At 47.5% G+C, this 1,153,433-nt stretch overlaps 6 protein-coding genes and 2 pseudogenes across 14 annotated transcripts in view; 4 read left to right on the top strand and 4 right to left on the bottom strand.

The window, feature by feature from the left end:
• Positions 1-5,898, bottom strand: part of PARK7 (Parkinsonism associated deglycase) — a 16,066-nt gene extending 10,168 nt beyond the window's left edge. The window contains exons 1-5 of one of the 2 annotated variants that reach the window (XM_082615297.1): positions 5,796-5,898; positions 4,593-4,710; positions 3,084-3,185; positions 1,233-1,292; positions 311-380 (exon numbers count right to left, since the gene is read on the bottom strand). In XM_082615297.1, coding sequence (XP_082471423.1) covers positions 311-380; positions 1,233-1,292; positions 3,084-3,185; positions 4,593-4,682 — 322 coding nt within the window. In that variant the 5' untranslated portion in view covers positions 4,683-4,710; positions 5,796-5,898. Of the gene's footprint in view, positions 1-310; positions 381-1,232; positions 1,293-3,083; positions 3,186-4,592; positions 4,711-5,704 lie in introns of both variants that reach the window. The other variant, XM_082615296.1, reaches the window with a different exon arrangement.
• Positions 5,899-22,232: 16,334 nt separating this feature from the next.
• TNFRSF9 (TNF receptor superfamily member 9) lies at positions 22,233-45,248 on the top strand. The gene is made up of 8 exons (XM_082614489.1): positions 22,233-22,297; positions 23,027-23,207; positions 24,165-24,272; positions 24,890-25,027; positions 25,570-25,636; positions 27,189-27,319; positions 27,836-27,970; positions 43,743-45,248. Exons 2-8 carry the CDS (start codon positions 23,093-23,095, stop codon positions 43,829-43,831), a joined length of 783 nt encoding a protein of 260 aa, XP_082470615.1. The 5' UTR covers positions 22,233-22,297; positions 23,027-23,092; the 3' UTR covers positions 43,832-45,248.
• A 59,911-nt stretch (positions 45,249-105,159) lies between these two features.
• On the top strand, positions 105,160-110,162 carry UTS2 (urotensin 2; the record flags this gene model as incomplete). The annotated part of the gene is made up of 4 exons (XM_082612090.1): positions 105,160-105,262; positions 107,275-107,382; positions 108,464-108,507; positions 109,986-110,162. 4 exons carry the CDS (start codon positions 105,160-105,162, stop codon positions 110,097-110,099), a joined length of 369 nt encoding a protein of 122 aa, XP_082468216.1. The 3' UTR covers positions 110,100-110,162.
• Positions 110,163-112,726: 2,564 nt separating this feature from the next.
• Positions 112,727-183,901, bottom strand: PER3 (period circadian regulator 3). Of its 6 annotated transcripts, none has more exons than XM_082612524.1 (23): positions 183,816-183,901; positions 183,159-183,555; positions 182,571-182,716; positions 181,601-181,716; positions 180,188-180,389; positions 175,505-175,556; positions 171,396-171,538; positions 169,681-169,759; positions 167,290-167,396; positions 166,866-167,022; positions 162,636-162,741; positions 161,569-161,697; positions 161,008-161,134; positions 150,663-150,795; positions 149,775-149,899; positions 149,366-149,551; positions 138,544-138,786; positions 137,536-138,206; positions 136,047-136,158; positions 124,410-124,593; positions 123,689-123,839; positions 119,568-122,475; positions 112,727-112,913 (listed from the first exon to the last, which is right to left on the bottom strand). In XM_082612524.1, the coding sequence occupies exons 2-22, from the start codon at positions 183,335-183,337 to the stop codon at positions 122,389-122,391; spliced, it is 3,435 nt and encodes a 1,144-aa protein (XP_082468650.1). In that variant the 5' UTR covers positions 183,338-183,555; positions 183,816-183,901; the 3' UTR covers positions 112,727-112,913; positions 119,568-122,388. The 6 variants fall into 6 exon arrangements, with proteins under 6 accessions (XP_082468650.1, XP_082468655.1, XP_082468652.1 ...); XM_082612529.1 differs by lacking the exon at positions 183,816-183,901 and having other exon boundaries at positions 137,536-137,747; positions 138,150-138,206; positions 183,159-183,801; XM_082612526.1 differs by lacking the exon at positions 183,816-183,901 and having other exon boundaries at positions 136,047-136,155; positions 183,159-183,801.
• A 4,243-nt stretch (positions 183,902-188,144) lies between these two features.
• Positions 188,145-197,199, bottom strand: VAMP3 (vesicle associated membrane protein 3; the record flags this gene model as incomplete). The annotated part of the gene is made up of 5 exons (XM_082612089.1): positions 188,145-189,950; positions 190,775-190,826; positions 191,616-191,774; positions 195,053-195,134; positions 196,928-197,199. 5 exons carry the CDS (start codon positions 197,197-197,199, stop codon positions 189,931-189,933), a joined length of 585 nt encoding a protein of 194 aa, XP_082468215.1. The 3' UTR covers positions 188,145-189,930.
• Positions 197,200-198,555: 1,356 nt separating this feature from the next.
• Positions 198,556-1,114,900, bottom strand: CAMTA1 (calmodulin binding transcription activator 1). The gene is given in 27 exon segments (XM_082612607.1): positions 198,556-201,796; positions 206,653-206,697; positions 206,699-206,733; positions 211,097-211,127; positions 213,892-213,966; positions 214,758-214,951; positions 216,378-216,398; positions 217,928-217,999; positions 219,761-220,007; positions 220,530-220,717; positions 225,257-225,780; positions 226,218-226,533; positions 226,783-226,861; positions 227,253-227,449; positions 230,731-230,882; positions 277,694-277,828; positions 283,475-283,601; positions 289,388-291,225; positions 292,765-292,905; positions 311,462-311,615; positions 461,689-461,760; positions 661,606-661,741; positions 814,873-814,940; positions 1,081,930-1,082,048; positions 1,086,971-1,087,040; positions 1,102,564-1,102,727; positions 1,114,789-1,114,900. Coding segments are annotated over 27 exon segments (5,289 nt in total). The 5' UTR covers positions 1,114,814-1,114,900; the 3' UTR covers positions 198,556-201,732.
• Positions 608,902-610,288, top strand: LOC309799567 (dnaJ homolog subfamily A member 1-like; annotated as a pseudogene). The gene has a single exon. The product of its transcript is annotated as a dnaJ homolog subfamily A member 1-like (transcript).
• LOC309800583 (protein FAM136A-like) lies at positions 980,240-981,069 on the top strand (annotated as a pseudogene). The gene has a single exon. The product of its transcript is annotated as a protein FAM136A-like (transcript).
• Positions 1,114,901-1,153,433: the final 38,533 nt, after the last annotated feature.

Raw genomic sequence — 1,153,433 nt, 5'->3', positions numbered from 1 at the left:
TTGCCGTAAGAAGCTGTTTACTGAGTGCCAGAGGGGCCACGTTCTCCTGCAGGTCCACCAAACAGGGAAAACACTAAGTTTCACAGAACGCAGACCAAAGGCAGGGAGAGGCAGAAAACGCAACTGTAGTAATTTCTGAGATGCCATCAACCTCAGGCCCCAAACTAAATACACCGATACAGATGTCCTTCACGCCTCAGGAAGGGGAAGAAATACTGGGAACACGATCTTGTAATTAAAGACGACCCCGTCACCTATTTTTTGAAGAAAGCCAACAACACACTTGAACACAGGACGGCTCTGTACTTACCCGCACAGATTGCGGCGATGAGGCCCTTCCTCTTTTCTTGTTCCTTCAGGACCTCCTTCACAGCAGGGGACTAGTCAAAGAAAACCAAAAACACAGCAAGCTGTCGTTAAGCTGCAGCCAATCTCTGGCTGGCAACTTTGGCAGAATCTGATTTTAGCTTAAACCACAAGATCTTCCATCTATTTTTCAACAATACTGCTAAATCATCAATATAAAAACTACCAAATTCGTAGTGTTTCTACATCCTTAAACCCAATCAAGGCATTATAAGAAAAAGGTACCCTTTTCTTAAAGATGTTTAAAGATAAGAAAAGCAAGTTCCCTTGGGCATATTAACCCTTGCCATTTTGTACTCTAGGGAGAAAGGCACAGAAGGGAGGAAATGTGTTGTTTTGGGTGCTTTCAGACAGCAAAGCAGGGAGTGGAGCTCAGCAGTCCCAAATGCCTCATGAGCTTCTGTGTGCCCTGCCCCCGCCACCTCTCTCTCTTCTTCTTCCTGCAGGCTGACTCTTCACATAAGACAAAATGAAGAAGCAGCGGCTTCTTTTATGCCATTTTTCATTCAAGCTGGCAGCTCCAGCCCCCTGCGACCTCCCCAACCCCGATGGTTGAGTAGACAGCCAATCTCTTTATCTTTCTAGGCTTAACCCTTCACAAACACAAAATTAATCATTCTGCTGTGGTTGAGGGAAAAAAACAAGTAGTCTTACATTTGGACTGTATTCACAGAATCTGTTCATAACTGTTTCACCAATTCCGCTTACTTCCATAGTAAATGTTATTAGAAACGGTTTTTTTAAAATTAAGCTAGAACACCACTTTGTTAATTTCACCTTTTCCTGATCTATTCATAGCCTCCTTCCTGAAATATTTTAGCAGCAAACCCAGCAGAATACGAGACGCTGAAGCCCCCCAGATTTACCTGGGATAAATTCTGTGCACCCAGACCACCTCCTGGCATAACCACCACATCGTAAGGTCCCTGTAACAGTTCAAAAAATGAAAAAGGACGTGAAGATGTTTCACTTGAAGTGTGCGTTAAGCAGGAACACTTTCACATCAGAGCAAAAAGCTGTTCACAGAAGAACAGTTAAATTAGGGGGTTCTCTATGATGGGATATTGTAACTAGTAAAAAATGCAGAAAATCTGTATACAGTAACATGAAATGATGTCTATGCTGCAGAACTGCAAGCGTATCATTATCTCATTCCTGTACAAAGAATAAATATACACACGCATGTAGATGCATGTGTGTACACACCTCTCAATGCCCTCACGTACATATGTACAGTATACAGACACTCATGGACAAAGGAGATCACCAACTGAGGCAGGGTGGGGGGAGGGCGAGAACAAGAAAGGGACATTTAACGTTTGATTCTGCGTTTGTCTACACCGCGTGAATTGTTTTCAACTAGAATGTACATAGTAATAAATAACGAAAAACAAAACAAACTCTAAAAGGCACAAAAAGTTTTTTTTAACCTTATGAAAAATGGAACTTGGAGGATAAAAATGATGTAATATTTTAGTATCCCAGATACCAAAACAGCCTAGAAGTCTAATGATTTCAAACTTGCTGAAATTACAAATAGAAATTGGTTTAATACAATACCTTAAATTGTTAAAAGCTTTAAAAATTTAGTCATTAAGCAAATTATGAAATGAAAATTTACATTTTTAGTCCAACATATACTATTTAGAGTTACTTTTAAAGACTGTAAAATGTCCTATGTTGTTTTAAAACCAAGCAAAGCTTAGAACAATATTTGTGAAGTACATTATTTTTTTCACTCCTTTCAGAAACTGAACTAAACAATACCAGACACCATAGGACAAAAACGAACAGGGAAGGAATATTTACTTCTAGTCTCTCATTTTTAACCTGCTATTTAGAAAGTTTCAACAATTTATGTGAAATACCAATATTCTTACACTCCACAATCTAGCAAATAAATCTGAAATATTTGGATTAGAAAGGGATTTGACTTTTTCCTATGCATTTGAGAGTGAGGCATAGGGAAATCAGGCTCCAGGTTCCCCAGGAGGGCAGAGATGGCCGTCCATGAGAGGGCTCTGCTTGCTTTTCTGCCACAGCTCTGATCCAACAGGGTACAGCCTACACTCCTGTCACACCGGCCCCTGAAGCCTGAGCCCGGTGAAACCGTGTGCAAAGGTGTCTGGTATACGTAGTGGGGGTCATGCTTCTGAGGAAAGGGACCACAGCTCTTGACAGATTCCCAGAAGTGTTGGTCCCCCTCAAAAGGAAGAACCGCAATACTGAAAAAGTGACACAATTTCAGGGGACCTCTTACCCTTCCCTTAATCCAACCACAAATCAAGTATGAGTTGTTCCATGTAACATGAATCACACAACCACGTCTCTGTCACTGATAAAGGAAAGATAAGAAGTAGCTTTCGAGTAAAAAAGGAATGGGAAATGTCCACTTGACTCTTATATATTAAGTAACATAATTATAAGCAGAGGACAGGCTGCCTGTATGAGGCAGAACACTGATGAAAGGGTCCCGCCCATCCACCCACACTGAGCACACGTGGTATCAGGGACCTGCCAGGTTCCCTGGATACACAGTGGAAAACGGCAAAGTCCTCCACTTCCCAGGGCTTAGTTTAGTACCAAAGACGTCCAAGCAAAGTAACTTTCTTAAAATAAGTCTGTGCTAACAACAGTCTTAGATGTAGTCAAGAGACAGTTCAAGAAACTGATAAAGAAGCCAGAGGAAGGAATAATTCCAAGTATATGGAACAAACCTCTTTTTTTGCATCTTCTAGACTGGCATCAGGACAAATGACAACATCTCGGCTACACTGTACCGGGTCTTTTCCAGCCAGACCTGCAATGGTGACCTTAATCTAAGAGAAAGACATCATCACGATATTTAAGAACACTGAAACATAAATTTAGAGTAACATTTCCACAGCTGCCCTGTGTTTTAAAATAACTGGGCAGGAAATACTGCAACCAAACCATGCTGACCTTAGGCTATTAAGATGGCTAAATAGATTTAATCACTAGGTCTGTCCCAGTTTGCCTGTAACAGTATGAATTAAAGATGCTGTCCCAGCACCCTGTCTGCTTAGCGTCCTTTCTCCCACAAGTGTTCTGGTTTAGGTGATAAATTATATGATCATCCTATCAATAATCCACCTGGCAAAGTTGCTGTTGCCATTTAACCCTCCTGGTATTTTCTTAAGGTAGAAATACAAGTTAAAACAACGAAATACTACTCCGCCTTGCAAAAATTTACAAAGTTGACTGGAAATATTGGAAAAAATGGGAATTTTCCTCACTGCTGGTGGGCCCACATATTAGTACTTTGGATAGTCATTTGACAAAATCTAGTAACATCAACCATGCAACTAGCAATTCCTTTTAGGCATAGAGCCTAGAAAAACTGCTACACCTGTGAACAATGAAACCTGTACAAAAATATTACAGTATTAGAATGCTGTGAAACAATAAAGGAATGGATAGATTGGCATATTCCTACAGTGCAATACTAAGCAGCAGTTTTATTTTTTTTTATTTGACCGTGCCACGTGCGGCATGCGGGATCTTAGTTCCCCAACCAGCGACCGAACCCATGCCCCCTGCAGGGGAAGCACGGAGTCCTAACCACTGGATTGCCAGGGAATTCTCTACGCAGCACTTTTAAATAAACAAACTGGATCTATACCTTTACTACAACGTGGGCACTTCATTTAATTACTTTATTGTTTCTGTGCCTCAGTTCCTTCAACTGTAAAATGAGAATGGCAATAATTCATAAGGTTATAAAATGTAAAAAAGTTCATGTAAGTGCTTAGAATGATACCTACCACTCAGTAAATGCTATTTAAGCATTCACTATGGTTATATGCGTATATATAGGTTTATACCACAGACATGCAAAATGAGAACCACACTCTAATGCTACTTTAAAGATATGCATGGAATGGATCCACCTCACTGTGAGGACAGCAGTTACCTCTGGGGCAAGAAAGGGAAAGGGATTAGGGAAATTTACAAAGAGGGCTTTGCAATGCCTTCTTCCTTTAAAGCACCTGTTCTGCAAGGCACAGGTCAGAAAGAAATACAGCAAAATGTTAACAAGTAGTAAATGTGCACAGTAGATAAACAGGTGGAATTAGTCCCTGTACTGTCGTGTCCGTTTGAAATACTTCATAAAGTACATGGAACATTATTTTATTCAAAATGCCTTATAAAGATCCAAAAATGTTTTAAAGGAGAGGAGGGCTAGAAAACTCTGGGGGACATACTCCAGCTCGTCTCATGACATCGACAGGGATGACCGTCTCCATCTCCTCTGCCCCTGTAGCCAGGATGACCAGAGCTCTTTTTGAAGCCATTTTGATGTTGGATTTTTTAAAGATGTAACTGAAAAAAAAAAACAAAAGATTTTCGAAAAACTTTCACTGCGACTCTGTAAGAGCCAACTTCAATTTTAGGAACATTTTTAAGGAGAGTAACTAAGTGCCTCCTAAGGAAAAGGTTTTGATACACAAACACAACTGAACATGAAAAATGCATTTTAGATTAACACTGGTTTTCACAGCATTTCAATTGATGCTTTTTGAGATGAAAACACAGTAAGGTTGCCAACACGCTGGTATTGTTTAGATTTTCCTTTATCATGTTTTTAAAAATCCAATTTCTAATAATATATTGCAAATGAAAATTTCCAAGACACAAGTACATGGGTCTTTCATTTCACACGATGCGGGGGAGGTACAAAGCCGTCTTTTTTCAAGTACTATTTCACAGAGAAACGACTAAACTTAATTACCTGGGTGAGAAACGAAATACACTCTTTAGCAATTAGCTCCTGAGATTTTTTGGAGGGGATTTTTTTTTTTTTAGTTCCAATAACTGCACTAAAAATTCGGGGGAGGTTAACAGTGTTAAATATTTGAACACACTTTTTTTTTTTTTAATAACGGAGAAAAATGGTAATTCCCCCTCACTACGCTCAATGCAGCTAGATTCTCTCTTTGCACTTAGCAAACGCCGTTGTAAACGACGGCTGCTAAGCCAGGGTCTGAACAGTTTTTAGCCTATTCTCTTTCCGCAGTTTGTCTTCCGTGAACTGATCTTGGTAAAACGATGCTAACACACACAGGATTAACTAGCTCCCGGCTGGTGGGATGCTATGCACGCAAATTCTGGCAGCTTTAGCGTTGCTACTACGCTGGCGGCCTAACGGCGCCGTCTGCTTATCTCAGAAGGCCGCCCACTCCTCAAACGCTGCGAGACGCCGGCCGGGTCCGCGCCGCCTCCGGGACCCCCCGAGGGTCCAGCGGGCGGCCCGCGCGCCCTCGCCGCCCGCGGCGCCACGGCCTGCGCACACGCCGGGTTCCCCCAAGGCCCCGACCTGAACCTCGCCTCTTCCCAAGGACGCGGAGCCTCAGCCCGTTCCGGTGGCACCTCTACCCGGAGGACGACAGGGCCAGGACCGAACTAACCCAGGACGCACGCAGGCACGCAACCCAGCACGCACGCGCGCCGCCACGCTCCGGGCTCAGCCCCTCATTGCGCAGGCGCTTGCCGTCCGGCTTCTCATCGCCCCTCACTGCGCAGACGCGCGCCGTCCGGCCCGGCTCCTCAGCCTCGCACTGCGCAGACGCATGTCGTTCGCATCAAGTTACGTCACATCCGGCCGAACCCACCCTGGAGAACGGGGTGGGGGCACCTGCCCTTCTGCGTGGAGATTGTGCGCATGGGATTGATTCCATTTGGAACAACCGGCACCGCGGGAATCCTGTGGACTCACGTATCTTGCCGAAATCTCCCGCATCCGAGGCACGGTCCGGCGTGCCCCCGGCTCACGCTGAATTTAACCCGGTTTTTTTTGCCGCAGCCCATACGTTTTTTGCTGTGCCGGTCTGGAGAGTGCGTCGGCTTCCTTTAAATACGCATTTTCACAAACTATCTGTAGAATTGTTCCTTCACGCTTCATCTGTGCACTTAGGGCTCCCTCTGCATTGTTCCTGTTTCCTGGAGCGCCTTCCCTCGTCGCCCCCGCTCTATTAGGACTCTTCAGGGTCTCCCTGCGTTCTGTCACCCGATCCCCTGTGACTAATTTGGTTACGGGGGCTAACTTCACGTGTATTCGTTTCTCAAAATAGTATTTTTTAAAGATTCCAAAGCTGCTTCTGCATCCACAGAATTAGGGAGGGAGCTGAGCACGTAAATCAGGCACGTCTAGGTGTACTTAAGAGATACTGCAGGTCGGGCCCCAGACCACCACAGTAAAGCGAGACGCTCGAGTTCTTTGGTGTTCCAGTGCAAATAAAAGTTATAAACACTATACTGTAGTCTGTTAAGTGCGCAATAGCATTACGTCCAAAAAGAGTATATGCGCTTTTAAAAAAAATATTCCTAAAAAAATGCTAACCATCACCTGAGCCTTCATGGAGTCCTAATCTTTTTGCTGATGAAAGGGTTTTGCTGGTGGAGCCTGGGATGTGGATGGCTGCTGACTGAATAGGGTGATGCTAGCTGAAGGTTGGGGTCGGCTGTAGCAATTTCTTAAACTAAAACAATGAAAATATATCAATTGACTCTTCTTTTCATGAAGGATTTCTCTGTAGCATGCAGTGCTGTTTGGTAGCATTTTACCAAATGCTTTAGAACTTTTTAAGATAGGAGTCAGCCCTCTCAAGTCCTGCCACTGCTTTGTCGGGTAAGTTGATATCATATTCTAAATCCTTTGTTGTCATTTCAATAATTTCAGAGCATCTTCACCAGGAGTAGATTCCATCTCAAGAAACCACTTACTTAGCGCATCCATAAGAAGTAGCATCTCATCTCCTTAAGATAAAGTTTGATCATGAGATCGCAGCAATTGAGTTACATTTTCAGGTTCCACTTTTAATTCTGGGAGAATTACCAAAATGTGCCACAGACACGAAGGGAGCAAGCGCTGTTGGAAAAATGGTGTTGGTAGACTTGCTTGATGCAGGGTTGCCACAAACTTTCTATTTGTAAAAAATGAAATGTCTACGAAGCACAATAAAGTGAAGTGCAATAAAATGAGGTATGTCTGTATTTGATTAATTAATTTATTGAAATTATAATCTTGTGAAAATGCACAAAGGAAACCTAAATCAAAATGGGCTGGGGAAACCATGAAGGGAGGGTTCTAATACACGTATCACTCACTGCATCTTACAGGCCCCAGGGAAAGAAAGAAAATTTCCTTCTGACACAGGAACAAGCTGCCCATAATTGCAGCCAATAAAAAACCCGCCACAGCCCTCCCCAATTTCCTTCTAAAATCCAGTAAAAACTGACCTTCCCTTGGCCTCCTTGAACTTGCCTGTGGTTTTCACCATAGTTGGCTTGTCCTGAATTGCAATTCCTCTGCTATTCCCAAGTAAACTCATCTTGGCTAGCTAAAGTTCTTGTTATTTTATTTTTTTTAAGGTCAACAATCTCAAATTATGTTTTAAAAATTCTGGTTAGTGATACTTCTACTGGTTTCAAAATCCAAAATGATATGGTTACACTGAACAGACAACTCCTATCCGGGTCCCCAGCCAGTTCCATTCCCACCTCCTAGGTAACAATGTTCTTAGTTTCTTGGGCATCCTTCCAGTATTTATGCATGCACAAGCAAATACAAGTATATACTATTATTTTCCTTCTTTCTCATAGAAATGTAGCAGACTCTATATTGTTCTGCACTTCCCTACCTGCTGCCACTACCATATTAAGAATATCTTGAAGATTTTCCATATCAAGAAGTTCCTCACTTTTTCCCCCAGGGATAAATAGTATGCCATCGTGGACACGTTTCGTAGATTATTTACTGGTGCCCTATCGTCAACACTTAGGTTATTTCCAGTCGTTTTCTGCCAAAAGCACTGCATTGACTGACCATATTCATATGTCCTACTTGTGCAAGGATAACTGGAGGGTAAATTCCCAGAAGTGGGAAATAAATTTGAGCAACTCCATACAAGTTGAATCACTTAGCATTCTCACCATTAATGTATGAGATCAAACAGTATTTTTAAATGTCAGTGTTTTTAAAGTTTTTATTTAGATATTAAAAACCTGTTTCTTTTCAAGAAATAACATGCCATTTTTATTTGCAGAACACTTTCATATATTTCATGTTATCCTTACAATGGTGGTGAGAGTGGTTTTTATTTAATTTTTAAAAATTGTAACTATTAATTTATGCAACACTCTGCACTCATGCAAAAAATTTAAGTGCCTCCAGTCATTTTGCATTTTAATAAGAAAGTGTTTTGGGAGTTCTGGAATGACTTCACCTGTGGCTGTTTGTGAAGGAAGCAGGCAAAAGTTGCCCCCTTTTAATTTTGAAGGGGTGTGGGAAATAGGGGAGACAAAGAAGGAGAGGAGACAAGTGGTCAGACACACTTCAAGAATCAAGGAGGGGACTTCCCTGGTGGCGCAGTGGTTAAGATCCGCCTGCCGATGCAGGGGACATGGGTTCAAGCCCTGGTCTGGGAAGATCCCACATGCTGTGGAGCAACCAAGCCCGAGAGCCACAACTACTGAGCCCGCGTGCTACGACTACTGAAGCCCGCTCATCTAGAGCCTGAGCACCACAATAAAGAGTAGCCCCTGCTCACTGCAGCTAGAGAAAGCCTGCACACAGTAATGAAGACCCAATGCAGCCAAAAAAAAAATTATTTTATTAAAAAAAAAAAAAAAGAACCAAGGAGGGATTTAGATGGATGGAAGGAAAACTAAGAGAAGACAGGCTGTTTTGCTCTAGTGCCCATGGTAAACTCTTGTAAGGAGACAACCATACTGGTGGCCTGCCACAGCATGAGACAACCAGGACAATAAAAATGGCAAGACAAAGGTTCAGTAAAAGAGAGAGAATCTGAGTTAACACTCCTGGGACATCTGCATCAGCATCAGGATCTGAAATGGACCTGAGTCAGTGTAAATTTTTGCCAAATGAATACATTACTTACAATTTTTAAAACCCAATATTACTTAGGGTAGATTGGATTATTTTTCAGAAATATTTCCTCTTTCCTCTCCACCTGCAGCCCCTTGACTTTGGGTTTGTCCTTGCTTTGTGTAACAGGCATGACCTGATCAAAGCCTTGAAAAGCACTGACCTGAGGATTAGGTTTGCTGGCTTGTACTTTTGCCTTGCCATAGGAAGAGACTGCCCCCCAGGGAACAGAATGCAGTACCCAGATTTTGTTGCACAGTAATAGCCCACTGATGACTGCCTTCAAAGGCTCATCAGGAAAAAACAGCAGCCTTCTGACTCTGTCCTTCATACTCCTCAGCCCTGCTCTCCAGAGGCAAATATTTTCAGCTCTTTAAATGATTTCTTCTGGTAATTATCTCTATTTTAAAACAATACGCTAATACTGTTATTTCTCACGTGTTGGTTTTAGACATTATATATAGACTTCCTGGCAGGTATTAACATAATTTTCATTTCACAGATGCAGAGGTTGAGGTCCAGAGGGGTGAAATGACTATGTAAGGTCCTGCAGAGTCTTGGTCCAATTCAGATATTCTGATGCCAGATTTCACACTCTACCCACCATAGACTCTATCAATATTACTTATTAATAAGTCAGCAACTCAACACTCTTTCAGCCTTAGAATTCATACCTATTTCTCATCACACATTTACAAAACTAAGCCAAAAAATTAAACCATTTACCAAAAAACCTTGCTCTAGTACTGGAAATGAAGACATCCCCTAGTTCAGTCCCTTTTTCCGGGTAGAACAATGCCATCCTATCCACTACATTTTTAATTCAACATTTGACAAGTCTTTAGGCATTGGAGCAAGTACATACTGAAAGACTCTCCCTGTTTTAAAGGAGCTTAAAATTGTCAGTTTCTTGCAGCTGTTGCAACATTTATTTAAGAGATCTTGAGCTGCCTTGTGGAGCTCACAATCCAACAGTGGAGAAACGGTATTGCTAACGTTAGTGAAGGGCTTTAGGACGTGCCACCTCCAAGTATGCCACTTTAGCATATCGATTATTTTGAGTTAAAGGCATATGAAAAACAATCAGCACTCTGATTCCCATTTTTTCTTCCCCAAAGCAAATGAGGCTCCTATGTAGGAACTGCCCTCCCTATACCAAGAAGAAAGAAACATTCTTATCACCAGAGAGGGAGATGGGTCTGTTAGAATTTGTACAAAGAGACTTTGTTAAAATTAACTCTCAACTTCCTCTAATTTCCCCCATTTTCTTCTACTTTTCCACAATTCCCACTTTTTGCTCAACCCAGTGTATATGCACCTAGGTTTTATCTCTTCTTTGGGTCTTCAATTCCTTACAAACTCTCCCAGGTCATGGTAAAGTTTATATTAATTTGCATGCTTTTTCTAAATCTTATGTCAATTTAATTCTCAGGTCCAGCCAGAGGCTTTAAGAAGGTAAAAGTTTTTGCAGCCCCTACATTAGCCAACAGCCAACCATGGCCCTTCTGATACTGGTTCTACAAAGCAACTTCCTGGAAGTAGCCATATCACAATAAATAGCAAAGAAACTGCTGCCAGGTTATTTATTATTTTTTCATGGGTCACTTACAGCTTGCTTAATTACACTCATTTTGTATGAATGTATCCTTTTATTTCATTGATAGCACTTATTCAGCATTTTCTTATCTTTTGTTTACGTATTTATTATGTCTCCCCTTAATCCTGTGAACACTATGATAGGACCTTCCTGTCTTGGTCACTGCTGAATCCCTAGCATCTATTGCAGCTTCTGGCACATAGCAGGTGTTCGATAAATTCTTGCAGGTGTTGTCCTGATTTCACCCTATAAGACGTACCTTCCTTTCTTTGACTATGGCTATAGATTAATCCTTTACATTTGTAGGATACTTAAGTTTACGATGTGATTTCAACCAATTTCTTGTTCCTATTTTAATCTTATTTCCCACGTCATTTTATTTTCACCTTTCTCTTCACTGAAAGGCAGGGGAGGGTTGGGGGGGTGTGGAAGCTCTAATTGCAGTTACTGGGCATAAAGAAGCCATTTGTGGCATCAAATAAATGTATTTTTTCAATATCCAGTAAAGGCTGGGTTCAGGGCACTCCCTAGAGAGGTCCGACAGGAACTGCGAATTTCCCCTGCGAGCCCCCAAAAGGTTAGGCTGGCGAGACCGGAGAAGAGTGGGCGAGCCCTGACATTTGAAGCAGCGCTGGCTCAAGGGGGGAAATTCTGACACCGAGGTCTGCGAGGGGCCCGGAGGATGCCTTCGCCTCTGCTCCCACCCCGTGTGAAAAGCGCCCCCAGCCCTGGGCCACGACGAACAACTCCCACGGCCAGCCGAGCGCCGGATACGGACCGGCTGACCCACAGTGACGTCAGACCCACTTCCGTCGGCCCGGTCGTGCGGCGCCCGGATTGGTCGAGCCGCGCCGCACTGGGCGGGGCGGGACGGGCGCGAGGAGGCGGGGGCGGCGCGCGGCTCCGGAGCCCGCGGTGTTGGGTCGCTGGCTGCGTTCGTGGCCACCTCTAGGCGCTGCGCGACGTGACCCCTCAGGTCCCCTCCTTGTGGGCGGCGAGAAGGGGCCCTGAACCACGCGGCCAGTCACGTTGGGGTCGCTGCCCCTTAACGACCTTGCGGACTTCCGGGGAAGGTTGCGCTCTGGGAGGGGGAAGCAGGAAATCGACGCTCCCCACCCCCTCGTCCCAGATTGGCTCTGGTGGCCGATTGGTGGCAGAGGCCGGTGGATGCGCGAGGGAACAACGACGTTGACCCTGTCCCCGGTCTCTGGAGCCATGGGTGTTTTGAAGAATCAAAACCCAGGCTCTGCAGCATCCTGTGTATTCATCACCTCACTGATAACTTATGGGAAAACCTGCAGAGCCCTGTGGGAAAACAAGGCTGTGCCGTGGGCTCCGTTTTTTGTTTCTCATTTCTCCCGGAAAACAGCTGCTGCTGTGCTCTGCTCTTACTGGCACCTTATTTCTGGAAGTAGAGTAAGATCTGATTAGGGTTTCAATATGGGTTATCAAAGCTTTAAAAACCCTTTTCAGTTGTAAAATGTGAATAGTAATGCCTGTCCATAGCTTGGTGAGGCCCTAGATCTCTCTTACCTAAAACGCTAAGCTCAAAGGAATTGAAATGTTGAATCCTTTTTTGTTATTTCCTGTTGTAGTTCTTTTTTTTTTTTTTTTGCGATATGCGGGCCTCTCACTGTTGTGGCCTCTCCCATTGCGGAGCACAGGCTCCGGATGCACAGGCTCAGCGGCCGTGGCTCACGGGCCCAGCCGTTCCGCGGCATATGGGATCTTCCCGGACCGGGGCACGAACCTGCGTCCCCTGAATCGGCAGGCGGACTCTCAACCACTGCGCCACCAGGGAAGACCCCCTGTTGTAGTTCTTTAATTCTGCTTCAGTAATGTCTTCATATAATCCAGGAGCTATGCCAACGTTTCTCTCAATGTGCAAAGTAATCAACATTCCACCCAGCAACACACATTTGAACCTAGTAGAACTTTCCTGACTCCCTACATCTTGTATCCCTTTCTTTTCTTGAGGCTCACTTACTCCACAGATTGTTAAACTGTGGCGGCACCAGGGTGTGAACCTGGAGACCTTTTGCATGTCTGCAACATTCTGTGGATCTGCGGACTCTGGCAGTGCGCTGCTATTTAGGGGATTAAAATCAGTAGGAGGTTTGCCAAGGACATTCAAATCCTCCACACTGTGGTTCAAACCTCTTTTCTGCCTGATCTTCCACATTCTGACCTCTTACTCCCCTTAACTCACTTTATCTGTTCCTTGAACATACCCTGTACTTGCCTTCTTCATTCTTCCACATAGCAGTTCCCTCTTAACTGGAATGCCCCTATGCTTCCGTACCATACTTTCAATGCATTATCCATCCTGCAAAACCCAGTTGCAGTGCCAATCCCTCCAGGAAACTTTCTCTATATTCCCATAGTAGTTTGTCCTCCTAATATAGAATCTATAAGGCTGTGTGGCCTTACCTAATGTGTATAAACTTCTTCCTCCCTCTCTAGGTTGTAAAAGCTATTGGGATGGTACCTTATCTATCTATACCTCACAAAACAGCAGAACTCATTCAGGAAGCACTTACTGAGTGCCTGTCATGTGCCCAGTCCTACTCTGGGTGCCATGAACACAGCAGTGAAAAAACAATGTCCTCCAAAGGAGATGGAGAATGACAGGGAATAGAGAGTGGTCAAGGAAGCCTTTTTTTTTTTTTTTTTTTCCTCCTGAGGAGGAAACCTGAGTAAGATGAAGTCATATAGAAAGCAGGAGGAAGAGATTTTAGATGAGGGAGCAGCGTAAAGGCCCTGAAGCAGAGGTGCGTTTAGTATGTTAAAAACAGCAAGGGAGTCAGACCAGAGGGGAGTGGTGGGACTCAAAGCAGGAGAAGGTAGGGGGTTAGATCATGACACACTTACATTAGACATTCAAGAAATGCTTGTTGGATTGAATTTATTAAATCGATAAGGCATGGAGAATAATGACAGTAACAAGGAAACTTGGAGATGGCTTGGATGGGATAGACCCAGTAGGCATATATAAAGTATTCACAGTTTGCACACACATACGTGGGAACTGTTATTTAGTGCGGCGACATTTCACTGAAAAAAATCTTAGTGAAAACCAATGGTTAATGCAGGGATCTTCCATTAGAATGGAAACCCAGAAGGCGAGGAGGTAGATTTCTTGGAGGAAGAAATGGATTGACATCACTCCAGTGAGTGGAATTATTTGGTACATAACACCGATTGCTCTTAAAAAGTTCGGAGGGGGGGGCTTCCCTGGTGGCGCAGTGGTTGAGAGTCCGCCTGCCGATGCAGGGGACACGGGTTCGTGCCCCGATCCCGGAAGATCCCACATGCCGCGGAGCGGCTGGGCCCGCGAGCCATGGCCGCGGAGCCTGTGTGTCCGGAGCCTGTGCTCCGCAACGGGAGAGGCCACAGCAGTGAGAGGCCCGCGTACAGCAAAAAAAAAAAAAAAGTTCGGAGGGAATGCGCTTTTGCTTTATTGGCCATGCTGCATGGCTTGCAGGATCTTAGTTCCCCGACCAGGGACTGAACCCATGCCCTCGGCAATGAAAGCATGGAGTCCCAACTACTGGACCACCAGGGAACATTACTCAGCCATATAAAAGAACAAAATAATGTCATTTGCAGAAACATGGGCGGACCTAGAGATTGTCATACTGAGTGAAATAAGTCAGACAGAGAAAGATCTATGATATCACTTACACGTGGAATCTAAAAAAATGGTACAAATTAACTTATGTAGAAAACAGAAATAGAGTCACAGATGTAGAAAACAAATTTATGGTTCCCAGGGGTAAGGGGGAGAGGGATAAACTGGGAGATTGGGATGGACACATGCACATTACTATACATAAAATAGAGAACTAATAAGGACCTACTGTATGGCACAGGGAACTCATCAGTACTCTGTAATGACCTATATGGGAAAAGAATCTATTAAAGAGTGGATATCTGTGTATGTTTAATTCATTCATTTTGTTGTACAGCAGAAACTAACACAACATTTTTTTTTTTTTTTTTTGGCTGTGTTGGGTCTTTGTTGCTTGCGCGGGCTTTCTCTTTGGGGTGAGTAGGGGCTACTCTTTGTTGGGGTGTGCAGGCTTCTCATTGTGGACGCTTCTCTTTGTTGTGGAGCACGGGCTCTAGGCAGGCGGGCTTCAGTAGTTGTAGCACACGAGCTCAGTATTTGTGGCTCGTGGGCTCTAGAGCGCAGGCTCAGTAGTTGTGGCCTACAGGCTTAGTTGCTCCACGGCATGTGGGATCTTTCCAGACCAGGGATCAAACCCGTGTCCCCTGCATTGGCAGGCGGATTCTTGACCTCTATGCCACCAGGGAAGTCCCTAACACAACATTTTAAATCAATTATACTTCAATAAAAATTATAAAAAAAAATTTAGGAAGGAAACAAAATCCATCCCTGATGTTGTCCTTTTTATTTGCAGGAAAAATACTTGAATGTTATTTGACAAAAGTTGAGTTTATGAGATAATCAGATACATTTTAAAACCCCTACCTTCCCAAGGGCTAGAGGGAATGCTAGGGGCAGGGAGCCAATACCCTACAGGCAGAACTTGACCTTTAGCTCTAAGTCATAAACTTCAAGGTCACGTTGCTTGTTGGAGTGATATTGCTGTGGCAACAGTTGTCATTTGCAGCCCAACCCTTAGTGGCTCATGGCAACTCTCTCCAGCAGAATTTAAAAATACAGAACACTTGTTTACTTAATAGTTTTTGATGACAAGCTCTTAACTTTTAAAAAAACTTGAATTTTGTTATTATTATTATTTTGGTTAGTTTGGCTCCCTCTAAAAAGTGGCTACTATGGGCTATTGATTCCACTCTTTGTAACATTTCTCAAAGTTTAAACTCTCAGTTTCTTGGCAATCATTCACGTATATGAGATTGTGGTTTTCGACTCATCTCTCAAACCACTGAGTTGACAGTCTCAGTCTTGGTTGTTGAGTCAGCACATCTTTTTATTCATTCACAGGAATGAGTAGCTCCATTACGGGCAGTTCTTGAGTTAGTCACAACCGGTGGCCAAATGTTAAGGCAACCTTGGAATGAGACTTCGTTCCATCCCTGGCTTCCTCATTCCTTAAATGTGGCAGCATGAGTGGTGGGAAAGTATTGATATTTGCTCTGAGTGTGGCCTGTCTGGGGTCCAGCCCAGCTCTGCCCCATGCTAGCTAAGTGATCCTGAGCAAATTACTTATCCTTCATGCCTTGGGTTCCCCACCTATAAAACAGGGATAACTTCAAAGTGTTCTCATAAGGATTACAAGAGTTTATAAAGACAAAGCTAGAACATTGGCCTAGAATAAATACTCAAATGCTGCCATTAATACTTGGCTGTTACTTGAACTCTCTCAACTTCTGTTTCTTTAGCATTAGAAGAGTTACATTAGTTCTTACCTCCTAGAATTGGTAAGAGGCTACATAAAATAATGTGCTGAAACACTACTGCAATGCAGGAAGCAACCCGTAAGTATTTGCTATTATTAAGATTAGAAAACATTTATTTATCAATAGTTGCAATCTGTTTAAATTCAGTGGTGATGGGATCACGGGAGAGGAACAGAGAAAATGATATGCCATAAAGATGTACCATCTTGGTGAAGAAGATGAGGGGTAAGAATTGTATAGTTAGAGTTTTTGCCTTGAGATACAGTGACAGGATTTCATGGAAGGATTTGAAAAAAATAAAGTGCCAATGGCTCTTCTTAAGAGTCAGAGCAGATTCCCAGAGCTAAACCTATTTAAGCTTTGAGTACCTGTCTCAAAACAAGACATTTATCTTGGCCTGAAAGGCAGCAAAGGGACTTGGTACAGGGGTTGTGACGTGAGGGTCCGCAGATGCCCAAGGGGCACAAAGTTCAGGGGTGTGTGAATTTGGATGGGGAAAACTACCTCTTTCATTTTCACTAATCTCTAATGGAAACCTAGCCTTCAATTTTGAATTAAAAAATTCACAAACGTAGACAAAGAAACAGTACCTGTGGTGTTGCACCAATAGAAATCAGTTATTTTCATATCACATTACGGTTCTTGCAGATATCCCCAAATACCATTTACCCAAAGGTGAATTTGAAGGTATGTGATCATGAAGAAGTCCATGTATTACTACATCACAAATCGGTTTTTAAATATTTGGTAAGTATATTTCAGTACAATAGGTCTCCTTTGTAATCCTTTGTATTATATTTACAAACTTAAGAACATTATTCTGTGGGGCACCACAAGTATCAGGTCTACAAGATGAAAGGTTAAGAGTCCTTGGTAGGAGCATGGGCTGTGGAGCCAGACAGCTGAGTTTGAACCCTTTCTCGGCTCCTTTCCAGCCAGGTGACACTGGGCAGGCTACCCAGCTTCTTGTGCCCTAGGGATGAAGGATGCTGTGAGGTATAATTTAGGGGACTATGTAAACACAAAACAGTGTCTCGCAGGTAGCAAACCCTCAGTAAATGTGAGCCATTTGCAGAAAAGCAAATGTGAGAAAGGAAAACTGTACAGCTTTGGCTGGGGTTTACACACCAGAACGATTTCCCAAGGAAGAGCGGGAGAAGTAAAACCTTAGGTCGTGAAGAAGTAGGCAGACTCTGAGACTGGAGTTATTCGTTCATTCACTCATTCATTCAATCACTCCATTCATTCAAGAAAGGTTTCTTGACTTCCTACTATGTGCCTCTCAACACATTCACTACCACTTGTGGGCCTTGAGCAAGTGTAGTAATGGAGCACATACACCCTACATCTAAATAAGTGGCAAACCCAGCCAGTGTTGAATGTGCTGTTTTTCCACTTCAACAGAGAAATCTTCAAAATAAAAAAATAATTGCTTTTATGTGACAAAGGTAGGAAAATATCAGAGATGACTGGATTTAATTACTACAGGTGTCAATGTTCTTTGATGGCCTAGAAATGTTTGCATGGGTGGTAAAGACATACAATTCATAAATTAGTATATATTTGGTCCATAATATTAAATTAAATTAAGTTAAAAAATTTTCATGTTTGTTTTAAAGTTATTTTTCCGGGACTTCCCTGGCGGTCCAGTGGTTAGGACTCTACACTTTCACTGCTGAGGGTGCAGTTTCAATCCCGGGTGGGGGAACTAAGATCCTGAAAGCTGCACAGTGCAGCAAAAAAAAAAAGTATTTTTCTTCTGAAAATTTCAAAATTATCTATTAAAATTAAAAGAGTATACTTGATAAAATCAAATATCTAATTTGTTTAAATATACCTGACCTCTTTATTTTGTGAAGTTTAATCAAATTTTATTAAATACTTTTATAAAAATTAAAACTGTTTGCCATTCTGAGGTTCAATGTCCTTCTAGTTAATTCCTGTAAAGAACCACTATTACAGTTCTCATGCTACTTCCTACATATGTGGAGATTTAACAGTCACATGAATCATTTAATATTGCAAAGCCTTCTTCAGATTTCTTGTGCAATTATTTTGAATTCCATGGTAATTCACAAGGACTTACAAAATCACAAAAGGGAGCATAAGTAGCATCAAGATAATAGACACTTGGGACTTCTGGGAAGCTATAATTTCCATAATGTTCTTGCATAATAACAGATTATGCGAGAATTTATCGCATCCTAGGCCTCTGAGAGGGATTTGATTAAGCATTGGGTCTTCATTGCTGCGTGCAGACTTTCTCTAGTTGTGGCAAGAGGGGGATACTCTTTTTTTCCTTTTGTATTTTATTTTATTTATTTTTTTATACAGCAGGTTCTTATTAGTTATCCGTTTTATACATATTAGTGTATACATCTCAATCCCAATCTCCCAATTCATCACACCCCTGCCACTTTCCCCCCTTGGTGTCCATACGTTTGTTCTCTACATCTGTGTCTCAATTTCTGCCCTGCAAACTGGTTCATCTGTACCATTTTTCTAGGTTCCACATACATGCGTTAATATATGATATTTGTTTTTCTCTTCCTGACTTACTTCACTCTGTATGACAGTCTCTAGATCCATCCACGTCTCTATAAAAGACCCAATTTTGTTCCTTTTTATGGCTGAGTAATATCCCATTGTATATATGTGCCACATCTTCTTTACCCATTCATCTGCCGATGGGCATTTAGGTTGCTTCCATGACCTGGCTATTGTAAATAGTGCTGCAGTGAACATTGGGGTGCATGTGTCTTTTTTTTTTTTTTGTGGTACGCGGGCCTCTCACTGTTGTGGCTTCTCCCATTGTGGAGCACAGGCTCTGGACGTGCAGGCTCAGCGGCCATGGCTCATGGGCCTAGCTGCTCCGCGGCATGTGGTATCTTCCCGGACTGGGGCACGAACCCATGTCCCCTGCATCGGCAGGCGGAGTCTCAACGACTGCACCACCAGGGAAGCCAACGTTAATTGCTTTTTTATTTTTTGTATTGATATTTTAAAGCAAATGAAAATTGTACTCAAGGAGTATTACACCTTTGGCTAGCTTAAATATTATGTGCATCTAGTTAGCAATAGAATTTGCCTTAGCTTCTTATCATGATTTTATCAAATAAAATGCAGAAAAGTGAACATTATAAAACTCTTCACGCAGCTGAATGAAGGTGTGCACAACCTTTGGTAGAATAATTCTGAAGTGGCTGATTTTGTTTAACCATCGGCTGGTAAAACTAATCTTGAGAATCTTTTACCTCAGTAAAGACTCTTATGTCATTGGCCCAGCTTCAAAAGGTGAGCTAATTACTGTGCTAGGAAACGACACACATCACTTTCAGGGGAGGTAATACCTCTGCCCACAGAATATCCAAAATGTAAATTAGCAAGTAGCAGTAAGTTAAATAAAAATATAGTCCAGTTAAATGTCAGCTGTCATGTTAAACCCAGAGTCCCACAGTTAAATGAGGTTAGATGGTGACACTGAAAGTGTTAGGAAATTATCAGCTATGCAGTTTCTATGGTGTGATGCTCCTACATTTGGCCAACTCTGCTGAAGTTGGTGGAGGGAATCCCACAGTTATCACAGGGAGAATGACTCTCAGATGATGCTCAGAATTGGGGAATAAATTCTGTAGATAGCCCATGTGTTTTTCTCCTTCTCTCTTGCTACTTGCCCTGGTTGCTTTACTGATAATCACTGTGGGAGGCTGGGGAGGGAAATTTTTGAAATAATAAGTCTCATAATAACAGTTACTATTTTCTTGAGAACTATGTGCCAGGCACTGAACTAAGAATTTCATATTCATTGTTTCATTTAATCCTCACTAAATAAGGATGGGGTACAGCGTTCCTGTATATGTAAGGTATGGTTGGAAAAACTGAGATTTAGGGAGGTTAAGAAACTTGCCCAAGGTTGCGTGACCATCAAGATGGCAGAGCCTAGATTTGATCCAAATCAGCCTGATAGTAAAGCTTGGACTCTTAACCATGTGCTATACTCTACTATTCCCATTACGTGGGGTGTGGGTGAGGGTTGATAAAATTGGGGCATGGGTAGCAAATCAAAACCACAATGAGATACTTCACACCTACTTGGATGGCTATAATAAAAAAATTTTTTGTTGTTGTTAAAAAAAAAAAACCCACAGAAAACCAACAAGTGGTAGCAAGGATGTGGAGAAATTGAAACCCTTGTACATTGCTGGTGGGAATGTAAAATGCTGCAGCTGCTGTGGGAAACAGTCTGGTAATTCCTCAAAAAGTGAAACAGGATGACCACACAATGGGGCAATTCCACACCCAAGAGAACTGAAAACATATGTTCGTACAAAAACTTGTACACAAATCTTCATAGCAGTGTTATTCGTAATAGTCAAAAAGTGAAAACAACTCATATGTCCATCAGCTGATGAATGGATGAACAAAATGTGGTAAATCTACAGAATGGAATAGTATTCAGCCCTAAAAAAGGAATGAAGTACTGATATGTACTACATCATGGAAGGACCTTGAAACTATTATGCTAAGTACAAGAAGCCCAATACAAAAGACCAGCTATCGTATGATCTATGTATATGAAACGTCCAGAACTGGCAAATTCATTGACACAGAAAGCAGATTAGTGGCTACCAGGGGCTGGGGGGAGGGAGATTGAGGAGTGACGGCTAATGGATATGGGGTTTCTTTTGGGACCAATGAAAATGTTTTGAAGTTATATACTGGTGATGGTTGTACAACATACTGAATACTAAAATCCACTGAAATGTACCCTTTAAAATGGTGACATTTACGTGAACTATATATATATATATATATATTTTTTTTTTTTTAAAGACAACTTCAGGTCAGATCTGGGATGTCCTTGAATACTGGACTATAGGGTCCAGATTTTCTTCTGTGGACAACAGGGAGCCACTGAAAGTTTCTAAGGAGGTTGATGGCATCATAGGGGTCGTGGAGATGTGTAAGGTGCTTAGCGCACAGCAAGTGTTTAATAAATATTTGCTCCCCTCCCCCTTCAGCCCCCAATTCAAGACAAAACCACCCTGTCTCCTGTGGAAAAGGAACTCTTCTGTTTGGATCTGAATAGAAAACCATCTGTTTTATTGAAAACCACTCCTGCTCTTGGCTCCCCTGGTCGTCTCCCTGAGGGCCCCTAGCCACTCAATGCTGGATGAGTTTTAGCATCTTGAAAGCATCCTCCTCCTCTTCCTCTTCTCTTATTCTTTCTTTTTTTTAAAATTTGAAATAATGGCTTTCTAAAAGCCCTCATAGATCCTAACTTCACCCAATAAAGTCACCCGCCAGATAAATTCTATGCTTCCTTTGTCTCCAGTTCCCCTCCATTTCTTCCTCCTTCTTCCTCTATCTCACCCAGATATCAAGGAACAGTCAAAAGGAGTCAGGTCATCTTTGTTTCTAATCCTGGCTCCCCGTCCTGCTGATAATCTGGCCAGACTCATAGCTCAATGATCTTATTTGCATAATGCTGTCATACGCATCCTCATCCTCATCCTCATCATATCAACACCTAGGGTTCATTTGCAGCTAAGTTGCTTATCTGATGCCTGGTACATCAGCTGCAGTCAATAAGTTATAGCTGTAGCATCACTATTATTATAGGGTTAAGGGGTAGTAATTGACAGGAGTGCTGACCTTTCTTTAGAAGTGGGTTTCATCCTTCAAATCTCAAATATTTTAAGGATGCCTTAAAAGCTTTGACATGGAGAACTACTTTAAGTGACAAAATCTGTTTGCCAAAGTCATCTGAAAAATGCCCTAACAGCAGAGGGCTGCTCTTAGTTTGAAGTGCGTTATTAAGTGGGGACAGAAGCTCTAGGGGACTTTGTGGTCAGCAAATATCAAGTGAGCTACCTCACAGAGCTGTCTCTGGGGATTTCCCACGAGGCCCCGCCCCCGGTTGAGTCACCAAACTCCCCTCTTTGAGTCTTTGACCTGCAGCCCTTGTCAGCTGCAGAAACTCACTGCTCTGAAGATCAAGGAGAAGGAAAGTTCTCCACCATTCCTGCGATCTCAAGGTTTGTCCATTTGGGGAAGATGGGGGGAACCGAGGAGGGATGAGGATGAAGCTTTGTTCCCTTTGTCCATTTCTAGACTTTTCCCCTTCTAATAACTTTTATTCCATAGCCCATTAAATAAGGATCAAGAACCTGGCCTATAGAGATTGTTGGACTCTTTAGCTTTATGACTAGATGAGCTTCAAATCTCAAAATGAGCAGGTACATGTCTATTAAGAAAATGTGATAATGAGTTGAACAAGGAGGTGTTTTAACATTTTAGCAACTAGGTGTTGAAATTCCACATGCTGTTTGGACAAAGGGAGAATAGTAATAATGAGATGTCTTCTCACTGAGCTGAACTGTTGGATGCCCCTGACAGATTCTCTCTTTAAGGACTATATTTCAAGGGCAGCAAGCCACAGGCATTGTTGAAATCTAGATGCTAATGCTAAATATCTATGAAAGTCCCCAAAAGTTCTTGCTATTGTTATTTCTGCATTTTGGCAAAGCATGTTGGAAAGTACACTCTTAGACTTTGGCAAATCTACAGCAAGCTAAGTGTTGAGTCACGCTTCTCTTATCCTAGAAGTTTCTATGAATTTGCTACCTTTTCCATGGTATTCCATCATTAATTTTTCCTGCAAACCCTGAGTTATGATCGTGTAGAATTGTACAGGTGATAGCTGAACTGTAGGTAATTCTGAAAGGAGAAACCACTTCATCCTAGGAAACTTTTACCTTTTGCAGAGTGGTACTTGTGAAACCAGCTACTTTGATTAAAATTCTTTTGGAATCTGCTTGGCTAATACGTCTATGCAAGATTTCGTCATGGGAAATTGCTATTACAACATAGTGGCTACTGTGCTGTTGGTCATGAATTTCGAGAGGACAAGATCATTGCAGGATTTCTGTAGTAACTGTTCAGCGGGTAAGGACCAAATTAACATGTGTGCTTGATCTGTTCTGCTGAAAACATGGTTCAGTTAGTCTGGTAGTCAGGGCTTATGAGCTCTGTTTTAATGATCTTTTTTTAAAAAATTGAACTATAGCTGATTTACAGTATTGTGTTAGTTTCAGGCATACAGCAAAATGATATATATATATGTATATTACAAGATATTGAATATAGTCCCCTTGGTTGTACAGTAGGTCCTTGTTGTTTATCTATTTTATATACAGTGGTGTGTATCTGTTAATCCCAAACTCCTAATTTATCCCTCTCCCCCAATAAATGATCTTTTATTCACTCATTTACAAATATTTCTTGAATGCTACATCTTAGCTGTGTGAATACAGGCTTGTCACTTAAACTCTTGTGCTCCAGCTTCATCATCTGGGGATGATATGAGAACCTATCTCATAAGATTGATTGCTGGGAGGATCCTATGATGGGCTTAGATCAGTGCACGGCACAGGGAAAGACCTCAACAAATGTTAGTTTTGTGTGTGAGGACAGTGCTCAGACCGGGGGGCGCAGCAGGGAATAAGTAAGTGGCAGGAGGCTTAACAGAGTGGGAAAAGGCAGACACCTTTACATTGTAGTGTGCCAATAAAGGACATTGATCTCCTGAGTCCAGTCACCGATGTCCTGGATCAATCAAGAGAAATAATTCTGTTTTATTCAATAGGTAAAGGAAACTATTTTCTTTCCATTGATTTTTTTGTTGCAATATCTATACTTTGTTATTTTTAATTCTGTGATTATGCTTAGGGCAATCTTGCAAATGGGTAATTTAAAACAGTCAATCAACAAATAAAGTCTATCACTGTAGTACCTAGAAAACGAATCTTTGTTTCATATTCTGGTTTTCTTGTGAGCCTCATAATGTTTTGGGTGATGATGGTCCACTGTCAAACATGTACAGCTCTTATCTACCCTTTTTAGGTACTTTCTGTGGGAAAAACAAGCATGAGCTTTGCACTCCCTGTCCTTCAAATAGTTTCTCCAGCACAAGTGGACAAAAGGCCTGTGATGTATGCAGGAAGTGTGAAGGTATGATTTAAAAGATATATTCTTCATCCAGAAATGTGTTGGGAAGACAAGCTTTTATTCCCGAGCATACTGATCTCTTTTGAAACTCTGAAGTGTCAAATAGGCTGGTTCCTCTGTTAATAGGCAGGTCCAGTAAAATAATTTACTGTAATAGCAACTATTGGTGGATTGAGCTTTTTATATATTAGAGGAAATATTCATTAGACAAGAGAGAATTTTTTTTTTTTTTTTTTTTTTTTTTTGCGTTATGTGGGCCTCTCACTGTTGTGGCCTCTCCCGTTGCGGAGCACAGGCTCCGGACGCACAGGCCCAGCGGCCATGGCTCACGGGCCCAGCCGCTCCGCGGCATGTGGGATCTTCCCAGACTGGGGCACGAACCCGTGTCCCCTGCATCGGCAGGCGGACTCTCAACCACTGCGCCACCAGGGAAGCCCAAGAGAGAATTTTTTAATTAGTAAAATGTAAAAAAGTCTTCTATAGATATTTAAAAGTAAACTTTATACTCTGAGACCTTTAGGACCATTCTAAGTAGAACAAGCATGGTTTTTATTGCAGAACATAAATTTGCTTCCTGGATTTGGAGGTCAAGGGTATTGTAACACTGGGGGACTTTGTAGGTGTTTTCAGGACCAAGAAAGCATGTTCCTCCACCAGCAATGCAGAGTGTGAGTGTGTGTCGGGATTCTCCTGCCTGGGGGAAGGATGTGCCATGTGTGAAGAGGACTGTAAACAAGGTCAAGAATTAACAAAAGAGGGTAGGTTTCCTCTTCTATCTAGTGCCAATTTGTTGTCTAGTCGTATGTTGTTAACTTAGTTCTTGGTCCTTTGATTACAAAATAAAACGTAGATTTGTAGAACCTTTAAGTAATAATAATGAACTGCTAAGTATCTGATATTTACAAAATTATTTCTCAATCAATGGAAATAATTTGAAATCAAAATATTTGTTCTTCACCAGAACCATGCCTTTTCATGCATCGTATACATGCATATGCAATACTCTATGTACAATTAGAATAAAACCTTTAGTGGTATTAAGGTTTCATTTCAAGAAAAACTGTTGAACAATCTATGTAGATTGTATTAAGTTAATGACTTTATTATGGGATTCTGTTCATCACAAACTATTCAAGAAGAATTGTTCATCACTAACGAAATTCAGGAAGGATTGTTAGACAATCGGTACAGATTTTATTAAGTTAATGACTTTATTATTATGTGATCATGTTCATCACAAAGAAAGTTAAAAATGATTAAAATGCTTCCTTTTTTATTATTCCTTTAATTTTTACAAAAGGTTGTAAAGACTGTTCCTTTGGGACATTTAATGATCGGGAACATGGTGACTGTAAACCTTGGACAGAGTATGTATCATTTTATTCTGCTTACAAAATAAAGGATCTGGGTTAACTTTTCTAAAGACAAGGAATGTGATCACTGATGCTTTTTTAAACCTATCAAGTGTAAACATAGAATAACATGCAAATAGGTGGTATGGGAACAGTATGGGGTAATTGTGACTAGATTGCCAAAGTGGGCATTTTCTCCAGAAGTAATGCCCAGAGCAATGTGGTCAGATTTGCCAGTGGAACTTAGTTACTGTCCGCCCCAGGTGCTCTTCTGTGTCCTTCCAATCTCTTTGCTGCCTCTGACCTTCCCCCATTGATCAGCCCACCTTCAAGTGTTCAGTGCCAGCACTGATAATAATATAGAAGAGGGTAAAGTATGTTTCCTTCCCTCAAAAGCTTTAACATAGTCTTGAGCAAACAAGACTATCACAGGTAGTAAAATAGCCAACAGTGTATTTTGTACACCTTTGTTCTTTTTGCATTTGATCTTCTTACTAGAAAATCATTTTTATCATTATTTTACATTTACATTCTAATTGTGTGTTACAAAAGCATTGGTCCATAACAGATTAGAAAGTTTTTTTTTGTTTGTTTGTCTTTTTTTTTTTTTTTGCGGTACGCGGGCCTCTCACTGCTGTGGCCTCTCCCGTTGCGGAGCACAGGCTCCGGACGCGCAGGCTCAGCAGTCATGGCTCACGGGCCCAGCCGCTCTGCGGCATGTGGGATCTTCCCAGACCGGGGCACGAACCCGTGTCCCCTGCATCGGCAGGCGGACTCTCAACCACTGTGCCACCAGGGAAGCCCCTGATGTTTGTCTGTCTTTTGACACAAATAGCTCAGAGCACGGAAGTGAGTCTGCATGGACAGTGGGATCGAACTGGGCTTTGGAGAATAGGTGGGTTTGTTTTAGGTAAAAAGAGGCAGGGGAAAGACATAGGACAATGATGATGGTGATGATGACAGTGATGATGGATGGCTACCATTTACAGGGGGTAAGTCAGGCACATAGTGTCGTTTACTCTTCACAACAGCCTTGGGACATGTATATTTTATTTTTCAGATGAGAAAACGGAGGCTTAGAGAGATTTCCCAACTTGCCCAAGGTCATTCTACAAAGGGACCGACCCAGGGCTCAAACCCTGGTCAGTCTGATGCCAACACATCATAGGGTTAGGAGCTCCTAACCCTATGCTAACTTGTCTGTCCTTCCTGTGTGCCAGAGATGGTCAAATATGCTTAAGAAGGTGGGGGTGAGAGACTAACCAGGCAACAGCCTGAAGTAAGCTGTCGTGGGACAGGACTCCCCAGCCTGGGAAGAAAGAAGAATCCAGTTAGGTAGATAGAGTGGGATGAATTGTGGAGAGCCATGAAAGCCAAGTGAACATTGGAAGAAGCCCAGAAGGTCAAGTAGAAGTTTTTCAAAATATCTTTGCTTTGCCTATGAACCCAGATCCACACATCTTTTTCACCAGAACTGCTTTACTGGGTAGGAAATGTCAGTCTTTTTTAATTAGAGTGATCCGTACCTGAATTAATTATTTGAACTCTTTTCATTGGACCATCTCAGCTGTTCTTTGGATGGGAAGTCTGTCCTTGTGAATGGGACGAAGGAAAGCGATGTGGTATGTGGACCAGCGTCAGCTGACTTCTCTCCAGGTGCATCCTCCACCGTCATGCCTGCCCCTGGGGGAGAGCCAGGTAGCTGGTTTGTTGCTGTTAAATCAAATGAATGTATGTGGCCATTCGGATTGGTGTCTAAGTCACTCCAAGATCCTGATGCCTTGCATCTCTGCCTCTGTCGAGGAAGGCACCTCGACATGCCCTCCTTCTCTTACCCTGGCTTCAAGGGACCCCTCCATTTCTTCAGGTGTTTTTTATTCACTCTGAATTCCACATTAGTATTCAGAGCAAGGTGAGACTGCATCCAAACAGACGCTACACCTTTGATAATGCCAAGTAGTGGCGATTATAGAGTTCCATGTTTCCTATAGGCTACAAAGGCCAAACCACTTAATTTTTGTGGGCTTCTAGGAAAATGACTAAGGTTGTAAAAAAAGTTTTCTTAACAAGCAGGCAAGTTTACTAAGGTAGCGGGTGGGAGATGCCCAAGGCACGACTTTTCATGCTTAAGGGTTTACAGATGCAAATACAAATATCAGCATATTTGCAAACTTTTATTTTTGTCTGAATTTCTCCTTTTGTTCTGTTTTAAAGGTCACAGCACCCGGATCATTATCTTCTTTCTTGCACTGACATCGACTGCAGTGCTCTTCTTGGCGTCCTTCGTGGTGCTCCGTTTCTCTGTGGTTAAACAGGGCAGAAAGAAGCTCCTGTATATATTCAAACAACGTAAGAGGAACATAAAAGTGTTAGATATGAGCCTTTTTTTTTAAAAAAAAAAAAGCTATTTATTTATTTATTTATTTTTGGCTGCATTGGGTCTTCGTTGCTGCGCGCGGGCTTTCTCTAGCTGTGGTGAGCGGGGGCTACTCTTCATTGCGGTGCATGGGCTTCTCATTGCGGTGGCTTCTCTTGCTGCAGAGCACGGGCTCTAGGCTTGAGGGCTTCAGTAGTTGTGGCACACGGGCTTAGTAACTGTGGCTCGCGGGCTTCGTTGCTCCACGGCATGTGGGATCTTCCCGGACCAGGGCTCGAACCCATATCCCCTGCATTGGCAGGTGCATTCTTAACCACTGTGCCACCAGGGAAACTCGTTATGAGTGTTTTGAGGCTAGGCTTTTTACAGTAGAAAGAGAAAGATGATTTGTTTTAAGTTACAGAAGCTAGGTTAGTATAGCACAGTGGTTATCAAGTGGGACAATTTGGCCCCCAAGGGGACATTTGGCCATGCCTGGAGACAGTTTTGGTGGCCGCAGTCTAAGCGGTGGGGTAGCGAGTGCTTTGCTCCTGGCATCTAGTGAGTGGAGTTGAGTGATGCTGCTAAATATCCTGCAGTGCACAGGGCAGCCCCACAACAAAGAGTTAGCTGTCCCCAGATGTCAATGGTGCTGACGTGGAGAAAGCCTGGTGATGGCAGAACATAATCCGAGGGTTCCAGAAAAATGACCACTTTAAGTATGCTGCAGCCTTGGACAACTGTGTGTGTGTGTGTGTGTGTGTGTGGCCACTCAGTTGTGGATACAGGACACGGACAAAGAGGAATCAAAAATAACGTTGCCCCATCTAGCACTACTCCTCTGGCTGATGAATGGCCTTAACCTGAACTAGACCCACAACTAGAAGAAAGCCTAGAGAACAAGGAGGGAGCTTAAAGTGGGTTTAATGAGATGAATTATTAGGACACTGATCTGGATTAAATGAGAAATTTCAATAATGGATTCCATTCATTAAGCCAGATACTATTTCTAAAAGGAACTGGGCAAGTGCCTGGCACAGGGTCAATACTCACTAAACGAACGCTAATAACATTTATTCCAAAAGGCTTAAAGATGGGGGCAATCTGCATTTTTTTTTTTTTTTTTTTTTGCTGTACGCGGGCCTCTCACTGTTGTGGCCTCTCCCGTTGCGGAGCACAGGCTCCGGACGCGCAGGCTCAGCGGCCATGGCTCACGGGCCCAGCCGCTCCACAGCATGTGGGATCTTCCCGGACCGGGGCACGAACCCATGTCCCCTGCATCGGCAGGCGGACTCTCAACCACTGCGCCACCAGGGAAGCCCTGCATTTTTGTCTTTGTGGAGAACAGAACCATAGATAGCAGGCTAGACTTACTAAGAGGGCTTCATGTATAGGAGGAGCGCTCTGAGAGCTCTGTGATGTAGCCCAAGCCACCATAATAAGACTGGAGAGTGTCAGTTTGTGGGTTGTTAAAAATATAGGAGGGGAAGTATTAGTAAAGTCTTATCTAAAGATGCAGTACACTAATTTGTATAAAGTGTCTTTCTGAAAACAATATAAAACCTTTTGAACATTTTGAAATATACAGGAAAATGCATAGGCATAAAGTTTAACAAACTGTAAGATGAACACCTGTGTAACCCTACCCAGGTCAAGAAGCAGAACATACTCTGCTTCCCAGAAGCGTTGCTGGTGTTCCCTCCAGATGAAAACCTTCCCTCCACTAGTGCTAACCACAACTAGATTCTTACGGTGCTCACTTCCTTGCTCTTATTTATAGCTTTGTTACCTAAGAACAGGGTTTAATTCGGCTGCTTTGAACTTCAGACAAGTGGAATCACACTGTATCTGTTCTACATTTTCCTTCCCCGTTTCACTCAACTTTGTATCTTTATGATTCATCCACGTGTGGCATTTATCTTTAGTTGATTTCCAGTGTTGAATACTCTTCTCTTGAATGACTGTATCATAGTTTGTTTATCCATCTTAATATTCCTGGACACTTGGGTTGTTTCCAATTTGGGGCTCTTACAGACAGTGATACTTGAATGTTTTTGTCTACGTATCTCAGTACACATAAGCACATGTTTCTGTTTTTGTTTTGTTTTGAACCTGGGAATAAAATTGCTGGGATATGAGGAATGTGTATCTTGGTCCTTAGTACTAGATTTACCAAACTGTTTTCCAGAATACTAGACCTCATTTACACTTTCACAGCAGCATAGGACAGTTCTTTTTGCTCCAATCCTTGCTACTACCTAGTATCATCAGACTTCTTAATTTTTATCTGTCTGGTGGCTGTATAGTAGTATCTCGTGGTTTTAATTTGCATTTCCCTGATTCCTAGTGAGATTGGACATCTTTTCATGTTATATTGGTCATTTGGATTTCCTCTCTTGCAAAGTGCCTGATCTTTTGAGCCTTTTCCTACTGGGTTGTTTGTCCTTTTCTTATTCATCTATAGGAATGTTTTAGTCTACTGTTCATGTGCTGCAAATATATTTTCCGACCCTGTGGTTTGTTCTTTGACTCTCTTTTTGAAGTCTAAACCTCTGATTTAAGCTCTAAGTTCTCACTGAAACCTCTGTTTTAAACAACTATCCCTCCCAGCTTTACCCCAATCTACAATAAAGGTCTTTATAAAATGATTTTCAAAAGTACTTATGAGTAATTAGTGAGTTTCAATGGAACAGTAATCCATTTAAAAAATTTTTAGGTTATTTTTTTAAAACTTTCTATTTTGAAATAGGGATTCACAGGAAGTTGTAAAAACAGTACAGAAAAGTCTTATGTGCCACTCATGGGGTTACATCGTACATAACTACAGTACAATATCAAAACCAGGCAACTGACATTGGCACATGGCGTGTGTTTAGTTTAGTGTATGTCATTTTATCCCAGGTGTAGATTGGTGTAAACCACTAGCACAATCAAAATACAGAGCTATTCCATCGCCACAGAGGTCTCCTCCTGCTACTCCTTTATAGTCCAAACACTCCCTTTCCCCACCATCCCTAACCCCTCATAACTACAGATCTGTTTTCCATCTCTGTAATTTTGTCATTTCAAGAATGTTATATAAATGGTATCATATGATATATAAATGGATCATAAATAAGAGAACTTTTTTTTTTTCGCGGTACACGGGCCTCTCACTGCTGTGGCCTCTCCCGTTGCAGAGCACAGCCTCCGGACGCACAGGCTCAGCGGCCATGGCTCATGGGCCCAGCCGCTCCGCGGCATGTGGGATCTTCCCAGACCGGGGCACAAACCCATGTCCTCTGCATCGGCAGGCGGACTCTCAACCACTGCACCACCAGGGAAGCCCAAGAGACCTTTTAAGACTGGCTTTTTCCCCTCAGCAAATGCCACTGAGATCCGTCTGAGTTGTGTTTCAATAATTGATTCTTTTTTACTGCTGACTAGTGTTGTAAGGTGAGATTGTACCACAGTGTGTTTTACCATTCACCTATCGAGAGACATTTTGGTTGTTTCCAGTTTATGACTGTTACATTAGAGTTGCTATGAATAATCAAGTACAGATCTGTGTGGACATAAGTTTCCATATCTTTAAGATAAATGCCCAGGAGTGCAATTACTGGGTCATATGGTAAGTGTGTATTTAGTTTTTTAAGAAACTACTAAACACTTTTCCAGAGGAGTTGTACCATTTAACGTTCCACCAGCAACATAGGAGAGTTTCTCCTCATCCTCACCAGCAGTTTGTATTGCAGCAATTTTTAATTTCAGCTGTTATAATAGGTATGAATGTTTGTTGTTGTTTGTTTGTTTGTTTGTTTTGCGGTACGCGGGCCTCTCACTGCTGTGGCCTCCCCCGTTGCGGGGCACAGGCTCCGGACGCTCAGGCTCAGCGTCCATGGCTCACGGGCCCAGCCGCTCCGCGGCATGTGGGATCCCCCCGGACCGGGGAACGAGCCTGCGTCCCCTGCATCGGCAGGCGGACTCCCAACGACTGCGCCACCAGGGAAGCCCTACACTGTGGTTTTAATTTGCCTTTCCCTAAGGGTTGAACATCTTTTCATGTACTTATTTTCCATCTGTATATCTTCTTCAGTGAAATGTTCCTTCATGTCTTTTACCCATTTTCTAACTGGACTGTTTGTTTTACTTTTGACATTTGAGAGATTTTTTTATCTCCTCGATATGAGCCCTTTATCAGACGTGAGGTTTGTGAGTATTTCCTCCCAGTCTGTAGCTTGCCTTTTCATCCTCTTCACATGATCTTCTGCAGATAAAAAGTTTTTAATTTTGATGAAGTCCAATTGGCCAATTTTTTTCATTTATGGGATTATGCCTAAGAACTCTTTACCAAGTCCTAGGTCCCAAAGATTTAGACTTTCTCCTATGTTATCTACCAAATGTGTTATATGTAAATCTATGCTTCATTTTTAGTTAAGTTTTGTATAAGGTGTGAGAGTTTCAGGTCAATATTTTAAAATTATTATTATTATTTTTTGGCTGATGGGTGTCCAACAGCTTCAGCATCATTTATTGAGAAGATTATCCTTCCTCCATTGAATTGCTTTTTCACTTTTGTCAAAAATCAGTTGGCTGTACTTGTGTGGAGACTCTTTCTGGTTTCTCTCTTCTGTTCCACTGATATGTGTGCTTTTCCTTCTGCCAATACCACACAGTCTTGGTTACGGTAGCTGTAAAACAGTCTTGAAATTGGGTATAGCGTAGAATGAGTCCTCCCACGTTATTCTTCTTTTTCAAAATTATTTTGGCTATTCTAGTTTGTTTGCATTTCTATATAAATTTTAGATAATCTTATCCCTATCTGCAAAAAGTTAGCTGGGATTCTGATAGCAATTGTGTTAAATCTGTATATCAGTTCAGGGAGAATTGACATCTTTACTACGTTAACTATTCCAATCCATGAACACAGCATGTCTCTCCGTTTATGTATATTTTCTTTGATTTCTTTCATCAGCATTTTGTGGTTTTCAGCATACAAGTCCCACACATGTTTTGTTAAATTTAGGCCTTAGTATTTAAATTTAACAATTGCAGATGATACTGTATCTTAAATTTTGGGTTTGACACATTCATTGCTAGTATATAGAAATACAGTTGGTTTTTGTAGTTTGGTTTTGTGTCCTGTGATTTTGCTGAACTTGCTTACTAGTTCTAGGGTATTTTGTAGATTCCTTGGGGTTTTTTACATAGACCGTAGTGTCATCTGCAAAAAAAAAAAAAAAAAAGCTTTATTTTTTTTCATTTCCAATCTATATGCCTTTTATTTCTTTTCTTGCCTTATTATTCTGGCTAGAATGTCTAGTACTATGTTGAATAAGAGTGGAGAGAGGGAATATCTTCACCTTGCTTCTAATCTTTGGGGAAAAGCATTCAGTCTTTCACCAGTAGGTATGATGTGAGCTACAGATTTTTAGTAGATATTCTTTATCAAGCTGAGAAAGTGTTCTGAAGATGTTTTTTTTTAAATCATGAATGAGGGTTGAATTTTGTCAGGTGCTTTTTTCTGTATTAATTGATTTGATTATGTGATTTTTGTTCTTTAGCCTGTTGAGATGATGAATTATATAGATTGATTTTTGAATTTCAAACTAGCCTTGCATCCCTGGACTAAACTCCACTTAGTCATGGTATATAATTATTTTTATATATGTCTGAATTCTCTTCACTAATATTTTGTTAAGAATTTTTGCAGCTATATTCATGAGGAATATTGATCTGTGGTTTTCTTTTCTAGACTGTCTTTGTCTGGTTTTGATATCAGGGTAATATTGACTTCCTCAGATAAGTTGAGATATGTTCCCTCTTCTGTTTTCTGGAAGAGATTGTGTAGAATTGGTGTTAATTCTTCTTTAAATAGTTTATAGAATTGTCTAGTGAAACTATCTAACCTGGAGCTTTCTTTTTGGAGCTCCTTAGTTACAAATTCAATTGCCTTAATAATTATAGGGCACTCAAGTTATTTGATTCATACTGAGTGAATTGTGATAGTTTATGTTTTTTGAGGACTTGGTCCATTTCATCTAAGTTGTCAAACTTATGTTTGACAAAATTTGTTTGACTTAACTTAAGTTATCTATGCTATTTCCTTTTTATTCTTTTGTTATATGCAGGTCTGTAGTGATATCACCTACTGATATTGGTAATGTGTGTCTTCTCTCTTTTTTTTCTGAATCAGTCTTGATAGAGATTTGTCAATCTTATTGAACTTTTCAAAGAACCAGCTCTTTGTTTCATTGATTTGCTCTATTATTTTTCTGTTTTCAATTTCACTAGTTTCTGCTTTTATCTTTATTATTTCCTTTCTTTTGCTTGCTTTGGATTTATTTTGTTCTTTTTCTATTTAGGTGGAAGCTTATGTTATTGGTTTGAGATATTTTCTCTTTCTTTTTTTTTTAATGATATAATGACCATTTCCAAGGTTAGTGCTTTATTTTTATTTATTTTTTGGGGGGATTATCTTTTTTAAAATTTAATTAATTAATTAATTTTTTGTGGTACGCGGGCCCCTCACTGTTGTGGCCTCTCCCGTTGTGGAGCACAGGCTCCGGACGCGCAGGCTCAGCGGCCATGGATCACAGGCCCAGCCGCTCCGCGGCATGTGGGATCTTCCTGGACCGGGGCATGAACCTGTGTCCGCTGCATCAGCAGGTGGACTCTCAACCACTGCGCCACCAGGGAAGCTCTATTTATTATTTTATACAGTAGGTCCTTATTAGTCATCAATTTTATACACATCAGTGTATACATGTCAATCCCAATCTCCCAGTTCATCACACCACCTCCCCCCCCATCCGCTTTCCCCCTTGGTGTCCATACGTTTGTTCTCTACATCTGTGTCTCAATTTCTGCCCTGCAAACTGGTTCATCTGTACCATTTTTCTAGGTTCCACATATATGCGTTAATATATGATATTTATTTTTCTCTTTCTGACTTACTTCACTCTTTATGATAGTCTCTACATCCATCCACGTCTCTACAAATGACCCAATTTCGTTCCATTTTATGGCTGAGTAATATTCCATTGTATATATGTTCCGCATCTTCTTTATCCATTCATCTGTTGATGAGCATTTAGGTTTCTTCCATGACCTGGCTATTGTAAACAGTGCTGCAATGAACATTGGGGTGCATGTGTCTTTTTGAATTATGGTTTTCTCAGGGTATATGCCCAGTAGTGGGATTGCTGGGTCATATGGTAATTCTAATTTTAGTTTTTTAAGGAACCTCCATACTGCTCTCCATAGTGGCTGTATCAATTTACATTCCCACCAACAGTGCAAGAGGGTTCCCTCTACTCCACAGCCTCTCCAGCATTTGTTGTTTGTAGATTTTCTGATGATGCCCATTCTAACTGGTGTGAGGTGATACCTCATTGTAGTTTTGATTTGCATTGCTCTAATAATTAGTGATGTTGAGCAGCTTTTCATGTGCTTCTTGGCCACGTGTATGTCTTCTTTGGAGAAATGTCTATTTAGGTCTTCTGCCCATTTTTGGATTGGGTTGTTTGTTTTTTTAATATTGAGCTGCATGAGCTGCTTATATATTTTGAAGATTAATCCTTTGTCCATTGATTCGTTTGAAAATATTTTCTCCCATTTTGAGGGTTGTCTTTTCATCTTGTTTACGGTTTCCTTTGCTGTGCAAAAGCTTTTATGTTTCATGAGGTCCCATTTGTTTATTTTTGTTTTTATTTCCATTACCCTAGGAGGTGGGTCAAAGAAGATCTTGCTGTGATTTATATCAAAGAATGTTCTTCCTATGTTTTCCTCCAAGAGTTTTACAGTGTCCAGTCTTACACTTAGGTCTCTAATCCATTTTGAGTTTATTTTTGTGTATGGTGTTGGGGAGTGTTCTAATTTTATTCTTTTACATGTAGCTGTTCAGTTTTCCCAGCACCACTTATTGAAGAGACTGTCTCTTCTCCTTGCCTCCTTTGTCATAGATTAGTTGACCATAGGTGTGTGGGTTTATCTCTGGGCTTTCTATCCTGTTCCATTGATCTATGTTTCTGTTTTTGTGCCAGTACCATATTGCCTTGATTACTGTAACTTTGTAGTATAGTCTGAAGTCAGGGAGTCTGATTCCTCCAGCTCCGTTTTTTTCCCTCAAGCCCGCTTTGTCTATTAGGGGTCTTTTGTGTCTGCATACAAATTTTAAGATTTTTTGTTTTGGTTCCATAAAAAATGCCATTGGTAATTTGATAGGGATTGCATTGAATCTGTAGATTGCTTTGGATAGTATAGTCATTTTCACAATGTTGATTCTTCCAATCCAAGAACATGATATATCTCTCCATCTGTTGGTATCATCTTTAATTTCTTTCATCAGTGGCATAGTTTTCTGCATACAGGTCTTTTGTCTCCCTAGGTAGGTTTATTCCTAGGTATTTTATTCTTTTTGTTGCAATGGTACATGGGAGTGTTTCCTTAATTTCTCTTTCAGATTTTTCATCATTAGTATATAGGAATGCAAGATATTTCTGTGCATTAATTTTGTATCCTGCAACTTTACCGAATTCATTGATTAGCTCTAGTGATTTTCTGGTGGCATCTTTAGGATTCTCTATGTATAGTATCATGTAATCTGCAAAGTGACAGTGTTGCTTCTTCTTTTCCAATTTGTATTCCTTTTATTTCTTTTTCTTCTCTGATTGCCATGGCTAGGACTTCCAAAACTATGTTGAATAATAGTGGTGAGAGTGGACATCCTTGTCTTGTTCCTGATCTTAGAGGAAATGCTTTCAGTTTTTCACAATTAAGAATGATGTTTGCTGTGAGGTTGTCATATATGGCCTTTAGTATGTTGAGGTAAGTTCCCTCTATGCCCACTTTCTGTAGGGTTTCTACGATAAATGCGTGTTGAATTTTGTCAAAAACCTTTTCTGCATCTATTGAGATGATCATATGGTTTTTATTCTTACATTTGTAATATGGTGTATCACATTGATTGATTTGCGTATATTGAAGAATCCTTGCATCTCTGGGATAATTCCCACTTGATCATGGTGTATGATCCTTTTAATGTGTTGTTGGATTCTGTTTGCTAGTATTTTGTTGAGGATTTTTGCATCTATATTCATCAGTGATATTGGTCTGTACTTTTCTTTTTTTGTAGTATCTTTTTTGTAGTGATCTCTTGGTTATTTAGTAACGTATTGTTTAGCCTCCATGTGTTTGTGTTTTTTACGGTTTTTCCCTGTAATTGATTTCTAATTCTCATAGCATTGTGGTCAGAAAAGATGCTTGATATGATTTCTATTTTCTTAAATTTACTGAGGCTTGATTTGTGACCCAGGATGTGATCTATCCTGGAGAATGATACATACACACTTGAGAAGAAAGTGTAATGTGCTGTTTTTGGATGGAATGTCCTATAAATATCAATTAAATCTACCTGGTCTATTGTGTCATTTAAAACTTCTGGGGCCTCCCTGGTGGCGCAGTGGTTGAGAGTCCGCCTGCCGATGCAGGGGATGCGGGTTCGTGCCCCGGTCTGGGAGGATCCCATATGCCGCGGAGCGGCTGGGCCCGTGAGCCATGGCCGCTGAGCCTGCGCATCCGGAGCCTGTGCTCCGCAACGGGAGAGGCCACAACAGTGAGAGGCCCGCGTACGGAAAAAAAACAAAAAACAAAAAAACAAAACAAAACAAAAAAACTTCTGCTTCCTTATTTATTTTCATTTTGGATGATCTGTCCATTGGTGTAAGTGAGATGTTAAAGTCCCCCACTATTATTGTGTTACTGTCAATTTCCTCTTTTATATCTGTTAGCAGTTGCCTTATGTATTGAGGTGCTCCTATGTTGGGTTCATATATATTTATAATTGTTATATCTTCTTCTTGGATTGATCCCTTGATCATTATGTAGTGTCCTTCCTTGTCTCTTGTAAGATTCTTTATTTTAAAGTCTATTTTATCTGATATGAGTATTGCTACTACAGCTTTCTTTGGATTTCCATTTGCACGGAATATCTTTTTCCATCCCCTCACTTTCAGGCTGTATGTGTCCCTAGGTGTGAAATGGGTCTCTTGTAGACAGCATATAGATGGGTCTTGCTTTTGTATCCATTCAACAAGCCTGTGTCTTTTGGTTGGAGCATTTAATCCATTCACATTTAAGGTAATTATCGATATGTATGTTCCTATGACCATTTTCTTAATTGTTTTGGGTTTGTTTTTGTAGGTCCTATTCTTCTCTTGTGTTTCCCACTTAGAGAATTTCCTTTAGCATTTGTTGTAGAGCTGGTTTGGTGGTGCTGAATTCTCTTAGCTTTTGCTTATCTGTAAAGCTTTTGAGTTCTCCATCAAATCTGAATGAGATCTTGCCGTGTAGAGTCATCTGGTTGTAGGTTCTTCCCTTTCATCACTTTAAGTATATCATGCCACTCCCTTCTGGCTTGTAGAGTTTCTGCTGAGAAATCAGCTGTTAACCTTATGGAAGTTCTCTTGTATGTTATTTGTCATTTTTCCCTTGCTCTTCTCCCTCTGGGACCCCTATAATGCGAATGTTGTTGTGTTTAATGTTGTCCCAGAGGTCTCTTAGGCTGCCTTCATTTCTTTTCATTCTTTTTTCTTTATTCTGTTCTGCCGCAGTGAATTCCACCATTCTGTCTTCCAGGTCACTTATCTGTTCTTCTGCCTCAGTTATTCTACTATTGATTCCTTCTAGTGTAGTTTTCATTTCAGTTATTGTATTGTTCATCTCTGTTTGTTTGTTCTTTAATTCTTCTAGGTCTTTGTTAAACATTTCTTGCAAATTCTCGATCTTTGCCTAAATTCTTTTTCCGAAGTCCTGGGTCATCTTCACTATCATTATTCTGAATTCTTTTTCTGGAAAGTTGCCTATCTCCATTTCATTTAGTTGTCTTTCTGGGGTTTTATCTTGTTCCTTCATCTGGTACATAGCCCTTTGCCTTTTCATCTTGTCTATCTTTCTGTGAATGTGGTTTTTGTCCCACTGGCTGCAGGATTGTAGTCCTTCTTGCTTCTGCTTCCTGCCCTCTGGTGGATGAGGCTATCTAAGAGGCTTGTGTAAGTTTCCTGATGGGAGGGACTGGTGGTCGGTAGAGCTGACTGTTGCTCTGGTTGGCAGCACTCAGTAAAACTTTATTCCGCTTGACTGCTGATGGGTGGGGCTGGGTTCCCTCCCTGTTGGTTGTTTGGCCTGAGGCGACCCAACACTGGAACCTACCTGGACGCTTTGTTGTGGCTAATGACAGACTCTGGGAGGGCTCATGCCAAGGAGTACTTCCCAGAACTTCTGCTGCCAGTGTCCTTCTCCCCATGGTGAGCCACAGCCATCCCCCACCTCTGCAGGAGACCCTCCAACACTAGCAGGTAGGTCTGGTTCAGTCTCCTATGGGATCACTGCTCCTTCTCTGGGTCCCAGTGTGCACACTACTTTGTGTGTGCCCTCCAAGAGTGGAGTCTCTGTTTCCCCCAGTGCTGTTAAAGTCCTGCAATCAAATCCCACTAGGCTTCAAAGTCTGATTTTCTAGGAGTTTCTCCTCCCATTGCCGGACCCCCAGGTTGGGAACCTGACGTGGGGCTCAGAACCTTCACTCCAGTGGGGGGGCTTCTGTGGTATAAGTGTTCTCCAGTCTGTGAGTCACCCACGCAGCAGTTATGGGATTTGATTTAACTGTGATTGCACCGCTCCTACCATCTCATTGTGGCTTCTCCTTTGTCTTTGGATGTGCGGCATCTTTTTTGATGAGTTCCAGTGTCTTCCTGTCGATGACTGTCCAGCAGCTAGTTGTGATTCTGGTGTTCTCACAAGAGGGAGTGAGAGCACGTCCTTCTACTCTGCCATCTTGGTTCCAGATCTTGAGACTTTTTGTATTTCTAATATAAGAACTTCACGTTATAAATTTCTTTCTCGGTACTGAATTAGCTGCATCCACACATTTTGATATGTTGTTTTTTTCATTTTCATTCAGTTTGGTGTATTTTTTGTTTTTCTCTTGATTATTTAAAAGTGTGTTTTTCAGTTTCCAAGTTTTTGGTGATTTTCTTGTTTTCTTTCTTCTGTTGATGTCTATTTTAATTCCACTATAATAAGAGGACACACTCTGTATGATTTCTTTTAAATTTGCTGAGGTTTGGTTCATGGTCCAGGTTACGGTCTATCTTGGTCTATGTTCTATAGACACTTGAAAAGATGGGTGGAGTGTTCTTAAATATTGATTTGATCCTGTTAATTGATGATGTTGTTGAGTTCTATATCCTTGCTGATTTTCTGTTAAGTTTTTCTATCAACTCTTGGGAGAGGGCCATTTAATTCTTCACATATAATTCTGGATTTGTATATTTCTCATTTCAGTTTTGTTTCACCTATCTTGTAGCTCTGTTGCTTGTTGTATACCTTCTTGGTGAATTAACTCTTATAATTATGTAAGGTCCCTCTCTATGTCTGGTTGTTTTCTTTGCTCTGAAGTCTACTTTATCTGATAGTAATACAGCCACTCCTGCTTTTTAAAAATTAATAATATACATGGTATATCTTTATCCATCCTTTTACTTTCAGCCTTCCCACATTTTTATATTTGAAGTGAATTTCTTATAGACTACATACAATGGTAACACTACTAATTTCTATCTTTTGATTGGTACATTTAAACAATGTACCTTTATTGTAATTATTTATATGTTAGGGCTCAAGATGTTATTTTATTTTTTGTTTTCTGTTTGCTTTCTCTGTTTTCCTTTTCTGCATTCCTGTGGATTACTTGAACATGTTTTAGAATTCCATTTTGATTTATCTGTATATTTTTTTTAGTGTATCTCTGTATAGCTCTTGTGTGGTTGCTCTAAGTATCATATATATTTATATAGTCTACATCAACATTTTAACAGTTTGAAAAAAGTATAGAAATCTTACCTCCCTTTACATCATTTTAACCTCTTCCAATTTATAATATACTTGCCTAAAATATTTCTGCTACATGCTTTGAGAACCATCTTAGTGTTATAATTTTTACTTCAACCATCAAACATAATTTAGAAAACTCAAGAGAAAGAAAGTTTATTTTATTTGCCCATATATTTGCTCATTCTGTTGTTCTTTCTTCCTTCCTGATGTTCCAAGATATCTTTTTTTTTATCATCTCTCTTGTGTTCAGAGAACTTTCTTGAGCCATTCTTTTAGGGTAGGTTTTATTTTGTCTGAAAATTTCCCCTTCACTCCTGAAAGATATTTTCACTGGATATAGAATTTGGGCTTGAGAGTCCTTTTCTTTCAGCACTTGAAAAATGTTGTGCTACTTCTTCTGGCCTGCCTGGTTTCTGGTAAGAATGTCACTGTCATTCAATTTGTTTTTCCCCTATAAGTGATGTGTTGCTTCTCGTGGGCTGCTTTCAGGATTTCTTTCTTTCTTTCTTTCTTTCTTTTTCTTTTTTTGGTTTTTCATTTTCCTAACTTAAACTACAATGTATCTTGGTGTGGATTTCTTTGGATTATCCTGTTTAGTATTCACTTAGCTTCCTGAATCTGTAGATTTATGCCTTTTTCCAGATTTGGGAAATTTTTGGCCATTATTCCTTCAAATACTTTTTCAGACCTACTCTCTTTCTCTTCTTCTTCAAGGACTCCAATGACATGATATTAAGTTTTTTGGCTATAGCCCCACATGTCTCTGAGGCTTTGTTCATTTTTTCCCAGTCTTTTCTCTCTGTTGTTCAGATTGGGTAATGATTCTTTCCTTTGTCTTCTCCATTCTTGTGCTGAGCCCAATTCACTGATATTTTAAATTTTGGTTATTGTAATTCTTCAGTTCTAAAATTGTCACCTGGTTCTTTTTTAAATTTTTCTTTTCTTTTTTTTCCTTTTTTCATTTGTTTCAAATGTGTTCCCAATTGCTTGTTGAAGCTTCTTTTTTTTTTTTTTTTACCATGCCACACAGCTTGTGGGATCTTAGTTTCCCCAACCAGGGATTGAACTTGGGCCCTCAGCAGTGAAACCGCTGAGTCCTAGCCACTGGACCATCAGGGAATTCCGTGAGGCATCTTTATGATGGCTGCTTTAACGTCCTTGCCAGATAACTCTAACATCTATATCACCTAGATGCTAGCATCTGTTGCCTTTTCTTATTAAAGTTGAGATCTTCCTTGTTCTTAGAATGACAAGTGATTTTTTAAAAATTGAAACCTAGACATTGGCTATGATGTTATCAGACTGGATATAATTGAAAGCTGGTGTTTATTCAGGGTTCCTCTAACACCACTCTGGCAGAGGAAGAAGGATGCTGCCAGGTGGAGGTGGAAGTCCAGGTTCTATACTAGACCTCCTGGGGGTGGTAGATCCTTGTTATTGCTCCCCACTAAGCCCCCACTGATACTACCCTGTCTGGGATGAGGAAAGATACTTTGTTCCTGCTCCCCACGTGGTTTCCACTGACACTGAATGGGTGGGGGGTGGGGGTGGCCTTGTTACTGTTGAGTGGTGGTGAAGTCCTAGCTCTCCACTCGGACTCCTCTGATGCTGCCCCAGTGAGGATGGGGCAGTGAGCCTTGATAGAGCTTGGCAAGGGTGTAAGTCTATGCTCTCTACTGGGTCTTTAGTGGTGTGCTTGGGTGTGGGTCCATGGGGTTGTTTTTGTTTTTTAGTTTTGCTAGAGTAGGAGCTGTGATTATCTAAAAGCTGTTAGTCTTGTTACTCTGCTCCTTTCCTGGTTTCATAGCTAGAGAGATCAGACTTTCCTTGGGGCATTTTTTTTTTATTAGCCTACTTCTCCAGTTCCCAGTCTAGGACATACGAAACAGAGAGAATACTCAGGGCACTCAAGGCCATAGTTTTCCTTGGGTTCCAAGCTCCTTAACTGGTCTGTTTTCTTGCCACCTTTCAGATTCCTCTTATGTTTGTTATATATAAAACATCCAGCCTTTTCAGCAATACTTGGCAGGAAGAATAGGGAAAAGTATGACTACTGTATTTTTCCAGAAGCAGATTTCCATTTAAAACTTCATCTTTGATGCTATTTCAAAGGAAAAGAACGTCTCATTTGTATTCCTGGATGTCTTGCCAGTTTTTCATAAGTTCTTGGAGATAGTGTGCTTGTTGGGTTTTGGTTATTTTTTATTTTTAATAGTAACAAGCATGTAAAATTGGGGTAGGACCTTTTGCTTTGACAGGCTATAAAAATAATTTATATTTACTGGTGGGCTTTGGTGTGGGGACATAGTTATATATGTGTGTATGTGTATATATATATATAATTTAATATATATTTTAGGATTGAAAGTTGCTTGGCAATAACAAAAATACTATAGACTACCATGTAAATGAAAATCTGGAAGCTAGTGCATAAATCAGTTCTTTACTTACTAATTGATTGAAGCAGTGGGAGTAACTTTAACATCTTGATGCCATAAGCATTTCATTCAAAAGAAACCATCTAATGTGTAATCTAAGTAACCCTCAAGACTAAAACATGTGCTGCTGAATTGAAACTACAGTTACGTTTGGCACATGACTAATTTTATGCTATAATGATTCATGCTCAAGACTGTTTTTAGACTTTGTAGACAATAAAGAAACTAGTTTTTTTCAAGACCAATAAAAAAGAATTTGGTAAAACGAAAAAAAATCTTAAATAATCCTGAAAAAAAGTTTATACTTGCTATTACCTCTCTTGCTGATGAGTTGGTTCAAACTAAAGTTGAAAATGTTTGCTGCTGAGAGATGTTCTGCAAATGGGATTTATGGAAAATGAACGTTAAATGATTCAAACAGACAACAAAAGATAACTCTCTTTAAATTACTTTTCAGCATTTATGAGACCAGTACAAACAGCCCAGGAGGAAGATGCCTGCAGTTGCCGGTTTCCAGAAGAAGAGGAAGGAGAGTGTGAACTGTGAAGAGGAAATCCAAAGACATGTTGGAACTCTCTTGAGAAGAATCACAGGAGAAATATGAGGGATCCCACTACCGTACCTATCAAATTTAAAAGCTCCATACTGGATAATACCAAGGGTTACCCTAACAAGTTTTTTTTTCTAAATGCTAATGACTTGGCCTTTCAAGATGTACCACTTTTAACAGAACAGAAAAATAGGACAGAAATGGTGGTAAAAGTGACATTTTCTAGATACTGCTTAAGAGGTTTGGGCTAGTTTTCTTGAATTCCAAAGAGAATTGTATTTTAACTTTAATCATGTAGGCCAATGGTGCAGCTAAAATTATAATCAAAATCATTTTTTTGGTGCTAATATGACATATGGCAATAAGCCATAAGGTGCAGGCACTATCCCCCATCAAGTTTTCCATCGGTTCAGTCATTCAACACAAGACATCCTCCGTTGTCAGGGGAGAATGAGGTCAGTCATCATCGTTGCCCAAGTTTGGGGTCAAGAGCAAAAAACTAAAAAAAACAGACCTTGGGACTTCCCTGGTGGTCCAGTGGTTAAGACACCTCACTCCCAATGCAGGGGGCACAGGTTTGATCCCAGGTCAGGGAACTAAGAGCCTGCATGCTGCACAATGTGGCCCAAAACAAACAAACAAACAAACAAACAAAAGAAGAAAAAGCAGACCTTGAGGAACAGTTTTGGAAAGAGTCAAATGTCCCTGCATATCCTTGGTCCTCTCCATCTTCCCGTCTTCTGCCTTCGTCCTACACCCCTCTGAGCCACAGCTTACTTTTTATTTTATTCTTAAAACTTTAACAGTAATATTTGATATACATAAATTAGTAAATGAAACAGGAGTGAAGACCCATGAACACATAGCTCAACCCGAGCGTTAGAGCAGGAGTTGCCAAACTCCCATGGGCCAAATCTGAGATGCCATGTGCCTTCGTATAGTTTATGAGCTAAGAATGGTTTTACATGTTTAAATAATTAAAAACAAATCAGAATAAGAATAATACCTCATGATGCATAAAATTATCTGAAACTCAAATTTCAGAGTCCATAAGTAGTTTTCCTGGAGCACACAAGGCACACTCAGGTGGCCTTTGCATTACAACAGCAGAGTTGAGTAGTTGTGACAGAGACTGTATGGCCCACAAAGCCTAGAATAATTAATAACTGACCCTTTATAGGGTCAAAGTCAGGGTCAGAGCATCCATCTGTGTGCTGCTTCCCTCCCTCATCTCCTGTCTACCTCCCCACCCCAACTCCACGCAACTTCTCACAGGAATGTTGTCTCTCATTTCCTTGCTTAAAAGAAAATCATGTATCGTATAATTATGTACCCCACAACTATTTTACTTAGTTTTGTTCGTTTTTGAGCTTTATGAAAATGGTATTGTGCTATATGGAAACTTGTGCTTTAATCACTTGGAAGTATATTTGTAAGACTCATTCATGTCATTGTGTGTAACTAGCTAGAATGCATTCATTTTGACTGCTGTACAGCTTTGCAAATATACCATTATTTATCAATCTACTCTGAACCAAAGGACATTTGGGTTGTTTCCAGGTTTTTTTTTTCAATTATGGAAAATATTGCTATGAATGTTCTTTTATATGTTTTCTATTTAGGAGTGTCTCTAGGGAAACTTCCTTAAAGTAGAATTTCTGGATCTTAGGGCGTATGAATGTTCAACTTTGTGAGCTAGTCCCATATCAGTAAGGATATGCTAAATTATGCAGAAATGACAAATGAGTGGCCCCCCCACCCCAAGCTTAACGGATTACAACCACACAACAGAGGTGCATTTCTGGATGTCATTACATGCCTGTTGAAGTCTGGCTGTGACTCTGTCCCATGTTATTTCACTCCGGGATTTAGGTGGAGAGAGCAGCTTCTACTTGGGACGTTGACCATCTTGTGGCAAAGGAACACACTCATATGTAGTTGGCTAGATTCTAACTTTAAGAAAAATTCCTGCAGCCAAGCTCGGCAATCATAGGGCAGAAAGTATAATCTTCACACAAGGAGGGGCAGCAAATATTTCTGAACAATAAAAAGTCTACTGCAGGGCTGAACTGCTTTTCACCATGGTTGTTCTAATTTGTGCTCCTGTCAGCAGCGTACAAGCATCCCACTGAGTCCCATCCTTGCCACCCTCAGGCATTTTCAGACTCAATTTTGCCAACCTAGTGGGTTTAGGATGGCATCTCACCATGGTCTTATTTTGCATTTCTGTCACGTTTTTATACATTTCGTGTTTCTTTTTTGAGAAATGCTTGCTCGTGTTTTTTAAACCATTTTAAAAACTTGGTTATTTCTCTTTTTCTTATTGATTCATAAAAGTTCTTTATGTAGTCTAGATAATAATCTTTGGTTACTTATATGTGTAATAAATATTTGTTTGCAATTTGTTTTTTCTCTTTTTAACTGTGTCTCTCTGTCTTTGTGGTAATAAGAGGAAACGTTCTTAATTTAATATGGTTCAGTTTAAAACTCTTTTCTTACATGGTTAATAATTTTTTTTGGTGCACTGATTAAAGAAATGCTTCCCTACCCCAATATCATAAAGATATTTCCTCACATTTTATTCTAAAAGTTTTAAGTTTTGTCTTTTGTATTTAATTCTAACCTATCAGGAATAATTTTTGTGTATGTGGTGAGTAATGATCCAATGTTGACTTTTGTATGTGGATAACCACTAGTCCCAGTGGTTATTTATTTATTCAATGGTCCCTTTTTTCCCTATGGATCTGCCATACACCTCTGTCATTTATCAAATTTCCATCTATCCACGGGTGGTTTCTAGGCTCTCTATTCTGTTCCATTTGTCAGTTTGTCTGTCTGTGTACCAATACGCACTGTCTTTGTTACAGTAGCTTAATAATAGCTCTTGATACCTGGCAGGACAAGTCTTTAATGTCCTTCAATAAAGTTTCTCCAGAAGTTGTACACCTTTAGTTAGATTTATCTCTAGGTTCATTGTTGTTGCTTTTGAAGCAGTTTCTTTTGTTGTCGGAGTAGAGAGATGTCATTGATTTGCGTATATTTCTTTAGAGCCTGCCTCTTTCCTAAGCTTTCCTTTTATTTTCTAATAGTATGTATGTAGATTCTTTGGGGTCTTCTATATAGGCAATCATGGTATTTGTCATAATAATAGTTTCTTCCATTTCTAGTCTTTTGTCATTTATTTCTTTTGCTTGGGGTACTGCTTGACTTATTGTCAGGACCTCCAGTACAATGTGATAGTCTGTTTTTTTAATCTTATTTATAGAGGATACTTTCAGGGTATTTTTTGGGTAAATATACTTGATCAGGTTAAGGAAGTTCCCTTCTATTCCTGGTTAGTGCAGAGGGCTAGTTTTCATTTTGTAATCATGAAAGGGTGTTGAGTCATATCAAATGATTTTTCTGGAAGAAAACAAAAGCATTTGATTGCAGATGACTCAGTCAATGGTTCTATCACATTGACTTGGATCTGCACTTTGGTCAGATTCCAAGAAAATTACTGCCAGAAAGAAATTTAATGCAATAACGAGTGTAATAATAGGTATTCCTCCTTCCCCCTTAAAGGATGCTTTGGTGTATGATACAATAATGTGTTCAGAAACATTTTTTGTTTTAATTTAAATAGATGAAGTACCTCCATTTGGCTCTTTCTTTACTGTTTTGATAAGAGTTTGTTATTTATAGTAAAAGATGAAGGTAATATTTATGGAGGATTTTTTGAAACTTTCTAGCCAATCTCACCAAACACATGAAAAAGTACGAACGGGCATGATTACTTTTCCAGAACAAGAACATTTGAGATTTGACTTGAGCACTTTGACCTTCTCTGAATGCCTCATATGTGGTCTCTGGGTGGAGCCGGTTGATGTTTTGGGAGCCTGACCGGGAGTTTTCAGGAAAAATTCTGTTAACCTGGTATTCTGGTAAGAATAAGAGAACAGTCTTTGGTGCTACAATCCTTTTAAAATAAGAGGCAAAGCAAAGCTGAGGGCGTTCACCAGTGCTGCTTCAGAACAGAGCTAGGTATAACATTTTTCTCCTTTTTCCAAACTACAGCACTAAATTCCAACGTGGCTTTCACTCTCAGCTTTGGACTTTTGATGTTTAATTCTCTGTTGTCCATTATCCACAAACACAAAGGGACCGGTCATGCCCCACAGGCTTGGGTCACTCCGGCTAATTCATTTGTCCCAGGTTATAAACACAGAAAATCCACCATTTACTCTGCTTATCTGACAGACACTGTGTTTATTACACAGACTGTACCATACTCTTATCATAGTATATTTTGGTATAATGTCTAAATGTTATAAATGAAAAACACAGGAACTTGGGGGTATGAGTCACCTTTCCCCCTAAATGACAGTTAACAAAGAATGAAAATCAAGACAGAATTAAATGGTCCCCTTTGAAGATTAATTTAGGAAATCCAATAATTAAGTTTAATAGAAATGCATGGAAATTTCTCTGATCCAAATAAATGAACATATTTAGGGATGTACAAGTTGCAAACAGTTTTCTAAATGCTGCAAAACAAGCTTCGGATACTTCTGAAGCAAATTTGGATTTTCTTTTTTGGTGGAAGGTATCACTCTGATGGAAACTTTTGATATGAGGGGCATATGGTGGCTGAAGTGGGTGTCTCCCTCCTCTGCAGAGCCGATCTTTCCACTGTGGGTGAGGTGTGCTCACGGACCACAGAGAGTGTGAGTTATGTGTGGTCTGTGTGTGGTAGGGTCAGCAGAGCAGTCATTACCTCTCTTTTTTTTTTTTTGCGGTACACGGGCCTCTCACTGTTGTGACCTCTCCCGTTGCGGAGCACAGGCTCCGGACGTGCAGGCCCAGCGGCCATAGCTCACGGGCCCAGCCGCTCCGCGGCATGCGGGATCTTCTCGGACCGGGGCACGAACCCATGTCTCCTGCATCGGCAGGTGGACTCTCAACCACTGTGCCACCAGGGAAGCCCTACCTCTCTTTTTAAAAAAACCTCTATAATAAAACACACATTGATTATTTCACAGAAGAAAAGAATATCTAAGAAAAACGCTTATTTTTTAAAAAGTTCTATTCCTGTTGCAATGTCAAATCATAAAGGCTAATTAATAGTGAAATAATGTGCTATTCTTTGTAAACGATGGAAACAGACTTTAGTGCCTAGGTACGAGAAAGATTTCAAGTTTGGGATTTCTTTGTCTCCCAACACCTGACTTTTTAGTCACATACAAACATGAATGCTGTTTTTTATATCAATATTGATTCAGATAGCTGTATTTCAAATTGTCACTGAAGCCTTTCAATTAACACATCTTTCACAAATTCATGGAAGAGGCTGATTCTGACAAACCCACTGAAGGGATGACTCTGAAATAGACGACCTCTTCATTGGACCGGCATCCTCTGGATGCTCTGATCAGCCCCATGCTAGGACACGAAGACAACAGACCCACCTCCCCCTTGAGGGCTTTGAGGCCAGGGGACTGATAAGAGACACAATGTTACCAGGACCTACTACGTGCCAGGAGTAGACTCGTGAAGTAGGAGGCAAGAGCGCTGACCTCCTGGAATTTCCTGCCTGGTAAAGAGACAGCTGTGCCTTAGGGCGCCTGCATGTTTGGTGGGGAAGGGGGAAAAGCACACACAGCAGGGGTGGAGGGAGGACTTCCTGGGGATGGTGAGGACAAATGGGAGGAGTAGGTGGTATCTACTCAGGCTGTGTGTTTTCCAGAAGAAGTGAGGGTCCCAGGCAAATGGGAGTGAGAGTTGGGGTCAGGGAGTGGAGGGGAGATGAAGGGAGCTGCAGGGTCAGCAGGGACCAAATACCCATAGTTTAGAAGCTAAATTTAGACGCTCGGATTTTAAACTGTGGACACTGACTGGGGAGTCAGGGAAGGGATTTGATGTGATTTGCATTTTCAAAAGATCTCCCTGACTACAGTGAGGAAAATGGATTAAAGGGATGGGGGGCTCCTCCAGGAGAGACACATCTGGAGATGGGGCACAAGGCCCTGGTTCCTGGCTTGGGCAGTTGGGAAGACAGTGGTACTGTCCGCAGAAGAAAGAAACCCTGGAGGAGGAAAGGGCAGATCCAGTGTCAGCCCCAGACCCTGTGGTATACCCCAGCGGAGGGGCCCCATGGTGCAGGGGGTTGGGGGGGAGATGGGGGATGTGGAAAGGGGCATCGCAGAGACAAGGGTGGGGTCTCCAGAATCCAGCAGATGACGGTAGAGTCAGGACCATCCAAGGCCACCAAGATGCCAGGAGAGTTGACAATAAAACAGATACTGGGTTTAGCTACAAGGCATTAACCTTAATGGGAACTCTTTCAGGGGAAAGCCAGGCCATGGGAATGCATGGTAAGAGACAGCAGGTGAACTCAAACCTTTCAAAAGTTAGACGGTGAAAGAAAGGTGATGGCGTGGGAACCGGGGAGCCACCTGGGGTCCTGGGGTAGGGTCATCGAATAAAACACGGCACTCCCAGTTAAATTTGAACTTTAGCGAAGAAGTGAATAATTTCTCAGTATAAATAGGTCCCATGCACTATTTGGGACATGCTTTTAGTGAAAACTGTCTGTGGTTTATCTGAAATTCAAATTTACCTGGCATCCTGGTTTTTTCGTTTTTTGTTTTTGGCTGGGCCACGTGACTTGTGGCATTTTAGTTCCTTGACCAGGGATTGAACCCGGGGCCCTTGCAGTGAGAGCTCAGAGTCCTAACCACTGGAAAGAATTCCCATGGGTGACCTGTATTTTTATTTGCTAAATTTGGCAAACCTCATTAAGGGGGAGTATTTGGTTCTCTTTTAATCAGAGAGACTTGAGCAAGGTGAGATGCAGATGTTAAAGGGAGAGTCTAGGGACTTCCATGGTGGCGCAGTGGATAAGACTCTGTGCTCCCAATGCAGGGGGCCTGGGTTCCATCCCTGATGGGGGACCTAGATCCCACATGCATGCTGCAACTAAGGAGCTGGAAAGCCGCACCTAAGGAGCCCTGGAGCCGAACTAAGACCCGGTGCAACTAACTAACTAACTAACTAACTAACTAACTAACTAAATAACTAAATAAGAGAGAGCCTAGAACCGGAGTCAGGTTGGGGGGCGGGCAGGCGGGCAGTGCCTGATGGGTGGACAGGGTGTGGCGGGAGCGCAGGGATGGAGGCGCTGTGCTAGATGGAGGGAGGGGGGTTGCCTGACAGAAGGTTCTCTGGGTTCCTCTGCTGGTGTGGAGGCTGTAGGGGAGGCTGAAGGATGGGAGACAAAGAGCTCATTTTATTGGAGGGTTGGCGAGCTCCTTCCGGTTAAGAGCTTCACCCTGCAGGGGCAGCGGGTCCTGATCCACTAGGGCTGAGCTTCCTGAAAGGTCTCAGAAGACACCGAGTGAACTGCCCACCCCCCCGCCCCTGGGGCTGGGGTTTTCCAGGAGGGAGTGACAGAGGTCAGCGGTAGAAGGAAGTTGAAGATATTGGCAAGAGAGTTGCAAAACGATTCCAAGTTCAGATTTTACACACAAACTAGGTACTTTCTATAAAGGCCATTATAATACATCATTCAATCTTTCTGAAGACAGGTTACCAAAAACACTTAAACTCACAGGGTAATGTTAGGGCTCCGGCAGCAGCATCCAGCAAAACAGCCTCCTCTAGTGCATGAGAATTTCAAGGAAGAAATGGACATCAGCAAGGGAAAGAAGTCAGCTGAAAAGTGCCCCCCTTCCTCCTTCCCCACTTTCAACCTCCCACTCCGCCCCCAGCCTGCATGGGATAAGAAGAGCTCAGAGCCTTTGATACCAGAATATGGCTTTGACCATGACAAAGACTGGGTATACAGACTGTTGTATACATTGTACACTGGAGAGAACTCAATGTAACCAGACATCCTCCTCACCCCCTAACATCACATTGTATATTTCTTTCTTCTTTATTGTCTGCCAACCACTGAATTTCTGCTGTGACCCTTGGAAAGTGCCAGTAACTGTGGGTTGAATGAAGGAGTGAATGAGTGAGATCAAGAAGGTACACTGGGGGCTTCACTGGTGGCGCAGTGGTTGAGAGTCCACCTGGCGATGCAAGGGACATGGGTTTGTGCCCCGGTCTGGGAAGATCCCACATGCCGCGGAGCGGCTGGGCCCGTGAGCCATGGCCGCTGAGCCTGCGCGTCCGGAGCCTGTGCTCCACAACGGGAGAGGCCACAACAGTGAGAGGCCCGCGTACCGCAAAAAAAAAAAAAAAAAGAAGGCACACTGGGAACCCCCCGCTTTTTGCATAATTTTCAAGAAAATATTTCTGCAACACCAACTCCTTTCATTTATTGTAATAAGTTCCCACCAAATTCTCTTCTACCTTCCAGCGAAGACAGAGGTTGGGTGAGTAGCTCCCTATGGTTACTGAGAGCTTTAAGATTGATAGCGGTTTATTTTCTTCCAACTTCGATCATGATTGCTGGTCTTAGCAGGGAGAGGGACTTGTAAGAAGGCTGAGCAACATATAAGTGTTCTTTTCCACTTTGGGGTGATTGGGGAAAAGTTAACGATTTTATCTTCCATTTGGGATGCATATCATTCCCTTTGCATTCTGATTTTGCTTCTGTTCAGAGGGTCTGAGATGGGATTTCATTTTCTGCTCTCGGTGTTGGCAAGATCCTGTGAAATAAACAACTCACCCCAGTGTGGAAGAGACAAGCTGTCAAACACAGAGAGCTGAGATGAGATGGCATTAGACCAGCACATGCTGGCATACATAAGAAATCCTGGGTTGCGCTTTTTCAAGATTTCTTTTCACTATTATTAAAGTCACACAACAAGCCAGAATCTATTCAGAACTCTTCCATCTGATACACCTACTAAGACAGCTTGAGACCATATAGTATTGGGGTTAAGTTCATGGGTGTTGGACTCAGCCAGTTTGAGGTTTGATCACTGCCCTCACCCCTTGTGACTGAGTCAACGTATCCTCTAAACCTTGGTTTCCTCCTTTGTAAAATGACATGGGGCAGTTGCTAAGATGACATAAATAAGGCATGTGGCACCGTGTCCCTCACAAGCCAAGCACTCAAGAAACCATCTTATCATATTCTTATTAAATAAACATGTACAGCGTGTTTAGCCATGCTCAGTGCAATAACACTTACTTCTATTGAGCAATTTAACATTTCTGATTGCAACAAATGCTGATAACTCAGTGTAATTATAATCACACATCCTGCAATTATGGTGTTTTCAAGTATAGACACTGGCTGGTCTGGTTCTAAGAGGCCCCAAGAAATCAATCCTAGCACAGCTGTCCGATGTGGGGATGCCTGCTTACCTCCTGTGCAATTTTTCAGTCTGATAACCATGGCTGTGTTCCAATTCTTCCTTCTTCACTGAAAAAAATATAGGAAGTTGAAATAGCAGGGACTTCCATCTAAAGTAAAACATTCCATGTATTAAGCTTTACAAATGAATTCTGTGTATATGTTTGACAGTGGAACAATGTTCCCTTATTTTAAAAGAAAAATTCCTTCATGGCTTGTGTAATGTTAATGAATAAATATGTCTGGTACATGAAATTACCCTACACTATGCTTATTCCTGTGTCACAAGAACATTTTTTTTTTTTTTTTTTTTTTGCGGTATGTGGGCCTCTCATTGTTGTGGCCTCTCCTGTTGCGAAGCACAGGCTCCGGACGCACAGGCTCAGCAGCCATGGCTCACGGGCCCAGCCGCTCCGCGGCATGTGGGATCTTCCCAGACCGGGGCACGAACCCATGTCCCCTGCATTGGCAGGCGGACTCTCAACCACTGCGCCACCAGGGAAGCCCACAAGAACACTTTTTAAAAATAGAATTCTTCTTCTGGCCTATAGATCTCAAATATGAAGCATTCTTAAAATAAAGTTAAATGTTCATAGGGAATACTGTGGAAAAATACTGCTCTTTTAGAATTTTTAGGTATCAGTGCTTAGCCTTAATAATTTTTAAGATATAAATTTTAAATAAAGATATGGAATAAGAGTGTCAAAACTGTCTCAAATGATAAATGCTTAAATTGCTGCAGATAATTAGTAAAAACAAATTTGTTTTCCATGATGCATTTGCAATGATATTTTAAAATTAGGCCATACCACTCTACCGTTACTTATTAATTATTAAGTTGAATTTTTTGTGCTATTTCATAATATATATTTATTTATTATTTTTTGCTGCGTTGGGTCTTAGTTGTGGCCCGCGGGATCTTCGTTGAGGCATGCGGGATCTTTCATTGAGACGCGTGGGCTCTTTGTGACTGCACGCGGGCTTCTCTCTAGTTGTGGCGTGCGGGTTTTCTCTTCTCTAGTTGTGGTGCGTGGGCTCTGTAGTTTTGCAGCACATGGGCTCTCTCGTTGAGGCGGGCGACCTCAGTAGTTGTGGCGTGTGGCCTTAGTTGCCCCGTGACATGTGGGATCTTAGTTCCCAGACCAGGGATCGAACCCATGTCCCCTGCATGCACGGCAGATTCTTTACCACTGGACCACCAGGGAAGTCCCTAAGTTGAATATTAATACAGCAATGAATTTCTTCTTTCATGCTTATGAATATTTTTATAGAGCCCTGGAGGTGAAACTGCTGGATTATAGGGCATGTGAATTTAAAATGTTTATAAGTACTGTACAGAACAGGGAACTCTACTCAATACTCTGTAATGGGAAAAGTATCTAAAAAAGAGTGGATGTATGTATATGGATAACTGATTCACTTTGCTGTACAGCAGAAACTAACACAACATTGTAAATCAGCTATACTCCAATAAAAACTAAAAAAAAATCATATAAAAGGTATGCAAAGTACACATATAGAGAGAAAACCCTGAAGAAAAGCCATATTTTCTGATAAGAAAAAAGTAATATTTTAAAATATTTACCTGTAGATTCAATGAAATTCCATTAAACTTTCTACAGTTTTGTGTTTTTCATGGTATTTAACAAAAATTTTCTGAAAGGTATTTCGAATACCAAATAACCTGGCATATCTAAATCATTACTTTCAGAGAGACCCTCTTCCATGTGCTATCCAGATTTATTATAAATATGGATGAATTGAGAGGAAATAGCTATTATTTGTTTTATATTTCAATACATGTTCCAAATTGATTAAAACAAAAATCAAAATATTTTGCATTTTAAAATAAAATAAAATGAAATAAAATCATATGTTTACAGGTGTTGCAAAATCGCCCTTTAACAGGGGCTGGGGGTAAGGATGATGAAAAAGTTCTGGAAATAGTGGCAATGGTTACACAACGTTGTGAATGTTCATTTTTTTCCCAAAGTTTTCTAATGACATGTTTATAATAGAGTTTCCTGTAATTCAATCACTTCTTTTTTATTGAAATATAGTTGACATGCAGTATTAAGTTAGTTTCAAGTGTACTCCATAATGATCTGACATTTGCATACATTATAAAATGATCAGCACAATAATTCTAGTAACCATCTCTTCCCATACAAAGTTATTACAATATTATGGACCATACTCTTTATGCTATATATTATATCACTGTTGCTTATTTATTACATAACTGGAGGATTGTACCTCTTACTCTCCTTCACCTATTTTGCAACCCCACCAGTCCCCCCTTCTGGCAGCCAACTATTTGTTCTCTGTATCTGTGAGTCTGTTTTTGTTTTGTTTTTTAGATTCCATGTATAAGTGAGATCATACAGTATTTGTCTTTCTCTGTATGACTTATTTCACTTAGCATAATATCCTCTAGATTCATCCATGTTGTTGCAAATGGCAAGATTTCTTCTTTTTCTATTTTTTTTTTTGTCTGAGTAATAGTCCATTGTACATATGCCACATCTTCATTATCCATTCACCTATTTATCAATGCTTGGGTTGCTTCTATATTTTGGCAATTGTAAATAATGCCGCAGTGAACATTGGGGTACAGATATCTTTTCAAATTAGTGTTTTTGTTTTCTTCAGGTAAATACCCAGAAGTGAAATTGCTGGATCATATGGTAGTTCTATTTTCAATTTTTTGAGAAACCTCCATGCTATTTTCCACAGTGGCTGCACCAATTTTCATTCCTGTCAACAGTGCACAAGAATTCCCTCTTCCCCACATCCTTGCCAACATTTGGTATTTGTTCTTTTTAATGATGGTCATTCTGACAGGTGTGGGATGATATCTTACTGTGGTTTTGATTTGCATTTCCCCAATAATTAGTGATGTTGCACATATTTTCATGTGTCTGTGAACATCTGTATGTCTTCTATAGAAAAATATCTATTCAAGTCCTCTGCCTATGTTTTAATTGTTTTTTTTTTGATGTTGAGTTGAATGAGTTCCTTGTATATTTTGGATATTAACCTCTTATTGGATATATTGTTTGCAAATATCTCCTCCCATTCTATAGGCTACCTTTTCCTTTTGTTGATAGTTTCCTCTGCTGTGTAAAAGTTTTTTAGTTTGATGTAGTCTCATTTGTTTATATTTGCTTTTGTTTCCCTTGCCTGAGAGATAAAACAAAAAAAATTGCCAAGAATGATGTCAAAGAGTGTTCTGCTTATATTTTCTGCTAGGAGTTATATGGTTTCAGGTCTTAAATTTAAGTCTTTAATCCATTTTGAATTTTTTTTTGTATATGGTAAGAGAAAGTAGTCCAGTTTGATTCTTTTGCATGTAGCTGTCCAGTTTTCCCAAAACCATTTATTGAAGAGCCTATCTTTTCCCCATTGTATTTTCTTGCCTTTTTTGTTGCAGATTAATTGCCCATATACGTGTGGGTTTATTTCTGGGATCTCTATTCTGTTCCAATGATCTATGTGTCTGTTTTAGTGCCAATACTATAGTGTTTTGATTACATTCACCTTGTAATATAGTTTGAAATCAGGGAGCATGATACCTCCAGCTTTGTTCTTCTTTCTCAAGATTGCTTTTGCTATTTGAGGTCTTTTTGTTTTTAAAATAATTTCATTCATTTATTTATTTATTTATTTATTTATTTATTTATTTATGGCTGTGTTGGGTCTTCGTTGCTACATGAGGGCTTTTCTCTAGTTGTGGCAAGAGGGGGCTACTCTTCCTTGCCATGCACAGGCTTCTCATTGTGGTGGCTTCTCTTGTTGTGGTGCATGGGTTCTAGGTGCATGGGCTTCAGTAGTTGTGGCTCATGGGCTCTAGAGTGCAGGTTCAGTAGCTGTGGGCTTAGTTGCTCCGCGGCATGTGGGATCTTCCCAGACCAGGGCTCGAACCCATGTCCCCTGCATTGGCAGAAGAATTCTCAACCACTGTGCCACCAGGGAAGCCCCTATTTGAGGTCTTTTGTGTTTCCATACACACTTTGCTTTGAATTTATAGATTGCCATGGGTAGTATGGTCATTTTAACAATATTAATTCTTCCAATCAATAAGAAAGGTATAACTTTCCATTTGTTTGTGTTGTCTTCAATTTATTTCATCAGTGTCTTATAGTCTTCTGAGTGCAAGTCTTTTACTTCCTTGGTTAAATTTATTCCCAGGTATTTTATTTTTCTGATGCAATTGTAAATGAGATTGCTTTCTTAATTTCTCTTTCTGATGGTTGTTGGTGTATAGAAATGCAACAGATTTATGTATATTAATTTTATATCGTGCAACTTTAGTGAATTTGCTTATTCTAATAGTTTTTTGTTGGTGTCTTTAGGATTTTCTATATATAATATATATATATATAATATATAATATTTCATCATCTGCAAACAGTGACAGTTTTGCTTCTTCCTTTCCAATTTGATTATCTTTTATTTCTTTTTCTTGTCTCATTTCTATGGCTAGGACTTCTGATATTTTGTTGAATGAAAGTGGCAAGATTGGGCATCCTTGCTTGTTCCTTGTCTTAGAGGAAATTCTTTCAGCTTTTCACATTTGAGAATGATGTTGTCTGTAGGTTTATCATATATGACTCTTATTATGTTGAGGTATGTTCCCTCTATATCCACTTGTTGAGAGTTTTTATCATAAATGGATATTGGATTTTGTCAAAAGCTTTTTCTGCATCTATAGAGATGATCTTATGATTTTCATTCTTTGAAAATGAATTTGTTAATCAATTTGTTAATGTGATGTATCACACTGATTGATTTGCAGATATTGAACCATCCTTGCAGCTCTAGGATAAATTCCACTTGATCGTGCTGTGTGATCCTTTTAATGTATTATTGAATTTGGTTTGCTAATATTTTCTTAAGGATTTTTGCCTCTGTGTTCATCAGTGATATTGTCCTGTACTTTTTGTGTGTGTGGTGTTTTTGTCTGGTTTAGGTATCAAGGTGATGCTAGCTTTGAAGCATTGGGAAGCATTTCCTCCTCTTCAATTTTCTGAGAACAGCTTGAGAAAGACAGGTGTTGAATCTTCTTTAAGTGATTGGTAGAATTCATTTGTGAAACCATCTGGTCCTGAACTTTTGTTTGGTAGGAGTTTTTAAAATTATTATTATTGATTCAATTTCATTACTGGTAATCAGTCTATTCATATTTTCTATTTCTTCCTGATTCAGTCTTGGGATACTGCACATTTCTAGGAATTTACCCATTACTCTAGATTGTTCATTTTGTTGGTGTATGATAGTAATATTTCATGATCCCTTGTATTTCTGTGATATCAGTTGTAATGTTTCATCTTTTGTTTCTGAATTTATTTATTTAGACCTTGTTTTTTTCTTGATGAATCTGGCTAAAAGTTTATTAATTTTGTTTATATTTTAAAGAATCAGCTCTTAGTTTTATTAATCTTTTCTATTTTTTAGTCTCTATTTTATTTATCTGATCTGATCTTTATTTTTTTCCTTCTACTAACTTTGCGTTTTGTTTTTTTCTTCTTTTTCTATTTCTTTAGGCATAATGTTAGGTTATTTATTCAAGATTTTTCTTGTTTGCTGAAGTAGGCTTGTAACACTATAAATTTCCCTCCTAGAACTGCTTCTGCTGTGTGCCATAGATTTTGGATGGTTGTGTTTCCATTTTCATTGTTCTCCAGGCATTTTAAATTAATTAATTAATTAATTAATTTTAACATCTTTATTGGAGTATAATTGCTTTACAATGTTGTGTTAGTTTCTACTGTATAACAAAGTGAATCAGCTGTATGCATACATATATACCCATATGCCCTCCTTCCTGCATCTCCCTCCCCCCTCCCTATCTCACTCCTCTAGGTGGTCACAAAGCACCGAGCTGATCTCCCTGTGCTATGCAGCTGCTTCCCACTAGCCATCTATTTTACATTTGGTAGTGTGTATATGTCAATGTTACTCTCTCACTTCATCCCAGCTTACCCTTCCCCCTCCCCATGTCCTCAAGTCCATTCTCTACATCTGCATCTTTATTCCTGTCCTGCCCCTAGGTTCATCAGAACCAATTTTTTTTTATATTTCATATATATGTGTTAGTATACGGTGTTTGTTTTTCCCTTTCTGAATTCTGTATGACAGACTCTAGATCCATCCACCTCACTACAAATAACTCAGTTTCGTTTCCTTTTATGGCTGAGTAATATTCCATTGTATATATGTGCCACGTCTCCTTTGTCCATTCATCTGTCAATGGACACTTAAGTTGGCTGGTGGATTCTTAACCTCTGCGCCACCAGGGAAGCCCTGATACTTCAGCTTTTTTTTGACTTCCATTTGCATGGAATATTTTTTTCCATCCCTCACTTTCAGTCTGTATGTGTCCCTAGGTCTGAAGTGGGTCTCTTGTAGATAGCATATATATGGGTCTTGTTTTTGTATCCATTCAGCCAGTCTATGTCTTTTGGTTGGAGCATTTAATATATTTACATTTAAGGTAATTATCGATGTGTATGTTCCTATTACCATTTTCTTAATTGTTTTGGGTTTGTTTTTGTGGGTCTTTTCCTTCTCTTGTGTTTCCTGCCTAGAGAAGTTCCTTTAGCATTTGTTGTAAGCTGGTTCGGTGGTGCTGAATTCTCTTAACTTTTTCTTTTCTGTAAAGGTTTTTTTTTTTTAAATTTTATTTATTTATTTATTTATATTTTGGGCTGTGTTGGGTCTTCATTTCTGTGTGTGGGCTTTCTCTAGTTGCGGCGAGCGGGGGCCACTCCTCATCGCGGTGCGCGGGCCACTCACTGTCGCAGCCTCTCTTGTTGCGGAGCACAAGCTCCAGATGCGCAGGCTCAGTAGTTGTGGCTCACAGGCCTAGTTGCTCCGCAGCATGTGGGATCTTCCCAGACCAGGGCTTGAACCCGTGTCCCCTGCATTGGCAGGCAGATTCTCAACCACTGCGCCACCAGGGAAGCCCTGTAAAGGTTTTAATTTCTCTGTCAGTTGAATCTGAATGAGATCCTTGCTGGGTAGAGTAATTTTGGTTGTAGGTTTTTCCCTTTCATCATTTTAAATATGTCCTGCCACTCCCTCTGGCTTGCAGTCTCTGCTGAAAGATCAGCTGTTAACCTTATGGGGATTCCCTTGTATGTTATCTGTTGCTTTTCCTTTCCTTCTTTTAATATTTTTTCTTTGTATTTAATTTTTGATAGTTTGGTTAATATGTGTCTTGGCATGTTTCTCCTTGAATTTATCCTGTACGGGACTCTCTGCGTTTCCTGGGCTTGATTGACTACCTTCTTTCCCATGTTAGGGAAGTTTTCAACTATAATCTCTTCAAATATTTTATCAGTTCCTTTCTTTTTCTCTTCTTCTTCTGGGACCCTTATAATTCGAATGTTGGTGTGTTTAATGTTGTCCCAGAGGTCTCTGAGACTGTCCTCAATTCTTTTCATTCTTTTTTCTTTATTCTGCTCTGCTGTAGTTATTTCCACTGTTTTATCTTCCAGGTCACTTATCCGTTCTTCTGCCTCAGTTATTCTGCTATTGGTTCCTTCTAGAGAATTTTAAATTTCATTTATTGTGTTGTTCATCAGTGTTTATTTGCTCTTTAGTTCTTCTAGGTCCTTGTTAAATGTTTCTTGTATTTTCCCCATTCTATTGTCAAGATTTTGGGTCATCTTTACTATCATTACTCTGAATTCTTTTTCAGGTAGACTGCCTACTTCCTCTTCATTTGTTTGGTCTGGTGGGTTTTAACTTGCTCCTTCATTTGCTGCATATTTCTCTGTCTTCTCATTTTGCTTAACTTACTGTGTTTGGGGTCTCCTTTTTGAAGGCTGCAGGTTCATAGTTCCCGCTGTTTTTCGTGTCTGCCCCCAGTGGGTGAGGTTAGTTCAGTGGGTTGTGTAGGCTTCCTGGTGGAGGGGACTGGAGCCTGTGTTCTAGTGGGTGGGGCTGTATCTTGTCTTTCTGGTGGACAGGGCTGTGATCAGTGGTGTGTTTTGGGGTATCTCTGAACTTATTGTGATTTTAGGTAACCTCTCTGCTAATGGGTGGGGTTGTGTTCCTGTCTTACTAGTTGTTTGCCATGGGATGTCCAGCACTGGAGCTAGCTGGCCATTGGGTGGAGCTAGGTCTTATCATTGAGATGGAGATCTCTGGGAGAGCTCCTGCTGATTGATATTATGTGGGGCTGGGAGGTCTCTGGTGGTCCAATGTCCTGAACTTGACTCTCCCACCTCAGAGGCTCAGGCCTGACACCCGGCTGGAGCACCAAGACCCTGTCTCAGCCACACAGCTCAGAAGAAAAGGGAGAAAAAAGAAAGAAAAAATTTTTAAATAATAATAAATAAAAATTTATTAAAATAAAGAAATAAAATAATAATTTAAAAAAGAGAGCAACCAAACCAATAAACAAATCCACCAATATAACAAGTGCTAAAAACTGTACTAAGATAAACATGAAAATCAGAAACAAATCAGTCACAGACAACAAACCGCAAGTCTACAGTTGCTCCCAAAGTCCACTGCCTCAATTTTGGGATGATTCGTTGTCTATTCAGGTATTCCACAGATGCAGGTACATCATGTTGATTGTGAGGATTTAATCCGCTGCTCCTGAGGCTGCTGGGAGAGATTCCCCTTTCTCTTCTTTGCTCGCACAGCTCCTGAGGTTCAGCTTTGGATTTGGCCCCGCCTCTGTGTGTAGGTCGCCTGAGGGCGTCTGTTCCCCACCCAGACAGGACGGGGTTAAAGCAGCAGGTGATTAGAGGGCTCTGGCTCATTCAGGCCGGGGGGGAGGAAGGGGTACAGTAGTTATAATTGGAATGCAGGGCGAGCCTGTGGCAGCAGAGGCTGGCGTGACATTGCAACAGCCTGAGGCGTGCTGTGTGTTCTCCCTGGGAAGTTGTCCCTCGATCACAGGGCCCTGGCAGTGATGTGCTACACAGGCTCCCAGGGGGTGTGGATAGTGACCTGTGCTTGCACAGAGGATTCTTGGTGGCTGCAGCAGCAGCCTTAGCATTTCATGACCGTCTCTGGGGTCTGAGCTGATAGCCGTGGCTCACGCCCGTCTCTGGAGCTTGTTTAGGTGGTGCTCTGCCTTCTGTGGGCAGACAGGGAAGGAATACCCTCTCCTCGTGCACCCCGAAAAAAATGGTCTCGTGACACTTAGGCAGTTCCAGACCTTTTCCCGGACTCCCTCCTGGGTAGCTGTGGTGCAGTAGCCCCCTTCAGGCTGTGTTCACGCAGCCAACCCCAGTCCTCTCCCTGGGATCTGACCTCTGAAGCCCAAGCCTCAGCTGCCAGTCCCCATCCGCCCTGGTGGGTGAGCAGACAAGCCTGTCAGGCTGGTGAGTGCTGGTTGGCACTGTTCCTCTGTGTGGGAATCTCTCCGCTTTGCCTTCTGCACCCCTGTTACTGTGCTCTCCACTGTGGCTCTGAAGCTTCCCCGCACCCCACCCCCACTCAACCCCCATCTCCACCAGTGAAAGGGCTCCCTAGTGTGTGGAAACTTTTCCTCCTTCACAGCTCCCTCCCAGATGTGCAGGTCCCGTCCCTATTATTTTGTCTCTGTTTTTTCTTTTTTCTTTTGCCCTACCCAGGTACGTGGGCATTTTCTTGCCTTTTGGGAAGTCTGAGGTCTTCTGCCAGTGTTTAGTAGGTGTTCTGTAGGAGTTGTTCCATATGTAGATGTATTTTTGATGTATTTGTGGGGAGGAAGGTGATCTCCATATCTTACTCCTCCGCCATCCTGAAGGTCCACTTCAAGAAAAAATTTTTGAAATCTCTATAACTCTTCCCAGTGCAGTTTTTGCTTTGATAATTCCTATCCACATGGGAAATGAGTTATGTCCCACAGGATTCCACTGGAGGTGCCACTCTCACAAGTCACAGGTAGAGAGAGCTGGCTCATTGATCAGTGATCTTTGATGTTGCTATTGCAAAAAGATTATGACTTGCTGAAGGCTCAGATGATGGTTAGCATTTTTTAGCAAGAAAGTTTTTTTTTTTTTGGCCATGCCATGTGGCTTGTGAGATCTTAGCCCAGAGATTGAACCCAGGTCCTTGGCAGTGAAAGCTCAGAGTCCTAACCACTGGACTGCTAGGGAATTCCCAAGAAGGTATTTTTTAAAATTAAGGTATATACATTATATTTTTAGACAAGACGCTATTGCTCATTTCATAGACTACAGTATAAACATAACTTCTATATGCACTAGGAAACCAAAAAAAATTGTATGACTCACTTTATTTGGATATTCACTTTATTGCAGTGGTCTTGAACTAAACCTGCAATATTTCCAAGGTATGCCTGTAATATGGGTTGATTCTATAAACTATAGAACTTGGTCATATAGTAAGAGAATACTATGAACAGCATTATACCAGTAAAGCCATTTGGATTCAGGGTTTAATTTGATGAAGTTTTTACCTGTTTTACTTAATTCATCTAGAACTGATCTTTATGTTTGGTGTGAGGTAGGGATTCCATTTCATTCTTTCTCCTACATGGATTGTTGCCAAAACTTGCTTTCTGTTTACCAGTGCCAAGTAGAAATGTGGAGACAGTGTGCTGGGTGAAGTAGAAAAGAGTAGATTTATTGCTTTGCCAGGCAAAGGGGGCCACAGTTGGCTAGTACCCTCAAGACTGTGTGTCCTAGGAGTTCCCTGGTGGTCTAGTGGTTAGGATTTGGTGCTTTCACTGCTCTGGCCTGGGTTCAATCCCTGGTCGGGGAACTGAGATCCCGCAAACTGTGCGCCACAGCAAAAATGTGCTTGGGGTCAGCATATAGTTAATTTCTTCCACCTGGTGGGAGTGTCAGTATCTGCAAAACAACTTAAATGACATGGCTCAGAATATTATCTACAGTCCTTGAGGAAAAACTAAATGTCCTTGACTTGTTTAATGGCTAAGTTATTATTATTTTGTCTTGATTGACTGTTTCCCATTTTTTCTGCATTTTCTCACTTCTCTGATTAAATTTATTCTTTGGCTAAAGTTTTTCTACAGACAAAAGGCAGGCGGAGGACATGGGTGGGGGGGTCTATTCTGGGAAGGCCTCATAGGGTCCTGCTTGGTTACTAGATGACTAATCTTTCCCCACTTAGCTGCAATGTCACTTTCAAAAACTCAAGTATCTAATTACAGATGAAGTGAAAACAGAGTTTGGGGGCTTAATTAACACATTAAAATCAAATAAAGCCTAGAAAAACGTTCCACTAAGCACTTGTTATATTTCCCTTGGAAGGGGTTTTCAGAATGAATTGAAAGGAGGAAAGTGACATTCACTACACCCCACCCCCCTGCCACGTTTCTTGTCTGGATGACAGAACACAGAATGTCATTTATCATCTCAAGCACTGATACAAAAATCTCTGTTGCCTTTGAGATTTAGCATCTCAAACACTGGCCTGAAAACTGGAGAGAGCATCCTGCAATGTACATTCAACTCTTTTATTTCAGTTACAAAATGAAATTCCTGAATGAACTCTAGTGATTCTTGAATAAGAAACGATGTCTGGGCAATTCACGCCCTTGTTTGACTCTTATTATGGAGGATTATTTCTCAGTTTTGATCGTGTCAGATGATCATTGTCTTTAAATTAATCATTGACAAGTTACTGATTCTAAACAGCACTGCATTGCTCCTCACCTTCTTTTTTTAGCATTAAAAAATTTTAATGTCAATTTATATCACAATAATTTTTTTTAAAAATTCACAATAAGTAAAAAGTACAAAAGTAACCTGTTTCATCAGTGTAACAGTCTGTTCCAGAATCATCCTCTATTTAAAAAAATTTTATTGGAGTATAGTTGCTTTACAATATTCTGTTAGTTTATACTGTACAGCAAAGTGAATCAGCTATATGTATACATATGTCCCCTCTTTTTGGATTTCCTTCTCATTTAGGTCACCACAGAGCACTGAGTAGGGTTCCCTGTGCTATATAGTAGGTTCTCACTAGTTATCTATTTTATACATAGTATCAATAGTGTATATATGTCAATCCCAATCTCCCAATCCATCCCACCCCTTCCCCTTTCCCCCTTGGTATCCATACGTTTGTTCTCTATGTCTGTGTCTCTATTTCTCCTTTGTAAATAAGATCGTCTATACCAATTTTTTTCAGATTCCACATATATGCGTTAATACTTGTTTTTCTCTTTCTGACTTACTTCACTCTGTATGACAGTCTCTAGGTCCATCCACGTCTTTACAAATGACCCAGTTTCATTCCTTCTTATGGCTGAGTAATATTCCATTGTATATATATATACCACATCTTCTTTATCCAGTTATCTGTCGATGGGCATTTAGGTTGCCTCCATGACCTGACTATTGTAAATAGTGCTGCAATGAACACTGGGGTGCATGTGTCTTTTTGAATTATGGTTTTCTCTGGGTATATGCCCAGTAGTGGGATTACTGGATCATATGGAAATTCTATTTTTAGTTTTTTAAGGAACCTCCATACTGTTCTCCATAGTGGCTGTATCAATTTACATTCCACCAACAGTGCAAGAGGGCTCCCTTTTCTCCACAACCTCTCCAGCATTTATTGTTTGTAGATTTTTTCATGACGGCTATTCTGACTGGTGTAAGGTGATACCTCATGGTAGTTTTGATTTGCATTTCTCTAATAATTAATGATGTTGAGCATCTTCTCATGTGTTTGTTGGCCATCTGTAGGTCTTCTTTGGAGGAAAGTCTACTTAGGTCTTCTGCCCATTTATTGATTGGGTTGGTTTTTTCTTTTTTTTGATATTGAGCTTCATGAGCTGTTTGTATATTTTGGAGATTAATCCTTTGTCAGTTGCTTCATTTGCAAATATTTTCTCCCATTCTGAGAGTGGTCTTTTTGTCTTGTTTATGGGGTTTTTTTGCTGTGCAAAAGCTTTTAAGTTTCATTAGGTCCCATTTGTTTATTTTTGTTTTTATTTCCATTGCTCTAGGAGGTGGGTCCAAAAGGATCTTGCTGTGATTTATGTCATAGAGTGTTCTGCCTATGTTTTCATCTAAGAGTTTTATAGTGTCTGGCCTTACATTTAGGTCGTTAATCCATTTGGAGTTTATTTTTGTTTATGGTGTTAGGGAGCATTCTAATTTCATTCTTTTACATGTGGCTGTCCAGTTTCCCCAGCACCACTTATTGAAAAGGCTATCTTTGCTCCATTGTATATTCTGGCTTCCTTTGTCATAGATTAGGTGACCATAGGTGAGTGGATTTATCTCTAGGCTTTCTAGCCTGTTCCATTGATCTGTATTTCTGCTTTTGTGCCAGTACCATACTTCCTTGATTACTGTAGCTTTGTAGTATAGTCTGAAGTCAGGGAGCCTGATTCCTCCAGCTCCATTTTCGTTTCTCAAGGGTTGGGCCATTCACGCCCTTGTTTGACTCTTGTTATGGAGGACTATTTCTCAGTTTTGATCATGTCAGATGATAGTTGTCTTTAAATTAATCATTGACAAGTTACTGATTCTAAACAGCACTGCACTGCTCCTCACCTCCTTTTGCCAACAGTGTCTGTCCTGTGAATTTCCTCCTGAACTGAGTGCCCCAGCTTTTTTTTAAATTAATTTTTTAAAGTAAATTTATTTATTTATTTATTTTTGGCTGCATTGGGTCTTCGTTGCTGTGTGCAGGCTTTCTCTAGTTGAATTGAGCGGGGCTACTCTTCGTTGTGGTGCGTGGGCTTCTCATTGCAGTGGCTTCTCTTGTTGTGGAGCATGAGCTCTAGGCACGCAGGCATCTGTAGTTGCAGCACACAGGCTCATTAGTTGCAGCCAGCAGGCTCTAGAGCACGGGCTCAGTAGTTGTGGTGCATGGGCATAGTTGCTCCGCAGTATGTGGGATCTTCCCGGACCAGGGCCTGAACACGTGTCCCCTGCATTGGCAAGCAGATTCTTAACCACTGCACCACCAGGGAGGTCTTTTTTTAAAATTAATTAATTGATGTATTTATTTGGCCGTGTTGAGCAGCATGTGGGATCATAGTTCCCCGATCAGGGATCAAACCTGGGAGCATTGCCATGGAAGCACAGAGGCTAACCACTGGACCACCAGGGAAGTTCCTGAGTGCCCCAGCTTTGAATCACTCTTTTTCCTGAGAGTTAAAGGTGATGGTGTTAAGAGGTAATACCATCACCTTTAAGGTAATAACACCTTCAGACGTTTTCAGTTACCGTGTGGCCAATTGTAACTGATGCACTGAATGGTGTATTTCTTTTTCTGCACAAAGCTGATGAAGAAGATCTAAGTTAAACATCTAGCCATTTTTAAAGACATAAAAAGTAATAGAAGGCAAAAAATTAATAAAAGATTAAAAGCAATTTCCAGGTCTGAAGAGCAGCATGTTTTTTTCCCCTCTATTTCTCAGTGATCTGAAAAACTCCTTCCTATAACTTCTCACATATTCTATTGACTTTGTTTCTTTTCTGTATGATGTTTCCCAACGAATGTAGTGAAGACCCCATAGAAGCATCTGGATCTGTTAAAGTAAATCCCACTGTTGGATTTCAATCTGATGGTGCCATGGATTCAAGGGCAAGGAGGTCATTGTCCCAGACGAAGTGGGTGGGGCTGGGAGGCACAGTGTGAGGAGCCAATCATGAGAGGGAAGGCGAGGGAGGGGCCTTCTTCTTGCCATGTGCTGCCAGAGCCTGAAAGGTCGGCCCCGAGGGGGTCTGATCCCTGACTCTCACAGAGCAGGTGTCTGGAGGAATTGTGCATCCTTTAGCAAAGTGGGGGACGGCAGACAGCATGAGCTCATCATCAGCTTGTGTCAGTTAGAGATCAAACTAACATAATCCATGTCCTCCCTACCTTCTCTTTCTTTTCTTCTCACAGAGGGACCCTCCATACACTTCACAACACATCAGTCTCCATCTCTGGTTTTGTGAGCAGGGTCCCTTGATGTCCATCCATGCACTTCTCATCCAGACCCTCTGGATTCCATCTGGACTCTTGCAGCCTTCTCAGTGGCCGCTTCCCTGTTCCTAGAGTTGATCTTCTCTCAGGTGTGTTCTTCCCTCACAAGTATGTGGGGGCTTGGAAGGTATATGGATCACGCAGGAAGGAAACACTTGGGGGGATCATTCACTGAATATCTCGCCAGAGCAAAACCAGCTATGGGGTCCCTGGACATCCATCCCTGGACTCACACAGGTAGATGTGGCACCAAACGCTCAGTGTTCCACGTTGGTACTCAGTGCTGTTCTCTCAGTGAGCTGTGCCCCATCAGTCTGCCTGTCGTTCATTCCTAAAGCTGGTGTTATAGAGGCAGCCAGAGCAGCGTGGTCAAGAACAAGATTCCGCTTGAGCTCAAACTCTTCTCCCTCCTTCATTGCTGAGTCCTGGACCTGCCTCCTCACCTCACCGTGCCCATGTTCTCATCCATAGGATGAGATGAGAAGGTAGGGGCTGTCGTGAGGATGCATGAGTTAACGTTTGCAGGGAGTTTGATGCACAGTGAGAGCCAGGTTCAATGTTTATTAAACACACAATTTTAACATTCTCAAAATGTAAAGGAACATGAACTACAAATTTCAGATGGGTTCTCTGAGAGCTTTCAGGTGGTCCTGAGCAGGCTCTGGTGCCCCAGTGTCTTTCCTTCGTTAATAGTTCTAGGTGAGCAGCGCATCCAAACCGCACTGCTGTTTGTCCCCTGGCATCCCTGGCAGAAGGACCAGTGAGCTGATTATCCACCAGCCTTTACACTAAGAAATCAGTGAAGAGGTGCAAACCCAGAGACCAGTCTCTGGGCAGGGTTCAAATATCTCATTTTATCTGGGCTGGCTGCGGGTGGAGGGCAGCCCTGTGATGCACTACAGAGAGCCTGTCACAGCAGCCAGGCACCAATTTTATCTTTAGCTCTGCCTCCAACTCACTCTACAGTTTTTTTTAGAGAAGGAAGAATCCATCATTTCCAATTGTAGAATAGAGTGAATAATTGTGGTTTTTTCCCCTTTCTTTTCAATGTGAAGGATAGCAGGGTGGTCATGTTTTTGTGGGTTGTAAGTTAATATAAAAACCTCAATAAAATATACTTCTATCATGGAAGCAACCTAAGTGTCCATTGACAGATGAGTGGATAAAGAAGATGTGGTACATATATACAACGGAATATTACTCAACCATAAAAAAGAATGAAATATTGCCATTTGAAGCAACATGGATGGATCTGGAGATTATCATACTAAGTAAAGTAAGTCGAAAGAAAAAGACAAATATTATATGATTCATATATATGGAATCTAAAAAATAATACAAATGAATCTATTTACAAAACAGAAACAGACTCACGGGCATAGAAAACAAACTTATGACTACCAAAGGGGAAAGGGATGAGGTGGGGGGATAAATTAGGAGTATGGGATTAACAGATACACATTACTATAAGATAGATAAACAACAAGGACCTACTGTATAGCACAGGGAACGATATTCAATATCTTGTAATAAATTATAATGGAAAATTATCTGAAAAAATATGTATGTATAACTGAATCAGTTTGCTGTACATGTGAAAATAACACAATACTGTAAATCAACTATACTTCAATAAAAAATATTTTTTAATTAAAATTTTTTTTAAGTTTTTAAATTGAAGTATAGTTGATTTACAATGTGTTAATTACTGTCATACAGCAAAGTGATTCATATATACACATATATGTAACTGAATATATGTGTGTGTGTGTGTATATATATATATATATATATATATATATATATATATATACATACATATATACATTCTTTTAAAATATTCTTTTCCATTAAGGTTTATTATAGAATATTGAATATTGTTCTCTGTGCTAGGACTTTACTGTTTATCCATTCTATATATAAAAAGTTACATCTAATAACCCCAACTTCCCACTCCATGCCTCCCCCAAGCCCCCTCCCTTGGCAGCCACCAGTCTGTTCTTTATGTCTGTGATTCTGTTTCTGTTTCATAAATAGGTTCATTTGTGTCATATTTTAGATTCCACACATAAGTGATATCATATGGTATTTGTCTTTCTCTTTCTGACTTACTTGACTTAGTATGATAATCTCTAGTTGCATCCATGTTGCTGAAAATGGCATTACTTTATTCTTTTTTAAGGCTGAGTAATAGTCCATTGTATATATGTACCACATCTTTATCCATTCATCTGTCAATGATCATTTAGGTTGTTTCCATGTTTTGGCTATTGTGAATAGTGCTGCTGTGAACATAGTGGTGCATGCACCTTTTTGAATTATAGTTTTGTCTGGATATATGCCCAGGACTGGGATTGCTGGATCATATGGTAATTCTATTTTTAGTTTTCTGAGGAACCTCTGCACTGTTTTCTGCAGTGGCTATACCAACCTACATTCCCACCAACAGTGTAGGAGGGTTCCCTTTTCTCCACATCCTCTTCAGCATTTGTTATTTGTAGACTTTTTACTGATGGCCATTCTGACTGGTATTAGGTGGTGCCTCATTGTAGTTTTGACTTGCATTTCTCTAAATTAGCGATGTTGAGCAACTTTTCATGTGGCTATTGGCCATCTGTATGTCTTCTTTGGAGAAATGTTTATTTAGGTCTTCTGCTCATTTTTTGATAAGGTTGTTTGATTTTTTTATTGTTGAGTTTTATGAGCTGTTTGTATATTTTGGAAATTAATCCCTTGTCAGTCGCATCATTTACAAATATTTTCTCCCAGTTTGTAAGTTGTCTTTGTTTTGTTTATGATTCCCTTTGCTGTACAAAAGCTTGTAAATTTGATTAGATCCCATTGTTTATTTTTGTTTTTATTTCTATTGCCTTGGGAAACTGACCTAAGAAAACATTGGTATGATTTATGCCAGAGAATGTTTTGCCTATGCTCTCTTCTAGGAGTTTTATGGTGTCACGTCTTATACTTTTAAGCCACCTTGAGTTTATTTTTGTGTATAGTGTGAGGGAGTGTTCTAACTTCATTGATTTACACACGGCTGTCCAGCTTTCACAACAACACTTGCTGAAGAGATGTCTTTTCTCCATTGTATATTCTTGCCTCCTTTGTTGAAGATTAACTGGCCACAGGCCTGTGGGTTTATTTCTGGGCTCTCTATTCTGTTCCAGTGATCCATATGTCTGTTTTTGTGCCAATATCATGCTGTTTTAATTACTGTAACTCTAGTATTGTCTGAAGTCTAGGAGGGTTATGCCTCCTGCTTTGTTCTTTTCTTTTTTTTTTTTTTTTTTTTTTGCGGTACATGGGCCTCTCACTGTTGTGGCCTCTCCCGTTGTGGAGCACAGGCTCCGGATGCACAGGCTCAGTGGCCATGGCTCACGGGCTTAGCCGCTCCGTGGCATGTGGGATCTTCCCGGACCGGGGCACGAACCCGTATCCCTTGCATCGGCAGGCAGACTCCCAACCACTGCACCACCAGAGAAGCCCCTCCTGCTTTGTTCTTTTTCTTCAGGATTGCTTTGGTGATTCTGGTCTTTTATGGTTTCATATGAATTTCAGGATTATTTGTTCTAGTTCTGTGAAAAATGTCATGGGTAATTTGATAGAGATCATATTAAATCTGTGGATTGCTTTGGGTAGTATGTACTTTTTTTTTTTTTTTTGGTCTGGCTTCTTTCACTCAGCAAAATGCTTTGGAGATTCATCTGTGTTGTAGCATGTGTCCATAGACCATTCATTTTTTTAATGGTTGAATAATATTCTGTTGTGTGTATATACCAATATTTGCCCACTCGACTGTTAATGTACATTTGGGTTTTTCTCCAGGTTTTGGGTTTCACAAATAAACTAACATGAACATTTGCATGCAGATCTTTGTGTGGATATATGCTTTCTCTTTTTAAAATTTTTATTGGAGTATAGTTGCTTTACAATGTTGTGTTAGTTTCTACTGTACAGCAAAGTGAATCAACTATACATATACATATATCCCCTCTTTTTGGGGTTTCCTTCCCATTTAGGTCACCACACAGGGCACTGAGTAGAGTTCCCTGCACTATGCAGTACGTTCTTATTAGTTATCTATTTTATACATAGTATCAACAGTGTATAGGTACATATTTTCTCTTGAATAACTATCTACATGTAGAATGGTCTGATCACATAGTAGGTCTATTGTAACTTTTTGAGGTATACATAATATGATTTTTAAAAAATATATATACATATATATATTATTGAAGTATAGTTGATCTACAATGTTGTGTTAGTTTATGGTGTATAGCAAAAATATTTTAAAAACAGTCTTTACTCAACAATATGTTGTATCTTTCTATGTCAATATCTAATATACTTCACCATGTGAATGTTGCTAGAAACATCTTTGCAAATACATTGTTGCATACCTTCTGATCATCTCTTTGGGATGTATTCCTTGAAGTGGAATTGTTGCATCATATATGATCTACTTTTTATTTTTTTAATTAATTAATCAATTAACTTATTCTTTGGCCTCACCACGTAGCGTGTGGGATCTTAGTTCCCTGACCAGGGATCGAACCCATGCCCCCTGCAGTGGAAGCGAGGAGTCCTAACCACTGGACTGCCAGGGAAGTCCCTCTGGGGCCTCTTTATAATCAAAAAACCCATTGCCACCACCATCATTATCACACCTAACACTTGTTGAGCACACTGCTGTATTAACACCTTTAACCCCCACGCCAGCCCTAGAGGTGAGCACGGTTCTCATCCCCAATCTGCCGATGAAGGAACAGAGAAGCAGAAGGAAGTAACGTGGCCAGAGACAGGGCAGGATTCCCGCCCCGACAGTCTGCCCTGAGCCGCGTGGATGAGCCTCAAAATGTTAGCAAACGGCCCATCTGTCCCTTCAACCTTCCCACAGGGTCAACTCAATTATTCCTCAATCCAAGAGGTGGTTTCCAGACACCCAGCCATCATCTGGACACAGTTCGGTCGGTCAGAAGTTATGCCTAAATCCTACACTTTACGTGTGGTCTGATGAGGCAGAAACCCAACACTTTCTCCTCCATCATCTTACACACCGTGTCTTGAATGAGATGGCCAGGGCATTTTTAGTAGCCGGGTCCTCCTGTTGGCTCTGGCAGCCGATGGAAACCTTGGAATAGAGACAGGAGAAGAGTAGAGACGTTTTTTGGGAAGAGTTACGTCCACCTTGTTATTGAAAGAACAGAAGAGCAGTGACTCACAGACGATGCAGCAAAGATCAAGGCTGGTCACTGTGGGTGAGGGTGGGGACAGGGAGACTGAGCCTGCCAAAGGGTGTGGAGGAGACAGCAGACGCTGCTGGGTGCTCTTCTGGAATTGCTGTGTTTCAGGTGAAAGTGTCATTTATGTGAAAAAGAACTGTGTGCTAGAAACACATTTTAGGTGAAAAGGGGGATTAAAGAGAAAGATACGGATCATACACATAGACGTACGAGCTAAAGATAAACTTTAAGGATAGCCTGACAAAGCAATGAACAAATCCAGGAGTTGGGGCTGTTTTGGTCTATTCATTGGATGGAGAGAAGCAACTGTTTAACATTTGAAGCCCTTAAATGTGCTCATTTCCTCACTGATCCCCTAAATTCCTAAAGCCACTTACGCTTAAGCAAGAATTCTTAGCATCTTTACACACTTTAGGCTGCTTCTGTGGAAGGTCATTTCTGCCTTTGAGGCTACCTGAACGTCAAGCTTACAGAACATCAATCTAAGTGACTTCATTTAAAAAAAAATGATCACCAATGAATATCCCAAGTTCACTTCTAATCTGTTTTAAATTTCAGGTATTTTTAAAATAATGCATTTATTGCTGCAGATAGACTTAACGTTTCAACTTGTTGCTGTGTGTGATCACATTTATTATTAGGAAGAAGAATTTCATCCTTCTGTTTCCTTAATCTCTGCTTTAGCAACAAGACTGTATGTCCTCAAGCCCAGATGTAATGTAGTAGTCCCTCTGGACACTGACACCCTGCTATGTGACACCCTATGCTATGGAGTGAGATGTACTATGGGATGTTGTTGGCATGTACGGCCACTGCAGGGCACCCCAAATGGAAAAGGCCACTCCAGCAAATTAATTCCATAACGGAATCTCTTCAGAACTGGAAAAAAACCAGACTGACGATTTTTGTGATATTGTCACGGTCATGGTGATGGAATCCTACCACCTGTTTTTTGGCAGTCGAGAACAGGGACAGCACAGAGAGAAAGAAATACAGGTTGACAGCCTGCAAGAGTGGCCAGATTTGAACTTTAAAGCCACAGAAGAGTTACTGTTTAATATAATGGCTGTATTGATGTATTGAACTGAAGCCCAGAGTGAGAGAAGGGCAAGAAAAAATACGCTCTAAGGTTAATGCCAAAGTGTTGAAGATGTAATTCAGTCTTTGGTAGCTGAGTAGCTCCTTTGTGAGATGTCTGTTCTTCTGACACCTGGCAGCACCTGCTCCTAAGTCCATCATGAAGCCCTGCCTTTTAATGGAAACCTGAAACTCTACAACGACTGCTGATTCTCCAGATCTTTAAGAAAGTAAATGCTACTGCTTTTCTTTTTTCAAAGGTAGGATGTTCAGTAACTGCTTCTGTACTGTGTTCATGGTGGGACCAGCCCACTGTGGCTGCAAGGTGGTTTCCTCAGGGTTCTCACACGTGTGATAATTTTACATGGGCTTTGGGACCCCTGGTGGTGGTGTGTGGGTTTGTTAAAAAATGGGAGAATGAAAAGAAAGTAAAACTGTTCTGGTTAAAAAACATTTTTTTAAACTACTTTTGAATTTAATAAAACTTGAGTCTGTCAGCAATATCCATTCCAAGCCTGTTGTGTGAAGGACGCCAACCTAGGTTTTGTGAGATTTCCTCTCTATGGAGTGTAGAAGATAGAGCAGCCACTATGTTAGATGTAGCTATTCTGGAAATATTCAAAGGGACAAAGGATAGTGCCAAAGGAGCAGATAAAGAGCTGGAGAGAATCCATGGAAAAAGCAACCTCTGGGCACTCACTGGAGGCTGAGTCTGTATGGAATGAGAATTGATCTGTTCTGGTTACTAATGCTGTGTAACAAACAGCCCCAAAATGTAATGGCATAAGATAATCGTTTTAATATGTTCATGATTATGTGGGTGAGGAATTCAGACAGGGATGACTTGTCTCTGCTCTACAAAGCCTTGGCCTTTAGCTGGAGAGATTCCGTGGCTGGACATGACACAACAGCTGGGGCTGGGCTTATCCAGAATCATCTTCACTCACATGACTGGCAGTTGATGCTCATTGTCTGTGGAAACCTAGCTGGGGCTGTCAATCAGAACACCTACACATGGCTCTCCATGTGGCCTGGATTCCTTATAACATGGTGGCTTCAGGGTGGTAGCTTCTTACATAGTGACTCAAGTCTCCAAAGTTGAGTGTCCCAGTGAACAATGAAGAAGCTGCATCACCTTATATGATCCAGCCTCAGAAATCACACAGGGTCACTTCCCCACATTATGTTTGTTGCAAGTCACAGGGTTTAGTGGTTTTAAATTATGTCCACAAATTTTTTGATATGCCTCCTTTCCAAGGGTGGAGTCTAGTTCTCCTCCTGTTTAGAATGGCTATACCTAGTGACTCACTTATCGTGAATAGAATATTGTTGAAGTGATGGTATGTGACCTCCAAGACCAGGCAATAAAAAGGCAGTTCTCTCTTTCTCATCACTGAGGCCAGCTGCCATGTCATGAAGACACTCAAACAGCCTACAGAGAGTTCCTCATGGTGAGGAATGGAGGCCTCCTGCCAATAACCCTGTGACCCAGCCATCTTGGAAATGGGTTATCATAGTCTCTTTGGCCTGCTATAACAAAAATACCATAGACCAGGTGGCTTAAACAACAATATTTATTTCGCACTGTTCTAAAGTCTGGGAAGTCCAAGATCAAGGTGCTGGCAGATTTGATGTCTACTGAGTCCTGCTTCCTTTCCTGGTTCATAAATGGTCATCTCACTGTGTCCTCACATGGCAGAAGGGGGTGAGGGAGCTTGCTGGAGTCCTTTTTATAAAGGCACTAATCCTATTCATGAGGGCTTCACTCTCACGACCTAATCACCTCCTAAAGGCCCCACTTCCTAATACCACCACACTGGGGATTAGGTTTCAACATAGGAATTTGGGGCCGGGGAATAGAAATATTCCATCTATAGCATGAATCAAGACTTCAGGTGGCTACAGCCCCAGTGGACATCCTGAGCAACATGAGATCCTAAGCCAGTTAAGACATTCTCAAATTCCTGATGCCCATAAACTGAGATAATAAATGCCTGTTGTTTTAAGCTTCTAAGTGTTAGGGTAACCTGTTATACAGCCATAGAAGACTGATACACAGGGTCAGCCCAGATTTAGGAGAAGACAACACACACCCTATCTATTAGTGGGAAAAGTGTAAAAGAATTTGTGGACATGTTTGAAAACTGTCCTAATTCACAAGGAAACAATAAAGATTTATTTGCCCTCCTCCCACCAAAAAAAGGAACCACTCTCTGGAAGCTTTCTAGAAAAGCCTGTCTCATTATTTGTTCTTCTTAATGTCATACCAGCAACATGTGTTAAGAATCTTGGATCCTGACCTGGTCAAAGAAAAGAGAGTTCCTGAAATTGGCCTTCCACCATTTACTTTATTAAAAATAAGATTCCTTTCTCCAGAAGTTCCTTGGACATATTGTGCTTGCACTGACCGTTGACGATGCTGGTCCTTACACTCTCTTCCAGTTCCCCTTAGTGTGGAACTAACTCCTATTCATCCTTTATATCCCAAGCTAGGAATCCACCCTATCAAGGAATACAATCACCGAAAAAAGGCTGGGTGCCCACGGCTGCCTGTAACTTCCAGGCGCTCCTGTCTCTTATGGCATTCACTACCCTGCCCATGAAGATCTGTTCATGTGTCTGTCTTTCCCATCAGGATGTGCTACAGGGATTGTGTCTTATTCTGCACGTTGGTACCAGAGCACTGCCTGTCCCTAGACAGTGATGATGGTGATTATGTGCACATCTGGAGGACAACACTAAGAGCTGACATTTGTCTGGTGCTCACTACATGCCATACATCATGCTAAGCACTTTTCCACATCATCTCTTTTAATCCTCACAATGACAAGGACGACCACTATGAGAAAACTGTGGAACAGAGAGATTAAGAAATTGTCCACGTTATCCGTTGGTGAGGGTGTTACTGACCTCAGGGCTGGCTGCTTGCTGCTCAGAAATCAATATTTGAGAGGCAAGTGTTGGTAGAAACGGAAAATGTTTCTTTTAATCAGAAAGCTGGCAATCTGGAGAAAAAGCAGACTCATGTCCCCAAACCAGCTTCAAAGATTCTGCTCAGCCGTGAATGTTTTTAAAGGGAAAAGGGGAAGTAATCTCAGTTAGTCTTTGAGATAGGGGATCAGACCGGTTGCCATCTCCCACTGCATGTAGGCTTGCTGTCCAGTTTTCCCAGCACCAATTTTGAAGAGATTGTCTTTTTCTCCATTGTATATCCTTGCCTCCTTTGTCCTAGATTAGTTGACCATAGGTGCATGGGTTTGTCTCTGGGCTTTCTATCCTGTTTCATTGATCTATATTTCTGTTTTTGTGCCAGTACCATACTGTCTTGATTACGGTAGATTTGTAGTATAGTCTGAAGTCAGGGAGCCTAATTCTCCAGCTCTGTTTTTCTTTCTCAAGATTGCTTTGGCTATTCAGGGTCTTTTGTGTTTTCATACACATTGTGAAATTTTTTGTTCTAGTTCTCTGAAAAATGCCATTGGTAGTTTGATAAAGATTGCACTGAATCTGTAGATTGCTTTGGGTAGTATAGTCATTTTCACAATGTTGGTTCTTCCAATCCAAGAACATGGTATATCTTTCCATCTGTTTGTATCATCTTTAATTTCTTTCATCAGTGCCTTATAGTTTTCTGCATACAGGTCTTTTGTCTCCTTAAGTAGGTTTACTCCTAAGTATTTTATTCTTTTTGTTGCAATGGTACATGGGAGTGTTTCCTTAATTTCTCTTTCAGATTTTTCATCGTTAGTGTATAGGAATGCAAGAGATTTCTGTGCATTAATTTTGTATCCTGCAACTTTACCACATTCATTGATTAGCTCTAGTAGTTTTCTGGTGGCATTTTAAGGATTCTCTATGTATAGTATCATGTCATCTGCAAACAGTGACAGTTTTACTTCTTCTTTTCCAATTTGTATTCCTTTTATTTATTTTTCTTCTCTGATTGCCATGGCTAGGACTTCCAAAACTATGTTGAATAAGAGTGGTGAGAGTGGACATCCTTGTCTTGTTCCTGATCTTAGAGGAAATGCTTTCAGTTTTTCACCATTGAGAATGATGTTTGCTGTGGGTTTGTCATATATGGCCTTCATTATGTTGAGGTAAATTCCCTCTATGCCCACTTTCTGTAGGGTTTTTACAATAAATGCATGTTGAATTTTGTCAAAAGCTTTTTCTGCATCTATTGAGATGATCATATGGTTTTTATTCTTCCATTTGTTAATATGGTGTATCACATTGATTGATTTGTGTATATTGAAGAATCCTTGCATCTCTGGGATAAATCCCACTTGATCGTGGTGTATGATCCTTTTAATGTGTTGTTGGATTCTGTTTGCTAGTATTTTGTTGAGGATTTTTGCATCTATATTCATCAGTGATATTGGTCTGTACTTTTCTTTTTTTGTAGTATCTTTGTCTGGTTTTGGTATCAGGGTGATGGTGGCCTCATAGAATGAGTTTGGGAGTGTTCCTTCCTCTGTAATTTTTTGGAAGAGTTTGAGAAGGATGGGTGTTATCTCTTCTTTAGATGTTTGATAGAATTCACCTGTGAAGCCATCTGGTCCTGGACTTTTGTTTGTTGGAAGATTTTAAATCACGGTTTCAATTTCATTCCTTGTGATTGGTCTGTTTATATTTTCTATTTCTTCCTGGTTCAGTCTTGGAAGGTTAAAGTCCCCCACTATTATTGTGTTACTGTCAATTTCCTCTTTTATAGCTGTTAGCAGTTGCCTTATGTATTGAGGTGCTCCTATGTTGGGTGCATATATATGTATAATTGATATATCTTCTCTTTGGATTGGTCCCTTGATCATTATGTAGTGTCCTTCTTTGTCTCTTGTAAGATTCTTTATTTTAAAGTCTATTTTATCTGATATGAGTATTGCTACGACAGTTTTCTTTTGATTTCCATTTGCATGGAATATCTTTTTCCATCCCCTCACTTTCAGTCTGTATGTGTCCCTAGGTCTGAAGTGGGTCTCTTGTAGACAGCATATATATAGGTCTTGTTTTTGTATCCATTCAGCAAGGCTGTGTCTTTTGGTTGGAGCATTTAATCCATTCACGTTTAAGGTAATTATCTATATGTACTTTACTATGACCATTTTCTTAATTGTTTTGGGTTTGTTTTTGTAGGTCCTTTTCTTCTCCTGTGTTTCCCACTTAGAGAATTTCCTTTAGCATTTGTTGTAGAGCTGATTTGGTGGTGCTGAATTCTCTTAGTTTTTGCTTGTCTGTAAAGCTTTTGATTTCTCCATCAAATCTGAATGAGATCCTTGGTGCGTAGAGTCTTCTTAGTTGTAGGTTCTTCCCTTTCATCACTTTAAGTATATCATGCCACTCCCTTCTGGCTTGTAGAGTTTCTGCTGAGAAATCAGCTGTTAACCTTATGGGAGTTCCCTTGTATGTTATTATTTGTTGTTTTTCCCTTGCTGCTTTCAATAATTTTTCTTTGTCTTTAATTTTTGCCAGTTTGATTACTATGTGTCTCGGCTTGTTTCTCCTTGGGTTTATCCTGTATGGGACTCATTGTGCTTCCTGGCCTTGGGTGGCTATTTCCTTTCCCATGTTAGCAAAATTTTAGACTATAATCTCTTGAAATATTTTCTCAGGTCCTTTCTCTCTCTTCTCCTTCTGGGACCCCTATAATGTGAATGTTGTTGAGTTTAATGTTGTCCCAGAGGTCTCTTAGGCTGTCATCATTTCCTTTCATTCTTTTTTCTTTTTTCTGTTCCACAGCAGTGAATTCCACCATTCTGTCTTCCGGGTCACTTATCCCTTCTTCTGCCTCAGTTGTTCTGCTATTGATTCCTTCTAGTGTAGTTGTCATTTCAGTTATTGTATTGTTCGTCTCTGTTTGTTCTTTAATTCTTCTAGGTCTTTGTTAAACATTTCTTGCATCTTCTCCATCTTTGCCTCCATTCTTTTACCGAGGTCCTGGATCATCTTCACTATCATTATTCTGAATTCTTTTTCTGGAAGGTTGCCTATCTCCACTTCATTTAGTTGTTTTTCTGGGGTTTTATCTTGTTCCTTCATCTGGTACATAGCCCTCTGCCTTTTCCTCTTGTCTATCTTTCTGTGAATGTGGTTTTTGTCCCACTGGCTGCAGGATTGTAGTTCTTCTTGCTTCTGCTGTCTGCCTTCTGGTGGATGAGGCTATCTAAGAAGCATGTAAGTTTCCTGATGGGAGGGACTGGTGGTGGGTAGAACTGACTGTTGCTCTGGTAGGCAGAGCTCAGTAAAACTTTAATCCACTTGACTGCTGATGGGTGGGGCTGGGTTCCCTCCTTGTTGGTTGTTTGGCCTGAGGCAACCCAACACTGGAGCCTACCTGGGCTCTTTGGTGGGGCTAATGACAAATTCTGGGAGGGCTCAGGCCAAGGAGTACTTCCCAGAACTTCTGCTGCCAGTGTCCTTGTCCCCACCGTGAGCTACAGCCACCCCCTGCCTCTGCAAGAGACCCTCCAACACTAGCATGTAGGTCTGGTTCAGTCTCCTCTGAGGTCACTGCTCCTTCCCCTGGGTCCTGATGCACACACTACTTTGTGTGTGCCCTCCAAGAGTGGAGTCTCTGTTTCCCCCAGTGCTGTTAAAGTCCTGCAATCAAATCCCACTAGGCTTCAAAGTCTGATTCTCTAGGAGTTCCTCCTCCTGTTGCTGCACCCCCAGGTGGGAACCCTGACGTGGGGCTCAGAACCTTCACTCCAGTGGGAGGACTCCTGTGGTATAAGTGTTCTCCAGTCTGTGAGTCACCCACCCAGCAGTTATGGGATTTGATTTTACTGTGATTGTGCCCCTCCTACCATCTCATTGTGGCTTCTCCTTTGTCTTTGGATGTGGGGTATCTGTTTTGGTGAGTTCCAGTGTCTTTCTATCAATGATTGTCCAGCAGCTAGTTGTGATTCTGGTGTTCTCACAAGAGGGAGTGAGAGCACCTCCTTCTACTCCACCATCTTTGTTCCTCCACCTAGGCCTGATTTTTAAAAACTGTTCATGTAAGGAAACTGTTTCCTTGAGTGCCCCTACTTAGAGGGGCTGAAGCTGGTCTATAAATTGGACAAAAGAGGTTGAGGTTGTGTGTCATGTACTCATTTGTGTTTTGAATGCAGATGTTACTCTTGAGGATTGGCACAAAATGTGACATTGAGACATCTATGAAGAAAAAGGGAGGAAAAGCACAATTTTTAGCCTAACAGTGTTCTTATTTAGATAGAGTCTCAACTCCAGTAACTATTAAGTCCTCTTTAATAAGCAGCCCATCGTGAAGGGAAGAAATCAAAGTACAAGGAGCAACTATTTGAGAGCTCTGAAAAGTAAATGATAGGAGATGGACTGGTAGGGTAATCAAACTTGAAGGAGGGGAAGGTGAGTTTCTGGTTGTTTTTCCCCATTTCTTTCCTGGCTTTGGCCTGAGGCAAACCCCAGTCATAGAACAGTGCAGCTCCTTTTTTTTTTTGAGCCAAAGAACCAAGAAAAGGGGCCTACACAAACCAGAGTGTGGGAGAATCCCTGATTTGTCTTTCCTTTCTTTAAAAAAATTTTTTTTTCATTTTTATTTTGTTTTATTTATTTTTATTTTTGGCTGCATTGGGTCTTTGTTGCTGCAGGCCGGCTTTCTCTAGTTGTTGTGAGTGGGGGCTACTCTTGGTTGTGGAGCACGGGCTTCTCAGGGTGGTGGCTATCCTCATTGTGGAGCATGGGCCCTAGGCACGTGGGCTTCAGTAGTTGTGGTGCGTGGGCTTAGTAGTTGTAGCTCACAGGCTCTAGAGCACAGGCTCAGTAGTTGTGGTGCATGGGCTTAGTTGCTCTGCAGCATGTGGGATCCTCCCGGACCAGGGCTCAAACCTGCGTCCCCTGCGTTGGCAGGAGGATTCTTAACCACTGCACCACCAGGGAAGACCCTGTTTTTCCTTTCTATATCTCTCTTTTTTTTCTCTCCAGGCCCTTCTCTGAGAGCACCCCCAGTTGCAGACCTACAAGGTGGCAAGGAAACCAACTACAACTTGGACAGAAATTCTGGATTTCTGGCCAGAGGACTGGGATGGGGGTCCATGGGAATCACCACATAGAGGAGAGAGCTGGAGAAGCGATCTCTTAAGTCTATGTATGAATGGGTGCAAGTCCTCAGCTTGGTCTTTAGCTGTACATGGGCAGGACAAACCCAGAGCAACATAGCAAAGTTTCTGAGAACCACTGCCCACATCCCAGGCTAAGCTCTGGATGGTACATGCATGGGACAGACAAAAAAGAACATAGCAAAGATTTTAAAAACTGAAGTAACATTGGAGCCATCACTCACAGAAGGAAAAACAGAACTTGTGGTATGAACTTAACCAGGTGGTTGCCTGCTAAACAACAACAACAATAACAATAGGAACAACAAATCAACATTCTCTAGAGGATTTTAACAGGACACAGAGTCTCACAAGAACATCCCTAAAATGTCAAAAATTGTTCAGCATACAAAGAACCAGGAAAACATGAACAATTCTCAAGGGAAAAGAAAATCAATAGATACTAACCCTGCGTTCACCTAGATACTGGATTTAACAAAGGCTTTAATTTGGCTATTATAACTATGCCGCATGGGGTAAAAGTAATACACTTCAAATGAATGGAAAGAAAAAATTCTCAGCAGAAAAAAAGAAACTATAAAAAAGAAATGAGAACCAAACGGAAACTTCAGAACTGCAAAATACAACACCTGAAACAAAATAGTAGCATGCACATGACAGAGGAATGAGTCAGTGAACTTGAAGATAAATCAAAGGAAATTATTTAATTTGAAGAACAGAGAGAAATATGATGAAAAAACAATTGAACAGAGCCTCAGGGACTTCTGGAGCAACATCAAAATGTCTATTGAACAGAGCCTCGGGAACTTCTGGAGCAACATCAAAATGTCTAACATTTATGCCATTGGAGTCCCAGAAAGAGAAGAGAAAGATTGGTGCAGAAAAATATTTGAAGAAATAATGACCAAAAATTTCCCAAACTTGGTGAAAGACATAAACCCACAGATTTGAGAAATGCAGCCAACCATCAAACAAATAAACTCAAAGAAAATCAGGCCCAGATACACCATAGTAAATGGGTGCAAACCAAAGAAAAAGGAAAGATCTTGAAAAGTGACCCATTGTATATAGAGGAATAATTGGAATGACTGTGAATTTCTCATCAAAAATCATGGAGGACAAAAGACAGTGAAACAACATTCTATATTCAGTGTTGTCATTGTCACAATAAAGACATTTTCAGATGAAGGAAAGCTAAGAGAATTTGTTGCCAGCACACTTGCTCAAAAAGAAATACTAAATGAAGCTCTGTAGGCTGAAGATAAGTGATACCAGAGAGAAACTTGGTATTTCAGGAATAAAGGAAGAGCAGTAGAAAAGGTATATACCTGACTAAAGATAATAGACTATTTTCTTTAGGGTCTTTAAAGTATATTTACTGCTGAAAGAAAAAATTATAGCATTGTCTGGAGGGACTTTCAGGGAATATAGGTATAATACATAGGATCACAATAATATTATAAAGGAGAGGGTAAAGGAACTTACATCCTTATAAGATTTGTATATTTTACTTGAATTGGTAAAACATTAAACTTAAGTAGACTGTGAAAAGTGATATGTAAATTATAATCTCTAGAGTAACTACTATAAAATAATGCTAAGATATGGACAAAAAAATGGATAGATAAATTAAAATGAAGTGCTAAAAACATTCAAATAACCTAAAGGAATGTGGGAAAGGGGGAACAGAGGATCAAAAAGCAGTAGGAACAAACAAAAAAACTAATTATAAAATGGGAGGCCTAAATCCAACCATATCAATAACTACATTAAATGTAAATGGACTAAACACACAAATTAGAGGGGGAGGGATAAATTAGGAGTTTGGGATTAACATATACACACTACTATATATGAAATAGATAAACAAGAAGGTCCTACTGTACAGCACAGGGAACTATATTCAATATTTTGTAATAATTTATAGGGGAAAATAATCTGTAAAAGAATATATATATATATTAGAATATATATATACATATATATCTGAATCACTTTGCTGTATACCTGAAACTAACACAACATTGTGAATTAATTATACTTCAATTAAAAGTAAATAAATAAATAAATAAATAAATGAACACAAATTAAAAGAGATTGTCAGATTCGATTAAAAACTCAAGCCCCAGGGAACTCCATAGCTGTCCAGTGGTTAGGACTCAATGCTTTCACTGCCATGGCCTGGGTTTAATCCCTGGTCGGGGAACTGAGGTCCTGCAAGCTGCATGGCATGGCCAAGAAAACAAAACAAAACAAAAACACAAGACCCAAATATACATTATATTTAAAGAAACCCACTTTAAATATAATGACAGTGATAGGTTAAAAGCAGAAGGATGAAAATACTAGTTAAAAGAAAATGGAGTGGCATGGACATGTATACACTACCAAACGTAAAATAGATAATTAGTGGGAAGCAGCCGCATGGCACAGGGCGATCAGCTCAATACTTTGTGGCAACTTAGAGGTGTGGGATAGGGAGGGTGGGAGCGAGGGAGACGCAAGAGGGAAGAGATATGGGAACATATGTATATGTATAACTGATTCACTTTGTTATAAAACAGAAACTAACACACAATTGTAAAGCAATTATAAAGCAATTAATTATAATTATATCAAATTATACAATATAATTTCATAGACATATCAAATTATACTTTGATATGTTATAAAAATATATAACATATCAAAGTTTGTGGATTCTAGCTAAAGCAGTACTTAGAAGGAATCTACAAGATAATTCCTAGAACTAATAAGTTAATTTAGCCAGGTCACAGGACAGGAAGTAGTATACAAAAATCAAATGTATTTTTATACATTAGCAGTGAACAATTAGAAATAGAAATTACAAGGGAAGGGAAAAATTAGGAATTTGGGATTAACAGATACACACTACTATCTATAAAATAGACAAACAACCAGGACCCACTGTATAACACTGGGAACTGTATTCAGTGTTAAAAAAAAAAGAAAGAAAGAAAATGGAGTAGTTATATTAACCTAGAATAGACTTCAGAACAAGAAATGTAACCAGGGATGAGAAAGGACATTACATAATGATAAAAGGGTCAAATTACCAAGAAGACACACCATTTCTAAATGAGCATGCATAGCAAAAGAGCTTCAAAATACATGAAGCAAAACATGATAGATGATGAATTGGGAGATTGGGATTGACATATATACACTAATGTGTATAAAATGGATAACTAATGAGAACCTCCTGTATAAAAAAATAAAATAAAATTCAAAAAACAACATGATAGAATTAAAAAGGCAAATTCATAATTATTCCTGGAGATTGCAACACTCCTCTCTCAAAAATCAACAATTGAAAAATGCAGAAAATCAGCAAAATCTACTTGGCTTGAATACTATAAATCAGTTTGGTCTAACTGAGATTTACAAAACATTCCACCCCCGAAATAGAATACACATTCTTTTCAAGTGCACATGGAACATTCATCAAAATAGAGCATATTTTGGGTTATTAAACAAACATTAACAAGCTTAAAAGAAAACTATGTGAAGTACATTTTCTGATCATAATGAAATTAAACTAGTAATCAATTCCAGAAAGATATCTGGAAAACACTAAAATATTTTGAAATAAAAATACACTTCTAAAGGCAAATATCATATGATATCACTTATATGTGGAATCTAAAAAAAAGGATACAAATGAACTTATTTACAAAACAGAAATAGACTCACAGACATAGAAACAAACTTACAAGTACCAAAGGGGATAACGGGGTGGAGTGGGGGTAGATAAATTAGGAGTTGGGATTAATTTATACACACTACTATATATAAAACAGGTAAACAACAAAAACCTACTGTATAGCATAGGTAACTTTACTCAATATCTTGTAATAACCTATAATGGAAAAGAATATGGGAAAGAATATATATATATTATATATATAATATATATATAGCTGAATCACTTTTCTATACACTTGAAACTAACATAACATTGTACATTAACTATACTTCAATTTAAAAAAAACACATATCTACCTAGGGTGGAGGGGGAATACACTTCTAAATAACCTAAAAGCCAAGAAGTCACAAGGAAAATCAGAAAATATTTTGAACTGAATGAAAAAATATATAACATATAAAAGTTTGTGGATTCTAGCTAAAGCAGTACTTAGAAGGAATCTACAAGATAATTCCTAGAACTAATAAGTAAATTTAGCCAGGTCACAGGACAGGAAGTAGTATACAAAGATCACATGTATTTTTATACATTAGCAGTGAACAATTAGAAATAGAAATTACAAGGGAAGGGAAAAATTAGGAATTTGGGATTAACAGATACACACTGCTATCTATAAAATAGACAAACAACCAGAACCCACTGTATAGCAGTGGGAACTATATTCAGAGTCTTGTGGTGATCTATGGTGGAAAAGAGACTGAAAAAGAATACACACACACACACACACACACACACACACACATATAGCTGAGTCACTTTGCTATACACCTGGAATCAGTACAGCATTGTAAATCAGCTATACTTCAATAAAAAAAAAACCAAAAAACAACAAGCAAGCAAACAAAATAAATAGAAATCACATAGACAGAGCCATTAATAGCACCAAAAATATAATCATTCTCCCAAGTGAAAAAAAGTTTAGATCGACACAAGATCTGTATGTTGGCATTTACAGCAGTGTTATTCATAATTGTCAGAGGTTGCCCTTCAAATGGTGAGTGAATAAACAAATTGTGCAACACAAGTAAGTGGAATACTACAAAGTAATAAAAAGAACGGAAATATTGATTCCGATGAATCTAAATGCTTTATGCTGGATGAAAGAAGCCAGACTCAAAAGGTTATGTACTACATGATTCCATTTAAATGATATTCACCCAAAGGCAAACTTTAGGGATGAGGGAAGGGATTTCAAGGATATGGGTGGGAGGAAGCACTGACCACAGAGTGTCAGCATGAAGGAATTCTGGAGTGTGGATGGAACTATTCTGTATCTTGATTGTGATGGTGGTTACACAACTATCAACTTGTCAAAACTCATAGTACTGTTTAGCAAAAAGTGTACACTTCACTGCATGCTAATTTAAAATTAGATAAATGAAAATTTTTTAAATAAAGAAATCCACATTCATCTGAGTCCAATCTGAGCTATCGGTCCAGTTTCAAAAGATGGTGGGATTGCAAAGGAAAAGTTCTTAATCAACAAGGACACGAGAGGAAATTCACGTTCGTTGTTGTTTTATTCTGATAAAATAGAATAAAGAAGGGAAATAAATGTGCTGTATCATGTTATTAAAATAACAACATAGCCAACAACTGTCAGTGAATTTTTTTTAAATAGGAGGATATTTCCCTTCAGAAGAAAAATATTGACGAGGTCCATAAAGTGACATCAGGCTTCCTTATATGACATTTGCATAAACAATTTCTTCCTCCAGAATGTTCTCACCTTTGGATTATTCTCCCTATTTTTTGTTTCTTCCAGGAGGGCTACTGAAATCCCTACATTCATTCCTTGTGCCTGAAATAAAAATATAAAAAGTAAAATGTAGGTCAAATGCAGAAATAAGATTTCCATATTGTCAGACAACTCCATCTTCAGCAGGCTATGACAGTCACATCAAAGCATATTTCAGTTTTTTTCTTTGAATGCCACGCTGTTGTTAGATTATCATTTGTTTTGGAAACAAATTCGATGTGAATTTGTTCAGAGGAGTGTCATGTACATAAGGCTTCCCAGCAGGGATGACCATTAATTGGTCTGCAGCTGTGTCCAGTTTTGTGTGAAAAAATAAGTCCATCAAATGGCACAGAACATTAAGAACAAATATTTCTCAGGACTCTGTAAACGGGAATACTTCTAAATACTGTATTATTTTTTTTTTTTTTTCGGTACGCGGGCCTCTCACTGTTGTGGCCTCTCCCGTTGCGGAGCACAGGCTCCGGACGCGCAGGCCCAGCGGCCATGGCTCACGGGGCTTAGCCGCTCCGCGGTATGTGGGATCTTCCCGGACCGGGGCACGAACCCTCGTCCCCTGCATCGGCAGGCGGACTCTCAACCACTGCGCCACCAGGGAAGCCCAATACTGTATATTTAAAAAATTATGTTATAACAATGCCTTTTACCAAAAAGCAAAACCATAAAATTTTCTTTAGCAATTTCTCCAAAAGAATTTTTATTCCCGTGTGGTGACTCAAAAATCTTACTTAGGTGCAAAAATACAACTAAATATCAAGTATAAAAATTCTTTAATAAGGCAAAAATACATCCTTCTGTAATTCTGACTGTGAAATTAATCCATTTTTATTTACCTTCAAGCATAGGAGCCATAGAGTACAATTATGACCATACTTAACTTCTATTATAAAATCCCGAAATGGGCTTCAGAATTAACTTTCTAAATAATATTGGTTTAATTCCTTTAAAAACGTTTATTTACGATAAAACTGTGTTGTTGTTTAAAATCTGATATAAGGAAGCCCTATTAGAACCCATTTCTTTTATTTTGTGTATTCCTGTATATGACACGTCATTTCACAGCCCTAAGTCTGATCTAGTATTGACTGATCCAGCATGGGTTTGCATCCTATGAATTAACATAGGATGAAAATAATTTCTGTTACATTTATTTAAAATTGACACTAGCTTGAAACCATTTTGAGCATCCCCGTCTGAGTTGGATAGGGCTACCTAGAAATGGCAAAATCTTTGTTCCAGTCTGATAAATATTAGTCATTTGCGTCACTTGGGGCCAATTGCCATCTGTTCCCTCAGCCTGGGCAGAGATGCGTTTGGAGCGAGCGATCTGGACGGCAGGAAAGGGCAGAGGCCTGAAAGCCTCTGAGGTCCCAGAGACCCGACATGGGCAAGGAGCACTTCGTGTCAGACCTGCGCGGGGAGAGCGCAGGCCCGCAGGGACAGAGACTTACACCTGTGCATCCGGGATACCTTATACCTCGGAACAGGTGCCGTGCCGGTGACTCCTGATGGGCTCGAGAGACTAGATCCCTTGATCTCAGGGGTTGGAGCAAGAAACTGGGGCCCATCCAGCCCCACCAGTCAGGGGCTGAGATTCCACCACACCTCCCGGGGCTCTGGCCCCTGAGCTCCTATCCCAGGTGTCTGGCTCTGCCCACACAGTCCTGGGAGGCCTTGTCCAGCCTTGACTTGGGGCACCTAGCTCCGCCCCGCCCACCAAGGCCTTGACCCTAGCCACGCCCCTTTCCCCGTCCCTGCATTGGCCCGCCTCTTCCACCCGGGCCTCGCCCCGATCCTGCCGAGCCTTGGCCCCGCCTCTTCTCTTCCGTCTCCTCCCGGCTACTCCCGACGCCGCCTGGACTTGGCCGCGCCTCGCCGGGCTCCGCTACGCCCCCACACATCGACACGCCCCCGGACACGCCCACCCCAGGCCCTCCCCCACCCTGGCCTAAGAGAACCCGCCTCGGGGGCGTGTGATGGATTGGCGGGTGGTGTAGGAGGTGGCGCCCTCCTGCGGACCCCGAGTCTACCCTCCCAGCCCTGCCTCCGAGGTCGCCCTATGCCGGGTCTTCTCCTGCACTTCCAGGGCAGCAGGACCTCGTACTTAACGAGGCCGGAGTGAAGCCCAGTCTCAGACCACCAGGGTCCGCTTCCCAAACCCAACGGCCCAGCCCAGGTGTTAGCCAAGCACCTGACAAAGCAGCACTATGGACACACAGGGACTGCCCAGGACGAGGACACACGGACAAGGAAGAAACAAGAAAGGAGAACTTACCTTTGGGAAACTTTCCAAAGATGTTCACTTTCTGAGTAAGAATGATGTACAAACCCCTAAAAGCTATAAGTAGATGGATGGATGGGTGTGTCAATCTTAAATAAAAAATTAAAATAAAAATTTAAAATATTAATAATATTTTATTAATATAAAATAATAAAATTATAAAAGCAGAGTCGAATTTAATTGGGAATAGTGGCGGACAGAGTCGGGACAAAAAAGCTGTGGAGAGCCATAGGCCAGTCCGGAGAGGCAAAGGGAAGGTTAGCTTTTATTAGGTTTTAGGAGGGAATAGTGGAGGGTTGCTTTGAATGAAAGTATACTGGAGAAGAACAAGAGTTGTGACGGTTTCTCATTGGCTGCAATTGGGCGGGGAGGGATCTCCCTTCCTTCTCTGTAACAGGAGATGAAATTCCTATGTGAAACATGTCCTTCCTGGTCAAAATAACTTATCTTCTGTCTTCCTTTTGGTTATGTAGTTTTCCATGAGTGTACCTGCATGAGAGCTTCCCATTCAGGGCTTCCTGACTCCATTTTAAATGAGGTTTCTTTTATTTTCACAGATGGATGGGGTGCAGATGGATGAACGGATGGTTGACTGGTGGGTGGGTGGATGGATGGGTGCATAGATAGATGGGGGGCTTAATGGATGGTGGATGGATGGGTGGATGGAAGATGGATGAAGAATGGATGGGTGGGTAGGTGGATGGATGGGTGAGGGAATGGATGGGTGGCTGGGTGGGTGGATAGATGGATAGGTTGTGGGTGGGTGGATGGATGGATGGGTGGGTAGGTGGGTGGATGGATGGCAGATGGATGGGTGAAGTGTGGGTAAATGGTTGGATGTTTCGATGAGTGGATGGATGATGGATGGTTGGTGGGTGGGCAGATGGAACTACTCCTAACTGTCTTTTGAAGAGTGGCCCCAGGGATCAGGACTTTGGAACATTCCACTAGAAAAAAAACAGGTGTGTTTTGGCCAGGCATGTATTTATCATACAGATATGTTCTTTAACTAACGGGCAACAGATATTTATTGAGCACCTGCTGTGTTCCAGGCAGTGAGGATACAGAAAGGAACAAAACAGACAGCCCTGCCCTTATGGAGCTTACAGACCCCAGATAAACCAGAGGTAAATATCCCCACAGCATGTTGGAGGGCTGTGGAGAAAAGCCATTGCAGGGTGAGGGGCACGGGAGTTGAGGGAGGGTCTGAAGGCAGCATTTGATGAAATGAGTTCCTGCTTGTAAATCACAGAGAGAGGAACCGTATTCCATATTTGAGGAAACTAGTACCTGGATGAATGGCAGGAGGAAATGGACAGTGGGGTGGCCTGGGCCTTAGTGTCCTTCTGCTGAGCATCTATGATTTCACGGAACACCATCAGACAGGGCACCCTGCGTCCATGCTGGACCAAGACAAAAACAAGAGCACCCCGAGGTCACCTCTGCTCAGACAAAAGCAAGAACATTGTGAGAACCACAAAAATGATCCAACACCCTGTATCCTGGCTAATGTAATAGACGGCTGCTTCTTTTCCAATTACAGGTTTAGCCTCGTGACCTTCCGGATAAGAATTAGTAAGATATCGAAGCATAGACTCATCCCTGCTTCCTGACAGCATCTAATCCAGAGCAAAGCCTTGCTTCCTTGGACACCCACCTGCCCCCCCACCCCGCGTCACCCAACTCAAATCCTTAAAGCCCTTTCCAATCTCTTGTGGTTCTCATGGTGTAGGGTTCTATGAAACGAATAAAAAAATGCAACGTTTTCTGCCTGCAGGTGTATTCTTGGTGGTTGTTAGCAAGAAGATGTTTACAATAAAGAAGTAATCAAAATGAAATTATTTGAACTGAAACAATAATTTGATATTCTGTGTTTTTTGAAACTTGAGGAGAGATCTTCTCCCCCTGTCTTTACCCAGGAGGACTCAGGTAAACTAAATTCTGATCTCAGAAAAGGGCTAAAGGAGAACTTTGGAAATCAAAGCTTAGTTACTGTTCCGGGGGACAAGAGGGTTTTCTTGCCTGAAAAACCCAGTACTCCCGTGAATCGGGGACTCTGAGACATGTGCAGAATTTGGTTTTGATGATTAGATTTTAAATGCAATGGAAGGGACTTCCCTGGTGGTCCAGTGGGTAAGACTCCGTGCTCCCAATGCAGGGGTCCCGGGTTCGATCCCTGGTCGGAGAACTAGATCCCGCATGCATGCCGCAACTAAGAGCCTACATGCCGCAGCAAAGCTCCTGATTACCACAGCTAAGACCTGGCGCAGCCAAAATATATAAATAATAAATAAATAAATATTTTTTAAAAAATGAAATGCATTGGAAATATCAGGGGTATAGCTGCCTTCCATTACATATGAGTTAACAATGCAAAGTAGAAATAATAATCATTAAAGTCACCCAGTTGGTTCAGTTCATCTCAGCACTGATTCTTCTCATCGACTTATCCCCTGTGGATCTTTTCTGAACTTTTCATTTCCACTTAACTTCACACCGAGCTCTCAGTCACAATTAATATTGTCTAGCTGAAAGTCTCCTCTAATATCAGAAATATGACAAAAATGCTGGCTGAAGCCCTTTGGGCATCATTCAGGTGACACTTGAGTCATTCTCTTGAACCTCTCCTAAACAAGCTTCCTGCGTAATTGGATGAATCAAATCAATAAATAGAGGGTATATTTATCTGTCACCCTTCCTCTTCCGCCATCACTCGTGGGGCATGACGCATGCCCTAGTGTGTTAAATCCAGACCCAGAGTGTCATTACTTTGGCAGCTCATCCTTCTTTGAGAAGTGGTTTTCTAGGTCACAAGAATGGAGATGGACGTCTTTGCTAGAAAAATGATGACTGCAAGAGAAGCATTAGCCCATCTGTTGCTGCCCACAAGGTCCCATAGAAATGTGTCATTTTTAAGGTAAACGTATGGACTTGCTTCTCAAAGTGCTTTATAAAAAATCTAGGCCCACTGAATTGTGCTCTGATCTTTGGGAATGTAGCCATTTTCTCATGTGTTCAACCCCGTTTCAGGGCAGGAGTGGGCAAGCCACACTGGTCCAATTCCACAAAACTGGTTCCCCTGGCATCCTGCTATGGAGGGACCCCTGAGCACCCAGGGCTCTCCTCGCAAGGGATTGGCTACATACCCCCAACTTCCAACAATGTCAGGGGTGGGACATTCAAGGGATGTCAAATACAGCAAGATAGCCCAGCCAGACCTGGGTCCCCTGGCAGTCTCAGTGCTGACCAGCTATGGGAACTTGGCAGCCTCACTTCCATCTTCTGAAAAGCAGGAATGCCACTGTGGCTCTGTTACCTCCCTCCCGGACACTTGGGCATGTGCTGTCCACAATGCACAGAGCCTGGGAAACCTGCATAAATCTTGGCATCATCATTATTATTTTTCCATTTAGATAGAAAGTGCCAAGCCTCCCTAGGCTGTCTTCAGAGATGTGGGCTCGTCGACTCTCACTGGGGCACGCAGGCCTGTGGACTCTGCTGGGCTGGATGGGCCCTGGCTGCCACCAGAGCAATGTCCAAACTGCCAGATGTGATGGGGCTGGGCACTCACATGCTTGTCTCAACAGATGTCGGTGGAAGAACTGTAAAATTGCTAACTCTGAGTCTGAAGGGAAATTAGATCTAAAAAGTTCAAGAAAATCCTTCTGCAACTGGACGGGGCTTCATCCCTGGGCTTGACAAAACGTGTGCCTTCGAGGGAGAGCCAGCTTCCCATTTGCAGTAAATTAGTTGGGGGTGTTAACATAATGACTCTGCTGTTAAAGTAGAGATGGGTACACATTAGGGGGTGCTTATTCTGGAAGACCCCTTCATTAATAGACCCGCTGGAATGAGAAGAGCACAAGGAAAACATTTCCTAGGAGACTTGCTGGAGTTTGTTTCCAATTTTAGTATATGTGCTGCTGAAGTGAGCACTGAGTTTGTTTCCAGATTGTGGAAGCTATTGTCCTGGGAAGAAGCAAAATTTTGAACAGTTGGGTTATTTTGTGTTAATTTCTCTTCTAAATTTTTTTTCTGGGTCTGACTTAATACATCTTTCCTGTAATCAACAAACATCTACTTGTGTCGAGTTCTTCATATTTTGAGGGTCTCCCCTTTTTTTCTCACAATGGGAATTGATAATGCATTTTGAACTTCAGCTGATCATTGTTAACAGAGCCCCTGCTCTGTGCCTACCACTGTGGTCAGCCCTGGGGGATGAAGGTGATTTGTGGGATTTGATGGGATGACACATGAACACTCTGGTACGGTGCCTGGAATGGTGCCTGGCATGGTGCCTGGCATGGTTGACTAACACCTTCCATACATATCTAGAATGCCCTGGAGTGGGTTGTTTAAATAACCTACACTTAGTTCTCACTGTTCTGGTGGCTGGAAGTTTAAGATCAGGGTGCCAGCATGGTTGGGTTCTGGTGAGGGCTCTCTTCCTGGTTTGCAGGCAGCCACCTTCTTGCTGTGTCCTTACTTGGTGGAGAGAGATGATCTCTCTCATGTTTCTTTCTTTTTCTTGTTGTTGAATTTTTGAATTTTATTTTATTTTTTATACTGCAGGTTCTTATTAGTTACCCATTTTATACATATTAGTGTATATATGTCAATCCAAATCTCCCAATTCATCACACCACCACCACCACCCACCGCCCCTTTCCCCCTTTGGTGTCCATATGTTTGTTTTCTACATCTGTGTCTCAATTTCTGCCCTGCAAACCGGTTCACCTGTACCATTTTTCTAGGTTCCATATATATGCGTTAATATATGATATTTGTTTTTCTCTTTCTGACTTACTTCACTCTGTATGACAGTCTCTAGATCCACCCACATCTCTACAAATAACCCAATTTTGTTCCTTTTTATGGCTAATATTCCACTGTATACATGTACCACATCTTCTTTATCCATTCGTCTGTCGATGGGCATTTAGGTTGCTTCCTTGACCTGACTATTGTAAATAGTGCTGCAATGAACATTGGGGTGCATCTCATGTTTCTTTTCATAAGGGCGCTAATCACATTCATGAGGGCTCCACCCTCGTGACCCAATCACCCCCCTCCCCGAAGACCCCACCTCCCAACACCATCACCTTGAGGGTTAGGGCTTCAACATACGAATTAGGGAGGCACAAGCACTCAGTCCACAGCAACGGAGGAGAGAGGTGGGTGCACCGCTTGATAAGTCTTCTTCCCATGGGGTCCCCTAGGAGGGGGCAAGCACAGGGTGCCTTCAGGCTGGGTCTTAAGGATGAGGTTGATTTCTACAAGGCAAACAGCATCATGAGCAAAGAAGAAACTGTAGAGGCAGGGGACAGGTGTCCAGCCAGAGGCGGTCCTGAGACCTGGGCCAAAACCAGAGTGGGACAGGGCTGGAAACTCCTTTGGAAGGGAGGGGGTGGACTTTCTCCTGAGGGCCCTGCCTCACGAGCATTTGGCTTTCTGATTTTGTTTCCTCGCCCTCTGCCCTCCACGCTGACCTGAAGTCCCTGCAGGGGTGTTGAACAGAAGCACTTCCAAACCAGCCCCAGGTCTGACTTCCTGTCCACTCTGAGCTGAGAAGAGGCTCTGTAAGCAGATGTCTTCTATGTTGGGCAAGTGGACAGTGGACAGTTTGGTAAGTGGGTAGATTGCAATAGTTCCTCCACCAAGAAATGGGGTTTCTCTGCCCCCTTGGCTGAATTGTGTCCCCCCCCCCAGATTTATATGTTGAAGTCCTAAACCTGGTACCTTATAATGTGACTGTATTTGGAGTTGGAGCCTTTAAAAAGATGGTTAAGGTTAAATGAGCTCATATGGGTGGGCTCTAATCCAATGGGACTTGTGTCCTTACAAGAAGAGGAGATTAGGACACAGACCCACACAAAGGAAAGACCATGTGAGGACACAGGGAGAAGGTGGCCATCTACACGCCAAGGAGGGAGGCCTCAGAAGTAACCAACTCTGCCAACAACTTGTTCTTGAACTTCCAGCCTCCAGGACTGTGAGACAATAATTCTGTTGTTTAAGTACCCCAGAAAACTAATACAGCACCCCTTGAATGTAGGCTGGCATGAGGACTTGCTTTGATGAATGGAATGCAGTAGAAGTGACCTTGAGGGTTTCTGAGCTGGGGTCTCAAGAGCCCTGCAGCTTCCATGCTTGCCCTTGTGCTGCCCTGAGATGCTATGTGAAGGCTCCAGGACCAGCCTCCTGGGGATGAGTGACCAGGTGGAGAGGGAGGTCTGGCTGCCATCCAGCACCGGCCTCCAGCCAGGCAAGTGAGGTCCTTTTAGAAACCAGGGCCACGTGAATGACCCAAACAACAGCAGCAGACCCTTTACCTCCTATGAACAACCCCGTCCAAATTTCTGACCCGTAGAATCAGGAGCCAATAAAATCGTTGTTGTCTTAAGCCACTAGATTTTGGAGTAGTTTCTTACACATCACTAAATGACTGAGACAATAAGCTTCAGCTGGAAAAAAATAAACACAGGACTCATGCACCAGGCTAAAAGGATTTCCAAAAATTCATTCATTCAACAAATAGTGTTTGAGACCCACCATGTGCCAGCCACTGTTCAGGGCACCTGGGATACATCAGTGAGCAAAACAGAGTCCCTGCCTTCATAATAACCCCAATAAACATATTAAGTAAATAAAACATGATAAATGAAAACATTTAAAATAGACTGCATAAGGGGGCGGGAAATACAAGGGGGAGGAAAGGGCAGCGTGTGATTTTTAAATAAACGTTGGCAGGCAGGACCCGTGAGCAGAGACTCAAAGTTGATGAACGAGTTGGCCATGTAGATATTTGGGGTTAGCATTCCAGGCAGAAGGGGCAACCAGTGCAAAGGCCCTGAGGTGGAAGAATGCCTGGACGGGAGTGAGCAAGGTGGAGAACCGTAATAGATGAGGTGTGGCCCACTAAGCCACTATAAAGACTTTTCTCAGAATGAAGAGCTTTTTTATAACAAAACAGTATTTGGTCAATTGGCACCCAGGGGAATCCTGAAGTTCAGTACCTGGTTACCACCAAAAAGATCTGTGAACAGCTGTGCTTGCTGTTGCACGTTCTTCACACTCACAAACCTGCTGGGAGCTGTGCACCCGGGAAGTGGGCTCTGTGCAGCCAGTGGAGGTGGGACAGGGGAGTGGTTCAGGCACCAGGCACTCAGCTTGGCTGCATAGGTCACCACGTGAGGGCGCCACGTCCAAAAGGCAGATGTGGTCGTGCCTACAGCCAGAAGACCACCTGTGACATGGCCCTTCTCTAACCACCTCTGTCCTGACGCTGGGTCCTCAGCAGCTGCTGCTCCCATTTCTCTGCACCCCTTCACAAGACTCCCTAAAAGAGTTTTCTGTTCATGGTCTCTACTTCCTTTTTCCCCATTCTGTCTCTTAAAAAAAAAGTATTTATTTATTTTGGCAACGCAGTGTCTTAGTTGCGGCATGCAGTATCTTTAGTAGTGGCATGAGGGCTTCTTTAGTTGAAGCATGCAGCATGTGAACTCCTAGGTGCGGCATGCATGTAGGATCTAATTCCTTGACCAGGGATCAAACCCGGGCCCCCTGCATTGGAAGCGCTGAGTCTTATCCACTGGGTCACCAGGGAAGTCCCCATTCTGTCTCGAACCCACTCCAATCAGCCTTTCAACTCTCTATGCCACCAGAACTGCTCTGGTCGAAGTTGCGAGACCCTTTGTGTTGCTACCTGGATCCCCCCCAGTTACTCCTCGTCTGCAGCCTTTGACGTGGACCATCCCTCCCTCCTTCTAGAAACGATGTCTTCATCAGGCCTCTTCCTCGGTTCTTGTCTCCCGCACTGGCCCCCCGGTGGCCCCTTTGCTGGCTCCTCCATGTCTCCCCATGGGGCTCTTAGGTCCGCACCCTCCTCTCTTCTCTCCACCTTCACTTCCTTGGTGATTCATGCACCCGATGCCTTTAGATACTGTCTGATGACTCCCAAGTTTTATCTGCAGCCCAGGTCTTCCTCCTGGACCCTGCATGCATCCGGCTGCCCTCTTGACCTCTCCCCTGGGTGTCTAACAGGCACCCCCATACTAACGTGTCCAAACCACTCTGGACATCCCTTGCAGACCTGCTCCTGCACTTTAGTTGCAGGTGACGCCACCCTTCCAGGTTCTCAGGCCAATAACTTTGGGGTCATCCTCGATGTATCTTTCACCTTCGATTTACCAGCAAATCTCGCTGGCTGTTCCTTCAAACTAGTTGCAGAATCTGTCCCTTCTCACCACCCCTAGTTCTCATCTCCAGAGGGTGGTCCCCCTGCTTTCACCCTGTCCCCGTTGCAGCCTCCTCCCCACGCAGTGGCCAGAGTGAGCTTTTTAAAACATAATTCACACTGTGTCATACTATTGCTCCAAATGGGCTTCCTATCCTACTCACTTTAAAGCTGTTTTAAGTCCTTAAAAACCTAGATCTGTCCTTTTACTATCTTTCTGTTCTCAACTTCCACCTTTTCCCCCTTGATCACTCTGCTTGAGCCACGCTGACCTCCTGGGTGTTGCTCAAACAGGCATAGCCCAATCCTACCTCAGGGCCTTTGCACTTGCTATTCCCACTGCCTGGAATGCTCTTGTTCTCAGATGGCCATATGGCACCCTCCTCATTTCCTCCTATGCTGACCCCCTATATAGAGTCGCCCCTCCATCATCACCCTCCTAAGCCTACTTAGTTCTTCATGGCACTTGTCACCACCTAATGCCTTGGGAGTGAACGCTGAGGCTTTGTTTATTTTTGTATCCTCAGTATCTTGAGCAGTACCTGGCACATGCTATAGGCGCTCAATAAATATTGTTGAATGAACAAGTGAATGACATGGCTCCCTTGTTTAAAACCCCTCATTGTCTTCTCATGGCTATTAAAGGACAGTCCAAATTCCTTGACTTGGTGCTGTGATCCGGTCCTGCTGATCCCTCTGGTCTTCGTTAGCTGTGTCCAGCCTTTTGCAAACTTGCGGGACACGTCCTCTAGGCCTTGGTTTAGGCTGTTCCCTCACCTGTCCCTTGTCCACCTCTCCTGCAAAGCCCTCCTGATTCTGCCGAGAAGCCTTCAAGTCCCACAATTTATTGCTGTCATGCCACCGACAAGGCAGGCATTCAGTAACCGTTTATACAAAGTGGTTACCTGAGATATAATTTAATACAAATTAAGGCTGTAACTAATATAGATGAGGGTATATTTTGAATTTTAATTAATATACATTAAATCTATATCTGAGAGCCTATAACCTATGATTTTTACACGAACAGAAATAAGAGTGGACCCCATGACATCTGAAACGACCTCAACATCAGCTGAACATCTGATTCTGAACTTCCACAGACCAGGGTCGGCCTAAAAGAATGGCATACTATTGCAGCATTTGAAGGGCACAAGGCCATTCCTGACGGTTCATCCTGAATTAGGAGAGTTAGTCATCACCAAGAATGTACTGAACAGGCTTCAAACACTTGCCAAAGTCACTTCCCATCAATTTCTCCTCGAGGAGCCCTCACAAGCGGGGACAATCGATGTAAAGACTATATTCAGAAGTTCTGCCCATGTTATGAAAGGGTAAATATGGCAGCAGAGCAGGTGAACTTAGATTAATTTCAACACAAGGACTAAAAAGAGGTTTGTGACTTTTGTACTTTTGTAGGTACTGCTGCTCCATGGGCACAAGTCACCCAAAACATGTCCCATTAATGGTTTGCTTCTATGTGACACAAAAAACACCCCTCTGGTTAACAAAGGTAATTTGCGACTAGTGAAAGGAATCCACCTCTTAAAAAGGTGGTCGCTGTTCATCCATGTTCATGAACGTGAAGTCGTATTGCTCTGCCGGAGGACTGTTAGGATTGAGTGACGTGCTCAGGACATTTCTGGGACAAGGTGACATTGTCCTTGACAGTCTGTTGAAGGAAAGAAGCTAATTTTCTTTTAAGCTTAAGCTTGAGTTGTAACTTAATTAGGCCATGCTGTAAAATCACCACTAATAACTGTCAGAAGCACCCCTGAGTCACCAGAGAATGACAAAGCTTGGCCGGCTGCCCCTTCCACAGGGGAGGGAGCAGTCTGGCGTTCGTCCCGCCTCTCTGAAAGTCCTCGAGGGGCACCAGCAAAACCCCAGTCTCAGCCTGCCTGCTTCCCCACCTCTTGGCAGGACTTTACTTCATGAGTGCTTACCCATACACACGCATGCATGCATGCACACACACGTAATACATATATGTTATATATGCTACATATATTTTACATATATATTTTATATGTATGTGCAAAATAGCATTTTAAGAAAAAAATCCTTTACCCTCACACAACTATTTTCAATTTTATATTACATATTATTATATTACATAACAGTTCTTGTCCACAGTCACCTTTTCCACAGTGTCAATCATCTTATGTTCTAATTCGTTAACATTATTCTATTGCCCAAGTTCCTATAATCTTTTAATTACTACGTTAATGATTACTAAAATTACACGTTGATAACCTCTATACTAACTCAATCAATTATGTTGGGCATTTGGGCCAGAATTGGGTGCATGTAGGTTGAGTTATGCTGTGTGGATGTGTTTGCTTTGAAACACATAGTGCTAGCTAGGACTTTGTTGTAGCTGTTGTTTTTTAAGATTTTTAATTAGTCGTCAAAGAAATCATGGATAACCCTTAGATTCAGATTTATAAGCTTCAAGCTTGGCAGCTGCAATCCATCCACCTTTGGAGAGAGCATATGTACTCCACTTTGCTACAGACCCCACTACTCCCTATTGTCATTCTCCAAGCCTGCCTCCCTCATTTACATTATCACCTCTTTCTTTCTATATGCACTTGAGTTTGCAACCTTTGATTTAATGTCTTTTCCACTCTAGATAAGGCTTCAGATGTGGCTTCAGGTAATTTTTTGCTTCTGTGGTATTATTAGCTTAGGGTATATTTCTGAAAGCAAGCTTCCTGGTTATAAATATATTTTAGCTCTTGCCATAATGTGTTCCATTTGGGATGTCTGTTGAGGCCACAATCCTCTCCTTTGCAAATAGCTGTCCTAGGTATTCTCCTGCAAGGGGGTTCATCAAAAGCCCAGCTTTTTTTTTTTTTTTTCCAACAGATCCCCTGGGGGACTCTGGGTAATGCTACTGCACAGTTCTTCAGATCCTGGAAGCTATCCCATGACTTTCCAATACATTTTGTTTTCTTGAGCTGGATCTAAGTGGTTTCTGGTGGCCCCATTCCTGCTGTCAGGTTCTTGAGGGCCATCTCTGTCCTCTTGGGCCACAACTGTGTACTCCCTACCCCCCCTCCCACCAGCAGTGCTGGCACGTGGTAGATGCTGAGATGTCTGCTGAATGAGGAGATGAGCCTGAAATAAGACTACCACCTTCCACCTCGCCAGACAGGTTGGGTGAAATTGCCCTGTCGTGGCCCTGTTGAACCACCAGTGACCCCCATGCAGCCTGTATCAGGGCTCCGAGCTGGACACTGTCCAGCTGCCTGTCAGCAGCATGGCCCCCACTCCCCCACTAGCACCGGGACTCTTCTTTTATTTTTATTTATTTATTTATTTATAAAATTTATTTATTTATTTTTGGGTGTGTTGGGTCTTCGTTTCTGTGTGAGGGCTTTCTCTAGTTGCGGTGAGTGGGGGCCACTCTTCATCGCGGTGCGCGGGCCTCTCACTGTCGCAGCCTCTCTTGTTGCGGAGTACAGGTTCCAGACACGCAGCCTCAGTAGTTGTGGCACGTGGGCTCAGTAGTTGTGGCTCATGGGCCTAGTTGCTCCGTGGCATGTGGGATCTTCCCGGACCAGGGCACGAACCCGTGTCCCCTGCATCGGCAGGCGGACTCTCAACCACTGTGCCACCAGGGAAGCCCGGGGCTCTCCTTTTAGTGCTCCTCCTGCTTCCCTGATCACCCCTCCGCGATTTCCTATGCAGGAGCCTCCAAACGTATCACTCCCGCACTTCATTTGGGCCTCTGTCCCTTTCCAGGGGCCTCCTGGATGCCCCGTATAAAACAACATCTTCCCTGACCACCTGCCTTACAGCAACATCTCTGCACTAGGCTTTATGCCTCTTCATGGCAATAAAAACTAATCATAGTATCTATCTGTTGTGTTGTCTGTCTCCTCCGGTTAGGAAGGTCATAAGAGTAGAAACTTCTTTTCCTCTTGTTCACTGCTCTTTACCCTCAACAAGGCCTGACCTGTGGTTGGCACCCCATTCACGGATTCGACAAATATTTATTGAGTGCCTACTTTGTATAATAACTATATAAAATATATAATGTGCTGGAGGGAGCTTAGTGCTGTGGAAAAAACAGAGCAAGGCAAGGGTGATGAGGAATGCTGGGGGTGGGTTCATTGCAACTTTTAAATAGCAGTGTTGGGGGATTCCTCACATAGGAGGTGATGTTTTAGCAAACACTGGAAGGAGGTGAGGAAGAGAGCCAGGCACCACATCTGGGGAAAGAGCAATCCAGGGGAGGGAGAAGCAGCAGTTGCAAATGCCCTGAGGCAGGGGCACGTTCAGGGAGTAGTAAGGAGGAAGCATGGCTGGAGTGGAGTTGTCAGGGGAGGGCGGTATTGGAAGAAGTGAAACTGAAGTCAGGAGACCGTGGTTTTAAATCTTAAAAACCAATCAGCCATATGTAGGTATCATTTTAAGTGTACAGTTTGATGACTTTTTTATTTTTGGTTGCGTTGGGTCTTCGTTGCTGCGTGCAGGCTTTCTCTAGTTGCGGCAAGCGGGGGCTACTCTTCGTTGCAGTGCGCGGGCTTCTCATTGTGGCAGCTTCTCTTGTTGCGGAGCACAGGCTGTAGGCACGTGGGCATCAGTAGTTGCAGCACGCAGGCTCTAGGGTGCGTGGGCTTCAGTAGTTGTGGCTCACGGGCTCTGTAGTTGTGGCACACGGGCTTAGTTGCTCCGCGGCATGTGGGATCTTCCCGGACCAGGGCTCGAACCCATGTCCCCGGTATTGGCAGGCGGATTCTTAACCACTGTGCCACCAGGGAAGTCCCAGTTTGATGAGTTTTGACCAAGGAAACCATTGCCTTGATAAGGTTAGAACATTTTGATTACCCCCAAAAGTTCTTTGTCTCCCCACCGTCAACCCTCCATCTCTCACTGAACTGTTTTTTGATGCCATGGATTCATTTTGCCTGTTCTAGAACTTCATTTAAATGGACTCATGCAATAGGTACTCTTCTGGGTCTGGCTCATTTCACTCAGCATAAAGTTTTTGAGATTTGTCCATGTTGCGTTTATCAGTAGTTCCTTTGCATTGCTGAGTGGAATTCCACTGTGTGATGTAGCACAGCTTATTATCCAGTCCCCTGTTGATGGACACCTGGGTCATTTAGTTATTTACAGCTATGAACATCTGTGTACAGGTGTTTGTCGGATGTATGTTTTCATGTCAAACCTTTTGCTCATTCTTTTAATTGGGTTGCTGACTTATTGAGTTGGGATTCTTTATACATATACTGGAGAAGTCTTTAGTCTAGCATTGGTTTTGTGAATATTTTCTCACAGCTGTGGTTGGCGTTTTCATTTTCTTAACAGTATCTTTCAAGGAGCAGATGTTTCTAATTTTGATGAAGTCCAGTTTATCCATTCTTTTCTTATATGGTTGGTGTCATGTCCAAGAAATATTTGCCTACCCTCAGGTAGTGAAGGTGTTCATTTATTTATTTTTCCTAGAAATTCTTTAGTTTTAACTTTATTTATTTATTTATTTATTTATTTATTTATTTATTTATTTGCGGTACGCGGGCCTCTCACTGTTGTGGCCTCTCCCCTTGCAGAGCACAGGCTCCGGACGTGCAGGCTCAGTGGCCATGGCTCATGGGCCCAGCCGCTGTGCGGCATGTGGGATCCTCCCGGACCGGGGCACGAACCCGTGTCCCCCGCATCGGCAGGCGGACTCTCAATCACTGTGCCACCAGGGAAGCCCTAGTTTTACCTTTTATGTTCAGGTCCAGTACAGGGTTTTGAGCCAAGAGCCGACGTGACCTAACTTAACATGCTAATAGCATCACTGTGCTGTTCTGAGATGAGACTGGTGGGCAGAATGCAGCCTTGAGGATGTCTTCAAGGAGGCTACCGCGACGATCCAGGCTGGGAGCCGCCGGGCAGAGTGGAGGTGCGGAAGAGCAGTGAAATTCTGGAAATACGTATTGGCCAGATTTTCAGGCTTGTTCTTCATCCTCCTTAATAAGTGATATCCAACTTTAAGGAAAGTTACTTCCCTTCTCTGAAGACTCTTATACTCGTAGTTTTACATGAGGCCTAGTGTATGGACACAACTTGCCTTGAGCCTGTTTGCTATGCATTTAACTTATCTTCACTTTTTAAAAATAAATAGCTGGTTTTGAGTTTCATTCCACACGTTGTCATTCTTCAGGCATGGCAGCCCCAAAAACAATATGACAATTCATCTATTCATTCACAAAAGGTTAAAAAAAGGAAAGCAACACATTTCTTGCCATGCTCCACAGTACTTCTGCTGGGTAGGACTCATAAATCCATGTCTCTGCCTTGGCCACTTCAACTCATGTCTTATCCTTTCTTTAACTCATGATTTATTGCTCTCAGTTACTCCTTTTGCCAGATTTATAAACGTAACTGTTCTTTATTTAATACCTATTTTGTACACTAGGCAACAAGACAGTAAATTTATTGTCTATGAGTTGCTACTTTGAAAAATTACATCAATGCAAAGTGATTGTCTTTCAGCCTTCATAGCCAATAAATTTATTTATTTTTTTTTGTAGGGGATGATGTGAGGTCATAGGATAATATATATAATCGCTGATCACAGAATGAGAAGGAACAAGTTGCAGTCAAATGCTCTACCACTGAGCTATATCCCTGAGAAGAAGTAAGTTTAAAGTTCTGACAAACAGAAGCTGAGAAGGAAGAATTCTGTCTCCTGCCAATCATGTATAAGCTGGTCTCCTGCTGTTTGCTTTTCATAGGATGCTTAAATCCTCTCTGGTCTCTTCCTGTCCTTGACTCCAGGGAAGAACCCCTGCAGCTCTCAGGTAAAATGATTTCTTTCCCTTATGTCAGTCTTGAAAGAGTCTTCAAGGGTCTTAAATGCAATGTTAGAGATAAGGGTGAAAATTCTTTCTTAAAGGAGTCTTGTGAAATTAATAGTCCCAGCTATGAAAAGAATGCTGAGGGTCCTTACAACACATCTCAGAGTCAGTAATGGATACAGGTTTTTTTTTTTTTCCTTTCTAAAATGTAAAAGTAGAAGGGTAACATTGCTTATTTAATGCCACTTCTATATTTCTAAGTTATTTTGATCAGCTTTTTTCTTTTTTTTTCAATTTTGAAAATGGCACTAAATTTAAAACATCATTGCTTTTCGTTTCTATTTTAAATGAACTGGATGAATACAGAATTGGTTGTTCCAATTATAGGTTAAAATATTTTTATTGTATCTTATTTTAAGCTAAAAAGTAATCATCTGACATGTGTTATATGAAACAAAAATGTTTATTAAAAAATAAAGAAGTGACTAGCTGGGGCTAGGGATGACACAGATTTCCAAGTACATTTATGTTTTCCTTCTGATTGATGTTTCATTCATTTCAATTCTAAGTTGAATTCTCTTAAAGTGTATCAGTCAAGCAGATACTTATTGTGCTGTTAACTCTTAATTTAGTTTAAGAAATGAAAAGTTTGGTGCTTGGGTATTAGGTTCATAAACATTTTAACTTGTCTTTAATTGTGGATACTTCAGACATTTTTTTAATAAAGGGAAAAATCTCTTCTAAGCCATTGATTTTATAATTTCTACTCTCTAAAGTTTCTCTCAAGCAGCTTCCTGATAATTGTCAAGCTCTAATTCATGCACTATCAGTCAACTTCCACAGTCACTGAACTCATAAGTGGCAGTCATCTTAATGGCTAAATCAGGCATTAACTTTATTGAATCTCTGCTATTTAAAAAAAAGTACAGTGAAAAGCATAAGATGAAACCAAGAATGAACATTCAGATATTATTGTCATCCTCAAAAACTTACATATCATGATTATGATTTTTCCAAACTTAGATGAGTGTAGCATCTCACTTAAATTCTTAACAGGTGGCAGCTTACATTAGAGTTTTTGCCTGAAATTTTTTCCCACTTGTTTCTCCATAAATGATCCTTCATGACATAAACATTTATGTGTGGCCAAATTTTATAGATTTCTCATTAATATTCTTCAGAAGTACTGTGAATGTGCCCAGAAGCCTTCACAATGGCTTGCTCTTTGTTTTCCATTCAAGGTTGTAGCTGAGGATTTGGAAGCCTTAGTGAAGCAAGTGGATAGTACAGGACTCCCCAGAAGCTCTGATCTCCCCACTGCAGCACCTGGCCAAGACTGCTCTGCCAGGGTCCAGAGTCTGCTCACCAGACCTCACACTCACTTCCCACACACCTTGCACACACTTACCATGCATCTTCTATGCCACTAAGCTGACCAAATTTCACCCTGAAAATGTTGCTATAAGCTTCTTTAAAGAGTATTTTAAAGCTCTTTCCTGACAATGTGTCTTGGAGGCCAGGCAGATAAGAGGTGATGCCATCCTATTTGCTTTACAGGAAAAACCTTAACAATACTGTCTTTTAGAAAACCACTCCTTTATTTTTCCTCTCACTCCAATTTCACCACCCATATGTCTAAAAGCAAAAGGCAAAAGGCAGCAGTAGGTAAATAGAAATGAGGAAGAATCACTTTGTAAGTGGAAGTGCTTTTTCACTGTCCCTGTAGCTCAGCCCTGCCCTCTTATTCAAGGCAGTGAGCAGCCTGGCAAGGTCACACAGGCAGGAGGAATCAGAATGAGAGTCACGCGCTTGATTTCCTGTTCTGCTGGCTTGTGAACTGGACTGTAGCATTTCCACTTCTCGGTTAAAATACTACTGACGACAAAACCGGAACTTAGTATTTGAAGGTTTTCTGGTATTATCTCCTTGTCCCTGGTACCCCCCAAAAGACAATGAGGAACAGAACTGATTGAAGAAGCAGCTGAGTTGCTAATATCTATTTCTACTCTGTGTAGCACCTGAAGATGTCAGATCAACTTTGGATGAGCTGGAAAGAGATTCCCTTCTGCAGATGCTGCCAGAGATGTCAGGTGCAGAGATAGGAGATGGTCTTAGGAAAGCAGGTAAAATGATTCTTGTGTTTACAGCCTATCTGATTTGATTTGATTTTTTTTTTTTTGGCGGTCGCGGGCCTCTCACTGTTGTGGCCTCTCCCGTTGCGGAGCACAGGCTCAGCGGCCACGGCTCACGGGCCCAGCCACTCCGCGGCATGTGGGATCTTCCCGGACCGGGGCACGAACCCGTGTCCCCTGCATCGGCAGGCGGACTCTCAACCACTGCACCACCAGGGAAGCCCCTAGCCTGTCTGATTTTTTTTGCCACTGAATTTACTCCCTGTGCTCATCAATTAGATGAGATAAAATCCTATTTTGGAATATAAAGATCAGCTATATAAAATGAGTTAGTTACCCAACACTCTCCCCTCTGGGCATAAAGACTTCCTCTGACATCTTCTGTTTTCTTTTTCTCAGCAACTCCTTCCAAGCATCCTGCTCTACTTGGTCCCTCAGTATATCTGTTCTCTGTATGGACTTTTATTCTGGGGGGAAGGAGGGCATTATCCCAGTTTTCAATAAGTGAAATTTACAATCCTGGTTTCCCACTTACTCAAGTCTTAAGCAAATTAATCTATCTGTACCTCAGTTTCTTAAACCAGTAAAGGGAATGATAAAAATGCCCATCTCATGGGGTTACTGTGAAGTTCAGTCAATGAGAAAATGCAAGTAAAATGTTCAGCACAGTGGCACACAAAGTAATCCATGAAATGGCAGCTTTTACTATTTTCTCTGTCACTGTATTCCTCCCGGCACTGATAGAAATGCTCAGGACATTCTGGAAACAAAATGGAGTATTTTAATAGACCTTGTTTAGTAGAAAGAATTTCACTTGTTATAAAATATTTTTGATAAACTACTGAACTGCTAACTCAGGAAAATGCAGTGCCCTTTGCGAATTCCGGAAGCGAGAAAGAACCAGGTGCCTGCCTATCTTCCTTCAAGTAAATATCACTGTGGTGTGAAAAAAAGGAAAATCAGAAACTAGACATGATTTAGGAATATTCTATTTTGTGTGTTTTAAATAAGACAAGTGTAAAATGGAAATAATAGATCTGATGATGAGTGGTTTCAAAATACTGTTTTCCAGATCTTGGTACCAACATTTTTTACCCAAGAGGAAGTTTGAGAAAGGTAAGTAGCTCCATCATGAGAATTACGTTACAAAAGTGAGCATGCTATTCCTTGACTTTAGAGGAGCCTCAATTCATGAACCAGTCGAGCATTTTTGGTAGAAATCACACCTTAAAATAACTGGTCAGTCAGTATTACTTCAAAGCATGTTCCAAATTTTGATCCATATAAATGTGGATCAACAAGAACTTATCCAGTGCCCATTTTGGATAAATTATTGTAACGAGTTTAAGAGAATAAAAAATAGATAAGGCCCCTGCCCTCAAGTTTGTCACCCACTTGTGCTGTGTCATTGATCATCTTCACGTGGTCCGAGGACCAGCAGTATTAGTATCATGTGGAAGCTTGTGAGAAATGCAGACTCTTAGACCCCACCCCCCAGCACCTACCGAATCAAAATCTGCATCTTACCAAGATTCCCCAGGTGATTCTTATGTACATTAAATAAAGTATGACAAGCACTGCCATATGATGTCTAAATAGAAGAAAGACATGGTCAAAACCCTGAGGTGTCATATGTGTGATAGAGCAGAGTATGAAGGAAATCATTTTGGGTGCAGCAGACTGTGATTGGGATTGATGAATGATAATATTAAATGGTTAGAAATGGTGCACAGTTAATGGAGGACCTTAAACACTAAAAGAAAAATCTGTATTTGATCATTATCAACCCCTCAAACTCTAAATTAGTGTCTCCTAAGGGGTTTTCCAGGTATACCAGTCCCACGAGCCAGCCTACAGTGACGCCCTGGGTTCTGGCCCCTCTCCCTGTCCTGGTAATTCTTTATGTACATTATTAGCATGTTAAAGCCTCCAGGAAATGAGATAAGCGTATTTAATTTTAACCAAGCATTTCCCAAATATTTTGACTGGAGACACCTTTTCTTGGTGTAGCACCCATTACTATCCTTATAAAAATATACTCTGGAATCCCTCAATTCTGAAGATGGCATACACCACCTGAGGCCCCAGGGCAGGTAAACCATCCAGAGGGGATGGGGATGGCTTCTACGTTAAACGTTATCATTCAGATGTTTATATTGTTCCGAATAGAAGGGTTATGATGAAAGACTCTAAAATCATAAAGGTGATTAGGATTTGCTCATGAAATCCCAGAAAAAAAAATGTAAGGGTCCATGCTTAAAGAAGTTAATTTCAAGGCAAATAAAAGGCCTACTTTACAGAGAAGACAGTAAATGGACAGAACATGTTACTGACAGATTTAAATAGAAATAGGTCAATGAGGGTTTAGGCAAGTTCACGGCAATCACAGGGCTAAACAGACTGGATGGACCACAGGTAGGGCACAAGGAGACCTTCCAGAGCCTACACGCTGGGCGCTCACCACAATTCTATCCCATAAAACAGCAAGAAAACACTTTTTAAAGTTCCTACATTGGAACTAAGGTTCGTATTTGTGTGTGTAGGACTCAATTCATTGATAACCTGTTTTTTTATTTGGATTGTTTTAATTTCAGGCTTTCTCAGGACAAGATCCCAACATTTTCTTGAGTCACCTTTTAGCCAAAATCAGGAAACCAAACAAGAAACGAGGAACTCCCTCTGAATGCTTCTGGAAATACTGCGTCTGAAGTGACATGAACATCTACTAGTCAACTCAAAACCAACCATCTCAGAAAAAGTAAAATAAAAACGCTTGATTTGAAAGCAGTATAGATGAAAAACTAGGCAAGCTATACCCTGTTCATTATTATTTGGAAAATAAATCCTCTATGTTTTGCAAATATCATGAGTGGTTATTTTACTTATAAACATATCCTGAAAATCTATCCATCAATTTATCTTTAAAGAATTATCTAAAAGTTTAAAAGTAAACAAATAAGTGAACAGAAGCAAATACTAAGAAGAAAAAATCATAAAAGAAAATTTTAGTTAAAATAGTAAAACTACAAATCATTTAACTTACATTATCTTAGTAGTGATGTCCTCTCAACCCTTAAAAATAACAACGTGAGTTATTACTTAAAAAACAAAAGATCAGTATCTTAGCTTGGAAAAGCGTCCAAAGTGAAGGATGCCTAAAGATGAGGGCTGGGAACAGTCTGAATTCTCCTTTGTTTTTGAAGGAGGGCGTCCACACACTCCGATCCCCTCTCCCTTAGTTAACCTAAGTACTGAACACTTGAAAACTTTAATCTCTTAACACTGAAGCTTGTTTGATGTCAGTTTCTGTGAGCTCAAGGAGCACAGTACTAGAAAAATACCTTCATAATCTGTTTCTTAGAGAAGAAACTTGAGGTGGGATTTAAGATTGTGGAATGGAAGATATAGCCTGGTTTGTTAATTTTTAAAAACCATGTGCGTGTGTGCACATACTAACTTATCCTCTTAATACATCTATACCATCGTAGCTTATCTATGTATAGAGCATGGAGCTGAGACCCGCGAGCTCCACGCAGCTCCCAGCACGGCCTATGCCCGCGGGAGAGCCCTTCTCATGGGAAACCCAGGCTCCCCTTCTCGGCCCTGTCACCAATCACACCCCCAACTCAGAAGGAATGAAAGGTCAGGTCTGCACCAAACAGCCACATAATCGGTATTGATCTTGTCAACAACCACCCAAAATCTCTTTAGAGCACAGGTCTGATAAATCTTCCCTTTCCTTGTCTAAGACATCAAGAACAAATCTGTAGGCAAGTTGTTTCCAGCTTGAAGGATGGATGTGTCATCTCGGGAACATGCTGACATGTGGCTGTGAGGATGCTGTGGCATCGCTCGCTGCTGAAATTCAACTGAATCCAGTTCCCTAACACAGGACTCTGGCCCCACAAGTGCCGGTATGTTTATGACACCAGCAAGAGCTTAGGGTGGATTCCATCGCCGTAGGATCCCAAATCCCTCCCGTTTTGTGATACTAGGCAGCTGCTCTTACAGCCGGGGCTCTGGCGTCAAGTCATTGCTCCCACCCAGCTCTGAGCCCCCGGCCAGGTCATCCGGCTCTCTCCGCCCCCGTATCCTTCTCTGTAAAATGAGGGCAGTGACGCTGCTTATTTCGTGGTTGTATTAAATGAGATAATTCATGGGAAGCACCAGAGCAGTACCTGCGGGAGGAGTGCACATCCCATCAACGCTGAGCTCTCTTCCCTTCTTGGGTTGCTGTCGTTTTATTATGACAGGAAGTGCAGGTGGTTTGAAAGGTGTAACATTTAGCAAGTCCTGTTGGCTTCAGGATCCAGATTCATATTTTAATTCCAAGATTCTGTTGCTGCCAGTTCCACAGTCAGACTTTGTGAAACACAGGTTCACTCTACAGAATCTGAAAGAGTAATCTTGATAACTAAATTTTGTAAATTAGGCATTAAAATTAGTATTAAAGGGACTTCCCTGGTGGCGCAGTGGTTAAGAATCCACCTGCCAACGCAGGGGACATGGGTTTGAGCCCTGGTCCGGGAAGATCCCACATGCCGCGGAGCAACTAAGCCTGTGTACCACAACTATTGAGCCTGCGCTCTAGAGCCCGTGAGCCACAACTACTGAGCCTATGCTCTAGAGCCTGCGAGCCACAACTACTGAGCCTGCACTCTAGAGCCCACGAGCCACAACTACTGAGCCTGCGCTCTAGAGTCCGTGAGCCACAACTACCGAGCCTGTGCTCTAGAGCCCGCAAGCCACAACTACTGAGCCTGTGCTCTAGAGCCCGCGAGCCACAACTACCGAGCCTGTGCTCTAGAGCCCGCAAGCCACAACTACCGAGCCTGTGCTCTAGAGCCCGTGAGCCACAACTACCGAGCCTGTGCTCTAGAGCCCGCGAGCCACAACTACTGAAGCTGCATGCCCAGAGCCCACACTCCACTACAAGAGAAGCCACTGCAGTGAGAAGCCTGTGCACCGCAACGAAGGGTAGCCCCCGCTCGCCACAACTAGAGAAACAAAGACTCAACACAGCCAAAAATTAAAAAAAAAAAAATTGGTATTAAAAAACATGTATATTTGCTCAGAACCCAATAAGCTCCTCCCAGTGCGGAAGTGAGGACTAAATGCTGTGTTGTCACCGAGCAGGACCTTGGACGCAGAGATGACAGGGACGCAGAGATGACAGAGACGCAGACTCAGAGTGACCCTAACGTGAGCACCCTGTGGTGTCTCTCAATCTCAGTAAATATTCCTCAACGATATAAAATACACATTCAGGGCAAAGGTTTGTTGATGCAGTGCAAGAAATTTCTCAAGTTTTACATGTATACCATTTATTGTTTTTGCTTAAAAAAGATACCCGATTAAAATATTAATAACCATTAAAAACAAGTAAATTCACAGTTAATTATAAACTCAGTTAAAAGAAAATTTCCATTTGTATTAAATTTACCTTGTGAGTTATGATGAAGCTGCACTTAATTGTAAAACGATTCCATTCCCACAGCATTCTGTTGTTCATAAATCCTGACCTCTTTTTTTTTTTTTTTTTTTTTTTCTTTTTTTTTTCTTTTTATTAGTTTCTGCTTTATAACAAAGTGAATCAGTCATACATATACATCTGTTCCCACATCCCTTCCCTCATGCATCTCCCTCCCTCCCACCCTCCCCATCCCACCCCTCCAGGCGGTCACAAAGCACCGAGCTGATCTCCCTGTGCTATGCGGCTGCTTCCCACTATCTATCTACCCTATGTTTGGTAGTGTACATATGTCCATGCCTCTCTTTCGCTTTGTCACAGCTTACCCTTCCCCCTCCCCATATCCTCAAGTCCATTCTCAAGTAGGTCTGTGTCTTTTTTCCCGTTTTACCCCTAGGTTCTTCATGACATTTTTTTTTTAAATTCCGTATATATGTGTTAGCATACGGTATTTGTCTTTCTCTTTCTGACTTACTTCACTCTGTATGACAGACTCTAGGTCTATCCACCTCATTACAAATAGCTCAGTTTCATTTGTTTTTATGGCTGAGTAATATTCCATTGTATATATGTGCCACATCTTCTTTATCCATTCATCCGATGATGGACACTTAGGTTGTTTCCAGCTCCGGGCTATTGTGAATAGAGCTGCGATGAACATTTTGGTACATGTCTCTTTTTGAATTATGGTTTTCTCAGGGTATATGCCCAGTAGTGGGATTGCTGGGTCATATGGTAGTTCTATTTGTAGTTTTTTAAGGAACCTCCATACCGTTCTCCATAGTGGCTGTACCAATTCACATTCCCACCAGCAGTGCAAGAGTGTTCCCTTTTCTCCACACCCTCTCCAGCATTTATTGTTTCTAGATTTCTTGATGATGGCCATTCTGACTGGTGTGAGATGATATCTCATTGTAGTTTTGATTTGCATTTCTCTAATGATTAATGATGTTGAGCATTCTTTCATGTGTTTGTTGGCAGTCTGTATATCTTCTTTGGAGAAATGCCTATTTAAGTCTTCTGCCCATTTTTGGATTGGGTTGTTTGTTTTTTTGCTATTGAGCTGCAAGAGCTGTTTATAAATTTTGGAGATTAATCCTTTGTCAGTTGCTTCATTTGCAAATATTTTCTCCCATTCTGAGGGTTGTCTTTTGGTCTTGTTTATGGTTTCCTTTGCTGTGCAAAAGCTTTGAAGTTTCATTAGGTCCCATTTGTTTATCTTTGTTTTTATTTCCATTTCTCTAGGAGGTGGGTCCAAAAGGATCTTGCTGTGATTTATGTCATAGAGTGTTCTACCTATGTTTTCCTCTAAGAGTTTGATAGTTTCTGGCCTTACATTTAAGTCTTTAATCCATTTTGAGCTTATTTTTGTGTATGGTGTTAGGGAATGATCTAATCTCAAACTTTTACATGTCCCTGTCCAGTTTTCCCAGCACCACTTATTGAAGAGGCTGTCCTTTCTCCACTGTACATTCCTGCCTCCTTTATCAAAGATAAGTTGGCCATATGTGCGTGGGTTTATCTCTGGGCTTTCTATCCTGATCCACTGATCTATCTTTCTGTTTTTATGCCAGTACCACACTGTCTTGATTACTGTAGCTTTGTAGTATAGTCTGAAGTCAGGGAGCCTGATTCCTCCAGCTCCGTTTTTCGTTCTCAAGATTGCTTTGGCTATTCGGGGTCTTTTGTTTTTCCAAACAAATTTTGAAATTTTTTGTTCTAGTTCTGTGAAAAATGCCAGTGGTAGTTTGATAGGGATTGCATTGAATCTGTAGATTGCTTTGGGTAGTAGAGTCATTTTCACAATATTGATTCTTCCAATCCAGGAGCATGGTATATCTCTCCATCTATTTGTATCATCTTTAATTTCTTTCATCAGTGTCTTATAATTTTCTGCATACAGGTCTTTTGTCTCCTTAGGTAGGTTTATTCCTAGATATTTTATTCTTTTTGTTGCAATGGTAAATGGGAGTGTTTTCTTGATTTCATTTTCAGATTTTTCATCATTAGTGTACAGGAATGCCAGAGATTTCTGTACATTAATTTTGTATCCTGCTACTTTACCAAATTCATTGATTAGCTCTAGTAGTTTTTTGGTAGCATCTTTAGGATTCTCTATGTATAGTATCATGTCATCTGCAAACAGTGACAGCTTTACTTCTTCTTTTCCGATTTGGATTCCTTTTATTTCCTTTTCTTCTCTGATTGCTGTGGCTAAAACTTCCAAAACTATGTTGAATAAGAGTGGTGAGAGTGGGCAGCCTTGTCTTGTTCCTGATCTTAGAGGAAATGGTTTCAGTTTTTCACCATTGAGGACAATGTTGGCTGTGGGTTTGTCATATATGGCCTTTATTATGTTGAGGAAAGTTCCCTCTATGCCTACTTTCTGCAGGGTTTTTATCATAAATGGGTGTTGAATTTTGTCGAAAGCTTTCTCTGCATCTATTGAGATGATCATATGGTTTTTCTCCTTCAACTTGTTAATATGGTGTATCACATTGATTGATTTCCGTATATTGAAGAATCCTTGCATTCCTGGAATAAACCCCACTTGATCATGGTGTATGATCCTTTTAATGTGCTGTTGGATTCTGTTTGCTAGTATTTTGTTGAGGATTTTTGCATCTATGTTCATCAGTGATATTGGCCTGTAGTTTTCTTTCTTTGTGACATCCTTGCCTGGTTTTGGTATCAAGGTGATGGTGGCCTCGTAGAATGAGTTTGGGAGTGTTCCTTCCTCTGATATTGTTTGGAAGAGTTTGAGAAGGATGGGTGTTAGCTCTTCTCTAAATGTTTGATAGAATTCGCCTGTGAAGCCATCTGGTCCTGGGCTTTTGTTTGTTGGAAGATTTTTAATCACAGTTTCAATTTCAGTGCTTGTGATTGGTCTATTCATATTTTCTATTTCTTCCTGAGTCAGTCTTGGCAGGTTGTGCATTTCTAAGAATTTGTCCATCTCTTCCAGGTTGTCCATTTTATGGGCATAGAGTTGCTTATAGTAATCTCTCATGATCTTTTGTATTTCTGCAGTGTCAGTTGTTACTTCTCCTTTTTCATTTCTAATTCTATTGATTTGAGTCTTCTCCCTTTTTTTCTTGATGAGTCTGGCTAATGGTTTATCAATTTTGTTTATCTTCTCAAAGAACCAGCTTTTAGTTTTATTGATCTTTGCTATCGTTTCCTTCATTTCTTTTTCATTTATTTCTGATCTGATTTTTATGATTTCTTTCCTTCGGCTAACTTTGGGATGTTTTTGTTCTTCTTCCTCTAATTGCTTTAGGTGCAAGGTTAGGTTGTTTATTCGAGATGTTTCCTGTTTCTTAAGGTGGGATTGTATTGCTATAAACTTCCCTCTTAGAACTGCTTTTGCTGCATCCCATAGGTTTTGGGTCGTCGTGTCTCCATTGTCATTTGTTTCTAGGTATTTTTTAATTTCCCCTTTGATTTCTTCAGTTATCACTTCGTTATTAAGTAGTGTATTGTTTAGCCTCCATGTGTTTGTATTTTTTACAGCTCTTTTCCTGTAATTGATATCTAGTCTCATAGCATTGTGGTCAGAAAAGATACTTGATACAATTTCAATTTTCTTAAATTTACCAAGGCTTGATTTGTGACCCAAGATATGATCTATCCTGGAGAATGTTCCATGAGCACTTGAGAAAAATGTGTATTCTGTTGTTTTTGGGTGGAATGTCCTATAAATATCAATTAAGTCCATCTTGTTTAATGTATCATTTAAAGCTTGTGTTTCCTTATTTATTTTCATTTTGGATGATCTGTCCATTGGTGAAAGTGGGGTGTTAAAGTCCCCTACTATAATTGTGTTACTGTCGATTTCTCCTTTTATGGCTGTTAGTATTTGCCTTATGTATTGAGGTGCTCCTATGTTTGGTGCATAAATATTTACAATTGTTATATCTTCTTCTTGGATCGATCCCTTGATCATTATGTAGTGTCCTTCTTTGTCTCTTCTAGTAGTCTTTATTTTAAAGTCTATTTTGTCTGATATGAGAATTGCTACTCCAGCTTTCTTTTGGTTTCCGTTTGCATGGAATATCTTTTTCCATCCCCTTACTTTCAGTCTGTATGTGTCTCTAGGTCTGAAGTGGGTCTCTTGTATACAGCATATATCTGGGTCTTGTTTTTGTATCCATTCAGCCACTCTGTGTCTTTTGGTGAGAGCATTTAGTCCATTTACATTTAAGGTAATTATTGATATGTATGTTCCTATTCCCATTTTCTTAATTGTTTTGGGTTCGTTATTGTAGGTCTTTTCCTTCTGTTGTGTTTCTTGCCTAGAGAAGTTCCTTTAGCATTTGTTGTAAAGCTGGTTTGGTGGTGCTGAACTCTCTCAGCTTTTGCTTGTCTGTAAACGTTTTAATTTCTCCATCAAATCTGAATGAGATCCTTGCTGGGTAGAGTAATCTTGGTTGCAGGTTTTTCTCTTTCATCACTTTAATTATGTCCTGCCACTCCCTTCTGGCTTGTAGAGTTTCTGCTGAGAGATCAGCTGTTATCCTGATGGGGATTCCCTTGTGTGTTATTTGTTGTTTTTGCCTTGCTGCTTTTAATATGATTTCTTTGTGTTTAATTTTTGACAGTTTGATTAATATGTGTCTTGGCGTATTTCTCCTTGGATTTATTCTGTATGGGACTCTCTGTGCCTCCTGGACTTGATTAACTATTTCCTTTCCCATATTAGGGAAGTTTTCAACTATAATCTCTTCAAATATTTTCTCAGTCCCTTTCTTTTTCTCTTCTTCTTCTGGAACCCCTATAATTCGAATGTTGGTGCGTTTAATGTTGTCCCAGAGGTCTCTGAGACTGTCCTCTGTTCTTTTCATTCTTTTTTCTTTATTTTGCTCTGCAGCAGTTATTTCCACTATTTTATCTTCCACCTCACTTATCCGTTCTTCTGCCTCAGTTATTCTGCTATTGATCCCGTCTAGAGTATTTTTTATTTCATGTATTGTGTTTTTAATCGATGCTTGATTCATCTTTAGTTCTTCTAGGTCCTTGTTAACTGTTTCTTGCATTTTGTCTATTCTATTTCCAAGATTTTGGATCTGGGAAATAGAATCTTGGATCATCTTTACCATCATTATTCTGAATTCTTTTTCAGGTAGACTGCCTATTACCTCTTCATTTGTTAGGTCTGGTGGGTTTTTATCTTGCTCCTTCTCCTGCTGTGTGTTTTTCTGTCTTCTCATTTTGCTTATGTTACTGTGTTTGGGGTCTCCTTTTTGCAGGCTGCCGGTTCGTAGTTCCCGTTGTTTTTGGTGTCTGTTGCCAGTGGCTAAGGTTGGTTTAGTGGGTTGTGTAGGCTTCCTGGTGGAGGGGACTAGTGCCTGTGTTCTGGTGGATGAGGCTGGATCTTGTCTTTCTGGTGAGCAGGTCCACGTCTGGTGGTGTGTTTTGGGGTGTCTGCGGACTTTTTATGATTTTAGGCCACCTCTCTGGTAATGGGTGGCGTTGTGTTCCTGTCTTGCTAGTTGTTTGGCATAGGGTGTCCAGCACTGTAGCTTGCTGGTCGTTGAGTGAAGCTGGGTGCTGGTGTTGAGATGGAGATCTCTGGAAGATTTTTGCCGTTTGATATTATGTGGAGCTGGGAGGTCTCTTGTGGACCAGTGTCCTGAAGTTGGCTCTCCCACCTCAGAGGCACAGCACTGACTCCGGGCTCCTCAATTTGGGATGATGTGTTGTCTATTCATGTATTCCACAGATGCAGGGTACATCAAGTTGATTGTGGAGCTTTAATCCGCTGCTTCTGAGGCTGCTGGGAGAGGTTTCCCTTTCTCTTCTTTGTTCTCACAGCTCCTGGGTCTCAGCTTTGGATTTGGCCCCGCCTCTGCGTGTTGGTCGCCGGAGGGCGTCTGTTCTTCGCTCAGGCAGGACAGGATTAAAGGAGCAGCCACTTCGGGGACTCTTGCTCACTCAGGCCGGGCGGGAGGGCGGGGCATGGAGTGCGGGGCGAGCCTGCAGCAGCAGAGGTCGGCGTGACGTTGCACCAGCCCGAGGCGCACCGTGCGTTCTCCCAGGGAAGCCGCCCCTGGATCCCGGGACCCCGGCAGTGGCGGGCTGCACAGGCTCCCGGAAGGGCGGTGTGGGCAGTGACCCGCGCTCGCACACAGGCTTCTTGGCGGCAGCAGCAGCAGCCCCAGCGTCCCACGCCCGTCACTGGGCTCCGCGCTTTCAGTCGCGACTCGCGCCCGTCTGTGGAGCCCCTTTAAGCAGCGCTCTTAATCCCCTCTCCTCGTGCACCAGGAAACCAAGAGGGAAGAAAAAGTCTCTTGCCTCTTCGGCAGCTCCAGAGTTTTCCCGGACTCCCTGCCGGCTAGCTGTGGCACACTAGCCCCCTTCACGCTGAGTTCTCGCCGCCAGCCCCAGTCCTCTCTCCGCGCTCTGACCGAAGCCCGAGCCTCAGCCTCCAGCGCCGCGCGCCCCGGCGGGCGAGCAGACAAGCCTCTCGGGCTGGTGAGTGCCGCTCGGCACCGATCCTCTGTGTGGGGATCTCTCCGCTTTGCCCTACCCAGGTATGTGGGGAGTTTCTTGCCTTTTGGGAGGTCTGGGGTCTTATGCCAGCGTTCAGTAGGTGTTCTGTAGGAGTTGTTCCATGTGTAGCTGTATTTCTGGTGTATCCGTGGGCAGGAAGGTGATCTCCGTGTCTTACTCTTCCGCCATCTTTCCCGGAAGTACCAATCCTGACCTCTTATCCAAGAAAATACAGCTTTTTGGTAACATTTATGTAAACACTGAAGCCTATAGTATACATTTTTATTACCAATTTCTATAGTTATCGATACAAAAAGTTAATAAACTTGAACAGCTGTTTAAGCTTTGGGGGGAGCCCCCCTGGGGGGCGGCACCACTGAACCTCGTCTGCTCATCCTCAGCAGCGGAAGCATCATGGTCCAAACTCTAAATACGCCAATTCGGCGACTTATCAAAGTATCAAAACTACAAATGGTTTTATAGATCTGCTTACAAAAGCACCAATTTTAAATTGACCCTAAATGTGTAGTAAGGCAAAGAAATAAGCAAATGTCAATAAAACAAACGTCCAGAAAGAATCGAAAAGAGGGCTTATATTAGAGAAGGTCAGGTTTAAAAAACGTGTTCACAAATGCAGAACAGTCCTCTGATTGCTCCATGTCATTTTTGATTTAAACAAATTAAAAAGGTTATCACTACAGAAGGTCACAGCGATTCTACTGATGGACAATATCCAGGCTGGTTCATTTTTTTAAATTTGATTTTTCACCAAGGGCAAAAATACCACACAACTTGACCAACACAACAAGGGCTTCAGAGATCATTTAACAATCGAGATGGAGTGGAATAGGAGAGTTCTCTATTTGTAAGACAGGAATATGGGCATGGAACAGCTTAAAGTGAGAAAATTCCAGGAAATGTCATGGGCATCATTTGAAAATGGTTCTGACACCTGAAGAAAGATTTACCTTCCAGGAAACACAGTTGGCCCCCCGTATTCCTGGTGGGGAGAGTCGAGGAGGGGTGTAGAATCCTGAATGTGGATCCGCGGGTACAGAGGGCTGACTGTACCACCATGTTATAGAAGGGGCTTGAGCATCCATGGATTTTAGCATCTGCGAGGGGGTCCTGGAACCAATCTCCTGCAGATTCGAGAGACGTCTGTTCCACTTTAGAAAGTAAATCTAAGCTACGAGGCTTGAAAATCAGAGTCCAGCAGCATTGTAGATAGAAAGGTTGATTCTCATAATTATGATCAGGATGCCTTTTATAAAAAACTATAAAACTTGAAAGGAAGAAGTGTTTTCCTAAAACAAAAAAAAAACAACAAAAAACACAACAACAAAAAAAGAAAAGTAAGTTAGTTTGTTGCATGTTATTTAAAAGAGAAAAGGTTATTCCAGCCTTCATTTTCTTCTGTTCCTGGTTCTGATCTACATGGGTGTGAACTGCACGTCATTCCAAGTTTGAGAAGGAATCATCACTTCTCTAAGAAGAGGGGGCTCACTTATCATGTAAACAACTCACTCACTTCTTAAAAGACACAACTTCAGCAGGCCCAGGAAGCCCTTATTTGTGGCAGATTCTGCAACCCTCTTGGCTAGGGACCTCCCGTAGGCCCCTTACCCCTATTTAAGGGCAACACTTACCCCTATTTAAGGACAAAAAGAAGGCAGTGCCAATCAGACCTCTGGCGGGGATTGAGAGACCTTCTTTTGTGTAAATTGGTTGGAAAGAGTTAACTGTTAGTTTTGATAAGATAACATTTAAACACACACGCATATAAGAACAACATTAACTCTTACATAACTCTAAAAACTTTTTGCAGTTATTATCTAAAAATTTCAAAAGGGATGAGTCAGAAGCTGATTGAGCTAGAAGCTCTTTTGTTTTAACATTACACATGCAAAAGCTAATTTAAACCCTGCAAAGAATAAGCTCATTGTTAAGCTGATCCATTTTTAACTAAGACTTTGAGAATTTCAGTGGAAGGTAGAAAATCAAAAGGAAAAGCATCTACAAAAATGAAGGTCAAAATTCAACTCTACAAGCTAGGAATTTCCGGTACGCCAATGGACAACACATTTTCATACTGGTCAATGCTGAAGTGATCTGTGTTGTGTTGTGAGAAAACTGGAATGTCAGACCCTAACTGTGGAGGGATGTGTCACTGTGCAAAGACCAGGTGAGGGCACTGTATTTATGGACACTGTTAGGAAAGGTATATGGCCCACAGCGGGGATTTCTTGAAGTCTCTAACAGGGGGAAATGATTCATGTAACAACAGAACAAAATCAATGAGGCTAAGGTTTGGGGCTCTTTCTAGCTATACTTTTTTTAAAAATAAATTTATTTATTTTATTTATTTTATTTTTGGCTGCACTGGGTCTTCTTGCTGCACGTGGGCCTTCTCTAGTTGAGGCGAGCAGGGGCTACTCTTCATTGTGGTGCGCGGGCTTCTCATTGCGGTGGCTTCTCTTGTTGCAGAGCACGGGCTCTAGGTGCGCGGGCTTCAGTAGTTGTGGTGCATGGGCTCAGTAGTTGTGGCTCACGGGCTCTAGAGCACAGGCTCTGTAGTTGTGGTGCACTGGCTTAGTTGCTCCACGCATGTGGGATCTTCCCAGACCAGGGATTGAGCCCGTGTCCCCTGCATTGGCAGGCAGATTCTTAACCACTGCACCACCAGGGAAGTCCTCTAGCTATACTGCTAATTGTAATTTATTTGGGGTGACATCTGAAATAAAGTTTGACTGTACACATACCTCTTTAGAGGTCATCCAATCTCATTAGAGGACAGCTAAACTAGAAAAAGAGTCTATTTGACAGTTTAAATACATTGGGGAAAAAGACAAGTAAAAGAGTCTATATACAATGTCTGCTTCAGGAAAATGATGTCTGTTAAAAATCAGGAAGGAAAAAGCTTAATATTCAATGATAACTTCATGGTCATTTAAGACCTAGGGGTTTATAGAGAATCACAAGGAGGTCTAGCTGTCCCACAGGCCTGGAGAGGGAGTACACGTGCATCTTCAGAGTCACTCAACTGCTGCTTCTGCTGGATCCGGACCACAGGATTCTGCAGCATCACCAGCTGAATCTCCGTTTTCGCAAGTGACACAGCCCTCCAAAAAGGAACAAGAGCAGGCAGGTTATTTGATGTGAAGTCACCTGAAAAGTTTTTAAACCAGTAAAATGCCGGCCAAACAACCTGTGTCTCATTCTCCCACTTATTCACATCTAAGACTATCCATTAGATTTCATTCCTTATTATTAGAAGGGAGATGACAGCAATTGTTTAAATACTTTTGCTTAAATTGTTTTGGGGCTCATTCTTCATATACTCTTCCCACAGAAATTCCTGCTCGGCATGAATCCTAAATCCTAAATCCTAAATCCTCTGGTGTGAATCTTACATCTTGAGTTTCAACCCTTTTCAAACATGCATGCATATTTGACAGGCACATCTTATACTCTCCTCCCCAGTCAATCACATATGAAAGCAGGTGTCTTTACTCCTAACTGCCCCGTAACATTCCAACTGGTGGAAGAAAAAAACACTTGGAGCCAAAAAGACCTGTATTCAAAATCTGAAGACCTGTGAGCACTTACACAGTCGTCCTTTAGTTTGTGCAGAGGGCTTGGTTCCTGAACCCCCTGAGGATACAAAAATCTATGGATGCTCAAGTCCTTATATAAATGACTTGGTACAGCCAGCCCTCTGCACTCGAGGGTTCCGCATCCTTGGATCCAACCAACTACAGATTGAAATTTGAACCGTGGATATAGAGGGCTGAGTGTACAAATTATTTAGTATCTGTATACCTCACTTTGTTGTTACTGGTAAAGCAGGGATAATAACACCTACCACAGAAGCAATTGTGAAGATTAAGATTCTCAGTGGGATTATGCAATGCACAGTCGGCCCTCTGTATCTGCAGGTTCCACATCCACAGACTCAACCAACCATAGATCGAAAATATTTTGGGAAAAAAATTCCAGAAAGTTCCAAAAAGCAAAACTTAAATTTGCAGTGCACCAGCAACTATTTACATAGAATGTACGTTGAATTTCCAACTGTTTAAATAGCATTTACATTGTATTAGGTATTATAAGTAATCTGGAGATGATTTAAGGTATACGGGAGGACGTGCATAGGTTACAAGCAAATATTACGTCATTTTACATGAGGGACTTGAGCATCGGCAGATTTTGGTACCCCAGGGGGTCCTGGAACTAGTCCCTTGCAGAAAACGAGGGATGACTGTACACTAAGCGCCCAGAGCACTACCTGGCACAAAAACAGCAACACGTGACAGCTGTGATTACTGGGCTTACCTGGATGTCTATTTCCTGAGGGATCGTCTGGCTCTGAATCCAGGAATGCACAGTGGCCAGCTCCTCCCTCTGTCCGTGAGAAAACTGCGGCTGCCGCCGCCTCATGCTTGCCAGCTTTTCTAGGTCTTCTTTCAGTACAATTTCTTTAACCCTGAAAACAAACAAACAAACAAAACCTTCACAGTCCTAAATAAGGCACAGGGTTCTTATCTTGTGACCTAAGAACAGCACTTCTTTTTACTTTGTAATATACTTTATATTTCTTGTTACTATGTGACATACACATCAAAAATAGAACAACTGACTCATTTCTTTGTCAGATTGGTAAAGCTAGGCCTCTTTCTCTTGATGGAAAATACCTGTATAGTGTTTTAATGAGTCATATGGAAGAAACAGATTTCCTTTACGTCTTCTCTTCTTTTAGAATGAGAGAAAAAAAGTCCAGGCTCTAAAAAAAGTTCTCGTACCTGTGGGCTGTCTTGGAAAGCAGTGCCTCGCTTTGTTTTCTTGTCTCAGGACACATAACATATTTATATTGTCACGACCACTACAACCATTGTTTTAAGAAACCTTTGTCTTTTGACTTCAAATAAATGAATCTGAAAATACATTTCTCTAAGGATATGTATAAAAACATTAAAAATCACTTTGTATTAAAAAACACACTTAAGAAACCATAAAACGCTTATATAAAGGTGGGTCTTCTAACATGCTTTCTTACCTCTCAGGCACCTGATATGTCATCAGAACGCACTCAGGTGTCTGTTCTATCATTCTCCAGATGGACTCTTCAGCTAAGTCGGGAAATGTTTCTTTCTTCTGTACATTCTGAGATTGCTGCCCATTTTGAAAGATTTCAGAAGAATAATCACTAGTAGCAAAGTTTATACTGCTGCCATTGCTTCCTATCAAAAATCAACAACAAAAAAATTTAAAAATTCCTGTCAGGGGCTGATTTGCCAAACTGGCCCTCATTCTTCAAAGACTTTGGCAACTAGCTGGTAGGGTCCTTCACCACTCAGCGCAGCCATCATCCCAGGTCACCTCAGCCTTCCAGTTCCTCCATCTTCCCAAGATCTCCTTCTCAGTCTTCCTGAACTATCTGCTCCCCAAGGACATTCCTTGTTTGTTCTCATCACCCACGACTGCTCCATCTCCAGCTCCGTCTCCAAAACCACCAACCTCTCAGCTTCAATTTCTCGTTTGCTTGTTCAACTGTTCCAACTACAAATTGGGAACAGTGCCTCAGCCATTCTGCTTAGAGCCCAAAGCCCACCATTCATTCAGTAGCACTCTGCAATACCTGAGACTTCTTTTTCCCTTTCATTGTCCACAACTATCAAAATGTAACTCTGATAAAGCCACTTATCAGTTCCGTTCTTATCTAAGCCCAAGTAGCCAAAGGCATAGAGAAAGTCATATATAACAGGGTGCATTGGTTCTACAGGAAATTCATCACCACCAGAGGCTCATCACAAAGCCCGTAAGGCTGGTACAGTCCTGCGGTCAGCACACTAGTCTATCCCCAGCAGGATTATCTTCTACTCCTCTATTTCCTCCCTCACTCTCACCTATTTTATAAGAAAAGAAAAAGGAAGCCACTAGGAAGGAAATTCATCATCCTGATACCAAACATAAACTTACTCATATCTACATTCTCTCCTCACCGTCCTCCTGTTATAACAGAGAAGCCAGCCATTCATCCCAAGGCCCATCGCTTTATTATGGCTGTTATGGAGCCTCATGGATCATTCCTTTCCCATCTTGCATGTGACCCTTCAAGGTCCTTCTCATTGACTTTGGAACAATTAAAACAAAACAAAACAAAGTACCTCTCTAATTTTTTAAAAAAGGGTATGGGTAAACATAAAAGACATTTTTCCTCATTAGAAAAATCTCACTAAAAGGTAATTGTTTAAGGCAAAAACAGTAAAACTTCTATTGTGGGGTTTATAATACATGTTGCAGTAAAGTGTATGACAGAAATGGCACAAAAGAGGGGAAATGGAAGTACTCTGTTTTAAGGTTCTTAGACATAAAGTGATAGAATAGGTATAATATGTGAAGGTAAACTGGGATAAGTAAAAGATGCATGTGTAAATCCTAGAGCAATGACTAAAAATAAAAAAAGGAAAAAAGGAGAAAAAAAGAGAATAGCTGGGAGGCCAATAATGGAGAGAAAATGGAATCATTAAAAATACACAATTAACCCAAAAGGAGGAGGGGAAGAGAAAAAAGGAAGAAAGGGCAAATGAGACAAACATAAAACAAGTAGCAAGATGGAAGATTTAATTTAAACCTGATCATATCAATAATCATATTAAATGTAAATGGCCTAAGTACTCCAATTAAAAGTCAGAGACTGTCACATAAAGAAGCAATACCCAACCATACACTGGTTACCAGAAATCAACTTTAAATATAAAGACACAGATAAAAGTAAAAAGATGGAAAAAAATATGCCATGTAAACACTATCAAAATAAAGCTGGAGGAGCTACACTGGTATCAGACAAAGTGGACATCAAGCAAGGTACATTTCATAATAGAGAAATCAATTCATCAAAAGCACATAATCTTAAATGTGTATGCAACTAATAAAAGAGTTTCAAAATACATGAAGCAAAAACTGATTGAACAGCAAGAAAAAAATAGACAAATTCACAATTATAGGTGGACATGTTAACAGCCCTATCTTAATAACTGAGAAAACAAGTAGATAGAAAATCAGTTAGGATGTAGAAGCCTGAATCAACATTATCAGCCAACTTGACCAAATTTACATTTACAGAAGATGCTACTCAACAACTGCAGAACACACATTCTTTCCAAGTGCATATGAAACATTTATCAAGACAGACCAAATTCTGGACTATTAAACAAGCCTCAGTGAATTAAAAAATATACAAAGAATGTTGTCTGACTGCAATTAAGTTAGAAACCAATAAAATACCTGGAAAATCCCCAAATATTAGGAAATAAATACATGTCTAATAACACATGGTCAAAGAAGAAAACATAAGGGAAATTATAAAATATTTTGGACTGAATGAAAATGAAAACACTCATAAAAAAATTTGAGGGATGCAGCTAAAGCTGTGCTTAGAGGGCAATATAAAACCTTAAATGTTTATATTAGAAGGGGAAAAAAGGGTCTCAAATCAATGCTCTAAGCTTCCACCTTAAGAAATTAGAAAAAGAGTGAATAAAATCCAAAGTAAACACATGAAATAATAAAGATTAGAGCAGAAATCAATACAAGACCAAAAAAATAGCAAATAAACCCAATGAGATCAAAAGTTGATTCCTTGAAACGTTAATAAAAGTGGTAAACATAGAGCCAGAATAAGGAAAAAGTAATAATATCAGCAAATAGGAGACATTAGTATAAATTCTAAAGACATTAAAAGGATAGGGACTATTATAAATAACTTTATGCCAATAAATTCAACAACTTAGATGCAATGGACAATGGATTTGTATCATCTTGAATGATACAAATTACCAAAGATCATTCAAGAAGAAATAGATAACCTGAGTCTATTAACCATGTCTATTAAAAAAAATCAAATTTGTTTTTAAAAACCCTTTCATAAAGAAAACTTCAGGCCCAGATAGCTTCACTGGTGAATTCTACCAACGATACTAAGGAAGATATAGTATCAATTCAATACAAACTCTTCCAGAAAACAGAAGAGGAGGGAACAGTGCCCAACTCATTTCTTTTGTTAGGCCAGTATTACCCTGATACCAAAACCAGATAAAGACATCGTAAGAAAAGAAGACAATGGACCAATATTTCTCATAATAGGTGCAAGAATCCTTAAAATATTAGGATATAGAATCCGGTAATATATAAAAAGGATAAAATAGCATGACCAAATACAAGGTTAATTTAATATTTGAAAATTAGTTAATGTAATTCACCATATTAACAGAACAAGGGAGAAAAACCATATGGTTAATCTCAGTAGAGGCAGAAGGGCTTCCCTGGTGGCAGGGGTTAAGAATCTACCTGCTAAGGCAGGGGACACAGGTTCGAGCCCTGATCTGGGAAGATCCCACATGCCGCAGAGCAACTAAGCCCGTGTGCCACAACTACTGAGCCTGAGCTTTAAAGCCCGCAAGCCACAACTACTGAGCCCGCGTGCCATAACTACTGAAGCCCTCGTGCCTAGAGCCCATACTCCACAACAAGAGAAGCCACCGCAATGAGAAGCCCGTGCACTGCAACGAAGAGTAGCCCCTGCTCGCCACAACTAAAGAACGCCCACATGCAGCAACGAAGACCCAATGCAGCCAAAAATAAATAAATAAATAAATAAATTAATTTTAAAAAATAGATGCAGAGAAAGCATCTCTGTAAATCTGCAGCAGAAAGGAACTTCCTCAATCTTACTGAAGGCCATTTAAGGAAAACCTACATTTAACATCATACTTACTGAAACTGTGACAGATTTCCCCCTAAGACGATGAACAAGGCAAGAATGTCTGTCTAACCACTTCTATTCAATACAGTAAGTCCCCTACATACGAACGAGTTCCGTTCTGAAAGCATGTTCCTAAGTCCAATTTGTTTGTAAGTCCAACAAAGTTAGCGAGGTACCCAAATAACACAATCGGCTATATAGTACTGCGCTGTAATAGGTTTATAATACCTTTCACACAAATAATGCATAAAAAACAAAAAATAAAGAAAACATTTTTAATCTTACAGTACAGTCCCTTGAAAACTACAGCAGTCCAGTACAACAGTTGGCATCCAGGGGCTGGCATCGAGTGAACAGGAAAGAAGAGCTACTGACTGAAGGAGGGAGAGGAGGTGGGAGATGGTAGAGTTGAAGGGCCGTCAGCAGTAGGAGATGGAGGGCAAGCTACAATGTCACTCACGCCTGATGCTGACGGAACGCACGTTCCCACCTTTGAAAATTCGCAACTTGAAGGTTCATATGTAGGGGACTTACTGTACTGTATTGGGGGTCCTAGCCAGTCCAAAAAGGAAAGGCAAATAAATTAAAGTATACAGATCAGAAAAGAAAAAGTAAAACTATAGCAAGTTTTGAGAATACAAGTTTGAAACACAAAATTTGATTGGCTTTCTATATGCTAACAACAAGCAATTGGAAATTGAAATTTTAAAATGCCATTTACAATAGCATCAAAATTATGAAATCCTTAGTGATAAATTTAGCAAAGTAAGTGTAACCTGTACACTGAAAACTACAAAACATTGCTGAGAAAAATTAAAGACCTACATAAATAGAGAAACAGATCACACTCGTGGATCAGAGGACTCAATACTGTTAGGATAATAATTCCTCCCACATTGGTCAGTAGGTTGAACATGATGTCAATCAAAATCCCAGCAGGCTTTTGTGTAGGAATTAAGACACTGATTCTACAACTTATTTACTTTTAAATCATTTTTTTTATTGAGGTAGCATTGGTTTATGACATTTATAAGTTTCATGCGTACATTGTTATTTCTACTTCTGTATACACTACAGCGTGCACATCTCCAAAAATGTAGTTTCCATTACCAGTTTACCCCCTTTACCCCCTTAGCACCCCCCTTTCCCTCTGGTAACCACTATTCTGTTCTCTGTAACTACAGAGTATTTGCTTTTGTGTTTTTCTTCATTTTTTTTGGTCTGTTTGTTTTTTATATTCTACACGAGTGAAATCATACAGTATTTGTCTTTCTCCTCTGCTTTATTTCACCTAGCATAATACCCTCGAGGTCCATTCATCTTGTTGCAAATGGCAAGGTTTCCTCTTTTTTATGGCTTAATAGTACTCCATTGTGTGTACTGTACATAGATGTATTTTAAACTTTTTAAACTATATTTAATAGATATCACTTCTTTATCCATTCCTCCACTGATGGGCACTTACGTTGTTTCCATATCTTGACTACTGTAACTAATGCTGTGATGAACACAGGGATGCATAAAGTCTTTCTGAATTAGTGTTTTCATTTTCTTTGGCTAAATACCCAGAAGTGGAACAGCTGGATCATACTGCAGTTCTATTAATTTCCTGAGGAGTCTCCATATGTTTTCCTTAGCAGCAACACCAATTTACATTCCCACCCACAGTGTATGAAGGTTTTCTTTTCTTCACATCCTTACCAATACTTGTTATTTCTTGCCTTTTGATAACAGCCATTCTAATGGATATGAGGTGATAATCTCTCTTTTTTTTTTTTTTTTTTTTTGCGGTACGTGGGCCTCTCACTGCTGTGCCCTCTCCCGTTGCAGAGCACAGGCTCCAGACGCGCAGGCTCAGTGGCCATGGCTCACGGGCCCAGCCGCTCCGCGGCATGTGGGATCTTCCTGGACCGGGGCACGAACCCGTGTCCCCTGCATCGGCAGGCGGACTCTCAACCACTGCACCACCAGGGAAGCCCCACAATAGGTTTCTGTACTTTGATTTTGTACCCTGCAAATTTATTATATTCATTTATTATTTCTAGCAGCTTTTTTTGTGTGTGTGGAATCTTTAGGGTTTTCTATATATAAAATCATATCATCCACAAATCGTGTTAGTTTTCCTTCTTCTTTTACAATTTGGATGCCTTCTGTTTCTTTTTCTTGCCTAATTGCTCTGCCTAGGACTTCCAATACTATGTTGAGTAAGAGTGGTGAGAGTTGGCATCCTTGTCTTCTTCCTGATCTTAGAAGGATAGCTTTCAGCTTTTCACCACTGAGTATGATGTTAGCCGTGGGTCTGTCATACATGGTCCTTACTATGTTGAGGTATGTTCCTACTATACCCATTTTATAGAGAGTTTATAAAAATTATAAATAGATATTGAATCTTGTCAAATGTTTTTTCCGCATCTCTTGAGATGATCATCTGATTTTTATCCTTCTTTCTGTTAATCACAGTGTTTCACATTGACTGATCTGTGGATGCTGAACCATCCTTGCATCCCTGGAATAAATCCCACTTGATCATGATGTATGATCCTTTAAATGTATTTGCTAACCTTTTTTGAGGATTTTTACATTTAGGTTCATCAGAGATATTGGCCTGTAATTTTCTTTTTGTGTGTGCTGTCCTTGTCTGGTTTTGGCATCAGGCAATGATGGCCTTGTAAAATGAGTTGGAAAGTGTTTCCCCCTCTTCAGTTTTTTGGAAGAGTTTTGAAAAGCATAGGTATTAAACTTTCTTTGAATGTTTGGGAGAATTCACCTGTGAAGTTGTCTGGTCCTTGACTTCTGTTTTTTTTGGGACGTCTTTGATTACTATTTCATTCTCTTTACTAGTAATCAATCTACCAAGATTTTCCATTTCTTCATGATTCAGTCTTAGAAAGCTGTATGATTCTAAGAATTTGTCCATTTCTTCTAGGTTGTCCAGGTAGTTGGCATGTAGCTGTTCACAATATACTCTTCTAATCCTCTGTATTTCTATGGTATCGTATTTCTCCTCTTTCACTTCTTGTTTTCTTTATCAGAGCTTTATCCCTTTGTTTCTTAGTGAGTCTAGCTAAAGGTTTGTCAATTTTGTGTCTATTTTATTTCTTGACTCTGATCTTTATGTCCTTCCTTCTACTGAATTTGGGCTTCATTTGTTCTTCTTTTTCTAGTTCCCCTGGGTGTACAGTTAGATTGTTTGATATTTTTCTTGTTTCTTGAGGTAGGCCTGGATTGCTATAAGCTTTCTTCTTAGTATTGTTTTTGCTGCATCCCATAGGCTTTGACATGTTGTATTGTCATTTGTCTTCAGGTATTTTTTGATTTCTCCTTTGATTTCTTCATTGACTCAATAGTTGTTCAGTAGCATGTTGTTCAGCCTCTACATATTTGTGAGTTTTCCAGCTTTCTTCTCATAGTTGATTTGTAGTTTCACACCACTGTGATTAGAAAAAATACATTATATGATTTCCATCTTCTTAAATGCACTGAGACTTGTTTTGTGTGCCAACAGATGATCTATCCCTGAGAAAGTTCTATGTGGACTTGAGAAGAATGTGTATTCTGCTACATTTGAATTGACTGTACAAATCCATGAATCCATCTGGTCTAATGTTTCAGTTAAGGTCACTGTTTCCTTGTTCACAGGATATCTATTCATTGATGTAAGAGGAGTTTTAAAGTCCCCTACTATTATTGTGTTGCTGCAAATTTCTCTTTTTAGGTCTGTTAATTATTGCTTTGTATACTTTAATGCTCCTATGCTAGGTGCATAAATATTAATAACTGTTATATCTTCCTGATGACTTGTCCCCTTCATCATTATATAATGTCCATCTTGTCTCTTGTTACCTTTTTTGGCTTGAAGTCTATTTTGTCTGATATATGTATGGCTATACCACTTTCTTTTGGCTGCCATCTGCTTGGAGTATCATCTTCCACCCCTTCTTTTGTGTCTATGTTTGTCTGTTGAGCTGAGATGGGTCTCTGGAGGCAGTGTATAGTTGGGTCTTGTTTTGTAATCCATCCAGCCACTCTGTGTCTTTTGACTGATGAATTCAATTCATTTACACTTACGGTGATTATTGGCAAATGAGGACTTAGTACTGCCTTTTAGTCTTTTGTTTTCTGGTTGCTCTATTTCCCCATTGTTTCTTTTCCTTGTGTTTCTGTCTGCCATTTTGGTTTGGTGGTTTTGTATTATGTTTTTCTCAGTTTCCTTTTTTTTTTTTATGTTTCGTGTCTCTGCTCTAGATTTATGTTTTGTGGTTACCATGAGGTTTGCATAGAATATCTCATAGATAAAATAGTCCTTTATATGCTGAGAGCACCTTATCTTCACTTTCCTATACAGGTCTGTCCTTTTCATCTTCCCCTTTTATGTTCTAGTTGTCATAAATTATCCCTTTTTAAGTTGTGAGTTTGTTACCATATTGAAGTAGCTATAGTTATTTTTACTGCTTTCCTTCTTTTTAACTTTTATGCTGTAATAATGTGTTTAAAAACCTATTCTGACTGAGTTGTGATTTTTCTGATTCTATTTTACCTAACTCAAGGTTTTGTGCACTTTTGCCTTTTCATTTCAGGCAGAAGAGCTGCTTTGAACATTTCTTGTAAGGCAGGTCTAGTGGTGATGAACTTCCTCAGCTTTTGTTTGTTTGGGAAAGCCTTTATTTCTCTTTCATATCTGAAGGGTAACTTTGCTGGATAGAGTATTCTTGGCTGACAGATTTTATATTTCACTATTTTGAGAATGTCATTCCACTCCCTCTTGGCCTAGAGTGTTTCTGTTGAGAAAACTGCTGATAGCCTAATGGGGGTTCCTTTGCAGGTTATCATCCTTTTTCCCCTGGCTGCCTTTGAAATTTTCTTTGCCATTGACTTTTGACAGTTTTAATATGATGTGTCTTGGAGAAGAAGGTCTTTTTGTCTTGAGGTAGTTAGGTGTTCTCTTAGTTTCATGGACTTGTATATCCAGTTCCTTCCCCACGCTTGGGAAGTTCCCACTTATTATTTCTTTATATTCTCTATTTAGACTTAATTTTTGCCATTTTAATTGCAGTGTGCCTCCGTGTGGTCCTCTTTGTGATTCTCTATTCTTCTTGGACTTGGATATGTTTCCTTTCCCAGGTTAGGGATATATTCAGCTATTATATCTTCAAATATGTTCTCTGCCCCTTTCTCTCTCTCTTCTCTTTCTGGAACCTCAAAAATGTGAATGTTAGTATGCCTGGTGTTGTGCCAGATGTCTCAAACTGTCCTCACATCTTTTTATTCTTTTTCCTGTTCATCTTCAGTGATTTCCACTACTCTGTCTTCCACCTCACTGGTACATTCCTCTGTACCATTTTGTCTACTGTTGATTCCTTCTAGTGTCTTTTTCATTTCAGTGATTGTATTCTTCACCTCTGTTTGGTTGTTCTTTATATTTTCTAACTGCTAAAAACTTCTAATTTCTCTCTCTTTTCATCCACTCTTCTTCTGAGTTCTCTGATCATCTTTACAATCATTACCTTGAACTCTTTCTTGGGTAGATGGACTATCTCCACTTCACTTAGCTCTTCTGGGGTTTAAATCTTATTCCTTTGCTTGGAACATGTTCCTCTGTTGCCTCATTTTGCTGAACTTGCTGTTTTTATTTCTGTGTATCTGGTAGGTTGGTTGCTGGTGTGGGGGCTAGGTCCATAGGCTACATACGGGTCTGTGGTTGTCCTGGGGTTGGTGTTCGCCCACTGTTGGGTGAGGCTGGTTCCAAGGCTAGAACAGGCTCACTGGTGGCTGGGATAGGGGATTCTGGGTCTGGTGCGTGCCCGTTGGTAAGGTGGAGCTAGGTCCCAGGGTCTCTGCGTGCAGGGCACTCAGTGTTCCAGATCTAGTGCCTGCCCAGTGGTGTGTAGAGCCTGGTCCTTGGCCCTCTGGTGGGCAGGGCTGTGTTCAGGGGAAGGTGTGGGCTCAGGGGGTCTTAAGGCTGACTGTCTGCTGTTGGGTGGGGCTGTGTCCCTGCCCAGTTAGTTGCTTGGCCTGAGGCGTCCCAGTCCTGGTGCCTTAGGGCTGGGGGGCGTGGTGGCGCTGGGTCCTGTGGTTAATAAGCTACAACAAGGATTCCCAAATGGCACTTGCCAGCAACAGAATCCATGTGGCAGAACGAGCTCCCAGAAATGGCTGCCACCAATGCCTATGTCCCCAGGGATGAGCTCCAATTAATTGCTTCCTGCCTCTTGGGGAGACTCTCCAAGATCAGCATGTGGGTCTGACCCAGGTTCCTTTCAGATTACTGCTTCTGCTCTGGGTCCTGGAGCAGGTGAGATTCTGTGTGAGCCTTTTAAGAGTGGAGTCTCTATTTTCCACAGCCCTCTGGCTCTCCCAAAAGTAAGCACTGCTGGGCTTCAAAGCCAAAAGTTCTGGGGGCTCATCTTCCTGGAGTAGAACCCCCAGGCTGGGGGGCCCAATGTGGGACTCAGACTTTTTGCTCTTTGGGGAGAACCTTGCAATTGTAATTATTCTTCCATATGTGGGTCACCCACCCAGCGTATGGGTCTTGCCTATACTGCAACTCCCCACCACCTACCCATCTTGTGGTTCCTTCTTTAAATCTTTAGTTGTAGAAGATCTTCTGCAGTAGGTTCTGGTCTTTTTCATCGACAGGTGTTCCATAAATAGTGGCAATTCTGGTGTGCCTATGAGGGGAGGTGAGCTCACACCATATATAAAAAGTAACTAAAAACGGATCTCAGACTTAGCCATATAGAAGCTTAATCTCTAAAATTTCCAAGAGAAAACAGGAGACCATCTTAGTGACTTCTAGTTAGGCAAGGACTTCTTTAAAAAGGACATAAAAGGCACAAGTTACAAAAGAAAAAACTGATAAACTGAACTTCATCAAAATTTTAAAACATTTGCTCTTCAAAACGAAGATAAAAATAAAAGATCAAAAAAAAGGGCAAGGAACACAACAGGGAAGAAATGTTTGCAAAACAAGTATTTGATAACAGACTTGCATCCAGAATGTATACAGAACTCTTACTACTCAATAAAAAAACTAACAAATCACTGCTCCAAAACAAGCAACAGATGTGAACACATATGAATGGCAAATAATACACAAGAAGACAGCCATCACCATTAATCAACAGTCACTAAAACCACAATGAGGTATCACTGTGTATACACTGGAATGGCTAAAATTTAAATGATGGACAATACCCAGTGTTGGCCAGGATGCGTTGCAATCGGAGCTCTCATACGTGGCTGATAGGAATGCAAACGGTACAGCCACTTTGGAAAACAGTTGGCAGTTTCTTATAAAGTTAACCATATACTTACCATGTGACCTAGCAATTTCACTCTGAGGTATCTACCCAAGAAAAATGAAAACATATGTCCACAAAAAGACTCATACACTAATGTCCACAGCAGCATTATTTATAACAGCCCCAAACTGGGAACAACCGAATAACCATCAACTGATGAATCACTATCCATACAATGTAATTCCACTTGGCAATAAAAAGGAACAAATTACTGATATACACAATAAGGATGAATCTCAACAGCACTATGCTGACATAAAAGACTGCAAACTGGATGACTCGATCTATATGAAGTTACAGGAAAAGCAGCATTAAAGTGACAGAAAGCAGATCAGTGCTTGCCAGGAGGTGGAGGATCAGGGTGGCAGACAGACTGCGAACGGTCACAGTCTGGAAACGTTCTATATGGTGACGGTGGTGGCGGTTACACTAATGTAGACAATCTGTGAGAATTCTTGATTTGTACCTCTAAATTTGGTGAATTTATTGTATGTAAATATACCCCAATAAAGCTTACAAAAAGAAAAAAAAATACTTTACTTTCATGCCAGGACCAAAACCAGAGAGCCTGTTACCTAGTCACCTCCTGACCACAGAGTGTGAAGAATGTGTCATTTTGATCCACTACCTGCTGCTGCAGAACCAGTTCCCGGCGGAGAAGCCTCGTGCAGTGACACTGTAGACAGTTCACTGGTAGTAAAATGATCGTTCTTATTCTCACTGTTGAGACTGACAGGCTGCTAGAAAATAAGGACACAAGAAAAGATTTGAACATCTCAAGCATCCTGTTACAAAATAACTGGCAGATCTTCAACTTCACATGTTAAACAGAAAAAAAGATATATACATAACCGAGAAGTAAAACATTTTCAGCCTGCCCCCAGGAATGTGGTCAAAATTCCTTTATTTATAATATTAAAGATACTACTGCTTTTTGAGCACCTATTACATTCCAGGAACCATACAGGTATGTGCTTTATTATTATTTTTTGTCATTCAGAACACATATATTGAACACTTTATATGTTCTAAGAATTGTTCAAAACACTAGTAATATAATAGTGAACAAAACCATGTTCCAGCTATCCTGAGCTTATACTGCATGGGGAGAAGGGCTATATAAATATTACTTAATTTAGTCCTCAGAAAAAGCCATGAAGTCTTAATCTTTCCATTTTTCAAATAAGAAAGCAAAGGCATAGAAAGGTTAAATAACTTGTGTAAGATAAGCCACCTAACCTGTGGCAGAGCTGGGATTGGAAGCCAGGTCTGATTCCGTAGCCCAGGCTTTGCATTAGATTTCTAGCAAGTGTACTAATATCAGGCTTTCAAAATTGAGCATACTTTCTTGATTTGGATCATCAGATTCTGAACATTTGTTTAAAATCATTATTATACCTTGAAGGGAAGACTGAAGAAAAACTTCGTGTAAATATTCACACTTGTCTTGGATCCCATACCTAAGTATAGGAAAGTCTTATCCCAAAGTGTAACCTGACAAGTAAATCTGAGAATGCCTTTTTAGGTAAAGAGATGAAAAGTTAAAGGAAAGTGACCAAAAACTTTTCGTTTTAAAAAATGACATGTGTAAATATAAAACTATATAAACTGACTACTTTACTGATAATTAATGACAAAAATGAGCTCCTACCCCCTCCATACAGACCTGGTGTCCTACAACTGTGTGTGAAAAAGTAAAATTGCTAAATTCATGTCTTATCAGTATGGCTTGTTCCTGTCTAACTAGCCCATAACCCCAGTTGTAAGTAAGAAAACACATTTTATAGGCAATGCACACTTGAGTTTAATACCTGGATATCAAATTTTAAAGCAGAGGGGAAATCCAGTTCACAAAGAAAATCTGAAAGCTGGCACTTTGGGGAAAACCTCGCAAAGTATGTAAGAACTCAGGACACAGCAGATTCTTTCACTGCAGCTTTTTAAATGGAGTCTGAAGGATATACTGCATGTTTCTGCAGAACAAAGTCTCAACCTCAGCTGTAATACAGTTACCCATCTAGGCCATTAGTCTTGAGCCTCAGTGCAAAAACCTTAATTTTAACAAGAGGACGCACATTTATTTTCTCTCTTGTGTGTTGAAAGTTAGTGTCACTTACATACTCAGCTTCTGGGGATGCACAGGATCTGGGCCTGTCCTCCTGCAGCAGGTCGAGCTGGAGCGGGGAGCTGCTCTTTGAGTTAATGAGGGGGTGCCGTTCATTCTGGGTCCCCCACTTTCCCTCGCCGCTCCTTTGGCTGATGGCTGAAGGTGGTGGGCCTGGATTTGGAGCCACTGCTGATACCGAGGAGGGTATTTCAGAAGAGCCTGCTGCTCCCAAGAATGGATATGGGGAGAATGGTGGTAACAAGAGAGGACAGATAGGGGGGTCATGCAGGAAGATGTTCATAAAAGTATCTAAGCAAGCAGAGGGCAGAGCTGGGAAAGACTGCAAGCCATTGGGGAAAGGCGGCTCAGGCAGACTCTGCAGCGCAGTTTCTGAGGCTGCACGTTCTCTCCCCAGGGAGGTCACGGTTGGGAGGGGAAGGGCTTGGACGAGGCAAGGTGCCTGGCTGGGAACCACCACTGCAGCCGGGAGCGATGGGCCAGAGGCATGAGGACAGGAGGCGGAGGAAGGGCACCAGGGCTGTCCATCCTGGGCCTCTCCTACGAGGTGGGGACAGAAGCCATCCTTAGTGCCCTTGCTGTCCAGCCACATGAGCAGCTTCTTACGCTTGTGCTTCCCCTTCCTGCAACCAGCGGATCGGGTAGGCTTGGAAGCAGAATCTCCTGAAGGGTAAAGAGGAAGGCGTGTTATAGAAAACTAACCCAGAACGGAAGAGAAGGGCAATGTTGATAGATAATTCTAAGTAGATTTTACAAGGAATAAACATTGGCCGATAGTAACTATGTCCACTACAGGGATGACAGAAAATCACTCTAAAAAGATGAACGAGATCCTGGGTAAAAGCTGTTGCTATAAAATAAACTTATTTCAGTATCTCTCAATCAGTTTCTTACAAGCAAAACGCCTATACTCCACTCCGTATCTCCCAGTACTCACGTATGATTTATAAATTTGACAACTATGTTGATAAAAGGAATATATTTTTAAAAATTTAACTACCTTGAACATCTGAATATTTAGCTTTGCTTCTGCTTTCTTGCTGAAGGTAGGAGCTGTAGGGCGATGACAGAATCTTGTCCCGGAATTGATCCACGTAACTCTGCTCTTCCTTCTGCGTGTGGGCTGACAGCACAGCCTTTGTGAGCCCTGTGTGTTTAAACTTTTCTGAGGCCAGTGGAGCTGGGTGTGTGCTGAGGGTCCAGGGCTCACAGGGCAGGATGCCAAGCTCTGCTGGACTCAATTCTGATGAAGTGGAGGAAGACAGATTTAATTTTAACTCCTACCAGTTTTTTTGCATTTATTTACTTTCACTAATTTAGTTATCTTTCAATAAACGTTTACAATCATTACAACAGCTGGAACATAGAACCTTCATCAATCTAGCAGATAAATTTTCCATTTTTCTGCCTTTCTTTATACTCTTTGTACACTTGTATATATGTTTTAGAGTTGTAATACTCAATGTGCATACTTATTTAAATCTTGCTTTCATTGTAAATATTCTTTTCTCTCCCTGAATTCTCCAAGAAATTGTTATGTTTGGATTTATTTTTCTTAATATGTAATATATCCCTGTGGTTCAAAAATCAGCATGTATTAGAAAGACATTTAGTAGCTTCTCCCTATCCCTGTACACAATCTGCCTAGTTCTCATTTATTCTCCCCACAGAAAACCATTTCTTTTATTTCCTTATATATCTGTCTACTTTCTTTACACATCTATAAATAAGCATGAATACAGATTCTTATTCCTCACCTCCATGTTTACCCAAACGGCATATAATCTTGTACACTAGCCTGCAATGTGTTTTTTCATTTAACAATATCCCTTTTATCAGTGCATCACATATGATGTATTTATGACTTTTTACTAAAGTAAGCATCTGTAGATGGATGCTGAGTTGCTTCTAAACATTACTTCTTCCAGGTACAAAAGACTTTATGGTGGACACTGGTGGGTTCTCCCAGCGTCCATTCCACCTCTCTCCTGCTGTGTGGTACTGAGGTGTGGGTGGGCATGTACCCATTCCACTTCCAGAAACAGGCGCTGACTAGTCTAAGTCAACACAGTGGAAGGACTTCGGATTTTGGCCAAGATGGAGGAACAGGGACTAGACTGACCTTCCCACCTGAAACAACCAGGAAGGGACTAAATATATGAAACAATAAGTTCCAAGACACTGAACATCAGGTAACAAAGGAGAGTGACTCCTAAGGGATGGAAAACAAGGTGAGCCCCACCTCTGCCCAGCTTACTGCCTTGAGAGTTTCTGAGGAGCAAGGTGGGGAAACCAGGTGAGCCGCGTGGGCTCCCTGAGGGCAGAGGCAGAGCTGAGAGTCTGGGGAGGCCACGGTGGCTGGAGTTTTCAGGAAGGGAAGAGGACTCCAGACAGCTGCAGGGACCCCCGAGTCCTCACCAGTGCACAGATGGGAGGAAAAAAATCGCCTGAAAGGATCAGACCGAACAGCCAGACTAGAAAAATCTCATAATCCATGGGCATTGGGTAGTAGAATGCTCTGAAGGGTCTTGCCTCAGTAGCAGAGAAGAATTAGGCCTACCCTACACTGCTCTGGTCCTGCCTAACCAATTTTAAAAGCAAAGCCTGAAAAGACCAATCTGTTTCCACATAGCTTAACTGGCTCCCAGAATAAAGCTCAACGGTGCTCACAGCAATACAGAAATATTCAGCACCCTATCACAGTATCTGGCATCCAATCAAAGACTAGGCATGCAAAGAAGCAGGAAAATACAACCCACAATAAGGAGAAAAATTAATCAAGCAAAACCAACCCTGGGCTGGCAGAGATGTTAGAATTGGCAGATAGAACATTAATAGTTATTGTACTGTATTCCATATAGCCACAGGGAAGATTAAATATGTTATATAAAGACATGGAAGATATATTAAAAAACATCCAAACAGAACTTCTGGAAATGAAAACTAAAATATGTGAGATGGAAAATATACTGAATGGAAATAACAAGATTAGATATTGCAATAGAAAATACTAGTGAACCTGACGACATAGCAACAGAGACTGTCCCAAAATGAAACAAAGACCTAAAAAATTGAAAAAGACTTAAATGAACAGAGCATCAGTGGACTGTGAGACAACTTCAAGCAGCCTATATACCTATAACTTGAGTCCCAGAAAAAGAGGAAACAGAAAAAATATTTTAAAAATAACAGAAAACATTTTTTTCTACTTGATGGAAACTATAAACCTACAAATCCAAGAAGCTCAATGAACTCCAAGCACAAAAAGACATGAAGAACACTACATCATGGACATCACAATCAAATTCTTTTTTAAAAAATTAATTAATTAATTAATTTTTGGCCATGTTGGGTCTTCATTGCTGTGTGTGGGCTTTCTCTAGTTGCAGTGAGCAGGGGGCTACTCTTCACTGTGGTGCGCGGGCTTCTCATTGCGGTGGCTTCTCTTGTTGTGGAGCACAGGCTCTAGGTGTGCGGGCTTCAGCAGCTGTGGCACGTGGGCTTCAGTAGTTGTGGCATGCGGGCTCAGTAGTTGTGGCTCATGGGCTCTAGAGCGCAGGTTCAGGAGTTGTGGTGCACGGGCTTAGCTGCTCCACGGCATGTGGGATCTTCCTGGACCAGGGATCAAACCCATGTCCCCTGCATTGGCAGGCAGATTCCTAACCACTGCACCACCAGGGAAGTCCCTCAAATTCTTGAAATTAATGATGAGGAGAAAATCTTACAAGTAGCCAGAAAAAAGACATGCAAACAGTACATATGACAGCAGACTTCCTGTCAGAAACAATGCAAATGAGAAGACAGTGGAGCAGCATCTTTAAGGTACTGAAAGATAAACACTGTCAACCTAGAATTCTACGCTCTGATAAAATGTCTTTAAAACAAGAAGGTGAAATAAAGACGTTTTCAGACATACAAAAATGGGAAGAACTCATCATCAGTAGACCTGTACTACAAGAGATAGAAAAGGAATGCCCTCAGGCAGAAGGAGAGTGATATCAGATGAATCTACATAAAGGAATGAAAAGCACTGGAAGAGATAACTACAGGGGTAGACATTTAAATCTCTTTCAAAGATAATAACTATGTAAGTAAGCATAATAACAATGTAGTGTGGGATTTCTACCACATGTAGAAATATATGCCAATAGACAAAGGCCAAAGCGGGGAACTGGAAGTATAGTACTTTAAAGTTCTTATACTATGCATTAAGTGGTATAATATCTCTAGAAGATAGACTGGCAAAAATTAAATATATACATCATAAAGTCTAAGCAACCACTAAAATAAAGCCCACATTAAATACCAAGACATACATAGGTTAAAAGTAAAGGGTGGAAAAAGATATAACATGTTAACACTAATCAAAAAAAAAAAAAAAAAAAAAAAAAGGGCTTCCCTGGTGGCGCAGTGGTTGAGAATCCGCCTGCCGATGCAGGGGACACGGGTTTGTGCCCCGGTCCGGGAGGATCCCACATGCCGCGGAGCAGCTGGGCCCGTGAGCCATGGCCGCTGAGCCTGTGAGTGCAGAGCCTGTGCTCCGCAACGGGAGAGGCCACAGCAGTGAGAGGCCCGTGTACCGGAAAAAAAAAAAAGCTGGAGTGAATATAGTAACATAAGACAAAGTATATTTTAGAGCAAAGAATAGACAAGGGATAAGAAGGTCATTTCACAATGATAAAAGGATTAAATTCATCAAAAGGACACAGCAATTCTAAACATTTATGCACAAAGTAACAAAGCTTCAAAACGCATGAAGCAAAAACTGATAAAATGGCAAGGAGAAATAGACAAGCCCACAATTACAGCCAGAGACTTCAACACTCCTCCTGAGGTACAACAAGTATTCAGAAAACTGGGGGATAGAGAAGACTTGAACAAGACTATCAACCAACCTGACCTAGTTTATACACTGGGCAGAATAAACATCCTTTTCAAGTGCATACAGAACATTTACCAAGACAGACCATATACAGACCATAAAACAAGCCTCAATAAATTTAAAAGAATTCAAGTTTTGTATTTTCTCTGACCAAAATGGGATTAAATTAGAAATCAGTAACATAAAGAAGTCTGGAAAATCTCTAAATATGCTTTCTAAATAATATATGATGATATATATATATGACATATGTGATAATGTAAATGATTTCAAAGAAGATATAAAAAGGGATATTAGGCAGCATTTGAACATGATGAAAATGAAATGAAATACATCAAAATGTATGAAATGCAGCTGAGAGTAAAAGGAAAATTTACACTAAAATCCACTAGGGAAGAAGTATCTGAAATCAATGACTTCAGCTTCCATTTTAAGAAACTGGAAAAACAAGAGCAAGGTTAAACAAAAGTAAGCAGAAGAAAGGAAATAATAAAGGTCAGAGTAAAAATCTGTTAAGTATTGTAGAAAACAAAAAAATAATAAAGAGAAAATCAATAAAATTTTAAGCTGGTTCTTTGCAGAGAGCAGTAAAATTGATTAAACTCTAGCAAGACTGATGATGAAAAGAAGAGCAGATATAAGTTACCAATTTCAGAAATGAGAGGAAACATCACTAGAGACCCTACTATCACTAGACATCAAAAGAATAATAAGGGAACATTATAAACAACTTTTTCCAATAAACTTGACAACTTAGACAAAATCGACCAGTTCTTTGGGACATACACACTAACAAAGATCACTCAACAAGAGGTAGAAAACCTGAATAGCCCCATATCTATTTAAAAAATTGAACTTGTAGTTAAAAACTTCTCCACCAAGAAAACTTCAAGCCCAGATGGCTTTACTGGTGAGTTTGAGCAAACATTTAAGGAAGAAAAAATACCAATCCTACATAAAGTCTTCTAGAAAACTGAAGAGAACAAAACACTTCCCAGCTCATGCTATGAGGCCAGGAGTATCCTGATACCAAAACCAAAGTCATTAAAACAAAAACAAGCAAAATGACAGACCAATAGCTCTCATAAACATAGATCTTGAAATCCTTATGAAAATTTTAGCAAAATGAATCCAATATATAAAAAAGGAAATACATCACGACCAAGTGGGGTTTAACCCAGGAATGCAAAGATATTTTAACATTTAAAATTGAAGAAGACACAAATATATGGAAGGATATTTCGTGCATATGGATTGGAAGAATTAATATTGTTAAAATGTCCATATTACCCAAAGCAATATACAAATTCAAGGCAATCTCTATCAAAATTCCAATAGCATTTTTCAGAGAAACAGAACAAACAGTCGAAAAATTTGTATGGAAACATCAAAGACCCTGAACAGCCAAAGCAATCTTGAGAAAGAAGAACAAAACTTTTGCACAGCAAAGGAAACAATCAACAAAATGAAAAGGCAACCAAATGAATGGGAGAAAATATGTGCAAATCATATATCTGGTAAATGGCTAATATCCAAAATATATAAAGAACTCATACAATTCAACAGCCAAAAAAATAAGCAATCTGATTTAAAAATGGGCAGAAAACCTAAAAAGACATTTCTCCAAAAAAGACATACATATGGCCAAAAAGCACATGAAACGATGCTCAACGTCACTGATTATTAGAGAAATGAAAATCAGAACTACAATGAGGTGTCACCTCACACTGGTGAGAATGGCCATCATCAAAAGGTCTACAAATAATAAATGCTGGAGAAGGTGTGGAGAAAAGGGAACGCTCCTACACTGTTGGTGGAAATGTAAAATTGATACAGCCACTATGGAGAACAGTATGGAGGTTCTTTAAAAACTAGAGTTGCCATATGATCCTGCAATCCCACTCCTGGGCATATATCCAGAAAAGACAAAAACTGCAAAAAGATACATGCACAGCAGTGTTCACAGCAGCAGTATTCACAATAGCCAAGACATGCAAGCAACCTAAATTTCCATCGACAGAGGAAAGGATAAAGAAGATGTGGTATATATACACAATGGAATATTACACAGTCATAAAAAAGAATGAAATAATGCCATTTGCAGCAACATGGATGGACCCAGAGATGATCATACTGACTGAAGTAAGACAGAGAAAGACAAATATCTTATGATGTCACTTACATGTGGACTCTAAAAAAATGATTAAATGAACTTATTTACAAAACAGAAACAGACTCACAGATTTAGAACACAAGCTTATGGTTACCAAACGGGAAAGGTTGGGGAGGAGGAGGGATAAATTAGGAGGTTGGGATTAACATATACAAACTACTATATATAAAACAGATAATCAACAAGGACCTATGTATGGCACAGGGAACTCTACTCAATACTCTGTAATAACTTATATGGAAAAAGAATCTGAAAAAGAATAGATATATGAATATGTACAATGAAATCACTTTGCTGTAGTACACCTGAAACTAACACAACATTGTAAATCAACTATACTCCAATATAAAATTTAAAAATAAAAAAAAATAAGATAAAAGAAGATTGGTCAAAAACCAAAATAATAATAATAATGTGTTGGTAAGGATGTGGAGAAAAGAGAACACTTGTGCACTGTTGGTGGGAATGTAAACTGGTGCAGCCACTTTGTAAAACCGTACGGAGGTTCCTCAAAAAATTAAAACTAGAACTATCATATGAACCAGCAATTTCACTACTGGGTATTTATCTGAAGAAAACAAAAACACTAATTTGAAAAGATAAACGCACCTCCACGTTCACTAGAGCACTATTTACAACAGCCAACACATGGAAACAACCTAAATATCCATCAATGGATGTACAGAGAAACTCTGTTCTACACACACATGCACACATACATACAGGAATATTATCCAGCTATAAAAAAGGATGAAATCTTGCCATTTAAACAACATGGATGGACCTTGATGGCATTATGCTAAGTAAAATAAGTCAGACAGCGAAAGACAAATACCATATGATCTCTCTTATATACGGAATCTAAAAATAAATTATTAAAAAAAGTCAAGCTCACAGATACGGAGAACAGATTGGTGGTTGCCAGAGGTGGGGGGGGTGTGCGTGAAATGGGTGAACTGTTTTTTTTTTTCAGTTTAAATATACTGAATGAAATAAAAATAGTTAATTCATCATATTAACAAACTGAAAAAGAAACTAAAAAAGAAAAATCTTATGATCATCTCAACAGATGGAGAGATTTGACAAAATCCAACATCCATTTCTGATAAAAAAAAAATTCTGAGGCTATTAGGAATAGAAAGGAACGTCCTCAATTTGATAAAGTACATTTATGAAAAACCTAGGACTAACATAATTAATGTTTTTTCTCCAAGATCAGGAAAAACATAAGAATAGTTGCTCTTTCAACTTTTATTCAGTATTTATTAGAGGTTCTAGCCAGTTCAAGAAGGCAAAGAACAAACAAAAAAAAGATTAAAAAGAAGATTGGAAATGAAGTAAAACTGACTTTCATAGACATGATCATACATGTAGAAAATCCTATGTAATCGACAAAAAGTTTCTAGAACTAATAAGTGAGTTTAGCAAGCCCGTAGAATAAAAGATTAATATACAAAAATCAATTATATTTCTATATACTAGCAACAAATAATTGGAAACTGACATTAAAAATAATCCTATTTATAATATGAGATACTTGAGGTTAAAACTCAAAAGATATGCAAGACCTGTACACTGAAAACTGTAAGATATTACTGTGAGGAATTTAAGAATACCTAAATAAATGAATAGATATACCAGGTTCATGGATTAGAGGACTCTATATTTTTGAGATACCAATTCTCCCCAAGTTGATATACAGATTCAATATATCAATTCAAATCCCTGCAGGGTTTTTGTTTTAAATTTTTTAAAAAATTTATTTACTTAATTTATTTATTTTTGGCTGCGTTGGGTCTTCGTTGCTGCGCGTGGGCTTTCTCTAGTTGCAGTGAGTGGGGGCTACTCTTCGTTTCGGTGTGCGGGCCTCTCATTGTGGCTTCTCTTGTTGCGGAGCATAGACTCTAGGCATGCAGGCTTCAGTAGCTGTGGCTCGTGGGCTCTAGAGCACAGGCTCAGTAGTTGTGGTGCTCGGGCTTAGCTGCCCCACGGTATGTGGGATCTTCCTGGACCAGGGATCGAACCCGTGTCCCCTGCATTGGCAGGCGGATTCTTAACTGCTGCGCCACGAGGGAAGCCCAGCTGCATGACTTTTTGAATTAGAATATTCAAAGCAATCTTGAAAATGAACAAAGTTGGAGGATTTACACTACCTGATTTCAAGACTTACTATAAAACTATAGGAATCAAAACTGTGTGGTACTGGCATAAAGGGTTTATCAATTTTTGTTCATCTTCCGAGAAGCAACTTTGAGCTTTAATTTTCTGTACTGTCTGTTTTTTACTTTGTTGATTTCTGCTTTTATCTCTATTACTTCCCTCCTTCTACCTGGGTTTATTTTGTTTCTGTTTTTGGTTTGTTTTCTTTTTGGCTAGCTTCTTAAAGTGGAACTTTAGATCCCTGATTTGAGACTTTTCTTCTCTAACATTAGCATTTCAAGTTATTAATCTCTTTATAAATATCTCACTTTTACTGATTTCTAATTGAATTAACTCTAGCCGAAGAGTGTAGTTTGTAAAACATCAATTATTTCAAATTTGAGACTTGTATTACATCCCAACTTATTGTATATCTCAGTGAACATATCATGTGCACTTGAAAAGAATATATATAACGCAGTTATTGTGTGTTCTCTAGATATCAGTTAGGTCAAGTGGCTGACCGCACTGTTCAGATCATCTATTTCGTTAAGATATTTTATCATTTGCAGAAAATGGGTGTTAAGTTCTTCAACTATGATTATGGAAAGACTTTCTCTCATTCAATTTTTGCTTCATATCTTTAAAGGTCTGTTATGAGTGAAAACACTTCCATGTTTGTTATGTCTTCCTGATGAACTGGCTGCTTTGTCACAATGAAATGTCTCTGGTGAGACTCCCTCCTGAAGTCTGTTATTAATACAGGCACTCAGCCTTTTTAGGTGTGTTGTTTGGCTTGTGCATCTTCCCCATCCAATTGTTCTCAACCCATTTGTGAATTTGAATTTAAACTGTACTCTGCAGACAGCACATACTTGGGTCTTGATTTATTTTTATCTGTTCTGACAACTTCTGCCATTTTGTGTCATTACAGACTTAGTTGGATTTAGAGCTATTATTTTACTGGTTTGATAGGTTCCCTGGTTTTATTGTTGTTGTTGCCCTAATTGTCCTTTCCTGTCCTTCTTTTGGATTATTTGTTTTTAAAAATTACATTTTAGTTTATCTCTTGGCTTTTTAGCTAATTTTTATATCTCATACTCCATCAACCCTGCTATAGATTTAAAAATACCTGTAATGGCAATGGTTTCTGGAGACTAATTGTCAGTGTTTGATTCACTACTCTGCCACTCGTTTGCTGTGTGACTTTGGGCATGCTGTTACTTAACCTGTTCGTGCCTTAATTGTTCCATATATAAAACAGAAGTAATAACTTGCAGAGAAATGCATGTGGGGTCATGGTCCTCAGATCCGACTCATTATTAGCATAAGGTATAAACTCCAGGAGTACGGGCTTTCCAGAAAGCAAAAGACAGATGCAGTTCAAGAACATCTGGGCTCTGATTCTGCTTTCTCTCCTTAGAATAAAGATGAGCACCTGTAGATGCTGAGACTGGTTTAAGGTCAGGAGAAATGATTATCAGTAAATATCCCTTATTCTTTAAATGAAAGCATGTTGACTGTAGTATAGATTCTTTCAAAACAGTAATATAAAACCGGAGTATACAAAGTATAGTGGCACAGTCAAAAAAAGAGCTTTCCATGTTGGGTGAGGTCCTACCTTGCATGGACTGTGTCACTGACATCTACACACCCGCATAAGAATCCGAAGTATTTAGGAACAGGTACACTAAAAAACACGCATCTGCTCCTCTCCTGATGGACTAGCTTAACTCCAAAAAACTCTATCTGTGGCTAATTAGAAATAATAGAAATAACAGAATAAGATATACAGAAATCATCTAATAGTATAATATAATATCAATAATATAATAAAAAAACAAACAGAAATAATCTAATCTCACAACAGCTGTCGACCTGGCCTTTTCCCACCAATCCACAATCCACCTAGTAACATAACGTTCTCCACCTCAAAGGGTGGTTGTGAGGATTAAATGAATTAACTTATATGAAGAACTAGGGGCAGGGAATGGTACACAGTCACAGCTCAGCATATGGTAACTTATATACCCCTGAAGACTAGCAAAGGTGTTAGACATAATCCGAAAACCTGATTGAACACGTTTGTCACCATTTCCTCATCCACCAAATCCTTATGAATAATGCAAAAGTGAAAAAGGACAGGAGACAGTAAAAAGGAATAAAAAGAAGACATCAGAACAGTTCACCAAATCATTATGTTAAAGGAGGAGCATTTCAAACATACTGTCCTCATTGTTTACCAAACAGAATCTGAATGTATATATGACCCATCTAGTCACAACTACAGTCCAAGTTTGAATCGGACACTTTCTTTCAAGGTCAGCAACAAAGTGACCCAAGGCAGTCCCATCAATAATTGAGGGCTTATTATTATGTGTCAGGTACTATTCTAGGTGCCTTATGTGTGTCCACAGTTGATTGGCAAAGGACATAACTAAGAAATACAGTCCAAACCATGTAACCAACATAAACGTGATGATAGTTCCAAATATACTGTAACTGAATTAAAGAAAAAAGTATTTATAATTTAGATGTCATTGCTAAGTAAATGGCGTTAACGACTTGTTGTCTCACGACGGCGTGTTTAACGTTGAGTGTATTTTAAAACAGAAGGTACCGTGGTACCTGACTCCGGTGGTGGCACGTGGACAACGGTGCTGCTGTAGCTGCGCTGCCTCACGTCCAGGCTCAGAGCCGCCTCGGTCAGGGTCTGTGGAGCTCCTCCTTCAGCATCTGTGGACCATCCACTAGCTGGCATTTCTGATGTACGTACGGCTGGGATCTGAGAAACAGCTGGTGGTGTAAGAGCAACTGACAGTGAAAAGAAAAATTCCCAACCAGAAATTCATTATTAAAGACCCAAACAGTTTACACACACTTATAACTGACAGGTTAAAACCTACTGGCCATAAAGAGGCAATGCGGATTCTTTGTGATTACAATGAAATAATTAAAGTCAAAAGATGAGAGAGAAAACAGAGGGGTGGCTTCGTAATAACTCTCTTGATCTAACTATGAAAGGCATTCCTGTCACCTTGCAGTGCTTGGACATCATCTGCTCTGTGGCTTTGTCCGTCTTCTTCCGAGGATGAGGAAGTCGTATTTGTACAGGAGTTACACTTTCTCTTCAAAGCTGGAATGTTGTAGCTCTTCAGGTACCTGCAACAAGGTAATTCGGTTGTGTATACCTACCTGCCCCCAACTTTGCCATCTTCCACCTTTCTGCTTTTCTCACGCCACCTCTGTTTGGGGTATTTCACATTCTTTTTTTTTTTGGCCGCACTGCGCACCATGTGGGATCTTAGTTTCCCCAACAGGGATCGAACCCTGTGCCCCTGCAGTGGGAGCACAGAGTCTTAACCACTGGACCACCAGGGAAGTCCCTCACTTTCTTCCTGGGTGAAGGCTTCCCTGACCATCCTGGCCTACATCACGGGGTTGTTATATTTCCCTGACTATGGTCTTGAATTGATCGTCAAATCTTAATTTTTATGAGCGTAGGTCTTGTCTTCTCAACTATATTCAAAGAAGGGATGTATCTTCTAATTTTTTGCATCCCCCAAAATGTTCATGAGTTGTAAGTAGTAGATATCCACTGATTTATAGTGAAAAATGAACAGCTGTTAAAAAAATGATATAGGGCTTCCCTGGTGGCGCAGTGGTTGGGAGTCCACCTGCCAATGCAGGGGACACGGGCTTGTGCCCTGGTCTGGGAAGATCCCACATGCCACGGAGCGGCTGGGCCCGTGAGCCATGGCCGCTGAGCCTGCGCGTCCGGAGCCTGTGCTCCGCGGCGGGAGAGGCCACAGCAGTGAGAGGCCCGCATACCACACACACACACACACAAATGATATAAAGGCCCCACAGTGACAACATATGCTTCTGGGAAAACTAACATGTTATCAAACCTTGCGTCTCATACCTGATAACGCTATCAATACAGCTTATTTGCTGATAGGATGGGCTACGCTGATCCCTTCTCAAATCCTCGCAAGACTCGGTGTACATGCTATTATTTTTTAATGTCTGGAAGGAAGAAAAGGCCTTCTGCTCATCTGAAAGAGAATGAAAGGATGCACAATTTAAAATATCACATGCTTGAGAATATGTACTTATTCAGCAAAATTAAATAGTACTTTGGGATATACATACTTTAGGACATATACAGTCAATATTACGTAGTTATTAAAAATGAGCTCAGATCTAAATGCACTGATATAGAAAGATATCACCTAGAACAATTACATGAATAATTTCATATATATCTTTTTAAAAGAGGAGTAAAACAACTGCTTCAGGCAAAGATTACCAAGGAATAAAACCGAAGGTGAAAGGTTGACGGGGACCTTCACAATGTTACTACCTGTACAACTGATTGATCCCGGCATCACTAAGGGGAATGACACAGTGCATTGCTGATGTGCTGCAACGGAGAGTACACGGCACTGCCCGTGTTGAACTGGTGTCCAACAGAACGTTCTACAATGACAGAATTGTCCTTTATCTGTGCTGTCCAACCTGGTAGCCACTAACACCAGACCCAGAGACTAGCATTTGAAGTGTGGCTACAGCAACTGAGGAACTAAATTTCACATTTTATTTATTTGTAATTAATTTGAATTTAAATTGCAAAATGTGGTTAGTGGCTACCATATCAAATAGCGGAGGTATAGAGAGAGGAAAAAAGACCTCAGGCTGGAGCACTGAAGAACTTGAACTTTCAGTAGAGAATAAGCCAGTAAAGGAGACTTATCCAGGAAGAGACAGATCCTGCAAGGTCTGGTGACATGGAAATGAAGAGGGGAAATTATTTCAAGGAAGAACAGCAAAGAATTATGCAAATGCTGTTGAGAGACTGAGAAATATTAGCCACTGTTGATGCTATTAATAAAGGTTAGTTTAGCTGCTTGGAAGAGGCTTCTCTATTTTCAGAGGGAATTATGGAAAAATGCTTCACTTTCACTCATTCATTTTACCTTATTTTTTAAATAATTTTCAACTTGAAGGTCTCAGAGGGTTACAAAAATGGTAGAGAGTTCCCATATACCATTCACCCAGCTTCCACTAATGTCACACCTCACATAACCATAGGAAAATGAATGATACTAGGAAATTTGGATTTCACCTGTTTTCCCACTAAGTGTCACTTTTCTGGTCCAGAAGTCCAACCAGGATGTCACAAGTGAATTTAGTTGTCAAATGCCTCCTTAGTCTTTCCTTGTCCTTCATGATCCTGACACTTTTGAAGAGTACGGGGCAGGAATTTTTTAGAAATGCCCCTCCATTTGCGTTTCTCTGGTGTTTTCTTATGATTAGGTTGAGGTCATGCATCTTGGGGAAAATTGCCACAGAAGTGCAGTGCATGATGGTGATATGTTTTATTATTGACACATTAACCTTGATCATTGGTTACGGAGATGCCTGCCAGGTTTCTCTTATGTAAAGTTACTATTTTACAATGTAATAAAAGATGTAAGCAATATATGTTCTGGAGGAATACTCTGAAGCCATGCAAATATCCTGTTTCTTTTATACTTTCACCTATTGTTTGCACAACACTGTGAATATACTTAATGCCACCAGACTGCACATTTAAAAACAGTAAATTACACACCTAAAACCACAATTTTAAAAAAACTTTCATCTAATTTTAGCACTCACTGGAGGATATGCCCTGCAACAGTTACTACTGTGGAATTCTTTCTTAGAGAATTCTAAGTCTTACTGAAATATAATTGACATACAGTAGTAAGTTTAAGGCGTACAGCATAATGACTACTGTGGCATTCTAATCACAATTTCCTATTTTTTTACTCCTACATGTATTAATCAAGCTTTTTCTATTAGGAAGAGTTTCCCTTCTCCCCTTTCCCTTTTATTTATTCATCCAATCATTTATCATATCCAGCAGGGACTCCTGGATACTCATTTGCTGTGTTATAATCCAATACTATCATTATTTATTTTGTTGCTCAAATTGTTTCAGTTTTGGTCATTAGGTGCTCTTTCAAGTTGTCTCCTGTGTCCCTCGGACATGCCATTTTCTCCCTTTTTTCTTGAGCACTTCCTTACTTCTCTGGTTTCTTTTACGGGAAAAACACAGAGGAACCAAGACTTGGGTGCTGGGTGTGCTCACTGCTAAATGTGTCCCTCCTTGTAGGTCCCCTCAATGGACAAAACAAATATATATCTGTATGTAGATCAACCCTTGTCTGTCCATCCGTCCATCCATCCATTAAGCAAAAAGGCACGAGTTCATGCTGATACCTTTAACTCCAATCCAGCACCGAGTTCACGCTAGCATTCCCTCTGCTCACTTGCTATGTCCCTCTCCAGCAGCGAGGAATCTCATTATCTGCAATGTGGTTGCCTACTTGCTCAATTCTACTCTGTATGTAAAGTAGCTTCAGAATTGCTAGCTTGCACTATGGTGAGAAATCAGTTTCCTGAATACTGTGTTTGTGTACATTTATGTTTTGGATTTAGTGCTGGGGTGTCCAGTGAAGACACCGATTTCCAAAGCTACTCAGCAACTTTCTTCCCCACCTCCTTCAGGACGTTTATGCCATTAGTTTGTACCTTGGTTAGGGTCACTTGTCACAGCCTATACCTCATCTTGGGTTCCCTGGGGTGGGGTGAGGTACAACAGATCTATGAGGTTTTTTTTTTTTTTTTTTGGCGGTACGCGGGCTTCTCACTGCTGTGGCCTCTCCCGTTGTGGAGCACAGGCTCCGGATGCGCAGGCTCAGCGGCCATGGTGCACGGACCCAGCCGCTCCGCGGTATGTGGGATCTTCCCAGACCGGAGAACGAACCCGTGTCCCCTGCATCGGCAGGCGGACTCTCACCCACTGCGCCACCAGGGAAGCCCCAGATCTATGAGTTTCAACAAATGCACAGCCAGTTGTGATTCCACCACCAGAGTAACAAACAGAACATTTCTCTCGTGCAAACATTTCCCTCCAGCTGCCTCTTTGCAGTCAACACATCCTGCAACCTTAGCAAGTACTGATCTGTCTTCTGGACCTAGTGTATTCCAGAAGTAATGCCTTCCCAGAACACAACCACACAACATGCAACCTTTTAGCTGTGGCTTCTTTAACTTAGCAAAATGCATTTAAGATCCATCTGCATTGTTGCATGAATCAAGTTCATTTTTCTTTTTGTTTCTTTTTTTTTGTGGTATGCGGGCCTCCAACTGTTGTGGCCTCTCCCGCTGCGGAGCACAGGCTCCGGACGCCCAGGCTCAGCGGCCATGGCTCACGGGCCCAGCCTCTCCGTGGCATGTGGGATCTTCCCGGACCGGGGCACGAACCCGCGTCCCCTGCATCGGCAGGCGGACTCTCAACCACTGCGCCACCAGGGAAGCCCAAGTTCATTTTTCTTTATTGTTGAGTAGTATTCCATTGGGTGGATGTATCACAGTTTATCTACTCACCTGCTGAATGACATGGAAGCTGTTTCCAATTTTTGGTGAGTGTGAATAAAGTGTAACAAACATTTTCAGACAGGATTTTGTGTGAACTTGCTTCTTTATTTCACTTGGGTAAATAACTAAGAATGGAATTACTGAGTAATATGGTAAGCTTATAAGATATTTAATTTTATAATAAATTGCCGCATTTTCCAAAGTGGCTGCACAATTTTACATTACCCTCAGCAACATGTGAGAGCTCCAGTTACTCTGCATTCTTGCCAGAACTTAGTATTGTCAGTTTTCGTTCTTTTAATTTTAGCCATTTTAACGGGTGTGTGATGTGTTTTTAACTTGCTAATGACCAATAAGATTGAGTGTTGTTTCATATGCTATTTGCCATCTATACATCTTCACTGGAAAAGTGTTTAGGTCTGGGGCTTCCCTGGTGGCACAGTGGTTGAGAGTCTGCCTGCCAATGCAGGGGGTGCGGGTTCGTGCCCCGGTCCGGGAAGATCCCACATGCTGCGGAGCGGCTGGGCCCGTGAGCCATGGCCACTGAGCCTGTGCGTCCGGAGCCCGTGCTCTGCAAGGGGAGAGGCCACAGCAGTGAGAGGCCCGTGTACCGCAAAAAAAAAGAAAAAAAAAAGTGTTTAGATCTCTTGACCATTTTAAAATTGGGATGTTTAACTTCTTATTGTTAAATTTTGAGAGTTCTTTATGTATTCTGGATACAGCTCTTTATATATAATTTGCAAATATTTTGTCTTTTCATTGTCTTACCAATGTCTTACCAATGTCTTTCAAAGAAACAGTTTTAATTTCAATAAAGTCTAATTTATCAATTTCTTTCTTTTATGGATCATGCTTTTGATGTCATATCTAAAACCTCTTTCCAAACCCAAGATTACAAAGATTTTCTCCTATTCTAGAAATTTATATTTAAAAAATTGAAGTATAATTGACAGGCAACATTCTATCAGCCTCAAGTGTACAACATAATGCATCAACATTTGTATACACTGCAAAATGATCACAATAATCTAGTTACCATCTGTCACCATATAAAGTTATAGAATTTTTTTCTTTCAAATTTGCAGTACAGTATCACTGACTATGGTCACCAAGCTGCACGTTACATCCTTATGATTTGTTTGTTTTATAGATGGAAATTTGTACCTTCTGATCCCCTTCACCCATTTTGCCCACCTCCCAACCCCCTTCCCCTCTGGCAATCACTGATTTATTCTCTGTATCTGTGAGCTTTGGTTTGTATTTTTGGATTCCACATACAAGTGAAATCATATGCTATTTGCCCTTCTCTGACTTATTTCATGTAGCATAATACTCCTGAGGTCCATCCATGTTGTCACAAGGAAGATGTCATTCTTTTTTGGTAGCCAAATAGGATTCCGTTCTCTCTCTATACCAGTTTCTTTATCCAATCATCCACGGACGCACACTTAGGTTGTTTCCATATCTTGGTTATTGTAAATAATTCCGCAGTGAACATAGTGGCGCACATATCTTTTCAAATTAGTGTCTTCGTTTTCTTCAGATAAATACTCATAAATGGGACTGCTGGATCATAGGGTAGTTCTATTTTTAATTTTTTGAGGAAGCTCCATACTTTTTTCCACAGAGGCTGCACCAATTTACATTCCCACCAACAGTGTAAACGGGTTCCCTTTCCTCCTCGTCCTCACCAACACTTGCTATTTCTTGTCCTTTTGACGACGGCCATTCTGACAGGTGTGAGCTGATATCTCATCATGGTTTTGATTTGCTGCAGTCCCCGACTATCACTGTGGATTTGTTTATTTCTCCTTGAAGTTTTTAATCAGTTTTTGCTTCGTGTATTTTGAAGCTCTGATGTTAGGTGCATAAACAGGTTTTATATTCTCAGAGAATCACTCCCCTTGTCTTTATGCAATATCTCTCTGAAGCCCTTGTTCTAAAGTCTACTGTGTCTGACCTTAATATAGCTTTCCAGTTTTCTTTTGATTCCTGTTAGCATGGTATATCTTTTCTAACCTTTTACTTTTAACCTATGTTTTTAATTTTCAAAATGGGGTTTTGTAGATAATAGGTAGCTGCATCTTGTTTTTTCATCCAGTTTCACAATTTCTAAGTCTTTTCACTGGTATATTGAGATCATTCACATTTAATGTGATTGATGTAGCTGGATTAAAATGTACCTCTTGCTAGCTGTTTTCCATTTGTTCCATCTGGGTTTTTTCTTTTTTCCTCCTTTTCTACCTCATTTTGGGTTAAGTGTTTTTTTGTTTTGTTATTTTTTAAAGAAGATGTTGGGGGTAGGAGTTTATTAATTAATTAATTTATTTTTGCTGTGTTGGGTCTTCGTTTCTGTGTGCGGGCTTTCTCTAGTTGTGGCAAGCGGGGGCCACTCTTCATCGCGGTGCGCAGGCCTCTCACTATTGCGGCCTCTCTTGCTGTGGAGCACAGGATCCAGACGCGCAGGCTCAGTAGTTGTGGCTCATGGGCCCAGTTGCTCCGTGGCATGTGGGATCCTCCCAGACCAGGGCTCAAACCCATGTCCCTTGCATTAGCAGGCAGATTCTCAACCACTGCGCCACCAGGGAAGCCCATGGGTTAAGTGTTTTAAATTACATTTTAACACCTCTACTGACATCATTTATACTTCTTTAAAAACTTTTACTAATAATTGTCTTAAAGTTTACAATATACATCTTTAAGGACTCAGTTTCTATCTCCAAATAGTATACTCCAAATACTGTAACATGGAAAGAATTTACACAGTATATTCCTAATACCTCACTCCCATCCTTTGCAGTATTTTTACATATGTTATACATGCAGAATACTATTGTTGCTTTAGTTAGTTATGTTTTACAGTAATTAAAAATAAGTAAAAAATAAAATTTATTTTATCTTCATTTATTTTACTTCCAGTGCTTTTCATTTCTTTGTGTAGATTCAAGTGTTATGTCTGACATCATGTTCCTTCTACCTTTACAAATTCCTTTAGGATTCTTATAGAACAGATCTGCTGGCAATACATTCCCATAGTTTTTGTTTGAGAAAAATCTTTATATCTCCTTCATTTCTGAAAGATACTTCCCACTGCGTGTACCATTCTATGTTGATGGTTTCTTTCCTTTGAAGATGTTACTCTATTGTGTCCTAACGTTCACAGTCTCTGAAGAAATGTCTCCTGTAATTCTTATTCTTATCTTTGTTTTTCTGTAATCTGTCATTTTCCTTTGGTTGCCATCAAGATATTCTCTTTGGTTTTATTTCAGTTTGAATATGATATGCCCAAGTGTGTGGTGTTTTTATTGTTTTTTCTTTTTCTTTTCTTTTCATTTTGTATTTATGCTACTTGATGTTCTTTGAATCTGGAAAATCAGCCATTATTTCAAGTATTTTTCCCGGGATTCCAATTACTCATATGTTAGATCATTCTTAAAAGGCTCTATCTTGTATGTTCCTTTCTCTTTGTGTTTCAGCTGCGTAATTTCTATTTATCTATCTTCAAGTTTACTGATTCTTTTCTTGGTTGAGTGCCCACCAAAGGCATATATTCATCTCCAGCATTTCTAACATTTCCATCTGATCCTTTCTTTCGTGTCCCATCTCAATGCTGTGATTACTTCGGCGGTTTTTGCATGTTACCTACTTTGTCCATTACAGCCTTTAATGTATTTATTATTCAGAGTTATTTCCAACATCTGTGTCCTACCCGACTCTTGTTCTTGTTCAGATGACTGCTTTATCTCTTAGAAGGTTTTTTCCTTGCTTTCCATATGCTTCATAATCTGCTGAAAACTGAACACGTATAAGACAGTAGGGACTGGGCATGCCTTTCCTTCCACTAGGTCTGTGTTCTGGTTAATCTAATTAAGCTTTAGGCCAGGTCTGAGGTTTGTTGTTGCTATGGTTTCACTCACTGTATGACAGCTTTCAGATCCCTCTAGTGACACTCTGTGCTTCAGGTGGAGGCTGGTTTCCTGAGAGCTCTTTTTTCCAACATCTGCTCCACTTCCAGGCTTTGGTCTTCCCTGCACTGTGCCTCAGAGAAGGTCTGTCTCTTGTAGGTGACTTGAATCAGTCAGTCACAGGATTCAGCACTTACCTCACTTCTTGCAAGTATGTGCCTCTCCTCAGATTTCAGGCGTGCTGGCTGCCCTGTATCAGCACTCTGATGGGTTCAAGAAAGAACACGAACTTGCTGTCCATCTGGCTTTTTTCCTCATAAGTTTGGAATGATGCTCTTTCCAGCTCTCCCTGAGCAGAAACCAAAGCACTTTCACTCTGAGTTAGTTCAGTGTATGAATCATCTTCTTCCACTTGGGCTTTGCATCACCCTCGCAGTAGAACAATGTCTTCCCCAATTTCCCCAATTACTTCTCTGGCAGTTGGCATCGGTCTGTATAGCTGAGGATGGGACTTTACATCTCTTTGTTGTTCCTTGCCCTTCCATAATAAGTTTAAAAGTTTCCCTTCTTTTTTTAAAAAATTTATTTATTTAATTTATTTATTTTTGGCTGCGTTGGGTCTACATTGCTGCACGTGGGCTTTCTCTAGTTGCGGCGAGCGGGGGCTACTCTTTGTTGCAGTGCACGGGCTTCTCACTGTGGTGGCCTCTCTTGCTGCGGAACGTGAGCTCCAGGTGCATGGGCTTCAGTAGCTGCAGTACGCAGGCTCAGTAGTTGTGGCTCATGGACTCTAGAGTGCAGGCCCAGTAGTTGTATCTCACGGGCTTAGTTGCTCCGTGGCATGTGGGATCCTCCCGGACCAGAGATCGAACCCGTGTCCCCTGAACCGGTAGGCGGACTCTTAACCACTGCACCATCAGGGAAACCCAAAAGTTTCCCTTCTTATTCTATTCTAAAGCATAACCTGCCTTTATAAGAAAGGTAAACATACATACTTAAAACCTTATGTTCTTGCGTGCTCCAGCACTCTGCATATAATAAAATATATATACAATGACCATTTGGTATTTTCCTTTTCATTGGTGTATAGCTCTACTCAATTTCTAATATTCAAATTACAACGTTTTCTATCTTTAAGTCACCTTCTTGTTTCTCTTCAATAAAGAGTAATAAAGATTTTTTTTACTAGCTCTTTAAACTTGTAGGTCTTAAGCTGTTAATAAAAACAAGACGCCCAAATAACAGTAGTTCTCCAAAGTTATTCCAAATGGCATAACTTCCCCCCAAAGTGGCATCCTATGTGTATTAGTCAAATATAGCACATAGCTAAGTAGTAAGAAAATTTCAGTTTCTAAAATAGTAGCCTAAGTACACAGAGTTAGGTATAGCTTAAATTTTATAAAATGTTGAATGACTGAATATGGATGATGCTTAAATATATAGCCTTCAGAACAATAGTACTGGGCTTCCCTGGTGGTGCAGTGGTTGAAAGTCCGCCTGCCAACGTACGGGATATGGGTTCGTGCCCCGGTCCGGGAAGATCCCACATGCTGCAGAGCAGCTAGGTCCGTGAGCCATGGCCGCTGAGCCTGCACGTCTGGAGCCTGTGCTTCACAACGGGAGAGGCCACAACAGTGAGAGGCCCGTGTACCGGAAAAAAAAAAACAAAAAAAACCACAACAGTACTGATGGTATTACGAGATCAATGCAATGACAGGTGATAAGAAACGGAATAAAGAAGGAGGTTAGAAAGGATTTCTACCCTGAGAAGAAATTCCAGAGGTCAGGGTGTACGATTGTGGCACTAACATGTGGTCGCAGGCCAAGGCAGCAGCAAGTCGCACAGACTGGATCAGACAACGAAGAAAACATCTAGAAACTTTAGATTACAATCTCCTCAAAGAATTTCCTCTGGCAGGATATGGAATAATGATACACAACAAGAAAGCTATTTAAGATAAATTCTTTTGTGGGGGAGATCTGATGGTTTCACGGGACCAAAAAAGGTTGTCATTTCTACCTTGTGCCCTTACGTCTACAGCAAAAGAACTTGAAACCTCCTGCCGAGATGAATAAAAACCCAGAAAACTAAAGGACAGGACTTGGTGTATCTGGAGGGTGTCCTATGGGATCCCAGTGATATCACCTGTAGGAGCAGCAGTTGGATATTTTTCTTGTGGCAATCATGTCAAGTCCTGAAAAGTACAGCTACTATTATTACTATTGACTTTAGAGAAGAATTGTCACCCTACTGTGTAGAACACCCACGTTTGACAGTGGTAGGGACCATCAATGACATTTAGGTGGCCAAAATCTATAATGACTTCCCAAATTATATTGATATTAACATTCAAGGAGAAAAATTAAGAGAAAGCTATCTAAGTTAAGAAGTTAGCATAATTTGATCTCTATATTATAAAACTTCATATATACAGAACAATATAATTCTGTATATAGAAGCACGCGGGTTAGCTTCTGAAAATAACGTCAACTACCATGACTGATTCAATTCCTCTGGGATGCTCCCTACCTCATATTTGAGAAAAGTAAACATGTAATCAAGAAAAAGGCCAAGTTTTCATTCAATTTAGGTCACAAACATTCTCCATCTGTTTGAAATGAAAGGGAGGGATTATCATTTTAATATACTTTGTTATCTGAAATGTATTCTAAAATCACCTCTTTTGGTTTACAGATAGCTCATATGGAGGGAATCTGCGAATTGGGTGGAATTAGCAGAAAAGTCAATTCTTTAGTAGAAGTACACTGTGACTACGTTCTAATACCATTTAGCTTTCGGGACAGTATCTGCTGCTGCCATTGTTATTATTAGGAGTAGTACTGTTACTTTTGTTATCTGGGCACGTAAACCTGAACAGCAGCAGCCCAGAGTCGTGGCTTCATGAGGGCGGCGGGGCGACCCTGCTGACTCACCACCACGCTGTTCCGGGCCGGTCCCCATCACTTGCTTCTTTGATGATTTGGCCCTTGACTCGATGTACAGCTGCTGGCCTAGATTCTTGATTTTGTTTACACTGGCATAGACCTGCTGCAAAGTCAACTTAGGGAAAAGAATGATAAACAATGTCTCAAAGATTACAAAAATGTGCAGTAAAAGATACATAAACGAAATACATTTAACTTTTGGTTCTCTGTAGACAGAATGACTGAAAGCACAGTAATAGCATTAATTCAGTCTCCCGCTGCACCACAGCACACGAGGAGCAGTGAAGCTTTACAGCAACCTGTCCACAACATGCTAATTTTTAGGAAGCACACAATTAACCCAAATATCACCTTCTAAAGGTGATATTTTCTTTTTAGAGACATTTTCCCAAACCAGAATGGATCAGAATGTCTATTACCAGATCAGATCTTCCAGACGAGAACTAAGAAGCCACACGCGTAGAGGTACAAAACCAGCACCGACACGTTACGGGTAACGACACAGGAAGAAAAGGACACATGCTCAGAAGCACATGTGTGCTCGCTCACCGGTGCCTCCTGCACCTCCTCCGCGCAGCGCCCGCTGGACTCACTGGAGGATGCGATGCTGAGGTGACGCTCCTGAGACCCGCTGCTCCCCAGGCTTCCATAGCCACTGGATGTGCTCCCGTGAACGGGCTGCAAGAGAGAGGGGCCCGTCGCAGCCCCAGGTGATGTGGCCGTCAGGGGAGAGACACAGCATTACCTATCTCTGAGCTTACTTACAGTCATCACAAAATTAAGATTAAAATTTCTGAAATCCTAAATGAGGTGTGTGAAGGGTGATGCTGACGTGAAAGACATTCCTCTCTCATCTCAGTAATTCTCAAGGGCAGAACCTACTTTTCTAGTCTAGGTGGCTATTTCTAGAACAAATGTTTTTAAAGCCACAGTAAATAAATTTAACAAAACATGAAAATAAACTCTAACTCTTTATGCTGAGTTTGGAATAGACAGAACAAATTAAATATATACTGTACTTTTCCCCAAGAACCTCAGAGATACTTTATGAACTCTAGAGACTGTAGGAAAGACATTTTGAACACTACTGGGTAACAGTTTTAGTGACACCATCAGTAAATGCTTGACAAGTTTACTGATTGACTCTCTAGTAGAAAGCATTTCGGTATTTGTTTTCAACAGGCAGTTTTTCCTACTTTGGCTCATAATGACTAGAGATACAGAGACCTGCCACCCCTCTCCCCACCTTTAAAACTGTAATTATTTAAAAAGAATAGTGAAGCCAAAACACTGGCAGCGTCTGGAATACAAGAAGGATTCTCTCATTTAGAAATAACTTCTCTATCTTATTGCTTCCTATGACTCTGTTTGTCTTCTTAAATTGGATTCTTACAAAAAGTCCTGTGTATTTAATACAGAAAAAAGGAAAACAAGATTAATGAAATTTAATTTGAAAACAGAAAGAGGAAGACAAAAATTTCTGGAATGTAGAGGGTAAGGATTTCTCTCTCCTCACGGTTTATTTCTGTGAAGTGACTTTACTAAGACTGAATGTTAAAATTAAAGACAATTATGGGAATATTATGTTTGTTTGTTTTTTTAATCTCTCACTTTACCTCTAAGAGAAGTCTGTGAATTTGTTCTTGTAATTCTGTTATGTCTTTGTCATTAGTGTTCATCTTTTTTATTCTGGTGGCAAAAACATCCGCATTTAGTGGACTCCTACAAGATGCCAAGTGAAAGATTGAGTCAGGCAATTTCAAGTTCATTTACAACGAAGGCTAAAGTGATTTTTAATAGAAAATTCAAACAATAAACCTATGCTTTTACAAAGCAGCTCTTCAACCCCAAATATAGACAATATGAAGCTCAAACTCTATTCATAGAGGTAGAGAGAATCCTAGGAAACAAATGAGGTATTAACTGTCTTCTTTAGTTTCTCTGCAGCTGTAATCATTCTACTGTATCTGTATAAATTTAAAATCAGTGGTAGGTATACCCCTAGCTACTAAAATACCTTCAACAGCTACTGGTCTCAGAATTTAACATGAACTGAGTAACCTACCGGCTATGAGAAATTTTAGGACCTTAAGTTTGGCAAACACACTGAATGCTTAATGTACCTCATCACTCAAGCTACCTAGTAAAGATGATTCTGCAGCCCACCCGCGTGGTGAACATGTCGTTGCCACAGAATCTTCAGTCTTATTTATACCCCAATTCTAGAGCATCTGAAATCTACCACCGAAATACAGTGAGAGGCAGACACGTCAACAGAAAGAGCAGCAAAGACAAGCGACTGACATTCACTTAGGCCCCTCTATGTGACAGGAAGTGCTGTTTTATCACACACACACATCGAGAATCAGTGACACTTTTCTACACCCTTACGACGCGCTGGGCGCTGTGCTAGCCGCCCCACCAGGCACCCCCTCGTCGCTTCCCTGGGCCAGACCCCGGCTCAGGTCCCCCGCTGTCGGGCCTGCCAGGTGCTCCCTGGGCCCAGAGTCCCGGCTCCAGGCCGCACGCTCTCGGCCACCACACTGTCCGGCCTCTCAGCACTTCGGTCTCACGAGTGCTGCTAACATCGGAAGTGCCGTGGGCCAGACACGTCACCTCCTGAGTCCTCGCGACCCTGGGAGGTAGGAATCAACCCGGCAGAGGTGAAGAAACTTGCCGAGTTGCCGTGGTCAGGCGGCCGGGTCGCGCCTAAAGCCACATGCGCGAACCCCGAGCCGGCTCTCCCTCCTTTTCCTGTTACGCGTCCTGCACGCTGCCTCTCACACCTCAGACACGCGGCAACACTTCCCCAAACTCCTAACAGGAACGGCGGGACGCCAGCGGGGTCACGGGAAGCGTCAGGAAGAGGCCGCGTCCCCGGCACAGGCCCCCCGCCCCAGACCCTAGGAGGCGCCAGGCCCGGTCCGGAGGCACCGGCTCCGCGATGCGGGACGCGGAGGGCCAGCTGCACCTGGACGACAGCCTGACACTGGCACGTCTCAGGTCTCAGGTGCCCCTCCTGTCCTCCGCCCCCGCCCTCCCCCACCTGCCGCTGGGAGTCAGGCTCCTCCCACGCTCCGTTAGCTCCTCCCACGGGCCCCGGCATGTAAAAGCGTGGCCGCGTCAAAGAAGGGTCCCTGGGGGCTAAAGTGCATCCCCGTGCGCTGTGAGCCTGAATGTCTTCCAGAGGCGTCTGGGCTGCTGTTCAAGTGCAATGCTGAGTGGAAACAGAACGTTCTGCTTTGTGCTATGAGATGTGGATGTTCCCAGGGGTGACCCTTCCGACAAAACCAAGTTGGGCTTTTAATCACCAATTACAGAACTCAAAGGATTCACCACCTTCATCAAATGGTGTCAAGCTCGGCATGAAGCGTTGGCGGCGGCGGCGGAAGGAAACGGGTCTAGGAGTAAAGAAGGAAATCTGGTGTCCGTCTCCACTTTGCAACGTCCTGCCTCCGTGATCGCCGGGAAAGTGACTCCGTTTCACAGAATGCGGGTTTGTTTGGGTTTTTTTTTGTGTGTGTGTGTAAAATCAGAGGTAACGGCAGCTAGCCTCCCTTCCCACAGAGCTGCTGGGAAGGACCTGGAGAGAGCCGGACACGCCCCTAGCCCCCTTCCTACTTCAACCGTCACACTTTCCAAAACTCTGCTTGCGCGTCACAGTGCCATTGCTGTTTTCCGTTCTCCCATACGCGGTGGGCGGCAAAGGGAACGTCTGTTCTGTTTATAACCTCAGCCTCAGCCTAGCACAACGCCTGACTCAGCAGGTGGCCGTAAACACTTACTGAAGGAATAAATGCATTAAAATAATTTTATAAACAGTAAATAGATAATTACGGTTCGATGAGAGAAATTAATACCTACTAGCCTCTAAACCCTCTCCCTCATATAATCCTGGATCTCGAGATGCAATTATTGGTGTCACTTTAAAAAACGCTGAAAACATTGGGAGTACTAATATGTCGGTTTATTCCATGTATTTTTAATCGAAGAACTGAAGGGATGGCTTGGAGAATGAACCTAGGATGCACCTCTAGCACTGACAGGGAGGTGCTCAGACCGGTCAACAGACACCCAGATGGACGTCTCATCAGAGGGACTGTACTTGCTTTGGGGTTTCCTATAGTCATCCTAAGCAACCATCTGATTTCTGAAAAATATTTATCTGTTTATTTATTTGGTCGTGCCGGGTCTTAATTGTGGCACGCGGGACCTTTTTTGAGTTGCGGCACGTGGGATCTAGTTCCCGGACCGGGGATCGAACCCGGGCCCCCTGTATTGGTAGGGCGGAGTCTAAGCCACTGGACCACCAGTGAAGTCCCCAACCATCTGATTTTATTTTCATTTCCCAAGAGGTCTCCCTACTGGGGAAAAAAAAAGTCCTTTCTGAGCAGCATGAATAGCACTTCCTTGGCAGTCATATTCGTTACCTCAATTATCCAGTTAGTTTTCTACCATACATCAGCCTCATGAGTCAGGGCGGCAAGGAGCCTGATTCTTCCATTAAAGCAGCAGACCTGCTCTGCTGAGAGGCCAAACCCTGGAGCACAACAAGGTCAGAGCAACCTGAGGCCTATCTCACCATGGCCAAAACATCACTCTATCACAATATAACACGTAATAAAATACTCTTACTGGGAGATGTACTGTTCTGTACACAGAAGTTTTATGCTTCTGCGTACAAAGTTGTATAACAAAATACAAAAGACAGAGTTGCTCAATCTCAGCATGACACTGAAGAGTTAAGTATAATTTCCACTCTTAAAAGAAATAGACATCAAAAGGAAACTTATGGGATGGGCCGGTTGAGAAACCTATAGGTCAATTTTACATGGACCACGAAGTCCAGGGACTAGGAGTATCTCAGATTACAAGAACCGTGGTCCAGGTTGCTCTGGATCCATTTTGCAAGGTTGTTATATGGACAGGTAACAACAATCAAGCAGGCTTGGGTCAGCCATGCTGGCAGGAGAATAAATATGAAAGAATTTAAATATTAAAAATAAAGATTTAGGGACTTCACTGGTGGTCCAGTGGTTAAAGACTTTGCCTTCCAATGCAGGGGGTGCAGGTTCAACCCCTGGTCGGGGAGCTAAGATCCCACATGCCTCGAGGCCAAAGAAAACAAAACATAAGACAGATGCAATATTGTAACAAATTCAACGAAGACTTTAAAAATGGTCCACATCAAAAAAAAAAGATTTAATAAAATTGACACAAATAAGTGGAATTTGACAGCAGAAGGCTGATATAAAAAATTTTACATGCTCACTAAAGAGAACCTTAAAATTCAGAAAAGGAAAAAAAACAAAACTTCACCCAAAATCCCACTATCCACACATAACCAAAATGTATATTTTATTTCCTTCTAATCTTCTTTTTCCTATTTCATAGTGTTCGTGTTTTAAACATAATTACAATCATACTGTATAAAAACTTCTGTATGCTGCTTTTTACATCATCTAATATATGAATTTCCCAAGTTATATACTCTCTGTAAAAATTTTTATTGACCAATAACATGTCAAGCAGATATTTCAGAATCTACTTAATGATAGACATTTAAGCTATTACAATTTAAAAATGCTGCAAAATCTGTCTTTTCTTTATAAGACTTTCTGTATTTCGGCTTCTTTGGAATATTCCGATAAGGGAATCGTTAGGCCAAGGAGGTAGAAATCTTATAAAGCCCTTGATACTTATTGCCAAACTGTCTTCCAGAAGCACTGAAAAAAACCTGTCCTTTGTTTAGTTCACGTGTCAGTTGATTCAAAGGGGAATCAATGGGCCAAAGAACATTATTTGGAAAAAGATTTTTTAGAAAATACGCAAACTGATTGACTTACGTTCGCACTTTATGCCGACCGATGATGAAAGAAACCTTCCGGCTCCATGGGTTCACAAAGCTGGACCAACTGGAATCCAATACGATGTAATCCCCATTTTGAGAACAAAATCTAATGGGTGAATGTTCAAAGGGAAGATGGCCTGCATACTTCAAGACTATATAAAATAATAAGACAAAAATAGAATTTATTTAACACGGATATTGATTACATATGTCTTTTTTTAAGGCATTTATTTGTAAATGTTCTAGAATGTCAAAATAGAAAAAAAAATGGTTTCAGCAGTTCCAATACATTGCTTACCTGGTTAAAGGTTAAGCTCTAACGATTAGAGCTTGTGAGACCCTCTAGTGAGAAATGAAATGACAAACTTAAAAAGATCAATGAAAAAAAAATGTCCTCCTATAAAGAAGTAGGTCCTTACCTTTTTGGTGTATGGCGACCATCAGAGAACGATCTTCCGGGTGCAGGTATGTCAGGATGGATGTTCCAATCAGATCCTGAGGTAGGTAACCCAGCAAAGGCACTGCTCTGAGCACAGACACAGCGAAGGCAGCATGTCACACGCACCAAATAACTCATACCTTATATACTTCCAACAGTACTTTTCAGCTAAGCTCTAAATATGACAAAGGGTATGCAAAAGATGTTCATTACAGCATTTATAAATGCTACAAACAACCCAAGTGCCTATATTGTGGGGAAATAGATACACAATCTAAGAAGTGTTCGTCATTTGACATACTGCATCAAAATCACCTGTGAAACTTCTAAAAAAAACAGATTTGCAGGCTCACCGCAAGCTTACTAAATCAGAATTTCTGTGGTAAGACTAGGAGTCTATATTGTTAACAAGTTCCTCAAAGGTCTCTGATGCCCTCCATTTCGCTGCCTTTTAAAAAGTCTACAAAGATCACATTACAACATAGAAGTACTTATGATGTTAAATGAATAAAGCAGACTACAAATTTATACAGAATAATTAAAATTATACAAAAACAATGTCTCCTGAAAGGTGATATCAAATAGACAACCAGTCACAAAGCCATTTGTAGGATAAAGGTTCATGGGAAAATTCTGACGTACAGACACTCAAGATGATTTAGACAAAACTGACTCCAAAAACATTTTCTATGTGTACAAATTCAAAAATACTTTCTAATGCAATAAACTTAAGCTGTTTTCAGAATAACTTCAGCAAAAATTTTCTTACTTTCTACAGATTATATAAAGTATCTCATTAATTACTGTTTAGTTTCAGGGTAACTAAATGGTAATAAATAGGTAATAAACCCATTTCCAAATGTTAAAAAAATTTTTTTAAGCTTTTTTTTTTTTTTGCCGCATCACTCGGCCTGTGGGATCTTAGTTCCCCAACCAGGGATTGAACCTGGGCCCTCGGCAGTGAAAGCATGGCGTCCTAACCACTGGACCACCAGGGAATTCCCTGTATGTTAAAATTTTTTAAAAACCAAAATTAAGGGCTTCCCTGGTGGCGCAGTGGTTGAGAGTCCGCCTGCCAATGCAGGGGACACGGGTTCGTGCCCTGGTCCGGGAAGATCCCACGTGCCGCGGAGCGGCTGGGCCTGTGAGCCATGGCCGCTGAGCCTGCGCGTCCGGAGCCTGTGCTCTGCAATGGGAGAGGCCACAACAGTGAGAGGCCCAAGTACCGCAAAAAAAAAAAAAAAAAAAAAAATTAATAGCTATCATAACTGTGCCAGGTTTTTTGACATTTTTGCTTATGCTTATCGGTGGTACGGTACATTGGTTCTCAGATTTTCAGATCTCACAAATAAGTAAAATTTTTAAATAAATGCGGGGGGAAATGGAGGGTACGAACAGGGGATAACAATGTTTTGTTTTTCCAAATAAAGGTATTAAAAAAACAACAATAAGCAACAACTATTATGTACTGTCACTAACTCTTTAAATAAGAAAGACTATTTTAATAACCAAAAAAAAAGCAGGAAGGACGTTAAGTTCAAAATAAGTAACAGTTCTTCACACACACAAAGAATCTCCCTTATTTTTCTTTCTCTTTTCCCCCCTCACTTCAGACTAATAAAAATTCATCATAAACTATTTGGGAAGCACCTGCCTAGTGGAAATAACACTGGAATAGGACTTGGAGGCCAGAGTCATGGTCTCATTTGGACCACAGTCATCTAATACTATGTGGTCCACGTTCATTGTCCTCTTGTGCAAACTGGAAAAATAATTTCTGACTTTCCTAAAGCTTTGAAATAAATATGACAATGTGTAAATCTTAGCACTATAACATGCAAGATATTTACATTAAAAATTTACACAACACGGGACTTCCCTGGTGGTCCAGTGGTAAAGAATCCGCCTTCCAATGCAGGGGACACAGGTTTGAGCCCTGGTCCGGGAACTAAGATCTTACATGCCGCGGGGCAACTAAGCCCGCGCGCCACAACTACTGAGCTCAGTACACCTCAGTGAGACAGCTTGCATGCCGCAAACTACAAAGCCCACGCGCTCTGGAACCCGCACGCCGCAACTAGAGAGAAGCCTGCACGATGAAACGACGAGATCCTGTGTGCCTCAACAAAGACCCCGTGTGCCGCAACTAAGACCCGACGCAGTCAAAAATATATATATATAAGGAAAATAAATAAAAATTAAAAAAAATTTACACAACACAAATTTCAAACTAACAAAACTCAAATGCTCAAATGAATAGATTCAGCTCTATCACGTTACGTTTAACATATGTTAAACGTTATGTAAAACTTTTAAATATTTTTATTTATTTTCAGAAACAAATTTCTTTTAGGCTTAAAGAAGTACTTACCTTTCATCTATTTCAAGAAAAACACACCCGGGGGTGTGTGTTGTGGTAAAAATTCTTTTATCCACTGGGATTCGAGGAGCTATGGAAACCAGAAAGACTGGTTTAAAGGCAGATACCTAATTAACTATCCACTTAACATATTAAAGAGGGAACAAAGTCTATACGCCATGGCAGAAATCTCACCTAGGGACCTGGCCTCTGAGCAGCCAAAGCTAGTAACTTTCATTATTTTTTTTTTTTGCCTTACACGGGCCTCTCACTGTTGTGGCCTCTCCCGTTGCGGAGCACAGGCTCCGGACGCACAGGCCCAGCGGCCATGGCTCACGGGCCCAGCCGCTCCGCGGCATGTGGGATCCTCCCGGACCGGGGCACGAACCCGTGTCCCCTGCATCAGCAGGCGGACTCTCAACCACTGCGCCACCACGGAAGCCCTAACTTTCATTATTAACCACATTTTAATTCGGTCAAAACGTGATGCCTGCTAAGGTTAATTTTAAACAGACAGAAAGTCTGTGTACATCGAATAGCTTACCCATCACAATCTAACAGTCAAAGCTGGGGTCATTTAGGGTTCAGGACAAAAGTGTTTCATCATATTTAGTGGTTGAATACAACTAAGCAAATAGGGTGTGAAACGTCAGTACAACAGGGACGTGTTTAATCTGTAATAAAATTGGCACCGTCACTACTGCTACAGTGTGCCCTGACAACGCAGTGGCTAACACGTAAGGGAGCGATTCGAGCACGACACTAATTCCGCATTTGCTCACGCACGATTTCACCTGCAAGAAACACGAGGTGAATGCAGAAGAGCAGCTAGTTGAATGGAGTCACTTGGGAACGTGAAGAAACATACACACACCTGAAACATCCACCTGCAGCCTCTGTTCACCAGGTGTGCCCTGAGCCACGCCCGTCCGGCCTGGTGACGGAACTGTCCCTCTGATTTCAGTCCGCCTTCCCCTCGCTCCTCACAGTAATGCACAAGCTGCAGCCCCCCCAACACCCATGTCCACAGCAAACTGCAGGGCTTTTCCGCTGCGGCGAGCGCATTTAGTGTATCGCTTGTGCATTTCTTCATCATTTAATGTGTAACACCGTGTTACCATTTTATGAGATTCCCGTCTTATTTTTAATGTATGGTTATTGAGTGTTGTGCCCCTAAACTCATTTTTCCCAAAAGCCCTGTGGTTTGTGTGAATTTATTTGTACAGGATGTTAAGTTTTAGGAAAGCACATGTCACATTACAGCAGAACCAACTGTAATTTCAAATGATAAATGGAAGCTGCTTCTGTATTGATATATGATTTTAGCAATGTTGTTCTGCCACTGGAAGACATAAATTATACTTTTTACTCAGGGGGCTTTCAAAACACTTTAAAAATATAAATTCATTCTTGTGACCTCTGTATGCAACAATTTCAATGCTCTTCTGTCACACAAGACAGAAGCAAAAGGCCACAGGATGGTCACCAGTAGAGAAAGGATTAGAAGACTGTGCATCTCTGGCCAGGTCTATGCTCAGACCCCTGGGCCATGCTGTCCTTAAAGGAGATGACCACACAGGAAGTCAAGGTCAGCACACAGAGACGTCAGGGAAAATCAGCTCAGGGCCAGGCTGAAGACAGCGGCTGCAGCAAACAGGCTTTCACGTGCTCCTTTCTGCTGTGCTGACACGTCACGTCTGACCTAAACGCAGGCGCTCCTGACCTACCTTCGTAACCAGAATGAATCTTCTCCACCAGCGTAAGACAGCAGGGCTCAGGTTCCGGGCGGGCCGAGCTGTGCACGTGAATCAAACAGGGGATCATCCGGAACGGGCAGTAAGGCTGCCCCAGCTCCCGGGCTTCACCTCCACTGAAGAGAAGAAAAATGGTTTAGTACCAGTCCTGACCTGTTCACTTAGTCCACCGTGAAACAAGGCCGGGGAAAATGTTTTGTTGGTAATTTCCAAGAGAGACACGTCTGAATCTAAAATGTTTATAGACATATTTATTTATTTATTTTGGCTGTGTTGGGTCTTCGTTGCTGCGCGCAGGCTTCCTCTAGTTGCGGCAAGCGGTGTCTACTCTTCATTGCGGTGCGCGGGCTTCTCATTGCAGTGGCTTCTCCTGCTATGGAGCACGGGCTCTAGGCGCACGGGCTTCAGTAGTTGTGGCTCGCGGGCTCAGTAGTTGTGGCTCGTGGGCTCAGTAGTTGTGGCTCACGGGCTTAGTTGCTCTGCAGCATGTGAGATCTTCCCAGACCAGGGCTCAAGCCCGTGTCCCCTGCATTGGCAGGTGGATTCTTAACCACTGCGCCACCAGGGAAGTCCAAAACATATTTATTTTTAAAAGGAGGGACACGTTAGTTTAAATTTTCAATAGCCACGGGCAATGAGACTCGTTTGTTCTTGGATGAGCAGGAGGCTTTCTGGAGAGCCGGCTCACCAAGGTGAGTGTGAACCGCTCACTAATTTCAGTGTGACTTTCTGCTCCTGCTGGGAAGAGGGGCAGGCACAGCCACCTGTCTTGCCTCGTGTGTCTTAACCAAGTACCACATGGCGGGAAACAAGGCCCCCTGGGATCGCGCCCCCAAGCCGGCCCTCCATCAGCCCTTCCTACGCCCTCATTCAAATGACCGATTCAGTCCCACCGCTTCAGCTGCTCCGCTGCCTGGCGCAGGCCTGGTGTGCGGCTCAGCATCACCCACGGTGCCCAGCTACAGGGAGATGGCGGGGCTGGACCCTCTCGGCCAACCGGCGCGGAGGCTGCTCGCTCCCTCTCAGGAGGCTCCCCGGGGGCGAGGGGTCTGCAACAAGCACACAGATGCCCACCCTGTTTCATCAGCCTGGCTGCCTGGAAGACGTTTCCACTTGGATCTGCCCGAACGTCCCAACCTGTATTTCACGCTCCCCCGTTTCTGCCCATCACACCTCTCCTCGCCGACCATCGTGAGCGCGGACGTTCGGGGGTCTCTGGCCGCCCTCCCGCTCTCTTCTCTCCTCTAACTCCAGCATCTCCTGTCACTTCTCTGCTCTCCGCCGTGACCCTGCTTCCTGGGTCACCGCTCAGAAGGGCGCCTTCTCCTGGCACTCACCTGCGAGCATCTGTACCTGTGCTAACGGCTCCCCTCCCATTTCTGTGTGTGCTTTCTCCAGGCTCATCCCGTCCTCAACTTCTCAGTGCCATCCATACACCGATGACCTGCACATCTGTCTCTAGCCCGGCCTCCTCCCCTGAACCCTGGGCTCCTGGACCAATGCCTCGTCAACATCACGAGGCAGATTTCTAGTCGACACTGCACGCTCACCTAAGACTAAGGCACACGCTCTCCCCTCTGCTCTCCAGGCAGCTGCTTGTCCTGCAGTTTCCTCCTCCCCAATACACGGCACCTTCAGCCAAGACTCCCACGTCACCTGACGACTCCTTCTATCTCGCACCCGAAACTAACCCACCCGTATATGCTGCTAGGTCTCCCCTACAGAAATACCCAGAAGATCGAAAGTGTCTCCACCTCCACCTCCACCGCCTGGTCCAGGACCCGCCATCTCCCAGCTGCACCGCATCAGCACCATGCCCGCCCCCCCCCCCGCCCCCGGCCTGCTCCAACCTCCCGCCCAAGCACAGGACCTTCTGCACGGCACCCGACGTGAGCCTTCCGTAATCAATGACATTTCCTTCTAAGAAATGAAAATGCCCTATTCCCACCCACTGAACAGTCCTGAAGCAACAACCGTATGGCAACAACCACCCACCCAGGTTTGGCCTCCAGGTGAGCCATGCTATTTCCTGGCACAAGGAATGGGGGATACTGAAGAAATGATGGACCCAGGTCTGGGGCAGGAACCGTCTAGGTTGAGCCTGGGACGGCAAATCTGAAAGAAAGGAAGTGGTCAAAACCACTGGGGACTGTCACCGGGCCAGGAGCTAACCTAGTTAGCCTAGCTAACCAGCGGCTCCCGCTGGCCAGAGAGGGACAGTGGGAGCACCTCGAGGCACGAGGAGAACCTTCTCTTTAGGATGAGATTCTAAAATAGTGATGGAGGAAATGACGAGAGAGCTCAGATTTGCTTCAAAATAATGAGATGGGGGATGGGGGGACTGAGGTGGTGGCACAGACGACACAGGACTGGCCACGAGGTTAAAGTTATTAATGCTGAATGATCAGTGCATATCAGTTCATTGTACTATTTTTCTCTACTTTTATATTATTTTGAAAACTCCCAAAGTTTTAAAAATAATTAAGTGGCTACCCTGAAGAAAACATTTCATTCAGAAGTCAAAACGCCCCATGGTCTGGCCTCTGCTTCCTCATCTTCTTCCACCCTCCCTCCCTCCTCCCCCCACCCCGCCACCACCCACAGGCTGGGCATGCTCTGCCCCAGGGCCTTTGCACTGGCCTGGAACGCTCTTCTCTCAGACACGCGTACAGCTTGCTCCCTCACCTCCTTCAGGCCTCTGGCCCCATTCAGGCTTCTCATTAGAGAAGAGTGCCTTGACCACCCTGAGCACACCAGCAACCACTGCCCAGGACCCCCTTACTCTGCTTTTCTGTTCTACGTACAACTTATCACAGCCAACACGTGTACGTTTAGACAGCTGTTTATTACTGGTCTCCCCCGCTACAGAACCTAAGGTCCATGAGGGCAGAACTTTGTTTTGATCCCAGCACCCGTAACAGTGCCTGGCTCAGGAAAGGCACCTGAAAATATTTACCAACATAACCAACACACCGAGCGCTTGCTACGCGGCAGGCACTGCTCTCAGACCTTCATAGCCAACAACTCACCTGCGAGTGACAGAAAGAACCGACACGGCCCTCCCCGCACACGCACACCTTTCCAGGTTATCCCTCCCCAAGCATTCGAATACTCTTAGCACGAGTCCCCCGCAGTTCCATGGAGTGTCTGAATGATCCGTTACAAGGATTTCTCTTCCCCTCATATCAAGAGCATTCAGTAACCTCAATACTACTGTTGGTGATCATGACATCATTTAAAACCATTTTTTCTTTTTACTTTGAAAGTAACATTAACATATCACAGTAAATTTGGAAGAGAAAATAAAAATCACTAATAAACCCTACCAGAAATCAACTACTATTAAAATTTTGATCTCTTTTCTCCTAGTTCACTGTCACTGGACCTTTTAAGTCCTCATAAATATACCTATCTTGCTTTCTTTCAGGTTGTTCAACATTTCAAAAATTAAGTTTAAATGTGACTGAAAAACAAAAGCCAAACAGAAACAAAACAGCCCGAAAAAACTGTCATCTGAAAGTATATTTCATGTCCAGTAACTTTCACATGCCCCTGGGTTAAGAATGATCTTTCTGGTCTCTTCCCCTATTGCATTATTATCTACTTTTCTCATAAGTACATGTATCTTCTCCTCAATCAAAATACAAACTCCTTGCAGCAAGAACCAAGTCTTGTCTTTTGTATCCACAACAGCCCTAGCTGAATAAAGCATCAAAATAAGTGCCAAATAAAATCAGAGGGATAAATTTGGAATTTGGGATTAACAGATAAGGACTACTATATATAAAACAGATAAACAAGGACCTACTTTATAGCACAGGGAACTATATTTAATATCTTGTAATAACCAATAATGGAAAAGAATCTGAAAAAGAATATATATATGTATATATGTGTATATATATATGTATATATACACACACACACATATGTATAACTGAACCACTTTGCTGTACAGCTGAAACATTGTAAATCAACTATACAGTCAATAAAAAAATAAAAATAAAAATAAAAAAATTAAAAATAAAGTAAAACCAGAGCCCACTTCACTGTTCCCGGCCTCCAGGAGCTCCCACACTCACCGGATCCTGCAGAAAAAGGATTTCACTGGAGCGAATTCATAGCGTGAGGCTGCTGGAAACAAACACACGTGTCAGTGTCCCACCCCCATGCGGCTCCTTCCCAGACTGTCAATGTACAAACGGGAGACTCTTTTCAGGGACAGAGCTGCTCTTGATTAAAACAGGACTCTCCTCCCTCACTAAGGTCTAGTTCTATCCAGTATTTTCCCAGGGCTTTTTCGTGTTGAACAGTAACCCTCAGGTGAGACCCTGAGAGCACCTGACCGAGGCCTCTCCCTGTCACCCCCTGCAGTCCTGTCTGCATTTCTGCTCCTGCCCGGACTCACTGCTTCAAATGTCAACGTAATCAGCCTGCGACACAATTATTTCGCTGGTAATATTCTATTCCCCTGTAATAGTTTGGACATGTCTCAAAAACTGGGAATTCAGATTACTTAGAGCTTTCAGGTAGAGGATACATACATTTCTTTCCTTGGACAAATTCCCCAGAGCTGTGTTCCCAGATCAGATGATATCATTTCATGACTCTCATCATATATTGGCAAACTTAGCTCCAGCAGATGGTACCAATTCAGTGTCATTAATAACACTTTCTCACACCCCTCATGCCAAAGGTTTTGCTTCAATTTTATTGACTTCACATTTATTTTATTGATGTGTGAGGTGGTAATTCAGAAACACTGAAATTTGCCCATCTTAGGAAACTGAACTTATTTCCAAGTGTTTGTTGATTACTTTATTTCGTCTGGTAGAACTCCCTAAATATATATCTTTTGGGCATTTATTCACTGGAGTGAAAAGTTTTCAGTTACAGAAACCAAGGAAATGTTTACAACCAAGGAGATGTTTTAAAAAAAATATACACTGAAGGAGCACCTACAACGAGGATTCTGAAGAACCAAAATACTGAACATGGTCCAGGTGTTTGTACTCCTAAGGAAATGATCATAGGAAGAATAAGAAAATGGGTTTTTGAGTGATCAAGAAAAATATTCACGATTAAAAAAAAGCCCTCCAGTTTAAAAGTAAAGGGACCAGTGACCAAACTCCTGTAACTCGTGAAACTATGAACGTTACAGGCCCAGAATTCTGAAGCCAGAAGTCTGGGAGAAATAACAGAAAGAACTTGACAAAGTAAGCTAAAGAAATTAATTACTCTAAGATGTGCTATCATCTTAACACAGAAACTGTTTCTGGAGTTTCTATGGAGGAATTAAGGCAAGATAAAGATTTTTCAAAAATATCCTTGATTTTCTGAGCTGATTCTCGTGGGTGGGAACCGTCCCTCGGTGACACTTTCAAACGCTCGCCTTGGTCTGAGGACAGTTCTGCTATAAGGTGCAGTCCCAGCAGCCGTGGGGTCAGAGGGGCTCTGGATTCACGCTGCCAAGGTGAAGGCCGGCTCCATACTTGCAGGCAGTGTGACGTTGGCATCTCTGCGACCATGGCAGCTAAGAAAGGGCACAGTTGCTGGCTCTGAGGGACCCGACTGTTGCCTGAGCCCTGCTTCCCGCGGGCTGCCCCCGGCCCATGCCCATACACGGAGCAGGAAACGAGGCAGGACCATTCCATGGAGACGCCGGGCTCTTCCAGCGCGTGACAGCGGGTGGACCCCCTCTGGCTGCCTGGCCCAGAAGTTCTCTGGACTGCGCTGCAGCCCAAGGCTCCTGCTGCCCAGCCCTCCCCCCGCCTCGCTCCTTCCAGCGAGGCCGGCGATGCGGGCTGAGGGCTCCTCTCACCACCTTCCACCTGCTCCCCCAGTCAGCGTCCCGCTTCTGGGCAAACCCAAACTAACACAGTTACTGTGTCCGTCTACCGGGGAGAATGACAGTACCTACACCTCACGAGGTCTTCGTGAAGATTAACTCAGTTAATCCACGAAAGCAAAGAGAAGGGTCCCTTGCAAATAGACCCTGGCAAATAGTAACCGTTCAACAGACGACAGCAGTTAAGATGAGCCTTTATGCTGCGGACGCTCCAAATATCTCCAAGCCTTCCCCAACCTATAGCTTGCTGGGTTCTCACAGAAACCCTGTGTTAACAGGCACGTCAGAAACTATGATTCTCATTTTACAGTGAGAAGCCAAGTGGCCTCCAAGGTTCACGAAGCGACAGAATGCAACTTGAAACTCAGACCTTCAGGTTCTGAGCTTAACATTCTTTACACGTAACAAAATACTGCAACTCTCCTGTAAGGTGAACTCGCTTACACTCCTTATACATTGTAGCAGGCACCTGAATTCAACTGCCCCCCCCACCCTGGAGTCCTGTAACACAGAGAGCCAGCCTCCAGGATCTCAAAAACAGTAGATGGGGGCCCGCTGTCACTTCCACACCTGGGCTGGAACGTGCGAATTCTTGTTTCTGGAAGTGTGTTCTAAAGAAACAGCGGTCAGATCCTTCTGAGAGGTCTGTACAACAAGCCTAAGTGGAAATGTGCTCTAACACAGGGCCAAAGCTGACAACTGCTGAGTTCAGAGCTTCCCGTGTCCTCTTAATGTCCTATGAGTTCAGAGGAAGGGACAAAGAGGTGACATGAGCACAGCCCAGAAATGGTGTGGAGCTGAACAACGGCCCTCAAGGAGGGTGTGGATCCTTGGGGTTCCTAAAGCGAAAGTACAGTGTGAGAAGTAAACTCAATGGACATCACCTTTATGGAGCAAGTAAATGTTTAGGTCCAAGAGACAACAATTTCAGGGACTATTATGCTTTTACGAGCAGGGGAAATACCATTAAGTAATTAGCAAAGATAAGAAAGTGAAAAGATCAGGGAATTCCCTGGTGGTCCAGTGGTTGGGACTCCATGCTTCCACTGCAGGCACACGGGTTTGATCCCTGGTCGGGGAACTAAGATCCCGCAAGCCTTGCAGCACAGCCAAAAAAAAACAAGTGAAAAGATCAGACAGAGACTATAGGGCAATACTGAAGGGAAAATGGGAAAGACCTGGTGAACAGTACCACGTGTCTGTTCTGTTCACTGTTGTACCTTAGCACCTAGAACAGCTCCTAGCCCACAGGGACTGCTATATAATGTCTACGGAATGAATAAATGATGAACAAAAGCAGAGAAACAAATGTGGACAATTAAAGGTTGAAAACACGTGTTTCGGAAAGAGGAAGCAAAATAAAATCAGTGTTTCTGAATGATGGGAAAAGGAGAGAGGGAGCTGGAAGAAAGCAAGGGTGACAGGTATCTTTTCTGAAGCTTATATAAAATGTGCACAGAGAATGGGGCAAGGGTCTGTGATTGAGAAAAGAAAGCTGTAACACTGTTCTTCACTGGACTGAGAACTGGATTAGAAACCAGAATGAGTACAGAGCTCTAGATTTGCAGGATGAAGTTCTGAGGATCTGTTTTACAACACTGTGAATGTACTTAATGCTGCTGAACTGTACACTTGAAAATGGTTACGATGGTAAATTTTGTGAATGTGTTTTTTACCATAATAAAAATAATCAAAATTTTTTAAAAATGAGAGAAAAGGGTCTGGGATCAAAAAGAAAGTTGATCTTTACTAAGTTCTTTTTTTTTTTTTTTTTTTTTTTTTTTTTTTTTTTTTTTTTTCGCGGTATGCGGGCCTCTCACTGTTGTGGCCTCTCCCGTTGCGGAGCACAGGCTCCGGATGCGCAGGCCCAGCGGCCATGGCTCACGGGCCCAGCCGCTCCGCGGCATATGGGATCCTCCCAGACCGGGGCACGAACCCGTATCCCCTGCATTGGCAGGCGGACTCTCAACCACTGCGCCACCAGGGAGGCCCTGATCTTTACTAAGTTCTTTAAGAGACATTTCACAAAAAATATGAAATAGGGAATAAAGGGTGACTTAAGAAAGAATGAATGGGACTTCCCCGGCGGTGCAGTGGTGAACACTCTGCCCTCCCAACGCAAGGGACTCAGGTTCGATCCCTGGTCAGGGAACTAGATCCCACATGCATGCCGCAACTAAGAGTTCACATGCCTCAAATAAGGAGCCCGTGAGCCACAACTAAGGAGCCCTCAAGCCGCAACTAAGGAGCCCTCAAGCCGCAACTAAGGAGTCCACATGCTGCAGCTAAGGAGCTGGAGAGCTGCAACTAAGGAGCCCGCCTGCCACAACAAAGACCCGGCACAACCAAATAAATAAATAAATATTTTTTAAAAAAAAAAGAATGGATGAATGAATGAAAGATTACATGGGATTGAATAACAAAGAAAACTGTGAGTGGGAACCCACTCCCCACCCCCAGTTCAGGAAAAGCAGTCTTTCAGAAGGAAAACAAAATGATGAGATTCATAACTTTCAGGGAGAAGAAAAACTGGAAAGGGATCTAACTTTGAGAAGCTTACCTCCAGAGCAAAGCAGAGAAATAATGAGGTCAGTGTAAGAGGAAAAACATTTAATTTTATTAACAACAGACACTTTGTAGCAATTAACCTGCTATACATTATGCTGTAACACACCATATCTATAGCCTATAGTCTGTGAAACTAACTTTATTAAATGAAAACAAATTTATTGGATTTTTATGTTATTAGCAGCATTTAAAATGCTATTTTCATCACATTCTGACTTTTAAAATGAAGAAATAAGAGAAACTATATATTTGCATGTTCTGAATAATGCATTCATTTGTGTACTATTTCTGGAAGAATGAAACTGATCTTTACCAGGCAAGATAAACATCTGAATATTGGTCCCATTACCTCTTTGGGTCCAGTTGTTCCAGAAAGGAAGCTGAGCGTGGGCAGTGTGTGTGTAGAACACCCTCACGTCTTGAGGGGCAAGCAGCTCAACGAAATGAGAGGACTCTAAGAACTCTTTCTTGCAATGCAGGATCGAAGGAGCCTGTTCAGAAACGTGCACTAACCTTCCAGACAGAAATGAAAAAACTGCCACAAACGTATCCTACGAAAAATATTTAAAATAAATGCAAAATATTGAGATACATACTGGCAATATTCCCTGAATAAATTTCGTCTAGACGTCTACCATGAACAATAGCTTAATACCATGATCAATAGCTTAAAACACACACACACACCTGCAAAGGCAACAAATCGCTGTAAAACCTGCATTGTTCCTTCTGAAGGTTTAAGTTCTGCCAGACAATGCACCAGCTCATTCTACACCGACTAAACACAGTGTATACACTGTATACACTTCTGATTCCCTCTCCTTTGCAAACTGTACCTGGAAGGACTGTCTTCTCTTCACCCATGCATATTCCAGGCTTCAAGACCAAGCTAAAGTTCACTTGCTCCAAGATGTTGTCTTTGACAAACCTCAGTACATAAGAATCATTTCTCTAATGTGTTCTGTTAGACATAAACATAACTTATTTATAATCGGCCACTGTTTGTACCTGCTAGCAAGTGGCATATGTTTTCCTCTCTAGATTTACTTTGAAGATCTTAAAGGGAAAATGTTTTCCTTAAACTTTTTTTCCCTTAAATCTCCACAGCACCTACTACAGTATTATAAACACATCAGTTAGTAAAATAAGCACTGTAACATGAAGGGTAGCTCATGCTCCAATATTACAAAATCTTTAAGTTACAATTATGTTGAGGTCTACACATAAATTAAGTAATCTCCATCATATCAGCAAAACATGAGGCTCAATTATTCTGTCAACGTGAAGAGATTCCAAAAAGATATACTACACATCTCTTCCAAAATTTTACAAAAAATGAGAGCATCTCAACTCACCTGTTCTATAAAATCCAGTTGTTACAACGTGAAGTAGTAGGTATTGGAAGGAAGAGTGATATAAATAGAAATTAACAATCCGGAGATTAGAATAAGATGCAGGAAATCACTCTGCACTGTTATCTTTTTCTTCATTTGAGAGAACTCAGGGATGCTAAGGAGAGAGAGGCACCTCATGACGGAAGCAAAGCCAACTACTACTAAGGTGTTGCTTCCTGTTTTTAGATGTTTTCTCTGGCAAGGGCAGGAGAAACTCCACAAGGCCTCTGTAGCAGTTTTCAAGCCTATGCTTGACCTCAAATTGTGGTGACTGAAATGCTCAGTTATTATTTTAAAAAATCTACATCTAGATAAGAGCGTTAGGAAAAATCACCCAGGTTGATATGGCAAAATTTGTGAATTCTTACTGTGTTTTTGGAAGTGTGCTCTGAAGCAATAGTGGCCAGTTCCTCAAGACTGTACATGGTCACGTCTGCTTGAGGCGCTCCATTCTGATGGAGAATCTGGAAAAACTCACTGTTTGCTAAGAAACACAGGAAAATAAATAGGTAGTCCAGTGACAACAGTATCTTTAGGAAATCATTTTTTATCAGTATAAAAGCAGGCTTGTTTTTTAGGATGAGGACACCTCAGCATGTTTTCCTTGAAACCAGATCATTTTCTTCTTTCACCTAAAATACTGATAGTTGTACAAACTTAAGATTTTGAATTTTATGAATTCTGCATGTTCCAGATCACAAGGAATGAAACACATTGAAGGTACCAAAACAAGGTACTGAAACCAAAAATTCCAAATACACACACAGGAAATCTGTATGGCAGAAACATTACTCCAGGATTCAGGAACTATATACCATCTATGAAGCCACAGAGGTTTGTGCTACAGAATGTGTATTTTTTTAAATCCCTTGAGAAGAAGTCTGAAAAGTCATAAAAAGAAAAAAATGTTTACAACCATTCGATTTTAATTTGGTAAATTCCTGATACATCATGACTGTATTTTAAAAGTATGTCTATGGCAGGGAAATGTAAATGTATTTCATCAAGTGTATTTTTCCCCTAACAGTCATAGAAGACAATATTCTTTTAAAAAGTGAATCTTCAAAACGTGCTTATGCCGAGCTCCACTCTCCTGAAACAAATCAGCAAAACACTGCACAGTTACTAAGCTATGACACAAATAAGGTTCTCCGAGGCTCACGTGAAAAACTAAGATGCTAATGCCATCCGTGTAGGTTTGCACATCTCACATAAAGCACCATAAAAAGCTCAAAACATTTCTGTGCCTAAAACCAGGCAGACGACTGCTCTGGCCTGGCTGCTGTTTACGAGCCATGGTGTCCGTGCACGACTGTAGTCCCTCTCCAGCCCGTTTACCTTGCACGCTGTGTACGCAGCGAAGGGCATAGTTGAGAGCATCCAGGGTGCTTGGTTTACTCTGTTTCTCTGACGGGAAGTATTTTTTCATTTCTTGGACAACCGTTATAAGGTCTTTGGAAACTCTGATCTGATCTTGCGGTTCACTGTAAGATAAAAAAGATTCTATTGCGGTTCACTGTAAGATAAAAAAGATTCTAAATTCACACTTTCGATTATAATAAGTCAACTTTTACTGAACAGCGTATTTCATGCCAGGCCCGCTTTCTAAGCCCTTAACATGGATCAGCTCATTTAGTTCACAGATTTATTATTCACCACTTTTTTTTTTTACAGGTGGAGAATCCCAGGCAAAGAAATTGGTAAACATCAAGCATTTCCCACTTCAGCCTAGAGTCAGCTAAATTCCTCAACCACTTTTTACCTTTTGGTTAATTTCCTTCAGTTTCTCCAGGGTATTTCATTCTAAGTTGTCTGAGTCTCCTTAAACTTTTTCCTAGGCTTACAAACAAAATATAAAAAGATGTAAGCCCGCCTTTCCCCTCTACTACCCCAGCAGAGAACAACAAACACATCAGGTTATTTTACCTGTTGCTGGTCTGCACGTATTTGCTCCGCAGCTGGTATTGCCGGCTCCACATCTCAGCAGAGTCCTTCCCCAGCGCCTCAGGACCGCTGGCCTGTGATCCTTCAAGTTCATGAGGCTGGCCCCCTCTAGAGTCCTGAGATTTACCACCGGACACTTCTAGATCTTCACAGGGATCCATCGCTCGCCCGGCAGTCCTCAGCCTGTCGCCTGCTACTTTGCTACTTTGCGATCGGCGACGGAAATGTACTTCTCATTTTGGTCCAGGCCATCGTCTCAGAGAAAATGTCAGTCATCACAAGCCGGCAAGTAGAGGTACTCTTTCTGCTCCTCCGGGGGCACTTTTCTCCCCAGTATTTCCCTGCAATCTTGGACGTCTCCGCTCACGGGAGGTCCACCCTGGAGGGGGACGGTGGAAACAAAGGTGACAAGTGTCAAGAGAAACACAATCTGATGCTGGAAGCTCGGCTGTGGCTCGCGGGCTGGGCAGCCCCAGGGGGATCCCGGTTCCGGCCGCTCCGAGAGTCGGCGTGCACCCAGGACCCGGACCCGGCAAGGGGCAACTTGAAGCACAAAGTTCCCACAGCGCAGGACAGGCTCGGGGCAACCGCGCCCGGCGGGCCCCAAGGCCTCCCCGCCCGGGCCGAGCCCTCACCCACCGCCGCCGCCACCGCCTCCCGCGGACCCGCGCGCCGCTCGCCCAGCTGACCCGACCCCACGCAGTCTCGAGGCCCGCAGCGTGCCGTGCGGTCGCGGGCGCCGCGCCCCCCGCGCACCACGTGACTCGGTCCCGCCCCCGGGTCACGCGATTGGCTGCCGCTGCCAGCTCTGCGAGACCCCATTGGCCTGGGGGCGGGACCCGCGCAGGGGCGTCCGGGTTACATAAGCGGAGGCGAGTGAGCGGGGCAAAGGTTCCGGAGCTCGTTATGTAACGCCGGGGGTCGGCCTGAGGACGGCGCTCGGCCAATCCCGGCCGGCTGGCACGTAGGGAGGGGGCGGAGGGGCCCTGAGGAGGCTCCAGTCCCCGCCCCGCTCCCGGCCCCGGGGGATGGGCCCCGGGGGATGGGCCCCGGGGGCCGCTGGAGCGAGCGCGGCAGTGATAGGGCGCTGGAGCCGCCAGTCATAAGGGGGCGGGCCCCGGGCGGTGGAGTGGGCGGGGCCTGCGCGGCTTCCATGTGAGCGGCCGCGGCTCCCCCAGCTCCAGAGTCGGGAGAGCGGCGCAGCGGTGGTGCGGATCGGGACCAAGCTGGCAGACGTCCCAGCGCTTTCCCTGCGTCTTCTCGGGTTCCCGTCGTTTCCATTTTTCTTAACGACCTTCTTGCTCTCGCTCCCGCGGACTCTTAAGTGAGGGGGTCTGAGGACCCGGCAGTGTAGCAGCCCTGGAAAGATCAAGCCCGGTTTTCAGAAGCGGAATTCTGACAGTGAAACTTAAAACATTTCCCTGGTCTTCCTAAAGTTAAAGATTCACTTAGCAACTGGAGGAAGACAAGTGTCTGTAAAAGACATTATTTTGGGAAAGGAAGGTGTAGAGAAGGCCTTTAAAAAACACCGTCGGAAGACTTTTTATTTGTGCCTCGACTCCTCCGAAATGGAAGGTGCCATGTACAACTCCACCCCTCTCCGGTGCCTGGTACATCAGAAATCTTAAGTATTGGTTGGATGAATGAAAGGAATTGTAAATAAGAGGAGGGGAAAGTGAAGTGTGGTAACTGTTCATATTAGGTAGTGGGTAAACCACCTTATTTCTCCCAAATGATGCTTACTCTCTTCTGAATCTCTATTTTGTTAAACTGCATTCATTCAGCAAATATTTATTGAGTGCAGGTCTGGGGATGGCAGGTTTTGCTGAAGGGAGAACAGAGAACTGTTTTCCACATGCCATGTTCAGAGATTCAGAGATGTGCACTAAACATCCAAGTGGAGTGAGTGGTCAGGTAGGCAATTGGATCTCCCAGCCGGGAACTCAGGGGAGAAGCCGGGGGTGGAGATACAGCTTACATTTGGCAGTCGTCAGAGTCTCTATGGAGTTTACAGTGATGGGTGAAATGGTGTCAGTGAGAGAGTGCCGATAGAGAGAAAAGGGCCAAAGGCCAAGATTTGGGGCACACAGAGATTCAGAGGTCAGGCAGAGAACCAAGCAAAGAATAAGGAGCCATAGATGAGGTTGAAAGAAAACCAGAGGAGTGTGGGGTCCTGGAAGCTTGATAAGGAAGCATTTAAGGAGAGAGCTGCAACTTTATCAAATGCTGGTGATAAGCAGAGTGAGACAGAGGCTGAGAATCTCCTGTTAGGCTTCAGCAAGATGGTGACCTTGGTTAAAGACGTCTCAGTGGTGTGGATTGAAGAAAAGTAGGCTGTGAGGCAATGACTACAGGGAGACATAGGGAGGAATTTTGCTGTGACGAGCTATAGACAGGTATTTTTTGGCTGGAGGGAGGGATGTGGGCATCGCTATTAAGTGACGGGGTGATCCAGTAAGAAGGGAGATGTGAATGACGCAGGAGGGAAGGGCTGCAGACAAGAGGCAGTTGCCAGAGAGAAGTCCTTCCTGAGGCTGGGGATCCAGAGCCTTGGCCAGAGGCAGGCACTTGTCCCAACAGGGGATTGTCCGTCTTGGCGGTATAAAGCCAAGTAGAAGATTTCTAAATGCACTTAGCTTGCTATTGAAAGGATGAGAAAAAAAAAATTATTTTCTAATAATTGTGCCATAATTGGTTTATTTAGTAAATTCAACTTTTACAGACCGAATTTTCTGCTACTATGAAAAGCAGCTCAGTTGGAAATAAGTTTGCTTATTTTTTTTTGTTTGTTTTTGTTTTTGTTTTTTTTTGCGGTACGCGGGCCTCTCACCGTTGTTGTGGCCTCTCCCGTTGCGGAGCACAGGCTCCAGACGCGCAGGCTCAGCGGCCATGGCTCACGGGCCCAGCCTTTCCGCAGCATGTGGGATCTTCCCGGACTGGAGCACGAACCCGTGTCCCCTGCATCGGCAGGCGGACTCTCAACCACTGCGCCACCAGGGAAGCCCAAGTTTGCTTATTTTTAAATGCACTAAGCAGTCTGGTCAATTTTACTTTATTTTATCTTATTTTTTAAGGTATTATTTATTTATTTTATTTATTTGTTTTTGGCTGCATTGGGTCTTTGTTGCTGTGTGCTGGCTTTCTCTAGTTAAGGCGAGCTGGGGCTACTCTTCGTTGCGGTGCGTGGGCTTCTCATTGCGGTGGCTTCTCTTGTTGCAGAGCATGGGCTCTAGGCGCCTGGGCTTCAGGAGTTGTGGCTCGCGGGCTCTGGAGCGCAGGCTCAGTAGTTGTGGCGCGCGGGCTTAGTTGCTCCGCGGCATGTGGGATCTTCCCGGACCAGGGCTGGAACCCGTGTCCCCTGCACGGGCAGGTGGATTCTTAACCACTGCGCCACCAGGGAAGCCCGAGTCTGGTCAATTTTAAAGCAAATAATTAATCATCATTCAGAACCAATAAAAAAGTTACCATACTTTAAGAAACATTTTATTGGTGATGCAAATGTAAAATTATCATGTAAGAGACACAAGTCATTAGAAAATACAAGACACGGGGAATTTGCCCCCATTCTTTGACTGAAGTTGTTGACACAAAGGAAGATGTTCACAAACATTCCATTTCTCCTCTCCTCCCACCTCTGAGGTGAGCCATGGTCACCTGACCTGCTTTGGCCAATGAAACGTGAGCAGAGCTGCCGGCTCCACTTCCAGGCGCAGGCGTTGAGAGCCAGTGCACAATTCCTGCCGGTCCCTTCCTTTCCTTCCGCAGTGATAACCGGAAACGAATGTTTACAGGAAGTCCCCTCACCCCACCCCCCAGGGACTGACGACAGAGCCTTCCTGCTGACTGGCGTGGGACACAGAGCACGAGCAAGGAAAAAACTTTGAGCCGTGGCGATTTGGGAGGTGTCTGGTACATAGCACCCCTCCAGCGTATCCTGAGTGACATAGGTGGTGACCCAAAAGAACAGCAAGTCCAGTGGATTTGGCTAGTGTGGCCACTGGGTAGGTGATGGTGCCATTTCTGGAACAGACACTGTGAATGATCGGAGGAGCGGCACGGGGCAGGGGATGTTTCCTTCTGTCTGGTGAATGCTGCGTCTCAGAGGCTTATGTCCAATAGGCCAGGCCTCATCAGCTGATGAATGAATAGAGGGATCATGAGAACAGGTAAGATTTGCCTGGGGAGGGTAAGTAGAATGGTAACAGAAGTCCCTAAGGAACCCTGACATTTAAGGGAGAAGCAGAGAAGAAGGAGCCACTTTATGGTAGATTTTCCTTTGAAAATGGCACCGGAAGTTCATACGTATTTCATTATATCACGCTCCTGAACAAAAGGCACGATTCTGGTTAGTACTTTCCCAGGGACACAATCGCATGTCAGACAAGAAAAGCAGTGACTGTCTATCCAAGGCAATGGAAAAACATCAGGCTGCTTATCGCAGGATTCTACTGAAAACTGGCATCTTATTGTGAACATAAGCAAGTCTCCTTCCGCCCGTATTATATTGTTCCCTAGGGCTTGCAGTGTAAGAGTGGAAGTACATTCAAGGGGAAAGACATGCAGAATGAAAACAAGAGGGGGAATGAAAACAAGAGGCGTCCCTCTCCCACCCAAGGCATCTTCCCACGCCCCACGTGGGCAGCGACCTGGTCCAGCACATACCGGCCGGCTCTATACAAGTCACTTCTGAAAGACCATATATTTAAGGAACTCAAAAGCCAAATTCTGAACGTTTTAGGAATCGTAAGAAAGCCAGTTCCCCACTCATCTCCGCTACTGAAAAGCACTTTTCACATGGGGAGCGGCATGCAAGAACTCAGAGTCCTCAGGGAGGGGACAGTGAGAGGGCAAAAGGGGAAGGGGACTTGGGGTCTGTAAGGGAGAGGGAGGTTGAGCGGCAAGGAACGCCGTTTCCTTAGGACTTGGACCAGGCCCAGCTGCTCCCCTACAAGCAACACAAGCACAAGAGTTATGTTTATAAACACTTTATTCAGTTTATTATAGTGGGCGACTTCCCAGCTAAATGCACAGATATGGGCGAAGCGTTCCTGGGTTAACGCAGCAGCCAGTGGGTTACATGGGACTGAGCATCGAGGCCAAGGAGAGAGCACCAAGGATTCAGTCAGACCCAGCCGGAGACCTGGGCCGAGGGTGGGCCAGCGTCCCGACACTGACGGCTGCTCCCTTCTTCCCAGGTGGGCACACTGCAAGGCATATTTTCAACTTCACACCATTTCACTGATGTCAGGGGAACAAGATATTACAGAAATGGAACCTGGGTCCTGGTGCACCTTAACTGTTCCTTTGTAAGTCACAAACGTGTGTGTGAACAAGAATTTGAGAATATTCCGCTAACAGCCACAGGGTGGTAAGGCTCCTTTCCCCCTCAGTGCCTCCTCGCCTGTTTTCATTCCTACCTGAATTCCTGTCCTTAAGCCACACACCCTGATGTCCAAAGTCTCACGTACACAACAAAAGCCTCTCAGATGACAACAGCTATTCCCAAAGCAGCATCCTATGCAGACAGTCTGTGACATCAAAGAAAGAAAGAGTCTCTGGTTAGCTATCCTCTGTAAAATCTCGTCCCCCCTGACCAATGCCTAATCGAGAGCATAATTTAGAAGGCAGATTTAGGAAGTGGACTATGGATCAAAATAGGAAACAAACTCCAAAAAACTATCGTCCGTGGGGACTGGACCAGAAAATGAGCAGTTCACAGATGGTCTCACTTGAAGACTACAGCACTGTTGCTCACGTAATTACTAGAAACATATTGGAGTCTACAGCTGATAACCTGCACATGGCTGGGTAAAACTCTGTCTACAGGAATGAGATGGTCAGTTGAGCTCAAACCCTCTCTAACCCCCAGGAAAAATGCTGGATCAGAAGGAGAGTCGCAAGACCTACAGCCTTTCAAGGGCAAGAAAGGCCTGCCAGGATGTCAGAGGTTCACACACAATATTACAATTTTAATTCTGAAGGGCACCTTGAGTCCCACTGGTCACTTTTCTGAACTCATCTACCAGGAACAGACTCGACATCTGACTGGGATTTAACTTTTTGGCAAAACAGGAACTTTGGTCACAGCCACAGTTCTATAAAAATGTTTTAACGAGGTTATTATTTCTGATTAAAACAATATTTTTAGCACGTGATACATAACAGTAACAAGAAAGTAAACATCTTCATATCTACCGCAGGAGCAAAAACTCTTTACCAGCATCTTGTTTTAAATACAGCGAAAAAGTCAGCAGTGTTTATAAACAGTAGAGAGTTCTCTTAAAGGGAATCAGAAAAATAGCAAAATAAGGCACAGCCTGTATTTGTGTTAGGTAGTAGTGTTCTTTCTGGAAGGCACAAATTGGAATCTGACTACCCAAAGGTTTAAAATGAGGGTAATGTCATGTGACTAGGACAGCTAACTTGGAACAAATTTCCTTAACTGGAATCACTGGCAGTTAATCAGACAACATTACTGCTAGGTTATTACACTCTGCAACTTAAGAAGTCCTCTTCATCAGCCCATATGTAAATTTGAAAAGGCACTGTGCAAAATGGGGGCTGGGCTGACTACACCTCTAGTTTGCAGTGCATATTACAAAACAAAGGCACATTTCCTAGAAAAACTTTACAGTCACTAACAGAAAATAATCATTTTAGATATAACAGTAGGTAAGCTTGATAATATAGCAGGTTCTAAATCAAAACTCTTCAAGAGGTTTCTTGAACAGCAGGCTGGAGTTTCACTGGTTCTTCAGGAAGAAACACTCCACACTAATAAGCAGGGGAGATGCAAAAAAGTGGAAAAACAACAGTTTAGTTGTTCAGTGCAAATACAGAATAAACATCAAACACTGCAGTCTAAGTGTGAACAGAAATTCAATTTCTGTCCAATTTCCTACTGGTGGCTTTCCTATATTTTTTGGAGGGCTAGAGGAGGCGGTCCAAAAAAGGATCCAAGATATATTTCTTTAAATAGTTCTCACGTACTGGGCTATGAATGGCAATGGGCTGTTCCAATATTGTACGTAGCAGCAGTAGTAATGATCATCATAATAATAATGATAGTTGTGTGTATATATATTTATTTACATAACTATTATTACTATATGCCAGGCACCATCCTAAGCACCTTTTATATATTAACAGCTTTGTCCTCATAAGAAACATGAGGTAGGTACTGTTATTATCCCCATTTTATAAACGAGGAAGCTGAGGTTCAGAGATACTAAATTACTTGCCCAAGGCCACACACTGGATGGTGGAGCTAGGGTGGATCACAGGTAGTCCATGCTTTTAATCGCTAGACTGCACTGTTTCTCATAAAAGGAAACCTCTGATAAAAATATGTTCAGAGAGAAAACTTTCTTCCACTCATTCAGTGGAAATGAATAAATTTTCTCTAACTTCAAAGGATTACTGTTTATATCGGAAAATCTCAGACTCACCACCCAAGTACTTAAAACACTTAATCATGAAAACAAAAACCTTTGGGGCAAACTAACATCTCCGAGGGAACTTTTAACTGGAGTTCTTGTATATGCAGTCAGCTGTGAGCAGAGAAGATTCTGCAGTGAGTTTGGAGCAGGAGAACTCACCAATGATGATGACGATGATGATGACAACAACGCTGATCCCTATTGCCCACATCTGTAACGACACACACGTCCATTTCACGTTCAAAACTAGAGATCAACGTGCTTACTGAAGAGTATCAATATAATATCATTCTAGTCACAGAAGGAGAAATTAAGGTGCACCACCATCTGAAATATTCATAATTTTTAAAGCCTAAACTTAATGTTCTCAATTAGGGCCTGGAAGTTACTTATCTTTTTATAACACGTTCAAATGATTTGTGGTCCCTAGATAGGCCTTTGTGTATACCTGTTTTCCACCTAAAGAAGGGCTACTAATAAGCCTGTCCCACGTGTCAGAAAGTGTCACTTCCAACCCAGGAAGGGATCTGATCGCAGCACATTGCTTGCGCAGCTGATTAACCTCTGCTTTGGGCCACGCTCCTTGCGCGGCTGCTTCCTGCTCTTCTGTGGAGCACACTGCAGCTTTTGAGTGGCTCTTCCCTTTGACACTGGAGCCATTCACAGCCACGTGGAAACTGACCACCTGTCCAGCCCTCTCCTGTCAACCTGTGTGCAGGGCTCTGCGGGGGTGGAGGGCTGGAAGGGGCTTAGGTCTACGATTGATTTGGGACGCTCCTGTTCTACATGCTTCTGAAGGTCGGCCCCAGAACATGGAGAATTCCCAGTTGTGGGGACAGGAAGAGGATATGCAGTCAGTGTTTTAGATTCAGTGTCAATCCACACTTCCACGCGAGGGAAGGCAAACTCAAGATTCGTGAAAGTCCAATGTTTGTAGCCTCTGTCTACCCTGAGACTACAGAGCGTGACTTAATGTAAAGACCAGTTAAAAGCGAACTACCTTGCAATTCTTCCACCAGTATTTTCTCTTCAGCTTGGCAGCACTCGTTTCAAATTGGGAGGCTCCTGCCTGCAGTGCGTCTGCACGGTCATCCAACTCAGAGAGCTTCTGATCTCTTTCCAACACCTTATCCACGTTGACCCTCATGATGTCCACCACCTGACGAATACGATCACGCTCAGTTACACGTACAGGAATGAAGAACAAAACTCCTCAGTGAAGTTTACTGGCATTTTTTTTTTCAGGTCAGCACTTTACTACTTTGAGCCAAACTTCCATTAAAGAAAAAGAAAAAAGGTCTCACCCTTTCAAGTTAAAAACACGCAGCAAACTAGGAATAGAAGGGAACTTCCTTAACATAGTAAAGGGCATCTATGGAAAAACCCACAACTAACATCCATGCTCAATGGTGAAAGACAAGGAGGCCCACCTTCACTACTGTTGTTCGACATTGTACTAGAAGTTCTGGCCAGAGAAATCAGGTAAGAAAAAGAAATAAAAGGCATCCAAGTTAGAGAAGAAGTAAAGTGATCTCTATTTGCAGATGTTTCCATGTACAGAAAATACCAAAGTATCTACAAAAAACCCTACTAAAGTTAGTAAACAAACTCAGGAAAGTTTTAGGGTACAAGATCAATAGCCATAAATGAGCGTGCTTCCATACACTAGCAATGAAAAGGAGATAAAGAAAACAATTCCATACAATAACACCCAAAAGAATAAAATACCTAGGGATAAATTAAACCAAGGAGGCCAAAGACTTGCACACTGAAAACTGTGAAACACTACTGAAAGGAATCAGACCTAATGAAATGGGAAAACATCCCATGTTCATAGATTGAAAGACTTAATATTTTTAAGAGAGCAGTACTCCCCCAAGTGATGTACATATGTATAGATTCAACACAATCTCTATCAAAATTCCAATGGCTTTTTTTTTTTTTTTTTTGCACAAAGGGAAAAACTAATCCTCAAATTCATATGGAATTCCAAGGAGCCCTGAGTACCCAAAACAGTACTGAAAAAGAAAAACAAAATTGGAGGAGTCACACTTTCCAATTTCAAAACTTGGTGCTGGGACAACTGGACAGCCACTTGATGAAGCTGGACCCTTACCTTACCCCAAATGCAAAAATTAACTCAAAATGGATCAATGATCTGAGAATACAGCTGAAACTATAAACCTCTTAGAAGAAAACGTAAGAGTAAATCCTTACAACTCTGAATTTGGCCATGGATTTGACACCAAAAGCAAGAGCAACAAGAGAAAAAATAGACAAACTGGACTTCATAAAAATTAAAATCTTTTGTGCATCAAAAGACATTGTTGTCATGGATGTGAAAAGACAATCCACAAGATGTTAAGAAAATATTTGCAAATCATGTATCTGACAAAGATTATTAAATCCAGAATATATAAAGAATTCTTATCAACCGACACCAGAAACAGACTACACAATTAAAGAATTGGCAGTGGACTTGAATAGACATTTCTACAAAGAATATATACAATTGGCCAGCAAGCACATGGAAATATATTCAACATCATTGGTCATTAGGAAATGCAAATCAAAACCATGATGAGTTACTAACTCATACTCATTAGGATGGCTATAACCAAAAAAATGCAAAATAACAAGTGTTGGTGATGAAGTGGAAGAACAGGAACTCCTGGACATGGCTAGTGGGAGTGTAAAATAGTACATCACTGTGGAAAAGTTTGGCAGTTCCTCAAAAAGTTAAACATAGTAGGGCTTCCCTGGTGGCGCAGTGGTTGAGAGTCCGCCTGCCGATGCAGGGGACACGGGTTTGTGCCCCGGTCCGGGAAGATCCCACGTGCCACGGAGCGGCTGGGCCCGTGAGCCATGGCCGCTGAGCCTGAGCGTCCGGAGCCTGTGCTCCGCAACGGGAGAGGCCACAACAGTGAGAGGCCCGCGTACCGCAAAAAAAAAAAAAAAAAGTTAGACATAGTATTACTATATGATCCAGCAATTCTACTCCTAGACCCATAACCAAGAGAAATGAAAACAGGTGTACACATAGAAACTTATACGCAAACGTTTATAGCAACACTATTCATAACAGCCAAAAGGTGGAAACAACCCAAAAATCCACCAGCAGATGAATGGATAAACAAACTGAGGTATCCATGTGCAATGGAATACTACTCAGCCATAAAAATGATGTACCGATAAACGCTACAACTTTGTAGAACATGTGATGCTAAGTGAAAGAAGCCAGACACAATAGGCCATTGTATCCCTTTTATATGATATATCCAGAATAGGCAAAGCCATAGCAACAGAAAGCCAATTAGAGGCTACCATTCAGAGGAAGGGGGAATGGGGAGTGATTACTAAATGCATACAGGGTGTTCTTCAGGGATAAAGAAAAAAATTGAAACTAGACAGAGGGAATGGTTGCATAACATTGTGAATATACCACATACCCCTGAATTGTACTCTTTAAAATGGTTAATTGTATGTTATGTAAATTTTACCTCAATCTAAAACAAAACAAAACAACTCTCTTTAGTAAAGAAGAAGGACCCAATTTGATTTCGTAAGTTAACAGAAGTTTCATGTAGGATGGAATTAGAATGGGTTTCTCAGCATGAAAATGTAAAAATTTCAGAATTAAGGTCATAAACAAAACCTTCAGACCAAAATACTACCATATGATTTAACAACAGAATCTAATATTAGTTTTAACTCTGCTTTTTAAGGCAGCTAAATGCAGAAAGACCAAGATGTCATTGTTCAGCAGTGATGGCTTTTAGGACTATGGAGATATTAATACTAGCTTGAATTTCTCAAACAATTTTCCATTGTAGGTCTGCATACATAGGGCAGAACAAAAGATGCTCTGAGGGTCTCGGAACTCAAGAATTCCACAGATACAGATCTGTTAGGCCAGAGAAGTTTCCCAGCACCTGCCTTCTGCATGTCAATAGGCAACAATCTACAGTGACTTGCTGGGCTGGGTAACTAGTACTGTCAAGCTACTGGAAAAAGAATTTTGATGAAAAATCTGGTCAGGAGGATTGGTCCTGGCTTGCGCAATCTAGAGGCCTAATCCTTAAAATTCTATTACCTTATTTTATAAAGTGGTTCTTTTTTCTTCTCTAATTTTTTACTTATTGTGGCAAAATATACATTATAAAGTGATTCTTGAAGGAATGTTCTCAGAGAGGAGAGCCTGTACTTTAGGTATGTGATTCGGTCACAGGAAAACAAGCTTGAAACCAGTAGGACATGACTTCTCAGAAGCTTAGGTAAGGGCTTGCAACACAGTAGGGGACAAAATTTTGTTACATTTATGACAGTCAAAATTTACTTTACATTCACACTTTTACGATCCTTTTTCTAAACAGAGCTATTCCCAGAGTGTTCCCATGTTGGCTTATGATTCATGTTTTCAGCACTTCTGGGCAATACCTCATCCACTTGATTTTGTGTCTGCTGAAGTCTTCTACTACTGCCAGAGGCAGCGCTTGACCCTGCAGGCGCGCTTGTAGTCCTGAAACATGTAAAGACACAAGCGTGAGTAAATTAGGATTCTGAACACACTTCTTAAGTATGAAGATGTACTGGAGGAGCCTCGGTGTTAGGAATTTCAGAACTAAAGCAGAAAAAGAAAATCCTTCCTGCATCAATGCACAGAGGTTCAAATGACACCTTTTCTAATTCCTCTATAACTTTAAAGATTCACCCACGTGTTCAAAGGGACCAAGGTCTGAAGTGAAGGTTTAACAGGATCTCCCCTGTATCAATGAAGGACCTGATCCTAAGACAGGTAAACTCTGCTTTCCCATTTTTTATTACTTGTTTTAAGACCTACACCTACTTAAAGGCACTCAGTACTCTTCTGAGCTTTTCACTGTGGCAAGAATGGTCTTCATAGTTATGAACAATTATAAAATGCCCTTTTTCCAGTATGGAGAAATAGATTCAGTTAGAGAAACAGAGTCAGAAACACCAGGATGTGGGGTTGAGGGGGCGTCAGTGGGAAAGGTAAGATGAAGCAATGCTCCCTCTCTTAAGAGGTACTTCTTTTAAAATCCTCATCGAATTCTTTATTTTTCCCCCGGACAGATCTTTTTTGACCACTCTGGCTTTGAAGTCCTAATTGCTTCCATGACTTGGTTGGCAATGCTTTGGTTTTTCAGATATAGAAATATATAGCCTTGCCTTCTCTAATAGATCACAGACTCCTGTGTCTTAGAGGTCTCTTCCCCATGTCTTGCATACAACGGCCACTGATTCACTGATTCAACCGACAGTTATCTTATACCTACCATGCGTCAAAGACCAGGGGTGCAGCAGATCCCACCCCTGCCCTCAGAGAGTTTACTGTCTGATCGATAATAGCGAAGGGCCATGTACTGGTGCATTTTCTCCAAGCATTTTCTCATTTAATCCTCAAAACTCTTTGAGAGGGACACTAGTGTTAACCTCATTTCAAAGATGAGTAAAGTAAGGCTTAGAAAGTCCACACCGCTGGCTGCAGTGGAGCCTGTGTTTAGACCAGGTTCTGTATAATTCTACGGATCTAGGTTTTAACCACGGCGAACTACTGAAACAGCAGCCTCAAGCAGGAACACTCCAGAGGGGTGTCCCTAGTTCCCGGAAGGAACCCTGCGAAAGCACCCATTCCTTCCTCCTCTGTAGGTGAGGAATGAGCAGGTTGGAGGGGGACACAGGGTCCTGGTGAATCTTGACACTCAGCGTTCTCGGGATGTTACCACGGGAAACTCCACGTTTTCAAGTACAAGAATGCTTCTGCTTAAAAAGAGAGCGGAGGCGCACAGCTCTGCGCCAGACTCCACTCTGACCGCAGGTGCCTTCACACAGGGCCCAGGTCTTTTCCCTTGCAACTTCCGGAGCCCACCCCAGGCACCGGGCACCAGGCAGCGAGCAGGCTCTGCAGGACGAGGGAAGGGGTCACAGCTCCCCTCAGGGAACTTGAGGTGGGGGGGGAGGGGAAAAAGGGGAAGCGGAGGGGCGGGGGCGGCTCTCCCTACCTCCGGAAAACCCCGGCCGCCCCGCCCTCGCCCCTTCCGCGTCCGCCCGCCGGCCGCGGGGCCCTCCCGGGCGGCCGGCGGCGCCGCGGGACCGACCTGGCCCATCTGCAGTCCGCACCCCCGGAGCCGCCGCCCGCCCCCAGGCCTCTGGAGCGCCCCGCGAAGGCCCGCGCGGCCTGCGCCAGCGTCCGAGAGGCGGCGGACGGGAACCGGGCCGGGCGGGGTGTCCCAGCAGCGGGCCGCCGCCCTCCGGGCCCGAGGCCGCTCCGCGTCGCGCCGTGTCACTCACATTTTGGCGGCGGCGGCAGGGGGCGAGGATCGGCGGACCGGGGCAGCGCGACAGGAGACCTGAGACCTGAGACCTGGGCGGGGCGGCGCGGGGGCGGTGACGTCACCGGGATGGGCCGACGGGTGGGCGGGGCGCGCGCGGCCGCGAGGGGGCGCGCCGGAAGGGGCGGGGCGTCTCGGGGCGGGGCCACCGCAGAGCGCTGAGGCAGGTCTCTGGGATGCAGCTCCATGTCCTTGCCGCCGCCGGTACGGACGCTGAGGCACGTGGTGCATTAGGCTCTGAAAAGGGACTGTGCAGATAAATGAAGGTGGGGGCGCTTTACGTTATTCTGGGCCCGTGGGTCATTTCTCGGGCCCTGACAGTAGTGGAGACAGCCCATGGGCTTCTGCTGAACGTGCCGCATTAAGCCGGTGGTCCTGGAGACCGCCACATTTTCCCAAGAAACTTGTGAAAATGAGAGCGGAAGTTCATTCAGGGTATTTGTCACAGGCGTTGATTGGATTAGGTTCCCTCTTTTCGTGTGTTCATTTGTGACACGCATATTTTTCACTGCACAGATCTTATTATAATCTATGGGAGCCTTGACATGAGGGACTGTACTTTATACGTTCTGTATTTCCGGACCCCCAAGCACAGAGTAGGTCCTCAACTTTTGATTTCGGGTTGAGGCTGAGGCAAAAATCTGAATGCAGTGAGTTACTGTGCAAGGTCTTTAAGTTGTTACTGAAAGTATTCCTGTCAACATAGGCAACTCCTACATTAAACAAACAAAACCCCACAGAACACCAGTGAGTCAACTGGCAGATCAGATGAGAAATGAAAATAAACACCAAACTGTCTTTTCCAACTCTAAATGGCATAATTTGAAAATATTAGTGTATATTAGAATAAACAAGAGAGTGTCACAGAGGAGGTGAGATTTGAGTTGGGTTAAGTAGCTAAAAAGAGAACTTTCCAGGCACGGGAGGAACAAACATCATGAACAAAGAAACAGTGGACATGGACATAGTTTGAACAGACCAACCAGGGTGTGCAGGTTGGGGCATAGGTGAAAATAAGGCCGAATAAAGATTGAAGATAAACAAGAAAGGCAAATGTCATTTCAGTGCAGTGGGTTGTAGAAACCATCAAGGCCTCACGGATCTGGGAGATCGATCACGCAAAACTTCTCTGGCAGCAGCAGTGGGATGGATTAGATGGAAGAGGGACCACCAGGGAGACAAGATGAGGCTCTGCAGTGAAAGGGAATGAGACTGATGACAGAGCTCTTGGAAAGGAAGGCTGGTATTAGTAGTCAGCTGAAAAGTGCCTTTTAAAAAACTGCAAAGGGTTTTAACTGAAAAGGTGAATTTAGATTGGTGTTTTTCTCTCTCCAATAACTGCCCTTAGTCAAATGACTGATAGGTTGAGTGATGCCTGAGAAGATAGTTGACAAGTAATTGTTTTAGGAACAGTGGCTCCAGTGAGAAATTTTTTCTTTCCTGTACAGATCTGAAACTATGTAACGTTCGTGGTCAAGACACTTTATCGGGATAGAAGGAAATATTTGAAATGATTTTATATGGTGTGAAACGTGCTGATCACCTTGGATTTCAGTATCAGTTGAGTTTAAAGCAAAACACACATAGTATGGGGAAATTTTCTTCATTTTTAATTTACAGCAGAAAGAATATAAAGCATTCAGAAAACATTTTCCATATTTTAAGGGCAATTCAAAACATTTTGCATGGTTTCCAGCAGCTGAGTTCTTCAACAGATCCATTGATTCAGTGATGCTTTACATGCACAGTTACAAAAATAAAACTTACAAAAAAGAAGACATCTAGACTAGTTTTACATGCAAGTCTCAGGGACCCCCCATTGGGCGCCAACTACTGTGTGGAACTGCCATAAGCGACCGTGCAGCCAGAGAGGGGTTCTAGATATTGTCTCGATTTCGTTCACACAGTACAGCTGATTTCAAATGGGTAACAAGAATAGCAATTAAATCTTCAGGAGATAGAATAAGATTAGCTATTAATTTTATAATGAAATCCTACTCCTGGCACTTGGGAATTCAGATTATCCAAGAAAGCTGCGTTTACCTATCATCTTATATTCAAAAATTAAGATTCACAACCAAGAAAAAGCGGTCAGAAATGCTTCGTTTCAGTGGAAGTGCATTTGTACCTCACCTGGGATTCACAGTTGTACTGGTAGGTTACATGGGTAGGTTTCGAACCTACTTCTATGCCCTCCATAAGAACGCTCCTAATTCTATGTCAGTCTTTATCTTTCAGATTTTCTAACTTACTCAGCTAATAATGTAGCATGTGAAACATTAAAAAAAAATGAGCGTTAAAGCAAATCCACTGAGGTCATTACTCTTGTCAAAAGATCGGTTATTTGTACCAAGATGGAATAAACATACCCAAATTCAGTATTAATAAAGGATATTCTGAAAGAGCTGGCTTTCACGTCCTCTTCCCGTTGATGAATGCAGCTGTGTGTTTGTAAATTACTCAGTGTCCTCCTATAGGTCAAATTGTGTAAAATAATAGGTTTTTGGGGGACTGCAACAGCTGCAACATAACCCACACATTTAAAAACAAAACTGAGTCAGGTCAGTTTACAAATGTACAGGTGGCTGCTAGATGTGGGGCTGTCATCAAAGCTGATCACAAGCAGTAAGACATATACTGTACAGTAATTCGAGGTTGGCAGTGAAAGGAAGTAATTAAAAAACAAGTACAATTATAGAAAAGGCACCAAGAGCACTGACCCCAGTTGTTACCACAATCTTTTTGTATCTACCTTCCTTCCAAGACACCAGTTTAAAAGCTGATTTGTGAATATTTTTAGGCTTCACAACAAGCCTTGAGTTTTTACTTACAGTTGGCAGCCAGAACCAAGGGGAAAAAAACTAGTCTCTCAGCTTTACACCAACTGATCCTGAAACTTAACCTGGGAATTTTAAACTGGCATCAGCAAATGCAAACTTTATTCTCTCGATTTAACATTAGTAGTTGAGTTGTTAAAAGCATCAGATTTCTTTGGTTCCTCATTATGTGGAAATAGTAATCATATACCATGACATCCCTACGAGACCAGTTTGCATTCTTTTAATTTGTAGTTATTTTTGTGCAATTTTTATTACATTTTCTGATTTCCAGCAGGAGATATGAAAACATGAGTCATTTTTCTACTTTTCATCCTATTTCTTTTGTCAGGTTTTGACCGTTCTAAGTGTTCTTTGTTGGAGTGAGTGGATGGTGTTAAGCTATACACTGATTCATCTCATGATTATCTGTTTAGCAAAAGTAACTTAATTTTTTTAAGCGATATCAGCATTCACATTACTTGGCACCATTGGCAAAAAAAAATTTTAAATAAAATAAAATAAACTCCTGGTAGCCAAAATTAAATGTAAACATACCCTTTTTTTTTTAAGTAATGTTACTCTGCCTTTTTTCCTAAGTCTTAATACAGTAGCTCTTTTTTTTTTTTTTGCAGTTTAGTCATGCTTTAGCAAAATGTTCTTCTAAAGAACATTTAAAATAAAGTACTCTTATAGTGAAATAAAGTTTTTTTTGTTTCATTTTACAGACCATAGCCACTAATGCTTTGCTTTTGTTCATTTCTTTTTTCTTGATTTCATGCACATATCTCTTTGTTTTAATATATACAATATATACAAACAATACATCCACATTTTTTCTCGCTCATTCAGACAAAACTATACAAATAATTTTATCTTGCCATGTTATTGACCTTTGTGAATAAAATATTTAGCAATTAATATAATCCCTTTCAAATATTTTCTCACTTTCCATTTCTACCTTCTATATATACACAGAAACTGCTCAGGTTGGATGAGATATAGCCAAAAATATGGAATTTACTGGCCAGAACGCAGCACCACACTGGTCTTTTAGGTGGCAAATGTCCAGGCAAGGTTTATGATTCCTAAGAATGACTACAGTTTCCAAGGCTACTAAAAAAAGCTACATGCTTTACCAATTCTCTAAGTAATTTTCATTGCACATGAAAGTAAGGCAAAAAAAATTAAAGTGCTGAACATGAGAAAAGGGACAAGATGATGACTATCCTCGCAGGTTCTTGGGAGGTGGTGGGGACAGAAAATAAATTTAAACTCTGTACGCTGTTCCTCATCATTTCCCACGCATTACCCGTTTACCACGCACCCGCCCCTCTGCAAATTTCCACAAGACATTAATAACCTGCAGATTTTAAAAGTTGCATTAAGTGTGCTGTAAAGATTGAAACACAAACAGACAAATTAAAATCAACTAAACACAGTGAAGGAAATGAGAACACACGGACCCAATAAAGATTTGTATGATCTAAGCCCTCCACTGAGAATCAATCCCAAAGATTCAGCTTCTTGGAAATAACTGACAGGTGCAGGAACAGCATTCTCTCTGTTGCTAGTGCATCCCCACCTTTTCTTATCTATATTTTTGGTATAAATATTTGTACAGTTCCACACGATGTTTGAATACAGCCCTATGTGAGAAGGAAGACGGCTTCTTCCTAAGAGGAGGAAAGCCTCTTTCGATTCCTCGTGGTGTCTTGTTTGCCCATGATCCAACAGAAGATTGAATTCCAAGATGTCTTGCTGATCAAATTAAAAGTTGTCCATGAAAGTGCAAATGCAATGACCAAAACATTCCTGTTAAAATCCTGCAGCTCATCTCCCCAAAACTGCAGAGGGATTATGTTGTGTGTGTGTGCATGCGTGTGTGTGTGTGTGTTGTCGCATGTCTCTCCTAAAAACAGAAATGAAAACAGTCTGAAAAGCAGTGTCACATTGCTAAGGGATGCTGCTGTATGTCTTCAAGTTCCTTGGCCTTTTTCAATTCTTTCACTCTGGAAGAGAAACAAAACAAAAGACCAGGTGATAACTATAGAGAGAAACCGTCACCACATAAAGGAAAGGGCAGGGCCATTCCCCCGGAAGTGAAAAGCCAAGACAAAAACCCTTCTGAGGATTGATGGCAAAGGAAACTCCTGTGAAATTGCTGGGGAAAATATTCCAAGAGGAAGACTGGACCCTTCCTGAAACTTTGCTCTATATCAAGACCTCTAAACACAAAGCAAAACCGAAGTTGACTGCATTAAATGAAGTGTAACAATAACATGCTCATTGTAGAAAAAAGTTCATTGCTCAAATAACTTTCTTTTTAGCCTGGTGGACCCCTGTTAAGGCCCTGTAATTCCATAGGATGCAAGTTAGGGAAACTGCACACACATTTATTTAGCTTTGGATATACCTAGGGAGTAAGTTGTTGCTTTGCTCACAGACCCAAGATCGTGAGCTGTCTTGAACCTGACCGCTCATCTGCACAACTCTGATTTCGCTCATGTGATCTGTGGTCTTTTTGATTTTCAGAATTGCTTACTTTCCTCCCATTCCACATTGTAGCTTTAAAAGATGTTCAGGTCACTCCCCCCCGTGCCCCCAGATGGACAGCAACAGGGTGCAATACCAGTAAGGTACTTTGTTTTGTTTATCAAACATGTTGTAGTAAACAAATTTAAATTGCTATCAATAGAGTCATGGAAAGTTCACACTGGCAAATTATTTGTTAATGACCAGTTTCAGTCGATATGTTTTAATATAAAAATTTGCCTTGGCTTTTCAATATGGCCACTTGATGCAGATGGGGTACCTGGGAAGAGATTCCAAGCTGTAAGAATATATTTCTCTTTATGGACAAATAACTAAAAGCTTGCCTGACTATGAGAATGATCAAATGCAAATGTGACTTCAGGGTCTCACTTCTGAAGTCAGTGTATGCCCTGTAAGTTACAGATGGTTTGTAGCACTGCATACCATATAATAACGTTTGCTAAAAATGGGTGTGAGAGGATGATTTTAGCCAAATAGAAGTGGCAGTTTCTCAGGACACGTATACTCTACCTCAACAGCAAGACAAGAAAAAAATCTGATTTGTTTTCCTAATATGGGCCTATACTGAGGTCAATAACTCCCAAATATGGTTTTCTGTTTCTCTAAGAGTAGGGCCTCTTTGTTATCTTAAGTTATACCAGTAAATTTAAATTTTATTTTAAAGTGAATGCTAGTTTCCTTTCTAGAGAACACTCATGTGGAAAGAAAACATTTTGAAAAACCAGTAATAAGTTACTGCTCTATTACCTAGGTTGGCATTCAATGGAATGGCATATGTACTATAATAGCAATTTAAGAAAATTATATTTACCACCTCCAAGCAGAATCGTTTCTGAGAATTCTGCCAAGTTGATACAACCTCTTCAAAGAGAAGATGCTCTCTTTCAGAAAAAAAGCTTTATCACTTTATCAATACTAAAAAGAATTATAATGCTTGAAAATATACTTATTTGTCTGATTATTTACTAAATACACCAAGCTCAGCTTGATCAAACAGTGTATCTTCAAAACTATTAAAGCCTTCTTTCTTAATAGGTATATTTAGAATACATTGTTATATTCGTAACTGGATCCAGGTATTCTTTAAACTTTATAATTAAGTATACTATGGATTATTAAATTTTCAGGTGATTTGGATCATATTGCAGTACAGATATGTGCATCATTATAGGTCCCTAATTTTGGACATGCATACTTGATAAATGGCTTTTTAAAAATTGAAACATGCTATATTCTGTGTTCAATTTTTAAACATGCAATATCTATACTAACAGCCCTTTGGCTGGAAAAATGCAAGGCATGCACTGATGCCACCTTTACTTCTGGGCATGCAATGTATCTGTACTTGTGCAGACCTCCTTGCTGAATTACGGCAAAATGTGCATGCTACTTCAAATACGACATTTTATTTCTGCACTAGTACAGGACTCATTCACAAATGTGCAACAGAGACTCCATCACTGATGAGATTTCTAGAATTTGAAGAATTCTGAACTCAAAACCTGAGAGCATAAACACAAAGATCTCCATTCACAATTTTGCTAGCGTGAACAGGAAGGCTTTAAAAATCTTAAGTTCATCATTGGGATGAAATAAAAAGGAGCGTGAATTATGAACCAGAAATGTTTTATACAGTGTCATACCAAAGAATCTGTAATCAGCTGGTCACGGTGGGTATAACATAAACTTTTTTTTTTTTTTTTAGTTAAAATGGTCACATTTGTTTCTGCAGTTTTTTGGCAGTTTCTTTCCGAGCTAATTAAAATGTCAACTACGTTTTCACAAGGTTTTAAAGTTAGCACGTAAATACTCCGCTATAAAGCTAGTGCTAGCCTCACATAGCATTAAGGTAAGGAGAGATGCACGTCCACACACAGAATGACCGCGATTGTCTATTCAGGAAAAACGAGACATTCCAATTTTCAGACATTCCAATTTTCTAGGCTTTCCTAGCTCCTGAACTCCACTGGAGAATTTAGTTTTTAGCTTCATTGTGCAGTTTTCACAGTCTACTAGCATTATAAATACATAATATTAAAATGAATTAAATGGCACAGGAATTTTTTTTTTACGGGAAATTGTTAAAGGAGAAATTAGGAAAAAAGGAAGAGAACACTGACGTTCCAAGAGCTACATGGGTTCCTTAGTATGTGTTGCGTTATTTAGTCTTCACAGTATCAGAATCATCTCCAGTTCATAAACGTAGAACCTGAGATTTATAGGAATTGAGCAACCTACCTCAAATTATATAGTTCATAAATGACAGAGTGGGGATTTGAAGCCAGGTTTGTCTGACTTCGCTCCTCCACTCTGATGCCTCAAACAATATCTCAGGGCAACAACAAGAAAAAACATTTTTAAACCCAATTCTTATTTTATTGGTTTTCCTAAAATCTGTACAAAAAAACATGCATTTGGAAAATTTCCATGGCATGAGATGAGTACATTGTTGAAACTGATGATGACAATTACATTTTTTCAGTTCTAAGATGTCATTCTTTATAAGACCCTATGTTGATTCTATTACAATGTTTTGGAGGAAAAAAAAAAAAACCTCCACATAAAACGTACTTATGAATTTTACGACTGAAGTAGATCTGAAACATGAAAAGAATGGGTCTAAGAATCAAGGCAACCGAAGACTTTGAGCCTCATTCTCCAATTTGCAGATCATGTTGGTGTTAACTTACCTCTGCAAGTTTAGATGAACTTGAGACTTTTACAGTCTGCACTACTGAAATCACAAATGGAGGTTTCTGTTACTTGAGGGTAGATTATTAGGATAAGATAGCAGTGCTAATTTTTTGTTTTGTTTTGCTTTAAATCAAATGTCAATTGGGTAAAATATGTTTGACTGTTATGCTGCCTCCAAAGGAACAGAAAACAGTTAATTATATTCACTGAGGTGAATGAGAACAACATCTGATACTAGAATTTTTGTTAGTAAGTTCTAAGAGACAGATGTTTCAAATCAGAGTGTTTCAAATAGTCACAGAAATTTGTGGCCGCCTTGTCTCAGCCATTCAAGACATGAATAATGACTAAAAGGTATAGGTTAACTGAAAATGCCTCTACCACAAGAAAGATACAAAAAGTTTAACAGTTATTATCTCTCAGTGATTTTCCTTGCTTATTTGTATTTCCAAAATGTACTACAGTGAGTTATGTGTTTCCTTCCTAATAATTATTTCTGCTTGTCATTCTTTAAAAAAGTTTCTAAGATGTTTTTCTATCCATCTGTTACTACTACTGTTTCTTACAAATGTTGTATTCACGTGACATAAAAGAACAATTGAAAAGTTCAGTGGAGGGGAAAAAATAAATTTTATAGACCAAAACCAAAAATCGATTGAGCTAGTTTCATTGATATTACCTGTATTGTAAACATATTTTCAGTGTGAAAACTTGGTAAAGGTAGAGCAGAATTTTTGAAATTGGAATGATACTTGAAAATTCTGTACCTGTAGTCACTGTATCTATAGAACTGAGAGTACAGAGGTCCAGTAAACTTCTGTTACATTACGTTACACAAACTCAGCTAAGGGTTACTGAGTTTTGGATTTTCTTAAAGAATTGTGTTAGCCTCATTCAGGGCTAGGAAAGAACTGAGTCTAATAATGTCCAGGTTATCTAAAAACAAATCCCATGATAATTACACTTACTTCTGAATTTCCTCACATGGAAGACAGGCAGAGCAGTCTTCCTTGAGACTGTGAAGACAATTAATAAAAGACAGAAACTGTAGCTTCTGTAGGCACAAGGCAATTGCTACTATAAGGAGAGCTGCCAGACCACGTTCCTGAACTGTGCATCAGTAACTTGCAAAATGGTACTCGTGTTACTGGCTTGAATTACGATAATTAGAATAGCAAGACTTTGACCTGTGACCATCCAACTATTAAAATTAAAGACAATCCCAGGATCTCCCCCAACACTCTATAGGCTGAAAGTAATCTTTGGGATATTGTCGCAGTCTCAACCCAAACCCAAACCCAAACCATGTCGCGTTGTAATGTACTGAAGTGATGTGGTAAGCAACAGCGCTGAAAGCCAGCAGAAGCCCACGGGGTTCCTTTCCATCAGACGTCCCATGATCGTTTATGGATAAATGAAGTAGCCCTGCTTCAGAGACTCGTAGCGAACAATGGCTCCATGGGTAAAGCATTAGGCAAAGCGGCTTCGTTAACATCTAGTCAGTGATGCTCAGCCAGAGAAATGTGTCATGAGTCAGTGGATTTTGGCAGGTATATTCTCGCAATGCTGGACGTCAGAAATGTACAGGGCAGCCAGATGCGGCTTTCTGCTTAGTTACCTGTTGCTCTGAGAGCTGCAATAGCTCGTTGGGGGGGGGGGGGCGTTTAGGAAAAGAGAGGTCTTGCCATTTTCCAGAAATCTCATTTGGATTGCAAAACAAAAAAGACAGAGAGGCCCAATAAGAATGACACAGAGCATGTTGTCTGCAATGTAACACACGCCACTGTGTTCCCCAAAGATTCATTTCCTAAAAGAGGCAAGTAAGAGAGAATTACTTGGGAGATTTAAGTTAGATGCCGCACCCCACCTTCACCGCTTACTCCTCACCGAGCAGACTGGGCCACTGGGAAACCACACCTCACGCCAAATTTAACTAGGGGAGTGTGACATCCAAGTTGTTGACAGAGCACTCTTACTTTTCTCCAACAGTTCACTTGCAGGCATTGTTAGAGAAGTGCCCCTTGGACCCACGTGTAGAGAACCACACAAAAAGTCTAAGGGTGACCCGCAGGACTTGCTAGTGACCCACTGGAGATATTCTGCAGGGCTGCTCTCAGGAATCAGTGCTGTCCATGCTACTTACCAAGATAACTAGCAGCCTCTGGCCCGGTTAAGTGTTTGGAAACCCCGTTGTCAAATAGAGAGAAAACCTGTTGCTTAAAAATTGGTGACCAGAAAGTGTTATCTCTTCTTCCTCCAATCAGGGCTCTTTTTATTCCAGTTGGATGGCTTCACCCACCTTTATTGAACATGGGTAACTAGGCCAGCAATTAACAAGAAATCGGTTATTTCCATACCAGGAGTCTTACGGTTTACAATACCTGCGGGGACTGTTTTAGGTTATAGAGCCCTCTCACAGAAAACTGATCTCACTAGGGAAAGAAGAAATTTGTCTAAGGCATTGTCCTTTCTAGTCTCAATACCTGGAGGACAAACCTGTTATATAATTCAGCTCTTTACTATTTCCTTCACATCTGAGGCATCTTGGTTTTCTGCTGTAACACTGAATAACACCCTGTTCAAGATATTCAAAATCCAACTGGAATATAGTATTCTCAGCCAGAGCACTTAAATAGTTCTTCAACCTTAGAAATCCTTCAGTCATTTGCTGAAGTAGTATAACACCTAAGTGAACTAAGAAAAATAATTAAAACTGTTGATTCAAACATCTCTCTGTGTATAATGTTTTCTCTTGACAAGTTATTGTGTCCGAGACAAAACAAATCCCTTTGACGGTATTAGGAACTGGATGACTTCATTTTAAGTTACTGGGTAAATTAAGGGCGAAGTCTGGAGGAACGACTGAGTGAAAATGAGCTGGCCTCGGTGAGGACCATTTGGTGTTTTTCTTAGCTTTCCCCGAGACTGAAAATTTGAAGACACATTGTTTTTTTTTTTTTTTTCTTCTGGTACGCGGGCCTCTCACTGCTGTGGCCTCTCCTGTTGTGGAGCACAGGCTCCGGACGTGCAGGCTCAGCGGCCATGGCTCACGGGCCCAGCCGCTCCGCGGCATGTGGGATCTTCCTGGACCGGGGCACGAACCCACGTCCCCTGCATCGGCAGGCAGACTCTCAACCACTGCGCCACCAGGGAAGCCCCCAACACATTGGTATTTTCTGATTGCTCTGCTGCTGGAGTTAGCCAGCTGGATCCTAATTCTGATAATTGACGTCACCTCCCTTTTTAGACATCCTGCTGCTTCATTAACTTAAAAGTTGGGGTCAAATCGTATTTTACACATACTGTACCATAAAATTTAATTCTTCATTTTTCAAATATTATCTTTGGATATGTAAACCTTAAATGTCTTAAATATGGTATACTTTATACATTGGTAAGTATATTAGCTTCTTTGACACAAATTCCAGGAATATAAATCCTCCTCAGAGAATGTCCTGCCTCTCAAGAGTAACTTCAACTTGGGGACCCTTGGAGGACCATCGTGACTTCTCCGATGGACAGAGAGGACGAGAGACCCTACTGGGAATCAGACAAGACACAGCTAAGCTATTCCTCAATTCATACGTTAGAGGAAAATGACCACACTGGAAGAAACCTGAAAGCTTCTGAGTTCCTCTCTCTCAAACCCCCTAAGGCTGAGTGGCAGAGAGGATGTTATGAAATTCCACCTTTCCATGCATGAGGAGGAGTTTTAGGAACTCACAGCAGAATGCAGCCAGCATTCAGGAAGTTAAGGTGGGGACTCTGGTTGGCATGGAAAAGCACTTTTAGAAAATGTACTCTTAAAAATGATCATTAACATACCAGAACCTAACAGGCTTCAAAAGTGCATAAGCAACCACTTTTACTAAAATGTTGGATCCTTGCAGCAGACGATATAAATCGCATATAACATGCAAGATACTACAACTTATAGTTAAATTGAATACTAGGGCATGCATCTGTTCTCTGGGAGGTTTTTTTCTAATGGAAAGAGACATTATCTATGTATGCAGAGAGAGGCGGACTAGAAAAATGGACATTTGTGCCCCCCTTTTCTCTTATATTTCAAACACAGACATCACTGAGCCAGCTCCACTACATGGGACCTGAAATATTTTAATTGTAAGCAACTGCCTAATTCTAGAGGGGTCTGACTAGTTAAATTTACAAAGGCAAGTAGCTGCTTTATTATTATTTTTTTAACAAATTTCTCCTTCAGTGACTATCCATGATTTTCAATAGGTGAGGCTTCAGACCTTTTACAGGGATAAGGTTTTGATTTAGGAAGAACTTATAAAAACTCAATTCTCCTATCACCCTAGGTTGGCAAACTACAGCCCATGGACCAAATCCAGCCCAATGCAGGTCTGTGTATAAATACAGTTTTATTAGAACACAGTCACAACCATTCATTTTTGGATTGTCTGTGGCTGTTTTCATGTTTCAGTGGGAGAACTAAGTACAGTGGTTCCCCCTTATCCACGGTTTTGCTTTCAAGGTTTCAGCTACCCATTGGTCAACTGCGGTCTGAAAACAGTAAATGAAAAATTCCAGAAATAAATAATTCATGAGCTTTAAATTGTGTGCTGTTCTGAGTAGCATGATGAAATCTCACACTGCTCCACTCTGTCCTGCCTGCGACGTGGATCATCCCTTTGCCCAGTGCATCCACACTGTATACACTACCTGCCTGTTAGTATAGGAGAAACATAGTGTGTATGTACACATATACATAGCATTCGGTATATCCACGGTTTCGGGTATCCACTGGGGGTCTTGGAACGTATCCCCCATGGATAAGGGGGAACTACTATATTGCAACAGACACTTATTATCTGGCCTTTTAAGGAAATGTTTTTGGACACTTGGCTTAAAATATAGTGAATAAATACTACCATCAACATAAATGTAGTGATACGGGAAATGATCTCTCCAGAGACATTAGAAGTCTGAGATTTTTTCTGAAGCATGACCTTTTCTCCGAAATCTTGCAAATGACTAAATACAGTATTAGTGTAGGGTAAGAAGGGAGAGTGTTGAATGTAGCTGAGTTGATAGAGCTAACTGCCATGTTATATTTTACCTTATTTTTTTGTCACGTTAGATTTTAAATGCATCTTCTCTTAAGACAAAAGTGGTCAAGTTAATCTAAATTCAAGTGTGATTTTGGTGAATTCAATTCATGGTTTTTAAAAACCAGTTTTCTGCCAGTAAACCGTTTATTGTAACTTAAGATGTTACAGTCACGTCCACGTACTTACAAATCAGCATCACATTCTAAAATCTCACGAACACTCAGAGTGTCCGTTGGACACCTACTCACTGTCATTTCTTTAAAACACAAATTCTCTCGGAACATCCACTCTTGACTGCTATATAGAATATACAGATTTCGCACACTTCACACCACCCTGTCTTTCCTCAGTGCTGTCATTAAATGCTGGAAGTCAGGTTTGTTCCCTATTGGATAATGAATGTCCTGAGTTGGTTCAGAAAGGGCAGCTCTGGGTACTTACTGACTTACCTCACAGCACCAGGGAAAGGGAGAGTTAGAGAATGAAACTACATAACTCTAAACAAGAAATAGATGAGTTAAAAGAAAAACATCAGTATTGCCTAGTGAGCCTTTTTCCTTTAGAAATTCTGACACGGCAGTAGTTGAATTTCATGTGGCAGATTATTTTCATCGCAAACAACCACTTGCTTAAGGCTTTGTTCTAGTGCAGAGGCTTGTTTAGACTTAAACTTGTCCCACCAGCCACTGTTTTTTTACACTGAAGGCTTCTCCCACCAAGTGCTACGCATGCCCTGCGGTGGCTTCAGAAGGCCCTCCCTTTCACTTGCTCATGCATTTGTATGTCTATGGTTGTATGTGACTGTTTTCCTGTTGTATAAAGTAGCAGTGTTAGTAATTAGGGTTAGTTTTTATCTTATTTCATTCGAAATGGATGTGAAACTTTACGGGCATACCTAGACTGCAGCCCCATGCAAGCAAGCAAAAAGCAAAATATTGAAAATGGAAGATAAAGAGAAACTGGCTAGCAGGCAGCTAAACTCACCCTTTTGTACAGCCTATGGTCCACCAGGGGGCTTTGGACGGTAAAACAACACCAAAGAGCTATTAGCATGTGAGGGTCACAACAGAAATCTTAAAAATAGCTTTATTTCAACAAAAAAGACTACAAAGTGTTCCTTGTTTGTTTTCGGTTTTTTTTTTTGGAAAAAAAGAAAAGGAGAGTGGTGGTGGGATATGTGAAATGAGCAGGTAGGAAATTCACCAATTTATTTTTCAGTCTAAAAATGTTGGGGTCCATGACTGAGCAAAATCCTGAAAGAAATGGGACACTTCTTATTGATTCCTGAAGCCACTTCCTACCTACCTTTTCTGAGAGGCTGTCATATGAGGTTTCCTATTTTAATGCTTCTAGGGGACAATACAGATGACAGTTTCTCTTAAAATAATATTCAATAACCCAGAATGGCAACAGGGTGACACTCATTCTAGGGAAAATGAGTTCAAACTTCCAGGATAGATTTTTCAGGATTTCTTCAGGTTCCTTCATTGAATATATGGAAACGGAAAGTGAATAGTGACCTTACACAGTCAGTAGACAAAGGTTCTTCCAATTTGCCTGCACATTTTTCTAGCATCTGTAATATCAAAGGGCAAGTAAAGAAAAGAGCCAGTAGGGGTCATTGTTTAATCTCAAATAATGAACAGAAATTCAGATCCATAATCTGATGCTCTCTTCACAAAAAAAAAGCTTATTAGCTTCATGAGGATATTACTGGTTAAAATATGGACCAAAGAAAGGCAAAATCATCATGAAATGCTTTTCTACTCGTTTGCAAAAGGAGAACTCTAAAAACATGAGTGAAACGATTCCTTCGTTCAGTCTTCTGTGGGAAGCAGCCTTTCGGGCGTTTATGTTTTGCTTAAATATCTTACCCTCTCAATTCACTCAGTTCACCCAATGTAAACACGGTAGGCTTTGGCCAAAAAAAAAAAAAAAAAAAAGAAGAAGAAGAAAATGAACATGGGACTTTATGTAGTTTTGCTCACAACGACCAAGGTGGCATTACGTATACATATTTTCAAAGTTTGAGGAAAAGACCAGAAGAACCAAGGAGAATTTAACTTGTGAACATTTGTTTGACGTGGCTTAAAGAAGAGCCATGTGGAGGCGATTTCCTCGAAGATAAAACCTGCTAGGAAAGTGTTAATCCCAGGCTCAGCAGTGCTGGATTGAATCCTCCTGGGTTTTTTGTTTTGCAGGAGGAAGAGGAAGAGGGGAGAAGAGTGTGAGCACACGTGAGAATATATGGCAAAGGGCCCAGGTAAGCCTTGATATTTTCACCAAAGGAAGAAAATCAACTCCTCTATTTGGCTGCAAATCCCCTAAGGCTAAGTCAAAGGTATGAGTAAATAATAAGGAAAAGAGATTGACTTTGGTAAGGCCTGGAGGATTCATTTCATTACGTCCTGGCCATGCCACATATTCTGATATGCATTTCCTAACAAGACTTGCTATTTCAGAGTATTGATATGGGCACCTCATTGCTTAGCGTTATGGGGAAAACCCCATCACTGCGTGGTGGAGAGCAAACGCTCTGCGGAGGAATACGGTAAATGTGCATGAGCTGCCCTGGCAGCATTCTAGCTAGAGAACACCGTATATAACCTAAAGAATGTTCCTTTAAAAGTTTTTATCGCTGTGCATGTGTGGCTCTGTCCACGTTCCCTTCCATGGTCATGTAAACGAATTATTTTGTTAATTTAAGTAAAAGTGCACACAAGTAGCCAGTTAACCCCTAGTAAGTCTCAAAGTTAAAATACTCTCAAAGTTAGCAAGTAGACAGTTTGAGGGGGGAAAAAACTAAAGTGAAACCTCTGAGGAATCAAACTGCTCCTGGACACTTGGGCTTTGGGTACAATTAAACAGGAAAGAGGAAATCAGACGTTAAAGAGCTTGCTTTCAAGTTTGGGTCTGTAACTGCATAGCTCCCGATGCACAGACAAGCGACAAAACTACATGGAGAGCCAGAGCCATCTAAACGCAGCAGCTCAGTCGGCCAATGTCACAGACGTCAGGCCGAAATATTAACCCAAGTAAAGAAAAGAAAAACACGGTTCACCAGCCCCCCAGATCGGAGTTAAGGACCTCGTCTTCACCAAGGCATCCCAAACTCAGGAAAACAAAGAGAAACTCCCCTGGCGTAGCTCTGCAGGAAGATGCTGGGGTCACCGGAGCCCACTTCTCGTTGGAAATGCGCCTCCATCTCGGGTGTGTTTCCTGCCCTGCCCAGTTTCATTCTGACCACCTCTCCTGTTTCTCATCACAGACTAGTTGGAATTGATCATTTGATGGCGGGTGTTAGCTCTGACACGGCCAGTAGAGGGCACCAACTATTTAGTGGAAATTCTACATCAGAAAACGTGGATGGCATTAGTGGTGTCTCAACCTTTCCTTCAGAATAGAAACTCTGTGTCTTTTCTGTTTGGACACACGTTAGCACAGTAAGGGTTTAGAGTGAAGAACACACTGCTAAAGAAAAATCTGGAATGAAAAGCCAGTCCGACTAAGTTGTCCTTGCACCCAAATTAAAACAAAAACACTGGCATGATCTCCACGGTTCGATCTCTACACAGCATCGTCTGGAACAGCGACCGGTATTCTCACGGCAGCAGCTCAGTCCCTAGTTAAAGAGTTCTGTTATCCTAGTGTCATTTGGGACGTGTACCCTGACTATTTGTGGGGGATTAGCTTCACCAAGGAGTTCATGAGCGGTTAAGGCGATGAGGGTGGTTTTATTATTCTCGAAGAGGAAAATGTCGGGATGAGGGTTAAGGTACCTGTGGCGACAGCGGCGTAGAAACCTCATTATTTTTCGAGCAGCCTGGTCCTGCTTTTTGGTTAGCAAACTGCTCCTGAAAAAGCCAGAATATGAATTACTGTCACGAGAAGGGTGCTGTAAAGCTTCATGTGCGAAAGTTGAAAGCAGGTCAGCAGTGAGAGAAAACTCTTAGCCAAACAGCTCATGTGGCAAATCCAAGAGCACAAGCCTATTTTATGGTTCTGAGTCTGGGCATCACTGGGAGAGAAGGAGGGAGGGGACTACAGACACTTTCACCTACTTGGAGGGAGATAATAGAAAGACTAAAGATAAGATGTCCTGTGACTGTTCTTCCCCAAGTCTTTATAAGCTCGTTTGTTCAAAAAGGCATTAGATAGACTTTCTCGGTTTAGAAATTGATTCGCCTGTGTCTGCCACTCTCTTTGGGCTATTATTTTCTAAACTTCTTTCGTCAGTGCATTTTCCGGTGCTAGAAGTTTTTATTACACTCTTCAAAACGGAGTGGCTGAGTACTACCTACTCTCCCAAGGTCTTAGGTATAGAAACGCTACACTTTAGACGACTATAGCACAGTGCCACCTCTCTGAGTAGGAACTGGGGTCCAGCCAGACTCTGACACAAGGTGAAACTGGGTGGTGGCATCAAAATGATTGGATGGGGGGTGGGGAGAGAGAAAGGAGAAGCTAAATAGACAAAAACAGGCAAAGAGCACAGACGTAACTCTACAAACATGCGACATCGAGACTGGTCTGGGAAGAAAAGAGCTGCGAGATGCTTTACTCCTTGTACAGGCCTGCGTGTCAACACGGGGCAGTTCTTTCGACTCAGCTGGGGTTCTCTTGGCCGCCACAAATCTTGACCCACCTGAGTTTCTGCTGTACGATGACTGCCGTCCGCCGCGCCTGCCGTCTCCTGCCACATTTTTTATAACTCCGGTAGAACTTCTGGATCAGCACAGCAGCACGCCGGCTCTGCTGGAATTTTTTTTGTTCGTAGTAACTTCGGAATTTGCTCTGGATCAGGATGGCAGCCTGTGTCATCTTTTTATAAAGTGCATACTGCAGGGGGAACAAGAAGAAGCACAGCAGTAACAAGGGGGGCCACGCAGGCCTGGGTGTCCTCTGAGCCCACCAGGTGGGGACGGCAAGGAGGAATACTTTTCCCTTTCTTTTCTTATCCTCTGGGGTTGCATCATTAAAGAGGCAAACTAGGCATCTTTTCACCTACCTTTCCAAAATGCAAAATGTTACTTTAAGGGTTTCCTTCAGACAATGCATTGATTTAAATGTGGTTTTTTTCCCCTCAAATATCAAAATTGTTTGCCCTTTTTGGAAAAAAGTTTTAATGGCAATAAACCGAGACATTTAGGAATCAAAAAAGTATTATTTAGGAAGTAAAACTTGAAATGCCGAAGATGAATATTTCCTCTCCAATTTGGAAATATTTTAAATTAACCTCCCATTTTTAATTGGATGCCTCCCAATTCCTGCCAAGCACAAATCTACTTAGCAGTCAGCATCTGATTTCTAACTAGCATTCCACTCGACAAATTTCTGAGTTACAAGGTCCCAAATACAAGGCTTATCATGAAACGCTGACACCTTTAAGCCATTTTAACCTGCAAAAGATTAATGCTCGTAAGACCGACAGTGGGGTGAAGCCATGAAACTTGGAAAGCGGCCCCGGAGCCGGGGACGGCTTGGGAGCCAGGCCCAGCACCCTCCGGCCAGCTTGCCGCAGAGATGGAAAGTGAGGCATGAAGGCACGGGGCGGGGAGGATGGGTCCTCTTCCCTATTAGAGTCCAGGCAGGAAAAATGCAGAGCTCTCCAGATTTTAAAAAAGACTATGTCCAGATTGCTAACGACATAGGCTACAAGTCTGGGGACAAGAAGTCACAGAGAAGCGCTTTGCTCACAAGAAGGCGACTTACCATCAGAGGGACAAGTATTCCTCAGAAAATCCCTGTGCCTAAGTATCTCTCTGCATGTACGAGGTGGAGTGAGGAAAGGAAACAGACACAGGGCCCTTCTGCAAGAATCCTCTTTAGTCTTATCTGACCCACCTGACATTTTCATTTGGCCAAAAGTCTTTTAAGACAAGAATGCTGCATCCTATGGCGTTTCCATCGCCTTGACCCGTGCGCTCTGCATAGTCAGAACCTCCCGGGCCATGGTGAAGCACGATGGGAAAAAGGGAAATATCTTCAGTGGCTCACAGGGTTCACGGCAATTGTTTTGGATGGATTGTTTAGATGGACACTGGCCAAGAAAATGTCCAATGACTGTTACTGCTGAAACCCACTGCAACGGCATCACCACGTGGTCCCCAGAGGATAGATGTGCTGTGGTGAGGTGGCCGGGCGAGGGGGGTATGCCTACGGAATGACCGTGCCATCTTAATGGCCCCTTCTTGTAGTTGGTGATGGGTGTGAAGTGTGTGACTCTGGTGGAATGGTTTGTGAGAGGACTTGGGTGTATCATTACCTTCAAGGCTATCCATGTCAGCTTGGGGGAGAAACAGAAAATACAAGATTAATGTTAGATTGCCGAATAGAAGGAAATGAAAAACCAGAACCAGAACCAACGAAACTCCCAACAAAAAGAAAAAAAAAAAAGGAGAAAAGGCAACCTGGCTACCTTCATGCCTTCCATCTTCCAAAATACTTGTCTTATATTTGTCAGTATTTTTTAAAAAATGCCTTCCGTCTTTCTGGTTGTAGCCAACACTTCTTTGGGAGGGGATTAAAAAAAAAACAACCAAACTCACATTTTGGAATAAATACCTGCTGAAATCACAGACTTGAAACTTTGATTCTGAGTATTGCTCGGGCTAACAACAAGCCAGGATGGTTCCCTGCTCTGGGGCTACAGGGACTGTGGTGTCAGCGTTTACACAATAAACCTTCATTTCCTGGGATCATGAACTCAATGGCTATAAGCTAAAGAGGTTCCCCGCCCCTCACCATTAGAGCTTAATCCTAAAGAAACTTGAGAACATGGCAACCTGAATCAGACAAATGCTAGAAATAACAAGAGAACAGAATCCTGGATTTCTGTGTGGCTGGTATACATCTCAGCATTTATTATTCCTTAAATAAAAATGTAAGACCTACCGAAAGCACAACCTAATAAAAGGTTCTAGAATCTACTGACAGGACCGAGCTTTATTGTATGAACCGGTCAGAACTCAATTCGGCAATTTTTAACATTTTATCACCACCTAGGTGGTTAGAAAGGTCTAATATTTACTTAATCTCTCTGAGCCTCAGCTTCTTCATCTGCAAAATGGAAATAAAATTGTTTACTTCAGATATTTTTGTAAGGAGAAAATGAGATGATGAGCCTAAAAGATCCAGGACGTACCAGGTGCTCTCTTCCCCATTGAGGGGAGCTACATGACCTTGCAGGTAGTTTCAGAAATAGCAATACTGCACGAAAGAGTAACTCAGATACTCTTCCTGCAACACTTAACTAAGGAATACAAAACAGTCTGGAATACAAAACAGTTTAAGATATTCCGGGTTTCTTCAGATTTTTACAGTTCTTCATTTTAAATTGGATAAGAAGAAGCCAAAAGGAAAAGCTGCTCAGGATTATGTAATGTGTATAATTCAAGGTCAACGATAACAATTAGGATTTACCTACTCCAATCACCATATTAAATTCCCTGGAGTTCTTTAATTACTAATTAGTTTATAGGTAAAATGACTGAGACAGAGCCTTATTTCAGACACAAATAACTTCCTCAGTATCAGACCAATGCTGCAGGCATGTGACACCACTAAGAGGTCAACGATCTGAACAAAAATTATTTTGCGGCATTAGTTGCAGGTGGCTTTTTGATGGCTTGTTTTTGTTTTTTTTCCCTTCTGGAACACTTCCCTTTGGTTTTTAATCAAGGCAATTCAAAGTCAGCCTTTGGATCAGGCACTGGATGTTGTGCTCTTTGCGAAACCACACACCAGACCCCCCAGGCCTGTTTGGATGCTGTGTGAATAAGGCACGTTCCCCTGGCGACCCAGAAGCTGGCTCACCTGTTTATATTTTCTGTAACAACGCTGAATGACAGCTGCTGCTACTTCCTGCTGCTCCCTCAAGGGTCGGCCCTTCAAGGGAAAGTGAGGCAAGAAAAGAAATAATGATGTAGTATAAAAAATGCAACTGTCCCAAGACTTAAATGGAATCATGACTCATTTAATTGACTTTCTCAGAACTGAGACCAGAGGTTTACCAAAATGCAGTGATAAGTTAGAATCAAGATAAATTTAAGAAATGAATTTACAGAATAACTCTCTGATTATTCCTGCTTCTAAATAGAAGCATCATATGTGGATGTTAGGAGGCCTAAAACAATATTCATTTTCAAAGTATTTAAAGAATTAGGTATTGCACTATTGGTCCTTGTACATTCCTGCTCTCTGCTCTCTTTCCTAAGATAAAACCAAGTCCTCTACTTTTGTTTTTATTTATTTCTTTATTTTTGACTGCGTTGGGTCTTTGTTGCTGCGCTCGGGTTTTCTCTAGTTGTGGGGAGCGGGGGCTACTCTTCGTTGTGGTGCACGGGCTTCTCATTGCGGTGGCTTCTCCTGCTGCAGAGCACAGGCTCTAGGTGCACGGGCTTCAGTAGTTGTGGCACATAGGCTCCGTGGTTGTGGCTCTCGGGCTCGAGAGCACAGGCTCAGTAGTTGTGGCGCACGGGCTTAGTTGCTCCGTGGCATGGGGGATCTTCCCGGACCAGGGTTCGAAGCCATGTCCCCTGCATTGGCAGGCAGCTTCTTTTTTTGTTTGTTTTTAGTTAATTAATTAATTAATTTTTGTCTGTGTTGGGTCTTCATTTCTGTGCGAGGGCTTTCTCCAGTTGCGGCAAGCGGGGGCCACTCTTCATCATGGTGCGCGGGCCTCTCACTGTTGCGGAGCGCAGGCTCCAGACGCGCAGGTTCAGTAGTTGTGGCTCACGGGCCTAGTTGCTTCACGGCATGTGGGATCTTCCCAGACCAGGGCTCAAACCCGTGTCCCCTGCATTGGCAGGCAGATTCTCAACCACTGCGCCACCAGGGAAGCCCGGCAGGCAGATTCTTAAATGTTAATTAATTAATTTATTTATTTTTGGCTGCGTTGGGTCTTCATTGCTGCGCGCGGGCTTTCTCTAGTTGCAGCGAGTGGGGGCTATTCTTCATTGTGGTGCGCAGGCTTCTCACTGTGGTGGCTTCTCTTGTTGCAGAGCACGGGCTCTAGGCGCACGGGCTTCGGTAGTCGTGGCATGCGGGCTCAGTAGTTGTGGCGCACGGGCTTAGTTGCTCTGTGGCATGTGGGATCTTCCTGGACGAGGGCTCGAACCCGTGTCCACTGCATTGGCAGGTGGATTCTTAACCACTGCGCCACCAGGGAAGTCCGAGTCCTCTACTTTTGGATCAATGATTGATGGCTCGTAACACCTTCTTAGGGAAGTCAAAGATTCCTCTGAGAAACTGTGGAAGGCTCTGGGCCCTTTCCCACCAAAAATGCACTTTACCATAAAATTTTAGGACAATCAGTCACCAGGCCTCTAGCTAGAAACCCCTGTTCTAGGTCATAAATTCCTTGTGGCAGAGGTGTCAACTTACTTTATATTAATTAGATAATAAATATCCATTATTGTTACCAAGAGTAAGTTCAGATGGTGACAACCATCACACTACTCGTCAGTTTTATTTCACTAAATCTTCTGACAATTATTAATAATCTCATGGGACCTAATTAATAATGTCAAATAACAATTCTATCAATTCAGAAGAAAAAAAAAGAAACAGCATATGTTTTAGTTTGAACGACTCTGACTTTTCCCGATCTTAAGAGTGTCACCACATCAGGACTCTGTTGTCTTTTACCTTGTATTTCCGGAAAGCTGTCTGGACAAGCCTGGCTGCTTCATAGAGTTCTCTCTGTTCGTGATCAGACAGAGTCAGCTGAGCAAATTCATTCTCCACCTTCTCACTGGTAGACGCACTCAGGAATTCAGACCAGTCTGCGGCGGAGGGAAGGCTGGGTTTCTCGAAAGCTATTTCACTGCATGGTGAGCCTACAGGGCTCAGGCTGGTATTAGAAGAAGGGGTTAGAGGCTCGTTATATGCACTTCTGAAACAAGAGGAGACACAGGGGAGAGAGGCTGGTGATTGGTTTGCATGATCCATTGCACGCTGGTCAACGAGACAAGATGGTACCTACTGTGGACCATGTGGACAAGATGGTACCTACTGTGGACCATGAGGGATATGCCTTCACTCAGTCCAGAGAGCTGCTAAGCAGACTCTGAATGTCCTTCAGTTAGTAACTTCACACTGAGCACCTGTTATGAGTTTAGTACTGTGCTAAGTACTAAATCCACTGAGTCCACTATCCAATCGTGAAACTTCAGTTGAACTGGCGGGAGAACACCAGGATACATTATCTCCTGCACTCTGACGTGGGAAGAAAAATCATGGGAGAGGTGAGGACATGAGGGGGCCTTGGAAGAGGCCATGGAACCCGTCTTAACGCTTCCTTCCTTCCTTGACAACGGCATTCATTACATGGGACTCCTCAGATCCAGTGGGCCTCCGGAGCCTCCACGTAAACCCAGGAGCCTGCCCTGGGGAGTAGCCCACAAGCACTACTGACCTGATCTGGGCGGCATTTGGCAGATGGTCCACGTCAGCTAGGTAACCGGCCAGCCAGCTCATTGTACTGCTGATGGTGGCCGCGTCCGTCCTCTCCAGTGCCGGGGACTCCGTGGGCACAAAGTTCTCCTGCTTGATCCGCTCAGGGGTGGCTTCGATGATGTGCTCTGCCAAGGTCATCATGTTCACCTGGGGCCCAGAGGTCACAGGACACTCAGGTTAGGGTGGCACCTTAGAGGTTATCCAGGCCTACCCCCACTCCCCCCCCCCTTGGAAAGAAAGACAGGAGAGAGGGCGGGCTTACCCCTCAGTCCAGTGCCCTCCCATCTCATCGTAAGGTTTTCCGATTCACCTGAATATGCTGAGATCCCAGATCTGATTACCTCCACATCACAGTTTGGTCCCAAACCTTAAGTCTTTGAGAACATCTGGCTTGTGCCTACTTTCTGCTCTCAGCTAGGATCAACCAGTTCAGGATGCTAGGACTGGGCAGTCCTGGTCGTATTATTGCAGTGACACTACTGGTTACCTGGCCACCATCACCCCATTTTGCCTTTTGCCCAGAGAACCCCCGTTTTGTAGACAGCAGCAATGGGCCAGCATCCAGGGGACAGCTCGTGATGGATACAAGCCAACTGTCCTAATCCCCTTCTTGGTTTCCCACCTTCCGTGCACCAACAGGGGGAGGATCCGTGACCCACTTCTGGACAGGAGACTGCACAGAAGTCTGCTGGGTGGGCTCTGGGCAAAGCTTTTGCTTTCCTGATGAAAGGTTATCGATGCACCTGGCCCTTTCCCCTCCTCTTCCTGCTCTGACTACAGATGAGCTCCAGAAGCCACATTACAACAACAAAGCAACAAGCACGAAGAGGAAAGGCAAAAGAACATAAAATCCAGAAAAAATCCTGGTCCCGGACGGCATTATTGAGCAACGGAACCTCTGGACTTCTGTGAGAAAAATAAGTCATTTTCTTATTAAACCACTGGAGTTAGGTTGCTGATACCTGCACCCAAAATACATTCCTAATGGATACATTTAGGAATCCTCAAAACTAGTCTGGAGTAGATATATTTGGTCAGAATCAGAGATACGACTTTGTTTTTAAAAGTTTCCTTGCACATCTCTTGAAAATGGAAGTTGAAATATAGCAGTTTAAGTTTTGAAGTGCATTGAAAATGTTCTGAAAGGATCTATACAAAAATGACAAAATGCTTATCTTACAACATGCGTGAACCTGAAAAACATTATGCTAAGTGAAAGAAGCCAGACACAGAGTATGACAGTTTATGATTCCATTTATACAACATTTCTAGAAAAAGCAAAATTCTGGGGGAGAGAAATCAGATCAGTGGTTGCCCAGGGCTGGTATGGGAACAGAGGGTGACTGCAAAGGGGCACAGGGAACTTTTGGGGTGTGATGGAAGTGTTCTAAATGGGACTGCGATGATTGCACAGCTGTATAAATTCACAAGAGTTCATTACACTGGACACTTAAAGTGAGTGAATTTTATGGTATGTAAATTACACCTCAATAAAACTCTTAAAAACACTTATCTTAGGTAATTTTCTAAATATTCAATGAAGAACAAGAATTATTGTGACAGGAATAAAAATGAAAACATTTAAGGAAAAAATATCACAGTTTTTCTTTTCCTTCTATATTGGCTTTCTTGGTTTGTGAGTCAAACAGGAGGAGGTAAGTCCTACCTTGATTTTTTTTTCATGAAAGTATTAAAAAGTGGAATTTCTGGAGACTGAAGGTTATAACTATCTGTAGTCACTCCTCTCCCAAATCCTCTATCATATAAACACGTGTCAGTGTAAGAACACCTTAATATCATAATAAATGCAACATTCTGAGAAACCAAGTAGCTGATTTTTCATTGTGATAGCTACAAAAGGCAATGGAATTTAAATGACTTTCAGGTTTTTTATTCAAATGATGTTGGGTTTTTATTTAAATTCTCTTTGGGTCCTAGTATACGAGCAGTTTTCATAAATGGTCTTGGATGTCTAAAAAGAACACTGATATGTATATTTACTATGTGTATTCATACATCTACATAATTATATATATCATATATTAAATATACATAGTCAAACTTTCTAATTGTATTGTCAATATTTTCATATCCTCTTCATACTTGAGCTGACAAATTTTGAAACAGTTGTGTTAGTCTCACATTATGATTATAGTTATGGTTCCACATTTCTTCATCTTTACTTGCTTTAATATTTAGAAGCTATGTTGTTAGGTGCATAATGGCTCACTACAGTCATATCGTTTTGACAAATTATATATATATATACTATTTGCCTTACCTGTACTTTTTATCTTTTTTCTTTTTATTTTCATTTGTCTGTTATATCTTTACCTATCACATCATTTTCACTCTTTCTGTTTCATTTCATTTTAATTCTTTTACAAGCAGTATATGGTATATTTTGCTTCCTTTTTTTTTTTTTTTTTTTTTTTTTACCCAATCTGAGAATCTTTTAATAGAATTAACAGTTTCCAAAGTGGGAATAAGTCACGTTTGAAAATATTCCTATAATATTATGTTATAGAGTATTATTTCTGTTGTTGCTTTTTTCTTTATTACCATTACTGAACTTTTCCTGAATGGGCCAAATTTTCTTTTTTCCCCTTTATATGACATAGAAATTCTGTATTTTTTTTTTCACTACCTATTAACTTGACATTTCTAACAAGCATATTTCAGGCTACACATATCTATCAATATCATAATTGGAACAAACTTTGATTTTCCCTGGACAGGGGAACTGCTTTAATACACTTTACCTTCCTTTCCCTACCTCCCTGGTTTCGTTAAAACAACTTAGAATCTTAGTTCTAGGTTACTTTTTGAAACATTATTCTTCTTTTATTTAAAGAATTGCTTATCATGCAACCACACTATCAATAATTATTCAGAGATATCAGTATTACTGGTTTTACTGTTCACTCCTGCAGGAACTCTGGCTTGCCATTTCTTGAATTATTTCATTAATTTTAATTGTTAATTTTTTCATTTGGCTAAAATGCTTCTTTAGACTGCTGCTTTTTTCATAGGTATGTGCTCTTAAATTAGTAAAATATTCTCTGAAGTTTCTGTGAAAATATAAAGTAGATTTTTTTTAGGTTATTTTCTATTTCCTGCATCAACTGTTTCAGTAAGGGCCAGTTGCTCTAAAGCTGTGCTATCCAATGGCTATTCAAACTTAATTAAACTTAAGTAAAATCAGAAATTCAATTCCCGATTCACACTGAATACATTTCCAATGCTCAGTACCACTCATGGCCACTGGCTACCATATTGGACAGGGCAGACATAGAATGTTTCCATCACTGCAGAAAGTTCTGGTGGACAGTACTGTTCTAGATGCTCATCTTAGTTCCCCTCTTTTAAGCTGCTGATTTTCATAGTCTGGTGATTTATTATTATATGTTTATATTTATCAATATTGTTCTAGATTGCTCAGAATTAATATCTAGTATGGGCTCCATCAGAAATTGTTTAAAACAGGGCTTTAACTATGGCAGGTCAAACCCAGCTAGCTAACTATTTGTGTAAATAAAGTTTTATTGGCACATGGCCAACTCATTTGTTTAATATTGTCTAAGGCTGCTTTTGTGCTACAAAGGCAGACTGAATAGTCATGACGAAGTCTGTATTGCCCACAAAGCCTGAAATATTTACTATTTGGCCCTTTCCAGAAAAAATGTGCCAACCCCTCATCTCAAATATTATTTGATTTCCTGAGGAAGGCCTCCCCACAATGGTAGTGGTTGGTAGATCAGTAGCGGGGCGCCCACCACTCACCAGGGATGGAAACATACTGTTAAGTGTGCATGATTCTTGTCCTGTGCTAAACAGTGGGGGCTGGTAGGAAGGGTCCCCTGGGATGCAATGAACAGGAGTGTTTTAGCAACCAGACCTATCTAGGAATGCTGTCTGGGATACGAGATCCCCATTATTTCTACAGGCACAGGTGCCCTCGTGAATTTCTTATGGGAGTTTTCTCCTTTTGTATTTGTTTTGGATTCTATCAATGGGAAGAGGGAAAGAGAGGAAGTCAGACACATGTTCTGAGGATGCTCATTTTGTCCTCCCCATAGAGTATATTTTAATGAATGGAATTTGCTTGTTTAAGAGCCTAACCTCAAATTTACTTCAGTATGTATTCTCTTAATCTATAACAACTGTGATGCTCTAAAAGGATCCTGGATTTATTATAAAAGTAGTCAATTATCAGCTTTAGGGATATTCCACTGCACCTCATGAGAGCCTCAGATGAAATATGCCTTTACAAGAACTAGACGCTTGCTGTGCTTATCAAATCACTTACATCATTCCAATTCTACCCACAGGCCTCCTGTTCTAGCCATTATCAGGCCGTGACTCTAACTAGTACTTGAAACAGCAAAATCAGTCACCCTGGATGCAAGGAGGAAGCAAAAGACTTATTGTAGGAGTTTTGAGGAGCTAGTACAAGGCTCTACTGAGATCTGAGTCCCTGGTATTTAGGCCCTGTTCACAATGCTTGACTCACAAGTGAAAATGTGGCCCAAGTAAAGAAGACACTCCAAAATTCTGATATATAAGCCCAGACTTCGAACCTTTCACTGGTGAGAAGATGACATGACCTCTGGAAATTGGCAGTAAAGACCAAGGAAGCTAGGACGGATGGATCAGCCTCTGCAGGTGTACCTTCCCCACGCTCACCTGTATATCATCCATGGGTTGTGAGCACTCCTCACTTTCTGCACTATCACGGTAGGACCCCAGCTCTGTGTTCACCACCTCTCTGTGAGCCATCATCAGGACACTCACTGGTTCCCGTGGACGCACCTGTGAAGGTGTTGCATCCTTTCCTACACTGGTCCCCTTCGGACTTCCAGTCACCTGTACTGTAGACACACCAATGTAAAGATCTTTGGAATTCCACTTTACTACCGGCTGAGATCCAGAGGCTTGGAATCCTGCAGTCTCTGGAGTGGGAGGGGAGATTTCCCGGCTGTAGTCCCTCACTCCTTCACTGGGGCTGATTGTCTCGGGGACAGACTGCTTAGAACTAGGGCTCTGCTTCCTGATATTTGGCTGTTCCAGACTCAGTGCAGTGGAAAGCAGCTTCTCCTGCCTCGCCTGGAAGTACTCAGGGCTCAATTTATGCTTTTTGGGAGCTGGATAATCTTTGTGGCTCTCACTGCTGGAGTAATTAGAGGGTTCAGACCGAGGTCTTCTCAGCTCTGAAAAGTACAGTAGAAAGGACAGTCAGGATAGGCGATACAATTAGGAATCCTAAAGAATTAACACTTTCTCTATGCCTGAGAGACACAAAGTGCAAAGCCAGAACTCAAGACATGTCCCTAACATTTCAATATTCCCCAGCAGCATATACTATATTCAGATAATCCTCCTCCAAAATCTGTAGTTCTTTCTTGCATGAACATAGATTTTTTTTTTTTTTTTTTTTGCTACTTTCTGCAGTTTTGGGGTGGGATGGGCCGGGGAAAGCACTAGGCATTCTAATAACTAAAAGGAAAATTAGAAACACTAAAAAAAAAAAAAAAACCCCAAACCCTTAAATGTATGTGAATATCCTATGGACTTTTCTGAGGGTAGCTGCATGACAGCAAAAGGGAAATCTGCCAAGTTCTGAGATGTAATCATTTGAACTGTTTACCTGGATTGGTACTTGCAATGACGGTGACTCCTTTGGGTATTTCTGGGGAGTGGATTGTTTCACCGTGCCACTGGGTCATCCAGCTCTCTGCACTGGGTTCCTCACTTGCAGGACAGTGGATTCTGGGGTTCTGTCCAAGCTGAGCCTGCTCGTCCCTCTGCAGGTGCTCCAGACACTCTGCTAATTTCACATGACCCCTTGACCTGGCAATTCCCAAAGGCAGCCTTCCTAGAGAGTCCGGAATAGAGATAGCCCGACGGTCCCACTTGTACAGCACGACAGCTGCTTCTAAGTGCCCGAGAGCACACGCCCACATCTGAAAAAAAAAGAGAGACAAAGCGAGCTTCCTCAATACGAGTTAAAAAACATATTTCACTTTTGCCATTGCTGCCAACCGACACATTGGTCCTCGGCACCGATCTCAATGGGGCCATAAAACGTTACCATGACAAAGTAGCTCTGATACATGTCGTACGTTCAATGAGGGGTAATACAAAGGGAACCAAGCACATCCTTATGCCAGCCTAGAAAAACAGTTCGGGGAATAAATGAACTCATTTCTTACCAGAGGAGTACAGGAGAAGTGGTCCACATTCAAGGGGTCAACCTCCAGTTCCAAATCAATGCTATCTGCATGCTTTGTGCTGGAACAAACAGCACCAGAAATTACTGCACAATGAATCCACGTTAAAAAATACCAGAACGTTATGAAACCCACAGAGATGAAACCAAACTGGGCGACTCACATTCCTGGCGTGAAGAAATAGAGCCCCAGACTCCCTAGGGTGCTCTGGGCTCTCCGTTTTGCCAGAGGCCCAGGGGAAATAAAAAGTCCAATGTTTAGTTCAGCATCTCACTCAGGACTTCTCGGGCAGAAGTTCATAGAACTTCTTGGAACTATCCACAGAGAGAGCCCTTTGCTCTCAGGCTACCACGCTCCCCGAATGGCCAGATTTCCCTCCACCAGTGGACACCCTAAGAGGAAAGGCCTGCTGAGGGGTGAGGATGACAGCGGCCGTCTGGCCCCAGCCTTACCGCCATTTGATCAGGGTCTGGATGAGGGTGGCGTAACCCTGGGCTGCGGCCAGGTGGAGGAGGGTCATTCCACGGAAAGTCTTTGAGTGGATCAGATGCTTGGACTTTGCCCAGCAGGCCCGGCTCATCATCTTCTCGCACACGACAACCACGCGGCTCTCAAAGCAGCTCCCCAGGGTCCCGGGGCCAGATGCGCACTGTAATGAAATGGCACGTGTTCCGATCGGAGGACCAAAGGCCCTGTACCAAGTCAGCATTCGGATGCCGGGGTGGGAAACCAGCGCATTATGATTTGCAGCGGAAAACGGGAAGCATGAAGCTGAAAATAAGACATCTCGAAAGGGAGAACAGAACGTGCCGCGTCCAGCTCAGCGGCACATGTCCGCAGCCGGGCACACAGCAATTTTCTGTAACTCTAAGGACATCAGAGTCCGTCTGCTGCAGCTGACGCTCTGATTGCGAGCTTCGTGCTGATCCAGCTCAGGGAAAGTATATACTGCTAAAAAAGAAACGAACAGAAAATGTGGCCCCAGCCTCCCAGCTGAAGGAAACAGTGCAGGCAGTAAACTGTCAGGGGAGAGCAAGGCAGGGTAACGTGTGCTTCCACCACCGGCTGCCTGGAGCTTTTGATTCCCCTGCTCCTTCTGAAGGAGAATTAAGTCACTTAGATGGGGATTTTTCTCCCTAAAGAAGCACTTAGAAATATCCAGTAATACATTTGCAACAACATGGATGGACCTTGAGGGCGTTACATTAAGTGAAATAAGTCAGAGAAAGACAAACACTGTATGATGCCACTTATATGCGGAATCTTAAAACACACACACACACACACACACACACACACACACACACAGAAGCCTCCTGACTTCATAGATACAGAGAACAGCCTGATAGTTGCCAGAGGTGGGGGGAGGAGGTGGGAAAAATGGGTGAAGGGGGTCAAAAGGTATAAACTTCCAGTTATAAAACAAATAAGTCCTGGGGATGCAATGTACAGCATGGCAACTATAGTTCATAAGACTGCACTGCATACTGGAAAGTTGCTAAGACAGCAGATCTTAAAAGTTCTCATCACAAGGAAAAAAAAAATTGTAACTATGTGTGATGATGGATGTTAACTAGGCTTGTCATGGTGATGATTTGGCAAAATGGATACAAATACTGAATCATCATGTTGTGCACCCGAAACTAATATGATATTATATGTCAATTTTATCTCAATTGAAAAAACAGATTTTAAAAAATCCAGTAATAATCCAGTCCTTTATATAAAGCAAAAAGGACACTGGGGAAGGCATGAGAGGCCTCGAAATTTAAGCGTTCTTGCTAACCACAGAGGAACACGAGAAAGAGAAATTCACTCATGTTAGCCACCTGGCTTTCTTCTCTTTTTTGTAAAAGGAGGTTGTGAAAGAAGAAAAATTAAATCAAAGTTAGGAACCTCAACAGCTTATCTGAGTCTCTGCTCTAGCACTTTTACGTTTCACCCCCACCCCCCATCGCTCCACCCCGAATAAATGGCCCTTCTGGTCTAATTCTCCTCTCTGGTATTATTTTAAAGGTATTTTGTCCAGTTACAAACCCCATGAAATTCAATTGCTACAGAAACATTGTTGCTCTTCATTGTTTTTTGATTTGAAATCTGGAAAAAAAAAATGGCTGCAAAAATAAAAAGGCAGAGGATGGTTAATGTCACCCTCGCTAGAACTGTCGTGACACGTTTAGAGGAGCACAGTCGGGCAACCCCGACCTGCAGCAGAATGACCTTGACTCGAAAGGCCCAGGCACAGCTGCTCTATACACACCAGACAGATACATTCAGGGGCACACGGAAGTCACTGGGTAGTGAGCAAAGAGGGAATTTGTTTGCATTAACAAAAATAGCTCCATCTCTATCACATAAGGTGGACACAGATATTTATTGAAGCCAGCTTAAACTGATGAAAGAGTATTCAATAGCAGTTAATATGGGATCAGACAATAGGCCAGTTGCCAGATAGGTGAGCTATAAAATGACACTACTCTCCATTCCCTTTATGCAGGCTTTGTTGGTGAAAGAAAAAGGATTTCATGGGAATCTCTTATTTTAGCCGTGAGATAGACAGTAAATAACGTTTACTTCTTTTTATAAAGCAGTAGTATCCGGCGGACAGGAAGCCTTAATAATATTTTACTTTGTGCCAAGTCTTTCCTTTTCCATTGATTTCTGAAGATAGGAGAGAAATAAGAAGGAAACTCCCGGAAAAAGGTTAGTTTCGGGGGTGTGGTACCGTATGCTTTGTTTTCATCTATTGTGATGAAATAGATGTGTTTCATCTATTATTAAAAATATTACTAATACTTGATATTTACAAGGATCATAAAACTCCAAATGTTCACTTTAAAATATAATTGTTCAGAAAAAAATCAACATTCATCTTGAAGAGAAAGAGGGGGAATTATTTGAGGTTTTTAGGTGATGTCTCAGTGGTGGAGGTAAGAAACACCATCAGTCCCTTTAAATTCATTCTAGGGGACTTCCCTGGTGGCGCAGGGGTTAAGAATCCGCCTGCCAACGCAGGGGAAAACGGGTTTAATCCCTGGTCCGGGAAGATCTCACATGCCACAGAGCAACTAAGTCTGTGCGCCACAACTACGGAGCCCACGCTCCTAGAGCCCGTGCTCCGCAACAAGAGAAGCCACCGCAATGAGAAGCCCACGCACTGCAACAAAGAGTAGCCCCCGCTCGCCGCAACTAGAGAGAGCCCGCGCGCAGCAATGAAGACCCAACAAAGCCAAAAAAATAAATCAATTAATAAATTAATTAATTAGAAAATTTTATTCTAGGGCCTCCTGAAAAATAATTTCTGCCTAGGAAACTTCCCCAAAATGAAGCTCCTAAATGAAATTGACATAAAGCCTTCAAGACTAATGGGACTCTAAAATAATATTTGATGATTTCCCTGTACCTGACAATAATAATGCATTCATCACGGAACTGATGAAAAAGCATTTGTAACAACGACAGAATGTGTAATGTTCTACTATTCTGCACTGAAAAATTACAGAAACAGTTTCTCTGGGCCCTTATAAAACAATTATGTTTTCTATTTATACTTAAGATAAAGATAGAACACAAAACACAAAATAGGCTCTAATTGAACTCAGCCCAGCGAATCTGAGTCATCTCTTGGCCTCTGTTCCGTCACTGGATGCCCGCCCTCCCGCTGGCAGGTGACTGCAGTGATTTCTGAGATCAGTAAGTGACTCAAGGCTTAGGAAGGTGAACCACTGAGAAGCCTCACAGTCCAAGGCCTCTTCCCTAACACACAGAGTTGGATACTCAGAAACACAGGGACTACAAAGCACCCCCCTGCCTTTCGCCTCTTCCAGGAAGGGTGCCAGCAGCAGCAGAGAAGGGACTTGTGATCGACAGCCTTGCACATCAAGAAAACATCAGACACCATGAAAGGCGACAGTCCGCGCAGACTCGTACCTGAGCTTGGCCTCCTCCGTTCCCACTCCCGCTGCCCCCTCCGCTGCTCCCTCCTCCGCTCCCCTGCTTGTGCTGTTGGGACCCGGTCATCTCAGCCATCCTCCTTTCCATCTGCTCCAGTCGCTCCAGGATGGACATCCTGAACTGGTTATCTAGGGCAGAACAAGGAAGAGTGAGGTTGTGTTCTGGAAGAAGGGCCATTGACACGTGGCCTAGGCGAGCCTGCAGGACGGGCATCCAAGATGGCCACCGGCCCAACCGAATCACCGGGCTTTGTCCAGGCTGGATTTCTCCAGCGTGGTAGTGACCCTGACACTTCACATAAGACCGCAGCCTCGACAGCAGCCCGAAGTTCTCAGCGAAAGGAACAGAAAACCCCTTTTTGTCAAGGTCCTGGTTTCAGGTTCCTGGACCTCATTTCTTTGGCAAATTCCCCAGTGGAAACCTTGAAGAGAGATCTGGTTGACAGGCCCCTAGAGCAAACAAATGAAATGAATACAATTTAATTTAAATCACTGGAAGAAAGCAATCACTATGGGAAAGAACACACACAACCCCACACAGATGTAGATACTTGGATTTTTTTTTTAAGTAGTATCTTTTACCCACACACTGGAAAGAAATATATATATATTTTATTTTCTGATCCAGGCTCTAGCCACAGACACACACATACATTAGAGCTGGGTTAGGTAAGAGCAAATGCAAAGGCCCTGAGGCAGAACGTTCCAGGAGCGGAAGCCATGTGGCTGGACCATAGCAGAGAGGAGGGCAGAAGATGAAGCTGGAGGGGGGTAAGGACCAATCAGGACACAGTTAAGAACACTGGCTGTGCCATAGAATAGTTGTGTAACTTTGAACAAAACCTTCGGTGTCTCAGTTTCCTTAACTCTTTTTTTTGTTTGTTTTTTTGTTTTTTTGTGTTTTTTTGCAGTATGCGGGCCTCTCACTGTTGTGGCCTCTCCCGTTGCGGAGCACAGGCTCCGGACGCGCAGGCTCAGCGGCCATGGCTCACGGGCCCAGCCGCGGAGTGGGATCTTCCCGGACCGGGGCACGAACCCGCGTCCCCTGCATCAGGCAGGCGGACTCTCAACCACTGCGCCACCAGGGAAGCCCTCCTTAACTCTTAAATGGGGATAGTAACTGTCCTTACCTCCGAGGGGTGTTGAGAGAATTTAATGACCTAACAGATGAAAATGCTCAGGACACGGGTAAGTCCCAGATAAGTGTGCCAGCCATCAGCATCACCTTGTGGCATGTGAATGAAATGTCTTGGGAAATGGATCAAACAGCTGTGACAACATAGTTCTTCCTCAAAATTGCTAATGGCATCACTATTTTCAAAATACAGCCAACTGAATCATGAAAAGGAGACCCTTGGAGAAGAAATATTTTATCAGCGTTCCTTGCCATCCTGACTGTAAATCCTGACACGAGTGAGTAAAGTGTGTCGATCCTACGAGAGATTAAAAAGTGGACGGAGCTAACACTTACCGAATCCGTGCCAGTCACTGTAAATAACTTTACAAATGTTAACTCATTTACCCTCACGGCCATTGTGTGAGGTCGGTCCTGTCACTGTCTTCATTTTACAGATGAGGACACTGAGGCATGAAAAGATACCTAGCTTATCCATCTCCAGGACCCGGAGCTTAGCCCCCATGTGACAAAAGGAAGGGAAAGTTATGGGAAGAGAAGATGCACAAGGATTAGAAGGTCTTACCCTAGGGAACAGAACTTTTTTCTCAAAATAAAAAGACAGTAAATACCTGTTTCACGGGGAAGTTTTCAATACCGAATGTCAAACTGATCTCACTTTTCTAAACCACAAAAGCAAGAGGAGGTAGACTGCTTTTCAAGAATTGTGGTATTATTTTCTTAGTAAGCTATTTCCAGGAACAACATGAGAGGGAAAAAATCCTTCCTCTTTAAAAGTGAAAGGTAACGTCTCTCTGTTCCAATTTCATGCAGACAGATGTGACGAACTCTGAGGACCCTCTGAGCATCTCAGTGGCACAGTCACGGGTGGGGGCGTAACCCTGAATGGATCTGCTTGTGGTACACTGGCCATGGCCGTGGTCATCCTGTGACCACTAACGGAAAACAAAGTGACTTCAGAGTTGATTCTAGAATCCTTACTCCATGCCCTCCTCATTAGAAAATGGAAATTTTGTAGAATGTGGGACTTCTCCATCTGGAGCCAACTGAGGACAGAGAATTTTACCTTTCAAAAAAGAGTGTGACCCCAAGTGGAGCAGCAGTTATCCTTCGTGGTACGTTTATAAACCCTCCCTGCTTCCTGCTGATCCTGCTAGCCAGACAACCACTCATCTCTGAACCCACCCAGAGACCCTCACTCATCCCACTGAAACAGCTGAAGCCTCTCTAGCCATGTTCTGATGATCTCTCCTGCCAGCCTGCAAATCTTGCACCTATTAAGTGAGTGTTCAGAATCCGATTCGCTTCTCTCGGAGATCGGTTTGCGCTTGTCTGGAGCACAGTGGCCAAGATTAACACGCCATGTCATGCCAAGGGGCAGAAGCGCACAGAGCTTGCCACCCGGCTGTGCTCAGCCCGTCGGGGTGGCTCTGTTCTGGCTGCGGCGGTGACAGTGCAGGCAGCCCCGGCTCGTCCCCCCACCTCCACCCATCCCCCACCCATCCCCTGCCAAGCGTGGACACTGCAGACCGACCCTCCCCGACATCGCAGAGCCAGGCCCTGCCAATGCATCTCCCCGCCAAAAGACTGTCACCACGACGCCTTGCCTGCCCCAGGGGTCACTGGCTCCTGCCTCTGGGCTGCGTGTCCAGCTTCGGCGCCGCAGTGGGCCGTGCAGTCGGCTCTTGCCTGTGATTCAGCTGCTCTGAGAAGCACTTCGCGAAGATACTCAGAAGCAGTTTTTTGCCTCTTAAGAAAATTATATCGTGCAGAACGGTATCTCTGAGCCTCTTGACTCCAAAGGGGGGAGGTAGTGATGATTAAAACATGAAGCAACTGAGCTGGCATCCCAGAGTGAGGTCTGTGCCGCCCTGTGAATCAAGAATCGGAGCCTTCCTGATCATACTTCCTTTCCTCTGTAAGGCTTCCTCAGATGGATAAAATGATGGCCTCCAACTCTCCATGACTAGCAAGTCAAAAGCAACAACTTGGTGCTTGTTTCGGGCTTTACAGTTTTGTTAACTAAAACATTATAGTAAAACACTTGGCAGATTCGGAGCTGTCTCTCATCTTAATTGTATACTGTGTGAAATTATAGGATGAGGGTAAAACAATGAGAAGCAAAAAACTTTTTCTGATTAAAAAAATACATTTGAATATCTATTTGTTCAGGCACAAATATTTATTGAGCACCTACTGTGTACCAGGCACTGGGGGATGGCTTAGTGAAGAGATCCCTGTGCTCCTTTGTTGGCCAACAAATAACTTCTGCAGCCTGAATGAACCTGGGTTGTTAAATTAATGCACTGTGGAGGCGGGAAGGAGCGGAAAACAAATAACGTACAGATTGAGGGGGCTGATGAATTTGGCCGCAGTCTTGCCCATGATGTTTCAAACAGAGCCAACAGTGATTCAGCTTTGAGGGGCTGCAACCCCCCTGTCCTTAGGACAGTCTGAGTGAAGCGACTGGACTGCTCCCTCGTGAGACCCGGCTGCACGGCAAGTAAGCAGAGGGCACCCACTTCCCGAAGCACGTGAGCCTCCAGGGTTATACGTCTGGGTGCCCCCTGTGGCGGCAGCGGTGTCTGGGTGCTTACACTCCGGCTCGTGCCCTCCGCAGGCAGTGTGCCACCCGAGCGGAGGCGTCTGCTCAGTCTGGTGGTTCTCAGGTGTCAGCAGGCGTCAGAATCACCCGGCGGGCTTTTTGAAACACACCGGTGGGGGCAATGCCCAGCTTGTCTTGGTGGTAGTGTGGGTGTTGGTTTCGCTGGGCTTGGGTGAGCCTAGAGGTTGCACGTCAAACACGTTCTCAGGGGATGCTGATGCTTCTGGTCTGAGACCCCATTTCAAGAACTGCTGCTCTAAGACCCCAGCCTCCTTCCTCAAGAATGAATCCTCTTTCCACCCCAGTGCTTGTTAAAGAAGGACCCCAGGACCACCTGCTCGAGCAGAAGCATGGGTTCCCACCCAACGTGGGCACGCAAAATGTCACCTGTACATCATACCCGGTCCATCCACACAGCCTCTGCCAACAGCATCGGGCTGTACGTCTTCTCAAGCACACGGCCAATTCAGACCTGACGACACTCGGAAACGATTTAAAATCCACCTCCTTGCACTGCTCTCTGCAACTAACCAGGCACTACTCTCTCATCCCCATCACATCTTACCTATTACTTTCTTCTTCTTCTAAGTGGGATGTCTTCCCAGGTGCCTGTCTTTGTCTCCTGCTTTTCTCTAAGGCAGTTGATTTACTTGCGTGGTTTCGGGGAATGAGATCTTTCAACTATCATGTAGCAATTCCTTCCCACTACGTTCAAGACACACGCACCCACCTGCCTGTACCCTAGACAAAAGGTAAATGACGCTGATGGCTTTGCAGCAAGTCTGGCTCATGATTCATTCCAAGCCTCTTCCCGAGCCTGTTCGAGCTGCACCCCTTTTAGCAGAAGCAGCATTTCTAGACTGGGCAGCGATGACACAGTGGAAAGAACACTGGAGTAGAGAAGGGCTCCAGGTTTAATACTGTCACTGTGCAACTCTGGAAAAATAGGGACCATTTTGCACCTCAATTTTCTCTGTAAAATGGGAATATCATTATCTATGCTGCCTGTGAAGATGAAATAAACTGAATTTTTAAAAGTGGTCAGAGTCTCTTAAGTCTGAACTACTATTGGACAGGGACCTTTTACCCAGTCATACCTCTGGAACATTAAAAAAATTAATAAATTTTTAAAAATTTTTGAATAATTGAGATTCACAGATGAGTTGCAGAGATGGTCGAGTTCCCACATACCCTTCACCCAGTTTCCCCTAATACGAACATCTTATGCAATTAGGGTACATTTGTCAAAACTCAGCAACTAACACTGGTATATCACTACTATTCACTAAATTATAGACTTGAGTTAGACCACACCATCAGCACTGAATTAGAATTAATGTATTTTTTTCTGTTCCAGCATCCAACCAAGGATACCATGTTGCATTTAGCTGTTAAATCGCCTTTCTCTTCTCTGATCTGTGACAGTTTCTCAGCACTCCCTTATTTTTCACAATTTGAGCAGTTTTGAAGACTACTGGTCAAGTACTTTGTAGATGTCTCTGCCTTGAAGTTGGCCTGATATGTTTTCAAATGATTAGACTGGAGTCATGGGTTTTTAGCAAGAGGATCACAGAGGGGGAAGTGTCCTGCCCATCACACAAGCAGGGGTAAATGATGCTGTATTGCTGATGTGGACCTTGATCATTTGCTCTATAAATCTAGAGTGCTCCATGATAAAGTTACTATTTTTCTTTCCATACTCTATCCTTTGGAAGCAAGTCCCTAAGTCCAGCCGAGCAAGGGGAAGAGAATTAAGTTCCACCTTGTGGATAGAGGAGTATCCACACATATTATTGGAGGTTCTCCTATAAGGAAGATTTGTCCTTCGTGGTTTATTTACTTGATCAACCTTTTCTCTGTACTAGTACGAACTCATGTATATTTATTTTACACTTTGGTCATCATTCGATACTACATTAATTGCCCAAATTGTTCCAGTGTGGCCACTGGGAGCTCTTTCAAGCTGGCTCCTGTGTCCCTTGGACATACCCTCAGCTTTTTTTCCCTCTTTTTCGAGCACTTCCTTACCTTCTGGCATTACCGGATGCTCCAGGCTCATCTTTTACTTTCCCTGTCCCAGCCCTAGAATCAGCAGTCTCTCTAGGGAGCCCGGGTTTCTTTTATTGGAGAACGGCATTTAGAAACCAAGATCTGGGTGCTAGGTGTGCCCATTACTGCTGGAGTGTCACTGCTCCTGGGCCCTCTCAGTGCACAGTGCTAGGACAAAGTTGTAAGTATAACAGCCCATGTATGCACACATATCTATAATTATCTTTCTATCTATATGAAAATAAACATGAGTTCATTCAATGACTCCAACTCTAACACAGCACTTCAGTATTCATTCTACCCTTCTAGGGGGCATTTTAAACAAAGATAAAATGATGGTGGACGTAACTGTGTCACCTGGATATAATAAGTCGATGAAATAAATGCTGAAAAGAAATCTTCCTGATACATTAAACTACAAAGAGAGAAGCCTAGGCCTAACTTCTGTATCTCAAAAGTACAGGTACAGGATATAGCACGTAGTATATCCAACTACTTTGTTATCCTTCAGTTCCTAGAGTTTTCCAACAACACTAGAAAACATAAAGAAAAATACAGTCCTAATCCCAGAATAGCTCTGAGTACTACAAAGATCAAGAAGATGAAAAAACATTTCTAGCCAACTGCTGGCCCGCTTCAGGTCCCCTTTTCTCTTGCTGGGTTCACCCTGTCCAAGTGTCTCCTCAGAGCTACTACACAAAGTGTCACACAGCACAGCAGCAGTCACGGGTCATCTCTGCATCTCTCTTTGACAGGGATTCCTAACCCTCAAAGCGACTCATTTTAAAAATGTCCCCAATTAATATTGACCTAAATATTAATTGGGGACGTTCCCCTAATATTGACCTAAATATTAATTGGGGACGTTCTCCTAAAATTCCTAAGCAGTACCAAAGTTTTAACACAGAAAATACTTCATAAAGTCAGACACCCACAGCATATTCTAAGTTCAGAAGGTTTGGGATTTGCTGCTGTAAAATTGGAGACTCCCACGTGTTTGGGCATCTGATGAGAGAACACGTCTGTGTCAGGAACCAATGAGTAGCTGGACTCAGGCTAGTGCTAGACTTAGGTGTTCAGCCGCACCTCGTGACCATAATCTCCTCTAGATTCTGCACAACGCACTTTAAATCTTGGAACTGACTTGATTTTCATGGCTGTATTGAGCAATACAACATGAAGCCATTTCTGACTTTACATCAGATAATCTTGCTAAAAAACACTTAACTGCCTCCTCTGTGACCTACAAATAAAACGTCAAGTGTTTGGTATGGCAGGGAATGCTTTTTGCTGACGGCCTCGGGCTACTCGTTAGGGGACCTCTCATATTCACTTCTCTCCAAAGCCATCAGGAATCTTACATGTTTTCGCGCCTTGGATGATGCCAACCTTTCCCTATGTCCATGTGGCGACCTTCTTATTCTTCAGAGTGTGGCTCAAACATCCCTTCACTTTTATTATTTGTAGCTGCCACTGAGCATCTATGTAGGCCAGACATTCCACATGTATTATTTCTAATCTGGAAAACAACTCTGATTTTCCTCTTTCTTTTACAGATGAGGTAGCTGAGGCTCCGAAAATGTGTTACTTACCCGAGGTCACAAGCATCAGGGCAGGGGTTTGAGCACAGGTTAGACTCCAGACCTACGTGCTTTCCAGTCTACCCAGCAAATCTTCACGTCTTGCTCTGTGTCCTGATAGCACTTAGCAAATGAATGTATAGTTATTTTCTTACACGTCATTTCTATCAGAGCGAGCGGTCTACAAGTCTTGTATCCCTGGTATCAGATTCAGAATGGGTGCCCAGTCAGTGGAAAGGAATATTATTTTCTAATTTAAGCTTCTTCAGAAGCCAATTTATGGATGAGGTCATTCAAACGCTGGGGCAAGGGCTCTGAGTGACCTCTGCTCTCCACAGTGGGCTCCCAGGGACTATACTCCAATTAGCCAGTTTTACCCCTTACTCCCTGGGGAAAGAAAGAGCAGTCAAAATGATCAGAACCCGGGGCTTCCCTGGTGGCGCAGTGGTTGAGAGTCCGCCTGCCAATGCAGGGGACATGGGTTCGTGCCCCGGTCCGGGAAGATCCCACATGCCGCAAAGCGGCTAGGCCCGCGAGCCATGGCCGCTGAGCCTGCATGTCCGGAGCCTGTGCTGCGCAACAGGAGAGGCCACAACAGTGAGAGGCCCACATACCGCAAAAAAAAAAAAAAAAAAGCTCAGAACCCAATGGAGGTGCCTTGAAAGCACGTGAAAAAGTTCTAGGCATTTACCTGGCTGGCTGCCCTTTCCTGGGGGCTCAGGTAAGGAAATAATGTAACTGTATTGGGGAAGACCCTGGCAGAAAAGCTGAGGAAGATCTGACTCTTCATAGACACAAACTGGAATTTCACAGCAACGTCACTTTCCTTTCTCCATTCAGCTTCACATTATAAATACAGATCCCTACCTTCTAGGTATTCCTAGTTTTCCCTGGTGAAACGGAGTATTTGGAACACAGTGGCTGGCAGCACACCTTGATCTAATTAGTTACAAAAGTGCTTAACAGGTTAAGCTGTTTTAGAAACATGACATTTTTACCGTGTGAGACCAAAGAGACATTTTCTGGAACAGCCTCAGAAAGTGGGCATGGATTTGCAGGGCCTGAAAATCAGCCCACAAATAACATCTGCAAAGCGGAGCTTGTTATTACAACTGCTCGACCCGGGCAACCGCCAGCCTTGCTGCCAGAGCAGAAGAGAAAGTTTTGCCTTGGCAGGTAAATGAATGAAGGCGCGATCACCAAATACCATCTGCTATTTTAAAACGCGTTATTTGTGGCTTGAGCACACATGTGCCCTCCTGTTGCTATTTGGACTGGGGACCAGAGGCCATGTCTCTCGTTCCATTTCCAGCCCTTGGCTGTGCTGGCAGGAAGGGTTGATGAAGCAAAAGGAGGCATGACTTGGGCTATTTCTGTAGAGAACTGTAACTGCTGCTCTGGAAGCCTCCCGCATTTTGCAGGAAGCTCAGAAAGACGGGCAACACAAAGTCGCTTAATTCCTTCCCAGAATCGAGGGGCCGCAGGAGGGCACAGACCTGCTTCTCCCCAGTGAGCTCCTGAAGACGTCCAAGTGCAGAGGAGAGGGTGAGGCCCGGCCGGAGATAAGGCACAAGCTGTACCACTCTGATTTTCCAAAGCAATGGCTAAATTTAGCCTTAGGAAAAACTGCCATCCTCCACTTTTTCAAAACTCCCCAGCGCTATGGACCAAAACACTAGAAATGACATCAGCAATTCTTCTTCAGACTTTCTTCATTGGCAGGGATGTGGGATTCATATTTCTTCTTGGTCTGTGTTTCACCCTGTTCACGAATTCAGAGTCTTAGGCATGATAAGGAAAAATCCTTTAAGCTGACGAACTGCGGTGAGGAGACAAACTGTCAGAGAGCTGCAAAGCCCATCGACGAGGATTTCTCCTTTGAAACCTTTCAGCGCTGGAGCTGGAGCTGCACGAGGGCCAAGATGTCCAACCTCTCCTCCGAGGACAAGAAGGGTCAGTGGAACCCAAGGAGCTCAGTTGGATCACGCCACGGCATCCGGCATGTAAGGGCACCTGAGTTACGCAGCAGCCGACTTCACCATCAAGTAGCGGACCAACTGCAGTTCAAGGCAGCAAAACTGCAGCTAATTAGCGTGAGAGCGAAGGAAATCGGGAACTCTGACACAGATTCTATACCTACCGTCATCTAATCTACAAAAGAGGAGCACGTTTCAGGTTTGCTAACGTCCCCCAAAGCAACACAGTTGGAGGCCACTGCCTCAACAGTTTCAGTACCCAGTGAAAATGAGAGATATTATTATAAGTGCAGATTGAGACATTCTAGAAATGGATGAAGTGACGGAGGAAAACCTGTTACCAGACACCAACGGGGTCTCTAGAGGGAAAAGCGCTGTAACAGGACTTGGAGATGAACAGCCATCTCACCTGGATGTAAGGAGGTGAGCAAGGGATGAACTTTAAATGACTTGCACGGAGGAAGTGGAAAAGGAAAACCCTGCCTTTAAGAACTACAATTGCCAAGACGCAGTACAAAACGCACGGGAATTGTCAAGGGGCGAGAATCCATTAATTAACCGCCGGCAGGTTGTTCTGGGGTGCCCAGCTGTACCAAAAAAACCACTCCGAGTCCTCGGGGAAGAAAGATGGAGAATCAGGGCCAGAACAGACTCACTCTGCGAATGTCTAATGTCGACTGCACAACCCCTGCTGGGACACCACTGCTGGGCACCGGCCAGGGCCCTGGGGATGGAACAGCAAACAGGTCAACTCAAGTTGTGGTGGTAGCCACCAGGGACACAAAAACAAATAAGACATAAATAAGCCTTCATTCCCAGAACCTCAGCCTGATGAAAATAAAGGGGAAGGAAGAGAGATCTCGACAGTTCTGTGGGGCCAGCGCCTGCCTTTGCTCTGCTCACTGCCATCTTCCTGAGGCCTGGGACATAGTAAGCCCTCAATAAATACTGAACAAGGGACTGATTTCATCTGTTCAAAATAGAAAGTGTGGAGTTCAAGCAGAAGGAGGTAAAGGAGATTGCGTAGAACAAAATATTTGTTTCCCTTCATCATTTCTAGGTGACTTCTCTCCAGCCAAGTTACTAAAAGCAGTTCCTTCCCTTCTCTGGGGGCCATGCTTTCCTAATCCCATCAAACAGATCGGGGACCAGGCATGTGAAAACAAACAAACAAACAAGTAACTGAGATCGGTACATGATAACGCTTTCACCTTAGCAGCCGTGCTTTACGAGGTTGGGACGGAGACGATGGGGAGAAAAGTTGAAAACGCAATAAAAAAGAAAACTCTGCGAGTAAGATGTATTGCAAGGTGGGGCAAAGACGTAAAAAAAAAAAAAAAAAAAAAATCCTGGCTGCTTCTAGTGAATGCTTCTCATCATAAGAGATGTTATTTGCCCTGAGTTCCCGGTGGTTTTCAGTATCTGACTGAAAAACCACGTGCCCGGGAATCTAGTTGAAACACTCCTTCTTTTGCTGTTTCCAACTCACTCTCCATCAATTATTTAGAGCTGCTGCTGGCAATGCTTTTCTGCCAGGGCTAATTGTAGGGATGCCATCTGCACAGATGTTCCAACTGTCCTGCTACTTCGTGAGAGAGTTTAAGTCCAAGAAGTTCCACAAATATGTGTTTTTTTAAACACTGGATTCTACAGAGAACTCAAAAGTGTGTTAACTACAGTAATTTTTTTTTTACAATGCCATAAGATTCTGTAAAGATCTGGAATAAATATAGGCGAAGAAGTCCTTTCCAGATCAACAGACTGAAATGCCTATATTTTAAAAGAAGTAGCTGTATTACTTTAAAATACTGGATGTATTAAACAGTAAGTCAAAATAGATAAAATGATCTAAAGATACTATTTTACAATTTATCATAGGCCTTTCTGACAAAGAGAGAAATCTTTTAAAAAATCCAAGTTATACCACTTTAACCATTTTATTCCAAAATAAAATATTTCTCCAAGGGAAGCACCGGAGCTGTAGAAAAATTTTCGCCATTAAGCTCCTTTTTAGTACTGTCGTGACCCCTGTGAGGATCATGTTGTGTCCTGGCTCCAGACACCATGTAAAAACGCATCAAGGGCTGCTCTCCTGTGTCTGCAGGCTACTTGCTTCCGCACTTTGAGTTTGGGAGGCTGTAACTTGGTACTACATTTCCCATTAGGGCTCCACCCCTAAACCACAGTCGTCTTCCAATTTTTGCAACTTCCAGATGAGTGAGGCCTGAATGAATGTATTAGTGAGGCCGCTATTCAAACATCCAGTGGATTAGGTGAAAAAGCTAAAAACAGAGTGATTGTCACGAAATGGGGATGCAACTTGATTCCATACAGTTGTGGGACTGTCCTATCTTGCTGTCCTAATGGAAGTCCCCAAATTGGGCTTATTTAATCATCCCACTCAGTGTACAATAAGTCTCCGACATACGAATGAGGTCCATCCTGAGAGCGCGTTCGTTACGCCCAATTTTATATAGCTATATAGTACTGTACTGTAATAGGTTTATAATACTTTTCACACAAATAAGACATAAAAAAACAAAAAATAAACATTTTTAATCTTACAGTACAGTACCTTGAAAAGTACAGCAGTACAGTCCAACAGCTGGCATACAGGGGCTGGCATCCAGTGAAGGAGGGAGGGAGAGGAGGTGGGAGATGGTAGAGCTGAAGGATCGTCAGCAACAGGACACGGAGGACAAGCCGCAATGTCACTCATGCCTGATGCTGATGGCAGAGGTTCTGGTTCCTTGGTTCCCTGTTGGATTCAATTCCATCTACTGTCTTGAAAAAACGATCCAGTGATGTCTGGGTAGTAGCTCTTTTTTTCTCATCATAGATGACTTGGTAGCACTGGATTGCATTCTGAACGGCTGCCACAACCTTCATGTACCGTCTACGTTCAGGTCCTGTGCCTCAGTAACTAACAGCGCCGCCTCAAATAAAGAAAACCCCTTGCCATTTCCTGCGTCGTGAATCTCTTCAGTTCTTCAGCTACTTCTTCCTCTTGTCTCTCTTCATCCTTTCTCTGGGCCTCTGTTTCCATCAGGTCTACCGTCTTTTCGCGTCGCTCCACTCTCTCAATTATTTTCACTTTTGTTTTCCATCGTGACTGCTTGGAGCTTCTTACCACTAACAGCTACATCACCACTGCTCTTACGCTTGCTTCCGGACATCCTGGGCTTGAAATAAAGATACTGTACTGCTGTACTCTATACGGTCCTGTACAGTAAAGTACACAAAAGCACAACCACCTGTAGAGGATGCACGCACGCGACAATGTGCGCCAGACACGTGAACTTACGTGACTGGACATGCAAACACACGTTCGCATCTTTAGAAGTTCACAACTTGAAGGTCTGTATGTAGGTGACTTAGCGTAGTTGATCTAAAGGTTCGGGAGCAGTTAAATGATGGAACAAAAGGTCAATAACGAACTCAAATGCCAGTGGGCGCTAACCCTGGGACGCATCCCTCGCAAACCCCTAACGCAGCCTCACCTCTCTTTTCTCCCCTCTTCCTCTCTTTCCCGATTTCCCTTCCCAGCCCTAATCCATTCCCTCTCAACCTCTCTATTTCCCTCCCTGCCCTCACTTAACTGGAACCAATCCTGGATCTAGGTACGTCTCTTTGAGGTGGCTGATAGAAACACTCATGATTAACAAGTAAGACAACAATTCATGAAGAGAATAAAATAAAGCTCGGGTAAAGCCGTTATACAGCAAAGACATATTAAATCCTCTAAAATGGTTAACTGTGAGTCCCAAATTTGCCTGAACTTAGCAAACAAAGCAAAAAGGGAGGCAGTCAGTTTCAAGATCACTGTCAGTTGTTGTGGATAATATGGCTCTTCCAGGTACTAAGAGCTGAAAGAAATGTCTCCTACAGATGCTTATTAATAAACAAGGCTGTGATGCAATGGACCTCAACATCCTTGCAGTAAAGGCAATACTGGGGGACTTCCCTGGTGGCACAGTGCTTAAGAATCTGCCTGCCAATGCAGGCGACACGGGTTCAAGCCCTGGTCCAGGAAGATCCCACATGCTGCGGAGCAACTAAGCCCGTGCACCACAACTACTGAGCCTGCGCTCTAGAGCCCAAGAGTCACAACTACTGAGCCCATGTGCCACAACTACTGAAGCCCGCATGCCACAACTACTGAAGCCCGCATGCCTAGAGCCCGTGCTCCGCAACGAGAAGCCACCACAATGAGAAGCCCGCGCACTGCAACAGAGTAGTCCCTGCTCGCCGCTACTAGAGAAAGCCCGCGCACAGCAACGAAGACCCAACGCGGCCAAAAATAATAAATAAATAAAATAAATTTAAATAATAAAAAAATAAAGGTAGGTGAGTTGAATGTTTTACATTTCTTGAAGGAAAAGCTTTCTCTAATTTAGTTGCTTAACTGTTTATCATTAACTCTCAATGGATTTCTCTTCTGCAGGCCCTTAACTTTCAAAAAGTCGCTTTACTGCAATAAAATAACCTGTTCTCTTCTTTGTTTGGAAATCAACACATCTGGAGTTAGCGATATGGCAGTGTCCTGTATAGGGCATTTCTTTCCACAATTCTTGACGGAAAGAGAGAAGCTGCCAATTTTTAAATCCATTTGACAATAAACACAATCAAGTCAGCTCCCTGTTTACAACGTGGAGCCCTCCATATCTCTGGGCACTCCCGGAGTGACTGCCCAGGCCTGCTGAGTGATACCCCTAGGCTGACATAAAACATACAGATGAAGGATACAGATGAAGGGAAACTGGACTTGGACTTCCCTTGTAAGAAAAGAACCCATACCAACGATTCTTACCCTTAATGTTCATGGGCTCTTAGACGGTGATGAAAGCTACAAATCCTTTCCCAGAAAAATACATACATACAAAGTTTTGCATGTAATTTCAGGAGACTCAGAGTCATGGGACATCTATGGATTCCAGGCTCAGAACCATTTCGTGAGGTAACATCTCAGCACACCATAAAAACAGAATGTTGTGTTAAAGATGTTTTAGAAACACTGGGTTAAACACCACTAAGTACATTTGTATTTCTTTAACATATGACTTTTCTGAACCTTATTATTCTAACGTGCACGCTAAATTGTTGGGGAAAGCTAATGGTAGGTGTGTCTCCTAAACTTATCTGAACCTTTTTTTTTTTTTTTGGTAGGGGGAGCTTCTTATAAGCATGTCCTGTAAGTAACTCCCACAGAAGAGTTTAGGAACTGAAACTAGTCCTAAAGAATACCATGATAGGGCTTCCCTGGTGGCTTCCCTGGTGGTGCAGTGGTTGAGAATCTGCCTGCTAATGCAGGGGATATGGGTTTGAGCCCTGGTCTGGGAGGATCCCACATGCCGCAGAGCAACTAGGCCCATGCGCCACAACTACTGAGCCTCCACGTCTGGAGCCTGTGCTCCGCAACAGGGGAGGCCGCAATAGTGAGAGGCCCGCGCACCGTGATGAAGAGTGGCCCCCCGGGCTTCCCTGGTGGCGCACCGGTTAAGAATCCGCCTGCCGGGCCTCCCTGGTGGCGCAGTGGTTGAGAGTCTGCCTGCCGATGCAGGGGATACGGGTTCGTGCCCCGGTCTGGGAGGATCCCATATGCCGCGGAGCGGCTGGGCCCGTGAGCCATGGCCGCTGGGCCTGCGCATCCGGAGCCTGTGCTCCGCAACGGGAGAGGCCACAACAGTGAGAGGCCCGCATACCGCAAAAAGAAAAAAAAAAAAAAGAATCCGCCTGCCAATGCAGGGGACACAGGTTCGAGCCCTGGTCTGGGAAGATCCCACATGCCGCGGAGCAAGTAAGCCCGTGAGCCACAACTACTGAGCCTGCGCGTCTGGAGCCTGTGCTCCGCAACAAGAGAGGCCGCAAGAGTGAGAGGCCTGCGCATCGCGATGAAGAGTGGCCCCTGCTTGCCGCAACTAGAGAAAGCCCTCGCACAGAAACGAAGACCCAACACAGCCAAAAATAAATAAAATTTAAAAAAAAAGAGTGCCCCCCCCTTCCCGCAACTAGAGAAAACCCTTGCACAGAAACGAAGACCCAACACAGCAAAAATAAATAAAATAAATTAATAAACGCCTACCCCCAACATCTAAAAAAAAAAAAAAAGAATACCACGATATAGACAGTCTCTGAGTTATGAAATTCCTGGTCCACTTTCATCAACCACAGACCCCAGTAAGGTTATTTAGGTTAATGGTGAATGTCCCCCAGGGACTAGTATGGGAAAGCGACCCCACGTCTGTTCCGTCTCCCTTCTTTCTTCTTAGGAGGCTCCCCTTCTCATTGCTTATGGTTCAGTCAATTCCTACTCAGACAACCTTTGACACGTACACCACCTCTTTAACCCACATTCTCCTTCCCTTTTCACTGTTGTAACTCTTCGAGATACTAAGAAGGATTTCTCTCACTCTCTCTCTCCTTTGTTCAATTCAAGAATAAAAATATGATTGTAATTATCGTGGATAATAATAATAATGGGTTATGTTATCAAGAAACTGAAGTTATTTACTCTCTCTGGGTTTATTCCTCTAAAAAGTGAGAGCGCTAGACTTCGTAATTTCAGAGAATCATTTTGGGGTCTACCCTGTGAATTCAGAATCTTCACCAAGAAGCTTCCCTTGACTGAAGTTATTTTACATATACATTTATTTCTATTCAAGCCGCATATTTAATAGTCAATATTCAAATGTGAAGTTCACTTTTTTTCATTTGTTTTGGAACATGTAAGTGTAGGCTATGTATTTATATATCACGTACATTAGGTAGTTCAGTGTTTTACAGTTTATATGTGATATATGCATGCACACACATTATTTTAATTTTTTTCTCCTGCAAATTCAGAGTATCTATTATGGATTCAAAAGGTTTTTGTTCTCCGTCTAGCCTGGGGACCTAGCCACCATTTGTTGCACTGTTTACCTGGGAAATATTATTCAACTGATTTATAAGCCTTTAGAACATCATCAGCTTTAGGCTGGGCCCTTCCTATTTTTTACGTTATTAGATAAAACATCTTTCACACACACACAAATGCCAGGGGCATTGATCCTGGCTAGAATGGAATGAATGGTTTCTTTCACTAGAAAAGACAAAAGGGTATTTAAAGAAATTCTTTGTTGATTATTCCAAACCACAGAGTGAAATATTAAGGACTTGAATCATATTTTCTGAAAATGGTCCTAGGGATTGTTAGTCAGCACCCATTTAAAGGTCTACTGAAAGGTAACAATTCTGGTGTGTCTTCATTTAAAATGGGACCGTGAAAATGAAAGCATGGAATGAGCCTTGTTATGAGCTTCTGCGGTTTCAGAACGAAGGGTGCTTTCTTTGGGAATATGATAGTTAAGGGTGAAGATTAGCACAGTACACCTGCCCAGCATCCCTTTCCCGGTCCCTGGCCATGGCACCGTGCTTCTCATTTGGGAGACGCCCTATGCTCAGTTCAGGTGCTTCTCACCACAGTTCTTGTCTCCAGGGGTGGGTGAGCCAGGTCTTGCTAATGAGAGTACTAGCCCTCCTTATTCAAGTGATTGGACACATGAGTCAAGCTGGGCCAGTAAGGATGGAACATTTCCTGGAACTACTGGGAAAGAAGTGTCTTCCGGGAGATATTTGCTAAACTGGCAAAATATAAGCCTGGAGCTTTGAGAGGGTCATCTTGCTACTGCTTCAGGAACCCCTGCCCGAGAATAAAATCAACAGAGAGGAGAGGAGAGCCAAGAGAGGGAGAGACAGGTTTCTAATGACATCACTTGAGCACCTGGAACCAGCTATACTTGAAGACAACACCAAAACTGGACTTCATGAGAGTCAATAAATTCTCTTTTTTACAGAAGCCAGTTTGGGTTGGAGTTCTGTCACCTAAAGCTAAAGGAAGAGCCTAAGGTGAATCCATCAACTGAAATGTGGACCCTTTTACTAAATAAATCCTGGTTCCACAGACACACACACACACACACACACACACACACACATCAATATCATTAAACAGACCTTAGTGGTAGTACATAAGAATCATTCGAAGCTCTCTATAAAACATGGGATAAATTTTGGCAGAAATAAGCTGCCATGCTCATTTGAAACATTCTGATTACCCAAATAAATCAGAAAAACAGAGAAAGGTATACTGAGCTCCTGCCTAGCTAGCGATCTTCTGTTATTGAATTAAATACCTTCAGAAGTATCCTAACTCATTCACGCCTTAAGTTACTACCAAATTGACTTATCATAACAACAGATACATCCCACACAAGAGAATCATTACAGAACACTGCGATTTAAAGAGAATTATGAATTATCTGGTCCAGGGACTTTCGATAGGTTTTGACTGTGGCCCACAGAAAGAAACAGAACCCAGTACACACACACATACACGCGTGCGCGCACGTGCACACACACACTCCCCTGAAACAAAAACTTCCCAAATTGATACTTACCCATACTATGAGCAGTGCATTCTGATTTTAATAACTGGTGATGTTGACCACTAATTTCCTGAACCACTACTAATAGGCTTAGAGAACAGCTGAGGCACTGATCCAGGGCTGTAAGGTGATTTACCTACGATTTCTCATTTACTTAGAGACAGAGCTAAAACAAAAACCTAGCACTCATCCTACCATATTATATTCAAGCAAACAGTTGTTACCTATACACATTCCTAGACAGCAAGCTTCTGGCCAATCTTAAGAAATCCCGAAAGGCGACTAAGACCCTGCTATTTTACACGGACACAGGCCAAGACTTTTAGGGCCACTTCGAGACCACTTAAATGGAAACCCAAATCCACTACGGACCTTGAATGGACCTGAATGGGAGATCCTGTGGAGTTTGTGTCTAAATTACCAACAGGGAGGACTGAACTGAATGCACGAGATGGGATCAGAGTCGGGTGTGTTTTAGAACTTTCTTGTTACGTTCTTCTCACTCTAACCAAGGAGTAACACCATGCATATAATTTTTTGGTTAACTAACAGTATTTATGAAACTCCACCTCCCAGGTTCCATTACACTAGGGGTAGTCGGGGAAGATACAGCTTCAGTGTCACCCTGCACCGCAAAGAGCTGCTCATCTAATCTGGGAGATGAGGGGAAAGGGCTCATTAATGAGATCAGGCATGAGTTAGGCTCAGAGAATAAGGAGGAAAAATTTTAAATGGAGAGTGGGAACGCAATACACACTGAGTAGCTGCTGGTGGACGGGGGAAGGCGGACTAACAGAGTGGGATCAGATTTGGAGGGTGGTGGAGGTGAGAAGAAGAAAGGTGAAAAAACATAGACTAACTGGTCAATTTTGGTACTTGATAAACGGTAATTTAATATATTAGGAGGCTCTTTTTTTTTTTTTTTTTTGCTGTACGCGGGCCTCTCACTGCTGTGGCCTCTCCCGTTGCGGAGCACAGGCTCCGGACACACAGGCTCCGCGGCCATGGCTCGCGGGCCCAGCCGCTCCGCGGCATGTGGGATCCTCCGGGATCGGGGCACGAACCCGTGTCCCCTGCATCGGCAGGCGGACTCTCAACCACTGCGCCACCAGGGAAGCCCTAGGAGGCTCTTATGACAAAGAAAAGTCGGTCTTTTGACTTCAGGACAATCCACTCAGGAAGGGTTAAGACCATCACTGATGACCTTCATGATCATGAGCTCCAATGTCCTCAGGTGAGGGGTCACCCAGCAGGTTCCTAGGTGCCTCCTCAGTGTTCAACGTGACCAATGTTAACATGCAGTCTTTAAGGTAATTCAGTGCACCGTGTCTAGACTTCTCCCACCATCACCCAAACTTCATGGATGGCTGTCAGAATTTCCATGGAATATAAGAAAACGCATGGTGTGTGAGGTGTAATAAAGACAGAATTAAGCCTGTGTCACTTCTACAACTGACAGAGAGCCTAGAAGGCAGTTCACGGCCTGCCTGTAGAAAGTGTGCAAGTCTCTATGGAATGAAGGTCGTTTACTAACTTCATTCGTCCCCATTTCACCTTCCTGGACACTCACTTTCCTTTTGCCTACTCCCTCTTTATTTCACCTATTCTCACCGCTTAATATGTATCTCTTTAAGCTCCCTTAAACCTCCTTTAAAAAAAAAAAAAAGGTTCGGTGTACGCGAATAAACTACGTCACGTGTGGATGCCAAAAGCTTTTTGGCAAAGGAATATATAACTGAAATAAACTCCCAAATATTCTGCTTATATAGTGTGACAAGATGCCATGGTTGATGTTTAACAATGAAGACCTGGCACCACGCAGGTGGTGTCTTCTTTCGAAAAGATCGATGGGATACCAATATTAACCCATGTTAAGTCAGACAGAGCAAAGCCCTTTAAATGGGAGAAGATACAGCAGGCACACTAAAACAATTGGGAAAGGCATGGGGAAGTGAACACTGCTAAGGAAGAATAAAGGACTTCCCGAAACCACTGCACCGGCTAAAGAATGGTGCCACGTTTAACAAAATGGTCTTTACTGCACCTTCTGGGTGAAACCTAAAGTTGAGCTTTAAATAACTGTAGAAACAAAACGTAAAAATAAAATTTTCCTTAAACATTTTTAAAAGGCAGCCTACAAGTAAGTTCTGCAACGTCATAAGTTCACAGTGGCAGGGATCGAAAACATCAGAAAAATTATGATGGTTCCCAAAGGAAATTCTAGGTTACCAAAATGGACATTTCTGGCAGTGCCAGAAGGTGAGGGATCTTGAGCTGAGCATCTGAATTGTAGCCATCGGTACAGAGTCTCATACCTTTCACGCGGGAAACTTTCAAGGTCAACTGATTCTTTAACTTCACCATCTTTCTCGTGTGAAGTAAAAAATTTTCTGTGCCACCTGTTACCCATGTTTTCTAGGACAGCCCAACATGCACGTCCTGCAGCGAGGCCAGCTGCTGTTACAGGCAGGAAGTCCCAGAAGAGCCCTCCACAGAAAACCAAAGAAAATAATAATGTGTCTCTGCGTGTCTATCACAAAAGCGGAAGAGTTATTAAAAAAAAAAAGCAGAAGAGTTAATAAGAATCCTTAAAGGATACAATGTTGTTATTAACTACTGCATTAAATGCTATGTTTCCATTTAGGTTATTTGGAATACAATTAATTAGAATGCCTGGGTCCAGGTCCCTTAGGAATTCCAGGCAGTCCTCTGCTGTTTTCACCAATCGGAATTTATTTGGGAAATGCATACCCTGTAAGTAAATGCTATTTTCTAGAACATTAAACATTATTATTCCCGAAATCTAACACTAAGAAAAAGAGAAACATAAGCTTATTTGCTATCGTCTAATTTTGGTCTTAAAATAATAAATATATTTCTATGAACAAACACCATGGAAAGCGCTACTGCTTAACATATTTCTTTTTATCAGGTTCCCAAGCAACAGTTTCTCTATATGACAGATTCTGTAGGGAAACTCTCCAAACAATTCCTTTAGACAGAGAGAGAAGAGGTCTCCTTTACATACAGCCAGCCATTTTACTGTATGTGACACAACTTTGGGGGATCACAATTTTTAAATTTCACGCTTTGGCCTCACTGATGGGAAAAATATAATGCGTTCAAACAAACAAATACACGAGGCACTTCATAATTATCTGAGAGCACTTCTCATGTTTACCGTATCTGCTTTGCCAAGTATATCAATATATTTCAGACTAACTAGTAGAAATCATACCAAGCAATGGTGGACAAAATCCAGAACAGGCTTTAAGACTGCCATCATGCCCTGGTGAAGTAATTGATTAGGAAGATTATTTCCAAGAGTACTATATTTTCGGAAATTTGATGCCTGCAGAAATCGACGAAGATTGAAAAATGGTCTCTAACGTTTGACCACCATCAGGACGGGCCCCGACATTGGGCCATACCTAGGAAACCAAAGCAGGAGAGATCTTATAAATGCAAGAAGGCCACGCGGAGCCTGGCTGGTGGAAGCAAGGGTCAATGCGCCTCTCCAGTCCCTGCTCTGCAAAGAAGCAAAGCTCTCAGGAAGCTCTTCCAAACCTTGTCTCTGAACTCAACCAACTTTCCCCGCCGTGTTCTACGCACGGATTAATAAAACGTTCATTCACTCCATTGGCCTGCCAGGAAAAGGCAGCCTCCAACCGCCTTGTCCCGCAGAGGTGTCTGGGGCCGAGGGCCAGTCTGTCCCGGCCACTCTCCCCGCCAAGGGGGAACTTGTCCCCGCTCCTCTCCCCTCGCCCTTCTCCCCGTGGAGCGGGCGCCCGGCCCCGCCCCTCTCCCTGAGCCCCAACGAGGGGGCACCCGGCTCCGCCCCTCTCCCCACGCCTGGCCGCGGGAGCGAGCACTGGATCCTAAAAGCCCGCCGCCCAGACGCGCCTCGCAAACGAACACCAGCCGGCGGCCCCACGGGCGTCCGCGCCGCTCGCACCCGGCCACTTCCCGCACGCGTGTCCCCAGACCACCACTCACCCAAACACTCCCATGAGCTCGCGCGCACACGCGTGTTCTCACACCCACGCAAGCCCCCATCACCTCGCAGCAACACGCGCGCGCGCTCCCAGCCTCGCTCCCCCCGCTCCCCCACTAGCTCCACGAACACGCGTGGTGCCATCCCCCTCACCCACACTCGCTTGGTAAACACGCCGGGCGCCACGCGCACTCGTGCCTCAAAACACAGTCCCTGCGGTCTCTCCATCAGCTCACGCGCCCCCTCACTCTCCCACTCACACCGTAAACACCCGTGTCCGCACCCCCGCTCCGCAAACACGCTCACGCCCTCCCCCTCGCTCCATCAACACGCGCTCCGCACGCTCAGCCAAACACCCCCTCCCGCACGCTCGCCCCGTAAACACGCGCCGGGTCCCACGCACACTCGCGCGTCCAAACACACTCCTCCCTCGCGTGAACACGCGCGCCCCTCCCACGCCCCCACCCGCTCCTCCACAAACGCGCGTGTCCTCGCACCCGCTCCTCCGACACACTGGCTCCCCACTCGCGTAAACACGCGCGCCCCCGCCGCGGGCACGGGTGCTCCCCACGCCCCGGCCGCGGCGCGCGCCCGCCCCCGGCCCCGCCCCCGCGCGCCCGGCCGGCCCGCGCGCCCCCGCCGGCCACCGCCCTCGCCCCGCACGCGCCCGGCCGACTCTCCCCTCGGCCGCACGCACACTCACTCCGACTTGGTGAGCACGACCAACGCTCGGTCAGGCTGGCGCCGAGCCGCCTCTGTCTTCCTACTCCTCCCGCGCGGCCCCGCCCGGCCCGGCCCCGACAGCCCAGCCCTGCCCTGACCCGCTCAGCTCCACACGCCGCGGCTGGAACGACTCGGGCTCCGGGTACCGCTGTCTCCCCGCCACAGCCCGAGTGCGCCGCCCGGGCCAATGGTGGGGCGCGGCGGTGAGCTCACCGGCCTCGGCCCCGCCCTCTGGGCCCCGAGGGCCAATCGCAGGGCGCTACGTCACCCGGAGCCGGGCAGAGGCAGGTGTGGGGCGCGGAGCCGCTCGGCGCGGGGACTGCGCCGGAACTGCGCCCAAGCCCCGCGGCGCCGCGCTGGACGGCGGCAGGCCTGGCACGGAGGGTGCGGGCGGAGCGCGGCCCCGCGGCCCCGGGCGCGCCACGGCCCCTCGAGATGCCGTCGCCCGCTCCCCCGCCCAGATTCCGGGAGGCCCGCCAGCCGGGTGGCCACGGTCCCCTCGAGGGCAGGGACGACTCTAAGCCCGACGGCCGCGCCCGCTCCCCCGGGCCCACAGTCCCGGGCGGCCTCCTCTGGGGCCCGCGCCGCGCGGGAGGGGCGCTCGGGCCGCGTGCTCCCGGCCTGCGGAGCCGCCCCTTGCCCTGCCGCCGACTCCCGGCCCGCGGCGCCGTCGGGTCTGCTCGGGAGCCCCGCACCCTGGGGTCCCGCGTACCCGGGCCCGGGCTCCTGGCGCAGCCCCGGCGCGCCCTGCGGCGGCGGCGGCGGCGGCGTCTGCAATGCAGCCACGGGAGGAGCCGGCGCTGCGCTGCGCCGCGCCGCGCCGCGAGCGGGAGAGCGCGGAGGGCTGGGCGGGAAGGAGGGGCGCGGGGCGCGGTGAGCCGGCCGACGGCTGCGGAGATGGGGCAGCGCCCGGGAGGCCGCCGGGGCACTTGGGCGGGTCTCGGGGTCGGAGTGCGGAGGGGCCCGGGTCGTCGGCCAGGACGGGGCAGAGGATGTCTGGGCAGGGACGCTGCAGGACGGCTCCCATGGGAGTTCAGGAGTGTCCAAGGCGCCCATTCCGGCGGCGCAGGGCCTGACCTCCTTAACTGAAGTTCTAGGGCCTCTGCCCATCCCTCGGCTCTAACCGTGGTGTCCAAAAGTTCTGGCTTCGGCTTTCTCACTTGGATGCTTCTGCATAGTATCTCTTGCTTCCCGCCAAAAGCCCAAGTCACACCTCTCCATCAAGACGTCTGCAAGCAGCCTTCCCAGGCATCCCAAATGGACACCACCACCCCTTCTCCTTTCCCTGTAACTGGTGTAGTCCTGCCGATTCAATTAACCCCACCCACGGCCTTGCACACAGAAAGTGCTTGACCCGTGCAGACTTGTGATGAGCCCATCTTCTCTTTTTTCCCTCATATTCTCAAAGATCGTAAAAACTGGTTATGTCTCCTTTCTGCCATCTGGGTTAAAAAGTGTCTCGAAAGATGGGGGCAGAGTCTCTTTTACTGAGCCTACCCAAACGCACACGAAAACAACCACAGAATTTTGCACAGCCCTCGAGACTACACAACCAAAACTGAGTTGTTGTTTAGAGACCAAGCCCAAGGACATCCCTAATGGGGCTGGCTCCCATCCTGTGCCACGCCTCTAAGCCAGCAAAGCAAGCAGGTGGAGTATGGTCTCACTCTCGGGGGCCGATGGCTGATTCTAAACCTCAGCAACTCCCTCACCTGCCCCGGCAAAGTCAGAACACTCGAACGCACTCACAATCCTGCTCCAACAAGTCCTTCATATTCCCACCCGCGTTGCCTTTGCCCTGCTCTCACCACACTGGACCCCTGCGCTGCTCCCCTGCTCTGCTTATGCAATTCCCCCCCCCCCTTATCTGCTAAGGACATTCTTACCCATTCATTGAGGCCTGGCTCAGATCCCCTGGCTGCTCTCAGCGGAGCAGACCCCGGAGCATTGTTATGCATTACTATTTCAGCACTGTTTCCAGGAGAGGCAATGTAAGGGTAGTAGTCGGGGACAATGGTAGTTAGATTCTCCCATTTGCTGTGTACCCCATGGGCTGTGCCTTCAGATCTATGGGTGAGAATTAGATGAGCCAATAGATGTCTGTTGCTTACACCAGTGGTGCCTGGCACATAAGTTACACTCAATACAAGTTTGCTCTTGTTGCCATCAGAATCAGTGTGTCTTGGAGAGGTGGATAGTGACTGGAAAGGAGTAGGGGTGGGTTTCTGGGTTTCTGAAGTATTTTTAAAAGTTAGTTGTTGTTAGCTAAGAAGGAGACACCTCTAATCCTCTTGAGAACAGGAATGGAGTCTTAACTTATCTTGGCACCTTACACAATTCCAGGCACGCTGGAAGGATTCAGCTAATAGTTGTTGAATTGCTCTGAGTAGATTGTGAGCAACAGAGACCAACTGGGGAGATGGGATGACGAGGGGCAACACCTGCCTTTATACATGCAGTGCAGGGAACTCAGAATGATTGAGTCCAGGTTCAGCCACCTGGACCCCAGCTAAAGAAAAAGCCTCCAGACTTTTCTTTCAGGTGGGGAACTTTGTTGTTGTTGTTTGGTTTTGGTTTGTTTGGTTTTGGTTTTTTTCTTCCCCCTTGGATTTGCTTTTGAAAAGGCAGAAGTTCAGCTCTTGTTCAGACCTGGGCATCCCAGCTGCCTGCCATGACCCTTCACCCTTCCTCCAGCAGCTCATCTCCACCCGGCATGAAAGAAACGTTTAGCCATGGCTGCTTCAACACATTGGCTGTGCCCTGATGTCAGAGTTGGGGTCAGCAGCCTGGAGCTCTCATTCCAGGCAGCCCGAGGTGACATTTCTGCACTAGGAAAGTCCTCAGCTGGGGCCATTCCCCTCTTGGAAGATCTGCCGCTCTCCTTCCCCTCTGCACCTCTGTCTTGGGGTGGAGGCCACAAGAGCAGGTGCCCTCCGTGGGCCCACACCTGGAAAGGCAGGCAGAGCTGGGGCAGGGTGAGCTGGATGCTTCCAGAGTAAGCTCAGAGCTCAGGCAGTGTGCTGGCAGGGTGTCTTTCCTCGTGGGTGTTCATGCTCCTCTCTTCCAGGTTAGGAAATGACAGGGTGAGACAGGCATGTGCTTCAAGCAAATTCTTCCACTAGGTTTTTATGGGGCTTTGAGTACACCTGGGTCATTTTTTTAAATAGTGAAGAAGAAAACTTTGCTCGGTGATGACTTCACTTGGTAGCACCCAGAGCAAGTGCAACTGTTGCATCTTAAAGCAGAGATGGTGTGTCCGTATCCCAGCCCTAATCTCTGCTGAGGGTCTCAGGAGGATGAAGGGAACTACGGTTTTTTGGGTACCTGATATCTGCCTGCTGTTACACTAGACACTCACATACACTGCTACTATTTCTCCTGCAAGCTGGATATTGTACAGAGGGAAAAACGAGGCTGCAAGGAGTCAGATAACTTGACTAAAGTCATACAGACTGTATGCAGCAGGTCTGGGTTTCAAGTTCTGAACCTGCACTCATTCCGCCCCTGTGATGGCTCTCCAAGTACCTAAACATTCTTGCCATCATTAAGATTCCCTTTGTTTAAGAAAGCAGTCTGGGAAATTTCTAAGAACCAGGACTTCTTTTCTTCAGCCCCAGCAACTGTGATGCTTATCTATGTCAAGATGTAGATTCTACTGGGCCAGGTCCCTGAGTAACTGTGATGAATAGGACCTTCCTTACCAACTGGCATTGGACTTGAGCGTGAGAGAGAAATAAATCATTTGACATGGGGCTGTTTGTTACTGCAGCATAACTTCACCTCTCCTATCTCATAAGAAATCAAATATGTTTCTGCATATATCAACTTCTAATAAAAAATAATCTAATAAAAACTAAGTGACAACTTAAAAATAAATGCAAGATGCATATTCATTGTATCTTTAAGGCCTTAGGAAATATAAAAGTATTTTTAGAAACCATGGGTAAGAGTGACAAAATAATTCAATGGAGAAAGATAGTCTTTTCAACAAATAGGGCTGGAGTAACTGGATGTCCCCACATAAAAGAATGAAGTTGGGCCCCTACCTCACACCATATGTAAAAATTAATTCAAAATGGGTCAAAGACTTAAAAAGAAAAGCCGAACTACAAATGTCTTAGAAGAAAATGTCAAGGGAAATCTTCATGTCTTTGGATTTGGCAATGGTTTCTTAGCTATGGCATCAAACCACAAGCAACCAAAAAAAAAAAAATTTAAAAATGGGCTTCATCAAAATTGAAAACATTTGTGCTTCAAAGGACACCATCAAGAAAGTGAAAAAGACAATTCACTGAATGGGGAAAATATTTGTAAATCATATACGTGATAAGGAACTTGTATTCCTTATCATTCTTACAACTCAAGAATAAAAAGCAACCTATTTTTTTTAATGGGCAGAGTCTCTGAATAGATATTTCCCCAGAGAAGATAAACAAATGGCTAATAGCACATGAAAAGCACATGAAAATATGCTCAGCAACATTAATCATTGGGGAAATGTAAATCAGAATCACTAATCAAAACCACAAAAGTGCAAATCAGATATCACTTCACATCCACAGGATGTCTATAATAAAAAAGATGGACAATAACAAGTGTTGGTGAGGATGTGGAGAAACTGAAACACTCCTACCCTGCTGGTGGGAATGTAAAATAGTGCAGCTCCTTTGGAAAATAGTCTGGCTCTTCCTCAAAAGTTTACTCATTGAGTTACCATATGACCCCACAATTCCACTCCATGAATATACCCAAGAGAAATGAAGACATATGTCCACACATATGGACATTTATATGGCAATAAAAAGGAATGGAGAACTGACACCTGCTGCAACATGGATGGACCTTGAAGAAATAATGCTAAGTGAAAGAAGCCAGTCCAAACGAACACATATGATATGACTCCACAACAGGCAGACTTATAGAGATTGAAAGTAGATGAATAGTTGCCTTAGGCGGGGGAGGAGGGAGGAGCTTGGGGGCAGCGGGACAGGACTGTTAATGGGTAAAAGGGTTTCTTTTTGGAGGAATAAACTTGTTCAAAAATTGGGTTGTGATATTGACTGTACAACCCTGTGAATAGACTAAAAAACTTTGAATTGTACACTTTAAATGGGTGAATTGTATGGTATGTTAATTATATCTCAGTGGAGATATACACACACACAATAAGAGGAAGAGAAAAAGAATGAAGTATAAAAAGAATCAGTGGATTAATTTTAGAAGAGAAAACTGAGTGATGGGAAAAGAAAAACCAAGATCAGGAGGGTCTGATGGCTGATCCTGTGTCAGTGGGTCCCCTCTTGCTCACTGAGCCCCCGTGTCCGGCCCTCGGTGGGATATGGTGGCATCAGGTGGAGAATGTGGCCTGGCTAGGTGACTGCTCAGTGAGGAGACAAGACAGACACAGGGGAGGCGCTGAATCCCATGATGGTGACCCCATGGGGCAGAAGAGTGATGGAAGAGGGCACCCGTCTAATTGTGCTTCTGAAGGATTGTGAAAAGGCCAGGGGTGAGTCCATCTAGTTCCCACTTGTTGTGACTGCCTCCTCGACAGCTAGGGGTTGGGGTTCCCCTGAAGAACTTGGGGTTCCCCTTGAAGAGGTCCCTGATAGGCCGGGCTTCTGCATCGCAATGGTTGGCTGATTCAGGGGTGAAGGTGAGCTTTGCAGAGAGCCTCAGACACCTCAGCTGACCTTCCAGTGTCCTTGTCAGACCCCTGAGCCTTCCATGGGAGGGAGGCGCTGGGTGGGGGCAGGGCAGTCCGGACCCTGTTTCCTGCATCACCACTAACTACCTGTGTGCCAAGCTCCTTTCTCTTCCTGTGCCTCACTTTCCTCTTCTGCAAAATGAGGTCTAAGGCCATGCAGATGGGGTCCTGGTGCAGGTCCAGTGGGACCTGACACAGCAAGCCCCCCTGTGCTTCGGCTGCAGGGACTGTGGATTTGAAATGACCAGTCCCATGAATGCAGCTGCGTGCATGCCCCCAGGCAACTCACAGCATTGAGGGCACTGGCACATGCTTGCTATTTTGAGCCACTCAGCTTTGGGGTGGTTTGTTATGCAGCATTAGATTACTGTAGGGGACAGCTGTATGAGACAAGGTGTTTGCTACCAGGGCAAACCGTGCTGCCAGGATTGGTATCAGCCCCGGAAGACTGTCAGCTCAGTCTGGGAACTTGGGGGTTTCTCCTAAGGGCCATGATGCAGAAAGAGAATCCAAAGAAGTTGGGGGAAAGAAACCACCTTCACACACTCTCCCTGGTGGCTCATACAGGCCCATCCATTCCCTCTGCCCCCACCCCCAGGACTATACACATGACAGATAGTAAAATACACGGCTAGTCTCCTATGAGAGCGGGGGACGTGCAGAGACGTGCTCTGCTCAAAGGAGCAACAGAGTCAAAAGGCGGATAATCCAACACACATTCAGGAAGCGGTAACATGCGGTGACAAAGCACCCAGTGGGCTTTAGTATCCGCAGCCCTGAGCTGCATGACAAAGGACAAGTCACCTGACGAGATTCAGGTTCCTTGTCCGTAAAATGGGGATGGAAACATCACCTGGAAACAGGGAGAGGATGAAATTGGACACTGAATGTAAAGTGGCAGCCCAGGGACTAGGGGGCACCCCAGGTGGGGCTTGGGGATGAGGACCAAGGACCCATGCCAGTGTGGCTCATGGTCCCACCCAGGCCTTCCAACTCACCAAGGTCCCATCTGCTCTAGGACTCTGGGCAGAATGGTCCTCATGGACAAGGAGGTATAGCCTCCACGGACAGAATAGTGCAGAGAGCTTAATAGGCAGATGCCACCTGGGGAGGGGAGAGACCTGGTTCTTCCTCTTGGGATGGGAGCTGCCATCATCATCACCATCATCATCATGACCATCATCATCATCATCAAGATAATATTTGCTGGGTGACTACATTCTTTACATATGTTAATTCCTTTCATCCTCACACCAAGTTTGTGCAGTGGGTGTTCCTATTCCCATGGTTTTACAGAGGAGGAAACTGAGGCACAGGGGATTAAGTAATTTGCCCTGGACTGTGCACTAGTGAGCAGCAGAGACCCTGATCCCCCGCACTCCTGAGCTGGAGCTCTTAGCTGCTTCTCTGCTTGGCCCCATGTGAGAGCTAAAGAAACAGCCTCCGTGACAGTCCAATAGGGTGAAGGGCCCCTCCTTAACCAAAAGACAGGCTTGGCAGCTTGGCTGGCAGGCCCGAGGCCTCTTCCTCCCCGCAGCACTCTTCCTGAAGCCGTGCCTGTCAACGCGACACCACCCTTTGGTACCAGGAGTCTAGGTGGCACACCGCAGACATACTCAAGGAGACGGGTGCTGTCTGGCCTGGGAACCCTCTAAGCTGGGCCAGTCAGGCCAGTCTGTGACTGAACTTTATTCGAAGCAGGAGCCTAAAACCCCTTGAGGGCAGAGTAGCCAAGAGGTGAGCACCCTGCTCAGGGGTCAGAAGGGCCGGGGCACTGTTTCCAGCTCTGACACCTTGGAAAGACTCTCTTCTCTAGACCTCAGTGTGCTCACCTGTAAAACAGGGATGATAATAGTAGCTGCATCCCAAGGTCATCATAAGGACTATTTGTGAAGCTCGTAGCCCGGTGCCCAAAAGGTGTTAGCACCTTGTGTCGGCTAAACAGTAGGGCAAGGTCACTAGTCCACAACTTGACCAAGATAGCCAGAAAACTCAGGCGCAAGCCAGCAAAACTCCAGATGAGGCCTCTGGCCTGCGGGGTGGGGGTGGGGGTCTGAGTTGTGGGCCCACCATGGAGTCTCAAAGGGCAGGTCTGGGGCTTGGCAAAGCCCTCATGACAGAGATGAAATCCTCTTCATGCAGGACATCTCATTTTTGGAGAATGGCTCTGTTATGGGCTGAGTTTTTACACCCCCAGAAATTCATAGATTGGAGCCCTGACTCACAGGACCTCAGAACGACTGTATTTGGAATCAGGACATTAAAAGAAGTGATCAGATTAAAAGGAGGCTGTTAAGGTGGACCCAAACCCAATCTGACTGGTGTCCTTATACGAGAAGGGTATTGGGACACACAAAGAGACAGCACAGAGAAAAGGCCATGTGAGGACACAGCGAGAAGGCGGCTGTCTGCAAGACAAGAAGACAGGCCTCAAAAGAAACCAAACCTGCCCACACCTTGATCTTGAACTTCTAGCCTCCAGAACTGTGAAAAAATAAATGTCTATTGTTTCAGCCGTTCCATCTGCGGTATGTTACCTGGTAGTAACAAAGACAAGCTAAGACAAGCTTTGTCTTCTAAGCCCGGCTCCCCACATGTCCATGCATGGCTGAGGGCTCATAGACCTTCAAGTGCAGAACTCTAGGGCTCCCTGTTCAAGGTCACGCTTGCCAAATCAGGGCCCAACCCTCCTGTGGATCCTTCTAGAGAGGATCTCAGGAAGCTTCGGTCTTTGGGGTCTGAGAGCATCACAAGCACCCACTGGACTGCTCTCGTACGGCCCAGTGGGGTCACAGTTAAGAAGAGCGGTGTTTACTCGAAAGGTACACTCAACATGCACTTACTAAAGCCGCTGCGGTGTACTTTCTCACGAAGTAGATATTATTCATTTTTTTTAAACGTGGGAACCTGATTAAGGAGAAATGAGTATATTCGACTGAAGGTGACAGGTCAAAAGACCAGATATTTATGCTGAAGACCACTTTGAAATCACCATCCTGACAGTTGCTGTGACCAAACCCTGAAGCTTAGACACTGGTGGTAACAAGAGCTGGGAAGTTCCCCCTTTAGGGAAGCAACCAGCAGCTTCCTACAAATAATCAATCATTACCGAGGTCACCAGGGGAGGGGCTTGTCAAATCCCGCCCTGTTACCGAAACGAAGAAAAAGCAATCAAAAGGGAAGGCGCAATTAGAGGCCAGTGCGTCTTAGGCTACCACCATCTCACGTGCCTCGGAGAAGCAGAGCTGACAGGCTGAGCTCAGGGGGAGTTTTAGACACCTTAGGTGCTCAACACCGTTACTGAGAAAAACAAAAGAGTGACCAGGGAAAAGCACAGATGTGTTACACACACACACGTGTACCCCCATCCCCAGTTGGTCTCTGACACCCTGGTATCCGCTGTGGCCCCTCGCAGTGCAGCCACATCCCCAAGCAGGTCTGCAGCTCACGGGCTTCTGGACCACTGAAGCCAGGTCAGTCCCTGGCTTGGCCCTGCTGCCTGAGAAGCACCATCCGCATCAGAGTGAAATCCCCTGGGACGCTGTCACAAGAAATGTCGCCCCACCCAAGGATCCTCCCAGCTTTAACTCACTTTCAAGTAACTTAAAACAATGCCAGGGCCTTTCAGCAAATATAAAATGAGCCCCCGCTCAGCTCACTTTCTTCTGGGAATCAAAACCGAGAACGCTGGGGGAGGAATGATGTCTGAAAGTGCAATCAGGGGGCCTGGAGGTTCACACTTCCTGCTGCACGACTGCTCTCTGCTCAGAGCTTGCTTTTTCTCCTGCTGCTTTTCCAGGAACGGGCAGAAAGACTCGTGATAAATGCATCAGCCCTCTCCAAGTGCCGGGGCACTGGAGGCTTCGAATGCATCAAGCCAGACCTCGTAGGGCCACGTCTGCAGGACTTCTGGGCGGGCCCTGCTCGGAGCTACACACTAGAGCTTCCCCTGGCTTTAGCTGTTCTCGGGGGGCCCAGGCCAGGCCTTCTGATGTCATAATAAACATCACTGACCTTATAAAATTAGAGCATTGATGCATTTTTCATGTCTGAGAATCACACTGAATTGTGAACATCTTAGAAGATGGCCGAATGCTGCATCTAGGTTTTCTCTTCCTCTTAAAGGTGAATTATTGAGCAGGAATGCTCTTTGCCCAGGACCCCACCCTGGCTCTGAGATTCCCGAGTGCACCCAGCTGGTTACCATTTGCAAGGTCAGATCCATTCCCATCGGTGCTGGGGGAAAAAAGAGGAGCACTGTTGGAGGAGGGGCTTCCTCCAGGGGGTGGGGGAGGGGGAAGGCTGAGTGGCAGCTCCAAATGGAGCTGCTCACCACCCTTCAGCAGCAAATGGCGCCAACAGGAGAACACTTTAGTGTGGAAAGAACAGTGCTGGAGCCAGGGGTGCTGTCTGCAGGATGGAGACGGGATGCAGGTTCATTTGTAGAGCATCACGGGCCGTGGCACAGGTGAGTAAAGAGGTAATTGAGATAATATGTGAGAATAATAACCTTAGCTGTCAAAGGCTCTTAAAATTTCTCATTTGACTTCACATTTAAGTGGATGGGTCTGTAATGTAGTGAATTTCACATCTCTGCCCAGGAAATCTTGAGCTTTGCACAGTATTCTCTGCAGAAGACAAAGTAGTTGCCCAAACCATTTTTCATAATAAAATGTGTTCTTGAGCCCCAAAGAATTGCTGAGCACGACACAATATCCGCATAGGGGCGACACTTTGAAAACAACGGTAACAACAACGGCAAAAACCATGTCAGACACTCAGCGTTTCCTCCTGAGATAAGAACAGCAGAAAGAAATTGGTCTGCTGGGTGGGGAGCAGGGGAGACAGGCTGGCGGGGGCACAGGAGGGGAGGTGCAATTCTGCGCAGTAGAGACTTGAACCTTGACCAGAGAGAGGTCTGGCTTTTGTCCTTGCCTTCCGGGAGGTGATCTCTAAGCCCCTGGAATGTCCTGCCAGAGGGAGTGGCTTAGTTTGCCTGAGTCACTGGAGAGACCTACAGTATGATTTAAGGTAGGAGCTGGTTACAATGGAGAGTTGTAGGGTAGGGGCTGGCCACTCTAGAAGGATCAACTATGTGATTTAGGGTAAGGACTTTTGGTCACACAGTTTCAGCCAACTTGGGAGAGACCAGAGACCGAGATCAGCCATGAGGGCAATCCCTCATGCTTACGCGGTGGAGCCCCAAGAAAAACTCTGGACGCCAAGGCTCAGGTGAGCTTCCCTGATTGGTGATTTTCCATGAGCCTTGTCACACATTGATCCAGGGACATTAACGCTGACCACAAGCCACGGGAGAAGACAAGGGAAGGTGGGTGTTTGGTGCCCTCCTGGACCCTGCCGGACACACTTCTTCCCTTGGCTGGTTTCCATCTGGATCCCTTTGATGTAATAAGCTGTAACTGGGAGTATAACGGCTTTCATGGCCTCTATGAGTCCTTTCCATGAATGACGGAAACCAAGCATGGATTGTGAGTTGCCTGTTTGCACATTCTTTCTACATATGGAGAGCGTCCCTCTGAACAAACATAGTTTTCATACAGAGTTAACGCCTGTCAAGTGCATTCTCTTCCTGATGGGAGCACAGAGGGACTTCCTGCCCCTCTCGTGCTCCCCTAATACTCGGAACCTGCCCCTATGGGGCACTCATCACACCAACTGTGCTGTCCGGCTTGCCTCATGTCCTGGGCCATGCACTCCTGGAGGTAGGGACACGCCCAGTTGACCCATAAAGCCCTGAATCCAGGAGAGGGCCCCTCAGGTGCCTGGGACTCAGCAGGTACCAGTTACTGATGGGCAGGTGTACAGGCTGCCTTCTACCAAAGCTGTTTCTTCCATTGTGGTTTATGACCTGGCGGAGGGTCATGAACATGAAGCTGTTGGCATGGGGCCTGGCTGGAATGGCTGTCACTGTCATACCAGAGCACTTTGGTGCAGTGAATTCCATGGAGATGGGTGTGGATAGGCAGGTTTCCATGGCTCGTGACTCAGCTACCCACCTACCAACTCATTCATTCACTCACCAGGCTAAGGTAGGGCTGGGTCAGACAATGAGGGAGTCACAGAGGGTCAGATGACGCCCTCCTCCAGACCCCAGGATGGTGACACACCATGCAGGGACTTGCCAAGGACCTGGTTGGGAAGTCCCCATCCTCTCTGAGGTCCAGAGGGGAGATGGGTCTGAGCAGCTCAGGGAGGAGACTTGCTGTTTCTCTTCCTTTTCCAAATCCAGGGAGCTGAGTAGTGAATTCTCTGCCCCTTAAAAGCTCTGAAGGCAGCCTCAAGGGCACATTTTTAATAAAGGTCAAGCTTCTGCATTCTTGCCTTGGGTTATTTGCCTGAAGCTTGTCCAGTGACAGGGAAACCAGAAAGGGGTTGATGGTACCTGGTTAGTTCTGGACACCCTCCCCAGCTGCTTCTGACATCAGGGATCCTGTAGCCTAAAGCTGGAGTCAGTCAGCAGTGTCACAAAGACACCACTGTCCGTCCATCCATCTGTCCATCCATCCATCCATCCATCCATCCATCCATCCATCCATCCATCTGTCCATTCATCTATCCATCCATCCATCCATCCATCCGTCCATCTATCCCTTGAAGAAATATTTATTGAGCACCTACTGTGTTCCTGGCCTCTTAGGGCATGATTATAACTAAGACAAAAGTCCTCGGCCTCAGAACTCAGCTATATTCTCACCTTTGTCAATTTCATCCACACCCCTTGACCCATTTCTTCCCATGCCACCTCCATGCAGTCATGTCACAGACGTCTCTCTCCTGCCCACATGCTTCTCGGAGCTCTGGAGCCTAAGTCCTCTCACTTGCTGTTGTTGACTTTTCCCCTGGGTGTCCCAAAGGCCCTTCAAACTCAGCCCAACTCGTGACCGGTCCTCCTCCAGGGTGCATGACACGGAGCCCCCATACCTAACCCATCTACAAGTCTTACTGATGCTACCTCCTGAATCTCTCTTGATGGTCCCCTTTGCCCAGAACCGCCAAGTCCAGCATCATCTCTAGCCTGGAGGATTCACTGGTCTACCCTCGCGAGCTCCGGCTCTCCTTCAATCCATTCTCCATGCAGCAGCCAAGAGCACTTCTCGAAATGCAAACTTGGTCATGTCCATGCCTCTCAAACCTTCCGTGGCTTTCCTCTCCTTGGGGATAGAGCCAGCACTCCTCAGCCTGGCTGGTGCCTGGGTACCCCTCTAACCGGTCTGGTCTGATCCCCACCCCCTCTCCACCTCCCCAGCCTTCACATGCTCCCTTATATCCATGAGGCTCCCTCCCACCACAGGGCTGTCTGTGCATGCTGTTCCCCGTGCTGTTCCCTCCCCTCTCCATGGAGTTAACTTCTGCTCCTCCCTCAGATCTCAGCTCAGGGGGCACTTCTTCAAGAAATCCCTCCCAGACCTCCTCTTAACCCCCCATTACAAGCTCCCCACACACGTATTTGTGCAAAGGTTTGGCGTTCAGGTCTGAGTTTTCCTCCATTAGATGGTAAGCTGGGTGAGCACAGGAACCTCATCTGCTTTTTTTCACTCGTTCCTTTGTTCTAATCTCAGCACTGGCCCAGGGCCTGGCACCTACTGGGGGTTCCAGTACCAGTTAGGGAATAAATGATTACAAAGATAGAATTGCTAAGGGAGGAATTTACAAAGTGTAATGGAAAAGCCCAATAAAAAGAAGGCATCCTGTGGGGGGGGGCAGTGGGATGAGGGGGGAAGTCAGCTTTTCGAGGGGAAGGGGCCTTACAGTAGAAAGTTTCAATAGAGCAGGAGTTCTCTAGAGCAGCCACAGGAAAGATAACCTGAGAGACCAGAGGGAACGGCATGTGTAAGGCCTCGAGGTGAGAAACACTACAGTATGTTTGGGGAAATCGGGGTATTTTGGTAGAGAGGAGGGGAGAGCCTTGTGCAGGGGGAGAGGAGGGGAGGGCTGAGGGCAGCTTAGAAAGGGTCTGGGATTCCGTGCTGCAGAGTCAGCGTTGATCCTGACCTTCCCACATGACCACGCCCCTCCCAACAGGTGCCGCTGGCAGCCCCGCCTCCATTTCTAATTCATCGTGCTGCACTGGGTTACAGTCACCAGTTTTGGGGTCTGTCTCTCCCAGGGGACCGCACCTTGCACAGCGCCTGGCACACAGCGGGTTCCCGTCAATCCTTTCCAAAAGCGTCAGTGATACACAGCATGGATGGGGAGGGAAAGAATGTGGCGGCTGGAAGGCCAATGGGGAGGCTCCAAGCCCGGGTGTGTGATGCTAAAGGCCTGAGATAGAAAAATGGTAGAGGACCCGGAAGATGGGAGGAGGAAGCCCTGGGGGTTTTAAAAGTCCTACTTTGCAAACGGCTTGGCTTGGGGGAAGAGAATTGTGGGGAAGGGAGAAGCAGGGATGAAGGATGTTTCTAGCTCTGGAGGCCCCCATCGGTTGCAGCATAAATGCAATAGAGAGAAGAGGCGCAGAGGAAGGCTCTCATTGTGTGGAGGTCAGGAGCCGGTGGATGGGGTCAGACCACTATGTATGATCCTCTTGGCATCACCTGCTCACCGTGTGTCTGCGTCCTCATCTGTAGGATGGGGGACCTCGTAGGAAGTTGGGAAGTTTGAGTGAATCGATACGCGTAAACGCTTCGTGGATAGGGCCTGGCAGGTGGTGGCACGTAGATGTCAGCTGCTGTAACCCCTGGGTGGACAGCTCTGTGCCAACAGGTCTGCCAGCTCTCCCTCATGTCTCAAGACCAAGAGATGCAGCTTTGGTGCCGTTGAGGCGACCCAAGGCATCAGCAGCTCTTCCAAAAGTGGGTGCCACCAAATGGGGTGAGGGCCCATCTCGGACCTGGGCAGGAGAAAGGACACTCGGGGGACCTCTCCATCTGCTGATGTCAGGACCAGCCCAGGGCCTCGGCCGGCTGGTTTCTCACCTGCCCTGTGTCCCGGCTTCCGGAGTCTGTGAGTCTGGCTGTGGGATGGAGAAGGAGAAGTGGGTGGAGGGTGCAGGGCACACGCTGATCTAGAGTCGGGAGGGCCTCTGTCCTGATTCGGCAGTGGTTTGGGGCAAGTCGCCGCTCTTCTGGGGGCCCAGATTCCTTCCAGAGGGATGAGGAGGTTGGACAATGCGACAACCATTTCTTTCAAGTTCGAACTCTCGAAGATCTAAGTCTGTTTCTGATGTATCAGCTATTTCCACTCTGCCAGGGATTTTTTTTAAATGTCTCCCATTATTAAGTATGGAACGTCTGACACATACGTGACTGCCACTTTTTTTCCCCTCAAACAAAGGACTTTAAGTTCACAAGTGGAATATGTCAGCAGCGGAGGGAGATGGTCTTCAGCCTATCAGGCTCTTGTGAATGTCTCGTTGTCACAGAGGCGGGAGACAAGGTCAGTCGCTGGGCTGCTTGGAAAGGATCAGAAACGTGTGTATTTGGGGGAGTTTTTAAAAGGAGAGGGCTTGTGCTCGCCCCACCCAGGGGCTGGGATCTGGATCATTGGTAGGGGAGGTGGGGATCTCCTCTCATCCAGCTCCAGGACCTCCAGGACCCCGCTTCCTTCTGGAGGCCACACCAGCCCCCGCTCCACCCACAGCCCCTTCTCCTTGCTCACGGGCGATGTCCTGGGTCTCCCCGTCTCAGGACCCTTGCTCCCACTGCTGGGTCAACAGATCAGCATCTCCATTATTTTCCAGGGAGGTGCATTCTGGGACTGGATCCTAGGAAAGGCTAAGGAAGCCTGCAAAACGCTGGCCTGAACTGGCCGTCTCCCCAGGCCTGCTGGTCTTTCTGTGATCCCAGCTCTGCCAAGAGGCCTTTCTTCGAGGCCATGCCCCCTGAAGCACAGCTGACCCGCATCTAAATGACGTGGTGGCATAATGGGAGTCTGATGTAACTGATTAAGGAGGGAGCAGGACTGCCGGGCAGCCGTTGGGCCCATCTGCAGGATTCCCGCATTCCGGCCACAACCAGTGGTGGGGGGTTGAGAGCGTCTCCACTGGGTCTGACATCCACACACCGTTTGGCGGGTGAGTCACAGTTTGTTCCTGCTTTGGGACTTGGCACCAGTCCCTGCACCCCAGTGGGGAGCAACTGGGAGGGAGTTTGTCCCTGGGACTCAGAGCAGGTGTGGATGTCTCCCTGAGCCCGGGGCCAGGGAAGCTGCCTCTCTGGGGCCCGCAGACCTGTGGGATGGTTTTCTGGGCCAACAGCAGAGGGCAAGGCAGGAAAGGCAGGGCCCGGGGCTTTTTCTCTGGCTGCACGAGGAGGGGTGGAGGCACAAGATCTCCTGGGCCAGGTCTTTCCTGTCCCAGCCTGGGGAGAGTCAGGGATCTGAGCTCAGAGACAGGCTACCAGCGTTTTCAGCCACTTCTCTGGGTTCTTTAAATTCACGGAGCTCCCTCCTGCCGTGGGGTCTTCCTACGTGCGGTTCCCTCTGCCTGGAATGCTCCGCTCCCCTTCTCCTGGTATTAACACGGCTGCCACATCCTTTTTCTTGAAACACCCTCTTCTCCTGGCCTCCCGGCGGCCACATCCTCCCCATCTTCCTCCTCTCGCTGGATGCTTCTTCTCCTTTGCCAGCAACTTTTCTGCTTGACATTTAAATACTGGGGGAGCCCATGCTTGACCCTGTGCCCTCTCCTCTCCTTTATCCACTCTCTTTCATGGAGCAACTGCCTCTAGACCCATGGCTTTAAATTCCATTGCTGAGCTGATGACATCTAAATTTTATCTCCTTTCTGGGCCCCTCCTTGGCCTGCAGACTTTCAAACCCAACTGTACCCTTGGCAACTCTAATAGGCTGTCAACCAGAATATGACCAAAACCCACTCGAGATTCCCTCTCTCCCACCTTCTTCAAAGTCCTCCATCTCAGGAAATGGTCCCCTGTCCATTGTTTAAGCCCCAAATCTAGGCACTACCCATCCTTCTCTTGCTCATCCTCCGTGTTCAAATCATCAGCAAGGGGCTTCCCTGGTGGCGCAGTGGTTGGGAGTCTGCCTGCCGATGCAGGGGACACGGGGTCGTGCGCCAGTCCGGGAAGATCCCACATGCCGCGGAGCGGCTGGGCCCGTGAGCCGTGGCCGCTGAGCCTGCGCGTCCGGAGCCTGTGCTCCGCAACGGGAGAGGCCACAGCAGTGAGAGGCACGCGTACCGCAAAAAAAAAAAAAAAAAAATCATCAGCAGGGCCCCTGACTCTACCCCCAAGAAGTCCCCAAACGGTGTCTCTTGGGATTCATCATCACCGAACTTGTCGGAGCCGCTCTCATCTCGTGCCCGCACTGATGCAAGAGCGCCCGGGGTGGTCGCCCTGTGAGTAGAGACACAGTTCATGTTCTAGACAGCAGCGGGGGCGGGGGCGGAGCGTGTCACCTCACTGGCTTATAACCCTCCCGCTGTCCTCAGGATCAAGTCCCAGCCCCCTGCCCTGGCTGAGGGGCCCCCGGAGGCCCGGCCTCTTCTCGTTCCGCTGCACCTCCCTTTAGCCTGCTCACCGTGGAGCCCCTACACACCAGGCTCCGTGTCTCCCAGGGAACTCTGTTCCGTGATTCCCTCGGCCTGGATCCTTCCCAGGATCTTCGCGTGTGTGCCCTTTCTGACATCGCGCCTCCCCAGAGAGGCCTCCGCCGGCCGCCGACCTCAAGCAGCCACCCTGGCCCCCCTCTACCAGGCTGCCCGAGGTAAGTGCCCCGGTATTTCCTCTGTGATGTGTTTGTTATCTTTCTCCCGCCTCTAGAATGTAAAGTCCATGAGAACGAAGGTCCCCCGGAGTCAGAGCAGTGCCTGGTGATGCAAGAAGGAACGACCCTCATGGAAGGAGCCAGAGCAGGATGTGCAAGAGCATTTGGGGCCGAGTCAAGGTGGTGGCAGAGGGGATGGAGGGAAGTGGGAGAAGTTAGGGAGAGAAGGCCACTAGGATGGTGACGGGTTTGGGGGGCTGGGCGTGAGCAGGGGGTCTCAGGAATGACTCTGGGTTTTCTGGGGTGGACTTTCCGCCGAGGTTGTAGGAGATATAGGGTCGGGAGGGGGCGCGTGGCAACAAGAGAACAATTGTGAGTAACATTTGGGACACGCTGACTTGCCCAAGAAAACCGGAGCAGCGACGTCCTGGGGCAGCTAGATGGAAGGTTCTGGATCTGAGAAGAGGCACAGAGGTGGACGTATCAGTGCACCTTTACCTTTACAGACAGTAAAGAGGGTCCTAGGCGGGGCTAAGCCCTCATGGAGAGTGGGCAGAGGGAGAAGGGAGGGGCGTGGGGACAGCGTCCCAGGGCCTGCCGGGTCTTTAATCCACTGGATGATTTCCAGCACCTCGGACCCCAGGGACCACCTCCTCCCCTTGTGAAGCCCCCTGACCCTAGGCTCTGAGACCCCACCCTCTTCTGTGTCCCTCCGACTACCCCCACTGCTCCTTTTCAGTCTCCATCACCAGCTCCTCCTTCTGGAATGTTCTGTTAACGTTCACGTAGCCTGCGCTCTCCGGGGCCTCTCTTCTCCCTCTGCCTCAGAACGTGACCTTATTTGGAAATAGGGTCTTGGTAATTAGTTAATTACAGATGTAACTAGTTTAAGATGAATCCATTGGATTGGGTGGGGCCCTAATCCAATGACCCGTGTCCTTGTAAGAAGAGAAAACAGAGACACAGAGACACACAGAGAAGGAAGATGCCATGTGATGATGGAGGCAGAGGCTGGAGTTATGTTGCCACCAGCCAAGGAGCGCCAAGGGTTGCCAGCGGCCCCCGGAAGGTGGAAGAGGCAAGAAGGATTCTCCCTTAGAGCCTTCAGAGGGAGCATGGCCCTGCCAGCACCAGGGCCTCTAGGACTTCCAGCCTCTAGAACTGCCAGGAAACTCATGCAACGGTCAAGGATAAGTTGGTTGATATTGACCACGGGAGGGTCTGAGCCTCCCACCTTCGTGCCTCAGGATGAGCCACCTGCCCCACTGGTGGCCGGAAGCTGCCCCCGCAGGAGTGGCCCCATCTGCTGGAGCTCAGGGTCTTCGCCCACTGGTTTTTACTTTGCTACCTGCCCCAATAGCCAGGATGAGGACCCAAGGGCTGTCTCCTCGGCCTCTGCAGATGCTGGGCTTGCCGTTTCTCTGCAGGGCACTATTTGTCACTGATGCAAGGAGGCGGGTGAGGCCCAGCCCCAAGGTGACCCATCCCTGCCACCCAGATCCATTCGGTGTGGCTCCAGCCGCAAGCAGCAGGAGATCACGCCTCCGGGAGACATCTGAGCACCAGGCCCCTTGGTTTCTGCCTAAGGAGGGCTAAGGACACCCAGCCCCATCTGTAAGGACGTGGACCCCACAGAGCACAGAGACACTGACCATGAAGAGGGAGCCTGTGCTTTGGAGCGAGGCCCTGGCTGGGTAGCTGCAGCTCAGACTGGAGGCCCTTCCTGCCACTCAGCTACACGTCCCGAGTATAATACTGGCTCAAACCAGTTTCTGCCACTACCGACTTCTCTCTTAGGTCCCCGCTATGTAAAGAAATACCCAGACACCCATGAGTTAACCCACTGGAGTGTGCCCCAGACCCCACTCTAGGGGAACGCCAGAAGATCCTGCGCAGCGCCCCTTCTTACTTACAGAGAAGACCCCTGCGTCCAAGCTTCTGAAGCTTCTTCAAAGTGCTCCCAGAGGCAGGAGGGCGTGGCCCTCGGGGCACTGACTTTGCCTGTGGCTCAAGGCACTCTCCAAAGTCAAGACCATTCACGGATGCTCTGTGTCTGATCTAAAAAACTCTCCTGAATTTTGTATTCTACCCCACGAAACAAACTGTATTTGTTTCAGTAAAACAGTGGCATTTAAAATTCATTACGACTTAACATTTGCTCCTCTCCCCACATTCTCTGGTAAAAGTGATACACTTTCTGTCTGGCTCTGTCGATGTTCTCCCATGTGGACAGTTCATCACGAGCCCAGAGTTGGGGGCGACTGGCTGGCGGGCTGGGGGACCTGCAGGACGGAGGGAGCCAGGCTAGGAGGAGCCAGCAAGGTACACTCATCTGAAAGCCCTGGAGTGTCCTCACTGGAGGGAGGAAGCAGCCAGAAGCTTCCCAGGGGCCATTCTCACAGCTGGAGTGGCCCCTCCTGCTGCCCCTGGGCTCTGGCTCAGTGTGTGGTCTTCCACTGCTGGTGGTTGGAGGCTGCTATTAGAAACCAGCCAGGGGGTGGGGGGGGGCTGGCAGAAGCATGGCCACATGCCAGGGACAGGCAGCTGGGAGGCGGCGGGGAGGGGACAGAGCTGGGGACCATCCCAGCTACACGTCTCCCATCTATCAGCACAGAAGCCTTGGTCACAGAAGGCCCAACCAGGAGGCCATATCTTGCATTTCCTTCTCTCCATCTCCTTACGGGGGCAAGGCTCCCACCTTCCCACACCTCTAACCCGGAGCCAGGCTGCCCCAGAGGCTGGCTTGCCAGATACCCTCCTCTGGCCCCGTTGAGCTGGAGGGCAGGCTGCCGGGGGTGTCCGCCCTGCCCCAAGGCTTCATATGCCAAAGCAGGCGCCTGGACGGTGAGACGTGAGTTCCTGCCCCCTCCCTCTGCCTGAGATTACAAGGTCCCTCCCCCACCCGAGGGTGGCAGGAGACCTGTCCAGGTGGCTGGCTGGCTGAGCCCAAGAAAGCTGCATCCGTGCATCGCACCAATCCTCTCACTCAGGCAGGAGGCTCAGCTGCCGGAGAGGCAGTTGAAAATAGAGTCTAAGAATAAGCGGCTTAGTCCGGTTTGGAGAGGGGCCCAGCTGGGTAGGGGTGGGCCGAGGCCTTGGGGAGCATCAGCTGGTTGCAAGGGAAAGAACCAGGCACTCAGAAGTTTCACTCACCTTTCTTCCAGGGACAGGGATCTCTTAAAGGTGTCCTAGTGCCCTTGGCCAGATGTGCGCCCCACCCCCTTGCTCCAGAGCCTCAGGGTCAGGTGGTCTGGGTTTATTCTTTTTGCAAACACAGGCCCAGGCGAGGCCGTCTAAACACACAGCACAGCCTCCCCTCGCTCAGCACAGCCCTGGCTGTTTGTGTCCGCAGGACCCCTGGCAGGCAGAAGGGACATTTCCCAGAGGCCCTCAGAAAACGGTCCCGGGGTAAACTGGCTGCTTGACTGCCTCTTGCCTGGAAGAGGTCCCATTGCGCCCCAAAGGCACAGCTGACCCACCCCGGACCACTCTGGGGTCCTGATGCAAGAGGCCTGGGGAAATCTGTTCTGAATCTGGACCTCTGGGGGAAGAAATGGTGAAGCTGGTAGTTCCCAGAGCCCCTTGGCTAAAGGAAGCAGCTCTTCCACAGCCTGGGGCCCTTGCCGCGCCCCCTGCCTGGGATACTCCTTCCCATCCCTCTCAGCCTGGCTGATGCCTGCTCAGGCTGGAGGTCTCAGTGGAAGTCACTTCCTCCTGGAAGCCTTCTTGAACACTGGGCTGGATGAAGATCTCTTGATGTGTCCTGTGGGCACTTATGCACTCATGCATTCAATCCTTCATAACACAAACAGGTACTGTGGCCCGCAGTCTGCCAGCCTGTAGGGCCTGTGTCCTCTAGAGGTCACAGTGCAGGGGCTGGGGAGGGTGGGCAAGTCCCCTAAGTTTGGGAGAAGTGCTGCAGCTCCCGAGACCCAGGGGACTGTGCTCCCCCCAAAGTCGGCCTGGAGCGTGTAGATGCCGACGCCAGCGTCCCCTCCTCCCTGTTCTCCCTCCTCCCCCGTTTCCATGCTTGTCTCCGCCTGGATGGCTGTGTCCAACTGAGATTTTGGGGACACGGGGCCTCTGCGCCCATGACCCTCCGCGGGGAAGATCGCCTCCCGCCCGGCCAGGCTGCTCAGACAAAGGCTGCGCCCAGGACAAAGGCTGCGCCACCGCGGCTGCTGCTGCGCGCGCGGATTCGATTCCGCGTGCCCCACCCAGCCTTTAGTCTGGCAAACAAATCCATTTTTTTAAACAAATGAAAGCTGAAATCTCTTCCCAAACATTTCTCCCCCTCTGGGATGGAGGGAGGAGCAAAGAGCGCCCCCAGGATGGCAAGCAGGGCGACAGACGCGGGTGGAGTGGGGCGGGCCAGGAGCGCGCGCAGTGGGAGGCGGCCGCAGGCGCGAGAGCGCGCAGCCCTGGCGGCACGTCCCCGTTCTCTCCCCTGGGCTGGGGAGGGCCGAGCCGTGCCGCAGTCCGTGGGGCGGGCGCGGGCGCAACCTGCCCAGCGCTCCGCGCAGGGCCCCTGCATTGCAGCTGCGGCGGGCGTGCAAGCGTGCGTGTGCATGCGCGTGTGTGTCTGTGTGTGCGCCTGTGTGTGCACGCGCGCCGCCCGGCCACCGCGCCCCAGTTCGCTCGGCGCTGCTGTCCCCTCGCCCCTTCCTGTTCCACCGCCGCCCCTCCCCCTGGCCGCAGCGCGCGCACCTCCAAGTCCCGGAGGCTCTAATTGAGAATTTGCCCCGTAACCTTGGGGGCGGGAGGGGCAGAGGGAAGGAGCCACGGAGGAGAGGGGAGAGGAGAGGAAGGCTTCTGACCGCCTGGTCGCTGCAGCATCTTCTTCGACACACTTCTTCACTGCCAGGCCACAGGGTTGGCCCGAGCCCGGGGACCTCCACCCTCTGGGCCGTCCCAGCTGTCCCCTTTGCACTGGGAGGATTATGACCCTGGCGCTGCGGTTGCGGTTCTGCTCCCCCCACCCCCCACCGTTATTATGTATCAGGCTGGTGAAATGCTGGGAAAATGATCCTTGGGTAGATAAGTCACTTGTACTCACTTTTGGGGGCGGGGAGGGGGGATGGAAAATAACAAGGAGAGGGTAGTTTTACTCTTACACCCTGGCAGGGTGGGCGTCTCACGTTTCCTCTGCCCTGGCCCCCCTTTCCCTCCCACTATTGAAAGGATGCCTGGCCAAGCCCAAAAGGAAAGAGATTCATGGGGTCCTTCGGGGCCCCCATCAGCTCTCTGTAGGGGGGTGGCCCTGCCTTGTCCCTTCCCCAACTCCTGTCATCTCTCCTGTATATTCTGCCAGGGGCTGGGGGGGATGCTTATTTCAACTGGAGGCCTATGGAGCTCAGAGCTCCAAGTCCCAGCAGAGGGGGCTGCTGGGGAGCAGGTGTCCTGCTTGGCCGAGGACTCAGGGACGTGCTTGTCATGAAGCAGTTAACGTGGCTATCTCTATCATAGCATCCTCTCCTGCCAGCAACCTCCTGGTACAGCCTGCCCTCTGGGCTTCCGGGGGGACGGCTGATGTTTCCTGCGCTCCGAGGCAAGGCACTGCCTGGCTAGACTTGGCTTTCTGAAGGGCTCCATCTTCCAGGCAGGTCCGACACTGACTGGTCCCTGCATCCTGCAGTGCACCCTGGTGAAGTGACCTGGCCACTGAGGGAGAGCCAGGGCTCTGCAGAGTTCCCTGTTCCCTTTCCCATTTGTTCTGCAAAACTGAAACCGGATTTCCGGAACGGGAGCCCCTGGTCACCCTGCCCTTCTCTGTTACATCCTGCAGGTCATCGTCACAGCGCCGGCTGGCTCCAGCCTCGGCCAGGGTGGCTGCCAAGGCCAGCCTGGCACTCCCAGGCAGCCACTGCCAGGGTGCAGACGCCTGCTGATCCAAAACCACCTCTGGGAACAGCTCAGAGGGTTCAGTGGCCAGGTCGGCTGCCAGCCACCCTGTCACTGCTGGGGCCGGGGCTGGGATGAGGCAGAGATTTACACACTGGGTGGCCCAGGAAAGCTGCCTAAGGCACGTGGCCAAGCCCAGAGAGCCTCCAGCGACCAGCAGCAAGGGGAGGTCTGAGAGCGGAGAAGGCAAAGGGCTGCTGAGGATGGGGGAGGGGAGCTTAAGGAACTGACCCCCACAGAGGGCCTGGGTCAGTTTAGCTGAGGCCCAACACCTTGGGCCGGCAAGGTCTCTAGCAAGGTACCCCACAGACAGGCACCTCTGCGGCTGCCCTGATGCTAAGGGCGGGTGTAAGCCATCCCTCCACCCTGTCTCGGTGCCCAGAGCAGACCATCAGCTCAGCCCCCCCAGGCCAACTCTGGGGCTTCCCCTGGGCATGCCCGGGCATGGAAGAGCAGCCTCTGCAACTTTTCTCTGCAGAGCCTCTGGCGCCCCAGGGGGAGCAGCCACCGCTCAGCACCCCCGTGCAGCAGGCCAGCGGCTCTCAGAGAAGCATCCTTGGCCATCACGTCCTGCCCCCTGCCTTGGAGCCTCTGGGGGCTCCCTGGCCCTCCACCCTCAGCTGGGTGGGGGAGGGCTTCCATGAGAAGGTGTGGCTCACGGTCCCTAAAAGGCAGAAGCACTCAACACACAGCCTTGAAGTCCAGGCCTTGGAATCAGAAAGAAGCCCAGCCTGGGCTGCCTTCCCCCAGCCTCGCCCATTGCTGTTGCCTCTGAGAGGCTCAGGGCTTGGTGATGGCCTCCAGGAGCTCCCTCTGCTTCTAGAAACTGCCCTGGGGCTGGGGGTGGGGCAGCAGAGGATGCCTGGACCCTGCTGCCCCAGGTCTGACCGGAGAGGGGCCTCTCAGCAGCTCAGGGGCTTGCCTGGCCACTCAGACGTCCTGGGAAGCCCTGGGTCCAAGCTCGCCTATTCACTCTGTCCCAGGGAAAGACCGAGATTGAGGGTGGGGACCAGCCGGTCCTCTCGAGGTGCGACTTGCACCCTGAGCAGCAGAAGTTAGGAAACCTGGATGCTTCCTCCTTTTTCACACCTTGCACACAGGGTTCCCAAGTGTCCCTCTCCCTTGGGGCCTGGCAAGGTGACCCGAGCGCTGTTCTTACCGTCCAGTGACAGCCAATCATGCTGGGAGGATGGGAGTGTGGGCAGGGCCCGAGCTTTGTACTCAAACACCACTGAGTTGGAGATGATCTGGTTGTTGAAGGCAACTTGTAGGGTCACAAGACCAGTGTCATGGGCTGAAAGCAAAAGAAAGAGCTGTCAGGGAGGGAGGGGGCGGGGCATGGGCACACTCCAGCCTCATGTACCCACCCAAGGGCCAGGAGGACCCTCTCCCCATTGCCCTTCATGGATTAGCCCTGCCTGGGCTTGCTCATTCCTCAAGGTCAGAATGAGGGGGGAGGGCATTTAGGTGCAGCATTTGCTTTGGACTCCTTTGTGCTTATTTCTCTGTTTCGCCTTTTCCTGCAAGCTTGTCCTGACTCACTTAGCATGGCCTTCTGTGTATTTTCAGAAGTTCTTCTGCATCCCTGATGAAGGCAAAAGCTTCGGCTGTGGCTGTTACTCTGAGCCCAGTGGTGCTGGGCTGGAGGCTGGCGTAAACCTTGCGTCTCCCCCCGACGCCTGGACGTCAAGCTTCGGGAAGACTGGCCCTTATGGGCCTCGTGAGCTGCTCTGACCCCGACACGGGGCTCAATGAAAGCTATTGGTTGAGTGACGCAGGGGACATTCTCACTGTTCCCAAGAGGAGAGCCTACCTGTGGCAGAGAGACCTGCTTCATTTCTGGGGGTTGAGGCTGCTTTTGAAGTCTTGGGGGCCGGTGGGTGTATGCAGGCTGCTCCGCCCCGCTGGGCCTCAGCCTCCGGTAGACAGCAGGGTTCTGTGCTCTCTGCCCTGCTTTTCTGGAACCAGCGCCCAGGGCCTCCCCAGGACACATTTCCAGGGAGGACGCACCCGGGGATCGTGTTACGGTTTGGGCTCTTGGTTTCCCGAAGCTTAGACTGGAGGAAGCCGTCCAAGTCAGCTGCTCCCCAGGGCAGAGCCAGGGCTCTGGCTTCCCTCTGAGGTCTTCTGATGCAGCCCCCGCAGCCCACGGGAAAACCAACTCATTGAGGTGTGGCCTCTCTCCATCCCAGGTGTATGTTACGCAATGGTCCCCAGAGCAGGTCTTCAGGAAGTCGTTGCCCCAAGATGACCAGTGTGTTTTTGTTTGTTTGTTTGTTTTTGCGGTACGTGGGCCTCTCACTGCTGTGGCCTCTCCTGTTGCAGAGCACAGGCTCCGGACGCGTAGGCTCAGTGGCCATGGCTCACGGGCCCAGCCGCTCCACGGCATGTGGGATCTTCCCAGACCGGGGCACAAACCCGTGTCCCCTGCATCGGCAGGCGGACTCTCAACCACTGCGCCACCAGGGAAGCCCCAGTGTGTTTTTTTCCCCTGTGCTTTCCACCCTGGTGTGGTCCCTCGGCTCCAGATCACAAGCTGGCTCCATGGTGGGTGGGGTACCACTGGAGCTCCCGCCGCGCCTCTCTGGGCAGGGGGCCCCAGCCAAGTCCAGACCTCCCTAGGCTCTGATGGCGTCCCCAGGCAGATCTCCAAGCTCGTGGTCACTCGCCTTCCCTGGAGATTTGCCTGGTTTACCAACAGGAGGGTAGGGCGTCAGCCAACGCCCCAGCAGAGCCCACTCAGTTCTGCTCCTCTGGGCACGTCTGCTGCCTCTCGCTGGCCCCTGGGGAGCTCAAGCCTTCTCTGTACCAGACGTTCCAGCTGGAGGCTCCTCCTCACCCGCCGCTCATCTTCCACCGTCTCCTGGCACGTGTACAACCTGCCGTGACGCCGGAACGGTGGCGGGTCCAAAGGCATCCCATCCTTCCCCAGAGAGACAGAGTGAAGAGGACCTGTCATGGTCTCCTGGGTCCCAGCCCAGCAGCCCGGCGCATGCAGGCCTGTCTCCCAGGACATTTCCTGGACTCACGTTCCCTGCCCCGCATTCAGTCCATCAGCAAGTCCTGGGTCCATTTACTTCTCTCCATCCTGATGGCCACCACGGTACCCAAGCTGCCATCATGTCTTGCCTAGATGCCTGGACTCCTGCATTAGCCTCCTGCCCAGGGCACCCTCAGCACACCTGAGACCTACCTGTTCTGCTGGGATGGTGTTAGGGTGGGGGGCACACTCCAAAGCCTCCACAGGAAATCAGTGGGAGTGTGTTGCCCAAGGGAGCCCTCCTCCTTAAATCGGGAAAGATTACCCCTCTGCTGCTTCCTCTGGTGTCCCTGCTTCTTTCTTCCCTCCTACAATCCATTCTCCCACACACCCAGATTCATCTTCGAAAGACATAATTTAGATCAAGCCACTCCCCACTTAAGACTAATGGCTTCCATTGCAAGTACAACCTAATCAGACTCCTTCTTATGACTTAGAAGGATGGACATGATGTGTTCTCTGCCATCTTCTCCAACCTGGCCATCTCCAACTCACCCCACCTTTATATTTCTTCAACTTACCAAACCTGTTCCTGCCTCAGGGCCTTTGCACTTCCTTTGCCCTCTGCCGGATGTTTTCCTCCCATTCTTCCCATGACCAGCTCCATCTCATCATTCAGGTTGCAGCCTAATGTCCCAGCCTGTGAGAGGATCTGTCCAAAGGAACGTCCCTTTTCCCAAGTTACCTTATCACATCACCATCTTCTAGTGTTTTCTCCAGTGATCTTGGTTATTTCTTTGTTTCCTTGTTTGTTTTTTCTTCTTCTACAGTGGAATGTAAGCTCTGTGAGAGCTGGGAGCCAGTCTGTCCTGATCACCTCTTTATGCCCAGGGCCAAGGTCAGTGCCTGGCCTATTATGGCCCCTCAATACCTGTTTGTTGAGTGAATTGCTTCAGAATGCAGTGCACTTGCTCATCTCATTTTGAATTTCATCTTTTGCCTTTGGTGACTCCAAGGAATCCAGCGTGGAGCTGTCCAGAAGCCCCAGAACAAAGTCTTTTTGTTGGGGGGCTTCCTCCATCTTCTCCCAAGACCAGGTTGCCTTTCCTAAATCCCAAGTCCTCCTTAACCACTGCTTCACCAGAGCTCAGTGGCTTGACTTGGTTTTCTCTCTCCTGACCTTGGAACACTACTGGAATCTTGCAAGAGGCAGTTTCCATGCCTGTGTGTCTTCTGCGGCCAGTGATGGAGGGAGAGCCGCCCAGAACCATGTTCTTGGTCAGGGTCGAGTCTCCCCAGCTGTTTTGCCAGGGCATGTGCACCAGGCCGGTGGACAGGGGCCATTTGCACCCCTTGTGCCCCCCCTTCCCATGTCATTCTACCTCCTCAGGTGACCTGGCTTGTGTTCCCAGGCCTCTGAGCCCTTCTTTTAGGTGAGGCCAGTTTGGTTCTGGCTTCAAGTGTCCTTTCTTTAAGATTAGCTCCAGGTTCCCCAAGGCTTTGGGAGACCCAGGGAAGAGGTCCCTGAGCAGCCAGCATTGTCCCCCAGGGTGCGGCTTGTTTGCATGACCAGCTCCTTCCTGGACTGAGAGCCCCTTGCGGTCAAGGTTAGAGTTAGGGGCTGGGTCCACTCCAGGCGCCTACCGGTGCCTGGCAAACTACTTGACGAATGAAGAAATGAACGAATGCATGCAGCACCCAGTGCTGTCTTACTGAGTGACATGTTTTAGTTTGGGCCTCAAAACAAGGATGTCCAAAAGGGACCCCCTCTTTGTGGTTAGGGGTGGAACAGGGTGGGGCCCCCAGTCCACAGGCTGCCTGAGCCTCTCTGGGTCCAAGATGCAAGATGTTAGGGGAGCCTAAACCACTAGGAGGCATAGTGACCTGGACAGACTCTCCTGCCAGCTCTGGGACCAGGAGAACTGCCTGCTGATACCTAAACAGCCCTGGACCTCTCTCCCAACTCCCCGCCCCCCAACCAGGACAGAAAGAGCAAGGCCTCACTCATGAGCAGCTTCATGAATTGAGCATATAAGCCAGGAGCTTCCTGGACCTGCCCTCATGTCAGCCCCTTGCCCATCTGGCCGGTGGTTTTTACAGATGTAGAAATGGGGACTTAGAGCAGTCAGCCTCCGGGCTCAAGTCACCCGACGGTAACTGGCTGATCTGGGATGTGCATGATGTGACTGCTCCAGCACCCAGGATTTGCCAGGTCCTGGCCTGGGACACCATCCAGATGGCATGCAAAGGCCAATCTTTTTTATTTTTTTTGGAGGGGTCAGATAACTCAGGACAGGCAAGGTCTGGGTCTTCAGCCAGGCAAGAACCAGGTACAGGAAGCGGCATCTATTTATAGGCTGGGCCAGTCCCTTTCCAGCAGCAGGTGATAAGTGGATAGTTAAGAACACGCTGCCCCTCCCCCTCCCTCACCAGTGGAGGTAGGGGGCTGCGTTAGCCACACGCAGCCCCGAGCTGTGATAGGCTGACCCAGCCTGGCTGGCGTCAGGATGGCTGCGCTCCAGCCCCAGGAGGGCTGCTGGGAGCCTGGGAGCAGGGGGAGATGAGTGGGAGCCAGCCAGGCCGCTGGCGGGGGCAGGGCCCGCAGAGGAGGCCACCACAGGCACCAGCCCTGGCTCCCTGGGATGTTTGCAGTGCAGAGGCTGCTGCGTTCAAGCGGAAGCTGAGTATGTGAGCCCAGCCCTTGAGCAGCGGCATTCTGCTCCGGTGGGCTGCGTGCAGAGATGGAGAGAGAGAGAGAGAGAGAGACAGAAGAATGTTCCATGTCAGCTCGGGAGCCCCAGGCTAGGGGGATGGTGCTGGGTGAGGCAGACAGCTCGGGTGGCTGGAGGTTCAAGCTGGACCGCCCCAGGTGAACCAGGCCCCCAGCACGGGCCAGCTCTACTGCCCTGGGGACCCCGACCCCACTTCTCTTCCCCACCCCCGGCCCCACTTCTCTTCCCCACACCTGGTCCTCCACGGGGAGCGTTCTCTCTCTCTCTGTCTCTCTCCTTTTTGTAGGCTGCAGATAACACGGAGTGGGACCCTCCGCCCTCCCCACCCGCCTCCTCGTCTGCCTTTCCGTCCATCATCTGGACCAGCTGGACGGGTCGTCCCTGGAACTAATGATGCTTGTGAGGGGCCAGTCAAGGGGTCCTCCCAGCACCAGCCCAGGGAACAGAGAACATGAGCGGATTCCTTCATGAACATACACCCCCTTTTGGGGATGTGCCAGGCACTTTTCGAGCCCTGGGGGACATGTGGTGACCAAGAAAGACACAGACCCTGTCCTCGTGGAGCCAATAGGCCAGTGGGGAGGAGGTAATGGTCAGAGGTCAAGGGCAAGTTGACCAGACAGGGACACCAAGCTGCGTGGACAATGATGAGCCCCGCCCGAGTGATAGGGAGAAGGTCAGAGCCACGGGGACGGCCCCCGGGGCCTCCGGACCCGCTCTGTGCCGCAGGGGACTGGCCCCGTGGACCGCATGGCCTGGGCCCTCTTGTTCTCGTGACTTCTGTGTGGCTTCAGCTGTGCGAGGCATGGGTGGTGGGGAGAGAGGGCGGCCTTGTGGCCCCGACCCCAGACGCAGCTCCTTTTGGGGCCCTTCCGCCCGCCTGGCTCTCACCAGCTCCTGTAACCCTTCAGGTGGAGGGTGATTAGAGCTTCCTGCTGTGACCAGTCCTGGGTGTGTCACCCTGGCTCACTGGTTGTCTAAGCAGTCCTCCATCAGGTTCTCTTCAAAACCCAGCCAAGCTCACCTGTGTCCCCATCTATCATGCTAAGGGGTCCATGAGTCCAGAACAGATGCCATTACGATAGCTGATCCGGGACCCACTCCTTCACCATGGAGGAAACCGAGGCCCAGAGTAATGACACAAGTTGCTCCAGGTCACCCCCTCCAGGCCGACTCGGAGTCCACCGCTCTGGGGCCCCGCGGCCTCTGCCGGGAGGCGGCCTCTCACCTGGGCAGTAGCAGCGGAGCACCCCGGGCTGGATCAAGGACGCAGGCACTGAGATCTGGTCGAACAGGCAGCTGTAATTACTGCTGGCTTCCTGCCACGGGCCTGTGATGAGAACCTTCACTCCTCCCTGGAGGGAACAGAGACCAGCGGGGGGCGGGGGTCAGCCCCAGAGGGAGGGATGAGGGACACAGCCCCCCGTGGCTGCACCCCCAGCCCATGTGCTTGTGGAAAATGCAGACTGCCGATTCCCATAAGCCCTACTTTTGAGAACCACTGTTTCAGGACTGTGGCGGGAGGAAGGGCCCCAGCCCTCCTCCCCCGGCTGTCTCAGGGGCCCCGAGATGCTCCTTGCCTTCCTCAGCTGGCACCCAGCACAGGGGCCAACAGTTCGGATCCCTGACCCCCTCCTGGAAGTGGAACTTTCAGCTCCAGGCAGAAGGGAGCACAGAGTTTTTCAAGCCTTTCCCCCCAGGATGCACCTGAGACCTGGCCGGGGGGACCCCGGAGAGGAAGTGAAGGGAAGGGAAGGGGCTTTCTCTGTCATTTGCTTGTGGACAGATTGTGTGAACTCTGAGCTACGGAAATGGGCTTAAGCATCTTAGTGGCCTCCAGGGACTGGAAGTCCTGGCGGGGAGATGAGGGGAGACCCGGGATGCCCAGGGTGTGGTGGGGACAGCCAGGGGAGGAGGCTGCGAAGGGGGGCTGGATGAAGAAGGTGATGAGAAAGAAAGTAGAACAGAAAACTGGAAGGGAGGCTCAGAGCTGGAGGGGCTCAGAGGTTGCCATGGCGGCCAGACGGCCCCCTCACTGTGTACAGACACAGTACACGCAGGCACGGATGTGCTTGCAGCCTGGCTGGGCTGCAACTGCTCCCACAGGGTGAGAGCAGGGGAGTGGGGGGGAGGGGGATGCAGGAGTGGGGCTCAGATGACCTTGCTCAGCTCACGGGGAGAGGGCCCTGCCCCCAAGGATCCCAGAGGCGCCCAGGCGCAGGACGGCACCCGAAGGGTACAGGCGCTCCCTGACCTCCGGCTGGAACCAGCCAGGGCAGCCACAGAGCAAGGAGGGTGGCCTTATGTCTCGGTGCCTGGGGCAGTCCTGTCTATTGTCCAAGCTTAGTGATTAATAGCAGTCTGTCCTGCCTGATGTGGGCAAGGAGGTGTAGGTGCCCTACTCAGAGCTCAGACAGCTGAGGGGAAGGCCGGGTAACTGAGTCAGGGAGGCCCGCCCTGGGGGTGCAGAAGGTGGGCTGGCTGTCCTCTGGCTCTCCTGGTCCTCCGCGGGCTCCAGCCTCCTCTCCCGGCAGGGGGCCAAGCTCTGCCCAGGACAGGGTGGAGAGCACCACCTAGTGTCCAGGCAGGAGAAGGTCGAGCAGCGCGCCTCCCGGAGACTGGGGGGCGGGGGGGGGGTGAGGAGTGCAGCCTGAGGTCCTCCTTCCCCCACTTCTCCAGGCCAGAGAGGCCAGACCCTAGTTCCCCCGCTGCTCCTAATGCCAGCGAGACGTTCTCTCCTGCTCAGTCACCTGTTCTTGGGTGACCTGTCCTTGGCACTGGCCCATCCGTGCTCTGGAGGGACCCCGGCCTCGACACAGGACTGGCTATTGAGGCTCCACACAACGTTCCTGGAAGCAGACCTGGCCCAGGGCTGGCCTTGGGCATCAGCAGTAGGAGGGGGTGTTTCCAGGGATGAGGTGGAAGTGGGTCCCTCATAGCCCAGCACAGAAGGGAGATTCCCCTATGGAAGGGGCTCTCCCAGACTGGAAGGCCTTCCACCTGTGCTCTTGGATGGGCCTTCCTTCCTCTGCCTGGAATGGCTGGAGAAGTCATCTTACTGCTAGGCAATCAAAGTTTGGAGGGTAGTAGACAGCTCAGGACCAGGAGCCACAGGCAGGAGGCCTGCCTCTGCCCCTCGTAGCTGTGTGTCCTCAGGCAAGTGGCCCAACCTCTCTGGGTGGCATTTGAACTTTAGGGACCCTCTGGCCTTGACATTCTTTGGTTCTGATATATGGCTCCGCAGAGAGATTCGGAGTTCTGTCGGAGTGGCGGGGCTGGAGCCAGCATCCTTGGGCCCACAGGCTGGGAGTGGGCTCCTGGCTGGGAGATGTACCATAGGGCACAGGTCGAACCTGACTTTGGGATGCCTGGGGGCACCAGAGGCCAGCTCAGGGCACGATCCACCCTGGATCCTGGGCAATGGAAAAGAGCAGTGTCTTCAAAAGGCCACAGACAGTTACTCTGTGAGAAAAAAAGAAAGAAAGAAAGAAAAAAAACCCCCAGTAACCCCAATCAATAGCTGCTAGCATGAAGCCAGGGCTGCTGTGAAGAACAAAGGACTGCAGAAATTACTGGAGAACATCAGGACCTTCTCCATGGAAACTGCTGCGGGAGGGGCTCCGCATCCATCAGTTCAGGAGATGGTTTCCATGGCAACATCGGCCTGGCTGTGCCGAATCGCTGTGATGCGGGCACCTGACAGCTCTAATTTCAGCTTCCTGTGCCTGGTGCGGCAGGGGTGTCGGTGGAGGGAGATGACGCAGAAGCGTTTGGGGGAGGAGAGGCAGCCACACATGCTATCTGAGGTCTCTGTGCCCTGGGAGCCCTGAGTAAAGGACCTGGATTTCTGATGCCCCTAGGGCGGATCCTGGGGGCCCAGGGGCACCTCCAGCATAGGGGTGTGTGTGTGTGTGTGTGTGTGTGTGTGCGCGCGCGCGCGCGCGCAGGTGAAGAGGCAGACAGAGCAGAGGGGAAGCGGGAGCAGCCTGTGGTGGGGGAGGGATGCTCAAGAAGATGCAGCAAGATGGCCCTGGCCTTAGCATCCCTGCGAAGTGAGTGCCTGGGCACCCTCGAATTTTAGAGCTGGGTGAGGGTGCTGAGCGACTGGCTAGATCCGGGCTCCTGACACAGGTGGCAGGCAGGCTTCTTCCCAGCAGAGAAGGGGAGAGGGCGAAGGGTACCATGCCAGCCGGTATGAGGAGAGAGGAAGGACGGGGGAGAAGATGCTATCTCTGGTGGGAGAACCCAGGAGGGTCGGCCCCTGCTGCTGGACTGGGTGGGGGAGGACGGCGGGGAGGGAGTGGCCGGCAGAGCCGCTGGGGCCTCAACAGAGGCCTCTCCGAGCAGCCACGCTGGGCTCCAAAGGGCCCAGCTGGTGGCATCTGCGCATTTCCCAAATCAAATTGAATTTGAGCTGCTTTTGTTTCTGGGTAGCTGGAAGCACCGAGAGCTTCTGGAAAAGCGGGGCTGGCCGCTCCCTCTGCGAGGTGCCCGGGCCACCTTTCCTTTCTCGTTCCCATGCTGCCCTCGCGTGGCCAGCTGCTGAACTGACTTTCTCCGAGGTACAGTTTAGGGATCTGCAGGCCAGTGCTCGGATACAGGACAGAGAGGGCCAGGCCTGCCAAGAGCCCCTGACCAGTGCCCGCGGGTCCCAGGGGCTGGAAGGAGGGCCTCCGCCCGGGGATGTGCACTCAGCTCACAGGCTGAGTCCGGGGATGAAAAGCTCCTCCTGCCGCAGGGCACGGGCACCGGGGTGCCTCAGAGCACCCTGAGGAAGGACCCGATCTCCAAGGTCGGAGGACTTGGAGGGCCTTGAGGCCACCCCTGCTCAGCCACTTACAGATCAGGACACTGAGGCCCAGGAGGCAGGCCCGAGAGGCAGTGCCCCGACTCCCAGGTCTGACTTCCTTGAACCCCAGTCCCAGGCCTCCCTCCCAGCCCTTCTTAATTTGCTTTCTTTTTTTTTTTTTTTTTTTTTTTTTGCAGTATGCAGGCCTCTCACTGTTGTGGCCTCTCCTGTTACGGAGCACAGGCTCCGGACACGCAGGCTCAGCGGCCATGGTTCACAGACCGAGCCACTCTGCGGCATGTGGGATCTTCCCGGACCGGGGCACGAACCCGTGTCCCCTGCATCGGCAGGCGGACTCTCAAACACTGTGCCACCAGGGAAGCCCTTAATTTGCTTTCTTAATCCCCGTGGGGAACCAGCTGCTGGGCTGAGCTGACCTTTCACCCCAGGGGATGGGGTCACAGCGAGCCACACCAAGAGGAAACTGAGTCAGTCTTCTGGAGTCTTGGGGGTCCGTGGGGGTAGGGGGAGTTCCTGGAGGTGGGTGGAAGCGGCAGGGCCGCTGGGGCTCTTGGCTCAGTCCTGACAACCCAGTGAGGAAAGTGCTAGCATTGCTCCAGTCTTAGAGACAGGAAAGGCAGCGACCTTGCCCAAAGTCACCACCGGCTAGTAAAGTGGGGGGGCAGGATTTGAATCCAGACTGTCCAGCCCCAGCCCCGTGCTCCTCATCACGTAGGGCAGCCACCTCTGGACACCTGAACTGTGATGAGCCTGCTGCCCGAGGACACAGTGCACAGGCACAGCAGCTCTTACACCTGCTATATTTCTGGGATGCTCCTGTCCCAAGGGGGCGCCACTACCTGGGCTGACGTGGCATCTGAGAGCTGGGGGCATTCATACACAGTGAGCAGCCTCTTCGCCACGGCCGAGGCAGGAGGACACGAAAAGGAGCACAGTGGGCCGTGAGTTGTGATGGCCACAGAGTAATAACCAATAACATAACAATAAACTATTGATCACTTACTACGGGCCAAAGACTTTACCAAGAAGCAAGTACTATTATCACCCCCATTTGATAGGTGAGCAAACTGAGTCACAGGGAGGGAAAATCACAGCAGAGCCAGGACTGACACCCAGGGGTGCCCCCTGAGACATGCCCTTCACCCTGGGCCTCAGTGTCCCCTTCACCAGGGCCTGGGGGAGACTGGGAAGCCGACACGGGCTCTCAGAGATGCTGCACTTCTCAGGGAACCCCGTTCACCCTGTCCCAACTCGGGCATCGTCCTGGGAGCCCCTGCCAGCGCCTGGGGCTGGAACGTGCACGGGTTTAGCCAGCATCCCTGCTCTGCCCACGTCGGAAGAACTTCTGCGGGGATTGCATCACTGCCTTGACGTACCCCATGAGCTTCAGGGTCTCTCAGGAGCACCCTTCCCTTGGTGTTTTGGGCAGCAGCCCCTGCCCTCACGTCTGGGGAAGGTGGCAGTGGAGCCAGGGGAGCCGTGGGCAGCCACCTCCCAGGGGAGGAAGTGCCAATCTGGGCCCCAGTATGCTGCTCTCCAAGCACCTGGCAGGCGCACTGGGAGGGGTCAGGGAGCGTGTCCTATTGGTCAGCAGGAGGTCAGGGAACGCTCGGGCCACTCTGTCCCCTTCCTACGCCATTCTACTTCAGAGGAAAAGCAAAGGTTCCTTCCTTAAGCACCTGGGCCACCGTGGCAAGACCTGGGTCGTCCTGCGGTCCTGGGCTTTGGAGCAGTGATTCTCAACGTCAGATCTCAGCCCCCCCCCGGAAGTGAGACAGACTGTGGGGTGGGGGGATGTCTTTGATTTTGCAGAGGCTGGATATACCACCAAAATCTCACAGATGACTCTTTGGAAGCTGTACCCTCCCTCTCAATTTGATGGGAATTTGTTTTTGCTTTGTTTTGTGAAACAAATCAAAAGCAATGGATACAGATGGTCTATAGTGGTGATTTCCAAATTTTTTTCCAGCAGCCCTAGGATGCTTTTTCGGAAAAAAAAAAAAAAAAAAGGCAAAGCAAAACATAGGTGGAATCTTAAGACATCAGCCAGGTGACAGCGGTGACAGCAAACCTTGCTCTGGCAGAGTTGGGAGGGCCACCTGGCCTCCGAGGAGACCCCTGATTTTAAAGCTACTTGCTCCTGTGAGGACTGAGAACACCGCTTGAGAGAGATGGGGGTATTTCGGGCACCGTGGGGACGGAGGGAAGGGACAACCGCATGGTCCAGAGCTTCGAGGGAGGGGCAGCCACACGCAAACGAGCATCCCTTGCTGGGTGCTGGCTGGGGGGCAGGTGAGGCTGGTGCGGGAGGCTACGGCAGTGACAGCTTACCTCCGGGTAAGACCACTCTGGCGAGTAGTCGGTCACCATGAACACCCGTCCGCTCTGCTGCAGCATGCCCAGGGTGCCCGGGGCTGAGGCGGCCGAGACCACCTCGGCAACGTGCATGTAGGCCATGGTGCTGGCCCCGCCCTCGGCGCTGCTCAGCTGCAGGCTCCCCTGCTGGGGGCTGCAGCAGGGGATGCACATCTCTGCCTGGGTGAAGGGGGCACGGGCCCCGTCCTCTGACTGCGAGAGTGCTGCGCCATCCCCCGACACCAGCTGGTGCCCGTAGATGGTGCCGCTGCCCCCCTCCACGGAGATGAAGTCGTTGATCAGGTCGGAGAACTGGTTGCCGAAGGAGATGTCGAAGTGGTCCAGGCTGAGCTCCATGTTGGAGGCGTTGCCCAGGCCGGGCTGGGCCACGGGGTAGAGTCCCTGCACCACGTTGCCCGGGAGGAGGGGGACGCCGCCGGCGCTGCGGATGACCCCGGTGGGCTCGGGCTGCAGGTAATGCTCGGAGCTACAGGCCTGCAGCTCCCCGGACTTGATCAGGGCCTCACCCCCTTCGGCCACCTGCGAGGTCTCCATGGTGACCTCCCCTTCCGCCGCCATGGCCTGGAAATTGGCCTGAAACTGCATGAGGTGGAGGGAAGAAGTGGACTCAATCCGTGTCTCCACGTGGCCGCTGCAGGAGCTGGTCTGTGACGACGCCTCCGTTTTCACCGTGGGCATCACAAAGGCGCCCCCAGAGTCACCCAGGCTGCTGTGGGCATTCTGCTCAATGGGGAGGGGCTTGCTGGCGTCCTGCAGGAAGAAGCTCGGGGAAGGGGTCTGGTGGACGTGGGGGCCCGTCTGGCTGAAGCTGGACGTGTAGTCCTTGTTGGAGTCTATTGCACTGAAGTCCATCTGCTCCAGGGTGGTGCTGGGGCTCAGGCCGCCGCCCGACGGCAGGAGGCTGGAGCCCGCGCTCAGGGTGAGGGAGCTGGAAGCCGCGGCCGCCGCGGAGGAGGAGTAGGCCTCTTTGGCCATCTGCTGCTCGAAGGAAGTGTCCTCGGTCTTAATCTCCTTGGTCAGGACGGTGGTGAAGCTGAAGCCCCTCTCCACTGGCGGTGAGTGTCGCATGTTGGTGCTGACCATCTCGGCTTTCAGGCCTCCGCCCCCGTACGTCTGGCCCTGCTTTGGGTTGTTGAGGAAACAGTCGGGGTCAAAGTTCATGGTGGTTTCTGGAATCTTCCGGCCCCCGTCGAGGGTGGTGGAGAGGACGAGCTCTTCGGACACATTGGTGGGCAGCATGGACAGGCTCTCCGAGCTGCCCGTGGTAGGGAAGGCGAACTTGTGGCCGTCGGAACTCACGGCCAGGACGAGGCCCTGAGAGGCGTCGGGCGACAGGAGGTGTTGGTTGGGGCCTGCGGTGGGGGACATGGTGTACACGGCCTCGCTGGTGACCTCGGACATGAACACCGTGGCGCTCTGGGACAAGCTCCCCATCACGGAGGCCACCGCCATGCTGGACACACCCGTGACCACGGGGCTGTCCGCCATGTCCGGGTCGCTGTTGAGCCCGCTGCTGATGGACACGGGGGAGCTCTGGGTGGTGTCGGGGACCTCCACCTGGTTGGTGGAGGAGACCTCGGTGCTGTTTTGGTGCAGCAGGACCGGCTTGGCCACCTTGCCGTTCCTCTTCTCGCGGCTCAAGCCCTTGCCGTGGCTGTGCTCGTGCTTGCCCTCGGAGACATCGTTGTGCTGCACCTCCGCGTGGCCCCCGTAACCCCCCGCCCGCGGCTCCACCTTCGGCGAGATGATGCGGTGTTTGGCGCTGTTACACTTGTGCACGCTGCTGCCCGCTCCTGCGGAGATCAGAGGCGCCACACGCGCGCACGCACACGCACACGCACACACACACGCACACACGCAGAGCGTCAGAGCTAAGACTGCAGTGGGCCCTGTCCCTGAGCGCCGGGGTCTGGCAGAGCCCAGCCTGGGAGTCCAGGCTGGCCCTGGCCCCTCGGGGCTGCCGTGGGACAAACACTCAGGGACTCAGGTCCTGTTACCCCACCCCGGGTTCTCAGGTGCCCTATGTAACCACCCTCCGGACTGGGGCGCTTTGTCCCTGGCGCTGTTTTCAAATAGTAATTGAAGAGCCCCAGTGCACAGGAGGCGGGGAAGGAGAGGCGGGGGAGAGTGTCGCACTCCAGGAAAATCCTTCCCACCTTCCGAGGTGTACTCACTCACTGGAACGGCTCAGCCTGGGATGGCAGCCGGGGCCTTCTCCCCTCCCCCGAAAGTTTTCATGCCTGTTCAGGCCACAGTGTCCCAGGAAGCCCCTCTGGGACTGAAAGCCGGTGGTTGGTGGTAGGGGGCTGGGGGTGCAGTGGGTAGAGAGCAATGTACTCTCCCTGGACCAGCTCTTAGGCCCCAGGACCAAAGAGGGTTCTAGACTTTATTCCAGAGGCAGAAAGGTATTTGGGGCCACCCCCCCCAACTCCATTTAGCTAGCCCGGGCCTATCGTTGGCTCTCTGTGGGATGAAATCCTTTTAAAGACCTGAGCAAGGACCCAGCCCTAACCCCCAGTTCAGTGGCAGAGAAGAAAGAACCTCAGGCTCTGAGCGTGGACCCAGCCCTAACCCCCGGTTCAGTGGCAGAGAAGAAAGAACCTCGGGCTCTGAGCGTTTCTGAGCCCGTTGCACCCAGGGCTCTGCCCTCAGGCCTCCACTCCTGTGTAATTTTCATTCCATCTGATAAGGGTGACTCTGCTTTTGATAAAAGGGTGAATTCTCCCCTGATCCAGTTACAGACTCACCAAGATCCCTAAGTATGGGAAGACTTCGCAGTGAAGTGACATGACCCTCTAATGGAAATAGCTAATGAAGGCAGCTAGGGAGTGAAGAACCACATTTCCAAGAGCAAATACCATCATCGGAAACACAGACACATCAGGACAGAGGATGTGGGCCGCTTTACATTCTTGGAGGAGACAGGTGAAAGCAAGAGGTTTAGCTTGAGTGGTCCCCCTGGCTCAGGGCTGACCTCCCAGAAAAGCCTGTGTCGGCCCAGGGACCTGGGCCCCTGCTGCTGATGCCCGAGATCCCAGGGCCCAGAGGGCATCTGCCACGGGTAGATGTGGACAGAGACCCAACCCTGTGCACTCCTGACTCTGGTGCCCACATTCCTAGAGGGCGCTACCTCTCCGGAAACTGCTCCTCCTGCCCAAAGTGGGCTGCCCGCCAGCCCCGCCAGCCCCGCCGGGCAGGACGAGGGAGAGTTGCCCTGGGTGCTTGTGCTGTGGCCTGGCTCCTGGCTGACCCCTCTCCCCTTGTGGTCATCACACCCGCTGCCTGGCGGTGCCCCCTCTGCCCACATGCCCACTGGGGGCGACCCCGCTCACCCAGGCTGCCAGTGCAGAGGCAATTGTGGGTCCGCGGCTGTGGCTTGGTCTGGTGGCTGTCAAGGATCTGCTGTACCAGCTGCTCCACCGAGAAGCCCGAGCTGCTGTTCCCGTTGCTGCAGGTCCACTTGATGCCGTGGACTGTGGGGAGAGAGGCGGGGCGGTCAGAGGCCACGGCTGCGGGGGGCAATCCTGCGAGGGCCGGGACCTGGGCCCGCCCTGAGCGCGGCCCCCTCTCTGCTGGGACGCTGGCTCCAGGGACCATGAAGGGATGGCCGTAAGGAGTGGAGGAGAGAGGAGGGTAGAGAAGGGAGAACCAGGCTGCCCCACCAGACCCCGCCCCCTGGGGACCAGTGTGCGCCCCCCTGCCTCCTGTCTTCCTTTCCTGTGGCGCATGGCGGGGTGGTGTGTGGCAGTAGAGGCCCAGGGAGTTGCTTTATTTTTTTTCGCAAAGACCAAGTACATCGGGTGGCTCTTCAAGGGGTCCTGGAGTGGAGGGGACAGAGAGCGAGGATGGGGAAGGAGAGGTGCCGGAGGCTGAGGGACCTCCCCAGACCGCAGGTCGCGGAGATGTGGAGACGTGGTGGAGGTTGGGGAGAGTGGCTCCCATCCCGGCGGGTGGCGGAGGGGGAGCGCTTCAGCCTCCTGCTCTCATCAGACTTCCCGGCCTCGAGGGATGGCAGACTGGGCACAGTGGGTGCCCCCTGATGGCCCGCCACCCGGAAGGCCGCCCTGGGGGTTTGGCTCCACCCTCCTCAACCCTGGACCCCTGGTGTCCCTGGTGTTGGAGTGGGGGACCCAGCATGGCTGAGGGTGGGCTCCCCGCCTGCCTGGCAGGATGGGGCTGGAAGCCTAAAATAACCGACTTGCCTGGCTGGGTGTGTGGACTGACTGAGTTTCACGCCCGCTTGCTCTGCTGTGTTCTCTCAGCTGGAGCAGACCTGGCTGAGAGGCGGGGGGCTGAGCCTGGGGGTGCCTCTCTGGTGGCTCTGGGGGGCCGGGTCCAGAGGCAGTGAATCCACAGCCCTGGGGCTGCAGCTGGTGCCTGGGGCTTCAGGAGGGACCCAGGTCCCTATGAAGGGGGTGGATGGTGGGAGCTGGTGGTCTGGGAGGAGGAGCAGGGCATCAGGGCACTGGGGCAGGTTAGAGAGAGGCCAGGGGCTTTGCCAGTGCAAGAACAATTTGCCTTCTCCTGATCTCACGTGGACTCCATGGGAAGAACGGTCACAACTTGCAGAGCCTGCCTTTGCTCTGTGAGGGGCACAAGGAGACACACAGGGAGAGTCTACACAGCGGGTAGGAGCTGGGTTGGGTTCAGATGTGGATTGGAGTCCAGGTTTTGTTCTGTACTTGCTGTGTGAATTTGGCCAAGTCACTAAACCTCTCTGAGCCTCAGTTTCCTCATCTGCAAAATGGGAAGACAAGAGTATCTGCCTCACAGGGTGGCCCGGAGGAAACCCAGTCTCCTGCCTGGCACAGCCAAGAGTAGCTGTTGTCATAACCGTTAATGTTGATGATGGCAACGACAGCGACACACAGCACGCGATGCTGGCCTTGCCCCACAGCTTGGTCGATGCTTTGGGAACAGGCCTGGAGAAGGCAGCTTCTTGCTGTGAAATCCATGGACGGCTCAGCCTTGGAACGCTGCAGGGAGAGCTCCACGGCGCCGTCCGCCTCATGCCTCAGCTCCTTGTCTGCTCCTGCGCCTTCATGTAGAACTTCAGTGGTTTTTCAAAGGAAGCCCCGGTGTGAGGGTCGTGATCTGCTGGGAATCCCCGAGGCCGCCGCTTTTCTTCTCCGTGCACCTGCCCAGGTGTTCGCCCAGCATCCTCGCCTCCACTCCATTCTGATGAGGCTCTGGCCCCTCGGGAGGTCTTCTGGGCTCTGCCACTTATTTCTTCAAAAGCGCTGGGGCCCCAGCCCTGCTCCTGGCGGTCCCGAATTCTGGCGGGTCATTGACAGGGGACGGTGGCTGAGTGGCTTCTGCCTCGGGCTAGCTCAGCTGCCTGGGTTTGAAGTCGTGGGCGCCTGTTTGGAGCCCTGTGTGATGCGCATGCCCAGGGGTTGGGTGTTTGCAGCCCACCTTTCTGCGGGTGGACGGCGCCTCCCCTTGGGATCCCTCGGGAAAATCCCCGGCAGCCCCAGGAAGCTTGCACTCCCGCTGGCTCAGGCCCACCTCCTGTCTGGCAGCTGGAAGGGACAGCCTAAGCCAGGGGTTTGCAAGCCTCATCATAGCTGTGGAGCACTTTTCGCAAATAAACCTCTACCTGGAAATCCAATATGGAAAAGAGATCACAGCAGAAGGGGCCTGGCCCAGGCAGGACTTAGGGGTCAGGGCGTGTCCTCACACCTGGGCCCCCCTTGGCTGAGGATCTTTTCCAGAATCCTCATTTTATAGATGAGAAAACAGAGGCTGAGGGTGGGGGCCAGAGGGCAGGACTCAAGCCGCTGTACACAGATGTCCTGTCCCAGCTGTCCATCCCCTGCCCCAGCCCAGAGGTTCCGGAGGGGTGCCCAGACTTTTCTTTAAAGCTCTGCACGAGTTCCTCGCATGCAGTCAGGATGGCAAACACCGGGCTCTGTCTTAAGCCGAGTCTGCAGATTCTGCAAGCGTGAGGCCAGAAGCATCTCCAGAGCTCATCACGGGCGCTTCTACCTGTGCAGGGCTTGGAGCAGGGGCTCTTTGCACAGCCAGACCAGGTGTTCCCAGGGAACCCTCTCTGGCCCACCCGAGTCTGAACTTGAATCTCTGGAGACATGAGCTAGGCTCAGGCAGCCCCACCTCTGGCTTCTGGCTGCAGGACCCCACCCCACCCAAAGGTCTGGGGTGCTGGCTTTGGGTGGGCTCGCTAACCCCCGGACTGCCAGTCGCCTCTGCTGGAACGTTCTGGCATTTTGGACCAGGCCCCCCCTGTGCTGACAACTGCCGCTCAGACCAGCCTCCTCCAGCCCCCGTGCGGGCGCCGCTCCTGCGTTATTCCTGCTTCTTGTTCGTCTCCTCATGTTGTGAAGGTTATAAAATGGAAAACCCAGTGAAGGGTGACAGATTGCAAGCAGAGAATTTCTGGATGCTTAATGCAAATTACCTACTGTCTTAGCGCATCCAATATGCAAATTGCCTCCCTCCCCCTCTGGTGGGGGAGGGGAGAGGAGCCCCCTCCTCGGAGGTGGTGAGCCGTTAGTATCGGATATCAAATACTATCAAGACGGCTTTTAACATGTCATGCTCCGCTTCCCGACACGTAACCAATCAATGGGAGAGGAGATTTCTATTGGGAAAAGCGTGCTTTATGGAAGGAAGGTTGATACACACGCACGCTGGCCCCCTCCCCCTCCACTGCCTCTCCTCCTTCATAAAAGCAGCTAAAGGGAAACCCATTAAAGGTCATGAACTGGGGTGGAGGGCACAGAAAGAGAAAAGGGAATACACCCCCACTCCCCCCCCAAATCACCTCTTTGTGGCTCTGGGCCACATCGTCCCCTCTGCCCTCTGAGTCTCGGTGGAGGGCTCCTCATTCCCAGGCCACAGTCGGCCACCTGGGGGTCGGGGGTGGCCTGAGTGTTTCCCGCCGAATCCCTGGCCGGGGAGCCTCTAAAGCTCCCCATGCAGGAGGTCTGGAGGGTGCTCCCGGGCTGCTCAGGTGATGGAGGGGGGCCTGTCTTGTGTGCCCAGGAAGGCTGGGGCAAGGAAGGTACCAGAGAGGGAGAAGGCGGGCATGGGTGACTCCTCACAGGCCTGCACAGGACAGGAGTGGCCAGTGGGCCACACTGGCCAGAGGAAAGTGGGGTGCTGCAGGGTACTTCTGCGGCTCCGCCCATAGTCCTGCTGCTGCCCAGGGCCCCCTGCCTCTGGGCCCGACACTGGCTCTGCCAGGCGGAGTGCAGCAGGCCCTGTGGGAGGACTGGTCTGCAAGCTGACGGTGCTGACGTGGCCTGAACACGACCTCCCTAACGACCTCCCAGAGCTGGGCAGCCGGGCTAACACTAATCTGAATAATCAAAAGGAAATCGGTGACGACAGCATGGGGCCACGCTTTGGAGAGCATCTTCTGATGAGCAATTCACCCAAGAGGCAGCCAGCTGCTGGGAAGAGTGTAACTGAGATCTGGAGGACGGGGCTGGGGAAGGTATGGGGTTGAATCCCCCACCCCCACACCTGCCTGGGGCCAGCTGCCAGCTGAGGGCCACTTGGCTCATGCCTGCTTCATCCCAGCCTTGTGGGGGGGTGTAGGTGGTGAGCTTTGGCCAGGTAGGCTTAACGTGACCCCAGGTTGAGCTGCCCTGTCACTCTGTTATGGACAGAATTGTGTACCCCCCAAAATTCTTAGGTTGAAACCCTAACCTCCAATTTGAGCATATTTGGAGATAGGGCCTTTGGGAAGATAATTAAGGTTAAATGAGGTCCTAAGGGTGGGTCCTAATCCAACAGAACTGGTGTCCTTATAAGAAGAGGAAGAGACACCAGGGGCGAGCACACAGAGGAAAGGTCATGTGAGGACACAGCGAGAAGGCGGCCGTCTGCAAGCCAAGGGGAGAGGCCTCCACAGAAACCACCCCTGCCCACACCTTGATCTTGAACTTCCAGCCTCCAGAACTGTGAGAAGTAAATTCCTATGGCTTAAGCTGCCCAGTCTGTGGTGTTCTGTTATGGGAGCCCCAGTGGACATCAGGGCTCAGGCCTGAGCCCTACATGCCCCTGGGAGGGACCCACCCTGCCCTGGTGCTGCACACGTTGGGTGTGTATGTTTGAGGGGCATGGAGATCTTCCCAGAATGCCTCCTTTTGAAACCGAGCAGGACCCTGTGGGGCTCCTGGGTGCAGAAACCTTTCTGTCCCCTGTTTCTTCTTCGTAGGGAACAGACTCCAGACTCCATGACCTTCCCTGAGTCCCAAAGGGCAGATATGAACAGTTGCTAAACAAGGGAGGAGCAGCCGAGAAACCACCTGAGGCGAGATTAGAGGAACCAGAGAAGCTCATCAAGAGGCCACCTGAGACAAGATTGGAGGGGTGCAGCCCCTGCACACACTCTAATCTTATCAGCAACCCCATGCTTGAACTATTGCTATAAAACTTCTCATCAAATCCTCCCGGGGTGGGACATGGAGTTTTTTGGAGCAGGAGCCTGCTGTGCCCCCCTTTGCCTGGCAAAGCAATAAAGCTGTTCTTTTCTACTTCACCCAAAACTCTGTTTCCGAGATTCGATCAGGCGCCGGTGCACAGAGGCTGAGCTTTGGCATCACTTGTGCTGCCGCTTTAAACCTTACCCTTCCATCCAGCACATGCCAGCTCAAGCCTCACCTCCCCCTGGAGGCCCTCCTGGTTACTCTAGCTCTCGTCCCCACTGGAGCCAGAGTCTGACTCATGGGGACAGGATGTTATCGAGGGGACCTTCTCTATCCCCCGTGCTTCGAACCATGCCTGGCACATAGCAGATGCTCAGCAAAGACTGGTGGAGTGAATAAACGAATGGGTGGTTTCTTAGTCACTCACACCCTCTCCAGCACTGCTCCCTTTTTGTTTCATCCATTCATTAATTCCCCCAATGAACTGTAAGCAGAGCTCACATCTCAATAATAATAACAAAAATAATATCTACTGAACCGACACTACCTGCTAGGCATTGTGCTAGGTTCTTTATATGTTGACTCCATTATAAAAAGAAATAAATCACAATAATATCTACCCTTGATTATCTACTGTGGACAGGGCACTGGGCAGTGGTTCTCCAAGTGTGGTCCCAGCTGCCGTAAAATCACCTGGAAAGATGTTAGAAATGCACATTGCCGGGCCCCACCCAGCCCTATAATGAATCAGAAACTCTGGGGAGGAGGCTCAGATCTGTGTCCTACCCTCCAGGGGAATCGAGGCTGGCTCAAATTTGAGACCCATTGGTCTAGAGATTACATCTCTCATCTCTCAACGATCCTTTGAGGCCGAATTATTGTCCCGTTTCATTCATGTGAGAACCAAGACTCGGGAAAGTTGTGTAACTTGCCCAAGGTCACTCAGCAGATAAGTGGGGGTGGGGAGGGGTCGCAGTTTCCACTGAGCCATCTGCCTCGGATGGGTCTTCCCAGGCTGCATCCTTCCTGGACCAAGGAATGGCCGGACGATTAATCACGGGCAGGGGAGGGAGGGCTACTCCCATCAGAAGGCCGAGATTCTTTCTACTCACTTCAATTCCTAGAGAGAGGGATTCCGCGATTTCCTGGGGGCTGGTGAGTGTGCAGGAAACCCAGAGCCCCTGGGGCTAGGCCAGGTTCTGTCCCCCAGCCCGCCGCCCACCCAGCTGTCTCCTGCCCTGACTATGGAGGGTGCCGGCGGCCTCAGAAGGGCCCGGTGGGCTGGAGGCGGGGAGAGGCAGAAGTTCTAGAGCCCCTGCCTCTTCCCTCACAACCTTCCTCACTCAGGGCTGGGCCAGGCGGGCAGCCAGGCCGGAATGTGCGGCCACTCAGACCAGCTGGCCTGGCCACCCAGACCAGGGCAGAGGAAGCTTGCCTTGGGCCTCCCAAGGGCAGGGCAGGAAGTGAGAGGCAGGGCCTGCTGTGCACCTGCTCTTGGAGCAGAAGAAGCGAGAGAGGGAGGGAGGCCCGTGGGAGAACCTCTCAGCATCTGAACCTGGGCCGCTGGGGATCCCGGGGGGGTCCCCAGCCTCGTTCACCGAAGCCAGGGGGTGAGTTACGGGAAATTTCTATGAAAGGCAGGGAGCCCGAAGAAAGACTCTTCCCAGAGAACATGGGAACCGTGGGAGCAGTTTGGCTCCTTGTCTGGATTTCTAGTCACTGGAGGTCAGATGGGGTGGGGAGGGGACACCGAGTCACAGACGGGGGTGGGATGTGTGTGGGGGGCCCAGAGGCAGTCTTCTTGGTTGTCCTCTGAAGCCTCAAATGTTGCTTCCCGAGGTGGCTGCCCCAGGCAGTGGTAGAACTTTCCTGAAGGGCAGGGAGAACCTCTGAGCTCAGTGCCTGGCTAGCTGTACGGGAGGGAGGGGCTGAGACTCAGGAACATCCAGAGCCTCTCGGCGGGCGGTGGGGGGGACTTCCCTGGCGGTCCAGTGGTTAAGACTGCACTTCCACTGCAGGGGGCACGGGTTTGATCCCTGGTAGGGGAACTAAGATCCCGCATGCTGCGTGGCAAAATAAATAAGTAAGTAAGTAAGTAAGTAAATAAATAAAATATTGAAAAAAGCAAAACAAAACAGAGCCTGTGGGAGACAGGCCGGCAGGACCATGCTGGCCAGGGGTCAGGGGTCCCAGTGGCTGCAGCTCTTTTCCTCACATGCATGTGATCTTGGGAAGATCTTTGATTCCTCTTGGCCTCCGTTTCCTCATCTGTAAAATGGGTGCCTCCCACTGGTTCACCTGATGACACATCTCTGTTCCCCAAGGGACTTCAAAGACACAAGTGGGTCCCACACCCCGGATTCCGATTCAGTGGCGTCCGCAGGAGATCTGAGTCAGGACAGGGTTGAGGGCCCCGAATGAGATGACCCTTCCTGCTCTGAAACGTCATGCCTGGAACACTTTGGAAAGGAATTAGACGGTCAGAAAGGCCTACTCTGGAAGGCCCCTCACCCTGAGGCAGCCCCAGGAGCTGGTGCGAGCAAGCTGCCTGCCCTCCTTTTCTCTGTGGGGCTCTAACTTCTGGAAGGATAATAGGCCCGTCGGCTCTGGAGCTTGGGTCACCACGGTAACGGCACAGGTGGCGCCTGCCGGGATGGACATTTGGCTTTCTTTGCACAGGAAGAGGTTTCTTGGTGCTGTGTCGAGCAGGTGACAAGTGGCATGTTGGTGACAAAGAAAATCTCCCCACCTCCCAACAGAGGCTTTTGGGGGGCCTTTCTCTTGGCCCCCAGCAGCCTGCGCTCATCCAGTGCTTCCACCCCGGGACTCAACTCTCCGTAAAGACCCACACAGAGGTGACTGTTTAACTGCTGTCCAGACAGGTCCCCTTGGAGACAGAAATGGGCACTGTGATAATTTGTCTGGACAATGGTGTCACCTGGACGCTCCCAGGCAACCCGGACCTGTGGTCACCCTACAGACGAACCACGTGAGAGAGGTGGGCAGGAGAGGGACCACCAGACGCCTCTCCAGGAGTGAATGAGCCCGTTTGGATGGCTCCAGTTGTTGACACTAGAAAGCTGTCTCCATGGCAACAAGGTCAATGGGAAATGGCAGCCACGTTGGTTTAATTTTCACTGTATTCTTGTTGACAGGAGTAAAGGCCCGGCTTCTGATTTCTTGGTTCAACTGGATAAAATTTTCATTAGATTTAACTTCTCATATCCAGACACCCACATATGATTCAATTTCCCCATCTCACCCTCAGCTCATTCTCCTACTGGTCCTGAGGACAACATTTTCAGAAATCTCATTTCGAGGAGTGTGCAGGCTGAGCGGGGACAGGATGGCGTGTGTGTATGCGGGCACGCATGGGCTGTGTCCCAAATGGGCTTGTAATTCCTGGTTCTGAATGTCAGGGGATGTGGGGCATAAGACCCCCCTTTCCATCTTTTACCAGGAGGCACCGGCTTTGTTCCAACAGTGAACAAGCCCAGGGAAAGACAGAGGGTCTGAGGACTTCTTCCAGGTGGGAGGGACCTCAGAGGTGAGGGGCGGGGAGAAGGGCTTTCCCAGCTGGGAGCTGATGTGGGCCGCTTAGGCCGCACCAGCAGGAAATTGAGGCCACGTGGGGATGCAGCTCCCCGTACCTCTGCACTTGACCTCACAGGCAATCTCCTAGAAGCTCAGTGGCATAAAAAGTGGCCTTGGCTGAGTGTTTCCGCACCGGCCCCGCTCACTGGGCCAAGGATGTGCATTGTGGAGTGATTTGAGTCTCGCAGAATCTCCTGATTTGCTGAGTGGCATTGTTACCGAGGCCGGGAATTCTTTGCTCTGTAGTGAGAGCGTGCGTGTGCTTGAAGTTCTCTGATTGTCTAGCAATGTTGGATGGAAGCCCGATTTGGCAGTGGTGGGGAGAAGAAGCTTTAGCCATTCTCCCACATCTGGGAGCCACGTGGGCTCTGAATTCTCTTCTCTTCGGGGCTCGACTGCAGCCCCTTCTCCCAGGCTCTGCCCAGGGGCAGAGGTGGCAGGAGTGACCACCTGTCTGCCAGCCCCTCTGGGCCACGAGCAGCAGGGGCAGGGGACCAGGTTTTTGGGTTCCAGAGGGTCTCCGTCTTACTTTTGGGAGACCCTGGACTCAGATCCCTCCTCCGTGTGCCCGGAGGTGGTGCCTGCAGAAAGGCAGGTGCCCTAGAAAGCTCCTACCAGAACCTTCAATTTTCAAAGAGAAGCTGAAAATCTGGAGATTAAAATGTTGGCAACAAATTCTAAGTTTAACAAAATCACCCCCCAGCATGAGCAGGGCTGTGTCAGCTCTGGGAGGTGGTCAGGCACACCCTCCCCACCAGCACAGAGGGGCCCCCATCCAAGCTCCTGGAATTAGTGGATGGCAGAGTCGGAGGAGGGGGATTCTGTAACAGCCGGGGTTGCACGGCGCCCAAGTGGCCCTGAGGGGGCAAGTAGCCAGCAAGCGACAGGAAATCAAAATAAGTATTTCTCTTTCAGTTCTCTGATTTGGGGGACAAACCAGCTAAATAAAATTTAGCCCAAGGGAGAAAGGCACGTTTGCAAAACAAGCCTGGATCCTCCCAGCAGAGCAGGAAAAGGAAGTCATCCCTATTTAAAACCAGCCTATCCTACTAAGTGAAGTAAGCCAGACAGAGAAAGACAAATATGGTATGATATTGCATATATGTGGAATCTCAAAAAAAAAAAAAAAGGGGACAAATGAACTTATTTACAAAACAGAGAGACTCACAGACATAGAAAACAAACTCCTGGTTACCAAAGGGGAAAGTGGGGGGAGGGATAAATTAAGAGTTTGGGATTAACATATATACACGACTACATATAAAATAGATAACCAACAAGGACCTACTGTAGAGCACAGGGAACTCTACTCAATATTTTGTAGTAACCTATAAGGGAAAAGAATCCGACAAAAAGAATAGATATGCATATATGTATACATTTGAATCACTGTGCTGTACACCTGAAACTAACACAACATTGTAAAGCAACTAGACTTCAATTAAAGAAAACAAATCAGCCCTGCCTCTTCCGGCCTCTCCACTGCCTGCTCTCCCCTGCGCCAGGCTGGGGGGTGCCCGGGAGGCATCCTAGAGAGAGTGGGAGATGTAAGGAGACCCACCCTGCCTGCTCTTCATCCCTGCAGCTCCTAAGCAAAGAGACAAGCAAGATGGACAGGGGACTCCTCCCCAGGCCCTTGTGTGCTGAACCGCCTCCCTCCGTGACTCCAACTCCCGCTGACACAGGCAGAAGCCTGGGCCTCACAGGCTTTACCCACTGTTAACGCCTCTGCAGTTAGGGAAAGAGCTGCGGTCCTGGGCCCTGGGCCCACCACGGGGATGCAGATGTGCTTCCCTTTATGGGGCTCCAGGGTTTCTCATGACTTCCAGTCAGTAAGTGTCTGGCAAGACCCCATTATGGGCCTGACACTAACATCTAACGTTCAACCCAAGGAAACTTCTAGGGTTGGTACCATGTCTTAATCCAGAGTCTATGGAAAGACCTCACGGGGTCCTGAAACACCCAGAAGTGATACACCCTACTCTTTGCATAAGTTCAAGATCAGCATTGCCTCCCGTGCCAGCCTCACTTCCACATGGATCTGAGAATCAGCTGATACCCAAAGAGGCCTGTGGCCCCCAAAAGGGGCCGACCCTGATCTCTGCAACAGGCCTCCTTGGCTGGCTTCTCGCTGGAAACTGCATTAGGCTAGGATCTCTCAAAAAGCAGGAGAATCTTGCTTGTTAAAAATTTCAGATTCCTGGGACGTCCCTGGCAGCCTAGTGGTTAGGAGTCTGCACTTTCACTGCCCTGGCCCGGGTTCAGTCCCTGGTCAGGGAACTGAGATCCCGCAAGCTTCATGGCAAAAAAAAAAAAAAAAAAATCAGATTCCTAGGGCCCTGCCTTTTATCAACCTGCCCCGGAGGTTCTGATATGGACCACTGCTCCCGGCACTGAGCCCATGTCTGTGCCCAGGCTCTGCGGGCCTTGAAGGACTGGCAGGGGGTGGTGGGCAGCGAGAGGTGGGGGAACCACAGCTGCTCTGGCTTCCCTGAGCCCCCGTGGTGGGCGGCCTGGAGGTGTGCACGCTCATCCCTGACTCCCAGTCTCTCACTCCTACCCTGAGTCTAACTCCAGAGATGGGAACGCTGGAAAAGGCTGCTAATTGAATATTTCTGGCCAGAAAGAAACCTTCCAGCCCTGGGTGACAACAGCTTCCCCTTTCCCTGGACTGATCTACCCCCCACCTTTCCCTCCCAACTCACGGTGCCCCCGCGTGCAGCTCCATGGGGACAGCACCTATGCGACTTGCTTTGCAAGTGCCCCTCCATCACCCAGACTGAGAGTTGAAGCACGCGTTCCTGGTCACGGGTGAAGCTGCCGGCCCTCCACCTGCAACCGGCCAGGCTATGCCTGATCAGGATAGACCACATGGGAGAAGAGGCTCCCTAGGGCCCCCTTCTGTCTGTTCCAGCCCCCCCTCAATCCCCCTCCCCGATCCAGAATCACAGAGCAGGTTCCCGGCACCAGGTCCACGGGCAGGTGTGGGTCGTGCCCCCTGCCTGCCTGCTCCCATCCCAGCCTGGGGAGTGGGACGCCTCCGGAGAGGTCACGTCTCTGAGCCGCTCTGCTGCTGCAGGCCACCAGGTGGCGCCAGTCGACCAGGAACCGGTTTGGTGTGGGCCCCAGAAAGGAAAGCCTTTATTGATTTTACTTCTTGATGTTCTATAATCACCAGGATGACAATCTAAGCAAAAAAGCAAAACAAATAAACACCGCCCCTCTTACTGGGTCTTTGGTCTTTGTCTGGAAAATGATGAAAAAACAACAGGCGCCTTGACATACAACCTGAGGCTTGGGTGTGGCAACAGTGAGGTCAGCCTCGGCAGGCGGAGGAAGGGCCGGGGGCTCTGGAGACGGAGGGACCTCACTGTTGGCTTAACCTGCGGGGTGAGTAGCTCCTGGAAGACGCCGCTGAGAGCCAGCCTATTCCTTCTGGTCTCCGCTGCAGCAGCCACGTCTCAGCAAGGGGGTTCCTGTCTCCAGCCACCCTGCCTTTGCCGGGTCCCCGTGGCTTGCTGTCCCGGCCTCACGGAGGCACAGAGGCTGTGCTCCTCCGGAGGGTGCACGTGGAGGGGCTGACACCCTGGCTTCTGGAACACCTACAGGCTGCAGGAGCCCAGGGACCAAGGTGACTGGGAGAACTGAGGCTTTCGGGGAGCTAGGGGGGCACACTTGAACCCCACACTCAACATGGGCTCCACCCACCATCAACATGGTCTTCATCACCTTATTCTTGACTTGGTCTTTGCCCACCTACCCTCAACACGGCCTCCCTCCCCACACTGAATATGGATGGCCTCCACCCTCACTACCAACAAGGCCTCCACACATCTCCGCACACAACATGGTCTCTACCCTCACTACCAACATGGCCTCCACCCTCACTACCAACATGGCCTCCACCCTCACTACCAACATGGCCTCCACCCCTCTCCACACTCAACATGGCCTCCATCCCCACTACCAACATGGCCTCCACCCCCACTACCAACATGGCCTCCACCCCTCTCCACACACAACATGGCCTCCATCCCCACTACCAACATGGCCTCCACCCCTCTCCACACTCAACATGGCGACCATCCCTACTACCAACATGGACTTTATCACTTCATTCTTGACATAACTTCCTGCCTCACACTCAACACGGCTTCCTCAGTATGGCCTCCACTCCCGTGTACTCAACGTGACTTCCGCCTCCCCCCCCCCACCATCAACATGACCTTTACCACCTCACACTCAACCTGGCCTCCACCCCCACCCTTAACACGGCTCCACGCCCCTGTGCTCCCATGACATCTACACCTCTCACTCCATGCGATTTCCATCACTTCGTGCTCAGTGTGCCCTTTAAGCCTCAAACGTGAGGCTCACTGCAGTCACCTCAGCGCCACACCTGTGTGTGCCCCTGCCTGCTCCCTCCTTCACGCTGCCCACCCAGCCTCCCTGCCTCCCGTCTGTCCCGCACGTTCCTCCAGGCCGGGGGGACAGGGAGCCTCCCGACTGCTCCGAGCCTGGATCTCCTGAATGTCTGGGCACTTGAAGGCAGAGCCATGTATTCTGCTCTCAGGCTGTCTGCTTCGGGCCCCTCAGCCGGTCCGGCCTCTTGGGTTTGTCTTCCTGAGGGCAGGGCCCGGGCTTTTCCCCACCTGGCAGCCTCCACAGGCTGGCACTGGGCTGAGCTCAGGGCAGGGGTTCTAGAAGCCTGTTCTGGTTCGGTGTTGGTGGCGCAGGAGTGCCCGAGGGACCGTCCAGCTGGCCTTTGCCGATGCCCCTCAGCACAGGGCTTGGCAGGGGCTGAGCGCTCAAGCTCAAGAGAGAGGACTGGCCTTCTGGCTCCGACGCAGCCCTGACACCTACATACTTTGTGTCCACGATGTCGTTTGACAGCCACGGGGCCGCAGGGAAGGGCCCACGATCACTCCCGCTGACGGTGCTGCTCAGAGAGCTGGGGTGACCTGTGCCAGGCCGCTTGCTGGTCAGAGGAGGAGCTGGGACCACCCCCCCCCGCTCCCAGGTCTGTCCTTCTACCCATCCCCCCGCCCTCACTGCCGCTTCACCCACTTTCAGGGGGAGGGTGAGGCACTTGCTCTGGCCCAGACAGTGCCGGGGTCCCCACCTGAGCCGGGGAGGGGACGGTGGTGGTGTGTTGAAGGGCTCTTGGAGAGAGCCTTGGGGCTGGAGGGGCTAGAAAACTGAGCCCTGCCCCTGCTGACTCACACGTGCGTCCCCGCACATGTCCCTGTGGGTGGTAGGCCGTGTGTGCACTGAGGTGTGCACGGACATCGGCATGGGGGCTCCCCAGCCAGCTCTCCTGCTTTGCCCACCCAGTGCCGCTGAGGCCCCGGGACCCCTGAGCAATAACAGAGGGGCTCCAGAAAGACAGCGAGAGCAGAGCCAAGCCCAGAGGTAGCCGGTGGAGCCGCCAGTGGCCTCTGGGCCCAGGGAGACCTGCGGGGAGGCCCAGGACTTGCTGGGCAATGCAGGGCCACCTGGCCGGCTAGGGCGCTCCAAGCGGAGCCCCAGGGAGAGGGGGACAGCTGGGGAAGGGCTGAGAACACAGCTTAAATCTCACGCCCTCATCCCTCACTCTGGATGGAAAAACCTCACCACCTGCTAGCTGGGAAGCGTCTGGCATCCCGTCCCCTCGTGGGCTGCCAAGGAATGGGGCAGGGCAGAAAGCCGCGGCGCTCAGAGTTGAGGGTCCACTCCAAGGGAACTGGCTCCATCTGACTCCCTGAGGGTGGAGGGCTCGGGCCACCGTGGCTCGGGGCAGCCGAGGATCACTGAGCAAGTTTCCCGCCAGGCTGGCGGGACCGAGGCACAGAGCTTGTCGTGCCCATCATTCTTCCCACTCAAGGTGGACCCGGGAGGAGCGGATCCCACCTGCCCAGCCCCCGCTCGCACTATGGCAGTTCGCCGGGTCCAAAGCGGGTGGTCTCTCAGACCGGATGCGCTGGAACATACCCTGGAGTTTCCAGGATGAGACATGCTGACCTTTAGATCATATTCACTTGAGTTCCATAAACTCCAACCCTCAGACGGACGGGACCCGGGGCAATCCTCCTCAGGCCTTGAGCTGAGCTGAGCTGAGCAGTTCTCAGCTGAGGCCTTACAGGAGACACCCTAGGCTGCACTTGGCTCTCCTCAGCCCTGAAGGACTCACATGCAGAACCCTATGCCCCAAAGGAGGTTAGGATGGTAGTGCTTAGAAAAGACTCTACTTCCCAGACTCCCTTGGCAACGAGGGGTGACCCTATGACCAAATTCTAGCCAATGATATATGAGTGGAAGTGTTGGGTGCCACTTCTGGTCCCCGTCCTTAAAGGGATGAAGTTTGTCCTCCACCTTCCCTTCTTCCCTTCCCACTGGTTGGAATGCAGTTATGATGGCAGGTGCTGGAGCAGCCATCTTGGACCACATAAAGAGGGCAACACCCTAGGGATGGAAGAGCAGCCAACTGGAAAGAGCCTGGGCGGCTGATCTGATCCCTGACACTGTGAGGCTGCCCCATCAACCCTGAATTTCTCTGTGAAAGAGAAATCAGCTTTAAGCCACTATTCTTTTTGTCCTTGTCACAGCAGCAGGACCCATATTCTAAATACCACAGAAGGGACTGCAAAAGACGGGAAGCATTGTTGGAAATAGACTGGGAATTCCTATCAGATATCTTCATTTTTCCCCCTTGTCTTTGTTATTTTTAGTCTGGAGGAGGCATCCCTCAGTTTGCAGGTTGAAGGGAAGCCCCCATAGGACTAAAGGGCACCCCTGCAAGAATCAAGGTGGGGTTCTTGGAATCAGTCTGGCTCAGAAGTTGGGGTCTATAGGATCTCCCCACCCCATCGTCAACAGGTGAGGCGAAGGCTGAGAAGCAGAGTCTCACTTCACCACGGATGAGCACAACATTTTGATTAAACCACTGGCAACTCTGCTGCAGGGCAGAGAAATTTGGAAACATCAGGAAGTCAACCTGTGAAGTCTTTGAAAGATTGTGATTTGTGTGAAAATGTGATGAAGCTAACGTGTTTGGCTCCAGCGCCGGGGTGGCATGCCTGATTGTGGAAGCCAATCTGATGCCTTCCTGGCTCCCAGCATACCTCTGCTTTCCCCGAACACGGGTAGCTGGTGCCCTGTGTGTGTTCCAACCCCAATCAGCATCTAAAGCTTTTATGGGAGCCGTATTTCCTGGGCTGTGTTTCCGGGCTGTGCGTGTCTAAGCAGAGCTACGCGCACACACACACACACACATGCACACCCTGAGTGACTGCACCTAGCTGCTCTCATGTCTGGACACCAGGGACCCAAGTGTGATTAGCTTTATGGGGTGTTTGTTGTAGTTTTACATAATTTCCTTGATGCACTGCAGACTTTTAAAAGGCGTTCACAGTTCCCTCCAGTTAAGCATCAGAGGAGGACCGAGGTCTGGTTTCCAGCCCCTGGAGTTCATGGCTTCATCCCCTTGCCTGCTGTGGGAGGTGGCATTCCTGTTGGACTCAGGCAGGCTCCTGTGTGGGAGGGGGACTTTTCCCAAGCGGGGCCCCTTCTGAGGATGGGGGCTGTTGTAAGGGGGTGGAAGCAATGAGGGGAGAAAAAGGAAGCAGCTCAGATAAAAGAATGGGAAGGCAAGGGGCCACAGGGTGGCTTACAAGAAAACGGCCATCGGTGTGTGCTGAGAGGCGTTAAGAGGGCCCAAGCCAGAGCCTCTGCCTGGGGTGGCCACCTTGAAATGTATCTCTTCCCTCAGGAACATCCCCTTGGCTAATCTCTGGCTAACTCATCTCTGGAACCTCCCAGGACATGAGATGAAACAGTGGCTTCAGTGCCTTGGACCCAGGTCTGCAGAGGCCCAGGAGCCAAGCTGGGCCCCTCGGAGGTGGCCGGATGCTGCTGGTCTTGGTACAGAGACTGCTGGATTCTTTCTCTCACTTTCCAGAAAGGGAACTAGGGTTCTGAGAGGGTGAGTGATTGACCTGAGGTCACACAGTGAAGCAGTCACAGAACCAGGTGAGCACCTGCAGCTCCCGGCTGCCCGGACTCGACTGGCCTGGCGGGGTGGGGCCAATGCCAGCGGTTATCAGAGCCATTGCTCCCACCCAGCCAAGGCTCTGCCAAAGAGGAAATGTGGGCAGCTCTGGGGGAGGAAACCCAAGGTCAAGTACAAGCCCTGCACATTTAGACACCACGGAATGGAAGGCATGGGTGGGCGGGGCACAGAGTGGACCCAGCACCGCTGCCCTGCTCCCCAGCCCCTGGCCTGGCCTTGGAGGGGTGGCACTGGGCAGCTCCGGCTCTCAGGGCCTGGACACTGGGGGCCTCTGTCAGGTGCTCGGGCCCCTACGGAGAGGGGATCAAGCTGGGCCCAGCCACACTTGCCCAGCCCCCTCACAGATATTTACAGAGAGGCTTCCACGTGCCAGCACGGTGCGGGGCCCCAAGGAGCAGCAGGTGGGGAAGGTTCACGGGAATTAGCTGGGATGTTTCCCAAGTTTCTGGGTGCTCCGCAGAGCTCTGAAGAGGTTTGCGTGTCCCCTTCTGGTTAAGGAGGCTGACTTCATTCTGATGTCTCCCTGGGGGTCTCAGTGGCGGAGTCCCGGTTGGGTGGTCTGGGAGGGCCAGTTGGAAGAGGCGCTATTTGGGCTGAGGGCGGAAGGATGAGGTGGGTTGGCAGATGAAGGTGGGGACAGCCAGGCAGAGGGAAGGGTGATGGCGGCTCTGGTGGAGGGACCAGCCGTCAGGAAGCCCCAGGAGGGCAGGGGCAGTGGCGTGGGATCCGCAGGTGGATGAGCAGCGGGCACACCCAGGAGTTCATGCTCCGTCCTGAGGGCACCAGGTGGCTTCAACAGGGCAGCTCTGGTCAGAGCTGCAGTTGAGGAGGGTTCCAACGGGCACAGCCTGAGCCTGGAAGGCCCTGGGCCTCCTGGCTTTAGTTCCTGGTGGCGGCAGCAAGGCCGAGCTGGCCGAAGCTTCCCCATGGGCACACGGCTCAGGAGGACAGCACGGGGGTGGACCTCAGCCTTGGGGTCCAGCCCCCTGGCGGGCTGGACCATCAGCCTATTGGGGGTCCACTTCCTTACTCAGAACCCTGTCCCTCCTGACCCCATCCCCAACCTTGTGGCTGGTGGGGGGGATCCTCCAGGCTGAGCACCGAAGGCTTCTCAGGATGAGCTGGTCACCGCAGGTGCCATGTGGCCTCAGCATGGACACTCAGTGACTGGACACTCGCTACGCCCAGGAAAGGACATTTCAGCTGCTCCCTGGACGTGTTTCCTCCCCGCAGCCCGACTTCCAAGGAGACCACAGGTTCTGACGGCCCCGCTGACCTGCTCCCTGAGGTCCAGTATGATGACAGGTCTTTGCCCTGAGCCTCAGAGATCAATGTTCCGGAACCCAGGGCCCTGTGCACTGGACGGCTTTCCCCGAGTCTGTTCTCCCTGAGCCCTCTGTCCGGGCAGCAGGAGAGGCCACCGAGAGCCCCCGGCGGCTGCCCGTGGACACCAGGCACCGGCCACGTCCCGGCTTTGCGACGCGCTCGGTGTTTTGCCTTCAGAGCTCTGATCCTGGCAGATGCTCCCGGCAGCGCCACTTTGCTGACACAATGAAATCCAGCTCAGTCCCCACTATTTGTGTGCCTCCCTGTCTGGGAGCCAAGGGTGCCCCGTGTCCAGGAGCAGATGGGCCAAGGGCAGGAGCCTGGCCAGCCTGGCCGCGGGCCACAGGCCTCTCCCTCCCCGGACTGCCACCGCGCTCCTGTCTGCGGCCTGCAAGACAGAGGTCCCAGGCGCCCTCCACTCTGCCCCTCGCCCACGGGTTTTGTGCTCTGGGACCCACTTTTCTCATCTGTAACGTGGGCTGACATCTGGGTCCTGGCTGTCGCATAGGGAGCCCCCGAGGACCGGGTGGAATTGGGCAGGGTCCTGGTAAAAACTAAGTTCACTGTCATCCGAGCAGAAGGGGGCTCCCACCCCCAGATCCCCAGGCCCCGGAGGGCCTCTGGCCCTGCCTGGGTGACCCTGGCCAGCCGGCCGCGCCTACTCACACATGGGCTTCAGCTGCCCGATGAGCTCCTCCTTGGTCCATTTCGCCCACTCCTTCTTGTCGGTGTTGATGGAGCAGAGAATGGGGCCGCAGGGCTTCCCGCAGTCCTCGATGGCCGGGACGTTCAGGTAGTGCACCAGGACAATGTCGGGGTTCTGGGGGGGAGAGCACAGACACTGGCAGCATGAGGGTGGTACGGAGCCGGCCCGAGGTCACCCCAGCAGGTACAGACAGGCTGAGCATCTCCACGCCGGGCTTTCTCAACCTGGGCACCACTCACCCTTGGAACCAGATCATCGTCTGCGGTGGGGGACCACCCAGCAGCAATCCGGGCCTCCGGTGAGATGCCATTAACCCCCGCCCCCTCCCCCAAATCTCTAGACATTGCCTGTTACCCCCTGGGGGACAAAACTGGCCCCAGTTGAGACCCACTGCTCTACACGTGGGCGGATTCATGTGTAACTAAGGACCACACATGAAGTTAAATGTATCTCTAGCCTCATGTCCTGGACCTACGCCCACAGCTGCCCCAGCGGCACTGGCCCCTGCTCCGTTCTTTGCATGCACTTCCTCACTGCAGGTCCCTGGACGTCCCTGACAGGTATCACCACCACCCTCTTCTTAAGGGGGGAACGGAGTTCTTAGAGTTTAAGGCACCCGTATCTTTTTTTTTTTTTTGGCCACCCTGCGTGACATGTGGAACTTCCCTGACCAAGGATCGAACCCGTGTCCCCTGCAGTGGAAGCGCAGAGTCTTAAGCACTGGACCACCGGGGAAGTCTAAGGCATCCACTTCTAAGGGCTGGATGCCCCTCTGCCCCTCAGCCTGTGGTCTCCCTGCACAAGCATCTCTAAGCATCGCCCAGGAGGCAGCTGTCACTTGGAACCTCTGGAAACTCTTCCTTGGAAATCTCTTCGGAGCTTATGAATGGAAAGACCTCTCCCCGTGAAGATGGCGAAAGCACAGTTTTGTCCCCAACTGGTTTTATTGAAATGGGGCAGCCTTTCGCCATCAGATGCAGTTCAAGGTGACCTGCGTCGCTCTCCACCCACCACCAGCTCTGATGGCAACACACCAAGGGGCCCTCTGTGGGGCCGCAGCTTCACTGCAAAGAGCACAGGCCCTTCTGTGGCTTTCCGTGGCCCCCCAGAGAGTGAGGCTGTTTACTGGGTCTTGTCAGTCCTGACAAAGTTGTTAAAAAAAAAGCAGCCATGTCACTTTAGAATGCATCTGAATAAACGCAGAAAAACCTCCTACCCCAATCAGAAAGTATTTCTTGAACCGTAAGGAAATGCATAATAATATATCAAGGTGCTGCAGGGGACTCTGGAAAAGCCACTTGGAAGGTCCCATCCTGTGCTATTTGCCAGATACGTCTCCTCGGTTTTTCCCTCTGGATACCCAACCCCGAGTCCTGGGCGGGCACAAGGACCCCAGCACGGAGGAGCCTGGGTCTGCGGTCACCTTTTTGGATCTGATCAGAGCAAGAGTAATACATGAATATGTGACTCAATCAATGCATTAATAAATAAAGACTCAAGACGACTCCATGACCAGTGCAGGAAAGTACACTGGTATAATTTTAAAAGATTTTCAATAAGGGTTGAAATGTAGAGTTTTTTTTCGTGTCAACGCTCAGTTAACCAGGAAATTAAATCAACATGAACAGGAGTTTTCTCGTTAACGGCAGCTTTTCTGGATTGCGGTAATCACCCTGCTTAATAACAATGATAATCCCTGACATCGGCGCGGCACTTTATTCTTTTCAAAGCACTTTCTAGCCATTAGCTCATTTGGTGCCCATGCAAGCTGGGGATACAGGCTGGGCTGGGCAAGGCAGGGCAGGGCAGGGCGCTTTCTGTCTGCAATGAGAAGCCCAAAAGCCCAGTGAAGTTGTGACTTGCCCAAAGCCGTGTGCCTGGCAATGCACAGAGCTGGGGCTGGAAGCCACAGTTCTGACTCTGCTTTCAGGTCCTGCCGAGACATCTGGTGACCTCTTTTTTGCCGGGGTTAACTGCCTTCCCATCTCATATTTAAATTCGTCCTTGCAATATGCCCAAGAGGCAGGTGGGCTAGGTAGATCTGCCAGGCCCGTGGCCTGGATAGGGTAGCCCAGGAGAGGGGGAGCCATCCTCCCTGTGTCCCAGCCCTCTGTTCTTCCTACTGACCAGCACACTGGCCTCCCTGGCCTGGGAGCTCCTGACTGAGTCTGTGCTTGGCCAGACGGCAGCGTCAGCCACTGAGCAAGACAGAGCAGGGATCAAAGGGATGCAGGGGCCCGCAGGCCACTCAGGGCATCCTCTGATCACAGTCCCTGGAGCAGGCGCCCAGCCCTGCGGGAGGAAGCCAGGATGCCAGATGTCTGGGAAATGAAAGGCCCTTAGCTTCCTGCCCCACTGAGCGCAGCCTGGGCGCCTGGAAAAGCTGTGGGAAGCCAGGGCAGTGGGAGGGCAGGAGGGGGCCTGGGAAGCAAAGGGCACAGAAACCATGCACCGAAACCCCCAGAACTTGAGCTTCTGCCCTACAGCACGCAGACTCTCTTATCTCAGGAAGTTCCATTCCTTCCTTCAGGGTCCAGCTCCATTTCTGCATAACCAGCCTCCACCTACTCTTTGAGGGCAGGCACAGGCTCGCCACCTCTTCCTCCAGGAAGCCTTTCTGGATACCTCACCCTCTGTACCTCCACCACAGCAGGGTGGAGATTGGGTAGAGATTGTCTTAATAGTCTGTAAGCCTCCTTTATCTGCTCAAGCACAGGGACAGTGCTCGGGAGCTATCACAGCATCTGGCAACGCCTGCTGTTCATTTCTTTTTTGTAGAGTTGAATCAGGCTGACTTTGGATCTTCTATCCTTACTCTTCCCAGACTTGTGCTCAGCTGACACCTGGTTTTGGTTTTCTGTGTCTTCGAAGGGCAGGGCAGCTTCTCTGAACACAGGGTGTTCGTAGGAAGCTAAGAGACAAGGCTGGTTCTTAACCTTTTCTGGGTCTAAGGCCTCTGAGAATTTGATGAAGGCTGTGGCTTCTGCACTCTCAGCCCAGAAGAACTCCCCAAGGCACATCAACTCTGCATTTCAGGAGCGCACAGACCCAGTGGTCTGTGGACCCCACATCTGTAGCCAGGGACTTAGGGATTCAAGATCCACTGTGGCCCCTTTCAACTCAGGGAATACGCCCAACATGTACATCCCCTTCCCAGGAGCCTCCATCCTGGGCCTTGTGCCTTGATACAATTAGGAGAAAGCCCCAGTCCCTGACGGGATCAGGGAGGCTGGGTTTGGGATTCGGAAATGCAGAAGCAGCCTGCGTCATGCTTTATATCTTTAACACAAATTCCATCCCAGGGCCTGGAGTTCCTGAGGCCGAAACTCCTGGGTTGAATTTTAAATAACAGCTTCCTGGCTTGAGGCTGGTTTTAAGACACAGAGTGATTGAGGTATTTTTGGAAATTGGGGGCACACATCACTTCTTGGCAATGTTGCAATTTTATTCACTAGTTGTACATTTTATTGGGTGTTCCTGGCAGAAAAATACATTAGGTGTAGAGTCCCAATGTTTCAGTTTCATGGGGGGCTCATAACATTGGCAGATCCTCAGGGAGTGCGGAGCTGCCGGCAGGGAGGGGCAGGCTGGCTCCACGGGACACGAGGACACCCCCACCAGACCCACCCAGGCTCTCGGTTCTGGACAGCTGTGGAGCCAGCCTGCCTTCACCCCCCCACCCCGGGCTGACATCCTCTAATGGCTTCCTGGGGTTTACCACCCACGTCAGACTTTGCAGGTCGCAGGTCTCATCCAGAGGCTCCTACCCAGGCTACAGAATGTCCATGAAGATGCAAGAGGCCATCCCCATGAGGAGAGGGTGGCCTTGGAAATGACGCCCCCACCAAATGTCCAGGAGGCCTGTCCGGTGTTGGAGGCCTGTCCAGTGTTAGAGGCCTAGGGGAGCCCAATAGGGTGGCTGTGGAGGGGAAGCTGTGGATAAGTGAACGTCTCAGAGAACTTCCATAACTTTCTGAAAAGAGCCACAGACTAGGAGACCCCCTCTCTCCTTTTTTGTGCCTCAAGCTCTTCACTTGTAAAAGGACACAGCTTGCCCCCCTCCCCTGCCCGCCATCAGGCTGCAGCAGGGGCCACGATGGGGCCTTGGCGAGGTGCGAAGTCCCATCCGTACAGGGTCCCGCTGTTCTAACTACTAGGTGTCACCAAACACCGAAACAAACAAAACCCTGGTGTTTTTCCGGAGAGCAGGACCGGAGTCAGCTTCTAGCGGGCAGTCTACCCACTTGTAACACGCACTTTCTTGCTGACAGTCCGTCCGCCCCGACGCTCCTCTTACTGTCATGACGCCCCTTCCTCTCCAGGCCTCGCAGCTGGGCCTTCATGGCCTGGCCCCCTTAGCACCCTCCGCCAGCTTCACCGCCTTCAGCCCGCCACGTTCCACGGGTTCCTCGATTTCTCCCTCCAGCCCCGCCTCCTGGCCCTGCTTCAAGCTCACCTGTCCCACTGCCCATCGACAGCTCTTGTTGGGACCTCGGCTCACGTGGCCCAGCCTGACGGCCGCTCCCCACACCTGACCCACCCCGGGCTTCACCCAATGACCAGTGGCACCACCTGCCCTCAGCGGCCCAGGTCAAAGCCCTTCTCCTCGCTTCCTCTCCCTCCAATCCGTCCATCACCGAGCTCTGTCAATTCTCCCCCTCAGGTAAGCCTGCCCCACCCACTCAGCCCTACGTCCCCCCGAGACCACCCAGTCCGGGCCCCTCCCCCTGCACCTCCTCACTTCCTCTCTCCCCTCCCTCCCCATCCCTCTCCCAGTCCCAGCAGGCCTGACCCTCTGACTCTGGCACCGGCTTCCTGGCCCGAGAACGAGTCTCACACTCCTGACACGGTCATAGGGCCCCGCCGTCTGTTTTCCTCTCCGGCCACTCACGCTCCCCCTGCTCACACCCTGTTCCTGCCACCCACGTTCCCCGAATCTGCCGCGTGCGTTCTCTCCAGAGCTGTCTTCTCTGGCTGGTGGGCTCTGCGCCACCCGTTGGCATGAGCATCAATGCCACCTCCTCTTGGACACCGTATTCAGAGACCCCCTCAGACATGGTGCCACCCTGCCCCCGCCCGGGCCCTACTACCTTTGCATCCTTTATTTTCTTTACAGCACCCATGCCCAATTCTCATTTCTGAGCGGTTTCTGCTGGCTTTGGCCTGTTTTCCCACCTAGAAGCAAAAGCTCCGGCGGCCGGGCTCTGTCTTGCTTGGTGGCGGGGGGTGGGGGGTGGGGGCGGTTCCTGGAGCCCAGAGCGGGGCTGGCACATCGGAGATGCTCTGCCCACCTGCTGAGTGCTGAGAGGGGTGACAACTGAGCTGCCCCAGGGGTGCTGGCCTGGCTGGGGCAGGTGGTATGGGTCCCCGGAGCCCTCTCCCCACTCCAGCTATCCTTCCTGAGGGACAGACGGACTTGCGAGGAGAGGACAAGCAGCCTGGGAGGGGGAGGAGGTGTCCACGCCCTCGGAAGGGGGCGGTAGCAGCCGAGAGGCCCAGGAGCTCTCGGCCCCTCTGCGCGAGGCTCAGCCTGTCCTCAACCCAGCTCCTTCTCAGGTTTTATCTGGAAATGCGAGTTTGGACTTGCTATCGACCTAGTTCCAGGCTGCAGGGCTGCCAGGCAGAGGACTGTGGGCTGCAGCTGCTGGAAGGGCATCTCTGGAGGCCGAGTGAGACTTTGCCTCCTAGGGCATCTTTTCCCGTTGGAGCCTTTCACCTGAGCTGGAGGAACAAATGGGAGCCAGGAGAACAAGCCGGGGGCCTTTACCTCCAGCGGCACAGGAGGGGTTGAGAATGCTCCTCAGAGAGAATGCTGGGCTAAAGTTAAACCAGCTCCTTGGCTGCAGGACTTGTCAGAGCTTGGCGGCACCCCGTGCAGGAGGATCTCTTGGCGGGCGTTTTGTGGGCAGGTTTTCCAAGCCTATGTGACCTTGAACCTGAGCACCTCTTGGGACCCTAATGTCCTCGGGAACACAGTTTGGGAACCTCTGAGAGAATTCAGAGCCCAGGGATGCGTCTCCCGCAGCTGTTGGAAGACAAGGGCCCATAATGGTTCCTGGGTCCCTTTCCCCTGGGGCCCCTCCCTGGCCTGAGGCTCGCCGGGCGATCGAGCTGCTTTCAGGGGACCGCCAGGTTTCGAAGGAAACCCCTGACCGATTGGGCGCACTGTCCCCACAGCCCCCTCCTCCCCAGAGCCCCCCTTTCCCACAGCTGCAACTATAGTTCTTCCCCGACCCGGGGTGTGGCGTGGGGCTTCCTGTTGGAAAGGCTGAGGGGCTCAGGCGAGAGGCCAGGGCGGGGGACTCTGTCTCCCCTGGACGCGTGGGCCGTCCTTCCTGATCTGGATACCCTGGGCCGCTGGGGTCCCTGCGGGCGGGCCTGGGCCCGGGGCTGAGCGCGTAAAGTTGGGGTAGGGGCAGGCAGGAGAAGGGCACGGGGGCTGGCGGAGGGGGCAGCGGATTTAACCTTCTTAATGACAGGGACGGGGCCGTCAGGAGGGGAGGCTGAACAAGACAGCATCCGCCGTCCGCTCCTCCGCCAGGGTTAGCGCTGTTGTACGCTGTTAGTGCCGGTGCGGCGGCGGAGGGGGCGGTCGGGGCGCCAGTGGCGGCGCCTGTGATGCGGATGGATCCGCAGCAGCTCTTGCCGCAGACACTACAGATTTCTAGACCCCGGTGCCTGGGGCGAGGCGGGCGCAGCAGCTCGGGGGAGCGGCAGGTGGAGAAGGGCTGCAAGGTGTCTCTCTGGCGGCTCCCACAGGCCCTTTCCACACGGCTCCCACGAGGGGGAACCGCACTCAGTCCCCCCAGCGGTGGCAGAACCCGGGCCTGGAGGGCCGGGGCAGGAGGGGGAGGTGGCCGAAGGGTAGGAGAAGGAGAGAGAGAACGAAATAGGCCAAGGCGCTCAGCAGAGAGACGTGGGAAGCCCAGGTTGGCGGCAGCCAGGGTGGATGGGGGTGGTGCAGAGACTGGGGGGGGGGGCAGGGATGCCAAGCTTGCCCCTGGAGAGCCCTGACCTCCAGCCTGGAGGAGACGCCCACAGCTCCTGTGGCTTCTGGCTCCGAGAGCTGAGGGTTGTGGTGCAGGAGTGCTCGCGGTGGGCAGACGCTTGATCTGGCCGAGCCTTAGCGCCTGCCCTTTAGGATGGGGGAGATGAGTACAAATGGCCTTAACCTTGCTGGAGAGAGGGGAGGCAGGTAAGGGGCTCAGGAGGCAAGGGCCCTGACCCACAGCCGATCCGAATGGGCGTTCCGTAATCTGTTACTGGTTTGCGATGCAGGTGGGGAGGCGTTCCAGTTTGTGGGGGGGGGGAGCTGAGCCCTGCGCCTCCTGCAGCTCAAGCCTGCTCCAGGGTTTGTACCACAGACCCTGGAATGGGCTGAAAGTAGCGCGATTTCACCAGAGACCCAAGTGGCCCAGAGCAAGAGGCTTGGGGAGCTCACGTCCTCTCGGCCATGGCCAGTGCTGGGCGCCAGGTGGCTGGATGCCGGGGGTCCTGCAGCCCCAGCCCAGGACCCTACCCTCCGCTGGGAAGGAAGAGGCAGCTTCCCTTTCTGTGGAGTAAGCAGGACAGTGGCGCAAGAAGTGGTTAAAAATGCAAAAAGCTGCTGGTTTTGTTAAAGAAAAATGCAGCTGCAACATCTGTTTGACTCTTGTTTGCAGCTTCATCAACGCTAAGCGTTCAATAAATCAGGGTGGCATGGTGCTCCGTTTCTTCTGTGGCTTGGTCATTAATCTCATGCCAGTTCTCATGAAAAATGAAGGAGAGAGGCTGTGTGATAGTGAAAATGTATACATTACCCAGAAAGTCATAATAGCATGTAATAGTGGCCACACACCTCCCCACTTGCCGCCGGGGGAGGGGGCCGGGTCTGCGCACCACCAGCCCTGGGGGGGGAGGGAGACAGTATCGTTTGCGCCACAAGCCCATTCTGTGACTGCCTTTGTCCTATCAGCATCATTGATGCAGATTCTGAAAGCCCCACAAGCCTGATCTTCAGAGGCAGAGCCTCCCCCATAACCGAGGGTAGGCGCCCATAAAACAGGAGTGCAGAGCAGGCAGGAGGAAGGGCAGGATTTATTAGGGAATGAATAAATGATGATACCAGGCAGCTCAGGGCCGGGGGTGTCTCCACACTGCAAGGCAGAGAAAAATCCTCTGGCCTGGACTCCAGCTGCCCTGGGCGGCCTGGCACCTGTTCGCCGCTCTGAATAAAGGCACGAGGTGGGGCCGCTGTCCCCATCAGGTCTCCTGGGGTCTGCCGGCCCCTGCAGCCTGCGGTTCCCCTCCTGGTTCACTCTTCCCCAGCTGGGGAAACTCAGGTGCTCCCATGACCAAGTCCACGTTTTACCACCATCTCGGGGTGTGTGCTGGGTGCTTCTCAGGCGGCCAGACCGTGCCTGTATCCCCAGCGCGCACCTCCCACTGGGCGCCTCTGTTTGCAAAGACTGCTTTCTGAGTGTCAGCTGTGTGTGGTCCCCCCCTTCAAGCCCCATGAAGCATTCCTCATTCACTCCCTTCAACAACCCACAGAAGCAGGTGCCATTGTTACGTATTTGAGGGATGCAGACTCTCATGCTCAGGGCTCCACAATTCAGCCCAGCCCCAAGCCCCAAGCCCCAAGCCCCAAGCCCGTATCACCGCACCTGCTCTCCACTGGGGCCCTGGGGCTCTGAGGGAACTCGCCGGATGGTGGGTGGAGGGTTGTGTGCCCAGCCTCGGTGCCCTGGGCATCAGCGGCCCAGTTAGCATCTGTGCCAGAGTGAAAATGGGTCCAGGGAGCCTGTGGGGTGTGGGGAGCTGCTGGGAAGAGGGATGGGGCCGGCCTGTGAGCACTGCAGGGCAGGGCCAAGGCAGCAGGGCCCCTGTCTCCACAGCAAGGGTCTGCGATGGTCAGGACACCCTCTGTGGTCAGGCAGCGCTGTGGGGTGAAGGCAGGGGTAGCCACAGCTGAGCATCTGGCGACTGTGGGGGGGCAGACCCAGGTCCCCAAAGTTGGGGCCTGTTGAAGAAGCAAGAAAAGAGAGAAAAGAGGGAGAGTAGGAAACAAAAGGGGTGCCCCGGAGCCCCCAGTAACAGGCAAAACCAGCTGTCAGCTGCACACTTCCTGGGAGCCAGGCCCCCTTCACGGGCTGGGTACCGGATGCCCTGCATCACGGGCTGGGTACCGGATCCCCCGGTCCAGTCCAGCAGGGCAGGGGACACAGACAACCTCCTTGCTCCTTTGCCAGCGCTCAGCAGGGCAGGGGACCTGGGGCGGGGGGCGATGCCTGGGAGAGGCTTGGGGGGCTCACACGGGGCCTCCCCTCCTGCTCCAAGTGGGGGCAGAGGACTGCAGTCCCGGGGGAGCTCCCGTGGCCCCTCGGCCGGGCGGCCCTCATTAAGCCCACGTACGCGCCAGAGGGAATTGCGGGCCGGCAGCCCTTCCCCACTTCGGGGGGAGGCTGGGAGACTTAATTAGTTAATGTGGATAAAGTGGTCTGAAGATGAAAAACCCTGGGTAATTGCTGAGTGCTCCTGCTGCCGCCACCGCTGTTACACAATTACCAGAATTTTCCAGTCATGGGAATATAGTTAAACAATTTCCACCTGGTGTGGGCTTCCGGGAACCCCGCCGGCTTAGGGGCTGGCCTGCTCGGTCCTCTTTAACCCACAGGTGATGTAGGAAAAACACACTAATTGTGGGAAACCACGCCTGTCACAGTCCAGGCCACCTGGGGACCGCTGAAGTAAAGAAGAATGTGCCCCGAGCAGATAAAGACGCTTGGGCTCAAAGAGAAGCCCAGGATGCCGTCCATCCAGACTTTCTGGAAGCCTCTGAGCAAGGTCTACCCAAAGGCCCCTGGAAGGTTAAGCCATCCTGGAGGATGCCGCTGGGGAGGACGTTTAATCGTGCAGCGGGACCCCACTGCACCCCCGTACCTGTGGGGCGGGATGTGTGGGCACGTTTTTGGATGGACACATGGAAGCCAGGAGATTCACGCTGGCTCAGGGCCAGGCCTTGCCTTACTTAAAATCACCCTGCACGATCTGGGGGAAGAAATGCCCAATAAAATCTCCACGTTTTCAGATGACGCTAAACTCTCCCGGGTGATGAAGCGCCGAGTCATTTGCGATCGGTCACGAGAGGATCTATTTAGTGGATGCAAAGTGACAGATGGAGCCCAGTGTGGGCAAAGCGCAGGGCAGTGTGCTCAGGGAGAGTAAAACAAATTGCCCGTGGAGGCTGGTGGGGCTGAGCTGCCACCCATCAACTCAGGAAGACCCCTGGGGTTTCTGGAAGCCACTGTCCAGAGTCGTTGCTGGGACCAGGAAGGACCAAGCCCGGAGAGTCTGACACGAGGGCTCTTTATCAGAAACCTTGGTTTGGGGCTGCGAGTGCACGGGAGAGGGGAGCACCCCTCGAGGAGGGGCGGATGGCCACGGGAAAATGAGATAAGGATTTTTCTGGTCAGAAAGACAAAAGCCGAGGGGAAATGTGACTCAAAGTCTCTCAGGTCAGAAAAAGGAGAAGAAGGTGAACGGGTGTTTCTTTTCTCCAGCTCCCTGAATACTAAGAATATGGGTCCCCCCTGGAGCTCAGGGAGTCATTTGTGGTACAAACTCTGCACAGCGGGCAGGTAACGTAGGAGACTCATTACCCCCAGGGAGAAATGGGCTGAAAAACAGAAATAGATTTTTTTTTTAATGGGTGACATTAGTTCCTGGATGGCTGACCTGTAAGGAGTTATGGAAGGAGGTCAGGATATCGGGGGTCATCTCTCCCTGGGACCCAGTCGCTGGAGGTACCATGGTGCCTCCACTGGGGTGGATCCAGGCTGGGAGTGGCAGCCGGGGTGTTAACCGCCTGCTGTTTCCTGCTTGCCAGGCACTGGCCAGGGACACGGGCCACTGTCACCCCGCAGTTGGCAAACCTGAGCCTGGATGAGATTCCTTTTCTGTCTCCTGCGTCGTCTGCTCTCACCTTGAATTCATTTTTGACATATTAGAAATCACTGCAAGAGTTGCTTCAGCCAACCCTGGGATAAGAAGCCTTGGGCCTTTCTCTGGGATGTAGAGCTCGAGGGAAGGAATTGTGCTCAGGGTGGGCAGCCCTGGCCCAGCAGGATGGAGCGTGGGACAGCTAGGCACTGGGTGATCAGCTGTCAGAGGGCTGCACTCCCCCTCTTCTGAGCTCCTTTCCCCTCCCAGGAGCCAAATCTACGGGCTACACGACCCCCCCCTCACTAGCCTTACAGAGGCCCTGTTTATGGCTTAGACTGGCCATGTCCTCCTGGGAGGCTGGAAGCCAAGCCCACGGCCGTCCCCTCCCTGCCCCTCCCGCTCCAAGGACGTGTGCGCCTTCGTCTTGCTCCTGGGGCTGGTGTGCCTGCTCAGGACCCTGCCCCATTAGGCAGTGGGTCAACCCCATCAGAAGACAGTGGCCCCAGGCGGTCATCCAGGCGTCTCTAGAGTGACTGACGTGCTCTGGAGCCCCTGCTGTCCATCTGATCCTCACAATAGCTCTGGAGGAAGCTGAGCACATGCCACCATCCCCAGCGGCCCCATGAGCCCCCTCTGACTGAGAGGCGCCATGTGATCTGCCTCCTGGCTAATGGGTAGCAGAGCTGAATGTGGCTCTGGTGCGTTTGGTGCTCTCATGGTAAGAGCATCCAAGGGCTCTTTAGGGAGCAAGCCACCCCTCCCTGACTCAGTCCAGGGATGGAGCATGTGACTCAGGCTGGCCAGTCGGAGCCCTGCATTCTCTGGGCCATGGGGATTGGCCATGAGTCCCAGCCAGAGGCAATCAGAGCTAATGGCTGGACCTGGCTGGAGCCCCTGGGGGGCAGGGATGCTCTTTCTAGCTGGACCTGAACCTGAGATGATGAAGCCTAGAGCTCCTGGAAGCCATCTCTTGCCAGCACACGGAGTCCAAGAAGGAAGCCACGTGGAGGAGGCAGCGTCCACGGGAAGAGACTGTAAGCCTCCATGCCACTGACTGAGCCCCTCGATCCAGACATGCCTGAAGCCAGCCCACCTCCAGTTGAGCACCCAGATTTCCTCTTATCCTCAAGCCAGTTCAAGCTGAATTTTCTGTTGCATCAACAAAGAGATCTAAGTCCTAAACAGACCATATGTCTTCCTCTTGCTAAGCCAGTGCTTTCGCCACTACACAATTCAGACTGTCCTCTAGTTACAAGAAACACCACCACTGTGGTTACTGAGAGCTACCAGTTATTCAGCACCTGTATGCTCTGGTGCTGGGTGCTAAGTGCTTCACGGGCTTAGCACACTGGACCTGCAGGAAGTCGCACTGGGGATCATCATTTCTGCTTTACACATCAGGAACATGAAGGGAGAATTAAGTGGCCCACCAACCACCCCCCACCTTGAGCCCAGGTCTGTCTGATGCTAAAAGTGATGGTGAGGGAGAGTGGTCCAGAGTTGTGCTCTGGAGACCACGGCCTGGGTTTGAGTCTGGGTTCTGCTGCTTCCCAGCCGTGAGCCTTAGGCAAGCACATCTCAGTGCTTCAGTTTTCTCATCTATAAAATGGACAGAATAATAATACCTACTGCACGAATTTGGTGTGAAGGCTAAATGAGATAAAGCATTTGAACAGTGCCTGACACATGGTAAACCTTCAAAACGGCCAAGTAGTCTCATGACCGACTTCTCAAACCAGTGTTACTTTGTCTCACAATATTGCTACAGATAATGTTTCTCTAAGATTTTTGAGGACTTGTATGTGGACCAAAACCAAATTGATTCAGACATTGCTTGTTTGAGAAGTGTACTTCTTAGACAGGAGCCCATCGAGGCAAAGGTAAGGAATTCTTTTCAAACGTTGGAGAAGCATCTTTTCTTTCTTTTTTAATTTATTTTATATTTATTTTTGGCTGTGTTGGGTCTTTGCTGCTGCGCACAGGCTTTCTCTAGTTGTGGCGAGAGGAGGCTACTTTCCATTGCAGTGCGTGGGCTTCTCATTGTGGTGGCTTCTCTTGGTGCGGAGCACTGGCTCTAGGCACGCAGGCTTCAGTAGTTGCAGCACATGGGCTCAGTAGTTGTGGCATGCAGGCTCTAGAGTGCAGGCTCAGTAGTTGTGGCGCACGGGCTTAGTTGCTCTGCGGCATGTGGGATCTTCCTGGACCAGGGCTCGAACCCGTGTCCCCTGCATTGGCAGGTGGATTCTTAACCACTGCACCACCAGGGAAGTCCCGAGAAGCATCTTTATCTCCAGTGGATGCTCAAGCCATTGGAGGGTTTGAATGAGCTAACACCGGTCATTCTTGTCCAGACAACAGGATCCGGGACAATTCTCGGCTATCTTCCAAGTGCCGGAAGAAAACAAAACCACATTTCTCCAAAAAAATGTTGTCATTTAAGTGTCCATGAATTCAAAGAGCTATCCACCCCACCCCCATCCTGCCACGTCGCTGGAATGTGCGGGATTCTCCCGGGCCACTGGGGACATTTCTGGTCCTCGGCCAGACGATTCAGGTGTCAAGACGACTGGCAGGTCTTCGAGGCCACTGGGGACATCTCTGGTCCTCGGCCAGATGATTCAGGTGTCAGACGACTGGCAGGTCTTCGAGGCCACTGGGGACATTTCTGGTCCTCGGCCAGACGACTCAGGTGTCAGACGACTGGCAGGTCTTCGAGGCGCCCAGGTCTTTCTAACTCTTCTCTCATCCTCACCGCTCACCTCCTCATCCGGACACTTTACATATTCTAATTTGTGCGGGAAAGATCCTCAAGCATCCTGCAAATCACAGGATTTGAACTGAACTCGTCTGCCTATTCCTCTCGGAACAGAGGATGAGAGAGGTGGAAGGAAACTTCGGGATCATCAGGCCGACTTCTCCACCCGCTTCCATGTCCAGCCAGGAAAACTGAGCCAAGAGACGCTGTGGCTTGTCTAGCGTCTCCCCGTGGACAGGGAGAGAGTGAGGACGGGGGACACTCCCCGACCCCCACCCTCTGCGGGCATCCTAGCTCTGCCCCTTTCTGGGGTTCAGAACCACCTGAAGCCAGTGGGTGTACCACCCTCGCTTCACAGAGAGGACGTGCAGAAGGCCAGAGCCGGTTCTGTTCACCCACGTGGCACTCACAGTGAGGCCGGCTTCCCAGTCATTGTCCTTTGCAACCTTGACTGTGAATAGGCTCTCGGGATCCTCAGGGGGCTGGCACGTGGCCCTGTTCTTATTCTTTAGAGCTCATGCTTTCTGTTCAGCATCTTCCCGGCGCTAGCGATAGTGGGGCAGGTAAGCTAAGCAAGAAAGTCTGGGAGGCTGGGACCTGGGCCACCCTCCCCCTGTTCTGGGGGAGCATCTGGGGAGCCTCTCCACTAAATCCTATTAAACACATAAACCCCAAAGCTCTCCCTTGACTGACAAATAGGCCGACGGTGGAGGCAGCGGAGGATGAAGTGCGCCCGACCCATAGAGCATCGATAGGATTTTTATGCTCTGACAACTGTAACGGTGAGATTCCAGCAATTGTTTTAGAAGGAATCATGATTATACTGGGCAATATGTTTTTTTTTTAATGTGTTCCCCAGTTCCTCTTTAATACTTTGGTAGGACAAGATAAAGTGTAATCACTGAAGTAACTGTGGCACTCAACAGTTTATGTCTCGAAAGAGTGACCGGGGGTTAACAAAGCCATGGCAGAACGAGGTTTGGATTCGAAATTACAGTTTTTCTTTTTGTTACTTTCTTTTTAAATCCTTCTTTATCTTCCTTCTTTCTCCATTGGCTCCTGGAGCTCACTGATAACCTGTAAGCCTCCTCGGGTAATAATGGGACCTGCTGTGCTCATGACACAGGCAAATCAGGGGCCACCTCTTCTGCAGAGCTGCTGCAGTGGGGCCACCCCTGCCCCAGAGCCCGTGCCCTTACAGGCAACGCCGACTTGTCCCCCAAACCAGCGAGGCTCAACATCCCGGGTCCCGACACCGATCAAGACCTGATCTCTGGCGCCATGTCGCGAAACCTCCGGCTGCCGCCAAGAGGCTGGGCTGCCCAATGCTGGCCCCTCGCAGAGGACAGAGGAAGGCGAGCCCACCAACTCCAAAAGCTCCTGGAATCGTCGCCTCTCCTGGCAGATGCCACAGCACCCTTGGGGTGGAGGGCTGTGGCCCACAGGGGGCTGAGGACCCCATCCCTCTTCAGATGGTGTGCTAGAGAGCCTCCTCCAGCTTCCTTGGGGGTCTCTAGGCATCTGCCAGTGGAAGCGGAACTAAGCCACAGAGCTGGGAAGCCGCAGAGTAATCATGGGGCCACGGCTCCCGCGCTCTAGTCTACGACACTGTGATGTCAGCAAGGCAGAGGAGGGTAGAAACGTAGGGAGGGTGAGGCTTTTCTCTGTCCCCGAGGCCACCGCCCTGGTCTGGCCCTCCTCGCCTTAGCCGTGTCACCTGGCCCAACTTTGTGGCAGGTGTCCCTGCCTGGAAGCCAGCCCTCCCATCTGACTCCCAGCACCCTTTCCCCAGGTCCCGGCCCTGGCAGTGCCGCGAAGCGTCCCTGGTTCCTCATTTCCTGTGACTGCAACGTACCCCCGATAACACAGGCCCCCACGATCGATCGGCCGCATCTGCCCTTCGTCTGCATCTCCCAAGTACCGTCCTCATGCCCCCGCTCAGTGCTCGGGACCACAGCCTGCTCTGCCCACCCACTCTGTTCCCAGGCCCTGGAACCCTTCACCCATCTCGGCAAATCCCCGTTCCACCTGCTTGCCGTGACCCAGCTCCAGTGCCTCATGGTCCTTGAAGCTTCCCCTAATCCTCCCAACCCAAAATAACTGTGCTCTCCTTGAACCCCAGAGCAGCCCTCTGTGCCTCTTTTAGCACATCCGGTCCTGCTCATTTCACTGATCTTTGGGCTGAGTCTACACTCCCCCTCCAGACACCAGGCTTATTTGCAACAATGTGGATGGACTTGGAAGGCGTTATGCTCAGTGAAATAAGTCAGGCAGAGAAAGACAAATACTGTGTGTTATCATTTACATGTAGAATCCAAAAAGTGCAACAAACTAGTGACTGTAACAGAAGAGAAACAGACTCAAACAGATACAGAGAACAAACTAGTGGTTACCAGTGGGGAGGGGGGAGGGGGGGGCAGGATAGGGGGAAGGGGTTCAGCGGTACAAACTACTATGTATAAAATAAATAAGCTGCGAGGATATATTGTACAGCACAGGGAATACAGCCAGTACTTTATAATGACTATAAATGGAGTATAACCTTTAAAAATTGTGAATCTCTATGTTGTACACCTGAAACTTATATAACGTTGAACATCAACTATACCTCAGTTTAAAAAAGTAAAGAAACACCAGGCTTCCGGAGAGCAGCGTCTACGACAGAAGGAAATCCATTCCCCGGTAGGTGGCCAAGAAATGTTGGCCGAATCAATGGCTAGAGGGCCTCATCTGCCCTGGGGATGGTGGTGACGGGGGTGCGCAGCCTGGACTGACACGGGGGGCGGGTGGGGAGAGCCCCAGGTGCTGGGCTGTGCCTTTGGAGGAGAGCAAGGATGTCAGCCCAGATGGTGGCCCGCATCCTCACCATCCACCCATCACCCCCTCCCTCATCTCTGCTGCCGTTGCCAAGGCAGAGCGCGTGAAGCCGCAGGGGCCCTTCTGGGTGCTTCTGCAAGTGGGCCCATTTCACCTGCGGGGGCAGGGCCGCACCAGGATGCTTTGTTCCAGCCTCACTCACAACACCCACTCCCTGCTGTGGCCCTGGAATTTCACAGTAAGCTGTGGTGGATGGCACCCTTTCCTCTAAGCTCAGGGGGTCCCAGGAATCGCACAGCAGAGATCTGGGTGGCCATTGCCAATGGACAAAACCTGGCCAACACCTCTGCATGCACACACGCACACACACCACACTACACACATATACACCACACACACACAAGCATACACACACACACCACACACACCACACACACACATACACACCACAGAGACACACATACACACCACACACAGACACCACACACACACAGACACCACACACACACATACACACACCACACATAAACATCACACACCACACATAACATACACACCACACACACATATACACCAAACACACAAACACACACATACACACCACACACCACATACAGACTCCACACACACATACACACCACACACACAGACACACACCACACACACCACACACACAGACACACACACCACACACAGACTCCACACACACATACACACACCACACACACCACACACAGACACACACCACACACACAGACTCCACATACACACCACACACACACACATACACACACATATACACACACAACACACACACACACACCACACAGACTCCACACACACCACACAGGCTCCACACACACATACACACCACACCCACACACAAACACACACATACACACACACACCACACACATACACACACACATACACACACCACACATAAACATCACACACCACACACAACATACACACCACACGCACATATACACCAAACACACAAACACACACACACACACCACACACCACACACACAGATACACACACAACACACACATGCACCACACACCACACACATACATACACACACATATACACCACACACACACACCACACAGACTCCACACACACACAGACACACACCACACATAAACATCGCACACCACACACAACATACACACCACACGCACATATACACCACACACACATACACATATACACACACAACACACACATGCACCACACACAGACTCCACACACACATACACACCACACACAGACACACACACCACACATACACACACACACACATATACACCACACACACATACACATCACACACCACACACACACACACACACACACACACTCCTCAGTTGTGAGGTCCACAGCTCTGCCTCCTTGTTTGCTTTTAGGACTCACAGCTGCCTTGAAGCTGAGAAGACAGACGCTGGGCGAGGGCTTTGGCACCAGCCCAGGGTAACTGGGACACCCATGTTTGCAAAGAAAGCGTTTGTGAAGTGTGAAGAAATCAGAGCAGCACTGTTCAAAAACTGTGTTTAAATTTCGCTCAAAATGTTCTATTTTGTGTGGGGGACAGAGTCCCTTTAGAAAAACACCTGCTGGCATTTGCGAGCCGCCATGGCTATGGAGCCGGGACGGCGACTAATTCTGGCGGTTGTAGGTAAATCTAGCCTGTAGCTCTTTTGGGGGAAAGCTGATGGGAAGGGGAAGCAAAAGTGCAAAAGTTGAAAAAGTACCTCTTGTCATTGAGGGTTCCCGACTCACTGGAGCAAGGTGCCTTTCTTAGCGATTTCTTTATGCTCCCTCGCTGTGTAGGAGAAAGGATGCTAGGCTTTCTCTCCAGTTACCTTGAGAGGAGGGGGTCCCGCTTGCCCACTCCCCAGCCGGGGGCTCCAGGGGAGGACTCCTCACCCCTTAAAGGGACAGTTCCCTTCTCTACAGAGTGGGGAGAACCGCAGTGCTCACTTCACAGGTGTTCATTCATTCATTTATTCATTCACTCAACATGTACTTATCGAGAGCCACGATGTACCAGGGACTGGACAAGGTTTGGAGTCTGCGGTAAACAAGGCTAAGTATCTTGCTCTCAGAAAACTTGGGAAAGACAAACTAGAAATACCTGATGAAGGAAGAGGTGATGTTGAATACTACCAGGTGCTATGAGCATAAAAAGAGCCGGTGATGGGGGAGGGTGAGTGGGCCATGTGGCCAGGAAACTTGGGGAAGGCCTCTGAGGAGGTGACCTTGAGTTGAGTCTGAAATGGTTCGAATCCAGCCATGGGAAGATCTGGGGGAAGCGAGGGTTCAGGCACAGGGAACTGTGAAAGGAAGAGCCTCGGGCAGCTCAGGGACATTCAGGAAAAAAGCCACGAAAAGAAGAAATGGAGCAGAGTGTCGGGGCTGGTGAGGGCCACCTTCCATAATGGCAGCTCTGCGTCTGCCCCGTGTCCAGCCACTGCCTGGTCCAGGGCTGGGCTTGGTTAGTATCTGTTAAATAGGCAACACAGACCAGGAACACATTGACGTTGAATGACCCTCCCCCTTGAACTTGATTCGGTCTCTCGGTGGAAGAAAACCTTCACATTTTGACATCAAATCACCGGGAAAGGCTTATACTGGCAGCCATGATGCAGCAGAGATGAAACATACAATTTTACCCATTCGTAAGAAAGTTACCAAAGTTTACCTTGTTCAAGGCTTGTTCTGAAAAAACAATCTGTTTTGTTGGCTATTTGTTGAATGAAGACATAAAAGACGGGTTATAATGAAGTCAGCAGTTTTCAGTAGTGGGCACTAACTTTGGAATTAAAATCAGATAGAAAAAGCACCCCAATCTGTTATCTCGCCTACAGCCAGGTGATGGAAGAAACTTGGATTTGGAATCGGACCTTGGCTCAAACCGTATCTGGGCCACTGGAAATGCTCTGTGATCTTGGGCGAGTGACTTAACCCCTCTAAGCCTTGTATCCCTCACCTATAAAATGGGGATCATCACACCCACCTGACAGGGTCACTGTGGGGACCCAATGAGAAAATAACAAAGGGCGCCCAACACTGTTCCCAGCAAGCAGTAGCCACTCAGCCATTGATTGATGAATCACAAAGAAACAAATCTCTGGCCTTCTGCCCCCTATACCACTAGGGTCATGAACTGAAAGGGCCAGGTCAGTCCTACAGTGACTTTGGAGGCAAATAACTCCCCATTTGACAGTCGTTTCTGTAAAACTATAGGTGTGACGTGACTCCGATGTCACATGAGGTCTCCTCGCAGAAGATGCTGTGCTTTGAACTTAGCGTATTCTCTCTAGAGGTGCGGGGAGGTGCTGGGCAGCCAAGATGTGGCCGAGCTGAGCTGGTGCCTGGAACTTTGCAACAAAGCAAGTGGAGAATCAAAGTGACCTTCTCAGAAGCGATGGTCCCATCGTGGCCAGGCTGCGTTGCCGGGCACTCCTGCTCCACTCCAGATTGCCTAGACTTTCCTCTCCCTTTTCCAATAAACTTCCAGAAAGGCCAGCACAGCACGTGGCACCCCCAACCCCCCCACTTCCTTTGTTATTTACATACACCCCCAATAACGGAGAGGACTGAGCTGTCACTGCTGGGCAGAGGCAACTGACAGGAAATTAATTTCTTAGTTTCTTATTAACTTTGAGGAGAGCATCTCTATGGAGTGGTGCTGCTGTTTCAAGGTGGACCAGGACTTCCGGCAATTTTAATATTGGAAAGTGGCACCAAAGCGTGATGCCCAGCCTCCTTTGTCACCTTCTCAAGCTGGCACCGGCCTTAGCAAGTGTCTCTGGAGTGAAAATTCCTGGCATCCAAGACCACAGCCCCCGGTGAAAATTCTGCTGACGCTGACAGGACAGTGACAAGACATTCCCGTTGTGGTCTGTCACTCTGAAATGGAAGGGCCCTGGGGCTCTCCAGTGCCCGTCACAGGGGTCTTCCCAGAGCCCTCGGCTGCTCTCGGACCAGTAGCCCCTCTCCTTGGGGTCACCCCCCTCTGGCCGCCCCTCTTTCCCTTGCTCGGCCACCGCCGTACTCCCTCCTTCTTACGGCCCCTGTCAGGGCTTTGCTGCCTCTTGTGGATTTTTGCCTTCTCCGCTGGCCCCGCTCTTCCCATCATGAGATGCAACCTTGACAGTTTCCATTTCTGACTCTGACCTTTCCCCAGCTCTTTCTCTTTCCTCCTGCGCCACCTTCTCTGGCCCCATTCGTCTTGCATCTGTCCTCAGGGCTGACCTCTCTGACCTTCCCACCTTCTCGCGTCAAGGGACCCTTTGGCTTGGTCTGAACGGTCAGGTTCAATTTCTCAAGCAGAACCTTTGAAGCTCCCTGACCAGCCCTTGAAAGTCTTTGTTCCCTAGCTAAGAATCAGCTGATCTCATCAGCCGCAGCCAAGGTTTGCCTTGAGGGCCTGGGCCACTAAATCATTTTCTCTACCCAGTCCCAGGCCTTTCCTCCCACCCGCTCTCTCCTCCCTTTTTCCTTCCTCCTTCCAACCCACGTTTATGAAGTACCTACTGTGCGAGGGCTGGCATGGGTACAGGGGTGCTAAACAAGGCCCTGCTCTCCAGATGTTTACAGTCTCCCAGGGAGATACTCATGTGGAACAAAGCCAACTTGAAATACATTCTATATTCTCTTTTTATCAGAAGCAAAGGAAAGTTCTGCAGGAGAAGGGGAAAGAAGGGTGAGGGCTGGTGCTGTGTTTTCCAGCTTCCCGTCACTTCTAGATGGGAAGCCACCCTCCTCTCTCCCCTCCCCCAGGGAGCAAAGCATCGTGGGAATATCCTGGATGCAAGCCAGGCTTAAACATAGTCTCTCAACCTCACAACTGTAGACATTTGGGACTGACTAATTCTTTGTTATGGAGGGCTGTCCCGTGCATTGTAAGATATTTGGAAGCATCCCTGGCCTCTAATACTAAATGCCAGCAGCATCTCAGAATGGTGACAACCAAAAATGTCTCCAGACATTACCAAGTGTCCCTGGGGAGCAAAATCGGCCCTTGTTGAGAATCACTGGGCTATACAATGACCCCAGGTCCAACTTATTCTCCAGGTACCATATTGTTCAGCATTCAAGACTCCAAAAGGGATTGGGGAAAGTCACTCTGTCCTTAGAGGAAACTTAACAGTGTTGGGGCTAGTTCTGGTCAATTCTGGGGCTTCATTTTAGTGCTACTTTTGGTTTTCTACATATACATTTCTTTGTGTTCAATAAGAGTGTTATATAGCTTTGTGGTGGACACTGCTGGGTTACCTATCAGCATTTATTCCCCACCAAAATCCATTCCCCTGCCATGTAGCCATGAGCTGGGGGAGGGGCATGAGTGGGAGAGGGGTGGACCCAACTGGCCAAGTGTTTTCCTACCCCCGTGAATGGAGATTATTCAGGAATGAGTATATGACCCAGTTCTGGCTAACAAGACGAGAGAAGTGTGAGGGCTTCCAGGAGAGGGTTTCTCACTGGCAGGTGCTGCAGGAGATGCCATCTCATCATCCTTCTAACACGGCCTGTGTGCAGATGTGAACTTGGACTTGCTGCAGTCTCCTGCTCCCAGCCGGAGCATGAAGCCACCATTAAAGATGGCCGATGGGGCTTCCCTGGTGGCGCAGTGGTTGAGAGTCCGCCTGCAGATGCAGGGGACACGGGTTCGTGCCCTGGTCCGGGAAGATCCCACATGCTGCGGAGCGGCTGGGCCCATGAGCCATAGCCGCTGAGCCTGCGCATCTGGAGCCTGTGCTCTGCAACGGGAGAGGCCACAACCATGAGAGGCCCGTGTACCTCCATAAAAAAAAAAAAAAAAAGATAGCTGAAGATTTGGAAAGGACCTGGGTCCTTGGTGTCATAGCCAAGCCTTTGAACAGACTAACCCTCCACCTGCCCTCCCTCTGACCCTCCTTGTAGGTGACATCAGATTCTTCATTGCTAAGCCAGTTTGCATCGGGGTGATATTCGTGGGGCAGGAGTATCTTGCCATGGCATCATTTGGAAGAGATGGTAGAGGGCTCAGTGGAGGAGAGAAGCTGGACTGTGGCTTTCCTCCTAAAGAACCAGATCTCACGCCCCACCTCTTCATGCTTTCTCACGGGCAAGCTGGGACGCCTGCTGCTTAGAGGGGTGGGAAGTGCAAGGCCTCAGTTGCTCCCTCGGCCCCAGTCTCTGTAAAATCTGCAGCCGCTATCTGCATCAGCTTGAGATGCACATTTCCTAGTCAAATTTGAATAAATCCCTTATTTCCCTTCCCGATATCTAATCCAGGGTCAGGTGAAGAGAAATTTAAAAACAAAACAAAACAAACCTTTGAAATGGATGGCTCTAAATTGAAACCCAAATAACATAACAGTTTTCAAACTGGCATTTGCAATTGGGCTGAGCAAAACTAATTTAATATCAAAGGAAGAGGGAAGTATTTTAATTATCTCATTCTCATAATGGGAGAGGAAACTGGTTCCCTGGGGGTAAACACCCTAAGCCACAAGGTTTCCCTGTAAATTACAATGCTCAAGTTGAGCTGACAAGGAGAGGGGACACTTCTTCCTGTTTGATGGTGTTCCCTGATGTGTGGCCTTTTACTATAGTCATAAAAAAGGCAGTAGATTAGGAAGGTGCTGTAAAATATCATGGGAACCAACTGGGATCAATCATGAGAAGCCAGATTTCCAGCCAAAGCCTTGAAAATGAGGGAAACATGAAAGGCATTAAGCCCGTTCCCAGGGCAGAGGCCCCCGGCCATGGAGAATGCAGGATGTCACTTCCAAAGGTGCAGAGTTGCAAGTCTGGAGCCACACACAGAGCATGATAAGGGGGTCACGGAACTGAGAGAAGAGGGCTGCCCACTCCTAGAAAATGGTCCTCTCTGGGGTGGGGATCTGCTCAGGCTTGGTACTGGTTCGAGCAGCAGCTTGGGCTGAGATGCTGTCTTCCTATTTACCACTCAGGTAACACTTTCGTGAGTTCTCTGTGCCAGGCACTGGAGCCATGGAGATAGAAGAGAGAGTCCCTGTCTGCACGGTCCAGGTGCAGCCGATAGATGATGCGTCAACCACATAGTTTGATGAGAGCAAGGTTAGCCGAGATGACAGTAAGGGATACTAGAGCTGATGGTCACAGTGAAGCAATGCCGGCTTCTGGGGGAGCATTTTGGAAGCAGCCTCAAGTCCATCTGAACAATTCAGGAGCACCTACTCTATAGCACAGGATAGGGCTGAGTTCCTGCCTGGCCAGCGCTAATAAGAGCCCACGTTTTTCTGTGCCAGGCCCTGGGCTGCAGGCTTTATAAGCCTTCCTGTATTGAATCTACCTAAGAGCCTTAGCGGGCCCTCTTACAATGATCAGCTCCTCTTGAGGGCTGAGGAAATGGGCTCAGAGAAGTTAGGGAACCTGCTTCTGGTCACAGTTTCATGTTAGTACCATCCCTGGAACACAGAGCAATCTCATTTTGCTCTGACCAGCTTGGCTCCCATGCCGGACGTGTGAACACTGGAGACTCTTGACCCTCCACTGGTTGGACTGTTTCACTGTTGAGAAGACTTCAGATCTGAGAGCAAATTTCTCTAAGAAACCTAGATCCTGGTCCTCTGGAAATAGTGCCTTAGATACCTTAAGTAGAGTGTGTGTGTGTGTGTGTGTGTACGTGCACTGACCAACATCTTCAGGGTGAACCCTACCAGTGTGATGTCCATCCCCCTGCCTGTGTGCTCCTGGGTATCTCAGTGTCTGATTAGCAGGGGAAGATGCCACTCCAAGATCTGAGTACCCATCAGCTTTGAGACCTTACTTGCTCTGCTGATATGCTGGCCTGAGAACCAGAGGGTGGACTCAGGTCCTTCCAGAAAACTTCCCAAGATCCTGAAGTCTCCTCACACTTCCCTTGGTTCCAGGAAGGATTGCCTTGAGCCCCATCAGGCAGAAGGCTGTCTATACTTTCAGAAGTCCATAAAGAGGGGCTTGATAACCCCCTAAAGTTTTCTTCTTGCCTTACCTGACTCTGCTGCTACACTTTTGTGTTGTCACCTTCTCCCCCACTGGAGGTGGAGAGGGTCCTAGTAAACATGTCTTCCTGACATTTATAGACAGGCTTGAGAGACCCCTCAGCCAAGGGCAAGCCCTCCACGACCCAGGTATCTCAGTCTCCTGGATTCCAGGTCACCACACAGCACTAGCAGCCTCCTGGCTGGAAACGAAGGTCAAGGCCGCCAAAGCAGCCCATAGCTGAGCCCACAGTGGCCTGGGCCTCATGCCTGGCCCCTTCTCTTGGCTTCAGCAGCCACACTTCCCGGTGGGAAGGGCTACTTATGAAACAGAAAGAGCAGGTGCAGCCACATTTACCTCGAGAGCTCAACCCTCCATGTCTTAGAGGGAAAACTTCACTGCAGCTGACACCTGTGGGATGGCAAGCCTTATTCGGGAGACAGATTTATAATAGAGAGCCTTATTTTATAGAGCCCCAAATATTTGCACAACAATGAGCCCTTCGTATAACTTGCTCCATTTATCTCCCCGCTGTCACTGGGTATATCTCTCCATTTTATTAGTTTATTTTCCAGTTCCTCCAGCTCTGTGCCCACCTCTCTCTTCTGATTTCCACGGCAGCTGTCACTCTGGCAGCTCCGTCTCCCGTCCCCTTCACGCGTCTCCCTCTGCCTTCCAGTGCCCCATCCCCACCTGTTCAGGAGACTTGGCCTCCCCTGGGCTCTGTCCTTTCTCCAGGATTCTAGGGAGCAACGGGGAATGTGCCCCTGGAGAAGGACCCCTCACCCAGAAGCCCTCCCGTCACAGCCTGGGGCCTGGCCTTCCTTTTCAGCACTGTGGACAGCGCTGTCCCTTTAACAGACTTGGCCTTGGCCTGGAGCCTTTAGGAAGCCTCCCTGTCTCATCTCTTAGCATTTCTAACGCTATAAAGTAAACCCCGAGTGGTTTCTAACCTCCTCCTATCCCAAGACACAGGCTCAATAACAGACTGAGAAGCGTATGAAAAAAGGAGCGATTTTAATTTCAAAGTTCTGCTGACATTCCAGTGCTCTCAAGGTTTATATAAACAGAACACCCCTTTGAAATATCACTTTGAATTCCGTTTGTGCAATCGCGCCTCTAATGTGCTGCTGTTTTGGTTTCTCTGGGCAATGGGAGCCTTTGTGTTTTAATATTCGAAGGCGCAAGGAAGCGGGAAAATTATAGCTGGGGACGTCCGGGCTGGGCGCTTTATCATCCAAGTTAAATTTGGCTGAATCGAGGGAAAACATCCTTTTAAAAGGGTGGTAAATGGGAGTAAAAATCTCTTACATTTACAAAACACTGGGTATTTTCAAAGCCCTTGCGCATTCATTATCTCATTAGATTTCCCCAGCAGTCCTGTTCAAAACATCCCACAAATAGCTATTGTAGGTGCTGGACAGGAGTGCAAGGCTGGGGAGGCTGGCTTGGCAGATGGAGAAACTGAGGCGGGGGCTTGTAAGTCACTCATGGTGCCCAAACTGGGCAGGGCTGGCCAGAACCAGGAGGCAGCAATGCCAGCTACCCCTTTTAGCAGGCTGTCACTTCCCTGTATCTCTCCCACCTCCTGGAAGTGACCTTTCATCTCTCCTCCCATCAAACGCAGTCTTTCCAAATGGAGGTGCCACTCAAACCCCTCATAGGGGCTTCTGCCTTTTGAGGAGAATTAAGCCCAGAGCGGAATGAGAAAATCCCCCAAATGAGCAGTGAGTCTTCATCTATTGAGCATTTACTTTGGGCCAAGACGAGTGCTGTATCCTGGACATGCATTGTTTCATCTGGCCTCCTTAACAACTCTGAGGACGTTTTTAGTCCCATTTCACAGCTATGAAAACTGGTGTTCAGAAGAATGACAGCTAGTCCATGTTTGGTCAGATCCACACTCAGGCAGCCTGCTCCAGAGCCTGAGCTCCCCACCTCCACGTCATACACTTCCTGTTTGCCTCGGAGGGCAGATTTAAGCATCAGCCACCTGGGAGGACTCGGGTGGGGTAGGAGGCCTGCTTTGCCCGACCTATGAGTGGCCAGCTTCTTTGATTCCCATGAGCTACTCCTGCAGCGGGGACTGGAGCTCTGCGGGCTCTGACATCCCAGGTCCCGAGCTTGCCCCTCTGCCTGGCATTGCTCACATCCTTCAGGATGGGAAGTCGCTGGACCACATCCTGGGTGTGGCCCAATCATCCATGCAGCGTTGCAATCATTTCAGAAAATGAGTTGCCGCATGGATGGATGAATGAATGAACGAATGAGGAAGAGGGTCTGATCTTTGCTGGTGTGCAGAGCGGCGGGCCAGGCAGCAGAAAGGCAGTAGCAGTCAGGAAGTGTAACGCCTGCCCTGGCTCAGAGCCCTGATTCTCAGTGCAAGACCTCCCCCGCCCCCTGCAGCATCCATCCCCCCGCCCCCCCGCCCCCACCCCCATCACTCAGCAGCATCAATAGCGCCTGAAGGCCAAGGGGAAGTGGATGCAGCTGCCCCAAGTTTCCCAGGGTTCAAGGTGAGGGAGGAGGGTGTGAGCCTCGGGGTGGCAGCGGGGCCCACCGGATAAGCCTGATATGATGTTCACGGTCTAGCTGGGGCCGGGCAGGCTGACGGCAGACTGTTCTGGGCTGTCTCTGGGGGTGGTGCCGTTTATAAGTCCTGGAAATTTGTTACTGCTGATAACAGTATGAGCCATTAACATCACCGAGTGAGGAATGTTAATGACACGGGAGACATTTTTTAAGTGGTAGCCTTGGGGAGCCTTCGGTGTGTCAGCGCCAACGGGAGGACGGTTGTCGCTGTCATATATCTGGGAAGTTGTTCCGGGAAGGTCGTGTGGTGCCCCCGTTGTCATTACGTACAAAATATTTCAATTTTCCAGAATAGAGTTGGTTCTGGTGTCAATGAATCTTCATCTTTTCTCATTTTTATGTCTCCCTGTTTGTCTCTGGGGTCTGGTTTTGAGCAGGAGAAGATGGGCATAAATAAGTGCCTGGGGCTGGAATGGGATGCAGAACGGTGAAGGGGGGTCAGGGATGCAGGATGAGCTCCCAAGGTCTTCGGGGGGGGGGCTGGGGGGGGCAGATGGGCCAGCCCAGTGGCCTGAAAGGAGCCCCTCACACAGCTCTCACCCCAACTCATACGCTCCAGCCAAACTGCTCCCCGATGCAGCCTGAACCTTCCAGCCTCAGGCTTCTGCTTACACGGTCATTTCTCCTGCTAACGTCACCTCTCTGCCCACCCACCCCCCAGAGTCCAGCCTCCCCTGCCACCTACAGCTCTCCCCACACAGCGGTGGGTGTGACTCGCCCAGCACTTAATCACGTGCTTTCTCATGCCTCGGCTCCCGTTCCCTGCTTGGCAATGGGGCTCAACTCTTGTCCTATTTAACTCATCCTCAATCTGTCACCACCTCCTTGTGGGCAAGGACCATATCATACATGCTTCTGCAGGTTCCGAAGGGGATGGATGCTCTTCTGAGCTTCTGTGCATCCTGTCCCTCGGGGCCTGGCGGACCACTGCTGGTCCTCCAAACCCCAGCTCTGGCTTTACCAGCTCCAGAGGTCACCCCGGGCTGGCCTGGGGCCCCTCCTGTGTGCGTTGGGAGCAGCCAGCGCTGACCGTCTTCCAGCCCGCACCAGGCTCAGGACCCTCTTCCCTCCTGGTCTGTCCATCCCAGCACAGCGCCGGGCACACAGTGGGTCTTGACTAAATGAGCAGAGGAATGACAGGACTTCCGCGGAGCATCACCTAGGGCTCGGGGGCTTGGCTCTACATTCCAATTCCAAGGGGAAAATCTAGCTGCGTGGCCAGAACCGGAGTTCACACCCAGCCCTGGGTTACCCATGGATTAGAGGCAATTGCCCGATGGCTTCAGGCTCCCTCTCTCCCAGGTCCTCTAATCCGTGGGTCGTGGGTCTGGTTGGGCATCTGCTGATGCCATGGGAGAGGGACATGAAGATTTCTCAGCTGGGGTCCCCGCCTTCAGGAAACACAGACTTGGCGGGGGAGATGAGACGAGTGGGTGTGGAAGGATCAGTGAAGAACGTGGGGTGTTTGAGGGAAAAGAGCAGCCGGGGGGCAGGGGGGCTCCTGGATGGGAGGAGGGGCGCAGGGCTGGGAATCTTTGCTTCCGCAGGCCCGCATGTCACTTGCACCACCTTCCACTCCGCCTGACCCATGTCTCTGAAATGTCTTATTAAGCCGCAAAGGGCAGTCATGTCCCCCAAGGGCCCCAGCAGGACAGCTCTGCCCTTTGAGTGCTGGCCTGGCTCTCAGTCTGGCCTCTGCACAGTCCACGGTCTCCAGAAATGTCAGAAGGCCCACGCCTGGCCGGCATCCCTCCACACACCCCCAGCGGGCTCCGAGCAGCGCAGGCCAGCACAGTCACAGGCTGAGGGGGCGCTGGAGGAGGCACAGAGCCTTGAGGACCAGGCGGTCACGTCAGGGGCGGCCCCGGGGCAGGGGGTGGCGAGGGGCAACCTGAGGCAACAGCAGGCCTGGCTCTGCCCGGCGCCCGAGCGTATCTGCGGAAGGGAAGGCGCCTGACAGCCGAGGCCGGAGCCTGCCTTCAGCCACATGCAGCTCTTGCCTGACTCGCTTGTGAATTGCACTCATCCGTGGCGGGCCACACAGGCCCACCGGTCATGCTCCACTGTCGGGCACAGCTGGCCTCCTGCTCGCTCAGGCCCACCCTGGTCAGGCTCAGGCCCTGGGCTGGGTCATCTTCCTCTTCCCCTGGACCCCTGGGTCAGCAGTGGGACCAGAGCACCCTTCTGCCATCCTGCTCCCACGTTGTTTAGGAAGAAAGTAAAACCCACAGCTGGGCCAGAATCCTGCTTCCAGGGCAGAGGCCAGTTCTGGCCAGTTCAGGGTCTGCGGCTCCGTGGGCCTCCCCTCCCTGGGGTCAGGGGCTGTCCCTCTGCTCTCTACAACCACTGCTGACAGGCTCCCTGGGAGCCTCATCGCTTTTGAACAGCAGAAAGCAGAACATTTGAAGTGTTGGGATCTAACTGGCAGGTTTCCCTCCTTAACCCTACGGGAGAAACCAAGGCTGGGTGGGAGGTGTCGGCTAATCATGCCGGATCAGTCTGGTTCACTGTGCGCCCCCAGAGCTCAATACCCAGCTGTAAATTCCCTTCATTTGGCCCAGATTTATTAAGCCTGAATTGGGTGTCTGGTACCACGTGTTCACGAGCGGCAGACCCCGCCCTCCCGAGGGAGCTGACTGTGGGGAAGGGCAGATGGGGGGGCAGAGAGAGCCGAGCTGTGCCGCCTCCTCCTCGGAGCCCCTGGCTGCACCGTCTCTGCGCTGAGCTAGCTCTGCAGGCATCAGAGAGTCCTCATGTTCTCTGTGGATGCTGTGTGTGTGCGTGCATGCGTGTGTTCATGTGTGTGCACACACGTGTACCTGTGCACACATGTGTGCATGGGTATACCATGTACGTGTGTTCACGTACATGCACGTGTGCCTGTGCATGCATATGTGTGCATGCATGTGTGCCTGTGCATGCATGTATGTGTACATGCCTGTACTGTGTGCACGACTGTACTGTGTGCACATGCCCGTGTGTGTGCACATGCCTGTACTGTGTGCACATGCCTGTACCATGTGCACATGCCCGTGTGTGTGCACATGCCTGTACAGTGTGCACATGCCTGTACTGTGTGCACATGCCTGTACTGGGTGCACATGCCTGTACCGTGTGCACATGCCCGCGTGTGTGCATACACAACCACTCTGCACTGTGCACTCTCCGAGCGTGGGGCTGGTCCACGCCTCTGCCCCCCGAGGGCTCCCTGTCCAAGTGTTTGTTAAGAAATGTCCCTGCAAATCTGCTCAGCAGGCCGAGGCCTCTCTGCAACTTCCTGGAACCCAGTCCCAGAACAAGCAGAGACCTGTGTGGCAGGGGAGAAGGAGGTGTGGGGAGCACGTAGCTCAACCCTCTCGTTCTAGAGCCCGGAAAAGAAAGGCGGGGGAGGGGAGGTAATAGTAGTAAATAATAGCAGCCACCGCGCCTTGGCTGGTCCCACCCGCCAGGGACCTTCACGGCCACCCTGTGAGGGAGCCAGCCCCGCCTGGCTTCACGGGCAGGAAGGCGAAGCTTCGAGAAGCAGGGGACCTGCTCAAGGTCACACGGGCTGTGGGTGGTGGAGGTCCGGTGGGGACGTGCCCGGCAAGGTTACCGGGCACAGGTGACAGCAGGGACCACACCCCAGACCCCCTTCCTAGAACTCTGCTCTTCTCCCTGTCTGTGCTGTGGCTTGGTGGGTGGCCGGCTGGGCTGGGGCTGGGGGCGGAGAGCCCTGAGGCTGAGCCGGAGGGTCCTCAACATCCCTGAGGGGCTTGGAGGCCACAGCCAGGGCTCCCCTCCTGCCGCCCGCCGTCGCCTGGGAAGCAGGGCTTTGATGTGGTGTTAACACCCAAAGTCGAGCAGAGCCTCATGCATCATTCATGAAGATGCTCCAACGAGATCATCATTTGGAGTGTTGAGTGTCAGGAAAACAGTGTCTGACGGGTAAACATGATGTCTGATGACAGAACAGCCGATGGGGTGACCCGGCAGCCGGGCACCTGCCACGCTGTGGGGAATTTTTAAACATTAAAAAAAAAAAAAATCCAAGCCAGGCTCAGGGAAGAGCAGGAGACTCATCACCAACCCCTCGTCTGTCAGCTACCCAGGCCAGCAAGAGGCGGGAGGCAGGCGGGGCGGGGAGGGCACAGAGCGTCCTCTGCCAGGAAGTGACTCAGCACGGCCCCCAGCCCTGCGGGCCGGGCCGCCCCACGTGCCGTCTGCCCCAACACAAAACGCAGGCTCCTTATCTAGGCAGCTGCTGCCCTGCCTTTCTCTTAGAACTTCCTGATAGATCGTCCTTCTGGGAAAAGGCCAGGGAGGCGTCCAGCTCCCGTCCGTCCAATGTGGGCCCGGCCCAGGGCCTGGTCTCTGCCTGAAGGCCGCACAAGCACCTGGTGGGACCAGTGCGGGCCAAGGCCCCGGGGGCCCTCCCAGGCTTCTGGCCGTGTCAAAGCCACTTTCTAGCAGATGACAGGTTGTCAATAGGCTCACTACCTGCATTATTTAAGCAGAACAAGGTGAACCCCAGCTGTACCCTTGAGCGCAGATCAAATTGATGGTCAGAGTGGACACCACAGGCATTAGATTTTCTAAAGAGAAAGAGATGCCGGGGGACCAGTGCGGGGCCAGAGGGGATCCTTTCCCTGCTGCCAGCCTCCCCTGGAGCCCTTGGCCCTCTGCCCTCCCTGGTCACCCAGTCGTGTCCCCAGCCGCTCTCTCAGGCTGTCCTCTGCTCCTTTGGGTCCTGACTTTCATGAGTAAAGGGGGGACCTGCTCCCAGAAGAGGGCCCCCTGGGCACTGAGAATACCCCAGGAGGAAGGTCCAGGAGGTTCTGCCCTGCTTCTGTGTCTGCCATCTCCACAGGGGCTTTCTGGGCAGCCTCTTCCTGCCTCCCCCTCAGTCCACTCCGCCAGGCCTGCCTGAGCGTCACATGCTTTCTGTTCTCCCTGCAGATCCCCTTTGACCAGGCCTGACGAGGTGGGCACAAGTACAGCACAGGTCCTCTGCAGGTGCCACGGCTTGACCCAGAACAATCCGCTCTTACTCGGTGCCCAAGAGGAATCATGGCAGCTCAGAGCTAGGAAGGCCCTCTGAGGTCATCCAGCCCTGCTCCTGGCAGCATGGACACCTGCGACTGCACCCGGCAGGCTCCTCTTCATCAGGGACAGGGGCTCCACCCTCCCCACACCACCTATTCCACCGAAAGCAGTCTGAGTCTTTATAAAGTTCTTTCCTAACCTGAGGCCAAATCTGCTGCCCCAGAGGATCTGGAATGATTTTGTCTTCTGGATCCACAGAGGACAGGCACTCTGCTCCTCAGGATGTGAGAGATAGTCCTTCAAAGATTTGAGGAAGATCCATGTCACTCATCCATCTACACATTCTTCCATCCATCCGTCCATCTGTCCATCCGTCCATCCATCCGTCCATCCACTCACCCACTCACTCATCAATCCACCCATCCATCCACTCACCTATCCATCTACACATTTACCTACTACCCTCCCATGAATCCATCTAGCTACCCATCCACTCACCCAGCCATCTCGCCATCCGTCCACCTACTGCTCCATACATTCATCAACCCACCCACTCACCCTTCCATCCACCCATCCATCCAACCTCCTTTCCATCTACACATTTACCTACCATCCTCCCATGAATCCATCTATCTACCCATCCACTCACCCAGCCATCTCGCCATCCGTCCACCTACTGCTCCATACATTCATCAACCCACCCACTCACCCTTCCATACTCACCCACCCATCCACACACCCATTCATTCATACACTCACCTATCCCTCCACACATCTAACTACTCATCTACCCATCTTCCATCCACCCACCTACCCATCTATCTACCTATCCATCCATCCATCCGTCCGCCCATCCTTTCTTCCATTAAACATGCATTGAAGGCATGCTGCTACCATTCTGGGTATTGAAGGATGCAGTCCCTGGCCTCAGGGAGCTTACACTCCTGGTGCTGAGGCAGAATCACACTACAGCCTGAGTACTAGAACAGAAGAACAAAAACAGCATCTAAGGCTTCTGCAGCTCAACAATCCCACTTTCCTCCCCTAATCGTTCTGAGGACTCCAGACCCATCCTCACACTGATCAACCTTCCCTGGATGACTCCTGTCTAGGCACCATTCTCTTCAAGCTCAGCGTCTAGAATTGTGTTGGGCATCACCTGGTCTAGACCCAGTCCTGTGGGCAGCCCAGGCTTGAGCCCAGGGAGTTGCTCTTCAGCTCAGGGGGTCTGGCAGGGCAGAGTCTCCTGTGGCTTGAGGGTGGGGGGTGGGAACCCTCCTCCCACAGTCCCATCCCCGGGAGAGGAGGAAACGTTTATGCCATTAACACGAAACACTCTCTTCCCACCTCCTCCATAGATCATGTCTAGTTGCTTTCCAATGCACCAAAGAACATTTCAAAGGAGCCGCTGGCTGGCTCAGTTGGGAAGTTCTTTCAGCCACTTAAAATCGCAGACTCTTGAATGTAAGGCACACTGGTGATAATTGTTCAAGAAAATCAAATGAAAGCAGATACAGCAAGTTTCTGGTTATTTATCAGCCATAGATATAGGCTACTTTTCATCAAGCTGAGCCTCAAGAAAAGATAAAAGCAAGAGAATTGCTCTGAGCTTCTACTGTGGAAGTGTCAGGCACTGCTGGCATCCAAGTTCCGCCTTAAAGGAACTATTTCCTGGCCTGTGATGTGTCTTGGGTGGCAGCTGTGGGGTCTCAGACCCTTCCCAGCCACTCCTTAGAAGAGGTTGCTGTAGCCTTTGACCTCTGGCATCCCTTTTGTTGCTTCCTAAGGGCCCTACCGAGGCTCCTGTGAGCCTCAGCCTGGCTGGAGGGGCTGGGGGTCTGGACCTGGGTGGGATCTTGCTTCAAGACAAAGGCTGGAGGGCTTCTCCAAGTTCCACAGACAATACTGGCCTCTCTTCTCCCAGACCAGCCAGGGCAACCTCTTTACTCTCTGCCCAAGGGCCTTGCCTGGGTTGCATGACTCAGAGGGCACTGGGCTTCTGATGTGGTTCCTGTCCTTTGCTAAAGCCCTCACACAAGCTACCCCTGAGGGTGGGAGGTCAGGGGTGGGAGAGATGCAGACCAGGCAGGGGTAGGGCCACCATATCCAAGAGACCATGGTGCTGGCAGAGGACGGCCCAGGGCACTTGGCTCTTCCCCCGTGATGGTCAATTTCATGCGTCAACTTGTCTAGCCCACGGGACCAAGCTATTTGGTCAAACACTAATCTAGACATCACTGCAGATGTAGTTTTTACATACTTTGGGTAAGGAGATTACTCTCTGTAATGCGAGTAGGCCTCATCCAATCAGTTGAAGGCCTTAAGAAAAAAGACTCAGGTTCCCCAAGGAAAGGAAGAAGAATCCTGCCTCTCGATGCCTTCAGACTCAAGATGGGAATATCACCTCTTCCTTGGGTCTCCAGCCTGCTGGTCTGCCGGGCAGAAATCAGATTGCCAGCCCCACAATTGTGTGAGCCAATTTCTTGAAATCTCTCTCGCTCTCGCTCTCGCTCTCGCTCTCGCTCTCTCTATCTATCTATATATACTGTTTCTCCAGAGGACCCACCCACCCAGGAGGAAACTCATACTCTACCCCACTGACTCCATCAAAAGCTCAGAGGCTGCCCCACTCAGGCCAGGATCCCTCTTCCTTTCTGTGTCACTCTTGAGACCAGAGTTAGCAATTGATCAACCAGCCCCCAGTTAGAGACAATCATGGCGCTTCCTGCTATTTACTGAGCACTCACTCTGCTGGACATAGAGCTACCCCGACGTGCTCATCATCCCCTGTCCTCACGCCCATCCTAGGAGGCAGGTGAGAGGAAATGGAAGCTCACAGAGGTCAAGCGTCTTGCCCAAGGTGAGGGGCCGCTGGTAGCTGGAGCCCAGACTTGGATCCAGTGTTGTCTGGGGCCCTTGCCCGCATGATGGGCTCTAGCCCTGGTGCTTGTTGGGAGAAGGTCGGTAGTGTTAGGGGCAAGCAGGCCAGGATCTCAGGGCAACAAAGAGTGAGAAGATGGCAGCAAAGATGCAGGCGTGGGGCTCCCGAGTCACTGGGGGAGCACAATCAGCTCTGCTCATGTTGTGAGTTACTGAGTGCCGTCCCCTTGTCACTGTCTCCCACAGATAGAGACCTGGGTGGGGCTGGGGGGCGGGAAATGAACTCTAAAATGCCATGTCACCTTGAGTGATTCTCAGCAGCTGGCTGCCCCTCGATGATGCTCCAAGCGCGGCAGTAAAGCCATGAGAACCTGCAAAAGCAGTGGCCTGACTGACCTGGCTGCCCTGGCCGGTGATGGCCAATTCCACCACGGAGGAAAAGTGGAGGTGTTCGTTAACTTGCCCAGGGAGCAAGTGGTTCTGAGAAACCAGGCCCCTGCTGCTCAGCTGAAGAGCGGGCACTTCTCCTGTGTGGGAGCAGGCCATGCATGTCCCCCAGCGAGCGCAGCCATGGCACAGAGCTATAAGTGGACATGAGTCCTGCAGAGGGTCAGCCCACGACACACACGTGGGTATGAGCGGGCACAAGGGGTGGGAAGATGCTGGGCAAATTCTGGGTCAAGGGCCCTAGCGGCCTGTCAAGGTTTGTTCTAAGTCAAACGAGAGATGGTCCCTTGTTCCCAAGATCCAGGTGGCACCTGGTGTGGAGCCACCCTCTCTGAGCCCTCCTTTATTTGCACCCGGACCTGGGTCACACAGCTTGGCTGTGACAGGACAGACCAGTCCCTCCAGCCCCACCTTGGATTGCGGAGGATGGGACAGGCAGGCCACCAGCCTCTGTGGACTCCGCGAGCCCCCCTGCATCCCCGTCCACTGGCTCCAGAGTGCTGTCAGCCCCACCTGCATCAACTTCTCAGCTTGTCCCCTCCACCCCCTTCTGCAGCCCCAGGACTCGTCATGTACTGTAGTGGCCTGTCACAGACTTCCTGCCCGTCTCCCAGGACAGAGGGAGGAGAGAGGGGCTGGAACAGTGCAGGGTACCATGCTGGAGCCGGAGACCCCAGGGAACCCGTGGGTAGGCTGCCGCCAAAGTGTGGCCAGGCCTCCAGCCACAGTTCATCCAGACACCGACCTCTTGCCTTTTCCCCTGAAAACAATACCTCTTTGGGGCAGACAGCTTGCCTCTCCAGGCTGGCTGGAGGCTGGGCCAGGGCCAGGGAGGGGGTATCTGTGAGGAGACCCTTCCACGGGAGTCAAGAGCCTGGGTTCTGCAGGACCCTGAGCAGAGAACCTCCCCTCTCTGCGGAGGGGAGGGGTAACTGTATCACCATCCCCCGGGTTCTTTGGATCTGAAATCACAGTGATGGCACGTGTTGAGGGGCAGGCTGGCAGGGCATCTCAAAGTTTACCAAGTGTCAGAATCCCCCTGGGGAGCATCCCAAGGATCTACTCTCCTAAACCCCAGTTAGCTTCACTGCACACTTAATAGGCACACCGGGGTGCTGATGAGCTGACCCTAACCTCTCCGAGAATCGCCACAGCAAGGCTCCTGCAGTGGGTCCAAACCCGGCTGCATATCAGTCCCCAACCCAACCCGGTGTGAAACCCAGGCAGCGGGGAGTCCGAGGGTGATTAAAAGCACAAGCTTTCAGGGTACAACAGATAGGGTCCCCCTCCATCCCTCCAGGTCTAACATGTTTGGCAAGCTTCCTTCCTTTCCCCTCTCTAAGGATGCTAAACCTACTTAGCTTCTTATTAACAAACACTGGCTTCAGTTTCCCCATCTCTGAAATGGGGGAACACATGTCACTTGTTCCCCCCATGGGATTGTTGTGAAGATTAAATGACTTCATGATGGAAAGTGTTTGGAACCTTTCCTGAACAGGGCATCCCTGGAAATGTCCAGGTTCTGTGATGCCAAATGAGAACCAGCCTCTAGATTCAGCAGAACTGAGGGAGGAAACTGCTTCCCACCTTTTTTGTTTTAAGTAGAGCCAAATGAAGGCGCTAAGTTTATACATTAATTTTGCTACAGACGGGAGAATTTAAATAACTTTCTAAAACGTATTTTTAAAAACTGCTTTTCAATGCTCCATTAAAAGATTCTCTGCCTTGCCTTGGTGTCTCTGGAGCTGCCAAAAATACTATGAAAATTACTAAAATGCAGTCTGTGATCAGCTCTAAAAGGGTTTGCCAACTGGCTTCAAATAATCTAAAACCCGATCCCACTGGATCTGAAACACAGGCACACGTTTTGCTCAGCGCGATCATCCTGGAGCCTCGTGGAAGCACCTCTTTATTTAGTGATCTGTGTGGACCCCGTGGGCCTCCTTCCAGAAAGGCTCTCTTCTTGGCTTATGGAACCCACACCAGTCAGTTCTCTCCAGGTATCCTCTCCTCCTCCTCCTGTGGCCTCTAAATGTTGGGATGTCCCCATCCTTAGTCTCTGCCCCACCCTTTCCTTCCTGGGTGACTTCCCACACCCTGACCCTTGACTCTAATTCCTAATTCATGACTCAAATTCCGACTTTACCACACAATTCCAAACCCACAGTATCCACCGCCTATTTGATATGTGTGGACGGAATGCCTGTGTCCCCTTGAAATCTATGTGTTGAAGTTCTAAACCCCAATGTGATGGTATTAGGAGGTGGGTCCCTTGGGAGGTGATTAGGTTTAGAGGAGGCCATGAGGGTGGGGCCCATGATAGGATTAGTGCCCTTAGAAGAAGCTGAGACCAGAGCTCTCTCTCCCTTGGCCACGTGAGGACGCAGGGAGGAGATGGTCCTTTATGAACCAGGAAGCAGCTGATGCCTTGATCGTGGACATCCAGCCTCCAGAACTGTGAGCAGTAAGTGGCTGCTGTGTAAACCGGCCAGTCTGTGGTGCTCTGTGATCGCAGCCTGGGCAGACGAAGACAGCACACCCAGCAGGGGCATCCACAGTCACCTTGACTGAAATATGGCCAAAGGCGCCCTGGGGATCCCCCCCTTGGTCTTCTCTTCTGAGTACCTGGCACCACTACCTGCCCAGCTCCTCCAGCCCTGAATCCATCCGTCATCCTGATTCCTCTCTTTGCCTTAACCTTACATCCAAACAATTAGCAAGTTTTGTCAACCTCACCTCAAAACAGACCCCAGACCTCTGTGCGCCTCCCCTCCCCACAGCTCCTGCTCTGGTTCACCTAGCCGTCCTCTCACCTGGACCCTGCCTGGCCCTTCCGGCTGGTCTATTTGCCTCCGAGCTGGCCTCTCTACAAACATCCATTTAACCCTTCCCAGCCGGAAGAAGCCTTTCAAACGCATCCGTCAGGTCCTGTCACCGCCCTGCTTAAAACGCTCCAAAGCCTTCGACTAAAGAGAGATCCACACTCCGCCCTCCGTCCTCCCGCTTTGGTTCTCCTTGGCTCCCTGCCCTCCCCTCTCCTGCACCCTCCGCGCTGCTCACCACCCTGCCCCTGTTTTCTTTCTTTTTCCTTCCTCCCAGCCCAGGTGCCTTTGCACTGACTGGCTGTTCCCTCCGCCTGGAACATTCTTCAGGGTCACTCTGTCACCGCTCAAGCGCCGCCTCCTAAGAGCGTCCTTTCCCGACCTTGATCAGGGAGACCAGAGCCCTGACACACTCACGTCTCGTCTTTCTTGTTCATTTGTTCCTTGCCTCTGCTTCCTCCCACTAGGACTTCTGCTCCGAGAGAACAGGGGCTCCAGGACTCCAAACCCCCAGTCACTGTGCTCTTCAATCAATATATCCTGATGAATGAACCTATGAGGGTGAGGAAGTGTCCCAAGCTGGCCCCCTGCCTGCCATCTGTGCACTAGGCGCTCATTGATTCTGGATCTGGTGGCGGGACGTGGGACCCAGGCCTTCGTTGAGCCGCCTCTAAAGCAGGCCTGGGTTGGAAGCCGCTGCCCAGAGGCTGGGTGGCACTTAGGGGCTTTGAGAAGGGGTGGACATCACGCAGGTTAGCGTGATGGATTTTAGATTGTAGCATCCACAGCCCAACCCTGCCACTTAGGCACCATCCAATTTGTACAAGTTCCTTAACCCCTGAGTGCCAGTCTGTGCCTTGGCCCCTACCTCCCGGCCTGTTGAGGTCTAAAGGCAATACCACATTTCCTGAGGTGCGAGGCTCCTGATCTTCCCCAGGGCTTCACGCTGGCTGCACTATTATCTTACTGTTATTACTGACCAGAAACCGAGATGTTGAGGGTTGGGAAGAATTCGAGGAGAATCCTCATTTTCCAAGGAAAAGGCCCCAGGGGATGCAGGTTGGCCTCAGGGAGGGCTCTCTGGGCCTTACATAAAAGGCATGGACAAGAACCCTCTGACCGGATTCAAAACCCCTAAAGGCGGTCCACACTGCAACGCCTGGATGCCCGCTGCCCGTCCTGCCCTGGTGGGCGGCTCGCAGGCAGCCAGGCCTCTCATCTGGTTGGTCCTGTATCCTTAAGCTTCCCTGCCCTGGGCACCAGGGGTAGTCCCCTGTCCCTGCAGGAGGTTCTGGCCCATTCCAGTGGGACACTACCCATGTCGCATGCTGGAGCCGTCACCAATGCAATCACTCATTGAATACTCATCCTCCTGTTAAGAGGTGGGCAGACACCAAGCCCAGGGGATGTGCTGAGGAGAGGTCCATGGACAAGAGAGAGGTGACTTAGGAAGACTATAGCTGCAGCTGGGCCTGTGCCGGAGCCAGTGGGGCTGGAGCTCGGGGACTAAAGGCAGAGAAACGGGAGATGCCACTGAGGGCAGGTGGAAGCCCAGCTGTGCGGGGCATATTTTGGCCAGAGTAGTAATCTGGATTTTTCCTTGAGAGCAGAAATCACAGGGGGATTCCAGCGGCTGCTGGTGTCTTGGACATCACTGCTGGGCCGGGGTTTCCCACCTGTTGTCAGCAGCCCTTTCCTGCCATTTGATTCCCTTAAACAATGAAGAACTGATGAGAAGTTTTAATTGTTTCTGGAAACTTGGAGGCCTTGGAGCTGTGTGAAAGGCCTACTTTAAATGTTTTATAATAACAGTCTGTTAACAAATTCCAGACTTAATTTATCCAAGAACTTGTTAAAATTCCCTCTGTGCAGCCGCCCAAGGAATACACTTTCGAAGTCATTTACTTACCAATAAATTACAATGGTCTGAAATCATTAGCAGCAAAGTAAATTGTTTTAATTGATCTGAAGTTCCTTATGAACCAGGGACTTCGTTTCTGTGCAACTGCCTTTCTAGAGGTCTAAAATAAGAAATTAATCTCACTTGAATCCTGTCATCTTTGGAGCATTCCTTCCTCTCAGAGACCAGGAAGGGAGAGGAATCCATGGTGAGGACAGGGCTTTCTGCACTGGCCTGGGACTGCCCAGAGACAGTTCAGCCTCTGAGTAGTTGGGGTCCTAGTCCCAGGTTACCCTTTCCATTGTGGGGAAGGGACAAGCCTCAGAGAACCAACCGGCGTTTATGCTCTTTCCCGTGTCCTGGGTTGTGGTCACATACTTTATCGTTATTTATCCCGTGTTTCGTTTTTGTTTCATGCAGTTTTCTGTATGTCTAGTATGCGTGACAGTAAAAACAAGAGCAAATGCAGAAGTAAAAATACATAAAAACCTTTGAGTCTGCATCTAGTGACCTTGATTCCCAGACGGCTTCTTGGGGGAGGCCTGGAGTGTGTGCTAAACCATCAGTACAGTGAAAACCCCTTTTTGGTCTCTTCCCCGATGCTGCCAGAGCCTGACCCCTGTGCCCGGTCACTCTGGGGTTGTACAAAGGTGCCGGCCAGTTCAAAAGCAGGACCAGAAAGTGACAGGGGTTGTGCTTCAGTACTCCTCTGGGTCCTCTCCAAAATTCGCCCTGACCAGTTGTGGGCGAGGGAGGGGGGATACTGGAGCGGCTGTCTGCCACTGCCCACCCCAAGTGTGGTCAGTGTGTGTGGGTCACCTCTAGCCATAGCCCTCACAGACCACCTCCAAGATCAGATGTCCTCAAATTACGGTCTTGTGTGCAGAGACGCCAGCCCAGGAGGCTGCTGCAGAGTCCCTGGGCTCCCTTGCCCTTAATTCTCTAGAACCAGGGTTATACTGGGGGATGGGGGGGTTCCAGCAACCATCCAAGCTGACCCCCGCCTGTGCCCAAGTCCCTGCTCTGTTCTTGTGGAATGTGCTGCTCTTTCTGCCTGGAACTTTCCTTCCTCTTAACTCACTGCTCCCAAGTAAGGGGCTCAAGATGGGCCCTGGCCAGGCACCCATAGGGGCAGCCAGGCTTGATGACGTCCAGCTGTGTGTGAGTCCTTCCAGAGCCTCGCCTTGGTTCCCAGGGCAGTGGTGGTGGCTTCTGTTCCAGAGAACCGACCCCCCTGGAAGGTGGGAGCCCCAGGATGGTCTGCACAGGTGAACAGAGACCTCAGGGTTCAAGGTGAAGACCCTCAGGATAAGAGTCCAAACTCAGTTCCTGTTTCTAGAGCAGGCTCAGCGCGATCCACCCGGCAAGGTGTGCAAAGGACTGGCAAATCCCATCCGCATAGAGCCTGGCCTTGTGCAGCCAGCGGGGGGTGAGGCTGATCAAACAAGAGGAGGCGGGGCTGAAGCCGCACAGCTGGAGCACCGGGGGTGAGACTATCACAACAGTTTATCTTGCCGCATTGGCTGATGGAGGGACCGAGAGAGGTAGCTATTAAATTCACAAGCAGAGGACCATTTACATCACAGCAGTCCCCCCTCTTACTATCCCTGGGATAAAGGAGAAGCCAGGCCAGGGCTTTGGGGGCCTTGCCTGCTTCCCTGTTGTTGATATCACTAGAGCAGAGATTTCTTCCCTAGAGTTCTGAGCAAGCCCTGAGGGACTAGCCCTGTAGGTGCTGAGCGGCAGAGGCTCTCAGGGTGCCTGGGAGCTGGGTGGAGAGAATCAACGCCAGTACCAGGGCACCAGGGGCCTGGCCTCGGGACGACAGACCGAACGGGCCACAGACAGCTCCCCACTGGCAAACCTGGGAGTTCTGACTCTACATCCACTGAGGTCTCTGCCTTCTCATCCCCAAGCATTCCAAAATCAACCTCTGCTTCTTAATGGGAAACAAGACAGAAATGTCCAGAGGCTGGAGAACACCTGCCTCTCAAAGCCTGGACAAATGTGGAGGGAAGCGGGGAGCCCTGCCCGGAGGGGTGGGAAATGTAGAGCCCCTGTCCGGACTGCCTCTCCTGGCTACACCTGAGGGCAGGGCTGGGTCTCCACCTCCGCTGGCTGACGGAGCCAGTGACCCAGGGGTGGGCAGAAATAACGCAGGGGGCAGCTTTGCCAGGAGAAAGGGAGGTGACCCCAACAATCTTAACCCTGTTGTCCCTCAAGAAAGAGGTGCCCGAAGGCAGGTTTCCTTTGCCCGAGGAAGCAGGTGGGAGATACCATCACCACCAATACCCTTCTCCCCCAGCCAAACCCCAGTCTCAGGCAGGAAACAAACGTTAATGGGAAGCAGTTAAAATGGAAACGGAGTCTACTGCTCCTTAACTGTCTCTGGGTGCACAAAATTCTGAGAAGCGACTGAAGGTAAATTGCTTGGTTTTCAATTTTAAGCTGCACTTATCCAAGCACGGTCAGTCTTCCCTGATCGTGGCAGAAAATAATAAGCGTCTGATGCCGAGTTGCCCTGGTGCCCAATAACTTGGGGAGATCTCGTCCCCATTTCATTACAGGAAGACAGAGCGCGCCTTAAGCAAGTGTATTGATATGATAAATTGCCCTGTCACTTCCCTTTGGGTGAATCTCCTGCCTGGAGGCTGTTGGCCAGGCTCTGGGGGTGGCACCCAGTGGCCCGGCCAGGGGGTGCCCAGGTCACAGCAGCAGGGGCCAGTGGCTCATCTGGTCCAGCCTGCTGGGGGCCCTGGGGATCCCGAGGTGCGTGAAGCACGTGGTTCTGGCCAGGGTGTGCTCAGACCCCAGCCCCACCCCACATTCTGCTCTGTGACCTTGGGCACCAACATCTCAACGTCAACTGTAAAGTGCAGGTGCCGTGGGCAGCAGTGAGGGTTACACAGAACAACCACGCAGAGTCGCTAGCATGGTTCAAGCACCAAACTCAGGAACCTGGAAAGATCATGACGCCTTCAGTCTCCCTTGGCCTCTGGTGGCCGTTCCCTTTCCTTCTGTGCCGCAGAACTGAGGGCTCAAACCCGACAGAACCCCCTGTCCCCCAGCCCGGCAGAGCCTGGGTGCCACGGCACGACTGTGCCAGCTGGGGGTGCCGCAGACCAGCAGCGCTGGGTTGGGGGCTGCCAGGCCAGTCCCTCCCTGCTCGGCCTCCTGGCCCAGGGATTGACTGGGGGCTTGTCCATGGTGAGGCTTCTCCCGGCTCAGAGGACAAGATGGTCCCCCAGCAGAGCCCCAGATGGGCTGAGGATGTGCCCTTCTATTGGATGCCAGCTCCAGGGGCTATTCCCCAAATGCCCCAGGACCCAGGGCAGCATGATAGGCTACTGGCAGGCTAGCCCAGGCCTACCTAGCACGTGGAGACGGCAACAGCTATTTGAATGCATGCATGTTTGCATGCATGAATGAAAAAATGAATGAATGAACACCAGAGACAGGCATGATGGGGGAGCACGGATCTGTCCCCTAGGAGCTGCGGTTCCCTGGGCCAAGGCAGGAGGCTATGGGAGGTACGGGTGCATTTTACATCCCTTCCAGGAACATTAAACATTTTACATCTCTGAGCCTGACCTCCCGGCTTTGCTCCCTCTGGGGGCCTCTCTGCCCTTGACAACCCTTCCCTGGGGAGGGGGCACCTCCAGGTCATAGCCAGCCTGGGACACGACCCTGGCCATGCATGCAGAAGGAGGAGAGATTCCTGCAGAAGCCGAGTGCTCGGGGAGCCCAGGTGTCTGGAACCTGTCTGAGGTTCTCATCTCTAAATACTTAACGTGAAGATAAATGGATATGAAAGGAGCATTTCCCCCTCAACCATGTAAACACGGAGCCGCAGACGAGGCCGTCATATTAGGTCTGACACGGGGAAGCTGTGAGGTATTACTCACCCTGATAAGTTTAATGTATAATTTAGAAACATATCATCAAAATGGGAAAAAAGGGAAGAAGGTATTAAATAACTCTGAAAGATACTCAGCCCTGAAATCACGGGCGATTGCAGCAAGGCTGCGCAGCCCCTCCCTGGCAGACGCACACCCCACGCTCTGAGTAACTGGATTTAGATGGATCCTTGAGCAGAGAGCTTTAGCGGGGAAAGAGTCGCCCTTTACAGAAGCAGGAGCTGGCTCCTCCTGAGCCCCGGGGCTCTGCTGGGCCCAACAGGGCTGCTTGCAGAAGTCAGTCTGGGCTCTGCACAGGCTCAGCCCGGCAGGCAGGCAGGCTGCAGCTCGGGATGCCCCGGGCAGGTTGGCGGGGGCAGTGAGTGGGCTCCCTGAGGCCCCCCTCCCCTGCTTCTGCCAGGGGGGCCTCTTCCCTCTCACTTGATCCTGGGGGCCGAGGGGGGACAGTGTTCACACAGGTGCGGGGACAGGAACCATTCCTGCATTTATGCCTCTCTCCGCCCCGCGAGCTGGTGGTGGGTACACGGCGGCTCTTTCGGGAACTGTGTGTATGGTGTCCTAGAAGGTGAGCTGCAGTGGGGGAGTTTCAAGGACATCACAGGCCCTGCTCTGCTCTGAGAAACCTGGCCACCTTGGGTCGCCAAGCCCCTGTGGGTGATGCAATCCCATCCCCCAGCAACGGGGTGGAGGCAGCCCCAATTGTCACCAATGTTGTACCCTCCCCCCCGCCCCAGGCAGCTGGCGGCATCAGAAGACTTGCTCCTGGCTCGGCGCCCATGGCCACAGCTCTGAGCCCCCCTGAGCCTGTGTTGCCTTCTCTGCAATGTCTACAGCTGTCAATACCCGACCCCGAGGGTGTGAATATCGAGGGGACACCCCTCGAGGAGGCAGTGCCCACCCGGTGTGCCCAGGAGGGCATCCTTTTCTCCTTTCAGGTGTTTCTGCCCTGATGAGACTGGAGAGGGGCCCAAGGGACTGGTGAGAGGCGGCTGGGGCGAGGCTTGGAGCAGGGGTTCACAGTCCTGGCTGCTGCCAGATCCACCCAGGTGGGGCCTTTAAGAAACACCCTGTCTGTGCCTGGGAGCCTGGGTTCTCAGGTTGTTGGCCGGGGACGGGCCGGGGTGCTGGTTTGAAATCTCCTGGTGGTGTCACCGTGTCTCCAGGTTCAGAACTCCAGCCCGGAAGGGAGCCCTCAGCCCACGGAGCTGTGTGGGCTTCATCTCAGGCCCAGAAGAGTCCAGATAAAGCTCTTTTTCCAGTAAAGGGGAGAACTTGATGTCTGAACCAAGGATGTTTCCCTGATGTCTAAGGTTTTGTCTTCAGAGCGTGTCTGCAGTCGCCACTGGCTCTGCTTAAACACAAGCTGCTGACACCTGCTGCTCGGGCCTGAGATGCAGCTGCAGGCAGCAGCGGGCCATGCCAGGGGCCAGGGATGGGGAGGTGGGTGGGCCGGGCCCAAGGGATGGACACAAAAGATACCTGGGGCAGAAGAGGGCCTCCGTGAGAAATGAGCCCCTTGCTGAATGTCCCCGTCACTCTCCCAAACCCCTCGGTCATTTCGGCTCCTTTGCTCCAGGCCCCACTATCTCCCTGGGAACTGCCCTGAACACCCTGCCTTTTCCAAACGTCTTGAGGATTTCTTGGCATGAACTCTGTCCTCGTCCCTGTGAGCACTTCTGAGGAGCTGTGGCCAGGGTACCAGGAGGCACAGAATTAAGGCTCAGCCCAGCCTGCCAGGCCGCCGGAGCCCAGCTGGGGAAATGGACGCACTGACGTCAGAGACCCGGTCCAAGAGGTTGTCCCATGGCGGGAAGAGGAGTGGGAGAGGGAGGTGGGGGAAGGGTAGATGTGGGCTGGCTTGTGCAAAGGCCCAGAGGCTGGAGGCTTGTGGTGCATTAGGGCCCCGGGAGCTGGGTCTCCTGGCTTGTCTGGACTTCAACACCGACCTGCTTCCCTTTACTTCCCAGTGTGAGCCCCACCCAGGATGCATTAATCGGGGCCCCCTCAGTTCTGGCAATGCCCTCTTTGTCCCTTGAGGGCACCTGCTCTTGCCTTCCCACAGCCCATTCTCTTCCCTGCAGCCAGCACCATCCCACATTCACACCCCTCCACTGGCTTCCCTCCTTGCTGACAGCAGAACCCCGAGTCCTTCAACGGCTGCAGGCCGGGCCCATCTGCTCCCCAGTCACCTCTGCAGCCCTGCCGCCCACTTATCTCTTCCTGGCACGTCCGATGGAGGTGCACAAGCCTCCTGGCTGTTCTCAAACACTGTAAGCTCACTCCTGCCTCAGGGCCTTTGCACATGCTCTTCTCTCTGCTGGGACTCATGGCCCATCTCCCAGCTTGACGCAGGTCTCTGCTCAGAGCTCACCTCCGCCAAGGCGTCTTCTCGGCCACACTCTCTAAGACCCTGTATTCCTCCTTCCTCACTCTCCTTTTTTCCATTATAGCATTTATCATTATCTGAAATTACATTATAGGACCACAATTCAATTCCAAAATCCATAAAGCTCTGAAAACCAAAAGCTTGTTCATAGCCCATTTGGTGGCAAAACATGATCCGAACTGTTGTGAGGCTATTTACAGTTGTGGTTCATCCTCTTAGTGTGAATATTCATACATTTTGCTGCAGAAATATTAATGCTTTTGATTATGGGGAGTTACTCCACAGCCTGCCGGGGACGTTATATAATATATCGTCTATGCACCATAGTATGTTTCTCAAATGCAAAGTCTGAATGCCCAAACCAGGTTGCTAAACCTGGGCGCTGTTGGCATCGTGGACCCGACAGTTCTTTGCTGTGGGGCCTGCACTGGGCACTGTAGGATGCTAAACAACATCCCAGGCCTCCTCCCACTAGATGCCAGCAGCACCTCCCTTCCCAGAGCTGCGACAACCACAGGTATCTCTAGACATTGCCAAATCGCCCCAGTTGAGGGCCACTGGCCAAAGTACATCTGGCCCTCGGAGTTTCAAGTGAGGGATTCCAGACCTCTCTCTATTGATTTCTTTACTTACTTGGAATGTAAACTCTATGGGGGCAGAAACTGTACCTGTTCTGTTCTCTGCTGTATCCACAGCACCTAGAGTGATGTCTGTTGCCGAGCTAGCACTTAATACACAATTGTTGTGTAATAAATAAAGGATTCTATGGTTCTCCCAGCAGGCTCCTGGGGTCCTCTTCCCATGGATTTATAGGAATGCCCTTCAGATGCCCCCCTGGGCAGAGTGCAGGACAACCTACCCTCCATCCTGCCTCATCTCCAGGGATGCAATTGCACCCCGAGCAGCGGTCCAGGTACTTCATCTGACCCCACTGCCACTAGGAGGTCTGGACATTGCTGACCTCACACTCTCCACCCCTAGAGTGGGGACAAGGACCCTTGCTCACGTCTTGGGAGATGGTGCTTTACAAATGACCGGACACTCATTCACTGCATGGAGTTGAACTTCCCTTATCTTCTTGTGCACCTGGCACCAGTCTGGGTGTTTGGAAGGGCCTTGTGGACCAGGGCTGACTTGTGAAGGGACCCTTAGAGTGTGATCATGGACAGGCCGAGGGGAGAGGGAGGGTCAGGGATGGGGGTCCTTGATAAGCCTTGGTCTTGGGCTTTTGCCCTGATAAAAAGTGCTCAGGGCCGATGACAGGACGTGGGAAAGGTGGCTGGGTCCCAGCATATCTCTGTCCAGTGATAGTGCTGCCTCTGCTTGCTCTCCTCCCAGTGTTGGGGAGCTCATCCCCTCCTGTGGCAGTTTAGTCTACCAGAGGACAGCTCTAACTGTCAAAAAGACCTTCTTTGCACTGAGCTGAAATCCGGTCCCACCCTGCTCTCCAGAGCTCAGAGCCCCAGACCGATGCCCCCAACACACCCTGACGTTTCTGGCATCCTCAGTCTCCCTAATTTCACATCCACACAGGAAGGCCAATATTCTTGGTTTTCCCAGGACTGTCCCGGTTTTCGTCCCTGCATTTTATTAACAGCACCCCTTTCACTCTTCAGGGAAGGTCACTTTCATCTGGGGCTTCTATTTCGTTGGTATTCCCTCGCACGTATTCCCCACACGATGTGCAGCTGAGTCCCCTGTTCCCCAGGGTGATGGGTGGCTCAGGAAGGGATCCACTTCAGAAGCGGCCAGACCTCCTGCTAGAGACCAAGCCCAGCCACTCTCCACCAAGGACATGCCTGATCCCCGGTCTTGCCTTCAGATTCCTGCTTAGCTGATTTCCACTGGAAGGTTCCAGGGAGTATGCGCTCAAGGCCTGGGTGAGGCTGTCTGATAGCAAGTAGCCGAGGGCTTACAAGCAGGTGATACTGAATGTGGAGGGGTGGGCAGGCAGAAGGTGGCTGACGAGATGTAAGTGAAAGGGGTGTGTGCAAGTTCCGGGAAGAGCTCTTCAAGGGAGGAGCTGTGCTTCTCTCCTTCCTGGCAGCTGGGATGCAGACACGATGGCTGGCGTTAGAGCAGTCATACTGGACCAGAATGAAAGAATGGAGGGAATGGCAGAGCAACAAGCTAGAAGGAGTCTGGGTGCCCTGGAATTGTGGAGCCACCATCCTAGCCTTCAACCGCCTCTATTTACAGAGAGAAATGAACCTGGATGCTTTGAGCCTCTGTTAGTTTAGGTTTTCTGCCGTCCACAGCTGACTTCAACCCCAGCGGATCCAGAGCCCAAATAGATCTTTCTGCTGGAGATAATCACAGAAGACTCATGCATGGCCACACCCAAGGGTGCAGGGCAAGGGGCTGGTGAAGGTCAGGGTGGTGAGACCCTCAGGAGTGGCATGGGGAGAGGATTTAGGAAATCAGGGCGCCAGTTAAAGCGCTGTGTTACCAGCAGGACAGAGACCTTCCGGCAAATCGACGGGAGGCAATTTCTTCTTTGGCTGAGCGGCTGCCGCGTAGGTTGTCATTTATGGGAATCACCGGTTCCTAGCAAAGGAGGGCTTCACTTTTTCTGAAGACAGACTCCTAGAGCAGGTGCTCCAATCTGGGGGGATCACAGCCACCTCCTCCCATCACTGAGTCACAGAAGTAACCAATGCTGCCCTTGGTCCTCCAGGAGAAAGCATCCCCGGAAAGCTAGCGGTAACAGGCTAATATGACCGAGAGGAAGCCTGCTGGCAGATAGGTGTACATGTCAAGGATGCTGACGGAGTCCCAGGCTGGAGCCGCAAGGGAGGCCAAGGTCCAGGGAGGGTGGGAGCCACGCCCAGGGTGCAGGGCCGGTGAGAGGCTCATCCCTAAGGGGCTGCGGCCACGCTGGGCCTGTCCCGTCTCCAAGGGGCTGACCCGTGGCCAGGATGCGGGGCCCTTTCTGCAGGTCTCCCAGCACCAGCCTCAGGCGCGCCTCACCTCCTGTTTTCTGGCTCCTGGTCCAGCCATTGTTTCTGTACTTTCTCCAAATTAAAAACCCATTGCGGCCCCTTCCTAGGTAAAAAGAGTGAATTTTCAATTCGAGTGTGTGGGAGGGTGTCCCCAGGGAACAGAGTAATGAAGCCGCTGGTGCTAGTTGCAAAACAAATAGATAAATCAATGTTTCAATTTTCTCCCTGTGAGAGAGCCAGCGGCGTTGCTTAGCAATTCAGAGAACAGTAATGCAGGCTCTCAGAGGTAGCCATAAACGCTCCAAAAGTTGCTGGGGTTTGAGCCATAATAGAACGACAGCCCAACTTATATTCTTAGAGCCAAAGCCAGCTGGAGCCAAGGACACAGGCTGCTTCCAGGAGAAATCCCTTCAAACCCACCCTCTCGCTTCACGGCACCCAGTGGGGTGAAGGCGGGAGCCCCTGTGGGCAGGTAGGCGGGGCAGACCCTGAGTCCCCACTGGACCAGTGGTACCAACAGCGCCCAGGCGAGACCCCTCTGAACCTTCTGGGCTCCCAGGGTACCGTAGAGAGTAAAAGGGGAGCCTGCCTTCCCGGGGCCCAGAAGCCCCAGCCCAGGCCAGTCCTGCCAGGGTGACTCCACCCTCAGTCCTGCATATGGAAACACAGCCAGTTGTCTCCAACAGGCCCCTGGTTTCTGTTCCCACACCTCCAATGGCTCCCCAGCACCCGGAGGCATCGAGAACTACCTTCTGTATGGTTGTACTTTCTAAGCACTGCACATCACCCCATTTTCTCAATGACCTTGTGAGATAGCTTCTATTGTTATCCCCATTTTACAGGTGAAGAAACTGAGGCTTGGCAAGGTTATGTGGCTTTCCTGAGGTCACATGGTCAGGCCACAGCACTTCCCATATGTCACTGAGCGCCTCAATGTATGACACGACGGGCACTGGGTTGGGGGAGATCTTGGCTGGGGAGGGGACACCCAGGCCCTCCCAAGGCAAAGAGCCAAATGCCAAGTTCGCCTCCGACCAGCCACCTAATCCAGGGAGACAAAGCACATGAGGGAATTTGCTCAATACTTGGCAAAGAGTCGGTCCTCAGGTCCAGGTGCAGGGGACCTGCAGGCCGTGGTGGCCTTTGGCGTCACAGAGCGTGAGTGGTAATGTCATCCCCTATATGACTGTCCTAAAGCTGGTGTGAGCCTGTCTCCCGCTCACCCAGGCCCAGCATCAGCACCCTGTGTGTTGAGAGCGCTTTGGAGGTTGCCGGGTCTATGATGAATGGGGCCAAAAGTGGGGTCAGGGGACAAAGCCCAAACCCCTCGGCCTGGACCCAGGCTCCCCCTACGACCTAGGCCGTCCACCTCCTCCCCACCTCCTCTTCTGCCTGAGCCCCTCCTCTCCTCAGTCCCATCTCTGGTCACCCTGTCCCTTCCCTACATATCCCCCCCACCTGGGCCTTCTGAGGTCCACAGGAGCCCACGTGATTCTCGAAGGCTTCTCACCAGCCGGCCAGGCTGTGTGACCCAGGTGGGCAGCTCCAGGTGTGGGTGTCCGGTCTGCCCCCTGTTCCCCTGGGAGGAGAGCCACGTGTCTCTGCGGCCCCCGGGGTGTCAGTCATGCCCCAGACAGGCCACGCTGCCCATGTGACCCCCCCAGGCTGCCCACGCCTGGAGGTCAGCCCCCATCAGACGCTTTGCTGCCTTGCCCCCTCCCTCATCCCCCCACATCCACAGGGCTGCCTCTCTGGAAGGCTCCTCTCTCGCTTCCACTCTCCCCTCCTCCCAAGCTCCCAAGGTCCAGCCTGGATGTCACCTGCTGGTGACACTCCCCCCAGGCAGCCCCTGGCGGAAACATCCCCATCCAGTGGGAACTGACTTCCTTCCGCCGGAAACTTCTCCTGCTACCTCAGGTCCCACATCTGTCTCCTCTCTCGGACTGTGAGCCCCCGAAGGCAGGGACAGCCTCTTCCAGCTCCCAGCTCTATGCTTGGCTTGGAAATCGACATAGGTTGGATTTAGCTACCAGCCAAAAGCTTAGGGTCTTGCTGCTTCTCACAGTAAATGCCGCTGCCTGGTGCCTTGGCCCCCAAAACTGCACCAATGCCAGTGATGAAAGAGGAGGCCATATATTTCCAGAACCCTGTCCAGAAATGGAAGAAAATGGACTTTGGAGTCCAAATGGATTGGCTCTGCTGCTAAGAGCTTGGAAGATTCCTGAACTCTCTACCCTCGCTCTCCTGGTACACAGTGGCAGGAAGTAATTGTGCCTCCCCCAGGGCTGTCGTGAGGCTATGTGAGCGCCTGCTGTGATGTCCAGCCCCACCCCTGATGCCCCCACCGTGATTACTGTTGTGTCATGATGGCCCTGATCTGCATTCTTTCTGGAAGCTCTGCTGGCTTCTCCAGGTCAGAAGAGAGCTGTCAGCCATGTCACTTGTCTGAGGGCCCAAAGACCAGGGGCCAGCTGCCCTGTCCCTGTCCTGGGAGCTGGAGGACTGATGGCCAGCCCAGGTGCCCCCAGCACACGCCCACTTACCCCTGTCACTTCTTGCCTCAGACACTGCCCTCTCCCCACCCCCCTCCCAGCACCCAGGTCTCAAGCTGGCCCCTCGATGGCAGGGGACAGCCCTTTCTCCTGGTCGCCTCTTTCGTGAACCTAAGGCTCTGCATTCACTGGAGTGGGAGGTTGGGTTAAACCTGCTGGCCGTGCTCCAGGGTGGGGCAGGGGTGGTGGTGGGCGAGCCGCCACCATGAGGATGGTCTGCATGCCTCTGCCTCATTTCCGGGGTGTGTGTGTGTGTGTGGCCATCTGTTGCCATGGAAATGGAAGAAACTTGGGTCCTCGAGTCTGTGTGCTGGGCGCCTTGTCAGTGATGGCTGAGGACAGGTAGGGGGGGCTTTCCCGGCAGCGGCTGGGGGACACCAGGTCACAGGGCAAGGAACCTTCCCGGGCAGGTCACTGAGAGAGCCTGGGGCTGGGGACAAGGGGAGGCGACACTTGGCTCAGTTCCCAGTGCTCCCGGCTCCTTGGAGGACCCAGGGCTTTGGTTTTCTCTGTGAAATGGAGAGTCAGGAATCACTGATGCACACGGCTCTGCAGCAGGGCCACACTGTAGGCCTTTTGTCATCCCCTCCTACAGGCCCAGGAGCTCGAGAGCATCTGGCTGTGACCTCCAGTGACCTCTCCTAAACTGTCTCATGAGAGATGTAACAGGTGTGTGTAGGAAGATGGAAAAAAAAAGAGTTACCAGGTCCTGCTGGAAACAAGGCTCCCACGGTCAAATGAGTTTGAGAAGCATGCCTCTTACCCCGCTTGGGGATTCTCAATGTAATGTTAGCATATTTCTGGGAAAACCTGTCAAATTTTGTTTTATCCAGTATTTCCCAAAGTCACCCTGTTTTTGCAGGACAGCAAGTAACAGTGACCTTGAAATACAACATTTGGAAATGATGGTCTAGACCAGGGGTTGGCGAACTACAGTCTATGGGCCAAATCCTGCCCACCACCTGTTTTTATAAATAAAATTTTATTGGAACACAGCCAGCTCATCCACGTATGTATTGTCTACGGCTGGCTTTCCTGCTACAGCATAGACTGGAGTAATTGTGACAGAGATCACAAGGCAGGAAATACTTACTATTGGACCCTTTAAGAAAAAGTCTGCTGACCTTTGCTTTACACCAAGGCCTTATGAGGACATTTTAAAGAAATGCGGCTGGTGGGGGTATAAAGAATATCAACTTATTTTTATACCACCAGAAACAGTTCCACTTAGGAAGGAAAGTTGATGCTAAAAATAAATGCATCTCATATTCCAAATAAAATCCTGAGCTTGTGTCTGCATGGGGGTGGTGGTAGACAGAGGGGGAGACCAACCGTGAGATTGGCTGGAGCAGCCATCCCCTCATGTTCACGGCTGACCATTAGGGGGCGCCCTGATCTGTTGGTGACAAGGAGCTGAGATGTGATGGCTGTGCTTGCAGGCATCCCTGGGGGGGGTGGGGGGACGGCTGGTGAAGCACGAGCACAGGCTGGGAGAGGTTGGGGCTTCTCCTCAGAGCTCGTAAATCTTAAAATAAATAATAAACACCACTGCGGGAACTTTGGAACATCGGGGCACGCCTCACTCTAGACACCTGTGTGCTCCTGGAGCATCTTGGGAGGCCACGGTGCTAGACAGTCAGAGGTGACAGGGATCTGAGGGCCATCCCCTCCAGGTCTCTAAGCTCACAGCCGAGGACACAGAGGCAGGCCTTGTGGATCCTGCATGTTGATTGGTCCTGAGGCTGCTGCTTTCTTAGTGTCCCTTAAATTCAGCTCCAGCCTCCACTCTCAGAGTGATGAGTCAGAGCCTTGTGGGCAAATACCCAATATTTGCAGTGATGAGCCCTCAGCTTCCTACCGCCCTGCTCTGGTGGGAGCCTACCTCCGTACAGAAATCTCTCTAAAATGTGACTTTCATAGTGTCATGCCCCTTCTCAAGGATTGTCACACTGTTAGAGTGCTGCTCCTCTAAACTGCAGTGCCCACTTTGAGTACTCTCTATAACATGGCCCCACTCTGCATCCCACGGTGTTAATGTTCCCCAAACCCCAAGGCTGAGCCCCCCTGAAGTGAGGCCCATCTCCCTGCTCCACTGCCTTGAGCTTTCTCCTCTGCCATCTTCCTCCCTGAAGTATTCAGGGAGGCAGGAACTGGAAGCGCCCTTAGCAGTCATGGAGCGCACTTAGCAATCATGGTCACGACAAATACTTGACAAGCATGCCTATTCTTTCCCTGCCTACCCCTGTGCCAGACATTACTACTTGATCACAGCACTCTTTTTCTCTGAGTCAGAATGCAGGCTCTCCCTTGACAAAGGTTATTAAGAAGTGCTGAACCCTTTTTGCCATCATTTTGCTGGGGTGGAATGACACCCTACCAGGGGAGGTGACTGGCCCAAGATCACATGGACATTTGAGGCAGAACCAGGCTCTACACGTGACAGGCCATCTGCAAACTCTAGATCCACATTCTGTAAATTGGATCCTGCCTGAGATAAGCAGGAGGGACTTAGCCTAGTAAGGAGCCCATGCTCTTGGGATGAGGCCTGACCCACCTCCTTACCTATCTGCTCGGTGGGTGCAATTTTGATGCACTAGACATAGGGAGGGGTCTGGGGCAGTATGGGACGGAGGAGTTAGGTGCAGAGGCTCAGCTCAGCCACTGGGTCAGGCCACCTTGGGCTTGACTCACAGCGCCCGGGGTTGTGAAGCTCGGCAAAGCATAACCAAACAAGAGCTGACACTTACTGAGCCCCTACCACTGGCCAGTGACAGAGCCAAACCCTCCAGGCAAGTTATTTCCTGTGTTCTTCCCCGCCCTCCTAGGCAGCAGTCTGAGCCCATTTTACGGATGAGAGCACGGAGGCACAGAGAGGGCAGAATCCTGCAGGGTGGGGGAGGCAGGGGATGTACATGAAACAGCAGCCAGAGGGCAACACATGGGAGCTGTTGGCATCATTATTAAAGGCTGGGTCTACACTTACATCCTTCCCCGGGACCCCTAAGCCCAGGCCTCAGAGTAAGCCAAGAGCGGGTGGGTCTGGGTCCGCGAAATGACAGTGGCGGCTGGACACCAAGTTGGTTGGAGCCGGGGAGCCTGGAACTATTGCCCCGTCTCAGCTAAGGTGACCCCGGGGCCTCTGTCTGCTGAGCCCTGAACATCCAGTGACCTTTCCCAGGAAGGTGGCCAGACTGCAGCTCCCGGGGAGGTGGGGGTGGGGAGCTGGCTGGGGAGACTAATCTGCGGGGAGAGGGAGCTGAGCAAACAGCCCTCCCTCTCCAGAAAATGGCCCTGCTGATCCCGGAGTCAAAAATAGAGGCACATTGATCGGGGCCATGCCCAGAGTGAGTTATCAGAGTTTCACTGGCAAAATGACTAGCTTGAGTCAGCCCCTCAGGTCATTTATTTTTCCACTCAGCTGGCCAGGGAGCATGCCACACATATCCTGCGCCGTGCACAGGAGGCCCGCGTGTCCCCAAGGCCACGGCTCACTCGCTGGGTGCCCCAGGGGGGAGGGGGCCGCCGCTCCCTTCTGGTTCCGCTCAGACATGACACTGGTGTAATTAACGACACCCAGAAACGTCTGCTTTGAAGGTTGATGGGCCCAGCTTGCGGCCCCCAGCCGGCAGCATTGCCTCTTCTCCCGTCAGCATATGGAAGGCCCGCTGCCGTCTCCCGGGTGGGCACCTGCACAGCCTCCCTGGGGCCCCCTCTGGTCCCTGGCAGTGGCCAGACCTGGCCCCTGGCCTGGGTGGGCCCTCAGGCTTCCCGGAGGGGCTCCCAGGCCATGGGGATGGGTGTGGAGACCACATCAGAGGCTCATCCACTGAAGACACTGAGAACCACGTGGTTTCCCATCCTTTGGGCAGCACCTGCCTTGTAGGTACAAGTTCCCTCTCCAAGCAGATTCCCTTCGGCCTTCCTCCTCCCCAGGGTCTCACCCAATGGGATGCTGATGTCGCCCCTTAGCTGGAGTGTTGGGTTGAATAGCATCCCCGCAAGATTCATGTCCATCTGACACCTCAGAACGTGACCTTGTTTGGAAATAGGGTCTTTGCAGAAGTAATGAGTTAAGGTGAGTTCATTCTGGATAGGATCTGATGAGCGTAGCCTTGCAGGAGGAAGGATATCCTTCAAAGGGAGAAGGGCTTGTGAAGACGGAGGCAGAGATTAGAGAGATGTGGGGACCAGCCAAGTAATGCTGAGGATGGCCCGGAGCCACCAGAAGCTGGGAGAGGCCTGGCATGGATGCTCCCTTACAACTTTCAGAAGGAACCAGCCCTCGTGCTACCTTAAGTTCGGACTCTGGATTCCTGAACTCTGAAACAGCAAAGTTTCTGTTGTTTTAAACCAAAGAAACTGTTCTTGCTGGACCTTCGTCTGGGACTTTCAGCCTCCAGAACTGGGAGAAAATTAACTTTTGTGGTTTAAGCCACCCGGTCTAAGGTATCTTGTGATGGTGGCCTCTGCTGACTGAGACACGTCTACTGCAATTAAAATGGCTGTCACTGTTTTGCAGTTGAGGAAACTGAGGCTCAGAGAGGATAAGGGGCCTCCTTAAGTTCACGGGAGTTGGTGTTGAACCTCTTTTCTGACCACCAGGCTCTCTGTGCTCTGTGACTCCCTGTGGCCTCCCCACCAAGACAACGTTTGTTTTCCCTCCTGGCCTGGGGATGGCGGTGAGCAGAGGCACAGCCCAACAAACCCACCAATGACCGGGCTTGGGGAAGTGGGGTCCCAGGCAGGGTCTGCGTTGAGCCAGCAGGAGCCCATGAGGACCTTGGCCTTGGAGAACAGGCCAGTGCGAAGCTCAGAGTACAGACTGGATTAACCCATCATTAGGGTGCCCCCACCTTCCACTCTTAGGACAAAGTTTAATGGCACGAAACAAATCTCTTTAATTAAAAACTGGTTTCAGAACAGTTTCCAGGGTCCTGGGTGAGACCCCTTGCAACCAAACTCCCACCCCTGCTGGTGACGGCCAGCATCCTGGGCTGGCCCTCGGCACATGTGCAGACTGGCGAGAGTTGTGACCCCAGCTTCTCTTTCTCTGGGCTTCCTCTCTCCACCCTCCCAGCCCCTAAGTACTAAGTTCTTCCAGCCCTGTCTGACAGACACCTAATTCATACTAGAGAGTAAATGACCTGCAGTGGACTGTGGGAGGACTGCACAGCAGGGTTACAGCCCATCAAGGATCAACACCAGAAACTCTCCTGGATGGATTTCAGGATTGGGTCAGAGGAAGGAGGCAGAGTGAGGGGCACCCAGTCCTGCAGGGAGTCTCAGAGTCCACACGGTGCCCACGAGGGAAGCCCTTTTCTCCTGCCAGAGGTCTTGGCAGGGTTAAGCAAGGTGGTCCTGAGCCCTCACGGGATCCCTACTTACCAAAGCAAAAGCCATTTTTAATTGATATACTGCTTTTAATAAGGTAGAGAAATAGATACGTGATTTTAGAAACTTTTCCATTTAGTTAAAAGGAGTAGGCAGGGCACGTGAGCCTAGTGGGGAAGTATACTTTCTGAGTGTATCCTGACTGAGAGGATATGGTCATGGTGGCTGCAGGGACCGGGATTCAGGGCTCATTGTCTGCAACTGGTTGGTACGATGGTGACGACGGTGATGATGATGATGGTGAAGATGATGGTGGTATCGGTGATGGTGGTGATGGTGGTGATGGTGATGATGATGGTGGTGAAGACGATGGTGGTATCGGTGACGATGGTGGTGATGGTGATGGTGATGATGGTGGTGACAATGATGATGATGAGGATGATGGCGAAGATGATGGTGGTGGTGGTGCTAATGAGGATGGTGATAATGGGATGATGATGGTGATGAACATTTATTGATTACCTTTTATCTGTCAGGCAATATGCTAAGAACTTTTCACACATTAATTCACTTAATCTTTGCAACAATGCTATTAGGTAGGTAATAGTACTTCCCCATCATACAGGTATGGAAACAGACACCGAGAGGTTAGAGGTTGTACCTGAGGCCATACAGGTAAGGGTGACAGAGCTCAGTTATGATCCCAAAGGTCTGTTTGGGACTGGATTCCTCCTTGTCCCCTTTCAATGGGGGGTGAGTGAGGTCAGGAAAAATGCACGGCACAGACTCGGGGATCGCAGACCCGAATGCCCACGGGAATCACCCAAGCAGCTTGTGAGAATACAGATTCCAAGGCCTCTGCCGGTTTTTCTGTGGCTGGGACTGGGGATGTGCACTTTTCATGAATTCCTTAAGTGATCCTGAAGCAGACAACTCATGACCCTGGTGGGGAACACCAGTGCCAACAGCCCACAGGACAGTCGCGCTGCCACAGGGGGTGGGGGCCTTTTGGTCCAGCTCCAGAGCACGGCTCCTATCCACCCACCCCTTCCTCTCATCCACCCCGTCTGTGTTGATGCCACATCATCCTGTCTTGTTGCAGCAGCTCCGCTGGGAGCTCTCGAGACCTCGGACCCAGTCCCCTGTCACAGCTTCTGCCTGGCACTCAGCAGCCAGCGTGAGCTTTTGAAACTGCACATCTTGGAACTTCCCTGGCAGTCCAATGGTTAAGACTTTGCCTTCCAATGCAGGGGGTGCAGGTTTGATCCCTGATTGGGGAGCTAAGATCCCACATGTCTCAGGGTCAAAAAACCAAAACATAAAACAGAAGCAATATTGTAACAAATTCAATAAAGTCTTTAAAAATGGTCTACATCAAAAAAAAAATCTAAAAAAAAAAAAGAGAAGAAAAAGAAACTGCACACAGAAGGTGACCCTTCTGTGGGTGACCTCCCCACACCTGTCCTTCTCGCGCTGGCTGCAGTCCTGCAGGTTCTCCCTGTGAGCTGGGCCTGCCAGCCCCCATCCTCATCCCACCCATTTGCCCTGTGGTCGTGACCATCTGGTTTCTGGAAGGTACGGTCCTCCCGGCCTCAGAGCCTGTCCCCTGCTGCTGCCAGCATGTGTGTCCTTCCCTGGTCAGTGCCGGCTTTGTTCCACCTCCTCCAGCGGGCCACCTGAATGTCACCCCCTCAGAGGGCCTCTGTGACCACGCTACTGGAAGCGGACCCTCCCCACAAGGGTCCCCATCACACGGCCACTAGGCCGACCTCATTCACTTACTAACAGCTGTTTGCTCAGAGCTTCCTCTGTCCCAGACCCTGTCCTGGGCACTGGGACACACAGGGAACCTCATGGAGCCCCTGTTTCCATGGATCCGCAGTCACTTGCGTGTTTTCAGTCTTTCCTGCTACGTGCGAGGTCCTTGGGGACAGGCCCACTTTTACGTCCCCAGCATTAGCCCCGTGTGGGCAAGAGGGGCCTCGGGAAGTCTGTCTGAGGAATGTCTGATCAGGTGAGGTGCTCCCTGCATCTACTAGGCTTGGACTGGTCTCACGGGGCCCCCAGCCTAGAACAGGGCCCTCCCCTCGTGGAGAGCAGGGGACTGAGACCAAGAGAAGGCAAGAGAGTTGCTAAATGTGACCCAGCCCAGGGGCCTGGGGCTCCCATGGGGGGCTCTGCAGCCTGGCTGGGTTGAGGTCTGGGCGTCACATTGGTCTGACCACGTGTGCAGATCTTCCTAGAGCTGGGCCTGCCTGTTTGTGGCTTAGGCCCTGCTCTCAACCACGGGGAGGGAGGGAGGTAATAAGACAGGGCCGGTGGAGAGTTTGGCAGGAGCTGGACCGGGTTCTCTTTGGTATTCTGTGCAGTGCCTGGAACTCGGTGGGTGTTTAAGAAATGTTTGCTATTAAAATAAAACCAACCTTATTTACACTAGGCTTGTCTCCAAAGACCACTTTACATACTTAGAAATAACCTTAATTACTATCCCAACAGCCTCTGGAGGTAGAATTGATCCTTCCTGGTTTATAAATGGAGGAAAGGCCCAGAGAGGGACAGCGAGTGCCTGGGGTCACACAGGGACCCAGCCAGGTTCTCCCCAGAACCCCTGTCTCCAGCCTCGAGGGAGCACAGGATACAGGAAAACCTCCATCTTTCTTTTAAAAGTCATTTCAAGGGCAAAACAAGCCCCAGAAACTACCCAGGAATTCCGCGGCCGGGGGAGCTTCACACCGTGGCTGAGGCCCTGCAGCCGCCCCTCCAGCGGCAGGACACGGCTCGTGGGGTCCCAGCCTGACGGGTCCAAACAGTGTTTGATGGAGGAGCTAGGTCCCAGGCTCTGCCAGCCTGCGCTGTCACCGTGGCAGAGCCCGGTACCCACTGGGGCAGCCCCAGTGCCCCTGATGTGGACGCCAGCCCGGCCCTCTGCTCCTGGCCCCCTGATGCTCCATGAGACGGTCTGGGAACCAGGTCGTCCGCGGCAGTGTCCCTGTGGCCCTCACCAGACCCTACCCCTGCGCCGGGGCCGCACTCCCACTGTCCCGAAGCCTGTCTCTACCCGACTCTGCTTGGTTCTGTGGAGAGTGAGGACAGACAGAACGACGACCCCGCCTTCTGCCCCGAGGATCTCCCGACAAGTGAGGGGCGGGGGGTGGACCCCTGCCGACTACAGACGTGTCCCCTCGCCGTCGGGGGGGGACATCCACCCGCCACTGCAGTCACTGACCCTCAGCACCCCCCGAAACGAGCTCAGGGAGGGGGTCAGGAATGGGGTGTAAAAAGATAGTGAGATGTTCTCACGAGAAGATTTTATGAACCCAATTGCTTGCATCATCTCATACCTAGTAAAGCACTAAAATCCTTCACGGGGACGTCTGTCCCTTGTGGGGAGCAGCCAGCCTCTGCCAACACGTGTGCTCGACGCACGTTCCCCTCACCACCATCACAGAGACGCTGACCCCACCCCAGCCTCTTCGGAGCAGTTTCTCAGAGTTTTCCTTTTCCTTTTTTAAAAAATTAATTAATTTTATTTATTTATTTTTGGCTGTGTTGGGTCTTTGTTGCCGTGCGCCAGCTTTCTCTAGTTGCCGCGAGCGGGGGCTACACTTCGTTGTGGTGCGTGGGCTTCTCATCGCAGTGTCTTCTCTTGTTGCGGAGCACTGGCTCTAGGCGTGCGGGCTTCAGTAGTTGTGGCACGTGGGCTCAGTAGTTGTGGCACACGGGCTTCAGTAGTTGTGGCACGTGGGCTCAGTAGTTGTGGCGCACGGGCTTAGTTGCTCCGCGGCATGTGGGATCTTCCCGGACCAGGGCTCGAACCCATGTCCTCTGCATGGGCAGGAGGATTCCTAACCACTGCGCCACCAGGGAAGTCCCTCAGAGCTTTCTCAGAGGATGTCTCCTGGGCTATAGTCTTCACTTTGCCCCGAATAAAACTTAACTCACAACTCACACGTCTCGTCCTTTCTCTTTCCCCATCTTTCTCCCTGTCTCTGCCCTTTTCACACCGTTTTTCTTTCTTCGTTGTCTCTTGTTTGCTGCCTCTCCCAATTCGCCTTCTTACTGCCATGGCCTCCCTTTTCCCCTCCTCTCCCCTCCCCCTCCCCCTCCTCCTCTCCTCCATGGACCTTCCAAGACTCCCCTGCTCTGCCCCCGTCCCTGAGGTCTTTCTCCACAGGAGACACGGAGGGTGGAGGCTACGGAGAGCTTCCTGGACGATGACCGTGCGTGGAGAGCACACACACACAGGCCCACGTGTGCACGCCCCCCCGAGACTCATGTAGCTGCTCCATCTCCCGTTTGGTGCGCCGGGCTGGACCAGGAAACAGGCAAAGGAGGATGCTCTCCGGTGGGGCCGGGAGTCTAAAGAGCATCTGAATAGAGAGCTCTCCTCCCCCTCCAGGGGCAGATGCCGCCTTCCCTCATTAATTTCACAGAGTTCACTGTCAACTGCAGAATGAAAATCCCTAAAACCCAAGGCAGCTGTCCCTCCCCGACCTCTAGGTGTCCCTACATGTCACATCAGGGGTGATAATCCCCGCAGGATGCCATCTCCTGGAAGGGGACGATTAGGGCTGAGTTAGCATCTCTTGCCTTGGAAGCCAGCCTGGCTGGGGGAGTGACGAAGGTGGTCCTGCCCGGGCTGGGGCTCCCCTCTCCAGCAGGATCTGGGGGGACCAGAGGAAGGACAGTGCCCAGCATGGGAGGTGGGGCAGGGCCGCCCTGGGAAGCCTCCGGGGCTGCCCACACTGGCCCGTTGGGTAGAACACATTTCTGTGGAATAGGAGTTAACTTCTATTTGATTCTCCTCACTTGGATTGTAAAAACTGAAAACTGAAAGTGGCCTCACAGATCAGTGATGTAACGCAATGCCTCTATCTTCATGCAGTGCCTGCCTGGCTTTCTTTACTCTCTCTGTCTCTGGAGCCTGCCATGACGTAAGTCCCCTCCTGTGGAATGTCAACTCTGTGGGGCAGAGATTTCTGTTTTGTCCTCACCGTCCGTACTCAGAAGGCACACGATAAATATTTGTGAGTGACTGAACGCACCATTTTTCACAACGGTGGCACTAGGCAGGCCCCTGAATCTCTCTGCGCCTCAGTTTCCCCAATGGACCTAATGAGATGCACGGTCCCAGGATGCTGTGGTCTCTCCATGGCCACCCCTCCAACTCAGGTGACTCGGTGTGGACAGCGCACTGGCTGCCGTCCAGCCTCAGGACGGAGGTCTGCACTAAACCCTGTCCAGGAGCTCCAGCCCCCTGAGTGGGGAAGACAAAACCCCCTAGAACCTCGGGCCTGGGTTCCTCCCCATGTGAGGAGGCCGCCAGCCCTGGGCCTGGACATCAGGCTCTTACCCAGCTTGAGTGGGGATGGAAAGCACAGGGAGCCTGGGCCTCAGCCGGCCCCCAGCTTTGCTGCCTCCTGGGCCCTGCTGCCGGCCAGCCTCAGTCCTGACCGTTGCCCAGGACGGGCTTCTGCGGGTGCAGCCCGGCCCCCTGAACCAGCCCCCTCCCCTGTGCCGTGGTAAGGACTCGGGCCAGGCTGAAAATGGCTTAATTTCCAGCAGCTGAGTGGAAGGCCCTGTGACAGGCCCTCGTGTGGCTTCAGCAGCCCGCTGGGTCCGGCCGGGCTCAGTGGCTAACGGCTCACTGCTCCAGCACCCCGCCCCTCCACGTGCGAGGAGAAGTCCAGAAGGGAAAGCAGCCGGGTACAGCCGGCTGGGTGGGTGCTGCCCCGGTGTCTGGGGAGAAGGTGACCAGGACACTCCAGCTCGGGGCTGAGGTCACACTGGGGTGTGTGTGGGGAGACAGGGCGTCTTCAAAGGTCACAGCAGGACAGTGATGGTGCAGGGCACCCAGGAAACGCTTCTGCGATGGGCCTGCCAGCCTCAGAGCGAATCAGGATGCGAGGCCCAGCAGAGTGGGAGGCCCCCGAGCTCCGGCTAAACGTGGGCCGGGATGCAGTGGGGTGATTCGGAAGGTGGAGGCTTGCAGCCTGTGGCTAAGTGGGCTTGGAAGGAAAGGACCAGCCACTGCCTCACTCGGGCGTTCGAGGACCAGAAGACAAGAGCCAGGCGGGCAGCTGGCCGGGCCTCGAGAGGGTAAAAGCAGCAGCTACGGAAAACACCTGCCCTGCTCCACTCGGGGCCTGGGTGCCAGCCTAACTCAGATAAGCCATCTGAGCAACATTGTGCAACAGCTCGGGTATCTTTTCCAACGGCAGTGGGTGACGTCTCCGAAAAAGAGGAGATAACTTTTCTGGGAAGCTCAGGGAGCATGACAGCCGAGTCACAACAACCTGTCAGGGGGTCCAGGGAGCTGTGAAGTCGGGGGAGGAGGGGCTCGGAGCAGAGGGAGTGGGGGAGCACTGATGCAGCCCACCGGGGTGAATGCAGAGAGGGAGGAAGGAGTCCCAGTGTGGGTGGCAAACAAAGCTTGAATTACCCACGCTGCCTCCGCCCTCCCAGGCTGCTGCTCCAAGCCGCTGGTATCAAACTGAGTTACGCCTCCAAACTGTGCAGGAAAGCGCTGCATTAAACAGCTTTTACTGCTTTTACATATTCAAACCGAGGCAAAACACCACAAAATATGCTGAGTAACAGTTGTCTAATGCACATTCCTTAAAGTTTTTTTTTTGTTGTTACAATAGCAGGTTTTGGCGGCGGGTGGAAGCCCTGGGCGTGCGGGCCTCAGGACAGGGCAGCTGTGACCCGCCCCTCTTAGCCTGGACAGTGAGGCCAGAGGCAGGCAGGCGTGGGTGGGCAGGGTGACCTTGGGTGGCTTTTCCTGGGGCACAAAAGCTTCCTCTGAGCCCCATTTCTGAGTTGTCATCTTGGCCACGACCCTTTGATGGGGGAAACCCAAACAGCCCTTCCCAGGGGCTCTCTCCAGAGACCCTTCTGAGCCAGCACACAGCACAGGTGGGACAGGGAAGCGACGGGGCCGAGGAGGGTGGGTGCGCCTGACAGGGGTGATGATGGTGTTTCCTCGGTCAGGCCGGGGTGCCAGGAGGGCTCGGGTTGATTCTCTCTGACCCACAAGCCGTTTCTGCCCCTGAGAAGCAGGCAGGAGTCATTCTAGGACTGTGGCCAGGGGGTCCTGGGAAGGGGTGGGTGGCACTCCCGGGCAGCGGCATCCATGGGGCCCTGTGTGCCGAGACAATGCCCCACGGGGCCAGCTCTGCCCTTCCAGAACGAGCTGTGCCAGTGGGGCTGCTATCTCAGTGCCCCTCATGAATCGCCCGCTCCCTGGGCCCGACAGAGGGGCTTTGCTTATCCTACAAGATGCCGACCGTGTTCCTGCCTTTGGTGTGCGTCCTGCAGGGGCTGGGAACCCGGCGCCCTCTGGTGCCAAGGGACTCCCAAGGGGAGGCCTCCTGCCCCTCTGGCCTGCTGCCCACTGGACCGGCCTGCTGCCTGTCCCTCTGTCCTTCCATCACCCAAACGGGCCTCTGGAGGCACCTCGGAGAGAGCTGACCTCAACCCTGGTGTCTGAGCAGACGGCGGAGGGGCCTGAGGTCATCGCTAATCGGATGCTGCTGGTGGGACGGGGCTGGATGCCTCCTGCCTGAGGGGGGTCGGGGGAGGGAAGCCCTTCACCCACCCACCCAGCTCCCCCAGAGCAGCGCCCAGCTGTGCCTGAGATGTGTCTGGCCTTGTTTGGAAGCACAGATTGAGGATCCTGCCAAGGTATGAAATGCCTTGCCCAGGATCACACCCCGGGGCCCATTCTCTCACGACCTCCAGCTGAGGGCTCCAAGAGGCCAATCAGATGAAGCGATCCAAGGTCATTTCATTATCGACCTAATGGTTACCACAGTGGCTGACTCTGGGTCTTAAACCAGCTGAAGTGCACATCTACCCCGGTGACCTTAAAACACGATCCATCAGTTCACGCTCCTGCTGACGGCCCTTGGGCCAGCCGGCCCTGCCTGACCCTGTGCGTCCGGAGAGCCCTAATGGCTGGTTTTGGAGGCCTGGCCTTTGTCATGGCCTAGATGGCAGTGTCTGCTCGGGGCCTGATGGAGACACGGACCAGCGGGTCTCGTTGACTGGCTGATTCACAGAGGAGAGGACCGAAGCCCGGAGGGGACGGAACCCCAGAGGGGCCGGGGGCATCTCGAGTCCCCGGTTCCCTGCCCGCACCAGCACGGTGAACCGCAGGCCTTCCCCCCACCGTGGGCTCAGCACTGGGAAGCAGGGCTGCAGAGGGTGTCAGCACACCCTGTGATGTGCCCAGTGCCCCGTCTCAGGGGACGTGAGGGGACGCGGCGGGCAGTGGGGCTGGAGGACGTGGTGCAGGTGCTCACGCAGCTGCAGACGCCCAGGCCCCCTCCCTCCCTCTGCCCTGGGGACGAGGCACTCTGCTGTGCACCTTAACCCCATAGAGGGTAGGGGAGAATCACCCTCCTGCAGCCGGACGTCAAACCCTTATTTGGAGCCAACTTCCTCCTTGTCCATGGGCCCCCAGAGTCACAAGTGATTTTGGAGGGAGGGTGTGTTTATCTGACAAAGAATCCCCTCAAGGATGGAAAAAATCACGTTCATCTATGAAGAGCAGAGAACCAATCTCTCACCCACGACGCCCACCGTGTTCCCAAATTCACTGGGAGTCCGACCTGTGCTTCCTTCTGGAACTCTCTTCCAGCCAGGTCCCGAGGCCCCATCTGCCCCTCACCGCCCAGAGGCTGGAGGTTCAGCCTACATCCAGGGTCGGGGTGTTCATGCTTCCGCCAGGGCCCCGAGCTCACGGAGCTCGGCTGGACCCCAGGGGGCTGTGAGTGCCCTACACCCGCCCATGTGACAGAGGCCGGCTTCCTTGCCTGATGTCGCGGGAACCCTCGGGCGCAGACCCCTCCACCTCCCCCCGCTGGTCTGTGGCTTTAACAAGCCCCTCTGTGCGGCTCCAGGAGTTGCTCTGTGCAAAAACACGAATGCAGGCGGCCGGGCTCCCGCATCCCTCCGCTCTCTGATCCTTCAATCTGAGACTATTAAACCTTCATTCCACTCCTGTTGGTAAACCATGAATCACCATCAGCAAGCAACCTCTGGCTTCCAGAGCCCAGCAGGGGAGGGCAGCAGGGGCGGGGGCAGGGGAGGCCACAGCCCGCCACCGAGGGCCCGGAGAAAGGGGGGATGCCCCGCAAGCCCCCCTCCCCTGGGTACAGCTCTGGGCTCCAGAGCTGGTGTGATCATGAGGAGGACACGGCTGCTGTCCATGGAGGAGGCCCATGTCTGGGGGCAGAGAACGGCCCCTGGCCCCCCAAATCCGCCGCTCAGGGCCCCTCGCAGTGGGGTGGCGGCAGTGCCCACGTCCAGCCTCCCGGGAGCAGACGGTGCCCTCAGTACCAGTGGCTTCCTCTTTCCTGAGCTGCAGAAGCACCGGGAACCTTGACCTTCCTCTCTGAGCAGCCTCCCAGCTTCCTTCCCGGCTCAGACCCCAGGCCCCAGGTGTCCCTCTTCCCAAAGTGACCCTGGCCTCAGGCAGGAGGGATAAGGGTTCTGGGGCTCAGCCCTTAAAGGTGAACTTCTGAAAAGCCAGCCCAGTGCTTACAGGATTATGGGTCTTTTTCTTAATTAAAAAAATCCAATTAAATTAAGATATCAGATCTAAATAACGCTGGAGTCATTACTGCGACTTTTATCTTAATGACTGCAGCTGCCGAAATCCTGCTTCAGTCCTGATGGCCTCCTGCCTGAGTGGAGAGTGGGTTTTCGCCGGAGAGCCAGCTGGCCCGCAGAGGCGGGGCAGCGTGGGTCGAGCTATCCCGGGGCCCCCCTGCTTTTCCTCTGTGCCCCTGCGTGTCCCAGGGCTGGGGCGTCCCTCCTGTCTCAGGGACTGTGTTCCCTGCCCCTCAGCCTGGTGCACGTAAGGCTGCACGGGTGACTTTGGAAGGGACAACAGTGGGTCCCTGAATACTTTTTGATAACTTCCTCCGAAAGGAACAGAGTCCCCCTCTCTGCTCTGGGCCAGGGAACAGCTGCCTAGACCCTGCGGGGTCTCCAGTTCTGGGTCGATGGAGGGGGCTGGAGGGCTCCCTCCAGGGCCCCCAGGGCCTCCCTGTGGAGAGCCCCATCCAGGGGCCTCCTGCCTGTTCCCCTGTTAACCCCTGGGGCCTTGGGGTCCTCCCTTCCTGCCATGTCCTAAGGGATGCGCTGGCCACTCCAGGAGTGAATCCAGCCCTGCCTGGAAGCAGCAAGCTGTGCCCAGAGATGGAGACCAGGCCCAGCGCAGACCCCATGCAGCCCAGGGGTACAGGGCTCGCAAGCTGGGCCCCAGGAAGCAGGAGATAAGAGGCCGCTAGAGCCTGATGGGCCTGGAGGGGGTCTGAGTAGCAGGCAGGTGGCTGGGGGAATGCAGGGAGACAAGCATGGAGGAATCCTGGTTAACACTTTGCTCCAGGAATCCCCGAAAGACGGGGAGGAGGAGGGTGAGTCTGAGAGCTGGAGGCCCCACCGAAGCTGCATCTCATAGGGGAGAACAGCCCATGGGGGGCTGATTAGGCTTCCCCCTCCCCCTCCTCCACTGCAGCCCCAGACGGTTCCCGCTCGATTCTGTTTCCTTCTTTCAGATGCGCACAGATAAAGAAGGCCCTTGCTGGGACCCCAGACTAACTCTGCCACCATAATGACGTCCGGGTCTGAGGCTGCAAGCCCCCCGAGGGCGGGGGCATTCTCATTCACCCCAACCCCTCGTGTCCAGACCAGAGTCTGGCACAGAGTAGGTGCTCAGAAGATGTGGCGAGGACTTCCTGAAAGCAGTCATGGTGAGCGATGGACTGGGTCTCCCCACTGGCTTCTACCATCTTTCCATGAATGTGTATTACTGCGCCAGTAATTTTAAAAAGCAACGATAATTATACCTCTCATTTGCTTCTCTACTAAAAAAGAAAGACCCATAAAGAAAGAGGCTATGGAACATTCTGGATCCTAGAACGTAATAGCTGGATAACAGCTGGGAAAGCATGTGGTCCAATCCTCACTGTGCATCAAGGAAGTGAGGGCTCAGGGATGGGGAGGGTGGGCAGGGGGTGTGCTGGTCCTGCAGCTTGGCAGGGCTCCGGACTCCCAGCCCAGGCCTTTTATGCGCAATTACATCTCATTTTGGACATGGTGAGATCTGATGGAGCCCGGTCAAGGCCAAGGTCAGTGTCCCAGGTCTTGGGGCACGTTCAGGAGACAGGACATAAGGAAGAGAAAATCCCTCTGGATTGGCTTGAATTGTATCCCCCCTCAAATTCATGCCCCCCCCCAGAACCGCAGAATGTGACCTTACTTGGAAATGGGGTCTTTGCGGCTCTAATTAGCTAAATTGAGGCAAAGTGATAGTGAATGAGGGCAGGCCCTAAGTCCAATAGGACTGGTGTCCTTATAAGAGGAAGGAAATTTGGACACAAACACAGACGCACACATGGAGAAGGCCATATGCCAACAGAGGCAGAGATGGACACGATGCATCTACAAGCCAAGGAATTCCCGCAGCCACCGGAAGGTGAAAGAGGCCAGGAAACATCCTTCCCTGGAGCCTTCGGAGGCAGCACAGTCCTGCTAACCTTGCTCTCGAACTTTTAGTCTCCAGACAGCGAGACAATCAACTTCTGTTGTTTAAATCACTCAGTTTGTGGTATTTTGTTACAGCAGCTCGAGGATACTAATACACCTACAGCCAGCTTCAGCAGGGGGAAAGCCCCTCCCCCATCAGATCCTCCTCCCTCACCCCCCGCAACTTGCCAATGTGAGTTCTCTTGCCCAAAATAGAATACAGGAGCCCAGGAGGTGGGTTCAGTGCCAGCTAAGTCTCATGGGGGCTGGGCCTTAATTGTGCCCCGAAAGGGAGCACATTGAGAGGTTAGGGCCTTGGGAGTATCACCGGCCTCATTGGAACGACAACTCTGTCCCCTTCTGACTGTGTATGACCTGAAGCCATTGAAGCTCCCAAGGCACCATCCGTTCATCTGAAGAACAGGGATAAGCAAGAATCCCCACCTCTTACAGTTGGTTGCCAGGACGTATAGAAACCCTTTTGCAAGTATCTGTAGAGTGTCTGCTGTGAGCTGTGCCCTGTTAGTGATGCTGGGGTCCCCTGGTGAGTGCAGCCTAGAGGGGAGATGCTCAGATCTGGGGCTCACATGAGCAGAGGACCACACTGAGAGAGAGAAGCCTGCTTCTGTGAGCATCCTTCTGCAGAGACTGGACGGCTGCGCAGGTGTGAGCAGGTGTGAGCAGGCTGAGGAGTGGGGATGAGTGGCCAGGCAGGTGGAGTGTATTTCCATGGATCACATTTTTTTTTCTTTTTTCCCCACCTTTAATGTTCATCTTTTAAAAAAAAAATTTGGGGGGGGGTATATTTTATTTACAATGTTGTTAGTTTCAGGTGTACAGCAAAGTGAATCTGTTATACATATCCACATATCCACTCTTTTTTAGATTCTTTTCCCATATAGGCCGTTACAGAGTATTGGGGAGGTATCACCTCACACCAGTCAGAATGGCCATCATCAAAAAATCTACAAACAATAAATGCTGGAGAGGGTGTGAAGAAAAGGGAACTCTCCTACACTGTCAGTGGGAATGTAAATTGATACAGCCACTATGGAGAACAGTATGGAGGTTCCTTAAAAAGCTAAAAATAGAACTACCATAGGACCCAGCAATCCCTCTACTAGGCATATATCTGGAGAAAAACATAATTCCAAAAGATACCTGCACCCCAATGTTCATTGCAGCTCTATTAACAATAGCCAAGACATGGAAACAACCTAAATGTCCATCGACAGAGGAATGGATAATGAAGAGGTGGTACATATAAGCAATGGAATACTACTCCACGGAGCACGTTTGAGAACCTGTAAGAGGCTAGGCCCTCTGGAGAGCAGGGAGGCGGTGCATGGTTCCAGCTGGGGCCAGGGAGCGGGGAGGGCCATGGTGGTCTTCAGCCTTAGGAGGAGGGGGAAGGTTTATAATCAGCAAGCGGGTGTGTGCACATGTATATTCCTGGATGAAACGTTCAGATTAGTGTTGTTTTTCCATTGTTGGTGTTGGGTAGAGAGGAGTTTGGAAGAACCAGATTTTGGCAAGGGTCCTGGAGAAGGCGTATGAATCATGCCTTTTCATTTTCTGAATTTCTGATGCCTTGACATCTGGGGCCTTGCTGACCCTGGAGAGACTACCCCTCGCAGGACCAGCCAGTTCCTGGAGATGGTAGAAGACTAGCCCATGAGCACTCTTATCATATGCAAACCAACCACTGCAAAGCCCCCGACCCAACCCCTTCTCTATCAGGCTCTCCAGCCACAGTCCCCCTGCCCTAAGCACCCAGGGCAGGTGCCAGACAATCAGGAACAGCCCCGATAACCCAGAACCCACAGAAATCTTTCAAACCAGCCAATCCTAAACCTGCTTTCTCTGCCCACGGAAACCACCATAAAGGTCTCGCCCACCTTTCCCCCCTCCCTCTGCCTCCTGAATGACCATGGTACCTCCCTGTGTGGCCCTGTGTGTCATGCCCTCCCCGTGGCTTAAGAACTGTGGGTCGCAAACTATCTTTTCAGTGGCAATCATCCCCTGATCTGTTGGCCTCACCTGTGGTGAGTTGGTGACGGACAGGGAAAGTATGGGTGGCATAGGTAACTTCTGAGGTTTAGGCCTGGTTTGGGGGGGGACTCATGCCAGGCACTTAACTGTTGAGCTGGGGCCCTGACTCCATCTGCCCTGGGAATTGAAGAGACTGTGGGCCTACAGGAGGGTCCAGCCCTGGGTCTCAGGAAGGAAAGAAGAAGGCAGAGAAGGGCTGCAAGTGGACAGGGGACCAGGGGGCCTACTGACCCCATGGAAGGAGGAGGGATGGGGGCTTGGGGCTGGCTTCAGGTCCCAGTTGCCCTCCTGGATCCTGCCCAGGTGAACTCCAAGAAAAGCATCACCACTTCAAAAATGGAAACACACGCTCCTTTGCTTTTTGGGGAGGTTTCTGTCAATCGAAGCTGTCAGTTTCCTCCAGTTCTAAATAAGGGAAAACAGATTTCCAAAGCCAATTGCCAAGCCAGCCCCCAGAACAGACCCTGCCCCACTGCAGGCCTCACAGGGGCTGCCAGGCACAGTCCCTTTTGCTGGGGGGCGGCGGGGCTTCAGGTGCCTGGGAACGTCTGGAGGTTCACAGTTTACCATGAGGTGCCAGCTTTCGCACCTCATTACCCAACATTGACAGAGGCAGCTGATAACTCTGTGAGCCTCCTTCTCGCCTCCATCAGCAGATTGCTGGAGCAAAAAATCTGAAAAATTCAGCTCTCAGATGTGGGCCCCACCATCTGGCTTGGGGAGTCGGCTGGGTTTGGATTCTGCCCTAAAAGAGGTTTGGCTCCTGCTTTGGGGGGATGGAGCAAGCCAAGAAAGGGATCCCAGGAGCTGGGGCAATTCTGGAAGGTCGTGGAAGCTTACGTCCTGGGGGAGGAGGAAGACCCAAACTCGTGATCAAAGGGGATGCCAAGGAGATGCTGGGAGGGACCTGCTTGGCACTTGTGTGCAGCTGAAGACGGGAGAAAGAGCAGAGGGCCAGAGGCCAGCAGGCTGGAAGCAGTGACAGGAGGGGGTGGGGGCAGGAAGGGCTGGTCGCTTCCATGTTATCGCTCAGCCTGCCAGCTGCAGAGCCAGGCTGAGGAGGATTCTGAGACTGCATGCAGGTTGAGCAGGAAACAGTGATGTGATCCATTAGTAATGTCTGCCCCTAGCTCGGGAGGGGCAGGAGGCAGCTGGTAGATTTTATCATCCCTGAGTTTAAGGCAGGTGGTTTAGAACTAAGACAAGGAAGAGTCGTGTCATCTTCCAGAGCATTCCTGTAGGTGGCACCTGGAATGTGGGGCTGAAAGCCGCTTGAAGGAACTGTTGGGCTCTGTGCCTCTTCTGCATAGCATCCTCTCACTTCTAATGACTAGAAGCTCCCTGAGGGCAGGAATGTCTGTCCTGCTCACAGCTGTATTATCAGCACCTAGAACAGTGTCTGGCACGTAACAGGTCTCCACAAATGGCTGTCACATCACTGGCTGAAAGAGTGAGTGATGCGGGTGGGTGGAAAGAGGGTAGATCCTTCTGAGGGATTCGTGAGCCCTGAACCAGCAAGGGTGACATAGCCTCCTTCTGTGGGATGAAATGAACCAGCTAAGGATCCTGGCCCTTCCTTCTATTGGGATAACTTTTGGCTCCCAGCCCTGGGGTGCGTCCCACATCGATTTCCCTCTTTCCCTCCTCCCTGCAGTGCCGAGGATGGTACACACCAGGGTGTTGGTGTACGGAACCCATGGCTGTGTGCCTGGTGGGGCGCCTGAGGACGCACTCCCTGGGACGGGGGCGGGGAGAGTAGTGCTGGTCTTGGGGCTCACACGGGTCCACAGTCACATCTGGGTTCAGCCCTGCCTCGGTGCTGATTCAGACCTGGCTCTCACCCATGGCCACAATAGTGCCCTCCTCTCTCTGAATTCCACTCCCAGCTCTAGACTGCAGGTGAGCATCTCTCCTTGGGGCTCCCTGACCCGGGGGTCCTGGCACTTTGCCTGGAGCCTTCTGGGAAGAGGCCTTTCCCTTTCCGGGGGCTTAAACCAGGGAAGAAGTTTCTCTTTCTTCTTCTTTCTCTCTCTTTTTTTAAAAAATCTTTATTTATTTATTTGGCTGCACTGGGTCATAGTTGCGGCATGTGGGATCTTCGTAGCCACGTGAGGGCTCTTAGTTGCGGCATGTGGGATCTAGATCCCTGACCAGGGATCGAACCTGGGCCCCCTGCATTGGGAGCGCAGTCTTCACCACTGGACCACAGGGAAGTCCCATCTCTTACAGCGCACCCACATGGACCTCCAGGAGATTTGTGGAGAGACTGCTGTGCACCAGGCTCTGTGTAGGGTCGAGGAGAACCAGAGAGGGTCAGAGGGTGGCAAACGGAGACCAGCACGAACTCTGCCTCTCTTTCTGGGGATAGCCGGCCCTGCACACAGCAGCTCTCGGGAAGTGTTTGTCAGCTGCTGTGAAGAGATGCTTTGCTTCCTCCAAAGGGCTGGCTTCATCACATCTCTCCCCCACGGCCAGCAGGCCTTCCTCATCCACCAGGGACCCTGGATCACTCATCCACTCACTCGTTCATCCGTTCATTCGAGATACTTCCTGCATGCTGGGCCCCGTCCTGGATCAGAGTTCAGTCTCTCTGAAAGCCAGCTAGGCTGTGGGGATCCCCATTCCAGCCCAGTTAGGCCTCTGTCCTCACAGTCTGGGAGAGGCGGGTTTGCCACTGAGACTTCTGCCTTGGCTACTGCTGATGCCCGCAGGCCCAGAGGCCCTCGAGCTGTCTCTACATTCAGTGGATTGTTACTTCCTGGCTCCTCTTTGCCTCTGTGGAGGTCACTCTGGAGCACACGGAGGGCAGAGCTCACCGGCTTTCTGTTAAATGAGAACCTGCTAGCCTTGCATGGGTGGCCACCCTGGGTGGACGGGGCGGGGCTCGGAGTGGCCGGGCCAGGAAGGCCAGGTGGGGCAGCTCCTGGACCTCCTCCCACCTCCGCTCCCCCTGGCCTGGGCTCTGCTGCTGCCCCTCCCTGGGTGCTGGGCACACACAGGATGGTCCATCAGAGGCCATTTCACTCCCCAGTTCTGGCCAGGACTGGCACATCCACTGAACAAGACTACATGTGGTTCCTGGGAGGATGGAGAAATGGAGCATCCTGTGCTTGACCCTTTTTTTTTTTTTTTTTTTGGTGTGTGGTATGCAGACCTCTCACTGTTGTGGCCTCTCCCGTTGCGGAGCACAGGCTCCGGACGCGCAGGCTCAGCGGCCATGGCTCACGGGCCCAGCCGCTCCGCGGCATGCGGGATCCTCCCAGACCGGGACACGAACCCACGTCCCCTGAATCAGCAGGTGGACTCTCAACCACTGCGCCACCAGGGAAGCCCTTGCTTGACCCTTGACCAGGGCTCTGCAGAGGCTGAGTGAAGTCAGCCTTCTGACTTCAGAAGGAATCAGAGATCTGGGAGCCGTTCTGGCAGCAGGGGCCCAGTGCCAGGCAAGACATGGGGAGTCAGGCTGCTTTATTTAAACCCCTCTCTGGGTGTCAGGAGGTTTCCTGAGCCAGTCCTCCAAGTAGGGGAGGGGGCTGCTGGGAGCCTGGGCTGAGGGTCTGACCCAACAGGTAAAGGGAGGGATGCTTGATGCAGCTTCCTGCATGTCCTGTTGCAAAGGGAGGGAGTGAACAAGGGTCTAGGAGTCTGGGAACGAGGTGGGTTTCCCCTTCCCCGCCCCCCACGAACACCCATTCACACACGTGCGCACACCCTGCAGCCTCTGTCCAGCTTCCAGAGCCCAGCTTGGCCTCAGAACGTGGGGACCACCTCTTCCCCTTTCCAAACTTTCTCCTCTTCTGGTAGGGCAGGTGAGGGAGACCCAGGATGGCCTGGGTAGACAGAAGGGGAAGGACCAGTGTGAGCCAGTGACTAATTGCACCTGGATGTTTCCCTCCGGGAGGGTGAAAGTCACGATCAGCCTTTCCAGGTCGATCCTGCTCTTCCCTCCCCAGAACTTTCTGTGAAACACCGGGCACCATCTTTGCCTCTGTTCCAATCTGTAACTGGACAACAATCACTGAAATGAGCTGGGGGCGCTTTGCCCTGTGGCTGCTTTAGTGGGAGGACGTTTTCTTTCCTCCAGAAACCCTCTGAAGGAAGCCAACAGAGATTCCTCACGGGGAGGGGGCAGGAAGAGGAAGCCTCCTCCTGGTTGAGGCAACAGTTTTGTTTCTGGGCCTGGGAGGGAGAGGGCCAGAGCGGAGGGGATCAGGTGGGAGGGGGCCAGAGCGGAGGGGATCAGGTGGGAGGGGGCCAGGTGGGAGAGGCCAGGTGGGAGGGGGCCAGGTGGGAGAGGCCAGGTGGGAGGGGTCAGATGGGAGGGGGCCAGGTGGGAGGGGATCAGGTGGGAGGGGGCCAGGTGGGAGGGGGCCAGAGCGGAGGGGATCAGGTGGGAAGGGGCCAGAGCGGAGGGGATCAGGTGGGAGGGGGCCAGAGCGGAGGGGATCAGGTGGGAGGGGGCCAGAGCGGAGGGGATCAGGTGGGAGGGGGCCAGAGCGGAGGGGATCAGGTGGAGGGAACCAGGTGGGAGGGGGCCAGGTGGGAGAGGCCAGGTGGGAGGGGATCAGGTGGGAGGGGACCAGGTGGGAGGGGGCCAGGTGGGAGAGGCCAGGTGGGAGGGGATCAGGTGGGAGGGGGCAGGTGGGAGGGGACCAGGTGGGAGAGGGCCAGGTGGGAGGGGGCCAGGTGGGAGGGGACCAGGTGGAGGGAACCAGGTGGGAGGGGGCCAGGTGGGAGAGGCCAGGTGGGAGGGGATCAGGTGGGAGGGGACCAGGTGGGAGGGGGCCAGGTGGGAGAGGCCAGGTGGGAGGGGACCAGGTGGGAGGGGACCAGGTGGGAGGGGGCCAGGTGGGAGGGGACCAGGTGGGAGGGGGCCAGGTGGGAGAGGCCAGGTGGGAGGGGATCAGGTGGGAGGGGACCAGGTGGGAGGGGGCCAGGTGGGAGAGGCCAGGTGGGAGGAGACCAGGTGGGAGGGGGCCAGGTGGGAGGGGGCCAGGTGGGAGAGGCCAGGTGGGAGGGGATCAGGTGGGAGGGGGCCAGGTGGGAGGGGGCCAGGTGGGAGAGGCCAGGTGGAAGAGGCCAGGTGGGAGGGGACCAGGTGGGAGGGGGCCAGGTGGGAGGGGACCAGGTGGGAGAGGCCAGGTGGGAGGGCACCAGGTGGGAGAGGCCAGGTGGGAGGGGACCAGGTGGGAGGGGGCCAGGTGGGAGGGGACCAGGTGGGAGGGGGCCAGGTGGGAGGGGACCAGGTGGGAGAGGCCAGGTGGGAGGGGACCAGGTGGGAGAGGCCAGGTGGGAGGGCACCAGGTGGAAGAGGCCAGGTGGGAGGGTACCAGGTGGGAGGGGGCCAGGTGGGAGGGGACCAGGTGGGAGGGGGCCAGGTGGGAGGGGACCAGGTGGGAGGGGGCCAGGTGGGAGGGGACCAGGTGGGAGGGGGCCAGGTGGGAGGGGGCCAGGTGGGAGGGGACCAGGTGGGAGGGGGCCAGGTGGGAGAGGCCAGGTGGAAGAGGCCAGGTGGGAGGGGACCAGGTGGGAGGGGGCCAGGTGGGAGGGGACCAGGTGGGAGGGGGCCAGGTGGGAGGGGACCAGGTGGGAGGGGGCCAGGTGGGAGAGGCCAGGTGGGAGGGGACCAGGTGGGAGGGGGCCAGGTGGGAGAGGCCAGGTGGGAGAGGCCAGGTGGGAGGGGACCAGGTGGGAGGGGACCAGGTGGGAGGGGGCCAGGTGGGAGGGGACCAGGTAGGAGGGGACCAGGTGGGAGAGGCCAGGTGGGAGAGGCCCGGTAGGAGGGTTCAGCTGGGAGGGGGCCAGGTGGGGAGGGCAGGTGGGAAAGGCCAGGTGAGAGGGGTGAGGTGGGAGATGCCTGGTGGGAGGGGCAGCTTGGAGGGGGCCAGGTGGGAGGGTCAGGTGGGAGGGGCCAGGTTGGGGGTCAGGTGGGAGGGGGCCAGGTGGGAGGGGCAGGTGGGAGGGGCCAGGAGGGAGGCACTGAGATTTCCCACTCAGTGTTCTAGGGCAGTGTTCTAGGGCAGGGCCATGGTCTGAAGGTGAAAAGCATGAATCAGGATCCCGGGCTAAACCTCCCTCACTGGGAGTCCCAGCGCCACCTCCTCTGCTTCTTCTCACAGCCCTGGGTCTCCTGAGAAGTGTGTGCACTAACACTCTCCCCCATTAACCCTCTGCATTGGGCTCCTCTCCCTACCACTCTCTGGATCTGTGGACTCAAAGGTTTTGGAACCTGAAGTCACGGGTCGGCTAAGTTCTCCTCCCCAGCCTCTGGGCAACCTCAGCCTCACCTCAGCCCCTCTCGAATCTCCTGCTCATCTTCACTGCCCAGCACCGCCTCCTCCGGATTCTCTTCCTGCTTCCCATGCTCTCCTTCCCTCCTTCAGATTCCTCTGAGAGTCCTCCAGCTACAAGAAACTCCTGCTCTTCCGAGCTCTGTGTCTCTCGTGTTCTTGTCTGTCTCCCTCAAGATGGGGCAGTCCGTTCCCCGAGCCAGCAGGGCCTGGAGGGGTGCCTGGCATGCAGGAGGCCATCTCTAGTTCATGAAAAATGAAACTCGCCCACCCCACCTTCACCTTAGCCTGAGCCGCTGCTTCTCCCCAAAGCGTTCCTCATTTCCTGACACGCTAGAATTACTTATTTTTTGTTTTCTGTTTGTCTCTCCCAGCCAGAATGGATTTTTGTTTTAGCCACTTAAGAACCTCAAATGTCACTCTGGGAATTATCTAATTGATAGTAGGCCCCCAATGAATATTTGTAGGATGAACAAATTTAATATAAAGCTAGGCGATCTCACAACTGCTTCTTGCTCAAAGCACACTTTATGTACCTGGACTCTTGGAAAATCTCAGGGCATCAGAGAGAACATGTAATCCATAGGATAACCTCCCATTTCTGATGTACTTGCTGACCACCATGTGTAGTGCTCAGGTTTTGTGGGCGCCAGTCTGGGGAATTAGGATGAAGTTGGTAGTCACGAGGGCTCTTTGGTGCCAGGAGATGGTCAAATACTGTCAGCTTTCTGCTACCGCCCAGGAACTCAGAAGGAAATAAAAAAGAACCCTTTGAGTCCTGAGCAGAAGCCATGTCACCAGGCATGGTCACCTTGATTCTTAACAAGCCTTGTTAGGGACTTTCCAAGTCTACACAAGAGGGGCAGCAAGCCAGAAAGAAACTGGTGATGGGGCCATAGTGGGACCTATAGAGCTGTAAGTGTGACCCTGACAAAGAAGGTCAAAGATCACTAGAGCAGACCCAGGACAGTGCTCTTCCAGCAGCCAACACACAGGATGACCAGATGACCTGGCTAATGCCTGCTGTCCCAGTGTAATTATCCATTTCTATTCATTGTAATTGTTAATTATTATTTTCCTCTCAAAATTGTATGGCCACCTGATCAATAGGGGTGCTTCTATTGACTATCCTAACTCAGGGGTAGCTTATGCATGGAAGGCTGTCCCACACTTCCTGTTCCGCTGTCCATGGCAGATGCTGCGAATCAGTCACGTCACTCTTTCCTCTGAGCCTGGAGACTTTCCTGTGAGTTTCAGAATCCTTCTCACAACAGCATTAAGGGCATATTGATGGGTGAGGAGGGTATCTACATGGGGGAGGGGATGGTGGCAGAGATGTGAGATTCATTACCTACAGGGAGATCGATCAAATGTGTAATCATATTGAGGGATAATAGGAGACAGTTTTCTACTATTGAAGAAGATAGTTACAAATATGGAAAGGGGCAAAGTAAGAATGAATTCCCTGGAGGTGTATTGGAATTGGCTATATTGGAGTTAGCTAATGGTTTTCAAAATACCTACCTCTCTATGTAGAAATAAGATATAAATGTGTATCTACATCTATATCTATATCTATCCATCCACACACACAAACACACGTATATATGATACGTATATTTCCCAGCGCTATCCACTGAGAGGACTTGGGAGCAGTGACGTCCCAATAACAATGAGAACACTCACACACAGATATTGGCTTCTAAATACCACCTTCCACTAAGAGGAACCAAGCATCTTTGGACTGATTGCTGATTCCAGGAAAGTACAAGATGTGCCTGGAACATCTTGCTCAGTAAGCAAAGAGGTGCTCAGAGAATGTTGGTCTTAACTTATAGGATGTTGTACATCAACTATATTTCAATAAAAAAAAAAATGACGGCCTTACATGAAATGACACAGAAGCCAGCTTGAATGGGCACTCACCAAGCAAATCTGAGACCATCTGGGCCTTAAAATAAATAATGATAGCAATGGATTATAACCCATGGAATAATGAAATTATGAGTTCATAAAGTTATGTATAAATAAGTGAATACTCTGAACGTTGGATGAGGTAGAGTATATTTATATAGTCTTAACATATTTCCCTGCAAAATACTTATTAACTACAATGGGAAAAAGAGTAACCTGACAGTGGCAAATCCTTGCAGGAACCACCTTAATCAAGCGATCTGAGTGAACATCACCAGAATTGAAATTCTGTACCACCTGACAGATCTCGGCATCCTTTCTGTGAGATTCCTGCCAAAGATGTACAACCTGAATCCAATCACGAGAAAACATCAGACAAACCCAAACTGAGAGAAGTCTACAAAATAACTGGTCTGTACATTTCAAAAGTGACAGGATCATAGAAGGACAGAATGAAGAACTGCTCCAGACTGAAGGACATACCACCAAATGTGACATGTGATGCTGATATTATTGGGACAATTGGTAAAACTTATTGAGGATTAGGTGGTAGTGATGTAGCAATGTTGTTGCCTGATTTTGACAGGTTTTTTTTTAAAGATTTTTTTTATGTGGACGATTTTTAAAGTCTTTATTGAATTTGTCACAATATTGCTCTATGTTTCGGTTTTTTAGCTGCGAGGCATGTGGGATCTTAGCTCTCTGACCAGGGATTGAACCTGCACCCGGTGCATTGGAAGGCGAAGTCTTAACCACTGGACCACCAGGGAAGTCCCTGATTTTGAGAGTTCTGCGATGATTATGTAGGAGAATGTTCTTGTTTGAAAGAAACACATACAAAAGTATTCCAGGGTGATGAGGCATTAGGTCAGTGACTTTCAAACAGTTCAGAAGAAGTTTCTTTCCACTGTACTTACAACTTTTTAATTAGCTGGTGATTTTTTCAAAAAAAATTTTTTAAAGGACAATTTAGAAATTCCCCAAACACAAATTACTGCATTAGCAAATTATGGTTCCAATAAAAAGCAAGCTAAAATGAAACATGGATGACACCAATAGTATGTACATTTTGGGGTTTGAAAGGTAAACTTCATCTCTGTGGGAAGTGCTCTTTGTATGGCAATTCTTAGCCTCAGCAGAGTTGGCCATGTTTTCCCAGGAATGAAACAGCTGGAGGTGGCCCTGGCTCTTCCATGTCAATAGGGAAGAATGTTCCAAAACCAGGACTGGCTACCTAATTTGTGGGGCCCAGTGCAAAATGAAAACATGGGGCCCCTTGGTAAACAATTATTAAGAATTTTAAGAACGTGACAGCAGAGCCTTAAACCAAGCAGGGGCCCCACATGGCTGCATGGGTCACGCACGTGAATTGGCTTCTGCAGTAACAGTCTACACTGGCTTCCGCTTTAAGAACGTGATCTGTCGTAATACTCAGAGATGAGATGAAAGATTTATGAATAATTATGTTTATCAGAGTATTATTTCTAATGCTGAACACTGACAGCAGAATAAATGTCCAACAACAGAGAATGACTAAATAAATTACAGTATATCTATCCATAAAAAGGAATATTATGCAGCCATTAAAAACTGTTTTTTGAAGACTATTGAACAACAAGTGAAAATGCTGTTGATATAACAGCAAGTGAAAAAAATACAAAACATTAAACTGCATATATATCACATTACCAACTTTGTAAAAAAATTTTCATACATGCGAGTATAGCAAAGAGACGGGCAGGAAATACACCAACATGTAAGCAGGGGTTCTCTCTGGGTGATGGGATTATAGGCGATTTGTAGGCAATTTTTATTATCTTTTTCATACCTTTCCACATCTTATAAATATTCTACCCTGAGCATATCTAATTTTTGTAATTAGAAAAATATTTTTAAATATTTTAAAATAATGTACTCATTTGTTATCATGAGCCTGTTTGCTTTGTAATTAAAATTTTTTAATAAAGACAAAAGTAAAATAATAAAAGTCCATTCATTCACATTTAGCCAATAGTTATGGAACATCTCTGTCCACGCGAGATGCTTGGTTCTGGAGGAACACAGAAGAAGCATGAGCTTACCGTCTCATTGGTGAGGCAAAGGAGTAAACTAAAAAGCATTCCCAGGTCTTCCATGAACCTCTGCTTAGGGTCCAGGAAGACCCAGAGCAGAGCAGGACCCCAGGTGGCCGTACCTGCACGCAGAGCCTGGAGGGGCAAGCATGTGACCACATGTCCCTCCCAGGTGACTCCCGTGTGCTTCAGTACTGTGTACCGGGGAAGATATTTGTTCAACATATTTCCCTTTAATAAACTATAACTTAAAATGCTATGGCAGGTTCCAAGTAATCAATAACACATTGTATTTCAAGCAAGCAGAGATTTATATTCTTTGCACCTTGGACAGCAAGTACTTTATTCTTCGAATACACTTGCGAAGGCTGCTTTATTTGCACTTAAACCAATTTGCTTTATTGACCAAATCAAGTTTGGTGCCCATCCTACCAACCTCTCTCCCACTCTCTAACTCAGCAAATCCAGCTCACATCAATAACCATGACAAGGGTGGTGGTTCTTTCCTCCAAGCCCAGTCAGCATCGATGAGATCTATCTAGAGGTATTCCTTTCCCGTACTCCCTTCTCAGAGCTGCGGAGTAGCGGGCAGGGGGCTTGCTGATGTGGCGAGGCCAAGGGTCAGAAAGTAAATTCCAAACTGTCACGATGTGAAGATGTGGAAGGAAGGAGCAAGAAAGGGGGTGGGGGGAGGAAAGTGAGAGAACAGACGAAGCCCAGGAGAAGAAAGAAAAGCAGAAAATCTGGGCCACATACCGCTGGCAGCAAGGAAGGTCACCTTGTCCTTCAGCACAGCCTGGCGTCCTTTCTGGATGAGAACCATTTTGTGGGGGGACCCCACACCCCACAGCTTTCCAGGTCGACGCGCCAGGGCAGTTGGAAGCAACCCACCAGCGCATGTCATTAGCTAAAGACCAATGACCTGCTCCCCGCTCGTGGTGGCGAGGCAACTTAATGCAACTAATCAACTAATTCATTAAACTTTAGAGAGGTAGGTCAAAGCCTCTATGATTTAGTCAATTAATCAAGGACCAGAGCTTCATTTAGTGTTTGGTTCTTAGCAATAGTTTTCTTGACCTTTTTTTGGACTGTTTAACTATCCCTCAGAAGCCTTTAACTTACTGCATTTTTCATCCTCAACTGGTCCGTGGTGTCCACCCACACACTAGGCAGGGCCAGCGATTAGGCCCCTGTGTCCAGGTTGGTGCCCATGAGGAACAGAGGCAGGAGAGAGGGGGCTCATCCAGCTGTCCTGCAAAGACGCACAGTATTTCCCGCATCAATTACACATGCCCCTGAGAAGTGGACGTTTACAGAACTCACAGTCAGGGGACCAGGGGGCAGAGTGGATGCTTGGGAAGCAGGACTGGTCCCCTTCCGGCTGCGGCTCCCTCCAGCTGGGGCCACGGATTTGGGCGGGTGGGGTGGTGGAAACGAGAGACCCTCAATCAGGAGCTTAGAGCTTCAGTGGCAAGACTAGGGGTTAGTCTTGCTCTTATGGTGAAAATGAACTCACCCCAACTAAGCTTTGCCTGCCTTCCAGTTCTAATGTTGGCCCCAGCCTGAGCTTCCAAGGCTGGGATTCCTATATGTCCTCCATCCATCCATCCATTCATCCATTGTCCATCTAACCATCCATTTGTCTATCCATCTATCCATCTACCCATCCATTTATCCATCTGTCTGCCTATCCATCCATCCACTCACTCATCCATCCACCCACCCATCCATCCATTCATCCATCCATCCATCCATCCATCCATTCACTCACCCATTCATCCATTCATCCACCCATCCAACCACTCATCCATCCATCATCCATCCATCCATCCACTCATCCATCCATCCATCCATCCATCCACTCATCCACCCACCCATCCATCCATCCATCCATCCATCCACTCACCCATTCATATATCCATCCATCCATCCATCCATTCATCCACCCATCCAACCACTCATCCATCCATCCATCCACTCATCCATCCATCCATCCATCCATCCACTCATCCACCCACCCATCCATCCATCCATCCATCCATCCACTCACCCATTCATATATCCATCCATCCATCCATCCATTCATCCACCCATCCAACCACTCATCCATCCATCATCCATCCATCCATCCACTCATCCATCCATCCAACCACTCATCCATCCATCATCCATCCATCCATCCACTCATCCATCCATCCATCCACTCATCCATCCATCCATCCATCCACTCATCCACCCACCCATCCATCCATCCATCCATCCATCCATCCATCCACTCATCCATCCATCCATCCATCCACCCATCCATCCATCCACTCACCCATTCATACATACATCCATTCATACATACATACATCCACTCATCCATCCAACCACCCATCCAACCACTCATCTGTCTATCATCCATCCATCCATCCATCCACTCATCCATCCATCCATCCATCTATCCATCCACTCATCCATCCATCCATCTATCTATCCATCTATTCATTTAATTAACAATTATTCATTGAGTCCCAACAATGTACCATGTACTGTCCTAGGCACTTGGGGCACAAGAAACACACAGTGAGTCAGATCACATGAACAGAATCACAGTGCCTTGAATGATGTGTGCAGTGTTTACTGGGAACGTACAGAGGGAACGCAGAGAAGGCTACCTCTCTGGAAGGCAAAGCTCCCCAGAGGAGGCAGCATGCTAGCTGGGTTGTGTAGGAGGCACAGAAGGTCACGAGGCAGCCCATGCAATAGGAAGGCTGTGCCCAGCAGAGGGGGTGTTTGGTTCCCTGCCTGGAATCTTGGCATCAAGGTCAACCTTCTGCCCGCCTTCTAGTATTCCTCAGACTTTCTCATGTTGCCTGTGCAGGAATCTGCCACACTGGGGCTATTGGTCTCTGGACTCTGCCCTCATCGTGCCTTGTTAAAATTTCCACGAGGCCTTGGAGGGTCTGCTCAGCCATGCAGACGGATGGGCGAGAACCATGGCATCGTATGCAGAATAATTTTGACACTGTTCCAGCTTGCACAGTAAGCACCCAGGAGTCAGGCTGTGTAGACTGAGGATGGCACAACTACAGGAGGCGTCATCCCCACAAGCTGCGATGTGGACGTGTCCCTGCAAATGGCGCAGTGCAACGGCCCCACGAGGAGCATCCTTCACTCCCACAAAGAAATAAGCTGTTCACGTTTCTCTTGAAACACATGGCCTGCTTGCTCTATCTTTCATTCCCCACTTTTGAAAGAGACCTGGGTAGCGGAAATATTTCTCCAAGAAAAACCACAGTGGAGGCACGATGAGAAATGGCAATTGCTCCCTGGCCCCGTGCTGGGGAGACAGCACGGAGAGGTGTGGCCCGGGGAGCTGATGATCCGAATCCCGTCTCGGGAGCCGTGGTAATTCAGCAACTCCAGCTTGTTGCTGCCAGGAGGGGATTTAGGCCAATGAGGCTAGGTCTTCTGATTTTTCAACAAAAGTCAGAAATCTGAGTTTTTTTGTGTGAAATTTACAAATATTGTTACATTGGCTCAAGTCTTTATAAAACACCGTGTCAGCCAAACACGTTGAAAGGCCTGGGGTCTCCGTGCTTGTGACCCTGGCCTGGGCAGGGGCGGGCTCTGTGGATTAGGAGGCCATGATCTCCACGACAAGCTCTGAGCAAAGGTGGGGAGGCGGGGGTCTAAGGTAGGCTGGGACCCAGGATTCAGACGTCTCTGACTGGGACTTGCTAGGAAGTGGCAGCCGTTCAGAGCTTGGTATGTTTGGAGGAGGTTCAAAGAACGAGAGGCCTGGGAACCCCATCCTCCCCAAGTAGAGTAGAAAGTTGGAGATCATTTGCACCGACAGCTTCACGCTGCCTGGTCTGAGCCCAGCCTGGTGTAGGGCCATCACTGGGGAACCAGGGGTCTCACACGTTACCTCTTCCAGAAACCCCACCCCTACATGATAATCAGGGACAGACTCAGTTTGTTGGGGTGTGAGGTTTATACAACTTGAGGCGTATTTGTTACGAAAAAGAACACATAACGTAGAATACAAAATCAGGGTCCTGGAGAGGACCTGCAACCGTGGTGTGCTGGTGTCAGCTTGTACAGACGCACGGGAGCCGATGACATGGATTTCTTCCCAACTCTGCTTTTAGTGACTTCAAGTTGGTACCTTGAAATGGGCTACGGTGGGAGTATTTACAACATGGAAATTGGTAAATGACACGCATTGGGCTTTTTCCCCCAGAGAGCCGATTGTTAACAATTAGCACACTTCTGCATGTCCAGATGAGGCACCCTGAAGCTTACACCTCATTAGCTTCATGGGAAACGTACCTCTGATCAAAATACATTCATTAGGCAGGAATCCACTGAAAGAGCAGAAGAAACAGAGCAGTGAGATCCAAAATAGAGGAAGGATTTCCTTCTATAATAGAAGAAAATAGAAAAAGATTCTTCTGAGAGGAAGAGGCTTTCCCTTCTCAGTTTGAGCAGGGGGGAAAAAAGAGAGAGAGGGAAAAAAAAAAAGTCTCTCTTCAATTCCCCAAAGGCGCCACTGAACCTCGAGTTTCCCTGTGAAAAGTACATGGTTTGGGGGTATTTGCTGAATAAAATCATCCCAAATTAAAATCTCATTTCTTTCAAGGGGCTGGAGAGTATGTCTATTTGTCAGGGACCAAAGGATTTAAATTCGTTTTAAGGGAAGAGATTCATCATGGGGACAGGCTGAGATGCTTCTGGGAAAATGCTGCTCCAGCTCCTGTGTCCTTCTGACCTTCAGCAGAGAGAGGGCCCTCCTGGAAAACCAGGCTGGAGGCCAGCAGCCCTGCCCGTGACCCAGTCCTGGCTCCATCTAGACTTCCATCCTTTGGCCCCTGAGGCCTAGCCCCTGACCCATTCCAGCTGGTGGAATCTGCCCTGCCTGCATAGATGCCTTTAGAGAAAGGGCTGCTGGGATTTCTGCTGTCAGGGCTGTGCTGCTTGCTGCCACGGAGGGATCCCTCTGACCACGTCCGGCCCCTCGGAAGCCAGAGGGGCTCCATGTGTCTGCTGGCTACTCTCTGAGGTAGCTGAAGCCAAGGGGTTAGGGTTCAAAGCATCCTTCCACAGGGTGGGGGGCTCTGCTGGCTCCAGCCTGCTGCCCAATGGGCAAAGGGTCACAGGAAGAGAGTCCTCTCAAAGACAGCCCCAGTGGCCCCCTCCGTTAAATCACGCTCCGCCCCATAAACCGTGGGCAATGCATCCCTCCTGGTTAGGCCATATGCCTCCGTGCTCTGGATGCTGCGTTTGTCCGCTGAGGGAGAGGAGGTGACCCCTGCAGCCGGCAGCTGCTGATGTATGTCACCCCCACTCCCATGTGTTCCTAGGCATCTGCTAAGCAATTGTCACCCAGCCGGACGAGGACCCTCTGCCCAAGCTGTGAGCCCGCAGGGAGGGAGGTCAGGGGCCGAGGCCCAGATGTGGTCCAGGGAGGCTCCCTGGAGGAGGTGGCGTCTGAGACGAGGAACTCAGCAGGCAGGGGTGGAGGGGAGTGAGGAGAGCATGAGGGGCCGAGGCCTGGGGTGAGTAAGACTCTGACTTGCTGGGGCCACTGGGAGTAGCTCAGGGGACCTTTAGGGAATTAGGGCTTCAAGCTGCAGGCTGAGGGGCAGCACCTGGGGGTCAAAGGCCTGGGGCAGACCTGGTGTTTAGAAAGAGCCCCGTGGCTGACGCCCAGAAACCCACCCCGAGACACACCCCACATGTCACCCCACATCTGTCCTGGTGGCCCGTGGAGACCCCTTCACACATGTGGCTGGAGAAGAACAAGGCTGGGGGACCAGGAGCCTGCGTCCCAGGCCTCCCCAAACTCAGCCTCCCTGTCCTCCCAGAATGCTGGGCCAGAGCCCCTCTCCAGGCCTGCCCAGCCTGGGAGAAAGCAGATCCTAATTCTGGCATCTCCAGCTGCCTTTCTCAGGAACCTGATGGCCTCTGACGGAAGGTGAACTAGAAAGCAGAGGTAGCAGAGCCGGAGCCAGGGAACATCGGGCGTCAGAGCCAACTCCGGGGCCTTGATGCCTCCTACTGGTCCTTGGATTTTCCTGGAAAGCCCCTCCCCACCCCCTTCTTGCAAAGTGCTGAGTCAGAGGCAGTTATTTTTTTTAAATGAAAATGCAGTGCAATTTATTTTGCATGAGAATCTCCAACTATCTGTCCCCAGAGAGCCGGACTCCCCGGGGAGGGAGCCCTGGGGTTTTACAGCCCTGTCACTGAATTCACGGATGTAGTTGCTGGGGGCTGGCACCCAAGCGCCGCCAGGGATGCTCAGCCCACCTCTGCCTTCGTCGGCGTTTAGTTTAACACCAGGCAGAGGTTGTTCTGGGCCAAGTCTATAAACAGAGGATTTACAATGAAGGTTATTAGCATCAGGTGGAGGGTAATCTTGGGACCCTCGAGTTGCGTAGGCAGAAATAAGTGTGTGGCGCTTTTGGTCCTGATGAAAAAAATGACCAGAGCAGGTGAGAGCTGGTGCTGCTGAGGCCTGGCGTTTCCATGTCTCCAGGCAGCGCCCGGGTTCCTGTGGGGTAGTGGCTGTTTGAATGATGCCCCCCGGTCTCAGAGAACCAGTGCTGTGGGGGTGTCATCTCCTGGGCTCAAGGTCACCGGAGGTGACCGTCCGTCTAAGCTGCAGGGTCAGCTTCCCCAGGCACTGTCTCTGGTCAGGCCCACATTTGTTTGCATCAACACAACCCTAGGGGAGTTTGCCAAAGGACACTCATTTCCGGTCCTGCACCCAGGAAAGCAGTGCTGCCCACCTCTCAAGGGTGACCGAGCCATCCCCCGATCCCCTCTGATCCTAAATTTAGGATAGCAGAGGTCCTGAGCCCACACGCGCCCCTACATAAAAATCACCCTGCTGTTACAAAGCAGCAAGTAGAGGAGGGGGTGCGCTCCCTGTGACCCCAGGCCTTAGAGGGGGCTGGTGCCCTGCCAGGCTGCCTGGCAACAGAAGACACATGGCAGCCAGTTTGAGCCCAGTGTCACCCCAATCATTCTTTCATTCATTCATTGAAATTCAGGGAGCTCCTCCTGAATTCAGACCCAGCCTTGCCCTGGCCCTGGTGTGGACTGGCAGCTTTGGTGTCTCGAAGGCCGCGGGGTGACTGGCCTGAGCAGGGGACAGGCCTGTGGTCCCAGCCACCACCCTGTCACTTGACCCCCCTTCTGGGGTAGAATTTCCTTTCTCGCCCCCTCCCCTCTGTTTTTTTGATTCCCTCCATCCCTCCCCCTCTCTGTGTCTCTCACTTTCTTTCCTCATCTTTCCCGTTGTTTGTAATGGGCAAAGGCAACTCTGTTTACGTGTCCCCCAGGCAGCACCCAGGATGGGCCATAAGTAACGCATTCTGCTGACTTCTCTCTAAAGCTGAGGACTGTTGGAGCCCCAGACAGGGCCCCCGAGGCCCCAGCTCGGCCACTTGTGGCACTTCGGGGTCTCAGGGAGGAGGCCCCACTGGGAACTCTGTTCCCCTCTGCTGTGACCCTCCAGCTGCTGGCATTTTGCAGCCAGAGCCCGATGCTGCCAGAGGATAGCCAGACAGCGTGCATCTGCATTGGGAGGGGCTGCGGGTGCCCCTGGGGCCAGGTGGGGGGCGAGGAGGGGGTGGGGAGCAGCCAGTGCACCCCACGGGGCCATGCCTGAGGTGGGCCGAGCTGCTTAGGAAGCTGGTGCCTACAACTGGTTTAAGGGGAAATGGATTCTGTGTGAAACGTGACACAAATTTATTTGGACAATTAATACACCGTTTTAAGCTGCTTCTCTTCCTGGGCGGCCTTCCCCTCCAGGGTCTGTAGCAATCTCTCCTGATGTGGGCAGAGAAGGTACCGGAGTGTCAGGGAAGATTTAATTCCTCCCTGTCGAAAAGGAATGTTTGGAGCAGGATGTTGGTACAAGCTAAAAATAGCCCCGTGGCCCCCGGCCAGCTCGGGCTTTGCTGAATATTACGATGATTCTCACGTAAAGGAAGACTAATGGATTTCTTCCTTGAGGCAATTAAAAAGTGATTTGTCACACACCAAGACGTATGGCTTTGTACTGGCAGATAGGAGGCTGCGGGCAGGAGGGGTGTGGGGTGATGGATGGTGGGGAGGGGTCCTTGGGGCCTCTGTGAGGCTGAGGGGTCCCGGGGGGGGGGCTCTGACAGGAGCCCAGTAAGCGAGGGAGCGGGGAGGCGTGGGGGTGGGCACGGGGCTGGGGTCAGCACAGGCTCAAGGCCCAGCTCTGGGAGGCCTGGCCCCTCGGCCTCTGGAAAGGCCTCTCCCCTGGCTTCAGGCAGAGGTCGGCCTGAACGTTTTCCAACTTCTCAGCCTCTTGGAAAAGTCCAGGAGCCTGAGGTGGAGCCCCCATCACTTCACACCCACCCCCGCTCTGGCCTCACCAACAGGGAAAAGGCTGGTGTCGGGCTGTGCCTGTCTTTGGAGGGCCCTGGCTCATCTCCCGGTGCTTCCTTCCTTGAGGAGGAAGCTATAGACAAGGACAGTGACCCTCACTCCGCTCCAGGCCTCCTGCTCGCTCGCAGCTCAGGAGGGAGTCCCCCAACCCCGGAGTGGGAGGGCCGTGCAGGTGCATGCAGGTGCCCCCTGCCCACCCTCCACTGCAGAGGGCACAGCTGCCCTGCCCTGCACCCTGTGTGGAGCCCGGTGAGGGGCCTGCCCGGAAGAAGCCCTTAGATGGACCCGGGGCAGCCCAGGGTAGTCCGCCACTGATTCTGGGGGGCCTGGGTCGGAAGCCCACTGCTGCCCCCCACCCCTGGGCGCGACAGCTCCATCAGGCGTAAAGCCGGCTGTTCATCTCCCTCTGCCTTGCTCTTCTGCTTTGGTTCAGAGCTCAGCCGGGCGGCCAGGGTACCGTGCATCCTCAGCCTCCCATCCGAGCCCACCCCCTTGAGCTCCAGGTAAAACCCCCCTTTCCCAAAAAGCTGCCCCTCCTGGCCTCCCGAGCACTCATGGGGTCCTGGGTCGGCTTCACCCTCTCAGCACCAACGCCCCGCCAGCTACCTCCTCCTTCCGTCATTCTGTTCTTCCTTCTCCAGGCCATCCATCCTCATCCATCCCCCAGTGAGCGAATGCGCCCCGCCTACCCAGTCCGTGCTGGGCTGGTGGGGAGGAGGGTGGCACCTTCAGGGGCTCCAGGAGAATACGGGGGCTGCTAAGCCCTATGCTGATCTGCGGTTTTCCATACCCGACTGGTAAGCCTCGCTGACTGCTTAGGATTGAGAAAGCAGCTGAGAAGATGGGCAATCTTTCTCAGGGGGCACGGGTGGTCAAGAGGCCTCTCCACCAAGATTCCCGAAGCCGCACCGGGAGGAGGGGGCTGCCCTTGCTGGCCCTTTGTGGAGCCAGAGGGAGGCCCCTTAGGATTCAGCCTGGGGTTCGCATGGCTTTCCCACCAGTGGCCACCCCAGCACATCGGTGATGGTCCCTGAGCCGCTACTTCCGGTGTCACCTGACCCCTTTTCCTCCACTCATTTCACCCTCCCTCCCTCCTGTTGCTTTCGTTTCTTTCATGGCATCAGACGTCTAAGAGACTAGCATCGTTTGAAGCTACAAGAATGCCAGCAGTTTGGGGCATTTTGTAGGTAGATTCAAAAAAAAAACTTTCCGCCCTCCCTGAAGCTAATGTCCAGCTCCAAGTGTCCACGACTGCCCTGGATGGACACTCGGAAAGGAGGAACAGGGGTGGCCAATCGGCTCGTCGGGGGACCCAGCCCGTCAGGGTCCCTGAAGTCTCGCGGACCGCAGGCGCGGCACAGAATTGCTTTGCTTTTGCTGCGATGCTGCTCTAAGAAGCTCTTTGCTCTCGGAGACAGCTCAGCCTCAGAACTTTCAGAAACAAAGAGGGAGGCAGAGGGTGCCCAGCATCAGAGTGTGTGTCCTGGGACCAAGCCAGAGGTCGGGCCCTGTCCTCAGAGCCCCCAGACCTGTAGATCTGGGCACGCCCCTCCCAGGCCCGCTTCCGGTCTTTGAGAGCTCATCTCCCGCCTGGGCCCATGGTTCCCCTGCCGGGGCCCTTGGAACTCTGAGCCTCTGTGCAGATTTGCAGGATGATGACATTGCCTGACACTGATCAAAGGCTCACTCTGCCTGGCACTGCCCTGAGTGTGTCTGCATGTTTAGGCTCATTTAATCCTTCCAGAGACCCTATAAGGTAGGTGCTATGATTACTCATCCCATTTTACAGTTGAGGAGAGTGAGGCATGGGGAGATTGAAGAACATAAAGACTTGGAGACTTTGAAAGACACACAGTAGCATCAAGGAAGGAAAATGATGATTCCCTTGTATCACACTATTCTTTGCTCCCTCCCTCCCTCCCTTCTTTCCATTCATACCATCCTTCCAAGTATTAATACTTCCTGAGCATATTAAGAGTACAGACTCTGCTGGAGATACTTTAGTGAGTTAAAAAAACCCAAAACCCCAAAACAACAGACATGTTCTGTTCTCATCGATACAGAGCTTACATTTGGGAGGAAATAATAATGCACGTTTAGTGAGCCCTTACTTTGTGCCTGGCACACAGCTTCAAAGCGCCAGAGACTTGAGTCAGACAGACCCAAATTTGAATCCTGGTTTTGCCACCCACCCTCTGTGTGGCCTTGGGCAATGGCCTTAACTTCTCAGACCCTCAGATTCTCATCTATAATACGCCTCCAGTGCTGCTGGGGGGGGTACCTTGGGTCTGTTGGATGGTAACATTTGTGAGGCCACAGGGCTCCCTGGGGTGGGCTTGGCTTCCATAAATCTCGGAAACACGCGCACGTCCCTAGCTGCTGGGGACCGACCAGCGTGCCACTTCACACCGAATCAATAGACTTAATATTTAATGATAATCCACTGAAAGGCACTTTGATCAGCTCATTGCATCAATGCTGCACTAATAACAAATTACTTCTTAAATGATTAGCCTCAGTTCCTTTCATGAAGCTCTGGTTCAGTGTGTGACAGGGAGGGAGGAGGATGAGTGGAGGTTGGGAGGCCGAGGTGGCCCTGCACGTGCTTCGGGACGCGTGCCTGGATCTCTCTGCGGGCGGTGGCCGCAGGTGGGCAGTGGGTGGCCTGTGCGGCGCTGCTGAGCCCACCCGGCCCAGGAGAGTTCACCTCCCCTCTGGGGTCCATCCTGATCACAGCCGCCACGTAGCAAATACCTACTGTGCGCTGGGCTCTACATTTTGCCATTCCATTAAACAACCTAACAACATCTCTCTGAAGGCACTGTTTTCTCCAGTTTACGGATACAGAAATTAAGGCTCCTTGTCCAAGGCCAATAGCTCGTAAGTAGCAGATCTGGGCTTTACATCCAGGCTGGGGGGACCCATACGTGAATGTTTATAACCTTCGCACAGAGGAAGGACCTCAGAGCAGTGAGAACACAGACTCTGGGCCCAGCTGCAGGGTTCCAATCCCAGCTCGTCACTGTGTGGTGTCAGGTAAGTGACTCAAGGGCTCTGTGCCCTAGGTCCCTCATCTGTAAAACAGGGGTGACCGTAATGACACCTGCTGCAAAGGGTGCTGTGTGGACTAAGTGTGTGGCCAAGGTGGGTGTGAGGCCAGGAGGACCTGTCATAATCCTGTCTGGAATCCCATGCATCACTCACGTGTTCTCTACCTAATTCCCTCACAAAGGGACGAAGGGAAGGGCTGCTGGAGCCCAGTGTACGCAGCTGGGGGAGGAGGGGTCAGGTGGAGGCACCCAGCACAGGGAAGCAGGCAGAGGCATGTCCAAGGTCACGGTCACCTTGGGCAAGCCCGTCCATGCCTGCCCCTGCCTCACACCTTCCACCACACTGGCTCGTGCTTCCCCTGGTCCCCTTCACCCAAGAGTTAGCAAGACTTCCATAAGGCTTTGTGCGGCTCCATCATTCTGTGCCCATGACTGCCCCGGGATGGGCAGGACCCGGTGAGCTGGTAGGAAGCTGAGGCTACGAGTAGTGAGCTCACTTCCCTGCCAGTTACAAGCACAGGGGGGAACAACCCTGTTCTCTTTCTACTCCGCAGGGGGGAGGGGCAGGGCGCATGGGACTATTCTCAGACCTTGTCGTTGCTGCAGCCTGAAGTGTGGTACAGTTCTCTCCATCCATCCATCCATCCATCCATCAGCTATTTGGTCTCAGATCTGAATTCCCACTTTCTCACTAACCTGGTGCAAGCTGCTAGGCCTCAGCATCCTCATCTGTCAACTGGGTGTGCCATTGCCTCTTTCCAGGACCACTGTGAGGGCACAGGCCATGCCCCACACGAAAGCTCCTTGTCCAGACATGCAGGTACTTGGCAGCAGGATGTCACATACAGATCAGAGTCACAGGTGAGTAACCTGGGTTCTTGGAAAGGGGGCAAGCTCCCTGGGCCTCTGAAGGACACACTTACTTGTACTTTTCTTTAGGAAGGAAGAATTTTTACCAAAATATTAACTGTGGCTACCTTTGAGTGTCATGCTTTGAGGCTACTGCAAGTTAACATTAGTACTGTTTGTTTTTTTCTTCCTTTTTTTTTTTTTTTTTTTGCGGTACACGGGCCTCTCACTTTTGTGGCCTCTCCCGTTGCAGAGCACAGGCTCTGGACGCGCAGGCCCCGCGGCCATGGCTCATGGGACCAGCCGCTCCGCGGCATGTGGGATCCTCCCAGACCGGGACACGAACCTGTGTGCCCTCCATGGGCAGGTGCACTCTCAACCACTGCACCACCAGGGAAGCCCTGTTCCCTTTTTTTAAAATTAATTTTTATTGGAGTATAGTTGATTTACAATGTTGTGTTAGTTTCTGCTGTACAGCAAAGTGAATCAGCTATACGTATACATATATCCACTCTTTTTTAGATTCTTTTCCCATATAGGTCATTACAGAGCATTGAGCAGAGTTCCCCGTGCTCTACAGTACGTTCTTATTAGTTATCTATTTTATATAGAGTAGTGTTAGTCCTGTGCATTCTGTCTGCAGCTGCTAAACCTTCATCAAAGAGCCTGGGTCACCAGTGTCATGAAAAAGATAATCCAGGAGGTGAAATATCTCCTGGCCATTCCCTTGGGGGTTAAGCCCTGACTCTTGCCTCCTGGTTTTTGATTGCCAGAAAGGAAAGGGAACCACATGGAAACCCTTATGAACCAGGTAGGTCTCCTGTGTAAATCCAAGGGGAGCTAGCCTTCTTGCCCTCCTTCCGGGCCAGGCCCGTCTCCACTGTGTCACGGTGTCAGCATCTGGGAGGTTTGACGGCTGCTATGCTCCATACCCCGGCTCCTTGGCCCCAAGGTGAGGCCAAGGGAGGGTGGGGAGACCCAGGTCGGGTTTCCTCCGGAGCTGGAAAAGCCATCCTTGGCTCCAGGAAGTTCAGGGGGCTGGCTCTGCTCTCTGCAGTGCAGAGTTGGACAGCCCCCTGGAAACTCAGGAGCATCAGGGCCACAGTTCCGGGAGAGGGACGGACATACAGGCCATTCATCTAGGGTGTAGGATGCGTGGGTGTGCTGCAGCAGGCAGTGGGCGTGGGCTTGCTGAGCCCACCCCCAGGGCGCCTGCTCTCTGCACCTCGAAAAGCTTCCCATCCTCTGGGAGCCGTATCTAGAACACTAGCGTTGCTATTGGCCCCAATCTCTGGCCATTTCCAGAAAGAGGGGGGTCTGGAGGAGAGTGGGTGAGACAAACAAGCACAGGCTGAAATCTGTGGGGCCTGAGAACCCCAACCAGTCATGGGGCTCTCAAGTCAAGGGCCCTCCCCACTTAACTGATCGGAGCATGAAGCTCAGAACTGGGCCCTCAGCTTCCTGGCACAGTCAAGACACTGTCTTCTAGTGACTTCTACGAGGAATGTCTGGGCTGGACCAGATGAGCGGGCTTCTTTCATGGCCACGAAGCATGGCCCCAAGTCAACCATATGCTATTTTTCTCTATCTCCCTTGATCTTCCCCGTCCCAGTCACCTCCCCAAGGTCAGGCTCCAGGCTCTGTGCTATGCCCTTGGCTCTGGTTCCACCACACTGTGTGGCTCCCCTGTCCCAGGAGTGAGTTTAGGTATCTCAGTGTCCCAAGGAGCTAATGGGGGGAGCTTCTCTGTGTTGTGAGGCCAGAGACTGACCTGGGGCTGCCCATCTTCCAGCCCAGGAACGCTTGCCGGGGAAGGATGGCTCTTGGCTATAAGCATGAATCCGTTCAGGTCCCGACCTCTCACTAACGGGCAAGTCAGGGCAACTTTGTGAACCTCTGCTTCCTTCTTGGAAAAGAGTCACACCTCCTTCACGGGGCTGTTAGGAGACTCACACAAGCTCATCATCTATCAAGCTGACCCGGTGCCTGGAATGGGTGACGCAGAGACAGAGCAGGCCTGGGACCCTCCTCCGAGCAGAAGAAAAGAGCCGGCTGGCGGCGGCAGGAGGACGCAAGCCCGCTGGAGCCCAGTGATAGCCCTGGGGGTGGGCAGACTTTCCTGGCACTCAGAATCCCTGTTTGAAAGGCCGGTTTCTGGGAAACAGAGGCCCCAGCGGCTTCATGAGGTGCAAAGTGGGTTGATGCCCAGTGATGCAAATAGAGTTGATTATTCAAACAAAGCTCCTGGAGGTGGCCAGCCAAGGCCCTGTTGAGGCTGGGGCCCAGCATCCTCTGATGGTGGAGTGCAGACAGGAGAGCAGGAGCCCCCATTCGAGCTGGGCCCTGAGGATGCCCAGATGGCCCACTTCCAGAACCCAGTGAGTGGCTGATTCCATCCTGCCAGGCCAGGAGGTAGGTGCCCAGAGAGCCATCCCAGGTGGAAAGGGTCCCCAGGTGGTCATGCACTGGCCCTGTCCTGCCACAATTTATCTCATCTGGTACAGGCCAGGTGCTTCTTCTTGGAAGTCACTAGAAGAAGGTGTCTCCACCCTGAGCCAGGGCCCTGAGGTTCCAGCCCTAATCAGTTAAGGGGAGAAGCCTCTTTATTTGAGAACTGCCCCCCACCAACGGGCTGGGGCTCTCAGGACACCTGGTCCAGGTGCTAGGTCTTCCATAGGAAGAGTCAGAGAGGTGACCCCTCAGAATCTGGGGTGGAGCATTAGACCAAATAATGGCCCCCCTAAAATGTCCTCATCCTCATCTTTAACACTGTGATTATGTGACCTCACATGGTAAAGGGGACTTCACAGATGTGATGAACTTAAGGACCTTGAGGTGGGAGATTCTCCCCAACGATCCCAGGGGCTCCATGGAGTCACGAGGGTCCATTTAAGAGGGAAGCAGGAGGGTCAGACTCGGAGAAGGGGAGGTGACAATGGGAGCGGAGGTCGGAACAACGTGAAGTCACAAGACCAGGAATGTGAGCACCCTCTAGAAGCTGGAAAAGGCCAGGAACAGATTCTCCCCTAGAACCTCCAGAAGGAACGTGGCCCTGCACTCACGTTGCTGAGACTGGCTTTGGACTTCCAGCGTCCAGGACGGTAAGATGATAAATGTGTGTTTTTCAAGCCACCAAATCAGTGGAAGTTTGTTACACCAGCCACTGGAAACTCATACAGGCCCTTTCCTTGCAGGCATCGCGTCTTAGGAAGTTGGGGAATCAGGAGGTTTTAGCCTCACTTTCATCCTGAGCTATTCTGATGTCAGTTTCAGCCACTGCTAATGAATGTATGTCTTGTGTCAGAGTCACGCTGACATAGGTACTCAAACAACCAACATTCGCATCTTGGTGACCTGGGACTGGAGACAGGGGGCAGGTCACAGAAGAGGGAACCCCTGCACACGCAGCCCCCCTTGTTAAATACGCCTGCTACATGCCAGCCCCTTCTTGGGTGTCTTCATGAACAGTCTCAGGCAGCCTCACCAGGACCTTGGGAATAGGTGTCATTCACCCCATTTACTAGATGAGAAAACGCGTGTGAGAGCCGATGAGTAGCTTGCTCGGGGTCGGGCAGCTGGGGAATGCTGCAGGTGGGGTTAAAATCTATCTCTATCAGTCTGTCATATAGAGCGAAGTAAGTCAGAAAGAGAAAAACAAATACCATATGCTAACACATATATATGGAATCTAAAAAAAAAAAAAAAAAAGGTTCTGAAGAACCTAGGGGCAGGACAGGAATAAAGACGCAGACATTGAGAATGGACTTGAGGACGTGGGGAGGGGGAAGGGTAAGCTGGGACAAAGTGAGAGAGTGGCATGGGCATATATACACTACCAAATGTAAAATAGATAGCTAGTGGGAAGCATCCGCATAGCACAGGGAGATCAGCTCGGTGCTTTGTGACCACCCAGAGCGGTGGAATAGGGAGGGTGGGAGGGAGATGCAAGAGGGAGGAGATATGGGGATGTATGTATACGTATAGCTGACTCACTTTGTGATACAGTAGAAACTAACACACCATTGCAAAGCAATTATACTCCAATAAAGATGTTAAAAAAAATTCATGGCTTTTCTAATCCCTTCTGCCACTGCGTCCCCCACTTTCTTTTAGATCAAGTTTTGCTTTTTCTGGAACACGCTCACCTGCATGGAGGACCCAGAACTTGCCAGGGGTCAGGGGCACATCCTGGTCTCTCCATTCAGAACCGCCCTGTCATCGCCAGGTAGCCAAGGAGGTGAACCGGAGCCTGGGGTACCCGACGAGCGGAAGCTGGGACACAGGTGTATGTCACCCTTGTTCCCCCTCAAGCCTGTAGATGTAGTCCTGCGTGCCCTGGTGGCCTCTGGACTTTAATCACTCAGCTCCCTTAAGAATAGCGAGTAAGTGGACAAATGATGTGGGTAAGGTGTGATCAGGTGTAGGTAGCCACGCCCTGGAGGGTGGGGCCAGCACTGCAGGCTGTAGACACTTGGGCTCTGAACCATCCTCCTCCTCTTGCAGAGTGTCACCTGCACTGCGTTCCTCATTCTGGGTCTTTCCAGGCCTGGCTGGGTGGGCCGCAGTTTCCCCTCACTCTCTGAGTCTCAGTTTCCCCACGTGAAAAGTAAAGGGGTCAGACTGACATCCGAGCCTGCCAGGCCCTCCACAGAAACAGGGCGAAGTGCCAAGGGGGCTGGGAGTGGGGCAGGTGCTCCGTGGGAAGGCCCCTCCCCTCCGGCTCCAACTATCTATGCGGTTGTTTTGTATTCTAGTCCAGCCTACTCTATTTATTTTGTTAACCTAAACAAGGCAGGCGACCTCTTACTCTGCTTCAGGCCGAGACTCTGTGAGTAGGAATTTCCCTGTTACATTAAGGCCATCGATATTGATGAAATCACTGGGGAGGAAGGAAGCCTTTGTAATTTTCTCCAGTTCATTTCCTAGCATATGTAAGTCCTCAAGAAGAGAGAGAGGAAAATGCAGGAGGGCAAGTGTGTGCATTAGGGGCGCCAGCTCGGGGAGCATCCCTACACTACCGCCCACAGAACGTCTTGACAATTTTGACTGTGCCCTGGGCCACATCCAGTCTGAACAAAGCCACGCTGACCTCTGTGATCTTCCGGTCCTCCGCTGCATCCTCCCCAGCACAGATATCATGAGACTGCACCGTAAACAGGCCCTTCCATGCAGGGCGGGCTCCTCCTGGGGCGAGGGGCCTTGGGACTGCTCCCTTGTGCGGATTTGCAGTGTGGGGAAGGGGTGACCGGGGAAGCGGGGAGGGTCTAGTGCCTGCAGGGCTGCTCCTTGGATGGAGACTCAAGGACTGGCTGTTTCGGGCCACTGGGTCAGCAGGGGAGGCTCCTGGGCTGCCCGCGTTTGCCCTTCTCATCCTCTGCCCTGTGTAAAAGTGATACTGGTCTCCCCAGATGGCACGGAGCTCTGGCGTGGGGGTGGGTAGGAAGAACGGGCCATGGCTGTCCCCTGTCCCCAAACTCTCTGCATCCCCTCTGCTCCAGGCTGGGCTCGCCGGGCTTCTTCGCCAGTCACCCTGGCTCTCCACTGTCCCTGCATCCCCACCCCATCCTCACCAGGTACCAACAGGACAAAGCCCTTCCCATCAGAGGACCCGGACTCCTCCCGCTCTTGCCCGGAAGCCCCTTCCTTGTGTTTCTTCTCTCCCACTTGTCCTTCTTCAGGTCGCAGGGAAGACCTCCCTTCTCTGGGGAGCCTTGCCACAGGCCTCCTGTTCTTATTTAAACTTCTGACATTTTGTTCATCATGGATTTTATGCTTTCGTGTTGATTTTAAAATATATTGTTTTACAGTATCAGTTGGCTTGCCCACTGACGGTTTTTGCATCTCCTTCAATTTTGTGCCCAAGGAGAGGCGCGTGCTTCACTTTTCTTACCCGAGTCCAGGCCCTCCTTAGTCGGTGAGCGGGGGGCTCTCACAGGCCCTGACCTTGTGGGGCTGTGGGGTGGGAGGTACATCCTGCACTGTCCTGCCTGACTTTCCTTTCGGACTGTGAATGGCCGTGGCCACCCCTGGCTCCGTCCCCCTGGCCCGGGCAGTAATTGGCTTGCGGGCAGTGGGTGCTCTGAAAGCGCCAGTGGAGAGAGGGCCTGGCTCCAGGCTGCTTGTCAGGGTCATCCAAGCTGGGCTGTGGCCTGAGCAGGAGGGGGGGCAGCTTGGGGAGCAGGGGAGGGTGGGGTGATTTCTGGGATATTCAAATGAGAATGTAATAGCCGGGTATCTCTTGATACCTGCTATGATCTTCCCGGCCGAGACTGTTCAAGGGAAAACGAGCCTCCCTCGCCTCCCAGGAGCCAGTGTGATGATGCTCAGGGCTGTTATCTTGAAAAACCATAAACTTAGCCATCTCCAGTGTAGCCAGACTCTGCCTGAGGCTACACTGCTAATAATAATATTATTATTGAAGAGATTTGCATATAGAGGAATCGTTCCCTTGATTAAAAAAAAAAAAAGCAAACAACCAAGAACATCAATAGCATTTCATCCCGTGGCTGTGGTTATGGGGAGGAGTGTAGTTCATGGCTCTACAGAAGGTTCTGGTGTCAGGCCTGGGACTGGGATGGCGTGAGGAGGTTGGTCCATCCTCTGCCTGCCGGGGGCTGGAGGGCACCCAGGGGAGAGGGTGGGCTCAGGGGGGCTCTTGGAAACACATGCTTCCTGGAAAAGAAAATGGTTGAGTGGAGAAACTCCGGGAGCCACAGCCCCGGCCAGCCCCAAGGGGAGCTGGGGGATGGATAATCATGCCTAATGTGATGGGGGCTGCAGTGGAGGGGCAGATGGCATTTGTGTGTGAGACCAAGTCCCCCAAGGGCCAAGTGTGCATTCCCTCGTTTCTGTATCCAGGGCCTGGCCTGGAGGGCTCAGGGCTCGCTGAATGAATGAATGAAGGGATGAATACATGAATGAGTGAGTGACCTGCAGAGGTCTGTGAGAGCTCCTTTCCTGGACTCTTGCTGGGAGTGTTACCCCGAAGAGGGGCCTCAGCAGAGGAGAGCAGAGTGGGTGGGGTAGAAGATGGGATTTAGGGTCAAAGACCTGAGCTGAGAGCCCTGGACCCCTAACCTGCCCCTGTGGACCCCTGAAGATGGAATGAGAGGATGGCTGTGAAATGCAGCACCGCAGACGGTACCAACTGGTGATTCCCAAAGTTTCAGACTGTACAGATGGCAAAGTTTAACAAATGAGGAAACTCTCTCGGCAAGTTAAGAATAGAGAGAAATCATCTCAACTTGATAACAAGCATCTACAAAAAGACTACAGCTAACATAACATTTAATGTTAGACTGAATGCTTTCGCCCCAGAACAGGATGCCTGCTTTCACAATGCAGCACAGTGAGTTCAATCAAAATAAGGCAAGAAAAAGAAAAGGCATATGGATTGGCCAGGAGGAAATAAAACTGTCCCTATTTGCAGATGGCATGATTATCTACCTAGAGAATCCCAAGGAATCTATAAAATCTCCAAAAAAAAAAATCCCCTAGAAACTAATAAGTGAGGGCATTCAAGTCACAAGATACAAGATCAACACAGAAAAAGCTATTGCATTTCTACATACTAATAATGAACATGTGGAAGCTGAAATTAAAAACACAATAGCTCCAAAGAAAATTAAATTCTTAAGCATTCACTTCACCAAACATACACTATCCATATGCTGAACATTACAAAATGCTGATGAACAAAATCAAAGAAGACCTAATAAATAAAGAGATGTACCCTGTTCATGCATTGGAAGACTCAACATAGGGAAGACGTCAATTCTCTCCAAATTTATCAATAGGTTGAATGCAATTCTTATCAAAATGGTAGCAATATTTTTGATAGTCATAGACAAATGTATTCTATAATTTATATGTAAAGACACAAGGTGGGGCTTCCCTGGTGGCGCAGTGGTTGAGAGTCCGCCTGCCGATGCAGGGGACACGGGTTCGTGCCCCGATGCGGGAAGATCCCACATGCCGCGGAGCGGCTGAGCCCGTGAGCCATGGCCGCTGAGCCTGCGCGTCTGGAGCCTGTGCTCCGCAACGGGAGAGGCCACAAATGTGAGAGGCCCACGTACCGCAAAAAAAAAAAAAAAAAAAAAAAAAGACACAAGGTGTAGAATAGCCAAAACAAATAAAGTAGGAGAAATCACTCCACCTGATATTTAGAACTAACTATATACATACATACATATATTTATTAAGACAGTAATGTTGGAGGAGGTGTAGTCACATAGATCAACAGAACGTCATACAGAACCCAGAGTTAGCCCCCCACAAATGTACTCAACTGGTTTTTGACAAAGGTACACAAGCAATTCAATGGAGGAAGAATAATCTTTTCTACAAATGGTGCTGTGGTCATTGGACATCCAAAAAAACATTAACCTGGACCTAGACCTCACATCTTATGCAAAAGTTAACCAAGGATGGATCATAGATTAAAATGTAAAAAGTAAAACTACAAAACTTTTAGAAAAAAAATAGGAGAAAATATTCGGGATCTAGGGCTGGGCAAAGAGTTCTAAACTAGATCCTAAAGGCATGAACCAAAAAAAAAAAAAAAATGAAAAATGGATAAACTGGACCTCATCAAAATTAAAAACTTTTAATCTGTAAAAGCCCTTTGAAGAGGACAAAAAGGCAAGCTACAGACTGGGAGAAAATGTCTGTAAACCACATAGTCAACAAAGGACTAGCATCGAGACTGTATAAAGAAACTTTCAAAATTCAGTAGTAAAAGCCATCAAGCAATCCAGTTAGAAAATGGGCGAAAGATGTGAATAGACGTTTCAGCAAAGATGATATACAGATGGTAAGTCAGCCCATAAAAACATGTTCACCATCATTAGCTTCAAAGAAATGTAAATTAAAACCATAATGAGACATGACTACACACCTATCAGAATGGCTCAAATAAAATATAGTGACAACCTCAAACGCTGGTGAGGAAGTGGAGAAAAGGGATCCCTCACGCATTGCAGGGGGAATGTAAAACCATACAGCCCTTCTAGAAAACAGTTTCTCATAAAGCTAGATATGCAGCTAACGTATGACCCACCAGTTGTACCCTTGGGCATTTATTCCAGAGAAATAAAGACTTATGTTCACGAAAATCCTGCACATGAAATTCACAACAGCTTTCTTTGTAGCCCCCACATGGAAACACCCAGATGTCCTTCAGTGGGGTGAATGGTTAAACAGTGGTACCTCCACACCAGGGAATATTACTCAGCCACAGAAAAGAGTGAACTATTGATACACGCAACAGTATGAACGAATTTCTAGTCAATATCTTGACTGCAGTGGTGGCTATACAAATATGTATGTGATAAAATTGTACAGAACTAAACAGACACGTGGGCATGAGAATAAGAACAAGTTTAGCAAGAAAGCTGAGTAAGATTGGTGGGGTGTATCATGTCACTGTTCTCATGATGCGCTAGCGTTTTGCAAAGTATTACTGTTGGAGGACACTAGCTAAAGGGTAAATTGTTCTCTCTGTATTATTTCTTACAACTGCATGTGAATCTACAAAGATCTCAACAACAATTTTCAATTAAAGAGGAGGGAACTGCTGGACGTTGTCTTTTAATTTTGCCAAATAAGTCATTAAAAAATAATCACCCCGGGCTTCCCTGGTGGTGCAGTGGTTGAGAGTCCGCCTGCCGACGCAGGGGACACGGGTTCGTGCCCCAGTCCGGGAAGATCCCACATGCCGCGAAGCGGCTAGGCCCGTGAGCCATGGCCGCTGAGCCTGAGCATCTGGAGCCTGTGCTCCGCAACGGGAGAGGCCACAACAGTGAGAGGCCCGCGTACCGCAAAAAAAAAAAAAAAATCACCCCATCTACTGTCACCGTACTTTCATAAGAGAAAGGGCATTTTAAGTGTAAAATAAAAAAGCAGGAAGGTCTCAGGATAAAAGATGGTCTTTGCAAAATGAACATTTAGCTTATGAAAAGCTCACCACATTTTCGTAGTTCTCTCATTTCTCCAAGGACTGATAAGAACTTCATCCTAAACGATAAAAGATTGACAAGCATTTGGGAACCACTAATATTAAGTGCTGGCTAGTCAGATATGATTCTTGGGAAGGTGCTGAGTGTGTGTGCGTGCGTGCACGTGTGTGCCTTTGTCTGGAGGGAATTTTGCAGTCTCCTCCTGGGTTCAGGATAGGCTGGTTTGGGTACAGAACAGGATGCTCTGGAAGGTTCTATGGACACCTGGGGAATCAGGGGTGAGGACATTGCGAGGGCCTTTCTTAGGTTGGAGGTGTGGGACACCGGCATCTTCCTTCCACGTTCTCTATTAAGATGCACAGGCTGCGTGGATCCTTGGGTCCTCAGAGTGAGAGCCCAGGACAGTGGGGACCATCCAGGTGAGGGGCCAGTGCCCTGTGAGATGCCCCCGCTGTCCTCGGGCAGATCATGACTCCCCATGGGCTTCTCTCTCGCTGCAGGGAGAAGCACCTCTTTCAGCTAAACCCTCAATGTGGCGGGTCGCTCCGTGGCCTCCGTGATGGATGGACGGATGATACTGGAATCCCATGTGATGCCCTGCTCACCCCGCCTCCTGGCTGAGAAGCTCTCACTCAGCACTTCCGAGAAAGGCCTCACCCTGGTGCCCGGCCACTAACTGAATAACTTTCAGCTCCAAGTTATTCCATTTGGTCAGGAATTAGATTTCACCCAGCCAGCTCCAAGCACCAGGTTAACAGAACTGCACAGAGGAGAGTCCTGGCAGAGGTCACTGTCAGCCTGCATCTGCTCGAGGTATGCTGACAGACCCCAGCCCCGCATGCCGGCCACACGTCCTTTGAACACAGGGATTGCCCATGCCGGAACTTTTTTTGTTGTGTGGCTGAGAGGCATCACAGGGGCTGAAGTGCTGGAGAGGCCTGCATCTCACTGTCCTCAAGTGGGGTGATGGACAGGCAGGATGACAGTGGTGAGGACTGAGGTGTCCTCCACCAGCAAGGGGCCCGCTTTCACACTCCGCTACAAAACAGCCACCATGGGGGGGAGGGATTGTGTTTGGCCCAGAGCCCCAGACCCAAAGCTGGAGCTGGGCATGTTTCTTAAACACAGACATGTGTCCCTTCATCCAAGCAAGTGGCCTTGCCATGAATTCATCCATCTGTCCGTCCATCCATCCATCATCCATCATCTAGTACATCCCAGGCACTGGGAGGGAATCCATCAGAATAGTTAAAGCTCAGAGCTGGAACTAGACTGCTTGGGTTCGAGTCCCAGGTCCACTACCTACTAGCTGTGAATTTACATAAATCACTCAACCTCTCAAGTGCCTCAGTTTCCTAAACTGCGACATAGAGAAAGCAATGGCATGACCCCCTCACGGCGTTTCAAAAATGACGTGACTCAATGCGGGTAAAGAGTTTAACACAATGCACGAGAGAATAAGCCCTCAAAGAAGGTTAAAAACAAACAAACATGACCTGCATTAGATGCTGGGACACAGGGAAGACAAGTTGCTGTCTGGGCCCGAAATAAATCTACGGTCAGTTGACACCCAGCAAGAGCACAGGACAGAGGTTTCTGGACTTGAGTGTGGGGAGGATTTGAAAGGCTGATCCCACAGGACCCAGGTGGGCCCGGGACTCTGCATTTCTAATAATAAGCTCCTGAGTGCTTCTGATGCAATGGTCTATGGACCCCACGAGAGCCTGGGAGGGGTGGGTTCAAGGCTCCTTCCCAGAGTGGAGTCTCAGTTTTGAGGTGACTGTTGAAAAAAAAGAAAGAGGAAGAAGAGGAGGAGGCAGGCGGTCCAGGTGGGGGGCTGCAGCCTGAGAGGCAGCCTGGTGCTGTCGGGGAACCGCAGTGCGGGGTCTGTGCGCCCAGAGCCCTGTGTTCCTGGTGACAGAGCCAGGGTGCTGGTGGGGGGCACTGGGAGTCCGCAAAGGGTGGGGGGCTCTATGTGGGAGTAGCTTGTGCTCCCATAGGCCGAGGGGCCTCTGCAGACTTCTGGGTGGGGAATGGCATGAAGTGGCTTGTGTTGGACAGGTCACCGCTCAGGGCACTGTGGGCGGTGGAGCAGAGAAGGACAAAGGACACTGATGTCCCCTAGATGAGCAGGAGATGATGCCAGCAGCTAAGGGCGGGGGTGGGAAAGCCGGGGAGGGCAGGGCCCTGCTGATAGTGGCCGGGGCAGCCGGAGGGAATGTTTACGAGACAACCGACAGGGGTGAGCTGTGCAGGGTGTGGTGAGAGCCGGGGCAGAGGAGGCGCAGGTGGGAGGGGAGGGCGGGCCGATCCTGAGCTCAGCGTCACCCCCCTCCCCCACCGAGTGGGGTGGGCGGGGTCAGGGGCAGCCCGAGGGGCGTGTCCAGCAGGTGTGGATAAGCTGGTCTGCAGCTCGGGGCGGCTCGAGGCTGGAGATGGAGGTTTGGGCATCAGGGGCCCAGGTCCTGGGGGTGATCCAGGTGGCTCAGGTCGGTGTACAGTGTGGCAGGGACAAGGAAGGTCCCCGGCTGAAGAACATACAAGGGAGATTCACAAAGCCGGGAAGAAGGCTGCCTCTAGCCACAAGGATCCCCGGACTCCTCGACGGGGCTTCCAGGCTGCCCTGCGCACAAGGCCTCCGGGTGTGTGGGGTTCCTTCTGCCCAGCGCCCCGGGGAGGTGGCCGGGCGGGAGAGCCGCCCATAGAACTGCGTGTCCTGAGACCTACCTGAAGGCCCCGCCTGCCCCTCCCACCTCCCCCAGCCCCTGCCCACCTGTCAAGGCCACAAGAAGACATGTGTGTCCTCCCCAAAGTCCTCGCCAGCACAAAGTGCCACACAGTACCGGGACACCTCTGGCATCTCACCTGGCAAATGAACTGTTGATGATTTGAGAAGACTTCTAATTAGAGCATCTGTTTATGACCTCAGCTTCAGCTGCATATTAACATCGTTCCTCCCTCTCTTCCTTACCTGGAGCAGGCTGTCTGGTGTGGCAGGTGAGCAGGGGGTAAGCCGGGAGTTTTCCGTGGGGACCACCTGCCTCTGGTGGGGGAGGCGGGGCGGCCCCTGGCCCCTCCCCTCAGCACCTGGCCCCTCCCCTCGCCCAGAGCTGGCAGGCATCTGGCAGTTATTTCCAGAGCACTTAATGGGGGTATTGCCAAATTTAACCTCAGAAGGGAGATTGGTGTTCTCCAGGCTCCTTCTGCCCACAGGATGTGATGGGTACCCGTGAATTTCCGTTATGACATTTGGCTTCTAGAGAGTGATGGGCACACTCCATTTCAGGGAGAGTCAAGTAAATGGAGCTGCAGACACACCGTTCTCACCAGGGGTAGAGCCTGGCTCCTCCTCCAGACCAGCTCTGGGCAGGGCAGGTGAGAGGGACCAGACCCAGCTCTGGGTAGGCAAAGGGCCCATCTCCTCCAGGGCAGGTGAGAGGGACCAGGCTCCTCGCCCACCAGGCTGCCTACCCTCATGCTCTGTTCACTTAGCTGACTTCTACAGGGCAGGCTGGGGGTGTCTGTCCCACAGGCAGCTTTCCTACAGGGACTTCACCTGCTTGGACCCCTCCACTCTCGCACCCGTTACCTGGCACTGGGGCTGTCGCTTGGGCTCCTGACGAAGTTGGTGAGGATGAGGGTCAGACCCAGAATGGACAGGCCCGTGGAGAGGGGAGAAGAGGCAAAATAAAGAACGGGGTGGCTCAGCCTCCGAGCGGTCCAGCCTCTCAGGTCTTCTGGAGGGGGTGCTTCTAGAGTCTGCTGGGCTAACTGCCAGCTTTAATTTCCAGGCATGTTTTTCAAATTGCATAAGAAAGAGAGTCTACAACCAGCCGTGGGAACTGCTGAAGGCTCTTCCTAAATATACCCCGGCTCCCTTTGCCCGCCCGAATGCCTTCTCAGCCCCCCAGAGAAGCTTCTCTCTGTCCTCAGCCCTCTTCTCCAGATCAGAAAATCAGGCGGATCTGATTGCTCTGTTGATTGCTCAAGCTTTGTAAGCAAGAAGTTCAATCTCAGAAAGGGTCCCTGGGTCAGACCTGGGTCACTAGCACTCAGAGCTGGGTGCAGGAGGGTCTTCCGGGCCACCTCGGGGGACCACCACCTACCACGACAGCATTTCTTTTTACAGGATCTTGGCTCACACCTCTGCTTGGACTCCCCTATCTGTTTTGGGGTGGGTCTCATCATCAGAAAAGAAGGTTCTAGAACTAAAGGATACCATCTTTCTCCCTCTGAAGACAGGGAGTGAGGGTCAAGATGGGGTATGGAAGCATGTGTTGGTTGCCCTAGGCACCTCTGACCTTGAAGGTTTAAGGGCAGACCCCATATATCACCTCCTCTCCCTACCGGGTAACTGGAGTCACCCACCCAGGAATGTAGCCAAGCCCTTCTTAAGCCTGCCTATCTTTTCTACTCATTCTTCCCTTTGGAATAATATGATTAGAAGAGATAATATACACTAAAGTGCTTTGTAAACTGAGAGTTAGCATATAATGACTGCACAAATGGAGCTAAATTTTAGCAGCGCTTTTGGAGTGACGGCCTCTGTGCCGGGTCCAGCCATGCTCATCGCAGCTCAGAAGAATAGTATTATTATACCTATTTCACAGGTGGGGGAACAGCTTCAGGGAAATCAAAACACTTGGCCAAGTCACAGGTAGAACTGGACCCAAAACTTTTCCTCCTATGAAGAAATCCCCCAGGGGCCCAACAATTCCACCTCAGGGAATCTATCCCGAAGGTATAACCAGACTAACATACAAAGCATGTTCAGAAGAGCCCTGGTACTTAGCTGTGAAAAATTATAAATAGTCAAAAGACCAACTACCAGAGACCGGTTAAATAAATTATGGTCTGTTTATAAAATGGAGTATAATGTGGCGACTAAAAAGGACCATGCAGATCTATATCCATTAGCCCGAAAGGATGCTCATGAGATATTATGTAGTGAAAAAAAAAAGCAGGTTACAAGATAGCACTAAATAATACGAGTATATTTTTAAATAAAAGTCCACATAGTTATGTGCCTAAAAATAGCTTAACAGTTCATACACTAAAAATATTGAGTTATTATGTCTGGAGGGTGGGATTTCCTGTGATTTCTATTAGCTTTTTACTTTTCTGTATTGTTGGATTTTTAAACACGGGCATGAATCATTTTCATGATTAAAAAGGAAAAGTAGAGCTGTGTCCATTTTACTAAGAAGAGATCACTAGATGCCCCACGCATGGACTCCCTTCATGGCAGAGAAGGGTTCCCTTCATTTCTCTAAAAATATGCAATCTTTCCACTGGGGCCCCTTCCTCTGGACTGTGGGGAGAGGGGAGCAGGTCTGTGACAGTCAGGTGGTCCTCTGTTGTCCCTGGGGTGGGACAGCCTTGGTCCCTTCTCCCTCATGTAGATGGTTCCCTGATTTCCTCCCATCTTGGGAAAGGGGAACAAGGAACACAGAACCCTGAAACATCCAAGCAGGGAGGAGCCTTGGGGAGCCATCTGGTCGACCCTTTCCCCCATCCAGCTGCTTCTACCTTCAGCCTGGCCATTTTTTCTTTTTTGCGGTACGCGGGCCTCTCACTGCCGTGGCCTCTCCCGCCACAGAGCACAGGCCCTGGACACGCAGGCCCAGCGGCCATGGCTCACAGGCCCAGCCGCTCCGTGGCATGTGGGATCTTCCCGGACCGGGGCACGAACCCACGTCCCCTGCATCGGCAGTCAGCCTGGCCATTTTGAAAGGTCCAGCTCCAAAGAGGCTGCACTGCAGACGGAAGGAGGCTTCTTCCAGGCCACAAGAAGAGCAGGTGGGCTCTGGACCCTGACCAGCCAGCTGCCCGGCTGCCACGGGCTGCCCCCATCCCCACGGCCCCTTCCTCCTCCCCGCCCCCATTCTGCAGCGTGACTCTGACAGGAAGCTTCAGGACAGCAGAACAATTGAATTCCTATTACAGTATAAAAATTAATAATGTTAAAATGTCATGATCATCCCACACTAATTAAGCATCTAATGAATAATTAGCTGTGGACCCAGCTGCCATTTTTGGTCGTTAATTTAAGCAAGTGTTTTAAGTTCCGAACCAAACCCTTCTGAGGTGGAGCCTGCAACTCTGTGTTCAGTGGCAAAGACATACAAAAGCATCGTGCATTTCCCCATCTGCAGGGAGGGAGGAGCGGGTAAGGGGATGGGGGGGAGGGGCTGGTGCAGAGTTGGCCCTCTATAACTTGGGCAGCTGCTCTGGGGAGGGGGCCCACGTGAAGACTTGGGGGCCATCAACACCCTGAGCCCCTGGGTCTGAGCCACCAGGCTCCACAATCCCCCCACACGTCTGCTGGCTCAGAGGCCGGGATCATGCAGACTGTCTTACTGGGGCCTGCGTTCCCCCGACCTATTGCCCTCCGAGCCTGTTAAGCCTCAAGGAGGAGCGAGGGCCTGGGGTCATTTAGCAGACTTGCCGATCTGATCCTGCAAAAGTGAAGTCATGTGTCTGAGGCTCACACGAGGCGTCAGCGGATCGGGGGCTGAAGGAACGGATGCTTGGGATACAGTTGGAACCCGGACTCCCCTCTCGCCCCCTGGTGCCTCTCACCTCAAGGTAAGCTGGGGCACTTGGGAGATGTCACCCTTGCCGAGGGACAGCCTGGCATCCCAGCAAGGGCCCTGGACACGGTTTAAACCCGAGGTGCCAACCGCTGGCTGTGAAGCCAACCCTCACTCAGCCCTTGAGATAGCTCTGCGGTTAGTACTCACATACGAAACCCCAGGAGGAAATGCGGCCCAGAGAGTTTAAGTGACTCACCCAAAGTCACACAGCTGGAAAGTGGCAGGGCCTAGATGACAGTCAGGCCTTCTGGCTCCATAGTCTGCGTTTTAGATGCTGCCCCCCATGGCTGCTTTCTTTCTAACTTCTGAAGGAACCCTGCCGAGGTCACAAGAGCGAGGAACTGCCGGAGCCAGATGGAAACCGCCCGCGAGCGAGTGATGTTGTTAAGGGGACGTGATCCCAGGTGGAGGGAGCCTTCAAGGACCCCTCTGGGCCCTCAAGGCCAAGCAGAAATCAACAGACAGCTTGTCCTTCTGGTTTTCCCCCAGATGTATGACTGTCTTGAATCTCAGTTGTACACCTCAGCTGGTGTGCTCTGCAGCTAACAAAGAGGGTGCCTCAGGGGTCCCACGTGAAACAGCCTCAGGGCCCTAGGACTCACAACTCTCAGCTCTGCGCCCAAGGTGCCCCTGAGGGCGGATGGCTCCCTTCCCCGCGCTGCTCCCTCAGACCTCAGAATGTCTGCTCGGGCTGCTGAGACAAACTACCACAGGCTGGGCGGCTTGAACAACAGACGTTTATTTCTCGTAGTTCTGGAGGCTGGAAGTCTGAGATCAAGGTGCAGGCAGACTTGGTTCCTGGTGAGGCCCCTCTTCCTGGGTTCACAGGGCAGAGGGAGCGAGATCTTGAGTCTGCTCTTCTTAGAAGGACACTACTCCCATCATGGCGCCCCACCCTCACGACCTCATGAATGCCAATTACCCGCAGAGGCCCCACCTCCAAATACCATCATACTGGGGGTTAGGGCTTCAAGATATGAATCGGGGGTCAGGGGGACACAATCATTCAGTCCACAGCATAACCTTACTTGGGAATAGGGTTGTTGCAGATGTAATGGGTTAAGATGAGATCATACTGGTTCAGCGTGGCCCCTGATCCAACGTGACTGGTGTCCTCATAAAAAGGGGAAATGTGAACCCAGATGCACGGAGGAAGACGCCACGTGAAGATGAAGGCAGAGGCGGAGGTGATCTCCACAAGCCCTGGGACACCAGAGAGTGTCACCAAACCACCAGAAGCTGGGAGAGACGCCTGGACCAGATTCTCCCTCACAGCCTTCGGGAGGAGCCAACCCTGGATCACCTTGATCTCGGTCTTCCAGCCTCCAGAGCTGGGAGATGATGGCGTTTGGTTGTTAAGTCGTGCGGTCTGTGATGCTTGCTGACAGCAGCCTTAGGACGCGAGCACAGATGGCTACAGGCACCTCCAACGTAAATCCAGGGCAGCCCTCCAGACACCCCGACAGCCTCCATCATTGTTGGTGAGACCCCTGCAGTCAGCCTGGAAGCTTCTCTTTCTCTACATCCCGCAAGTGCTTGGCCATCGGATCCCACGGCTCCAACTCAGAATCCGTCTGGAATCTGGCTGCTTCTCACCACCTCTTGGGTACCACCCTTGGGTACCACCATGGTCTCACACCTGGGTCATTGGATGCACATCCCCCCTGGTCTCCACCCCTGTCCCCTACACTCTCCCTCTGACAACCAGTGGGATGGGGTTGGAACGTAGGTCACTTGTAACTCACAGCACTCCCATCTCACTTGGAGAAAAGCAGCTCACAGGGCTCCCTCTAAGACCTCCCCTCCCACCGCTCTGCAGCGACCTCCCTTCTGTGAGGAGGCTGTGCACACTCGAAGGCCTTGGCGCTGTCCCCTTTACCGGATGCTCTTCCAGCTTTCCCCCGGCCACTCCCTCCCCACCTCCCAGGAGAAACCTGCCCACGTGGAGAAACATCCCCAGCGTGGCCTGTCCGGCTGCCTTCGGGCACTGCTGTCCAGCTGACATCACTTTCCCCACCCCCTCTTTCCCTGCCACTGATGTCGGCCTTGCCCTGTGACTCTCTCTGGCCAGTGCAATGGGTTCGGACGTGACCGCCCAGTAAGCCAGGTCCTGGAGTGAGGTTCACGAAACAGCCCGAAACTGCCGCTCAGCGGGGGCAGAGCCGCTGCAGCTGCTACGATCGGCATAAGAAATAAGAAAACTGTTTGTCTCAGTCTCTGAGATTCCCTGGCTGTTTGTTACACAGCAGCGCTGCAGCAGACCTGACTAGCTGGACGCCTCCCTTCCCCACTTGAAATCGCAACCTGTCCTCCCTCAGGGACACGCCTGGTCTCCCCCTCCATCTGCTTCACTGGTTCTCCCCACAGCACTGAGTCCCTCCTCCCATGATATGACTGACTGATGGTGGGTGTGGCTTGGTGTTGTCCCCCTTGCTGGGGGGTAAGCCCGGGAGGGCAGGGTCCTTGGTCTGCTCTGGTCTTCGGAATATTCTAGATGCCTAGAGCTGTGACTGGCAGGGGCAGGTACTCAGTGCTCGTTTTTGAGCGATGAATGAATGAATGAGTGAATGAATGAAAAGCGCCCTCATGGGTCGACAACAGGCAACCCCCTCCCCCACGGAGGAAAGGCCTCAGCTCCGTGCAGGCAGGAGATGCTGAGGGGCCCAGGCTCCGAGCTGGGCAACCCAGGGATATGGTTCCATGTATCCAGACAAGCCTGAAATTCTCAAGACTGGATCAGAAATCCCGGGAGTCTCAGAAGATAATGGAGAAAACAGAACGGGCTCCCTGCTGCCCCCCAGTCCCTCAGACCTGGGCTCTGTCCCCGTGGCTCCCAGGAGAAGGCTTAGAAGGGGCTTCCTCTGTAAAGCAGAGCTCAGGGGCCGGGAAAGCCACCGGCCTGCCGTCTCGGCACAGGGTCCCGGGTGACCAGGAGCCCCAGCAATGGCCAGGTTCTGGGGAGAGAGAGTCCCAGAAGCATCACCAGCCTGTTGGGGTCCGTCTCCAGGGCTGTGCCCTTTCCCTGGCACCTGTCTAGGGCATCCCCTGGGGAATGGCTAAACGAAACAGCTCCAGACCAGTCCAATCAATTCCGGTGGGAGGGGAGGGGCAGGAGATTGTCATTTCTTTTCCAGGCTCCCCGGGCCTGAGAACTGCTGGGCTTGACTCTTCCGCTTTCCAACACAGGCGACTCTGTAATCAGTGCTTTAATGAAACAGGGAGTGTTATTTCAGGTCCTATGCTACCAAGCGTGGCACCTCTTCCTAGCGTGTAGATCGGTTGGAAAGGTATCTGTCTGGTCCTTGGGTCAGTCTGCTTGCCCAAAGGGACCCATATCGCCTGGAGGAGGCGTATTTGGGGGCAGAATGACAGAGACTGGGGCCCTGGAGACTCCCTGGTGGGCAGGAGCCCTTTTCCCCACTGGTGGCCTACCCACCAGGAGGCATCCTGGCCTCGCCAAGGGCTGACAGCCCTTTACGGGCAACCGTTTGGAGCAGGCGGCTTGCCGCTGGCAGCGGAGGGTGGGGGGAGGTCCACGTTCACATCCCCTCACGCCAGACCAGATTTGTACCCTCCTACCCCAGTCTCTGTTCTGTGGCACCTGCTGACTGTCTGCACCTGGAGACCAGGAAGGGACCCACGCAGCTGCGTGTGGTCCAGTCCAGGCCTCTGGCCTCGGTGTGTTTTTACGGCCGAGTTATAAACCCCTGAGAAATGGGGTTTATAATGGAAACTCTGACACCACCTAAAATATATCAGCTCTGCTGGGTGCTCTCAGAATACAGCCCTAATTTATAAACCACTCAGGGATCCTGGGTCATTTTGAAACTTACAGACAGTAATCCAGAAACGGAGGAAACCAGGAAGGAAAAAAATGTGCACGTGTCCATGGATTATGAAGTGTGCTGAGACCAACAGTTCAGAAACCAACGCTGAGTCACAGGCTCTGGTCTCTACCCTGAATCCTCGTGTCCCCCACCCCAGTGGGACCTGGTGGAGGCATGCGGCTCCATCATCTGGCCAGATGACGCTCTGTGCATCTTCCAGCTGTGCTTTTAGCGTGAAGATTGGAGAGAGTGGATGAGGGAAGAAAGGGTCCACACGTGGTTCGACGGAACAGACGCACTTGTGAGAAGGTTTCCCCGCGCTCTCGTTTACGTTGAAAAAAGTGGTGAAGGGGGCAGACCGTTTACTCACCAGAGACACGAGCTTGTCCCTAAATGGGGGCGGAGGCACGCATGCCCACTCAGCTTGCTGCCCCCAGATCCCAGAGAAGCCTTATTCCCAGGGGCCGCTCTCCTGCCCACCTGCCTGGGAGGGACCCGCAGCAGCGGACCAGCGGCAGAAGGCCCAGCTCGTCCTCCCTGGGAGCTGCAGGCCGGGCCTGGGGAGCCTGCAGCGGGCCCGGGAGGGGACAATGGGGCTTGGTCCCTGCACCTCCTCCCCCCGCCCCAGCACTTAGCTCCCTGTCTCAGGCCACGGCCATCTTTCCACGTGTTTTCCAGCACTCCGATGACCCTCCCTTTCTTACTCAGTAGCTGCGTGTCGCAGAAATCAGGATGGAGACAAGGGCCCTGGAGGTAACCGGAGTCGTAACTTCCTCCTCTTTCCTCAAGGGCTAGGGATGGATGTCCTGGGTCTCTCTCCCTCCTTCCTGCCCCTCCCTCTCTCCCCCCCTCCATCCCTCCTTCCTCCTTCATTCAGCGATTCCATTCAACAAATATTTTCTGGGCATTTGCCGTGAGCCGGGCTCGGCGCGGGGTGCTGGGGATGCACGATGACTCGGGGAACCTATGTTTGCAAGTGAACCGAGTGTCCCACCCATGTCCACCCACGCCCCCTCTGGCTATTCTTCTTTAATGCTACGTGGAGTTTCAAAGTAACCATTACAACTAACAGCAAACAAACCAAAGTCACTCTGAGGAGGTGTTTCCAAACCACACCAGCCCCACATCCAGCTTCCAGAGGATTCCTAGCTGCCTCTTCTGATGGAAAAGTAGATCTCTCCCCACCACTGGCATTCACTAGGGGCCACCACGGCCAGGACGGGGGTCTGCACGGGAAGCAACGGGGTTGGGCAGAGCCCGAGCTGAGCTGGAGACCCGGTCAAAGCCAGTTCCCCGGCCTCTTGGATGGGGCCTCCCTCCTCTGCACTGCAGGTCCCCCACCTGTAACCCACCTCGGAAGGGTGTCGGCAGGTTTTATGGGATAACAAGCAAGGTGCTTAACTCCCTGTCCGGAACACAGGGTGTGCTCAGTACTCGCTGCTACTGTAATGACGCATCAAAGGGACTAGAGGGAACCTGGGAGCAAAGGCCCTGAGGCAAGTCCAGCATTCAGTCAACACACACGAGTCAAATGGCTGCCGTGTGCCTGCGGAGGTGCCACCGTGTGACCAGCGGGGACACGATAACAGCCCTTCCCTGGGCGGGGGGGAGCTTGTTAGGAGAGCGGGGTGCGCTTGCCGGCTCAGAGCTCGGGTGCTCTTTGCAGGGTGTGTATCAACCTCCGCCCTTGTCTGGGTGTGGCCGCCCCGGAGGCCGGGAACTCGTGCCTGCTGGGTGTCAGTCCTCACAGCTCCCCTCCAGCCCCTCCTCCCTCCCTCCTTCTCCTAGGAAAATGCGATTTGAGTCAAGCCACTTTCAATTACAGGGATGCAGTGTTCTGAGCCCACGGGGTGATAAAGGGCCTGTTTTCCCTCCTGGGAATGTTTGGGGTTTTCCAGGCACCAAAGGAGAGAGAAAAAGGAAGTGGAGCTAAGTGCTTCTTGGAGGAGCAAAGGGCTCCGACAGACCCCGGGGCTGGGTTGCTGCCCCTCATCCCACTCTGCAAGCTGCGGGCACCCTCACCCTCACGCAGAGACCCGCTCCCCAAAAGTGGAGGGGCTGGAGGGGCGGGGCTGGAGCCCTGGCTCCAGAGCAGGCGCCCCGAGAGCTGGGAACGATGGGGGCCGGTGTGTACGTGTGTGAGTGTGCACAGGTTAAGGGAGAAGCAATGAGTGTGTGTGAGTCTGTGACAGTGTGTGAGTGCAAGCACACGGGCGTGTGTGTGAATGTGAAAGACAATGAGTGTGCAAGTCGGTGTGTGCGCGTGGGAGCCGCGAGTGTGGTCGAGCGTGTGCACGTGGATGGCGTGCGTGCGCTGGGGAGGCCCAGACCTCCAGCCTCACCCCGGGAGCTCAGCACTGCTGGGTGGGCTCGTCTGCCCTCCTTGGGCGCTAGCTCAGGACCCTCATTCCCCTGGACTCACCCCACCCCCGCTCTCCCTGGAAGCACCTGGAATATTCTCTTTGGTTTGGAGACATTCCTGCCCCAGGTCTTAAAGCTGCAGCCTAGTGGGTCCACGGAGTGCACAGCTTCCTCTTCTGGGACTTTCCTCCCCCTCCTTCCCTCCTGTCTGGGTCTCTTTTCTTCCCACCAACATGGATGTGACATGGCCGGCCTCCTCTCCCGGCCAGAGCACGCTGGCCAGCTGGGCACCTGGCAGACCCTCTAAATCTGAGTTCATGAGTCACCTGAGAATCGGGCTAAGAAGCTCCCTTCACTGGGTCAGGCGAGCTCGGGCAGGCGAAGCACCCAGCGGCCAGGTGTGCCTGCGGGGCCTCGGCCGCATTTGTTCCTGCCCTTCCAGCCCGTCACCTCCTCACGTCCCGCTGCCTGCGGCTCCTGGGACCCTGAGCCTCAGGGCTGAGGATGCTGCTGAGATGTGCCTCCACCTACTGTCACCGCTGGAAATGGGTATGGGGGCCTGCTGGCCAGAACCGTCCCTAGATGGACGAGGACCAGCTGGGCCCTGCTCACAAGGCTGCGGCATCCCCCTCCCCTCCCACAAGGACATTCCAAGGTTGTCTGTTGACCTTTCTCCCGGGCTCCTCTCACGCCTGAATGCGCTGCCTCATTCTGGCTCTGGCCGGGCTGTCTCAGGCCCAAGCCCCCTCCCTGCCCCAGGCCATCCTGGCTGCAGGATAGAAGCTCGGCCCCGGGGAACCGCTGGTCCATGGCGGCTGCAGCCCACGGTGGACGGGCAGTGGGCCATGATGGCCTTGCCTGGTGCACTCCCGGCAGCTTCTGGGAAGCACCCCTTCCTTTCCCGCTTGCTCTACCAGGCCGCTCTGGGGCGGGGCCGTGGAAAGGGGCTCACTCATCCATCCCTCCTCGTCCGGGGTACCATTCTCGGCCTGTCCTGGTTTGCCAGGCCCTGTTTCCGTTTTGCACTGAGTGTGGCAACCAGGAGACCCCTGAGTCCAGCTCTGAGGGGAGCTCAGTGCTGACGGGGTTCCCAGTGGCCCTCAGAGGCTAGAGGGAGGTCCCACTTCTGCTGGGGTGGCCCGTGAGCCGAAGGAGCCTGGGCCCTGGGGCTTCCCCTCCCCCCACCAGCTGGCCCCGAGTTCCAGCAGCTCCAGGTGGACGAGGGCCACATGAGGGGCTGGGCGGGCTCCTGCTGCAGGCGACGTGAGGGCAGAGGCAGGTGTGAGCATCGGTGCAGGAGTGTGCACGTGTGTGTGTGTGGGGGGGTGTCAGGTGAGCATGTGCGCACCTGGGTGTGTGTTCCCACGTGTGGATCTGCTCTGTACATGAATATTATTATGTCTCCTGAGGTGCAGGCTGGTGTGAGCCTGTGCATACCTGTGAAGGAGGATTTGAACCACGCTGAGACCCTCCCCCAGCGGGTCTGAGTCTGGGCGAGGGGAGGGGGCAGGTGAGGCGTGGATATCCATGTCCCCAGGGGGTCACTGTTTGGCATGTACAAGTCCCCTAGGAGAGTCTGGCCTGCTCCCCGAAGTGACCAGGATGGCTATTCCTGCTGGCCATGGATCACCTTCAGTCTATGCACTGGGGCAGGAAAGAGATGAGGGACCAGGGCTCTAGAATGTTCTTGACCTCGCTCACCTTCTACTGTAGAAATGTGGGCTGTCTTTGGTGCATCCCCACTTTTGCGCTCCTGCAGGTAGAGCACGTGGGTAGGGCCCACCTCACACAGCCGTGGGAAAGGCTAGAAGCTCGGGCTCTGTGTGCTGGAGTTAGCTGGCAGACAGACCAGGTGAATTTCTGAAGGACACTGGAAGTGGGTGGCCTGCAGCGCCCGTACTGCTTGAACAAGGCCGTGCAGTCCTGTCTGGGTCCCCTCCCTCCCTGACACGTGTCTGTCTAGCTCATCGGGTCCCGGGATGCCACAGGGAAGGCTGAGCCTTAGGCACCGGTGAACTCAGAGGCCAAGCCCAGGTAGCAAGGGAGCAGGACAGCTGGGAGGCACACGCTCCCCACACCTGGGGGCCAGGAGCCACACCTGGCGGTTTCTCTGAGCCAAGACAGATTGTGGCCACAGGATCCCGGGCAGCAGAGCCATGTGGACCCTGGGAGGCTGACTGCCTGGGCCCCTCAGTCGGCCGGGCTGGGCCCCCTGCAGTTGGGGCCCCACCAGCAGTGTGCTTTGCCATCCCAACCAAGTCCTGGGATGTGGCCATTTCCCTGGCTTGCTGGATGGCAGTTGTGGAGGGACGTGGGTTGTGGTGAACAGCCTTCTCATGCCCAGAAGGCCACCTCTGGCCATGCCTGGAAATCCTCGAGCCCTCTGGGGTCTGGCAGTTCCCAGTCACGTCACCATCACCTGGTTTTCTCCTTCCTGGGCGCCCCCCCCCATTCCCTACTTCCTCCTAGCCCTTCCCCCCCGGCCCTGGCCCTGGTCCTGGTCTGTAACCGCCATGGTTTTGTCCCCACAGACACAAGGAGGGCAGGCAGAGGCGTCTCAGGGGAGGGGACGTGAAAAGGTCCGGACGGATCACACCTTCGGAGAACACAGACAGGAGGTGTTGCCAGGACCGCGGTGAGCATGTGGTGTGATGCGTAACCTGCGGGTTAACCAGAGCCACTGCAGACAGGCCAGCCTCCCCACCTCCTGAGGGCTCAGAACCTAAGTGACCACGAGCCTTGCTGGACCCTGTCGGAAAGGGGAAACCCCCATAAGAGAGAAAGCTGGGACAGTTCCTTGGCCCCCAAAGGGAAGCCTGGGGCGGCCCGCGGCTCTGGGTTTGGCATCCTCACCCAGCACAGCTCACAGACGATGAACGGGATGCACAGCAGCCGTCAAGGAGCCTGGCCTCGTGCTCAGCTCCGGGTACGTCTCTACATGCGTGGTCCCGCGGAATGTTCACAGGTGTGTAAATGGGCTACGGAAAGTCAGTTCCTTGCTGGGGGGCTGCCCAGTGGACGCCGGATCTGAGATTAGAACCCATTTCCGCGTCCTCCCCACGCGTTGTTCTCATGCTCTGCCCCTGGGAGCAGTGGGGGAGGGTGGCGACCGTTCCCTCCCAGGCAGTGAGGCATCAGCCAGGGGCCAGGCCAACTCCCCGGGCCTCTGCCTGGGCCAGTTGTGTTTCTCCAGGACACATGGGCAGACTGGGCTCTGCAGAAAAATCACTCTGTGCTCTGGGACCTGAGAGCCATTTGGTGAGCACACCCTTCGCTTCCTATGCCCCGTTTCCAGCGATATTTTCCGCATTTTCTGCAGCAGAGGCCCAGGCGGGAGGGCCTTCCCTGCTGCAGACTTTGCTCGTGGTCGCAGGCCTGCCGTCCAGCAGAGGTCGGGAGCCTTTTCCAATAACTGGAGACCATTTTACCAGGATGAAGGCCAGGGCTATTGGGGTCAGGCCTGGGGTTTCCTAACGAGCCAGAGAGTGACCAGCAGGCTCCCCTATCCCCTGGGGCACACAGGTGGCCATCCCTCCCTCCCTCCTTTTTTTTTTTTTTTTTTGCGGTACGTGGGCCTCTCACTCTTATGGCCTCTCCCGTTGCGGAGCACAGGCTCCGGACGCGCAGGCTCAGCGGCCATGGCTCACGGGCCCAGCCGCTCCGTGGCATGTGGGATCTTCCCGGACCGGGGCACGAACCTGTGTCCCCTGCATCAGCAGGCGGACTCTCAACCACTGCGCCACCAGGGAAGCCCCTCCTTTTTTTTTTTTAAACAGACTTTTTCCTTTTGGCCATGCCACGCAGCATGTGGGATCCTAGTTCCCCAACCAGCGATGGAACCCGGGCCCTTGGCAGTGAGAACGCAGAGCCCTAACCACTGGGCTGCCAGGGAAGCCCCTTCCTCCTTCCTCTGACCCTCCCTGGCCTCACCCTCTGTCCAGGCCTGGACTAAGAGCCGAGAATGGAGGGGTGACTGGGAGGCTGCCTCACCCTCCGGAAGCTTGGCTTCCAGCATGATTTTCCCTCCAAACTCATCTGTGCCCAGCGTGACCCACAGGAGGCCAAGCAGGAGGAACACACGAATCTCCAGCTACGGAGTTGCTTTCCTCAGTTCTGAGCAATGAGAAGTGTCCAAAGATAATAAATGAAAATTTATTACACTTCCCCACGATCCATAGTAAATCCATTTCTGTTCCTTCACTGACTTCAGATCTTCATACACATTGGATCCCCATGAAGCGCCCTGTGTCCCCATCTCGTTATAAGGGCCGCAGCTCCCCAAGCTTCCAGGGCCTGGGGCTGAGCTCCTCCTCAGAGAGTCTCCCCCTCCGCACCTCATGCCTCCCAGGGAAGCAGGGGGCTGTGGACAGGTCTTTGCTCCAAGGACCTCCTGCTCAAGAGGCCATTGACAGACCGGAGGTGGGCTCCTGCCCAAAGCAGGGACCAAACAAACACGTGGAATTTGTAAGGAGATTCTACTGAGCTGCCGGAGCTCACCAAATTTTTACTGAATGCATTTCCTCTGGAGAACTTGTGTACTAAATCCTGCCTAGGCTGTGTTAGAGGAATAAAAATTCCATGCACAGATTTGACTGCAAATGTTCCTTCCTGAGGCAGAGGACACACTTTCTCAAAGGCCACTTTTGTTTTTTTGCACAGAGGCTGGGTTTCGGCTTGTCCTTGGCCAGGGCCTGGAGGGAAGCCAAGAACGAGGCTCCAGAGGGGCGGGCTCCTCCCTTCCACCTGGCAACAGGTGGGGCAGAAACCACTCTGCATCCTACCAGCCCACATTCAAGGCTTCCGTGGGCCTTGGACCTGTCCTAGCAACCTCTCCTCACTGCTGCACCATATGTTCCAGCCCAGGGTGAAACCCACCAGCCTCCTTGCTGGCATTCTCCTCCCAAGGGGCTTGGAGGTCACCCCTGGCTTCCTCCCGGCCCTCCTGGCAGCCTCCAGAGGCACAGACTTGCTCCAGCCCTTAGCTGGAGGCCCCAGAGGCTCAGGGAAGATTCTGCAGGATGTGGAGACCCCACAGAGCCATAGGTAGCTGAGGACTTTGGGTTCCTGTAGGTGTCCGTTTATCATATAATCACCAAACTCTACTCAGTGCTGAAAGGGATGGGAAGCAGGAAGAGGCAAAGAGAAAAGCCCCCAGCAGAGGGGTCGACAGATAAGGTAGAGGATGCCAGTTAAAGTTGAACTTCAGACAATGAAGACATTCTTAGTGTAAGTATATCCCAAACATTGTGTCGGATAGACTTATCCTAATGAAAAAAATCTGTTGCATCTGAAATTCACACATAACTGGGCATCCACAATTATTTTTGGTTAAGTCTGGCCACCCTACACACCAGCCTCCAGGGCTGACTGCACAATTTCTGTCTCCTTGTCCCACCAAAACCCACACCCCACCGAGCACAAGGCCATAAAGTGATGTCTTCAGCAAGCCCTCTCCCTCCGGCAGGCTCTAAAAGACAAAAGTCATGAGGAGGCCTGCAGCTGGGAGGACACATCTGGTCTGGGGATCCCGGTAACAAATCACTGTTCTCAGGCCTCTCCCTTCATCTTGCATGGACCCGAGGCCCACGCTTGTGATTTCATCCCAGCAAACAATCGACCTCCCCGCCAGCCCTTCTGTTAGGCTTTTCTCAGACTGAGGCCTGACTCTGGAATAACTGCTGGCTGGAAGGGCAGGTCGGAGAGCTTTCCAGGGAGATCCTCTCCGGAGGGTCTTGGAAGATGCTCTGGAATCTGCTTGCCCAGCTGCTTCAGTTCCCAGCTCTCCAGCTGGCATCTCTAGCACCGCCGGCAAACCATGGCACACACCACAGGTGGGCGCCAACCAGCTCCCTGCAAGAGCGCTCGCTTTCCTGGGAGGTGTATGTGAAGCAGTCCTGGCCCTGAAGCTCCTGCCTGCACCCCGGGGATGGCTCTGGATGGGTCTGGGCTGTAGGTTTCCAGAGTCTCCACCTGGGACTACTCTTGTCCGCTGGGTCTGGCCATCGGAGTATGAAGCCCTGACGCTTCCTGGGGTCCGCAGAGACCACAGGCTCTCCGCCAGGCTGCAGCATCCCCCAGACTTGCTGCTTTAAGATGACAAAGAAAACAGACTCTCTGCTTCCTCTTCTCTGAAGCTAATGGCAAACCACAAGAGGAAGGGAAAGCCAACAGGAGCCCTCGGTCTTTGCTGAGCCAGCTCTCACCTCTGACTTTGAGGCTGGGCTACCACGAGCGTGGCACTAACCCGGGTGAAGGAAGACCCACAGGAGGCTGCTGCCGCCACTGCTGCAGATGGGGGTAGAGCCTGGGGTGCCCGCCCAGAGGGTCCCCCCACGTCCTCGGCCTCATGTGCCCAGGCTGGGGGTGGGCTGCTCACGTCCGTCTGTGCCTCAGCGTTTTGCCTCTGAACCTTGGGACTGACCCACTCTGTGGAATGCTCTGGAATTAAAATGACATTTCCACCCCCCCGCATTAAGGTACATTTCTGGCTGTCCTCTGCCTTCCTGGATGGGTTCTCTTAAAATTCTCTTCTGGGCTCTGACTTTGTGTGGTTGTCTCCCCAGAGAGATAAGTCCCTTGAGATAAGGTACAGTGGGGAAAATGAAAGAGATGAAGCTCACGGAAGTATTAGAAGTACAAATGGAAGGCCTGTGCAAGGTGGGAGATTCTGTACCACCATCACACTGAGAACTCACCAGGATAAACCAACCAAGGGTTATTTGTGGGCAGGAGGCAGCGTGCCAGCAAGTGTGGATGGCACACAAGCCAGGGTTGTCTTTCTTGTTGTCTAGATGGGCTGTGACTGTCCAGGTTTCCCTAGTGAGTGAGGATGGGTGGCTCAGAGGACGGGAGGGGCGACAGGCCAGGGACTGGTCCCTGGGGGAGCTGCTGACATGCAGGGAGGTGCTGGCTTCTGGCTCCAGGCCTCCTCAGGGACAAGGCAATGCCCACGACCAGCATCGCGGCTGATGGGATGGGGAGTAGGCCCGATGGAGGCTCCGTCTTTGGGGGGACGGAGGTGTCAGTAGCTATTCCAGCCTGGCAGGTCGGTCCCTCAGGGAGCCCTTTAGGTGAGTGGCCTCAGGCGAAGCTGCAGCCATTTTTCTTCCTGCCTGTCTTGGGGGACGGATTTAATGAAACTGAACGGACAGTGGCCTTGGTGGGCTGGGCTATTTGTCCTGGTCCTGAGGCTCCTGGGGGTGGCATCTGGCTTGACTTTATTACTTCCTCCCCAGGCTGAGCCCAGGAAGGGAGCGTGTCTATGCTTCTGCACACCCTCCGGACACAGGTTCCTGGGCTGCCTCCCGCCTGCGGCTGAGCTTCCTGACCACATGGAGGACGGGTGATGGGGGAGGGGCTGAGGCCGAAGGAGCCTCCTTCCCTCTGTGCTTGGAGGACAGCTGGACCACAGCCTTCTGGGAGACAGAAGGACGGGTGGCATGACCTCCCAAGCGCCTTCCTCTCACGGGGAAGGCAAGACGGGTCCGGGGATGCCGCCCTCTCTCTGCCCTCATTTCCTGAAGAGCCCACTTTGTCATTATGGCCAACACCAGATGAGCAAGGTCTGACTTAGACGCTGGGGGTCAGTTCCCAAGGAAATGTTGTGGTGGCCGTGACATTTCGGCACGGCGGCAGTCACCAGGGTATTGAGGAGACATTGCAGTCAGTGAGTTACGGCTCCCTGTCAGCTGCACGGGGAAACGGATGCACATGTGCACATACGTGTAACCAAATGCCCCAGAGCTTGCAGGCTGTATTGGGTTCACGGTCACGGTCAATGCACACCACAGCCCACCACCCTTGCACTCTGGGGCTGACACATCCACACCCACGTGCTGGGTGCAGGCCACCCCACACCTGGAAAGTCCTACACACAAATTTGCGTGTCTGCTTTTCAAGTACAAAGAAGCCCCGGCCTATTCAGACAAGCCGTCCGAGGCCGACCTCGTGCAAAGACCAGGCCACCACGTTGCTCTGAGTCACACATCCCTCTGGGTCCAGACAGTTCTGCTCAGGATGCTCCCCTCTGGTTCCCGGGGGTGGGGTCAGAGAGCTGGCCCCGGCCCAGGGAAGAGAGAAAGTGTTTCCACAGTTCTGAGCGGGAAGAAAGGAGCTTTCATCTACCTGAGATTAAATTATAGCCAGGAGGCACTTCTGAACAAGACCAAAATAGAAAACTGGAAAGAAGCAGCACTACCATAAATTCCCAGAATTTGCAGTCTTCCCTGGGCTGGTTTATCCTTGAGAAGCTCTGAGAGTAATTCTGTTTGAACAAGATCTAGGGGGTTCCACGTGGAAGAGTAGGGTCTTTGGGTTAACAGAAGCCGTGGTAGCAGAAACCTCCCTGACAGACTCTCAAATCTTCACCTCACACCCTGCCAGGGGCTCATGGAGACCCCGCAGTGGATCCTACTTTGCCTGGAAGGGGCCAAAGCGCTTAGGGTGCTGCTTCCACCCCTGTTATGCCAGCAGACCTCGCTGGCCCTTGGAACAAGTGGCCGGATGTCAAGGGCCCAACAGCCTTGGACTCAGGCCCTGCCAGGCCAAGCAGGGTGGATGCTGGCTGGTGGTCAAGGCAAGCCACTTCTATGAAGGGAAACCTGGGTCCCGAGAGACAAATGATCTTAGAAGGGGCTATGACGTCCAAGGAATTCCTCACCACTCTCCCACCACTCCCCACCCATGGCCTGAACCGGACCCTCCCTGCAAAGAACCCAGAGCACAACCTCAGGCATCAAACAAACCCTGATAACAATGACGGAGGCGTAACAAAGCCAAAGGAGAAAAACTGCCAAACAGCAGTTTGTAGGCGTTGAAACCCTCTCCTGTCTCTCTGCCTCTCACCAGGATTCAGGCTTGCCATATGGGTGGAAACGATGATTAGATTTTAAATTATTGATGAGTTTGCATCTCTTACTCTTCTGTAGCAATCAGACAAGAGTCTGAGAAGTTCGAAAGAAGGTTTTACAAGATGGGGGCCGTCCTTTTGGGTGACAGCATGCAGCTCAACAGAAGCTGGGGTTCCTTCTCTCTTGTCAAGAAGCAGGAGTGGGGTTGGCCCCAGGCACCCACCATGCTCAGCCCCAGACCTGGCTCCAGGGGCACAGAAAGCAGGGCAGGGTCAACATTCTCTACCCCAGGATAAAGCAAGCTTGGGCTGCCGGGCTCTGGGACCCTCACTGCTCTCCTCTGTGGCTCCCATCCAGCTGATCCCCCGGCTCTTGTCTGGGACCTGAGCCTCTAGACCCTTGACCTACACATCCCCAGACCCCAGCAGCCTTGTTCGACCCCGTTCACGGTTTCAACTCCCGAGACTTCCTGAGCTGCCTGGCACACCTCCCCCGCGCCGTCCCCGGTGATTCAGTCTTTCTGGCGGGTGCCCGCAGCTCGGGAGATGGAATGCATTCTTATTTCCAGGTGCTATACATTCAGATGAAGTTCTTCTTCGGATCTTCTGCCCAGAAAAGGATAAATATTTCTGATCTACAGCAAATGTGTTTTCCTTTAGCTAACATCTTGGCGAGCAAGTACACTAATCTCCCAGGAAAATCTAGGGCCTGAATAGCAAGCAGATTTTTTTTTCCCTGAGCAAATAGAAATTCTGAGTTGCTTTTTTAATGCTGCCTTTTTTTCCCTTTTAAACAGCAGATCTGGAGAAAAATCACAGTCCATTAAATCTGCATTTCGTGAAAGAAAAACCCAGAAGGCCACCTCCCCATCAAAGGCAGAATGAACGGAGTTTGGAAGTGTGCTTAAAATGCACCAAGGGAGCAACAGCCATCCTACATTACCCCACTCAGCCTGAGGGTGGAAGGGTCTGAGCCCCCACTACGAGGCCGGAGGAGAAAGGCCTTCCACCTGGGAGGTGGAAATGGGGCTCCTCTCTCCCTGCTGAGGCCTCAGCAGCTCTCCACCTCTGGGTGCCAGGTGACCTCAGAGCTGAGCAAAGGACACACCCAGCAAGACCAAAGACTCCCCGAAACGTCCTCATTTCACCTTCCTACATTTTACGGGCTCCTTCTGTGGCCAGACGTGGGTCAGGAAGTGGCCCCACCTGTTCCCTGGGGGACAGGTCATAAAAGGAAGGTCAGAGAAGGACCTAAAGCGTGTGGGTCCGCTGCTGTGTGCCTGGCACCGGGCAACGTTGAGGAGCAGGTGTTGTCCTCTCCATTCCTTGCAGTGGAAAGTTCTTTCCCTGTCACTTTGCTGCCTCCCACACTGCCTTGGGCTCCTGTGAGCTGGAGGCAGGTGGGTGGACTGCCCCCAGCTCATAGGCATGTCTGAGCTGAGGATCCCAGGACTACAAAAGGCGGAACCAGCTCTTCTGAGCCTCCATGCATGCTACCCACGTAAGCCCTGCCCAGCCCGGACCAGGGCAGAGCAGGCCCTTCTGGAACCTTCTGTTCCTTCCCGCTCACTGGGAAGTTGGCTTGTCTGCTTCTCACTCTAAAAGGGGAGTGGGAGGCTTCCCTGGTGGCACAGTGGTTAAGGATCTGCCTGCCAATGCAGGGGACACGGGTTCGAGCCCTGGTCTGGGAAGATCCCACATGCCATGGAGCAACTAAGCCCGTGCGCCACAACTACTGAGCCTGCGCTCTAGAGCCCACAAGCCTGCATGCTGCAACTACTGAAGCCTGCGCGCCTACAGCCCATGCTCCGCAACAAGAGAAGCCACCGCAGTGAGAAGCCCATGAACTGCAATGAAGAGTAGCCCCCGCTCGCCACAACTAGAGAAAGCCCGTGTGCAGCAACGAAGACCCAAGGCAGCCAAAAACAAACAAACAAATAAACAAAAATTTATTTAAAAAAATAAAAAAAATAAAAGGGGAGTGGGTTGCTCCAGCCCTACTCACTTGGATGACAAACAACACTGCCACCCAGGAGGTTGCCTCGCACCTTTCCAACTGGGCGACCCACCACGTCACCTGTGGGGAAGGCACCCCTTAGCCAAGTGGGAGAGCACCCCATCGTCTGCTCACCTCCTGGAACCAGCTGGTTGTCACGAGCTTCCAGTTCAGAAGCTCAAACCAAGCTGGTGAAAGTCCAACACTAACAATGTCGACAAAGAACTTCGCCGAAGACACGGATTGGACCACAGCGTGCATCTCTGTTTGGTCGGAACACACAGGCCTCGCAGAAGGGAGCACATTAAGCCTCCATTTTCCGTCATGGAACCAGTAAACAAACCCAGAGGAAGAGCTGCCCATCACCGAGCTGGCTTCCCGACAGGAAATGGTATGAGTGACTTCGTTTTTAAATATTATTATCCTCTTGAAAGCAAAAGATAAAGGACGCCTTGGAGCAGCCAAATTGCTTTGGCTCAAAAATCATTTTAAATACAATTTCCTTTAACAAGGCTACTGCCTGGGCAACGGATCAACGCTATTCATTTTAACCTTAGTCAGTAGAAAAAAAGTCACTGAAGTACTTGTAATTATTTAGCTCCCTCCCTTTCTCCCCACCCAGATATGTTAACTAATGACCAAAACAATGCATACCCAAGGCCTATTTTAAACAGTCGAACATATCAGGGACCATTTTCCCTCTGTGTCTACTCTAAACCCAAACATGGGGGATTCGGGGCTATTTTTGGCCATTCCCAGAAAGTGCTGGAAACAGCCTTCCCCTCTTGCTTGTGTTTGTGAAAGCAATAAGCTAGAGCAGGTGCCCACCTTTGCCCTTAAGATGAACAAGTCTCCTTGAGACGTCTTTATGCACTGGAAGGAAGGAGCCCGTCTACCTCTGCCCGGGGTGGGTCAGGCTTGGAACGGCTCAAGTAAAGGCAGGTTGACCTCTTGGGATACCATGCAGATGGAAGTGCTATAAAAAAAGACTTGGAGGATTTCAGATGTGTGGATGGAACGTGTGCTACGGTCTCCTCTTTGTTTTGGAAAGAAAAGAAAAGGACTTTCCATTAGGTTATTTGCAGACAAACAAACAAGCAAAACATGCACACGTTCAAAGTAAATGACATTCACAGAGGAAAGCCTGAGTGGGTGGAATGGATCTGAGTTAACGGTTCTCGCTTGTTTGGGTGAAGAGATACGCGCACGGAAGCAAGTGCCTTTGCTACTGAAACAGGAAGGTCTGAACTGCTTCTGGGTTATATCCTCGCCTGGAGGGCTCAAGGTTTCCCCAGGGAAGAGTGTCCTAGCCGGGTGAAGGCCGTACCGCCACCTGCAGTGCCTTAGGAGGCCACGTCCACCTCCAAGGACGTGGCTCAGGACAGCCTATCCTCACAACTAGATCAGAAGCCCCCTGCGGGAAGCAGCATCTTGCAGCACAGACCCCAACGGGAAATGGACTCACTTTGGCACCAATGCCCTCACCAGGTGGAGGGGCAGCTTTTAATCCTGCTCTTGGTAATTACGGTTTCGGCTTCACTGAAGCCAACTGTCATGTTTCCTGGAGGATTGACACTCGACAGAGTGACTGCCCATGTTAACTTGCATCTCTTACAGAAATAAGCTCTCAAAACTGCCCGATGAGCAGATACGAAGCCAGGAAGCCCAGCACGGGAAGCTCGACAGCAGAGGTAGGAGGAGAGTCTGATTCTGGGCCTAGGGGAAGAACTATTTACCCCCGTAGCCCTCTGCGACATTAACCAGGACGCCGTGTCACTTGCAGAGGAGAAAGCATCCCCTGGGCGGAGCGGCTGGCAGGGTAGGGATTCGCATTCAGATGCCTGGTGGGGCTGGCCCGTGAGGTCCAGCCAGGAGCATGTGAACTTTTCCACTGGGACCCAGGTGGCCTCTCGTAGCCGCTGAAAGTCACCCCGTGTGCTGAGCAGCCAGAAACAAGCTGATGACGCCAGTACCCAGTGTCCCTTCTGCTTGGGGGACCAGGCATGGAGGAGCGTGCAGGGACATGTCACCCCCTCTCCTGGGTCACGGGATGTCAACCGAGGGCCCTTGGGGTGGAAGCCGCCCTGTCTGGCCCTGCAAGGAGTGGAGGACCAGATGGGTGGGGCCTGGGGTCGCCCCGCCGACATACCAGCCTCGGGAGGATGCTTCCTCTCAGAGTGTCTCCATATGCGAAAGCCGGTGTCAGCAAAATGCACACATCCAGGGACGTTCTTTGTTTCCCAAAGGAATCCCACTGGGCTCCCGTGAGCATGTGCGCTCTCTGTGCCACCCCCGGGCTGTAAGTGTCTAGAGGGCAGGGTACCCATCTGCCTGGTCATCCCTGTGTCCCCAGCACCTGGCACGGTGCATTGATGCCTGAAGAGTGAGTTCCTCTAGCGCATTTAAAAACACGATCTCGGAGCCTAGCAGGCGGCTCAGTGACCCTGGGTGGAGCTGACCTGCGGATTCTCTAGGGACAGGCCCTGACAGCTCTGTCCTTCCCCCACAAAGACCCCAGGAAAGACCCCTTGGCTGTGAGTTTATTTGAGCTCTTCTGGACAGTACTGTAAAATATGCCGTCCAGAGAGCTGAAGAGGACAAATAGAAGCCTGGCTGGGGGACGGTCGGGTGTCACTGTCCTCTCCCAAGCTAGGGCCACCATTGAGGGGGGGCCCCAGAGAGGGGAGGGGACTTCCACAAGACCATGGGGAAGGACGAGCCAACATTTACTAGCGCTAAGCTTTCTGGAGGCGATTTCATGGAACCTTTACAAGGTCCGTACAAAACAAGTCTCATAACACCCATTTATAGACAGGGGAACCAAAGGGCCAAGAGAATAAAAAATGTGCCCCGGGTCATGTGGTTGGGTGACCAAGGAGAAATGTCAATAGTGGAAAAAGGTCAGGAGCCCACCGCCGTGACTCGGTCTCCGATCATAGACAGCCACGGCCCCTGGGCCCATGTCTCCCACCTCCTGGCACCGGGGATGGCAAGCAGATCCCTGACCAATTCCTCACCATGTGGACAGCGGGCAGACCTCCAGCCGGTGCTCCACCCAGGGGCAGGCAGGTGTCTACGGCACGGCAAGCAGAGCACGGGAAGGTGTGTGATGGGTTTTTCTCGGAGGAATAGAGGAGGAATAAACACTCCCACTGAAGGTGTGAATGAGTGGATGAATGAATGAATGAACGAACAAGGACAGAAGGTCTCCAGCCTGGAGCCTCGGGAAAGCAAAGCACATTCTGGGCCTCGGCCGCTGGCATGAACTGACTCCTCCAGTCCGGAGCTGGGAATACAGGGTATTTCCATGACGATGAACAAGTCCAAAGTGTGCACTTGGACCTGATTTCCAGCAACCCCAGAGGTGAGGAGAGCTGGCCACACGTGTGAGGGAATCTCCAGGACCAACGTTCCTGGGGTCCCCTTAGTCACCCAGACACAGTCCTTATGAGGCTGTACCAACAGTGCCGGGCAAGTGTCAGGAAGGGGACGGGGGTGCCATGGGGCCCCAGGGGAGGCCCCTGCCCTGGGGTCTGGGCCAGTGAGGTCTACTCTGGACCATGACCTCTAACCCCTGGCCTTCAGGCTGTGAGTGTGGCTGTTGAGAGCCACCACTCTCGGGGACCCAGCCTTGACATGCTCACAGGAGCTCTCAGGTTTGTGGACTGGAGAACCCACGTTCAGCTGGGAACCGTTTTCTGACTTCTGTCCGGGCAGAGGCAGGAGAGGCTCGCGGGATCTGTGCTAGGACGATGCAGAAGGCCGCTTAGGGAAACAAAAGCCATCCGGACCTGGGCAGAGGCCCTGGGCAGGCCTAGCAAGGAGCTGACAGCTTTTTCTTTTCCTGTCCTCTTCCCGAGAGGAGGCACAGGTCTTCGGTGGCTTGGCCAAGGTGGCCTGTCCAGGGGAAGGCACGTGGGTCTAGGCTTTGCCTGGCCGCACGGAGGAGCTGTGGGACACTGGGCGGGTCCGGGCCCTCCGGGCCTCTGTTTTCCATCCTCAGAGGGCGTTCCTGTTCTTCGTGGGGCAAGAAGGAGAAAGGGGGGGGCGTGTCTCCCACCCCAGTGTCTCCCCCTCAACAACTCTGCAGACTCTGCACCTCCACAGATGCTCCTGAGGGCTGGCAAAGAGGGAGGTTCTCCTGCCCAAGACGCTCGACTCTTATTGGCTGTGTCCTTTAATGGCCCCGGAGGGAGAGAGCTGAGCGGCGGGTTAGGGGCCAGAGTGATGCCCCAGAGGACCCTCTGCAGCCGCAGGTGGGACCAGCTTCCCCGCAGCTGCCGGCCCTCTTCCTCCCCCGGGGCTCCCACACCGACGGCTGGCAACAGCCCTCCCTCGGCCTGATTTTGTAAATGCGGTGGGCTTTTGACCCTTCAGAGCACTTTCCCTGCGTCTGCCTCTGGTGGCTGCTGGATCCGCGCCCCCAGCTTGGGTGGTCAGAGCCGCAGCGGCGGCAGCGCTGTGTCCGCTTTGCTTGCCCCGTGCATCTTCCGTGTGGCCCCGCGCAGGCTGCTGCCAACTCGGGTCACACAGAGAACGCGGCGGGGTCACGTCCACACAGGGCCGCGGCCGCGGCTTCGCTTGCAAACCGCACCCCCCCCACCCATACCAGCCTTTCAAGCCAGTTTCTGAGAGAAGCGTAGCCTGCATGTTAATACATAATGTATAAAAACCTCAGAGAAAACTCTCGTTTCGTGGAGCATTTTGGTCTTTGAGGCAGGACCTGGGCGCCTCCTTTCCTGCGCTCGGTGGAGATGAGGTCAGGGCGCTACACCTGCAGGCTGGTCCTTCTCAGGGGGTGAAGCATCTCTGGGTGTGCGTGTGTATCCGTGCATCGGTGTGTGTGTGTACCTGTGTATGTGTGTGTCTCTGTGTATCCATGTGTCTGTGTGTGTGTGTGTACATGCATCTGTGTATCAGTGTGTGTGTGTGTATGTATGTGTGTATCTGTGTATCAGTATGTGTGTGTGTGTGTGTGTGTGTGTGTGTGATGAGATGGGCAGAAAGGTTGGGTGGACAAGGCCAAGTCGCAGTTTCTGGTTCCACCCCTCTCCCCGGGTCCCTTTGACCCCAAGCTTGAAGAGTGAAGCTGGGGGGTGATTCGAACTCTTTGGAGTGGGTGCTGGAGACCAGGGTCTGCACCCACCCCAGCCTGTACCCCAGCCTAGCAGGGGCACACCCAGCACTTGGGCCCAGCCTCCACATGGCTGTGGATCTCCAGATCTGTCTGCGGAAAGGCTCTGGTCACCTGGGCCAGGTTGAACCATGACTGCCTAGAGAGAGTCAGATGGTGGCTGGGCAGATCCCAGAAGAAAAGGCAGGTTGTTGTGGTTTGATCTCCCTGGGGGAAGTGTGGGGAGGTAAGAGAAAGGGAGCACGGCTCTGGGAAATAGGTCAGAGGCCCCAAGACGGGTCTGGGAGCAGAATTGTGATGTATGGACAACCGAGAAGAGCCCAGCTGAATCGTAGCAAAGGGCCCCAATGGGAGGCAATTAACAGGACTGAGGACAGGCCAGGCGCCTGGGTTCCCCATGCTGGGGCACTGGCTCCGAATGTCCTGGAAAGTGCAGCTTTGGGGACATTCTTTATGGTCCCTCCCTCCTTGTCCCTCAGCCAAGGCTCGGACACCTACCCTATCCTCTGGGCCACTCTAGCACTGGCATGTGAAAGCAGTTTCTTCTCACAAGTTTTCTCGAGTCACCCCAATAGCAACCCTTGCGAGCACAGGCTACTCCTCAGTGGACGTACTGGGCAAGGCTGGAACTAGGGTGAGGCAATGGATGGGTCACGCGCCTCGGGTTAAAATTTAAGGCACCCAAAACACTCATCACTCTGAGACAAATGCTAACATTTTAAGTAAAAACAGGATGAGTATCACTGATGTATCTTTTGGCCTTAAAACTCTGAGATGGCTTATCCTGGCCCCCGAGCTAGGGGTTCATGGCTCCACCTCGAGTGAAGGTTTATTACCCCAGTAAGTGCTGCCCTCCTAGTCCCCGCTTGGTCACCACAACTGGTTTGCTCCATGGGTTAACCCCAGGAGATTGAAGAGCAGGTGATAATTGCCGAGGGGCCTTGTGCATTTGCTACAGGAAGTGGGGAATACATGGAGGCGCAGGTGGCTGTGCATCACAGCGCGGTCATTGCTACCACAGATTCCTCTTTATTGAGCATGTACTACGTGCCACGCAACATGCTGAGTGCTTCACGTGTGTTGGGGCTTTTTTTTCCTCCCAACGACCTCCAGAGGCAGGTACTATTCTCATCTCCATTGTGCAGGTGAGGAAACTGAGGCACGGAGAGGATAGGCTACTCCCCAGGGGAGTACCAGCAGAGCTGGGATTCAAACTCATAGCCTGGGTGTGCTGGGAAGGCAGGCAGGGAAGCCCCTGCTCCCACCTCGAGTGAGAGAAGCAAGATCTTGAGAGCAGGATGGTGCCTTGGGAGGTGGAGCCCTGGGGAGGAAGCAACTTTAACCATGAAAGGGGGACCCAAGGGCAGCATGGCCATGACCCTGATGAAAGGTCCACTTGAGTCATCCCAAGCATGGGGGCGGGGGGGACAGGGTAGCCTGGAGTCTGGGGTTGGCATTCTATTGGAAGGTCTGGGGAGGTGTGACAAACACAAAGGGGACAGAGACCACCCTGGAAGCAGGTCTCAGATGCCCAAGGAAGATGTCCTTTGGCCTCAGAAATCTCCATGGTGGCAGCTGACTCATCCCCGTGGAAACTCAAGTGGGAACCTCTGTCTTTTACTCCACAAGGCATGAGCCTTCGTCGTGGGCGAGGCCTGGGGAGGCCCAAACAGGTCCTGGGACGTGGGACATGGGCTTCGGTTCCCGTGTCTGTGCTACACTGAGGTGACAGTGGTGTGCTGAGCCAGCTTGTGAGAGCTGCTTGTTAAATTTTCAAGAATGTTGTAACCAATGGACATCAAATAGGAATCCTGAGATCGGCTACAGTAGGAGTATTTACACCATGGAAACTGGCAAATGTTACCCATGAGGAATCTGTTTTTGTGCCCTGCTGCTCCCATGCCCGCCCCCGGGAACTGGTGGTTAAACATTTACCAGCACACCACTGCATTATGGGACAACATCTCAACACCTACAAAAATCTGGCCATCTCCCAAGCGGCCACACCAACTGAGGGAGCATCTGTGTGTCTCTTTCCCAAAGAGGCGATCATCATGCCAAACAGGGATTATACGCCAACATCATTTCTGGGTCTGAAGACGCGACCTGTTTCTGGCAGCAGAATGGTCTTTGATCTAATTAAGCTCGACTCAGGCTGATGCTGTGAGCCTGCATCCTCTGAGCAGACACTAACGGCTGGCGACTGAGTTGCATGCCTGGGTGGCCTGGGAAGCGGCCTGGAATGTTAAAAGGCTGCGGGTCACCCATAGTCTCCACGTAAAGGGGTGTCCCAGAAAGAGGCATGGCCTGGCCGTCGGGAAGCGGGGTTCAAGCCCGTCACTCAGGTGCCCCGAGGTAAATCTTCCAGCGTCCCTGGGTAACCGCTTTCCTATGCAGACAAAGGGGTGGGGCCAGCTGGTCTCTGAGGCCTTTGGGGCTCTGCTCCCAGTGAAGCTGAAACCTCCCAAGCTGAGTGGGGCCTGGCCTGGTGCCTGGGGAGCCCCTCCTGCAGAGTCAGGGTCACTGCCCTGGACCCCTCTCCACCCAGCCGCACAGAGCTTCACAGGGTCCCAGCAACCCGGGATCCTGCCACTGAGGCTGACCTCAGAGTCCGTGCAGCCTCCAGCCCCCAGGGACCCTCCGTCTGCTGCAGCTCTCTGCCCTGCACTGTCCATATACTGCTTAACTTTTCAGGAGCCGGGACTGGCTGAGGAGGTGCCACGCCACTCATCCCTGGGCCTGGCTCCAGCCCCTCTCATCTCCCCAGCCACCGCCAAAGGCAGCTGCTCCCAGGAAGCAGGGAGCAGCAGTGTGTCAGGAAGCATCTCCGGGGCTGTCAGCATGGTGATGCCCGTCAGGGGTGGGCCTGGTTCCCCCCCTCCCCTGGGGCGGTGGAGCTGACTGCTCTGACACGCCCCAGAGAGAGGGGGTGTGATGGGGCAGGAGACGTGGGTGACACACAGCAGACTGCAGCTGTGGATGCAGGCACACAAGGGCTAGGGGCTCAGTCCCGGGCAGGGAGGGACTGGCCCGGAAAGGGTGGGGCTGAGCTTCAGGGTGCGGGGGAGATCTTGGGGCAGAACTTCTCAACCTTAGCTTCTTAGAGGCAACGGAAGGATCTGGATCCAGGTCCGGGCAGCTCTGGGGACTCTGCTGGAGTGAGCTGGGACAGGCACGTTCCACGGGGAGCGTGGACCCGGGCTCAGCAAAGGGCTTCGGCTGTGAATGCCAGAGACAGGGGCATGGCCGAGGCAGAGGGTGAAACTCTGCTGATGGTCAGGGAGGGAAGGACCCAAGGCCGGGGCTCTGTTGGGTGAGCACTGAGTTTGTAACAGCTGTGGTAACAATAACCACAATTCGCTGAGCGCTGGCCTGTGATGGACCCAATACAAAGCACTACAGAATCTCTGCATCCTTACGACAGCACTGAACCACTTTTCGGTGAGGAAACTGAGCCCCAGGTTATGGGTTCTGTGACCCAAGGTGTGGCCCAAGCCACAGCTCCACGTGGCTTCAGAAACAGGGTTAGAGAGACTCACAGACGTAGAGAACAGACTTGTGGGTGCCAAGGGGGAGGAGGCATGGGGGAGGGATTCAGTGGGAGTTTGGGGTTAGCAGACGCAAACCATCATCTATAGAATGGATAAACACCAAGGTCCTAATGTGTAGCACAGGGAACTATATTCACTATCTTGTGATAAACCACAATGGAAAAGAATATGAAAAAGAATGTATATATATATGTATAACAGAATCACTTTGCTGTATAAGAGAAATTAACACAACACTGTAAGTCAACTATACTTCAATAAAATCAATAAAAAAAAAAAAAAGAAACAGGGTTAGAACCCAGGTCAGCATGACCACCAAGCCCCTGGCCTTTATAGCTGCTTCAAAGCTGGGCGACTGGCAGAGAGGCCCTTTCAGGCCTCCCTGGGGCAGAGGCTTGGCCTCCTGGGGAGCCTGGTGGCCTTGTTCACCAGGGGGAAGGGACTCTCCAGTGCCTCCCTACAGGCAGAAGGCTGGGCCCTGGTGCAGGCACCCACCAGCCTGGTGCTCACCCACCTCTCGCACACGCCTGGCCCAGGACTGGGGATGTGGGGGTAGCACGGACCCTGCGTCATCTCTCAGATGAGCTGGTGGTGGCCCTGGTACACCGAGTCCAGGGTCTTGAGTGGCTGGGCCTTCTCTCTTCTGCTTGGTCAGGCCTGAAGCAGGTGCCAGGGTCTGCAACGTTTCAGCCCATGACTAAGTGAGTACTTACTACCGGTAAGGGGCTGGGCCAAGCCTAAGGGGAGCTGACACCTTGCAGCTGCCATGGGGTTGGTTCCACTTCAGAACAGCAAAGCCCTCTTGGGCTGTCAGACGCACCCTGATAAGCCAGCAGGCCTTATATTTCCCCCTGGGATGACTGGAAGTGGGCCTTGGCGATACATCCACACAGGTATGATATCAAAACCAGTCATCGTGAGAGGAGGACAGTACAAGTGCAGGATGTTTGCAATGCATTTGAAATTAAGAGACCAGCATCGTAAAACAATCGTGTGTGTGTGTGTATATATGTGTATATATATATATATATATATATATATATATATATATATATATATATATATATATAGATGGCTATATCAAAACCTCGTGGTAACCACAGATGAAAAAATCTATCACAGATATACACACAAAAAAGAAAAAGGAATCCAAACACAACACCAAAGATAGTCATCAAATCACAAGAGAAGAGAACGAAAGAGGAAAGGAAAAAAAAAGATCTACAAAAACAAATCCAGAACAATGAACGAAACGGCAATAAGAGCATACACATCGATAATTACCTTAAATGTAAATGGATTAAGGACCGGGACATATGTTGTCTATGGATCAGATCACCTCGGTGACAGGGGGACGTGGGCTCCCGGAGCAGCTGTGTCCCACCCCCTGCCCTCAGACTTTAACCCAGACAAGGGACCTGAGTTGAGGATGCCCCCCAGGGTCTCCTGAAGCCCTGGCCCTCCAGCAGCAGGGAAACAGCAGAGAAGGCAAAACTAGACCCACGGGAGCTAATTTCTTTGCAACAGACAGCCTTTTTCTGAGAACTCTGTCTTCAAGTTAAGAAATTTTTTAGCAACTCAGGATCAACAAACCTTTCTGCTCTGGATTTCCCTCTCCATCCTCTAAGCTAACCTCCCACAGAATTCTCAAGTCTCATGCCCCCGGGATAACCCTTCCAGGGCGTACTCTCTAAACTAAGGCCGGTGTAAAGAGCGAGCCTTCAGGAGGGATGGTGCGGAGGAAGGAGAGGGGTGCGCTGTCGGAAGATCCCAACCGCCCTCATCTCTTTACCAAGTTCTGATGCTTGTCCTTGTGGGGCATAGCTGGGGCCTGGGCACAGCCATGGGAGGGTCTGGGACCATCCCCAGGAAACGGGGACCCAGCCCTGAAGCCTGCCTTCTGGATGTGGATAAAGTCTATTCACACCCACCCAACAAACATGGACTCCGGTGCCAGGCATGGTTCTAGGCTCCAAACACAACATAATGCCCCTGCCCTTGAGGAGCTTACTTCTGAAGGATGGGGGTGGGGCAGGAGGATAGACAATGAATAAATAACACAGTTGATGTCACAACAGGGTGGACGAAGCACAAGAGATTTCGCTGTGTGAAAGAAGCCTCACCCAAGAGTACTTGCTGGGGGACCTCCCTGATGGTCCGGTGGGTAGGACTCCGCCCTCCCAGTGCAGGGGGCCTGGGTTCAATCCCTGGTCGGGGAACTAGATCCCACATGCATGCCGTACCTAAGAGTCCACAAGCCGCAACTAAGAAGCCCATATGCCGCAACTAAACATACCACAGCGAAGATCCTGCACGCCACAACCAAGACCTGGCGCAGCCTAAATTTAAAAAAAAAAAAGTAAAGAAAAACAGAGTACTTGCTGGATGATTCCATTTGTATGAAGTTCTAGAACAGGAAAAATTAATCCATAGTGGAAAAAACAGGACAATGGTAACCTCTGGGACATGGGTGTGGGGACTGACTGGGAAACGACAGGAGGGAGCTTTCTGGGGTGATGGTAATAGTCTAAATCTCCATGCGGGCTTGGGTTCTGTTGCTGCGCGTATTGATGGAAACTCATCAACTAGTATGTTAACATTTGTGCATCCAACTGTTTCATTGTGTGTAAATTTTCAAAGCAGAAGACAAGAATTGCACTTTAAATATTGAACTCTGGTTACCGACATGCGTACTCTGCACCAGTACGTGTTGGGGGAGGTGTACTGTTGTCTGCAACTTAGTTTGAAATGCATGAAAAACAAGTAAGTCGGATTTCTGGAGAGATGGACGTGTAAGTGATAAAACAATATAGCAAAATATTGAGAGAGTCTGGGTGGTTGGTATAGGGTGCTTGTAAAACTCTCTCAGCTTTTCCGTTTACCTTAAACATTTGATAATCCAGTGTTTGTTGGGGGGCAGAGTGGTTTGCAGGAGAGAGAGGGGAAATGAGGTGGGGCGTCAGGAGGGGCCCCTGCACAGAGGGCTGAGTTTAAAAGTAAGGCGCTGACTGGTGAGGGCAGGATACAGCTATATGTGTGGGAGTCATTGGCATAAAACTGGCATGTGAAACTGTGGGACCAGGTGAGAGGACCCAAGGAGACGGTGAAGACAGAGAAGGGAAGGCCTAGGAAGCTCAGGGACATTCCAAGATCTAGGGCTTGAGGAAAAGGGGTGAGATCTGTAAAGAACGAGCAGTGAGGGAGACAGCCAGCAGCAGGAGAAGAGAACATTCCAGAAAGAGGGGATGGCCAACCTTGGTAAGTGCTGCTGGGAGGTCCGAAAAATGAGGGTGGCAGTGAGGTGACCTTTGCGTTTTGCAACGCAGAGGTCACCGGTGAACTGGAGACAGCCCCGTCATGGCGCGGAGGATGAAGAGGAAAGCTGGAGGTGAGGGGTGAGGGAAGAATGGGAGGTGGGCAAGGGGCGAGGACAACCAGACACATATCCAAGGGGGGACACTGGTGTGTCCGGAAAAGGAGAGGGGAAAGCTCCCAGGAAGTCCTGTCCATTTGGGGGGTGGGGTGGCATGGCAAGAAGTCTCCTTCAGGACCCCCAGACGCTTTCCTGGGAAGAAAGCAGATGAACTGAGGGGGAGGTGAGAGGAGCAGTGATGTCTGTGTGTACCTGCATTTACTTGTGCACACCTGTGCACACCTGTGTTCACCTCTGCATACCTGTATTCACCTGTGTACACCTGTGCACACCTTGTTCACCTGCGTATACCTGTGTTCACCTGTGCACACGTGTGTATACCTGTGTTCTGTGCACACCTCTGCATACCTGTATTCACCTGTGTACACCTGTGCACACCTTGTTCACCTGTGTATACCTGTGCACACCTGTGCACACCTATGTGTACCTGCATTCACCTGTGTACACCTGTATTCACTTGTGCACACCTGTGTTCACCTATGTTTACCTGTGAACACCTGTGCATACCTGTATTCACCTACGCACACCTATGTATACCTGTGTTCACCTGTGTACACCTGTGCACATCTACGTATACCTGTCTAGCTAAAACTATTTGTAGTGAGTCTGGGGTGTGTGATGTGTCTCACCTGGGAATACCTGCATCCCAGAGCCACCGAAATAGTAACGGTGGTAAAAGCAGTTATGATGTCACGTCGGGGGACCAGAGTCTACAGCACCCCCAAGCAGGCCAACTTCACGAGCTGGGTGTCCCCGGAGGCCTAAGCGAGTGCTGATGTCCACACATGGAGCTTGTCACCAAAAACTTGCATTTTCCATTTCACTCTACCAAAGGACACCTGAATTTCATTCTTGGCCCTTTGAGCTCCTTCAGAAGCAAAATAGGAAGTGTTTCCTTGAAGCAAACTTTTGTCTTTTGCTTTGGAAACCACACTTTCCCCTTTGCTCCAAAGAAGATTAGGATATCCAGGAAAGAATGTCAGCTGAAGATTACATGAAAAGGATAATTAAACAAAAGCCCACACTAGAAGCCATCTAGAAGGGAAATTAAGCCGCTTTTGCCTTCTCCCCGTCTTTGAAGGGTGTTCTGTCGAAGGGGAGCAGGAATTGTTTGGCTTGATACATAAAGATAGTAACCAAACTGTATCGCCCATTGTTCCGCCTTTATATTAAAAGCAATCGCCTAGCCAAGCTGACAACACACACCATGGAGGCAGAAACCCCTCTGCAGACGGAAGGATTAAGAGGCTGACAAGGTCTGGATACTAAGACTAATTAATAATTTCCATCTCTAAGGAACTGCAACTCGTGCAGCTTCGTTCTTCCTCTGTCTCCCAGCCTGGCCCGGGCAGCCCTGTCCTCTAAGGGAAGGACAGAGGGTTTGCAGGATGGGCCAGGATAGACGGTGGTCAGTCCCAGCGGGGCAGGGAGCCGAGGGGGCCCTGGGGAAAGGGCTGCAGCAGACAGACAGCTGGAATGTGGAGGTTGCTTCTCACTAACCGAGCAGAGACACAGAGTAACTTAGGGAACTGGGTTTGCCATCACATGGTCGCATCTGTTAGATGAGTAATTTGCCAATTGAAAGGTGGTCTGGATGGGACATTCTCAGGGGACCCCCCTCCCCAATTATACCCACCCACTCAATCCCCTGGAGCAAAAATGGCTGGAAATGGTCACAACAGAGGGATGAGCCAGCCACCATTGCCTAGGGCCAAGCATGACCCAAGATCTCTGTGGGCATTGGCTCAGTTCATCTTCCCAGTGACCCCCAGAGGGAGGTATTTCATGCCTATTTTATAGACACAGACATAAGATTCGCAGAGGTTAATTCACTTGACACAGTCACGTGGCTAGGAGAAGGCAGAGCTGAGTTCAAATCCAAACTGTGGGCCTGGAAGGACCACGGGTCCAGGGGTCCCAGCACGTGGCCAGTGGGAAGCCTGTCCAGTGGCTACAAGTTCTCCCCCATACTCAGGAACCCCCTCGTCCACAAGGTAGGGGCAAGGCATCCCACTTCCCCACAGGGCTCCAAGAGCACAGGCAGCTGCGATTTGCAGGGTGAAGGTCAAGTAGCTGAGACCTGATCACAGGGACTTTCTGGGTTGCTCCCCCTGCAAGGTGACCAGGTGCAAAGGCCAACCACCTGGGCACGCCCCTGTCCCCGAGGAGGGGACCAGGATGAGAGAAGCTTCTGGAAAATGCCCAGTGACTTTCCTTAGAGAGGATAATGGCCGCTTTGGGGGGATATATTTTCTGGAGGCTTTAGGTGGTACAGCAGAGGCTTTGGCATCGTAAATTGCAATCAAGCAAAGATGTCTAAGAAGGAAATAATATCAGCTCTGCTGCGCAGCCTTGGCAAAGATCCTGAAATCTTAATGGAATTGAGCAATTTTTTGCATAGTGCCGTAAACTCCTAGCGTCTACCTTATCTTCCCATCACGTTCTTCAAGGCACATTAAATGGAGAAAGAAGTGGAAGCTGCTAGATAGAATAAAACCGGAACAAGGAGGCAGCTCCAGAGAGATCTGTCGGAGACCACAATTCATTCCCACACGCGCCTTCTCCGTCGCAAAAGGCCTTCACCACTTGCTGCTTGTCTGCTCCTGTCTCTGCGTGTAAAAAGCCTCCTGGCGGCTTATGAGCTGAGGCTCTGGTCTAATTACCGGTCCCGCAGCCATGCTCCATTTTGCATGGTCTCTGCCCTGCTCCACCCAGCACCCCCCACTCACCTGTCCTCCAACACCCCTTCTGGAACTCTGTCCTCGTATCCCTGGCCCCCTGCACTTCTTTCCAGATTCTGTCCATCTCCATAATTAGCTGACAACATAGTCGCTTGCTGGGCCATGGCAGCCCTGACTTACAATGGCTATTGTTACTGTTACTGGTAATAATCATGATAAGGGTGAAAGGCCACTGCTCTCCCTTCAGCCTGGAGAGGCTTTCACAGCAGTGATGAATGTGCAGCCTCTGGTCGGCCGGCCCCACCTCTCCTGGTCTCTCCTCCTGGGCCCAAGCAGAGATGGCGTGCATGTTCTCCCCTTACGTCCCCTCCAAGTCTGGCACCAGGGCCTGGGACACCTGTCCTGAGGCCTTCTTCTCAGACAGCCCTGTGCCTGGTCTGTGGACCTGGGGTCCCACACATTCTTGTCACTGTACACACTGTGGCCCAGGCCTGCCACGTGTCAGAAAGGGCATGGAAGAACATCCCCGCCCCATTCTTCCACCCTTGAGCTCACCTCCTCCTCCAGGAAGCCTCCCTTGACCACCCAACCCACTCTATGTCCACTTCTCTGGACTCATCACATTGATGGGCTTCCGGTATCACCTACTAGGCACATAAATTCAGGGTCAGAAATGACTTTGGCGCCACAGGGTCCTTCACCTGCCTCTCCACACAGGAGTTCTCCCCAAATGCTCTGGGCCTGGAGGCTCCCTTCTCTGTGCTGCCCAGTCCCCGGTGGGCTAGAGAGAGCTCACTGTCAGCTGGGGAAGGACAGCCAAGGGTGTGAAACAGAGATGCAGCGTCAGACTCTCTTGTCCTTCTTGACATGGGCACCGACCCCCAGAGGTTAACACATCCAGGACCCGTCAGCCACTCCCCCTTCTCATCTCTGCCCCCTGCCCCGCCCGTGCCCCTCGGCCTGGGCACTGTGGCCTGTGAGCTCCAGAGGATGGGGCCGTGTGTCTTTAAAGGGCCTGGACCGGGCCCTGCTTACTCTAGTCTTTGGGGGTCCCAAATTCTCCTCGACCCTCGTTTTCCTCTTCTGAAAAAGTCAGGGCGAATTTGCCCAGTCCTGACTCCCTCCCAGGGCAGCTGTGAGAACAAAAAAAGCTGGACCTGGAGTCCCCACCAAGTGCCAAGGGCCACCCAGTGCCAGGGCTGTGGTGTCCCTGAGCCTTGTACCCTCTGCCTCAGCCCAGCCCGTAGGTGGCATCTGCCACATCCTCCGTATGGGGTCTGCAGGATGGAGCACAGAGGGGGCGGCTGGCCTGGGGCGTGTTCCCCTCCCCACCAACCCAGGCCCAGGGACCAGGGACTCCTCAGGCACCAGCTCGTTTCTGTTACCTGAACCACGTGGGTCAAAATGCCCCGTTTGGGACAGAGAGTCAGCCTGACCGCAGCGCCTCTGTCACTCTAAGCGTGTGAGGTGTCGTTCAAGGGCCCATGTACAGGGTGGGCTCTGGGATGCTTTATTTCCTGGACACTTCCATTTCACCCCGATGGAACACAAAAACCCTTACTGAGCAAGAAGCCTCAAGGACTTTTTATAAAGCTATAACATCCTCCATTTAAAAAAAAAGATGAAAGAGAGAGAAAGAAAGGAAGGAAAAAGGTGGGGGAGAGACTGTCTCCCACGTCTCAGGGCTGGCCTCCTAGTGGGGCCCAGCTCACCCCGAGTGGAGACGTGCCCCCATTAGGATGAGCCTGGAGACAAGGGGTGAGTGCAGATGCCCTCTTCCAGCTGCCCCGCTGGGGATGCTGGTCCCGTCTGGTGACCCAGCTCACCTGCAGGCCACGCTCAGGGCTGCAGGGTTTGGTCCCAGGTGGCGCCACGCTTCCAGATAAAGTGAGGGGGACGATGGCGGGGGGCACATGGGTTGCAAAAGAGCCGATCATTCCCCAGATAGATTTCAAGTCATTTTGGGTGGGGAGTGGGCACAAGGGGCATTTACAGCCATGACGGTGTCCCCACTGCAGAGGAGGGTGGCAGGAAGGAGCGGAGGTGGCCTGACCGTCCCCGCTTTTGGTCGGGGCGCTGTGAGAGACGAAGGGAAGGTGCGAGGTGGGGATCACAGGGCTCCCTGGGGGCGTCAGGATGTCCCCTTATAGGTCCAAACTGGCACTGATGGCGTCGAGCTGTCCATCATCTATGGAGTGCTTGCTGTGGGCCACGAGCTGGGCTCCATTGTCATGTGCTCTGTGTTTCATTTATAGGGAATTCTCACAACAGTCCTGTGCAGTCCACGCCATTCTCATAACCATTTTACTGATGAGGAAACCGAGACTCAGAGAAATGAGCTCAAATGCCCAGAGTCAAACAGCTAATGAATGTTTCCCTGTGTGACCCCAATCCCACTATTATAAGAGGTTCAAACAAACACCATCCCAAACATCCGCCCACTGACTGCTCCGGGTGGGAGCTGGAATGGTGGGCTCTGGGCCACGCTGCAGGGGCCGGGGGTTCCCTCTGCCTAGAATTCCCACCACCCCACCTCACCCCAAAGTTGCTACTTGACGGAAGTGATGAGATCGGAGGCTTTCCTGGGGAGCCTCAGAGGCACTTGGCTCAGAGAGAGGCCCTTACGTCCACAGACAGGTCTGGTGTCGATGGATGGAACCATATGCTGAGGTCCTGTAGGTGTGGTGTTGGGAAACGCCCCAGGCCAACTCTGGTGCCATACTCCCAGGTGGGAGGGGAGGCCCTAGGCCCACAGCCTGCTCACTCTCTGCACACTGCGTATGAATATGGTGCAGCTCAGCTGCCTTTGGGGAGGCTAAGGCCTTGTTCAGAGGTGAGGAGGCCCCAGGGGCACTTGTGGCAGGAGAGGGCCCTGAAGGATGGTGGGGCTCCGTCAGCACAGGCTGGTGTCCAGGCCTGTCCTTGGGGCAGAAGCTAAAACTGGAACGTTCGCTACGATGGCCCCAGAGGTGTGCAAAAGGCCTTCTCTGGGGCCTGCTGGACTGTATAAGACACTCAAGACCCCTAACCCTAACCCTAACCCAAACTCTAAAACTAACCATGGCCTTAGCCCTAACCCTAAACCTAACCTTAAACCTAGACCTAACCCTAACCCTAGACATAACCCTAAACCTAACCCTAACCCTAGCCCTAACCCTAACCCTAGACCTAACCTTAAACCTAACCCTAGCGCTAACCCTAAACCTAACCCTATACCTAACCCTTACCCTAACCCTAGCCCTAACCCTAACCCTAGCCCTAACCCTAACCCTAGCGCTAACCCTGGGAGGTCTTGGGCCACTGCCTCCCCGCAGCAGCTGCCTTTTAAGTCCCCTCCTCCTGGCAGGAGAAATGCCCTCCTCCCAGGGGCCCTGCTCTGGGGGACACCCCCCCAGTCCTGGTATTTCTGCCTCGGGAAAGCCTGCTCTCAGGACGGGGTAGGCAGAAGTTGACCACGCTGAGGGTGAAAGGCCAGCTGGGGGCCCACAATCCAACAAAGGGATTTAGAGCCTCAGCTCGACCCCCCAGGCCTCGCCAGCCAGGTGGGGAAGTGCGGTTCTCACGGGCACTTGTCAGGGGAGCCTGGGCTCTGCCCGAGCAACACTGGGGTCTCCCTCCTGCCCTGGAAGGCAGCGAGTCCTCTGGCTGAGGCCTCCCTCCACTCCAGGGTGGGGAGCTTTGGGGTGCCAGCACAGCCTGGAGTGAGCCCCCTTGGTAAGCTGGCTCTATGCCTGCCGCCCCTGCACTCTTCTGCGCTGCCTCTGTACCGTGGCACTTGGTGGAGATGAGCCCCCTGCACCCACTGTTCCTGGGGGTCCTGGGCTGGCAAAGCTCAAGGTCAGGCGGGAGGCAGAGTGTGGGGTTGAAAGGCAGCTGCCCCTCCGTGGCTGCACGGCCTGGGACCCGGCGCTTGAAGCTGCCTCTAGCCCCACCTATAAGAAGGGTAACAATGGCACCCCGGGAAGAAGAGATGGGCGCCCTGGGAGCCTGGTCTTCTCCCGGGTGACCCGGGGGCCCGTGGTGCGGGGCCGGTGCACTGCCTGGCCCAGAGTCAGTACCCGGGGTGGCCGGGTGCCAGAACTTGGAACCCAAACGTCTGCCACTCTCAGTGATCCAGGAGCCCCCAGTCCCGGGGTCCCCCCAAAGCCCCAGGGTCTCTGTATTTGCACAGCAGCACTCAGGGGCCTTCAGGCCTGTGTGTGGGCTGCGGGGTGGTCCAGGGAGCAGCCCGCGCTGCCTCTGCCCCTGCGAGCTGGTCTCAACAGACACGCAGCCCCGAATGAATGGCGGTGGCAGACACACAGGGACACACCCCCTGCTTCACTTGAGCGTGGAAAACATTCATTAAGCATTTTAGAGGACAAGGGCAAAAAGAAAAACACTCATTAGAAGCAGAAATAGTTTCCAAATGAGCCATACAGAATCTGCTGGCAAGTCTGGCCTGACATGGGGGCTTGTCCTCCTGGGGGAGCGGGTAGGGGGAGGAATGCACAGAAGGAGGGACTGTGGGGCCCAAGAGGGGTCACAGAAGGAGGCAGGAAGGCCTGAGCCAAAGCACTAGAAAATCCCAAAGAGGAGAGGCCACGCTGGCAGAGACGGAGGCCGAGGACCCTGGCTGTCTGGCCCAGCGTTGGAGCGGCCCAGCCTGCAGAAGAGGCTGCACCTCCACGGCCCCAGCAAGGCTCAGGGCCTGGGAGGACGCAGTGCTAACCACGGTCAAGGCCGCGGGAGGCAGAGGCAGGAAGGAGCCGGGAAGCCTGATCCCAGCCCGGCTCCATCGCTGACCGGCTGGGTGACCCTGGGCCCGACCCTGCCCTCTCTGGGCCTCAGCGTCTATCTAGGAGATGCAGCAGCTGAGCTTGGGGCAGCCTCTAAGGGCCCTGCCAGCCGTGGCACACGGAGCCCTCAGTGGTGCTGCTGACGTAAGGAGAGAAGCTGCATGCTGGCTGGCAGCGGGGGCTTCTCAAGGCCCCAGGGCCGATTCCCCAAAGGCCCCGTAGAAGCAGCCTGAGCTCAGGTCCTCTGGGGTCACGAGATGCTGCCCGTTCAGGTGACCACGTGGTGCCCACGGGGCACGGCAATGACCTTAGGTGCCATGGGCTGAACGGGCTTCAGTCCCTCCACCCTAGGGAAAGGCTCTGGTCCCGCAGTGTCTGCCAGCTCACATCCGGATAAAAGATTTATTAGCGAGATAGAGAGAGAAAGAGAGAGGGAGGTGGCACCTACCCGCACAGTCAGGTTACTCCGAAGCTAAGTGCGCTGGCCCCTCCCCTGTCCTGTGCAGCAGGGGCGGGGCAGGGGGGTGCCGGCCCCTCCCGATCTGGCTGAGGCTCTGTGCTGGGCCCTCAGGGGAGACGGAGGGAGGCAGGTGGCTCCCTTGGGGAGCTTACAGTGTGGTTGGAGAGGAAAGCCAGGTCCCTGCTGTGCTAAGTGGCCTTGGGATTACAGAGGAAGGAGACGGCCGCTCCGCTGGGGCTGTTCCCAGAAGAAACTCTCCTTTAACCAGAAGCCCTCCCTCCCTCCCTCCCTCCCTCTCCTCCTCCCAGCCCCCTTCCTTTCAGGGGGCTCCCCCTGTCCCCGCCAGCCCACTAGCCTGGGCGGTGGGCTGTGAGGGGCGTGGCCACCCAGTGCGCCCTTGGTCAGCAGCGTGTCACGCTTAGGGGACACGCTGGCTTCCTTGTTGGCCGGTTGGCACCCGAGTTGCCTCTTCCTCGGCTCTCACCCCATCACAGTGCCCTGACACTTCCACTCCCACCCCAAGCCTTTTTCTTGGTAATTGGTGTCAGAGACAAACTTGGGCCAATTTCCACCTGGGCCTGTGTCTCATGGCTTCTTGCCTATTTAATATCAGAGAAATTAAACCTGGCCACGCCGTCTTATCCCGGTGTTGTAATTAGCATCAGAACAAATTGCCCAGAGAAGGCGGCTGGCCCTGGAGCTCCAGGCTTCCGGGCGGGACTTGCGATGCGCTAATTGCCTTGACTTTTCTCCTTAACCTCCTCCTGCCCAGAGCTGACCCGGAAGCAGGAGCGCCCCCCACCCCCGCCTGTGTACCTTCCCGCTTTGTCACCTGCTCACAGAAACTCGGGGGACGCAGAGGCGGGGGTGGAGAGACAACTTCCCAGGGACCCGGAGAGAAGATAAAGACTCAGATTAGCCCTGGAGAAACCAGATCTGTGATCCTGGCCTTTGGGGAGACTCGGGTTCCCCGCCAGCTGGAAGGTAACAAACCCAGACGCACACGAGTCACCCCAGGTATGTCTCCAGCACGCAGTGGCCAGGATCGGAGCACCAGGGAGGGGAGGGCTGGGGCACAGGAGCAGTGGCCCCCCACTCCTTGCGTGGCCCCAGAAACAAGGCAAGGGCAGCCCAGGCTAAGAGGGACCTGGCTCAAGGGGCCTGAGTGAGTGGAATCCAGTTTGGGGAGCAATCGGCTCAGACTCCAAGGCGGCCTGGTGGCGTCTGAGTCCGGGGAAGGAGATCTACTGAAAGCCACAGGAGCCTGAGGGAATGCAGGCGTGGGGGCGGGAGAGGGGTCTGGAGGAGAGAGAGGAAGCAGCCTTGGAGAGCAGACAGCTGGGGCTGCCGGAGGGCCGAGCTGGCAGGAAGCTGGCCCCGGGGGTGTGGCTCCCTCAGGAGGGCAGCAGCCAGGCTGGGCAGAGAGAGCACAGCAAAGAGGTGCTCTGATGGGGCCCAGAAGCTGAAAACACCCACGTGGGACCTGGGGGGATGGAGGCCCAGGAAGGAAGGAGCTCACAAGGGCTGCTTGAGGTGAAGGCGTTTCTCTGGCAGCCAGAGCGCGACCCTGGAGACACAGGGACATGTTCTAACAGCACCACATCTCTGCTGGCAAGGAGGAGCCCACTCCCGCCCCCTGCAGCCACGGAGAAGACCCTTCACCAAATGGCAAAATGCCTCGGGTCCATTCTTGTTAACAAGACCTGGAAAGCAGCCTCCCAGGATTACACGGAAGGTCCCCTTCACAAGGACGCAGGGCTGAGCAGGTAGAAAGGCAGGTGTTCCACACCAACCTCTGAGGGGGACAGACCCAGGAGACTGTAACGGGCAAGGTGTTGGGGAAGCCGTGTCTGCACATCAGCACCTCGTCTGACGGTCTCAGGTGCCGCCCGTCAATGAACTCGTTGAACCACAGACAGTTATTTCTGGGGAATAAGGGGAACGGAAGTGTATGGCGGCGGGGGCGGGGGGTTGGCTGGGGGAGATGAGGACGAGTTGATGGACGGAGGGCCTGGTCTAGGTGGGCCACTGAGGCAGCCCTGTGCCCAGCAGACACCTTCCAGGCCACCTTCCCCGGGACCAGTGGCCCTTCTGCACTCCATGGCATGTGCAGCTTTCTCTCAGAACACGCGCCATGAGCATTGGCGGGGGGGCTTGCTTTCCCATCGGCTGGACCCCTCCCAACCGCGTCTCCCAGGTCACGGAGATCCCCAGACCCCTGGGGCCCAGGCTATGCAGAAAGTGAGACCTCTGGGGGAAAAGGCCAGAGGCAGCAATTCCTGGGCAGAGGCCGTAGGAAGAAGTTGGAGTGATGCTGCCGGGACCCCCCGGGGATGTGTCCTACAGAGCGCAGCTGCAAATCAGAGGTCGAGCTTCGGAAAGGACCCAGGTCCAGGCTCGCTGGGCAGACCCCTCAGACCTTCCCACTCACAGCAACACCTTCCACAAGCAAGACGACCACCAACACAGCCAGTCGGCTCTGGGCTGGGCGGCCTCGGGGCTGTGCACCAGCGCCATGCACAGAGATCCGGGAGCCAGGCCTCCCTTGGAGCTTTGGCGACTGGGTGGCTTCTCCACCCCTTTCTCCATCCTGCTCCACAGCAGACATCACAAATCGATTATAGAGCTCCTTCCCTCTGAGCCAGGAGCTCCTGGTCTCCCAACAACCATCCCAATCTATCCAGCTACAACTGGCATGACTCTGGGAGCTGATTTTCCACATGTGCTGACGACTAACCCACCTGCGGTTTTCCGTGCAAAGGCTTTTCTCAGTCAGGGGCAGGTTGCCCACCCAGCCTTTTTCCTGTCCTCAATCAGAGGAAACTGAGGCACCCTGGAAGCAGCTGGCGGGACGTTATCCTCATGCGGCGGACAAGGATGCCCCCCACCAGGCTTCCTGCTCTTGCTGGCCTCTGACATCACACCGGGCCGGCCCCGAAGCTGGCCTCAGCGCCACACGCCGACATCTCTAGGAAAGCTGGCCAGGGCGCCTGGGCCTGGGACCGCCGCACGCAGGAGCCCCACCCCACTCAGCTCCCTCCGCAGCCCCGTCCCCAGCGCCGGAGACGGAAGAAGAATCCAGTCCCAGCCACGTACCTGAAGGAGCCAGTAACACCTCCGGTGGAAGGTGGGGATGATGGAGGAGTGGACATAGCAGCCGTACAAGCACTAGGGAGAGAGGAGAAACGAGAGTTCAGTTGGAAAGAGGGAAGGGAGGGAGGAAGACGGCGCAGCAGAGGAAGGGCAAGAGAGGGCCGCGGACGCTGCCACCACCCCCGGGAGACCGAGGCGCGGGCGCCTCCACAGCCGGCTCCAGGACCAAGGCCAAGGTCTGGGACACACCTAGGAAGCACAGCTGGGAAACACCAGTGGGCAAACATGGATGGACAGCTGGGGTGCTCGCCCTTGTGAGGGCCATGGGGGCACGTGGGAACCCAGAAAAGCCAGGGGCCACAGGAATGCACATATGTATACATTTTGCCTATCATTTGAGGGGCTGGGGTTTACCCTGACGTTCATGCATAGAACCTGGGTGAAGACCCCTTGGTGTATGGGGACGGACGGAATTGATTCAAGCACACACATACTCCAGACCTTTCCCAGCCAAGGAGAGCCGTCCCTGGCAGCCCTGGCTGGTAGGAGCTCCAAGGCTGGTGGGCCAGGGAGGAGCAGCACTTCCTAGGACTGACTTCCAGAGCTTGGGGCCCTTTGTGCACACCCCGACTGGCTGGGTTTTATTTACAGTTTTCTAGTCACATTTGTGTTTGTTCCAAGTATAAACCTGCATCTTTTACAGATGGATTTGGTTTTAGAAACCAGCTAGAGCCAGCTTGGAGAAGAAGGTGGGTGAGGATTTAAGTTCAGGAACAGCATGTAGAGGGGACATGAGGAGGGACAGCTCTCATGGAGCTTGTCACTTAGATCCAGGAGGGTGGAGCTGACCGGTGGGACAAGTCAGGGGAGCACACCGCACGCTGGGCACCGTGGGGGCTTGCCTGCCGGCAGGGGTGAGGAAAAGGGACTAAGTGTTCTTCCTGAAACTGAACGCTCAGAGTCTGAGTGGGAGGAGATTTGGCCTTTTCTTTTTTTTTGCGATATGCAGGCCTCTCACTGCTGTGGCCTCTCCCGTTGTGGAGCACAGGCTCCGGATGCGCAGGCTCAGCGGCCATGGCTCACGGGCCCAGCTGCCCTGCGGCATGTGGGATCTTTCCGGACCGGGGCACGAACCCGTGTCCCCTGCCTCGGCAGGCGGACTCTCAACCACTGCGCCACCAGGGAAGCCCTTGGCCTTTTCTTTTGGAGCCTCCAATTCCAAACTAGAATGAGCTCCTTCTATTTTCCTCAGAGTTCCCCTAGCTTCCCAAAGCACACGTTCCAGAAGGGGTGGGGCAGAAAGAGAAGGCAGGACCACAGAGCCTCAGAGGATGAAGGATGCGCAAGGTCTTCCCTTCCCCTCTCACCGTAGTCCCCCAACACCGACACCAATTCTGCAGAGAGAAATGGCCGGCAGCTCTGCCTTTACAGCTTTCATCAGATATTTTTCACACTCCCAAAAAGACCAAGTGCAATTTGGTTTGACTAGGAGTCCATTTGAGCCTTGCCTGTCTGATTAACAGAGTTGAAAGAGAAATCATTTTGGACTGTGGGATTCTGGCTGCAAGAAAATCAGATTTCCAATATGTTAGAACCTTTACAGATTGCTGTCAGCTGGGACTTAAGCCCTGTACAAACCAAACAAACAAAGCAGAAATTAATTTAAACGGCTCCCTTGCAATTCTTGCCCACGAAATGTATTTATTATTAAGAAGGCAATATTCTTTCCTGACTTTTCTGGTTTTCAATAAACTGTGTGTTTCTTTCTTAAAAAAAAACAAAAAAACTGATAGCCATTCCTTCTTGCCAGAGGAGACTGGTGTTTGGACATTTTCTGTGAGCGTTTGGTTGCAACGGACGAGCAACCCACCCGCAACTTACATCAGCCCTTTTCCTTTGTAATTTGGGTGTTCTCATGGGCAGTCTCCTCGCTTTCACTCATGCAGTGAGCCCGATGGAGGGAGACAAATTGTTGAGAGAGGAATTCTCTTGCTCTCTTTGAAGTTAAGGCTTCCCATCTGCTCTTTCTCACCGCTCATCCCTCTCGAGAGTTTGCCGTGAATGCCCTGCTTCACCTGTCTCTTTCTCTCTCTACCGCTTGTTCTTGAACTTGAAAAGAACACGCTTGATTTGCAGCACCATCTTCCCCTTCATCCAACGCGTATCTATCTGTGTTGGGCTGCGGCAACCTTGAACCTCGTACTAAGGAGTCACCGAGACTTTACCGAACAACTACTGCGTGTCCCTCCTGTGAGAGCCCAGGAAGAAAGCACAGCCCGTTCTCCCCCAAGACGCCCCAGCACCCCTCTCTCAGGCACCCTCCCCACCCCAGAACCATCCAATAAACAGAATGATGTTAAAAAGAAAAATCGCTGTTTCTGCATCAAGGCTCATGCATTTTAATTAGAGGAACCCTCGGGGCCTCACTCAGAACTTGTTAGTCTATTTTTAGATATTTACTGTAAACACCCTGGTGATCCGATGTCTCTGGTCTCCACAGATGAGATCCACAATCTTAGGAAGGTGGGAGAGAGGTACCCCTGATGAGAGTGGGCCCCAGGTAGCCCCAAGTATGCAAGAAGCCCGAGGGCACTGGACCCTTCCCACGCTGCCTGGCCCAGTGCGCTGGTCACCCCATGGCTCACTTGTCCATCTCTATTCCCTGAACGGGGGGCTCCTGGCAGGCAGGACCTTTGAATGAAGGGGAGCCCCAGTTCCCCCACCCAGTACCCTCAGGACACTGGTCTCTACAGCCTGGTACAGGGAAGGATCCAGAGACAGCACATGTTTAATTTCTGCTTGGGGAACTCTGAAGGCTCAAGTCTTTCTAAAACAAGACTAGAAAACCATCCTGGAAAATGGCTCCACGTTTAGTGTTTAAAGGGTTGAGCTTCAGTTTCAGGGAAAACTGACAGGTGTTGGGTAGCCGGGTTCCCTTGTCTGGAAGTGGGCTTCTGGCGCCCAGTCTTGGTGAGCTAGAGTCAGCAAGGGAGGATTTCTGAGCGGGGGATCCTGCTGGAAGTGGGAGACCTGCTGTTCACCAGCTGGGAGGGCCCTTGTCCTGTCCGGCTGCAAAACGGGCACCGTCCTTTTTCTGTCTTCTGGGTGGTTGTGAGGGTCGAGAGCTGATGCTTGTGCTGGGCTGCCCAGGACAGCAGGTGAGAGAGGGTTCAGGGGAAGCTACGGGGGCTTTCAGGGGAGCACGGCTGAAAGGGAAGAGTGAAAGAGAGTATTTCCAGCTTCAGGAAATGCACGTGGGGACAGGAGGTGAGACACAGTGGGCTGGGCTTGAGGACCCGTAAGGACATTGGGATGGACTGGAGCGTCCACTGCCTGGGGGCGTGGCGAGAGGCAAGTTCTGGGGAGACAAAGCGGGTCAGATCACAAGAGGCCACAGGGACTACAGCAAGGACATTGGCTTCACCCTGGGGTGGCTGGGAACAAAGGAACATCTGCGTTCCGAAGCTCACTGTGGCAGCCGTGGGGCCAGGGACCAGGGTCGGGGAGGGCAGGGGCACCAGGTCCAGTCCTGAGTCCAGGAGGCATGCTGGGAGCAGAGGCGGCAGCGGCAGAGAAATGGAAACATTGGCAGGGGTAAGGATGATGCCCAGCTCCTGGCTGTGCAGACAGGTACCCAGGTACACAGTGGTCCCACGCACAGGAAGCCCTGGGGGTGCAGCAGGCTGGCCGGGAGGGGCTGATTTCAGATTTCTGAGGAGCTCGTAAGGCCCCCAAGGGGAGACACACAGAAAGCAGTACGTTTCTGAGAGCTGGTGCTGGATCTGGGCTGGCCACAGTGCTCTCCACATCCTCCGCACAGGGACGGTGTTGGAGTCACGTGGAGAGGCCCAGAGTGGGGTCCATCCACTCAGGCTGGGTTCTGCAGCACAGAGCCATGCCTGCTGGCTCAGGTGGACAGAGCAGGGGAGGCTGAACTTGCAGATGCTCCGAGCAGCAGGCACGTGGCGTGCTGGGCTGCCTCACCGTGTGCCCACGTACCTCACAACCCCAAACCACCCATGGTCCTGTCCTGCTCCCAGGCTCTCTGGCCAGTTCCCATCGTCACCACTGCCCTCACGCTGGACCACTTCTGCCCATTTCCAGTCCTCAAGACAGTGTCATCACCAAGCCAATCGGGGATTAATTGCACACTATCTCACGACGCAGCGTATCAAATCCATTCCCTTTAACCACTAATCAAGAAAGCAATCAACTTTGTCTGTAGTCATCTGTGTTGTACAAACTCCTGGTGCTTTTGGATCAGGCTCTGGGGGTCCCTTGGGGGTCCCTGGGTTGAGCTTTGAATTTGGGGGCCGTGATATGCTGGGAGGGAGAGTCACATCCTGGGGCTGGCGGATGCAGGTGCGTGTGCGTGTGTGTAAGCGGGTGGGTACACACGCGTGTGGAGGTGTGTACGGGAAAGCACACCCTGGGCCCCTTGTTTATGTGTATCACATAAAACAAAGAAAGAAAAAGAGAAAGCAACCAGCTGTTTATAGGAAACCCAGGAGAACGTCACCCTGTAGGTGAAAGCAACGTTCAAATTGGTTCTATTGGGAAATGAAGGTCTGACATCTTCCCTTGAACATGACAGTGGAGCAAGGAAGAATTTTTTTCTTAAATACTCAGAATTGCTTGTATGAGTCTACGGGGCTTTTTTTTTTTTTTAAGTAAAGAGGAAAGATAAAATTACAGGGGAAACCAATAGCAAACAAGAGCTCCCTTCAGTTCAAAATATATGCTTCAGAAAGGGACGTTTCTGAAGAAAGCATCAGCCTCAAACCTCCTCAGAGGGACTTTTCCCCAACAGACTCAGCTGCCAGAGGTCCCCTGGGGGCCAGAAGGTCCATTAGGGCTTGATACCCGATGGTCTCGGTGGGCCAAGAAGGGAGCATCTCAGGTGGTGAGCGCAGCTTTATGGGTGGGGGATTGGGACTGGAGGGTGGGTCCCCTCTAGCTCCAGCTCTCAATGGCTCTGAGAGATGAAGCTGCTTCTCCATCTCTGTCTCTCTGTCTCTCTCTGGCGTGAGCTCAGCCCTCCCATTGTCCCCTCCACTCTCGGCTTCTGCTCTAGAAAATGGCTGACTTGCTGTCCCCACTTCCAGGCTTTCCCTCATACTGTCCCACCCCCCAGGATGGGTTTCGTCCTCTCCTGTGCAAACCCTACCCTGCCCGAGTCCATCTCAGAGCCTCCCTCCTCCAGGGAGCCTCTCCTGAGCCGGCCAGTGGGAGGAGCCCCTGGAAATGACCCATTTGGGGTCAGGGGGCAGCACGGGAGGTGGACTCTGCTTTGGGGTATCATAGCCACCATCTCTGTCACCATTAGCTCACCTATCGCAGGGGCTGGCAGACTTTCGGCAAAGGGCCATATGGTAGATGTTCTCGGCCTCGTGAGTTAGATGGTCTCTGCTGTAGCTGCTCAGCTCTGCCTTATGGGGCAAAAGCAGCTTAGACGACAGGTAATGAATGTGTCCCCAAACTTTATTTATGGACATTGTAAATTGAACTTTGCGTAATTTTCACCTGTCATGAATATCATTCTTCTTTTGATTTTTTTCCCCCAACCTTTAAAAAAAATGTGGAGACCATTCTTAGCTCACGGGCCATACAAAAATAGGTGCTGGGTTGGCTCCAGCCCGTGGGCCATAGGTTGCTAACCCTGACCCGTCAGATTGGGAGGAATGTGAATTGTATGGTCCTTTGTAAAATTCCCTGCGGTGATTTCCATGTAGCAGGTGTTCAATGAACTTTTGTTGATTTCCATACGATGTGAATATCGATGCCGGGCAAGGAGGGAGCAACAAAGGCCCAAGTGCATAGAAAATAATAGACTGTACGTTTAATAAATACACTTAAGAGTGAGTATTGAACACAGTATCTTTCCCCTCATTGTCTACAGACAGCTCTCAGAGGACCTGGTTGTCTTTCGAACTAGACTTAGTTGTGGATGTTTGTTTTCTGGCCTGAGTGTGACGTGTATCACCTAAATGTGAGACGAGTAGACACTCGGGCACCATGCTTGGCCTGGAGGACTTCCTGGCATGTAACAGGTGCTCAGTGAAATCAAGGCTTCCTCTCCCTGTCCAGTGCCTTCATTTTATTAACCAAGCGGAATTCAGTGAGATAAAGTAAGGGCAGCTGAAAGCAGGTAGCGCAGGATTGGAGATGTGAAGCTGCTTTACATCCCCATGGCCTTGATAAAGCCTATGAAATTTCTTCTCTGGGGAAGACCTTTTCATTCTGTTTTGGGGGCCCCCTCCGACAGGAGACAGGGAACCCCCAAAGCCAAGCCTTGCTGTCTCCCTCCTTCTCTGGGGAAACATGAGGCCAGCATCTTCCTCAGTGGACTGGGGGAACGCACATCCATAGCCCCGCATGACAGGCCTCTCTAGAGGAGGGTGTGGCAACCAGGAGTCACATGAGGCTGTTCAAATTTCAATTCCAATTCCCATTACATAGAAGGAAATAAAATAGAAACTCCACTTCCTCGGTTGCACTAGGCTCATTTCAAGTGCTCTCCTACCACATGGAAGGAGCGGCCATCATGTTGGATGGCTCAGAAAAACCCATCGTCACGGAAGGTTCTATCGGACACTGAGGCTCCGGAGCACAACAGTGCGGCCCGATTCAGGGATGTTCAGCTGGGCCTCTTGGAAGCTGAGACCCCAGGGCCCAAGATTTGGGGAAGCTAGGGATTGGGGGAAGAAGTGGAGGTTGGGACTGCAGGGTGGTGGCTCCATTTTGGGGAGTTGGAATGTTTGGAGGTCGCTAACTGCTTGAATCAGTCTGTGAGTGTATCCCCAAGCCCCTGGGCTCAGAAAACCTCGCTCCCCGGCTCCGCCCCGCCCCATCTCCCCAACCAGAACCTCCTTGAATGCAGGGATAACACCTGCTTCCCCGAGGCTAGAGTGAGTGTAGCAGGGGTCAATGGTTGGTGCTGGGGCCAACGTGTGTGCTGATGGCTGAGAGGGCGCCAAGGGTCTGACGCCCTGTCAGGTCAGGCTGGAGAGGGGAAGAGGGAGAGTTCTGCAGAAGGACGGGATGAGGGCAGTGTTGAAAAGCAATGAGGCAGGACTTCTGCAAGACTGCTTCACGGGTGGGGGCGTCCGCCATGGAGGGGACTTGGATGCGAGGAGGTGAGGGAGGCGGGTGCCATCTTGGATTGCCACGGGTGCGGGGGGTTTTGGTGAAGGGGCAGGTGGGTGGCAGCTTAGGCAGGTCCAGGGATCTGCCTGGTCCCCACAGTGGGAAGCAGTCGCCATCTCTCTTGTCAGTGTGGTCAACTGCCAGCTGGGGAGCTGGTCAGTCACAAATGCCCCCTGGGTCTCAGTCTCCCCAGCCATGAGGCAAAGAGACTGGACCAGGCAGGCCTCTACGGTCGCTTCAGGTTCGACACCGATGCTAGGACGCTTACAGCGAATCTCCATCCCTAACCCTCCTTATGAGGGTCCGTCTACTAGTTCCTCTGCCAATGTCCTGCACCAGTCCCCCAGCAGCCAGGCCACCGGCCGGGGGGCCCAAGAGTTGGGTTAGGCTCGTGGCGGTGGCCCGCACTCTCCCTCAGTGGCCTGGCCCCGGGTCCCCCAGGGGCCTCACCTCTCTCCCCCTGGATCAGTGACTGTCTGCACAAGGCAGTCAGAGTGAAAATAGATTTTTAAGGTGCCTGGTTGATCTCACACACTTGAATCTAATGCACACACGACAAAGATGAATAGATTTTAAGATGTGTCATAGCATAAAGGTGACAGAAGAGAAAGAGATAATATAAGGGAAGGCAAAATCCACCGGGATGATGATTTAATCCTGCTCTGCAGTGACGACAAGGCAGGAGCCGTTTACTCAGAATATTCCAGGCAGGGCAGGTGAAGATTCCAGTGCTGGGGCCAGATGGGGTGACAGCCACACTCTCCCAGAAAGGGCACCCGGGGGTGGGCTGGGCCTTGGCTTACATGTAAGAGGAGGGTGTGTCAACCACATGTCATGACTGTCTGCTCTGTGCCTGGCTTGAGCCCTTGCCTCCAGGACCCCCAATCTGGTGGTTGAGAGACAGCCAAGCAAACAAACAAAACCAGATCAAAACAGCCCCGAGGATAAGTGCAAGGTGCCCCAGGAGAGGGTGTGATGGAGCCCCCAGAAAGGGAAGGACCCCCCTTTTCATACTGAAGGTTGCCAAAGTCACCTAAGAGGAAGTGACATCTGTGATGGGTCCAAAAGGGTGAGCTGGAGTTGGCCACATGGACAAGACCAGGCCAGGTGGACTCGAAAGGGATCTTGAGCAGAGGAATCGGCCTGGGCAAGGATGTCAGCTCCTTCCCAGCTTTGCCATCTTTCCTATCCAAATCCTCCATGTGGGACAACACAGACGGTTCTATCAAATCCCCAATCAGACACGTTGACAAGTGGCGGCAGATGACTTTGCAATGAAAGCAAAGGTGCTTGATTTTCATGGCTTTTCCTTCCCACCAGCCTGGACCCTGCATGTTAAAGCAGATTTCCTGGGAGGACTATGGGAATTCAAGGAACAAGTGCAGGAGCGTGGCTAGAACTCAGATCTCATCCCACAGGTTTCCCTGCCTCCCTCCCACCCCCCGTCCCCCTCTCTGTCTCCATCTCTCATTTCTGTGTGTCTTCCTTGTGTTTCTTCCCTCCCACTACCGTTGGGCTGTCTCTATGTGGCCGGCAGCAAGAGTCCCATCGTTTCGGCTGCGACCCAAGAAGCAACAAAGCCTCTCTCTTCTGGATTAGGGGTGACAACACCAGGGAGGGACCCTCACCTATTTGGGCTGTGATCCCAGCCCTGGGACCCTCAGTGGGGCAGGAAGGCACCTGAGTGGGCAGAGCTGCAGGGCTCCCAGGCTGGGGTAAAACACGGGTCCTTGCTGCCAAAGTTCTGACATGCCCTGTAGAAGCAGGAGCTCTCCAAAGGGCAGGGGGAAGTAAAAACCCTCCAGCACCTTCCAGATCTCCCCAAACCAGTGGCAGCTGCTGCAAGGGGGCAGGAGTAGGTCCAAGCAGCTCTGCTTCCCAGACACCTGAGAGCCGAAGATCCTGGAAGGTCCTGAGCAGATCTCATGCAGGGACACGGTTGGGAGGGGGGCGGTGACATGGAGTTCCTCTTGCCTTTTGTCTGCGTTCGTCCTGCTCAGAGCATCCACAGGGAAGGCCAAGGCTGAACAGGCTAGTAGTCTGTCCAAAGTCATGTGGTAGCAAGAGGCAGAGGAGGACGCAAACCCGCCCTTGCCTGGCTCAAAGCCCTCGTTCCCTCTGCCCTGGCATGCCACCCGGATGGCGTCACTCAGGCATCCACGCCGATGGCCGAGGGTCAGGCCTTCTGCAGGGCCTGCCTTCATCAAAGACAAAGGGATGGATTCCTGGGCTGCTCCCAGGACTGTCCTCGCTGGAGGATTTTGTTCGTATTAATCTAAGATTAGACCAAATGATTCAATTCGCATGCTGCCTGTGAAAGCACTGGGCCTCAGAACTTGTTAAATAGTGAATTGCTTTAAAATGAGTTTGAGCTAAATGGATTGCAGTCTGGTTCGGCCTTCGGGGTTGGGTGACAGGAGAGATCTGGAATATTAGATCATCATTGACCTGGCCTCCTTCAACGGCATCTCCCAGAGCCTGAACCCCTGTCTGCAGATGCGGGAGCGGGGGTTCAGAGATGTCAACACCTTGCCCAAGGTCACAGGGATGTGTCCTCAGAGCTGGAGGGACTGGGGGTAGCAAACGTCCACCCCTCCCAGATGGGCAACGTGCCGGGGACACAGCCAGGAGACCAGGGCAGTGCCTGGCAGGCCTGGGACACGTGTGACCCCACCCCGTTGTCCTTCAGGAAGCACCCGTGGGTCCCTAGTCCCTGGAGACAGGCGAGACGCCCTCCCCCAGGCACCTGCATTGGTAGGAGCTCAGAGGAGGGGCACCTGGGGGTAGGGGGTGGCATCTTGGGCAAGCAGAAAGGGCCACAGAGACCCTCTAGGTAGGGGCTCTGTTGGGGGGAGGACAGGGGGGCTGTGGCCCCAGGGAAGGATGGAAGCAGGAGGCACTGCCCCTGACCCCACCCCCAATGGGGGTGCAGTGGTTTAGGGTCCACCACCTCATTTCTTCCTGGCCCCTGGTTTGGGTGGGGAGCGGTGAGAAACAAGGGGGGTGGATCTTGGAGAGAGGCACTCAATTCTCACGCTGGAGCCTCCCCCAATAACTCCACGGAAAGTTCTAGACCATCTGTATAGCACAGGCCCTTTCAGTAGCTATAAAGGAACGTGAGGAAGAAATGAGAGGCAGAGGTAAGGGTCCAGGGGACAGTGTGAGCTCTGGGAAGTCCCCTCACTGCCGGCCTTTTCTAGGGATCGGGGAGGTGACAGTCTGGCACCCCCGGCACCCCCACCTGTCTCCGCTCACCTGGGCCCCCTCCCTACGGGGGTGTCTGGGCATCTGCAGGAGGGGCGCGTGTAAATAGGGCCGCTGCAGCCTAACCACGACACGAGTGTGGGGTGCGATAGAAGTTAACTGGATTTTTAAATAAAAAGGCATAAAAATCATGTTTAAAGATATAAATAAAATCCCTTGGAGCTTCAGCTTTATTGTTTTTGGGGGCTCCAGGATTAATAAACTAGTGGGCAAAGAATGGAATAATAGCTAGAAATTGAGTTAGATTTAGATTTAGGGAAGGAGTTGATCCCAGTCACGAATCTCAAGCAGCAGATCAGAGCAGGACGGAGGGGCAGTGGGTTTAACCCTCCGTGGTGTCTCCCAGCGGCTGTTCCCAGCGGTTCGGCTCCGTGACCCCGGGAAGGAGCCTCTGCTGGGGTCCAGTACAGGTACGTAGCCGCCCTCACCTGTCCACTTGCCCGCCCTCTGGGGACCCTCAGCCGGGTCTATGCGGTCTCCTCTCTCTCTCTCTATCCCCAGCACTTGCCAAACTGCTCTGGGGAACCTGCTGCCCGGGGCATTTCCGTGTCTCAGAAATCCCTCCCGGCACCTGGTTCCCAGGGGCCCCCACTAGGGTGTTCATTCACCCTCTCTCCTCACGGGGTGCAGCAGGCAGCTCAGCTCAGCATCAGCCGTCCTGCCAGCAGCAGGAAGAACTCCTCTTTCTCTCTCTCTCTCTCCCTCCCTCTCTCTCTCTCTCTCCAACTTCTGATTCGGTTACCTCCCCACTCTGAGGTTCCTGTCCTTTAACCTGTTTCAATGTGTCTAGGCTGTTTATATCTCAAATACTTGCTAAGAGTACTGGATGTAAATAATAAATAAAGTGAAATTTCCTTTCTCTCATCGAAGTGCATTGCGGAGACCTGTTTCCTGGAACCCTGCCAGGTGGCTGGACCTGATCTTGAAAGTGGTTTATACTGGTTGTGGCCTCCCTCCTCCGTTCTGTCCCGCCCCTCTCCCTCCCCGCTTGTTTCCACCAGCGGTTTCAGAGCCCCTTCATTTTTTGCTGGGCCCCCCTGCACCGAGGACTCTGATGAGAAAAACGAACTCCCACAAGTATCTCTTGGTCTGGCTGGTGTTCCCTTTGTCAATCGGCCTGTTTAGGCTGACACATCGTAACAGGACTTGCACATTTTAGCCTAAGTGGTTACTAATTGGACAGGGGACATTGAGCCTCTGAGGGGGCCAGGGGCTGTGTCCTTGGTGCTAGGAGCTTTCAGTGCACATTCCCAGGTATCTGGCCTTGCCTTCTCGTCCTCCGTGCCTCGGTCCCCTGTTTCCAGAAGGGAGGACACCCCAAAGCCCCCAGAGGCCATTCCGGATGGCACAGAGGGCAAGAGCTGCCCAGGACTCAGCCGGCCCTCTGACCGCTGCCCTGCTCAGCACACGTGGGGCTGGCATTTCTGGCTGTAATTATTGCTTCGCTCCAGAACCTGCTAGAACCCAGCTCCCAGCACCGCCCCATCCAGGCACCCATGACACCATCCAGGTACCCAGGCTCCCCTTCTACACACACAGCCGCTCGCAGCCAGGGAGCCCAGGCGAGGAATTCTTGCGTAAAGCAGGCGATGGGGTTGTGTTTCTTAAGAAGCTGGAGGGAAACTCCAGGACCGGGTCTGTGGCTATGTTAATGCAAGGCTGGGCTCCATGCCAAGACAGTAAGTGGAATCGAATTCCTGAAACCAGCTTTAATCAGCAGATTTTTAAGGTTAGAATTACTCTCTCCTCTCAAAGCCTTGCCAAGGTTAATTTGGGCCTGAGCATGCAGAATTAGTGGGCTGGACAGAGGGAATTGGCCTTTTCCCGATTTTTTCTCAAGTTCACAAAACATCCCCACAAAAGACAGAGGGCAGAGCCCACCTGTGAAAGGCGCTCCCCACATCAGAAACCTGATCCAGGGGCCGAGTCAGAAACACACACAAATGGAATCACGCCAATGGCCAGTTCCGGCCGAAGAGAGATGCCAGGATGGGCAGGGAGTCCGGTTCTCAGGAAGCTGACTGAAGTACCAAGCGGGGTGAGCTCAGCCACGCCCTGACCCCTAGCGACAAACGTGCTGAAGACATCTGCGCTCTCGGTGTCTCCCGGTGCCCGAGCACAAGCCGCGCTCCCCACCCGCCCTGGTGGCATTTAGCGGCCTCTGAACCTTGGCTGTGTCACTGAGTCTCCCTGAGCCTCAAGTCTCTGATCTGACCCTCCTCCTTCTTGGGTGGAGGACCCTGGTGCCTGGAGGGGGGGCTTGGGTGTTGGATCCAGATCTGGGTGTGACTCCTGCACATCTGGAGATATAGCACAATGACTCCAGGAGGGAGGTGGGATGGACTTGGTGACTTTGAATCTCAACATCCTGGTTAACACAAGGCAGTTGGACAACGACCCCAAACCTGCAGGCTTGCTGGACTAAATGAGGATCAGATGACAATGTGTTTGCAGCAAGCGGCACAGAGGCTTCAATAAACAGAGGCTCCCCCGGTTTCCCCGGAGACGCCCTCCTTCTGCGATCTCAGGATGCTATTCCACAAGGATGCCATCTCACCTGCGCCCATCCCTGGGATCACAGCGGTTTCCCCGCAGCCGCCCCGACCCTGCTGAAGCTGTGTGTGTGTGTGTGTGTGTGTGTGTGTGTGTGGAGGGGGTCACCCCCATCCTTTCTCTCCAGCTTCCTCAAGTATCCAGGGCTCGTTTTAAAATAAGCAGCAGCGGCTGAGCTGCCTAGAACCAGCCAAAATGGAAATGGAAGAGGGAGGGGGCAAGAGTCAGGAGCTCCTGGGGACCTGGAGCTGGAAGTCCTCCCCCGCACTGGATGCATGCAGGGACCCTCCTGTTGTGGAAAAAGTGGATCGTCCTGGATTCTGTCCAGGCTTCCCTTGACATTCCCAGCTTTCCTCCAGACCGGCCGGACTGAATTTTTTTTTTTTTTTTTTAATGCGGTACGCGGACCTCTCACTGCTGTGGCCTCTCCTATTGTGGAGCACAGGCTCCAGACGCACAGGCTCAGCGGCCATGGCTCACGGACCCAGCCGCTCCGCGGCATGTGGGATCTTCCCGGACCGGGGCACGAACCCGCGTCCCCTGCATCGGCAGGTGGACTCTCAACCACTGAGCCACCAGGGAAGCCCCGGACTGACTTTTATGGAACAAACCACACACCAGGACACATTTCCTGGCCCCGGCCTGGCCGTGTGGGCCAGGCTGCAGGGAGGGGCTGAGGCCTGTAGGAGCAGAGACCCCTCCGCAGCCCCAGGGGAGATGAGGCTCCTGCCCGCCTCTCCTTCCCTCTTGCAGGGTCGGGGGCTTCTACCCACCACAGCCAATGCCTCTCTTCTGCCTGGAAGTCTGCTCTGCAGGCATCGCCTTCTACTCTGGAGAGAGGAGGGAAGGTGGGTGGGTCCCGACCGCTGGTCAGAGCACTGCCCGCCCATCGGGGACCACCAGAGTGGAGGAAGCAGTGCAGGGTGAGCGGACCCGCGGGCACAGCTCGGGAATGGCCCCACAGAAGCCTCGTCACCCATCAGCCCACCCCAAAGCCTGCCAGCCCCTCTGCTGTACCTGCGCCACCCTCTTCACCTGGCTGGCTGCACGGCTCCACGGCCCCCTGGCTTCCCGCTCAACAGCAAGGACAGCGTTTCACAGACAAGCATCCGATCCCATCCCTTCTCTACCGTAAATCCTCGAGGCGGCCACCCCTGCCCCAGGATAAAGTGCCAACTCCGTGCCCACCCGCTTCGGTCTGGGTCCCACCTACTCCGTCTTGTTCCTCAGAACACAGCCCCCCTGCCAACACGTCCACTCCTTGAAGGGCAAGAGCCCTCTGTTTCCCCAGAGCCTGGCACTGCGGGTGGCTTGGAAGTCTATTCAAACATCCCACTTGAACCTCGTGGAGGAATTGTTTCCTGGTCCTCAAAAAGCTAAACCTAGAACTACCATACGACCCAGCAATTCCACTCGCAGATACGTACCCAAAGAATTGAAAAATGTACTCACACACTCATGTCCCTAGCAACACTCTTCACAGGAGGTGGAAACAGGCCACCCGGGGACGCACAGATAAGCACAACGCAGCACAGCCACACCAAGGAATGTGGTTTAGCCGTAAAAAGGACGGAGGCACTGATACCTATTCCAACTCTGATGAATCTAGAAAACAGTCCTCTAAGAAACCAGGCCCCAAAGGTCACAGACTGTATGGTTTCTTTTATAGGAACTATACAGATTAGGTAAATCCATGGAGTCAGAAAGCAGACGGAGGTTTACCGGGGGCTGGGTCGGGGGGGCAGGGAGTGACTGCTGATGGGTAGGGGGCTTCCTTTGGGGGCAATGAAGACATTTTGGAACTAGACAGAAGCTGTGCAATATTATGGATACATGAGGCACCTCGGGATTTTTCACTTAAGAATGGTTCATTCTATGTTCTGGGAGCTTCCCCTCAATTAAAAAAAAAAAAAAACCAAGACAGTGGCCCAGGCACAGACAAGGGATAGGGACCCCTCTGTACCCAGTCCCCCGGGGCAGCTGCCTCCGCTCCGGGACCTCGGAGGATGGAGGAGAGAGCGGCCTACCCGTGAGGCCACCTGTCCAGCTGACACACGCTAGCCGAGCACCTACTGTGTGCCGGGCCCTGTTCAAGGTGCTGGGGACTCCATGGGGGTCCAGACAAGGCTGACCCAGCCTCTGGGGCTCACGTCCTGGCACGGGGGCTGGCCCACCCTTCCTGCCTGGTTCCCTGCCCAGCACCTGCTGTCTAGATCTCAGCCCTGGAGCCGGGGTTGCCCTGCCTGTCTGCATCCTTCTCCATCCATTTCTGAGAGGCTCATCTTCTCAGTGACGCAGTCCCCTCCTCCTGGGTGTGGACTTGACCTTCCATTTCCCCCCTGTTGACCCCCCCTCCTCCCATATCTGCAGAGGCCTGGCACAGAGGAGGTACTTGGAACGGTCTGTTGTCCGAACCCAGCTGGGAAAAAACCAGGATTGCCAGGGGACAGGCTGTGGGATGTTGGTTGGGGGAAAGGGGGCTGGCAGGGACGCCCGCTGCTGGAGCTCCACCCAAACTCAACCGTCTACACCAGGCCTCGCTAGGAGCCTGCACAGAGAAGGAAGGCAGGCATGGAGGCTTTCTGCCCCTTTGAAAGGCTTCTCAAGGAGGTTTGGTCTCATGTTCCTCTATGCCTCCCAATCCTGGCACCGAACATTCTAGAAAAGGTGTTTGGGCTAAGGACCAAAGGAGGAAATATCCCTCAGGAGAGATGGAGCCTGAGCTTCCAAGTGGTGTCGGCATCCCCCAGGCAGAGTCCAGACCCTGCCCCGGGCAGTGCTGCCGCGGGGAGGGGGGCCAGCTGGTGCTGGGGGGAGGGAGGGGGGCTGGCGGAAATGAGGTCCATGCGGGTGGAGCCCAGGGGCTGAGCTGCTCTGGGCCGTCTAGGTAGCCACAGCCGCCCCACACACTGTGTTCCGGAGCTCTGGAAATCCACCTTCCAAAACCCAGCCCTGTAGGTTCTGAGAGGTGCAGCCTGCAGGTGAGAACATCACGTAAATGGCTCTCCCCTGGAGTGGGGCAGGGGGAAGACAGGGGCCAAGGCAGGAGGGGCTCTCACCCCCTGCCCTGCATTTTACCTGCCTCGTGATGGATCTTCGGGTTCTAGAGAGAGAGAATGCAATATTTTAAAGTGTGTAATGACATGCAGGCTGCATGTGGTACAAATTTCCTGGATGTATAAAATGGGAAAGAAACAGGTTTTCTGTCGCCTGCAACTATTGGGCAGCGTTAAAATATGACTCTTCAGAATCCAATATTCTGCTAACCTGCACGGGGAGGTATTGAATCCTGCAGGTAGAGTCGGGGCGTGGTGGGGCTCACAGCCCCGGGCACCTGTGGCTAATTCAGTGGCTCCAGTTCTGCATCTGGGCTGCTTACAAGGCCCGTGGGCTGCAGTGGCTCCTCCACACCAAAGTGGGGGCTGAGGCCTCAGGGGTCCCGCTTCCCCTCTTGCTGCTGCTGCTAATGGAAATCTCTTGTGTGATGTCACGCCTTCTGCATTCTGCATTCAGCTCGGCCACTGGGCTCATCTCCCTGGGCTTTTGTGTCTCTGGCCACTGTTACCTGAACAAGTGACACTGGACACTGGCTGCTAGGCACACATCCTCACTCTGTGCTCACGATGGTCCTTCAAGGAGGGAATTAGAATCCCACTGGGAGGATGGCCCAAGCCTCAGAGACGCGAGTGCTTGTCCAAGTTTAACAGGGATTCGGACCCAGGGCTTGCTGGGCAGACTCAAAGCTGGTGCCTGTGGCCCCCTAGTGGGCCGCATCCCTGCTGGACCAGATGCTGGGACTTCAACCTCAGCCCGTCTCTCCAAGCAGGACTCCTGGCCTTAAAGGTAACGTGATGGTAAGGCCAGAACTGAGACCCCTTCCCCGTCTTATCCCTCAGCTACCTCTCCATTTCAAAGGATGGCGTCAGAGGCCTTGCACGCCGGGAACTGCTTTGAGAGGGGAGCCCAGCATTGTCTCAGGCCTGTTTTCTAAGAGAAGAAAGTGAGGCCTCGCGGCGAAGGGACAGCGCTGGGCGGTGGCCTGGCCTGCTCTAGGCACACGCTGGCTGCACCTCTGCTCAGCGCGGGGGCCGGTATTGCCTCTCCCGTTGCTCCCAACCTGCTTCCGTCCTCCCCGGTGGGAAGCAGGGGCCTCAGGTCGGGAAGATGCCAGTGGGCCCCGCCCCCGACCAGCTTGGGCGCAGTTTCAGGTTAAGAAACCCTGGCTCCACCCTGACGAGGGATCCTGCAACCATCAGCCCCATGGCTTGTCCAGAGAACCCCCCCATCCCTGGGATGAGGCTCTTCGCAGTTTTCCTTAAAAACAGGCAAACCAGCCATCTTCCCGGGCCAGCGGCACCTTCCAGCAGCTGCCCTGAGCCTCTGGCCCAGTTCCCCCACTGCCGCCCACCCGCTGGTCCCAGACAGGCCATGTTGGTGATCAACGGTCGCAACAGGTTACTGTTCGTCTGGGCAAAGATTTTGCTTCTCTGCCTTAGAGCCATTTTCCACCCATGGGTGCCCACTAGCCCGGACGGCAGAGCAAGCAGGACGGGTGAAGGCCTGCCAAGGGGCCCCGTCCCCACTCTGGAGCAGAACACACCGCCTCTGCAGGGGACCTCAGCCGGGTGCCCGCCCCCTCGGAGGTCAGGCTCTCTCCCAGCACGTGGGCCTTCCTCCGGGACATGGAGGCTCGAGAACACTCCAGATCCACCGAAGCGTCAGATCTTACACCTTCCTGCCTGCCGGCGTAAGGAGCTGGAACTAGAGCACTTAGAACAGGAGTCCTGTATCAGGATTCTGCACGGGGAGCCCCTGCCCCCAGCTCCATGCCTGCTGCTGGTAAAGGACGCCCGTCAATCCTCGTGGCCTCCTCCTCACCCAGAATTTGCCTGGGGAGGTGGGGGGTGAGGGCGGCCTGGGCATGGGCATCCAGACTCTCTACTCTGCAAACACCCAGGGCTTGTGTGGGGGGGGAGGGAGAAGAGGGTGGCACAGGAGGGGGTCTGCTCACCCGCTGGTAGAGCCCGCTGCACTGTACCCGGGAGGTTGGAAAACCAGCTGCTGCCCACGGAGAGCTGTTTCTGCCCCGCTTTGGTAGACCAGATGCCCGTTCAAGGAACGGCGGGGCCATGGGCACAGTTTGGGGAAGACCTGGAGAAGCACCTCCCACCACAGCCCCCAGAAGGGACCTGAAGGGTTTCCAGCCCAGCCACTGGTCTGACAGAAGGTTCCTTTCACAGCACCTCCCGCGGTGGCACAAGCTGGGATCTCACAGCTAGAAGGCGGCCCCTTCTGGAGGAGGGGTTTCTTGGGAGCCTGCCGAAGCGCCCCCTAGAGGAGAACCCTATCAACGCGGGCCCAGCTCCCCCGAACCACTAACCCTACAAGGCGCGTGGCCTTGGAGGTCACTTCATCTCTCTGAGGCTCATGCACTCCATCAGTCAACCTGTGGTCCCCCAGGCCCCTCACTGGAGGGAGCCTGGAGCCTCTGTCCTGCTCTCCCAGCCTCCTCCCCGCGAGCGGGATTCCCCATGCCTGGGGGAACCGAGCCCCAGACGGATTCTCACCCTTTCGGAGCCTCTGTCAGGCCATGCAGCTTTTGTGATCAAATATTGTTATATTTACCTAAAGGTCTGTTAGGAAGCAATTTTTGAGACGATGAATATTTAATGCGATATTTAAATATTTAATAGGAACTTTTTCGAACCTGACTTAATAATCCATGTCACAGGGAGAGGAAAATGGGGGTTGTCTTTCAACATTTTCACTTACTCTAGTATGCTCTGTGTTTGCTGGTATCTTTATTTTTTTCAGGGCAGAGTTTTAATTATACTCAATATTCTGGAGAGAAATTCTTTTCTCATTAAAACTTAACTCTTGCCCACAGCAAGGTGAGTGGGTGGGTGGAAGATGCATCGAGTCGGAAAAATGTCTGAAGCTGAAAGGCTTGCTGGGATCAGCTACTCGCTAGCCCGACTCTTTCAGCTTCCAGATGAGGAAAGTACTGCCTCCAGTGACCATAGCCTCAGCCCAGGTAGGGCCAGGCTTGCCCGGATGGGAACCCAAGTCTTTGGACCCCCAGATGCCAGGAGCCCCCTGACACCATCTTGACTCCTGACTATTTGCTCAAATCATGGCCCGGGGGGCAGACGTCAGGTCACACCTACCTCGGTCCCTCCACCCCTGGCCATTGTCGTAGCAGCAGCAATTTGAGATTTTGATCACTTAGGAGGTGACTTTGATGGCTTAGACCTTCTTGGAAGATTTGAAAAACTCAAACCAAGTGCCAGATTCTTCTAACGTGAGGGTAGACGTGACTGAAGGTTGGCCCCCTGCTGAAGCCAAGTCCTTGCCGGGTCCCGAGTGCCCCGCCGTCTCTCTGGCTCCCCTGGCGTCAGGCAGCCTGGGCCTCACAGTCCAGGGGGCAACTAAATCCTTCCACCGTGCAGGGTCTTGGGTCAACCCCCTGACTCCAGGTGGGGCCTCTCCCAGGTCCAGGGTCACCTTGAGCAGTTTGCTCTGTCTGTGCAGCCACACCCTGCGGGCCACCCCGGCCCAGCCTTCAGCCCCCCTGTGGGTGGCGGGCATCACTCTGCTGCCCACCCCTTCAGACTCAGCTCCAGTCACAACTCCCGTAGGCTTCCCCTGCACCAGCCCTGCCAGCAGGTCGCTTCTGCAATCTCTTCTCAGAGCAGCAGCCTTCCCTGCTTAGATCATTCCAGAAGGCTCTAGCTCCCTCCTTCCCCTCCACTCCTCAGCCTTTCTCTGGTCTCATTCATTGACACTTCCCTCCTTGCCCCCATCTGTTAAGGTCACACCAAACTACTCCACATTCCGAGTGAATTCAGGCATATCCTTCAAAACCTGCTTAGATGTTCTCTCCTCCTGGAAGGCATCCCTTCCCCCTCCCAGCTGATGCTTAGAAGTTATCACTCCTCCCTCTGCACTACAGAGGTTGCCAGAACACGCTTTCATGAGGACAGATTTTATTTAGCGTCAGGGGCTGTTTCTAGTCTGTTCCCCCTACTAGACTGCAAATTTTATGAGGGGTAGATAAGGGTCCCTCTCATTTTTGTATTCTCTGGGCCTGACATGGCTTCTGGCGTACAGTAGGCGCTCATTTGTTGGTTGGACGAGTCTCTGGACGCGCCGCATGCTTCCAGCCCTCTATGTCTTTGCACCTGCTCTGCTTTGGTTTTGGAGGGTTGGAGAAAAGAAAGCCCCGTTTCCAGGGTCAGTGAACTTGTATGTGTCCTTCAGGGGGCCCTGCGAACACCCACCCTTCCTCTGATCCAGCTCAGACTCCGAGGCTTCGCCAGGTGGTCCTTCCTCGGCACCCCCATGCCCCTCTACTCACCGGCCATCACAGCGGGGCTGAGACCTCACCGCACCTTAGGGGTCTACCTCCCTGTCTCCTCCCTGCCTAGTGGGGAGCCCCCCTGACAGCAGAACTAGGCCTCCTTAGCTTACCGGCCCCAGCCCAGCCCGGTGCCAAGGGAAGAGAAAAGAACGCATACAGAATCCTGGGCTGGGCGAAGCGCACCGTGGAAAACGGGCTGCAGCCTGCCCTGCCCCGCCCCCTTCTCATTCCCTGAGCCAAGCTGGTGGGGGCCTGTCACGTGCAGAAACCGCCCAGAGAGGGCCAGGCTGAGCCGCCAGACATCTGTGCCTCTTCCAGAGCCAGGTGTACAGGGCATCCTCAAAAACTGCTTGAGAAGATCTTGGGTCCTGGGGCAACCGTTAACCCTGGCTGGGGTGCTTGGACATGGCCCTGAGGCCGCACTCCAGAGGAAGGACGTGACAGATAAAGAGCTGACATGTTTAAGATGGTAACTCTTTTAATAAGGGGCCTTAATTATTTAGCAAAACAGTGGAAGAGACCAATTCAGCAAGGAGTGATAGTTTTAATCTCCCTGAGCACCAGTGGGTTTCCTCCAAGGGAGGGGATCTGGCTTCTCCCCGCTCCATGTCCCCACCCCCCGGTCCCCCTCCCCACCAGACTCTTGCAGTCTCTTTCTGGGGGCCTGAAGGAGGGCAGGCTCCAATGGCTCATTGCTGGATCACGATGTGTGGGCCTCATCAGACCAAGAATGACGTTTCCTGGTCCTCGTGTCCAGGCAGAGGTGTGGGTGGGAGGCTGGGCCTCCTCCTTCTGGCCTGTGTAGCTGGGGCCCTTGCAGAGGCTGAACAGGATGTTGGGAGGTAAAAATAGACAGAAAAGGGGGCAGGGACTTGAGGGGCAGGGGCAGTTTGCATGTTGCCCACCCCTCTGCCTAGAACCCCAATTCCCCTCTTTTCCCAACTCCCATGTCTCCTAAAAAGCCAGCCCTGGCATCAGCCCATCCAGAACATCCCCTGACCTCTGCTCTGAGCCTCCGTCTACACAGCCCTAACCTCAGTGCGTTGCAATGATATCTTGACTCGGTCATCTCCCTTGTCCCACTGGATGCTGCTGGAAGGCAGGGGCAGGTTCCAGCATCTTAGCACAGCCATCTGCCAAGCAGGAGCTCAGTCCTGACACCCAGAAGATGCGGACCTGGATGCCCAGGGCTGGGGGTCCTCTACCCTGCCCGCTCTCTTCTGGAACAGCCACAACTATTACCATGATGCTTCTGAGCACCTTGACTCAGCATCCGTGAACTCAACAAGCATTTGCTAAGATTTTCCCTGTGCCAGGCCCTACACAGGGTCTGAGGATGCACTGGGAACCAAAGCAGACCTGGCCCCTGCCTCCTGGGGCCTACCACCCACATGAGTGGGGAAACAGGTGTCAGGCAGAGCATCACACACGTCAGGGGTGAGCTTCCTCTGCAACTGGGTTATGAACAAGAGGCTGCAGTGCTTTGTGGGGCTGTCATGGTGGGGATAGGGGAGGGAGTGGGGAGGAGGCTTTGACCCGGGTGGGGAAGCAGTACACTTAAGCTGGAAACTGAAGTTGTGTTGGAGTCAAGGAGGCCAGAAATCAGGGAGAGGGTTCTGGGGGGAGGAACCACGGGCAGGAAGAAGTGCTTGAAGACCAAGGACTGAACAGACTTCATGTTTCCTGGGGTCCAGAAGGTCAGCAGAGAATGTGGCACCTGGGAAGGATGGGGCGGTGGACTGCCCCGGGCTGGCAGGACGCTCCCTCCTGTGCCTCAGGGGAGACATCCGTCCCCATCCCTGAGCCACTCACAATCAAAGCTGCCACCTAGGCAGTGCTGACTGACAAAACCCAGATCCTCAACACAGCCAGAAGCCCAGAGGAACCTGGCTGCTGTCCACCTCCCAGACTCCCCTGGGGATGCCGTCCTCCTGGCTTGCTGGGTGTTTTGGCCACGCTGGCCTCTGGACGGCTCCCATCCAGGCCCTACTGCTTCTCATGTCAGGGCCTCGTCCGTGCTTTTCTCTCCCTCTGGAACAGTCTTTCCACCTCCCCGCCCTGCCCACCTGCACCTCCTTACACCGAGTTAGCCCCACGCTTTCCTTAGAGCTCAGACAAAATGTTCCTCCTTCCAGGAAGTCTCCCTGCCCCTGGAGGAGGCCAGGCTCCCTGGTTACTGCCCCCAGACCGTGTCCTTCTTCCCAGACCTCCCCAGCACCGGACCCAGTCATCAAGCAGGACTCCTGTTCAATGTCTGTTCTCCACTAGTATGCCAGCTCCACGAGGATTTGCCCGATTCCGGGCAAATCTCTACATACCAGCGTGGCACGGGCATGCAGTAGGTGCTCAATAAGTATTTGTAGAATGGATAAAAAGTGCCTTCCAGACATCCCCTCATCTAACCTTACTGACGATCCAATGAGGGAGGGGGCACTAACATCCACATCTCGCCAGTGGGGGATGGAGGTGAGCATCTCAACTGAGTACCTAGTGCGTGAGCCACGGAGGCAGGATTTGAACCCAGGGCTGGCCCGACTCCAAAACCCGTATCCTCAACTGGTGTGCAATTCCGACGTCCAGGGGCTTCCCCCCCGGGAGCTGCTTCCATCGCTGTGCCAACCTGGGCCCCACTCCCACCCCCCGGGGTGCCTGCTCATCTGGGCATCTCTCTTTATGAAAATGGGGATTCTTTCATCTCCGTCTAATTTTGTCTTCAGGGAGGCTCTGTCTCCAGGCTGCCTACAGCTCCTCAGGGGCAGGCGCCTACTTGTGATTCAGGCCGCCGCATCGATCTGTCAACATGTTTGCCTCCTGTATCTGCCGACTCTTATTTATAATCCCGCTCACATTAATGAATGATAGTAGTTCTCATCACAGGAAATTTGATTAATCAATTTAAGTGCTTAATCACCACAGCCTCGCTGAGTGCTGAACAGAAGGGACCTCGCTTTGATGTAGATGAATTCCAGACAGAGATGGGAGAGCGGAAACCAACGAGTCAGCACTCCTCCACGGAAACACGAGGGGTGAGGCCAGTCGGGGGTCTCCGGGAGCCAGGGGAGGGGGCTCTTGAGAGAGGACTGCTGGCTGATGCAGGCACAGAGCAGCCCTCAGAAGCTTCTGGAATCCAGGCCTCCCCTGGGCCCTGATTCTGCTCAGCGTCCGCTCTCCCCTTTGGCTGGATGATAGGAGTAGGTGGGCAGTGCAGGCAGAGCCCGCCTTGTTCTAGAAGCCGGGGGGTGGGTGGAGGGAGCAGGCGTGGCCAGGCCACCGTGCCCGGGCCGGGATGGGGGCGGTGCTGCCAACCACACTGCAGCACCAACGAAGGAACAAGGTAAGCCAGAGCACGGCCTGTTTCCTACTGGCTGACCTTGAGCCAAGCTCCACCCCACCTGGAGGCCTCGGCCCAGGTGCCGACTCCACCTGCGAAGCTGTCCCCAGCTCTCAGCCAACCCCAGTTCTGCGACCTTTCGGAGCTCAGCTCGGGACCCCATCGCAGGAAGCTGAATCTAATGACATCCTTCCCTCTTCTGAGCTCTTACGGCTCCCAGCCTGCGGCCAGCCTCCATCAGTGGGCATGGCCCTAGAGCCTGCACCTCGGCCTCTGCTGTTTCACATCTCTTTAACGCTTACCTCCTCCACCAGAGACAGGGCTAAGGGGGCCCTGACGATGCTCCTTAAGCTTCAGGCTGGCCCAGCCCGGGGCCGAGCACACAGCAGGCACTTAATGTAACACCAGCAGCTTTTATACTCACTGGCCGTTTCTCGATAAGAGGTCCAGGGCGCGTGACCTTGGGGGACCGGATCAAGATGCTGGGAGTGGGGAACGGGCTTAACTCACACACTCAACATTACAACATGTTTTATTTGGGGACTGCAGAAAGATCCTATTGTTTTGAATCACAAACGACAGAAAGAGAAAACTCAACAACAGAAAGTCTTGGCTGGCAGAGGAACTCAGAGGCTCACAGAAGATGGGTATATGGGGCGGGGGATGCCCAAGGGGAGACTCATTCTGTTCATCCAAAGGGGATGTCAGTTAAAAAGAAGGGCTTGAAACCTGGCACCAACAGAACCGGTTAAACTGAGACAGAATCAGCTTTCCAAGGCCACCGGGAGGGCAGAGAAAGGTGGATGAAGCTATCACTTTCTGAACGTGCATTAAGCATCTACTTGTTTGAGCTCTACATTATTAACTATTTTAACCTCCAAGTAGCTTCGTGAAATAACTAGAACCACGGCCATTTTACAGTTGAGGAAACCGAGTGCCAAGAGGCGACATCACCTGCCCCTGCGCCGCGGGAGTGGAGGGGGCTCAAGGTCAGCGGGGGAGGCCCCTGCATCCCACCCGCTCAGGGGCTCCGAGAAGGTGGGAGCCAGACGCCCCCAGCTTCCCGGGCACTGGGACCCAGGGACCAGCACCTCCCTCTGCCTCTCTCTTGAAGGAAAACAAATATCTACCGCTGGCAGGTAAAAAAAGATGCATGCCATGGTCTCTGTGATCACTGCTGTACAGACAAAGCCTAATTTTAGAAACAGATTATTAAAAAATATATCCACTCTGAATGGCATAATCCATCAAGCCCTCAAGATGCAGACTCACCCCGCGTTCTGGGCCTTCCTGGCAACGCAGGGCTCCTCCCGGCCACGCACGGCCTGGCCTGGCCAGGCCTCCTTCCTGCTGGGGCTGCCCTGGCTCTGTGCCCCCAACCTTTGCTTCCGGCCTTCCAGGCTCCAGGGAGGACGGCCAGGGGGCTGGGGCTCCCTTTGCTGAGTCATCTGGACCGGACTCCCGGTTCCCAACTCCTGACAACACTGGGGCTCCCTGGGGCTCCTAGGCCTTGAGCTGAAAGCCTCTCTCCCCCAGGTGGGGGCGCAGAGAGGCTGAGACACCCGTGTGAGCGGTCCGGAGCCCCCATTCTCGTCCACGCTGGGCTGATGTTCCGGGTCCGGTCGGCACGTGTGGAGGCCACACCTGCTTCCCCGGTTGCTGCTTCCTTCCCTCCCTCGCCCCCGGGCCCTGCCTGCTGGGCCTCCACAAAGCCTCGCAGGATTCTAGACAGGATTCAAAGTTTGTTTAGGCCTCCTTGTTCCACAAATGGGGAAACCAAGGCCCAAGAGGGGAAGCGATTCGCCCACGTGGACAATGCAGCGTGCACGCGTCAGCTACTCTGCACCCTGCAGACCAAAAGCGCCAGACCCCCAGTCTTTGCTCCCATGAGGCTGGGTGCTCAGCCCTCTCCCTTCCTGCACCTCTCTCACCCAGTGGGGGGATGGGGTCAAGGTCCCTGCACTCTGAAGGCCTCCCTGCTCACGTCCCTGCCCGTAATCATGGTGGGGGAAGTTCTAGCTGAAAACCAGGCCAAAAGGTGGCTCAGGTGAGGGCCTGCACTCAGGAGCCCAGCCCAGGAAGGGCGTCTGGATTCAGGGTGGCTGGCCGAGCCTGCGGACCCCAGCATGGCAGCATTCTCACCAGCCCCCCGAGGCGGCCAGCCCACAGCGTGATGCAGGGGGACTTCTGTGAGGCCTGCTCCAGGCAGGCGCTAAGCTGAGGTTCCCATTGGATCCACATGAAAGCACCGAGGCAGGCTCCGCATTTTCCAGATGAGAAAGTAGAGGCAGAGAGAAGGCCAGGACTTGTGCCGGCATCAAACCCCGGTCCTGATAGTAGGTCAGGCCTTCCCGCTCCAAAGACCATGTTCTTTCTGCTCCACCAGATCTGGGGCCCTGTGAGTTCTAAGAGCTGTGTGATTCAGGCTGGCAGCCGTGTGCCAGGCATGGAGCCATTCTCCCCGCTTCTGCCTTGCCCCTGCCCTCCTTGGGGATGAGCCTGAGGAAGCTGCAGGCCAGGCAAGGAGAAGAGAAGCGCCATCCCTGACCGCCTCCCCATGGGCTCCTGGTACACAGGGCCAGTAGGGGACAGTGAGAACACTTGGGGACACTGGGATCAGGCTGCCCAGGCTTCGATCCTTGGGGGGAAGGATGGGGACTCATGATCCCAGGCCCGGGGGGCTCCTTCTGCCTCTGTCCCCCTGGCTGCCCAGGGTGACCGAGCAACTCTCCAGCCACATCTCTCCCAGCTCTGCGTTCCCCGCTCACCCTGCTGGCTTGTTGCTTCTGCTTCTTTCTAGAAGCACTTGAAAGGCTTCAAGGAAAGCTCTGGCTGGCTTTTCCCAGAACAAAGTCCTTCTCCACCATGATTCCATCATCCAAACACGCTCCTTGGACAGTGTCTCACTGTCACAAAGTGTCCAGGGCCACCCCTTGCCTGGGGCTGGAGGCCTCTAACCGGCCTAGACTCTGCCTGCCGGCCGGGCAGGGAACTCTGAGGGCCACGGGCCCCGATTGCTGGCAGCTCCTCCCTGGCCCCTTGCACACTCCGCTCTGATGTCCCCCCAGTGCGCCTCCCGCCTTGGCCTCTGTCATCCCCGCAGCCTGTGACACTCTTCCCCTGGTTCTTCCAACCCTTCACTCAGATTTCAGCTCAAATGTCCTGTTCTTAGCAAGGCCAACATTATCTTCCATCGTGTCACCACTTTATTTCATTCATAGCTCGTATGCCCACTCGGGATTATTTTTTATATTTGTTGACCCTTTTTTGGTCTCACTCTACCTAGAAAGTAAGGCCCAGGGGGCACAACACTGCCTGCCTTGCTGTCTGCCCAGTGCACGGGCAGTGCCCCCATGGAAAACGTGCCAGTAAATACTCGTTGAGTGAGTGAATGAGTGAATGAGTGAGTGAATGAGTGAATGAGTGAGTGAGTGAATGAGTGAATGAGTGAATGAGTGAATGAATGAATGAGTGAATGAGTGAATGAATGAATGAGTGAGTGAATGAGTGAATGAGTGAGTGAATGAGTGAATGAGTGAGTGAGTGAATGAGTGAATGAGTGAATGAGTGAATGAATGAATGAGTGAATGAGTGAATGAATGAATGAGTGAGTGAATGAGTGAATGAGTGAGTGAATGAGTGAATGAGTGAATGAGTGAATGAGTGAATGAGTGAATGAGTGAATGAGTGAATGAGTGAATGAGTGAATGAGTGAATGAGTGAATGAGCGAATGAGTGAATGAGTGAGTGAATGAGTGAATGAGTGAATGAATGAGTGAATGAGTGAATGAGTGAATGAGTGAGTGAATGAGTGAATGAGTGAATGAGTGAGTGAATGAATGAATGAGTGAATGAGTGAGTGAATGAGTGAATGAGTGAGTGAATGAGTGAATGAGTGAATGAGTGAATGAGTGAATGAGTGAATGAGTGAATGAGTGAGTGAGTGAGTGAATGAGTGAATGAGTGAATGAGTGAATGAGTGAATGAGTGAATGAGTGAATGAGTGAGTGAATGAGTGAATGAGTGAGTGAAGAGTGAATGAGTGAATGAGTGAATGAGTGAATGAGTGAGTGAATGAATGAGTGAATGAGTGAATGAGTGAATGAGTGAATGAGTGAGTGAATGAATGAATGAGTGAATGAGTGAATGAGTGAGTGAATGAGTGAATGAGTGAATGAGTGAATGAGTGAATGAGTGAGTGAATGAATGAGTGAATGAGTGAATGAGTGAATGAGTGAATGAGTGAATGAGTGAGTGAATGAATGAGTGAATGAGTGAATGAGTGAATGAATGAATGAGTGAGTGAATGAGTGAGTGAATGAGTGAATGAGTGAATGAGTGAGTGAGTGAGTGAATGAGTGAGTGAATGAGTGAATGAGTGAATGAGTGAGTGAATGAGTGAGTGAATGAGTGAATGAGTGAATGAGTGAATGAATGAATGAGTGAGTGAATGAGTGAATGAGTGAGTGAATGAGTGAATGAATGAATGAGTGAATGAGTGAATGAGTGAGTGAATGAGTGAATGAGTGAATGAGTGAATGAGTGAATGAGTGAATGAGTGAGTGAATGAGTGAGTGAGTGAGTGAATGAGTGAATGAGTGAATGAGTGAATGAGTGAGTGAGTGAGTGAATGAGTGAGTGAGTGAATGAATGAGTGAATGAGTGAATGAGTGAATGAGTGAATGAGTGAATGAGTGAATGAGTGAATGAGTGAATGAGTGAGTGAATGAGTGAATGAGTGAGTGAATGAGTGAATGAGTGAGTGAATGAGTGAATGAGTGAATGAGTGAATGAGTGAGTGAATGAGTGAATGAGTGAGTGAATGAGTGAATGAGTGAATGAGTGAATGAGTGAATGAGTGAATGAGTGAATGAGTGAGTGAATGAGTGAATGAGTGAATGAGTGAATGAGTGAATGAGTGAGTGAATGAGTGAATGAGTGAATGAATGAGTGAATGAGTGAGTGAATGAGTGAATGAGTGAGTGAATGAGTGAATGAGTGAATGAGTGAATGAGTGAGTGAGTGAGTGAATGAGTGAGTGAATGAGTGAATGAGTGAATGAGTGAATGAGTGAATGAGTGAATGAGTGAATGAGTGAGTGAATGAATGAATGAGTGAGTGAATGAGTGAATGAGTGAATGAGTGAATGAGTGAATGAGTGAATGAGTGAGGTCTGCTGGCCCCAGACTTACCCCACAGGGGTCCCTGGGGATGCAGAGCCCCTGCCAGGGCCCTCAAACCAGCCTGTGGTTGTAGCCTTCTCTTCAGAACCAGAAACCAAGGTCTCCTAGGGGAAGGGTCTATGTATTTGCCCAAAAGTCAGAGGCCCCCTCTTATGGGTTGGGTTGTGTCCCTCCAATATTCATGTGTTGAAGTCTCAACCCTCAGCATCTCAGAATGTAATCTTATTTGGAAATAGGGTCAGAGTCGACGTCATTGGTTGAGTTAAGATGAGGTCACGATGGTGGGTTCTAATGCAACATGCCTGGTGTCCTTACAAAAAGGAGAAATTCAGACACACACACACAGGGAGGAGGTAAAGAGGAAGGCGGAGGTTAGGGCGATACTTCTAGAAGCCAAAGAACACCAAAGATCTCCAGCAAAACTCCAGAAGCTGGGTAGAGGCCCGCAATGCATTTGCCCTCACAGACCTCAGAAGGAAACAGCCTTACCAACAACTTGATCTTGGACTTCTAGCCTCCAGAACTGTGAGAAGGAACTCTCTGTTGTTTAAGACCCCGGTGTGTGGTGCTTTGTTAGGCAGCCCGAGCTGACTAATACATCCCTTTACATGGATGGAGGCCAAGGGAGGGGCGGGGCCAGGCCCCCTTCTGTCGCGGCAGCCTCCCCTGCTTGCCCATAACTGCCTGCATCCCTTTTCTGTTTTTGGCCTCACCTGGCCAAGCCACCACCTGTGCCCCAGAGGGGCTGAGATTGGGATCCAAAGAGATGGTTCTAAATGCAATGTCCAGGAGGCGGGCTTCGCATGCAGGTCAGCATACACCCCGCCCCGTGCCTAGCATGTGAGGCCTTCAGCCTCCACCTTGTCCGGCCTGCGCAGCTTCTCTGTGTCCCCCACCGGGACAGCAAGACCCTCAGCTTCCTGCCACATCCTGCATCCCATACACCTGTCTGCCCACAGGGACCCCAGCCCCAGTGCCTTCCCAGGTCTGAGGTCGGGGGCTGGCAAGTTAATAAGAATCAGCATTGAGACTGGATTGTCCGCCCTGGAGTTAAGTCTTTATGATGCTGCTGGCCTGTGGGCAGAGGGAAACGTCCCAGGAATTGGCATTAAACTAACTGGACATCCGGCTCAGGGGAGCTGAGGATACAGAGGCAGGCGTGGCCAGGAGGGCCTGTGATCTGCAGGCGAGGGAGGCCAGGAGACCGCCAGCCTGAAGGCTTGACAGGAAGTGTCTGCAGCCCAAGCCTCCGCCGGGCCCATGAGACAGCACTTCAAGACTTCTTCCAGATGCTGAGGGATCCTGGGAGGGTTTCCTCCAGGTAGGCCCCAGAGGGGGTCCTCAAGCTGTGTGCTGGAACTCAGCCTCCGGGCCAGCATGTCATCTGGTCCTGAGGACAGCACTGCCTGGAGGTTTCCCAGCCTCAGGCATCCTTTTCTCCATGGCATCTTTTCCCTGGCCTTGCCTCCACTCGCCTCTGACTGCTTGCAGAGCTCCCCGAAAGGCCTGGGCCTGGGGACTAAGGGAGGGCACGTCTCCTATCAGTATTCATCCCAGGCTGCAGCCTGAGCTGCTGCAAAGCCAAGAATCTGCTCGATAAATAATGGGCTAAGAAGCCCAAAGCCTCCCTTCTCCTGCTTGCTAATTGGCTGGTCTGTGGCAGCCTCTGGAGCTGGGGCGCTTCCCAGCCCCGCCTCTGCTCCCGTGTTGCCTTTGCGGCTGAGTAAGAGCCTCCCGCAGGGTCCAGCACAGCCCGGACCCCGGTTGGATGCTGTGAGCAGGGTTCCTTCCAGGCCCTGCCCAAAGCCAAGGGAACGGGAGGAGGGAGGCAGCACTGTGAGGGAGGTCACTCGGGGGGGCCGTCCGCACGCCCACCTCCACTCCACGTGGGTCAGCCCCCAGCCAGTGTGAGCACGCGCCCCGGGGCAGGGACCGTGCTCAGCGGTTTCCACGAGTCCACCAGGCTGGGGGTGCTCTGGGCTGAGAGCCCCTCGCCGGCTGCATCCCTAGGGATGAGGCCCATAAGGGTGCTGCTTCGAACCCTGAACGGCCGCAGGGCAGGAGCCCAGCCGGGAGTCAGGGAGGGATCCCGTGGGGAGAGGCACTGCCGGCCCAGATCTGGGATTCTGGAACTTTGGATTTCCAGGTCTTAGATTTACGGGATCCTGGCCTGAGCCGGTGCCTGAGAGAGAAGGAGGCCTAAGCCTGGTCTCTCCGCTAGACTCTGAGCTCATCAGGGCAGACAAGCCAGTGTCAGACTCGTTTAGAACGCCCAGTGCCTAGGGAGGGTCCTGGAACAACACAGTGGGGTCTGAGGGCATTTGCTGAATGAACGAATGGGCGAATGGTGCATCCCTCCCAGCGCCCTCCTGAGAGAGACGTGCCCGCACGCGGATCCACCCAGCGGAGACGCGGAAGGCAGATGTCTGGCCATGTGTCTGGGCTTAGCCCTGCTCCCTGGGCTCCTGCATTCCCTCAGCCCTTTGAAGGGAGACAAGGTCATGGCTGCCACCGTGAGCTGATCCCTGGGGAAAAAGCAAAGAGCTCTGCAGATGCTCAGAGCAGTCCAGGGCAGGCTTCTCTCTTCTGAGAGCAAGTGTGGAAAGGAAAGGAGAGAGAGCGGGTCAAGGGCACGGACACTGGAGGAGGGGCAGCTGGGGTGGGGTCCAGGCCAGCCCACAGCCGCCTGCCAGCCCTTCCACCGGAGCCTTCCCCGAGAGGAGGGCTGACCCCCACCCCTGCCTTTGGGGTGGAGAGCAGGGCCGCCCGCTGTCCTGGGACCAGGAGCCTCCCATTTCTTCATCCCCAGACGTTGACCTTGACACAGTCAAGACACAGAACATCCCCATCCCCTCGAGGATCCCTCCTGGTGCCCCTTTAGCCACCCTGCTCCCTTCCTAACTGCTGCCAGCCACTAATCTGGTTAATCCTCACTTCCCTGGTTCCGTCATTTCAAAAATGTTAATAAACGGGTCCTGCTCAGGTTGCCAGGAGGGAGGCTTGGACGAGGCAGAGGGTGGAGGTCGGGGGCGGCCTTCCCCTCCCCCCGCCCCTCCCTCCTTTTCTGACACCCACCTCCAGCCTGTTGGGACGGCGACAAGACTCAGGCTAGCCCGTCTCCGGGGAGCTCCTCCCTCGGGGAGCTTGAGCACAGGAGGCAGGCAGCCTGGGGTCTCTGGGAGCCTGGAAGCTGGGGGCTAGGACGTGGCTTAGCCGCTGGAGGAGGGCTGCCTGCTCCCCTCTGGGGGGCTGATTTCCCCAGGCTGGGGGCCTGTTGGGTCTGCAGACCCCTCTGGGGCTGGCCCTGGTGCAGAACCCATAAACAACACGACGCAGGCTCTAGCTGAGCCGCCCGCCCGGCCCATGCTACCAGCCTCCCGGCCGGGCCCAGCCTCCGCATTTCCTGCAGAGAGTGAAATAAACAAGGCCATAAATAAGTCTCTCCCCGGGAAGCTGGAAGACAGAAGGGCCCTGGATAGAGATAACAGGAGATGCAGGGCCACACGGGGGACAGCAAATTTTGTTTGACTGTGTGGAACTCAGACAGCAGAAGTTGGCTGCTTTACGGAAAGAAGCCAGCTGCCTTTCCCAGGGCCGTGCTTGGGGCGCGGGTATCGCGGCACCAAAGGGCTAGCCCTGCTCTTGACCCTGCGGCCACGGCCCAGACAGAGGCAGAGCCAAGGCCCCAGCCTCCAGCGTCCTTGCCGGTGGTGGCCCCGCCAGGAGCCCTCCTCAGCCAGGTGGGAGCCCTGGTCTTCTCCCCCTGCAGGGAGTGTTCTGCGTGTCCCCCTCCCCCGCCACCCCTGGGACTCGTTCTTCCCATCCCTGCTGGTCCTCTGGGTCATGTTGGAAACATCCACAGAACCCCCCAGACTGAACTCCCCGGGACTCCACTTTGTAGTCAGGGTCCAAGTCCTGGCTTCCACGTGCCTGGCTGTGTGACCTTGGGGAGGTCACTTTCCCTCTCTGGGTCTATTTCTCAACTGTAGATATTAAGCCTAGCTCACAAGGTAAGGGTGAGGGTGAAAAGAGAGAGGAGACCCTCCTGGGACCTGGCACATGCTCATCCAACAGTCATTCTTGCGGCCCCAGCTTTGCCCGTGGCCCCCTAGCTCCCCACTGGGTGGCCTTGCTCCTGGTCTGCTTCATGATGGCTATTCCATCATCTCCCCAGGTTTAGGTCTTGTTCTCCAGGATTGACCACAGGCTTCCTGAGGACCAGGACTGCCTTTGCCCGGTTCAGGGCTCAGGTATTCCCCTGGCACCACCATCTGCAAATCGCCTGTGTGCCCACCACATGCTGGGTGCTTTCTACCATCCGTCCCTCCATTGGAGGGAGGTGGGCGACCAGCACACAGGCACTGCCCTCTGAGGTCTCAGAGCAGAAGACTCAGGGCTCTGAGGTTGGTGGTGGGGGTGGGTGAGGAGAGGGTGTCCCCAGGGGTTCAGGTATCAGAAAAAGCTTCGAGGTGCGTCTCAAAGACCAGCAGGGACTAAGGCAGCTCAAGGGCGAGGAAGGGGAATTCTGGGCAGGAGGGAACCCTGAAGAGTGCAGGGGCAGGAATTCACAGGGGGTCCTGATCTGCAGATGGGCTGGGACCAGACTGAGAGATACCATGGCGGGCTCAGTAGAGGCCACCAACAGGCCTAACTGCCTGGCATCCTCCCCAACGTGGTCACCTGTCCAGGGAGAGCCCTTGGGAATGTCCCTTCCTCTGTGTTCCTGGTGGGGCTGCCCAGCATGGCACCAGGTCCCCTCCAGGAACAGGCAAGGATCTAGGCCCACCACATGCCTCGGGCTGAAGCACAGTGCGAGCTGCGCTCCAGGTGGAAACTGGAAATCTGGATGCCCAAGTGACCGGGTCCTCTGGGGTCGGCCGTGATGGCCACCTGGGAGCAGCCAGGCTTCATCAGAGGCCATGGCCAAGGACACCCACATACCCCCTCCAGACCAAACTTCCTGACCAGGCTTCTTGGACACTCGGCTACTGATTGGTCCTGAAAGAGACATCCCTTGAGTTCTCAGAAATGGCCCAGGGGAAGGAGGTCTCCGGTGGCTGGGATGGTTTACTCTCAGGCTGAGATGGTACCTCTGAGTCGGTAGAAAGCTGCCCTCTCTGAATCCCCATAAAGTGTCCTGCGCTTCCACTAACTCATTGATCCACATGTTTTCCCAGGCCTAAAGATTTCTTAACTGTCATCACAAGGTTGGCAGAATTGTGAGTTGGAAAACCATGCAGCATATTAAAGTCAGCCTGAAATACTGCCCCAATACAGAGAAACATTTCATATTTATTCTCTTTTAGAAGTTGTTATAAAGGGAATATAATGAGAATGTTGCAAACGAGTGGAATATTTTCTTCTAACCTGACAATAGAAATATGTCAAAGGGATGCATGAAACTCTAATAGGCAACAGCTGATGGGCCCTGGAAGTGCAGGGCTTTAGCAAAGATTTTACCTGGTGCCTTTACTGGCCCACAGGGCAGAAATGGAGGTTTCTAGAGCAGCTTTTTCTGTGGGTAAATGCACAGATGATGGGAGAGGAGAAGATAGGGTGGTCTATGTGCCTGATCAGGGCCTGGCACTGATTAAATATCAGACAGGATTACAAAGACCTGAAGACACAGAGCCTAACTGAGCCTCAAAATGGCAGAAACATCACCACCACCCCCATCACCATCCCCCTCATCCCCATCATCACCATCCTCATCACCATCCCCATCGCCATCCCTCTCATCCCCATCATCACCATCCTCATCACCATCCCCATCACCATCCCCCTCATCCCCATCATCATCACCATCACCATCCCCCTCATCCCCATCATCACCATCCTCGTTGCCATCCCCCTCATCCCCATCATCCCCATCCTCATCCCCATCCCCATCGCCATCCCCCTCATCCCCATCATCACCATCCTCATCCCCATCCCCATCGCTATCCCCCTCATCCCAATCATCACCATCCTCATCGCCATCCCCCTCATCCCCATCATCCCCATCCTCATCCCCATCCCCATCGCCATCCCCCCATCCCCGTCATCACCATCCTCATCCCCATCCCCATCGCCATCCCCCTCATCCCCATCATCCCCATCCTCATCCCCATCCCCATCGCCATCCCCCATCCCCATCATCACCATCCTCATCACCATCCCCATCGCCATCCCCCTCATCCCCATCATCACCATCCTCATCCCCATCCCCATCGCCATCCCCCTCATCCCCATCATCACCATCCTCATCCCCATCCCCATCGCTATCCCCCTCATCCCCATCATCACCATCCTCATCGCCATCCCCCTCATCCCCATCCTCATCCCCATCCCCATCGCCATCCCCCTCATCCCCATCATCACCATCCTCATCACCATCCCCATCGCCATCCCCCTCATCCCCATCGTGCCCATGACAATCGTCATTATCACCATCACCATCATCATCATCTGATCCTCATCATTATCATCACCACCATCACCACCATCATCACCGTGCTAATAGTTTCAATTTGTTGAACACTTATAATGTGCCACGCACCATGCAAAGGGCCTTACATAAATTATTACATAAATTATTACCAAATGTAGAAAGCAACGTTCAAAGAGGTTTAGAACTTACTCAAGCTCACACAGCTATAGGTATGGAGCTCAATTTGGAACCCAGAGCATTCTGGATCCAACGTCCTGACCACACTTTCATGAAGAGTCTTTTATGAAACCTGAGAGCAGCCCAACCAGTCTCAGGATGGTGAAGAATCTTCTCCAGAGGTCTGTATGTTGGGTGTATATAAGCTACGGGCTGAGAAGACTTGCGCCATCACTGTTGGCTATCAGAAGAACGTCCATTTAATAAATGCCCATGACTTCCTGCCATGTGCCAGGCACTGGGAACCAACCGAGGGAGTCAGGCACAGAGACAACCAGCTCTGAACCAAAACGCAAAGGCCACACTCCATGAGACACGGACAAAGGGAATCCTTCTGATTCAGCAGGGCAGCCTTTATGGAAAAGGAGGCACTTGAACATGGCTTTGAAGGACCCAGACACTTTCATCAGGTGTATATGAAAAAGGGAGAACGTCATCCCAGTGTGGGAAGGCAGAGAAATAGCCAAGAGTTCCCAGAGTCTTCAGAATAGGATTCTCAGGAGGATGGGGGTTAGCGAGGCAGAGAGCCCTGACCTGTGCTCTATGGGGAGGGGTTTGGACATGACCCTGTGTCAGAACCACCCAAGGTGACCGAGCTGGGAAGGGTCATGAGAGGCCCCCAGTCCCTGATTTGGAGACTGTCCTTGGCAAAGTGCCAGAGGCAACGAGCTGTCTCCTCCCCACTTCCTGAGTCGCACCCTAAGAACCCGTGAAGATCACACACACTTTCTGTACCGCTGCTCCACGCTGGGTGCTGTCTAGGTGCTGAGGTTGGGGGAGAGGACGCCAGGTAAGAGCCTGCTCTTTAGAAACCCGTCTTCCATTGCACAGGGATAACGTTCCCAGGCCCTGACCACCTACAGCAATGTCCCCACAACTCCCCAGCGCCTGATGGGTGCCAGTGGTCTCACTGTCCCCATCTTCCCCCCAGGTAGCACACCTGCGTGGTGGCCAGAACCTTCCAGAGACATGATATTTTCCCCAGACACCAACTACCCCGACGTTGACTGTCTCGGGTCCCTGGCGAGTTGGAAGGGGAGGCTGTGTGTGAGTTGGGGGAGGGGTGGCAGCACGGCCCTTCCCACCCTCTGCTTTGGGTCCTTTCTCTAGGCCCGGGCTCATCTCCAGAATGCCCGAGACGGGCAGCCTCAAAAGGAAGGGACGGGCAGCACGGAGCCTGGAGAATACTCTGGAACCCAGAGCTAAGTGTCCCCCAGGGCTGACCCTAGAGGACATGCAGTGTCCAAGGGGCCGGCTGGCCATCTGTAACATGCTCTCTCCCAGAGGGGCTACTGGGATAATTACTCTTCTCCAAGCTGAGGAATGCATGCAGAGGGTGGGAGGGACCCTCCTAGGGGAAGGCTTTCTCAAATTGACATTCAATTTCCCATCGCTAAAAATACATCTGAAGCCAAGCCATTCAGGATTATAAAAGAGACCTGAGATTGAACATTAAATACATATGCACTCAATGTTGGGAAGGCTTTGACCTTCAAAACTTCCTTTTGATGAATTCCCAAATAAAATACTATTTATACAGCTTAAAGCAAATTATCGTGTAGCCCACGACTCAATCTTCATATCCCAATTTAGACACCGCACACCTTTCTGGAGCTCAGCTATGTGGGCAAGCACCACCATCGGTGAGGGCTTGAGAAGGTCTTTCCCAACTCACTGCTGTAGAAACACTGAGTTTGAATTGCTCACAATCAACTTATAAATATTGTATTCATGTTTCCCAACCCCAGACAGCTGAGTGAGTGACTCAATGTGCTGAAATTCACAATACACAAACAGGACCGAGATTCGCTGACATTTGTGGGCCACTTAGGAAGCAGCCAAAAGGTTGACATCATCCTGGTATTAATTTTTTTTTATCAAAGATGGCTGAGCTCATTTTCAGGATTTTAATAAATAGCCCTTCTTGGCTTGGATGCCTCTGTCCCCCACCTGCTGGCGCCCTCCTGGTCCCTGGGGATGCGGATGCCACCTCTTCAAATCTCTAAATTGCTTCTCTGCCTCTGGAAGACTCATCCAGAGCAGCTGAAGAGTGGACAGCAGCTGAGAATGTTGAGTAAGGAAAACACGATTCTAAATGCCACCGCTGAGCAAAAAGGCCTTAGAGGTGCCCTGATAAATTACCAAAAACACAGGCCGGATTTAAGGACCAAATTTCAGCTCAACCTGCCTCCGGGAAGGATGATTCCCAGGTCTTTCTAACTCCGTTTTGTATTTTTTGTTTTTGTTTTGTTTTGTTTTGTTTTGCGGTATGTGGGCCTCTCACTGCTGTGACCTCTCCCATTGTGGAGGGCAGGCTCCAGACGCGCAGGCTCAGCGGCCATGGCTCACGGGCCCAGCCGCGCCGCGGCATGTGGGATCTTCCCGGACTGGGGCACGAACCCGTGTCCCCTGCATCGACAGGCGGACTCTCAACCACTGTGCCACCAGGGAAGCCCCCTAACTCCAGTTTTGCAGCTTTACGAGAGCCCTTATTTGTAAGTCACGTGCGAGTGAATTCGCTGAAACTAAGCACAAAATGATCCAACTCAGAGCTCCCACTTCTCCAGGTCTCAGATTCCTCCTTCCCAATGCGGTGAGCAAAGGAGTTTTCTCTACTCTTCACCGACCCCCTTCTTTTTTGCAGACTTGTCACCAGCCCCCAATTACAGGAGCTCTGAGCCAGGCTGATTAATTATGGATTTGCCAAACCTCAAAGCTTTCACTAAAGTTAATCTTTTAAACAATCTCATGCAGATCAGGCCTTGCTCAGCCCCATACAGGGCCCTCTGCTTTATCTAACAAATAGTATCAATCGAATCGAGGAGGTTATTTAGCAAATAATGGGCTGCAAGCTGGAAACCCTAGGTCGGCAGTTCATGGGGGAGATGGCTCCTGTTCGTCTTATATCAGCACCAGGACAGGGGTCGATGCGGCCCCCAGCCAGCCTGCCCCTTCCTGGCCCCATGCCCCGGCCAGCGGGGTCCCCAGGGAACCTCTGAGGGGACAGAGAAAGGATGATGAGGATGCCCAAGCAACTCTCTCTGGCCCCTGGGTACCTGGGGATACAGTTAAAAGGCCAGGCCTGCAGGAGGTGCCTTCACCTTTTCAAACTTTTAAATGTAAGGCTAGAAAGGTGATCCACTGGTGGGTGCTTAGGGATGGGGGTGGATGCAGGGCTACGGGAAGGAAGAGTACTTTCCAGATGCTAAGAGCCCCCTTTCCCTGCCATGTTTCCCCAGGGCCACGGCTCGCCCACACTCCTGAGGGCATAAAGTACTTGATATTCACTGCAGCCTCTTTTCCCACACCTGGCATTGTGCCTGGCCAGAGGGCACTCAGGAAATAAATGCTTGTTGGATGACGGGAAGGGCAAACCTTGGCCACCGATGATTTCCCGAAGTTTCCTGCTCTGCCCAGAGGCCATCTGGGGTGGGGTAGGGGGCAGAGAGAAGATGGGGAACCTACGGCCATACTGCGGCACCTCTCTCTGTACAGAGGGACCAGAGCGCAAAGGGCCGGGGGCCCTAGAGTCCAGGGGTGCCCTGGTGCCCTCACCTAGGAGGCCAGCAGGTTGGATGGACCCGCTTATTCCCTGTCCTGCCTGCAGGGTGAAGTGGGCAGGGCCTGCCAGCCCCAGGGAGGCCCTCGGGCACGTGGGGGCCTCCTGGAGCCTGGAGGAGGGTGGTGTGGGGATGCGCTCTCAGCCCTGCTCTGTCCTCCTGGGCTTTCAAGCCTCTGCTCTTTTATTTATTTAATTTAGTTTATTTATTTATTATTATTTTTTGCGGTACGCGGGCCTCTCACTGTTGTGGCCTCTCCCGTTGCGGAGCACAGGCTCCGGACACGCAGGCTCAGCGGCCATGGCTCACGGGCCCAGCCGCTCCACGGCACGTGGGATCCTCCCGGACTGGGGCACGAACCCGTGTCCCCTGCATCAGCAGGCGGACTCTCAATCACTGTGCCACCAGGGAAGCCCCAAGCCTCTGCTCTTTTGACACCCTGACCCACAAGCCCCCAGAAGCATCACCCCACTACCCCGTCTCCCTCGGTCTGCAGGAACCAAATGGCTGGTCACTTTTCACCAAGACACAGCTATGGGGGCGGCTCCCAAGGACACTGGCCTTAAAGCACCCGCACCAGAAAAACCCCTCAAAGGTCTGTCCTTCTGTCAAGATGCCACCTATGCATCCAGACCGCAATGCCAAAGGCCCTGTCCAGGCCCCCAGGAGACTGTGCTGTCCTTCCTCAAGGCTCCCTGGAAGACCCAGCAGATGTGCCATCCAGCAAGGGAGCTGAGCCTCTGGCCAGTCCCTGTGGTTGCTGGAGCCGTGGATCTGCCACCCCCACCTGGACTGAGGGCCCTCGAGGCCCTCTTGTCTGCTGACATCTCTAGCGTCTGGCTGGGCGCCCAGAGATCTGTTCAGCAAAGGTGGGTTGGATGGATGGATGGATGGATGGATGGATGGATGGATGGATGGATGTGTGGGTGGATGTGTGGATGGATGGGTGGATGGATGGATGGATGGATGGATACGTGGATGGATGGGTGGATGGATGGATGGATGGGTGGATGGATGGATGGATGGATGGATACGTGGATGGATGGATGGATGGGTGGGTGGGTGGATGGATGAATGGATGGACGGATGGCTCTGTGGGTTTCTGCTGCCGTCTGTACCTTCCTCTTTGAAAGAAGCGGCACTGGCTTCCATCTTTCTGGAGTTTCCACTCCGAGCAGAAATCCTCCTCCTCGAATGAAGGCAGCAGCAAAAACCCACATCTCGGGAGCAAAACCTCAGCCTGGGGACTGTGGACCCTCTGAAGCCCTGCACACACAGGTGTGGTGGGCTGATGTGCTTTTCTTCCCCCCCCTGGGGTCCAGGTTTATAGCTTCAGTCCAATTCTCTAATACATTCAAGTTCTCCCAGAAATAAGCATGCCCTAAGGTCTCAGGGCTGAGATTTGCTTCTCAAACTCCCTTGGAAGTGACTCTGAAACCAGCCCCGCTCTGCCTCCCCCTGTGCAGGGGCACCCCTTCTTCTGACCACCCCCTCCCCAAGCATCCTGGGGAGGATGCTACTGCTGTGTGCAGACTGACACAGTGCTGTGTTCATCTCAGGGGAGAGCAGCTTATCAGGCGCAGGGCCTGACGCCATAGAGCTGGACCATGGGGCCATCCTGCCTTGCCACCCAGCTGCAGCATGATGCCTCAGGCCACGCTTCCCTGGTCGCTGAAGCCACCTGGCACCTCCCAGGAGCCTGGGCCATGACTCTGGAGGATTTAGCCCGTGAGAAAGTAACACTGTCACAGCAGTGCCCTCATCCCCACCCCATCAGCTGCACCTAAAGGCTCAGCTTGAGGCCGGGACAAGGCTGCCAGCCTGGCGCTGTGGGCTGTGAGATAACACAGTGCCCCCCTCAGGCCGGCAGAGCCCCACTGTCCGCCCTCCATGCTTTTCCTCCCAGCTCATCCAAAGGAGGAATGTCACTTCATGGGAGACCCCTCACCATGACCCACTATGCAAAAAGGATGGTTTCAAGATCTGGCAGAGAGGATAAGAAAAAGCAAGGTAGTTTAATTTACAGAGCAGGGGAAATGGGGGACGGAGAGCTCTTACGTTTGTTTCCTTCATAAAATTTCTATTAATGCTTATATGATAAAGGACTTTTAAAAGTTTCTTGTTGATGCAAGAGAGAAGCTGCCTGTGCACGGATGGTTGTATCCGAGGGGCTGCGCCCCCTGCACCTCCAGCCCTTCACCCCCCACCCTAACCCCTCACCCCCAGCCCCGTCACTGGGAGGAAATGAACACCCGAGAGAAGGCGGCCACTACTGCAGAGGAGACGTCCCTTCGTCAAGAGCCAACCAAAAACCAAAAACCCACTGAGCGTGCAGAAGTGAGGAGAGGAGAGTCCCCTCACCCCCAGAAAGGCACAGCCCCGTGCTGGGGCAGACAGCACGGCACATACTGTTATTCAATAGGACCGCATAAGCCAAAACGTTCCCATCACAATCACCAGCACTGGGTTTTCATTTCATTTCATTTTTCTGTCTTTTCCCAGTGATGCTAGGGGAGAAAATGCCATTTGCTCATTGCTTGAATTTACCTTTTATTGATTATAAGTGAAGTTGGATCTTTGCATATGACTGTTAACCAGTCCTCCGTTCCCCTTTAAAAAGAATAAATCATTTTCCTTTATCTATTCGTCTACTGTCTTTAATTTTTCTTGTCTACTTGCAAAGTCTTTTATATAGTAAGTATTTTAACATAATTTCTAGTGTATCTTATTTAACTTTTCATTTGAATACTTTTTCATTAATATACACTTGAAGACTTCTAAGTAGTCAAACCCATAGATACATTTCATTTCCATTCCTTGTAAGCTGCTCCATCGGAAATCTGAGAAACATCTACTCTTATAGTTTTTAAAATATTTTTATGGTTTAAGTTTTAACTCTTCAATCCATCCAGAATTTATGCTGGCATATGGTAAAGATTTAAATTAACTTTCTCTAAATAATGAACTATTGTTCCAATACCACTTGTTCACTATATTAAATGTTTACATCTACTGAAAGTATTTAGGATTATAAGTTTACCTCTTAATGTAGGTTGTGGTTACATTATAGTTTTTGAGATATTTTCATTTTCATTATTTCCTACAGAGTATGTAATTATATTTTTAATTTCCTCTTTGACCAATAATTGCTTTAAGAGACTATTTTAAAATTTCTATGCATTTATAATTTTTTTTTGCATAAGACACCTTTTTTTATTGAGGCATAGACGACACAAAACATTATATTATTTTCAGGTGTACAACATAATGATTCAATATTTGTATATATTGCAAAATCACCACTACAATAAGTGTAGTTAACATCCATCACTACACAAGTCACAATTTTTTTTTCTTGTGAGAACTTTTAAGATCTACTCTCTTAGTAACTTTCAAATATGCAATTCAATATTGTTAACTATAGTCACCATGCTGTACATTGCATCCCCAGGACTGATTTATTTTATAACTGGGAAGTTTGTACCTTTTGACCCCTTCAACCTATTTCATCTGTCCCCACCCCCTACCTCTGGCAACCACCAATATGTTCTCTGCATCTATGAGCCTGTTCTTCTTTCCCCACCTAGATTCCACATCTAAGTGAGATTATATGGTGTTTGTCTTTCTCTGACTTATTTCACTTAGCGTAATGCCCTCAAGGTCCACCAAGGGTGGGCAAGGTCTTGAAGGATGAATAAGAGTTCACCTGGTGGATGCAGATGAAAAGCATCAGAGTCCCTTCCTTTCTTACCCGCATTACTCTCTCCCCCCACACCAACTCTATTTTTATTCAGAACACTTTTCTCCACCTGCCATGTTATATATTGGTTTGCTCAATGAGAGAATGAATGAAAAAAAAAGAGCACACAAGATCCTGAAGGCATAAAACACCTGGGAACATAAAGCCCCACCCCCATTATCACTATTGACTCAAATAACAGCCCTATGAGGTAGGCAAGGAAGATAGCAGCCCATTTTATTGATAAGGAAATCGAGGCAGAGAGATTAAAGAGTTTGACCACTATGAAATTCATGTTAATTGACAAAAGCAGGGTATAAAATTGAATATGCGGTATCATCTCGCAAGAAGAACAGTAGGTACAGAATGAGAGAAATACCTCAGTATGGTAAAGGTGGGTGGGCTAGCTCTTGGGGGGGTGTTTTGGATGTTTCGCTTTTCTTAGCTACACTTCCAGGTGATTTCAACAAAGCATGTCAGCCAGGAGAGGCGGGGTGTGCAGGTGGCACCATCGTGCACTGGTTCTAAGCACTTAGGAAGACTCGGTGCCTGGCCAGGCCTGACTCTGGGGTTCTTTCTCCCCAGGACTCTGCCTAACTCATGCTACGTCTTCATTAGCCTTATTGGCAGTAATCGGCTTCTGGTCGAGATTAATAGAGAAAATATTTCCAAAACACTTAAACAAGCACTTCCATTAACCTATGTTCTGAAAATTAATCTTGTGGAGCAACCTGAGAAAAGGGTTAATGGCAGTTTCGGACAGAAATCCATGAGGAGCTTGCAGAGGGCCACTCACACCAGCTGCCCAGCCTCTGAGAGCACAGGGAATGTCTGTGCCTGGCTTGGCACTGTGGACGCAGCGGCCCTGGCCTGGCTGTGAGGGCTGCAGGCAGTGCTGAAAGCCTGGCCCCACTGGTTGTCAGCTGCCTGGACTTGGTCTTACCCTATCCAGCCCCCACTTTCCTTACCTATAAAAGGTGGATATTAAAACAGTTATTTTTAAATTTTTAATACTTTTAGTCCATTGTGTAAAAGACGTATCTTCATCATGGCAACCTATTCCCTGCCAGGCTGCTGGGAGGGGCAGCACAGCCCAGTGCAGAGGAGGTCAGCTGGCCGTGCTGTCAGCCCCTTTGCCCACAGTCCTCCCCCAGGTGGGAACGTCCTCCCACCTGTCCTTAGAGGCTGCTATGGACTGAATGTTTGTGCTCCCAAAATTCCTTTGTCAAAGCCATACACTTCAATGTGATGGTAATTAGGAGGTGGGGTCTTTGGGAAGTGATTAGGTTTAGATGAGGTCATGAGGGTGGGGCCCCCTAATGATGGGATTAGTGCCCTTAGAAGAAGAGACCACCAGAGAGCCCCCTCTGTCCTCCATGTGAGGACCCAGCAAGAAGGCAACTGTCTGCAAGCCAGGAAGACAGTCTGCAAGCAGCTGTCCTGAAGCCCTCACCTGCCCCTACCAGGAGTATGAACCAGGCCCTCTTTGCAACCCTGACCCCCCTCTGACCCTCTCTTCTTGAGAGGCTCACTGTTGCCTTTGAACCCCGATTATGGGCACACATATCTGCCTCTGCCCTTTGAAACAGAGCATCTGGAAGGCAGGGCCCACGCCCAAGTGTAGGACCCACAGCACAAGCCCGGCACGGGTTGGGGCGGGGGCTCATCCATGCCTGTCGAGCTCCCACTCCCTGCACACACTTGCCCCCAGTTGGCCGGTGCTGGCTTTTGGCATTTTTATGCTGTCATGGTTTCTGATCTGTGGCATATTGCTCCCTAGGCTGTCTGCAGCATTTTCAGGGCCTGAGGAGGGTATCAGGAAAGCTCTGGAGAGCCATGAGTTCCTCCATCACACTGTGCATCAATAGGGCACTTCTATGCACCATGCTCTGGTCTAAGTGCCGAGGTACCATTGTAAACAGTCACAGGAGGTGTCCAGCGCAGAGAGAAACATGCTCGGCCATGTCCCACCCGCGCTGAGCTGTGGGGTCCACTGTGTGAGTTGACCGTGAACACCTGGGAGGGCAGCCCTCCTACCTCACTGGTCCTTACCTTCCCATCCTCCACCCCAGGCCCCTGCCTGACGCCACCGACATGGTGATCACCATAAGCTCGGGCACCTAGGGCCCTGCAGTGCTCCATCACTGTTCCTATGGCTTCACGCCAATTAATCCTCATCGTGGCCCAAAGTGGGGGGACTGTCATTGTCTCCAGTTCACAGATGGGGAAGCTGAGGCTCAGGAACATTACGTGACTTGCCCAAGGTGGCCCCACTGGTGAGTCACAGAGTGACACAGCTCTAGTCCCTGGGCTCAGCCACTGTACATGCCCTCTGCTTAAAATTATTCAGCTAAGGGCTTCCCTGGTAGCGCAGTGGTTGAGAGTCCGCCTGCCGATGCAGGGGACACGGGTTTGTGCCCTGGTCCGGGAAGATCCCACATGCCGCCGAGCGGCAGGGGCCATGGGCCATGGCTGCTGAGCCTGCGCGTCCGGAGCCTGTGCTCCGCAACGGGAGAAGCCACAACTGTGAGAGGCCCGCGTACTGCAAAAAAAAAAAAAAAAAAAAAAAAAATTCAGCTAATACATATGGAGCACTTGAGGTGCCTGGTCTTGATTCTACGAGGTGCTGGAGGTCATGACAAAGGCCAGGAGGTGGCCAGAGGATAAGAACAACCCTATGGTTCTCTCAGGTGGTGGCGAGAGACAGTTGGGACTTTATCCCCAGGGAGCACACATGAACGGGTGTCCTGTCCTCCCCTGGGGAATGTCCCTGGAGGCCCCAGAGAACTGGGTGCCCAGTTCCCAGGGTGCTCCAGGTTCGAGTCCAGGATGCCGCCTGGGATCCAGCTGAGGCCCTTCTGCCCACCTGGCTAAGCGCCTGCACCGAGGCCCTGTTGCCCAGCCCGACCCGTATTTGAACATCCTGACCACTTCACCACCAGCTTGGAGGCTCACAGAATATGCCGACTTGGCTCAGGACACTGTTGGTATTGGGACTGTGAGGTTACGGGCATGGATTTCCTGGAGACTGAGCGGCGAGTAGAGGCTTGTTACCTCGTAGCTCTGTGAAGAAGCTGGGCCAGGGCTTTGGGGCACCTGCAGGGGGTGGGGGCGTGTGAAAGGGAAGCCCTCCCAGCCATGCACTCAACCCCCACCCCCTGCGGTTCATTAGATGGTAGCTCCTGAGTGCCAGGAGCTGTTGTGGGCCCTGGGGATACGCAGCAAACACGCCCAGCCCCCAGGAAGCTCCACTCTAGTGGAGAGGCAGACAGTAGACAAACAAACAGACGCAGAGTATTCCAGAAGGTAATGAAGGCCATGGAGCAGATCGAGACAGGGCAGGGGGTGGGCAGTGCTGATGGGAGGGCGGCGTGATGTTCTGGCACAGAAGCAGGAAGGCCTCTCCACTGAGGGGCTCTCTGAGCAGCCCCGGGAAAGAAGCGGATGGGGAGAAACAGGCCGGGTGCTCTAGATGGACGGAGTAGCAAGTGTGGAAGCCCTGAGGAGGGGCGTGGCTGGACGGGTCACTGGAGAAGAACATGGACTCAAGACGACAGGTGGGACCAGATGCTGGAGGGCCCTTGTTCTGAGCTGCAGAGCCATCTGGTGACTTCTGAGCATAGAAGTGACATGAGCTGACAGCTGCCGTGTTATAAATAGGCCATGGGGGGCCAGCGCTGGAAACACAACTACTGTGACGATCCAGAGAAACATGACAGGAGAGGGTTCCAGAGTGAAAGAAGTCATGGGGGTGGCGAGAAGGGGTGAGGCACTTGGCAGGAAGCGCCCGCGGGATTTGCTGGTGGATTGGAGGTGACGTGGACAGGAAGGAGGGGGTCAAGGACATGGTGCCTGGGTTTCTGGCCGAACACCTGGACGGTTAGAGTTGCCATTTCCCGATTCAGGGAAAACTGCAGAAGGGGGCGTGTTGGATGGTGGGGGGAGGGCTGGGGGCTGCCTGTGCTAGGTTAGGTTTGATACTAAGCACTCAGTGGAAGGGTTGATTATACACTCAAGTTTCTGAGTCTGAAGTCCAAGCCCTGGAAAGGACTTGGGAGTCATCAGCTAACATGTGACATTTAAAACCACGAGACTGAGTGAGCTCGCCTAGGAGGGGTGTGCACATGGACTGGGGGTCCAGAAGGGAGCCCAGGGGATTGAATGTTTATGAGTCAAGAACAGTTTGGGGAAACAAGCCAAGGAGACTTAGAAGGGGTGACCAGCAAGGTGGGAGGACACCCAGGACGTCGTGGAGTCCTGGGAAACGAGTGAAGACAGCACTTCAAGAACAAGAACAGGGACTTCCCTGGTGGTCCAGTGGTAAAGAATCCGCCTTACAATGCAGGGGACGTGGGTTCGATCCCTGGTCAGGGAACTAAGATCCCACATGCCGCGGGGCAACTAAGCCTGCGTGCCACAACTACTGAGCTTGTGCACCTCAACTAGAGAGCCTGCATGTCGCAAACCGCAGAGCCCACGTGCTCTGGAGCCCACGCGCCACAACTACAGAGCCCATGCGCCCTGGAGTCTGCGCACCACAACTAGAGAAGAGAAAACCTGTGCGCCACAACTAGAGAGAAGACCGCGTGCCACAACGAAAGATCCTCATGCCTCAGCGAAGATCCCACGTGCCGCAACTAAGACCCGACGCAGCCCAAAGTAAATAAAATAGGACTTCTCTGGTGGCGCAGTGGTTAAGAATCTGCCTGCCAATGCAGGGGACGTGGGTTAGAGCCATGGTGCGGGAAGGTCCCCCATGCCACAGAGCAACTAAGCCTGTGCACCACAACTACTGAGCCTGCGCTCTAGAGCCCATGAGCCATAGTTACTGAAGGTTGAGTGCCTAGAGCCCATGCTCCGCAACAAGAAAAGCCACTGCAATGAGAAGCCCACGCACCGCAATGTACAGTAGCCCCAGCTGGCCGCAACTAGAGAAAGCCCATGCACAAAAACGAAGACCCAATGCAGCCACAAATAAATAAATAAATTTAAAATAAAAAAAGTAAATAAAATAAATAAATCTTAAAAAAAAAAAGGAATGAGGACATGATAGGTGGTGTGGAGTGAGTGTTTGTAGACCACGGGATGCGGATGAGGGCTGCAGACTGAGCTGAGTGTGGGTCTCGGAGGCCACTGGTGACTGTGACGTGGGAGCCCCTGCAGGGCTTTGAGCAGAACGGTGACCTGATCCCACCTACATCTGAAGATCAGTCTGGCTTCGGTGTTGAGAACTGATGGAAGGGGCAAAGGAGGACGGTGGCCCAGACCCAGGCACCCCTGGCGTGAAGAACCCACAGGACTCACTGACAAGGGGGGACGAGGGCAGCAGAGGAGGGGAGTCAGGGATGGCGCTCAGGTGCTTGGCCTGAGCCTGGGAGGACGGAGTCGCCACTGACTGAAGACTGAGGCTGAGTGGGTGCGGGGGAGGGGAGGGTCAGGACAGACGACAGTTGAGACATTTACTAGACGGCCCAGTGCAGCTGTGGAGCAGACAGCTGGACGGTCGATGGGACATTCTGGAGAGAGGTCTGAGCGAGGGATAAAAACATGGGGGAACCAGCATAGAGATGGCGTTTCAAGTCTTGGGGCGGGAGGAGGTCACTAGGAAGTGAGTGTCAGTGGAGAAGTGGACACCCCCACCTGCCATCGAGATCGGGGGAACAGATCCTGAAAGTGAGCAACCGGAGAGGTCGGAGCAGGGCCAGGAGAAGGAGGTGTCACCAAGGCAGGGCAGCGCATCAAGAGACGGGGGCAATGGACTATGTCAAAGCCTCCAAGACAGGCCGAGAAATGACGAACGGTGCTGCGCGGGGAGGGCAGGGGGTAGGGCCTAGGTCTTCAGACTTGGTTTCCCAAGTCATGGCAGAAAGCTGGCTTTTTTCTATGGCAACCTTTCACTCAGCCTTCTTTGGGTCCTAACACAGGCCAAGATTCCCTCTCTCCACCAGCGTTTCCTCGCATATAGAGGCCAGCGAGAACAGCCACTGTCAAGGGTGGCCTCAGCCTTCTGAATCATCATTGTCATCAGAAAAGTCCCCTTCCAGTCGACCTTGCTTTAGGTCTTTAATTTAATTCTAATTCTTTAAAGACCAGAGCTTCTCGTAAGGTCAGTGAGCTGCTTCGATTGACCGGAGCATGGGCGCCAAGCACAGTGGATGCAGGCCCACCCAGGAGCGGGGCTGACATGCACGGCCCGCCTGGGTGCAGGACACACGGAATGGGGGCTCGGAAGATCCGGAAACGTCCCTGTACCAGTTCTCAGACCCGATCAAGCCACTGCGTCACAGAGGAAACCTTGTGTTTGTGTGCCAGAACCCAGAGGACCAGGGCAGCTTTGCATGACTGAAACTGCTGTCCGCAGGCCCGACACAGCCCCTCACACGCTGATTGGTCCCGAGGCAGCAAGGCGTGGGAAGATTCATTCTGAACCAGCTGGCTCCTTGTCGTGTGGACCGAGGCAAGGTCTGCTTCCTAGACAGCCAGGCAACAGCTAGGTGAGGTGAGCACCTGTTACACGATCTATTTGCTTCTCCAAAAAGACACTAAGGCGCACCTATGCCCATCCTCCCTGTGTGTGCATTATGAATCCAGGCTTTACAGGGTCCAGGAGAAATTCTCCTCTGAATCCAGCATGGGACGCGGCTAGCAGACGACTCTCAGCAGAGCGCCTTGCTTGGGTCTGGACCTCCCTGGGCTTTACCTGGCACCTGTGTCTGATGCTTTAGGGAGCCCGCAACCTTCAAGCCCTGGCACGTGGGCGGTAGGGACGTCCCGAAGGGGTCCACTCTCCAGGGCGCTCAGATCACGAGTTCTTCTTCACCCTCAGCCCACGTACCTTGAGGAGCCTGTGGTCCTGGTCACACCTGTTCACCAGGGCCTCCTCTTCCTCTGTGGGTGACATCACCTTCTCCTCTTTTTTTCTTTCTTATATTTGCAGAGCGTTTTTACGGTTCTTAAATCTCTGAAGCCGTTGCTGACTCGGGTTCCGACACAAAGCCATCTGACAGTCTCCAACTCGTGCCACGTCCACACCACACCCACTCCACACCCCACATGGGCTCCTGGCCATTCAGAGGCTCGAGGCGGGGGGCTGTGGTGGCCCAGCCCCTCACTCAGCTGCTCTCAGGGACCCCCTCTCTGGCCACACGTCCAGGGGGTTTTTTCAGGGGCCACTTTTGGGGTCTCTGGCTCTTCTCTGTGCTGCCCCTGTGTTTATCCCATCCAGTCTGTACTGAAAAAAATCCCAGTCCTGTCCTTAGCCCACTCTGCCTAACGGAAGAAGTTGACTGTATTTCCTGCTCACTTGAAAATCATTCTGCTTTCCTTCAAGGAGGACAAAGCAGTGAGAGAACGAGCTCCAGCCACAGCCTCCTCCCTTTGTTGAAACAGAAGCTTCTAGTCCTCCCCTTCAAAGCTCCTGTCCCGAGGCAGCGGTCCAGCTGCCGTGGGCAGGGTGGAGGCTCCTTCCTGGGCTGTTTCTCATGACCAGGTCCAGGCTCAGCCCTGCCCCCAATACCCTACAAGGGCCTCGCCAGCCCAGATCCACACCTGCACCAGACTCCCCACGTGGCCCCAGAGTCCAGCTCTGACGGCGTCTGCTCCCCTTCTCCTGAGATCCCACCCCAGCGGCCCAGCCCACCGACAGGTACTCAAGGTAAGTAGGCAGGAACACGTTATTGAAACCCTATGCATGGGATTGTGCAGCAAAGTCACCAAAATCCATTTCAGAAGGGTTTGCTCGACCAGTCTTTCTTCAGTGAATCAAATGTTTAACAACCACATAACTGTCTTCCTAAGTGCCCAGCTGGGCCGGGGCTCTGGGTTTAAAGTGTGACCAAGTCCCAGGAGCAGCCGGCTGGGGACTGAGATATGGAAGTGACACGGGCCATTCTCCCATTTAATCCCGCCCCAAACACTCCCATCTCCGGCGGGTTGCACCTGCCTAGGGGGTAGTTTCTGCATAAACAACTCAGAGATAAAACCGACAGAAACTCAAGTGAGGTGGCCCGAAAAGCCCAAAGATCTGCATCCGTTGCTGGGGCAGCAGTGGGCTATCTGGCCATCCCTGTGCGCGAGCATGAAAGGGTGGCCGCACAGGCGAGCACCGGAAGGTGAAGGGAAAAGGCAAAGCCAAGGGTACCGCTGACGACACAAGTGCAGCTTCCAAGCGCCCATTTTAAAAAGAGTCTTTCTGAATTATGGTTTTCTCAGGGTATATGCCCAGTAGTGGGATTGCTGGGTCATACGGTAGTTCTATTTGGAGTTTTTTAAGGAACCTCCATACTGTTCTCCATAGTGGCTGTACCAATTTATATTCCCACCAACAGTGTAAGAGGGTTCCCTTTTCTCCACACCCTCTCCAGCATTTATTGTTTCTAGACTTTTTGATGATGGCCATTCTGACTGGTGTGAGATGATATATCATTGTAGTTTTGATTTGCATTTCTTTGGTGATTAATGATGTTGAGCATTCTTTCATTGCAGCTCTATTTACAATAGCCCGGAGATGGAAACAACCTAAGTGTCCACCATCGGATGAATGGATAAAGAAGATGTGGCACGTAGACACAATGGAATATTACTCAGCCATAAAAAGAAATGAAACTGAGCTATTTGTAATGAGGTGGATAGACCTAGAGTCTGTCATACAGAGTGAAGTAAGTCAGAAAGAGAAAGACAAATACCGTACGCTAACACATATATATGGAATTTAAGAAAAAAAGATGTCATGAAGAACCTAGGGGTAAAACAGGAATAAAGACACAGACCTTCTTGAGAATGGACTTGAGGATATGGGGAGGGGGAAGGGTAAGCTGTAAAAACAAAACAAACAAAAAAACAAACCCCCATAATTTTGGAATGTCAAAAGAGCCTCAATTTGGCCTTCTTTAGGGTGATATTTCCTTTAATTCCCAACTAAGCAAGTACTTGTAAGTGTAAATTCTGTACATACATAATAAAATCTTCCCAGTGTGTCTTAACTGGAAAAAAAAAAAAAAAAGAGTCCTTCAAACTCTCCCTTCTCCTGGCTGTGCCCTCAGACTCTGAGAGTCGCCCTGTAGGGCGGCGTCTGGCCTCATGTGTCATCTTTCAGGAACACTCGGTGCTAATTAGCTCCAGTGCAAACTGGCTCCCAGCAGCCTCCTCCTTCATCTCCAGACGCTGAGGTTTGGGGGTCCTGGTGCCCGGGTGCCATGAATGGTGGGCCGTACTCCCTGGGGCCACTCCCTCCACACCCCAGGTCTCTGCACAGACACCCCCACCTGGGGGTTCCCCTTCCCATTTTCCTGGTCCAAAGGAATCTGGAGACCAGACAGGGTTTGCTTATCATGGGAGGAATGGGCACCACCAAGCCGGTGCAGCTACAGAAGCCCCAGCTCCGCACTCAGACAGGACCCTCGAGCCCTACAGTTGAACCTCTGTCCTGACTTCTCTCCACACCTCACATTGCAGCTCTGAGGTGAGGAGTGTGTGTCCACCATCAACTGCAAAAAGTTCCCACCAGCAGGGGGCTGCGTGTAGAGTGATGCTCCCTCCCGGCCCCTGCAGCTGGGAGGCACCATCCCTGCCAGCACCCAGGTTCTTATCCAACCCGAGTCATGTTTGTTACGCCTCGGGGTCCCGGTATAGGGCTAGTTCTGTCCTGTCATTCATGGAGACATGCACCCACTGTGGTGTTATCCCCATTTACAGATTAGGAAACTGAGGCTCAGCAAAAATAACATGTCCAAGGTCAAAGCTTGTTGTAAGTGAGGCACCAGGCTTTGAGGCTCATCTTGGGGACCCCAAGTCTGGTAGTGTTTAGGGGACACATGACTCCACTGTGGAGTCGGGAGGTGGCACTGGCTGATGCAGAAACTATGTGGAGGCCACAGCAGCAGGTCAAAGGGAAGGGGGACCCGGGAACTCCTTCTCCCCCAAAGGCCACCCCCCGACAGCAATTGTCACCTGCAGTGAGCATCAGGTATAATAGGCATAAAGTTCAATGTTGCCCCATCTTCAGGATATTTTTACCTCAGCTCAGCTGTAAAATTAACGGCTAACTGATCGTTGTACTAAAAAGACCTTTATTTTAGGCCGATCATTAATGAGGAGGCCTCACACCCCAGCCTGGTTACAGAAAGACCTGAAATTGCTTATATCAACCTCCTGGTTCTGCAGGGATTGACTTTCTCAGAATATGTTTTAAATTGTTTTCCAAAGGAAAGGAGCCCTGTGTAGGAAGCGGCTGGCCACTGAGGGTGGCCCTAGATGTCTCAGGGCCCGGCTTCTGACAGGGAACCCTTAGCAAGACTCCTGGGAGACCCCGTGGGGAGCCAGGGCCCTCAATCCAAGGATGGGGTCCCTGGAAGCCCTGCGGCACAGACGTCTCCCCCAACCAGACCACACGGAGGATGCTGTGGCCCCTCCGACCCGAGAGCTCAGGTTCTCAATCAGCTTCGCGTTCAGCACCAGGCTGGCCTTGTGGGTGAGCAGACAGAGGGCTGTCGCTGCCTCAGTGTGCTCACCAGCCTCTTGGGGAAACTGGAGGGTCATCGACTTCAGGGGACGTTGGAAGCCAGTCTCTAAATCCACGTGGAATTGTTCAGAGTGCGGTGGGGGGCATTGCAGGGGGCTTTTGGAGAGGGGCAAGTAGACGGGTGAGATCTACACAGCAAAAGCGAGAGGGAACAGAATTCTTAGGAATAGGGGAGCAACCCAAGGATGGGCTCAGAAACAGGACCAGGACACGCTCATGGACCAGTGAAGCCACGGGCTGGACCAGAGCACAGGGGGTGTTGGGGAAAAGTAAAATGAGGACAGAGGTCAAAACGGCAACATCAGATAAGGTAGACCTCAGATCAGCGAGTAAGAAATGAGGCCAAATAGATACTTTATGATGTTAAAGGCCGCAATTCCCAGTGACGATACAACTGCAACCTTAATAAAGCAGAAATTAAAGAAGAAGATTGGAAAAGTAGAAACATGCTAATGATAGAAGACTTTAATTCCCCTGCTCAGTCAAGGATAGATAAAGAAGACAGAAATATGTGAGGACAGAAATATAGGAGACTTAGCAAGATAAATCGTAATTATTGAATAGAAAAATTACAAATGCATAATTACCCTCTGACCCAGCGAGCCCACTTCAGGAATTTATCCTCCAGATATACTCAAAATACAAAATGACATATGCAGAGAATTATTCCCCACAATAATGTTTCTCATAGCAAAATATTAGAAACAATAATAAATTATGGTATGTCCACACACTAGAGTATTATGCAGTATTAGAAAGAATGAAAGGGGAAAAAATGGGGAAGTTCTCTATGTACTATGGAAAACATTTTCTGGGATGTACCATTAAATGACAAAGCAAAGGTTCACCATGGTGAATAAATAAATGGGCAAGAATTGTAAGAAAGGGGGAAAGTAAGAACATATATTTGCAGTTGTACATAGAAATACTGGAATAATGCAATCTAAATTAATATAAGTTGCAACATACAGCTTTTTATAAAATATCATTTTGAATTTTTTTTTTTTTTTTTTGCGGTACGCAGGCCTCTCACTGCTGTGGCCTCTCGCTTTGCGGAGCACAGGCTCTGGACGCGCAGGCTCAGCGGCCAGGGCTCACGGGCCCAGCCGCTCCGCGGCATGTGGGATCTTCCCGGACCGGGGCATGAACCCGTGTCCCCTGCATTGGCAGGCGGACTCTCAACCACTGCGCCACCAGGAAGCCCTTATTTTGAACCATCTGAATATATTAACGTGGTCGGCTGAACAATGACCACCCAAAAATGCCCACATCCTAATTCCTGAAACCTGTGACTATGCTACTTCCTGGCAGAAGGGCCTTTGCAGATGGGATTAGAATTAAGGACCTTGAGATGGGAAGGTTATCCAGGGTCATCCAGGTGGGCCCCACATAATCTAATGAATCTTTAAAAGCAGATACTCTTCTCTGCTGGGGTGAGAGGGAGCTGAGACTACGGAGGAAGGGCCAGAGAAATGCAGGGCTGCTGGCTTTGAAGATGGAGGAATGGGTCACAAGCCAAGGAATGTGGGCACCTCTAGAAGCTGGAAAAGGTAAGGAAACGGATTCTTCTCTGGAGCCTCCAGCCCTGCCCACACCTTGATTTTAGCCCAATGAGACCCATGTCAGACATCTGACCTCCAGAACTTTGAGATAATATGTGTGGTTTCAAGCCATTACATCTTTGGTAACTTGTTACAGCAGCAGTAAGAAACTAATACAATTAAACATATTTTAAAAATTACATGGGAAACATCAAGAAGACATTTTTGGATTGTCCCACTGGACTGGCTCAGACAATGCTGATGGTAAGAGATCCCTGGGTCAAGGCTGAGTAGGTGCACAGCTCACTGGCATGCCCTCACATTGACATCCAGAAAGGCCCACTGTGGGTCCACCTTAGGACCTGGGGACAGGTTGAGAGCAACGGGTCTGGATACCCCAGCGAGGAGCTGCTCTGGGTGGGGTGTGGTCCTCGGAAACAACTTTGTCCTATGGACCACTCTCACGCCCTACAGTCACTTGGCAAGTGAGGCCAGACTTAATGGAGAGACAAGTTTGTTGCTGAAGAGTTATAAATGGTGCTTTGTTCAGACAAACAGCTTTTGACAGTCTGCCTGGAGGGCCTGCTGACAGCCGGGACAGGATGGAGTAAGTGACTCACAGTCTGGCTGAGCCCAGAAGGTGCCCACGGGTCAGTCCTGACCAGACCCTTTTTGGAAAAGCCAGTGCAGCCCACAGAGCTGCAGTGGGAGGGTCAGTCAATGTGGCCGGCGCTTCCAGGGAGGCTGGGACCCCAGGGGGGCAGCCCTGGTCAGCACAGCGTCCAGAGGCGGGTCCATGGTTATGGCAGGATGGCAACAGATCCAGGTGGAGGGGTCATTGGTGGAATGGCCCAGGGCTGGGGAGGGAACCCAGAGTGCCCAGGCCATGGCAGCAGAGGAGGAAGAGCCACGTGGACTTCCTGGGTGGAGCTTTAGTTCCCTAAACCAGAGAAGCAAACACAATCATCGTCAGGGCTGAGGTGCAGCCCGTGTGGTAGCTCTGGCATAAACACCAGGACAGGGAGCCCTGGCTCCGCTGCCCTCGTGTGATCATCTAGGGGTCACAGGCTGCTTGTCGCCCTCACCCAGAGGCCTCTCTGGGAGCGTAAGGGTCTGGCCAGATGACTTAAGCACCAGGGCTTTGGGGTCATGACCAGCTCCTATTCATCCTTAAAGGCCTAGTGTCATCTCCTCCAGGAAACCTTCCTGGGGAACTCTCCTCTCCCTAAATGCACCTGGAGAGATCTCTATCATTAGACTTATCCACCTTGTTATTCTTATTTTTGCGTCTGCCTCTATCACTAGGTCATGAGCTTCTGCAGGGTTCATACTACTTCCTATTCATCTTAGTATCCCCAACACCTAGCGTAGTACCTGGCACATCACACATGGTCACTCCTTCATTCATTTATTCCACAAATATCTTTAAGCACTTACTCTGTGCCGGGGACTATTTCGTGCATGAAAGAATCATGAACGGATGCCAGTTCACCCGCCCCATCCCCACGGTGGACGCTTTGAGAGCATTTCCTACTGACAGGGTCTGGGTCAGGGTGCTGTCTGAGCGAGGGACCACTCACGAGGCTGGTGTGATGGATTCTGGACTCCACTTCTCTTCCAGTTTCAACAGCGCTGTCAAGTGCGGCGCCCAACTTCCCCCCACCTCCTGCTCCCCGTCTCCCTGCTGGCCTCACCCACGGGTGCTTACAGCCATCCCAGCACAAGCTCCTCCCACACTGACTGTGAATCTCAAAGAAAGGAGAGGAAGGAGAAGCTGGGGACCCCGAGAGAGGCAGGGCATCTCTCTGGACGGTTGAGCCCCCGCCTTGACCAGGGCATCTGATGGGCCTGTGACCACAGGAAGGAATTCCACACCCTCCTCATGCCCATGGCTTGGAGGACGGGGCAGATCACCAACGCCGGTGAGGACAGAGTGCCAGCGGTCACTGCCGCCGGGCAGCTGGCAGGTGCCAGGCGACGTCATGCTGCTGTGGCAGAAAGTGAGGAGGGAGGGCTCCCAGGGTCTCCCAGGTGGGCAGGAGGGAAAGGTGAGGGAAGAGGGTGCTCTCAGGTGGGGGCAGGGCACAAACAAGGGAGGTTCCTGGGGTCTGCTGAGCCCAGTGAAAAAGTGGCAGGAGGCAGCTGTCTCCTGCAGCCATCAGTCCACGCCCCCCCCCCCCACACACACACATCCACTCCCCCCAGGATGCAAATGCTAATGCCTGGGTTAGTGAAAAATATAAAAATGACTGGCTCTCAGCCATGTCAGACCACTCATGCCGGAGCCCTGAGGCTCCCGCTGGTTTAGTCCCTCATCTTTAACACTCCTGGGAGCGATGGGAGGGCAGGGGGCTCGATCTTGGTTCTAGAGGGAGGAAAACTACAGCCAGAGGCTGGTGACTCAGAGTCAGGTGCCAGGATGATACCCTAGTGACCCAGCTCCCAGGCTCTGCTCCTGGTGCCAAGGAGACAGCCTGGGAGGGGGTGGGGAGGGCTGCACATGGAGCCCCAAAGACCTGAACTCAGCTCGATACACAACAACCAGAAATCAATTGCATTGCTATACGACCACAGTGCACAACTAGAAATGGAAAACAAACAAACAAACACCAGTATCATTTATGAAAGCAACAAAATATACCAAAAAAGTTAGGAATAAATCTAACAATATATGTGTAAGATCTATATGCTGAAAACTACAAAACACTGGTGAAAGAAATCAGAGAAGACCTAAATAATTGGAGACGTAGTCCATGTTGATGAACTGGAAGACTCAATAATGTTAAGATGTTAATTCTCCCCAAACAAATCTATAGATTCAATGCAGTTTCAGTCAAGATCCCAGCAGGATTTTTATTTTGGAGAAATCAACAAACTAGTTCTAAAATTTCTGTGGAAAGACCAAGAGAGTGGAAGTGCCGAAACAATTTTTAAAAAGAAGAACGAAGTTGGAAGACACACACTACCTGATTTCAAAACTAACTATAAAGCTACAGTAATCAAGACAGCATGGAATTGGCAAAAGTATAGATATCAATAGAGTCCAGAAATAGGACCATCCATACATGGTCAATTGATTTTCAACAAGAGTGCAGTAGCAATTCAATGGGGAAAGGATAATCATTCCAATAAATGGTGCTGGAAAAACTGGATATCTATAAGCAAAAAAAAAAAAAAAAACGGGTTTCCCTGGTGGCGCAGTGGTTGAGAGTCCGCCTGCCAATGCAGGGGACACGGGTTCGTGTCCCAGTCCGGGAAGATCCCACATGCCACAGAGCAGCTGGGCCCATGAGCCATGGCCACTGAGCCTGCGTGTCCGGAGCCTGTGCTCCGCAACGGGAGAGGCCACAGCAGTGAGAGGCCCACGTACCGCAAAAAAAAAAAAAAAAAAAAAAAAAAAAGAACTTTGATCCATACGATATACCAGATACAAATATTAATGCAAAATAGATCATAGACATAAATGTAAAACCTAAAACTAGAAAAAGCATAGAAAATCCTCGTGATCTTGAGTCAGGCAAAGACTACTTCAATAAGATTTCAAAAGCATGATTCATAAAAGAACAAATCAATAAATTTGACTTCATCAAAAATAAGAATGAACATCTGTTCTTTGGAAGACACTTTGTTAAAAGGATAAAATGATAAGCCACAGACTGGGAGAAAATATTTGCAAATCACATATATGATAAAGGACTTGTATCTAGAAAGTATAAAGAACTCTCAAAACTCAATAGTAAAAAAATAATAAGAAAACAAACAACCCAAGGAAAAATAGGCAATAAAAATTTGAACAGCCATTCCCCCAAAGTAGGTATGAGTATGGCCGATAAGCACAAGAAAATATGCTCAACATCATTAGTCATTAGGGAACTGCAAATTAAAATCACAATGAAATACTACTAAACATCTATTAGAATAACTTAAAAAAATGACAATACCAAATGCTGGCAAGGTTATGGAGCAAACAGCTGCTGATGGAAACATGAAATGGTAGTTTTTTTGGAAAGCAGTTTGGCTGTTTCTTAGAAAGTTAAACAAATTTACCAGATGACCCAGCAATTTCACTCCTAGGAATTTACCCAAGAGAAATAAAAACTTACATTTACACAAAAACATATGTGGATGTTTATAGCCCTTTACTTGTAATGCCCCAAACTGGAAACAGCCCAGATGTCCTTCAACAGGAAAATGGTTCAATGAACTGCCGTGTATCTGTACCACAGAACACTGCTTACCAATACAAAGGAATCAACTGTTTGATACATGCAATCACGTGCAGGAACTTCACAATCATTATGCTCAGTGAAAGAAGCCAGACTCAGAAGGCTACGTACTGTATGGTTCCATTTATATGGCACTCTGGAAAAGGCAAAGTTCTGGAAACACGTCAGGGGTTGGGATGTGGGGAGGGCGTGAGACACAGGGACATTTTTTGAGCCAATGAAAAAGCTCTGTGTCTTGACTGTGGTGGTGATGATATGGCTGCATGCATTTGCCAAAGCTCTCAGGACTAGACACAGAAGGGGGGGTTTTACTGTACATTCATTGCACCTTGAGGAGTGCAGGAGACCAAGCCCTTCCAGGCCATGGGACCTGGGGCAAGTAACTCAAGTCTCTCTGAGCAGTAATTTCCTTATCTGTAAAAAGGGGATAATAAAAAAAATCTAGGGGCTTCCAAGGGTCAGTGAAAGGTGTGCCTATGTGCTCCATGTAAAGGGTCACATGAAACATCCAGATACTTGGATGCAGGAAACTATCCCCAGCACCAGGGTACCAGCTGGACATGCCACCCAGGTCCTTCCCAGGAGTGAGCCCAGAAATGACCATCTTGGGAGAAATGGCTACTCCTTCCTGGCACCTCGGGCAGTGTCAAGATGCCTGGCCCAGGCCCAGGCAGAGGTGCTCAACGGCAGTGTGTGGCGCCACCAGACTGCAGGCTCCCCACTGCTCTTTTTCTTTATAGACTTGGGGGATTCACTGGCATCCCTCATTCTTTCTTTGGTACCAAGTACTCACCACAGGGTGGGGGTCCTGCCAGGAACTGGTCATAGACAGGTGTCTATGTTCACTATGCTTTCTTATTTCCTGTATTCTTGAGGCTCTGGCATCTGGGGCCTTGCTGACCTGACCTGCGAGGGAACAACCCCTCCAGGCCTAGCTAACTCTTGTATAGCATAAGAGTGTGCCTTTCATATGCAAAGCAACCAATCCAGAGCCCATCCTTAGAACCACCTCCTCTCTCTGTCTCCAGGAAGCAATATTTCTCTGCCCTAATCACCCCAGGGCATCAGACAGCTTGGACAGTTCCTCCATCCCAGAGTCCACTGACCTCACTCAAACTGGCCGATCCTAAGCCTGCCTACCCTGCCTTGATGATTCCTTCCTGTGGAAACCACAAGGAAGGCTCTTGTGCACATTTTCCTCCTGACCAATCCTGGTGCTTCCCCATGTGGTCCTGCCTGGCATCCTGATTCTAGGGACCTGCGAGTGGAAGCTTCTCTACCACAGTCATTTCTGTGACGGTGGGACCTACCTGCCTGATTAAAACAGATCCTGGGAACACAGTAAAACAACCTCTGAAGAGTGGTCTGCCGCCACAGGCATTATCATCACCTCCACTGTATACAGAGGGCAACTGAGGCCCAGAGAGGAGAAATCAACGCAGGGTCCCAGGGCTGGTAAGGAGCAGGGCCATTCTTGCAGCCTCGGTCTGTCCACTTCCCAAAGGGCGCGCTTGCACTGCAGCTGGCCCCACGGACAGCCACAGCGTGTGCCATACAAGCAGGGGCACCCACCACGTGGGTGCAGATGGAATGCGGGGAGGAGGCTGGTGTGGAGCGTGGAGCTGGGGTGCCTGCCCACCTCGGAGTCCTCAGAGTGCACGTGGGGATGTGAGTAGCCGGGGTGGGAAGGGACCAGCCCTGCCCTGTCCTTGGGCTCTTGGCTCTGCTGTGCCTCTCCTGCACCCAGAGCTGCATCACAGGTAAGGGGCAGGTACAGGTGAGTCCCTAATTCAGGAGTGCCGGCCAGGCAACAGGTAGGTCTACAAAAGTTACGCAGATGCTGAAATAGCGGACGGTGATAAATAGTGCCTGTGTGCTAAACTATCTGCCCAGACTTGGAAAGCAAACCTCCCTGTGGTTATGGGACCCCCAACTGCAGCCTCGGCTGACCCTGCCCTGACCACTCCCATCTGGGCTAAGCATCCTGTCTTCTCCTCCAAGGCTTCGGAGGCCCCCAACTTTCTCCTACCTGCATCCCCCCTTCCCTTGGCCTCACCCCGCTCCCCTGGGGACCCTGTGCTTACACTCCACCCTTCCCTGTCTAGACCACTGCGAGGGACTTCTGTTACCTCCCGGAGAACAGGCTTTCCCACCCTGGCTCTCACTACCACCCCACCCCACCAAATGCTAAGTAAGATCAATTACCCACCCACAAGCTGCCCACACGTATTTCACTGGAGCCCCGTTCAGCCTCGTGGCTGCCGGTGTGTTCCTAAGAGACCAGTCGAGGGTGAATCTGCAGAGAAGATGGGACTCTGCTCAGCCAGAGGTGTCAGGTGGAGCCGCGCACCTGCCTTCCTGTTCAGCCTGGGACAGGTGGTGTCTGGAAGCCACTCCTCTCTGCCTTTCTCCCCAGTCCGGTCGGAGAGCCGGCTGCTTACAAGAGATGCCAAGGGAACACGGATGTGCTGAGAGCAATGGTCTGGACACCTGAGCCCTCTGGGGCCCAAAGAGACCTGGCAGGGGCTGTGGAAGGGAACGGGGGCAGAGTCCAGAAGCAAAGGAAATGACCCTAAAGCGATGCACTAGAAAGAGTGGAGCCGGGGCCAGAGGAGAGGCGGCTTGGGGCCAGGGGAGCATCTTCTTCAAGCGCCTGAGGGCCCATCTCGTTACAGAGAGTAGATGCCAGGGATGCCCTGAGGGGCTGAGCCGTGCAACAAGGGGCGAGCAGCCACACAGAACCCCCCACCCTCACGCCCCCCTTTGGTCCGCCTGCCCCTCCTTTCACTTGTGGAGCACCTGTCCAGTGCTGTGAGGCTGTGTGTCCCACCCTGGCCGCACTCTTCCGGCAGGGACACAGGCCCAGGACGAGAGAGCAGCCTTGTGTCCAGGGCATGCCGACCGGCCAGGGAAGAGTGGGTGCAGGGGCCCGAGGCCCTCCAGCCCGGCTCTGGGTGTCTGGCCTGGCCAAGGGACTGGCCTCTAGGCAGGAAAGGGGATCTGCCAATGAGAAGCAACAAATGGCTCCACTGGAGTCCCAGTTGCAACCAGAAGAGTGTTCCCAGCAGGCACATCCTCAGTGGGAGCCGGGCGTTGTCCCCAGGCCGCGGTGGCCGGAGAGGCAGGCTGGTGGCCAAGCCCCCGGACTCAGAAGTCCAAGGCCAGGACGTGCACCAGGGCCCCAGGATGGTGCTTCCAACCAGGGCTGGGCTCCCGGGCTGGGCCACCTCCCCTTCCAGCTTTCCAGGACCATCCCTCCCAGGACGTTCCTTCCAGGAAGAGAGAGGGTGTTTTGGGGGGGTTTTTTTGTTTTATTTTTTTGGCCACGCCACGCGGCCTGCGGGATCTTAGTTCCCTGACTGGGAATCGAACCCATGCCCCTGCAGTAGAAACACAGAGTCTTAACCACTGGACCGCCAGGGAAGTCCCGAGAGAGGGTGTTAAGGCTTTCCCGTCCCGTCCGATGACACGAACGTTTGAATTTTGTGAACTGGAAGCGCTGCTCACCTTCACGGTGACAATGATGACAACGGACATAGCAACGCGACACCCAACACCTGCTAGAGCTAAACATTTCCTGGGTGCTATTCCACTGAATTCCCACAGGGACCTTATGGGAAAGGGACTATATCCCCATTTACCAGATGAAAAAACCTGACTCTTCCAATGGCAACTTGCCCCAGGCTAGCGGCGGGGCTGGGAGCTGAACCCTCCAAGGTCACAAGTCACAAAGGCAGGCACGTGTCCCCAGCCCCAGGGATGGAGGAGGCGGCCCTGGGGGAGGAGTCTTTGCAGATCTCAAGGCCCCCCATAAATGGCCCCAACAACAGAAAAGGGCTTTCCGGGCATTATCTGCAAAAAAAAAATCCAAGTGAGCGGGAGGGAAAAGAAACGCAATAAAAGCAAAGATAAATTGTGTTGAAGACAAGATGGCAGGAAGATGGATCTCGCTGGAAATTCCTTCTGACTGGACTCTGAAAGGATCAGAGCAGTTTTCGTCCCAAGATTAAGCAAAATTCTTTTCCGCCATAACCTCCTACCCCTGTGTGTCCAATCTCCTGCTTTCATTTCTAGGCCACGTGCATTTTAAAGTCTATTTTACAGCTTTCTGTCTGTGTGTGTTGGGTGAAGGACGCTGCCTCTAGCTTGTGGAGCCCAGAGACCCCATGGCTTGGCTTGGGGGGAAACAGAGACCGGATAGAAGTGGCGGTTCTTAATAAGGGATTGGATTTGGGATGTGGAGGTGAGGAGAAATTAGGATTATGACGTCTCCTGGTCAGGGACTGAGAGGATAGTGATGCTGATACAACTATGGGAGAGAAAGAAGTCGGCCTTGGTGGTGGTGGTGGCAGGGGGCTTGGAGGATGGGAGGTAAGGGGCTCTGGTCTGAGTGTGTTCAGTGAGAGGGCCTGCAGCACACATGGGGGTGGGGGGCGAGGGTCACGAGAGTGGGGGAGATCCTCCCAGGGTCCGAACGTGGAGACCCTGGGAAGGAAGGAGGCCAAGGGCAGGGTCCCAGGGGACCTGGACATCGAGGAGAAGCAAGCAAAGAGACCGGGAACCAAAGGGTAGCAAGATAAGAGGGAACCAGGAGGTAGCATCGTGGAAACCACGGCAACGAGTCTCCAGGCATAAGTGAGCAGCACCACCAAACACCACGGAAGGGCACACCGGCGAGGGCTGGAAAGCCACTGGACTTGGCAGTCGGGAGATCTCTGAGCGCCTCCGGTGGACTGTGTGGGGCTGGAGCGGCAGGAGGAACCCCACTCACGGGAGCAGGGCGTTTGCACAGTATCTCGGCGACGCTTCCGCCCGGCGGACGCTCTGTCCTATTTCTCTGCAGCCTTGGGAGGCTGGCTGAATGGTCACCTGCTGCAGGTGGCACAGCTGGCAAGGGTAGGGCTGGGCCTCCAAACCCGTTTGTCCCCTGTCAGAGTGCATGCTCCTTGCAGGCGGAAGTGCAGGCACCGCCGAGCAGGAGGCCTGGGAGAATGGAGGAGGCCAGGGAAGAGATGAGGAGAGGCCCCAGCAGCAGGGCTGAGGACCAGCCACAGCTGAAAACCACATGTCGGGGCCGGGCCCTCGGCAAGGCTGGCATTGCCTCCACCCCACCTCACCATCAGGGAGGCTTAGGGGCTGCGGCCTCCCAGAGGACAGTGCCGCGTGCCAGCCTTTGGACCCTGCATCCCTCTCTTGTGCTGAGCAGCTCAGCTGGATGGCGGCTGAGGTCCCTGAGGTCAAGGGGAGCGGCGGAAGCCCACACGGGATGGTTGCTAAGCTCTGCATCATGGGTCTGTGAAACGGACTCAAAAGCACGTGGACGATTCAGGGCAGACTGGTCCCAGGTGGAAAGATGGGCTCAAAATGCAGCTTTTCTGACGACAGGTTATCTTCCGGCGTGTAGCCTCCCCCAGCCCATCACAGGGCCGGGCATCAGTGCCTCTGCTCGACAACGGTCACCGTGAAAGTAGCTTTCCCAAGGGGTCTGCCTTTAGCTCACGCACGGTGTGCAGGAGACTCGGGGAGTGAGGACAGGCTTCCGAGGGGCCCTTCGGAGGGAACTCTGAGGGAGGCACGGGGGTGTGATGCCGGGGGGTGCCCAGAGTCGTGTGCAGCCCAGAACCTCCGAGTGAGTGAGCCTCGGGCACGTGGAAAGACATGCAAACTGCACGGGACGGTGCAGATCCGCCGGCTAAGCCCGGGTTTCCAATCAGACAGTCAGAAGCACTTGGGGCCAGGAGGGCAGGATGTGGATGGCAGTGGCGGGCAGGGTGGGGCCTGAGCTGAGCTTTGGGGGGAGGGCAGGGGGTGGAAAGGGCACCCCAAAGTCGCTTTGGAAACTGGAGAGTGCTGACCCCACAGGAGGGGTGAGTATGGCATCAGCTCAACACACGTCCAGGTCATTGCCCGGCCGAGCACCCTGGGGGGCATCTCCAAGCGGCTGGCAAGGCCTCACCAGCCCATGTCCCTGGGGTCTGCTGTTCCTCCTCGTGCAGCTGCTTCTTCAACTGCCCGCTCCGGGCTGTGCAGTGGCCTCTCAGGACCCCCCCCAGCCTGCCTGGTTCCCCTCACTTCAAGTACTGGCGTGTGGGCAGGAAATTTAGACATCACAGACATCCCCACAGAGATGCTATCCAAACAGCAAGGCTGAAATAAACATATTAAAGTTGAAATGTAAAACGCCTAGAGCAAATGTCTATGCAGCTTTATTTGTTCTGGAAATATTGCTTGCTGCTGTCCAGCTAAAATCAAGTGTCCTGTTAATAGCAAACAGACAACAGGGACAGGGGGACAGTAAGCGGGGATAGAGGGCAGGGCCCTACAGTCAGGGAGGCACGAGCACCCCCTGAGGCTGGGAGGCCCCAGTGTCCTCCGGGTAGAGTACAGTCTCCTGCAGCTGGGGCTCACCGCTGGGAGTCCCGGGTCCATCCCCGGCCTGCAAACAGTCCCCAGACAGAGGTACCCACTGTGGGGACAGGCAGAGTCCCACTGTGGCCTGGGATGTGGTCAGACGTGTCCCTGGAGTCCTTTTACCCCTTGCCACTCATGTCCGGTCATAAAAGATCCCAGCCTCACCTGCTCCGTTCAGCCCCTCTGGATGCAACATTAGGGACCACGGGACAGATTTAGGGCTCCAATGAGGGTGTGAAGAAGGCTGGTGGGGCGGGCCTTTCACCGCTCCCATCCCAGGGCTGCGATACGTGCCTGTGGGTATGCAAAGCGGCAGCCATTTCTCCTTGGACCAAGCATTCTTCATAAATGAGAGAGCTGGACTGCCAGGTGTCCCAGGGACCACCCCGTCCTGACAGCCTATGGAATGGCCTTCGGGCCAGCCTGCCTCACACTCTCAGGCCCTGAGTTGGAAATTAAGGCAGCAGCTTCTAAGTCAGGAGGGGCAGGCAGGGGTCCTAGAGAGGGAGGCTCCCACAGGGGATGAAGCCCCCTTTTAACACAAAGGCTGCTTAACCTTGGATCTCAAGTCTTCAGAAGGGCTTTGAGAAGGGGGCATCCCCCAAAGGACAGTAGGGGGCACCAGACCCCCTTAGAGGCACGGGGCAGGAGAGAGAAGCTGCTCTAAAGGAGGCTGAGATTCGGGGAGGGGAGGCAGGTGTCTGTTTGTTGGGGGCAGCCAGGAGCTGGAGGCCAAGCAGCTCAGGGTCCCTGCCAGGCGCCCAAAGCCATAGCCGTGCCTCTGATTAACAGCCGCACGCACGCCTGGTCTCACACTGCAGTGACTCATGGGGTTGTACGGTCTGTGATTTAGCACACCTACACTTGACTAGTTCCATCCTAATTAAATTAACAAAAAATTAAGAGTGACAAAATGGCAAAGATGTACTGATTTATCTAATGCGTGCCCTTGCGGCTTAAATGGGCACAAACTCCTTTTAACTTTGAATGAAATAAAGGGAAATATCAGGCGTTTGAGCTACGTGTTTGCTAAAAAATTAGCACTGGATCAGCAGAGGCTCTCCACGGCCCACACACTCATTTGTATGGATCATCGCACAGCGCTGGGGCCTGCACTGCAGTGTCGAAGAACCAGAGCCAGGCACTCAGGACGTGCACCAGCTGAGGGCCTCAGCCCTGGAGGATCCTGGCCACTTTCTCTCCGTGAGAAGCAATGACTATACACTGTGCTGCAGGCGGGCTTCTAGACTGCTGAATGGAGCCATGCCTGCCTTTTGATATACTGTCCCCTGCCCCCCACACACCCTGCATAGAAGCCTTCCCATGGAGGTTTCCAGAAAGGGGAGCCACAGCTCTCCCATGCCTCCTCTCCCTTTCCAGGTCCCACGTGGGGAGCAGAGGAGTAGACAAGCCCAGCCCTGCAGCCCAGATCCCTTTTGCTAATCCACTGCATTTACTCGGCCCCGTGGTCACCTTTGGATGTGTTTGCTCCATGCCATACTGGGGGAACGGAGGCAGAGATTCTCTCTGTTCCTCTCTGCACACAGGGCACACAGTGGAGACTCAATAATCCCATACAATCAACATCATCATCACCACCATCTTCCTCCTCTTCATCAATGTCACCATCACCATCATCATTGTCACTCTCATCCTCCTCTACATCAATGTCATCATCATCATCACCATCGTCACCGTCATCATCAACATCATCACCACCATCATCACCACCATCTTCCTCCTCTTCCTCAGTGTCATCATCACCATCATTATTACCATCATCACCTTCATCGTCATCATTTTCATCCTCTTCCTCCTCATCATCAATGTTATAGCAGCAGCAGGAGCAGCAACACCCTCATCATCCTAAGCCAGCACTTATATTGGGTTTACTCTGTGCCATATGTTATTTGAAGTGCTTTAAATGTAGTAACTTACCTTAATGCTCTCAATAACCCTATGAAGTAGGCATACTATTATTTACCCCCATTTTACAGACGAGAAGACTGAAGGGCGAAGAAGTTAGCCCATGTTGTACAGGATTAGTTAATGGGCTAGTGAGAGACAGAACCAGGATCTTAACCAGTTTGAATCTCTCTGTCTTAAGGGTTCACGTTCTAGGTCACTGTACTACATGGTGTTAAATGACTGAGAAAGACTAAATGAATAAATAGGCATGTAAATGATGAATGAATGTTCAACAGATGTCAAGGAGCCTTAGGGAATAAAGGATGCTTTTCTCACTATTTATATTTGGCAACAATGTCCATCTTGGCCCTCCTTCTTCCTTTCCAGTGGCAAAGCTCTCAGTTTGTCAGTGATGTAGGCTTGGGACCCACACTCTTGGGGCACTGTGTGTTTTTGCAGTGCCATTTATAAGTAAGCTTGTCCTCGTTTTGTGATAATGTGATGACCTCGCTTCTTTGCCCCATAGAACACCAAGCTCCATCCAAGCATAGAGGTGGTATGCCTGTTCATCACTATATTCCAGTGCTTAGCACAATGCCTGGCACGTAGGAGGTGCTTAGTAAATCGAAACAGGTTGTATAAATAAATGAACTAACAGGCAAAAGAGAAGCATTTCCTCCAAATTTCTTAGACTCACCATTGGAGATATATATATATATATATTCATTCCTATATCCATGTGTCCATGTGTCCATGTGTCTGTGCATGTGTGTGTGTCCGTGTGTGTGTGTGTGTTGGCTAATAAATCACTGGAACAAAGTGGTATGTACTTAATGTTTTATGTCAAATGTTGTTTCTTTTATTCTTCCCATGTGAAAGAATGTGTATAAACATAGGAGAAATGAAGAGAGCTCTGGATTTGATATCAGAGGGATGCGTTGAGCCCTTGGGCCAGCCTCTCTGCTGGGGGGGCAAGAAGACCTACACACTGAGTTACTGTGGAATTTAAGTGTGGCCAGGTGTGTAGACATGTTGTGTAAACTACAAAGTGTAAAATAAATTACATGGTTTACCAAATCCCTATCCCTAGTAATGGAGCCTGGCCTCAGACTGAAGAATTAGAGGTTGTACTTATCCTGGGAATGATGATAATTCTCACCATTTGTTGGGCCCTTGCTTACAAAAGGCCCTACACTACACACTGAAGACATTCTTATGTATTCTCATAACAGCCCTATCAAGTACCAGTATTTACCTAATTTTATGGATAAAGGCATGATATTCAGAAGGCAGATCCTAATTCACCCGAGGTAAACAACTAGCTTGCATCTAGGTCTCTATGGCAGAGACAGCCATCTGCACCTCTTTATCCATTCTCTTCTTCCTTGAGTACTAGAACCCCCAAATTTAATAGGGCGAATGGCCATCCAGAATGAAGACTACATTTCCCAGCTTCTTTTGTAGTTAGATCTAGTTGTAACTGAGCTGTGGCCAATGGGAGATAGGTAGAACTATTTTTCCCCCCTTTCTTGCTGCTGGAATGCAGGCACTATGGCTGGAGCTCAAGCAGCTATCTTGTGCCATGAGGTGGAAGACATGTATTAGGATGGTGATGCTGGGTTACGGGAAGCCAAGACTCTGATCAGCCACCAGCTGCCATGCTGGCTCTGGATTCCCTAACCAAGCTTTTCCAAGGCAGGGAAATCAAACTATTCTATTTAAGCCATTGCTGTTTTGGGGTTTTGGTCACTTGCAGCTGAACTTCTCTTAACTAATATGGTCTGTCTGACTCCATAGTACATTTTTTTAACCACTTCCTTTAGAAAGCAGCTTACCTTCATCATCCTTCCAAGACCTCAGGACATTATGACAAAGCCCGTGGCACAGTGTCTGGCTCAGAGTGAATGCTCAGTAAAGGCTAACTAGCCACTGTTCTCATTGCTCTAGCTACTGCTGCTGCTATGTGCAAACATGTGCCCCCTGAGAGTTTTGTTTAGCAATCCAGAGTGATTGCATCAAGTTGTCGGGCAGGCAAGACAGTTTTCATTAAGCCCCAAATGCTCACCCTGTCTGGCATCTGAAGGAGGACTCTGATTTCAGCTCCAGAAAGAGTCCTCAAACTCTTTGTACCAATTGTGTATTTATGCCAGAGTCGTACTTAGGCGTGATGGAATTAGGCTATAAAGAGGGAGAATTTTTTTCAGCTCGGCAACCCCAGTGGAAGGGTGGCCAGAAATGGTGAAATGTGACCTCACTGGGCCACATTTTAAGGACGCCCAAGGAGAGGGACATGCCAGGCAGATGGACACTAACTTTCTGAGCTTGCAGGAAAATGAACCCAAAGGTCTCTCGGAAAACTCTTTTGCAAAAACCAGATTTCCATATAAATAATAGACATGTCAGAACATATGATGTCTGAATTTTGGTATTTATCCTAAGAGCTGAATGTACAGTCTGTAATAATTTTCTCAGATTCTAGAGAAGCTTCTGCAGATTCTGTCCTCAGCACTGGCTTTGGGCAATTAATTAAATTGCCTTTTTCTTTCCCAAAGTGGTGACTGCTGATTAAGAATTGCCCTTTCCACCCCGCTCACTTTGGTGGCCATTTTTCTGCCTGGCTGCACTCTGCTAGAGAACACAAGACAGACGCAGAGAGGCTTTCTCGGCTCCCAGATGGTGTACAGTTTGAACAGTGAAACCTCAAGGAAACATTTCCCTGGAAGGAGAGGTGAGGAAAGGCAAGCAGGAAAACTGAAAGACCAAAGTGAGGAATCAGAAACAGAGAGAGTAAGAAGTTCAAGTCCCCTTTCAGACGTCCACTGCCCTTGCCTTGCCTTCTAGGGAATTCTGCTGACCGAGAGGTCCAGTTAGCACTTCAGAATGCTCTGATGAGAACCCAGCAGGAGGAAGACCCATAGGTAGAGAAAGTGCTTTGTTTTACAGTTTCCTGGGCACCAACGCCCGCAGACTTTTCTGCCACCAGCTGGAAATACGAGATGCTGGTGTTTATTCCCAGCTCCCTGAATTTAAATTACATCACCAAGGAAGAACCTTCCCGAAGGAAATGAATCTCTGCAGATAATGATCCCTCACAATGGACTTCAAACTGTGATAAAAATATAACTTGAATGTTAAAGGTGAATTTGAATTAAGGATCCTATCACCTGTGTTGCTCCACACCACAATAAAAAAAACAACTTATTTCACTGCCAACAGCAAGTATCCTGCGACACCTCTTTGAAAACCAACTATTTTTGAAAGCCAAGTTAGAAAAACACATGCGCTCTAGGGTATAAAGAAAGCTGCACTGTGTATAAAATGTAATACTGAGCAGTAGATCTTAGTATATTGACATTATAAAAACCGGGTAGCAATGGGAAATAATATTTTTACAAAGGTGGCAAACATAAATGTCAAACCTGCAGGCACATTTATAGACCCTGTCACGCATTGTGGCATTTCGCCACCAGGATGCTAAAAAGAGCCGGGCAAGAAGGTCCCCCGTGGAGCCACCCGAGGCACACACACCGCCGTCAGAGCGCCTCTGCGGGTCGGGCACCGGGGCTGCCTGTGCACGAAAGGTGCTGGAGGAGAGTCTGTGTGAGACATGAGCTCAGGAAGAGTGGGAATAAAGTTGTGCCCGAAAGCCAGGCTTTGGCCCTGGGGCTCCTCCTCTGAGCGCCTACAGAGCCACGAGCCTTCCCACTAGTTCAGTGCTGACTCGGGCTCTGATTTTTTTCTTTTTAATTGACGTCAAATTCACATAGCATAAAATTCACTATTTTGAAGCATGCAGTTCAGCGGCATCAAGCACACTGGCAACATTGCAAAGCCATCAGCATTACCTAGTTCCAAAGCAGTCTCATCACCCCCAGAGAAACCCATCCCCGTCTGTCATGTGCTCCCCTCCCCCTCCCCACCCCTGGCAACCACCAATCTGCCTTCTGTCTCTGAATTTACTTATACTGGATACTTCATAGGAATGGAATCGTAGAATACGTGACCTTTTGCGTCTGGCTTCTTTAATCAGCATCACTTGTTTGAGATCATCCATGTTGTAGCACATGTCGGTACCTCATTCCCCTTTATGAGTGAATGATGTTCCGTGGTATGGAGAGACCACATTTATTTATCCATTCTTCAGTGGAGAGACATTTGGTTGCTTCCACCTTTTAGCTCTTGCAAATTTTTTTTTTTTTTTTTTTTTTTTGCGGTACGCGGGCCTCTCACTGTTGTGGCCTCTCCCGTTGCGGAGCACAGGCTCCGGACGTGCAGGCCCAGCGGCCATGGCTCACGGGCCCAGCTGCTTTGTGGCATGTGGGATCTTCCCCGACCAGGGCATGAACCCATGTCCCCTGCATCAGCAGGCGGACTCTCAACCACTGCGCCACCAGGGAAGTCCTCTTCCAATTATTTAATGCAGCTTGTTCTCTCTCCGAATCAAGCTCTCTCTGGCAGAGCAAAGGGGGTTAGTTCCACGTAAGCCCACCAAGCTTCATTTGCTAAATGAATAAATAGAGAGGGTGCTCAAGGGGACAGGTTGAACGCCTTTCCGGCATTTATTCCACCCCCCCACCCCACTGCGTAACAATCATAACAGTTGGGGAATTTCCTCTTATGCCATCTTCCAGGATAGACTCAGATGTGATTGAGCCAGGGGTTGGCAAACTTTTCTGTAAAAGCTCAGCTAGGACATATTTTGAGTTTTGTAGGTAATACAGTCTCTGTTTACCATCTCAATTTTGCAGTCATACACAATATGTAAACAAATGGCTATGGCCATGTTTCAAAAAAACTTTATTTACAAAAGCAGAGGCAGGCTGGATTTGGTTGATGGGCCATGGTTTGTCAATTCTTAGTCTAAACTAATTGCTTCTTCTCAGCCACAGTGATTGGTTCCAGTGGTCAGGTGACCTAACTGATCCAATCAGAGTGAAGCCCAGAACTTTTTGCTCAGTGGTTTGCTTTTCTTTTGGACACTGGAGTGTGGGTTTGTAAGGCCTGAAATACCTACAGCCATTTTATTGACATGACATGAGGAAAGCCAGCCACGGATACAGAAAACAAGGAGGAGGGAAGCATTGAGAAGATCAAGAGAACATGACCAGAGTCTTGATCAAGCCATGCCTGAAGTCCCCTCTTTATCTGGACTTTCACTGCCTAACGTATATATTTTGCCCTTACACATTTATTTCTTGTTTCTCTCCCCATTATGAGGATTTTGTTAATTGCTATATTCTTAAAGCTTAGCAGTTTTTAAGTGCTTAGCAAAAATTTGCCAGATGAATGAATGCTTGGAGATTTTCAGATCTCTCCTGAAGCAGAGGGTGAAGAGGCGGGGGGGAACGAGCCAGAACAGCTCACACTCCCCTGTGAATCCACCAGGCGGGTGCTCTCCACGTGCTGGGACCGGGCTGGGGGCTTGGTGGCAGTGCCGCCCTGCCACAGCAGAGCCTTCTTCAGAACAGACGTGCAGCAGGGGCCAAGTGTGTGATCCAACCTGTGATCTCATTCACAAGAGCCTTCAGACTCGGGCTCAGGATAAAGCATCCCCAGGGAGCAGCACCCATCTGAGAGGTAGTTTCATTCATACAGGCAGGTGGTAATCAATGCTGGGCAGAAACTGGCTCCTGTCTCCAAGGCAAAAACGGTACCAGCTCCAGAGAGCAGATGGTGCCTACAGTCAGATGGACCTGGGGTCAAACCCTAGCTCCATGGGGCTACAGTTTTTTCCTCCTCTGGCCTGGAGTATAAGGCGGGTCTGTTCACCCCTACCTCTTAGGAGGGCAGTACCATCAAGAGAGGGCGGTGGCAGGGATGGACACAGCCCCTATCAACCCCCTGCACCCCCATGGGCGGGCCAGCACAGAAGGACCAGTTCGCCCCGTTGTGGCCTGACTCTATTGGGCATCCCCTCTGCCCTCTCTTTGTAGACCAGTTCCAGGTACTGGGCCAGGGCCACCAAGTCGACGGCACACCCCGCCTCGCGCTCAGGTGTGGTAGCACGCGCTCCTCCTTAGCCCTGGAACTGGCTAGCTTCATTCTCGCAGTTGAGGACAACACAATGCAGGGCTTTCACTTAGATGCTTCCCAAGCAGGCAGGCAGCTGTCAATGCCAGACAAGCACACTGGCCCGGCCAGAGCGGAGGCCCCTTGCTGTCCAGGGATACCCAGACCCAGCTGGGTGATGGAAGAAGCAAAAATAAATTCACAATCAAATAAATAAATAAAGAGCTGTATTCTTGCTATTCATACTTCTGCAACTTGAGACATTTCTGCACTGAGGTGGCCAGGATGCTGTGAATAAACAAGACCCACAGGAGCCCTTGGGTGACTTGAAATATTTATTCGGCCTCCCCATTAGCGTTTTAAAAGCCAAGGACTCACGGGCTCCCGGTCCAAGGCAGGCAGGCCCCCTGGTAGGGCTACTCCTGAAGGAAGGGCCCACTTAGGACAGCAGAAGGTGGGCCCTGCCCTCGGCCCCCCAACTCCATCCCCCCAGGGCCCTCTCCCCTGGACCCTGTCTCTGCTGACAAAGGGGGGCTTGGAGAAAGCTGGTCCTATAGAGATATTTGCCTTAATCAGTGGAAAGACCATAATGGTGTGAAACATCAGATCCTCAAATTCACAGACAAACCCAAGTCTCACGACTCTTGCCCGGAACTGGGGCCCCCGTATTTATCACCATCCTCCGGTGTGGGTAACCGCGGGTTTCCTACCCGGAGGAGCTGGAGCTGTGAACTGGGGCCAGGCCTGTGCAGGGAGCAGGGAAGACGCATCATGACGGCCGAGCTCCTCGGCAAACCCGCCTGACCCTACCGTGCGCAGCCCCTGCGGCTGGGTTCTTCCCTTCTTCGCCAACACACTTATTACCTGCATCCACCTCAGACCCCCCAGTGGCAACCAGGGAGCCCCGAGGCCAGGTTGCCGTAGCAACAGTTACTCTTTGAAACAGGATTTTGCTTCCCCTGGGTGAGGTGACCCAGCGCCCTGTCAGACTCAGTGGGCTGTGGTCGACGGTGGGTGGGGGGCAGTGGGGTGGCCAAGGACCGGGCTGAGTGACCCCTTGCCTTGGAGGCCGAGGACAATGGCCCTGCTTGCACAGGTGTCTTCGACTGTGCCCCAAAGTGCCCCTTCTCACAGAAGGCCTCCTTGGCTCTCTCAGCACCCCCAGTGGAAATGACACAGGCCACAGACTCATTAGACCTCTGCTTCTAGAATCTTCCAGAACCTTCTAGTAACACACAGCTCTACCAAGGAGCCCCTCCCTGAAAGCACACTGTTGAAAATACAGGATGCAGGGAGGAAAGGAAACCGTGTTGCATCTCTGGTTCACGCAGCTGGGCTGGTGGCTACCTGCCAGTTATTTAGCATGAATGTGGGCTAGTGGGTGGGCCCAGAGAATGCCCCTCCCTTCCTAGGGTCTTCTATTGCCTCCTTCTTTTTTTTAATACGTAGTTACAGGCATACCTTGTTTTTTTTTTTTTTTTTTGGCTGTGTTGGGTCTTCGTTGCTGTGCACGGGCTTCTCATCGCGGTGGCTTCTTGTTGTGGAGTATGGGCTCTAGGCGTGAGGGCTTCAGTAGTTGTGGCATGCAGGCTCCGTACTCATGACGCACGGGCTTAGTTGCTCTGCAGCATGTGAGGTCTTCCCGGACCAGGGATCAAACCTGTGTCCTCTGTGTTGGCAGGCGGAATCTTAACCACTGTGCTACCGGGGAAGTCCAGGAGCCTCCTTCTTAACCTAGGAGCCATTCCACCGATACGTGCAGAGCCTCTGTACTGGGGAATGCCCAAAGACTTCTCGAACTTTCCCACCTCCACCCAAGTGAGGCTGAGATGGAGCAAATTGCTTCTGTATTCAGGAGAAGCAGGTACTCAGGGTTTTCTTGTTGTTGTCAGTAGCCCCTTCCATCTCTCTATACCTGCAGCCTCTGCCGGCTCCTTTCCTGTTTGCCCCAGGATCGCAACAATTCCCTTTTATGTGGAATGTGAAAGTTCTTCCACTTCCAGTTTGAGGCTATTACTCTGAGTTCCCCTCTCTCAGCAGTCCGTGAATTTTCTAATATGGAGAAAACAAGGTGCTGTTATGGGCACGCGTGTGCACACACACACACACACTCACAACTTCGCCCAGCCATGAGTGGTGGTATTGAATAACAGCTCTATTAGAATTGCATCTCTGAGACGGAGCAAGGAGTTTGGACAGGGCGCACCCTTGCCGTCTGTGCTGAGGTGGGCGGTTTTCCCTCAGGAACCCAGCTGCTTCCTGGGCAATGTCAATGCCACGTGCTAACCCGAGATTGCGGTTGACAGCGCCGGCCGAGAGGCAGGCTCGGGCCATCTCCCTCGAAGGGGTCACCGGTCGGGACCCCTTCCCACTCTTCTGGACTTTGCCAAACTCAGAGCAGCCAGTCACCCCTGTTCATCCCATCTGTGGGAGTGTTCTTTATTACCCCAGGAAACTGAGGCTGTCCAATGGTGAGGGAGGAATAAATCATGGTTCGCAGCTAAATGGAGTAGTGAGGATCTGCTGCAGATGCTGCCTTTTATCAGCAGTGCAAATAATGAAGATTCCATGCGCTGAGGACAATGAAATGAGCCACTACACTCCTGATGGGGTATTTGTACGACTCTTTGAGTTATGTTTCAAAACCAGGCTCCGTTAAAGATGCAGAACCCTTTTCAGAAGCAAAAAGACTAATATTGCTCTCCAAATAATTTATAAGTTTCCCCACATGGCAGACAAGCAAAGTTGTCTGGAAGCAGGCGATCGCTGTTTGGGGTAGGGGTTGAGGACTGAATCCACAGACCATCAAGTCCTGCCCTTGTCTCCTTACACTGCAGCTTTGCCAGTGGTCTTCAAGCCCAGCGATTTTGCCCCCACCACTACCAGGAACGCTTGGCAAAGGCCGGAGACACTCTTGGTTGTCAGGACTTGGTGGGGGAGGTAGAGATGCTCCAGTGGGTGGAGGTCAGGCATGCTGTTGACTATCCTTCAGTGCACAGACAGCCTCCACTGCAAAGACTCATCCAGCCCCAAAGGTTGACGGTGTCAGGGCTGAGAAAGTCTAGACTAAAAGTCCCTGTTGCATTTCCTCCTGCTGGCTATGCGGGGGCGTGCAGGGAGCCAGCCAGGACCTTTGGCGTGTCCACGTGGGACACAGGCTGATTACGAAGCCCTGGAGCCATCAAAGGCACTGCAGAACCACCATGCGAGCCCAGGGCCACTTCAGTGGCGTCTTGCCGCCTTGGAACACGAGGTGCAGCCACTGAAAACTGGAAGCCCTGCAGGGTGGTGGCTAAGACGCATGGCTCTGGACGACAGCTGCTCTGGGTTCAGATCTTGGCCTGGCTGTCGATTGGCTGTGCAACCTGAAGCCGCTTGTTTAATCCTCCCGAGCTTCACTCCCATGCCAGGGAGGTGATAAGCACACGCCTGCCTTATAGGGCTGCTGAGGGTGATGAATGAGCTCATACGTGCAAAGCACTTACGAGAGTGCTGGCAGCTTGGCGCTCAATGAATGTAGGCTGTTATCATTACTAACACGGATGACGATGAAGTTGATTGAGAAACACACAGAAGGTCCCTGTTTAAGGCCAAGTAAGAAAGTGAGACACCAAGTCATGTGCCTGTTATGCCTGCAACTGCCCGGCAATGAACCTGCGGTAGACCCAGCCCAGGAAGGATGTGCATGGCTGCTAGGGGATGGGCCAGGGTGTAGACTTCTGAATAGCTGTCTTTGGAAAAAGAAATTAAATTCTAGCTAAATAAATAAAATCACATACCATAAACACACCACAGTGGAACCTTCACCAAAAAAATCACCATCATTTTCAGTCTTAGAAGGAGTTTTACCTGGCTTTGTGTTTACTGGCATAAAGCAGGTCTGGGCTCCCCCCTATGGAGCCAGCAATGGCCTCGCCAATACTGGAAGGGAATGTGGCTACAGAAGCAGGGGACAGGCCAGCGCAGGGCAGGAACTGGCCCTGGCGTTGCTGAAAGATTCAGGGCTGTAGGAGGAATTCCAGATGGGAGGGAGCTGTGGCGCCCGACCACACCACCAGCAGCAGAAATTTGAGGGACAGGTCAGAGCAGGGGGCCCCCAGTAAAGAAGAGAGGTTCCTGGTCAGCTCAGGACTTCCCCAGGTTGGCAGCTTAGGTCTGGTCGAGATGCGGAAACAACCCAGTGGATTCCAGGAGGCTCTTGCCCATCTCGCCACTGGCTGGTTGTATGACTGCAAAAGGCACAAAACCTTCCTGGATCTTAGGTGCCACCAGATGCCAGGACCCCACCTCCCACCCCAGGTGTGACCGTTGCAAGGTCTCCAGTCCTTGCCAAATGTCCCAGGGGGCAAAATCCCCTGCAGCTCCCTCCCCCGCAGTAGCAAACCGCTGAACCAGCTGGTCTACAGGATTTCTTCAGCCGTCAAATTCAAACACCCCGGAAACAGATTCACGTTTCCAATGCATTTTAAAGATGCGAGCAGATTTCTGCAGGTAACTGCTTTACTGCCACCAGAAGCAGGGCCTGTTCCTAGAGAATCTTGGGCTATTTTCAGCCGCAGAAATGATCGAGCAGATTTAGTGAGGATGCCCAAGAGACACTAAAGGACAGAGAGGTGCAAAAGACAGAGTGGGACGGAGTACGGTACCCCAGGACTCGGGGCAAAGAAAACCGAGTTAGGTGGTGAGGGCGACACGGATGGTGAAGATGCACATGCGCGTCGGAATACACTGTCGATGAAACGTGAGAATGGAAAACTGGCAGCATTTCTCTACTGATATATTAATTTATGCGGCACATGATTGAAAACACACGAGTAAACACATTAATAAACAGCAAGAGGCCCGACAAGGCTGTGTGAAGGCCCTTCCCCCCACCCCGCTCTCCTCTCTCACTTGGCGATGAGTTAATCCTTGCACAATAACACGTGTCTATAATGAACAGTCTGTGGGACATGAAATGTTAAAAGCGTTTCCAGTAATGTGTGTCTTTCCTCGAATCCGACCTGGATCATAATGGATTATTTTCCTCCATTTCTGGATATGCATGTTTCTGATGCATATTTTAAAACCCTTGGGTTCCAATGTACCTTATTACATTTTAAAGTCTTTGGATTGTAGCAGAAAAAGGTTCTGCGCTATAAAACATAGAGCGTAGCTGAGGTTTGATGGGTTTGCTTCTATTTTCTACCCCACAAAACGCTTTCTAAATGCCATTAAAATTTAGCATACACCATAATAACCAAGCTGCATTTGTTCCATGTGTAAGTCAATTGGCTTCTGAGTTTTATTTCTTTCATATACATCAGACCCAATAAAGTTGTTGCTGCAGCCAGAGGCGAGGAAGACGCCGTCCTTGTGTAGACCAAGCCCTGCCGTCCCCACAGAGGGCTGGGTGGGTTTCAGAGAAGCTGCGGCTTCCAGGGGATAGGATGGGCGTGGGAGTGGGGCTTGGCCCTGCTGGGAGCCGTGGGAGAAGGGAGAACACGCAGAAGTGAGGGTGGTCTTGGGGAGGGCCCCCACCTCTCACGCATGGCATCCGGGATGTGGCAGAGAGCACTCATCCGGAGTTCCGAGTTCACGTCTCACCTCTGTCCTGCCCCTGCCACCCAGGCAACCGTAAACGTAGGGCTGGGATCAGCCGCACCTGAACGCCATCCTGGCTCACAACCCAGATCAGTATGACAAACGGGTGTCCTCCCTCTTCTCCTGCACCCCGGGGTTGAGGGTCCAGTTCAGACCTTTCTCACCAAGGTCACCACCCTACCTCCTCTGGGTCCCTGTGATGAGGGTGGAGGAGGGACAGGAAGCAACTTGCCAGACCTGGGACTTGGCCAAGCCTCCTCGGGCACCTGTGCCTCCAAACTTTCTCTCCTCTAGTCTTGGGAAACATGTCAAGTTTGACGGAACCCCCCCGCCCCAAACCAGAGGCAGAGGCAGAGGAGGAGAGGTATGACGCGTCAAATGCAGCGTGACAGCTGTGGTGAGATGGGAGGTCGGAGATGCAGTGGCTGTGGCCTGGGCTTTGTGGTGGGACAGCGGGGCTCAAACCCAGGCTGTGCAGATGACCAGCTGGGCAACTGCAGAAAGGAATTCATCTCACTTCACTTCCATTCAATCACCAAACAAAAGCGCAAGGAGCGCCTGCCATGGGCTAGTACGGTGTCGGCGCTGAGCTACGGCAGCATTCCAGAAGAAATGGAGCCGTGGCTACTGGGGAGGGTAGGTGACGAACAAAGACAGTACAGGTGACAAGTGCTACCCCAGGGGCAGATGGAGGCCGTGTCCTAGTGGAGGGCGGGGTCTGGGAAAGCTTCACCACCGGCAACCTCACTTTGCTCATCCGTCAAATGGGTATATGGGGCTGCTTTATGGGCCGGCTGTCTGAACCCAGTGAGACCACGGGTACCAAGCGTCTGCTCAGGGTCTGGGTCAGAGTGAGGCTCAGGGAACGGGGTCTATTGCAGTGTTAGGTCCAAGGCTGTATGCGCGGGTCACCTGTCCTCCTTGTAATGGTCCGGCGGGTCGGGGAGAGAGCAGGAGAATGCAGAGTGCCACAGACCTCCCCGTGTTTCTCCATCGGGGCCCCTCACCCCCTGCCCAGAGCCAGGCCAGACTGACACTGCAGAGCCGGTGTCAGCATCGGGGCAGTCGGCTGTACCTGCCGAGCCGGGCCTCGCGAAAGGAATATGCAGCCGCCCTAATGTGTTATGACAGGAAGGAAATACAAATAAACATAATAAATCTGGCGGCGTGGTCATTATGATGGAGAGTCTGGAGGGAAGCTGGGGACGGGGGGCAGTCGGGTCTCCTTTATGTCAAAGGAGCTTACAGCCAGCTCTTCCGTTTTACCTGGGGCTCTGTTCTTTACAGCAAATTGGACCTTTCGCTCTGAAAGAAATAATTACTCTCCTAGGAGAAGAGTGCTGGCCGTGAATGCTGATACGACACACAATGTCACCTTGCCAGTCAAAAGAGTTCCAACTCCTCAGCTTGGGTCCCGGCCAGCAAACCGTTTCTTTCTCATAATGGAGGTCACCTCTCTATAGAATTTGTTGATGATCTCCAAAATGACAAGGAAGAAAGCTCCTGTCAGCAGGATTTTTTTTTTTTTTTAAGAGGAAAGAATAGCGCAGAGATGAAGGTGGCCAGCAGCGTGGGGTGAGGAGAAGGGAAGGGGCCCAGAGACGGAGCCAGAGGTCAGGCTTTGCAGAACCAGAAGGAAGACAGCTGTGAGGCTCCATCCCAAATTAACTCAGGGACCAGTGACCCAGCGGATGGACCGTATCAGAAATAGGGCGCTGCCCCTTGCCCAGCTCAGAGAGGGAGGCTGCCCAGCTGGCCGTCCTGTATCAACACAGGAGGCTGGCGCCGATGCCTCCAGCTGGTGGTCCGAGAGCCTTCACTGTAGATGCAGATGCTTAGATGCCGACTTGCCAGGGGAAATAAAAATATCCACGGCCACGGCCCTGAAGACGCATCAGTGGTGGTGGGGGTGGGTATTGTTGAATGCTATCGTTAGCTCCCAGCAGGAGGAGAGCCTCGACTTCACCTGCTGCAAGTTGCCAGCGGAGCAGGGAAATCTCGGCCTCGGTGCTTGTAAATAAGTCCATCTGCTGAGAGTCCACAAAGGAATTCTAGCTGTGTGCGCACCCAACCAGTGCCCACGTGGGGCCTCAGAGCTGTTCTGAGCTTTCTCCCAGGCAGACCCCGGCCTTGGAGGAGTCGTCCCTGGGGAGATAGGGGCTGCTTCCCCCACCAGCCGAGGTCAGGCAGCTCCTTCCTCCAGCGTAATCCCCAGCAGACCTGGCAGGGGGACGGGGGGTGGGGGGTGGTCTTTCCCAGGCTGCACCTCTACGACTGCGTATCCACGTGGAAACATACCTCCAGCCTTAGATCCGTGGAGTTAGCCAAGAACAAATGGAAGCAATGAAGGAAGGTAGGCGTTGCAATTGACTGGTCAGGATGTCCTTGGCCTGGGAACCCAGATGTACCGAAAACTTCACCTCTGCCCTTAACAAGTCCTGAGGCCACCTCCCTCCCCAAACCCACTCTGCTTTCTGGGTACTGATGTTAATTCCACTCTCCATCAGACAAACGTTTTCTGAGCACCACATGTCGGTAGCCGGGCTGTGCCCACCCGGGTCATGGTGAGCAAGCAGAGGCCGGAGGGGAAAGGTCACTAGGAGCTAAGCATTTGATGGAGGCTTGTGAGCCCTGTGGGGCCTGGATGACCTCCCAGGTCTGAGACTCCGACTCAGGAAGCAGGATGGCTTTGTAGAAGTGGAAGCAATCCACGGGGAAGAGGAGAAATTTTCCCAGGGGTGGCACTTTCCACTGTTCCCCTGTCCCAGGGCCTGACCTCCCTCCAGGATGCTGAGCCAGCTTCCCTAGGCTCATCAAATCCGTGGAAAGGCCAAATTCTGGACTATATGACCAGCTTTCCCAGAACTGTCTTACTGGCCAATGACCCCAGGGCTGGCCAAACCAGTGACAAAGGGAACTGCCATTTGGGCCAGAAGTACAGTGAGAGTTTTATGTTTAATCTTAGCATTTGACAAGAATCTTACGGAACAACCAAGCCAGAGGGAGAAAGGGGACCATCCTCACCAAACAGGGGTACCAGAAGGGGACCCGGCATCCCAGCCCAGGCAGGGCTGCTCTCTCTACCAGCCTACCCTGGCGAGGACATACCCTGGCACGAGGCCCCGAGACAGCAGCTTCACGGCACATTTAGAATTTTAGAAGCATAAAAAAAAAAAAAATAGAAAGGTCTGAAATTATTTTTTTTAATATAAGCAGGAGGTTTTAATCAGAACATGAGAGAGGAATTCCTTTCAAGTAATAGCCTGGTAATAGCACTTCCTAAAGTAATGAGATTTCAGTATTCAACAATAAAATGTGATCTATTCAGGATTAGAGGAAACAAAACTCTAGAGATAATTTTTAGGGTGATTTTCAGAGGCCTGGATTGGTGTTACAGGTTCAGGCCATTAAGCCCACCTGGCGGAGGGGCAGCCAAGCGCCTGATGCTAGAAAGGCCTCTTCACAGAGGCTGGAAGACTGATCACTGAGGGCCTCCTTCCCCGAGACCTCTGGGGACCACGGCCCTGGGGTCAGTCCTCACGGGGCCTCAAGGCCAAGTGTGAAGCGGCTGGACGTCACAGCTGCTCCCCGAGAAGGTCACCCTTTGGCATGGCCACCAGTGTTTCATCATCAGCCAGACCCAGACCAGAGGCCATCCACTCTAGAATCAACCACCACCACTGCCACCCCTGCCCTGCCTAATCGGAGAGGCCACGGTTGACAGGTGGCTCACACACTCATTCATTCATTCCACACACGCATCCTGAGCCTCTGCTTTTGTGCCCAGGACTCTGACAGATGCTGGAAGTACCATGAGCAATGTTTCCACTGGGCTTATCCAAGCGCCCCAGACAGGCGACCTCATCTTTGCGGTCTCAGCGCACGACCCAGAGGGACACCCTTTTCCCATGGTCCACAGAACATACTAATCATCTTCGTGTCCCACTTCAAGGCCGTCTTCGGGGAAGACTTTCATCGCTCTCCCTCCACCAGAGCTGCCAGAGTCCCCTCCCCTTCCCCATCACAGCACATATCGGAGCTGCGACAGTCACCGTGGGTTCTTTGGTTTAACAGGCGTTGCCCCAGAGGGCAGGAACCCGTGTCTGCCTCGCTCTCCATGGCGTCCCGCGGACGCCACATAGCACCTGCATACAGCTGGCCCTTAATAAACATTTATTTACAAACTAATGAAGTGAGCCTAGAGGCATCCCATAATGGAGAGCTCTGGATACGGAGGCCAGAGTTCAAGATGCAAGTGGAAAATCTGGTAGACCTCACGTGCGACCTTGGGAAAGGCCCTTGGCTTTTCTGAACCCAGTTCCTCTCTGCAAACTGATGGGGCTGGGCTAGACAAACATCTTGGGTTTTTTTTTTTCTGATTTTAAACTTTAGTGACTTAACGGTTCTGTGACTCTCCTCTGGGTGCTGACCGTAGGTGTCTGGATCCTTGCGATGCTCTGGCTTGCTGTCCCTTGGAGGAGGGCTAGCAAGACATAAAATCTTTAGCAGAGGGCCCTTCTTCAGAAGCCCCTTCAAGAGACACCCACACCTGGCTGGCTGGCCACAGGTCTGCCACACTCCAGACACACAGAGTCCCTGCTGGGGTCAGTATAGCTCCACCACTGCCTTGAGGAGACAGACAAGAGACCTCCTCCTCCCCACTCTGGGGGGCCCCCAAATAGACCTGCCATCACTGAGCCTAAATCCTCCTAAGGTCCCAGAGACAAGCAATGTCCGACGTCACCCGTCGTGTGGAAATATTACTCACAGGCAGTAACCAAACCAGCTGGCCCACAAGCTGTGTATCCTGCAGGCCGGGAGTCCGCATAAAAGAAAGGATTAAGTGAAGTCCGGTTGGCAGATGATGTTCTACCAAAGGTCCCCCCCCGCAGATCACCCCTCCACTCATTATTTATTAACAAGCCCCAAGACATGAGCATTACATCAAATGTCCAGTGTGGGGAAAATGATAAAGTAATATTTTATAGCTGGAGGCCTCTTAAAGGTGTTAACAAAAAGCTTACAAAGTGATTTCAATGTGTTAACAAAATAATTTAGTAAGAATTCACCGTAGCCGAACATTAGAAAAAATATTAATCACCAAGTGATTAATATTAAGAAAATATTAAGAATATTAAGAAAAACAGCACACCCACGTCCGTGAGTAATACAACGACTGAGCACCACATCCACGGTGATCGAGCACTTGGGTCAGACAAGGGCACGGTACCTCCTACCCACAGCTCACACATTTCCCACTTGGCGTGTGTCTACATGAAAATTTTTTTTCCCAAATCCTCCAACTTCTATACAGAGCTTCCCTCATCTGAGTGGGTGGTGAAAATAGTCATGTTTCTCTGGTCATGTTCTAACAATTGCCTTTGCCCCGAGGACCCCAATTCACCAACTCCACCTAAGTCCACCAACTCCACCCAGGCCACCAGCTGTAAAAGAAAGGCTAAGACAGAATAAAGTGTAAGTTCCAAAATCAGGTAACTGGAATGTAATGCAGGTCGGGGACATGTTCTATGGCTTTGTGAGTACATCGAGTGATCTGGGAATAGCTGTGACTATTTGCACATGGGCCACCTCGCCCTGCCCAAATACAGAGAAAAGTGTCATGGTTGGTTTTCTAAGACAGATGGATTGTGACCTGTTTGTTTTAGGAATATTAAACTCTGAGAGGGTGGATATCAGGGGTTCTTCCTCAAAGAGGAGTCAGGGCAGAGGGCAGACAGACCAGGCCACTGGGAATCAATTCAGAGACACAGACATTCAGAAAAGGGGATGGAGAATCAAAGATGGTTCACATGCATGGACCCTGCTCAGAGGAAAGAGAGGGGACAACTCCCACCAAGGGAGTTTTCACCCTGAACTCCTTCAACTAGTAGCAAGCCCTCTGTTGCATAAGAAATTGATTGTGATGTATAAAAGTTTAATGTGCCCCAACCTTCCAGGTTAATATTTATTGCATGAAATGAGATTCACCTTGACTTTTTAAAAAGTCAAGCTGTGGAAAAGTCATTTAGGTGACTGGATACATCGGACCTGTATATTCTGGTTCCTTCTATGCAGTAAACAATAAGAATCACAAAAGTCCTTGAAGGAAGAGGACTCATTTCCCCAGGGGTCCCAGGTCTGCAGCCTTCCCTTTCGGCCTAGCCCGCTCTGACTCACCACCCACCGGGCGTCAGCCAGAAGGCCACCTCCCCTGGGAAGCTTTTCCTGACTTCCCCCTCCCGCCCTGCAGTTCTCTGCTTGACTTTTTTTTTTTTTAAATTTTTATTTTGTATTGGAGTATAGTTGATTAACAATGTTGTGTTAGTTTCAGGTGTACAGCAAATTGATCCAGTTATACATGTACACGTATCTATTCTTTTTCAAATTCTTTTCCCATTTAAGTTATTATAGAACACTGAGCAGAGTTCCCTCTGCTTGACTTTAAGTTCCATGAACCTGGGGACCAAATCTGCCCTGTTCCCCTTTATATCCCAGTACTGGTGGCGGGCATGGCCCAAACTAGGAGCTCAGGAGATATTTTTTGAGCAAATGAATGAGCGTATATTCAGAGAGAACCGTGGTACGCACCCCTTTCCATCAACCCTAAGGTGGCAGTCGGTTACGATGAGGGTTCACAAATTCCAAATCAACACGGCACCCCTCCTATTCTCTGTCGAAGGCAATGCCTGGGCCAGGCTGGCAGGCGGCACCTGAAGAGCCAAACCGAGCTTCTATTACTAAATCTTCCCGTGAGCCATATCCTTTTCCAAGGAAGAAGCATCCAGAACGATGCCCTAACGCCCACAGGCCTGCTTTCCAGGGGCAAGTCCCATTAGCAATGGCTGGTGCCCCAGAGCCCAGAGACCTCAGCCGAGTGCGGACAGATTTATGTGCTGCAGAAAATCACTCTATTAAGTTCAGCAGTGAACTCCCTTCAACCAAGCCGTGCTGTGCCCTGACTGCCAAGTGGCTGCAGATGGATCCAGTGGAGAGAAGGTGGCAGATGTGGCAGAAGGGGGGTGGCCTCTGGCTTTCTTCTCTTGCAACAAACCCCTGCACCTGTGTCGGCCAGCACTGACCAACCACACTGCCAGGCTGGGTGAGGACGTGGCTAAGGGGAGCTGGATAGAGAGGGACAGCTTCAAGCAGCATATGGTCTGGGGGAACATATGCACAAAGACCGTGAGCATCTACCATGTTCCCAGAGGAGGGTGGGTGTACACAGACTTGGTGCTGGTTCTTTCACTGGACCCATGATCAGCCTTCCAAGGTGGGCGGTCATACTGTCTACAAACAGGAAACTGAGCTTTGGAGAACCGAAGTCATTGGATGGAGGTCACTCGCTGGTCAACAGTAGACCTGAGATTTGAACTAAGGTTTGGGCGGCCTGTCTTCTCAGCCCCACACTCCACTGCCTCAGCACGGGGGTCCCGTCGGACACCTCCTTAGTGGCAGTCACCTTCTGAAACTCCCTCTTTGGTGAATCCCAGCTTCCATGCTGATAGGTTGCATCTCTCCTTTCTTAGCTGTTAGGAATTGAACTGTATCCCTCTTTTTTTTTTTTTTTTTTCAGTACGTGGGCTTCTCACTGTTGTGGCCTCTCCCGTTGCGGAGCACAGGCTCCGGACGTGCAGGCCCAGCGGCCATGGCTCACGGGCCCAGCCACTCCGCGGCATGTGGGATCTTCCCGGACCGGGGCACGAACCCGTGTCCCCTGCATCGGCAGGCGGACTCTCAACCACTGTGCCACTAGGGAAGCCCCTGAACTGTATCCCTCTTAAAATCCGTATGTTAAAGCCCTAACCCCGGTATCTCAGAATGTGATCTTATTTGGAGAGAGGGTCTTTACGGTGTTAAGTTAAAATGAAGTCGTTAGGGCCCTCACCCAATATGACCAGTGTCCGTATAAACAGGGGAAATTTGGACACAGACACGCACACTGGAAGAACACCACGTACGTAAAGACGAAGGCAGAAGCAGGGATGATGCATCTCCAAGGCAAGGAGCGCCTAGGGCTGTCAGCAAAGCCCCAGAAGCTAGGAGACAGTCATGGACCAGACTCGCCCTCAAAGACCCCAGAAGAAACAAACCGTGCCAACACCTCCATCCTGGACTTCCAGACTCCAGGACTGCGAGAGGACAGATTTCTGTTGCTCAAGCTGCCCAGTCTGTGGTGCTCTGCTATAGCAGCCCTGGCACACTAATACACTAGCTCTGAAAAATCCACCCAGAGCCTGGTTCAGAAGAGGCAGGTGTTTTATCTTCTCTGCTCTCTTCCCTTTCAGAGTTTCTACTCCAAGAACACAGCGGGAGCCCCTACACCAGCTCTAAAGAGACACTTGGGCAGGGCCCACCGGTCCATCTGCAGACCGCCACACCTCTGCAAATTACAGTGATCAACAATGTTTCTTGCCCCAGAAGAGCTAAAAACTAACTGCAAAAGGAGAGCAGGGGAGAGAGAAACGAATTCGAAGTAAAGGCTGCAGGAGGAGGTGAACAGCGTGTTGGAAGATGAGGATGGTTCTGAGACTCACGGGGGTTGGCAGATGGGCTGCCTGAGTCCGCCTCCTCCTGGTGGGTTGGGTCCAGCCTGAGGGGCACGGAGGGGGCCAAGAGAGAAGCGGGGGCACTCTGGCCTCTTCCAGAGGCCAGCACTTGTCCTCCCTGTCCTGGGATTGGGGCCATCAGCTCCTCTGTGGATCCTGGAACCCCCTGCCCCCCATGCCCCCACCGGCGTGCCCTTCTTAGGGGACAGGGATGAGGAAAGGCTGGCCATTCTCTGAGCCCTGGTGTCCCCAGAGTCTCACTGGAAAGGGGTCACCTGGTCCCCACCACTGAGAACAGGGCTGTACGGATGGAGCCAGCGAGCTCTCAGCCAGCACCCCTCCGGCACGTGGCTAGCCTGTTCCACCCCAGGCTCTGCAGCAGGTGAGCCTCCCAGAACTTTCTAGAAGGGAGGTTCCCACTCTCCTGTGTGCCTTCTGGGATGCTGAAGGGGGAGACTTTACAGCGAAAGCCTCCGGGCCGCAGGTCTGGGGGGTCCTCAGCCCCTCCGTCTCTTTCCTGGCTGTCAGTGCCCATCAGAGGCGAGGAGACAAAGCCGGGCGACCCGCCAGTCCATGAACACCACGATTCACAGGGAGGCGCCCCATTCACAAGACCCCGAGGCCTCGTTTGGTCTGGAAAGAGCACTACCTCCCCTATCGTGAGGCTACGGTGGCACACGAGGGTGGCTGGCTGACATGAGGAGGCTGCAAATCACTTCCCCTTGAAGGAGCAGGAAGGAAAATATATCTCTATGTAGCACCGAAGGTTTCTTTCTGCACGAGGTAGCCAAGTCTGGAGAGGTGAGCCCGAGTGCGGTGATGGAGGGGCGGCAGAGGCCAAGGGCAGGGGCGCGGCTCTGGGGCTCGGAAGGACCACATGGGCCCCTGGAAGACAAATCCAGCTCTGCACCCTAAGCAGCCTGTGTGAGCGATGGGTACCTGAGCGTGACTACACCAATAAAAAATACAAACAGTGTAAAAAGTCATCAAGCGGAGATGAGTTCATTACTAATTATGAGAAGCTTGACATGCTCCGACTCCTCGTAAAATAAATGAAGTCCATTTTTTATATCTGCTTCCGTGACTCCTAGATAATAGGCGAATTTACTTCAAGGTCACATCTCATTTATCAAGTCAAGGTTTTTAGCCGCAGATTCAGAAAAGCAACGGGAGATCCCACCTCCTCCCCTGGAGAACAGAAAACACCAGGACGTGTATCTTCTAGTTCCCCGGGACCACTGCTCACAGCTTTCCCATCACTCCTTTACTGGCAAAGAGAGGGACTCAGAGAAGCCTGGAAAAGGGGACGTTTTCTGTATCCATTCGTCTTTCAAAGATCTGGGCCTGGACCTTCCTTTTGAAAAATGAGTCCACGATCCCCTTATCACCCCAGCACACAAACAGCCTCAGCATAACCCAGAAAACCCTGGGCCCTGTCTGCAGCCATCCAAAGGGTCACCGAGGGTAAGCATAGCCTTCCAGGGATGAGGATGGTCTCCCACCACTCAAGGTGGGCAGGAGGGCTGGGGGCGGGACACCTGCTTCGACACTACATGGATTCCCACCCAGGGATTTCCCCAAATCAGAGGGAGCCTCTGCATTGCAAGGTCCAGGAGCAAGAACTCACCAGATCCTAGGAAGCAGGACATGAATTTCAAGCAGGGAAGGGACTGAAAGAGAGGAGCCCTGTGGCTGGAATGAGGCAGGACCAGGGGCCGGCCCTCCACACACACCAGCTGGCAGCTGTGACCCACGGCAGCGGCACAGAGCACCGGCCACTGTCCTCCAAAATGAAGTGTGAGTCTAGGCTCAGCCATCACGAGGAGCCGCCATGGGCTTCCCTGGTGGTGCAGTGGTTGAGAGTCCGCCTGCCGATGCAGGGGACACGGGTTCGTGCCCCGGTCCGGGAAGATCCCACATGCCGCGGAGCGACTGGGCCCATGAGCCATGGCCGCTGAGCCTGCACGTCCGGAGTCTGTGCTCCGCAACGGGAGAGGCCACAACAGTGAGAGGCCTGCGTACCGCAAAAAAAAAAAAAAAAAAGAGGAGCCGCCAGTGGAAGTGGTACAGAGACCCCACCCCCGTCCCGTGAAGCTACCTCTCAATAATAACATTTACCTTTGTTGAGCAAGTTCTAGGTGCTGGGTGTTTTACATTGAATCCTCAAGCCAAGTCTGGAGGCAGGTTTGCTTATTGTTCCCATTTTCCGGGTGTGGAAACCAAGGGGGTGGACGTATTAAGTAACCGGCTCAAAGTCAGTGAGCTAACAGGCAGCAGAGTTGGAATTCGAATGCACGCCCGCATGGCTCTAACCTGTGTTTCACCCGTGTGCTATTTCAGAGAGGGAGTGAGGGATGGAGAGAGGGAGAGAGGGAAGAACAAAGGGAGAAACAAAGAAGGGAAGGAGAAAGAAGGAGGGAAAGAATGACTAAGAAGACAGAAGACGAAAAGAAGAGAAAAGGAAGGAAAAGAAAAGGAAGGAAAAGAAAAGAAAAGGAAGGAAAAGAAAAGGAAGGAAAGGAAAAGAAAAGAAAAGAAAAGAAAAGGAAGGAAAAGAAAATGAAGGAAAAGAAAAGAAAAGGAAGGAAAAGAAAAGAAAAGGAAGGAAAAGAAAAAGAAAGCCCCACGTCTGTGTACACATGATGACGGCGGCAGTGGAGACGGGCAGGTTTCCAGCCAAGGTTCCTGCCCGAAGAAGCTAGAGGGGCAGGACGGAGCAGTAGAGGGACAGCCAGGATGAGACAGTACCGCTGGGAGAATCGTGACCTCCCACCAAGAACACCTTTTCTCGACATTCAGGAACAATCAGCTAAGAAATAATAAAATCTTTAATATTCAAATTCCCTTCCGTGGACTTCAAAATGCTCTAAGTTTGACTGTATTAAACCGATAAACTTTTTTTTGTGTGTGTGTGGTACACAGGCCTCTCACTGCTGTGGCCTCTCCCGTTACGGAGCACAGGCTCCGGACGCGCAGGCTCAGCGGCCATGGCTCATGGGCCCAGCCGCTCCGCGGCATGTGGGATCCTCCCGGACCGGGGCACGAACCCGTGTGCCCTGCATCGGCAGGCGGACTCTCAACCACTGCGCCACCAGGGAAGCCCTAAACTGATAAACTTTAACTCACTGTATCTAAATTTAACAAAAGTGCAAAGAACCAGTTGTGTTTTCTAAGCCCCAAGGCAGGCTTCCCTACCCTCGGGCAGGCCCAGCTCTGAGCAGCATTCAAGCCAGGATTGCCCCGGGACCCCCGTCCACCCACCGCCAGGCACACACAGCCCCCGACCTCAGAGCAGCCCAACATTCTCTTCTGCCCGACTGGGTGCTGTTTCATAACATGTCACTGGATCTCAGTCCCCTAGACAGAGGCGCACAGGGACCCACCACTAGATGAAGCCCATGTCCTTTGAAGTGGGATTTCCCAAGATGGTGTGCATCATTCTCTTTATGAAGACTGGCTGGTTGTCCAACAACAATGGTCACGGTGAACGTAATAACAAGAGCTACAGTTCCTGAGCGCTTCCCATATGCCAGGCACCGTGCTACCTACTGCACGTGCATCTCACTCCATCCTCACAATTTCCCACCTGTTCCTCACTTGGGAGTCAGAGTAATCTTTTAAAAATACAAATGAATGACAGTCCCCTGTTTAAAAATAACAAAAAACAACCAACCAACCAACCAGAAACCCTTCTATGGCTTTCCAGAGCCCTTTGGAAAAACAGTGAGATCTTTAGGACCATGTGGATGGCCCTGCATAACGCCATCCTTCCCAGCCTCGTCACTGTCCCTCTCAGTTTTGTTAAATGGAAGAATGACTGAATATCCCTGAGATAGGAATCATTATCCCCACTTTATAAACAAGGAAACTGAGGCCTAGAGAGGTTAAGCGACTGGCTCAAGGTTGCCCAGCTGGGAGGGGCAGTTTCAGGACTCGAGATTCTAGCATCTGGGCAGCTTAGTTCCTCTCCCTCGCAGCTCTCCCTCCACCAGGTCACTCCCTCCTTCTCACCAGAAGCTCTGGATGACCCCTCGGGCACCAGGAACTGAAGGAACAAGGCTTAAGAAGGGAGCCTGGATCTTGGGTTCTTGGGAAATGCTCTCCCTGCAGTGTAAGGGCAGGAAGGAAAGCAAAGGGGGCAAATCCATGGATGCAATCACCCCTCCCTGCTGACCGCCTAGGTTCCTGACCACTGACTTCTCTGTGTCATCCCCTTCACCTTGTGGTCAAGGGTGGTGACCTCTGAGTGTCTGATCCAGTGTCTGAACCCACAGATGCTCCATAAACATCTGCCACCATCTTGACTACTGCGCCAGTCTCTGGGGGTGGATGGGGGTCCCTCTGGACCTCGCTGTCTGTACCTTGGTGGGATGGCTTCCTTGGAGGGGAAAGAGATTTTCACACCAGTTTCTTGGCATGATACTGGACAACATCACAGGGCCCTCGGTTTTATCTCAAACCCCCTGTGAGCCAAAAAACCACCAAAGCCCCAGTAGGGTCAGGACTGCCGTTGGCGGGATGATCGGCCAGGTTGAGGACCTGAGGTGCACCTGACGTCGACAGGCTTGTTCCTTTGGGTTGGGGTGTTCTTACAGGACTGGGGGATGCCCAGAGCCCCCAGGGGAACTCTGAAGAGGTGGGCAGTTCCTGGGGCCTCTGTGGAGGTTTCAGGCTGGGGCACGTGTGCCCCACACCTGAGCACTTACTCACTGGGAAATTTTCCAGCCTAGACCTGAGCTTTGGCTGATGCTGTTTTGACTCCATCCTAAGTCAGCCACACTGGGTGATCTTGAGTGAGACCTGCCTCTCGAAACCTGTGTTCCCAGAGTCTCCGAGCCTCTTCTACCTCGAGATGCACATGGAGCCTACAGATGGTTTGAGGGCATTAGGAAAAGTGCAGGAGTGACTTCTCCTTCTCTTCCTCAAACCCCTAATTCTAGGTGAAGTGGGGAGCCCTAAACCCATGGGCTACCAGCAGGCTGCCTGTCCCTGGGGCTCCCTGCAGCCTGCCAGGACTCAGCTCTGCAGGTACCCAGGCTGCCCCATTCCCAGTGGTTGCTTTTATAGGGAAACAGTAGAATGTTGGTTTAGAACAAGAGTTGGAGAAATAAATTGGGGGGTTATCGGCATAGAGGTAGCATTTGGTACCTAATATGGGTCAGGCACGGTGCTAACAATGGGGAACAGACGGCGAAACTGTGAGAGGTTAGGTAACTTGACCAAGGTCACACCATGACCCAGGCTGACCGCCTAGGTTCCTGACCACTGACTTCTCTGTGTCATCCCCTTCACCTGGTGGTCAAGGGTGGTGACCTCTGAGTGTCTGATCCAGTGTCTGAACCCACAGATGCTCCATAAACATCTGCCACCATCTTGACTACTGCGCCAGTCTCTGGGGGTGGATGGGGGTCCCTCTGGACCTCGCTGTCTGTACCTTGGCGGGATGGCTTCCTTGGAGGGGAAAGAGATTTTCACACCAGTTTCTTGGTATTTTCTCTCAAGATTGAGCCTTGCCAAGAGTCAGGGGTCCAGCCAGGGAAGGGCGGGGCTTCTGATCGATCCACAGGTGTGACGCTTGGAAGGGTGCCCCTCCAAGTTGGACCCCAGGGAAGGCCCACACCAAGGCCTCACCCAGAAGGTCCACCTGCCCTCCCAGGGCTGCACAGGAGCTGGCCTGCTGGACCAAGAGGCCCAGAAAACACTTGGCTTATTATGGCTGACGAATCCCTTTCCTGGGAAGGGAACCCCTGGCCGATGGCCACGGAGTCTCCCTGGAGAGGACATCAGCCAGGACAGACACCTTCTGACACAGACACCACACACGACCCCTGAAGCTCAGAATCATCACCACCTTGGCCACTCTGTCCCCAGTAATGACCCAACAAGATGTTAACCTCCTGGGGGCTTTTGACTGGACACCAGGACAAAAAAACCTGGTGGTGTCCAAGGTACATCTGTTTTTTGGAGACCACAGCCTGAAGAATCTTCTCATTTATCCTTTGTAGGAGTTGTCAAGGCCTCTTAGATGACAAAAGTAATGTCCTCTCCCTTGGAAGCAACTAGGAAGCCCAGGTTGGCAATAATTGGAGGAAAAAATCAACGCCGAGTGCGGTGACCTCTGACACCTTCTCTTTCCACTCTCTCCTCTGCTTCTGCCTCTCCTGGTCTTCTGCGTCTTTCTCTCCCCTCCTTCCTGCTCTCCCTTCTTCCCGTCCCTTCCCTCGTCATCTTCCTCCCCTCTCTCCCAGAACCCAGCGATCCTTGGAGGGGGAACCAGCCCACTTATTTCATCAGCGTCGACGTCTGTCTTGGCTGCCCCAGACCTGACACTTTCCTGATGGTTTCAATTTTCTGCCCTTCGCTTCCCTGCTTTATAGCGGTAGTATTAAAAGGGGGAGCACATCACTTTGTTCTCTTTTGTATAAAAACTCCTCTCTCACTTGTGTACTCTCAGTGCACTGCCTTCCCCTTGGTCGGAGTCTCATGATTCAGTAGTAATAATGCTCCGTTTATCCTTGCTATAAATGTCAACCCAAAGAATATACTGCAATCGCATCTTATCCTGCACCTTGGGGACTTACGCACGGCTCCAAATGCACAGTTAAAAGGCTTCCCAAATGACTGTCACTCCTTGAAGGTCCTCTGACCAACCCACCCTGGCTGGACTGGTAAGCAGAAGGGGACGATGCCCTGGACAGAAAATGGAATCATTCTCTAGTCTTGGCTTCCAAGTTCATCTCCCCGCCTGGCCTGCCTCCCCGGAAGCCCGGCTCAAGGCACAGCCACAGGGCCCAGCCATTGACCTGCAGACCAGGCAGAGGCCACTGAGATGTCCCTTCTGAAGGAAGACTTTCCTGGATGGCGGGACTGGCTCCTCTCGGGCGAGTGACCTCTGAGTTTTGTACCAGAGCCGTGTCATCCATGCAATCTGCATTTCGGCCAGGTCAGGATGCTGGAGGCATTTCTGGCCTTCGTTCTGCTAGAAGCTTCGACCTGGCTGTTTCCAGCTCCCCAAGCGCCTGGCACTAAGATTAGAAAGCAGAACACTTCACCAGCTCTGCACACTCCCCAGATGAAAGTAATTCTTCAGACATCAGGGTCATGCCTGGGAAAAGTGCGAGGTCACTTAGATTCTCTCCGGGAGAAAACGCTCACTTTGGCAGGTGGCTCAATCTTGTCAAGTCCCGGGGTCACGCTGCCCAGCCCCACGAGTCCCGGGTGTCCTAGGACGGTGAGGTCTGCGCCCCCACAGCACCCACAGGGACTGTGCGGGCCACAGCGGGTGCCCCTGCCCTCCATGGGCCTGGGGGAGCCAAGGAGCAGCCTGTGCTGAGGGTCCAGACAGCAGAGCCAAGAGACTCACATCTTCAAATAGCAGTGATCCCCTCCATCAGCCCAAGAGAAAGCACAGGACCCGGGCAGGCCATGGTGGGACACAGCCCCAGTCCTAAGAAGTGCTCTATCTTGTGCACTATGAGTGTGTGTGTGTGTGTGTGTGTGTGGTGTGTTGCATATGCATATGGACCCACACGTTCACACTTGCACACCCACAGATCCTTAGAATTTCCTTTGTATAACTCCCCTGCTACGATTCTATACCAGCAGTTCAACATGCAGGTAGAAGTCCTGGAAGATGGATTTTGGCTCAGTATAAAGAAAAGAAATGAGATTTTCTGACAGTTGGTACTTCCCAGAACAGGAACAGGCTGCAGCAAGCGAGGAGTAATGAACATCTCATTACAGGAAGTTTCCAGAGGCCAAGCTGCTGGCTTCTTGTGGGTGACGTCACAGAGCCGACGAGACTGCACCTTGCCCCTCTTAAATCCTCCCCGGAACGAGGGAGGGTGAAAAGAATATGAGATAAAAATTTCAGGTCTCCCTCAAACCTGCAATCATGTGACTGTGTGATTGTGGGTTTGGTTCACTGGAGGGACACAGGACCCGGGAGGGTCAGGAGGACTGGGTGTGAAACAGCATCAGCAATTAGCACCCACTCTGGGCACCTTCCCTGGCTCCAGGCTGCAGGCCGAGCACGGCACCCACAGTTCCCGGGGCTGAGCCATACTCATTGTGGGGAGACAGGTGGGAGGAGACTGGTGCCAGGACAGCGTGAGGCAGGGAGCACCCAGGAGGGAGCTCCCCTCTCAGGAGGCTGGACTGGGCCTTGCCAAGGGCCATGGGTGCAGCCGGGGAGGAGGGTGTGGTTCTGAAGGATCCACAGCTGAGGCACTTGGAAAGGGGTCCCCCCGCCCTTGAGTTAGACCCCAGGGCAGACCCACGCTGAGACCCCACCCACACCTGTCGCACTATAAGGACCACCTACCTTCACAAGGTCTGTACAGGAGCTGGCCTACTGGCCTGAGTCTGGAAGGCTGGGAAGATATGTGACTCATTATGGCTGACTTTACAGATGAGGTCCAGGTGCTATTATGGGGTTAATGGTGTCCCCCAAAAAGATGTTGAAGTCCTAATTTCCAGTCCTAACCTGTGAATGTGACCTTATTTGAAAATAGGGTCTTTGCAGATGATCAAGTTAAGATGAGTTCATTAGGGTGGGCCTTAATCCAAGATGACTGGTGTCCTTATAAAAAGGGGGAATTTGGACACAAAGATACACATGGAGAAGATGATGTGAAGACGCCAGGAGAACACCATCTGCAAGCCAAGGAGGGCCAAAGGCCACCAGGGGCTGGGGAGGGCCTGGAGCAGACACTCCCCCACAGCCCTCAGAAGGAACCAACCCCACAGACCCTTTGATTCAGACTTCTGGCCTCCAGGACTGTGAGACAATAAATTCCTGTTGTTTTAGCCACCCAATTTGTGGTGCTTTGCTAGGGCAGCCCCAGGAAACTAAAACAAGAACCAACGTTACAAGCACCCCAGTCTGATTCTGTCAACTTTGTTTAGTTTACAGGAAGGGAAACCAAGGCATCCCATTGGGGATCATGGCTGTGTCTCACATTACTCATGAGTCAGTGACAAATGTCATGGGCCTTGGAATTGAAAAGACCTGGGTTAAAATCCCACTCCACCACAGCAAGCCTGTGTGACCTTAAGCAAGCTACTCAACCCCTCTGCATTCAAGTTTCAACTTCCAAAAGGATGATAACAATAGGACATCCTACACAGGGCCACAGTACGGATTACACAAGAACACATACACAAAGTTGTAGTACAGTGGCTGGCACATACTAGTTGGCCAACGTTTCAGATTAAGAAAGAATAAATCTATTCTAGTGCCCAGCCAGTGCCTAACTCAAAGCGTGGACACTTGACAGTCTCCCAATCCACAATGACTTGGCCTCTGCAGTGCCCCTGAGCACTGGACCATCTGACTCTCTCCAAACAGAAACTTCCCCAACTCCACCCAAAAGAAGAAGGACCATGTGATATATTGTCCAAACCAGAGTACTTTTGACATGAAAGGGGGGTGATCAACAATTAGGTGGGGTCAACAGACACAGCTGGGAAGTTTGATGCCCCCTAGAAAAAGGCAGCTCCATGGAGAATCTCACTTGCTCAGAAAAGGCTGCCACCAGGCCCATGGGAATTTGGTGCATGTTATGGGCTAAACTGAGTCCCACCCAAGTTTGTATGTTGAAGTCCCAACCTCCAGTACCACATAGAATGTCTGTATTTGGAGATAGGGTCTTCAAAGAGGTGATTAAGGTAAAATGAGGTCACTGGGGGTGGGTCCTTACCCAATACGACAGATGTCCTTATAAGAAGAGGAGCTTCGAGTACCAATGTTTCCTTAGGTTCATCTCCCAAGGCAATCGAAATAAAAGCAAAAATAAACATATGGGACCTAATCAAACTTACAAGCTTTTGCACAGCAAAGGAAACCATAAACAAAAGGAAAAGACAATCTATGGACTGGGAGAAAATATTTGCAAATGATGTGACTTTAACTTAAATGATTAAAGTTAATGATTTAAGTTAAATGATTTTAACTTCCAAAATATATAAACAGCTCATACAACTCAACAACAACAAAAAAGAACAACCCAATTAAAAAAATGGGCAGAAGACCTAAATAGACATTTCTCCAAAGAAGACATACAGATGGCCAACAGGCCCATGAAAAGATGCTCAACATTGCTAATTATTAGAGAGATGCAAATCAAAACTACAATGAGGTACCATCTCACACCAGTCAGAATGGCCACCATTAAAAAATCTACAAATAACAAACGCTGGAGACAGTGTGGAGAAAAGGGAACCCTCCTATGTGATTGGTGGGAATGTAAGTTGGTGTAGCCACTATGGAAAACAGTATAGAGGTTCCTCAAAAAACTAAAACTAGAGTTGCCATATGATCCTGCAATCCCACTCCTGGGCATATATTCGGACAAAACTATAATTCAAAAAGATACATGCACCCCAATATTCATAGCAGCACTATTCACAACAGCCAAGACATGGAAACAACCTAAATGTCCATTGACAGATGAATGGACAAAGAAGATGTGGTACATATATACAATGGAATACTACTCAGCCATAAAAAGAATGAAATAATGCCATTTGCAGCAACATGGGTGGACTTAGAGATGATCATACTAAGTGAAGTAACTCAGAAAGAGAAAAACAAGTGCTATATGATATCACTTATATGTGGAATCTAAAATATGACACAAATGAACTTGTCTACAAAACAGAAACAGACTCACAGACATAGAGAACAGACTTGTGGTTGCCAAGGCGGGGGTGGGGGAGGGATGGATTGGGAGTTTGGGGTTAGCAGATGCAAACTATTATACATAGAATGGATAAATGACAAGGTCTTACCATATAGCACAGGGAACTATATTCAATATCCTGTGATAAACCATAATGGAAAAGAGTATATATATATAAATAACGTGAACATATGTTATGCCTGCATGCTATCTACAAATACCCTTTAAATTCACATTATACATTGCCCTCAAGCATTGAAAATACCTAATTAAACTTTCAACAAATAGAAAAAAAAAAAAAAGAAGAGGAGATTAGGATACAGATACACAGAGAGGGACGACCATGTGAGGACACAGGGTGTTGACAGCCATCTACAAACCAAGGAGAGAGGTCCCACGACACCTTGGATTTATAGTCTCCAGGACTGTGAGAAAATACATTTCTGTTGTGTAAGCCTCCCAGGCTGTGGTGCTTTGTCAGGGCAGCTGGAGCTGACTAGTGCAGCCACTCCTGGTGGCTGAGCAGATGGCACATGTCAGAGGGGTCCTGGGATGGAGGGACAGAGAAGACAGGCAGGAGATCCCCAGAAAGAGTCTGGAGGCGAACGTCAGGGCTGGCGGGCTCATAAGGCAGTAATTAACAGTCACAGAATACTCTTCTCATTGGATGCTTTGGGATATTGTACGAGTCTCCATTTTGCTGACTTCGGAGAAAGAAATGGCGATAAATAAATGTAAAGCACACTGGTGATGGTGTGAAATGATGCTTCATCTAATTATCACTATTCCGTGGTGTCATTAACACATAATCGAGGAGAATGGCAATGACTTTTACGTTTATGTCACAGCGTGGATTTGCCATCTTAAGCCCACAGTCCTGGGACATGATACTCCCCAGGACAGAATCACTTACAGACAAATGATAAGATTATACAACTAGGTAAGAAGAATTGACTCACTATGGCCGAACTGCAAACAGCATCATGTTACAGAGGAGTCCAGGAAAACCCGAAGAAGACCAGAAAGTCGGGAAATGAGGAGCGGGTAACTTTGATGGGCACCAAGGGTGCTGCTGGAGAATCTCTCCTAATGAGGGTCATGATACAGGGAACGTGGCTCCATCTTTCTTTGAGGCTTGAAGGATAGTGGCATCCCTGGAAGTTGCTGCTCTTAGTCTGAGGGAGACTTGGACTAATGCTAGAACACCCACTGTGGTTGCTTTTTTCCAGGTACCTATTATCTATTTATCTCTCCTCTCAAACTGGAATAAAACTAAAACTATTTTGGTTAACTGACAATTTGACAATTCCACTTGGTTAGATCCTGGTCCCTTGAAGTTTTCCCACACTCTGTACTCTCGTGGGCATCCTAACCTCCACCAAGTGCCTGGGATGTTCCCGAGGGACAGGTGGAGGTGTGCGCTTGGTGCCATGGCCCCATCCTGCTGTTGGACCAAAGGTGGACACACAACCCTGTGACATCCAGTCAGCAGGCTGGCTGGCCACCTGTGCGGATGAGAAAAGATGGATGCAGCCAATAGGATTTCCTCCCTTAGGGACCAGCCTGGGAAATAGCACAAGGAGGAAGTATTTAGCAGCAGATACTAGAGCAGAGAAGCTGCTTAGACAGAGGCTGGAAGAGCTGAAATGGGACTATGAGAAATCAAGACAAGATACGAGGAAGAGTTCGCCGATGTCCTGGAGAGAAATACAAGAGAGAACATAGAGGATGGTTGGCAGTGAAAAGAGAAGCAGGCCTGCCAAGTAAGGCAGATACCAGAGAGACAGCAAGCTGAGCGTCACACAGCACAGGCCCCCACCAGCCGCTCCCCGGAGCTGCCCGACCCCTGCTCTTGCCCCGAGGTCTAGCCCTCCACCTCAGCTTATCAAATGCACTCCTCCCCAGGTGGCTGTGTGGACTGAAAATGATCCATCCACGGCCTAACTCTCAGAACTTGTGACTGTGAGCTTCCTTGGGAATAGGGCCCTTGCAGATGTAGTACGAGGTCCAGATGACATCATACTGGATTAGGAGGGTCCCTAAATCCAATGAGAATGTCCTTCTGAGGGACAGAAAAGGACACACAGAGGAGTCAAATGAAAACGAAGGCAGAGATTGGGGTGATGCACGTAAAAGCCAAGGATTACTGGCAGCCGCCAGAAGCCAGGGACAGATTCCCCTTCAAAGTTTCTGGAAGGAACCAACCCTTCCCACACTCTGATTTTGAACTTCTGGCCTCCTGAACTTCGAATGGATACATTTCTATTGTTTTAAACCACCCAGTTTCTGGTAATTTGTTATGGAAACTAACACAAGTTGTTCTGAGCCAATCCCAGCTCCTTGCAACCAAAAGGAGAGCACTTTTTAAAAAACATAACCAAAGGCCATGCATGACCTGGGGCTTGTTGTGACAGCAGAGGTCTGTGGTGACCTGGCTGCGGGTCTACCTGGCCACCACCCACTCTGTGACCTTGGGCGAGTCAGTCCCCTCAACGGAGCTCAGCTTCATTTTAGAACATGAGGGATGAGCCTTGAAGCCCCTACTTGATGGAACAGTCCAGGCCTCCCTGTAGATTTCTATGGAAGAGGCAAAATGGGGACAGGCCAGTGATTAGGGAACACATCCTGAACTGTTTCTTAGAACCTCTGGCCACTGTCCTCTCCGAGGAATGTTACTTACACAGCATGAGGATGAAATGGCTGAATACTTCCTGCCATAAATAGCTCGGAATCTCAGTATGTGGGATCTTTCTGAGGCCGTCCCCAAACAGCTGAGCAGCTCGGGACAGGTCGCTCTGCAGAGATGGAGGACAAATGCATGGATGCTGCCTGCCTGGATCACTCTGTGCTCCAGTGCATGACAGCTGGTGGATGGATTCAGGACATGGGCTCTCAGTGGCCCGGCTTGGTCCCACAGGGTCCCAAGAAAACCTTGGGGTCAGCAGCCTGGCCTCCTAAGGTGAAGGGGTCTGGGTACCTGCTGGAGGTGCCACACGCCTTCAGGCAATCAACCCCCTTCAGATGCTAAAGCTCTGAGAGGCTGTCCCCTGACTGGACCTGATGGCTGGGAGGATGAGTCTTCCCCTGGAAGGGAGCCCACCTGCATTTCAAAGGCCTCCAGCTTAACTTCCCACACTCTTCCTCACAAATTCATTAAAAAATATTTCAAGGTGGGAGAAATGGGGAGATGCTGGTCAAAGGATACAAACTTCCAGTTATAAGATGAATACGTTCTGGGGATCGAATGTACAGCATGGTGACTATAGTTAATAATATTGGATTGTATACTTGAAATTTGCTAAGAGAGTAGATCTTAAGTTTTCTCATCATAAAAAAAAAATGGTAACTAGGTGAGGTGTTGCACATGTTAATTAAATTGACTATGGTAATCATTTCATAATATATGTATGTCAAATCATGTTGTATACCGTAAATATAAACCATACTTATTTCTAAATTATACCTCGATAAAGCTAGAAAGAAATAAGAAATTTAAGAAAACAAAACAGGAGTGTCCTGTGAGGAGATTCAGAGCTCCAAAGCTGAGGTGTAGGCTCAGCCGTTTCACGAGGAACTCTGATCTGAAGGGCCGGGGGCAAGGCCTCTGCACAGAGCCTCCTATGAGCAAGTGAAACAGACTAAGCACAAAAGGAAAAAATGTGGATGAGCTAGGCCTGAAGTGAGATTGCCAGATTTATGTCCTTTCCAGATGAAATGTGGATCCTCTAGCAACGGGAGTAATGGGAGATTTCCCTAAATCTGCCCTCAAGCTTTCCTTGATTGATCTGTGAGTATGGAACACTTCAAAACTGAATAGTGTGAAGAGAGACAACCTTCAAGATGGTGGAGGAGTAAGGCATGGAGATCACCTTCCTCCCCACAAATACATCAAAAATACATCTACATGTGGAACAACTCCTACAGAACACCTACTGAACGCTGGCAGAAGACCTCAGACTTCCCAAAAGCCGTGTGGCTGACAGGGTCTTCATGCTCTGTCCGGGTGTCAGGCCTGAGCCTCTGAGCTGGGAGAGCCGAGTTCAGGACATTGGACCACCAGAGACCTCCCGGCCCCACATAATGTCAATCGGCGAGAGCTCTCCCAGAGATCTCTGTCTCAATGTTAAGACCCAGCTCCACTCAACGACCAGCAAGCTCCAGTGCTGGACACCCCATGCCAAACAACTAGCGAGACAGGAACACAATACGACCCATCAGCAGGGAGGCTGCCTAAAATCATAATAAATTCACAGACACCCCCAAACACACCACTAGACGTGGTCTTGTCCACCAGAAAGACAAGACCCAGCCTCATCTACCAGAAAGCAGACACCAGTCCCCTCCACCAGGAAGCCTACACTACCCACTGAACCAACCTTACCCACTGGGGACAGACACCAAAAACAACAGGAACTATGAAACTGCGGCCTGCAAAAGGGGGACCCCAAACACAGTAAGTTAAGCAAGATGAGAAGACAGAGAAATATGCAGCAGATGAAGGAGCAAGGTAAAAACCCACCAGACCAAACAAATGAAGAAACACGCAGTCTACCTGAAAAAGAATTCAGAGTACTGATAGTAAAGATGATCCAAAATCCTGGAAATAGAATGGATAAAATACAAGAAACGTTTAACAAGAACCTAGAAGAACTAAAGAGCAAATGATGAAAAACACAATAAATGAAATTAAAAATTCTCTAGAAGGAATCAATAGCAGAATAACTGAGGCAGAAGAACGGATAAGTGACCTGGAAATGGTGGAAATAACTACCACAGAGCAGAATAAAGAAAAAAGAATGAAAAGAATTGAGGACAGTCTTAGAGACCTCTGGGACAACATTAAACGCACCAACATTCAAATGACAGGGGTCCCAGAAGAAGAAGAGAAAAAGAAAGGGACTGAGAAACTATTTGAGGAGATTATAGTTGAAAACTTCCCTAATATGGGAAAGGAAATAGTCAATCAAGTCCAGGAAGCACAGAGAGTCCCATACAGGATAAATCCAAGGACAAACATGCCAAGACACATGTTAATCAAACTATCAAAAATTAAATACAAAGAAAAAATATTGAAAGCAGCAAGAGAAAAGCAACAGATAACATACAAGGGAATTCCCATAAGGTTGACAGCTGATCTTTCAGCAGAAACTCTGCAAGTCAGAAGGGAGTGGCAGGACATATTTAAAGTGATGAAAGGGAAAAACCTACAGCCAAGATTACGCTACCCAGCAAGGATCTCATTCAGATTTGACAGGGAAATTAAACTTTACAGACAAACAAAAGTTAAGAGGATTCAGCACCACCAAACCAGCTTTACAACAAATGCTAAAGGAACTTCTCTAGGCAAGAAACACAACAGAAGGAAAAGACCTACAATAACGAACCCAAAACAATTAAGAAAATGGTAATAGGAACATATATATCGACAATTACCTTAAATGTAAATGAATTAAGTGCTCCAACCAAAAGACATAGAATGGCTGAATGGATACAAAAACAAGACCGATACATATGTTGTCTACAAGAGACCCACTTCAGACGTAGGGACACATACAGACTGAAAGTGAGAGGATGGAAAAAGATATTCCATGCAAATGGAAATCAAAAGAAAGCTGGAGTAGCAATTCTCATATCAGACAAAATAGACATTAAAATAAAGACCATTACAAGAGACAAAGAAGGACACTACATAATGATCAAGGGATCAATCCAAGAAGAAGATATAACAATTGTAAATATTTATGCACCCAACATAGGAGCACCTCAATACATAAGGCAAATGCTAATAGCCATAAAAGGGGGAAATCAACAGTAACACAATCATAGTAGGGGACTTTAACACCCCACTTTCACCAATGAACAGATCATCCAAAATGAAAATAAATAAGGAAACACAAGCTTTAAATGATACATTAAACAAGATGGACTTAATTGATATTTATAGGACATTCCATCCAAAAACAACAGAATACACATTCTTCTCAAATGCTCATGGAACATTCTCCAGGATAGATCATATCTTGGGTCACAAATCAAGCCTTAGTGAATTTAAGAAAACTGAAATCATATCAAGTATCTTTTCCAACCACAACACTATGAGACTAGATATTAATTACAGGAAAAAAAACTCCAAAAAATACAAACACATGGAGGCTAAACAATACACTACTAAATAACCAAGAGATCACTGAAGAAATCAAAGAGGAAATCAAAAAATACCTAGAAACAAATGACAATGAAAACACGATGACTCAAAACCTATGGGATGCAGCAAAAGCAGTTCTAAGAGGAAGCTTATAGCAATACAATCCTACCTCAAGAAGCAAGAAAAATCTCAAATAAACAACCTAACCTTACACCTAAAGCAATTAGGGAAAGAAGAACAAAAAACCCCAAAAGTTAGCAGAAGGAAAGAAATAAAGATCAGATCATAAACAAATGAAAAAGAAATGAAGGAAATGATAGCAAAGATCAGTAAAACTAAAAGCTGGTTCTTTGAGAAGGTAAACAATATTGATAAACCATTAGCCAGACTCATCAAGAAAAAAAGGGAGAAGACACAAATCAACAAAATTAGAAATGAAAAAGGAGAAGTAACAACTGAAACTGCAGAAATACAAAGGATCATGAGAGATTACTACAAGCAACTCTATGACAATAAAATGGACAACCTGGAAGAAATGGACAAATCCTTAGAAAAGCACAACCTTCTGAGACTGAACCAGGAAGAAGTAGAAAAAATAAATGGACCAATCATAAGCACTGAAATTGAAACTGTGATTAAAAATCTTCCAACAAACAAAAGCCCAGGACCAGATGGCTTCACAGGTGAATTCTATCAAACATTTACAGAAGAGCTAACACCTATCCTTCTCAAACTCTTCCAAAATATAGCAGAGGGAGGAACACTCCCAAACTCATTCTACGAGGCCACCATCACCCTGATACCAAAACCAGACAAAGATGTCACAAAAAAAGAAAACTACAGGCCAATATCAGTGATGAACACAGATGCAAAAATCCTCAACAAAATACTAGCAAACAGAATCCAACAGCACATTAAAAGGATCATACGCCATGATCAAGTGGGGTTTATCCCAGGAATGCAAGGAATCTTCAATATATGCAAATCAATCAACGTGATACACCATATTAACAAACTGAAGGAGAAAAACAATATGATAATCTCAATAATGCAGAAAAAACTTTCAACAAAATTCAACACCATTTATGATAAAAAACTCTCCAGAAAGTAGGCATAGAGGGAACTTACCTCAACATAATAAAGGCCATATATGGCAAACCCACAGCCAACATCATTCTCAATGGTGAAAAACTGAAACCATTTCCACTAAGATCAGGAACAAGACAAGGTTGCCCACTCTCACCACTCTTATTCAACATAGTTTTGGAAGTTTTAGCCACAGAAATCAGAGAAGAAAAAGAAATAAAAGGAACCCAAATTGGAAAAGAAGAAGTAAAACTGTCACTGTTTGCAGATGACATGATACTATACATAGGGAATCCTAAAGATGCTACCAGAAAACTACTAGAGCTAATCAATGAATGTGGTAAAGCAGCAGGGTACAAAATTAATGCACAGAAATCTCTTGCATTCCTTTACACTAACGATGAAAAATCTGAAAGAGAAATTAAGGAAACACTCCCATTTACTACTGCAACAAAAAGAATAAAATACCTAGGAATAAACCTACCTAAGGAGACAAAAGACCTGTATGCAGAAAACTATGACACTGATGAAAGAAATTAAAGATGATACAGATGGAGAGATACACTATGTTCTTGGATTGGAAGTATCAACATTGTGAAAATGACTATACTACCCAAAGCAATCTACATATTCAGTGCAATCCCTATCAAACTACCGATGGTATTTTTCACAGAACTAGAACAAAAAATTTCACTATTTGTATGGAAACACAAATGATCCCGAACAGCTAAAGCAATCTTGAGAAATGAAAACAGAGCTGGAGGAATCAGGCTTCCTGACTTAGACTATACTACAAAGCTGCAGTAATCAAGACAGTATGGTACTGGCACAAAAACAGAAATACAGATCAATGGAACAGGATAGAAAGCCCAGAGATAAACCTACGCACCTTATCTTTGATAAAGGAGGCAAGAGTATAATGGAGAAAACACAGCTTCGTCAATAAGTGGTGCTGGGAAAACTGGACAGCTACATGTAAAAGAAAGAAATTAGAACACTCCCTAACATCATACACAAAAATAAACTCAAAATGAATTAAAGACCTAAATGTAAGGCCAGACACTATACAACTCTTAGAGGAAAACATAGGCAGAACACTCTATGACATAAATTACAGCAATATCCTTTTTAACCCACCTCCTAGAGAAATGGAAATAAAAACAAAAATAAACAAATGGGACCTAATTAAACTTAAAAGCTTTTGCACAGCAAAGGAAACCATAAACAAGACAAAAAGACAACCCTCAGAATGGGAGAAAATATTTGCAAATGAAGCAACTGACAAAGGATTAATCTCCAAAATATACAAGCAGCTCATGCAGCTCAATATTAAAAAAGCAAACAACCCAATCCAAAAATGCACAGAAGACCTAAATAGACATTTCTCCAAAGAAGATACACAGATTGCCAACAAACACATGAAAGGATGCTCAACATCACTAATCATTAGAGAAATGCAAATCACCTCACACAGGTCAGAATGGGCATCATCAAAAAATCTAGAAACAATAAATGATGGAGAGCGTGTGGAGAAAAGGGAACCCTCCTACGCTGTTGGTGGGAATGTAAATTGATACAGACACTATGGAGAACAGTACGAAGGTTCCATAAAAAACTAAAAGTAGAACTACTATATGACCCAGCAATCCCACTACTGGTCATATACCGTGAGAAAACCATAATTCAAAAAGACACATGCACCCCAATATTCATTGCAGCACTATTTACAATAGCCAGGTCTTGGAAGCAACCTATGTGTCCATTGACAGATGAATGGATAAAGACGATGTGGCACATATATACAATGGAATATTACTCAGCCATAAAAAGAAATGAAATTGAGTTATTTGTAGTGAGGTGGATGGACTTAGAATCTGTCATACAGAGTGAAGTAAGTCAGAAAGAGAAAAACAAATACCATATGCTAACACATATATATGGAATCTAAAAAAAAAAAAAAAGGTTCTGAAGAACCTAGGGGCAGGACAGCAATAAAGACGCTGATGTAGAGAATGGACTTGAGGATATGGGGAGGGGGAAGGGTAAGCTGGGACAAAGTGAGAGAGTGGCATGGACATGTATACACTACCAAATGTAAAATAGATAGCTAGTGGGAAGCAGCCACATAGCACAGGGAGATCAGCTCGATACCTTGTGTCCACCTAGAGGAGTGGGATAGGGAGGGTGGGAGGGAGACGCAAGAGGGAGGAGGTATGGGGATGTATGTATACATATAGCTGATTCACTTTGTGATACAGCAGAAACTAACACACCATTTTAAAACAATTATACTCCAATAAAGATGTTAAAAAAATAAAAGGTGTGAAGAATGAAAAAAAATACCCCAGATTTTCAAAATAATCCACAATGATTGTTATAATTGCTAAGGGAGGAAATCTTATTGGCTGTGCCCATCTTTTCACACCAGCCCACCTCCTGGGAGGCCAGGCTGGTGATTTTTAATAATGTGGAGGTACGCCATTATTTTCTGAAGTCTACCCAATTAAGAAGCAAGCTCTCAGCTGCTTACATTTAAAGCGAATACTTGGGCTTCTCTTATTCTGGTTTCAATTCCCCAGCATGCGACAGGTCGGCATCATCAAATGCCCACCTCCGTTGTAGATCCAGAGACCATCAGCAAGAGGAAGGCACTGAGAGACTGTCTGGGCCACTGATGGCCCCTCCATTCTAAAGGGAAGTAACCTGAAGATAAGAGAGAGGGAGAGTGACCTGTTCAAGGTCACACAGCAAAGCAGAGGCAGAAGAGGGACCAGATCCAGGACTTTGGTGCCCGTTTCTCTTCCTAACTCCCAGTCTCCAAGGAACACGTCTGACTGTGGAGTAAGAGATCCCCAGGGGCTTTCAAACCCTATCACCACTAACCCCACTAAAAGCCAGCCCCACGTTACCCCTGCAACCAGCCCTTCTTCAGTTTCACTCCCAAATGCCCTTGCCAGCCGGGCTGGTCCCTGGATTCTCTGGTGTTGAGGGATGCACCCAGGGGGAGGCTCCAACAGAGAACGTTCCTGCACACCTGAAACACCTGCTCAGGATCCAGCAGTCCTGGAGTTTCTCCCTCTCCCCCTGTCTTTCCACGGATGCGATGCGATTCTTCTCATGTGTTTGGGAGCAGAAGGCAAGTAGGTCAGTTCCAATATTTTACCCAGAACAACTGACTGGAGCTCATGCTTAAACAGTCAGCTAGAGACGACAGCTCCCAGGCATTAAGCATTTATCACGTGCCGGACCCCGGACGTAATGAACTGGATTTAATCTTCACGGTGAGGGATGGAGGTCCAAGCAGCTCACTCAGACTGGGCATGGGTTTGAGCCAAGCAGGCAGATTGGGAGACCTCACGGTTCACCCGGCTGGCCCACCAAAGAGCAAGGGAGATGTGGAAAGTGAGGCATGGGGTTTAAAAACAATGTTCCCACGGGTATGATGGCTATGACATGGCTTCACCCAAATCTCTCTGAAAAGCTTCTAAGCACAATAAAAGTCTCTCAGGATGTTCCCACCTTTGCTGATACATCAGAAACAGCGCGGCAGATCATGGGAAAGCAGTTAGAAACACTGTTTATCCCCAAAGGGAAAAAACAGAAAGGAAATCAACTCCAGATAGATTCAGAATTAAACCGTTAACATCAAAACCTTAAGAAAAGTTGTGATGAACATCCATCTGACTTTGAGACAGGGAAGGATTTCTTTCTTAAAGGAGATTAAAAAGTGCTAACTGTGAAATAAAATATTGATAAATGTGCCTATATTAAAAGTAAGAACTTCTGTTCAACAAAAGATATCTCAAAGAAACAGAAAAGCTAAAACTGGAAAAAAAAGATATTTGCAATATATAAAAAGGAGAAAGGATGAGTATCCATTAAATACAAAGAATTCTTACAGTACGAAAGAGACAATCAAGTAGAAAGATGGGCAAAAGGCTTAAACAGGAAAGAGGAAAAACACATGGCTGATAATTTTAGGAGGAGATGTCTCACCTTCCTTGAGATCAGGGAAATGCAAATAAGACCATGGCCAGATCCAGCCGACAGCTACTCCACTGACACCAATTAAGGACCTGACATGGTCTGCAGAGGGTGGAGAGTTTGGGAATGATTTGTGCATTGTGTGTGTATGTGGGTGTGTGTGGCGGGGGCTGTCGGATGATGGGATCACTTGGGTTAACTTGTAAAGATGAGGAGTCGCCTGTCTTATGGGATCTAGTGAAGATAACTGCTTTTGCTGCTCCTCAGAGAGGTGAGATCCAGTTCCTCTGCCCTTGAACCTGGTCCGCCCCCTTGTGACTGACTAGCTTCACCAACGCAATGTGATGGGAGTGAGACTCCCATCTGAGTTCTGAGGCTTTGGGGTTGACCACAGAAGCCTGCAGCTTCCACCGGGCATCTGGAAAAACTCGTTCGAGGGACGAGGTGAAAAGACCATGTGGAGAGGTCCTGGGCTCCACAGGAAGAAGAGGGGTCAGGCCAGCCCCGGTGCGCTGGCCCCGACCACTCCAGCGCCCCCCACCGCCCCCCGTGAGCCCTGTGAGTGGCACCACGTGACGCGTGGTATGTGTCACAGCAGTAGACAACCAGGCAGACAGCATGGCCCACTCCCAAGAGAAACTCCCATCTAAGTACAGCCAGGAGACACACAGACACACGGCGACTCTGGGTGGTGCTGTTCATAAGAGCAAGAAGCTAGCAACGGCTAAATGCCCATGGGCAGGAGGAAGTGAACTGTGGCAGAGACCCACCACGGAGTATTATACAGCTGTGAAAATGAGTGGGCTCTGGCTACACACACCATAAATGGGTCTCAGTGACATGAGGCTGGAAACCAGGCAAATCTAAACAAGGATTCTTTAGGGATACACGTATAAGTGATGACCGGAACAATAAGGTAGGAAATTTAAGCATGAATTCAGGATTGTGATGATCTCTGGGGGATGGAAAGGCAGGGGAGGGATGGAGCATCCCCCATGGAGCACAAAGGGAGATGCATTCATGGTTATAATGGTTAAGCCAACCCTCAAAACCAAACAATAATAGTATGTCGTGAGCTAAGACTATCTAATCCAATTACTCAGTTACTCTAATTCGCCCTGTTTTAAAAGCAAATCCCTCACTGGACAGAACCGGGTTCCTAGTTCTACACGACCCCGGGGGGATGGCCAACACGACCCAGGCTGAAGCCTCTAGCTTTAGGTGATGGAGCACATGATGTGTCATCAATCACCCCTAGGTGCCACACACAGCACAGTCGAGGAATTCTGAGCCTAGGAAACGTGCCACCGTAAAAGGCAGCCTTGCCCCCCACACCCCAAACCACTCGGAGTCACCGAGCCTCGTGTTTTATTTCACAGTTGTGTGTCTACCACTTAACACAGAAAGATCTAACTGAGAAAAGATGATTCCTGAAAGGAAAGTCTGGGGTTTTATTATACCTCTGGGCTAGATTGGGCGATCTTTGAAGAAATAAGGTTCTACCCTTTTCATTTCCTATCCACAGGATGATATTTTAGGAGCACCCAGGGTCGGGGGAAGGAGCCCAGGGCCCAGCCATGTGCTGCGTGGTAGGAGAACCAGCGCCCACAGAGTAAAGGGGTTTCAGGCCCGCAGAGCAGCAAGGAGCCCAGAGTCTGGCTGATGGTCTCAGGGAACGTGGAAAATCTCTCTCAGAGCACAGGCGTGGGCTGGTGGGAAACCGCCGGGGAGGTGGACAGTCAGCCCGTGGCCAGCCGGGGCAGGGAGTGCTCAAGCTCCTGTCCGAGATGGCTCTGTCTTCGGCCCCCTGAGTTCCAGTCGAGGCTCTCCAGGGACGAACAGTGGCACTTGGACAGCATTTGCCCTTCCCTTTCCTCCCCCGAATCACCTCCTATTTCCAAGACAGAGGTCGAATTACCTGTTTCCTAAAGAGGCTCCAGCCCCGCATTCTAGGAAGTGCTATAGGACTTCAGGAGTGCGGGAACAATCTTCCAGGTCACCGGGGCCACCTGCTGTGAGCACCGTGAGTCATTTCTCCCCACCCCAGACCTCAGTGCCCTCCAGCCCACCCCCTCCCCGCAGCCCAAGCCCACTCCCCAGGCTCAGCGGATTCTGAGTCAGTTCTCATGCAGGTCATGGGTTAGCAGGGAAAGAACTCAAATCCTGCTGCCCTGACCCCGGGCTGGCTCACCAGGAGCCCCGGAACTGCAAGAGGCGCAGCCAGCTGGGTCGGTGCTGGGAGGGCGGAGGGGCCTTGCCTCCCACCCCAGGAAGCCCACGGGTCCTCCTGGGCTCGGCACCTGCCTCGCTGCCTCTGGACAGGCCATGGAGCCTGGAGGACTCTGAGGTCACCAGGCTGCAGCAGCCTGCCCTCCCTCTAGGCCATCTGAGACCTGCAGCCGCTCCAGAGATGGCCCTGACGTGGCTGAGACAGACGTAGCAGCAATATATCGCGCGCCCAGTTTCCTGATGAAGGGACCGCTGTACGGCCCACTTTCCTCCTCCATAAGAGTTGATGATGGCCTATCTCATAGGGTCAGTTAGTGTGAAGATGAAACAAGGTAGGCGACAGCTCCCAGGACAGGGCAAGCACACGCTCAACCAAGTGCTTCCGGCATCATTCAGCATCGTCGCTCCTGCGATCTGCCCTCCAGCATGAGGACACCGGTGGCTGCAGGGAGCCCAAAGGACACCCAGGCTGGTTGCTTCCCAGGTGGCCAGCCACGCAGCGCCTTCTGAAATTTAATTCTGCTTCCCGCCCTGGCCGTAGACACCACATCTCATTTCTGCTATGGAGACAAGACAGTCACGATTCTGAGTTCTGGGGAGAAAGAAAGCACTGGACACTGGCCAACCGGACGGACCCAGCCTGTCTGAAGATAACGCACGCACAGATGATGTTTACGGCAGAACAATCACGCCGACATTAGGCTGGTGGCAGCCGCGGGAAACCCAGGCTGGCCAACGCGTTCATCGTCCCTGGCAGGGGAGCCGGCTCCAAACTGGGCAACAGCTCAATTCAGGGGGAGCAATGGGCGCCCCTAATGAGAGCTCAGCCTATTCTTTGTTCCCAAGAACAATCCCCAACCTACTTTGTTTGCTCCTAGATGACAAAGAGAAAGGAAATATTCTCATTTCACTGGACACGATGACAGCTGCTCCCCACCTCCTGGAGGGGGTCCCGTTCTGCTCAGCACACACGGGCTGGTCACGTGTTTCTGGCGGGGCGGAGGAGAGAGGTGACTTTGCTTCTCTTCCTCACGACCCCTGTCCCCCCAACAGCAGACACTCCTCAGCACTGTCTCTGTGGCCTTGGGGACTAGCTCTCTTCCCACTCCAGACCACAGGGCTGCCGAGGGCTCTACACAGCTGACAGGCAGACCTCCACCTGCCCGGGACCAGGACCCAGAGCTCAGGGGGCAGGCTGGCCCGCAGCCCTGTAGGAAAAGTTCCACCTCCAAGACCATTTGGGGTCGAGAAGCTGGTGTCCTGAGAGAGTGTGATAGACTGCTGACAAGAGTGAGTCTCCGTTTGGCCCGAGAAGGAAGGGTTCCCAGGGTGACAAGGACCCCAGCCAATCACCCAGGCCACACCATGCCTTATCTTTATCACAGCATTCACTCCCTGGGTTTATAGACTATGTATGGGATTGTTCATGGCGGGAGCTCCTTGAGCACAGGGAGTGTGCCCTGTTCTCCACTGAAGTCGAGTGGCCTAATTCATAGCCAGGTGCGGAGCAGGACCTGAGAATGTTTGAGAATGAGGCAGTGCAGACAGATGGAGGGATGGACGGGAGAATACATGTATGGATACATGTATGGATGTATAGATGGATGCATGGATGGATGCATGGATGGATGGTTGGACGGATGGAGAGATGGACGCATGGAGAGTTGGATAGATGGATGGATGACAGCTCATTGGCTGCCTATGGAAGAAAGCAACCATCCAGAAAGGGCTATTCCTGGGCCTTCCCATAGTCTTGACCTCTCCGCAGAGATATGTCTGTGTGTCTGATAGGGATCCTGCTTCATCCTGTTGCCCTGGGGGAATCCAGCTGAATGAAGCACTTCACATGCCATCTCCTGGACACAAGTTTAAGGGGGAGAGACAGAACATCCAGCCTCCCTCCAATCTCATCTTCTTTAAAAGGGAGTCTTTCCAGAGAAGAGAAAAGGGCAATCTAGAGCAGGGTTGGCTAACTCTGGTCCCTGAGCCAAATACAGCCTACCCTGTTTTTGTAAATAAAGTTTTATCGGAACACAGCAACATCCGTGTGTTTACAGTTCCATGGCTGCTTTTGTGCCATAACAGCGAAGTTGAGGAGTTGCCACAGAGACCATACAGCCTGCAAAGTCTAAAATATTGACTCGCTGGCCCTTTGCAGAACAAGTCTGCTGACCACTGGGACAGAACTGTTTGGGTCCCTGGCACTGACTGTGGGACTTGGATCAGGCCCTGAACATGTGCTTCTCACTCTGTCTGCTGGAAAAAAAGACAGAAAATAAGGATGCCTGGAACAGAACACAGAGAGATGACCAGTATGAAAGGGCTTGGGTGAGAGGAAAAAAACCAGAACTCAGAATGGGCAAACAGAGCAGGCGGGGCTATGGAGGGAGCAGGCCTGGGATTGCATCTTAGACCTGCCACTGTGGGCAGGACACTCGACCTCTGCAAGGTGATGACAGTAATTCCCACCAAAGGTTGCCTTCTCAGACGGGTCTTCCTGCCAGCTGTTCTGAAATGGTCCACCCCCATCTGGACTCTATCCTTCTTTTATCAAAAACAAGTTTATTGGGCTTCCCTGGTGGCACAGTGGTTGAGAATCTACCTGCCAGTGCAGGGGACAAGGGTTCGAGCCCTGGTCTGGGAAGATCCCACATGCCGCGGAGCAACTAGGCCCGTGAGCCACAACTACTGAGCCTGCGCGTCTGGAGCCCGTGCTCCCAACAAGAGAGGCCGCGACAGTGAGAAAATAAATAAATAAATTAATTTAAAATAAACAAATAAATAAATAAAAATAAAAAATAAAATAAAATGCACTCGTTCGGAAAGACACTCTAAAAAAAAAAAAAGTTGGGCCTCCCTGGTGGCGCAGTGGTTGAGAGTCCGCCTGCCGATGCAGGGGATACGGGTTCGTGCCCCGGTCTGGGAGGATCCCATATGCCGCGGAGCGGCTGGGCCCGTGAGCCACGGCCGCTGGGCCTGCGCATCCGGAGCCTGTGCTCCGCAACGGGAGAGGCCACAACAGTGAGAGGCCCGCATACCGCAAAAAAAAAGAAAAAAAAAAAAAAAAAAGTTTACTGAGATATAGTTCGCTGACCATTCAATTCACCCATTTATTTATTTATTTTTAAGTAAATTTATTTATTTATTTATTTATTTATTTATTTTTGGCTGTGTTGGGTCTTTGTTGATGCGCACGGGCTTCTCTCTAATTGTGGCGAGCGGGGGCTACTCTTCGTCGCGGTGCGTGGGCTTCTCATTGCGGTGGCTTCTCTTGTTGCAGAGCACGGGCTGTAGGCACGTGGGCTTCAGTAGTTCTGGCTCGCAGGCTCTAGAGCGCAAGCTCAGTCGTTGTGGTGCACAAGTTTAGCTGCTCCGTGGCATGTGGGATCTTCCTGGACCAGGGCTCGAACCCGTGTCCCCTGCATTGGCAGGCGGATTCTTAAACACTGTGCCACCAGGGAAGCCCCCAATTCACCCATTTAAAATACACAATTCAGTGGTTTTGGTTTATTCATAGCCTTGTGCAACCAACAGCAAAATACATTTTAGAACACTTTAAAATTATGTTTAAAATTGTGATAGGATACACCTAATGTGAAACGCGCCCTCTTGCCCCTTTTTTTTTTTTTCGGTACGCAGTCCTCTCACTGTTGTGGCCTCTCCCGTTGCGGATCACAGGCTCCGGATGCGCAGGCTCAGCGGCCATGGCTCACGGGCCCAGCCGCTCCGCGGCATGCGGGATCCTCCCGGACCGGGGCACGAACCCGTGTCCCCTGCATCGGCAGGCGGACTCCCAACCACTGCACCACCAGGGAAGCCCTTTTGCCCATTTTAAGTGTGCCGTCCACTGGTGCTACGTGTGCCATCCACTGGCACTAAGTACAGTCACGTTGTTTGCAACCGTCACCATCACGGCCCCATCTTTTTGTTCTACTTCTTTTCTTCCACGTGGCACTTACATCTACCCCAAAATAAACAATATATTTATTGTTTATGGGGTGCCTTTGCCATGGAAACCCCACGAGGGCAGGCCTTGGTCTGGTCCACTATCCCCGACACTTGGATAGCGTTAGGGACCTGGCAGGTGCTCAGTAAAGATCCACATAAATGAATGAACGATGGGTCAGCGTATCGAGCGCATCACTGCGCCCACGGCGTACTTTACGTAAAGGCTCAGGGATGTGTCTGGCGCATGGTCCACACTCACATAAAGGCATCCAGTTCCGGACCCACCAATCGCACCAGTGCCTTCGTGCAGCATCCCTGGCCCCTGTGAGCAGCCTTCATCCCTCGTTACCTGGAGTGAATGTATAAGTGTGGCCATTTGCATACAGTTGTTCCACAGGAGGGGGTGTGCTCCTGTATTTTCTCTCCCGAGTCCTTCCTTCTGGGCCCTAACAGAGGGCTGGTGGCTGGGAGGGTCGCAAAGCAGGAGCATCTGCAGCAGAGCCCCCAAAACTCTGGAGGAGGGGTGACCCGTCATCCCTGTACTTGTCCGTGTTCTCCAGAGAAACAGAACTAGCAAAATACATACATATAGAGAGAGGGATTTCTTTTAAGGAATTGGCTCACGTGATCATGGTGGCTGACAAGGCCAAGATTTGCAGGGCAGGCTGGCAGTTCAGGTGAGACGTGCCGTTGCAGTCTTGGGTCGGAACTCCTCGGGGCAGCAGCCTGGAAACGCAGGCAGGGCTCATGCACTGCCCTCTGGAGGAAGAGTTGCTTCTTCTCTAGGAAATCTCAGGCTTTTTCTAAAGACCCTCAACTGACTGGAGGAGGCCCACCCACATTCTACTTCCCTCAGAGTCTGTCGGTTTAAATGGTAATCACATTTACAAAATACCTTCATGGCAACTGGTGTTTGACCGAAACCTGGGAGCCACAGCCTCGCCAAGTTGACACACAAAACGAGCCACCGCAATCCCAACTGCATGCGTCCTGTCCCCTCCTTCAAGTCCTTTTTACCCCCTTGCAAAGGAAGAGGGCCATGTGGTGGTCTGAGTGGACTCCCGGTAAAGGCTGCGGAGAGGGCACAGGCCCTCGGCGCCCATCCCTGTCACCAGGCCACAGGCTGTCACCCGGCTCTAGGCCAGGCCTCCGGGAACTGCCGTGTGACTGTGGGACTTGCCAACAGCCTGCTCAATAATCTGTCATAGGCTGTGTAAACAACCACTCAGAGAGTCAAAGCCTTAGAAACTGTATTCAAGTTATGAATTGGCTGCTGCTCCCATGGCCTCAGGAACATAAACCAAACAGAAACATGGGTCCTGGGCCCTGCCACTGCCCTTTTCTCTCTTCCTGGATGGGCCCTGGGAGCTATCACTCGAAGCAAGATTTGAAAGGTGGCTTCTGTTTCCTTGGGACACACGTGAGGACCCAGGAGGATGGATGAGAGAAGGACCTGGCTCCGGGAGCTCTGTGGACTAGGCCCAGCACTGAGCCTGGACGGGATGCTCCCAGCCACCCTGCCTTCCTCAGGACACGAAACATGGAAATGTGATCATTCCAGGCTCTCGCCCTTGCTGTGTCCACCTCAGTCTCTCTGCTGGTCACTTTTCAACAGAACTTTCTGCACCTCTTCACCTTTCCCAAGTAGTTTATGTAAGGAGCCCTGTGCCTGTGAATTAATTGGTTTTTTTTCTGGGTTCACGTGCTCATTCTAACAAGGCTGGTTCCCCCATGCCAGGAATTCAAGCCAGAGCCCCACCAGGCAGCTCTGGGCAGCTCTCAGGCCTCTGCCCTGACTCTCTCTCTCTCTCTCTCTCTCTCTCTCTCTCTCTCTCTCTCTCTCACACACACACACACACACACACACACACACACACACACACACTCCTGTTCTGGCAGAGCTACCCAACCCCACCTGGGGCTTCACCGGGGACCAGCTGGGCTCACCTGCCTTCCTGGGAACCAAATCACCCAAGTAACCCTGCCCAACACCCAGTCCAGGTGGGCAGTGGCCAGGCGGACGGTAGGAGTGGCCACTCCAGATGACCAATCCAGGCCTTTGTTGGGTGTCCTTGTGGGACAATGAATGAAGAAACATCACAGGTACTCAGCCGAGGGCTGCTTCTTGGGCAGGAAGGCCCCGTTATCAGAATCAGTGAGCCAGTGGTTACATTTTAATTAATTTGAGAAATAATTATGCCTTTGAGACACCCAATCCGCCTTACAGGTGCTCTTTTCCACCACCGATAGATTAATCTTATTTAGTCACATTTTACTTATTGCGCAAACCTGTGTCTGCATCTAAAATACCAAGGTTGCGGAGGTCTTGTTTTCCGCATGGTCTGTGAACACATCTACCTCCCCCGACTGGCAGAATTCCTGCACCCCAAGTGCACCTGGCAGCCTCCCCCCGGACGTACACGTGGTGCGAGCTATCATCCCTTCTGAATCCAAATCCTGGCTTCTCTCTGCCGCTGTGTGAAAGCCCGGCCTTGGTTCCCTCCCCAGAGCCAGATGTTTATGATTTTCAGGTGCAGGGTCTTCTTTCTCTCTAAAGTACCAGGAAGCTTCAAGCTGGAGCCCAGCTCAAGGGCATCAGGCTGGCGATGAGCAGAGCTGAAAGCACTCAGCTGTTCTGATGGGCGTCTCGGGGACCGTCAGCATCCCAAGGAACTGACAGGTGGCTGCTGGGTACACTGTGATTTAACCTACATGTTTACTTTGATAAACACACTGATAGGAACATGCTGCCTATAAATTTCAGTCCTGGGGAAAAGAAAGAGGCTTCCGTTTCCAAAGATATGGATTCCCAGCATTGCCTGCCTCAGCCCTCAGCTCTGCAGAGCAAACCAGGACTCTGCACTAAGAGTCTGAGATCTAACTCACTTCGAAATTACTGGGAACTTTCACGGCAAAAATCAAAACAAAACCCCGGAAGGGTTGCCTCTGGTCTGACTTGGCCCAACCTCCGTGTCGGTCTCTTGTGTTGTGGGTGACGGATGCTCCTTCTCGTCCACAGGGCCCGGGTCCGGTCAAATCATGGCAGGTGCATCTCAGAGCCTGGATTCCATTGAAAAGACGGTTTGTCCTAAAGGGAGCTGTATGAGCTTCAGCGAGCAGATTCATCAACCTAAATTGTCTGTGGAGTGCAAAATCTGAGCTTCCTCCTAAAACACCCTATGACATGTTTTAGTTAGGAGTGAGCATCCCGAATTCCAGATGCCAGGTGATAAGAATTACTGATGCATTGCTTTCAAAGCAGTTGGTTTTATGGTTTGGCGGGGCTGGCTTGGAGGTTCTGCTGGGCTTCATTTGCATACTGAACGACAGCAAAGGAAAAAGCACTGGGGGGCCTCAGACACGCTTAGCCTCTTCCATCTCTGCTGCCAGTTACAGGTCATTTTAAACTAACATCTGGTGAATGTACTTTTAAACCATATATGTAGCTTTAATTAGGGATCTCCCGGGAATCTCAGGGGAGGAAAAAAGAGAGACATCCCCAGGGGAAGATGAAGACATTGGCAGTTTCATTGATGCAAAGCCCCGGAAGCTGCCTTGGCCCGATTTTATTATACTGTATGATCCACTGTGATAAGGGGGTCCTTTGTACAAGAGGATCTTAATATGAGCTAGATGCTGGGATAAGCAGAAATTCTGTTTCCACACCCGAAAGAACCTATTGCCTCCAGAAAGTAGCTTCTGTGCCCCAAGATCCAAGAGGGGTTTCCTTTCTATAAGCAGCCACAGAAACCAAATCTGTCCCTAAAATGGCCCCAAGGAGTTGAGGTCACTTTGGACTCTCTTGCCAAGAGTATGTGCTACAAGGAACCAGTCAAGAGGCTTCTCTGCCCTGCTAGGGACGTTGATTTTTCCCCCTTTTCAGTAAGGACAATTCTTAAATGGTACCTCATTAAATAAAACAGGTTTTATCTTCCATACTGGCCAATGAGAATTAACATTCTCCTTACACATGTTCATTTCTTTCAGCGATGTTTGAGATCTAAGTTACTATTTTAAAATTCCACAAACTCTCAGGGATGTATATTTTAAACTGAAATAAAAATGGCCTTTCCCCTTCTTTCTACTTGCCTGGCTAAATGGCATGCTTCACATATCAGGCTGTAACCCACTGATGAAGAGAGAACCTGGTGGGCTAAAGAGAAGGCAACCCTGCCATTTCGCTGTTTCCATCCCCACCTCCTCTCCTGATTAAAAAAAAAAAAAATCCTCCATTTCACTGGAATGCCCATTAAAATGTAAACAGAGAGGATTTTGAGTAAGCTACAAAAATGCTTTATTCAAGAAACTGCAAAAGGCAAAGCAAATCTAAAGTTGATTTTTAAACCTAGTACATAGTATGTAAATATGCCGTTTTCTCTGTTCCTAAGAGGTATGCAGAGAGTCTACGTATTTATTGGAAAATCTGCACTATGGTGTCGGTGGGCTGTCAAGAACCCCTGCAAGGACGCCGGCCTGGCCTTTTCCCTTTACAGGCTGTCTGTCTGAATCAGACACAAAGGACCTGATGCCTGGGGCTGCCCTCGGCAGGAGCCCCGTGCCATTTCTCACTGACAAAATATGGGACCTCTGCCTGGAAACCTCCCATGAAAAGGGAATTTCAGAGCAGAAAGAATGGTGTGTTCTGTCTGCACCCACTCAGGATGCTTTTTTCCAGGTGTGACCTTGAATGAAGGTGCACCAATGCGATGGCTCAGAGGGGCAGCCCCGGGTCTTTCCCTCATTGACAGGAAGGACAAGTGGATTCGACTGGTGCCAATGTCCATGGCTCGGTAGGTATTGCTGAGAGCCCAGGCTCATGGGGGAAGCTGGTCATCCCATTCAGAGTCAAATTCTGACACGCGGTTGCTATTCCTGTCTGAAAACCGCGAAAGGCGCCACCCTCAAGTCTCCTATCGGTTCAGTTCCGGAAAGCTAATTAGCTGTTGGATGCCCCACTGCTGGGATTAAGGGGGATCCTGTTGTTGGTGCCGTTTCGAACGGGCGTAGGAAGAAGTGGCTGAGAAATGAGAGGCGGCAGAGTGTCAAGGTCACAGTGCTTGCCCCCGCTCGTGGAATCTCCCGGGTTCCCTCCACCTCTCCATAGGCTCACGGTCCTCCAAAGGGCTGGCCATGGAGTCCACCAGAAACTTACAAAACACCGTGTCAGCTTTCCCCATTAATCACGGAATGGTAAGTTCGTGTCCTGTGCCGTCACAGGGGCGACAAGCTGCTAATAGATAACGTGTATGCGTGTATCTATGGGTTTGCGCATATCTATAGAGTCTGTGAGTATATTCTTTATTTTTACTGCCTGCTTTGTTCAGACTGCAGACAGCTCTAAGACCCTCAGCAGACTCCTAAATTATAGATCAGCTCACCATGTACACTGGGTCACTCATTAGCTACATCATCTCGCAGCTCCACACAACGATAAACTAAGGAACACAATAGCAGCAGGAAAATTAGGTGAATAATTCTCACGTTAAACTAAAAAGTTTGGGTTGTCTTTGGCCTGTGCCAGGCTGCTCCTACAACAATCCAGTACCATGAACAGACAAGAGACAGGACCCTAAATTCCAGGGGTACCATCCTTCAGAGCAAGTTAGGTGTGGTTTACATTAAAAATAGAACAGGCTCCCACACACAGACTTGTATTTATATAGAATGTTGTGACAGCTGTCATTTTACATTAGTCAGAGAAATCCCACAGGACCAGTGTAAGAATTAAATGTGGCAATTTTTTTTGTTTACCGACAAAACATAATAAAAAGAACACAGCCTCCTGGATGACATTCTGGATGACTTTTTTCCCCTCTCTCCCTGAAGTCATTCATAAAATAAACATGTGTTCCCAGTCCTGGCCAGGCTTCTATATGAGAGTCTCCTGACAATGAACCAGGAATGACGGGCAGAGCGGGGGAGCCCGAGACCCCAGACCAGCAGCTCCCACGCCAGGCCCTCTCTCTGAGTTCCCATTTGTTGCCCAAACAGCAACCACAAAGCATCATCCCAGCATCTTCCTTTTTTTTTTTTTTTTTGGCTGTACGCGGGCCTCTCACTGCTGTGGCCTCTCCCGTTGCGGAGCACAGGCTCCGGACACACAGGCTCCACGGCCATGGCTCGCGGGCCCAGCCGCTCCGCGGCATGTGGGATCTTCCGGGATCGGGGCACGAACCCGTGTCCCCTGCATCGGCAGGCGGACTCTCAACCACTGCGCCACCAGGGAAGCCCCCAGCATCTTCCTTGAACTGTGTACTGAGCACAGAGTTACGGGGTTTCAGGAGGGACATGTACAACATGGGGAAAGCCAGGCTTCCTGCACAAATGAGTCGGGGAGAGGCATCTAGACCATGAATCCCAAATAGCTTGCGATGTGCTTCCTTCTTGCTGGGGATCTCCAAAAAGCTCCACGGAACCAGGCAAACAAGAAAAGCAGAAGGATTGGGGACGGGGACACTGCTCGTGTAGATTCGGCCTCCCTTGAGGGCAACCTGCCCGGGTTGTTGCCAGTGAGAGGGCCGAAGAGGCTGGAGGCCACAGGAGACACTGACCATGGTGTGAGGTCACCTGTGGTCCTGCCGGGTACATAGTCAGTTCCTTCTGGCCGGTTCTCCAGGGGTGTGCCTAGCGCAGAGGTTCGCAAAGCGTGCGTGGCCTGGGCACCCACACTGTCCTCGCAATGTCCTTAAGACGTGATTAGCCTCCAGTGGCCAGCGGTGTTTTCCAGAAGCTGCAGGACACGATGCTGAGGCCACTCTCCCAGCTCGTGGAAAGGGCAGTACCGTGTGCGCTTACGTTTTAAAATTCCTCCAGTTTTAACTCAATGACAGTGAATATTGATAGAAGTAATACACACATAATCGAAAGCTCTTTGAGATCCTCATTGACCTCAAAGAGTGTGAAGGGGTCCTGAGAGCTGTTTGAGGACCACAGCTGCCACTGGGGGTAGGGGAGCTGGCCGAACCGGCACGGCCAGCCTGGGAGACCTCACTGAATTCTAACTCTGATCTCATGAGCCAAATACACCCTGCCTCTCAAGCCCACACCTGCCTCTGGCAGTGCTGGTTGGCGTGACAGGGATGCCACCCCTGCCTGTTCCCCCAGCCCCTGCTTGGCCAGCCTGGTCTGTACAGACAGTGCCTCCATTAAAGACAGACAATAGCCTAAGGAAGCCTCTCGGCATGTGATGTTTTCCCTTATAGCTTAACAGCCAATTAGTATGAGTAAATGTGACTGAATAATTTATACTTTCTACTACATATTCATTCATCCTGAGTAGTGTCTTCATTTCAAATTCAGGTGTGTGACTCGGGTCATCTTAAATTTGCAAGGAAAGATCTGATTCAATGAGGCAAAACGCCCAAATCCTATTGGGGTCACTTTGGCTCACTCAGGTACTACTGGTTTTACCTCTGGTCTCAACTCACATCTGGGCCCAGAGGATCCTCAGAAGACAATTCACACTTTACCCCCAAGCCAAGGCAGAGGATGCCAAGGGACTAGGGGAGCTTGGGGTAGGGAAGGGACTGGCCTCTTCTGCAGAGTTAGCTGCACCACGAGGCCTCCTCCTGCCAGCACAGTCGGGACAAGAGTGCACTGGGGTTTGTTCCTATTACCACTGCTCATGTGGCTGTGTGCTGGCCATTTGCTGTTTTAGATCCTCGGTCACTTCACTGTAAAATGGGGATAATACATCTACTTCCCTGAGCTGTTCTTGAAATTGAGTGCCCCTAAAACTGAGTTCCTCTGCTGAGCTTATGATGAAACTTTCTACCCCAAACTTTACTCCCTTTCTTTTCCTGAACCTGTTCCCCTCAAGATGGAGAAGTATCAAAGAAAATGGGGGACTGAACCCATATACAAGCCCCTGTGTCCCTGTCCTTTGAAGTAAAAGGCTTTTGCTTTGGTATCCCAGACCTCCCCTGAGGCTCTAAATGCTGGCTCAAGAGTTAATGATTAGGTCTAAATATAGGTCTTCAATCCACTTTGAGCTTATTTTTGTGTATGGTGTTAGGGAGCAATATCCTTTTTGACACACCTCCTAGAGAAATGAAAATAAAAACAAAAATAAACAAACAGGACCTAATTAAACTTAAAGCTTTTGCACAGCAAAGGAAACCATAAACAAGACAAAAAGACAACCCTCAGAATAGGAGAAAATATTTGCAAACGAAGCAACTGACAAGTGATTAATCTCCAAAATATACAAACAGCTCATAGAGCTCAATATCAAAACAAAAACAAACAACCCAATCAAAAAATGGGCAGAAGACCTAAATAGACATTTCTCCAAAGAAGACATACAGATGGCCAACAGGCACATGAAAAGCTGCTCAACATCACTAATTATTAGAGAAATGCAAAGCAAAACTACAATAAGGTACCACCTCACACCAGCCAAAATGGCTGTCATCAAAATATCTACAAGAAATAAATTCTGGAGAGGGTATGGAGAAAAGGGAACCCTCTTGCTCTGTTGGTGGGAATATAAATGGATACAGCCCCTATGGAGAACAGTAGGGAGGTTCCTTAAAAAAAACAAAAATAGAGCTACCATATGACCCAGCAATCCCACTACTGGGCATATACCCAGAGAAAACCATAATTCCAAAAGATACATGCACCCCAACATTCATTGCAGCACTATTTAAAATAGCCAGGATTGGAAGCAACCTAAATGTTCATGATCAGATAAAGAAGATGTGGTACATATATACAATGGAATATTACTCAGCCATAAAAAGGAACAAAATTGTGCCATTTGCAGAGATGTGGATGGACCTAGAGACTGTCATACAGAGTGAAATAAGTCAGAAAGAGAAAAACAAATATCATATATTAACACACACACGTGGAATCTAGAAAAATGGTACAGATGAACCGATTTTCGAAGCAGAAATAGAGACACAGACGTAGAGAACAAACGTATGGACACCAAGGGGGGGATGTGGGGGGGGATGAATTGGGAGATTGGGATTGACATATATACACTACTATATATAAAATAGATACCTAATGAGAACCTACTGTATAGCACAGGGAACTTTACTCAATGCTCTGTGGTGACCTAAGTGGGAAGAAAACACAAAAAAGAGAGGATATGTGTATACATATAGCTGATTCACTTCACTGTACAGCAGAAACTAACACAACATTGTAAAGCAACTATAACTCAATTAAAAAAAAAGTTAATGATTAGGAATGTGAAGATGTAGCAATGAAGAATAGCTGTTGTGCGGGGAAATTGGTAACAATTTAGACTATAACTCCACCACATAGCAGCATCACCAAACTCACAGTACCATGAAAGATAAAAAGGGCTGACACACAGTCCTAATTTGTTTTTACAGGAAGTAGACCCCCACCAGAAGAAAACTGCTGACTGCAAGCACATAGACCCTAGAGTGGCTGAAACCAGAAGGCTGATGATGCTTGAAACTTCACCTTGATGCCAACCCATCCTAGAATTGTGCACAAGCTGATCACGCACCCTGCAGACCCATCCCTCACACTGCCTTTAAAACCCCTTCCCTGAAAGCCATAGGGGAGTTAGGGTCTTTTGAGCATGAGCCGCCCATTCTCCTTCCTTGGTGCCTTGCAATAAATGCTGTACTTTCCTTCACCACAATCTGGTGTCAGTGCATTGGCTTTACTGCACATGGGCAAGTGGACCCAAGTTTGGCTCAGTAACACTCTGAGGGGTATAGAGGAGATCTCATGAGCAGAGCCTTGGCTTTGCACTTGACAAACAGTCCACCCAAGGCTCTCTCCTTCTCTTCCCGGCAGGAATGGCCCAAAGCTGATCCTTGTGACCACCAGTCCAATCTCCATGCCTGCTCCCTGCCTAGAAGCCAGAAGAGAAAGGGTGGGGAGGAGGGGAGGGGAGGGCTGGGACACACCCACCAACAGCCTAAAAACCATTTGTGATGCCTGTTACCTCTGAGCATGGGTCTGGGGGAGGTGGTGGGAGAGACAATTTTTATTACCTATCCTCTTGTACCATCTGTATTTTTACCAGGTGTGTGTGTATTTTCATAATAAGGTGTGTCTTCATATTGAAATAATCGTCATTATATGAGATTTCATTCCACCGCCTTTTAAAGGGACATTTTTGCAAGCCTTGGCATTACAGAACTTCTGTAGCAATGAATTTGGGGTTATGCATGGAAGAGATGGTGCATCACTTCTGTAATCAAAGGGATCCCCCCATGCCAATACCATCCCACATATATGGGGTGTTTGTTAGACTTTTTCTGGACGTCTAGTTGTCAGCTTCCAGGGAGGGATGGACCTCTAAGCCCCTTCAGCTCTCAGGTTTGTGATTCTAGAGAGATTAGCCCTGGGAGAAACATGAAGGAGTTTTCCAACTGAGAAAATTAAAGCCTGAGGCAAAACTTTATTGCTAAAAGATGGGACAATTTGGCATCTTAAAGTGGCAACATTTAAAAAAGCAATCTGAGAATCTTTTGGTTCTAAGTTTGACTTAAAATTTTCAAAGTTCTTTCTACTAATAAAACAGGTCTTACAGTCAGGGGGGAAAATGATTAATTATGAACACAACTGCAATGTCCTAATTATTAAAAAACATTAAATTTAATTATTTAGACAATATTTAGTCACAGTTTATGTTCATCTAGGGAAGGAGAGTTAAAAACCTCAACATAATTAGAAATTACATTAAGTTTTTAATTTAGAGTTCAGGATTTCTTTTTCATAAATTTACTTATTTATTTATTTATTTTTGGCTGTGTTGAGTCTTTATTGCTGTGTGCAGGCTTTCTCTAGTTGTGGTGAGCAGGGGCTACTCTTCGTTGCAGTGAGTGGGCTTCTCATTGTGGTGGCTTCTCTTGTTGCAGAGCACAGGCTCTAGGCTCATGGGCTTCAGTAGTTGTGGCGCACAGGCTCAGTACTTGTGGCACATAGGCTTAGTTACTTTGCAGCATGTGAGATCTTCCCAGACCAGGGATTGAACCCGTGTCCCCTGCACTGGCAGGTGGATTCTCAACCACTGCACCACCAGGGAAGTCCCAAGAGTTCAGGATTTTTTTCAAGGTGCTAATTCTACCTGTTTGACTTAACACATCTGCAGCTTAGATTATAGGGAAGATAATCACACTCCTTGGATTTTAAGGGCACATTCAGGAAGGATGGAGATGCATTAAGTGGAGTTAAAGCACTTTGATTTTATCTCTGGTGCAGCTTTTGGGGCACAAGGTCATAAGAAGAAATCACCAAGCACAAGAGGAAACAATTCTCCATAAACAAGAATCAGCACAGACAAAAGAAGTTGAGAATCAGAACTGAAAGGCTCAGATAGTGGAATGATCAGAAACAGAATATAAAATTAGTTTATTTAATCTGTTTAAGGAAAGAAATGGGGAGGAATAAAAGTATGAGGAGGGAACAAGAGAATTTCAAAACTGACTAGGCAGATTTGAAGAAAAAGGTAGAACTTCTTGAAATAAAAATACAATCATTAAAAATTTCAAACTCAATGTAAAGGAAATATTAGACAGTCAAAGAGAGAATATCATTTGATATTACTAAGAAGACCAATAGACAGGGAAAATGTTGGAAAAGAACCAGAGGTAAAGATGCAGGAAATAGAGTATACTACACATGGTCCAAATCCAAGAGGGAGAGAGAAGGATAAGCCAACAGGAATAACTGAGTTTGAGAACTTTTTAGAACTCAGAAGTTCTGAAAGGCATCCAGCGATCCACAGGTTCAAGAAGCCCAATGAATCCAAATCAGTAAAAGCAAACACAAACCCTTGCCTGGCCCGTGGTAGTGAAAACACAGAACACAAAGAGACCACCTCAGCTGCAGTCGGGAAAAGAGAAATGACAATTAGAACAACAGCTGATTTCTCAACTGTAACAATAAGCCCCAGGAGACATTGACTAGGGTTTTCCTGTGCTGAGACAAAATAACTGTCAACCGAAAATCATACATCCAACCAAACAATCTTTCAACAGGAGGATGAAATGAAGATATTTATAGCAACGGAACAAAAACAAACCAAACCTGAGGGAGTTCGCTACCAACAAGACTACATTAAGGAATCTTCTCAAGGATGTACTTCAGGAAGAGGACAATGATCCCAGAAGGAAGGTCTGAGATGTGAGAATAAATGGTGACAAAGGAAGTGGTAAAACTGAGGGTGAATGTGAGCAGTCCCTCCTCCCATATACAAGTTCTGCTCCTCCTCACCTAATCAAGGACATGCCTTGGGCAGTTTTCCCCTCTGTCTCCTATATTATCAATATTTCAGTCTCTACCAGATCATTCCCATTTGTATCCAAACGTGCCGTTATTTCTTCCATTAAAAAAAATCTTGTCCCCGTGTCTCTGACAGCTACTACCTCATTCTTTTGCTTTCCTTTACAGTCAACCCTTAAAATGTCCATCTTCACCCTCTTCCTGTCATTTCTCTTCCCCGGGTCTCTCTTAAACCAACTCCAAAAAGACCTTCACCCCCAACATTCCACCAAAGCTATTCTTGCCCATCACCTCCTCAGGGCTGAACACAGTGGTCAATGCTCAGTCTTCCAGGAGTGTGACCTGGAGGTGGGATTTCACTCCTTCCTCCTTGATATTCTTAGTTCACTTGCCATCAGAACCCTGCCCTCCTCAGTGTCCCTTCCCACCCCATGGTCTCATATTCTCCACCTTCTCTCCTGTATCTCATCTTTCCCTGATGAGCCTCAGGGCTGATCCTGGTGTTCTTCTTCCACACTCCCTCTCTCATTGTGTTAGTTTCCTAGGTTGGTTTCATGGTTCTGGAGCCTACAAGTCTGAAGTCAAGGTGTTGGCAGGACTATGGTCTTTCCTAAGGCTTAAGGGAGAACACTTCCTTGTTGCTTCCCAGGTTTTGATGTTTGCTGGCAATTCTTGATGTTCCTTGGCTTGAAGTTGCATCATTCCAATATCTGTCTCCATCATTTCATGTCCTTCTCCCCTGTGTGTGTGTATCCAATTTTTCCTCTTCTTATAAGGACAACAATCATATTGGCTTTAGGGCCCACCCTAATTCAATATGACCTCATCTTAATTTGATTACATATGCAAAGGCACTATTTCCAAATAAGGTCACAGGTGCTGGGGTTAGGACTTGAATATATCCAATCTCATGACAAGAAATACCACCTCCATGCTGATGTCATACACATTTATATTTCCAGCATGGACTTCCCCCTCAACCCTCCCAAAGGCAGCTCTCTATCAAGCTCATGGAGCTAAAGTTTCTGGACCTCTCTTGTATGTGATTTGTATGTAATTTTGCATTTTCTTCCTTAGAGAAGGCTCTTAAAATTGTGTAAGCTTCAGGCCCACAAAACCTGGCTCTACCTTTGAAACTCCAGACTTGGGTATCCAACTGCCTATCTGAGTTTCGAGACATCTCAAACTCAGTATGCCTGAAACAGAAGTCCTACTCTTCTCCCCAAACCTGTTCCTCCTATAGTTTCTTTACCTTGGTTGATGGCCACTCCATTCTTCCAGCTGCTCAGGACAAGAACACTCAGAAACATGCTTAATTCTACCCTACACCTGATCCTTGAGGAAATCTATTTGTGCCACCTTCAGATTACACTCACTATTGGACCCCTTATCACTATCTACCTGGCTACACCCTGACCCAAGTCACCACCATGTCTTGCCTGGATTACTACATTAGCCTCCTAACTGGTCTCCCCCATGCAATGGAACGAATGTTTGTCCCACCCCCATTCATATGTTGAAATCCTAAGCCTCAATGTGATGGCATTAGGAGGTAGAGCCTTTGGGAGGTGAATAAGTCATGAGGGTGGAGCCCTCATGAACAGAATTAGTGTCCCTATGAAAGAGACCCCAGAGAGTTCTCTCACTCTATTTCCACCTTGTGATGATACAACAAGAAGTCATCAGTTTGCACCTGGAAGAGGATTCTCACCAGAACCCGACCATGATGTCACCCTGTTCTTGAACTTCCAGCCCCCAGAACTGTAAGAAATAAATGTCTGTTGTTTAAAATCCACCCAGCCTGTGGTCTTTTGTTATAGCAGCTCAAACTAACTAAGACATCTATGTTGATCCTTCTTCCTCCTCTCATGGTCTGTTCTCAACACAGCGGTGGGAGGGGTCTTTTAAAATATAAGGCAGATCCCATTGCTGTCACACTCAAAGCCTTCCAGCGGCTCTCCGTTGTGTTCAGGTGCGGAGGAGACAAAGCCCTTACAGTGCACAGCCTACAAGCCCTCTGGGACCTGGCCCTCCACCTCCTCCCTGCTCTCATGTCCTCACTCACCCTGCCCCAGCCACGCCAGCCTCCATGACGTCTTGAACACGCCAAGCATGCTCTCACCTTAAGACTCTGCATGGCTGTCTCTCCCCCTCCCCCAGGTGGACATGGCTCCCTCCTCACTCCCTCCAGTCCCAGATCTCACCCCTTTCACTGAAGTCAGCCCTGACCACCCACAGAAACCTGCAGCTTGTGTTCCCAGCCCCCCTTATCCTGTTCTACCATTTTCTCATAGTAGTTATCCCTTTCTCACATCTTATAACATCTGCCCATGGATTATGTTTATTGTTTAGAATCTGTCACCCCTCCTGCTAGAATATAAAGTCCAGGAGGGTGGAGACCTTTGTCTGTTCCACTCATTATGTATCCCAAGTGCCTAGAACAGTGTCTGACACACCATGGTCAATAAATATCTGTGGAAGGAAAGAATGAAAATACTAGCTGTGAAAGTGGTAGTGACAATAATATCTATATTGTGGGATATTAAAAAATCAACATACAATCAACATCTTTATAGCAAGAACATATGAGTCAGATGGGGAGGGTCTGGGTGGGAGTTGGTCACGGTCGAGTTCCTTGTGTTGTTTCTTGTATTGTTTGGAGGATGATCAAGCTAGTGATTAATTTTAGACTCTGTTAAGTTAAACATCTATGTCAAAATTTCAAGGTAACCATTAAAGAAGTAGAAATAAGGAAGACAACTGCCAAACCATAGACTTTTTTTTTAATGGAAAAGGGAAAAAACACAAGGCCCAATCCATTGAAAACATGGCAAGAAAAGAGAGAAAAAAGAATCACACACAGAAACCCAGAACAAATGGAAAGTACTAGATGCTAAAAATGAACTCAAACTGATCAATGATCGTAGCCAGTATAAAAAGACTCAGTTCATAAGTTAAAAGAAGAGATTGTCAGCCTGGATTAAAAATAAAATCTTGCTGTTTAAATCTTGCAGAGCTAAAACATAAGGAAATTAAATGTTTAAGGTAAGAAGATGGAAAGATATACACCAAGTACCCAAGTACTAATCAAGAAAATAGATAAAATAGACCATAAAGCCAAAAGCATTCCTAGAGGTAAAGAGGGTCACTACATACTGATGAAATATTCAATTCAAGAGGAAGATTTCTTTCCTGAGAAGGTGAACTTGGGGCAAAGATCTGAAGGAGGTGGGGGAGAAAACCATGTGGATTTCTGGAGTAAGAGTTTTCTAGGATTTCTATTATGGAAGTCTTTGCCCTCCCCATATATTTGGAAACTTTTAAATACTTCAGACAAGCCATGAGTCTTATAGAAGAAATAAAATTGAAAATCAGATAATATATTGAACTAAGTGACAGTGGAAATGCTCTGATTAAACTTGTGTGTGTGCCTAAAATAGCACTTTGAGGGAAAAAATTATATATTTTTTAAAAACTGAAGAACGGGTGGAAAATTATGAGTTAAGTAATAGGAAAAAATTAAAGAATAAAAACAAAGAAAAAAATTAATCAACACAGAGAGTAGAAGGAAAGAAAAGGGAAGGAAGGGAGGGAGGGAGGGAGGGGGAAAGAAAGAAAAAGAAAAGAGACTGGAGCTGAAATTTATGAAGTAGAAAACAAACATACAACAGAGAGGATCAATGAAGTTAGAAGTTGATTCTTTGAAAAATCTAATACTGACAAAACTCTAGCAATTTTTAGAAAGAGAAAAAGAGGGAAGGTACATTTAAACGATCTTAGGAACAAAACAGGCACAAAAGTACAGATGAGGGGATTCCCTGGTGGCGTAGTGGTTGAGAGTCCGCCTGCCGATGCAGGGGACACGAGTTCGTGCCCCGGTCCAGGAAGATCCCACATGCCACGGAGCGGCTGGGCCCATGAGCCATGGCCGCTGAGCCTGCGCGTCCAGAGCCTGTGCTCCGCAACGGGAGAGGCCACAACAGTGAGAGGCCCGCGTACGGCAAAAAAAAAAAAAAAAAAAAAAAAAAGTAGAGATGAAATGAAGATTAAAGAGATAGGAGAATGTTATAAACACTTTTATACCACCTAGTTTGAAAATGCAGGTGAAATGGATGAATCACTAGAAAAATGCAAATAACAAAGTGTGACTCAAAAAGAAACAGAAAGGGGCTCTACCATTTACATTCCCCCAGCAGTGTCAGAGCGATCAAATTGGGATTATGGGATGGCATGGCTGTTGCCTCTGATGCTCTGCAGCTAGGACAGGCAAACAACTGCCCAAAGGCAGTTACAAACCTGTGTTTGTAAATAAAGTTTTATTGACACGCAGTCACACCCATTCACTTGCTCCTACCTATGGTTGCTTTCACAAAGGCAGAGACTGACTGTATGGCCTGAAGGCCTGAAACATTTACTACCTGTCCCTTTAAGAAAGAGTTTGCTGACCCCTGCTTTACTGGAAGGTAATGAAAAACTGAGGGCAAGTAATAGGTGATTGAAAGCCAGATGTGAAAGCCAGAGAGCCTTCTGGTTGCAGTGCAGACTGAGCCCAGGATCTAACAGAGAAGTGACTGAACTGCAGAGCAGGTTAAATGACCACGAACCCACACTTGTGATACCAGGACCAGGGACCAAGCTGGGAAAATTGGAAACCCTGACACGTGGAAAGGAGGCATCCAGGCAGATGCCCCCAAAGACTTTGATTCTCCAAGACAACTTGGAACCTCCCAAACCTGCAGCAGTGCCCCCTCCTCCCTAGGAAGAGCTGGTGCCCCCTCTGTGCTGGCAAACAATGCAGAGGCCTCAACACAGGAAATGTTCCCACTTCCCCTAATAAATATTGGGCCGATAACTAGGGTTAAGTAACAGCATAATCCAGGGGGCGTGTGCTGGTCTGATAAGAAAGGAGAGACTGCACCCCAAAGGAACTGCAAGTCCCAGTCAACAAGCGCCAGCAGGAAGGAGAAAAGACTTGGTGGATGGATACTGAGGGTGCTTGGTCAAGGGGGCCCCACCTTAAAGTTGAATAGTGAACACATCACAGAGCAGAGGGGCTCTCTGCTGAGATCTTATAGTCTGGCAAGGACCCGAGGAGATGGTGTAAACTCTCTACTGGGATGGTTCCTAAACATATTCAAAAAGGGAAGTTTAAATGCCAGGATTGTCATGGCCGATGGCAGAGGAAAGGGCCACAAGAAGCAGGTATACCACCCACGGCCGAACACCTGCTGACGAGGTTCTCATGGGAAGGACCACAGGACACACTGTTCTCCAAGGTCACAAGGAAGGTGCCAGTGAGAGGGGGCCAGCAACACTACAAAGTTCAGCAGTGACCATGGCCCCTTTGTAGCCAGGACTGGAGGGCTGTCAGAAGGAGAGGCTGTTAGAGAACTTGGCTTGCTGATAGCAATGGGATGACAGGATGCCAAAGCAGTAGAGGTGACAGTGCTTAGCCACCAGAAACAGGGGTCACAATTATTGAAACAAGCAGCAAGGTCAGAGTGGCAGCCAAAGACTGCAGAGAGTTACAGAGAAGATCGCTAGAACACAGGGCAAGAAAGAGGGCAGCCGATAAGCTTGCTCAGCAGAGGAAATCAAGGATGAATGCCTGGGAGGCTGAGGGCAGGGCAATTATCCCAATATAAAGTCATAACCCCTTACCTAATTTCTGGACCTGAGCAAATTTTTATGCCGGGAACTCCCTGGAAGAAGAGATGGCCAGGTGCCCAAGAGAAAGGACCCTACAATTCCACAGCAAGTATATACACTGGGATGATTCCTCAAGTCCTTCCTACTGACATTTATTTGGGTATCTGTGCACACACTGCGTATATCCAGAAATTTTAAGGACTGTTAGACACAGGGATGACTTGAGGCTCAGAGTGATTTGACTGTCATCGTCATCCTCCTGTTAGAATGGAGGCCTGGTAATAAATGGAATCCTGTCCAAAGCCCACTTACAGTGGGTCCACTGGATCTGTGGATCCATTGGATGATCATTTCCCCCATCCTCAAATGTATAATTGGGATTAACCTACTTGGTAATTGGCACAGCCCACATTGGGTCCTTGGTCTCTGAGGTACAATGAGGGAAGACCAAACGAAACCTCTGAAATTACTCCCTTCCCCATGCTGATTAAGACAGAAAACCAACAACAATGTCACATCCCAGGGGAATGGCAGAGATGAGTGTCATCTTGAAGGATCTAAAGGAAGCAGGGGTGGTGGTCCCCCTTATGTCATCACTTAATTCACTGGTGTAGATCCTGCAGAAAACAGATGGATCCTGAAGGATGACTGTTGACTACTGCAAACTCTGAGCAGCAGTCTCACCAATCCACAGCCACCATGCAGGTGTCTTTCCTCGAGCAGATTTTACTACAGCCCCAGATACGTGTCATAGGGTGATTGATTTGATGACTGTGTTCTATTCTATCTCAACTCGAAAAGATCAGAAAAAGTTTTCATCCATCCAGTTTCACATGGAACTGACAACAATATTCATTTACAACAAACAATCAAAAACTGAGCAAACTGGGAATAGAAGACAATTCCCTCACTCTGATTAAAAAATGTGCATTCTGAAACCTTAGAGCAAATACCATAATTAAGGATGACTTACTGGAAGCTGTCCTTCTGATATCAGGAGCAAGACATAGATACCCACAATCACCATTTCTACTTGATATTGTACTGGAGGTCCTAGCCAGTGTAATAAGTCAAGAAAAAGGAATCAAAGGTATAAAGATCATAAAGGAAGAAATAAAACATTCATTATTTGCCGATGACATGATTATATATGTAGAAATACAAAAGATTCAGATTAGCTATTAGATTGAAAAAAAGAATTTAGCAAGGACACTGCATACAAAGTCAACATACAGAAATGAATTGCATTTCTCTATATTAGCAACCATAAAATACAGAACAAAAATTTTGAAAGATAAGATTTAGTGTATCATCAAAAATATCAACTCTCTGAGAATAAATCTAGCAAAAGATGCACAAAACTTTATACTTTGTTTTAAGACGACTGAGGGCAAGGGCCTTATTTTGCTTACTGCTGAATCTCCCCAGCACTTGGAGCATGCCTGGAACATAATGGGTGCTCGATAAATATTTGTTGAATGAATGAATGAATGAACGAACAAATGTATGTGTATTCCCATTATATTTTCCCCCTTTACTATCTAATACTCATCTTTCCTTCAGCTCTTCGTGTAAATATCATCTCTTCAGATAAATCCTCTATCATCCCTGTACCCCATTAGGTCCTCATGTTTTCATATCCTCTTTTGAAGTGCCACCACAATTGCACTTAAGTAATTAACTGTGTAACTGTTCAATGTCTACCTTCCCCACTAAAATGTAGATTGCATGAGGACAGGAAATGTACTTGGTATAAGATGACCCCCAAATATTCTTTAATTTAATGAATCAAAATTCTGTGCAATTCAATAAGGTCTTTGAGGCTCTTCAACTGTCCACTTCTACCCATTCAGCACACATGACTTCATGCTGCCTTCATCTTTTCCTAGTTTTCCCTACCAAATGCTTCTTCACCAGTCACTACTCATCCATCCATCCATCCATCCATCCATCCATCCATCCATCCATTCAACAAATACATTCTGACACACTTGCATGTGCCAGGCACTGTACCAGGACTTAGGGATGGAGCAGGAAGTAAGGCTCGAGCAGGTAAAGCACCCGAGGGCTGGCTTTCATTGGTAGTCGGTGCGGCCATTGAATAACAATAAGAAAAATCTTGGCTGCAGAAGAGAAGGGTTCTCCTTTTTCACAACATTTTATGCTATCCCCCAAAAGAGCTCAGGAAAAATACTCCTCTGCTATTTGTCACATCCAATAATCCTCTCCCATGGAATTCCAATTTGGTGGCTCCCTCGGCTGAGTAGTCATCGAAGGAAACCTCATTAATACAGTCAGAGCTTGTAGTAGCTGTGATTCATTTAATACCAAAATGGAGGAGAAAAATCAATAATACGTATCTCTGGTCACACTACATTTTTCTTTAACCAAGGTAAGTGTCTCTCATAAATATCCCCCCAAAATGGTAGCAAAACTCACTAACCTCCCCCTCTCCATTAAGTCTGCCCAATGTTGTGTTTCATTCAGGATATACTGACCACCCCCAGGAGAGGCTCCCAGCCCAGTTGTCACTGACCGAGTTCACATCCCCCAGTGAAGCCTTGACTGACCCACTCAACACGGGGAAGTCGGGAAACTACGTGTGCCACTGGTACAGAATTGTGCTTCCTTGTGATGATGCAGTGCAATTTCTGCCTTATTGGGAGGAACAGAGCCTGTTCTTTGAGCAGCAGTAAATTCTGAGCAGGGAGGCACTCCCTGGCATAGCCTGGGAGCACTGGGCTCTGACATTGACTTTGCAGAAGGTCTTTTTCTTCTTCCTTTCAACCATGCTAGCTCCACACCTGCCCATCTCCCCCAGGGCTTCCTCCTACCACATGATAGGCACGTGGCTCACTAGCCAGTGGGGCCTTAGTGGTAGGAAGGGCCCCTATAAGCAAAGCTCTGGCCTCTCCCCAGGGCTTTAAACGGATCAAGAAATGTGCCCAAAGCAGGCAGGGACAGAAACAAATCAGTGATACTTAGTTCTGGTTACAGTATATTCTTCTATAAGCAAAATAAGCATCTCTCATAAATACTCCCAAAAGTGTCATGAAACCCTTTGCCTCCCTGTTCAGTTGCCCAGTGTTGTGCTCCATTCAGGACACATCAGTCAACCACCCAGGAGAGGCACCCAGCCGACCAGCCACTCACTAACCAAGAGCACGGGCTCAGATATGACATCTGCCCTATAAATGTCATCTGGCTCAACTGCTTCCAGCCTTTGCCATCTTCTCCACCTCCTGTGTTTGAAAGCATCCAAGCATGATGAAGACACACTGGCAAAGAGTTGTTTCCAGCTCATTTTAAAACACCTTTGATTGGGCAGTCTCTGAGCTAGCAACGTGAGCAAACCTGTAACCGGTTTCCTGTGCGTCAGGCACCACGTTAAGTGCTTACATGTATTCATTCGTTTAACCCTCAGTGATACTGTCATTCCATTTTGCAGATGAGTATAGGCTGCTACAGAGAGGTTAAGTAACTTCCTTAAGGTCACAGAGACCAATCTGAGGTTATTCACTCAGGTACAGCCAACAGCTATGCTCAGCATCCCCGAGGTTCTAGGCCCAGGCTCAGAGATTGGGAGAGCAGAGTGAGCAGCCACCCTGAGGTCAGCTTTCATGGGCCAAACACCTCCTCGGAACCCACCTTGGCCCCCTTTCTCCTCTCACAGGCCCGTTGTTATCTTTTCCCAATCACAAGCATTTCTTCCCTGTGCCCCCAGACAAAGCGGTCCTTCCCTTCCCATAGGATCGGTCCCCGGAGGGAGAAGGGGGCCGTGCTCCCCACAGAAGGATGCATGACCAGTTCCAGGAACAGGGTCACATCTTGATCATTTGTTTCTCTACCACCTTTCTCACCTCCAGTGACAGCATGGAATCTGCCAGAGATGGGGCCCCACACAGCAGGCAGTGAGCGACTGATTCTCTTTCCCTCCTCCCAGCTCTTTCACAAGCTGATGCTCCCTCCGCTATTTGGGGGTTACCCTTATTTTTCCTTGGGTCTCATCTGAGAGGCCACCTCCTCTGAGGCTTGACCTGATTCCCCCAGGAGGCCTGACAGCAGCTTTCCCCTGTGCTCTCCTGGCACACACTCCCGTCCTCACTGCAGCTGCTCTGTTACAGGGTGTCTGTCAGTTACCTGCCCACCTCCTCTCCAGTGGTGACCTCTTTGAGAACAAGGGGCCATGCCTTTCAGTTCTGTATCCACGAGCCTAGCAGAATGCCTGGCATAAAAAGGTGTGTGACTGAATGAATGAACAGAATTCTTGTTAATACTTAGAAGCAATAGTAAAGCCACAAGGGGCTCTATAAAAGGTGTAAGTAATAATAACCAAAGTAACAATAATAGACACCACGTACTGAGTACTTTCTGTGTGTTAGAACTTATGCTAAATACTTCACAGGTATTATCTCATTTAATCATTCATACCCAGACAAAAATCCTGAGCTGACAACAGAGATAAACTGTCTGCAGCTCCAAGTCCTGAAGGTCCTCCTCTTGGGCAGCTTGGAGTCCTAGGGTGTGTGGGTAGATTCAACATGAACCTTGGCCCCAGTGCTGCCTTGTAAGTCGGCAGCTGCTGATTGCTTTCCAGGAGAGTGAGCAATGACACTGAACCTTCGAGCATCTTCTCTTTGTGCACAATGACACCCATCACTGACCCACAGGCCCAAAACCCCTTCAACATCCTTGCCCTTGGCCTCTCTTTCTCTGAATCTAATCATTCCTCTTATAGATGTCTCAAGGTCGTGTCTGCCCTTCAGCTAGAGAGAGTCTCAGGATGATTAAAACTTGGGGATGCTCTCTGTCACTTGGAAGGAGGGCTAGGTTCCCTGTGGGTCAGATCTCAGAGGTACAGAAAAGTACTTTAGGCTTGCTGGGAGTGAGCCTGGACCTCAGCCCCATAAGTGTAGAATTGGGAGTGGGGTAGAATTAGTTATATCCCAGAGGGAGAAATAGGTAACTGTTAGAAATGTGAAAGGTTTGTCAATAGCACACCGTATCAGCTACCTAAATTGTGAAACCTAAGTCAGGATTCCATTTGCTCTATGATAATTTAAAAGCACAACTCTCTTTCTTTCTTACTCTTCCCTTTTCAGTTCACTCACAGCCTATTCATTCATCTGGTTAAGAATTATTGGGAGCAAACGTCTAAAAGACACCTGGGCGCCATGATGAAAAGAAACAACTATGCCTTATCTGGAAATTTTGGTTGAGGACCATGGACAGCACCATAAACTATGCGGACCATGGACAGCGCCGCGGATACACACTACCCCTGTGCACAGACCAGCCCCCCAGGTCCCTGTCTGGTCCCGGGAGCTGTAGTCTTTGACCCAGATAGGGCTCCGTCCAGGGAGCACCAGGGTCGGCCATCCTCTCCAGAGCTGGCACACAAGGAGCTGTTGTTGGGAAAGCCTTCTGTTGAAGCACTCTGGCTTCTAGTACAGGAAGAGCTGCCATACACGTGGAGAGAAACAGATTCATGGGGGTCCCAACTAGAGAACAGCACCAAGGGACACAAGCAACTAGAAGGCAGATGCCAGGATCTATGCTGTCCATCCCTGGGAATGGATCCCCTCCCAAGAGAACAAGCTTCTTGTCCTTGCAAATAATCCCCTCTCAGGAATATTTGGGTTCATTGCCCAGCCTGCCCTGAGTGGGAGTTCATATTCCTGACAAAAAAAAAAAAAAATGCCTTCAGAGCATGGAACACTTTAATTAAGTGGTCATCTGTTGTCTCCAACAGCTCTCTCTGCCCTCATATGATTCCCTGCCCTGCTTCCTAACTGCCTACCCGAGAATGAAGGATGGCTACAGCTAAGCAGCTCACCTTCCCAGCCCGTCTTTCTGTTTTTTCATGTTTACTGTCTCCCCACATACTTCTTCCCTAGCACATCAGGTTACATTTATTTTAAAAAATTGTAAGGGCATCTAAGATTCTTGAGGGCAGTTTGATAATGTGTATCAAAATGAGCCTACCCAAACTCTGGTTATAATAATATGGAGTAAATACGATATTATCCCCTTCAATTCAAACTCTAAGCTTGGTATCCAGAAAATATCTCCACTCTCCTATAATAGTGTCTGAAGAAGGCCTGCCCAATGCAAGAAGATCCAACAGGGTTAGGGGAAGATGCTTAAAGAGTATGTCTTCAACTGCAGATCAGGCAAAGCCTGCAGAGGTTAATTCATCACAACAGAGAGCATATGCCCTGAGGTGCAAAACCAATCCACTTATGTTTGGGACAAAGGAAACAGGATAACAGACTGGCATCAGAGAACTGCCAGGATTCAAGGTTGGTCCAGAGAACTGGATGTGGGAGAAGGTCAGAGAAGAGGATAGAAGATATTGAATTGATAGCATCCCTGAAGCTTCTTATTTCTATTGGCTGGGGAGAAGTAAAGGTTCTTGGAAACATTCAACTCCCTGTGATAAGGACCTTGACTGTGATTTGGGGGAAACTCCTGCTAACCAGAAACACTGCCTTGGACTGTCCCCTTTAGGAAATTCCTTCAAAGAAAAATTAGGAACAACAAGAAGAACCAAAATCAAATGAGTATAACAATACAGAGAAAAGTAGAAGCCAAATAGAAGTAAATGGATTTAGAATACCCACCAGAAAAATGTCATGGAGCCACTAAAAATTGCTGAAAAACATTACCAAGAACTCAAAAATATTAATAAAACAAATGTCTCTTTAAAAGAAAACCTCAAAGCAGAGATGCACAGTCTCAGGAAAGGTACAGCATGGCATCAAAGAGGAGTAAAACAAGAGTAGGCAGAGCTCAGGAAAGAAGTAGAAAAACAAAATAAAGCCATTAGAGACATGAAGTCATACTGGAAACAGACTGAATGAGAGCACACCTGCTGAAAAGACAATAAGGGACAGAAAGGATGGCATCTGGAAAATGAGCAAAAATGAATAGAATTAGTTCTGGCTCTGGGCAAGAAGAAGTGACCCCACAAAGAAGCTATAAAACCCAGAGCGATGCTGGACAGCAATTCGAGGACTCTGAAAAGGAAACAGTAGCAGACAGACTGGGGAAGAAGAACCAGAATTAGAAGTGCTATAGAAGCAGCTATGAACCACCATCTTTCCTCATCTTTGAGCCTGAACTCAAGACAGCCTGAAACTAAGAATGGGGCACTAGCGTGTGGAAAGAGAGAGCCCAGGAGAGCCTATCTAGCCGTAGCTCAAGAAGGAAGCAAAGGGGGCTTCTGATACTTAGGGAGAGTAAAGGAAATGCCCCACTCTTCTTTTTTTTCTGTTCCCTGTACCCCCAGGCCCCTGGCAATCCTGTGGTGGTGATGGTAGAAACAGCAGGGCCCACAGGTGTCTAAAACCATGAGGGAAGGGAAACTTCATCACCACTAGGAATATCTGTGGGCCCAAGAGGGTGTGGTAAACCCCTGGTGCTTTTCTCTCTCCCTCTCTCTCTCTCTCTGTGTCTCTCTGACCTATGGCTGTAGCCTTTGAGGTAGACAGTCATCGGATCTGCCCAACAGAGCAAGGTTAGTAAAGCCCTAGATTTCTGGCCAGAGGACTGAAAAGGTGAAGCCCAGGGAGATGGTGGAGAGGGAGAATCCCATTAGGTTGTTCATGAATTCCTAGACTCACCCTCAAGCTGTGTACACATGGATCTGATCCTAAATAGCATGCCAAAGACTTTGAGGTAGACTGTCCCAGACTGGCCACTAGGCAGTCCACACAAAGGACAGCTCCTGGTAGGAAACAAAGTCTTTGAAGCAACTAATGTTGAAATTACAACTCACAAAATGTGGTTGGAACTTATAGCTTGAACCCAACTATGTTGATTGTCTACTAAAGCAAAAATATCCAACATTTCCCTTGGGATTTAAACAAGACCCAGAGACTCATACCATAAGAGTTGAAATGTACAGAATATAACCCAAAATTGACTGGTATAATAAGAACTAGAAAAATCTCAACTTTCATGGGAAAAGATATGTAGATGATGAAGTTACCTGACAAAGACAATTATTATAAAGTTATTCCAAGAAGTAAGAGTAAACACTCTTAAAATAAACAGAAGCACAGAAAGTACCAGAAAATAAGTAGAGAATATGAAGAAAAAATAAATGGGAATCTCAGAACTGAAAAGTAACATAAACCCAAATAGAAAACTCACTGGGTAGTTAAATAGCAAAATGGACATCTCAGAAACAAAAGAGTTAAGTGACCTTAAAGATAGAACAATTGGAATTATCTCATCTGAATGACAGAGAGGAAAAAGATTGAAAAAAAAAACCCAGAACCTCAGGGAACTGTAGGACTAGTGGTTTACCTTTTGTGTCATTAGAGTTTTAGAAGGAGATGAGAAAGACTGTGGTGTCTCTCTCTCTCTCTCTCTCTCTCTGTGTGTGTGTGTGTGTGTGTGTGTGTGTGTATTAGTAAATAATGGTTGAAAACTTCCCAGATTTGGCAAAAGATATAAACTTACAGATTTGAGAAGTTGAATGAACTACAAACAGGATAAATCCAAGATACCTATAATAAGACACATCATAATCAAACTGCTGAAAACTAAAGACAGAGAAAAAATATCTTGAAAGTGATCAAAGAAAAAGTGACACATTACTTATAGGCAGGGGTCAGCAAACTATGGTCCATGCACCAAATCTCACTGTCTGTTTTGGTAAATAAAGTTTTATTGAAACATAACTATAACTATCCCTTTATGTATTGTGTATAACTGCTTTAGTGTCACAATGGCAGAGTTAAAAGCTGTGACAAAGCCATATGGCCTACAAAGCGAAAAATATTTAATATCTGGCCCTATGCAGAAAAATGTTGCTGACCCCTGTTATGGGAATCAGAAATTTGAATGACTCCAGATTTCTCATCAGCAATCATGGAGGCCAAAAAGAAGTGAACTAACATTTTTTAGGGAGTGAAAGAAAAAACTATCAACCCAAGATTCTATATATAGCAAAAAAATACCCTTCAGGAATGAAGGAGAAATAAATCCAATATCGGATGAAGAAAAACTAAGACAATTAGTTGCCAGCAGACCTGCTTTAAAAAACTGCTAAAAGAAGTTCTTCAGATAGAAGGGAAATTACATAACAGAAGGAAAATTGGAACAACAGTATTGAAGGAAGAGCAACAGAAATGGTAAACATCTGGGTAAATATAAAAGACTATTTTCCTCTTGAGTTCTTTAAAAATCTTTTGATGGTTGAAAGCAAAAATCGTAACACTCTCTAGGGGAGTTTTCAACGTATATAGTTGTAATATATTTAACATAAAACAAAATATAAATCGAGGAGAAAAAGGACCTATATGGTGGCAGGACTTCTATAGTCTACCTGAAATTGATTATAAGTAGATTGATTCTAAGAATTATACTGTAATCCATAGAGCAGCCACTAAAAAAACTGTACAAAGAGTATAGTCAAAAAACACAATAGATAAAATAGAACACGAAAAAATTTCAAATAACACAAAAGAAGGCAGGAAAGGGAAAACAAAAGGACAAAAACATAAGAAATAAACAAAAAACAAATAATAAAGCACACCAATAAGTATATTAAATATAAATTGCTTAAATGCACAAATTAAAAGACAAGAGATTTTCAGAACAGATAATAAAAAATATGACCCACCTATATACTGTTTACAAAAACTCACCTCAGTTATAACAGTATGAGCAGATTAAAATTTAAAGGATGGAAGAAGATATACTATGTAAACACTAGGCAAAATAAAGTTTCAGTGACTATATTACTATCAGAAAAAGTAGATTCAGAGCAAAGAAAATTATCAGGGATAAAGAGAAACATTACATAATGATAAAAGATCAATTCACCAAGAAGACATAACCCCAAATGTGTATGCACCTAACAAGAGAGCTTCAAAATATATGAAGCAAAACCCGAAAGAACTGAAGGGGAAAATAGACCAATCGACAACTGCAAATGGAGACTTCAATACTATTCTCTAACTAATAAATAGAATGAGTAGACAGAAAATCAACAAGGACACTAATAAAACCTGAATAACATATCAACCAACAGAATCTAATTGATATTTAGAGAGCATTCCACCCAACAACAACAGAATATACATTCTTTTAAAATGTACATGGAATATTCACCAAAAAAGACCATATGTTGGGTCATAAAAAAAACCTTAAAATGTAAAAGAATTGAAATAAAACAAAGCGTGTTCCCTGATGGTAATGGATTTAAACCAGAAATCAATAACAGGACCATAACAGAAACATCTGCAATACTTGGAAGTTAAAAAGAAAACTGTTCTAAATAATCCACAGGTAGATCCATAGGTGAATCCAGAGAAAGTCTCAATAGGAATCAGAAAATATTTTCAATTAAATAAATGGTTAAAATACAGCATATCAAAATCTGTAGGACGAAGCTAAAGCAATACTTAAAGAGAAATTCATAGTATTAAATAAATGCTTAGAGTAGAAAAAAGTTCTCAAATCAATAATACAAGCCTCTATCTTAAGAAACTAGAGAAGTCAGAGCAAATTAAACCAAAGTAGGCCAAACGAGGGAGATAATAAATGTAAACATGACTTGCAAATGAAACTGAAAACAGAAAAACAACAGAGAGAATCAATGAAACCAAAAGCTGGTTTTTTTAAAGATAAATAAAAATAATAAACCTCTTTCAAACTTGACAAAGAAGACAAAAATTACCTATATCAGGAATAAAAGAAGAAATAGATAACCTGAATTGTTCTCTAACTACTAAATAAATTGAATTGGTAGTTTAAAACCTTCTGAAAAAGAATTCTCTAGACCTAGATGGTTTTTCTGGCAAATTCTACCAAACATTTAAAGATGAAATTATATTGATTCTACACGATCTCTTCCTGAAAAGAGAAGAGGAGATACCACTCTTCAACTTATTTTATGAGACTAGCATCACCTTGATACCGAAACCAGGCAGAGATAGTACCACAAAGAAAACTACAAATCAATATCCCTCAGGGACATAGATGCAAAAATCCTCAGTAGAATATTAGCAAGTCAAATTCAGCGACATATAAAATGGATAATATACCATAAACAAATGAATTTTATCCTTGGAATGTAAAGCTGGTTCAATATCCATAAATCAATGTAATCCACCATATTAACAGTTTAAAAAAGAAAAACCATATGATAATATCAATTGATGCAGAAATAGCATTTGAAAAAATTCAACATTCATTCATGAAAAAAGTCTCAGCAAAATAGGAATAGAAGGGAACTTCCTCTTCCTGATGAAGGACATTTATAAAAACCTACAATTAACATCATACTTAATGGTGAAAACCTGAAAGCTTTCCCTCTAAGACTGGGAACTACACAAGGACTCTCACACCTATAGCATTATATGGAAGCTTTAGCCATTGCAATAAAGCAAGAAAAAGAAATAAAAGTCATATAAATTGGAAAGAAAGGAGTAAAACTGTCACTATTTTCACACAACATGATTGTCTACATAAAAAATCCCAAAAAGTACATCCCCAAAATTAACACTCTTAAACCTCACATGAGCTTAGCATGGTCACAGGTACAAGGTCAACACGTAAAAATCAATTGTAGTCCTATACACTAGCAATGAACAACTGGAAACCAAAAACATTTTTGAATACAATTTACAATAGTTCCAAAAATTTGAAATATTGCATTAGCCAAAAAGTTTATTCTGGTTTTTCCTTAAGATGTTAAGGAAAAACCCAAATGAACTTTTTGGCCAACTCAATACTTAGGTAAAAATCTAACAATTTTTGCAGGATCTGTATGCTGAAAACTACAAAATACTGGTGAAAGAAATCAAAGCAGACCTAAATAAATGGAGATACACATCACAGTCATGGATGAGAAGACTCAACATAGGAAAGATTTAAATTCTCTGCAAAGGGATGTATAAATTTAATGCAGTATCAATCAAAATCCAGCAGGAATTTTTGTAGCTCTAGACAAGCTGATTCATAAATTTATATCAAAAGCAAAGAACTAGAATAGCCAAAACAATATGGAAAAAGAAAAATCACATTAGAGAAATTAAACTACATGCTTTAAAGACATTATAAACCTACAGTAATCAAGACAGTGTGGTATTGGTGAAACAATAGACATATGGATCAATGGACAGAATATAAAGTCCAGAAAGAAACCCTCATTGATTTTGATAAAGGTGCAAAGGCACTTCAATGGAGAAGGGACAGTTTTTCAACAAGTGGTGTTGTAACGATTGGTTATCCATATGCAAAAAAAAAAAAAAAAAAAAAATAGGACATTTGACCTAAACCTTTATATGAAAATTAACTCAAAATGGATCATAATCTAAGTTAAATACATAAAATCATACAATTTTTAGAAAGGAACATATAATAATTGTGACCTGGAGCTAGGCAAAGAGTTCCTAGACAAAACACCAAAAGTAAGATGCACTTTAAAAATGATAAATTGGACTTCACTGAAATTTCAAAACTTTTGTTCTGTGAAAGGCACTCTTAGGATAATGAAAAGTCAAGGTACAAACTGGTAAAACAAAAATTGTCAAATCACATTTATGACTCAAAAAATGCAATTAAAAATGGGCAAAAAATTTGAACTGAAGCATTGCTAAAGAGGATATAGAAATGACAAATAAGCACATGAAAAGCTGTTAACATCATTAGCCAGTAGAGAAACACAAATTAAAACTACAATGAAGTACCAACACACATCTAGTAGAATAACTAAAAAATAAATAAAAATTTAAAAATAAAACCCCAAACAATAAGAATGGTTTATCTGTTTCTTATAAGGTTAATCAAACATTTACCATATGACACAACAATCTCACTCCTGGGTATTTACCCTAGAGAAATAAGAACTTATGTTCACACAAATACCTATGCACAAAAGTTTGTAGCAGTTCTGTTCATAATCAACAAACATGAGTTTATTCAGTGAATGGGTAAACAACAGTGATTCATCCACACAGTGGAATTCTACTGAGCATAACAACTTGGATGAATCATAAGACATTACACAGAAGGAAAGAAGCCAGTCTCAAAGGTTCCATACTGTATGATTCCATTTGTAAGACATTGTGAAAAAGACAAAACTATGGCAACAGAGCACAGATCAGTGGTTGCCAGGGTTTCAGGGTGGGGTAAAGGTGTAACCACAATAAAAATACCAACCAGGGCTTGCTTTTAGGTCTGGACAATCATTCTAAAGTTCATTAGAAAAATAAACAAGTAAGAGCTGCCAAGAACATTCTGAAAAAGATAAGTAATAAAGGTGGATTTGCTCTATGAAAATGAAAATGTATCATAATTTGGAGTGTATGGAGTGGAGTATGAGTAAACAGACAAATCCCTGAAAAAGTATAGACCATCCCAAAATAATCCAAATACAACTGGGAATTTAGTATATGGCAGAGGGGACGTGCCCATCAACAGGTTAAAAAGTGGATTAATTCAATAAATAGTTTGGGGACACTTGAGTATCTCTGTGGGGAAGAAAAAACTGAATACTGACTCTATTCCTTCTACCTTAATAAATTCCAAATCAATGAAAGACTTAAAGTAAGAACAAAATGAAACAATTAAAGTACTAGAATAAGTTTTTTGTAATTTTAGAGTAAAAGAAAAAAAAGCTTTTTTCACTATGTCACACACTTTGGAAGCCATAAAAGAAAAGACTAATAAATTGGACTATTTAAATGTTTGGGGGGGGAATCTTTCCAGAACGCTCGGTGAAAAGGTGGAGAAGCAGCGGCTGCCCGAGCTGCACACAGCAACCTGCTCCTTCCCACTCCCCCACACCAGCATCGGCCTGCTCACCAGCTGTAGGAAATGGTGAAAGAAACCATTTATTATGATGTTTTGGGAGTCAAACCCAATGCCACCCAAGAAGAACTGAAAAAGGCTTACAGGAAACTGGCCTTGAAGTACCACCCTGATAAGAATCCAAATGAAGGAAAGAAGTTTAAACAGACTTCTCAAGCTTATGAAGTGCTCTCTGATGCAAAGAAAAGGGAATTATATGACAAAGGAGGAGAGCAGGCAATTAAAGAAGGTGGAGCAGGTGGCAGTTTTGGCTCCCCCATGGACATCTTTGATATGTTTTTTGGAGGAGGAGGCAGGATACAGAGAGAAAGGAGAGGTAAAAATGTTGTGCATCAACTCACAGTAACCTTAGAAGATTTATATAATGGTGCAACAAGAAAACTAGCTCTGCAAAAGAATGTGATTTGTGACAAATGTGAAGGCTGAGGTGGTAAGAAAGGAGCAGTAGAGTGCTGTACCAATTGCCGAGGTACTGGAATGCAAATAATAATTCATCAAATAGGACCTGAAATGGTTCAGCAGATTCAGTCTGTCTGCATGGAGTGCCAGGGCCATGGAGAGCAGATCAGTCCTAAAGATAGATGTAAAATCTGCAATTGAAGGAAGATAGTTCAAGAGAAGAAAACTCTAGAAGTTCATATTGACATAGGCATGAAAGATGGCCAGAAGATAACATTCCGTGGTGAAGGAGACCAAGAACCAGGACTGGAGCCAGGAGATATTATCATCGTTTTAAATCAGAAGGACCATGCTGTTTTCACTCGACAAGGAGAAGACCTTTTCATGTGTATGGACATACAGCTGGTTGAGGCATTGTGTGCCTTCCAAAAGCCAATATCTACTCTTGACAACCAAACCATAGTCATCACTTCTCATCCAGGTCAGATTGTCAAGCATGGAGGTATCGAGTGTGTGCTAAATTAAGGCATGCCAATTTATCGTAGACCATATGAAAAGCATCGCCTAATCATTGAATTTAAGGTAAACTTTCCTGAGAATGGATTTCTCTCCCCTGATAAACTCTCTTTGCTGGAAAAACTCCTACCTGAGAGGAAGGAAGTAGAAGAGACTGATGAAATGGACCAGGTAGAACTAGTGGACTTTAATCCAAATCAGGAAAGACGGCGCCATTACAATGGAGAAGCATATGAGGACGATGAACATCATCTCGGGGTGGTGTTCAGTGTCAGACCTCCTAATGGGGCCAGTGAATAACACTCACTGCTGGCATTTTATTTGCAGTAGTGATTGAGTGAAGGACTATAATCATAATATGCTCACTACTTGCTACTGTTTGTTTTAATATTCAACTATAGTAGTGTTTTAAAGTTAAATGAAGAATAAACTCAAATATAAAAGCTCAAAAAATGTTTTTTGAACAGGTAGAATAAAAAGTTTTTTAATCAAATAAAAACTTAGAAATTATTTAAGATACATATTACAGAAAAAAGGGCTAATTTCTGTAATATATAAAGAGCTTCTCCTAACCAATAAGAAAAAGACCAACAATCTAATACAAAATTTTATAAATACGTGAATACACAGTTCATAGAAAAAGAAAATACATTCAACTTTCTTAATAAGATAAATGCAAAGTAAAACTATAGGATAACTCCTTGTATACGCCAGAACCACATGAATAAAACAGTACGATAGTATAATGTTTAGGTAAGAATGTGAGGAAACAGACACCTTCATATGATGTTGCTTGGAATGTAACTTAATTCATCATTTATCTATCGGCAGAGTGTTGATTAAATCAAGTGTGGTACGTTCATTCTGTTGACTACCAGCTCCCAACTCAAGTCTTTTCCTTGCTGTCATAAAGGAAAGCTTCTCCCCTGGAGTTCCACAGGGACCCTTGCTCCATCAGCTCTTTGCTCGTGGATCACCCTCTCAGTGGGTCTTTCCTAATCTCCCAATTTAAAATTGCACCCACTTCCTATGCCTTTTTTTTCTGCTTTATTTTTCTTAATGATGCACACCACCATCTGACATACTATATACATTTTTTCATAATTTACTGTCCGTCTCTTCTCTCCAGAATGTGTATCAGAAAGGGCTACTTTGTCTTTGGCACCTAGAACGATGCTAGGCACACAGTAGCTGCTCAATAATACTACTTACTAAGAATGAGGCAGCTCTTTACGTACTAATGGAAACCAATCTAATACAAGTTATAGTGTTACACTGAAAAAGCAAGATGCAATATGTGTATGAAGTATGCTACATTTGCACAAGAGAAAAGAAAGGAAAAAGTGTCCATCACTGGAAGGATTGATGAGAAATTGTAACATGTTGGCCTCTGGGGAGCTGATTGGGTGAGGCAGGGTGGGAAGTGGGGAAGGGAGACTTACTTTTTACTGTATAGCTTTTCTACCTTTTCAATTCTTTATCCTGTATTATTCCTTCAAAGTTTGCATAATTTATAGTTTAAAAATATATAACAATATGGGACCTCCCTGGTGGTCCAGTGGTTGAGACTTTGCCTTCCAATGCCGGGCGGGGCGGGGGGCGGGGGCGGTGCGTGTTTGATCCCTAGTCGGGGAGCTGAGATTCCCACATGCCTCGTGGCCAAGAAGCCAAGACATAAAACAGAAGCAATGTTGTAACAAATTCAATAAAGACTTAAAAAATGGTCCACATCCAAAAAAAAAAATATTTAATGAAAAAATACATAACAATCTTAAAAATATGAAAGTCCTCTAACCTATAATACCACTTCTAGAAATTTATCCTAAGTACATAAAAACTGTTCAAGGATAATCACTGAAGTATGGATAGAAAAAAATCTGGAAACAACATAACTAGGTTATGTTGTAGGTTAAGTCCCTGCAAGGAACTACTGTACAGCTGTTAAAATATATTTATCTGTGTTGATTTAAAGTTCACAGTATATTGCTGGTTAAAAATGATACTTTTTTAGAGTGTGTGTGAAAATGTGTGTGTGTTCACTGGATTTAGGGGGGACTTTTACTATCTATACATTTTTATGCTGGTTGCCTTTTTATAATAAATTACTTTTGAGATCGAAACAAAGACAATGAAAAAAATAAGGTCACTTCTTCAACAGAAAATTTTATAAGATGAAACATACAAAATAAGTTGTTTCTCTTTATAATTCTTTTAAATGTTTCTTTAAATTTCCAAGCTGCATTAAAAAAATAAAATAAAAAACAATAGCAATGAAAATATTTTCATGTCGGAGAAAATACAATGTCTCTTTCACTCACCCCTGGCAGTAATGAAGGCCATGCTCTTTAACCAAGAAAGAAAGTGCTCTTGCCACGATCTCAGCTGTTAATTTGGGGCATAAGACAGCAAGAAATCAAGTAATAATGAGTGTGGTTATAATAGTTAACATTTACCTCTTGTTTAGTTTGTGCCAGGAACTGCTCTAAATAAATGCTTTTATGTGCAGGAACTCATAGAATACCCCCAAGAGCACCAAGAGGGAGGAGACAAGGATACACCCCACTCACAGATGAGGAAAACGAGGCAGAGTTTGTTCAAAGTCATCCTGGTCACGTCCAGCACCTGGGGGCCCTTCTCCCTGGGCCTCACCCCCTGCACTGCTGTTCCTTGTTAATTTGTCCATCTCCTCAAACAGACGATGCAAATTTTCAGACTCATTCAACTGTGGATTTCCAGCCTAGCACAGTTCAGAAACACGGCATACGCTATTGAACCTTTGTTTATTGAATCCATGTGAACGACAAACAAAGAAAAAGGTTCCAACCAGGGCAGCCCAGCACCGGAGAGGTGCTACCTGCAGGGCTCCTGTTGAGAGGAAAGGCCCTCATGAGGGACTCCCAGGGGAGAAGCGCAACCTGGGCTCTAACTAGGAAACAGATGAAGTACCCCAATTCCTCCTCCCAATTTATAGCATGTGCTTGCACATCTTATAACTGCAGATATTAGAGGTGCACATTTCATTACTTTCAGCACTGCGTATTTATAATTTAGCAGCGTGTAAAAATTTATAAAGGCACACCTAGTGGCTGGTTAATGACGGTTACTGTGGCAGCCCATATTTAGTGTATTTTTCAGGTCATGAAATCTGGCCTGGAACAGAATGCCACATTCATAAAACAGGTGATGAAAAGGGGGAGACATGGGCCAGGGGCTTTGTGACAAAATGCTCCTAGACTCACAAAGGCTGTCCCTCTACTGTCAGTGAGAGGCGAGCTGCTCCAAAAAGGACACGTGGAAGCAGATGCAGAGGGGTCAGAGGCATCTCTCGATGAGCCAGATGCATGGGAGCCCGCTGCCAGCCCAGCTTCAAAGAGCAAAGCTTTCTGATGGAGAATAGTTAAGACGAGAGACCCCCAAGAGAAAGCGGTCGATGCTACTGCTGTATTGACAAATGTATAATTTTATCTTGGAAAAAGAAATCCTCTGCCTTTCCAAAAGTGAGTCCTAAAATAGCTGCCTTTCAAGGACCAGCGTCCTAATTGAGTTTTTATTCATCAGTGGCTACAGATGAGCCAGAGCAGGTCCTGGAAGTTTATCCCCGAAGCCATGGTCTGGTCTCACAACTCATCAATTCTAGGCATTGGATGACATGGCGCCGGGCCCAGGGGCCGGGAAAGCCTGCAGCCCAGCCCCATTACACAGCTCAGAACAGCTCAGCTCTGGGTAGGGCTGGGAAGACGGAGGCCTGATGCTGCAGGAGGTGAGAGCTGGCTGGGCGGGGGCCAAGGGGAATGACGGCTTTGCAGCAGATATCCCAGGAGCATCCCTCCTGCCCCCCAGTACCCATCGTCCCTGCCCTGCCCTCCAAAGATACTAAAGAGCTTTGGCTTTTCCTGTCCTATCCATACTGTGAGGAAGAGGTGAGGGGACATCCGCGCAGGTGTCATTAAATCTATCCATAGGTTAAGCACTGCCAAGCTCTGCTCAGGCCACCCCAGGGTCAGGCAGAGCCCATAATGCTGTCTGTCCAGGCTGAGAGGGATTCTCCCCAGGCCCCACCTGGCAAACCCCCTACGGTTACCAACAAGGGCTGAGAAACCATAAGACCCCTTATACTCCCCAAACACAAAGTCAAGGGATTTGATAAACGGAGTCATCTATTTTCACTTAGTACAACAATTAAAGCAGATCCTTATTTTCAAACCATCACCCTAAACAAGTCAAACCACACTATAAATCAAAAAAGAATAATTAAAACCTACAGTTCTCACAATACCACAGAGTAAGGCAATTACAAGGCACTTCTAATGAGCAATTTATGTAATTTAAAAAGTCAGACCCATAATATGCAAAGAACACTTCAGTGAATTACTGCCAGGGACTCTGTGCCCTTTGGTCCCTGTGCCTGGCCCCTTCTGCTGTGACTCCTCAGTCACCATCTCCTTGTAGTTCTGGGTACCTGGAAAATAGCCACAGAAGATTTTCTTCACAAGCTCAGACTGTGCCTCTTACTTAGAAAGCACATTTAATACCAACTTGCATAAGGGATGGTGGGTAATTGCTGCTAGCATCCAATATGAGTGCTGTATCTCATCTATGATATGCAATTTAGAAGCTATATTCTAGTAAGAGAATTTTATGACTTGCTGTCATGATAAATAAAAGTTTATGGCATAATGGAATTAATATTTACTTTGAGTGCAACACAGACTATTCAAATAAAGTTGTTCTGGAATCACTTTACACCAGGACAGTTGGGAAATGTTGCCAACCGACAGCAGGACTTGAATTCGCTTCCCCTTATCACCCGCCGATGACTGACAATCTTTCCGTTTTCTGGTTCAATCTGTGTCTGGACAACTTTTTAAACAATTGCTGTAGTTAAAAACATTGGTGTTGGACGTGATGTGTTAAATGTCTCTTGAGCTGGCAGCCCGTGCAGGGGTGGGGCAGGAGGAGAAGGGGAGAAAGAAGTGGGGGGGGGCGTGATTCCGTGCCAGCATCTGAAGGAGCAGCTTTGGAAGAAGGAAAAAGACGTGTTCTGAGTAAGCCCCTCTAATGCTGTTGTTTTCAGAAGGGCATTTGTGACTCATCGGACATTCAATCTGTTGCTTTTATGTGAAGGAAAATTTTTACAGAGAATACTAGCTCACATCTAAACTACGCAGTGGCTGCTTGATTCTAACATAACTATACAGCAAGCAATTCTCTTACTTTATCCTAAATTATAATTTACTGAAGGTGCGGGGAGCAGTTATTCCAGATCTTAAGTGAGTCAGAACCGCAGTCAGGTTTACCGTGAAGCTACCAGCACTGAAGCTTCAGGACTGCCCCCCGCCTCACCACCGGTGTGTTGCATGGACAGACCCCTTCCAAGATGCTAGGCCTAATTTTGTGTTCATTATTTTGTATTTATACAAGATCCCAACTGTATTGGCTTCAGACCCCATGAAATTGGCACCTGCCCCCGATCAGAAATAAACTTACATTTCAAAGCAAAACAAAACAAATTCCTAAGAGGAGTGGGAAATCCTGTCCCAGGGTGGGGTTGGGACCTTTCGAGGTCCTTGGCACGAGTGTTCTCGATGGCGCACGTGGGGTTGCGGTGGTGGTGCCGCCGGGGAGGGGATGGAGACGTAGGGCTTTATCTGAAGGGTCCAGGAGACTAAGACACAATGGCCAGCTTCTGACTCGGGGGAGCCGCTGGCTGCCGGTGAGGCTGGATGCTCTCCGAGTCTGAGTCATGCAGGAGCAGGAGGCAAGTTGCCCAGACTATAAACAAGTGGAGAATTCCAGAGAAAGCAGGGATTAGTGGGGCGGCCAGACCACCCACCTTCTCCGCCTGCCTTAGTCCTTAGGGGTCACAGGCAGGGTTGTCATAAGGGGGGAAGACAGCCGAAGATGCTGTCATAGGGCCAAATGTGAAGCGCTTGCTCAGAGGCTACGATGGTTTTAATAATCTTCCTAGTGGTAAAGAGTGCCATTAATAAAAAGAAACCAAGTCGTTTCATATACTGTTTTGCTACGAAGAATAGTTTTACTATTGGTCTTCTTAATGACCAATCCATAAACACATAGAATGACCTGGGTAAGGACCCCGAGTCTCTATACCTCCAGCTCATATTTTGAAACAGAATTTTCATATATTTTGAAGATGAGGAGCCAGTCCCAGAGAGGGCAAGGTACTCGCTTAAGGTCACACAGCAAGTCAGTGGAGTGAGGCAAGATGCAAACTCAAGACATCTGACTCTATTACGGTAGCCCCTTCGTTAAAGCAAGTCACCTCCTTAGGTCACTGCAGGAGAAGGAAGAAGCCAGCTGTGCATCCAGAAACCCTGAGCCTGGTTGGCAATGGAGCAGGGGGGAAGGGAGGCCCAAATGCTAACCACTCAGGAGTGCCCATCTTGAATGTTTTGGTGTTCCCCAACTCAGTGCATGAGTCCAGACTCACCCTTCTCTCCAAGACGGTCCCTGAGTGCATTTCTGAGGCCTTAGGTCAGGGATTTGGGGGTTCTAGAACCTAGCACAATGCCTGGCACATCTAAGGTGCTTAATAAAAGTTGGCTGGATAAACAATTTAGTACGTATCTATTGTAGAATGCATTGAGACATCTATAAAACATCCTTCAGATAGAAGTGATGAAATATGCAACAGACTTCTGGTACTCCAGGGCCATTTGGGCACAAAGCTCTAGAATTTCCCCTGTAGCAAGTCACAGGAATCGCAAGCCTGTAGATGGAGGGAGGTACCTGTGTGAACAGAGCCCCAGGAGAGAGGGTGACATGCGCCAGGTCAGAGAGAGCTACCGGTCCTGTTTCAATTCACAGTCAGAGAAAAGACAATCATTGTCCCTCCAAGCTGAAAATCCATTCCTGACCACCCCAGGGACCCTGGGCGGAACTTGTCAGTGGCCTTTCTAGAGAAGAAAGTAGCTTTGATGTAAGGAAGAGGGGAGCTCTGTTGCACGGGGGCATCCTGGGTTGGGGCAGGGGGACCATGCATCTCTGGGGGATGCTGAGGAGGAATTCAGCCCTCATAGCTGCACCCAGGACCCCTGCCATGTTTCCTTGGCTCTTGCCCTGCACCTCCCCCTCGGGAAGTCCACCCAGTCCTCAGCCCTGGAGCTCTCTGTCCAACCACATTCCATAGTGTCCTCCTTGAGAACCCGCCCCTGCAAGTTCCCTACACAGGCCAGCCTAAAAGTGCAACCACAACATCTTTACAATGGTCTTTGTTTATTTCAGATTGCAAATTGTTTGATGATTTTATTTCAATGAAAGGGACTGCTCTGTATCACACTGCAAACACATACAGAACTGTTGCCCATAAGGGTGATGATCTGGTGCAGGGGATGGGAGGAAACAGTAAACATTAAATCAAAGTGACTCAGCTTCCAGCCACAATGAAGGGACTGAAGCTGGACCTGCCCTCCGGCTGGAAACAGCCATAAAACTCGATGAAAATATCTGAGGCTACTCTTTGCAGGCACTGGATGACAGGCAGTTCAGGACTGTGACCCCATAAGAAAGAAAACACACAAGGTGAGCCCTACATCTGCCGAATTTCTGGACCATTACGCAGGGAGGTGGGGTCCAAGCTGGGCACAGCAGCCTCCCTGATCAGAGAAGGCAAAAATCAGAATTTGGGGCTGCTGAAGCAGCTAGAATTTGCAGGTCTGAGCCCTGGAGAGAAGGGAGCTGTGTAGAAGGAAGTCTGCAGAAGTCTGCTTGGAGGTTCCTGGGGAGTACCCGGTTGAGGGCAGAGCTGCCCATATGCAGGGCAAGACTCTAGATACTATAGCACTGAAGGCTAAACAGCGATACTGGAGGTCACGCAGGGTTGAGGGACCTTGAATTATGGTCCAGCCAGATGTGAGAACCCTCACTGGGTACCTGCAGCATTCACTTAAGACTCCAGAAAGCCCAGGCTTAAAAGGAAGAACCACATCCTTGCATAAGCAGCAGAGCCTTCAACTAAGGGCAAAACCAAAATAGACCAACCATATCAAAAGAGTAGAACCAAGTCATTTGTCAGAACAAAAATCAACATGCTTTACAGAAAACAACACAATCCAGACTCCCTACAACATAAGTTCCATAATATCTAGAGTATACCATGTTCATGGATTGAAACTGGTCTACAGATTTAATAATCAAAATCAAAAAGAGCTTTTTTTAGGGGGGAGAAATTGTTTTTGCAAAATTAGGATCTTTCTGAACATACAGTTTTACAGTTTCTTTTCCCATTGATCCTCCATCCCCGTCCCAATCATACCCTCTTCAGGCATTTGGCACAGTTAACCACTTCCTCTTCAGAGTTCCTCTTCACTTGGTGTTCAGGTCATCACGCTTTCCTGGTTCTCCTCTGCCTCATGATTCCCTTTGTCTCCTTTTCCTCTGCTGGCTCTCCCTATTTCTCCCAGACTGCTAAATGTTTTAGGTGTCATAGGGCCTCAGTCTTTGGTCATTTTCTCTCCTCTGTACACTTTCCCTGGGTGGTCACCCATGGCTGATGCCTACAAAAGTCTGCATCTCTGGTCTGACGGCTCCCCTGAACTCCAGATTATATATCCAATAGCTTACTCAACATCCACACTTGGATGTTGCATTTAATGTGGCTGAAACATACCTCTTGATTTTCCCCCCAAGCCCTCTCCTCTCCTATGATTCTCTATGTCCGTTAATGGCACCATCCTTCATCCAGTTGCTCAGGCTGCAATTTGGGAATCATCTTCATATTTTTCTTTCCCCTTATCCCACATCCAAGTTATCAACAAGTTCTACCAACAATATCTTCAAAATGCACCCCCTGTCAGCTCATTTCTCACCACCTCCACTGCTGTTAAAGTAACTGGACAACCATCTTTTCTTGTCTGGAAGACTGAAAGTGGAGCAATGGTACAATGAGATAGGTAGGAGCACGGATGCTGGGGCCAAAAAGCATGAGGCCAAACCCTGGCCCTGCCACTTACTAGTTGCATAAGCTTGGGCAAAGTACTTAATCTCTCTGTGGCTCATTTTCCATCTGTAAGGTGGAGTTCCTAACAGCACCTTCCTCCCTCAGAAGACTGGTACAAAAGACTTTGAGTCAAGGGTCCTAGAAGGCTCACTCCCTTTGGCTCTTCTCACTTGCTCTGATGTGTTGTGAGTGTGATCTGCAGAGGTCCACATGGCAGGGAACTGAGGTGGCATCCAGCAAATAGCTAGTGATGAACTGAAGCCCTCAGTCCAACAGCTCATGAGAAGCTGAATCCTCCCAACAACCATGTGAGTGAGCTTGGAAGATCTGGGCCCCTTTGGCCCTGGAGATGACCGCAGCCCTGGCTGTCACCCGGCCTGCAGCCTTGGGAGAGACCCCAAGCTGGAAGACCCAGCTAAACCATGCCTGGATCCGCAGCCCACACAAACGGTTAGGAATAAATGTGGCTGTTGTAAGCTACTGAGTTTTGGAGTAATTTGTTACCCAAACATTGGTAACTAATACACCCTGCCTTCTTAGAGGCACCGATCACCTCCTGGATTATATCTGTCCATTGTGTCAGTCTCCCCTGCTGCTAGTAAGCTACACGAGGCCCTGGATATTATCTGTCTGGTTCACTTCTGAATCCCTAGGAACTAGGACCATGCCATGGCAAGCACTCAATAAATATTTGTTGCATAGATGAATAAATATCACACAGTGGGCCTTTTCCTGTGTGGCTATGTGATGTTGAAATGAAGAACACCTGGAAGTAATTTGGAAAAGACTTCTTAATCTACACCCCCGATTCACAGTACCACCAGCCATTCAATCAGCCGGCGTGGACTAGGACTCTGCCAGGTTCCATGGTGCAGACTGGAAAGAAACATACAGCAAACCCTCCCCTGAAGGAGTTACAATCTGGTTGAAAAGAAGAAGTCAGCTCGTGAAAACGCATAGAGGGGTTTAGTTCTCAGTCCTGGGCCGCTGACCGAAAGATCTTATGTGGAGATCCGTGGGTCCCCTGATGACACTGAACACATGTGTGAGCCACGTGCCGCTCCAAGCGTTGGACACGTGCTGCCCCACATGTGTAAATCTCCAACCCCCAGAGAAGTAGGTGCCACTACGATCCTGGTTTTACTGATAGAAAAGCAAAGCAGAAAGGACTTAAATAGCTGCTCTCGGTCATATGATGGGTAGATGCTAGAGCCAGTGTCTGACACCTGAAAGACGACTGCTAGCCCAGCCTGTGCCCCAGCCCATAGGCGGTGATTGGCCCGTGTCCCCGCTCACACGCGATGATTGGCCCGTGTCCCTGCCCGCATGTGATGATTGGCCAGGCAGACAGATGGAGGCGGGGTATGGGGGGAGGAAAGTCGACACCAAAATGACCTTGGAGACGAGGTCAAGTGCAGAGGGAAGCTGTGGGGAAAACCTGTGACGAAGGGCCTTGGCCTCAGAGGCCATTAGGGAAAGAACCCCCAGAGTCGCTGCCCCGTGACTCTACCCAGGCAGGGCTGCTCCTCACCTGCAAGGAGTCATGGCAGAGTCAGAGAGTGGCTGTCTTCCCCTTGACCAAGTTCATAAGGCACAGGGATAAAATGAAAATTTATTAACGTCTGACAAGAAATCACTACTCCAGGGACCAGAAAGTTGTATGATTTAGAACATTTTCTTTGGGAAACTGAAGGAGAGCAGGTCGGTGGTTTCTATGTTTAAGCCTTTGGGCAGAGGAAGCCAAGGCAGCCCTTTCTCCACAGGGCTGGTCTCACCACGGACCATGTATGAGCTGGCTGCTGGCCAAGACTGCCTGGCCCTCTGACGCTGTCTCTTGTCCCATGGACAGCTTCCATCAAGTGCAGTCCAGTTCTGGGGGCCTGAGTCCACTGTCCTTTAAGGTGACTGCCCACCTCTGCAGTTTCACAAGGATTTATGAGAGCTGTTGAGTTTCCCTCTTTGCCTGCTCCCCGGAGAAACGCAGTGTAGCCCCAAACGCCTATGCTCAGCAAGTGGGCAAGAGTATAAACCCCCAGGGGGGTCAGACCAGGCTGAAGAGCACAGCCCCACCCACAAACCCACGAGGGAGTCCCCCACCACCTGCCTCCCCTGCCCCCATCCGAGCACCCCAGCCATTTGCACTTCTAGGGAGAGCTTGTTCAGCAGTGATCTCCTCAGGCACCTCCTCTGACGGGCGCCCAGGATTAGCTGGTGCCCTCTGCACAGAAATGAGGGAAGCCTGGATTACTCTGGGCTTGGGGCTCGACTGTGTTTCCCCTGGGAAATGCCTGCCAGTGGTACCCTTGCACACTTCAACAGTGGGAAGCATGAGGCTGCTGGCATGGAGCAGAAGAAGGATTACAAAAGCCAAATACTCATTACTACCACAATCTCCTGCAACCAGCTCCAAAGAGACCCCAAAGGTATTTCTGAGCTTTTGGAGAAAGGTGGGCACGAAATAGCTCGGGACCCTGGCCAGCAATATTACAAGAAGTCGTGAAGATACTCCTTGTCCTCATGCCCAGGGGAAACCCCAATGCCTTGAGGCATTAAGCTGGGCTAATTCGTGTCTGAAGTGCCCTATCCAGAGTCCTAAGTGGGATGCTGTCCATTTCCAACTCCTCCACCCCCTGCTTCAATTGCATTGAAATAGGAGCACTGTGTTGTAACAGATGAAAGCAGACCACCATATTATGAAAGCTGTAGTGATAAATACATTTCCCGGTGGATGGCGAGAAAACAAATGACAAACAAACCCAAACAGGAAGGTGCACGTGGATCACAGAACCACCTGGGCCCTCGTGCCATAACACTCTGTATGCTCTATAAATCGGCTCGTCGTGACTCTTCCGTCTTGGCTGACGAACGACCAAATGGGCTCTGCTCACTCTGAGTGCCAGAGAAACGCCAGCCCGGGAATGGCCTCCAGGTGCGGGTAGGGATGATCCTCTCGGGCCGGCTGCCTTCCAGCACACGTCATCCGGGTCGCAGCGGGCCTCTGGCAGCAGCTTCTGAAGCTGGGGAGGCCTCTGGTCGCTGGGACAAGCTGTGCCTGTGTTCTTCATCCTTTACCAGCCTCCACCCCTACCCCCAGCTTCTCCAGCCCAGGTCCCTCCCTTTCTACTGGAAAGCAGTCAATAGGTGGGGTACAGCAGAAAAATTGCCACGGAAATCAGCTGGGCTTTAGAACTCCCAGCAACCCAGCAGGGAGCTGGACCCATGCCGAGTGCTTGCTGCTTCTTAGGTGATTCTCCAGGATTCCCAGGAGAACGGGCGAGGACTGGCTTTCCGAGAGATCACTCCTGATGTCTGTCTATTTGATGGTGGAGGATGGGCTGGGGTGGGCCCCTGCTCTGCAGAAACTCCTGTGCAATTCCCAGAGGGGAAGCAAAGCGCAGAAAACACTCGGCTTTGAACTGGGAGGCCTCTGGAAGGGAGCTGGGGGCGCGACGGCAATAATGCCAACTCGCTTGGGCAAAGTGGCTGAGTTTCCTGAGTAGGCAAATGCACCCCAGGCTGCAGGGGCCTCGAACAGGACAGGGAAGGAACAGCAGCCCTCAGTGATTTGTAAGGGTTGGGAAGGGGTTTCTTCAGAAGGAATTCAATCAGGGATCAGTTGGGGTGGATCGGGGAGTGTGAGCTTCTCGCTCCTGAGTACAGAGAGTGGGGGACCTGGCATCTGGGCTGACAGTCCCAAGGAAGAAGCAGCACCATGATGTATCATCTTTCAGAAGACAACCAAGTCCTCAGAATGGATGGCGAGGCTTGGGTAGCAGAGGTTGAGGTTTTGGTTTTGGGTTTGTTTTTTTTTAAGATTTTTTTGATGTGGACCATTTTTAAAGTCTTCATTGAATTTGTTACAGTGTTGCTTGTTTTATGTGTTGGTTTTTTGGCCCCAAGGCATGTGAGATCTTAGCTCCCCGACCAGGGATCAAACCGGCACCCCCTGCCTTGGAAGGCGACGTCTTAACCGCTGGACCACAGGGAAGCCCCAGGCTGAGCAGTTTTAACAGCACCCTCAGCCTCTCCAGTGTATTCAAGCTTCCCATAAAGATCCGAAAGAGATCCACATTCACTGGAGCTGAAACACAAGGTGGCTTCCAGAAAACACAGGATATCGGCTCTGTCTGCTAAATAAGTTCTTTCAAATAACTTTTTTTCTCTCCTTTTCAAACTGCCAGTATGTAAGAGTCGTTCAGAATTGATCCCCAGAGAAGGCTCTGTCCAATAAACCTTCCCTCTAGCTCACATCCCAGGAAGCCTCAGAACAAGCCACCGCTTCAGCAATTCAGTCTCCATATATTTTATTTTTAGAATATTTAATTTCTGGCCACCAGTCCTTAGGTCTCCAATCTGATTTGGTTTCTATACATGGATTTTTCATACTGTTGGTGGAAAATATATTTAATTTCAAATTTCTTTTCTTTGGCTGCACCGTGCGGCATGTGGGATCTTAGCTCCCTGACCAGGGATCAAACCCGTGCCCCCTGCAGAGGAGGCATGGAGTCTTAACCACTGGACCGCCAGGGAAGTGCCTAATTTCAAATTTCTGCAAACTAAAATATTCAATGTAAACGTCAGAGCATGTGTGGGCCATCCATTCCCCCTCTCCGCGATGCACGCGCCAGCTTTGAGATAGGCGTGTGTGCCCTTGGACGGTGTTCTCAGATGTTTCCATTTACAGAGCCCCATCCAAACAGCGGGGGAAGCTGGCATCTGGTTTTCTTCCCTGCACCACTTTCTGCTTCCAGACAGTTGTTGGAAATGTGCCTCTAGAGTTCCAACTAAGAAGCCGAATTTAGGTGACAACCAAAAACGTCTCATGCTAATGACGCCCATGGAATGGATGCAGGCTGGCTGCCCTGTCCACGCTGGTCACCGTTCCTGGGCTAAATTCTCTGCTCTTCCACTTCTGCCAGCACAGAAGAGTGAGGCATTAAGCCCAGGGCAGGCTGGAGCTGTTCAGGCAGCTGAAGTAACCCCAGGAAGCATCCCTCCAACAGCAGCTAATTCATCACTAGGAAATAATTTGGGCCTACAGGTCAAGTAGATCATTTGCTAGGGGTGATGGGAGGGTGCACTTAGAGGAACAATCAGCCTACTGGGAGCAGGCACCTAATAGACACCTTCTTCCAACAACGCCTAGGAGTTATGCATGATGAAGCCTATTTCAGATGAGGAAACTGAGGTTCAGAGAGCCCCGCCGTGGCTGCATAACTACTCCACGGCAGAGCTGGCTCAGGCTGGTTCCACAGCCCACGTGCTCCCTACCAGGGTGGCATTCTGTCAGGAACAGGTCTTCTGAGATTCCCCAGTGCAGCACGAGGTGGTCCTGCCACAGGGCAGCTGCTCCTGCGTCTCTCTACCTGTTCGGGTCCCCACGACCCCCAGCCATGGGGCACTGCTCCTGCACCTGGAGCAAAGGCCCACCTGGGGCTTTCAGTGGGTGCACCACGAAGAAACCAGACCCTGCCTTCCATGCACCTTCCAGCACCTTCCATGGACCAGCATGGGGCCATGGTTCTGGCAAACTCAGAAGAACATGGGAGCCCGTACCGTGCACCCAGCACACGAGAGTCAGGGGTCATTTCCTCCCCTGCCCTTGAGAGCTGAGTCATTTCACCTGTGACCCTATTGCCTCACCTCCCAAATCAGGGGAAATTCCAGAACAGTAAAGTCCAAAGGAGCCTCAGAAAACATGCAGGTAAATACACAAACTGAGAAAATGTTGGGGATTTTCCAGTGACTGGGAGTTTGACTCCACTGCTCTCTTTCATCAGGGGGGACAAGTGAGAGTCACTGTCCCCACCGTACTGATGTCACACTGAAGAGGAAGATGGTGACGATGATGAAAATAAATGGTTGCAAAGGATTTGCACTTACTCAAGTAAAGAAAAGCTGAAGATAGCAGTCAGTTTAAATGTGGAGAAAGTATTTTAAATTTATCTTAATACAAGCTGGAAGATTATGGCAGCAAGTGCTTTGGTGGTAGGAGTTTCAACACTTCTATTTGGAAATGCAAAACGGCCTGACGGAGACCAGGGGCATTTCTCACAGATGCCACATGTCCCAGTTACCCTCCCTGAAGGAAGGCAGTTAAAGTGCAGGAACCGGAGCCCCACACATGGCTCTTTAAAAATCTAAAGGTGAAGCAGACAAACTGCTTCTACCAAGGCTGCAGGTAACCAGTAAGGTTAAAAAAAAATGTTTTTTTAATCACCTAAATCCAGAGTCTACACATAATACAGGAGAAAACCTCGGCTAGGCCAGGTCCGTGCAGCGCTGCCTGACTTTCCTTTTTTTTTTTTTTTTTTTGCGGTATGTGGGCCTCTCACTGCTGTGGCCTCTCCCGTTGCGGAGCACAGGCTCCGGATGCGCAGGCTCAGTGGCCATGGCTCACGGGCCCAGCCGCTCCACGGCATGTGGGATCCTCCCGGACCGGGGCACGAACCCGTGTCCCCTGCATCGGCAGGCGGACTCTCAACCACTGCGCCACCAGGGAAGCCCTGACTTTCCCTTTTGTGATGACTTTGATGAAAAATGCCACACATTTGATAGCAAGTATACATTTCATGCTACTTTCAAATGCATCTCATGTGTTCCCCACTGTATTAGCTCCCTGGGGCTGCTGTACAAATTACTGCAAACTGGGGGGCTTAAAGCAACAGAACTTTATCCTAGCACCGTTCTAGAGGCCAGAAGTCCAAGAGCAAGGTGTTGGCAGGGCCCATTTCTGTGTCTGTCTTCACAGGCTTTTCCCTCCCTGTGTCCATGTCCAAATTTCCCTCTTCTTATAAGGACACCAGTCACTGGATGAAGGTCGCCCTAATCTAGTGTGACCTCATCTTGATTTGATTAGTTACATCTGCAAAGGCCCTATTTCCAAATAAGGTCACATTCTGAGGTTCTGAGTGGAAATAACTCTGGCGGGGATACTATTTAACCCAATACACCATGGTAACCATGAAGGGGGTACAGGGGAAAACACCCTCATTTCATAGATGAGGCATCTGGGCCCATATTCCCCTGTTTCCTCTGTCTCAGAGACCCTCTCGAAGGTCAACCCTTCACCTGTGATCTTAACCTCTTGCTTTCCTCCGTCCTCTGGGACTGGCTCTCAAAACCAACCCTTTCCCTTGACTCTTCACTCTCACCCCTTCTACTCATTTTCCCTCATACAGACACACGTGGAAGACCTCACCCCAACTTTGCTTCCACTACCCCATCTCTCCTGTTAATACCAAATGTACGACGGGGGGGGGGGTCTGCACCAACCAGCTCCACCTCCCACCACTTTCCACTCAACCCTTGGCATCTGGCTTCTGTCCATCATTTGTCATGCTGTCGAAGGGCACCAATAACCTCTTCGTTACTGTTCTCCTCCGATATGCTTCTGCTTCATGTAACAAAATGAACCGACACCTCCTTCCCAACCCTCGCTTCACCCTTGGCCTCGCTGCATCCAGCACACTGCCCTTCCTCTGGGTCTTCATCCAAATTCTTCTTTTCCTGCCTCTCCCTTCCATACTTATGACCCCAGGCTCCCTGTTGACTTAATGACCCTCATCCTAGGTACTCTGTTCAACTAGTGTTCGCTAAGTATCTTTTAGGCTAAGGACATTGCAGAGATGCATATCTGACATTGATTCTGCAACTTAAAGTCTAATAGAGAAGATAAATTGAATAACCATAGTGCAAAGTAAAATGGAGGTAAAGTGCTCCAGGGGTTTTGGACAAAAAGCAACCCCTTCGTGTTGGAAAGCACTCTGGGTGTGAAGCTCTTTGTGTGGGCTTGTGTGAGTGGGGACCTGAGAGCCGTAATTCCTATTCCTGAAGCCTAGCTCTACCACTTACCAGAGGAAGTCAGGGAAGCTCCCTGTACTTCAGATTTCTCTTTTACAAATAGGGATAATAGTGACACCAAGTCCATGGGATTCTCTGGAAAAGTAAGTGAGATAATATACATATGGTAGAGACTGGCCAGATGTTCATCAATGTCATTTCCTTCCCCTGAGACAAGAGAGACTACATTTCCCAGCCTCCCTTACATGTAGACTGGCCATATGACTGAGCTCTGCCCAATAAAATGAGAGTGAAACTGATGTACACCACTTCTGGGCCTGGCTCCTTCTCTCTTCCCTGTCCTCAGGGCTGTGAAGGAAAGTCTCTGAGATGGTGGAGCCATACAATGGAAGGACTGGGATCCGTGAGTCACTGCCTGGGGGAGAACCACTCTGAAGAGGTGTCTGACTCTACCAGAGTTGTAATGTGAGTGAGAAGTAAACTCGTATTGTAATCAGCCATTGTATTGCAGGGTTTATTTGTTACACAGCATGGTCTAAGCTATCCTGACCAATATAACATGTAAAAATATTAGCTAGGATGATGATGAAGGAGGAGGGAAAAATGGCAGGTGGAGGACCTTGGTTAGAAGAGCCCAGTCCAGTCCCAAGAGCAGTTTTGTACACACATGTTAGAAATCTCATGAGACCAGGCCTGCTCAGAGGTCTTTGCCCCCAGGTGACCACCATGCCCCATGTCTGCACCATCACAATGAGATAAGACCCAACTGGACCCCTAAAACAAATTAACAGTGATGCCACATTCAGCCTTCCTCACAACAACATGCATTCTGCAGACACATGCGTGTCCTTGGCTGGGGCGTGGACCCTCCCACATGCAGGTGCCCTCCCTCCCCTACGAGCTGCTAACTTTGCTCCAGCTGCTCCCAGTCACTAAAATCCTCCTCTGGAGCATCCTCCCCTCCCCCAAGCCTGTTCAACCTGCCAAGTGTTTCGTGATAAAAATAACTTACTTTTCCCTCGTTCTCTGGTCTCCCCTGCTGCCAAAGTTGCTGTTTCTCAGGGCAGGCTGATCTCAGCTAGGCAGAATCAGATGGACTGAATTTGGACACTTATAGTAATAAGAATAGGAGTAGCAGCTCCAGCTTCTATTCACCAAGGGCCAATTCAGTGAAAAGCCCTGGCCTAAACTCTACACCCACAACCTACAGTCCTGAGTGCACCTTTGTCCTCGGGACCAAAGGAGGAAACTGAGGCTCAGGAAGCCCGGTTAACTTGCCTGAGGTCTCACTGCTCATGAATATGAAACTGGAATTTTCACTCCAGCCTATCCTCTCTCCACTCAGCCCCAAGAGACCCCCAAATCTCTAACTTGTAGACTGTCAGACATATTGGGGGTCACCCTTCCCACTCTGAGCCTAACATACTTTGAGACTTGAGAGCCCATCTCTAGCCTGGTGGTTCCAGAAATCTTCACCCTGTGGAGAAAAACGTTGGCTACCAAAATGCTGCCATGATATTATGATCACTTTCGTTACCCATCGGCACTTCTCAGGAGGACAGCAGCATTTCCACTCTGAACAGGTGTAATTCCAGCCAAAGAGAAGAGCTTGGACACCACGGCCATGGCCACAACTTATTACAGAAGATCTCTGTTTGGCCTTCTAAAATGCTGCAAACAGCTGCAGACCCCTGTGACTATCTTCAGGGACCACCCACATCCGAAGATCTGGAATCGCTGCTCTAGCAGTTTTACAGCATGAAGACACACTCTGGCACACTTGTCCCTACCCCTGCACTGTCTCCTCTGCCCGATGCCCCTCTGTGCTTGGCCCACTCTTCCTCACGCTCCAGGACTCCAATCACTGCTGGTCTCCCAGGGAGGCCTCCCCTGCCCTCCCAAGACTCACCACCCCCTTATCACTCAGGCGATGGGTGCCCTGAGGGCAGAGACCAGGTGGCATCAGTCCTTGGAGCCCAGCACAGTGCTCGGGATGCAGTAGGCTCCATCAGCACGGTGGTGGAGGCATCAGAAAGAGCCACATGTGAGAACACATAATAGAGGAGCAGCTCTTTCCTGGACTTTCTGCTGTGAATAGAGGACACATGTGGCCTGTGAATTTGTAAAAGATTTAGAAATGTACATGGTCACCTGCATCATGAGTCTCCTGCTGGTCCCAATTTTGCATTGTAGGGATCTCAGCCATCAGTGGGGCTTGGAACAAAGGAGGCATAATTGTCATAGCTTCCAGGTGCTACAGTCAGCAAGTGTCATTGTGGAGCTGCCTGATCCTTTCGGGACCCTACTTTCACTCCAAAAGGAGGCCTGTGAATCTCTGCTTTAGTAAAAAGAGATGGGGCAGATGTGGTCACTGGTTCACTTGAGCACAGGTTTCCCTTCCTGTGATGTTTAGGTTAGAGCGCTCCCTTGCACCAAATAAAATAGCTCAGCTGTTCATAAACCATAGTATTTGTGGTATTTCAGAAAGGAAGAAAAGGCTTTGGGTGTCTGTTTAGAAGAGCTGCCATGAGACGGGCAGGGCACTGGTGATGCCTGCTAATGGCCTGGAGAGAACCATGGATGATCCTTGAGTCACAAGTCAATAAAACCACTGGCTAGAATGCTCCCACAAAGGTGACACCACGGCCAGGGTCAGCCCACACATCACAGAGCTTCCCAAGTCAGCATAATGCACCACGGAACTGGGTGTGAATTGCAGACTTGGCCGGAAAGTTGCTCCACACTCTCCCCTCTGGGATGTAATTACCTGACAAGGTTCTGTCTGTCTTCTCTCAAATTAAAAGAAAACAAAGAATAGGAAATTGGCCCTTGCTGATCCTCACGATCCATTTTCTCATCAGCAGCTGTGCCGACAGGGGAAGGGGTTATGTGGAAGTGAGCTGCCGGGTGCACACGTGGCTCTCTCTGTCCAGCTCAGGCTGGACAGCTCCTCCTGGGACTTACGGCCATTGGGGCCACCTGGCCAGAAGGAGCCTTGGGATGGTGAGTCACCACCAGAGGCCACCAGAACACTGTGGGGGAGCCTTCAGGAGTAATGGGTTTCCAAGAGAGTTGTGGGACCTGTGTCTTTCCCCGACACGTGGGACTGGAAAGCTCCTTGGACAAGTTCTACGATTCTCTAGGAAGGAGGACCCAACGTCAGGGAGATGTGGCCTGATCAGTAAGGCCAGGAAGCAGCATTAAGCCAAGACCCGAGAATACATTAATTAGGGGAAGAGGAGAGGGAGTGTTCAGGCAGAAGAACAACATGTGCAAAGGCCCTGTGGTGGGCAGGCACGTAGTGAGCACAAGGAACTCAAGGAGCATGTGGATCTCAGGGACAGAAGCAGCATATGGCACAGGATGAGGCTAGAGGGACCATAAGAACGGCCAACAGCAACCAAGGGGTTACTCTGAAGGCAGCATGCCCGTCAGCATCTTGCCAGTGTTGACTTGTGAGTTTCCTACTACAATCCCTATTTTACAGACAACAACAGCAAAAGCTGAAATAGCCTTTCTATGTGCCAGGGCTGATCTAGGACCACTGTCTGTGATTGACTCACCCAATCCTCACAGAAGACAAGAAAACTGTAACACGGAAGGGGGAATGGGGACTCAACCCAAGCAGGCTGGCTCCAGAGTCCCTGTTTCCAACCAGATAGTTCCAAGTCCCCTTCTGAGAACTAGAGGCAGGGGACCCAGGGAGTTTTCACTGTGGAAAGACCCTCAGTACAGAGGATGGGTTGGGGGTGAGAGCTGACACAGGTGGACCACTTGGAAGAATGATGCTAAGTCCAGGTGGTGGCAGCTTGGGCTAGTGTGACGGCCAAGAAGATGGTGGGAAAGGGATGGATTTGTCAGCTTCGGGATGTAAATGGATTGGAGTTTATCTGGATAAGGGGCTGACGGGGGTGAACATGTCCATAACTCCTCCCGGCTCTTGGCTTGCATAACCGGATGGAAGGTGTGCCTTTCCCTGAAATAGAGGCATGTGAAGACGAAGGTCATGAGTCTGGTTTGGACTTGCTGAGTCTAACAGGAGATGTCAAAGGGGGCAGTTGACTATCCTATCAGGAGCCCAGAGAAGAGGTCTGGGGAGGGGGGTGGGATAGAGAAGTTAAAGTCACCTGCCAGCAGGTGCTGATGGAGGGCTAGGCATGGATGACATGGCCTTGGAGAAAGTGGAGATCAGGAAGGGAAGGTCTCCGTCCAAACTTCGAGGAGCGCCGTACCCCAGAACAACAGTCATCCATTCAAATCAGGACTGCGAGACGTATTCAAGGACCCAAGAAACCACTTACCACAGAGTATTAAGTAGAAAAGCTGATCCAAAGCACACGTGGAGGTCTGAGTCAGGATGGCAGTGTATGCAGTGTACCTTGTGTGGAGGGGAGGGGAGGGAAAGACATAAAAACCTTACAAGTGCCGTCGGGGGATAGGATTAGAGATGATTTATTTTCTTGTTTGTTCTTCTTGTGCTCTTCTGTATAATCATCTATTCAACAAATATTTGAGCACCCTGATTTATTTAACTGGTTCCTTATTGTTGGAAGGTTGGGCTTTCCCAAATTCCCTCTATTATCAATACCGCTGTAACGAACATCCTCATCCAGAAATCTCCCAGACACGTGTCATATTTCTGTCCTGCTCAAAAATTTCACTTGTTCCCTACGGCCCAAGGCAACAAAACCAAATGTCTCTGTACCCCAGGACACCTACGTGCCGGCCTGACCTGCCTTTCCTGTACTTCCTTCTTTATTTACTCAGCCTTCAAGCAGAGTCGCTCTCAAGGCTCAGACCGAAACCCGAACAAAGAGGAGTGGTGAGATGGAGATCACCAAGCCCCAGACCTCTGGGTCAAGGACGCCAAGAAAAAGGAGGTTCAGGGCCTCCCTGGTGGCGCAGTGGTTGAGAGTCCGCCTGCCGATGCAGGGGATACGGGTTCGTGCCCCGGTCTGGGAGGATCCCATATGCCGCGGAGCGGCTGGGCCCGTGAGCCATGGCCGCTGGGCCTGCGCGTCCGGAGCCTGTGCTCCGCAGCGGGAGAGGCCACAGCAGTGAGAGGCCCGCATACTGCAAAAAAAAAAAAAAAAAAAAAAAAAAAAAAAAGAAAAAGGAGGTTCAAGTAGGGTGGGATGAGCCATTATCAAAAGCTGCCAAGAATTCATCTGGGCTGAGGGATGACTAGCTTTCCGTTGAGTAGAATAGAGATCGCTGGTCATTGCTGGCCTAGCAGTTCTGATCTGGGGGCAAGTATCAGAGAGGCAGGAGTCTCAGGGAACCAGGAGGAGGTTTTTGGGGATCGAGAGAAGGTGGGATTCGGGCACAAGGGCAAGAGCTAGGGGACGTGCAGAGCCGAGCAGCCTCAGAGAGACTGGAGAGCCAGAAATACGCTGTGTCAGGAGGCGAAGGGCGTTGGGACTGTAGGATCCTTGGAAAAGTACTCCAGACAATTACCATCTGGCGTTCCTCTCCAGTGTGCTGGTGTTTTTATTGTGCTCCGAGCCAGAGAATTCACAAGAAATAAGCCTCCTGAAAAGCCCCTTCTCGTAATAATGGGGCCATTGCCTCGACTGCAAAGTGAAGGGCTGACCGGGATGCCTGTAAGGCTTTTCTGCTCCTAGACGCTCCTCTGGAATAGCTGTGTCTCTTGTTAAACCAATCATTTCTCAGGGAAACACAGAGAGCTCCAGGCCTGGAGAAATGCTGATTCCTGGCACAGCTGGCAAGGGGGACAGATTGGTTCTCATCTGGTCTATGAAGTAGGGATTTGGGTGAAGACGCATCAAACACGTGTACACTTTTCTCTATTACTCCTTCCATGAACAACAACAACAAAAACTACACGGATTTAGAAGATTTTGCAATGACAATTTAAAAGCCGCTGAACACCCCGTGAAATTCAAGCTGACAAACTGAATGGACAGTGATATTAAAATATTTCATTAGATGTTTTTTATGCCAAATTAAGCCGCTGTAATTATATTGATATTCACAGTCTGCATTAATCTAAAACTATTTCAAGACTTTTTCTAATTTAGCATGATTAATTCTTTCACTTAAGAACACACTCATTTTCAAGTTTTTGATGGTTCTCCTACTTTGCTGCTTTGACTTCTCTTTGCCAGAATACTGAATTCACAGGGATTCCTACTCAAGGGGATGGAATCCAATTTTTCAGGGCATTTACTTACCTGGGAATAAGGTTTCACCCTTGTTTCTCCATGTGGCGGACCGGGCCTTTGACACATTAAGTGGAAAGCCCTTCAGTTTATTAAATACATATCTACGACCTTGAAGCCCAGAAGGCCATTTTTTAAAGAGATTCCTGAATTGGTTTGCAAGATGAATATTCTGCCTAGTTATAAATTTTAAAGTTATGAGTCTGTGTTTTAAAAACTGAACTAATGTCTTTAATATAATTTCTGCTGCCAGCAGGGGGCTAGAAATAGAGGAGCCCTGTGTTCAGATGGAAAAAACAGCTGATTGGGGGATGTGCAAAGAGAATATCTCCATGTTTGCCAGTACTGATCATTTTTTACTGGAAAGTTCATCAATGGAATCATTAATTCTGTGGTTTTAGAGAATTTGGCCCTTTAACTCAAAACAAATGTGTCACCTTTTGGATTCTTGTTTATGAATATTTGTTTTTGCTTTTCAGCAGTCCTCTCCTCATTTGACTTTAATAATACTAATTTTTAAAAAGGGTACAAGTTACAGTGCCAATTTCTTTCTCCAAGATGCACCCTGCCATTGTAGTATCAATTACTCAGACAATTTCAATCCATCCAGACAATCATGTCATTAGCCCATGGAGAATCTTCCGAAATAATTTACATAGAAACTGCCTTTACATGCTAAATGAAAAATGTGCAGCCATCGTCAATGGAATTTGAATTACAATCCCACCACGTGCAGGTTGGTTTTATTCGTGCTATTTATTAAACAGGATGAAGGTGATGCAGTAAATTACAAAGCAATTACCTGAGCAGTTACTGCAAACCTGCGCTACCCAGCCATTAGGAGGCCGCCTCCTTAAGAAGAGCTTGCCCTTGATCCCTCTTCTCGACCCCCACCTGGCACCATGAGCCCACCCTTCCTCCGTAAGCTGCCACTCAGAGTCTAGAGCCGGGCTGCTGCTGCAGAAGCCCCCTCATAACGTCAGTCTTTGCTGAACCCAGTACTTTTGTCCTTAGGACTGGAGGGTCTTATCATATAAGCAGGGGGATTGGGAATCATTCCAGCACTCCCTCGAATGAACCAAGGGGAAGCTATTTACATGAATCCTTCCGTTTTCTTCCTGGTGGGGACCATTCAGAAAACCAGACAGCTTCCACTGACCGGCCAGCCAGACAGGGTGGAAGAAATTAGCATGAGGCCAGGCACCCAGGTGGGCAAGAGGCACGGCTATGTTGAAGCTAGGAAGATCATGGTCACTGGTTTTTGTTTTTTTGTTTTTGTTTTAAGGCCAGGAATTTCTGACATTTACAGGAATAAAAGCATCCAAGGAGGGCTGAATGGCCTTTATAGGTGTTGCAAGGTTTCTGCAGCAACCAAGAGCTCCTCTCCTGATGCAGGGCACGTCCTCCCCTCTGGGCCTGCCTGGCATGGCACGAAGGGTGCTCCCTGCTCTCCCTTCCTAGCTGTGGGGCTCTGGGATGATAAGGATCCTTCTGGGCATGTCCTTTCTCTCTGGGCCTGGGCTCTGCTTCAGTAACGGAGGCTGTGGTTCAGGCTGTGGTTTCCTCTCATTCCTGAGAACAGACGTAGGGAGTACCTGCTCCTACCTTGGCCGGGCATTTTAGCCTGCAGGCTCCACGGCGTCCCAAAGCCCCTCACTGAGGGCTTTGGAAGTACCAAAAACAGATGCTGGAAGAGAAATCCTGGCCCACAGCAGGGGAAGCATGGGGGTGGAGGCCAGGAGGTTATCTCTGCAGAAACCTGAGCGTTTTGTTTATGATGTTCTGACAATGCTCAGAGCCGCTTGGAACAGCTGCTCCGCGTACCAAGCTGCTTGACATTCTGCCTGGAAGGTAGCTGCGGCTCTGGAAGGATGACTTGCGTGACATATGACAGCTTTCGGGGCTGCCGGTCCCCTGGCTTCTCTGCTCTAAGACCCAAGCCATCTGTAGCCTCTCAATTCTGATGCTGGGGGCCCAGAATGGTAAAACAGAAGAGGGAGGAGAAAGTAAGCAGAACAGAAAAGGAAGAGAGAAAGGAAAAAGGAGGAGCCAACCCATTTGTTGTGAAGAATGAAGAAAGAAGCCCCTCCTATCTGAATCCTCACTCCGCCCCAGTCAGTCCTCCATACAGCAGCCTAAGCGATGTTTTTAAAACAATAAAATGACGCTCTTCACTTACGTAAAACCTCCCAATGGTTCCCGCTGCTCCAGTGCTAAATTCAAAGGCCTTAACCCAGCCCCTGAGACTCTGCTGGCTCAGTGTCCAGCCTTTCTCATCACTGCCCCTTCAAGCTCTGTGCTCCAAGTGCACTAACTGGCCTTCAAGCCTGACCTCCCGCTCCCATCCTTCCACGTGCCTCAGGGCCTTTGCATATGTTCTCCCTCTGAAGGAATGCTTCTCCCCTTCTCATTGCCCTCCCCACCCTGCTCACTGGCAATCTCAGTGAAACGTCACTTCTTCAGAGGTGCCCTCACTGATCCTCAGATCAGATCAGATCCTCCTGCTATAAGATCTTAGCGTTCCTCCACTTTTCCTTTACAGCCTTAATCACAATTAGGTGATGAAATTATGTCTCCTCTACCAGACCGGAAGCTCCGTGGGGGCAGGGACCTTATCCGCTACCTACTCTGTTGGCCCTTGAAAGGTGCTCAATGAATATCTCTGGAATGAATGACTGGATGAACGAACTCCAAAGCCAGGGCTATTAGGAAAAGGAAGACTTACAAGTTAAAGTCAAAATCCATGACTGGAGTTAGAGAACAGGTCTGCGCTGGGGAGTTAGGACGTCTTGCGTATGAATCATGCTCTGCTGCTCACTAGCTGAGCAACCTTGGCAACTGTTCAATTCTCTGAGCCTCAGTTTCTCATCAGTGAAACACCCCAGAGTTCTTGTGAAATTAAGATAAGGTATGAAGAGCACTTAGCATCATCAATGGTAGCTTCCATTATTACTTTGATTGTTGTTGTAGTTTTTATCATTATTAAATGGCTGAATGGCAGGTTGGAAACCTCACTCCAAAAACTGAGTCCACACCGAGGGTGGACTCTTTCTTTCCTCTCTGTGAGCTAGAAGCATTACACACACCCATAGTGATGTGCAACAAATAATTTTTGCTTCACAAAAGGCTTCACCCATTACTAAGTTAATAATACTAGGCACAGACTGTGTACCCTGCCCTATGCCAAGTCCTGCAGGATAGGGCCCATTTGTTAAGCAGTAGGACCTCAAAAGTATGGGTGCATTTGAAATTAACACAATCTTTCTAAAGGACGATCTAGCCATATGTATCAAATTTGTACATAGACACAAATTTGACCCAGCATTACTATTCCATTCCTAGGAATATACTCAAGAAAGCAATTGTATAAGTATAAAAAGCCTGCCTCATAGTAGTCCTTAAATATTCGTTGAATGAATCCTGAATATATGATTATATGGTTAATACCTTTGTTATTTTAAGACGGTGAATCACACTGATTGATCTTCAAGTGTTAAACCAAGCTTGCATACCAGCAATTAACCCCATTGATCATGGTGTATTGTCCTTTTTACATACAACTGCATTCATTTGCTAATACTCTATTAAGGATTTGTACATCTATGTTCATGAGAGATATTGGTCTGTAGTTTTCTTGTAATGTCTTTGTCTAGTTTTGGTGTCAGAGTATTATTGGTCTTGTAAAATTAACCAAGAAGTGTTCCACCCTCCTATAATGTTTGGTAAGATTAGCATTATTTTTGTCCTTAAATATTTAATAGAACTCACTATGAAGGAGTTTTCCTTATGGGAAGATTTTTAATTACAAATTCAATTTAATAAATACAAAGCTATTCAGCTATTCAACAACTATTTTTGTTGTGTCATTTTTAATAAATTTTGTCTTTCAAGAAATTTGTCCATTTCATCTAAGTTGACAAATTTATTGCTGTAAAGTTGTTCATGGTACTCCTTTATTTTACCTTTAATGCATGTAGCATCTGTAGTGATGCCTCCTTTTACGTGCATAATACTAATATTTTGTGTTTTCTCTCATTTGTCTCTCATCAGACTAACTATACGTTTATCATTTTATTGGTCTTGCAGAAAGCCAGCTTTTGTTTTGTTCGTCTATTTACAAATTGTTTTTCTATTTACTATTGCATTGATTTCACATTTATCTTTACCATCACTTTTTTCTACTTTGGTTTTCATTGGCTCTGCTTTTTCTAGCTTCATAATGTAAAAGCTTAGATCATTTTTAAACCTTTGTTGATATGAATTACATTTATTGATTTTAAATGTAAATATCATATAAGCAATTAACACAAGCATTTAAAACTATAAATTTCTTTCTATGATTTGCTTTAGCTGCATCACACAAATTTTATGTCATGTTTTAATTTTCATTCATTTAAAAATATTTTTTAGGGCTTCTTGGTGGTGCAGTGGTTGAGAGTCCGCCTGCCGATGCAGGGGACACGGGTTCGTGTTCCAGTCCGGGAAGATCCCACATGCCGCAGAGCGGCTGGGCCCGTGAGCCATGGCTGCTGAGCCTGCATGTCCAGAGCCTGTGCTCCGCAACAGGAGAGGCCACAACAGTGAGAGGCTCACGTACCGAAAAAAAAAAAAAAAAGAAAAAAAAAAAAATATATATATATATTTAGTTTCCTTTGTGATTTTTTAAAGTTTTACTCTTAGAAGTATGTTGTTTAATTTCCAAATATTTGGGAATTTTTCAGATATATAATTTATTTCTGAAACTCTAAATTAATTCAATTACTGCCAGAGAGTAATCCTTCTAAATTTTTTTTTTTTTTGCGGTACGCGGGCCTCTCACTCTTGTGGCCTCTCCCGTTGTGGAGCACAGGCTCCGGATGCACAGGCCCAGCGGCCATGGCTCACGGGCCCAGCCGCTCCGCGGCATGTGGGATCTTCCCGGACTGGAACACGAACCCGCGTTCCCTGCATTGGCAGGCGGACTCTCAACCACTGCGCCACCAGGGAAGCCCAGTCCTTCTTAATTTGATGAGACTTGTTCTATAGCATAACACAAGGCCTAGATTAGTAAGTGTTCTATGTGCAGTTGAAAGGAGGTATATTCTTCTATTGTTGGGTATTTTGTTTCAAAACTGTCAATTAGATCAAGTTGGTTGATAGCATTATTCAAGTTTTCCACGTCCTTACTGAGTTCCTATCTGTTTTGCTCATCACTGAGAAAGGAATGTTGATGTGTCCCACTACAATTGTGAATTTATTTATTCCTCCTTTCGGTTCTGTCACTTTGGCATGTATTTTGAAGCTATGTAATTAGGTGCACATACATTTAGAACTGTTACGTCTTCTTGATGGACTGACTTTTTATTACAAAGTGCCTCTCCTTGTTTTTTAGTAATAGTCCTTGTCCTGAAGTCTACTTTGCTTGAAAATACAATCATTTTCACTTTCTTATGGTTAGTGTTTGCATGCTATATCTTTTTTCTACCTTTTTGCTTCTAATCTATCTGTGCCTTTATTATTAAAGTGTTTCTTGTAGAAAGCATATAGATAGGTTTTGCTTTTTGTGTCCACTCAGATAATCTCTAGCTTTTCAATGGAATGTTTTAGCCAGTTATGATAGATGTTTGGGTTTATCTCTATCATCTAGCTACTTGTTTTCTATTTGTCCTGTTTCTTTCTTTTTTTTCAGTTTTCCACTTTATCTCCACTACTGGGTTGCTGGCTATTTCTCTTAGTTTTTAGTGGTTGCTCTAGGATTTGCAGTATATATTTTTAATCACAGTATTCTATCTTCAAATAATTATAGCAGTCCATCAATAATGTAAAAACCTTTCAACAACATGCTTCCACTTCCCCATGCGTTCCTTTGTATTACTGTTGTCATACACTTTGCTTCTATATATTGTTATTATTTTTGCTTTAGACAATTATCTTATTGATATATAATTTACACACTGTAAAGTTCACCCATTTAAAGTGTACACTCAACATTTTAAGTATATTTACAGCCTTGTGCAACAATCATCATAATCTAATTTTGGAACATTTTCATCACCCCAAAAAGAAGCCTTATTCCCACTAGCTGTCACTCCCCATCCAACACACACACCTCCAGCCCTAGGCAGCTAGTGATCTACTTTCTGTCTCTATAGATTGTCCCTATTCTGGGCATTTGATATAAATGGTATCATATAATATGTAGTCTTTTGTGACTGGCTTCTTTCACTCAGAATAATGTTTAGCAGTTTATCCGTGTTCTAGCATGTATTGGCACTTCATTCCTTTTTATTACCAAAAACCACTTCCTCATATGAATATACCACATTTCATTTATCCATTCACCAGTCAATCAACATTTGAGTTGTTTCCACTTATTGCCTATTATGAATAATGCTGCTATGTACATCTGTGTACAAGTTTTTCCATAAATATATGTTTTTATTTCTCTTGGGTATATACCTAGGAGTAGAATTTCTGGGTCTTACGGTAAGTCTGTGTTTAATATTTGAGGAACTAACAAACTGTTATCCACCAAAGCAGCACCATTTTACAACCCCATCAGCAATGTGTGAGCATTTCAATTTCTCTACATCCATGTCAACACTTATTATTATCTGTCTTTTTTTTATTATAGCCATCTTAGTGGGTGTGGAGTAGTATCTCACTGTGGTTTTGATTTCCCTGATGATTAATGATACTGTTAAACATCTTTTCATATGCTTATTAGACATTCATATATCTTCTTTGGGGAAATGTCTATTCAAATTCTTTGCCCATCTTAACTGAGCTATTTTTCTTTTTATTAAGTTGTAAGAATTCTTTATATATTTTAGACACAAGTATTTTATCAGTTTTATAAGTTGAAAATGTTTTCTCCTAGGCTGCAGGTTGCCTTCTGACTTTCCTGATGGCACCTTTTGAAGAACAAAAGCTTTTAATTTTGATGAAGTCCAACCTATCAGTCTTCTCTTTAATCATCTGTGCTCTTGGTGTCATAAAAGAAATCATTTCCCAGCCTAAAATTACTAAGATTTATTTCTATCTTCTTCAAAGACTTACATTTTTAGCTCTTACATTTAGGTCTATGCTCTGCTTTGAGTTAATTTTTGTGTATGATATAAGGCAGGGGCTCAAATTCTCTTTTTGCATGTGTATATCCAGTTGTCTCAGAACCCCTTGCAAAAAAGACTATTCTATCCTGATTATATTGTCCTGGCCCCTTTGTAGAAAATCAATTGACCATAAATGTTAAGGTTTATTTCTGGACTGTCAGTTTTATTTCATTGATCTATATGTCTATCCTTATACCAGTATCACACTATCTTGATAACTGTAGCTTTATAGTAAGTATGAAATTGAAAATTTTGAGTCTTCCCATTTTGTTCTTCTTTTTCAAGATTATATTGACTCTTCTAGGTCCCTTACATTTCCATATGAATTTTAGGTTCAGCTTATTGATTTCTGCAAAAATGTCAGCTGAGATTTTGATATGGATTACATTGAATCTGTAGATCAGTTGGGGGACTATTGCCATCTTAATATTAAGTCTTCTGATCCTTCAGCATGGGATGTCTTTCCATTTATTTAGAACTTCTTTCTTTCAACAATGTTCTGTAGTGCTTCTTGTCAGAAATGTATTCCTAAGTATTTTATTCTTCTTGACACTATTATAACTGACATTGTTTTCTTAATTTGATTTTCAAACTGTTTATTTGCTAGTGCATTGAGATACAATTGAAGTCCTTTGAAATTTCCCTCCTCTTCTACATTCTGGAATAGGTTGTCAATGACTTACGTTAACTATTTTTTAAATGTTTGCTAGCATTCACTAACGAATCTCTCTGACCCTTGGCCTTCCTTTGTCAGGAGATTTTTAAATTACTATCTTTCCTTGTTTTAAGTCTATTCAGATTTTCTATTTCTTCTTGAGTCAATTTCAGTAATTGTATCTTTCTAGGAATTTGTCCATTTCATCTAAGTTATGTATCTGTTGGCACACACTTGTTCATTGTATTCCTTTATAATCCTTTTTATTTCTATAAAGACAGTAATGATGTCCCCTCTTTCATTCCTGGTTTAAGCCATTTGGGTCTTCTATCTATCTATCTATCTATCTATCTATCTATCTATCATTTATCTATATCTATCTATCTATTATGTATCTCTTTTTGTCAGTCTAGCTAAAGGTATCTCATCTGCTGATCATTTGAAAGAAACAACTTTTGGGTTCATTGATTTTTCTCTATTATTCTTCTATTCTCTATTTCATTTAAGTTGATCTTTATTATTTCCTTCCTTCTGCACACTTTGGGGTTAGTTTGCTTTTCCTTTTCTAATTTCCTGAGGTGGAAATTTAGGTTATTATTTGAGATCTTCCTTCTTTTTTCATATAGCCACTAAGAGCAATAGCTTTATAAGTTTTGGTCAAATATTTTTGAAGAAAATTTTAAAAACAAAAAGGAGAGTATTTCACATTTACCTACATATTTATCACTCCTGCTTCTCCTTATTCCTTTGTGTAAATATGAGTTTTCATCTAGTAACATTTTCTTTCAGCCTGAGGAAATTTCTTTAATACATTTTGTATTTTTGTCTAAAAAGGTCTTTATTTCATCTTCATTTCTGAAGAATATGTTTACTGAATATTGAATTCTAGGTCGAGTTTTATTTTCTTTTATCAATTTAAAGATGTTTTTGTCTTCTACTTTGCCATGTTTATGATGAGAAATCAGTAAAAGCTCTTAACTTTGTAATGTGCCTTTCTTCTCTGCTTAATTAAAAGATTTCCTCTTTGTTGCTGGTTTTCAGCAATTTGATTATAATATTACTTGATGTGTTTTTATTTATATTTATCCTGCTTCATGTTCGGGTTCACTGAACTTCTTGTACCTGTGAGTTTTATAGTTTTATCAAATTTGGAAAAATCTTGGCCACTGTTTCTTCAAATATCTTCTGCTGACCCCACCCCTCCCCCTCCCACTATGGTCCAGGTCTCCACTTGATATTGTTTCACAGTCCACTGAGTCTCTGTTATTTCTCTCCTACCCTTTCCTCTCTGGGTGCTTTAGTTAGAATAGTTTCTATTGCTATATCTTCAGTTCACTGATCTTTTTTCTACAGTGTCTAATCTGCTATTAAGCCCATTGTGACAGCTAGACTCTAAAATGGACCCAATAAACTCAACCTCCTGTTATTCATACCCTTGTATAATCCCCACCTCTTCTTTGTGGGCATGTTGGTGACTCGCTTCTAATCAAAAAGATACATCAAAGGGGATGGAATGTCACTCCTGTGGTTAGATTAAGAGAGACTGTGACTCCTATCTTTCTAGTAAACTCTCTTTATTATCTTTTTGGCTCACATACTTTGCAGAAACAAGCTTCTGTTTGTGAGAGGCCCATTTGGCAAAGAACTGAAAGTGGCTTCTGGCTAAAAGCCAGCTAGAAACTGAAGACCTCAGTCCAACATCTGCCAAGGAACTAAATTCTTACATCAACCAAGAAGCTTAGAAGTAGGTCTTCCTTGGGACTTCTCTGGTGGTGCAGTGGTTAAGAATCCACCTGCCAATGAGGGGGACACAGGTTTGATCCCTGGTCCAGGAAGATCCCACATGCCACAGAGTAACTAAGCCTGTGCACCACAGCTACTGAGCCTGTGCTCTAGAGCCCACAAGCCACAGCTACTGAGCCCACATGCTGCAATTACTGAAGCCCACGCACCTAGAGCCTGTGCTCCACAACAAGAGAAGCCACCACAGTGAGAAGCCCGCACACCGCAACGAAGAGTAGCCCCCACTCACCGCCACTAGAGAAAGCCCACATGCAGCAACAAAGAACCAATGCAGCCAAAAATAAATAAATAAATAAAAAGTTAAAAAAAAAAAAAAAGAAGTTGGCCCTCCTCAGTTGAGCCTCCAGATGAGACCTCAGCCCTGACTGGCATGTTGATTGTAGCCTGTGAGAGACCCTGATATAGAGGACTCCATTGAACCACTTGTAGAGCCCTGAGCCTCAGAAACTGTGAGATAATAAACGTGTGTCATTTTTAAGCTGCTATATTTGTGGTAATTTTTTAATACATCAATCTTTAACTCATATACTCATCTGGTGAAATTTTCACTTTAGATATTGTATTTTCCAATACTGAAAGTTCTACTTGGTTCCTTTTTCTATCTTATGGTTCTCTCCTCACACTGTTCATCTTGTCCTTTAAATCACTGGGGATATTTATAATAACTGTTTTAAAGTCCTTATCTTCTAATTCCATATTTACGTTATCTGGGGCTTCATTTCCACTGATTTCTATCCTGAACATGGGACATATTTTCTGACTTGCTAACATGTTTAGTAATTTTTGATCAAATGCAGGGCACTGGGAATGATATATTGTTGAGTGTGTATTTTGCTGTCTTACTTTAAAGAACATTGAGTTTTCTTATGTAAAAGGCACTTGTGTTGCAGGTCAGCCTGCTCATTTTGAAGTTTGTTTTTAGGCTTTGCGAGGGTGGGTCTAGGGTAGTCTTTACTTCCAGGAGAGTCTAGCCCTATTATTAAGGTGTGAACCTTCTGGGGTCTCTATTGAATGTCTCAGGTGTTCTATAACATCTCTTCACACAGCTTCTTCCAAATTTGAACATCTCCTAGTTCTGTGTGAGCTCTGAGAATTTTTAGCTTACAGCTTTCAGTGGTTGCTTTTGGACAAACCTCATGGCGTTTCACCTTATACACACTCAGCTTAATAGTTAGCTAAAGACTCAAGGGGACCTACTGTGAAGGTTTCTGACCTCCTCCCCTGCTTATCTCTCCTCTTTCCAGTACTCTGTCCTATAAATTCCAGTTTCCTTGGCTTCCCCAAGCTCTGAGCTCAATCTCCTCAACTCAGCTAGACTGCCATGTTCTGCATGCCACTCACCCCCCATCCCCACCCTACTGGAAAAGGCTCCATCCAGAAATCCAGAGCTCCTCTTATCTATTTACTCCCTTCAGGTATCCCAGTCCTGCACTGTCTGTTGTCCAGTGTCTGACAACCATTGTTTCACACATTTTGTCCAGGGATGTAGTTGGTTTTGTTGAGATGGTAAGTTTGCTACCAATCTTTGTCACTTCCATTAGAGATCTCTGGGCATTTTTAGAGATGAACAAGAGGAAATGGGATTGGCACTTGGCTCCATCCTTGGGTTATTAAGCTTCTTGCAGACACTCACCTTGCTTATTCACGGTGGGGGTGGGAAGGGGGTAGGAAGATGCATTGGAAATGTTCCTCACTGGTTGCGTCATAACCCCCAAAATCCCAAATCCTCATTAGCTGTACTCCTGACAACCTATTCCTTTGTCTTCTTAGCAAATAACTTGTCAGTGTGAGACAGAAACCTATCAGAAAGACCCTCGCTCCACCATGGGTTTATTTAGTCTGTGGGTTGTATACAATTCCCTTTATACAAAGTGATGTGATTATAATTTCTGAACTAAGACCTTTGGCCTGATGATAAGTCTAGATATTTAAACTTGGTGGTGGATGGGGTGTCCCAGGAGGCCCTGTATGTCTCAGGCATCTGGCTACAGGGGCTCGCTTTGTCCCCTCATAGAGGTCCAATCCCCAGGGAGTCTCCAAACAGGCTGATATGTAGAATCAATCACTTGGGAAGCCTTTAAAAATCACAAATGCCCAGGCCCCACCCCAGACTACCAATTAGAACCTTGGCAGCCCACAGTGACTCCGATGCAGAGCCCAGGATCACTCTGTCTTCTTGAATCTTATGAAGCCAAAGAACTCACAAACATGGAAGCTGATGGCAATGTCAGCGTCTGGCAGGCCCTCCAGGATCAGCCGTGGGGGGCAAGAAGGTCCCTCGACTCCAGGAGGGGGAAAGACCGAGCTCTCTCTGAATCACAGCAATTTTAAGCAGGAAGAAAACTTCCTATTTGGAGAAGGCTCTGGCCAACTTCCCTTCCCCTCCCTCAGCCTTTCCATTTTGTAGATGAAGAAACCAACCCCCAAGGGATTAGGTGACACGCCCAGCATCCCTCGGCCCAGGGCCAAGTTACCCAGCCAGGACTTTCCCCACTGCCTCTCAGACCCTCCTAAAATCCCACAAGTGACTTCTTATGACCCTTAGAACAGAATCCAAAATCCTTACCGCAGCTGAACCTCCATGCGGCCTGGCTCCAGCCCCTCCAGCCACACCTCACGCCACCCTGTCCACTGCTCCCCAAGCACACTGGTCCCTTTCCGTCAGGAGAAAACCAAGGTCCTTCCAGCCTTGGGGCGTCACGCTGTCCTGTCTGAGGATGCCCTGCCCCAGATCTTCACAGCAATGGCCCTTTGTGCTTTAAGTCATGGGTTGACTGTTCTTGCCTCATTGAGGCCCCTGGACCACCGAAGGCCAGGGCCCACTCGTTATTCTCCACCTGGCACGGGCTTTGTTTGTCACCCCCAGCACTTCTCGGGGCGGGGGGGGTCCTGAGGTCCTTAACTGCTTACTCTGCTGTGTCTGTCCCCACCCCACTAAGTTGGGGGGGCTTTGAGAGGGCAGAGAATGTATCTGCTTTCTGCCTCACTGTATCCCCAGTGCCCAGCCAAGTGCCTGGCACAGAGGGCTTATAATAATGTTTCTTGAATGGATGGGTGGATGATGGAAGAATTGCATCATTAATCAACAACTAAAAAGTGACAGAAATCACTTTGTCTCTAACCTCCCAAATGCTATGAAGGCAAAGAGCTTCACCTGGACCCGGCAGGGGTGTGCCTGGGGCTTCAGGGACCTAGGCTGTGCCTGCAGTGAACCACACAGTGGGCTCAGCCAGAAGCCTTCTGGTGTTGGGTTATATTCTGAGCATGCTGATGCCATAAGTCCAGACATCCTGGTGCATGGCAGGGCCCGGGTTTCCCTGTGAATGAAATGGTGTCTATCATTCCCTCCTCTGGCATGTGCGCCTTGGTTCTGCAGACGTGCCGTGGGGCAGACCTTTTCTCTGGCCCTTCTGATGGGCCTGCATGAGCAAGAGAAGTTAGGATTCATCATTTTCCACTTGAAACAGCCTGGGAGCTGGGCTCCTCCATCCACAGGCAAAGGCTTTAATATTTAAACTAGAAGCACCAAAGCGCCATTGAAAGAAAAGAGCTCAATTTTCTTGTATCAGTTTTTCTCCCACGTGTCCCTCAAATCTCCAGCCACACCATCAAACAAGACCGACCCTTTCTACTGCATCGCATCCCAAGTTTCTGATTACGAGTCAAAGTCTGATGCAGCTCCGGCAGAAGAACAGAAGCAGAGTCTAAACAATGAGCGTGCTCAAAATTAATCTAGGGCCCAGCCTCTTGGTTAGTATAGGATAGCCCCAGAGCTGCCCAGTGGAGAGACAATATAAGCCACATTTTAAATTGCCTGGTAGCAGTGGTAAAGCAGTAAAAAGAAACTGGTAAAAACTAATTTTAATGATATATTTTATTTGACCAATATATTTTAAATATTTCAACATGTAATCAATAGAAATATGAATGGGTTGTTTGACATGTTTTTTTTTTTTTTTCATGCTAAGTCTCGGAAATGCAGTGTGTGTTTTACACGTCCAGCATGTTGCAGTTGGGACCAGGCACATTTCAGGTGCTCAGGGGTGACACCCAGGTCCTGGTTTGGACCACACACCAGGAAGGGTCCAGCTGCTCACAGGCGGCATGCCGGCACCCAACCCAAGCTGCCGGAGAATGGAGAACGTACTGGCAGAGAAGACGAGAAGGAGGCTTGGAAACCCTGCTCCCTGGTCCCCGCAGCCCCCTACCCACCCTGCAGGCGTGCGTGTCGGTGTCGGCATCGGACAAAGCAGGCAGAGGAAACCACAACTGCCGCTCAGGGTTCTCTCTGGATGTTTGGATTAACTCACTTGTATTTATTTGGCTTTTTATAAACAAAAGTAAGACTTAATGCATTCCATTCATCATGAGGAAAGGGCAGTAATCCTAAGGGGATCTGTCAAACAGATGCTCTTTCTGTAAATAAATAAAAAGGTGACTGTGCAGGAAAGGAAAATTACACTGAACTGAAATCTGAGATTTTTTTTTCCCCTTTTAGATCCATAAGCCAAAATATTGCTAAGGCTTTTTATAAACAAAGATAATGAGTTGTATAATTTATGTAAATTAACTAATGCTGCTGCATTTTCTAGAAGTAACATACACTGCATTATTTATTTGACATGCCTTTTGGAGTAAAAATAATTATAATTGGATATTATACCTAACAAGTTTCTCCCTTTGTTTTCTTATTAGTATTTGTGGTTTTGAATATAAAACACAGAATCACTGAGTTCACCACAGGTGTGGCTTTCCTTTTGCACATATAAAACTAAAGATGATCTTTTGAAAAGATGGGAGTTGGACCAGGGCCCTTGACCACAGCTTCTGAGCCCAGCGTAAACTGCCCTGTGCCCCAGGCCTGGCTCTGTCAGTGGGTGTTAGTTATTTTCAACTAGCAGGGGGTACTAGTTTTTCAGCAGCCTGTGGGATACAATCGATATCATTTTCACTCCCTGACGTCTTTCCATCTTCACTACTCCAAGTATGATTTAGGACCAGCAGCCTCACCACCGCCTGGGAACTTGCTCTGAATGCAGCATCTCGGGGCCCCACCAAGACCAACGGAATCAGAATCCTTGGGGGACTTGTATGCACATTAAAGTTTGAGAAACGCTTTTCTACATCATTTGCAGAGAAGACCCAGTCCCTTCCTGGACCCCTCCTGCAGGAGACAGAGCTGAACTCAGGAAGGCACAGGGCTGGGTCCCCCAAGTCTATCTGTTCTCGACATCAACCCATATTTCCCCTCGCATCTAGCATATATTAAAATGAGCAATACATAATCACATACTGCAATTCTTAGCATTATCATATTAGGAGCATTAAAAATGCAAGAAAGGATAATTAAGCAAAATAAATTAAACAAGGATCTTGAAATACACAGCCTTGGAAATACTTCTGCTGCCTAAACTCTAGCTAACATCTGTTAGCCTCTATCACGCTCGCTATCCTTTTCTGATAGTCAAAGCACAAAATACGATCAAACACCAAATGTAAATAGCTCTGATTCGTAACCTTGTTTATGCAGCCAAAGATGGCCCTAAGGTAGAGGAAGGACCTCTGTTGAAAACCCACTGATCTTTGGAAGGACCATCTTGTTTGGGAACAGAGGTTGGGGGGCCCCTGCTCCCCCCACCCCCCCATTCATTCAGTACCAGGGGTGGAGAAAAAGAAACCAAAAATATCGCAGACCAAAAAGGAAAGGAGGGTAATTTACTGAATTCATTTCATCTCACTCCCTTAATCATGTAAAACAAAACCCAAAAATGTTCTACATTCTGGTTTGTGTCCAACACAACGTGCAAACTAATTGAGTGTAAAAAGCGTTCCTTTGCATTATATCAGTTACAGTAAATGTAACAATTGCTCTTCCTACCCCAGGGCTCTGTTTCATTTCTGTTTTGGTTACAATTCAGTCCATTCACAATATGTCATTGCAAACACTATTTGCAAAAGAAAGTATAAAAAACAGATTCTTTATTTCTTAGTGCATTTATTTTCATTTCCCTTCTCCAGCTCTCCAGATTTATCCCGTGCTTCCATCTGGAGGGCTTAAAAAAGTTATAGACCAAGTTACTATACATAATGAGACGCACACTCATCTGGCATTTAGCCAGAAAATTTTATTGCCAGGTGTTGTGAAAGGCAAAAAATATATATGCGGCCAAAATGCCGTGCTGCGTTGCATTTCCAAACATTTCATGTCACGTCTGAAGGTGTTCATTCATTTGGGAGGGAAGCTACTTCCATGACGTTTACTTAACCGCCTCTCAGGAAAAGGCAAATGTGAGGGTTCTTCAAGCCAGCATGAGGCTGCCGCACTTGACCCCAACCCCGTGGGAATGGCAGACTCGGTTCAGGCATCGGGGAGACCACCGCCCCCATTGGGAACCTGAAATCGATGGGTTGGCTCCCCTCCACGTTCATTGCCGTCGTTTGGGAAATATGAATTGAGTCCCCACAGTGCTCGGTGCTGGAGAGACGGAAGCTGACAGACAAACAGGGACTCAGGAGCATCGTCCAAACCGCCACCCTCATCAGGGGAGTGCTGAGGGGTCAGGGTCCGGGGGCAGGGAACTAGATGAGAACAGAGCAACCAAACCCAGCCCTGCTGTAAAGAGACCAGGGGAACTTCATTACGCCCACCCTTAGGTGGGGGCTGTCATGGAAGACTCTTTCAACTATTTCACAGCAATTAAGGAATTAAAGGTCAGCAGCAAACTCACTTCCTCCCGGACGGATTATTCCCGGGGAAAGCCAAGCAGATCCTGTTTGGGAGAAATAACTGCTGAGCAGTTCAGTGTGGATTCTTAGGGGAAACGGAACCTAATATGGCATTATATTGACCATTAGGTCTAATTCCATGTATAAAAACACACAGCAAAATGAGGGGTTTAAGTAAAATATCGGAGTCAGGGCGTCACAGCACAGAAAGGGCTAAGCTTGCGTTTCGGCTGCACTGCGGTGCACGGAAGGAATCGGAGGAAAATCAGGCTTCTTGGGGTTTCCCAATTTCTTTTCCCACACTCTCCCACGGAAAAGATGATGGTATTGAACCATGTATCTAATATTTTGGAAAGAGAAAGAAGTCATGGAGTCTTTTGAAACTCGAGACAATGCTAATACCTTCGAAATGACACCATAAGGCGTGTGGACTTGTCATCCTGGCTGCATGTCACCTGGGAGCTCTTTCTGCCTTACCTGTCCTGCAGGGACGGCTGGATGGCCACACCTGCGCTGCCTTCAGCAGTGCCTGCTAACCCTCCCCGGGCCCCTGTCACCTAATAAGGGGCGGAGTCCCAGGGCTTCCCACCTGCTGTCCTACAGATGCAACCCACCAGATAAGCTTGGCTGCCTGCTGGCTTCCGCAAGAATGGGTTCAGGGTAACATCCTACAACCCATCGAGTTCTGAGGTCTAATACGCATTCACAGTCCCCTCCAAGATTTATCAAACCTTTTAGGAAATTTCAAGCAAAGGGGGCGCTATCTTGGTCTCCACCAGCATCTCATGTGCTGAAATACATAGACCTCAGCCGAGCTTTTTGGCATTAAGAATTAGAAATGGGAAAACAAAGATGCAGACGTTAAAGGACTGTAAACACTAGACACTAACTGAGGGATAAAGCAGATCATCTGTAAGGAAAGGATGGAAGGAGGCAAAGGGAGGGAAAAAACCCACAGCCACTTGCTTAGAATTTATGTTTCCATAAACATTAGGATTCTAGTATGAAGAAGAAATTATTGATACATGTGTTCCCTTAAGGAAGGCTTCTCAAGAGGCCCATTCCGGATTTAATAATAATCCATATTCTTCCCCTGAAATGGCAAATCGAGTCTTTGATTTCCTTATCACTGCCACAGATACATGAATCATTAGGCTGCAAACCAGCAGGGGTTCAGTTTATCACACGCCACCTCGAATATTTAATAAAATAAATTCTAAATAATCAATTCGGGAAGAGTCAACATTTCTTACACTTTTGTAATAAATGTCTACCTCTTGCATTCATCAGAAACCTGTATGTAAGTCGTGGGATCCAAGATGAAAGAGAAAGTCCCTGGTCTTCTCATGCTGTCATGTAAATACTTAAACATGGACAAATACCGTCTGCACCCTCCCCACGGCCTCTGTTCTAGGGGGACATTGGCACGTCAAACACATCCAGGCTGCTTTCAAAGCACTCTGAGCCCAAAGATGCAGGCGGTACCGCCTTTCTCTCTTCCGCGAGATCCTGATCCTTAACCCACCTGGTCTCAGCAAGGCCACACACCATTGGCTCAGCTGTCCCTGGACAAGGGAGCTCAGAGCGCATCACTGGGACTTGCCCGCCTTCTCTGCAGCGCCATGGAGCAGTGTCTTGGGCTCATGGGAGAGACAGGACGCTTCCCAGCGTTCATCCCCAAGCTGTCTGTTGCAGGAGGCTCTGCCTAGTTTCTTCAGATGGACAACAATTATCCCATGCCCCGCGAAATAAGCCAGATTGCCACCAAAAGTCAAGAGAAAGGAGAGACCCTAACTTCGCCAAGACAAACACAACTAACAACATTAATGTGACCGTCGGCGTGTTGTGCAAAAAACTGTTAATTCCTTGCAGAATTATAAGCTAAGTGTGAATACCGTCAGGTTGCAAACATGAATCCTAGGACACACCAGTGCTCAGGTTCAAGTCCATAAGAGGGTTTGGTGGCCAGTCCTTGATCATCCCCTGCCATCTCTCACCAGTCCCCATAGCCCCCTGCTCCTTCTAGAACCTGCTGCTGTAACCTAGAACGGAGGTCGGAAAACTACATCCACGGTCCAAATCTGGACCCCAGCCTGTCTTTGTAAATAAAGTTTTATTGGAACACAGTCACACCCATTCCTTAATTACATAGCCTATGGCTGCTTTCACGTTACAATAGTTGCCATGGAGACCTCTGGCCAGCAAAACTGAAACTATTTACAGGTTTCCCTGTTATCCGAAAGTAAAGCATTCCTATGAAACCTTTTGTAAGTTGAAATGGTATAAGGCAAAGAAGCAGTTACCTTAGGACACACGTAAGAAAAGCACAAAATAAACGGAGATAAAGCACAGATGCTCAGACCCAGGTCACAGCTCTGGTGACTGGATGCTGAGGTGCTGAGTGTGGTCCTGGGGGAAGGAGCTTGGTGGGGTCACTCCTTCTGCTCGGGGTGCAGTCTCTTCTACCTCAGCTGCTGCAAAACCAACACTGAACACTATTTTCGCCTTTTTTCCTAAAAGCGAAAATTGTCTTTGGATTTCTTTCGGTTAGTGAAAACAGGTGCGAACGTAGGTCTTTTGTAAAAGCGACATGGTGTAAATTGAACTTTCGAAAAGTGTGGATCCCTGTACTGTCCAGCCCGTCACAGAAGAAATACATCACTTCATTCATTCATTCATTCAAAAAGTGTTTATTGGGCACCAACTCTGTACCAGGTACCATGCCAAGCACTGGGCTACAGGGGGGACATTGGATCAACGCGAGGGCAGGGCTACTGCCCCTGGAGGAGAGAAGCTGAGGCAGCTGCTCAGTCACTGGCAGCCTCGCTGCGTGCTCTGCTTCCAGAGACCTGCTGTTCTCTCCCCTTCACGGCCAAGGGTAGAGTAAGGAATAACAGGCTCAAACATCAGAGGTTTCAGTGAGATATTTTTCAAAGACGCTGGGAGTCAAGTAATGAATTACCAGACTAACGTGTAAAATTTTCCTTTACTTTTTTCTTAAGATAAGATTAGAAAAACCACCTGCCTGGGACGGAGTCACCAAGGGAGGACCCCACCAACAGCAAGAGGATGGCATGTGTCCATCTTTTCCAAATGCACGTGCCTCTGCATCATGGGGGGAGGGGGGTCACATCAAAAGGCAGATCTGGATTCAGTAGATCCGGGGCAGGGCCTGAGAACCTGCCCTTCTAATGAGCTCCCAGGTGGGCCGGTGCTGCTGACTGATGGACCACATGGTGGGGAGCAAGCAGCCACGTGACTGCGTATGTGTCTGTGCAGGTCTCGGCTTTTGCAGGAGTTTTGCAACAAGAAGGAGAGGCAAACCCCGAAGGGCACACAGCATCACAAGGTGTTGAAATTAAGAAGAGCAAAGAGGAAATGCATGGTCATTTCATCTCTCTGGAAGAAAAACTCAAGAACCAGAAAGGTGCTCTTTCATGAAATCAGCTGCTTTCTGTCTACAGTTCTGGCCTTGCATCCAGGGAGGGCAAGCGGAGAACAACTTAGCAGTCAGAAACCCCAACAAACTCGCACAAGAAACCAGGTGACAAGAGCCAGCAGCCATCGAAGCAGCCTCCACCCCAGCAGCTGTGTGAATCCTTCCTCCATCCTTCATTTATGCAGTAATGCTTCTCTCTGCCCCACTCCTGGCAGCACAGAAGCCCTTCACTGCTCCTCTATGTCCCCATGGTTTTTGCTGTGGCCTGTGGGAAGCGGACAGACAGAGCGACGCGGGCCTGATTACTCTGCAAGCCACGATACCTTCCCTGTGTTGGTGTCAACTAAAGGGGGCCAGGTGTGACTCTTCTAGGACAAGGCTGGAGATTCATACCCTCTGAGCACCAACTGCCCCATCAGAGACAAGCCGCAGCTACCGATGGCAGAAGTACATTTCTCCAGCAATGTTAGGGAATTGAAAGATGTGCAGGAGATCGATAATTTACTATTCAGTCAAGTGAAGGCCAGAGACATCCTTTACCCAATGCAAACAACCACATCGGGTCATTTACTAAGGCGGGGTAGGAGATATATCATGTTCTTAAAAGGCATCCCCACCTTCCAGATGCAGGTGGAAGCCACAAATTATGAGGCCACAAATTATGCTTACAAAATCAAGGTTGTGTGGCCTGGGTAATGTCTATCTCTGTGCCTGCTGTATGTGGAGGCCCAAACAGAGGAAGGCCCTGGGTGAATTTTGACAGTGGTGTTCAAGGGTTTCCGTTGTAATTGAATATGCTAAAATTTCCATTCATGTCCTCGTGGGCTAATCTGCAATGATATTAAGAGACTGCTATGATAATAATTAAATACAAGCTCAGCATACCAAGTTGGCATTCTGTGGCTCCACCTTCACGGGGAGTTTCTAGCTCAAGAAGGCTGCAATCAAGCTTAAAAGGAAACTGCAAAGTATTTTCCATGTTGTCATCTACCAGAGATATAAGGAAGGCAGAAATTACAAACGTGTCTCCTTCAAAATCTTCCTGGCACCTCTTTCACTAACAAGCTGCTTTCCAAACACCACTGGCAAGAGGCCTGCATTCCTCGAGGCAGCGACCTATAAGGGCATGGAACCTGGGCTCCAGCAGACCTAGTGAGAGACGAGGTTCCCGCGACTCACTTCCCAGAGAGGGCAGGAGGGGCCCAGGCCTGGCCACACGTGGCTTCACTAGCTAACTGCCACGAAGGCTTTCTTTCCTAAGCCGGGGCCAGTATCTGTCCTTGTTTTTATGGTTCCTGCATCAATAACGTGTCTGGAGAGAAACCAACTCAGTTCCACAAGCCTTCAATGAGACCAGTACCCGAGCAGCCAAATCTCTGTCTGCAAAGACTCCCAGGAAACTGCTCTGATGGTGGGAGGGTGGCTAGATAAAATACAGGACTAAATGTGAGCTTCAGAGAAGCAACAGATAAAATTTTAGTATAAGCATATCCCCAAAATTGCATGGAACATACGTGGACTAAAAAATCTTTTTTTTGTTTTGTTTAACTCAAGTTAAAATGTAACTGGGCATCTGTCTCTCATGTATGTGTATGTGTGTGTGTGTTGTGTGTGTGCATGTGTGTATGTGTGTGTGTGTGCATACACGCTAAATCTGGCAACCCTACACAGGGAGAGTGAGCACACCGACCCTTATCACCAGAGTGAGAATATCCTGGAAGCTTGAAAGCCGTAGCTTCAGGACAAATGCAAATGGGCAGTTCATTGTGGGAGCAAATGAACATAACTTGTTATCCCTAAGCGGAGGTTGACATGGGAATATGAGAGGCTCTTAAAGGACTTGAAATCAGAGCTAAGGCAGGTCGTGCAGGGTATTCAGAGTGTTGGAGGACGAACTCCCAACCCCGGAAATGGATGGCAAGGGGCATCCAGGCCTTCCGCAGTCCCTGGTGGCCCGAGGGAGCCAGGGTCCTGGGCTGGAGGCCCAGTGAGGTAGGGGCTCTTTCCTCTTTGACTGGTTCGAGTTATGAGGAAGAGCAGCCCAGTGGCCAGAAGGGGGCCCATCCCTTCTCCTAAAGGCTTTCCCGATCCCCAGTCTTGACTTGGACCCAGGCTTGGGTGCTCAGTACTGTGTCTTAAACCGTTCGTCCTCAGCACCCTGTGGACCAAGAACACATCTTCTGGGGATCCAGGTGTTTTGGAAGCCAATGAGGAATAGTGATGAGGAAACTGGGAATTTGGAAGCAGCAGACCTGCGACGGTATCTTGGCTCTGACACGAACCAGCTAGGTATCCCTGGATACATTTCTTAACCTCCCGGAAATGAATTACTGCTACAAAAATGAAGATAAGGGCAGTACCTACCCAAAAGGGATGTTGCCAAGTCACTGAATGAGGTGATGCTTATAGAGGGATGGGTATAGGACCAGGTATTCAGTAGGTGCTCACTAAGTGCTGCACACCATCCTTGCTGTTGCTGTCACTAGCTGGCTGTGGTCAGGGAGGAGGAAGCCTGAAGAAGGAGAAGCAAAACCGGCACCCTGGCCAGGCCTCTGTGAGCCAGCGGACTGTGAACAGACAGGGTCCTCTTGCCACTTTAAAACGTCGATAGCTTATGTTATTTATTAGTTAAAATTTTAATCTTATGAATTGTGTGGGGACATGTCACCAGGGATGCTGAGTAATTAGAAATTAAGGAAAGACTATGGATTTGAGTTCCTGAATTGATACCACCAAAACACACCCAGGTAACAGGAAATTAAGTTTTAACGTGTTCGCGTGCCAGCAGAATGCGGCACAAAAATTCAGATCGTTAAAAGTCAGAAGAGAGCCCTGGGAGACCCTCTGAGCTGCTGCTAAACAGACCGGCTCCCTGCACTGGAGTCATGAGACCAGACACCTGGACCACAGCTCTCGGTACCGGACAGGAGGGGTGGCCCGGACTGGACTTGAACCTGGGTTCAAGTCTCAGACATGGGACCAGTAGGGACAAAAATGCTGCAGTGATTAAATGGCAGGGCTGGGTTGAGGCTCAGATGAGGAGTGCCTGTGAAGGCAGGTGGTCCTTCAGCAGATCCCACTGCTCAGAACGAGTTCCCATGGGTGACTGATCAGACCCTGTCCTCAGACAGGGAAACAAGTTCGTTCTAACACCATTTCTCCATGGCAATAATCACCGCATCATATTGCAATGACCAGGTTCATGGTTCTGAAAGTTTCCCAAGTAGGATGCTCTTTCCTGAGACTTCCCTGGTGGTCCAGTGGTTAAGACCCTGTGCTCCCAATGCAGGGGGCACAGGTTCGATCCCTGGTTGGGGAACTAAGATTCTGCATGCCTCAGGGTGAGGCCAATAAATAAATAAATAAATAAATAAATAAATAAAATTTTTTATAAAAAACAGTATTAAAAAAAGGATGCTCTGCCTTACTTGCCTCTCTAGATCCTGTGCTTAATAGATCACCTAGTATGTAGATACCAGATAGAGGTGTTCTAGTGGTTCTAGTATCTAGAAAATACTAGATACTTAATTTATGTTTGTTGAACTGGACAGAGCTCATATAGAGTCAAAGAGAACACCTCTTCAGGAAAGGTACAGACGGAGTGCCACGGCAATGAAAGACAGGGGATAATTGCTTCTGACTGTAGAGGATCGGGGAAGATGCCCTAGAAGGTTCAGAAGTTACAAGGCTAACACAGTCTCGATGTAGACGTGGGGAAAAGAGGTTCTGAGCAAGGAACACATTATACAGTGTAGACCAGTGGGCGCATGGCAAGTCTGAAGAAGAACGGAGTGAAATAAGACATCCACAGACCAAAGGTACACGATCATTTACGGAAAACAAAACATCTGTGTTCTGTTTAAAAGCACAAAGCGGCAACATGCAGACTCACTTGACCTTTTGTGAGCTTCTGCCACTCGGCTGTTTCATCAGCCCACTTACTTACCCCTTATCTATTCATTGCTGTTTCCCAAACCCAGTTTGGGCACCATGCATGTTTGTGGCTGGCTATTTCAAATATTTCCCATCAGCTGCAAGCAAGATACCTATTTATCTTATGGCTGCAAACAGAGCTGAAATGATCTGACATCGCCACGAGGCAGACAGTTATTTCATGCCCTGTTAATTCCTAATGCGGTAACTGCAATATCATTCCTACTTTTAAAATAGGTGCTTTTTTTTTTCCTTCTTAATACGTGGCCTAAGTGTCCAAATAAAGAATATCACTTCTAATGAGGCCATGTCCAAAAACATAACCTTGCCTGCCACTTCCACATTCAAGACGGGGCTTTGAGCTTTTGGGCACTTAGTTGAGAAGTCAAAGCAGCTTTTCATTCTTTCAGGCAGCACAAACAGGTCAGCAAAACCAAACTCTCTCTTCACTGCTGAAAATTCTGGTCAGAGGCAATGGCTGGCATTTCTGCTGGGCAGATGGTCCAGGCCAGGGGGTACCTGTCTACCTCGGAACAGGCTCAGTAGGGAAGGATGCCTTTGTCCATGCTACCCACAGTCAAGTCAACAGCTTCTGTGCAATGTCCACGCATTGGTTCCAAAGGCAGGACGTCACGGCAAGGCACGCCTTGTGATCAGAGCAGAGAGCCTCGTCCCCAGGCGGGGGAGTATGTGGTCTGCAAAGGGCTGAGAGAGATGCTAACGCGTCACAGTTCTGGGCCCCTGTTGCTGTAAACCATGTCAGCTATTTTTCAGCAGCCTCTGTCTCTGCCCATCACTCGTTTCCATCCCTACCCCCTCACTGTCCAGCCCTCACCAGCACCTGGTTCCCTGCGTTGATGTCGTTTCTTAAGACCAAGTCTGCCTTAGGCGCCCCTGCTATGTGTTTGGTCCAGAGCCTTGTAATTCTTCCATCTCAGCCCTCATGACCCCGCGTTAACGTTGCGTGCTTGATTTTTTTGTCCCCATGAGAAGGGGAGGGCTCTTGTTGACATCACTGCCTCCTCGGTACCTCTCCCGGTGCTGGTGGGTAGAAAGCATTCAACAGCTGGCTGATGAACGAAGGGTATGTGCTGGACTTGACCCAAAACCCCGCCAGAATGCCCAGGGCGATTGCTCACACTGTAGAGCCAAGCGGATCTTGGCTCACGTCCCAGCTCTGCATTGATTCGTGGCGGGGTGTGGGGCAAGAGAAGCCCTCGCGAGGTGCCATCTCTACATCTATGAAACGGGTGTAGTAATAGGTACCCGGTGTGGATGTTTTGAGAAGGGTCGAGGGAGATGGTGTACAGGACACTTGTAAGCCTGTGGCCAGGGGTGGCTCCTGTTATGGGAACCCAGCAGTGAAAGTGCTATAGGAAGTCGACAGCCTGGATTCTGAGACACCCGGCGCTTTCAGGAGAGAGGGGTGAGGACAGGGCAGAAGACAGCCCTGCAAGCTTCTGGGGCCAGAGAAAAGCACCATGAACTTGAAAGGTATTCTTCCAGCTTGGCCCGAAGAACAACATCTCCGTGGGCTGACTTCACCCAGCTCATCCCACCCATGGCGTGGTGACCCTGGAGACATGGGGGCACCAGGTGTGCCTCTCTGCATTCAGGAAATGCTCCCCCCCCAGCAGAGGTCCTCTCCCCGCACACCCCAGGCCCCAGGTAAGCAGGCATCAATCTACCTGGAGAGCAGGACCCGCTTCAGGCCTGCTGAGATTTCATCTCATGAAACGTTGACATCACAACCACCTCCTTTCTCCTCCCTGCCAACCTCTGTCATCCCAGGAAACCTTATTGAGCTGGCTTCTCCTTGGCTTATAGACAAGACAACTAATCACGGACCTAAGAGCTCATCAGCTTCAAAAGCGGCTGCCCCCATCCTGGGCCTGGATGAGAAAATCAATGCGCCTTTGAGTTGCCGTGTGTACCAAGGGCCTGAGCCTCTGAGAACAAAAGAAGCCAGACCTCTGAGCAGTTCTACAAACAGGGCTGGAAGCTCTCCTGGCCTGAGGGAAGGCTTACGGCAAGTGATATGTTAAATGGTAGATACAAATATCTATCATGCCCTTGAACTGAGGAAACCAGCTGGAGTGGTAGAAAATCACAACTCCAAGACCCTGGGCAGGACTGTCTGCCTCACCCAGCGGTAGGGGTAGCTGGCTGGCGCCGTACCTGGCATGATATATGTCCTAAGTCCATGGGAAACACCTGACTGAATCCACTGAAGAAGGAAGCAGACTCCAAACTGGGAAGTCCCCCTCCTCCTGTGAGACGCAAAACCCATGTATATCTGCATTGCAATTTCCCGGGTGGGGAGGACCACCTGCCTACCGTCCCCTGCATGACAACTGGGCTTCCCAGCCACTGGTCCAGATCAGAGCAAATGCAAGAGGAACGTCGGTGAGATGTGGGGCTGCTCTTGCCAGATAAATCCTCCTTTGGGGCTGTTTAAAAATCATGCCCATGGTAGACAATCCACAGCAAAGGACATCCATGAACACGAGAATGAGCTCAGCCCCACGAATAACTAAGAAAAACCCCAGTTCACATTGAACAGGGTGTCATCTTTCACCCATCAGCGTGCGAGGGGGTGCAGAAGCAATGGTCAGTCTCAGTGCTGGTGGGCAGGTAGTTAGCACAGCCACTTGGGAGCCATTTGACAGCATCCAGTTAAACTGAAAATACTCAGACCCTACAGCCAGCAATGCCAGGTCTGGGTTGCACACGTGCACAAGCAGACATGGATGAGAACGTTGACTGAAGTATTGTAACATTGGAAAACTGGAAAGAATCCAAAAGTCCACCGACCAAGGAGCGATTCAAATGCTTATACACTTGAATACTATAGAGCAGTTCCAAGGGAAGAGGGGATCTCAGAATCCAAAGGCTAAGTGAGAAAGTTAAGCTGGGAAACACTACGTTACACACACAATCCTCCCCAACTATAAGAGCTTAACTTATGGCCCGTCTCACCCAGGAAGCTTCTTGGATCATCCCAGCCCACTCTGAACGCCCAGGACACTTCTCTTAAATGCTCAGCCTTCTGTACTCCTCGGTACTGTTCATGACTTGTAGGTATGGACATGGCTACCTCCTCGATTTGAATGCGAGTCCCTGGGGCAGAGAACACGGCTCCTATTTTCTCAGTAGACACCACAGGGCCCTGCACAGAGTAGGGGCCACAGTCAACGTCTGCTGATCGAGTCAATGGGACAGCTCCCCAAGCGCAATGGGAGCGGCCACCACACTTCACACCCACCTGGGGCCTCAGGTTCCTCCAAGCCCGCCTCCCGTTCCTACTGCCCTGCTGGCGCTCACGCCCAGAAAGTCATGGGAACCCTGCACTGTCTTGTCCATCCCCTTCCTCGGCGGTCTGAGGGTCCAGACTGCCCCCACACACACGTCTACGCGTTAGACCGCAAGTGAGGAAGCCACGAGTAACTCCGGACATCAACATGGCCTAAGAATAACCATAAATCATTCTGATTCCATCCAGGGAGGATCCTAATTTATCGCAGGAGGGAAGAAAAGGAACCCTGTGGCTTTCCCCCCCCCCCCCCCGGGCTTTGGCTGCTGCTGAGGTAGAATCCCACCCTGCTGTTACTTACAACCAGAAGTTCCTGATTTACATAGTACGGAGATGAAATATACCAGAGGCCCACAGGCATGGGGGCTGATGGCCCAGGTTTGGGTGTGAATTCCCGCAGCACGAGTGGCCCCTCACTTGCCCCTCCCCCACTTCTCACTTTCTTATCTATTCCTCCATCTAGGAGGATACAAGCAAAGCCCCACCTCCCTCAGTTTCGGTAACAATGGCTAATCTGTTTGCACAATCACCAGTCACAGTCCTGGAGTTGGGTCTGGAGCAGCACGTTCTGGTAATCTGCATTTGAATGTTTCCTGCAGTTGCTTCTCTCACGCTGTGCAAACACTGAGCCCAGGAGAACCCAGGGAACTGGGATTTCTCCTATCCCGACTTTTTCTTTGTTCATCATCATAAAGCATTGTTACTAGGTGTTTAAAAAAAAACGCAAAAGCATAAACACAAGTTATCTCTCTCTGTGGAGCAATATAATAAAAGCCATTGGATGCTATTTTTAACAGCCGTAAAAGCACATGATTAATATAGGAGTCATAATGATAAAGTGCATCACAAAGAACGTCAGCGTGGAGGGTGAGCCGTTGAACTCGAGTGGGTCCTGGAGATTAATCCTGACACACTGGAGGACCCAACACACCAGCGGACTCTGGGAGCCCCCTCGCTGACCACTGTGAATTCCCAGGTGGCTCACAGCCAGCTTCCCAGCTCCTGGCCCAAGACAGCAGCTGCCATACTCCCGGGGAAGATCCTTTACAAGGATCAGCCAGGAAAGCAGAGAAGTGGGTGCTCACTAACTCACTGGCCAAGAACGCACCACGATTCACATCCTCGCTCTCCCGCTGTGACACATGGCTCAGGCCCTCAAACAATGGAAAAGAGGAACCATGGGGACGTCTCCATGGCTCCTCCAGAGTGAGACATGTGGGGTCAGGACAACACCAAGGAAACCAGACTGTACCCTGTCCTCCCGCAAACTGAAGGTTGCACAACATCCCAAGATACTTTCTACCATGCCCACCTCTGTCCCAGCCCTGAGTACCTGTGAGCTCCCTGAGGTTGCAACACCCAGTGGGAAACGGAAGGGTCTGTCACTAGAGAGAGGGAAGCCAGGCTCTTGTTGGGGACCACCACTCCCACGGGATCCGCTCAATAGAGGCGTCCCTGGCCACATTAAGAGGGAGATGCCTTACACAGCTCCCTCTTTCCTCCCAAACTCTCAAGGCACCGGAGGCTCCTTGTGATTCTGCAAGAATCTTGCTGCTCCCAATCTGTACACCAATGACTCTCAAGAAACAGGAGCATCTTAGTTACATCTGGTTTCAGGGAAAACTTACATGGCGACTATAGGGTAAAAAGTTAGGAAAAAAGAAAAACAACAAACAGGGTCTTGACAAACAAAATACTGTTGACAGGAAGTGCCTGGCATCAAATGACTCGAAAGCAGTACCATCCTATGGCAGCCCAGAAATGACATTTGTAGAACAAGAGAGCCGAGTCTGCGCTTTACCTCTACTCCCTGGACCTTCAGTTTCATGTGGTCCTCTCTGGTCGTTTTCCCATCTTTCCTCTTTTTCCAGCAATACCCATCTTTCCTGTATTTCACTTTCTTCCTGTTGTAGAGGATCATTGAGCCATTCTGCGGTCTGGAAACAACAAATGGTTAAGTTACCAAGAGAACCGAGCAGAAGAAAAATTTATGAAGAAAGATATCGTAGACCAGTAAAAGTCTCTACAGAAGAGCAATATTCCACATTTGCTGGACCGTAATTTTTCACCTTTTATTGCAGCTCCCTGGATTAACCATGTTTTATGGCCATGCAAAATTTGCTTGTGGATTTGGTACCTAATGAATTAAATGTGTCAATGATAGGCTTAAAAAACATCCCCTTAGTAATATCCACTATCTAATCAGGATATATGGTGTGGGAGCCCGAGCTCTGCCCTGAAAAGTAGGAAAAATAGAAAGAAAGCAAAAAGAGCCGGGAGTGTTATGGCAGCCGGCAATATCTTATCTCTTGTAGAAAGATTTTCTGCACATCTTTTAATCCATCATCTAACATTAGTAAATAAATAAGTTTAACGCAGACACTAGATGACTAGTTTTTATGGAAAAACTAGTCGCTGAGGCCAGACGCTCTTGATTCATCGCCTGCATTTAGATTCCTGCTGGATGTGGAAGAGCCCTACAGCCTTTCTTCCCAAGCAAGCTAAGTACCTGATCCTTTCCCATTTGGGCTTCAGTTGTGAAAGGGCTCAGCACTGCCAGGCCAATTTGTCCATTCGGTCCATGACCACCATATCTTAGAAAAATAGTTACGCACTTGCTGAACGCTAAGAGTGGGATGGCCGTTCTCTGTGCCATTTAAAAAGAACAAAGAGAATCTTGAATTTCCCTAGAAGACCCCAAGCGTCAACCACAAAGAGGAGAGGATGTTTATGCTCATCCTATAGCCGCAGCAGTGACAAATTTTGGTTTGGAGACACCAAGGAGACAAAGAACTAAACTCTTCTGGCAGCTGAGGGCAAGTGCTATGGTAAACCTTCCAGAATAAAGCTCCAGCAGCTGGAGGCAGGTCCATCCTTTAAGGAAGGTGCCCCCGAAAGCTACAAGACATGGCGCACCAGCCCTACCAGCTGTGCCACTCTCCACCTGAAGGCTCAACACAGAAAAAGGAAAGGGAAGTGATCTGTGCACCCAGGGGACCACACAGGCCTTCCAGCTCCTTCCTAGCCGGGGTGAGAGAGCTCCTGACACAAACAAGGCAAAGGAAGTGGTTTCTTCTTTTTCTTTTTTTAATCAATATATTTTTTATTGAAGTATAGTTGATTTACAAGGTTGTGTTAATTTCTGCTGTACAGCAAAGTGATTCAATTATACATTATATATATATATATATATATATATTCTTTTTTAAAATATTCTTTTCCATTATGGTTTATCATAGGATATTGAATATAGTTCTCTGTGCTGTACAGTAGGACCTTGTTGTTTATCCATTCTATATATAATAGCTTACAACTGCTGACCCCAAACTCCCACTCCATCCCTCCCCCAACCCCCCACCCCCTTGGCAACCACCAGTCTGTTCTCTGTGTCCGTGATTCTGTTTCTGTTTCATAGATAGGTTCCTTCTGATGCAAGTCGGCTCCTGTTTCTCTGCTGTGGCAGAGGAGAGAAAGCAAGCAGCCGGTCTTCCCTGGGGCTGGGGCAAGAGCCTCCATCCCTTTCTTTTCTTCTCCTTTGAACTATGGGCCACTTCACAGTTGGGCACAGAACGTTAGCTATTGATGTCTTACTATTCCACTGTCTGTAGGGGAAAAAAATCACTCCAGGTTGACAGCAGCTAATTGTAGTTCTCACCCAGACGGGCTGTGTCGTTCAGCGGCCAGGTGATGACTCAACAGCAATTCCATTGGAAATTATCGACTTTCAGCAGCGACTCCCAACACTTCACTGTTTGCCAGTCACCGTGCAGTTGGTTTGTGTCAGTGTTGGTCTCCTCCCCAAGTCTGCACCCACTAAAACAATGGGGAAGCAGCTCCACGCACTGTCACAACCTGTCACCTGACGGTATCTGTCTCGCACTTACGAGTCTGCACTGAAAACCTTACAGTTCTCTTTCATTTCTGAATGGCAGGTGGGCTGGAATACGGTCCCCACGGTGCCGGCCCCTTTTCATTTCAGCCCCGCTCTAGGTACAGGCACCCAATCTCCAGAGTGCTGTGAGTCCTTCCGCTTCCTAAAAGACTCATTAGAAGGTCCCCAAAGTCCAACGGCTGTGCTTAAGCCACTGTCCAAGGAATAAGTAAAGGAAGACATCTGATCAAATAGACGGGCTCTGCTTGTCTCGCCCCCTCCAAACAGGAAAGAAGACACCCACGAGAGCGTTGCAGGGACTCCCTCGGTCCCAGAATACTCATCTGCTAAAGAAGACAGGACATTAATCCAATCCAGCTTCTCATGAGCTAAGACAGGAAGTGTGATTTGCTCCATCCTCTTACCCTGTCTAAACATGGTCAGTGAACCTCAGCAGTGTCTTCAGGCCAACTGTCCACAGATCACAAACGGTATGACCCAGAGAGAGGGGACGCCCCCAGACACCATCATATCCACAGTCAGAATAACAACGGCACCCACCCGAGGAAACCCATCTTCCTCTGGTGACCTGCCCTTTGTGTTCTGGGAGCGTGAGGGGCCCTGTCATCCAACACTTTCAGTAGGACATAATCCCACAGGGGACAAGAGTGTCCAACTTAAATGGCCTTAATAAATGGAATCATCATTTTAACGTGCAATAATGAGCAACCTAATAGTGTTTAATCCGCCGCTCGGATTTTATTAGAACTTTCTCTGCTCTGCGTGATGGGGGAAGGTCCCTCCCCGCACAGTTCACGGGTCCTGAGAATGGCAAAGGGAAAGCCAGACAGGCTGCATGCAGAGGGGCCCACGTGCCCCACGATGCAAAGGAAGTGAGGCTGCGCCGCCTCCCAGAGCACAGTCAAGAGCAAGTGGGAGCTGGCGGGAGGGATCCGAGGAAGGCAGGGGGCCAGAGCGCTGCCCTGGGGAGAAGGAGAGGTGGGCTGGACCGTGCGAGAGGGGGCCCGTCAGGGGAGAGCTTTGGTAAGTTTCAGGACAGCACGAAAGGGAGCACCCATCTGAGAAGAGCAAACAAGCAGGAATGGAGCTGAGGACAGAAGGTGACGGCAACCGCAAGGATGAGGCACCAAAGCCCTGCCACACGACAGTGTCACCAGCTCCCAGTTACTGCCAGTGCTGGGGGAGCGCGCCACGTGTGGCCTACGTCTGCTTCTATGTCTACATCTATGCCTATGTCTACATCTATATCTACAACTACATCTGTATCCAGTCTATATCTACGTCTGTATCTCCATCTATGTCTATATCAATGTCTACACCTGTGTCTACATCTACATTTATGTCAACATCTCAATGTCTATATCTACATCTATGTCTACATCTACTTCTGTATCCATGTCTATGTCTACACCTGTATCTCCAATATGTCTATATTTATGTCTACACCTGTGTCTATGTCTACATCTACATCTATGTCAACATCTCTATGTCTACATTTATATCTGTCTACACCTGTGTCTCTATCTACATCTATATCTATGTCCATACCTACACCAATATCTATGTCTACACCTATGTCTGTATCTGTATCTATATCTCTATCTACATCTATGTCTCTATATCTCATCTCTATCTCCATCTATGTCTACATCTATGTCTCTACCTACATCTGGATCTACACCCACATCTATGTCTACACCTATGTCTGTATCTGTATCTATATCTACATCTACATCTATATCTGTATCTACATCTATTTCTATATCTATGTCTGTGTCTATAACCTACATTTTTTCATCCTCACAGCAACCCTACGAGGTAGGTATTATTACCATCCCCAACATAAAGATAAGGAAATCAAGCCTTTCTAGCCAGAAAGTGACTGAGCAGGATTCACCTGGAGTCACTATGACTCTCCAGAGCTTCCTCCAAGGCACAGACTGTGGGGCCAGTCCCGGTTTGAATCCCGGTTCTGCTCTACTGGCTGGGTGAACCCTGATGCCCTGAAAGCACCCCTCACCCAATGGACGGGGATTTGGTGGGTGGCTCCCCAGCTTCCTCACTTCCTGTCCGGGTTGGGATAACACAGAAGCCATCCAGACCTCCTCGCCCCATGGTTAGGATAACTCTAGGTACTCTGTACCGTCTCCCAGAGCACAAGCTCCAGTCACCCACTGTGGTGACTTGCTGGGAAAAAAATACCCTTTCTTTGTATGCCTCCCCTTCCTCTCTCACGTTCATAATCCCCCTCTGTTGTTTCCTGGGACAACCTCTCAAATAAACTGCCTGTACTGAAATCCTCATCTCAGGACCTCCTTCTGAGAGAAGCCAAACTAAGGCTGACAGTGTAAGAGGGTCTCGGGAAAACAATCCAAGTCCTCCATTGCAGCAGGGAGAGGAATGTCAAGGGAAAAAAGGTGAACAACCAGGAGGTTCTTTCTAACCAGGGAGGTTTCTAGGCAAGAAACCTTTTAATCTAAGAAACTAATAGTTAGCAAAGCCAGTAACACTCAGTGCAATATGGTAAAAAGATCATGGGACCAATGGAAAATCTGCTGCAAATTACAAAAGTAAACAAACAGGTATAAAATTAAGATACATAATCAATAAAATATACATGCTTAAATAATAGCTTATGTGTGTGTGTCATATACACACACCCACATGTGCACACACACACAAATAAAACAGACAGAAGGAATAACAGAAGACTCCATTTACTAGAGAAAATAAAATGAAGTACCTAGGCATAAATATAATAAGAAATTCCCAAAACCTAAGGAAAAAAACTAAAATTATCTAAAAGACACAAAAGTAGGTTTCAATAAATGAAGAAGGTTAGAAAAAGTTAGGATCATAAAAATGTCAATCTTCCCAAAGTTAATTTATCAATGTAACATAATGGCAACAGGAATCCCAGCAGAGAATGTTTTCTGTGTCTAGAAAAATTTATTATAAAGTTTATTGGGAGGGGAAAAAAACACCAAGGATGGGCAGAAAAATTCCAATAAAGAGTACCTAGGTTTAGAGGCTAGCCCTACCAGCTATTAACACATTCTGTAAAGCCTCTCTCTCTCTTTCTCTCTCTCTCTATATATAGATAGATAGATAGATTTTTTTTTCTTTGCAGTACGTGGGCCTCTCATTGTTGTGGCCTCTTCCGTTGCGGAGCACAGGCTCCGGACGCGCAGGCTCAGCGGCCATGGCTCATGGGTCCAGCCACTCCACGGCATGTGGGATCTTCCCGGACTGGGGCACGAACCCGTGTCCCCCGCATGGGCAGGTGGACTCTCAACCACTGAGCCACCAGGGAAGCCCAAGCCTCAATATTTTAAAAAGTATGGAATTGTCATACAAATAAATAGACAGCCAATAGAACAGAATAGAAAATCCAGAACTATCCCCACTTACATACACAAATTTAGTATACAATGAAGGAGGTATCTCAAGTCAGTGGGAGGAGACTGACTTTTTAATAAGTGATGTTGGCATGTGGAAAAAAAGATAAAATTGAATCAATCCTTCACATCTTACAAGCAGCATAAATTCCAAGTGGACCAGAGATTTAAATGCAATAAATAAAATCATACATTACTCTAGAAGAAAATGCAGGTGAATTTCTCTAACCTGAAAGTGGAGAAACTGTCCTAAACATTCAAAAATCTAGCAACAATGTGTGAAGGATGGGTACATCTGATCACATAAAAATAAAACTGCCAGATTATTTTCCAAAGTGGTTGCATGATTTTACATTCCCGCTAGAAATATATGAGGATTCCAAAGTCTCCCCACCCTCCCCAATAGTTGGTATTGCCTGTCTTTTGGATTATAGCCATCCTAGTAGGTGTGTGGTAGGGTTTTATTGTTTGTTTGTTTGTTTTGTTTTTGTTTTGTTTTGTTTTGTTTTTTTGCGATACGCGGGCCTCTCACTGCTGTGGCCTCTCTCGTTGCGGAGCACAGGCTCTGGACACGCAGGCTCAGCGGCCATGGCTCACGGGCCCAGCCGCTCTGCGGCATGTGGGATCTTCCTGGACCGGGGCATGAACCCATGCCCCTTGCATCGGCAAGCAGACCTTCAACCACTGCACCACCAGGGAAGCCCTGTGGTAGGGTTTTAATTTGCATTTCCCTAATGACTAATGATGTTGAGCATCTTTTCATGTCCTTATTAGCAATTCATGTAATTTCTTTGGTAAAATGTCTATTTGAATCTTTTGCCCATTTTTAATTTAGTTGTTTGTCTTCTTCTTTTTGAGTTGTAAGAGTTATTTACATAAAATCTGGTTACAAGTCCTTCATCAGATATGTGATTTGCAAGTATTTTCTCCCAATCTATGACTCTTTTTTTTTTTTTAACTGCCTCTTTTAAGGAGTGAAGGGTTTCAATTTTGGTAGAGTCCAATTTATCAATTTTTTTCTTTTATGAATCATGCTTTTAGTGTCATATCTAAGAACTTTTTGCCTAACCCAAGGTTGCAAAAATCTTCCCTTGTATTTTCTTCTAAGAGTTTCATAATTTTAGCTCTTACATTTACGTCTATGATGCATTCAAGTTCATTTTTGTGTATGGTGTGAGGTAAGGGCCTAAGTTGATTTTGGGCACATGGATATCCAATCGTCTCAGTGCCATTTGTTTTTGTTTTAGTTTTTTTAAAAAAAGGGTATCCTCTTCCCCACTGAATTACTTTTGTACCTTTGTTGAACATAAATAGACCATAAACATAAGGCTTTATTTCTGGACTTCATATTCTATACTATTTTCTATCTTTATGTCAATACTATACTGTCTTGATTGTTGCAGCTTTATAGTAAGCTTTGAAGTTGGGGTTATAAGTCCTCCAACTTTGTTCTTATTTTCAAAATTGTTTTAGCTATTTTAGGTCCTTTGTATTTTTGTATACATTTTAAGATTGGTTTTTTTCATGGACAAAATGGAAAAAAAATTTTAAAATGTATACAGAAATACAAGGACCTAGAATAGCTAAAACGATTTTGAAAAATAAGAACAAAGTTGGAGGACTTATAGAAAAAATATTTGCAAATTATATGAGCAATAAAGGGGTTAATATCCAACATTATAAACAGCTCACACAACTCAACATCAACAAACAAAAAACCCAATTTAAAAATGGACAGAAGAACTGAATAGACATTTTTCCAAAGAATAAATGCAGATGGCCAACAGGCACATGAAAAGATGCTCAACGTCACTAATCATCAGGGAAATGCAAATCAAAACCACAAAGAGATATCACCTCACACCTGTCAGAATGTTCATCATCATAAAGAACACAAATAACAAATGGTGGAGAGGATGTGGAGAAAAGGAAACCCTTGTACACTGTTGGTGGGAATGTAAATTGATGCATTCACTGTGGAAACCAGTATGGAGATTTATCAAAAAACTAAAAATAGAACTACCATATGATCCAGCAATTCCACTCCTGGGTTTATATCTGAAAAATCAAAAACACTAATTCAAAAAGATGCATGCACCCCTATGTTCACAGCAGCATTATTTACAATAGCCAAGATATGGAAGCAACCTAAGTGTCCATCACAGATGAACAGATAAAGAAGATGTTGATATCTATATACAATGGAAAACCAGCCACAAAAAAGAGTGAAATTTTGCCATTTGCAGCAACATGCATGGACTTGGAGGGCATTATACTAAGTGAAATAAGTCAGACAGAGAAAGACAAATACTGTATGATATTACTTATATGTGGAATCTAAAAAATACAACAAACTATTGAATATAACAAAAAAGAAGCAGACTCACAGATATAGAGAACAACTTAGTGGTTACCAGTGGGAAGAGGGAAGGGGTGAGGGGCAATATAGGAGTAAGGGGTTAGAGGTACAACTATTAGGTATAAAACAGCTACAAGGATATAGTGTACAACACGGGGAATACAGCAAGTATTTTACAATAATTAAAAATGGAGTATAGCCTTTAAAAATTGTGAATCACTATATTGTACACCTGTAATTTATATAATATCATACAACAACTATGCTTCAATTAAAAAAAAAGATTCATTTGACAATTTCTGCAATGACAATAACAACAAGACAAAAGCCCACTGGGATTTTGATAGGGGTTGCATTGAATCTTGAAATCAGTTTGGAAATAACTGCCATCTTAACAATAGTGAATCTTCCAATTGCTTCCAATCACAAAACATAGAATATCTCTCCACTTATGTAAATCTTTAATTTCTCTCAATAAGACTTTGTAGTACAGGTTTTACACTTTGTACATTAAATTTATCTAAGTACTTTATTCTTTGTGATGCTATTGTGAATGGAATTGTTTTCCTAATTTCATTTTTGGATTGTTCATTTCCACTGAAATAGAAATACAATTGATCTCTGTATATTGATCTTGTATCCTATGACCTTGCTAAACTTATTTATTAGTTCTGATAATTTTTTTGCAGATTCTTTCAGATCTTCTACATATATAATCATGTCACTTATGAATAAATGTTGTTTCACTTCTTCCTTTCTATTCTAGATGCCTTTCATTTCCTTTTCTTGCCTTATTGCACTGGTTAGAACCTCCAGCACAAGGCTGAATAGAAGTGGTAAGAGGACACACCCTTGTCTTATTCTTCATCTTAGAGGGAAAACATTGTTTCACCATTAAGTATAACGTGAACTGTAACAAAGACTTAAAAATTTTGTGAAAAGGACCCAGGAACCAACTTGAAGAGGCTCCCACTAACCAAAGATGGGATGATTTGAACATCAATAAGAATAGTAACAATGGATTAAAACACATTAAATATGTTTAAACCCATAAGTTCATAAATGATCTTAAAGAACACAAAAAATTAATTGATTATTGTTGGAGGATGGTAGCTACGCAATACATTATTTTGAAAACTAAAAAAAGAAAGAGAAGGAAAGAAAGGAAGGAAGGAAGGAAGGAAGGAAGGAAGGAAGGAAGGGAGGGAGGGAGGGAGGGAGGGAGAAAGGAAGGAAGGAAGAAAGAATCAGGCATTTATGCTACCTTCCCTGTACAAACTGTTCCTTTAAGTAGCAAACAGCAGAAGAGAGGACTTTCCCTATAAAAGTATTCCAGACAATAAATGAAGTGAGAGAATTAAAATATCACCATTTTGCAACCTCTAATGAATTAATGGATTACCAACAGTGACTGACATCACAAAAGAGAGACAACCAGATAGTATGTGTCCCTGATGGAAGAACATTTTGCTGTAAGCAAAAACAAAACCAAACAAAACAAAACAAAAAAGGAACTTGAAATTATTCAGGCCTCTTGATCTAACTACAACTTTATAAGACCTACAGAGGGCAGATGAACACAGTAAAAAGGACATGGGGATATAGACAGCAAAATTCAGGCTGTAGGAAACTCTATAGGACAAACAACCTGGATTCTTCAACAAATTCAATGACAGAGAGGAGAGTGGGAAAAGTAGGAATATACAGATTAAAAGAGACAATGAGATACATCAACCAGTCGCAATGTGTAAACCTTACTTGAATACTGAGCCAAACAAACTGAAAAAAAAAAGGCATTTGTGAAACAATTGGAATTTCGAACAGTGATTGGATACTTAATGATGTTTAGAATTATTATGAATTTTTAGAGTGATAATTATAGTGCAGAAGTATTTTTGAAAGGTGATCATATGTAGAGGGAGAGATATATGGGTATATATGTATTAGAGATACATACTGAAACATTCACTGATGAAACTATACAGTCTAAGGTATGCTTCAAAATAATGTGTGTGGTGGGGTCTGTGTGTGGATGAGACAAGACTGGCTATCTACTGTCTATCAGAGTTGAAAGTGGATGATAAGTATACCGAGTTCATCATACTAGTTATTTTACTAGTCACTATACTAGTCTTTCTACATTTGTAGATATTTGAAATTTTCCATAATAAGAAGTTTTTAAAAAGAAGATGCTGATGGGATTTGGAATGAGCCCTAGGGAAACCTTAAATCTTGGCTCCGCTCCTTATGAGCTGTGTGACCTTGAACAAATTACCTGATCTCTCTGTTGCAGTAGACATAATGTATGCAAGGTGCCCAGCATGCTGCTGGCCATAGAATACATGTTCTTCATGACTAATGATGATAATAAACCCGGCCCCCTTTTGCAGGGTTCCCTGCAGGAACCAATGATGGGACTTAGGAACTAATGAAATGGCACATTGTGGGGTGCTTCTGGAAAACGCACCATGGGAGAGCCCCCCAAAAAACACTTGGGGTGCACACACAGGCATCCACCACTTTAGGGTGAAATATGGTTTTCAAACTGGGTCGATAGACGATGATTCATAACTGAAAGTCAGAGGAGCGAGGTGTCCTTGACAGGTTTTGTGCGTGGATATCAAATAGGAATTTATGGCACAACCAGGGGGTGCATCCAAGGCGAGGTTAATCCTATAAAAGAAACGGTCTGGATACCCTTTCCAGTGCCTGACTCTAAATTTAGAAATCAGGGGACCCCACACAGCTCAGGGTCACAGTCCTTCCTCTGAGAACCTCCACCTTCCCTGTCACTAACTGACCATTTCCAGGACCTCGACAACCACCTTAAAATCCCATGCAGACAATTGAGACCCTACCCACTCCAGCAATCCCTGGACTTCCTCGGGTGCCAGTCTGTTGTGGGTCCATCTCTCCAGCCTAGAGGCAGTGGATTTTGTGCAGTAAGTTCTATTCTGGTTGACCAGCTACTGCTCCACTGAATTCACACAATCTGTTCCTTGCAGCTGTCCTTGGAGAACAGATGATGTCCTCGTTTCTAGTAGGACCCTGAACAAAGTCTGGGTGGCTTCTAAACAGTGAACATCTCCAAAGAACTTCTCTTTCCCAGCTGGAACCCAAGCCCTGGGCAGACTCCTCCTTCCTTTTCCTTGCCTTTGGCTGCATCCCTCCCACCACAAGGCACATGGCAGGGCTTGGCTACAGGGAAATGCTGTCCCTGCATTTCTAACGGCCTCCAAGACCTGACCCCAAATGTAAAACAGGCCCCTGTGACAAGCACAAACCGCACTGTCCTGGAGCCATGGAGGCCGGCCCTGAGGCAGCACTGAATCTCTACTCCAGTGGGCAGTTAGGAAATGAGAAATGCCACCCTAAGTACGGCTCACATATTTATGTGCCCACACCTTTCTTTCTGATCTTTCCAACATGGAACGACCTGATTTAAATGCACCATGACAAGTACACAGCCTGGTCCAAAATGTCAATAATAAGCATGGCAAAAATTACTATGACAACAAGCAGGGGCTCTATTTATCAAGCGTTTATTGTGTGTCAGACACAGCGGAAAGCCCTTTACACCCATTTCTCATCCTGATCCCACAAGAACTTTAGTGGGTGGGTGTTGTTCTCCTCATTTTACAGATGAGGAGGTCTGAGGCACAGAGAAGGGAATTCACTTTCCCAAGGTCACACAGCTCACAAAGGCAGAACCAGCGAGCTAGCCACTGCACCCCCTTCCTAGCATCTTGGTATAAATTCCCGGCACATCCCAGCTACCCTCTCTCCTTGTCTAGAAGCAACGACCCAGCGCACTTTTAGAGCCCACAGGAACTGTTCAATACTTCATACAAAGGAAGGGTCGTTTGAGCCTGATTTAAATTGTTCCTGTAGTTCTTCCTTTCGTTGCAAGGGGAAGAAAGAAATCTGGAAAAGGCATGTCTCCCCTGCTTATCTCCCTCACACACAAACCCATCGAGAGTGGTAATTGATGGCTAGAGCACAGCAAGGTGGATAGGACGCCAAACGGAGCCCCACGATGCCCCAGCAACAGCCCGAATCTCACGGGAAGGGGCTGGTTTATTAGCTTTTCAACCTGGCCTTTTCTTCTGACTTGTTTATAGGGTCTTCACGATCTGGAAGACAAGGAGCATGGAAACGGGTGGGGAGCAGCCCGTGTCCTCCCCTCCCCTGCCCCAGTCTGGCCACTCCGGGCTATTTATGGAATGATCGGGAAGAAAGGGCTGTCAGGCCCGGCCCGGGCCGCAATCTGCCAGATATGAAAACCAATTGCTTTTCATAATAAACTCCAGCTGGAGCCATAGAAATAATAAGGATGAGGAGAAGGTAACACCAATTTGCTTTATTTGATTAGCTCCGTCTTAGGCGGTCCAACCCCGGCTTCTTTTCATCAGAATAAGGGCAAATTGAAAATCGTAAAAGAGGCTTTCTTATCAGGGAACAAATGACTGGGGAGATTCATATGCCTAAAAGCCCCCCATCCCCACCCCGTGAGCCACGCGGTGTGGGCTCTGCGCCTACCGGAGCTGGTTTAAATGAGCTGATTCCAGAAGGAGCTCCCGGAGCCGGGCTTGAGGACCTCTCGGCACCCGCTGTCACTTTCCTAAATAAAGGCTGAGATGACCCCAGCCTACCCACAGGCAGTGCGGATGTGGTCGGCCTCATGCAGGCCTCACCACCACCCCTGAGGAGGCCCGCGGCCCACGGCCCCGCGAGGGGACCCCCAGGCGGGCAGCCCCCAGACCCTCGTCTCCACGGCCAGCAGTCTCCGTGGAGGACTGAAAGCAGGATGGGGGCAGCTCAAGCTTCCAGAACTCAGAGGCAGTCAGTGTGTCTTTCCCAAGGCAGAGCCAGTGTGTCTTTCCCAAGGCAGAGTCAGTGTGTCTTTCCCAAGGCAGAGCCAGTGTGTCTTTCCCAAGGCAGAGCCAGTGTGTCTTACACGCAGGCTGCCTCATTTCAGTGGTGGCTGGAGGTCACAGAAAAGAAAAGGCTACCCAGACATAGGGATGGTCATGACCAGGAATCACTCCAGGGTAAATCCTCAGGGACTCATTAGTGGCTCCATTCCTAGAGCTCCCAGAGCGCTCGGCTTAAAACTCTATTATGACATTCGGTGATTTATTCAACTAATATTTATTGAGCAGCTATTACGGGCCAGGTGTTCATGTAAGGCCGCTCTAGGTGCTGACGGGAACAGAGGGGACCAAAGCCCTGCCTTTGTAAAGCTCAGGGGGGAAGAGCCTGGGGGTGGACGAGGGGTAGGAAGCACTGGGGGGTTCCAGGGGCACACCTCTGGGGGTGTGAGGGACAGCACACACCAATGAGTACGTCCTACGACAACTGGCAGTGACGGGTGACAGGCAGCCGGGGAGACCTCTTCCAGGACGGAGCATCTGAACAGAAGCCTAGATGAAAGCAAGGCCACCCCCAGGGCGGCTCCCCAGGAAAGAGCTTTCTGGTATAGACAGCAGCTAGGTCGGGGCCTGAGCAACAGGCTTGGGACGTGGCTAGAGAGTAGGGAGCAAATGTGGGCATGCAGGCAAAAGATGAGGCCAGAGAGCAGGGCAGGCCTGGCTGAGGGGTCTTGAACGAGGGTGGATTTTGTCCGAAGTGTGAGGAAACACACAGATGAACCAGGTAACAACTGTGTTACCTGCCATGAAGGAGAAGTGAGGTGTCTGGATTTTAATGCAGGAGTGACCCAAAACAAAAGGCGACATAAACTCTATAGCTCCAACATTGGTAAATGCAAGGAAGAAAAAGTAGATGGTACACAAGAGGGTATCACAGGGGGCGTCTCAGCTAAGTTGGGGCAGGGGGGTTTGTGCCCTCCAACCTGCAGCCCCCATCCCCTCTAAGAATTCTGAACTTGACCCTCAGGGGAATGGGAAGCCACTGAAGGTTTTAAAGCAGAGAAGTGGGGTGACCACTTAGACGTGGCATGTCTGGCTCACCCAGACTGGCTTGTTCTTACGCCTCCTCCCCCATCATAAAATCTTATAAATGTTCATCCAATGAGTGAGGTAATCAAGCAACTCGGTGGCTGGTACAAAGGAAATCCTCTCTCTTTTCTTGAAGACAAAACATACAGAAAACATCCCTTACCATTTAATGTTTGGCCCATGAGGAAGCAAAGAAAAATGGTGAGAGAAGAAATGGCCTCCCTGGCTGTGGACTCAATACTATTGGGAAGAAAGCAGACCTTCCATTCCTGCCTCTGGCTGCAACCCAGGTTCGGGAGCCTGAGCCTGGAAGAGCAAAAGAAGGCATTGCTCAGATGCCACCCAGTGTCTGGGTCATGTTCGACCCCACCAACATCTCAATTGGCCCTAAATAGAGCTGGCACTTGCACGGACCCTTACTGTCATTTTCCAACACCGGTATTTTATTAATAATCCAATGTAAATCTAAGAGAAAATTAATGTGTCATCTCCTAGCAGGAAGGACTGAACATCTCAATGTGACAGTCTGTTAGAGTTGTCATTTATCATTAGCATGCAATTCAAGGCAAGCTTCCCACATTCTGGTGGGAGCTTTCGAGACAATGAATCTCTGGGAATTAGCTTCTGGTCCAATTATTCCTGTTTCCCCCCCCTACCCCACACCTACCTAAGAGATAAATTCTGTCTCAGTGGGAGGGAAAAGAAAAGAAGAAGAAAAGGGGGAAGAGGGAGCTTGCTATTCTCCTTCCTGGTTGAAATCAATTTTTCTCAAGGAGACAAGGCAATATTCATTTTGTGAGAAGGGAATACAGCTATACGCTAAAGACCAATAAATGGAGCTGTTCTGATGAAAACTTCCTCAAATCAAATGTAGGGGAACCTCTTAATGGGCTTTGTTCTTCTTTTCCATAATCCATAACTATTAAGAGAAAGATGGGCAGAGAGAGGATACTGCCAAGCGGGCAGCTGTGTAAACAGCAGCCAGGGCCACCTTCCAGGCTGACCTGAAGAGGTCACTGCAAACATTGGTCTCTCCATCCACTCAGCACACCGTCTCCCCTCCCGCCAGGCATCCCTGGAGGCTCTGGGGGTGCAGCGTAGCACAGACAGGCCTGTCCTGGTCCTCAGGGAGATTACAGTCTAGCAAGGAAATCCATCAATCCAAAAAAAAAAAAAAAAAAAAACTAATAACAGATAAGTGCTATCAAGAAAATAACCCAAGGGCTTCTCTGGTGGCATAGTGGCTGAGAATCCGCCTGCCAATGCTGGGGACACGGGTTCGTGCCCCGGTCCGGGAAGATCCCACATGCCGCGGAGCGGCTGGGCCCGTGAGCCATGGCCGCTGAGCCTGCGCGCCCGGAGCCTGTGCTCCGCAACGGGAGAGGCCACAGCAGTGAGAGGCCCGCGTACCGCAAAAAAAAAAAAAAAAGAAGAAGAAACCCAAAATAGGAATTCTAGGCATTAAAATAGAATTGTTTTGTCTAGGAACTTTTAAAAAAATCTTCAGTGAAAAACAGAAAAATGCAGTCGGGAGTAAATCAGGCTTCTGGTTCCAAAGCGAACAGGATAGTCAGGATGGACACAGCTTCTGGAGGCAGCTGCCGGCTCCTCCCGGCCACGGTACCTGGGAGCCCTGCCCAGGCTGACAGCCGGGCCCGAGAAGGTCCAGGGGCCTTTCCACCAAGAATGGAGCTCAGAGCCAACCACACTGTGTGCTCCAGCAGCACAGCCAACCTCAGCCCACAGGCCTGTGCAAAGGGCTGGGGGCTCCGGGTCAGGGATAGAGCGCTCAGCCCGGGGGTCCGTCCACAGGCCCCGCTCTCTCTGCCGGGCCCCCCACCGTGAGGGAGGTGTCTCCCCACAATGCCTGAGCCCCACCACGTCCTCCGCCAGCACCGCGTGCAGCCCCATCAGGACACTGGGCAGGCCGAGCGGTCCCTGTTCCTGTAGCCTCGCGAGGGTAGGGACCCCGCTTGTTTTGTTTGAGCTCAAAGGATTCTCTCCTTCGACCCACACCACCCCATCAGGTAGCTGCTCTGAGCTCCCCGTTTCACAGAGGAGGAAGCCACGTCTCAGAGGTGACAAGTGACTCAAGGCCCCAGAGCTGCCGAGTGGAGCCCGAACTCAGCTCCCGGGCTGGCAGATGGCGCGGGGAGCTACCACGGCCTCCCCACCCCCATCTCATGATTCTGCTGTCGCACAGACTTCGACCGGAAGCCTCACGGCACACGTGCACTGGCTGAGTACGTGAGGAGCGCTGGGCCCCTCCCTGCCCGATGCGCACCCCCGCAGCCAGCCTGTCCCCCGCCTTCCCCTCTCTCCTTCCCGCCCTTCCTCTCCTGACCTGGCCTAGACGGCTTCTGGCTACTTCCCAACTTCAAACCACCATCACAGGGCAAAGATGTTGCCTGGCAGATGCCTAAGGGCTCTGAATCAAGACCACCTGCCCCACCCAGGGAGGGGCACCCGCCGGGGACACATTCAGTGCGCAGACTCAAGTGCTTCCCGAGTTGGGAGCGAACAAATCCTCCTTTTGCGCACAGGTGCCTGGGGACACAGCTATGGCTCCTATTCTGCCCGCCCTGTCCCAGGCATACAGGGTCCCTCCTACTCTGGCTACGAAAGGCTCCCCCCAGCGGTGGGCACGCAGGTGAGTCATTCTGAGCTCGGGAAGGGGACCCTCGAGCAGGAAACACGCTGTCTGACCACAGCAGGACAGGCTCTGGTGGCCTAAGCCCTCAGATCTCAGGGAAGCCGTGGGCACGGTGCCCGGGGACTGCGGGACGCATACCGAAACCATCTCAGCTGCCTTTCGCCCGGGCTGAGAAGTGATGAGTCTCTCCCCGATCTCGCATTGGGTGCCAGGCAGAAAAGCCCAGGTGATAACCACGGAGGCCAGGATTTGCAGCCCTCACCTCCATCTTGACCTGAGCCAGGACTTTTTCCCAGCACAAGATGCAAACCCCAGCAAACGCAGCTGGGGTTAATAAGAGAATCAGGGAAATGAGCTTCGGTGCAGATGGAGGGGTGGTGGATGTTCCGGGCGGCAGGAGACGGCATGGAGAAGAGGAATAGCCGGCCTGGGGAGGGCCCTGTGGGAGCCAGGGTGGCCTAGAGGGGGGATGCGGCCACAGGGGCAGGATGGGGATGCTGAGTGGCCTTGGGAGCCTGGGGGCCAGAGAAACAGGTCAGAGAGCACGGGGCCAGGGCTGGAATCTGCCAGTTTCCCTCAAAGACTTTTTCCTTCCCCCCACCCACCCCTCGTTCCTGCTTCCTGGAAGCTCCCTTTCATTGCCAAGGGATCCTTTAGTTTTCCAGGCGGGCCCACTGGAACCCCGCCCCCTGCAGGCCTTGCCTCACGGGCACTTGAGGGCGTCACACGTTTAGTTTTGCCTTCTGGTTCCTTGAGAACAGGGACCGCGTCTTACAAGTCTCTACAGACTTGCGAGAAGTCCGCCCGTGCAAGTGTCAGGCCTTCAGGTGGTGACGGTGGCACGGACAGGAAGCTGACACTCTGCTGGGTTGATCAGACAACCAGCCCTGAGCGCCCGCGTCCCCGCCTCACCACCCTTCTCCCCCCAGACCCATGAGTCACCTCGCCCCCCACTTCCTGGACACTGACAGCCCCGACAGCGCCTGCTCCAGGGTGACAGTCCCCACACTCGGGGACACACGGACCCACACACTTTCAGTGCCCCCCAGGAACGGAGCATGCCTTAGCCTGGCATCCAAAGCCCTCAGCCAGCTGGGCTCAGCCCGCTTGGCCGTCCTTTTCCACAGGTGGCCTTAAGCCCCAGTGACCCACAGGGTCATCTGCACGACGTGTCCCCTCAGGCCTCCACGTCTCTGTGCAGTGTATCGCCTTAGCCCAAAGTCCCTTCCTCAATCCTCTGGCCAAAGTCCAAAGTCCGGTTTGGCTCTCAGAGGCCCATCTCCAGTGCTGCTGCTGCCGAGTCCTTCCCCAGCATCAAATTAAATGTGGCTCCTCAACCCTCCCAGAGCCTAGGGTCCCTCAACCTGACCCCTCCCTGCGCGGGCCCTTGTTTCATTCCAGTTGGTTCCACATGTCTGCCTCCCCAGAAGGCTGCAAACCTCTGGGGGAGAGCCATATCCTTTTGTGTGTGGGGGGAGGTCTCCTACAGACCTAAACGGCGTGTTAACTCTGGAGGGTCTCCAAAAAGATCTCCGATGGGTTTCCTGACTGGAGCTGGGAGCAGCGGTGACGTGTAAGGACCTCCTCAAGCCCCAGTGGGAGGCAACATGTGCCGAGCGCTAAGTGAGCCTTGGAAACTGTGTGACATGCAGGCACCCATTTGATTCATGCGATGACCCTGTGCAGTAGGTCATACTGTCACCTGTCTTCACAGTCGGAGGCCCCAAGGCTCACAGAGGTTAGACAATTTGCCCGAGTCCACAAGGCAGGTACGGGTGACACCAGGGTTTCCGTGTAGGTGGGTCTCACTCCAGAGACGTGTTTTAACAACTGTCCTGTGCTGTCTCCCTCGGAAGATGGTGACAATTTTCACAGAGACTCAAAATGCAGACCAAACCTTCAGACGCCCGGGAAGGCTCTAGTCCACCTCGTCCCCGACCTGAGTAGCGTATGTGCCCCTCAGTGCTAAATCCCCCCACGTCCAATGCACACGCTCCCCAGATGGAAACGCACAGTCCAGACTTTCCAAAGAGCTCTCAGCCCTACCCTCGAGTTGCAGGGCTGCACCATCAGAAAGACTCGTCTCTGACTTTCATTAATGACAACATGAATCGTGCTGAAGGTGTTTTGCTCAATAGAGACTTCTCGCCTACGCTCTCCCAAGCTCGTAAATCAGAGCCCTATGGTCTGATGGCCGTGATGTTCCCCTAATCATCTTACTGCAATATTAATAAGGCTCTTCAAGGCAACTGGTTCCTTCTAAATTGTCACATAAAAATTTGGTAAATGTCAGACACATCATTTAATAGAAAACGATGTTTTACTGTCAGGGGAGGTAGGTGGCTGAGAGAATGAGGTAAAAGGTCCAGAGATGACCTTAAGGCAGGCTCAAGGCACAGAGAACTCTAGCCTGGGGCTCCTAACTTGGGTCCTTCTCAAGTAGGACTACTGGCAGGTAGCAGTGCCCTCAGAGGCCACTGTGTGCAGGACACTGGGCAAGGGCAAGGACTCCTGGGGGAGGGGCAGGGTTAGGGTTAGAAGGAAACAGTAGTTCCAGTCCTCAGGCAGCAGATAATCTTGTTGGAGCAAGAGAGACCTCCTCACAATGCTCCCTGTCCTGGCAAATGATTACCCCCATCGTAGGAAGCTGCGAAACTTCCAGGGACACTGGCCTACATATAAGCAACTTGACGTTTACAGAGGGATAGGTTCCCGAAAGCAAATTAACGTCATGTCAACTGCTTATAAAAGGATGGGGAGGGAATTCCCTGGCAGTCCAGTGGTTAGGACACTGAGCTTCCACTGCAGGGGGCCTAGGTTCTATCCCTGGTTGGGGAACTAAGATCCCTCAAGCTGCAGAGCGTGGTCAAAAACAAACAGACAAACAAACAAAAAGGATGGGGTTCAGTCCTACCAATTGGGGTGGACAGAGGCACAGAGATAAACACACAGTGACATTCGCTGCAGCCTAGTTTATGACGGAGAAAGTGTGGAAACCACCTACAAATCAGTGAATTGCTTTGGCGAGTAAATCACAGTATATTGATATAATAGAATAGTATACAGTTATTAGAAAAGATGGTGTGTACCTATATTTATTGACGTGGAAAGAGTTCCATGAGTTTAAAAAAAAAACAAAAAAGCAAACTGCAGAACAGCACATAGAGTAGGATCTCATTTATGTAAAATTACTTCTATACCCAGCACTTATATGTCTACACGTGCACTTGAAGAAGGCAGAGGGGTGAGATTCTCTAATGGTGACCCTGGCTGTCCCCGGGGAACAGGGTTTCAGAGGACTTGCGGGGGTTTTATGGGGTACCGAATGTTCTTCAATGAGCGAGGAGAGAAAACCGTTCATTTAAATTAAGTGAAAGGAGAGGGGTTGCCGGATTAACCAGTGAGCGTTAACAGAGCACCCACTGTGCCCAGTCCGAGTGGCACAAAAATGAACACAACTTAACCTTTGCCCGGAAGGATTCACAGGCAAGTAGAAATCGCAAATGACACGCAGATGACTGACATTCCGGGGTGGGGGGCAGGCGATGATGCAGCAGCAGGGAGTCTGCAGTGGAGGCAGCGAGCTCCATGTTATCCCCCCTTTACGAGAAAGCCCACCCCTGCCCACCCACTGCAAGCAGGTTCCAAAGAGGCGGTGTCTGGCCTGGAGGAAAGTTCTCACTGAGCACTGATGTGGGGACAGTGAGCTTGAAGTTGGCAAAGGAAACACGTTTACTCAGAGCGGGCCGTGGACCAGGCACTGGGGGGACCCGCCATGCTCCTTATACCGTGTGATGGACCTCACAACAGACCCATGGGGGTGTGAGGACCTCAGCCTTGGAGGTGAGGAAACGCAGCCTCAGAAAGGCTGTTTTGCTGGCCGGGCTGTACGGGGACGGGCGGTGGGGCTGCACTCCAAAAGGTGAGGGAGCCGGCTTCCCATCCTCCACCACGAACACGTGGCCTCCCTTAGGGGACAAGAACCCCCTTTGCACCGGACAGGACTCAGAGCCCACTAAAAGCCTGTACGTCTCAGATTGTGACCTCTGGAGAGGAGACCCAGGCAGATAAGTGAACCCCAGAAATCACGGTAACTGTCCTGGGATTCTCTGTGTTTCTCTGGGGTAGTTAGCTGCCTGGCACATCGCACTGGGGTACCAACCTCACCACCACTCCTGCGTGGCTTGACTTCCCGAGAAGGGAAGTTCCAAGCTCCAGAAATCCAATGCCTTAGATACTAATTCCTATCGCTAGTCAGAGAAGTTCCCGGGACATTGTTGCCGGGCTGGGGGGAGGGGGGAGGAGGGGGCTATGTGGGAGAATAAAAGATTGGACCGTTAGCGAGAAACTGCACCAATGTGGGGCTTCCCCCTCCAGCTGGCACCCTTTGGCTCCCTCCTGACACTTCTGGACTCTCCTCCAACCTCCTCACGGGTCACAGAGCAGGAGGCACTTTCTGCCACTCCGCTGGCTGCAGGCTGATGGAGATGCACCTCGCGTGAATCGAGGCTCATCACAGCGGCAGCCTGTGCAGAGAGGCAGCAAATGAAGCTGCAGCATGGTGGGCAGGGTACCATCCATCCATCCAAATGACATGGGCTGGCTGTTATGCAGGGCCCTGGGCAGCTGGGCCAGCAGGAGAGGTGCGTCCACTGAGTACCCCCACGCCCAGAAGCCCAGGGGTGCCTTGGCCGGTGCCTCACCAGCCCTAGAGTCTTGTCCTTGACAATCACCTGACACCAGGAGAGAGGAACTGTCCCTCCATGCCTCCAACCTGCTTAGGGAGGCGTCGGCACCCCACCGGAGCAGGAGAGGGGAGGGGCAGGAGGGCTCTTGAGCTCTGTGCTGCTGTGTTTCATCATCTGAAATGATAATACTAACAATAAAAACCACTACATAGCAGATTTCCTTTAAAATTAATTTTAGTTAGTGGCACTAGTTCTAGAAATCTTGCACCGTGGACCTTGTTGGGAGTGTGAACACAGCCGCTGGGATTCAGCAGTTCCTGGTTTCTCCCCTTCCCGCTGGGTAGAAGCTGAGCCGCCCCCAGCGATGCCCCTGCCACCTTGGAGAGGCCTGTGGATGGGCGCAAAGCTAGGCCAGCCAGTGGCAAGCTCACCAAGTACCTCCGCCCCGGCTTACAGCCTACCTTGAGCAGCTATTACATTTCCAACTAAGCCGCAGTCTTTCCTGCTGTAAAAGGAGGCCGGTGAGACCTCAGGCCCCACCTGCAGGGAGCCGGCCTCTCTCCCCTAGGAGACGCGCAAGGATGCTCTGAGCTCTCTGGCTTTGTGTAAAGGTTCTGCACGAGTCAAGGGGCCACATACGCCATTACACATCATGATGGTTTATGCTAGTGAATGTAATCATGCCTATTCTGTGGTCATAATAAGCCCAGCATCTCTCTGGTCATCAGGGCTGATCAAGGTCTTCAGGAATCTTCCACGCAGGACATCACCTGCTGGACCACCTGTCTACCCTCTACCCACCACACTGAAGATGGAATGATGCCCTTGTTAAATTTCTCATAGATCCAAGTGAAAGACTGAGATCTAATAAATAAATTAAAATACATCTACTAAGATAAAATTTGAGATTAAAAGGAAGCTTGCTTGCATATTCATGAACCAAGTGAAAACTCAAATGAGTTCTTCGAAGCATCTTGTTCATGGGGCGTCACAGATTGAACATGTGCTGAGGGCATTTCTTAGCAAATATAAGCCTGGCAAAGGCACATTCATCCATGAATTCATTGAACAAGCAGTTATTAACCATTACTTTGCATTACTATTTATTTTGCATCTTCATCTCTCTTTGTAAACCTAGTACCTCATAGAAATAGTAGGCCCTCGATTGACTGCCTGTTGATGATACTGGTTTTCTCAGGCCCTAAAAAGCACAGTACCTGTCCCTGAGTTTCTTGTATATAGTCAAGGAGGTAAGAGTCACTTCCTCATGAAGGCTTTCTGATCCTGCTGGCCCCTGTTTGGTGACCTTGCCATGCATTTCGCAAGCAGTCCTTACTCTCCCTGCCTAGCACCCACCCCCACCACATACACACACACACACACATACACACACACCTGTTTCATCGTCTCTGTCCTCTGCTGGACTGTAAGCTTAGTGAACACAGAGGCTGAGTCTGCTCTGCTTCCCACAGCCTGGCATATACATGGAGGAAACGTCCAATAAACCACTGGATGATTGAAACAAGGAATGGATGTACAGAGGGTGGATGGATGAGGGGGTGAATGAATGAGTGATGGATGGATAAATAGATAGGTGAAGGGGTGGGAGGATGGGTGGGCAGATGGATGATGGATGGGTGGGTGGATCATGGATGGATGGATGGATGGATGATGGAGGGGTGATGGATGGATGGATGGATGATGGATGGGAGAATGGGATGATGGAAGGATGATGGATGGGAGAATGGCAGGATGGGTGGATGACGGATGGATGGATGATGGATGGGAGGATGGGTGGATGGATGGATGAACCAGTAATAAAAGGCAAGAAAAAGGTCTCAGCTATAGCCCATGATAGAATGGATTGAGATGGTGGCCAGCAAGGGCAGGAAGCAGTGAGGGTGTTGGTTAGCTAGGGAAGAAGATCTAGAAGGAAATGTCTCTGAGATCTTAAGGAAGTGAAAGATTTGGCGTCTTCTCTGCCAGGCAGTGTGCTGGGTATCTCATGAGCGTCACACTGCACCCTCACCACATTTGAGGAAGGTATTTCACCCACGTAGGGAAGGAAACAGGGTCCTGTAGATAAGCCCGCACAACTGCAAAACCCGCACGTGGTGGAGCCATGATGGAGACCACGTAGTCTGGGTGACATAAGCTCCCTCCATGGTGTCTGGAAGACCAAAGGGCATTTCCTGGCCCAGCATGGGACAGTGCCATGAAGAAAGAGGTATCTGTAGGAATCTCTGCACTGGCAGAGATGAAGTTGCTGGCATGGCAGTCATGCCCCTCAGAACAAAGAACAAGGAGTCAGGGCTCTCCAGGGGGTCCCAGGATGCATGACCCCCTCCAGCCTACAAAAACACAAGCTCCCTCTCCCCGCAGGCACAGCTGCTATGTCACGGTGGGGTGTGGAGTGGGGTGGCCTAGAGAGGCCATGTGACTTTCCTAAATAATCCTCTGTAGTTGCCAGAGCCGGGAAATAGGAAGGCAGAAAGGGAACGGGAGGGGGTGAAAGAGAGCAAAGCCCAGAAAGGACCAAGTGTTCTGTACGAATCAGATCTCTGCTACCCTTGCAAGTACACTAACACTTGAGGCACAGGTGCTCACAGCCAGAGGCCCCCACGGAGCCAGCTCAGGTGATGCGGCATCACCTGGGGTGAGGACGGAGAAGGTGGCCTTCCAGGGTCCAACCCCCTGACACAGCACTCAGGGACTTTCTCAAAAGCGTCATCTATTTAGTTGATGGTCCTGAAGTGTTTCATTTAGCTGGAAATCACGCTTGGTCCATCTCCCAGGTCTAACTGACATGATAAGAACCCTGCACGTCACATCTGGCAGCAAAGCAGTTCAATCACCCATCGCGGTGAGTCAGAGTTCCCCCCAGTCTGGGGAGCTGGCGGCTCAGACAACTTCGAGAAGGCAGGGTCACTGCTGCCTCCCAGGCCAGGGTTATAGGAGCCTGTGTTGTGTGTGCCTGCGTGTGTGTGTGTGTGCACTTTGAGAGGGGGCAGAGATACCGCATGGCACACAGCAGTCACCATCCCTCCTGCCCACGGGGTAAAAGTTGCCAATTCCTTTACCTATTTAATACTCCCACTGGGGCAGGAACCATAATCAGCACACTACTTATGAGAAAACCAAAGCCTAGCGAGTTTCAGGGGGCCCTGATCCCGTAGCTACAAGCAGCAGAGCTGGGATTCTAACCCAGATCTGTCTGGATCCAAGTCCGTGCTCTCACCCATGACCCCGTGTTGCCCCTGTCAGTGGACCTGGGAGGCGTTGCACAGTTTGCCTTCACAGTGTAAGGAAGAATAGAGTCCACAGTTGAAGACATTTGCAAAATTTTCAGTTTAACAGAATTGAACAGGCTTGATTCTGGACGGACTTCCTCTTTCAAAGGCTCACACACCGTGAGTTCCCAAGAGCCATGGAACCACACTGCTCTTCAAAGCTTCCTGAGGACAAGGCCTCTGAGTCTATCTTTGACTCTCTGAGTCCAGTGGTTTGGGGCACAAGGTAGAAGAATGCAATATTCATTGAAAGTGCGAGTGAATGAAAGAATGAACAAGTAAATAAATGCCATGAATGGCAGCTCTGCCTAAAGGTAAAAAAGTAGGGCTCTGGGAGAAAAGCTCGCAGTGTCCGCAGTCACGGGGTTTTCCTATCATCCACAGCATCTCACCCAGCGCCCGCCCTCCTGGCTGCCTCAGTATTCCACAGGACGGATTCTGAGGACACCACATCGTTCATTTGGGCCACTGTCCTGTGGGCTTTCAGGGTCTCTCGCCTCTGGCTCTCCTGCCCGGCAGCCTCCAGAAGGGATTCCTGGCCAGAGCTGACTCTGACGCCCACTACTGAGAGGTGGGGGAGGCCACCTGGTCCTGTCCGAGGGTGGGAAGAGACTGTCGTGACTGAAACCTGCCCCTTCTCGTGTCCTCCTACTCTTGACCACGTCCCCGTTGTCCAGGCACGCAGGGATGCTGAAACCCCAAAGTGGAACGGTGGTGACAGACTTGAGGGGCTGGAGGGCGCTGAGTGGATGCCAGGGCACCAGCTCTTCACCTGACCCACTTCCTGAGAGCTGACACGCAGGGGTCACAGGGACCCTGACGCGCGCAGCTGCAGACCACCTCTTATGATGTCAGGGCAGCTCAGACTCTGCAATGTCCTTTCAGAGTCTGTCAGAGGCACCTGCCCATCCTCCAGAGGGGTCTGAAGCTCCAGAGCTGAGGTGGCCCCTTTTCTTGGAACCCACTGAGAACAGAGAAGGTGGGCAGCACCTCGAGGACAGCAAGTGACCAAACCCACCAGCGGGTATCCGGTGATCTGGATGCTCCTGCGAACGCGCACGGTGCCAGGAAGGAGGGTATGACCCAGGGGGAACAGAGGTGGGCCAGGACCCACAGGCCAGCGAGCAGGCGGGAGGGTGAGGCAGTGACCTGGCTGCTCCCACAGCAGAACCGAAGCTCCTTCAGAACGTGGATTTGGGGGCTTCCCTGGTGGCGCAGTGGTTAAGAATCTGTCTGTCAATGCAGGGGACACGGGTTCGAGCCCTGGTCTGGGAAGATCCCACATGCTGCGGAGCAACTAAGCCCGTGTGCCACAACTACTGAGCCTGCGCTCTAGAGCCCATGTACCACAACTACTGAGCCCACGTGCTGCAGCTACTGAAGCCCGCGTAATTAGAGCCCATGCTCCGCAACAAGAGAAGCCACTGCAATGAGAAGCCTGCGTACCACAATGAAGAGTAGCCCCCGCTCGCCACAACTAGAGAAAGCCCGCGTGCAGCAACGAAGACCCAACTCAGCCAAAAGTAAATAAATAAAATAAATAAATAAATAGGAAAAAACAAAACAGAAGGTGGATTTGTAAGTGGAGCTTCTACAGTGTGCTGTGCCTCTCTCCGTTGCTCATCTGGGGCCCCAAACAGATCCTTTATAAACTTTCCCTCTCCTTCCAGAGGCCTCGGTTTTCCTACTGTAACAACTCATAGGTGGTCTATTTTCAGAACAAAGATAGTCAATTCGTTCATTCCATGAACATTCTTAAGCCCCTGCAATGTGTCAGGCACTGGGCCCCTTCCCTGGCCATGCAGAGCAGAATGCGACTCAGGTTCTGGACCCTGCATAAAAATTCTGTCAAAACATGGTCGGATGGGGAGTAGTCCTTTCTGGATAAAGACCTGCAGACATGCACATGTCACAGCCACTAGATCACACTCTGGCAACAGAGCAGCACTGCCCCCTCCCGTGTGCCACACCAACATAACAGCCTCATCGGGTCCAACCAACGTTCCCCTCCCCCACCCCCCAAATGCAGAAACTGACAAGTCTCCAATATTTGCCTGAAGTATGAGAAAGGGCCGGCCCAGGAGATGAGATGTGGGTGGGCTTCCAGGGGAGGTGCTCAGCCGTCCTAAGAGAGCACACCTTTTTGAGCATGTCCTCAAGATTCATTTGTATACAATTAACATGAAAACTCTTTGATGATGACAAGCTTGAGTTACTATGGACTTGAAATTGATGGAACTGCACAATCTCTCAAAATTCTCTCTAGGTGTCTTCCCGGTAACCAAGGCATTGGTGGCCACAGAAATCCAATTCTCCCAGCTTGTCCCCCAAAACAATACAGATCAACAAGGAGAACGAATAAAACCACAAACAACCCACAGCTTTAACACGACTAGAAGACGGAGACACTATAATGTCAAATTACCTCTAAGTAGAAAGATAAACATCTGTTTCCAGTGAAGCTACTTCTTGAATTCCCACCCAAAACCTCTGTAGAGAGCAAAGGGGTGGGAAAAGTCCCAAAGCCACATTAAGTGAGAAGCAGACAATGGAGGGCTTGAAAATAAACCAAAACTACCTAGAGAAAGAGAAAGTACACCTTAAGTGAAAAAAAAAAAAAACTGGAAAAAGAATGCTGATAGACCAGAACATTGACCAGAGGGAAGGGTTTCAAGGTGGGCTTGGGAGGGGGAGAAGCGGGTGAGAAAGGAAGGGTGGGCATCATACAGAAAGTGTGCAGTAAGGGAGAGAAAGCAAGAGGTTGACATTTATGAATCTGCAAAACCAAACTAATAATAAAATAAATCCAAGGACACACTCCTCCCCTCCCCCTTTCCCCACCAAAAGCCAACCATTAAAGAAACTGCACTATGCTACACTAACAGAAGAGGGGGCGCTTGAACTAAAAATCACATGAACCACTCAAAAAGTCAGCCGGGCCTGTGAAATACAGAGGTGGGAGCATCTTCATCTATATAAAGGCTACTCAAAGAAGGAAGACGAAAATGAGAATCCAAATATTTCAGCTGATGAAAATTACTCCAAAAATACAACCATAAGGCAGGAGAAAAAAACCCTGAAACATAACACTGCAAATGGAATTAAAAACCTCAAAGAAGCATTTGAGAAAATATCCTCACAGCCTGAAACCAAAAGATCAAATAATTTACAAGGGCAAGGGATTTAGACTGTCATTAGACTTCTCAACAGCAACCTACAAAGCAGAGCAGCGATGGAGCAGCATTTTCATGAAACTCAAAGAAAGAAGGTGTGAATCAAAAAGTTTATATCTAGCAAAGCAGGTCTTCTAAAATCAAAGCCATAGAAAAAGGGTTTTAAACACACAAGAATTGAGGGAATAATGTACCCAGGAGCCAGCCCTTCTTAAGACATCTACTAGAGAATTAACTTCATCCAGCCAGGAGATAACGGAGGACTCTGGCAAATGGACTTATGGGGAACACTTTATATATTTAATTATAGATCTAAATTTAAAATGGGAAAAAGAATAAATAGGGAGAATACTTTACAGATTTTACATGTTTGGCCAAAGTGAAAATAGTGCAACTACAAAATGGTAGACAACAAAAGAAAGAAAGACAAAAACAGGATAAGCTCAATCATGGTTGTATAGGAATTTTATATAACATATACATTTCATATAATGATGGCTGTATAGCAAGTCAAGGGATTCCATAGCAACTGACAAACCAGACAGTAAAAGTTTACAGGGGACCAAAAAAAAATTTAAAGGTAACCATTAGAACAAAAATGAAAACTTTTATATATCAAAAGAAATTAAATAATAAATGAGCAAAGCAAATGTGTCATGTAGAGAAAGAAGTACAACAAATAGAACATAATACGTAGTATTTATAAAATATTATGAAAATATTAAGACCAAGCATATGAGTCATATAAATATTGAACATATATGTAATTGTGGACAGGCTTAACTCCCCTGTGAAAAGAAACAGATTTTTGATTTGGCTTAAAAAACAAGATTCAACTATATGTCATATACAAGAGGGACACTTTTAAAAAGGGATTCAGAAAGGCTGAAAATAAAGAGATAGGGAAAGATATATCAGGCAAATGGAAACAAAACAAGTATTGCAATCTTGATATCCAAGTTGAATAAACAGAATTCAAGGACAAAAAACACTAAACGTGGCAGACGTGTTCTAATACTAAAAAAAAACCCAAAAAACCCCACAAATACTAAAAAAGGTCATGTTTCACAATGAAAATATAATAGTAATGAATATCAATGCTCCAAGCAACACTAAAATTACCTTTATTAGTAGAAACTGTAGGAAATGAAAGGAAGTGCAGGTGGAAACACACTAATAATAGAACACTCTAACACACCACTTTCAGCACAAAAGAGACCAGGTAGACAAAAAGTAGGTAAAGATACAGAGTCCTAAACAACATAATCAATAAAGCAGATCATATGGAGATATTTATATATTTGATATTAGAGATTAAACCTTCTTATTAAGTGCACGTAGGATATCCACAGAAGTTGATCATGTATTAGATGACAAATAAATAATCAGTATGCCACATAAAGTAGAAATATTTCAAAGAATATTTTCTGATCACAGTGTAATAAAACTAGAAATTAATTTTTAAAATAAAGAAACTATTTGTGAAGATACAAAGGAGTATCTCTCTTCTGCACAAGAAAAAAAGGGAGAAAATGATAAAATATTAGCAAAAGAAACGCAGGACAGATAAAGAGAAAATGATGAGATTGGTTAGCTTCATGGTGGGAGAAGGGGGGCAGGAACACTGCTCTGAGTCCACCTTTTTTGCATAATTTTGACTTTTGCAACATGTGAATGTTTTATATACTTAAAAGAAACCAACAAAGATGGGGAGGGACCCTAAAATTGAACAGAAACGAAAAAACTAAAGAACCTAACTGTGTTATTTCCAAGAATAACATAACTAGAGTAAATGTGGGTGGGGAGAGAAAGATTAACCTGAGTAAACTTGAACTGAGTATTTCAACTTTTTGACCTCAGACTAAAGACCAAAAGTGCTATAAATCAATTCTGAACTCTAGTTATGCTTGTTTTCTTCTGTGGTATGGGTTAACTCTTATTTAACTACTTTGTATATATTTTAGGATTTGGAAAATAATGCATTCAGGAAAATTTCTCCTTGTTGGGGAAGGAGGTCCTGTATGTGGCAAGATGAAAGGCTAGAATGAACGCAAGGCGCTGGATTGGAGTTGGTATCATTACAAATTCATGGTCTTACACACACGCACGAGTGTATATGTGTAGAAACAGGTGTAAGTGTATATATATGTTTGTGTATTTATGAGTGTATACTCATGCATATGTTCTTAGCTCTTTCTATTAAGAGAGAGAACACCTAGGAGCCGGTGAGACAAAATGGTAGCAATGAATACACCTAGAATCCAGAAACCATTCTCTGCTAAAAGAAGCCAAGCCTCCTTCAAGAGAGAGCTAAGCCCAGGACTGGTGCAAGGAAAGTACAAAGCAACCTTGGAACAATTTGTTGTTCCAGAAAGTAAGGAAATGCTCAAAAATGGATGGAATAAATGAGTGACTGATATAATCAATGACACGAATGAATCTCAAAATCATTATGATGAGGATAATTCTTACACAGAAGAATACATACAGTACATGCTCCATTTACATGAAATCCCAAAATAAGCAAAACTAATTTATGGTGTGAACAAAATCAGAACAGTGGTCGCTCATGAGGAAGATGTGGACAAGGACTGAATGGAAAGGAACATGAATAAACTTCCTTGGGGATAATGGCAATGCTCTACATCTTGATATGGGTTTGAGTTACATAGGTGAATGCAACTGTCAAAACGCTATATAGGTAAATGCAGCTGTCAAAATGCATCAAGGGTACACTTAATATTTGTACATCACACTGTATATAAATTTTACCTAATAAAAGAACTGTAAAAAAAATTGATCTGTAGACAATATCATGTCTGCCAAGTGTTTAAGGATGTCTACAGCTTACTTTGAAATGCAATTAATAAATAAGATGGGGGCTTCCCTGGTGGCGTAGCGGTTAAGAATCCGCCTGCCAATGCAAGGGATATGGGTTCGAGCCCTGGTCCAGGAAGACCCCACATACCGCGGAGCAACTAAGCCCACGTGCCACAACTACTGAGCCTGTGCTCTAGAGCCCAAGAGCCACAGCTACTGAGACCACGTGCCACAACTACTGAGCCTGGGTGCTACAACTACTGCACGCAGCAATGAAGACCCAACACAGCCAAAATAAATAATAAATACATAATTAAATACATAAACTCTCTTTTTTAAAAAACGATGGATTTCTGGATGGTAGACGAGTAGGTATTTGATAAAGCAACCCGGGTAAAATGTTAATTAAAGAATCTAACTGACAGGTATATGCGTGTTCACCAAATATCGATTAACTTTCTGTATGTTTGTAAATTTTCAAAATAAAATGTCGTAGAAAGTATTATGGGGATTTGTCACAAGGACACAGCAGCCAAATTGAAGGTGCTCCCACTGGCCAAATCTGTGACAATACCATCAAAATAACTAGATTATAAACCACCGGACAAATATATAACCCACTGAATGTAACTTAGTCAATGTAACCCATTGAGTAAAACAGGAATACATGAGTAAATGTGGGTATAAATAAATGAGTAAATAAATAAATGTAAGAAAGCAAAAATTCTTCAATACAGTAGAAAGAACAAAGCAATAAATAAATTTAGAAAAAAACACCATCTGGCAAACATTATAATAATTAATTCAGACAAGAATTGTCAATGGACGCTAAAACAAGTGGGTAAAAGTTTAACGAAAAACAAGATGTTTACATAGACCTAAACTATCTCCTCACAAAATACTAATTAATTACAAAGGGGGGGGGGAAACTTTACACTTAGAATTGTACGAATACCATCTTAACCAATGATCAGCGTTCACAACTCCAGGAACAGGACAGCTGGTACCATGTGCTTCTTTTTTTTTTTTTTTTTTGCGGTACGCGGGCCTCTCACTGCTGTGGCCTCTCCCGTTGCAGAGCACAGGCTCCGGACGCACAGGCTCAGCGGCCATGGCTCACGGGTCCAGCCGCTCTGTGGCATGTGGGATCTTCCCGGACCAGGGCACGAACCCGCGTCCCCTGCATCGGCAGGCGGACTCTCAACCACTGCGCCACCCGGGAAGCCCCCATGTGCTTCTTACTAAGATGCACTGGAAGGACCCAACATGACTTCTGTGGTCTTCCTGCCTGAAATGCATATTCTGAGCCTAGTCATGAAGAAACACCAGACAAATCCAAATGAAAGGACATTCTTCAAAATAACTGGCCTGTATTCTTCAAAACAATGCCAAGGACATGAAAGACAAAGAAAGTCTGAGGAACTGTTCCAGATTCATGGATATTAAAGAGACATGGGAAGCAAATATGTGAGATTTTAGACTGGCTCTTATACCAGATGATGATGATTATGATGATGATGGTTATGTTTTGCTATAAAGGACTTTATTGGGACATAATTGGTTACAGGGAAAAAGTCTGTAGATTGGATAATGGCATTGTATCAGTGCTGTTCTCCTGATTTTGATCATTGTCCTGGGTTATGCAAGACAATGCCCTAGTTCTTTGGAAATACACACTGAAGTGCTTAGGAGTAATGGGGCATCATGTCTGAAACTTACTTTCAAATGGTTCAGAAAAAATGCGCATGCACACACCACACACACAGAGTGACAAAGCAAAAATGACAGCACGTTAACAATTGGGAAATCTAGATGAAAGTCATATGGGATTTCTTTGTACTATTCCTACAACTTTTCTGACATGTTTAAATTATTTCAAAATGTAAAAGCTTTTAAAATATAAAATAAAAAGAAAATGCTAGATAACGCAGGTTATTCTCTAATTCTAACTAGTCTCTCCTGGTCCAAAATGGCGAGGTGCCACCAAACCAAAAATCTCTAAAGATTGAGAGCTGCTGTGGCCACTTGACACACCCTGAAGGGACACAGCCTTCAAGGTACGAACCAGAAGCTAACCAACCGGGGTGACCTGCAGAGTAGATAGGCAAGCCTCTTGGGTTGAAGACAGGGGTTGTTTCATACATTCCTCTGGCCAATTCCAACAGACTGTTGCTGACAGATCCCTGAGTTCTCTCAGAGAGAGTGCCAAGGAACAGGCCTGCCAGCTGCCTCCCCTCCCGGTGCTGGAACCAACATCAAAGATGCAATTAATCATCCAAGGGCAAGGCTCCTCTATCTCCTACAGCCTTGGATACAAATCAACCCCAAAGTGTTAATAGATCAACAGTTATCTCTAATACCAAATACAACTTGCATTTGAGATGACATCTGCAATATTTTAAAAGCCAAAGTCTAAAACAACAAACTTGGCAGTTTTTCTGAGTAGCAATTAACACAGTGACTAATCCGATCAAAGAGACAGTAATTGGCATGGAGATATCCTTCTCACACCAGCAGCAGGTTGAAAACCTTAATCCTAACCTCTTTTTAACAGCACAGACTCTAGAGCATCTCTGCTCATCAAGGAAGCTAATGCAATTATTAAGGACAAGGGTAATTACCCTACAGTTTCAACAAAAAAATAAAAGTGTTCAAACAGCAGTCACACAGGAGAAGGACGGGAGGCTTGACTCACGGTTGAAGGCTATTTCTGTGTCATGGCCATCCTAACGTTAGGCTATGCGACCTCCAGGCCCTGCCCAGGGTAGAGGGTCAACCACAGCCAGTTCTGCCCAGCATCAGCCACTCCAGGCCACAGCTTCCTATACCAAGTTCCCAAGTGCTAATCTGGTTGCGTAGGAGGTCCCAAGGATGTAACATTTGGAACAGTTAACACATAGCATCAAGCTGGTCTCTTCAGTGTCTCTAGAACCCACTGTGTACATTCAAGTGATTCTCCCCAAGTGTGATGCCCTGGATTCTGTCTAAAGTCTACCCATCCTTCAGGACTCAGCTTAAGTTTTAGGGAGTGATCCTAAACAACTCCAGCCCTCAGTGAACCCTGAGCAATTTAAGCCCCTCTTGTCCAAACCATGATAGCAAAACAAAGAGGTGCCCTTGCTCATTCACTATATCTTGATTCATTATTGGCTTGATTTGCACCCTCAACAGAACCACAGGGCTTTCAAGAGTCAAAACCCTGCCCTGAGCAGCCTTCATATCACCTAGCACAGGACTAGAAAACAGGCAAAGTTCTGGCAATAAGTCAACAAGCTCTCAGATGCTCTGAGACACCCAGTGTTCTGCGGGGTAAAGAGAGAAGGAGGTTCTTTGCGTGTGTGTGGCTGACAGGATAATTGTAGGACATTCAGTGAAGCCCACAATATATGTTTAACACATGATCAGTGAATCAGTAAATGAACAAGTGAACAAACCAAGTAGCCCAGGTCAGTTTGCTTGGTAGGTTAGCAAGTGGACCTGGCAAGGTCATGGTTACAGACAAGATGTCTGCACAAGCCAGCTGGACTTCCCTGAGAGCACTGCATGGCAGTAGCCCAGTCTACACCTGCAATGCTGCCCAGCTGCCTGGAGGGTGGGCTGTCGGCCGCAAGAGGACCAGAAGATAGATGGAGAGGTTTCCAACTCTGAAAGGATATGTCATTCTTAGGTAAAATGGATGAGGTGGAATTTTATTGAGCATGCAAACTTCTTACCCCTAAGCTATGACCAAACCTTAGTCATCACCCCAGTCTTGGTTAGCAGCAGAAGGAGGAATTGCTAATTGAGGAAACAGCTGGACTCTGGGTGTGGGGGCCCTTCGCACTGAGAAGCCCAAGAGAGGAAGCAGGGCCCTTGACACCAAAAGGAAGGGAAGACCTCTGCTCTCAGGAAGGCTGGAGAGATCAAGTCAGGGCTTCAATCCTGGAGGGACCAGGAGCTCAGCATCAACTACAGCATGGGGAGAACCACAGAGCCAGCGACCTGGTCACGAGAAACAAAGACGCTTCAAGCACCTGGTGCAACGTCACAGTTGGACAAGCCACCAGATCTCCTGACGCGGGATCCTGAAGTCTGCACACTTAGGAATAAGGCTGATCCTAGGTCCACCCACTAGAGGTTAAATTCGGCTCAAAGGTGAAATTTAAGTTGCTGGTGACTGTACAGATTAGAAAGACAAAGGAGATCTTTTAGATGGTGTATACATTTTTCTTAGGATGAACTTAGCCTGTTTAAAACTAGAAGAAGAAAACTCAGTGACAGCTTTTCCTCCTGAATTTGTAATATCAATATAACATGAAGGAAGAGATATGTTCTTTTCTTTTTACATTCATTTTTATGTAGACCTTTCTGTCTGCATCAGTGACCTGGCACTTAACTTCCTCACAGGGTATCTTTGGTGTCATCTCATGGTATCTTCTAATGTTAACGTGTCTTCTTTTCCAATTAGGTTACAAGCCCCTTGAGGGTGTGGGAACTGGGTCTACTTCATCACTAAACCCTGTACAGAGCCTAGCAAAGTGCCAGGTACAGGTTATGACTCGATTAGTGCTGATTGTTGATAATTATATACCAGTTATAAATGCAAGTCACTCAGCAAAGAAACACCAGACCCGAGGCTGAGCATTCCTCGTCTAATAAAGGATACACTTAATTGTTACAGAAGTGCCTTTCCCAGGTTTCCCTGGTGGCACAGTGGTTAGGAATCTGCCTGCCAATGCAGGGGACATGGGTTCGAGCCCTGGTCCGTAAAGATCCCACATGCCACGGAGCAACTAAGCCCATGCACCAAACCTACTGAGCCTGTGCTCTAGAGCCCATGAGCCACTACTGAGCCCATGTGCCACAACTACTTAAGCCCGCACGCCTACAGCCCGTGCTTCACAACACGAGAAGCCACCGCAATGAGAAGCCTGTGCACCGCAACAAAGAGTAGCCCCTGCTCGCTGCAACTAGAGAAAGCTCGTGCAGAGCAACAAAGACCCAACACAGCCAAAAATAAATAAATAAAATAAATAATTTTTTTTTTAAAGTGCCTTTCCCTCTCAGGCAGTTATGAAAGAGGCCCCACAGTTCCCAATTCCTATTAGCAGCTAAACATTTCTGAGTGGGAGGAGGGCACAGAAAGGAAGCAGGCATGGAGGTGTGCAGCCTGCGGAGAACTGTCCTTGTGGGAGGGATCATTTGGCTCAGAATTTAAAACCAAAAACTTAAGAAAAGTCATTTAAAGCTATGCAACTACACCACTTGTTACCCATCAGACTGACAAAATTTAAGGATTAACAATAGCTAATGCTGGCAAAACCATGAAGCAAAAGGGAGTCATACACTACAGATGGGAGTGAGAACTGATATAACCACTTTTGGAAACTACTTGGCAATTTTGACAAATAGGAAACAATCTAAATGTTCATCCACATACGAATAGATAAATATACTCTGGTATATTCATACAATGGAATAAAATACAGTAGTTAAAATTAATAAACTAGAATTACAAGCATCCACATAGATGAATCTCATGATAATATGCTGGAAAAAACACATTAATAACTCAAACCCCAAAAAAGAGGATTCAGTAAAGTAGGAGAATATAAAATTAACATTCAGAAATCAATTCCAGAGAGAAAATCCCAGTTACAATAGCAACAAGATAAAATACATAGGAATAAACTTAGTAAGAGATGTAGAAAACCACTATGAGGAAACTTTTTTAAACACAAAACACAAAAGTATTTTTGAACAAATGGGAAGATGTACGTTGATCTTGGGTAGGATAATTCAATATCATTAGGATATCAGTTCTTCCTAAGCTAATTTATAAGTTTAATGCAATTTTATGAAGCTAGACAAATTGATACTAAAGTTCAGATGGAAAAATAAACTTTCAAGAATAGCCGGGGGCGGGGGGGGAAGGACAGCCAGGAAAACATTGAGAAAGAAAAGCCTCAATGGGGGCGTAAGCCTTACCAGACATTAAAAATACTACAAAGCCTCCATAATTAAAACAGTGTGGCATGGGTGTATCAACAGAGAAGTAGAAGAAGTTCAAATATAAATGCAGCTATATTTGGAAATTTTGTATATGATAAAGTTGGCCCCTCAAATCACTGAAGCAAAAAGGGACTTTTTGATAAATGTTGCAGCTAACAATTTAGAAAACTATAAAATTTCATCCATGCCTCACATCAAATACAAGAATAAGTTCCAAATGGATCAAAGAAGTAAACAGAAAAACTAAAACCATACAAGTACTAAAAGGAAATGTGGGTGAATTCCTTTACAATCTGAGTGTAGGTAAAGATTTTATTACTATGATTCAAAACTACATATGCAGTAAAAGAAAATATTGATAAATACGACTACATAAAATAAAAACATTTTGCACCTGAGACACATTTTGGATTCAAAGATACAAATAGATTGAAAAGAAAAGGGTGGGCAAAATATATCATGCAAACAGCAACCACAAGAATGTTGTCGGTGGAAATCTACACTAATATCAGACAAAATAGACTTTAAATAAAGACTGTTACTAAAGATAATGAGGGACATTTCCTAATGAAAAAAGGGGCAACACATTTATAATAACAATTATAAATATATATGCACCTAATAATGGCACCAAAATACATGAAGAAAAAGACTGACAGAATTAAAGGTAGAAATAGACAACTCTACAATAGTATTTGGAGGCTTCAATATCCTACTTCCAATAATGGGTAGAACAACTAGATAGAATATCAACAAAGAAATGGAAGACCTGAGTAATACTATGAACCAACTAACCTAACAGACATCTTCAGAATACTCCACTCAACAACAGACTATAGGGCACATGGAACATTCTCTAGGATAGACCATGTGCTAGGCCATAAAAAACCTCAATAAATATAAAAGAATAGAAATAATACAAAGTATGTTCTCCGACCACAATGAAACTAGTTTAGAAATAAATAGCAAATAAATGGGGGAAACTCACAAATACATGTAAATTATAAAAGACAATCCTAAATAACCAACAAGTTAAAGAATAATTAAAATAGGAAATCAGATAATACATTGTGATGAATGAAAATGAAAACAGAAGATATCAAAACTTATGGGAAGCAGCAAAAGCAATGCTTAGAGGGAAATACATAGACAAAAAAAAATCTCAAATCAATAACCTAATCTTCCACCTTGAGACAGGAAAAAGAAGAGCAAAATAACCCTAAAGCAAGAAGAAGGAAAGATATATTGACTTGGCCAGAAAGTTCGCTCGGGTTTTTCTGTAAGATATTACAGAAAAACCCAAGCGAACTTTTTGGCCAACCCAATAATAAACATGAAAGTGAAATTCAATGAAAATAGAGGACAGAAAAACCGAAAAAAAATAATAAAATCTAGTTCTTTGAAAAGATAACAAAATTAACAAATCTTTACCTACACTGACCAAGAAAAAAAAGAGAGATGACTCAAATAACTAGAGTCAGAAATGAAAGAGGGGACATTACTATGACCTTACAGAAATAAAAAAGGATTATAAAGGAATACTATGAGCAACTGTACACCAACGAACTAGATAACAGATGAAATGGACAAATTTCTACAAAGACACAAACTACTAAAACTGACTCAAGAAGAAATAGACAATCTGAATATACCTGTAACAAGTAAAGAGACTGAATTAGCAATGAAAAAAATACCCACAAAGGAAATCCCAGGCCCAGATGCCTTCACCACTGAATTCTCCCAAATATTTAAAGAATAATAATCCTTATTAATTCTTCATAAACTCTTCCAAAAATTGTAAAAAGAATACTTCCCAACTCACTTTATGGTACTAACATAACCCTGATAACAAAACCAGACAAAGACATCACAAGAAAACAAAAGTACTCACCAAGACCTCTTATGCATATGCATGCAATAAGCCTCAACAAAGTACTGACAAACTGAATCCAGCAGCATATAAAAAGAATTATACACCATGACCAAGTGAGATTTACACCAGGAATTCAAGGTTAGTTCAGCATCTAAGTAATACATCAACTATTAATAAATAATTCATTATATAAATAGACTAAAAAAACCTCATGATTATCTCAATAAGCACAGAAAAAAATTTGACAAAATCCAACATGATAAAAAAAAATTCAGCAAACTAGAGAGGAACTTCCTCAACCTGATAAAAGGCATCTACAAAAGGATCTACAGTTAACATCATATTTAATGGTGAAAGACTGGATACTTTCCCCATAGGATCAAGAACAAAACAAGGATATCCACTCTCATCACTACTATTCAATATTGTACTGAAAGTTCTAGCCAGCGTGACTAGGCAAGGAAAAGAAAAATAGGCATCCTGATTGGAAAGGAAGAAATAAAACTATCTATCTGCAGATGAGATGATCTTATATAGAGAATATCCTAAGGAATCCGCTTTTTAAAAAAACTATGAAAACTAATGAACAAGTTCAACAAAGTTGCAGGATTCACGGTCAATATACAAAAATCAAATGTATTTGTATACAACTGCAATGAACAATCTGAAAATAAAATTAAGAAAATTCCATTCATGATAGCATCAAGAAGAACAAAATACTTAGGAATAATTTTTAACAAGAAATATAAAACTACACTGTGAAAACTAGAAAACATTTTTGCAAGAAATTAAAGACCTAAATAAGTGGAAAAAGGTTAATGTTCATGAATCAGACAACTTAACATTAAGATGGCAATACTCTAAATTGCCGTACAGATTCAACAATCCCTATCAGAATTCTATCTGACTTTTTGGAAGCACTGACAACCTGATTATAAAATTCATATGGAATTGCAAGGGATACAGAAGATCCAAAACAATCCTTTAAAAGAACCAAGTAGGAGGACTCACACCTCCAAAATTGAGAATTTACTACAAAGCAATGATAATCAAGACAGTGTGGTACTAGTACAAGGACAGACGTATAGATCAACAGAATAGAATTGAGAGTCCAGAAGTAAACCCATACATCTATTGCCAACTGATTTTCAAAAAGGGTGCCAAGACCATTCAATCAGGAAAGAATAATCTTTTCATCAAATGGTGCTGGGACGACTGGATAGCTACATGCAAAAGAATGAAATTGGACCCTTACCTCACACCACATACAAAAATTAACTCAAAGTGAATGAATCAAAAGATCTAAATGTAAGAGCTAAAACTGTAAAACAGAGCTACACGTGGAACAACTCCTACAGAACACCTACTGAACGCTGGCAGAAGACCCCAGACCTCCCAAAAGGCAAGAAACTCCCCACATACCTGGGTAAGGCAAAGCGGAGAGATCCTCACACAGAGGATCGGTGCCGAGCGGCACTCACCAGCCCGAGAGGTTTGTCTGCTAGCCCACCGGGGCGCGCAGCGCTGGAAGCTGAGGCTCGGGCTTCGGTCAGAGCGCAGAGAGAGGACGGGCTGGCGGCGAGAACTCAGCGTGAAGGGGGCTAATGTGCCACAGCTAGCCGGGAGGGAGTCCAGGAAAACTCTGGAGCTGCCGAAGAGGCAAGAGACTTTTTCTTCCCTCTTGGTTTCCTGGTGCGCGAGGAGAGGGGATTAAGAGCGCTGCTTAAAGGGGCTCCACAGACGGGCGCGAGTCGCGACTGAAAGCGCGGAGCCCAGTGACGGGCGTGGGACGCTGGGGCTGCTGCTGCTGCCGCCAAGAAGCCTGTGTGCGAGCGCAGGTCACTGTCCACACCGCCCTTCCGGGAGCCTGTGCAGCCCGCCACTGCCGGGGTCCCGGGATCCAGGGGCGGCTTCCCTGGGAGAACGCACGGCGCGCCTCAGGCTGGTGCAACGTCACGCCGACCTCTGCCGCTGCAGGCTCGCCCCCCACTCCGTGCCCCTCCCTCCCGCCCGGCCTGAGTGAGCAAGAGTCCCCGAAGCGGCTGCTCCTTTAACCCTGTCCTGCCTGAGCGAAGAACAGACGCCCTCCGGCGACCTACACGCAGAGGCGGGGCCAAATCCAAAGCTGAGACCCAGGAGCTGTGAGAACAAAGAAGAGAAAGGGAAACCTCTCCCAGCAGCCTCAGAAGCAGCGGATTAAAGCTCCACAATCAACTTGATGTACCTGCATCTGTGGAATACATGAATAGACAACACATCATCCCAAATTGAGGAGCCGAGAGTCAGTGCTGTGCCTCTGAGGTGGGAGAGCCAACTTCAGGACACTGGTCCACAAGAGACCTCCCAGCTCCACATAATATCAAACGGCAAAAATCTTCCAGAGATCTCCATCTCAACACCAGCACCCAGCTTCACTCAACGACCAGCAAGCTACAGTGCTGGACACCCTATGCCAAACAACTAGCAAGACAGGAACACAACGCCACCCATTAGCAGAGAGGTGGCCTAAAATCATAAAAAGTCCGCAGACACCCCAAAACACACCACCAGACGTGGACCTGCCCACCAGAAAGACAAGATCCAGCCTCACCCACCAGAACACAGGCACTAGTCCCCTCCACCAGGAAGCCTACACAACCCACTAAACCAACCTTAGCCACTGGGGACAGACACCAAAAACAACGGGAACTACGAACCTGCAGCCTGCAAAAAGGAGACCCCAAACACAGTAACATAAGCAAAATGAGAAGACAGAAAAACACACAGCAGGAGAAGGAGCAAGATAAAAACCCACCAGATCTAACAAATGAAGAGGTAATAGGCAGTCTACCTGAAAAAGAATTCAGAATAATGATGGTAAAGATGATCCAAGATTCTATTTCCCAGATCCAAAATCTTGGAAATAGAATAGACAAAATGCAAGAAACAGTTAACAAGGACCTAGAAGAACTAAAGATGAATCAAGCATCGATTAAAAACACAATACATGAAATAAAAAATACTCTAGATGGGATCAATAGCAGAATAACTGAGGCAGAAGAACGGATAAGTGAGGTGGAAGATAAAATAGTGGAAATAACTGCTGCAGAGCAAAATAAAGAAAAAAGAATAAAAAGAACAGAGGACAGTCTCAGAGACCTCTGGGACAACATTAAACGCACCAACATTCGAATTATAGGGGTTCCAGAAGAAGAAGAGAAAAAGAAAGGGACTGAGAAAATATTTGAAGAGATTATAGTTGAAAACTTCCCTAATATGGGAAAGGAAATAGTTAATCAAGTCCAGGAGGCACAGAGAGTCCCATACAGAATAAATCCAAGGAGAAATACGCCAAGACACATATTAATCAAACTGTCCAAAATTAAACACAAAGAAATCATATTAAAAGCAGCAAGGCAAAACCAACAAATAACACACAAGGGAATCCCCATCAGGATAACAGCTGATCTCTCAGCAGAAACTCTACAAGCCAGAAGGGAGTGGCAGGACATAATTAAAGTGATGAAGGAGAAAAACCTGCAACCAAGATTACTCTACCCAGCAAGGATCTCATTCAGATTTGATGGAGAAATTAAAACGTTTACAGACAAGCAAAAGCTGAGAGAGTTCAGCACCACCAAACCAGCTTTACAACAAATGCTAAAGGAAGTTCTTTAGGCAAGAAACACAACAGAAGTAAAAGACCTACAATAACGAACCCAAAACAATTAAGAAAATGGGAATAGGAACATACATATCGATAATTACCTTAAATGTAAATGGACTAAATGCTCCCACCAAAAGATACAGATTGGCTGAATGGATACAAAAACAAGACCCATATATATGCTGTCTACAAGAGACCCACTTCAGACCTAGAGACACATACAGACTGAAAGTAAGGGGATGGAAAAAGATATTCCATGCAAATGGAAATCAAAAGAAAGCTGGAGTAGCAATTCTCATATCAGACAAAATAGACTTTAAAATAAAGACTACTAGAAGAGACAAAGAAGGACACTACCTAATGATCAAGGGATCGATCCAAGAAGAAGATATAACAATTGTAAATATTTATGCACCAAACATAGGAGCACCTCAATACATAAGGCAAATACTAACAGCCATAAAAGGAGAAATCGACAGTAACACAATCATAGTAGGGGACTTTAACACCCCACTTTCACCAATGGACAGATCATCCAAAATGAAAATAAATAAGGAAACACAAGCTTTAAATGATACATTAAACAAGATGGACTTAATTGATATTTATAGGACATTCCATCCAAAAACAACAGAATACACATTTTTCTCAAGTGCTCATGGAACATTCTCCAGGATAGATCATATCTTGGGTCACAAATCAAGCCTTGGTAAATTTAAGAAAATTGAAATTGTATCAAGTATCTTTTCCGACCACAATGCTATGAGACTAGATATCAATTACAGGAAAAGAGCTGTAAAAAATACAAACACATGGAGGCTAAACAATACACTACTTAATAATGAAGTGATCACTGAAGAAATCAAAGAGGAAATTAAAAAATACCTAGAAACAAATGACAATGGAGACACGACGACCCAAAACCTATGGGATGCAGCAAAAGCAGTTCTAAGAGGGAAGTTTATAGCAATACAATCCCACCTTAAGAAACAGGAAACATCTCGAATAAACAACCTAACCTTACACCTAAAGCAATTAGAGAAAGAAGAACAAAAACATCCCAAAGTTAGCAGAAGGAAAGAAATCATAAAAATCAGATCAGAAATAAATGAAAAAGAAATGAAGGAAACGATAGCAAAGATCAATAAAACTAAAAGCTGGTTCTTTGAGAAGATAAACAAAATTGATAAACCATTAGCCAGACTCATCAAGAAAAAAAGGGAGAAGACACAAATCAATAGAATTAGAAATGAAAAAGGAGAAGTAACAACTGACACTGCAGAAATACAAAAGATCATGAGAGATTACTATAAGCAACTCTATGCCAATAAAATGGACAACCTGGAAGAAATGGACAAATTTTTAGAAATGCACAACCTGCCGAGACTGAACCAGGAAGAAATAGAAAATATGAACAGACCAATCACAAGCACTGAAATTGAAACTGTGATAAAAAATCTTCCAACAAACAAAAGCCCAGGACCAGATGGCTTCACAGGCGAATTCTATCAAGCATTTAGAGAAGAGCTAACACCTATCCTTCTCAAACTCTTCCAAAATATAGCAGAGGGAGGAACACTCCCAAACTCATTCTACGAGGCCACCATCACCTTGATACCAAAACCAGACAAGGATGTCACAAAGAAAGAAAACTACAGGCCAATATCACTGATGAACATAGATGCAAAAATCCTCAACAAAATACTAGCAAACAGAATCCAACAGCACATTAAAAGGATCATACACCATGATCAAGTGGGGTTTATTCCAGGAATGCAAGGATTCTTCAATATACGCAAATCAATCAACGTGATACACCATATTAACAAATTGAAGGAGAAAAACCATATGATCATCTCAATAGATGCAGAGAAAGCTTTCGACAAAATTCAACACCCATTTATGATAAAAACCCTGCAGAAAGTAGGCATAGAGGGAACTTTCCTCAACATAATAAAGGCCATATATGACAAACCCACAGCCAGCATCGTCCTCAATGGTGAAAAACTGAAACCATTTCCACTAAGATCAGGAACAAGACAAGGTTGCCCACTCTCACCACTCTTATTCAACCTAGTTTTGGAAGTTTTAGCCACAGCAATCAGAGAAGAAAAGGAAATAAAAGGAATCCAAATTGGAAAAGAAGAAGTAAAGCTGTCACTGTTTGCAGATGACATGATACTGTACATAGAGAATCCTAAAGATGCTACCAGAAAACTACTAGAGCTAATCAATGAATTTGGTAAAGTAGCAGGATACAAAATTAATGCACAGAAATCTCTGGCATTCCTATATACTAATGATGAAAAATCTGAAAGTGAAATCAAGGAAACACTCCCATTTACCACTGCAACAAAAAGAATAAAATATCTAGGAATAAACCTACCTAAGGAGACAAAAGACCTGTATGCAGAAAATTATAAGACACTGATGAAAGAAATTAAAGATGATACAAATAGATGGAGAGATGTACCATGTTCTTGGATTGGAAGAATCAACATTGTGAAAATGACTCTACTACCCAAAGCAATCTACAGATTCAATGCAATCCCTATCAAACTACCACTGGCATTTTTCACAGAACTAGAACAAAAAATTTCACAATTTGTATGGAAACACAAAAGACCCCGAATAGCCAAAGCAATCTTGAGAACGAAAAATGGAGCTGGAGGAATCAGGCTCCCTGACTTCAGACTATACTACAAAGCTACAGTAATCAAGACAGTATGGTACTGGCACAAAAACAGAAAGATAGATCAATGGAACAGGATAGAAAGCCCAGAGTTAAACGCACGGACATATGGTCAACTTATCTTTGATAAAGGAGGCAGGAATGTACAGTGGAGAAAGGACAGTCTCTTCAATAAGTGGTGCTGGGAAAACTGGATAGGGACATGTAAAAGTATGAGACTAGATCACTCCCTAACACCATACACAAAAATAAGCTCAAAATGGATTAAAGACCTAAATGTAAGGCCAGACACTATCAAACTCTTAGAGGAAAACATAGGCAGAACACTCTATGACATAAATCACAGCAAGATCCTTTTTGACCCACCTCCTAGAGAAATGGAAATAAAGACAAAAATAAACACATGGGACCTAATGAAACTTAAAAGCTTTTGCACAGCAAAGGAAACCATAAACAAGACCAAAAGACAACCCTCAGAATGGGAGAAAATATTTGCAAATGAAGCAACTGACAAAGGATTAATCTCCAAAATTTATAAGCAGCTCATGCAGCTCAATAACAAAAAAACAAACAACCCAATCCAAAAATGGGCAGAAGACCTAAATAGACATTTCTCCACAGAAGATATACAGACTGCCAACAAACACATGAAAGGATGCTCAACATCTTTACTCATTAGAGAAATGCAAATCAAAACTACAATGAGATATCATCTCACACCAGTCAGAATGGCCATCATCAAAAAATCTAGAAACAATAAATGCTGGAGAGGGTGTGGAAAAAAGGGAACACTCTTGCACTGCTGGTGGGAATGTGAATTGGTACAGCCGCTATGGAGAACGGTATGGAGGCTCCTTAAAAAACTACAAATAGAACTACCATATGACCCAGCAATCCCACTACTGGGCATATACCCTGAGAAAACCATAATTCAAAAAGAGACATGTACCAAAATGTTCATAGCAGCCCTATTTACAATAGCCTGGAGATGGAAACAACCTAAGTGTCCATCATCGGATGAATGGATAAAGAAGATGTGGCACATATATACAATGGAATATTACTCAGCCATAAAAAGAAATGAAATTGAGCTATTTGTAATGAGGTGGATAGACCTAGAGTCTGTCATACAGAGTGAAGTAAGTCAGAAAGAGAAAGACAAATACTGTATGCTAACACATATATATGGAATTTAAGAAAAAAAAATGTCATGAAGAACATAGGGGTAAGACAGGAATAAAGACACAGACCTACTAGAGAATGGACTTGAGGATATGGGGAGGGGGAAGGGTAAGCTGTGACAAAGTGAGAGAGCGGCATGGACATATATACACTACCAAACGTAAGGTAGATAGCTAGTGGGAAGCAGCCGCATAGCACAGGGAGATCAGCTCGGTGCTTTGTGACCGCCTGGAGGGGTGGGATAGGGAGGGTGGGAGGGAGACGCAAAAGGGAGGGGATATGGAAACATATGTATATGTATAACTGATTAAATTTGTTATAAAGCAAAAAAAAAAAAAAAGAAAGATGAGTGAGAAAATCCAAGTATTGTAGCAAGGAATAATAAAGCATGTTTAAATTTAAAAAAAAATAAATAAATAAAACTGTAAAACAGAAGTAATCTTCATGACCCTGAATTCCGCAAAGCATTCTTAGATATGACACCAAAAGCATGCGCAACAAAAGAAAAAATAAATTGGACTTCATCAAAATTTAAAATTTTTGTGCTTCAAAGGATACCATCAAAAAAGTGAAAAGACAACCCATGGAATGAGAGAAAACTTTTGCAAACCACATGCCTGATAAGGGACTTATATCTAGAAGGTACAAAGAACACTTACAACTTAATAATAAACAGATAAGGAGCTTTATTTTAAAACAGGCAAAGGATCTGAATAGACATTTCTCCAAGGAAACTATACAAATGGAAGATATACAAATATACACAACATTGGTCATCAGGAACATGTACATCAAAGCCATAATGAGATACCATTTCCCATCCACTATGATGTCTAGAATCAAAAAGTCAGATATTAGCAAGTGTTGATGGAGAAATTGGAACCTTCATACACGGCAGGTGGGAATGTAAAATGGTGCTGCCACGTTGGAAGAGTCTGTGCCTGGCAGCTTCAATTAAACATAGTTATCATACGACCCAGCAATCTCACTATGAGGTATACACCCAAGAGAAATGAAAAACATGTCTACACAAAATACTGTACACAAATGTTTATAGCATCGTTATTCATAAGAGCCATAAGGTGGAAACAACCGAAACGTCCATCAATAGACAAGTGGATAAACAAAATGTATGGAGGAATACTCTCAGCCATAAAAAAAAAGAATGAAGTACTGACACCTGCTACAACTTGAATGAACGTTGAAAACATTATGCCAAGAGGAAGTCCACATATCATGTGATTTTATTCACATAAAAGTCCAAAAGAGAAATAGAGAGAGACTGAAAGTGATTCATGGTCACATAAAACTGAGGGGTAAAAAGAACTTTGAAAGAAAAGAACTACATCAGACTAGTTCATCTTAAGAAATGCAATAGTGAATTGAAATATTTCATTAAAATTTTGATTTCTAAGTAAAAAAAAAAAAAGACTGAGGGGAGGGAGTGAGGGTGGGGAGGTAAGTGGGCTGACAGATAAATGACATGGGGTTTCTCTTTGAGGCAATGAACATGTTTAAAATTAATATCTGTGAATATACTAAAAGTCATTGAATTGTATGTGAGCTATATCACAAGAAAGCTGCTGTTAAACATTTTTAAATTTTAACTTTGATGAGAAACAAGATATTCACACAGTCCTCAAGTATTATCTTATGAGATACTTAACTAATTACAAAAAGGAAATAGCAAATTTACAATGGAGAAAACTAGCAGACACCACCTTAATCAAGTGATTAGATAACATCACGCAGCAATGAGGCAAACAGACATCGTGCACCTAGGAGACGCACGGAAAAGGCCATAGCGTTACCTCTGTGGTATTTTGGACAAAACTGTGCAACCTCATCTAACCATGAGCAAACGTCAGACAAACCAGAACCAAGAAGGCACCTACAAACCATCCTGTCAAACTCAAGAATGAAAGAAAAGACTGAGGAACAGTTCCAGATGAAGACACTAAATACCACTCGTGACAACTAAATGCAACCCATGATCCTGGATTGGATCCTGTACCAAAAAGAAAAAAAAAAACCTGTGGGAATTCCCTGGTGGTCCAGTGGTTAGGACTCCTCGATTCTACGGCAGGGGGCATGGGTTTGATCCCTGGTTGGGGAACTAAGATCCCACAAGCTGCGTGGCGCGGCCAAAAAAAAAAACTGTTTTGCTTTTGCTATAAAGAGCGTTTGTGGCACAATTGTTGACATTTCTATAAGGTCTGACGGTTAGATAATAGTATTATATCAATGCTGATTTCCTGATTTGGGTACTTATACTGTGCTCATGTAAAAGAATAGCCTTGGTCTTAGGAAGCATGCATGCACTGAGGTGTTTATAGGTAAGGGAACATCCTGTCTACAACTCATCTCAAATGTTTCAGAAGAAGATTAAAACGTTACATATGTACACTATTTCACATATGTGTGTGAGTATATATATATGCACACATACGGTGTGTGCATGTGTGCACACACAGAGAGAGAGAGAGAGAGAGAGAATGACTAAGCATATGTAGTAAAATGGTAACAACTGAACTCTGGTGAATATTTGTCCTATAAGTACAAGTGATATTTGTACTATTTTTTGCAACTCTGCAACATTTTGAAATTGTTTCAAATAAAAAAAATTTTAATTAAAAAAGTGTTTGCAGGGGCTTCCCTGGTGGCACAGTGGTTGGGAGTCCGCCTGCCGACGCAGGGGACACGGGTTCGTGCCCTGGTCCGGGAGGATCCCATATGCCGCGGAGCGGCTGGGCCCGTGAGCCATGGCCGCTGAGCCTGCGCGTCCGGAGCCTGTGTTCCGCAACGCGAGAGGCCACAACAGTGAGAGGCCTGCGTACCGCAAAAAAAAAAAAAAAGTGTTTGCAGTACATGCAGTGATTTACATAAAGTTTAAAAACATATGAAAGGAAATTATTCATTGTTTAAGAACATATCAATATATACAGAAACATTAATGATAAAGGTTAGCTCTGGGGAGGGCGGAGGAGAGTATACCATAGCTGTGATTTATTTGTCAAGCTAATGGTAGAATGGGGCTATGAATTTTATTATTATTTATATTTTATATATCTAAAATATTGAAAAATAATTTCTTAATTGGGATTCAAAAATACTCCTCTCCTTCGGCTACCACTCCCATCCCCTCTTCCATCTCCACTAACCTCCCCTCCTCTGATGACGCAGGGAATTCTCTCTCGCCCTCAGATATATTTCAAGAGCACTGAGAAACCCTCACCGCACACAGGAGATGGATTCCCTGCAGAAAAAGACTAAGGAGAGAGAGCACCACACACACATCGTTCTTCTTACGGAAAAGGAAGATGTTTCGCCAGACAGCAGCTGGACCTTTTGCAAAGGACCGGGGAGGGGAAGGCTCTGCACCATGGCTGGGAGTGTCCCAGTGGCAGGGGCAGGTGGCTTCCCAGCCTCAGGAGGGGGAGGCTGGCAGGGGATGCCCGGGTCTGGGGAGCAATATGGGGTTCCCACTGCTGCCCGAAAAGCAGGCATTCCCAGCAATACTAAGCCAGCAGGGCGTTCTCCTCCCTAAAATGGAGCTGCCACCAGCGCCGGCAGGTAATAAGGGAAGTGACATCTGCCTGAATGACAACTGGCCCTCTGGGCCGGCTTCCCTGACAGTCAGGCTGGAGGAGCCTCGTCCAGGCAGGATACCCAGCAAGGGCAGAAGAGCAATTGCCGGCTGGAACCCAAGACCCATAGCAGGGCCGGGGGTTGGGGACTGGTCTCTATCTGCCCTCTGAGCAGCACTGTCGAGCATGGGGCCAGTCCACAGGATGGAGAGGGTGCCCACCACGGGCCGTGCAGTCCCCCAGGCTTTAGGGAGAGATGTGGAGGAAACGGACAGAAGCCTCCTTCTTCCTGGAAATGAAACAGGAGGGAAAGGGGGCAGGGCACAACCTTTAAAAGAATGATGCAGCCATAGGACACGACATAAACTGGTTAGAACCAACTAGGTCCAAGATGTCGGACGAGTCCACGTTCACTAGACCTTGAGCCTCAGTATACACTCATTGTAACACATCAACAAGCTAAATGACACACCCAGAGGTGCCATGACAGTTCCAAGGCCAACCATAAAGGTCAAAAAGTGGGCAGTGGCGCTAGTTCCCGGAAACCCCACCCTGTCCCCAAAATACTGGAATACTTCTCCCACTCTTTAGCTTATGAAATTATCCACCCTTATAAAAACTGAAAACCCTGTACCCTGGGGCCTTTCTCACCTTCTGAGAAGGCCCACACTCTGTGTGTGGAATGTGTTTCCCTCTAAATAAATCCACTTCTTACCCATCACTTTGTCTCTCACTGAATTCTTTCTGCAATGAGACGTCAAGACCCTGAGCTTCATTCAGTCTTGAGACCAGGTGTGTGATCTCAGTTAAAAGAACGTGGGCTCAATCCCAATCTGGGTTTTGGCTGGGTTCGAGTCCTGGCACGTGGGTTCAAGTCCCAATCTGAGTTGCACGGTTTCAGAAAGACCTTGGAGCAAAGCCGAGGGAAGGAGGGGACTTGTGGTTATGGGGAAAGATGGCTCCAGGCTGTGGCAACAGCAAGAAAAAGGGCCTCCTGAGAAAGGGAAGCCTGTTCCCACAGCTTGGGGACCCCAGACACAGCAGCTTCTGAAGATGAGGTGAGTGCTGTTGAGATCCCTGAGAAGTTGGGGGCCTGATGGGCTGTGAGTTCCACACAGGTTGATGTGGGGAGCACTGGAGGCTTCAGAGCAAAGGAGTGATGGGAAAGGGACAAGTCCCTGAAGGCTTCTCAAGTGTTCGCAGCTGCCATGTCCACGGGGGACATCGGGGCGACTTGGGTTCAGCACCTGACTCTCTCTGCAAACCAGCCCCTCATTCTCATCCCGCAGCCTCACTTCCCAGGCGACTCAGGGGTAGGACTTTGGGGGAGCAAAATGTCAGGAAGGGGTCCTCCCGGGGTCCCCAAATACAGGGACGGCACCTGAGAATCCCGGCCCCGCCAACAGTGCTTAAACAACTCTACCTTTTATGGCAGAGAAGAGCAAGGGCAGAGGCTGGCTTCCTGGGTTTGGGGCACCCGGATATCCTAGAAGTCACTCAGCAGAGAGGCCCTGTCTGCTCCCCTGTGGAATGCTCTTGGTGTCCTGGAAAGGGGTGTGGCCTGACGCCAAGACCTCTCTGCAACCTTCCCACTGAGGGGCCTGGGGCGAGGTTTCCAACCTTGGAATCTATCTTCTCATCTATGAAAAGGGGGTCAAAAATACCCTGGGATTGGGAGGATTCAACGAGATAGGAAGAGTGTCAGCAGGGCCCACAGAAGGGACAACACTGTAAGTGTCCTTCGTCCCTTGGTGTCCTTTGTCCCTCTCTCTCCTCCTCTCCCAGAAATGTCCCATGCTCTGGTTCCTAAAAAGACCACTCATCTCAGTCCCCGGGAGCTGGAAGCTCACAGTTCCTCAGGAAAGGACGCTACCTGTGATGGAAATCAGACATCTCCAGAACCACCCAGCCTAGGCCGCTGGGAGAGCCTCTCCATGTCTTTGGGAACTCTGAAAATTCCTTCCTATGTTCACAGCTACTCCTTGCCCTGGCCAAGTCTAGCCAGGGTTTCCAGACCCCGTGTCCCATCCCCGACTGGAAGCTATGTCAAGTCTTCCAGCCCCCGGTCACCCTTCCATCCTCTCGTTTGGCAGGCATCCACGTGGTGCTTCAGAGTTCTCAGATAGTTTCATGGCTTAGTCTTGCCATGAAATGTATACTTCTGGAGTTCAAGAACTACATACATATTCTACTTTTTCTGTATTCACCAAGGCTCCTGGCACAATGCCAGACCATCAGTTCGTGAATAATAGGTACTTGTGGACTCGAAGGTAATAAAATACGTATTCATTTAAATTTTTTAATTAGAAAAAATGATTAAAATTAGATAATGAAAGTTCTGCCTCGTGTACCAAATTTGAACTTTTTCTAGAAACACTTTTTTTATGGACTTTGCTGGGAACCAAGCAATTAATGCCTTTTCATTACAATTTAGGACTGAAACTGGAATATTAAAATTGCCATTCTGTGGGATGCCCACGAAATGCTAAAAGTCTCCTGGTGACTAATTCCTGGTTATAATGACGTGCTATATACTTAAATCTTACTCCTAGACACGAAAAAAAAAAAAAAAAGACAGTTAAATCAACTTTGTCCATTTAAATATCATTTTAAGATCTCTAGAACCCATCTCTTTATTGCTCAACAACCCTTAGCAATTTCTTTTGCCCTCATTTATTTCTGGTTCCCAAGGGAATCCTGTCTGATTTATTGGAAATTAGTTCCCACAGCTAGTAAATGCTTTAAACTGTTTTCATATAAATCACTCTCAAATCTGCTAGTGCGCTGACGCCTGGTCAAAGCAATCTCCTCCAGCAATGCTGAGCACCCCACACACCCTGCCCTGGGAGAGGCATGTCCCCTCACCCGCAGGGTGCTCCCGGGAGCAGGAAGACAGGTCTCCAAGGAAACTTACATTTTCTTCACATCACACACACCACAGGCACATACACACTGAATCAGACCCTCCTTTACCTTCCGCTTGTACAGTGATTGGCTATCAGTTAGCACGTGAGCAGCCAGCTTCTGCGCGGGGTCGGAGTTATCCCTAGAACAATCGTGGTAGGTGGATGAGTCACCCAGTACGATGGAAGCATCCCCAGTGAGTGTTGCGTGTATTAATCCACCTACGTCAGTCAGGGGAGGTTGGACTGCGCCCCAACGATACGGGTTGATTTCCTGTTCATACCACACAGCCGTGATGGCCCATTGCCGCACTCTTGTCTTCACTCAGGGAGCCAAGCTGATGCCAGTCTGTCTCCACGTGCGCTCCCCAGATCGCTGCGGCAAATATGAATGCGGTGAATGGCTCTGGGCCACTTAAAATGTGCCTTGGAGTGACACGTGCCTTTTCCACTCTCATGTCACCAGCCAAAGCAAGTGACATGATCACCCCAAATATCAAAAGCCCCCAGGAAAAGGAAGCCCCCCATATATGCCCCAAAGCTGTCTGGCATTCATGGCGATCAAACTAACTACCCAACCCTTGAGTGTGCTAGACAATGGCAGTCCCTCCATCCTTTTTGTTTCTTTGTTTGTTTTCACCATAAAAGCAGGAAACTTCAGCCCGGCCAGCAGGAATTTTCCTACTCTGAAAAGTCTGACAGTCTGCCACATTTTAGTCCTTGAAATCCCTAACGCACTCTTCATAGGAATCAATTTTAAAAACAAATGGTTGTTATCTAGATAACTACCAGGGATAGAAAGAGAGCTCTTCAAATGGACAAAGAAGGAGAATGGAGGGAGGGAAGGAGGCCTTGGAGGCGTAAGTGGAGAATAAAAATCACAGGATTTGAAGACTCTTAGCAGAAGAGAAGAGCCACATCCTTCCCGTAGCCTGAAGACACTGCACAAGAGCTCGGGAAAGGTGGAGGCGGGGCTGGGGACTGCGCTGTCCTCCAGCCCCCCTTCCGGGGCCCAGGCAGACGACATACAGCGAGTTCTCTTCCCTGCCCTCTCCCTTTCATCTTTCCACAAATAAAGAGCTATTTTCAGAAGAAATCCTCCTGTAAAACAGCAGGATATAATGCTTACCATAATAACAAAGGTATGTAAAACATCATCTGTAGAAATCATTTTTAAGTTGAGATACCGTTCAATGGCAAAGTGATCTACATGCTGAAAGACAGCGCTCGTCCGTCTTGCAGAGAAATGATAGGGCCTTATTCGGTGATTTAAAGAACAGCGCCATAAAAAAAGTAATTCCACATATAAATATTCAAATATAGTTTATTATATTCAATATCTGTCCAAATATATCCTCTGTAGAGATTTCTTCCAACCACACTCAGAGCTGGCGAACCCTAACAGTACTAACAAGTATCAAAAAAATCAGTTAGAAAACTTTGCCGTGCTTTTGGAAGATAAGACTGTTTCTTAAAAACCAACTTACAAAAAGAGTAGCTGTATTTTGATCAGATATTGAAGAGGAAAGGGGACTGCAGAGGGAAGGAATTGAATAAAAAGTATTTTTATTCATTTTCATGTCATGCTTCTAAAGACCGCATTTCATGAGCTAAAAATACTTAATATTCTTAGGTACAATCCTGTATTTAAAAATGGATCCTCTAAACGGAGGCCACCCATATTCGTATGCATATGTATATAATGCTTCCATTCATGTGTATCTATCCCCAAATTGATGAGATACAGTGCTAAGGGCATACAGAATTTGGGATACTTGTTCTGTTGTTGTCTTCAAGTGCCCTGTCATTTCAACATCAGAGATTGTGGAAATCATTGATGGAAATCTGACAGCTGGTGACAACTTCAAACTGTGAACCTCTTCTATAAAATCTACCTGAACAAACACTGGAAAGGCACCCAGAGAAAATCATTTTCCAACCTTCCTATTCTTTCCCACCTGCATGCCTATAGAAATCAGGTCGCATGCATTGCCTGAGTTCTGACAAGCGGTCCAGCGTCCACCTGGGCTTTCTGCACGGGGGCCCAAGCTCCTACCCGACTCTCCCTCACCCACGGGCACCCGCAGGTGGAATCCTGTGTCTCAGGGTCTGTGTCCTTCACCTCCCCACTCATGTGCCATCTCCGGCAGTTGGACTGCCGTGGGACTTATCTACTATTACCAGAAACGTCGACAGTTTTTGAGAAACAGATGCGGTTGGGCTGCAGTAACCTACTTACGTACCATAAATTCCAGAAGGCACTTGGCTTTCATTGCAGATGTGTGACTTGAAAAATGACACACTCTCCAGAGAGCAAACCACTATTTTGAAAGGACCAACAGAAGATGCTGGACTTCTCAAACATTTTTGGCACTTGTGGGGACCTGTCATGCGGTGTGGAGCCCCTCCCCAGAGCCGCTGGGGACCCGAGCTCTCTGAAGGATGAAACTGAATGACCCAGCTCTCAGCATCTAATTTAGGACCTCAGTCCACTGCTTGCCCAGAACAGATCATCCTCACATTCTCAGCTCCTTCTCCCCCTGGGGGTTCCACATTCACGATCTACTCCTGGTTCAGATCCTAACCCTGCAAAGACTTTAGATGTAACTCCACGAAGCCTCGCTTCTCCATCTGTAGAATGGGGTTTGTGTGCCTGACCTGTAAGGGATATAAAGAGGCCATGATACCAGGGGGCTCCCAGCACCACACCTGGCAGGGAGCAGGCACTTAGGACCTGGTCTTCCCCAGTCACCACTGCTCCAGTGCGGCACACTCAATGCCTTGGTTAGCAATGGCCACAAGCACAGACGGCCCATCTGCATTACCTCTGGCCCCGGGTTCCAGCTCTAACTCAAGAATTCCCAAATATGAGAGCCTAGGGGCTGCTTCTTACAGTGACTGTATTTCCACCTCCAGGCTCTCTGGCTTCAGGCCCTTCTCACTTTGGGACTTGTCCACAAAGGACTGGCATGTTCCTCGTTGAGAAAATATACAAGATCCTGGAGGTGGCAGTCACTTGTGAATAAAGCGATGCTGTCCCAGCCGAAGGCCAAGTGCCAAGGCCCTGGGCCAGGTTAGAGCCCCACACAGCACAAAGTGAGATCCCCGGGCTTGTCAAACCTTAGCCTCAAAGTGGAGAAGGACGCAGGCCAAAGGGCTGGCTGCTAACCCTCTTCCAACATCAGCATCAGTATCTTACAGATCTCATCCTGCAACCCTACCAGCAAAGCAAAAGCGCCAGGGGGTTAGAAGCAAAGAAGTCAAATGCATATTGACATGTGATTATCCAAATGATGCCCCTTGGATTTTTGTAAGAGCACCTAACAAAAGATGGCACTATTCCCCCACCAGCCCCTGAAATGTGCTGAAGGAACAGGACATCGTGGATATCAGCCCATTTCACAGATGAGGATGTCAAGGCACAGAGAAGCAGGAACACGTGTCCGGGGTGACACGGTGTATTCCCAGGCTTCTCAGGAAGTGAGCCCAGCGGCCGTGATGCCCAGCTGTCCTGTATCGCCCTTCACGCCACAGGAAGAGAACGTTCTTGGAGAAATCAGGCAGGGCCTCATGTTTCGCCAGGAACCTTATTCCTGGGGGTTGCACACTAGTGGTGCAGAAAACCGTCAATGACAAAGTGCTTCCTCGCCATCCTTTGCATTTGTTATCACCACTCTGCCCTCAGAGTACAGCTGCAAGGCATGTACCAGATGTGGAGAAAATTACATGTTCCCTGAAACTTAATGACCAAATTTAAAGCAATTTCGAACTAATCAGGGTTTTGTTAAGCTGATTTTATTAACTTAACAGTTTTAAGAGTTTAACAAAATGATGCACTTGGAAATCTTTGTTGTGGAAGCTGCTCGTTTAGGTGCAGAAGGCATGGTGCCACCCAAGAAATCCTCCTTCAAAAAGAAGGATGACATGGAGAGCAATAGAATAATCCTTCTCGAAAACACACAATTATTGATAACACGGTGCGTGGTAGGATACCATACCCACCACTTAGGCTACTAGGAACAATTTATACTTGGTGCTTATAAAGAGGAAAATTCATAAGACACTTGTAGCCAGAAGAGGAGACTTCAGTAGTAACTTTAGAATAATGTGTCAAGTCTCCTTTTACATCTAGGGTTCAGAACAAAGCTATGAGTTGTCCTACCTATTACTTCTTTTTATTTAAAATAGAAACACAGCACCTTCCATTTCTGATGGAGACCACTGACAAGTTCCTGCCACCCTCCTCATGATCAAGGGCTCTTAAAAACGGAGCTGTATTCAAATGAAGCCAAACAACAACACCAACAAAAAGCCAGACCCCAATGGTCCTTGAATCCTGCAAGCACAGTCTGCAGCATCTCATTATTTTTAAAGATAAATCAAAAGTTAAATCCAGATTTTTAAAGATTACCTGCACATCTGTCTAGAAGAACGTCATCTCGCCATTAAAGAACTAAATATGCACCACTCACTAGCTGTGTGACTTTAGGCGAGTGACTTCACCTCTCTGAGCCTATTTCCACATCTGTAAAACATGGATAACCTCCTTCCTCGTGAGGTTTGGTGGAGGTAAATGAGTGAGTGCATTTAAAGTGCTTAGAATGGAGCCTGGCTTTCAGTGAGCACTTGAATAATATAACAATTACCACTACGTGTATCTGAGCCGCCTGTGGTACCACTGTTGAAAGTCTGTGCATCGTGACATACACATCAGACTTACTGTGTTTGTTTTGTTTTTTTCTTTCTATGTTTCTATTTTCTAAGTTACAGAAGTAATGCATCCTTGTAAAACAAAAACAAAAACAAAAACCTCAAACAATTGGAAGCATTACAAGTAAATACTGAAATTCCCCTTGCCATTAACTTCGGTCTTTTTCTCAGAAATAGCCACATATATAGGAATAATTTACATTACATATAATGCATCCTTCTATACACCATATATAATCCATACACACTTCCACATGTGTCTGTTCACACATGGAGTTTTTAATGTGTTAATTCTCTCTTTTCACTTAATAATACATCATGGACCTCATCCTATGTCGGTACTTGCAGATATAACTCATTCTGTTTAATTGCTGTGTGGTCCTTCATGGTCTGCGTGTGGCATACATTATTTAACCTTTCCTTTACTGATGGGCATTCAGGGTTTTTTCCCTATTAAAAAAACACACAGCAGGATTTCCCTGGTGGCAGAGTGGTTAAGAATCAGCCTGCCAATGCAGGGGACACAGGTTCAAGGCCTGGTCCAGGAAGATCTCACGTGCCATGGAACAACTAAGCCCATGCACCACAACTACTGAAGCCCACACGCCTAGAGCCCGTGCTCCACAACAAGAGAAGCCACCGCAGTGAGAAGCCTGCGCACCACAACAAAGAGTAGCCCCCGCTCGCCGCAACTAGAGAAAGCCTGCGCGCAACGAAGCAATGAAGACCCAACGCAGCCAAAAATTTTTTTAAATTAAAAAAAAAAAACCCACGCAGCAAGGACGAGTCTCCTGTATACAATTTCATGCACACAGCAACCATGAGGAGAAGGGGTGAGGCCAAAGAGAGGACAGGACGGGAGTCGGGGATAGAGGATGAATATCCAGTTTTTGTACTACTTGATAATATAAATACAGAGCTTAAAATGTAATGGTAACTGATACTGCTTTACAACCACTAGGATGGCCATTATCAAATTAAAAAAAAGGAAAAAAATAAGCAGAGAACTGGAACGCTTGCTATTGGTAGGAATATAAAATGGGGTAGCCACTGTGGAAAACAGTATGTTGGTTCTTCAAAAAAACTAAACATAGGGCTTCCCTGGTGGCGCAGTGGTTGAGAGTCCGCCTGCCAATGCAGGGGACATGGGTTCGTGCCCCGGTCCGGGAAGAGCCCACGTGCCGCAGAGCGGCTGGGCCCGTGAGCCATGGCCGCTGAGCCTGCGCGGCCGGAGCCTGTGCTCCGCAATGGGAGAGGCCACGGCAGTGAGAGGCCCGTGTACTGCAAAAAAAAAAAACAAAAACAAAAACTAAACATAGAATTTCCATATCATCCAGTAATTCTACTTCTGGGAATATACCCCAAAGCACTGAAAGCAGACACTTGAACAAATATTTGTACAACTATGTTCATAACTGCATTATTCACAATAGCCAAAACTACCTAGAAGTCCACAGACAGATGAATGGATAAACAAAAGGTGGTGTGTGCATATAATGGAATATTATTCAGCCTTAAAAAGGAAGGAACTTCTAGCGTATGTGACAACACGAATGAAGCTTGAAGACATTCTGCTAAGTGAAATCAGTCAGACACGAAAAGACGAATATGATCCCACTTACATGAGGCCCCTAGAGCAGTCAGATACATAGAGACAGAAAGTAGAAGGGTGGGTGCCAGGAGCTAGGGGAGGGGAAATAGCCCATCAGTATTTAATGGGGACAGAGTTTCATTTTGGGAAGATGAAGACGTTCTGCAGATGGATGGTGGTGCTGTTTGCCCAGCAGTGTGAGTTATGTAATGCCACTAAACCGTATGCCTAAAAATGGTTAAAAAGGCAAATGTTATGTATATTTTACCACAATTTTTTTAAACGTGAAATGTTTTGTTTTGTTGTAAGCTCAGTCCAAAGGTCCCTGCATCAAAACAGCTGCCTCAAAGAAGCAGCTTCCAAAGAGTTCTATGAAAATAACTGCATCAAATATTGTTCAGGGGCTTGAATAAGATCTGGCCCCTGCCTTCAAGTGCATTACGCCATGAGTTGCAGGAGGGAGGGGCAGGTAACCAAATCCTCAAAGGCAATAGAAGAGTGAGAACCCTGCCAATACAAAGGAGCGTGGGCTCTTCTGACATCCAGAGCGCAGGCAAATAGATATTCCTCTTATTTGTTATAATTTTCTGTATGTTTAAAATAGAATAACAATTCTAAGCATACTTTTTTTATATATAAAACTGGAGAGTGCCATAAAACTCTCTTCAGGAAGTCTAGAGTGCCTAGGTTCCCAGATGTTTCGATTTTATGATCCAATTTTAAAAAATGTGATGGAGAGACAAATATAGGATTGACAACTTTTCATTTTGCTAAGTAAGGCCATTTTAAAAATGCCATCTGTCTTCAATATTATTAGTAAAAGAACGTATATTTTATGTTTAAAAAAGCAAGCTTGGAGATACAAGATTGTCCTTCCCAAGGAGAAGACACATCCCTTCCCACCCTGAGTGTTCAGATACCTTATTGCCCTAATTTTGCACATTTTGCCAGAGACTAGTGTAAACTTCACAGGATGGCACTCCTCTGGGTTCCTGGATTTGGGACCCCCCTCCCCAGCCCACATTCCTCACCTGCAAACACGGAGTCATTTCCAATGTCAGCTCAAAAGCCCTAAGCGCTCCCCTTGCCCCTGGTCACCCCACCCTGAATTCTAGCCACTCCTCCAAACTATTGTGAGCTTAGCTTCGTTCCCTGACCTACATCCTCTCTCACAGGGCACCATCTCCAGTCCTCCTCCAAGACCCATCAGCACTAACTCTCCAGGGAGACCCCTGACTTACACCTACTGGGAGACTCTGAATTACACCCAGCAGGAAAATCCAAAATTACCCACGCTGGAGAGGCTCCAGATTATACCCACCAGGAGACCATGAACACACCCGCTGGGAATAGGCACCCAAATGTGTATATTTCTCTACACTCACTGTTTTGTGTATTTCTTTCCCTTATACTTCGGTGTTAATTCCTGGAAGCCAGTTTATTGCAAGGAATGGTGCCTGCCATCTCATTTTCAATAAATGATGTTTAATGAGTGAATAAATTAAATAATGAATGACCGAACCTCATGCTAAAGTAGGTCTATCAGGAGGATCACCCACCAAAAATGATGGCTTCAGTGGGGACTACCCCCCTGCACAGTCACACAGCGGGTGGGGGTCAGGGCTGAGCCATCAGTGAGGCTGCCGTCCATCATCATCTCCCAACCACAAAGGGATGCTCAACAGGTCAGCCTTTAGGCAGCATCGCCAAGCTAACAGCAGAGCTAACATTTCCTTGGTGGCTCCGATGTCCAACCCAGCACTGAGCATTTCTATGCATGATCTCACTGAATTCTCCAACGCTCCCAGGGAGGGCATCTTACCAACCCTTTTTCATAGATGTTTATTTTGAAACATTTTAAGATTTACAGAAAGTTTGCAAAAAAATAGTGCCAATAGTTCTTGTACATCCTTCACACAGATTTCCCAAATGTTAACACATACCTCACTTGTGTTCTCTCTCCAGACACACACACACACACACACACATACACACACACAAATGCACCCACATACACATATTGTTTCTGAACTGTGTGAGAGTTAGATGAAGCTGCAATGCCCCTTTATCTCTAAATATTGTGTTTCCTAAAAATCAGAACATTAACATTGACATAAAACTATTATCTAATGTACAGACCTTCCAATTTCACCAATTGTCCTGTAGCATCCTTAAGAGCAAAGGAAAAGAACAAAAACTCGTCTGGCCCAGGATCCAATCCAGCACCACACCCATGGCTAGTTTTTATGTCTTAGTCTCCTGTAGTCTAGAAGAGTTCCTCAGATTTTTTTTCTCTTTCATGAGCTTGACATTTTTCTTAGAGTACAGGCCAATTGTTTTGTGGAAGTCCCTCAATTTTGGTTTGTCTGATGTTTCCCGTAATTAAGTTCAGGCTGTACATTCTGGCAGGAAAACCATGGAAATGGTGCTGTGTCCTTCTCAGTGCATCATATCCGGAAGCACAGGATGGCTACTGTCTTATTATTACTGATACTAACTTTGATCGCTTGATTAAGGTAGGGTCTGCCATGTTTCTCCACCGTAAATTACAATGTCCCCCTTGAGATCATAACAATTTTGTGAGGAGATGTGCTGGGACTTTATAAATTCCTTCTACGTTGGTAATCTACTCTAAGGAAACACTTTTCTTTCTTCCCCACTTATTTATTTATATTAATTTGGTGCTCAGTTATCCCAGATTTGACCCCTGGGCGCTCAGCTCTTGTGTCCTTTTACTGTGTCTCCATCATCTTTGAGCGCTTCCCTACTTTCTGGTCCAGATTGCTCCAAGCTCATCTTGTACCGCCTCTGCCCCAGCCCTGGCATTAGCCATAGCTCCAAAGATCCCGGGTACCTTTTAGTGGAGAGGTTATTTAAAAAACAAGATCTGGGTCCTCGGTTTTCTATTGGGGTGTTATGGCTTTTAGCCCCTCTCAGCAGACAGAGCCACATCAATACGCTCATATCTATATTTCTAGATCCCTGTGTGTGTGCATGCACACATGTGCGTGTTCATGTTATTGCCTTCAATTCCAATCCAACACCACAGGACTAATTCTAGCTTTCCACCTTCTAATATGTGCAGTTGCCTCCACTAACTTGGAGAAAACTGGCTTCCAGTACTCACAATACATTTACATATTTCCTCAATCTTCAATATAAACAAAGTAATTTCAGAATTACAAGTCCACAATACTTAAGACAAACCTACTAATGAGACTAACAATATATTTGTTTACAGTTATTTTTTGTTATTAGCCTGAGGGTATATGGTCAAAATACTGGGTCCAAAAGTTACTTGGGGAGCTGGCCTCACCCTCAGCATGGTTTATTATCTATTTGGGATACAGCTGGATTCACTCTGTTTCTGTATTTATTCCACAGTGGGTTTTGATGCTTTCTCTCTTTTTTTTTTTTTTTTTGAGCTGTGAAATATCGACATGATTATAAATGCTGCAAAATACAGAAAATCATACTCAGAGAAATTCTACTCATCATCCCTTCTGACCCATTCTCATCCTCCCATCCTTTCGACCCTGGTCCTAACCACCCCCATAGGTAATCAATATCATTAGATTCTAGTTTATCCTTCCTATATTTTGTTTTTGCCAAGATACATACGTATTTTTTATTTTACCTCCTTTATTAAACAACAGTAGCATACTAAAAATGTTCTTCTGTTTTAACAGCTTTGCTTAGGTATATTTTTTATACCATAAAATTCACTCACTGTAGGTACAGAGTCTGATGAGTTTTAATAAAAGTATGTAATGTGCAACTATCACCACCATCCAATTTTAGAACACTTCTACACCCCAAAAAAGTACGCTGTGTTCATGTGCATTCAACCCCTGCTCCCCCCCACCAGAAGATACTCTTCTGCACTTTGCTTCTGTCACTTTTATATCTTAGAAGTCACCCCATGTCAGTTCATAGCCATCCCCCTCTTTCTTTTTTGCAGTTGTGTAGTACTCCATTGCATGTATATACCAATGGTCACTCAACCACTCCACCACGTTTGGGCATTAGGTTGCTTCCAATATTTTGCAACTACAAGTATTTTGCAATTACTACAAGTAATTCTGGAATGACTAATCTTGTGCAGGAGTATTTTCATATTTTTGAGGTATATCTTCAGGGTTAATTCTTAGAAGTGGGATCTTGGGGCAAAATGTAAACACATAGGTAGTTGTGATAAATATTGCCAAATTCCCCCTCAAAAGTGTTGAACCTATTTGCATTCCCAGCAGCAATGTACACGAATGCTTGTTTCCTCACAGCCTTGCCAATGGATGTGTTGTCAAGCTTTTAAATTTTTGCCAGTTGACAGGTGAAAAATGGTATCTCAGAGTCATTTTAATTTGCTTTTTTGTAATTATGACTGAAGTTGAACATGTTTTTGTATGTTTAAAAGCCATTTGTATATCTTTTATGTGAAGTATCTTTTCACGTCTTCTGCCTTTTTTTATCTGGTTCCCCTCTCCCCCTATTTCAACAGTTCTTTATATATTAAGGATGTTTAACTCTTTATATCTGAAGTATTTTGCAAATATTTTCTCCCACTTTGTCATCTGCATTTTGTTTGTGCTTAAGGTGGGGTCTTTTGTGGGTCTGTTTGTTATTTTGTTTGCCATGACAAAAGTGTGTATGTAGGGCTTCCCTGGTGGCGCAGTGGTTGAGAGTCCGCCTGCCGATGCAGGGGACACGGGCTCATGCCCCGGTCTGGGAGGATCCCACATGCCGTGGAGCGGCTGGGCCCGTGAGCCATGGCCGCTGAGCCTGCGCGTCCAGAGCCTGTGCTCCGCAACAGGAGAGGCCACAACAGTGAGAGGCCCGCATACCACAAAAAAAAAAAAAAAAAAAAGTGTGTATGTAAAAGTATTTAGTTTTATGTAATCAAACTTATCAATCTTTTCTTTTACTACATCTGGAAAAAGCCATAGTTAGAAAACTTTCCCTCATACCTATGTTATAGGAAAATTCATCCATGTTTCCCCCTAGTATTTTTATGATTTCATTTTCTATAGTTAGGTGTCAGACTCACTTCGAGTTTATTCTTGTGCAAGTGTAAGACATACATCTAACTTTATCTTTTTTCAAAGGGCTACCCAGTTATCCCAACACACTGTATTGAAAAGTTAATCTCTGCTCCCATGATTTGAGATGCTACCTTTATCATACACTAAATTCCATATGTAGTTGGCTCTGCTTCTGGACTTTGCATTCAATTCCACTGCAGTTTTATCTCTTCATGCATCAGAACCACACTAGTTTAATTACAGAGGCTTTATACTTCGTTTTAAAATCTGGGAGAGCTGTTCCCCCCTGTAACTTGTATTTTTCATGATTTTCATGGTTATTTCATGTTTGGTTTTTTCATATAGACTGAAGTATCACTTGTCTAGCTCCATAAAAAAAACTTATTGGTATTTTCACTGGGATCATGTTAAAGTCATAAATTAACTTTGGAAAAACTGGCTTTTTTATGATGTCAAGTTATCCCATCCAAGACCAAGGGGTGTCTTTCTATTTGTTTGAGACTACTTTTGTGTCTTGCAGAAGTGTTTTAACGTTTTCCTGAGATAGGATTTGCCCATTTTTTGCTAAGTTCATTTCTAAGTATTTTGTCTTCTTTGCTGCTGTTGTTTCCTCTTTTTTTTTATTTATGTAGAAGAAAGCTATTGATTTCTGTATATCAAGTTTTTATCCTGCTACCTTAATGATTTATTTTATTACTTAATTTACTTTTATCACTGATTTTCTAGGGTTTTCCTAGTTCATTATCGTATCATGTGCAAATCGAGATGGTTTTGATTCTTTTTCTCTAGCACTTGTGCTCCTAATTGATTTCCCTAATTGCTAATACCTCTAGTATAACGGTGGGATAGTAATGGAGATCGTGGGCATCTTGCCTTGACCCTGACCTTTGTGGAAATGCCTCTAGTGTCTTCCCGTTAAGTAAGATGTTGACTTTAGGATTTAGGCATATACAATATTTTATCAAGTTAAGGAGTAACCAACCGTTCCTGTTTTCTTATCAGGCATGGGTGTTGATTTCTATAAAAGGCCTTTCAGCATCTATGGAGATACATGATTTTTTTTCCTTAAGTGTATTATTATATTAATGGATTTCCTCGTGTTGAACCAAACTTGCATTCCTGGAAAAAAATATCATTTGGTCACGGTGCATTGATTTCTTAATGTTGTGTTGGATTCAGTTTATGAATAATTTGTTTAATACTTTTGCTTCAATATTTATGTGATATTGTTCTATAATTTCTTTTTTGTACTTGCTTTGTCAGATTTAGGTATCAATGTTATACTTACTTTCAAAAAAGAATTAGAATGTTTTCCTTTATTTTCAATGCTCTGAAACAATTAATAAAGAATGGAGAAGAGTTGGTCTTTGAAAGTTTGGTAGATTTCCGCTGTAAGACCGTCTAGACCTGGTGCTTTTTTGTAGCATAGTTCTTTCACAATTTTTTCTAGACTTTTATGGAAATTGGTTTTTTTAAGCTTTCTGAATTGAATGGAGCTGATTTTGGTGCTATACTTTAGGTTTCTGTATCTATTTGTATAGAAGTCTGCCTAATATCTCTTATGATTTATTCAATTTCACCTGTTTCAATGGTTATGTCCCCCTTGTCATTCTTTATTTTATATATTTGTGCTTTCTCTCCATTTTTATTGTTAGCAAGTGCTTTCTCTATTTTGTTACTGTTTTAAAAACTATATTTTAGGATTGTTAATTAGATCTACTATTCCTCTATTCTCTAACTTATTTTCTGCTTTACTTCTTATTACTTTATTTCTTGTGCTCTCTTTTAGTTTACTTTGTGGCTCTTTTCCTAGCTTGTTGAGCTGGGAATTTAGTTCATTTATTTTCATTTTTTGGTCATTATTCATAAAAGTGTTTAGGGATGTGAATTTTCCTCTGATCACTGCTTTAAATGTATCCCATGAATTCTGATAGGTACTGTTTTCATTTCATTATCTCTTTTTTGTTCTTATATATTTTGCATATTAATGTTCCATGTGCACTTGAGAAGGCAGATTCTATATTATTATGGCATAAATTTATATATTTATATATATAATATCTACCTCGTTGATTATGTTATGTTTTTGCCCACTTGATTTGCCTTGTGCTGAGCATAGTATGTTAAAAATCTCCCATTATTAGTGTATTTCTATCTATGTCTCCTCATTTCTTTATAGTTTCTGCTTTATAAAGGTTGTTCCTCTGTTATTTAGTACATAGTTATTCATAACTGTCATATAAGTATTTTGAATTGCCACTAGACCCCCTTTTTTTTCTAAATGCATTGATTGAGCACCTCCTATGGGCAAGGCAGTATCCATAAATTGCCATTTATTCTTCCATGTACCTGGGAGCAGTGGCCACAGAGGGACACAGAGATGCCTTGCCTTGGTCATGAAGACACCTGGGGCTCTGGTACAGGTGTTCCTCACTTAGGTCACCAATTATTCTAGAAAGAATTCATGACTCCTGGGCTATTCCCACCTGTACACCCAGCCAGCATCCTGCAAGGCACCTCCACAGCCAAAGCCGAGCAACCTACTACTGCTGAGAACAGATGCTTCCAATCCAATCGTGTTTTTAAAAATCTAACACAACACAAACAAAGGAAATCCCAGAGGTTATGGATTCTTGATACAACACCACGTTCTGTTTAGCTAAATTATGCAGACTTCTTATAAGAGACCGAGGAGGGCTTCGTCTTGCATCCAGCACAACTGCTGGAAGCTCTCCGCACCCTGGCAATTCCACAGCACCCTTTCTCCTCTGCCTCTTTACAGAACCCCTCCCTGCACAACCAGGTGGCCACTCCCTCTATAGATGTGGCAAAGCAGAGGGGCACCCTCTTTGAGCACAGAAAGCATTTTAGAACCAAAGTCGGCATCCCTTGGCTAAGAGTCAAGTCAGGATGTAAGTGCAAAGACAGTCAGCTAGACTTCATTGATTAGCATAGTACCAGATGGCCCCAAGTGAACCTAGGGTTAATCAGCAAGCTGGGGGAGGGGTGTGGCTTAGTTCAAGGCCATTAGCACACTCTCCCTCCTTGCCCCAACACACAGTCAAAAATGTTATGTAGAACTCGCCAGCCTAATTACAAAGGTTGAGCTTTCATTTGGTAGGCAATTAATAGTTGCTAGAAACATAAATCAAGACAGAGACACAAACAGGGGATAACTGTTCACAAACCTTTTTAAAATTATCAGCAGAGATACAGTCTGGCCAGCTTTCACACTACGTGGGCAGAGAACTTATGGCCTAGAAAGATGAACAGACTCACTATTTGGCCCTTTACAGAAAAATCTGTCAACCTCTGGACTAAGGAGCAAACAATATATTTTTATTATGTGAAGCCCCTGATTTGGGGGTTGCTACACAGTTGGCCTACCCAGATCACTCATTAACGTAATTGTCCTTTATAGAAAGCCTAGGAAAGAGTGGAAGCCACCTGAATCAGCCACCCAAGAGGGGCTGATAATATGACAGCTATTGTGATGGTTAAAGTTGACTCTGTGCACCCAGATCTTGGTTTCTAATACCATTTTCCAATAAAAGGAACCAGGGCACCTTGGAGAAAAGGCTGATTCTAGGGCTGGGGAAGGAAATATACAAGATGAACTGGAGTCTGCCACAAAGTAAAGAAGTACTTTAAAAATGCACAGTGGGGCTTCCCTGGTGGCGCAGTGGTTGGGAGTCCGCCTGCCGATGCAGGGGACGCAGGTTTGTGCCCGGTCCGGGAGGATCCCGCATGCCGCGGAGCGGCTGGGCCCGTGAGCCGTGGCCGCTGGGCCTGCGCGTCCGGAGCCTGTGCTCCGCAGCGGGAGAGGCCACAGCAGTGAGAGGCCCACATACCGCAAAAAAAAAAAAAATGCACAGTGATGTGGATATATCAATGTGGACACAGAAAGATGTGGCCCAAAGATGGAGCAATTTGGTCAATGAAAGGAAGAAAGTAGCACTGCATGCTCAACATCCAAAGCATAAATATTCATCAGTCCATGTTGACATAAACAAATGACTGAATAGATAAATAGGGGAGAAGGGACAAATCTCCCATGCAAAAGAATTCCGAATAATTTATGCTGATACTCTGCCCTGAAGGGGTGGAGCTTCCAATCCTCCAACAGAAGGATCCAGGGCTGCATAGTGACCTCCTTCCAAGAGGACAGTATGGAAGGAGGGCAGGGGACAAAGGGAACACCTGGAGACACCTGGCAAACACCACCTCAGCCAGGTGACCAAAGTCAACATCAACAAGGGTAAGTCAGACTGATAGCAGGTACCCTCGATATGACGTGATGAAAATGGTACTGCACCTTTGTGGTCTTCCTTCCCAAAATGCGTGATCCCAGTCTAATCATGAGCAAAACAGCAGACAGATCCCAACTGAGGGACAGTCCTCAAAACACCTGGCCAGTCCTCCTCAAAACTGTCAAGGTCATCAAAAACAAGGAAAACCTGAGAAATTGTCACAGCCCAGAAGAGCCTAAGGAGACATGATGACTAAATGCCATGTGGTGTCCTGGGTGGGATCTTGGAACAGAAAAAGGACATTTTTCTAGTTTTTACTAAGGAAATCTGAATAAAGATTTTAGCTGATGATAATGTATCAATATCTGTTCATTAAAAATTGTAACAAATGTACCATTCTAACATGAGACATGAACAATATGAGAAACAGAGTGGGGTATATGGGGACTCTCTGTAGGATCCTCACAACTTTTCTGTAAAGCTAAAACAGATCTAAAATAAAGTGTATTTAAAAAATATTTTTTTAGTAAGTGCTCCAAAGGCATCCAAAGGTTCGTGCTATATATCTGACACACACACATCTCATTCAACCCCACAACAACACTGTGAGGAGAACAGTTTTATGGAATGAGTTACAAAGTGGTCTCTCTGCTTTTCTTTTGACAGGGATTGTAGAAAACTGGTATAATTTCTTCCGTAAATGTTTGGTAGAATTCACCAGTGAACCCATCTGGGCCTGATGCTTTCTGTTTTGGAAAGTTATTAATTTTTTATTCAATTTCTTTAATAGCTAAAAGCCTATGCAGAGCATCTATTTTTTCTCGTGTGATTTTGGCAGGCTGTGTCTTTCAAGGAATTGGTCCATTTCATCTGGGTTATCAACTCTGTGGTCATAGAGTTGTTCATAATATTCCTTTTTATCCTTTAATGTCCATGGAATCAATAGCGACAGCCCCTCTTTCTTTTCTGATATTAATAATTTGTGTCTTTTTTCTTTTTTTCTTAGCCTGGCTAGAGGTTTATCAACTTTATTGATGTTTTCAAAGGACCAATTTTTTATTTCTTTGAATGTCTCTATTGAGTCCCTGTTTTCAATTTCAGGTGACAACTTTTATTTTCTTGACCTTAAAGGTGAGGAAACTGGGTTTGGGAGACCTCAAGGGAGTCTCACAGTGGCCTGACCATTGCTACAATCCACACTTTTTTCACTATACACCATGCTGCCTCCCAGCTCATCTGCCCTTCCAGAGTTTCTCGATTAAATATTATATGCCATGATCTGGTCTAGAAATCCACAATTGCACCTAATGCCCCAGAGCAGACACCCAGCTAGGAGACCCTGGACAGTCAGCCTCAGGATTTGTTTGTCGCTACCCCTGACCCAGGCCAAAGAGGAAAAAGTGCAAATGACCTAGCAGGTCAGAAGCAGCTGGAGCTGGTGCCCAGAGTGGCTGGACTCGAAGGGCACTTGGACTCTAGCATGCGTCCACCCCTGACCCTGAGTACACCCGCTACACAGCTGTGTGGAGTTCCTGGGGGACCCTAGAATGAGCACCTCGTCTCCTGAAACCACTGAGCTCCTCCAGAATACCAGAGTATCCTTCCCTCGCGGAACCGAGCAGGACCCTACGAGGCCTTCCCAGAATAGACCCCGCCCACATCTTCCGCCTGCCTTTTGTCTGCAGAAAAACTTGAGTCGAAGAATAAATTTAATCAGAGAAGTGAGAAAATGCAGAAAGAAAGGAAAACAGTCAAGCAAGACAGAATAATAATACTTTAGCCATTAAACAAAGTCAAGGACTTTTAGTTCCTCCTCAAGGGCTATAGATGATATTCTGAGCCATGTCCTTTCAGCTGTTTTGCAGCTACTGAAACCCCTACCAGTTAGGAGAAGTTAAGTGCATGCTGCCCCCAGACCAGGTGGAACCAGAAGGTGGATGATATTGACCCCCAATGACCTCACCACCCACCAATCAGAAGAAAGTCCATGAGCTGACCACGCTCTGCTCCTTGAACACTGTAAGACTCCTCACTACCCCCTCCAGAGTGGGACACACAATTTTGAGGGCATTCGTTGTTGCCGCCTTTGCCTGGCAAAGCAATAAAGCTCTTCTTTCCTAGTTCACCCAAAGCCCTTGTTTCCACATTTCTATTTGGCGCTGGTGAACAGAGGCCAAGTTTCGGCAACGCTCAGAAGACGGCCCTCATGCAGACTCCAGGCAGGTGACAAAAGTTAGCAGGCCCCCTCTGAGCTCCCCAGGGCTTCTGTAGTCCCCAAAAGTCCCCCGGGTGACCCCAGGAGCATACATTTTCTCGGTTAGCACAGAGCTCCACATGCCCTGAGTCTGGGTTTTTCCTCCCTTCAATTTTGCCTCCACGCCTATCCCCCTGGCCAGACAGAAACCCTCAACACTCAACTCAGTGAAGTGCGAAGTGCATCTCACTTGAAGAAAATCCTTGCTGCAAAAATCTCATCTTACAAAATGCAGCAGGGGTGGCTAACCACAGTACGAAAGGGGTCCATACTTGTAATAAGAGTAGTGAGCTGTCCCCACTCCCCTGTCATGTCCATCGCGGAGGAATCCGAGGTCAGAATAGACCAAGGAGGGTGTGCAAGGCCAGGGGACGGAGCGGAGGCGCCAGGAGGCTAGTGCAGCCCCAGGGAGTGGCCTCCTGATCCATTCCAGGGTTTGCCTATAGATCATTAATTCCATAAGGCTGGGAGCAGAGAAACTGGCACAAAGTGTGGGGAAGGGCTGACAAGATCGATAACAATGAAAATAACATATTTGTGAAATCAGTGTTTGTCGGTGGGAAGGAGCTTTCCCTGACACCCAATTTTCTGAAATTGTGACAGTATGGGGCACAGCCTGCATCCAGAATGGCCAGAGGGACTCAAGGGGACCTTGCGCGCTCCCCCCAGCGGCCTGCTGCCCAGAAGAGTGGGGAGAAAGACCCCAGCCAGGGGAGCTTTGCACAAGGCGGGTGTTCCACCGGTTTGTGGTTTGACTCAGAGCCCGACTCCAGGACACATCCCTGCATTCGGCGCCAGGGAGTGGCTGAGACTTTCAAATTTCGGGTTAGCAGTGGAGTTGCTTTTGCAGATAAAGAAGAGATGCTCTCTAGGAGACGCAGGCACGAGTCCAGCATCACCCCTTGACCCCTCCCTTGCTCAGTGCAGCACCAGCTGCCACGGAGCCCTGCGGGTCCTCAGACCCCCTGAAATCCACGGATGTAGTGGCAATGGCACCTCTGATCAGGGAACACGGATCTGGGCCCAGGTTTTCCACTTACCAGTGTGAGCTTCCGAAACTTCACCTTGGCAGACCTCGGTTTTTTCTTGTATAAAACGGTGCCACATACATATATACGTATATATACAACAACAAGAATTTACGAAGCACCTACTGTGTGATGAGCCCCCCAATACTGAGATGAATCCACCTCATGCCAGGAAACGTCACCACGTGCAGGACACGAGGTCAGGCAGCAAAGGCCAACTGGAACCCACAGAGGTAGGGTGCCCGGGGTCAAGAAGCAGCAGGGGGCCAGTGATGGGGGATTCAGAGCAGCTGGCGGGGATCCTGACGCCGGGCGCACGCGCGTGCGCACACACAAGGCCCAGCGCTGGATCCGTCTGAGCGCCCTCAGTCCCCACCTGGAGCAGACAGTGGCGCCTACTTAGAGTTCTGTGCTGAGGATGAAGGGAATGCAGCCTGGGAGGGGGTGCCCGCTAGGCAGGAGGGGCCCGCGGCCAGGCATCAGGCTCCGAGCGGCGTCGTGCGCCCGGAGGGAGGAGCGGGGCAGCAGCCCAGGGCACCCCACCGCGCACCCAGACAGATCGTGAGCACCCACGCGGGTGCGTCCAGCTGCCCGGCCCCCACCACCTACAGGCATCCACGCTGCCCCTCCCCCAGCTGCTGCGCCTCCCATTCACTCAGCTTTGTAGAGGAGCACATTTTGGAAAGGTTGGGATTCCACAGTTTAATTCTGATTCTGACTTAATACGCCACGTCGACTATTTGGCCTGGTGCCTTTCCGCTGAATGGATGAACATTTTAATGGAATTGGATTATCACGCGCATGTGTGGCCAACTGTTCAAACAAGACACGCTCTCTAGCTTTCTTGAAGAGCTAAGCAGGTAATGGGAGAACAGAAAACCCAAGAATAGCAATTCCAGAATCAGACATTTATGCACTGAAATAAACATTCCCATTGTTTTATTGACATGCCTCTAACGGCCCCATCACATATTCTAGGGCATTAAAACTGCACGGGAGCCTCACAGCCAGATGCCCACGGCCCTGTCTATTGTCATTCCCACAGTGTCCACGGGGACCAGAGGCGACACCTGGACACCTGAAAGCTGCCAACATCTAGGCGTGAGCTTCGTCACCTGGGCCCGTCTGTCTCTCTCTCTCTCTCGCTCTCCCGTACTTCCATCTTACACACACACACACATATGTGCAACACACTCCAGGGAGTGCCAATATAATTTACGACTTTCCCCCTAAATTTCTATTTCCCAAGTTACCTTAGAGTTACAATATTTGAAATTATTTTGAATTTTTTTTTTTTTTTTTTTTTTTGGTCACACCGCTCGGCTTGTGGGATCTTAGTTCCCTGACGACCAGGGGTTGAACCTGGGCCCTCAGCAGTGATAGCATGGAGTCCTAACCCCTGGACCGCCAGGGAATTCCCAGAATATTTGAAATTATTTTGAATTTTCTCCATAATTTTCAAAAAGAAGTTAGAAAAGCACCACACACTAAACCTGGGGGGAGATGAGCTGGATGCCAAAGTCTGACCGAGGACACTGCCCTCCCATCATCTCTGGGGATGCGCATCCTCAGGGCTGTGCGCCGACGATTCCCGACTTCTCCTGCCCTCCCAAGTCAGCGAGACACTCAGCTGAGAAACAGGCAGAGAAAACCAACCTTCTGCTGGTCCCTGGCCGGGAGCAGTGGGAATCAAGAGAACTGGGGTCCCAGGTCTTTCCCCCATTTCCCCTAAAGCAGTTTTCTTGGCGTCCCCTCAGAAGTGGTCACCTGAGCCTGTGGTCAGGTGTCCTCAGCAGCCCCTGGGTGGGCAGCACGTGCCCCACCCCCAAGCTCCAGTCTGGCTGCAGGGAGCGTGCTCTGAGCCCCACCTCTCAGCTTTACTCCTTCTGGAACCTTCCATCACACAAGAGCTCTTTGGGCTACCTCTTCCCTCACCCAAGGCACTTGTAAACAGTGACTTTTTTGAAAAAAGGCCTTGTGTATTTTTACGTACACGAGATTTATGGAAATAATTAAGAAATTTGATTACGATTCCATTGTGGCTGTTTACTTGGAGAACAAACATTTCATGTGAACTCTTCCTGGTGCTGACTAATGAACTCGAGTTTCTTTTTATTTTTAAAGCATAAATTTTCCTGTGGATAGTGACTTTGTATAGCGGCTGCAGCTGGGGCTGTTTTTACTAAGCTTCTCATCTAATAAGTTCTGCAGAAGAATCATACAGCGGTTTTCACTGCCTGACAGAGCTGCTCCTTCAGGGGATGGGGCCTGGAGAGCCTGCTTTGCGCGGCTCCTCAACGGGCTGATTTTCTTCAGGAGAGGGAGACAGGAGGTGAAGAAATTCCTCCAGTGTCAACTGAATACAGGGTTTGACAGTCATGATAACAAGGAAAGGGACCAGGCAGAGCCCCCAAAGTCACCTTGGAGGGTGGAGTGGGGAAACTTCAGTGATGAGGCGACCCACATTAAAGGCTGGGTCTTCATGGGCTCCACTGGGTCCCACTGGTTTCCACTAGGCCCTACTGGGTTCCGCTGCATCCCACTGGGGCCTGCTGGGTTTCACGCGAAGGGAAGTCTACTGTTATCCTCCTCCCTACACCCTCCGTCCCACAACCAAAGGATCGCACAAAGAAGTCGAGAGACAAATGAGCTTTTAAAAACTTACTCTCTTTTTTCCTGCCCTGGCACGAAGACTGAAGAAGGGATGCGGCATTAATTAAGCACCTGCGAGGGCCAGGCATTGAGTAGGTGCTGTCCCTTTGGTATCTCACTGAATCTTCACAGCTCCACGATGCAGGGATTGTAATTCCCAGTTTGGGCAAATGTGCCTGGGAGCACAGGACTGGGGTTCAAACGCAGGCATGTGGACCCACAGGAGGACAGAGGGCAGCAAACTGCTATTTTGGTGGCTTCTGAGGATGACACAAGCTGAAGGGGACCTCAGGGGAGCCACATCCGGCTACTGGAGATGCTGAGCCTCACCCACCCAGAATGTCACCAGTCGCACTTTGGCACAGGATGGATGGAGAGAGCTGGCCCATCCTCCCCCGGGCATGGGGAAGGGAATCTAATTTTAGTTCACAGGGTCTAAAATTGCTGGAGCAGAAGAAGATCATTAAACACTCAGCTGTCCCCAACCGAGGGGACTGCGGGAGGAGCGTCTGCAAAGACCCAGGATGTGTGGAGCTGCAGCGTCTGCGTCACCGGCCCTCACACCTCACTGGCCAGGGCCCCAGGGATGCCGGCCACTCATGGGTGCTGTCCCAGGAAGCAAACGTCCTTCCTGAGGCCGAATACAAGCATCCTCCCACCTCCCCAGGGAAGGCCTAGTGGGAACGAAGACATCAGGCTGGCGGAGATGCAGCAGCCTGGTGAGACAGTGGCTGAAAAGTCAAGGAGCAGCCCCGAGGCTGGTTCTCCTCACCAGGAGGGCACGTGCAGAAACTCGGCTGCGTGCTTATCGACTCCCTCGATGCCGTGAGCATGTGGCAAGGCAAGCCCAGCGCGTCCTCCTCCCACAGGCCTCTCGTAGATGCTCCCCACACCTCCCCCTCCCCAGAAGCTCTTCTGAATTAAGAAGCAGTGGGTGAAGATTTCCATCTCCACTGACTTCAACTGGAACTTCTTCCGTGACAGTCAAAAACAAAAGGTCGGCTGAGGGGCAGAGTGAAAGGAGAGGAAAACTGGGCTGGAAACACCCCAAATGTCCATCAACAAGCCAATGGATGAACAAGAGGTCCATGCATGCAAAGGCATATTGTTCAGCCTTAAAAAGGAATGGAATTCTGACACATGTGACAACAGCAATGACCTGAAAACGTGGTGCTAAGTGGAAGAAAGCCAGACAAAACAGGTCACGTATTGTATGATTCCACTGATATGAACTGTCCAGAGTAGGCAAATCCAGAGGCAGACAGAAAGGAGATGAGTGTCTTCCAGGGGCTGGGGGGAGGGAAGTATGGAGGGGTGACTGCTTAATACACTCAGGGTTTGACTTTGAGTGATGAAAATGCTTTGCAACCAGATAGACATGGTTACACGACATTGTGAGTGCACTAAATGCCACTGAATTGTACTTCAAAAGGATTAATTTTAGGTTGTGTGAATTTCACCTCGATTTTTAAAAGTTTAGAAAGGAAGGATTTGGTTTGGGGGGAAATAATTCATAGGAAAGAGGTCCTTGAGGGCAGAAACGATTTCAGTCCAGTCAGTACTTGTTGACCACTGAGTCCGCGTTGGTCCTGTGTTCCATGCAGGTGATAGCAGAGGACACAGGAGAGACAACTAATCACGATAAGTGTTGAGCAGGACTTGGAAGGTAAAAGGTTCACCCGGTAAACAAGGGGGAGAGAAAAGGGGGTCACAGACATTCTGGGCACAGGGCGCAGCATGAACAAAGGCGCAGTTGTGAATGTGTGCGGCCGAGTTTCTAGATCAACACAATTGAACAGACTCCTAACCGCTCACTGCTACTGAAAATGATAGATGCGACTCCAGCCTTCCCTGAACTGGCCACCGGGCAAATGGAACAAGGAACAAGCTGCGTTTTCCTCTAGTTCCAGGAGAACGGGTCAAAAGCAAATTTATCAAGGAGTAAGGTAGTCAAGAAAGGAAAGCTTAGATAGACAAGAAGAAAATGACGAATCCACCATTACAAATGGGAGCTTTTTTAGCACAGCTTTCTCAGTCATTTGTAGATCAAGTAAAAACTAACATCAGTAAGGATAAATAAAATTTGAATGACACAGTTAACAGGCTTGACCCAGAGAACACATTTAGAACACTGCACCCACCAGATAGAGAATACATGTTCCATGACCCATATTTACTGGAACCAATACTGCGTATCAAACATTTCAAAAGGACTAGCATCAGAGAGATCATGTTCCCCAAATAACTATTAATTAAACTACAAATCAAAATTAAATTAGGAATCAGTAGCAAAAAGATGCTAGAAAAATCCTTATATGTTTGGAAATTAAGAAGTCACTTTTAAACAACTCAAAAAATAAAATAGAATGGGAGTTATGAAATATTTAGAACTGAATGATAAACAAAATACTACATATTAAGAAGCCTGGGAAACAGCTGAAACATATTTAGAGAGGAATTTATCCATTTAAATACTCATCTAGAAAAGAGAGAAGGTTAAAAATCAATGAGGCAAGCTTCCAAGTTCACACGTTAGAAAAAGGAAAGTAGATAAACTCTAACAGTGTAGGAAGCAGGAAATAAATCTAAGAGAAATTAATAAAAAATAAAACAAATGTAAATAGATATGAACAACAAAGCCAAAAGTCGATTCTTTGAAAAGAGCAATAAATACAGTTGACAAAATTCTGATGAAAAGAAGAATGAGGGTATCAGGAGTGAAAAGAGCATAACCAGAGAAACATCGAATATTGAAAAGTTATTGAGCAGATATATGACAATCTCATGACAATAAATTGGAAACGTAAATGAAATGGACAAATTCCAAGGGAAAAAAAAAGCTTATCAAAACTGCTTCAAGAAGATATAGACATCTGAATATTCTTAAACACCAAAAAAATTGAAGCAGTGGATAAAAATATCAAGCCCAGATGGCTGTATTATTTAAATAGTTCTATTAAATATTAAGGTAACAAACAATTCCAATCTTACACAAATTATTCCAAAGCAGTTATTCCATAATCTCAGACTAACACACTCTTGACACCAAGCCTGACAAGAACATCATAAGAAATGTAGAAGCCAGTATCATTCATGACCATAGATGCAAAACTCCTAAACAGTGGGGGAGGGAAGGACTGGAAGTTTGGGATGAGCTGATGCAAACTATTATATATACGATGGATAAACAACAAGATCCTACTGTACAGCATGGGGAACTATATTCAATATCCTGTGATAAACCATAATGGAAAAGAATACGAAAAAGAATATATATATGTATAACTAATCACTTTGCTGTACAGCAGAAATTAACACAACATTGTAAATCAACTGTACTTTAATAATATTTTTAAAAATAACTGTTTTAAGTCTCAAAATAAAGACATTTGTAACACATATAACTTAAAAAGGATCAGTATCTAGAAAATACAAAGAATCCCTACAAATCAATCAATTACTAAAAGATAAACAATTCTCACTTATATGTGGAATCTAAAACAAAACAAATGAATAAACATAACAAAGCAGAAACAGACTTATAGGTACAGAGAAGACATTGGTGGTTCCCCAGGAGGAGAGGGGTGGGGGGCTGGGCAGAATAGGTAAAGGGGATGAAGAGATACAAACTTCCAGCTAGGAGATACATAAGTCACGGGGATGTAATGCACGCATAGGGAATACAGTCAATAATTGTAATAACTCTGTACAGTGACAGATGGTTACTAGACGGCATTGTGATCAATCTGTTATGTATATAAATGTCAAATCACTATGTTGTACACCTGAAACTAATATAATATTGTATGTCAACTACACTTCAATTAAAAAACAGAAAAAGAAAAGACAAACAATTCAGTAGGGAAAAAATGGCAAGGGAAATGAATGGACAATTTACAGAAGAAACCCAAATGGCCATTAATATACACAAAAGCAGCTCAACCTCACTGGTGGCATGGGAAATGGAAATTAAGACCTAACGAGATAGTTCATAATCTTCGGGTTGGCAAAAATGTTTAAGTCTGCGGTGAGAATGTAGACAAATGGGAGCTCTCACACGGATAGTTGGGAGCGTTAAGTCAATACAATCACTTTCAAGAGAAATTTGACAATATCGGGTGAGTTGAAGATGGATGCGGTCTACCACCAGGCAGTTCCAGTTTTAGGAATGTGGGAATATCTACACACACACACACACACACACACACACACACAATTTCTAGTTCACTTAACTGTATATAGAATTTCCTTGCATTAACATATATGTGTTGGTGTTTCTCTAAGGGGTGTGTGTGTCTGTGTGTCTGTGTGTGTCTGTGTGTGTGTGTGTATGTGTGACAGAAAGAGAGAGAGAGAGAGAGAGAAAGGATAAAACTTAAGAACAATGTTGCAAGAGGGTATTGGATGGTCTCATTTATATAGTTTTAAAATCTGCAAAACAATGCTATGGGGCTTCCCTGGTGGCGCAGTGGTTGGGAGTCCGCCTGCCGATGCAGGGGACACGGGTTCGTGCCCCGATCCCGGAGGATCCCACATGCCGCGGAGCGGCTGGGCCCGCGAGCCATGGCCGCGGAGCCTGTGTGTCCGGAGCCTGTGCTCCGCAACGGGAGAGGCCACAGCAGTGAGAGGCCCGCGTACAGCAAAAAAAAAAAAAAAAAAAAAAAAAAAAAAAAAAAAAAAAAACAATGCTATGTATTGTTAATGAATGCATAAATATGTGATAAAAGTATAAAAAATAAATTGGAATGAAAAATATGCATCAGAATAAATAACACCATCCCTGGGGCAGGAGGGAGGGAAGTAGGAGCCAGATGTGTGCGTGTATGCTAGGCTTTATTTCTTTTCAAAAATACCAAGTGAAATGGGGCAAAGAGTAAGATTTCATAAAGTTGGATAGTAAACAGCTGTAACTGTAATATTCTCTATATTTTTCCATAGGTATCATATTATGAATAGTCAATAATCCACTTTATTATGTTTTTAACATCTTTATTGGAGTATAATTGCTTTACAATGGTGTGTTAGTTTCTGCTTTATAACAAAGTGAATCAGTTATACATATACATATGTCCCCATATCTCTTCCCTCTTGCATCTCCCTCCTTCCCACCCTCCCTATCCCACCAAGCTGGTCACAAAGCACCAAGGTGGTCACAAAGCACCAAGCTGATCTCCCTGTGCTATGAGGCTGCTTCCCACTAGCTATACATTTTAAGTTTGGTAGTGTATATATGTCCATGCCACTCTCTTTGTCCCAGCTTACCCTTCCCCTTCCCCGTATCCTCAAGTCCATTCTCTAGTAGGTCTGCATCTTTATTCCCATCTTGCCGCTAGGTTCTTCATGACCATTTTTTTTCTTTTTTTTTTAGATTCCATATATATGTGTTAGCATACGGTATTTGTTTTTCTCTTTCTGACTTACTTCACTCTGTATGACAGTCTCTAGGTACATCCACCTCACTACAAATAACTCAGTTTCATTCCTTTTTATGGCTGAGTAATATTCCATTGTATATATGTGCCACATCTTCTTTATCCATTCATCTGTCGATGGACACTTTGGTTGCTTCCATGTCCTGGCTACTGTAAATAGAGCTGCAATGAACATTTTGGTACATGACTCTTTTTGAATTATGGTTTTCTCAGGGTATATGCCCAGTAGTGGGATTGCTGGGTCATATGGTAGTTCTATTTGTAGTTTTTTAAGGAACCTCCATACTGTTTTCCATAGTGGCTGTATCGATTTACATTCCCACCAACAGTGCAAGAGGGTTCCCTTTTCTCCACACCCTCTCCAGCATTTATTGTTTCTAAATTTTTTGATGATGGCCATTCTGACCGGTGTGAGATAATATCTCATTGTAGTTTTGATTTGCATTTCTCTAATGATTAGAGATGTTGAGCATTCTTTCATGTGTTTGTTAGCAATCTGTATATCTTCTCTGGAGAAATCTCTATTTAGGTCTTCTGCCCATTTTTGGATTGGGTTGTTTGTTTTTTTGCTATTGAGCTGCATGAGCTGCTTGTAAATTTTGGAGATTAATCCTTTGTCAGTTGCTTCATTTGAAAATATTTTCTCCCATTCTGAGGGTTGTCTTTTTGTCTTGTTTATGGTTTCCTTCGCTGTGCAAAAGCTTTGAAGCTTCATTAGGTCCCATTTGTTTATTTTTGTTTTTATTTCCATTTCTCTAGGAGGTAGGTCAAAAGGATCTTGCTGTGATTTATGTCATAGAGTGTTCTGCCTATGTTTTCCTCGAAGAGTCTGATGGTGTCTGGCCTTACATTTAGGTCTTTAATCCATTTTGAGTTTATTTTTGTGTATGGTGTTAGCGAGTGTTCTAATTTCATTCTTTTACATGTAGCTGTCCAGTTTTCCCAGCACCACTTATTGAAGAGGCTGTATTTTCTCCAGTGTATATTCTTGCCTCCTTTATCAAAGATAAGGTGACCATATGTGCGTGGGTTTATCTCTGGTCTTTCTATCCTGTTCCATTGATCTATATTTTTGTTTCTGTGCCAGTACCATACTGTCTTGATTACTGTAGCTTTGTAGTATAGTCTGAAGTCAGGGAACCTGATTCCTCCAGCTCCATTTTTCTTTCTCAAGATTGCTTTGGCTATTCAGGGTCTTTTGTGTTTCCATACAAATTGTGAAATTTTTTGTTCTAGTTCTGTGAAAAATGCCAGTGGTAGTTTGATAGGGATTGCATTGAATCTGTAGATTGCTTTGGGTAGTAGAGTCATTTTCACAATGTTGATTCTTCCAATCCAAGAACATGGTATATCTCTCCATCTATTTGTATCATCTTTAATTTCTTTCATCAGTGTCTTATAATTTTCTGCATACAGGTCTTTTGTCTCCTTAGGTAGGTTTATTCCTAGGTATTTTATTCTTTTTGTCACAGTGGTAAATGGGAGTGTTTTCTTAATTTCACTTTCAGATTTTTCATCATTAGTGTATAGGAATGCCGGAGATTTCTGTGCATTAATTTTGTATCCTGCTACTTTACCAAATTCATTGATTAGCTCTAGTAGTTTTCTGGTAGCATCTTTAGGATTCTCTATGTATAGTATGTCATCTGCAAACAGTGACAGCTTTACTTCTTCCTTTCCAATTTGGATTTCTTTTATTTCTTTTTCTTCTCTGATTGCCGTGGCTAAAACTTCCACAAATATGTTGAATAAGAGTGGTGAGAGTGGGCAACCTTGTCTTGTTCCTGATCTTAGTGGAAATGGTTTCAGTTTTTCACCATTGAGGACAATGTTGGCTGTGGGTTTGTCATATATGGCCTTTATTATGTTGAGGAAAGTTCCCTCTATGTCTACTTTCTGGAGGGTTTTTATCATAAATGGGTGTTGAATTTTGTCAAAGGCTTTTCTCTGCATCTATTGAGATGATCATATGGTTTTTCTCCTTCAATTTGTTAATATGGTATATCACGTTGATTGATTTTCATATATTGAAGAAGCCTGGCATTCCTGGGATAAACTCCACTTGATCAGAGTGTATGATCCTTTTAATGTGCTGTTGGATTCTGTTTGCTAGTATTTTGTTGAGGATTTTTGCATCTGTTTTCATCAGTGATATTGGTCTGGAGTTTTCTTTCTTTGTGACATCTTTGTCTGGTTTTGGTATCAGGGTGGTGGTGGCCTCGTAGAATGAGTTTGGGAGTGTTCTTCCCTCTGCTATATTTTGGAAGAGTTTGAGAAGGATAGGTGTTAGCTCTTCTCTAAATGTTTGATAGAATTCGCCTGTGAAGCCATCAATAATCCATTTTAAATAAAGATCTCAAACCATTAGTTTGTATATTGACAACTTTTGTCCATCCTAGGATGATTTTGTAATCTTAACCAATTTTAAGTGATTTGTCTCGCTTTGATTTAGTTGTCTTTTGTGTGTGTGTGTGTGTGGTATGTGGGCCTCCCACTGCTGTGGCCTCTCCCGTTGTGGAGCACAGGCTGTGAACGCACAGGCTCAGCGGCCATGGCTCACGGCCCCAGCCGCTCCACGGCATGTGGGCTCTTTCCGGACCAGGGCACAAACCCGTGTCCCCTGCATCGGCAGGCAGACTCTCAAACAATGCGACACCAGGGAAGCCCTGATTTAGTTGTCTTTTTAAAAACGAGATCTTTTTTTAGCCAGGGTTGTCTATTACTGACATACTTCCAACATTTTTCAACTATGTTGTGTTTAAGCAGATTTCCAAATATTTTTTCATAAAGACAAGTGACAGCTCCAGAAAAGGACAAAGGGACAACCAGTTTAATGTAGGAGTGTCCTGAAAAGGACAATACCATTATAGATCTTTTTGCCATTGACAAGGAGGGCAGAAGTACTTGTCTATGCCATTTCTCTTGGTCATCCAGTAGTCACAGACATCATTGGCCCTTTAGCCCTAAATGCACTATCCCACAATTAACCAGTGTTCTTCTCTCGCTTCCATTAATCAGCCCATGTAAAGGTGAAACAGACCTCACTGGCCGAAACGTTGCAGAAACAAGTAACAATTTTAATTTTCAGTCTGTCCCTTTCCATTTCTCCCTGGCTTCCAAAGGTACAAATATAAGTTCAGCACTTCCTGTGGGGTCTGACCTCCAACCCAACCCAGCATGTGACCCAATGGGCCAGTCCTGAGCACGGGACCAAAGACTGGATGCTATGGGTTGCCGGCTGCACAGCTTTGGAATTAATAATGTGCCAGGCAGCGTGAGGGGTGCCAGCTCAAACACAGGCCATGCTGGCAGCCAGCTGCCTGCCCATCAAACCCCTAGCACTTCTCTAGAATCCTCCGATTAAATAAATATTTGGCAAAGCACCACTGGCAAAAATGATAATAAATTCGACTCAATTCCCACCACCAACTGGCAAACTCCTTCAACAACCCAATCCAGTCTGTCTGTGTCAACTTCCAAGTAGCTAGTCATGGGGCCAGCTGGGGCCTGTGGTATCCTCGTAGCTCTGAGTCAGTATCTTATGCCTTGTTATTTGACAAAAATTCTGAGATGAAATGCACGACAGACTTGACTTCTACACTAGGGTCAGAATGAGGAGGAACTCATGGAGTGGGGGATGGGAAAAGCTCTAATTTGAGATACTCTTTGCCCCAGGGCCCTGCACCCTGCTAGACTCACACTGTAACAACATCATGAGAAGAGTCTCCACCACCTCCCATTCACTCAACAGATATCACTGAGCACATACTAGGTGCCAGGCCCTGTGCTAGCAACTGGAGATACGGCTGTGAATAATCAAGATATTCTCCCTATAAAACAGAACGTTCAGTCTTAGGGGAGGACAGTTGTACCTACACTGCCAATCTGTTTCCAGGTCTGCTCTTTCCCCAGGACCCTGTCTCTCTGTGGCCTTCAGTTGCTACCCTTGTTCTCACACCCCAAATATCCCAGAGCCTAAACGTGAAGCTGGTGCCCTCCTCGTTCCCAATTAGCAGCTCCAAAATAGTTTTCCTGCTTCCTCCCCCAAACCCCAGTTCCCTTAGGGCTGGTGCCACTGCATGGCGGTTCCTCCCTTCTCATTGCTGCCATTACAGCCCTCCTGGCCATCCCGCTTGCTCTGGTCTATTACGCCTGGATCATTCTCTTCCTCTCCAGTCCTGTGTCTGCTGTCGTTCTGGGTGACTTCAACGTCCGTGTGCTGACCCATCCCTCCCCCGGCCCGTCAGCTCCTCAACCGCCTTCCCTCCACCCCAACTCTGGTCCCCCACTCCTCCAGACACCAGTAATGGCAATGCCCCTGAAGCTGCCACTGCGGACTTTCTCTGAGCAGCATCTCCTGTCCCTCTAGTGCTCCTGTGCGGGGACTGACACCCAGCACTTCTTGGGTTAAGGAAGACTTCCAACCTCACTCTCCGTCACCCCCCTCATGGCCTCACTGCTCTCCTCTCCTGGATTAGGGTGTGTTGTTATATTTCCTCCTAGACACCCTGTCCACTGTACCCCTCTCCCTGCATCTGACTGGAAGAAGAAGGAGGGGAACAGGAAGAAGAAAGCGGAGGGGAAGGAGAAGAACAGAAGAAAAGGAAGAAAGGGAGGGAGGGAGGGAGGAAAGAAGCGGAGGAGGGAAGAAGGACACACCAAACACTGGAACCCTGCTCTGTGTCCAGACAACGGCACGTTGCTGGGAATGGTCCAGGCAACTCTGCTGGAGAGCCTCAGGTAAAATCCACGACCCCGTGCTCCCTCCCTTCCTTGTAAGCCCACTTGGCTGCACTCAGATGACAAGATCACATGTCCTCACCCCTGAAACATCCAACATCACTTTCGTCCCCCACCACCCAGACGAGACTTGAGTTTACATGTCTCTGAGAAAATAGGAGGGTTCCCCCACCATATTCTATCCTGCCCACATCACCTGCCTTTCCTGGCCCTCTTTCCTGACCCAGGAGGGAAAGCATCCCTGCTCCCCCCAGGGGCCGCTGTCCTCCCGGCCACTGCTCCGGCCCCTCCTCAGGGACATTTCTCTCTGATTATCCTCCTCCCTCTGATTTATCGGGTTTTACCTCTCTGATGGGTTATTTCCAGCAGAATTTAAATATGCTCTAGTGTCTCTATATTATTAAAAACCCTCCTTGACTTCATACCCTGTTCCAGGTACCAACCCAGTTCTCTGCCCACCTTCACAGCAAAACTGACTGAAGATATTCCACTGTTACAACTTCTCTTTCTCTCTGTCACCTACTCGTGTCATTTAAACATGCTGTCTGCGCCACCGAAACTGACATGTACGTGGCCACATGTAATGGTCACTTAGCCTTCAAACAACATGACTTTCAGTAAAATGTGACACTATGCCTGCACTCTCCTTAAAACATCTTCCTTCTCTGTTTCCAGGATTCCGCCCATGGTCTCCTGATATTCCTCTTCCCTTGCTAGAGATCATTTTCAGTCTCCTTTAGTCAATTCTTCTCTGCTTAGCCCCTAAACTCTGTAATACCCCATTGCTGTAATCCGAGAGCCACCTCCTTACTTCACTTCCTTCGCAGGTTAACTAACATCCCCTGACTTTAAGTATATCTGTGGGCTGATGCTTCCAAAGGTGTATCTCCCCTCCTCACCAGGAGGCTCATATATCAACTGCCTTCTTCCCATCTCTTCTTGCAATGCCTAATAGGCATCTGAAACTGAATTTACACTACAGAGAGCACTTGGTTGAATCCCAGTCCTCTCCCCTCACTAAATGGCACAACTCCCTCTCCATTCCTCCAGTGAAAAGCCTTCCTGGCTTCTCTTTCTCTCACCAAACATCCAGTCCCCCAGGAACTCTGTCAGCTCCCCCTCCGCGATACACTCGTGCCGGTCTTCCCCCCTCCATCATCAGCACAGAGACCCTGTGCGGCGCAGCCCCTCTTCTCCCTGGAGTCCTGCCCCAGCCCCCTAGCTGGTGTCTTGCTTCTTAAAATCCATTCTCTAGAGCTGGAGAGGGCTGTAACTTTTAAACCTTGAAAACTAAATCTCTGGTGTGAAAACAAAATGGAGCAGCCACTTTGGAAAACAGTCCAGCAGTTCCTCAAAAGACTGAATGCAGGGTCACCGTATGACCCAGAAATTCCACTCCCACATATATGCCAAAGGGAACTGAAAACATATGTCCGTGGAAAAATGTGTACATGATGTTCACAGAGCCAAAAAGCGGAAACAACCCAAACGTCCATCAACTGAAAAACGGATACACAAAATGTGGTCTATCCATACAATGGGCTCTTACTCAGCCATAAAAAGGAATGAAGTATGGATACGTACTACAACGCGAGTAAAACTTGAAAGCGTCATGCTAAGCGAAAGAGGCCAGTCACAAGGGACCACATTTTATACGATTCCATTGATATGCAATGTCCAGAACAAGCAGATCTGTAGGGAGAGGAAGTAGATTCATGGTTGTGATGAAAATTGATTGCAGTTCTAAAATCGACTATAGTGATGATGGTTGCACAACTCCATGAATATACTTTAAAAATCATTAAAATGTACATTTTAAATGGGTGAATTGTATCGCATGTGAATTGTCTCAACAGAGATGTTGTATTTAAAAAAAAAAAAACCTAAATTAGATTTTATCACTCCCTTGGTTAAAACCCTCCACTGCACTAAAAATAAAATCTAAAACACCTTCCTGTGACCTACGAGGAAAGACGTGGTCCTGCGTCCACAACTTACCACTCTCCCCAGGGCTCACTATACATCAGAAAACCTGGTCTTCTCTCCATCCCTCAAACAAATCAAGAAACCTCTCTTCAGGGCTAACCTGGTCTTCTCTCCATCCCTCAAACAAATCAAGAAACCTCTCTTCAGGGCCTTTTTTTTTTTTTTTTTTTTTTTTTTTTTGCGGTACGTGGGCCTCTCACCGCTGTGGCCTCTCCCGCTGCGGAGCACAGGTTCTGGACGCGCAGCCTCAGCAGCCATGGCTCACGGGCCCAGCCACTCCGTGGCATGTGGGATCTTCGCGGACCGGGGCACGAACCCGTGTCCCCTGCATCGGCAGGCAGACTCTCAACCACTGAGCCACCAGGGAAGCCCTTCAGAGCCTTTTGAGTTGTTCCTCTGCCTGGGCCATCCTTCCCTCTGATCTTTGCATGGCTGGTTTCTCCAGTTCCCCCCGGTAGAAGTTCAAAGGCCACCCGGGGTGGGGTATCCAATGTTTCCAACATAGAAACACATGTAAACTGTATTGCATCACCTCGTTCTGTCTTCTTCATTGCTCTTGTCGCTACTGGAACCTAAAGTATTAGTCGTTTATGCACTTACTGTCTTTCCCGCAATAGAGGTCAGATCTGAGAGGGTAAGAACTTGTCTCTCTTCTGCAGCCCTCCATCCTCGGCGCCTGGACGGAGGAAGCACTCAGTGAATAATTGTTGCACGAATGAAGGAAAGAGATCAGGGAAGGCTTCCTGGGGGAAGTGACAGCTGAGTCCTAGAGGATGAGTGGGGGTTATCCAGGAGAACTGGTGGAGAAGGAGTGTCGCCGGGAGCAAGAACGAGATGTAAAAGCCCTCGGGGAGAGAGTGCACAGCACTTAGAGGACCTGAAAGATGGAAGGGATGGTCGGGGAAGGGCAGCCTGGAGCCAGATTAGGCTCCGGCTTGTAAACTGAATTCAGGAGGTTGGATCTCGTGAAAGAGCAGTGGGAAGGTACTCCCATGTGTTAGGCAGGAAACGACATAGTTAAAAATGGAGATTTAGAGAGGGGAATTCCCTGGAGGCCCAGGGGTTAGGACTCCACGCTTTCACTGCCGAGAGCCTGGGTTCAATCCCTGGTCACGGTGCAGCCGAAAAAAAAAAATGGAGCTTTAGAAAAATGATGCTGGTCTCAGGAGAGAGAATGAATTGAAGGAGGGCAAGAGAGGGAACAGGGAGAAGAGGCTTTGCAGCAAGACGGGAAGGGAGATGATGGAAGCCTGGACTAGGACAGAGAGAAGGAATCTCATTCTAGTACTTAGGAGGGAGAGTCAACACGAGGGTGATGCATTGGGTGTGGGAGCTGAGAGACAGGAGAACTCAAACGGATGCAGCATGTACGGTGGTAGAGAGCTCAGGAGGGGAACACGCGGCAGGGCGGGGGGGGGGATGCCCGCGCAGAGGTGCCCCTGTCCAGTGGGCTCCGGTTCTGAAACCAGGAGAGGCACCTGGGCTGTCAGTAGAGACTTGGGTGTCATCGTTAAAACTAAAGCCGTAAGAGGCAATGACACTTCCCAAGAGAAGATGCTTCAAGGAAGGAAGCAGAGCCTTAGGCCACATCTTGAGTGTCACAGACGTTCAAGGGATAGGCTTAGGGATAGGAGCTCGCTGGCAAAGGTAAGAGAGAAAAGCAGCCAGAGAGTCGGGAGGAAAGCCAGAGCCTGCGGCACCACAAAGGAGCAGCAGCTGCTGAGATCGGCAGAGGGATGAGGACGGAGGACCAATGGGTCTGGCAACTGGGAGGGTGTTGCTGGGAGCATCTTCAGGACCAGCTTACGAGGCAGAGACAGCCAGTGGGAGGCGATGTCAAGACATCTGGGTGAGGGGCAGAAATGGAGGCAGATCACACGGACTTCTTACAGAGAGACATAGAAAGGAGGCATAATGTGTAGAGTTAAGTCAGAATAGCTCACAGCTAACGTTTACTGAATTTGCATGGTGTGCAGCACCCTTCTAAGCACTTGAGAGATATTGATCATTTAATTGTTAGACAACAGTGCTATGTAGTAGGCACGGCAAGGTGAGGCCGCTGCACATTTATCCAGTGATGGAGGGAGAGGACTGTGGGGTGAGAGCTCAGGAAGACAGAAAACAATGGATCCCTCTCTTGGATTTCCAGGGTGGGGACAGCCGGGCAGTTGGTAACTGGAGGCGTAGCTGAGGACCCTGGTTTCGTGTCTTCATTTCGGTTGGAGAAGCAGGAAGTGAGGTCATTTGCAGAGAGTGAAGAGGGAGGGTTATTGGATTTGAGGTTTGGGTTACCAAAGTTTGAATTTCAGCTCTACTGGTTTATATGTTTTTCTATGTACATTTTAAAATAAGTATATGGAATACATTGTTGATACTATGTATAAAAGAGACAACTGATGGGAACACACTGCATAGCACAGGGAACTCTCCCTAATGCACTGTGGTAACCTAAATGGGAGAGAACTCAAAAGGGAGGGGATCTCTATATGTGTATGGGTGATTCATTTTGTTGTGCAGTGGACGCTAACACAACATTGTAAAGCAACCATACTCCAAGAAAAATTAATTTTAAAAAAATAAAATAAGCATATGGAAAATACCCATCACTTTGACTTTTGCAACTAAATAAAGTCAAAATTTGAAGGGCCACTTTCCAAAGTCAAGGTAACATCACCGTTGACCCCTTGCTGGATCCCTACTGGTTTCTTCCCCTGAACTCCAGCTTGCCCTGGTGATGAAGAGCTGACCCTCTTGGACCCAAACTATGTAAAGCCTACTGAAAACTGAATGGCATTGTTATTTCCTTTACAAAATATCTTCAGAGCCTTATACATTCTTTCATATTTTTATTGTGTAATACTTAACACATAGAAGGACATATGCTCTGTATGCGTAAATTACAAAGTTTAAATATTATAAAAGACCCATTAACCCACCCAACTTAGAAACTAAAACATTCCACGTAAAGTCTCTGTGGGCATTTCTTTGGGATCAAAAGCCCAAGCAGAGAGATAACCACTATTTAGATTTTGTTTATAATTCCCTCAAAACTTTTTTTTTTTTTTTTTTTTTTTTTGCAGTACGCAGGTCTCTCTCTGTTGTGGCCTCTCCCATCGCGGAGCACAGGCTCCGGACATGCAGGCTCAGTGGCCATGGCTCACGGGCCTAGCCGCTCTGCGGCATGTGGGGTCCTCCCAGACCGGGGCACAAACCCGTGTCCCCTGCATCGGCAGGCGGACTCTCAACCACTGTGCCACCAGGGAAGCCCCCCTCAAAACTTTTTAATCTAGTTTTACCAGATATGTATGAATCCATGAAAGACATATTACTTAGTTTCCCTCCAACATTTTATTATGAAAACTATCAAACATACAGAAAAGCTGAAAAATTTCCGAGAAAACACTTGTTCCCACTGCCTAGATCCTACAATGAACATTTTGCTATATTTGCTCTATCTTATAATTATCCATCTTTCTATGCACACATCAATCCACTTTATTTTCTGATGCATTTCAAAGTAAATTGCAGACATGAGTACACTTCTGCCGGCATATCGTTAACTAGAGTTCAATATTGGTTTGCAGGGAGGTTTTTTTAGGTAAAATTTACAGAGAGTAAAATAAATGTACGGATGTGAAATACATCATGGGATGCATTTTGACAAATGCACATATCTGTGTAACCCAAACATCTGTCAAGGTATAGGACATTGTTATAATCTGCAAAAGTTCTCTCATGTCCCAGTAAATTGCAGACACCATCACCTACAGTAGAGGCAACCACTGTTATGATCTTTTTTCATCATAGATTAGTTTTGCCTAATCTAAGGGTTCATATAAATGGCACATATAATATGTACTCTTGTGTGTCTGGTTTCTTTCACCCAGCATGTTTTTGATATTCAACAATGTTGTGGCATGTGTCAGTAAATTCTCCCTTTTTATTGCTGAGTAGTATTCCACTGTATGACTATCCCTCTTTTTTTTTTTTTGTGGTATGTGGGCCTCTCACCGCTGTGCCCTCTCCCGTTGCGGAGCATAGGCTCCGGATGCGCAGGCCCAGCGGCCATGGCTCACGGGCCCAGCCGCTCCACGGCATGTGGGATCTTCCCGGACCGGGGCACGAACCCGTGTCCCCCGCATCGGCAGGCAGACTCTCAACCACTGCGCCACCAGGGAAGCCCAGACTATCCCTCTTTTTATCCATTCACCTGTTGGGGGATACCTGAGTTGCCTCCCATTTTTAGTTATTATGAATAAAACTGCCAAAAACACTCTTGTACAATTGTTTTTGTGAACATATATTTTCATTTCTCTTGGTAAACATCCAAGAGAGAAATTGCTGAGTCATAGATACGTATTTAGCTTTGTGAATAAGAACCTGCCACATATTCTTCCAAAGTAGGGTCATACCATTTAATATCCCCACCAATAATGGATGAAACTTTCTCTGATTCCCAAATTTGTCCACATTGGTGTCCTCAGTCTTTTTATATTTTACTTTAACTTGTTGGCTGGGTGTGTTGTGTATCTCACTGTGCTTTTAATTTGCATTTTCCTGTACTATAGATTTTTTTTTTAACTGGAGTATAATTGCTTTACAATGTTGTTAGCTTCTGCTCTACAATGAAGTGAATCAGCTATATGTATACCTATATCCCATCCCTTAGATTTCTGACAGTTATTGTTACTTTTCATCACACTAAGGTTTCCCTCTCACTTGTTGAAAGTTTTTATCACTAACATGTGTTAATTTTTATCAAATACTTTTTCTCTGCATAAGAATTTTTTCTGACTCATGATTTTCTCAGGGACAAGGGAGGTGATTGAGAATTTCTGCCTTAAAAGCCTCCCTCTCATAGTTCCTGCTGGTCATAAGCCACTGGCGACAATAACAGACACTAGTAAACGGTGGTGGTCTTATTGTAACGGAATATTGTGAAAAATGTTAACAGTATGACTTGGTTCAGATAATCTGAAATTGTAAATGGTCAGCTTGCCATAAAATTACACACGGGCCATAGAACTGCCCAAAGGACAGAAGTGACAGTTGGTGCCTATACTTCCGAAATCGTCTCAGACGTCAGGCTTAGCAAAGCTGTCGGCAGCTTGTGACAAAAACGTCTTACACTATTTTCTATTTGTCATGGGGCCTCTTCAGCCTTGCAGACAAGGTCAGCACCTGGTACTGTCCATGGTACACCTGAAGAGTCCATGTAGGTCCCAGGGAGCTCATTTGGGAGGGAATTCAGTTCAGATGTCCCCTCCCTGTCGAGACATTCACTCTGGTTCTCGTGGGCCTGCTGGGGACCTTCCTCTCTGTTCCCAAGTATGTATTTCTATAAATGCCCTTCTTAAGTCACATTGTATCTAGACATTGATGTGTCTCTTTCCTCCTCTAGACTCTGAACTCCTTGAAGACAGAGACAATCTCTTGTTCCCGTCATTATGTCTCTTTTGGGGCACAGAACTGGACCTGGAGGAGGTACCCAGCACATATGCAGCTGAGTGATGGAGAAGTTGGTGGAGAAACGAGGTCACCTGCTCTCACGCACATGTGGGAAAAACTGGACTCGCAAGATGTGTGGTCTGGAGCTGCGGTACAGCAGGCTGTGGAACCCCAGCACTTACAGATGGGAGTCTCAGGTGGGGGTTACTCTCTGGGTTCTATCCATTTATCTTCTGACTCCAGGAAAGGGTACCCGTAAACTATATTAGTGGGTGGACCCAGGCACCTCCTGCATTTTTCACTGCTCTCTCCTACAAGAACTTTTCAAAGTAGCTCACATAAGCCCAGCCTAACTCTGCGTAGTGATGCTACAGAGGAAACAAGGATTCACTGGCAGGTGGTCACAGTCCCCAGTGCCCTGGCTGATCTCCAGCCCAGCACCTCCAGGTACGTCTGGCACACCTGGCACTGCAGGAAATATCTGCTGTGTCCAGGGCCATGTAAGAAGTCAATGGCAGGATTGTGACAGCCTTCAGTCTTGTCCCAGGTCACCACCCCACCATTTAGGGGCTACAGCTTACCTCCCGCCTTCTGATGGCACGTACACATCATCCACGAAATGCACCCAAGACTCAGACCTCCATCTCACCCTGAGGGGCCCCAAGCCGAGGGAAGAGGAAGAGAGTCACAGAGCCCTGGCCACAGAACCCACTGTGCCCTCATGCAGGGAGCCAGCTGGGAAGGCGTGTGGGGCAGGGCAGGCGTCCAATCCCACCCACCGCACACTTCACGTGGATGGTCCACTGGGAGGAAGAGAAGGCAGGAGCTCTGGTCCCTCACCATCCCCACCTCCTTCCCTCCCCTGCTGGCCCAAGACCTTTCTCCTCACGCACCTGACTCCTGTCCTCTGGTTTGTGTTGTTCCTTCAGAGGGTCACCTACAGTGGAGGGAGAGACGAGACGTCGCTCACTGACGGGCTGGGGGTCTGTCACTTCCTCCCTCTCTTCCTTCCCCTAAAATGACCTTGTAAACAGGAAGCTCAAGTTGGACAGAGGTGTGTGCCTTTCCAACAGTGGCCTAAAAGGCTTCCAATCCAGTCTTCAATTTTTCTCCTTCTACCAAGTGACAAAGATCGCTGCTCCGAATGTAGATTGTTGGATTCTACACTGGAGTCGAGTTTCCTAAGTCATGGGGATTTGGGGTTTTTTCATGAATACAAAATATTTCCATTAAAGGTCTACTTTGTTTTTCATTCCAAACAGTGCAAGAGACAGGAGCGGGTTCAAGACATTCATTATGCATCTCTCACGGTCCCTCACCGGGCAGAAGTCTGATAAATCACTGCAATTCAATATCACCGCATCCGCCCAACTTGCTTCCAGTGTGTATGAAATGACCTCGAGGTTCTCACCGTTTCTGCTGCTGATGCAGTATGCAGATTTTACAAACAAGATGTAGGTTCACAGCTGGTTTTCAGAACAGCTTAGAGTCAAAAGATTCAAAATACAGAACACAGCGAATGGGTTCTTATCAAAATGTCAAAATCGATTTTGCCAGAAAACCTTGGCCTGAAACATCTGTGAAAGGTCAGGGGAGAGCACCACTCCCTCTGGCTCATACAGACGCCAAATTAATCAGGGCAAACGGAACATGACAAAGCAGCGTGAGGCTCCAGGGTTCTCCGGAACCCACCCAGTCTCTCTCCCGAGAGGGAGCTAGTCTCGGGCTTTGCAGCTGGAAGGCGCCCTGAGAGGCCTCCAGCGGGGCAGAGATGCTGCTGGGAATGGAGCAGAGGGAAGAGCCATGCAGGCGTGGAGCGCCCTGTCCCCAGAGGGGCTTGGAAACCTCAGGGCAGGGACTGGACATTGCCCTCCTTGTCAACTTGCCCCTTTTCCCTGCACAACGCAGAAGTGGCCTTGACACAGGCAGAGGGGAAAAGTGAGCATGCCAAAATATCTATATATATACAGATAGAGAGATATATCTATATATATATATATATATATATATATATATATATATATCCAGTGGAAGACTCCAGACACATCCTCCCGGCAGGCAGCATCATCTGTCAAAAATAGACCTGGGACTTCCCTGGCAGTCCAGTGGTTAGAACTCCACACTTCCACTGCAGGGGGCCCGGGTTCAATCCCTGGTTGGGGAACTAAGATCCCGCAAGCCAAGCCAAGTGGCCAAAAAAAAAAAAGAGGTGGAGTGGGAGCCCGAATTTGGGGGCTTCAAAGTGTCCATTTGCAAATGGGTAGAAATCACACCCACCCTGCGTGTTTCCCTGGAGGGTCCCATCTAGACATGAGGTGTTTTCCATGGAAGGAAAAGCTTTAAGCCATTATAAGCAGAAAGGGGGAAATGAAGGCGCTGGAGAGACAGAGGTACCACAGTCTCACCACTGCTGACACAAAGGGTTCCACGGCCTCACGGGAAGTTTCCTTAAATGCCAGGCGCTTTGATCCCAAAATTGGTATCGTCTCCTACACAGTTCAGGCTTGTGTTGAGGTCAGAGCTAATTACTGATTCTAACTTTTTTTCACTTCAGACAGAATCATAACATTATTAAGATCTAATACATTTACGGCTGTGATTCTCAACCGGGCAGTATTAAAACCTGGGAAAGTGACTTTGCAAATTACCAAACAGTCACCAAGCTAATGAAGCAGGACTTTTAAAGTGAATGAGAAATAATTTCTATATTATAAAGACAGCAATCTGTGAAGGGAGATTTGGTTTTAAAAAAACACATTAGTTCATATAATGGAAAATGTTAATCTGTGGTGAATTCAATCAGAGCTGGCTGAAGAGAAAAACGTAAGGAAAGTGAAAATACGAATGAAGTGCTTTTGCACTTGAACACATGGGAGGAAAGCTTTCCGGGAAGGAAGTCCCCTCCTGGGCCTCTCGGTGGTCGCCAAGCACTGGACCAGCAGCCTGCGACCTCCCCACTGGGAGACCCTCCTGAAAGCCAGAGGAGGGGATTCCCCTAGGAAAGCACGGGGCCCCCCCCCGTCTGCCCTGACCCCTGAGAACATCGCTTGGACACGGCCAGGAATTGGCGATGCCTCCGTGGTGCTCCCTGTTGCATGGCTTAGGGGCTCTAGCAGGAAAAAGGAGCTCACGTTGTAGAGCACAGTAACCCCCAGAGATCTGGCTCCAAGCAACGGACAGCAGGGACACAGGCTACGTCAAGAGGGGAGTCACCAGGAGGACCCTGCCCCATCCAAGGTCCAGACAGGCTTGCTAGGCAACCAGGCTGGCCGCTGTAAACAGGAGATGAGCAGAAAGGGAGCAGGTGGCCCCAGGCCTGCATCGGTGCTAATGATGAATAATTACGGTGGGTGCTCCCTTGCAGAAGAAGCTCTCTCAATAATGAAAACACTTTAGAAGGTGCCACATCAAAGCACAGCGCAGAAGAAAGTCAAGGAGACAGACGCACGAGCCAACACTGGCCAAAAGGGAGACAAGGCCCATGTTTCTTGTTAGCACTTGACAGCAAGCACCATGTGTTACTCAGTGAACCAAATCCTCCTTTATGCAAAAGTGTTTTTCTCATTCTTGGCCCAGTGGTTTCAATGGTTGCTTCCCCCGCTCCCCACCCCCACCAAACCCCTGCAACAGATTTCAAATCCTATTATACAGTAAACATCTGTGGCATTAATTTTCACCCTGTAAACAAATGCAGGCAGCTGAGGCAGATCATTTGATGAGTCAATCAATATATGAACAGCACACAGCGCCTGCTTTCTTTGCTCGGGCAAAATGAAACGGTGCTTTCCAAGCCCGTCTGGAGCACCAGCCAGCAGCAACTACATCAGGAGAAAGACGAACTTCCCACTTTCACGTCCAGCCAGACCCAGGTCCTTTCCTCAGAGCATCCAGAAGGAATGAGCACAGCCCCAGGCCCTGGGCTCCATGCCCTGCCCTCTGTACACACCAGTGTTCAATCTCCAAAGAACCTACGTCTTTGCACTGTGTGGAGCACAGTCCTGCCATCTGCAAAGAACTCTGCATCCAGCTTTGTCTCCTGTTCTCAGTGGGGGCCTGGGACCAGCTAGGAAGTCTAGCCCAGTGTTCAGACCCAAACAAGAAATAACTCATGTTACTGACACTCTGCCTTCACGGACATTAACTCATCGGATCCTCAGAACAGCCTTAGGAAGTGGGTGTTATTATCCCGGGCTCAGAAAGGTTAAGCAACTGACCCAAGACCACACAGCAGCTCAATAACCAAACTGTCACCTGGGCTGAAGTTGGTATTTCTACCACTGAAGGCTGTAGAAGGGAAAGCATATTTCCTGCTATATTCCATCACAATAGAGAGCTAGGAAGTGAGCAAATTCCCTTAGCTGGGAGGCCCCCAGGCCCCCCAGCCCTGACCAGGCTGCCCCAGGAGCTGTTTTCAGGGTCAGGCCCTTCTAGGTTCCAGCCGCTGTTTGCCCAGCCAGGGATATTTGTGCTGCTCAGAAACAAAGGCCATCTGCTCAGACACGAACACCCACCTCCTCCAGGGAGGAGCGCCCCCTTCCAAGCCCAGAAGGGAGGCATCTGGGACCCCCAGTTCCCTGCAGGGGAGGCTGTCCACCTCCGCCCAGCTGAGGCTTGGCTGGGGAACGGCAAGACGGGACCCCTATCCCATCCTGCCCGCCCACAAGTCCCCCGAGGAGCCCCTGCTCCACCTCTGCCACATCCCAGTCTCTGGGCAGCTGGCGGGGAGGGCACCCTGTGGAGATGCCAGGCCACCGGGGGAAGTGCCCAGGAGCCCAGGCCTCTTCCCTCCACCCTATTCCTCAGAGGCAGGCCAACAAGGCAACAGCACTTCTGTGCCCTTCTCTGTGCCAGCGCTGGCTGCTGGGGACAAGCAAGCCAGGCTCTGACCACAGCGACCCTCAGTCAAGTTGGGCAGAGAAGCAAGTGACCAGACGTCCTGACAGTAGGACGGGTGAGAGGGTGGTACCCGCTCGCACTGTGGGTCAGTTCTGTGCAGGGGCCACCTTCTCAATGTGCTGGAAAATGTCCACACTCAGAGGGCCTAGCAACCCCCAGATAAAGGGGGGAGGAGCTGGAGCCTGGTGGGCAGCAGACACCAGACTGAATGGGCAGGCTGGCTGGACCCCAGATCGGAACAGGGGAACCCAGGTTGCACACCCAAAAGTTGGTGATGCTGGGATTGGACCCACTCCACTCTCTGCTGGGTAAAGATGCCTGGTGGTGAGTGCAGATGCCAGCCTACTGGGGGTGAGCTGAAAAGGCAGGGAAAACACCTCATCACGGAAGACAGACAGATGGCAAGTAAGCCCATGGAGGAGATGCCCCACGTCATATGTCATCAGGGAAATGCAAGCTCAAAACAACAATGAGACGTCACCACACACCTATGAGAATGGCCAAAATCCAGAACACCGACACCACCAAATGTTGACGAGGATGTGGAGCTGCAGGAACCCCCATTCGTTGCTGGTGGGAAGGCACACTGGGGCCGCCACTCTGGAAGAGAGCTGGGCGGCTTTCTACAAAACTAAACATACTCTTACCATACAATCCAGCAATCACAGTCCTTGGTTTTTACTCAGAGGAGTTGAAAACTTATGTCCACATAAAGACCTTGCACATGGGTATCTGTAGCAGCCTTCTTCATAACTGCCAAAATTTGGAAGGAGCCAAGATATCCTTCAGTAGGTGACTGGATAAATATACTGTGGTACATCCAGAAAATGGTATTCAGAGCTAAAAAGAAATGAGTTATCAAGCCATGAAAAGACATGGAGGAACCTTAATGCATTACTAAGTGAAAGAAGTCGATCTGAAAAGGCTACATGCTGTATGATAGCTGTGTGACATTCTAGAAAAGGAAGAACTATGGAGACAGTGAAAAGATCAGTGGTTGCCAGGGGCTTGGGGGATGGGGACAGGGGTTAATAGGCAGAGCATAGGGGATATTTAGGGCAGCGAATATACTCTGCATGATACCACAATGATAGATACGTGTCGTTATACATTTGTCCACACCCACAGAATGTCCTACCCCAAGAGTAAACCCCAGTGTACACTATGGACTTCGGGTGATGATGCATCAGTGTAGGTTCATCAGTTATAACGAAGGCACCCCTCTGGTGGGGCTGTTGATAATGGGGGGGATCTGTGAGTGTGTGAGGTCAGGGGGCGCATGGGAAATCTCTGTGTACCTTCCCTTCACTTCTGCTGTGAACCTAAAACTACTCTAAAACAGTGAATTTTTTTTAAAGTAGGGAAAGGAGCAGGACCGAGATGTGGAGCAAAAGCAGCCCTCTAGGTGCTTGTCAGAAATCCAGCAAAAGCAGAAGAGGGAGCACATACACACGTGTGAGTGTGCGTGTGTGTGGCGTGGGCGTGTGTGAGAGAGAGGCCTCGATGTGCCAGCCCTTCCTCCTTCCCCCATCTGACACCCCAAGCCGCCCGTCCTGCGACAGTCCCTTGAGGATGCAGCCCGAGTGCAGGGCACGGCTTCACTCCCCAGCAGCAGGTCTCCGGGCCCCTGCTCTGGGCTCCCCACCCACACCCTGGGAGGAGCCTTCAGGATGCAGCGGGTTTCCCGTGCGGTGCGGGGAGAAAGGCCTGGGGTGTGGGGTGCCTTGCTGAGCAGCGCTCACACTGCGGAACACCAGCGGATTTCCTTCTCATCCAACCACTGCAACGATATGCCCAGCAAGAGTTCTGAGGGGAAGAATTACTGCCTTTCTTAATTGAAAGATAACCTTCCTGCGTGTTCTTATCTCTTCACGTCTTTCATACGTGCTTTCTCCCCGCAGCATCTGTGAAAATGAACATCTTCTATCCTGGCTTATCGGCGAGGCCAGGGGTGGGATGTGCTGGTGAAAGGCTCAGGGCTGAGGGTTGCCAAGCCTTGGTGCGTGGGGCACTGTGGCGGGACCGAAGGCCTACCGGTTACTTTTGGAATCACCCGCTGCCCAGCTCTAAGGGCGGGGAAGAAGGAACTGCCGAGACTGAGCGTCCCCCAGGGTGAGATCCTTGGCTGGACCTTTAGAAACAGCATCTCATTAAAGACCAGCACTCAGGGCTGCCCTGGTGGCACAGTGGTTAAGAATCCGCCTGCCAATGCAGGGGACACGGGTTCGAGCCCTGGTACAGGAAGATCCCATGTGCCGCGGAGCAACTAAGCCCATGCGCCACAACTACTGAGCCTGCGCTCTAGAGCCCACGAGCCACAACTACTGAGCCCAAGAGCCACAACTACTGAGCCCACGTGCCACAACTACTGAAGCCCACGCGCCTAGAGGCCGTCTCCGCAACAAGAGAAGCCACTGCAATGAGAAGCCTGCACACCGCAACGAAGAGTAGACCCCACTCACCATAACTAGAGAAAGCCTGCGCACAGCAATGAAGACCCAACACAGACAAAAATAAATAAATTTTAAAAAAAAAGACCAGCACTCAGCAGGCACCAGGCATGTAGTAAGTGCTCAGTAAACGGGCGTGATGATTCACATCTGCGATAACGCAGAGGCTGCAACTCTCCCTGCTGAGAAAGCTGAGGTTTGGGGAGATTCGCAAGTGGCCCGAGGTCACAGCTCAGAAACAGCATGAGTGGACTGAACCCAGGACTACCCTAGTCCAAAGCCCTTTCCTCTTCACTATAAGAACCTCCCACCCACCCTTCATTTCCCTCAAAGTCATCCTCTCCCCTACTCAGTTGGAGGCTTCATCCACCCAACCAGGAAGCCACCATGAAACGGCTGATTGCCTGCAGACAATTGTGCTGGGATGCCCGGTGGCTGTGACAGTCTCGGCCCCCAGGGGCTCACAGGCTCGTGGGTTAACACTGCTCCATCCTGTCAATCCAAGCTCCAGGTCCTGCCACCAACCCAGGGCCGCCGAACGCTGAGCTGTCATTTCCTGTGCCCTGCCTTCCCCAGGACAGCCATGGACCTGGGGAACCTTCACCTGGGCTCGGTTCTACGATGTCCCCGAACCGCCCTCCTTCCCAGCCCGGTGGCTTCGCTGCTACTTCTTATCTCTATTTCCATTTTCTCTTTAAGTTACAGAGCAGTTCTGCTCCTCCTATATTAAAAGCCCAATTTTCCCTGCACTGTTTAACAAATTTCTTCAAAGATAGAACCTCACATTAAATTAAACCCCTTTTCGAAGTCTTTAGTGGTTTCCATAAATACAATAGATGAATAATCTGGCAGCCTACTAAAACCCTTATTTAAGGCAAGATGAAGAGGGACGTGGAGGCCTGCACAAGCTGGGAACAGTGGGGGCAGGGCTGTCCTCCCTGCCCCGGCCCAAGAAGGAGAAAGGCTGGACCCTGAGGGGCGGCCTCAGCGGAGAGGAGGCACCTCTGGCTCTTGGGGTTAATATGGAGTTTTTGGAGATGCAGCGAGAGGGCCCTGGACACGAGATTCTCCTCTCGGCCGAAAGACCTCGGCTGTGTCACTGAACCTCTCTTTCCTCCCATTACTTCTCCCCAGAGCCTAGCGATGCGGCAGAAAGGGACACGGCTCTGGGGTGAAGAGATCCCATCCAGGTTCAAGTCTGAGCCAGTGATTCAACCCACCCTTGCCTCTTTCTGCATTTGTGAGATGGGAAGAATAAACATGGCTTGTTGGGAGAGACAAAGGACCAACTTACAGTTGAATTCTTAGAGTTGTTCAAATCACAGGGAACATTCTCAATGGCTCTACTTTGAATAACAAAGCACCATTTTATTAAAAAGTTCTATTTTATTACAACATGAAGACACATTAGCTAAGACCTCAATCAGTCCTAGTTTGGGATGCTTATAGAGGTCACCGACGGAACTGGTGTCCAGAGGCAAATAAACTTGACACGGTGAGTACTCTGAGTGGTACAGCCTCACGGTGCAAGTTCTGATGTCTGTGTAAACAAGCCTCATAAAGAGCTTGAAACAAGAGTAAGTCCTTACAATATGGAGATCACAAACATATACCTACAAGGCAAATTTTTAAATTCTGCCAAATGTTATATACACTGAGTCTTGTGGCATGACACCAGGGGCTGAATTATGTCCCCCCCAAAATGTGTATCTTGAAGCCCTAACCCCCAATGTGAGTATATTTGGAGATAGGGCTTTTAGGAGCTAATTAAGGTTAAATGAGGTCATAAGGGTGCAGTCCTAATCCAGTGTGACGGTGGCCTTACAAGAAGAGGAAGAGAGAGAGATCTTTCTTCCGAGGAAAGCTCACTGAGGAAACAGCGAGAAGGCAGCTGTCTGTAAGGCAGGAAGAGAGGCCTCATCAGCACCCGACCCTCCCAGCTTCCAGAACCGTGAGAAAATACACTTCTGTCGTTGAAGCCACATGGCCTGTTATATTTTGTACGGCAGCCTGAGCTAAGACCCGTGGGACACAATTTCCACTGCAGCACCACACCACCATCAGTTTCCAAACGTGGTGCATCTCAAACCCCAGAGGGTAAAAATGTCCTGTGTCCAACCACATTCAGAATGGCTCCACCAATGACAACAGGCACAGGGAGAATGTGAATAAAAACGATTTCACAACATGTCAGAAGAGAAGAAAGCTACGTCTCTACAAATAATTTAGTTAATATACATGACATTCTACATGTCCCTATGACTAAATTGGTCCAGTAAGTTGACATCGGACTACTTAATCTAAATCCCTAAAAGTCAAAATTTCAAGGTAATCAAAAATAATTTTTATCCTATCATGAAGAAAGGAGGTGTCGCCTTGGAGCTGAGGTCACCTACATGCAGGTGTGTGCAGTAATTGCCCTGTGAGGACTCCTCACGACAGGTGAGAGGCTGGATGAAACAACACCCAGGGCATCTTGATTCCTTTGGGAGAAGCCTCGGTGTCAGCTGTCAATGAGGGTTGTTGTCATGAAAAGGAGTTGCCGGTTCCCTCCCTAGGTGGTAACAGGAAAGGTTCCCCCTAAGGTGCAGGTAGGAAATCCCACACGGACCAGAACGATAATCAGGCCAAAAACGCCAGCTCCATCCACAGACAGGAGAAAGGCAGCCGCCGACCCTGGGGAGCTGGATTGGGTGCACAGAATGTAATTCATTTTGGCTTCACACACATCTAAAGTGGCTCTGAGCAATGCTAACTCTGGAACATTCAGAGATGTGTCCAGGAAGGTTTTTGCTTCTCATGGTGGCGAGTCCTTGAGGTTAGGATTGATATTCAAAATATGTAACAACCGATTAGAATGGAGACCTGCACCTGTGCACCAGGTGTGACTGTTGGCCCAGCAGTCCGAGGGCTCGGCCATCACCAGCATCCCTCCCTGAAGCGTGTCTGTGTCTTGGCCCAGCTCACCTTGCTGTCAAAACCCCTCCTCCCACCTGGGAGCCGTGGACTCGCAGAGCCAGTGCCCCAGGCCCCACTCTGCATGGAAGCCCCTCGGTTTCCACATGCTCAAGCCTGGCCCCTCTCACCGCAGCCCTTGGAGGGGTCAGCACATAGTCAGATCAGCTGCCCATCTTCCTGCAGGGTCACTTGGAAGGGGAGAGGTCTAGACCTAGTCCACCAAGAAGATCTTAGACTGGGAAACTAAGACCAGAGCAGGTATGAAAACACCAGATCAGAATGGACAAGTGCGGCCCGAAAGCACCTGGAAAACCGGCTGGTCAGGGAAGGAGCCCGAGGCCCAGGGAGGTGACGTCACCTACACGTGATCACAAGCCCAGCCTGCCCGGACCCCCTTCCCATCACTGCACATGTTGACCCTCACCGCACTGTCTCCCCAGCGTCATCCACCTCCCTATGAGGGGTCTCTGCCGTCTCCTGACAAGGGGAGCCACACAGCACCCCAATCAACACGGCAGTGAGCCTAGATGGTCACCACGTCCCGTCCTGACCGTCCATGGTTCTAACTCAAAGCGAGACGTGAGCCTGTCACCGACATACAATTCCACTCGTCCGTCAATCATCCTTCTGTCATCTTTCTCCTCCATCAACGCCTGCCTTACTCCCAGTTCACAGCGCCCTGCGTGAAGCCAGGACGCCACCCCGAACGGGCCTGCCCACCCACCATCCCGCCTTCACGGGCCCCCTCCCACCCCACCTCAGGCTCCACCTCCTCCAGGAAGCCTGCCTGCTTCCGGAAGCATCCATAACACAATTGGTCCCGGGTTACAGGTGATGCCTCGCACCACCTGCCCTAGACCCAGACACACGCGTGCTGTTTCCCAGGCCAGCCAAAGGCAAGTCCCTGGAGGGAGGGGAAGCGTGGGTTCTCCTGAGCCCCCAGAGAGTTCCTGCAGGCTGAGCTCTGAGCAGAATCCTTTTTCTCCCACGTCTGATCCGCTCATAGCAAACCTCCCGCGAACACCCTGGGAGTCTAGAGAACTGCAGGTCCTGGACCACTACTTTCAAAGACGTCATCACCACTACCACACTCCAGGGCAGGGAAAGCAAGTGGCATTTCCTGGTACGGGGTGTGGATGGTACCTGATAATCAGTAGGGTTGCAAGAAAGCGGAGAGGCTGCTGCGAACAGGAAGATCCTTTAACGGCCAAGGAGACCCTCTGTGGCCAGCTGTTCTGTCCACAGCCTGGGAGGGTGGTGGTAGTGGGCGGGGCTCTCTCAGACTGCAGGGGGCACCCGGGCATCATAGCAGCAAAGTAACTGAGCAGCTTAGCCTTGGCCCTGCCCAGTACAGAGGAAGTTGAGATGAGGTGAAGCAGCGAAGCTAGTGGAACGAACAGCTCTGCCGCGGCTCGCTTTGTGCACTGGGTGAGTCCCTGCTCTGCTAGGAGCTCCTGTTTCCTGTCCTGAAAACATACGGCCAGGCAATGTCCCCTCAGTTCCCATCCCCATCTAATGGCCAACAGGTCCTCCAGGCCATGTAAGGAATTGCTTGTTTTACTTCCTCTTACCCATTGGCAGGTTCCAGAAAGATCCTAAAGAGGGCCTAGCAGGATCTGATTACAATTAGAACAATAAAATGTTCATCATCTCAATAATAGCCAATATTTATTCAGCACTCGCTGTGTGCCAGGCTCTATCATAGATACGTTAGAAGATGGATCTCATCTAAAAAAGTAACATTGAGTGTGTTTACAGCTGTTAATTAGCTACAGCCAGAGCCAGGCTCGGGGAGGACCCCAGCACCCAGTCTGCCCTTCTGGGTCCTCTCTGCAAAGGCCATTTCTGGGCACCAATATCCACTGTCTTTATGATCTTTCACGAAGGACCTGGGGACTTTAGCCATATCAAGGGGTCAATGATGGATGAGGAACCAGTGGTCTATATTTTAACAGAGAATGAAACATCAAATCAAAGGGATGACCATCCTCCTCCCCCCAAAAATCAGATACCAGAAAGTCAGTAAAAAAGATATGGGGGGGGGGTTGAAACATGAGCAAAGGGTCCTACTGTCTATGCCACTCAGAGGGCAGACACCTTCCAAGGCGGTTCACACCTGGGTCAGGTCAAAAAGAGCTGGGCAGGTATCATCCCCCTGTCTTCCCAAAGTGCTATCACCCTCTTCATTTATGGAATGAGCTGCAAGTAGTTGGAAGGTTTGACCCACCAGATACATGAGGGGCTACCCTTTGGCCTGGAGAGGGCCCGAGCCCGGCTGAAGAGCCACAAAAATTAATATTTAATTGAAAATTGATTTCCTGAATCAATATCCCCAAAGATTCATAGAATAGTCATGCTGCTTCATCTCCTATCAGTAAATTTTAAGAAAGAGGCAAAGAGGTAACAGAGAGTGGGGATGGTGCAACTTTAAGGTACATTTTTAATTAAAAGAAAAAGATCAGAGCTGTGATGCGGCATCATAAAAGTAGATAATTTTACAGCTGGATGGTCTCCCCCTGATGTACTTGAAAACCATTTTCAAGCGACATAAAGTTTAACATACCGGTACATCTGCCTACCCACTAGATTCTACATGGATTTTAAAATTTAATTACATTAAAGCTTTGTTACAGTGTGCGTTGCAAGCATGATAGCCAAGTGGAACTTTCACAAAATCTCCGCAGATAGGTTTTCTTTCTTTTAAACTCGGTTTGGTAGAACCCAGCGTTTGACAAACAGTTGGTGATTCTGTCCAAAGTGTTTACTGATTACATAACAAACCACTTGGGACCTCAGTGTCTATTCTTCTGGGTATAATTCATGAGTTCATCTTCTCTTTGCTAAGGCAAGAAGCAGCCAAAGAAATCAAGTAGTCAGGGAGTTAGGCTTGACCATTTGAGGCCATGGAAGGTTTTGTTTTGTTCTGTCTGTTGTTGGGGGGTGGGGGGAAGATCGGGAGAGCGTTAGTTATTCTGGAAGAGAGTCTTATGGGTACTACTAGTTTTATGGGCAAACGAAAGAACTATTTTCTTGGGGGGGAAAGGCTGTCATATTAATCTGTTAACCACAGGTTGGGTGTTTTTTGCAATTAAAAATGCAACCAGTTCCAACAGGAAGAAACAATTCCACGCAAACCTGGTTCCCGTCAGAGAAGTGCAAGGTTGCACTTGAGAAGCTGGCAGCCCAGGTTTGAACCTTGCTTGGCTCTGTCTCTACCCAGCTGTGCATTCTTGAGCAAGTTACTTCACCTCCCTGAGCCTATTTTACAAAATGAAGATAATCATAGCATCTAATTCATCTAGATGGTTGGAAAATTAAAGAAGACAATGTATATAAAGCATCGAAGCACTGTGCCCATACAAAGTAAACACTCGGGCAGTGGTAACTGTCATTTTTACTGTTGATATTGTTGCTGCTATAATTTGTTTTTAAGAAATGCCACTGTTACATCACAGCTGAGCGAGCCGGCAACTTCACCTGAAGGACTAAAGTAAGAAGGCTCACCCACCCCCACCGGCTAGCAAACCTGCACAGTTTGAGTTACGAAACATTTTGAGGTATCCCTTAGGGGATAAAAAGGAAGAGAAGCTGGCCTTTCCATTTTTTCACATATCCATCCATCCATCCATCCACCCACCCACACCACAAGCATCCCACAACTACGGAAGATACAAAACTACAAAAGATACACACTGCCTGGTCCGCAAGGAATTGTAATCTAATGAACCAGACAAGTAAGTAGCAATGCTACAGGCAAAAAGAAGGTGGCAGAAGAATAGGGAGGAACAGTGCCATGAAAGTTCTGAAGCGGGAAACATCGCCCTCCGCTCAGAGAATCCAGGCTGGAGGGAGCGAGGAGGGGGCAAAACAGGATCCCCAGGTGTCAGACTAGTCACCAAAGACGTGAAGGCACCAGCACAGAAAAATATCTTTGGTATATTTTTAAGTGGGAAAAAAAAAAGGTGAACTATATAGTATAGAACAAGATACCACTTTAAAAAAATGTCTGTGTGTGTGTGTGTTTGTGTGTATTATCTATGGAGAGAAATGATGTACACAGAACTGTCAGCAGAGGTGTACCACTGTGGGAAGTGCGATAGCAAGAAATAGAGATGGGGGAACATGTAAAAAGGGTCATCTTTCACTTTTTATTATGCATTTCTGTACAGTTTGAATCTTTAAAAATTAGCATACATTTTTTATAATAGTTATTAATGATAAAAATGCACATTCAAATTTTAAGTGATTTCATTTCTTTTCAGTCATCATATTTAATTTCTAAAATTTAAATTAATATTAAGGAGGGCATGGGATTTTTATATTTATTAATTTAGGACATGGGTTGAAATTTATTCACTTTTTAGAAGATTTACTGAGTCCCTACCACAACTGGGCACTTGTCTAGGCTCCAGGGAGCACAGTGGACAAAAGAGTCAGGGTACCGCCCCTTGTGTCCCAGCTGGGGACACAGACAGTGACAAATGTAATGCCAGATGGTAGGAGAGGAAGGGGAATGAGAGAAGGGATGGGGTGGACAAGGAGAGCCTCCTGAGAAGGTGACACATGGGGAGACAAGTGAAGGATGCAAGGACACCTGGGGAGAGTGCATTCCAAGCAGAGGAAACAGAATGTGCAAAAGCCCTGAGGTGGGAACATGCACGGTGTATTTAAGCAGCGTGGCTTGAGCAGAGGGGGCGAGCGGGAGATGAGGTCACAACATTGGCAAGAGCCAGATCCCCAGGACTTTGTAGTCCTTGAGCAGGACAGGAGCTGCTGGGGGCTTTTGAGCCATGGGGTGACATGATTGAATTTCCTTTTAAAAGGAAACTCTAAAAGAGGGCTCTAATGGTAGTGCACAAGAAAGACGAGGGTGGTGTAGACAACAGTGAGAGTAGTGAGGGTTTTGTCCCTGTCAACAGATTCTGGATCGATTCTAAAGGTAGAGCAATAGGATTCACTGATGGATTAGATGAGGGAAGAGAGAGAATATGGAGCCAAAGATGACTTGTAGGCATTAGGGCAAGTTGGAGTTACCATTTCCTGAGATGGGAAAGTGCAGGGTACGAGCATCATAGGAGGTGATAAATCAAGTCTTGTTTTGGACATGTTAAGCAAGAAATGCCTATTTGACATCCAAGCAAATAGAGAGATCTGAAGTTCAGGGGAAGGTCAGGGCTAGAATTATAACCTTGGGGTCATCAGCATAGAGATGGCACGTAAAGCTAAGGGCCTGGAACATTTGGGTAGAGAAGTAGAGAATATGGTAACTGAGCCCTGGGCACTCTAGCCTTAAGAGGTTGGAGAGGTAGCACAGGGAGCTCATCTTGGTGCTCTGTGATGACCTCAGTGGGTGGGATGGGGTGCGGGGGTGGGAGGGAGGGAGGTCCAAGAGGGAGGGGATATATGTATTCATATAGCTGATTCACTTCGTTGCACAACAGAAACTAACACAACACTGCAAAGCAACTATACTCCAATAAAATTTAAAAAGTAAAGTGAAAAAAAAAAAAAGAAGTTAAAAGCAACTGCTGCCTGAGGCTAGCAGGATGGATATCTGTAGTTGCTTGAAGCTGTATTTCAAAAAGTGAAGTGTGGAATTTTATTCATATAATACGTTGTGTTCAAAAAATGACTGTGGATACTGTAGGCTGTGCAGGAGTCAGAGGGCTGGTCACTTGTTCTGTTGTATTTATTTACAGAATATTCTTGTTCTGTGTAATGTTTTCTTTCTAAGTAAAAGTAAAGGGAAAGTTGGGGAGGGGAGAGATTGGGGAGATAAGGAGACACTCAAGGGAGACTGAAGAGGAGCAGACGGAGGAAGCCAGGAAAGAGTGGGTTCAGGAGAAAGAGGTGACCGGCCACGTCAAACGCCAGTCAGAGGCCAGTGAGGTGAGGACAGAAACCCGACCATTGGATCCAGAGTCCTTCACAAGAGTAGAGTGAAGCAGACAAAATCCTGGCTGAGTTGAAGAGAGAACTGGAGGAGAGGAACTGGCGAGAACAAACAAGACGAACATCCATGTTGTTTGCTGCCAAGAGTGAAGGCAAGAGAAGCTTCGGTAGCTTCAGAAGCTTGTGGTAGCTGCCAGGATGGACTTCTTTTTTTTTTTTAAAGATAGGAGAGACTATAGACTATTTTATGGTGCTAGGAATGATCCAATAGAGAGAAGAAAACTAAGGCTGAAGGAGAGAGAGGGAACAATGACAGGAACGATGTCCTTGAGTAGGTGAGGAGGAATGGAGTCAGCACAGAAGCAGAGGCGCTGACTGTGGTTAGGGGCACAGACCAGTTGCCCACAGGAACAGGAGGGAAGGCTGCCCGTATGGCTGTCAATACAGGAAGGTAGGTAGGTGGGCTGATGGGAGCATGCAGAAATTCTCTGATTTATTCTATTCTCTCAGTGAAATAAGAAGCAAGGCCAGGAGCGGAGACTGATGAGGAGGAAGAGGTCCTTTTGCGAGGGAAGAAGCTGTGAGACACTTCACACAGGTATGATCAGAACAGTGTATAGAGTCTCTAGGTAGCACTAGGGCCGGGGTGGGGGGCGGCGTGGTCGTGGTGGTGGATTGCAGATTGAAAATGAAACCAGTTAGCATTGGTATGCATTTTTCTCCAGACACATTGGGCTGCTTGGATGCAAGCCTTCAGAAGGTACAAAGTCAGATTTAACCCGGCATGGGGTTTTGCGAGGTAAGTGCCAGGGAGGTGTGCTGGACTTGGCATAAGCAAGAAATCATCTTTTATTGGGTTAAGCAACTGAGAGTTTGAGGTTTGCTGGTAACAGCACAGAGCATTACGTATTATAACTAATTCTCCTGGGTTTTGAGGATCTCTATGTGGATATTAAAAATTACCAAGAATTTTGACAAGTGTAGTGTTGGAAAGAGACAGTGAACTAGGTGTTAAAATCTTCAAGGAATGAGAGAAAGCCATCAGGGAATCTGTAGTAATTGCAAGAAGACAGGATATTGGATGATAAGACCTTGAAGGCATGACTTCTAAAGGAGCAGGAAAGTTTTCAGGAAAGATGGGATGACAACGGTCTGGGAATGAAAATGAGAACCAGGGGGACACCTGCACTGTCTCCAGATCCAGTGACACCAGAGTGTGGGTGAGAAGACGTCCACCACTGAAAGGGATGGAGGAGTGACCTCAGGGAGCAACCAATACTCCTGCGAGAGCAGCAGCTCTCCAGATTTTGTACCGCAGAACTCCTTTATATTCCTAAAATTAGCGATCACTTCTGCTGTCAGCCATCATGGAATGACAAGGACTAGATTTACCCTCCCATCTTAAGAAACTTTTTAAAAAGGATGTAATGTATAAAACAACAGTTTTCAGATACTGACAGTGCAGGAGTGACGCCAAGAGAAAAATCAATGGCTCTTTAAGAAGATCAGTAAAGCTGACAAACCTCTAGACAAACTGATCAGGAAAAAAGAGAGAAGAGACACAAATTACCAATGTCAGCAATGTGAGCGAGTACATCGCTACGGGTCCCATGGGCATTAAATGTATAAAATAAGGGAATATTATGAACAATTTTATGGCAATAAATTCAATAACTTAGATGAAATGAGCAATTCCTTAAATGACACAAAGTACCAAAGAAAAAGATAACCTGAATAGACCTTTACCTATTAAAGAAATTAAATGTGTAGTTAAAAGCTTGCCCACAAACAAAACTCCAGGCCCAGATACCTCCACTGATGAATACAACCAAACATTTATTTTTTAATTTATTTACTATTTATTTTTGGCTGCATTGGGTCTTTGTTGTGCACCAGCTTTCTCTAGGTGCAGTGAGTGGGGGCTACTCTTTGTTGTGGTGTGCAGGCTTCTCATTGCAGTGGCTTCTCTTGTTGTGGAGCATGGGCTCTAGGCACATGGGTTTCAGTAGTTGTGGCACGTGGGCTCAGTAGCTGTGGCTCACGGGCTTAGTTGCTCCACGGCATGTGGGATCTTCCTGGACCAGGGCTTGAGCCCATGTCCCTTGCATTGGCAGGCAGATTCTTAACCACTGCACCACCAGGGAAGTCCCAGCCAAACATTTAAAGAAGAAATAATACCAACTGAACACAAATTCTTCCAGAATATGAAACAGGGAACATTTTCTAACCAATTTTATGAATTTAGCATTACTCTAATACTACCACCAGACAAAGACATTATAAGAAAATATTACTGTGACCAATATCCTTCATAACATATATGCTAGATCCTTAAAAATATGAGCAATTCAAATCCAGCTATATATAAAAATAAAGATACATGATAGCCAAGTAAAAGCATGGTTTAACATTTGAAAATCAATTAAGGTAATTCACTATATTAACAAACTAAACAAGAAAAATCATATGATCATCTCAGTAGGTACATAAAAAGCATCTGGCAAAATCCAACACCCATCCATGATTAAAAACTCACAAGAGATATAGAAGTAAGGTCTGTAGTCTAGATAATAGTATTGTACCAATTTCAGTTTCCTGGTTTTGGTAACATCCTATCACTGTATAATATGTTATCATTGGAGGAAGTTAGGTAAAGGGTACAGGGAATCTTTGTACTATTTTTACTTCTTGAGTGCCTATAATTATGTCATGATTAAAAGCCAATCCCCTCCCAAAAAGTCCTCCCAGTAAACTAGAAATGGAAGAGAATTTCCTCAACCTGATAAAAGGCATCTACTTTAAAAACCCTACAGTTAACATCACACTTAATGGTAAAAGACTGAATGTTTTCCCCCCTAATATCAGCAATGAGGCAAGGATTTCGGTTTCACTATTTCTCTATATTGTTTTGGAGGTCCTAGCCAGTGCAATAAAGCAAGAAAAAGAAATAAAGAGCATAAAGATTAGAAAGGAAAAAATAAAACTGTCTATATTCACTGATGCATGATTGTTTATGTAGAAAACCTATGGAATCAACTAAAAAGTTACCAGAACTAATAGGTGAGTTAAGCAAGTTTGGGGGAATACAAGGTCAATATACAAAAATCAATTGTATTTCTATATACTAGCATCAACAATAAATAGTTTTTAATGCCACTTACAATAGCATCAAAAAATATTAAGTACTTAAGAATAAATTTGGCCAAAATATGTACAAAACCTGTACACATTTTGTACAGGTTGGGCTTATTCATTTACAATTTTATTGAGGTAAAAACTCAATAAATGAAAACTATCAAACACTGCTAGAAGAAATTAAAGAAAACAAAAATAGAGAGATATACTATGTTCATGGAAAGGAAAACTTAGCATTGTTGAGATGTCAATTCTCTCCAAATTTATCTATATATTGAATTCAATCTTAACCAAAATCCTACCAGTCTTTTTGTAAAAATTGATAAGATTAATCTAAAATACATATGGAAATCAAAGTGACTTAGAAAAGCGAAGTTAATTTGAAAATGAGCAAAGTTGGAATATTTACACTACCTGATTTGAAGATATCTTGTAAAGGTACACCAATAAAGTGTGGTATTGGCACAAACATAGACGTATAGAAAAATGGAACAGGATAAAAAGTTTAGAAAAAGACCCACACATATATGGTCAATTAATTTTCAGCAAAGGGGTCAAGGCAATTCAATGAGAAAAGGATAATCATTTGATCAAATAGTGCTTGGGGAAAGAAAGAACTTTGATCCTTATCTCACAATACATACAAAAACTAAGTGGAAAAGATGATAGACCTAAATATAAGAGGTAAACTGTAAAACTTCTGGAAGAAAACATAGAAAATCTTAGTGATCTTGTTTGACAAAGATTTCTTAAATATGACACACAAAAAATTAACCATAAAAGAAACAGTCAACAAACCTGACTTCATCAAAATTAAAAATTTTTAATCTTCAAATGACCCTGTTATGAAAATAAAATGGTAGGCTGCAGACTAAGAGAAAATATTTGTAAAACATATATCCAACAAAGAATTTGTATCTAAAATATACAAAGGACCCTTACAACTCAATAATAGGAAGACTATCCAATTTTAAATAGGCAAAATACTTGAATATAAACTGCATCAGAGAAAATGTATGGATGGCAAATAGGCACATAAAAAGATTATCCACCTAATTAGTCATTAGGGATACAACCATACATCCAGTAGATTAGCTTTAAAAATGTTTAAATAGGTGGAGAGCAGCCAAGCTGGTGGAGTAGAAGGACGCTAAGCTCACTTCCTCTCATGAGCACAGCAAAATCACAACAATCTGCAGAACAACCATCTTTGAAAAACTCTGAAACCTACCAGAAAAGATCATCTAGAACTAAAGACATAAAGAAGGAACCAAAATGAGACAGATAGGAGGGACAGAATCATGATGTAATCAAATCTTATACCCCCCAGGTGGGTGACCCACAAATTGGAAAATAATTATATTACAGAAATTCTCCCACAGGAGTGAGAATTCTGAGCCCCACATCAGGGCCCCCAGCCTGGGGGTCCAGCAGCAGGAAGAGGAGCCCCCAGAGCATTTGTCTTTGAAGGCTAGTGGGGCTTGATTGCAGGAGCTCCACAGGATTGGGGGAAATGGAAATATCATTCTTAAAGTGGGCACACAAAATCTCACATGCACCAGGACCAAGGGCAAAAGCAGTAATTTCATAGGAGCCTAGGGCAGACCTACCTGCTGGTCTTGGAGGGTCTCCTGGGGAGGCGAGGGGTGGCTATGGCTCACTCTGGGGACATAGACACTGGTGGCAGACATATCAGGGAGTATTCATCTGCATGAACTCTCCTGGAGGCTGACATCTTGCTTGGGTCATTAGCACCAAGACCTGGCCCCACCCAACAGCCTATAGGCTCCAGTGTTGGGACGCCTCAGACCAAACAACTAACTGAGTGGGGACACAACCCCACTCATCAGCAGACAGTGGGGATGTGTCTAAAGACTACAGACTTCCTGAGCCCGCAGCCATCTCTAGACAGGCCCATAGATACGGCCCTGTCAACCAGAGGGCCAAGACCCAGCTCCACCTACCAGTGGGCAGGCATCGGCCGCTCCCACCAGGAAGTCTGCACAAGCCTCTAGACCAAACACACCCACCAGGGTGCAGTCGCCAGAAACAAGAAAACTACGGTCCTGCAGCTTGCAGAATGAATCCACAAACATAGGCCAGACCTTACCCTGGGACAAGCTGGCCCCTGGCCAGCTTGGGTGACAAGAGGGGAGTGCACTCCTGGGATGCATAGGATGTCTCCTACAGAAGGCCACTTCTCCAAGGTCGAGAAACATAACTAACCTACCACATACATAAAAATACAAATAGCAATTTAGGCAAAATGATGCAACAGAGGAATACATTCCAGATGAAGGAACAAGATAAAATCCCAAAAGATGAACTAAGTGATGTGGAGATAGGCAATCTACCTGAGAAAGAGTTCAGAGTAATGATCATAAAGATGATCAAAGAACTTTGTAGGAGAGGGCTTCCCTGGTGGTGCAGTGGTTAAGAATCCACCTGCTAATGCAGGGGACACGGATTCGAGCCCTGGTCCAGGAAGATCCCACATGCCACGGAGCCACTAAGCCCATGCACCACAACTACTGAGCCTGCGCTCTAGAGCCCGCGAGCCACAACTGCTGAAGACCGCATGCCTAGAGCCCATGCTCCACAACTAGAGAAGCCACTGCAATGAGAAGCCCGCACACCGCAATGAAGTGTAGCCCCCACTTGCCACAACTAGAGAAAGCCCGCGCACAGCAACAAAGACCCAATGTAGTCAAAAATAAATATAAATAAATTTAAAAAAAGAACTTGGGAGGAGAATGGATGCACAGAGTGAGAAATCAGAAGTTTTTTAACAAAGAATTAGAAAATATATATAAAGAACAACCAAACAGAATTGAAGAATACAATAACTGAAATGAAAAATACACTAGAAGGAATCAACAGTAGATTAAATGAGGCAGAAGAAAGGATCAGTGAGCTGGAAGACAAAGTAGTGGAAATCACTGCCACCAAACAGAAAAAAGAAAAAAGAATGGAAAGAAATGAGGACAGTTTAAGAGACCTCTGGGACAACATCAAACATGCTAATATTCACACTATAGGGGTCCCAGAAAGAGATGAGAGAGAGAAAGGGCCTGAAGATGTTTGAAGACATAACAGCTGAAAGCTGCCCTAACCTGGGAAAGGAAACAGTCACACAAGTCCAGGAAGTACAGAATCCCAAACAGGATTAATCCAAGGAGGAACACACTGAGACATATTGTAATCAAAATGACAAAAATTAAAGATAAAGAGAATATTAAAAGCAACAAGGGAAAAGTAAGAAATAACATACAAGGGAACTCCCATAAGGCTACCACCTGATTTTTCAGCAGAAACGCTGCAGGCCAGAAGGCAGTAGCATGATATATTAAAAGTAATGAAAGGGAAAAACCTACAACCAAGAATACTGTACCCAGCAAGGCTCTCATTCAGATTTGATGGAGAAGTCAAAAACTTTTTTTTTATTAGTTTCTGCTTTATAACAAAGTGAATCAGTCATACATATACATCTGTTCCCACATCCCTTCCCTCATGCATCTCCCTCCCTCCCACCTTCCCCATCCCACCCCTCCAGGCGGTCACAAAGCACCGAGCTGATCTCCCTGTGCTCTGCGGCTGCTTCCCACTATCTATCTACCTTACGTTTGGTAGTGTATATATGTCCATGCCTCTCTTTCGCTTTGTCACAGCTTACCCTTCCCACTTCCCATATCCTCAAGTCCATTCTCAAGTAGGTCTGTGTCTTTATTCCCGTTTTACCCCTAGGTTCTTCATGACATTTTTTTTTAGATTCCATATATATGTGTTAGCGAATGTTGTTTGTCTTTCTCTTTCTGACTTACTTCACTCTGTATGACAGACTCTATCCACCTCATTACAAATAGCTCAGTTTCGTTTCTTTTTATGGCTGAGTAATATTCCATTGTATATATGTACCACATCTTCTTTATCCATTCTTCTGATGAGGGACACTTAGGTTGTTTCCATCTCTGGGCTATTGTGAATAGGGCTGCTATGAACATTTTGGTACATGTCTCTTTTTTAATTATGGTTTTCTCAGGGTATATGCCCAGTAGTGGGATTGCTGGGTCATATGGTAGTTCTAGTTGTAGTTTTTTAAGGAACCTCCATACTGTTCTCCATAGTGGCTGTACCAATTCACATTCCCACCAGCAGTGCAAGAGTGTTCCCTTTTCTCCACACCCTCTCCAGCATTTATTGTTTCTAGATTTCTTGATGATGGCCATTCTGACTGGTGTGAGATGATATCTCATTGTAGTTTTGATTTGCATTTCTCTAATGATGAATGATGTTGAGCATTCTTTCATGTGTTTGTTGGCAGTCTGTATATCTGCTTTGGAGAAATGCCTATTTAAGTCTTCTGCCCATTTTTGGATTGGGTTGTTTGTTTTTTTGCTATTGAGCTGCATGAGCTGCTTATAAATTTTGGAGATGAATCCTTTGTCAGTTGCTTCATTTGCAAATATTTTCTCCCATTCTGAGGGTTGTCTTTTGGTCTTGTTTATGGTTTCCTTTGCTGTGCAAAAGCTTTGAAGTTTCATTAGGTCCCATCTGTTTATCTTTGTTTTTATTTCCATTTCTCTAGGAGGTGGGTCAAAAAGGATCTTGCTGTGATTTATGTCATAGAGTGTTCTGCCTATGTTTTCCTCTAAGAGTTTGATAGTTTCTGGCCTTACATTTAGGTCTTTAATCCATTTTGAGCTTATTTTTGTGTATGGTGTTAGGGAATGATCGAATCTCATACTTTTACATGTCCCTGTCCAGTTTTCCCAGCACCACTTATTGAAGAGGCTGTCCTTTCTCCACTGTACATTCCTGCCTCCTTTATCAAAGATAAGTTGTGTGGGCCTCCCTGGTGGCGCAGTGGTTGAGAGTCCGCCTGCTGATGCAGGGGATACGGGTTCGTGCCCCGGTCTGGGAGGATCCCATATGCCGCGGAGCGGCTGGGCCCGTGAGCCATGGCCGCTGGGCCTGCGCATCCGGAGCCTGTGCTCCGCAACGGGAGAGGCCACAACAGTGAGAGGCCCGCATACCGCAAAAAAAAAAAAAAAAAAAAAAAAAAAAAAAGATAAGTTGTGATGGAGAAGTCAAAAACTTTACAGACAAGCAAAAGCTAAAAGAATTCAGCACCACCAAAGCAGTTTACAACAAATGCTAAAGGAACTTCTCTAGGCAGAAAAGAAAAGACCACAAGTAGAAACAAGAAAATTACAAAATGGAAAAGATCACTGGTAAAGGCAAGCATACAATAAAGGTAGGAAATCATCCATGCACAAAGCTAGTAGGGAAGTTAAAAGACAAAAGTAGTAAAGTCGTCTGTATCCACAATAAGCTGTTAAGGGATACATGAAACACTGTAAAACACAAAATCAAAAACAGTAAACATGAGGGGAGGAGAGTACAAATGCAGGGTTTCTAAAATGCATTAGAGGGACTTCCCTGGTGGTCCAATGGTAAAGAATCTGCCTCCCAGTGCTGGGGATGTGGGTTCAATCCTTGGTCAGGGAACTAAGATCCCACATGCCACAGGGCAACTAAGCCCGTGCACCACAACTATTGACTTCACACGCCTCAATGACAGAGCCCACGTGCTGCAAACTACAGAGCCCACACGCCCTGGAGCCCCCGCACCACAACTAGAGAGAGAAAACCCGCAGGCCACACTAGAGAGAAGCCTGAGTGCTGCAATGAAGACACCGTGTGCAGAGACCGCACACCATAGTGGAAGATGCTTCATGCCTCAACGAAGATCCTGTGTGCCACAATTAAGACCCAACCCAGCCAAAAAAATAAGGAAAATGAATAAATAAAAAAATTTAAATGCATTTGAAATTGAGATCAGCAACTTAAAACAAGCATATATATATATATATGACTGCTACACAAAAACCTCATGGTAACCACAAAACCAAAATCTATAATAGATATACACACAAAAAGAAAAAGGAATCCAAACATAACATAAATAGTCATCAAATCACAAGAGAAGAGAACAAAAGAAGAAAGGGGAAAAAAAGACCTACCAAAACAAATCCAAAATAATTAACAAAATGGCAATAGGAAAACAGGTATCAATAATTACCTTAAATGTAAATGGACTAAATGCTCCAACCAAAAGACATAGACTAGCTGAATGGATACAAAAACAGGACTTGTATATATGCTGCCTACAAGAGACTCACTTCAGATCTAGATACACATGTGGACTGAAAGTGAGGGGATGGAAAAAGGTATTCCACACAAATGGAAGTCAAAAGAAAACCAGAGTAGCCATACTTATACCAGACAAAATAGACTTTAAAATAGACTGTCACAAGAAACAAAGAAAGATACTACATAATGATCAAAGGATCAATCATAGAAGAAGACATAACAATTGTAAATATGTATGTACCCAACGTAGGAGCATCTCAATATATAAGGCAAGTATTAACAGACATGAAAGGAGAAATTGACAGTAACACAATACACCCCACTTACATCAATGGACAGACCATCCAGACAGAAAATCAATAAGGAAACACAAGCCTTAAATGACACATTAGACCAGATGGGCTTAATTGATATTTATGGAGCACTCCATCCAAAAGCAGCAGAATACACATTCTTTTCAAGTGCACATGGAACATTCTCCAGGATAGATCACATCCTGTGTGTGATGCTAGGCCACAAAGCAAGCCTTGGTAAATTTAAGAAAACTAAAATTATATCAAACATCTCTTCTGACCACAACGCTATGAGATTAGAAATCAACTACAAGGGAAAAAACTGCAAGAAAACACAACACATAGAAGCTAAACAATATGCTACTAAACAACCAATGGATAACTGAAGAAATCAAAGAGGAAATAAAAAAATACCTAGATACAAATGAAAATGAAAACACAATGATCCAAAACCTATGGGACACAGCAAAAGCAGTTCTAAGAGGGAAGTTTATAGCAACACAAGCTTACCTCAGGAAACAAGAAAAATCTCAAATAGACAACCTAACCTTACACCTAAAACAACTAGAGAAAAAAGAACAGATAAAACCCAAAGTTAGTAGACGAAATCATAAAGATCAGAGCAAAAATAAATGAAATACAGACTAAGAAAACAATAGAAAAGAATAATGAAACTAAAAGCTGGTTCTTTGAAAAGATTAAACAAAATTGATAAACTCTTACCAGACTCATCAAAAAAACAACAAAACAGAGAGCACCCAAATCAATAAAATCAGAAATGAAAAAAGAGAAGTTACAACTGAAACCACAAAAAAATACAAAGAATCATAAGAGACTACTATGAGCAACTATATACCAATAAAATGGACAACCTAGAAGAAGTGAACAAATTCTTAGAAAGGTACAATCTCCCAAGACTGAACCAGGAAGAAATAGAAAATATCAACAGACCAATTACCAGTACTGAAATTGAATCAGCAATTTTAAACTCCCAATAAACAAAAGTCCAGGACCAGATAGCTTCACAGGTGAATTCTACCAAACATTCAGAGAAGAGTTAATACCTATCCTCTGAAGCTATTCCACAAAAATTACAAAGGAAGGAACACTTCTGAATTCATTCTATGGGGCCACCATCAACCTGATACCAAAATCAGACAAAGATATCACAAAAAAAGAAAAATACAGGTCAATATCACTGATGAACATAGATGCAAAAATCCTCAACAGAATACTAGCAAACTGAATGCAACAATACATTAAAAGGATCATACACATCATGATCAAGTGGGATTTATTCCAGAAATGCAAGGATTTTTCAATATCCACAAATCAATCAATGTGAAGAGTAAAAACCATATGATCTTCTCAATAGATGCAGAAAAAGCTTTTGATAAAATTCAACATCCATTTATGATAAGAACTTCAGAAAGTGAGCATAGAGGGAACATACCTTAACATAATAAAGGCCATATATGACAAACCCACAGCAAACATCATACTCAGTGGTGAAAAACTGAAAGCATTTCCTCTAAGATCACGAACAAGACAAGGATTCCCACTCTTGACATTTTTATTCAACATAGTTTTGGAAGTCCTAGCCACAGCAGTCAGAGAAGAAAAAGAAATAAAAGAATCCAAATTGGAAAAGAAGTAAAACCATCACTGTTTGCAGGTGACATGATGCTATACATAGAAAATCCTAAAGATGCTACCAGAAAACAATTAGAGCTCATCAACGAACTTGGTAAAGTTGCTGAATACAAAATTAATGCACAGAAATCTCTTGTATTCCTATACACTAACAACAAAATATAAGAAAGGGAAATTAAGGAAACAATCCCATTTACCACTGCATCAAAAAGAATAAAATACCTAGGAATAAACCAACCTAAGGAGACAAAAGACCTGTATGCAGAAAACTATAAGACACTGATGAAAGAAATTAAAGATGATACAAACAGAGGGAGAGATATACCATGTTTTTGGATTGGAAGAATGAACATTGTGAAAATGACTCTACTACCCAAAGCAATCTACAGATTCAATGCAACCCCTATCAAATTATCAATGGCATTTGTCACAGAACTGGAATAAAAATTTTTTTAATTTGTGTGGAAACACAAAAGACCCCAAATAGCCAAAACAATCTTAAGAAAGAAGAACAGAGCTGGAGGAATCATGCTCCCTGACTTCAGACTATACTACAAAGCTACAGTAATCAAAACAGTATGGACTGGCATAAAAACAGACATATAGGTCAACAGAACAGGACAGAAACCCAGAAATAAACCTATGCACTTATGATCAATTAGTCTATAACAAAGGAGACAAGAATATACAATGGAGAAAAGACAGTCTCTTCAATAAGTGGTGCTGGGAAAACTGGACAGCAACATGTAAAATAGTGAAATTAGAACATTCTCTAACACCATATATAAAAATAAACTCAAAATGGATTAAAGACCTAAATGTAAGACTGGATACTATAAAACTCCTAGAGGAAAACATAGGCAGAACACTCTTTGACATAAATCGCAGCAATATTTTTTGGGGTCCATCTCCCAGAGTAATGGAAACAAAAACAAAAATAAACAAATGGGACCTAATTAAACTTAAAAGCTTTTGCACAGCAAAGGAAACCATAAACAAAGCAAAAAGCCAACCTATGGACTGGGAGAAAATATTTTCCAACGATGCTACTGACAAGGGACTAATTTCCAAAATATACAAACAGCTCATACAGCTTAATATCAAAAAAATCAAGCAACCTAATCCAAGAAATGGGCAGAAGATCTAAACAGACATTTCTCCAAAGAAGACATACAGTTAGTTGGCCAACAGGCACATGAAAAGATGCTCAATATCACTATTAGAGAAATGCAAATCAAAACTACAATGAGGAATCCCCTCACTCCAGTCAGAATGGCCATCATCAAAAAAATCTGCAAACAATAAATACTGGAGAGGGTGTGGAGAAAAGTGAACCCTCCTACACTGTTGGTGGAAATGTAAATTGGTGCAGCCACTATGGAGAACAGTATGAAGGTTCCTTAAAAAACTAAAAGTAGAGTTACCATATGATCCTGCAATCCCACTCCAGGGCATATATCCAAAGAAAATTATAATTTGAAAAGATACACGCACCCCAATGTTCATAGCAGCATTACTCACAATAGCCAAGACATGGAAGCAACCTAAGTGTCCACTGACAGATGAATGGATAAAGAAGATGTGGTATATATACACAATGGATTATGACTCAACCATAAAAAAGAATGAAATAATGCAATTTGCAGCAACATGGATGGACCTAGAGATTATCATACTTAGTGAGGTAAGTCAGACAGAGAAAGACAAATCTCATATGATATCACTTATATGTGGAAACTAAAAAAAAAAAAAAAGATATAAATGAACTTATTTACAAAACAGAAACAGACTCACAGACATAGAAAACAAACTTATGGTTACCAAAGGGGACAGTGAGGGTGGGGGAGAGATAAGTTAGGAGTTTGGGATTAGCATATATGCACTATTATATATAAAGGAGATGAACAACAAGGACCTACTGTATAGACCAGGGAACTATATCCAGTATCTTGTAATAACCTATAATGGAAAAGAATCTGAAAAAGAGTATATATATATACATATATATATATATATAACTGAATTATATATATACATATATATGTATATATACATATATATTATAACTGACATATATACATACATATATATATAACTGAATCACTTTGCTGTACACCTGAAACTAACACAACATTGTAAATTAACTATACTTCAATTTAAAAATGGTTTAAAGAAAGCTTTAGTACCACACACACACCCCCAAAAAATGTTTAAATTAATAAAGAAACTGATTATACCAAGTGCTGGCAAGGATGTGGAGCAACTGGAACTCTGCTGGTGGGATGTAAAATGATACAACCATTTCGGTGGTTTCTTATAAAGTTAAACACAGATCTACCATACAATCCAACTGCTCCAGTTCTAGGTATTTACTAGAAAGAAACAGAAGTGTATGCCCGCAGGGACTTGTATGTGAATGTTCATACCAATTGTATTTGTAAAAGCCAAAAGTTATAAACAAGCCTGTGCATCAACAGGTGAAGAGATAGAAAAAAAAATTTTTTTAACCTGTGGCATAGCTATAAAGGCCACACAACTCCTCCAGCAACAGGGTGTGACAACACATCAAAGTCCTGTCCACCAGGGAAGCCCATGAGAGCCTCAGCACCCAGGGTTTTTACTGGGAGCTGGTCACACAGGCATCCCCTGCTTAGCATGTATCAAAATTCCAGACTGCAAGAAGGAAAACAGGTGTCCAGCATGCACCACACTGTTTGCACAAAGAGTTCAGGCCCAGAGAGCCACTCTTACTGCTCAGGGAGAGTTTTATATCAGAATAGAGAACTGTTTACCCATTAGGTTCTCAGACGCCAGCCAAGGACCAACACGGCCAGCAGGCCTTTCCAAGGGTATGCTAGGTTAATTCTTTTCTGCAAACCACCCCAGACTAGGCTTACTCGCCTTCAACGTTTCCTGTATAGCCTCTGTCACACCTGGAAATAACTGAGTCATGCATTAACTACTTGTGCAAATCACCTGTTTAATGTCCGTCTCCCCTTGTAGGCTGTAAATCTCATCAGAGTGGGCATGGTGCCTGCTTGGCACAGAGTTAATGTTTAATAAATATATGTTAAAAGAATGAATGATGAATGAATGAATGTAGAGAGTCTAGCACCAGCACATGGTCGCTCTTTTGTCTTAAATGCCTGATTCTTGAGCCTTTGTGAAAGTCCTGGGGGAAGATAGGTAGCCACAAGCAAAGAAAGTCAGCACTGTAACCCTGTAGACAAAGAGATAGGTTGGAAACTTGAAGACCCCATGGTCAAAAGTCCCAACAAGAGCGGCAAAGGTAAGTTCAAGGAGTGGCTGCAGAGTCCTTGGGCTCAACAGTTGAAGATGAACCATCCCAGACCCCAAGGGAACAATTTCAAGGTCAACACAAAGAAAAATAAAACAACCCCCAAACCCTCTCTGGCCTTTCCTTTACGCTTAGAGCCATGGGCACCCAGGAAAAGTGGAACAGTCTAAGAATTCCCCTGGATTTCCCACAGCATCCAGCTGCTGGGGTAACCCCACATACAAGGGTTTTCCACATACAAGGAAGCCACCCGTCTCCCAAGACCCCAGCCTGCCAAGTCCCTCAAAAAGCAGTCCTGAGGGAAAACAGAAGAAAAGGGTGCAGACAGGCAGATGTAGGAATTTCAAAAATTTGTCGCAAGTTATGCGTTGGTTGGATCTTAGCTATTATGAGAAACAAAATTTTAAAAGGAGTCCAAGGTCTAAGGATTACTCGATTATTTTAATACAGCCAGATACTGCATGATCAATATGAATTCTTGTATTTTTAATGTGAATCATTATTCAAAATATGTCCAGCCCAATCAATACAAAAGTTAAAACTCATCAGTATTTAAATTTTTCCAGTTGACATCTTATCATTCTATCCAGGAAAGAGCTCGGTGGATCACAAAATCCATTATTTAATCTTTCAAGTTTGCAGAGTTCAGAATTAAACACAATGCCATGTCATTAGCTGCCTGAACAGTGGCCAGTGGCAGATCAAATTGGGGAGGGGGGCAGGAGGAAGGGCGGGGAAACCTGTGCCATGGCTCTCAGTCTGAGGTGGCCTCAGGAGACAGGAAGGCATTCATCCAGTGTCTGTGGGATGGCTGGGCTTTGGGGAGGGAAAGTGGAGAAGATGGACCACCTGAAGCCTCTGCCACGTGACCTGGCTTTGGGTCAAAACCAAAATTCCTCAGCTTGGGTGACATATGAGGTCCTCCAGAACCTACTTCCTCAACTTCCAGCCCTCTCCAACCCTACACTCTGGTCCCTCTGAACCCCAGGCCCTCCAATCACTGCAACTAGCTCTCTTGCCTCTAGATCTTTCAACGCTGTTTCAGCCTGAAATGTGAATCATCCTCCTCCCCTTCCCATCTGCCTGACTAATTCCCACCCCTCCTTGGGATCTCAGCTTCGACGCCACTGACTCCAGGAAGGCATTCGTCTGGGATAGGTAAGTGGCCACCACATATGCCACATGGGACTCTGTGCTGACCTTGAACACAGTATCTGTCCGGCTGTATCTCCAACACTCTGAACTCTCCTGTCACAGGGGCTGGTCCTACCCATTCCTGTATCCTCACTTCCCAGGATTGGGCCTGGGGCACAGGAGGGGCTCCACCAGCATCTGATGGATGGATGACTGGATGGTCAGCATCCTCAGACTCAGCACATCTCCTCATGTCCCTGAGGCTCACTTGGAGGACAGTGACCTGGAGGAGGGGCAGCCCCTGCAGGTGGTCAGAGGGTGACTCCCATACCTGGCTCAACCTTCTCTACAGGTACACTCCTATGGCAGTATGGAAGCAGAGGTGTTGTTTCCTGAGGGGAGTTGGTGTAGCTTGGGGTAGAGAATGCAAGACCGATGAGGACTTTTTATTCTGAATTCGAATATTCCATCCGATGAGAAAAACCAGGCTCAGAGCTCCCTGAGGGCTCACAGGTAAGAGGACGAAAGTGCAGACAGCACTCTGAGTAGATTTAAGGGCAACAGGAAAACCTCCCCATGCAAAATCTCTTCCCTTTTCCCTTCTTGACCCCACTTCTCCAGGCTTCCACCAATACAAAGTCATTTCCTTTGAGCCTGAGGGTCTTTGTTCCCTCAGAGTTCACCGCTACATTGCACAAAACCTGGGAGGCAAACATTAGATCTTAGATAGCAACCTCATTCATTCCATCCGTCCCTACTGAGTCCCCCGCCCCACCATGAGCACCATGCTTCCCCATGGGGACTCAAGAATGAGGCCCATGGTGCTAAACTTTAGGGAATCTGCTTGACATTTACTGATAGCAAAACCTGAAAAATCAGTCAACAAATGTCCTGCGTATCCCCATCTTCAGCATAAACTATTAAATAACACATATTCCCTGACTTCAAGGAATTTACAGTCAAGTTAGGGATGGATAGAGAATAAATGTCTATTGAGTGAGTTACAGCTGCTGAGGTGCCATACGTGCTGCATGAAGTGTCCTAAAAAGGAAGGAGCAACTGAATGGCATTGTGGACGTGGAAGAGGGCACCAAAGAGGAGGGGCATCTGAGCCAAGCCCAGAAGGATGAATAGAATGTTCCAGGCAGGGAACCTGCTCCAACAACAGGAGGGGGCAGGAGCTGGCCTCAAGGGTCATGCTCTAGGCTGGAGGGGAGAATGCAGCAGAGCAGAATCCCCTCTGGAGGGAGGGGATTCATTCCAGGAGGAGGAAAAAGAGCACAAACAGAAGGCAGACAGGATCCTAGAACCAAAGCAGCACGATGCCAAGGGCAGACCCAGACACAGTGCTTTGGGCTCTCCTCCTCTATGGCATCACCCACTGGGACTCAGCTAAGAAATGCAAAGAATGACAAGGTGTTTGGCAGGCCAGCTGGAGAGTAGGCAATAGGTGTGAGGCGGGCGGTCTGTGCCCCAGCACCTGTACCATCTCTGACCGACACACCCCTGAAGATGAGAAGCAGTGGGAGTGACTGAGGCTGGACCAGTCCTCATGGTTCATGACCGAGTTCACCCCCTTGGGCTGACTCCAAGAGACAGACCTGCCCAGCAAAGCCCACAGCCACTCCCCTGCCTGCCCTTGGACTTGGACGCAACCTCACAGGATTCTCCTACTGCAAGGCCTAGGTTCCCATCACATCATCAAAGGACACAGCAGTGAATTGGCTGGACACAGTCTCTTTCCTTGTGGGGCAGACATCCCCACAGAAGGGGGAGGTCAAGGAGGTGAGTGTCACAAAGGAGAATCCCAGGTGCTACGGGAGTGATGTCAGGGTTCTCCAAAGGAGTTGGGAATCCAGAGAAGGTGCCCCTAAGGAAGGAGCCCAAGAGGTAATCAGGGGTCAGCCAGTCCAAGGTATTGTCCAGGCTGGGTGCCCAGGGTTTGTCCAAAGCAGAGGTACTGGGGTTCAGGACATGTGAAGGCACACAGCAGAGGAGAGCTTGGCCCAACCAGGGAACTGATAACGCATGTGCAGAGAGCGGGGTACATATGGCACACACAGCGTGTTGCAGGCTGAACTGTGCCCCCCAAGAGGTGCTGAAGTCCTGAAACCCAGTACCTGTGAAGGTGGCCTTATTTGAAAACTGGGTCTTTGCAAATGATTGTGTTAAAATGAGGTAATTGGTGTGGACTCTAATCCAAGATGACCAGCGTCCTGATAAAAAGGGGAAATCTAGACACAGAGACAGACACATTCAGAGGGAAGATGACATCAGTGAGAGGACCAAAGAACAAAGGTGGTGCCATCCCTGGATGGAGCCTCTCACCCCATCAAACCCCCACAAGACTCGGGGACACAGAGTGACTCCCAAAGAGTGACCAGGCATCCATGTCCTGGCCCTCCTCCCTCCACTGTGGATCATTCACCGAGCCTGAGACCAACAACCAAGCACGGGGAATCCTCCCGGGAAGGGGCTACCAGAACCCAACGGGTGGGCCCTTCTGCCTCGGGCTGGAACCCCCACCTCTGTGAGCAGAGAGGAAGAGCAGGATTGTGTCCTGTTCTTTTTAGTGGCCCCTTCAGGTCGGAGTTGACCCAACGATCCAATAACCCAAGGGTACACTTTCAAAACTTTGGAAGTGCAACTCAGTGATAAGGACATATCTACCAGTGCTTGTGAATCATCAGAGAACACATACATTCTCACCCATGAACTATACCCATGACCCTAAGGATGTCCTAATTCTCTCAACACTGACCGCTGCTGTTGGGGAGTATATGGCTGCCCACTAGTAACCAGAACATTCCATGAATGGGAACATCTAATTCCTGACCACCTTAGAGCTTTATGTAATCCACCTCATTCACTGATTACATGTTGGAAATTGTGGCTTTTTTTTTTATGTCTCTCTACAGTATCTGCCAGGATGTCCCACTGGGTCCTCACTGGCTCTCATCACACACACAAATCATCACATTCTTTTCCGCTTAAACCCAGTCCTGGGCCAGCAAAGCCAGGGTGACTCAGCAGCACAGAAATGCATGGGGATCTTTGCTTCCCACTGCACTCGAGTCTCCAGTCACTGTGCTTGACTCAGCTTCTCTTGGAAGACATTTTATTTTCCTCCAATTGTGGCACCAGGCCCTCAGGAGGCCGTCTGGACACCGACACCACCGGCAGAATCAGGGGCTTTTCTTAGCTGCCAAAAGTGAGAGAGCTTCTGCAAAACAACCCATGCCCTTGACGTATCTCCTGGAAGCAGATTCACCTTTCTTGAAAGATAATTTTATGAAATGTGTAATATTGTATCTCGTACATTAATCAAAAGTGTGGCTCTGAGATTTTAATTCTCAGAGCATGTGCTTTGCTTCTAACCAACAGAATATGGCAAAGGTGTTGGAACAGCACTTCTGTGATCATTTACATAAGACTGTAACTTCTGTCTTGCTAGAAGACTCTCTATCATCTTCTTGACTAACATGCTTTGATGAACAAGCAGCCAGGTTGGAGCGAACCATGAGTTGAGGGGCTCCATCCAACAGCCTGTGATGAATCGAATCCGACAACAACTACGTGAGCTTGGAAGAAATGCTCACGATCCTTGGAAGGATGGTGCCCCAGCCGAGCCTTCGTATGAGACTGCAGCCCCAGCTGACACCTCAACAGCAGCTGTGAGAGACCCTGATACAGAGAATGCAACCGAGCTGTGCCTGGACTCCTGACCCACAGACATGGATAAATGTGCTCTTTTAAGCCCCAAAGTGAGTGGTAATTTTTTACGACTCAACAGATAACTAACACAGAGTCAGACGGATCTGGATCCAGTCCTCAGTCCACCACTATCTGTGATTTCAAGCAAGTTCCTCAATATTTTTAAGCCTCAGTTTCTTCGTCTGTAAAATGGGGATAATAATCGTACTTATCTCAAGGAATGGTTGTAAGGACTAAATGAGAGGATGTATCAAAAGGGTTTAGCATCTTTAAGTCAGCTGTTCTCAGGGTTCCCCAAGGGAGCAAGCCTACTGCATCCACCGAGTGTCAGAAATTATCTTCTCTGCTGGGAATCAGAATGGTACCAGCTAGGTACCCTCCTTGAAAGAATGGAGAAAAATCCACACACAGCATTTTCTATATAGCTTAATTGTCTCCTGGAACCCCCAGGTAAGAAAGGCTGCACGTAAGTACTCAATGAACAGTAGCTGTATCTCTTATTAGTGCTGTGCGTTACATCAGGTCCCCTGATTCTCTGAAGGTAAAACTTCAGTACCCCTACTCTGGTACCCAGGGGCCTCTTGTGAGCCCCCTTTCTTGTGCTACAGAAACGGTTGCCTACTTTCTCCACCAATTAGCCCAGAAGACCCCCATAGGGTAGGTCTCAGAGTGATTTAATGACAACAGTACTTCTTGACAATCACAAGCATTTTCCCCTGTATTTGGGGCTCAGGGGTTCTTCCAAGCTAACTCTCTAGGACTCACATTTGGCAGGACAGAAACAAAAATGCTGCCTCTGTCCATTGCAATGCTTTCCCAAGGATTATATTGGTTTGCAAAGGAGAACAGGAGTTGCGAGGCTCAGGGCGCTGGTGGTTTGTGTCTTCACATTCAATGCTTTGGGTTCATGTGTGTGTGCTTCGGAGATATCTCACCAACACCTCCTGTGCTGGTTTTCCTCTAGGTCTCAACTGAGATGGCAGCTGGACCTAAAGAAGGGGAGGGGGTCTTGGCAATGCCACAGCAACTCTTCATTGGTTTGGGGTGGGGGGGGTCCCTGCACCCAAGGAGTCATTTTTATGAAAGAGGTCAAGTGCAAGCCAGTCTTCAGAGACAACAGAGAGCATTTAATCCTTTAATTTCTGGAATCTGAACTGACATCAGGGGTCCTTTAAGACCTCTGTGAAGTAAGGCAATTTCCTGCGCTCCATACCCCAGGCTGCGAGGGAACTGCACGGGGATCTGGGAAATACAGAAGTTACTGGCTTAGCAAATTACTTGTCATTCCACACAAAGAGAAACTCTGTTCGTTACACATGCCACACTCTGCTCTCCAGCATAAAAATCAGCTTCTGAGGTCAGCTCATCTTCTAACAAACATGGCTTGCGATACAAATGGGTCTGCATTCAGGGAGTCTAAATAGCAAGTTCTGCATTATGTCAGCTCCTGGTCAAGGTCTTCCGCCTCAGTCCCTGACACGCAGGTGGTTCTGATGTCACCAAACCGTACTGCCCACTTCTGATGTTTGGTGCGCATTTGCAAAAGCGAACCAGGAGTCACGTGTCTAACACGTTGGGATATGCATTTTTTGTTTCACAATGAAACATTTCAAACAATGTGTGAAAACACAGTCGTAAACATTTCTGACTCCCAAAATCACCTTTTGATTAGGATCAAAGGCATCAAAGACCAGACAGAGTGGGATGCCAAGAACCTGAAATCTAATTTGGACCCGTCTACTGTTCAGCTGGTACCCCCGGGTGACAGGTAAAAGAGTGGGGGGATTCCGAACATGTGTCCCAGCCATCCGAGATGGTTGCATCCGTCTGCAGAAACAGCCGTGAGCCCGTGGGGATTGGAGCCATGCCCTGGGACCAGTCAGCCTGTCGTCCAGGCATGGAAGCCCAAGAAGCCTTTTTCAGTCAACACCTTGCCTGAAAATGCTGATTAAATTAGTCAGCCTAGTAAGACCCTAAGGGGCTGGGGCCCAGATAGAGACAGGGAGACGTTTAGAAGGAAGAGCAGAGTGTCATCTGGGGAGGGTGGGCCCAGTAGGGGTGATGACAGCAGCGAGGCAGCGTGAAGGACCTGGAGGACACGGCAAAAGAAGGGGGGGCGGCCACGGAGACGCAGGGGGGCCCTCTACGACGCCCAATGCCTGAGGCCCATCACCTTCCCAGGATGGGAGGGTGGTGGGCACTGTGTGCTCAGGTCAATCTGTGTCCGCTCAGGGGAGCCGGCAGTCACTTTTTCAGGGGGGTTTCAGCTGGTTGGACTGTTGAGCCACTGGTCACGTGAAGTCAGCTGGGTGGAAACTGGCAAATGCTACGAGTGAGCAACCCCCCACCCCCCATCTGCTGAACACCCAGCAGCTCGTGGACCACAGGTAGTAACTACTCTCTAGTAGGGCATTCCTTGATCCATCATCTGGGTCTGTATGTGTACCAAGAGCCAGTTATGTTGATTCCCAAGCCTGTTTGTGCTGGCGAATTGTATTTTTCATTGTAATTATGTAAATAAATAATATATAGAATACCGAAACATGAGTACAAATGGAAAGCTGGTTTTTTCTGTGAACACTAAGTCAGATACTTAGCAAGATTCAATAAAAGTGAGTTGCCTAAAGAACGTTGCCAAGTTGAAGAGGATTGATTCAACAATAAAATACTGGGGGGGTCATAAAACTCTAGAGGACTCTGTACTCAGACTGCTTCACAAGTGTCCTTAGTTTCCCTTCCCCTTCGAAGACATCTAAATTGGAAATGGTAGGCAGCGTATCACGAGGTGACCTGTGAAAAAAGATGGAATTCACCCGCAAACAGCAGGCCCACCCTAGGGGAAAACAAAAAAAAAACACACAAAAACTTGGCTCTGAGTTAAAAGACAGCAAAGTCAATACCTGTTTGTAAGTTTTAAGTTAAAATTCGTAAGGCATGTATCTATCATGATGATGATTCTCTACTGTAACTGATTTTTTAAATTAACTAATTAAAACCAGCTGGGCCGGGCTTCCCTGGCGGCGCAGTGGTTGAGAGTCCGCCTGCCGATGCAGTGGACGCGGGTTCGTGCCCCAGTCCGGGAGGATCCCACATGCTGCAGAGTGGCTGGGCCCGTGAGCCATGGCCACTGAGCCTGCGCATCTGGAGCCTGTGCTCCGCAACAGTAGAGGCCACAACAGTGAGAAGCCTGAGTACCACAAAAAAAAAAAAAAAAAAAAAAAAAAAACCAGCTGGGTCATCGGCCAAGCACTGGAAGTCACCTCCCTAGACATGGTGGAGGAAAGCACAGAGGTGGAAGGCAAGGAAGAGCCAGCCAGTGTGACCAGGAAAGAGGACTCTGAAGGCAGGAGGCTGTGATGGCTGCTTTTATATGTCAACTTGACTGGGCCGCGGGGTGCCCAGACAGCTGGTCAAACAGTATTCTGAGTGTGTCTGTGAGGGTGTTGTTGGATGAGATGAACATTTGGATCATAGACTGAGTAAAGCAGGTGGGGGGGTCCTGAATGTGGTGGGCCTCACCCAATCAGTTGAAGGCCTGAAGAGAACAAAAGCCCTGACCATGCCACAAGTAAGGAAGAACTCTTCCTGCCTGACTCAATCTGGGGCATCAGTCTTTTTCCTGCCTTCAGTCTGGAACTGAAGCATTGGCTCTTCTTGTTGGCTTTCAGATGGGAACTACACATCAGCTCTCCTGGGTCTCCAGCTGGCCGACTGAAGATCTTGGGATGTGTCAGGCTCCACAGTCACGTGAGCCAATTCCTTGTAATAAATAAAGTCACATACATACATACACCCTATTGGTTCTGCTTCTCTGGATACCCCTGGCTAATACAGAGGGCAACTGGGCCACAGCAGAGAAGCCTTCCCTGACAGCTCATGGAGATGGCACGTTCCTGCCCACTCTGTCTCTGTGGTCTGTGTATCTGCAGCCCTCCCCACCGCCACCAGACCTGAGCTCCAAGGGTAGGAGAGAGCCTTATTCCCAGCCCTTGGCTCCACAGAATCCACTAGAGGACTTTGATAAAGGGCGGATCAGTCCGTGGGGGCAGATACTGCAAAGGTTAAGGGGAAAGAGGGCAAAGGAAAGGTACTGCTTTGGGCATAAGTCTCGGTTACAGCCATGGTGGGAGGGGCTGCCAGGAGCAAGGCTGAAGAATCAGAAACCGAGGCTCACGACCGATCAAAAGAAAGGCCCACGCAGTCACAAGGCCAAGGGCTCCCGTGGTGATTTCACTATTTCACCCTCCCAGACAGCCTTTGACCAAAAGTACTGAGAGGTAGAAACTCCTGCATCCAAGCGACTTCACCTTTGCCAGACATTTGGATTCAGGAAGCACCCGCCTCCTTCTGTCTGTTACATTTCTGAGGCATAAAATATATGGCTAATGCAAGAGAATATCATTAAAGGTTAATTATGAGAAACTTAAAGGTTATTTTTGCATATCTCACCTCTTGGACAAAAGCTGCTTCCTCATTACCATGTTAGAATATAAATTAATCCGAAAAGCATTAGAAATGCCACAAACTCTTTAACCTTATTATGATGTGAAATACCACGTGTAAGTACGTGTGGCCCTGGCCTGTCCGGGGTGGGAGGTCGGCCTGAGACCCTCCTTCCTCTCTCTACTCCTGGACGCTCGGACCCAAAGCCACTCCAGCCCCGGATCCTCCTCCAGACCCAGGGAGTCGGGTCAGGACGGCCCTTCCCTAGAAAGCTGTCTCACTCTCCTGTCTCCAGGCAGCCCCGCCTGGTTAAAGGGGCCACATCTGAGCACAAGGCCAAGGGCACAGGTGGGCATCCCAGCCCGAACCCCACGCTGGTGATCAGTGCGCGGCAGCCACAGTCCTCCGGCCCCAGGAGCCACTGGGTGCCAGGGCTTCCCATTCATCCCACCCCTGTCTGCTGGCTTCTGACAGAAAAGGATGGTACCTGCCTTCATAAAGTGAGACTAAGTTTCCTTGAATAATTTATCTGCACACATTGCATTTCAGAAGGTTGGCGCTCTTCTTGCTGATGCTACACTTTCCTGGGGTGAACCGGGAGCCCCGTGGAAGGACCAGGAGAGACTACCCAAAGAGGGGGACACGAGGCTTCCCGGGAAGGCTTCCACAGGTGGGGGAGAGGGAGCAGCAGGAGGGAAATCAACCAATACCTTCAGCGGCGGCTACAGAAGCGTAAGAGCCGCAACCCAGAGCACCACCACCCCCTGCAACGAAGTGAGGCCTGGAAAGTGGAAGGAATAAGCAATTGGCCCCTGCGATTTAGCTGCATAGCCCGATATTTCCAGGACAGCAAGGGGACAAGGACCCTGGAGAAGGGGTCTCCCTGAGAAACACTGGGGCCAAAGGGAACAACTCAGTTCCGTGTGATCACTGCCTGCCTTTCCCGCGTCAAAGACAAGATGTGAACCAGGGGCTGGGGGGGGACACATGGAGATCTGGGGAGACTGGCATGCTCAGAGCAGGCCCGGATGCCCCACACTGTCTCCCCATACCCTGCCCTGTGCAACTCTTCCAACTGAGTTATATTTGTTTAATAAGCTAATAATCTAGTAAGTTAAAAAAAAGAAGAGGGCTTCCCTGGTGGCGCAGTGGTTGGGAGTCCGCCTGCCAATGCAGGGGACACAGGTTCGTGCCCCGGTCTGGGAAGATCCCACATGCCGCGGAGTGGCTGGGCCCGTGAGCCATGGCCGCTAAGCCTGCGCGTCCGGAGCCTGTGCTCCACAACGGGAGAGGCCACGGCAGTGAGAGGCCTGCGTACCACAAGGAAAAAAAAAAAAGAGAGAGTGAACAGGGGGCTGTTGGCCTCCAGGATGTGCTGCCACAAAGGAGGCCAGAAATAAGAGGGAGGAGGGGGGCCCCCAAAGCCGTTCAAGAGCAGCCAGCGTCTGCTGGGCAGTGGGGGGGACGGCTAGAACCCCAAGAACAGTCAGCCTGGATCGGAAGGGCCAGGGTTGGTGTTCAGCTCTGTCCCTCGTCACCCGCGTGACCTTGGGCAGGTGGTCACGTCTTCATCTTCCGTCTGAACCGGAGACGATCATCTCCATCTCTGCCAGTTATCGTGAGGAAAACACGAGCTGGCACAGTCCCCCGCCCCGGAAGGAGTCAAGAGAACCCATCCCAAGGGAAATGTCCGGAAGATAATCTACAGGCATCTCGAGAGACAGAGGAAGAGGTCAGTCCCTGCCTCTCAGGGACATACAGTCCCGTCTCCTAAAAGTAAGAGGATGGGTTTGAATGAAGCCAGACCTGAGCGACAGCCAGGGGACCAGCAGTCGGCTCCGGAATCAGACAGATGCCCCCAGCACCCCCGTACGTCCTCCTCAGGGCAGGGCTCAGGGAACGAGTTAAAGAGACACTAACCCCTCCTCCCAACAGAGAGATGTCCCCACACTCAGACTAAGGACAAAGACACGTGATGATGTAGATCACAGGAGCCGCTACCGCCGCTGGATGGCTCTGCCACAAGGTAGCTCACTGAATTTTCGCAACAGTCCTGGGAGATGGGTATTCACAGGCCCATTTCACAGGAAAACAAAAAAAAAAAGCTGGGGCTCAGAGAGATGCAGCAACTTTCCTGCTGGTCATCTGAACTAAGACGGGCCCAGGTCTGTCTCTTTGTCTGTCTGTCTGTAACGCCCACACCTAAAATTACATGAGGCTGCTTGCTCAGGGAAACTCTCAGAGGTTTTCTTCCCAACAGAAAGTTCCATAAAATCAGCAACAGTGAAACCAGGGCAATGGTAGGTGTGGGAAGCAGCCTAACGCCCCCAAGACATCCACATCCTCAAGTCTGGACCTGTGAGTGTGCTGTATGCTGGGTTACACAGTAAAGGGGAATTAAGGCTGCTAGTCAGCCGACAGTCAGCCGACCTTCATGTAAGGGGAGTATCCTGGAGAACCTGGACAAGCCCAGTGTAATCGCAAGGATCCTTAAAAGTGGAAGAGGGAGGAGGCGAGGAGAGCAGAGATGGAGAGAGGGTCAGAGAGATGCTACATTGCTGGCTCTTCAGACAGAGGAAGGGGCCGTGAGCCAAGGAGTGCGGTGCCCCCAGCAGCTGGAAAAGGCAAGGAAGCGGATTCTCCCCAGAGCCTCCAGGGGGAACCAGCCCCGCTGACACCTTGATTTTAGCCCAATGAGACCTGTGCCACACGTCTGACCTACAGACTGGATGATAACAGACGTGTGTACTTTTTTTTTTTTTTTTTTTTTTGCTCTACGCGGGCCTCTCACTGTTGTGGCCTCTCCCGTTGCAGAGCACAGGCTCCGGATGCGCAGGCTCAGCGATCACGGCTCACGGGCCCAGCCGCTCCACGGCATGTGGGATCCTCCCGGACCGGGGCACGAACCCGTGTCCCCTGCATCGGCAGGCGGACTCTCCACCACTGTGCCACCAGGGAAGCCCAGACGTGTGTACTTTAAGCCACTGCATTTGTGGTGATCACTTACGGAGGCAACAGGACACCAGAGCAGCAGGGATGCACGTGGAGATAGGAGTCACCCAAGAGTCCCTAAGCTGGGAGGGACCTGCTGGCATGGGCAGAGGACCAAGCAAAGGGGAGCCTGGACAAGCCCGAGGACCAGTGCCGTCCCTCTGGGGTCAGAGGACAAACCAACCTCCCTGAAAAGGCAGAATCTGACCCTTGTCCTAAGGAGACCCATTCATCCGCCCTAGTTGAGCAGCAGCTGTCTGTAAAGATGACACTGGCCTCCCAGGTAGCTAATTAGATATTACAACAAGAGGACACACTCGCCCCTGCAAGAGGGCCGAACAATTCACAGCGGACTTATCTGAATGAAGCAGCAGAAGGCAAGGAGCTGAACTGGGTCAGGCCGGCCCAGCCCGCTCAGCAGTTCAGCTATTAGGTCATTTTAAAGCAAAAGGATGAGCTGTTGAAGGCATTAATTATTGGCTTCTCAACTCTCCTGAAGCACAGTGGCTAAAAATCATCGCAAATCGATGTCTATTAAACTGCCTCTGAATATACCAGCCCTTCAGGAAAAGAAACTTTAAGAAAAGCAGGGGTGTTGGGAGGAGCTGAAAATGCTAATGGGTTGGGATAAAGGGTTACATGGCCCGAACACGTGCTGTGCTCCTTGTTAATAGGACGTCCCAGCAGCTCCTGGAAGCAATGAACGGGTGGTATCGAGACCTCAGAAGCAAATTAAGCCAACACCTGGAGCCCAGGAACACGACCCAGGAAGGAACAGAATGAATCACTTGAAAGTCCAATAAATTGAGTGTAGGAATACCTCGGGCTGCCTCAAGCTCGTTTCCGGAATGACCCGTGCTCCCTTTCCAGGCCGCCCCAGGCAGGAGAGTCACTGGGCCCAAATCTGTCCCCATGAGGAGCCGCACAGAAGCCCACCCACCAAGGACAAGGCCAGGCCAGGCCAAGCCCGCTCTGGGCTTCAGACCCCAGAGCTCTGCAGCAGGTGGCCCCGTTGAATCAGCCCATCTGGAGTTGGGCTGCTGAATGAGGACGGGCTGGGCTGCAGAGAGAGAGCCGGGCCAGCCGGGATTCACAAACACTAAGCTGTCAGCTTTCTCCCTCCGGCCAACAGGAGACCGGCCCACCTGCCCCTTTTCACTGTAACATCTTGGTTGGTGGTCTGAGCTGCCATAACCACAGAAGGTCCCTTTAGAGGTCACTCAGAGATGGCAAAAATGGGTGCCAACACGACTAGGAGTGGCCACCTGAAACAAGCGCTGTTTAGGAAGGCTTCTGAGGCTGAACCCAGCTCTCAGGAAAGTGGTGGCACGATCCTTGACGCCTGCCCTGAGCACGGACGGATCCCTCATACTTGTCATCCTGGAATCCAACTCAGTCGTTTTACGGAGAAGGAAACTGAGTCCCAGAGAGGAAAAACGCTCTGGCAAGGTCGCACAGAAAGCGAGCGTGAATGCCATGATTAGCTCCCCAGGTACACCTGGCCCTTCGCATCAGTCTTGTGTCATCGCCATTGTGGTAGGCAGCACCTACGTTAGCCCTCAGTGACCCCCACCTCCTGGAACCCACGCCCTCGTGGCATCCCCTGCCCTGGGTGTGCTCTGGAGCCAGGAGCTCACCTCTTAGAAACAGATTTCAGCAAAAGCAACAGGATGTGACCTGTGGGGTCGGATTCCAGAGACTCCCATGCTCTCTCGCTAACTTGCTCTGCTGAAGCAAGCTGCCATGCTGGAGAGGCCCATGGGGCAAGGAGCCCAGGTGACCTCTGGCCAACAGCCAGGAAGAACCAAATCCTCCAGCAACCACGCACGCGAGCTTGGAAGGGGATCCCGCCTCACTCCAGTCTCCAGATGGGTCTGCAGCCCCGGCTGACACCTCGGCCGTGGCCCTGTGACAGACCCTGAGGCAGAGGCAGCCAGCTAAGCTGTCCTGGATTCCAGACCCACAGAAACAGTGAAATAATAAATATTTGTTATTTTAAATCACTAAGTTTCTAGGTAAACTGTGATACAGCAAAAGATAACACAGTGATCAATAAATTCTTTTTGCATGCGTACATAAATGAGTTCGGGGCTCTGAGCTTGGCCTGTGCTCGGACATCCACCTCCTATTTAAAATGCTCTCCTCTGCTGAGTGTTGTGATGTGAACTCCCATAGTTCTCTCTCCTCCTTCCTCTCTGAAATGTGCTTATTCCAAGGATCATTTCTGGTAGTTGAGAACGACATGAGACTTCAGGCCATCATCCTACACAACCACAGAAATAGAAGTGGGGGGACAATTGGCTGTGTGTGTACAGAGTCCAGGGGCCATCTGGGCCATCTGAATGGGTTCCTGGTGAGAGAATCATAATAAATAGACCAATAACACTATGCCACAAGTGCTCAACACACTTCACTCACAACAACAGGAGTTTCCCCATTATAATTCCCATTATACAGATGAGAAAACTGAGGCTGCTAATAAGTGGTGGAACTGGGATTCAAATCCAGTCTGGACCATGACCACCACTGGCTCCAGCATGAAATCTCTTTTTTTTTTTTTTTTTTTTTCTGTACGCGGGCCTCTCACTGCTGTGGCCTCTCCCGTTGCGGAGCACAGGCTCCGGACACACAGGCTCCGCGGCCATGGCTCGCGGGCCCAGCCGCTCCGCGGCATGTGGGATCTTCCGGGATCGGGGCACGAACCCGTGTCCCCTGCATCGGCAGGCGGACTCTCAACCACTGCGCCACCAGGGAAGCCCCAGCATGAAATCTCTTAATTGGCCCCAGGTTTCTCAAGCTCAGCACTATTGACATTTGGGGGTAGATAATTCTTTTTGTGTGTGTGTGTGTGTGTGTGTGTGTGTGTGGTACGCGGGCTTCTCACTGTTGTGGCCTCTCCCATTGCGGAGCACAGGCTCCGGACGCGCAGACTCAGCGGCCATGGCTCACGGGCCCAGCCGCTCTGCGGCATGTGGGGTCTTCCTAGACCGGGGCACGAACCCGTGTCCCCTGCATCAGCAGGTGGACTCTCAACCACTGCGCCACCAGGGAAGCCCGGGGCTAGATAATTCTTTAATGTGAGGGGTTGTCCTGTGCATCGTAGGGTGTTTACCAACATCAGTGACACCTCTGCCCGCTGGATACCAGTAGCAAGCCTCCTCTCACTGTGACCACCAGAAATGTCTCCAGGCAAAGTGGGGAGGGGTGTGCCAGAATCATCCCCCTTTGAGAACCACTGCTCTCAAGTATGGGGAAAAGTCAGCCTGATCTCCACAACCCATCAGGGCGCCCTTGTACATGGTTCTGCTCATGATCCCGCGAGCTTTATGAGTCACAGGAACAGAGGCTTTCCGCTCAGACAGACGCGGATTTGACCCCCACCTTGGGAAGGTCCTCTAACCTCCCTGTGCCCGCCTGGACACGTGATCAAAGGGGGTGTGTCTGTGCCCTCGAGGGCAGCTCTTCAGCGTCAGGTGCAGCTTTGCCTCCTCGTCAGGCCTCTGCCAGGCTCTGCACACACTGGGCACAAATGAAGACATCCAGGGGCCTCCCTCCCTCCCTCCCGGGAGACTTCAGGCACCCTATGGCCTCTAGAGCCTTATAATCATTTATGCCAAAGCCACCAGTTAACAGTTCTCTCTGTGATATCGGGACAGGAAAAGTCCAAGTGTCGTCTCTTCCGTCCCCCATCAGGGTGCACCATCCCCCCACCAAAGTTCACGGTTTTCTGACTGAAATTCACCCTTGCAAATGTTGCTGTGCTGTTTTTCCCAATGAAATCAATCGAATCCAATTGATCTTGGCCCCGTTTTGCATTCTTCCTACACCTCTGTGTGTGCGCGAGGGAGCACATGCATGCACACGTACACACACACACACATACACACACACCTCAGGCTCTGCCACGCGCTGTCAGGGAATTACTCTCTCAGATACGTGTGGCTTGTCTCTGCAATTGGATTAGGGGCCATGTTTTCCACCACCTTTGTAACCGCACGGCGCCTAGTACAACCCATGCACCCAGCGGGTGCTCAGGAGGGGCTCATTGAATGACGCTAGGCATCGCGGAACTGCACTTCATCTCCCCCTCTCCTGAGCCCAGCTGCCGTCTTGCATCCGTGACGGGACAGGCTGTCCCTGGCGGTTTCCACACCACCTCCCCTGAGGCAGCCCTTCAACCTGCATGTTACTGATAGGATCTCACCCTCCGACGGCTACCAAGACGGCTACCCCAAACCAGATGGAGCCCTGGTGGCTCCCTGAGTCACAACCAGAAAGTGGAGATATTAAGTCAGCTGCCTGTTGGAAGCCCCTTTCCAAGCCAATTAGAGATAATTTTAGGAGAATGGGTTCATGAGATGCAGCGTCAAATGCTCTCCTCTGAAAGGAAGGCTTTTACCATAGGACTAACTTCTTCAGAGCAAGAATTTCACTGGAAAATTATAATGAACGCTTGGCAGTGCAGAGAAAACTGTTCTGCGGGTTATAAATATTCCCAAATGCCCCACTACTCTGGGTGGTTAAAAAATTATTTTAAAGCACTAGATACTGAAGTTGGGGAAAAAAAACACTCAAATGTGAGTCAGAAAGACCTGGGCTCTAGTCCCAACTCCCATGGCTAATTAGCTGAGGTGACCTTGGGCAGTTCACATAATCTCTGAGACTCAGTTTCCTTGAGCTGAGGGAAGTGGCCAGATGGCTGGACAGGAGAAAGAAGGGCTTCATTTAATACATGGCTCTCTCTCTCTCTCTTTCTCTCTTGCTCTCTCTCTCTTTCTCTCTGCCTCAGTATCCCACTGAGCTTTGCCCACTTTGCAGGGCTGTTGTGAGGATTAAGATCCCAGATTTGAATGGGCTTTGCAAGTTATCAACAGCCTATGAGGTACTCAGAAATCTTCAGTACCAGTGCGTGGGTCCATGCTCTAAGCAGTTTTACAAATTAACATAACATAAAAGAAATCAGATAGCTAAAAAATGCAAATAAAAACTGAAGCTGTAGTTAACCCTTGGCTGTGAGTATTTATAGATAGGAAATCAAGCACCTCCTAAAACTCCATGGGAAAACCCAAAGTTATGTTAAAATCGACTTTGAAGCACGTGCATATTAGCATTCTTTCACCAGGATGTATACCCTCATCACATCTGCTTTGGGTTAGTATTAAATCCTGTTGCAGTTCTGAACAAACAGCAAACAGCTCAAAGCCACAGCCGGACACTCCCTGGAAGGGATCCCAGACCTGCCCTCCGGGCCCACCCACTTCACCATGCTCGTCTCGGTGCTCCTTGGGAACTGGGAACATCATAGGAGAAATCCCCAGCAGACTCGTGGAATTTTCCTAAACTAATGGCAATGTTACTTCTGTGAATTCAGACATTTATCCAGAGATGATGAAGCCCTAACTTTCTGGCAGGGGGTAAACTCACAAGGCAATGACCTTAACTTAGCAAATTAATTCTAAAGCACAATTGTTTTCAATCTTCATTTAAAATCAGGTTTCATTAATCTAGATTTAATGACATAAGAAATGGAAATTCCCTTAATAAAATAAGTTATGAATATTTATCGTCCCATTTTACCTGAAAATTGAATAATCCATCAATTAACTTTACTATTAATTATTTAATGCAAAATTAATAAACTGCAAAACTCTGACGTATCCTTGCAGACCCTCTGGCACTGGATAAGGAAATTAAACACCAGAGAAATGTAACTATGGATAATTCCAGACATACGCCGACGGGATATATGGGGTTAAAAGTGGAATTTTTCTCCAAGAGGCAGAACTGAGCCACTCACTCATGAAGTGGTAAGAGAGATTTTTTTTTTTTTCTCACCTTGGAATTCTGTACCACAGCCGGAAAAGAACTCAGAGTTTGGCAATTATTGCAAGATAATATTTCCCCCGTGCAATCTCCTGTCATCCATCACCACCAATGTCGTCAGTATTTTTTTTCACACATACATAGATGGGCTGTGGCATGAAGCCATCCCAGCCAGCAGATCCCCTCCCCCTGGAGGTCCCTTCATCCCCTGAAGCCTCAGTCAGAACCCCGGTGTGAGGAGGAGGGGTTGAGCCCACATAGGTGGGAGAACTGTGAGAGAACAGAGGGACGGGGTGGGGGGGTGATGTCAGCCAAGTGCTGGGCAGCTGACATTCAGGAGGAACCAAAGCCTTGAACTTTGAGCCGCTGAGCACCCAATTCACCAGGGAGCCTGGTTCACTGAGACTTCTGACTCTCCAAAGTAAAAGGTCTGTCCTGCAGTAACAGGACGAGGGCACCTTCTGACAGATGGAGCCTCAGTCTTTCCATCACTAAAGTGGGTATCTGCAGAGGCCAGTGTGGGCGCCCTCCTGCTTCTCTGTCCTTCCATTCTTGTCCTTCCAGTCTTTCTCCAGCTCCGGGGCCACCAGGACGAGGCTGTCATCAACATCTGCTCATTTAACTGCCCCGCTCAAAACCCACCAGTGTGGGTGCACACTGTCCAGCATTGTCCCCAAACCCTTAGCTTGGTCTCCACGGCTCTCCCTCACCTCACCTCCACCCGTGTCTCTCCACCTTCACTACCTGGGCTGCGAGGACTTCCTGTCCGCTCCCACCCTCTCCTGACGCCCTCCTGCCCAGATCTGCAGAGGCTCCTCCAGCACAGCCAGGGAACGATGTGCTTTCCTTCTGCCCAGCTCATCCCACCCCAACACACACACATACACGCACATACACATGCTCGTCCTTCAAGTCTCTGTCCAAAGCTCAGCCCCTCAGGAAGGCAGCCTGACAGTCCCTCCCACCCTCCCACCCCGTCTGCTGGAGGACCAGCCTCTCAGTGTACTTGCCCCTGGCATCCCTTGTCAGCATCACCATTATCGTAAACTATCTGTCTGGTTCACTACTCCATCCCCAAAGCCCAGCACGGCGCCTGGCACACTGCGAGCAATGTCCACTGAATAAACAGAACGGAGCCGACCAACAATACAAGAGGCGACAATTTGACTGGGGAGTAAAAGGCTCACGCCCAACCCCATGGGAGAAGATGACGCGCCTTCACCTGAGTGCTGTCAGCCCCCAGATCCAGGGGCAGCACCTCCCGAAGCTGGTGGACCCAATTAATCATTGTGGGCCCGTGACACTGAGGCAGGAGCACCGAGGGTTTGTGTGTGTGTGAATACGTGTGGAAACGGCACATTTCCCGGGGCAGGTCGTGCTCCATGGGAGGCAAGCAGGTCTCCTCTGCTCTTGTCTCCCTCGTTGCACGTTTTGTGCCTTCCCTAATTTCATCACCTTCCTCTACAGCTTTCCCCTTAAGCCTGGCAGTGCTCTGATCTCCCTGACATTTCAGCCTAAGGGCCAGCTGCCCTTTTATGCACAAATCCAATTCCACCACAGTCAAAAAGTTCCTGTTCTTAAAGAATTCTCAAAAAAAAAAAAAATCTGGTCCCAAATTCCTACTGACCTCATTAGGGCAGTGATGGGAATCACAAAGCAGCCAGTCCGGAAGCACCTTGGCCAGCCCCCTGCCCTCAGCACAGCCAGGACCCTCTCCCCAGCACGCAGCTGCCCCAGGTCTAGACTCAGGCTCCCCTCCGGCCTCCCCAGAATCACCTCACACCAAACGGCTCAATCGGCCATAAGTTCCCTACCAGATGAGATCAGGGCTGCCAGGACAGGAGAATTTCTCTCTTCTAGGAGAAATTTTCCTTTACCCAAAATGTTCCAATGTTCCATCTTATTAAATCATTGAATGAAAAGGAGGAAATTTCTCCCAGACATTTTTTTTCTTACCAAACAGGTATGAAATGTACAGTGTGGGGAATATAGTCAATAATTAGTTAATATCTTTGTATGGTGACATGTAGTACTCTACTAGACTTACTGCAGTGACCAGTTCAAAATATATAGAAATACTGAATCACAATGTTGTATAACAGGAACTAACCCAGCATTGTAGGTCGATGCTACTTCAAAAACAAACAAACTCATAGAAAACAAGATCAGATTTGTGGTTACCAGAGGTGGGGGGAGGTGGGGGGGAGGGGGAATTGGAGGAAGGTGGTCAAAAGGTACAAGCGTCCAGTTACAAGGTAAATAAGTACTAAGGGGTGTGATGTACGCCATGATCAATACAGTTAGCACTGCTCTATGTTACATATGAAAATTAAGGGAGTAAATCCTGAGTTATTATCACAAGAAAAAGAGTTTTTTCCACTTCTTTAATTTTGTATCTATTTGAGATGAAGGATGGTCACTAAAGTTACTATGATAATTGCTTCATGATGTACGTAAATCAAATCATTATGCTGTACATCTTAAACTCACACAGTGCTGTGTGTCATTTACATCTCAATAAAACTGGAAGGGAAAAAAGAAAATAATGACTGAAGTGGCAAAGTATGTGTTGTGTGTGCACGTGTGTGTATGTGTGTGGGCTGTTGTGTATTCGTATATGTTGTGTACTTATGTATATGTGTATAAGTGTGCATGTGTATATTGTGTATTTCTGAATGTATATATGAGTGTTGTGTGCACGTATGTATACACGTGCTTACATGTGTGTTATGTTGTATATTATGTGTCCATGTATGTGTGTGTCTATATGTGTGCGCGTGTGTGTTGTGTGTACGTATGTGTACATGTACTTCTGTGTATGTGTGTGTCTGTGCACATGGGTGTATTATACATTTGTACATGTGTGTATGTATATAAACACACACCATATAAAGCAAACGCTTGTGTGGAAAGTGGGATATGAGGTAGAGTTGGAGAACCAGGAGAGATTTTCTTCCTTTGTTTTGGGCTTCTTTTGAATTTTTTTAAAGCCCCATAATAAAAGACTAGAAAATCTAAGAATAGCAAAGATAATACCACCTCTTAGCCAGACTGCGAACAGTGGGAGAATCTCCAGCCCAGAATATCCAGCTGATTTGAGAATTACTCATTACATGGAAGATGATGAATTGCAGAAAGTGGTCCATTCCAAGAACACGCCTTCCAACCTTGTGACACCCCCAAGCACACCAGCAGCCCCCTCTCCTCGCAGCCAACATCGATTTATTAGATCAGAATTGATCCAGAGGAAATACCACAGATACCAATCTGGACCAATTACAGAGATACCAGACAATCCTAATTTTCCAAATTCAGGAAAGGGGAGTGAAGATGCTAAGAATAAACTGGTCGGCAGCAGAAGGATAATGAGATCACAGTTGATGGACTCTGACAGGGTAGGTAAACGTCTATCCATTTGTGCGAGCACAATGCCAGTGTTGTTTCATTCTCAGAAACAGTCTTTACTGCCAGGTGTCCTGCTTAGAGATGCTAACAGGTGTCCCCTGGGTGAGCAGTCTCCAGGCAGAGTGCCCTGCACCCCAACTTGCATCGCAGGTGCCCTGATGAGAAGCACCCTGCCCGGAGACTTGGACAATCACGGAAGACACCTTCATAGCCAAGTAGAGACAAAGGCATCAAGGTGCTATTGTCAGGTGACTTGCATGGCATACTGGCTGGCCCTGGCCACACCCAGGACCCCCAAAATTCTGCCCAGAAGAGGTCACGCCCCTTATACCCACACCAGGAAAGGCTCTGAGCCGGGGGTGCTGCATTAAAGACGGTGTGGTGCCACTGGAGCTGCTGGCCTTTGGGGCCACCTCCCTGCACCCAAGAAGCCTGCACATCTCAGCCACAGGGTTTCCTGGGCCCTAAGCAGCTGTGAGTTTTGAAACCTCAAAAGTGCATTGTGAGGCATTTCTTTCTGCAGACTAAAAAGGAGAGAAAGAGGAAAAAGCAAGACAGTGAAAGAGGAAGTAAGACCCAGAGTGAGCCTAAGAAGAGGAGAGAGGAAGAGAAAACAGGGGAGCAGGTCCCAGTCAGAAGGGCTGGGCAGTGGCCAGCGAGCACCACCCTCAAGGGACAGGGTCCCTTGACGTGAAGGACCGAGCATTGCGTCTCCAATCTAATGACAGCAGAGGGGTGATCACAGGTATAAACCCACAAGGACAGAGCAAAGGGGAACGGAGACAGGAGGGGGTCAAGGGTGTCAACACATTCTAGAGAGATGGACGGCAGATGCAGGGTTGGTAACTGACTCGGCAGAATAGAAGCAGCAAAAACCCACATGCCCTCGAGGGGGCACCAGGATAAACAAGCCAATTCGCCTGCAGAGCCCCGGAAAGACCCATGGACTGGAAGCATCAGGTGCCAGAGAAGCAGAGACTCGGAAAGGGTGAGAGGGAGGGAGGGAGAGGCTGCAGACCTGTGCAGGGAACAGTCAGACCTTCCCAGGGCCCTACACACCCCACCCGGTCTCTGCCCCCACTGGAGACGTGTTTCTTCTTGCATTAAGGGACCCTGAAAGACCCCAAACTTGGAGACAGCAGAGGAGAGGCAGGAAACACGGATGTCAACCAGGAGAATGCATTAATTAATGGTGAACTTTCAAGCCCCCTCCCTGCCTGCTTCCCAGACCACGAGCCGCCAAGCCCAAACCACCAGGCAGCACACTGACAGATCCTTCTCCGGAGAACCCCGAGTGGTATCTCCAGACGTCGGTATCTGGAGATGCAGACTTTCAGAATCTCCCCCACTGGAAGCTGGCTACCTCCATTGACGAGCCCTCTTCCCAGATACGGGAAGCAGAGGAGATTGCAGAGTGAGAGAACAGATCCTCCTCTAGCGTACAGGGAAGTCAGAAGATAACATCTAAAACGGACAGATCAAGGGACAGCAGAATAAGCACATGGAAAAGTCGGGAGGTAACATCAGAACTAAAAGAACTGGCCAGTGGTCACTCCCGGGAGATGGGACTGAGCTGTAGGGCAGAGCGCTGCTGTTTCTTCTTACAAGACTTTTAGGACCATTTGCCTGCTTAAACTACGTGCATGGATATTTTTGATAAAAATAAAGAGGGTAAAAGAAAGTGGAGGTTGGAGGCAGAAGCTGGCAGCTGCCTAAAGCGGCGAGATACGAGACACAAAAACACCCTCTCCCCTCTCTTGGCTCCCTCCCAGGAAAGAGGCCCTAGACTTGCACTCCTGGCTCCAGGAAGTGGGAAGGGAGGTGATGAGAGCTGGCACGATAGCAGAGGACACACAAATGCCGTGAGTGTGACAAATGCCCCTGCACCCACCCGCAAAAAGGGTGGCCACTTAAGGCTGTGCAGCTGGAAACCTGAAGCCAGCCCGGGTCTGCTCCCAGGGGCACCAAGGACCAGGGTTCTGGGCAGCCAGTGCCCCCGCCTTGGCCCCCTTCCTGGGCACCGAGGGGAATCGGTGGCCTCCACCGTCTCCTCCCACTTTGACATTCTGCATTCTGTGATTCTGGAAAATGCACTGGAATCTGGGGCAGACCCACTTTGAGAAGGAGGCTGGGGATTTCCCCACCACCATCGAGACACCAGACACTTCATCAGGATCCAGGTCACGGCTCATTCCCCGCCTCATCCAGAAATGCATCCAAACTACAGAACCCCCAGGGCACATGCCTTCCGGGGGGCCCAGGGCAGCTGGGGCTCCTCGTGAGTCCTGAGCCAGCGGCCGCCACCCGCTGCTACTTTTGCTCTTTGGTTAATGATAATAGTTTGGACTTCGTCAAGAATTTGCTCAATGCATTAGGAACTGCCGGAATGGATGTAACATGACGCATCGTTATATTAATTTGATAGCAGGTTCCCCAATTCAGCAGAATGCAGAGGTCACCACATTGAAATCATTGCCAACCTAGTTTATTTCTTCTTTTGCAGTTCCGAAGGACAGAGTCCCTGAAACGATCTAGGTATAAAGCTGCCCTCCCAAACTGTCCACCAACAGCACCTGCCACAAACACACACACACGCACACGCACGCACGCACAGGACCAATCCTCAACCCCCGGCTCTGCCTGTCTGGACACAGCTACAGAGGCAGTCGTGGGAATCTTTTTCTTTTAATTGTTGTAAAATATATATAACATAAAATTTTCCGTTTTTAAGTGTACTGTTCACTGGCATTAAGTACACTCGCATTGCTGTGCAGCCCTCACCGCCACCCATCTTCAGAACTTTTCCAGCATCCCAAACTGAAACTCTGTCCCACCAAACCCTAACTCCCCACCCCTCCCCCAGCCCCTGGCCCCCACCATTCCACTCTGTGCCTCCACGAATCTGACTGCTTTCAGCACCTCACATAAACGGGATCATCCAGGATCATCCAGTACTCACCTTCCTGTGGCTGGTTCATTTCACAGAGCATCATGTCCTCATAGCTCATCCATGTTGTAGCACGTGTCATGACTTCCCTGGTGGCTCAGTGGTTAAGAATCCGCATGCCACTGCAGGGGACACAGGTTCGAGCCCTGGTCCGGGAAGATCCCACATGCCGCAGAGCAACTAAGCCCGCGAGCCACAACTACTGAGCCTGCGCTCTAGAGCCCACGAGCCACAACTACTGAGCCTGCGCTCTAGAGCCCGCGAGCCACAACTACTGAAGCCTGCGCTCCTGGAGTCCATGCTCTGCAACAAGAGAAGCCACCGCAATGAGAAGCCCGCGCACCACAACAAAGAGTAGTCCCCGCTCGCCGCAACTAGAGAAAGCCCGCGCACAGCCATGAAGACCCAACGCAGCCAAAACAATAAAAATAAATTTTCAAAAAATTATTTTAAAGATTCCTTTGTAGTTCTGGGAATTTTTTCATCCTCCAGATAGGATCTCCACATGATGTGTGCAGTTCTATTCTGCTCACTCCCCAGGAATAGGGGCTTCCTTAGAAAAGTCCTGTAACTGCCCCAAAGAGCAGAAGCCCTGGCAGTGGCCAACAGGTGACTCTCGTGTGCCGCTTACAGAGGTCCTGGCCAAAGCAGCCCCACCTGCACAGGGACCCACGTGGGGCCTGATGAGGCTGGCTTCCTGGGTGGGGCGCTCTGCCCGCCCCTGGCGCCACCGCCTGGCCCCTCTCCTCTGGTCTGCGCAGGTGCGAGTCTGCCGCTCAACCATGAGCCCGCACACTGCCGTGCACCCCGTCAAAGCTCCCGCTTCTCTGCGTGCAAGCCCTTCAGAGACAACAGAGAAGGCACGGCCCTGCCCCTGGGGAGCTCACTGTCCCCGTGAGGAGGTAAGACTTCCACACTTATGATCACTAAATTGTCAACAACTGATGACAAAGAACGTGGGCTGCAGAAGCTGACAGAGAAGAGGGCTCCCCGTGAGTTGGCGTGTTTGGGGGGCCTCCCGGGAAGAGGTCAGATCCGAAGGGCGGGCAGATTGGGTTGGACGTGGGGCATTTGAGGGGAGGTCAGTGGCCTCTGAAGAGCAGTAAGCAGCCCCCTAACTGTAATGGGTACTTTGCAGTGGGGAGTCAAAGAAAAAGACTGAGAAAGGGAGGTTGAGGCAGAATAAGAGCCTTGAACACAACACTGGGCTTCATCTCTCAGGAAGTTGCTAAGGTTTTCAAGGAGAACAGCAATGTAACAAAAGGAGCGTTTCAGGGAAACCAGCGGGAGGAAGGGAGTCCAGCCTGGAGAGGGGAGCATCCGGAGCTGTTTCATAACCCAAGCACGACGCAGGTGGCAAGGGCCAAACCTGGGGGACACAGGAAGGTAAGGATGTGAATTACAGTTTGCAACTGGCAGAACTGGTGACTAATTCTATTCGGGGGATGAAAGAGAAAGAGGGGCCATGAAGGAGGACAAGGTGTGAGCTTTGGACCCTTTAAGATGAGGTTCGGAGAACAAGGGAAATCAGAGAACGGAAACAGAGCAGAAGTGAGGGCAGGAGGGAGAGGAAAGATGATGAGTCTGAGATGATAACGTGACATCCAGGTGGCCCAGGAGAGAGGCTCAGACTTGGGGAAGGTCCACAGAGAGTTAACAGTCAAACCCTGGAGTTCTTGGAGTCCTGGGAGGGAGAACTTTGGAGAAAAGAGCAGAAGGCCCAAGACTTGTTCCTACCACTGGCGGGGGAAAGGTCCAGGGCAGAAGAAGCAGTGGACCTACAGGGTCCTGAGAGCTGGAGAGCGAGGGCGGGTCTCTCGCTGAGTCCCTTGGGTCTTCTTGAAACTCAGGTCTCACTTTTCTTCTCCTTTCCTTCCAGACCCCTCCCTCTACTTGGCTGTTTTACTGCTTATTGACCAAGAAGCATTTAGTGTTCATTATAGGAAAATTCTATGATTAGACCTTTAGTGTTTCAGTGTTAAGATGTTATCGATATAAATCTAATTAATTAATTAGATAATTAATAACATTTTCCAGCCTCCTTCTAACCGATACACACAGGATTCCTGGGAAGGAAATGTTTTCAACTCCATTTTGAGCTTTGCGTGTCCCCGGCTTCCAAGAAGTTTGCATGTTTCCCAGGGGAGGAGAAATAAATTATTGGGATTGCTAAGTTTTGCAGCCCGCCTGCCTGTGCTCTGCTGGGCTCTGCTCTCCACCCTATGGGGAAGTGTGTGCTTCTCTACACTGCCTGCAACTCCGGGCTAAATCCATCTCCAGAGGCCAGCACAGGAACCCACAGCCAAGCTCACCAGCAAAGGGAGGCTGGGTGTCCCGGGTGGTTCAGAATTCGTGGAGATGGGAGGTGGGAGAGAATAGTGGAACAATCTGCAGGGCCACCTTCAAACCCCACACCAGCAGAGGGTTAGCATCAAAGCTAAGTGTGTGGGCTTTGCAATAAGCTAATCCTGGGTTCAAATTCCAGTTCCAACATTTGCTGTGCCATCTTGGACAGATAATACACCCTCTCTCCATCTCATTGCCTGGCAGAGATGTTGAAAGGACTTAAAAGCCCACAGAAGTACCCCAGAGCACAGTACAAGGGCAATCTATACAAGACAAAAATAGAGTCAACCCAGGTCTCTCCCTTCAGACCCTGACTCACTCTCTCATTCATTTCACAAATATTCATGGAGTGCCCACCGTGTGTCCAGCAGCGCTGCGGGCACTGGGGAGACCCCCTGAACAAGCGAGACCGAAAGCCCCTCTCCTTGTCGTACTTTTACTTTGGGGGAGAGGAGGTCAGATAATGAATAAGTGAATTAAACAAATAAATGAGAACTACACAGTGTGTCAGACGGTGATAAGCGCACTAGAGGAACAGAAAACAGGGAAAGAGGAAAGGGATTCTGGCTGGATGGGAGGGGAGCGATTCTAAATTGTGGGTTCAGGGAGGGCCTCACAGAGAAAGTGACAAAGAATCAAGGCCAGAAGGAGGAGCTGGAAGAACGTACAAGACGGAGGGCGGAAGCTCTTGATTCCAAGATTCTAAATCCACCTGGTGGGGTGGGGAGTGGGGAGTCCCCTGGGGTCTCCCAGCGGCATTACTCTAGTGCCGGGCACACAGCAAGTGCCAAATAAAGACGTCCTGAAGGGTGATTTTTCAAGCTGCCATTTCCAGAAGGTCCCAGTTGCTGATAATACAATATGGGCTCTTTCAACAATCTGCATTCAGCCCTGTCATAGCGCCACTGCCGCCCCCCGGGACCCCCAACCCTGGGAGCCTCCTTGTAGCACACTTCATTATTAAACAGGTGAGCGGGGCTCCCAGGACCTTCTCTGTAATTAGGGCAGGATCTGAGCAAGGGCTCTATTTATAACCCCCAGCCATCAGCAAGCCATGGAGACAAGGAGTGGGTCCCTCTGCGGCTCCTATACCAACATCTATATGTGAGCTGAATACAACAATTAATTTAATAGGGATTCCTCCACACAAACAATGTATCATTTTATTAGGAAACTCTATAAATGTCAGCGGTGCAATTCATTTTTATTAATTTTCTAAAATGAAATTAGCAGCGGCAGCAAACAGAAGTTGTATCGCCTCCTCATCCAACAGAGTTTTGGTGTCATTAATTCCTTAATACCAGGAGGCCGGTTTGCAAGAACTCAGCAGTTCACTGCGTCAATTAATTTCAATACAAGAGAAGGCGGGGTGGGGAGATCCAAACTCAACAACTACTTTAAGAAGATTCTTGAACAATCACAGCAACTTTTCCCCCTCCTGGGACAAGATGCTTTCAAGTGTAAACACGAATTGGATAGTATAAGACTAATAGGAAACGTCTGTCTTCACCCTCTGCCCTTAGGAAAGAAATTCGTCCTTCCAGAGCCTGGAGAGATTGTGGCAGATGCATCCTAAAATCGAAGCCTCCAGGAGGCCCGGGGACAGCCCCTTGCAGACAAGAGGGACGATGACACCCCCGTGCTTGGACACGGACCCTCACAGCATGCAAAGCAAGACCACAAATATTATCTCGTTCAGTCTCATCGTGACCCAGTGAGGTCAGAATCGACATTGACTCTGTTTCCTGCGTGAAGAAGAACCAGTAGAGCTTTGAACGGGGATGAAGTGACTTTCTTAAAGTCACAGAGCTACCGAGTGACAGGGCCAAGGCTCAAACCCAGATTTATCAATATCGAAACCCACACTCCTTCTCTGCTGCCGGGGCACCCCTTGTGCCTCGGGATGGGAAGGCTCTCAGCTCTATTTATACTCCCAAAAGTCAAGTGAGTCAGGCATGACCACGAGTGACATTTGCCTCTCAATGGAAACCCAAATTCAGACTGAAACGTGAGGCAGAATCCCCGCCTTGTGGTGCAGTCAGAGGGCGGCTGAAACAGGACATGTGTCTGCATATCTGAAATCAGATGTCTGGCCCGGGACACGTTCCAGAAACTCTCACTCTCTGGCTAAAGAGACGCTCTTTCCTTCCACTTAGATTCAGGGAGTGTTTTGCTGAGGAGTGAAGGGAGTGTGGAGAGGCTGGAGGCTGCTCGAAATGAGAACCGCTGTGGGGAGCCAGGAAATGGTGCTGAAGCAGGGATCGGACAGGCTCCCTTCCATCCAGAGAAGCTAGGGCAGCAGTTCTCAAAGTGAGGTCCCAGGCCAGCTGCACCCCATCACCTGGGAACCTGTTAGAAATAACAGGTGCTCAGGTCCCACACCAGACATACTGAATCAGAAACTGGGGGTGGGGTGCAGCACGTTACTTTAACAAGCCCTTCAGCTGATTCTGATGCCTGCTCAAGTTTGGGAACCACTGCCCTGGAAGAAGATGTCCCCAGAAGGAAGGAGAAATGAGTATGCCAGGCTTTCCAGGCTTTCCATGGTACAGGACATGGCTGTGCTCACCAAATAGTAGATTGCATCACGATTCATTCTCCCTGCCCCCACTCTGACCCCACTGTAGCAAAGAATGTCCTTCTTGGCCTCATTCTTATTGGGCTCAGCTACGGGAATTACTTTGGCTAATGGATTTGTGAGCAGGTGTGACATATGATGCCACATCCAGCATCATATCCAGGGGTTTTCACTGTGCCTGCCTTGGATTGCCTTGGGCTTTTAAGCCTCTGCCATCCCCCATGAGAACCAGATGTCCCAGACAGGGAAGGGATGGGGGCAGGGGGAGGCCTCCTCAGCCTAGGTTCTACAACAAAAAGACACATCTCCAGTGGTCCTGAAGTCAACCCAAAGCCACAGCCAACCCACAGACCCATGAGCAGGAAATAAAAATTTATTGTTATAAGTCACTTATTTTGGAGATTGTTTCTTACAAGGCATTATCACATCAAAAGCTGACTGATACAAACCATTTGATTTTATAGCAAAGGAAATCATGGCCTCAGAAGGCTGAGGAGTTGAAGACATCCTACAGAGGGGTTTAGGCTGAAAGGTAAAAGAATCAGAGTCAACCTCTGCCCTCACCTGGGGGATGCAGGTCTCAGGAACGAATCGTCCTTTCCTCAATATCCTCTGACCTCCTTCAAAATGGAAAATTCTGGCCTCATCTAATGGATGCTAACCCATAAAAACCTAAGCCTCATGAAGAAATAGGCTAAAGAATCTTCTAGACTGAGTAAACATCTTTCCTCCATGGCTCAGAAAGGATGAACAGGTCAAGCTGATGGCCAAGTGGGCAGAGGACACACCCCCAACCCTTTCCCTGGTCTCCCAGTTAAAAAATTTGAAGACTTTGGTGCTTCTGGACAAAGGGAACAGACTGGGCTTTCTGCCTCTCAAATGCAAACCCACAGAGCAGTTATCCTGTAAGCTGCACTCCAGCTAACACCACTCAGGCTGTTAAACACCTGGCCCCGTCACCGCTGATAGAAAAGCTGTGGCAATTGGAAGAGAGTGGCCGGGTATTTCCGAAGCTCTAGACTGTAACGTACTAAAAATGAAAAAAATGAGAGCTAGGGAGGAAAGAAGAGGCTGCCTTTAAGAATCAACCCTAAATCCCAATGTCTCCATGCTTCACAAAATAATATCACTTGCACCGAGAGAACTCAAGTCAGCTGAATCTTCACCAGTTCCCTCTATTCCCAAGTGGTGAGACTAGTTCAGTGTCCATGGCAGTTGGCAGGTTCATGGACATTGACTAAATAATAAACTGCAAACGTAGCCGTGAATTCTGATTTGGGAGATCTTAACACCATCAAGAAAAACTTGACTTTCAGTTTGTAAAAGGTGTTGAGATGAAAGTGGACAGGTGAGGTAGTTTCCCTTTTAGAAAGTAAGTTTCTAGAGAACACGGGTGTCAGATGGGCACTTTCCCAAAATAAACTTCCCCTGAGGGTCCTGCCTGCCAAACCTTTTCCAAGCATCCAGCTTGAAGGATCCAGCATCAGGCCAGCAGCTTAAAATTTCCAGCTTGCATGATAGCAGCTGCCCTGTTTTTAATCCATCCGATTGCAGTCACTACCACTGTCTTAGGCTGATGACTGAGACCTCAATGTCACAAGCTCTCAGGCAGAACATGGCATTTTGAACTTGCCCATGAATTGACTGGCCAAATCAGGTAATCAATGAAAATCAATCCATTTACTGTACATATTTGAAAAACTGTGAGATCTGGGACATTACCTTGTCTTAGGGGATGTGGTTAGCCATTCTTCGTGTTTCTCAAATGTTATTAAATAAGCTGCAATTTCCTGAAACAGAAGAATAAAAAGATAATAACAACAATTAGCTCACATTGGATCCTGAGAGGTAAGAAAGTTTTTTGCTGTTTCCCAGCTGCTGTCCTCTTTTGTGAGGCCGGAACCCCATCTCCAGTGGAGCAACACTCGACTTGGACTGTGTTTCTATTTTGATTTTTTTAAGACCTTTCCATTCAACCTGCCACACTATAATAATCAAAGCACTGGGTTTCAAAAGATGAGTCAGTGGCAAGGACAAAGATATTTCTCTGTAGGAGGAAAACATCAGACACCATTTCAGCTTCTAAATATCATTAATTTGAAGGAGGGGAAAAACACATGCCAACAACAGGTCTCCACTCATGCAAGGTCAGAATTGGAAGGTTTAGCTGGTCTCCTTCTGAAGCTGGAGTAACCTTTCATCATTGTCACAAGAAATGTTGCCTTCTCTCAGCATGAGCCCCAAGCCCCGAGCCAAATCACACAAAGATTAAAAAGAAAAGAAAGGAAAAAGCCATATTACAGAGACAGAGACAGAGAGACAGAAAGAGAGAGAGAGAGAGTTAACCTTTCCCACTACTGATAACTTAATCTGTTGAGGAACGCTTCAGAATGAAGAGCAATGTCAGCAGAGTTTAAGGCAAAGATGGAAGAAATGTGGGCACCTGAAGGTAAATTAAATATTTATAAACACAACAACATCACTGCAGACAGAATTACTGATTTATTAACAATTTCCATAAAAAGCCTGTGGGTGACATCCACATAAGTCATTGCTCGGGCTCTGAGGCATGATGTGGCCCATTACTTCCAGCTCCAAACGAATCTGCTAACTTGAAACTGGCAGGGACTGTAAGTTAGATTAAGGTTGGACTAGTACACAGTTCCCTTGATCTTGGTGATGATACAGTACGGAGCTGCCGCCCTTGACAACCAGAAAAATGTGGAGAACGGGCCTCCCTTCTCAACTTTCTGTGCAGCAGGGGTTCGTGGAGGGCTCCTCGTGATAGAGCAGCCCGGCCACCTAGGTCTCTAGCCTCCCTCTGCAGTTAGCCTCCTCTGGGCATGGACATTAGGGAGTGGACACCCGTGACCACAGAGATGCTAAACTTGGCCTTGAAAAAAAAGAAGACACATCACCAAAACCAGGGAAGCGGAGCAGGTCAAAGTAGAAAACACCACCCATGCCACATGGTATGAAGGTCACCGGCCTGGGGGTGGGGGTTGGGGGCGGTCAGGGCCTCACATCATCGTGGAAACCAGCCACGACCATGAGCTAGCCAGTGACTGATCACCAGAGCCCAAGCCACCTCAGTCCAGAAGACTGGACCTTTCACCAAGAAGCTGGGAAGCAGAAACCTATGACAAAAACAGAGTTGCCTTGTTGTACAGATTTTTACTGTTGACTGCAACTACAGAAGCTGATCAACCAGCACATTGTTCCCTCTCGCCCCTGAGAGAGAACATATTCTCTTTCCCCTCCTTAGAAGATGTCTTCCCTAAGGTGTCACATAGATAGGTATCACCTCCCCTGGCTGGCCCTCCTAACTCTTCATGACAGGATGGGTTGCCCATCCTCTGTGCTCCCATGGCACTCAGCACCTTCCCCCAGTGTGTAGGATTTATCACTCTGCATCCTAAGGGCTTGTTTACTTGGATAGCATCCCTCACTGGGCCATGTACTCCTCAAGGGCAAGGAATATGTCATCACTGATGTATCCCTTGGACCTCACAATGTCCTGATAAGTGTTTGTTAGACAGATGGATGGATGAGTGGGTGGGTGGGTGGGTGGGTGCATGGGGGGGAGGGAGGGAGGAAGAGTGGGCATTAGAGAAATAAAATTGCATCTATGAACATCTGTGTGTGTGTCCTGAGCAGGTTGCGTGTTTGTACATGTTTATTACTTAAGATAATTGAAGCAAGTGCTTAAAAGCAGCAAAACCCAGCAGCTCCTAGATAAACATTTACCAGTGATTTAATTAACTCTAAGTCACTGTGGGAAGGTGATATAGTATCACAGTTAAGAGCACATGCTTTAGAAGCAAACAGACCTGGCTGGGGGTGCTGGCTCTGCCACTTATGCACTGTCTGATCTTGAGAACATCACTTAACCTGTCTAGACCTCAGTTTCCTATGAAACTGAGATAACGCCACCTCATGGGTAGCTATAAGGAGTGAAAATTCTTAATACCCTGACTGGCGTATAGCTATGCCCCACAATCATCACTATCATGATTATGATTAGAAGGTCTACGTGTTGCAAGCTGGCTCCACAGAGGCCTCAAGGAGGTAGCAGGTACCAAATGGTCCAGCTCAGAATCTTCCAGCGCTGCTGGACTTACCTTCATCGATCCCACCCTCCACCCCCTTCCACCCCCATCCACCCCCTATTCCCACAGTGAATGGTATCATCATAGTGACTCTTCAGAGTTAGTTGGAGTCAGTCCTTCCCTTTATTTACTGGTGCCCATTTGGTTGCACAAAGCATTCATTCATTCACCTCAGAGACCTAACTAACATTTTGAATCTCAAGAGAATAGTAAACAGGACATGCTGAGCATCTTCTTCAAAATAAACATCTGTAACAGTATTGTCATGGAATGTAGTTATCTTGTAAAGAATTATAGGATTGACGTTTTTCTAATACTTTCAGAAAAGGAGTTCAGAATTTATGCAATAATAAACACCAGGTCTTGAAACAATCTGCATATTATAAACTATTCAAGTGTGTAGCTTTCAATCTACAATAATAAGTTTCCCAGAAATTAAATAGGCATGAGCTGATAGTGAAAGGTATGTATGAACATGGATTAGCATGTGTGACAGTCATTAATGAAACTGAACAAGTGAATGACCTTGACAGCAGGCAGTGGCTAGAGTCAGGAAGTGGATAAACTGTGCCACTTCCTAGGTGCATCAGCCCATCTACCTGAATTTCAGGAGCCTTGATATCTGGGGGAATAGTCTATGCCAACTGGAACCCCTGGGATCCATGCCCTTGCCCAGGATCATGCTGAGAGCTAAGCGACCCCTAATGGCCCAGAAGGATGGAGGCACAGGGCACCCCAGACACCTCTAGATTCATCACAGTGTCCCAAAGACCCAGAGTCCCAAAGAAGGCCTTCATAAACATCCCTCAGGCAACAGTCACCCCAACCTGGCAGGGCCCCCTCCACTGCTACTGTCGTGCAAAGAGAAAAACTCCCTGGACTACTTATTGCAATCAATGTTTACTCTACAAATGTTTATTGAGCACCTACTATGACCAGTCAGAGAATAAGACTACATGAAGCCTGAGAGGCAGACAGCAGAAGCAAGAAGAACTACAATTCTGCAGCCTGTGGAACAAAACCACATTCACAGAAAGATAGACAAAAGGAAAAGGCAGAGGACTATGTACTATGAAGGAACAAGATAAAACCCCAGAAAAACAACTAAATGAAGTGGAGATATGCAACTTTCCAGAAAAAGAATTCAGAATAATGAGAGTGAGGATGATCCAAGACCTCGGAAAATGAATGGAGGCAAAGATCAAGAAGATGCAAGAAATGCTTAACAAAGACCTAGAAGAATTAAAGAACAAACAAACAGAGATGAACAATACAATAACTGAAATGAAAAATACACTAGAAGGAATCAATAGCAGAACAACTGAGGCAGAAGAACAGATAAGTGACCTTGGAAGACAGAATGGTGGAATCACTGCTGTGGAACAGAATAAAGAAAAAAGAATGAAAAGAAATGAAGGCAGCCTACGAGACCTCTGGGACAACATTAAATGCACCAACATTCACATTATAGGGGTCCCAGAAGGAGAAGAGAGAGAGGAAGGACCTGAGAAAATATTTGAAGAGATTATAGTTGAAAAATTCCCGAACATGGGAAAGGAAATAGTCACCCAAGTCCAGGAAGCATAGGGAGTCCCAGGCAGGATAAACCCAAAGAGAAACATGCTGAGACACATAGTAATCAAACTGACAAAAATTAAAGACAAAGAAAAATTATTAAAAGCAACAAGGGAAAAATGACAAATAACGTACATGGGAACTCCCATAAGGTTAACAGCTGATTTCACAGCAGAAACTCTACAGGCCAGCAGGGAGTGGCACGATGTATTTAAAGCGATGAAAGGGAAGAACCTACAACCAAGATTACTCTACCCAGCCAGGATCTCATTCAGATTCGATGGAGAAATCAAAAGCTTTACAGACCAGCAAAAGCTAAGAGAATTCAGCACCACCAAACCAGCTCTACAACAAATGCTAAAGGAACTACTCTAAGCGGGAAACACAAGAGAAGAAAAGGACCTACAAAAACAAACCCAAAACAATTAAGAAAATAGTAATAGGAAATGGTAATAGGAACATACATATCAATAATCACCTTAAGTGTGAATGGATTAAATGCTCCAACCAAAAGACAGAGGTTTGCTGATTGGATACAAAAACAAGACCCATCTATATGCTGTCTACAAGAGACCCACTTCAGACCTACGGACACATACAGGCTGAAAGTGAGGTGATGGAAAAAGATATTCCATGCAAATGGAAATCAAAAGAAAGCTAGAGTAGCAATAATCATAATAGATAAAATAGACTTTAAAATAAAGAATGTTACAAGAGACAAGGAAGGACACTAATAATGATCAAGGAATCAATCCACGAAAAAAATATAACAATTATAAATATACCTAAAGACCTAAATGTACGGCCAGACCCTATAAAACTCTTAGAGGAAAACATAGGCAGAATACTCTATGACATAAATCACAGCAAGATCCTTTTTGACCCTCCTAGAGAAATGGAAATAAAAACAAAAATAAACAAATGGGACCTAATGAAACTTAAAAGCTTTTGCACAGCAAAGGAAACCATAAACAAGATGAAAAGACAACCCTCAGAATGGGAGAAAATATTTGCAAATGAAGCAACTGACAAAGGATTAATCTCCAAAATATACAAGCAGCTCATGTAGTTCAATAACAAAAAACAAACAACCCAATCCAAAAATGGGCAGAAGACCTAAATAGACATTTCTCCAAAGAAGATATACAGATTGACAACAAACACATGAAAGTATGCTCAACATCAGTAATCATTAGAGAGATGCAAATCAAAACTACAATGAGGTATCACCTCACACCAGTCAGAATGGTCATCATCAAAAAAATCTACAAACAGGGCTTCCCTGGTGGTGCAGTGGTTGAGAGTCTGCCTGCCGATGCAGGGGGCACGGGTTCATGCCCCGGTCTGGAAGGATCCTGTGTGCCACAGAGCGGCTGGGCCCATGAGCCGTGGCCTCTGGGCCTGTGTGTCCGGAGCCTGTGCTCCGCAACGGGGGAGGCCACAGCAGTGAGAGGCCCGCGTACCGCAAAAAAAAAAAAAAAAAAAAAAAAAAAAATCTACAAACAATAAATGCTGGAGAGGGTGTGGAGAAAAGGGAACCCTCTTGCACTGCTGCTGGGAATGTAAATTGATACAGCCACTATGGAGAACAGTATGGAGGTTCCTTAAAAAACTAAAAATAGAACTACCATATGACCCAGCATCCCACTACTGGGCATATACCCTGAGAAAACCATAATTCAAAAAGAGTCATGTACCCCAATGTTCACTGCAGCACTATTGACAATAGCCAGGACATGGAAGCAACCTAAGTATCCATTGACAGATGAATGGATAAAGATGATGTGGTACATATATACAGTGGAATATTACTCAGCCATAAAAAGAAACGAAACTGAGTTATTTATAGTGAGGTGGATGGACCTAGAGACTGTCATACAGAGTGAAGTAAGTCAGAAAGAGAAAAACAAACAACATTCGCTAACACATATATATGGAATCTAAAAAAAAAAAAAAAAAGGTTCTGAAGAACCTAGGAGGAGGACAGGAATAAAGACACAGACGTAGAGAATGGACTTGAAGACCTGGGGAGGGGGAAGGGTAAGCTGGGACGAAGTGAGAGAGTGGCATGGACATATATACACTACCAAATGTAAAATAGATAGCTAGTGGGAAGCAGACGCATAGCACAGGGAGATCAGCTCGGTGCTTTGTGACCGCCTAGAGGGGTGGGATAGGGAGGGTGGGAGGGAGACGCAAGAGGGAGGGGATATGGAGATACATGTATACATATAGCTGATTCACTTTGGTGTACAGCAGAAACTAACACAACATTGTAAAGCAACTATATTCCAATAAAGTTGTTTAAAAAAATTATAAATATATACGCACCCCCAACATCAGAGCACCTCAGTACATAAAGAAACTGCTAACAGCTATAAAAGAGGAAATGGACAGTAACACTATAATAGTGGAGGACTTTAACACCTCACTTACACCAATGGACAGACCATCCAGACAGAAAATTAATAAGGAAACACAAGCTTTAAATGACACTTACAGGACATTCCATCCGAAAACAGCAAATTACACTTTATTCTCAAGTGCACATGGAATATTCTCCAGGATAGATCACATCTTGGGTCACAGATCAAGCCTCAGTAAATTTAAGAAAACTGAAATCATATCAAGCATCTTTTCCTACCAAAACACTATGACATTAGAAATAAATTACAGGGAAAAAAACATAAACACGTGGAGGCTAAACAATACATTACTAAATAACCAAGAGATCACTAAAGAGATCAAGGAGGAAATCAAAAAATATGTAGAGACAAATGACAACGAAAACACAATGATCCAAAACCTATGGGATGCAGGGACTTCCATCGTGGTGCAGTGGTTAAGAATCCGCCTGCCAATGCAGGGGACATGGGTTAAAGCCCTGGTCCGGGAAGATCCTACATGCCACAGAGCAGCTAAGCCCATGTGCCCCAATTACTGAGCCTGTGCTCTAGAGCCCACGAGCCACAACTACTGAGCCCGAGTGCCACAACTACTGAAGCTTGCATGCCTAGAGCCTCTGCTCTGCGACAAGAGAAGCGACTGCAATTAGAAGCCCGTGCACCACAACGAAGAGTAGCCCCCGCTCACCACAACTTGAAAAAGCCCATGCACAGCAACGAAGACCCAACGCAGCCAGAAATAAATAAATAAATTTATTTTTTTAAAACCTATGGGATGCAGCAAAAGCAGTTCTAAGATGGAAGTTTATAGCAATACAATCCTACCTCAAGAAACAAGAAAACTCTCAAATAAACAATCTAACATTACACCTAAAGTAAGTAGAAGAAGAAGAACAAACAAAACCCAAAGTAGCAGAAGGAAAGGGATCATAAAGATCAGAGCAGAAATAAATGAAACAGAAACAAAGAAAACAATAGCAAAGATCAATAAAACTAAAAGCTGGTTCTTTGAGAAGATAAACAAAATTGATAAACCTTTAGCCAGACTCATCAAGAAAAAGAGGGAGAAGACTCAAATCAGTAAAATTAGAAACGAAAAAGGAGAAGTAACAATGGACATTGCAGAAATACAAAGCATCCTAAGAGAATACTACAAGCAACTCTATGCCAATAAAATGGACAACCTGGAAGAAATGGACAAATTCTTAGAAAGGTATGACCTTCCAATACTGAACCAGGAAGAAATAGAAAATATGAACAGACCAATCACAAGTAATGAAATTGAAACTGTGATTAAAAATCTTCCAACAAACAAAAGCCCAGGACCAGATGGCTTCACAGGTGAATTCTATCAAACATTTAGAGAAGAGCTAACACCCATCCTTCTCAAACTCTTACAAAAAATTGCAGAGGAAGGGGCTTCCCTGGAGGCACAGTGGTTGAGAGTCCGCCTGCCGATGCAGGTGACACGGGTTGGTGCCCCAGTCTGGGAAGATCCCACATGCCATGGAGCGGCTAGGCCCATGAGCCATGGCCACTGAGTCTGCGGGTCCGGAGCCTGTGCTCCGCAATGGGAGAGGCCACAACAGCGAGAGGCCCGTGTACCGCCAAAAAAAAAAAAAAAAAAAAAAAAAAATTGCAGAGGAAGGAACAATCCCAAACTCATTCTGTAGGCCACCATCATCTTGATACCAAAACCAGACAGAGATGCTACAAAAAAAGAAAATTACAGAATATCACTGATGAATATAGATGCAAAAATCCTCAACAAAATACCGGCAAACAAAATCCAACAACACATTGAAAGGATCATACACCATAATCAAGTGGGATTTATCCCAGGGATGCAAGGATTCTTCAATATACACAAATCAATCAATGTGAGACACCGTATTAACAAACTGAAGAAGAAAAACCATATGATCATCTCAATAGAGGCAGAAAAAGCTTTTGACAAAATTCAGCACCCATTTATGATAAAAAATCTCTGGAAAGTGGGCATAGAGGGAAACTACCTCAACATAATAAAGGCCATATATGACAAACCCACAGCAAACATCATTCTCAATGGTGAAAAACTGAAAGCATTTCCTCTAAGATCAGGAACAAGGCAAGGATGTCCACTCTCACCACTATTATTCAACACAGTTTTGGAAGTCCTAGCCATGGCAATCAAGAAGAAAAATAAATAAAGGGAATACAAATTGGAAAAGAAGAAGTAAAACTGTCACTGTTTGCAGATGACATGATGACATAGAGAATCCTAAAGATGCCACCAGAAAACTACTAGAGCTAATCAATGAATTTGGTAAAGTTGCAGGATACAAAATTAATGCACAGAAATCGCTTGCATTCCTTTACACTAACAATGAGAGATCAGAAAGAGAAATTAAGGAAACAATCCCATTCACCACTGCAACAAAAAGAATAAAATACCTAGGAATAAACCTACCTAAGGAGGTAAAAGACCTGTACTCAGAAAACTATAAGACACTGATGAAAGAAATCAAAGATGACACAAACAGATGGAGAGACATACCATGTTCTTGGATTGGAAGAATCAATATTCTGAAAATGACTATACTACCCAAAGCAATCTACAGATTCAGTGCAATCCCTATCAAATTACCAATGGCATTTTTTACAGAACTAGAACAAAAAATCTTAAAATTTGTATGGAGACAGAAAAGACCTTGAATAGCCAAAGTAATCTTGAGGGAAAAAAACGGAGCTGGAGGAATCAGACTCCCTGACTTCAGACTATACTACAAAACTACAGTAGTCAAGACAATATGGTACTGGCACAAAAACAGAAATATAGATCAATGGAACAGGACAGAAAGACCAGAGATAAACCCATGCACCTATGGTCACCTTATCTTTGATAAAGGAGGCAAGAATATACAGTGGAGAAAAGACAGCCTCTTCAATAAGTGGTGCTGGGAAAACTGGACAGCTACATGTAAAAGAATGAAATTAGAACACTCGCTAACACCATACACAAAAATAAATTCAAAATGAATTAAAGACCTAAATGTAAGACCAGACAATATAAAACTCGTAGAGGAAAACATAGGCAGAATGCTCTATGACGTAAATCACAGAAAGATCTTTTTGGACCCACCTCCTAGAGTAATGGAAATAAAAACAAAAATAAACAAATGGGACCTAATGAAACTTGAAATCTTTTGCACAGCAAAGGAAACCAAAAACAAGCCTAGAAAACAACCCTTAGAATGGGAGAAAATATTTGCAAATGAATCAATGGACAAATGATTAATCTCTAAAATATATAAACAGCTCATGCAGCTCAATATTAAAAAAAACAAACAACGCAATCCAAAAATGGGCAGAAGACCTAAATAGACATTTCTCCAAAGAAGACATACAGATGGCCAAGAGGCACATGAAAAGATGCTCAGCATCACTAATTCTCTGAGAAATGTAAATCAAAACTACAATGAGGTATCACTTCACCCGGTTAGAATGGGCATCATCAGAAAATCTACAAACGACAAATGCTGGAGAGGGTGTGGAGAAAAGGGAACCCTCTTGCACTGTTGGTGGGAATGTAAATTGATACAGCCACTATAGAGAACAGTTTGGAGGTTCCTTAAAAAACTAAAAATAGAATTACTATATGACCCAGCAATCCCACTACTGGACATATACCCAGAGAAAACCATACTTCAAAAAGACACATGCACCCCAATGTTCATTGCAGCACTATTGACAATAGCCAGGTCATGGAAATAACCTAAATGCCCATCAATAGACGAATGAATAAAGAAGATGTGGTACATATATACAATGTAATATTACTCAGCCATAAAAAGGAACAAAATTGGGTCATTTGTAGAGACGTGGATGCATCTAGAGACTGTCATACAGAGTGAAGTATGTCAGAAAGAGAAAAACAAATATCGTATATTAACGCATATATGTGGAATCTAGAAAAATGGTACAGATGAACTGGTTGCAGAGCAGAAATTGAGACACAGAAGTAGAGAAAAAACATATGGACACCAAGGGGGGTAAAGCGCGGTGTGGGTGGAGTGGTGGTGTGATGAACTGGGAGAGTGGGATTGACATATATACACTAATATGTATAAAACGGATAACTAATAAGAACCTGCTGTGTAAAAAATAAAAAATATAAAACTTTTAAATAAAGAGCACGTGAAGCCTGCTCTTAAATTGCTCACAGCCAGGGACAGAGATAAGTCAACGTAATAGTGGGGCGTTCACGCCATCACAGGGTCAACTGTCCTGTCAACTCTGTAGCCAGACCAATGGGTCACCTCAGGCCTACCGAGCTGCCACGCAAGCAAGCAGAGGCCCCGGGGAACCACACCGATTTATGAACTATCTTTGAGCACCAGCCGCTCCCTCCTGCACCCTCCCATGCAGATCCCCCCTGGGTGGAGCACCTGTCCCACTTAAAGGCAGCCCCTCTGAGCAAAGGAAACTGAATTCCCAGAGGCAGGCTTCCTCCTGTGTCATATTCACATTGACTAAGCCCCAGAGCTGGACTCAACCACCAGGGAGCATCGTTGCACTGCTGTCTGGCTCCCAGCTGGATGGGGCGTGTCTGGGTCACCTGTCTACTCCCAGACCCGTGCTGCCCAGCCCATTCCCCTTATTCTGGTTCTGATTTGTCTCATCATCAGATGGGCAGACCATGGGCCAGACCCTGCCTCCCCAAAGCTTAGGATCTTTTTGGGGAGAGAGCTAGGCACACCCCCAAAGAACCACAAAGAACAGAAGATGCTAAATAGTGTGGAACAAAGTGAGAACCATCAAAATTCAGAGTAAGGAGAGCCATCTGGGCTAGGAAGGGGAATGATTTCAGGGGGAGAGGGGCTTCATCATCTGTGTCATCATTACCATCATAACAGCTAACATTGGCAGAGTGATGTCTAAGGCCAGCGACTGCTCTAGGACTTCATGGGGGATAGTCTCACTTAATCTTCAAAACAAACTACAAAGTGAGAACATGCCCGTTTTACAAGTGGGGAAACTTGAGGCACAGAGGAGTTAAGTGGCTTGCCCAAGGTCACACGGCTAAACTCTGTAGAACCCAAACCCATGCACAATGGTTCCAGAGCCCACACTCTCCACTACTGATCTGAATTTCTTTAAAGAACGGCTACGGTGTGTTGAGATGGAGAAAAGGAAAACCTGCACGTGTACAGTCATGCTTTCCTAACTCAGGCTAACAGCCTCCTGCTTCCCACTGAGCTGGAGTCACCTCAGTGCCCCACCTCCCTTCAGGGAGACAGGAGGAGCCAGACTGAACATCCATCAGCAGGATTCTCTCCTTCCAGCAGGATCAGGCTCATTGCCACCCATAACCCTTGTATGATCCATGGGGTCATCTTCAGTGATAGGAAACGTTTTTTATATCCAGGAACCATTTGCTTTAAATGTCTTACGATACAGACAAAACAACAGACAAAAAGAGAGACAAACACTCTAGCTGAAGAGGGGAAGAGGTTTTGAAAAAAAGCATCTTCATCCCAACTGTCTGGCCCTCCCCCCCTTTCCCCAAAGCTCCAGCCACCTAGGGCTCCGAAGAAGACAGACAGAAACACAGATCCGGGCCATCTCACTTTCACAGAGCAGGAAACTGAGGCCCAGAGAAGGAGAGGGACTCGGCCAAGGTCACGTGTTTGTGGCTCAGCCAAGCTGGGACCCGGGACTCCCAACGCCCAGTGCATGATGTTCTTTCCCCTCCTGCCTGTTGCCTCTCAAACTCAAGTCTGGCCCAGGAAATTCATAGAATGCTCAAACCAAGAGAGAGTGTGTCCCAGAGAAGTGAAAACTGGGACTCAAACAAAATCATGTACACAAATGTTCACAGCAGCATCATTCACAATCGCCAAAAGCCAGAAGCACCCCAGGTGTCTGTCAACAGACGGACAGACGGATAAACAGAGAATGGTCTTTCCACACAATAGGTTATTCAGCCACAGAAAGGAATGAAGTTCAAACGCACACTACAACACGGATGAACCTTGAAAACATGCTGGCAAAAGAAGCCAGACACACAAGGCCGCATGTTGTATGAGCCCACTGATGTGAAATGTCCAGAACAGGCAAATCCGTAGAGATGGAAGATAGGCTGGTGGTTGCCAGGAGCTGGACGAAGAGGGGTGGTGGGGAGTGACTGCTAAGGGGTGTGGGGTCTCCTTTTGAGGGGATGAGAATATCTGGAACTAAATAGTGGTGAAGGTTATACAACATCGAGAATACACTAAATGCCACTAAGGTAAATGTTGTGTGCATTTTGCCACAATAAAAAAGAACAAGAAGAGAGTGCAGACGTCCAGGTAGATGTAGCCGGAGATGAAGAAATTGCCAGCCCTCCCTTCCTACAAGGTTGGACCCTGAACCCAAAGGGCCACCCGCATGCCTGCAAGCCTGCTCAGCTCCCTGGCTCCCGTGGTATCTGTTTTTCCTGGATCCTAAACACTGCATCAGTGCCGAGAAGAACGACTCGACTGTCAAGATGAAGGAATTCACTGCAGCATCCAAAGCGAAGACTGTCCAGCTTGCAGATTTTCAATGTTTAGTTTGCCCTTTGGATGTTCAAATAGAAAAACTGCCACCGAGGTATGATGTCTGTGTGTGGCAGGGGCTCAGGGGACAGGCTGTAGCAGAATCCCACAGGCCCCTGTATCTTTTTGGCATGGGTTCAGTCCCTGCAGGTCAGGGAGGTGGGTGGGCCCCTCCCCAAGGCACTGACCAAGCCCCACCAAGAAGGACAGAGTGGGCAGGACTTCCTGGCATTGTCGCCTGGTCACATGCTCTGTCGCCGTGCAACTCTGCCACCCAAAGTCATGCCGACCGCCCACCATCCAACTGCCAGATGGGCCTGGTCCTGTCTGCCCCCAGGTGACGGGTCAGACAGAAAGCTGCAAAGCCCATCTCGGTGGTGAGCCAGCGAGGCTCGGGGTCATCCTCAGAGGCTGCCCCCAGGACTGGCAGGTGGGAATGCATTGTGCCAGCCTGACTTTTCTTGCCCCTTCCCACCTCGGCCCCCATGCGCTGATTCATCCTGCAGAACCTGTCTGGCCTTGTTCACGGTTCACCTCTTCCAGGGAGTCTTCTCTGCTGTCTCACTCCACAGTGAACACCGGCTTCCAGAACCTTCTCAGCAGTGGTTGCATGACTCCTGGACTCCTAGCAGGCAGGGTTTTCTGTGGTTGGTGTTTCTGTGCCTGGGGGTTCTCCCTTCCTAGTTCCACAATGTCTGGGGAGGGTCTGAGTCTCAGTCCCTCCCTCACTGTAGAGCCCTGAGTGGTTCCTGTACCCAAAGATGACTGTTGGCAGATAGAGGTTGAGTGAACGAATGCAAAGTTCTCTTCTAAAGGATGCAGACAGAAGGAGCCCACGTATGAGCCAACTCTTGCTGCAAGCTGGGTGGCTGGGGGTGGACAAATGAAGATGCAGCTGCCATTGAAGCGCGATGCCCTACATGAAGAGCCTGGACAGAAATGTTCCACTAAGCGCTCCACATTCGGAAAGGCAGCACCTGGCCAGCCCATCAGCACCAGGGCAGCACTGTCCAGTACAAACATGACGTGAGTCACAAAGGCAAGCCACAGCTGTGATTTTAAAACTTCTAGAAGCTACATGTTTTGTAAAGTAAAAAGAAATAGAAATTAATTGTAATAATATATTTTGCAATATATTTTCTATTTTAACCCGGTATGTCCAAAATATTATGACTTCACAAATTTTTTTAAAAAGCAGTCATGAGCTATTTCACAAATTTTTTCATACTAAGTTTTCAAACCTCATTGTGTATTTTCCATTTCTAGCCCATCCTAATTGAGAGCAGCCATATTTCAAGTGCTGGGCAGCTACCTGCGGCTGCCATATTGGACAGAGCAGCTCCAGATACAGACATCACAGGAGCCTGAAAAACACAACATGCCTTCTGGAGCCAAGCCCTCTGCGTCCACAGGGCTTGTGTGGAGCCCAGGTGTGATTGAAGATGCAGCTGCATCTTTTGCTTCAACGCTTCCTTTGAAGCAGGGCTCACTGCCCCATTGGTCCCCCTCAGAGGTCCACCACACCGTGTCCTGCCTCCGGTGTGTGGGAGGCTATGCCTGTTTGGAGGAGGATACGGGATTCTCAGAGGGGCCGAATTCACCTCCATCTCTCAGCCCGAGCTCACTGTCACTTCCATTCCCTCTCCAGGAGCCACCCACTGAGGACACCCCATAGAATCACCCAGCCCAGAGAAACTGGCTTCCCCTTCAGCCATTTCCCCTGAAGCAGTCCTCAGAAAAAGGACCGGTCCCTTCTACTGGCTCTCCATTCTTCATCTGGGGGTCCAATGTCAGTGAGAGAGAAAGGTCAGTCTCGAGGGGTTTTTAGTGCTTATTGGGACAAACTCAACAAGCAAACAAACAAAAGCAACAACAAGCTATATAGAGATATGTTTTGTTTGTTATTCTCCTGAGTCCAAGTAAAGAAAATATCTGTGGTCTACACAATCTCAGATATTTTGCACACACACACCAAAAAAAAGAATAAATCTTTCAACCTAAGGGATAATTTTTTTAAGTTTGTTTTTTATGAGAGTTCTGCACACGGGTTTTATCTGTACGGGACCAAAGCTGAGGGGGGGAAAAAAGCCAGGACTCTCCTAGCAGCTGGCCCCAGCATCTGCTAGAGCCACAAAATGCAACTATATTACTCCCAAACGAGAAGTAAAAATATCTTGTTTCCAATACTCTTGGTTTTAAGACTCATACTTTATGTCCTCTGGGTATTTCAATGGTTCCAGATCTCTGTGTTATGTACTTTATTAGGGATGTGTGAATGTCATATTAATGACTTCTAACCAACATGTTTACAGTGGAAGCAAATTTTCCCAGAACCCACTGCTCACTGCACTTTACAAAAAATAATTGGCCTTAATTTAAATAAAGTTTAAAAAAACATTAATGAGAATGACTTCAAAGTTAACACTGTTTTTTATTATCTTAAAATCAATAGTGGATACTCAAGTGATCAATGTATCATTATTTATGTCTTCATGTATTTTATATTATTTTGTACTTATTCATGCTTGAATAAAAATAAAACGATAAAAATAAATAAATAAATAGCCATTCCTTACCCCACTCCCAGTGGCATCCCTCACCTGCTCTCTCCAGGGCACCCCATGCATGAAGCTGGTGGGTCTCCTCCTCCATGATAAATATTCCAACCCTGGGTCCAAGAGTGCCATGCTCCCTCTTTATACATCCTGTCTCCATCCACTGAAGTACTTCCCGAGAGCCCAGCTGGCCAAGCCAACACCCTCCACGGGATGTTCTGGGTCCCCACCGCAGGTCAAAACCAACACCCCAGATCATGCTTTTAAAATAACCAGCTCTTGTGATAAACAACAGCATACAGAATAATGGCTTCTACTTTATATATAGGGTATATAAAGGGTATACAAAAGGTAGCATACAATTTGACAATTTATGAGTGTGGTGGCAATTAAGATCTCAGGGACCCAAGGGTGTCTGGAAGACTTTCTACAAAATGGTAAGTAGCAATTCAGGATAAATTCCTAACAGCCCAGATTTGTGACATAAAGCCTGGCTCAGTTGGCTGTCTGTTATTTAGATGTGGTAAAGCATTCTCATGACCACCAAAGTGCCAATCAGAGCAGAAACAATGAGCTATCATAAAAACAGTCAGAGGAAGATTCAGTGAAGGAGCAATTCCTCCTGTCTCTCCTTCATTTCCTTATCCACTCTTTGGTTCAATCATTTGATGAATTATTGAGCACCTACTGTATGCCAGGCACTACACGAGGCCCTAATGATACAAAGACATATGGGTGATGGCCCTGGGAAATAGAACGGGGAAGACAGACAGAGCTGCAGGATCCAGGGCTATTGTCAACAGCAAAACAGATGATGAATGCTAAATTAGCAGCAAAAATGATGTGTTCATACTGGGAAGAGAAGGGAAGGTTTTTGCCAAGGAGCCAACATCCAAACTGGGTCTTGAAGGATGAGTAGGAGGTTGCCAGGCTGACAAATGGTAACGGCATTAGCGAAAGAAACAGCATGTGCAGAAACAGGAAAGTGGGGAAAGCAAATGTATTTGGGAGACTTGGAGTAACATGAAGTCGTAGAGTCTGAAGGGTATAGAACAACAGGACCCAAAGATGGAAAGGGTACAGAGGCAGCAGACTGTGGAGGAATGAAGAGGCCAGGAGAACGCAGCTTTATCCACAAGAGCCAGGGAGCCGTGGAAAGCTTTTAAGTGGAGAGGAGGCACAAAAAGAGCCGTGCTTCAGAAACATCACTCTGATGGTGCCGGGGCAGAGAGGGGGCTACCGACTGTGATTACAGCCCAGGAAGGAGACGGTGAGATCCTGGACTATGACAGTGGAGATGGGCAAGATGGAACTAACTTGAATTTTTTCAAAAGTGAATAAGTGTGGCTTGAAAGCCAATTGGCTGGAGAAAATGAGGGACAGTGAGGTAGTGAGGACATCCAAAGCAAAGGAAGCCCAGGGGTTGAATCCACCCGAGATCTGCTTGCTTGGTAAACACAGTATTTGTTCCCATTTGGTTTATTTGCCAACATTTAAAGATTGGGAAATGGGGATTTGCAGTTCTCCTAAAACTTAAAGTCTGGCCACTCTGGGACCACATCCCTAGAGATCACCCACTGGTTGAGTTGAGGAGCAGCTGCCCACCATCCCCACCTGGCTGGTCTTTTCACTCACAATACGTGCCTGGACCTAGCAGGCATGCGACTTTGGGACTCCCACTCTGATGTTTCTGGCATTGGAAACTGAGTAGATTGTAGGACCATGCACCATATATGTTATCCAGAAAGAAATACATTTAGAGCAATAGATTTTAGAAAGAGAGATATGTTAACCAGAGTACTCATTGCTTTTTTTTTTCTTTTTTTTTTTTGTGTGGTACGCGGGCCTCTCACTGTTGTGGCCTCTCCCGTTGCGGAGCACAGGCTCCAGACACGCAGGCTCAGCGGCCATGGCTCACGGGCCCAGCCACTCCACGGCATGTGGGATCCTCCCAGACCGGGGCACGAACCCATGTCCCCTGCATCGGCAGGCAGACTCTCAACCACTGCGCCACCAGGGAAGCCCCTCATTGCTTCTTAATACAATGACATTTGCCAATTAATCTGGACCCAAGATTGCCCCAACTTCTATTTCAATATTGTCCCAGTTGTCAATTTGTTTTTCTCTTAGCTCCAATTTTACCCTTATTTGTCCTGCTTTGTGACACGGAAGATGGGCCCTATAAACATTTTCCCATGCTGGCTTGGCAGGATGTCAAGCTTCTTCCATAGAGCAATGAACTGCCCCTGCAAGAGGATGGTGGCCAGACATCCCTTCTAGTTTCTGTACTCTGTCACTATTAGTATGATCATCATTATTATTCAAAGCAGGAGCCCACTGACCATGCAGATGAACGCCAGCCACACCCCCAGGACACCCTCCCTCTACTGGCAGGCTGCAGCTCTGGCCCACCTGACACCATCAAGCGACAGTGAACCATGTCTGCAGACCAACTGTAGCCCATGCCCTTTGGCAGCCAGCGTGTTCCTGTGGTGGCCCTGTGCTCTGAAGAGGTCCGAATTTCAGCCTATGCAGTGAGGGGGGACTCTTCCAGGCCTTAGTTTATTTATTGTCTACTCTTTCTCAGCCTACAGGTAGTTGCTGCTCTTAGAAGTACCAGATACTTCTAGAACACTTAGAATTCTCTTTTATCACTATTAGTAGCCAACCACCTTTTACTAGTTAACAATTCTTTACCTTAAATTTTCTCTGTTCAAATACCCAATATGGTTTCTGTGTCCTGACTGGACCCTGACTGATATAAGGATCGTCCACAGCCCTGAAGATACTTATAACCTCACTGCTGTGTCATCTTAAAAGACATACTAAATGTATAACGGATTCACTTTGTTATAAAGCAGAAACTAACACACCATTGTAAAGCAATTATACTCCAAAAAAAAAAAAAAAGACACACTAAAAAGTACAGGGGGAATAAAAAGACACCTGAAGGAAAAGAAGCATGTATTGAGGGAAATATATAAATTACTCCAGTGAGGAATCTATAGCAAGTTTCCTAGATGCCAGCCACATAGTAGTTTGAAAGCCACTGGAACAGTGTACATCCTACACTTTAATTTGTGAGAAGACTGAATCTGCCTATTTGGGGAGATAAAAAGCATTTCTTGTAGAGTAGGAAAAAGTTACTCTATCTCCCTTTGGCCATACGATTTGGGGTACGTCACTTGACATTTCCTCACCTAAAATGAAGGATAATATAATTGTATTACATGAGGTAATATATGCAGATTCTTGGCACACTGGGTTAAAACTTTTTAAAAATCAGGTCCACTGAGGTATAATTCACATACAGTAAAATGCAACTCATTTTAAATGCACAGTTCAATGAATGCTAACAAACAAATCTATTATGTATCTATCACCACATTCAAGATATAAAACATTTTCAGCACCATGAAAAGTTCCTTCATACCCTTTTCAGTTAATCTCTCTCATACCTCAGCCTCAAGCAAGCATTGATCTGCTTTCTGTCATTGTAGATTAGTTCTGCCTGTTCTCAAATCTTATGTAAATGAAATCATACAGTATGTACTCTCTTTGTTTCTGTTTTCGTTCATTCAAGATAATGTTTTTGAGATTAATCCATGTTGTTGTGTGTATCAGTAGTAATCCATTCCTTTTCATTGCAGAGCATTATTCCATTGTATGGATATATCATAATTTGTTTAGCCATTCAAATGTTGATGAACATTTGTGTTGTTTCCAGTTTGGGGCTGTTATGAATAAACTATTATTAACATTTATATACAAGTCTTTGTGTGGACATATGTTTTCATTTCTCTTTGGTAAAAACCTAGGCATGAAATGGCTTTGTCATACGTTAAATATGTGTTTAACTTTATATGAAACTGCCAAAGTGTTTTCCAAAGAGATTGCACTATTTTATATTTCCGTCAGAAATGTGTATGAATTAAAGTTGCTCCACATCTTTGTCAACATTTGGAACAACCTGTCTTTTCAATTGTAGCCATTGTCATGGGTGTGCAGTTATCTCATTGCAGCTTCACTTTGCTTTTCCCTAATGACTAATAATTTGTGACATTTATTCATGCACTTATTGACTATTTATATACTTTCTTTTGTAAAGTCTATTTTAATGTTTGCCCAATTTTTAATTGGGTTGTTTGTCTTTCTACAGTTGAATATTAATAGTTCTTTTTGTATTTTGGATATGAGGGCTTCATCAGGTTTATGCATTATAAATATTTTCCTCCAGTCTCTGGATTACTTTTTCATTTTCTTAGGGGTATATTTCAAAGACCAAAAGTTTTTAAATTTGGTTAAGTCTAATTTATCATTTTTCTTTTTCTGGCCAATTTAAGAAATTTTGTCTACTCCAAGTTATCTGCTTTTTATTTGAAATGTTTAGACGGTTTGTGTTTCGTGTAATTACTGATGTGGTTGAGTTTACGTTTACCAGCATGCTATTTTTTTCTATTTGTTCCATTTGTTCTTTGTTCCCTTTTCCTCCTTTTCTTGCCTTCTGTTGGATTAACTGATTTTTTTTTTTTTAGTATTCCATTTAATCTCCACTATTGGCTTATTAGGTTTGCTTCTGTTTTATTTGTGGTTGCTCTAGGATTTACATTATGTATCCTTAACAGAATCCACCTTCAAATAATATTATCCCACTTGTGTATATCAGAAGGGACTTAAACAGCATGCTTCCATTTTGCCCGTTCTTTTATTCCTGTTATTGTTTGTTGTCATTTTTTATTTATTTATTTATTTATTTATTTATTTATGGGTGCGTTGGGTCTTCGTTGTTGTGCACGGGCTTTCTCTAGTTGTGGCGAGCGGGGGCTACTCTTTGTTGCGGTGCGCAGGTTTCTCACTGCAGTGGCTTCTTTTGTTGTGAAGCATGGGCTCAGGGCTCTAGGCATGTAGGCTTCAGTAGCTGTGGCACATGGGCTCAGTAGTTGTGGTGCAAGGACTTAGTTGCCCCACGGCATGTGGGATCTTCCTGGACCAGGGCTCGAACCTGTGTCCCCTGCATTGGCAGGCAGATTCTCAAACCACTGCACCACCAGGGAAGTCCTGTTGTCATATATTTTACATCTCTCTCTGTTCTAGACCCCCAATGCAGTGATTTAAACAATTCATTATGTTTTAAAGAAATTTAAAATGAAGAAAAATCTCTGATATTTACCTATGTATTTACCATTTTCAGCACTGAGTCCTCACTGTATAGCTCCAAGTTTTCATATTGTGTCATTCTTCTTCACATGAACTTCCTTTAACATTTCTTATAGTATGGGTCTCCAAGCAATGAATTCTCTGAAGTGTGCATGTGTCTGTGTATCTGTCTGTCTGTTAGAAAACGTCTTTACTTCCCTTTCATTTCTTAAGGGTAATTTCACCAAATATAGAATTCTAGCCTGACAGGATTTTTCCCTTTCAGCACTTAAGAGATTTCAGTCCATTGTTTTCTGGCTTGCATGGTTTCTGATGAGAAATCTGCAGAAATTCTTTGCCCCACCCCTACCTCCCCACCCTGGTTGATTTTAGGATTTTCTCTTTATCACTGATTTGAAGCTATTTATGGTGTTCCTTGCTGTGGTTTTCTTTGTTTTTAACTTGCTTGGGGTGTGTTGAGCTTCTTGGACCATTGGGTTTATAGTTTTCATCAAATTTGGAAAGTTGTCAGGCATTACATCTTTAACTAAAGACGGTTAGGCTTTGCTCCAGCAGGCATTTGAACTTCTTGTGGATCAACCTGATCCTCTGCAGACTTATTTTTAATCTTTGTAAAGATGGGTCTGCAGTACCGCTTACTGTAGAAATGTTTTAGCCCTGCTTTTTTTTTTTCTTTCTTTCTGTACTGAATGTCCCATTTATTCAAGGAGACTCTCCAATCTGGCTGGTCAGAATTTGAATACCTCCAAGTGCTGTATGAATTCTGGGGATTTTTCACCTTACAGCCTAGGTGCTTTTAGCCCAACTTTGCAGTTTATTCTTATACTTCAGCAGCTTAGAAATCAACAGAACTTTCCAGGGGACCCATGCAGATATCTGGAACACTTTCTCTTCAAGGCTCTCTCCTCTCTGATATTCTGCCTTGTGAATTCTGGCCATCTCAACCTCCCCAAACTCTGGTATCTGTCTCCTCAACTCAGCAAGATGACTGTATTCTACATGGGGTACCTCCCTGAAACCAGTCTTGAAATGCCTCCAAGCAGAAATACAGAGTGATTGTCAGACTCACAACCTCCTCTTGGAAACCACGGTCCTACCCTGACTATTGTGTAACATCTGAAAATATTCATCTCACATATTTTGTCCAGTTTTATCCTTGTTGATGGCAAGAGGACAAATCTGGTCCCAGTTACCCCATCATGGATAGCAGCAAATGCCTTGCCATGATTTTTTAGATTTTTATTTTATTCTTTGAGAAGTCAGCAATCTCTGGATAAAAGAGAAAGCCAGACTAAAGCAAAAGGGTTAAAACTTTGAGGGCGTCATTGTGGCCTCAGAGAGAGGCTTCCATGAAGCCTATGCAGATCCAGGCTTTCTCAAATACCAAAAAGTGGGAGGGGGAGATAGTGTCCGGGGAGATAGTGTCCAGTGACAACTGAATTCTGATTCTGCTTTAACAACACCCACACTTCACCTCTACCCCTGGATGAAGATGTAGACTTGCTGCTTTGACAGATTCAGTTCAAGAATCAGAAGAGCCTAAAAGAGCACAGATTGTTGTTACAAGTCCTTCCAGAATAGCGATATAAGCCTGAATATAAAACAGAAGTAGTGTTGCAAGAATTTGGCTTCTTTTTCAACCTTGGCAGGATTCTATCTGCACAGAAAGTGTCACTGACAGCCACATGCTGCCAACTCCCATGAAGAACTAGGGACAAGGGACAAGCTATGTAAAAATATCTCACATCTACTTGGTCTTTGTGTAGATGCCTCCCTTCGAGATAAATCCTGAATCCCTGGTGAAATAAATCAGGGATTTAGATCAGGGTGTGTGTGTGTTCCCTTCCTACCAATAGATAACCCCACCCACAATGCCCCAAGCCTCCACCTCTGATCTAACGCATTAACAAATAGAGCCCTTTGGAAATGGGTCTTAAATCATTCAAAGAGGTCAGAAAAGTCTTTGAAGGTAGCAGATGATGGCTCTGGTGAATGGAGGTGGGTGTCTTGCCTTGCTCCAGTCCCTTCCTAACTCTGAGCGACTAAATTTCCTTGCAGAACAAACACCAACACTCATCCCAAGCCTTCCCCTATCCCCAGACCCAATAAAAGTAATAAACACAGAAGCAAGCCATCTTAAAATTAACACATCCAAGATACAAGCAGAAACCACTGATCAAAACCTGCTATCTTCCTTCACAGCCGACAGTTCCAGAGCAGCCTAACACCCCATAATGGAATCCCATTATCTACAAAAGAAACTCGTTCCAGAGGAAAGCCACAAATAAAGAGCGAATCAAAGGCAGCAGGCAAAGGGGGAGACTCTGGAGCTCCCTCTGCTCCGACAGAAGGGGTGCGACACTCAAGCTGAGAGAGCCGTCAGAGCAGCAGCAAGGAGGAGGTACTCCCCACGAGTTACGAAACTGAGAACGAAATTAAAGAAGAGTCCAGTGGGGAAGGAACGCTGGAGAGCCGACTTCTTCCCATCTGTGCAAAAGCAAAACAAGCTGATTTCATGGAGGAAGAAAATAGAGGCAACAAATACCTCTCCTTAAATTCCAGAACTGCCTCAATTCAGAAAATACAGGGATTCCAGCTAACGTAGGGAGTAAGACTCATTAGCAAATGCCTCAAATCCTTCATTTGCACTTCAAACAAACAAGTTAATTGTGCAGCTAACAGAGTGTGACTTGATTATAAGCCACTGGTGGCCATTAATAGATGAAAGGTGTTTGGATTTCATAACCCGCCTTCACAGGAGAAGTTAAGCTTAGGCACCACCTCTGTTGGCAACACCTGTGATCATGAATCCCATGTGCCAGGCCAGCACCCCAGCTCTCAGCTTTTAGAACTGAAGAGTAAACCGGAGGAGAAGTCATACATTTTCTAGAGGTAATTGTTCTATCCCGCTTTGAAGCGCAGTTGAGTTTGGTCTCGGAAGACCTTAACATATTCGTGAACACAGCCTTTCTAGCTGACACACAACTCAAAAGGCCCACTGCTATGCTGCTTCAGCAGGAATCCCATTGAGAAAGCTGACCAGGACCTGGCTCCAGTCCTCAGATATTATTGATCAATCATGCAGATGCCCTATTCCCAAAGACACAAGCCTAGGTCCAAATGAGGCCTTAAATAAAACTATGGAAGTAGACGCATCCAAAAACTGACCATTGACAAATCTGTATCAATCTTTACTTTGACCAGGTGGGCCCTATCGTCAGAATTTCTGATTCCATTAAAAGGGAAAAAAAAGATCTCCCTCTTTCTTTCTTCTTGATAATGTCAAGCAGTAATATGAAAGATAAGGAACCCGAAAGCCTCATATTGTGTCATCTGAAGAGCACCAAGGGCTGCAGAGTAAAAAATGCAGTCAGTCAAATGTATCTTCCAGAGAACTTCGGGATGTGATGATGCATGTAATGTCAAAACTTTTATAAAAGGGAACCTTACTCTTCAAAGGGTCCCGATAGGGCAATATCAATAGTAGGAGGACTAAATTGGTCCTTTTCTTCTGGTCATGTAAAAAAGAAAGAGATTCCAATAAAAGGAGGCCCTCCCTGTCCAATGGGATGACCATCTACCAAGTCAACCCCAGTGGATCTGCGGCCAGCCGCATCCCCAGGGGAGCAGCCTCAAAGCAATATTCTTATCCTCACTGGTTGGGCTCTGTTAATTCCCTGAGAATCTGGGTCAAGCATTATGGGGGATGTAAGCCATGGAGAAGACCTGGCCTTCTCTTTAGGAAGCTTATGATCTTGGAAGACTAGGCACCTAAATTAGAGAGTGTCACGTGACCTTAAGGCCACTAAGATCCAAAGTAGGCCTTGGAAGTCCAGGAGGAGACATGTCAACACAGGCTGGAGGAGTCAGAACAAGAAATCAAATATAATTTGTCCATTATACTTCAATAAAAAATATAAATTAAAAAAAAAAAAGAATAAGAAACCAAAATGTGACCTCAGGGGAAGGAGAAAGGGGGTGGCTGTCCTTGGTCCTGAACCAACATTGTGTTCAAGGGGCAGCAATTTCTTACTGCTTGTTGTAACCCATTAACCTATTACTGAGTCTTGAAATCAGTCTAGGGTGGAAATTGGTATTTTCTTAATGGAACAGAATGGGATGGGATGGGGTGGGGTGGGATGGAGTGGAAAATATCAGAATGCACCATGAGTATTATTGTTTCTTGAAACTTCTGTTCAGATATTTCATCACAGATGAATATATGTATGTGTGCTCTGGGTCATGACAGGAAATGTCTTTCTGGATGTGAAGGGCAAAGTATTGGGAAATCATCGCTCTAAGGTAAGTTGTTTCTTTCCATCCCTGAACACTGAAGACTCCTGTCCCAGGAATTCTAACTGAAGTTTCAACTAAGAGGCAGTGGCAGGAGAAAACACAGGATGAAAATCAAGAAAAACAAATAAATAGAAAACCTCAGCCACTAAGAGATTGTGAGGGGAGAGCTGAGGGGAGACTTTGTTGTTTTTACATCACAGATACCAAAATTTGGGGGACTTTTCCCTGAAACGTTAAAGTGGGAGGCACATCTCCAACCTCTGCTCCCAACACTGCAGGGGTTTTGAGAGGAAGGTGGCTGCCTGGCAAACCCAGGCAACAGTGGCTGTTAAAGGAACGTCAGTTCCCTCATCCTTTCATCCTCAAATTCAAAGAAGGGCTTTAACTCAGCATTAAAGTCTTTTCTGTAAACTGGGAGTAATGAGTGTACCTGTGTCAGAAGGTGGTAATGAGGATTAAATGAGCTAATTTATGTAAACTACTTAAAACAGAGCCTGGAACACAGCAGATGCTATACAAGGGTTAACTATTATTATCATTTTACTCCAGTATAAGTTTAGGTGGCAAACTCAGATTCCATGCTGCATAGCCATTAAAAACATTCAAGAGAATTTAGTGCTTATAATACAATGTTGAGAAGGAAAACCAAGAAATGAAGCTGTGTAACAGTATAACATTTCAAATATGTTTTAAACATAGAAACAGTACAACAATCTCAAATGTTTTCAAAGAGTTCATAAAAATATTGGAAAAACATTTACTGAAATGTTCACAGCAGTTGGATTCGGGTGTGAGGCCCTAGATAAATTTCTCTTTTATACATTTTCTTCAACTTTCCCATTTATTTTTCTACAATTAGTATGTGTTTTTATAATCAGAAGAGAAAAACCGAGACTTCAAAGACTCTAACTCAAAGTCAAAATGGCTTTCATCTTGAGATGCACCATTTTGCAAAGCAGGCAAAACTGAAAGTAGGAAGGAAGGAAGCAACGTGTTTCATCTGTAGAGTCATACAGATGAGCCACCCACTTAGCAGGAATATGGCGTTTCTGACTTTCTGATCTTCCTGTAACATTTCACAACCGCTGGAAATGGGGGATTTACCCCAAATTTTTTAAAATAAATTTATTTATTTATTTTTGGCTGCATTGGGTCTTCGTTGCTGCGCGTGGGCTTTCTCTAGTTGCGGCGAGCGGGGGCTACTCTTCGTTGCAGTGCACGAGCTTCTCAAAGCGGTGGCTTCCCTTGCTGCGGAGCACCGACTCTAGGCACGCAGGCTTCAGCAGTTGTTTGCACACAGGCTCAGTAGTTGTGGCGCATGGGCTTAGTTGCTCCACGGCATGTTGGATCTTCCCGGACCAGGGATCAAACTCGTGTCCCCTGCATTGGCAGGAGGATTCTTAACCACTGCGCCACCAGGGAAGCCCATCTGCCTCATCAGCATCTTCTGATATCACTTGCCCCCTTGTTGAAACACTATCTTTCCTCGACCTCTAAGACTCCCCACTCTCTCTTGGTCTTCTGCTTCTCTGGCTGTTATTCTTGGTGTTTGCTCGTTCCTCCTCATCCTCCTTTCTACCCTCTAAACCTGGGACGGTCCCCAAAGCTTGGTCCCTGGACCTCTTCTCCACCCCCACCCACTCCCTGTCATCTCATCAAGACTCGCAGCTCTAAACATCATCTCTACACTGACTACCCCAGAATTTATATTTTCAACCTGAACGTCTACCCTGAACTGCCTGTTAGATAACTCCACCTGAATACCTGCTAGGTCTCTTAAACTTCACGTCTCACCTATGAACTCTTGACCTCCCCCCCACACACACACACAAACCCCCTCATCCTCTAGTTTCCCCCATCTCAGCAGATGACAGCCCCATCCTTCCAGTGGCTCAGGCCCGACATCTAAGAGCCATCCTCATCTCCTCTGCTTCTCAAACATTCATGAGCAAATTCTGTTCACACTACTTTCAAAATCTGTCCGAAATCCAATATATCTCCCACCTTCTTTGCTGCCCCCTTGGTTCAAGCCACCAGCACCTCCCACCTGGAGGACTGCAATGGTCTCCTATCTGGTCTCCCTCTTTGCACCCTTGCTCCCAGACACCAGCATCCTGAGGCGCATCCTGAAGACGGCTCCCACCTCACTCAAAGTCAAAGCCAAAGTCCTCTCAGGAGCCCAGCAGCCCTGCGTGATCCAGTCCCACACATCTCTAATCTATTCCCTACCACTCTGCTCTAGCCACACTGCTCCTTCCGTTGCTGGTCCCCAAACAGATCAGCATGTTCCTGCCCCAGGGCCTTTGCATTTCCATTCCCCTGCGTCTAGAAGAGCCTCTTCTCTCAGAATTCCACTTGGCCACATCCTCACTTGCTTTGGGTCTCAGTTCAACTGTCCTTTTATCAAGAAGTCCCTCCCTAATCACTGTATAAAATAGTAGCATCCTCTTACACACTCCCTCTCCCCCTCACCCGTGTGATTTTTTTCTCCATAGTATATATTCCCATGTGACATCCTGCAATATACTATATAAATTGCTATACAATTTTTGTTATTGTCCCTCTCTGTTCCCTACCACCATCCCCACTGGAATGCAGAGATTTTGTCCATTTGATCACAGCCTCCAGAACAGTGCTTGACCCAGATTCAGTGAATATTTATTGAATGAATAAACAAACAAATAAGCCTGTTCAAGGCCATCTGGCTAACAAATTCTGGTGGCAGGTTTCAGACCTCAACCTTGTGTCTCCAGAGCCCACACACCTCACATCTCCTGCCTCTGGTTGCCAAGACACGTTGCCTGACAACCTTGCAAAGTCAGAAATATCCAACCAGCATGCAGCCAGGGAGAAGCTGGTGTGAGCCCCCATGTGATTAATGGGGCCAAATATTTGAAATAAGAGGTTTGCACTGGGAAATTTCGGACATCTGATCATGACACGGATACCATGTACCATGTAGTGCAGTTCGGATGAGTTCAGTGCTGAGAGAGTGGTCAGGAAGCTGATCTCCATGTGGACCTGACTGCACGCAGAGCCCCAGCAAGCATGTAACAAGGATTTGCCCTTGACCTCAAGAAGGCTCAGATAGGCCAACACAGTCCATTGTTACCACTGGAGAAATAGCCCCCAACCCCGATCTTACCAGGTCCCCCCAACAGAGCCTCTAGCCTCTCTGCTTCATCTTTCAAAGTCAGAGTGGACAGTCACCCCCATCCTCTCAGCTCATTTCAGTAATAATCCCCCAGGCAAGAAGGCATGGGGTATTTTCACCACATTATGGTCCAAATCCTTCGTTTTAATTGGTCCCAGGCATTTCCACTTTCAGAGCTTCCTTCACTTATTTGGTTTAAAAAGTCAATCTCTGCACGATCCAATAAGAGCTCAGAGAATAGATAAGATGGTGAGACTAATCTATAGCATTTGTGTTTAATGGTTAGATATTAATTGGGTTTTTAAAAAGTGTGTAAATCGGTCCATTTTCAGTCTTTGTAATCTGTTCGTTCTCATTAATGGAGGAGCAATACTCATCAACAGCTCGGCACTACACATCACCTTGTAAAACTAGAGTCCATTTGTTTAAAAAATAAAAAATAGATTTAGCACAATTTGAAAGACAGAAAGTCATTAAAATAATTAAAAACACAACTACAAGCACAATAAAAATTTCCATGATAATAAACTACATTTTAATGTACACTAATTCTCCTAATGATTTACTGGATACGTCTTACAGGGTCAAATCAATGTCTGTACCAAAAAAAAAAAAATTCAATTAAATTCTATTCACTGTATCTTTCAAGTGAGTCTATTGTTTGCTTTTGTTTCCTATCAGGCCATGTGTCAGTTGTTCTAGCCCAAGATTACAAATAGAAGGGACATGGCCCCATCAAGGTCAGGAGAAACACGTCCAAATCCTACCCAATCCACCTCCACCATCTCCTGTTCATTTGTGATTTATGACCTCGTTGGACGAGGGGGAGGGGGGTGCCATTCCACCTTCTCTCCGCAGCAAGCCAGGGCCGGACCCTGATTCACCCTCCCCTCCCACTCAGTCAGCACGGGTACCCCCTGCGGGAGCCCGCAGGAGTCCCACCAATAACTAGTCGCTTCTGCCAGCGGTGGCAGCCCGGCGTTCAGACTGTCCCTCTTTAAGCTTCTTCTTGCCCAGAAACACACACAAAATCAGTCCTCCCTTCTGAAGTGCACCTCGCCTGGGTGTTCAGAGCCAGAAAAAGCGTATCTGCGTCCCAGTGCTTTTTGCACCGAAGCACGTTCCTCACCAAGTCTTTGCCTTGCCTGAGTGATTTTTCCCGAGTGAAAACACACACACAGAGATGGTTTCTATGCTTAGAGAAAACTGGTGCGACTGACAGTTTGAGGAGGTGGAGGGATGGACGGTGGGGACAACTGGGGAGGACTTGCCTCCCTGTCCCCTCCCTGCCACCAACAGGGAACGGCACTGCCCCAGGGATGCATCAGAGCCGGCGGGAAGGCCGTTCGCGGTGCAGGCCTGTGTTTTAGTTGACCACTCCCTTTGTTGTCCCCACTAGGGGTCACTAGGCAGAACCTGCATATCAGAGATAAAGCTGGGTTCTCAAACAGCAACTGTTTTATGGTTTTTTTAACTTTTTTGGAGTGGAGTTGATTCACAATGTGTGTTAGTCTCAGGTGCACAGCAAAGTGAATCAGTTATACATGTATTAATACATATACCCACTCTTTGTTAGATTCTTGAGTAGAGTTCCCTGTGCTATACAGTAGGTCCTTATTAGTTACCTATTTCATATGTAGTAGGTGTGCATATGTCTTTGCAAAGCCCAGTGAGCTTTAGAATCTGGAAACGGAAATGAATGATCCCAGAGCCTCACTCTACAGCAATGGGGCACCAACAGTGACCACCAGCAGCACAGCTTTCAAGCCCATTTTTCAGATGATTTACGTGGACCCAACATGAATTAATGACGAAGCTGAAATAAAGCCAGAAGTGGCTGTATAATATCCACGCCCTTTCTTCAAACCCTAGAAAGTTCAGTGCAATGTACACATCTCTTTTCTGGCCCCTTCCTGGCTGTGATGTCAGGAGAGCCTGTGAGCCTTCCTGAGATGTGGCCCCTCTCCTGTGAGCTGCCCTGGTTTGGCTGTCTCCCTTGTCGTTGGCAGCAGAAAGGAGAGGTGCCTGCAGCCCCTGAAGTTTCACGCCCAGGGAGCTGGCAGTTCCAGGCCCTTCCAGGCCCACCTCTCAGCGGAGCCCTCCTTCCTTCCTCCAGAGAACAAAGGGAGCATCCTTCCAAGGAGCCACCCTTGGACCCCGAGGCCCAAGAGCATCAGAAGAGGAGCAGCCAGCCTGGGGGAGGCTGAGGGAACGAGCAGGAAGCTGCAGACGTTCTCACTAACCTAGACGGTCTCGCGCTGGCGCCAGGCTTTTTAAGTCTCAACTGCACGATGCTTTTTACAATATAGGTGCAATTTGGGCCTGTGGTTAATACTGTTTAATTTTATTTTGTACTGTGTAATATTTCCCCAAGCTGGGCCTAGAGTAAGTCTTGAGTCTCAGCTCCAGACCTGGCTGGCTTGGCAAGTTCACCCGGTCAGGTAGCTGTGTGCACGGCCACCCCATGGACGGCCGCGCTCCCGAGCCATGGTCAAGGCCCACAGCAACAGGGAATGCTGCTGTCCAGGCTCTGCTGTGCTGCTCCTCCCAGCCCTCCCTCCAAAGAGGGGAGACACACCTGGAGGCCTCTGAGACCAGATGGCCCAGAACTGTCCACTGACGCAAGATCCATCCTGCTGACTGAGCCGTGTTCCGATTCATTTGTTTATTCCTTCAACAACTATTTATTGTCTCCTTCCTCTGTGCCAGGATGGTCTGCATCCAATTTTTGGTTTGGAAAATATGATCACTGTGATCTCAATGGAAGGAACTGAGGCTCCAAAAAAGAAACTGCAGATTCTAAACCCAGTTCCAGCACTTCCAAGCTGTGCGAGCCCAGGCAAGCCCCCTGAAGTCTAAGGGTCTCCTTCTGGTCCCCTGAGGGTCTCTGGGAGGTGAAGCTGGGAAAGCCCTGGCCCAGAGTGTGGCATAAAGCAGGGACTCAATGAATGATGACTACTCCTTTGTGGTGAGTGATGCCAGACTTTCCCAGTTGCCTTTGGGTTAAGGAACAACCATAAAATAAAGATGTTATGTGAAATGGGAAGATAACCATAAGACCCCAGGGGCCTAGTGGGATCAAGGGCGTGACAGAGGGCCCATGAGGGGTGTGGGTGTCCACAACCTGTCTTTCCTGCTTAACAGCCCTGCAGAGGCCAGGCCTGCATCCAGCTCCAGCCATTCCTCCCGCTGCCCCAAGGGTTCTCCAGGAAGAAAATGAAGAAGGCCAACACAGAAGGCCATCTTCCCCTCCTCCTGTCGGTCACCTACATGAAAACACACCAATAATTCCACGTGGCCAAAACACACCCTAAATAACACTGTGTAAAAAGAAAGCGAAAGAAGATGCTCGTGCCCAGCATGCCAGAAAATAAGAAAGAGACTCAGGGCTTCCCTGGTGGTGCAGTGGTTGAGAGTCCGCCTGCCGATGCAGGGGACACGGGTTCGTGCCCCGGTCCGGGAGGATCCCACATGCCGCGGAGCGGCTGGGCCCATGAGCCATGGCCGCTGAGCCTGCGCGTCCGGAGCCTGTGCTCCGCAACGGGAGAGGCGACAACAGTGAGAGGCCCGCGTACTGCAAAAAAAAAAAAAAAAAAAAGAAAGAGACTCAGTCTCAGGGCAGCCCCTGGACGGCCAGGAGGGTTCCCCGTGATGCAGTGAGACACTGGCAGCTAATCGGGAGCTGGGGAGTGAGACTGGGCCAAGGTTCTGTATCCATGAATGTTTCTAAATCCTAATAAACTGCATTTTACTTTATTTGTCCAGATTATTTATAAATGGATTTTTCAATGAAAATCAGAGCTCAGGACACATGATGGATTTTCCCTGGCACCTTGCATGGGGCCGGTTCATCCCCACTCCCCGATAGCCCATCTCAGCAGTCCAGGCCCTGGTCAGCCCATCCTCCCTTTGGGCCACGGACTGGCTTTCAGTAATTTCTCAGAAGCCTGTGGGTAGTCACTAAATTTAAATTCCTGTCCTAAAAACTCAAACTCAACTCAATAAGCACTTATTGATATGCTACTGCATGCAAGACCTGAGGCTAGCCAAGAGCTGTGCTGGGGGAAGGTCACAGAAGAGAGAAGCAAAGAGGACCCTAAGCACCTGCCAAGTCAGAAAAGAATATGCTTGTGCACAAAACTGCACACAATACAAGGAGGCTGGATGAGGATTAAAACAGGGGATGCAGTGACAGCGGATACTTCTGGCTGCAAAAAAAAAAATTACAGGAAAGAAAATAATGACAGAAATCCAACCTAAACCTTAAACAAGAAGGCAAGTGAGGGCTTCCCTGGTGGCGCAGTGGTTAAGAATCCCCCTGCCAGTGCAAGGGACGCGGGTTCGAGCCCTGGTCCAGGAAGATCCCACGTGCCGCAGAGCAACTAAGCCCGTGCGCCACAACTACTGAGCCCGCACGCCACAACTACTGAAGCCTGCGCGCCTAGAGCCCGTGCTCCGCAACAAGAGAAGCCACCGCAATGAGAAGCCCGTGCACCACAATGAAGAGTAGCCTCCGCTCGCCACAACTAGAGAAAGCCCGCGCACAGCAATGAAGACCCAACACAGCCAAAAATAAATAAAATTTAAAAAAAAGAAGGCAAGTGAGTATCTCAGGTTCCAGGAGGCCTGGAGGCACGGCTGACAACGTCATGGGGAACCTGGGCCCCTCTTTCAGCTTGGCCATCCTCTGACCGCGGGCTGGACCCAAACAGCTGCCCGGTGATCACAGCAGCACCCCCATGAGCACATTTTTCCAAAGCCCAGAAGACACAACTCTCACACCCCTTTTTAAGAGGCAGGACATTTCTCCAGGAGCTCCTACATATCTCAGCAGCAATAACTGAGTCACAGGAGGCCCCTAACCCAACTACTGACATGAGGGGCTGAGACTGACCCCGATTTACTCCCTGAGACTGGAGAGAGGCCTCCCCCCTGCCAAAGAATCTGGTCACTGATACCTGTGAGCAAGAAATGAGAGGGGATTATTGTTGGACAAACAATCAAAAGTTGCCCAGCCTGGAGAAATTGATACTCTCCGGAGAGGTTTTGCGTTAAACTAGCAAAATATACACACAATAAAAGCAGGGGAACTGGTCTATGTGTCTTTGCTGTATCCTTTGCAAGTAACACGGTGCTTGACATATAGTAGACACTCAAATATTTGCTGAAAGGAAGGAAAGAGGGAGGGAGGAAGGGAGGAGAGACAGAGAGAGAGAGAGAGAAAGAAAGAAAGAAAGAAAGAGAGAGAGAGGGAGAGAGAGAGAGAGGAAGGGAGGGAGGGAAATAAAGAGATGGCATTAGGCCAAAAGACCGCCTGGAAATAGGCTAGAGAACATTCAAACCCCCAGTGGGTCCCAGGGAATCAGATGTGCTCCTCCAAACCATGAGCCCATGGTACCTCCCAGGTGAAAATTTAATCTGGCAAGGAAGCAAAAAATCCTTTCTCTTGATTTCACCTATTATTCGGGTACACTCTAGCCCAGATGCTTACCTGAGACATTGCAGGGCTCACATAGCCATTTGGGAAGTTGACTGTCACGTGTCACAGACATTATTGGTATCAGGAAAGTAGGCAACCACTCACTCAAGCAGACACGTGGGCCTTTAACCCGTGTGCTCCTTCTTTAACCACGACCAGCTTCAACTCCCTGCACGTGCCATGTGATACAAGGTCTACCGAATCCATCAGATCAAGGGGAGCAGGTAAATTATTCCATCCTTGGAGGTTACTGGGTACCAAAAGTAAGCAGGTTTATCTTGAAAGCGGTAAAGTCTGATCTCTAGGTAACTAAGTCAAAGGTATGTTCGGAGACCAGAAAAATCTGCCTCGACTTTTTTAAATGACAGGCCCTGTTTATCACACACACAGACAAATGTGCCTTTCATACTCCACAGGGCCAGGGTAGCTCACAGAAGCCCACCTGAGATGAGACCCTGGAGGTGGAAGGGCCCCAAACACCCAGCAAGGCAACCAGCTGAAGCCACAGGAGCTGAAGATGTGGCCGGTGAGGCTGTCACCGCTGGTGGAAGGAGGAGATGGCTGTGGAGCCGCAGAAAGGAGAGAGAAAAGTGCTGGGCAAGAGCAGCGTCCAGAAGGGGAGGGGGCGCTGGACAGGAAGCAAGTCGATAGGACACGAGCAGTGTGAGGCCAAGGTCAGCAACCTCAGACCCACGGCTCAGACCCACCCCTACCACGAAAGCCAGCCCACCCTGGGGTTAGCACTGTACGTGTCACGTCTTCGTTCAGGATTTGGGGCTGCCCCCAGTAAGCGCATATGCCCCAGTCGGGATGAAACAACTGCCGTGTTCTTCGCTACTTCCCTTTCCTCAATCTAAATACTGCTGCGCTTTCAAATGTGGCAGGGAGTGAACACTGATAAACATGCCTGAGGCCACCTGCCCTTTTTTTTTTTTTTTGGCTGCGTTGGGTCTTTGTTGCTGCGCACGGGCTTTCTCTAGTTGCGGCGAGCGGGGGCTACTCTTCGTTGTGGTGCACGGGCTTCTCATTGTGGTGTCTTCTCTTTTTGCGGAGCACGGGCTCTAGGCACACGGGCTTCAGTACTTGTGGCGCGTGGGCTCAGTAGTTGTGGCTCGCGGGCTCTAGAGCGCAGGCTCAGTAGTTGTGGCGCAGGGACTTCGTTGCTCCACGGCATGTGGGATCTTAGTTCCCCGACCACGACTCAAACCTGTGTCCCCTGCATTGGCAGGCGGATTCTTAACCACTGCGCCACCAGGGAAGTCCCCACCACCTGCTCTTTGAAAGAAGGAAAATCCTTCACTGGGTTGGAAGAGAAAAATCATTTCCCTGGTTGGTCTTTTCTACAGTCAGATATTGTGACTTAGATGCCCATCTCCCTTTTCTGGATTCCTCCAATCAGCTCGCACCCGTCTCCTCCACTTGCCCTCCTGCTGCAACAGAGTCAGCATCCCTGCCCCGTCCAAGGCAAATCCCTCATATTTGCTCTGTATCCCATCTTCTCTCTCTTTCCCAAGGACCCCGCTCCTAAGGCTTTCCTTCCTCTGCATCGTCCATCAATTAGACTCATTTCTCTCCTCTCCTCCCTCCAACCCTCCGTCAGTTCATTCCATTCCTGCCCCTTTCGACAACTCCACGTTCACTATGAAACTTCTCCATGGCCACGTTCAACCTGGAGACACCAAATCCAGTGCCACCTTTCTCTTTTTTTTTTTTTACAAATTTATTGGAGTATAATTGCTTTACAATTGTGTGTTAGTTTCTGCTTTATAACAAAGTGAATCAGTTATACATATACATCTGTTCCCATATCCCTTCCCCCTTGCGTCTCCCTCCCACCCTCCCTATCCCACCCCTCCAGGCGGTCACAAAGCACCGAGCTGATCTCCCTGTGCTATGCTGCTGCTTCCCACTAGCTATCTACCTTACGTTTGGTACCGTATGCTAACACATATATATGGAATTTAAGGGGGAAAAAAAAAGTCATGAAGAACCTAGGGGTAAAACAGGAATAAAGACACAGACCTACTTGAGAATGGACTTGAGGATATGGGGAGGGGAAAGGGTAAGGTGTGACAAAGCGAGAGAGGCATGGACATATATAGCCACCTTTCTCTGGTCTTAGCTTCTCGGTGGTCTCTCACGGAGCTGGCCGGCACCTTCCACGTCCCCTCCCCTCTCGGCTTCTGGGAAACCCGCCCAGACCTGCTTCTCCAGGCAGCCCCGCCTGTCCTCCAGCACCTTCTCCTGAGGTCTCCCTAATCTCTCAGCCTCTGTGCAGACCAGGAGCTGCCACTGGCCCCCTCACTCTTATCTCCGCACTTTCTCCTGTTGGGGTGGGGGGAGGGCCCTCTCCTGGTTTACAGCTTTGCACACCAAGTCCTTGTTGATGACACACAAGCTTACTTCTCTGAGTTCCTGACGCCAGTATCCATCTGCCTGCCTGGGCTCTCCATGGGGATGTATGATGGACATCTCGCATTAAACGTGTCCAAAAGAGGTTCTTTTCCCCCTCCTTAAACCTGTTTCTTCTCGGGCCTCACCCTCCCCATATACTGCACTGCTGATCATCCGGCTACTGGAGTCGAGAACCTTCAAATTCCTTGGTTCTAACTCTAAGGGAAATCTCAAAGCTGTCCATGTCTCTCCACCCGCACACTGCCATAGTCCCCAGCCGGCCCCCGACCACCCTCAGGATGCTGTCATCGAGAAGGACCTAGGAATCCACTTGTCACTTCTCCCACCAGGCCCGGATGGCCCCACCGCCTCCCCCTCTGTGATCTCAGGGCTCCAGCCTCGGCCACCCCCCGTCCCCGTCCCCCAGGCGCTCGGGCCTGGGACACACCGAACTCTCTCCACCCCAGGCCCTTCGCAACCGCCGTTCTCTTAGCAGGTATTTTTCTCCCGCCCTCCCCAGAATACAAACTGCAAGAGACAGAAAGTGTCTCTGACTTGTTCACCATGTGCCCCCCGACCCCGTGCTAGCAGGACACCCACAGATGCGTGTCCCCCAAAAAGGTGTGACTGCTAAGCTTGTTCCCACTTTGTATCTACAACTTGATGGCTTTCGTAAGAAGAAAACGTCTAATTCTCTAAATCTAAATGCAAATTTAGAGCCAGGGAAGATATTTCAGATCCAAGAGAGCTTTAAAACCAAAAACAAAAAAAGGGGGGGGAGGGTGGGGGGGGCACGGTCACGCAGCAATATTTCTTAAGACGAAAGCTTTCATTTCAAGGGCTGGAATGTCTGTCTGTCCCTGCCCCCAACCTGCGGGGCAGCGAAGCTAGCGTTTCCTACGGTGTGCGTGGGCCACACAACGGTTCTCTCCACAGATGCTCTCCTAAGGTGAAGGGGATCGGGCGGCGAGGGGCAGAAAGGTGCTCATGGTCAAACAAGTTAGTGAAGCAATAACCCGAGGATGCTTCCCTCCGGGGAGGCCGTGTCTCCGCACGTCGATATGCCTTGAGAGGTGTTGCAGTTTTAACATTTCTTTCCGCTGGCACTTCCAGACCAGATGTGGCCTGTGGTTATGGGTCTGTGTTCCCCAAAACGACTCCTTTGAAGTCCTAACCCCGGCACCTGTGAATGTGACCTTACTTGGAAACAGGGTCTTCACAGACGTGACCAAGTTAAGATGAAGTCGCACTGGAGAGGGTGGGCCCTAATATACATAATGGTGCCCTAATACATGTGGCGCATGAGGACAGACGCACAGGAGGAAGGCCATGGAAGCAGAGATTGGAGGGATAGGGCTGCAAGCCAGGAGCGCCAAGGAGGGACAGCCACCACCCGAGCCTGGGGGGAAGCAAGGAAACGCTCACATCTCAGAGTCTCAGCTGGCCCTGCGGCACCTTGAATACGGACTTCTGCCTCTGGAACTGGGAGAGAATAAATTTCTGTTGTCGTCAGCTGGCCAGTCTGCGGTGCTTCGTTACAGCAGCTATAGGAGACTCATACACCTGCAACCCTCAGAGCGAAGATGTCCAGGTCTTCTGGAGCCTCCTCTTCCCTCGCAGTGCCCACACACTTGCCCCGCCCCCTGACTGAGCGTGAGCCCCAAGGCCCCGCGTCCACCCAGTGGAGAGTCTCTCCCCGGAGCGCCCTCTTCAGCTGTCTCCCAGCATCCTTGCCTGAGCCTCAATGACACTTTCTTCTCCTCACGGGATGCTCCAAACACGCAATCATATCTGAGAGCCAGTTACATGTCACATGTCTTAATCTCGCCTCATCTTCTCTTCCTTTTCCTCATTTTTTGCACCAAAAGTATTTAACTGACTGTATTATATGTCTCTTTACAATTTACTTTAAATATATCATTTATTACACAGCTATTTATTGAGCACCAGCTGTGTGCCAGGAACCTAAATCCTTTCTGGAACAAGGTAGAATATATACATATATACAGTTTTTAAATATTACAGGACCATAGTCATCGAAATAAACCCTTCACTCGCTCCTCCTCGCGGCCTCTGGCACCGTGGCATGGCTTTCCAGTCCTTGTGTTCTCTGAATCCTGCCCTTCTTTGCAGCTCCTTTCTCTGACAGGGCTACCCTCTACTCAGCCACCACAGACCACCCAGGCGCTGCCCCCTGGTGTTTCCTCCTCTCTTCTCCCCCCACTGCTCCATCACCACTTTACTAAAACCCACCATGCTATTTCCTGCCTCAGTGCCTTTGCACAGCCTAGATGCACTACTTAGAATGGCCTTCCGCCTGCTCCTCCCTGGTCCGTCTTGACCTCCTCCAAAAGGCCTTTCCCAGCACTTGGCACTCAACCCAAGCCCTCCCATCCATGTGCCCTCCACAGGGGTAACATTTAAAATGTTTAACAACTGGTCCGGCACAGACAGCGTTACTCAGAATGGATGCGGGCCAGAGCAGCAGGGGCACCCAGGGAGCTCAGGGTGGCACCTTCTTATTAGCAGTTATGAAATGGTTTCGATGGGTCCACAGCCTATGAGCCCAGGTGGCTAGCAGCCCCGCCGGATATATATTCCGGGGCTGTGAGGGACACACCCTGAGAATAAGCGTGTGTTTGCACGTCTGCCTCGCTCAGGACAGGAATGGGTTTTACCCAACTTCGGAGCCTTGGCACCTGACATCGTACCTGGCACAAAGGAGGCGCTCAATTAATATTTGTTGAACTGAACCGAACTCTTTCAGGCAAAGACAAAATGGAAAGACTGGGGATTTTCCCAGACTGTCACATCGACGCCGTGAGCCAAAGAAAACCTGTTCCTGGACAGTCTGTTTGCTCAGATGGTGAGTCTGTCAGATTTCACAGCTTCAGCGACCTCATGAAGCCCTGACCTGAAAATAAATTGAGAGGGAATAAAAAAAGAAGGAGGAAGAACAAGAGAAAATGATCTGCTCCTTCTGAGGCTGTGCTTTTGGCAAGTGCCCTCCAGTCAGTTCCAAGAAACAAAGGGAAATCTTCGTTGTGTCAGAAAAACCGACATAAATCTCCAGTAATTCTGCTTTCCTGGCAACACTTTATGTGCTCCTGGGAAACTGGAACCTGATTCCTGAACAATTTCAATGCAGAGGCTTTTCTTGTGTTATACAAGCGGCCACAAAACTTTCCACAGTCTGAAGGAAATGGATGCTGTTCTGGATGGGACACAAAATCCGGAGGCGAGGGGACAGTGGCTGTGACCACTTCCAACGCATTCATGACCTGCAGCTCTGGGCTTGCTCAGCCCCCCTGGAGGCCTGAGGACATGTGCACAGGTAGAAAGGGTACAACCCCAAAGAGAGCCCTCCAACACGAAGCAGAGGCCCCTATTATAGCCTCAGTTGTGTCCCCCCAAAATTCGTAAGTTGAAGTCATAACCCCCCCCCACGCCCAGCACCTCAGTATGTGGCTGTATTTGGAGAAGGGCCTTGAAAGATGTGATTAAGTTAAAATAAGGCCATTGGGCCCTAATCTGGTGTGACTGGTATCCCTATAAGAAGAGCAGGGATGCGTGCACAGAGGAAAGGCCACATGAGGGCACAGCGAGAAGGAGGCCGTCTGCAAGCCACCGGGAGAGGCCTTGGGAGACACCAGACCTGCCAGCATCTTGATCTTGGAATTCCTCTCCAGGACGGTGAGAGAATAAATTTCCCTTGTTTCAGCCCCCAGGTCTCTAGTATTTTGTCGTGGTGGCCCAAGCAGACGAATACAGCCCCTTAGAAGGGGGATTTACCGATTTTAAGGTCCCCAGCTCACACATTAGCCACTGCAGACATGTGGGCACCATAGCTCATGCCCATAAAGACACAGCAACAACCCCAGTGGTCCTGGGGCCGCGTCTGGTGACAGCAGCTGCTGCCCAGACTGGGGCTTAGTGATCAGGCTCCAACCCTGGCTCTTCAGCTGATTTGCTATTTTACCTGGGCCTCAGTTTGCCCGTCTAAGATGGGCGTCATAGTAGCATCTGTTGCTTAGCATTTTTGTGAGGTTTGGATCCAATCATATCTTAAAAGCACTAAGCGTTAAGTGCCCAGCATAATGGAAAGTCAATCAATTCCACTCGTTATACCCTGTTTTCAATCCCTCCTCGACACACGTGATCCCTCTCCCTTCGGACGTGAGGACTGGGAGGAAGCTCCCTTGAGAGGAAAAAAGGGAAAAAGGAGGGTCCACTGGAACAAGAGTGGACACAAGGGGACCAGAGCGGTCATCAGATCATAAGGTTTCTAAGACTCTTCTAACTTCCCCAGATCTGTGACCACGACCCCTGTCCACCCCACCACCTACTAGACGATTCTTAACCTGAGCCAGACTCAGTCTCTTGGAGTCAGTAAAGATGCAGGGTATTCAGTGGGGTTCTCCTCCCAAGCCTTTCTAGACACAGAAACATCTAGGGATGGGACAGGGACGGCGATCTGAGATGGAAAGGATGGCAGGATAACCTGGGGAGGCCGGGGCCAGCGGGGAGGCGAAAGGAGAGCCCAGGGACCAAGCAGCGACGCTGGATGTAGAACCTGCCAGAGGCTGGGGGAGACCTTAATGTGCAACTTCCTGGCCCAGAACTCACCTCACTGAGCCTAGAAGAAGTCAGTCTACAGAGCCTACAGAAGAGTGGCCTGGGAATCCACAAGAGGAATGTGTGTGTGTGTGTGTGTGTGTGTGCGCGCGTGCACATGCCATTCTCTACAGTAGCCTTAGCCATTGGAATTGTCTGATTTATCAGAAATATTTTTCATCCTTCCATGGGCCAGGATGACATCTAGAATATTCTAGTTTAAGGAGAGGAGGGGATTTTAGTAAGCCCTGGCCTCTACGCTCAGACCCTAGAACCTAAGCGAATCTATCCATCCAGATGCCCTTCCTGGCAAAGGAGAGCCCGGCTTCGTGGACTCTGCGGCCCTCAGAACTCCCACGGACGTGCCAACTACCCTTCTACTCTTTGAGCATCACTCATCATCCTTCGCTTGTTCATTCACTCCATGAACGTCTACTGGGCATGGCTCTGCACAGAGAAACTAGATTACTGCCTACCCTGGGCTTTCAAGCAGTAGTAGCATCTCTATAGCAAAGAACTTTATGTAGTTCCCACCAGCCCAGAAACAAGGATTCTCGGGTGAGGGTTCCCCAGGCAGGTCAGTGGCCCATGAACGAGGTGTCGGGATATCTTTCTTTACTATTTCCCCCCAAAGAGATCAGGCCTAGGACAGAAATGAGAAAACCCAAGCCACTCCTGGTTAAGAAACACATGCTGAGCGTGAAACAAATCAGCAAAGGCAGGGACTCTCCTTCCAGTCCCAGAGGGAAAACGGTGGAGACTCCAGTGCAGGGGAATCCAGTCCTGGATGTGATCGAGGTATCACGCTGGCAAAAGAGCCCCAAGCAGGCACAGCCGGATGCCCACAGGGCTGTTTCTGGTGTGAGAGGGAAGGAGGGGGACCCCTCTCCCACACCCCTGCCTGGGTGTTCCTCCTGGGAAGGACATAAGCCAAGGTCATGGAATGAGACCGTGGGCAATGCCGACCTCCACAACAGGGCGTGGCTATGACCAAACCTGGTCTTGCTGGAAGTGTCCCCTCCCTGTCTCTGGAGTGGAAGGTTGCTTTTAGTACCCCTGATTCTACTGTGACCAAATGGCCCGGCCTGGCTCAGCCTCTGGGGTCTGGAGTCCAGTGAGGGGTGCCCTCAGATAGGAAAACCTCTTCCTAGCACTGAGAAGTGGCTGGGTCCGCTCCAGCTCAGAGGGGAAGGCTCTATGGTCAGAGTAGAAGCTTCATCCACTCTCTACTCATGGAGCAATGACATAAACCGTGACTACCCTGGGCCTGGGGACCTGCTACACTGAAAGCTTGGGCGTGTCAATCTGAGTGTTATCAAGAAAGGCCCCACATACGAGTAAACAAAACCACAGGCCTGCACTTGACCTGGATGGATTTCACCCACACGGGTCAGGCCAGTCCAGGGGCAGCTGGACCCAGGCCTCCAAAGAGGGCCCAGAAATCCCAGCCCTTCTCTGGGAGGAAGAGAGCCGGAACAGAGCGCAACCTGAATGCAGCAAGAGCTGTCCCGCCAACCGGAGAATCTGCCAAGCCTGCTGCATAAAGGTGTCGTAAAATCCACTTTAAATCTATGTTTAAATACCTGTAACATTGGCCTTTTAAAATCTGCTGCTCTGGCAGGGATACAAGCTCTTTCAAAGATCAATACCCGAGGCCGCTGCTGCCCCGGTCCTCCAGAAGGACCTCAGGTTGCAAAGAGACCAAAGGAAAGTCCCGGAGCCGGAGCCTGGACCCCTGCCTCGAACCGGTTGGGAGGAGAGGAGAGCGAGAGACCCAGCCTCTCCCCACTTTCATTCCATCGCCCCTCAAAGGGGCCAGCCTGGAGCCACGAGGATGCGAAGGAGGAAGCTAGGTCCAGGGAAGAGGTGAACAGAAAGGAGAAAGGCGTGAGCCTGCCAGGTCGGCTTTGGGGCCCGTAACAAAGCATCCTCAGGTGGGGCTCCCTGTGCAGCCCCCAAAATGGGACAGGATTAGCCCTCAAGGTCCCCATAGAAGGACACACTTCCGCCTGTGTCCACTCCCCGGAGATCTTCCAGGCCTCAGGCCTCCCCAGGCTTCTCTCCAGAACCATCCTTCTGCTCACGCCCCTTCCTCGGCACCTGCCAGCGGTTCCTCAGCGACCTTCTCCCCATCCATCCGCAGACTCCGAGCTGCTCCCTCAGGGGAGACCAAGTCACACCCATCTCTGCATCCCCAGGGCCAGAGACGGGACTGGATTTAAAAGGTACTCGGTAAACACTGGCTATATCCACCCACCCTTCCTCGAGTGCCTACCTCTGGTTTTCTAGAACATTGTTTTTGATGTCTATTTTAACAGAGCACTTTTTTTATTTTCTAAAATAAAAAGAGCTGGAAAAGAAATTACTCCCAAACGTCTTTCAGATAATCACACAGAGCTTAAGCAAACAGGTCAGATCATGGTCCCCTTTCCCACTTGGTGGCAGCGTGTTCTAATTGCAGGTTCAGCTATCTAAGTGGTTAAAAATAAATCATTGAAACCGTAAATTTAAATATTCAAAAGCACCACAGTAACATCAAACGAGGTCATCAAACCATGCATGTCTGTGATGTGCCATTTTCCCAGCTGGCTCCAGGTGAGGGACGATCCGAAAGATGTGTGATTCAAAGCCCCCTGAGCTGTCACTCCCGGGCAGCCTCTGGGCTCCAGGGATCCGCTCTGTGTCCTCGGGTGTTAACAGTCACCTTCTGCCCTTCCTGAGCATTAGGGGAGTCACAGGATTCACAGGGGACCATCCAGAAACTTTGGGTGAGAACTAAAACAGCCCCCTTGGTGCAGAGTGAGCAGCGGGGCATGACCTCACTTGGAGGGCGTCCCAGGAAGGCACCTGGGACCAGAAGTTGTTCGCCACTGGGGTTGCTCAGCCCCCAAATCCTTCCAGTCGGGGCTCACGGTGGAGAGAGAAGAACACGGCCTCCGAGGGCCTGAGTGCCGGGCAGGTAAACCCCTGCATGAGAGAGACCGAGCAAAGGGCCTGGGGCATCCCACGGTGAAGCGGCCGCAGCCCCCAGATGAGGGCAGAGCCGTCCAGGTGAAGGAGCCCGGGACACCCGGCCGCTGCACGGCCCTCTCTCTACACGGGGGCCGCCACCTCCCATGGCATCCAAAACAGAAAGGGCACAATGGCTGCTCTCTGCGTAAGCAAAGATTAACAAATCACGGTCCCTAAGATGTGAGCTGTGCCCAAGCGGCCAGAGTCCCTTCTCGTGTGTTCTCTCGGTGGTCCCCCTTCACTCGAGAGGAAGGAGGGGCCCAGGGGCGCTAAGTTCCCCTGGAGCCACTGAGAGGCGGAGCTGAACCAACCCAGGGCTTTGAGGGGCCGCACACAGACGTTTAACACTGTCGTAAAGGGAAATCCCTGGTTCGCAATTTAGGGCTTTGCTTAAAATAATACCAGTTACCAGTTAAGACTTACTGTACGCTAGTCACCTGTTTTCATTTAGTCTCATAATAACCCAACAAGCCCATCCTACAGATGACAACACAGACCAGAGAGGCTGCCTTTGCCGGGCTCACAGGAGTAGGAAGTGGTGGCTGTACGTCAAGTTTAGGTCAGCCTGACCGCGAAGGCCACGGTGCTGGCTGCTCTGCCCGGCAGCCTCGAGGTGGCATGGACCCCCTGCGAGCCTCTCCCCTCGGTACAGACCACCTGCACCAGGGCTGGGCCAGTTTCTGGGGTGCCATCCCAGAGACCTGGAAGAAACGGGGCCGACCCGGCCTCCTGCCACCTCAGGCCCTGCCCAGCCCCTCCTCCAGAGGACAGGAATTGTCACTTGGCCTCACTAGTTGCTTCTGACAAACCACACAGTACAGAAACGAAAAACAAAGGATTAGAAGGTGAATATGCACATAATGTGCTCTGGCAGGAATAAGACCCCAGATCGTCCATCAATGTTGCCAACCATCCTCAAACTCAGAAAAACCCAGGGGAGGCTCTTTGTTGTAGGAACCAAGAGATGCGGGGCAGCCGGGCTCTCTTCCCATCCTTCCTCCTGGGGGGGGGATGGGAGTTCTCCCGAGGGGTTGGGGGGAGCCGTGCATGAGCCAGCAGGAAGCCTCCGGTCCCCACCCCCCAGCTCATGGTGTTAACCTCGGGGTGAGAACAGCAGGAAAAGAAGTGGGTTGCTCGGAAGGCCCCTGCCTGTGGGGCCCATGTGCCAGCAGTGATTCACTCAGAGGTGGTGAGGATGGACGGTCTGTGATGAGCTGGGCAAGCCGAGGGACACCCCCGCTGGGACTCACTGCAGCAAAGGCTGTGGGAGCACACAGTCAGCAGGGAAGGGGTCCCCAAGGCGGGTGAGGACAGAGGGACGGGGGAACAGCAGCAAGATCAAAACCTGAGGCCAGGCCAGGGTGAGGGGACTGCCGGCATGCTGCGTTGCTAAGTGCCGTCTCTCGTCAGGAGAACTCGGTGCTCCTGGAAGCAGCATTCATTCGCTCATCTGTTCGTTCATTCCACAAATGTGCATGGAGCACCAAGCACTCGCCAGGCCTTGCTGGAGGTGCTGGGGACACAGCAAAACAGATAGACATCCCTGTCCACAGGGTTGAGAGGGACCCATGTAGATGCATGGAGGAAGAGCACCCCAGGCAAGAACAGCCAGTGCAAAGGCCCTGGGGTGAGAAATGATGAAGAGGCCCACGTACCCAGAGCAGAGTGAGCAGGGGGAGAGTTGAGGGTGAGCTCAGAGGGACATGCGTGGGCAGGTCCTATACCAAGGACTCTGGCTTCTATTCAGAGTGACAAGGGGACCACCGAAGGGCTCTGAGCAAAGAAGTGACATGACCTGACCTCTCGGGCAGCTGTGTGGAGAATGTATGATAGGAAAGCAGGGGTGAATCAGGGGAACGTAGTACAGGAAAGCAGAGAGGAGGCTGTTGCCATGTATTCTTGTATCTAACCACGAGGTGGAGGTGAACCTGGAGGGAGAGTATACAACTCATCCTTCAAGGTTAGCTGTAAAGGGGAAAACAGAAATGGAGTCAGAGCTGGAGGCGGAAATGAGTGGACAGGGATCTTTTTACAATGGGAGCATATGTGGATGCTGATGGGAAAGAGGGAAAGGGAAAGAAAGGCCGAAGAGGAAACTGCCAGGGCTGGAGAGGGAGAGGAAACCGGCAGCAGCAACCGCTTGGAATAGACAGGGGCACAGGGTCAAGTTCACAAGTGAAAAGTGTCCTCAGCGAAAAGCATGAAGAGCCCATCCTTCCCACGGACCCAGCCATGTCCTTCTCCCCTGCAAGGCCATGTTCCGCTCTGTGCCCTGCTCCAAGCGAGCCAGGGGACGGGGTGAGGACGTGGAACGCTCTGTTCTGATGGCCCAGGCTTCCCGGTGAGAGAGGAAGCAAGTAAGCATGGGGGAGGAGAGAGCGGAGGCCTGGGGAGAGGAGGGGAGGGAAGACGGTCGGGAATAGACCAGGAACACGTGGGAGGGTGTCGGGCCAGGGGAAGACTGCACTCAAGAATGGGGGTCATGGGGCTTCCCTGGTGACGCAGTGGTTGAGAGTCCGCCTGCCGATGCAGGGGACACGGGTTCGTGCCCCGGTCCGGGAAGATCCCACATGCCGCGGAGCGGCTGGGCCCGTGAGCCGTGGCCGCTGAGCCTGCGCGTCCGGAGCCTGTGCTCTGCAACGGGAGAGGCCACAGCAGTGAGAGGCCCACATACTGCAAAAAAAAAAAAAAAAAAAAAAAAAAAGAATGGGGGTCACGAATTTAGGACCAGCCGGTCAGCGTGGCGCCACAGTTCTCTTCAGGGCAGCGAGGCGGGTGCGGGCCCAGAGCAGGAGGGACTTTGGTCTAAGGATGGCTGGCGTGTCTGATGATGTGCAAGAGGGCAAGGGACCAGGTGGAGGATGCAGGGGAGCGACGGGCACGACTGCTGGTGGAATCTGAGCTGAGTCAGAAGGACCGTGAGACTCTGAAGGATGGCGGGGACCACCGGGCTCTGGAGGATTCCGGTGGCCAAGGAAGGGCAGGACGCTGGGCAGCAGAAAGGGAGAGCGCAGAGGACAGGGCTGGTCCCGAAAGGGGTTTCTGGACCTGAGAGCACGAAGGGTATAAAAGCATTGACACCAGATCTATGGCAAGGGGAGCGAGTAGGTGAGAACGTGGAGGAGGAGGCGGGGGGAGGGGAGGGAGTCAAGGTCCCGAGAACCTGAAACAGAGAGGCTTGGGCTGGAGAACGAGCCAGCAGGTCAGGCAATGCGACCTCCAGGGAAGGAAGGAGAGTGACCCCAGCCCGTCGATGACCCCAACGAGGCAGGGGAGAGAGGAGCCATCTGGGGACAAGGGTTCAGGGAGGAGGGGTACCATGACCCAGAAGAGGCACGGAGGTCCAAGGGAGCATCCATTCCCCTGGCCCAACAAGACGCAGGAGAGAGGGAGAAAGCAGCCCACCTGAAGGGCCAATGGGAGCAGAGTCCTGGGGCGGGGGCGGGGTCGGGAGGCGCCAGAGCCCCTCGAAGGCAGAAGGGGGAGCTGGCACTCAGGGACGAGCAGGGCATGTAGGGAGTTTGCTGGTAAGTGTCAGCGAGGTCCAGTGGGCCCAGCAGAAAGTTCCAGGAGCTGGGAGAGGGGAAGATGGGGTCAGAAAGGGGGTGTGCGCACCCATATGGGAATTCGAGTCCAGGGGTGGGGGGTGATTTGGGAGACCAGGTGAGCTCAGAGGGGCCACTTATTAGAATGAATATGGACCCAAGGGGAGCAGCTTCTGCTTTGGAAAGGTTCTGAGTCTTTCCCAGCAAACAGCAATGCCTCCTCAGAAAGGACATCCTGTCAAAGAGCAGAGAGCCACTGAGCCCCCAGATGCATCACCAACAACCTCAAACCCCCAGGCTGGGCGCCTGAAGTGAGCCCTGAGGATCCCCTGCACGCGGCTTTGAGAGGCCAGAGGCGGAAGGACCAAACCCCAGCCCCACCCACCAGCCCTACGCAGACGCAGGATTTAGTGGAAGGACGGGTTCAGAAGGGTCACCTGGGACAGGAACTGCAATGACAGCAGGTAATCTCCATGCTCCCAGGGGCTGCACGGATCACCGAGTCGCTGACGAGCCCAGATCAGCCACCGCTGCTGACTGCACCAGGCCACCGCCCTGCCAGCGCACAGGATTCTGCACAAACTCGAAACTCGCCTGCCCTGGTTCTCAGATTTGCTCACGAGCGTCAGGAGAGAGCTTTCAGACCCAAGGTGCGGCATCCATCCCCTGTGAAGTTCTCCTGGCGACACACGCAACGCTATCCTCCCGGCATCTCTGGGCACCTCACCCCAGCTTCTCACCAGCCAAGACCAAAATGTAAAGAGCCCACTTGGAGGTGGAGTCCTGGGCACACGGACTCCAAAGCACCCCCAGAAATGGGCAGCACAGCCATCGTGGTCTTGTGTTGAGGACAAACTCTGCCGAGGTTGTGCTTCCAAAACTGTGCGGCCCGTTCTCAGCCACTTTTGTGCCCAGCTCCCAGAAACATGCCACAGTTTGGGTTTCTCTTTCTCCTTAAAGGAGCCCCCTCTTCTTTGCCTGTCTCACCACGACCCCACCCCAATCCCCGCCCCCCCCCACACACACACACAGGGCAAGAGATTCACGGAGGCAAGGGCTTCCTGGGGGCTCCTTCTAACCTGCGTCACACTCTCTCCTCCACCTAGCCCCACTGCTACCACTCCCCCTCAAATCCACTTCTCCACTCAGAGTTCCTCACATACAGAAATGGGGCCCAGCACTGAACTTGTCCGCCTGAGCGTAAGGAATCAGGGTGACACGCCAGCAACCACAGCTCCCAGTAGCCTGCATGTGCCAAGACAGATGCTTCTTTGCAGTCTGAGGTCTGTCCGGCACCGGCTGCATTCCACGTGCTGCCCCGGGACGGTATCTGGTGCGGCCCAGGCCCGTGTGGGGATCCATGTCTAAACCACATCAGGACCCAGAGGAGCAAAGAGCAGCCTGTCACGCCCCCGGGCTCAGGTTCGGGCTTGTTGCCCTGAGCATCTCACTGCTCGTGGAGGCCTCCCGGCCTGTCTCCCAGGGAGGCGAGATGCAGGCCGTGGTCCTACCCACAGCCCTCCACCTCGGAGGAAGAGCAGCCCCAGCCCCTCGCAGCAGCCTACGTCCCACACAGCCCACCGCCCCGTCACTTCTCTGTTCTCACGTCCGTCGACGTTCCCCCCTCCCGTTCACCCAGGTCCAGCTCACAGTCTCCTGGCCGTCCTTCAGAGGGGACGTCCTGCTGGGACAATCCCGCCAGCAGGACACTGTGCTTGCTGTTCCCTCTCAAGGGGACGTCCTTCCCCAGATGTGCACGTGGCTCACTCCCTCCTCCCCCAGGCTTTACCCAAACATTGCTGGGGGTGGCCTTCCTGATGGCCCGACTCCCTACTTAATATCCCCCGCCCCGTGCTCTCTACCCCCTGCCCCTCCTTACTTTCTCTCAGGGCACAGGTCCCCCTCTGAGACATCATGAAATCCACCTACTCCTCCTGTTGTCTGCCCCAACCTCCTGCTCCCACTAGAATGTCAACTCCATGAAGGCAGGGGCCCCTGACTGTTTTAACTGCTGTATCCCCAGCAACGGGGATGGTGCCTGGCATACACCAAGTGCTTAATAAGTGTTCATGGGATGAGTAAACACTTTGAAAAGCATCTCATCTTATCGGCTGTTAGTTGTTTCTTTGAAAAGAGAAGACACAAAATAAGGATGGAATGGATCAGAACGTGTAGCGTCATTCATCGCATTTCCCCCAAATCGAGGATCCAAGTGAAGGTGGGAAGGAGGGTGGGTCGTCCACACTGGCCATCAGCTCTGCCTACTCACCGGGTCTTCCTTACCAATGTTTCCAGCTCCAGAGACGAACCAGGCAGTCTCCCTCTGTATCGTTCGTATTGACCCCACTGATCTCCAGCTTGGGCCAAAACCTCAGAACCAACATGCAGGGAGTGTGTGATGCCCACACACTGAAACGCGCTGAGCCCATGGTCCACAGGGCAGCTGATGTTTGGTGACAAGTTAACCAATTGACGTTCAGCCACGTTTCCCTCGTGTACAATATCGGGGAACTACTCATGAAAATGAAGACATGCTTTCCCAAGTCAGCCTGGGACTAGGGAGATTTGGCCTGTCTGTAACTTTAATTTTAAACTAATTCCTAAAGCTAGAGGAGATTTGCAATACAGGTTGATGGATCATCTTAAAGTCTCAAAAGTCCTATGAACAGTTTCAAGTGCATCTGGGGAAAGCCTCATCGCAAAGCTCAGCTTCCAGGGGTCGCCCCCACCTAGGAAGACATAGAGACGGTTCAGGCATCGCGTCTCCACACAACCGCAGAGCCGTCTGCACAGATGCAAGCCACTATCCCAGTGACAAATGAAAGGAAGGCAAGGGTTTAGTAAGGGAACGCTCAAGACTCTTCCGAAGAATGCTGGATTTCTTGCATAGCTCAACAGGATAACAACTCACGGGTGACGTGGAAAAAGCCTCTCCAGGCAAAGGCTGGAGGAGCAGTGCCCACCACGCCCCCAGGTGCCTGGCCTTTCCAAAGCAATCAGTAGTCTCTCCCTTCTCTCAAGGAGATCCGTTCCCGCAACTTTTAACTTACTGATTCCATCAAATATTAAACTTGTAAGTGTATTTTGTTTTTCAAATGACCCCCACTGTGACTATCTAGTTAGTGTTTGTCTCACTCTAGCAATTACCCGGACTTTCCAAATGCAGTGGTTTATTTTACCTTGGAGTGACTCTTTCATCCCTTTTTCCACACTCAAAAATTTCTCCTTGTCATAATAATTAATAGGTTCTGTTCCTACAGTGATTATATTCAGATTATCTTAATAAAGCATAGCTCTGAGTGCCATCCAGCGAAAGTCTGATCCCCACTAAGCCGGAAAGACTCCACTTTCCCTGCCCCCCCCCAAAAAAAAGAAAGAAAGAAAAATTCTCTGCATCCCAGGCCCCCAAATAGGCTGTACAATTATGACCAGCAGCCTTCCCTACTCTCAGGATGACTTAGCTTGGAATTCACTAACTGACTAAATGGAATTAATTGGAGAGAAAGTGTGAGTGAAGCCCTAAAGTCTCTCCTTTGTCAATGTAAACCAGAAAGTCACCTGGTGATAGAAACTGCAGGGTTTTTACAGAATCTACCCAGGACACAAGAGCTGTGTTCCTGGGGAGGCATTGAACTTGGGTGGACGCCATTCGAACACATCTCTTGCAGGGCTGACACCTCACCGCTGTCCCCACTCAGCCAGTGGAGAATTTGTACTTATCAGCTTCACTATCTAATCCTCATCACCTCTGAGAAATGAGACGGCAACAAGAAACCCAGAAAACAGGAAAAAATGATGCTGCAAAGAGCTTCGAGACAACCTCTCTGGGGACACAGACCAGTTAGATGACAACTTCCAGGACCACCCGAGCCTCAGGACTCCTGGCCAGTGAAGAGAGCAGAGGGAGGCTGCTGGAGGGGAGGAGAACGGGAGTGAGGAAGAGAGAAAGAGGAGGTGGATGAAAGGGAGGGGGAGGGGCAGACAAAGAGGACACAGAAACCCACCGGAGGGAGCCCGAGACGCCTCACTCCAGGCCTCGGTGCTTGTCCCTCCATCCGGAATCCCTATGCTCCTCTGCAGCTGACTTCAGACTGTGCCCAAAGTTCATCTTCTCTGTGGAGCACCGACTTCTCACCAAAGGGAGAAAATGCGTCCTCACAAATGTCTAGTCAGTAGCAATCAACCCTAAAATTTCAGTGGCTTAAAACAAAACAGTTTGTTTCTTGGTCACACCACAGGTCCAGTGCACATTGTGGGGGAAGGGACCCTGCCCCTTGTGGTCATCCTCAGGGATCCAGGCTGACTGATGGATCCAGGGAAGGGCACGTAGCAAACAACATACTGGTTTTTAAAGCCTCTGTCCAGAAGAGACCCACGTCACTCTGCTCATGCTGCATTGGCCAAAGCTGGTCGAATAGCCCCCCCCCATAACCTCACAGAGGAGAGGGGAGTGCAGTCCCTCCATGTGCCCCCAGGAGGAAATGCAGATACATGACGATCAGCACGAGGTCACCTCCCAGGTCACCCTAGGGCAATAGCCCCATGACAGCCATTGTACGTTCACTTTCAGAGTACATCCTTTTAACAAGCCTGAAAGAAAAGCATGACTCTGTGCATTTTTTACAGATGAAGAAACCAAGGCTCAAAGCAATTAAACATCTTCACTGAGGCGAGGTGTCTAATAAGAAAAGAGCAGTCTTCAAAGACTGTCCTATATGAGTCCACCACGCACAGTCCTCCCCCACCCCATGCTCTATCCTAAATGGAATATCGCCCTCTCCTCTCTCCCGCTGTGCAGGATGATAAGGCCAAGTGCCGAGAGCACTGGGAGCTCTGCCCTTTCCCCAGGTCGGGGACCATGGACAGCTCCTGTGGTCCCTAGCCTTTGGGAACCGTGGACAGCTCCTGCGGTCCCTAGCCTTTGGGGACCGTGGACAGCTCCTGCGGTCCCTAGCCTTTGGGGACCGTGGACAGCTCCTGTGGTCCCTAGTCTTTGGGGACCATGGACAGCTCCTGTGGTCCCTAGCCTTTGGGGACCATGGATAGCTCCTGTGGTCCCTAGCCTTTGGGAACCATGGACAGCTCCTTCAGTCACTAGCTGTAAGCTGATGTCTCAGGCAGCTGGGGCTGGTGTGGGAGTTCTAAACGCCCGAGAGAGCTCTGCTGTCCTGGCCCCTTGCTGCTCCAGACCAACATGCTCAGACCCAAACAAGCCAGCCAGAAAAATCTGGGGGGCTGTAAACAAAAGCCCCCGCCCAAGTTTTTGTCAGTGTGGGCTTAAATTAATCACGTTGGCGGCCACTTATTAAATAAAGTAAATTACTTCTCAATCATTTGCTTGCACACCAGGCAGGAAAAATGAAATTTTCCATTTAAAAGTAATATTGTTATTATTATGCAGAAGCGATTCTGAAATCGCTTTGGGCATTTTTTTTTTTTTTTGCGGTACGCGGGCCTCTCACTGTTGTGGCCTCTCCCGTTGCGGAGCACAGGCTCCAGACACGCAGGCTCAGGGGCCATGGCTCACGGGCCCAGCCGCTCCGCGGCATGTGGGATCTTCCCGGACCGGGGCACGAACCCGTGTCCCCTGCATCGGCAGGCGGACTCTCAACCAGTGCGCCACCACGGAAGCCCTGGGCTTCTTAACTTTGGGCTTTTTGTACACTTCTGCCAAGAGAGGTCAGAAGTGAGAGATTCCCCAAAGGGGTGTCTTTCCCATCAAGTCACCCGGTCGGAGGAACCCCAGGCCCCTTCAGAGGACCTGGGTTCTGGGCCCCTGGAAAAGCAGTTTGGGCGGGAACAGCAGCACCTAAGCTGTGTATTTAATCTTCTCTTTCCTTTTATTCAGGTTTAAATTCCAAATCATTGCCAAACGCCCTGATTAACACTGCCTTTCAGTATCAAAAAATCTAAACCAGGCACATTCAAGGCCTCTGAATTTACATTTTCTAATGGAAAGGGAGAACCAGTATCAGGTAAGGATGTGTTAACTCCAAGCCCTTATCAGTCACCCAATCCAACAGCAGACACTGGAGGACATCTTCAAAGAGGAAACCCTTGAAATCCACTCCTGCCACTTTATTTGGGCTCCATCGGCACAGCGTGCTTGAAAAGCCAATTTCGTATCTTGAATTGGAAGAACCAGGATTCAGTAACGTTGGTCCCATTCTAGGTCCCCCCTTGCAGAAACCCTTTTTCCTCAAGGGCATGTACATTAAGTAAACAATGGTTCTAATGGAATAAAAGTAATCTTTCAAATGTAGATATATTTAAAAGTTTAAAGAGTTTGAGTTTGGTCTGGGGGCACCTCAATGACTAGCCAGATGTACACGAGGGGGGATTTTGAGCAGGATGGAGACCAGCTGGTTTCTATTTCAGCTGGGGACAGAATGACCAGGAAAGACGCTTCCAAGTGTGCCACAGAAGGAAGGCAGACTGTCAGGTGTGGCTGGTGACAGCCGGGACTTCCCGGGAGAGGTTGACCAGTGCCCCAGGAGGTGACGTGTCAGAGCGGGAGAGGGCAGGCTTTGGGGTTCTGCCCCGTTTCAGCTGGGTGACCTCAGGCAAGTTATCTTTTAAATGCCCCAAACTTCCGTTCCGCATCTAAAAAATGGGGATAGCATTAGCACCAGCTCCTTGGGTTTTTTTAAAAAGATAAGCATCTAAAACGTTTGCTTGGAGTCTGGCACATAGTTACAAACAGGATAGATTCATCTGTGCAGAGTTTGGGGGTAGAGGTTCTATTTTACAAGGTCTCTTTGTGTAGAAGTTATCACCAATGGAAGAGATTGATTCATTGGGTTTATAACGAGGGCTGCTACCAAAACACTCCAGAATCTGTATAGAAACCCCTTACACATGTGGGTTTGGGGCTTTGTTTTAAGTCAAAATGACAGGATGAGGTGGTAAGAGGAGATGCGGCTGGCAGACAGGAATAGAAAAGAAAAACGCAGGAGGCAGTGGGAGAGAGGAGATAAGGAGGAGGCTGGGAGGAAAGACACCAGGCAGGATGCAAGGGGACACCACGCAGGGATAAGTTCCCTCTCCAGAGCACCGTGAAGGGCTGCGCTTCAGAAGGTCTCCGGGGGAGTAGGGGAAAGAACTTCCTGCCTCGGGCTCGTTCAGGCTCTAAATGCCGTGGCCTCAAGGTCGGAGAGCACGTCCCCTCTCTCAGCTCCACTACGTCGGTGCGCTGGATGCCCATCCTCATTTGCTAATTATGCCTGTGCCTTTCCAGCCTGAGCCTTTCGGACCCGCTGAAGCCCCCAAAATTCATGCCACCCATCACACCAGAAGGCACACTGCAAACGCCAGGGTCTGTCTCTCTGGTCTCCCGCCTTCCCAGCCAGTCAGGGTAAGACCCTGTGGCCAGTCTGCGGGCTTGAGCTCACAGGCCCAACAGCTGCAGCCCCATGGTCACGGTGCCGCGCACCTGCTCTGCAGCCCTGGTGATTTTCCGTGTCTCTGTGTGTGTGTGTGTGTGTGTGTGTGTGCGCGCGCACGCGCGCGCCCGTGTAGCACCTCCGCAGAGACATCCAGGGGAAATTACTGCTGAAAGCGGATGGCAGCGGTGTGTCCTGTAGATCACTGCCCCTGACCTCCTCCACTGGCAGCCCAAACGGCCCCCCAGAGGACCCAGGTAATGCATCCACCTTCCCCAAGACCCATATATCCTGCAAATGTTCCCAGGGAGGAATGTGAGCACCTGCACCCCAAACTGCCCTCTCCCCACGCTGCCTGCCCCCTCCCAGAGATCCGCGCGCATCTCTCATTCCACTGCATTCAGGCAACTCAGGCATTTAAGACTGGAAGAGAAACGTGCATGAGAAGCCTCACAAAGGCTCCAGCCCAGAGGACCCCAGTGTTTGCTAAATGCAGCCCACCGACCTCCCCGTCAAAGCCCTAAATTTCTCCTACCAGCCACCGGCCAAGGATGAGAACATCTTCCCCAGAACAAACATCCCGGAAATGCTGCCAGTAAAGGCCAGCACTTCCTACTTCGCCCCGACAGCATCAACATACAGGGAAGACGACCAAAGAGGGCAGGGAGGGGAGCTTCCTGACTCCCCAAGAGAGTCCAAGCCACTGTTTGGAGGTGTGAGTGTTTCCTTTGATATTCCCCCTACGGAGGGCATCATTATGGCTGACGTTCATCACGCACAAGATACGGGCCAAGCACTAGGCTTTTCAGCCCTCACATCGCGCATCATCTCTTTTTAACACCAAACAGCTCTAGGTGGACGACAGCACTATTACCGAACCCACGTTCAGAGGGGGGAGTGCGCGCGCACACACACACACACACCCACACGCACGCACACTCCTAAGAGAGCCTAACCCCCAAGATTGCCTCGGGGCATGTGCTGGGGGGAGGGGAAGAGAGCGCCTCCCGCTGAGTGCGGGGCCCTCGGGCACCTGGAGAGCCAGGCTGCAGGGGGCCTTGGGAGTTGTATGTTCCCTAAGCAGCCACCTGCCTTGGTCCTGCCAGGCTCTGCAGCTGGGTAGACCCTCCACAAGTGAGAAGAAAGCAGGGACCGCAGGCCCATGCCCCAGAGTGCACTGCAGCACACCCAAGCCAGTTAGAAAATTCAGGGCGATTTTGTTTGGTTTCTTTTTTCTTTTCTTTTTTTTTTTTTTTTTTTTGAGCCAACTACCAACTTAAGACTCTCTGAAACACCTGCTTTCTACCTTATTACAGTGACCTCTGGTGGTCAAGAAGGAGACATTGCAGGCCCAAATTAGAAGTACCTAAATAACTTAATTTCAAGTAACTCTATGTAGCAAAGGCCTTGAGGTCCTTTAAGAGCCTCCAAGAAGAAGCAAAGAGGGTGAGAGATGGGAGCGACCGCCAGCCTCGTTTAAGACGTGAGCTGGCTGTCCCCTGACCCGAGTATAACCCAGCACGGGGCTCCTCAGATGACAGTCCCTGCACCAATGCCAAAGGTGTCTGAGCTCCAGCTCAGGGTGAATCTCAGCCTCTGTTCCCCACCCCCACCCCACAGCTGGTGGCATCTCAATGCCGGGCTTAGAGGGCACAGTCCCCGGGAGGTCTTTGGAAAAGCTTCAACCCTGCCAGAGGACCTGCTAGGAGGTGGTAGGGGGTGGGAAGGGTGGGGGAGGTTTTCTAGAAGGCCTGTCCCCTTTGCCCACCGGAATCACAGCTGCAGCCAAAAGAGGGTCTGCAGGCACAAGAGGGGGAACGGGGCCTCTGCCCACACCCCACCCGTGCCAAGGGGCCAGGGTAGCCCAGGTGAGGGGTGAGCTGAGGCGAGAAGAGAAGCATTTGCTCTGAGAGTCACTTTGGAGACTGGAGCCGTGGGCTTCAGGGTGGGAGGAAGGCAGGATGAAATCCCAGGGATGTGACAAATATCCGTTTAGCCCTAAGCCAGGTCAGGGGGCATCTGAGGCAGGGGAAAGAGGCTGAGCAGGGTCTCCTGGGAGGTACAGCGCGATGGGCATACGAAACACGGCCCTGCCCCCAGCTGAAAGCAATAAAGCTCAGTCCAAGCTGAGTGTCATCCTATCCCTAAGACCACCCCAAACCATCCTAGACAGGATGACGCTTATAAACCCTAAAAGCTTTTCAGATAAAGGAATCAACAACTCAGAATCGTCCGATCTAGTAGCCTCTAGCAGCTTCAGGTTCACAGCAACCACATGTGATCTCAACCTCTCGGTCCATCCATGGTGTGCAGGCTTCAGCCAAATCCCCAAAAGCACAAACGACAGAGTCTCCCAGGGTCCCTGCAGGCATCAGTCTGAACGGGCCAGGCCTCAGTGTTTAGAATATGAAACAGACTGGATCGCTCTCCTGGTCTTCTCTGAAACTCAGAATGGATGTAGAGTATCAATATTGTCTCAATTTTCCTTTATCTGTGAGGAGACATCAGCAAACCTTTCTGCCAAGGATTGTACAAGGATCATTAAAAGGAAAATGTCCATGGTAATTGTGCCTTTCTGCATATTTCTTCATTCCAATATTCTATAACATAATAACGTTTCACATTTCTACAGAACTGTCTTTTCAGCATGTTTTCGCCTTATGCTTAATTTTGTAAGAGTTTCTCAGCCCCACATAACGACACAGTTCAATGCAAAATCAGATATAAATCTAGCTTAAGAGACTCTCAACAGGAATTTCATTTAAAACTGTAAATGTTAAAAGATTCCGGCTCTGATTTATGTTATGTTGTGTGTGTGTGTTTCAAAGAGCGAGCTTCACCAGCCCTCTTAAACAATAGATGCACACGAAATCCAGGCTTTCACAGGTCTAACCAGACCCGTCATGCAGGCAAGACGCGCAGACAGGCCAGCCTGTGGTCAAAGCGCCAGCTCCCAGCCCAGCCGGGGCCACATGTGTGAAACGGGAGGAGTATTTGACTCCAATACCTGTGCTGGCCCAGGGGCTACTTTTAAGGAGTAGTTTTTCAGCTTCCTCTCATCTCTCTGCTCCTCCAAACACTGGGCCACCACATAAGGGCCCTCCGTGTCTCAGCTCCCACTTGGCCCCGTCTTTAGAAAACATGGAGAGAGATGGAAGAAAGTCCCCAGGCAGAAAGTCCTGGGGCTGATTTCACCTGCACGCCACTGGCTGTGTTCATAACCCTGCACGATAAACCCCAGTTCCTGTTCACAAATACAGGCCCAAGCCTTCAGGAGCTGTGAACTGCAAATTCTTGATGGAATGAATGAATCTAGGGAAGGCATTCGCACCCATTGTCTCAGCACATTTAAGACAATTTTAAAATGCGGATTATTTACATACTGGGCTCTAATGACTCCGAAGCAACTATTACAGGCCTTCATGTAAAACCACATCCAGGCAATTTTATTGCAGCCTATCACACACATGCTGCGTTTAGACAACTTATAATACACAAATTATTTACATCGTGAAAACATCTCTGTGGCCCTGGCATTATGCTACCGACAAGAGACAGCACAGCAGCAGTAGATTGAATTGAAATATGCTTGCGGCTTCTGAACCTTTAAACTCTATTCCAAAATGCTAAAAGTGAAACAATTCCCAGTTAGCATTTTGGAACCCACCGTGTCTAAAATTTCACTTGAAAGGTGGAGCTATTGTGAGTTGCAACCCCCCAAAAGAGTAAGCCACCACTCTGCAACTGTAAAATCCATTTATTTTCGGAAGATTGAGGAATCCAAACCCTCTGATAGCACTTAACATATTAAAAAAACATGCACTGCGAAGCTCTGAAAGCTCCTGAATTCCTCAAAAAAAAATATATTTTTGCCACTTCTAATGGACTCCACCCAACTCCAGGCAGGATCTGTGGGATACACGCCCCCAGAAAAAAAGCAATTGAAATGACTTGACTATATGTCTTTCCAGGAAAGTAAATTATATATAGGTCTGTATTCACGCCCCCCAACTCCCCTGTAGGTTACCCATTTTTCCTCCCACTCGCCCCGGCCCACAGAGATGAAGAGAAAATTACCAAGTGGGTTTAAGCACTTGGATACCTAATTGCAACAAATCTCAGAGCCTCATCTTTCTGCCTTTTAGGACTTTGGTTTCAGACTTTAAAGCGAGTCCCATTAGCCAAGATGACACATGCCAATTAGCTTCATGTGTTTCACAGAATAAAACACCCCTTGAGATAAACCACCCCACATACCTACACAATTTCCACATAGCCCCACTGGTTTCTCAGTATTTCATTAAAATCAGGCTTTTACATGAGGATGCAGATGTTTAGAGAGTGCCCTTCGTTTTAATTCAGAGTTCTCAGACAAAGATACCACAAAGGACCCCAGACTTAATTAAGGATGAAGCAAGTGTCTCCAATCAGAACAGGGCCCCCATTTTTGTCCCTTGTTCCACTTGAAATGCAGGGGATGCCTGAGTGTTTTGTGTCTTTACAACAGAAGCAGAGCTTCCTGTAAGTATGCTTGATGACGACGATGATGATCATGATGATGATGTTGGAGGAAGAAGGAGAAGAAGGAGAAGAAACCACAATGCAAGAATGTATTAAATGGTACAATTCAAACTTTATCTACTTACAAAGTACATTGCTTGGTAACCCTACTCCTAACAGATGACTATCCAAAGTGGTTTGCTATGATCCATGTGGACCTGCATATATAAACACCTTTGGTTTTCATATAAATGTGTTCATATAATACCTGTATTGTTATAAAACTAATTTTTCAAAAGAACTGTAAACAAATGATGAACTCTAGTATATATATATATATATATATATGCATGCTGAAGTATTTGGGGAAGTGTATTGATGTCTGCAACTTTCTCTGAAATGAATCAAAACATTAAGATGGATGGATGGACGGACTATGGATGGATGGATAGATGGATGGATGGACGGCTGGGTGGACAGATAAAGCACACAGAATAAAATGTTAATTGTAGAAGCTAGTTGGTGGACGTATGGGTTTCACCACAAAATGATTTCAACTTAATTGTATATTTAAATTTTTCAAACTGAAATGTCAAAAAACTAATTTTTTAATTTAATAATATGGCATGGATCTCTTTCCATGTCAATATACACAAATCTCTTTATCCTTTTGAATGACTGCACGAGATTCCATTTTACGGGTACACCACAATTGGGTAACAAATCCCTCATTGATGGATGCTCGGGTTACTTTACAATGACAATGCGACAGTGTCTATCCATGTACATATGTCTTTGAATACTTACGACAGCTTCTCCATAGGATGAATTCCTAAACGTGGAATTGTTGACTCAAAGAGAATACAATTGTTTTTACGTTTGCTATATAATAACAACAGCTCACACCTACTGCAAGTTTGCTCTGTGCCCACACTGCTGGAAGCACTGCTTCCGTAAGTGCTGTCTCTTACATCCTTCACAGCAACTGAATTAAGTAGGTACTATGTAGCCTCATTTTATAATTAAGGAAACTGAGGCACAAAGAGATAAAACTACTTGCCCCCGGTCTGACAGCCAGCAAGTGGCAGTCAGACTCCAGTGCTCTTCACCATCATGCTTACAAATTATGGTCAAAAAGATTAAATCAATACATACATTCCTACCAACAATGTTTGAGAGTGATTACTTTCCCAGGTTGTATTGTTTTCGAATTTATCTGAAACATAAAGAAAACACTGTCCATATTTCCAGATACTATGAAGACAGATGTGAAGACCACAGAGAAAGTACAGATTGGATAAGGCAGGGAATGAATGCCTTGTTAATTAGACAAGGGCACAAGGAAAAGTGCAACGTTCTACCTCCATGTGGGATTCTCTCCGTGCTAATCTCACTGCCTCTCTGCAGTAGGGAGCCTCTCTGCGTTCTGCAGTAACGCTGGCAGGTAAACATACCTATGAAACTCTCAAACTTCTATTTTTTAAACTCTATAAATCCCCAACCACCTTCCTAGATGAATTAATGTAATCGCAAGTATTCTGCCTCGTTTTTCTTTATCAGACAGCTGCAAGCAGAAAGGCCTACATGAGTATGTATATCATCTCTCTTTCCATCATCTCCTCAATTAATTCAAATAAATCTTAAGACAAAGCTTGATGTGTCAGTGGGATATTATTATCAACAACCTCAAAAGGTTCTTTTGTTTTACTACCTGAAACATTATAGATGGTCCCATTACAAAACTGATTAAGTCTTCCCATAGCAGGCTATAGTACCAGCCCAAATTTCCAAGGTCTCACCAAAACACAGCCTGGATACAATTAGCCTCAAAGACAAGAAAGCTACAGCCACTGAAAAGAGCCCTTTGCAGACAGCAGGGCATCAGCCTAGCTGAATCTCGCAACACAATGGAACAGTAATAATATCTAATAACACCGCTGCATCATTGTTACTGTAGGAACAAACACAAGGTAATGGATACAGCTGGCTCAGTTAGTAGAAACACAACAAACTACCCCAAAAGATGAGTTTGGAAGAAAAGCTAAAGGAGAAACAGAAACAGAACAACTTCACATGAAAAGCCAATCATCTCAGACATTAGCAGAGAAGAAAAAGCACAGACCTCGAACCCAAAAGATTTGGGTTCCAGTTATGGCTTCTCAACTGACTCACTGTATGATCTCAGGCAAGTTACATACTTCGAGGAGTCTCAGCTGCAGAACTGGTATAACAATTCCCACTTCATAGGTGACGGAAAAGCTAAGTGTGAAGCTGGGCGAAGTCCCTGGAAGATCAGTCTCTCCATACATGGCGGCTGTTGGCACCAGGATAATACATGGTGAGCTCGCCAACGAGTCCTCACTGAGCAGTGTTCATGTAGAACTGGGAATCTACCATGTACTCACTCATATTCTCTTTTTGTGTTAATTGTATTAATTAATTGCATGTTAATTGAGGAGGCGGAGGAGGAATATGAAGGATTTTAAACTTTCCAAAAACAACTGAGAAAAATATCATAAAAACCCACCTGCCAGGAGTGTAAGTTGGTGCAGCCACTATGGAAAACAGTATGGAGTTTCCTCAAAAAACTAAATATAGAGTTGCCCTATGATACAGCAATCCCACTCCTGGGCTTATATTGAGACAAAACTCTAATTTAAAAAGATACGTGCACCCCTATATTCATAGAAGCACTATTCACAATAGCCAAGACATGGAAGCAACCTAAATGTCCATCAACAGATAAATGAATAAGGAAGATGTGGTATATACGTAAAGTGGAATATTACTCAGCCATAAAATGAATGAAGTAATGCCATTTGCAACAACACGGATGGACCTAGAGATTATCACACTAAGTGAAGTAAGTCAGAAAGAGAAAGACAAATACCGTATATTACTTATGTGTGGAATCTAAAATACGACATAAATGAAACAGAAACAGACTCACAGACATAGAGAACAGACTTGTGGTTGCCAAGGGAGAGGGCGGGTGGGGGAGGTATGGATTGGGAGTTTGGGATCAGAAGATGCAAACTATTGTATATAGACTGGATAAACAACAAGGTCCTACTGTATAGCACAGGGAACTATATTCAATATCCTGTGACAAACCATAATGGAAAAGAATATAAAAAAAGAATGTATACATGCTATACAGTAGAAACTAACACAACATTGCAAATCAACTATCCTTCAATAAAAAAAAAAAAAACACCTGCCAACCAACCATATTTTCAAGTCTTACTATTCCATAGATTTCCTCAGAGTTATTTTTTAGAAATAAAAAATAAGAATTACAAATATAACTAGAGCTCCTATTACCTAGCCCATCTCATTCTCTTTCCTCCAAGAGGTAGCCACTATTTTCTATTTCATTTTTATTTTAGTACATATGTAAGTATCCATAAACAACACACATTTTTTACATTTAGGCTTTTGTAAATGGTACCATACAATACATCTCTTTCTGCAACTTGTCTGTGTATGGTATGGTCTGTGGATCCTTGGGGGATCCCCAAGACCCTGTTTACAGGACCGTGAGGTCGAAACTTTTTGCAAAACACTAAGAAGTCATTTGCCTTTTTCACTGTGTTGCCATTTGCACTCCTGGAGCAAAAGTAATGGTGGGTAAAACTGCGAGGGCCTTGGCACAAATTAAGGCAGCAGTGACAGACTGTGCTAGGAGTCATGTATCTCCATCAACATGCACTTCCAGAAACACACACCAGTTTTACTCAAGGATTCCTTAATGAAGCAGTACAAATTATTGATTTTATTAAACCTCAATCTCCAATTAGATGTCTCTTCCACATTCTGTGTGACAAAATGGAAGTATACATAAAGCTCTTCTACTGCAAACTGAAGTATGATGGCTGTCTTGAAGAAGACCTCTGTGTGATTAAGTTGCAAGCTCTCCCAGCCACTTTTCCCACAGAACACCACCTTTACTTGAAAGAATGACTGACAAACTGGCTATTCACACTCAGGTGTTTGGCAGGACTTCTTCTGGCCAAGATGCAGGAATAACTAGGGCTGGATATAACCTCCCGCTTGGAACAACTAAAAAGCTGGACACATATAGGAAACATCAGTTTTCTAGACATTGGACATCAGGCAATGAAGGACAGTGATCCCTGAGAGATGGGAAATAAACAAACTGAGACCTATGACTGCCCCAGTTTCTTGCTAGAGAAAGTTTCCAGGCCATGGCACAGGAAAGGGACCCAGGCAGAGCCCAGTAATCTATCTCCCTGAATTGAGGTGAAGGAACTAGGAGTCCAAGGAGGTCAGGGCAGTTGGGGGTCCTGGGGCAGAGTACCGGATAACTCCAGAGCTCCACAGGGGTTCTCCCTCAAGTATTCAAATAAATACAGAGCAGTGTATGTGCGTAATGAAGAAACTATCTGAAGCCATGAAATGAATCACCCAGAAGAATTAGAGAGAACAATCATCATCATTCACACTTGGGCCTCGAAATTGGCTGTTCCCACCAAAACATCATAGTATATAGGGCTTAGGGTAGACTACTCAATAGAATATTACATCAGTAGTGGGAGAAAATTAGCTCTACACCCAATGCTTGCTGTGCACCCACCTAACAAAATGAAAAAGCAAGACCTGAACAGATGAAACTGATTCCAATTAATGTAACCACATTCCAGGACAAAGCTCAAGAATATTTATAGGAACAAAAAATGTATACAGGGCTTCCATGGTGGCTCAGTGGTTAAGAATCCACCTGCCAATTCAGGGGACATGGGTTCAAGCCCTGGTCCAGGAAGATCCCTCATGCCACAGAGTAACTAAGCCTGTGTGCCACAACTACTGAGCCTGCACTCTAGAGTCCATGAGCCACAACTACTGAGCCCACGCACCACAACTGCTGAAGCCCGTGCACCTAGAGCCTGTGCTTCACAACAAAAGAAGCCACTGCAATGAGAAGCCTGCGCACCACAATGAAGAGTAGCCCCCACTCGCCACAACTAGAGAAAGCCCACATGCATTAACGAAGACCCAACAAAGTCAAAAATGAATAAATAAAATAAATAAATATTTTTAAAATTATAAAAAATGTATACAGTACCCATTATGGTGAAATTCATAATATCTGGGATCAAACAGAAATTTTCCAGTCATGCAAAGAAGTACAAATCACAATGAGAAGAAAAATAAATCACAACCAAACCAAAAATTATACAATAATAATATTAGTAGATAAGAAAATTGAGCATGTTAATAAGAGGAGGCGTGGAGGTTTTAAACAGACCCAAGTAAAACTTCTAAAGAAGAAAACTGCAATGAAAACCTAAAACGCGATCTGAGATGAAAAACACACTGAGTAGGATTAACAGAAAATTAGACATTGCAAAAGAAAATATTAGTGAACTTAAAGACATAGCGATAGAAACTATCCAAAATGAAACACAGAGAGAAAAAAGAAAAAAAAATGAAAAAACATCAGTGACAACTTCAAGCAGTCTATACCACTATATATGAAGTGGTATAATGTCACTTGAAAGGAAACTGTGATAAGTTAAAGATGTATACTAAAAACTCTAAAATAACCACTAAAATAATAAAGGGTTATAGCTAATAAGCCAAAAAAGGAGATAAAATGGAATCATAAAAACTCTCAGTTAATCCAAAAGAAGGTAGAAAAAGAAAAAAGGGGGGAAAAAGCAGATGGAAAAAATAGAAATCAAATGGAAATCCAACCATATCACATTAAATGTAAATGATCTAAATACTTCAAATAAAAGACAGAGATTATAAGATGGGTTACAAAGCAAGATTCAACCATATACTGTCTACAAGCCCACTTTAACTATAAAGACAAAAAGTAAGTTGAAAGTAAAGGGATTGAAGAAGCTCTACCATGCCAATGCTAATCAAAAGAAATCTGGATTAGCTTTATTAATATCACACAAAATAGACTTCATCACAAAAAATACTACCAAGGATAAAAAGGATGAGTTCATAATGATAAAGAAGTCATAATCAAAAATACCTAACAGTCATAAATGTTTAGGCACCAAACAAGAGAGCTTCAACATATATAAAGCAAAAACTGATAGCAATACAAAGAGAAATAGACAAATCCACAATTCTAGTTAGAGATTTCCACACTCCTCCCTTAATAATTGACAAAACAAGTAGACACAAATACAGTAAGGATGTAGAAGACCTGAACAACACTATCAATCAACCTGACCTAGTTGATATTTATAGAACATTCCAACTAACAACAGCAGAATACACATTCTTTACAAGTGCACACAACATTTACAAGATACATCATATTCTGAGCCATAAAATAACTCTTGATAAATTTTAAAGAATTAAAAGAATTCAAGTCATACAACATATGTTCTCTAACCACAATGAAATAAAATTAGAAATTAATAACACATATTTGGCAGACATTTTTTAATGAATATAAGACTATCACTTCAGCTGAGCATATTTTCTGCAAAAGACAAAATTTGAGTTTTCAAGTAAAAGTTAGAATTTGGCAAAATTGTATTCACTACCATGAACTTGACAGCTTACAAAACTTAAAAATCTTTCTGATGACATCCATTGATAATGATATTAACAAAGGATTTGGTATTGTACAATGAAATATGTCAACTTTTGCAAGGTCTGCATAACTGAGTAAACCAATGTTTTCAAAATGACCAGTATGATTTTACAAAACCATGCCCGGGTGGAAGATTGTTTCAAAGATTCATATCAAAAGATACCTCCCCCTGATTAAAAATAAAGGATAGGCTAATGGATTTTAATGTAAAAGGGTACCAAAAAATTCACTGATGTAATTTAAGATTCCACATTGCAACTCACATCTAAGAAAGTACCACTTGTCAAGTTTTGGTATGGTATCAAAGAAGAATATTCACAATTCTCTGAAAAGGCAGTTAAAATACTTCTTCCTTTTCTAATTACATATCAGAGTAAGGCTAGATTTCTTCATCTACTTCAAATATTGCAACAGATTAAAGGCAGAAGCAGATATGAGAATTCAGTTGACTTTTATTAAGCTAGACATTAAAGAGATTTGTAAAAATGTAAAACACAATACTATTCTTCTCACTACATTCTGTTTTGTTTTGGAAAATACAGTTACCTTTCATTAAATAACATGCTATTTATATGAACATGAAATGAGTTTATTACTGTTATGTTTTAATGAATTAATACAAATTTTAATAATTTCTGTTTTAATTTCTAATGAAGCAAATATTATAGCTCTCTCCCGTAAACAAAAGATCTTTGGGGTCCTCAATAAGTTTTAAGACTGTAAAGAGATCCTGAAACCAGAAAGTTGGGTAACTGTTGCTCTAGAGATGTTTAGTTGCTCAGTCACAGGCTCTGCAAAAAAAGGAGGTACTTCTTTTTTTTTTTTTTTTTTAGTTTCTGCTTTATAACAAAGTGAATCAGTCATACATATACATCTGTTCCCACATCCCTTCCCTCATGCATCTCCCTCCCTCCCACCCTCCCCATCCCACCCCTCCAGGCGGTCACAAAGCACCAAGCTGATCTCCCTGTGCTCTGCGGCTGCTTCCCACTATCTATCTACCTTACGTTTGGTAGTGTATATATGTCCATGCCTCTCTTTCGTTTTGTCACAGCTTACCCTTCCCCCTCCCCATATCCTCAAGTCCATTCTCAAGTAGGTCTGTGTCTTTATTCCCGTTTTACCCCTAGGTTCTTCATGATTTTTTTTTAATTCCATATATATGTGTTAGCATACGGTATTTGTCTTTCTCTTTCTGACTTACTTCACTCTGTATGACAGACTCTAGGTCTATCCACCTCATTACAAATAGCTCAGTTTCGTTTCTTTTTATGGCTGAGTAATATTCCATTGTATATATGTGCCACATCTTCTTTATCCATTCTTCCGATGATGGACACTTAGGTTGTTTCCAGCTCCGGGCTATTGTGAATAGAGCTGCAATGAACATTTTGGTACATGTCTCTTTTTGAATTATGGTTTTCTCAGGGTATATGCCCAGTAGTGGGATTGCTGGATCATATGGTAGTTCTATTTTTAGTTTTTTAAGGAACCTCCATACTGTTCTCCATAGTGGCTGCACCAATTCACATTCCCACCAGCAGTGCAAGAGTGTTCCCTTTTCTCCACACCCTCTCCAGCATTTATTGTTTCTAGATTTCTTGATGATGGCCATTCTGACTGGTGTGAGATGATATCTCATTGTAGTTTTGATTTGCATTTCTCTAATGATTAATGATGTTGAGCATTCTTTCATGTGTTTGTTGGCAGTCTGTATATCTTCTTTGGAGAAATGCCTATTTAAGTCTTCTGCCCATTTTTGGATTGGGTTGTTTGTTTTTTTGCTATTGAGCTGCATGAGCTGTTTATAAATTTTGGAGATTAATCCTTTGTCAGTTGCTTCATTTGCAAATATTTTCTCCCATTCTGAGGGTTGTCTTTTGGTCTTGTTTATGGTTTCCTTTGCTGTGCAAAAGCTTTGAAGTTTCATTAGGTCCCATCTGTTTATCTTTGTTTTTATTTCCATTTCTCTAGGAGGTGGGTCAAAAAGGATCTTGCTGTGATTTATGTCATAGAGTGTTCTGCCTATGTTTTCCTCTAAGAGTTTGATAGTTTCTGGCCTTACATTTAGGTCTTTAATCCATTTTGAGCTTATTTTTGTGTATGGTGTTAGGGAATGATCTAATCTCATAAGGGAGGTACTTCTTGATATTTGCAAAATCACTGGGAGATTCCAGGCTAAGCAACAGACAGTTGAATGTGATGACTAACATAGCCCTTGATTTTATAGGAATAATAATAATGCTGACCCCATGTATTAAACTCTTACTACATGATAGTCATTATACTCAAACTAAAATCCTCAACAACCCTGGAAAATGAGTATCATTCACTTGTTATGAATAAAGAAACTGAGGGTCAGAGAGGTTAAATTAGTTGCCCTAGAAGATGAGAGTCAAAATCTGAGTCCATTTCTGTCTGATTCCAAACCAATAACATCTCCCGCTTTGAAATGTCTCTGAAACTGTGCCGTGACATTCTATCTTTTTACTCGGCTGTGTTTTCCTTCTTAGCACTTGCCTGACATGTCACATACCAATTGTGTATTGTCTTTCTCTGCCCTGTTAGAATGTAACTCCATGAGGTCAGCAGAGATTTTTATCCGTTCTCCTGCATCACAAGGTCTACAGCAGTATCTGGGGCATCATAACAGTCAGCCAATGAATAGTTGCTGGATGTGTGAAGGAGTGATACATCACGGTAACAGACAATTCTGTGGCTTGTGCTCAGAGCTCCAATTGCATTGACATTTGTTTTAGCCCTCACAAATTTTTAATATGGCTTAATCTATGCAGACCACATATTCATACCATAGATAAGGGCAGGTATCAAGCCACCCATTTTATGGAAGGAGAACTCAAGTTCCCGATGGCTGTTTGCTCCAGGTCCTGCAGGCTTCAGGAGAAGCTCCCTGGCTTTGGATTAGTGTTCAGTCCCCAGATTTTAGGATAGGAACTAGGCATTCAGTCTTTAATCTGTTTTGGGTTATTTAAAGTTACCAAAAATCGTAACTTGAGAATACTTTGAGGGCCAGGTCAGAAAGAACAAGAGTGCACGTTTATTCACCTCTGACAGCGCACACACTTACTGAGCATGTGCAGACTGTTTTGTGATGCTCTGGGTAGGCAAACAGGTAAGATAGACCTCAAAGCTGGTTGGGGGGAGGGAGGCTGGGGACACCCACACGTATGTATGCATGCGCACACACACACACTGTGACAAATGACAATACCAAAGTACCTCCCCAAGCCCCATGGGGATGCCAATGGACAAGTTCTGCAGGGAGTCCAGAGCCAAGCATGGTGGCCAAGGGTTAGGTTGATGAGCGAAACATCAGGAGAAAGGATAACCTTGAGAGGGGGACCTAGATTCATGGGCAGAAACAAGAAGGAGGCTCTGTAGGAAATCAAATTGTAGTTTCAGAGAGCAATCGGGGACCTGCCTGGAGAGGATACCTGTGCCTAAAACAGCTTCTTAAGTTGGAGGAACCGGGAGGTCAAGTGTGCTTGGCAGTTCTCAGTGGCTCATGCTGTGATCTCCGGCAGTAGGACCCCTCTGACCACCAGCTCTACCACCCAGAAATTCCCTGGCACTAATACCTGTGCTCAAGAAGACAGGACAACGCCTCGTGGCCATTTCACTGCTTGCTAGTCCATACTTTTCCTCTTCAGCTTTGTTTCTGCCATAAACTTGGATCCAGAGAAGTAACGCTAAAGAAAAACGCTAAAGAATATTTCTGGTTGAACAGTAAATGCAGACCCAGGCCTTACTACAGAAGGGAACAAATTAAAAAGTCACAGTCACCACATCTGCCACCAAAAGCACCAAGCTGACTGAGGACACTAAAATGATGGACCCAAGAGAGGACCAAGATTTAAAGAACAGGTAAGAAAATGTAATCTGGCATGTATTGATCCCTAGGTCATTGAAATATGTAACTAAGGTTCAGTTCATCCCGTCCCCCAGGTCCAACTGGCCTCCCAGGAGTCATGCTTTCAAGCTTCGACCTTAATGGCTGATATTTAAATGCAGCACGTGTATTGCTATTGATCCTCAAAGCAGCCGTTAATGCTGATATTCATGATGTCATCATGAATCTCAGCAGCTAGTGAGTGATGTGTGTGTGTCTGTGTGTGAGTGAATGATGCGTGTGTGCATGCGTGCACACACGCCTATCCAAATACAAGCAGGAAAGGTGGGTTTTTGCTTGTTTGGTTTTGACTTTATCCCCCAATGGTGAGAAAGAGAATGCTGTGCATGGATCCTCCAGCTGTTTCCCACCCCCTTCTCCAGCCCTAGAGGTGGAAATTTCTTGAAGAAAAGACTCCAACCATAGCTCAAAAGAATCCCAGGACGAGGGATCCACCCCCAACCTGGCTTTGCCACCTCTCAGGGAAAGTTACCAGCGCGAGGATAAGGCCTATTGAAGTGGCTGGGGGATTTCAAGCCAGAGACAGGGGATGGACAGCTGTGGATCCTCCCAGCCCTTAATTTTTGGATCGAAGTTTAGAGAAATGCCTCCCAGCCAGCCTCTATCTTCCTGTTATTGGAAATACCCCGTGAAGGCCTCTAAAACCTTTTGAAGCTAATTTTATGTTTTTAGCTTGTATCCAAATTCTGGCAACAGTAGCCACAAGATAACAGGACCCTATTAGCCGCTGCCCCGAGTCCCTTCCCTTTTTCCTCCTTCCTCCACCCTCGGAAATCCACTCATCTGAATTACACATCAGCCGTGCCACACAGCCTGCCTAAACATAAACCGAAAAAGAGTGGGATTAAGCCCAAGAATCTTACAGGTCTGAGCGGCAATCTACCACCCAGCTTTTTGCTAGTCTCACTTCCTCCTACCTCAGGCTCTAAGCCACCATCAACCACAACCTCTCAGCCCTGGCCGTGATGGCGGGTCACCCTTCTGGCCCTTTGTCCTCATGTCCCCTCCTCACCTGCCCTTGGTCAAATCTGAATGACTCCTTAGATTTTGCTCAGACACCACTTCTCTAGGAGGCCTTACCCAGGCCCCCTCTTCCACCTCCACCCCCAAACTGGGGAAGCAGGGGTTATCTGTGCATTGATCAAACATCTACCACTGCACCAATCTGGTTCACTGAAATCATCTGTTTGGGTCTCTGCCTTTCCCATCCCCCCGGGAGCACCTTGGAGGCAGAGGCAAGGTCTTAATTCTGTACGTGTCTCCCCAGCACCTGGCCAGAGCCTGGCACAGAGGTGCACCCCAGTTCCTGATCAATGCAGCTACACCCACCCTCCTCAACCACCCCCACCCGGCTGGGGCCAGAGGGGCTGATGAGATGGACTGCAGAAACAGATGGCAACCCTACATCCCGCCTGCATCCCACGGTTCCCTCCAACACCCTGCAGCCCTTTCATTTAAGAGACCCCAGCTCTCTGCGTGCCAGCTCTCTCCACAGCGCACGCATGGCTGGGGCCCCCAGGCCTCCAGAGCCAGCCCTCCTGTCCTGCGGCATCAACTCCCACGGGGGAAAGTCATTGCATTCAGATCAGCTGCCGCGGCAATAGGTCAGGCTTCCAAAAGCCTCCCCCAAACGCTGATTAATGGGCAGGAGAGGCTCCTGCGCATCTCATTATGCACAGAGCTGCAATGAAACCATCTTTGCTTTACAGTTTTGTGCAGGACATAAAAGCGGGAAATAGCCCAGCCTTCCGAGGGAACAGGCTATGAATATTGAAGCAGCCCTCGGTCATTAATCCAGCAGCATTAGTCTTAAGGAGTCACCCTAGCACTGACCCCCTAGAAGGAAATTTCTTTTGCTGTCCATTTCTCATTTCAAATTATCCATAGAGCCACCCTACCTACCACCTGTGAATTATTTGATATTTTGGAGAGGAAAGTAAACAGTATAAAAAATCAGCAGAACTTAGGGGATCTATAAATTCTGAGCAAGTTATGTTCAGAGTGAGGAAAGCTGATTCATATGGCACTTTACTTCCCAAGGTTCATTTAGTTTATTTTTCTCTTTTATTAATAGGAGGTAAGCACCCTGGAAAGATCACATTTTCGTTCTCAGCAGCACCTGTCAAGGGATCCCAAGCCCACAGCCCATATTTGAAAGTTTATTCCTGAAAGGTATTCATGGAGCAGACACTGCACTAGCAACATGTCTGGCGAACAAGACTTCACAAAGCACCAGGAACAGACACACGCGATGTTTTTGTTTTTAAAGGCCAGCATTACATGGCTAGTGCAGATCAACTGAAGAACCAAAAGTATCACATTTTCCCCTGTAATTTTCCTAGCAAGACATATTAAAATAGAGAAAGCAGCCGCTATTCTGCATTTTCCCCATTTTATATTTATCCAACTTAGTGAGGTCTTACTGTGGTTGTTTTCCTGGTGGTTTTCAAGATATCTCCTTATCTCTGATGTTCACCAGTTCCACCATGATATATCCACATGGGGATTTTTGCTCAAAAAACAAAAATTGACCTGTGTTCCATTTCAATAGGAGGGCTTGTGACTTTATTCCTTCAGCTATATTTCTTTCAAATATAAGTCCTGGGGTGGTGGAACTAGATCTCCTGCATGAAACTGGGAGCAAGAAGGCGCCGTCCTTTCTGTCAGCACAAACTAGAAATATTCCATCCCTTGGCCCATTCTACCTTTTTCCTCACCCTGTCTTCTCCTTCTGAGACTCCCATTAGATACATGTTGGACCTTCTCATTCATATTTCCCATCTGTACTTCCCTGAGCTACAGTCTGGGTGACCTCCTCTGGGTTATCTTATGGTTTACCAACTCTTTCTTTAGAAGTACATCTATTCTTTTGTTTACCCCATCTATTTGGGTTTTTTTGGTTTGCTTTTTTCAAGTTTCAAGTACTATATATATATTTTTTTACTTCTAGAATAACTAATTGATTCTTTAAAAAAAAAAAAAAAACCTGCTCCATTATCTCCTTTTCAAGTCATGGATTTTATTTCATATTTCATCTCTCCAAACACTGTAAACCAATTTGGTCTAATATTCTGCCCAGATTGCTCTGTTATCCATAGTTCCTGACACATGAATCCTCCCCTCACAGCATCTGTTGATTACCTCTTGTGGTGGTGGATTTTCTTGCTTGCTTTACAATTTTTGTCTAAGGGTTTATCTACATTGGGAGTCTCCCAGTTTTTCCCCATGGGAGCCCCATATGTGCCCTATGCTGAGGAAGCATCTATACAGGGCAGTTTTACACTTATGCCTGACAAAGCCCTAGGGTCCCACTAGTCCTGGACCGAATTTACGTTCGGTCCTCAGTTCAGGGTTTCTGCCCTGCAGAGACAGTGTATGATTTGCTCTCTTATTTATAGATGTTGTAGGCTTGCTTTCCCCCTTTCTTGCAGGAAACTCTTTTCATAGCTATAGGTTGGGATAGGGGCATATCATTCCCTGGGCCAATGGACAGAATCTTTCTAGTTTTTATTGACATGAAGGACATCCCCCTCTTGCTTCCAGTTTCATGCAGGAGATCTAGTCCACCTCTCCAGGACCTGTGAAAACCCAGCCCTTACGGGATTTCCTGTGAAAACCCCAGCAGGACTACTCAACTTCCACTCTGAATTTCATCTTCAAGTTCTGACCCCTGGAAATCCCCCAATCTCAAGTTCGTGTTTGCGCTGCTGTTATAAACCTAATATTTCTATGGGTTTAGAGTTAGAGGGGCAATTCCCACAAGTGCATGGTCTGTGTCTTGATTGGAAGTTCGGCTGTAATCCCTCCACCCCAAGGGAATTATACGCTTGCCTGATAGTCAGTAAGCACATACTAAACCATAGACATAGCTGGCTCTCCTTCAAGTACCTCAGGCATGTGTTCAGTAAATGCCATCCAATTTGATAGAGAAATGATAACGGCAAAAAAAAAAAAAAAATGTCCCCCAGCATTTCGGGCCCACATACGTCTCCAGGATTTCAGAAGTTGCCACTGCAATTCTGCCTGGATATTCCAAAAATTTGGAAACCAAGATCTGATCAAATTTGACTCTTTTTATAGAGAGCCTGTTTTATGTCATCCTGGACTCATCAGGGAGGCCAAACCAAGATAAAAGTCTCTCTTCTCGTGTCCCCTTGTTGCATAACCAGACACAGAATACCAGCTCCACCCAAAGCTCATGTCCGGGCCACCCTAGGGCCTTTCGACAGCCAGCCAGACAAGCTCTGGACAAAGAGATGATAAGGAGCCCCTCCCCCAGCACAGTGGCACACTGCTGGGAATGGGGACACGGCAGAGAGAGGCAAAGGGGCAACGTCCATGAGCAAGAGAAGCAGAGAACTTCTGCTCTGCAAACTCAAACCCAATCTCCAGGGTAGGTGACAGGCAATTTCCAACGCTCTCTCTGCTGATTGTTCTGAGTGACATTTTGTCCCATCTCTCGATTGGTGGTGGAGGAGAGGTCACACTCTGGAGACCTGGGTGTGGTGCAGAATTTTACAATTGACTTGCTGTGCGGCCTTGGGCAGGTCACCTCACTTCCCCTCTCTAAGTCTCTGGCAACAGACACAAGAGGTATTTCATAGGTTTGTCGTGCAGACTCAGCTGCTCCCCAAACAGCAGTAGTCGTGGACGCTGTTAATAAAGATCTCAGAGAAACTAACACAACGTTGTAAATCAACTATACTGCAATCAAAAAAATGAAAATAAAAGAATGATCTTAGAGCACCCAAACCGCCCTATGCTGGGTCTCAGCCTCCCTCTGGTTGACAGGGAAGCAGAACACAAGCTTTGCTAAAAGTTAAATATTCAAAAACATTTCCTCATTGCTCTCCTACTCCAAACGGGTGAGGTTTTTAAAAACAGCTTAATTGGAGTAGAACTGACATACAGTGAGCTGCATATACTTAGGGTGTACAAGTGACGGGTTCTGACAGGTGTTACACCTGCAAAACCATCACCAAATCAAGACAGTGAACTTACCCGTCTTCTCCAAATTTCCCTGGTGCCCTTGTCTCCCCTCCCTCCCACCCCTTCTCCCCCTGTCCAACAGGCAGAAGGAAAGAGGGCTTCCCTGGTGGCGCAGTGGTTAGGAATCCGTTTGTCAATGCAGGGGACACAGGTTCGTGCCCTGGTCCAGGAAGATCCCACATGCCACAGAGCAACTAAGCCCATGAGCCACAACTGCTGAGCCCACGTGCCACAACTACTGAAACCCAAGTGCCACAACTACTGAAGCTCGCACGCCTAGAGCCCGTGCTCCACAAGAGAAACCACCGCAGTGAGAAGCCCGCGCACCACAACAAAGAGTAGCCGTCGCTCGCGGTAACTAGAGAAAGCCCACGGGCAGCAACAAAGACCCAACGTAGCCCAAAATAAAATAAATTAATTAAGAAAAAAAAGAAAAGAATGATTAAAGAAAGAAGGAAAGAGAAAGGTGGAAAGGGAGAGAAAGGGGGTGGGGGGTAAGCGAGGAAGCAGGAGAACATGTGTTTGACGGCCTGGAGAGACATAGGGAGAAACAGAAAGATGACGTGTGTGCAGGGAACAGAGCAGGACTGGAGAGAAGCTGAGGACAGCTGTGCACATCTGTCCGCGTCCCCTGGTGGGGGAGGAGGCCCCACTGCTTCCGGTGGCTCAAGGCCCCGCTCAGCAGGGACCCCGCCATCACGCCCCATCGCACTGCCCCATTTTTCACTGTCAAGACCCTGCTAGAGCACAATTCATCATGGCCATGTTCGGAAACTACCCATGTAAATGCAGAGTGATTCCCCCTGACAAGGGCTTAATTGCCCTGCAGGGGGGTTCTCAAAGCATCTCTGACACCCTTGTCTGGTCTGCATCCGCCATCACAGCCCCCCGCATCTGGGTGGGTCCACGGACTCACTCCTGAGCCAGAGCACAGAGAAGGCTTAAAAGCAGGGGGTGAGCGGGCCTGGGCGGCCCACACCTCTGCAAGATGCAGCAGCCGTGGCCTGAGCCTGGAATCCAAGAGGCTGGTCCAGGGCCGGTGTGGGCTCCAAGGGCCCAGCGCAGGAGATCCACCCAGCTCGGTGCAACAGCCTGTGAGAGTGAGTGTGGAGCTCAGGCCCCTGCAGAGGAGGACGGCCTGGCTGCTTCCTACAGCCTTGGGTCAGCCCCGCCCATCCCCAGGCCGCACGTCTGTCCTGATCATTGTACTGCCTGTGTCACAGCTCAAGGCCAAGCCCACAGTATGCAGCCCCAGCTCTCAGCCCAGCGCTGTGACAGAAGCAAGGAGCACATCCCGCAGGAGTCCTCAGAGGGTCGTAACCCCTAAGCCTTGGGCATCAGGTGGTAGGAAATTGTTTCCTTAGCTACGTATTTATTTGTTGCCTGTATATGTTTTGGAATACATGCTTAGCCCTAACTGACTCCAACTCACCCTCCTGATTACAGCATACACTCCTTCAGAGCTCGGAGCAGAACTGCCTGTTAGAAAACACAGGATGTCTTCCAGTGGGTGATACTGACATGCACGCATCATCACGGTGCTTCCGGAAAAGCAGACATGTGCTGTGTTGGCTTCAGTCAACCCCCAGGGGGCCCCCTGGATGAGGAACCATCAATGCCTGTCACTCTAGGGCTTGAGTCTAAATCATTCCTGAAACCACGAACCCCATAATCAGGAAAGAGGAGAAGAGGGAGCCGTTGACCTTCAAGGCTGTGTCACAAGACAGTGTTTCCCCAGGAGCTGGGATGGGGAGGGTCCAGGTGGAACAGGGTAGGGGTTAGCCGGTCACAGGTGCCTGCACGCAGCAGACCGGGTTTCTCCAGGAAGTCGTTTGGTTTCAGGGTGGAAGGGTTGTGTGTCCTTGTCTTCAAGCTGGATGAAAATTTTTACCGTGTTTACACAGTAGCAGAACAAACAGACTCTGGCTTGTGGTGTCATCATTCCTGTGGCTGATTTCTTGTACTCAGACGGTCCTAGAGCATTTCTGACCGTGAAACACTGTCCCCTCTGGGAAGCAGGGGGGGCATCCGGTGCCAGACCCAGAGTGTCGTTAAGAGGGGCTGCCCTCAACCACTTCACTCCTCCCTGGGGGCTTTGTGATCGCTGTCCCACAGTCCCCCTGGGGCTGCCCCGACCCGTGTGTCTCCTCATACACAGGGAACCCTGTTAAATTTACACACACAACCTAGAATCCTATCCCTATCCCCAACACACCTTCACAGGACTGTTCAAGCTGACAACAGAGGCTTAGACCACAGGGACGCTTGGGGACGTTGCCCAGCCCACTGAGCCAGCTTCTCAATGTGCCAACCTGAGAGCCCACCCAAGTCCAAGGGCTCAGGGGAGCACTGAACCACAGCCCCAAGAAACGTCGGCACTTTTGAGGCACTGGGGGACCTGGGCCTCCACATGCTCCCGGGCCAGTCCACCTCGCCACCAGGGACCAAAGTTGTGCAGACGACCACTCTGCCCCCCCACCCCACGGCCCTCTTGGCAGGATGGCAGCCCATGGAGCCAGAGCTGGAACAGACACCCTGATGCCAGGAGTGTCTGTGCCCTGATTCCCGTCCCCAGGGCCCTCTCTTCTGGGTCCCCAGCTGCTTCCCTGATGCTGAGCAGAGATAGCAGGGCCAGGGCATCGGGTCAGGCCGGCTTCTCTCGGGATAAAATGATGCCAGAAGAGCCTAGAAGCTTTAATGGCTGGGAGGGGAAAGCATGGGTTGAAAACCCAGAAATGACTCCAAAAATGGTTTTGACCTCACGACGGGAAACATCCCCTCAGATATACACGCTCTGTGATTACCGCAGCTGGTGGCTGCAAGGGGGGTAGAGTCTAGGATTTGTTATTGAGATCATATTGTTAGCTATTGAAAAGGTATCTATTAAAGCAGCCTTTTTCTCAGGGAACTTTCTTTTGCTAGGCTAGTATAATTGGCGTATAAATTTGCACAGGGAGTTGTGGGGGGGGCGGGGTTGGAAGGATAGAGAATATTTGTAAAATCATCATGGCGTTCTCCAGATGGGGAAAGGAGAGTCCTACATGAATCTCACCCCTACCTGTTCTTTCTGGGATAAAGATAAAAATAAAACGTTGTCCCCCCTCAGAGCAAGCCCACCGGGGACAGAAAACATCTGCATTCCCTATGCCGCAAGCACGGTTACCCACAGGCAGATCTGACACTTTCCCGCTGTAGCCTTCAGCTGGGTCTTATTCATTTCCTCCACAATTTCTTTCTTGTTAAACCCATTTGAGACCATAAAAAAATCTGCTCAGTGGAGCGACTTTCTGATGTAGGAATCAACAGATGTGTCCTAACCTGCAGCTCCACCCACCGCCTGCATCACATGGACAAGCCCTTGGACCCTCAGAGCCCAGGAGGACCAGACAGTGGTCCATGCAGAGACTTTGGTGACCACCGAGGGTGGGGCAGAGAAAGGGTGCCGTTGTAGGAATCCTTGACAATGGAGGCCTCCAAGACTCTCAGAAATCGAGGCTCAGAGGAGCGAGCCCAGACGTTCACATGAAGGACCTCGCTGCAGCCAGTTCTGCACCAAATCTCTTTTGGAGAAAAAGCAACCGCCAAGGAGCCCCTCAGGCTGCTCTTCTGCTGGGGCAGTGAAGGCTGCTCAGAGAGCAATGGGTGCAGGCTCAGGTCCCAACCGCACAACCCATGTTTCTGGGGCACTTGGGCGTTCCGTCCTCAGGAGGTTCATCTGAAGGACACCAACCTGAATCAGGTCATCCAAGGAAAAAAGGCAGGAGAAAAGAGAACAGTCCGTAAAAACTAGACGGGGCCACGAGAGCACTGTCCTCTCTTCATTTAAAGAATAAATCTAAAGACATCAGACAGTTTTTCCAAATCCTACCGACACTAAAACTCTCAAGTTCAAAATGGCACATAGTGGGCACCTAATAAACACTTGCTGAGTATAGGCACAAATAAGCAAGGAATTTACATTTCACGAAGAACAAAAGCTACCTCGTTAGAAAATCCTCCTTGTTTGTGTTTATATATGTCTGTGTGTGCATTGATGTCATCTCATCCCAAAATCACACCATTTCAGAGCTTGAAGAGACCACAGAAATCATCTGTTGCAGTTTCATTGTTTAACAGATGTGTACAAAATAAAGAAAACAAAGACCAGAGAGGGGAAGCTACCTAAACAAGGTCACACAGTGGGGACCAGCAGAGCCAGACCACAGTCAGGGGTCTCAGCTTCCAGGCTGAGCCCATCTCATTCCGTTGCTGGGCCCACCTCCCCGGGAGGTTCAGAGGAGTGAAACTTCTCGGACTTGGCCTGTTCAGGACCTTCCGGAAGTGTGGCCTTCTTCTCCTACACTCGAGTTGCTGAAGACTATTGACGGTGCGGCTTAAGAAATGGGAAGGATGGTTACAGATCTGATGACACAGCCTAGAAGATGCTTGCCCAAAAAAAGGAGATAAGAAGGTGCACAGGCAGGTAGAAAGACATCCCTGTTATCAGACTACCTTGATTTCTTTTCTCCTGTCTCTCCTGCTAACAGAAGGTAGGGGAAAATTAATTGTTTTAAATTCAGGAAATTGAAGCTTATGTTTACGCAGAGGAAATACCAAAGTTCTATAAAATGAATTTCACTTTCGTGTCACGTGCTGGGGTTCATTCATTCATCCATTCGACAACCGAGTTCCTACTATTTGCACAGCACTTGGAAGGTTAGAAAAATGAATGAGACACTGACCCTGACCCCTGTTCTAGCGACACAGGACATGCACAAAAGAAGGTAAAATTCACCAGGAGAAGGTGCAAATGAGCTGCGGGAACCGGATTCATACCCAGCCGCCAAAAGGAGACACACAACTTGGATGAATGTCAGAGGCGTCAGGCTGAGGAAGAGGCAGCCTCTGGATCACATTCTCGAAAAGACCAGATTCTGGGACAGAGGGCATCTCAGTGACCTCAGGGTTGGGCAGGGGCAGGACGGGGTACAAAGGGGCAGCACAAGGGGTGTTTGGGGCGACAGGGATGCTCTGCACACTGACCGCAGTTGTGGTTATGTGAGTTAAAGTTCATAGAACCCCACACACTGCAAAAAATCAATTTTACATGATGACAATTTAAAAATAAAATTTTTTCAATTGAAAACACATAACACGATGGGCACCCAGTGGAGAGGCAGACCACGTCTGGCTCCGGTCCCGTCGGAAGACTCTGATCAGACCCCGCAGGTTGACAGGACTGGGACGCAGGGAGCAGCGAGCGCTCCAGGCACAGAGGACAAGCCAGGCTGAGGCGCTCGGTGGGACCGCGTGGCGGACGCACTAGTGGGGGGGAGACATCGAATTTAACTGTCTCCATTTGGTCCAACGAAAGGGTTACTGTGCCGTGAAGACAGCACAGCTCACCGAGCAGGAGATGAGAGCCTCTTGGAAGATTTGAAATTTTGAAGATTCCAAGGTGCTGGTCCATCTAGCAAAACCCACTGCGGCAGTGGGAGTGGAAACTTCCAAATGCCTAGCATCTGTTCTGAGAGAGAATGAGCTCCTATAACTTTCAAAATTTCTTGACTTGGAATAATAGGACCATAGACAATCAGGATGGAAGAAAATTTAAAGTTCATTTAATTTGTGCCTGGTGAGTCAGGGAGCCTCTAAAAATCAGGAAGAAAAGCTTCATACTCTTTCTCCAGAAAAAGACACGTAGAGATGGAGTTATGCAAATGATTTTCAGACCTTCCTCATCTCCCTGGTGCTCACCCCTGGACACACTGTGGGTGGGAGACTGTCCACAAGTCCCAGATTAAGATTCCCAGACAGGACCCCGAGGGGCCCGGCTTCCCCAGGTCCCAGATCGCACACAGAATGTGTAATCTCCAGCTCACTCAACCCCACCCAGTCCCACCAGGGAAAAGGAGCCTGGAGATGGCATCAAAGAGAAGATGGTTCCTTTTTGGGAACTGGTTACTAGAAATAATTCGAGGCTGGAAGGCAAGGGCCCAAGCTCACACTCTGTCTTGCTGCCTTAAAACGGAAGCTCGCATATTTCTACCTGCAGTTGGTTTGGGCTTTAGTTACCAAAGGGCCGGTCCCTGCAGCCACCAGCTCTGTGGCTGCGGTGTGTAATAAGCAGAGATGAGCTCACACATCTAGAGGGCGTTGGGATTCCCGGGAAAAGGAGCCTGTATCCAGCTTGTTCACAGTTGACTGCATCTCCACCCCCCTCAGGCCTCCTGGGCTATTTATAGCCTCACCCCCAAAACAAGAACTGTTGTCTGCAGCTTTTCCAAGGTCTAGCCCAAGGCTCTGCTTCAATTCCGATTTCCATACGTGCAAACGTGCAGCAGGTAATGGACACTGCCTCCTGATGGGGTTTCAAGAGCAAGGATGGGGCCACCCCAGAACACGAGCCCCTGGAACAGAGCCTGGGCCTCGCCTTCCCCACACGATGGGGTGAGACCACAGGCACCTTCCAAGGGCACAGCTGCCCAACGCACACACCACCCAGCAGGCTCCATCCCCTCGGCGGCGCCTGCACCATGGGCGGGCTCCCCCGTCCCACGTGGACCGGTCTATTCTAAGAGCTGTATTTTTAGGACAAGCAAATGCGCTGGGTTTCCATAGACCAAGATCACGGCCTCGCCTCTGGCGGCCGCTGCCCTGCCAGGCCTCCTTGTCTTTGACTTTGGAGGCTGCTTTCAGCCGGCTGTTTGTGGTCTGGGCCTAAGGAAATGGAATCTTGAGGAGGGTAGCGTTAGGGGCTGGTTTCGGGTCTGGAAGAGGAGAGTCAGTGCGTGACGGAAAATTCCACCAGCTCCTGGAAGCTGAGAATTGCAAAGGCATTCCCCGGCCTCACTGCCAAGAACATACCAGGAACCAAGAGACTGTGAAGGGCCCTCTCCACACCGGGGAGGTGGCGAGTCGGGCACCCCAGTGTTCAACTCCTGGCTCCATCCTGAACCCGTTACCTGCAGCCAGGAGCACAACACCTCTGAGCCACACCTGCTCACCTGCGCACTGAGGTGAGGACAGCCAGGCCTCCCTGGTGGGATCATTGTGAATGAGCGAGATGAAGCAGTCAGACTACTGAGTCCTGATGACTCACCTGAGGGATAGCTATTCCGCTAGCATTGCTGTGAAGCCTCCAGGATCGCTCCATCGTGGGAAGGAGCACAGGGTCTCCAGGAAGACTTCCTCCTGGCTTTCTCCACCGTGCACCAGGCCTGGTGACACTATCTGGGACGTGGCCCTAGTGTGGTCCTCCCTTTGCCGTCTCTCTGTCAACGGGGCTCTCCCTGTCCATCACCTAACACCCATCCCTGCCTGCCTCTCTCCCCGGCCTGGTCCATCCTGTACCACCACCTGGGTAAGCATCCCAAAGCACATGTCTGAGCAGTCACTCCTCTGCTCAGAAGCCTTCCATTCCTCCCTTGCTCCCCAGGATAAAATGCAGCTTCTTTAGGCCTCACAGGCAAACCAGGCTCATCCAAAACCTCACCCAACTCAATAACAAAATGCCAAACAACCCAACTCAAAAGATGAACAAAGGACTTGAATAGACTTTTCTCCAAAGCAGACATACAAAGGGCCAACAAGCACATGAAAAGATGCTCAGCATCCCTAGCACCATGCATTGCGGGAGCTGGCAATGCAAGAGGAAGGAAGAGCGCTTCCTTCCAGAAGAAGGAAAAGAAAGAAAGGCAAATGCAAACAGCCTGCTTGGCCACCCTGAACCAGGAGGAGTGAGCACGGAGGCCAGTGTGGCTGGAGCAGAGGGCGGAGGGGAGAGGCAAGAAGAGGGGCCAGGCGCCCAGGGGCCGGGGCTCAGCGGGAGGACGCTGCCCCTTGCTCTTGGTGAGATGGGAGCCACTGGGGGCTCTGAGTGCAGGGTGCCCTTCATCTTAGCACAATCACTCGGGCTGCCAGGGCAGGAGAGTCTGAGGAAGGACAAGGGCAGAAGACAGCAGGGAGGAGGCTGCAACCATCCGAGGGAGGGACACTGGCCACGTGCGTGTGTCAAAAGGTGGGAGACACGAGACTGCCTTCAAAGGCAGAGCCAACAGGCTTGTGGACGGGTTGGATATGGAGAGACAGAGAGAATTCGAAGATGTCCCCGAGGCTTTTGGCCTAAGACTGAGGTTGGCATGAACCGAGACGGGAGAGAGAATCAGAAGAGCAGATTTGGGGAGAAATCAGAGGAGTTGAGTTTTGGACCGTTAACAAGTGGAGGCATCAGAAAAGCGGCTGGACCAGCGAGTCTGGAGTCCAGACTACAGACACCTGGTCAGGGTGATATTTAGAAGCCCAAGCGCAGGTGTGAGTGGTAAGCACACAGGGATTCCAAGGGCAGAGCCTGGAGCGCTACAAAATTTACAACAGGGGAGATGAGGAGGAAAGGAAAGGAAGCCCAGAGAAGGAGCCCCAAGAGGTGAACGGAAACCGAGCAAGTCCAGGGGGCAGCCGGGGCGGAAGGGGAAGGGAGTGTGGCGAGGACAGCCCAGTGCTGCGGGCGGGTAGGAGGTGACGGAGAACAGACCATGGGGCCGACAAGGTGGAGGTCACAGGTGGCCTTGAGAGCATGGAGGGCTCTCAGGAGAACGGGGATCAGCTGGCCCTACAGGGCGAAGGAACCTCTCCCAGAGCCTCACCGTAAAAGGGAAGGAGAGAGACGGGCCAGAGCTGGAGGGGAATGGGGTCAAGGGAGGAAGTGTGTATTTTAATTTTCTTCTTCACAACTTTCTAGACTTTCCAAGCTTCTGTATGTTACGTTTATTAAATTCTTAATTGTGGTAAAATACACATAACATACACTTTACCATCTTAACCGTATTTAGTGTGCAGTTCGGTGGCATTAAGTACATTCCCACTGCTGTGCAACCATCACCCCGTCCATCTCCAGAACTCTTCATCTTGCAAAACTGAAACTCTGCCCCCAGTAAACACTAACGCGCCATTCTCCCTTCTCCCCAGCCCCTGGAACCCACCCTTCTACTTTCGGTCTCTATGAATTTTGACTGCTCTAAGTAACTCATAAAAGAGAAATCATACAGTATTTGTCCTTTTGGGACTAGTTTATTTCCGTGAGCACAATATCGTCAAGGTTCATTCATGTTGTAGCTGGTGTCAGAATTTCATTCCTTTTTAAGGCTGAATAATATTCCATTGTATGGATCTACCACATTTTATTTATCCATTCAACCCTTGATGGACCTTTGTGTTGTTTCCAGCTTTTGGTTACTGTGAATAATGCTGCTGTGAATGTGGGTATACAAATACCTCTTTGAGACCCTGCTTTCAGTTCTTTTGGGTCTATACCCAGAAATGGAATTACAGGATCATCTGCTAATTCTATTTTTAATTTTTTGAGGAACAGTCATACTGTTTTCCATAGCAGCTGCACCATTTTACATCCCCACCAGCCATGCACAAGGGTTCCAATTTCTCCACATCGAGAGGGATATTTTTAAGATGGGAGGAATCATGGCACGTTTGTATGCTGACGGGAAGATCCAGGAGAGAAAAACAGATGCTTGGGAGGGTGGAGAAGAACAGCGAGGACGGAGCCAGGGCCTCCCGGCAACCGTGGAGAAAGTCGCTCATGGCACAGGTGCAGGAGCTGGCAGGTTTGGCAGGAGGAGCCTGAGGAAGTTCTATGGGATGGCGTCTGATTAGCAAGGTCGTCGGCCAGAGAGGGCAGGAGAAGTGTTGGGGCTGGAGGAAAGGGAGCAGGGGTATACGAGTCGCCTTGGAGAGCAGATAGGGGACCATGGGTGCCTCTGGGCAGCATCACAGAACTGTGCGGCCAGCCCACCGGCCAAGCGAGGAGCAGGCAGGAGCAGACTTAACCCGGGCTGTGGCTTCACCAAGTGAGAACAATGCGGTGGAGAACGGGGCAGAGTCAGAAGGAGCGTGACTGTGCATTTAGTCAAGGAGGTGAGGCTGGAAGAGGGCCCGGGCATCCACAGTTTGCAGTCCCAGGGGCCTGGGGGAACTGGGAGGAGGGGTGACTATTGGGAAGGACAAGGTCTCAGACAACACATATTAACAGGACCGTGGAGTCTCCTCCTTCACAGAGTTTACATTCCAGGGGAGAATGGACCAAAAAGGAAAGGAACAAAACAATAAAATAGCTACAGACTGAGACAAATGTCCTGAAGGAAACAAACATGCCAGGAGACAGAGAACAGGGGAGGGGCTGATTTAAACAGAGTGATCAGTGGTCGCCCCTTGAGGAGGTTCCAGCTGAGACCTGAATGATGAGAAGGTGTGAGCCTGTGTGTCATATTGAGGGAGGACCTGCTATCTGCAGAACAGAGAGCGTGGGGAAGGGCCAGAGGCGGTGCTAGAAACTTGGGAAGAAGTCCAGAGGCTTAGTGTAAGGGCAGCTGGAGCATCTGAAGAGTTTTCATAGCAAGGTAACACAATCCAAACTGGAACGTCTAACCGCCAGTTCGACCCCAACATTACCAAGGAGCCACGAAGTCTGTGGTGCATTCCTTCAGGGCCAAGACAGAAATCAGTAGCTAGCGCTCGTACACACAACAGCAGGTTCCAAACCAGGAGGTGTCTGTACGGATGCTGTATGGACAGCGGTTGGGATGTTTGGGGCTAGAGCTTTTTCCCCCAAATTAAGGACTGGCCAGCAGAAGCCATCCTCTGCTGGTACCTGCACCTGGGCCCAGGTGCAAGCTCTGGCCTGTCCCTGCAGACAGACTAGCCTGCCCCAAAGAGGCCACCACAGCTTCCACGCTCCCTTCTGCCTGAGCCCCCTCCAGCCCCCATACCTCCCATCCCACCACGCCCTGGGGAAGCAGGCCTTGCCCAGATCTGCCTGGGCTCCTGAGAGGCTCCAGACAAGGAGGGAAACAGGAAGGTCCCCTCCCCAGTCCTGGCCAAGCCCCACCTCCCTCCGCAAGCAGGACCAGTGCTGAACTGGGGGAGGAAAAAGCAGAAAGAAAAGGGAGGAAGAGGAAAAAGAGCAAAGCCAGCCCGAGAGATGCAGCAGAAATTTCCCAAGCTGTGATTTCCACCAAAATTGCCCATCCCTATGCTGCCCGAGAGCAGAGGGTTCAGTCAGACAGCTCTGAGGGCCTCTCCCACCTGCACTGCAGTCTGTGGGCCGGGGACTGGATCCAGGTTATGCAGTCAAATCCCTACACCACCCTGAGGAATAAGGATTGTCATGCCAGGTTGAAGACGAGGAGACTGAGACTCAGTGAGGGATGCGACCTTGACCAAGGTCACATAGCCAAAAGTGAACTGCCAGCTTCCTTGCTCCCTCCCATCCAGGAACGGCCACCACTGGAGAAAAGGGAGAACCACGGCCAAGGGGATGTGACACTTGGCCCCCTTGCCCAGGGTTAGTGGACGAGCGGCCCCTGCTGACCCCTAACCCTAATTCCTTGGGAGGCTGTCTGGCCTCCCAAGGGCTTCTCACCCAGGAAGGTTGGCAGGAGGCCTGAAGCATCTGTTTATTTCCCTTGGTCTCATCTCCAGCACTAAACCATAACATTTATCTTTAGGTCACTTAAAGCATATAAATTGGGTTAAACATTTAATTCACTAGATAGCTCAGATAGTTATGAATTCTACCATAAGTGAGCAGAAAGTTAATTCTTTCTACACTTACTCAATAATATGAAATAATCATCTTAAATGAATATTTTACAGTTTGCATTTATTAGCAATGCAATTCCTTTCAGAGCCACTCCTAAGGGGTCCCAATGCCTTAGGAAATTTAAACAGTTGAGACAAAGTCATCAACTTGTAAAAGTTCTACTGATTCTGTGTAGATGTGGGGTTAGAATGTGCCCTCCTGGCCAGACCCAGCTCCTTGTTTCTTCACAGACCTTCTGGCTGGGATGGGCAGGTCTCTTGCCCCACACGGAGCCAAGCTCATCCCTGGCCTGTCCGGATTCTCCCTGGCATCCTGTTCATGTCAGTTAAAGCAAGAAACCAACAAGCCACTGAAGTTTTATTCAGCACGTGCCCTGTGCAAGGGCTGTGTCTGCCTGTCCCCCCCCCCCAACCCTCCTGTCACCATCAGGGTCCCCTCACACCTTTGCCAATGGCTCCAGCTCAGAGTTTCCTTTACCTCCTCTCATTTCTGTGCATGCTGTTTCTCTGCATGACTCAGCCAGTGTTTATCTTGTATCCCCATGGTTGGCTCTAAGAGAATCTCGCTGGAATAAATCTGAGGCCCTAGGTAGGAATTAAAGGTTCCTTAAGAGGCTGACTCCTTTTGCACCTTCCTCCTACTCCCAGGGTGCCCCGGATGGCACTGACCACAAGGTTGACCCTCCATCACTGCCCTGCTTTCCAAATCCCGCTGCGAGAGAAACACACAGACGGAGGCAGGGCTCCAAGTCTTCCCTTTCAAAGCCCTCCTTTCCTCCTCCTGAATGAGGAAGGGGTTCCCACCCAGGCCTCCCTCTTGTCCCCTCTGAGTGTCTGTCTGCACTCAGGACTTTGTGCACTAATTGTGTGGGATGCTGTTCTTCAGGCCTTGCAAACTCTAGGCGCTTCGTGGGTCAACTCAGCTAACAGGAATTAAGTACCTATTCAGTGCAAAGGCCTAGGGGAAGGAAAGCAAGTGGAAAGAGCCACGGCCTCTCTCTCTGTGGGGTTTACAACCTAGTGGGGGGTCAGGCCTAGGGGAAGGAAAACAAGTGGAAAGAGCCACGGCCTCTCTCTCTGTGGGGTTTACAACCTAGTGGGGGGTAGGCCTAGGGGAAGGAAAGCAAGTGGAAAGAGCCACGGCCTCTCTCTCTGTGGGGTTTACAACCTAGTGGGGGGTAGGCCTAGGGGAAGGAAAACAAGTGGAAAGCGCCACGGCCTCTCTCTCTGTGGGGTTTACAACCTAGTGGGGGGTAGGCCTAGGGGAAGGAAAACAAGTGGAAAGAGCCACGGCCTCTCTCTCTGTGGGGTTTACAACCTAGTGGGGGGTAGGCCTAGGGGAAGGAAAACAAGTGGAAAGAGCCACGGCCTCTCTCTCTGTGGGGTTTACAACCTAGTGGGGGGTAGGCCTAGGGGAAGGAAAACAAGTGGAAAGAGCCACGGCCTCTCTCTCTGTGGGGTTTACAACCTAGTGGGGGGTCAGGCAGACAAGCACAGAGGCAGTGCAGGCACTGGTGCCGTACGGACAGAAGCAGGATTCTGGGAGCCCACCAAGGGGCCTTTGGGAAGGACACAGAGCTGGGCATCGCAGGGCAGTGGGACTGAAGTGTTACCAGCCAGAGCCAGAACTGAACTCAGGTTCAGCTGCTCGTCACCCAAATGTCAAGGTCCAAGAGATGAGGGTTGGTAGAAAAAGAAAGATGCTTTATTCAGGAAGCCGGCAGACTTCGGCAAGCCAGCCAGGAGACTAGCACCCAAAAGACTCCTCTGGTCTCCCGCCAGGGGCTTCCCACAGTAGGACGATCACTGGGACCCAAGGGCGCCCGTCAGCTGCTCGTGGCTAGCCAACCCTGGAACAGTGAGTTGCAGGACGCTCCCAAGAAGTTGCCAAAGCTATTTTGCCCCAGGGGGTGAAGGGCGGGGTGAGGAGGAGGTGGGTGAGAGCTAAAGGCAGGAAGGTAAACTGAGTCCCAACCATCAGGACCATGAAAGGAGTCCTAAGGAGTTTGAACTAGTTCCTCTAGCGGGAAGTGGGAATACCCTCAGGGGTCTTGAACAAGGGAAGGACCTAGGAGCGACGTCCCACCTCCCCAACTGGACTGGAAGCTCCGTCAGCACATCCAAGGGTTCCAGCACATGGCTACTCACCATGAGGACTCAGCACACTGGTCCCTAGCAGGGGTCCCTGTTTTCAGACCCCTCACTTCCCAAGTCCTGTTCTATTAGGCCACAACTCATTAAGAGATGGTTACAGGAAACACATGTGCTCTAAGCCATGTAAGGCCCAGCATGGGCCTTTATCTTGGCTAACGTCCCTCAAGTAAGACCCTGGGCAATCAGCTCCTCAGAGGACTTAGTGACAGAGTGTCCCTGTGCTCTGAGTTGATCTGTTTCCACCTAAACAAATAATCATGCACCATCATCGTTTCCTCCTGCTACCAGGGCACTCATAGCTAAACATAAATTACAGTAATGTTAGGAATACTGTTATTTTTAGTTTTTACTTTTATTTGGCAGCCCTGTTGAAAAGTGAATTTTATAACTAGCCATCATAAACCCTTCTGGAAGCAAAGGGGATGTAAACCGAAGTAAATAAGTCCTCTGACCAGGAAAACAAAAAACTAAAAATTATACATTTCCAATGTTTGACTTCATAAAGAGGTTGAAGGAGAAGTCACAGAATGTGAATGTGGAGAGGAAGGAAAGAGAACTCTTGCAGCTCAGATGGAGACAGGCTTCTGCCCTCCGCCCTGGAGGTGAGTTCAGATGTGTCAGGTGTAGACCATCCCCCATGATGGGTGATCCAAGCTCAGTCATGGCAATTGCCCAATGCCAGTGGTGGCCCGTGGGGGACTCACCCAGCTCAGTGCTTTGGAGAAGGTCGTCACCATCTCACACCCCCCAACCGTGTTCCTGAGCTTGCCTTAAGGATGGGGAACTTCTTCTCAGCTGTATCATTTTCCTTGTAATTACTAAGATAATTTGTTATGCCTGAGCCTCAGGGTGATTCCGAAAGGAGCACAGGGCTTGGTTTTTGTGGGGATTTTTTTCATCAAACAAGAAATAAAAGGAATAAAGCCTGCCATCTTCCACTCAATGAAATTTCTAGAACTAATGCCACACATCAGTAAAACACAACCACTTATTTTTTTTCTTTCTACTTTTCTATACTTTCTGAATCTTCTGTACTAAGCATATATTAGTTTATAATGGGAAAAAGTAAACTCAATTCTTAACAACCTCTTTACTTACCAGATCTCACTATTCAGGGTTTTAAGAACAGAGTTAGGAGAATTTGAAGACATCTCATTGCCCAAAGCAAGACTAGATTTAAATCTGGAAAGTTTCCAAACCCAAACACTGTGGGCGGGTCTAAGAAGCAATTTCCAGATTTGCTCCAAGTCTAGCTAAGCCCAGAACACAGCACTGGCATGCCCCCCCACCCTCTTCTCCACCCTCCAAATGCTTCAGGCCAACCTTAGTCAAAATTCCTCTAATTTTCCCTGGCCTACCAAGACAGTGTTCTTTCCTGTGTTCTTCCTCCATCATACTCCCTGCCTTTGTCTGGTCTGCACCATCTCCTACTCAGCCAGCTCTTACAGCTGCCACTCCACCAGGGAGGCACCCTCCTCCAGACCCTGTGTCCAGTTGTGCAGGCTCTGTGAATGGCTGGGTGCGTCTGAGGGCTCAGTGCACTTGTTAGAATGGCTTACAGCACTCTGAGTACATAGGGCGTGAGCTAGCCCTGGCTGGAAACCTCCTCTCCCTCTTCTTTCCTGCATGACGCCATCAGTCTTAGACTGCTCTAGCTGCTGTAACAAAATATCACAGACTGAGTGGCTTAAAAAACAAAACTTAATTTTATCACAGTGCTGGAGCCCAGAAGGTTCACGATCAAGGTGTGGCAGGGTTCGGTGTCTGGTGAAGCCCCGTTCCTGAATGGCAGACAGCCACCTTCTCCCTGTGTCCTCACACGGTAGAGAGTGAACTCTGTTCTGAACTCTAATTGCATCATGAGGGCCCCAGGACCTCATCTAACCCTAACTGCCCCCAGAAAAGCCTCACCTCCAAATACACTGAAAGTTAAGACTTCAACATGTGAATGTGGGGGGACACAGTTCATTCCAAAGCACAGTCTCATCCTTCTGTTTCGAGGTTCCTACCCACAGAAAGCCACCCTGACCCTCCTAGACTAGGTTGGTCCCCTTCCTAACTAACCTCTACTCTCTGTAAAACACTTTTTGTCATTATCTGTATAATGATCAGGCTTCCCCCTCACACCCAGTAGGTAAGATCCATGAAGGCAAAGATCAGACCCATCTTGCCTATCTTGTACCCTAGCACCCGAAGACTTTCTGTGTTCAGAAAGTATCTGTTGAAAGGAAGAAAGGAGAAAAGACAGGAAGAAGAAAGGGGAGAGGGAGAGTTTAATGAATTCATTCACTGATGGGTTGATTGGTCATTTTTCCCAGATAACTGAACCTGGACTCCTGGGGGCTCCAAAGAGGCCCCACCCTCTTCATTTCACCAGGAGCCTCAAATGGGTACTCAGCACCGGTCTGGGTTCTGTCTGGGAAACTGACCTGAATGTAATCTGATGACACAGAAGCCTGGCTCCAAGGTTGGCATCTAAGAATTTCTCAGGTGGGAAAAGCAGACGCGGCAAAATAGTTATAGTCAGTCCATCGAGGTGAAGGGTGGACAGGTATTCATTACATCCCTTTTGCAACTTCTCTGTAGGTTTAAAACTTGTCAAGCTCAAAAAACTGAGAAAACAGACAAAACTAAATTATCATTTTAGAAATCAAGGTAGTGGTTGTCTTTAAGGAGGGGGTGATTAGGGGAGTGGGCTTCTTAGGTGCTGGCACATTACTGAAATAGATGCTTTTCACACTTTCACTGACCTGTCCAGTTTTGTTTGGCACACTTTTTGTTTTGTTTTGTTTTTGGATTTGGCAATAATTTCTTTGATATGCCACCAAAAGTACAGGCAGCAAAGGAAAAAGAATAGATAAATTAACTATATCACAGTTAAAGACTTCTTGTTTGGCACACTTTTTTGTGTATATGCTTAATGTCACCATAAAAACACAAGTTTTTTTAAAAAGCAAACAAAATACACATATTTCTGAATGCTCTGTGGGCTCATGAGAACATTCTAGCAGGAGGGCGGGACGGCCTGAGCTCTGTCCAGCTGATGGGCCAAGGCCCAGGTCGGATTCCGGAAGCCAGTCCAGGGCAGCTGCCTCCCCTTCCTGACCCAGTTTTGGGTTCCCACCCAAGTTCTCCAGCTGAGGTCCCAGCTGCCACATACAAAAGTCCAAGTGAAATTGATGCCAAACCCCAATTTTTGGAAGAAAAAAAAAAAAAAAAAAAACAGACTTGGCCTCTCTGCTCCTAGGCAATTACTCTCTCTTCAAATAGACAATTTTTCACCATTAACTGGATGACGGGCCTTTAGTTGGTAAGGTGATCAATCTAGAAAATAATGTAGTGGCCACCATAATTCCCATTTCCTAGGCATGTTGGGCTATTTTTTATTTCAAGAAAAGCTAGGGAGGGGGTTTCCTGGTGGCGCAGTGGTTAAGAATCTGCCTGCCAATGCAGGGGACACGGTTCGAGCCTTGGTCCAGGAAGATCCCACATGCCGTGGAGCAACTAAGCCCATGTGCCACAACTACTGAGCCTGCATGCCACGACTACTGAGCCCGCGTGCCTAGAGCCTGTGCTCCATAACAAGAGAAGTCACCACAATGAGAAGCCCACAAACTGCAACAAAGAGTAGCCCCCACTCACCGCAACCAGAGAAAAGCCCATGTGCAGCAACCAAGACCCAACACAGCCAAAAATAAAATTTATTAAAAAGAAAAAAAAAGAAAGAAAAGCTAGGGAAATTATTTTCTGTAACTGGACGCATTCTTATGCTCAGATAATCTCAAAACAGCTTACATTTTAAAGTGGAAATGTACCTTCGAGAAGCAAAGCACAGCCTGGACCCTTTGGAGAGTGAATTTTCAAAATAAAGATAATAATGATGAATAATCTCTTGTTTGACAGGCTTTGACTCACCTCTCACAATTGCTATTACCTCCCAGGGCATAAACCAGATACTTTGGTAAAGTTGGAGATTTCCCATTATTCTCATCCTCAGCCTGTGATAACATAGGCTTATTCTTGCTGGTAGATGAAAATCATTACTCTTTCTAATGGAAACAATAACTTCTGAACAAAGCACCTGTGTGGTCTCCCCTGACCACCAACCTACCTGCATGAGTGATTACTTAACACCAAAGGAGCTTAAGAGATTCCCCTTTATTTGGTTTTGCCGTCTCAGACCACAGTAATAAAGTCCCGAAGCTCCTTCGCTATAGACATGCACCGATGAGACCTGGGATTCCATCAACATCTCCTCCAAGAGTCAAGTCCGACTCCGGTTGCTCTCTCGTGGACCACCCACTTAACCAGTTATCTAGGCCCCGAGTATTATTCTCAATCTTGTTCCCCCCCATGCCTGCCCCAGTCACCAAACATGCTACTGGACCACATTACTCAATGTTGACAGAGCAAAATCAAAGCAATATGAACTCATTTTAATGCTGACCTTTGCAAAACACAATTAGGGCAGCAAACTAGTGTGATTCTGAAGCCAAGTTCAGAAAACATGGTAGTAATGGTTGATATCATTGTCCTAAATATTTCTGCCCTCTCTCTTTTAGTTAGACCCACAGTCCTCAACAGGGGCAATTCCACTCCTACCTCTCCACCCAAGAGACATTTGGCGATGTCGGGAGACATTCTGTACTGTTCCAGCTAGAGGTGAACACTACTGGTACCCGGTACGTAGAGGACAGGGATGTTGCTAAACATCCTACAATACACAGGCCAGCCCCCCACCCCAGTGAGCAGTTATCCTGCCCAAGATGTCAGTAGTGCCGAGATTGAGAGACCCTGAGTTAGATCAGCAGCAGTTCACCGTGGTCTTTACCAGGTGCCTTCATGGAGTTGCTGGGACTTGTTTATTTTGTCCTCTGTGATCACATGCCAGGGATTACAGGTTTGGGGAGCACTTAGACCGCCAGGAGCTGATGAGCATCATCAGAGTGAGTCATGACAAACCATCTCATCTCTATTGACAGGACTCGCATTCTGTAAGTCTCAGTGCCTCTAGATTTCGGTCAGGCAGCCAGCAAAGTCCCTTGTGTATCCTTGAAAATTAGATGGTGGTACAGGTGGGGAGATTCATCCTTGGTTGAATGACCAAACTTGCAAAGTAGGGAATAACAGATCCCAGTCACCCCAGAGGGAGGCCAAAGCCCATCACAGGCTTTGCCCTCCACCCTACCACATGAGACATTTCAATCGACGGCTTGAACAAGGGCACAGAAAGTATTCTTATGAAATCCCATGAATAACATTATTGAGAAGGACGCTGCTGATATTCTGGTAGGCTGAGACACAATTCAAACAGACCTCAAGGGATTTATAATAGAATAAACCAGCTGCATGGCAGTAATAGGTAGCCTTGGACATCTTTATGGCTTTCAAAGCATTTTTCACTAGGCTATTTCATTTGATCATCATCGCCAGGCCATAATGTGGGTGGGTCTCCTGACTCCCAGCCCAGCGTCCATTCTATATTCCACCTTGCTGAGGGGTCAAGAGGCTGCACCTCTCCTGGCTGGAGTCCAGGTCCGGGGAGAGAGTCCTTTAGAAAAAGGTTCTAGCTGAGCACCAACTTGAAAGGCGTTCACTTGGCTGAGTTAATGCGAGGATAACATCAATGAAAAGAAGGTGGCAATGCCATTCCTCTGCCCTGATCAGCAGCACATTCATGGCTTGGCGTTGGTTTGGCTACCACATTTCAAAGCAGAACTGAAAAAAAGAGCTCACCCAGAGAAGGATGATTAAGACAGAGAATAGCAACAGCAAGTCCTGTGAAGAAGAAGGAAAGAAGAAGAGACATTTGCTCATTAGAGACGCCCAAGGGCACCCACAACGCTGTCTTCAAAGGCAGAGCTGCTGTCATGGACAAGATGGATTCAAGGCATTCTCTGTGGTTCTGGAGGACAGGTGCAGGGCTAATATATATTCAACGGGAATCATTTAAGCTCAACAGACAGAACTTCCTGACCATTTATTTATACCACTCAGAAGTGGCAGGCGGGTCGCCGTGCCAGATGGTGAGCTCCCCAGCCTTGAAAGTGTTCAAGCTCAGGATGGAGCTAAGAGAAGGGCAGGGCTTCAGGGGTAAGGTTCTAAACTATGTCACTTGTTTTTTCAGCAAATACGTATTGAGAGCATGGTCCTAGGAGCTGCAGGGGAGAGCAGGGAACAAAAGACAAATTCCGTTCTCATGGAGCTTAGAGGGTCAGCAATGATGAGGTGCTGGGGAGTGCTGTGAAGGCTCCGGGCTTTCGTGATACATAAGAACTTCCCATCAGATCATCACCCAACACTATTACTCCAATATCCAGGTCCTTAAAACTTAAAGAAACTAGACATGTAATAACAAATAACTGTAAATATTTAAGTTTGCAGCCAAAAGAAAGTGTGAGGGTTTTCCCATCAGCATGGGATCTGAGTTCATTAAATGAGTCACTAGTGAGTGAAACATAAGATCATCTGAGACCAACAAGACCCGTCACCTCCAAAGTTCCTTCCTGCCCGAAGACACTGGAATTCTATAAAAACATGTCTGTGGCTTCCCACGAAGTCTCTTTCTGAAACAAGCCTGACCACTTTGCAACACCGAGCTGAGACTAGGGACTCGCTGGCAGCCCACTGGGCAAGAGGAGGAGCAGGCATGGGGGAAGGTTAACAAATAAGGGCGGGAAAGCGGAGAAACCGACTTTGAAAGTAACTGGGTCAATGGCACCAAGGTCAGAGCCAAGGGAAGCCACATAACCCAGGACCTCAAGCCGCAAGGGGAAGAGGCCCCAAGGAAAGGGCTGCAGGCACCTGCTGACCCGCTCTGTCCCTAGCAGGACTGTGGCCCCTGAGGCCTGGCCTGCTCCACAGGATGGGGAGACTTCCAGACTGTTCCTCTGCTCGCTCTCCGGGCCTCTCCCCACAGGACATGCTCCTCGAGGCCTCACCCCAAGCATGGCCGTTTGCTACAATTCCCCCGCCCCTTCGCCCTTTGGAACAAAGCAGCTTCAAAGCAGAGGTAGCTCAGGAGGAGGGAGGCATGTGCCAGCTCCTCTGGAGAGACCCCTGAGCAAGAAGTAGAAGTGGCGAGAACTTCTTAGGGGAAGGAAGGAAGACGGAGGCATTTGCAGGCCTGGGAACTGGGAGGGGAGCCAGCTCCAGGCTGAGTGGGGCCGCAAGAGAGCTTTCCAGAGCCCCAAGACTCACTTCACCTTCCCCAGACGGTCATGGCTCACCCTGCTGCTAGGGAAGGACAGCAAAAGAGAAGAAGCACCAGCCCCGCGCCCCGTGTCAGCCGTGGTGGCTGGGCTCGGAGAAGGCGGGAGCATGCGACAACGGGGACAGGCAGTGGGGTGACCTCCAAGCTCTCCGCCCCACAGACGAGGGGCTTGCTGCAAAGGCTGGCAGCTTTCAGAAGAGGGTCCGGTTGGCCAGGGTGCGAGCGGGGGCACCAGAAATCAGGGAACGAGCAAGCCCAGCTTTAACACCCAGGTCTCCATACTGAGGGGCACCCCTGCCCCCGCCCGTTCGTAAAAACTCATCGGGAAAAGCCCCAGTATGGGTCTGGCACTACCTCTCCCAAGTCCTGTTGTCATCCAAGATGGCTGGGACCCCCGGGGGGGAAATCACAAGGCCTCTAAGGAGAGCAGCCACCCTGAGAGAAAGACAGGAGATACTGCTGTCCACGAAGGAGGGGTAATAGCCCAAACACAAGAATTCAAGCTAAGAAATAAATATCCTCCAAGAGATAAGGGCAGATATGGGGAAAATAAAGTAGGAACAGGCAGTTGCAAAGCAGAACCAGGTGGAAACACTGGGTATGAAACACAAAAAAGCTTTGTTTCATGGGGACAGAGTTTCAGCCTGGGGAGATGAAAAAGGTCTGGAGGTGGACGGGGTGATGGCTGCACAAGAATGTGAACGTACTCAGTGCCAACGAACTATCCACCTAAAAAGGGTTAAAGTGATGAATTTTATATTACACATATTTTTCCACAATAAGAATCTAGAGAAATTAATAAATAAATATGTAAATAATGCCATGAATATAAAGACCCTAGCACTCTTTCTGCCGCAAAGAAGCTGTTCAATAAAGGGTAGCTCTAAAAAATTAATAATAATAATAGGTGAAATAAAGAAAGACTGTAGTACAATCATTGATTCACTTAGCAAATATTTATTGAGTGTCCACTACATGCCAGATGCTGGGGAAATATTAGAGAACAAAACAGACAAGAAGTGCTGCCTTCCTGGCCCTTACATTCTGGCAGGAGAGACAGAAAATAAATAAGGTAAAGAAATAAAATGCAGCAAATACCAGATGGTGATAGATATGATGGAGAAGGTAAAAAGGATGAGAGTGGATTCCCCATGGAATGGTGAGGAAAGGTCTCCCTGGGGAAGGGTCCTGGGACTCCGAGATCCTTGTGGTGGTCGATGATAAGAGGTAGGGAGTGGGGGCTCGCCTGGTGGCACAGTGGTTAGGAATCCGCCTGCCAATGCAGGGGATACGGATTCAAGCCCTGGCCCGGGCAGATCCCACATGCCGCGGAGCAACTAAGCCCACAAGCCACAACTACTGAAGCCCGCATGCACCGTGCTCTGCAATAAGAGAGGCCACTGCAATGAGAAGCCCGTGCACCACAATGAAGACCCAATGCAGCCAAAAATTTTTAAAAATAACTAAAATAATTTTTTTTTAAAAAGGGGTAGGGAGTGGTGGTGAGGGGACACATGGGAAGTGTGGGGACAGTGCCAAGGGTGCACAGAGCTCCAGGCACCCCTCTGGACTCACATGAGGGGATGAAATCTACCGGAGGTGCAGACTTACATTTTATTCCTAAAATCAAGCACTCAGTAACAACCAAGGAATAATCTAGTGAGCTAGAAGATCACATCAGGGAACTTTCCCAGAAAGCATCAGGAAAGGATAAAGAGATAGGAAATATTTTTTAGGTAGATAAATAAAAGGAAATTTGGAGAACAGAAGTTGACCTGTCAACATCCATATTCTAGGAGACTCAGAAGGACAGAGACATAAATGGAGGGGGAAACAAATGAAGAACTAATAACCAAGAATTTCCCAGAATTAAAGAGAGATGTAAAAACCTTACACTCAAAGGATGCACAGAGCCAAAGGATGGAGAGGAGAGATAGACGGACATTAGATGCTTCCGAAAGGAGCCATAACTCAAGAAGATACAAAAATCGTGAAAAGATAGGAGACCTAAGAATTTAGCCTTAAAAAAAAAAAAAAGAAAGAAAGAAAGAAAGAAAAAATCAGAATAACAACTGACAGAGCTATGAAAAGAAACCAATAAATCAAGAGATTTGGTTGGAGACTTTAACACATCCCTCTTGGAAATTGATGGTTTAAACACCACAAAAAGCAAAAAACAAAGATATTTATTACGGTTAAACTAATAAATACATGGAGAATTCACCCAACAGAGAATACACATCGTTTTTGAGTGCACATAGATCATTCACAAAAATTAAACGTGCACCAGGCCATAAAGGAAGATTCAGCAAATGCCAGAGAATCAACATCATACAAACCATGTTGAGAGCATAACATAATAAATTTTTAAAATATTAACAAAAGGATCGCTTGTAAATACAATATATCTAGGAGCTAAGAAACATTCTATTGATCCTTGTTAACGGAAAAATCAAAAGGGAGATTTTTTCAATGTTTAGAGCATGCAGTAAAATTGCTATATGTCAAAATTTATGGGACACAAAGAAATTCCTCTTCCAATAATGGAGGAGTAGCTAGTATTGGACAAACTCTCCAAATTTAAAATATATATCTTTTAATCTGAAGACACCTGTGAGAGACCAAAAGCAGGCAGAAATTGGAGAGATCTGGACACTTAGGAGAAGCTGATAGTACCGGGTGAGTTTCTGAGGGTTTTTTGGGTTTTTTTTCTTTACAGCTTTTTGCCTGAGGCAGACCACAGTCAGTATCAGGGAGCAATTAATACTCAGATAGAAACCTGCAGTTTGCTGGCTGTAGAATCAGAGGACAGAGTGTGGGTGACCACGGCATCTAGAAAATGCAGGAGGAAATCCCCAAAAAGAGAGAGCCAACAGCCGTAGTTCCAAATTCTGTGTGTAAACTCAGCCCAAATCTCTGGCTAATCCCTGAATTATACACGCATGGAGCAGGCTCTAAGCAACCCAGCTAAGGCTACAGACCTGAACTGAGATTTCTGCTGCTGCCCAGCTCAAAAGGAACAGTTTAGAGTTTGAATTTGGCAAAGTTAAGTGTCTGCTAAAACAAAAACTTGATATTATTCAGAATAACATAACAGAACCCCAAGTCCTTGCATATTATCATTCACAAGGTCCAGAATACAATCCCAACTTACAAAAACATACAAGCAGGAAAATGTGACTCATACTCAAGAGAAAACTAAAGACTGACTCTGAGATGCCACAAATGTCTGTATCAAGCTAGTCTTTTCATCTGGATTTTTTGACATCTGGGGGCCTTGCTGATACTGGAAGGGACTGTTCCTCCTAGGGTTAGCTAATTCCTAGAGATAGCAAACAGCTTGCCCAGGAGCGTACCTTTCATATGAAAACCAACCAATCTGAAAGCCATACCCTGATCATCTCCTTTACTGGGCTCTCACATACAGACCACTATTCTCTTGCCCTAATCACCCCAGGGCCAGTACCAGACAACTAGGGGCAGCCTCTACCCCCTAGAGCCCACTGGAGTTATTCCAACTAGCCAATCCTATCCCTGCTTACCCTGCCTTGCTTTGCCCTTCCCTCAAAAACTACAACAAAGGCTCTTGTTCACATTTTTTCCTTTTGCTCCTTCTGCCTCTGGACCAGCTCTGGTGCTTCCCATGTAGCCCAGTATGACATGCTGTGCCCCTTCCTCTTGGGAGCTGTGAATAACAAATTATATTTTCAATGGCAATCATCTCCTGATGGGTTAGACTCACCATATATGAATAATAATAAGACCTATATTTTAAAACAATGCTGGAATTCTAATTTGTAAAAAATTCTGTTTGTAATGAATGTACAGATAGGTCATCTCATTAAAGAAGTAGAAACGACAAAAAAAAAGAACCAAATGAAAATGCTATAACTAAAAGATAAAATGTCTGAAATGTATTTACTGGACTCGAGATAACAGAGGAAGAGTCAGTGAACTTGAAGCCTGGATAATTTCTGTTGATTTATTTCAGTGATTTTCAACTGGAGGTGATTTTGTCCCCCAACAGATATTCAGGAATGTCTGGAGACATTTTTGGTTGTCACAACTGGGAGGCTATGCTACTGGCATCCAGTGTAGAGGCCAGGGATTCTGCTAATCATCTGACAATACACAGGAAACCCTTCCCACACAGGGCAACCAGTTGATCTGGCCCAAAATGTCAGTCGTGCTGGGGTTAATAAATCCTGATCTATTGGGAAAACAAAAATGTTTTTTAAAAGTGAACAAGTTTTGATGATCTGTGAGAAAATAATGCAAGGTCAAATATACATATACCTGGAGTCCCAGAAGACAACAATGAGAATAGGGCAGAAAAAAATTATTTGAGGAAATAATGGACCAAATGTTCCCAAATGTGTTGAAAGACATAGATTTTCAGGTTCAAGAAGTTCAGCAAACCCCAAACAAAATAAACAAACGAAGCAAAAAATTTCTCAGCACATCAAGGTCAAAGTGACTAACATCAAAGATACAGAGAAGGCACCCAGAGATAACACATTACATAAAAGATATAAATAAATAAATGCTGAATAACTTCTTATCAAGAACAAGAGGATAGAAGAGAGGAGAACAACATCTTTAATATGCTAAAAGGAAAAACTGTCAACCAAGAACTCTATACACAATGAAAATATCTCCCAATAATGAAGGTAAATAGAGACATTTGGAAAAATAAAATATAAGAAAATTTACTACCATAACATGTTCCCTATGAAAAAATTTAAGTGAAATTCTTCAGGCTGAAGAGAAGTCATACAAACGGGAATTCTGATTTCAGGGAGGAACAAAGATCCTCAGAAATGTGAGCGATTATAAAAAATATCATTTTCTTCTCTTATTTTCCTAAAATATATGTGACTATTTACAGCAAAAAAAAAAATAAAAGAAAAGTACAATATGAGGTTTACAGCATATATAGATGTAATACGTATAACAAGTATAGCATGAAGGAGTAGAGATACATTAAACTATATTTTTGCAAGATCCTTACAATGAACAATTCTTACCATGAAGTGGTATAAATACTAACTATAAGTAGACTATGAAAATTTATATAATATATATTATATTCCCTAGTGCAATCACCCCCAAAATGCACAACATGCAAAGAACACAGCTAAAAAGAGAAATTAAAATGAAACTATTTTTAAACATTCAATTAACCCCAAGATGAGACAAACAGAAAACAATTATCAACACTGTAGACCTAAATCCAACTATATCAATAATTACATTATATGTAAATAGACTAAGCACTCCAGAGACTGTTAGAACTGTTGAAAAAACAAGACCCAACCATATGCTGTCTACAAGAAAAATACTTTAAATATAGAGACAAAGAAAGTAATATGTGAAAACAGAAAAACCATGCAAACCATAAGCATAGGACGGCAGGAGTGGCTATATAAATTTCAAGGTCAAGAGTGTTATCAGAAGTAGAAACATTCCATTATGATAAATGGTAATTAATCAGGGAGACATTTCAATCATAAATTTGAATGTGCCCAATAATAAGGCTTAAAAGACAAAAAGCAAAAACTGACAGATATAAAGAAAGAAATAGAAAAATCCATTGTCTTAATTGGGACACAGTAGTGTCCAAAAAACATAAAATGCCTAGAAATAAAGTAACAAATGATGTGCAAAACCTCTACACTGAAAACTACAAAACATTACTGAGGAAGATTAAAGAAGACCTAAATAAACGGAGAGATATACCATACTTATGGATTGGAAGACTCAGTATTTTAAAGATGACAATTGTCTCCAAGTTGATCTATACCTCTAACACCATTCCACTGAAAACACCTGCAGGATTTTTTTTTTTATAAATTGACAAAGTGATTCTAAAATTTTAAAGGAAAATGCAAAGGAAGTAGAATAGCCAAAGCTATTTTTAAAAAGAACAGAGTCGGAAGCCTGTCTTCAAGACTTGCTATGAAGCTACAGCAATCAAGATGGCAACGTACTGACACAGGACAAACAAATAGATTAGTGGAACAGAAAAGAGCCCAGAATACACCCACTCTTATATGGTTAATTCATTTTAGGTACCAGAGCAATCCAATGGGGAAAGGAAGGTCTTTTCAGCAAACAATACTGACACAACTGGACATCAATATGGAAATTAACCTTACACTTCTCCTACCTTACACCATATACAAAAATTAATTTAAGATGGATAACAGACTCACATGTAAAAGCTAAAACTATAAAGCTTCTAGAAGAAAACATAGGAGAATATCTTCAGAATGAGGTAGCAAGCAAAGATTTCTTAGAGAGGACATGGAGAGCAACAACCAAAAGGAAAAGAGTGATAAATTAAACTTCAGCAAAATTTAAAACTGCTCCTAAAAAGACACCATTATAAAAATGAAAAAGCAGGCCACACCCTAGGGGAAAATATTTGCAAAACATACCGCTGACTAAGGACTTGTATCCAGACTAGATAAAGAACTCCTACAAGCCTATAATAAAAATAAAATCCAAAAATTTTAATGGGCAAAAGATTGGAACAGACACTTCATAAAGGAAGATATATGAATGGCCAATAGCACATCAAAAATATTGTTAGTCATCAGGGAAATGTAAATTGAAACTATAATGAGATCCACTATACACCCACCAGAATGGCTAAAATTAAAAAGACTGACAACATTAAATGTTGGCAAGCATGTGGAGCAACTGGAACCGTCATACATTGTTGGTGGAAATGTGAAATGGTCCAATCACTTTAGGGGAAAAGTCTGCCAGTTTCTTTTAAAAGAAAAAATAGCACCCAACAATTTTCTCTTAGGCATTTATTCCAGAGATATAAAAACACAAATCCCCAAAAAAAGATTTGTACAAAATATTCATGGCAGTTTTATTCATAATAGCCAAAAACTGGAAACACACCAGATGTCCATTAACAAATGGATAAACAAACTCTGGTACATTCATACAATAGATTATTACTCATCAATAAAAAGAAAAAAAAACAACTACTGATACATGGAACGACATAGATGAATCTCAAAATCATGCTGAGTGAAGAAAGCCTTATCCAGAAAAGTACACATTATACGAATTCATTTATGTGAAGTTCTAGAACAGACAAAAACAATCTGGTGAAAAAAATAATCAAAACAGTGGTTGCCTGTGGTATGGGTGTACTGACTGGGGAGAGGCAAAAAAAGGGAGGCTTTTGGGATGATGGAAGTGTCTGTATCTTAAAAGACACGTGATGTGGGTGTACGCATTTGTCAGAGCTCATCAAAAGGCAACTTAAGATTGTGCATTTCACTATATGTAAATTTTACCTTAAAAACTAAATAAACAGTTCATAATATGCGTTCCTAAATATTTAGGAGTGACATGGACTGTTATCTGCAATTCACTATGAAATGCATCCAAAACTAAGATCGACTGATGAATAGATACATGAATGGATATGTGATTGGGCAAACAGAGCAAAATGTTAAAGGGATGGGTATAAGGACGTAAGGTACAATTTTTTCCACTTTTCTTTATGTTTGAGATTTTTCCTAATATAACGTTGGGAAAAAAAGAAAATTGTGGAACACAGCTTAAGCAGTATCGAAGGGGAATTTTATCGTTCGAATGCATTTAACAGAAAACAAGAAAAACTAAAAATAAATGCGCTAAGCATTTGTGCTACCAATAACCATTCTCCCGTTCTTCCTAAGCAACACACCCAGATTTTATCACTGGCAGGAAAGTACTGAATAAAGACCACCCGTCCCAGCCCCCTTTGCACATGGAGTTGGCCAGTGAGATGTTACCAGAAGTGGTTGGGTGGAACTTCCAAGAAAGCTCCTTAAGAGGCCGACAGCTCTTCTGTTGACTCCTTGCCTGGAGTCCAGAAGTCCTGTGGCTTTCTACTCCTGCACCCTCCGTTGCTCCGATCCAGCTGCTTCCCTATATTCCTCAAGCCCAGGGCCAGCCCACCAAGCTCTGGGGGCAGTCAACGATGATGACAAAATAAATTGAATTTTTAAAAAAAATACATCCAGGTGGTGGAAACTATTTAAACCTCTTTTAGTCGTTAGCAAACCAACGACGTGAGCTTCCAGAGTCGAAAGGCTCCTCTTAAAGTAGACTCTTCCCACAGCAGCACCAGTGTCCGGACCCGGGCCTGGCCAGGGCGATGGCTCTTCGTCAAGGATGCAGGCACCACCCAAGTGAAGGGATTACTGCTTCACTTTGGAGTAATAACAAAGCAGATACCTTGAACCACGGGTTCTCATAAATCTTGTTTGGGGGGAAAAAAACCCTTTCAATTCCCAGCGGAAATATGCAAAACAGCCTCCACACTGTAAATCTTCCTTTTCAGTTCTAAGGAGAAAAGTCGGACCTATTAACCTTCCATGCTATTTTCAACTTCATTATCTGAGCTGACACAACGAGGGAGCGGTGACGGCTCTTTCTGGCAGAGTGCATGTAAATCGCTTTCTCAAAGGAAATTACTTCTCCGGCCTGAATGCTATTAATCTAAATTCTCCGTTAGTCAAATTGTTGCCCATAATAAATATGGTACAGGTTGTGATACCTACTGAGTGTGGCAAGTTAGTGGCTGCCACATTCGTCCCATGGAACTGACCCCTGGGGGGAGGCCCGTCCCAGAGGGCTCCCGATGCATGGGGCCCCTGATGGTGGGAGGTGGGAGGTGGGAGGTGGCTCTCCCGAGGAGTGGTCCTCAGCTCTGCTCTGGTGTCCAAGGCACCTCCATCCCTCCTGTCCCCCTGCCCCTCCTGCCTCATCAGAAGGGAAAGCAACTCCTGGCCTAGGGGACCGCTTCTGCTGGCCTCCCACACTGGAAGAGCATCTTTAGGAAAACTACCAGGAGGAGGCTTGAGTCACCTGCCGAGGATGAGCTCCGTCTAGACTCTGTCTGCCCGATGCTTCAAAGACCAGGTCTCCCTGATCCCCCTGGCAGCCAGCCAGATCATCCACCAGCTGACACCGGGGTTATGGGTAAAACTCTTCACAATACCACTTAAGTCACATTCTGCTCAGTGCCAAAGTCTTTGCAAATCACCCTATTTTCAGAACCTGGGGCGGGAGGAGGGAGTTGGCTAATTTGCATGTGGCCCAACCCTACCCGCTGGCCAGGCCCCGAAGAACTCTTCGCATAAAGATACTCATTTCCGACAAGGCAATCTTAAAGATGGAGAAAGCCGGCTGCCATGAAGCAGGATGGGGGAATACAAAGAGCTTTTTTTTGGTTTCTACCAGGGTTCCTTCCAGGGTAATTACAAGAAGTTTTAGGATCCAATCGGGGACTTGTAGTTCATTAAATGAATTTCCATCTGTGTCCCCACCACCTAAGAAGTACTGCTTGGTACAATACTTGGGTTTTTATTGTATATTAAGTCAGACTGTTAATTTGCAGCATGCAGCACGGGAAGGATCATTTCAGTAGCGTCTGATTATGCAGAATGAGACTGGGTTTCCATTAGGTTTGGTGCCTGAGCTCCTTAACACTTGATGGGGTGCCAGGATGCAGGAGGGAGCCCTGAACAGGGAAGGAAGCCCAGCACCAGCTCTCAGAGCATCCCGGGCCCTCTCCCAGCAGGGCCATCCAGCCCAGCACAGCCATGCCACCCCTCCACCGCAGAGGGGCCCTCTCTGAGCCCCTGCCTGTGCACCCACTCCCACTCCCCCAACCCTGCACGGCCCAGCGATGGCCACTAGGAGAACTCTAACAGCAAGGCAGAACTTGTGAAAGATGAGATTCTAGATTCCAAGCATGTCCTGGGCCTACTGATTTTAGTTAAGGTATAATGTTCCCAGGGAGGAGGGAAGGGAGGCGAAGCAACATCTGCTGATGGTTCAGCACCAGAGTCAAACAGAGCCGGCTGAGCCCCACAGAGTTACAGGAGGAGATCAAAGATTACAGACGCCAGCCCTCGCTGCAGATGATGCTCGCCCAGGGACCATGAGGCTGGGGTGGGTAACACACGGCACAGGCCGGGAATGGAGGAGGGAAGGAAGGAGAGACAGGGAGGAAGGGAAACCTGGATTCCCAGGACCAAGGGCAAGGAGGCCCCTTTGCACATCACCCTATGGGACGTGGTCCTGTGCATCCTGCATTGCGTCTGATAGCAAAGAGTATCTGCAGGTTATCCAAGGAGAGAAAGGAAGAGCGGGGGACTCTGTAAACACCCCCACTTGTCCACAGCTGAATTACTGATCTGCTCAGACCTACATTCCTCCAGCTATTGCACCTGAAGGCCAGCTCACCTGCCTGTATGGTTACAGGGGTCCTCCACCTGGGTTGAGCATTAGAATCTTTAGGGCACCTGAGCACCACCTCAGACCATGTAAAATAAAATCTCTGAGGTCCCCTGGCACCAGTATTTTTAAAAGTTTCCCCAAGTGATGATAATGAACAGACAGGGGTGAGAAGGCCTGGATCAGATCGTCCTTGAGAAGTTTGCCAAAATGCTCATCCTAAGTCAGAGACACACAGAGGAGCATCGGAGTGAACTGACCCCAGGGGTCTCATATGCCACTGGGGGCCCAATCAAATTACAGAATCTGCCCAAGAGTTTCTAAGCTATTGGCCCCCAAGTCACCAAGGGTCTGTGTCCTGAAAGCAAGCAGCAAAGGGAGCTTGGGTTGAAAACTCATCCCCACTGCTCCAGAGGCTGGGGGGCTTTCTCCCTGAATTAACTCCCATCCTCAGTGTTTTTCTAACCCACTTTGCGCCAGATATAGACAATATACCAGGAACCACCTTCCTGGAGACCTGAAGACTTGCAGACCCTTCCAGGAAGCCTCCCCTGATTGATGAGGTAACCACGGATGGCATTTGTCCACATGCCCCCGCACTCACTCTCGTGGTTTGTATGCAACCACTGACAACTGTTAGAAAATGATGCAAGAACACTGTCCTTTCCTCCACTTTCTCTCTCATTAAGTTATAAATCCCTCCAGGGTGCCTAAGTCCTTTATAAAACGCTCAGCCCCTCCCAGGACAAGACTGTTCACATGGGCAGTCAGCCCACCCTGACCCTGACCCTGACCAGAGTCCACTTCCCCCTCTCTGGGATCCAGTCTGCCCAGCAACACCTCCCTCCAAGACTCCCTCTGTCACATCTGGGCTGTGTTCCCTGCCTCCGCTGGGGACAGAAGGCTGCTTGACCCTTTGCCGAAAGGAGATCTGAACTTTCCATCCAACGACCATCCCCTGATGCCGAAAGGACCCCCACCCCACCCGTCAACTCCAGCGCCTGAGCAGGGATCGTCTCGTGAGGAGGATGCCCTGCAGGGTGGGGTGTGGAAGCAGAGCCCAGGCCTCTCCTGACCTGCTCCCCTGGACCCTGCATCCTCTTGAGAGCTACCCTCGGATGCCAACAGGGAAATGCAGAGAAAGTCCCAGGAGGGCTGGACCCGGCAGCCACCTCTTACAAGTCTGAAAGTGCAAAGCCTGCGTTTCCAGAATGTCCTCCCATCCCGGAAGGAAGAAGGGAAGCCTAGGAAGAGTTAATCCTCCCGTGGTCAGAGGTTAAAAGATGAAGCGCTTGCCCACACAGAGGTGCAGAGAACACCCGGCTCACAATAAATCTGAGAGTCCAGAGGCCTCTCTCCTCATTTGTTAGCCAGCGATGTGTGAAAATGTTAATGAAGGGAGTTATAATCTATGAGAATTTCACTATTAAAATGTAGTTCACGTCTGAAGGCTTCTGCTGACACGCGGCCCACTGTACATCAATCCTACCCGAGCGCTGCTAATAATAGACGTAATTGCCTCACTCTGGCTAGCCACATTCACCCCGGCAATTCTAAGATTTGCTACAACTGTTATTGTAGAAATAATTTTCATGCTATTAACTTTGAGTTTTATTATATGTGTTCTTAAGAGAAAATAAATGCAGAGAGACTGTAAGTGTATATCGGGCCTCCGATGAAAGTATTTTTTAAAAATACAATGTAATGACAAGAAGCACTGAAGTAGGGTGATATAATGGTTCCTTCCTTTATTGAAACCGAAATTAGATTCTGCATTATAAAAGCACATAAAGAGGTTTCTTTCTTTTCGTGGAGAAAATTTCTGTTCTGAAATGGCAGCATGTTGCCTGATGCAAAACTCAATTGAGGGGAAGGGTAGGGCTGGTCTGAAGAAGCCGGGCACTGCCTGCTTCCTGTTCCATGGTGGGTGTATGACACACCCCAGGGCAAAGCCATGAAGCCTTTACTTGGGGACCACTGTGGCTACAGCCGCAGTCCTCTCCCCAAAACCAGGCCGGGCCCGGCTGGGCTGACCTTCTCAGCTCTGCAGCGCAGCCTCACTCTCCCTGTGTTCCAAACGGGCAGGTTTCCCGGGCTCGCAGCTGAGGGGAGAGCCTCACAATTAGTGCAGGCTTCCAGGCCTGGGATCTCACAGGCAACCGGCCAGGCAGTCATCCAATGGGATGTAAGAACTTTAGCCAAAACTGGAAATAAGATCCACAGGACAGCCTACAATCCCCTTCTCTGGGAAGGGAAGCCGGCACCACAGGGCTGTGCCCCAGCGGTCCACACATGTGACCCTGCCCCACCCCCAGCAATAGATGACTCCAGACTCTCTTCCCCAGGAATCTGGGACTGGATTTGAGGGCCTGCCAGTTGCCTCTCTGTGTGGCTGGCCTGATAATGTATGACTACAGGACTGAGGGTATCAGTGTCCTGCCGTGGAACTGAGGACAGAACCAAGCCAGTAGCCGCGAGACAAGACAGCAACGTGTAGAGAGGCGCGAAATGGAGAGACAGTGTCTGGATGGCCTCCCAATCCCTTACTCCAGGTTCTAACTAAACCTACTTCCCCCTGTGAGATATTCCTATGCCCTCACAATAAGTTCTCTTTTTCTCAAGCTGGCTTGAATTTTCTTCTGTACCGTGTGACCAAGAGTCAGAATATAGTTGGCTAATGTAGGATGGGTTTAGAGACATTTTGAGATGCTTAGCTTAATTTTTATGGAATGCCCCAGAAGTACTTGGTATTGCCATCCATCCACGTATCCATCCATCCATCCACCCATACATCCACACATGCATCCACACATCCATCCACACATCCATCCACCCATCCATCCACGTATCCATCCATCCATCCATCCATACACACATCCACTCAAACATCCATCCACACATCCATCCATCCATCCACCCATCCATCCACGTATCCATCCACGTATCCATCCATCCATCTACCCATCCATCCACACATCCATCCACATATCCATCCACACATCCATCCATCCATCCACCCATCCATCCACCCATCCATCCACACATCCATCCACACATCCATCCATCCATCCACCCATCCATCCACCCATCCATCCATCCATCCACACATCCATCCACACATCCATCCATCCATCCACCCATCCATCCACCCATCTATCCATCTACCCATCTATCCATCCATTCAGCTAACCATCCATCCATCCATCCATCCATCCATCCATCCCTCCATCCACCCATCCATCCATCCATCCCTCCATCCACCCATCCATCCATCCATCCTACCATCCACCCATCCATCCATGTATCCATCCATCCATCCACCCATCCATCCACACATCCATCCACACATCCATCCATCCATCCACACGTCCATCCATCTATCCTTCCATCTACCCAATCATCCACCCATCTATCCATCTACCCATCTATCCATCCATTCAGCTAACCATCTATCCATCCATCCATCCATCCATCCATCCATCCATTTAATAGATCTATTTATTTAGTAACTACCATATGCCAGGCACTGGGCTAGAGAGAAGGTAAATATGAAATAAAGCACTAAAATAAAGATATAATACGAGAGTATTATGAAGGAAAAGCACATAGTGTGATGGCAGATTATGACGGGGCACCTGGTAGGTTTGGGGGGTTGAGATTTAAGCTGAGACCTAGTAAGAGGCAGCCAATGAGGAAGGGGAGGAAGAGGGAGAGTGGGTACCAGAGGCCAGAGGCCAGAACAGCGTCAGTACCTTGGGAACCAGAAGGCGGCCAGTAGAACTGGAATGCGGTGGAGGGAGGGAGGGGACAATGCTGAGGGGGTTACACAGGGCTTAAAGACCAGCTCTTTCTGAGAGCAAATATGCTTTCTAAGGACGTCTAGATAGGAAGGGTTTCCAGGAATGCAGGTTTCCCAACACACACTCTGGGTTTCTTTCTGGAATTCACATTTGTATGACCTGCCTCAGGGGAGAGTAACATAGGATAAAGACAGCAAAGAGGACCCAAACACCCAGCACGTTCCATAAGCCCTAGTGGCTCTTCCCAAACCCCAAGCAGAGTTCTGGAGGATGACCATCTGGAAAAGTATAAGCAGGGCAGTTCAGAGGCTCCCCTACTCGGAAAGGACTTCGAAGTCGTGGAGTCCGAAATCCCCATCTCCAGAAAGCCTGCAAGCCGGGACCAGTAGTTTCCAGTGGCCTGCTTCCCATCAAGCCCAGTCCGCCCCCACCCCTCCCCATCAGGCCCTTCCAGGCCAGTGCACTCACCCCGGGCCACGGCAGAGAGCTGAAGGAGGACCCCTGCAGGTAGAGGGGGAGGTGGCGAGACGGTCCTCTCAGGACCAAGGTCCTGGAGCCACTCCCTGCTACCTCCCTAGGGGCAGGCAGCCGGCACCAGGGCGATGTTGCCTGCGACTCAGAGTAGGGACCCTGGGTCCCAGGAGAAGTACTTGACACCCCGAGGAACAAATAAAGGGCCCTTGTGTGCGAAAGGCAGGCAGGAAACCCTTGCTTCGAGGGCCGTTTCACCCACCCACATGGGGAGCCTGGGGAAGACCCCCACTCTGACCCTCCTTCCACCCTCCACACGTGCGGACAAACACAGAGCCCCCTCCCCAAGATCTTCCCTCCTTGTCCAAGCTGCCGGGATTCCCAATTGCCTGTGGCCAGCATGGTGAGGGAAACATTCTGGAAACAGCCCCCTGAGCTCTGCCCCGGAAGACTTCTCCCGCCACACAGCTCCTGCAGACCTCAGCCGGGGCCCATTCCCAAGGGGACTCCCAGATGCTGGAGAACATTCTGGGAACTGGGAGGATGCTCTGGATGGGGGGCGAGGAGTGGGGTAATAATCTGACGGGTGGAGGAGCAGCGTGTGCTGTAGGGAGAAAAGCTACAGGCTGAGAGTCAAGACACCCAGCTTCCAACACAGTGACTTTCAAAAAGCTTAGGAGTTCAGAAACATAGAAAAGTATTTATTATGTAAAACAAAGTGAAAAAAGTAGGGTACAAAACTGCACAGAGTAAGAACCCAGCTGTGTACAAATCTAGAGGCAAAGGTGTAGAGATTGGTGAAATCGGGGCAACTGCCAAGTTCTTCTAAAGGTACTTTTTTAAACCTTTCGATCTTTCCTTCAGGAGCACATGTCGCTACGAGACCTGGATGGCCACATCCTTTATTGGAAATTCTGAAATCCACAAAAGCTCAGGAAACCCAGTTTTCTTCTTAAATTTAGCAGCATGTGGTGGCGAGACTTAATCTGAACTGACACAAGTCCTAGCCCTTATTTACCCCACTTTGTGTGAATATTCATATGTTTCGCTGCGGAAATATCAACGTGTTTGCTTATCGGGCTTTGCTCCAAAGCCACTGGGGTTGAGCCAGCACACACACCGATGACTCTTCCCAAATCTGAAGGATTCTGAATTCGGCAAACAACTGACCCAAGGGCTCCTGAGAGGGGAACAGAAATTTAAAACACACACCCAGTAACAGCAAGGAAGCCCCGGTTTTCAACCGAGTCTCAGGTTTCGGGTCTGATACTGCTGACTTCCTGTGCGATCTTACAGGAGTCACGTCTCTCTGGGCCTCAGTTTCTGGATTTGCACCATGAAGGAGGAAGATCTTACATCTCTCCTGGGTCTGCCTTTCCATACGCTCGTGATTCCTGGTGCCACAATGATGGGAAGAGTCCCCAAAGAGGGCCCATCCCCGCAGCCTACCCAGTGGCTCTTCCATCCCTGGCCAGCCAGACAGAGGAGCCCCAGGCCCATGGGAGGGGAAGAAGGTTCCCGGACATCTGGTGGCAACAGAATGGTAACTGCCCAAGGGGAAGGCAGTGCCTGCCCTTGATCCCACCCCGAACTTGCAGGCCCCCGATGGGCAAGCCCTAAGTATGACTGCAAGTTCCAGCAAGTGTTCCTGCCAGGTCATCAGTAAGGGGCAGGGGGAGGGGCCAGCAAGCTGCCTCTCCAAAGGGCTCCCTCCAAGGGCGCTCCTCCCTGGAAGAAAGCCCCAAGGGAGCCAAGTCCCATTGGTGGGATTTTAGGGACTTGAATGACAGGATGGGGTGGGGGGATGGAGGGGCATTCCTTTCTGTCCCAAAGTTCGAAGCACTATGATACCCCCTCTCCATGTGCAATGGATCCTCCTGACACCTGTGATGTGCAAAGAAAGCACAATGAACTTGAACGGGATGGAGAAAGCATCCCACACCCCAGGGGTCGTCTCTCCCAAATTACACCACCACCCCACGGCTTTGTGATTTTTTACTTTCTTCTAATTTTAGGATCCTAGCAGCGTTCTGAGAACCCCTCTAAGTGTTTTAGGGAGATGGTAATGGTCCTACACTAAAATAATTCAACCAACACTATAATTTTAGTGCCACCATCAAAATGAAATAATGGCTGTTTACTATGTTACACCTTTCAAATGACCTTCATTTGAATACAAATTGTGGCTTGAAACTCTAAAAGCTGCTCTGTTCCAGAAGGCTGCAAAACGCAAGAACTCAGTGAGGGCTCCTCTACCCGAGCTTCCTCCCCGGGACCACCGGGGACCGCAGTTTAAATGGATCTCTTTCTCTGGAGCTGCCGGAGACCCATTTAGCGCCTCCATGCAGAATGGAAGGGCCCCCATTAGTGTTCCTTGAACTGAAATCTCGACTCTAGAAGCTTCCTATCCAGTCTAAAACATGCTGTCATTAATACTGCCTTTCCTTTACACCCAAATAAAAGCTTTTTAAGAACCCAAGTTCAGCACTTTTCAGATATGTGACTTAGGGTAAGCACTTAATTTCTCTACATCTTAAGTTTCCACATCTGTAGAACAGTAATAAAAATAAAACCTACCCTGTAGGTTGTTGTCAAGAGTAACATAAAAAGCTTAACCCAGTGCTTGGCACACAGAGCGTGCTCGGTTTCTTTGCTGTGTTTACACCACCCCACCTGCCCTGCTGCTTCTCTCAGGCTCTCTGTGGGGTGCAGGGTCCAGTCTAGGGCTGGACCCTCATTCCCTCTCTCCCATCCAGTGCCCCTGCTCCTGCTGTTTGCCTGGCTTGGAACCAGAATATTCCCTTCCCTCCTCTCTGCCTATTCATGGCTCATCCATCCTTCAGGGAGAACTTGGCTCCTGCCTTCCAGAAAGCCCCCTGGACCATCCTGGCCTGTGCTCACCTCCTCGTGGGTGACTCAGTGCCCATCACAGATGTGCCAGCTGCTCCAAGGGCCTGACTTTCAGGTGGATGCTCTCTCTCTCTCTCAAAGGCAGTTTCCTCAAGGAAGGAGCCCTTGTCTCCAGGTCCTCCCTCCTAGGTCCCTTATACGCTTCACAGAAGGTCCTATGGACATGTCTTCTTCAATATCTTGCCCATTCATGCTTCTCTTTCTTTTCCCTGGTTCTGACTTTCATCACTTCCTACCAAGAAACCCAAGAAAGCCTCCATGTTGGTCTCTGCCTCCAGACGCGCCCCTCTGTTTCATTTGATGCTGCTGCCCATTGAGATTCCCACAATTCCCATCTGCTTAGTTCAGGCTCCTGCCCCAGCAGCTTCAGTGTAGGTGTCCCTGTGCCTAACTTGAGTCCGTTCCAGTTGCCCAACCTAAATCCACGTCCATCATGTGGCAACAGAAAGGAAGGGAGCCCTGGCACACACCACAGCACAGGAGAACCTTGAAAACATTACACGGAGTGAAAGAAGCCGGACACAAAACGTCACATATTGTAGGATTCCATAGACATGAAATGTTCAGAGTACAAAAAGCCATAGAGACAGAAAGTAGATTAGTGGTCTCCAGGGGCTGTGGGGTCCCTTCTTGGGGTGATAAAAACATTCTAGGCTTCCCTGGTGGCGCAGTGATTGAGAGTCGCCTGCTGATGCAGGGGACACGGGTTCGTGCCCCGGTCCAGGAAGATCCCACATGCCGCGGAGCGGCTGGGCCCGTGAGCCATGGCCGCTGAGCCTGCGCGTCCGGAGCCTGTGGTCCGCAACGGGAGAGGCCAAAACAGTGAGAGGCCCGCGTACCGCAAAAACAAACAAACAAAAACATTCTAAAATTAATTGTAGTGATCTATGCAAAACTCTGAATGTACTAAAAACCACTGAACTGTACATCTTAAATGGATGAATTCTTTCTCAATAAAGCTGTTTTTATGCTCCAATCAGGCTCTACCTCCATTTTCTCCCACCATCCTCCCCTACCAGCCTGAACTGGGATTTGTCATTCCATTCAACCCATCCAAAGAATATGCATCCTTCAAGGCCCAGCTCCTCAAGTTCCTGTGGCACTCATTCATTCATTCACTCACACATGCTTCCAACAAATGATGACTGTGGACGTACCGAGAATTCAAGAGCACCCAGAGCCTTAATGAAAAACAAACAACAACGAGAAACAGGAAAGCAAGCCAAAGGAGGGTTACAGTGCAGTGGCGCTAACCATTCCATTCCCTTGGTCCTTAATATTTTTACTGAGTTTTCCAGGTTTCTCTTATTCCTCTTGAGAAGATCCTGGACAAGAACAATGTTCTGCAGTCTCTCTTTCCCCCCACAGCTCACACAGCCTGTACTGGGTGGAGCAAGTGCTGGAATTGGCTTCAGAAGACCCAAGATCGGCTTCCAGCTCCATCGACTGTGTGACCCTGGGCAGCCACTTCATCTCTGCCCACTGTTGTCCCCCTAGAAAACAGTGATGGCGCCTCCTCCATGAGAAAAGCCGTGTGTAGCAGGGTGATTTATTGGGAATTTAATTTGGCAAGAGAATCTGTTGAAAAACTAACTTGTATCTTGTAGACTCAACAGAAATGAAAGAAAGGTAGTCTCCCCTTCTCCCAGGAAGATGGCATGGCTTTTATTCGTTCCGACAAATGCTTGATATTTGTTGGATGAGTGGATGACTTTTTTTCTGATTAGGTACCCCTATGGAGAAGGTTTCAGGGCTGGAAGAAGAAGTTGTTTGACTGCCCTGAAGGAGTATCCCTGGACAGAGGTCTCTGTACTTCCAAGGTCTCTGAGCTGACTCCTGAGATGGGAGAGGGCCGAGTTTCCACCCAGAGGAGGCCTGATCCTGGGGCGTCAGCTCGTTCATGGTCTGGAGAGGACGCAAGTGGAGGATTTCCGGGTGCAGGGACCTGCACTTGACCAGACACGGCAATGCAGGACCTCAGAAGTGGGGTGGGGGCCCGTGAGCACCAGGCACCAAAGCAAGGCTATCAGTGACCCTGCTTGGCAAGTAGAGCCACCAGAGGGGCCACCCAGCCCACAAAGTCCTCTGCTTTCCTCCGCTGGCCTCAGCAAAGCTGGGCAAGCCACACACAGAGGGGCTCCTCTGGACTCGTCTAAGACCCCAGGGGGACCCTGAGAACTCTGGATGTGGGACGAACCTCTCCTCGTGGCAGATGGGGCCTTGAGCTGGATTTCACTGGATTTAAGCAAAGAAATGTAACCTTGCCTGCACTCCCAGAATCTTGGAACAGTTCCAACCTGACATTTAGGGGGGATTCTCAGAGATGATTCATTCATAACTACCTCACCAGCCGAGCACAGGTCCTAGACTGGGAAACAACGGATGTTTTATTTTTTGAGACAAGACCAGAAAACCATCAGAGAACTGGGGCTGAGAGAAAAGCATGGTCTCTCAAAAGCTCCTGCTGGTTCGGGGATCCCAGAAAAGTAAGGAAAGAAACAAGCTGAAAAAGATCATGAAGAATGCTTCAAAACCCTGGGACAGACAGACAGAGAACGGGCACAGAATATTCAGGAAAAAAGGCTGGGAACAGAAGAGAGTGGGAGCCCTGTTAAAAATGAAAGAGCCCTGCGACTCCCAAAGTGCTGTTGGAATAAGAGGTGAGTCTCTCAATATTGATTTACTGATTAATAATATTGAAATCTTAGAGATTAGTCCTAATCTCGAGGACAGCCTGTGGCTGGGAGCCCGATGGCAGGGGTCCCAGGAACACATCATTTCCCTTGCCAGGGCTTAGGCAGGTGGCTGTGAATCTCAGTGGGAGAATATTTTCCAAAAACAAATAGGTTCTAGACAGCAAACGTAGGGCTCTAAACCATGGGAGATGGACCAAGACAAATATCCCAATTCGATGTGGCTCAGAGCTCACCCCCAGTCCTGCTTCAAACCAATCTGCAGCACACAGCTTCCCCCAACACACGCCAAACGTAAGCCTTCTGTGCCCAGTTGCAAAGGGCCAAGAAATGACAGTCCTGACACCTGGACGATCCTCCAGGACATCCGGCCAGGTGAAAGGAGCCCAGCTTCCTCAAAGCCTCCCCTTTGGGAGCCTCTGTGCCAGCCGGGGCCCGAGCAAGACATCCACTGGCATGGAGAACGGAGCCGACAGGAGGCTGTGGGACAAGCTTCCCCAGCCATCTCCCCGGCCACCACCCAACTCCCCAGTTCACAGAGAGCCCTTTGCTCTGGGACAGAACCCAGCAGAGCAGCTCTCTCCATCATTCTCTCAGCTTATTTAAGAAGAATTGCCTGCCTATGATTAAAGACCGCCATGCTGTGTGCCACCCCATTCAGAGTTTATTTTACATTAAATCTCCAAGCCAGAGACCCTCCAGTCTGTCTGCATAAGGCAGAGTTATTGGTCCAAGTGTTTTTAAAAATAGATGCAACTCCAGACCCCAAGAAACTGAAGGGATATTATGGGAACACACAGCTGTATTGTTGTGCTGCTGTAGGAAAAACTGAAGTCTCAGCTCTTCTGATCTCCTCCTGCTCTCCCTCTCCTGCTTCCTCACCTGAGACACTGCAGCTCCCGGCACCAAGATCAGTACATACTACAAATGACCTCCCTGTCAGAACAGCCCAAACCAAGCTGCAGGGGCCCGAGCTGCCCTGTGTGCTGCGCAGGGGGTCCGATAAACTCCAGCTTCTGTCTTTCTTCAGACCAGAATGCCATTCCAGGTCAAATTTTAACTAATGACAGCCCCACCAAAAAGTCAGCCACAGCTTCAAGCTGGATTTGGGAATCACATTTCACCACGGGCCTCCCAGGTAAGCCGGCCCTGACACGGGAAGTCCATTTTGGCTCTGAGATTTGGTGTGAAAGTTTCTTCCCCAGGCCAGACTTCCTGGATGTGGCAGGCAGCCTCTCCAGCTCAGGCTCCCCGCCAGACACAGTGGAAGTCAGAAGAAGGGGATCCTTTATTCATGCTAATGGCCACAGGAACAGCCAACACTCATGAGCAGTTGCCACAGTTCACAGTTCAGCCTGTGTGTGGATACAGAAAGTAAAGTCTACCCCACTTGGACTTCCCTCCACTATCAGCCCCTGCTATAAACTGAATGTTTGTTTCCCCCCAAAACTCACATGTTGAAATCCTAACCCCTAATGTGATGGGGTTAGGAGGTGGGGCCCACAGGAGGTGACTAGGTCATGAGGGTGAGGCCCTCATGAATGGGATTAGTGCTCCTATAAAAGGTACCCCAGAGAGCGACTCCCCAGCCCTCAGAATTATGAGAAATAAACGTCTGTTGCTTATGAGACACGTGTTCTATGGCATTTTATTATCCTAGCCCAAATAAACTAAGTTCCCCGAACCAAGATTTCCCTGGCCAGTCGCCAGCCCCTCAGGTAGCTGGGTAGGCAGCATTCTTCTTAGAATATAAGCTCAGTGAGGGCAAAGACCATGCTTGCCTGGTTAGCCACCTTAATGCCTGGAAAAAGCAGCCTGGCACCCAGCAGGCACTCAATGGAATCGACCAGAATGAATAAAGATTCATTGCAGACATTGGCACAAGACAGTGCTTACTAAACATGGATCCTCACTCCAAATGCAGAAAAAGTATCAATTCAGACACTTGTCAAATGTCCAATCAATACTAATTTACTCAACGGCACGAGTAAATGTATTAAACGAGGCTTTTTTGTCTTTATTAAAGACAAATGACCAGGTGTGTCACTAGGAGTACACACAGGACTCTTTAAGTTGCTTATTATGCTGCCCTGCAACTTACAGAAGCTTACGCTCCTTAGACACTCTGGAAACCAAGTCGTCCCCCACCCCCAGCCCCCGTCTAGAGCAAGGGAACAGTTCTCTCCTGGGCGCGAGACCCTGCCTTATCAAACCTTCTCTGTGCAGACGCTCCTTGCTGGGAGGCAGAGAGAAGGCGCCTGCTCCTTCCAGAGCCCTCAACATCACCCCCTGCTCTCCTCCTTCCCAACAATGCCAAGTGCAAAGCCGGGCTGGCGCTTTGCCTGCCCTGAGGCACTGCGCTAAGACCATCCGCCTCCTGCTCACAGCCTGTCAGAGACACACAAGGTCTCCCCTCGAAAAAGCAGCCAGCAGCTCCAGCGGGAGGCTGAGGGGCAGGTGGAGAGTGCACTAAGTCACACCTTGGTGGCAGCGATGATGCCGCCAGGGGACCCAGGGACCCGGCGCAGACAAGCCCACCTGCTTCTCCAGCACAGCCCTGTCCTTCTCTTTCCTTCCTTCTTCAGGAAGCAGGAACTCCATCCCCATCACTTACCTGCTAATGATGGAGAACAGTCATGGGTGTTTTCATCCTGGCCACAGACACCATTATCCTGCAGCAAATCAGCTCTAATACAATGAAGATTTCAAAGTTATTCAATGCCTTTTTATCAAAGGCCTGCCTGTGGATCTATTCTTCAGTTAGAAATCTACCTAGAAGGTGCTTTTGCCACTGTGCAGCTTACGAGACAACCGTAAAAGTCATAGTAAGGGTGGAGGGGAAAGAACTGCCCCCCCCTCCCCCAGAGTGCGTACAAACGCCGTGGGATATTACAATTTCAAATTTTCTGTTTTCTATCTATTTGTGATCCTAATTGAAGTTGCAGCAGAATGACACAATACAACTGCACATCCTGCTATCTGATTACCTTTTCAGAAGCGTAGTGCCACAAAGAAGAAATTTTGACACTCCAGCAAAAGAGACATTGCTATAAATACTCCCACTCCCAGACACCTACGTGTAATTACTCATGACGAGTGAGGAGGGTGAGGAGAGCGCGAGGCCCCGTCATGTGCTTTTCTTCTTCAGGAACTTCTCGTGCTCCCTCTGTTAATTACTTTCAAGGTTTACTCCATCTCGGCTTTCTGCTCCTTGACAGTCTGAAGATGACAGAGAACCAGCAGCTGGGTGACGGAGAGGCAGGTCACTCTGGAAAGCAAAGGGGCTTCAGAGCCCCTGGAGGATGGCAGGCAAGGCTGAGGGAGGCCCCCAGAGCCTCTTCTCCAGTGCCTGGTCCCTGCCCCGGCCTCCGCTCTCCTGCAGTGTCCCCACCACCCGATCCGTAACCTGGGAGCTATTTGCATCTCACTGTTCTGCTCCCCGCAGCACATATGGAGAATGCATATGATATGTCAGGCGGAAACAGCAGGACATAAAATCCTATATAGAGTAGGATTACACATACGTTAAAATATATGCATACGTACAAAAGAAGGCACGGAAGATGTACATGGAAATGACAACGGTGAGTGGCCAACAGGCACATGAAAAGATGCTCAACATCGCTAATGATTAGAGAAATGCAACTCAAAACTACAGTGAGGTATCCCCTCACACCAGTTAGAATGGGTAGCATCAGAAAATCTACAAACAACAAGTGCTGGAGAGGGTGTGGAGAAAAGGGAACCCTCCTGCACTGTTGGTGGGAACGTAAACGGGTACAACCATTATGGAGAACAGTATGGAGGTTCCTTAAAAAACTAAAAATAGGGTTACCATATGATCTAGCAATCCTACTCCTGGGCATATATCCAGAGAAAACTATAATGCGAAAAGATACATGCACATGCAAAGATACATGCAATGTTCACTGCAACACTATTGACAATAGCCAGGTCATGGAAACAACCTAAATGCCCATCGACAGATGAATGGATAAAGAAGATGTGGTACATATACATACAATGGAATATTACTCAGCCATAAAAAAGAATGAAATATTGCCATTTGCAGCAACATGGAGGGCCCTAGAGATGATCATACTAAGTGAAGTAAATTAGACAAGTATCATATAATATCACATATGTGGAATCTTAAAAAATGATACAAATGAACTTATTTACAAAACAGAAGCAGACTCACAGACATAGAAAACAATCTTATGGTTAACAAAGGGGAAAGGTGGCGGGGGAGGAGGGACAAATTAGGAGTTGGGGATTTACAGATACACACTGCTATATATAAAATAGATAGGGACTTCCCTGGTGGTCCAGTGGTTAAGAATCTGCCTTGCAATGCAGGGGATGAGGGTTTGATTCCTGGTCGGGGAAATAAGATCTCACATGCCACAGGGCAACTAAGCCCACATGCACCACAACTACAGAGCACACATGCTCTGGAGCCCAGTCACCACACCTAGAAAGAAGCCCATGTGCCACAACAAAAGATCTCACGTGCCACAGCTAAGACCCAATGCAGCCAAAAATAAACAAATAAATAAATTTTAAAAATAAACACATAAAATAGATAGACAAGGGAATTCCCTGGCGGTCCAGTGGTTAGAATTGCACGCTTTCACTGCCAAGGGCACGGGTTCAATCCCTGGTCAGGGAACTAAGATCCCACAAGCTGCACAGTGCAGCCAAAAAACGAAAATCAAAAATAAAATCAAACAGATAGACAATAAGGACCTACTGTACAGCACAGGGAATTATATTCAATATCTTGTAATAACCGATAATGTAATAACCTATATGTATATATAACTGAATTACTTTTCTATATACCTGAAACTAACACAATGTTGTAAATCAACTATACTTCAATTTAAAAAGAAAATATTATAATAATAGATGATACAAACTTTTTAAAAAATGGCAATGGTGGCTGTGTGTGTGGCAAAGCAATGGAAATATTTTCTTCTCACATTCCTAAAGTTTCTGGAAGATCATTACTATACATTATTTAATTAATAAAAATAAATAAATTCATAATTTAAAATGATCTTACAGAGAAGGAGAACAAACTAGTGGTTGACTGGGGTTAGAGACAGGGGGAGGGGAAGACCGGTTGACTATGAAGGGTAGCGGGAAAGCTTCGTGGTGATGGACCAGTTCTGGATCTTAATTGCGGTGGAGGTTACACGAATCTACACACGCGACATGAAGTGACTAGACACTTACACCCACACTGTGTCAATGCCTGTTTCCAGCTTGTGACATGGTACTACAGTTAGGTGAGAGGTGGCCCTGGGGAGAGGGGCTGGGTGAAGGGTACATGGGTCTCTCCATACCATCTTGGCAACTCCCTGTAATTTTCTAATGATTTCAAGATAAAAGTTTGAACTAGATCTAACTGGTCCACATCTAATGGAGAGGAAGATGGGCGAAGCCTAAACTGTGGGTCTACACTAGCTTTTAAGGCCAATGAACACCCATTCAACCTTTGTCTGGTAAACACAGAAAGGAGCAAGATCGCACACTTTCCCATTGTATTTAGCCCTCCCAGAAACCCAGAAAGTAGGTCCCCATGTTACGGATGAGGACACCAAGGCAGGAAGTGTGCACAGAGCTCAAATAAGCCCATCTGACCACGGTCTGCATCCAAAAGTTCATCTCCCATGGGTACCACTTACAGCCAGCATGTCACTGAGCCCCTGCACAGTTTTGAGGGGGAGCCTGACCAGGTCATGGGATAAGAAACGTCACAGCAACTGGGTCCAGTACTCTGCCTGCCGGGCGGGCACACACCCCTCCCCGGCTGCCTCACTTCTGCGGCCCCACCCCCACCCCAGCCCGGCTCCGTTCAGGTCACGTGCATCCCACTGCCGCCGCCACAGATCACAAACCCCACCTCCTTCCTGCCCAGACCCCACGTTCAGGCCTGCAACCTGTATCCTGTTCGTAAGTTGCCTGATTTAGCCCAGCTCGGGCTGATGTGACAGTGCGCCCGGCAGTGGCTGAGGCAGCTGGTTTAGCCCGTGCTGCAAATGCTCCCGGAGGCCAAGCAAGGACCCTCCCCCCAGGCCCCACCCCACCCCCCAACAGTGTCTGTCAGCTGCCAGCCTTGCCCCTTTGATCTACTCACCAGGATGCAGCCAGGAGCTTCCTAAGGCAAGACGGTTGCCTTCCTCAGTGGCTCCTCTCTCACTTAGGATAAAACCCGAACTCCTTAAATGTCCCCCAACCCTTGAAGACAGGCCCTTGCAGCCCACCTCACCACACCTCTCCTCCCCTCGCTCCACGCTGCAGCCACACTCACACCCTGCACTGTCATCTCCAAGCCATGCACATTCTGTTCCCTCCGCCCAGCGTGCTCTTCCCTGGAACCCAGCCACCACCTCTACGCTCTATCCATCCACCTCCTTCTGCCAGGGTGTCTCCAGTTCACCCTCAGCACTTCCTGTGGGACTCTTCCCTGACCCACCAGGACTGGATTACATGCCCTGAACAAGTGCTCCAGGAACCCCTGCCACACTTCCAATGCACACATTGATCACATCCTTCATCACTGCCTGTTGCTTGTCTACCTCCCCCAGAGGGCTGTCAGCTCCAAGACAGCCCAGCACAGCGCCTGGCACACAGGAGGGACACAGTAGATATTTATCAAGTTCATCGGTTTCAGACAAGCAAGCTGACATGACTTCCCAAGGTCAGGTTCACAGGTGGAAAGCTGGGACAGGAACTCAGGTAAGGTGGACCCTGGAGGCTGTGACCTTTCCAACTTAACCAAGGATGAGGAGAAGGGCAAGGCCAATCCCATCAGCCTTGATTTCTGGTCTTGTCCCAGCACAGACTGAAGCCGTGGGCAGGCCAGGCCACAGCACGGCCCGCTGTCCTCAGTAGAGATCTGGAGAACACAGCCGGAGCCTCATTTGGAGCAGTTCCCTGGGCAAAGGAAGGGGGCAGCCGGCTACTCCTGAGGGTGCCATCTAGGGCAGGGTGAGCCAAGGGAATTCAGGGGTTCCATGACTCAGGGCATGGGGGTGGTCTCGGCAGCAAAGGGAACAAGCTGCTGAATGCTTCAGGTTCAGTTTGGCAATGTGTCGACGTTCCTGGAGTTTAATGCATTATTATTAGTTTGCATGTTTATAATGTGCCCTCTAGTTATTAGCGGTGATATAATGCCAACCGAGAAAACCAAGAGACCTCAGAAATATTTACATAGCAGCATAATTAAGACTAAAAGCTGAGTCACCCAGGGATCCTACTGATTTTCCTGGAGGGGAAAAAATGGGACAATCTGACTTCACACGCTGCCCTAAGACCCTCCCTAAATCTGCGCCAGGCAGAAGCCCCCTGTGCCTCCCCCGTGACCACCCTCTGACGTCAGCAGAAGACAGACGCTCTATGAAATGCGCACTTGCTGCCCCCCCTCAGCAGACTCAGCCCAGACCTTCCAAGTGCGGGACGCCCCACGTGCACGGCATGGCTAGAGCTGTGGGGAGGAGGGGGCCAAGGCAGGGAGGGACATGAGGCCCCCAACCCAAGGGGCCTCTCCATGCTGACATCCCCCAGGGAATCCTTGAACATAGGCGCTGAGGGTCCCCTTTGATACAGAAAACTCTCTGAATGACCAGCAGCAAAGCCCCGCTGGGACTCCAACATCAATTATGGGGTCAGAGGCAGCGGACCTCTCACTGAATGAGCCCCTTGGCCAGGTCTGATAGCAAAGAAGCAGCTCCATCTTTTCAAGAGGAAATGTCATTCTGAGGTCCATCACCCAGCCCCTCCCCACATTCTCTGCTTCTTCCTCCATCCAGAGCTCTACTTTCCAAGGGGAAAACTCAGGTTTGTTGCAGTGAGTTCAACCACGATTTTTCCACGAGTATCTTTTAAAATGAAAAAGGAAATAGGTTTTAAAAGCGAGGGCAATCAACTGATGAAAACATAAATAAAATGTGGTCTCATCCACACAACGGAATATTACTCAGACACCAAAAGGAAAGAAGCACTGACACAAGCTACCACGTGGGTGAACCTTGAAAATATGATGCTAAGTGAAAGAAACCAGATACAAAGGTCACAGATTGTATGATTCCATAGATATGTAGGGTCCGGAGTAAGCAAATCCGTAGAGACAGAAATTAGTGGTCATTGAGGGCTGGAAGGCATTAGGGCATTGGAGGTGATGGTAAAGGGTTGCTTTGGGGGGTGATGAAAATCTTCAACAATTGACTGTGGTGATGGTTACACAATTCTGGGAATATAGTAAAAGGCACTGAATTGTCCACTTTAAATGGGTGAATTGTTTGCTATATGGATTCTATCTCAATTTAAAAAAAAAAAAAGAAGCACTTGGAAGAAATTCCTGTTTCTCCTGCATGGGGCCTGATTCTTAGCATGGCCGTGTCCCCCAGGTCTGCCGACTAGAGCCTGGGCAAAGCTTAACGCCCCTTCCCCTGTCCAAGGCTGCCCATTCCCCACCCCCCGTCCCCACTCCAAAAGCCCTAGCTTGCTCTTGACACAGGAAGCTGCTGCGACAGTGCCAGAAAGATCCCAAGACTGAAGATCTACATTCCACAGGACACAACGAGCAGTAACCAATGCCAGACGAGCTTGCAATAAATGTCCCCCTGTTTGGCTTCTGAAAGGGTCTCCGATACGCAGTTAATGCCGCATTCAGGCTCCATCCAGGCTCCATCACAGGCGGTATGCAAATGAGGCTTTTGTCACAACTGGCACCAATTCTAATAACTCCCAACAGGGAAAATGTTCCCATAAAAACCACCATAAAAAGTTCCTTACTTTATTGCCAGCTAAGTTTTCTTTACTTGTTGTCAGGACTTTCTCCTTACCGTTGATTAGCTAACAGGCGGCACGTCATTTTTTTTCCTTTAGGGAAATCGGGGCTCACAATCGCCGACCCGTCGTCCCCTGCCTCCATCTGGCGTGTGCCTGGCTTCAGCTGCCACCACTGCCCAGCCCCCTCTGAGCCAGAGGGGCGTATAAACCACATTTACCTTTCCCCACGGGCGGCTGAAATGTATTACCTTTGGTCTGCTGGTTGCCCTCCCTGGTCAACTGGGAATATAAAACTCAGCCTTATTTATAACAACAGAATGTTCTGTTCCCCCAGTGAGACCTGGCCCTGCCATGTACACGCATTCATGCACACACAGCACATACATGCACACATCACACACACAGAAGCACACACGGGCATGAAAGCACACACATGCAAGCATGCACATGTGCACACGTGTACATATCACACTGCTTTTCCCAAAGCAACATCCATCCATCCATCCAACTCCCTGCTGGGCCCTGCCACTCTGTGCCTTGGTGGAGAAACCTGTCTCTCTTCTCTCCTGGCACTATGCACCCAGGTAAGAGAGGATGGGGCAGCTCTCCAAGACAAGACCCTTCCTCTCTGAACACAACGAAATCTCCACCTGCCGCTCTGAGATCCTTGGAGGAGGGCCTCAAACCCCCCAACACGAGACAGCTCTTTCCCTGGCTGACCCAGCCTCCCCTCCGTGAGCCCTTCCAGAAGATGACATGATGGAAGACACATTTTTCAGCCACAAAGGCCCACAGGCCCGCGACTGATTCATCTTTGCAGAGAAACCTCTTGGTCCTCCTTCCAGAGAATTCCTGGTGGCATCCCATGAGCAAGACACACTAACTGCTTCCACCAAAAGGGCCGGTGGAGAAGAGAATCCAGCCACCCGTCTACGCACTGCACAGGGACCAAAGCAAAAGGATGTCTGCAAAGGTTTCCTACAAAACTGTAGACAGGAATGAGTGAGTCAGTCACCTTTCTATGTATGACCATTGCCTCTGGGAGCAGGAGAGTGAGAAAATGCAGCCTCTTAGTGTAAAGCGCCCATGTGGACCAGAGCGGCCACTGCTCTCCTACACTGGAGGGAAGCGGCCACCACCCGCACGTTTTCCATCCAAGCAAGAAAGACCCGCAGTCTCAGATGACATGCAGGACTGAGGTACAGTGATTCTCCCAGGCTCTTTGCCAGTCCCCAAGTCACTGCAGAAGGGACACCCAGAGCCCCCAAATGCTGCTCCCCTACCCAGGCTCCCAGAACACTGGGCCGCCACCCAGGCACCAGGCCCTACCCGGGGCAGTCTCAGGCTAAGTTCGGGTAACATCAGGATGAAGCAGGACGCCCCAGCCTTCATGACGAGCCCCCCACCATCCCCCAGGGGACCATCTTTCCCCACTAAAGCCATCAGGGGTCCGGACTTGGTGAGGAACATTTCCCACCCACTCGCTTTTCGCCCAGGATTGGTGACCACCCGCAGGAGCGGGCATTAGGGTGCAAATCGCTACCTCCCGTCCCCAAAGGGCGCCCCCAGCGCCTCCACCCCTCTGGGAACCGCAAGCCCCCAGCCCTGAGCGGGTTGGGGCAGGGGTCGTAAAGCCCGCCTGCCCCATTCTTCTCCTCCTGGTAGCTTTGATTCCTTTACTTGGGGTTTTAAAGGTCATGTTCTCCGTCCGCGGAAACATTCTACATGACACTTCTGAGGCAGAGGCTCTTTTCAGAGGCATTTAATCCAAGAGCAGGCACCCTCTGAAGAACAGGGTTTATGGGTCACCGCCCAGACGGCCTTATAAATCACGCTGGCTCAGGCGGGCGGCGGAGGGGAGGCGGGCAGGAGGGGGCGGGGCCAGAGAGAGGAGAGGGGCCGGGAAAGGAGGGGCGGGGGCAGATGGAGGGGAGGGGCCGGATTTGGAAAGGTGGGGCCGCGGGGCGGGGCCAGAGGGGCAGGACCATTCAAGAAGAGAGAGGAGGGGCGAGAGCGGGAGGGGAGGGGCGAAAAGGGCCTGAAGGACGGAGTCAAAGGGGAGGGGCCTGACAGGGACGGGGCAAAGGGGGAGGAGAGGGGCGGGACCAGACAGGCAGGGAGGGGCGGGGCGCTCTGGCCACCGACTCCTTGACCTGGGAATCAGGGCGCTCACACCGAGGCCCACCTGCCAGCAAGGGCGAGCTGACCTTGACGGAAGCGAGGCGGGATCAGAGGAGGGGCTAGAGGAGGGGCGGGCCCCTCAGCCAGGGCCACCTGCCTGTCTCGGAGCAGAGACCCTGTCTGCCCGCTTCGCACTGCGCTCTGTGCCCAACGCAGAGCAGACGCTCCTTGCCTATCCGTGTAATGAATACATAAAGGCGCCTCGGAGAGGCATGAAGGCCATCAGACCAGTAGGTGCCGATGCTCTGGTACGGCGGACACCGGGAGATACAGCCCGCGACCTGGGCAGGGCCGGGAGACACACGTTAGTGGGACAGTGGCGGGGAACAGCAGAGGCTGGGGACTTGGATTTGACAAAACGGGGCAAGATGATTCCCATCCCGGAAGGCCCTGGACTGGCTACCGTGGAGCGATGCACACCAAGCAGCCCCTCTACCACCCCTGCAAATGGCGCCCCTCCACCCGGTCCTGGACCAGGGCAACAACCTCTGAGAAGGTCCGCTGAGTCTGCCCAGGGCCCCTGGGACAGCCTGGTCCCACCTTCCCGTTTCAGAGGCTGGTGCCAACCCAGTGAGAGAGAGGCGCCATCTAGCCTGGGTTTGCCCCCGTTGCCAAACCTCCAAGCTGGGTTGGCCCTGTGGTGTTCCCGTCCTTTGGAGGATAACAATGAACGGGCTTGGATCAATTCAGTCAATCCCCGCAAAATGTTAAAAACCTAAGAAAGGCCGCTGCTGGAGAATATTCCTTCCAGGGATAATCACCCTGCCCACACCCAACTCCACAACTATGTCTCAAGGAAATATGACTGTGAGGCTTGAGCCCTCGTGCCCCTCGGCCCTGTGACCAGGCTGCGGGTGTGAAGGGGGGGTGAACAGTGGGGGAGGACAACGAAGCACCCACCCATGGTCACAGTGTGAACAGCGCTGTGAACAGCGCGGGTCTTCCCCGCTTCACCGGGCAGACACAGTGGTGATGGGCCACGGGGCCGAGGAATCTACACGGGGGTGGGGGAGTGGTGACATGAGGACACAGCAGGGGCAAGTGCATCCCAGCAAGTCCGTCCTCGGCTCCTGCTAGGAGGTCCGCTGGCCTCTTCCCAAATCTCCTTCTTCCAGTGCGTCCACCCTGCAAACTACCCAGATCCTCACAATAGAATCCACTTTCACTTAACTTAGCTAGAGCTGATTTCTGTGGCTTACAACCGCGGAACCTTAATTGCATCACAGCTCCAACCTTCCTAAATTCAGATATTTTTTATAAATGAAATAAGAATTAATTCCAGAGATTCCCCTAGTAAGAATCACTACTCACAATCAAAATGGGCTTATCTGCAAGATTGCTTTAAGCAGATGTGTCCACCCCAGACTGCCTGGGGTTTAATCCCAGCTCCATTACTTACTATCTGTATGATATGGAGAAGGTACGTAACCTCTCTGGGCCTCAGTTTCCTCACCTGTAAAATGGAGATGGTAAGAGAACTGATCTCACGGGGTTGTCACAAAGACTAATAAGTTCATCCACGTAAAGGGCTCACGGCCAGACCTGCACATAAGTGTCTGCTGAATGAAATCAAATTCAACCTCTTCTCGGTCCGTCAATTGTGCCCTCATCATTTATTTAGTACCCAATGCATACACAGAACTGCTCCAGGCAGGAGGACACAAAGGCAGAGAGTGGCAGGGGACCTGTGCTTGAGAAGTCCCTGTGAGCTGGAGAGAGACTTGTAAACACATAAATCTGAGTCGATGTGATAAGACTCTTCTGGAGGTGTCACCAGAGCTGTGGGAGCCAAGAGGAGGGGTGATTAATTTTGCTTTGGGGGTGGGGGGAGTCTTTGCAGAGGAGGTGACATTTGAGCAGGACTGAAAGACGAGCTCTCCACTGAACTAAATCTGGACCCGGTGCCAAGAGAGTCATCCTGGAAAATCAATCCAGCCCCCAGGGGGAGGGGCAGCGGGCCACAGGCCGGCTGGGCTCACTGCCCCGAGGAGTGTTGAGGCCTGGCTCTCCCTGGAGGCCCAGCCAGGCCTCTGTTGACACCTTTTCCAACCACCTGGCCATCCACTCACCTCTAGCTAAGAGCTCTCTGTTCCAGGAAAGGTCCCCTGGACTCTGCCTCTTGAATGCAACTTGCATCTTCTTCCTCCAAGAATAAAAATAATCACGATTGCACCTAAATTATATCCTTCCTTTGTAGAATGCTTTACAGATTTCAAGAGAGAAGCGATAACAGAATATCTGTCAAGGGCAGAGCTTAATCCCAGCTCTGTAGCCAGCTGCTTCGTGATTTGGGCTGGTTATTTGACTCCTCGTGCCTCAGTTTCCACATCTGTAAAATGGAGTAACAGGGTTGCTATGGGGATGAAATGATTCAGAGACATGAAGTTTCTAGAACAGTTTCAGTCCAACAGTGGGCACTCAGGGAGTTCTGATAGGTTCCTGGGTATTTCCTCCCACCCAAGGTCTCTGCTCTGGCCATGGCAACCCAGCTACTTTGTGATCCAGTGCAGGGGCGCTGCAGGAGTCCGACGTGGATCTGAATCCTGGCTCAGCTACACGCTGACTATGTGACTTCAGGCAAGTGCCTTAACCTCCCCAAGGAAGACGGGACAGCCGGGGCCACCCCCCCAGACCGTAGCGCAGGACTAGAGAATGCATGCCACACGCTTCGCACCTGGACTCAGTAAACATTAGCTATTTTAATGAACAATACACGCTTCCCTGGCACCTGACTTTTCTGTGCCTTGTCTGCCCAACGAGACTGTGACCTTCTGGAAGTCTGGGACACATCTCACCGGCACTTGCATTGCTGACGGTCTGATTCTCAGTAGTCCTGGGCCTGCTCTGAGCAAGCGGCTTCATCCAAGTCGGGGCCAGAGTGGTGAGCAGTGGTGCCCGATGCCACCATCGCCACTTCCTGCAGACCCCGTCACGGTGTCCCCACATACACACGCTCATCCTCCCCTGGTGTTACTTGAACTGCCTGTTCGGAGAGGACTCTGGTTCCCCTTTTCTCCCAGATCACACTGTGTACAAACCTGTGATTTTCCCTGGATACCTATATCATTTTTTTTTCAACTCAAACTGAACCGAGAATGAACATGTTTTCAGGACTCTCTGCAGAACTGCTGATGTTATTTTCCAATTGTCAGCAGCAAGGGCTCCGCCAAAATACTCAAGGTCAAGAGACCAGCATGGTTCTAGGCAATCTGTACCTCTTAAAACAGTGACAAATATGTTATTTAATTTTAATGAGCTTTTTCACATCTCAAATCTAATTACAGCATTATCAAGTACTGCTTTGAACTGCAGGTGGCTTCTCATTACGTGTTCGAAGCCTGCCATGAGCATTTTTCGTGAATGCTAATAACTGCTTAATTTTACTATCCGCTTAAAAAAAAATAACTTTCAGCAACGTATAAGGCTGGGCTTTGTAAGGCACCTGTGGAGGGTGGGTCACACAGCAACGCAGCTTAATTAAAAAAAATAAATAGCGTATGTGGCCACCCTCAAGGATGACAGCTCGGGAAGCCGCGGCAGTGTGGCAGACGGGGGCTGGGAGGAGATGCGTCTCCTGCACTTCTCGGAGACTCTGTTTTATTGAAGCTTATTGCATCACATTCAAATTTCCCAATTTGCTTGCAGTTCAGAGAGAACAGTTCCGTCAACAGATTTTCTGGGTTACGGACTTCAGTAATAGGCCTGGAGCTAGAGGTCCCTGAGGACATGCTCCAGAAATCCATTGTGCGGACAGGTCCAGGGAGATGCCTGCAAATCATCATGAAAGCTCTCTGAGAGGAAGGTCCAGCAGCCTCCTACCCAGGCTGGGTTGGGAGACAGTGGAGGCAGCCTGTTGGTCCACGGCTATGGGTGAAAGGCTTTGTAGTCCCCGAACGGTGAGTTATCAAGCCCACGGCCATGACACCCACCAGTGGGTCTGTGGCATTTCTGGGGTTTGCTGTGTGTTCATTTATTTTGAAAACTGTTAACACGGAACAATCTTTTAAAGCCAGCTTCCTGATTTACACCTTCTCCAAGAGGAAAAGGTTGCCACTGACCCTCCCCACTTGTGATTTTAATCCAGGAAGACTCTGGCACAGTCCGTGACACTGTGGGGTACATCTGCTTCTGGGTTTTGTTCACACGAGTTCACACTCTGTCTCTGAGCAGGAGTTCCTGGAAAACGCAAGTCACATCTGCAGTGTAGACAGCCCCCTGATCCGACTGCACTTCCTTCTTTCTGATTTCAAGTAAGACCAGCTCAGCTCTACCTTCCTCAAGTCCCAGCCTTGCCCGTGTGAGCTCAGAGGGCACAGAGGTCAAACTGGCCCATGGTCCTGCTCTCCCCTGACTCTGGTCAGGAGGACACCACCCCCCTGAAGACGTGCACGTCATCACCCTCAGCACCTGTGTATACGTCATGTTACAGGGCAAAAGGAAATTCAGACTGCAGGTGGAATTAAGGCTGCTCATCAGCTGATCCTGAGATGGGAAGGTTATCCTGGGTACAATGTAATCACATGAATCCTTAAGAATGGAAGCGAAGAAGAAGGCCGGAGACAGGGTCAGAGAGAGGTGACAGGAGAAGGACTCCGCCACTGCTGGCCTTGAAGATGGAGCCAAGGGATGCAGGCGGTCCCTAGAAGCTGCCCTGTCCACTGCTTGATTTTAGCCTGGTGAGATCTATGTCAGCCTTCTGACTTTGGAGACATCAAATAATAAATCTGTGCTGTTTTAAGCCACAAAGTCCAGGGTAGTTTGTTACGGCAGCAAAAGGAAGTGAATGCCCTTCTGAGAGCCGTGTGGAGACAGACAGCAGAGACTCCCATGAGAGTGTCACTGAGTCAGGTGCCAGCCGAAGTCAGGGTAGGGCGGGGACAAAAGGCCTTATCAGCCTGCCGGTCTTCATCCTTCTTAGTTTTGCGCTATACAACGTTTGCTTTCGAATAACAAACTGGAGGAAAGCCTCCATCATCCCCCATTGAATCTCACAGTTTTACAGCTCCCAGACCCACATCCCTGGCAGGTGCCCTGCCCTCAGGGATTTCATCTTTAACGGGTTGTTAAGGTCAAAGTGGCAGGCCTTGCTAGCCCACCTGGAGGCCTGCAGAAGCTCACCGGGGCCCCCATAGAGGCCACGCTTGCCGCCCGCTACTCACTAAATCCCACCCAGGCCGCTTGCTGGCACTGCATCCACATGAGGCTCAGAGAAGGCCACACCTCAAGGCAGGAGAGGACGCCTGGTGCCCACTTATCAAACGATGCTCCGCCACCGCGGTCCCTAACAGACAGAGGGAGTTAATGGGCCAACACTGAGCCCTTTGTTTTTATAAGAGAACAAGTGGTTTATGGCAAAGAACAAAGTTTCCTTCTTGACGAGGCCGTCCTGGGTGCTCCCTCTCCGAGCCCATTAAGCCTCGTTATCGCCCGCACAACGCTGCCACACAGGTACCGTTGCCACCGACAAGTTCACTGCAGAGGATTTATAGCCTAATTGCGCAGCTGTTGCCTTCTGAGTCAGCTTTAAGAGACGGTTACACAAGCTGTGACATAATTTAGTCATGTTTTCATCTCACAACTGTACTGTAATTACTGTTGTTAACGGCGAACGGTAAACAAGAGAGCGAGGCAGACCAGCCAAGAGAGTGCTAACAAACCACTGATCAAACAGGGCAGAGGGAGGGACGACACCTGGGACCCCACAGAGCTCTCCAGAAGCCCACACAGCCCGGCAGCCCCTCGGGCCGGCCGTGAACTTCAAGCACGCGGTGTGCACCTGAGTACCCAACCTGGCCGCGGTGAGGGGCGGAGTACTGCCTGCCTCCCAAATTCCCACTAGGAGCTGGGGCACCGATAGGGCTGCCGGGGCCGGAAGTCGGCAGGACCCAGGTGGTTCTGGACCTGGGAAATGGGGTGCCCCAAGCAGCGTGCCTGGAACAGAGTAGACACCCAAGATGTATCTGTCCAGTGAAAAAAGATGAGCTCTGGCTCCAAAATGAGGCCCTGCTGCAGCAACTTCTCAAGCAGAAAATGCTGGAAGATACTGCTGCAGAGGGGCTGAGGGCACCACGGAAGCAGCCCTGAAACCTCACTTCCTCTGATGCGTGCACTTCTCTCCCAGCTCTGCCTGAAGGATTATTTATTTGCACAGAAAGACCCAGTGGAGGAAATCTCTCCGAGCGTTTTGAGTCTTCTCCCACTGGCCAAGGGGCGGGATGGAGGTCAGATCCCACAGTCCTGGCACCTGACGGTGAGGCTCAGCAGCCCCTGTCACGTTGAGGAACGAGTGCCTTTGACCCCTGGGCACAGGGGAGGAGCAGACGTGGGAGAGACGGTGAGACAGGCAGCCGGGGTGGTGCCCGCACCTGGTGTCATCCATCCCTTGGGCCCGCCTGCGGCCTCCAGGCAGCCCCCAACACTGCAGCCCCCATTCCCTGGCCCAGCTCAGTCGAAGCCACCGGCCACAACTCGCTGGAGCTGATCAGGGAAAGGTCGAATGCTCTTCAGAATACAGTGGCTAATGAGGCTGGAAGACTCATTTTCAGATTGCAGGAGCTGCAGAGAAAAACGGAAGGTCCGGAGACAACAATCAGTAAACGCGAAGCCCTTCTAACAGAGGAGAATATAAAGGCCGGGACATGAAGAGGAGTCCAAACGGCGACCTGGAAGCAGGCGCACACCGTGGAATGTCGGGGTGGATCCTGAGAGGGGGCGCTGGAGCCCAGACTGGAGGCCGGCAAGGGCCAGCCCACCCTGCTTCCTGCCCCACCCACCCCAGCCAAGAAGCCACCCTGCCCTGGGCGAGGAGAGGGAGGGGGGCATCCCAGGAGGTGGGCATCCCGGGAGGTGGCAGAGTTGCAGCCAGCCCCATCTGCTCAGAAACACACGCTCGCTGGTGCTGTTCCAACTCCCAGCTGCCCCAGGGGCCCCACTGGGTTTTCAAAGGGGCTCACGATCCTTGACCAGTCTGCTCCGAGCTCAGGGCCTGTCTCCTGTGTGGCCTTGGGCAAGTGACTTAACCTCTCTGAATCTCTCATGGTCTCACTGGTAGAGTCCCCACCGCTTGGGCCGCTAGGCAGCAGAGACAAGCTGGCACAGAGTGAACACGCCATGAACAGAAACACTATTTCTATTCTGCAAAGCAAAACTCAGATCTCAAGCTCTGACAAAATAATTGTGTGCAATTTGTAGGTTTGCGAGGTGATTTGGGAGATCCGCTTAGGATAATGAAATATTGGAACGTGCAGGACAAGCGGGACAGCGCTGTGGTGTAAGAGGGTAAACGGAAGAGTCATGGTTATGAGGATACTTAGAACTGGAGCATCTCCCCCTCCGAGCCAACCTGGACTTGAGCCGCAGCTGCATGCTAACCCGCCCCAGGCGCCACGCACCGGGCTGGGGGCCTCCCAGGTGTAAGTGCGCTCAAACCCCACAACGGTCTGGGATCTGTGGCCAAGCTGGTCCAGTCTCCTCACTTCTGCACAGTCATCACCCCTTCCCGGCCTATGGACCGGTCAATCATCAAGCCACCATCCAGGGGCCACATTAAAGAAGCCACGACATGGGACCAGCTTTCCCAGCCTGCCTCACGGAAGCAACGCAGACTGTTCACAAATGATGGGAAAAGGGACAAGCACAAAACAGCTCATGCAGCTGACTCTGGAGGTCAGGGTTCAAGCCACATCAGAGTCAGCCCCCAGGAAGGGGGTCTGAGCCTCCCTCCCCAAGAACTCGACGACCTGAGGGCTGCCCTCAGGGTCAGCGAGGACAAGCCTTGCCCTAGAACCCGGAACCCCTCAGGGCTGGAGAACTGAGGCTTCTCCCACGGAAGCGGGCCCATAACTCCACGGCCGTTCACATCCACGCTAGGTTTTTACGCCAGTGTAATGCTCAACCATTTCATGTGGGATTATGTGCTGTGTGTACCAAAAAGCTCATAAAAAAAAAAAAGAAAAAAATTGAATGAACATTGTTTTTAAAAGGCCCTTAAAAGGCTATAAAGTGCAGTGACTTTCATACCCTTGGGTTTTTTCCATCTTGTATGAGAGAGTTCCTCAATTAAAGCAGGCTCTGGGCAGAAGGAGGTAACAAAGAGGTGAGCAAAGTAGATTCCAAGGTCAGGGAGATGGGAAATTCCCCGGGCGCAGGCTTAGGTCCTAAGCCTGCTGTCCACGAGGAAGTCAGCCCAGAGCCAGAAAGGCAGGTCCTGGGTGATCTGTGCTTCTCCAGGCATGTGGGTGTGATGGTGAGGATGCCCCCCACCCTACCCAACTCCCGCCAGGGCTGAGACGGGCATGCCTGGGGGAGGGGCCGCAGAGCAGGGTCGGGACCGAGGACACAGAGTGAAGGAACACAGACGGCTCTGGTCTCCGCCAAGTCCCCAGGGTGGGACCCTGGCCCCTCTGAGCTCTTCCGGTCTCTGCACAGCTGGCACTGGCCAGGGCCATTTCTAGAATCTTCCTCTCTCTCAGACTGGGCTGGACTCCACAAAGGGAATCCATACTGAATTCCTTGAAGCTAGAACAGCAATGTAGAGAGAAAATGATGGGACGGCCGCTGGATGGGCTATTAAGCAAACATTAAAAACGATGTTTGCAGAGAATGACCAGGGGAAGTGCTCACAATATGTTGTTAAATGAAAAAGTAAGCTACCAACAACATGACCCCAATTTTATGAAACAAAACAGAACAAACACATGCGTAAATAGACGGAAAGGGGCTGGAAGGAAATCAACCACAGGGTCAAGTTGTGACCTCCGGGCTCAGTGTTGGCCCATTAACTCCCTCCGTCTGTCAGGGACGCAGTGGCAGAGCATCATTTCACCCCACAGAAAAGCGGGAACAGGCACGTTTCCTTTCTCTGGGACCTTGTGCTTAGGCCCTAATCGCGACTCCCGACCCCAGATCAGAAAGCTTGTCTGCAAATCCCAGCCAACGCTAAAAGAAAAGCACAGCAGAGTTCACTCTGCCGCCTCTTCTTTCTGCTCCAGGAACAAAGGCTGGGCCCTGTTTGCAGTCTCTCCCGGAGCAGGAACAATGCAGACCCCCCGCAGGAGGCCAGCACAGGCCTCAGGAACACCCGCCAGATACCCTGCTTGCTGGGCAGCCCATGATGGCAAGTCCCCCACCTCGCAGAGCACCGGTCCCACTTCTCTGCCCCCGCTGTGGTGGTCCTCGCTGCTATGACCCGCTCTCCCCTCACAGCATGTCGCAGGATTGCCCCTCGGTCCCACCCGGGTTGGGGGTGGGGGGCGGGGATGGGACTAGCTGTGGCCAATGAGCTGTGAAGTAACACATCACTTCTGGCCGGAATATTTCATACCCAGGTCAGGACCCCAGAGCTCTCGCTTGCCCGCCAGAGCAGGGACCCGTGTGCCTGAGATGGGGGCTGCCCCATCGGCCAGGTCCCTGTGTGGCCACAGCGAGCCCCCGCTACCTGCAGTGACCTGAGGCAGGAGTGAGCAGTCACCTGCTGCTGTTTCAAGTCGCCGAGGCTTGGGGGCCGCTGTTCCCAGTCTCTCCTGACATGCAGGTTGGAGGAACCAGGCACAGAAGGCACTTGGGCTCTTTTTTCACCATGCAAAACCCCCAAACTCTCAGCCCTGAATGCCAAGGGAACACCCCACTGTCTGTGATCTAAACATGTAACATACAACACACCGTCAAGATAGGAGGCTGCCAAGACGTTGCAGGAGCTGACAGCCTCCACGGGCCCCAGGCTCCTCTTCGCGGTTAGGCTCGTGTGCAAAGGGAGAGCGTGCGGAGCAGCCTGGGGGGCAGGAGAAGGCCGTCCCCTTCCTCTCCGCCTCCTCCCCGGGCTCCCCCAGCTGACACTGTCCCCTGCCCCAGGCAGAGAAGGCCCCTGCTCAAGCATCCAGGAGGCAATGGTGGTGGCCGAGCCGAGAGCCAGACGGCAGAGGGAAAGGCCCAAGGACTCATCCATCCCTGCGCATCGTGGGACCCACACGGGGCCTGGAGTCAGGCACATGTGGATTCTAGCCTGGCTCTGCCTGCCTTTTGCTGTGTGGCCTCAGCAGAGGAACCTGCCCATCCGAGTTTCTTTCTCCTTCCCTGTCAGATGGGGTAACGCCAGCTCTGCTGAGGCCGGTTGTGAAGACAGGATGAGAGCGTGGACCCAGCAGAGCCTGGCGTTTCGTGGGCCAGCAACAGAAGTTACCACCCTGCCCTCCTGTCACTGACTCGTTGTGTGGCTTTGGTGACGACCCCAAAATTCTGTGCCTTCTTCTGAAAAATGAACCTGAACTAAGTGAGCTCTAAGATGGGAAAACTGAGGATCAAAAATACAAAATCACGGCTGAAGGCCAGACGGAGAGCGAGTTGCCCAAGGCTCTGACTCCAAAGTCCAGGTTCTGTCTACTCCAGTCTGGGTCTCCAGACGGTGAGGGTCTGAAGGGTGGGCTGGGTGGGTGGATTCCTGTCCAGCAGCCTCTCTTCAGCACTTCACAGCTTTGTCGACTCTGTCCCTGTCTGCAGTGAGCTTTGGAGGGCTTAGGGTTTTATTTTTTACTTTTTTAAATTGAAATATAGTTGACTTACAGTGTTATGTTAATTTCTGCTGTACAGCAAGGTCACTCAGTTATACACATATATACATTCTTTTTTATATTTTTTTCCATTACGGTTTATCCCAGGATATTGAATATAGTTCCCTGTGCTATACAGTAGGGCCTTGTTATCCACCCATTCTCTATATATGTAACAGTTTGCGTCTACTAACCCCAAACGCCCAGTTTATCCCTCCCCCACCCTGCCGGGAGTCTCATAATCTTGGAGCAGAATACTGGATCTTGGAATACAGAGGGAAAGGAAAGTCACAAAGAGGACAGCATCATCTTCCCAGAATTCTCACCCACAGCATCACCCCTCACATCTGTAAAAAGGGGACCACCCTGTGTACGTCTGTCCCCATGGCATCTGGTGCTGCCCCGAGCATCCAAACGGAATCACCTTGACATCAGCATAAGAGGCGCAGTTCCCACGTGGGATTGGCCCCAGGCCCGTCTGCTGGCAACTTTGAGATCCCAGCAGTTCAAAGACCCTCACGCCTACGAGGCGCCAAAGCCATTATCACCCTCCTCCCCTAACCCCACTTCTCCCAGGGAACTGCCAGGTTCCCTGAAATGGGACCAACTTAACCCATTTCAGTTAATCATCAGCTCTAAAGATAAAGTCAGGGAGAGAATTAGTCACAGGGACTGGATTAGTCAGACTTCTCTCGGAAAAGGCAGGAGTTCATGTAAGCAGGTCTCAGCTTTTCCCTGAAACATTATCCAGCCTCTCTTGACAGCAGCTAAACCACAGTGGGGGGGGGGGGCGGGGAGGGGGGGACACAGTGAGGGGACACATCTCAAGGAGAGACAGAACCTGGCAAGGCTGGCCTTGTGGGGATGGGTCTTATTCCATGTTTGTTTCCCTTTAATGAATTTCCTTAATTGTCTCAGGCCTTGGGTGTGCGTGGAGTCGCTCACTTAGCCCCTTTACCCATCAGTTTTCTGAGCAGCAGCAAGGAGATGGTGGTGCTGTGTGAGGATGAAGCACAAATGGTATGTAAAGTGTCCAGCGGAGTCTCTGGTGCATGGAAGACATTCAATCCACATCACCTCCCACCCCATCCCTACCATGCCAGCATTTCCCAGAGGCCAGGTCAGCCACTCAACCTTTCTGAGCGTCTGTTCCTCATCAGTAAAATGGGGACAATAAAACTCATCCCTTTTATCTGACAGGGTTGCTAGCGGATGAAATGAGATATGGAAGAGGGAGCCCCCTGTAGGCCACACAAGTATTACAGTCTCCATTCTGCTCTCTTGCCTACACGTGTCCACATGGGGGGTCATCCAGCCACACAGAGAGGAACTTAGTGCTGCTAGTGAGACTTTCAGAGTTTGTCATTAAAGCCTCTGGACGTCATCAATCAGCTTGGCCTTGGCCTCTTTCCAAGTCCCCACCATTTTTAGAGAGGGTACTGTGGGAGGAGAAGGCATTCCAACAAATAAACTGCAGGGAGCAGTTCTGGGCTGACTCCACAGCCTACCACTCGCCAGCTGGTAGGCTGTGGGGTCTTAACTTGTCTAAGCCTCAGTTTGGCTATCTGTCGAGTAGGAATAAAAACTATAATTACTGCGCTTCCCTGGTGGCGCAGTGGTTGAGAGTCCGCCTGCCGATGCGGGAGACACGGGTTTGTGCCCCGGTCCGGGAGGATCCCACGTGCCACGGAGCGGCTGGGCCCGTGAGCCATGGCCGCTGAGCCTGCACGTCCGGAGCCTGTGCTCCGCAACGGGAGAGGCCACAGCAGTGAGAGGCCCGCATACCGCACACACACACACAAAAAAAACTATAATTACTTTACTGGGATGATGTGAGGATTAATTAAAATTCATTTATTCCTTCGATTCAACATTGTACTTGAGGTTCTAGTCAGGGAAATTAAGCAAGAAAATAAAATAAAAGGTATCCAGATTGGAAAGGAAGAAATAAAACTATCTTTATTCACAGATGAAATGATCTCATACATAGAAAATCCTAAGGAATACACACACACACACACACACACACACACACACCCCTACTAGAACTAATAAACAAATTTAGCAAGGTTGCAGGATACAAGATCAATATACAAAAATCAATTTGTATACACTTGCAATGAACAAGTCCAAAAATGAAATTAAGAAAACAATTCCATTTGTAATAGCATCAAAGGGATAAAATACTTAGGAATAAATTTAACAAAAGTAGTGCAAAACCTATACTCTGAAAACTACAAAACACTGTTAAAAGAAATTTAAGATCTAAATAAATGGAAAGACATCCCCTGCTCATGGATTAGAAGGCTTAATAGTGTTAAAACGACAATATTCCCCCACACTGATCTACAAATTCAACACAATCTCTATCCAGCTGGCTTCTTTGCAGAAATTGACAAGCTGATTCTAAAATTCATATGGAAATACAAGGGAGCCAGAATAGCCAAACAATCTTTAGTAGAACAAGTTGGAGGCCTCCCACTTCCCAATTTCAAAATTTACTACAGAGCTACAATAATCAAGACAGTGTGGTACTGACGTAAGGACAGATATATAGATCAACAGAATAGAACAGAGCGTTCAGAAATAAACCCTCACATTTATGGTCAATTGATTTTCTTTCTTGCTTTTTTATTTATTTATTTATTTTTTGGGTCATGCTGCGCACCATGACGGCTCTAAGTTACTTGACCAGGGATCAAACCCATGCCCCCTGCAGTGGAAGCGCAGAGTCTTAACACTGGACCTCCAGGGAAGTCCCTGGTCAACTGATTTTCAACAAGGATGTCAAGACCATTTAATAGGGGGAGAATTGTCTTTTTAACAAACAGTGCTGGGACAACTGGAAATCCACAGAAGAATGAAGTTGGACCCCTACTTCACACCATATAAAAAAATAACTCAAAATGGGTCATAGACCTAAATGTAAGAGTGAAAACTATAAAACTCGTAAAAGAAAACAGGGATAAATTTTCATGAGTTTGTATTTGGCAATGGTTTCTTATGTGTGACATCAAAAGCACAAGCAATCAAAGAAAAATAAATCGGACTTCATCAAAATGTAAAACTTTTACGCTGCAAGGAACAGATCAAGAAAGTGAAAAGGCAACCCACAGAATAGGAGAGAATGTTTCAAATCATGAGGAACTTGCATCTAGAATATATTTAGAAACTCTTACAACAATAATAAAAAGACAGATAATTTAAAAATGGGCGAAGAATGTGAACTGACATTTCTCCAAAAAAGATAAGCAAATGGAAGATATACAAATATGCAGCTGGAAGTCTCCAAATCATCAGTCACCAGGGAAATGCAAATCAAAACCACATGAGAAAAATAATAATTAAAAAAAACCACATGAGACACCACCTCACACCCATTTTGGATGGCTATTATCAAAAAGAAAGATAATGTTGGTGAAGATGCAGGGAAATTAAAATTCTCATATACAGCTGGGAGGAATGTAAGATAGTGCAGCCACTTTGGAAAACAATCTAGCAGTTCCTCAAAAGGTTAAAAGTAAAGTTTCCATATGCCCCAGCCATTCCACTCCTAGGTATACACCTAAGAGAAATCAAAATATATGTCCACACAAAAGGGATTGTGCATGAATGGTCACAGCAGCATTATTCATAACAGCCAAAAAGTAGAAACAACCCAAATGTCCATCAGCTAATGAATGGCTAAACAAAATATGATATATCTACACAGTGGAATATTATCCAGCAATACAGAAACGAATGAAGTACTGATACCTGCTACAATATGGATGAACCTTGGAAACACTGTGCTAAGGGAAAGAAGCCAGACACAAAGGACCACCTATTATATGATCCCGTTTATATGAAATGTCCAGAAGACAGTAATCTATAGAGACAGAAAACAGATGAGCGGTTGCCTAGGGCTAGAGAGATTGGGGAGTGACAGCTAAAGGGGTTCTTTGGAGGGTTATGAAAATGCCCCAAAATCGGCTGTGCTGATGGTAGCAAAACTCAGTGAATATACTAAACCCACTGAATTGTGTGCTTTAATGGGTGAATCATAAGCTGTAGGAATTATATCATAATAAAGCTGCTACAGAAATAGAATCATGTATTCATTCAACACATATTTACTGAGTACCTATTACATACCAAGCACTATTCTAGGTGCTCAGGAAACATCAGTGAACAAAACAGAAAACATTTCTGCCCTCTAAGAGTAGAAAACAGATAATCCACATAATGCAATAGTAAATTATATGCTAGAAAGTGATCAGTGCTAATATTTTGAGAAGGAGAACCAGGTCGGGAGGATTGGAAGTGCAGAGGAGGGGGGATGACACAACGTCAACTGGGGTGATCAGGGCAGGTGTAACACCCGAACAAAGACCTAAGGGAGGTGAGGGAGAAAGCCCTCAGGAAAGGGTGTCCGGGCGGAGGGCACAGAGGGCACAGTCTGTGCCTGTGCCTGTACCGGAAGCAGGGGTGAGCCCAGCTCGGCGTGGCCGCAGGGCAGTGAGGAGTAGAGGGCAGGAGTAAATGAGGCCACGTGGCATCGTGTGGCCGTGGGCTTCTCCACCAAGAGAACTAAAACGCCATGTGGTCTGATGTGTGGGGTTTTTTGTGTTGTTTTTTTTCCTTTAAGTATAGTTGATGAACAATATTTTTTTTCATTTTTTATACAGCAGGTTCTCATCAGTTATCCATTTTATACATATTAGTGTATATATGTCAATCCCAATCTCCCAATTCATCCCACCACCCCCACCCCCCGCCACTTTCCCTCCTTGGTGTCCGTACGTTTGTTCTCTACAACTGTGTCTCTTATTTCTGCCTTGCAAACCGGTTCATCTGTACCATTTTTCTAGATTCCACACATATGCGTGAATATACGATATTTGTTTTTCTCTTTCTGACTTACTTCACTCTGTATGACAGTCTCTAGATGCACAATATTTCTTAAGTTATAGGTGAACAGTATAGTGAGTCAACATTTTTGAAGGTTATACTCCATTTACAGTTACTATAAAGTATTGGGTATATTCCCTGTGTTGTACAATGTATCCTTGTGGCTTATTTTATACATGGCAGTTTGTACCTTCCACTCCCCTCCCCCTACACTGCCCCTCCCCGTTCCCCTCTCCCCACTGGTAACCACAGGTTTGTTCTCTGTATCTGTGAGTCTGTTTCTTTTTTGTCATATTCACTAGGTTGTTGTATTTTTAGAGTCCACGTAAAAGGGATACCATATAGTGTATGTCTTTCTCTGTCTGAATTATTTCACTTAGCATAAAACCCTCCAAGTCCATCCATGTTGTTGCAAATGGCAAAATTTCCTTTTTTATGGCTGAGTAATATTCCATTGTATATATAGACACCACATCTTCTCTATCCATTCATCTGCTGAGGGACGCTTAGGTTGCTTCCATATCTTGGCTATTGTAAACAGCGCTGCCGTGAACACTGGAGCGCGTGTATCTTTTCAAATCAGTGTTTTTGTTTTTTTCAAATATATACCCAGGAGTGGGATTGCTGGGTCACAGGGTAGTCTGACTTGTGTTTTAAAGAATCACTCTGTATCTGTGCACCCACATTCAAAGAACATCATTCACAAGAGCCAAAGGGTAGAAGCAACCCAAGTGTCCACGGACAGATGAATGGACAGACAAAATGCGGTCCATCCACACAACGGAATGTTAATCAGCCTTAAAAAGAAGGAAATTCTGCCACAAGCTACAATGTGGCTGAGCCTTGAAGACATCTTCCTCAGTGAAATAAGTCAGTTGCAGAAGGACAAGTACTCTATGATTCCACTCACATGAGGTGCTCAGAGGGGTCAAAATCGCAGAGAAAGGAAGTAGATGGTGGGTGCCAGGAGCTGGAGAAGGGAGAAGCAAGAAGTCAGTGTTTAATGGAGGCAGAGTTTCTGTTTTGTAAGATGAAAAGAATTCTGGAAATGGATGGTGGTGACGGCTGAACAACAGTGGGAATGCACTTAATGCCACTGAACTGCACACTTAAAATGGCTAAAATGGTCAATTTTATGGTATGTGTATTGCAATTACCACAATTGTAAATAATTTAAAAGAAAGAAAGGAATCACTCTGGCGGACAAGCCGGGAGTGGACTGAAGGGAGGCGAGGGCAGAGGTGGGAGATGAGGTAGGAGGCTGGTGGGCAGCGGTGTCCACCACGTGTTTCTGGCACTTCCCCACCCTCCGATGACGCCCCATAACCTCTTTCCCTTGACTTCGGGGGCAATAACTTTCCAGAGTGCAGCAGCCCCAAGGGACTCAGCGGGAGAGAAGGGGACCACAGCCGGGCCCTGAGGCCTCCAGAGGAGATAGAGGTGGCAGGAAACCAGGAAACCATGGCGTCCCAGAAGCCAAGTGGACCACTCCAGAGAGGAGGAGGGATCAGCCGTGTTAGATGCTGCTGGCCATCAAGGGACATAAGGACCATCCACTGCATCAGCCACGGGCAGGTCACTGTGACCTTGAGGAGGGCTAACACCCGCCGAGTGGTCGGTACAATCCCCAGCACGATAGGAGGAGGCCCTCAGAAATGACTGGAAGCTGGCAGGGCGGGCCCTCCCTGCACTGACGTTCCCATTCTGCCCCGAGGCAGCACCTCGTGCTCCCCCCACCCGCTCCGGGCACGCGACAGGCTGCCCAGGTGTGAGTAGCACCGCTGAGTCAGGGTTGCCCAAGCCACCGGCTGAATGCCCACCTCCCAGCACAGGTGCAGTGGAATCACCAGGGAGGGGACGGCCTGGCCTGCACGTTGCCCTCCCCCTTCTGAGCTCTCTCCCTTCTCTGCTGGTTGCACAGAGAGCCCATGGTTTTAACTCCAGGGTTTATCCGCCAGCCAAATGAAGAGGACTGTTTTACGGAATTATAATACTGCATGAAATTGCTAAGTACATATATAAGGCTAATGTCATTGTAATATTAAAATACTAAATTCATTTATATACTTTTTATTTAAATTGCTGGGGCAACTTGCCATCGTTGATGAAAAATTCTGAACAGGGTGTATTGTATGGGCCAATTATGAAACAGGGTGTAAGCGCTGCGAACGGCACTTGTAATGTGCGGGAAACCATTTGTAAAATGAGATTTCTTTAAAGAAAAAAATGGTGAGAAGAGAATGAGGGCATGGAGGCAGGCCTGCGTGCAGCCCGTGGAACCACTAAGGGCACAGGTTCCCACGCTGAACCCCGTGGGCAAGGCTCCCCCCTGTGACGGCAGCACAGCCCCACGTGCACCCCCAGCCGTGCTGCCCCAGCAAGGCCAGCTGGACTCCCCTGGTTTTCAGACTCTGGTGGCTGAATTTATCAAGACTCAGGCCCCCCACCGCTCCTTCTGGAGTCCTGGGAAAGAGCCCTGAGAGGCCACACCTGGCTTCTGGACCATCTCAGGCACTGCCTGGCTCGGCAAGGTTACAGGGCAGTCCAGCCCTCCTGTACAGCCTCCACCTGGCCAGAGGTCACCCACAGACCACTCTGAGCATTTGACCACTGCTCTCAGGCTGGGCTCAGTCGGCCTGCAGGGCTGCCCAGAAGTGCCCCTCAGCCCATGGGGACAGGGGCTGGTGGATCAATGCCCCGGCTCCGTCCCCCCACACCGGGGCCACTTTGCGGTGTGCTCTAACTGTCTCTGAGCCCACAGCGCTGACTGCTCATTGACTCCTGAGGGGTGGCCTCCAACACAAAGCACTTGCACCCAAATCTGTGCCTCAGGGTCGGGAGACACATGATGACGTCAAGGCCCTGTGCTCTGCAGATCACAGCTTCCTCGATGTCGAATGGACACACTAGCGTCTGACCCTGGAGGCACTGGGATCAGGGAAGAGCTGCTGGAGAGCTGGGAACCTGTGAGATCCCAGGCGGCAGGGGCTCCCGACGGTGTCCTGCGGCTCCTGCTGGGACTCCCCTACAGGTGTGAGATGCCCCCTGGGGTGCGCCCAGAGAGGCAGCGGCAGGTGGAGGGAGGAGAGGGTCCCAAGTCCTTCCCTGCCCCGCACTTACTGGCTGGGGGGCTCCTCCGGGGTAAGGGACTATCCCTGCCCACCTGTCAGGAGTCTGAGGATGCCACGAGCAGGTGGGGCTCGCGCTGGCCTGGCCCGGCACAGGAAGAAACAGGCGATGATGGTGACCAAGATGGAGGCAAAGGCGATGATGACACCTGCAGAGGGGACACCGGCCTTCTCCGTCCTCCCTGCTATGACCCACGTCACACCATCGCACCCCTGATTCTACCGCTCCTGGAGTCCCTGGATGGTTACTCGTTTCAGGCTCCTGGCTCCCCAAAAAGCTCAGAAACCTCTTCTGAGCTTTCACTAAACAATCCACAGCCCCTAGCCCAGCACCGGTTCCCCGACAGCAGCTCCGTCCCGGCCTCCCGGCTGGACTGTTTAAGGCTCCACAGAGATGCAGGGAGTGGCACCGGGATGCTTGGTGCTGCTCTTGGGGAGCTCACAGTCCAGGGAGGAGACATTCATTCATTCATTCATTCCCACAATAAATATTTGTTGCAGGCCTACTAGGCGCTGTGGGTGGGCTAGTTACTAGAGATGCTGGGATGGACAGATAAGGCCCCTGGTCTCGTGGAGCTCGAGGCAGCGAGGAGACAAATGCTAAGCAAAAGCCCTCCAGGTAAATCAACGCCATGATGAAAACAGACCTTGCACTGTGATCAGGAGCGACCGGGGTTACTTGCTTTGACCAGGAAGGAAGGCTTCCCTGAGGGGACACCTGAGCAGCAAGAAGGACCTGTGTGATGTGTCCAGTGATGGAGGAGAAAAGGGTGCTGGCCACAGAGGCCGGGGGAGGGAACGGGGCTGAGCAGAAGCCCTGTAGCCCGAGACGAAGGGCCAGGAGGCTGCCCCACAGGGTCGGGCGCCGCCACTGTCCCAAGGACGGGGTGGCACTGGCTCGTGAGCCCAGACTGTGGGCAGTGCCGCCAGTTCCAAGGCCTGTCCACACATCACCATGGTGATTTCCTTCTACTGGAAAACAATCATGTTTACTTTCTTTTCTACATTCTGGACTGAGGCCATATGGTAATTACCAAACGCACAACCCATAATGTGTTCTAAACTGTGTCTGCATACTCTGTGGTTATGGAATAATACATAAAATGCTTAATAAAAATTAATGTGGTAAAGAGAGTCATCAGCCTCACTTGGAAATAAAATCGGCATTAATTTGTTGTCCATAGTTACCCTGATGAGCCAGTCATGACATGGCCCGTCTCCTCGACCTTTGATATAATCCACGTGGGAGATGTCTGCTCCTCTGGCCATGGCCGCAAGTCCCGCTGGCCCAGGGTCTGGTGATGACAGCGTGAATGTGGGTGCAGCCCTGTGAGCCATCACGACCCCCTGAGTTCCATGAGCCTTGGGTCCCTGGCGCCGGGCCTACAGCAGACACATAACTAGTATCTGCTGAGAGCTGGTCTCTGAGACACAGATCGGTCTGGCTCTGTGGTCGTGGGGAGCTGGTGTGAACCCCGAGATCCTGCTGTGAGTGAGCAGCTGCGGGCAGCAGACGAGGGTGCAGGATGTCCCCGTGCCCTGGGGGCTGCCACCCTGTCACATGTCCAGGCAGCTCAGCCCGGAAGATGGAGTCACAATCCCGCTCAGCCTACACGACAATCAAGCGTCAAACACAGAGCCCCAGATGGGCCGGCCACTGTGTGCCAGAGGAGTCACGGGAGACCAGAGAGACAAAGGTCAGGCCTCCTGGAGGCCGTGTGGCCAGGGCAGAGGGGGATCAGAGTGCGGGCGATTGAGCACGGCACCACTTGCTCTGACTTATCACAAGAAAACAAGCGACACCAACAGGACCAACACACACAGGGGACAGTGCAGCTTGTGAGGGATGGCAGAGACCATGTAGGAGACCTGGGAGGACAGCGCGGTTGTGCGTCTGTGCCCAGGCCTGCCAGGCAAGCCACCAAAGGGCCCCGTCCCTGTCCCAGTCCAGGGGTGACGGCTCCAGCACTGCCAGGATGGAACAGAGGCTCCCTTCCCACTGGGGCTCCCTGCTGCAGGCTGTGACTCTCCCTGGGGAGTCCTGGGGCCAGGACCCCCAGCACCTCCTCCATGTACCCTCACGGCTCTGCCCACCCCTCCGCCAGCCTTCTCCCAGAGGTCCCGGTCCCCAGAGCCGAGGGGCTGTCAGCCACACGGGAACAGAAATCCCCAAGCATCAGTCTTCAAGCTCAAAATTGTTGATGTCCTCAAACGTTTTTCTTAAAAAGGACAGAGTTGGCTTTCTCTTTCCTTCCTTTAACCTATCAAATTAAATCTATATGTTTAAATTTCCTAAATGAAAAAGTATAATTGAGGGAATGGGCTCCAGGGTCTGGCTTCAAGTCCCAGCTCTGTCATTTACCTAAACTTCAGTTTTCTCAACTGTAAAATAAGCAAAATCATATCTACCTCGTGGGATTACAGGAGATGACAAATTTAAAAGACTCAGCCGAGGGCCTGGTACATAATAAGTGATGAGGAGGAGGAGGGGGAGGAATACGGTGATGGTGACGATGATGGGGAAGACGGTGGTAATGAAGATGGACTCTCTCTGGTTTACAGACAAAAGCTGATCAATACGTGGAAAGCTTGGTGGCTAAGAACTCTGCTCACAGCCCACATCCATAAGACAGAACTCTCCTTCCTCCCCCAAGCCTCAGGTCCTGCAGGCTCAGCAGATGCAATCGTGCATCCTTACTCATCACAGAGAAGGTCAGAGGAAACGAGCCCCTCCCTGTGTCAGCTCACATTCACAGAAACCTCATCCCCTCGTGCCCCCATCCACAGGCATCCACCTCCAGCCACCGGCAACACAAGGCACCGTCAGAAACACTCAGCATCATCTCTCCCTTGTATCCCAACTGCTAATCCAGTTATTGTATTTTACTTTCAGTGGCAATTCCATCTCTTTGTACTAAATCCCACCATATACAAAACGTTGAGTGGCTTCTCCTGATAAGAAGAGATACAGCCGTAATATTGCCACATTATGTACTGCCTATTATCTGGGCTTTTCTTGTCGAAAATTGCATCATCTTAGGTGCCGGTTAATGGTACACACTCCTGACAGCCAAGCCAGGTTCCCCCTGACCTGCCCTCCACGAAATCGGACACATTTCACCCAAGTCGGAGTGCTGCTGCCTTTCCCGGGGTTTCACTGTCCAGAGGCTCCAACAGAAGACAAACAGGAGGGCAGTTCTGTGGATCATCCTCTAGGCTCAGGCTCACCTCTCCAAATGGCTGGACCTCTCACAGACACAAGTCAGAAGCACACAGGGGCTGCCCCGGAGCCAGGAGGCCAGGGCTCCAGTCCCAGACTTCCCACCGTGGGAGCCCCGGCGCCTGCCCTCTGGACTCTGTCCTCCTCTGGGGAAGAAGAGGGTCCAGCCAGGGCCTCTCTAGGGCTCCTCCTGTCTGAGACGCTTCTCCAGAAACATGAGCATCCACCTTCAGCTTCACAGTCTAGGGAGGAAAATCATTCATTTCCACTGAGAAAGGCCACGGAAAAGTTTACTTCTTGCAAATGTTTTCTTTACAAAAGCCAAATCCCAGAGCTGATATGATGTGGGGCGGATTAGACAATTAAAGCAGGTGCACAGAATACAAATCTGCATTTGTTCGGCTGGGGCTCGAGAAGATCGCCACCCTTTCCTCCCACAAGTCAATTTACTCAGAGCCAGCAGCCTTCGCTCCAGATAAGCACATTGACTTTAAAATAAAGTGTGCGCCAACAGCTGCAGCCCTGTGACTGGAGCAGGCAGAGATGTGGCGTGGAATGATAATTAAATATATTTTCATCATCCGTCATTTTTTTTTGCTGCAGGTGCCAGGGTAATAAATCTGGACTCGCCTCTTTTGTCAGCTGGCAGTGAACACATTTTAACATGAAATCTCCTGGGAGGAATTAAGAGTCACTTGGCCTTGTAAAGGAGAAAGGGTTTTACTTCCAAACTGCCAAGTGGGGAGATCACAGCTGATTGGTTTCGTAATACTTTATTATTTGACAATATATATGCCCCAGGTTGTATTTCAGAATACCGCACCTATGGGATAACCAGTGCTCCAGGAGATTTGCCATCCCATTCTAGAATAAAAACTTATTTGGGGAGATTTTCACCGTTATTACTTTTTATGAATCCCAAATTTAATGTATTATTGACTAGGTAGATTCCAGTATTTTAAAACTTTCCCTCTGTTCTTTCAATTCCCCAACAGCCTTTCCCCCCACCACCACCATAACACACTGCAGGGAAATCTGCTGCCTTTGCTGCCTGTCGTGTGAGTTAAGTGCTTTCGATTGGCTAAGGAGTTTGGATGACTTTTTTATTTCGACAGTTTAACAGCTCCTTCTCCCCAGGGGCAGCCCCTAGTGCACAGTCCTCGGAAAAGCCCACTGAAATGGCCCATCAGAGCTTCCTCGAAGCCTTTCCCTCCTCTCCGACCACACGGCCCCTGCAGAACACCTTCCCTGAAGAGCTGGCCCAGGAAAGCAGAGGGAACGGGGCACCTGCCACAGGGTTTCAGGCAGCTCCTGCGGGCCACACACCACCCCTGGAAGGAGGTGAGGGGTTCCACGCACATGTTAAGGCCAGGAACACACGGAGACATGGCCAGCCAGGCAGGGCCACAGTTACCGAGTCTCCTCCTTCCTCCTCAAAGGAATGTTCTAGAAGGAAATACTTGCCCGGTGCCCACTCGCAGGGTCACCTGTGGCTCCACCCAGGTCGGCGGGCGTTCACACCTGTGGAACCTCTGGCAGGCCACCCAGGCGGATTAAAGCTCCACGTGTACTTTGCAAAAGGAAGAGCGGTTTCCTTGCCAGGACTGACCCAGGACCACAAGTGATGGAAGCTTCCACAAGCATCTAGGAATCTGTCAGGTCTGCATTCCTCAGCAGAGACCCCCCAGCTCAACAACAACAAAGAAAATCACATCTTGACACCCTAAGGTCAGTGCAAAGTGTCTCTGAAAACGCTTTATAAATACTAACCCCCTCTCCTTCTACTGACTGCAGTGTCTTCCCACCAGGCCGCTCATTTGACCCCTGAGCTGCCCCATGTAGGGGGAAGCAGGTGACGACTCCGGAGGAGGGAACCCACAGAGAATACAGTGTGAGGCTGGATCCCAATCACGATCCCAGCAGGCTTTGTTTTAGAAACGGGAGCCAATTCTAAAGTCCATATGGAAGCACAAAGGACCCAGAGCTGCCAAAATGCTCTGAAAGAGAAGAATGAAGTTGGAGAGTTAACATGGCTTTGATTCTAAGGATTTTAAGATTTATTATAAAGCTACGGCAGTCAAGTCAGTGGGTTTGGCGTGAAGACAGACAACCGATCACTGAAATAGAACAGGGTCCAGAAACAGACCCTCATACTTGTGAACGAATGATTTTCCATAAAGCAGCAAAAGGCAACTCAGTGGAGAAGCGGGAGGCCTTCCAACAAATAGTGCTGGAATAACTGGACATCCACATGCAAAAAAAAAAGAAAAATGAACCTCACCCCAAACCTCACCCCATATACAAAAATGAACTCAAAGTGGCTTATAGACCTAAGTTTAAATCTATAACATTTTGGTAAGAAAAGATAGGAGAAAATATCTGTGACCCTGGGTTAGGCAAAGATTGCTTCGATACAACACCAAAAGCATGAGCTATGAAAACAAAATGATCCATAAATTGGGCTTCATCAAAATTAACTTCTGTTCTTCAAAAGATACCGTTACGAGAATGAGGAGGAGTCACAGACTAGAAGAAAATCTTTGTAAAGCCTATATCTGCTAACGGACTTTTTCTAGACTATATATAAAGAACTCTCAAAACCCAATAATGAAAACACAGGTAACCCAATTTTTTGGAAATGGACAAAAGATTTGAACAGATATTTCACCAAGAAGACACAGGGGTGGCAATTAAGTGTGTGAACATCATTAGTTATTAAGGAAATGCAGATTAAAACCACAACCAGGTGCCACCAACCACCTACTAGAATGGCTGAAATTAAAGCAAATCCAAAACGAAAGCAGACTCTCAGACACAGAGAACAGACTCGTGGTTGCCAGGGGGCGGCGGGGGGTGGGGGGGGGAGTGTGGGAGTCTGAGGTTAGCAGATGCAAACTGTTACATATAAGATGGATAAACAACAAGGTCCTACTGTAGAGCCCAGGGAGCTATAGTCAATAGCCTGTGGTAAACCATAATGGAAAAGAATAGGAAAAAGAATGTATATATATATGTATAACTGAATCACTTCACTGTACAGTAGAAATGAACACAGCATTGTAAATCAACTATACTTCAATAACATAAATCTAAAAAAATAATAAAAAGAAAGCGAATGACCATACAAAGTGCTGGCAAGGATGTGAGGGGACTGGGACTCCCATGCCCTGCTGCTGGTCGGAATGTAAAGTGGTACAGCTGCTTTGGAAAGCAGTTTGGCAGTTTCCACATGATCCGGGCTTTCCACTTTTAGGTATTTACCCAAGAGAAGAGAAAGCATACGACCATACAGAGACTTGCACACGAATGTTCATATCAGCTTTATTTGTAATAGTAAAAAACTGGAAACATGGGCTTCCCTGGTGGCGCAGCAGTTGAGAGTCCGCCTGCCGATGCAGGAGACACGGGTTCGTGCCCCAGTCCGGGAAGATCCCACATGCCGCGGAGCGGCTGGGCCCGTGAGCCATGGCCGCTGAGCCTGCGCGTCCAGAGCCTGTGCTCTGCAATGGGAGAGGCCACAACAGTGAGAGGCCTGCGTACCGCAAAAAAAAAAAAACAACCGGAAACAACCCAAAGGTCCATCCACAGGTGAACAGACAAATCACCTCCTATCCACACAGTGGAACACTGCTCTTCGATAAAAAGAAATGAACTGATACCTGCAACACGGATGAGCCGCCAAATGATTGTGTGGAGTGAAAGAAGGCAGACGGAAAAGAGTGCAGACTGTATGGTTCCATTTCTACAACACTCTAGGAAATGCAAACTAACTACGGTGACGGAAAGCAGAACAGCAGTGCCAGGGAAGGAGGCGGGGCGGACCTGGAGCGAGGAATTACAAAGGGGTCCAGGACACTTCTGGGGGGGCTGGGCATTTCATTCTCTTGATCTGGTGATGGTGATGTCAAAACCCACCAAGGTGTACGTTTTAAATATGTGCAGTTTATCATATGTCGATGATGCCTCAATGACGCTACTTTTATATAAAGACTAAAAAGGTGAAGGGGGCCCCTGGAGCTGTGTGAGGAGGCCCCCAGGATGTGCGCGTGCTGTGAGCAGGGAAAGGAAAGAAAGGGGCCAACAGGAGGAACAGTAATTTGCCCGTGACTCGTGGAGGAAAAGCATGCATCAGAATTCATTCATTCATTCATTCATTCATTCAGTAAACTGGTGTTCCGAGCCCTGAGGATACAGAGGAAAATACGGTTCTTCTCCTGAAAGAAACTGGGACAAGAACCCTGACTGGTGGATGCATCACTGTTGCGTATCTTGGCCATAAATTCGTACCCTGTGTGCAGGTGTACAGTGTGAGTGCACCGCCAGGCTCCCCAGCGGACTGACTTTAGACAAATCACACAAACACTTTGTGCCTCAGCATCCTCCTCTGTAAAATGAGGATAACAGTCGTATCCACCCTACAGGGTTGTTATGATTCAATCAATTAATATCTGTGTGATTCTTAGAAGGAGGCATTGTAAGCACTCAGTGCAAGAGCCATATTTGGTGCTCTAATTATCACTGCTTTTATGACTAACCCATCTCAGAGACACCCACCAAGATGTAAAGATAAATCCAGGTGCTGAGATAAATGACTGATTCTACTTGTCTGTCTCTCCTTACTTTTCCTCATTAAACATGTATTACTTCTAAAGTGAAAGTTTTAAGCAAACACAAATGCACAAGTGAACAAATAATCTAGAACACTTGACAGCTCCAGTAGGTACTGGCCCACATCCCCTTTGAACAAGCTCCCTATGGGTGCTCAGCCCGCACCCTCCCTCCTTCCTCAGACATCCTAGAAGTCTCCCCGCAAAAGCCCTGACCAGAACCTTTATCTGCAGCAGGTTCACAGGTGGGAGGTGTGAATAGAGGTTTTTCTTGGCCCCCCGCTTCCTTGTAGCCTTTTATGAGAATCAGACTGAGGGCATCTCTGCCCCAGGCAAGGGCTGGTGCGTGGAACAGAGAACAGAAGAAGCAAAGCCATGTGGGTGTGGTCCCACCTGCTCCCGCCCTGGCGACAGGTGACATGAGGACCCCAGAGAGGCCCACCGTCCCCAGCAGGGGTCTTCTTCCTTACGTGGTGCCAACGGCATGCACCCTATGCCCCAGAGAACAGAGAGGGCTGCTGGGGGACAGGCAGCAAAAGGGTCCCTCAGCCCCCAAGAGGGGTGTAGAAGCAGCTGAGGAAACCTGGCCCTGGAGAGGCCAGGGGACAGGGGGCAGAGCAGTGACCCATACAGGGTGGCAGCCAGGAACCTGAGGAAACGGCAGTAACTGAGGGCCAGACCCCTCCCTCCACCTGCCCCTCACACACCGACAAACCCGGTGGTGGTTTAGGGGCAGCTTTAAATGTGCGGAGAAACCCCAGAATTAAATGAGATTATGTTTCTGCGTCCTGGTGGAAGGAAGGATTGAAGTAGAAACTAAATTCCGTATTGGAGAGACAGACAGACAGACAGACAGCTCCGTGTCGCATACCCTGCATTGTGGCCTGAGGGTGGTCTCTGTCATGGACTTGTCCGCGTTCACCACCGGCTGAGGGTTTGTCTTCAGCGGATCGAAGCTACAGGAGAGGGCATTTGGGCAGATCTGGAAGCTTCCAGAGACCCACACGGGCATGTGAAGCCCAGCAAAGACAACTTAAGTCTAAAGTGTGGTTCCCCCCACCGTCACAGCTCAGTGACGGGGACAAACGTCACGAGAACGAAACAAGGACGGCCTTGGGAGGGTGACCACGGAGTCCCCAAAGCGCTCACTGACGGACTCAGGTCGTGTCGTGAGGGTTTCCGTCCATCCTCCTTGAGATGAGAGAAGGGCCAATGCAACACGTCCCCAGTAAAGCCAAATTGATTTCATCTGAAGAACTGTCCTTCATCCGGAGACTATGTCCTTCCAACTTCTCTGTTCTGAAACGCCGATGATATATGGTCGCTGGAATTTTTCAAAGTCTTACTTGGCAAAATTCAAAGTTGGCGACCCTGAAAGTCCTTTCCGTTAAAAAAGTTCCCCGCTCTGAGAAAGCGCTGGGTGCCGAGAAAACGGCACGATGCAGACGGGGTCTCTGCCGGGGCTGAGCCATGGGGACTGAACAGAGGGGCTGGGGGCCTCCTTTAGACGGGGGCTCACGGACGGCCTTTTTGGGAAGCGACATTTAAAGTGAGACCAAAATGAGCTGCGGGGGCACGGGAACGGCTGAGGACAGAGAGGCGGGGGGGAGGCGACAGCAAGAGCAAAGGCCCCGAGTGACCCGAGCCGGGTGAGATCCTGGAACTGACCCAGGCGAAGGAGGGAGGGTGCAGTGGCCGCAGCTGGAACGGCAGGGAAGGGCCTGTCTGGGAACAAGGCAGGCAGGGGCATCTTCCCGGGGAGACGGAGGTAATCAACTCTTCCCTGGGAGGGTTAAGATGGGGAAGGCAGGCGGGAGTAAAGGTGAAGAGGAGGGGCTGTGTGAGAGCAGGAATAGCCCAGAGGACCTGGGGTGAAGAACCCGTTTAATAAGATGCAGCCCTGCCCACCTGGTCTACCATCGACCTAAGACATACGCACCTGCTGAACAGGAAGGTACAGACACCTGGTTCCCCCTCTGATGCTTGCAAAGTGAGCACAGCACTTTAGAAGTCTTTCCAGACTCGCTGTCTTGTAAACCGAGTGGTTTGGGGAGCTCCCTGCCCGTTGAAGCAACAGATTTCAGTCCTTCAGGCAGAGGAGAGGACACGTTACCCACCGAAACGACAAAGGGAATCGTCAGCTCTGAACGGCTGGCGTGATTTTTGTTAGTGTCAGCAGCATGGCCACAGATCGGACAGCATTTTGTGCAGAGGGAGGGTTTTTTCTTTTCTTTTCTTTTCTGCTTTGCGGTACGCGGGTCTCTCACTGTTGTGGCCTATCCCGTTGCAGAGCACAGGCCCCGGACGCGCAGGCTCAGCGGCCATGGCTCACGGGCCCAGCCGCTCCACGGCATGTGGGATCTTCCCGGACTGGGGCACGAACCCGTGTCCCCTGCATCAGCAGGCAGACTCTCAACCACTGCGCCACCAGGGAAGCCCCAGAGGGAGGGTTTTCTGAATCCGGGGCCTGGGTTCTTCCTCGAGTGTGGAGAAGATGCCCCTCCAGACCCTCACCCCTTGGCTGATGCCCAGGCAGGAGGAGAAAGAAATGCAGAGGGAGGGAGTGCAGGGAACACCCCTTCCTGTCCGGAGAGACTGGGGAGGGGCCGAGAGGGAGGACGGAGGTGGGCACGAGACCCTTGTCGTCTCTCCCGCAGGCACCACCCCCCAGGTGGGTACCAGGAGTCTGAGACCTGAGGGTCAATGATCTGCTTCCTGGGTAACAAAGAGGAACCAAAGGCTCTAGGAACACGGTTCCCAAACTGTGCACCCAGGCACCCTGGAGAGCCTCCAAGAACTCATGAGACCGCAGGATATTTTAAGTTATTGAGGGAAACAGGCAATACTAAATATCTGTCGGACCCGTCAGACACGGCTGGAATAACAGTTTCACCGCGAGATGAGCCTACGAGCCTTTTGAGGACATCATGTCACTGTGAAGCTGAGTTTTCAGTGATTGCTGAGATAAGAAAGAAGGACCCAGAAAAAATCTGGATGGAACAGGAAGTGGGGTTGGCGGCACCCAACCTGACTCCGGGATTTGAAAAGATGTCCGGCCCCCGATGGGCACACATATCCCATTAGTAAGTAACTGGGTGATTTAAGAATGAAATAAAAAATTATGAGTATGATATTTTCAAGCAGCTGTTGTTAGGACACAAATATTTATTAAGGCGTTCGGATCTAACTGCTTAATAAACAGAACTGTTAGGTATTCTTTGAACTATTAAGTATTCTTAATAAACAGAACAGTTAAGTATTCTTAACGGAACCGTTAAGTATTCTAGGGATGCCATAAAAAAAAAAAGAAAATCACTGAGGCACTCGGGGTGCCAAGAACCAAGCAAGTTTGGAAACTTCTGCTCCGGAGCAGGTGGATGGACAAGAGGGACAGCAATCGTGGATGACAGACCACCCAGGGCTCACACTCCGGCTGCCGGGTACCAGTCTGAGCAACTGACTTTGGAAGAACTGGTTTCATCCGCTAATAACCCTCTTTGCCTTGGAGAGGAATCAGCACCTACACAGGAGGGTGCAGAACTCTGCTGGGCACAGAGCAGGGGACCAGCGAGTGGTGACTGTTGATTATTCTTATTATCATTATTACCTTTATTATGGACGTGATACCCCTAGGAGGCGGGGGCACAGAGAGGAAATAAGTCCCCCGCAGCTGTTCAGTGAGGGGAGGAGCCCCCCAAGAACTGCCCCCTGGTGGACAGACTCCCCCAGCGGGCGGCTTAGTGCCCCATGACCTGCAGGCCCCAGCGCCTCGGTGGGAGAAGGCAGGAAGGCTGAGGCCTCTGATGGTCAGGATGCGGAGGCCACTTTAGAAGGGGCCTTGGAAGATAAAAGTGGACCAGCTCCACCTCCGGGGCTGCCTCCCCAGAGGCCAGATGGGCCGGTGGCTCCTGGGGCTCATCCGTCCAGCCTTTCTGCAAGCAGCACCCAAGGAGCCACCCGTGGAGTGCAGGGACCCCTCCCTCAGCCACCACCAGGTCACGAGCACACACCCCTCTCCAAACCCCGAGGGGCAGGGGGAAGCGGGGGAGGGGCGCTCCGAAAGACTGAACAGGGACCCAAAACATCCAGGCAGAGAGGGGTTCCCTCAGGGGCTGATACAAGCCATTCGACTACACTCCCAGAGTGGACCTAAAGTCTAGGAGCCCAGCCCTCCCCTCTCGAAAGCAAGGTCAGGCCACGTGGAGAGAAGGAGGGAAGCTACGTTTTCTGTGCACACACGGGGCACAATGTACGGGGACCGGTGACCCTGCAACACACGGGCCGAGACATCAGAGACGGAGGACGTGAGAGAAGGTGAGCCCTGGGCCGAGCCAGCAGCCATGGAACGGGCCACGGCCCCGTTGCCCCCAAAGGATGGATGAGCGATTCCGAAATTCCCCAAGTCCCCAGTCTTCGGGCACCCGCCACCCTGGGGACCTGCAGCCCCCGAGGGCCCAGTGGGGCCAGGGTCAGACTGTGTGGTCCACTTGCCACACCCAGGAAAGCTAGACTAGGTCTCACGAAGAAAACGCCCAGAGAAATCCGACCACGAGGCAAACCCATCCTGCCAGAGTGCATCAAAATCACTGTTTGCAAGATTTCTATCTGCCCCAGTTGACTGGTTTCAAATCCGAAGTGCTGGATCCCCGGTGTAGTAATAGAAAGGGTATTCATAGGCACTCTGGCTTCCAGTAAGATGCAAAAAACTTAGCGCACATTTTTTAAAGTTTATAAATAGCCTCGGAAGAGGAGCTGGAACACGCTTCTTAGTAAATACAGCTGACCCATTTTCCTCATTCTTCACCAGGAATAAAGAGACTGTTACCACGGCAAGTACAGAAGGGTCTAAATATATATTTCCTCCTCACAGGCACTAGATCAGAAAAGCAGCGTCGACACCCAGGAGGCGAAGGAGGGAGAGGCCAGGCCCCTGGTTACCACCCCACACTTCCAAGGGCCAGGGTGGCAGCGGGTGCCTCTGCGGAGCCCACGCCCCAGGCCTGACTCTCGGCTCCAGCAGCCCTGCTCAAGGTCACGGGGCTCGGCCAGGCCTTCCTTGACCTGCCCCCTCCCCAGCAGCTCCTGTGTCCCCACCGTCTGTCTCCCCAGCTAGTAGGAAAGTTCCAGAACGGGGACGTCGCCCCTTGGGTTCACTATTTACACCCATTCCTGGAACGTGGCATGTGGTAAGTCAACTCTATGAAATGAACGAGGAGGTGACAGCCAGGCCTGCTTGGCCTGTGCTCCCAGCGCCGTTTCTAATCCTGGTCAGCCTCCATCTCCTTTCTATGTGGGAACGTACCCCAGTCGCCCCTTCATCTGCAAAGCTGCAAACCAGCTTGCGTGATGGCCTCGGAGGGGGTCCTTGTTTCTGGTGACTTCCGTACCTTGGGGAACTGTTTTTCCCCCTTCTTTTAGCAAGAGCTGTAGTATGGGGCCTCCCTGGTGGCGCAGTGGTTGAGAGTCCGCCTGCCGATGCAGGGGATACGGGTTCGTGCCCCGGTCTGGGAGGATCCCATATGCCGCGGAGCGGCTGGGCCCGTGAGCCATGGCCGCTGAGCCTGCGCGTCCGGAGCCTGTGCTCCGCAACGGGAGAGGCCACAACAGTGAGAGGCCCGCGTACAGCAAAAAAAAAAAAAAAAAAAAAAAAAGAGCTGTAGTATGAAACAATTACCCACCAACCCAGCAGGTCTCAGTGATTCAGAGGGAAAGAACAAGGCCTCTGGGCAGTCCGTGGGGAAAGTTAAGTGTGTCTGTCCATCCACTGCTCTGTCCCGGGTGCTGGCACCTCCGCAGACCCACGGGTAGGCGTCTGGCCAGCTTCCCCGGGAACTCATTCACGGCCCCCATGCTTCGCCTGGTGCTGGGGGAAGAGAGGTCTCAGAGGGGCCGCGGGCTGGGCAGAAATGCAAAGCCTTCCCCGCTGTTTTCCCAGGAGTCGCAGGGGCCGCAGGGGGCGGGTATGTGGTGGGGCGGCTCTGCAGGACCTCCTGGGGACGGCGACTGTCACCCTGAGCAAACAAGAAGGCTCCCCGCTGAGGCTTCAAAGGACTGAGGTCTCTGGGGTGCCTGCTACCCAAGCAGGGAGACACATGAATAGACACAGCTCGTGGGGCGGAGGCCAGGGGCACCCCAGAAGGCTTTCATGGGAGCCGGGGTCCCCGTGGAGGCAGGACACTGGGCCAGACCCGGGCGGGGCTGGGGGATCACCTGGTGTCCAGTAACTAGGAAACGGTGATGGACATGGACTTGCTGCCCCAGCTGACCCTAAACCCCCCGTCTGGGCAGCTCATCCCCACGGAAAGCAACCACGCAGGACCCTCCCCAGGCTGGTGGAAACCTATCTCCCCGCCCCACCTGCCCGCACTTCACCCAGTGCGGCTTGAACAGGCTGCTGGCCCCGTGCTGGGGGCTGGGCTGTGGGCGTCCCCACAGGGCCTGGCCACGTGGCTCTGGGGTGGCCTGCTATTCCTCCTCACCTCCCTGCGAGCCCTTACAGACCTCCCGGACGGGGAGCTGCAGAGCTGAAGGCCAGCAGCCCACGAGCCCACCCCGAGCAGAGGGATTCAGTAAGGGCCTGCTGTCATCCCTGCCCGCGCTCTGGTCCCGACGGGGTGACACGAGGAGGCCCCCAACCTGATCACGGATACTCGGGGGCTCAGGCGCGCAGCCCCCTCACCTCTGCACACCACTGGGCCTGCACGCAGCAGGTGCTCAAGCAGGGCTGCAGGCCGCCTTCTTAGAAAGAGCGCTTGGAATTCTGCGAGTTTACGCTGTATTCCCGAAGCCTCTGTTCTTTATCAGTTATTCCTCTAGATTAACTTTAATTCATCATCTCGCTTATGATCATCAAAGAGCTTACCTGATACTTATTTGATGGAATCGACCTTATCTATGAAATTTACTACTTCAGAGAAGTGCAAGCAGCGACCAGCAAGCGGGAACTGCCCCCCATCACCAGAGAGCCACCTGCTTTATCCTCCACCAGACTTGTTCCTGGAACGGGTAAGGGGAGGGGGGATCTAAGGTCCCAGCACCCCAGATTAAAACCTGGCTCTCAGGGGAACTTGGGAGCCGTGGGGTGGCTTTAGAGCATGTCAGCCAACCCTTTGGCATTTCTCCCAGCAAGAAGGGTATGTAACTCCCCCCTCCTTGAATACAAGCTCACAGAAGTGATGCTATGTGACTTCATGAAGGCAACACAGCTTCCCCTGGATTCCCTGTCAGGACTCGCACCTCTAGGGCCCACGTGAGAAGTCTGGCTGTCCTGCCGCTGCCGTGGAGACCACACAGGAGGAGGGAGGCCCAAGGAGTCCCTCGCTGCTCTGCCCCCGGTGGTTTGCATCTTCTCAGACATGGAGTGAGGGGCCCTCCAGACGACTCAGCAGCAGTGGGACCCCAAGTGAGGGCCCCTGGCCCGGCCCAGCCACCCCCAGAACCAGGAGAGGTGATAATAAAAAATGATTCTGCGAAGACTGAGGTGACTTGTTATGAAGCCAGAATTAGCTGGAACGATACACAAGCCTTGCTGGCTGTGGGGCTCCGGCCAGACACCTTCCCTCCTTTTGCTCGCCCGAAATGAGGGGACCGGGGACCAGGAACAGATTTTTGCCAGACTTTTCTCTCGGTTTTAAAAAACGAGAGACAAAAAGAAAAAACAAAACAAAACAGGTATAATGGAACAAATTCTTCATAAAGCGAAATGTATTCCATTTGAGAAATACTCTTTATCTTCAAATTATGTCTCTCTTATATTGCTGGTATTAGAATATTCTTCCACTTATGAAATGATGATATAGTAGCTGGCCTCTGGCTTTTAATGGCCTCACTTGGTCAAATTAAAACTTTTAAAATTTGACCAGTCTGTGACATCCAAAGTCGGGGATCCACCTGGCCTCAGATCACTTCCATATCTGATAGGCCATGATTTACGAAATTCCCTACAGAAAAGGGGAGCTACCTCTCCTCCCGTCAAATATACTCCACAAAGCCCTGCCCCGGCTCATCAGCCCAGACATCTGGCTCTGGTCTAACACAGCTCGTTGGTCACACAGAGTCGGTCCTTAACAGGCCTGCAAGCCCTCCCACCCGAGGCAGCCCCCTGCCTCAGGTCCCTGGCGTGCCCACCCCGCTTCTGGGGGTGCCCACTCCTCCCACTGGGCCCTGCAGGGCTCCAGGAACCCTGAGTGGACGAAGAGCCTGAGGCTCAAGCAGAAAGAATTCCTTCAAATCCCAGCAAAAAGGGCCTCGCTTCCTAAGCCCAGCGCCTTCTCCAGCAGCATCTGGCCCATCCAAGGCAGGGCAGCTCGCCCCAGAGAGAAACACACAAACCTCCAGAAAAGGGTGTCTGTCAGCAGATCTGCACTTTCCAAAAACAGCGTGTTTTCAGGTCATGGAACAGAGAGACGCCAGCCAAAAAAACGCTGTGGGCTTGATTTCTGAAACGGTGAAGCCGCCTGGAAGCGTCTGGCCCTCTGGCCTTGCAACCCGGCCAGGTTCACATCCTTTTCTCCCCTGCATCCAAGGGTCTGTGGCCATGGAGAGGGAAGGTGCAAATCCCTCTAGCCATGGGACGACCACCAGGGTGTCACGGCGGGATTACTGGGCTGGAGCGTTTTCTAACCCTCATGGCATCAGCCACCCGAAAGCACCCGGGAGCCGGCAGCATCCCTCCATTTGCCCAAATCCAGGTGTGCTGTGGCCCCAGGCTGAGGCCCCTGGGGGGAGTCCAGGCTTCCTTGGGAGAGGGTGTGAGTAGGACAGGCTGGTGTTGATGGCTTCCTGATGCCAGATGTAACCATTCTGAAGCCACCACAGTATTTCTCGAGCACAAACAGTACACTAAAGCTGAGACATTTATATATGCAATTGGGAGACATTTATCCTGTGACATTCCATTCCAATGACTTTTCTATTGCCACCAATGATTAATGATGTAAATTCTGTCACTTGGGATGATGGATGCAGGGCACCTAAGGGGCCTTGCATAGATTACCCAAACCCCGGCTTCCCACTGGCTCCCAGGACAAAAGGGGCCTGTGCTTCAGTCAAGCATAAATGTAAAGTTCTTCTAGATTAAAAAAGCAGCCTTCTCGTCCAGAAGCGGCCGGTTCAGGACTGGGGGAAAGGCTCCTCTTCCTCAAACATGTTTTCTCTCTTTGGCGTCAGGGCTGCTCCATGAGCTCCAGTCAAGAAGAACTGCGTAATTCTTTGCAAAGAGAAGCTGGGAAGGCCTTCGCCACAGCAGGAAAGTTAGAGACAGGCGAGCAGGGCCCAGGGGCTCAGGGGGTCTGGGCCGCCAGGTGCTGGGTCTGATGCAGCCCCACCAACCTAGGTCCCAGGCAGACCAAGCTCCTCCCTCCTTCTCTGCTGTGGTCCTGCTGGGCCACTTGGTCCAGTGACCCGCGTCTTCTCCCAGGGCCCCAGGGTCTCTGAGGTCCTGCCATTGTCCTGCACCAAAGAGGGCGTGCAAACGTCCCCCTTGAGAAGGCCTCGCTGCTACTGCTTGGCGGTTCTGCCTCTGTCTCCCCTTAAATGCTGTGTCTCTGGGGCGGCTCCCTGAGGCTCTCCTTCCCTCTCACTCCACTGCGCCCCTTGGGGGTTTCTATCTACTCCCCGAGCTGTAGCTGCTGCTGACTCCCGAAGCTGTATCTCCCAGGCCCTCCTTGATTCTGAGCTTTACACTCACAGATCCTACTGCCCGCGGGTGTCTCCTAGGGGCCTCCAACCGCAGGCTTCCGTACACCCCGGGGTCCCACGTGGCAGTGAACGCGACCTCCTCCAGCCCAGCGGGCCAAGACGGAAGCCCTGGAGCTGTGCTGGCTCCCCTCCGGCCCTCACCATCCAGGTCGGACTGGATGACCAAGTCCTACAGAGTCCTCTCCTTAACAGTGTCTCGAATCTGTCACTTCTCTCCCACTCTGGCCCAGTTGTCACTGAGATTAATGACAGCAAGTTCAGGGTCTCTGAACAGTTTTCCTCACGTACGGTCTTGCCACCGTGGCCCTTCCTCCGAGCAACAGAAATCGCATCAGCCGCCCGACCCGGGCCCCCCGGTGTCTCCCCAGGCTCGTCACACACGCTGGCCACCGCCGTCTGGACTCCGCTCCGCCTGGGGCGGAGACAGCTCCAGCACCCCGACCTCTGCCTCGCTCCACGCTGCACACTCTCTGGACTTCGGGCGGTTTCTCGGACACGCCGTGCTCTCTCTGGATGCCACATCTTCACGGGGCAACTCCACCTGCCTGGAACGATTCCCTCCCCCCCGCCCCCTCCACCTGCGACCTCCTGCTCAGCCCCCAGGTCTCAGCTTAGCCATCGCGCAGAGAAACCATCCCTGACCCACCCACCAGACCACACGGGCTTTGCTGTGGGCTCCACGAGTGGTCTGTGATCCTGTCCTCCTATCCCCTGACGCACCGCCCCCTCCCCACGGGGGGAGCTCGGGGACCTCGTCGGTCCTGGCCATCAGCACTTGGCCCGAGCACTTCACAAGGCATCGGCACAGAATAGCATCCGTTACAGGGTTGCTCAGTGGGGACACCGCGTAGAGAACTTCTCTGCAGGTTGGGCATCTTCCCTCCCCCACCCCGTGAATGCGAAGTCCTTGAGGCCCAGAACTCTTGACAAGTTCATTTCTGGACCCCTGGGGAGCCCGTCACAGGTCTTGCACAGAGTAGGTGTTCAGAACATGTTTACGGAGAAACCAGCAGAGAAGAAAGAAAAAGACCTCATATCAAAAGCCCAGGGAACCTAGAAAATCAGTGGCCTCATTCATAAGGCAAAGGCTTAAAAGTTTAAAGACGGAGAGAGAATGGATGTGCAGTGTGCAGCGAACATGCGGGCCTGTAAATCAAGCTGTTGTAAATGCCACGGGGAGAGCGGCTTGGTTTCCCTGCAGAAACGCGGAAAGCAGCTGTAATTCAGAGGTAGGGCGGGCCTTACAGGAACTCGTGGGTCTGGATTCCTGGCACTCCTAACTCAATTTGGCCATCTCTCTCAGCGTCCTTTCTTGGAAAACAGATGCGCTTTCTACTTTGTGATGCCTGGGAAAGGCCTGGCTCTGTGCTGACAGGTGGGGGAGCCCCAGCCAGGGAGACACCCGGATATTTCTGCTGCCCTGGGGATTCCCACCTGGTGGCAGGAGAAAGCACAGAGGAAGAACGCAGAGACACCGTGTACCCCGGCCCCCTCCTCGCCCAGGCAGCGTGGTCACCTCCGAGGCAGCTGGGCCTGGGAACAGGAGGGCGTTCACAGGACGTGCCCTGGAGATTTGGGGGCTCCACTGCCCACACGCAGCGTGAGGGACCCACCAGAGAGCAACCGGCCACAGACCGGGGTGGGGAGGGGGGCATCAGTCCCACGCCGGCACCTGGGAGTGGCATGATGCTGGGACCAGACTCTTGGTTGTAAGGTGGAGGGCCACCCCGCCTCCAGACCCGGACCTCAGAGAAAGGCTTGGTCAGCAGCAGGGCTGCCTGTTCGCTTTCTCAGCGACCGTACACATCACTGACTCTATCCCCGTCCCCAGACCAGCGCCTCCCACCATGCCAGTGGCCACAGCTGCTGGAGGGGGAGGCCAGAGGCCCACGGCTGCCTCTGGCTCATTCACCACGTGGGCCCTCACGCCCTCCACGGCACACCACCTCCTCTCGCCCTCAGGCTCTGCCCGTGGACCTGCCTCCAGCAAAGAAAGTCCAGCCCTCCCTCTCCATCCGGGCTGCACTGGGCTCCCCCACCTTGAAAAGCAAGGTTCGCTCAGCTCTATTCTCCCCATCCCCCCTTCTCTGGCCACTCCTCACCTTCTTGTGAAACTTCTCAAACTGCAGTCACACCGACACCTCCAAATCAGGAGGCTGGGCAGGAAAAGAACTCAGGAGCAAGTCCCCAAGAGGACTGGACAAAGAAATTATGGGATGCAGAAATTCTGAGACCTTCGAAAACTGCTACATTTCTTAGCTGAGTGAATGCACATACCCCACTACAAAAATTATCTTCCAAGTTTGGTTTTTAGGTTCCTGGAGTAAAAGAAGTGAAAAATCTAATTTTTGAAACCTTCATAAATATGTGCATTTTTTTGGATAAAACTACCTAAATGAATCCACTTTTGCCTGACAAAGTAGAGGAATCCAAAGCTCCTGGATTTTAAAAGTGTCCATTAAGGCAGCTTTTCTTTTTTCAAAAAATAGTGAATAGAAAAATAACTCAGAAGGCTTAATTAAGCCCAAGGCCAATAGGAGACAGCCAGGACGAGGCTCCCTGACAAGTCCAGCAAGCCCGAGCAGGGCTGTGTCTCCTACTTTTCTTATTTCTGAAGCAGCTCCAAAGGCGTGCCTTTGAATCGTACAGAATTAGAATTCGGCTGTGTTTTTTTTCCCCAGGCAGTCCAGTATGTCTTCATTGGTGCTACAGCAGGCTCGTAAATTAAGATAAAAAGCTGGTGAGCATGTGGGCGCCGGCGCGCGGGGTCGCCATCGCAGAGCTGCAGCAGCTCCGGGTGCAGGAGGCGGTGGGCTGTGTGGTGAAGAGTCTGGAGAGAGAACATCCGGAAGACGCAGGGCCTCACGTTCCGGTGCAGCACCGGCTGTTGTGAGGACGGCCAGGCATCCATGCAGCGAGGGCACCAGCGCACTGAGTGCTGCCATGCACCTCTGGCTCACGCCCAGGCCCTGGTGACCTGCGAGTTGGAGAAGTTCCAGGACCGCCTGGCCCTGTGCACTATACACTGCAACGACAAAGCCAGAGATTCAACGGATGTGGGGAGAAAAGAGCTTCAGGTGAAGAGGCAGCGGGACAGCTGCGTGACCACGTGTGTGGATGGCCACGTGAACCTCATCCCAACCAAGACCAAGAAGGTGGAGGAGTCTCTCCCGTCCATTGGGAAATAGCTGTCTGCTATTGGCCATCGGGGCTGAAGGCAGGAATCTATTTAAAAAGAGGAACGGGGATTTGGGTTTTCTAAGGAAAGTTTATGAATCAGGAAATTAAGGATGGCAGCAAGTTTAAGGCCTATGTCACTTGCCTCTGGACACTGGTTCTTTGTGTGTGAATCCTAGAAAGTGAAAAAAAACGGGTACTAAAATTTGGGTCAGAGATAGCACAGGAGAGTTTCTGTGAGCCTGAATTTCACGTGGCAAGTGCTTATCCTGGCAACAGGGAGTCTCCCCTGCACCAAACCAGAGCCCTCCAAGGTACCAGATTCTCTTAGTACACAGATACCAGCAGGCTGGCAGGTTCACCTGACCCGCCTATGAGCTGGTGGGGTGTGAGGAGAGCTGTTTCTGTTCATTGCCAGCCTCCTGTTTGCCAGAAGGATCACTACAACATGTTCCACAAACTGAAAGTAAAACAAAATCCAGGACGTCACGAATTTAGAAGGGGAAAGGGGGCTTCTGGGGATTTGTTTTGCTTGGTTTTGTTTTATATACAAGGACGTGAAGTTACTTTAAGATGTAGAGTTGGGAGAGGTAGTTTGGATAAAAACTTTGAAAGGGTCCTTGTGGATATTCATTTCTGGCCGTCAGAGTGTGCATGCGCATTTCTTAAAATTCTCACACATGACATCTTTCAGCCTGGAGACCCTGCAAAAATATAAGAAGTGCTATCACACTGGTAGGGGAAGCAAACCTCCCCTCTGACTGGCAGCCATGATGAGCCCTGAGGCTGTCTGCAGCAGAGTCAGCAGAGTGACAAGACAGTCTTGCACTGACACTCATCCTTGAAGGGAACGGGGATTTTGACTGTGCTGTGTGCTGGTATTCAGGAATGAACAGCGGAAGAGGCATTGTTAGCTGCTTAATTAAGAGAGTTATGAAGTACTGGCTTTGGAAATATCTGGTTTCCATAAAACAAAATAGAATGAAAGCCTAAACCCAGCATTGCTTACTTTGTTCCCTGTGATAACAGAGCTCTGTTGGAACAATCCCTTGGCAACACGAAGGTCAAAGGAGAAACAGTCAGCAACTCAGGGGAGAGCTGTGACTCCTTTAAACCACGGGACAGCCCCCGTTACCAGACACCACTTGTGCACACGCATTGTCCTTGCCCCAGTTCAGGCTCCTTGTTGCTTTATTACGGACCTCGCTGTGTTTTTACCAACTTATTACCTGATAATATAGCCTGTCTGCTTGCTGTATCAAGACTGTGATACATTTTCCTAGTGGTTTGGTTTTAAAAATAAATAAGACAAGTTTTCTTCAAAAAACAAAGCTGGTGGGATGGAGACAAGAATGGGTTCCTGAGGAGGGGAGAGAAAGCAGCAGAACACTGGCCCCAGAGTTGGGGGCTCCTGGCACCTCCCTGGCTAACAGGGGCTCCCCATTTCCTCAGACCTGCTGAACTGAAAGCCCCGACTTCCGCAAGCCAGGCCTAAGCGGGCTGCATCTCAAAGAGGGAAAGGTCTGTGACCCAACCATGCACCTGTGCCATGCTCCCTATGGGTCTGCCTGGGACCAGGCTCTGAGAAGAGACAGAGAGCACCCCATGAGGCCTACATCTAGTACCACTGGCCAGAGGCCACAATAAATGGCCACTAGCTAGGCCATCCTAGCTAGTAGCTCTGTGTGTGAATTGCTCTGCCTTAATTCAAGTGCACATTCATTTACTTGAGAACTCAGTACCTGTTAAATATATCAGGTGCTGTCCTAACACCAGAGGCACAAGAGTGAAAAAGCCCTGCCTTCTTGCAACGTACATTCAACTAGGGGGAGGAAGGCAGCAACCAGAATCCCTCAGAAACAATCAATTGTGATTATGCTCAGCACCCCCAGAGGCAGTTCAGACCATTTGACAGAGACCCCGGCCCTCCTCTCAAGATGCTGACACGAGCCCTGTGCTCCAGACAAAATGGACTATTCATTTGCCTCCAAATCCACCCTTGCCTGCTCCCATGCCTGCATCTGTGCTATTCCTTCCCCTAGGAAGGGCCCCCTCTTTACCTCTCAAACATCCTACTCTGCCTTCAGAACCGAAATCCATGCCACCTCCTCTGCGAGTCTCTCCTGGTCCCCTCCCCACATCTCCCTCCTCTGCACGTTCCTCAGCTTGGTCTCCAGCATGGAGTGCAGAGCCCGGCACAGCACAGTTTGAGGGGCTCACACAGAAATGCTCATCCATAAAGCGACTTGAAAACACTCAGGAAGAGAAAGAACAGCATTCAGGGTAGGAAACAGTTAGTGGAAGCTTCCAGGAAGAAGCTGACCTGAGTCTCTGCTGGAAGAAGCTAAGTGGAGTAAGGCAGGAGCAAGGTACTCTAGGCAGGGGCCAGCACCTGGCCAAAAATTCCCGGGGATCAAGCAGGGTGCCGGCCACCAGGGGCAGAATGCCTCCCTTGCTATGATGGCACTGTGCTGGGGAGGGCAGCCCAACAAGGATGGGGGGTGTGGGGAACCCCAAAGGCAAGTGGCTCTGGGGGGACCCGTAGGCTCCCCAGCAGAGCACTGAGCAACGTGATGGAGCCGGTGTCCAGCTGTGTGGGACTCACAGGTGGGGGGTGTAGGGGACTCAACCTCCCCAAGCATCTGAGCCAGAGGATGTGGCGGCCAGAGCAAAGATGAGGGCTCCAATCTAGAGGCCAAGCGGAGAAACTGGCCCCAGAAGTCCAACCCCTCCTCCATGGCCTCGTCCCCGGGAACGTTCACACATAGAGAAGGACGGATGGCACTTAGGTCCTTTCAGAGAGGGGGAACTGAAGCATAGATAACGTGACTCACTCAAGGTCATGGCACACTGACGGCAACCTGAGTAGGTCACACCTGTAGCCGGCGGGGTTGCTGGGGAAAGCAGCCCAGCGCTGGCGTTACGGGGTGTGGGCTGGGTTCAAATCCTGCCTCTGACTTTGGGCAGGCCACTTGACCTCACGGAGCCCAAGCTGCCTTCCCTGCAAAGTGGGAACAGAAACGCCTCCCCAGCTGCCTGACCCGGTAGTGGGGAGTTTCTGTGACCCATGCATGGCAACTGGCAGTGGCCTGGCTCAGCCCAGAGTGGCTACGACAGAGTATCCCCTGAGCACTGGGGTCAAGTCTTCTGCTGAGAGGGAGACAGTGGGTACCACAAGGGAGCTGGGAGCTGTCAGCCAGGGGGGCAGGTGCTGGGAGGACTGATCAAAGGGACCCCCCCCAGGTAGGGCACCCCTGCAGAGGGAGAGCGCCTCAACCCAGCCGGTCACCAAGTGGAAATTACGAACTTCTCCACTGCGGCAGCAGAAATACCAAGGTTATTTTGAAAAGTATAAGAAATGTTAATTCCCTGGGGCTCTTTATGTAAAGATAGACTAGAATCAAGAGGATCGAGTGGCTCCCAGGAAACTGACAGGAAGAGAGATGCACTTTAATATTTCATTAGTGTCACATTAGCAAGATAACACAGATTTTCACACTTGGTGACTTCTTGGGAATAATGTCTTATTCAGAAACAAACGGGGACACCACGGCCGCTTACCCTGCTGGCCTGCGAAGCATCCTGAAGCAGCCAATCGGAAAGGACTTGACCTTCAGGGTTATGGCTACCCAAGCCAATGAACTCAAGAGTGTGTGACTCCCTGGGAGGCTCCTAAAAAACCTGCTAATCCAGATGAAACCCAAGCAACTGAGGTGAAAAAGTAAGCAGGCAGAGCCTTTCTTATGCTTCTCAAACCAGGCTTGTACTGCTCACCCCTCCAGGCCACCCACCAACTGAGGGATCCTAACGCCCTGGCCTCACCTCTCGCCCTACAGTTACAGCTACAGTGGAGGGCAGGGGAGGGGAGGCAAGGGGGCAGGGATTCAGGAAGACAAGGGGTGGGGTGTCCTTAGCTACCATTGTGCAAATCATTGTCACTTTCACTTGCTCAGCAAATATGTACTGAGCACCTAGCGTGTGCCAGGAATAAGCTTGAGGCTGGGCACAGGACAGGAAGCAGACAGCAGGCACGGAAGCAGAGAGAAGTAATGAAGTTTGTGGGTTTACGTTTCACAGCAGATCCAAGAGGCAGGCTCGGTGCTCCCATTTCTCAGATGATGAAAATAGCTCAGGGAAGTTAACTGCCCTCCGCAGCTCAAGCCACAGACTCGGCTGCCTGTCCTTACAGCCGGAGGCAGGGATGCGATAAAGGGAGGGGCCTGGCAGGAGGGCTCTGGGTCCTGGACCTGCTCTGCCCTTGGGCAGGGGGTCCACCTGCCCCCTGTTGGTCTAGCTTTTGGGGCATTTAGAGATGACAAAACACATGCAAAGACTCTGCAGATGAGCTTTGTTTCCAGGCTTTCAGGTGTGTCACTAAGGTCTTATTTTCTGGATGGACGATAATTGCCAGCAGGTGGGACAATCGCTCAGCCCCTCCTCCCCGTCGCCCATGAGGGCACGAGGTGCCAAAGAAAATGAGCACAGGCAGGGCCCTCTCAGCTCAAAGGAGCCACCTTCATTCATGCGGCCCCCTGGGCGCCCAAACGCCCTCCAGGGACCGCCTTACAGACTGCACTTCCTGGTCCTCAGCAAAAGTCATCATCTGCGTCCGAGGAGCAGAGGGCATCTGGCCTCCAGGGACACCCTCCCCACTTCCCTCTAATTTGGTCTATTAATTTAAAGCAAAGGAAGCTGCCAGGAGTGGTGGGCACAGGGGATGGCTGTGAGGATGTAATTAACGCAGCTGCTCCAAACGCAAGGTGATGCCTCATCAACTCATTAGCAGGTGTACAGCGATTTAGAATGACAACCTGGAGGACGGCAATGGGGACACGCAGCCACCTTTCAGGTCCGTGCCTCGCCCACCACTTCAGTTCCCTGGCTGTCGAGCAATGACAAACAAAGCTCTCCCAGCAGAAGGCTCCGAGCTGCCGGAAGCCCAGCAAGAGCTGCTGGCGCTGGAATGGCTGGCGGCCTGGGGACCAGGCCCAAAGCACCCCGGACCCAGCAACCACAGGGTCCCATGCAGAGACCCACTAGGGGACAGGAGAGCACAGCTCCAGCTTTTAAATACTTCCCCATTAAAGAGTCAGCGTGGGTTCCTGACCCTGTTCGCTGCGCTCTGCAAACACAGAAGACAAAGACGGACCATGAGGACTTGGTGGCCTTCCCAAATCATGACCTGCTGGAGGGACACAAGGTAAGCAGAGGGCTGTTTCCAAACATCACATCAAGTCATTTTAGCATTTTCCCTTCAAGAAACAAGACCAGTTAACCTATAAGGGAAAAGAATCTGAAAAAGGATAGATAGAGACATAGATACATAGATACATAGATAGATGGATATATAACTGAATCACTGTGCTATACACCTGAAACACGTTGTAAATCAACTATACTTCAATTTAAAAATAAATAAATAGGGAGGGAGACGCAAGAGGGAGGAGATATGGGGACATATGTATATGTATAGCTGATTCACTTTGTTATAAAGCAGAAACTAACATACCATTGTAAAGCAATTATACTCCAATAAAGATGTAATTAATAAATAAAGTGGGGGGAAATATAAATAAATAAATAAATAAGAAACTGAATAATGAAAAAAAAAGAAAAGAAACAAGACCAGCATTTCTCCCCACTTCCAAAAAAAAAAATATTATATATATATATATATATATATATATATATATATATATATATATATATATATATAACTGGCTTCATCTTGTAAGCCTCAAATATAGCAAAAACATTTCAGTAGAGAGGGTTAACCCTGCAAAGTTATGCTCCAGCCTGGCTCCAAAGAGACACACGGGTAGTTTTGGGCCACCCAGGTGACTTTACCCCTGCAGAAGCTGGAAGATAACTGGGGAAAAAAGAAGAAAAATGGTTACCATATTGGTGTGTTGAGATGACAACCCTTCTTTTCTTTCCCAGCAGGTCACCTAGGTAAAGCCCTTGGCGGCTTTGCAATCACCTGGATTGTGAACTTTAATGATGACCCAGCAGGAGAAGATACACAAAGTGTCCCTTTGATCCCTGAGCAGCCCCCTGGGCCCAAAAAAGGTAACACTGCTTCAGCACACCTGTTCCACAAGGGCAGTGAGGGGGTGTGCCCGGACCCCAAGGCCCAGTCACGATACAGATAAAGCCAAGAGCAGAGAAGGGACGGCTGCAGACCCCACGATGGCACATCGTGAAAGGCCCACTGACTTGGGGGACCAGTGAGCGGGACGAGGTTGGCTGCTCAGAGCTCGAAACAGGCTGGGCCGCGCTCGGGGTGAAGAGCACAGCAGATGCAGGAAAGCTTCCTTGGCGTCAGGGTAACACGGGAGGGAGGAAATCCAAAAGCTGCCATCCCTTCCGAGAGCTGAGCCCAAAAGAACCAGACCTGGAAAGCTCACTTAAGGGAGGTTTTCACAAGTCTTTTCGTGTACACGGATTAATTTCACCCGGGTCACACTCAGGGTCTGAGGTCAGCCCAAGGAGGCAGGTGGGTGCACCCAGGCCTCACCTGTCACAGGGCTGCCTCTGGTGGGCCGCCCCACCTGCTGCGCTTAGACCCACATCACAAACGAACAGCTCTATAGCCGCACCAGCTCCTAGGAAGACTAAAGCCTTCTCTACCCCCGCGTTCTCGCCCCCTCGCACACAACTGCAGCTCTGCCAGGTATAGCTCATTCCTCAGCTGTGTCAACTGGCCCAGGGTCTGCTCTAGGGCCCCACCTCAGGGTGGAGACCTCGTTCACCTGGGAACTGCGCCCCTGTTGGAGAGGCCCCGGGGCCCAGCAGCCCCGAGGCAGACCCTTTCTGGCTATGAATTTCCAGATGATGGCTGTTCCCGCCCCGCCCCAAGAGGCCAGCAGCATTTCTACAATTTTTGCTTAGAAAGAAGGGTTAGTCGTATTTCTCTTCCAAATGCAGCTGGAACAGGGAGGCAAAACTGACCTTTCACACGTATTTTGCATTAACTCAGAAATACTCTATCTGAATAAAGAATATAAGGTGACTTTACTTCATGCACCCTTTCATCTAAATTATTAAAAGCCCACATATAATACTTCGGACGACCAAAGCAGACAAATTTTTTCTCTTAAGGCAAGGAAATCCTCATTTTCCTGGAGAGTAAAAGAGAACGTGCGAGTCAGCCTGCTTAATCCTACCTGCCTCCACTGAAAAAACAGAAAAGGGATTATGATGTAAAATGATCAGGATGCTTGTGGTTATTATTCTACTTCACCATGTTATTCTTTGATTCGACGCCTTTTAATTAAATTTAAATTGATCGAGCAGTTTCAGCAATGATTTCTCAATACTCATGTGTGATTCTGAAGATGTTAGAATCTGGCTAAATTAATACTTCACGCTCACCTGCCAATAACAACTCCTGGTGAAAAATTGCACATTCAGAAGCCTGGCAAAGACTGTCCCACTAAGTAGTGCCGGGAGGACGAAGCAAGGAGCATCTCAGGACAGACTCCCGGCTATCTGTAGAGTCTGGTCTCACAACGTCATACACAATACCTCGTGAATAGTATTTTTATGAAAGTTGAATCAAAGTGTATTTTTAAAAATTTTATGTCCACCTTCCCAACTCCACTCCAAGAAAATAAAATGGATGCAGACCTTGGTTCACGACTGTGAACTCAGACTGTGCCAAACCCGGAGAAGGGTGACAGGACCAGTGTCCTAAGAGGCTTGAATTTATGGGGAGAATCAGGAGGTGAGCAAATTGCCAATTCGCTGACACAAAAACCTTTTCTTGGGGAAAACGCACTGAACTTTCAATCTGCTTCTTGAATACTCTAGCTTAGCATCTGCAGTGAGCTGCAAAGAGTGTCCTGTGTGCCAGGAAACAGATAAGCTGTGGGTAAAAGGGCTGCATGGTGGGAGCAAGACAGAAGCCCCGGTACTTCCCTGGTGGTGCAGTGGTTAGGAACCCACCTGCCAGTGCAGGCAACACAGGTTCGAGCTCTGGTCCGGGAAGATCCCACACGCCGTGGAGCCCGTGCACCACGACTACTGAGCCCACACGCCACAACCACTGAGTCTGTGCGCTGCAACTACTGAGCCCACGCGCCACAACTACTGAAGCCCGTGAGCCTAGAGCCCGTACTCCACAACAAGAGAAGCCACCGCAATGAGAAGCCCGCACACGGCAACAAAGAGTAGCCCCCACTCGCCGCAACTAGAGAAAGCCCTCATGCAGCAACGAAGACCCAATGCAGCCAAAAATTAATTAATTACTTAAAAAAAAAAAAAAGACAAAAGCCCCGGCCATCCACCTGTGCAGCATGGAGAGCGGCTGGGAGTCCTCCATAGATGCCAGGCACCCACTCTGCCAGGCTCGGAAGGCCAGGGGCCACAGTGGAGGTCGGGCATTAAAAACCCCTTCCTGTGCTTTATCTCCAGGGAGACGGATAAGACACAAGGAGGTAGTGCGTGTCAGGCATCTGAGGCGCCTTGAAGAAAACCAGCAGGCACACAGGGTGAGGGGTGCTCTTCGATGGGGTGACAAGGGGAGCCGTGTGAACGGGGCATCTGAGCAGAGCTGAGGGGAGGAGGCGTGGTGAGAACGGTCTGGGGTTCCAGGCAGAAGGAACGCAAGTATGCAGCCATCAAGAACACAGGAGCTGAAGCCAGACCACCCGAGGCCCGGAGGTCACGGGCGGGCTCTAGATTTCACCACAAGCGTGATGGGATCTCAGCTGGGCTTCCGAAGGACCGCGCTGGCTTCTGTTTGGGGGCAAGCGCAGAGGGCAGGCAGGCTGGCTCTCTCTCAGAAGTCAGGGCCACAGGCTCTGGCTGGGTGGCTGCCCGTCCTCCCTGTCAGGCTGGCCCAGTACCCGCTGCTCCCTCTCCCAGAGCCTTCGGTGTCTCGCAGGGAAGGGACCAGCAACCCAGGGAACCATGCCAGCTCGCTACCTGGCAAGAGTCACATGAGCCCCGGGAGGTGCCCCAGCTCCGGAAGGTCACCGAGCGGCAGTTTGGACAAAGCCCAGGACTCCTGCCTGGCCTTCATTCGAAGCTCACCCCACAGCAGGCCTCGCCCGAGTTCCTGAATTAAGCTGCAGCGTCCCACTCTCGCCCTTCCAAACTTCTGCGCCCCTCCCACGAACCTGGGGACCAAGGGAGGCGGGCGGCCAGGAGGGGGAGGGTGCAGCAGCTGAGGCTGCAAGTTGGTTCGTCCTATCTCTTCGCAGCGAGCGTTCCCAGAGGTCAGGGACTGTGTCCCCTCCTCCGTCCCAGGGCCCAGATGTCTGGCAACTCAGCAAATAGTGAACGTGGACGCTGCTGCTCAGGCCAGGACAGCCCATAACTTTCACTGTTTCTCCAACTCAAGGACGCAGTGGAAACCACACTGGAGTTTTAAAAAGCAAACACGCTGCAAAGCACTTAGAACAGACGAATCACAAATATTTAAATATTGAGGCCTAGAAGTGATGTCTCCACTTCCTCTTCCGACCCCAGGGACAGCAAGGCCGAGTCCCGGCTCAGACGGCGCCAACCTCCTAGCGGTCACCTCCACTCTGCCTCGGTCACCCGCAGCTGCTCAGCCTGGCAGGTTTAAACTTCGCTGAAATGCATATTTTGATTTACTGAAGAAACGTGCGTTGGCCGCAGGCAAATAATAACTATGAGAATAGTTCACACAGCACCTTCCTCCCGCGCTCCCTTTAGGGAAAAGACTGCCGCACTCAAAAATGAGGGGGAGGGGAAATAAAATAAAAAATACATCGAAATAACAGCCACCTAGCGAGGAGGGGAGGCAGATGTCTGAGCCAACCTCCAAACTCACGTGGCTCTGATCTGCCTTTGAGACAATCTCATTCTGCCTTCTGTTGCTTAAACAGTCATTATTAAAGACATCAAAGAAAAACGCCCACTCCACCACTACCGGGGCCGCGATCCCCGGCCCATCCCTGCCGCCACCCTGGCTTTCTGTGTCAGTGGGGTAGGACCGGGCTAGAATAGAACCTCTTCTCTGGCACCAAGTGCCACTTCGTTTAAGGCCAGAAGAGAGACCACGGCCCACCCACGGCCCTGCCAGGAGTGAGGAGGAGCAGACACGACATGGGCCTGTTCTGCCGTCTCTAATCAGCATCAGTAGCCCAGACACAGCACCTGCACTTGGCGTGGAAGACAACTCCCCTGTTAGGAGACAGCCTTTCCGTCTCCTGTGGAAGGACGCCAGGCAGTGAGTGGGTTTCTCCCCATCCCCCTCCCCGCCCCTCCCCAGGAAGGGAAGCCTGGGAGAGTCTGGCCGCCAGGTCCACTTGGGACAACGTGACATGGAAGAGGCAACCCCTCTTCTCAGCGTCAACACTGGAAAGCTTCCAGATCCCAGAGTGGTCCCTCCTGGTCGTCAGAAGAGACGGTGGGTGACTCGGAGGGCTCCTGTGGCCAGAGCGCAGACACTCAGACAGGAAAGTGCAGCACCAGCTCCTCACCCCTTGGGGCACCCGGGGGAGCCCGGAGTGTGGGAGCGTGGAGCCTTTCCAGGGAGGGAGAGGCAGGCGCTTCCACCAGGCCACCCAGGTGGACTTCAATAACCCTATGTGAGCCCCTCTGTGTATGAGGCCCTGTGTCTGGGCCCAGGACACACGAGTGAGAGATCCAGTACTGTCCCCAGTGTGTGTATACACACTCACGAATTATTAATAAAGAAATATGTGAAGTGCCGCACAAACCCAAAGCAGGGAACAACCCATTCTGCCGGTGGACGAGGATAACACAGGAGGGAAAATGTAACTGAAACTCACGGGTGCTCCCATCACACAGGGACAGATGGGGCAGGCACTGCGTGGACCAAGGGCTTCATTGTCATTCTAAGGAGCTGAGGCTTTACCTTGCAGAGGGGGGGGTGGGGGGGGACTGAAAGCAGAAGTGCGTTGTAGAGAAAGGGGGAAGAAGGCGGGGAGACCCAGGAACAGGTCAGGGGGTCATGGGGGCCCACTCTGGGGCAGTGGTGGGAGGGATGGAGAAGACTGAAGTGGGGGAGGGACACAAAGAAGCACAGGCAGAACTTACAGATGTTCATCCACAGGCTCCAGAGAGCACCAAAGGCACCAAGGAGCGGTGGGCCTGGGCTACGGGTCTCAGGGGACACCCAGAACCAGAGGGAACAGTAGCTGGAGGATTGATGAGTTTGGTTTGGACACTGAGTGTGAAACGCTCAGTACGCAAAGACAGATGTGAAACTCAGGAGGGAGGTGGGGCCTGAAGATACAGATGCGGCGTCATGGGTGTACAAATGGAGACTGAAACCACGAGAAAGAAACAGTTTCTTTTAAGCCAGAGTCCTCTTACAAGAGAAAAGAGGGCCAAGGACACACACGGAGGCCCTGGAATCTCAAAGGGGAGCCAGGAAAAAGGCAGGGTCTGTGTGGTGAGCAGGAGAGAGGATGGCGTCCCAGACCAAGGGGGAGGATGGTCTTTCTTCGAGGAAAAAAAGGGACAATTAACATCAACAAATGTTGCAGAGAGTCCTAAAATGAGAAGGTTCTAGTGAATGGCTGGGGAGGCAGAGGCCCAACTTCTATGGTCAAGGAGAAGATGGGAAGGGAAGTGGAAAGAGAAAACAGTAGCAGAAAAGGTCTGAGAGAAACTTTACAGGAAGTGAGAACAAGAGCACATGTGTGAGTAAATGAGAAAGAGCAATTCCGAGGAGACATCTAGATCTTTACTAGCTTCAACTCAGAAGAGAAGTGTGAGCTGTGGATACCTGGGGAATCATCAAAAACGGGGTGACGGTTGAAGCCGTGCCCATGGACGACACGGCTCATGGAGAGTCTAGAGAGAAAAGCAAGGACCCTGGGGTTTAAAGGAGCTGGAGCAAGAGCTTCTTTTCCAATCCCCGTCCCCACATCCAGCTCAATCCATAAGGCTGGGATTCCAGCCACATTTCCTTCTAGAAGGGGGTGCCCCGCTTATTAAGGCACATGGAAAGTCTTCAAGTTCTTTGCGACACTGAGGTTCTATAAATGGTGAATGGGTAAATAAAGGCAGGTCCTATGGGACCCAGGGTCAAAAACACAGGTTACTTACCTGTCCCTTTGATATTCTGAAGCTTTGAGACATGTCACATCATCAATCAGAAGTTGAGCCTTCCCTCTTAACTCCAGGAGAATACTGGATAACATCAACGACGTGTACCAAATAGAAACGTGGGTTATGCAAAGTGCACGTAATGATAACCAAACAGAAGGGACAGCTAAAAAAAGTCAGGACTCAACAAAATGTCTACACAAGGGAGATGTTAAGACCTTCCATTAAAGTACAACTGCCATACAATAAAATGTAGAGACCTTAATCTGATGAGTTTTAACAACTACCTATGGCCATGTGATCCCAGCCCCAGTCGGCATCTAGTTCTTTTCCATCACCGAGGAAGCTTCCTTGCTCTTCCTGGTCACTTGCCCTCCCTGCCCTCGAGAAGCCACTTTACCACCATAGATTGGTTTGTACTTCTTTTGTTTTCTAGATCCATCCATATGGTTGTATCAGTAGTTCATTCTTTGTATTGCTCAGTGGTATTCCATTGTGATAACAATTTATTTACCCACTTTTCAGATGATAGGTATTTGGGCTGTTTCCAGTTTGGGGCTTTATATGAACATTCCTGCACAAGGCTTTTCATGAATGTGTATTTTCTTCTAAGGTACTGGAATTGCTGGATCACACTGTAGATGTTCAATTTCATAAAAAGTGCCAAACAGGTCTCCAAAGAGGTTGTACCACTGAATGCACGTAATACTCCACAATCTCACCAATATTTGATGTTGGCAGTCCTTCTTATTTGAGCCATTCTAATAGGTGGTATCTCATGGTGGTTTTCATTTGTATTCCCTGATGAGTGAGATGTCCAGCACCTTTCCACGTTTATTGGCCATCCGGGGATCTTCCATTGTGAAGTAACTGCTCAAAAGTGCACAGGTCTATACGTTCTGACAAACAGGGTTGTGTGACCACAACCATAATCAAAATATAGAAAATTTCCATCACCCCCAAAAGTTCTGGTGTGCCCTTCTTGGCCAACTCACCTCCACATCCAATGCCCAGCAACCACTCATCTGTTTTCTTTCCATATAGTTTTACCTTTTCCAGAATGTCAGATAAATGGAATTAGCCTGTTGAGTCTCTGGGTTCTTTTCACTCACAGAATGCATGTGAGATTTAGCCACATTGTATCAGTCTGTTTTTATTACTGAGTAGTATTCCAACAAAGGTGTTGATTCATTCACCAGTTGAACGAATGCCATTTGGGTCTTCAGCTATTGGAAATCATGAATAAAGCCACTGTAAATGTAACTTTTCATTCTCTTAGGTAAATACCTAGAAGTGGGATTGCTGGGTCATACTGTAAGTATAGATTTTAAATTGTTTTAAAGGGTAGATTTATAAGAAACTGCCAAACTTCTTTCCAAAATGGCTGTGCCATTCTGCCTTCCCACCAGCAAGGATGAGAGTTGGTATTATCAGGTTTTGGGGGGTTTTTGTTTTATATATTTATTTATCTGTTTATTTATTTACTTGGCTGCACCAGGTCTTAGTTGCGGCACACAGGATCTTCACTGTGGCGTGTGGGCTCTTAGTTTCGTCATGCGGGATCTAGTTCCCGGACCAGGGATCGAACCTGGCCCCCTGCACTGGGAGCATGGAGTCTTAATCACTGGACCACCAGGGAAGCCCCTGTTTTTGTTTTGAAGGCATTCTAACAGGTGTTTACCAGTATCTCACTGTGGCTTTTAGTTTCATTTCCCTGATAATGAGGTTGAACTTCTTTCAGGTGCTTTGCGGCCATCTGTACATCTTAAAGTGTCTATTCAACTCTCTTGCCCATTTTTAAACTGCATTGTTTTCATATTATTGAGTTTTAAGAGTTCTTCATATATCCTGGATATAAGTCCTTTATTAGACATATGCTTTGCAAAAGTTCCCTCCCAGTCTGTGTCTTTCCATTGTCTTAACGGTATCCTTGGAAGAACAGAATTTTAAAATTTTGATCAAGTCTGAAATACGTTTTTTTTCTCTTGTGGATTGGTCTTTTGGTCTAAGAAATCTTTGCTTGTTCCAAAGTCACAAAAACTTTCTCTTTTTTCTTCTGGAAGCTTTACAGTTTTAGAATCTAAACTTTGGCCTATAATTCATTTTTAGTTAATTTTTGTACATGGTCCAAGGTATGGGTCGAGAGGTTCATGTTTTTTGCATATGATGTCTAACTGTTCCATTATGATTTGTTGAAAAGACTATCCTTTCTCCATTGAATTGCCTTTGCACCTTTGTCAAAAATCAACTGACCATGTATGTGTGGGTCTATTTCTGTACTGTCTGTTCTATCCCATTTATCTATGTGTCTATCCTTTTGCAATACCAAACTGCCTTGATTACGGTAGCTTTATAGGAAGTCTTGAAAATCAGGCAATGCAATCTTCTAGCTTTGTTCTTTTTCAAAATTGATTTGGTTTGTCTAGGTCCTTTGCATTTCCATATAAACTTTACAGTCAACTTGTCTAAACTCTGACTAGGATGGCACAGAATTCATCAATCATTTTAGGGAAAGGGGGCATCTTAACTACATTGAATCTCTCAATCCGCAGTATAGCCCTCCATTTACGTAGCTCTCTTCTCTCATGCCTCCCAGCAATGTTTTGTAGTTTTCAGTGAAGTCTTTACAGACATTTACTTAGTTTTACTCTAAGGTATTTGATGTTTTTGAAACGACTGTAAATGGTATTGATTTTTTTTTTTTTTTTTGCGGTATGCGGGCCTCTCACTATTGCGGCCTCTCCCGTTGCAGAGCATAGGCTCCGGACACGCAGGCCCAGTGGCCACGGCTCACGGGCCCAGCGGCCACGGCTCACGGGTCCAGCCACTCCGTGGCATGTGGGATCCTCCCGGACTGGGGCACGAACCCACGTCCCCTGCATCGGCAGGTGGACTCTCAACCACTGCGCCACCAAGGAAGCCCGGTATTGATTTTTTAATTTTTCTTCATTTTCCTAATATATAGAAATACAATTGACCTTACATCTTGCAGCCTTGTTGAATTCACTCATTCTTTCATGTGCTGCATATATGTATATATTTATTCCCCAGGATTTTTCATAATCGTGTTGTTCGCAAATACAGGTTACATTCTGGAGATAGATTACTTTGTCTGAAACTACAAAGGATAGGTGCTTTTCAATGATTAGAAAGTGTTCCAAATTTCAGGGGGAAAAAAAAAAGCCTTGGAGAAAATTTACTTTAACTGCGTAAGTTGAGATGGCAGATTTTTATCTCAGAGTTTTATTTCCTTCTCTTGTTAGATTAACACCCTCTTACAACGGAGGGTGGGAGGCTGTTTCGCTGCATGGCAGTGGGATGCGGTCATCGGGGCATTCGGGTGGACGGGACAACCTACACACAGCTTCAGTTACTCCTTCTATACATCGCCTCTTTCTCGGGTGTGGTGTCAGTGTTGGCAACAAGCCTGGAGAGCACCAGCAGCCCAGGGAATGAAGCAGGCGTCTTAGTGCCTCTCCACCCTCTATCATCTGGATATTTACCATAAGCTTCTGATAATAAGATCTCGGTGGATATTTACCATAAGCTTCTGATAATAAGATCTCGGTGGGCCTGGTAAACAAACTTTGGATTTCACGGCTGATTTTTCAGAGAGCTCCAGGGAGTGGGGCTGTTAATAGCACTTTTTCCACCAGCACGTGAGGCACGTGATAAAGTCTCAATTACAGGTAACCAATAATCCAATGACAATAAACACATAGCAGTGTTTGAGATGTAAAAACTGAAAGACCCTTGTTGAACAGGAAGGCGGCATCAAGTTCACCAAGTTTATGGCTCAATTACTGAAGTCCACAGAAACAAGGAAACAGATCAACTGATGAAAGACTTGACAAGGGATTGGGTTTTAAATGTATTTCTGCCCCCATCTGACTTTTTTCCATCCTGCAATCTTATATAATTTGACTAAAGTCCTCAGTTAGATCTATGGTATCAACCACTAGGATCTGTTTGAAGTTAAAAATTGCCTCCATCACAAAAATCTAGTAATTACGTATCAGGCTAGTGCTTTTGCCCAATAGCTTCACATGTGATTTCTCTATTATGAGGAAGTGAGACTATATATGTATGTGCATTTGTGTGTTATATATATAATTTTTTTAACAGAGAAATAACTCTAGAGCACCCCGCTGCCATTCTATCAAACGCAAGGCAAGTGATTGCTGAGTTCCCAATTATGTTCAACCTTAAATCACACTGCTTGGTCTGGTTGTATATCCAGCCCTACAGGGAGTTGTGCAAAGGCATATATTTGGCAAGCTTTCAAACCATGGCTACAAAACATGTGCTGAAGAAAATGATTCAAAATATTAAGAAAGCAGTCATTTATTTTAGAAAGCCTGTTCATGTGAGACAATAAGCTGCTTCCCAGAATAGGCTCCATCCATCAGGAAAACACTACAAGCCAGCACACACTGGCTGGGGCCTGAGGCTCAGCCACTACACTGCCATGATTATGATTCATCATCCACGGTGCATCTAAGATGGATAAGCGGGCTGGCCACGCTTCCACGATGGCGGCCGAGCTGTGCAGGGTGGCAAACCCTCCCCCACCCTGGAGGAGCACCCCAAGCACAGATGATCTCATGGACCCTAGAAAACCACCTGGTTTTCCCTGTGGATCCTCATGAGAGCACTGAGGCACAGAAGAGGGATGGAAGGCCTGAGCACCTTGGTGCTGGGTCCAGATCAGCTACTACTCCATTAAGAGGTAACAGTTCAAACAAAACAAACCAGGGCTCCATGGCAACCAAGTACCTGTTGTCAACCAGGAGGTCTGCTATGTGATAAGAGGCCAGTGGCCCTTCTAGGGATCAGGCTAGCTGGGCCAGCTAACCTTGGCCAACTGAAGCAAAGGAGGTTCCGTCTGAGATGAGACTCGGGAAATCTCTTTCCAGTGTCTTCCCTGAACTCCCCCTGGAAACCTTCTGTACCACCCTGAGGGGCCAACCCACAAGCCAATTCCACCCAGAATAACTGTTCCCAGTGACCAGCCCATTCTCTCACTGTCTGTGAGCTTCAACTTATCTGCCTGAAAGAGAGAATTTCTAACCTCTCCTTCCATCACTCCAACCTGAGGAATGGGCAACAGATGAATCTTGTAAAGTATACATAATGATTAGTTTTCTCTAGATCAGGACATACTAAAATTTAAAAAATATTTAAGTCTCTCAACCAACTTTAAGAAACATTTAGGGACTTCCCTGGTGGCACAGTGGTTAAGAATCCGCCTGCCAATGCAGGGGACACGGGTTCAATCCCTGGTCCAGGAAGACCCTACATGCTGGGAAGCAACCAAGCCCGTGCACCACAACTACTGAGCCTGCGCTCTAGGGCCCGCGAGCCACAACTACTGAGCCCGCACGCCTAGAGCCCGTGCTCCACAACAAGAAAAGCCACCGTGATGAGAAGCCTGCACACCGCAAGGAAGAGTAGCCCCCTCTCGCCTCAACTAGAGAAAGCCCGCGGGCAGCAACGAAGACCCAGCGCAGCCAAAAACAAATTTATTTATTTATTTATTTAAAAAAATAATAAGAAGAAACATTTAATGAGCCAACCACAGTACCAAGACAAGGAACATAAAACTGCATCTTACTAACTGAACCACTGGAATCTCAGCTTTCCTAAGGCAACCACTTTGAATCAGTGGGGGGTTTCAGATACCACTAAACACAGCATCTGCAATGAAGACAGAAGTACTGGCTGGTGGACAGCCAGAAATGTCTGCAAATATCTAAGACAAGAGAAGACATACCAGAAAAAGACAACCAAGCAGTTCGTGAGCAGGAAATCATTGAGGCTCTTTTAAGGGTTAGAAAGGAGAAATGAACAATGGTAAATGAGTGCTTTTCCCTTGCTAACATCCAAGGTCAGTGAAATATGGCCAGTGAAATGCAACCAGTGTGTCCAATCAAGAAGGGCCAGCCTCATTTATTCAAGCTGGGTCAGAGGGCCCTGTCTGTTTCATTTTCAAACAATTAAATAACGAGGACCATACACACTAAATGTGTGTCACACACACTGTCACGTGTACCGTACACACTAATTTCTAATAAGCCACATGGGAAGTCACTGCCCTTCAAATACTGAACGGGATTATTGACCACTAGTAGCCAGGTATGTACGGGAATAGGTTTAGAGTATTCAGTTGACTAAGCCAGCATGTTAATCTCAAAAGCAATCAACCAAAGGCTCGAATCAGGAAAGTGAGACCATTTAAGAGTATGCAGGGGATGGTTTCTAGTGTTTGTTATCAGAGAAAAGTGGCTCCAGTAGAGACAGGCCTATTGAGTGTTTGGTAACTAGGAAACCAATGACTGACAGGCACTCCCAACTCTTCTCCCTGCGACCAGCTGACCCTAAACACACACCAGCAACTCATGGTGGGAACACTGCCTGCTGTGCTGCCCACTTCTTACAAACGAGACCCTCCATAAACTGGTCAAAACCCATCTTCCAGCCCTATCTACCCACCTTCATCTCACATGCCTCAATCCTGCACAGGCCAGGCAAGGTGGGACCGGGCAGTCAAGTACCTTGACTTGGGTGGCGTTAGACTCCATCACACGTGGAAGGGGGAGATTGCCTTAAACCGAGTCCAACGAGCTGATGCTCAAAAACGACTCAACTCCTCCTGCTCAAGGGCTCTGTCCATAGGTCTGAGTTCTAAAGAGGTCCATTTCACTATAAATTATCTGAGAAGTTACTGGTTTTATTCATAAAACCTAACCACTGTAACAACGTGCTGATCAAGGTAGCAGCAAGAATGGAAAGCTGCACAGGGGAGATTTTGCTTAGCAGACGGGTCTCCTGGGTTCTACAACCCAGTCCCCAACTAGCACATTTGAGACCAAAGTAAATGCTTCAATCGCCAGCATGGAATGGCATGATATAGTTGAGATTCAGTGAGCTGGAAATATGATTCTTTTCTCCCTGAGGAAGGTGAACGTGAGGGGTTCAATTAACTACTTCCAGGCACTGTCACCAACTTTCTAGGTATCGGCAGACTTACCACATTTTCCTCCTACAAATCTCAGATGTCTCCAGGAGGAAAACCAAGGAAGCAAAAAGAAAGCTCCCCACCAAAGTTTAGATTTCTGCAAATATCGGTATCTTAGCAGATTTGCTCCCTCACCCCAGAATGAAGGTTGAACGTAACGTCCCCATCACGCTCATAGGAAACACGCCACAGGAGAAAACACAGAAAATGAGGCCTGGCTTTCAAGCTGGGTGCAAGTGAGTTCAAATTCAGCCTCTGGCAAGGGAGGCAGCGCTGCCCTGTCCCACGGCCCCAGCAAAGACGCACAGCACCGCTGGGGGGCTCCACTGAGAGCCAAGAACGCGGCAACGTTAACTGTTCATGGGCGGGGGGCGGGGGCAACCACATTCACATCCTCCTCAGGACACAGGCCGATTCTGTTGAAGTACAGCCACCCCGTGAATCCCGGAATGCCAACTTTCAACGTCTAAAGGCAAGGCTTACAGCAGTGTTTCCTCAACGGTTCCCCAAAGGACTTCAGGACTGTCCTTCTAGGGGCCCAGTTATACCAGGTCAGCGCTCCCCTAGGACAGCAGTGACCTCCGGGGTTCCTCGCCTACATCCACTTTCTCAGTGATGATCTGTGCACTTACAGTCACTTCTAGCTGCTGGGAATAGAGCTGAGGAGACAAGGTCCCTGCCCTGAAAGAGCATTCATTCTAGTGGGGTGGGGAGGAGAGGAGAAAAGTAAGGAAAAGAAAGATAAAACGTTTCAGACAGTAATAAATGCTATTAAAAACACAGACACAAAACCTGCCAGACGACAGAATGACGGGGGACTATGCTAGACTGGGTTGACCGGGAAGGGCCTCTCTAGGGAGATGACATTTGAGGGGAGACCTGAATGGCATGAAGAAGCCAGCACAGCAAGAGGGGGAGGAGGGGAGGGCATCACGTAGAAGAAACAGCCAGTGGGAGAGAAGCACACTTGATGTGTTCCGGGCACAGGCAGCGTCCGTGTGCCCAGGAGGAGGGCGAACGGCGGGAAGTGTGAGCCGTGGCAGGACCAGACCACGAAGGCGGACTGTACGTCACGCGGATGGAAGGTCACCGCAGGGTTCAAGCGAGCTAGTGACCTCATCCTGATTACATTCTGAATAACTCGCCCTGGCCCCGTCCAGGGAACCGAGGAGTCCACCGGGGAAAAGGTGATGGATGTCCAGGCAAAGAAAACGAGGGATGCCTGGACTCGGGAGGTACCCGTGCAGACGTGCAAAGCGGAACACATCCTGGAAGGAGAACCGAAGGACTTACAGATGGAGTCACGTTTGGGTTGGGGGAAAGGGCAGAATCAAGGACACTCCTGAGCCTCTGGCTTGAAGCACGGCCGGGTTTGGATGTCAGCCCTTGTCTTCACTTTCACAAGGTCCTCCGGGCCCTTTCCACCAACAGGGAACTTCAACCCTCACCAGTCACCTTTTAACGGTGGACAGAGAACACTGCACCCCCTGCAAAACTGAAAGGCAGACTTAGGAACTAATGCTTATCATCGTGCTCCAAAATGAAAGGTAAGTTCCAGCCTAAGGGAGACCTGACAAGAGTCTAGAAGAAGCTGCCTGAGCTACTCACCCGAACCCGCCCGTGACACCACCCTCTGGACTGGGAAGACTCCGTTTCCTGGCTCCGCCCAGGCCCTCCAGATGAAGAGCTGCGCACCGAGCATTTTCAGCTTCCTTTAACCAGGCTTTTTAAAACAGATACTCTTTCTACCCTAAGTTTGTCACCATTTAAAATGTTGTGCTGGTGACTGCTAATTATGTAAATGCAAGCAGCCATGTCTATTTTTAAAAGGGAACCCCATTTTGCATTCTTACATCCCGAAATGTTTAAAATAGCTAGTCCAGTGATGTTTTCACTTTAGTCGCACCGTTTGTGTGGATTTAAATACAGGTTCAGCAGAAACCAAAGCAAGTCACACATTTACTTTCTATTAAACATCTAAATCAGAAGATTAAAGGCCTATTTTACATTTAACAGAAAGAAGCCGTCAAATCAGCAAAGCAACAGCCTCACTGTATTTACTGCCAAGCAGGGCTGAGGTTTGAGAGGTAATCAATTTCGGAAGGGAGGGTGGGTTTCTTTAAACTCTTCAAAAGAGGAAAACTACATGTGAGCAAACCTTTAATTACAGTATCTTTCAAAGAACCTACAGGCCTTTATTCTTTCCAAACCTAATGCTTCTTAAAGCAGCTCTTGCCCCTTAATTCCACATGAAATATTCAGTATAGCATAATTAAATTTTATTCCACGCTATTTTTGTTGGATTCATGGAAATAGAGGGTGGTAGCATCTTTTAAAACAAACTTCCCAGCAACTTCACTTTCACAGTGAATGGCTGGTTCTCAAAACTGAATTTAAAATGCAAACCCCACTCCAAATGCATATTTCAGTCCAGGACAGACAGGTGGGTTGTAACACCCAACCTGCAAAGAAACGACTGCCCCCTCCTCCACTCCCTGAACTGCGTGTGCCACAAGGTACCTCTGAACACAGATCTCATTTTTCAACATGTAAATACCGGGGCCTTGTTTAGTTCTTCATATGAATCTATCCGGTGGGTAAAGAAAACAGAAAGGAAAAAGACAGGGAAAGAAGCACCCGTCTGTGGCAGAAAGATGTGTAATCTGAGTAACTATTTGGGTAACTGGATCATTTGTGGGGACTGGGCTCGAGGTTTCTGATCATTATTATAACTTACAGAACCAAAATCTTAATCTCTTTTCCAATCAGTGTCAGTAAGCTACAAGTGGACACAAACCCTCTCTCTCTCTGCCTGGTGACCCAGATCACAGGACTCAAAGAAAGAGAAGTGGTAACACACTTCTCGAGTGATCCACAGCAAAGTCCACCAGCCACAGGAAGCCTGGGACCCCATCTAGTCTGACTTTCCGGCATCAGTCCCATGGGAGCACCCCCGATGGGACATAATCCTATTAAAACATGCATCTCCCCCATAATGTGCACAGGAAGCTTAAGTCTTCATTTTACATTTTGCAAACATATCAATAGGGACCATCTCAGATCAATGGTGACCCAACCTCTCAGTCCAGCCAGACCATCCCATTTGCTCTATAACTTCCTAAAAGGCACCAAACCTAAAGAGGGTAACCAAAACAACGACAACAAAGATTTATCAAGTGACATCCGACATTGCTGTAAGAGAGCAGCATGTCCACCCAGGCTAGAGGCCATTAGAAAAGCCACTGGGGATTTATCCCGGATGCTGCACCAGAATTCTGAGCTGCCAGGCTAGAACCGGGCAAACACCTGGATGCTTTGTCAGCTTAAAAAAAATTTTTTTAAAAGATGGTTCTTAATGAGACTGTTAGAACTTCAAAAGATTAAAATGTATCTTAAAATAATAAAATAAAATGTGTCTTAATTCTTACACTTGACTTTGGCTTTGTAGATTAGTCTACTTTATTGATTTTAAAAAAGACCACCGGGCTTCCCTGGTGGCACAGTGGTTGGGAGTCCGTCCGCCTGCCGATGCGGGGGACACGGGTTCGTGCCCCAGTCTGGGAGGATCCCACATGCCGCGGAGCGGCTGGGCCCGTGAGCCATGGCCACTGAGCCTGTGCATCCAGAGCGGCCCACGAACCGCAAAAAAAAAAAAAAAAAGACCACCCACCAAACTCAGCCAAGTGATCAGTGACAACTTAACAGCCTGGGAAAAGCTGCCACTACAGCCACCAGTGGGTTCCTCTGAACTCATGGTTCCAGAAGGGTTAAAATGAGCTGCTAAAAATAGAGACCTAACCAAAGCCAAACAAACAAACGTGACGACAAAATTAAATTTTTAAACCACAGAAACAGGTATTCGAATTTAAAGCATCTACCCCACCATATTTGCAGAAAAAAATTTTTGAGACTCATTTTTGTTTTCTGTTCAGATCTAAATGTTTAAATAAGACGTCTGCTAGCTTTCCAAAAAACCTGGCCCATTTATCACTTTTTCGAACTACATCATCTTCCCATTCAAATATTTCAGTGACTCTTGTAGGAAAGATGCTGCTCGTGTCCCTAATGTCAAGGTGTCTCTGCAGCACAGGGTGTACCCAAAGATCACAAACAGGATGCCGCCTCATAAGAAGTTGCAGTTATACTGGGGCCTGCGGAGGCTCGGTGACGGCACAGACCAGTTATTTCCCCTGAAGGCACAGCATAGGGAGACTCTGTTAAATCAAGCCTAATATTGCTGATTTCACAATACTCAGTAAGGATCTGGGCTGAAACAAAATACATCAACTGTCAATTAAGTATTGAAGAAGTGTTTTGCATATTAAAAGCATAAATATCACTGGGGTGGAAGTTGGCCAATTTAAACGGGGGAGGAAAGGAGCATTTCCACAGCCACATCCTTGCAGGAGTACCAGGCAGACATGGGCCGGAGGGGCTCAGTCTATATCTGCAAGATGCCTCTACTGAACTTCAACTCCAACTCTTGCTATGTGACCTCAACCAGGGGTGACAAAGCTTTCCCTGCCTCTCTCTCGGGGCTGTTAAGAAACCAAATAACATGTCTGTGAAATCATTTGCTTAACCATAAAGGCACATAAAATTTGAGTTGCTGCTATTTTTGGTTTACATAATAATGCTAATTATAGATTATTGATATATTAAAACTAGCCAGTGGGGCCTCCCTGGTGGCGCAGTGGTTGAGAGTCCGCCTGCCGATGCAGGGGATACGGGTTCGTGCCCCGGTCTGGGAGGATCCCATATGCCGCGGAGCGGCTGGGCCCGTGAGCCATGGCCGCTGGGCCTGCGCATCCGGAGCCTGTGCTCCGCAACGGGAGAGGCCACAACAGTGAGAGGCCCGCATACCGCAAAAAGAAAAAAAAAAAAAAAAAAAAAAACTAGCCAGTGAACTTTTAACTGGGAAACCCAGCAAGTTTCTTTCTGTATTTCTGAATATTAGAAATAGTGGGGGATTGGGGGAGGGGGGGACTGAAAACGCATGTGCTTCTACCTTGACTTAAACTGATGGTGTGAGAAGTAGCTCTGAGACTGCAAAAATGCCCAGTTGAAATAATGACATAAACTGCCTATTTCGTCTTTCCTTTGGTTGCACAGCTCATTAACTGCATAAACAGGGAAACTATTTAGGTGTTAAGATCCTGGAAAATCAAAGAAGGTATTCTGATGTCAAACAGTCACAGACATGGACCAACGTAAAAACAGAAAGATGGTTTGGAAGCAAATGCCACATCTACAGCAAAACTCAGGTATTCAAGGCCATCATTTCAGCCTTAGCAAAGCAGTGAATTGGCACTTAAAGCCAAATTTGATCAAAGTTCACAGGGATTATATATGAAAAGTTATCGGGAAAATTCAACAGTATAAAAGTGAGGCTTGCAGGAAAAACTAGGTAAGGAGTATATGAGAACTCTGTACCATTTTTGCAACTTTGCTGTAAATATAAAACTATTCCAAAATTAAAAGTTCATTTTTCAAAATGATCTGTTAAATTTAAAAAGGGGGGAGAAGCTTGCTTTTGAGGAAGAAAAGGAAGCTAACGTATTTAATAGCACTCTGTGCAGTTCAATATAAGACTTTTTCACACAGCAACTCATTTCAACCTCACAACCATCTCCTGACACAGGTTAGAATCAGCAGCAGCAGTCCTACCTGACATCTAAAGAAACGCATAAAAGAACGATCTTCCCAGGGGATCCCACAGCTTTTCAGAGGTGGAGGTGGGATCCAGTTCCTGGTCCGCCTGACCCCAAAGCCCAAAGCCCAAAACATAACCAGGTCTGGCCAGGGGACCTAAGTGGGAAAGGTGGGGCTGCTCTCTAGGGAAGATGGAAACGGGACACGGACGTCCACATAATACTAATCTACTGTGCAGGCTCATCTCAGCCGTACCAGTGAGTCACCCAAAGGCCATCAGTCCAGGAAGTGACATGGTCCCCTCCTTGAGAAGGCAAGTTAAGAGATACATCTAAAAATGGATGTCCTGGTGACCTGTGGAAAACCTTGACGTTGGTATACCTTCTTACAGCAAGTTCACCTGAAAATGCTTTCAACCCAGAAATCGACCCACAAGCTAAGCTTCTAAAGAAGGCTCCCTGGGTACTTCCCGGGTGGCAGCAGTGGTTAAGAATCCACCTGCCAATGCAGGGGACACGGGTTTGAGCCCTGGTCCGGGAAGATCACACATGCCGCGGAGCAACTAAGCCCGTGCGCCACAACTACTGAGCCTGCGCTCTAGAGCCCATGTGCCACACCTGCTGAACCCGGGCGTCACAACTACTGAAGCCCACGCGTTGAGAGCCCATGCTCCACGACAAGAGAAGCCACCACAATAAGAAGCCCACGCACAGCAACGAAGAGTAGCCCCCGCTCGCTGCAACTAGAGAAAGCCCGAGCACAGCAACAAAGACCCAATGCAGCCAAAAATAAATAAATAAATAGATTTATTTTTTAAAAATAAAATAAAGGAGGCTCCCTGAAAGGCTGTTACTAGTGAACTCAGGGCCACAGCTCCACGGAATAGGAAACTGACAAGCACCACATACGTGAAAAATACAAAATCACAGGTGGGCATAAACCAACCCTAATGCGACTTTTCAAAACCCACCAAAAAGGAAAGCTCAGAAATAACCAATTATAAGGTGGCTCCCCTTTAGAAGAGCCATCTGAAGGCTCATGGGTCACCCTCTCTGCCTGACGTCCTGTGTGCCACCAGAGGGCACTAACTCATGTAATCCCTCTTGAAATCCTAAAGTCACACATTTTGAACTGCAGGAATGTTGAATGAAAGCTAAATTTCAAATCAATGAAAGGACCAATTTGATAGGGGCTTTAAGGACTCGGTAGTCATAAATTTCAATTTAATTCCATAAAACTTAGAAGCACACATATGACGCGGCAGAGTATGCTAAAAACAGTAAGTTAACCAACTCCTCAGATTTATGAAAATAATGGATTTCAAAATAAAGCTAAGAGTTACACATTTGCTCCTGCATCTTTTGTCACTGGGGCTGTCATTTGTATAACATGTCCCAGCAGCTTTGACATGTGGACACAAAAGAGCACAAAGAAAAACATTTCACTTCTTTGTTGCTTTAAAAAGCCACTCTTCATTGAATTATCAGTGGACATTTACCACAATAAAATTATAGTAGTTTATTATGCATGATTAAAACATGATTTAATCTTTTGTACGAAAATCCCTGTAAGAATAAATAGCGAACATTTACCGGTGCTCATTACGCCCTAGGTTGCTATTCTGAGTACATTACACTTATTTAATACAACATCCCTCTGAGAGGCTGTAAAACTCTATTTTAGTAAAAAGTTCAACCTTGCATTTCTTGAAGGCAATCAAGAATTTTTCTTTACATTTGTATCTTCCACCGATGATTTATTTGTCCACAAGACTATAAATTCAGATTTGTGAGTTCTGCTTCATTAACCCCCTTCTGCAATTATTTCTTCATCCCAGAATTCACACTTCTTACACTTCCATGCCACGATAAGATTACATAATCAAGAGTTCAGTGATCAGCTTAATGAAAAATGCATTATGCCCTGAAAGGGGTTTTTGTTTTGCTTTGTGGTACATAAAAATCATAAAAATCTTGGCTTTTCACACTTAATTTAAAAGGAACTGAAACATGAAACATATTTACTGTTTGATCAGAAATGCTGGTTACCTCTCTGTGTGACATAAAATGCAAGTTCAATTGGTCCTGCTTTTTCTGCTTTTAGTTGATGCCTTCAGTGTCCAATAAATAACTGAAGTTTACACTGAAATGGACAAAATCAGACCAATAAAATACACTACACCTGAAAAGAAGTTTCAGTTCTTTAAATAATTCGTCACAAGCTGGTGCCACAAATAAACTCACCTTGAGATAACAGCCCACATCACAGGATACTGTCTCCTTGGTTTTGTTTTTGCAGGAGGGAGGGAGGGAGGGAAGGAAGGAAGGAAGGAAGGGAGGAAGGGAGGGGGGGAGGGAGGGAGGAAGGGAGGAAGGAAGGGAGGGAGGGAGGAAGGGAGGGAGGGAGGGAGGGAGGGAGGAAGGAAGGGAGGGAGGAAGGGAGGAAGGGAGGGAGGGAGGGAGGGAGGAGGAAGGAAGGGAGGGAGGGAGGGAGGGAGGAAGGGAGGAAGGGAGGGAGGGAGGGAGGGAGGAGGAAGGAAGGGAGGGAGGAAGGGAGGGAGGAAGGGAGGGAGGGAGGAAGGGAGGGAGGAGGAAGGGAGGGAGGGAGGAAGGGAGGGAGGAAGGGAGGGAGGAAGGGAGGGAGGAGGAAGGGAGGGAGGGAGGGAGGGAGGGAGGAAGGGAGGGAGGAGGAAGGGAGGGTGGGAGGGAGGGAGGAGGAAGGAAGGGAGGGAGGGGGGAAGGAGGGAGGAAGGGAGGAAGGGAGGGAAGGGGGAGGGTGGGAGGGAAGGGGGAGGGTGGGAGGGAGGGAAGGAACAAACCCCTCAAAGAACAACATCTTCAAGGACAACATCGGTATTCCGGGCTATGCCAACACACAAAGAATAAAGATGGAGTCCCTGTCACATTCATGAAGGTAATCTGGAACAAAAGTACTCTGTTACTACCATGTAAATAAATAGCTCCAAGTTCCCTCTGTATCTTTGTTAATGCCCATTTGATCTAGGAAATATTTTGGTTTACCTTGTTTACTTGATGCCAAATCTTATTATCTTAAATGATTAAATATCAAGAAAAGATTTTAATGTCTGCTTATTTTCTACCTCCCTATTTTATTTTTCAATGTTTCTTTCTAGACTCTCATTAGATGTCTTGATATTAAAATATTCCAGAGACATGACTCATATTTTACCTGCATCTATTTCTTCATCAGGAGGCATGGATACCATAACACGTAGTAAGATTTATAATTCATAATTCCAAGTCTTGATATGCTCTTATGAACACCCTCTACTAGTCTGACAGTCATTTCAATCACAACAAAATTTTTATATTTCTCCCCAAATTTCACTGCTTTATCATTTTTAGAAGTCATGTATAAAAGGCAAATTAAAAGGGAAACATTCAGGAAGGATGCAAAGCTAGGCGACCCATTCACCCATTCAGCAGCATTTATTTAGACTCCACGCTGTGCAGGCTCTGTCCTACGCGCTGGGGACACAGGGTGGACACGACAGAGGCCCTGCTCTCATGGAGCTTCCATTCTCCCAGGAGTCAGACCAACAAACAGACGGTTGCTCTTACAAAAAGAGCAGCTCGCTAAGGGAACCGAGTGGCATCTGGGCATATGGTTGGTCACAAGGCCTCTGTGACCAGGTGACATGTGGACAGAGACCCCCCCCTACCTGAGCTAGGTCAGGCCAGAGATCTCCTTCATAATAACTCTGGATGAAGCAAGACTGGGTCACTTTAATCTTTTTAGTAACATTCAGTTCAAATTAATTTCAGGTTTTGAGTACAATTAATTCACTAATAGAATTGTCTTGAAGCCAGATATGGAGCTGGCAGGATGGCAAAGCTCTCCCTACGAATTCTGCCAGCTTTCATTCCAATATGTCAGCCCTCACGGCTCCAGCTCTGTGGTTCCCTCTTCTTGCTGAGCCCATGAACAAGTGTGTGGTGAGAGCCTGAAATAAATAAGTGTAAAATGGGTCAAGACCGTCGCTTCTATTTCTGTTTTTAACTGAAGAAAATTTGCCCCATTTCCAGAGGCAGAGAGAGGAGACCTCTGGGTAAAGGTAAACTAAAGTATATATTAAACGCATATATATGTATGTATATGTACATGCATATATGTACATATATGTTCCCACACATCTGACTTATTTCCCTATGGTAATTCAAAATTGGTTCTTTTACAACCGTTCTTTTCGTAATCATTACAGCATAACTTCTATTGGGTTGTAGGCTGTATCTTTAAGAAGCCACAGAACTTTTTTAAAGGATCAAATTAAAAATGAAAGGTTTGAAGATGATCAAGGTTCAGATTCAATTAACATTAATTTCAGAAGAATTTTTTACTGACTATGCATATTCAGTAAACTACCTAAGTTTTTGTCTTGTTTTTTTCTAACATAGCATCCCGGGGGAGTCATTATGTACAATCAGCTCTCTAATTCAGATTAATGTGTCTAAGTACACATTGATACAACAGAACACAATGTTTCGAGAGGCTCCCCTGCTAGAGACTATTAGTTGAAGCACAGGACTAAAAAGGTGAACTTCTTAAACTGAATTCCAAGCACTCCCGATCGTTACTTCCTAGGCCAGTTTCACAGGTTAGAAAAATACAGGATTTCAAAGGATACAGAATAAGGAAACGGACTACCAGTTGCTAATTACGGAAGATCCTAATAATAAGCTATAGGTGATTTCTACAGTCCCCTTAAAATTACCCAAATGCACACTGATGGTGAAGGAAAGCCTCCGATCTGTTTTCTCGAATCTGTCTCTCATTTACAACCCCTTGCTTAGAGGTACTCTTGCGGGGAAGAGCCATAAAGTGAGTGATTTGGGGTAAAACACTGAACACTGTACCAATGAGTCTTACAGAGCAAGTTGGGAACGCAACACTGTACCAATGAGTCTTACAAGGCAAGTTGGGAACGCATCGTGTTCTGGGGCGAGTGATGCTGTCTAATTTGTTTTTTGATTTTGGGACTGATTTCCAACCAGTCCTCAAATTGACTGAATATTAGCATGACCACTGAATTCCAGTGAGTCGAGGTAAGTAAAAAAGAACCATCATATTCAGGCACGTGTCCAATGCTCAGAGGACAGTCAATTTCACAAGCCTTGAAGGTGTCCTGAAAAGGACACATTACAAAAAGAAAAGAGCTTCTTACAAGGGAAGTTCTCATGACATCTCTATCTATTTCCCTAGGTGCTATTGAATTAAATAATTAGTTAATTAAGACAGCAGAACAACAGATGGAAGGTTTCAAGGCAATCAAATGTAAATTTTATATATACATATATATGTGTGTGTGTATGTGTGTGTGTGTTTTTAACCATAACGTGATTGCCTCTATGGAATCAGACAGCAGTTTCTGACTTGTTTTCTATCACTCTTTGCCCATCTGCTTTCTGCTACCAAAATTTTAAGATCTGTATCAACAAAAACAGTATTTATTCTCCTCCCTCAAAACAGTTATTAAGTGTACCTCTTTGGCTTGAAGGTACATGACCACAGTGTGTCACCTGCCCCATTCAGCCACCCCACAACTACACGCAGATGCTGGGCTGGGTGCTATGGAAACAGAAGTAGGTGAGGCCCAGCACCTGCTCCAGACTCACAGCTTAGCGAATTAAAGATGCCAATAAAGAGAGAATTACAATACAAGGTGGCAAGGGCCCTTGTAAGAGTGAACCAACAGGTCAGGCTGTGCAGAAAGGGTGTGTGGAGAAGTGACAGCTGGGCTGGCCTCTAGAAGGAACTTCTGCCAGATAAAGCAGATCTGGGGAGGAAGGGCCAGGGGAGAGAAAGAAACAGCACGTGTGAAAGGACAGAAGTGTCCGGCAGTGGGGGTGAGGTGAGAGGTGGCTGGTGCAGGCGTGCTGTACTTGATCACGAAGGGCTGTGGGCTCTGGTATTTCTCTACCTGCACCTACGTCTACATCCAGAGACGGGAGCATCAGGTTAATGAGTGCGTTACTAGTAACGGCAGGTCCAGATGACAGTGCACAGAACCATCCAGAGAGCTGGCGTGCGTGTGGGTTCTCTGTACCCTGAGGAGGCAGGAGGGGCAAGAGCTTGCCTACTGCAGGCCAGACACCTGCCTTGGTTGAGGTTACACCAACTACGTGGTTAAAGCTTAAATTTCAGCAGTAAATTTCTGAAGGAATAAATTACAAATTTAAATGCTATACTCTGGATTTTTTGAGGCAAGAATTACAACAAGAGCACGCTAGCGACCCACGTCTAAATTTTTAAAAAATGAACAAATGTCCAAATGCTCACCTTCCTGGTCTCCTAGACACGCTGACCTTCACTTTCTAAGAAACCAGAATTGTGTGTGTAGCAAATTAATTGGGCTAACGATGATTTTAAAAAGCTAATCCTTTGGTTCTCTAACATAACGAGTTATAATTTACAAGTGGCATCATAAAATAGCTCTTCTTTTGCTGGGATACATTCCAGTCCATTCGTCACAAAGATCTGTGTGTAAAAGAGTGACTTTATAAGTAAAATACCACTTACTGGGGAGGAAAACCTCAAAACAAACGGCAATTAAGCCATTAACGTTCTTTTAATTTCTTGCTTAATTTCCAGCTCTTGGTATTCATTTCCCCATCAGATTGGAAACATTTTAATTAGAATAAAGGGAGTTCAAGAAAACTTATATAATGAGTAAGCTTTCATTATTACTAAATTGTGTTTACTGAGTTTTTTCTTTCATGTGACTACAATGGGCGAGAAGGCCATCATACTTAAAAGATGAACTTAAAATAAAGAAGTGCACAGTCAGGGACCAAGCGGATTCTCTGTGATACTGAGGGCATTACTGAAGTTGGGATGCTGGAAACAGACTACCTAGGTAGACCCCGCTTTCTCGTGATGTCAGCTCACACGAAATCAACAAGCAATGACTCCCTCAACACGAAGTCATCCAAGGGCATATGGTTCACAAATGCATGGCTCAAAGTGGGCTCCCCCTAATTTGGGGGCTGATAGGACTTTTGAGGATTTGGGGGTTAATCTTCATACAGAAAACAAACTAAAGGGAACCTAAAGTAATTTAAACTTGATAAAGGGACAGAATCAGGGTAGCCATGCACCTTTTCCCCGGGGGTTCATTACTGGTATGGGAAGTATTAAGAGCGTGTGTGCTGCTGAGGTGTCCTGTTCAGTCTTTCCAAACAGTTCACTTTCCCTAGCCTACAAGGCTAAAAAGTAGCTTTCCAACCTCACCTTCAATGTTGATTAACCTTTAAAGACACGCTGTGGATCAAAGCCTATACATACACATACATACACACACACACACACAGAGGCATACCTCGTTTTATTGAACCTCACAATATCTCATTTTTGACAAATTGGAAGGTTGGTGGCAGCCCTGTAACAAGCAAGTCTATAAGCACCATTTTCCCAACAGCATTTGCCTACTTCATGTCTCTGTGTCACGTTCTGGTAACTCTTGCAATATTTCAAACTTTTCTATTATTATTCTACAATCTTTGATACTACTCTTGCAGAAACGTTACGACTTGCTGAAGGCTTGACGATGGTTAACATTTTCTAGCAATAAAGTATGTTTTTAATTAAAGTATGTACTGTGTTTTTTAGACATAACGCTATTATTGCACACTTAACAGAGTATAGTGTAAACATAACTTTTGAATGCACTGGGAAACCAACAAAAGTCATGTGACTCTCTTTACTGCATTATCTAATTTACTGCAGTGGTCTGGAACCAAACCCGCAGTATCTCTGACGTCTGCCTGTACACACACACACACACACACACACACACACACACACACACGTATGTAAAGTCTTTGCATAATAAAAGGCTGACCACGCCTGCTTTTAAAAGCATCAGAGGGCAGGCAGGTCCTGTATACTCTATGCCATGGGACTGCCTCAAAGCTACTAAATGTGGGCTTCTGCAGGGATTCAAACACATTTAGGATTGTTAAATACAATTAATAGAATTTGAGGAATTTGTAGATTATGCCAAAATAAAGACAGGAATCTAAAGATATGACAAAATAAAGATAAGACTCTAAAGGATAAAGGTAAAAACCCCAGTGAAAAGTTGCCATTTGGGGGAGATCCTGCAAAATTATGGCCCTGTATTCTGATGTTTTCTGTGACTCAGAAATCTTGCCTCAAACCCCTAATTCCAAGGAGTTACCACTTGGATCTGACTTGAGGCAAGAACAATCCCCCAGAACCTCACAGATGCTTTGAGAAATGTAACGGGATCAGGGGCAGAAAGGCTCCTTGGTGGGTAGAAAGTTAGAGCAGAGGCCACTGAAGCAGCAACCCTACCGACAGCCCCGGTCTCCCTCTCCTGCCTCTCCGACCCTGCTCGTCTCATCAGGATCATAAGTGGTTTCAGATCCACACGGACAATCCTTCACAAACCCTGGCCTCCCTGTTCCTTGACCCAGTCCCCCCCAGTACCCTTGGACTGTATTTCCATGATCATTCCCAAGACCTACGCTGTCCAGTATGGTAGCCACAAGCCACGTGTGGCTATTGAAATGTGCCTAGTCTGAACTAAGATGCTTTGGAAGCATAAAATCCACATCAAATGTCAAAGATGTAGTACAAAATAAAGGTAAAATATCTCAACAATTTTTATATTGATTACATGCTCACATAATACATGGATCTAAATAAAATATATTATTAAAATTAATCTTGTTTGTTTATACTTTTTAAAAATATGGGTCCTAGAACATTACAAATTACACATGCGGCTCACATTATATTTCTACTGGACAGCACTGCCCTAGACCGTGAGGTTAACCATAACTGCACCCCTTGGTAATACCAGATTCAAGCATCCCACTCCTTGACTGTCCCTCCACCAACAAGTCCACGGCCCTACTCCTCGAGTCCAGCGGCCCCAGGGCTTCATGTTGCCCCTCGTCTCCCTCATGCTCCACTTTCGCTCCCGGCAGGCTCAGAGCCCACTGCCCACCGTCACAACAGTGCTCAGCTCAGCTCCCTTGCCCTCCCTCCCTTCCCAGCACTTCCCTGGCAAAATCCCCATCCCAGGTTAAACCCAACTCTCTGCCCTCTCCTGGCCCGCACTGGGGCAGCAGAAACCACGACTCCTTGAAAGCACCTGCTCTGCTTCCTCTCCTCCCATTTTTGCTTGAACCAGCTGGAATTGCTGACGTCCTCACCATTTCACTCATCTGGCTCTTATCGAAGTCACCAATGACCTCCACGCTGCCAGATCCAGGGTCAGTTCTTCGCCCGTATCTTACCCGACGATTAGCAACACTTGAACAGAGACGATCACGCTCTCTGCTTTGAAACATGTTCCTTCAGGACACCCCGCCCTCCCCGGTTTCCTTCCCTCGTGCTCCTTCTCATCTCCTTCGCTTCCTTCTCACCCCTCCTCTTATCACTGGGTACCTCCCGTGCTCTGTGTTTGAACTTCTCCATCCATCCACAGCCACTACGGAGTTCATCCATCCCAGAGCTTTAAGAACTTTCGATACGCTGACAACACTGAAGACTCTGGCTCAAGGCTAGGGCCCTCCTCTGAACTGTGACTGCCTACTGGACACCTCCACGCGGCATCACGAAGTTAACACAGCCCAGAGCTTTCTCCTCACCCACCTCCCCAGCCTGCTGCTCCCACCGTCTTCCCCATCTCGGTGAATGGGAACTGCATTTACAGTTGCTCAGTGCAAAAACACTGGCGTCACCAACTCCTCACGTCTGCAGAGAGCCAATCAGCTCTCCCTTTGAAACACATCCAGCATCTGACCACTTCTGGCTGCTCTGGTCCAAGGCACCCCCAGCCCCTGTAACACTCTCCTCACTGGCCTCCCTGACTCCATCCCTATCCCCCTAAACCAGGAATCAGCAAACTTTTTCTTAAAGAGCCAGACAGTAAATACTGTAGACTCTGTGGGCCAGATGGTCTCTGCTGCAACGACTCAACTTGGCTGTTGCAGCTTGGAAGCAGCCTCAGACAACACGCAGACAAATGAGCGTGGCCCCGTGCGAATAAAACTGGAACTTAAACGGACACTGAAATCTGGACTTCATGTAAGTTTCAGGTGCCACAAAATATTACTATTCACCTTACTTTTTCAGCCATCTAAAAATGTGAAAAGCATTCTTAGTTTGCTGGCTGCACAAAAACAGGTGGCAGGCTGGATTTGGCCCTCAGGCCTACACAGTATTGCCGACCCCGGCCCTAGACTACTCTCTGCACTGCATTCAAAGTGATCCTTTTAATCATGTTGTTTTCCGGGTCAAAAGTTCTTGGATGGCTCCCCTTCTCACTCAGTAAAACCAAAGACCTTCCCACGCCTTATCAGGCCCCGTGGGATCTCGCTCCTGACCGCATCTGCTCCTGTCCACTGTGTTCACTCAATGCCACCGTGGCGGCCTCCCTGCTTCTCTTTTGCTATTGCCAAGCCCACATCTACCCTGGGGCCTCTGCCTTTGCTGCTCCCTCTGCTTGGAATACTCTTAGCCCAGATATCTACATGCATCAATGTGTCACTTCCTTCAAATCACCTTAGGAGAGACACCTGCTCCAGCCATGTCAGCCAAAGCCACGCACGCAGGCACACCAACATCCAGGGACCCTTAAAACGGTTTACCTTGCTTCGTTGTTCTGCATCACACTTCCTGTCATATGATGTTTCTTTATGATATTTATTTAGGTAGAAATAAACTGATCAGGCAGTTTTTTTAACAGGGAGACAAAAGAGCACGGTGTTTACGAGCATGAAATCTGGAGGCAGATTACCTGGGTTGGAATGCCAACAGCACCATGTACGAGCTGTGTGACACTGAGCGAGTTATTTTTACCTCTCTGTACCTCAGTCTCCTCCTCTGTGAAATGGGGACAATAACAGCGGCTACCTCCTCAGTGTTCTGAGCGCCAATGAGGTAATAAATGTAACTGGCACATGTAATCGCTCAGTTAGTGTTACTTGCTTTTTGTTGACTGTTTACTGACCCTTCCCAGAAAACAGGCTCTTTGTGAGAGAAATGGCCTTGTTTTGTTTACTGCTTTACTCCGGGCACCTAGGACAGTGCCTGGTACTAGGCATTCCATATATACTTACTGAACGAATGTATAAACCTTTGAATTTAAGTCCCTCTCAGAGAGGGCAGGACACTCCCCCACCCCCAGCACCACACAGATACCAGGAAGGGCAAAGCTTTCTGAAAACCCACCGCAGAAAGAGAAATGAAAACCGGCCTATTCCAGGTGGGTTTGCTGATGCTGCTCTCTGTGGAGAAACCTTGAAGTGCGCCAGAACCGCCATATGCTCCGAGGAGCACCAGTGTCACTCCGTAAGGAGTCTTCTACCACCTCAAACTGTGCTGCGGCCACAGAGGGCACGTGCTCAGGTCTCTAACCAGGTTAGAGAAGAAAGAGACTCCACAGTCAGGTTCAAATTCCGCACGCAAAATGCCAACCCAGTAGGACAGTTCTGTACGGGCCTGACCAAATTTCCTGGATACAAGCACAAAAGACAGCTTACTCAAAGGAGCTGACGTTTAATTGACTTCTAAAAACGAAGAACATCTCGTCAAGTGAAAGTCTTTCCTGAGCAACAAGGTGGTAAAAACACTTCCATCCACCCGTCATCCACACTCAGTCACTCCAACCATCACGGTGCTATGGATTCGGCCACTCTCCTAAGAGGACTGAGTTTTGATTTATAAATAGTATTAACATGAGCTAAAGTACTTCCAAGTTCTACCATTCTGGGGACGAGTCTTTAATGTGAAGATACTGATACATGTCCTGGTGTCACACGGGCTCTTCTTTCAGTGAGAACCCCCTACTTCCTTTAAAAGAAACAGGAACGATAGGGTCACACACCATTAAGCAAAGCAGACAACTGCCCTCCTGACCCTCTAAGATGTTTCCCTGTGAAATAAGGAACATCTTCAGTATTGGTTCTACCAACTGGGAAACAAATGAGTGAGATGTAGGCGGTAAAAACACACCTATAGGGCTTCCCTGGTGGCGCAGTGGTTAAGAATCCGCTCGCCAATGCAGGGGACACGGGTTCGAGCCCTGGTCCAGGAAGATCCCACATGCCGCGGAGTAACTAAGCCCGTGCACCACAACTACTAAGCCTGCGCTCTAGAGTCCGCAAGCCACAACCAGTGAAGCCTGCAAGCCACAACTACTGAAGCCCATGCGCCTAGAGCCCATACTCCGCAACCAGAGAAGCCACCGCAATGAGAAGTCCGCACACCGCAACTAGAGAAAGCCCACGCGCAGCAACAAAGACCCAACACAGCCAAAAATAAATTTAAAAAAAAAAAAAAACCTATATCCACTAGTAGAGAATTCAGGTGTATAAGTGCCTCCCTGCACTGAATGCCGTGTGCCTGGATAAGTAAAAGACTATGAGGAAGGGTAAGAAATTGGGGGTCAAGGAGGGGATGAACCCCAAGAGGTCAAGGTGAACTGCCTGCCCCCTGCCTGCATGGCTCTGGCCTCCTGCTGACAGGGACATAGCAGAGCAAATGGCCAGGGTCACTGGGGGCAGGTTTTTTCCCAGAAATGATGAGACCTGAGATTTGTCTTTTCCTGGTATCCCAGTGATGGTTTCGTTTGTTCATTCTGCAGTTGGCTGGTCACTCGGGTCACCGTGACACAGCACAGAGGACACACATGAGGCAGGCAGCACCCGTCCCATCTCAGTCCTACACTGCTACATGGGGGCAAGAACCTGAAAAGTCAGGATGATAGCGCTCTAATTTAATACTGTATTTAGCTGATGATCCTAAATAACACTTTGTCAGCTTTTGTGATCTAGCACAAAACCACATGCCTTGTGATATACCAGCTGGGCTCTGGTAATGCCCTTGACTTGAGGCTTAAGAGCTTTGGCTGGGACATAACTTTGATGTATTGAATTTCCATTTCAAACTGCGATGATTATCCCTGGCTTTGGCATCGCACAGAGTGCTACCAAAATTAGATTATGGCTAGTTAATAAGACTATCTCTCCCCTCTGGTCCACTTCTGGGAGCGCCGCTGCTACCCTCTGCTTTGCTTGTTTGCAAGATCAAAAAGCCATGGCTGTTTAGTTTACAGGATGCGGGGATAAGAACCATCTGCCTGGTCTGGTGTTTCTTTAATTAAAACTTTAATTACAGATATATCTCTGCACAGATACGTGAAGTCTATCAGCTCCTGCTCTTAATTACCTGTGCTAATGACAGCTGAAAGGAGAGTGAACGTTTGCTGCGTGTCTCCTCCGTGCCAGCACTTGTACCAGATGCTGTAAAACATGCCAGAGCAGGTAAGAGAAACTCAAACGGCCGCCAACAACTTGCCACCCTCCCTGCCAGTCCTCTTCCCATTGCTACGGAAGAAGGAGGAATGTCCTTCGGGCTTCTCCCAGGGGAAAATGAGGAGCGGTGAGGGGTGAAATACTCCAAAGGATCAATAAGGAGAGAAGAACTCGGCATCACAGGCTGACTAATATCCACGTTCTGTGCGGGTACGTGTGTCTATCACATGGTATACTTCTGAACCCACCTAGAGACACATGTGGAAAGTGGAAAGTCTGGTCTAAATCCTATGATTCAGAGGCATGTCACCTGGTGCCACGGTAACCAGGGCCACGGTTTCCCAGGGAGATGACACCCACAAATGAGAACAAACAGGAGATGCTTCCCGTTTGCTCCTGACTGAGCAATGATCCTGCTGCCGCCTTGGCCTTCAGTCACCCCCTGCTGGCGAGGGCACATTTTCACTGAAGAATGACAAAAAATATCTTTTCACACTTGGACCATGTTTCTTGGTCTCCTACTACCTCCAGAGGGGTGAAACGCCATCAGAACTGCCCCCCAAGGGGCCTGCTCAGCGCAGGGGTCCCTCCTACCCACCACCCTACCCACCAGGGCGGGGTATTTCTCCTTCATCTCCCGAGGCACACAGGTCACCGCGCACGGCCACGGGGCATCCACGCGCCCCGGCGCTGGCTCTGCCCCCCTCCCCGGGCAGCAAGTCTGGACTGGCTGAGGGACTCCGGGCAGGGCTCGCCCTCTCAGGAATGGCTCCTCCTCACCAAAATGGGGGGCCTGACCCATGACCTCAGACCTTCAGCAGCAAATACACTAAAAGCCGGATGCATGTGCCTCTAGAAGGGTCAAGTCCATCACTGTCCAGCATTGTCCTAGTTAGTGATGGAGTTTCTCAAACTGTCATGCCAGATTATCTGAATTTTCAAGATAAAGCACCCAACTTAAGGTTGATGATCACAGACAAAATCTGACAACTTTCAGGGTGACTCAGGGTAGCGCTTTCACCTCTGAAAGATCCCAGGACATACCGAGACGCGTCAACTGCTAGGAACACCCGCGATGTGCCCGGCCCCTTGCAGGATTTCAAGTATTTACAGTCTGACGACAGATACACTCAGAAGCATTTGGCAGACGATGGAGAAAAAGAGAAACAGAGGAAAGATAAGAGAGGGAAGGGTTGGGGAGGAGAGGGAAGGAGGGTTGTAAAAAATAAATGCACGCAAGCGGGGCAGAGAAAAGAAAGTGAAAAGGCGAAGGAGAAAGGAGACAGTCCACTGCTTCATTTCGCCCCATGAGCGACCTCAAACCTGCTTTTTGTGATGGTCAGGTGCCCACTTCCAGAAGACTACATCCTACCGAAAGGACAGCTGGGACTCTTCCCACAAAAAGCCTGCTGGTTGCTGGTGAGTGCACCACCAAACTGGTCCACAAAGGCCCACTGTAGCTTACAATGCAGCTAACTATAGAATTAACAGCACTGGCCCGTGTTCTGGAAGCATGGGTCCACACATGCACAGATTAGTGATGGTTTTTTCTTACTTACAAATAACATAAACATCCTGCATCTTTGTGCTGTTGATCAATGGTTCTCTGCTAGAACAGGCAGCTCAGAGTCTGGGACGGGGCCAGTGCTCCACATTTTAAAGCTGTACAAGGGATCCTGGATGTGCAGCCAAGAGCAAGGAAGCCGCTGCTACGCAGCCCCTCAAGGCGCCATGCGAATGGCGGGGCCTTCCTGGTGATGCGGGTGGTGGGGTGCTGGAGGCCTCACTAAGTCAGTCTGGGGCACTGACGGCTGAGGGACACAAATGCATGCGCAGGAGACCCCTGCAACCAAATGGCAGAACCTCTGGTCAGGGGTGCAGCCAGGTTTGCCGGCAAACACAAGGCAGCAGGTACCAGAAGGGCCGCACCTGGATTCAAGTCCCAGTTTTGCAATCTACTAGGGGTGCGACCCTGCACGAGTTTATTTAACCTACCTGAGTGTCGGTGTTCTCAGGTGCAAAACAGGGTTAACAAACACCACCGACCTCATAGATAAATATAATTATGTGGAAACACCTGGGGATATGTGACACATAGCAGTGACTTTCTTCCCCCTTATTCTACTGAGGATAAAGCAGTGAAGCCTCCTACAGCAAGGTAAAAATCTCTCAACACATAAATGCTTTCTGACTCCATGAAAGCTCACTAGACAGCTGACTGAAGCTGAGAGAATGAGTAGTGCTGACTAAGTAAAGGATGGGGTCTCTCCCACGGGTCTTTCCTGGGTCTCCATAGCCAAAAATAGCTAAAACAAAACAACCTATCAACAAAGGGCCAATCAGCTCTTAATTATCTAAACTTTTCTTCCTAAAAGGTTAGGAGCCCAGATTTAACTTGCAGCACCTGAACCTGCATTGTTTTAGAGGTGCCTGATTCCCATAAACTATCTAGTGCCTCTGCCTGTAAGCATGCCTGGGCCTCCAAGACAATAGTAGAATACTAACAGGGACACTCTTTCAAGTTTAGTTTTCTGCAAGGTGTAGAAAATTCCATTTCACGGGAACTCCCACGCTGCCTGGGTTTCTCCTGGTGCGCAGGGTCGGGCCCAGATGCCACGGCCACGGCCACGGCCACACTGCCTGCCGGCCGCTGCTCTAAGTACACACTTCACATGCAGCAGCTCACCTAGGACTCTTCACGACCCTCTGAGGAGGTACTGTTATTATCAACCCCACTTTAAGGAGGAGGAAGCTGCGGCACAGAGGGGTTAGATAACTGCCTCGATCCGACCACTTGCAAAGGGCCGAGGTGGGATGCGACGCGAGGCAGCCTGGCCCCGGCGCCCACGCTCCCGGCCGCTCCCCAGAGGATGCACTACAGCAGCCTCTCAGCATGAAGACTGCCGCTGCTGAGAGCACAGCCCTCGCATGAGGTTTACTTTCAAAGGCACCTTTCTTCTGGGTTCCCAGGGTGTCCGTCACGCATTTTCATTTATCCTGCCAACAACCCTAAAAAGCAAGTAGGAGACATACAATATCTACGTTTCACACAGGATAAAACTGAAGTCGAATCAGTGAAATGTTCTACACACTCCTGTACGTTAAGTGGAACAACTGATTTCACTGTTTTCAACCCTAACGTGGAAGTCTTTTGAAGTCTTGCTATTTGAGTTTCTGAGTTTTGTGTGTCGCTACCTCACAAGATACCCCTGGCACATCCAGAGACCCGGCTGGTCCAAAGCAGGTTTTCTGACTCTCAGCCTAGGGTTTTCTCACTGAACCATGCTCACAGAAACTACATCCATGTGGCTTACAACTCACTAGGATTCCTAAATACTAACCAAATAAGTACTGCTCATTGAAAATAGGTAATGAATGTGTCCGTATACCAGCTCTCTTCGACGTAACTGCAAAATAAAATTATCACAATAAAAACATTTCTCTTGGGTGCCTATTAATGTCTCCTTAGCTCCTACTGGACTTATGAATAAAGTATCTGACTGTCTCTAGAGGACCTAGGAGCCTTCAGGGAGATGTCAAGAGGCCCTGATTCTGTCAACAGGGAGCTTGTGACTCTCATCAGCTAGCTCCCCCTCAGGGGTCGGGCAGGTGTAGGGCTGCTTAAGCAAGAGGAGTGCAGCAGACCGCCACCCACAGCCCCTTTCAGCCCTGTGACGCCTGTTCGATAAACTCCAAGCTACACATTATTCTTCTGGTGCTAGAAGGATATGGAATACATTCCTATGCAACTCTGAAAGCATTATCATAAAAAAAAAATCACCTTAAAATGCAAGGTTGGATAAATAAATGCTCCTAACTTCTGGAACATTCATTCCATGTGCTTTCTGGCTTTGTAATCATGGGATGTTTTACCTACTCGTACTTCTCAGCTCTGGTATTTTGCAATTCTGTGAAAAGATACCCAACAGGCCAAAGGCAATTTCCCAGGGATGTAAGTATAACAGACAAAGACGAGCTAGTAAGCCTGAAGAAGTGTTCCTAAGAGTTCCAATCTCTTGTAGTGAGCAGCTCACTACAACTAATTTTAATTTGTGGTTCTAATGAATGACATAAACTTTTATAGGTATCAACAAAGCTCAGAGAGGACTTAAATCCATTTCAGTGCTCATTTAGCAGCTTCAGCTGTGTGCAATTAAAGCATCAGCATTAAATGTTGGAGAATAAAATAATGAGACACTTAAAAAATGATCTGTGCTTCAGCAGGCCATGCTAGGAGATTTCACATGATTTTTTTTTTTTTTAAAGAACATGAATTCTCAGGAATATCTTGTCAGTTCCAAGAATTAACTCAAGTTTCATTTTTTAGATTTCAGTTTTTTTGCTTTTGAATAAGAATTTTTTGAAAAGTGGAATACAATTAAAAATGCATTGTCTGAAAAACAGTCATGAAACAGCATATGGCATAAAGCAATCTGGTATATGGACCATCACAGCTGACTGACCAGGTTTCAGCAAACACAAAAGGCCACTTTTGATCAGGTTAAAAATGTTGCTCGTTCTTAACTTATACCTCAAATAAAGAATAAAATACTGAAGGAGGGGGAAAGGTGAATTTTGGAAATGAGACAACTTTCTTATCTTCCAGCCCCTACATGGAATTAAAGGGCTAAACTTTTCCTCCCACCAACACTTGAAAATATAAAACATAATGTGAGGTTGTAGAATGTGGCAGCTGAGACCAGTAAGTTCAAGTTGCCACTATTTCTGAAAGATGAGTTAATCTGCAAAGGAAAGGGTGTGTGGTGATGGTGAAGGGGTGTGTGTGAGAAGGGGCGGGGCAGGGGCATGGAGGCGGGGGGGGGGGGGGCGCTCTGGGTGTCCACTGGTGTATGCGAGTTATGTGTGAACACCAAGTTCATTTGGCTATTGCAAAACATGAATAGAAGAGGAAATATACTGCATGGGGAAATGCACTCATTAAACTTAAATTTTAAAAGGATGAAAACACAGATTACACTTTATTTTTAAAACTGAAATGAATTTTAATACAGAAAATGAAGACAGCATTTTGCAAATTTATCGCTCAAAGGGGTATCTCTATTTGAGGAAATCAGCGTGTTACACTTTGAGAGATGAAATGTTACAGCTTGTACACCAAAATCAAAAAATGAAATTAAATTAAAAAATGAAATGGTTACCAAGGTAATGCAGGTCAGGGGATCAAAGGTGAAGGGTCACACATTATTAAAAAGAAATCCAAAAGGACGGCTGCATCATGATCTCTGCAAAACAAAGGAGCTCCAGTAAGTAAAACTAATATCTCCGAGAATTTAAAATCAAGTTCTTGAAAAGAAGACTCCCCTGTAATTGAACACAGTCATTCCTGATTCCATGTAGAGCCATTTTTATTTAGGTACAACACCAAATTTTAATTACCTTTTTGTAAAAATTTAACCATTCAATCATATTAAAACCCCAAATATCCCCCATTATAAGTGACTAAGAAGTGCTGAGAACTCCACTGGACCCCACACCCTGTTTTCTGGAAATGACAGTGCTTGTTAAGTTGCCAACATATCAGAAATCTAATTTGGTCACAGCGTGGTGAGTTTTTTTCCTCTCCTCAAGGAATGAGTTCCAAAATTGAGTTTTTGCAAATTTGTTTCATTTGAAGTAGCTGCATAAAATTTCCATTATTGGAACATTTAGTATAACAATGTTCTAGAAGACAGCAATAAAGTGATACATGATAAAATAAACTGTGTAACTATATCTATTAAGATCTGTTCTCACATTCAACTCTCACTGTGGGACGGGGTGGGGGGTGGAGGGACATGACATTTTAAGCAAAATAACTTGCTGTCTCCACTGGAATTACACAGAATTAATAGAAGCTTGACACCAGCAATATCTTAACAGAAAAAGAGTATATGACAGTTTAGGCCTCAATTTCCTGTTATTATTTACTCATCTCCCTCATTAACAAACTAAAAAGGACATTAATAAACCTTAAAAGGACAGAAAGAGTTAAGGTTTTGTTTTGCATCACGCGGCCACCACGGATATCATGACAAACATACTTATTAACTTTGCGGCAAAAGCAAGCATAACGATTAGGAGTTACAGTAAATAATCTCCATATTCCTTTCACTAGTAAATAAAATGACTACTATTAGTGATCTTTAGTCTCATCTCTAAAACTAAACTTGAGCAGGCTACACGTCCCTGATTTCAGGACCCAAATTCCTTACTTGTTGCTGGACAGGCAATAGAAATAATGCCTCTCCATCTACGAGGGTAAATGGGAGCATCACTAGCAAAAAAGAACCTTAAGTACCATTCCTTCTTCCAGTCTCCTAGTTCAGTTTCACTCTTACAATATCTAGCATTTGAGTTTACCCTGATAAAATCAAATTCCCAAAATACTTCCATATCAAAATACAGACAACTGCCCCAAAGGATTTTATTAAGAGGACCAGAACACTCTTTCTGGTGGCTTAGAGCAATCAATACAAAAACTCTATGAAGATTTTGTTCTCCTGATTAGGCTTTGTTAAAAAATAACTTGCAGAGCTTCACGCACTAGACAGAAGTGTGTTAGCGCCTCAAGGCCACATTTCTAAAAAACGACTTTTTTTTAAGTTCCAGAGCTACTGAAAAGTAAACTAGCATTTCATTTATCTGGGATGCTCATCTCATGTAAAGTCTGTCACATACGTATTTGTTGCTGGGAGGCATGCAAGCAATTTTGAACACTATAGAAGGAATCGATACCCCATCAAAACAAGGCATATGTTGTTTTAGTAGCACTGTTATTCAGACCACTTTAGCACGTTTGTAAGAAAAGGCAAGAAGCCAGTAAGTATACCATTAGCCAAGTTTTGTTTTATTAAAATATTTCCTATTAAAAATGAGAAAAAGTATATTCAGATCAAATATATGTACCCCTTCATTATCAAAACACATGTATTTACTAAAAAAACTTCTTGACAACAAGAGAATACTTATAGATGCTTCTTGAAATTCTAAATCATTTCTAAAATTCACCGACTCAGAAAAAAAAAATGTGTTAGCCCAAATTTTCTACTAGCTTAAGCCCTGCCCCAAGTTGCACATGCCAGCCGATGCCAACATGATGCGACCCCCAGATATAAGGAGCTGCTCTTAGAGGACCTGAAAGCATTACAACCAACGGAATTCCCACAGATAAATTCACGGAACTGAATATAATCTAAGTAATAAACACGAAACAAACAGAACACTCCCCATCTAGGCACTTAGAAGTTCCAACAAACAATTTGAATAAATTTGTGCCAGTAATGATAACATTTTAGGTGATTTAAGAAAATCTGTAATATGAAGGATTGCAGCTAATGTTTTCAAATGTGTTTGCTATTTGGGGTGGAAGAAGGGAAGGGCTACCAGGAAGGAGTTTACCACGTCCCTAATATTCAAGGATCCTAGAATATAATTTAATAAGTAATAAGAGGGCTAGAAACAGCCAGGGGCCAGCACAACTGGGGGAGCACGGATTGAGCCGCAACAACGAAGAGCTGAGGCCAGAGCCCCTTCGTGGAGGCAGGTATCTGGGACACACATCCTTCTTCCCACAGAAACAGGCTGACACCTGCCTACTTAACCGGAAGTCTGTTGAAGCAACAGTTCTGCTCCAAATTCTAGAGGCTATGGGACCTGAGGAGCTTTTTGTTTTTTCCCGAAGGGCTGGCCCAAGCTGAAATGTAGGAAACAGAACATTCTACTGGCCCCGTTCCTGGGCCCCAGACAGAGTGCCTCAAGGACTACGAATGAACTGGATGCATACATACCAATACATGCAAAGATTCAGGGTGTAGGAGGTGGGGGGGGGGATGTTCTTTAACCCAAAACAAATCCTAAGTGGCAGAACTAGCACTTTTACATCAAGGGGTAGAGAAGGAGAGTCCTCTTACAAATGACAAGCAGTAACTGAACTAAACAGGGAATGCTCAAAAATCCTACTAACTCCTAAAACCTTAGGAGCGTAACTAGCATATACCCTATCCTCAACCTAAAACTGGAAAGAAAACTGTACTACCGCACTGGTGAGTTATGGTACTGAAGTAAGAAACACACCAAGTTTCATTTCACAAGACCAACAAGTCACTGGAGTTCTAGCAAAGAAGACTTTGCCAGGGAAATTCTCACCCATATTAAGCTCTCACTTCCTGGACAACTTTTTGTAGGGATATGTTTTCCAACATGCTCAATTTGTACTCTAAGTATTGGGGGGGTTGTTTTTTGCGCTTTTTGCTTTGGTTTGGTGTTTTTTGTTTGTTGTTGATGGTTTTGGGGTTTTGATTTTTTTTATTTTGGGCCAAGGACCAGCCAGCATTTATAAGCAAAGAGAATTGGTTTATTTCTCAACTAAGCAGACATAGAACAATAAAACAAAGAACATCACTTCTAATAAGGTTAAATCATGACAGGAATGCTGCCATTCTCACCTCAAGCATATTACTTTCAAAACACATAGAAGAACCAGAAAGAAATAAAAAAATAAAGAGCCAAGAAAATTCAGAGAGTCAGAGAAGCTACGAGACAGCTGAAGAAACCCATTAAAATAGAGCCCTATATATTTTACTAATTCTTTACAAAATGGCTATTAACTCAACAATATAATGCCCTCTGCAGCAGAAACTAATCTCGTCAAGTGTATTCAGAGAGTAAAAGGAGAAATGTCCAGCCAAAAGTTTATTATAGTGATGAGGCAGAAAAAATTTTTAATCTATAAACATAAATAAATAAATCACCAAAACATCACTCAATAGAACAGGTAATTCACTAGAATAAAATGTACTTGAGCTAAGTACATCCTTCTGTTAAGTGGGGATTATATTTCTATTACCCTTTCATGTTAGAATTTGTTAGTTTTTTCAACATATTAGAAATACTGCCTGGCTGAAAAACCAAGAAAACAAAAGCATTTGGTCTCCATGTCTGTGGCTCCTCCAAGTGGGGCCCAGGGCAGCACAGCCAGCAAGAGGTACCCCCTCCCTGACCCCCTTCCCACAACAGACACCATCTCTGCCATTTTTTTCAACCTTTCTGAAAATATATTTCCTCTGTCAAGCTTCTCAAAGATAGTCTGTTCTAAAATATGTGCCTGTTTCTCAAAATATTTTATAAATGATATAGCAACATACACCTACAATCATATTATTTCCGCTACAATCCTCAAAAAGACAACAAAAGCTAAAGCTACAAGTTAAATACCTTTCTACCTAGGACTTTATCCTGAACAATATAATTTTTTCCCTAATAGCTTCAAAGATTTCACAAAAGGAGAAAGCAAGTGGGAGGAAGGGGCTGCCGTGAGCACAAGGGAACTCTTAAGAGTGATGGATACACTCATTCTGGTGGAATGGTGATGGCCACGGGGTGTGTGCATGTGCACACTTCTCAAAAGTATGTGCAATTTATTATATGCCAATTATACCTCAAAAAAGCTATTTAAGAATGGGGTCAGAGACGGAAAAACTCTAAATTCACCAAGCACTGGGCAGAGTACTCAAGCACTGTGTAGAAGGCCTCAGGAGTGGAGAAAAAATTAGCCTTAGACTGAGCACTACTGCAGACCCACCTAACAAAGCAAAACCTTAAAGGTTCCAACTGCTTAAAAGTAACTTAGTTGCATCCCAGAACAAAGTTCAAGAAGAATTAAAGGGTCCTGCTTTCTTAAATCTAGTCTGTCAATCTCCCACCTTTTAACCAGGATGTTTAGTCCATTTACAGTTAATAAAATTATAGATACAGTTGGGTTTTAGTGAACCATCCTGTTGTTTTCTATTTATTTCCTGTGTTCTTTGTTCCTTTGCTCTTCCTTTCTGCCTTCTTTTGGATTAATCAAGTATTTTTAGTTTAAGAAAAAAATTTTTTTGAAGAATAGGGGGCGGTCAAAAGGCAGGAATTTTGCCCTCTCCCTGCACACTTTAAACCACACAGCCATGCTGTAGCCACCATGCAGAAGAAGCCAAGAGTCACAGGGGAGACAGTGGGAGCCACCTTCCAAGTCACTGAACCAATTCTGGAACCACCTGGTTCCAATTCTGGAACCACCTGGTTCTGGTCTTCTTAGGTGAAATAAGAAAAGTAATCTCATTGTTTAAAATAAATGCATATAGCACAGGGAGATCAGCTAGGTGCTTTGTGACCACCTAGAGGGGAGGGAGGGAGGCTCAAAAGGGAGGGGATATGGGGATATATGTATGCATATAGCTGATTCACTTTGTTGTACAGCAGAAATTAACACACATTGTAAAGCCATTATACTCCAATAAAGATGTATATATATAAATAAATAAATAAAAACTGGGCAAAGAAACTGGAAAAAATTGTTAATAAAATAAAATAAAATAAATGCATAAATAAATAAATACATATTATATATTTAAAACATATGATACTAATTACTAGCTTTCATATTAGCCACAAACCTGAAATTACCATCGTTTCTAAATTGAAAATCAAGGCACAATATGACAGTTTCTCTAAGAGATTTGAAAAATCAGCTTTAGACATACTCCTAGCTTTGCAAATGATATGCAAATTCACCAAATATTCTTAAATTTCTTCCTCAGATTTAGCATTTATATTATGTCAACTCTATCACAACTGAGACCCATTCCTTTCAGGTACTATCCCCACCAGGGAAAAAGAATAATACAATATATGCCAAATTTCCCCAAACACAAATTTATAAGAAATAAAACAAAAGCGAAACAGACCCACCCACTGTTGACTTTATTTCTATATGACCCGTTTTTAAGCTAACTAACCTACACGCAGTGCTTATTTTAATTGCTCTACTGGCTTCCTACAATGACAGTCAGAACGATTAGACTCCAACATTTCCCACTTCCTCTAGTCATGGATTCTCAAGCTTCAGATGAATAAGAATCCCCTATTTAAACCAAGTCATTTGTAAAAATAGTTCTCAAGTCCTTCCCCTAAGAGATTACAGTTTAGTACATCAAAAGAGGAGCTAAACAATCTGCATTAGTAAAACCCCAGGTGAGTCTGACTAGAACAGTCCACAATCCTCACTTTAAGAAATACTGCCCAGGACTTCCCTGGTGGCACAGTGGTTAAGAATCCGCCTGCCAATGCAGGGGACACGGGTTCAAGCCCTGGTCCAGGAAGATCCCACATGCCATGGAGCAACTAAGCCCATGCACCACAACTACTGAGCCTGCGCTCTAGAACCCACGAGCTACAACTACTGAGTCTGCACACCACAACTACTTAAGCCCGCATGCCTAGAGCCCGCGCACCTAGAGCCTGTGCTCCGCAACGAGAAGCCACCGCAATGAGAAGCCCACGCACCACAACGAAAAGTAGCCCCCCCTCGCCACAACTAGAGAAAGCCTGCGTGCAGCAATGAAGACCCAAAGCAGCCAAAAATAATTTTATTTACAAAAATATTTAATGTTTTATTTATTTATTTACTTTAAAGAAGAGAAAAGAAAAACTGCCCAGGTGGGTCCACCCCATCCTCCAGTCTCCACACACACCCACCTCCTGCAGACACCCAGGCACAGATGTCAGAGCTGCCAAAGGGTAAAGAAACAAATTCCAGCTGCTATCGGCTTAAGGTGGCCCTTAAGTTTTTAAATGCCAATGGATGCCTAAAAAGTCTCGAAAACCGCAAAGAATAAAGCTATACTGAAAGACAGGGTAGCTGTATAAGATACAGGGAGTTCTTTTCCAATTAGAACCAATTCTAGGTTCCAGTAATAGCTCTACCACTTACTACTTCTATGACCTTGGACAAATTATTTAGTTTTTTAAAGTAAGTCACATTTTCTTCATTTATAACATGAAGATAACAACATCCCTACCTTATAGGGTTGCTGTGAGTATCAACGAAAACAAGTAATATAAACTGAGTAGCATATGGTGCTGAGGACTTAAAAAGCAATAAACATAAAGAAGATGTGGCACATATATACAATGGAATATTACTCAGCCATAAAAAGAAACGAAATTGAGTTACCTGTAGTGAAGTGGATGGACCTAGAGTCTGTCATACAGAGTGAAGTGAGGCAGAAAGAGAAAAACAAATACCATATGCTAACACATATATATGTAATCTAAAAAAAAAAAAAAAAGGTTCTGAAGAACCTAGGGGCAGGACAGGAATAAAGATGCAGACGTAAAGAATGGACTTGAGGATGTGGGGAGGGGGAAGGGGAAGCTGGGACGAAGTGAGAGAGAGGCATGGACATATATACACTACCAAATGTAAGGTAGATAGCTAGTGGGAAGCAGCCGCAGAGCACAGGGAGATCAGCTCGGTGCTTTGTGACCGCCTGGAGGGGTGAGATAGGGAGGGTGGGAGGGAGGGAGCCGCAAGAGGGAAGGGATATGGGAACAGATGTATATGTATAACTGATTCACTTTGTTATAACGCAGAAACTAACACACCATTGGAAAGCAATTGTACTCCAATAAAGATGTAAAAAAAAAAGATGTTTTTAACAAAAAAGCAATGAACACTGGCTCTGTGATTACTATGATTATGATGCTGATCATCTCGCATTCTTTTGCTTATCTGATTCTTTCCAAGGTTTACAAGAGGGATACTGATATCCCCATTTTTTCAGATGAGCAACGGTTAAGGTTCAAGACGTAAATCTTAAAAATGTGTTAGAGCTGGAATTGAAACTCCATCTGTCCAGGTCTGTCCTACTCCACGGCTCTGGCCCTGACAGGTATGGAAGGTGTTCCACCAGCCCTGACAGCCTCCCATGTCCGTGCTCTGCACAGGGCTCTGCACACTGAGGCTCCCAATCATGTTTGGGGAATAAGGCAATGAATGAATAGTAAGGTCCTCAGGGGCAGCAGAGGGGAATGTACTCTTCTAGATCCACTACCGTACCTATCCCACCGCCCCTTACACAATGCATTTATTAGAAGGATACATGTGGGACCTCAATCAGGGGAACCACAGATATAAATTCAAGAACTTGCACACAAAAAAAGGAAGAGTAATGATTTTCCACTCTGCAGTTCTACTCACTAATTTAACTTAAAGACAAATTCATTCGTTCAACAAATGTATACTGAGCACCTAACCATGGGGCAGGCTCGGTTACTAGGTGCCCGGGATGTGTGATGAAGAGCAGAGAAGAGGTCCCAGCTGTGTCTATCTTAGCCACTGAGGCAAGGATTCAGACACAGAACAAGTCATTCCAAGCACCATGAGCAGAGTGCAGGATGCTACGGAAATACACGGCAAGGGTACCTCATCGATTCTGCTAGGGGGCCAGGCAATTTTCCCTGGGGAAGTAATGTTTAGCTGAGATCTGGAAGATGACAAGGTGGAGAGGGACCATATTCTAAGAAGAAAAAATGACAAACGACACATAAAAGGCAACGTGGGAGGAAGAACATGAGTGTAGAAGGGACTCAGGGGGAGGACAGAGAACAAGGGGAGGAGAGAGGCCAGGCAGGGGGCTGGAGGGGTGACAGACAAGATTACACAGGCCTTGAGGACCATGTTGAGAAGTTGGATGGCATCTTAAGTATACGATGGAAAATTATTCAAAGGATTGAGAAGTGGGGTACCATAATCCAACTGGCATTTTTAAAAAACCACTCTGGCATCTGGGCGGAGACTGGGCTGGGAAGGGGCAAGGGTGCAAGTAGGGACAGGGGCCAGGAGATCTCTAGAAGCCGTCTGGACACAGGTAATCGTGGCCTGGACTGGAGAGGTGGCTGTAAAGAGTGATTTAGACTGAATGGAAATTTATTTGGAAATAGAACTAGTAGTCTTGGATTCAATACGTAAAAGATGAAGGAGGTGTCAAAAATGACCTCTGAGAGGAAAATAATAGTAACTCTAGATTGGAGAAACCTGATAAGCACTGCCTCAGCCGGGTGATGAAGGCTAAGAGCATCACAGTGAGAAGTCTTGTTGACAGCAGGCACCCCTGATAAGATGAGAGGAGAAGGGCCCTGCACCTTCGTGGTCTTCCTTCCCAAACCCCATAAGCCCAGCCTAATCACAAGCAAAACAGCAGACACACCCAAACTGAAGGACATCACACCAATACCTGATCTGTCAAGGTCACCAAAAACAAGGAAAGTCTGAGAAACTGTCACAGTCCAGAGGAGCCTGAGGAGACACGATGACTAAATGTCAGGTGGCCTCCTGGATGGGGTCCTGGAGCAGAAAAGGACATCAGGGGAAAACTAAGGAAATCTGAAGAATGTGTGGAGTTTAGCTTATAATCCTATATCAGTACCGGTTACTGGCTGGGATGAACGTACCACCCTAATGTTATTAGGGGAAACTGGGTGTGTGGTACACAGGAACTCTGTAATATTCTTGCAACTTTCCTGTAAATCTAAAACTACTCTAAATGTAAAAGTTTATCTTAAAACTGGCCCCTTGGTCTGACTTAAGCACCTGGGAGGTGCCCTTTATTGAGACAGGAGAGACAGACGGGAAGACCACAAGCTCATTTCAGACATGTGAAACAGGACAAGACCCTGCACTGGAGGAATCAGATATCAGGTGGGCAGCTCTGGTGGGGCCCTCGGCAGAGAGAGCTGAGCTCAAAACAAATGCAGGAGCCCTCAGCAGGCTGAAACTATGGGAGTGGGCAGGGTCACTGAGAGCAAAAGTGGATATCAGGAGGTGAAGGGCCTCGGTTGCTTCCTGAGAAATATCCACGTTTACCAGTCACACGAGAAGAAGATCTAGTCTCAAGCCCTGAGGAAATCCCACCTTAGATGCTGGGTAGAAGAGAGCAAGATGGAACATCCAACACGGGGGAGAAAAACCCAGGGGTGCGTGCCAACCCCAGAGGCCAAGGGAAAAGGCACAGTCAACTTGTGTGAATATGTCTGAGAAATCAAATAAGCCCTGGAAAATGCTCCTTATCTTTAGCAATTCTGAGATCACTAGTGATCTATGAAAGAGCTTTCAGAAGAATAATGGGAATTAAACTCAGACTGGAATAGCTGAGTAAGAGGTGAGAAAATGAGGAAAAACTCTTACAAGAAGTCTGGCTCTCAGATTTGCACACCCATGGTCACAGCAACATCACTCACAATACCTATAGGTGGAGGCAACCTAGGCATCTATCGATGGATGAATGGATAAACAGTGTGGTATCTACATAATGAAATATTATTCAGCCTTTAAAAAGGAAAGAAATGACGTGTGGATGAACCTTGAGGACATTATGCTAAGAGAAGTAAGCTAGTCACGAAAAGACAAACGCTGTACAATCCCACTTATATGAGGCACTCAGAGTTATCAAATTCAGAGAGACCGGAATTAGCAAGGCGTGTGCCGGGGCTGGAGGGAGAAGGGAACAGGAAGTTAGTTGCACAACAGTGTGAATTTATTTAATGCCAAGGAACTGTATACTTTAAAATGGTGAAGATGGTAAAGTTTACGTTATGTACGTCTTAGCACAATTAAAACTTCTTAAGAGGAAGTCCGAGTCTCAGAATGTTAAATTCGTATCAAGTTATAATGATTTACAGTGAAAAATATTTGAAGCTGGATACTTGAACCTAGATCAGCACTTTCCAAACACGTCCCTAATGATGTGTGACACAACACACACAAGTCACAGATGCTGATCCCCTCATGCTCTGCAAGGGGGCCTGGGCCACCCAGACCCCAGACCAGTGGTCTCTGATCTCAAGAGTACTCATCCATTAATCCCATATGCCTTATAAATACTTTTATTTTTGATGTGTTCTAAAATGTGAGAAAAGCTGAGAAACAATGGCTAAAGAAATGAAGATTAGAGATTATTTCAATTCTATTTTCAGTGGCAAGAAAACTTGCTTTAAATTAGTTTTCTTCATCAACCCACAACTTCTGTTGCCAAAAGGAAAAAAAAAAAAGGGAAAGAAAGATTGTCACCTCAACTTAGAGAAACAAATGAACCTCTACTACAAAGCCACACCTCACTTTTGCTAGATTTTTAAGGATAGAATAGGAGCAACAATTTTCTCTTCACACCAAGTCAGATTGACAAAAACTAAATCAATGTGTAAGGGACAAAAAAAGAAAAAAGAAAGAACAATGTGGTACTGATGCAGGCATAAGATAAGCAGATCAATGAACAGAGAGCATCCAGATACAAAACCGTGTATTTGTGGAAATTCAGCACAAGGTAAAGGCAACATTTCAAATCAGTAGGAAAAGATCAATGATTCAATAATAAGCATCTATTTGGGGGGAAAAAAGAAATAAGAAGCTCTACCTCACTCTGCCAATATATACAAAATGTCTATGTGTATTAAACATCTAAGGATAAAAATTCAAAACAAAGAAGAAAATCCAGGGAGAATAATTAATAACTGAGGTAAGGAAGCCTTTCCTAGGTATGCTGTCAAGGCCAGAAAGAGCCAAAGTTTGAATGCGTGACTCACGGGACTGAGGTGAGGATGTAATGAAGACAATTAAGACTGAAATAAAGATTTCTAGCCAGGAAAAAATTATACATACACACTTTTTAAGAAAAACACATAGAAATCAGAAATAAGAAGGGTGAAGAATCTACGAGAAAAAAGAACAAAAGAATGAACAGACAATTCAAAAAAGTAACACAAGTGGCCAAAACATGCTAAATCTCAGCACACAAAGAAATGCAAATTAAAAGGAGACATAATTTTTTCACCCACTGGACTAAGAAAGATTTAAAAACCTGATAATCCCTAGTGTTGGTTCGAGTTTAGGGAACCGAACGTTCTCATATTCAGCTACCGAGAGTACAGATCAGTGCCTCTCTAGAGGGAATATGGCAAATGCTTGTGCTCTTTGGTGAGCAGCTGTGTCGGCAGGCCTCTCTCCTGAGAAAATAACTGGAGAGGTGTGCAGAATACTGGGTAAGCAATAAGGGACTGGTTAACAATTTTTATAGAAAATCCATGCTCTGCAGTTATGTACATCCACCTCCACACACACGCACTGGCATGCAAATGACCACAACAGATTTTGGCATGGGGAGAAAAACAGAGAAGAGGTATCTGTGATTCCTCGTGGGGGGGGGGGCGGCGGAGGGGAGTGACACACACACATACATACACATACACATGCACACACACACACACACATATACACACATACACACACATATACACACATATACATATACACACACATATACATACACACACATACACACACACACACACCACTTTAAGGCAGTATAACGCTTAAAGCAAGACAAGCTGGAAAAGAACTTCAATATATAAATCAATATATGATTCCAATTTGATTTGATTTCAAGATTACTAAAAACAGTCACCTCTCAATTGGGTAATGCCTGGAAGGATGAGTAGATCTGTAAATTATATTAATACAACTGAGAAACAGTGGACAAAACTAACGCCATGAAACAAAGCTAACTCAAAGAATTCCAAATATAATTGGATAATTAAATCCTTTCAAAGAAAATATAATTGTAATTTGAATTGGGGATATCAGTACTACTATCCCTACAACATGCAGACCCTCCCTACAATAAATCTTCATCTACAACTGATCTCATTTGGGTCCCTCAGTGTGGGATAATAGTAAATATATACTGGTCTCTGGCCCCAGTTCCTGGCAGAGAACTCCTAAAACCCTTGTTATTTCCCAAGTGATAAGAACATCTTTTGTTCCCATATTTGGTCTCTGACCTGTCCCTGACACAGGGCTCCTGAAACCCTTGTAGATTCTAAGTGATAAAAGCACTGAGAGCATCTTTTGTTCTAGTGAGGCTACCTGTTGGGGGGGGCAGGAGAGGGGGCCCTCCAGGATGGCTCTGGATGGGGGCGGGTCGCCAGAAAGACCAAGCCCCAAAAGAAAGCTTGGAATTTTCAGCCCCGCCCCCCATTCTTCAGAGAGGGAGGGAGGCTGGAAATGGAATTAATAATTGATCAAGAGGAAGCCTCCATAAAACCCCAATAGCACCGGATTCAGAAAGCTTCCAGACTGTGGATGTGAACACATCCACACTGGGAGAGTGACACACCCCAACTCCACGGGGACAGATGCCCCTGTACTCAGGACCCTCCCAAGACCTCGGCCTATGTACCTCTTCGTCTGGGTGTTCATCTGTGTTCTGTATCACACCCTTTAATAAAGTGGTAGTAAGTATCTCCCTGAGTTCTGTGAGTGACCCTAGCAAATTAACTGAACCTGAGGGAGGCGGTCACGGAACCTCCGGTCAGCAGCACAGGTGACAACCTGGACTTGCGACTGGCATCTGAAGTGGGTAAATAGACTTTTTTTCCTACAATGCACTTGGCACCTCATTTTATTTTTAGCCTCCCCTTTAGAAATTAAGCTCACTGCAGACAGGGTTTTGTTTTTTTTTTTTTCTATTCCAGGAGTTTAGAAACTGCCTGGCACAGAGACACTCGCGTTATTTGTTGGGTTAATGATGGCCTCTTCTCCTCTCTGTGGTCTCTCCCTCCCAGCACAGGTCGCTCACACCTACCAGCCTGCTCTAGACGCCGGCCCAGCCGCCCAGCCTCCAGCGCGGCTCCTCTCGGAGGCCCCTGCCACCCTCAGCGCACCCTGCCCTCCAGCCACCCTGCCTCTCCCACTCCTTCCGACGTGTCAGGCTCTCCACCCCGGAGAGCCTGCCCGCAAGCCTGCCTCTGTCCACAACACTCCCCTCCCTGACCACTGATCTCTCGAACCCTCCTATCACAAGAAGATCACTTTCTGGGAGTCCTTCCCTGGTTTCTTATCTGTATTAGGTCCTCCACTCTTGAATAACCTTTCACAGCCTTCATTCTGTAAATACACACTTATTCTTACAATTATCTGCTTAATGGCTGTTTCCCTTTAAAGGCAAACTGTGTCTTGATGACCACGCTATACGTCCCCAGGGACTGGAACCGTGCCTGAAAAAAGGAGCTCAACTGACCAAATGAATGGCTGGCTGTCCTACTAGACCACAGACTCGGCAAAAGCAAGTTCAACGTCTATTTTGTCCTCTCTTCCGTATCTGCTGACAAATACGCTGTCTGGCACAGAGAGAATGTTTAACAACATTTATTACATAAATGCTGAACGAACACGGGGCTTAGGGACACCATAATCCTATTCCTGAGGAAAAGAAACAACTGCTCCCACCTTGACATCTTGATACACAGAGCCTTCCTTCCGGATGATCTTACTTAGGTGTGTTCCTCCACAGCATCCACCTCCTACAGCCCAGGCGTCTTCACCTGCATGTGCAGCGTCCCCTTCGCTCAGCTCCTGCCGTGCGGGCCGCCTCCCAGGCCTCTGGAGATGGCAGCACACACAGCCCAGCAACCCCCCGCAGCTTCCCCCAGGCGCCTCCAGTGAGACGTCTCCACAAGGCACCTTCCTCCCGCACATGAGAGTGGCTTACGGCAAGTTCCAGAGGGCCATAAGAGAGGGCTTTCCATCAAGTTCCACCAGCGTGACACCACCACGACTTCTCCGCCTTGCAGTAAGCCTCACATCACAGCCTGCCCTGGGGACGAGGCCTGGGTCTCAGCCCTGGGCAGGGCGGGACTCTTCCTTGGGGGCTCTACCTCAGCTCTAGAGGATGCAGCTACCCTGTACGTCTGCTATTCTTATATCCTTTAGAGTTCTCTTCACTTTTTATGAGCCAATCCCTCATTACTTCCATTCCCTGTTATGGTGAAAAATGTTCATTTCTTTTAAAATTACGTTTTATATCAGCAAAACGAAAAGACAACCTACTGAGTGGGAAAAAATATTTGCAAGTGATATGACTGATAAGGGATTAATACCCCAAATATATAAACAGCTCATACAACTCAACATCAAAAGAACAAACAACCCGATTAAATATGTTCATATTAAACTTTTTCTTTCAATTTACTCTTTGTTTTTTTTTCTCCTGCTTTGATCCAGACTGATACAGATTTGGCATTAATGTGTGCAGTGTAAGGGTCGCATTTCTTTCCCCCTCCCTACATGCATATCTAACTAACTAAACACACTTACTGAAAAGACTGTTCTTTCTCTGCCGTCCTGCAGAGCCTCCTGTGCAATAAATCAGGTGTCCAGAGACGAGTGGATCTGTGTCTGGACTATTGTGCTTGGTTGGTCAACTTGTCTAGCCTTTTACTAAAACCATATTATTTTAATTACTATAGCTTTACAATAAGTCTTGCTACCCAGTACAGTAAGTCTGCTCAGTTTGTTTTTCTTCAAAATTATTTTGGCCATCCCTGCTGTCTGCATTCCTGTGTTAACATCAGTTCGTCAAGTCCATCAAGAAAACATCTGCTGGCATTTTGATTAGTACTATACTGAAGGCATAGTTGAATTTGCGAAGAATCAGCATCTTAACAACACTGATTCTTCTAATCCATTAACATGGTATATCCATCTATTGATTTAGACCTTTAACTTCTCTCAGTGTTTATTTTTTCCCTGTATAGATGCCTTACATTTCTTTACATTCTGAAAAATCTGATTGTATATGTTACTACAAATGATATTTTAATTTCACTTTCTATTTGTTGTTGATACACAAAATTGCAATTGTGTCCAGAGTTACTCTGAATCTTGCAACCTTATTTATTAATTACAATAAGTTACAAGGAGATTGTTTTTTCTACATACACAATCATGTCATATACAAAAACAGTTCTATTCGTTCCTTTCTGATCCTTGTACCTTTTATTTTTCTTGTCATATTGAACTAGGTAGGGTCTCTAAATAATATAATTAATAAAGTAGTGGTAATGGTGAAAATAACTTATTTCTATTCCCAGTCTCAGGAGGAAAACTTTCAACACTGCACCATTAAACATGATGTTCGCTATAGGATTTTTCTAAGTAATCTCTATCAAATTAAGGAATTTACCTTTTACTCATAATGTCTTAAGGGATTTCATTTTGAACAGATGCTGAATTTTACCAAAGGCAATTTTTACATCGATTGACATTATCACATTATTTTTCTGCTTTACCCTATTAACTCAGTGATTTCTACTGATTGATTTTTCAAATAGTAAACCTATCTTTGTAATAAGTCTGATAACTCTGATTTAAATCTTTTGAAATTTGTCAACACTTGCTTTATAGATCAGCAATTTTTATAAATGTTCCATGTTTATATAAAAAGCATGTATAATCTAATAGTTATTGGGTGCAGTGTCCTATTTATTTCATATTTCATTTTATTCTGTATTGCATTTTCAATATTTGTTATTCTCAATCTCCTAGGTCTCTCCTACTGTATCTAATCTACTGGCAAACCCACTGTGGCCTCAATTAGGTCAAGATTGTTAGGTGTGTTATTGAGATCACCAATAGTGATTCTCTGTTTATTCAATCAGTTAATAAAGTGTATTAAGACTTCCCACTATGATTGTGGATGTGTCTATTCTTTGTTACTTTTGCCAATTTTTCCTTTGTGTATTTTGAGGCCATGTTTTTAGGCACGTACAGATGTAGAACTACTGAATTGAGTATTTTATCATTATGAAATGTCTCTCTTTATCTCTAATAATGCTTTTCTGCCCTAAATTCCACTTTATTAACATAGGTACACCAGTTTTCTTTTGGTTAGTGTTTGAGTGATATGTCTTTTTCTACCATTTTACTTTCCTTCCACTTTTATGCATCCTTGCAAGCAGTAGAGTTGTGATCCACCTTTTTTTTAAATTTAATCTCTCAATCTTTGTCTTTTAATTGAAATTTTTAGTTCATTTTTATTTATCAATAATACAATTACTGATATCCTGTGTAAATCTATCATCTTACCATTTGCTTCCTATTATTCCCACAAACTCTATGTTCCTTTTCTGACTTCTTTTGGATTAATCAAGTTTCCTTGGGCTACTACTAACTACTACTACTACTCCTCTTTCTCCTCCTCCTCTATATTTCCTCTCCATTAGCTAGTGGGTATATATTATTTTACTGTTCTTTTAATGAATATCCTAGAGATTATAATATGCATCCTTGACTTATCAAAGTCTCAAGTAGATTAATAATTTTACTACTTCCTGGACAATGCAAAGACCACAGGATACTAACCCTATTTACATCCCCACAACTGATATGCTATTATTAAAAATTTTAATTCCACTTCCGGGTAAGATGGCGGAAGAGTAAGACGCGGAGATCACCTTCCTCCCCACGGATACACCAGAAATACAGCTACACGTGGAACAACTCCTACAGAACACCTACTGAACGCTGGCAGAAGACCCCAGACCTCCCAAAAGGCAAGAAACTCCCCACATACCTGGGTAGGGCAAAGCGGAGAGATCCGCACACAGAGGATCGGTGCCGAGCGGCACTCACCAGCCCGAGAGGCTTGTCTGCTCGCCCGCCGGGGCGCGCAGCGCTGGAAGCTGAGGCTCGGGCTTCGGTCAGAGCGCAGGGAGAGGACTGGGGCTGGCGGCGAGAACTCAGCCTGAAGGGGGCTAATGTGCCACAGCTAGCCGGGAGGGAGTCCGTGAAAACTCTGGAGCTGCCGAAGAGGCAAGAGACTTTTTCTTCCCTCTTGGTTTCCTGGTGCGCGAGGAGAGGGGATTAAGAGCGCTGCTTAAAGGGGCTCCACAGACGAGCGCGAGTCGCGACTGAAAGCGCGGAGCCCAGTGACGGGCGTGGGACGCTGGGGCTGCTGCTGCCGCCGCCAAGAAGCCTGTGTGCGAGCGCAGGTCACTGCCCACACCGCCCTTCCGGGAGCCTGTGCAGCCCGCCACTGCCGGGGTCCCGGGATCCAGGGGCGGCTTCCCTGGGAGAACGCACGGCGCGCCTCGGGCTGGTGCAACGTCACGCCGACCTCTGCGGCTGCAGGCTCGCCCCGCACTCAGTGCCCCTCCCTCCCTCCCGGCCTGAGTGAGCCAGAGTCCCCGAAGAGGCTGCTCCTTTAACCCTGTCCTATCTGAGCGAAGAGCAGACGCCCTCCGGCTACCTACACGCAGAGGCGGGGCCAAATCCAAAGCTGAGACCCAGGAGCTGTGAGAACAAAGAAGAGAAAGGGAAACCTCTCCCAGCAGCCTCAGAAGCAGCGGATTAAAGCTCCACAATCAACTTGATGTATCCTGCATCTGTGGAATACACGAATAGACAACACATCATCCCAAATTGAGGAGCCCGGAGTCAGTGCTGTGCCTCTGAGGTGGGAGAGCCAACTTCAGGACACTGGTCCACAAGAGACCTCCCAGCTCCACATAATATCAAACGGCGAAAATCTTCCAGAGATCTCCATCTCAACACCAGCACCCAGCTTCACTCAACGACCAGCAGGCTACAGTGCTGGACACCCTGAGCCAAACAACTAGCAAGACAGGAACACAACGCCACCCATTAGCAGAGAGGTGGCCTAAAATCATAAAAAGTCCACAGACACCCCAAAACACACCACCAGACGTGGACCTGCCCACCAGAAAGACAAGATCCAGCCTCATCCACCAGAACACAGGCACTAGTCCCCTCCACCAGGAAGCCTACACAACCCACTAAACCAACCTTAGCCACTGGGGACAGACACCAAAAACAACAGGAACTACGAACCTGCAGCCTGCAAAAAGGAGACCCCAAACACAGTAACATAAGCAAAATGAGAAGACAGAAAAACACACAGCAGGAGAAGGAGCAAGATAAAAACCCACCAGACCTAACAAATGAAGAGGTAATAGGCACTCTACCTGAAAAAGAATTCAGAATAATGATGGTAAAGATGATCCAAGATTCTATTTCCCAGATCCAAAATCTTGGAAATAGAATAGACAAAATGCAAGAAACAGTTAACAAGGACCTAGAAGAACTAAAGATGAATCAATCATCGATTAAAAACACAATAAATGAAATAAAAAATACTCTAGATGGGATCAATAGCAGAATAACTGAGGCAGAGGAACGGATAAGTGAGGTGGAAGATAAAATAGTGGAAATAACTGCTGCAGAGCAAAATAAAGAAAAAAGAATGAAAAGAACAGAGGACAGTCTCAGAGACCTCTGGGACAACATTAAACGCACCAACATTCGAATTATAGGGGTTCCAGAAGAAGAAGAGAAAAAGAAAGGGACTGAGAAAATATTTGAAGAGATTATAGTTGAAAACTTCCCTAATATGGGAAAGGAAATAGTTAATCAAGTCCAGGAGGCACAGAGAGTCCCATACAGAATAAATCCAAGGAGAAATACGCCAAGACACATATTAATCAAACTGTCAAAAATTAAACACAAAGAAATCATATTAAAAGCAGCAAGGCAAAAACAACAAATAACACACAAGGGAATCCCCATCAGGATAACAGCTGATCTCTCAGCAGAAACTCTACAAGCCAGAAGGGAGTGGCAGGACATACTTAAAGTGACGAAGGAGAAAAACCTGCAACCAAGATTACTCTACCCAGCAAGGATCTCATTCAGATTTGATGGAGAAATTAAAACGTTTACAGACAAGCAAAAGCTGAGAGAGTTCAGCACCACCAAACCAGCTTTACAACAAATGCTAAAGGAACTTCTCTAGGCAAGAAACACAACAGAAGGAATATACCTACAATAATGAACCCAAAACAATTAAGAAAATGGGAATAGGAACATACATATCGATAATTACCTTAAATGTAAATGGACTAAATGCTCCCACCAAAAGACACAGAGTGGCTGAATGGATACAAAAACAAGACCCATCTATATGCTGTCTACAAGAGACCCACTTCAGACCTAGAGACACATACAGACTGAAAGTAAGGGGATGGAAAAAGATATTCCATGCAAATGGAAACCAAAAGAAAGCTGGAGTAGCAATTCTCATATCAGACAAAATAGACTTTAAAATAAGGACTACTAGAAGAGACAAAGAAGGACACTACATAATGATCAAGGGATCGATCCAAGAAGAAGATATAACAATTGTAAATATTTATGCACCCAACATAGGAGCACCTCAATACATAAGGCAAATACTAACAGCCATAAAAGGAGAAATCGACAGTAACACAATCATAGTAGGGGACTTTAACACCCCACTTTCACCAATGGACAGATCATCCAAAATGAAAATAAATAAGGAAACACAAGCTTTAAATGATACATTAAACAAGATGGACTTAATTGATATTTATAGGACATTCCATCCAAAAACAACAGAATACACATTTTTCTCAAGTGCTCATGGAACATTCTCCAGGATAGATCATATCTTGGGTCACAAATCAAGCCTTGGTAAATTTAAGAAAATTGAAATTGTATCAAGTATCTTTTCCGACCACAATGCTATGAGACTAGATATCAATTACAGGAAAAGAGCTGTAAAAAATACAAACACATGGAGGCTAAACAATACACTACTTAATAACGAAGTGATCACTGAAGAAATCAAAGAGGAAATTAAAAAATACCTAGAAACAAATGACAATGGAGACACGACGACCCAAAACCTATGGGATGCAGCAAAAGCAGTTCTAAGAGGGAAGTTTATAGCAATACAATCCCACCTTAAGAAACAGGAAACATCTCGAATAAACAACCTAACCTTGCACCTAAAGCAATTAGAGAAAGAAGAACAAAAACATCCCAAAGTTAGCAGAAGGAAAGAAATCATAAAAATCAGATCAGAAATAAATGAAAAAGAAATGAAGGAAACGATAGCAAAGATCAATAAAACTAAAAGCTGGTTCTTTGAGAAGATAAACAAAATTGATAAACCATTAGCCAGACTCATCAAGAAAAAAAGGGAGAAGACTCAAATCAATAGAATTAGAAATGAAAAAGGAGAAGTAACAACTGACACTACAGAAATACAAAAGATCATGAGAGATTACTATAAGCAACTCTACGCCAATAAAATGGACAACCTGGAAGAAATGGACAAATTCTTAGAAATGCACAACCTGCCAAGACTGAATCAGGAAGAAATAGAAAATATGAACAGACCAATCACAAGCACTGAAATTGAAACTGTGATAAAAAATCTTCCAACAAACAAAAGCCCAGGACCAGATGGCTTCACAGGCGAATTCTATCAAGCATTTAGAGAAGAGCTAACACCTATCCTTCTGAAACTCTTCCAAAATATAGCAGAGGGAGGAACACTCCCAAACTCATTCTACGAGGCCACCATCACCTTGATACCAAAACCAGGCAAGGATGTCACAAAGAAAGAAAACTACAGGCCAATATCACTGATGAACATAGATGCAAAAATCCTCAACAAAATACTAGCAAACAGAATCCAACAGCACATTAAAAGGATCATACACCATGATCAAGTGGGGTTTATTCCAGGAATGCAAGGATTCTTCAATATACGCAAATCAATCAACGTGATACACCATATTAACAAACTGAAGGAGAAAAACCATATGATCATCTCAATAGATGCAGAGAAAGCTTTCGACAAAATTCAACACCCATTTATGATAAAAACCCTGCAGAAAGTAGGCATAGAGGGAACTTTCCTCAACATAATAAAGGCCATATATGACAAACCCACAGCCAGCATCGTCCTCAATGGTGAAAAACTGAAACCATTTCCACTAAGATCAGGAACTAGACAAGGTTGCCCACTTTCACCACTCTTATTCAACCTAGTTTTGGAAGTTTTAGCCACAGCAATCAGAGAAGAAAAGGAAATAAAAGGAATCCAAATTGGAAAAGAAGAAGTAAAGCTGTCACTGTTTGCAGATGACATGATACTATACATAGAGAATCCTAAAGATGCTACCAGAAAACTACTAGAGTTAATCAATGAATTTGGTAAAGTAGCAGGATACAAAATTAATGCACAGAAATCTCTGGCATTCCTATATACTGATGATGAAAAATCTGAAAGTGAAATCAAGGAAACACTCCCATTTACCATTGCAACAAAAAGAATAAAATATCTAGGAATAAACCTACCTAAGGAGACAAAAGACCTGTATGCAGAAAATTATAAGACACTGATGAAAGAAATTAAAGATGATACAAATAGATGGAGAGATGTACCATGTTCTTGGATTGGAAGAATCAACATTGTGAAAATGACTCTACTACCCAAAGCAATCTACAGGTTCAATGCAATCCCTATCAAACTACCACTGGCATTTTTCACAGAACTAGAACAAAAAATTTCACAATTTGTATGGAAACACAAAAGACCCCGAATAGCCAAAGCAATCTTGAGAACGAAAAATGGAGCTGGAGGAATCAGGCTCCCTGACTTCAGACTATACTACAAAGCTACAGTAATCAAGACAGTATGGTACTGGCACAAAAACAGAAAGATAGATCAATGGAACAGGATAGAAAGCCCAGAGTTAAACCCACGGACATATGGTCACCTTATCTTTGATAAAGGAGGCAGGAATGTACAGTGGAGAAAGGACAGTCTCTTCAATAAGTGGTGCTGGGAAAACTGGATAGGGACATGTAAAAGTATGAGATTAGATCACTCCCTAACACCATACACAAAAATAAGCTCAAAATGGATTAAAGACCTAAATGTAAGGCCAGACACTATCAAACTCTTAGAGGAACACATAGGCAGAACACTCTATGACATAAATCACAGCAAGATCCTTTTGGACCCACCTCCTAGAGAAATGGAAATAAAGACAAAAATCAACACATGGGACCTAATGAAACTTAAAAGCTTTTGCACAGCAAAGGAAACCATAAACAAGACCAAAAGACAACCCTCAGAATGGGAGAAAATATTTGCAAATGAAGCAACTGACAAAGGATTAATCTCCAAAATTTATAAGCAGCTCATGCAGCTCAATAACAAAAAAACAAACAACCCAATCCAAAAATGGGCAGAAGACCTAAATAGACATTTCTCCACAGAAGATATACAGACTGCCAACAAACACATGAAAGGATGCTCAACATCTTTACTCATTAGAGAAATGCAAATCAAAACTACAATGAGATATCATCTCACACCAGTCAGAATGGCCATCATCAAAAAATCTAGAAACAATAAATGCTGGAGAGGGTGTGGAAAAAAGGGAACACTCTTGCACTGCTGGTGGGAATGTGAATTGGTACAGCCGCTATGGAGAACGGTATGGAGGTTCCTTAAAAAACTACAAATAGAACTACCATATGACCCAGCAATCCCACTACTGGGCATATACCCTGAGAAAACCATAATTCAAAAAGAGACATGTACCAAAATGTTCATAGCAGCCCTATTTACAATAGCCCGGAGATGGAAACAACCTAAGTGTCCATCATCGGATGAATGGATAAAGAAGATGTGGCACATATATACAATGGAATATTACTCAGCCATAAAAAGAAATGAAATTGAGCTATTTGTAATGAGGTGGATAGACCTAGAGTCTGTCATACAGAGTGAAGTAAGTCAGAAAGAGAAAGACAAATACTGTATGCTAACACATATATATGGAATTTAAGAAAAAAAAAAAGTCATGAAGAACATAGGGGTAAGACAGGAATAAAGACACAGACCTACTAGAGAATGGACTTGAGGATATGGGGAGGGGGAAGGGTAAGCTGTGACAAAGTGAAAGAGCGGCATGGACATATATACACTACCAAACGTGAGGTAGATAGCTAGTGGGAAGCAGCCGCATAGCACAGGGAGGTCAGCTCGGTACTTTGTGACCGCCTGGAGGGGTGGGATAGGGAGGGTGGGAGGGAGACGCAAAAGGGAGGGGTTATGGAAACATATGTATATGTATAACTGATTAAATTTGTTATAAAAAAAATAAAATAAAATAAAATAAAAAAAAAATAAAAAAAAAAAAATTTTAATTCCATACATATTTTAAACCACACAAGACATTATTATTGTTGTTTCATATAACAACATTCATTTGCATTTACCCTCTCTTTGGTCTTCACCTTTTCCTACACCTTAAAGCTGCCATCCAGGATCATTTCCCTTCTGCCCAGAGAAGAATCTTTATTATTACTCCCCTTTAGTGCAGGCCTGGTGTATATTAATTCTTTCCATTTTGTTGATCTAAAAGGATGATTTTTTTGCCTTCCCTTTTGCAGGATGTTTTGCTGGGTACAGAATTCCAGTCTGGCAGTTTACCTTCTTGAAAATACTGTTTACATTTTTAAAATACCGTTTACATTTTGAAAAGACTGTTCCATTGTCTTCTGACTTCTGTTGCTTGTGTTGACAAATCAGCTGTCAGCCTTACTGCTCTTTTGAATGTAATAGGTAATTTTTCTCTAGGTATTTAAGATTCTCTCATTCTCTTTGGTTTTCAGCAATCTTAGGTTTCAGTGGAATTTTATTTGAATGTATCTGGTGCAGGGTCTACAGTATTTCTTGATTTGAGAGGCCTGTCTGTTACAGAGAATTCTCAGCCATTATCTCTACAGATATTGCTCCTGTACTATCCCTCCTGCCTTTCCTACTCAGATTTCAATTATACATTGTTAAATATTTTCACTGAATCCCATGTCGTTCAGAATCTTTTATGTATTTCCCATCATTTTTTTCTCCATATTCTATCATTCTGAATATTTATTTTCAATTTATTACTACTACAAATCTACTGTTAAACCCATCTATTGAGATCTTCATCTCAATTAATTCAGTTATAGTCCTTCAATTCTAGAATTTATGTTTCGTTCTTTTTTTAAGTTCTAGTTCCCCGATTCTTAATCTTGTCTTTTATTTCTTTAAACATATTATATACTATGTGATGGTATTTAAATACTCTATTATCTGGATCGCAGACAATCCATTGGCACAGTCTGCTGTTCCTCTTGATTTTCAGTCAAATTGTCCTAAATTCTCATCTGGTGGGTAAGTACCAGACACTGTAAATAAATGTAGAGATCATTTGAGGCTCTGGGTGACGTTATTTTCTTCCAGAAAGAATTCACATTTGGTGCTGTCAAGATCACCTGGATCTAATCAAGGACCGAGGGGATTTGAAATTCAACTTCAGTACTTCTCACAGATCACTGTTCCCAGGATACAGGCCTTTGGGACTCAAAAGCCTAAGGAGTTTTCCAGGGCCCCTTCCTCCCTGACTTATACCAAACTCCAATTTTTGCCCCCCACTCTCCAGTTCCTTAAATCTATCCAAATCTCCTCAGCTTTCCAACTTCTCATTTGCTTGCTTCTTGAATCAGCAGATCGATCCTCCAGGGCAGAAGTGGATGCAAATCTGGTCTTGCATCTATGAGCTTCCTTACTTCCCCAGATCTCAAGCCCACAAATCTTCACTGTTTTGTTACCTCTATTACCTTCATACAAATTTTGTCTTAAATTTTGTCCAGCTTTTCTACTTGCAGGAAAGAGGGCCCAACCACTCTGTCTACCATTAGCAAAAAATTTCCCCACTCCCATATTTTTTATCTTTGTGGGTTTATATTTTGTGATTCTTTTCTGCCATTTTACCAAATTTTGGAAGGTAGATAAATACATCTTCGATGAGTAACTGCTTAACCTGTTACTCATCACAGCTTAACCAGAAATCTCCAGTCATTCATTTTACTGATAGATCTTTTATATATTAAGGATATTAAACCTCTGTCAAATATGTGCCAAATACTTCTCCTAGTTTCCCATTTACATTTTAATTTTATGGTATTTTTAGCACACAGAAATGTTGAATTTACATGTAGTCCAGTTTATCCATCTTCTCCTTTCTAATTCTGATGTCATGATAAGAACACTGAACATTATGTAAATATAGACTCATATTTTCTTCTAGTGTATTATCATTTCCACTTTTTACATTTACTTCTTTAGACTTATTTTGGTATAAGGTATGAGATAGACTTAACTTATTTTTTAATTGGTAAGCCAACTGTCCCAAATTCATTTAAATAATTATCCCTCTATTTCCTCCTCTAAATAGTGTATAAATCTCTTATAAATCAAAAACTATTTTCTTGATATTTGTATAATTTTACTTTGCTATCTGGCACTGCTGACCCTTTTGTTCATTCTCCTTGCTACTCCAACTTCTCTTGGCTTCTATAACCCCTCAGCTCTATTCCTCTTCAACTACTCCTTCTGAGTCTCCTCTACAAGCTTAATTTTCTTCCCATTTCCCTTATTCAGTCTCATGCTCCAGAGAAGATGACAGAAACCGTTCATTACTAGAACCTTTCTCTTCTCTCATTCTCCCTACTCTCCTTGTTCACCTGTACTGTCACTTTCTTCCAGCTCTCTCTTGACTTCCCAGATCTATATCCAACTACCTTCAAAGATCTCTACCTACATGTTCCACAGGCACTCTCTAAGACCCACTATACAAATATAATTTCAGTGCCTCCTCAAACCTCCTTTTCTTTCTGTATTTCATTATCTACATACCACTATCATTCAAGCCAGAATCTCAGTAGTTCCTCCTCTCCTTTGCCATCACACCTTAGAGGTCATGATATACCCTACTGATTCTAGGTCTCTGGTCAGATCCTTCTCTACTGCCGCTGCATTAAAATAGGTCTTGGGGGCCTCCCTGGTGGCGCAGTGGTTGAGAGTCCGCCTGCCGATGCAGGGGATACGGGTTCGTGCCCCGGTCTGGGAGGATCCCATATGCCGCGGAGCGGCTGGGCCCGTGAGCCATGGCCGCTGAGCCTGCACATCCGGAGCCTGTGCTCCGCAACGGGAGAGGCCACAACAGTGAGAGGCCCGCGTACGGAAAAAAAAAAAAAAAAAAAAAAATAGGTCTTGGGCTTCCCTGGTGGCGCAGTAGCTGAGAGTCCGCCTGCCGATGCAGGGGACACGAGTTCACGCCCCAGTATGGGAGGATCCCACATGCCGTGGAGCGGCTGGGCCCGTGAGCCATGGCCACTGAGCCTGTGTGTCCAGAGCCTGTGCTCCACAGCGGGAGAGGCCACAGCAGTGAGACTAACCTTAATTCATCTATCTCCTTAAAACCTGACCCAGCCATACCTAATTACTCAAGCAAGCCAAACTACTGCCTTCTTCCAATCCTTTGCTCACGTGGTTCCTTCAGCCTAGAAAGTTTTCTTGCTGATTCTTTGCCAAGCAAACTCATAATCATCTTCAAAATACAGTCTTAGTGTCATACTTTATAAAACATCCACCACTTATATGCCTCAAATTTATCTTGTACACACATACCTCACAATTCCATTTTATCCCTTATCACACCACTTTGCAATTATTTTTTATGTGTCTTCCCCATATGACTGTGACACACTTTTATTCACCTCTGAATGGCCAGGCTTACCTCAGGGCTTGGGCACACAGTAGGCACTCAAAATGGTCACTGAATAAGAAGATTAACAGACATGATGCTTACTTAACAAACTGGTTTATAAAAATTATCAAAAATATATTTCTTGGGACTTCCCTGGTGGCGCAGTGGTTGAGAGTCCGCCTGCCGATGCAGGGGACACGGGTTTGTGCCCCGGTCCGGGAAGATCCCACATGCCGTGGAGTGGCTAGGCCCGTGAGCCATGCCGCTGAGCCTGCGTGTCCAGAGTCTGTGCTCCGCAACAGGAGAGGCCACAACAATGAGAGAGAGGCCCGTGTACCGCAAAATATATATATATATATATATATATATATATATATATATATATATTTCTCAATGGAAAACTATGAAGAGTGACATTTGACTCAAATTGTAATCTCATTAGGTAACATGTATCTCTGAAGTTTTACAAATAGCTTAGAAGCACTCTAAGTAATACTAATGAGGCTCTGTATTATAAATTTAACCCGTGTAAAAATCACTTGTTCAAGGGCTCCTCCTGTTAGTTAAGGAGTTAAATAATCTCATTCAAAAAACATGAGATAGATAGATATAGTTCTACACCAAGAAAAGAAGCTAAAAGTCTACATAACTACAGCAAAAATTTTTCTAGTCTTTGCATACAAATGGTTCAAGACACTTTGTTTTTGAACTTTTGTAAAAACCTTCACATCTATTTCCTAACTATGGTACAACTACAGCCCTAGGCAGCACAGCTGCATATCTTTCTTTATTTGGGCAATTGCTTCCTCATTACAAAGATAAAAAAAGAGCCACAACAAACATTCAAAAGAAAAGTGGCTCCATGTAAATGGAGAGTAGATAAAGGCATTTTCCAATAAGTTAGATGATAAGAATGTTTTGATTTCTCAGATTATCAAAAAGGATTTGATATGAAAGTTTTAATAAATCTGTAAAATGTACTTTTAAGCACAAAGAAATCTTAGTTCAAATTTTAAAATCAAATATATACAGTGAAGTGACAGAAATATCCCATTAACCTATTTTCAAAACTCACTCACAGACCTGTCAGGAGACATGAAGACCTTGTTAAAAAACAGACCACAGGTACTACCTTCCAGTTTAGAGTGACATGGATACAAACTGATAGGAAGCCATGACTACTGAAACTTCCAGATCTCAAGAGGGAGCATTTCAATCAGCCATGTTAACATCTTCCAGTTATTAAAAAACAAGAAAACGAAGACTACAGCATACGGTACCCCCATAACCTTATAAACGGCACTGATTTCTCCGCCTACCACACTAGACTGTGAATTCATGTCTTTTGTGTGTTCTGCAATATGTGTTTACACAAGACTGTATAATAATAAAGCAAACACTTGTGGAACGCCCCCCCAACCTACAACAAGGGGGGAGTTTTTAACACCTCAAAACTGCTTTTCACAACCCCTCCTCTCTCCCAAAGGTAAACACTATCCTGACTTTTGTACCAATTATTTCCTTGCTTTTCTTCAGAGTTTTCACAACCTGTGGCAGTTTTCTTTAAATAACAGCTTTATTGAGATATAATTCACATACCATAAAGAGTACTTTTAGGATATTCACAGAGTTGTGCGACCATCACTGCGGCAGTTTTTATCTCCATCGATGTGGTTAAGTTGGAATTTCCCAGGATCCCCTTCCCTGAGTCTGCCCAAGATTTAAAAGGTGGAACAGAACAGCCTCCACTCTCTGAATGCCTGCACGGTTAGAGGTGGTGACAGATAGAAACTGAGGTGCCAGAGAGTTCCAGCTCATCCACATGTTTCCTCTTTGGACACTAGCTTGAGTTCCCCTAACACTAGAAGCTGGGCAGCAAACACATGAAAGGACAGCCTGTCCTCCCAGAAGTCTCCCAGACTCCGGCAGGCTGCCTGGGCCACCCACCCCAGTGTTTCAGGAGGTGGTTCATGACCCTTCTCTGACCTTCTAATTCCTCCTCTGGGGTCTATTTTTTCAACTTCTCCCAGGATTATATACAGACTTACTTCTGTAATAAATAAATCCGTTATTCCATAATACTCCCAGTGGTTCTGCTTCCCTGACTGAATCCTGATACACACCAGCTACGTGTTTCCCTAAACAATAGCTCAGCATTGACTCTTTTCGAACTTCGTAAACACAGAATCAAACACTGTGTTTTGTGAGATTCCTCCATGCTGTTGCACACAGCTGTTCCTTGCTCACTTCTCACTTGCACTTTAATAAACTATTTTATACCATATACCATTTCAATGAACTTTTTATTGAAATGTAACATACAAAAAGAGCACAAGTCATAAGTGTACCTGTGTCTCCGTACATGTATCACACCCAAAATCAAGAAATAGAACCTTACCAGCACCCCAGAAGCTCCACTAATACACCCTCCCTACTCCCCAAAGGTAACTACTCCTGACTACAACCATAAATTATTTTTCCTGGTTTTGAACTGTTCTGAACTTGTATCCAGAATCATATAATAAATAAATTTGAGAGTCTGGTTTCTTTCATGCCATACTATGTTTGTGAGAGTTATTCGTTTCTTGAATATACCATCAGTTCATTCATTTTCATGGCTGTCCAGGTTACAGTATATGAATTTATCACAATTAATTTTTCCATTCTGTTGTTGTGAGCATTCAGGCAGTTCTAGTTTTGAGCAACTTGGAATCACACTCCTGAGGACATTCTTGCACGTGTCTTTGGAACGTATATGCACATACTTCTGCTGGGAACATACATCAGGAGAGGAACTGCTGAGACACACGGTGCAGACAATTCTAGATAATTCTAGATTTCCAGCACTGATGTAGATGACCCTCAGCAGTGCGTGAAAGCCCCCACTGCTCTGTTCCTTGCCAGCACCTGCCATTATCTTTTTGAATGCAGTCATCAGGGTGTGTGATGGCATCCCACTGTGGCTTATTCTACGTCTGTCTGATGACGGATGAGGTGAAGCACCTTTTCCCATGTTTCCTGACCGTCTGTGAAGTGCCTGTTCAAGTACCTTGCCCATTTTCCTATTGTGCTTGTCTGTCTCTTTCTTACTAACCTGCAGGACTTCTCAAAATATTCTGATTATATTACATTCTGTTGGCCAATCCCACATTATGACTTGACTTTTCATTCATATAATAGCGTCTTTTGATAAACAGAAGTTATTTTAATGTAATCCAACATATCAACCCTTTACTTTATATAAAGTTAGTACTTTTGGTGTCTTATTTAACATTTATTTACTACCAACCATGGGCAAGTGAACTAATGGTTTATAATTATTATGTTACGTGTTGCCCCTGTTAACTCATGGAATCCTCCAAACCATCCTACAAAAAGAAAGAATGATTCTCCCGGAGGCACAGGGTGCTGGCAGTGGACTGAACAGAGGGGAGGCTGCCGGATCCAGCAAGCAGACTCTTACCAGCTTAGTGCTGCCCACTCAGCTGTGCCCACTCGTGTGGGAGTACAACTCCCACCAAGAGAGCTCTTACCACCACAACTCATCCTTACCCACATACACGGAACATGCACAGACATACATATATACAACATGCACATAACATTTCTCACGTGCCTAGGAAACTCCCAGCCCACATTTCAAAAATTAAAGAGTAGGGCAAAAGAAAAAACAGAGACAAAAGAAAAGGGATGGGACCTGCACCTCTGGGAGGGAGCTGTGAAGGAGGAAAAGTTTCCACACACTAGGAAGCGCCTTCACTGATGGAGATGGGGAGTGGGCAGGGAGGAAGCTTCAGAGCCATGGAGGAGAGCGCAGCAGTAGGGGTGCAGAGGGCAAAGCAGAGAGATTCCCGCACAGAGGATCAGTGCCGACCAGCACTCAACAACCCAAGAGGCTTGTCTGCTCACCCGCTGGGGCGGGTGAGGGCTGGGAGCTGAGGCTCGGGCTTCGGAGGTCAGATCCCAGGGAGAGGACTGGGGTTGGCTGTGCGAACACAGCCTGAAGGGGGCTAGTGCACCACAGCTACCCAGGAGGCAGTCTGGGGAAAAGTCTGGAACTGCCTAAGAGGCAAGAGACCATTGTTTCGGGGTGCATGAGGAGAGGGGATTCAGAGTACTGCCTAAATGAGCTCCAGAGACGGGCGTGAGCCACGGCTATCAGAGCGGACACCAGAGACGGGCATGAAACGCTAAGGCTGCTGCTGCAGCCACCAAGAAGACTGTGTGCAATATTAGTATAGTTTTTAGCGCTTATTACCATTGCTGGATTTGTTTATTGGTTTGGTTGTTCTCTCCTCTTTTTTAATATTATTACTTTTTTATTTCTTATTTATTTTAATAATTTTTTTCTTTCTTTTTTTCTCCCTTTTTTTCAGGCTGACAGGACCTTGGTGCTCTGGCCTGGTGTCAGGCCTGAGCCTCTGAGGTGGGAGAGCCAAGCTCAGGACACTGGGCCACCAGAGACCTCCCAGCCCCAAGTAATACCAATCGGCAAGAGCTCTCGCAAAGATATCCGTCTCAACACTGAGACACAGCTCCACCCAACAGCCAGCAAGCTCCAGTGCTGGATGCCACATGACAAACAACTAGCAAGACAGGAACACAACCCCACCCATTAGCAGAGAGGTTGCCTAAAATCATACTAGGTTCACAGACACCCCAAAACATACCACCGGATGCAACCCTGACCACCAGAAAGACAAGATCCAGCCCCACCCACCAGAACAGAGGCACCAGTCCCCTCCACCAGGAAGCCTACACAAGCCACTGAACCAACCTTACCCACTGGGGGCAGACACCAAAAACAATGGGAATTACGAACCTGAAGCCTGCGAAAAGGGGACCCCAAACACAGTAAGTTAAGCAAAATGACAAGACAGAGAAATATGCAGCAGATAAAGGAGCAAGGTAAAAACCCACCAGACCAAACAAATGAAGAGGAAATAGGCAGCCTACCTGAAAAAGAATTCAGAGTAATGATAGTAAAGATGACCCAAAATCTTGGAAACAGAATGGAGAAAATATAAGAAACGTTTAACAAGGACATAGTAGAACTAAAGAGCAAACAAACAATGATGAACAACACAATAAATGAAATTAGAAATTCTCTAGAAGGAATGAATAGCAGAATAACTGAGGCAGAAGAACAGATAAGTGACCTGGAAGATAAAATAGTGGAAATAACTACCACAGAGCAGAATAAAGAAAAAAGAATGAAAAGAATTGACGACAGTCTCAGAGACCTCTGGGACAACATTAAACGCAACAACATTCGAATTATAGGGGTCGCAAAAAAAGAAGAGAAAAAGAAAGGGTCTGAGAAAACATTCGAAGAGATTATACTTCAAAACTTCCCTAACATGGGAATGGAAATAGTCAATCAAGTCCAGGAAGCGCAGAGTCCCATACAGGATAAATCCAAGGAGAAAGACAAGAAAAATATTAATCAAACCATCAAAAATTAAATACAAAGAAAAAATATTAAAAGCAACAAGGGAAAAGCAACAAATAACATACAAGGGAATCCCCATAAGGTTAACAGCTGATCTTTAAGCAGAAACTCTGCAAGCCAGAAGGGAGTGGCAGGACATATTTAAAATGATGAAAGGGAAAAACCAAGATTACAACCAAGATTACTCTACCCAACAAGGATCTCATTCAGATTCAGCGGAGAAATTAAAACCTTTACAGACAAGCAAAAGTTAAGAGAATTCAGCACCACCAAACCAGCTTTGCAACAAATGCTAAAGGGACTTCTCTAGGCAGGAAACACAAGATAAGAAAAAGACCTACAAAATCAAACCCAAAACACTTAAGAAAATGTTAATAGGAACATACATTTCGATAATTACCTTAAATGTAAATGGATTAAATGCTCCGACCAAAAGACATAGACTGGCTGAATGGATACAAAAACAAGACCCATATACATGCTGTCTACAAGAGACCCACTTCAGAGCTGAGGACACATACAGACTGCAAGTGAGGGATGGAAAAAGATATTCCATGCAAATGGAAATCAAAAGAAAGCTGGAGTAGCAATTCTCGTATCAGACAAAATAGATTTTAAAATAAAGACTATTACAAGAGACAAAGAAGGACACTACATAATGATCAAGGGATCAATCCAAGAAGAAGATATAACAATTGTAAATATTTATGCACCCAACATAGGAGCACATCAATACATAAGGCAAATGCTAACAACCATAAAACAGGAAATCGACAATAACACAATCATAGTAGGGGACTTTTAACACTCCACTTTCACCAAAGGACAGATCATCCAAAATGAAAATAAATAAGGCAACACACGCTTTAAATGACACATGAAACAAGATGGACTTAATTGATATTTATAGGACATTCCATCCAAAAACAACAGAATACACTTTCTTCTCAATTGTTCATGGAACATTCTCCAGGATACATCGTATCTTGGGTCACAAATCAAGCCTTGGTAAATTTAAGAAAACTGAAATCGTATCAAGTAACTTTTCCAACCACAACACTATGAGGCTAGCTATCAATTACAGAAAAAAATCTATAAAAAATACAAACACATGGAGGCTAAACAATACACTACTAAATAACCAAGAGATCACTGAAGAAATCAAAGAGGAAATCAAAAAGTACCCAGAAACAAATTACAGTGAGAACACAATGACCCAAAACCTATAGGATGCAGCAAAAGCAGTTCTAAGAGGGAAGTTTATAGCAATACAATTCTACCTCAAGAAACAAGAAACATCTCAAATAAACAACCTAATAGTACACCTAAAGCAATTAGAGAAACAACAAAAAAAACCCAAAGTTAGCAAAAGGAAAGAAATCATAAAGATCAGATCAGAAATGAAGGAAACAATAGCAAAGATCAATAAAACTAAAAGCTGGTTCTTTGAGAAGATAAAACAAAATTGATAAACCATTAGCCAGACTCATCAAGAAAAAAAGGGAGAAGACTCAAATCAATAGAATTAGAAATGAAAAAGGAGAAGTAACAACGGACACTGCAGAAATACAAAAGATCATGAGAGATTACTACAAGAAACTCTATGCCAATAAAATGGACAACCTGGAAGAAATGGACACATTCTTAGAAAAGCACAACTTTCTGAGGCTGAACCAGGAAGAAAGAGAAAATATAAACAGACCTATCACAAGCACTGAAATTGAGACTGTGATTAAAAATCTTCCAACAAACAAAAGCCCAGGACCAGATGGCTTCACAGGCGAATTCTATCAAGCATTTACAGAGAGCTAACACCTATCCTTCTCAAACTCTTCCAAAATAGAGCAGAGGACGGAACACTCCCAAACCCATTCTATGAGGTCACCATCACCCTGATACCAAAACCAGACAAACATGTCACAAAGAAAGAAAACTAAAGGCCAATATGACTGATGAACATAAATGCAAAAATCCTCAACAAAATACTAGCAAACAGAATCCAACAGCACATTAAAAGGATCATACACCAAGATCAAGTGGGGTTTATCCCAGGAATGCAAGGGTTCTTCAATATATGCAAAGCAATCAATGTAATAAACCATATTAACAAATTGAAGGAGAAAAAGCATATGATCACCTCAATAGATGCAGAAACAGGTTACGACAAAATACAACACCCATTTATGATAAAAAAAAACCCTCCAGAAAGTAGGCATAGAGGGAACTTACCTCAACATAATAAAGGCCATATATGACAAACCCACAGCCAACATCATTCTCAATGGTGAAAAACTGAAACCATTTCCTCTAAGACCAGGAACAAAACACGGCTGTCCACTCTCCCCACTATTATTCAACATAGTTTTGGAAGTTTTAGCCACAGCAATCAGAGAAGAAAAAGAAACAAAAGGAATCCAAATAGGAAAAGAAGAAGTAAAGCTGTCAGTTTGCAGATGACATGATACTATACATAGAGAATCCTAAAGATGTTACCAGAAAACTACTAGAGCTAATCAATGAATCTGGTAAAGTAGCAGGGTACAAAATTAATGCACAGAAATCTCTTGCATTCCTATATACTGATGATGAAAAATCTGAAAGTGAAATTAAGGAAACACTCCCATTTACCACTGCAACAAAAAGAATAAAATACCAGGGAATAAACCTACCTAATGAGACAGAGACATGTATGCAGAAAACTATAAGACACTGATGAAAGAAATTAAAGATGATACAAACAGATGGAGAGATATACCATGTTCTTGACTGGAAGAATCAACATCGTGAAAATGACTATACTACCCAAAGCAATCTACATATTCAATGCAATCCCTATCCAACTACCAATGGCGTTTTTCACAGAACTAGAACAAAAAATTTCACAATTTGTATGGAAACACAAAAGACCCCAAATAGCCAAAGCAATCTTGTGAAAGCAAAACGGAGCTGGAGGAATCAGGCTCCCGGACTTCAGACTATACTATAAAGCTACAGTAATCAAGACAATATGGCACTGGCAATAAAACAGAAATATACATCAATGGAACAGGATAGAAAGCCCAGAGATAAACCCATGCACATACGGTCACCTTATCTTTGATAAAGGAGGCAAGAATATACAATGGAAAAAGGACAGCCTCTTCAATAAGTGGTGCTGGGAAAACTGGACAGGGACATGTAAAAGAATGAAATTAGAACACTCCCTAACACAATACACAAAAATAAACTCAAAATGGATTAAAGACCTAAATGTAAGGCCAGACACTATAAAACTCTTAGAGGAAAACAGAGGCAGAACGCTCTATGACATAAATCACAGCAATACCCTTTTTGACCCCCCTCCTAGAGAAATGGAAATAAAAACAAAAATAAACAAACAGGACCTAATGAAACTTAAAAGCTTTTGCACAGCACAGGAAACCATAAACAAGACAAAAAGACAACCCTCAGAGTGGGAGAAAATATTTGCAAATGAAGCAACTGACAAAGGATTAATCTGCAAAATTTACAAGCAGCTCATGCAGCTCAATATCAAAAAAACAAACAACGCAATCCAAAAATGGGCAGAAGACCTAAACAGACATTTCTCCAAAGAAGACGTACAGATGTCCAAAAAACACATGAAAGGATGCTCAACATCACTAATCATTAGAGAAATGCAAATCAAAACTATAATGATCCAATAAAGATGTTAAAAAAAAAAAAACTACAATGAGACATCACCTCACACTGGTCAGAATGGCCATCATCAAAAACTCTACAAACAATAAATGCTGGAGAGGGTGTGGAGAAAAGGGAACCCTCTTGCACTGTTGGTGGGAACGTAAATTGATAACAGCCACTGTGGAGAACAGTATGGAGGTTCCTTAAAAAACTAAAAATAGAACTACCACATGACCCAGCAATCCCACTACTGGGCATATACCCTGAGAAAACCATAATTCAGAAAGAGGCATGTACCACAATGTTCACTGCAGCTCTATTTACAATAGCCAGGTCATGGAAGCAACCTAAGTGTCCATCGACAGGTGAATGGATAAAGAAGATGTGGCACATATATACAATGGAATATTACTCAGCCATAAAAAGAAACGAAATTGAGTTATCTGTAGTGAAGTGGATGGACCTAGAGTCTGTCATACAGAGTGAAGCAAGTCAGAAAGAGAAAAACAAATACCATTCACTAACACATATATATGGAATCTAAAAAAAAAAAAAAAAAAAAAGGTTCTTAAGAACCTAGGAGCAGGACAGGAATAAAGACGCAGAGGTAGAGAATGGACTTGAGGACATGGGGAGGGGGAAGGGTAAGCTGGGACGAAGTGAGAGAGTGGCATGGACATGTATACACTACCAAATGTAAAATAGATAGCTAGTGGGAAGCAGCCGCATAGCACAGGGAGAACAGCTCAGTGCTTTGTGACCACCTAGAGGGGTGGGATAGGGAGGGTGGGAGGGAGACACAAGAGGGAGGGGATATGGGGATATATGTATACGTATAGCTGATTCACTTTGTGATACAGCAGAAACTAACACACCATTGTAAAGCAATTATACTCCAATAAAGATGTTTAAAAAAAAGATGCTAAAATAATAAATAAATAAAGTTTTTTTAAAAAGTCAACCTGACTAAAGATTAAATTGTATTTCCAATGCAATCTCATAAAAGAGTGAAATGGTACAGGGCTAAACCATTTAGACTTGGCATCAATTTGCAGAAAATGACAAGCAGATAATTCAATGGTACAGATGAATAATGCAAAGAAAAAGAATTAAACAGTAAGAAATCAAAAATTAATGAGTGGGCATGGAGGAAAACAAATATTTTGGTAAGAGCTAGAAAGCAAAGTGAGATTAATCTTCACTATATATTTGTGAAGTATTTTAAAAATCATACTAAATTTGTTGTCATAGTGAGATTATGTCAGTTTCAGACAGAAACAGTACAATAAAAGAACTATGGGAATGTACAATGAGGATGCTTATAATTACTTTCAGACTAGTATGACTATCCTCAATGAAAAGTTATGAGAGACCATTAATAACCAATACCTACCGTCACAACTCCTTCCATGAGGTCTGAGCTAACATCTTGGTCATTTTTCCAGATCTTTCCCCGAGCCAACAATATAAAGTTTTCTAACAACTTAAGTTTCTCAGAAACTGATCATCTTGTAAAGTACGGTGTCTTTCCAAACTGGATGGCCACTTTATCAGATATGCTCACTGTCACAGCGTTTTGGGACTGGGTGGGTAATGGAACAGACAGAAAAGAACCTTAAGGTATGAATAAAGAAGAGCATCTAACTGATGGAGATGGACTATGGGAAGGAAAGAAAAAGTGATTTGTTACAAATAGGTGTTTCAAATCAGGCTGAAATATTCAGAAGGGAAAAAAGGATAAAGAAGCCTACGGAAGAAAACAGAAACAGAAAACCTGTGCCCTCACAGACACCAGACTTTGATGTTATCCCTGGCTTAAGGAGTTTTAATCCAAATTCCAAAGTGTCAGTTCGTTCCAATGATCTGTGTTCTTCTAATAAAGTAACTGCACATTTAATAAAGCCCACTTATCTATTACAGATGTTCCCCTCTAGATTTCCTTTTGCTTACCTTTAACAACAATTGTTTAATTACAGTGGAGACTTCTTCTGAAAGCAGTCAACAGAAGATTTAAGGCGGTGATTCCCAACCTGGCTGCACCTTAGAATCTCCCAGGGAGCTTTTAAAACCCCAAGCCCGGGGCCCCACCCCAGAGACCTCAGTTTAATTGCTCAAGGGTGGGGCCCAGGTCCTGGTATGTTTAAAAAGCTGTTCAGGACTTCCCTGGCGGCGCAGTGGTTGAGAATCCACCTGCCAAAGCAGGGGACACGGGTTCGAGCCCTGGTCCGGGAAGATCCCACATGCCGTGGAGCAACTAAGCCCGTGCACCACAACTACTGAGCCTGCGCTCTAGAGCCCACGAGCCACAACTACTGAGCCCACGCGCCTAGAGCCCATGCTCCGCAACAAGAGAAGCCACCACAATGAGAAGCCCGCGCACCCCAACAAAGAGTAGACCCCGCTCACCGCAACTAGAGAAAGCCCGCGCGCAACAACAAACGCAGACCCAACGCAGCCATAAAAAAAAAAAAAAGAAAAAAAAACGCTGTCCAGGTGACTCTAATATGCGGCCAGGGGTGAGAACCACCAACACAGAGACAGAACGCAGGCCTGGGAGCAGGAGCAGGACTGGGCTTCTCGGGGGGCATGCTGACCACTTTGCACAGAATCACGGAATACCCCCCACACACACTCACTCTGACACCCCAAAAGCTCTCCCACTTGTTGCTAAACACCCTCTGAAGGGGCGGCACGGGCCCCATGTGAGAGCCGCTGGTCCAGAGAGTGCGTGGACCTGGTCTGCACTAACTTGGTCTCCCCCTCTGGGCGGCAGCTTCCTGTGCTCCAGTGCTGGCGTGGACGACAGCAGTCGTGTTCTAACCTTGCTTCCTAACAGCCAGGGTTAAGGGCTGCTGGGGCAGCTGCCGCTGGAGGCGGCCAGAAGCCCAAGCGGGAAGAGCTGGCCCCACTCCCCAGCTTCAAGCAGAGCATCTCCACTTTCATCTGTTTTACAGATTCAGCTTACCCATAAGTTTATGTTTGGAAAGAATGGCTCAAACACTCAAAAAAAATTTTAAAGTTTGAAAACTGCCAGACCTTCCGGTTCAAAAATACAAGTATTCAACTGAGAAACACAGTTCCAAACTGCAAGCTCCTGTCGTGTTCCTCCTGTTTCTAACCCCAGCACTTGGCACATGGTAGGAATTGTGTACATGATGGTGAATGAAAGGAAGAAAGAAAAGAGGAATGAGGAAAAATCTGAGAAAGACGTCCTCTCCCCCTTGTTTGAATCTACTACCTTGAGCACTCCTGCTTGACGTCTTCAGGACCGCAAATTCATAAAGAGGTAGATTCAGCTCCTGCGTGTCGTGTACAGTTTGGCACACGGTGGCCTGACCACAGCGATCCTTTATGGGAGGCATTTCTCCGGAGAGGCATGTGGAAATTTGTTTCTTCTTTCAAGTATAGGTGTGTGGACGGAGGGTGGGGTGGGAGGGGGCTGGACCAGCTCTACAGTGATTCCCATGACCCTGTCCTCCTGTGCAAACCCCCTCCTTTGAACGTGGGCATGACCGTGAATCGATTCTTACCCACAGAACACAGCCAAGGGATGGGAGTGAGTGCGTGCATGTGATTCCATCACATAAGACTGTAGCATCCTTCTTGCTAGGACTCTCTCCCCCTTGCTGGCTTTTAGCCAAGTGGCCGTGTTAGGAAGACACAGGTAAAGAGGCACTGAGGGCCATCTTCAGCTGATAACCAGTGAGACACTGAAGTCCACAGTACATTGGCTCACCTGGAAATAAACGCCGCCGACAACCTCCTTAGCTACAAAGAGTCTCCTTCCACCATCAAGCCTTCAGATAAGTTTCCACCCCTGCCCGACAACCTGACTGCAGCCTTAAGGCAGAGGGCCCAGCTAAGCCGGGCCTGGACACCAGACCCACAAAAACTTGTGAGATAAAAAAACACATGGTGTTTAAAGCTGCTAAGTTTATGGTAACACCGTCATGCGGCAATAGATTACCGAGTGTAACTAAGGGTGGAAACAGCATGTTCCAGGGCCCTGAGGTGGGGAAGAGCCAGGCACAGATGAAGACCTGGAAGCGGGGAGGGGTGGCTGGAGCTCAGCAAGCGTGGGAGGGAGGGAGGGCCCCGGGTGGGGCTAGAGAGAGGCAGGCTCCGCCGGGCACCTTAATGTGCTTGAGTTTATATCCAGGGAACAGTGAAAGCTCCTGAAGAGTGCAAGCTGGGGAAGAAACGTGATTTGATTCGCATTTTACTATTTTAAAAAGGTAACTCTGGCTGCTGTGGGGAGAATGAACCAGAGGAGGTCCAGAGTCGAGGCATGGCAGTCACGTAAGATGCTCCTGTGGATGTGCAGGTGAGCAGCGGTGACAGTGACGATGGGAAGTGGAAGGATTAAACAAGTGAAGATAGAACAGGGGGTCCATGAACTGGGATGAGAAAAGAACTCCACCCTTATGTCAGTAACCTCCAAACGAAATACAGTATTGTGTTTAATTGTGAATACAGGCAACAACTCAGCAACACGGGCAGTACCTGTGACTTTTGAATCTCAGACTCTTTTTTAACCCCAGTTACTATCATTACTATGAAGTATCATTTGTGTTTATCATTACTTCACATTTATGGTAGTTACAGACCCACCACTAGATCTGTTATTTAAGAACATTCAAGAAGTATATATAGCATCATGTCACAAATCTGTGTTTCATTAAGAGTTTTATAACTATTTAAGACTGATTCTGAAAACGTGTCCACAGGCTTCCTCACTCGAATGCCAAAGGGCCCGAGAAACCCTGTGACAGAGAGGAGGAGGGCGGCGTGATAGGGTTTGGTGCTGCACTTGCTCTTGGGGGTGAAATAAAAAATAAGGACCACTGTAGGGGCAGCAGATCTGGGGAAAGACCAATAGTTCAGTTCTGGGTGATTATGTCTGAGGTGCAAGTAAGGCATCTGAGTAAATGAGGAAAAGTCAGGGCTTAATTTGAAACATGTAGACAGTATTTTGAGCTCTGTTAGGAGATGAAACTACTTAAAGAGAGAACGTTGTATGAGAAGAGGCATGGAGGGCAGAAACCCCAGGGAACTTCACCCTGGAAAGGCTGGACTGAGAAGACATCTGATGGGGCGGGGGGGGGGGGGGGCGCGGTCCGAGAGGCAGGAGCAACACCCAGAGGAGGGTGGCAGCACAGAGAAGCGTCTCGGGAGGAACGCTGAAAGCTGTTCAGAGGCTGCATAAGGTGAGGATCGTGTCCCCTGGGTCTGGCGATTTGTATGATGCTGGAAAAGATGGGCAGTTTCAGGCAGGGGAGGGAGGGGGGACAGGAATAGGTGAAGAATAACTGGAAACCGATAAAGTGGAAGAAATATGTGGATTACTTTCTTGAGAAGTTTTGATGTTGAGGATTTTAAAATGGGGCTATTGATGGAGAGGGAGGCTGTTTATTTTCTGTTGCAGGTTGGGCACACCCAGAAGACCTCTGTACGTGAATCAGAACGATCTCGTAGAAACAGAGGGACTGATGATGCAGGAGAACACAAAATGACTGCCGGACGGAAGTCCCTGGAGAGGAGAGGGTCCGGGTCCAGACCTCATGTGAACAGACCAGCCTCTGACAGGAGGAGGGAAGACACAGTCCCGGCTTGGTGGCAGGAAGCTCCGGAGCACCCGCTGCCTTTATCTGCTAAATGTTGGGGGGATTCAGGGGCTGAGAGGCGTGGGGTGGTGGTGACGGCGAAGGGGTGGTCTAGCAGGAAGAATGCAGACAGTATGACGTGGTTGTGGAGAGTGAGAACACGCGCAGCTGGAGGGGAATCTCACAAAACTGTGGGTAGTGGTCACTGCCCACTTGACGCTGGGGATCAAGAATTTACAGAGAGACGGAAGTCTGAGTCTTTATCTTGTTTCTCCAGCTACACTGAACTGCTTGGGTGAAGGCACAGAGAAGCCAGCAGGTAGGGTTCATTCGGGATCGGGATTTGTCCAGCTCGATGTGACAGGAGGAGGAGAGGAGGGCAGGAAGAGTCAAGGGTACCTGTAAGAGAGTGATTATGTACTACGAACTCTGGAATTTAAGCTGGAGAAGGATGAAAGAAAGGAAAAGAAGACCTCTCAGAGAAAGAGCCTAAGTGGAATTAGGAAATTAGCTCCTAAGAGCGGGGGTAACCGCAGGCAGCTGCGGGTAAGGAGCAGGAAACACGGGTCACCTCCAGCAGGTGCCACAGTAATGAGGTAAACGGAGGGTCCACCAGCTGGTTGGAGCACCCGAGATTTCCAGAAGAGAGTGGACCGCGCAAACTTAATGCCTCGCCTCCAGGGAGATGACAGCTTTATGACAGCTTCGGATGTACCCATTCGTTTGAGACAGGTCCTCCAGAAGGCAAGCTCCACAGAGCAGGGATCTGTTTGGTTCGCCCCTGTTTTCCCCAGAGCCTAGTGTTCGATAAATACTGTTGGGTATGAATGTCATTAAAATGTAATGAACTAAGGAAAGGACAGGAAGGGACTGCAGCTCTGCACTGCACACAGGACACACACTCACCGAAGCACTGAGTCGTGGCCAGACCACAGCCGGTCCCCGAGGGATAAAAGGCACGGGTTCCACGCTGACTTCAGAAATGTGGCCAACCGCCCGTGGGGTGACGGAGCACCTGACGTGGTGAGGCGCCGCAGCCGCTGACCGGGGTTCCACCCACTGACCCAGGGGCAGCAGAGAGTCATCGGTACGTCTGCTTCTTATTTCAGAATAACCGCATTAATTCTTTCTTCAGATACCTTCATCTCTACAAACCATGTCTTGGTTTGACTGTGGGTTCTTCATTCAGGTAACCTATCCCAAAAGACACTGCACTCATGCCTGCCTCAGAGAGGCCTCCCCGCACCTCGGCGCTACATTAGGGCTCCCACTGCACGCTGCTCCTCTGGAATTCGTGGCCCAACTTTCTCTCCTCCGCTGCAGAACTCCCGGAAGAATCCTTATCACCTGCCGTCCTCGCCTCATTGGCTCTTCCACCCACATCCCACTGGAACCATTCACCAGGGTGCCCAAACCCAGCGGTGGCGGCCCCGCCCTCACCTGACTTGACTACTCCGTCCCCTCTGACGACACCCTCTGTGGCAGGAAGAACAGTGCCCCCCCCAGGAGAGCCATGTTCTAATCACCAGAACCTGTAAACATAGAACAATTAAGGTTGCTAATCAGCCGGCCTTAAAATAGGGAAAGGATCCTGGATGATCTGTGTGGACCCAATGGAACCACAGGGGCCCTTAAAACTGAAGAGGGAGAAGAGAGAGGTCAGGTCGGAGAAAGAGAAGTGACGGCACAGCAGGGTCGGAGAGACCCCACGTTGATGGCTTTGAACGGGGAGGGAGGGGCCCCGAGCCCCAGAGCCTGAGCAGCCTCTAGAAGGTGCAACAGGCCAGGGAACAGTCTCCCCTGGGGCCTCCAGAAAGGAACGCAGCCCTGGCCACACCGTGATTCTGGCCCAGTGAGACCCTTGCCAGACGGCTGACCTACAGAACTCTAACAATAAATCTGCGCTGCTTTAGGCCACTCGGTTTGTGGTCATTTTGTTACAGCAGCAAATAGAAAACCGATACAGCCTCCTTGGGCCCCTCCTTCTCCCGGCTCCCAGCTCCCGCTTGCCTGGTTCCCCGCTACTCCCTGGCTCTCCGCAGCCTGCGTGGCTGGCTCCGCCCACTCCACTCAGGGCTTATCTCCTCCCTTCTCCATCCATCCTTTGCCTCAGAGTGATCTCATCCCGTCTAGCAGCTCTCCAATTTATGTCTCCAGACAGGACCTCATTCAGGCTTCGAGACAGTGGCCCACTGAGCACAGCCACTTCAGTGTCTAAGAGACATCTCCAGTAGATACAGCCCGGGAGAGCTCACGACCCACCCCCACCACGCCTCTCCGGCCTCCTTTGTCTCAGCTATGAGCACCAGCACGAGTGTGGTAGCTGAGGCTGCAAACGAGGAAACCGTCTTGATCTCTCCTCCCTCACCCCCCATATCCAATCCCATGAGTCCTGACACCTCTGCCTCCAAAAGACACCCCACTTTCCACCTTCTCCACTGCTTCCATGGTCTCTTCCCAAGATGGCCAATTACTGCACAGCCTCTAACTGCTCTCTCTGCTTCCCCGTCAGTCACGGAGCAGCCAGAGAACAGCTTTGAAAACACAGAATCCACATTACGCCTATCACCTCCTGACAGTTCAGCCTCCGATGACTTCCTGTTCCTCGTAAAATTCGAAGTCTTTGTGCCTACAAAGCGCTTCAGGATCCAGCCCCTGCCTACCTGCCGATCTCACCTTCCCGATGTCCACTCTGCTCGAGCCACAATGCTGTCTATATTGTTCCTCAAGCCAAATGCATTCCTGCCTCAGGGCATTTGCACTTCTATTCCCTCTGCCTAAAATGTTCCCGTAGATCCCCAAGCAGCCCTCCTTCATCATTCGGATCTCCACTCAAATGCCTCTAACAAAGGCCTTCCACAACCAACCCACCTCACGTGCTCACACCTCAGTATTCTGTTCTATTTTCTTCTCAGCACTCTCTGAAATTCTTATCTACTTACTTGCTCGTGTACTGTCTTCCCTTCTAAACTATAAGCTGCATGGGAAGGTGGAAAGTGGGGTGTCTTTTGGAGGCAGAGGTGTCAGGACTCATGGGATTGGATATGGGGGGTGGGGGAGGAGAGATCAAGACGGGTTCCTCGTTTGCAGCCTGGGATCCTTAGCATCCTCAACCAGTGCGTGGCACGTATTAGCCCGCAAAGATATTGCCGAAGGCATGAAGGAAGGCATGAAACCCAATGGAATACCAGCATGCTGTGGTCAATAAACACGACGCTGTGGCTCACTGTCCAAAAGGCCCAAGATATACATTAACATATTAGGAGAAAAGCCAGGCTACAAAACTACATGTATAGTAAACCCATTCTGAGCTAACAAATAATAAAATACATGCCCGCATCAGCACAGGAAAATGTCTGAAGAGACATACATCAGAAAGTCAACTGCTCCTCTCTGATGGCAGACTTCGGGGTGACCTGGCCGTCTTTCAACCTGGGCGGCACTGTGTGAAGTGGGGGTGGGGAAAGTCCTGCCTCCCCCAAGGCTTCCTGCCTTGCTTCCAGCCTCACCCTCACTCACCCTGATGCAGAGAACCGCGGGGTCTGAGACAAAGAAGTGAGCGTGCTGCCTCAGTCCTCCCTCCCGTGACTGAGGGAAGCTGGAAGCTGCTCGCGTGCAGGGAGCACACACTCCCACCCTCTCCTCCAGGTCTCAAGTTCTTCAGGGGCAGCCCCCGCAGATTTGTTTGGCGACACCAATGACTATCACTAAGCCGGGCTGTCGCACTCAGGGATGACGTATTAGCAGCACACTTGAGTACAGACCTAAGCAGTATCTGTTGCTGGATTCTTCATGCACTCATTCATTCAAGGAACAGTCACTGAACACCCATAGGTGCCCCTAACTTAATTCTAAGCTCTTGGGATCCATCAATGAACAGAGCACATGAAGATTCCCGTCCACCAGGACCTGACAGCAGGGGCAGCCACACAATACACAATAAAAAGAAGTAAATTATACGCTATATCAGATGATGATCAATGCTAAATCCAAAACACTTATGTCTCAATACCCTCATTTATGAAATAAAAGATACATAATCACCACACAGCAGGTTCTCTGAATTGCCTGAGGAATGGATTGTTAAAAATTACTGGAAAATGCTTAAATATAAAGTTTTGATTGATAATAATTAAAGCATTTAACAAAAATGATTCTTAAATGATTAGAGTTAGGAAGTCTAAATTTGGCTCAACAGCACAAAAATAAAATAAAACTTTAACATGCACATTAACAACCGGTCTTCTGATGCCGGGAAAGGGGAGCCTGTCACCACATAGTTTAAAGACATGTCAGGAAAAATGGGAAATGACTACACTCTGACCTCGATTTTATAGATCCTGCTTAATGTGAAGCTATTTTAATGTATCCTTCCTCAGAAATGGGAAGCAGATGACATTTTCCCTTTCTTTCAATTCTTTCTAAACTTGTATTTAAGTGTTTTTTCCCCTTCTCTTTCTGAAAAAGCAGCCTTTTGCAGCCTTTTCTAAATAAGAACCCCAGGTCCACTCGGAAAGCCTCCCTCTTGGCAGCTTCTCTGTCCCCCCCCACAGCGCACTAAGAGGGTGTGACCTCTCAACACTTTGTCCTTGACCTTCTGTGTTGAGACTTTCCTCCTTCCCAACAGTGATACCCACTGACCTCTTTAAAAGAGAACTATTTCAGGCATGAGCTACACACAAAATGATGGTCTCTCTTTCGGGGGCCTGACTTCTTGAAAAATTCCTGGAGCTAATAAGCAATTATACAAGATTAATAATAGAAAGTCTATCACTTTCCTATACGTCAGAAATGAACGAGCAAAATTTGAAATTTAAAACACAATACTATTTACATTAGCACACCCCCCAAAAAAGGAATTAGGTATAAAAACAAAATATGTATAAGAGCTATATGAGGAAAACTCCAAAACTCTGATGAATTAAATTTTAAAAAACTAAATAAATGGAGAGATAGTCCATATTCATGGATAGGAAGACTCACTATTGTCAAGATGTCAGTTCTTCTCAACTTGACCTATAGATTCAACACAATCCTAATCAAAATCCCAGCAACAAACTGATTCTAAAGTTTACAAGGAGAAGCAAAAGACCTAGAATAACCAACTCAGTACTGAATGAGAAGAACAAAATCAGAGGACTGGCGCCATCCGATCTCAAAACTTACTACAAAGCTACAATAATCACGACAGTGCGATACTGTCCAAAGAATAGACAAATAGATCAGTGAAACACAGAATAGAAAGCCCAAATATAGACCCACATAAACATAATCAACTGATCTTTGACAAAAGAGCAAAGGCAATACAGTGGAGTAAAGACAGTCTTTCCAACACTTCCAGATAGTGTTGGAATAACTGGACATCCGTGTGCCAAAAACAGTGAATCTAGATACAGGCCTTACATCCTTCACAAAAATCAACTTGAGGGACTTCCCTGGTGGCACAGTGGTTAAGAATCCGCTTGCCAAAGCAGGGGACACGGGTTCGAGCCCTGGTCCAGGAAGATCCCACATGCCGCAGAGCAACTAAATCCATGCACCACAACCACTGAGCCTGCGCCTTGGAGCCTGTGAGCCACAACTACTGAGCCCGTGTGCCATAACTACTGAAGCCCACGCACCTAGACCCTGTGCTCCACAACAAGAGAAGCCCCCCCAATGAGAAGCCAACACACCACAATGAAGAGTAGACCCAGCTCTCCGCAACTAGAGAAAGCCCACGTGCAGCAATGAAGACCCAACGCAGACAAAAACAGATAAAAATTTTTTAAATAAATAAATTTATAAAAAACAAAAAAAAGATGCTCCACATCACATGTCACCAAGGAAATGCAAACTAAGACAACAATGAGATACCACTATGTACCTATTAGAACGGCCAAAATCCAGAACATGGACAACACCAAACGTTGGTAAGGATGCGGAGCAAAAAGAACTCTCATTCATTGCTGGTGGGAACACAAAACAGTACAGCCACTCTGGAAGACAGTTTGGCAGTTTCTTACTAAACTAAACATAGTCTTACCATACGATCCAGCAATTGCACTCTTTGATATTTACCCAAAGGAGTTGGAAACTTATGTCTATGCAAAATCCTGAACATGAATGTTTATATCAGCTTTATTCATAATTGCCAAAACCTGGAAGCAACCAAGATGTCCTTCAGCAGGTGAATGGATAAATAAACTGCAGTTCACCCAGACAATGGAGTATTATTTAGCGCTAAAAAGAAATGAGCTACCAAGCCATAAAAGGACATGGAGGAACCTTAAGTGCATATTACTAAGTGCAAGAAACCAATCTGAAAAGGTTACGTGCTGTATGATTCCAACTCTATGACATTCTGGAAAAGGCAAAACCGTGGAGACAATAAAGAGATCAGCAGTTGCCAGGGGCTGGGGGGATAAACTGGCAGAGCACAGAGGATTGTTAGGGCAGTAAAACTAATCAAATCATTGTGTGAAACTAATCTAATCATTGTACGAAACTACACTAATGGATGCACGTCATTATACATTTGTCCAAACCCACAGAATGTGCAACACCAAGAGTGAACCGTCATGTAAACTATGGACTCTGGATGATGATGATGTGTCGACGACGACGTAAGTTCACTGGCTACAGAAAGGTACCACTCCAGTGGGGGATGCTGACAGTGGGAGAGAGTGCACATATGAGGGGGCAGGGGGTGTATGGGAACTCCCTGTACCCTCCCCTCAATTTTCCTGTGAACCTTAAACCACTCTAAAACTTAAATCTTAATAATAAAAAACAGCAAAAAATAGAAGGCGTGGCCTGGGTTCAAGGGTTTCAGCTGTGACTATACCTGGAGCCCAGCCCCTCAGGCACCTGCTCACTTTAACTTCAGGCTCAGGTGGCTCTAGTTTCCAGCCCAGGTCAAGCTACTTTTCAGCCTCCTGGTTTCTTGGACACAGGAACCTTTCCCTTTTTTCCATCAACTCCTTTGGAATCCCAGTAAAGTGAATTCAGCGCTAAATGAAGCCTGCCTCAGAATTCCACCTTGGTTCTACCGCAGCTGCCTGACCTGGACGTGCACACACACCCACTGAACGCTGTTCAATTCCCCAGAGCTGGAGCTTCTCCCACTTTCCACATTTCTCCCCAAATGTAAACAGCAGGTTCTTTAAATGTTACATTTATTTCAACTCTACACCCTTCACCAGACCAGAGAACACACAACCACTGAAGCATATGAGAAAGCTCCATGAAATCCACACATCCTGCCCATAAAATTCTACCTAACAGAGAAAACACTCTCCCAAACACATACTTATCTTTCATCACATTCACCCCAGCCCATCTGTGGTTTCTCATCCATCTAGAAAGGAATTCTTTTTGCACTTTTTCTTCTTTTCCCCCAGGCTTCTAAAAAGCATTAAAACTAGAAAACAGGTTATTTTTTTAGGAACTTCTTTTAAAATCTCCAACAGAATTTCATAATCACCAAGACAACATAACTTATCATTAGAAACATTTGGTAGGTAGTATTAAAAAGACTGGAAGGCTGGGCTTCCCTGGTGGTGCAGTGGTTGAGAGTCCGCCTGCCGATGCAGGGGGCATGGGGGTTCGTGCCCCGGTCCGGGAAGATCCCACATGCCGTGGAGCGGCTGGGCCCGTGAGCCACGGCTGCTGGGCCTGCGCGTCCGGGGCCTGTGCTCCGCAACAGGAGAGGCCACAACAGTGAGAGGCCCGCGTATCACAAAAAAAAAAGACTGGAAGGTGGTAGACAGGTAGGTAGGTAAGTAGGTAGATGCTGTCAGCTTTAGGGTTTGGCTGTTTTCAGCTATCTGGGCCAAATGGAGATGGAAGGAGGGGATGGGGTGGAGATTATCCTCATGCTCCCTCTTCAAAAAAAAAAAAAAGTCACAAAAACTGGAATATGCCTCCACATACCCCTACCACTGCCACCCACACTTTAAAAAGGGCTCCCTATATTACTTTAGGTAAATACCCAAAAAATAACTTTGCATTTCCTGACTTCTAGGCACATGAGACATGAGAAAAAGACTCTAGAAAGCATAACTGCAACACATATAGCCAAAGCACACTGAAATATACTTGAGTGGTTGAGAGATAGCAAAGCTGAGACTAAAGCCAAGTGAAGTTGCTCAGAATACATGTCCGGGAGGCTGGGAGTCCTCATCTTGATGAGTTTCACCTGACACGCCCATTCTCAGGCCCCACCCCAGACCTACTAGGGCAGAAATGCTGGGGTGGAGCCCAGCAATCTGGGTTCTAACAAGCCCTCCAGGTAATTCTGACGCCAGCTCAGCAGGAAAATCACTAAGCTAAAGAACTGCCAGGCTTCCCTGGTGGCGCAGTGGTTAAGAACCCGCCTGGCAATGCAGCGGACACACGTTCGAGCCCTGGTCCTGGAAGATCCCACATGCCACGAAGCAACTAAGCCCGTGCACCACAACTACTGAGCCCGCGCTCTAGAGCCCACGAGCCACAACTACTGAAGCCCACGTGCCACAACTACTGAAGCCCGCACACCTAGAGCCTGTGCTCCTCAACAAGAGAAGCCACTGCAATGAGAAGCCCACGCACCGCGACAAAGAGTAACCCCCACTCGCCGCAACTAGAGAAAGCCCGCGCACAGCAACAAAGACCCAACACAGCCAAAAATAAATAAATTTTAAAAAAAATTTTTTTTAAGAATGCCAGCCTTTCCCGGTGTTCTTCCCTCTTCGGTCTCAGCTGACGTTTCAGTGGGGCTCAGCTTCTCCTCACATGAGTCACCACCACCAAAATCTCCCAACATTACTGAAAACAGTGGGCTCTTTTATCCCCACACAACCCATCGATAAAGAGTCCACAGAATATACAGAGTTTTAATGCAACTGAAAACTCTACAAGCCCCTACCATCCAACTTAAAAAATGTGGGTCCAAAATGCATCCTCCTTTGCACTTTAACATTTTAAAAAACAAGGTCAGGAGACAGCGCTATACGTTAAGACCTGGGTAAAAGCTCAGTCTCTTCAGTTGTCAACTCCAGTGCTAGACGGGTATGAAAACTGGAGAAGATACCAAAGAAGAACAGGCAGCCCCCTGAAGAGAGGCTGCCTGCCCCTTGAAGGTGCCGACTCCACCAAGGCCAGAGGGACAGAAAACCCCCAGAGGGTGATGAAAATGTTGTGGAATTAGATGGTGGTGATGGGCACACCACTTTGTGTACATACTACAGACCACTGAATTGTACACCTTAAACATAAAATTAAATGAAAGGATGATTAAGAGTTTGTTGTGTTGGTTTTTTTTTTAAAGTAAACTCCCAAGCTGGCACTCTCAAACAACTCTGGAAGCAACAATGATCTAGCCTCCAAAACTGGAGAGCTCGCTTAAGACAAATCTTTAAAGGTCTCAAAGCATAACCTCACACGACCACCAAAGACACAAAAGAGGCTTAGCAGGTATCTTACCTGCTAAGTAACACTCAGCTGACTGGGGGCAGAGCCAACTCTGTATCCTTTCCAAGACATCAGTGATCCTTGAGTTCACTAAGAAAGCTTTCATTTCACATCTTAATTCACAACCTGAAAAAGTAAAACCTATAACAAATATATTCTAACATGCAAATTCATTGCTCAAGTCTGTGATTTGCAGTTACAGTGGCAGGGGTATCCAGTAGTGTCATTTAAATTGTTCTTGGACTAATGAGAAAAATCAGAAGTGAACTTCAGACTAAATGATATATTTGCGCCAAGGCCTAATGACAGACTTAGAGAAAGGCTTGCTGAGCAAAAAGCTGTTTATGACTAGTTCAGTGGCGGAGGGGAGGGGTAACTGCAGGGCACACAGTAGCGCCACATGCCAAATTCAAAAGAACCTGCCTAAGAACAGTCAGGGTTATATTCATGTTGCAAGAGACAATTTAGTTTGGGCAAAACATCATCCACTGCATTGAACTAATGTTCTTAATATAAATTTTATTAGTTTTGTGGTTTCTTTTATGTAATGTATATATCTATTTGAGTTTTATATTCACAGAAGAATTCTAAGAATTAAGAAATTTATCCTGAGTTTTTTGTGTTTTTCCATATTTCACTCATTCAGCAAATATTTACTGAACACTGAGTATGGGCCAAATATTCTTCTATGTGCTACATTTTGAAGTAATATAATAAAAATAGCTTAGGTCAAACTGTGCTGGGTCTACAGAAATGTTCTTCCTTTAAATAAGGATTTCTTTAACATCTTATTCAAATTTTATAAACACTACCCCACTCTCTGCAGGTAAGATCTGCTTCTTTTACTGCTCCTCAGAGCCAAACCCCATCCGTATTCATCTCTCTTCTCCTGTCTCCCCTCACTGACATGGAAGGACACGCTGCCCCCAGCTTGCCAATGCACCCTCTGCTGCTACCTCTGCTACCTCTGCTACCACCAATGCCAAGGTGATGCAGGCTGTCTGACAAACAGGCCTGTGCTCATTTGGATCTCAGTATCCATTTACCTCACTTCATACTAAGTTAAACAGAGGAATTATGGTTAATCAAACTGCTACAAAATTAACATTTAATTACAAATTTGGTACCATATATAAAAATCAAACGCTTTCACTCTTAAAACCTGGCTCTGTGTATTGTGGGTCATATGTGCATTTTCCTTTTTGTGATTTAACCAGAAAAGCCCTGCCTGGCCTCAGAGAATGACCTGGGACCAGTCAAACCCTTAACACTGGAGCTCCCTTGGTGGTTAAGAACCCACCTGCCAATTCAGGGGACATGGGTTCGAGCCCTGGTCCAGGAAGATCCCACATGCCGCGGAGCAACTAAGCCCATGTGCCACAACTACTGGGCCTGTGCTCTAGAGCCCGCGAGCCACAACTACTGAGCCTGCATGCCATAACTACTGAAGCCCACGCGCTAGAGCCTGTGCTCTGCACGCAACGAGAAGCCACTGCAATGAGCAGCACATGCACCACAACGAAGAGTAGCCCCTGCTCACCCCAACTAGAGAAAGCCCACGCACAGCAACGAAGACCCAATGCAGCCAAAAATAAATTAATTAAATTTTAAAAACCCTTAACACTGCCAAAATATCTCACTCACCTTTAAAATCAGAGTATAGAAATACTTCTCAGTTTAGCTCACATCTTGGAAATTTGAAGTCTTAAATGATCCCCCAAAAATGTGGGTCTATGTTTCAAAAAGATAATATGTCAATACACTAGTAAAACCAATCAATGAAAAAATTACAGCCCTAAATCTATGACTTTATAAGTTATACAGACAAAAATTAAACATACAAAAATACTCAAGAATATATGCCTATACAAAAAAATGATTTTAAAACTTTTTTAAAGGTGGTTTCTTGTTGTTAAGACAAAATAACTGAAATGAAATATAATTTAATAATTTTCAAAGTCATAAAGTCCATTTTTCTTACTTGAATATAAAAAGTTGAGGGAAAAAAGTATTCAGGATTTAAAAGGGTAATTCTCTCCCTTCGAAAAGCATTATACTCAAGGAGTTTTTCTTCTTCAGCTTCTCTGGTATGGCTGAGAATGCATCAGTCTATATGTGTACTGCTCCCTCGGCAGACATTTTTACCATTAAAAAAAAATGCATTTAACATGAAAATCTCTGAAGCTATCACTAACTACAAACCTGTGCTGCAACTTTCTTTAAGATCAATACAAACTAGAAATTTCTTTTTTGTTTGCTTACTCTGGAGAAACTTTGTATTAGAGGAAAAACAAACAAAAGAAAGAGCATTAATAGTTCAAAAATAACAGCACACAACAATGATCTGAACATATGTAAGGAGAACATTTTCATTATAAAAGGCTCACGGTGCTGCATTAGTCTGGCTTTGGAAGAATGCCACTGGAAATCCAGATCCAGCAAGTGGGGACTGCAGTAGTTACATTTTAAGTCAAACAGCTAATTAACGACTAAACAAAAGGAATTTCAGTCTGGACAACATATATGGAGCACTAATATGTGTAATTATGAAGCAGTCATTTGTGTAATCAGAAAGCTGCATTAGCATAATTATTTCTGGCTCTGGGCCTTAAAAATATTAACTTAAAATGCAGAAAATTGTAATAGTTCACCTCATGAAGATGTGGATACCAAACTGATTATGAAATAAGAGTTGGTTCTTTAACAAATGTGCTCTGTGTTTAATACATTCTTTCTCTCTTGCTCAGGATATAAAAATCAAACCTATCAACCCTCCAGTTGTGCACAGGTACAAAATTTCTATTTTTTAATATATTTTCTTCCGCATCCAGAGCCCACATGTGAATATTCATTATTAAGAATCAAAACTCCTTCCCTAAGAAATGAGTGTTTGCTATTTTTTTTAAATCCTCAGAAAAAAATACATTATGTTTACGTATAATACTGGAAAATGCAAAACGAAGAAAGCAAATGAATAAAACAAAAGGATTGCAAGTCACTAAACAGCACGAGATCTCGGGAAAGTCTTATTTGAAATCGTTCTCTGGGACAGAACTGTAGAAAGTATGGACTCCAAAACAGGCTATATGCTTGGACTTCCAAGGCCACCACTTTCAGGTATTTTAACATCTCTGTGGCTCAAGTTTCCTCATCTATATTGTAAGAATAATCACAAAACCTACCTCATGGTATTAGTTCAAGGAGTAAATGTGACTATTCACAGAAAGAACTCAACAGTGCCTAGCATACAGTAGATGGTCAATAAATGTTAGCTGCCATAATGACCATCATCACCATCTCCATATTGTTTTCAGAACCTGGGAAAGGAGCATTTACGGCTGAGAAAGCATATTCTAAAATTGATTTGTTTTTAGATATTATTTTGCAATTGCAAATAACATTCAAGAAGGGCAGGAGATCTTACTTATTCCAGTGAGTTAGAAAAGGTTAAAAGTGCTTAAGTAGGCCCTAAAATCGGTCTTATCTTCTAAGAGTCTTCCTTTTCAGTGACTTTCAGCTTTACCAAATTTGCATGTGAACCCACAATACTAATCTTATATTAACTCTTTTTAACCCGAAACTAAATTCCAGAATGGATCTGCCAGGTGCGCTAATGTGGTTAACGGTTATGCGTCTTTAATTCAAAGCCTAGACGACACACAGTAGAATGAATGTTCCCAAGAATTAATCAGCAACGTAGAAGAAATGAAGCTCAGACAGAGAGAGACAGGCCCTGTCAAGTGCGCTACCTTGACCGAATTATTTCACCACTTTCAACCCACACTCCCTCATCTGTAAAAGGAAACATTACGCACCTTGCAATAGCATTAGAAGGCTCAGAACTAACGATACGCAGCACCCAGTCACCAGCAGGGAGCGGGTGCTGATACGCGGCGACACGTGAAAGGGCCCCATCTCGCCCTCCCTCTCTCAACGGACGCACACGCACGTACACATCGTGGGTTTTCTCAGGAAACCGCACACGTTACAACACAGGTCTGAGGAAAGGACTCCCTCTAAAGTACAGAGGAGCCAAATCATACCCAGGAACTCAACGGTATCCACCCATCAGAGAGAGAGAGAGAGAACACGGGCGACAGAGAAAGATGACAGTTGACATCTCATACAGGCAACCCCGGCCGCCAGTCTACTGGGCGAACAGATGCTGTGCAGAGAGTGCGATGGAAAACACCCACATCGGCTGTGCTCGCGACTGCGCTGGGGCCACACGCCCCTCCCAGCGCGAGTGCCTGGTCCCAGGAAGGGGGATCAACAGGCATGTAGTTTCTGCACAACACGGCTCCTAAATACCAGCCGACTCCTTCACGGGGTCCTCCGCCAGGACACGGCGCGCTACGCCGACCCCAGGGGGAGGGCGGGCCCTTCGCAGAGCGCGGTGGCTACACTCTACTCCCGGAGCCACTGAAGAGACTCCACGGGCAACGCTGCCTGAACGGGACTCCGCCTCACCCGGGGCCACAAAGCCCCACCGCGACACACCCCCTTCAGGTCTCAGTGGCGACATTAAGGATGGCAGGCTGAAAGACATGGGAAAATGCCAAACCCAGCCAGGTCAGAGAAACAAGTACTTTCACAGGAGTTCTAATTGTTTTGTTCCTATTATCCGAGCCAGTAAAAAAAAAAAAAAAATGACATGTCACCATCACCACGTAACACCCTACAGAATTAACAACTCCTGCTGTCACTCCAGGATTCACGTTTTTTTCCTAAAGCCAAAAATCGACAAGAAAAAAAAGCCAAAGTCCTCCACACAGAAATATGGGCCAACCTTTGAATTCAGTTCTGTCGTAGGAGTTTTTGTCGGTTTTCAGCAGGGAGATCACCGAAAGCACAGCCGATGGCAAGGGAAGAGGGCGTGTGCCGTGGCCCCTGCCAGCCGAGCCCCCCTGCCACGCCCCCGCCTTCCACAGGAGCACACACTCTTCTACCCACATTTCAGCAGAGTGACAGCTCGTGCAAACACCCCACATTTCTCAGACCCCAGTCTCACACTGCACCGGTCGCAAGGGGATGCAGTCTCCCCTCTTAGGACTTGAACTTAAGCCACACTGGGACCTAAACCAGTGGTCTCCGAGGGGCTAGGTGTACTGGGTCCTAGAAGAAAATGCAGAACGACTTCTTATCTGCCTCTTAATTTTGTCCTCTATAAAAATTCCTTATTGGGTGTTTCATAATGTATCTAAAATATTAGTAAGGTGGAACATGTAAATAATCCAGAGGTAAACAAACGTGTGAAAGTTGAAGGACTGTGCTCAAAAGTTCCCGAAAAGTTTTGAAACCACTCATCTAAATAATCTACCAACTAAATTTCTGACACCATTACCTCCAGCTTTGTAAGACTCTTAAGACCACTAACTTTAATTCACTAAGCAATTGCTGGTTTCAAATATAATTTCAAGTCATAATTAAAATAAATTGCCAATTACATAAAAAGATAATACTGAAAAAATTATGTTTTGTTACATTTATAAAAAAAACTGGAACCAATGTATAATAACATAGTATCAAATCCTGTTTCAGGGATTACTAAGAAACTTACTGAGTTCTTTAATATTTCATGACCTAGTTTTGACCTACTGAATGGTTCCCAAATTGTACTATTTTGCTGATAGAGTAATGATCTACGATTAGGACTAATTTTCAGCACCTTTACTTTGTTTTCATGTCTAAAATGTTCGAAACAGTTAATAGATGACTGATTAAAACAACAGGCCTCCAAACTCGCTGTTTGTCAAAACAAAAGTATTCTGTCTGAGGGGGGAAATGTAATTTATTCAAATAATCAAAATATACATACCTTAACAGAAGTTTAAAATCAGTTGAGACAAGGTAACAAAACTATGAGGTTCTAGTGAGTATTTAACTCTGTAAACTAGGGTAAGTGAAGAGACTTTCACATAACCTCATAACTCAAAACGAAAGCATTGTAAATCAAGAATTTGAGAAAACAATTTTTTTAAAATAAGGGTAAATAGGCAGCACTATTTTCTTCTTGTATCTTAACAAAACTGAGTGCCCAATACAGGGCAGGGTGTTATATTTATAACTTAACTTGGAAGTATTGATAAATGTTGAACGAGCTACACGAATTGATTGAGACCAACTTTGCAAAACCAATAACCCCAGCCATTTGAATTAAAGGAATAGAATTCCCAGCATGATGGACACAGACCCAATTCTCATCACCACACTAAATGGGTATTACCCTAAATTGAAATAGATTTCAAAATAAAAAAGATGACAAAGCAATCCACCCCTAATATTAAGACTTCCAGATTAAGATTTACCAAAAAAGGAAACATCATCCAACAAAATAAACTCTGATTCACTCTACTTCATCAATCTTCCTTCTAACTGAATGTCAGATCAACAACCTACTATACAGCCTTCACTCTTAATACAAATTCCTATCGTTAAGGTAAACCAGTTAATTCTCCATGCAAACTTTCTTCATCAGAGAGGACAAGAGCTATTTTGCTAATAAGAACCCTGCCCTTCCAAATTCTACAGAAACTTCACATTGTCAAAACACGGCACATTCTGTAGAACACTGGAGCTGTACCCTTATCAATTCATGACAACATAAGAACTAAGGTTTAACTGAGATGCGAACAGAGTCAACCACCAAATGCAACACACCAAAATGCAAGAAAACACAAAGACAGAAACTCATGCTACCTTAGTAAGTCAGCGTGCACATTTGATATTTTTCAACACAAGCCAAGCAGATCAGAGACAGGTCAAAAAACATGTTGGTTTCTGTCAAATCCAAATTAAGTATTCTTCTCATTTACAATTTCCTAGTTCAATATTTTGAATTTAAAGCTAATATAAAGTAGTAGTACTATGCAAAATGACCTAGCGAGTTTGCCCTTAAAAAAGAATTGTACCCCTAAAAATAGAAATTTATCTACCTCATTAGTGTTCCAACGGTGCCTCTCTTTGGGTAAACTTGAACATTTCGGCAGACATTCAAGCAGCTTTTTCGGTAAAAAGATTTTTACATGACTACTATTGCTGTTCCCATGATCATCTATAAAGAAGAAAACAATAAATTCAGAGAAGATCATAGAGAAAGTCTCCTGTTAAGTACACTGGCAAGGTCAGAAACAGCAGCTGAGTTTTAGTCACTGGGAGACCAACAGCATCATTCCTCTTAGTTAACAAAACTCATTTACACACTTATCAGATAGATGGCAGCAGGAATCTGGTCAAGAGGCTCTAAAATAAGATTGAGCTTTTTTGCTCCATGGCGAGCCAATGAACAGGGAAAATACCCCAGCAGCTGCCCATAAACAGAACGTTGCTTTTAAAGGGTCTTTCACCAGGTTTCCATGAAGTACATCAAAACTATAAAATGATTTAAACTCACAACACCTAGAAATCTTCTATTAACAGCTGAAAATGTTTTTAAGGTTTTTAGAAAAGAGGAATTATAATATGACTGCTTACTTTATTGATAAACTAATACTACTTCATCCCCTAGAAAACAAATGAAAACAAATGAGACTTATCCTTTCCAAAGAAAATTACAAATCTTATACATATAAGGAATTTAAACCTCCAGTTAGCTACCGAGGTAATAGAGGCTGGCCTTTCTAGCCTAAATCTAAAAACATACACTTTTAATTAATTTGATTTACATATATATCTATACGATTAATGTATTTCATCAAAACGTAACTCTTCTAAATCAGTGAGGGAAAAGCTCCTTACTTTCAGACTAGATGGTATGTCTATCTGATAATCAGTCACCCTGATACTTTCTGCAAGAGATCATTTCCTTTTTTCATTCACTTATTTATTTACATATCATTTCTTGTTTCATTCCTGTAACAAAGTCCCTTTGCCTGGCTCCTAATTTCTTGCCAGGTTTGACACATTTAGGTCAAAGTTTCAAATTACCCACTCCAATTTTTTTTTAATGCCAAATGGAAGCCCCAACATCCACAGGGTACAATGCATAACTGGGTGCCAAGGAGCAATACATTAAAATACTGAAGACTGAATTCGCTCCAGAAAGTCACAGGTGAAATGACTTACTCTGATATCAGTAAGGTAAGAAAGGACTCCAAGTCAAGAGCCCAGGATTCTGGCCCAGTTCTGCTACTTTCTAATTGTGTGACCTTGGGTAAGTTACTTAATATTTTCAGCTTTCCCAAATCAAGGAGAATGAGATCATCTCTAATTCTCCTCCAGGCATAGATCCCTAGAGAATTTACTGTCACATTCGGTAATTTTAAATGCCTTACAATTAAACAACCTTATATAGGCATACGGGTATTAGTTAAGAATGCTGAAAGTGAAATACAGTAGTATATTTTTCCAGTCATTTACTACAATTTTGTTTAGCATAAACTATTTTTTGAACATGTGAAAAACATAAAAGAATAAAAAACACTTCTACAGTCATAATAAAATCTTCTCCGAACACTTTTCATCTGATTAACCCGTTTCTTCTCAAGGAAAAGATCTTAACAGGGAAATACGGGGTATAGAAATAACATCTAAAAAATTTACTACATCTTCCTATAGGGAAGAACTTGAGAGTTTTAGCATATTAAATCTTTTTTGGTCCATGAACTACACAACCAGTTGAATTATAATGCCTATCCTCTATTTCTATAAGCAGTATAAAAACTTGAAAAACTTAAAAATTGACTGCAAAATTTTAATTTAATAGCAAACTAAAATTAAACTTTTAAAAAACCTTGCTACGAAACCAAAAAAAAAGGGTTTAACTAAAATCAAGTTCATAGAAAGTTCTGTATTAATTACACACTGTAAAACCTTTGTAGTTTTATGTGCTTATGCATGCTCCCTGCACGTCATCCTCCCAAGGGAGGTACCATGGGCCATAAAACTTTAAAGTGCACAATACCAAATCACATGAGCCTTTACCTCCCTTCTCTCTTTCCCTAAAGTGGTTTTACTCTGCTCTTTAAAAATCTCCCCTGATGTGTATAATCTTCAAAGAAGAGGTGAAAAACTTCTAAAATCTATACTCAATTCCGATATCCACCGATTCCAGGGTACCTTCTATGAAAACAGTGCTATGCTAGATACTCCATCAACTGGCTTACTTTGAATAGTATATGACTAGTCATAGCTCTGAAAAAACTATTTACGTATAATTTTGACAATGAATGGAATATGAAACCCCCGCTTCTATTTCTGTCTGTGGTCACAACCTGATGTTAATCATCTGTCCTTTTAGCCTCCTTGAAGAACCCAGCTGTCCTGCGGCATAGGAAGCATATGAGTGAGTGTGTGGGTGTATGTGTGGGGGTGTGGGGGGGTGGGGAGGGAGGGAGAGAGAGAGCGAGTGAGCACTCTCCTCAACAGCACAGCTAACTGCTAGAGAAAAGGCTTCTTTCTATCTTCCACTCTGATACCAAATCAGGCAGCGGTGAATCGGCCCAAAGGCTTTTAAAGAGGAAAAGGAGAATAGCTGTGTGAGCACTGTCTCAATCAAGTTTCTAAATTTAGCACTTTATGGGGATGTGCGGCCATGGGTTCAAAAGGAACAGAAGTATGACAGGCCAACGGGTTCCCCTTAATCAGTTTTTAAACTGTGCTATTTCCAGAATTTTAGGTTCATGCTGTATATAAATTGGATGTTTTTAAGAAACATAACGATGGGTAAATTTTCCCACTGTGCATTATGAAGAGGGCAGTTTTAATACTGGGAAAAGAATATCAGGAATTCAAACAGCCAAAGCGTTAAAACTCGTATTTTCAAATTTCAGTTTTTCTAGTTAAAATGGAATAAAGAGTAACTTTGCTTTCACATTAGAAAAGAACTGCTCACGTGGCTATACTGTATAAAATTGTCTTGTTTAATTAAATGTTGTTTTTTAATCTTTTTGGAGTAACTATAATTGATATCATAATTAGATAACACATGTACCAGTTTTTAAATCCTTGTCTCAGTACAAGGATTCCAACAGTATCTTGAGTTAATGTTAAAAGTAAGTTATACAGTGGTTTCAACTGCATCTCGGTATTTAAATCCAGAGAGTTAAACTCTGACACAGCAAAATGTAAGTGTCAACCAAATACAGTAAAACACTTCACTATCATTATCTAGCAAAATATGTGTGTCTGATACATGACTTCACAAAATAATTTTCTAACCTACTTCACAATAAAAATAACTTGTGAAGCTCTTGAAATTGACAGATGATTTGTTTGGCTGACAGCTATTAATTCCAGAGAATGAACCACCTTTTCCAATCAACCTTCAAATATATTCCAAATAATAACTTTAGAGGCATAGTATAACTCAACTAAAACTTTCTAAAATGTACGAGAATGCTCATTCACTTAGTTAATTAGGCAAAAAGCAGAATTCTTATTTTCATGTTTTAGTTCTAAATCTGAGATTTCACATTACCAAATCCTTCATTTAAATCCAAAGAAATGTATTTGACCTTTTCCTTGGAACACACTGTTGACTTCTACAAGGTAAATCATAACTGTATTAAGTCTAACCTGGAAGTGATGTATCCATTTTATTTTGATTCATAATTAATAAAAATTCAATAATTTTGGTTTTGTGAATAATTACAAACACTGTTATTCAATCAAGTTGATTATGATTAACCTCTCAACCTCTAGAACAAACTGTTCAAAATAAGTTGGTCTAACAGTGTACCAAACTGCTCAATCTTACTGGGAATATATCTGATCAACAACTTGGAGTGGTAAAATTAAAAGGAAGCGCTACAATTTTCTGTTTAGCTCTAATTATTATGTGCTTAGATTTAATTAGTAGGATAGGAACTGATTCAGGAAAACATAAGCGCATATTGTTAAATTCAAGTCAGCACAGTGCTCACACAGCAGCAAACACTGCCATTACTAATCTAAGACCTTCAAATCGCTATCCATCCAAAATAAATATTAATTAAGCACCAACGATGTGCCAAGCCTTGGTATGATTTCTTCTTATTCTTCTCGAAAGAAATTCTCCAAAATGAATTAAACTCAGTTGTAATTATCCACAAGATTTTTTAAAGGTTAAAAAAATAGTAAGTTTTTTTAATAGAAAAGTATAACTAGTTTAGCTATTTCACAACCCCTTTCCTGTTCTTAGAGTGCGTGTGATCATCAAATCTTATCCTTTCTATTTTTAGGTGGCCAGATACCCTCTCCCTGTCAATCATATTACCAAACCTCTGACCCAGGTATAGGTCAACTCAAACTCAGGTTTAATAAACTTCTCACCATTTACCTGAATTTTATATTTTCAATCTAAAAACATGTAGGTGGGGGCAGATAAAGTGGCGAGGCCCAGAAGCCTTGCGATCAACTGCCGTCAATTTGGGTTTGGGGCATCCTCTCCTGCTTCGTCCCATTCAACTTCAATCTGAGCTACATGTGATCAAGTACATTTATTTTCTACTATTTATGAGGGAGCAGACATTTGTGGGACTCCATATCAGGCACCCAGAAAGGATTTTACATTGTACTCCTTCATTTAATCGTCACAATAACCCGTCTGGGCATAATCACCCCCATTTTACAGATGAAGAACCTGAGGTCCAGATTCATTTGCCCAAGATCTACAGCTAGTAAGTGGCTCAAATGGGATTCAGACATGACCTCTGGCTTTCCCCGCAATACCACAAGGCTCCTTCTCTAAGTCACCCAGAATTTGACACTAGAATTAGAGAATCGTTGTATTAATGTACCTAACACTTGCAGAGTGCTCTGAGTTTTCCATGTGATTAAACCCTTTGCCTTTGTAATCCTCACAGAAACTTAACGAGGGGAGTATTATTTTGCTACCCCCAGATGGATTAAGTAACTCATCTAAGATCACACAGCAAGTTAAAGGCAGAACCCAGGCCTTCTCACTCCTCATCACAGGCTTTCCTGCACTACAATGACGGAATTACTCGCACTGCCGAGCCCACCCCTTCCTGTAAGTCAAAAGCTTTCGAGTCCTACCTTCTATAGGAGGCACGGTGTTGAGAACACAGTAGGTGCTAGTTCCGCAGAACACACTTTGGGAAACGCTCTAAGGAAACAGAAAATAAAATGTAAAACTAATCTTTGAAAAAGATAAATACTGGCTCTTCTGTGATATTCCTGCCAAAGATGCAAAACCTGAATCTAATCATGAGGAAACATGGGACAAATCCAAATTGAGGAACATTCCACAAAATGGCCTGTAGTCTTCACAAACGTCAAGGTCATGAAAGTCAGAAAGGACTGAGAACTGTTCTGGATCAAAGGAGGCTGAGGAGACAAGTGCCACCCAGGGTCCCCGCGGGGCCTTTCTCTACAAGGTCGGCACTGGGTCAACTGGCACCACCAGAATAGCTCGGAGGATTCGACGGTAGAGGAGTCTGTGTGTTCATTTCCTGATTTTGGTTCCTGCATTGTGGTGATGGAGGAGAATGTTCTTGTTTGTAGGAAACACGTAATAAAGTACTGACAGTCAAGGGCGATGAAACATACCGGCAACTCACTCTCTCACATAGTTCGTGGGGAAAGAAGTCCGCTGCACTACACCTACAATGTTTCTGTAGGCTAAGAGTGTTTCAAAATGTAAAGTGCACATGTGTGAAAAAAAGATATATGCTGCTGAACCTCTGGTACCTGTGCAGTTGTTTTTTAACAGGGAGCATATGTGCTGTACGTACAGTAAATTGTTACTAAGAAGAACCAATGCCATTTCATTCTGCAGCTCAGTCAACATTCAACAACATCACTACCGCTTCCCAACAGCAAGGCCCATACCTGACTCATTCAAACGGACCTGTGAGTGCCAACTAACGGCACGGCGGGTGGAGTGGGTCAGGGAGATGTTGGAAGACCAGGTCTCTGCTCTCAGGCTGCTTCACATAGATAAAATTAAAGCTTTCATATAAAAACCTACACCATGTTGTACAGCAGAAACTAACACCACATTGTAAAGCAGTTATACTCCAATAAAGATTTAAAAAAAAAAAAACCTACACCACGGTAACTTTTAAAACGGGGGGAGGGAAATTTCTCTGAGTCTTGCCAGCCAATTAGTCTGGGTCCCTTTTTGTTCAGTTGCAATATTAAACAAATTTTTAGATTATTCCTCCAGCACTATAAACCACAGATTTATATACCTAGAAAACCAAAGACAGGGCTTCCCTGGTGGCGCAGTGGTTGAGAGTCCGCTTGCCGATGCAGGGGACACGGGTTCGTGCCCCGGTCCGGGAAGATCCCACGTGCCGCGGAGCGGCTGGGCCCGTGAGCCATGGCCGCTGAGCCTGCGCGTCCGGAGCCTGTGCTCCGCAACGGGAGAGGCCACAGCAGTGAGAGGCCAGCGTACCGCAAAAAAAAAAAAAAAAAAAAGCCAAAAACAGTTCAACAATCACCCTCAACATTTTATGTTTAAAATATTAAAAACTCAGTTCTCTCACTTACTTGCTGTCCTTGGGAAAGTAATTTAACCTCTCTGTATTACCTCATCCAAAAAAGTACAGAGAATTGGATGGGACAATGCACACTGGGCTTTAGATTCAAGAGCACCCCTCGCTATAAAATGCCATTGTTACTGCGGCTAATGAGGACAATCGTTAACAATGTTAACATTTCCTGACAATAAACTGATGGCTGCCTGGATTTCTTGTGCCACAAAGAGTGCTGAAATCTGACGAAGCTTACTCCCGCGAGGTTCCGATCTTCCTCTCCCTTAGAGCCATGGGAAGTGAGTGCTTCACCACAGAACAAGTCTTTCTCCACAATGTGACCCCGAGCTACCAGGCTAACCATCCGTTCCTAATCATTTCTTGTTCCTGGAAAATTCTTGTTCCAGTACTTTTACTGTCCTTCTTCTGCTTGATTTAATCAATAGTGGTGACCACTGATTAGCAATCTGGGCCTGAGGATTCTCCCTGTGAGCTATGGACTGACCTCAGCATTCATGTTCCTTTGGAAAATTCAACATTAGTCTCTCCCCCTGACCGAGTGTGGGATTCCAGACTTCAGGCAACATCTTTGAGAGTCACCAGCAACAGCCTTCTCAGCACAGTAATGCAACATCTCATCTTCATGTGGTTTCCAAACTGAAACTTGAAATTTTACGGTGTTGAAAAGAATGTTTTACGTTCAAGACTTAACATTTTCTGGCTTCCTATTACCAAAAAACAAGATAGCTTAGGTTTACCACTGATCAAGACATCTCACAATGGTCTTCTCAAAAGTTTTAAAAACCACTAATGTACAGTGGAACACATTAGTGAATGACTTCATAAAAAGAACTTTTACACCTGACTTCAAAGTTTGATGACAGGTAAATTAGTGGTAAAATATACCAAATAACAAATCGAAAGAATTAAATGCTAAAAACAACATATGTAACAGAAATATCACGAACAACCAACCATGACTTCTCAACAGCACTAGCGTAATAAATGAAGTCTTTTTTTTTTTAATGAAGTCTTAATAGTTCATTTAACCAGGAAAGAAACTCACTCACATAATTTGAGAGTGAAATCAAATGACATCCTGCCCTAAAAAACACAATGTTCTCAAAGCAAATAAGGCGAAACAAGCAAACTCATATAAGCAATGGCTACCTTGTATGAAGTACCCAGGGGCCAGCCTCTGAGCTAGGTCCTTTCACGGGGCCCCTGAGACCTGTCTCTGAAAGCCAGACTGGCTCTGGAGCGCAGAGAGGAGCACTGGTCTGAGGATCTGGAGCCACGGGGTCCTGAGCCAGGCCCGCCACTGCCTGCTGACAAGGCCGGGGCAGACAGCTGAGCTCTCTGTGCACAGGCAAGGGCGCAGTGGGAAAAGTACAAGCTCTAACGCCAGCTCTGGACTCCAGTCTTCACGCTGCCCTCCCTGGCTGGCTCTCAAGTCTGACTCGGACCTCTCTTCCCTCGGGAGCCTCCCGCTGACTGAGGCGAGCCGCCCAACTGGTGCTGTCTGAACAGCCTGTATTTCCCTCCTGCCGGATGCCTCCATCTTTATCATAACTCCTTCCATGTGTTCTACACACATGAAAGGAGCACCTCACGTGTGCCAGACACCATCCTAGGAGCTGGGACCCCGCAGTGAACAAGACCAACAAAGGTCCCACACTCATGGGGTACATGCCAGTGGGGGAGGCAGGTGGTAAGGGGGATAAATGCTGTGAAGGAAATAAAACGGAGTGATGCTCTATGATGAAAAATCAGGTGGGGAGAGCTCTGTTTCTGAAAGTACACGTGTGGAGCAAAGGGACTACTTGAGCAGAGCATCAGGAAACCCGGATTCTCTCATTAACTAGGTTGAGCGGCTCTCAGCGTGGCTGCACTTCAGTCATCTAGGGAGATTTTTTAAATTCTGATGCCCAGCCTGCAATCCTGACCACTTCAGCCAGAATGTATGGAGATGGGAACCCAGGCATCAGCATTTTTTAAAGGTTCCCAAGTGATCCCAAGGTGTATCCAAGGATGGGAGCCACTGAAACAAACAGCTGTATGACACTGCTAACTCTCTGACTTTGCCAGTTTTCTCGAGAATAAAATCACAGGTTGACCTTGAGCAGCGCAGCCCCAACTTTAACGCACGTGTGGGTCATCTGAGGCTCTTGCAGGTTCTGACTCAGGTCTGAGTGGTGCCTGAGCCTGTGCCTCTGAGACACCCCCATGATTCACGGCCACACCTAGACTATCAGAAACTAGATGATCTAAAAGATCAGGAATTAGATCTAATAAAGATCCAGTCCCAACACTCCTGACTGCACAATTCCATGGATTCCTAACAGACTGAGAAAGTACTTTTGTCTGTTAACACAAACTATAATACAAAACTATACCAGAATATCCAAGCAAGAAAAGCAAAAGAAACTGCAAGGATGGTTACTCAATTAAGTACAGTCCAGTGTCTGCTAGAAGTACCCAAGAGAGGACACAGAAGCTCTTTAAAGTATTCCCTGCCTACAAAAGGTATATCTAATTGGAGACAATACTAAAAAAGAAAGAAAAAAAATGTAATGAAGAAATAATACATGATTTATTAAAGCCTGAAGCGAGGAGATGAGAGCAGTATGGAAACCTAGTAACTATCTGTGTACCAGCACAAACTCCTTGCAGGCATGGAATATGTTTTATCCATTTTTGCCTCCCTTCAGAGAACCTAGGTCAGAGGGCTACACATAGCCACATTCGTTTTATATACTAAAAAAAAAAAAAAAAAAAATATATATATATATATATATAGTTTTGGATGATGAAATAAATAAAACAAAATGCTATATAATGAGAAGTGATTACTGGCTTTTGGACAGAGAAGCTGCATGATGAAAACTGTATTTACAGTTCTTTGAAATAAGGACTGACAATGCTTAAGTCTCCATAGAGTCCCTTTAAAGCTACCTGAGGACCCACATAGCTTATTAAAACAAAGGCAGAGAGATGCCCCATTGAATGCAATAAACCAGCTGTATCAATTAGAAGTGATACATTAAAAAGATTTTTGTCACACAGTTTTAAATTGAGCCTTGAAATTCACTGATCATTACATATAACATGACATATAAATAATCAAAATTAAGGCAGAGTCCGAAATTCTCAGCACCTTTACTAAACTCACCAGTTTTGCCTAGCATTCTAGGCATCGTGCCTAGTTAGGCAGGCTAACTCTTAGAACAAACTGTGTCATGGCTCAAATACCATAAATATTTACTTCTTGCTCGTGTAAAGTCCAAAACAGTAGATCAGGAGGCAGCTCTCCTCCAAGCAGCGGCTCGGGCCCCACATCTCCTTCCATCTCATGGCAGGAGCCTTCCTACGTCACTGGGCTCTTCTGCATCAGCCAGCAGAGGGAAAGACACGGATAACCAAGCCGGACGGTTCTTCGGGCCAGGCCTGGAAGTGGCACACTTCTCAGCTCTCACGCCATTGGCTAGGATATGGCCACAAAGCCACACCTAATTGCAAGGGAGGTTGGGAAATGCAGTCTGGCTACCTGCCCAGGAAGAGGAGATAGGTTTCACGATCAGCTAGCAGCCTCTGCCACAATGTCATCTGTAACTGCTTGTTTTTTTTTTTAATTATAGAAGAGTCATTCCTTTCAGAAATACCTTCTAAACCTACAACCTCCACCTTTAATCCCTAAGGCCATTCAGCATCTAAACCCAATCTAGCAGTTTTTCTACTCTGATAAATATTTTTCTAGCATATTCAAAATAAGACTACATCCAGGGCATCCTTGAAGGGATGTCTGGCTTTTTTGGTACTTAATGTCTGGCACATAACAGAAGCGCAAGTATTCGTTGAATTCATGGATGAATGGCATTCCCAGAAGTTCATGGAAAGGAAAAAGAATGGTCCCGTCTCTTGCCCTGGTGGTGGTAGGATTTACTGAAGACCATCAGTCTTTTTAAGAACCTCTGTCTCCCTCTCCTAAGGCCACCCCGAGTTGCCACCTGTCTTCTGGAACCTGAACAATCAAGCAGTAAGACAAAAGCTACTTTCGACCCAGTAAGAAGAACTAAGGGGGTGAAAATACTCTACCATGTTCACAGACAACAACAGAGCCAAGGCTACCACTGAGAGCCCAGGGCTGCTCAACAAAGAGGAACACAGGGTCTGCCAGAGACCAGGCTCTGGAGGCCTCCATAAAACCGGGCTAAGGACCTCTGAGACTAGAAAGCCAACATGCACCCTCAACACAAACCACAAAAGGTTAGTGGGGGAAAACATGACATGGTACAGTACAAACGTATTTTGTGCTCACGTGTTACCTCTTTTCAAGAAGTTCAAAGTACACCCTAAGTACTACCGTAATAACCCTCACAGTACTCCTATGGGATAGAGACAAAATTAAAGCGTGTACTCACGTTAAAAGGAAAACGTCTGCTAGGTGGCTGGCTTCCTACTACGGGGGCCAGCGCAGTGAGAAAGTGAAGCAGTAACCTCTAAGGTAACTGGGGCACAAGCCATTTTAGGCTCTCAAATTGAGTTCAACACCTAGAATTGAGTTCAAAATCAAACAAGCTGCTAGAACAAACCACAAAACAGTTGAAGAGCTCAGAAGCTAATACAGGCACTAATACTACAATATATCAAGCCTGATTTATGACCTGAGAAATCACATTAATTGATTCACTATTACCAGAGATTCATGTAAAGTGTATTTAAACTGATTTCAGAATGAAAAAAAAAAATTCTTTCTAGGTATGAATTGCAATATCATTAGAATTTTTATAAATTTAATTTGTCTAGGAAGCCAGTATACTCAATACTCTGAAAAAAATCAAAGAGCACTTATTAAATGTCCTCACTTGTATAAATAGATTCTAGTAGAACATATTCAGAAAAAAAAGCACTATATGAAATTGAAAATTACACTGTCTCAGTAGCACTTATCATTACTGATACTGATAACTTGTTTAACTACTCAAAGAGAGACATAAAATATCAACCCAACAGGCTAGGCATTCCATGTGATATTATGTACATATACCAAGCATTTTCACATTTACAATCTTATTCTGGCCCCAGAAGGCAGCAGAGCAGACATGATGTCTGTTCTAGAAAAGGCACAAGGCACAGGCAGAGACACTTGTCAAGGGCCACAGGCTGGAAGGGGACAGAGCAAGAGCCAGGAGCAGGGCTCCCTACATGACTCCTGGGCTGTTCCCACAGAGCACAGGCTGTCCCCCAATAATGCAATAACGCTTCTCCACAAAGAACCAATGCAAAAGTTGGGGCAGAAAATGTTCACAAGTTGCTCTGACAGAAAAGCCAAAGCACACGAGGAACGTGGAAGAATACCTAGTAATCCAAGCTGGGAGTTCAACATCCTAAAGGAAAGGCCAGCAACACAACCGCTACACACACACACGTCTGGATGTTGATCTGGTAGAAAGATTTTCTGTGCTTCTCAAACATTTTTTAGTCCATGAACCACAGACCGCCCATCACCATCACTATTTGCTACAGCCCCAAAACTAAAACCTCATCAAAACCAAAGGGGAGGGGACTTCCCTGGTGGCGCAGCGGTTAAGAATCCGCCTGCCAATGCAGGGGACACGGGTTTGAGCTCTGGTCCGGGAAGATTCCACATGCCGCGGAGCAACTAAGCCCGTGCGCCACAACTACTGAGCCTGTGAGCCACAATTACTGAAGCCCGCGTGCCTAGAGCTCGTGCTCCACAAGAGAAGCCACCGCAATGAGAAGCCCGCGCACCGCAACGAAGAGTAGGCCCCGCTTGCCGCAACTAGAGAAAAGCCCGCGCGCAGCAACGAGGACCCAACATAGCCAAAAATAAATAAATAAATAAAAATTTTAAAAAGAAAAACAAAACCAAAGGGGAAGAGGACACTGTTTCTCACAGCAGAGCAATGAGGTGTCCCCTTGAATGGAACCTGGCCGCGTGGGGCCTCACCTCATCCAAATGCAGCCAGAACTAGGAAGGACGCCAAGACACTCTCAGCAGCCAAAGACATCTGTCCACGCGCAAAAGCTCACACACTTCACTGTGAGAAGGGCTCTCTGATCTATAGTCCTAGCTTGATTACTATTAAACCACGCATAGTTCTAATAAGCTTAATTATCGGGTTGCCAAGCCCAGAGAAGATCAGAAGCAACAAATCAGAAGGGGAAAGGACAGCTAGAGACTGACAGATAAGTAGAAGCAAAAGTGACAAGGGACAGCAAGGACACATTTTTAAAAAACAATAAACTAGATACAAGGACTTGAAAGGTGCAGCAGTTTGGGGTCATTTATCATAAAAGCAAACAGTCTACTGAAAAAGTCCTAAAAATATCACAGCATTAAATAAAGCCCAGTTCAGTAACTTAGGTACAACAAAATGAACCCAAGTTAACAAGTAAAATGTACGCTACAGTCCATGTGCCCTACTGAACATGGGGGAAAAGTAGTAATGCCTTTTGTTTGCAAATCTCTTTACATTCCATAAAATACTTCCATATGAATTACCTGATTTTATCCTTAGCAACATCCTAAGGCAAGCAGGACAGATACCCCCACTGGCCAAGAATTTGCTGATAAATAATTCAATTTTCGCAAAGCAGAGGGTTTATCAATGACAATTACGATACAGTCTGTTAATCCATCTAATAGGAGAGAGCACTTCAAGAGGCACCTATGCCTCTCATCAGGGATGAAGGGAGACGGCAGGGAAGGCTTCCTCAGAAGGGTCCCCAATGCGACGTACCTGAACCCTCCTCACACCTGGAACTTCAACTCCAAAACTTCCCATCCTGCCCTACAGGGCATCTTCCCGAAGAACTGCCCTATGCCCGCTAGGGCCATCATCCCTCCCTACTGGAACTCCAAGGTGGACTGCCCATGAACCTCACCCCCTGAAGTTAGCACACACTCTTGTATAACCTCCTCCCCTTGAGTGTGCACTGGACCTAGTGACTTGCTTCTGACAACAGAATGTGGCACTGGGACATCACTTCCATGAATAGGCAACGTGCATCGTGCCTCCTGTCTTGCTAGCAGACTCTCCTTTGCTGGTTCTGATGAAGCAAGCTACCGTGCTGGCTCTGCCCATGAAGGAACCATGTGAGCTTAGAAGAGTACCCTTCCCCAGTCGGGCCTTCAAATGAGCCCTTGACTGCAGGCTTGGGAGGCCATGAAGCAGCAGGTCCAGCAAAGCCCTGCCTGAACTCCGGACCCACAGAACCAGGTAATAAATGTGTCTTTTTCTAAACCACTAAGTTTGTGGTAATTTGTTACAGCAGCAAAGATAACTAATACACTGATCAGGGCCCAGTGATTTCTTTTCTCACCTTGGACTTGATCAATCATTTCACTATCATTTTACCAGCACTCTGCATTTACCACCAAAACCCTTGAAAGAATTGTCTACTCTCTCACTACCTCTTTCTCATCCTCTCAACTCACTATCAAATTGACAAAATCAGTACCTTTTTCTTAGTCTTCATTCTACTCAACCTCTCGGCATTACAACTGATAACCTCCTTACAACCCTTTGCACTTAAGCGTCCCTGACTTTATGTTCTTGTTCTACCACACCTCTCTGACCATTCTTCCTCAGTCTCCTCTGGTCCTCTCCCCTCTGGTGTCACTTAAATGGAAGCATTCACCACATTTCTGCCCACAAGTCCCTTCTCTTTTCCCATGACAATTTCACCCACTACTATGAATTCTACTCCTAATTCACCTGAACTGATTCATTCTTTCAGCCAACAGGCACTGTTCTGGGCACAGAGCTCTATAATAGCAACAAGCAAGACAATCAAGGTTCTACATTCATGAAACATACATACTCTGCCGGAGGCTCTATTTGCCCCTCCAGGTCTACTCACCACCCTTCTCCACCCTGCCCTGTGCCAGGGAGGCTGACCTCCATGGACTCCATCACCAGGGCTCCCTCGCCCTCTGAAAGTTCAATGAAGAGAAGAAACAGGGTGATATGAATGACTCCCTAATCTCTGATCCACATTCCCAATGTCATATTGTACGCACACATGCTAACGCTACCCCAGTTACACCTAAAACAGAACCGATAACATTTGCATCCAGTCTCCCCAAAACGTATCCCTCCTTATTCCTCCCTCCCTCAGTTAATGGCCTCACTAACACCAGCTGTTGAGGTTCACAAGCTAAAGTCACCTCCAACTCTCCTCATCCCTCGAGGCCCGTGGTCAGTCAAGCACAAACCTGTGCCTCTCTCACACATGCACACACGGCTCAGTCGCACCAGCTCCTTGTTCCAACCCACGGCTACAGACGTTCCTGCCAGGAGCTACTGTCTCCCAACTCCAGTCCTTCCTCTTCGCTCGTTCATTCATTCAACCAACAAACATTTACTAAGCCCGCCCCAGGTGCCAGGTATTCAAGCCTGTGACCACTGAAGATGTAAATCTAACTGAAGGAGAAAGAGAAGTAAACAAGCAAGTTCAACACAAGTAAAAGAGCTAGGACCAGGAAAACCAAAAAGTACTACGGGTGCACCAGGGAAGGGCACACAACCCAATCCGAAAAGAGGCAAGGTCAAGAAGGCTTACTCCGAAAAGTGTTATTTAAGCAGAAACCCAGAGGACAAAGAGAGGCAGCGAAACAGAGCATATGTGTAAGTATGTGTGTATTTGTTTTAGAGGAAAGTGCACCTTCTAAGCCAAGGCAAAGACAATGCGCAAGGCCTAAAACCAAGAGAAAGCCTGGTGCCCTGAGACAGCCAGAATCTAAAAAAATTCACCACAGCTGGAGAGTGGCGAGGACGCTGGAGCAGTAAGCAGGCGGTCCTTATTAGCACCTTCAAGCAGAACTGACTAACCAATCGATCCCACTCCTCCGCTAAAAAAACAAACAAACAAACAAACAACCCTAAAGCCTCTCCCAAAGCAGAGAGAGTAAACGCCAGGCTCCTCAGTCTGACTTTCCAAGCTCTGACAACCTGGCCCCCACCTACTTTGCCAGGCTCATCTACCCACATGCACCAGGAACCCCAGCCTCCCCGGTACTCCTGGCTCTGTGCCTTTGCTCCATTTCCTCCGCTTGGAATTTCTCGTCAAACCATCATGTTTGCCTGTCAATAATGCCAGGTCAAATTCTACCTCCTTCCAGAAGTCTTCCCAGTTCATTCCAGCACATGATTACACCATTCACTATGACCTGCCTTGACTCAGTTACATCCATATCTGCTCCCCTGCAGGCTAGAAGCTTCTGGAGTATTATGAACAGAAGTGAATCCTAATTTCTAAGACTAGGAAAAATGTTCAGAAAAATACTCAATTTGTCAGCATTGCACTTTTAAGTAAACAACCAAAGAGGGTCATGAAAAAATAATTATTTTTGAATTATATAAATACAATCAATCAAAAGCCTATATTTCTGTATGTTTTCAGTAAGTATCTCTAAGTAAAAATGGCTACACACTGCCTCATAAGATTAAAAAACAGTAAGTAGATAAGCTCAGAAAGGCTGTTACTTGCTCAAAGTCACAAGGCACTTAAGGGGTAAAGACCAGAGTCAAGGCTTCAGGAACTCCTCAAAAGCTACGAACAGCCAGATATAACCACAGTATGCCCATGTATCTCCCTAACCAGCCATCCGATTACCTAAAACTTCCTTCCTTCACTCTTCCCTCAATTAATTCCCATTTTCCTTCCGAGTTCAGCTCAAGAAGCTCCTCCAAGCTTTCAGGTGAGCCAATCCCTTTCTGATGCACTACACTCGCCTGCATAGCATGGACGTGATACAGCACTAGGAAGGCAAGTGCAGTGTATCAGTTGTACTCACACGTGGCACCTTGATTAACGCTGGTTTCCCTGTCAGCTGCGTGAGGACAGGGACCATGACTGTCCTCCTCTGGGCCTGGCACTTTATTATTATGTGTTGAGTAAACGAACTGCCTTAAGAGTATAACAGTAACGGATAGTCACATGGCCTCCACAGGACTACAAGGTCCTAAAATAATTTCTGACACCTCCAATAATAATGACAATTACATAAAATTTAATGTCACATTATTGTAATATATTCTAGCTCTTTTATAATTAAATATTCATGAATGCAATCTGTTAATTCTCTATTAATCAGAATGAGTGTTAACCAGAATACCACATTTTTTCTAAACACGCAAGGCATCAGCAAACTTTCACATCAAAAGAACCCACACCACAAGAAGTCGACCTATACAGGCTATATGAGTAGCTATTTGCTCTCTTGGAACCTGAAAAGTCCAATTCCAGCCTCATAGGGAATTAGGTTTTTCAACAACACAGCCTACTATATTAATAAGTTTAAACAACAATTTTTTTAAGGCAAGATGCTTGGGTGCTTGAGTTAGGCAGGACTAGTTCCCAAACAGCAGATCCATAAAAAGGATTTAAACTCCCCAGATTGATCCACCCATTTAATATATAATCCCTATCAATATCAAAACAGCCTTTTTTGTAGAAATTGACAAGCTGATCTGGATATTCATATGGAAAATCAAGGAACCCAGAATATTCAGAACAATCTTGAAAAAGAAGAACGGTTGGGGGACAGACACTTCCCAATTTCAAAACTTAACTACAAAGCTACAGTAATCAAGACAGTGTGGTACTGGCATAAGGATAGACATGCAGATCAATGGATTAGAACTGAGACTCCAAAACAAAGCCCACACACTTATGGCCAACTGATTTTTTGGCTAGGGTGCCAAGATACTTCAGTGGGAAAAGAATGGTCTTTTCAACAAATGGTACTGGGACAACTGGATATCCACATGCAAAAAAGGATGAAGCTGGAGGCCTACCTACCTCACAACATACAAAAACCCAAAATGAATCCGAGGCCTAAATGTAAAAGCTAAAACTATTAAACTCTGACAAGAAAACATAGGTGTAAATCTTCATGACCTTGGATTAGGCAATGGTTTCTTAATTATGAGAGCAAAAGCATAAGCAACAGAAGAAAAAACAGATAAACTGAACTCAATCAAAATTTAAAACTTTTGTGCTTCAAAGGAAACCAGCAAGAAAGTGAAAAGACAATCCACAGAATGGGAGAAAATATGTGCAAATCATACATCTGATGAGGGACTGATATCCAGAATATCTCAAAAATGCCTACAACTCAAAAGCAAAAAACCAAACAACTCCATTCAAAAATGGGCCAAGGCCTTGAATACACATTCCTTCAAAGGAGACACACTAATGGCCAATAAGCACAGGAAGAGATGCTCAACATCATTAGCCTTTAGAAAATGCAAATCAAAACCACAATAAGATACCACTTCACATCCACTAGAATGGCTGTAATCAAAAAGACAGATAACAACAAGTGCCAGCAAGGATGTGGAGAAATTGGAACCTTCAAACATCACTGGCGGGAATGTAACATGATGCAGCCACTTTAGAAAGCAGTCGGGCAGTTCCTCAAAAGTTAATCACAGAGTCACCATATGACCTAGCAATTCCACTCCTAGGTGGACACCGGACAGAACTGAAAACACATGTCCATGCAAAAACATGTACACAAATGTTCATAGCAGCATTATTCATAGTAGCCAAAGAGTGGAAATAACTCAAATGTCCATCAACTGGTGGACAGATAAATAAAATGCCGTATATCTATATAATAGATGATCATTCCACCATAAAGAAATGAAGTTCTGATATACAGTATAACGTGGATGAAAACATTATGCTAAGGGAAAGAAGCCAGTCACAAAAGGCCACATATTGTAGGATTCCATCTATATGAAATGTCCAGAATTGGCAAATCCATAAAGACAGAGAGTGGACTTCTAATTGCCTAGAGCAGAGGAGAGGGAGGAAAGGAGAGTGCCTACTCACGGGTAGAGGTTTCTTTTTGGAGTGATGAAGATGTGCTAGAATTAGATAGTGGTGATAGTTACACAACTGTGTAAATATACTAAAAACCACTTAATTGTATATTTTAAAAGGGTGAATTTTATGTTATATGAATTATACCTCAATAAAGCTGTTATTAAAAAGGAATCAAATCCCTTTATGTATCTTTAAAACATTATATACTTTCCTCTTTTGTTAAGCATAGCATACTTAGTATTGCTTCTGTGAATACACTCAAGGTCATCACTATGAAACATCAATTGCTAAGCAGCTGTATATTCACAGACTTCAGTGGTGTGCTGGCTACTAGCCCTTTTACATAGACCTCCAAACCACTGCTTTCAGCCTTCTACCTGTTTACTACAATTTTACTTCCTCCTTCTACCATGAGAAATCAAGAAAAACCTGAGATTAGATGCAGGAAGGATACGAAGGAAAAGCCAAACAAGTATGCATACAGGTAGCCACATGTGCTTAAGACAGAGGCTGTTCCGTTTCCACCCTCCAGACCCCCTCTTCAGAGGCAACGTCTCCAACCGTCCAGGTTTAGTGGTCCACAAGAAGGGGAAAGGCAAGGGAGCCCACCCAAGCATCTCAACCGTGGGACACCTCAGAAGACACTGGCATCCCTCAAGCTGCCTGGTTCTCCCTGAGAACCACCAGGGCAATGGCTGCCAGACCACCAGGTTCCCACGTGTCCCAGCTGCTTCACCACCACTCCAAGCACGAGCCCTGGGACAGCAGCCACACCCACTGCTGACTTGCTCCACACACAAGAGGGCTGGCTGGCTGAGGATGCTCCGCCTCAAAGCTGTAGCCACAGGGAACATTTTCTCTGCAAAAAGTTTACTCGCTATAGCGAGTGGACATGAGAAATCCATTTTGGAGTCAATATTCTTTCTTTTACACTGTTTGATGGAGACAGAGGTCAAGGCGTCAGGACCCCCTGCTACAGTCCCCTTCTCCCACAATCCACCTTAAGCCCCTCTAAGTGATCAGCAGGCCAGCAACCCAAACCAGCTCCCTCTCAGCGTGCACGGGACCGGGGTGAACGCCCAGCCGTGGAAACAAAGCAAGTGGTTGAGAGGAATCAGTCCAACCCTCAGTCTGGAGTATTTTAAACACATGCCATAGAGACTGGAGTCAGATGACGGTGAGCCCTGGAACCAGAGTCAGGATGCGCAGAAGCCATGACCGGGACCCCTGCCCACTGCATGCAAACTACGGTGAGGCAAGGAGGCTGCACGCGAGTGAGAAGCCTTGTGTGCAAGGAGGAACGGGGAGCAGCAGAGAGGGGGGCCGGCAGAGCCATGACCCCCGCTCAGCCCCAGGGGCTCCAGAGGAAAAGGCCACTCCAGGCTCTCCGGGTGCAGTTCCCAGACTGTCCAGTTCACTGCAGTCTCCCATCCTGGGAGGCTGAGATGGCCTCTGCTCTTCTTACACAAAAACCACCTTCACTTAACCTAAGTGGCTTGTGTTCCCTGCAAGAAAAACAGCTCCAGCTAAAGGAGGGCCAGCTTCCCCTCTCTGACGTCAAGTGTCCTAGTGTCCACTTTCTATATAAATGAACCTCAGAGCCATCTGATGTTCGGTGTGTGCGTGTGTGTGTGTGTGTGTGTGCGCGCACACGCGCGCGCACATGCAGGGGTCAGCGGGGTGGGGGGGGGATCTTGATGATTTAAGGCACAACCTGCCAACTTAGTGTAATGAAAATATTGCCACACGTTTACTTTTAGCTCCGTATAGCTACTTTTGTCATTGGGTTTTAAATCCATTGGGTTTTTTTTTTTTAATTGTGGAAAAATACACATAACCTAAAATGTACCACTTTAACCTTTTCTGAGTGTACAACTCAGTGGCATTAAGGACATTCATGCCGTTGTGCACCATCACTGCTCACCACTGTTTATCTTTACAAGCGCTCTGAAAACCATGACTTTTTCATTCTTTTGTATTAAACAGCACCATCACTGCTCACCACTGTTTATCTTTACAAGCGCTCTGAAAACCATGACTTTTTCATTCTTTTGTATTAAACAGGGATTTCCGTCTAGGCTCTGTCATCAAGCGACAAGGTGGTGCTGGAGGCGCTGGAGGGAGACGGCAGAGAACACCCGCAACCACCTGGAGCAGCCCCAGGGTGGCTAAGTCCATCCTCGGCTCCTCCAGCCCCGGCCACAGAAGCTGGAGCCTAAAAATACCGGCAGAGGACACACACCGGCTGTCAAGGAGATCCAGCCCAGTTAGAAAGGCTGCCACTATCACCTGATTTGCATCAGAAGACACCCATACGGGCAGCAATGGGTCATCTGGAGAATCATCAGATTCAGTGGAAAAAGACTGATGGTCCTCGCCTCCCAGAGTGCCTGGAATAAATCTCTGGGCCTTGAACTCGGTCAAGTAATCCATGATCAATTTCTGGAGGACCCCTAGGAAGAAAAACAAGTACTTCAAAAATGTTGAGTACCCACTCGCCACCTTCCGCTTATTATAGCTCTCTTTGTAAGCACAACAGCCTGTTACGGATAAAATTAAATGAGGAAGAGACCTCCATCAGAAGCTTTGTCAAAGCAAATGATTCAGCCAGCATGTTTCATAATGGCAGAGACAGAAAGGATAAGGCAGAGAATGTTGCCAAGAACACCGGGAACTTTAACTTGACCCTCAGTATCTTTAAATATGAAAGAAACTTTCAAAAACTAAATTATATTCAAGGTATCTCCAAACGCCAGGCCTGGAGCGGCCCAGGGAGTATGCCCAAGTGAAGATGCTGTATGATCAATTACAGTGGACTCAGCGAAACTCCCCAATCCACAAGAGTTTCTTAGTAGGAAGAGTCTAGCAATCGATACATCCTAATAACAGTTATACTAATCAACTCCAGGAAATAAAGCTAAATGAATATAAATAATACTACCTTAAACATAAAATGTCTGAGGTTAGCAGACACTTTTGCATCTGTAATCGTGTATTATTTAAGTCTGTTTTTCCAACACTATAAACTCTCATCCATATTAGAATAAAGACCTGAAATGTGTCATAGGGAATAACTAAGCAGAATGAACAGTTTTGTGCTGTGCATCTTTAACAACTTTAACAATTTCTTTTGCAATTTTTAACTCGCAACGTGTTAGGCCTAAAAAATTAAGCCTTCTCCGTATACCAGAAAGGAGGCACCTCGGTGACTATAGTTCAAATTCCTCGTACACAGCCGGCCTGACCTGGAGCAAGTACCTCAAAAGGAAAAGAGAGAGTTACACAGAATAAGACAGCTGCACACCAGCACAGCAAGCCATGAAGCGAAATCCCACACATGCAACTTCATTTTCTTAGCATCATAAGTCAGATTGGGAAGGAGCTTTAGAGGCTGTCACTAGGACTACCCTCTACCCAACACGTGAATCCCCTTAAAATTATAACCGACTAACTCATTATACTAGAGCAGAAGCCTAGGAAAAGCAAGAGGAGATGCGGAGCCAGAATCAAGAGCGACGAGGTAGGATGTGGTAAGGAAGAGAAGGCTGCAGAGGCCAGGGAGAGAGGCTTCTAGCATCCGGCCTACAGAAGTGGCAGCAAGCACAGCAGAAAATACACCTCTAGCCGGGGCCCTCGTTCCCGTTCGCCAGTGCTCCTGGCTACTGAAAGAGAAGAGTACGAGCTGGGAACCACAGTGGACTTGTTCTCAAAGCCATACAGGAAACCTAAGCCTTTGTGGCCAGAGGACTCATCTAGCACTGTTTGGTCCGGGGTAAGACAAAAATGATATTGCTGGCACTACAGCCAGGCTGCCCAACATTTTGAAATCTGATATCAAAACCCGTAACTTTTCATATATCCTACAGCAGCACACAGTAGAACACCGTTTTGAAAATGACTGAGTGTTTACGGAAACCCTCTACCATTAAAGATTCCTTTCTTCAATAGTATTTACAATTAGATTCCTTCCTGGAGATTGTATTTAAATAATTTTAAAATGATTTAGTTCTTAGAGAAAATAATAAATGTCATTTAAGTCAGCTTCAAATGCTTATGCGTGTCTACTTGCTCTCCTTTTTTTTCTCAGAGCATCTACTTAAAGGAGAAAGCTAAATAACAGACCACAAATCTCTGTTCCCCACCAGAAACCTTGGCTCAACCTAAAGGAACACCAAGCTCTCATTTCATTTAAGGCCGGGAGAAGACAATATCTCTGAGTTGTCAGGAGGTTTAAAAAGTCATCTCAGGAGTAACACTGGGTATCAATCAAAATGGTTGCAATTCGAATCATCTCTAACCATAAATTGTAACTGGGCCGAAATGATTTTTAAATATAACACATTTTACTTCTAGATGTTTCTTGGCAATTAAATAACTGGAAAGTCAACAAACCCCCAAGAAACCAGAGAAAATGAACTTTTTTTTAAAGCTCACCATTCGTCAACTACAGGAGGCCCGAAAGATGCCAGACGCCAGAGGCTCAGCCTCCAACGCGGCCCTGCAGAGGCAAACTCCAAACAAGATTTCTTCAAGAACGGCTCTCACGCAGCACTGAATTACAAGCAGTGACCTCCCTGGAGGAGAAGCTAGAGTCAACAGCTACAGGAGTATGTGATCTAGGAAGATAAAACCCAACTCCGACACAAGAGCTGCCATGCCAGTTACATAATTATAATCACAACATACTGAAACTCTAAGTATCAAACAATAGTTATTTAAAATATTTCAAGAGCAAGAGAATCGCTCCCCCCTCAAAAAAAATCCAAATGTATTCCAAAAGTAATTTGCATAGAATATAATTTAATCTGCAGGCCTAACCTCTCTGAAATAAAGTAGAATCCTCTGATTTAGCCAAATTACAACAGAAATGCTACTTTATAACAAAGGAGCTACAGCACAGCACCCTGAACTTCATGGGAGAACAAAAATGTAGTGTCAATATGTTCACAACACAGCTCAATCCACAAAATCATGAGATAATTAAACTGACTGTTTTTAGGATTCAATCTGTTTCGCCAGAAACCTTGTCCAAGCTACACTGATGCAAATCAGCATGAGCAACTCCAGCTCTGTTGAAACAACTCCAGTATCTTATCTTTTGTTTTACCTTTTATCACTGATTTATGGGCTGATGGTAAACTGATTTGTCCATGTGCCAGAACTCAGCTTGGGAACACCGAACAAGAGAAGAGATTTGGAAGAACCAAACTCATGAATGAAAACGCTGACGTCATAGTTCAGCTCCCAGCAGAGCTCAGGGTAGTCTGTGAAGAAACAGTGCATCTTTGGGGATATTAAACCACTAGTCATTTAATAAAGGGTATAAGACAGAAGAAGCCCTTGCTCAAAACAAGGGAGGGGAAAAAAGGGGACAGAAGAGAGAGAGAGAGAAAGAACCCCATTAACAACCTTTTCCCTAGGCCAAATATGAAAAATACACAGTGTACATGCCACGAACAATCATAACTTCTAAACCACGGAAATATTTCATATTATTGTTAAAAGTACTATTTTTTTAAAAGTATGGTTAGCTATGTCTCTAAATAAGAACAAAGTCTCATTCGCACCTTAAATCTTCCTCCCACCGTGTGCCATCACATTCAAAAAAGAGCACACAACATAGTTTCAGTTCTTCACTAAAAACTATCTGGCGTTGCCAAACCATGCCTAATTTTTAAACAATTCTGAATATAACAGGGTGGGACTCAGTGACCTCAGGCAAGCTACTGGAATTTTTATGTAAGAGGGGAAAAAAATGCTTTTATCTAATGATGTAATATAAACTAATAAAAAAAGAGATTATAAAAATTTGATTTACTTAGAACTATTAAGAATAGCTAGTATGTGGACTATTCACATTTTTCATCTCTTGACAGAATTTAAAATACAACTAGTAATACAAACTTCTATGAAGTTTAGACACAATTTACTAAAACCCTATTATTCAGGACACTTAAGTAACTGATTCCTAGATTCCTAACGTTTCTCAGGAAATTTAACATTATTACAGTCTTAGAAAATAAGTGACCCTGAGAGCCTCGATCACCTCTCCAGAGCACAAAACTACAGGGACATTTTCTCTTCTTTACCACTCACATGGCTTAAAATAGCCATTCACCCAAAATGGATTTTTTTTTTAATTTAAGCAGTAAACAATTTCGCCAATAAACATTTTTAAAAGATGTTATTAAGTTAAAATGCAAACATACCGGTTTTATCTGAAAATCTAAAATGTTAAAAGAGATCATCTCACATTTCCACCACAAATATCTTTGATAGAACATCACTACCCCCTTGTGGATTCACAATAAAAAATCCTTATCTTCAAATTTCACTTTTTAAATGTTTCATTCTGCTGAACTTCCATTAAAGTTTACATTCTCTTCACTAAGGGTTACTTTATTTCAATTACTTTTTAAAAGAGAAAAAACACTTAACATTTTAAAATAACCAATCCCATCAACTTCTTTATCTTCTAAGCATCCCCATTTTGGGGAGTGTTCTTCATACAATAAGAATATTTGCCGATTTCAGCATGGTAACCATACCAACGTTCCATTTTTTCCTTAGGATATCTGAATTTACACTCACAGTCATCACTTGGAGATTATTTTTTAAAAATAAATGGGTAATTTCTTCACTATCGCATCTTTTCTTTCTCTTTGATAACTTCCCACTTTGTACCAATTTATTTTTATTGCTTCCAAATGGTTTGATATCCATGTGCCCCAGAAAACCAGTGGGGCACATACCTCCTCAAGAATAACCTTTCAGGGGGCTTCCCTGGTGGCGCAGTGGTTGAGAGTCCGCCTGCCGATGCAGGGGACGCGGGTTCGTGCCCCGGTCCGGGAAGATCCCACATGCCGTGGAGCGGCTGGGCCCGTGAGCCGTGGCCGCTGAGCCTGCGCGTCCAGAGCCTGTGCCCCGCAACGGGAGAGGCCACAACAGTGAGAGGCCCCCGTACCGCAAAAAAAAAATAAATAAATAAAAAATAACTTTTCAGCTAAGAATTAAAAACCAAATCTAAGTTTTAAAAAGACTAACTCTTGATTGTATTGCTGTACCCTCAGAAATGCTTTCTGCCAATCTAAATCAACCCTGATGAAGGAAAAAAAGATAGTACCTGTTTTTCAAAGTAGAAAAAAGGCTTTGTTTTCTTTCTTTTTTGTTAGTTGCAGGAGTACCTCTGGCTGTATCTGCATATCATTCTAATACAACACAGATACATACTGTTAAACGTATGCTGTAAAAAAGATTAAATAAACTTAAATATCTGGTTTATCACTTGTTACAGACACGAGATTTAGCTGAAAGTTATAAGTCATCTCCGCAATGATGTGCAGGCCACAGAGAGAAGGTCCGAAAACTGGTGAGTCGGACTGCCGTTTCAGAGAGTTAGTGCCCCATTTTCTCATAGATGTTGGACACAAAAGTAGGGACACAGTAATTCACTATTACCATGAGAAGACAAATTCCAGTATTCATTCTAATGGTTAGGTGGAAATAAAGGAGGAAAAATCCACTTGGCAAGTGTTTTTAAGTGACTAGATACATGATCTTACCTTGTGGTAACTGCTAAGGAAAGATAGGAGAGACAGGCACGGTCTGTTAAATAACTGAACGCTCTGTGTCACCCGCCAACCCCACTGAAGGCTGTCTATGCAAAAAGGAGCGACTGACAACGTGTCCAAAGCTAGCAGCTGAGCCGCAGAGGAGGCGGGGTCAGAGCCGGCCTTCATGGTTTCCTTTTTGGGGATTTTGTTATGAGTGCTGTTTTTAGATTTGGGTGGGGGGGTGTATTTGGGTGACATTAGGAAGCGAGATCACGGGTGAGATTAATGCCACTTAATTCGTGTCCAGGTGGTGACGTGTTTAAAACTGTTCAGAACTCAGCCCCAAACGTTTACTTGAAGGCACATCACATCGGGCACCTGTAAGTACAAAGCCATACTGCAGAGAGCAGAGTGAGGGATCCAGCCCCAACCAGCACGTCTTCCTCCCCTGCCGATACCCTCTCCTAACAGGCTCAGAAAGGGATACGTTCATTACATGTCTTGAAGGGCCTGGCTAAATCTGAAAAAGAGAAATAAAATGGGACTGCACTTTTCCAAATGAGGGACTCATGTGGAAGAGAACATGCAATTCTACCAAGAATGAGCAAAACATTGGGGTGAATGTAGAAGAAGAACCATTTCAAAAATATCGCTGGTCATTCCAGCTTACGGTATGCCAATCAGCTGAAAGTAAATGAACAACCCTCTTAAAAGAAAGTGAAAAGGGAAGTAATGTGGCTGACACTTGGCCTCTCTTTGCAGTGGGGTACATAATATTTCTTTTTTAGTCCAGGGTAATGAACTAAAAAATGCTCAGGAAGCATTACCAATCTTTACACAAGGAGGCCCACAACCTTCTACTAGCAATGGCGTTCAAAGCAGAAAGATGCAATAGAACCTCAGAAATACACAGCCAGCATACTGATGGGGAAAAAAAAACACCCTCTACTTCGTCCCACCATATAAAAAATTCAAGGATGGCTGTCCTTGTCAATATATACAGAGAAACACTCTCCTTACAAATACATGACAAATATCACAGGATGGAAGACCATCTATATGTCTACAAGCCCCTCTTTCTAATGACAGAATGGTAACACATCTTAATTGCAGGACTGATGGCCACGACATCCATGGACGGCACAAGATACAGGGATCTCATAGCGTCTGGTCAACTATACCCTGAACCTGATTAGGTTTTCAAAAAATAAATAAAGAGAAAAGAAAGACAGGTTACACACTATAATCTGGAACAGGGGGTGAATGACCGTGCATCCTAACTCATGTTCTATGGACATAGAAGCGGAGCCAGAACACTTCCTGCCCTCACCCTCAAAGACACCAAAGACCAGAGATGGTACTAAGACAGGCAGCATGACATTAGAAGACCCCACATTACCTCGTGAATGAAGGCCCCAAATGAAGTATCAATAGTATACTTGCTGCCTCTGCCCAAAGAAGTGTATCATTAGCAAGCCAAAGAAACAGAAAGAAGTTGGCTAAATGCAGCAAAAACAAAAATTTCCAAAAGTCTACACGGGGAGGCCCAGGTGCCAAAAGGACACAGTGTTTCACCGAGGATGCTATCCAGTTACAAATACTACCATCACCCCTTACCTCGCGGCTTAAGTCCCATTCCATCTCCCTACAAGAAGTAACACTGCCTCTCACTACAGGACAAAAAGAATGGTGGGCATCCCTCTTTACTGAATGACAGAAAGGCTATAAATACAGTAATCTACAAATTTTTTTTATAATAACCATGAGAAGGGCAATAAACAAACCTTGTGGGAAGAAAGGGAGGTAGGATTTAAGCCATCTAGAACATCAAAAAGAAAAAAAAAGGTCACGGTAAGTGATTCTAGAACATACAGAACATTTTAGAAAATGATCTGTTATGATGGAAATACAACAGAAACACACATCACCTTGCCCCCACAGAAAATATTCAGTCACATATTCACACAGATAAAGGACCATGGCAAACCCCATACTACAACAATTTTAACAAGAGCTCCTCTTAAGAGTGAAATACTAGCAAAATTGGTTTCTACAGATATTGTAGAGGGGAAATCTGATTTAACATATGAGGAAAAGAAAAAGTGCATTTCAGGTGAATTCTTTATCATTACTGTCATCATTAGGTACACCAAACCTACACCCCAACATACTATAAGGCTATTTTACCAAAATAAAGAAAAGACACAAACAACAGTACCAATAGAAAGTGTGAAGAATTAAAAGTCACATAATAAACGAAAGCAGTGATATGTATACCAGATACCTCGCCTAAGAATGGTCTCTACAATTAGGCGTAAAATTTCGATGTAACACTTCCCGGCAGCGAAAATGTACCAGCAGCGTGTACAGCCCTTACTAACTGGTAATATGAAATTTACCAGGTAATCATGAGAAAATTTTCTATCACTTCCTTCTATAAAGGATGTATTTGATTTCATGTGCTATACACTTCCTACTCTGCTGCTGTTCAAATGTTATACAAGCATCCCAATCAACATATATCTAAATGACCTAAAAGTTACACCTAGACGTTTAGGAAGAAGATTGACTACTTTTTTCTACACACACACCCACACCCACACACACCCCACATACAGTCTGAAGGAAGGCTGTTGAGTGCTTCTCCCAGTCTGCCCTCCACCCTCTCCACCACCCCGACTCCTGCAGGGACAGGGAAAAGCTCAATGGGATAGTACACTATTAGAGGATCTCTTTGTAAGATTACAATCCAAACAAAGTTCAGAAAAGAATTCCTTACACGAATACATAAAAAGACAAGCACAAGATATACAGCAATGTCATTCACACTAAAAGGCTAACAAGACCCCTATGGTCTCAAGCAGAGTCACATAACCCCCCCACCCCATGCACACACAGATCCCTGCACGTGATACAAGCTCAGTGAATGAAGGTCTCCAGGATGAATGCACTCAGTGATGAGAACGTGGATGTAAAAACAACTTCTCTCCAAAAGGCCAAATTCAAAGGTCCCACAAAGGAGGCAATGTGTACACTAGGAGGGGAAAGGAAGAGAACGTGAGAATCACCTTCTGTTGCTTTTCCATAAGCAAATTAGAAAGAAGTACAACTGCACACAAAGATGTATTTCCCCAAAACTCAGGAAATCGGAAATGAAGAATGGCCCAGAGGAATGAGGAAGGGAAGAAATGTTAAGCTAGAAGATGGGCCAACTGCGAAGCAGCCAGAAAGAAATATAATCCCACCAGGCACAGGGGCCACACCCAGCATAAACAGAGAGCTAAAATAATGCCACGTGACTCTGAAGAATAGGTTATTTTAAGAGGAAAGTCTAAAAACTAAAGAAATGGAAAAATGTGGATAAGCAGGATATATAAAGATGTCTCAAAGAGGAGGCAAGAGCAACCCTACTGTTTGGAAAAGGAAAATCTGACCCAATCTGACTATGAGTAGAGGGTGCCGCAAACACGTCAACATTCTGAATCCACTGAACAATGAGATGAAGAAACCCAACATTTCCCAGACACGCAGGATAAGTCAGGTCTTCAAAAAGGCCAGGGAAGAGATGTCCCGTGGGTCACCCAACCTTGTCCAGAAAGCTGGGGTAAGGGGAGAGGGGGCTGCGGGCAGGGGAGAGTGATGCTCTAACAGAAAGATATAAAAAAGAAAAATCATTAAGAGAACAGAACCTGTCTACCTGACCGTGCACTGGAAAAGTAAGAGGAAAAAGCTGATCTCCAATAATCTACGGGGACGGGTGACACAGAAAGCATAACTGCATAAAACTCAAAGAAAGGAACGTTAACTTTGCACACTAACCTCCGGTGTGTTCCTCTAACCTTTACCATTTTCGTTCTACTGCCCACGGAATGGAGCACCCTGGTGGGCAGGGAAAATTCCAAAAGGCAGCCGGTGGTACAGGGAAGGGCAGGAGAGGATCCACCACTGGAAGAGAGAGGACTCTACTGGGGACACGCCAACATATACAGCAGATAGTCGACTCTTGTTTTCCCAGGGTCGTTAATACTACACCCTAAAAATACACAATTCCATCAACTGAATATACGTGCAGGCAGACTAGAAATAGCATAAAAACTTTTAAAAACCAAAAAAAAAAAGGAAATTGAGGTCAAAAGCACAACTTTCAGACAATGGGTAGGATACCCACTGGGTAACTCAATACTGACTGAGGGGCAAAGCCGTGACGTCAACGACTCATGCTGAGCAATCCTCCGGGTAACCTTGCCCTGGACTCAGTAACCCAGGTGGAGAGTCTCCTCGCTAGAAAAGTGCTTCAAGGTCCAAAAGCGCAGTCTTGACAAAGCTTGTCGGGGAGGACGGGGCTCCACACTCGACCTGTCCCAAAGTAAGACCGGGCTGCTGAGTGAGGCACCCAACAACCATTCCAGCTACGGGAGGGAGGGGAGGGAGGGGCCCCAGAGCCAAGGGGAAATGGCCAAATACACAAACTGTGATGCTCAGAGAAAACCTGGAGAATCGTCCCCCCCCACCCTTCCACAAAGTGTCACAGGCCTTCCCAAAGGTACCTTTTCCTAATGTGCACAACCTCTCTCAATTATTTAAGTGGCCAAACAAAAACAGTGACATATTTATGGCCATTCATTCCCAGTTCTGTCACAGAAACACATATTCTTCTCACCTGCCCCTATCCTTTGCCCAAAATACATGAAATATCTCTCTCCTACACGGCGGTAAAGAAGTCAAGATGGGAACTTCTCACCCCGTGAAGACCCAAGCGGAGAAGACCGCCCCTACATTCAGAATGCCTACGTTTTGGTGCACATGGGCAAGCCCTCTACACTGTGTGTATTCAGGGACTTGGTGGACATTCAGGATGTCATTCTGCTTACTCAGTACAGTACAAATGACAAAGGAAAGAGTGGTTAAGAATTGGCCATTTATCAGTCTTCTGATTCCTCTAAGCCTGAAGAGTTACCAACAACAGTGATACATAGCTATGTCCTTACACGTCAAGGTCCCCATATACACCCAAGATGTAGAGAGAGTCATCTAACGCTTCCAACTTCCTGTGTATAGATAATGGATATGATTTCACATATAAATACGTGCCTATGTGCGTGTATATATATATATATAAACAAATGCATAGTATCATTTTTTGCCAAAAGGGAACCAGAGCAGCAAAAAAACAGAAAGCATCTAAATTTCCCCTTCACCTGAAACCTATAAGATCGAAAGAAATGTTTGCATCCCACGAGAGACAACACCAGGGCCCAAGGAAGGTTCTAGTACAACAAGGAGCACACTAGCAACCTCTTCCCGAATGGCATGTGGGCGACATGGGTGTCTACACTCCCTTTTCTGGATGGAAAGGCATATGGCTTCTTCTTACCCAGCCAACATGAATACAATTTAAGAAAATTAGAAAAAGTCAAGGTAACAGGCTCACTAAATATGGCTGACTGGGAAACAGAAGCCATAAGGAGGATATGAGTTCTCTTAAAAAAGAAATGGGAAGTTTATTTCCAGGGAAGGTTCGAAGTCTCTTGAATGTAGGATGTATGAAGTCTGGTTCTCACTGCACAGAAGACAGTAATCCGAACACCAAAAGCCAAGGGCACATGAACCTCTTTCTGGGGGGGGGAGGGTAGCGTCAACTGACGAATGCTGCCCCGACCTAAGAGCAAGAGTAAACTGGAAGCAAAAATAGCCCGTTTCCCTCAGACACAGGCCGTCACTGCCGGGACCCCGGCCCTACATCTGATGGGGCAACCACCCTCACCCAGACGAGAAACTCCAAGGAGAGAGACGTGTCAGGGGAGAGAGACAGATGGGGAAAGGAGCACTGGAATGTCCAGTTCCTCCCAAAAGAGAGAGAGGGCAACTCAAAGGGTATTCAGGAAATGAGCTCACCCTAACCCAGGAAAGTGTGCGGAGAGCGTGCATAATCTGTAAGAAGTATGTGCCTTCCTATTTAGAAATGACTTCAGAGCTGCACAGGCCCCCACTATCCACTGGGTGAGGGAAGAAGAACATGGGGAGCCCGAGTCCCCTTGTCCTGACATAAGGGTCAATAAATGGTGTGCAGAGGCCCCAAAAGATTCCACAGAGGATGAGAGGATGATACGGACCCCTCTGCCAAAGGAGGATCAGGGTCACAGAAGGTAAAGGGCAAGGGAATATGGAGATCATCACTTGCCACAGAAACGGAGACCCCACCCTCCTGGCTGCGAGGGGTGCAAGGGCAAGAGTAGGATGGGAGCGACTGCTGGGGGCGGGGATGCTGCGCAGGCCCCCTCCCAGGAACGGAAGGGGGAGGGGTCACACGAGGCCCTTCGGCCGGGGACGCTCAGCAGGAGGGGGTCCCCCTGGTGGGGAGAAGCGCGGGGACCCCGCCGGCTCTGGGAGGCGCCCACGGGGCTCCAGGGTGAGGCTGGACAGCGACTGCCCGGCCCCGCCGCCGAGAACCAGGGACGGCGAGGCTGAGCGCCGGCGGTGCCCCGACGGGGACCGGTCCGGGGCAGCGGGGCGCGGGGCCGGAGGGGGCCTGAGGAGGATAAACTTTCCGCCCCGCGGCCCCCACCGGGCCCGGCGCGGGGGGCGGGGGGGCGGGGGCCGCGCCGGGCCCGGGAGCGGCGGGGATGCCCGGTCCGGGTGGGGGAGGCGCCGGCCCTCCCTCCGCGGCTCCTCCTCCTCGCTGGGCCCGGCCCCCGCCCGCCGGCCCCCCGCCCCTCCGGCCCCAGCCCGCCCCCGGGTGGGGGTGTGCGGCGCCGCGCTCCGCCGCCCCGCGTGTCACCTCAGGACCCGGCCGCGCTCCGCCCCCCCACCCGCCGCCCCCTCCCCGGCCCGGGGCGCCCGCCCGCCGCCGCCGCCGCGCCCCCGCGCTCCCGCCCGGCGCCGCCGATGCCCGGGATGTCCGGCGGGGCCGGGTCCCGCCGCCCGCCGCGCCACCCCCGGCCCCTCACGCTCCGGCTCTTACCTTCCGGCTTGTTTTCGGCAGCCATTTCCCCTCCGCGCGCCACATCCTCCTCCTCCTCGCGACCGGGACCCCGAGCGCGCGCCTCGTACCGCCGCCGCCGCCGCCGGCCCAGCCACCCCGCCGCCGCCGCGCACCCGCCCTGGCCCCGCCCCGCGGCCCACGCACTGAGCCCGTTGGGCCGCGCGGCTGCCACTCATCGCTCCCGCCACCAATCGCCCCGCACCAGGGGTCTCACTACTCTCCGGGAGGAGCGTCCTATCCATCCGGCCCATTGGCTAGTCACCACCCAACGGAATGAAAGGATTGGTCAAAAATCAACGCCCCCTCCCCACCCACTCCCAGGAAAGCCCGCCTTCCAGACCTAAACAAAGCTTTCCAGTGGCCAGAGCACGAAAGAACTGCCCAATCAGGAAGGGGCCGACACGGAATATTTCCTCGAGGCCGAGACGTGGCGTTTTGATTGGGCGTTACTACAGTGTTTCCCAGGCCGTCCAGACCAATCAAAGGGGGTTCCCGGATCTCGGGAGCGGCGAAGGGAAGCCCCGCCCCCGAGCGTGACCGTCATGAGGAAGGCGTTCGCTCATTGGCGCGCTGGGGCTTTTCCCGCGTGCTCCCGGGGCTGAAGGACGTTCCCGGGGAAGCCGCTGCCGGCGCGTGGGGTCCCGGTGGCAGTGGAGGACGCGGCGGAATCTCCGGGATCCCTCGGCTTATCGCTTCCGGGGGGCAGCGGGGGCCTGGGGCCTCGGGGCTGGCGTCGGCCGGGTGCCGCGCTCGAGAGCCGGCCGGCCCTGGGGTCCGAGCGTCGCTGCGGGCGGTGGGGGAGGGGCGCGCCTCCGCCAGGCCCCTCCCCTTCCCCCTCCCCCCTCACCGCGCCCCGCCCCCTCGGCCCGCGCCGCCGCGGCCCCTCGAGCGGGTTCCTGGTCCGCTTGTGCCTGTCGTTGCCCGCCCCCGGTGTGCTCCGTTGTCCCCTTTTCTAGAGGCTTAAAATACTGAAACTTTATTTTGGTCACGTTGGCCATGTGACCCGCAGAGCCGATGACTCATAGATGCCTGTCCCAGGATGAGGCCGCTGAGCAGAATCTTATAGAAACGTTAAGCCTCGGCGAGCGTGCTCGGTGGGCGAGGCAAGCCAAGTTTGCTTCGGTCCTGGGCTCACATTCGTGGCTTTTCCGATCAAATATTCCGGCGTCCACCGCACTCACGCCCCATGCGGGGTGGGGAGACCAACTGGGTTTCAGTCGCGGGGAGAGAGCTCTGAAGCGGGTTAGGATCCATCCTGGGGGGGAACAGACACACCGCTGCAGCTTCTCTGGAAATCCGTCCACATCTAGTACACCAGCACACACTGTACAGACAAGCCTAAAGCCAGATGAGATGGCAAAGATGAAAATGCCCCCTCCAAGAGAAATTCAGGAATTGTGCACGTGGGCAGGTAAGACCAGAAACAAAGGAGAGGTCTGAAATCTCCAAGTTTTAAAAAAAGGAAGAAAAGTTGAATGAAAAGCAGAGCTCCAACCGCTCCGTGTGATTCTTGCACGGTTTGCAGTGAGAACCTTTCAATCCTCTACATTTTGTTTTGTCCTTTGCTTCCCGTGGATGACAGCTAGCAGCAGCAGCGAAAGGTCCTCGTTTGAGTATTTTGGCACCAAGATTGATTGTCAAAGTGAATTTTGTGCCAGTCCTAAAAACGTGTTCTTTTTCTCGTCTTCACAACTGAAAATTTCTTAAGTTTTTCAGACGTAAAGATGTCCCAAAAGAATGTTTTGTATTATACACTAATTCTTCAACAAACTTTCATTTTATGAGGGTCAAAAAATGCAAAGTTTTAACAACGAGGGTACAATATTTTATCAATTAGCATTCTTAATACCACCTATGTTGACGATCTGTGTGGTGAAACATATTCTTAAAAGTGCTGGTGGCATTGAAAATTAATGTAACCCTTTTGAAAAGCAATTTTACAGTATGTATTAAAAGCCATAAAAAGTTTGCATCTTTTGACCCAGTAATCTTACTTCTGGGAATCTATTCTAAGGAACTAACACTAAATGCCAAAAAGCTATATGTGTGAAGGTATTCTTCACAGAATCGCCGTATTTATTACAAAAAAAAAAAATTGTGCTAATGCTGGATGTTTAATAACTAAATTGTGTTGTATCTACACAATAGAACATCATGGTAGTCACAGACATTAGACACAGAAAGAAAAGTTTACCCATTGCTAGGTGGGGGGAAAAAAGTTTTCAAAATTATGGCATTCACTTGTTACATATGATGTGATTCCAGGTAAAAAAAAAACTGCATTTTGAAAAAAGACTGATATAAAATACACCCGAGAAATGATATTTGGGGTATTGTGAGTGGTTTCCCTTATTGTCTCTATTTCATATAATATAGCTATGCTGTTTTTATAATTAAAACATATACTTAAATTTAAAACTAATGTTATCCAGTGTGTACTGGAGACCAGACTCTGTTAGATCCTGAGGATGTAAGGTTGAACAAGGTTGAGTGTCTCCCTCCAAGGAGCTCACAGCCTAGCAGGGTTAACAGATATGAACAACAGCAGGTCAAGGTGCAGTGGGGACACAGGAAAAGGTAATGAATATCACCTGGGCCTCAAGTGCAGCCTGTAAAACTAAAACAGTGCTGCTCTTATCACTAACTTTTTTTGTTTTGGAAAATGTAGTTATAAAAAATACGATGTATGTTAACATGTAATGGGTCTCTATTTTTAATGAACTAATAAATTTTTTGTGTATTTCTATACAGCCCATACACAACAGATAAACAAGTCACAAAACAAAAGCTCTTTGGCGTCCTCAATTATTTTTATGAGTGTAGTAAATGTATCCTGAGACCAATGAGTTTGAAAGCCTCTGGGCTGGAGAATGAGATGTTTTTGGGTGGACTGGCTGGCTCGTGTCCTAGACCATTCCGGAAGCTGTAACAAAGTACCAAGGATTGGGTGGCTTATAACAACAGAAATTTACTTCCCCCAGTTCTGGAGGCTGGAAGTCGGAGACCAGGGAGCAGAGAGCAAAGTGTCTCATGACTCTTAAAAGGACACTAACCCCATCATGGCACACCCCATCCCCCATGGCCTCACTTAATCCTGATCACCTCCTGAAGGCCCCACCTCCTAATGCCATCACATGGGAGGTAGGGTTTCAACACATGAATCTGGGGGGAAACACAAACATTCAGTTCATAACAGCTGGTGTTTGCCTTTGCTTGGGAGGGTAACCAAGATGTGGGTACTTCCAGTAAGGGAAGTGACCTGAGTTGCTAAAAGAGCCCAGTTGGAAAGCAGAGGAGGCAGAAGATGTGCTGGACACCCCACCCCATCCTTTGAATCCTTGGCCATTTTGGCCCTAATGTTCTTCAAGGAAAGAATGTTACTGTCCAGGACCAGATGGACATAGGTAAATAGTGGAAATATTAAATGGTTACTTTTTACCTCAAAAATACTTGTAAAAGAGCGTTGTTTCCTGGTCAGCTTTCTGAAGTAATTAAAGTGACTATTATTACTGCTGATGATAATAAAAGTGCTTGGACTTGCTTCCTTAAACTCAAGGTACCGAAGCTCCATGTTACTGGGTTGAGAGACGAAAGCAAGGACTGAACTGAACCCATTTGAGAGCCTAAAGACTCCTAAAAGGGAAACTCACCAACACAGGTCAAGAAAGAAATAATTATTCTAGTTATGCCTTCCTTAGCTTAGAAAGGTAATGATGATACCCAAAAGTCCTGCTTCCAAAAAGTTTCTCCCCTTGCCTTTCCTTTAATTAATTTTTTAAATTTCGAGATCACTGTAGATTTGCACGCCATTGTAGGAAATAATACAGAGAGATCCTTTGTCCCCTCGCCTTTACAAGATAAAAAATAATGAAAACTTGTGAGCTTCTGAGAACAAACCTTTCACTAATATTCCTTGTTTTCCCTATCCTGCAAACACTCATCTTCCCTCCTCCCCCCATGTCCGTTCAGCAATTCTGGCAACCATTGCAATCTCGGAATATCTACCATCAGTATATAAGAGTAAAGACTTGTCTGATACCCCAAGTATAAGGAGATCTAGGCCTAGTAGACCTGAATTTCAGCTCGCTTGAAATATAATTTGAACATAAAAGGCCCGATTTGCGGACCAGTAATCTGCTGAAATTTTGAAATGAATAAGTGGTTTCCCTTGTTCAGTATTTACTGAAGTGTAGTAAGGCAGAATGGACAGTAGTCCAAGGACCAACCACACCACTTCTGGCTGTTTTGTTTTCCTTTTAATATTAAAACCCAGAACAGGGACTTCCCTGGCGGTTCAGTGGTTAAGACTTCGCCTTCCGGTGCAGGGGGTGCGGGTTCGATCCCAGGTTGGGGAGCTAAGATCCCACATGCCTTGAGGCCAAAAAACAAAAAAACGTAAAACAAGTAATATTGTAACAAACTCAATAAAGACTTTAAAAATGGCCCACATCGGGCTTCCCTGGTGGCGCAGTGGTTGAGAGTCTGCCTGACGATGCGGGGGACATGGGTTCGTGCCCCAGTCCAGGAGGATCCCACATGCCGCGGAGCGGCTGGGCCCATGAGCCATGGCCGCTGAGCCTGTGCGTCCGGAGCCTGTGCTCCGCAACGGGAGAGGCCACAGCAGTGAGAGGCCCGCGTACCGCAAAATAAATAAATAAATAAATAATTAATTAAAAATTTAAAAATGGTCCACATCAAAAAAAACTTAAAAAAAAATAATAATTTAAAAAAATATCAGAACAGAGCATTATCCATCACAATAGGGTTTTCAAGAGATGTTTTTAATAGAATACTACTCAGCCATGAAAAAGAATGAAATAATGCCATTTACTGCAACATGGATGGAACTAGAGATGATCATACTAAGAGAAATAAGTGAGAGAGAAAGACAAATATATGATATCACTTATATGTCGAATCTAAAATATGACACAAATGAATGTATCTAGGAAACAGAAACAGATTCACAGACATAGAGAACAGACTTGTGGATGTCCAGGGGGAGGAGGGGTGAGGATGAGATGGAGTGGGAATTTGGAATTAGCAGATGCAAATTATTATATATAGAATGGATAAACAACAGGTCCTACTGTATAGCAGAGGGAGCTGCATTCAATATCCTGTGATAAATCATAATGGAAAAGAATATTAAAAAAGAAATGTATATATATATATATGTATAACTGAATCACTTTGCTGTACAGCAGAAATTAACACAACATTGTAAATCAACTATACTTCAGTAGAAAAGGAGATGTTTAAGCAGTCATAAAATCTTTCCACATCACCCAACTATTGCATACAACATACCTGAGTGCCCTCTCTCCAGGGACCCTCCCTGGAGTTACAGCTAAACGCCTTTGATAGAATGTATCTCACCTCCATACCCTAATAAAGAGTCAACCCAGTTTTTTCTAAACTTTCCTTTTAAAACTGGAGTCTTTCCCCTCCCTCTTGAGCCTTCTGGTATGACAGCCAGATAGTTTATTTTATTCAATCCAAATTCAGGACCAAAGAAAAGCCTTTTTTTTTTTTTTTTCTAAAGAGGGAAAATGCTAAAGAGATGGGGCTTTGCTGGTTCGGATGGGCGCTTCATGACTTCCAAAGTTAACAGATCTAGGAGACCAGCAAGACAGTGGACTCGGGAACTAGACTGCCTGGGTTCACATCATGACTCTTGCTCACCAGCTGTGTGACTTCCAGCAAGTTCCTTCACCTCTCTGAGATTTCCTAACCAGAAAACGGAGATAATAACTGTACCAACCTCAGACAATTGTTGTAAGAATTAACTAGTTGATCTTTGTTAAGAACTTAGAATAATGCCTTGAACTTTGTTAACACTATATATGTATGTATTACATAAAATAAAAATACCTCTGGCCAAAAAAAGAAAAAGAAAAAACAGATCTAGGAGACCAGGGTGCCACCTCTGATTCCTGGGACCCAGAGAGACATCAGTGGAGCCCCCAAAATCTCTATAGAACAAGGACTTGGGGAGAGCAGTGTGATTGGAGGGAGGGGACAAGGGGACTTCAGCATATGCACAGCAGGGCCCAGCTTGCATGTCCATTGTCTGTTTATCTGGGGTGCTTCCAGGAGGCTGAGGGGGATGGTAAGGTTGCTGAAGTCACCCCCAGCTACCACTGAAGACTGGTGAGGCCATGTGGAGGGCTCACATGTTTGTTTTGTCCGTTTTCTCACTTATTTGCTGCAACACATTCCAATGTAATTTACGTTGACTCTCGGTCTTCCAAGGAAACTTTGTTTAGTTGTTGCAAGTAAAATGACCTGTCAAAACACCTGAAGGGAAAAGCTGCCGCTCTATCAAAGACTATCAGTAGTTTTCTTTGACAGTCACTGAGAAGCCAGTGCCCAAAAAGAATCAGACCGATGCTATCCACCCTAGAAAATAAAAAAGGTGTAGACTCAGAGGCATTTCCTTGTCATTAGCTTTTCTGTTTTTCAAACGAACTGAGCAATGTATTTTTCTTTGTGTATTAAGCTGTAGCATATTACACAGCCATTTAAAAGATGGGGGTAAATCAATGTGTGATGTTATGGAAGGTTCTTCGGCTTAAATGTGTCACTGAAAAAAAAGAAAGGCACAGGGCATAATGTATACTACTCTTGTGTGTGTATAGATACAACGTTCATTGCATATATAGATATTCTTGTATATACAGAAAAAGTTTCTGGAAGAATAACAAGAAATGTATTGCCTGTAGTTGCCTTTGAAGGTGGAACAGGAAAAAAAATAAGGCTTACTCTTCATTTGATATGGTTTAAATATTTTTGCCATGTACATTCATCCAACAAATATTTATTGGGTGCCTCCCATGTACCAGATACTGGTTCTAGGTGCTGGGGATACAACAGTGAACAAAACAGACAAAAATCCTGCTCTCCTGGAGCTGATATGGAAGTGGGAGAGACATGATAAACAAACAAATGTATGGTCGCAGGTTAGAGAAGGATAAATGCTAGGAAAAAAGTAACATAGAAGGAGAGGGTGGAGGGATGAAGGTGCTGCTTTAGATAAGGTGAGGTCTCAGGCCTGAAGGAATTGAGGAGAGCCAGGCAGTTATTGGGGGAGGAATATTCTGGGCAGAGGGAACAGCAAGTGCAAAAGCCCTGGGGCAGAAGCACACTTGGTGTGTTGTAGGAACCATGATGAAACCACTCAGAAAGAGCTCTGGAACAAGAATCCAAAGAGGAATCTGAAGCCAGTTCACACAGGTCTTTGAATTCCATGGTCCAAGAAAGCTGATGGAGGGTATTGAGCTGAGAGTATTATCTCAGTGCTGTTGTAAAAGGATCCCCCTGCCGTGATATGGAATATCCTACATGATATGGAATATCCTACAACGGAGCAAGAGAGAAAGCAGAGAGACTTGTTGGGAGACTCTTGCAGTCATCAGGACTTGACGGTGGCTTAAACAAGGTGCATTCGTTTCCTGTGGCAGCTGTAACGAGTTACCGTAGTGGCTTCAAACAACGCAAGTTTCTTCTCTCACAGCTCTGGAGGCCAGAAATCCAAAAGTCAGTTTCACTGGGCCAAAATCAAGGTGTTGGCAGTTCTGTGCTCTCTCCGGAGGCTCCAGGGAATAACCGTTCTTTGCCTCTTCCAGCTTCTAGTGGCTGCCAACCATCCTCGGCTTGTGGCCACCACGCCCATCTTTGAGGCCAGCATCAAATCTCTCTGCCCCATCTTCACATTGCCCTCTCCTGTGTGTGTGTGTTCTAAATCTCCCTCTGAGTCTCTCTTATAAGGACACTTGGATGGCATTTAGAGACCACCCAGGTAATCCTGGATCATCTGCCTCATCTCAAGATCCTTAACTTGAGCACATCTGCAAAGACACTTTTTCCAAATAAGATAACAGTTACAGGTTCCAGGGATCATGACCTGATATCTTTGGGGGCCATCATTCAGTCCAACATACCAGGGTGGGGCAAATTTTTTTCAGTAAAGGACCAGGTAGTAAATATTTAAGCTTTGCAGACCCTGTGGTCTCTGTCACAACTACTCAACTGTCACAGCTGCCACTGCAGTGCAAAAGCAACCGTGGACAATATGGAAATAAATAGGTATGCCTATGTTCCAAAAAAACTTTACAAAAACCAGCCACAGGTCTTAGACCAAAGTGGACGTCCTAAGATGTGGATTTGGAATATGTACTGAAGGTAGAGATATTGCCCAGGTTTTGCTGATGAATTGGAAGTGAATTATTTAAGAAAGAAATGCTTTGGGCCAAGGTTTGACTCTTAGAATTTTGCGTGAGCAGCTGAGTTAATGGTGTTGCCACTTAAAGACAGGGACAGAGCAGGTTAAGGATAAGAATTCCATTTAGGACTTTTAAATTCTGAAATGTCTATTAGATATCCACGTGGAGATATCAAGAAGGCAACTGGATAGATGCGCCTAAGGCCCAGAGAGGTTGTGGCTAAGAGATACAAAATTGATGAGTAAGGGCTTCCCTGGTGGCGCAGTGGTTAAGAGTCCACCTGCTGGTGCAGGGGACGTGGGTTTGTGCCCCGGTCCGGGAAGATCCCACATGCCGTGGAGCGGCTGGGCCCGTGAGCCATGGCCGCTGGGCCTGCGCGTCCGGAGCCTGTGCTCCGCAACGGGAGGGACCACGGCAGTGAGAGGCCCGCGTACCACACACACACAAAAATAATAATAATAAATAAATAAATAAAATTTTAAAAATTGATGAGTAACCAGCATTCAGTGGCATCTAAAACTATGGAACGTGATAAGGTTTCCTAGGGGAGGGAGTGTAATTCACTCTTTTACTCAATGATAATTTTCAAAAATTTTTAAATCATGAAATAAAGTGAATATGTACGGAGAATTTTCTTTAGCTCTTTAATTAATGAGGGAACTAGTAAGGCGTTGAAACCGGTTCAAAGGAGAATTTGAAGAACACAGGTATATTCATAGACAAGGAAGAATGCTTGCTAAAAGATGCAAAATTCATTCACATCCTACAGGGCAATAAAGTGTCATATTTGGGGTTATCTTTTCTGGAGGACAAAAATTAATTATATCCATGGGCCAGAATCATTTGCATTACTCTCAGTTTTCCAATTCTGCTGAGTCCATAAAAAGGAGTTAAAGGCGCTCTCGCTCCTAGAGAATCAGCTCCTCCCCAGAGGGTCCACTAGGCAATGCCCAACGCTGTGGTGAAAGGATGCTCTTCATTTCCAAATCACAGGCAAAATTTTCCTGACATTCTCATTCAGCATTTTAAAAATTTATTTTATTGAAGTATAGTTGAGGGACTTCCCTGGTGGTCCAGTGGGTGGGACTCTGTGCCCCCACTGCAGGGGGCCTGGGTTTGATCCCTGGTTGGGGAACTAGATCCCACACGCATGCTGCAACTAAGACCACATGCCTCAACTAAGATCCCACGTGCTGCAACTGGGACCCAGTGCAGCCAAAACAAATAAATAAATAAATAAATAAAATTTTTTTTTAAGAAGTATAGTTGATTTACAATGTTGTGTTACTTTCTGCTGTACCACAAAGTGATTCACTTATACATATATATATTCTTTTTCATACTCTTTTCCATTTTGGTTTATCACAGGATACTGAATATAGTTCCCTGTGCTATACACTAGGACCTTGTTGTTTATCCATTCTCTGTACAATGATTTGCGTCTGCTAACCCCAGAATCCCAATCCATCCCTCCCCCACCCCCGCCTTGGCAACCACAAGTCTGTTCTCTGTGTCTGTGAGTCTGTTTCTGTTTTGTAGATGAGTTCATTTGTGTCATATTTTAGATTCCACATGTAAGTGATATCACATGGTATTTGTCTTTCTCTGTCTGACTTACTTCACTTAGTATGATCATCTCTAGTTCCATCCATGTTGCTGCAAATGGCATTATTTCATTCTTTTTTATGGCTGAGTAGTATTCCAGTGTGTGTGTGTGTGTGTGTGTGTGTGTGTGTGTGTGTGTGTGTACACCACATCTTCTTTATCCATTCATCTGTCAATGGACATTTAGGTTGATTCCATGTCTTGGTTATTGTAGATAGTGCTGCTATGAACATAGGGGTGCATGTATCTTTTTGAGTTATAGTTTTGTCTGGATATATGCCCAGTAGTGGGATTGCTGGATCATATGGTAGCTCTATTTTTAGTTATTTGAGGAACCTCCATACTGTTCTCCATAGTAGCTGCATCATTCAGCATTTATGGAGCATCTACTAAGGGACAGGCACCCCTCTGTGAAATTAGAGTACATCACTGAACAAAACCCAGATCCCAGGTCTCTTGGGGCTTATCTTCAGGGGACAATAAACATAATAAAGAAATAAATTCTGTAGTATGTGAGAAGACTGTCAGTGTTATGGAAAAAACAGAAAGTGGAGCAGTTTGAAGGGGATCAGGAGTACCCATGCTGGGAAGATGCAATTTTTTGGTCAATGTAGATGTCATTAAGAAACTGACATTTGGACCAAGACTCGAAAGAGGTGAGGGGGTTAGCTATGTGGATATAGGAGAGAAGAATGCTGAAAATATAAAAAGAGATTGAAATTTTTAAAAGAAGGTTAATTTTGTTTTTAATTGGTGAAAAAAAGCAGTAAAATTGGAATCATAGGTTGAGTCAAAACATTTTGTTTTCCTGCCTATGACTCGTTCTTTCAAATTCTAAACAGACAGACGCTGTGAGTACGAGATAAATGTGAAATCAGAAGAATTTTAAGTCCTGATCTTTTCCCCTTTCAGAAGGAAAATTGGCTCTTCGTTTTTATTGGAGGAGAGACCCATCTGCCTTACTCTCCCACCCACAAAGACTCAGACTGCATGTGTGACAATACTTAAAGGAAAATGAACATTTTAGTAGTAAATAGCAATTCAGAAATAGGTTTCTTTAAAGAGAATATCTGCTAGTTAATGAAAGTGCTGCCCTGGAGTAGATGTGGAACTCCTGATCTGATTTCCAAAACTCTGCTGCAGTCAACGTGGGAAAATTAAGTTTTGTTTCTCTGCTGCTTATTCGGAGAGAAAGGGGGGCTAGGATTATTTCCATGTTAATTCAAACTGTGTAATGCAGAGCCTTAACACTTGTGCAAAGATTTCTCAAAGCACAGTTTTCTTCAGTGACAAAAGATTTCTTTCTTTTTCATATTGTCAAGCATAATCACTCACAGATAAAGTCAATTTGCTCTTCCTGCCTTCACGTTGGGCTATTTCCTTTTACCAGCTGACTAACGTTTTCTAGGGCAGGTTGGAATTAATCATTCAGCATCCTGAGATTTTTCAGGCCAGCCAGGGCTGAGGATTAGAAATAATAAAACCAGAGTTTGCCTTCTAACAGAAGACCTCACACTTGGCCAGGTGTCGACCTGAGACCACCTGAGTTTGGGAAATTTTAACCAAATAGCCCAACCTTGATTCTCCAGATCTGGGAAAAATGTGTTCATTTGTCACCCTAACTAGAAGTCATTTGTACTAATGATTCCAGAACTAGTGACCGTTTTCTGCTTTCCCAAGAGGCCTCACCATCAAATGCAAGCACACTTCATTGTTTTTAATTTCTGAATCCCCTTGGGCCTTCTAGGGAATTCACTGAAAATCCCAAACCCTCCTTGTGTTTTCACCTCTGTAGCTCGAAACCCTGAGTGGTGATTCTTCACTGGGCATCTTCAAGTGACCCGAAACACCATGTTCTTTCCACCAGGGTGGTGTCTTAATTGGCCCCTTCTGCAGAGCCAGCCTCCATCTGCCTGTGCTTCTAAAAAAAAAACAGGCCCTCTTGCCCTTCTCACATCTGGTGCTTCAAGACCAAAAGTCAGAGTGTGGGCCCCGGCACACGGGAGCAGCAGGCTGGGACCAGCCAGTGCTTTTAGGCTGGTTGGACAGGGCTCTGGAACAAATGTCAAGGGATATTTGCTGCAAAGAGGCTCCAGAAATAATGTAAAATTGTTCTGTCCTTTTAAAAATGGAAAATGCCTTGGCAGGGTGATATATTATTTGCCTGGCTGCATTTTCTCTCTGTCTCCGTCAAGGCTTGAAAAGTACTGGCACTTCTGCCTTTTCAAGCGGAGCTCAGTGTAACTGGACCACATCTAATGCCTCTACGATGCAAATGAAGATTGAAACTGTTGTTTCCTTTGATGTGTGTGACTAAATGCTCAAAGAGGATATTTTCTTTTCGATCCCCCAGTGGATAGAGCCTCTTTAAAAATACCTGTTGGCTCCCTCTTCCCATTGGCAATGGAAGTAATTCCTGAACTGGAGTCTGGGTACCGTCATGATGAATGCCTTGCTCTGGGAAGAATCCCCTGCCCATGTTTGCGATGATTGTTGAAGTTCTGGAGGGAATTAAGAAGCGTGAAAAGCACATTGATGATGAGTACCTGCAATGAACCACTCAGGCTCGCCTGAAAAAGTCCGGAGAGCACATTCTGAGAGCAAAGTTGGGGAGGCAGATGAGTCATGGCCAGATTCTCTAGCTCTTTCTGGCACCCAGTAGCATAAAGGACCGGGGAAGCAGGTGGAGCTGCTGATGGAGGGAGAAGCCAACCCACACGCTGGTCATTCCGTCTCACCCCTCATCTTCCCTGCCAAGAGGGGATCTGATTCTAAACAGCGCAGGCAGCATCCAGGCTCTTCGCTGAATCTGGGTGGTCTCTGGAAACACACAAACGCAGGCAAGGAAATCAATAGCTCTGCGCGCTGTCAGAGTCGTCAGCCTGCAAATTGGCTGTGCTGGGCATTTTGAACCACTTTCATAATGAAGAGAAGCATAACTAGAATCCACCTCTGTTATTTTTTCTTGCATGTCCATGTCAGCAAGGCAATCTATAAGCAAAGCTTATGTTTAAAAGCAGAAGCACACAAATCAACATTTGGAACTTGTGATTTGGATCATTTAATTTACTTTTAATGTCTCTTCTTTCTCCCTTTTCTCTAATAAATGTTTGCAGTGTCTCACTTGGAGAAGACAGTGGAGATCAGGTCATTTTGGACATGGTGGCTCCAGGAAAACAGGGACTTTGCCACAGGTACTGCTGTGTGCCTGGCACCTAGATTGGACCGGGCACAGGACACTGTGCAGTAAATACTGAATGAATGAATGAATGAATGAGTGAGTGAACATGCAGCCCGGCCCTATCCAAAGGAACCAAGTCGTTGCAGAGGCAGGAAATCCACATAGAGGAGAAGACAGCCCTTGAATGGATGCTGTATTCATCTGCTCGGGCCGTGATAACAAAGTACCACGGACAGGGTGGCATAAACAACAGAAATGTATTTTCTCACAGTTCTAGAGGCTAGAAGTCCAAGACCAAGTCAAGGTCAACCCTTCGGCGGGTTCGATTTCTCCTGAGGCCTTTCTTCTTGGTTTGTGGATGGCCGTCTTCCCTCTGTGTCCTCACAGGGTCTTTCCTCTACACCCAAGCATTCACGGTGTCTCTCTAGTGTGTCCAGATTTCCTCTCCTTATGAGGACAACAGTTATATGGAATCAGGGCCCACCCTAATGACCTCATTTTAACACCATCACCTTTTTTGAAGCCCTACCTCCAGATATAATCACGTTCTGAGGTACCCGGCGTTAGGACTTCAGGAAACGAATTTCCGGGGAGCACAATTTAGCCCATAACTTACATGGGCTATTCTCACACTAACATTCAACACTTTGGTGCTTTTTAAAAGAGCATTGGGGGCTTCCCTGGTGGCGCAGTGGTTGAGTCCGCCTACCGATGCAGGGTACGTGGGTTCGTGCCCCGGTCCGGGAAGATCCCACATGCCGCGGAGCGGCTGGGCCTATGAGCCATGGCCGCTGAGCCTGCGCGTCTGGAGCCTGTGCTCTGCAATGGGAGAGGCCACAACAGTGAGAGGCCCAAGTACCGCAAAAAAAAAAAAAAAAAAAAAAAAAAAAGAGCATTGGTCCCATTTCCTGCCATATTAACTAAGGCTACATTTCCCAGGTCTCTCATCCCACACTCAGCAAAACACGTTATATAAATATCCCTTCAATGTAAACACGGGTGCACTTTGTCTTTTAAGATCCTTGTTTTCTATCAGCTCTCATCTGTGTCCTGAGAGGCAGTGGGACATGTTCTCAGGTGCTGGTGCCCTCCTGCCTGTGCCCTCACCTGGGGCAGGTCACGCAACATCGCTGGGCCCCAGTCACGTCATCTTCAGAAAAGGCTTAGTAATCCCTGCCCTGCCTGCCCCATAGCATCGCTGTGATGGTCCCACGATGTCACGTTTCCATGCTAAAGTGGGTGCACGTGCCTGCAGAGGTGTATAAATCTCTGAATACACAAACCCATCTTTCTAGAGCAGCTGTTTTAAAATATGATCTTTATATTAAAATAAGCACAGGTGCACTAGGAAGCAGAATGGAAAATTGGTGTGAAAGGCAAATAAAACTGAAGATTTCAAATAAACCGTGTCCTTGCTGCCACCTAGCCATTTCTGCCACCCCAGGTACTTGGGTAAGAAAAGTTTCAGCAGTGCTGGTTATGCCCCTGAAGATATATGAGGCTGCCCTCCATGCATCGATAGGGAAAATTGTTGAGATATATTAAAAAGTGAAAAAATCCAGGTGCAGAACAAGGTGATCCCATTTGTTTAAAAAAGAAAGATGTGGCGGGGCATTTATAAATGCTTGTGAATGCCGAGCGCACTTCGGAGTGATACCCAGGAAAGTGGTAACAGGGGGTTACCTCTGAGATAAAGACCTGGGGTCCGGAGACAGGGGTGGGAAGGAGGCTTCTCATCATAAACCCTTCCACACTATCTGATTTTTTAAACATATACATGCTACCTATTTTTAAAACACATTGGATTTTTTAAATAAATTATTTTATTAATTAAGTAAAACTCAGAAAGGCAGTGGGAATAGCAATACATTTTGCAGGGCAGTTACAAATAAAAACACATTGTTTTTAAAAGCAGCAATTCTGCTTTTAAAACAAATTAACGGGGACTTCCTTGGCGGTCCAGTGGTTAAGACTCCTTGCTTCCAATGCATGGGGTGTGGGTTCGATCCCTGATAGGGGAACTGAGATCTCACACTGCATGACACAGCCAAAAAATAAATAAATAAAAAGATACCACTACCATGAAAGCAAGAGAAATGACTATTTTTAAATAAATAAATAAAAATAAAATGAATTCACTATTATTATTCAAATGATAGTTATCTTCTGCAGAAAAAGCAAATACTGGACAATAATTATTAAATATAATAAATAATAATAATATAAGTAAATAATTATTAAATATCATTGAATTACTTAATAGTGAAATTAAACATTTAAATTCCCTCTCTCTTAGCATCTATGAATTATTTCTCTGCTATTTCTTCCCTTGTCCAGGAAAAAAAAAATTGCATCCAATTTCACATCATGCGAGATTCTACCTACATGTAACATTTAATCATGAAAGTTTAGTTCTAAAACAACAAAAATTGAACCATTAATTTCTTTAGCAGAAGCCTGTGTGATATGTATGCATAACAGGGACACTGGTGTCAGGTGATCACGAATAAATAAAGACGGTATGAGATGCATGCTGTCCCCTCATTCATTCATACATTAAACAAGCACTAGTTGGGCACATAGTCTGACACCAAGCACTGTGGACCTGGGAATCCAGAAGTACATAAAAGTTTAAAAAAAGTTTTGCCTCTGTCCTCATATATTCTAGTCCAGTGGTAGAGACAGAGGAAAATACATGATTACATCTCAGGGTGAGAAATGTTTGTTCGAAGGAGTCTGGAATAGCCAGTAATGGTCATAATGGGGCCAGGATGAAAAACATGGACTTTGGAGTAAAGTGACCTTGAAGTTGCTTCCCTAAGCCTCAGTTTACTAAATAACAGTAAGGAGTTAACGATAGGGTTGGTGAGAGTGTCAAAGGATTAAAAACAAAGTTTAAAGGACAAAGTGCTTATAAACTACACACCCCTGTGCCTGACACAAATATTAGCTTTTTCAAATGCTTTTTAACTCCTGTTTTTATTAGATGATTGGACATACAAGTCCAGAGCTCAGGAAAATCTGGATTAGGGATAAGGATTTGAGAATCCACACCGTCCAAGCAGCAGGTGAAGTCAGGGTGTCGATGAAGTTACAATGAATATACAATGAGTAGATGGAATTTAGGAGCATATGAAGGTTAGGAATTATAGGAGTACGTGAGTTTATAGGATGAGAGAACTTGGATGAAGCCCTGGGAAATGCTAGCATGAATGAGGGGAGAAAACAACCAGAAAAGTAGAAAAGAAAACCCAAAAAATGTGGAGGAAAAGAGGGAAGGGGAAGTGTCTCTATGGACACTTCCTTTGAGAAGGAAGTGTCCATAGAGAAAAAAGCCACAGAAAAGTCAGGTTAGAACCACTTCACATCCATCAGATTGACTATTATCAAAAGAGAGAAAAAAGAAGAACAGAATAACAAGCGTTGGCAAGAATGTGGAGGAACTGGAACCCTTGTACATTACTGGTGGGAGCGTAAAACAGTGCAGTTGCTGTGGAAAATAGTATGGGGGCTCCTCAAAAAATCAAACATAGAATGATCATGTGATCCAGCAATTCTGCTTCTGGGCATATACCCCAAAGGTTTGAAAGCAAGGACTCGGACAGATATTTGTACAGCCATGTTTATAGTAGCCCTCTTCACAATAGACAAAAGGTAAAAGCAACCCAAGTGTCCATCAATGGATGAATGGATAAACAAGACATGGTATTCATACAGTGGAATACTATTCAGCTGTCAAAAAAGAATGAAGTTCTGACAGTGCTACCAAATGGATGAATCTTCAGGATATTACGCTAAGTCACAAATAAGCCAGTCACAAAAAGACAAATATTATAGGATTCTACTTATATGAGGTCCCTAGGGTAGTCAAATGCATAGAGACAGAGAATAGAATGGTGGCTGCCAAGGGCTGGGGAGAGGGGAAAATGGAGAATGAGTGTTTAATGGGTGCAGAGTTCAACTGGGGAAGATGAAAGGTTGTGGAGATGGATGGTGGTGATGGCTGCACAACAGTGGTGAGCTGTACACTGAAAAAGGGTTAATTTTAAATAGTGCTGCTATGAACAGTGGGGTGAGCAAGTCTTTTCAAATTAGAGTTTTCTCCAGATATATGCCCAAGAGTGGGATTGCTGGATGATATGGTAACTCCATTTTAGTTTTTGTGGTTTTTTTTAACATCTTTATTGGAGTATAATTGCTTTACAATGGTGTGTTAGTTTCTGCTTTATAACAAAATGAATCAGTTATACGTATACATATATCCCCATATCTCTTCCCTCTTGTGTCTCCCTGCCTCCCACCTCCCTATCCCACCCCTCTAGGTGGTCACAAAGCACCGAGCTGCTCTCTCTGTGCTATGCGGCTGCTTCCCACTAGCTATCTATTTCACATTTGGTAGTGTATATATGTCCATGCCACTCTCTCACTTCGTCCCAGCTTACCCTTCCCCCTCCCCGTATCCTCAAGTCCATTCTCTAGCAGGTCTGTGTCTTTATTCCCGTTTTGCCCCTAGGTTCTTCATGAGAGTGAAGTAAAAACAGAAAGAGAAAAACAAATACCATATGATAACACATATATATGGAATCCATTTTAGTTTTTTAAGGAACCTCCATACTGCTTTCCATAGTGGCTGAACCAGTTTCCATTCCCACTAACAGCAAGCAACTTAAATGTCGATCAACCGATGAATGGCTAAAGAAGACTCAGCCATAGAAAAGAACGAAATAATGACATTTGCAGCAACATGGATGGACGTAGAGATTATCACTAGTAAGTCAGAAAGAGAAAGACAAATACCATGTGATATCACTTATATGTGGAATCTAAACTATGATACAAATTAACTTACTTACAAAACAGAAACAGACTCTCAGACATAGAAAACAAATATTGGGGGCGTCCCTGGTGGCTCAGTGGTTAAGAATCCCCCTGCCAATGCAAGGGACACGGGTTCGAGCCCTGGTCTGGGAAGAGCTGCGGAGCAACTAAGCTCGTGTGCCACAACTACTGAGCCTGTGCTCTAGAGCCTGTGAGCCACAACTACTGAGCCTGTGTGCCACAGCTACTGAAGCCTGCATGCCTAGACCCCGTGCTCCGCAACAAGAGAAACCACGACAAAGAGAAACCCTTGCACCACAATGAAGAATGGCCCCCGCTCGCCGCAACTAGAGAAAGCCTGCATGCACAGCAACAAAGACCCAACACAGCCAAAAATAAATAAATTTAATAAATAAATTTAATAAAAAGAAAAAAAAGAAAAATTTTTGGTTACCAAAGGGGAAAGTGAGAGGGAGGGGAAGGGATAAATTAGGAGTTTGGAATTGGCAGATGCAAACTACTATATATAAAATAGACAAACAACAAGGAACTACTCTATAGCACAGGGAATTATAGTCAATATACTGTAATAAACCATAACGGAAAAGAATCTGAAAAAGTACATATATATATATGTGTGTGTATGGAGATATATATATATATATGTGTGTATAACTGAATCACTTTGCTGTACACCAGAAACTAACACAACATTGTAAATTAACTGTACTTCAATTAAAAAAATTTTAATGGTACGTTTTATGTTATGTATATTTTACCTCAGTAAAAAAATATATCAAGTTGGGGACTTCCTTGGTGGCACAGTGGTAAAGAATCCACCTGCCAATGCAGGGGACACAGGTTTAAGCCCTGGTCCAGGAAGATCCCACATGCCTCAGAGCAACCAAGCCTGTGTGCCACAACTACTGAGCCCACGAGCCACAGCTACTGAAGCCCGCATGCCTAGACCCAATGCTCCACAACAAGAGGAGCCACCGCCATGAGAAGCCTGCGCACCACAACGAAGAGTAGCCCCCGCTCGCCGCAACTAGAGAAAGCCCACGCACAGCAACAAAGACCCAACGCAGCCAAAAATAAATAAATAAATAAATTCATAAGAGAAAAAAAAAGAAAGAAACAAAAGCAGAGTCTTGCAGCTACCCCTGCAATCTGCCAGCCCCAGAGCTCGTCAGAGGCAATGGGATGCAGAGCCAGCTACCTACCTGGAGGAGAGGAAGGAAAAAGAGAAAATACATAGAGGCGGAGCTCTCAGAGGACAGTACCTCGGGCACGTGCTTCTCGGGTTCTGTGCAGCTTCTTGTCTGAGACCAAAAAGTTTGATCACCTGCCACTCACCTCCCAGACCCCCGCCTTCGCAGACCTTCCCTCCCCTCCTCCTCTCATTCCTTAGTCCACCTATTCTTACACTTGACATGGGAGTTCATTCAGCAAGTATTTATTAGCACCTACTATATGGCAGCCCCTGTAGCAAAACTGCCTTTGTGGATTTCAACATCCTTATAATGGGAGATAGATGGTAAAGTGCAAAAGTTAAGTACATATATCAGATAGTGGTAAGTGTTATGCGGAACATAACTTAAGGTTGGAAAGGGGAATGAGGGGAGTAAGAGTGAGGAATGGAATTGCAATTTCCAGAAGGGCAGTCAGGGAGGGCAGCCCTCAGGTGATATCTGGGCAAAGATAGAAGCGGGCGAGAAAGAGCCTTGTGGGTCCCTGGGGGAAGAGCATCCCAGGCAGGGGAGGGAGCCAGTGCAAAGACCCTGTCACAAGAGCTTCCCTGTGAATTGGAGGCAGAACAGGGAAGCTAAACTACAGTAACAGGACAGAACACAGTGGGAGATGTGCTCAGAGTTCAAAGCAGCAAGCGAGCAGATCTGTTGAAGTGGGGCTTTGCTAGCACTGTGAGGACTGCGGCTTTCATTCTGGGTGCAGTGGGAAGCCGTCAGAGGGGATAGGAGTGCCTTGATCTGACATAGGAATCATTAATTTGGCCACAGTGTGGAGAATAGACACTTGGGGGCCAGGAGGGGTGGCAGCGGAAAAAGCAAAAGAGACCAGTTACAAAGTAATTGCACAGTCATGGCAGGAGGTGATGGTGGGTGGCTCCGGAGTGAGAGAGGTGGGAGTGGAGAGAAGGGGGTCAGGCTCTGGATGGATGCTGAAGGCAGAGCAGTCAGGACTTCCTGGTGGACAGTATGCGGAGTGGGAGAGAAAGGGAAGAGTCCGGAATGATGGACTCTAAAACAGTGACACAAATGAACTTGTCTACAAACCAGAAACAGACTCACACAATCTTACGGTTACCAAAGGGGAAAGGGGGAGGGATAAATTAAGAGTTTGGGGCTAACAGACTCACACCACTATACATAAACTAGATAAACAACAAGGACCTACTATACAGCACAGGGAACTCTACTCAGTATCTTGTAATCACCCGTAATAGAAAAGAATCTGAAAAAGAATGCATATATATATATATATATATATATATATATATAGACCGAATCACTTTGCTGTACACCTGAAACTAACACAACATTGTAAATCAACTAGACTTCAATTAAAAAATAAAAAAAAAAAAAAAGCAGAATGATTCCAAGAAGGGGAAATGTGTTTGTGGGGGAGGATTAACCTCACCACTGGACGGCTGGATCATCCTCTGGACCAAATGCTTGCCCTGGGGGAGCTACGTCCTTCCCAGCATCCCTCCTCCAGCTTCACTTAGCAGATGTGAACTTGGAGTCCAAAGTTCATAATCAAGAGTCTACTTGCCATTTATTCGCCACTGGTGGACCAAGAATAAACATGTTGGGCTTCCCTGGTGGCGCAGTGGTTGAGAGTCCACCTGCCGATGCAGGGGACACGGGTTCGGAACGGCTGGGCCCGTGAGCCATGGCCGCTGAGCCTGCGCATCCGGAGCCTGTGCTCCGCAACAGGAGAGGCCACAACAGTGAGAGGCCCGCATACCGCAAAAAAAAAAAAAAAAAAAAGAATAAACATGTTGTCAATGTTAATCATTTAAAAATAAAATGTTAATCATCAAGAATAGTTAAGAATGAAATGTGAATAATTTTGTAGCCAGTGCCTCTTCCTAGGGAACTAGAATGCAGCCCCAACACAGCCCCATCATTTCTTGGTGAGTCAGTATCAGTGTGACTTAGGTGCCAGGAGAGAGTGAAGGGTTGACTTCAGGTTTTCTTTGTTAAATGTGGACGGTTCTGTAAATACCTGTCCACCTTCAGAATACTGAGGGGTCGGATGTGTCAGAAATGGGGACGTCTGCACCCCTTTCTTGTGGGATGTGCCTCTGGATGAGTGGTTCTCAAAGTGGGGCGGTGGGGGGGTGGGGGTCCTGGATTCGCTGCATCAGCATTTTCCAGGAAACTGTGAGAAAGGCAGATCCCAGGGTCCCACTCCAGACCTACTGAATCAGAAACTCCCAGAGAAGAGGAGCCCCGTGCTCTGTGTCTTAACACATCGCCCAGGTGATTCTGACGTGAACTGAAGTTTCAGAAGCGCTGTCCCAGATGATCAGCCTCCACGCCCTTTAGTCCTTACCTTTGGGAGGGGGAAACACTAGAAAGTTGGAGGGTGGAGTGAGAAGGGACTTTTCTTTATGCCGTTACCTTCTAGGTGCCCTGTCCGGGGCTTTCTTAACTTACAGATTGGCTCTGCTTCTTTAAGAAGCACACGTACTGTAGAGCACAGAGAACTATATTCAATATCCGATGATAAACCATAATGGAAAAAATATTTTAAAAAGAAGAATGCGGACTTCCCTTGTGGCGCAGTGGTTAAGAATCCACCTGTCAATGCAGGGGACACGGGTTTGAGCCCTGGTCCGGGAAGATCCCACATGCCGCGGAGCAACTAAGCCCGTGCTGCGCCACAACTACTGAGCCTGCGCACCACAACTACTGAAGCCCGTGCGCCTAGAGCCTGTGCTCCGCAACAAGAGAAGCCACCACAATGAGAAGTCCGCGCACTGCAACGAAGAGCAGGCCCCGCTCGCCGCAACTAGAGAAAGCCCGTGCACAGCAACAAACACCCAATGCAGCCAAAAAAAATTTTTTTTAATTAAAAAAAAGAATGTATATATATATATGTATAACTGAATCACTTTGTTATACAGCAGAAATTAACACAACATTGTAAATCAACTATGCTTCAAAAAAATTAAAATTGAAAACAGTCCCCCCCAAAAAAGATGCACCCATGTAAGCCACGGGGACCGCAGCCAAGCATTTTGTCACAGACACCCGACCAATGACACGCACACAGGTCCAGCTGCTCTCGCAAGCATAACGCAGCTGATGACTTCCACAATTTCTAATGATAAGAACGGCAACGTGGAAACCCTTTTCCTCTTGTGCCAGTTCCAAAGTTTCTCTATAGAGGAAACAGTGGTAAAAATGCCAAGTGTTGTTGTTTTTTAAACACTAGTCAAACATGAGGCTCCCTTTTTCAATGTTTGTGTGATTGAGATAAAACCAACTGTTCTTTTGGCGTGGCGTCTTTTTGGTGCTTCACTATTTCTAAATAGGGTATAGGGGAAACCCTTCCTTCTAAGCTAGCCGGCCTTACAGTTTGAAATGTGTTAAAACTCAGTCCTTTTTCCCTTTTTGTTCTAAAAGTTTGAGTCTTTACAGCAGTCCAGCAGTGGTCTTAATGAGACACTGCTGAGCTTCCCACGTGTGGACTCAGAACCACGTGGAGTTCTCTCTCCCTTCTTAGAGCTCCACAGTCTGGGGCCATCCATCTAACGGGACTGTCTTGCATTCCTTGACACATTCTCGGGATTTGCAAGAAAATAGCTATGCCAGGAATTTCCTATGAGCAGTGGGTGCTGAGTCAGCACTGAATTGGCACATCATATTTTCTTCGGTCCAATGAGACAGGTCACCAGACTGTTTCCCACCGTCCAGAGCTGCAAACCCTGGGTCAGGAAGAGAAGCTGCCTGTCCCCACGCACACAGGGGCAGGGAGAGACTTCCCTCATTTTCCATGCCATTCCTCAGAGGCCACTTTCTCTGGGTGTAAGAAGTCCCGAGTTAGAATGACAGGCTCTGCGGCGGGGAGGGAAAGCCTGGCAGAACTGTCCCTCATCAGGGGATAAACCGAGTCTGCTCCTGGACGAAGGGTCGGGGAAGTGCAGCTTGAACATAAATAGAAAAGAGACTTTGTCTACACCAAGGGGCAATGTTGATGAGCCACCCAAAGCCTAAGATGATGACGCTCAGCTGACATAACCTCTCCCCACCCACAGCAGCAGGCTTCATGGGGGACCCGTGCCAGAGCCAGGATCGGGGGTGCGAGCAAGAGAGGCCCCCGGTGTGCAGCATTTCCAGAGGTGCCCACCCTGCCTGAGCACAACCCCAGGTACCTCCCTCTAGGTCACACTCAGGTTTCCCCAAAGACACAACAAAACGCTGCAGATGATTATTTAACAAGACTCTGGCATCCTCAGGCCATGAGGATGATGACAGGCTGAAGCCACTCTCAAGCCTGATTCTCCAAACCAAAAGGATGGCAAAGGAAATGAAGAGCAAATCCAAGGACATCTGCGCCCCAATTCCTATCAATCTGGCTGTCGGTATCATGGTATCAGCAGAAACTCCTCGGCTTCCTTCACTGTGGTTCCCCGCCTTACTTTGCAATTTGGGAGCATCAGTTCTAGACTGCTGGGCGGGCCTGGGTTCTACCACCTGCCTCTGCCAAAGTCATGGGGCAGCCAGCATTGGGCAAATCATGTGACTTCTGTGAGCTCTGACCCCCTCGTCTGCAAATGTGCATAACGTCTACTGGGGCATAGCATGAGTTGTTATGAATGTCGGCATGCCTATAAAGGTTCTCTTGAAAATGCAAAAAACACTAAAATGGAAGGCATAACAATTGCTATTTTCTGTTTATCACTGGCAGCAGCCCTCTGTTTGTCTAGCCAGTCATCTCCATTTTAAATTGCAGTACCCTGTTTGAGGTTGTAGGAATTAAGAAAGTAAGCCCTGGAGACTTCAATGGAGACTTTCAAACCACGTTTTGTTTGTTTGTGGGTTTTTTTCTATGTTATTTCCTGTTTGTGTTTACAAAGTTTATTTAACCCATCATGCTAAACTCATAGAACCAGGCCGCCTTCATGCTGGATCCAGAAAGCAAGGAGGAAATGCCAGCTTCATACACATTAACTTTTAGGTAAAGGGCAGATCAAACTAGAGCCAATGACATGCTCAATATTTGTAAGAAGTGCCTTTTACAAATTCCGAACACTCAACTCCATTCATTCAGCTACCTTTGCTCATTCACTGACCTTCCAGAAACTCTAAGAATTTTGCTGGACATTAAGCTTAGAGAAGGAACTCCAAGTTGCCCTCCAGAGAGGGAGACCTAAGGGTAACTATGTTAGTGAGGGTTCTCCAGAGAAACAGAACCAGTAGGAGATAGATATAGATATAGATACATAGTTGTAGATGTAGGTGTACGTGTAGGTATAGGTATAGGTATAGGTGTAGGTATAGATATAAATAGATAGGTAGATAGAAAGAGAGATATTGAGAGAGAGAGAGATTTACTATAGGAGTTGGCTCACCCAGTGGTGGAGACTGAGAAGTCCCACCATCTGCCATCTGCAAGGTGGAGACCCAGGAAAACTGGTGATATAATTCAGACTGAGGCTAAAGGCTGAGAACCAGGGAGCCAGTGGTTTAAATCCCATCCAAGGGCTGGAGAAGGTGAGATAAGAGGTCCCAAGTGAAGCAGGCAGGCAGGAAGCAAAAAGGAATGAATCCTCCTTCCTCCCCCTTTTTTTTCTATTCAGGCCTCCATGGCTTGGGTGATGCCCACCCACATAGGAGAGGGCCATCTACTTTGCTGAGTCCACTGATTTAATTGCTAAGCTCACTCAGAAACACCCTCACAGACACACCCAGAAATAATGTTTAATCTGGGCATCCCATGGTTCTGAAGTCAACAAAGCAGAGAAATGGGATAGGAATTTCCTCGCTGGGCACCTGGGATACTGTTTTAGAGGAAGCGGTGGGAATATCTGGGGAAAATTCATGTCAGACACAGAGAACGGCCTGTGCAATGGCCCTGGGGATGGAACCAGCTCGGTCTGAGGAGCTGATATGACCACAAGATGGGGAACAAAAGAGCCAGAACTCAAGGGGACTTGTTGGCCCAGATAAGAAGTTTGGATTTTATTACAAATGTGATAGAGGTCCATTTGTAGGGTTTTCAACAGGGGAAATCACATGATTTAAACTTTTGAGGACCTACTGTAGAGCACAGGGAACTCTACTCAATGCTCTGTGGTGACCTAAATGGGAAGGAAATCCAAAAAAGAGGAGATATATACATACATATATATACACACACACACACATATATATATACATATATATGTATACATATGGCTGATTCACTTTGCTGGACAGCAGAAACTAACAAAACACTGTAAAACAACTGTACTCCAATAAAAATTAACTAAAAAAAAAAAACTTTGGGGGAGCCAGGACTCTGTTTCTCAGTAGTTTCCAATCACGTATTGAATTGAGTTGACTTTCATCCACTCTGCCAATACCAGCTATATGACCTTGGCCAAATCCCTTCACCAACAACTCTCCTTCATGCTCATCTTTGTACTTAGTAGGCATGAGCCCCGTATCTGCTGGATGAAAATTTTGGGGTTGCCTCATGGTAACAGGAAGTCTGTGAATGATGCCTGGGGTTCTTCCCAGCTCCAGCATTTGAATGAGTCTGCAAACTCAAACTGCTGAAATGGTCTGGAGTTATCCAAGCTTCTCCTAGTGCTCGGTTCCAATTGGGTTATTACAGCCTGTTTCTCTCTGGAATGACCTAAACCCTTCCCTCCGCTCTCAGCCACAAAGGGAAAATTAACAATACCATAAAAAGGTAAGAAAAGAAGGTGAGAGAACATCATCACTCTCGTCAACAATAAAATCTGCTGCTGATTTTCAGTTGTGAAGATAGGCACATCTATTATTTATAGAATACAGATTGTTAAATATTAAATACTTGAGCCCAGGACAGTGTGAGGTTAAAGCCAGGAGTGTGAACTTGTCAGAATCATAAAAATGGTAACTCTTTGCAAGGGTAGAATGTGCCTACATTTATGACTGCTTTTATTGCACTATAAATTAAGGGGGGAAACCTATGATGTGTCCATTTCAAGTTCTAAGTGATATGCATTATCTCTGGGATGGTATCTGTTTAACTCTACTTCACAAATAGCTACTAGCCCACTTGCCTAAACTATTAATTATTTCCCCTGGGAGGTGGTCAAAAATAAGGTTTTCTTCCTTATTTACCACACGAGGGAACAGCAGACAAGTAAAACATTTTAGGAGCTGGCAGTTTTTCTTGTAGTTACTTGCACATCTGATCTAATATTTGCCCAAAGGTTTGTGTGGATGAAGGCAAAGATACTTCTTCAAAATCTTAAAAGTCACATGTAATGCCAAACGTCTTAATTTGTATATGATTTTGACATCCTTCAATTTACCTTAATGTATTTCTGGCTTGAATTTTTCATGCAAATTTAAAAATTTGAATCACTGCCATTCACTCCATAATATAAAATGGGATACCACAAGATCTGTCAGAATCTGAGCAACCACTCAGCCCGTCCCTAACACTCATAGGTGTAAAAGCTTGATTTCTTAATTTACTGCTCATAATAAATTGATTTTTCCCTCTTTTTACAAAGATTTGCACATCCAGTTTGTTTTTCCCTTTTAAAAAATGTGTTGACTTTATGGACTTCCCTGGTCGTCCAGTGGTTAAGAATCTGCCTCCCAATGCAGGGGACAAGGGTTTGATCCCTGGTCAGGGAACTAAGATCCCACATGCTGCGGGACAACTAAGCCCGTGCTCCTCAACTACTGAGCCCGTGCCCCACAACTAGAGAAGCCTGTGCGCTGCAACAAAGAGCCCACGCACCGCAGTGAAAGATCCTGCATGCTGCAACGAAGATCCCGAGTGCTGCAACTAAGACCCACTGCAACCAAATAAATAAATAAATAAATAAATATAAATAAATTAGTAAACATGTTTTTAAAAAATAAAAATGTGTCGACTTTAGCCAAAAAATTTCCAGCAAAGCACCTAGTTCTGCCCATTGAAATAGATGGTCTTATGTTTACTACGTGCTCAGCAAGGATTATGCATTAAATTATCTTCCTCAAAAACTTGCCAATAGACTTATCAATATTTGGATTGATTTTAACCTTAAAGAAGTAAATTCTTAACAGTTCCATTTTAGGAGGAAAGGAAACCGATGACTTAATTGTATAACAATTTTAACCTTGATTATCGCTTTTTCTGATTGAATGCTATACAATGATATTAAATTCAAAAATTAATCTAGCCTGCAGGATGGGTAATTAGTCAAAACCGGGGGAAAGTCACAAGAAATTAACAATGAAATCAATTCCTTGATTTTGTGTCACACCTCTTCCTCCTGGGCATTTTGAGGCAGATTTCCAATATGAGTTCATTGCCTTCTAATTCTGCTGAAGTTATATTCCAGGAAGATCTAGACTTTTCCTTTTAGGTGGGAAAACTGAGGAAAAGCAAAGTTTTATGATGACAGAAAAGAAAAAGAAAGGAAGAAATGATTCAGAAAGAGACTAACTGGGGGTGGGGGAGGAGAAGAGCCAGTGCTCAGAGTTGCTGAGATGACCCAACCAAGAAGACAGTGAGGACCAAGCGGCTAGTGGTGGAGCAGGGAGAAATGTCCTGGCCATATACTCACAGGAGTTTAAAGCAGGGACTGAAACAAATACTTGCACGCCAATGTGCATTGCAGCCAAAAAATGAAAACAACACACGCACCCATCCACAGGTGAGCAGATAAACAAAATGTGGTGTATACATACAGTGGAATATTATTCAGCCAGAAAGGAAGGAAACTCTGACCTCTGGTACCATATGGATGAAACCTGAAGACATTTTGCCAAATGAAATAAGCCAATCACAAAAAGACAAACACTGTGGGGTTCCACCTATATGAGGTACCTGGAGTTATCAAATTCATAGAAAGCAGAATGGTAGGTTCCAGGGGCTGGGGGAATGGAGAGTTATTGCTTAATGATTACAGATTTTCTTTTCTGTAATACATGTTTTGGAACTAATATATATATATATATATATAGTTGGATCAAATCAATACGTTGTACACCTTAAAATTACACAGTGTTATAAATCAATTATATCTCAAAAGAAAATAAAGCAGGGAAAAAAGGCAGCTGGGAATCTAGCAAACAACTGTCCAGTTTGGAGCAGGAAAGCAGAGAGCTCCAGGAGAATGGTCTCTGGTGAGAATAGATGGCATAATTGCAAGCTTGAAAAAGAATTGAGAATAGGATTAAGGCAAGTCATGCCAAAAAAAAAAAAAAAGAAAAGAAAGAAAAAGAAAGGCAATTAGGCCTTCCAGGAAAAACAATAAAAAGTATACAAGAAATAAAGGTCCAAAAATGAAGCAAACAAAATATGTAATCATTTCAAGCAATCAACAGAATATGATAATAATAATTTTTTTGTATTTGGAAAAATGGCACAGAGTCCACTTTTGGGACAGGCATCAACCCTCCTGAGGAGGTCATTGGAATGTAAAGCCATTCATTGGTTTTTAACTTTTCATTCAAACTGAAGACATAGTGCCCAAGACATCTGTGTCTTCAGGACAGAATACAAATGTTACCTTTTGTAAACTTTGATGTTGTAAAAGTGTAGCTAAAATATATTATAACAAGCAAAGGGGGAGGAAAGGATGGGATGTAAAAAGCCTTATCTGATAAAATAGAGGTTGAAATGAAATTGTGGAGAGCTGATGTTCAAAAAAATCAAGAGATAAGCCAATTATTTAAAGCTAGGAAAAATGACTGATAGAAGAATTTTAAATAATAATGTATAGATAAATACCAAACATGAAGGAAAACTCAACAAAGGATTCAAGAAGAAATAGGAAATATCAATAGACCTGTAATAAGTAAAGAGATTGAATTAGTAATCAAAAAACTTGCCCTCCTGCCCCCGCACACACACACACAAAAGCCCAGGCTTAGATGGCTTCACTGGTGAATCCTGCTATATGTTTAAAGAAGAATTGATACCCATCCCTCACAAACTCTTCCCAAAAAATAAAGCAGGTGAGAACACATCCTGACTCATTCTATGAGACCAGTGTTCCCTGATACCAAAACTGGATAAAGACATCACCAAAAAAAGTCACATACCAATATCCCTTCTGAATGTAGTAGATGCAAAATTCCTCAACAAAATACTAGCAAATCAAATCCAGCAACGTATAAAAAGGATTATGTAACCAAGTAGGATTTATTCCAGGAATGCAACATTGGTTTAACATATGAAAACAATCAATGTAATATACTATATTAACAGAATAAAGGACCAAAATTACACAATCATGTCATGGACACACAAAAAAAGCATGTGACAAAATACAACACTCTTTCACATTAATAGCACTGAACAAACCAGGAATAGGGACTTCCCTGGTGGTGCAGTGGTTAAGAATCCGCCTGCCAATGCAAGGGACACAGGTTCAATCCCTGGTCCGGGAAAATCCCACATGCTGCAGAGCAACTAAGCCCATGAGCCACAACTACTGAGCCCATGCGCCACAACTACTGAAGCCTGCGCACTCTAGGGCCCGTGTGCCGCAACTACTGAGCTTGTATGCTGCAACTACTGAAGCCCGCGCACCTAGAGCCTGTGTTCCGCAACAAGACAAGCCACTGCAATGAGAAGCCTGTGCACCACAACGAAGACTCAAGGCAGCCAAAAATAAATTAATTAAGTAATAAAAAAAAGAAAGAAAGAGAAAGGACAACCCATAGAATGTGAGAAAATATTTGCAAATTATATATCTGATGAGGATCTAGTTTCCAGAATATATAAAGATTTCTTAGACCTCAACAATAAACAAGAAATCCAATTGAAAAAGACAAAGGACTTGAATAGACATTTCTCCAAAGAAGATCTATAAATAACCAATCAGCTCATGAAAAGATGCTCAAAATCATTAGTAATTAGGGAAATGCAAATCAAAACCACAATCAGAAACTACTTCACATCCACTAGAATGACTGTAAGAACACAGATAACAAGTGCTGATGGGAGAAATTAGTAGTTGCTAAAGGTTGGGAGGAGGGTATGTGAGGACCAACCGCTAGCGTGTGTGGGGCTTCCTTGTGGGAGACGAAAATTCTCTGGATTTAGAGAATGATGGACACTGGGTTTAGACATCGTTGCACAACTTTGTGAACATACCAAAAACCACTGAATTGTACACTTGAACAGGGTGAATTTTATGGTATGTGAATTCTAGCTCAATAAAGCAGTTATAAAAGCAAAAGAGGGCTTCCCTGGTGGCTCAGTGGTTGAGAGTCTGCCTGCCGATGCAGGGGACGCCGGTTCATGCCCGGGTCCAGGAAGATCCCACATGCCGCGGTGCGGCTGGGCCCGTGAGCCATGGCCACTGAGCCTGCGTGTCCGGAGCCTGTGCTCCGCTACGGGAGAGGCAACAACAGTGAGAGGCCCACATACCACCAAAAAAAAAAAAAAAAAAAGCAAAAGAGAGATGACGACAAGGAGGAAAGGATGGGTAGGTGAACTAAATCTTTATCTTTCTACTTGCGAGTCAAAAGATAGTGCCCAAAATTGAAAAAAATCAAACAATAGAGGTATTATCATAGAACAGCAGAGAAAACTCCAGAAGAATTAAAGCAAGGAATAGTTAAAGTCACTTTGGGGAGTTTCAACATTATCTCTTTTCTACTTTTTTATTTGTTACCGTGTGTGTGTGTGTGTGTGTGTGTGTGTGTGTGTGTTACGTCAATACAAAGTTTCTTAAAATTCTTGAAAATGCAAGCATTTTTTTAAATCTCCTGGAACTGAGGCAAGGGAAAGGGAAGTTTTAAAAGGTACTCATGGGACACCGAGATGGAGCTTGTGGACCACGCTTCCTCCGGGAAACCGTGCTCGCGCTGAAATCTTGTCCCAGCTCCACACCTGCCGCTTCACCTGCGGCCTCCTGCTGCAGCCAGATGACCCTGTCTGAGCTCCAGCGAGGGTAATGACTGATACAGACTTTTCCCAACCAGCTGAGAGAGCCTACTGACACTGTCAAAAAAGGAAGGCTGCAAAGAATTAACTGCAAAATTAATTAAATGTCATGCACTCAAAATCACAGCAAGATTGGAACAAGAACAGGGGCTGTGGCTTCAACAGTCAGCACCCAACTTCCAGATATGTCTCTAATGTCCCCCCCGCCCCTGAAGTGAACTAAGAAATTGGGGGTTCAGTCTATCCTCAGTGGTCTTTATGTCTTTAATTCCAAATCACTCTTCTGGGTTGAGTCTGTTATTTAGCTAACATACAGCTCAGAGAGCCATACACTTGATCCAATACTCATAAAATAAAATAAAAAATAAAATATTAAAAAAACAAAAAAACAACTAATACTAAACTTTCTTTGGGTTATTTGTATGGAAATATGTTAATATAAATGTTTCAGACATTAAAAAAAAAAGTGTGTAAGGTAATTTTGTCCCAGATCTTTCCCTCCAAGTCATGAACATAATAGATTTGACTTTTTACATCATGTGCCCCCCTAAGAAGCATAAAGGAAAGGTTACACTGGCAGGCAGCTAGAAGAGAGTTTAATTAATCCCAAAGTGTGAGCTTCATTTGGTAAGAGCATCACAAAAGAACAGCGTGTTTACTGAACTAGATCCTTAGGGCCATTATCCTTCTACCAATGGCGAGATTTTTCAGAGGGAGCCTCATCCCTTGTGGTCTGGAAGGTACTGCCATTAAAAGTAAGATCCACACAGGGAACCAGAATTGAAGATGCTGAGGATGCAGGCACTTTCCCCTCGGCAGAGGTAATTGGCATCCTCTGGGAAGATGTGTAAGCCCTAATCCTGCAGACTTCACACTCTCCTGAGCTGACCAAGCCAGCTTTCCCCAGACCACTCCTGCGAGGCAGATGAGGGGTGGCTGCATTGGGCACGCTCCTAGTTTGCCATCCCTTTTTTGAAAGCAGATGTTGCCCTACCTTAGCAGACGTGGGCTAGGACTAATCAGAAACTACTTGCCAAGGGACTTCCCTGGCGGTCCAGTGGTTAAGACTCTGCACTTCCACTGCAGGGGGCCCGGTATTCTATCCCTGGTTGGGGTACTAAGATCCAATGTGCCGCGTGGTGCAGCCAAAAAAAGAAAAAAAGCTACTGGCCTAAAACAAAAAGCGTACTTGTGCTTCAATTTAGCATTACTTTTATCAGTTAGGTGAGTGAATTTTTTAAAAGCTTAGGATGCTACAACATGGATGAACCTTGAAAACAAGATGCCCAGAGAAACGTGCCAGTTGCAAAAGGATATATATTGTAGGATTCCATTCACATGAGGTCCCTAAAGCAGTCAAATGCATAGGGACAGGAAGTAGAAGGGTGGTTACCAAGGGCTGGGGGAGGGGGGATAGCGAGTTAGTGTTTAACGGAACAGACTTTCAGTTTGGGACGATGAGAAAGTTCTGGAGATGGGTGGTGGTAATGGTTGCACAACAATGAGAATGTACTTAATGCCTTGGAACTGTTCACTTAAAATGGTTAAAATGATCAATTTTATGTTACGTATATTTTACTACAATTTTTAAAATAAATTAATTTTTTAAAGCTATGGGCTTATTCTGTTTAAAAATACCACACTGTGCTTTGCTGTAGATGTAAGCGTTATGTTGATTTCAGAGACGGCTGGGAAGCCCAGGGCAGGGGGCCCTCAGTGGGCATCTGAGGGCAAGCCCAACTCTCCTGGAGACTGGGAGGGATAAGCTTGCCCTGCTCATGAGTAATGACTGTGGTTTTCTGGCAAACATTAAGAAGGAAGGAACTAAAAATACTTATCAGCCACTATGCCAAAACTCTGCAGCGCTCAGAACGTACAGGCCAACGTGTTGAAGCCCTTTCATTGTGAGAGGAATCAGACCAAACACCAAGGTCAAAGTCATTTCACACACACACACCCTTGCCTCTCGCCGAGGCTGGTGCACAGAGGAGGGACCAGGCGCCCCACGCTGCCCCGGCCAGCTGTCCAGCCACTGCCCAGGAGAGGGGCGGCGGCAGGAGGCACTGGCAGGGCCCCCAGACACGCCGGCCATGGACACTGCCCCCACCTAGCTGCGGGGTTCACCAGGTCCTGCCAGGCGATGGCTCTTCCACTGCCAACTCACGGAAGCCAAGACAGAAAGAGCAGCATAGACATTTCCCCGATGCTTCCTCCCAAGCTGCTGGCGTCAGAGCCCCAGACACCTGCGGGGAAGGTGGGAGAGAAGAACAGCCCAGATGGAGTGCGGTCCTCCAGACCCTGCTTCTCAAACTTTAACGTGCAGGTGAATCACCGAGTTTCAGATTCAGCAGGCCTGGGAGGGGTCAGAGACTCTGTGTTTCTAACAAGTGCCCGGGTAGGCTGATACTGCTGGTCCGTGGACCAGGAAGGAAACAAAACCCCACCAGGTGCACAGAGCAAATAGGGACGGGGATTGGGGGGAGGCTAATGGCAGCTCCGGTGCAATAAGCCACTGGTTTGAAGGATGGAGAACGTTTTCTGAGTCCTGGCCCTGCCACGCAGCTCAGCATCGAAGCCGACAGCCCATGGTTTTGAACCCACCACGTGGGAGAAGTTTACTCCGTGTAGGCACTGCCCAGGACCCCTGTGAGTTTGGGAGGTACAGGTACCCACTCACCACTAGGGGAGAGTGAGTCTTTGTAGAAAGGGAGCACGTTGACCCAAACAGGTGAGCCAGGGAGTCTGACACACCAAACACTGACAAATGGGGTTCGAGTTCCAAATGTTCCACACCAGCTGCGTGACCTTGGATAAGTCATTCTGCGCCTCAGTTTCCTTATTTGTAAAGTGAGACTAATAGTGGTATTTTCGATGACAGACAGAATAACGGCCCCCGAAGAAGTACATATTCTTATCCCCAGAACCTGAGACTATGTGTCCTTACATGGCAAAAGGGTCTTTGCAGGGGTGATGAAAGATCCTGAATTAGGGAGCTTAGCCTGGATTATCCAGGTGGGCCCAATGTAATCTTTACAAGAGGGAGACAGGAGGATCAGAACCAGGCAAGGAGGTGTTAGGATGAAGCAGAGGTCAGGGGGAGAGATTTGAAGATGCTTTGCTCCTGCCTTTGGGAAACGGTGGAAGAGGTCACAAACCAAGGAAAGTGGGTGGCCTCGAGAAGCGGGAAAAGGCAAGGAAATGGATTCTCCCCTAGAGCCTTGGAAAGAATGGAAGGAACACAAATCTTCCCACACCTTGGTTTTAACCCCAGATGACCCATTTCCTCCAGAATTGTAAGATAATAAGTCTGTCTTTGGGACCACTAAATTTGTGGTCATCTGTTACACCAGGCTTCGGAAACAAATACGCTTTCTTTTCCACGGGACGGTTGTAAAAATTCATGAAACAATGGATAGGTGCACCTCCCAGCACAGTGCCTGGCACCTGGTAAGGCCCACTGGTTAGCAGCGTGCACAGCAGGGACCCCCATGCTTTCCCGCTGTCATTAGCAGAGTTGCAGCCCTGTCAGGTGGTGACCTCCACCCTCACCCTGTGCCAGGAACACTGAAGGTTTCTAGGATCAATGCTCATCCGTAAATTATGACCAAGACTTCCTGCCTCTGAGCACTCTGGACGATTCTGAGGTCAGACATGCTTGGGGGAGAGGGGACCCCAAAGAAGATTTAGAATCACTGATGATGGTATTCCCTGGAGGTCCAGTGGTTAGGGCTCTGCGCTTCCACCACAGGGGACCCAGGTTCGATCCCTGGTCGGGGAACTAAGATCCCACAAGCTGCGCGGCCAAAAACCGAAAAGAAAAGAAAAGAAAAAATTCACTGATGAAGCACGAAAGGGACATTAGATGGAGGATTCCAGCCGCATCAGGCACTTTCCTTTAGCTACAAAATAAGTCCACTTTTTAAAAACCTTGATACCTCCACAATAGCTTCACAAAGAAATGCAGTTTTAGGAGCAGAGAAGAAGGAATGTAAAATGGATGATCTGCAGGCAGAGTTTCAGGTTTATGCAAACTGGAACAGACACGGAACTGAGCTGCCCAAGAAGGACTTGCTGACAGAGACGGCGGCTGCAGGGCTGCAGAGCGCTGGCTCTGACAGAGATCTCGCGAGGCTCCGGGACTGCCGGACCTGGCCCGGGACCAGGGCATAATGTATTATAACTATAGAGTAAGTTTTTCAAATTATGATCATTTCAGGAACCATTTTTTATGAGAAAATAAATTTTAAATAATAGCATTTTAAACTTTGTATGGTTACATTCATCATGTGACCTGGGACAAGGTATATTTTTGCACCAAAACTGGACACATTCTCTCCAAAGTAACACTCACTCAGTAACAATATTAGCAGGATGAAAGGACAGACCAAACCAGACAGTCGTTGTTTCCACCTGAGACACACACACACACACGCACACACACGTGCAAGCAGGATAAAGGTAGGACAGTTTGGCCCATGGGTTGAAGACAGGTCCCTGAAGGGCAGAGGAAGACCACAAACAGGGCAGTAGATGTAATTCAGGCAAAGTAGTTCATGTGGAAAAGGATAATTTAGGAGTTTGGAATTAACATATACACACTACTGTATGTACAATAGATAACTAACAAGGACCTGCCGTATAGCACAGGGAGTTCTACTCAATATCCTGTAATAACCTAAATGGGAAAAGAATCTGAAAAAGAATAGATATATGAATATGTATACCTGAATCACTTTGCTGTACACCGGAAACTAACACAACATTGTAAATCAACTCTACTCCAAAACCAAAAACAAAACAAAGTAGTCCGTGTGTGTGTGCGTTTGCTTTGCTTGTTTAACAGTTAAACGAACAGTTTAACTTTGGCCACATACTTCCCCAAACTTCTGGAGATGGAAGAAAACTTCTATGAGCAGTGGATTCTCCATCCATCTCTCCCTATTCCTATGGGAGCCCAGAGGGTCTGAGCTCACCCGCAATCTGTGCGGATTCCGGGGTTCAGGTGGCAGACAGTCGGAGTGTGTGAACGGGTCGTTTTAAATAACAATCAATGCTTTGTAGAGTGCTTTACAGTTTACAAGTCCTTTTCCATACACTGTATCACCTGCCTGGAACTGGCTGAGTCATCTGTGGGGCCAGTGCAAGATGAAAATGCAAGCCCTCATTTACAAATTTTTAGGAATCTCAGGATGGCAACAGTGGAGCATTAAGCCAAGCACAGGGCACTGTGTGACGGCCTAGGTGGCTGCCTGTAAAACTGGCCCTGCTCCCGCTGACATTCAGAAATGACCATTTGAAACATATGTACAACCCATTGCCTCCTACACCGAAGATGCTCCCCTCTCGCCCCTCCACCTCTGTAAAGCAGCAGCAAATTGCAAACTGGCTTAAACAATAAGGAAACGTATTGGATCACATGACTGGCAGTCAAGAGAAAGGTTGGGCTTCAGGACCTGCCCAGTCCACGGGCTCTGGTTATTTCCCTGGTTTGCTCTGGGTTCTGCCCACTTCGGCAGTGACATCATCCTCCAACTGGAAGCAAGAATGGCTGCAGCAGCTCTGGGCCCCCTCCACTGTGCGTCACAATGTCCCCAAGGAAGAGAAACCACCTTCCTCCACGCCTCTCTGCTGAGAACAAGGACATTCCCACCCCAGCAGTGCTCTGTTTATCTCCCCTGATTTATAAACCCACCCCTGGACCAATCCCTGCACAGAGGAATGCTGTGTGCTGACCCAACCTTGGATCCTTTGACCAAGAACTGGCAAGGGTCAGGGGAATGAAATTACCTCTATTGGTTTCAGCAGCCCCTTCCCGGTCCAGCTGAGGTCCAGCCCCTGAACCACATGGCTGCTCCACCGTGGAGGGTGTTGCAGAGACCCTGCCCACATCCCTTGGTGAAAGCGGCCATGGGCAGCCATGTGTTCTAGCACATGACATTGACCTCTAGCTATATCTGATTGGACCATGGGTACCCTGACCTGGAGACCACCCATCCATTGGCTATACATTGCCCTGTAGAGAAAGATGAATTAGGCTAGATTGTTGCTATGGGCATTTGAAGGTAGAAACTCTAGGACTGATCCATTGACAGATGAATGGGTAAAGAAGATGTATTATATATTCCATATATACAATGGAATACTACTCAGCCGTAAAAAAGAATGAAATGATGCCATTTGCAGCAACATGGAGAGAACTAGAGATTATCATACTAAGTGAAGTAAGTCAGAAAGACAAATACCATATGATATCACTTTTATGTGGAATCTAAAATATGACACAAATGAACCTATCCAGGAAACAGAAACAGACTCACAGACATAGAGAACAGACTTATGGGTGCCAAGGGGGAGGGGAGGAGGGGAGGGATGAGCTGGGAGTTTGGGATCAGAAGATGCAAACTACTGTATATAGAATGGATAAACAACAAGGTCCTACTGTATAGCACAGGGAACTATATTCAATATCCTGTGATAAAGCATAACAGAAAAGAATATGAAGAAGAATGTATAAGTGAATCACTTTGCTGTACGGCAGAAATTAAGACAACATTGTAAATCAACTATATTTTGCTATTTAGAAAAAGAGAAACTATAGGGCTGTGAGAAGAGGACCGTTAATGTGCAAAGCTGAAGTTTAAACATGGCAACAGAGAAAGAAGTCAGAGAGGCCACAGTGGATCTTGTGCAAATGAAGTGATGAGGGAGAAGAAAGTGTGGATAAGCAGAAACCATAGAGGAGAGAAAAGATGTTGACTAAAGGGTGAGAAGCACAAGAGGGAAACAGAGAGGCCCTGCGTGGCCTGGCTGACTCATGTTAATGGCAGTAACAAGAGTAAAACCTACAAATTGCTGCTCCTGAGATCCCTAGGGCAGCCCTGGGTCAGAACGGCCCGCTCGCTGCTGGAATTCTTGAGTCTGCCTGCCTAGCTTTTCCTGGGCTCCTTGCCCGGGCATAGCCCTCTCCTTCCTCTCCCACCCCCATTCTTTGAGTGTTTTTGTTTTTTCTTACCACCAAAGGAGTCCTGTCTCAAACAAGAAACCTTAGATTTAACTGCACTTGTCAGCTGAGTGAGAGGCAAGAAATACATGAAAATAGTCATTCATTCATTCATTCATTCATTCATTCTTTCTTTCATACTGAGAACACTACACTCCAAGCTACTCCACCAGACTTTGAGGACATCGGCAATGAACTGCAGTCCTTCTCAGGGACATCACAGTCGGGTTGGGGGAAGGGAGAAGAAGGCAGACAGGTAAACAAGTAATTATGCTGTGATGTGATGGGCATGATCGGGAGAGGAAGGAAATGATGGAAATGGTCCTGAAAACTCAGCTACCTCAGAGGGAAGTGTGTCCAAAGCTTCAACCACATTCGAAATTTATGCTCTGAGTGAAGATGAGATGTAAATGTCTTTGTTTTATTTGTTTGTTTTTGAAATTTATATATTTATTTATTTTGGGCTGCATTGGGTCTTCGTTGATGCAAGCCAGCTTTCTCTAGTTGCGGCGAGCGGAGGCTACTCTTCATCCCGGTGTGCGGGCTTCTCATTGCGGTGGCTTCTCTTGTCATGGAGCAGAGGCTCTAGGCACACGGGCTTCAGTAGTTGTGGCTCGCGGGCTCAGTAGTTATGGCTCACGGGCTCAGTAGTTGTGGCGCACGGGCTTAG

Source organism: Mesoplodon mirus, assembly GCF_964341445.2.
Source record: "Mesoplodon mirus genome assembly, chromosome: 3".
NCBI lineage: Eukaryota > Metazoa > Chordata > Mammalia > Artiodactyla > Ziphiidae > Mesoplodon > Mesoplodon mirus.
Note: the sequence above shows the minus strand (reverse complement) of the source record. Positions and strands in the feature narration are given on the sequence as shown.

Coding starts and splice junctions, on each gene's coding strand:
- PER3 (XM_082612524.1), bottom strand. CDS start 183,337: ATGGATCCCTGTGAAGATCTAGAAGTGTCCGGTGGTAAATCTCAGGAC. Junction 181,717..182,570: donor CTGCGTACACAGCGTGCAAG/GTAAACGGGCTG, acceptor TGTGTTTCTTAG/CAAACAGTGAGTTTTTCCAG. Junction 124,594..136,046: donor AACTGGTTCTGCAGCAGCAG/GTAGTGGATCAA, acceptor GATTTTTGATAG/GAAGCAATGGCAGCAGTATA.
- TNFRSF9 (XM_082614489.1), top strand. CDS start 23,093: ATGCAAGATTTCGTCATGGGAAATTGCTATTACAACATAGTGGCTACT. Junction 23,208..24,164: donor CTGTAGTAACTGTTCAGCGG/GTAAGGACCAAA, acceptor TACCCTTTTTAG/GTACTTTCTGTGGGAAAAAC. Junction 25,637..27,188: donor GACTGTAAACCTTGGACAGA/GTATGTATCATT, acceptor GGACCATCTCAG/CTGTTCTTTGGATGGGAAGT.